The 1,112,118-nt window shown below is 42.5% G+C and overlaps 3 protein-coding genes, 1 non-coding gene and 1 pseudogene across 9 annotated transcripts; 4 read left to right on the top strand and 1 right to left on the bottom strand.

Moving 5' to 3' along the window:
* The first annotated feature begins 120,313 nt into the window (after positions 1 to 120,313).
* Positions 120,314 to 159,301, top strand: FHIP2A (FHF complex subunit HOOK interacting protein 2A). Of its 2 annotated transcripts, XM_066619760.1 has the most exons (18): positions 120,314 to 120,591; positions 127,102 to 127,180; positions 128,152 to 128,330; positions 130,270 to 130,374; positions 130,555 to 130,677; positions 134,418 to 134,456; positions 137,336 to 137,623; positions 138,224 to 138,420; positions 138,669 to 138,783; positions 138,870 to 138,946; positions 139,058 to 139,250; positions 143,176 to 143,345; positions 146,629 to 146,772; positions 148,470 to 148,560; positions 150,073 to 150,216; positions 154,360 to 154,500; positions 155,027 to 155,130; positions 155,213 to 159,301. In XM_066619760.1, exons 1-18 carry the CDS (start codon positions 120,547 to 120,549, stop codon positions 155,316 to 155,318), a joined length of 2,340 nt encoding a protein of 779 aa, XP_066475857.1. In that variant the 5' UTR covers positions 120,314 to 120,546; the 3' UTR covers positions 155,319 to 159,301. The 2 variants fall into 2 exon arrangements, with proteins under 2 accessions (XP_066475857.1, XP_066475856.1); XM_066619759.1 differs by lacking the exon at positions 134,418 to 134,456 and having other exon boundaries at positions 120,475 to 120,591.
* A 19,824-nt stretch (positions 159,302 to 179,125) lies between these two features.
* TRUB1 (TruB pseudouridine synthase family member 1) lies at positions 179,126 to 222,250 on the top strand. Of its 4 annotated transcripts, XM_066621039.1 has the most exons (9): positions 179,126 to 179,341; positions 182,949 to 183,044; positions 186,767 to 186,822; positions 205,050 to 205,131; positions 217,080 to 217,152; positions 217,705 to 217,844; positions 219,038 to 219,094; positions 220,453 to 220,573; positions 220,856 to 221,038. In XM_066621039.1, the coding sequence occupies exons 1-9, from the start codon at positions 179,179 to 179,181 to the stop codon at positions 220,935 to 220,937; spliced, it is 870 nt and encodes a 289-aa protein (XP_066477136.1). In that variant the 5' UTR covers positions 179,126 to 179,178; the 3' UTR covers positions 220,938 to 221,038. The 4 variants fall into 4 exon arrangements, with proteins under 4 accessions (XP_066477136.1, XP_066477135.1, XP_066477138.1 ...); XM_066621038.1 differs by lacking the exon at positions 220,453 to 220,573 and having other exon boundaries at positions 220,856 to 222,250; XM_066621042.1 differs by lacking the exons at positions 179,126 to 179,341; positions 220,453 to 220,573 and adding an exon at positions 179,804 to 179,888 and having other exon boundaries at positions 220,856 to 222,250.
* A 67,859-nt stretch (positions 222,251 to 290,109) lies between these two features.
* On the top strand, positions 290,110 to 992,148 carry ATRNL1 (attractin like 1). Of its 2 annotated transcripts, XR_010794071.1 has the most exons (30): positions 290,110 to 291,429; positions 357,768 to 357,851; positions 361,582 to 361,695; positions 364,287 to 364,415; positions 367,142 to 367,350; positions 378,304 to 378,478; positions 382,837 to 382,924; positions 394,467 to 394,722; positions 409,042 to 409,225; positions 411,631 to 411,785; positions 421,243 to 421,327; positions 422,670 to 422,878; positions 425,467 to 425,585; positions 436,499 to 436,631; positions 437,244 to 437,425; positions 442,581 to 442,794; positions 449,756 to 449,944; positions 461,091 to 461,309; positions 464,769 to 464,906; positions 494,750 to 494,843; positions 535,828 to 535,880; positions 575,040 to 575,134; positions 577,258 to 577,336; positions 580,684 to 580,841; positions 634,320 to 634,381; positions 654,531 to 654,609; positions 784,328 to 784,435; positions 903,488 to 903,602; positions 913,468 to 915,563; positions 989,592 to 989,656. XR_010794071.1 is itself a non-coding variant. In XM_066619507.1 (29 exons), exons 1-29 carry the CDS (start codon positions 291,122 to 291,124, stop codon positions 989,714 to 989,716), a joined length of 4,158 nt encoding a protein of 1,385 aa, XP_066475604.1. In that variant the 5' UTR covers positions 290,110 to 291,121; the 3' UTR covers positions 989,717 to 992,148. The 2 variants fall into 2 exon arrangements, 1 of the variants encoding a protein (XP_066475604.1); XM_066619507.1 differs by lacking the exon at positions 913,468 to 915,563 and having other exon boundaries at positions 989,592 to 992,148.
* Positions 415,624 to 415,730, top strand: LOC136647063 (U6 spliceosomal RNA). Its single transcript, XR_010794234.1, has one exon. It is a non-coding gene; the product is annotated as a U6 spliceosomal RNA (small nuclear RNA).
* A 98,852-nt stretch (positions 992,149 to 1,091,000) lies between the features above and the next one.
* On the bottom strand, positions 1,091,001 to 1,091,118 carry LOC136646605 (5S ribosomal RNA; annotated as a pseudogene).
* Between the last annotated feature and the right edge of the window lie 21,000 nt (positions 1,091,119 to 1,112,118).

The raw sequence follows: 1,112,118 nt of genomic DNA, 5'->3' as shown, positions 1-1,112,118 counted from the left end.
GCTTAGTGTGTAATTACAGAAAGTGCTGTCCTTTATTAAATATGCTAGTATAGGTCAGCTCCTAAAGCATGATCGAACACAAGCACACAATGCCCAACAAAAGTTAAGGATTCAGCCAGGAATCTTCAACTACAAATTATAGATAACCACTAAACCAGCGGTTCCCAAACTTTTTAGCATCACTTTTTAAAATGACACTCTTATCAGGACCCATCTGATATATGAGACTTTTAAAAAAAGAGATCAAGAAAGAATTAATATGTTTATTTACTTACCAGTAATGATGTTTTTCTTTGTTTCATTATTTACAAAAGAAACCCATTTTTAAAAACTAGTTCTGTAAAAATAGTTACAAAAACTATACTATAAAAATATTTTTGTAAAACTATTTACAAAAAAAAAACAACTTTCATTATGAGAAAAAGTATTTCTCATAATGAAGTGGCTCTAATGAACTTTAATGAATTATCTCCTTTCTTTCTCACATTTCTCCCCAGAAAAATAAATATCATCTGATTTTTTGGGGTGGGGGGGAGGAATTCTTAGGGAGAATGAACTAAGACACATTTATTTCCCTATATTTATACATGTTTACAAACTCCAGGAGCTGAACTCTTTCCAAGAAAATTAGCAGCTATCTTGTAAACTACAGGAGCTGAGCTGTTTGTAGAGTAATTAACTGCTGATTTTTGAATCACTTTAGGGCTTGAGGCAATTAGTCATCTGATCTTGCCATTACCTTTGTTTATATTTGAGGCTCTGTCCAGCCCTTGCAACCCACCAAAAATTGGATTGCAACCCACCAGTAGGTCCCGACCCACAGTTGGGAACCACTGCACTAAACCATATGTTTATCTTCACTGTATGGAAAGTATGTTCCATCACTATCCTTTGACAGCTCATTTTCTCTGATCAAAACTCCAGGATTGGCCTGGAGTCTCCAAGAAGCAGTATCAATCTCTAGGTGAATACTTAAAGCAATCCTGGAGACTTTAACAGGATGTCAAAAAATTTCCAGCATCACACTGTATTGGAAACACACACATACACAGTGAGAGAGAGAGAGAGAGAGAGAGAGAGAGATTTTCAGGACCCAATCCTATGGGCCTTTTGCCAAATGCCCTGCTCCGCCAGATCCTATCCTCTGGGTCAGGCTGCAAAGCCCGACTCGGAAGTTCTCCAGTCTGCACTGGCAAAACGATTCCTAGGAAATCACTGCACATAAAAGACTTGTCTGTACATTATATGCCGTATTAAAACATACTGTTGTGAAGTCACTTTTCTTTGTAATCATCAGTTGTATGATACTGACAGTATATTTTTTGAGTCCAAAGGAATCAAACGGCAAAACAATTCCAGCTTTCACTCAAAGACGACTAAAGCCCTGGGCTTTACACTGAGGTTTTAGTCTCCTATTTAGATCGGAAAGTGCTCCTAATTTTGAATTATTCAAACATACCCAATTTTAATGGGCGCAGGAAGGGATCTAATTAGAGGTAGCACTCCAGAAAATTCCACGTGGCTTACTTTCCCCAGGCTCACCTCCATCTCTCTTCAAATGTCCCAGTGGTAGGGACTAGGAAAATCATTATAGGGACTAATTAAGACTATTCACATGCTATTGGCTAAAAATGTACTTTGGGTATACATCAGCATATCTGATTCACAATGAGTTGCAGATCCCCTGTGCTTGTATTCACAATAAAACAGAACTGGATTAATTTTCAACTGGAACAGAATGCACACATGCCATGCCGATCTCGTCTGATCTCGGAAGCTAAGCAGGGTCAGGCCTGGTTAGTACTTGGATGGGAGACCATCTGGGAATACTGGGTGCTGTAGGCTTATACCATAGTCTTTCGAGACTGAAGGTTGCCAACCATTTTTGTGGACTCTTCCAACCTGTAAAAGTAAAGTAGCCCCTGGTTCACTTACTAAAGAAAAAAAAAAGCAAGTCTAAATCATGCCTTTTACTCATGCTCTGTTAACAGGAGGACAATAGCTATCAGTATAGTTAGAGGGAAAATAAGACTAACTTGTAGCTATAAAAAACAGAGCAGGACTAGTTATTGCAAGGTGAGTGCTAGGCCAAATTCAGCATGTGTTAGTCCAACAGTGAAGGTATCTGTATTGTTTCCCTGTGAATGCACAATGCATACCTGATCAACATTTAGAAATAAAGGGCAGCCCAATCCTACCCGGTGGGGCCACTGGATACAGTGTCGCCAAAATCAAAACTGCTGTATCCTGTGGCGGCCACTGGAGGTCTCCTCAAGGAAAGGGGATGTTTGACCCCTTCCCCCAAGGAAGGGTGCAAGCCCTGCAATGAGGTACTCAAGTCTGCGCTGGGTTTTTGCCAGTGCAGACTGGAGAACTTTCAAGTCAGGCTTTGCAGCACAACATAGAGGATAGATCTGGAAGATCAGGGCTCCGCCAGTTCCACCTCCGTACGGGCTGGTTCCCCCATGCCCCCTCCCTACCCTGGAATGCCTCCCTCCACTCCAAAAACTTGCAGTGTCACCCAGCGCTCTTATCTTGCATTGCAAGTGACATTGGCCCTGCGCCAGCGCTCCCTACTCTGAGGGTGCTTTACATTTATGATTGGGTCCTTTACTAAATGTGTTTTACTTAGGATTGGGCCTTATGGCTGTGTAGACCCATGGCCATGAAGTACAGTCGTGCATTACTTAATGAGAGGGATGTGTTCTTGCATCCCCATCATCAAGCGATGCCTGATGCTAAATGAAGCCTCCAAAGCCAAGGGGAGCTGTGCTTTTCTGAACCCCGCAGGGCGCTCATCCATGCGCTGTCTCTGTGAGATTCCAGATGACCTTTTTTGGCCAAAAATACGCGACTTCTGGTTTCCCTGAGGAAACTGTTAGTGACTTTTTTCGCCTTATAAGGGTATTTGGAGGCCTGAGGAAGCAGCTTCTCAGGCCTCCGAATGCCTCATAAGACAAAAAAATGCATATGTGGCCCATTGCTGGTCAAAATACTGTAAAGAGACACTCACCTCTATACAGCTTTAGATCCTTCTGCATAAAATTTTCTGTGTTACACAGAACTTAAACTCATAGACATGTATAAAAATACAGTTGTGCCTTGGCATCTGTGGCAGTTCAGTTCCCAGAATTCCTACAGATGACAAAAGAGATGGATAATGAAATCCGCAGGTCAGGCACACAGACCCTCTTCCAGAGGGTATTCTGAGGCCTCAGGAATGCCTTAAACATCACTTCCAGATTTTCAGAAAAATGCAGAAATGATGTTTTAAGGCCTTTAGAAGGCATTAAAAAAAAAAGTAAGTGACGCAGCAAGGGTCCAGGTCAGGCCTCAACACAGGTTTGAGGACCTGCATTGAGGCAAATCTGCGGATATAAAATACACAGATAACAAGGTCTGACCTGTATATACTTCAGGTTTACTTAGGTTACATGTATGATTTTCTTTTTCTTTAGAGGTTAAGAACCTGAACTTCTCATAGTCTTATTCTGATCTAAGGGAAAAAGAACAACCAGAAAGGCTATTTCTTTACCACTCAAAATTGTTGCCCACAGCAACACCAAGGATATTATCAGGATCTTATATTTGCCTTCCTTCCCAGACATAAACTAAAGTCCAATTTAGTCTGCTTATGAGCCCTGACAAGATTAGGACGTCCCTGCTAAGGTGCTGCTGTGTCTGCAGGTCACAAACACACGTTTCTTAGCCAGTGGATTATAACTGGCTTGACACTTGTAACCAGAGCTGCAATCACTGAGAGAAAGATTACATCGGATGAGTCTCCTTCCATCTGATTGTTTTAGCCACATCTGTCAAAGGGATCAAAGGTGTCTGCTTCATTTTTGAGTGCCATATTAAACACATACACACACACACAAGTACAGTCCAGATGTACTCAACCACAGAACCAAATTTCTGTTCTTCCCTTGACCTTGGTAACATTACTTTCTTTTTACTCCAGATTGCCACAGTCACTGTTTATCAAGAACAGGCCTGAGTACTACTACTACAGGCATTCCAAAAACTTTGCAATTACTAACTAAAAGAACGTGCACTTCATCTTCAGCACTGAAATACTATAGTCCAAATTGAGCTTTTCCTGTAACTTCGGGTCAGCGGAGCATTGAACCGCAAGTGGAAAACTCACATGAGCCTGACATCAAGCCAGCTGTGGATTCATGACAGTGTTTATTAAAAAAAACAAAAAAAACTTGCATACTGTGATAGTTGAAGTAGAACTATTTTCTGATGAAAATTACTACCTGCAGGCAGTAAGTCAACTCATTCCGGGTAGCTGAGTAAATTAATTTATGCTGCATTTGGTGAATTCTTTAGTCTGTTAAATTGAAGGTTAACATACTGAACCTAAGCATTTGTGCCAAGTAAATATAATTGTGCACTGACAGTCATATGTGCTGGTTTTTGGTATACCTCACCTAGGTTAGAGAAGCGCTGGCCTGTGGAGGCCAATGCAAGCCTCCGCGCCAAATTCCTCTGAGCACCTTGCGTCGGCCTGGCTGTGCCAACTCAAGGCTCTGAGGTAGGCAGGGAGGGGGACAGGGAGGAGGTGGAAGGGAGGCGTTCCTGGGCAGGGGCAGGGAGGGTGGTGGGGTTGCCCTGAGGGCAGACGGGTGGGTAGCAAGAGGTGGGACTGGGATGCAGCAGTTATGCCAGATCCATTCCCGGGGAGAATGGAGCAACTCCAAGCTGCTCCACTTGTGACACCTCAAGAGGTAGCACAAGTTCGAGGAGATCCATAGGGGCTAGCGGTCTTTACCCAGAGGCAAGGGGAAATGTTTCCCCTTGCCTTTGGCTGAGCTGCTTTTGGTCCCTATCCTGAGCTAGATACAGTCCAAGCCTCTTGGCTTGCCTGTTCCAGAGCAGGATAGGATTGCACCCTCAGTGATTCTGTTAATAGTTGTTAATTCAGCTAGTTCAATTACAGACTCTAATGCTGTAATTGGATACACACACACTTATACACACTTACTTGGAAGTATGTCTTGTTGTACTCATCTGGACTTATCTGCAGTTTTGCTCAGGAATACTGTACTGTGAATCTGATAATACTCACCCAGCCAGTTATACATGTTTCATCTCAACCAACAGGAAGTTGTTACATAACATGTATGAAAGCTGCTTTGAGTATTCTGTTTGAATGGTAAGATGGAATTTTTTTAAAGAAAATGTAAACAAAAAAATGCTTACATGTATACACAGAAGAACTTAAACAACAGGATGCCACTTTTTTCCTTCTGTGTAAGCTTCCGTAGCTGCTGTGGTTTACTAAAATGCTCACAAACACAGTAGTGGTTGAAAGGGGGTGCCACAAATTATGGAATACAGAAAATCAATGTACTGTATTTGCTGTGAGGAAAGCAAACTGAAAGCATCAGTTTGATGGGGAAGGGGGAAAATTGCACAGAGGTCCTCATTCTCTGAACAGACATAAATGATGGAAGATGCAGAAAGATGGAAGATGGGAAACAGCAGGTTAAAATGGGAGACAGATAGTAATATTAAAAAATAGGGAAATGGGAAAGAATCAAAGGGATGGGAGGGAAAGAAAAATTGTTTCTGATATTCAGCCTCATCAAACAGCTGTAAAAACAAGCGCAATCTGCTCTCATTTTTCAAAATAGCAAAAAGTAGTTCCTATCAAAATTGGACTGATTATTTCTTGCTGTGAACTTTTCATTGAAAAGCAGTATATAAAAACTGTTATTATTGTTATTGTTAATTAATAATACTTATTATTATTATTTTAAGAAACTATTAAAATTTCAATGTGTGATTGTGAGTATACTTTTGTCAAACACAGATATACACTAACTAACTAAACACAAAAATATTCTGTCCACAGATTGTTGTAACACCAAGCTAAGTGCTGTCGCACTGACATGAGACAATAACTTTCCTTTTGATTTTCAGGGCAATAAAACATAGTAGAATATATATTTTGCTAAGATGTTTGAATAAGAAACTACAGGTGGACAGACATACTAAATCTTTTTCCAGATACCATCACTGTTTTTAAAGGTCTTTTTTTTCCAGTATTTAGGGGTGAATCTTATCCAATTTTTCAGTGCCAGTGCAGCTATGCCAATAGGGCATGCTGTGGTGGTGGAGGCAGTCACAGAAGCCTCTTCAAGGTATGGGAACATCTGGTCCCTTCTCTTGGGGCTGCACTGCAGCAGTACTGGTGCTAGAAATTTGGATAGGATTGGGCCCTTAATCAGCTACTCTGTATTCCTTTCAGAACAAAACATCCTGCAACTTGCCCAATGTATTTTTAAGAATATCTTCTATTATCTGCCATAATAACCTACAGAACCTACTTGTGAAAGGATAAGAGGTATGAAAGCTAAATCCACAATTAGAGGTGGCACATGATTCAGAGACATGAACTTCTGTCCCACCAGACTGAGGGCCCAATCCTAATCAACTTTCCAGCACTGATGCAGCTATGCCAACAGGGTGTGCGCTGCATTCTGCAGTGGAGAGATAGGCATTTGTTCCCTTACCTCAGGGCTCCATCTGTACTGGAATGTCGGACAGGTGGATTATGCCTTAGGAAACAAAAGGATTGTATGATATTTTAAGAGCAAATGTGCACAAGTCAACTGAATTTGTCAATGATTCGACAACAGAATATTGTTTCTCATTATGGGAAATCCTCTGAAAGTCCACTTGCAATATCACATTGCAAAAGTGCAGAGATCTCTTAACACCTGACTTAAGATCTTAATCCTAAAGGTGGGAGTCAAAAGAATCACTGGGTCCAAGTCAATTGATCCCTTTGACAAGATAAAACCCATGGCCAGGATCCAAAACAACACAAGGGGATATTCTGCTCATGCATGGGGGCTTTAAGCTCCTGCCTTCAAGCAGCAGTCTTTTCTCCCACATTTTGGAAGACTTGCAGGGCATCAGCTCTTAAGGACTCTCACCAGAAGGAATTTTTGCACCTCTCCTGTGCATAAACAGAACAGTCTTTCCAACATAGAAGGTGGCTGAGTTCCATTCCATGGGGCACAATCTAGCCAATTAAGGGCACAATCTTAACCAACTTTCCAGCTCTAGCATAGCTGTGCCAGTGGGGCATGTGCTGCATCCTGCAGTTGGCAATCACGGAGACCTCTTCAAGGTAAGGTAATGTTTGTTCCCTTGCCTCGGAGTTGCATTGTCCTTACCTCAATGCTGAAAAGTTGGTTAGGATTGTGCTCTAAGTATTCCAAAGACACATCAAGATCAATAGGAAATTCATAATTTTCTTCCATTTACACCAAAAAAATCTGATGAAAGTGTTCCAACTTTGACTGGAATATATTCTCTGGCATTAACACAGCATGAGGCCACACTGATGCATCAAAAGCAATGCAAATCATCAGAAGATACTTTCTGATGAAGGCAGAGGTTTTCTTGGAAACCTGTGACACGTATAAAACTTTATGCTCTCTTGCTTCTTGTCTTCATCTTTCTGAACTCCACCTTGACCACTTATAAAATGGAGGTGACAACATCTGTAAAACCCCTTAAAATCTTGGAATGAGATAAGCAGCATAATAAATACAAGTTATCACCAGCATTTGCAGGACACCAAATAATTCCTTGCAAGACATCCATCATCTCCCTTAAAAATGACACTGAAAAAACTGAAAAGCAATGCAAAAGTGGAGAAAATTAAGACAGGGATATGGTATGAAAGTTTTTCAAACAGCAATGTGTACATTGCAAAGAATACTGGAAATGGTAGACTCCCTTGCTACTTGAGATGAACACTGCTATATAGCAACAGAAGAAAATGATGAGCTGTTTGATGTGCTTGCCTCTCATAATCAGGTGCTGAAGGGTATCAAGCTATAAAATAACTTCCAAACAAGGTGCACAACAAAGGAATAGTATCATAATCAAAAGAAAGATCTACTTGCATCAAGAATTTAATCAGAACAGCAATGCTCTCATTCTGAAAATAAGTTTTGGCCCAACAGGACACACAAAGCTATAATTTGGGAAGTCTAACTTAGGACCTCAGCTTCCTAACTTGCCAGACCAAAACCCTGACTGCAGTCTCTACTCGACAGGAGGAACGTCTACAAACACAATTTGTTTTCTGGCAAAATTACTATCTTGAAAATTCAAGTACATGCCACCTGCTAAATGAAACCAGTGCTATTATTCTACAACTATTTAGAAAAGTAAAGTTTGTAATAACTCATCTCATATTACAAAGTGGGGTGCAACTGTAGTTGAACATATGCTTTTAATGTATGCTTGGCATACTAAAGGTACCTGGTTCAATACTCAGCATTTCCAGGTAGGGAAAGGAAAGACCCTCTTGGAACCCTGGAAAGCTGCCATCAGATAGATCACAGTGATCTATATGGACCAGTGGTCCTATTCAGTGTAAGGCGGCTTCCGAAGTTCACCTATATAAATGACCCAATCCAGAGGGCATTTTGGAAGATATGAACTATCAACCTATCTATTCCCTTCCATTCCTTTCGTTAATGGTTCAACTCCACCACAAAGTTCAATTACCAGAACAACTCGTATACAACAAATCAAGATCAGGTCCAAGTTCTCTTACTTACCTGAATGTTCTGGATAATCAAACCACCATTCACACAAATAGTAGTCATCTGGGTTTAGATATGGTAGCTGCTTCATTACAGTCTGTTTAGGAATGAGGTACAAGACCTCAGCAATATCACCATCCTCTATAATAGACATCTTTTTGATGGAGTTTTTGTACTTTATCCGCTCAGACACCAGTGTCTTGCTTTTCCCTGATCCACAGAGCTTTCCAAAACTGTTTAAAATGGGGAAAGATGGCATGTCTACTACGGTGCGTGTAAAGTGAGCATCGAAGGATGTAAGCTAGAGTGAGGTAGTGAGAGTATACGTGAGTATATACATAACACTTGCACAGCCATCCGTCTGGCATGCTGTTCTCATACATTCTTATCTGGCTTCCTTGTCCACTAAAGGAGATTAAAAAGGAAGTATTTTTAGCAGTGATCTTCAGGAGATTATTGCAAGTACACTTAGTCAGGTGACTGCCTTCAAGCAATACTGGAACCAGCAATGCCTTGCTACATGCACAAGTGTGAAGTGAAAGCATACCGAGTACAGAAAAATCATATTAATATCCTGAGCAAGAGAGAGGACATATCTACAGTACATAAGAGGATTAGTTTTAGAAAACAAAAGCCTTGGTAGAAATCTTATTAAGGAAAAAAAGCTAGCATAAGCTGCACACATCCATCGGTATATCTAATCTAACATTCCCATATGCATTGCAGTCAAGAAGGTCTCACCATGCTCCATTTTCCTTAGATCAGAGAGCCATTCAGTCACACAGATTTGTCTGTGAGGTGTCATTTCTATAGTCAACATGGAGATATTTCTCTAATCCCATATAAAGAAGTACAGACGTCATTGAAACCTTTTTTTTGCCAGTTCTGCTGTTTTCTTCCTTAAGATCTGTATTACTGTACTCTTCTGTTAATTAGATTTTAACTGTTACCCCCTCCCTTTCAGCCACACTTATAACAGGTATCTACATTAATCCACTCCTAATGACTTGCTAATCTAATAAACTAATGGATTTTTTTCCTTTGGGCAACAGCAAAGTTAATCATCAACAGTGCATTTGATAGCGGCAGAAATCACCAGAACATAAGGAAGGAGCACATTAGAGTCACAGCTTATGTGACTTCAGACAGTGTGATAAGCAAAGGGACTCCTCACTACCTTTACTTCAGGTTTGATTCAAAAGTGGATTCACAGGTGCAATTTCAAGCAGCTGCCCTGCTGCTCATGTGAACCTTGGTCACAGCTCAGGTCTGAACTGGTTACCCTGTAGTTTTCAGTAATTGACAGGAGATCCTGTCTAAAACAACATGTACAGAGCAATGGTTACTCTACTATAATATTCTAGGGATTGTTCAAAGTGTCATGCACTGTTCACACTTCCTTCAGTTTCCTTCTTGCGGGGCACTTTCAGTGAAATGCCAGCATAGCCCAGGATTGGGCTCTCAGTGGGCAGAGCTCTAAAGCAAACTTTTCTGCGCTCAAAAGTCCCTCCCATCCACCCTGAACCTCTTACTGGGGTTTGTCATGTTGCATCTGGCCTCCCAACCCAGAAGTAACTGGCAATGATGTCATCGCCAGTTACTTCCAGTGGTACTTCAGATAGGTGGACCATGTGAAGTGGTACTGTGGAGGACAAACCTTGAGAAACATTGTGCTATTCAAATACTAAATTCCCTGGGGGCTGGGGATAAGAATAGGCCCTCGGTTTGGCTGTACTTGTCGTAAGAGGCGACTAAACAGCCACCGGGTAGATGGGACTTGTTAGCCTGGGAAGGCAGCTCATCTGAGAGAAGGAAAACTCTGATCCCAAACCTCCACTGCCTTGTGGCTACATCCAGTTATGGAAAAGGCTTCAGGAGTCAACCTCGAGGCAAAATCTGGAGCCCGAGTCCCTGAGGCGGTTCATGGCTGAACACAGTCACGTTCTGGCAACTCCTGCAACACCGCTGGAACCAACCGTATTGGCTTCTGCCTTTCCATTGGACCATTTCAGCGACGTGGAGAGGGGGGATTTGCTGCATGGGAAACTATCCTCCATATCTACTTTACCCAGGCTTCGCGCACTGGAGAGGACACTCTGTTCCAGAACCACTATTCAGAGCATGATACCATAGTCTTCTGAGACTGAAGGATGCCAACGACAAATACTAAACATTATTATGGAGATAATTGGCTGGAAATCTAAAGAACTCCAGAACTCCATATGAAAGCAGAAAGCACTTCTACTCATACAGAGAACGAGATTGCCAGTTCCAACTATTATTATTTCCAACTATTATTATTATTTCCTATTATTATTATTATTATTATTATTATTATTATTATTATTATTATTATTAACAGTATTTATATACCGCTTTTCAACTAAAAGTTCACAAAGTGGTTTACAGAGAAAAATCAAATAACTAAATGGCTCCCTGTCCCAAAAGGGCTCACAATCTAAAAAGATGCAAAAGAATAGCCACCAGAACAGACACTGCTGGGGAGAGATGGACCAGTTACTCTCCCCCTGCTAAAAAAGGAGCACTCACGTGAAAAAGTGCCTCTTACCCAATTAGCAGGCGTTGTGCTTAGCAGAACTCCTTAGTTGTGCTCTGATAATCTTATCCTGGAGTTCCCTAGATTTTCAGGAGCAGTGGAAGGTGGGAGAGGCATTAAGAACTATAGCTGGATGGTGAACAAGAAAAAGCCTCACCCTCCTACAAAATCTCATACATGGTGGAATGATTCCATGATCTTAGACACCTTTTTAGCCTTCGAAGTGTAAATTCTGTTTAACTGAAGCAAGCTGTTTAACTGAAAACCAGGTTAACAGTAGTCTCAGCAAGAATTGTATGAAGTTTGTTTTCTTCCAAACTAAAATGCAGTGGTCTATTAGACTATTTCTTTCAGCTGCATTGCTCAGTGGTCATTTGGTTTTAAAAGTAATATTCTCTGTTTCTTGCAATGCCAACAGAAGAAATTAATGCCCTTCTGTGAAATGTCATAATTTCAAAAACTAAAACACAGCACAGCACTTTACAGGATCTGCAGAGTAACTGTAGCTGAAAAGAAAGCCAAGTTAAAATGACAAAAATCACAGTTCTTTAACATTTTCCAAAGCATCAAACAAATATTTTTTCAACTAAAATAACTTTTTATCATCATTATTAAAAATATTTATAAGCTGCTTTTTAATTAATAAAATTCACAAAGCAGTTTATTTTTATTTATTTAATTTTTATCTCACTTTTCTCCCCACATGGGGAGTTTTACATAGCGAAATAAATAAGCAAATGGTTCTTTGCCCCCAAAGCACTCACAATCTAAAAAAAGATGCCTTGTGCCCTTTCAGCCCCTTCTTCCGGCTACATGCTGAAAATAACACTCTGGTCACTGATATTGTGATGATAATTTCTTACTGATTCCTGACTTCAGGAGCTTTGTTCATTTTTTTCTTCCTTGACTAGAAGGTACTTCTACAAGAGTCAGTATTTCACTTTCTATAATGCAATCTGACAAGATGTACAAATGAGCAAAACAAAGAAGAATCACAACCAACCAGAATATTTCCTCATATTGAACTGCAGATCTCTAGGGAGAGTTACTCCAAGGAAAATGTTACAACATATCAAAACATGACTGAAATCCAGAAAAAGCCGGACACTATAGGAGTAAAAGGATGGATTTTGTGTTGATAAAAGATTATTACTAGGATGCATTCTTAAGGAACTTTCACACAAAACAAAATTGGGGCAAGTGAAAAAAGTTACTCCCTTGGGGAGACATGGACATACTCTGGGTTCATTTTAATGATGTCTGAAAGCTGCTGACAACTCTTACATATATGGATACATACTACTGTGGGCCCTGGAGATTTGCTCTACATTTCTGGCAGAATGTTTATTGCCAGCCAATGGAGAGGCCATTTCAAATGTGGCGGAAAGCAAATACTTCCCACTAGGTCTACTACCAAACATACAGCCCCAACACAGTGCTAATTACATATTTGGTCCAGAGCACTTTCACATGTAGCAGTGGAGAATTTCATTCTGTGGGACTGGTTTATTGATGTCTGAAAATGATGCTGCTCATGTTCTTTTCAATATTTCACAGAGCAAAATGGGAGCACTCAGGTCTGTAACCCCACTATTCTCACTCCACACCACTACTTAGAGTGGCTTCCTTCACTGCTACACATTGCTGAAGGCTCTTCTCCGGTTCTTTGTACTCGCTTACCCTGCAAGAGGTTGTTGAGCCTTGTAAGATAATAAACTGATGTCTGTATGAGAAGAGTAGACCATCTCAGTTTCCTTTAAACACTCTCTCTCTCTCTCTCTCTCTCTCTCTCTCTCGCTCTCACACACACACACACACACACACACACAGAGAGAGAGAGAGAGAGAGAGAGAGAGAGAGAGAGAGAGTTTCACTTATTATAGGGAAGCAGTGCCCTGGCATTTTGCACTGGGGTCATCAGGCTCAAATTTAGTCATAGGCTGGTTCTGGTTATATGATTTTAAACCAAAGTCAGTCTGCTCTTTTGCTTGAAGATAAAACCTTGTTAATGCAGAAGAAGCACTTTTTAAAGCAGCAGTCCTCTTACATTCAGAAGGAAGTTAGCTCCAGAACAACATCTTTTCTAGTGGCTATTTGTAGGTGCCTCTTCTGTGCCTTTTTAGTTGGCAAGTCCTTTGAGACCAGGAACCCTATTTTCATTTATTTTGCCAAGTAAACCACTTTGTGAAATCTTTTTGGAGAAAAGTAGTACTTAAATATAATATACTATTAACTATATTTCTGTTCCATCCTTTTTCCAAGTTGCTTAGGGCAGCATATAAGGTTCTTCGCCACTGCACCTTATTTTATTCTCAAAACAACCTTGTATGGCTGAGAAACAGTGATTGGCCCAAAGCTACCCAGTATCATGACAGCATAGAAGTGGATCAACCTGAGTCTACCCACTCCCAGTCCAATATTCTAACTACTATACCAGTGTTCTTCAACCTTGGGGTTGGGATCCCAGAGGGGTTGTGAAGCCTCAGTTGTGGGGTCACGGCAACTAACAGGAATGAAAAAGGTTGAAGACCACAGGACTAGAGCTGCACTAGGTAAGGGGGGGTATCTGGTTTAGCCCTTCAAATACCAGGAGATTGTGTCCAGTTCTGCTCAGGTTTCTAGGAACTGTGCTAGAAACTTTCATTAGCGCCAGGCTTAATATTCTTAATAGTAAGAATATTTGGTTACAGAATAGTAAGTAAGAATAGAATACTTACAGAAAAGTAAGAATAGTAAGAATATTTGGTTACAGTGAACACTATTAGGAGGGCATAGGGGAGTGAAGAGTGGGTGGTGACAGGAACAGGGGTTGGTGGATAGGGTCCCTGGAGGGGGCGGGATCAATGTTGGGTCCCCAGTCTCATACTTTATTTATTTATTTATTTATTTATTTATTTATTTATTTATTTATTGGGGTCATGGTTCAAAATAGGTTGAATATCACTGTATCAAACTAGTTTTCAAGAGCAAAACATAAGAAATTTTTAAAAAGAGGTTACCATCCTTAACAGCTTAAAATGGACCAGCAGAAGCACATAGCAGAATGCCAGTGCCATGGGGGTCAACAGCACAGACATCCAGCTCTTAGACTTGGGGCAGAAGGGCCCCAAATTCGTACTGAAATGGATTTGAAAATAGAGGACAAGTCTTGTTTCAGATCTCTGAGGCTTAGCTGACAGGGGTTCTGTCTTTTATCATTCAGATCACCAAAGAGGTGGTCATTATTGCCCTATCTAACATAGGTACCTAACCACATTACAAAATGCTGCAAAATAAAATAGTGCAAAACCAATGGTGTTATAACATACAAGCAAAAATGAGGTATAACATTACTGATTCAATGGAGCTGCATCATAGAATTTCCTTATGTTTTATATTTCCCTGGGAATGGCAATACATAGTACCCACAACATGTATTGTGTGAGCAAAGCTGCCTATGCTGGTTCTGTCATCAAACCCCCAACCTCTAGCAGCTCCCCCAACCTCAGTCCACAAATCACTTTAACCCAAATGCAAACTGCACTGAGTCACCTTAGATCCAAGCCCTCCAAACTAACCACTCAGCGAATGGACTATCAGCCTGTTTCTGTTTAAGTGGGAGCAAGGCAGTCTACATTTAGATGTTGCTCCTTTATAGACTGGGTTGAGAAGGGGAAAAAACCAACTGAAATATTTTTCTATTCTTACCATTCTAGGAACAGAGTCAGCAGGATAAAGGAAGAGTTGGTGTTTTATTTCCTGGCCCATAATTCTCCAGAAAGTGATCTATACATAGCTTCAAATCAAGATAACCTACAGGTCTGCAAATGTCTGCACCACCACAGACACTTCTCATGCAATTTGAAAATAATCTATATTGACTGAAATGAAGAAGAACCACCTCTTCACAAAAGGTGGGGCAAATAACCAGGTAAAACACTTAGGCAAAAAGAGGAATACCATAGAAACCAATGCTCAACAATGTAATATAACAGAGATCCTTGTGGTTTGAAATGCAGTTTCAAATATCATGCAAGTCAAATACCCCAGCAGGTTTATCAAGGTTTAGGGTACAGTACATTACAATCATTTTCTCCTACATTAATTGTTCACCATTACATATACAGGCATGGAAAATTAAGTTCAGATTGTTCTACTGAAGATTTGGAGGCATACAGTTCACTCACAGAGAGCACTACTTTCATTGTGATCCCCAGCTTAAACTACAAATTGCTCTCATCTCCATCACATACATACTGCCTTACCCATCCCTCCAAAGCAAGCTGTGATCTTCTGGGCATAGTGGCACAAACCAGTTTCATAGGTGGATTCTTCACCAAGGGTTTGCTGACTCATTGCTTTGAAAACAACTGCTGGTGTCCTGCACAAGTTACAATTTGCTGCAGACAAAATGTAAGCCTACTGAGCTCTCTGTCTCTCTCTCTCTCTCTCTGATTCTTTCCATTAATAATTCAAGAACAATTTAAAATCTGTTGAGCTCTTGGAATTGATTGTGTCAGCTATTTGAAGACTTTGGGAATGATTATGTTTAGTGCTTATGTGAATGTGTGCGCATGTGTATGTGAATTCATATATATATGTGGTGTGCATCTCAGATTACAAAATTTCATTACTTTACAGAAAATATGCCCAACACATACTTCTCATGGTTGGCAGGAAATACTGGGTTCAGGCTCTGTGAAATCTCAGACACACATATCAATTTCTGCTCAATACAGAAGAAGCAAAAACTCTAGCCCATCATATTGAAACATGGAGCAACACACTTTAAGCATAAGATTCATATATGCAGTGCCTTGTTGGGCTCTTTAACTTATAAGTGGACTTACTGCAACTTTGTTAAAAAAATTTAAAAAAAAAACAACGCACACATACACAAAAATGAAATGAAAATTCGTCATAAAAGTAAATGAGAAATGAAGACTTGCTGCAAACATTTCCAGGAAAAGAAAATACCGCCATTTGGCTACACTTGTTAAGCACAACAGTTAAATTTGAGCTGTGGATCCTCTATTCTGAAAAATCTTAATTGATATGACTTTTAGTATGCATTGCCTGTGGTGTAAGAGATGCAGTCAAAACTCTTGGCTCGTTCACACCACCAGTGAAAGCCTTGAATACTGACAAAGACAACCGGAAAAGATAGACGGCCAAACATTAGGGAAAGGAAACAGAGAACTAAGCAAGATGTTCTAATCCAGTAGTTCCCAAATTCCTACAGGGGAATTGGGAACAGGTAAGTGTTTGGTGGGTTGGAAGGGGGCAGCAACAGTGCTGCAGAGATCGCAGGGCTGTTGTTAAGGAGCTTTTTTACTTACTTGGGGGGGGCAGCGCTGGCCTCCTGCAGCCCCCTCTGATCTCCTCTGCAGTTTGTTTATAAAGCCCTTATCTCAAATCTAAAGTTATTTTCTGTTTTCTGAAAAACAGCGAGTGGCTTTTGATAGGAAATAAGGGCTTTGTAAACAAACTGCAGAGGGGGCTGCGAGCCTCCAGGACCCTCAGGGAGAGTTTGAGAGTCACTAAGTCTTTGCCTCCAAAGGCAGGGGGGCAAAGGGGAAGGCAGAGACGTGATGCTCAGCATCACGCCTCTGATTTGGGCGCAGGGGCACGCTGCCACACCCCTGCCTGCAGCAGCCTCCAGGGGGGTTGGAGGAGCCCAGCGCCAGCCTCAGCAGGACTTCCCACACAGCCAGAGCCCTCCAGAAGGCAATCTCGACCACTTCCTGTTTCACAATCACAAAACCAGAAGTGGTCGCGATTATCTTCTGGAGGGCTCTGCACTGCGTGGGGAGCCCTGCTAAGCTGGCACCAAGCTCCCCCTACCCCAGGGAGGCTGCTGCAGGCAGGGATGAGTGGCAGCACGCCCCTGCGCCCAGATTAGGGGCACAATGCTGAGCATTGCGTCTCTGCCTTCCCGCGCCCCTCCCCTTAAGGGAGAACTACTCAGGGCTCTCAGGCTGGGGCATTGCGATGCCCCAGTCTGAAAACCACTGCCCTGGTGGGTTGTGACCCACCAGTTTGGGAACCACTGTTCTAATTTGTTTGGGTTGTCTTTCATGAACATTTTAGCTTTACACTTAGCCATGTAGGACACACCAAGTACATATAGAGAATATGCATATAGTTCAGAGAAGTGGCCTAATGGTGGTAGCCTATTCTGCTGCAGCATGAAAAAAAAAGAAAGCATTTTTGCAGCAATAAATCAAACCACCCCAGCTAACTGATGAATAAATGATCAATAGACAACATAGTAAATAGCATTAAGGGTATCATTCATGCATGATCTAGCAGTCTACAAAATGATACTGCTCTTTTATTGACCTGATCTAAAAGTTTAATGATTTATTCAGAGGTTGAACTGCTCTAACATGTTCTGCTTCTAAGGGTGCAATCCTAATCCCTTATGTCAGTGCTTTCCAGCACTGGCATAGCTGTGCCAATGGGACGTGTGCTGCATCCTGCAGTTGGGTGTCACTCATGGAGGCCTCCACAAAGTAAGGTAATGTTTGTTCCATTACCAGAGCTGCATTGCCCTTATGTCAGTGCTGGAAAGCACTGACATAAGGGGTTAGGTTAGGACATAAGGGGTTAGGATTGCGCCCTAAGAAGCATATGTTATGCTTCCAGTACTATAAATATCTCCTACTACAGAAGACGACTCTGGATATCCTATATTGATTTGCCTTGTTCTTCGATATCATTGTGAGAAACATATAAAATACATAGATAATCACTAACTAATGTTGCAACCAACTGGGCACACAAGGGCTGATCTAAGGTTTCCTGGTGCTTCAGGCAAAGTGCTAAAGGCTGGTGTCACTGTCTTGCAAATGCCTTGCTGTCACACTACCCAGCAGTGCCAATTGCCACTGTTCCATCTCAGCCACTCCCTGGATTCAAAAAGAGGGGACTGGAAGAGGTACAAAGGAGAGAAGAATAATGGGCTAGAGCAGTGGGCAAACATTTTGGCAGGCGAGCCACACATTCTCTGACACTGTGTCGAGGGCTGGGGGGGGGGAGAGAATGAATTTACATTCAAATTTGAATAAATTTACATAAATGAATATATTAGATGGAACTTGTATGAATAAATGAATTTTACTGAACTTATTTATAATACACATGAGAACTATAATACAGGCATGCAGAACCACATGAGAACTATGAACTGTTTGCATCACACCTCTTGCACAGCGAAAACATACAGACCAAGCCAGAAACACATGGAGACCTAAGTTGAGATTTCTATAGAAAGTCTAAGGCAATTGGGGGGGGGGGTGCAAAATAATGCCCAGGGAAAAGCAGATAACACATGGAGACTATAAAAGGCTTTGCTCTAACTTGGCCTGCAGCTTGCATCTGGCGGCTGTGGCCGGCATTCGCAGGGCAGCACAAGTTCCAACAGTCTTCAATGCGCCAGAGGCTCATTGGAGTCCAAGGGATCCCTGCGAGCCAGACTGGAAGGCCCTGAGGGCTGCATGTGGCCCCCGGACAGGGGTTTGCCCACTGCTGCGCTAGAGTATCATAGCTGCTCTAGCGCACAACTTCGCTCTCCCCTACATTTCCTCTTCTGCTCCATATCCACTTCCTTTTTTTAACCCAGGGAACAAGAGGAAAAGCTGTGGGAGCAGGAAATCAGAGGCAGACAGCTGGTACCCCTTCCTGATCCACCACCTCAGGCAACTGCCTCAGTCTGACCTCTGATTGGATTGGTTCTGTGTGCTCTTTGCTACATTTAACCCTCTACCTAGCAATGAAGGCTTTCCATATCACTATCATCTTTCTTACAGGCACTCCAAATTGCCTGCCAGGCCAACTCATATTACAAATACTGTTTTTCTTAAATATATGATGAAATGAGTGACAATAGGAGAACTATCTGACTATCCATTTAACCTGAGCTATTTTATTCGTGAGAATAGCAATTGCAGATCAACAGGTCTGCATATGTATGCAACATGTCATTAAGCTGATTTTATTTTATTTTATTCGGAAAAAGTTATATCGCGCCTTTCCCCATGCCAAAGCAAATGCCCAAGGCAGTTTTCAAAGCTCTATAATAAATGTAAAATGTATCATAACAAGTAAAAAGAAAAATGGCAAACACAAGTATTAAAACCTGACTTCTAAAATTAACACTAAAATATTAAAAACATCCAAACAAAGCAAAACATGTATCATTGAGCCACTGGGGCAAACAAATTGGTCCAGGGAAGCAGTCAAGTCACACCAGTATAGCAAAAGAGGGCAACTATCCTCCCATCAAACCAAATACCAGAAGAAACAGGTATACTGAGTCCTCTCCAAAAAGCCATGAGGGAGGCATTCTTAATTCCCCTGGAAGGGAATTCCATAGTTGTAGCGCCACTACCGAGATGGCTGGCCCCTGAGCTGCCACCCTTCTCACTTGGGAGAGAGACAACACTTGTAGAAGAGCCCGCTCAGATGACCTAAGAGAGAGGGCTGTAATGTATGGAAAATGTGGTCTCTCAAATAGCCTGGACCCAAACCATGAAGGGCCTTAAAGGCTAACACAAGCACCTTGTATTGGAACCAAAAGTAAATAGGCAGCCACGTAGCTGTGGAAGCAGTGGCCCAGCAGAGTCATATCATCTAGCCTTCATAATCACCCAGGCTGCTGTGTTCTGCACCAATTGCAGCTTCTGAATGATTACAGTAGTCCAGTCTTGAAGTCACTAAAGCATGAATCACCATGGCCAGGCCCAATTGATTCAAGCATGGTCTCAGTTGGAGAATTGACAGTCCAGGAGAACTCCCAAGCTCCAAGCAAGAACGCATTCTTGCAGGGGGAGTGCAAGCCTGCTTAAGGTGGGTAGATTACTCAAACATCTGAATTTTATTATATGTGGCTCTTACATGAAGTGAGTTTGGCCACCCTGGCTATAATCCCTGCTCAACCTTGGCTGGTCAGGCGCTGTCTCTCTGAACTATTATTTTTCACTTTCAGAATGGCAATAATCACCATCAGCCTCCTAGAGGAAGGCAGAAGAAATAAAGGTTGTAAATAAAGCAAAATAAAGAAAAGCAAGGCAATTTTCCACAGCGGAAGTCCTGTAAAATGCTTAAACAACAAAATATAAGCAATCACCTGCAGGCAACTATTGCTGACAGGCAAATCAAATCTGAAAAGTATGAAAGGAGGGCTTAGCTATGCTGTAAGAAGAAATATTTAATTACAGAACAAAGAAGAGCCAGTGCAGCATATTATCAGTTGCCACTTTTAGTAAAGACAAGGCCAGTAGATGATCTAATGTGATGCAGTTTTCGTAATCAGCAGTAGGGTATTACCTATTTTCTCACACATATAAAACTGACACCAAATAAAAGCCTTTTCCTGACTGCCACTTAAGCTTAGAGACTAGAACAAAAAGAAAACATGTGAGGATACTCAGAATCCAGGTTTGATATTCCCCTTTATCCACTAATCAGTCCTGAACCAAAGTCATTCCCAAGTCCTCCTCAAAAGCTGACCTTTCCTCTTTTGGGGGGAGGGGAATAATCCCTCTTCAGGTGGTAAGGGTCAAAGCAAGGGGAAGGACCTCATTAAAGTCATTACTTTTCTGCTGCTCAGTTCTGTTGAACAGGGTGATCTGACCTGGCCTTTTCCAACTGTAAGGAAAAAAGAAAGGTGTTTAATTTGAAGTAGATTAGGGCAGTTCTTTGGCAAGCAGCTTGTATAAGCCAAGAGCGCAGCCAAGTGCTAGCTAATGAGACATAGACTTGTGCTTCTGGTTTGTTTCTGTTGTTGAACATTTAGGCAATTCTTCAGTGGCAACTTCCAGAGAGGTAGCCTTATTGCCTTATGCCTCTGCTTGTAGGGGGACAAATGCTGCCCAAGTAATAAAAACACAGTATATTTTCCTTTGAATTTTGTGTACTGTACTTAGATTGCCAATCTTAAATGTGACAAAGGAAAACACTGCAGCAACACTGATCTGTAGATCCAGGAATCTGAAAGGATAGCGACACCCATTGTCCAACCTGGTGGTGATACAGATTCATAACTTTAGTCCATCTGAATCTAGTGCTGTGGCTTAGAAGTCCAGGTGGTGATTATGTTGAGGGACATTCTTTCACCAACACTGCATGGTAAGAAGATTAAAGTCCTTTTTCATGGATTGAACTACAGATCAGTCAATGATTATTACAATCAATGTAATCAGTTATTACAATCAATGATTAGTCAAATTGTTGTGACCTCAATGCTTGGACACAGCACGCTTCAGTTGATAAAGAACATGGTTGTGGGTGTGCCTCAGGCAGGAGTGCATCACTATTTTGTCATGTTGTTAACTCCCTCTCCCTGACAAGCCCCAGGGCTAGGACAGATTAAAAATTTTAACTTAGTACAAAGCCATGCATAACATAAAAAGAAGCTCTCGGTTCAGAAATCCATCCAATTTAAGAACAGTCAACCACGCTGAGTACCTTTTATTTTTGATGTGGCGATTCTCATAATAGTCACTTTCCAGAAGAAGACTTCCTTCTTTGAATTTTACACCAGTGAATACATCACTATTCACAAATTACACAATGAAATATGTGAGTAATCATACTGGCATATTGAAACCTGTAACATTTAACCTATGTATGTTGTGGACCAGATTCTCATTCTAAGAAGTGGGTCCTGGTGCGAAAAGTTTGAGAACCACTGATCTATTACATAAACCATGTTCTTGAATTTGACCTTACAAATGCCTTAAATATATAGTGCTTATATTAGTATGATTATTTCTATTTACTGGTACAAACCATATTATCTGCCATAAAACACTGCACCCTAAGTGATGGACAGTCTTAAATCTATCTGTATCCATGTTGTATTTATACCCATGTAATCTGTATCCATGCTGCAGATAAAGATATGCCTTGTCCAGCACCACACAACGAATTCATGACAGAGGTGGGACTGTTCACTCCTATCATTCCCCCACCCTGCTCCAATCCACATGCAAATCTCCAGCTACAAGTCAGTACTGGCTATCACTAAAATGAACTACTTCACTTTCTATTAGAGAAGATTGATACTCTCTAACGTCTAAACAAAGAAATGATAGTTGGGAGCAAAAGCCTTTAGGGGCCTCCTGGTATGTGAATTAAGGTCTGTCTGTAGCAACCAGATGGGAGGAAGAGACCTGCTGCAGCTGAGGTTTTTTTCTGTATCTTATCAAAACAGACTCTGAATGTGGCCATGTCTGAAAAACCTTTTCGTTACACAATCTCCTGGGTGTACGTGCACAAAAGAAGCCTTTTGTGCTGTGTTCTCTGCACAGGAGATCAATAAAAACGAGCCTTCAATCACAATGTCAGGAAACAAGAGAGCTGACTCACACCTTGTTAATGCAGCAATCCAATCAGCTCATCCATTTATTAGTGCAGTCGCTCTTCCCCCTCTTATTATGGCCAAAAATAGCCTGGACTCCCACCACCACGCTTCCCACTTTGTCCTCCCATCAGACTAGACTGAATATGCATGTGAAATTATAATAAGGAAAAGTGAATTATTCACTTTAATCACTACTGATAATCTTAAGCTTAACTATTTCTTTTGTCTTCTGGGGAAAGCAGCTACTAGCCTAATTCATTTTCCATTCATTGGCAGAATGATTACAGCAAGAAATATCCACCATTCCTGTGCCACAGTGTTTTTACAGAATCCATGATCACAGCCTCATTTTGTGTTGCCAATTATGGCATTAGTCTGACAAAATCAGAGACTTGCTACATGGCATATTTTATTGGACCTGCTCCTCATTCAAACATAGTTTTCAAACCACAAGCAGTGCTATTGAAAGGAAGACAGGGTGGAGAGTACGTACTTGGCCCTCCAGAGATCATGCATGACCTTGTCAGAAGCCTCCTGGGCGCAACTGGAAGGCACTTCTGGTCAAGTCCAGGAGGTCCTCTGATTTTCAAATCCGGGGATATTCAAATCCACGGATGCTGAGCCCATGGATAAGGAGAGCCCACTGTCCTGAAACAAACCATTGATCCAAGTAGCTCCGTATTGTCTACACCAGTGGTTCCCAAACTCTCTGGGAGTTTGGGAGCTGCAGGAAATCGTTGGAGGTGAGGGGGGAATGCAACAGAGGTAGGACTGTTCATTCCTATCGTTCTCCCTCCCTGCTCCAATCCACATGCAAACCCTAGGACTGCGCCACTGCCAGGGGTGAGAGGAGTTTTGTTTTATTCATCACTAGCAGCAGCAGCCGGGGGGGGGGGAGGTGAGGAGAACCCCACAGAAGACTCCAAAGGGCTCCCCAACCCTCAGAAAATCTAAAAATAAAGATTGCGACCAGTGGCGTAGCTAATGAACATGTAGCCCAGTGCAGAACTCAAAATGATGCCCCAGAAGTGATGTCACAACCGGAAGTGACATCACAATCGGGCTTTTTAAGAAGTGCAAATTGGGGGACAACCTGCCTCCTCCCCCCAGCAGTTCACCACATACTTGATCTGCCACCTCTCCCCAGCCAGTGGCATAGCTAAAACATCTATATGCTACCTGGAATCAAAGAAGATTTTGTAGCCCACACCATGACAAAATCAAATTTAATTAAGTAAATAAATAGAAAGTGTGCCCCTTATTGGTTAGAGACACTGTGTTGGGGTGAAGGGGGATGGTTATTCTCCCCCTGCTAAATATAAGAGGAGCACCACTTGAAAAAGTGCCTCTTTACCAGTCTGCAGGAGTAGCTGTGTTATGATACATGGAAATGAGAGCATAGGTCAGTTTTGAGTTAAAGAAATTCACTTTTTGTTCCATAAGGCAGTTGCGTTTTTGTTTTCTGGTTAATTGGCCATAACTTTTGATAGAATACAGATATTCAAATAGGGTTTGTTTCATTGCATTCTGCTTTAAATTACCTTTCCAATGATATATAACATGATGGTATTACTTGTACTTACCAAATTGTTTTCACAATTTTGGCCACTGGTGTCAAGCTCAGCTTGTTGCCCCCCTAAAGCTTGTTGCCCGGTGCGACTGCTACCCCCTGCACCCTTAGCTACACCACTGATAGCGACTCACTTCCGGTTTCACAATAAAAAACCAGAAGTGGGTCACAATCTTAATTTTAAGACTATTTTAAGATGGTGTCCAGGAAAGTTCTTATAACACTAACAACTATTATAATAAATCTAAAAATAAAGATTGCAACCCACTTCCAGTTTCAAAATAGAAAACCAGAAATGGGTCACGAACCTTATTTTAAGATTTTCCGAGGTTCGATGACTCCAGCGGAGGCTTCTGCAGGGCTCCTTGCATCCCCGGAAGTTGTTACTGCTGCTGCTGCTGAGTAAAATGAAGCCCCTACAGGTGGACATGCGCAGCATCTGTGGGGCTACGAAGACCCTCCCGAGCCGAAGGAAGCTGTGTTCCCCTTGCCTCTGGAGGGTGGGAATGGGTGTCTGCAATATCTACGGGTTCAGGTATCCATGGACACGGTTCAAGAACAGAACCTCAGTGGATACAGGGGCAAACTTATACATTTCTAGGTGACAAGAGAGAAATGCACAAAAGAATTCAGTGTACCAAAAGGAGCCAGTGTTGAAAGCATGACTATAAAGCAACGAAGTGAGAAAAGGTCACTAGATTAGTTACAGGTAAAGTATCCACCAATTGCAATGAAGCCTATTGAATCCATAAGAACATAAGAACAGCCCCACTGGAACAGGCCATAGGCCCATCTAGTCCAGCTTCTTGTATCTCACAGTGGCCCCACCAAATGCCTGCATCCTGGTGCCCTCCCTTGCATCTGACATAGTCCATTTCTAAAATCAGGAGGCTGCGCATACACATCATGGCTTGTACCCCATAATGGATTTTTCTTCCAGAAACTTGTTCAATCCCCTTTTAAAGGCATCTAGGCTAGACGTCACTGAGTTGCATGAAATCCTCTGTCACTGCTGGAGAGAAGGTGGAGTACCTCAAGACATGAGGGATGCAAACATCATCACGCTGTACAAGAACAAAGGTGACAGGGGTGACTGCAACAACTACCGCGGCATCTCTCTCCTTAGCGTTGTAGGAAAGCTGTTTGCCCGAGTTGTACTAAAGAGGCTCCAGGTACTTGCAGAGAGCGTCTATCCAGAATCGCAGTGTGGATTCCGAGCCAACAGGTCCACCACTGATATGGTATTCTCCCTTAGACAACTGCAGGAGAAATGCAGGGAACAACGACAGCCACTCTTTATAGCCTTCATAGATCTCACAAAGGCTTTCGACCTGGTCAGCAGAGACGGCCTCTTCAAGATTCTCCCCAAGATCGGATGTCCACCCAGGCTCCTCAGCATCATCAGATCCTTCCACAAGGACATGAAGGGCACTGTTGTCTTCGATGGCTCCACATCAGACCCTTTTGACATCCGAAGTGGAGTGAAGCAGGGCTGTGTTCTTGCACCAACCTTGTTTGGGATTTTCTTCGCTGTCCTGCTGAAGCAGGCCTTTGGAACTGCAACAGAAGGCATCTATCTCTGGACCAGATCAGACAGAAAGCTCTTCAACCTCTCCAGACTGAGAGCAAAATCCAAAGTCCAGCTGAAATGTCTGCGTGACTTCCTCTTTGCCGACGATGCAGCTGTCACTACCCACTCTGCCAAAGATCTCCAGCAGCTCATGGATCGTTTTAGCAAGGCCTGCCAAGATTTTGGACTGATAATCAGCCTGATGAAAACACAGGTCATGGTTCAGGATGTGGACTCACCTCCCTGCATTACAATCTCTGAGCATGAACTGGAGGTTGTCCATGACTTTGTGTACCTTGGCTCAACGATCTCCGACACTCATTCTCTCGATACCGAGCTAAACAAGCGCATCGGTAAAGCAGCTACCACGTTTTCCAGACTCACAAAGAGAGTCTGGTCCAACAAGAAGCTGACGGAACATACCAAGATCCAGGTCTACAGAGCTTGCGTCCTGAGTACACTTCTGTACTGCAGCGAGTCATGGACTCTTCGCTCACAACAGGAGAGGAAACTGAGCGCTTTCCACATGCGCTGCCTCCGACGCATCCTCGGCATCACCTGGCAGGACAAAGTTCCAAACAACACAGTCCTGGAACGTGCTGGAATCCCTAGCATGTATTCACTGCTGAAACAGAGACGCCTGCGTTGGCTCGGTCATGTCGTGAGAATGGATGATGGCCGGATCCCAAAGGATCTCCTCTATGGAGAACTCGTGCAAGGAAAGCGCCCTATAGGTAGACCACAGCTGCGATACAAGGACATCTGCAAGAGGGATCTGAAGGCCTTAGGGATGGACCTCAACAAGTGGGAAACCCTGGCCTCTGAGCGGCCCGCTTGGAGGCAGGCTGTGCAGCATGGCCTTTCCCAGTTTGAAGAGATACTTTGCCAACAGTCTGAGGCTAAGAGGCAAAGAAGGAAGGCCCATAGCCAGGGAGACAGACCAGGGACAGACTGCACTTGCTCCCGGTGTGGAAGGGATTGTCACTCCCGGATTGGCCTTTTCAGCCACACTAGACGCTGTGCCAGAACCACCTTTCAGAGCGCGATACCATAGTCTTTCGAGACTGAAGGTTGCCAATACAAAAGGCTAGACGCCATCACCACATCCTGTGGCAAGGAGTTCCACAGACCGACCACACGCTGAGTAAAGAAATATTTTCTTTTGTCTGTCCTAACCCGCCCAACACTCAATTTTAGTGGATATCCCCTGGTTCTGGTATTATGTGAGAGTGTAAAGAGCATCTCCCTATCCACTCTGTCCATCCCCTGCATAATTTTGTATGTCTCAATCATGTCCCCCCTCAGGCGTCTCTTTTCTAGGCTGAAGAGGCCCAAACGCCGTAGCCTTTCTTCATAAGGAAGGTGCCCCAGCCCCGTAATCATCTTAGTCGCTCTCTTTTGCACATTTTCCATTTCCACTATATCCTTTTTGAGATTTGGCAACCAGAACTGGACATAATAGTCCAGGTGTGGCCTTACCATCGACTTGTACAACGGCATTATAATATTAGCCGTTTTGTTCTCAATACCTTTTCTAATGATCCCAAGCATAGAATTGGCCTTCTTCACTGCCGCCGCACATTACGCTGACACTTTCATCAAGCTGTCCACCACCACCCCAAGATCTCTCTCCTGATCTGTCACAGACAGCTCAGAGCCCACTTCAGAACCAGGATATGATGTGTTCCAGGTAAGGGTAGGCAGTTTGCATGGTATGGATGAGTTGCTTTGGCATAAGCCATCAGGACCAGCCCATCCATAAGGCCAACTGAAGTGGCTGCTTCAGGCAGCAGATTGGTGGGAGAGGACATCCATTTCTGTCCACCTACTTGTCCCCACTGCTCCTCCTTTTCCTTCCATTCCCTAGATTGGGAAAGGAAGAGGGGGCCATAGTCAAAGAGGAAATGTGGAGGGAAGGAGAGGCCCGAGCTAGAACATTGGAGAGTGGGAAGAGCAGAGGCCGGTACACCATCGAGTAAGGTGGGGCAGCATTTGGCAAGCTGCCTCAGGTGTCAAGGTGTGTTGGTCCTGTACACAATCACAGCACCAGAAGAAAGATCAATAATTAGCTAGTACAACAATCTGCAGTGTCAAGATTGAGACTTGAAAAAAAGATCTCATCATGTTTAACATGTTTAACCCTGACGGCCCTCTACTCTTTATTCACACATGCACATCTTGAATTGACAACCACTGACAAATACAGTTCAGGGTCAGCTCTTAATTACATGGTAGATGAGAACATGTAGCACAAATCAGCAATTAAAGCAAAATTTCTCTAAGAAGACCTGCTTGGTTTTTACATTTCACTAAACTTTCAGTCTTGTTAAAGCTGTCAAGGGCAGTTATGTTGTTCATACGTTCTTACTGAAAATTATAGAAATGGTATTTGACAACTGCTTTTTCTAGAATAAACCTTGGTTAATGTCATGCAGTTCTCTCTTTGATGGTGTCCAGGAAAGTTCTTATAACAATAAGAATTATTAAGCAAGAGGCTATTTTGATAATTTTCCTTAAGCCTACGCAGCTCTTTAACAATTGTTTCCAACATATGAGAGCCCTGGTACCCTTTACTTAGATGCAACTACTCAAAGACAATATTATTCTGCTATTACTGTGATCAAAATGACTCTTAAGTTATCATATCACAAGTTATAGAGCTTAATGTTTCTGGGGTATCTGGAAATATGTAGGCAGCTTCCTGGCATGAGTATGTCCACCATACGTTTGGTCTCTCAGCACCCTGCCAGGATCAGCTCAGGCCTCTTCCCTAACAAACTGTCATCCCTTCCTTGATGGTACCATGTATTCTCCTTCCTTTTTTCTCCCTTCTCTTCTTTCTACTGTAGAATGACAATGGCCTAATTGTCTCCTAAGAGGGGAAGCTCTTGGATGCTGCCACCCCTTCTTCCACAGCTGCAAGAGAAGGAAGAGCAGCTGGTTCTAGGCCAAGGTAGACAGGCAGCTGACCAGGCAAGGAGGCAACCAGTTGGGAAGATGGGTGGTAGTAAGGAGGGGCAAGGTGTGTGCAGGCAGCTTCACCCAGTTTCATCAGCAGACTCACCCTGCTTTCAGAGTTTAGCGGAGCCAAAGGCTTTTCAGTGAGTTGCATCCTGCCTTTGGAATGCCCATCCCAGGCAAATTCAGTAGACATCTTCATTATTGTCTTTCTAGCACCAGGGCATTAAATCTCCAAGGCTTTAAGCTGTATTCTGCCTCAGTTGTTCAGTTCATTTTATATATTGCTGTTTTAATCATTGTTACCAGCCAAATACTAACTAATTTTCCAGCACTGATGCAGCTGTGCCAATGAGGTGCATGGGGATTGCAAGCTGCTTTGGAGAATTCTTTTAGTAGAAAAGCGATATATAAATGTTAAATCCATGCCATCTGTATGTATCACAATATCTACCACTACTTTCAATCCCAGACTTTTTTGGAAGTTTCCAGAAGTCCTCTTCACTGTATAATTGGCACAGTGAGGCAGGAGGCAATAGAAATAGCCAATAGCAAGGGCATTTGCCACAGCTTTTTATATTTTATGAGAAAAAATAGAGAGGGAATGGGTTTCCTAGAGGGCTAACATTCCAAGTGACAGCAAGAACATACCCACGGCTAGAAGAGAAAGGAACAAACACAGCTCTGTTCTGCTCACCTCTTGTTAGAAACAGTGCTGTGACTAGGTAAAGAAAGACAAAGGAATAGACACATGAGTGTTATTTGCTGACAAAGTCAAAGCGGACAGGAAATGAACATGGAGGAGAGACACTGAAATGATACCCACAGACCATTGAAAGGTCTGCCCAGAACAGCGGTGCTTTCCCAGCCTTCTCCAAATACAACCATACATTTCCAAGCTTAGCTCCACCATCATGAGGACTATAGCATGTGTTTAAAGTAAAAACTGAGTGTCACAGAAAAGACTGCGGGCACAATCCTATCCAACTTCCCAGCACTGGTGCAGCTGCAATGCAGCCCTGAGGTAAGGAAACAAATGTTCCCATACCTTGAGGAGTCCTCTGAGACTGCCTCCCCAACATAGGAAACAGTGCATACCCCATTGGCACAGCAGCACCAGCACTGAAAAACTGGATAGGATTGGGCCTTAAGGGAGTAAAAAGCAAACTTCAGGCTTCTGCCTGAAGCTATGTTGGCTGTTAGCTGGATGCAGCTTGGAGTGTGAGAAGTTCTTAATTAGAGCACATACCAGAGGAACCTGTGCCTGTCAGCTGGGGGAGCAGCTAACCTCATCTTCACTGATAGTGAGTTCCCAGAGAGTGGCTGATTGGCCAAGGACACCTTGATTACAAACTCATTCCAGCTGTGCTTCTGGATGGGCAGGGTAGTCCTCCATGAGTGAGGTTAGAAATCACATAGCATTAGAAAGTTCAGCTGGTTCTGATTTCTGATTGGTTCAAGTTTGTTATAAGAACCATCTTCTGGAAAGTCCCTTTTGTCCTGGTTTGTAAACCTGATCTCTGGACCCTTCAGCCTAGCCTGGGCAATGCTGACTTATGGATGAGATATAAGTGAATTTTGGTGAGTAATAATGTTAGCAGTTAGTTTTTTGTAGGCTTGAAGTAAGTTACAAAATAAAAGGACAGGCACTTCAAAGATCATAAATTTAGGAATTTAAAGAGAGCATACAGCACACAACAACTTAAAATAATGAAAAAAAAAAACTCTATTTACAGCTGTGTTTTTCATTGAAGAAATTAGAGCGGATCTGGAAAACTGCCTTGTGCTTAAATTTTACCTAAACTCCAGTTTGACGCAGTTCTACCTACCAAAATTATGCCTTGTGTAAACCAGTTGTTAACTACCTGTGTGCAGCCAGAGAGGAGCTCAGGCTGGGAGAGAGAATTGTGCCAGGTATTGTAAAGTCTTCCAACTCAGGTTGGGAGAAGGACTTTTCCAGGCAGCAAATCAATCTGTTGTACAGTCTAAAAGACTCCTGGTGTTGAGAGAGTAACTTGGAAAGGAAACAGAAGACAGCTGGGCTTAGGGTGGGTTTAGCCATGGTTTAGGACAGGGCTGACCAAACCCTGGCCAGCTGCGGGTCCCCATCTGGCCCCCAGGGGGTCCCCCCACCTCCAATGGGCACCCGGCCCTCACCCCAGCTCACGCTGGCCTGCCATGTGAGCTCTGCGCCTTGTTTTCCCTCGCTGCCGCTCAGTGGCAGCGAAGGAAAGATGAGCCCAGCCGGCGTGCAGGGCCTTTTATAGTGGGAAGGTAACGTGAGACTTGCAGGTCTCGCGTTACTTCCCACTATAAAAGACCCTGCGCACTTGCCTGCTGGTCTCTTCTTTCTTGTCCATGGGCTGGGCTGGTATCTGCTCCGTTTGGCTCATGTCGGCTCCCCTCCTGCAACCTGAGCCAGGGGGGAAGAGAGAGAGAGATCACGAGGGAGGGGAGCCCAGCTCGCAGCACGTCTCCCTCAGGAGCAAGGGCTGGAACCAGAAAGTATGGAAGATCCCCCCCCTCCATTTGTGTGTGTGTGTGTGTGTGAGAATGGGATCATAAACTGGCATGAAGATCCCCCCCTTCTTAGGGTGAATGTGATCATGAACTGGCATGAAGATTCCCCCCTTCTTAGGGTGAATGTGATCATAAACTGGATTGAATTCATTCATCCATTTTCCATCTCTAATATATTCATTTATATAAATTTATTCAAATTTGAAATGTAAATTAATTTGCCCCCCCCCCCACACACACAGTGTCAGAGAGATGTTGTGGCCCTCCTGCCAAAAACTTTGAGCACCCCTGGTTTAGGATCCTGCTAATTCTGGCCTGGGGCTTCTTTGTGACACTGAGGGCGCAATCCTAACCAACTTTCAAGCACTGGCATAGCTGTGCCAGCAGAGCATGTGTAATGGGAGATCAGAAGATCATCAGGTGGATGGTGTTGACTTCGATTCCCATGTTTTGACAGCTGGTTGACAGCTCTGGGAAGGGCAGGGCTGGCTCCACAGCTATAATCAATCAAGGCCAATGGAGACTCTGATGAACACCTGAGCTTCATTTGACCTTGATAGGGCTTTGAATGGTCATGGGCTAACAAGGTAGCTCACAGCTGAGCTGCATTTTGGGACATCCAAGGATAAAAGGCAGCTTCAGAAGGAGCAAAGCCCCACTCCAGACCTACAGGACACGGACGGACCAGGACCTATGGGAGAAAGGGACTGTCAGGACACTGCTGGAGGACACAGAAGAGAGAACTGCCAGGATCCTGCTGAAGGAGACACTCTGCTGGAGAGGACACAGAGGATGCTGCAGAAGACTGAACTGGGAAGACTGGACTGTGCTCTGGAGACTGTGGACTTGGACTGGAGGCTTCAGACCTTTACCTATTAAGTCAAGTGGAGTTTTGGGGAGGGAAAGCTTCTGGACATGAGGAAGTGCAGGGAGTGTCTGTGTTTGTAGCAATAAATTCTTGTTAATTGCTCAAACTGATAAGGAGTTCTGTTCGTTTCCTTTGCACACTGCAGCTGCTGTTCTTTGGAAAAGAAGGGAGTAATTAGCCAAAAAAAGTGGGCATTAGAAGGGAGTTGGAATATGCTCGTATTTGGATGGGACAAACTGGCTTAGTTGGCAGGACTGGATAATTAAAGGACAAATTACAGGACAGCATGTGCTACATCCTGCAGTTAGGGGGTAGTCACGGAAGCCTCCTCAAGGTAAGGCAATGTTCGTTCCCTTGTCTTGGATTCGCATTGCCCTTATGTCAATGCTGGAAAGTTGGTTAGGATTGGGGCCTGAAGTACTCAAATTGTGTGGCAGACAGAATCAGATTCTTCCTCTGCAAAGTAAAAGCACTGGTGAGCTGGAGCGATATAGTGATTAGCATGTTGAACTTGGGCTAAGAAGTCCAGGGTTCAAATTCCTGCTCAGACATGAAGCCCACTGCATGACCTTGGGCTAGTCACCATCTCTCAGTTCAGTCTACCTCAGAGAGTTGTGGTGAGGGTGAAAAGGTAGAGCACCATATACATGTGAAAAAGAAATAACCCAACACAGATTTTTGCAGTTTACTAATTTCTGCACAACAATAGTGAACTGAATCTACACCTGTTTCACCACATCTGGCCCCACTGTGCACTACAAATTCCAGTGTACCTACCTATAGCCTATGGGCATTAATAATGTACCTGCCAGCAACTGCAGATCTGTGTAAATGGTACAGTTTGAATTCTGGCAATATTGCCTCCCTCCCCAGAAATCTTTTCCTCTGGTGAGAGCCTACATGTCAGTTTTATTTTCAAAGGTGTTTTATCAGAGTCATTTCAATTATGCCTGCAAAATATTCTGACTTTAGTTGCTACAAATACACTTGTTGGGAACAGCTCATTACTTGTGAAGGTGCTGATTTTTAGTATACAGTGTGACTTTTTATCTATAAAGACAGAAAGAGGGCGACAGCATGCCACCACAAGCTTGTGATATGGTGCCATCCAACTTTTCAAAGCACAACAAAGCTGATCCTTTGTTATTAAAAGCTTCATCCGCATGGAAGTTATTTTATATGCCAGAATAACAGAAAGTTGAATGTGTTGCTTTAATTCTGCTGAAAACTATTGCATATGTCATCAGCTTGAACAGAATGAGGACTTCGGAGAATTCCATGCGTCAAAATCCACTGAGGTATTATCCTAGTTGCTGCAAAAAATCAGTTATGTATTTCAAAAGGTCCCAGGCCTGGCACAAGAGAGTTTTGTGTGCTCAGGTATCCACAAAGGCAAGTATAACTAAAAAGAGCAATTTAGGATTACACTGCTAGCATACTTGGGAGATCTCGCTATTTGGGTGGAAGGGGAAAACACTGAATATTTTCTGATTAATGAGCAAGTTAAGCAGTTTTCATGGAGAGGTTTTATGGGAGTAAATGTTCTAGATATTACACCATTCAATAAATGGCAAATAGTAAACATTGAGTCTGAAGTGTAAGTCAATAGGAAACCTAGACTGGCCCTTGCATGAGCAAGTATGCCTACTTGATCTTTGTTATTTTGTCCTAAATAAAATTGAGGACAATTCAATTTGTCCTAAATAGTTCTTTTCAACTGTGTGGCATCACCCACAGAGGCCAGATGTGCTGGAAGTCTCAGAAACCCAAAGAGGTTAAAGTAAGGATTCCCAAACTGTTAGCCATGGCTCCCTCCGGATGGAAACCAGCCAGGAGAGCCACAGAATCCTCAAGGAAAAACCCATCGTCCTACACAATGTGTAGGACTGTAGCCCTAATGGGGAGCTGCGGCAATGGCCCAGTAGGTCAAAGAAGGCGCTAGTCAAAAAAGTTTGGGAACCACTGGGTTAAGGGGAAGAACCACCTCTGAACCTCCTCAGCTGGAAGGAGAAAATGAGGTCAGGAAGCTGAATGATGACTCCATTACCACAGCAATGTAAGCACTGGTTCACCTCTTGCAAAAACATTGTCCTCCACTACTGCATCAACATTCAGGATATCAAGCCAGGGGAAGATGCCAGAGATTATGGACAAGCAGGGAGATAGCTGAGAAAGCCACAGAACAGGAGGAAGATGCTTTGCATGTCTTCCCCTCTAAGCTGAAGCAACCCAAGGGTATAGGAAAAAAATCCCAGAAAGTGAACAACTTCCCCCACAGCCACACTTCACTTAAAATGCAATCTATACTTGTGTACTCAGAACACCCACTGAGTCCAATGGGGCTTAATCCCAGGCAAGTGGGCAAATGATTGCAGCCTCAAAATAATTTACAGTTCCAAACTACCAAAGCAAAAAAATCCAAGTTACAATGGTCCAGCAATTAAGGCTGTTCACCAGGGGACGTTGCATATATGCAACGTTGGGCAGAAATTGCTTCAATTCACTACTGTAGGTACACTTCTTCAAGGCAGCTTGTCAAGTACCTCATTATTTCAATTTTGTAGGGCATTTACTTGAGAACAATGGGTGTTCAAGCCCTCAGTCAGAAGGAAAGAGAGCTGATTTGGGGTTTTTTAAGTTATATTCCAAAAATACATGAATGAATGCTAATTAAGCGCTTCTTGCCCGCCTACTAATATTTTCAGAAGGAACTGCTTAAATCAAATACTGACTACCAAGGGAATTATCACTTAAAATCCTTATGCTCTCACAGCATATGCTGTGCATATTTTTACTTTGAAACGAGCTTGGCAACATCCACTGATTTCTCTTTAACTATGAACCAGCTGCAAGGCAAACTAGACTGTTTTTGCAGTCATCTTTGTGTTGATGCCAAATACTTGCATTATTTTTCCTCAAAGTCATCCAACTGACACACAAAAAAATAACTCTGGATATTTTTTTTACCCTTCTGCCGTTATCAAAAAGCAAAAGCAAGGGCAGACATTTTACACTCAAAAGGAAAATTTTGCAACTTTACACTGCCTGAAGTGTCTGAAATTGAAACATCAAGATGTTTTCTTACCAGATTAAAAACAATACATGAAAGTAAACCCATCAACCCAGATTCAAGTGAGCTTAGCGAAGAAAATAATAGCAGTCTTATTTATTCATTTGCTTCTTCTGTCACTATAGGTACAGTACAAGGGAAGCAACACCACCAACTTTTCCAACAAAGGCAGATGCAAATCTAGTGCAGCAGCATCTTGCCTATGGGGCAGGTTCAGCGTGTGATTGTCTTTTTCTCAGGCAGGGACTAGGCTGACCACTGGCTATTAGGCAATGTGTCACATAACATCAGCTTGCTGCAAGAGCTGAATCAGGAACTACTGGTTAGCTGCTGTATTGAGAATGGTAGAAAACTTAAAATTTGCTTACAATAATCCCATTCTCATGCTGAGCTTCATGCAAAGAGTGAATGCTTGGAAGGGAAGCAGGATTGTACTGGCTGGTCCTGATCCCACTGACTGACCTCTTTGCATTGGGCGAAAGACAAAAATGAGGTTTCTATTCATAGACAATAACACACGCACAGGCCCTTCCATTCAATTAGCAATCCGGTGATGCTGTTATATCAGAAAGCTCCCACTTGCAGAAAAGTCCTATGTACATATCACTCATGCATACATGCAGGGAAACCTCACCTTCGGCTTTGGCCCACAGATGACATGATGCCACACTCCTCTCATGTGTTCATTCTATACTTGAAATTCCCTGTGAGACAAGTCTGCTTTAAAAATGAAGCCAGCTTCTGCAATCAGCCCACATTGGTTTGGAAGGAGTATCCTGCACATTTTGAACCAACAAAATATCTATTCTCCATAGGGCTGTTGTAGGGGTTAAATACAGTGGAGGAGGTGTGTACTTGTTCTTAGTACATAGATGAATGAAAGGAAGGGAAGCAATAGGACCAAGGAAGGGTCAGAACAAGGTCAGGGTGTATGTGCTGCAACAGAGTAGGAAGAGCCATGGTTTGGTGATACAACACATGTTTTGCACACAGAAGGTGACACACATCCCCAGCATAAGCTGGCATAGCAGAGAAAAATTCCCCTCTGAAACCTAACAAGGCCCCTGACAGTCTTGAATGATTAACAGTACTAACCTAGATGGACCAATGATCTGATTCAGTACAGTTCAAGAAAGCGTTCTCATGATAGTAAATGCTATACTCTTATTGTCCCTGCCTTCCAGCACAAATTGTCTTTAGCAGAGGTCCCTTTTCCATTTTGCAATATTTTATTGGCAAACACAAAAGCAAGAGATCGCAAATAAACAGTCATAGCTGGCAGCAATCCTAACAGTTGGAAGAAAAAAAAGGACCATGATAATTGTGGATATCTCTGCCAGCTGTATCTTTGTATTGCCAGTTCACACATTCATACATGCAAGAGCAGGAAGACTGAGCCGGAAGACTGATCTGGAAATGCTCTATGACAGCACAAATATATGCCAGAATTATTATTACTATTTATATATCACTTTACAACAAAAGTGGTATATTTTCTCAAATATTTATATAATCACATTTTTCAAAGTGGCTGATAGAGCAAAAGGAGTGAGAAAGTAAACCCCTATGCTAAAAGGGATCGCAGTCTAATACACACACACACACACACACACACACACACCACTAAAGAACACATCTATGTTGTCATAGGTGTTATGGAAGGGGGAAAGAGGAGTAGGAAACTGCCTACAAATCAGTTGTTGTAGCATGACTGATAGAAGGCCAGAACAATTTTACTTACTCTTCAGTGCTTACTTGGAATATGCTGGATATCTGCAGGATTGCCTCCTTCCTTATAAACCTGCCTGTGCTTTAAAGACCAGTGGGAGACACCCTCCTCTGGCAATTCCGCAAGCATCTGCTATTTGTCTGATCGGAAATTCAAAGAGGGTCCTCTCAGTGGCTCCTTCTAGACTTTGGAAATGCCTTCGTAGGGAGGCCCCTTCCCTAAGGACTTTTTGCTGCTGCTGATCTCTCTATTTCATCAAGCTCTTAATTTGTAATGTTTTTACCTGTGGTTGGTTCTATTATTAATAGTATTTATATACCACTTTTCAATGAAAAGTTTACAGAGTGGTTTACAGAGAAAAGCAAATAACTAAATGGCTCCCTGACCCAAAAAGGCTCACAATCTAAAAAGATGCAAAAGAACACCAGCAGACAGCCACTAGAAAAGACATTGCTCGGATGAGGAGGGTCTTCTACTGGTACTTGTTTAGCTTTCACGGTTTATGTGCTGCTTGTGCTCTTTAATTATGGTGGGTTTTATCATAGCCTGATCTTATTCTTAATGGGATGCCTTAGTATTTCATTACAGTCGTGCATCGCTTAGCAACGGAGATGCTGACTGGCACACCAGTCGTCGAGCAAGACTTGACACTATATAGTCATGTGCTGCCTCTGCAAGGCTCAGAAAAGCCTCCGGAGGCAAGGGAAGCAGAGCTTCCCTCGGCTTTGGAGTTTTGGGGAGGAGTGTGCAGAGACCAGCGGCGGCATCATATAAGCGGCCTGTCGCTGGTCGGAGTGTTGCAAAGTGGCACTCACCTATATTTGCTATTATTCACTACCTTGTGGATTGGTTCAGTGGAAGAGTAGATACACTTTAAGGAAATAAATAGGTTTGTATAGTGAGTATTATATACAATTACAATTGTATAGTGAGTATTATATACAATTACAATTATAGTCATTGTATAGTGAGTGGCAGTTAACACAAGAAAAGCTTGAGGAAAGTGAGCAGTTAGATGGCATCAACAGTAACAATTATAATGACTGTCAATCCTATTATTCTTAAGATTACAAAAATTCCTATGCAGATAGGAATTTCCACATCAACTGCAACACAGCAACAGCTGTGCACATCTCATGGGGACACTCTGGCACTGAAGTCAACAGTCTTGGAAAATACAAGAGTTCTGTGCGTGCATCAAAGCTCCTGTGTGCACAAGAAGGCCAGGTTCCAGCTCCTTGACTCGAATGTGGCAACATAAGGGTATGCATACACCTGCTTTTAAATACATCTAGAGGTGCGACTTGAAGGAAGGCAACTCTTAAAATATGTGAAGAATCTTTGAAACAAGATGCCCCCAACTGGGTCAGAAGGTAAGAAAAGGTTCTGTAATGTCACATATTTAAAAATGAGGCATTTCTAAATGAAAGAAGTGCTGAAAGATTTCTCTCTTGGATTTGCAATTCTTAAGTGGTAGATAAAACTACCTCTATTCACCATGCACTTACCTAAGTGGCAAGGCTATGGAACTCCTTCTCTTGGGAAGCCCCAGTGGCTCAGTTAGTATTTGTTTTCAAAGGCCTGGTTAAGATCAATTTGTTTTGACAGGCCCTCATTTTATAATGTCTTCACCAAACTATAATGTCTGCCTCTTTCTATTCTTATTTGTTTTGCATTTCTTAAATGGATCTCTGATCTATTGTTTTACAATTGTTGTAAGCTGCTCTCGTGCCCCATCCAGGGACATAAGATCGGAGCATGAATTCCTCTAAAAATAATTAAATATCAAAGCATAATCTTTCTTAGCAGATTTGTAACATCAGTATGTGATTTCTATACATTATGTCTTATAAACAACACAATAGAATAGGGATAAGCAACAAACTGAAATTCCTCTACGGTTAGCCACTTGACAAACTCAGTGCCCAACTGCCAATCCTGAAGGCTTAACAGCCTTCCTGGTATTACGCTGGACTTCCTGGATCCAAAAAGCCACATACCACGGGCTGGGACTCAACATGGGGTAAGAAAAAAATATCACCTTGAGATCTCCAGCTACCTCCTAACCTGTGCCAAATGCAGCACGAAGCCTGGCTGTCCTGGCGCACAGGGTTGCCCATCACACAGATCAGGGACTTGCATTCTGGCTGACTATAGGCTGTGTGAATTATTCTCAAGCCTATGTACAGGTGCAAGGGGATTGCTCATTTCTGTGCACTTCCTTGCAACAAGGCTTTAAGCCTGCCATTTCTTAATAGGATGCTCATTTTCTCTGAGGATTGCCACTTTTTCCATCCTTAGGAAATGCCACACTATAAGCTCAGATTTTATGTTTAAGTCCTTGGGTCACTCTTTCCATATTTTCAAGGAAAATGAAGGAAAATGAGGCAACGAGCTTCAAGGAAAATGAAGCTCAGAAAATCAGCAACAATTTCATTGAGCAGTTATTCATTTGATATTGTAATACCTTTTCAATCCTGTTTTTTCCCCAATAAGCAAGCAGCACAATGAGATTTGCAGCAAAGGACACTAATATTAAATCCTGATGTATCCTACAAAGACCCTCAGGAAATTAAGAGGGATTTGCCTAAGTAATGAAATAGAACTTACATAACCCCAGAAGATACTTTCATCTCTATATTGATTCAGATATGACTTTCCATCCTAGCAACAGACTGAAGAACAGAAGGTGACTGTGTATTTTTATGCTTGCTAAAGTTTCAATAGCAAGAAAATGCCAGTGACAAGTAAAAATAGAAGACATGCCATCCTATCATATCAAAAAATGCCATCCTATCACTATCAAAAAATGGAAGTGGGATGCAGAGCAACACTTGATGTCAGAAACATAACTATTTACCACCTTAGGAACATTCAAAAATTTCTTGGTGGGAAAGTATTTAACATGAATGAACCTGCAAAAAATGCAACTAATTAAAACTGTACTCTGGGCCATACGTGCCAATTTCGTCCCTTACAGTTAATGTCTCCTCTTGAGCTAGTTATCAAACCACACTTAGCTTTCCAGAAAATGATCCCCTGAGTTACTGCAGGTATTAAAGTAGATATTCTTTGTTTTCATTGTGCTTTACTTCCCCCATGTCTGTCTTAGCTCATCACATTCTAAAGCGAGCCTAAGAGATTTGTAACAGAAAAAAAAAAAAATCTGCTAAGACCGTGCTGTTTCTGGTTGCTATAATCCTTCCATGGAACTGTATCACCTTAGAACACACACAGGTGATCATTTCTCTGGAAGCGCAGCAAAGTCAATGTCTCCCTGTACATGGAAAACTAATATAACAGAGGAAGCTGGAAACTAGGATATGTAAATATTCCGATGAATGAGAGAGTTCTCATCGAAGACTCTTTCAAAAATCAGCAATTCTTCCAAAAAATTATCCAGTGGTACAGTTTCATGGGAAGACTGTACCATAATTTTACATCAGCTCTCTGAATAATACATTCATATATTCCATATATTCTCTGGGTAACCACACTGGTCACATACTTTATATATCATGCACAGATGACGCCACTATCTAAGGAACACTTAGGTGTGTGAGTGACCTTGCGACCCCCAAAGGAATGGCAAAGAAGTTTTAGTTTCAACATACGTGTTTTGTTTCTTTTGTCAATGCAGTAATAAAGGGTGTTGGCAAACAACCAGTTAGCTGTTTGCAAAACACCTTAGCTTCAGAACAGTTCTAGTATACCAACAGAGACAATGCCATTACATTGTATTGTAAGATATCAAACATACAGGTTCCTTTTTGTAAGAATCAATTATCAACAAATCAGGCACTGATTGTTACTAACATTGTTAGGTAACAATGTTAACACAGTTAATACTGTGGCCTCATGTTCCTTCCACCAAGTGATAATTGTGGAATAAACAAACCGCTATTTCTGCTATTTTTATAACCCTGCCCACGCTTTCATTTTTTCCCCAGCAGTCGTGAGCTCTCTCAGAGGAATGAGATGAAGATAGAGTTATTTTAAGATCTAAATTTGAAAACTAAAATCTACCACAGCCACATGTATCATCTTCTTTACACTTTTTCTTTTGTGGGAAGAACAGCTGTCTCCCAGAGCATCCAGTTTCAAGAGGACAAGTTAGAGCAAAGTAGGTTTCAGTTGAACGATGGAGCAACTTACCCAGTGAAGTTGTGAAATTCTTTTTAAGAGGGAGTTTGGAAATAGCTTTGCTCTAGGGAATCATCCCATTACAAGCGCTGCCTAGATAGCCTACAACATCCTCACAACTGTATTGATATAATTCAGAGAAACACAGAGAGGCAGTATGATGTAGAGCAGGGGTGCCCAAACCCCGGCCCTGGGGCCACTTGCGGCCCTCGAGGCCTCCCAATGTGGCCCTCAGGGAGCCCCCAGTCTCCAATGAGCCCCTGGCCCTCCAGAGATTTGTTGGAGCCCGCACTGGCCTGACGCAACTGCTCTCAGTGTGAGGGCGACTGTTTGACCTCTCGCATGAGCTGTGGGATGAGGGCTCCCTTCGCTGCTTGCTGTTTTACATCTGTGATGCAGCAGCGGCAGCAAAGGAAAGGCCAGCCTTGCTTTGTGCAAGGCCTTTTATAGACCTTGAGCTATTGCAAGACCTTCATTCATTCCTAGAAGTTCATCTTTAATATATTCATTTATGTAAACTTATGTAAATTTATTCAAATTTTAAATGTTAATTAATTCTTTTTTTCCCCTGCCCATGACACAGTGTCAGGGAGATGATGTGGCCCTCCTGCCAAAAACTTTGGACACCCATGATGTATAGAGTCAGCCTAACATCCAGATTAATTCCCCACTTAGCCATTAAGTTCCTTGGACGATGATGCCCCAGTCACTATTCTTCAGTCTATCCTACCTCACAGGACTGTTGTGAGGATGAAAAATGGAAAGGGGAGATGAGCAATAAGTACCACTCAATATGTGAGAGCTCCTTGGAGGAAACTTTGGATATTGCCTTAACACAGTCAATTTAGTCAACAGTTTAGTTGATTTTCCCCAATAAGCATAAGTTCCCAGGTGTGTGGATTCAGAACCCTTCAAGGCTACACCCTTCTCCTTTAAGAGGTACAAGCTGCTCTGCAATACTTTCAGCCCAATTAGATCTGCAGGACTTACTAACCAGGACCACAGATGTGCCCTTATTTTTCATTCCTTCTCAGTCACGGAACTCTGAGTTTATAGAGCTTGTAAGATTGTGAAGATTTTCTAGTGAAGCTGCTTGAAATGCTAAAGCAGGGATGTCAAATATAAAGCCAAATGTAGTTGCTGGAAGCAATTTATCTGGTCTACAAGATAACTCGGCTCTCCCATTGTGATAATTGGGCTCTCTCATATCTTGAAAATATGACCAAGATTTGCCCATTTTCTCTTCTGTCATTTGTGGCCAATGAGTTTCTATGTGAGAACAAGATGCTTTTTTTCTGGTCATCATCTGCTTAATGATGTCACTTCCGGCCCTCAAAAGGTTCCATGAATGCTAACTTCGGTCCTCTGTATGAAACAAGTTTGATACCCCTGTGCTAAAGCATCCTCCATAGCTGCCTTTTCTACAAACAATAGGCAAGTGCAAGGCCTGCACCAAGATTAAAGTTTCAGTCCATCTTTAATGCCAATTCAGGAGTAGTATGGTTTTATGCCTAATAAAGGTTTTGTTGTTGTTGAGTAGTATGGAAGAGGCCTGTTGAATGTGACCAGATTCTGGACTCTATAATTATGGTTGTTGGGGCTTCTTGGAGTTTCACAGAATTGTACCTCTCCCCTTCTCACCACCACATCAACTGATATAACCAGCTCAGAATGCACTAAGAAGAAGAAAATAGGAAGTGAGCAAAGCACGCCACAAATGAAGTCACTAGAATGTATCCAGAAGGTAAAGTCCAACTAATAATATGCTATTTAGAATGTAAACCTGTGATTAAAATTATTCCTTTAATGCATCACCGTGGTGAGGAATCATAATTATGATTTCCTAGGATGTGAAAAAGGTGTCAGAATTGGGTCTCCTGCAAAACTCTCCCACTCACGATTCACAGTTCAGAAATAGTTACTAATCAATTGCATGGTCAAACAAACCCCTATGGCCCTGTAACATGAATGCAACCAATTGGTGGGGGAAGGGGAGGCTCCAATTGGCAGCAGGCATTGAGTAAGTACTTTTTACACACACACCTCCCCTCCTCCCTTTGCAGAGAAATCCCAGCGTGTATTTCTTTCTCTCCAGCAGCAGTTTGATGATTTTGTAAGCCAGACACCTCCAGGAAAGAAATTCCATGGCCTATTTGGCACATGGAGCCCAACTCTTGCTGCCTTGGGTCACATTCTAGTACAGCAAGCAAATATATCTAGCTCCCTTCCTCCCAATTATTTTCAGGGTGAAAAATGGAAGTACTGCACAGGGGGGTTTATCCCACCTCCCCCCCCCCCCAAGTAACATAATGGAGAACCACAGCTAATGGTCAGTTGGTCAAGAGAGCCAGGGTCAAAACAGTTTGGGAACCACTGCCATACTGGTTTAGCTAGTTCTGTTGAAAAAAATTAGCCTTTCATTCCAGTGATATTCTGTGTGTGGTTCAGCTTTGGCAAAGATATCTAGGTCACATCTTATCAGTAAGTGCTATTTCCAAACTTGCTTTTTTTCCTCCCATTTGTAAAGATCCTGTGGTAGGTACTTCTCAAACAAGCAGTCACTTGCAAGTGTTCTATACCATGCCTGAACAAACAAAGCTTCCCATATCTGAGCTGAAAGGGGGAAAGTGATCAGGACAGACACACCTGTTCACAGACTTGCAACCTGCCAAGCTACCATCCTACACATCTGCAAAACTTGTGCATAAAAACTCAGTGTGAAAAAAACTGTTATAGGCAAGAACAGTTTGTCCCTGGGGTAAACATTTATCCTTACATATCCATTCCATTTCTGACCTTTTCACGCTTGAAACTCTCATAATATCTTGAAAAGGCATGCCTGGGAATTGATGATTCAAGCATAGCAGTGTTTGAGAACAATGGGCTGAATTACCTTCACTTGGGTCAGCCCACAGTGGTAACTCACAGCAAGGAGTGCTTTGATTAAAAGGTTTGATTATGTATTGGCAGTGTAATCCTAGGTGTGTGTACTCAGAACTAAGTCTCACTTAATTCAGTGGGCCTTGCACCCAAGAAAGTGCATATAGGATTGCAGCCCTAAATAAAGATGGTGTTGTAGTCAGCTCACAATCTCCACGTGTAATGCATTCATTGCCTTCATTTGCATTCTGACTAGAGCTTCTGTGTACCTTTAAAACCTACACAGTATTTATTCCCTCCCCCCCTCCAAAAAAACCAGTCAGTTCAAAACAAAATATATTAAGCTCACTGCATCTCTCAAATATCCCAAACCTGTGGGATCAAACACATCTAGAAGACAAGGAGTTGTCAAAGATTCACAACACATCTAAAAAGTCCATTCCTTCCTGATACAGAGTCCATAACATAACGTAAACCAGACCTGCATCTGAAAGCAAGAACACTCTGTACTTGTACAGCCAAAGGGAACATGCACACTACAAATTTTAACAGCCCAGATCAGCCACATGCCTAGTTCAATCCCACAGAACTTCCCAAAGCTGCTTCCTGCTTGGATAAACCAAAAACAACATCCTGTATGCTGTTTAAACTATACAGTACTGGGAGAAACGTATTTGTTTAGCAGGGTTGGCTCAGGACAGACCTTGGCTGCATCCCGAGCTCTGGTGTATTTGTACCGCCATTGGTATTCTCCAGATGTAATGTCTCCACAGCCTAGAAACACTACAGTTTCTCCAAGAACAGAAAGAAACAGCCAGTCCTTGGGAGAAGTTCCCTCTTCTCTCCCTCTGGCTCTTTTCACTTAGTAAGCTGTTCAGCCCTGAGAGGAGTGGCCATCGCAAGCAGGGTGTGCCACTGCTCCCAAGTCATGCAGAGCCAGGATTAATGTGCTTGCTGGAGCAGAGAACCTATGAAATACATTAACATTTCCTAGTTTGCAAAAAAGCACCAGTTGCCAAAGAGGGCTGGCCAACTTACATCATGGGAACTACAGATAATCTTCCATTTACTAACACTGGGTTGCAGCTCATGAACAGGCACACAACTAACGTTACTGATCACAGGAGTTTCTGCTCTGGAAATGGGAAACAGTCTGTGTTTGGGCAGGATATTAGTCCAAGATTGCCACCTAAAGGAATCATACTATGTACATCCCAACTGTTTCTGTATTATATGTATCTGAACATATTATGAATACCGGAACCCATCATAACAATTCAAGATGTATAAAGCAGGTGCATGTGGGGAAGAGCATTGCAACAGCAGCTTCCCCCCCAACCAACATTTGTTCACAAAAATTGTAAAGTGCTCCCCCACATACAGATGGCTCTCTCCACACATTTGGGAACCTTTGTTTCCCAAATATGTGGACAGACCTTAAATAATACAGTTCTATGGGTTTCCTGCAAACACTGTAAAGATAAAGTGAATGCTTCTCTCCTACATGCATTCACTAGAGCATTTGAAAAGTGGTGAAGTCCAGTCCACATCTCAGCCCAATACCTCCAAATGCCCAAGGCAGAATGCCAAATGCTATCTCCCTTACTTGATGATGTGCCAGCCTCTGCTCCTCCCACTGTCCAATTTTCTGGTTCAGCACACTCCTCTCTTTCACATTTCTTCTTCCAATCTGTCCCCCTCCACCTTTTCCAGTCCAGTGAGTGAAAAAAGGAGGAACAGTGGAAGCAAGTGGGTGGATAGATATAGGTGCCTCCTGATCAATCTGCTGCCTGAGGAGACCACTTTAGTTGGCTTCATGAATGGGCCAGCCCCAAGTCCACTTACCAATATTTCATTTCTACATGAAATTTGTATGAATGAATAAAACATACTTAGCGCTTGGACTCACCTGTCCACAGTATATACCAAACCTTATCCATCATAAGCCTTGATTCGCAGCGTCATTTGTAAGTGTAAACTATAATTACTACATAATAGGGTTGGCAATCTCAAAGCTTCCTTCATTTGTTAGCTAGCCACAGGACAGACTTTTCAATGCATATGTAAAACAGTAACTGTGAATGGGAAAGAGAAGGCTCATCTGTAACTAGTCGGTGCCAGGAATCCTCAAAACATAAACCAAGAACCCTTGGCTCTGCATGTGGAAGCCTCATGGGGTGAGCCACCAGACTCTGGAGCATTTTTCTGAGAGATATCCAGCTATGGATGCTCTCGACTCATTTCCATCCTCTTAAGTGTGTTGATTTATTCTAGTAGAATTCTCAAACAGCATCTGGGCAGAGATCTTTTCATTTATACCACACCAGTGATGCTTTGAACAGGTTAACAAATGATAGTAGCTCAATGGGCAGTCAGAACATGATGGTGTTGTTCCCAGACATGTTACTATGCAAGTGTATGCTCTGTTGAGTGCATTCCAGGAAAGTGTGACCCAAGCCAGTCTCATGTTGTTTTTCTTGGGTTGATGGCAAGGAAGCATTAGGCTCCATAGGCAATTGGGGAAAAAGGTAAAACTCGGTTTGCTGGAAAAACTCCCCATTCTCATAAGCTCTTGAGAAGCCTCACTTTGGAAAATTCTCTTTATTTATTACAGTATTTGTATATCACCTTTTTCATAGATTCAAGGCAGTTTAAATCAGCAGGCTGGCATAATCCCTATTTTTCAAAATTACTTTTTTTTTTTAAAACAAATTTTCTTCTGCGCTATTCGTATAGAACCCTTCATTCTCCAGATGTTTCTCTTCACAGTGTGATCATCCCTCTGGCTGCATAGCTCTCATGCCTTTGAGCTTCTGCAGGCAACTAGAAATCAAGCCCAGCTACAAATCAAGCCCTTTTCCACTATGGAACATGTGTGGGAGGAGCAGCGGCAAATGGGAAGGAAAAGGGGCATCACTACAAAGAAGGCAGCTCAGATCCCTTTCCAGCTTTCAGGGGAGCACATAAGTGGAAGGATTGGGGGAAATATACAGGGATAGCAATATGGGATAGCAATATGGCCACTCATCTTGACCCAAATGCAAACTTTGATCAACAAGAATGAGCATTTGGCATGCGCAAAGCACTCACAATGTAATTATTTTGATGAAGTCTGTACAACAACCCTTGTAAGGTCAGCATTATTATCCCCATGTTGCAGTTGAGAAGGAAGGGCCTAAGGCCACCAGGGTTCATGGCAGAAGTGAAGTCCTCATTTGCAGTTTTCTTCTTCTTGTTTAGCTGCTGTGCCATACCAGTTCTTTTACACTTCCACAGGGTACAATCCTGTAACTTTTACGACAGCAACCAATAAAGTCCTTGCCCAGGGTTCTCCAAGCCCTTTTCTTTGCAGTGCTTCCTTCTCCCAAGTAACTGGCAATACCTGTCCTACCAGTTGCCTAAGGCAATTTCTTTTGTCATTCAGGCTGTTAATCTGCTGTTCTTGTATCCTGCACTATTTAGTTCTGCTTTATGAGTCAGAATGCTGACTCATCATGTTTTTCACACATGGAATCATGCTAACATCAGCACATTAAGGGCAAAAGGAAAACATGGCTTACATGTCACATATAGAAAGACCTGGACCGTGATGACCTCTGCACCCACAGTATCCCTCTAGGGTTAGAAAAACCCAGAAGTGGCAACCACTTCTCCCCAAGTCACTCAGCAGCAATGTGCTCACCAAGCACCAGGGGAGACAGGAAAAGACAGAGAATAGGCTCTGGCCAACCTCTGCAGTGGGATGGCATGGAGCTTAGTGCGGCCTTCTGTGGAAGGAAGAAGAAGCAATCAGGGAGATGAAAGAAGCAAAAATCAAGCAAAGAAAACAGGCAAAAGAAAACCGAGGAAAGGGTACAGGAATCCAAGCCGATCAAGAACAAGCGGGAAGATGGCAAGCACAACACAAAGGGACAACTGAGGAGAGTCCTGAGGTGAGGGAGACCAGCAGATGGAGAAGGGCCCTGGGAAGAGACATTGGGAAGATGCAGAAGAGGCAGGACTGGGGAAAGACAGAAGAAAGGAGCAAGAGACAGGAGGAGAAGCAACATACACTGTGCAAGCTGAGCATGGGACACCCCTGCTACCAGTCAATGGGTAGTCCCTAGGAAGGGGTTACAGGACAATCACATACCCCCTCCCACAGAAGACATACCCTGTAAGCCAGGGGCTAGCAGTGGCCAGAAAGCTCAAGCCAACCCCAGAGCCTTTACAACTGGATGCAGAAGTTCCTAACCTTGATCTGTCTGGGGAGGAAGAAACTTCCTTTGAGAGACTCCAGTAAAGGAACTGGGAGGCTTTCTTAAACTACAGGAAGGAGGGCAGACTGAAGACCTATTCAGGGCCCACAAAGCTAAACCAACACCTAAGAAAAGGGACTAAGAGCATCATCTTTGCCTCCCTCTGATCTTTCACAAAACCTTTCTCTCCAAGATCCTGCCCCATTATGTCTTGCCTCATTCCCTATGACATGGATCTATCCCCATGGGATGAAGCAGAATAGGTAGGACCTGCTACAGTTACTGAAAATCATTCATGGGGCTCTGCATCAAAATCTCTGGTTGGGCTCCAATATCCAGTTGCGTTGATGTGAAATAGTGCTGTCATTTAAAAAAAAAAGGAAATTAATTCATGCAACCCTTCCCCCCATCTCCCAGTCTGCTGCTTTTTAATCACTAAAAATATACTTAGCACTCATTAGTTGATTAATCCTAACAACCCTTCCTCTCCAACCATCCACAGGCATGGAAACACACACACACACACACACACACACACACACACACACACACACACACACACACACACACACACACACACTCCTCTTTCGCCATAGCAAGCAAATGTAATTATCCCATTTAACAGACTGAGAAATGAAATTAAACAGGAGTGCAGAGTACTTGGAATGATTCAGCACCACCCAGGGGAACAAAAGTGAGAAGAAATAGTTCCAGTTATTGCTGTCCAATAACCAGGGGGTGGTCATTGGAAATGCTATCTCTGCTCCCTGCAAACTGGATTGCGGAGCTGTAGCAGAACAGTGCTGGCATCAATCCTGCTTAATAGCTATATGAAGGCATTGTAGAGGGGCAGGGATTATCTGTGCTTCTGGAGTGTCATGAGTATGCTGATGACACTTGGGGCTGACACATCCACTGCAGTCGCCTCAGGTAACCACTGATGGGTGGAGGTGCCATTGACTACTTGCTCCCCTTTCTCCTTCCACTCCCTGGACAGAAGAGGAACATAAGAAGAGCCCTGCTGGATCAGGCCATAGGGCCATCTAGTCCAGCTTTCTGTATCTCACAGTGGCCCATCAAATGCCCCAGAGGAAGAGGAGAGAGAGGCTGAGGAAATGTAGAGAGGAAGTACAGAGCTAGGGCATTGGAGAGTGGAAGGAACAAGAGGTTGGCGCATCATTAGGTAAGAGAGACAGACTCCATATGCGTCAGGAGGTCTGGGGCCAGCCCTGATGACACTCAGCTTGATATTTCACTTACTAAACATCTGGGTGCTGCTCTATCCTGAACTAGTGCTTGGAAGCTATAAGCAGGTGAATGTGCGCTAGCAGACTAGACCTAGACAAGTCAGAGATAATGCTAGTAGGATCACCAGGTTTTGGAAGGGGTAGGTCATTCTGCAACCAATGAAGTTACATTTGGCCTATTAGACAAATTGGCTCAGGTCCATGATCTTACCTATAATCCTTGGAATTCACACCAATGAAACCAGAGACAATGGAATCTATGCCAACAGCAAACATCTCTCTGGGCACAATCCTAAGCAGGTCTTCTCAGAAGTAAGTCCTATTGTGTTCAATGGGACTTGCTTCCAGAAAAGTGAGCATAGGATTGCAGGCTCTGTCTCTTCCCATTTTACAGATGATAAAGTGAGGATATGAATGAAACTTTTCTTAAATCACTGCCTCCCCTTTACTGTAACTAATAGAGACTTTCTGCAACTGAATAGATCAAAGTATTTTCAGACATCGGACATTTAAAAATGCAGCACCTTCACAAAATTAGGCAATTTTCTTAGATTTAATTTTTTAATACACCAATATAGGGCCCAATCCTATCCAACTTTCAAGCTCTAATGCAGCTGCAATGCAGCCCCAAAGTAAGGGAACAAATATTCCCTTACCTTGACTAGGCCTCTGTGACTGTCCTCCACTGCAGGATGAAGCTCGGCTGCATCGTCCCTGGAAAGTTGGATAGGATTGGCCCCATTCCTTTACAATGGTTTTTATTCATTACAGGATCTTTCTGATGGCAGACACGCTGTTCAGTGACACACATTACTGGTAAGCTAGTAAGTGAAAGTCATCAGCTTGGCCCTCCATTTTCCCACAGACCCCATTTGACTGTTTTGCACAAGAAGGGAGCAACCTGCCTATCTCTTGGCAGGGCCTCTGAGAGGAATTTATAGGGGCTAGGAAGCTTCTTTTGGACCCCTTTGCAAAGGGAGTGGAGGAGGGTGATGATGGGTGCGCAAAATGGGGGCAAAGAGGGGCAAAACAGGGTGGGGGGAGCCGGAAAAGTCTTTGGAGCTGACTTTATCCATCCATGCAGCATCGGCTGCTAGATAAAGTAATATGAAAAACCAAACACACTCCTAAGTCTCTCTAAAATCTTTTAAATATAGAAAATCATGTAGAAAATTAACATCATCATATTTAGGCTCACACTAGAATGGAAAGTGTCCTGTGCACACCAAAATTTAGTTCTGCAGCAGCTGTAGTCCCACAGCTGGGTCCCTAAGTTCCAATACAGTCCTTCATGGTAAGGAGATCCACAGGCCAAACGGCGACTTTAGCAGTCCAGTTTCCTCTCAGATTTGACACAGTGTTAAGGAGTGTCATGTATGCATTCCATGGCCCAGCATATATAGCTTACCAGTAGCTGCAGCTGCAAGCTCGTGGTAGTATCCCCAGCATCCCATGCGGGCAACAAGTCTGAGTAGACAGGAAAATATAATATTCCAGGAAATTTCTGGGGCCCCTCCATTAGCTCCTGGGCCCCCTTTTTGACCCTGGGCCTGGGTACAAATTACCCTCTTTATCCCCCACTCCTACGCTCTGTCCTTTGGGATGAAGAACTAACCCGGCGTGAATGAAAATCCAGAAATAAATGAAATTCCAAAAACTAAAACCAATAAATTAATCTCCCAAGATTAAAAAGCCCTTCTGTTAAGGTGACGAGCAGCCCAATCAGCAGAGCCAAAATGGCTGCTATGGCATCCTGAGCAAGCTGGGTGGCTCCCTGGGAGAAACACCCTGCAATGGGGCTACTCGACTCTCTGCTGACTATTTAGCCGGCACAGAGTAAAGTAACCCTGTATCAGGCCGGAAGGCCCGATGCGGGGCTATGTATCTGGCGGAGCTGAGCTCCACCGGTCCTGCCCTGTTCCCGCTTCATTCCCTCCCCCCCAAATGCCTTCTTCCTGCCCTTCCCCATCCTGGAACACGCTTACCTCTCCGCCACCCAGCAGTCACCTGGAGCTCCGGGCAGTGGTTGCCCATCCTCTGCCTGGCGCTGGCTCAGCCCTGGCCAGGTGGTGTCACAGGCATGCTTTATGATATGTTTGCAACACTGCACATCAGCGCTGAGATGTCAAGCACAATTCAGAATTGGGCCCTAAGAGGCCTGAGCATGGTGGATGCTTTGTTATTTCTTTAAGCCTTCAATATTGACCACATGGTTGTTTGTCATCTTCTGTAGCGCTTTGCCACAGTTAGATGCAGCTGGCAAACCTGTAGATCGTAAATCTGGTCCTTTGACCAGGCACCAAGAAAGAGATCAGAAATGGATAAACCGCAAATAAAACACTTGGCAGCACGAGCCATTTGATAGAGGATTTGCTGCCAAGAAGGGGTGGAGAGGGATTCAACATTGCTTATAATCTTCTCATTACTTAACTGGCCCATATTTCACTCCTGTTATTCGAGCCTTCTTAATGAAGTATTATGTTCTTGATTTTGAGAAAGAAAGTGGTTCTGTTCAAGGGAGACATTCAAAGCTGTCTTTCATATATTTAAGAACTGCCAGATAATAACTGCTATAACAGCTAGACCAACAATTTTTGACCTTTTTCATTTCATAGCACACTGACAAGACACTAACATTGTCAAGGCACGCCAACAGTTTTTGGACAATTGACAAGGCACACTGTATTGCCAACAGGGGCCTCACACCCCCCATTGCCCTACAAATAAATGACCCTCCCCAAACTCCCACGGCACACCTGCGGACTATTTGCAGCACACCAATGTGCCTTGGCACAGTGATTGAAAATTGCTGAGCTAGACATTGATCATTTGTAGGTGAAAATGAAAACACAATGAAACCCATGGGCATGTTTTTACCAGCAGCTCCCACAGAAAGATGGGCCATGGAACAGATTTCACTCTTCCATCAAACACACTGAATTCACACAGGGGTAACTCAAGCCAACAACTCCCGATATGCTGTAGTGAGCCACTAATTGCATGAGTCTACTTATGTGACTAGATCAAAAGGAGGGAGGTCAAGAGGAAGTTGCAGGGGACAAGCTGAAAGGACTAGATCTGAATTTCTAGAGGAACCCAATACTTTATCCGTTCCTGAACTCACATTAAGAGGGGGGAAAAAACAGAATTACTTATATTTTTATAGTACTGTGTTATCCCCTGCTAACTGGAGCAAAGAGGCACCTTTTAAAGTAATATCCTTTCATATTTAGCAGGGGGAGAGCAACTGTCCCTTTTCCACCCCAGCAAGGCATCTTTTCCCGTGGTTTGTTGCTGAAGTCTCTACTGTATCTGTCTTAGACTGTGAGCTTTTGGGGGACAGGAAATCATTTATTGATTGATTTTGTTTTGTACACTGCTTTGTGAACTATTTTTGTTGAAAAGTGGTATATAATTCTTAACAATATAGGAGCATAGGCTACTGGTCAAAATAAGACACAATTTGTGTTCGACTTCGAAGAAATTGCTCTTCTGTCCAGACCGATATGAAGGATATTGTGGGAAGGTTAATAACCAAGTACCAGTCACAAAAAGAAACGAAATGTGGAGTGCTTGTTAGGGATAATGGAGGACAAGACATCAAACATATGGTAATAAATCAGCTGAAAGTGAGCTGATGCAGACTGACTTCCTTAGCAGGTTTTTATATAAAACATAATGAAAAATTGGCCCAAGCCCCAGACCAGGCACATACTCGCACATTCTGCTTAAGGCACCTCGCTATTCTTACATATTCCTTTTGTGAAAACTGTAATAAAACTGGCTTACCTCCAAGGCTTATGAATAAGGACCATAAAATATTTGGCACAGTAAAGACTCTATATGAGCAGTAATGAGCACGTGCTTGTTTGCAAAAAGAGAAAAAAATTACCTCTACAAATACCTTTGGCTAACAATTTTGTAACAAATGCCGTCTGCTACTTGAAATTTGGCAAGCTTGAAGCAGCCCTCCTAAAACGGCTGTACAAAAATGTTCAAGGGATGATCCAGCATGAAATGCATAAGGAAACACTGCTATGCTTTGAGCAACCACATAATAAAAATCATCATTAACTCGACTAATTTAGAAATATTCCCATGATGAACCACAATTATTTCTGCGCTGCAAAGTCATTTTATATATCCTGGCCATTGGCTGGATCCCATTGTGTTGTTCTCATTAAAATTTTCTTATGGCTTAAAGTATTAGGAATTTGCAGGTCATCAATCTGAACCACGACATACTGTGTTTTTATTATGGGGATTAAATAAAAACACATTAGCACAGACCAGAGGTCAAGCTATCACAAACCAAGACTGCAAGATAAAAAGGAGACTGAAGACCTGAATCACTAATATGCTCATTTTCTAACTATTATGACAATACAATGTGCCTTTCACTTAAGTAATTGCTAGTTTTCATAAACTGGAGTCAAGTTAGTCTGAGCTGGCCTTATGTTATATAGAAGTTCCTCAGATAAGTGGATAAAAAGATTATTACAGTCCAGTGCTTTACATGGGCATGTTCTTTTTGGGCTTTTGATAGTTCACGGCTTATCCAATTTTTGTTTAAAGGTCATATAAGTACTTGTATGAATGGAGATGGTGATACCCTCTGGTTGACGTCAAAATTTAAGGACTTGGAATTCATTTCCAATAAGGTTGTACTTATTGAACCAATAAGGTCGTTCTGTTCATTGCAGCCGATCTCTGAAACACTCAGGCCCAAATCCTAACCAACTTTCCCATGCTGACACAGCTGTGCCAATGGAGCATGTGCTGCATCCTGCAGCAGAGTGGCAGTCATGTTCCCTTACTACAGAGCCGCAATGCCTTTACCTCGGTGCTGGAAAGTTGGTTAGGACTGCGCTCTCAGAGGATTACAGTGACCCAGTGGGAAACACAGGCCTAACTGTCATGTTATTTCCACATAACAATAAAAAGTTACGGGCAGGTAATCCAATAAGTACCGACAGTATGTATACTAACCAAGGGTATTTGACAGACCAGTTAATCCATGTACAACAAAACAATTTATATAAAATTAATTGAGGTGACTTTACAGTGTTCTTTGCATAATACATTTGTTCTTGGACACCTGCGCCAACAGTATAAGTCAAATCAAATGCTCAGGATGAACCATACTGACACAAGTGTATTGAAATAGACCATCGTACTTTGCCAGGACTATGGGGATATTTTGCCAATGTCGCTAAGAGACTACCGGCACAAGTGCCAAATCAGAGTCTCAGTTCAGACCAGAGTGTCAAAATACCTGGGGTGATGGGAACTCCAGTTATACTATACTCTGATTATACTCTGTAAATGCTTTGAAGAATAACTTGTCTAAAGGTCAGATGAACTATCGAAAATCAGGGCGTTATCAGATGTTTGGAAGGCAGGACAGCATCTGCGTTCTACGCCTACTCTAGATGTTCTTCCATCCTACGGCCATAAGCTTACTCCAAGCATTTCTAGAAGCTGTAGGAAAGTATGTTTCAGAGAGCTTTGCCAATGAGTCACTGTTTCTTCTCAGAATTCTTTCCAACATTGAACCAATTGGTTTTCCAGTTCCAAATCTAGACCTACATTGTTTGCCTCACTATCTTCACAATTATTTATTCAGTTCAGTTCACTGTGTGAGATCTACCACTACCAGGAAATGCTTCTGTAATTCAGAGTACATTTGCAAAGCATTCCATTTCAAATTGGTCCATAAACTTCTTCCAACAAAGAATCACTCCCTAATTCCTACCTTCATCAGTTCACTCCCTCAAAAACATTATGGTCGATTCATCTTATTAACAAAAAGAAATCTGACAGTCTTTATTACAAGATTTATTCAAACAGATTTTACATTCTGTTCAGCAACACTTTAATTTAATCCTTCGGAGTCAGTGGGACTTACTCCCAGGTAAGTGTGTATAAGACTGGGGCTGAAATCAGTATCTGTTCCACTGCTGTGGTTCTACCGAGTGGCTTTGGAACATACGTACACCCTATCATTCAAAATAAATCTATTCAAAAATGAAACTAACTTTCCAAATGAATGCATTTTGGATAAGACAGTAGCCTTATTATGTAAGCCTATCTACTCATGTCTACTCAGCAATAAGCTCCAGTTAGTTCAATGGGACTTACTCCAAAGTTAGTTTGTATACGTCTACAGATTTATTTCAGACTTCAGTTTTTACTCTCCATTTCTGCTCTAACATTTTAATGTCATTTGCCAGTGGACAAATGTTATGATGAGAAAATAGGCAGATGAGTCACAGCTTGGCTCTATTTCATAATTGCCTTAGGAAAGTGAAAGTCATTAGTTTGCTATTGGTAATAATACCAGCACTATTGTAATAGCTTCTAAAACAAATGAATCTCCTGTTTGTTCAACTGGATTAGAGGAAAAACACACTTTTTATTTTCCCAGAAATGTCACAGTAGCTGTAGCATATAACAAATGGTCCCCAAATGTTTCTAGAAGACTACATTCACTACAGTGGCGGACTACTATGGCAGATTCACACTCTTGTGAGTCAGAATAGCTCTGATGCGACTGTTTAACACAGAGAAACAAATGAACCAGCATACCAAACTGAATTATTTGTCCATCAAGCCTAGTATTGACGACTAGTAGCAGTTCTCCATGTTTCAAAACATGGGATTGACCTTGCTGTATGCAAAGCAAGTGTTCTCTCACTAAGCTACAGCCCCTTCCCAGATTTCGTGCTTCTCCATTCTCAGGGTAGCTGTCCCCAACCAGCCCCAGAGCATGCCAGAGACCCAAGCACACACAGGAAAAGAATTGACTGGTTATGCACATCTCTCTCTCTTAATGGTGGCCTTCCAACAGTACCATTTACCTCCTCAACATATCATTTGAAGAGTAATGCTTTAAAGCAGTGATTTTCAATTAGTGTGCCCTGGTACACTGGTGTTATATGAATGGTTCACAGGTGTGCCATGAGAATTTGAGGGAGGGTTATTTATTAGTAGGGGCGTTGGGAGATGTAAGCCTCCCAACGGCAATGCAGTAGGCCTTCTCATTTGTCAAAATGGCCAAGGTGCTGCCATTGGACAATTTTGACAAGGCCATTTGACAGATGACCTGTCTTGACAATTTCAGCACCTTGACAGTGTGCTGTGAGATGAAAAAAGTTGAAAATCACTGTTTTAAAGTTTCCAAAGCCTTTCTTGGACTTATGCAAGAGACTCTAAAAACCAAACAATTAAATGAGGTTTTCCGAAAAATAGGACATACATTTAGGGTGCAATCCTAACCCACTTTCCAGCACTGACATAACGGCAATGAAGCTCTGAGGTAAGAGAACAAATATCCCCTTACTTTGAGGCCTCCGTGAGTGCCACCCAACTGCAGGATGCAGAATGTGTCCCAATGGCACCACTACGCCTGTGCTGGAAAGTTGGTTAGGATATGGGTCTTACAGCCCAATCCTGTGGCTAACTACAGTTGCAAACGTGCTGTAAGGCACGTTTGCGGGGCTCACCACCAGGCTTCCGCCGGTGCTAGCCCAGCGCTGGCCAGTGCAAGGCTAGCGCCGGGCAGTCGCCCAGCTCCCACAGCTCAGCCGTCTCCCAGACCACCAAGCTGCAGAACAGGAGGCGGGAGCGTAGACCGCCAAACTGCAGAATGGGAGGCGGGGCATGGACAGGCCAGGGAGGAGGAGTTTCGGGGGAGGCATGCCAGGGGGCGGGCAGGGGAGGAGGATCCGGGGAGCTCTGTTCTGCAGGATCCAAGGCGCTCATGCAGGGCTGCGCACCCCACACAAGCACCTATCCCTTACCGCCAACCTTTTGGTCAGTGGTAAAGTGAGTAGCTCCATTGCAGGGCTAATTACCTTACTTGGGGGAAGGGGACAAATGTCCCCTTCTCCCGAGGTGCCTCCTGTGGTAGTGCAGGAGGCGCTGGATTTGGCGGCAGCCCTCCTCAGTGCCACCAAGCCTGGGCACCCCGGGCAGCTCAGGATTGGACTGCCCAGGTGCAGTCATAACCAACTTTCCTGCACTGACCTAGCTACAGTGCAGTCGCAAGCACTGGCGTAGCTGGGGGGGGCAGGGCACTAAGTTTTGCAGGGAGCCTCCCCACAGCATGCAAGCAGTCCCTTGGGAGCCACTCACTTCCGTTTCCCCCCTTGCCCAAATGGCTCCAAAGGGGAGGGGAGGCGCCGCTTGCACACTTAGGTGAGGCTAAACAGAGGTGAATGGCTCCCAAGGGGAGGGGGAGGAGGCTGTTGCACTCTGCAGTGAGGCTCCCTGCAAGACTTAGTGCCCCACCCCTCCTCTAGCTATGCCAGTGGTCCCAAGGTAAGGTAACAACATGCCCTTACCTTGAGGAGGCCTCCTTGATTCCCTCCCCACTGCAAGATGTAGTGCACGCCTCATTGGCACAGCTGTGTCAGTGGAGCTGGATAGTTGGTTAGGACTGCACCCTTAGTTATACAGAATGACATAGAAAAATGACATTCCAACATCTTGACTTAGGTTCAGATGCTCAGTGTCAAACAAGTTTTAGAAAACGCATTAACCTTCCCCTGGTGACAAAAACCCATAAACTTTAAACAAAGCACAAGATACACTTCCTCTCCTTCCCTCCCCTGTTCTTGGTGTCACTCTGTGGAGGGAGGTGTTCTAACCTACCATTCTCCTTCCCCCCACACATTATCTTCCACTCCATCCCTCTTCCTTTTTCTATTCTGAGAATGGGAGAAGCAGAGGCTGGTACATCACCAAGAAAAAGGCAAAGAAAGATGTCACCAAAAATACAATGCGTCAGACACCAAAAGGTCTTGAGACACCAAATGGCCCTTCTCCCATACAAAAGTAACAGGAAAGGAAACTATCCCTTTTCTCCCCAGGGAAATAAAGAGAGGAAAGGAGGGTTTCCCACTCAGAAGGTAGTATAGCAAGACACCGCTGGTGCTTTTTGCAAAAAAAAAAAAAAAACAGCTTGTGGAAGAGAAACCACTGCCACTGCCCCATTCTACATAGAAGAAATGAAGTTTCCGTTCAGCAATGTCAGGCAAGGACTCACTCAGCTTAGCCAAACCCTGAGCCCTAAGTACTGGTGCCAGTGTTAGCACCCATGCCCCACAGGTTGAGCAGCGGGAGCACCATGGGGAGGGGGGACTCAGTGCAACACTGGAAGCAAACATAACCCATGCATATAGAAAATGTGATTCAGAAAAACACAGGCTTCAAACACCATCAGAAAAATCTGTTTCCCTGTTAAGGAAATACTCTGATACTCTGATCATGATGTCATATGCGACAGAACCAATCCCAAGTGATGCTTGCTTGAAATGGTCCTGTAATGTAATGACTGATCTAATAAATATGCATTAGAAACAAAGGGTAAAGACAGGGAAATGGTGGCTAGCTGAAGGCTACCCTGAGTTACATGTTGAGGCTAGTGATATCATTGTTCTTGGGACAAGATTAAAGGGCAGGCTGCAGAATGGGTGCAAGGGCTCCAATATACAAATAAACCAGAACACAGCAAGGAGGACTATGAAAAGATCTTGCTGTATATGAAAGCACAGGCAGAAGACAAAACATTCCTGCACACGACTCTAACTTTTCATGCCAGTAAATCTGAGAACTATGATTACAATTCCTACGATAGAACAGTGTGAATCTCCACCCACTCCTTTTCTGTCCTGTGTGTGATTATTTAAAACAGACTTTCTTTTTAAAAGTGTAGGTAGCTGTTGTAAGAAAAATTAATACAGGTTGAGTCATTAAGGGCGCAATCCTAACCGGCAGTTATGCCGGTATAGGTGGCCCTGGAGGGTTGCAAATGTGCCATAAAGCACGTTTGCGCCTCCTTTGGCGGGAGCCATGTCGGAGCATTCAGATGCACCAACGCGCGGGCAGAGGCAGAAGCCTCAGCCGCAGCTCCCACGCCGCTGCTTGTGTCGGCCCGAGCGCGCCAACATAAGCAGCAAAGGTAGGCGTGGGGGCGTGGGAGGGGGCGTTACTGGGCTGCAGGAAAGTGGGCCTGGGGGCAGGCGCATGGTGAGCCGGGGCGGGGCTGGGACCCGGCGGTTATGCCAGATCCCAATCCCCGTCCCCAGGGCGAGCAGAGCAGCTTCAAGCCATTCTGCTCTCCAAGGGGACCCATAGGGGCGCACAGCCCTTACCCACCGGTAAGGGGAAGAGCTTCCCCTTGTCTGTGGCTGAGCTGCTGCTCGCTGCAATCCTGCGTTGGATGCCGCACAAGCATCCTGGCTTGCCTGCTCCAGAGCGGCTTAGGATTGCGCCCTAACTGGAACAAAAGCAAAAGTAGATGCTGAAACCAAGTGTTGGGCTTTGGCAGCTAAGTCTGCCTTCCAGGCACCAGGCCAAATGAGCTGGAGCTGAACAGAGAGCCAATATCTTCGCTCCTCTGGGAAGAGGAGGCTGGCATTTGTCTCGTCAAACAGCTGACCCGTGGAATAATTTTGGCATGTATACTGGAGCAAGCTATGCAGACCAGCTTGCCCAACTGCAAGGGTGCAGTGCCACATACCAGTCACAGCAGCCACCAGAGAGGGTGGGGAAATAATCCTAGAGGAGGAATTAACATGCAGAGGAGAACAGAAAAGAGATTGAGATTTATCAACAAACAGCCGCCAAAGGCTATCTCTCTGCTGCAGCCCAGGGCATCACATTTTTTTCTGCACAGAACACAGGTCTTTGAACAATACTCTTGTGGCACAGCTTACAGAGGCAATTCAGTGTATGGTCCCCTAAGGGTATAAACAGCTGCTTGATGCAGAAAATCACAAGCATTTTAGCAAAATTTATTTCCTCAGCCATCGTTATTACTACTTAAAGTCATTGGGGGAGCAGGGCCTAGGAGAGAGGGGTAAAGGGGGTAATTTGTACCCAGGCCCAGGGTCAGAAAGGGGGCCCAGGAGCCAAAGGGGGGCCAGAACTTTCCTGGGATCTTACATTTTCCTATCTCACCCAGACTCACTGCCCACATAGAATGCTGGAGGCCGTTACCATGGGCACATGGCAGCAACTATGCCATCACCTCATTTGGCATATGTACAGTCAGTTCTCTTTATATGCAAATTTCCTATCTTTGAATTCACTTATTTGTCAGGGGCAGAACAGCTACCTTCTCTTGTTAGCCATGCCTCTGTTCTCATTATCTACTAGGCAGAGACCTTCCAAAGGCAACAGGGACAGCATTCCTGGGCAATGGAAGCTTTTGCTGATCATTTTAAAGGGGTCTGCTCTGGTTGTGGGTGCCATTCTGAACATCCCTGCAGCCTCAGAAGGTCTCTGCAGTACTCCAAGAAATTTAGCACATCCTGCTGCACTCTGCTGGCTTCCTGAGGGTCTCTGCTGGATTCTTCTGGTGGCAGGGAAGGTACCTCTTCCCTTCTCCCTAGGGTACCCCTTGTACCTAACCCCATTAATCCCATAGGATCAATGATTCATAATCTGCAAATTCACTATCCACTAGGGTTTCCAGGAACTGAACCTTAGCGGATAACAAGAACTGACTGTAGTTGCCAGCTGCCACTACTAACTGGCAAATTAATGGTTAATTTGCTACAAGAGACTGGCCAAGATCAGGTGCTTTTCTGCTAAATTAAAACCAAGACTTTATTTCTTCTTTAGAAAACAACATCTGATCAGGCCTATACTTTCAAATCACTAGAGATCCTCTGTTTCTCATAACATTGTAAGTGTCCACGTTGGTCAATCAGTACCCAAAACACACACACAAAAACCACCCTAATAAGGCAGATAACATTTTAGCACCAACAGAAAAGTTTGAAGAAAAGTAACAAAATATCAATGAACTTTTGAGGACTCTTCCCCAGGGAGATAGTATTCAAAAAAGGAGGCATATTGCTGAAGTCCCAACAGCCAGCAACTTGTAAAATCTAAAAAGATGCAATTCAGGAGTTTTCTTGCAAACCTGAGTCAAGCCAGTTTCAATACATATATGGAGCTCCTTGATGTCATTCTGGAAATATAAAATCTGCAAGTTAATTAAGTTCCATCTCCAGCACCAATATGAAACTCAGAGGGTCCTTTCAAAGCAGAGATCAAGAAAACACAAAAAAAAGAACAGTTTTTTATTTTCAAAGCAGAAGAAAAATTAAAGGAGTTGCACCAGGCTGAAAATTCTGCATCTGAGATTTCAGATACTATAGTTTTATTTGGATGCCCCAGGTCTTTTGCTGCCCTCATTTTCAATTATTCTTAAAAGGTTCCTTTCGAAAATCAGAAGGGGAGAAGAGGAGAGGCCTACATTCACCTAACAGCCAAAATGCAGCCATCTTGTTCTACTTGCGCACAGATGTTATTTCTGACACCGCTGAGGATACAGACTGAAGGAGCAAACTGATAGAAACGGAAGATGGCAGTTTTTCTCCATTTATTTATCACATTTTTATACCACCCTTCCTCCAAAGAGCTCAGGGTGGCATGAATGTTTTTTCCCCTCCTTTTGTCCTCACAATGACCCTGTGAGGCAGGCTAGGATGAAAGATAATGACTGACCCAAGTCATGCAAGAAGACTCATGGCTGAGCAGGGATTTGAAACTGGATCTTCCACATCTAAGTCCAGTGGTTCTCAAAATGAGCCCTGGCCTCTGACCCCTTAAGGGGTGGGGAGGCAGCGACATGATCATCAGCATCACATTGCTTGGGGGGGCACAGCGGCTTAGCTGGACTTACCACAGCCTGCAGCAGCCTCCTGGAGGTGCAGAAGGTCCCGCGCCAGCTTCCACAGGGCTCCCCAACATGCAGAGACAGGCAAAATAATGACTGTGACCCACTTCCGGTTTGCCATCACGAAACCAGAAGTGGGTCGTGATTGTTATCTGCACTGTCTCTGCATGTTGGGGAGCCCCGCAGAGGCTGCAAGGGCTTATTGCGGGGCTCAAAATCCCTGGATGATTGAGAACCACTATACCATCCTGCCTTCTACTTAGCTGAAGATGCTTTTGCCAGTTGGTTTCAGTGATTAGCCTACAGTTATTTTGTTCAAAAAAAGCTAAGAGAATTCAATTCAATATATGTATAGAACAAGGGAAGACCCTAAAATGGGTGCCCTACTAGAAAGAAGCCTTTAATTGCATCATTCCGCTTCAGTATGAAGAGACTCCTGTGATACTGTAATGAAGTGCAACACAATGTTGAAAAGGGCAACTTTTCAGACCGTGAGCAACGGAACGGGACTTCCTCACTCATAAGGTATATTTTGTAGATATGATGGATGAGTTTAGTCACTAGAGGCACAAAAGCCCAGAAGCAACAGAAGCTTAATTTGACCTGACAGCCCAGAGCCCAGAATTATCCCAGATCTTCCAGTGTTTTCATTTCCTTACAGCTTGTCCAGAAGGCTGGATCACTAAACCAGAAAAAGGTGGAGAGACTCCTGAAAGAAAGAGGCCTCAACCGGTGTGCAAAGGTTATTCTTTTAGACCAGGGGTGGGCAAACATCAGCCGGCAGCCCCAGGGACTCCCAATCTGGCCTGCAGGGAGCTCCAGTCTCCAATGAGTCTCTGGCCCATTGGGAGACTGTTGGAGCCGGCACTGGCCCATGCCTGCCAGTTGCAACCACCAGATGAAAGCTGTGGGCCAAGTTAGAGCAAGGCCTTTTATAGTCTCCCTGTGCTTTCTGCTTTTTCCTGGGCATTATTTTAACCCTCCCCCCATTGCCTCTGAACAACTTAAGTCTCCATGTGTTTCTGGCTTGGTCTGTATGTTTTCACTGTGCAAGAGGTGTGTGGCAAACAGTTCATAGTTCTCACAGGTATTATAAATAATCTCAGTAAAATTCATTTGTGTAAGTTCTGTCTAATATATTCATTTATGTAAATTTGTTCAAGATTGAAATGCAAATTAATTCTTTTTTTCCCTGGACCCCAACAAAACGTCAGAGAGATGATGTGGCCCTCCTGCCAAAATGTTTGTCCATTTTAGGACCATTTTAGACTACTACTCATGCAGGTCCTACTTGTACTCACCTTGGTAGCGATTACAATATTTATATGCCCTCTTTCTCAATAGGCTCAAGGTGGTTTACATAGGCAGGCTGAACATAAATCCATTTTTCAACAAGATTTTTGTGTGTATTATTCCAAGAGATTTTTACAAGTATTATTCCATGAGACAATCTCATAGAACCTCAGTTTTTCCAGGTGTTTCCCTTCATAATGCGGTCATCATCCTGGCTGCCAGCTTCTTGCACTTTCCAAGCTCTCACAGGCAGCTGCAAACCAAGCTTCAGATCAGTTTCTTAAGGATATTATCCACTTTTTTGCCAGCTGACTCCTCCACACAGACAAACACACATATGCAGCCCTAGTCTCCCATCCAAGTAATCAAGCTTGCTTAATTTTTTAGGTATGGTGACAGCTCAACCACCCAAGTTCATGCACAGTGCAGCTTACCCAAGTTCATGCATCATGCAGCTTACAGGTGATCAGTGCATTCCGTACAATGGACACCTGAAAAAGCCTCTGGCTGAACAACAACAGGCTCTTGTACTGGCAGTGGAAGAAAGAAAATGACTGACTCTGATTAGTCAAAGTCCTGTTTTAATCTGTGATTATGCAATTAATTGGTTATCACACTGATTAATGTTCAATGTAATTAATCTGGTAATGCTTTCAGCCCTAATTATTTGTTGTAATTACTATAAACACATGACTCTATCCCAGAGCTAATATTTCTTCAATACTATACAACTGTGATGAAACAAGAAAACCCCCCACCAGTGTGGTCCAAACCTTTGGACCATACTGTGGTATATTTGAAACCAAAGGATTTTGGCTGGCTCCTAGTGAAGGCACTGAGTTAGTATCATTTACCAAGTAATAATTTATACCACTTATACCACAGACTTTGATATACATACTGTGGCCAGTTGGACCATTGCCATTGGAGGTATGGCTTGCAAGAACAAGAGGAAGAAGCACCAAAACTGTGGAATCCCCTCCACAAGGTGATAAGCCCTTCCCCTGTTGAGACAGGTACTGAAGATTTACCTAAGAATATAAAAACATAAGAAGACCCCTGCTGGATCAGGCCAAAGGCCCATCCAGACCAGCTTCCTGCATCTCACAGTGGCCCATCAAATGCTTCAGGGAGCACACAAGACAACAAGAGACCTGCATCCTGGTGTCCTCTCCTGCACCTGGCAATCAGAGGCAGCCTACCTCTAAAACCAGGAGCTTGCACATACCTACCATGGCTTGTAACCCATGATGGACTTCTCCAGAAATTTGTCCATCCCCTCTTAAAGGCATCTAGGCATCACTACTTCCTGTGGCAAGGAGTTCCACAGACTAATTACACAGGCCTACAAAATTGGGGGTCAGAAAAGCTTCTCCCAAACTTTATGGTGGTTTGATATGAATTTGGGGTGCCGATTCCAAAAATGGCATCCGTTTTGCCCTATCATGTCTAGTTTTGGAGACATGGCATAGCCTCATTAGTGAATGGTTCAAGCAGCTTCCTCATGAGGAAGCCATGGTGTAGGCTTCCTCGTGAGGAAGCTGCTTGAACCATTCACTAAAGAGGCTATGCCATGTCTCCAAAACTAGACATGATAGGGCAAAACGGATGCCATTTTTGGAATCGGCACCCCAAATATACCCAGGAATTGGTATAACGTTTAAGGAAGCAAAATGTGTGTTGGCCTGTGTTACATGATAATTACATGCTGGGTAAAGAAATATTTTCTTGTGTCTGTCCTGATTCTCCCAAAACTCAACTTTCGCACACCTGATAACAAGAGACCTGCATCCTGGTGCCTTCCCTTCCCTTGCATCTGTCACAGCCCATTTTTAAAATCAGGCAGTGGCACATACACATCCTGGCTTGTAACCCGTAATGGATTTTTCCTCCAGAAACTTGTCCAATCCCCTTTTAAAGGTGTCCAGGCCAGATGCCATCACCACATCCTGTGGCAAGGAGTTCCACAGACCAACCACACACTGAGTAAAGAAATGTTTTCTTTTGTCTGTTCTAACTCTCCCAACACTCAATTTTAGTGGATGTCCCCTGGTTCAGGTGTTATGCAAGAGAGAAAAGAATGTCTCTCTATTCACTCTATCCATCTCCTGCATAATTTTGTATGTCTCAATCATGTTCCCCCTCAGGCACCTCTTTTCTAGACTGAAAAGCCCCAAAAGCTGCAGTCTTTCCTCATAAGGAAGGTGCCCGAGCCCAGTAATCATTTTGGTTGCTCTCTTCTGCACTTTTTCCATTTCCAATATATCCTTTTTGAGAGTGGCAACCAGAACTGGACACAATACTCCAGGCGTGGCCTTACTATCATTTTGTACAACAGCATTATATTAGCTGTCTTATTCTTAATACCTTTTCTAATGATCCCAAGCATGGAATTAGCCTTCTTCACTGCTGCCGCAGTACTATTACCTACTATTACCTATGGTAATAGAGGCGGTGTGGGTGAATCAAGCCCAGGGAGGGGTAGGATCAGCAGTACCTGTGAGCACCATATCCTATCCCCCTTCCTGGGTCTGATCTTCTGACATGGTCAATGCAGACTTAGGCCAGTAATTTCATTGGCATGGATCCAAGTATCCCTGTTGGGAAGGCTGGAGCTTACCACTGAGCAAGTGGAGAAAGGTGCCCTTACCTTGAGGAGGCTCTCTGCCTGCTGAATTCCCCAGTGGGATGCAAAGCTAGCCATGCAGTGCTGCTACATTGGTGTGGGGGAATTTGTGCTGGGTTCGGCTGTTCATTTCTTTAAGTCTGTAATTTAGACTTGAGATTTATCTGTTTGAATTTACTGTAAGCCAGTGGTTCTCAAACTTTTAGTGTGAGGACCCACTTTTTAGGATGAGAATCTGTCATGACCCACAGGAAGTGATGTCATGACCAGAACTGACATCAACAAGCAGGAAAATTTTTAACAATCCTAGGCTGCAATACTACCCACACTTACCCAGGAGTAAGTCCCATTTACTATCATTGTTAAAAGCATATACGTTGTAGCCTGTTTAGAGTACATATCTGTAACATTTCCACAAATGCAGTCACATACCATAGTAACATCAAACCTGATATATTAAAAATAAAATATTCAAATGGATGGGAACCCACCTGAAATTGGCTCGTGACCCACCTAGTGGATCCTGACCCACAGTTTGAGAAACACTGCTGTAAGTCATCCTGAATGTGGTCTCGCAGAAGAGTGCAACACAAATCCAGTTAGGTAGTAGATAATAAAGAGGAACAATCATCATCTATTCCTGTGCAAGGAGGATCACAATGGGGAAAAGTCCATCTATGCATTCAAAATCCTATGCAGGAAATAGTTCTCCCTGCTCTAAAAATCTAGGCTAAAAAACCTAGCCGCCTTGGGTGCCCTTTGGGGAGAAAGGCGGAATACAAATCCAATAAATAAATAAATAAATAAATAAATATGAACAAAATGTAATGGGCAATTTTATCAGAAGAAAATTACAACTTCCAGTAAAAGGTACTTCTTTGTAACCACTTAGGGCACAATCCTAACCAACCTTCCAGCACCAAGGTAAGGCCAATACAGGTCTGAGGTAAGTGAACAAACATTCTCTTACATTGAGGAGGTCTCCTTGACTATTACCCAACTGCAGGATGCAGCACATATCACATTGGCACAGCTATGTCAGTGCTGGAAAGTGGATTAGGATTTGGACCTTAGAAATTCAAGGAAGGCAACACTGAGTTTATTGCATGGCTGGAGAATACAGGATTACAACAGCTCTGCAGGCCCCCTCCAACTATACCTTAGAGGTGTGTCCTTTCTGTTTCACTCACATGGAGAGAGGTGGGAAAATGGTTCTTTTCCATTTCAGCATCATCTTCCTAAAAGGCAACACTGGCATGGAGAAACTTCTCATGTAACCTAGGCCTTCAAGCACGTTGCTGGAAGGACGCGCATTGCAGTGACTCCTGCACTAATTTGGTGATGGCAGCAAGGGTCCCCCAACAATTGCAGCTGCCATGCAGTAAGCTGTTAAATTGCCAGTTGCATTGGGTCGTCATAAGTGCAAATGGATTGGCCCCACTTGACACCCAACTCCAATTCTTATGAATGAATACATCCACTTTCTGACAAACAGACCTGACATTTAAAGCAAAAAGTTGCAATCACACTACTCAATGAAAGTTTCAGAGCTGTTTACTATGGGATGCCAGAACCTATTATACTAATGCTCTTCTGCGCTGGACAGAGTAGAGAGAATAGCTCTCAGTCACATCTTCTGCTTCTCTGAATACACAGACATGATGTCTTCAGATCTGTCAGCGCCTATTCTGGGAACTGTGAGAGGATTTTCCAAGCTCAGCAATAAACTCATTGTTACAAAAGGCTTTTCTTTCTGTAGATCTTTTCTTCAATTGCTGTAGTTTGTTTTCTTTTTATAAGACCTTCCTAGAAGAAAGGAACTATGCCCTGTGATAAATGCAGAATTGTCAGAGGTCCAAGTGTTTTCTTTATTCCCATCCCACAATCTGATGTACAATCTTCTGCATCCAAGCATACGTTAAAAAAGGAACATGTCCCTTTAATTTTAAACCCCACACGAGGAAGAGGTTCTTCACTATCCCCTCTCCTTGCTCCATCCTTCCACAGCATTTAAATTTTAAAAGGAAGTGTTCCCATTAAACCCAGAGTGAAGGGAGGAGGTAGTGAAGTGCTCTGTCTTCACATAGAGTTTTAAAGGCACATATTACCTTTAAAAAGGTACAAGGCTAAAGCTAGGTGGTGATTTTTTTCAGATGGGGTACACCTGCACTCCAGCAATGGTAGCAGTGGTGAGTTAGAAGTGGTATCAGGCAGCAGACACAACTGGGCTGTCCCTGTTCAACTCTATGAATGAGAAGGGTATGGAGCCGAGCTGCCTAAGACCAGGGTGACCAGATACAACAGAGCACTGGTTCCCAACCTGTTCAGGGATCACAGGCGGTCCGTGAGACCCTGAGAAGTGGTCTGTGAAGTCTCAGGAAAAGAAAAGATTGCCTTTGATTACTTCCAGTGTGTTCCAACACAGATCACCAGTGAGGGCAGAGAATGAATTTCCCACAACCAGCAACAAAAGCCAATTCCAATTTTTGTCTCAGTGGTCCTTAGGCTCCTAAAGGTTGGGAACCAGTGCAACAGAGGAAGTCATAGTGCCTATACCTTTAACCATTGTATAGAGAAAATGGAATTCTGACAGGTGCAGCTCAACATGGAAGGGTTTAAAAAGTTGCACCTGCCAAAATTCCCTCTTCTGTACAATGGTTAAATGCCGCAGATGGTGAAGGAATTTGGGATTGAGGGTTTTCATACTACTTGTATTTTAATGGAATCTAAATATTTCAGCATGGGAGTTCCATTGCCCTCTCCAAGTCTGATTCATACCCTTCCATAAGTCAGCCTTGGCTTCAGAGCATGGGTGGGTTTTCCAGTAGCAGCCATAAATGCACATCTATGTTTGCAGAGCTTAAGTGATATCACTAGTACCTAAATCTACATGAAAGATGTTAGTTTGTACCATACAAAATATTCCGGTCTCCATGGATACTGCATAGCAAAATACTGCTATAATATCTAACACACTTTTGGTTTCCATTGTATTTCATAGACTGTAACAGCTGCTAAGAGCTTTATATAGCATTTCTCTGGTAGTAGCCAGATTTGGCATGCTTTGAATATAGCCAGCCAGGTTTCATTATATTCCAGTTATTTTGTACATGTGTGTACTGGGGACTAGCTTGTTTCTAAGGTTAAGAAAGGGATTCCTATGGTGTGAGATCCAAGTAAGTTTCATCAGTGGGGGAGGGAGAAGTTACAGTGGGTGGGTGGAGGTGGGCGCTCTGGTCAATCTGCCTAAGGCAATGGCTTCAATTGGCCTCACAAATGGGCCAACACTGAATACAACACAGTCATTAAAAAAACCTGAAGCAAAATCAAGATGAGGCAAAATGATGGAACTAGATATAGAATTTGATTAGGGAAACTGGCCTTGGAAGACTATTTCTACAGAAAACTGATATTTGTCCCATTTGGTTGGATCTCCTTTCTGCTCTGGTAAAAAGTAATTGAGTGGGCTACTCCTTGCTTCTGAGAACTCCCTGGTCAAAAGAATAAACACCACTCCACTTTCTTACTCTGAGTGCTGAAAAGTAACTTGGAGCAATTTACCTTGGAGTCTTGAGAAAACAAGGAGCGACATTATGGGCAGAACCATCCTTACAGACTTCCAGGATCGCAGAAAGCACCTAATAGTATTCCGTACCCTCCCCACTTACCTACAATGAGAATAAGTATATTCTCCAATATATTCTACAATAATAAATAAGTTTATTTTAAAAATAAAATAAACTTATTTTATCCAAGAGAAGGGCTGGAGAACTAGTGTGTTTCAGGTTCCCAGACCCCTTCTTATACTTGCCTGGTGTTGAAGCTCCAGGTGCTGACAGCAGCCCCTAACTCTAAAGTATGAACTTTTCAGGCTACCAAACGTGACTAGAGTTTGAAGGCCCAATCCTATTCAGCCTTCCAGCACAGATGCAGCTGCCATGCATCCCCCAAAATTTGTTCCCTTACCTTGAGGAGGTCTCCCTGACTGCCCCACCACCACAGAATGCAGCGCATGCCCCTTTGGAATAGCTACATTATTGCAGGAAAGTTGGATAGGATTGGGCCCTGAATTTGCACACACAGCCCTGATATTACTGAGATCTCCATGTGGCAGCAGAACCAGATTCTATGGGGGAGGGAGGATTATTTGTACACAGATAGCATCCCTTTTTCCTTCTGCAGTTTTACACAAGCTCCCTTTTTATGAAAATAAGAAGTTTTTCTTTAGCCCTGAAGATCGGAAAGGCTTCTTACTCTCTTAATATTATTGCTACCTATTCCCTGTCTCCTTTCAAACTCCCATGACAATAAGAGCATGGCAATTTGCATTCTTGGAGGTCAGCACTTAAAATGGTAGCTTATTATTTGTTACAGGAAGAACAAGGGACTCTGGCTGACCACATAAATCATGCTACCGAACATTAACAATAGCAATCAATAGTTAACCAGGCAGGAGAACATTCTGTCAGCTCTCTGGAATGGGAGGGCATTGTAGAAAAGAACCACAGAAAGTGCCAGCAACAAAACGAATTCCGCTACCAGGATGCTGACTTACTGCACTGGACAGTTCTGTGCATAATTCTTCAGCTATTATTTATCTACTAGAACTAATGGTATTAATCATAGTTTCAAAGCAGACTGAACGCGTAGGTTTTTCCTAATGGCAAACAGTAGCTTTGATGGGAGACAAGCAATTTTCATTGGGAAAACTGAGTTAACAAAAAGGTTTATAAAAATCCTCCTAATACTGTGTTTGTCATTTGGATCATTTACCCTCCACCTGCTCTAGTTGCAAAACCTTAAAGAGACAAGAAATTGATCTTGACTCTCCATCATCTTGTTAAGTTTGGAAAAGGTCCCTTTTAATAGCACAGTTTAGAACCACATGGTAAAACTGCTGGAGAAAATACACACAAGACTGCAAAATGTATTCCCAGTTGTCCACACATGCACCCACAACAGAGATTCTGCGCTGAATGATATTAAGGCTGATTCTTATTGCCTCTATTGTAGTTTGGCTGTCACAGAAAAAGCTCCTCTTCACACCTACTTTAATCCAAGACTTTATATGCCAGCTGTACGATATGAATGAGCATAAACATAATGGCTATGAGACCAAGCCGGAAATCAGAAAGGCCATGGTTTACATCTTCCCTCTGTTATGAAGTTATAAGGTGACCCACATTCACTCCACAGTGCTCTCTACCAGTCCAATCCTAACAAACTTTCCAACTCCAATGCAGCCAACAGGACACACATTGCATTCTGCGGTAGGAGAAGCAGAGGCCTCCTCAAGGGAAGAGAAAATTTGGTCCCTTACTATGGGGCAGCACTGCAGTTGCATCAGCACTTCTAGGACTGGGCTGTACCTCAGCCCATTTGCAACATGGAGACAACAACACCTTACAGGGTTGTTGTAAGCATTTTTAAATCAAATTTTTACCTCTGCTCGTTTCCTTTTAATTCAAGGTGTGCAGGAAACAACAAAACATGGTTATTTACAGGACGATGGCAACAGGCCACAGATCCACAGGCCCAAAAGTCCTCTTTTTATTGAACCATGTACAGTAATCATAAGACAAGCCCTGCTGGATCAGGCCAAGGGCCCAACCAGTCCAGCTTCCTGTATCTCGTAGTGGCTCACCAGATGCCTCAGGGAGACACAGAACACCTATTTCCTGTTGGCACTGCCTTGCATCTGGCATTCAGAGATAGGCTACCTCGCATGTAGTCAGCATGGCTTGCAACCTGTGATGGACTTTTCCTCCATAAATCTGTCAAAACCCCTTTTAAAGGTATCTAGGCTAGGTGCCATCACAACATTCTGTGGCAAGGAGTTCCACAGATTAATCACTCACAGGGTAAAGAAATATTTTATTTTGTCTGCTCTAACTCTCCCGCATAGAGAGTGTGTAATGCATACAGTGTAATGCATTATTTCAAGTCTTTTAACAGAAGTAAAAAATGCAGTCTTTAAAATGGAAGTTAAATCATGCAAGCCTATGCATATCTACTCAGAAGTATGCCCCCCTGAATTAAATTGAACTTATTCCCTCCCAGGTATATGTGTATAGAATTGCGGCCTAAATAGATTTTCCACATACAGTTGTAAAGTGCCTAGCAGCCATAGTATCTATTAGTTCTACTGAAGAGGAAATAAGGATTATATTTCAGTCTGAGCCACATTGCCACCTTCTGGAGCCAGGAAGACTGCCTAATAGTCCTAGGCTTTTAATCTAACCAATTATATCAGTCTAATAAAGGTTCATCCCTTCACATATCAAGCTACATACACTCAAAAGGTGCTTCCTACCTTTGAGAAGATTGCAGCCTCTAGACCAGCCATTTTCAACCTTTTTAATCTCATGGTACACTGACGCAGCACCAAAGTTGTCAAGTCACACTATCAGTTTTTTGACAACTGACAAGGCACAGTGCACCGACAGCAAGGGCTCACATCTCCCAGTGGCCCCACTAATAATTGATCCTCCTCCAAACTCCTGAGGCACACTTGCAGACCATCTACGGCACACCAGTGTGCCACTGCACAGTGGTTGAAAATGGCAAAAAAGCCTTGCTAAAGGAAAATCAGCATGGCTTCTGTAAGGGTAAGTCTTGCCCACAAACCTTTTAGAATTCTTTGAAAAGGTCAACAGGCATGTGGATGCGAGAGAACCCGTGGACATTATATATCTGGACTTTCAGAAGGCGTTTGACACGGTCCCTCACCAAAGGCTACTGAAAAAACTCCACAGTCAAGGGAATTAGAGGGCACGTCCTCTCATGCATTGAGAAATGGTTGAAGACCAGGAAACAGAGAGTGGGTGTCAATGGGCAATTTTCACAATGGAGAGAGCTGAAAAGCGGTGTGCCCCAAGGATCTGTCCTGAGACCTGTGCTTTTCAACCTCTTCATAAATGACCTGGAGAGAGGCGCGAGCAGTGAGATGGCAAAGTTTGCAGACGACACCAAACTTTTCCAAGTGGTGAAGACCAGAAATGCTTGTGAGGAGCTCCAGAAGGATCTTTCCAAACTGGCAGAACGGGCAGCAAAATGGCAGATGCATTTCAATGTAAGTAAGTGTAAAGTCATGCACATTGGGGCAAAAAATCAAAACTTCACATATAGGCTGATGGGTTCTGAGCTGTCTGTGACAGATCAGGAGAGAGATCTTGGGGTGGTGGTGGACAGGTCGATGAAAGTGTTGACCCAATGTGCGGCGGCAGTAAAGAAGGCCAATTCTATGCTTGGGATCATTAGGAAGGGTATTGAGAACAAAACGGCTAGTATTATAATGCTGTTGTACAAATCTATGGTAAGGCCACACCTGGAGTATTGTGTCCAGTTCTGGTCGCCGCATCTCAAAAAAGACATAGTGGAAATGGAAAAGGTGCAAAAGAGAGCGACTAAGATGATTACGGGGCTGGGGCACCTTCCTTATGAGGAAAGGCTACGGCGTTTGGGCCTCTTCAGCCGAGAAAAGAGACGCCTGAGGGGGGACATGATTGTGACATACAAAATTATGCACAGGAAGGATAGAGTGGATAGAGAGATGCTCTTTACCTTCTTACATAACACCAGAACCTTTTAACTTTACTTGCTATGAAGTATTCTGGCACAGGCCAGCATTAAAAAAAAAAAATGACCTGCTTTGTATACCACCCCACCCTATCACTTCATTCTACTGTACTGTATGTGTAGTACAGGGATGCCCAAACCCTGGCCCAGGGGCCACTTGCGGCCCTCAGGGACTCCCAATCCAGACAACAGGGAACACTCAGTCTCTATTGAGCCTCTGGTCCTCCAGAGACATGCTAGAGCCCACTCTGGCCCAACGCAACTGCTCTCAGCATGAGGGCAATTGTACAACTTCTTGCGTGAGCTGTGGAACAAGGGCTCCCTCCACTGCTTGCTGTTTCACATCTGTGACGCCGCAGCAGCTGCAAAGGAAAGGCGGGCCTTGCTTTGTGCAAGGCCTTTTAAAGGTCTTGAGCTATTGCAAGACATTCATTCATACAAGCTCCCAACTCCAATATATTCATTTATTCAAATTTATGTAAATTTATTCAAATTTGAAATGTAAATTAATTTTTTACCCCGGCCTCCAACACATTGTCAGAGAGATAGTGTGGCCCTTCTGCCAAAATGTCTGGACACCCCTGGTGTAGTAGATCAGGTCCTAGCCAGCCACAGAGGAGGACATAGTGCCTTCTGGTATATAGAGTGGTATCAGGGTTAGTGTCAGGGGAGGCCAAGCTGAATACTGGCAATCAACAGGCCCATAACAAACCCCAAGATTCACCTGCCCAAAGCTCACACTGGTGGCAGTGCAACATTCTTGGCTAAAAGAGAGCTTTTCCCATCTTTGACCAAGAGATTTTTTTCCTCCCATTTGCAGATAGAGAAGGTGAGCCACATAGAGCAGCAGCTTGCTCTGTTGTTGTTGTTGTTGTCGTCATCTCATTCCAGGCTCCTTTCCCATCTATGAATGGGCTTCTTTCCAGTTCATACAGTTTTCAGAGATTACTCCCATCAAGAACAACTTGTAAATTTATACTGCCAAGTACATCCATAATACAACATACAAATCCCAAACCATGAAGAACCAACAAAAACTCGACATATGCCAAAGTACATTTGATTGGAAAATACTTTTAAACTTTTCTGAACACCCCTGTTAAAGAATAATAGCTTCCAACTAAATGTTCAGTTCAAAGATCGTAAATACTATCATCATTTCCAGGTCCAAGCACACTTTCTTCTTCTAGGCCAACCCAGAGGGTGCAAATGAAGCTGTTGGCACCGTTTCTAGAACTTGGTGTTATTTTTTGGCTTCTTTTAAAGGCAAGAAACATTCTTTGCCTATGTTGTAAAGAAATGAATAAGGGCTAACCTCTTGTCTTTGCACAGGATAAGAGTCCTTCGGACACAGAAGTTTCCAGTTTTTCCCTAGCTAATGAGGGCAAAGGCAGCTGCTTTTTCCTTTGATTCAGGCTGGATGATTAATTACACTGAAGTGGAAGCAGAGCAGCAGCTGTGTCTGCCAAGAGGCTTGGTAATTAACACACATAGGGAGCCACGTGTGAATCTGCATCAGCATTAACAGTCAAAGCCCTTGTGGTTTTGAAAAGACTGGCTGAACTCCTCTACAATATTCTCTTCCTGCAGTCAAGGACCTAAATCCCCAGCTATAGGGATGTACTTGCAACCTGCTCCAGTAGACATTACCTTTGCAACTGGGACATAGGAGAAGCTATTAAAATGAGGACATTCTTAGATTTGATACTTCTATCATAACATATTAGACAACAATCAGAGAAGTTTCCTATAAATAACCCCAGTGAAATGAATGGGGGTTGCACTAACTCTTAGCGTAGTGGCTGAAGGCCGAATCCTATCCAATTTTCCAGTGCTGGCGCAGCTGTGCCAATGGGGCATGCATTGCATGTTGTGGTGGGGCAGCAGTCACAGAGGCCTTCTTAAGATATGGGAACATTTGTTCCCTTTCCTTAGGGCTGCATTGACGCTGCACCAGTGCTGGAAAATTGGATAGGATTGGGCCTTGAGAGACTGAACTGTGAATCCCACTTTTACCACCAATTCTCACCAGGCAGCCTTAGGCAAGCTGCTCCTTCTCAACCATAGCTCTCCAGCTACAATATGGTGATCATACCACTTTCTAATTTTAGAAGTTTTAAGGCTTACCAAGAAGATAGTGCTGAAACTTCTTTTTCCAAAGGACCTTAGCAAAAAGAAACATCAGGTTCAAAAGGAGGCAAACTGAGACATTTACCAAAGGGCATATGTTAATGTCATGGATGCCCAAAACTTCATCTGCCAGGGCCATCTCAGTGTTGCAAGTTAGTACTGTTCTTATGCTGAGCTGGAGTGGGTCATTTATAGAAAATAAAAATACATTTTATACTAAAAATTGTCTTAATAGGAGCAAAATATTTGCAACTGTGGGGTTGTTTGTTGTCTCTGGGCTTCTAGCAACAACAACCTAGCCCAGGAGTCAATTCATCCAGGAGAAAGAAGGTATGTGGTCACAAGTAGGGGTCAGTTGAGAAGACTAAGGAGTGGGGGTGGGGTGTCTGGACATAATTTATAATGCCACAGGGCTTAGCAGGCAGGTCAAAACTGCGTTGGTGGGTTAGATATGATGTGGGGCCTGTAGTTTAGTGATACCATAGTCTTTCGAGACTGAAGGTTGACAACAACAAGTTTAGTGACCCCTTATCCAGGCCTTCATTTCTCCCCAAGGAAAAATGCAGGATATTTTGCATACATTTGTTTTAAATTATTGCAACTCATCCAAAGAGACTGGGATGAAATGAGCCAGTTCAAAAGTAGGAATAAATAGCAGGAGGAGAAAATACTCTAATGAAGTAATTTAACAGTGACTTTATTTCTTATAAAGTTGTAGTGATCAGGTTATGCAGTGCATGTGCACCATGGCAAGCTCCTGCATTTCAGCATTTACCAGTACACCATTGGTGTACAAATACTTAGTAAAAGCAGTGTTAATAGTATCTAATGCAACTTCCATTTATTTCAGTGGGGCACTGATCAGGAGATGTTTCTAATACTCTAGCTTCAGCCATCAAACACTCACACACACACCCCAGTCAAAGCCTCAAAATGATGATTAAAGTGGAGAAATTTATCTTAAGCCTACATTATGCACAACAGGTTTCAATGTACAAGTGCAGCCTATTTATCCATGGATTTTTTATCTGCGGATTTGTCTTAGAGAATGGGGTGGGGTACTGAATGTCACACACACCTTTGCCTCCTTTGTCCTGCACTGGTGTCCATTTCCAGGCAGCCCAAAACAATGCAAAAAGGCTCTGCCTCACCCAGGCAGGGAAATGGCCCTGGAGTCCTGGAAGAGGTTCCCCTTGCAAAGGAACAGTAACACTCCTGGAGCCCCTGAGCCAGCCAAGGCTGAAGAGGGGAAGGGGGGCAAGAACCTCTGTAGCCAGAACATGTGCAGTGAGGTGGAGGTCTCTCTCACTCACACGCACATAGGGGCAGGTGCCATAGCAACAGAGGGGATTGCTTTAAAAGAGAAGAGGGGATTGCTTTAAAGAACCCAGGGAGTGTTTGCCGAATCTCCCCCCCCCCCCATGATGCAGGCTCTTGGGAAGCCTTGGAGACACAGGTGACAGCGAGCAGAGAGCCGGATTACAAGTCCCAGAATGCTCCGAGGCAGAGGAGTTTCCATGATGGTGGTTGGGAGGGTTTCAGGAGCGGCAGCAGCGAAGAGGAGGAGGAGAAGAACCTGCAATGCTGTTGGGAGGCTGCCTGGGACACAGTGACTTCCCAAGCAAGCTGCAGCCTATTTGCTCTATGGACTCTAACTCTATGGACTCAGCACAACGCATTTTTTGTTAATCACGCTGAGTCACAGAACAGAACTAACGCAGATAAATAGGCTCTACCTGTATTGCCTGCTTCAAGGGCAAAGAGATTTCAAAATTTTATTTTGCGACAATGTGCTCTGAATGAATAAGCGCAACACATGGAACAAAAATCCCTTTGCCCTTAAAGCAGGTAAAACCTGCGCAACACTAAAACCTGTTGCACATATTATAGTTTTTAATATATTTTTGCACTTCAAGCATTATTTTGAGGCTTTGACTCTCTTTTCTGGCTTCCAGTCCCTTTGGTGCTATCACTTCCTTTTCCTATCTAAGTCGGTAAAAACAGATTTTTTAAACCAGTGGTTCTCAAACGTTTAGTACCAGGACCCACTTTTTAGAATGAGAATCTGTCAGAACCCACCAGAAGTGATGTCATGACTGGAACTGACATCATCAAGCAGGAAAATTTTCAACAATCCTAGGCTGCAATCCTACCTGCACTTACCCAGGAGTAAGCCCCATTTACTATCATTGTTAAAAGCATATATTTAGTAGCCTGTTAAAAGTACAGATCTGTACATTTCCCCAAATATAGTCACATACCATGGGAGTACCAAGTCTAATATAGTCAAAATAAAACATTGAAATGAATGGGAACCCACCTGAAATGGGCTCGCAATCCACCTAGTAGGTCCTGACCCAAAGCTTGAGAAACACTGTTCTAAACAATATACATTATAGCCTCTGTGTCCAGTCATCAGGAGCAGCAGCAGCATGTTGGACAAAGCAGTTGTGTGCACATGTGCCAGAGAAAATTTTTCCAGGCAAATTGTCTGCATCAGTTCATAGCCAGTTGAATACTTGCCCAACTGCTTTCATTTGTCACAAATCAAGCCAAACAGCCTTCATGCTCAGTATGTTTCCTGGCACGTGAAAATATCTTTGGCCTTCCTTGAAAGTAAAATGTGGCCATCTCTGTTATCTTTTTGCCCTCTCAAGGAATATTGCCCTGCCTCTGCAATCCCTTCCATTTCTCTTCCTTTCACAGTGGCCTTTTATGTCTTGCCCTTTATGCCTCTCCAGCCCCTAAACTTTTCAACATGTGGAAGACAAACAGGACTTCACCACATGCAAGCTGCCCTTCACAGCAAGACACATGTCAACAGGTTGACACATGTCAACAAGCAAGAAAAGTACTGCAGTAGTTGTGTGTGTGTGTGTGTGTTTACATACTCAGAGAAAGTAATTAGTGCTTTTTGTAAGTGGAAGAAAGACCTGGAAGGGCTAGCTCAGGGGTGTCAAACATAAGGCCTGAGGGCTGGATGCGGTCCTCCGGAAGCTTTTTATCCAGCCCTCGGACTCTCAACTGCTGAGCAGTGCTGAGGTGTCACTGCTGAAACAGCAGCCCACATGAAAACTGGGCTCTCCCACATCTTGAAATACAATCAAGATTTGTGTAATTTCTCTTCTGTCATTTGTAGTTAATGAGAACAAAGTGCTGATTTCTGACCCATCAGCTGCTTAAGGATGTCACTTTCTGGTTAATGACGTCACTTCCGGCCCTAAGCAGGCATCCTGAATGCTAACTTCAGCCCTTTGTATGAAACAAGTTTGACACCTCTGGGTTAGCTTATAGTCAGAAGTTAGCATTTTCAAACAAATGAAGGGGGAGAAGAAGGGTAAGTGACAAAACATATTGTCCAGCTAAGATATACCTAGGATACACCAGACCAGAGTGGGCATAAAGCTGTTTTTTTAATACCATTTGCTGAAACCTTTCTAGCTTTCAAGCTGCAAATGTCAGCTAACTACTATATTAATATGATGCCAGGAACATTTGGGCAAGTAGAAGCGATTCACAGACTTGAATGGGACTTACTCCTAAGTAAGTGTTCACAGAATTTCAGCATTAGAAATAAAATTGCTCTCAAGACAACAGGAATTTGGACAAGGGTTATCAGCCTTTCATGTTATGAAGAAAGATTTCAAGCTATGAAGCCACTCTGGCATTTTGCTCTTTTGACATGTATCAACTGTTCCCTGAAATATCATCCTATGTTATTAAAGTCTCCTCTTGGCTATTGACTCCTTATAAAAAGAATCCCTGAAGGAAAATTGCATTTAGCACTTTTGTATCAAAGGGTTCTGTGTTTCTTCTGCTCTTAGGAAGAGTCACCTGGGTGTTCCTGACACAGACAGCAGAGTTGGTTTGTTCTATATTCCTTTTACTGAGAATAGGATTATGTTTTAGCGGCAGTAATACAGATCTTTCTCTCTGCTGCTGCAGTTTACAGGCCCAATCCTAACAGCCCATAGCACCGGCATTAAGCTCCAGCACCAGGTGTTGTAAACATGCCATAAAGCATGTTTACAGCATCCCTGGAGAAATAAGCGTTGGCGCTGGGCCCAGGACTGGGTGGAGGACACCTGGAGGTAAGTAGCTCCGCCAGTCAGTGGTGCGGGCTTTTGAGGCAAGGGAGGCATTCTGGGGTGGAACTGGACCGGGAGAAGGGTGGAACCAGAGGAGGCCTCCTCTGCCAGATCCTATCCTCTGTGTTGGGCTGCAAAGCCTGACACAGAGGTTCTCAAGTCTGTGCCAGCAAATTAGCTGGCACACACTTGAGAAGCCCCATTGCGGGGCCTGCAACTTTCTTCGGGGGAAGGGGACAAAAGTCTTCTTCCCCTGAGGAAACCTCCAGTGGCTTCCCAGCACCTGCAGGATTCAGTGGTTGCCATTTTGGGAACCACAGGATTGGGTTGCCCGTAGGTTTGTAATGGCACAATCCCACATGTGTCTACTCAAAAGTAAGTCCCATTGTATTCAAGGGGTATACTCTTAGGTTAGTATGCACAGGATTACAGCTTAAGATAACATAGCACAATGCTTCTGAAACCTGTTGTCAAATCTGCCAATAATGAGATAGATTCTTATCCAGCTCTGAAAATTTAGGTTGTCACGTTCCTCAGTTCAGAAAACAAACAAAAACAATATCCTATATTTTTAACTGTACTTTTGCACTGCATTATCTAATAATGTTCAGATTACAGTTCAAAAGCTTAATGAACAGAGAGGGACCATTACAGTCACCCAATCTGACCTCTTATGATGAAGCTTTATGAATTAAAAATCCCTGGAATTCTGTTCCAAAATATTCTGCACGGAACATAATGCATATTGCCATATACCATCTGTTAACCATCTACCATCTGTTAACAATCAAGTCCTCTGCTCATCTGATCTAGGAAAACAAAAAAATAAAGTACAATTTTTTTGTGAACCGTTAGCTCCAACCAACAGGCCACTATGGGGCATTTACCAAAGCCATTAAAAAAATGTGATTATATACCATAAAATAATCTTGTAGTAACTGAATTCCCTTATTATATCAGCTTTGATTGGAGCTTTTTATGCTGTATCAATGCACTGCTGTAAAATTCAGACCTCCAGATAGGGATGGCCAAGTGAAAAACTGGGAGAGGTTGTTTGCTTTGGCAGGAAGGAGGAGTTCACTTATGAATTTGACACTGTAGTAATACCCAGGATGCTAAAATGTGTTCGCCTTGAAGAGCCTACTAGTTAGAATATAGGTTAGAAGCCAGCAATGCAGGTTTGGGGTAATTACTACCACAAGGAAACTGACTCATTATGAAGGCCAAATTCCTAAGCTTTTGAGGAAGAGGCAGATGGGCAGCCCAATCCTGAGCTGCCAAGCGCATGGGATTCCCTTGGCAGCAAAATGGCTGCCATGGCATCCTATCAGCACATCGGCAGCAGCTCCCAATGCCTCCTCAGAGGAAAGGGACATCCATCCCCTTCCCTCGAGTAAGGGAAGCAGCCCCACAAGGGGGCTACTTAACTCTGCATCAGCTATTCAGCCGCCACGGAGTAAGGACATCTCGTGTCGGGCCATGAGGCCCAACACAGGGCTCTGGATCCTGTGGAGCTGAGCTCTGCCAGTCCTGATCCCCCCACCCACTCTGCTCCTTCCCCCATGGCCCCCCCATCCCAACTTACCTCTCTGTCACCCAGCATTACAAACGACTGGCAGGTGGCAGACCACCAGCCTCCAACTGGCACTATCCCAGCACGGGATCGTGCTGGGCCAGCTCTGGTGCTGGGTCAGGCCTAATGCCCACAAATGTGCCTTACAGCACATTTGCAACAGTGCGTACCGGCAGTGAGAAAGCGCACTCAATAAAATTGGGCCCAAAATCATCTAAGGCACGAATGGGCTTACATTCTACAGTTGTCTACATCAGAACAGCCACCAGAAGGAAGATACGGCCACCAGGTGACCCAGGACTGACACTGCACCAGAAACTAGGCAGAACCCAAGACAACAGTCTCACTGGGAATTACATGAGGCTCTGTTTCTTGGAAACTGTTTAATTGCACATTGGCACGTCCCTGTTTTTATAACAGTATCTATTTATTTAAAAATATTTATACACCACCTTTCTCCCAACATTGGGGTGCTCAAGGCAGGTTACAACACTTAAAAAGACAATCAAAATAATAATATAAAAGGTAGCATTAAAAATAATATAAAAGGCAGGAGAAAAAGAAAACCCTGGAACTGGTGGCATAAACAAACAACACAAACAAGAAGCTCAGGAACAAAAGAGACCATAAGAACAGAGACTACAAACACAACTAACAGGGATGGGCTACAGACTCAAATGACTCTGGACTTGAGTCCCCAAACACGCATTTTTGATGACTTGTGCACAGATACACGTGTTTGGAAACCGAAGGGTATTTGGGAGTTTTTCTAGGGAACAAGTGGAGATGGACAATTGATTGGGGTCAACTGGCCAAATTGCCAGATTGTCACTTCTGATAAAGTCAGCCCCACCAGCCTGCCTGCCTCCAGACTGACTGTGTGTGCCTCAGTCCTGTGCTTGCCCACCTGCCGCTTCTGTCTCCTGACTCATTTGTGCTGCCTGTCCCCTCCCACCTCTGAGCTGGGGCACCTCCCCCCTCCCTGATGGTCCATCTATGGCATGCTCCTCACTGCTCCTTCTAAGAGGGGAATTGGGAGTCATGATGTGAAGGGGGGGGTGGTCACTGGGTTTCATAAGAAACTGATTGCTACTTTCTGCACTCACTCAAACAATAACAGAGCTTTTGTTTACGGATGGGATGGAGACAACCGGGGACTGTTAAATAAGAACACACCCCGGTTTTTCTGCGGAGGCACGCCTTACTTATATATCAAAAAGACATGATATATATGATATATATCAAAAAGATATATATCATAATGTGCATGAGTCAAGTCAAAGGTGCAGAGTAAAATTTGAGTACCACCAGGGTGAACTGGCACATCCCTTACAACCAAGGGAAAAAACCCAAACAAAAAAGGAACAATTTCAGCTTCCACCAATTCAATTTAATTGGGAGAGAATTCCATTGTTGCGGCACCATCACAGAGAAGGCCCTACACATTGTTGGTGCCAATCTGCTCTTAGCCAGAGATTACATCTGCAGCAGAGTCCCCTCAGGTGACCTCCAGGAATGAGCTAGTTAGAAGAAGGAAGTACAGACAAAGTCCCAGTTCATACACTCACGTGAAGGTCTCCTCCTTAGCCTGGTGATAAAACATGAACATTTATATACACCCATCACATTTGGAACATAACATAGGGCACTGTCTTACATATGAATAATATTTGATTTTTCTTCTCTAGAACAGACATTGTCAACACTTACAGCCACATGACTCTGTAGGCACAATGGGTAGGCACACTTCCCCAACATGCTCACACGGGCCATTTCAGTTGAGCATATGAACCCTATCGCAACCTGAGAAGCCAGTGATAGTTGATGATATACATAACCTAAACAAAGAGAAACCCTGGTGACATTGGGAATAATAAAAGCTGGTGGATGAGAGTTACTAAAAAGTATAAGCCTGAAGTTGGTTTACACATACAGTAGAACCTCCAAAGTTGACCACCTCTCTATAATGACCACCTCCTTAAGTTGACCTAATTTTCACAGTATGGACAGACATTGCATATGCACTATGGGAGACCAACCTCTCTATATTGACCACCTCTGTAACTTGTATCTTGAACACTTCGACCATTGCACAGACCAACGCAGAGTATTAATTTACCCTCCGTAAGTTGCCCACTGAACGCGATACTGTGGGCCTGTGTTTTGTCTGGTTTGTCCCATCTTGGAAAAATTGTTTAAAGCTTATGAATTTTCAGGCGTTTTTTAAACACTGATTGTGGGCTGCTTATTCTCTGTCTCTTGATATAGATATAGATGATATAAATAGTAAACATCACAAGAGGATCAATTCTCATTGATATTTGCAATAAAACGTTTTAAAAATCCAATCTAAATAATAACTTGGCCTTGCATTTGTCGTCCTGGGAGCTAAACGTGATAATATTTAAATACCTTTTTTCCACATGTTGACCACCTCCCTATGTTGACCAATTTCCTCCAGTCCCTTGGGTGGTCAACTCAAAGAGGTTCTACTGTATTTGCAAAGAGCCTCTGCTCCAGCATTACTCAAAGGCCAGTTTCCCCATAGAAGAAAAAATGCACATTAACAAGCACATATGGTTGAGCTCTAAGAAGTGCAATTCAGTACCAGCACTGGGTGACTTCAAATTTCTTACTCAAGGATATCTTTGGCCACAAAAAAAGGATGAAGAGGCAGTATAATAATGGAAGGCTCAGGTGTGAGGCACACTTGCTCTTGCTTTGGTTGTCAGGTTTACATACCTACTGTACCTACTCTCAAAGTGACTGTATTAATTTTCATGTATTCGGAGAATTAGGCTACATTTACTATTGCAAAAGAATAGTTTGCAACAGAGGTACAGTATTTATACAGCATGTTCAGGGCCTGAATCTCTCATTTAACTTCTTTAGTTATTGTTGTTATAATGTACTCTTAACATGCAGATGGAGGTCTGTGATCATTTCAAAATTAAAGCAAATCTAAGTATTTTCTTGGTCTCATTTTTATCATGCAGTATTAGTTTCCAGTGATAGTTTCCAGTGAACCCTCTCCAAATCGGAATGAGAGAACGCTTATTGTGAACTACTTCCCAATAAGCTTCTATTCTACTGCTAGGATATCAAAACATTAGTTAACGATATAAATATAGATTTCAATTAGGACAAGTTATAAAAGGGTTCCCAATGCATGTATAAACACACACACACACACACACACACACACACACACACACAGATTGTATTTTTACTGCTACACTATCCATGATGCCCGCTGATTGGTTTCAGCTGACTGCCCAGCGAATTAGTCCATTTCAAAATCTCCCTTTGGCTCCACAACTAATATTTGCTAAAAATACTTCCAGAGCTCCTAAATAGCAAGATGGATGCAATTCATAAAGCCCTGCAGGACACACAGTCTTTTTGCTTCTGATGACTACAGAGAGGGGATAATGTAGTGAAAAATCAGAGACATCCACTGGGGCCTGTTTTGCCTGTCAGAGATGAAAAAAGGAAAAGGGAAGCACCACCTTAATCAAGGGCCTGATAATTTAACATATCACATTAGCATGTTACCCTGCCACAACAAAGGTAGCAAATGCAGTTTATTCTATTTTGATGCTTAAATAAATTGTCCAGTTTGCACCCCACTTAATGAATCACGCTTGAAAAATATGTAATAAATTGTCTGATCGAACAAACAAATGCAGTTCAATTTCTCATTCAAAACAATATGCAGATATTTCATAAAAATATTATTTCTTATTATTTGTTTTAAAGATGTATACTGCATGCCCCCCCCCACCACAGCAGGGTGCCCTGCTGGATAAGACATAAGAGAACACAAGAAAAACCATGCTGGATCAGATGAGGGGTCCATCTAGTCTAAAATCCTGTAACCCACAGTGACTCACCAGCTGTCTCAGAGAAGCCATCAAGCAGAAGAGAAAGGCCTGCTTCTCTCCTGCCATTGCTCTCCTACAACCAGTATTCAGAAGCATACTGCTTCTGAATCCATAGGTAGTGCATGACCATTTACAGATTTGTCCTCCATGAATTTGTCTAATCCACTTTTTAAGCTGTCCAAGCTAGGGCCATCACATCTTGTGGCAAGGAATTCTACAGTCTAATTATGACCTGAAGTTTCAGGTCAGTCAGACCCAGTAGGTCCTCTGATGGGTGTGGAACAAGAGCAAGTGACCCTGGGTGACCTGAATGACCCCTATGCCACTCTGGGATTAAACACATTGTCACCAACAGGAGTTGGACCAAATTAACAACCCAATCTTATCCCCTGCCAGCCTACGTGATGCAGTGGCTCTGGCAAAGCATGCACTACATCTTATGTGGGGGGGGGGGGCCCCAGATCACCCAGGAGAGCTAAGATTTCCCTGACCGTAAGCTGCCTGGCTGCTAATGGTTTTCCTTGGATCTAAGAACATAAGAAGAGTCCCGCTGGATCAGGCCAAGGGCCCATCTAGTCCAGCTTCCTGTATCTCACAGTGGCCCACCAAATGCCCCAGGGAGCACACAGGACCACAGACCCAACCTGCGTCCTGGTGCCCTCCCCTGCATCTGGCAATCAGAGGCAGCTTGCCTCTAAAACCAAGAGCTTACACATTCCTACTATGACTTGTAACCCGTAATGGACTTTTTCTCCAGAAATTTGACCAATCCCCTCTTAAAGGCATCCAGGCAAGATGCCATCAACTACATCCTGTGGCAAGGAGTTCCACAAACTAATTACACGCTGGGTAAAGAAATATTTTCTTCTAACTCTCCCAACACTCAACTTTCGTGGATGTCCCCTAGTTCTGGTGTTATGTGAGAGGGAAAAGAGCGTCTATCTACTCTGTCCTTCCCCTGGATGATTTTGTATGTCTCAATCATGTCCCCCCTCAGGCACCTCTTTTCTATACTGAAGAGGCCCAAACGTTCTAGCCTTCCCTCATAAGGAAGGTGCCCCAGACCAGTAATCATTTTGGTTGCTCTCTTTTGCACCTTTTCTATCTCTACTATATCCTTTTTGAGATGCAGCGACCAGAACTGGACACAATACTCCAGGTGTGGCCTTACCATCTATTTGTACAACAGCATTACAATATTAGCTGTCTATGCCAGTTAGATCTATACCAGTTATTTAGCTAACATAAGTCCCAGGAGACTCAGGGGCAGATCTGGGCCAGGAAATGGGGAACAGGATCCAGGCAAGCATGACTGCTGCCCAGTTCCACACACTCCCACCCTCAAACCACCACCCCCAAACTGCCCATTACCCATCCCTGCAGCCACCTTATCTGCTCCAGCATGGCCTGGGTTGGCCTTTGACTCCAGCAGTTTCCGCAGTGCACAACAGCAGCACACCTTTGTGGCTCTGCACTGGAACTTATGACAGTGGATTCCATAGGTGGATAGAAAGAGAAGAGAAAGTGTCATTTATTACAAATTAGAAATGGACATAAATGCAAAGGAAAGGAAGGGGAAAGCGTTTGAGCTCCAAACATTTGAACAGGGTTAATTTAAAAAAGAGACTGAGGCCCAATCCTAATGGGCCTTTGCACCAGTGAAGCAAGTGTTTTGCTGGTGCCAGCTGCTGCAAAGCAACCATAATGCATGATCCAGCAGCGCTAGCTGCCATAGCACTGATGGGAAGGACAAAGCCTTCTTACCCATTCTGGTGGATCAATGGAGACCCACCGGAGCAGGTAAGCCCATGCAGGGGTGAAACAGGGCAAAGAGAGGGCAGGGAGGGTGGAGGTCGGCAGAATGGGGTGGTGACGGGGGCACGGAGAAGGGCAGACTGGGCCTGGGAGAAGGCTAGGATCAGCATCAATGGTGCTATGTGCTGAATCCCAACCCCCTTTCCAGGTCTGAACCACCTTCCCAGCTCAATGTGGACTTGTGCCAGCGATCAAGCCAGGACAGGTCCAAGTTGACCCATAACAGCTGTAGAGGCTTACCCTGGGACAAAAGGACAAATGTCCCAAGAAGACCTCCAACAGCCAAAAATCCCCAGCAGGATGCTGTAGAAGCAACACTGGCACCACCACATCACCTTATGGTGAACCCAAGATCGGGCTGCCCCACATTCCATTCTGAATTGAAAAAAAATATATGTTGATTCAATTCATGAAACAAACAAACAAAATCCATAACCAAATTTTGATGCATTCTTAAAAAAAAATGTTCCAGAAGATTTGGTTTTTGAAAATCTGAGTATATTTCTTTACACTAGAAGTTAGAAGTTTTTGGAGCTGCAACTGTATGCACCTGTACCTGTGAATACAATGGGACTTTCCTCTGAGTAAGCATGCAGAGTCTTGCTCTGTTGGTCTACTTTTCCAGCCATTGACTGTTGCTTATTTTTCTTCTCTAAATTATTTTCAAATATGTGCATAAAAGATAGCTTGCAGTTCATTGTCTTACGAAACAATGAGAGGAAACTACCAGCTCTCAGGCTTTCTGATGCCTATTAAATTTAAACTATTTCCTATTCTTTTCCAGAACTTGAACTTGTAAACAAGATATAGAGAGAAAGAAAAATAATTTTTTTAGATGAAAGTTAAATTTAAAGTTAAACTTTAAATTTAAAAAAACCCTCTAGTACTTCAATGGTTTTCTTTTCATGGAAACCACACCTGATTATAAACGAAACCTATGAGGTTAATTTATAAGGAAGTTAAAAGCAACCCAATTTATCTAAGTGACCTACAGGGACACACAGAGCACTTAGGGAATCATAAATATAGCAGGCAGCAACATGGAAATATGAATAGAATACATATAATGAGGCAACTTGGAACTATGCCTACTAGCCAAATCTCCACAGAGCATTGATTTTCACATGAAGAACTGTATAAGTGGATGTTGCCAATTCCTCTCCAGTATAAACAGTTGTTCAACATGTAATGGTATTACACTTCATCAAAGCCCCTGCAAGCACAATAAAGCCATGATATACAACATTTTTGCTGAAAGACTTATCACCCTATTAATTCTTCTGTTGAAAGAACACCCTATTCAACCACAGACCATTGCTTCTATAGTATTCTAGTGAATAGCCCTTCTACAACTGAACCAATCAAGGCTGGGAACTTGAGTCAGTGACTCAAGACTCGAGCCACAGAAATGTATGATTTTTGCTGACACAGCGATTCATGAATTACGCGTGTGGAAGACTCTGAAAAAGACTCTCAAGTCAGGGTCCCCCTGACTCAGCACTCATTCCCATGCATACTGACTCAAGTCTGCCTGTTTCTGGGTGTGCTTGCTCACTAGTTTTGTGGCGTGAAAAACCTTATGGGGCAAACATCAGGCCCTAGGAGAGGCAGGTAAAGGGGGTAATTTGTACCCGGGCCCAGGGTCACAAAGGGGGCCCAAGAGTCAAAGGAGGGGGCCCAGAAAGTTCCTGGGTTCTTACATTTTCCTATCTCACCTGGACTTCAAAGATTATTCTGGTTGTCACCACCCTCCCCCTGCCCAAATTTGCACCCCATTCTGCCTGTCCCCACTGTCCCCTCCCATTCTGGGAAGGAACTCCCCCCCAAAAAACTTTGTACCCCCAGATAAAATTCCTCTCAGAGGCCCTGACCAGCATTCCAGCCATGAGGCAGGGAAGGGAGGAAGGCAAGAGCAGGCTTTTTGCCATCTCTGATAGGAAGGAAGAAATTGATTATCATTGGACAAAGGATGGACATTCTCATATTGACTTCGGCTGAGGGAGGGCATTAGGAGGAGCCAAGGGTCTTCTTGCCCTATGATTGGCTGCAGGGAGGAGGAAAAAGAGGGGAAAGGGGGGAGGTTCGTGGCAATTACGCTTTCCACTGCATGGCTGGCTGCTGTAAACTGAGCCCCATTGTTACTTGGAAGGAGGAAACCTCATTGAATGACCGGCTACAGTGGGTCTACTTCTGAGTAGAGCTGCCAAGGATTGGGTCATCCTGGTAAGCCTCGGAGCTGCTCGTGACTCTCCTTCTTCTTGCTGCTTCTGTTCCCACTCTCTCGTTATCCCTCCCACCCTGTTTACATACAGGCAGGGACATCTGGAGTGAGCAAAGAGAACACACCCAGGCAACAGCCGCGTTTTTTCCACAGCAAGCTTTCTAAAGGGTGCAAGGCGACTCAACTCGAGTCCTATTGAGTCACTAAAGGGTGACTCGGTGACTCGAAAATTGACCCATTATGACTCATTTTCGAGTTGAGTTGCGGGGGACGGCGATTCTTGTGAATGAGACCTATCAGGGCACTGTGGTGGCATTCCTGATTATGGGGAGGATCTCTCCCTAGAGTACAGCACTTGTTGCTGCAGGCAAACACTGTATACATGGGTACAGAACTTTGGGAGTGCATCGGGACTGGGTTTACTGATGCTTTTTCACTCTTCCCAGTTACACAGAGTTTATCACATGAAATTCATCTCTGAATATGGATACAGAACAGCCATTTAGGCAAGTATTTCAAACACTGATTGCTGATATATTAACTTTACAAGAAGGAGAGTTTCTCAGATATCTACATTGGGATCTCTGTGTCTCAGATATGGTTTCCCTGCAGCCAGTTTTCTGTACTGTTTATACCCTGGCACTTCAACAAAGCAGGCCAAGTAGATATCCTGGAAAAAGGGCACTCTGCGGGGCAATGCCGGCCAGGGTACAGTCACCTGACTCTTGGGCCTCATAAAACCCACACTTCCAAGCCAGCCAGAGCACCTCAGCTTAACTATACCTGCTGCCTCTAGCTCTTTATGATTATTCCGTGGTGGCCTATTATAGCCATTACCACAGATGCTGGAATGATGTTGAGGTAGCTTCCAGCAAAAAATTTAATACTGGAAAAGTGGTTACAGCTTCACCAACTGTATTTGTCTGCTCTTATACGTGTAATTTTTGTAAACCAAATCAAAAAAATCTTCCTTTTCTATTCTGTCTGCATAAGACCTAAACATTTGAAACATATGCAAGGGTGACAAAGACTAGTTGATAAGGACAAATCTTAGTTCTGTTCTGGCTCTCTTCTCCTTTCATCTTTCTCACATCAAACCAAGATGCTAGTGGCCTGAATGTTATGAGATCAAAGAATGGAGATGGGTAGAGACAGAGATACATGCTGGGAGACAAAATTCTGAGGAAGCATATGTGAGAAAGACTATTGCAGTGTTTCTCAAAGTGCCCTCCTATGAGCCCTGAGGTCCCCGAGACCCCTTTAGGACCTCTATGAGTGCACCAGAAGCGACTGCCATCTGCTTGGCGTGACACCACTCCGTGCATGCGCTGGTGCCCTGGTGCACCATATTTAAGAAGGACTTTCAGAAACTAGAATGAATTCAGAAGAGAGCAAATGAGATGGTGAAGGGTTTGGAAATCAAGGCCTCTGACAAACAGTTGAAAGAGTTCTCAAAGAAAGAAGAGAAAACTAAGAAGATATGATAGCTATCTTCAAGTATCTTAGTGATACCACGCAGAAGGCTTCTTTCTTGTTCTTTGTGTCTCCTGAAATCAGTATGATAACCAATGAGTTGAAACTACAGGCTAGAGCAGGCGTGTCAAATATAAGGACCACAGGCCGGATACAGCCAGCAGACACTCTTTATATGGCCTGTGATAATTGGGTTCTTCCACCAGCAGCAACAGAAGCTGCAAAGTGACATATCAGCAGAAATGACGCTGCTGAAAGTGTGGCACTGGAAGAGCCCAATTGTCATGTGGGCTGCCCTATCAGCTTCTGTCAAGGAGTTGGAAGGGAGACACAGAAGGATGCCTCAGAAGGCAAGGCAAGGTACAGGGGCAAACCAAGAAAGGTGAGAAAGGAATGAAGGAGAGGCTGCCAAGCTGCTGGGAGGGCCCAGTTATCACACATGCCACCCTTTCTGTAGCACCACTTCTGCTGAGTTGTCACTTTGCAGAGCACCACTCGGCTGCTGAGCTGAAAAGCGATGCAGCAGCAGAAGCAGTATTGCTGAAAGGGCGGCCTGCATGATAATTGAGTTCTCCTATATCTTGAAAATATGATCAAGATTTGCATATTTGCTCTTCTGTCATTTGCAGCTAACAAGTTCCCAGGTGAGAACAAAGTGCTTATTTCTGACTATCACCTACATAATGACATCATTTCCTGCTTAATGTTGTCACTTTCAACCCCCAGCAGGTGCCATGAATGCTGTTTGGCCCCCTGTATGAATAAGTTTGACACCCCTAGTATAGGCATTAGGAAGGCATTTCCTAAGAGCCCTCTGGCACTGGAGCAGATTGCTGCATGTAGTAGTGGGCTCTTCCTCTTTGGAGGTTTCCCAGTAGAGGCTGGACAGGCACCTGTTAGGGAAATTGGACTAGATGACCTCCAAGACCCCTTTCAACTCTAACACCCAATTCTATGCATACCTACTCAGAAGTAAATGTGCACAGAATTGCAGCCTAACATTCTATGGTTCTTTACAAACATAAGGGGGCTAATGAGAAGGTAACTATTCAGAATTCTCTCCGCATTCATGTGTTGAGCATCCCCATTAGTTATTTATAAAATGCCTAATCTATACCAGACTTCTTCTTCGTCCTAGCAATTTTCTCACATCGGTGCGGAGTCTGCACCAAATATGTGCCAGACACTGTACAGAAATGTGCATGAAAAACATGCATCCCTAACCTCAGGCTCACACCTGAAAAGTGATATTCTTCCTACTCTTCCTGTAACAATATCAGAACACTGGGAAAGAGGAAACTAGAAACACCTAGCTGAGGCCTTCCTCTATCTCTTATAACAACATGATGGCCCCTAGTGATGTGATTTCATAAGGGTATGATGACATCCCTCAATGGTTAACAAGGGCCTTGTGGTGCTTAAGGATGCCAGCAGATGTTGGGCACAGTGCAGCACAAGAAGCATGATTTGCTAACTAGAGATTCAATTGGGAAACCATGAACAAAGATTATTGAGAGGCTATATTGCTAAACAGTACAGAACAAGATCTGCAACCTTATTAAAATATGTTGACTACTCCCCCAAAAGAAAACCAACACCCAAACAGATTTGGGTTACTGTTCCCCAAACAGACATTTCAGCTGAGTCAGGCCTGTGACATCACAGAAGTCTGAAAGCAGCAAGGCTACCATACATAAGTTCCTCCCTTGTCCTTCTGTCTCTTTCCTGAGCAGCCACACCCATTGCACCCACAAACGTGACACTCTGGATGGTGCCTCCACAGAGCAATAAAATATGAGTGATGACAGCCAAATGGCACCAACATTAGTGGCCACTGCAGTTTCTGGACATAGCTTGGCAATAACCCTGTATTCAACAAGCAGAATTCCAATCAGACAGAAAAGAACTGTGCACTTCATTCATATGTAGTTGCAACATATGGAATGAAACAGCAAATGCATCACCCATAAAATAAAGCAAGGGAATAGTCAGTTCCACCACCCTGTTATACACACATTCTTTAAAGGCCTTATATTAAACATATGGCAGCTTAATATCAATGCATCTGTTCCTCAAAGACACACAGAGAAGAGCTTCAGGTGACCTCCATAGCATCCTTTACGTCAGATAGATATTACACTTATACATAAGCATTTTGACTTAGGCCTCTTATAGTGCAGCCCTATAGTGCACCCCTACTTGGCAATCACGTATTCAACTGGGTTTACTCCCACCCAAGAAAGAGTGCCCAAGAGGACAGCCTGAACTCTTGGGAATGCAAATACTTATAGGGACAATCCTATTCACACTTACCTGGGAATAAGCCCCATTTCATATAATGGGGCTTCCTTCTGAGTAAACATGCATAGGATTGGGCTCTTCATCAATTAATTTGTTTTTGCACACGTGTGAATAAAAAGGGGCAGTTGCATCTCTCAATCAAAAATCAGCACCAGCATAGACACAAATCTTCAATAGCCCATCATTGAATTATTTTGTTCACACTTCATTAACACTCCTTTGGAGTTGCAGGGGGCTATGAACCAAGAGCAAGAACATCTATTCAAAGGGGGGGGGGGAGCTGCTGACATTTGCTCCCTTCTCCTGCACTGGTCTGCTTTTTCACGAAATACTCACAACTGTGGCTTCCCAATTCTTGAAGGAAAAAAGGCCTGAATTTTTTCTCCCCAAGAAAAGGTTGCACTGCAGCTTTAAATATCTTGGTGCATCACCAACCCTTGGAATTTTTCCATCCGTAGGGCTGCAAAATGGAACCAAAAGGACCAAGCGGAAAAACCCTCACCCCACCCTTCTGCCAGCCCAACCCGATCCCTGTGGGGCACCCAGCGCAGGGAGCCGTGGCAAGCCACAGAACCCTCTGCCCAAGTGTCTCCCAGCGCCCAGCAGGCTCCAGCACATCAATGCAGGACCAAAGGAAACCCCCCAGTGACGTTTCTTGCAGAGACAGGTGCACGTTGCCCAGGGAGCTTGCTGGGGCGGTGGGGGGTGCGGGGTTGGGGGGGAGACGTCCATGCAAACCCCCAGTGCGCACAGAGGCGCCGGCCAGGCAGGGCTCCGGTCTCCAAGCACCAGGAGGCTGAGGAGGCTCCCACTCACCTCTCGCAGACATGGCTCAGGGAGAGCGAGAAGGAGGCGGCGAGCGCGGGCGCCGACCAGAAGCAGCCCCGCGATGCTGCCAGCCGGGAAGCATCGCCCCATGTGCCGCCGAGATCCAGAGGGCGGCACCCGTCTGCGGCGCGTCCAGGCTCAGCGGTGCGGAGCGGCCGGCCGCCGCTGTCGCTGCAGCCAATGCGGGCAGCGAGCGGCCGGGCGGGGCGGGGCCGAGGCTGGCGCTGCAGCGCCGAAAGAGCCTCCTTGCGCCCGGAGGAGCCGCCGGGGAGAGAGGAAGCCGCTTGCATACAAAGCCGGGCTGCGGTGGCGAGAGGGAGCCAGGGCTGTGCGCAAAGGCCGCCCTTCTGGGAAGGAGGCTGGATGGTGCCTGCGCGGAGTTCCGAGGCGATGAGAAGTCCAGCCTTCCTCGGGCAGGAGGAAGAAGAGTGCTGTGGGAACCAGCAGTGCAGTCTGGTGTCTTCACTAGGGCAAGCCGAACGCCACATGCAGGGGAGGGGCAGCGAGATGCAAGTATCTGGTGATCTTGGGTGCTCCCCGGGTGGCATCTGGTGGGCAGGTGTGAGACACAGGAAGCTGGACCTGAGGCCTCCCTCGTCCAGCAGGGCTCTTCATATGTTCTTATAGCCCAGTCCTGAGCATCCCAGTGCCCACCGCCACAGCAGCACTGAAATGGTTCCCGCTGCATCCCATGGGGCTGGGAAGCAGCGCTGGGGCTACTCGGGGTAAGGGAGCTTATGCTTCCTGACCCCATGTAGCAACCAGGCAGCCCTGATGGTTCTCCTCGGATTTGCACCCATTACTGAGCAGGTGCAGATTCGAGGAGACCCATGTCGGGTCTCCAGGGCTGGGAGGAGGGATAGGATATGGCCACAGGACCCGCTGCCATCTCTGGCCCTGCCTGCTCCACTCCCCCCCCCCCACACACACACACAGCTTCCCCACTCTCCCCTCACCCTGGAACACGTCCCCACCTCAACTTACCTCTCCAATGCCCAGCGCTCACCCTGGAGCTCTGAGTAATGTCTGACCGGCCTCCAACTGGCGCTGGCTCAGCACAGGCTCGCGCTGAGGCAGCTCCGGTGCTGACTGTCCCAGGCATGCCTTATAGCACGTTTGCAACAACATGCACTGGTACTGGGCCCGCACCAGCCCTATCGGATCAGGCTCTTATTCTGCCTGCACCACCTCTCCAGTTTTAACTTTAGGATTCAGGCCTCATGCTGTGGAACATGAACCAATCTACATATATACTCAGAAACAGTCTGCTGTGAGAAAAAGGGGGAAATGGTCTCTCCCTCCCTCTACAATGCTTAATTAGCCAGGGAGGACACTGTACAGTATTTCCACAACACTGTACAATTATTGAGTGAAAACTGGCCTAAATTCTGAATAAGACCAATTGTAAACCACCAAGAGCAATCCTAACTGTGCTTTCGGCCTGCGCAGCAGCTCCAGCCAAAGGTGTCTTAAACATGCCCTAAGGCAGAGGTTCTCACACATTTAGCACTGGGACCTACTTTTTAGAATGAGAATCTGTTAGGACCCACCAGAAGTGATGTCATGACCCAAAGTGACGTCATCAAGCAGGAAAACTTTTAACAATCTTACGCTGCAATCCTCCCCACACTTATCCAAGAGTAAGTTCCATTTACTAACATTGTTAAAAGCATATACATAGTAGCTTGTTAAAAGTACAAGTGCATTTCCCCAAATGCAGTCACATACCATGGTAGCATCAAGACTAGAATATTAAAAATAAAATATTGAAATGAATAGAGACCCACATGAAATTGGCTTGTGACCTGCCTAGTGGGTCCAGACCCACAGTTTGAGAAACACTGCCCTAAAGCATGTTGTGGCACTGTGTAAGTAAGCAGCATCAACAAAGTGGTCTGTGCTGCCCTGCCAGTGCCGCATTTGGTGCCCCTGGCCGCCAGAACAAGCAGGCAGCACAGGGGCATGGAGAGGGTGGCAGTGAGGCAGAAGGGGGTGTTTTGTGCCAGGGGCAGAGCGGGAAGGCAAATCTGGTTGGGGGGGCAGGATCAGCAGAGGCCTCCTCCACCATATCCTAACCTACTTCCTAGGCCAGGCAGCCCTACACAGGGCCATTCAGACTTCTGACAGCTAAATGAAGGGCAGAGATTTGATTAACCCTATAGGTCAGTGGTTCTCACACATTTAGCACCAGGACCCGCTTTTTAGAATGAGAATCTGTCAGGACCCACCGGAAGTGACATCATCAAGCAGAAACATTTTTCACAATCCTAGGCTGCAATCCTACCCACACTTACCCAGGAATAAGTCCCATTTACTATCATTGTTAAAAGCATATACAGAGTAGCCTGTTAAAAGTTCAGATCTGTAACATTGCCCCAAATGCAGTCACATCCCATGGTAGCATCAAGTCTAATATATTAAAAATAAAATATTGAAATGAATGGGGATCCACCCGAAATTGGCTCACGACCCACCTAGTGGGTCCTGACCCACAGTTTGAGAAACACTGCTATAGGCCTTGCTGTGGTATTCCTTGGGGTAAGGGAAAAGATATCCCCTTTACCTCAAGGAGACCTTCAGCCAGCTTCCAACTAGCGCTGGATACAGCACAGGCCAGGCATCTTGGCTGAGTTAGGATTGGGCTGTGAGGGTAATTCAAGGCATTTAGCAATTTGAACCTAGCAGAAGACAGGTTAAGAGATTAGTTATATTTCTGTATATGGGTCCTTTTTAGCCTGTCTTGTATAATTTCTATATAATCTGTGACTGACCAAGCAAGCAGCCTACTTTGCATGGTATTCACAACCAGGAACCTTGTTACACACCTAACAGGGATGCATTCATCTTACTGGGTAAATTATTGTGGGCCCAATCCTATCCAACTCTCCAGCATCATGCACAATACACACCCAAAGTAAGAGAACAAATGTCCCTTACCTTGAGGAGGTCTCTGTGACTGCCTCGCTACCACAGGATGCACAGCATGCTCCATTGGCACATCTGCACTGGAAAACTGGATAGGATTGGGCCCTTGATCTCACTTCCTCTGCGGCCAACATTACAGTAGGAATTACTGTCAAGGGCACCTCCATCCGGAGCCTTTTCTTACAGTGTGCAGGGATGGGCAAGATCACAGTACCACCTAAAACCATTCACAATCTATGTTCACACCCTCAGAGACAGTCAATAGGGATAAAGCTTGGAATAATACATTATTGTTGATTTACTTCTGCTGTTACACAGATGGTATGTGGGAACCCGATAAGGCAATATTTTCCAGACTATAAATGCATACATTTTTGGACCGTAGTCTTGTATTTTTCTCTTAAACCTGGCACATTCAGTGTTTTTAAAAAACGGTTTATTTATTGAAATATTTGAATTCAAATATTGCCATCTGATGATTGGCAGGAGGTCTGGTCTAGAGGGTAGAGCTTCCGTTAGCCCGAAGATAACATCAGAAGGTCGCCAGTTTGAGGACACCGGCAGGCCTGAACGGCTGAGAATGGCAAGACCTTGAAGCAGCTGACAAGCCCAGCTGAGTGATTCCACCTGCTCTTGGTGTGAGCCAGAAGCATCTTGGCTGCCCTCCATGTGAGAAATGGAGCTGCTTGTCAGCCTGCGTGAGAGAACTGGAGGCCAGAAGTGAGACCAAACCAGGAAGATCCATTCTGAAATGTTGGTTCTTGAAAGAGAGAACCTCTATGATTGTAAAAATCCCCTTGAGGGATTTAGAAACGCCTGCCTATGTAAACTGCCTTGAATAAAGTCAGAGGAGTAATCCGATGACCTGAAAGGCGGTATATAAATACCAAGTTGTTGTTGTTGTTGTTATTCAAAAACAGATAACAACATGACTCAAAAGGCAAAGCAGGGGGAGATACATTTAAATAACACAAGGCTCAGAGTTGCTTATTACTAACATTCCCTATATATAATCAACTCAAGATAATACTTGAAGTAATGAGATGATGTGGTACAAGTTAGCAGATTGTTCATGGGAGAAATTCTAGAAAATTAAAATCTATGATTTCGTACCATAGGTTTCTTTCTGAGGTTTTCTGAATTTATGATGTCAGTTTCAACATGATGACTAGTTTCCAGATTTTTGTCAGCCACAGTCAATATGTAGGGTCTTTTTCACATATGGGACCCAGTAGTGGCAAATATGTAGTGGTCTTTTTCATGTATGGGACCAGCTTCTATGATCATGGCTAACTAGACCTTTCAGTCAAACCAATAACACTTACTGGCAAAAACATGCAACACCTAAATGCCTGCCTGCCAAATAACGGTGTAAATAAACAGGGAGTGACACTTCAGTGGGGCTTATTTCCATGTTCATTTTTTAGTAGCATGAGTCTGTGTCTGCATACATGTTTTCTCTCTTAGGAAAAAAAAAAGCTGCAGGAGATGTTTGCGTACTCATCTTTCTGCAGTCTGTGCTCCTGTCTGTGTTCTCAAATTTGACATTTCTGATTCAGCCATTTCAGAATTCATCATCATTTTCGCAAATCTCTCTTCCTCAGCACCTTGTATAATTCAAGCATGATTTTTATCATATCATTCTGTCCACTACAGTTGCAAATGGCAATGAATCTTGAAGCAGGTTTGAATAAAGTAATTTTCCGTCCATTTCCATCCTCAACATAAGAACAGCCCCACTGGATCAGGCCATAGGCCCAGCTAGTCCAGCTTCCTGTATCTCACAGCGGCCCACCAAATGCCCCAAGGAGCACACCAGATAACAAGAGACCTCCATCCTGGTGCCCTCCCTTGCATTGACATTCTGACATAGCCCATTTCTAAAATCAGGAGATTGCACATACACATCATGGCTTGTAACCCGTAATGGGATTTTTCCTCCAGAAACTTGTCCAATCCCCTTTTAAAGGCATTCAGGCCAGATGCCGTCACTATATCCTGTGGCAAGGAGTTCCACAGACCAACCACATGCTGAGTAAAGAAATATTTTCTTTTGTCTGTCCTAACCCTCCCAACACTCAATTTTAGTGGATGTCCCCTGGTTCTGGTGTTATGTGAGAGTGTAAAGAGCATCTCTCTATCCACTCTATCCTTCCTGTGCATAATGTTGTATGTTTCAATCATGTCCCCCCTCAGGCGTCGCTTTTCTAGGCTGAAGAGGCCCAAACGCCGTAGCCTTTCCTCATAAGGAAGGTGCCCCAGCCCCGTAATCATCTTAGTCGCTCTCTTTTGCACCTTTTCCATTTCCACTATGTCTTTTTTGAGATGCGGCGACCAGAACTGGACACAATACTCCAGGTGTGGCCTTACCATAGATTTGTACAACAGCATTATAATACTAGCCGTTTTGTTCTCAATACCCTTCCTAATGATCCCAAGCATAGAATTGGCCTTCTTTACTGCCGCTGCACATTGGGTCAACACTTTCATCGACCTGTCCACCACCACCCCAAGATCTCTCTCCTGATCTGTCACAGACAGCTCAGAACCCATTAGCCTATATGTGAAGTTTTGATTTTTTGCCCCAATGTGCATGACTTTACACTTACTGACATTGAAATGCATCTGCCATTTTGCTGCCCGTTCTGCCAGTTTGGAAAGATCCTTCTGGAGCTCCTCACAAGCATTTCTGGTCTTCACCACTTGGAAAAGTTTGGTGTCGTCTGCAAACTTTGCCATCTCACTGCTCGCGCCTCTCTCCAGGTCATTTATGAAGAGGTTGAAAAGCACAGGTCTCAGGACAGATCCTTGGGGCACACCGCTTTTCAGCTCTCTCCATTGTGAAAATTGTCCATTGACACCCACTCTCTATTTCCTGGTCTTCAACCATTTCTCAATGCATGAGAGGACGTGCCCTCTAATTCCCTTGACTGTGGAGTTTTTTCAGTAGCCTTTGGTGAGGGACCGTGTCAAACGCCTTCTGAAAGTCCAGATATATAATGTCCACGGGTTCTCCTGCATCCACATGCCTGTTGACCTTTTCAAAGAATTCTAAAAGGTTTGTGGGCAAGACTTACCCTTACAGAAACCATGGTGATTCTCCCTCAGCAAGGCCTGTTTGTCTATGTGTTTTGGATTCTATCTTTGATTAGGCATTCCACCATCTTACCCAAGGCACAAGAAAGCCAATCTATTGCTACAGTAAAGCAGGGAACAGTGGTATCTGCTCATGTATTAACATTTGTTTCATAACTAGTGCCCACAGTTCTCTTTCCCTGCTACATGTGCAGTCATTAAACATCTCCATTTGCAAGCAACTCAACTTTCTCCTTCATGTACTTTGATAGCCAAGAATTTGCTCAGTCAGTGTGATTTGATGGCAGTCTTTTACATCCTTAATCATCAAGCCATTTCCAGTGCACTTCTCTCTACATTATTCTCATGGGTTCTCCCATGTGATGCTTAAAATGTTGGCATTTAGAAAGGAACTGCAGGAAAAAATAGAGTTTTTAAAAGATTCTTTATTTCTAAAAATCCGATGCTTAGAGAAAAGCAGAAAGCTGAACATACACTTATATTCCTGCTCCATTTAATGTCTTATTTATTTTTTAATGTTTATAGCCCACCTTTCTGCCCCCTCATTGGAATGACCAAAGCATTCACTAAAATATTCACTAAAACAAAACATTCAATAAAATTCCATTTTTGGAGGAAAAAAAATAAGCAGATTAAACAAGTCATTAAAACACCAGGGAGGGGAAGAAATATTCAAGGATCAGTCGTGCCCTAGGCAAACTCCAAATTCATTTATCGACACAGTTTATATAATCAGTTAAGGGCCCAATCCTATCCAATTTTCCAGCACGGATCTGCCGCAATGTAGCCCTAAGGTAAGGGAACAAATATTCCCATACCTTAAGGGGGCCTCTGTGACTGCTGCCCCACCACAAGATGCGGTGCATGACCCATTGGCATGGCTGCACCAGAACTAGAAAATTGGATAGGATTGGGCCCTAAGATGATAGGACTTTTCTAGTTTGGAGAAATGCAGTCACTCCATTTGATATTTCACCACCATCTCTAGTGGTACAACATCATCAGCAACTATTTCTGCTTCTAACTGTAACCACTCACATAACACTGTGGGCCCTCGGTATCCACAGGGGATCCATGCCAGGACACACACATCTGCAAATACCAAATTGCATGGATAGTGAAATCTTGGGGGTGGGGTGCTGGAAGTGCCTTTCAGAAGCCACATGCACATGTTTCAGAAGGCCTCCTAGATGCTTCTGAAAGGCACTTTCCAGAGGTCTCCAGCCATGGGCTCAGCTTCCAAGGATATTCAAATCTGTGAATGCTGAGCCACGGATAAGGAGGGCCCTTTGTAGTACTTTTAAAATACTGTAAGTTATTATTATATGAAATATGCTAATCACTAACTTAGCTTCATTGCAGACAACAACAGAATGGAATTTAGTTAGTCCTGTCAGCCTAGAGCTGGGGTAGCACCTCCTACAGTGCTGCCACCTGGGGTCTGCTCCTTACAATGCTCCTCATGCAATTTCTTCAAACGTGGAAGTGCAGGACTTCCACTTTTATTTAAAGAGACCACATGAATGAAGGAGGTCCTTTATGTAGGTCCCTGTAAATAAAACAAGGATTCCTACATGTCCTTGCTTGAAGAAATGGCAGATGATCCGCTTTCTGCTCATTTTTTGCAGGCAGAAAGCAGATCAACGTGGCTCACATCTGCAGCAGGCTGGAGAAAGGCGTAGGAGGCAGCAGATCTGGAGTGAAGGGCACGCCAAACATACTGTCTTCTCACCCCCAATTCACCATTGATCCAACCTGCATCACCTCACCTCATAGATAGGCCACCTAGAGCGTAATCGGTGCCTTATGCTTTGTATAGTCCAAACTCCAGTGGTGCTCAAAGCAGTGCCCTCATCCCCCCTCCATTTTTTTGCTTGCACACATCAGCACATGCACACCCTGGCCCTTTTCCTACTCCTACTCCTCCTCCATCCCTCCTTGGCTGTTTTTTTCCAGAACAGGCTAGTCTCCAAGCATGCTAGTCCTATATGTTTAAAGAAGCTGGGTGACAAAAGAATGATCCCAGAGTACCCCATCTCTTCACCGTCGTCCTCCATCTCCCTTTCCGTGTTCCTACCCAACTGCTTTTTCAAACAAACAAGCAAGCAGGCAGGAGACACAGTTCTGATCCACTTCCAGCATGCTCTGTTTGCAGAAGTGACAAGGGGAGCAGCACAGTCATGGTGGAATGGAGCAGGGAGTGGACCAGGCTGGGTTGGTTTGAGGGTGGAACAGGGAAGAGGGAGGATCTCAGTGGCACCAGTGGCCACCAAGATCTTATGGCCCAGGACTGACTTGCCCCCTTGGACATACCTGGTGTACACCAGCAAAAGGGCTGGTGTAGATTCAAGTAAGACTATTGGGGACCAGGGAGCAGTTGAGTAGGTAAGTTAAACCTCTCTGCTGCCACCTGATCACCAGCTGGCCCATGGGATGCAGCAGAGCCTGCATTGGCACTGCTACATCATGCAGGCTGGCTAAGCATAGGATTTGGCCCTAAGTAATATTAACTTTGTGTAAGTATTATGTATACAGATGGCCCAGACCTACTTAAGCCCCCACAATGATGCAGCCATGCTAATAGGGGGAGTAGCATCCCATGGGGGCACTTTGAGGCAGGAAGCCTCCTCAAGGTAAGAAAACATTTGCTCCCAGCACAAGTCTGAGTGGCCCTGGGAAGGCAGATTGAGGCCAGGAAGGGGTATAGGGTATCAGCAGCTACCTATGCCTATCCCAGCCTCAATCTGCCCTCCTCCCTATTCCTCCCCTACATTCCCAATTCTACCTCCTGCTGACCCCCCACACTGACTTATGGGACTTGGAAAGCCTCTGGTATATGAACCTGGCCACTTGTGGTGGCAGTGGCCAGGCTATGCAGAAAGGAGTTAGGGTGTTGCAGTGGCTCACTAGAATTGGACCAATAGCATTATGAGAAATAATCAAACTAGACATAATCGACAGACTAGAGTTATTAAGGCTGAAGATGGTCAACATAATTATATTTTGTTAAATCAAAGCTGAAGAGTTAGATTATCAGATTCTGTTCAAATGACCTGTCAAATGAATGGGCCATTTTTGATATTCCAGTTCTTTGATATTCTAAGAACTGATTCTTGGAAATTATCTTGAGCAAGGTATTCATGGTATTGTATCTGCAGTTTCATTGAACTGATGCCATTCTGGGCCACAGTGCCGATTTGGATTAAGTCTGCTGACGTAGATTTTAAGATACCTTAATTTTTTTTAGTCTTAGAGCCCAATCCTGTGGTCCGTGGCACAGCTCCATGCCGTGGACCACAGTCACAAACGTGCCATAAGGCACATTTGCAGGGCTCACTGCTGGGCTCCCGCCGGAGCGAGCCCAGCGCCGGCTGGAGCTGGGCTAGTGCCCAGAGGTCACCCGGGTTCCGCGGCTCAGCAGTCTCCTGGACTGCTGGGCTGTGGAATGGGAGGTGGGACATGGCCGGGGGCGTGGGGGAGGCATTCTGGGAAGGGGGAGGCATACCAGGGGCAGGTGGGAGGCATGTTGGGGGAAGGGGAGAGGTGGATCCGCGGAGCTGAACTCTGCAAGATCCAAGGCACTCATGGAGGGCTGCGCGCCCTGCACAAGCACCTTTACTTTAGCGCCGACCTTTTGGTCAGTGCTAAAAAGAGTAGCCCCATTGTGGGACTGCGTCCCTTACTCGGGGGAAGGGGACACACGTCCCCTTCTCCAGAGGTGTCTCCTGCAGTAGTGCAGGAGGTACTGGATCCGGCAGCAGCCCTCCATGGAGCCGCCGAGCCTGGGTGCTGCAGGCAGGTCAGGATTGGGCTGTTAGGCTGCAATCCTAACCACACTTTCCTGAGAGTAAGCTCCATTGAACAAAATAGGACTTACTTCTGAATAGACCTGGTTAGGATAGTGCCCTTTATTTTTTTATATAGGAGTGATGCCCAGAAGGGTTGTCCTGCATTCAGGTTTGAGTTACAAGTCTATGTTTACAAATCCAGCCAGCTTTTCTTCAATGCATGAGTTAAACACAATCTTTCAAAACAAAAAATAATACACTGATCAGAAATTAGAGTTACCCTGAAGTGGAAAACATCATGCTACCTGAGTGCATGTTACCTGAATCTGAGAAGCTGAAAATTAGCAATTGACTAACTTCTCAAAGGGTCAACCACTTCAGGAAACTATGATCACACATGGATTTGCTTTTTAAGAAGAGTTAGTACCAGTACAGTTTTCTGGTGTGAAAGTCTTGTTTGCTGTTATTTTTCATGAAGCGTATGGTTGGATGGAATCTGTAGCCTCATTCTCCATTTTGTTAAGCACAGGCAATAATCGCATTTAATTTCCTATGTTACGATGAAGAACCACCAGCTGGATGCAGAATTCACTCTCACATCCAGCAGGCAACACTGCCTGTAATGTCCAGAGCCACTCTTATTCTTTCTATGTTATGTTCTCTAACACTACCAAGAAACTTGCATATATCTCCTTTAATCATTTTGATATGAACTGGTTTTCTTTTTGGTCTACAGAAATTATATCTTTATTCTGATACAAACAAAAGTTTATGACACAAGATGCCAGAGGCAGAAGGGTGGAAAATAAGATTCAAGGGTTTTTAAAGGGGAAAAGGTTGCTTAGTGTTTCCTCACAAACGTGCTTGAAAGGGGACAAATCCCGAGCTCTTCTTGTTTGTTGCCATCTGGCAATTGCATAACTGGGATAATGCCTTTAAATATGTGTGTGAGATTGAGTGAAGCATCAGACTTGGAACATTTTCTCTGGACTGCACAATTATTCAGAGTGTGAATGTTAGCAGAATATTCCTGTTATATACAAACGTCATAGGACATCGAAACGCAAATTCTAGAATGACAACTCTACAGGCCCCCATCAAACCTTTTGAGCCAAAAATCCACATTCGTGGACAGTGACAAATTTGAGATTATAAATTTGAAAACCTCAACCAACCAAAAAATACTGGATGTGAAACCAAAGTAGGTAGAGCTCTGTAGAACACTACAAAAATAAAGTATTCTGTGCTACTTCACCCAGCTTCATCTCTCCTTTTCATATGGCCCTGCCCTACAGTTTATAAGGAAAGAATAGTGCCCCCATTGAAGGTGGATACAGATGGGATACTAGAATACTGAAGTACAATGTTTTAAGATTCTGTGACTGGGTGTGAATTATGATGCTAGAGGAGAAATAAAAACCTGGCCTTTTAAAGCTAGAATTACTACAGCAGTATAATTTTTTTTTTTTATATCTGAAACCAGATAATTTAAAGTTTCCATCTAATGTGAGTGGCCTTCCAGAGGTGGAGGTGATGGAGGATGGTGATCGGGGAGTGTGTAGTTGTAGGGAGGAGCTGGGGTTGGTCAAGTCAGGTGGCTGCCTGAACACTTCTTAAATGAACAGGTTCTGTACTGAGGAAACCCTGGTAATTGTGCTCACCCCAGATGGGGGAAAGGCATGAAAGGGTGCTCCTTTTTTTTGGATTTCTCTTTCTTGGTGATAGTGACATAACTAGTGACATCACTGTGGCATTGCTATGGGAGGCAGGGGGTACATTGCTCTGGGTACCATCCTTTTAGGGGGTGTCAATCTGCACCCCTGGCAGCAGATCCCAAGGGATCTGGGAGGAGTTCTGAGTCTCACAGAGGCTGCACACAGCCTCCCAGGACCTCAGAAGTCCTCCTGGAGGCCTTGGAAAGGCACTTCCAGTTTTCATGAAGATTGGAAGTGCCTTTCTAAGGCCACCAGGAGGCCTTCTGAGACTCAGGGAGGCTGTGAGTGACTTCCCCGAGACTCAGATCACCTCCTACATGCCTCTGGGGATGTTAACACCCTGGGGCTGTTAAAAAATTTGTGCTCCCAGGTGCCAGCCCGAAACTTGCACTGGATACAGCATAGGCCTACTGTCTTGCCTTTTCCAGTACAAGTTAGGATTGCACTGTTAACTGTGTAGAATGTTGTAGTTGGTCCTTTGGTCTCCAACTCTCAGTCATTCCATTATTAAAGGATTTGCTGCACACAGGATTGGATGGAACTAGTTCCTTCACATATTTCCTGGGTGAAAAAGGAGAATCAGACCCAGCAAAAATGACATGGTCTTGATCCCATATAGATTCCACATCACTTCCTAATGATATTTTCCTCTGACTAGTTTAGGTATATTAGCAGATTATGGAAATCTGGTACACTCCTTAAAATGTAAGAATATGCTGCCATCTGCAGGGCACATCAATGAATGCTATCCCCCTATCATTGCCAGTTTCCTCATGATGATCAGTGCTGTGTCTACGCTGTACAGTACATAGCTTGGGTTTGATCATTCAGCATAATCTATTGCAGATCACAAGATACCAGCTAGCTTACAGTAGCACATGTGATGGTGCAGCAGTATTTCTTGTAGACCTCCATAAAATCAGGTCAGAAATACTGCAACACTGCTTCATCACTTAGCCAGTCATGGCTACTGCCATTTCTAGTCTTCCTTCTTTTACTCCTGTATGTTCTGTTTACATTCAGCTGTGCATTTAGCACAAAACGTTGATTTCATTCCAGCTGCACTGATCTGAAACAGCTGCTTTCTATTGAACCTTAAACTGCAGGGAGCAAGAGGGGACTGCCCTCTTACCTGTTGTAGCTGTTATTTTTAGATGACTATAGGTAGTAATGGCAGAATTATGGGAGAAAGTTGGGGACATTAAGGCTGCAATCCTATCCACACTTTCCTGAGAGCAAGACCCTTTGACTATATTACTTCTGAGTAGATGGGCATAGGACTGGGCTCTTAATGAAATCCATGCTCCTGACTCTCCCCAGTGTTTGCCAAATCAGGTTAAAATTGGGGAGTCAGGAGTTGGGACATGGATTTCATTATAGGCCCCCAGTTTTCCCCCATAATTCTGCCATTACTCCGACTTTGGAACATTTTGGATGATACCAGCAAAGCCATGAGCAAGGAGGGTCATCCAAACCTCTTCTTACATGCATCTAAATACTGGCTTAAATTAGTATTCAGATCACATGTGTGCCCTTATTGCAGTTCTTGCTGTAGAAGCCAAACAAATGCTAGGGCACTTTTGTTTCTGTTGATCACTTCCAAGACTGGTTTTCAGTTCAGTCAGTGTAGAATAAATTACACAAGCCTATGAAATTGAGGGTCAGAAAAACTTTTTTAAAAATTTATGGTGGTTTTATAAGAATTTGGGTTGCCATGGCATAGGCTTCCTCATGAGAAAGCGGCTTGAATCATTCACTAATGAGGGTATGCCTTATCTCCAAAACTAGACGTGATAGGGCAAAACTGATGCCACTTTTGGAATCAGCACCTCAAATATACCCAGGAATATGTCTAACTTTTAAGATAGCAAAATGTGTCCTATGTTATTCTTTTGCACCATATGAACATTGATTCCAAGAGGTAACATGTTATTTATGTAACTCACTTATTTCTAACTTTTCCGACAACTCTTTATATAGTGTCTATATGGTTAATTCTGGCATCTAGGCCCCCCTCCTCTATTCAGTGCCAGCCTATTTGGACTTGGGTCATGGATATGGGAACACAAAGCCCTGAATAGAAGAAGGCAGGGCCCAGCTTTTAAAAAGTGGATACAGTGATGATAATCAGCTGAGTTTGTTGGACTTGCTGGCTCCTCTATAACAAAATATCCAGCTTTGCAAGACAGTTCCTTTAGGTGTTTAGGAAGTAACTTGCCACTAGATTTTAGACATCTGTATGAGAGACCAGAGCCCTCCTGTCCCTGGCACCAAGCCTTGAAAAGGTTGGATGATACCAAGGCCCATTGGTGAGTCAAGTGTTCCCAAGCCTGGAACCTTGCAACCTTCTTCTCACAGGAAAGAGGAAATGAAATGTAACTTGCAGGAATTGTTAGGTGAATTAGAGCAGCAGCCACAATCAGAGCAGAGGATGCAGCCAAGAATAGCACCAGGAGGCTGAGCCAAGGCCAGGATGAAAAGCAAGAAGTAAGGCTGAAACACAGAACTGGGTTCTGGCAGTACAGAGAGTTCCCAAGTTGAACTGCTGCTCCAGCAAAAACCTAGATGTTGTTGCTGAGGCTTCATAAAGGAGGGAAAAGCCCTACTTCTTCCTGAGTCTTTCTGCATTATGCTGTGCCTGCTTTCTCCTGTTCCTGAGTAAGCCCATTGGGCAAACCTTGGGCAGTCAGGTATAAACTTTTTTCTAATGTTACTGGACTCCACCCTGTTCTGGAAGCTGTGCTTCCCTTGGGGTGCCAGGGGCAATATAGGGGATGCTAGGATCCAGGGGCCCAAGTGGTTTATATTCCCAATATCCCAGGTTCTTTGGGAGGGGCAGTGGCGTTGCTGGGAGGGGTGACACACACAAGAGGGGGAGTGAGACACATAAGAGGGGGGCTGATACCACTACTAGCCAAAAATTTTAAAATCTTGGTATTTTTGAATAATACCATCATGTTGTATATCATTTGATGTGTAACTTCATCCAGAATGTAATGAAACTAATTGAGTTGAAATATCTTTATTCTATCAAATCTATAGCCAAAAAAAACCAGTGGGGGCAGGGCAATGGTGCAGCATCACACCTACCACTCAGGGCATTACCCCGCCCACTGCATGAGAGGAGGTCCATAATGGGGGTGATGAGCTGGCCTCTCGCACCAGGTAACGTAAACCCCAGTGACGTCACTGGGTAGGGGTACCAATGGACGCAGCATGCTCTGGTTAAATCTCAAGGGTTGTGGCCCTGCCTGATCACAGTTGACGCCCAGGTCTTTTGCTGAGTGCAGCTCCTACTCCTGAGGAGGGCTCCTCAGGGTCTCTCAGTAAGGCTGGGCTCTGTTCGGGGTCTTAACCAAACACCAGTGGAGACCAATGGATTAGAACCAAACACCAGTGGTTCCCAAACTTTTTAGAGGCCCTAGAGCAGGGCAGTCCAACTTTGGACAACCGGTGGGGGACGATGACGACAATAACAATGATGATGTGACCCTTTTGTGATCCCCAGCTGGGCCAACAAGGGCCACGCCAGAAGTAATTGGCGGTGTGGTGATATGATGACATCACCACCAATTACTTCTACGTTCTGAGCTACCAAAGTTGTTTGGTAGGCTCAAAGTGGAAGAGGTGCTTCCAAAGGAGAAGCTGTGACAGAAGTAGGGAGACCGAAAAGCTGCTAGCTTGCCCTGCTCCACTCCAGCTGATGAGTGCAAAGATGCTGCAAAGCACCTTCGCCCATCACATTCACATTCAGCACTGGCATGAGGAGAATGGGGAACTGCATTCCACCCAAGGGCCACCAGAACCAGCCTTGTGGGTCACATGCGGCTGGGTCACATGTTGGACTACAGTACCCTAGAGGCTGCTGCCTGATTTATAGATGCCAAGGGGTGTGGCTACAATGGTTGTACAATGTACAATGGTGATATGTACAATGTACAATGGTGATTAGGTAGCAGTGCTCCTCTCCAAGTAGCAGCTTGTTTAACCCTTGATGCACATAGCCTAATTTGCCCTGTCAGTTTCGTGACCCAAGTGGATCACAATCTACTGGTGCATCTCAGACCAACACTTTGGGTTTTTACAATACTATATGTTTTAATACAAATTATTATTCTAGTAGAAATGTAATTTATAAGTGTCATATGCCTTTCAATCATCACCCACGAAGCTTGAAAAACAAAATTTGCACATATAGGAATACCTGATGAGTATCAGTAGCTCTAAAAAGTTTAATTTAATGGCTCAGAATGGGATTGGGAGCAGCAGCAGCAGTTTAAGAATAATTTTGTGCTCTAAGCCTCTGTCCTGTCCCCTATATCCTCCTGATTCCAGATTGCCTCCAAAGATATACTTTTCATTCACAGGGTTATACCCACAAGTCATTTCCGTGATTAAAGGTGTAATATTGCAAAGATTTATGCTTTTCGGAGTCATTTTACAGGTATGCTGAGCCACATCCTTTGACAAGTCCAATAATGAATCCTGTGGATGTGATGTTTTTTCATCAGAAGAGAGTGTTGCAGGTGCACTCCACAGAGTGATGAACTGTAACAATGAAGACTAGCCTCAGGGTCTCTCTCCTTTGCTTCATATAATTTAGAATAATTTAATCCTGGGAGGAAAGGATGAGAAATGTCCAACCCCCACAGCCCAAGGCAGCATCCCCCACATGTCAACACTCCACAGATGATCTAATTCATACAATAAGAAACCACAAGCAGACAGTAAGAGGAAATTAACTCCACCACACTAAGGGGCAACTAGAGCAGCTGGCTGTAGCAAATGGCTCTCTGCTTCTCCAGTGTTTGTCTCCCAACACAAGTCAATTTAGCATAAATTTGCATTTATGTTTGTTTTTATTGTTTTTGTTATAGATTTGACTAACAAAATCCAGGTTTCATGGTTACAAATTTGTTATTTATTCGACAAATATTTATGTGAAAAGCCTGAGAAAAGAACGAGAGCAGGATATCTTTGCCCCTTCAAAACCATGATAACGAAACATAATCTTATGCATGCTTTCCTGACAGCAAGTCTCACTGAAGAGTAACATTTATTTTTAGTAAGCCTGAACAGAATTACATTGTAAGGCTGTAATCTTGTATGCCAGTGGTTCTCACACATTTAGCACCAGGACCCACTTTTTAGAATGAGAATCCATCAGGACCCACTGGAAGTGATGTCAGAACTGGAAGTGACATCATCAAGCAGGAAAATTTTTAACTGTCCTAGGCTGCATCCTATGCACACTTACCCAGGAGTAAGTCCCATTTCTATCATTGTTAAAAGTATATATACAATCGCCTGTTAAAAGTACAGATGTGTAACATTTCCCCAAATGCAGTCGCATACCATGGTAGCATCAAGTCTAATATGTTAAAAATAAAATATTGAAATTAATGGGGACCCAAATGAAATTGGTTTGCGACCCACCTCGTGGGTCCCAACCCACAGTTTGAGAAACACTGCTGTATGCACTTAATTGGGAGTAAGTTCTCTGAAATTCAGTGGGTATAACTTCTGAATAGACATACATAGGATTTCAGTGTAAACCAACACAGTTCTTCTTGAAGTCCTGGACTAAAATGAAATGATCCAAGAGTAATGCAATCACTCCCACACATGTGAATCAAAATGGCAGTCCATTGCCAGGGGCATTCAACCCATCAGTTCTTTGTGGATGGGAGGGAAGGAGGCTCTATCCACCTGAGGATCCTCTCTCTCCTTGGAAGTTCACATTCTTCCTCACTGTGACTTACCTGTGCTTCCTCAGGGACCGGGATCCATTAATTAATGTTTACTGGGAAAGTACTTTATTCTCTGATCACATTCCAACAAGCAAATGCAGTTGTCATATAATCATGCACACTGAAGTTCAATGAGATCCTAAAGTGGTTCTTGCATGCCTGATTGAACAAATCAAGCCATCAGTATTAGTACTGCTGAATATGACATGTTCATGGTTAGAAGCTGTCACGTTACATTGATAAAGTGATAGCTTCACATCATGGATATTTAAGAGCTGGCTTTATAACATTTAATGTGACTTGAGAGCAATAAAATCCTCCACAGAATTAGCTCCAGATATGTTTGTGCCCTAATGTCCTTTTTTTATTTGGAACTGCTTCCTTTATGGAAGCAAATGGGGAAACACAAGCTCCATGTGATTATCAAGAAGAAATTGCTGCCTATTGTATTTGTAGGGCCCAATCCTATCCAAATTTCCAGCTCTGGTGCAGCTGCAAAGCAGCCCCGAGTTAAGAGAACAAATGCTCCCATACCTTTAGGAGGACTATGCGACTGTCCCCCCACTGCAGGATGCAGCACACACCCCATTGATATACGTAGTTGCACCGGCCCTGGAAAATTGGATAGGATTGAGCTCATAGTCATTTATCAATGCAAGTTCATGTCATAATATCAGGAATGGTGAGCTTTCCACACAGTTGCTCTTAGAACTAGTGGTGTGTAGGCATAGCACAAAGTACATTTTATGACTGGTATATGTGTTTTCTTTGTGTTTTTTAATATATTTTATTATTCAATCATAAAGATAAAACATTAAATGATAAACAAAACAGATGCTTCAAACCACTATATAATAATGCAAAAGGTAACATACACAAAGGTTAGAAATAAAGCAGGAGGAAAGGATTTTGTATCAATGGTTGCAATGATACAATCACAACAAATCCATCAGTTATCATCCAAGTATGACATACAGAAATTTTTTTTGGAAATTGGTGAAAGTATTGAGGAATCTTTACTTAACAAATGCAATGAAGTTGTAATGTCTTCATATTTTAAAGCACATGCTATCAATAATATTGATAACTGATCAGTATCATTGATCAGTGTCATGAATATGTACAGTTTAGGCCTAGTAGCATGCAGCGCCTGAACCAAACTAAACCAGTAACAGAGAAGTGGCTTGCAGTTCCTAGCTGCAAGGAATTTACAACTCAATGGAAGGTGATAATGTAGCACCTAAGCAGACAGAAAGGCCCATCAAGGATGGAATGCAGCTGTGGACCTCCAGTGGGGAGGGGAGAACTGAGAGGGCTAGCATCCAGCCCCCAAGGGGTGTGTCGGAGTCTTTTGGCGGAAAAGGTTCTGGGTGCAATATTCTGAGGGAGAGCCTGCACACCAGGGCCATGTGGCCTCTTAGGTAACTGGGAGCTGAAAGATCTACAAAGAAAGCTGATCCAGGTGAGTGTTAGGGAATAATAGAGATAGCCAGTTAGCTTTGTTATTTTAATGCTGATATGTTTCCTAGAAGTTTTATGCCTCTAGCATTTGCTGCCTTTTGTAACTTTATGTAACCCTATGTATCTAATAAAGTAAAAATCATTTTACTAAGTTGTTTCATTGTCTGTTGGGGCAAAGGTTCAGAATCCTGCCTAGCTGTTCAGCAAGCTACCAAATCCTCATTGATGACTAGTAACTTGAGGACTGAAGCTTTAATTAAAGAAAGTGCTCAGTGCCTGCAAGGGATAGAATTAAGCCTAGAGGGTCTGTGTTCCTGGACTGAGACACTGGCACATACAGGGTGGTGGCAGTACTACCGAACAGGGGTCCTTGAGGGCTCTAGGGTTCAAGAACCAAGAACTCTGAGCACCCCAAAACCCTGGCAGTTTACGACAATCAGTTAATACTGATAATTTGATCTAGGACTAAATGGTTTTAGGTCCACCTGGACCAAGGTCAGCTCATCCACAGGGTTGACTGAAGTGGTTGCCTCAGACAGCAGATTGATTGGGGCACCCACTTTTGTCCTACACATCTTCACTGCTGTTGTGCATCTTCTCACTCCCTGGATTAGAAAGGAAGAGGGGGACAGAGAGGAGGAAGCATAAGACACTCTAGCCCACCACTCTTCACTCCTCCATACTACCTCATCTGCTCCATCCTCTTTGGACTTTTGCAATCTGGGGAATGGGAGGATCAGAAGTTGGCCAATAATCAGGTAAGGTGAGGCAGTATTTGGAACACCACCTCATATGGTAGGAGGTCTTGTGCAGCCAGGTCCTGAGCTGGGCTCTTCTTATGTTCATAACTGCAGGACAGTAACACAAGGTTGGTTGACCAGTTGCTACAAGGTAGCAAGGAACTGTCAGGAAATTAACAGAAAAAGGAGGTATCAGAACTGCTGCATTATACCCATTTCTTAAATATGATCAGAGAGCAAGTGTCTGGAGGAGGGACCAGGAGACAGCAGCAACTGGAGAAGCCTTTCCATTGCTGCAAGAATGACTGTATAATGAGTGGCCCACTTCCACACGTAACAGCTGTTCTTGGAGGAAGTGGTGCTTGCAAAAAGTGGGCCAAGAGCACTGTAAAAAAAAGTACAAGTATTGGCACTGTCTTCCATATACTATTGTGATATACGTGCATGGCATGTGAACATATCATGGGGAAATAGGAGCTGACAATATAACTACTCTATAAGGCATAAATGCACATTTCCTTGGTTAGATGTATAGTCACACGTATGTAAAAGCTGATGGGCTCCCTCCTAAGCTCAATGGGGCTTACTTCTGAGTAATGATATATAGAACCGCCCTGTTAGAAAGCCAATAACTTCTCTAGCACTCAACAAAGCTCTCCTTTCCAATCACTGATATAAGAATCAGTGCTCAGTAGCATTAGCAGAGTTCAAATGAGGAGTGCAGTGACCCAAAACGCTAGGGTCTGGATAGCTCTGGCTGGGCTCACTGAAAGTTTGGAGGGGAAAGGAAGCAAGCTGACTATATAGTTGGAACTGAAAGTGGTCATGAAGCAGGGCCAGATTAAGCTAGTGCGGGGTCTGTAGCATAAAGGGGGGGCTGTTGCTGCCCTCCCCCAACCCTGTCACACCTCTCACCACCCCAGTTCTTGCCCCTCTGCTGGCCTGTGCAGAGCTTACCTACTCCAGTGCATGTTGGTCTTCTGTGGGTGCTGGCAGGCCTCCTGCCTGCACCTCAAACCCTTCCACTATCACAACATGCTGTCCAGCACGTTTGCAACTGCCAGTGCTGAGGCACAACAGGATTGTGCCTGCAGTGAAGTTAAATTTTAATGAAATTATTTATTCATAATAATCTGTAATGATTACATACCATGCAGCTTCCTCAAGGGGTAAACAGGGTTGCTAGACCCTGAGATACCAATTTCAGCAGAGACAACTTGCAAGCATTTAGTGCAGTGCCCTCAAAAATTTGGAGCTTGTAGCATATGCTACTTTGTTATCTAGCCCTGACAGGAAGGCTCAATAGGATTTGATGTTATCACCCCTATAAGTAGAGTTATCAGAGTGCCTATACCTTTAAGCATTGAATAGAAGAGGGAATGCAGCGCAACATGGAAGGGTTTAAAAAGCTGCATCTGCCAAAATTCTCTCTTCTATACAATGCTTAAAGGTATAGGCACTCTGTCCCGCTTCCTATCTGGTAATTCTATCTACAAGGGTGTACCTCATAGTCCTAAGGCTATAGGACTATAAATACAGTAGAACCTCCAAAGTTGACCACCTCTCTATAATGACCACCTCCTTAAGTTGACCTAATTTTCACAGTATGGACAGACACTGCATATACACTATGGGAGACCAACCTCTCTATATTGACCACCTCTGTAACTTGTATCTTGAACACTTTGACCATTGCACAGACCAATGCACAGAGTATTAACTTACCCTCTGTAAGTTGCCCACTGAACGCGATACTGTGGGCCTGTGTTTTGTCTGGTTTGTCCCATCTTGGAAATTTTTTTTTCATCTTCTGAATTTTCAGGGGTTTTTTAAAACACTGATTGTGGGCTGCTTATTCTCTGTCTCTTGATATAGATATAGATGACATAAATAGTAAACATCACAAGAGGATCAATTCTCATTGATATTTGCAATAAAACTTTTTAAAAATCCAATCTAAATAATAACTTGGCCTTGCATTTGTTGTCCTGGGAGATAAACATGATAATATTTAACTGCCTTTTTTCCGTATGTTGATCACCTCCCGATGTTGACCAATTTCTTCCAGTCCCTTGGGTAGTCAACTTAAAGAGGTTCTACCATAGTCCTATAAAATTCCCAATTCCTCAGTCTGGGTTCGTGTTGCCTTTTACATTGAGAAATTATAATTTGACAAGCAGGTACTCATTTTTTTCAGCCATGTATACTAAGCCCATGTGCACATTTGTTTCTAAGGGAGTTCCCTGACACAGGTTATGTACAGAAGGTCCTCTAGGGCTGCAGTCCTATGCACATGTATGTGGAAATAAGCCCCATTCAATTCAGTGGGGCTTACTTCTTAGTAATGATGTATAGGACTGCCCTGTGGAAATCCCAGAGCTCCTCTAGTGTAGCACTCAACAAAGCTCTGCTTTCCAACCACTGTGATTTAGGTGATTTGTGACTTCATTAATTATGAAGCTGGTCACAGAAGTCACTCAGAATGTAAACGCTGTAAGTATCTTAAAAGCAACTGAATTGCTTAGAGTCTCTTCCATTTGTTGTGCCCTAATGGAAAGGAGGGCCTCTTCCAGGATGTTTCAACTAAAGGCAATGGCTTTGTTTACATTGCTCATGACTTATCCAACACCAAGTAGAAACAGAAACTAAAAAGAAAATTACTCAGAAATCAAACCTTAGGAAATTATACTGTTACTTGGCATTGGCATGGCAGCTTAGGAACATGCAATTGAAACCATGGCATAGACTTCCCTTGGTTATCCCTGCCTCCACCCCTTCCCTACCATTGTTGTCTCCCTCTTAGGCCAGGGAATGGGATATGTCTGTCTGTCTGAAACCTTTATTGGCATATCAACACAACACAATTAAGACATATTTTACAATTGTCGCAACAACTTGCATACCGACCCAACAACTTAAAAACAAGATACCAGAATTATTTAAATTCTGACAACGTTATTTTAAGAATCTCAGATAAATAACCAGCAACAGCTGCGGTTAAAGAGTCACAAACATCACTCATGAACCTAGAGAGGGTAATATCAGAAGGGGTTAGGTCAGGAGAAATCCAAGAATTTAAATAATGATTACGAATGTCAAGATGAACTGGACAAAAAAAGAGTATATGAAACAAAAAATCAGGTGACTCATGACAAAAGAGACAGAGCCTTTTCTCCCGTGGAATGTTAAAAAAACGGCCAGAATGAACTGCCGAGGGGAAGATGTTAAAACGAGCTAACATAAAGGCTCGCCTATGTAATGGATTGATTAATGTATAAAAATAATTTGATACATGATTAAAGGATGGGGCCAAGCCAAAAGAAAGAGGAGAACAAATAGGGTTAAGATTAATACTTAAATAATTAAATTCAAATGCTAAAAGCTTGTCTTTTATCAATGAGTATGCTCTTATAAGACTCAAATCTGCCAAGGATTCTAAAGAGAGATCAAGAGAAACAAGTTTATTTTCAATCAACCGAAACCAAGGAGAAGAATAAGAATCGCTTAACAAATCATATAAAAAAGAACCTGAATGAGAATTTAAAAACAATTTAAGCCAATATTTAAAGGTAAGTAACCAGGCTGTAGTTGATGGTAAATGAATACCTAATTCTAGGATAATTGTGGATACCCGAATTAAATTTGGGATCCCTAGAATTCTGCGAAAAAAAGATGTTGCAATCTGGTCAATATCCTTGTTAATTGCTTTAATCCAAATTGGAACACCATAAAACAAATGGGAGAGAATTTTGGACTGAAAGATCTGGATAGCAGCTGGAACATATTGATTACCTTCATTGTAAAAAAATTTTAATATTGCTTTAAGTTGAGGGGAAAGAGACGAAATGATAGCTTTCTTATGAAGAGACCAAGAAAGTTTGTAATGAAAAATAAGACCTAAATATTTATACGACTGGACTTGTTTATATATGTTTGGCCCTATCGTCCATGTTATAGGGGTTATCCTCTCCTTCCACTTGTTGTTCCTTTTACTTGCTCCTTTCTGCTTGCCTTTCCCCATCCCCATTTTCTCTTCCCTCCTGCCTTGTCTTCCCCCCACACCCAGCTTGCCCTTCCTCACCCCATTTTCCTTCCCAGTTTGCCCCATTTGTTTCTCCCACCCCCAGAGCAGGGCTCCCTCCCCCAATGTACCTGGGGATTGGCTACATAAATGGAAATCAAATGTTGATCATGTAACATCAGCCTGAAGAAAACACAGGTCATGGTTCAGGATGTGGACTCACCTCCCTGCATTACAATCTCTGCGCATGAACTGGAGGTTGTCCATGACTTTGTGTACCTTGGCTCAACGATCTCCGACACTCTTTCTCTCGATACCGAGCTAAACAAACGCATCGGTAAAGCAGCTACCACGTTTTCCAGACTCACAAAGAGAGTCTGGTCCAACAAGAAGCTGACGGAACATACCAAGATCCAGGTCTACAGAGCTTGCGTCCTGAGTACACTTCTGTACTGCAGCGAGTCATGGACTCTTCACTCACAACAGGAGAGGAAACTGAATGCTTTCCACATGCGCTGCCTCCGACGTATTCTCGGCATCACCTGGCAGGACAAAGTTCCAAACAACACAGTCCTGGAACGTGCTGGAATCCCTAGCATGTATGCACTACTGAAACAGAGACGCCTGCGTTGGCTTGGTCATGTCGTGAGAATGGATGATGGCCGGATCCCAAAGGATCTCCTCTATGGAGAACTCGTGCAAGGAAAGCGCCCTACGGGTAGACCACAGCTGCGATACAAGGACATCTGCAAGAGGGATCTGAAGGCCTTAGGAGTGGACCTCAACAAGTGGGAAACCCTGGCCTCTGAGCGGCCCGCTTGGAGGCAGGCTGTGCAACATGGCCTTTCCCAGTTTGAAGAGACACTTGGCCAACAGTCTGAGGCTAAGAGGCAAAGAAGGAAGGCCCATAGCCAGGGAGACAGGCCAGGGACAGACTGCACTTGCTCCCAGTGTGGAAGGGATTGTCACTCCCAAATCGGCCTTTTCAGCCACACTAGACGCTGTTCCAGAACCACCTTTCAGAGCGCGATACCATAGTCTTTCGAGACTGAAGGTTGCCAACTAACATGTAACATCACCCCCACTCATGGAGAGCATGCTCTCCATGAGTGGGGGTGATGTTACACGATCAACATTTTATTTCCATTTATGTCCTTTCAATTCAAGACATGCAGGAGACACACATTTAAGCATGTGTAACAATACTTGGTGCTAGGCGCCTGCCTGGAGGGCGAGGGCCAGGCCAATAATGTGGCTGTTTCTCAGTGCTTGTCCCCCGCTGTACCACTTTGCATGGTCCACCTATTGGAAGTACCACTGGTAATAACTGGTGATGAGGTCATTACAAGTTACTTCTGGGTTGGGAGGCTAGATGTGACACAAAAAACACCAGTAAGAGATTCAGAGTGGACTGGAGGGCTTTTTTGATAGTGTGAAAAACACGCTTTGGAGCTCTGCCTACCAAAAAAAACAAACACCTCCTCCTTGTTGTGTTGTGATTCTGTGTGTATTTTGCTGCCATGCAGCAGGTATCTGAAGATCCTGTGCATACCACCAGCTACCACTTTGAGTAGCACTGGTTGAGAAACACTGACCTAGATGTTTCTGTCATTGCAGCCTACTATAAAGATCAAGAGCCCAACAGACAGCAGCACAGTTCACTTGATAAGTTTATTCACACGCACCCCATGACCATTTTGAAGCATCCGCTCATAGTTCCAAAAATTGCTAGCTAGCATTTATCCCCTGCTGTACCACTTTGCATGATTCACCTATTGGAAGTACCACTAGAAGTAACTGGTGATGACATCATCACCAGTTGAGATGCCAGATGTGACAAACACCAGTAAGTGGCTCAGGGTGGACAGGAGGGCTTTTTAGAATGCATGAAAAGCATGCTTTGGAGCTCTGCCCACCAAGCCAAGCCTCCTATTGATGTTTGTCAGGTCACGCCACTCAACTCGCTGCCAAGCAGCAGATGTTGGGGGGGGGTTCGCACAAGTACCACCAGACACTACCTCAAGTGCCACTGGTGGTACCCGTACGGCTGGTTGAAAAACACTGCTGCAGTTTTAAAAAACTTGTTTAAAATGATGGATTTCAAACTGCGCATGTCTCACATGGATTAAGTGGAAATTCTAGTTTGTGTGTGCTTGAGAGTCTGTGTGTATCTGTGTGCGTGTGAAAGAGAGCCTGTGTGTGTGAGTGCCTGTGTGTATCTGTGTGTATGAGTGTGTGTGTGTGCATCTGTGTGTGTCAGAGAGAAAATCTGTGTGTGTGTGTGAGAGAGAGAGAGAGAGAGAGAGAGACAGTCTGTGTGTGTGGAAAAGAGAGATAGTGTGTGTGTGTATCTGTGTGTATGAGAGAGAGATGGTCTTTATGTGACAGAGAGTGTGTATCTGTGTGCCTGTGTGAGAGAGAGAGTGTGTGTGTGTGTGAGAGAGAGTGTGTGTATCTGTGTGTGTGACAGAGAGAGAGAGAGAGAGAGAGCGCGCCTGAATGGTGAGTTACTCCACATGAACTACTGTGGGTGAGGACACGTCAGCATTGCGCCTGCGACGGGCTGGCCGTGGAGCGACATAAGAACACAAGAACAGTCCCACAGCGGCCCACCAAATGCCCCAGGGAGCACACCAGATGACAAGAGACCTGCATCCTGGTGCCTTCCTTGCGTTTGGCCTTCTGACATAGCCCGTTTCTAGAATCAGGAGGCTGCACATCCGCATCATGGCTTGTAACCCGTAACGGATTTTTCCTCCAGAAACTTGTCCAATCCCCTTTTAAAGGCGTTCCTGTGGCAAGGAGTTCCACAGACCGACCACACGCTGCGGGGACCGTGTGAGCGGCTGGTCGCGCAGGGAGCGTCTCCACCCGCGGCTCTCCTCGTCCTTCGGGGCCTGGCCGGCGCAGGAGGCTGTTCGCGGGCCTGCCGAAGAGGCGGCGTCGCCGAGTGGGGGTCGAGAGCGCCGTTCGCGCGCCCGGCTCTCGACAGCCGCGCAGAGAGCGGCCCCGAAGGCGGAGCGGGGAGGGAGGGAGGGAAGAGGCTCGGCTCGGCTTCCGGGCGCCCAGGCCGGCCGCTGGGAGTCGGGCTCCGCCAGCGCCTGCCACGGTGTCTCCCGCTGCAGGAGGAGCCGAGCCAGCCTGCGCTGCGACCCGTTCCCGCGGCCGCCTGGCCCCCCGCATGCAGCCCTCACCCTGGAGCGGAGGCGGCGGCTCGAGGAGCTCTCGCGATCCTCCCGGCAGCGGCTGCTCCAGTCCAGGGACAGGATGTTCTCCAAGTTCACTTCCATCCTGCAGCACGCCGTGGAGGCGGTAAGGCCACCGGAGGCGCCCGCCACGCGAGCCCGCGGCTGCTGCGGGGCCTAGGCGGAGGAGGAGCGCCTAGGCTGGGGCTCCGGCCGCCCCAGCCCACCACCCCCGCAGGAGCCTCGGCAGCAGGGAGAAGCCGGGCCGCAGGAGGGCGGCGGGGCGAGAGGCCAGGCAGCGTTACGTGGCCCGCTCCCCTCGCGGAGACCTCGACAGGCCCCCACACGGGCTTCCCTTCTGGGGCGACGACGGTGTCCAGGCTTTCCCTGCCCCATAGGCCCGCAAGGGAGGCGGAGAGGCCTCCTCTCCCCACCCCTCCCCACCCCACCCCTGCTGCTTCTCAGAGCCCAAGCCTGTGCTCGTCTACTCGCAAGTAAGCCCCATTATAGTCAGTGGGGCTTACTCCCAGGAAAGTGAAGAGAGGATTCTAGCCTTAGGCTGCAGTCCTATCCACGCTTACCTGAGAGTAAGCCAAAGGCTCCAATCCTATCCACATTTTCCTGGGAGTAAACCCCATCGACTATAATGGGACTTACTTCTGAGGAGTCATGCCTAGGATCAGGCTCTAAGAAAGTTTCCTCTGCTCCATACTGTACTGGATAGGCTGTTTGTTGGGGTGGTGGAATGTACTCTGGAATAGCTGAAGACGGTGCAAACAGTGTCTCTGAGCGCATGCTGATGTCTTTTTCCTTGCCACTAATATACTACAGCCCAGTGGTTTCCAACTGTGAGCCATGGCTCCCCAGGGAACCGCAGAAACCAGAGAGCAAAACCATAGAATCCAGGGACATGTGGTGGGTGGGGTGGCAGGTGAGGCAGAGACTCTCCGTTGGAGTCCTTTGAAAAGCGCCGCTGCCGCATAAGGTGCCCAAGCACCCATAACCCACATGCAGAGCCTCCCCACCCACCGCATGTCCCTGGTAGAATCCTCATCAAAAAAAACCCACCGTCCTATACAATGTATAGGATTGTAGCTCTCATGGGGAGCACAGCCAGTGGCCCAGTAGATCAAGGGAGCCACCAGTCAAAAAAGTTGGCAACCACTGGTCTAGCCCCATCTTGTCCAGAATCCAAGGCTGGTTGTGGGGAGGCTTACCACCCCAGCCTCTTCAGATCAGTGTTTCTCAGTCAGTGTTATGGGTTACCACCAGTGGTGCTTGAGGTGGTGTCTGGTAGTACTCGCTGGACCCTCTGAGACCAGGAACACAACACAATGAACAGCTGTAGGAGGTTTGGCTCAGTGGGCGGAGTTCCAAAGCATGCTTTTCTGTGTTCAGAAAAGCCTTCCTATCCACCTTGAGCCTCTTACTGGTGTTTGTTGCATTGCATCTGGCCTCCCAACTCAGGCGTAACTGGTGATGATGTCATCACCAGTTACTTATGGTAGTACTTCAAATAGGTGGACTGTGTGGAGTGGTACAGTAGAGGACAAACTTTGAGATATACTGGCTTAGAAATAAAGAACTGAACAGCTCACCCCTAATATAATAAATAGTTCTTGATCATGTTTATAGTTCACAAGAGTGCTAGCACTTAACATAGGATCCTCTTTTCACCTACCAATAACACTCCCACACAGGCATGTACCCAGGACAAATCACAAAGCCCTTCCAAGGAAATATGTCTCAAACTCTGCTTTGTTTGTACATTGTAATTTTCTCGATATAGGCTAACCATGGAAAGCTCTGGAGCAAGGAGATTGCCTGTTTCAGTAAATGCAGGCTGTCCTGATTCCTGGCCTTGGGTATCCTTATGCCAAACAGAACAAGAGAGGTGGGGAAGGAAACAAACTAGCCCAAGTCATAAGAACATAAGAATAACCCTGCTGGATCAGGCCATAGGTCCATGTAGTCCAATTTCCTATATCTCCCAGTGGCCCACCAAATGCCCCAGGGAGCACACAAGACAAGAAGAGACCTGCATCCTGGTGTCCTTCCTTGCGTTTGGCATTCTGACATAGCCCATTTCTAAAATCAGGAAATTGCACAAACACATCATGGCTTGTAACCCGTGATGAACTATTCCTCCAGGAATTTGTCAAATACCCCTTAAAAGGCATCTAGGCCTGATGCCATCACCACATCCTGTGGCAAGGAGTTTCACAGACTAACTACTTTATGATGAGTAAAGAAATACTTTCTTTTGTCTGTCCTAACTCTCCCTACACTCAATTTTAGCAGATGCCCCCTGGTACTGGTGTTACGTGAGAGTCTAAAGAGCATCTCTCTATCTACTCTGTTCTTCCCATGTATAATTTTGTATGTCTCTATCATGTTCCCGCTCAGGCGCCTTTTTTCTAGACCAGGGGTGCCCAAACCCCGGCCCTGGGGCCACTTGCGGCCCTCGAGGCTTCCCAATGCGTCCCTCAGGGAGACTCCAGTCTCCAATAAACCTCTGGCCCTCCAGAGATTTGTTGGAGCCTGCACTGGCCCGACGCAACTGTTCTCAGTGTGAGGGCGACTGTTTGACCTCTCACGTGAGCTGTGGGATGAGGGCTCCCTCCACTGCTTGCTGTTTCATGTCTGTGATGCAGCAGAGGCAGCAAAGGAAAGGCCAGCCTTGCTTTGTGCAAGGCCTTTTATAGGCCTTGAGCTATTGCCAGACCTTTGTTCATTCATATAAGTTCATCTTTAATATATTCATTTATGTAAACTTATGCAAATTTATTCAAATTTTAAATGTAAATTAATTCTCCCCCCCCCGCCCCTGACACAGTGTCAGAGAGATGATGTGGCCCTCTTGCCAAAAACTTTGGATTCCCCTGTTCTAGACTAAGGAGCCCCAAATGCTGTAGCCTTTCCTCATAAGGGAGATGCCCCAGCCCAGTAATCATTTTAGTCGCTCTCTTTTGCACCTTTTCCATTTCCACGATATCCACTTCCCACGATATCCACTTCCGAAGTGGAGCACGATTGCTGCGCTTTCACTTTTCAAGAACTGGGAGGCCCTGCAGACATTCGCGCAGGGCTCCCCACACACCAGAAAAGCTGCTGCAGGGATTGGTTAGTGCATCCCAGTCCCTGCAGCCCCCTGAGCGATGTGATCCTGGGGATCGCGTCGCTGCCTTCCCCCAACCTCCGCCCTTTAAGGGGAAAGTGGCCAGGGCTCACAGGCTGGGGTGTCGTGACGCCCCAGTTTGAAAAGCCCTGTATTATAATATTAGCCATTTTATTCTCAATACCTTTTCTAATGATCCCAAGCATAGAATTAGCCTTCTTCACTGCTGCTGCACATTGGTTTGACACTTTCATTGAGCTGTCCACCAGCACCCCTAGATCCCTTTCCTGTTCCATCACACAGGTCAGAATCCATTAACCTATTTGTGAAGTTTTTATTTTTTGCCCTAGTATGCATTACTTTACACTTACTTACACTGAAATGCATCTGCCATTTTGCTGCCCATTCTCCCCAGGTTGCAGAGATGCTTCTGGTCTTCACAACTCAAAAAAGTTTGGTGTTCTGTTTCCAAACTGGTTGCCTGGACTAGTAATTAATATTTTAAGGAAGGATCAAAAACCTTTAGAGCACAGGATTGCCAAGTCACAGTTTCAGGAGTAGCAAACACTGCAAAACTGTAATGTTAGTTCTAATGCTTAAGGAGTTGATATGGTCTAAAATAAGAAACATACTGTTTTAATGTTCTGTGGAAATCTGTAACTCTGAAGTTCTGAAAAAAGAACCAATTAAAATGAGTGATGGGTGAATGCTCTTGGCTTGTCTCAGTCTCCACTTGCTTTTTGTGATCTTTCCTTGCAAGTTCTTAAAACAAACAAACAAAAAAACTACCCTGGGTTTCCTCAAGCATTTGCAAGAGATGGCAAAAAGGAAATCGATTCAATGATCCCCAACCCCTCATGTGAACCCCTAGTTTTTCTTTCCTTCTCCCAAGCTTGCCTGATGGCAGGCTGGGTGTAACAGTAGCAAGATCCCCTCTTTTGTTTTGCATCCTTCCTTTTTTCAGAGCCTACATAGAGTTACAACAGTAGCTTCCCAGGCTTGGAGAAGCTTAGGAAATGTTGTGCTCTAAGGACCAGACCAAATGTGCAGCATATCTGCAGAAAATAGCATCTGTGGGTATCATCCTGCATGAGATTTGCAAACACATTCTGTATTCCAGTTTGGGTTTTGCGAGGAAGGCCATTCTAGTTCCTCCTCTGGTACTGTCATTCATCTTTCACTTCCTCTGAGGGCTCAAACCCCCTGGATATCAGACAACCACTTGAGTTTTCAACTATAAGTTCAATACCCACGTGGTTGACCCTGAATTCAAGGGTTAAAAAGTGGAAAAGGTACTTGGCTTATTCTTTGGGGGGGAAAAAACTCATGCAGAAGCCTGCATGGATTTTGTATCCAAATGCACACTACATCCGTGTGAAATGCTGGTTTGCATGTAGGTTTTTACATGTTTGGTCTGTTCTTAATATTTCAAAGACTTGAAAGGTGGAACAAGCAGATGGCTTGCTGCTGTTACTGCTTTCCACTGCTTTCAGATAAGATTGGGAGGGGAAGAGAAAGGGTGACAGAGGGAGGGTGGCTGTTCATGATGATGGAACCTCAACTGTGTGGGGGAATGATGGTGTATAAATGCATGAATTAGATAAATACTGTATGAGCTAATATAGGCTCAGACCCAGATTCAGAAGAGTCTGGGCTTGCTTTGTGTTGGTTTTAAACTGGTTGAGTTGGTGGTTCCCCAATTTGAACTTCATGGCCATTGTTAATTAAAATGCAAATTGAATTTAAGGGGCATGTCACATCTCTGGTATTTGATGCTTTAAAGTTGAGTAGACATTTTTTCACCATCAGTGATGCATTCAGCCTATTAAACTGTCCAGCAAGCATTTTTCAATATGTTTTGTGCCATTTGGACCTAAACAGTGGAACGCTTTTGAAACACATCATATACTAGCACATTTCCACTCCTGGGGCAAAAGTTCATTACCATTTCTATTTAACCTTCCATAAAGTTGCCAGGTTATTCTCATTGATTTTGTGACTTGTGGCAAAGGATTCAAAGGTTGATTACTGTGTAAAGTAGGTCCTGCCTTTGAACTGTTGCATTGCCCTTTAATTTGCTTTAATAGCTCCTTGTGGAAGCATTATGAGTCAAATTAAAAATGGTGCTTCCAGATGTTTCTTTGGTCTTTGTCAAATTTGAATAGCTTACTCAGTATGGAATATGCCTGAGCCATGGCACCTATATATTTATATACACTGAACACTTTTCAGTAAATAAAAAATTATGATTGGCAGCTGATTCATATACTGTATTCTAATTTATAGTTAATATAAGAAGTGCAGTTACTTGATCTTGAAGAACTGCTAGATTATACTTGTCCACTGAACATTCAGTGGGCTTCTAATGTCATGTCTTTCAAAAGTGGACTCACTGGACAGTCAATGTTAAAAATTTACGCGTGCCAAATGTTACAATTTAAAAAGAAATTAAATTGGAGATAAGAATAAAGCAGGCCAAAGCTTGCTTCTTGTGTCCTATATTCTGGAAATGATCAGAAAGTGATGACTGGCAATTAAAAGCCACTAAAAAAAAAAATCCACATGGCAGCACAGTTTGAAAATGGCTCTCCACTAGATATCCATGTTTGCATCAAAAGTCATCATACTAGTGACTGTGGCATGGAGACCCTGCATAGTTAGGAGAGTTGTTCTGCAAGTTATTCATGACTGCTGCTGGAAATCTCTCCCTTTCCTAATCTGAGAACTGTAGAGTGTAAAGAGTCGCTCTCTCACATGCTTACAGACTTTATGAGCATATGACTTACTTCAGAATATTTTAGCATAGCAATATTTTTCTCTTTGTATTGTTGCTATTAAGAACATAAGAAGAGCCCCACTGTATCAGGCCAAGGGCCCATCTAGTCCAGCTTCTTGTATCTCACAGTGGCCCACCAAATGCCGGAGGGAGCACACAAGACAACACACACAACCTGTGTCCTGGTGCCGTCCCTTGCATCTGGCAATCAGAGGCAGCCTCTAAAACCTCTAAAACCAAGAACTTACACATACCAACTATGACTTGTAACCCATTGCACCTTGTGAATGATAGATTGTAAACCTAAAATATAAATTACAGTTGGAAGGCATTTTGTGCATAAGAAAAACCATGCAAATGATAGAAAATTCAGATTGTTTGGAGTGGTTGATTTTTCTGGTTCAGTTTATTTCATTGAATAAACTGGGGAAGGGCCAAGGTTTGATTCAGAACCCTCTATATGCACATAGCTCCTGTTGCTGGCTGTAGCAGAAGAAGCTCTATTAGCATACAGAGTTGTTTGCCTTCCATTGCCAAGATTTTAAAAAGAAAGATAAACCCTTCTACGCATGTGCCTTCTGTACAGGATCATGGCCAAAGATTCCATTGTAGGTTATACATTTTCCACTCTGTCACACTGAATGGCATGATGTTCTGAAGCATTAGTGTTTAGTTCTGTAGGTTCTCCTATAGGTCAACATTTGCTAAATGTCTTTGTGTGCATTCCAATTTCCTCTCTGCAGCTCGCGCCATCCCTTCCATTGCAAGAAGATTTTGTTTACCACTGGAAGGCAATCACCCATTATTACATAGAAACTTCAGGTAAGGAAAATTTCTTTGGATCTTCATCAAAGTAGTCAGATGGAAATACTTTGTCACCTAAAAGTGATGATCTGGGAAATAATAAAATCCAGGCAAGTGTGGTTGGTGGGCTTTGCCCATTACCCTTCACAGTCTGCAATCCTAACCATGCTTTCCTGAGAGTAAGCCCCATTGAACAAAATAGGACTTACTTCTGAGTAGACCTGGTTAGGATTGTGCCCACAGTGATTTTTAAAGCATATTCATTGGTGCTAAATAACTGAGGTATTTATTGCAATTCATTTCCTATGACCTTGTTCCTTTTTGAATTCACATGGCAGTTATTTGTAGACAATTGCATAAGAGGCAACAGCAAATTTGCTGCTAGATTATTTATATGCTTGCAGCATGGCAGTAAAAATTGCTTCCAGTAAAAATTACATCATCTCAGCTTGTTGGGGCAAATCAATACAGGGTAGCATAAAGGTATGTTAGTGTATGCTAACTATTGTTTAGTTTTTTATCCCATCTCATATAAATGATCTATTGTTTTAATGGAGGCTGAATGTAAGAAAGTAATTGTACACTTTGAATATCAATAACATGTAGGAAATGTGAATAAGATTTTTTAGGCAGATTGTAACAAAGAAATCACAATCGTATTGTTTCTGTTACTTTGGAAAATTACCTGTCCTAAAAGATTTTAAACACACACACCCCTAAACCTGTATGTATAAAAATTACCTTGATAAAGTTTCTCCTTTGGGAAACTGTACCAGCAAGGTCATCCCCCTTAATTTTGATATGACAGTTTCCCACATACACACCCTTTTTCATACATTTCTGCATCCATTACTCAGCTGAAGTTGTAAAATACATATTGTTTGCAATGTATTTTTACCCTATTTTATACAAATTGTGAGGGGAAGAATTTTAATGAGTAAAGTGTTTAATTGTTCACGGAGATTGTATTTTGGGACCTCTTTCTGTAGATGACAAAGCTCCTGTGACTGATACCAACATTCCATCTCATCTGGAGCAGATGTTGGATATTTTAGTTCAGGAAGAAAATGAGAGGGAGTCTGGAGAAACCGGAGAAACAGGACCTTGCATGGAATATTTGCTACATCACAAGATCTTGGAAACTTTGTATACCCTGGGCAAGGCTGACGTAAGTATGGTCAGGTTCTTCTACAGCCAGCCCAGATTCTTTGATATATTTTTATGAATGTGCTTGCTTAATTTTGGTTTGCTTTTTCAACACTTTTGAGTGTTTGTATTTTTTCAGTTCATATTGAGAAATAAATTGAAAGAATTGGTGAAGGAATTCTGCTTCTGCTGAGACTGAGATAGTGTAAAGTCATGGCCACCATGACTGAGGGTCCTGGGATCTGTACTAGGCGGGTCCTGGGATCTGTACTTTCATAAGTACTAGCCTCTGAAATTGTTTGGCCCGTATTGTTTCTAAATGTTTTTCAGAAACTGGCAATAAGTAATCAGGTTTTTCTCTGTGCATCTGGTGGCTAGATTAAGGATTCTGCAGAAGTTGATGAACTCCTTATCTGGGACTGACTGCCGTACAATTTTAACTATCCAGTTGTGTATCTCTTTATGGTTTGCCTAAATTGCAAAGCTCTTAAGTTGTACAAACCAACAACTTAGGGATATTACTTGAAAATACAAAGTATCCAGCTATCATTGCTGCCTTGTGAATAGCAAAGGAATAGACTGCAGTTGTGTTGACAGTTTTGGAGGTCACTTATGTTACTGAGAATGCTGTGGCTTAGAATTTGATAGCTTTGCATAGCATGGCATAATACTATGGCATCACCCCTTATTTCTAGCTTCTGCTGCAAGAAGGTAAAGAAAAATCTGGCAAGTAGGGCAATGGAAACTACTTTGAGGTAGCAGTGGCTGAACTTTTGCCAAGCACACTGCATTGCTCTGTATCTCTCTTGAAAGATCCAGAAGACATGGATCTGTTTAACATGAAGTTCAGTTGAAAGAATACCCAGGATTGAAAGCGGTGTGCATGTTTTCGTACATGCTTACTGAGGCCTTTTAGATTTTTCTCTCTGAAGTTCATGTTCTTCTGTAGTGCTATTCCATGAGGTGTTAGAGGACACTGCCATAATTAAAAAAACTGACCAACCCTTAGACATGTGGAAATTCTTTGTGCTCATGCATAGGCCTCTTTGGATCTTAGATATAAGAACATAAGATGATTCCTGCTGGATCAGCCCCAGGACCCATCTAGTTCTTTGTGCTCATGCATAGGCCTCTTTGGATCTTAGACATAAGAACATAAGATGATTCCTGCTGGATCAGCCCCAGGACCCATCTAGTCCAGCTTCCTGTATCTCACAGCGGCCCACTAGATGCCTCAGGAAGCACACACAAGACCACAAGATACTTTTATCTTGCTGCCACATCCCTGCATCTAGCATTCTATTTACCCTCACACACCCCTAGTCCTTGTATCCTGTTCACTAGTTCTCAAACTTTGAACTGCCACAAAACCTCATCCTCTACACTGGGTCGCGATCCAGTGCTCACCATTGCTCCACAAAGCATTACTGGGAGCCATTGGAGGTCACTTCTGGGTGGTGCCAGGCCTGGAACTCATTCCATTGGCCTTTGCAAGCCCCAGAACCCCTTGTGGAAGCAAACTGCAAGTTTCGGGTGCAAACAGGAAGTTGCAACTTCCCCAAGGCATTCTGGGACCTGCAGAGGCCAATGGAGTGGGTATCAGACACATCGTAACCTAGAAGCTGCCTCTAGTGGTTCCCAGTAATGCTTTAGGGCCGAGACCCAGCACACATCAGGGCGCAACCCACCAGTCAGTTACGACCTACAGTTTGAGAATTACTGATCTAGTTTGTTTGAAATGTTGATATGAACTACATAAGCTACGTTACAAAGATATGATCATATTAATGATTTTTTTATTAACAGGTTTGTACCAGGCCTTTTTATTGTAAAATTAGTCAAATGTTGGGTGAATTTCATGTACTTTTTTTCTAAATTAATGTTTATGGATTCCCCGTTGCTTTTATATATCAATTTATTTTGTTGTTTTGTTGCAATGGAAATGAATTTCTGTTTTCTAGTGTCCTCCAGGTATGAAACAACAAGTTCTATCCTTCTATACAAAACTTCTGGGAAGAATACGACAGCCTCTTCTCCCCCATATAAATGTACACAGACCTGTGCAGGTACTGATCTGGTTTTAAAGAATACATTTTAAATGGATTCTCTTTAAATATTGGATACTATGTTAGAAATTTGAGATGTTGAGAATTTTCTTTGAAAACAATTCTAAAACATACCCAGAAATAAACATTTTTCCTTAGGCTTTTAATTCTGAAAATTTGGTTCTTCTTTCACTTTGACAGAAATTAATCAGACTTTGTGGTGAAGTTCTGGCAACACCCACTGAAAATGAAGAAATTCATTTCCTTTGCATCGTTTGTGCAAAGCTGAAAGAAGATCCATACTTGGTTAACTTCTTCCTTGAGGTAGGTGGATTGCTTAGCACGCTAACTAAATTTATAGTATTGAAGAGGAATCTTAAGAATAGCATATAGCAGGTTTTGGGTTGACCAAACTGCATAAAAATTGTGTTTCACACAGTCATAAACAGGCACTTCTCTAGGTGCTGCATGTAAATGTAGTCTGGTGGTGCACTTTAAAGCACCAAAGTACATTATTCATTGTTACACTGAAAGGGAGGAACCAAGCTCATTGAAGCCTTTGAGGAGAATCCCAGAATCCTCCTCTGCTTTGATTTCTCCAAATTCCTTGCTACCACTTCCTCATTACCTAGCATGTGGCATTTGCAGTCTGGCCATAATTTCCACAGAGAGTTGCTTCCTAGATATGAAACTGTTCTTATTTTAATTGACACCCTGGAAACAGGTTGGGAAAAAAACCCTGCTCTGGTAAGCTTTCCCTGAACAAAATAATTAAAGGGTCATGTTGTATACTTCAGTTTTCCATTTCTTTAACACTTGTTTCAGTGTTTCAGAGTGGTGTTAAATCTTTTTAAGGATCTTTTAAACTATAGTAACTTGGGCAGTGAGTCACTTTCTTTAAAGAATTGTTTTTTTGTTGTTGTTGTAAAAGGCACTGATATTTGCTCAAATACAGTTTTACTATCTGAAAATATTATGTACCAATTCTTTTTTTGTCAGAATTGCAGGCCCTCTGGGTCAAAACATGCAATTCTGTACAAAACATGTACAGAATAGAACATACTGTTAGTCCCAAGTAAATGTAAAACAGTAGTAGCAATCATCAGCTCCACCTGTGCAACACTGCAACTTTAGCAGTGCTTTTCTTCATCAGAACACTGCTGGAGGATGTTTGCATAGATTGGAAGAGGGAGGCAGTATAAGGTCCAGTGTAACTCCAATTATAAAGAGCTTGGAGTATTTTGAATTGATAGCCTCTTTGCCAACCCAGAAGTGTAGTAGGTTACATAGTCGATCATAAGACCATGGAGAGTCCTTGGAAGCATCCTTGCCCAGCCATATGGGAAAAGTTTTTGAGTTGCCAGGAACTTCCAGATTTTGCTTTTAGTGTGTATATAAAGCCCAGCCATACTTGGTTTGTCAATGAAACCCCTTGGAGATCTGTGGTTACGGTGTTGATCTGTGAAACATCAGCGACTTAAGGACCCTGGGCAGCCATGGGAAAGCTTTCATCCCATATCTATAGACACAGGGCGCAATCCTACCCTGTACTGGAACAGGCAAGCCAAGAGGCTTGCGCTGGATCCAGCGCAGGTTAGGGGCCCAAAGTGGCTCAGTCAGAGGCAAGGGGAGACAGAGGAAACTTTTCCCCTTAACTCCGGGTAAAGCACACAGGCCCCTATAGGTCTCCTCAAACTTGAGCCACCTCCTGAGGTGGCACTAGTCCTCCTGAAGTGGCACCAGCTGGGCTGATGCAAGGCTCACGGAATAAGCTGCCACAGAGGCTGGATTCAGCCTCCGTGTGCCATCATGGTTTACTCCTAAGGAGGTACAAACGTGCTTTACAGCATGTTTGCAACTCTCCTGGGCCGGCGCAAGGGACTTACGTCAGCCCAAGGGCGCCTCAGGATTGCACCCTCAGTGTGTCAAACCAGGTATACTCGCTCTAGATTGGTGGCCATGGCCGCCATTGGTTGGTGGCCATGGCTGAACAGTTCACCTTTATCATTGCTTCATATCTCCAATTAACCTCTGGGATAGATACAGTAAGCCAGCAACAATTGGAGAGGGGATACATTTTTGTGTCATTTTCCTGTTCTCTTGCACCTCTGGTGTGGTTTGGCAAAGCTTCTTTCTTTTTGGTTTTATCTCTTTTCTTAGAAAACCTCTGCTGAAAACAGGCAGTAAGGCACGGAGGGAGGGGATAAACAAATGACGGCAGTTACATTGGAATCTTTCCAGCCAAAAGTTGCTTGGAAATGTTTGTTTTCTGTTTGCCAGTGGAATGTTAGGAACTTGGTGCTGCAAACTTTTACATACTGCTGTGTTGTTATATATTGTTCAGCTATCCAGTTGTAGCATTCCCAGTATTACCTAGCAGTATGAAATATATCTTTGTTTTCTGTTAAAGCTGAAGCCAAATTTATATAGTACCTTCTTGTCATTTTTGCAGGCCACAGAAATTAAAAGCTGAGAGTAGGAGTAGAAAGAATTTGTCTGGAAGGAGACACATAAAGGCGTGGCTTAGATAAACCAAATCTGAGAATTTCTTCTCATAGAGCGATCGCTGACATGCAGGATTTTCTTACAGAGGCAGGATCTTTTGAAAAGAGGTTAAGATCTGGTGTGCACGACTGCTGCCAGATCCACCTGCCTCCCTCCCTGACATGCCCTGCCATTCCTCCCCCCAAATTCTATGTTACTTCCACTCTCTGCCCATGACCTGCCCCCGTGCTGGCTTACCTGATTTGGTGCAGGCCACTGGCCTTGGTAGCAGGCCTCCAACACTGTCACTGCTTTCTGGTGGCAATAGCTCAGAAATGGCCACCAGCAGTGCAGTCTGTGTGTCATGGATAGCTGATTTTATGACAGCAGGACATTGTCCCACTGCTGTAAATCGGTTGATATGATTAGGCCTTAGGATTTAGAGGCAAAAATCAGTTGTTTGAGAACAAAGATACGTAGGAAATGAGAACCCATTTGCATTTGGTTGTTTCATTTAGGTAAAATAATGTTTTTATTGCATATAGGGTCAGATACTATATTGCATATAGGGTAATATAGCAACCTTGCTATGGCATATAAGAGCCATACTTAAATGTTGGATGTTTGTCAAAATATTCTTATCTGGATAGATTAGAATTCGTTTTCTGTAGTGACCCTGCTGCAGTGATTGGTATAGGCTGCATAAGGGAGCTTAATTCTGAAATCAAAATAAATGATGCAATTAGTATGTCATTTATACAAATTTAAGTAGCTAAATTTTTGTTTTAATCATTGTTTGCTTTTGAGACTAAATATTATTTTTACGAAACTGGAAATTCCACTTCAGGTTTAATCCCGCCTGCAACTTTCACTGTTTAGAAGCCGCGGGGAGCCCTGCAAGCGCTCCTCAGGGCTCCCCACACCCCGGGAGCATGTATGGGTAGTTAAAAAATAACCCTGCCTCCCCCCGCAGGGGCGCGATCCTGGGGATCACTTTGCTGCTTTCCCCCTGCCCCCACAAAGACTTATCCCGGGAGTAAATCTCCTGGGAAGTTTGAGAACCACTGGTATAGGGTATTAAGACTTCATGGTAGTTAGAAGCTGCGCTCAGCCTTCTGGTGGTTTCAGAACATTGTCATTGCTTGTCTATTTTTGGGTTCACTTTCCACAAAAAGTTCCTACTTTCTAGAAATTGTTTTAAAAGCTGCAGTTTTTGGCATGCTGATTTCTGTGCCTGACAGCAGCTTCTGTGCTTGTATCATTATTCCAGAAGTGTGAGATGTAATTCCCTTGCAATAATTCTTTAAAGTCAATACTGTATATTTATATTTTATAATTGCTTATATAGACAAATTTGCTACTTTCTTTGTTTTGCTTTCTTTTCTGAACCTGAACTGCATCCCGAAGAGATACTTTGCGCACATCGTTTTCTGCTGAGCTTGGCTGGCTGCATTTTCCTTCCTGTTACATGCAGGAAACTTGCTTGTTTTTGCTGTCCCCAGTGGTCTGGTAGTGAAACCCTTTGGTGATGTTCTTCAGTTTGAAAACATAGAGCCCATTTCATTAAACTTTCCTGTTAGGTCATTCAGGATCCTGTCCTACATGCTTCCAGGAGGCAGGTGAGCAGGTGGGCTTCAGAACTGCATGAACTTCAGTGGATCTTGACCATTTTACTGAGCTTGATGCATTAACTAACATTTTGTCTTATTTCTTTTGCCATGCACTAACTGTAAGATAGTGAACGAATTCTAGTCTGCCCTCACCATTTTGGTGTGGTGTGTAGTTCATAACTGACTTAAAAAGAATCCAGAACAGACTGGAACTGGAACTTGTGTTAGATTCAGGCACCAGTCTATTTCTAGGCTTTAGCCCAGTGGTTCCCAAGCTCTCTGGGAGTTTGGGAACTGCTGTAAGTTCCTACAGAAGAGGGGCAAAGGCAGCAACGCAATCACTGCGGTTGCGTTCCTGCCAGGGATTAAAAGGTTTTTTTCCCCTCTTACCTGAGGCAGTACTGGCCTCCTGGGGGATCTAGGAGACTGCAGACCCCTATGTAGGGCTCCCTGCACCTCTGCAGGCTCTCTAGACCCCCAAGGAAACCAGCATTACCTCAGGTAAAAGAAAAAAAACCCTTTAACCCCAGCAGCAGCAAGATCATGTTGCTGCCTTTGTCTCCCTCTCCCCTTAAAGGGACAGAGATAGGACTATCCTGGCTGGGGCATCGCAGTGCCCCAGTTTGGGAACTTCTGGTTTTAGCTTTTTAGGTCCATGACACGTTTTCCAGTTGGCAGCCTAATCTTTCCTACACATTTGTGGGGAAAACAGTCCCACATACCCACTGTGTCCAGCCACAAGGTGAATGAACCATAGAAGGATTAGGAGAAAGCGGAATCAGTAAAGAGTCTCCATGTCCAACTCAAGGTCAGGAACCATGGTCTGAAAGGCTAGAAGCATATCCTTCAGTACCTTGGACAAGGTACAGGTAGCAGATGTGATCCTAGGTGTGCAGTGAACTGTAGCTGGTATCTTTCATAGGCCTGACTGCTCTTCCTATGTTTCACCCAATTCCCGAAGAAGAGATAGTTATAAAGGGAGCAGCCCTGTGCCCTTGAGCATTTTCATGCCTTGTGGTATGGTAGAATGTTTGCAAGGAAACTATAGGGGATGCAGGTCCTGTACAGCCACCAATGCTTCTTATATCTTCACCTCCTGTTCCTTCCCCACTCTACCCTTGAGTCATACATTGGGAATCTCCAGTGTGGGATGACTACAAGCTTAAATCTCTTGAGCTGCTATGAATTCTGTGTTGCATGTAGTGTTGCATGTTCTTCTGGTACTTGTTAGGAAGAAAAGTTAAGTCAGACCATAAAGTATCACTCAAGGATAATTTTGTGCACAATTGGTGTTGATGCAAGATTATCTCAATAGGTGAGCACCATCCTATTGACTGCAAAAAGTGAATGTGTGAGATCCATTAACTTCAGTGTCAAGGATAATGAACTGCATACTGGCATCATTTTTTTCCTACTATAGTGATTGATGCTTTCAATCCTTATGCTCATTGGCAATTCTGAAGGTCTTTCTAAACAACTGAAGCAGATTTATAGGCAGAAGTGTGATTCCCCACTTAAAGAAGGTGAAGCAAGAAACCTGAAGTCCCTGAGAAGGGTTTATGTGACCATATTGTAGTGGCAAGTGCTTAGTTATGGATTTAATTGATGGGAAATATCTTTTTTGTCTTTTAATGGATTTCTTGAAAGTAACTACTGGTTTTTAGAACATCTTTTGTTTTTTCTTAGACGCATGGTGCTTAGAAGCATGCTTAGATTGGAATCTGAAGCAGTTTCTAGAATTGCAGAGATAAGGTGGATTGGGGTCTTGACTTAAGAATCCACATTTTCAGTTGAGCATATTGATGTCGAAAGGTTGCCTGCATACAGTAAATGTGACATTTGTACTGAAGATTGAACAAATGAAATGGTATCCACTTGTTTCAGGGGCTTGATCAAATAAAGAAAGGCTGTTTCTGTTCACATATATCGGACTGGGACACAGAGGCTGGTTTGAAAGATCTGTTGAAGAGAGGTTCCAGCCACTGGGTTTTTTATAGTCTCTTAATCATTTATATACAGCCTGTAACAATTCAGTCCATATCATTTCCCCTTGCCTCTGGAATCAAGAATATCTTCATGTAGCTGGCCATATTTCACTTACATGCTTGCATCTATTTCTGAAGAGAGTGTGTAGGGTCCCCACATCTGATGAATATGAGGAAGATTGTGAAGTCTGTTGGTAAAAGCATTTGTGTGCCTAATACGTCATGCATTGAATGTATCTAACCTCATTGGTGAGATTGACCTCATGTGTTTTAGTTAGGAAACAAGAACCAGGAGAAATGAACTACTTGAGACAACAGGTCAAATTATATAATGTACAAGTATTAATAATGCAAATATATAATGTATAAATTTCAAATAATCGCAAGACATATTTTGAAATAAGATTAAGAGTATATAAAGGTGGATGGTTAAGTCCATGTCAAAAGGTAGCAGTTCATTTAAGCCATATCAAGAACTAATTTGGAGGCAAAGCTACATTGGTCAATGTAAGATATATTGGAAAGTAATATCCTGTTGCTTTCCATTGTTGGCTGAATTAATTTTCAGAGAATCAAAGATACATTCAGTGATTTAAAGTGTTTAAATTCTAAGAGCACTAAAGAAGACCTTTCCCAAGAGACAGTCATCATATGTATAACTTCCTGCATCGAATAGATAATTCAGTAATTGAGAAATGTTGCTGAACCTGACCAGCTATTTCAAGGAACTAACCATCCCACTGATAGTTTCTTTTTCTCTTGTTTCTTGGTTCATTTGGGATAGCCTCTTTTGTAGTTTAGTGCCTGCTTTAGTTATGGAGCATTCGTTTTGATATATGACTGCTTGAGGGCAAATGTTCATTTTATCTGTGCAATTCTCTGTCTGGATCTATCACTTTTCAGAACAAGCTAAAAAGCCTGGCTTCAAAGGGTGCAGCAAGCTTAATTACAGAAGACATGCTAAAAGGCCAAGATTCTGTGGTGACAGATACAGGACAATCTGTTCAGCCTGAAGAAACATCAAGTGAAGTGGAGCAAGCGGCGAGAGAGAATGATCTTCCTCAGCAGTCAGATGACCTGTCCACAAGTCTAGATGAATTAAATGTCCTCTCACCCCCTGAGGTTTTGGATGTTCATGCACAAGGGGACTATAACTTGGTGAATTCTCTGCTCAGTCTCACCAAAAGTCCAGTGAGTGTCTGTCAGTTGTGCCAGAATTAATGTTTTGGAGTTTGGGAATAAGTCTATGCATAGTTCAGGATTAAAGGTTTTGACTGATCATAAATTCTCATGATACCACTGAAGACCTCTAAACTTGCTTTAAGCAGCGATTTGCATATTTTTCAGTGAATACAGTTCATGTTTATGTGAATCAGCCTCGGATAACTATGAGTTCATATGCTCCCCTTGGTTTGGTACGCTGGCTTGTTTTAAGTCTAGTTTGTTAACAGCGTGCTGTTTCCCAGGTGTGTACAGTACGAAACTGACAAGATTTAGGTTACTGCAAAAGCTTTCAATCTCTTTTCATGCATGACTGAAAATAGAGATTAAGTGAGCACAGTGATTTCCCATTGCATCTGAATGTGTCCAGTGTGGTAGAAGTGGTTTGTGATGGGCTTCATTAACATTGGCGTGTATTCCAGTGTGTAACACTGGTTATGTAAACGCTAGTGTTCTGCTTGCCCTGTTTGAATGAATAGGTCTAATGCATTCAGCAGAAATAGCTCCTCTAAGCTTTACATTTGAAATGTGTGAAAAAGTGTTCTTTCTGCCTCTTCTCTTGTGTGACAGGATGGCCGAATAGCTGTGAAAGCTTGTGAAGGCCTCATGCTTTTAGTAAGTTTGCCCGAACCAGCTGCCGCCAAATGTTTAACGCAGAGTACGTGCTTGTGCGAACTACTGACAGACAGACTGGCTTCTCTCTACAAAGCGCTCCCTCAGTCAATGGATCCCTTAGATATTGAAACAGTGGAAGGAGTTAACTGGGGGTAAGAATATTGTTTTTATGTGGTGGAGTTGCATTTGATGCCTTCTGTTTGTTACTTGAGGCCCTTTCTATTAAGATTTTTTTATCCTGCCTTATCCATTATGCTTGAGGCAGCTATCAAACCATCAATAAAATATGAGCACTAGCTAAATATTTAGTCAGAAATGTAACCTCTGGTTATACTGTGGTACAGACAGGCACCCAATTGTACATGTGTGCTTTTTAAAGATTTTCTCCTGTGCACTTCAGCTTGGATTCCTACAGCCACAAAGAAGATGCATCAGCCTTTCCGGGAAAAAGAGCCCTGATTTCATTTCTGTCCTGGTTTGATTACTGTGATCAACTCATTAAGGAAGCGCAGAAGGTTTGATATGCTCTTTCACCATTTTCTGTGTGTGATTCAAAACCACATTTTTAAAAATCAGTAAAGGCAACTTTTTTGTGTTTCAGACAACTGCTGTTGCCTTGGCGAGGTCAGTGCGCGAACGTTTTTTTGTTGGTGTCATGGAACCCCAGCTAATGCAAACGTAAGTAGTCTTTTTCATTGCAAAATAAGCCCAGTTTCTCTCTGCCTCACTTTTTTTTTTAACTAAAAGGAGGAATCCAAGTCACTTGCTAATGATCCTTCTTGTGTTCAGTTCAGAGATTGGAATCCTCACTTCCACTGCCCTTTTGCATCGTATTGTCCGTCAAGTCACTTCAGATGCCTTAGTGCATGAAATTGTTTGCTTCATCCTTGGAGAGCAGAGGGAGCCAGAAAAATTGACAGACATCAACAGACACCCATTACGACATCGCTTAATTGAGCACTGTGATCACATTTCAGATGAGGTAAGGAATTATAGCAAAATGTACACAATGATGTCTGCCAAAATGCTATCATTGGAACCATTACATCACTAAACAACTAGGTTCTGGCTCTTACTGATCTGAGTCCAAATGTTCAACAGCATCAAAAAATTGACAATGTTTAAGTAGTTCATTTTCAGATATCTGCTAGCTATACATAAAATGTGCTATGGCATGTTGAGCACTATATAAGAAGCATATTATTACAGCTTCTACAGCTAGGCTGTTTGATTCCTGGAGGGTCCATTTTGAGGAAAAATCAGACACTGAATAGGTGCGTTGAAGTGTAGTACCTGAAAGTCCTGGGTTCATTGTCTACCTCAATCGTGAACTCATGGGAAGGAACAGTGCTTGTACTGGTAAACACAAAATGGATACTTGGTGACCATACACAAGCATCAGAGTCAACCACAGCTGAAGGTACTGAGGATGGAAAACAGCTCCTGACACCATCAGGCCAGGTGCTGCTTCCAGTTGTGATAGGCTGTTGGGGTGAGCCACCACACTAATAGGGTAGAAACCACCCATCTGCCAAAACTGGGACAGTAAAAGCCTGGCAGCTAGTGCAAAGACAAGACAGAACCAGAGGAAGAGAGGTCTGGAAGTAAATCTAGAGAGGTTTTTATACGGGAGCAGGCAGATCAGCAAGAACCACCAAATGCCTGGCTGACCAAGAGATTGTTCAGAAGGCAAGACTACAAGATCCTAGCTTCTGCCTGTAGAAATAGTAAACCAGTAAACAAATTACTTCTATTACTGTATCACAGCTTTGTTCCTGGCCTCTGAGCAGCTAGTGAAAGAAATACTGTAATGGGTTGTGTTTATTTTAATGCTAAACTTGATGCTCTACAGCAGGGGTGTCCAAGCATTTTTTCAGGAGGGCCACATCATCTCTCTGAAACAGTGTCTGGGGCTTGGAAAAAATGAATTAATTTACATTTCAAATTTGAATAAATTTACATAAATGAATTTCTCTTTTTTGTGAAATTTCTGGCCTAGATTAGACTTTACCTTAGATAATGACTGAAGGCACACTGAAGCCTCTTTTCCAAATATTGATTGTGGCAAGTCAATACAAAGTATATAGACACAAAGCTTGAAGTTTAACTTTCATCTTGTACTTTTGACAATGACCCACAAATAACAGTACTGAGATGTATATGGGGGAAAGGTGTTACCGGCAGTGCTTTTAAATTATATATTGTAACATGCGCATAGAGAAATACAATTTTGTGCAAGAGGTTTGTGTTGTGCCTAATGATATAGCTGTATATTTGTTAGGGAAAGAAAAATGGATGCAAGGGTGAAAGGTGCAAAAAATTTTTATTTTAACACTCAAGAAGACAGATTCAAAACTGGGGCCTAGCTAGTTCACTAACTCATGCTTTTAGCTAGATAAAGTTCCATGAGTAACATTCATTCTCTATGGATGTTTAGGAAGAGGCAGTTAGGCGGAGAAATAAGGAGAATGGGACTTCTTAAAAGGAAAAGGGGCAAGACCAAGAAGAAGGAAACAAGGGGGGAAAGGTCTCATAAGGAAATTACAGATAAGAGAAAGCAATAAGCACTAACTATGCAGTCAGTATGACTAACATGAGACAGACACAAGGAGGGAGTCGGGAGTTTGTGGGTCTTTGGCAAGGCTGTGTTGAAGACCAAGGTTACCAATCTTTTTTCTGTGAGGCTTCAGCGTGTTGCGTTGCAGGGGCCGCGGCAGCAGGAGAGCTCAGCCAAGCAGATCTTCTTGGATAACAGTGGGATTTCAAAGACAGAAAGAGGACTATGAAGCAAGCCCTAGAAGGCAATAAGGCCGTAGCCTGGAGAGAAGTGAGGCAAGGAAGCCACACTGTTTTCTCACAGAGAAGGGATGCTCTAAAAAGTAGCCCACAAAAGTTAGCTGGTCATCGTAAGTCACTAGCACTTTATTCTCTAGACAGGAGAATTCGGTGGCTACCAGTCATGGCCTGTGGAGCCCTGAGGGAAGTAGTTAGAAGGAGGAGAGAGGAACTCCTTAGGACAGTGGTTCGCAAATTCTCTGGGAGAGAGTTTGAGAGAGAATCCTGCGGGAGCTGATTTCATACCTTCAAAGTGACCACAGCCACTTCTTAAGAGCTCCTAACTTTTGGAAGAACAAGTTTAGCAAAACAAAAGTAAGATTCCCAGTTCCAACAGTCTTCACTATGACTGGAATAATTTTATGACAAAATGGCACTCCAGACTAGCCACTGCACCCTCAACTGGGTGTGAAAACGAAGGTAATATCCAACATGGGTTGTCCTGGGGATTGTGTCGCTGCCTCCCCTATCCAGGGAGAAGGATACCAAGGATCCATCCATGGCAAAGGTTGCAGCTTGGCCATGGCTTTCTGTTGCCTGAATAGGGGGCTTCAGGCAAGGAGTGAGCCTAAAAGCAAGCTGTGAAAGCACTTCATCCACTTCCAGAAGAGAGAGAGAGAGAGAGTTGTGTTACAGGTGCCTTGGTGGCAAGGAAGCTGACCATGAAAGTCTCCCTGGGCATAGAGGGGTCTCAAAGTCAGAAAGAGGTCTATGAAGCAAGCCTTAGAATGCAGTGAGGCAGTAGAATTGAAGCAACTAGGGCAAAGGAGCCGAGCTACCTTTCTTGGAAAGAAGAGGTGCTTACAGAAAAAGGCAATAAGGCTATTTGATTGGCGTGCATTGACTCAGCTTCAATAACACATGAGGAGGAAGGGAAAAGTGGGAGAGAGGGTGTTTCTGAGCCAGGGTGCCAGCTGGTAGTTGGAATGGGATGATTTGACACAGTGCCAGCAGGCTGTTGCTCCTCAGATAATTGTCATGATAGTAAAGAACCAATCAGGGAAAGAACAAAGAACATGAGATTCTTGTGCCTTAAGGTCTGGTGACTTAATTAAGGGATCCTCCTTTGCTGGCTGACAACTCCTGCTGGATATTACCTTTGTTTTCACACCCAGTTGAGGGTGCAGTGGCTAGTCTGGAGTGCCATTTTGTCATAAAATTATTCCAGTTGTAGTGAAGACAGTTGGAACTGGGAATCTTACTTTTGTTTTGTTAAACTTGTTCTTACAAAAGTTAGGAGCTCTTAGGAAGTGGCTGTGGTCACTTTGAAGGTATGAAATCATCTCCTGTAGGATTTGGAGCCAGTAGTTCCATTTGAATTTTGGCACTGTGAAAACTCCATTTGAATTAAGAGGGCAATCCTAAGTGCGCCCTGGTCTGGCTCAAGTTCTTTGTGCCGGCCTGGGAGCATTGGAAATGTGCCATAAAGCACATTTGTGCCTCCCTTGGAGTAAGTTGCGCCGGTGCACAGAGGTGCTCTGGCCTGCAGAGCGTCCATGGTGGTGGCAGTAAATGAGTTCGCCTCTTTAGGTGGTGCAGATCCAAGTAGAGCCATTTGGGCCGCTGTGACTCTCCCTGGGGTAAGGGAAATTTTTTTCCGTTGCCCCAGGCTAAACCTCGGCCAGTCCCAAACTCATGCTGGATACAGCGCAGGCCTGCTGGCCTGCCTGTTCCAGCACAAATTAGGATTGCGCTGTTGGTCACCTTTTGAATTTGGAGCTTATTTAGATCATTAAGTGGGTTTGGAATTACATGGTTTAATCAAAAGTGTGGCCTTCCTGGCCTGTGGATCTGAGCCTGTTACCATTTGTCCTTCAAATCACCATGTTACTGGTCTGGCCCATGCTGTCCTGGGAGATGCTCAGCACCAAGTATATGTGTGTAAATGTGTGTCTCCAGCATGCCTTGAATAATAGGAAATGAAATATGGACTGTGTAACAAAGGTTCCGTACAAACATTTGTTTTAACTAGCTAGAAAGGGCATGTCTCACTATACAGATGTGTACAGGTTCTGTGCTATAGGAGAACATTACTGCACCGTCTTTTAATATCTTTTTGTTTCATATTGCAGATCAGCATAATGACGCTCAGAATGTTTGAGCACCTTTTGCAGAAGCCTGATGAGCACATTCTTTGTAACTTGGTTCTTAGAAATTTAGAGGAGAGAAACTATACTGAATATAAACCACCCTGCCAAGAAGATAAAGATGTGGTGGAGAATGGCCAGATAGCAGGAGCTGTGTATGTTTTTTCTTTCTTCTGTGTCATTGAAGAGTGTTGCATTAGCTGGAATAGCACTCAGGCACCCTGTTTTAGATCAAATGCTGACATTATATTGAATCTTGCTGTTAAAGTTATTGTTTTAGGTGATATACACATAATCCATCATTTTAAGGGTTTGCAAGTAATAGGAAAAGTGGAGGAAAAGTCTCAATTACTTAACTCTGGTTAAGTACACAATTCTTTAGTTCTAAAATCTAAATCATTTGTAGTGTTCTACAGCATTTTAAGGTGATTACAATGTTAATATTATGCATGTCTGTCTCCTTTTCGCCTCTCATTTCTCCATGTATCTCAGCCAATTTTAAAACCAATGGGTGTGTTCCTCTGTTCTTGGTGGTTTGATGCCAAGGACAAATGTAATAATTTCTTATTTTTTGCCAGACTCATTTTTGTTTCTCTGGTTCCATCATGCTGCCCTTACAAAGGCATATTATTAGACACATTCAAAATTGCCCACTCTGTTTTTAATGATCTATTTTTCTCTTTTCTTAAAGCAAGAATAGACCCTGAAAGCCAGTTTGTCCTCATCTTGTCTTAAGAATCAAACTAGATGCAATAAGCATATCATTGTTTTCCTTTAAAATACCATCTGCATATGGTCTCAAACTACACTGGGGCTTCAGTGTGGGGGTGTTCAACCCTTTACCTTTGTGTCATTTATCTGCTGCCAGTCATTTCCCCAGCTGCTATGGGTCTCCAGAAATACTATTTGCTGCAATGTCACCTTCAGAAGCTCCCCAGGAGGTGGGATGTTCATTAGGAAAATGGTGCAAAAGAAGAGAGTTACTTGCCCCCTACTTCTAAGATTCTGACTATGCACTTGGATCACACTAGACCTCTATTTTAAAGTACCGTAGGTAGTCGCCTAAAAGACGAAAAATTTCTACCAATAAACCAAGTGTAAATAATCTCCTTGCCTTATCTGCGGATCACTTGGGGATCAGAACTGTTGAAGTACAGGAGAAGTCCAGAGGAGAGCAAGAGGACAGTGCAGAGATAATTAGAGGGCAGTCAATTTCCATAATGAGGAGGCTGCAAGCTACAGCCAAAGTTAACTTTTCACTCCTGAGAAAAAACTTAGTCAGGACTCAAGGCTTCCATTTAAATCGAGCAAGGCTTGTTGTTCTTAGGAGACCCTTCTGCAGCCTCATTCCACTTTGCAAATGTTAGAGGTCTGGTTTTAAACACATCAGGATGTAATCCTTATTTCCATCTGAGACAAAGTCTGAAGCTGCAGTTTGGTGCACAATTACTTAAGAATAACAGCCATGGAAAGCAGTGGATCTACTTCTGAGTAAAAGTTGTAATTATGTGTAGCTGTGTTTGCTCACACTAATTCCTTTTTGCTTGTCTCTCTGCTGTGAATTGAATTGCCCGCTCCCAGTTATATGTTATGTTGTATGTTATATTGAGCTTCTGGCTTAACACACAAGGCACCTTAAAGAAGGATTTGATTAATGGTTCTACTGGTATATTGTTTACAGTGCACTCACTCACTCTGATAGTATTTACAAAAAGGTTGTGAAGGCCAGAATTATAAAAGTTAATGTATAAAAATGTGTCTAAGGATCTTTTATTATATTTTTAATAAGAACATAAGAACAGCCCCACTGGATCAGGCCATAGGCCCATCTAGTCCAGCTTCCTGTATCTCACAGCGGCCCACCAAATGCCCCAGGGAGCACACCAGATAACAAGAGACCTCATCCTGGTGCCCTCCCTTGCATCTGGCATTCTGACATAACCAATTTCTAAAATCAGGAGGTTGCGCATACACATCATGGCTTGTACCCCATAATGAATTTTTCCTCCAGAAACTTGTCCAATCCCCTTTTAAAGGCATCTAGGCTAGACGCCAGCACCACATCCTGTGGCAAGGAGTTCCACAGACCGACCACACGCTGAGTAAAGAAATATTTTCTTTTGTCTGTCCTAACCCGCCCAACACTCAATTTTAGTGGATGTCCCCTGGTTCTGGTATTATGTGAGAGTGTAAAGAGCATCTCCCTATCCACTCTGTCCATCCCCTGCATAATTTTGTGTGTCTCAATCATGTCCCCCCTCAGGCGTCTCTTTTCTAGGCTGAAGAGGCCCAAACGCCGTAGCCTTTCCTCATAAGGAAGGTGCCCCAGTCCCGTAATCATCTTAGTCGCTCTCTTTTGCACCTTTTCCATTTCCACTATGTCTTTTTTGAGATGCGGCGACCTAGAGACTATACAGTTCTTAGGTAACAATAACTGGTAGGTTATTTTCCAGGATCTGTCCTCGGCTAAAATAAGACAAAATTATAGTCAATCACCCCCCCTAAGTTTAAACCCCCTCCCCTGACATATCTGAGGGTCATAGGAAATTCCGTGATTTTTTTTTTTTTGGCTCAAACCTACCCTCTACCTATCTGTGGGATTGATGTGTAGGCGGGTATCTGTGGTAAAAATGAGCACACCGTTACCAAGTGGAGATCCTATCTATTTTGGCCCGTAGTGATGTTTGGCATGATTCCAACTATTTGCTGACTCACAGCCCAATCCTGAGCTGCCCTGGACGCCCAGGCACGGCGGCACCGAGAATGGCTGCCGCTGGATCCTGCGCACCGCATGCTACTGCGGGAGGTGCCTCGGGAGAAGGGGACTTTCATCCTCTTCCCCCGGTAAGGTAAACAGCCCCGCAATGGGGCTACTCACTTTTGGTTGGCAGTAAAGTAAAGGCGCAAAGGTGCCGGGCTCTCCATGAGCTCCTTGGATCCTGCAGAGCTCCGCGGACCTGCCTCCCTCCCTCCTCCCGGCACGCCTCCGCATCACGCGTCTCCCCTACCCTCTCTCCGTCCCCCGCTAGCCTCCCCCCTCCCAGGAACTCCTTCTCCCTTGCCCTGTCCCCCCTTACCGTGCCATGGCTTGGCAGTCCCTGAGACTGCTGAGCTGCAGAGGCTGGGCGACTGCCCTGCGCTAGCCCAGCATCAGCCAGCGCTGGGCTAGCCCAATGGAGAGGCTCGCAAACGTGCCTTATGGCATATTTGTGACAGTACTCGGTGGCACGAAGCCGTGCCACCGAGCTCAGGATTGGGCTCTCAAGTATTAAAAAACTTCTAGTATTTCAACATAGGTTCAGAAGTTCATAGGCCCTGCCTGATGCTGTGTACATCACCAATGATTCAGAAGTTCATAAATGCTGTTTAGACTATGGCAATACAATTTTGTGCTTTTGATTAAAAGAACATCCTTCTTGTTTTGCTACAAATCCACAGAGACCTGGAAGAAGATCCATTATTTACTGATCTTTCTCCAGATACTATGTTGTCAAACCAAGAGTGGCTTACTGCTTCTCCACCTGCCAGCCCAGAACATCCAAAAAATGATGGGAAGACTGAAGTTCACAAAATTGTAAATAGGTAAGTTGAAAATAGATGAATGATCTTTAGAAACAAACACAAAAACTTTTTGTTAATATCATTCTTTATTCTGGTAGGTCTCCCACTTCCCACAATAGCAAAATTGTAAGATGGATGGCCCCATTTTTTAGGTACCATGTCCATCTAGATCTGTCTGTGTGTGTGTGTGTGTGTGTGTGTGTGTTGGAAAGTGGAAATGCAAGTGAATAGGCTGAGTTGAAAGTAATTAATCTATCAGAAATCCGCTGGAGATATAATTTTCAGGCTAGATTGCATCTGAAATCATTGACCTGGTGCGGCAAATCCTCTTTTACACATGAACAAATATTCCTGTATTCATAAATAATTTAGATTTAATTATAAAGTCACTGCTGTATGGTTATATGTTGTAGATAGCTAGATGTGAGATATGTTAAAATAGTGGAAAAAGTGGTAGCTTAGTGTGCGGAACCGTGTCTCCCAGTTGTTCATGAGAGAACACAAGCCGGAATGCTCCTAGAAAAACTCGAAAAGGAACACCACTGTGTTACCTTTCCTACAGTGTTTGAATAGGAAAAATCAGTTCAGGATTAAATTGCATATTGTACGTGTATGTTTTGTTTGATTTTTGTTTTGCAAAAAGGAGTTGCTGTGAGGGCACACTTGAGTATTATACACAAAACCCAAATCAGCATAGAGCTTAAAACAGAAGGTTGGATTGTGAGTTACACTGCAGCCCCACATGTGTTCTCCCCCATACTAGTAAATTCACATTTTGCTTACTCAAATACAATATTAATCATCCTTGGTAAATATTGGAACAGTGATTCATGTCATTATGCAGAAATTCAGAGATAGGAGATTTAAATTAGATATTAACATAGGATTTCTAGATACTTCTGTAATTAACTCATGTAAATATGTACAAAACCAGCATAAAAATGAGATTTTCAAACAAAGGGGAAAGCAGATAAAAATGTTCAGAATTTAAAGACTTTTCAGGATCCCAAGGATGGCCTGCCATGGTGTCTAAACATCAAAAAGAGAAAGAAGATTCACCAGTAAAGGCCCAGTTCTTTGTTCTCTGAGCATAAGCAGCATTCTGTTACGTTGTACCAAAGCAGCATGGCACACATGTCCTATTAGCTTGGAAGACAGGCCAAAGCAGCCATAAAACTGCTCTCCTACATGAAAAACAAAAAGATGCAATCTTCCATTTTCTCAGAATTCTCCCAAAACACAAAATGCAGAAAAGCTTATTTTCACATCTTTCATTACTTCTTAAAAGTGCAGAAATAGGAAGCAAAATGAAAAGAAGCTATGTTTACTGCTGCATTCCATCTCTTTGACGCAACAATAGAAAGCAATGTAGTATACACTCTGCAGGTGAACATTAAAATAGAAAGTTGTGGTAAAACATGGCTTACTTTTTTTAACACACATTGTTTACCTCTTACTATGTGCCTTTACAGTGGTGTAAATGCAACATCTAAAAGCCCCCGAGGGTCAATACTAAGGCAATGTTCTCTTCTCACTGTGAAACATCTCAGTAGCCAGGCTGACAGAAATGCCTCAACTGGTTTCTTCATCTGTCTCCATTACACGACAGTACACATAACTGCTTTTGTCAAGCGAGGAATTAACAGTGTTTGACATACCCGTTGCTCTAATGATCAAGAAACAAATCACTCTGACTAGTTACTTGTTTCTTTTTTCAGTTTTCTCTGTCTTGTGCCAGATGAAGCCAAATCTTCTTATCACGTGGAGGGCACAGGTTATGATACCTACCTCAGAGATGCCCATCGACAAGTAAGTGAAAAAAGCAATACATTTTGAAGGAGACCTCCTGGCTGAAAACCTGAGGAAAGGGCAAGATAGAAATTGTAAAATAAAAATTTTATTTTTTATTAAATAAAATAAATATGCCAGCACCATGATGACAAGAATAAAAAACCAGCTTCATGCACAAGAACCTATATGGGGGAGCACACAGTTTCTTGCCTTCAAACACGTGCTGTTGGATCTGTGGGACCAGAAAATGAGAGTTCAGTTCACGACGACTGTAAAAAAGGCAAAACAATAAATGGAGTCAATTGTATTTTCAGGCAGAACATTTTGTGTTAACATGTTTAATGCAAATTTTATAATTGTGCACTGCACAGCGGTTCTTAATTTGCCTTACTATTTCTCTACATTCTCCTTCTATAGCATGATCTTTGACAGAGCTGTGAAAGAGCTATCAAATTAATGCAGTCATAAAGGTTCTGTGCAAGTAATATGTAGCCTGGGGTGTGCATTTCGAAGTGGGTAATACGTTTGAGGAACATAGACTTTCATCTTCTCTTTGAAAACCCAGACACATTTCTCTTTCAAAAAGTTTAAGTCTCCTTGTTCCGAGGACAAACTGCAATTGGCTCCTGACTTTTAAATAACTTGCGATTAATTGCTGAAGAGCTCTAAGCATATGTTATGGAATCAAAGGTGGGCAAAAAATCCAAGAACTACATAAATATGTGGAATGATCATTTTCAAAATGTTGCATTTCTTGAAACTAATGAAATATGTGTCCCAGTTAAATAGAAAATATTTGTTCTCTGAGTTTTTATTTTTGTCTCTCCAGCTTTCCAAAAGCTGAGAAAACAAAAAAAAACAACAGAAAAACAAAAGGAACAAGGAATGATGAAAGAGCTATGTAGATTCCCATAGTACTCTACAGTTGAATGTAGGGAAGTGCATTCACTTTTCCTAGTGGAGTGTACCTTGAATGAAGGAAGAAATCAGGTGCCATTAAAGGCGAATCACGCTCTTATGCTGACTTTTAATAATTCGCACTAAACTGGTTCAGATGTAATGCCAAACCGAACTGTGTTACTATGAGAATGATCCGTTACAAACTTTCAGGTTCCTGTACTCCCCGTTTCCTCTCACTTGCCTGCTCCTGGGAGAGTCAGGATTACCTCACCATTTCCTGTACAAAGATAACTTTCCTTGTATGTTGACATCTCCGTGTAGGAAAAACCAAAATGCGATCTTACCTTTGGTGTTAGGGCTTTATGTATATCGGCTCACAGTTAAGGAGAATAGAATTAGGCCAATGGGCTTCAACTTTTATTGAAAAACGTTTCCAAATATAACGCTGCTTGTGTGTGGGATTACTACGGAACTTCCATTTGGATTATGATTATGTATCAGACGTGAAAGGTAAACTGACTTTCGAAAATAAGTAGATCCTGTTGTTCTTTGCTATTTTACTGTCTATTGAAACGAGACATTTTCTTTGATTTGTAAATGAATAAGGGTTTGATGTTCTGCTTCCTCTAGTTCCGGGATTATTGCGCCATATGCTTGCGATGGGAGTGGCCAGGCTCTCCTAAACCTTTGGAAAAGTGCAATTTAGAAGCTACCTTCTTTGAAGGGCATTTCCTGAAGGTTCTTTTTGAAAGAATGGGCAGAATTCTTGATCAGGTAGGATTGCTTCTTATTTTATATTCCAGCATGGTTGGTTTTTCATATCATTCCCTCTAGTGACAAAATTAGTGGGCCTCTGCCAATCACTGCGGCAGCGACGTAGGGCCGTGCAGAGAGGACAAGGTGCTTTGTGTGTAGCTGGGCACACTTCGTGCATGCAGTCTTTAGGTAAGGAAAATTCCATTGCAAGTTTTCTAAGGGTCTCTCCCATGGGAAGACCATTGCTTGTGTGCTGCCCTCATGTTGCCATGGATTGTTGGGGGTGTGTGGGGTTCAGCACCCTTCCACTTGAACACCCCCTCTTGCATTTTGAATTACATGCCCCATCTGCTGCCCAGATATTTGCTGCCATCTTGGCTTACAAGGAATAGGCCTGCTTTGAAACTATGGGCACAATCCTAACCAGGTCTACTCAGAAGTAAGTCCTTTTTTGTTCAATGGGGTTTACTCTCAGGAAAGTATGGTTAGGATTGCAGCCATAGAGTCTCAGCCTTAATCTGAGGATTCACATGTTATAAGGAGCTGCACCCAAAGCTGTTTCCTGGCTGAGTCTCTTCTAAATAATTAGCAGGAAAATACCACATTGAAGTGATCGCTCATGTTCTTCACATGCCTCATTTCCAATGAATATTGGATTTGAGCCTTAAATCCGCATTTCAGCAGCTCTAGGAAAACTAATCTCATGCATATGAAAAGCTGTTTCCAGTGCTGCAGCCAGAACTGTGAGAAAAAGAAAAGCTAAAATTCCTTACCTAAAGGCTGTCGGGGGAACAAATATCGAGTGTTGCAAAAAATTCCAGGGGTTATTATGGCACAGAGTTGATTTGATGTAGTACCTGTCAGAATGACAAAATTTCCAAATCAGTCAAGCATGCTGCTGTTTTTTTTCATGTGTCAAGGGCAATACCTGATGCTCAGAGATTTAAAATATGCAGGTGAGTGGGAAAAATCCTCTCCAACCACAAAAGAATGGTTTAATTCTGAGCCAAAGTGATTCTCCCCACCCCAGAATATGTTATGAAAATGTTGATACAAATCAGAAATAGAAAAGTGTTGTTTCAGTCAGGTTAGATTAAACTGATGAACCTAATACAGTCATTACTTACTTCTATGATTGTGCCACACCAACAATGCAGTCTTATCCATGTTTACTTAGAAGTAATTCCCACTGTGTTTAATGAGGCTTTTTCCTTAGTAAGTGCATTTTGAGTAGCAGCCCAAGTCTTTGATATAATTGGGTACAATTCTGCTTAATTTATCTGGAGGCTTTGTTACTAATACATGGTGTCCACATATATCACCAACCTTTTCGTTTCTACCAGTTCTTCTTGTTCTGCTCCTATCCTTTATATGCATAGGCTCTGAATTTCTAAGCTAAAATAACCCAAACTCCAGAATTCTGCAAATTGAATCCCTGAGCTTGCATCCTAATTTTAGTTAGTCATGACTGTTTCATTGAAATCAGTTTGTTGATCATGACTTACACTTATTGCTGTGTAAGGTGCCATAAATTTGCAGGAAGTCATTTGTTGAAATTAGGTTCTTACTCTTGCACAAATAAGAGCAAAATGTACTTATGGACTATGAATCCTTTTGGATGCTCACATTTTTCCTTTTCCCAGAAATGCCACAGAAAAAGTCTTGACATAATAGCTCATGTTGCAGTGACTTGTGCTGCCACTAGATGGCTTCACCACTTGCAAATACCTCTTCACTTGGTTGAATGAGAAAAAAAAAGAAGAGAATGTTAATGCTTTGAACTGTAAAGGGCAACTTGGAGCTGGGGGAATGACAATCTGACCAGGTCCACATCTTTTGGTGAGGCAGTGATTTAACTTCTTACCACATGTCATTTTCGTGATTTAAATCCCCTTCCTTGAGCCTCATGGGGAAACATACAGGTGTAAGTTTTCACCTGTGGGGCAAATAGTACTTTGGAGTGGGGGGCTATGAATTAATTGTGGAAAATGGCTTGCAGGAAAACAGCTAATCTACTCTTGTGTCACAGTCCCAACCAGGAAACACCTCTCCCCACCACCACACACCCACATGGATTATTTTTCTTTCCTGTTCACAAGTTTGATCTGTAGTGTAGGGTTTTCTTAATTGTGGCTTTTCCTTCATTCTGCATTCATTATTCTAATACTTATGTGACTGGCATGTGTAAGCACCAGGCCTGACCTTCAATAGAGTCTTTGCTATTTTAAACTTATTTAATCGGGCTACAGCATTTAGTCAGTAATTAGATTCATTGATAAAAAAAATATTTTGGTCAATAGTAAAGGTACCACTTATTTAATCAGGGAACAGATTTTTAAAGAATGTTAGTTCTTAATTTGAGTATTACAAGAATTGCTAGAGATGGGCGCTATTTTAGACAAGGAATTCCTTCTTCATATCTAACACTGAAAGAAATGCCTCTTCTTAGATTCCACCTGCTGAAACTCAGATGCATCATCTCAAATCAAAGATATAATGCTTATCCTTTATAACTCTAATTTTATGCATTTGCATAAAATCTGCACATTTAATTGAAAAATTCATTGGTTGATGAATACTCATACAATTTAATCAAAGAATAATTATTTAATGTAAGCAGCATAAAGTTTCTGGGTGTCAATGAATATTCCCCCTCCTCCAAGCATTTGAAAGGGGTTAGGAATTCCCACAGTTCAAGGCTTCCTTCACATGCACATCAAGCCACATGGAAGCCACTTTCTCCATAGCTATATTTTAAATGGTTGGGGTGTGTGTGTGTGTGTGTGTGTGAGGGAGAGAGAGAGAACAAAACTATAAACCTATGGGGCTGATCATATACCTTTTCTAGTAGATTGACATACTTTCTCTTAGCAGGGTGGGGAACAATACACATGAATCACTCTCACCTATATATTTAACTACTGTATTCTCAGCCAGAGTGGTTCTCAAAGCTGTTCATCAGATGTCTAAGTGAATGGCATTGTCCTCTCAGTGATGAATGCCAGGGGGTGCTGGTGGTGTTTTGTGGTTCATGGCTGTATTCCCCTGAAAGGTGACAGCAGCAAAGGATGCAGATGTTCTTTGAATCCTCTTCGCAGTGTTCCCGATTCCCCTCCTGTTGCCACCCTGAGTAGATGGGACTGACACTGAACCCTTAGTGTTTGCATAGATAATCAGAGTCACTGGAGGGACAGTGACATATGAAGTCTTTCTCACGCATGTGCACTCATGGGAATAGCACTGTGGGAACCTCAAACTCGGCTCACTAAGGGCCCAATACTGAACTGGGCCAGTGCTGACCTGCAGTGCAGTGCTGGGTGTTGCAAACATAAGGCACACTTGTGACACCCTGCACCAAATTGGTGCTGAACCCAGGGCTGGCCAGATGCTGCTCGGAGCTAGATAAGAGCTCTGGGGGACAGTGAGGGCTTTAGGGGGTGGGGGAAGGATGAAGTGGCAACTGCTTTGGTGCTTCTGCACTTGGCAGGTGATGCTGCCTTTAGAATTCAACAGATAAGCAGTTATATATTTAGAAAACTGCTTCAATTTAGATGCCAAGATTTGATAACTCTCCACCCCACTTTTGGATTAGCATTGTAGCACTAAAATGACCGGTAGCAAATGGGGATGGGGTATAGAAAGGAAGAGCACCGTTTTCTCTGTACTGATCCCAGTTTGCGATTTGGGCTAAAGGAAAAAACCCTGGAGATTTCCACAGTTCCAGTACAGTTTGTTCGAATGTGCTAGATTGGCACACGTGCAGCATAAATTTTCTCTATCTGAAAACAGGCTAAATGGTCACCACAGCTGTTTTATTGCACGTTTGCTTTCCCATTCATGCTTGCAATTCAAGAGATTGTTCACATTGATTGCTTCAGTTAGATAATTGCCCTAAGCAAATGATACTGAAAACACAGCAGTTGATTTTTCCAGGGTGGTGTTACTGGTTTTCAGATTTGTTGAGCATACTCACATGGTAGCTAGCATGCCAGGCTATTTAAAACAATGTGCCTGTGCATCTGATAGCCAATATATATTTTAAATTTTACATACGGCAAATCCCAAAACCATAAATGTTTCATTGAGAACCAGGTGTGCTGTACTGTGTGCGTCCAAAAGCAGTTCATGTCTAATCTTTATTTTGCTTCCCCCCTCCCACAGCCATATGACGTCAATTTACAAGTCACATCTGTGTTGTCCAAGCTCTCCTTGTTTCCTCACCCCCACATCCATGAATACCTTTTGGATCCCTATGTAAACCTGGCTTCTGGATGCCGCTCTCTCTTTTCAGTCATTGTCAGGGTGAGTAAATGAAGAACTAGCAGCTCAAGCAATGTTCCAGAATTACATTGCTTTGTCAAGTATGTAATACCCTGTTACTGCTTAGCAAATAATAAATGCCAGGGAGCTCCTGCCCGTCAAATAAATAAATAAATGAGCGTGCATGTATTTTTAAGCAGCTTTTCATCTTTTAGTTGAGTATTAGCAACAAGACTGATCTATGAAGTGATCTTCATTCATTGATTTTCATGCAAAAAACTGTATGTATGTTGAAACCATTTGAAGGGCAGAACATCCATTTTTCTTAGAATGAGTTGGGTATCTGCTGCATGTTATACTGTACTTAAAATGTAAGATAGGACACACATTTTGTTGCCCAGCAATAATTTCAGCGTAGGAAAACTGTAACCCATGATGTGATCTTTGGTGTTTCTAGCCATACTTAAGACAGCTGTACTTTGAGCTCGCAACACAGAATCCAGCTACCTTCCTCCACTGGCTCCCTCTTTGAGTTGTTTCATTCCATGCTACTTTGTATTATATGCAGGTTGTTGGTGATCTCATGGTGAGGATCCAACGCATCCCTGATTTCACACCAAAACTTCTCCTGGTCAGGAAGCGACTCTTGGGCTTAGAGCCAGAAGGTCCTATGTAAGTGTATTAACAGACCATTACAAATTGCTTTCAAGAGACATTGTGTGTGGTTGTTTAAATCTTCTTCTTCTTCTTGCAGTGTTGACCACATGACATTACTGGAAGGTGTGATTGTATTAGAAGAGTTTTGCAAAGAGCTGGCTGCAATCGCATTTGTGAAATACCATGCCTCCTCCACTCCATAAGCAATGTGCCCCAACTTGAGTGTCCCAACTGCAAGATCACCTTGCATTTCAGTCAGAAAAGACTGATAATTCTCCCCAGGGAAGAAAAGAAAGAACTACAGCTTTGTAATCCTTTCAAATGGCAGTGCTGGTTTCTAAATTCACTGGCACTGATTGTATGGAAATGGAAAATGTGTGTTTTACCCACAACACAATCCAAGGGATATCAGCAGAACGCAGAAAGCTTGAAGAGCTGTGCACATCCGGACTTTTGTTGAGGAGTTGTCTTGTTTTAATTACCTTTGAGGAGGTAGGAGTTTTTATATCTCTTAGGGTTCACAGGCATTTTAAAAAGAATTAATGTTTGTCTCATAGCTGAGCTGTATTTTATCTCTTTCAATTAAAAACAGCAAGTGATTAAAGCATTCTAAAGTTTTGAAAACAATGTAGGAGAAAAATATAAGAGGCACAAATGCACACCCAGCTTAAAATGAGCTCTTCTTTATAAATAGATATTTTTTCATATTGTTTGAGCCCTTCATTCATTATAGCAGTCTGTTTTATTGCAAATGTAGTTGTTACACTAGTGTAACAGGTGATTAGAAGTATACTTGACTGTCAGTTTTCCTGAAATCCTTGCTTGTTTTCCTTTGTGCTGTGTAATTCAGTTTGCCTTTTGTTTTGTATTGGATCCCTCAGTTGTTTGATCCAAATGCCTATTTACAAGACTGCTATGATACAGGTCACTTAATAAGACAGGTTGTTTTTAAGTATGTCTGTAATTTAATTGGCTGAAAAGCATCTTGTGCCTTGATGATTGGCAGTATCCATTTCTTGCTCATCTAATTTGAATGGCTGCAGCATCCAAGACAATGGACAGGTGATCTTGCTTATCGCTGAGACAACTTTTTAATAATGTATATGGATTCAAATTCTTTGAAGGCTGTCGCATGCTTTGGGTTGTGTGCGATTTTATAGTTTGCAGTTGGAATCTATCATAGGAAAGAAGAAAACAGGATCTTGGAATCAGTTAGACTGGCCAACTAAATCTAGGGCTGACACAGCAAAGAGGAGCTTAATGTCCCTCTTTTTCTCTTACTCATCATTTCCAGTTTATTCAGACTGAAAACTACAAACCTTTATGAATCTCATTTGGGAAGAGATGCTACAGAAACCGTGGTAATGGAATCCATGTGCTTCTAACATGTGTGAACAGGCTGGCTAGGCTAAATTACTCATTTTAGCTGCTAGAGCACAGATGATTGGGTGACCAGACTGGACTCATGGGCTGCCATGGTGATTATTTCTTGTATTTCAGTTAAGTGTTGATGCCGAGTACAGAATCCATTGGCTAATAAAGTGGTGAGGGAGATAAAGACATGTGTCTTACTACCAAACTGTGGTTTAATCATAGTTTAATCTGTCATCTGAACCCAGCAAAAGAATTGTCTTTGCAAGTTTGGCCCAGGAACAAGTCTAACTCATGTGTTCATGTATTCTCTCTGATCATCAAGATACCTGCCTTCATAGTAGAAATTAGTAAGACAGTGAAGGCTTTTTTTTATGCCCTTGAGAATGAAAGTTGTTGAATTGACTCATAAATGTACCTAGAAAAAGTAAATATAAGAAAAGGATTAGCTTTTTTTACTCTCAGACAGATATTAGGAAATAAGTAAGCAACATAATATATGGAAACTGATCCATTTGAGAAGCTTTATATCTTTTCAGCCATGCAGGAAGCATAGGATACTTTGTTAGATAGATACAATGGTAATTAATGCAGTGTGTGTTAATCTAGGTCTTTTTAGTATTGCAGAACTTGAGGAAATACCTGCGGTTCAGTCAAGTGCCTAAATCCTAGATAAGGCTCCTGAGACTGAGGGCCCAATCCTATCCAAATTTCCAGCACTGATGCTGCTCCAAGATAAGAGATCAAATGATCCCTTACCTTGAGGAGGTCTCCATGACTGCCCTGCCACCGAAGGATGTGGCATGCACCATGTTGGCTTGGCTCCATCAAGCAGTGGAAAATTGGATAGGATTGGGCCCTTAAGCACATGCTACAGAGTAAAAGACTTGGGCATCATATGCATTGCTGATGTTTTATGTTGAAGCCTACAGCCTGCATATTCTAGAGAGATTCTATAGTAGTCAACACAAGTGACACTTCCTCAACTGTGCCCCAAAGAACTCAGAAGGTAGTCTTAAGTTTTTCTTGGGGTTCATTCTTTTTAATAAAAATAATTTTTAGAGCAGTCCTATTCCCAAGTTTAGATGTACATTTTGAAGAATGTAACTGTTAAAAAGGATGTGAAGCGAGATTTATTTCTTAAACAGCCTTTGTGTTAGAGCTTTCTAATTCACTGTCAACTGTAAAGCCATTCAAACTACCTTGGACTGAATTTTCAAATATTGTTTCCTAGCAAGATATATCTGTTGTTTCAACATGGAACTTCATTTATCTTTTAAAAATGTCGTGCTCTGAGCCTGATGTACAGGCCAAGCATATTAAGGAAGGGAAGGAAGCTTACGCTAAATATTACTGTATTCAAGATGTGTCCAATTTGCCAGTAAATCCCAGTGATATCATTTCAAGGCACCAATATTTCTTGATGCCCATTTAAACTTAAGTTGTGCATTTCTGTTCGTCACGATGTGTGTCATAAACCTAGGAAAAGCTTTAACCTCTTGGCATGGGACTAGATTTTATGAACCCATAAATTATAGCAGCAGCTTTTTATTTTTGTAAAGCAGATTGAATTTTCCTTCCAAAATGAAGTTAACTTTTGTATCTTTTCTTGCTTTCCATGCACTTTTATTTTGAAAGGCTCGTGAGTCCTTGGTTGAATCTATGCATGATTTAACAACCAACCCCATTATGTGTGTGTGTGTGTGGAGGCACGTGTGTGGTTATTTATTACCCAGCAGTGTATACCATAGCAACCACCAGTTGCAAAGATGCTAGTAGCATCTGTTTGGTACTTGGTACCATTAAAGCAACAGCAACCAGTATTTATTTATACACATGAATGAATGAGAAAAACTGGAGTCATTTGAGTTCCAGGATGCAGATGAAATTTTAATTTTTACCCTGATGCACATTTATGTAAATAAAGGCACCTTTTTCACCTTTCTACCATTTATTGTATGTATTTAATTTAGATTCTGACGTTGGAAACTTTGTAATAAGCAACAGCCATTTCTCCCGAGACTATTTTTATTATGATTGTAGCTGTCAACCTACTTTTCCGATCTTCTCTATGTAGCATTCTGATATTATAATGTATTCATTGGTGCAATATAGGAGCCGTGATACTAGGCATAGCTTCAGCCTGGTTGTACATGACCTGTTTACATGTGTGTGTTTATATATATATATATGTTTACTAATGGGCTGAAATGCAGCACTTGCTTGAGGTATTGCCAGTGCAAAGATTGTAACACTAAATTCTATAAGGCACAAGAATCATGGTATTCTTCTATAAATACATGACAGCTTTGCACCATGAGCTGCTGAATGCAGCAAAGCCTTCAGAGGTGAACTAACATCCTTGTTTAATTTGGAACAGCAAATTACAATGTACGAACTCCACATTCATTGTTGTTCTCAGTTTGTGAGAAATTAAGATCAGCATCTCAACATTCACTTCTGCACATCCATGATTAATAATGCCTGTGCTCTGTTATCTAGTCCTACAAGGTCTCTCTTGAAATATATACAGTATATACATGTGCTCTTCTGTTTTTATCCCCTCTTGTCTTGTTTACATTAAACAGAGGATGTTCAGTAAGCCTTCCCTATTGAACTTGTGTAGTTCACTTGCTGAGAAAGTTTGCCAAGGTATAACAAACCCATGGGGAATGGTTGGAAGAGTCAAGTCACAGTACATAGTGATAACCTGCATTTGCAAATTCAATTCAATTCAGATATTTTGTGGTTAAATAGCATGCATGAAGGATGAAAAGGGATATTCTTAAAAATAAATTAATATTATTTAAACCAAGTGACTGACTGCCTGCCTGTCTTTGCAGATTTCTGTGCATTTTTCAGTATTATATTTGGAAGCTGAATGCCTGAACTAGAAAATGGCTGAAGCAGCAGTATTTTACATTTATGCTGACATTGCATTCTTTCATCCTTCCAGCCAGCAGATCCTTAAGGGAAACATTGCACTATGATCCTTCTCTTGGTATTGGGTACTGTTCCTCATTATCCTTCTGTACCTCCCTCTCTGGCTGGGCTCAGCAGGTGAACAATGTCCTGGAACCAGGTGCTGGGCATGGGAGATTTCAACTGACCATTTTGGCTAATGATTACAATAGGATGACTAATGAACTTTTCCCTTGCTCTCATTTCTCTATAGCAGGCAGGTGGGAAATTTTCTGACTATGGCTGTCTCCTTTTCAAGGATGCCTTGCTCACTGTGGGCATATATTATGTATGCTACTTTGCAAGATGCACATCCCAGATTGACTTGAAAAAAAGACCTTTTCATAAGCTGAATGGAAAATGTTTTTTTTTTTTAATGTATGCAGCTGGTGCTTGGAGGCCCACCACAAAACCTGTCCATGGCCAAGGATTTTTGTTTCCATTCAATCAGGTTCAATGTGTACCTTATTATAGTTTTGTTGTAATTAAACTGTTTTCCAGAGTGCTGTATTGTACATGGCTTTGTAGAAATTAGACAGCACAGTGTTTTGTAACAGTGGCTTAACATCTCATCACATATACTTGATTAACTCATTTAAAAGATTTCACTTGAACTAGCATTTCAAAAGACTCAGGCATTTTCCATGTGAGAGAGAACAGTGCTGTGTTTGAATGATCCAGGATCCAAACCAGAATACAGGCATGTGTTGCTTAACAACCTTCTGCTTAATGACAGCACAACAAAGAGGCTCTTAATGAGGCAGTCAGGACTCCCTGACTCTGCTGTAGCCTGTAGCAGAGTGTCTATTTACACAACGAAGAGGCTCTTAATGCAAAGAAGAGGCAATCTATCTCCAGTAGCCTGTGCAGCCAGCTAGTTTCTTACAGGGAGTGTCTGTTTACACAACAAAGGCACTAGATTGGACTGAATGTTTGCTTAATTATCTAATCCCATAAAAACAGGGATCAGAGAACATATCCCTATCCTTAAATAACTCACACCTGTACTTGCAAACTGACCATGGATGCAAGTATTCCCATTGGTTTTAGAAGGCACCTGAAGCATGAAGGCACTGTGGGATAGTACGTCTTCTATATAGGTGAAGATTTTCAAACGTGGCCATGATTATCTCTTCTGTTTATCTCCCTTTGTAAATGATACAGCTCTGTCATACCATCAGGTGATGTGGCTTGGGCTGAAATGGTGAGGTTCCAGAATCAATCAATCAATCAATCAACAGTATTTATATACCGCTTTTCAACTAAAAGTTCACAAAGCGGTTTACAGAGAAAAATCAAATAACTAAATGGCTCCCTGTCCCAAAAGGGCTCACAATCTAAAAAGATGCAAATGAATACCAGCAGACAGCCACTAGAACAGACAGTGCTGGGGTGAGGTGGGCCAGTTACTCTCCCCCTGCTAAAAAGAGGAGCACCCACTTGAAAAAGTGCCTCTTACCCAATTAGCACTGAGCAATCCTCAGTGATTGTTATCTGTCATCATCTGTCATCTGGGTCCCTTTGGGGAGAAGGGTGGGATAGAAATAAAGTTTTATTATTATTATCATCATCATCATCATAGAATTGAACTGTTTCCCCAAAGTTCCAGGCAAAGTCCTGCTAGAAGTCAAGCTGTCAAGTTCTTACCTAAATTTGATAGTTAGAAGAGTAAGTAGCAATAGTCCATTAAGAACACATGTGATACGGATCAGGGCTCTGCTGTTCAGAATATCCGTCGCCTTTAGCCCAGCAAAAAAACAAACCTAAAAAAACACTGCAGGAGCTTAAAGGGAGGCTCAAGTCCCTCCCATGTTCTGCCCTAATATCCTATTTTGCCCTCCTGTTGGCAGAGTTGCACTGGCACGCAAGGTATGTTGGTGCAGTGTTGTGTTTTCTGATGTGAAAACAACAAAGGCTGTTGTGTCGACATTTGTGGACATACACCACACAGACTATCATATACTGAGCATAGGCTTAAGCTTCAGTTTAATTACTGAGGAAACAAGGACTAAGGTGTAGTGCCACCTTAGATTTTGTGGAAAAGGTGGATTTTAAGAAGTGATTTGAAGTACGCAAGTGAGGAAGCATCTCTCAAGTAAGATGGTGCAGTAAAAAATGCTGTGAAAAGGCCCAGTATTACTCATTGTAACATTAGGCATTTTCTCTGCATTAAAATTTGGTCTGTGATTTTTTTCCCCTCGAACTACAATTTTCTAATCAAGTTGCTCCTTGAATTTAGGAATGTCACTTTGATTGATACTTCTCTGCTTGCAATAATGAAATTGGTAGCAGAATGGAGTTTGCCCTGAACTATATGTAAAATAGCCCTTCCAATATTTTGAGCTGTTCTTGCAATAGAAGTCATTTAAACAGTTGGTTTGTGGAGGGAGAAATGACCAGGAGAAGCACTATTTGCATAGCTTAAAAAAATCTTGTTGTAGTTGACTGATTTTAAGAGAGATGAATTTGGCTGTGAATATTCCATTCATCAATTCAGAGGTGTAAAGCAGGGGTGCCCAAACCCCGGCCCTGGGGCCACATGCGGCCCTTGAGGCCTCTCAATGCAGCCCTCAGGGAGCCCCCAGTCTCCAATGAGCTTCTGGCCCTCCAGAGATTTGTTGGAGCCCACACTGGCCCGACACAGCGTGAGGGCAACTGTTTGACCTCTCGCGTGAGCTGTGGGATGAGAGCTCCCTCCACTGCTTGCTGTTTCACGTCTGTGATGCAGTAGCGGCAGCAAAGGAAAGGCCAGCCTTGCTTTGTACAAGGTCTTTTGTAGGCCTTGAGCTATTGCAAGACCTTCATTCACTCATATAAGTTCATCTTTAATATATTCATTTATGTAAATTTATGCAAATTTTAAATGTAAATTAATTCTTTTTTCCCTGGCCCCCGACACAGTGTCAGAGAGATGATGTAGCCCCCCCTGCCAAAAACTTTGGACACCCCTGGTGTAAAGGAATGTCTAGAAGGGTGTTGACAGTGAGAATTATTTTCCTACCTCACAGGTTTCCTGCTGCAGCCACTATCAATCAAGCAAGATGTCCTTAATCTCTGTTTCATTGATTAACTAGCATTTTCTCAGCTTAAGTTGACGCTGAATGCAGGACTTTTGCCTCCATGACTCTTTCAACAGCAGAAAGAGAATGATTATCTCACCTGACCTTTTGCTGAATTCTCCGGGTATGGATCCATGGTTCTGCACAATAATGTCCCAAGGGAGGATAATACAAAGTCAATCAAGTGGTATGTATTACAAGAAGGACTAACATTCAACAGTCAGAGGATTTTTAAAGCCATTTTCTTTCTGGGCCAGCCACTCTACCACTGTCGATAATTAAACATGCTTTTAAAGTGTTTTGTGAATAGTTGTTTTGTTTTTTTAAATGATGGTGAGCTTGCTTCTATGTGGTTTTATTCTGCATACTTGGGAAATGGACTTTATCTTCATTTTGCAAATACTATTTAATCTGTCAACTTTTTATTATGGTTACAGATTGAATTATACCTCTGGGAAGGAAGGAGAAATGTGGTGGGTTGTTCCTAGGGATCATGGGGACAAAAGAATCAGATTTCACTTGTAATAGAAAACGTGTATTTTAAAAAAATTGTTTGTCCATCCTGATAATTGAAGCATTTACAACTGCAGAACAAGGACAAGGACGTTCAGATCACCATTAAAAGAAACTGGTGAAACCAATAGCAATAGCCAAAATATAAGGCATAACATAATGACTGTTCAGATTTGTTGAGCAAAGCACATTGCAGGTATTACCTTGATGGAATCCTTACAACAACCCTACAAGGTCAGAATTATTGCCGCTGAGGCTGAGGAGTAGCTTGCCTAATCTAGAGAATTCATGGCCAAGGTGAGCTGCAAACCAGGGTACAGCCTGGTTTTCTAGGATTGCAGCCTGAGACAGAAGGATAAATGTACACTAGCAGGCTGGGCACATGGGTAGTATACAGTATGTATATAGCTTTCGTTTCTTGAAAATTATTCCTTCAAGGAGAGTTGGTTAGGAAGAGAATAATTAAGGCCGAAATCCTATCCACACTTACCTGGGAGTAAATTCCATTGATAAAATGGGACCTAATTCAGAGTAGACATGCATAGGACTGAACTTTGTTCCATTCCCAACATCCATGTCAGAACATTCCAGCATTTAGAAAAGAAAGGCTATAGCTTATTTTTGTATGTATATACCTGCAGGTCCTTTCTAACTAGTATTTGTCACAGAAATTCAGTTGCCTGTTTTCAAAGTCACAGCAACTATGCAACTTCTGTTCATATAGGGGCAAACTTTAACTCTCCTCTAATATTAGAATTAAAATGCACAGGGAAGTACAGTAGTTTTTTCATACTGAAGGATATTCTGCTGTTGCTTGTCGCTACAAATGCACCTGGATTATTTTAATTTATGGCTATTGTTTACTGTAATAGACTTTGTCCTGAAAATCAATCTTGAATTAGCATCATCCGTCACTGCTAATTGCACTTCTGGGAAGCTAAAAGAACAAACAAAAGGTCCACAAAGGGGGTCCAAAACCTCCTCGCAGCTGAGATGGTGTGCTGAATACTGTTCCCCCCTTCCCAGGTGATGTGCCAGCTTTTCCTTCTATTTCCTGGCCTCCTTATAGCTAACTCCTCCACACTTCCTCTTCTGCTTTGACCCCCTTTCCAGTTCAGAGAGTGGGAGGAAGAGCAGCAGCAATGGAAGTGAGTGATGGGGACTCTTCCCCATCTGCGGCCAGAAACAAGCTCCTTTGTCAGCCATAGAGATGATCCTGCCCTGGGTCCATATTCTTGATTGTGCACATGTAGCACAAAGCTTACAGGTGTCTGCCTTTCACCATAGTATTATATACTTTTTCATAGAAACAAGTTCACTGCATTTAATGGACCATGCAGACTAGCGTGCATCAAAGAGCCTAATGTACCTAAGCTGGAAACTAGTAACCTCATTGGACAAATAAAAAAAGCAAGAACAAGTCAACAGTGCTCTCAGTTTACATCTACCTAGGGATAAACTTTTGTTGCATTTTGCTGTATTTTTCATTTATTGTATAGCCAAGGTGCAGAGTCAGTCCATCCATAAGGCTGGATGATGCAGGTGAGAGACTGGCAGCAGATAATCACCTTTGTCCACACACTTGTCTCCACTGCTGCTGCTCCTCTTTCCACTTTCTATACCGGAAGAGGAAGACAGAGATGGAAATAGAGTGGAAAGGGAAATGTGAAGGAGAGGAGAGTGATGGGCTCTTTTGCTCCACCCCCTCTTCCTTTTCCAGCTCAGGGAGTGGAAAGGGCAGAGCCTGGAATACCACCAGGTAAGTGTTTCCAGCATTTGGTATGCCACTTCAGGTGCAAGGACAAAGAAGGCCTGCAATAGCAAGCTTACCCCATCCATTGGATTACACAACCTCAATCCTGAGGTTGCCAAAATGAAGACAATCATCTTACATCTTTAGTGCATGGCACTTCGTCCCTGCTTTTAAGCTCTATGCTTAATCATGAATAAATCAATACTAAAATGGAACGATCCCCAGCATACCACAAAGACTTTACATAGTCAGTGGTCAGTTATATAAAGAATTTTTCCCCATTATAAAAATGCAGCTTTGTCAGTTTTATAAACATGCATCTGTCTTGTGTTAGAGAACTACACTCCCAGTCAGCCATTAGCCTAGCTGCACGATTATCTTTTCAGTGTGCACTATAATTCACCATAAAGGTGAACTGGAGCAAGAGCCATTAAACTGGCCTATATTAACAAAGTAGCAATTGTAAAGATGAGCAAGTGCTCATCTTTTCTGACTTTACCTGAATGACACCCAAATTGCCTGGGAAATCTGGGATGGTCTATTTACATCTTATTGTTTAACATGGAAGCTAATCTGACCTTTTACATACTTTAAGCAGGCAAGCCCACACATAAGTATAGCAGTCCTCTTCAGCAAAATGTGTTTGTATAACTGATCAGACACTTGCTTATACTCTGCAAAATGTCACTGCAATGTAATTAGACATTATTGACCAATTTCCGTATGACATCTTGAAAAGCACAGAGAAACCCAGTGTTTTCTGAAGGAAATGGACTATTTGGTGTGTATTCTCTTGAATAGGTCATTTCAAACTGTAATCTTAAATAATTGTGTAAAGTGGCATCCATGAGCTATTTTTGTTACCAGCAAATATATCTTATTTCTACACTAGCTATAACCATTATAATGCTTGAACCATTCACTAAAGAGGCTATGCCGTGTCTCCAAAACTAGACGTGATAGGGCAAAATGGATGCCGTTTTTGGAGTCAGCACCCCAAATATACCCAGGAATTGGTGTAACGATTAAGGAAGCAAAACGTATGTTGGTCTGTGTTATTTGACCCATTATATCAAACTACATGTCTTTATTCTACTACAAAATCATATAAAAATGATCAGATCTTAAACAGTCTAAACTAACTAAAAATTACATTATCCACACAAGAAAAAGAATGATAAACATGAAAATTAACTCCCCTATCTATTCATCAAATCCATAGGTTATTTAGCCCATTTTCCCCTCAGTGCACAGTAAGTCCATGAATGGTTTCCAATTATCCATAAAAATTTTTACTGACTTGTCTTTAATAACAATTGTAAGTTTATCCATTATCCATCAAAACCTCTTCCTTCTGACATTGATCCTGTTGTATATCTTCTAATCTTGTCCTCCTAAATCCTCCTGTTCTTTAAATTTCTGCATAAAGTCTAGCCTTTTGAACCATATCCAGTCAGTAGTTCTTTTGTTGTCTATAAACCTGGTCAACTTCTGAGCCAATGATTTGTTCATCTGTCTGTAAATACCAAGCTAGGATCTGTACCATCCATTGTCTCAAATCCTCTCCAACTTCCCCAAAATTATTTAGTGAGGCGCTTAGTCTCAATGTTTTTTCTTTATTTGCTTGTTCCATCAAAGATAATTGTATCCAATGTTTTCTCTTGTTCTGAACTCAGGACTTCCATTCTCCAATCAGTGATATTGACTCTGTTCTGGATCTCCTATGTCCCTTGTTTAATATGTTTGACAGATTCTTCCACCTGAGCCATATCTTGTCTCAATTCGAATTTCAGGTTTTTGAGCTCTTGGTCAACCGAGTATTTTTAATTCAATTTTATCCTGAAACTGCTAAAACAGGTATTCCAGAAATTCCACATCAAGTTCTCTCTTCAGAGTCTGTATTAGCTATCTTGGCTGTTTCTTTGTTCTTTTGGTTGCTCCATAGCAGGGGTGTCCAAACTATTTGGCAGGAGGGCCACATCATCTCTCTGACACTGTGTTCGGGGCCAACAAAAAAGAATTAATTTACATTTCAAATTTGAATAAATTTACCTAAATGAATATATTAGAGATGGAACTTATATGAATGAATCAAGGCTCGTAAAAGGCCTTGCACAAAGCAAGGCCAGACTTTGCTTCAATGCCACTGCTGCATCACAGACATGAAACAGAAAGCAGTGGAGAGAGCCTTCATTCCACATCTCATGCAAGAGATCAGTCGCCCTCATGCTGAGAGCAGTTGCATTGGGCCAGCATGGGCTCCAGCAAGTCTCTGGAGGGCCAGAAGCTCATTGGAGACTGGGGGCTCCCCGCAGGCCGGATTGGGAGTCTTCGAGGGCTGCACATGGCCCCAGGGCCGGGGTTTGGGCACCCCTGCTCCGTAGTATTGGCTCTTCATTCCAGTTTTCACCAGCAGATGTCACTTCTAATTCAAACAATTCAAGATTCTATGGTTAAAATTCTATGGTTGCGCACTCAATTCAATTCTATGGTTACAGACTCTGGTTTTGAAATAAAGCTCTTCCGTTCTATAGTTCATATACTTAAATTTTGTAAGCAATGATGTACCACATAAAAGTAAAATATAAACACCCTAAATATTGTAATCATTAAAGTCAATAAAAAGGCATTAATCAGTAGAAAACATCCTAATAAAGCACTTGGAGACCATTCTGCCGTTAAAAACTTTCAAAACTCATCTCCTTGTCACCACACCTGCTCTGCGCATTCCCAACATTCCATTCCTTCATCTCATTAAAATTGTTTCAAGATCCTTTAATTAGCAGTCTTATCTTGAATGTCCAAACAACTTCTATAAATCACAATATTTCTCTGCAACTTGCCAAAGCGAAAGTAATAAATTTTGGAGGAACGGTCAGGCTTTGTCTCACCGCTGAAGACCCGGACTATAGATGTCTGTCCTTCTCTTCTGTTGCTCAAAGTAAGGAGGGGTTCCCCAGCCTTTGCCAGAGATACCCCCCAAAAGGAGCAACCTCCAAAGAGCAGTAGGTAATCTCTTGTTATCCCTTTGATCCAGGGAAGTCCGTGCAAGTTATCAACAGCAGCTGGGTTTAAGTCTCCTGGTGCTTTCCGAAGCAGGAAAGTTCAGCCCGCCATGTTAACTACCCCACGTGATGTCCCATCTCACTGTATTCTCATAGCTTGTTCATCTAGGCCTGAGTTTGGCAGAATATTAGGCATCAATGACCAAGTCCTCGAAAGCCTTTTTCCCAGGATGTTTAGTTCCTACCATCTGTTAGCTGGCTCTGTCTAGGAGATTTGGTGGCATTTTCCAAAGTGTTCCTTTATCTGGATTACTTTTGCAGGGTTCAGGCTGTCCTTACAAAGTGTACCAGTACATATGAGAGATTGTATTTTGGGCTTTTACCTCTGCTAGCTGTGTTGCTTCATAAAGCATTTCTGATCATGTATTTGCAGAAGCAGCACTCAGCAGCCAAGAAGCACAGAAGTGTTTTAAACACTTGAGGAGAGTTCAGTGAATGTCTATAGTGTTGGAATGTGGGTTGTAATGCTGCCTGAAGGACCATGGGAGGATTGTATTGTCCAGTTGCCTGAGACCCCTTACCTGCCCTCTGTGGTACTTGTAAGAGGTGCATCCCTTTGTTCAATTTCCTTTTTCCCACATGTCTCCTTCTCTTCCTGATCACCAGAGGAGGAACATCCAGTCTCCTGAGCAATGTCCCTGAATAGTGAACAGCCTTTGCTGAAGAACACCAATCACTGTACAAAAAGAACAACAATAGGGTTCTCTGTTCCCTAAGTAGTAGTAGCCTCTTGTATCTCACAAGATGTGTACAGCTGTAAACTGTAAATAAGGTCTTTCTTTTTGGAAACCTCAACTGCCTTTGTATGTATTATTAGGAACAGAGTGGCTGGGCAGTGGAATTTATCATAGGAAAAGAAAAATCTTCTGCTGATTGCTTGCTAGAACCCCAGAATCCCCTTTCTCAAAATGTAGTAAAGAAACTGCAGAGACTTCAGAATTAAAATGCAATTCCTTATGAAGCCCTATTTATTAAACCACCCTGCTGTTGTTAGATTGGTTTTCTTATAATTGTAGTTTAGTAGTACCCACTGACTAATTTTCCTGCTCTGAAGGAGGCAGAGCAGTAATATTGTTCCTAGTGCTTAAGATAGCAGTTTTCCCAAAGTGACTGAAGTTCATATCTCCAAGCTTCTGCACTACATCTTTGCTTAGTCTGTGCCAACATGTTCTAATTTCAGCAACATGGAAGTCCAATTATGTAAGCAAGTACTGCTTTCTTATGCTTCAGTGAAGTTCACTTCCTGAATGGTAGAAACAGAGCCTCTTTTGCTTCCAAAGAGGAAATCTAGTTTGCTTCTTTCCTGGATCAGGGCTGTGCATCTCAAGGTGAAAGAATCTCCTCCTCAACAATCAATTAATGCAAGTGACAGTGGAAAAGAAAAGGTAAATGGAAAATTCTGAAAATGGCATGGCAAAAAGCAGAGCAAATGGGGGCAAGACCCTGCTGCCAGCCCCACTTATGTCACAAAATTGGGGTGGTGGGGTGGCAGCACCACAGTACCAAGCAAGCAAATAAACAAACAGAAGCTTTTAAAGACACAGGAATACTTGATCCCAAAACAATTTCAAATGCTGGCAGCTCAAAAGCCAAATGGATGTAATGCATCCACAAATATAAACATCTTTTTAGAATACACAATAAAATTAGTAGATCATATTCCAAAGAAAGAGAGATAAAGATAAAACTTTCATAAGGACAACATGGAGTACATAACATTAAGGTTAATACAAAAATAAAATCAAAAAATCCAGTATAAAACTCATATATAACCATGAAAACAATCCTTCAAATAATAATGTTCAGTATCCAACAATAAAGACAGTTGTTTGGTCAAAAGATCTGGGGCTGGTATTCCCCCCAGCCCCAACTGACTGATGCTGCCTCATCTAGTTATCAGAACTAGCCTATGTATGAACACTGGATAAAGACCAACTGGATTAATTTCCAAGTAAAAGTACACAGGATTGGACTGTAGTGCTGAGCATATATTCTTGGAAGGAAGTCCCATTGAACTCATTAGGGCTTCCATTACTTCCACGTGAACATATTTAGAATTGGGGATAAAGTGTTCACTTTGAGAATCTCTGGAGGTTGCTGCAGCAGATGTATTCTCTTATGCTGTTTTTACTGTTCTCTGGGCCTTAGTAGTCCAGCAAACTCTTGCCACCGAATGCAAACACAGTGTAGACCCCATTTTGTAGCCAAATCTGTAGTGGCTGATGGATTGCTTCTGTGAGTTCCTCCAGCAATTTCACATTTAGATCTAAAATTGGAGGCATTCCAACGATGACGTACAACTCTGTCCAATACCTGGTGTGGGGCAGAACTGTAAGCAGTGAGCTTATTAAATATGAACGAAGTAACCAGGCAAATTGTATGTCTGGGCATGAGCACCTCATTAATGTTTTACTAAGAAGCACAGAGAGAGACAACACATGCTGAAGTAGATTTAGAAACAGTAGTACTTCAGAAGCAGAGTAACTCAATGGCCTCACAGGTAATGCACACTGACTTGGAGTAAGACAGTATCAGAAAACGCATCAGCCACTTTTGGCTGCATACATGCCACTGCCCCTTGTGTATCTCTAAATTGCATTAACAATCTCTTCGACACTGTCAAATGTATTCCGGTCAGTGCTTCCACATACAGTACTATCGGCCCAATCCTAATTAGGGCCTGCACCGGCAGACCATGTGTTCCACCAGTGTGCACTTTCACAAAAGTGCTGTAAAGCGCTTTGCAACAATGCACGGCCCAGGTGCACTGGCAGGAAGCTTGGAGCTTTCCTGCTGGTGCTGGCTACCTTTGGGAGTCCTGCTGGAGCAGGTATGTCCAGCATAGGGAGAGGGCAGGGAGGAGTTGAACAGGGTGGAGGAGGGTGGAATGGGGCAGTGATGGGGTAGGGTGGGCAGATCAGGCCTGGAGGAGGTGAGATTGGTGGCACTGGAACATGCTGTATCCAAACCCCCTTCCCTGATCTGCCTGCATGGATCAATAGACCTGATATGCCTGTATGGATTAATGTGGACTTGTGCCAATGATATCCATTGCAAATGCTGGGACTTACCCTGGGGCAAGGGGCCAAATGTCCCCTTATCCCGAGCAGACCCCCAGCAGCCAAAAATCCTCCGCAGGATGCAGTGTAACCCATGCCAATGCCACTGCATTGCTGCACTGGGATTTACATTGGCTTGGGCTGTATGGGTTGCAGCTTAAGGTTAGTTAGTCATGATTAATCATCACTAAGTCCAATTGCTATCAATTATGTGTAAGATAAAGCCTTCTAATAACAACAACCGTCAAGCCTCACCAACATTTTGCTGAGAAACCTGCCGGGAGGCTTCTGTACAAGAGGGCAATTGTAACCTCTGAAAGTACACATTGAACAAGTGCAGAGGGAACTTTTATCCCTGAATAGCCACCATCGGTCACAACACACCTGGGATTAGGGGAAGAGCATCCAGATCAGGAGTTCCCAAACCCCGGCCCTGGGGCCACTTGTGACCCTCGAGGACTCCCAATGTGGCCCTCAGGGAAACACCAGTCTCCAATGAGTCTCTGGTCCTCCGGAAACTTGCTGGAGCCTGCACTGGCCCAACACAACTGCTCTCAGCATGATGGCGACTGTTTGACCTCTCACATTAGCTGTGGGATGAGGGCTCCCTCCACTGTTTGCTGATTCACATCTGTGATGCAGTAGCGGCAGCAAAGAAAAGGCCGGCCTTGCCTTGTGTGAGGCCTTTTATAGGCCTTGAGCTATTGCAAGACCTTCGTTCATTCATATAAGCTCCACCTCGAGTATATTAATATATGTAAACTTATGTAAATTTATTCAAATTTTAAATGTAAATTAATTCTTTTTTTCCCCAGTCCCTGACACAGTGTCAGAGAGATGATGTGGCCCTCTCGCCAAAAAGTTTAGACACCCCTGATCTAGATGATAATGCATCTTCTACCTACCTGACTTTCTTGCTTTCTAGAATTGCAGCTTTCCTTAGCGATGCTTTTATGTAACAGACAATTCAATCCTAAAATCTTCCAGAGCTGGTGCAGCTGCCCTTGTGCCAGCTCAGTGTTGTGCCTTATGGCACATTTGTGGCTACTTGGCAGCTTGCAGCGCTGGCACAAATGCATGCGCTGGCACAAAGGTGCCACAACCTAACCCAGCGCTTCCTGAAGCAGGTAAGATTACGCCAAGTGGCACTAAGGCAGGGGAATGGTGGCAGGAGGGCATGTTGGAGGCAGGGAGGGGACTTTTGGGGCAGGGGAGCGTGGAACACAGGGAATATTGGCCCCAGGAATAGTGCATAGTGCTATGCAACACATTTAGTGAATTCATTTTGATCCCTAAGAACTGTAATTATAAATACTTTTTGAAATGAAATAGGAGCTTGTAGAACTGTTTGTTAGGAAGAAGTTCAAAGAACTGCAAAATATATAGCTGTGCCGGGTCCTGTGTCATTGCAGATGCAGGCACACAGATATTAGATGAAAAAAACACATGCTGCTCAGAATTAATTATATCTGTTTTCTCAAGTGCTAGTTAGGAAAAAGGCTTCTTTCCTAAGCAATATTAAAATTGGAGGCCACATGGATCTAATATAAATTGAATTTAGCAGCAGCAAGGAATTTAGGAATTTCTTTGGTGTTTTCTGAATTTAAAAGGTCTATTTTAATTCTGATTTATAAAGTGCTGCTACTATCAGCAATGATGTAACTTCAAGTCAATTCTACATGAGCAGAGGTGTCATCAGGGGTTGACCTGGTTGGACACTGGCCATAGGCCCCTCAGAGAGCCACTTCACTGGGTCAACCACTGAACCATCAGCACAGGGGGCAGTGGTGATAGTGCCCAGTGTGCTATCAGGGGTTGCAGCAGTGTAAGATTTTGTCCCAGGGCCTCCAGCAATCTAGTACCAGCACTGTACATAAAACAACATCTAGGAGGAGAGAACAAGTCATCCAACGTTCAGGGATGTATGAATCTTGTACCTTAGGAACAGCATGGATGGACCAACAGCAGTAGATGACAATGCTTATGCTACTGATCACCTGTTTAGGAGTATGGATAAAGAAGAATATGAGCCAGTCTGAGATTTCACCGCCTCTTGGCAAAAGGAGTATGTATTCAGAAAGGAGAGAGCAAAAGAAAGCAAGCATATATTTTCATAACTGATACATCAACAGCACACTATTATAAAATATCAATTACTCTTTTGGTACAGCTGCAGTGAGTTGCCCCACTGGTCCTGGCTCCAAGAAAATAAACAAAACTCATGGAATGCTCTTGCTCCAGGTGTCTATTGTTCAGAGAAGCCGTGCTTAACAGGGAAGCTGTGCTTGGCGTGGAAAACTGCGGGTGCAGCAGCTGTGTCAGGAAGCCTCTGTGCGAGCACTACGGCTAATCAAACCACACTGGCACACTGACAACGCAATCCTATACATGTTTGTTCTGAAGTAAATCCCAGGGTAATTAAGTGGGGCTTATTTCCACGTGTATGTAGGACTGAAGTCTAAGGCTGCTGCCCTGTACCTGCTTACCTGGCAATAACCACCACTGAACCAACAGGATTTATCATTGAGTAGAAATGCATAGGATTGTGTTGCACGACCCTTACTGCAGAGCCAGAGGTCTGCTGTTTGATTGCAGTGGTTCATAGGATCTTGCCATTAGTCAAAAGAGAATTGGAATTGGTGAAAGCATGGACACAGTGACTATGTCTCAACGTCATAAAAACATCAGAACATCAGAGCCCTGCTGGATCAGGCCAAAGGCCCATCTAGTCCAGCTTCCTGTATCTCACAGTGGCCCACCAAATGCCCCAGGGAGCACACAAGACAACAGACACAATCTGTGTCCCGGTGCCCTCCCCTGCATCTGGCAATCAGAGGCTGCCTGCCTCTAAAACCAAGAGCTTACACATACCTACTATGACTTGTAACCCGTAATGAACTTCTCCAGAAATTTGTCCAATCCCCTCTTAAAGGCATCCAGGCAAGATGCCATCACTACTTCCTGTGGCAGAGTTCCACAAACTAATTACATGCTGGGTAGAGAAATATTTTCTTCTGTCTGTCCTAACTCTCTCAACACTCAGCTTTCGTCCCCTGGTTCTGGTGTTATGTGAGAGGGAAAAGAACGTCTCTCTATCCACTCTGTCTATCCCCTGCATGATTTTATATGTTTCAATCATGTCCCCCCTCAGGTGCCTCTTTTCTAGACTGAAGAGGCCCAAAAGCTGTAGCCTTTCCTCATAGTCAATTTCCCAATCTGTAAAATGAAGCAGATAATTAAGAGATCTTCTGATACTGATGATTCTTGGATGATTTGATTCCCAGATGATTCTGATGAAAAGCAGACACATTAAATAATTTTGACTAGTGTTATCCTTTCCTCTGTTTGTGATGGAATGATGGAACTTTTTGCTTTGCAATTATTCATTCCATATGGAATGCAAAATACAGCTGAAGCCATACAAAAATAAATCACTTAATGTGCACTCACATATTTCCATCAACATGTCTTCAGTAAATAAACTGCAATTCAGAGCCATTTCCTTTTTCAGCCATTAGATACACTTTAGGATACCAAATTCCAACCACTGATAGCAAACAGAGACATACCTGGAAAATGAAATGCCACCCCATCATCAGCATTACAGGTATCCCAGGTACAGTGATGAACTATAAATAATGCCAGTTGATTTAATATGCAATGAACTTTCTTTCTTCCTTTACTACAGCAAATCTGAGCCAGAATGGTATAGTGGTTTGGGAGGTGGACTAATCCCTCTTCAGCCACGGTTTCCTGGGTGACCTTGGGCCAGTCACTTTCTCTCAGCTTCACCTACCTCACAGGGTTGTTGTGAGGACAAAAGGAGGGAAGCTGCTGTATACACCACCCTTTGTATGCTCTTTGGAGGAAAGAGAAAAATAATTTATTTATGTGAAAAATAAATCTGTAGTTGCTTAAAATATTGAATAACAGTACCAAAATATTTTAGCAAAGTTGCACCTTTTAAAGTGGTGTCCTAAATGGTCCCTTTTCACCCCAGCATGGCATTTTTTCCAGTGGCTGTTGCCGGTGTCTCTTGTAATTTTTTTTTTTCCAGAGTATGAGCTCTTTGGGGATAGGTAACTAGTTATGTTGCTATGTAAACTGCTCTGTGAACTACTTTTTGCTAAAAGGTGGTATATAAATAATATCGTTCTCTGTGGATAGAAACTCTGTTGCCATTGACCAACATGGATATACAGTAATTCACAATTTCATATTATTACTTTGGAAACAGTGATGGAATGACTACGTCTTTCCATACGTGTCTATCATGTTGACACCATGGTCTTGTTCCATCTACCAGTCACATTAAACCACAGGATTTGAAATCTAAAGTTAGAATGGTTAGTGTGTAGAACTTGGAAGGGGAAGAACTGGGTTCAAATTCTGACTTATTTGTGAAGTTCACATGGTGACCTTGTGCCAGTCACTTTCTCTCAGCTTAATATATCTTATAGGGTTGCTGTGGGGATAAAAGCAGGGATGGGGGGGGAGATAGAAAGTGTCTGTGTGCTGCTCTGTGCTCTTTTGAGGAAGCATGGGACACAAATGTAATAAACAAGTTATGTAAGTCAATCTTCAGTGGCTATGCTCTGGCTGCTAAAGTGCTGAACTTGGACCTTCTATAAGATATGTGTCTCAGTGCCACTTCTGCTAGATATTGCCGCTTTCTCAACTTCTGCAATGAAATCAGAATGAGAAGAGTTGTGAGCATTCACACACAGCAAAGCCTGCCAATCAATTTGGATATAAAAAGAATAACTTGGGCTTTTTATACAGTTATTTCTTGGTCTTTTCAGTGCACATTCTAACTACCTTTCTCAAGTTTAGCTCCTCTTAATGAGGGTTACAAGTGCTGCAAAACAGAACAGGGAAGAGGCCTGAAATCTCCAGGCAGAACTGAGAATGTTTCCTACCTGATACCCTGGAGGGCTGCTGTCAGTCAGTGTCAACTATACTGAGCTCTGACTCAGTATAAGACATGTTCCTAACAGGTTACGCAAGTTGTGTGCTACCTATACCAGGGATATGCTGAGTAAAAGAAAGATATCAGACTAACTAAGATATGTGAATCATTATTTTGCCTATCAAGTTGAATTTTTGAAATTACAGAATTCAGTTTGCTGTACAGCTCTTTGCATCATTACACATTTTTCACTAGGTCTCATTTCCAGTGAAGCTCAGGGCACTTCCCATTTCCATCCCTGCTAATGGACTCTTTAATGATTGTAGGATCCCCCAATTTACAGCCCAATCATATGTATGTCTGCTCAGAAGTAAGTCCCATTAGTGTCAATGGGGCTTTATCCCAGGAAAGTGTGGATAGGATTGGGCTGTCACTTGTCTGCCATGGAAAGGAATTATCCTGAATGCAGAATATGGGAACTTCTGGATGGAATGCAGCTTTCAACTCAAAAGCAAGCACCCCTATATTAAAACAGAGCAGTGAGTTCTCAGGATCCAAGTCTAGATAATGACAATATTGTATAGCAGATGGCATGCAGTGCAGTACAGACATCACATCAACTCCATCATGATTACCAGATTACCAGATCCATGGGGTATATGTGACACCTGAACGTACTCTGTGACCCTGAATGATGCATTTTGCACAGTAGTGGAAGGAAATGAATGACTAAGACCACAGCAGGGGAAAGCATACATTACAGATTCTCCCTTATGGGATCCAACAGCAGCTGTTAAGATTAATAGACTGCACAACTGGTCAATGTCATATAATTCTTTTAAGTCTTGCCGGGAAGGTGCAACGACAATCCCAGTGATGGGTAAGAGGAAGGGAGAAGCAGCAGCTTTGTGAGCCAATTTATCGGAAAGCAGTGGCACCTCTTTGCTCAGAGTGATATATTGTCTCTAAAAATTCTTCTGCTAGGTGCTAAGAGTGTAAGCCAAGTACATGTCTAGAATCACTGGAATATCTAATTTTTGTGCAAATATCACACATAAATTAGATAGTCACGATCAGTGCTTTTTTTGTGAAAAAAAAGGTGCAGGAACTCACAACTTGTTAATCTTTTATTTATTTATTTATTTATAAACCATTTTTTATTGGAGAAATAAAATATTTTTTATGTGCTTCCCCCTAAAGATGAACTTACTTCTGCGTAGACATGCATAGGATTGGGCTGTCAATCTCCACATCCCCTTCCCCCTAGCTACTTTTTCTACACATGGGGAAAAATACTGTACAGGTGCACTTGTAACATGTAGTGTGGCACTACTTCGAGGAGAGGAAGCAGTGAATGGATTCCAAAAAATGGCTTACATGAGTTCCATGTAGTAAAATTACTCGAAGCAACTGTGGGAGTAAGAACAAAAAAGGAATTCTTACATGAGAGGGGTCCTTAGGTGCACATAGAAACAGCTATTTTTGCAAACAAGTGATTAAATATGGTTTAATTCAGGTATCAGAATACTCTGTGTCTTTGGGAAGGCACTTGGCATGCAATTGTATGTTCTCTGCTGCCCTGAGCAGCTGCTGTGCATTGCTGGAGAGGAGCTGCAAACGCTGGCTGGCAGAGGGCATGCTTGTGAGGGAAGGACGAGGAAGATCTCTGGCAAGGCTGGACAGCATGTTGTACACACGTAGAATCCCTTTTCACCTGCCCTTAGCATGTGAAAACGGGTGCAGATATATATCTCTGCCAGGATTAAGAGCCCAATCCTAGGTATGTCTACTCTGAAGGTATGTCTACTCTCATTCTAGTCAATGGAGCTAACTCCCAGGACAGTGCCTAGGATTGCAGCCTAAGAGCCCAATCCAATGCATGTCTACTCAGAAGTCCACTTTAGTGAATGGGGCTTACTGTGCATAGGATGGCAGCCTCAGGGCCCAATCCTGTGCCTGTCTACTCTGCCTCTGTTTTGCTCCCCCCCAATGCCTCCGAAGGGGAGGGGCCCCTGCAAAAAGGTGCCGGAACTTCGTCCCCCCCCCCCCCCCCCGCATTCCATTAGAAAAAAAGCCCTGGTCACGATAATAAGTTGGCTATAAGGTACAAAATTACTGACCCCAGTCTCAAGCTATCTGTGTTTCCCTCTTTCCTTAATTACAATGCAATTTTATGTAACTAAAGAAAGAACTGTAACAGTCTCCTGACTGATTATTTTTTCCATTTGCTGTTATGAGGTGATGCTTTTATCCATAAATAAATTATTTTTCACTTTTTTAATACTGCCCTTACTCCAAGGAGCTTGGGGTGCTGTACATAGCTTCTCTCCTCTTTTTGTCCTCAAAACAACCCTGTGAGTAGGAGAGGCTGAAAGTAACCCAGCTCAAGGTCACCCAGGTAGCTTCATGGCTGAGCAGGTATTTGAAACTGGATCTTCCGGCTCTAAGGCTCCAATCCTATTCACACTTTTCTTGGATAAGCCCCATTGACTATAATAGGACTTCTCAGTAGACATACAAAGGCTTGGGCTCCAAGTACAACTTCCAGACCACTACACCAGAATCAGTGAAAATGCAGGCAATGTTGTTGCTCCTCCTGCAATTTATTTCAAAAAAATGTTTTCTGCTGAGGATGTTTGGACTATGTAGCCAGTGTGATTTTATATCTTGTTCTATGCCAGGGTGATATAAGTGAGATGAGTGAAAACTGGCTACAAAAGGTTCAGCACTCCTTTTACTCTTACTTCCAGGGCAATTTTAGTTTGATTGCTTTGGCTAAATTGGTATAAAAAGAAACCACTGCTCTATACTACAAACCTTGTCTGTTTAGAAGAAGGAACTCTTTAACGACAGGTCTCTCTGCTATTCGAAAAATTTACAGCAGAATCATTAAGCAGGTTGACTCCCAAGTAAATCTCACACACTGGGGCTTGCTCCCAGGTGAGCACCTTAGGTTTGCAACTTTAAATTACGAGCCAATCAGGTTGCAAACCTATCCACGCTTTCCTGGGAGTAAGTCCCCTTAACTATAATGGCGTTTACTCTGAGTAGACATGCCTAGGCTTGGGCTCTCAGTCGTTCTTCTCCCTTACAAGTTCACACACTGATGGTGGTGCACCTGGCACTAACAACCAAGACAAAGAGAGTCTGCAGCTGCAAAGAGTAGGAACTAGTAGACTACACTTCCCACAAGACCTTGTAGCTTTAAAAAAAACCCCACAGACTACAACTTCCACAATGCTTTGCAGTTGCCTAATTTGTGGTTGGAGGCGTCCCTCTCTGTTTCATTGCAGTGGGCTTTGCAAACGGGTGGTGCACGCGGGCAGAGTGTAGCCTGCACTGCAGAATTGCTGTGCTTTGCCCCCCCACCCCGATGCTCATGGGTTGGACGGTGCGAGGAATGCTGCTGGAGGCGGTGGCAAGACAAGCAGTCGCTGCTAAGCTGCTGTCTCTTAGTGGGCTGTTTGCTGTGTATAAGCCCAAAGGTCCCACCTCCGCCTCTGTGCTGAACCAGCTCAAAGCGAAGCTCTTGTCAGGTACTAAAGAGGAGGGCTGGGAGCTCAAGTCCTGGAAAGGACAAGAAGGAACAAGGTGGGGTGACGTCACAGTGAGCTTGCTAAGTGACGTCACAGCTGAGCTTGAGCAAGGAAAGAAAGCTGCATGACCTGCACTCAGAACTCTGGGTGTGCCTGTGTGTTGTGCAGAGCCTCACCAAAGCGTTGCCTCTCCCCACTCAATTGACACAAACAGGCAAGGGGGGGGGGGTAAAGGGATAATTTGTACCTGGGCCCAGAGTCAGAAAGGGGAGTCAGGAGGGGGCCCAGAAAGTTCTTGGGATTTACATTTTCCTACCTTGCCTGAACTCACTGCCTGCACTGCTGCTGCAAGCCATACATACGGGCCCAGCAATGCATCCATGACCCTCTTTAACACAGTGTCAAATCTGGGAGGAAACTGACCTACTGCAGTAACTCTTTGGCTTGTGGATCTGCTGACCTTGAAAGAGCATATAGGAGATCAGGGATCCAGCCATGGGGCTACAGCTGCTGCAAAAGTTCATTTTGGTGCAACCCAGATATGAAGGTGATAATTTTCTGCAATGGATTTTCTATATTTCAAAGATTTTAGAGAGACTTAGGAGTGTTTTTGGTTTTCCATATTACTTTACCAATGCTGCCAATGCTGTTGGGTAGACTTGGGCTCCGCATCAAGAAATCTGGTAGACTTGGGCTCCAAAGACTAATCTGGCAGTCAGCACCCTCTCCCTGCCCTATTTCTCCCCCCATTCTGCCTGCCTCCATTCCCCCTCCCCCTTTGGGCCCCCCCCAAAATTTTGTACCCTCCCCACAATAAAAATTCCTCTCAGAGGCCCTGCATGGGCCCAATCCTACCCAACTTTCAAGTACTGATGCAACTGTGCCAGTGGGGCTTGCAGTGCATTCTGTGGCGGGAAGGCAGTCATGGAGGCCTCCTCAGGATGATGGAATGTTTGTCTGCTTACCTCAGGACTGTGTTGTGGCTGCATCAGTGCTGGGAAGTTGGATAGGATTGGGCCCCAAGTCTCATCTCTGCACCTCCAGTGTTCTGCTATTGTGATTTTTCCAGTGGACCTTTGCAGTTTGGGCTGTTGAGAGCCATGGCTCAGACTGCATTATTAGATTTGTTTTTGTTGACCTTTTAATATCAACAAACTTTCTGTGTACCTGTGTTCTCTGTCCATCCAACACCACTACCTTCCTTGTCAGCTTTGTTTCCAATCTGATGGGTCTTCAATCACCTGGGATTACTGTTGGTATATACAAAGGGGGCTGCAATTCTATGCATACTTACCTGGGAGTTCCATTGAACTAAGTGGGGCTTACTGAGTAGACATGCATAGGATTGCACTGAAAATGCTGCATCTCTGCAGCTCCAATGCTCACCCCCAGCTGTTAAAGAAACAATTTCCCTCTTCCCACCAACTTCTGCTTTTGACTCCTCCTCCCCAGCTGCTGCCACTGAGAGTGCTCAAGTATGTATAAACTGCTGCTTTGCCTGCGGTGAGCTCTGTTTGGTGTGCAAACTCAGTTTGGGGTATGTGTATGGCACCCTAGTGATGGTGTTACTAGTCTGTGATTCCCCCCCCCCCCCAATGAACCAGCCTGGCTGCTGTGCTTTTAATGTACCTTGATGGATGGTGTTTCCTCGGTCAGTGTTTTCTAAAGGGCTCTGTTACTACTGTAATACAACTGGCTGAGGATTGTGTATATGCACGGATAAGTTGTACTGCAGAATTGTATCCTTCCTGTGTGCTTTTAGAAGAACATCTTAAGCCTGCTTTTCCAGCTAAACTACAGTATTGTGCAGTTTCTGTTTTTATCTTCTTGTCTGTTTTATTTTACTCTCATGTACAAATGACTGAATCAAAACCTTTTAAGGTTCTTGTGTTGGGAAATTTGTTTCTAAGTGTTTCTGTCAAGTGAAAGGTGGAAGATGAGATGTGTCCCAAAACACACAAATAGAGGAAACTGTAAAAAAAAAGTGAACAGGGGGGGGGTGTTGCCTTGAACAAGAACATATTTTTATAGAACTGTTGTCCCATAAGTACATTTAACTACACCGTTGTCCCATAAGTACACATAAGTGACTTGTATTAACTGCCTTGCTTGAGGGGGCAGATATCTGATACAAATAGTATGTATGTTAGTGCTTCTGAATGTTCAGAGTTCTTTATGTGAATAATAATAATAATAATAATAATAATACAGGTATTTATATACCGCCTTTCATGGTCTTCAGATTTCTCCTCAGACTTTATTTCAAGGCGGTTTACACAGGCAGGCTATACTAAATCCCTATAGGGATTTTTACAATTGACGAAGGTTCTGCCTTTCAAGAACTACAACATTTCAGATGGATCCTTTTATGATCTGTTATCACATTTTGACCTCCAGTTTCCTCCCACGCAAGCTGACAATCCTTCATATCTCACTGGAAGGGCAGCCAAAGAGCAGATGGAAAAACTTGGCTTGGCTTGTCAGCTGCTTCAAGATCTTGCCGTTCACGGTGCCGGTGGCCTCAAACTGGCAACCTTCAGCTGTTACCTTCAGGCAAACGGAGGCTCTACCCTCTAGAGCAGACCTCCTGCCCACACTTTACACAGGGGTCTCAAAATAAGGCAGGGGTCTCAATTTTTCAGTATGAGGACCACATCGTATACTTCATTCATTTTCATGGGCAGCAAAAAATGGTACTCTGTCTCTGCCCAATCCATTGTGGAAACCTGGATTGTTGTTAGTAAACATTTCCTCAGCACAATCATTTTACAGCATTGTTGAAAAGTCAACATGGGGCAACCTGTTTTGTTTTATCGGCAGGGGTGAGATTAACTCTGAATAATTATGGTTTGAGGGTCTTAAAGCTTATGGCCGAGGTGACTGAAAATGAGGGTTAGCCAGCCTGACACCACTCTGGCATTCTGCAGACAGAACTGCACATGTTAACTTTCCCACCACATGGTTGGGCAAAAAATATTAAGTTGCTGTGGGCTGGATGTGGCCCCAGGCCATAGTTAGGAGACCCCTGATATAAGGTACCCTCATCTTGCAGATGGACACCTGATGCTAAGGAATGTTGCCAAAGGTCTCCTATGGCAAAGGCGAATGTCATACCTGGGAGCTTCCTGATTCATAGCTCATGGCCCAGTCCTATCCCACTTTTCAGCACCAGTGCTGAATGTAATTAAGTGTGGAAAGCATATTGAGAGACTGCTGCATGCTGTTGACACTTGAAGAACTCTGTAACGGTTGCTAGTTATGCTTATATTACTGCCACAAATAAGTAGTTGGGATGGTTCCTCTACATTGCTGTGGAAAATAATGCGCACACAGCTTGCTCGCTATTAAAATAGCAAACTATTTAATGCTGGCCATGCTCAAGATGAGCAGTGGATCTGGGTGAGCTGCATGTCTGTTGTTTTTTACCCCTCTCCTTCAACATGCAGTGATTCTTTTTGATTCTAATTCTTAATCTTTGCTCAGAGACAGATGGTTTTCAATGAATTAGTTATGCCCCTTTACTACTTTCCAATATGAATGACAAATTTGTGTGTGTTTGGACCAAAGTGTATGAATATTCTTACTGTTGGAGATCTTACTTTTTCAGAAGCTGGTCTACTGGACCCTAGTAGGAACAGGATTCCACACTCTTTAAAGATTGGACATGGTGGGATTCTGGATAGTGCTGCTACGGGAGTACTAGGTAATTTGCATATTAATGTGCACAATATTTGTCATTGATCTAATTGATTTGTCATTTATAGAAGTGCTTTATATTCTCAGGAATCTGGGAGATAACCATTGCTGATTTCCTCCTGTGGTGCTCTCAAAGGTTTCTGACCTGGCATGCTGACCTTGCTGGTTGTTCTTCTGCTGCTACCAGTCCCCTGCTTACCAGGACTCTGCTTCCTGCAAGGTCTTGAGGGAAGTAGGGACATTTCCCTCTGTGTTCTCAATCCCTGAGTCCAGCTCACCCTCGGGTAACCTGGGGCTCCACCAGAACTTAAAACCGAATCCAACATAGCTCTTCAAACCAAACTGATTTATTTATAAAGGTATCTTTTGTAGAAATATTTCTCTCAGTGAGTTAGGTAACATGATTCAGTAATGACTTGGCTCCAGAGCTGTAATTAGGGCAGAGCCCAAGAGGCCCCTCCCTGGGTGCTACACCAAGCAGGGGTGCATTCCTGCCTGGGGCTCAGTTGTAGTTACGAAGGAAGCACTGGCTGCTTTGTGCACCCCGTTCCTTCTCATTTAGAGACTCCCAGCCTCCATAGCAGAAGGAACGGGGTACATGAAGCCACTGTAGTAACCACCCACTCTTCTGGGGAGAACCCAGCAGTGACATCAGAACGTCTTGTAACATCACGGAGTTAACTGCCCTGGCGCCGGAGCAGTGCATTACAGCTTTGTTTAGCTCAATGATTTGGCTCATCACTTCCAAATCCAACTTCCCACCCTGAATGGCTAGGATCTTGCCATTAGTACACTTTAGGATTGTTTTGCTCCTTCCCCTTTCATTTGGCAATCTGGGAAGGAATTCCAAACCAAACTACCTTTCTAGCAATTCTTAAACATCATGCAGTGCAATCCTGAGCTGCACTTGGGCCGGTGCAAGTCCCTTGTGCCAGCCCGGGAGGGTCCCAAATGTGCCGTGAAGCACATTTGCACCTCCTCATGATCGGCTAGGCCGGCACACAGAGGCATGCTGGCCTGTGGAGGCTGGAATAAGTTTCCACACAGGCAGAGGCTCCAAGTCTTGCATTGGCTGAGCTCAGCCGACACAAGACTCTGGGTGGGTGGAGGCAAGGCGGGAGGGAGGTGTTCCAGGGGAGGGCAGGCTGGGGGTGGCCACGAGGGTGGGCGGGTGGGGAGTGGGAGGCGTTGCTGGGATCAAGCAGTTACGCCAGATCCCAACCCCATTCCCAGGGAGTTCGGAGCGGCTTCAAGCACTCCACTCTCCTCGGACTTGTGCCACCTCAGGAGACCCATAGGTGCAAAAGTTTCAACTCACCTCTGGCTGAACCACTTTGGGCACCTATCCTGTGCTGGATACAACGCAAGCCTCTTGACTTACTTATTCCAGCACAGGATAAGACTGTGCCCTTAGTCAATGAGAGATGGCAGAAATATTCCAGAATATTTTGTGAAGGCTACTATTATCCTCTCAGAATGACAGCATGATGAGTGATGCCCTCAAGTTTCAGCCTCATACCCTTTGCTAGCTATTCTTCTAGATATTTAACAGGTTATTGTGCTTGCCTATGGAAGCTTGAATTCCACCCATTAAAAATAACCCTTCAAAGAATGTAGGAAGAACCCTGTTGGGTCAACTCAAAGGTCCATCAAATCCAGGTCCTGTTTCCCTCAGTGACTAACCAAATGCCTCTTGGAAGCCCATGAGCAGTACTTGAAGATAGTGTATCTCTCTAGCTGTTCCTCCCCAGCAACTGCTATTTCATGACTCTGAACTTTCTATTCTTTACATGATTGCTATTCCAGGATCGTGGAAGAGCTCATTGCCAGGAGATCCTGACTCTCACTTAACGTCTGATGACCTTGACTAACCTTGAATAAATATAGAGGGAAAATGAAATTATTCTTATTTCAGAATAAATGATGGTGAGAACAGGTCTATACATTCAGATAGTGAATGGCTGAGAGCAAGGTATGGATGGTAACTCAGGAGATGGGGCAAATAATTCAACCCAGGCTAGTGCAAATGGATAGCTTGTTGTAAGCTGACGATTCCAGTTGATAATGATAATGTAAAATTTGCTCTTGACTGAAGAGTGAAATTGCACTGTTTCTGATTTTAATTGAATGAGTCCTGTGCTTATGAACCTGACTGTCATGTATTTTGCATCTGAATAGGCTCTCTAATTTCCTGTAATGCCAACTAGCTGTAAGCCTACATTTCTAGATGCTTTTTCATCTGAAAAGAACTGGAACTCTTTCAGCTTTCTCTGCCTGAGTGGCCTGAGCAGCGATACCTAATTCTCTATAACAGTGGTTCTCATACTTTTAGCACTGGAACCCACTTTTTAAAATGATAAAAAAATGATGTCATGATCAGAAATTACATCATTGAACAGGAAAATTTTTAACAATCCTAGACTGCAATTCTACCCACCCTTTCCCAGGAGTAAGTCCCATTTACTGTCAATGTTAAAACCATATACAGAAAAAAGTACAGATCTGTAACATTTTCCCAATACCGTCACATGCCATAATAGCATCAAGTCTAATATATTCAAAATTAAATATTGAAATGAGTGGACACCCACCTGAAACCCGCTTGTCACCCACCTAGTGGATCCCGACCCACAGTTGGAGAAACACTGCTCTACAAGGATCTGTTGCTCTCCCTGAGCAAGTGCTGCATAGTTGAGTTATACAAAGGTTATGGTTATCTGAATTTTTCTCAGCTATGCAGAACTTAAACTGAGGCTGCTGTTGTGTAGCAGTGACTCTTTCTGTCCCTGCTTAACTTGCAATGGATCAATGAAAACTCAGGGTGCAATGGTACAGCTACCCATATCAAAAAGCTTATTGTGAATTGCACCTTGATTGATCTGCACTAGCTTGGCACTTCTTTCTTACAACACTATTCTCTATATGTACTGATCACCAGTACTCTTGTGCCTTTTCTCTTTCTGCTTTTATGCAGTGTCTGAGTCTATTGTAAGAAATCAGCATGTGGTTTAAAATGTAAACCCATTAAAGCTATTATTCCAGCATACGTGGCAGGGTTAGATATCTGGTGACAATAGTTCTTTGCAAGACAATCTTGGGTTTTCTTTAGGGTAGTGTGCTGCTGCATGGCTAAAGGCCTTCATGTGTTTGAAGCTGCATATCAAATATTGGTCCCTCTTATGTGTTGGCACGCAAGCCTCTGCTCCTTCTCTCGCTTCCTGGATTTGACAAGAGGGGAGCAGAGTGAGTGTGGAGAGAGAGAACTGACTTCCCTCTGGTGGCCACCTTAGTTGGTTTCCTACTGAATCCTAATAATGTTTTAATTGGCACATTAGCAAGAGCAGTGGCTTTCCAACTAATAAACCTTTCTGGGACTTAAACCATGTCATACAGTCACCTTGTATAATTACAGGAAGTAGCTCTGTAGCGAGGCCTGTAAGAAATACCTTTCCAAGAAAGGGCCACAGTACATAATGAAGGACATTCTGGCAGTAACTTGCACTTGTCTGTGCTGCGTTTTTTCTCAGCTCACTGAAAGTTTTAAAAAGCAGTAGAGTAATTTTTCTTCTAGACTATCTCATTGCCATTTTGGATTCATTGATTCTGTTAGCGGAAGGTGCCAGAAGTGTATGAAATAGTGTTTCTGGCTGGTGTGATATGACAGAAAACAATAGCGAATACAGAGATGGCAAAACCAGTTCTTGAAATACTGTTTCTCTTTCTTAACAGTGGTTGGCATCGGAAAAGGAACTAAAATGCTGGGCGACATGTTGGCAGGTTCTAAGGTAAGGAATATGGAGTTTTCCTGGAGCTCATCTTTCACAAACAAGTAAAACGTGAGATGGATACATAAGGGTAAAATGCTACTTTAGTGGCATCATCAATGTTGATGATTGTTAGAGAAATATGTTAGAGAATACATATGTTAGAGAAACTTGCTGTTCCTAGCTGTGGCAAGCCATAGAACCCTGTGGCACACGCTTTGCATGCGGAAGGTCCCAAGTTCAATTGCTGACCACTCCAGATAGGGCTCAGAGAGACCTCAACTTGAAATCCTGGACAGTGTCCGCCAGTCAGTATAATGAATTACAGGGAATACTGGTCTGATTTAGTGTAAGGCAGCTCCATATATTTGAAATAAGAACTTAAGAACAGCCCCACTGGATCAGGCCATAGACCCATCTAGTCCAGCTTCCTGTATCTCACAGCAGCCCCACCAAATGCCCCAGGGAGCACACCAGATAACAAGACCTGCATCCTGGTGCCCTCCCTTGCATCTGACATAGCCCATTTCTAAAATCAGAAGGTTGCACATACACATCAGAGCTTGTAACCTGTAATGGATATTTCCTCCAGAAACTTGTCCAATCCCCTTTTAAAGGCATCCAGGCCAGATGCCAGCACCACATCCTGTGGCAAGGAGTTCCGCAGACCAACCACAGGCTGAGTAAAGAAATATTTTCTTTTGGCTGTCCTAACTCTCCCAACACTCAATTTGAGTGGATGTCCCCTGGTTCCGATGTTATGTGAGAGTGTAAAGAGCATCTATTCACTTTATCCTTCCCATGCATAATTTTGTATGTCTCAGTCATGTCCCCCCTCAGGCGTCACTTTTCTAGACTGAGGAGACCCAAACGCCGTAGCCTTTCCTCATAAGAAAGGTGCCCCAGCCCAGCAATCACCTTAGTTGCTGTCTTTTGCACCTTTTCCATTTCCACTATGTCTTTTTTGAGATGCGGCGACCAGAACTGGACACAATACTCCAGGTGTGGCCTTACCATCGATTTGTACAACAGCATTATAATATTAGCTGTTTTGTTCTCAATACCTTTTCTAATGATCCCAAGCATAGAATTGGCCTTCTTTACTGCTGCCGCACATTGGGTCAACACTTTCATCAACTTGTCCACCACCACCCCAAGATCTCTCTCCTGATCTGTCACAGACAGCTCAGAACCCATCAGCCTATATCTAAAGTTTTGATTTTTTGCCCCAATGTGCATGACTTTACACTTACTGACATTGAAGCGCATCTGCCATTTTGCTGCCCATTCTGCCAGTTTGGAGAGATCCTTCTGGAGCTCCTCACAATCACTTCTGGTCTTTACCACTAGGAAAAGTTTGGTGTCGTCTGCAAACTTAGCCACTTCACTGCTCACCCCTGTCTCCAGGTCATTTATGAAGAGGTTGAAAAGCACTGGTCTCAGGACAGATCCTTGGGGCACACTGCTTTTCACTTCTCTCCATTGTGAAAATTGCCCATTGACACCCACTCTCTGTTTCTTGGCCTTCAACCAGATCTCAGTCTAGGAGAGGACCTGCCCTCTAATTCCCTGACTGGAGTTTTTTCAGTAGCCTTTGGTGAGGGACCGTGTCAAACGCCTTCTGAAAGTCCAGATATATAATGTCCATGGGTTCTCCCGCATCCACATGCCTGTTGACCTTTTCAAAGAATTCTAAAAGCTTTGTGGGCAAGACTTACCCTTACAGAAGCCATGCTGATTCTCCTTCAGCAAGGCCTGTTCATCTATGTGTTTTGAGATTCTATCTTTGATGAGGCATTCCACCATCTTACCCAGTATAGATGTTAGGCTGACCGGCCTAAAGTTTCCTGGGTCCCCCCTCCTTCCCTTTTTAAAGATCGGTGTGACATTTGCTATCCTCCAATCCTCTGGCACTGTGGATGTTTCAAGGGACAAGTTGCATATTTTAGTCAAGAGCACAGCAACTTCATTCTTCAGTTCCTTAATAACTCTTGGGTGGATGCCATCAGGGCCCGGTGACATATTGATCTTTAATTTATCAATGAGGTCTGAAACATCTTCTCTTTTAACCTCTATCTGACTTAATTCCTTGGTCAAGAGGGGCCGTTTGGGCAGCGGTATCTGCCTGAGGTCTTCTGCCGTGAAGACAGATGCAAAGAACTCATTTAATTTCTCTGCCATCTCTGTCTCCTTTTATCTCCCCTTTTCCTCCCTCACCATCCAGAGGGCCAACCGCTTCTCTGGTGGGCTTCCAGCTTCTAACATATTTGGAGAAGCTTTTATTATTCCCCTTAATGCTACTGGCTATGTGTTCCTCATAGTCTCTCTTGGCCTCCCCTATCACCTTCTTACATTTCTTTTGCCACAGTTTATGTTCCTTGTTATTCTCCTCATTGGGGCAAGACTTCCATTTATGGAAGGAAGCTTCCTTGCCCTTTATGGCCTCTCTAACTTGGCTGGTTAGCTATGCGGGCACCCTCCTGGACTTAGTCAAGCCCTTCTCCCTTTGCGGTATACCCTTCCGCTGGGCCTCTATTACTGTTGATTTGAGCAGCCTCCATGCACTCTGGAGAGATTGGACTCTTTTTACCCTCCCTTTCAACCTCCTTCTAACCAGCCTCCTCATTTGAGGGAAGTCCGCTTGTCGGAAGTCAAGGGTTTTTGTGAGAGATTTGCCCGGTATTCTTCCCCTGACATGCATGTCGAAACAGATCGCAGCATGATCACTGTTCCCCAATGGCTCAGTAACACTGACATCTCTAACCAGGTCCTGAGTACCACACAATATTAAATCCAGAGTCACCTGTCCTCTGGTGGGCTCCATGACTAGCTGCTCTAAGGCACAGTCATTTAACATGTCAAGGAATCCGGTCTCCTTTTCGTGACCAGAACACAAATTGACCCAGTCAATATGAGAATAATTGAAGTCCCCCATGATTACAACTCTGTCCCTCTTTGTCACCTCCCTGATCTGTTTCCTCATTTCAAGGTCCCCTTCCAATTTCTGGTCTGGAGGACGATAGTACGCCCCCAGTATTACATCACTGCTCAGGCCTGGTAATTTAACCCATAGAGATTCTATGCAGTCGGACCCACCTTCAATCTCTCCTTTGCTGGATTCTATCCTTTCCTTAACATAAATGGCCATCCCACCTCCAACATGCCCCTCCCTGTCCCTCCTGTAGAGTTTATAGCCCGGGATTGCGGTATCCCACTGATTCTCTGCATTCCACCAGGTTTCCATTATGCCCACTATGTCAATGTTTTCCCTAGTCACCAGACATTCCAGTTCTCCCATCTTTGCTTGGAGACTTCAAGCATTTGCATAAAAGCATTTGTACATGGAATGTCCCAGGATGGGCTGCTTATTAGCTCCTTTGTCCCCGCATCCCCTCACTGTGCCAAACCGTCTATCACATCCCATCACGCTACCATTCCCAATTTCTTCTCCTACTCTGTCTTTGCCTTGTTGTTCTCTAACCTCCCCAACCTCGTCCCATAGGGATGAGGAGTCCCGAACCGGATGCCCCTCGGCTCCTGTCGGCTTTCCCCCAGGGATCAGTTTAAAAGCTGCTCTGCCACCTTTTTAATATTATGCACCAGCAGTCTGGTTCCATTCTGGTTCAAGTGAAGCCCGTCTCTCTCGTACAGGCCCCGCTTGTCCCAAAACGTTCCCCAGTGCCTACTGAATCTAAACTCCTCCTCCCTACACCACCGTCTCATCCACACATTAAGACCCCTGATCTCCGCCTGCCAAGCTGGCCATGCGCGTGGAACAGGTAGCACTTCAGAGAACGCTACCTTTGAGGTCCTGGCTTTCAGTTTCCTACCTAATAGCCTAAATTTGGCCTCCAGGACCTCCTGGCTACACATTCCCATGTCGTTGGTGCAGACATGCACCACAACCGCTACCTCCTCCCTAGCAGTATATACCAACCTGTCTAGATGAGAAGTGATGTCTGCAACCTTCGCACAAGGCAGGCAAGTTGCCATGTGGTCCTCACATCCGTCGCAAACCCCCCTCTCTATGTTTCTAGTAATTGAATCCCTCACTACAAGAAGCCCCCGGCCCCCCTCCCGCCGAGGAGTATCCTGAGTGCGTTCAGATAGCCCCTATTGTTTGCTGGGAAGATTCAACCTACTGGTACAGCCTTGCAAATGCCAACTCCCTGCTCCCTGCCCTTATGTTAACTCAGAGGCATGTGTTTGCTGGTATAAAAGAGTGCTACCCTGTTTCCTATTACTAAAGATTCTGTTCTATCCATGCTGACAAAGCCATCTGTGCCTAGGAACACCAAACCCTTTCTGCTACAGATGTGGCAATAGCATTTCTGGCTTTGTTGTTCTGCTTTTTCAAAATGCATTGAAACATTTGTTCCTATAAGCCTGGTGTCAAAAGCATCACTTCATAATAAATTGTACATCTCCTGGGAAGAATGTCCCCACTTAAGCTTAAATTCAGTTCTATTTACTGATGCTCAATTGGGTTGACCTTCACAAGGATGAATGCAAAGTAAATATAAAGTACGCAGCTTGCTTCAGTATGAACTTAGACCTTCAAATTTTCTATCAGAGATGTAATCAATGCAGAGGAAAAAATGCATCTCTAGTGTGCAGATGGGTAGCTTTTTTGGTTTCATCTATGTGGTTGTCATAAACCTGCTGGGCATGGAGAAAGTACAGTTAATGTGTTGGTGGGGGAGGGGGGAAGCATAACATAATGTAATTTGCATGAACATGTTAGACACAGCTAGAGGACATGTTACACTTCTCCTTTAATATTATGTATGAAATTTCTGGTGTGAGATTCAAAGTGGCAGTTGTTCAGTGGTTTTGGAAATTATCCTGACTTAACTGAGATCTCAATTACTATCCACTGCTGAGTTTGGAGCCTTTCCCTCGAATATATATACTGAGAAAAAGAGGGTGAGTTTAGTATTAGTGAATGAGAAAAAAGATTAGTGAATATTAATTTCTAACTGTGTAAGTACAACTTCAGAATCTTGCCCTAGACTTATTTAATGGTGACATTTGAGCCCTTCATACCTGACGATTGTCCCGTTTAAAAAAAACAACAACCAGTCATCTCAGCATTAATGAAAAATTCAAAATGTATTCTTCTTTCTGGATCTCCAATTACTTTGCAAGGTAGACAAAAATGCCTGAAAAACTGAATGTTACCCACACCCACTAAACAAGCATACTTGTGTGGAATTCATAGCAGGGGAGGGGGGGGCGATGGTGTAATAAGCACAAGGAAAGATCTTCTGTACTTGACTAAACTTAAAATATAGTGGATGTTTGCCTAGCATCCTGCTGAGTCAGTATTGTTCATCTTTAACTATGCTCTTCTCTGTAAAAGTTAAGTAAACCAATAGTTCTCGCTGCTCACAGGTAAAATAATACAATACACTTGAGTGATACTCATTTTAATTCACTTTTCATGAAGATATGGAGGCTGCTGGGTGATACATTTTTATTGCTATATGTGGAGGGTGTAAATGATTGAGGTGCCCAATGGCTGCTGTATAGGTCAAATTAGTCTCAGTATGGGGTACCATTCATTCAGAGTCATTTAATTGCATTGTAAATAATCCAGTTTTTGCTTTTTCCCTGCTAGGGGAGCTCTAGTTTTCCTCATACAGGTCAATAACTTCACGTTTCCCTTGGGAATGTGAGGTCCCAGCATGAGTAATGAGTTTGTGCGCTCTCCAGTGTGCTACTTAGTTGAAAATTTGCTTTCAAAAAATAGTCACAAAGCTAGCTAGCTGCTGCTGGTTTTAATCTGAATCCCTAGGATCTTTCCTGACTTGCAGAAGATTAGAATTGACTGCCCTACGTTAATTGCAACTTCTCGCTCAGGCAGTAGGTGAACTAAGCGTTTGATCTCAAAGGTTGCTATCTCTCCAGAGAGACGTTTTATCAAAATGTCACCTAGATAGCATCAAATCCAAGCTCTGATGGCCTCTGAGTCTAGGGAGTAAAAGAGATCAAGGGTACAAGGAAGATATTGAACCAGTTGTAGCCTTGAACGACTCAGATTCTTTATAGATGGTTAAATTTCCAGGGATCATAAATGGGCAGTGGAAGCCATTTTTAATTGTCTAAAACTGTTCTGTCTTAGCCTGTGGCAGAGACTTGCTACCAATCAGCTTCTTATGGATTGATTGTCCATTTTCCTTTGTTAGAAATCTTACTAGGCTGTGGGTTTATTGTTATATCCTTTTGTGGTCCCTGATTCCATGGATTTTTAAAGCAACGGATTTTAAATTTCCATGGATTTTAATTCTCCGCCTATGTATCTATCATGGTCGACTGGATACATATGTATTTTGCACTTGTGCATACGTACTGTTACCATACATGCTCTGTTGCCATAAGTACACGTGCATATGTGTGCCATTCAACCATGTGGTGTTGCAAACATTGATGTTTGCTTATGCCACACCCAATGGAGATTAGTGTTTAAAGGATAAGAGAAATAATTACACAATAACAGAGAAGGGATATTAAATGATTAACTTGCAATAAATGAAAGCTATACTCTTGCTGGTTAAATACACAGGCCTACAAAACTGAGGTTCAGAAAAGTTTTTCCCAAACTTTATGGTGGTTTGATATGAATTTGGGGTGCCAATTCCAAAAATGGCATCCGTTTTGCCCTATCACGTCTAGTTTTGGAGACACGGCATAGCTTCATTAGTGAATGGTTCAAGTAGCTTCCTCATGAAGGAGCCTGCACCATGGCTTCCTGATTTTTAGAATCAGCACCCAAATATACCCAGGAATTGGTGTGACGTTTAAGGAAGCAAAATGTGTGTTGGCCTGTGTTGTTAATGCTATGGAAGTGATGTTGTAGCATTGTGAGAAACAAACAAACAAAAAAACAAAGATCAGAGGAGTGGCAGGAGAGATGCTGGTATCTTATGTAAAATGATTTGTTTGTTCTACTGGGGCCAAGAAGTTGGAAAGATGCAAGTTCCTGTGTTGAGCAATTGGAAGTGTGTAGGATTTTAAAGTGACTTGGATTCTATCTTATAAGAGAGGCTCTATTGCTAGGGTGTTGTTTGGCCATTGGGATTGAGTCATGAGAAGCGCCTTTTTCATCAGATGTTTGGACTTTGTAAGGCCAAGATGCTGGGACTGTTAATTAAGAATTGGCTTCAGCTGCATTCATTAATTTGGGAAGGGGTGACAGCAGGTTGCATCAGCCTTCCAGAATCTTCAGGGCCTTTAGGTCACTGATTGGTGGGAACCTTCAAAAACGTGAACTAAAGGAGGAGCTAATACTTTGATTGCAGATGGGACAGGGAAGCGGAGACCAAAGTTACCAGTCTGTATCTGCTGAGACAGTTTGCAGTTGAGGTGCTGATGCAGTGAACTTCAGTACTAGGGTGTCCTGCAAGCTTGCAATGGCAATGAAGAAAAGCACAAGCAAGGAGATCCCAGTAAGGGCTTGGCTGAGGCTTACTGGGAAGAGACATAGTGGGAGAAAATATGGTGATGGGATTAGAGCAGGGCTTTTCAAACTGGGGCGTCGTGACGCCCCAGCCTTTGGGCCCTGGCCTCTGCCCCCTTAAGGGGGCATTTCCTCCACTTTAGTGGAGGTGGGGTGCTTTTCCTCCGCTTTAGCGTAGGTGGGGTGCAATCGCTCCACTCTGCTCTAACAAAGGTTCGCACTGGGCTCTCCGCACCCTGGGGAGGCTGCAGGTGGCTTGGGTAAGTGCTCCCAAGCCCCTGCAGCCCCCTGAGTGGTGCTATCCTGGGGATCGCGCCACTGCCTTCCACCCACCCCTGCTGCCTCCCCCGCCCCCACAAGAACTTACAGTGGCTCAAACTCTCCTGGAGAGTTTGAAAACAACTGGATTAGAGTGAGGCAGAAAGATACCTGTCCTAGTTTCTGATGGCACAGAGAATATGGATGACAAGTAGATGATGCAGCATGGTGGATAAAATTTCAACACATAGCCTCTCAGATTATGTGTTAGGAGCTGAGAACGATTTGGCCACAGGGTAATATGAGACCTTCAGGGAGATGAGCTCATCCAACAATCCTTTTATTTCTAAATGGTCCTTAATAGGCCATTCCTGGTTCTCAAGTGATGGGCAGTTTGTGTGTGTGTGTGTGTGAGAGAGAGAGAGAGAGAGAGAGAATTTCCTACAGCTAGAGAGGAGTAGGGGTCAAGTCATAGGAAAAGTTTGCCTTTTCTGAGAAGCTTCTGGGGCTGTTGCCATCTTGGCACTGCCCCTGCTCAGTGGAGAAACAAAGTCTGATCAGGGTCACATGCCATAGACATACAGGTGTCTATGTACTTAATAACCAGGTCATTTATTCATCATCCATTTATATCCCATCTTTCTAACACTGAAGAGGCCCTTGAGGTGGCTTACAACATCCTAAAATGCGGTAATAAAACTGTCAGACCAAGCCTCATTTCTTTAGTATTGGGTGTTATAAGTTTCTTCTGGCTGTACACCTCTGTCTTCCTTCCTTTTAGGCTATGCAGATCAATACCAAGTACGAAAAAGCTAGAATCAGTCTTAAGGTCAAAGAGCCATTTCATGTAAGATGTTAAAATTGGTGGTGTAGAGCTCAACTTACATAAAAGTAGGAATTTCCCATGAGTGCCTTTTTGCATTTCATGCCATGAATGTCCATCATTGCATAAGTGCAGCTCTTCAGTGACCAGAAGGAGCTTCTAACAATGGTATGCTAATGTGCCAAAGGCTTGGATGCTACTTGATTTAGTGCCTCCAAAGCCTTGATATATGAAAGCTTATAAACAACGAAAACATATAATGAATTGCAGTTGTGTTTGTTTATTGCCTTGTGTTTAGTCGATCATACTTTGGATTTTGTATCTAGAACCATGAGAACATGAAACCCAACACAACCTTGCAAATGTTGAGATTCTAATAAGCTTGCAGGCTCCTGAAAGTTCTCCAGGAAACATGTAGCTAAATATGTGTTCGTTAATTGAGATTGTCTCCTTCCACAGCAACTTTGTTTTTTTCATATAATGAACTAGAATTAGTGGGGGAAAATGTGTTCCATGCCTTTTTTAATCTGAGAAACAATTTTTACATAGTAGTTTTGGAAATTATGACCAAAGTAGCACTGTGCAGCTTGTCACATTCTTGTTAATGCACCACACATTTAGCAGTATGCACTTTAGCAAAGCACACTTAGCCCAATATGCTGTTAGTTCTAATGGAACTATTAATTGATGGCAAAGATGTAAATTTTAGCAATAGACAGTTTTACAGTTGCTTGGGCAGAGTGGTCCTTCCTGGAACCCATTAAACACCTGCAGTGTGCAAGTAATTATTGCAAATGATGATAAACAATTGTAAATTGGATTGGGGTTTTCATGAATATATTCAAATTAGTCTGCAGTCTAGCTTTGCTAAGCAAATAAAGATTTAGGGATACTTTACTAGAGTGACTTGTTTAGTTGTTTGTAAAGCTGAACTTGCCTTTATTATACTTAATGATCTCTTTTCTCCTACTGATGGAGAAGGGTTAAATGATCTTCCCATAAAGAAGGCCAGATTCTGCTTTCTGATAGTGTATAACAAGACATCAGTTAAAATGAAAGGTGTTCTGTGGTGTCTGCCTCATTCATACATACAAAGTATCGGTTGTTGCAATTATCAAATGAAATACAGGCATTTGAACTTGCCAAGAAAAATGCCACCACTTGTTAAAGGAAAAAATCAATTTATCTCATAGAAAGTTATAGGTTCCGAGTAAAAAGATTCACTTACTTTACCAGTGCAGAAGAGATGGGATAAAGCAAACTGGGATCACTTTGTTATCTTCCTAAAAGTACAACTGACTGTAGGGGACCAAGCTGGAATGGGGAATTGAATTTGAGAGGAATGGCTCAGAATGGTTGAGATCTTCTAGAGCAGATGTAGGCTGACAATATTTGAAGAACTGCCATTGCTCACAGATGTTCTTCAATTTACAGCGCAAGGATATGCACTTAGGATCTCTTAACAACTGAGGTCTAATTAAACTCTGTTAAGGAATCCTAAATGTGCACTTCAAGCAAAAGTAAAAAGTTCCTTGCTGGTTCACTTAGACCAGGGGTGTCCAAACTTTTTGGCAGGAGGGCCACATCATCTCTGTGTGGATGATGTGTGGCCAGGAAAAAAGAATTAATTTACATTTAAAATTTGAATAAATTTACATAAATGAATATATTGGAGATGGAACTTATATGAATGAATGAAGATCTCACAGTAGGTCAAGGCCTTGCACAAAGCAAGGCCAGCCTTTCCTTCACTGACACTGCTGCTTCACAGACATGAAACAGCAAGCAAGGGAGGGAGTCCTCAGCCTGCAGTTCATGCAAGAGGTTGAATAGTCACCCCTGTACTGACAGCAGTTGCATCAGGCCAGTGTGGGCTCCAGCAAGTCTCTGTCGGACCAGAGGTTCATTAGAGATTGGGGGTTCCTCATTGGCTGGATTTGGGTTCCTGAGGGCCGCATATGGCCCCTGGGTCAGGGTTTGGGCACCCCTAACTTAGACCAATGTTCTCTGCAAAAAATACCAGTAGGCAGTAGGTTGCTTGCCAGCAGCTGGCCATCAGTTCACTGGTGAACCACAACCTTTCTTCTGCCTTCCCCTCTATGTAATTTCTATGGAGATTCCTAACTGAAAAGTTCCAAGAGTTTCTAAAGAGACATGGATGAAAATGGCTTTCCTATAGCAAATCATTGCTATATCAAATTCATCTTTAAGGTGGACATGAGAAGAACCATGAATCAAATCCACCTTTAAGGTGTCTGGTGTGTTAAGCCAGAAGCTCTACATACAACATACAACCCATAACACATAACTGAGAGTGTGCAATTCAATTCACAGCGCAGAGATGAGATATTTGCAACCCTTTTTACTCAGAAGTAGACCCACTGCTTTCCATGGGTGTTATTCTTAAGTAATGGTGTACTGAATTGTATCCTGGGAAGGAGGGTCCCATCCTGGTGTTTCCAAAAACGGACCTGCTTTGCAATCATTTGCCAAGCAGAACCAGGCTGCAGCAGAAGGAAGGAGAATAAAAGGTGAACTTTGGCTGGAATGTCCCTGGAAAGTAACTATAGCAACTAAGGAGGTGCCTGCCTGAGCTGAGCTGAGAAAGGAAACTGTTCAGAGTTGGAAGGCTCTGCCCTCTGATTGACCCGGAGATAAGGCGAAGTGAGAATTGGAGCTTGGTTACTTGGCAAAAATTTAACGAACTATCTACCATAGTTTTCTCTTTCTTGTTGAAAGTGTGATCACCCTGTGTGCTACTCCAGTCTCCAACAGAGGTAGATGCAGACGGTCAAACACTCTGACTGCTTGTAGGGTAAAGATACAATAGTTCTTCGAGAGTGACAAAGCAATTACAGCATCTGGTAATTAAAAAAAATTAGCACCTTGTTAATACAAAGTCAGCTTTTTCTCTCTGGAGAAAAATTATTTTAGGAGAGATGTAACATTTCTCAGTATTAAGATATCGTGTTAACATTAAATTTGCTCTGTCATCTGTAACCTATCCTTGGCCTCCAGATTTTGCCTTTGAGTTTGAATGGTTAGAGCTGTGGTCTTAATCTTTTTCATGCTACAACCTCCAAAAAAATAAAGGGATAAAGAGACTGGGAACCCACCGACAATCCTGCCCTCCTCTTGGGATCCAATCCGCCTGCCTCCACCTGCCCTGTTTCCCTCTACCTCTTGTGTCTTCATCACAACTCTATGAGGTATCAAGCTGAGCAGGGCCGGCCTTAGGAGCTGAAGTGCAAGACAGCAAGACATGACTGTGCAGAACTATGAATCAAGAACTCGATTTTGATAAGGCAGTACAATTATTGGATTGGATCTAAGCCCTCTCTTGCACAGGCTTTGAAAGGTTACCATGATCCCCTAAATGAGGCTTTGTGACTCCATTGGGGTTGCAACTCACAGATTGAATAACACTGAATTTGAGGATTCTGAATTCGATAGGGTTTTTAAAAAAATCATTGGATATAACTAAGACTAGATTGTATTACATAATTATGTATTATAAATTTATCCCTTGTGTATTCTTCTCTATCATTTTTGTGTTGGGCGGGGAACTCATTCTGACAAGTAGTTTTTACAATGTTGGACTTTGTAGGAGTCTTGAGTAAGAGTTTGAATGTTGTTGTATTGATACATAAAATGACGCACTTATTATGTAATAACAAAGAACTATGGGGGGCAGTTTTAAATAATCCTAAAGTGATATAGCCTGTGTCCTGCCATGTGTGAATGAATAATCTTTTGAACATCTGCCCAAGTGTTGAGATCTACATATCTGAGTAAGGACTATGGTTTACCCTGCCATCAGAAGAATGGTGGAACCCTTCTGTCAGGCAGCAATATGCTGGGACATGCTTTCCAGGGAAGTGATGTATGGCACCTGGATTAGATCCCTTTAAAAGGGATTGGACAGATTTATGGAGGAAAGTTCCATAGCCAATCTCTGAATGCCAGATGCAAGGAAGTTGCAGCAGGATACAGATGTTCTGTTGTCTTGACTACTCCCTGTGACATCTGGTGGGCCACTGTGGGATACAGGAAGCTGGACTAGTTGGGCCCTTGCCCTGTTCCAGCAAGGCTCCTCTTATGTTCTTATGAAGCCTGCCCAGCCCTGTCTTTGCTCACTTTTCTCTTGGCAGCTAACATTTCCCCTTTCCAATGAGCATTCTTGGGTCCCGCTTTTTCAGAAGGTAGTTGCTGCTGATTACTATGACTGACTTGATTTTGGAGGATTTTTAAAAAGTAATTATTGACTTTGTGCTTAATACCTTTGCTGTATGATTTTGCTTTCTTATGTTCTTTATTGCCATTCAATGGAATACAAATGTCTGAAATAAAACATAGTGCGTCGGACCTTGAATGTGTCTAGAAATGAGAAGTTATAGCTCTGCTGGAATAGTGTATTGAGTATTGTCTTCAGCTTGGCTTATGAGTTTGATACGCTGCTAGTTAATTGGGACTGCTCCAACATACTTGGCTGTGCCAAGCAACAGCACTTCATAATCAAAGAGTGTTGTCTGAGACAACGTGCAATGGTGAGATGCAGCTCTTGGATAGCTCACTGTCTTATCGTCATCCCTAAAAAATACTGCTGCCCTTTAGAACTGTGCGAGTTGCTTGTGCAATTAGACTTGGTGATTTTTCTTATCTTGCTTGTGACTGAGATCTTGGTTTATAATTAAAATACATTGTTGATTATATTTTGCGGTTATCCCCTAATCTGCATAACCCTGGAAGGCACATTAGGCTGAGTGTGTGACCGATTTTGAACCACAAGGAGCTTCACAAATGATTATGGATTTGAATCTAGCTCTTTCACGCTCTCACCTCCCTTGCGTACCCCTGCTTGATGGGCTCAGAGAGAGGAATTACTGCTAGGGAGAGTTGGAGATTCCTGGACTCACTCTGTCCAATAAGAACTTGCAGAGTCATAAAAAGGGGTCTGCACCAACGGTTTATTCACATTAAGTTCTTTACACTCATCTGGCCTGTTAGGTCACAGGAGCCAGTGCCCTGCCATTTACAGAAATTCACGTCTGGTCCACTTCACAGGTCCTGGGGTAGGAAACCTTACGTCCTGCCTGGGGCAGGTCGTCCCAGATGAGTAGGATACTCCATTCTCCAAAGGGGCTCTGAGAGCCTCTCCCAAGCCAGAGACAGGCCTTGCAAGAGTGTGGGGCTTGCAAACCTTCCCCCAGCTCCCATCCCTAGGAAGAAGCCCAGGGAGGAGCGACCTCTCTCACTGGCTACTGGGCTCCTTATGAACCCAGCAGCCAGCCCTGAGGGCTTCACCCCTTCTGGCTATGTGAGCAGCCTCCTACTCCCAAGGAGACCTCCTGCCTGGGGGTTGTGTCCAGGAAGTACTCTCTCTGCTCCCCACTCCCCAGGAGACTCTTGCTCCCGAGTTGACGTGTGTAGCTGGGAGCAGGCCTGGGTGACACAACCCCAGTTCAAGACCAACACTATCTTAGCTACACAGCACTAGCTTCTATAGCTAGAGGAGGTGGACTATGTAGACCCCAAAAGATGCCCATGTGAAACTTTCTTAGCATTGATGATAATGACCAAAAAGCTTGATATTAATTGTGGATTTTAAATGTGTTCATCTATGGATTGCATTAGCAGTTTTGATATTGATCTTTGTATTTCCAGCTTGGCTACTTCTATGATTGCAGTACCTTGATGATAGGGTCTGTGTACCCCTATACCAGTTAGGACCTTTATCAAGTATCCCTTGCTCTTTACAGTGTCTGCCATAGCTCTTTCCTAGCTTTTTCACTTTTTCTCACACACCTTACTCTCATATTTAGCTACTGCTCTTTCCTATTTAAATTCTCCTCCTGTAAATGAACATTATTTTTTCAAGTCGCCTGACATACAGAGTTTTTAAGGGCTTGTTAATGTAGCTATTCTCAGTGTGACTTCTACAAATTCCACCTCCTGCTCCTTTGCACAAGAACCAAGATCGTGTGTAAAGCAAGCAGGATCCCAAACAATGCATCGGAACACTTCTGTAATACTTTAGTTTGATCAATAGCCCTGTAGTGCAAAAAGGCCTCTTGTCAGGTCATCATCACATTGTCTTGGATCAATGTGGCAACCAAACTTTGTGCCAAGCCATCCCCTTTAGGAGGTTTGCGAGACAGTTACCCTCATGGCTTGTTACAATGCATTGCAGAGTTTCATGATTGCTCTCTTGCAAAAGTTGTTCTCTTGCGGCCTTGAAAAGCTTTTAAAGAGATAATTTAGGGGTTCGGGAATGTGTCTGCCTTCCCACTGAAATTGATACCAATTAGAAATTCAAGGGGGAAAAGTATGGTTTTTCATAGTGCTTTCTCTTCATAGTGCTTCTCATAGTGTCATCACTTATATACGAGTAAGTGGTATGCCTGGCTTTCTGCCCATTATCATCTATGATTGTGAAATGGACTGAAAAGATATTCCACTCCTTGTAATGCAAGCCCATAAGTTTTGTTCTGCCCTGTAGGATACCGCAACTAATGTGAAGTACATTGGGCAAGTAAACCAGCAAGCCATTGGGATGTCACTAAAACAGTGTCCTCATAGTACCTGAACTTATTTTGTGATAGTGTGAGGCTGGGAGGAGATGTAGGAATGAGCATTCCATTTTCTCTCTTTTTAAAAATACAGATGGGGCCTTGGTATCAATGAGGGATCCGTTCTCAAACTCCCCCCCCATACCAAAAACTGTGGGTAACTATGGGCACAATCCTAACCAGGTCTACTCAGAAGTAAGTTCTATTTTGTTCAGGGGGCTTACTCTCAGGAAAGTGTGGTTAGGTGTGCAGCCTATATCCGTTGTTTTGAACCCTTTAAACCCTCCAAAGGCAACCAGAGCTGTGCTCTGGTTGTCTCTGGAGAGCTTTCTGAAGCCCACAGAGGCTGAGTGTGTCTTCCTGCAGCTTGTGCAGACTTCAGAATGACTGAAATGGCAAAAAAACCCACCCCACTACTTGTGGTTTCCAGAGGGAAATTGGAAGTGATGTTTTTATGCCTTATAAGTGTGTCTGGTCACTTCCGGAGGGCTTTCCAAAACCTTTTGAGGCTGTGGGTGGACACACATGGCCTCTGCTGGCCTCAGAAAGGCCTATGAGCCGTGTGTCTGCCCACAGCCTCTACAGGCTTCAGAAAGTCCTCTGGAAGTGACTGGAGTGTACTTATAAGGCATAAAAAGTCAGTTCCGATTTCCCTCCAGAAACTGGAAGTAGCAGGGTTTTTTTGCCTTTCTGAAGCCTGCAGAAACAGCAAGAAGACATGCATGGCCTTTGCAGGTTTCAGAAAACCCTCTGGAGATGACTGGAGCAGAGCTCCAGTTGCCTTTGGAGGGTTCAGATTGGGCCACTGTTACGTGAAAATTCCCTTTTTCCTTTTTAGTTGTGATTTTCTCTCTATATCTAGTTATGTTACTATGGACTAAAATATCATGCAGGCTAAACTTCTCACACAGGCCACATTTCCAGAACTCTGGTCAAGTCACAAGCTCATGGTTACACAACCACCACCTCCCCATGGTCACACATTATGGGAGGAAGGTCTGGCATCTTAAATCATTGTTTAAGTGTCTCCTACGTTACTGTATTCATTTGTATTGTTTTAACCCAATCACTGTTTAAGAACTGTATGCAAAAGTGTCTCCTAACCCAATCACTGTTTAAGTACTGTATGCAAACTTGAACTGCCTTCTTGTGTTGCTGATTCATTGTATTGTTTAAGCTAGCCATAGACCCCATTGAATTTTGCTGATAACTGACATCCTGATCCTTTCAATGTTTTACACACTCCAAGCACCCTGCTGTGTGGTAGTAATCAAGCTACCATCCAGCTCAGCACTGTCTGCAAACCCCTTTTAAGTGAGGGCTTCCTCCCACATGCTCTCTGTCTCTCCAAGGACCAACTCATCTGTGTTGTGTCAGAGGGTCCTCTTCACAGGAGTCTCCCCACCCCAACTGCTCTACAGGACAGGTAACTATCTTGCGCCTGAAACTCTTTGCCTTCTTCCCCCCTTTTTTTCTCCCCATCTTTAGTTAGCAGCTGCAGTTGGCAGATCAGGGACCCCTAAAATTCTTCCCTACAACCGTTCCTTTTTCTAATTTCCTCGGATGCACCAAATACTCTTTATATGCAACCACCATGAAAGCTAGGTACACTAGATTCAAGTATTAGGACCAAGAAACATAGACTTATAATTTCTCTATGTGCATTATGTTTACCTTTGTGCTTTTGTAATAAAACTATAATCTTTTATTAAAAGTTATCTTTCTCTCAGTCTCTTCTTTAAGCAAAAGGGAATTTCTCTGCATTACACCGTCTTGTTATCCAGCCTATGACCCTAAGGTTCCAATAAGGGCAGTGTAATGATTCCCCTAAACAAAACAGCCCTTTTGGTAACACCACGTCTGGCTCAATGAGGATCTGGTGGACCCACAGTGAACCAGATCCGAAGATATAAAAACTGTGGATAAACAGCTCCACTTGTACCTTCTCTGTTGGTAGTGTCTACCCCCAAGAACATACTGTTGTCTCACTCTTTCCTTAAGGAACACTTGAGGCACCTTTCCTTGAGGAACCCAGAAATGGGCATAAGAACATAAGAACAGCCCCACGGGATCAGGCCATAGGCCCATCTAGTCCAGCTTCCTGTATCTCACAGCAGCCCACCAAATGCCCCAGGGAGCACACCAGATAACAAGAGACCTGCATCCTGGTGCCCTCCCTTGCATCTGGCATTCTGTCATAACCCCTTTCTAAAATCAGGAGATTGCACATATGCATCATGGCTTGTAACCCATAATGGATTTTTCCTCCAGAAACTTGTCCAATCCCCTTGTGCCTGGTGTACAGTGTAGGTGTTCAGTGTACAGTTTATTTCAGGTCTCCTTCCCTGAACTGAGGTGGAGGCTTGGAACACATCAGAAGAATTTATCCTTTCTGTAGGATAATATAAGAGTACTAAGTGCATTAGAGCGCGATACCATAGTCTTTCGAGACTGAAGGTTGCCAACAACAAGTGCATTAAGCAACAAGTTCTTGCATACAGCACTCTCTTCTCATTTGGCACCTACATGTATCTGCTGTGAATCCTTTTTTGCGGTTCTGACCCTACATGTGTCAAAGGGTTAAAAAAGCAATGTTGCGAGCAGTGCTCAGTTTGACTGGATCTCTGTGCTTCAGTATCAATTTAGAGATAACATTCTTCCACTTTTCCTTGTCTGTACTGTTGCATGTCACGTTTCCTTTTCTCTCCCCAAAGGTGACAGTGTTTACAGCATGGACTGGAGTCATCTCCATCTCTTTCTTTCTTTGTTGTAATCTGATTTTATAGTGCTGTGCAATTCTTCTTGCTGACAGGCTTGCTAAAGCTGATGGAGTGCACTCCTGTGTTCAATCTATTCTTTTTATTTCACTGAAATATTCTACCATTAACATCCTTTTGTGACAATGACTTACCGTTTTTATAACAGCCAATTAGTATACTTCTGCTTTTTTATGAGTGCCCTAAATCAGAAAGAGGACTTGTGCACATAGTACTAGAGGCCCATTTATAGATGTTTCCTTTCTCTGAATTGCCTGTCTGACTTGGAGGAAGTGCATTCCTTCAAGATATTGCCAATATTTTTTTCATTAACCCTTTCAGTTCTTTCTCTACTATATACTAATTATTTTTTTTCCTCATAGAAATACACAGCCATCGGGGAGCTGGGGAACGCAACAGACACATTTGATTCTACTGGGAAAGTAACAGAAGAAAAACCTTATGGTAAAGAACAATCGCATCCCATATGTTTTATCTAACTCCAGAGCTCATTTTTGAAATAATTTAGTTTAGCTGATATACTGCAGCTGTATGCAATACCACCTTGGCCACAAAATCCCCATTTCCATTCTAGAACTGTGCTGTCTGAAAAATGAAACTTGTGGAAGATCATTTGAGCCCCCAAATCCTGAGCTTGATAATTGACTTCCCTGCTTTTCAGAAGCTAATATTATTGTGAAGCACAAACCAATTATCTGCAAAGTACTTGGAGAGCATTTGACCCTAGTTGGTGGTTCCATCTGTACTCTTTCGCCTCCCATGTAGCACCAATGAATAATGGCTGGCATTGACTCATGCGTGTTCAAGGTTGTGAGGTAGATTCACACTTCCAAAACCTCATGTTTTTTTCAGTAGTTTATTTGTAGGTGCAATAGTTGAAATGCACCTATGGGTTTGGAGAAATAATTTCTCTGTGAGGACATAAAGATTGTGAGTGGTGAATCAATGCATCTGAGGGACCTCAAAAATCTTGTACTTCATGTCTTTGACGTTGTTCAGTATTTACGGGTCAAACGCAGACTACCAGTCGAGTGTTAATGTTGCTCTTCCGAGCTTGTATTCCACTGTCAGTGGATGACTTTGTGCAAACAGAACATGGAAAACGTTTTCTCATTTGGTTCACAGGGAAGCACATAGTTAGTGGGGAAAAAATGGGCTGGGGAGGAGGGTAATATAAGTGTAGTAAAGTTCAAGCTGTAAGTGAATAAATATGTCTGCTTGTGAAGAGATATTCATAATTGAAGGGAGGCTTCTTGTCCTGTTAGCCTGCTCCAACATCAGTTATAATACCCTGTTCAAGCATGACAAAAGCATGATTTAGATTTATCATGAACTAGCCTGGCAAGAGTTCAGAGGTTCCTAAACTAGGGTGCTGTGACACCCCAGCCTGGGAAACTATGTTGCTGCCCCCATAAGGGCAGGGTGACAGTGATGACAGCCACAATCAGGCTGCTGCCGGGGGAGTAGTGTTTTTTAAAACTTACCTAGGGGTTGCTGTGGCTCTCCAGAGGGTCAGGGGAACCTGAGACTCCCTCTACAGGCCTCTCTGTGCCTTCAGAGTGCTGTAAAATCACAGTTTTGATGCACATGAATCTGAAATTATGATTAGCCAAAAGTGAAGGGGATGCTTTCATTCTCATCTCATGCTCAGAGGACAATCGAGAAGACAGAACAAGCAAGGCTGTAATTCTAAAAAAGAGTTTCACTTTACCAGCAGCACAAGCCTCTGTGGCTATAATGGTGATTGGGCAGAAGTGTTCCCCTTAAGTTGCAGTTTAACACTTGATGCACATAGCCTAATCTACCCTGTCAGTTTTGCAAACCATCAAAAATTGGGTCGTGACCCACTGGTGAGTCATGGACCCACAGTTTGGGAACTGCTGGTTTAAACCACAGTGTAAATACTCATCTGAACTAGCCAATGGTGGTGTTTTCTCACTTGCCCACATGTACTTAGATAGGTTTGTTATTGGCAACTAGTCACGATGGGTAGATGTTACATGCTACATTCTTCAAAACAGTACACTGCTGAATTGTAGGGAATCCATGGCAGGAGAGAGGTATGCCTTGTGGGCTTCCCAAAGGCACCTGGGTGGCATCGCTGGGAAATGAGATGGTGGACTGATCTAGAACAGGAGTGCCCAAACACCGGCCCTGGGGCCACTTGCAGCCCTCAGGAAGCCTCCAGTCTCCAATGAGTCTCTGGCCCTCTGGAGACTTGCTGGAGCCCACGCTGGCCTGATGCAACTGCTCTCAGCATAACAGCCAACTGTTCAACCTCTCGCTTGAGCTGTGGAATGAGGGCTTCCATCACTACCTGCTGCTTCACATCTGTGATGCAGCAGCAGCAGCAAAGGAAAGGCCGGCCTTGCTTTGTGCAAGGCCTTTTAAAGGCCTTGAGCTATTGCAAGACCTTCATTCATTCATATAAGTTCCATGTAAATTAAAAAAGTACATGGCTTCTATGTACATTTAGGGAGCTTCTTAACATGGGAGTAATCCTGGGGCTCCGGCCCTACAGTTTGACACATTGAAATTGACTCAGGCACATAACGATCAGGGGTTTTTTAAGACAGGTGAAACAGGACCTTGTGTAGTTATTTCCCGTTTCCTGCCTACTTTCAATTTTGGGTTCACGTAGTCCCTCTTCTCTCCTACTCTGTTGTACCTGTTGTCTAGGTGACACCCCTCTAGGTGATTGAGAATCATTTTCACTTTCATCAATCCCAGATGCGAGAGGTATAAACACAGAGGGAGTTTGTTCAACTGAAGTCCACTTGGGGTTATAAAATTTCACAGACCTGGATATTATTAACTTGCCTGACTTGGTCATTAACCTATACCCCTTACTTCCAGGTTCATAATCTAGCAGGGTAACAGGCTGAGCTCTGGGAGCTCACTTTCTGCGTCTTCTCTGCACCAGTACTTCCCCACATGTACCAAATGGGTATTAAATGTTTTAAAGAGGGAGGTTCCCCATGTAACATTTGATAGGGAGTCATTCCAACTATAGAGGAGTAGGTGCGATTAAAGACATAGCAGGCACATTTTGCAGCCTCTGCCCAATAGCCATAAGGAAGTTGGCTGTTAGAAGAGCGCGTATCTTGGTCTGCAACGTTCTGCCATATCTTTCCGCAACACCATTCTCCTGAGGACAGTTAGGATTTGACAAATGATGGTGTACCCCTTTCCTCTCTAGCCAAGTCATAAAAGGTTCGTTTAAATATTCAGTGCCACGATCTGTTTGCAGACTAATTAGCTTGTGGCCAAACCTGCGTTCTGCATAAGCCGCCCATCTTTTAAATGTAGAAAACACCTGTGTCTTAGACTTTAGTGGAAAACAGAACATACATTTTGAATACCTGTCAAGCACAAGAAGTAGGAACCTGGCACCACCAATGGATTTACCCATGGGTCCTATTAGATCTGAATCAACAAGCTCTAGGGGTTTACTAGCTACCCGCTCACTCCTATTTGCAACTGAAGCTGCTGTTATATTAACCTTTTTACAAACAGCACAATCCAGGAACTCTTTACAAGGGGTTAAATTCAAGCCCTTTGAATGCTTTACTGTTTGCAAAACAGCCTTTAAACTTGGATGTCCTAAGGACCTATGCAAGACATGAATGCAACCATGATGCTTAGGGTGGATAGCATGTGTAACATGTGCCTCAGCCCTAGGCTGGACAACAAACAGGCCATCTTTTTCAATCCCCATCATGCATTTCTTCCCTTGTTTGGACACTGTGCAACGCTTCCCAGCAAAAACAACATGATAGCCCTTTTTGCACAACGCTGATATACTGAGCAAACTGTGCTGTAAATTCGGAGCATATAGGACCCCCTCCAAAGGTTCACACAGTTCTGGCAAGCGAACCACCCCACATCCTTCCACAGGAGAGGACGGTCCATCTGTCAATACCATGTAAGACCTATCAGGTGATCCTAAAATGGAAAAAACACTTAGAATTTACTACATGCTCAGTAGCACCACTGTCCAATATCCATACAATGGAGGTTGACTCCTTTTCAGTTGCATGTACCAGAGAAATATCTGGTCTACGTCTGCTAGTTGGCCCTTGCCTTCGAGGCTTCCTGGAGCCCCTCCTCACAGGGCAGGCCCTTTGTAAATGATCCTCCACACTACAGGAAAAACACTTCCTGACAAAGTGCAGGCATAGGGGAGGACACATCCATACCGCAGGTTGCACCTGCGGAAACAGGGGCAGACATAGTCCTTCCTCTGGAGCTGTTTTCCAGACGTTGCTCTTGCTCCTGCTGCAGCCGGCCAGTGATGTAAGCAAGAGTCAATTGAGCCTCTGGTAAACATTCCAAAGCAGTGACCAAATGGTCAAAGGTCTGAGCCAGAGAGGACAACACAATATAGGCTTTCTGCACCTCTGGAAAAACCATATCTTGCTCCTGTAACCTCAGGAACAAGTTCTTCATGTAGAGCATGTGCTCTGTAACACTGGCTCCTGCCCGCATCCGAGCACGATACAACTGCCGTGTGAGAGCAATCTTTGAGGCCACAGTTGTTTGCACATTAATCTGCCTCAAGGTCTCCCAACACACAGCTGCAGAGGTAATTCCACAAACATGCACAATCTGACTCTCTCCCACACATAACACAATGGTAGCCAGCGCACATTCCACCAACCTCCTTTCAGCAGCGTCCGGTTGGGTGGGGGATTCTCCACCACAGTCCATAGCCCCTCCTTACGTAGGAACATTTCCACATGGGTAGCCTAGGTGAGGTAATTCGTCTCATGGAGCTTTACAATAGGAAAGCCTGTCGAAGCCATCTCAGTGCCAGCAGCCTGCATTCTGTCTTACAGCAACAGCAGATAAGACCCACGCTTCCAGGCAGCAAACGAAAACAGGAACGACCTTGGAAACATCAACAGCCTGGGCCCATAACCTGTTGAGGGAGGTTAGGATAGGGTGTGTGTAGGAGTCTCCAGCAGAGCAAAAAATAAATGGCAGCACAACAGAAACTCGAGGCTGATGTCCAAGGCAGTCTCTCAGAAGGCAAAGAAGCACTTGACATGAGAGTTAGGTTCTATCACCAAGATATATTATATACAAGGATATTTACAGCAACACTGGTCAATCATACAGGGACACACATATATGGCAACCTGATTCCTATTCCCCAGCTCACCCTCACTCACCGTTGAGTGTTTGTCTGCAGCCTTGTTGCAGGCACACCCACAATCAGCTGCACAGAGTCAGCAATCAGGAACAGCTGCTACCTGTTACTTGCTACAAACAGACTATTCACCATAGCGTTTGTTACATTCCCTCCTGTGCACAGGACCTGAGTGATTTCCTGGGTTCAGACCTCAACATAAATTAATTCTTTTTTTCCCCTGGCCCTCAACACAGTGTCAGAGAGATGATGTGGCCCTCCTGCCAAAAAGTTTGGACACCCCTGATCTAGAAGGATTGTTCTTATGTTCTTAGAATGGTCTGTTAAATTTTTCTTCATTGTGCACAGCTAGTAGGTCAATGCTACTTACTAATTATGGGGTTCAGAAAGCAAAAGTTCACAATTCCTAGTCCTCCTTGTAAGCAAACCCTTTTCCTGGGGTCCTTCTTCTCTCGCCCCTAAAAGTTATTTAACATTCAGACAAACTACTAAATAAACTTAACTCAGGATTGGAAAAGGATACACTGAATAGTTTACAATGCTTGCTAGGCTTCTTGAGCTTCTTTTGTTTCCTGCCTTTGCTTTTGGTCATATGCAGAGATGCGTCTCCCACGTGCTTCTGAAAAAGAAGGGGCTGCTGATTGGGAGAAAAACCTGCTACTACTCCCATTCAATTCTTTGCAACTTAGAGAAGAGTGCTGTAGATAGTTGGTATCCTAGCAACTCCTATACAGTTCTCTATATTTATAATAACCAGGAAAGGAGTGAGTTTGAAAAAATTATCTTTTTACTTTACTCTTAATAAAGGAGGTCTCTGTGGATGATACTTTTCTCCTGGTTTCTTTCTTTCTTTTTTAGTTCAATGTCTCAGCTCACTTTTGTTACCATTTTAGCTTGCTTCTGAAGACTGAGTTATGAATGCTGGTGCATACAGCACAATTCCTCTTGGTGCACACGATGACCTCCATCTTTGTACAGTTTCCTCACGGAGTGATGAATGAGTTTGTTTTTTAAAAAGTTAAAAATAACTTCGGCATATTTTAAAGAACAGCAGCAAGGCTCAGAACATCTTTGTACATCACAAAGTCTTAGTTTGGGTAAGAAATGGGTGCCGAGGTGGTTTGGGTTTTGTTTTTACAGAAGGCAGTTTCGTATGCTCTCTCTTTAAAAACAAAACACTGAAGTTTTTTTGTTCAGATAAGCTGTTTTGTCAAGAGGAAATTCCTACATGGATATGACCACTCATAGGAAATTGCCTTGTGTGAGTGGTTCTTAGAGCATTGAGAAATGGGAGCGCTCTCTCTCTCTAGGAACAGAAGCAATTCAACATTCATTAAACAATAATGATCTTTTGGATTAAAAAGGGCCCCATGTTTTAAGAGTTCTCTTTGTTTAGCAGAAGAGGCATAACAGTGGAAGAGCATCTTCATTGCATTTAGAAGATTCCAGTTCAATCCATGTAGCATCTCTAAGTACTTATAGCATTGGGAGAGATGGTCTGAAACCCTGAAGAGGAGCTTTCAGTTAGCGCAGGCAATACTGATCCAGATGGACCAATGGTCTGGCTCTGTATAAGGCAACTTCATATATTTTCTTAGAATCATCCTGGGAAAATGGTAAGGAGATCTTGAAGACACTGCTGAGTCCAGATCCTACCCTTGGCTTCAGGAAAGCTATCTATGTCACAGGCAAACAATTAAGTTTTGAAAATCTAAGATTTCTCAGTTCATGACTGTGGCATGCTCCAGCTTGGATCTGAGTTTGACTGAGCCCAGATTGCTACTTGGACAAGTCTAATATTGAAATAGCTTTGCAGGAGGGGATTCTAGGGAGCAACATTCAGATTTCAGTCCTATGTGCTAAATGCAGGTTCAGTGAATATACTGACATTTTACTTCCAGGCACAGTTGTACTGTGTTTGATTGTCTAAAAATGGGCAGGAGGTCTGGTCTAGATGGTAGAGCCTCCATTTGCCTGAAGATTAACATCCACAAGGTTGCCAGTTCGAGGCCACCGGCACCGTGCGATTTTGAAGCAGCTGGCAAGCTGCAGCTGAGCTGTTCCATCTGCTCGGAGCGTGGGAGGATGGAGGCCAGAACGTTAAACCAGATCGGAGTGTAACATCTTGAATGTGGTGGTTCTTGAAAGAGAGAACCTTCTTTCAATTTGTAAAAATCCCTGCGTGGATTTAATAAGCCTGCCTGTGTAAACCGCCTTGAATAAAGTCTTGAATAAAGACCAAGAAAGGCGGTATATAAATACTGTATATATATATATATATATATATATATATATATATATATGTATGTATGTATGTATGTATGTATGTATGTATGTATGTATGTATGTATATGTATATATAAAAATGCTAAGTTTGTACTAAGCCATCTTTTGTGGTTTCTACTGCTTAATTGACAATGATATATGCATTGGAATAAACCAATATGTCCCACCTTTAACACCAGTTCATATGCTGGATAGAAACGTGCTCTCCCTGGACGTTATCTCAAAAGTGTACAGAAACATTTGAGCAAGGTTTAAATATTGAGCTTGTATGAGCAAGCACTACCCTCATCATGCTCCCAAAGCCCCCTCCCCATGTTCCTTGTTTGTGCACACAGGAAGATGCAGCCTTTGAAGAGAAGTCCTTCTCATAACTGTGATCAATGAGTCTCTGCTGTTTCTAATCACTGGGGGAAAAACTCACGCCTTAGAACACTGGTTCCCAACCTTTAGGGTCTCGCGAACCACTGAGGCAAAAATTGGAATCATCGTGGACCACGTGACTGCAGAGAGTCTGGTCTCCACCCTCTTTGTGGTCTGTCTCTCAAATGGATTATCAGAGAGGACAGAAAATGGTTTGCCCACAGCCACAGCTGACACTTCAGTGGTTGTGGCTGTGGGCAGTCCATTCTCTGCCCTCTATGGTGGTCCATGGGAGATTGTTTGCACAGCAAAACACTGGAATTGATCAAAGGTGATTCTTTTTCCTGAGACCCCGCAGGTGACTTCTCAGGGTCTTGCTAACCACTTGTGGCCACGGACCACAGGTTGGGAACCAGTGCCTTAGAAAATGTTTGCCCCATAGGCAACCTCTGCCTACTAGGAAAGCCTTTCAAGAGCACAACAGAGTGGGGATTGCTGGCTTACTTAGGCTGCTCCCCCCATTCCTCTATGTGCTGGGGATAATGAATGAAAAGGCTAAGAATTTACACAGTTCTTTCTCTGCCCAACTTCTCCTGTACCGTGTGGGATCTGCTGATCTTACCCATGTTGGAATCTGTAAAATCTAGAAATTATCTGTCTTGCTGGAATTGAGATGCAGAGACCTTATTTTAACAGCACTAGTGCAACTTCTGCATTCTGCTTCCATGTAATTTACAAAGCACATCATATAAGTGAGTATACAGCACCTGGAATTTTCTCTTGCCCTTTTCCTTTCTGCAGTACATCTTGTTCTCCTCCTGCAACTCTGATGGATTTATGAACTGCTACAGTATTATCATTAATGGCACTTCATTTAGACTGCTGCTGGGCACAATGGCAGCATCTGCTATCAAGATTCCAAATGTTCTGTTTGTATAAAGTGAGATATTAAAGTTGTTTCCTTGCAACACAGCATAGGAGATGAAATGTTTTCTTTTCGGGGAATGACCTCTTATCTATATCACAAGGTCCATCTGTTCAGGACGAGAGCTGCACATATTGCGAAGAAATAGAGAGGAAGGATTTAAGCATCATGGAGAAAAAGCCATTCATGTTGGTTGGGGGCTCTTCAGCAGGAATCCAGTGGAGAAGTGGGAGGGTGAGCGGAGGCAATTTTTACCTTTGTTGAAGAAATGATAGTTGGACTGAAATCAACTTCCAGTGGCAAAACAAATGTCTAAATTATGTCACATTGTTTTAAGTGCTTGTCTTCCACAATTTTTTTGTTCTGGACTGTATATGATCAAAACAATGGTACCTTGTCTCTGAAACTAAGAGATAAGTCTGAAACTAAGACTACTAAGACAAATCCAGATTACTAAATTGTAAGCCAAAATCAGTCCATGGGAGCAGGGCCTTTGAGAGGAACTTTATCAGGGGGTACAAAGTTTCTTTTGGGCCCCTTCCCAAAGAGGGAGGGGGTGGAACAGAGTGGGAAGGTGGCAATGGGGGTGGGCAGAATGGGGGCAAAACAGGCAGGGGGAAAGTATCAACAGCCAGAATAGTCTTTGGAGCCCAGGTCTACCAGTCTTCCCAGTGCAGACAGGTCTACCTGCCTGCCCAGCACTGGCAGCTAGATACAGTAATGCGGAAAACCAAACACAGTCTCTCTTTCAAATATGGAAAATCATTGCAGGAGATTAGTTATTGTTATTTAGAGATTAGTTATTGTATTTAGGCTCACACTAGAATGGGAAGTGTTCTGTGTACACCAAAACTGACTTCTGCAGCAGCTGCACTCATGCACAGTGTTGCTGAGCTCCTCTACACTCCTTCATGATAATTGGATCCGCAAGTCGAAGAACTACTGTAGCAGGTTAGTTTCCTCCCAGATAAGGAATATATTTGGAATTGTTTGGAATTTGTGAAATAAGGAATTGTTAAGGAATATATGCATTCCTGGGTCTGGTGTGCATGGCCTGTGGCAGAAGTTGCTGCCATGTGCCCATGTTAATGCCCCCAGCAATCCTGTGTGGGCAGTGAATCTGGGTGAGACTGGAAAATATAAGATCCCAGGAAATTTCTGGGCCCTCTCCTTTGGCTCCTGGACCCCCTTTCCGACCCTGGGTCTGGGTAAATTACCCCCTTTACTTCCCTCTCCTAGGCCCTGCATGGGAGACTTCCTATCAAGTTGGAAGGAAATTGTGCTCAGTATCTTTTGTGTCTCTTGGGCTGCCTCTTGGTAACACGGTTGTGTGTTAGAAAGGCAGGATTTGGAATGGATGTTGATAGAGTATTCAACAGAAGTATCGTCATGTGCAAGAAGCATTCATGTGCTAGAAATAGTTTCAGACTGCGAGGGCATTCTGGTGTGTAATCAAACTTTCCTTTAATCCCTCACCAAGAAGAGAAGGTTTTATTCACTGACTATTCTGTGTTATCTTATCTACGCTCTCCCCACTCCATGCTGCACATCCTGGCTCTTAAGATGTTTAAATTGACCCACATTAGCATATGTTACAGTTTTGATAGAGGAAGATTTCATAACATTACATAGGTTACTGGAAAAACTAGCATTTATAATGGAAAGGAAGCAAATAAGAAGTGAAATACTGTACATAGAGGTTTTGCATTTATCTATTTTTTCTTTGCTATGATAAACCTAATGCATTGAGAGAGTCTAAGCCAGGGGTCTCCAAACTTTTTGCCTAGAGGGCCGCATCAAATATCTGGCATGGTGTGGAGGGCTGGAAAAAAAATGTAAATATAAAATTTAAATAAATAAATTAGAGATGGAACTTAGATGAGTGAATAAATGAATGAATGGGCTCATTCACTGAACCTCAGAACACCCTCCAGACACAATCAGAGCACAGTTCTGCTCATGTTCAGTTGCGTGGGCCCGAGACTTTCAGGGGACAAGAGGTTGGCCGAGGGCCGGAAAGAAGCTTGCTGCAGGCCGCATCTGGCCCCCGGGCCAGGGTTTGAAGACCCCTGGACTAAGCAATCTAAGTTTTTCCAAGTTTAAAAATGAGTTTTCTTTGATTGACAAAGGGCTTTGCTCAGGGTCATTTACCACTGGATGTAGCAATCATACCAAGGGAGCAGAAAGCATGGTCTTGTGCTTATCTTGTGCTACATCTTATCTGTAGTAGAAACTTCACACACACACAAAATGTTCCTTATTTGCACCTTTCACCTGTTTCTTATGGGGAATGGTGAAGTTCTGTTGCAGTTATGATAGAGAAATGGGAAGCACAAGACACTTGCATTTCCTGTTCTCCCTCCAGACTGCATTGTATCTGAAGCAGCTTAGAATAATTTCTGGTCTGGCTTGCTGTCTGATTGGCCCTTGCTTCAGTTAGGACACAAGTGCATATATTCTTCCCCTGTTATAATTGTGGGGGAGGGGTGCATACGAACTCCCCCCCCCTGTGCAATTGAAATACTACTTTACAAATCCCCTCCTGAACTTAGGCAATCATTGGTCAGCACCACAGAAGAGAAATGGGTCATGTGTACTTACAACCTGATCATAAGGAAGTGAGAGTCAGACAGCAACTTTACACAAGTAGATTCTTCCAACTATTTCATGTCTGTATGGGTAATGGTTAATGACTGCGTATGTAGAGTTATGGGATGGTGCTTGCTATAGTTTAAAAGAGTAATTGAGTGCACTGAATGTGGTGTAAGAGGTGGTCCAGTCCTGGAGAAGATACTGGGCACCCAGGGAAAGATGAAGGAATTCATATTGTTTCTACTGAGACATCTACCCTGTCAGATGTCTGCCTGACATTCCAGGTTAATGTGCTGGATGATCACTGGCCCTGCTCTTACTGCTTCCCCTAAGGTGTGCAGCCACATGGTTGTGTACTTCGAAGCCAAGCACCATGCAGCTTGGACATCAGCTACCTGGAAGTTGGTGATGACGTGGTATCATCGCCAATCATCTGGAGGTCCTGCTGTACAGTCACATAAGGGCTCCGCTCAGTGTGTGCTATGCTTCTAGAGTGTGCTGCCTAATGTTTTTTTTTTTTAATGCTCAAGGAAAATTTTTGGCTAAACACTTTATAACCTGCTACAGCTGCAAACTTGTGCTAGAAGCTTTCCAATTGTAGAATCTATAGATGCATAAAAACAAGCAGCAACAGTAATACTTGACATTTGTGTAACGCTTTTGTATTTAAAGTACTTTGCATGTATTTTGCTATGCTTACAGCAACCCTGTCAAGTAAGTATGTACACCCCCATATTACTGATTGGGATGGTGGGGAGTATGAACGAGAGGGGACAATTTGCCCAGATCACCTAGTTAATTCATGGCAGACCAGGGTCTTCCAGATTTGAAGCTCAATCTCTTAACCACTATGCTAAACCAACGTGCAGCTTCTGGCTCACCTATATTCTGCTTTACTCTGATTATATCTGATTATTGCCTATGTCTCCATCATAGATTAATGTCTATTTGATGTTCTCTTTCTCTCGTGACTTTAATATAAAATCAGAAAGTGCAATCATTCTCGCTGCGTTTGTGAAGAGCACAGACTGTGTCAGCTGCTGTAGGACATATGGGTGGTGTGTTTCTTTTTGGCAGATTGGATAACACAAGAGGATCTTGAGAATGTTCTGCAGAAATTCACAGGAAGCATCATCCAGGCTCCCCCACTGTAAGTGCTTGGATAGAATAGTTGTATAACAGCCTTGGGAAGTCCTTTCTGCTAAAGCTCATCTGACTGACAGTAGAAAAAAAAATATTTGGCAAGGCAAAGCAGGCTTAGAAAAATTTATTAACTTGACAGCAGCAGCAGCATAGAGTGACATGGATCTGAGCAGCACATGCAAATGTCCCTTGATGTTTTGTTGATGAAATTTCAGGCCTTTGGTAATCACTGAGGCAAACTTGTGTCTTGCCCTGGATACTTAGAGCAAAATAAAATGGAACTGCGTACTTGACAGGTGTCGCTACTCGTGAGGCTTATGTGTAGCAAAAGTAGGGAGCACTCTTGAGGGTGGCAAGGTTTGGGGGGAAGCTTTGAGGTAGTCTGCCTTATGTGATGGTTGCTCTAATTACTACATCAGGATTTTCTGCTGATCCCCCCCCCCCCATTGTAAGAGTGTTTGTAAAGAATACAAACATCAGTGCATAATTATTCAGGGCATTTTAAGCCCTTTTTAAATGAAACTTTTAATAACTCTCCTATGTGTACTTTCTGATCCAGCTATTCTGCCTTGAAGAAAGGGGGACAAAGGTTGTCAACTCTGGTTAAGAAAGGAGTTGCAGTGGAAGCCAAGCCTCCCAGGCCAGTTACGGTGTACAGTCTCGCTCTCAAAAACTTCAAGCCACCTTTGTTCACACTTGGTAAGGTCAAAAGCTTTTAATGTTGGGATCTTGTTGGATTGATCAGGCACTTCCATTTATTCTTGAATGAGTTGTGTTTAAATAAAATATAGGATACTGTTAATGGCATATGAAATTCTATACTATGTGTACCCTTTCTCAGAGAACTGTAGAACTCTTAGAAATATATAGACTTGGGTTCAAACCAAGCATGCACTTATTGCATAGGAAAATAACTCTGTGGGTCACATTCATGGGTTTTAATGCGCCTGTGATTTACAAGCCCATGTTCACTGTAATCCAGGGTTTTATTTGAGGCACAAGGTGTACTAGTTGTTCCTCCTGTGCTGCCAGTTATCTCCTGGCAGATTTTTTGGGTCTGCAGAAATCCCAGCAGCACTTGTTCAAAGGGGCAGGAATTTCCCTTGGAGGCTTTGCTCTTCTCAGAGCAGGATACATCTTGTTTGAAGCATATATGCTATGATTCCCTGCCCTGACTTTCACAGTGTTCTTCCCCCCCAACCCCCACAGCCCCATATTTTCTGCCCTCCTTCAGCCAAGGAAGCAGTGTTGACTCTGAAGAGAGCAGATGTGAGTGCTTTTGTACCTTTTGAACTTGCTTAAAAGCAAGTAAGCAAGGAGAACAGTTCAGGCTTGTGAGCTTAAACTGCAGCCTTTTAAAGTGAACTTAGGTGCAAACTGGGCCTTGGTGTGCTTTTTAATTCTGGGGGCTGGTTTATTAGCTGGATGATTTGCACCTGATTTACAGCAGAGTAAACAATTAGATGTGGCTTTTAAAATACCTCAGTTCTTGATGGATGTGTGTACTTAGAGGGCTTCTGCTTGCATTGTGAAGTAACCTTTTTTCCAGCACCAGGCGATAATGTAACCAGTAGATAAATGTTATGACCTTCTGAGGCAACTCTTTTTTCAAATGAAGAGCCTGAAGTACTTCTTGAAATCCTGAGGCTAGTGAGTAGAAGGTGAATGATTGTTAATTTATAAGGTTGAGCTAGTGCATTTTTTCCTGTGTGCTTTCCTCTCTTCACTGGTTTCACAATCTCACCCACACATGTTACAGGATGAATAATTTATATTGTAACCCATAAATATTTTAATTGCTCTTTTGTTTGCTTAGTGCAGCTTTATGTTTCTATGTAAAGTAGATTTTTGTGCTACACTGGCAACTTACCATCTCACTGTTGCTATTCCAGATGTTGAATGTGGTGGAGGCTTTTATGTCAGAAGCCTGGTCAACGATATTGGCAAAGGTAGGCACAGCAAGAGCGTACTTGTCCCGGGAGCAAGGGTGTCTGTTAAACACAGGGCTATTTTTACTTTCAGTATCTCTGGCTGTCACATGTGTGTGCTTGCTAGGACTGGGGTTTTGGCCTCTCTAATACAGCGAGGCCTTGAGTGAATGACTATAAAGGGGTCCTATGAGGGCAACAGTAAAGTGGTATGCAGGCAGCTGAATTGGAAGCAGGGGAAATAAGATTTTTTTTTTCCTGCAAGACAAGCAGATTAGAATAGTGAAGCAAGAGAGTTCTTTAAGGTTTTTAAAAACTGTTTGAAAACTGGAATGTGCACAGCCTACTCCTGAATAAGATGTAACTAGCCCTTCTAGACTTTCCCCTGTTTATGATGAATTAGCTTTTCATATGTCCTAAAGTGGAATTCTGCAGGGGGTTTTATTTTTTTGTCAGTTGCATATTATCTAGGGAGATAACACTGATCATTGGTAAGTAGATTGACTGCAACCATTTTTAAAAGTAAGATTGACCTGTCAGCACTTTTTAAAAAACTAAGCTAGTTTAGATTCTGTTCAACTTTGATTGTTTATAATTAGGTACAGTGAGAATTGTTGATGTTAGTCTACCTTCCTTTGGCTTACTCCAAGCTCAGTAAGCATACAGGGCGGCCCTCAATATCTGAGGGATTTGTTCCTGGACCACCCACAGATACCAAAACCTGTGGATGTTCAGATCCACAGGCTGGGCACCCTGTTGCCTTCCAATCATGTCCAGAGCTGTGTTCCATTCAAGCCTGGAGAGCCTTTGAAGGGCTGAAAAGCACAACATACTCTAGCCACACTCGAAGGGCACCAGGTGGCCCACCCTGTGGGTTTTGAACCCACTGATACTCAAATCCATAGTTGACATACCAGCAGATTCCGAGGGCAGCCTGTATTTCCCAAGTCACCAGCCTACACCTTCCTTGACAGTGACAGTGTAATGTTAGGAATAGCAATATTGTGGAATGGGAGTGGAAATGAACACTGATCTTCCACTAAAGATCGCACATACTCTTTCTAGACAAACAAAAGTTGCACAACTGTATAAAATGTAGTTTGACCTTAAATTAGGAATCATATAGTATGTGATCATACAGTATAATGAGATGAAGTATGTTCACCTAGAATTGCATTGATATTGGGGTTGCAGGGGCACCACACATGGTGTATTTATTTATTTTTATTTATACAGGTATTTATATACTGCCTTCCTTTGGTCCTCAGATTTCTCCTCAGACTTTAATCCAAGGCGGTTTACATAGGCAGGCTGTTCTAAATCTGTAGGGATTTTTACAATTGAATAGTTCTAGTCTTTCATAGAACTCCTCCTTCCAGCTGGATTCCTTCCCGTCTGTCCTCTCTCTGGCCCTTCGCCTCCCACGCTCCACTTGACGGCAACTCCTCTCTGCCACCTAGGGTCAGCTCATCAGTATATCAGCGTGTCGTCAGTTCTCGGGTACTTCCGGTTGTTTCGAACTGGTAGCCTCAAATCTTCAGGCATACAAGGCGCCAGCTCTACCAACTGAGCCAGACCTCCTGCCCTGTATCTCCTCCTGTATCTGTTTAGCAAGTTGAGAACATATTATGCATGTTACGTGACTTAAAAATAGTATCTTATATCCTGGTGGTGGCACTTATAATATACCTTAGTGCTTTAGTTGTTGCTTTAAGATACCATAAACTTTGATTCGCCATTGATAGACTTGATTTTTTTGTTTTTTCCCCTTTACTGCTGTAGAGCTGTCCTCTTGTGCGTCTGTGCAGGAGCTGACCCGAACCAAACAGGGACCTTTTACACTGGAAGAACATGCCCTTTATGAAGACAAATGGACAATTGATGAAATTGCCCAGTCTCTGGAGCGTTGCATGCCTCTTCTCCCTGCAGGACTCTCTTGTAAAAAATTAAAGACAGGGCTGTCTGAAGAACACACTGTGAGCTGTGAAGATAAGTGATAAGTCAGGTCAAGGAAAAAGACTGAATGACTGAGACACTTTGAGATTGCTCTGGGATTGTCTTGTCTTCCCCTGTAAATTTACCATCCTGTGCCTTGAGGATGACAAATTACAATGCAATGACAATGATACCTTTCTATCTTTTCTCTGCATGCTGAAACACAAGAAGGTGCCCAGTGCTTTTTATTTCCTCTCATCTGTCTATGTTGCATTGTAAATGTATTTGTCAAGAAAGCAGACTTGTTATTATACCCTTGAAAGGAGCTTGCAGGGCATGTTTTTAATTCCATTTACAACACGCAATTTTTGAGATGTGTCTTACATTGGTTTTGATTTTGGATGTTGAAGTATTATTTTTTTATACATTCAGGAAGGCAGTTCTTTTGTTCAACTGAGAAAACAGTAAGCCATAGCTCACCAAATGTGACTGCATCACAATCTGAATTCTCTATACAGGCAAGGTTCTAGTAAACATCTTTGAAATCCAAAAAATAAAATGTTTTTTCCTTTTAAGAAAAGCTTTGAGAAGCTTTAATGAAAGCAGCACTGTTCGTATAAATGCATTTCTGAAAGACAACTTAGACAGATCGACACATATGTATTGGAGAATGTCAAAAGAAATGAATAAAACACAAGGATGCCCAAATTCAATTTACTTAACAGAAAATTGCGATATTAACAATTGCTTCATCATGGGAAGGGGCAGCAAGTATAGAATGTGGACATTTTAATTAAATAACATATTTTATGTAATATGGTTTCATAGACGTCCATTTTTTGGCATTCTTCTGTTCAGACTAGAGATCAAGAAGATGTCTTGAACCCTTCTGTATTCATGGCATCCGATAGCCAGTAAGATCTGGTGTAAACTGTTGATTACTCTGTTGCTTTGAACTGTGATTACGTAGAGCCATTTGGGCTTTGAATTTGCCATACTGAGTATTGCTAATTAGGAAAACTACTTGGATGTTCCTCTGGAATTATTTGACACAGATGCATAATTGTGGTTTCCATTTCAAATAATTGACTTGTGCTATGTTACTATGACTAGCCCTAAGCTTACAATGTTTCCTTCTCCAGCCCAAATCTGTTAAATTCTCAGTATATCATACGTTCTCCAACAGAATCTTATCGTATGCATTAACTATCCTTTGTGTTTTAGTCTGTCCCAAAAGATATTAATACACTGTTAATCTATGCTACTTCAGTGTTGGCATCTTCCATATTTTAGTGAAACTGTAAGAATTCTTGGCATGGAGCATAGTGGCTAAGTCTGTATCCTCCAGCTGCAAATGCAATCAGCATATCTTATAAAGGGGGGGAGGAGCACTTGGCCACAGCTAATAGCTGAGCATCAGTAGCAAAACTGGATATGGTCCCAACAAGAACAAACCATTCCTCTTTCTTTAGATTAAGCAAACCGCCTTCATTCTATACATTATCTGTATATAGGTTCACAGAGGTGTTTGCTTTGGTCTCTGTAGAAAAGGAAAAATAGAGCTGGGGTATAACAAATGAAATGCCACTGCTTTAGCTTTGCCTTATTTTTCATATTAACAGTCAGTTTGAGTTGCTAATGCCAGAAGGATGTGTAATATTTAAGACTTTCAAGTCGTGGAGAATGGATTGGCATGTGCAGTCCTGGAAGTGGCAGAGGCCATTTTATTTCTATTCAGCTTTTTTTTTTCTTTTATCCAACCCCAGGGTTGTCCTTGCTGTCCTGTACCTGTGGCAAGCTGCTGCGTTACTGGAGCAAATAATGAGTTTTGTCTCATTTGTAGAAGCAGAACAATGCTTCCTTGATGATTAACTGTGCAGAAAATGACTGTGCTTAAACCTCTGGGTTGTTTTATGGGACCGAGACACACTCATGTCGTGTTGACGTTAACTTCAGTGGAGTGAGTTACTTACCAACGTAATTCTGGTTTGACTATCTCAATGGTCTGCTGAATATTCAAGTTCAAGTTCTTATATCTTTTTTTAACTGAATTTGTGTGTAACTTCTTATCTAATAATGCAGTAATGCAAAGAGAGGAGGCTAAAACTACTCTACTTTCCCACCTGAGTGAGCTCCCAGAAATATCTTTCTGGCCTCTGTTTTTATCTCAGTAAGTTACTTGTCAGAATATTTTTATTCACATTTTTATACCACACTTCCTCCAAATTATAAGCGGTGTACATGGTTCCTCCCCTCTTTTTGTCCCCACAACAACCTTGTGAGGTAAGTTGAGGCTAAGAGAGAGTGACTGGCCCAAGGTCACACATGCCTTCATGGCCGAGTGAAGATTTGAACCTGGATCTTCCAGGGTTAAGTCCAACTCCCCGACCACTACACCACCCTGGATATTCTGCCTATGGTTCCGCCTATGATTCTGCCTATGGTTCACTGGATGGCAGCAAGAAATATTTACAGGTTGAGATCTTGCTTTCTTGCCTATTAGGACAAGGTGTGAGAGGCTGTATTTAAAGATGCAGTGTATTACATGTTTAGATACAGGGTATTCCACAAATAGGACTTTCTACTCATGGGCAGAGCCAGGTTGCTGAAGGTCCTGGGACGATTTAAGATCCCCTGGTTTCGAGTTTAGTCACTGGCACTGAGGGTTCAAGAGTTTACCTGGCCCACTGCACCCTCTGGGCATGGACTTTTGCTGGCTGACTCCTGATGCTACATCTGGTTCATCCACTATAATGAAAGATTAATCAAGGCTGACCCAGATTATACACTCTTCTAAAAATGTCCAGTTCTAAAGATTGCAACCCTGATGGAAAATAGTATGTTGCTGTGTGTGTGTAAGTCTTGAAGACGTTGCTTCAGTTGAATTAGGTTAGCTCATAGGCTCTGCAGAACAAGTAGGAAGTTTAAACAGAATGTCTTGGTATGTCATCTTATAATGCATTCTCAGAAGTCTGATATTCCCCATGAAAGGTTTTTTAATGGATAAATGCAAACTTGAATTCAATATATTTTGATAGTCATGATTCAGTTTTAAGACAATATAAGCATGGAAATTATAAGCAATTATATATAATTATAAGAAATCATATATTGGTTTGTATTAATCAAATTTTGTTTAAACCAAATTTTGAGAGGCATACTGTAAACCTGACTTTAAAATTGAAGCTTTTTAGTTAGTCTGCAATTTAAGGAAAAACTAAATTTGGCATTAATCTGATATTTTGTCAGCGGTTAACCACATTTTGAGAAGTGTATAAATGCTTTAGATGTCAGCTTTAGAGAAAATCTGTTGAAAATGGCTTATAGGTGGCGCCATACTCCAGTAGGCCTAAGCAGAATGTATGCTGAAATAGGGAATTTATATAGTGCCATTACCCCTCTCTCACTTACCGCAGATACTCGTCTATAAGTCGACCCCAAAGATAAGTCGAGGGCAGGTTTTGAGCCAACAATCATGGAATTTTCTATGACCCTCGGATAAGTTGGGGGTTAAACTTAGAGGGGTGTCTGACTATAGTTTTGTCTGATTTTACCCCAGGCCAGATCCTGAAAAATAACCTACCACTAATTGTTACCTAAGAACTGTAGCCTCTAATTTATTAAAAACATAGTAAAAGATCATAAGATACATTTTTATTCTTTTTAAATTCTGGTCTTCACCACCTTTTTGTAAACACTATCAGAGTAAGTGCACTGTAAATAACATACCAGTAAATCAGTGGTTCCCAACTTGGTATTCATGTACTCCAAGGGGCACTCAACAGGACCTTTAGGGGTACTTGAAAAAGAATGGAATAATGGTAGAAAAAGGCAGGTCGTGCTCCAGAATACCTTGCAAGGGCCAGCAAGGCAGGAAGGGAGGTAGCTAGTTGGCTTTGAAAGCCCCACCAACAGCTAGTTTTTGGTCATCAATTCATGTATGAACCAGTGATTGAAAACCAGCACAGTCAAAAAGCTGAAACATAATATGTAAAGTGATCAATCACCCAGAATTTCTCAGCACACTTCTGGTGCAAAACAGTGCAAAGGCAGAGTCTTCTGTTCATCAAACAGATAAAAAGAGAAAACACTGTGATGAATACATGAAGTCTGGGTTTTCATAGAGAGGAGATGAGGGCTTGTATTATTACAAACATTTTGCTAATATGAAGGGTACAATTTATTATTGCCAAGGAATATGCAAGTGAAAAAGGTTGGGAACCACTGCAGGAGAACCATGAATCAAATCCACCTTTAAGGTGTCTGGTGTGTTAAGCCAGAAGCTCTACATACAACATACAGCCCATAACACATAACTGGGAGTGTGCAATTCAATTCACAGCAGAGGGATGCAGCTGCATATATTTGAAATCCTTTTTACTCAGAAGTAGACCCACTGCTTTCCATGGGTGTTATTCTTAAGTAATGCTGCACTGAATTGTAGCCTGGGAATTGTTGCTTCAAATGGGAAGGGGATCCTATCCTGGTGTTGAAAAAAAAGACCTCTGTCAGATGCAAAGCCTTTGCAAAAGGGAATCAGGTTGCAGCAGCAAAAGGGAATGGAGGGGAATAAAAGGTTAACTTTGGCTGAAACGTCCCAGGAAAGTAACTATAGCAACTAACCAGCTGCCTGCCTAAGCTTAGCTGAGAAAGAACCTGTTCAGAGTTGAAAGGCTCTACCCTCTGATTGACCCAGAGATAACGCGAAGTGAGAATTGGAGCTTGATTACTAGGCAAAAATTTCACATACTATACCCAAGTATCTACGGTATTTTGTTGGGAATGTGATCAGAAGACTTCTGGCAAGAAGTATTACTAAATATGAAATTCCTGCAAATCTCCAAATTTCCCTTTGCAAAATCTTCACGCCTTTAAGAGAACATGTAATGGCATGTAATAAAATTACAGCTGCCAATATAGTAGTTAAACACTGCAAGCAGCAACAGCTTATACCAGTTGATTCTTGCATTAGGACGCTTTGGTCTGCTGTGATAATGAATAAAATAATAAGTAAAATAAAATATACACAAGTCATTTTGGGAGGGTAGACCTCCAAGCGAGACCAAATTTCTTCATAATTGGTCTTTACTCATTGCATGGTGGAATCGGTTTTGGCCTACAAAAGTGGTTTGACGAGATTTCCTAGCTTGAGCTCCAGCTACTCCCTTCTCTTCTGCCCTGTCCAGAAACCAAATTGGAGTGAGTCCTATTTTTGGTTCCCCGGTAGTTGTGAGGTGGTAAAAGAACTGTATCAGGTTCCCAGGTAGAGTGTGTGTACTTTAAAATAGGGTGGTATTAAGGAGTGGTTCCTCACACGGCCTTTGTCCAGCATCACTCCCCTCCACCAAAGCACACCTGGCACTGACCCGAGACTAATGTCTGTCTTAGTTCTGTTACATGAGATCTTTAAACTGGAAATGCTAAGGATTGACACTTTCTAATGCAAAGCATGTGCACTACCAATGAGGTTTTTACGATGTCACAATGCTGCAGCAAAGTTAATATGGCAGGTCTGTATTATGTTAGGAGCTAGATTTTGAGCCAGAGGCAGCCAGGTCACCGGATGTGTATGTGTAGACTATTTTGATCAGAAAATCATGTTGCCTCCCGTTTATTTACATCTGTGCACTTGCGCTCACAAGAAGGCTTTAACCAGGATCCTCCTAGTACGAATGTTCACAGCAAAAGTACAGTAGCATTATCATAAATTGCTCCTCCTCTACTAAGAGCAGCAGTAACTTGCCCTAGTTCTTCACAGCATCTACCTGCCAGATGCCAACACTAAAATTCAATGCTGGGTTTCCAGAAGGCTGCCAGAGCATGCCTTGTATGCAGTCTTATAGGTTGTTGTATTGCCAAAGCAGCATGAAAGAATAAGTGTGAATGGGATAGGGGGAAAAAATGAAATGACAGCAGCAATTTATTTTCATTGAGCCCTTAAGAAGGAAAGGTGTTCATAGTATATCTAAAGCTGAATATTTGCCAAAGGTTTGACATAGATGTAGATGCCTTAGAAATACTCTGTAGCCTGATGGTGGAGGTAATTGGAATGCACAGCAAAATTCCCAGATTCCACCCAAAAGGGTCATAAAATCCACAGAGGGTGGATGAGAGGCAATCGATGTGTGTGTCTGCATTTTAATTTGAAGCCAGGTTCTCTAAGATCTTAACACTTGAACCTGTTTTTAATTGTGAGGTTTGGCACTAGAATATGCTAAATGACAATAGCAATAAAAAGCATTATTTCTAAAAGATGAAAGCAAGAGCTATTAAGGAAATATAGGAAATGTGATTTATAATTTAAACAGGATTGTGTGTATTCTGTGCAAAAACAAACAAACAAACAAAACCAACCACCTATGGTAGAATCCTATGCATGGACAGTTATATGTGAATAGGTCCCCTTTCACCCTAACTTAATACAGACTTATTGTACAACAGGAAGGGAGGGGAGAAAGAGGGGCACAACCAGTGGCTATCAGGCAAGGCCAGCGTCCTACTCTTCTCTTCCCCCCTTCATTCTGTTTACGGAGGAACTGTCTGTACATGATTTTTATTACAAGAGGAATAAGAACACTGATTATAAATTGGTTCATCTTCCCTGGGTCACTTAGGTTTGTGATGGGACTACCTACTACCACATATGGTTCTTAATGCATGTAACATGCACATGGGAGACATTGACTACATGTGCAGGGAGCAAGTGCAATGGTACCACACAGCTCAATGGATTGGCATGAAATAAGAAGGGAATGATGCAGATCTAGGTGCAAAAATGTAGTATAGTGGGAACAAATGTGCAAAATTAAGAATATACTGTTTTTCAACAAAAGTAATTCACACAGTGGTTTACATAGCAAAATAAATCAATAAATGACAAAAGGAGGAAGGGATAAAGCACTAAACATGTTATCAGTTTGGCTGCGCATCTGACACAGAAGATAATGGGATTGGGGAGACCAATGGGCAGGAGTGTCAAAGGCCAAAGTGCCCATCTGTCTGATGTGATGAGACTTGAGTTGTAAGGATCACGGGGTTAGTTTGTCAATCTTCTGATTGAGGAGGAGTACAAAGGTAGGCAGGGGTCTCATTAAGCTGACTCATGGCACCTAGACAATAGCCTCATTTTGGGAAGGGAAGCAAGGCAAAGGAGCTGAGAGATAAGTTCTTTGGAAGGTAGTTTAGTGGGCACTGAACTTTGGGGTTCATTGTAGCACTTTGAGAAGAAAAAGAGAAGGCTAGAAAGAGAAGAGAGCAGTCTCATACCTGTCCTGGATGCTGGCTTTCCCATGGATTGAATGGGGCTGCTTGACGCAGCAACAGCTGGTTACGCTCAACAGCGGACAGGAAGAGTGCAGTGTCGTGTAAATGAACAATTCTGTAAATGAACAGAACTAGTCAGTTGTGAATTTTGAAACAAAGATTAGCTAGATTTTCCAGAAGAATTCAGGAGGAGAAAGTAGGGTTTAGGGGTGCAGGGAAGAAAAGAGGGGGGTTAAGTAGGAAAGAAAGGAGAAGACTTCAGATGGTTAAGGACATAGTTTGAGGTATTTAAAAAAGGTGGCATGACAGCAAAGGGTGTCCCTGAGTATGCTCCCTGAGCAAGAAGTCTCGAAGATGGCAAGGGGGCTATGAAACAAGCCCTAAACACTCAGTGAGGTGATAGTCTCAAAGGGAGCAGTGCAAGGAATCTCAGTTGCCTTTCTTAAAAGGTGGGAAAGCACAGCACATAGATGAGAGAAAAGCTGATTCCCAAGAATAGCAGAGGAGCCCTTGCTGCCTTAGCAGCTTTGGTACTATTCGGTGGGGTTGGGAAGAGAAAGGCCAGAGTGGAAAGGGATTGTGGGTTGTTATGGTCCAGGGTGCAGCTGGCACAGTTGCTTTTGGAGCTGGAATAGGGGTGGTTTAATGCAGCACCAATAAATTAACAAGCCAAAAGGCAGAAAGGAGAGACAACTAAAGGGCCAATAAAACAACACAAGACTAAAGCCAAGGATTTTTACCCCATCGAATACTATGGGATTCGTAAGTGAGGTATATCAGTCAGGGAGCTTCTATTGCTGGTTAAGGACCCTGCAGGGCTATGCCTTTATTTTCCCATCCAGCTGTGGGTATTGATTGTTGGAGGACTGTTGGATTGCTCCTAGCTTGAGTCTAATCATGGGGTTAGTGAGGACCACAGAGGATGTGAAACCTTTCCCTTGTTTTGCAAAAGTTGTTTTCCCAAACTCTGGAGACCAGGGAGATATTCCAACAACATTTGGAGCTGGAAGACTTTATCTGACTCTTGGCACTATGAAAGCTCCATTTACATTTACACCTACATTCAAATCTGGAGTGTTGAACTTCAAACATTAAAGTAGAGGTTTGATTACCAGGTTCAGATGAAGGCATGGCCTCCCTGGCCTGTAGATTTGTGACCTCTTTCCACCATGTTAATGATCTTACCCTTTGCTTTCCAGGCAGGCACATAGCACCAAGTACATAAGTTTAGATACTTGTCTCCTCTGTAACTTGAATTAAAGGAAACAAACGGAAATAAAATATTGACCAAGTAACACTGTGCCCAGACGTTTTGTAGTGAAATTTTCTACAGAATAACGCGAACACTTTGTAGGGTGAGCTTTTACATTTTGATGGGCCAGCGCCAGTGAGATGGTTGTCTACTGTTGTGCAGCAGTCTGAGACGGGTGCAACAGAAGACCTTTTGACTCCTCCGGAGTCCTGTGCCAGGATTACCATCAGGTTCTTGACTGAGTTTCTAATGAAGCTAGTTAGGAAAGCTAAGAATGAAAGCACATCTTTTGTGATCACATATGGTCCTATTTTGCTTGAAGCTAGGAAGTTCCTGGGATGTGAGTTTGGGGTTAAATTTTTCATTTGCCAGCACCGTAAAGGATGAATTCTAAAATGCTCTCTTACAGGGTTTTAACAGAAATGGATCTCTTAGCCTTTTTAGGCCACTCTAGAGATCTATGTTTCTCAGCACTTTGAGTTAGAGATGTCAGCATCTGTTGCCAAGGAAATTGAGTTCTAAAATTACACTAGTAACCACAGTTATCTAACACTATATCACATTTTTCATGAGCTGCTCCAGCAGCACAGGACTAAAGGTGATTATATGTTTAAATGGAGGGAGGTTTTTTAGTGCTTACATAGCAGTGCCCCCCTCCCAAACATGTAGCCCTCCACACATCCATTTCCAAATGAAGGCCTTCTGGAAAAGCAGCACCATTTCATTTTGCTGATTATAGAATCTTGACAGACCTTTAGCCTGTCAATATATGAAACATTAAACCACAGTAACTGGATGCTGATAGTTACAGTAACAAGTGCAGGTGCCGGGCTCTTTTCCCCCTTCATTTGAATTTCCTGTCTTAATCGCTAAACATTTTATAGGAGATTGATTTAGAGATCCCCTGGCACAATCCTTGAATTCTAGCTACCGACAAATCCAGGCATATGATTGAATATGTGGTGATGAGGCCAAGATTTATGCAAAGCTATTGCTTATTTGTGATCTCTGGGGACTCAGAGAATATGAACCTTTGACTCCCCAGGTGAGAGCAACCAACTCCTCTGACTGATGGATTTGCATATTTTCCTTCCGCCTGACTTGAGTAATTTTCTATATGTTGTGAATGTTCTGCATGGATAAGACTTTATATCTGCAACTCTCGAAACTGCATTGGTTGAAAAACATGGTTACAAATACCTACAATGAAAAATAATCTTCCTTACCAGCACCCTGAAATGGTAATGTTCAGGAAAAGTGTTGCCACTTCTGTCTGGTGAAAAAATAATAAACTGCAGCAATACCTTTCGCTTTCATTTGGTTAGTGACCAGAGCAAGGATGAAAGTCAAAAATGCATAAATCTAAAAGCATAGCCTTATTTATCCTGAAAATTCATTTTGGCCAGTGAAAAACATAAATATCTGTATTTAACCTGTTTCTCAAACTTAGTTGTGAGCCAATTTCAGGTGGGTCCCCATTCATTTCAATATTTTATTTTTAATATAAAAAAAGACTTGATGCTGTCATGGTATATGACTGCATTTGGGGAAATGTTACAGACCTGTACTTTTAACAGGCTACTATGAATATGCTTTTAACAATGATAGTCAATGGGACTTACTCTTGGGTAAGTGTGGGTAGGATTGCAGCCTAGGATTCCTAAAAATTTTCCTGCCTGATGATCTCACTTCATGACATCACTTCCGGTGGGTCCTGGCAGACTCTCATTCTAAAAAGTGGGTCCCAGTGCTAAATGGGTGAGAACTTCTGCTATATAACATATGCAAATGCATGTGAAACCCAAATATACGGAAATTAAAAAAATAAACATAAGAACATCAACAAATGAAAGGTTGGGTGAAATTAGACAAAAGAGGAAAGCATGTGGGTAAAATTGAACATGGTTGAATGAGCAAAGCAATGAAAAGCAAATGGGTGAAAGTCAAGGTAGGCCTATACAGGTGGAGCCTGTTTATTCATGGATTTTATATCTGTGGATCTGGCTCAGTCTGGACCTTCCAAAGGCGCCCTGTGCTCTGGTTGTCCCCTGAGACAGAGGGTTTTCTGAGGCCTGCAGAGGTCACACGTGTCTGCCCATGGCCTCTGCAGGCTGGTCCTTCTGGCAAAAAAAAAAAATGCCCTCAGTAAACCATAAGGGACTTTTTATGCCTTTTAAGGCTTTCTGAGAGAAATCAGAAGTAATGTGGTTTGATTTATTATTATTTTTGCCATAAAGGCCATTCCAAAGCCCATAGAGGTTGCAGGTGAATGTGCTATCTCTGTGGGCTTCAGAAAGTCTTCCAGAAGTGACCAGAACACAGCTCCAGTCACCTCCGAAGGGCTTAAGGGGCCAAAACAGTGGATTTCATTATCCATGGTTTTTGGTATCCACGGAGGGTCCAAGAATGGACCCAAGGCCCCACCTGTATACTGAAACAGAACAAAGACAGTGATACCCCCTCAGTTCTCAGTGATGTTCATTGGTTCTGCAGGACAAAATAAAGGGACTATAACATGAGATACAATTAAGAGGTGTCAAAATTTGAAGGTCAAATCCAGGCACTGGGGTCGCAAGAGGGCAGAAGGAGGTTTAGAGGCATCCCAACAGCACCTTTTTACTTTCTCTTACCTGATAGTGCTGTTCATGCACTCAATGGGGATAAAGCATTGTGCTTGCAGAAATGAACACTGCAGTGGAAATCAAACCTCCACCCACCCCCCGATAACCGAACAGTGGGTAAGACATCCTGGAGCTCCATGCAAAAGGGGCATCCTAACAACTGGCATTTCTAGCCTTATAAATCAGTTTCTGGGCACCATTGAACCTTATTGTCACCTTCCATATCTTGACTGAACCTGTGATCTTCTGCTTGTTCTCATCTAGCCTGTGTGCTTGAATGTGGTTGGATGGGAACAAGTGGGTGGTGGCAGACCTAAAGGTTCAGGGAGGTGCTTTGGAACCCGAGTTGCACTGCTCTCTCTTTACCTGCCTGGCTGCTGCTTTAAACAGCTGGATGGACAAAGAGAAGAAGATAGTGGTGGCAAGACATGCACGAAAAGCAAAAAGCAGGGGTTGACATTAGCGCACTGTTTTGGGTGTCAATAAAATGGGGGTGAGTGCCAACATGATGGCTGTGGCAGATCCATGCTGTTTCAGGTAGCAGAGCCTCTTGGACAGCCCTGATACCATCCCCCAACAATGAACATGCATGTTCCTGTACAGATAAATGGACAACAATTCCAACAATTCGTAAACGCACCCGGCTCCATTTTTTGATCAGTTGTAGCTTATCTGCAGCATATAGCAGCAAGCTCACAAATTAAGTGGTAGGAGCCTTAATATGCACTCTCACTTGAACATCTGCTACTTAATCTTGGAAAGAGAAAAGCAGACAGCCCATGTATTAGTGCATGCGTGGGGAGAGGCAGGGTATGCATTATAAAGTATACTATTCAGATAGGATTTAGGGTAATGAATGATAGCACTTTGTGTGTACGATTTTCCCCCCTGCGCTAAACGTTTCTTTTTTCTTAGGGAGAGTGAAGTCGGCAAAGCTGCTTAGGCTTTTGCCAACAGCTAATTGGGTAAGTGTGGACATTCTGGGTAAATCTGAAACTGCAGCTCTATTTGTTGTACTTGTCTCATTAAGGGCTTTATTGTTTGTGTTCCTTGAGCCAGATATTCTCCAGCTGGGACCAAAGCTTTGATAAACTGCCATTGGAAAGCTTGCAAACGGAGCTTTGAATTTTGAAATGTACCAGATTGCATTTGGCAACTTTTAGTTGCAGCTTCACAAATGTATAGGGTGCAGGATTTGCAGTTTTAAAAAACCTTGACTTTACTCTCAGGCCCACTGACACTGGAAATATGGCATGATTTCTTGTTCACTAGATGCAAACTGGAAATATGGCAATATATGGCAAAATATGGAAATATGCCTGGAAATATGGAATGATTTCTTGTTCACTCCATGCAAACTAACCTACTGCCAACACCGTTGTGTCTCCAGTTTTTCTCTGAGCTTTGTGCCGTGATGCTTCCTACGTTTCCTTTTTTTCTATCCGTCAACTTCTGTTCAAAACTCTCCTCAAAACCTATATGCTTAGCAAAATTCTGAATCATTAGGGTTTCATCTCTTTGGCAACTTTGGCTACCTCCAAGTCTTCCTCTACCTCTCCTTCCTATTCTTTTACTGTGGCAAGACCTGGCGAGAACAGCCTTGGGACCTCCAAAGGTGGCTTGAGTTCATTTGCGTGTAAGAAGGACAACAGTTTGTTCACTACTGCCAGTCCTTTAGGCAGGGTCCATATCACTTTGATTTTTGTTGCGTACATATTACGTTGTTGCACTGACATGGTGGTGATGGTGATGCAGTGTGAGCACAAACTAACAGCACATGTATACTGTACATACATTATTTCTGTATTAAATGCACTGAATAACTGTACCCAGGTAAAGACAAACAATGGGTCAGAACATGTGCATGCTTGTTCCCTCACTTCCCGACCCTGTGGAGCTTTTTAACTTAATTACATTGGATTAGGGGCTCATCCAAACTGCCTCCTATGTGCAGTGGGGTGAGTTGGACAAACTGCTTCCCACCATGCAATTCAGCACAAAAGTCCCAATATGTTGGGAAGTGGATGGAGTGTGTACACTTGCAGCACAAATCTGCAGAGAGGGACCAGTTGACAAAATGATATCCAAAATGTTCCCAGGTACGCTGAGGTATCCAGGCATTTTAATTGTAACGGCCCTTACCTGTTGGATCTGTGGACTGGGATCTAGCTCATCTCTTGCTCCAACCACCCTCTCCATACCCATCAAGCGTTTAACCCCATCTCCTGAGGATTCCCCACCATTAACCAACTGAAGGTTGGGTTGGATGCAGATTGTCCGGCTTAACCCTCAGCCTCCTGAGGATCCGGATACTGATGTCAAACTTGCAGAAGGGGCATAATAAAACAAAAAGTATACCATGTTTCTACCACTGCATCCAGGGCAGTTTGTAATGTAAAATACACACACACACACACACACACACACACACACACACCCCTCAGAACAATAAAACAGCAGAAATTTCACAGATCATTAATGGACTCCTCAGGAGCTGCTGGCAGGAACAATGTGACCTGAACACCTCTTCTCTTGCCTTCCCCTGAAGGCACACAGGGCTTTCAAGGGACAGTCTGTCCCAGCTGAATTCTTTCAGGCCACTGGTGGTTTCTCTAAGACAGGACTTGGATTTCTCCTCTCCTGCTTTCCCCTCAGGCAAAGAGAAATCTGTTTGTGGGCTTATGCATCCAAGAGCACTGCCTGGCCCTGGCTGTAAAAAATAAATAAATTGGGAAGATGGCAGACAATACTGAGACCCTGGACTGTTAATAAAGCTGGGGTTGGTAGCAGCCTATCAGTTTTGCTCTGATTGCTTGCAAAAACCCTGAAAACTTGCAGCTGCTCTTAAAAGAACCACCATAGAAAACCTCTATGCATCTTTCCCATTTCCCCTTTGAAGGAAACAGGATTCAATTATTTTAAATGTTGGAGGGTTTATATAAAGCACCTTAAGCATCAGTTTGTGGAGGGGGAGAGCACTACATTATGTTGCTATTCTGTCTAATGACAGAATATGTCTAATGTTTTTATGCTGTCTTATGCTGCCCTTTGCTATGTTCTTGATGGTCATTTATATAGTAAAATTAAGAAATGTTGATTTTTCTTTTAAAATTGTAAATCAATTTGAGATTTTTTAAAATATCAAAAAAATCTTAAACGAAATATTATGAATCACTGTTCACTATTAGGCTCTTTTTTGCTATCCGTGGATGACTAAATGGTTGGCAACCTTCAGCCTCGAAAGAATAGCTAGAGGTATTTGTTTCTGGTTAGGTAGGTTTACAGCCTAAGTCTTGTTGGACACAATGGGCTTACTTCTGAGTAAAATAAATAACAGTTTTTGAATACCTCTACTAATAGCCTTTGTTGCTTGTCTTTCAATATTCAAGCCTATAAGCCAGTTCCATCAGCCAGTGAGACAGGCTTGCAATGTATGGACCTTTTAAAATAGTCCATTTGGGATTTGCCAGGGATGGGCTGGAGTAGCGTGGGAAACTTGAATCTAGTCCCACCCCTGCCCCCTTTGACTCAAGTCATGCATAAGTCATAGCGTGTGCCCATGGCAACTTGCCACTCAGAACTACCGGAGTCATTTTGATTTGAGTCAGAGTTTCTTGTGAAGCAAGCTGTGGCATGGGTCAGGCCCGACTCTACAGAAAAATCAACCACCATTTAATTTATGTACACAAAGGCCATGCTGTTGTTGTTTGAGCAAGTGTAGCAGTGCAGTGAGTGCAAAAAAAATTGGTTCCATACGAACCCCAGTGACAAACCTCCCTCTCACATCATGACCCCCAAAGGAGTGCCAGACAGGCATGTCAAAGCGCAGACCAAAAGGGACTGGGCAAGGCAGGAGGAGGCAGGACGGACAGTGTGAGGGAACAGAAAAGGCATGCAGGAGGAGTTTTGCACACAGCAGCTGGGAGGCAGTTACCAGAACAACCCAATCCTTTGCAGCTCTGCTTAGAAGTAGTCCCTTTGTGGCTGGTCCTTCAATGAGCCAGCCAGAGCCATGAGTTTCTGTCCAATCGCTAGGAACTGTCTCTCCCACCTTCTCCTTCCCCCCCCCCATGGGCTTCTCCAGGCACACCTAAGGCAAGAACCCTACCCCCCATCCGTTGGGCTCCCCCTTCCACCCATCCTTTGTCCAATGATCATTGGTTCCTTCAGAAATGGACAAGAGAGCCTACTCCTGCCTCTCCCCTTGCCTCCTACTCATGCAAAACCGAAGCATTAACCCTTCCCTGCCTCTTGGCTGGAACTGCTCTCCTGGTCTGAGTGATGGCCCCAAAAGGTCTTTCACATGACGAAAAATGTGAACAAGGACACCCAGTTGCGTGGACTCTAGTTATTAAAATTCATGACTCATTTCTGAGTCAGTGGCCTGAGACTCAAGTCAGTGCCAGAGTCATCGACACGGGTGACTCAAGTGTACATGAAGCACCAGTGTTTTTGTGACTTGGATTTGGATTTTTGTGACTTGGAGGAGACCTGAGCTCTCCTCCCTGGGATTTGCTTTATTTGCCATCTAGTTTTGTGGTTGTGTACTTGCTGCCGTTACATTTGTAGACTTTGCAAAGCAATGAGAGAGCAGAGATGCCCTTTTTGAAGAAAAAAAAAAAAGGAAAGCTCTGGAGGCTCAAGACTTTATCAAAAGCTGGTAGGCAAATGTGCCACTGCCCCAGAGGTGGGGGTAGGAATGTAAAGACTGCTAGTTATGGGGTCCACTCCTTCATTAGAAGAATTTGACATAGTAATTTGAAAGGTCAAACTTCTGCAGATGTATTCATGACTTCCTAGCCCTTGAGAAATGAATATGATAATAGTTTCTTTTTCAGGAAGAATGAAGCCTTCTGATGGTATTCATTGCCATATTTATCTTTTAAGAAATACTTAACATTCATACAATTAAACGAAACCTTGTGCAAGGAAATGATAGTAGAAGCTGCTTCCAATACATGGCATGTGCGCCGTCTGGCCCTTTCACCTTCACTTAGCCTTCATGAAGATGAACATCTTCAAGACAGCATGTTAGTATAAGCCTAGACGCCTTATTACTTATGACACAGGGGCTGTAGAGTGCATGCTTTGTGTTATATAGTGGGTCCATGCGAATAAAGGAAGGAATAGAGATAATAATAATAATAATAATAATAATAATAATAATAATAATAATAATAATAATAATAATAATAATAATAATAATAAACTTTATTTCTATCCCGCCCTTCTCCCTAAAGGGACCCAGGGCAGCTTACAACATATTAAAAACAGATTAAAACATAATTTAACAGATAAAAACATATTAAAAACACATTAACAGAAACCATAAAAACAGTAGTCAGATAAAAGTCAGAATAAAAAGAGCATAAAACAGCAGAGGAATCAGGCCTGTAAAAAACAACTAAAAGATGTATAAAAGATGTTTAAAAGACCATGAAGTCAGAAGACTTGTTTAAACAGCAGAGTCTTCAGGCCTCACCAAAAAGTCTCAAGAGTGGGAGCCATTCTCAAGTCAAGGGGAAGGGAGTTCCATAACGTTGGTGCCACTACTGAGAAGGCCCTGTTTCTTGCCATATTGAGATAACAGCTCAATATGTTTATTCCTTCTTCAGAACAGGACCTGGCAATGAATCTGACACAAGGCAAACACCCCTGGCTTTTATACCCTTTAGCTCCGCCCAGACTTCCCATGGTTGGTGCCATTGAAACATTAACTAGAGGGCCAATCGGATGGTAGGATTTCAATCCATCACCCGATTGGCCAGCAATAAGTCTGGGCCAATCAGTTATGCAGGATTTCAATCCTGCATAACTTGCATACATAACACTTTGCATACAGTTGGTCCCAGATTCAATCCCCAGCATCTCCATGTAGGGCAAAGTGGAAAAAAGATCTTGCCCAAATCCCTCCATAAACCTTGCAAACCACTGTAAATCAGTGTTGACAATATTGACTTAGATGGACCAAGAGTATGACTCTGGATGAGGTAGCTTCCTGTGTTCTGCATAGAGGCAATCTAAATGGTAAAAATGACAAATACCACTGTAACGTGAACTTGGGCTTATAAAACAATAAAATGCGGTGTTGTGCTCAATTAATGAAATAACACCAACATGTACCTATTAAAGTGACTGTAGAGCACCTGTGGATTGTCTCAAGTGCTTCTGACTGTGTTTCTAAGTAAGTCCCTCAGAACTCTGTTGCTTTAATGCAGGGGTGCCCAAACCCCGGTCCAGGGGTCATTTGCAGTCCTCGGGGACTCCCAATTTGGCTCTCCATTGAGCCTCTGGGTGTTCAGAGACTTGCTGGAACCTGGCCAGACACAACTGTTCTCAGTGTGAGGGCGACTGTTCAACCTCTCACATGAGCTGTGGGATGAGGGCTCCCTCCACTGCTTGCTGTTTCACGTCTGTAATGCAGCAACGGCAGCGAAGGAAAGTCCAGCCTTGCTTTGTGCAAGCCCTTTTATAGGCCTTGAGCTATTGCAAGACCTTCATTCATTCATATAAGTTCCATCTTTAATGTATTCATGTAAAAAGTTTGGACACCCCTGTTTTAATGGGCTGTAGAGTATTTTGAGCAGGAAAATGCATGGAGCCCTATGGAGAGTGAAACTGAGCCACAGTGTGTGTTTACTCATGAGTAGGTGACCATGCCTTGGTCCTTTGGAAAGGGCAGGCCGAAAGGAATGCAACGCCACCAGAATTGTCCAGATCTGATGAATGCAGGCCCCAAAAACTCTTGAGAAGGAAGTCCCTCCCTCCAAACTGATAAATGTATTGAACCCTATGGAAAGCTGAACTGAGCTACACCTTGGCATTCACTTGTGAGTAAACAAATGTTTAATGGTTCCTTGCTATGTTGGTGTATTTTTTTCCCCCTGGCACTTTAAAACCAGTTTGTTTCTATAGCAATTAAATGCTATGTTCAATTCTCTTGGTTCAAATTGCTATCTTCTCAATGTTTTAATTTGGCAATGTTTTACTAATTTGTTTGTGTTTGGCAACATTAGGTTCATCGTAGTTGTACATACAAGCAGCATGCAAATCTTAAATGGCTCCTAGTTTAATTCCATAGTTGACTATGTACACTTGATAAAAATGTTTAAAAATTAATTAAAATATTAATTTGGAATAAAAACACAATACCGCTTTCAGCCCCCCCCTTTTTTCAGGATAACGTTGCCATCCATGAAAAAAAATTTTTTTAAAGTTTTAAACTGCCTCTAGTTCTGCATGACAATATACGAGCCGGAAGGAATAGACATTGCCTGTGAATCTAGATTTATAGGCAGTTGCCCTTATTGCCTGTCCTTTTTTGGACTAATGCTAAGAAAGAGTTCACACTCTCCCTCCCTGTAACACTGCAGAGCGTTTTGTATCCATGGCAAACTTGATGGCACTACCAGGGCTGCTGAGGTTGGCCATGTTGGAGACTTGCCAAGAGTTCATGGTCATCAAAGGATAGCATGGCTAGGCCAACCCCTGAACCCTCGGTACCAGTGGTAGCAGGAACTGTCCAGTGTGCCATAGAGGATGAGGTTTTCATGGGATGTTTAGTACAGGGCTTTGTCTCCAAGATCCTGGCACCAGCATAGCCTCTATTATCACATTAAAAGTGTTCCTAGCTCATAATTAGATTTCTACTTTACTCATGTCACTTCAGTGCCTGAAACTGTTCAGACTGTTTATTGCTACTGTTGGGATTCCATGTGGTGAAATTTCACCTTTATCTCTGGTTTGAAAAAGTTCTTTTAGAATAGGTCTGTCATCCATATTACATAGTATAAGGCGTATGATAGTAACTTTGTTGTTGTAGTGTACAATATGTTGTAGTGGTGCAAGGAGGGAGGAAGTACTGGTGGTTTTTAATTGGATTTTCAGTTTAGTGTGCTAAGCATCAAGATGTGGTTCTGAGTTGTCTGTAAGGGAAGGTATTTTCCACTGTACGTTAAGTGTTTGAAGGATGGTGCGTATTAAGTTATCCTTGGGGTTTTCAGGAGACGAGTATATGGAAGAAAGAGATGAGAACCATATGCAGTCTCCTTCAGATGTATAACCTCATTATTGAATGTGTCCATGCAATTATGCATGAATAATGTACAATATAAATTGGCACTGAAATATAATAAGCAATCCTACCACAACATTACCTTTTAAGTAAATGTGGTACTCTAGAGTGACATAGCTAAAGCTAATGCATTCACAGGAAGCCAGATATATATTCTGTGCTCTAAGCTATGCATTAGCTCATGTGCATCCAGTTTCCACACCCACCTGCCAAGGAAATATAAAATGTGAGATGTATGCCTCTGAAACCAGGAAGGCTCTCTTTTGTAGTTAATTGGATACATTTGTGTTACTTTCAGTACAGCTGCACAGTGAAAAATGCTGCTGGAACATTTTTTCTGTTACTGCCAATCCAATCCCCCATCTGCACTGCTAGATTGTGTTCTAGCAGTGCAGTGTGGTTTGCAGCACTGCAAAACATGTCGTATGCTACTGGGCCACTGCTGCAAAGTGGCTCATCTGGTTCCCCCAGCACGGGTAAATTGACGTGGGGGTGGGTGGGTGGGTGGATGGGGAGGAGAAGAAATGAGGCAGAGGAGGATCAGGGCTACTGGGAGGTAGGCCTGAGGGTATGACAGAGGGCAGTTAGCAATGACAAAATCTTAGGTCACCCAACCAGCCTTGCTACACTCCCTTGGGGCCACTCAGACTTCTGCCTGCCAAAGAGGTAGCACAGATCCAAACAGACCCATAGGACAATGGGGGGGGGGGTACGTGAAGCAAGGGAGCAAAAGTTCCCTTGCCTCAAAGAGGGATCCTGATCACCTGCTGCCCCTCCCCCCCAAAGGATGCAGTAAAAGTAGTATCATGTTAAAGCTTGGGGATCTGTGGTTAAGACCACCTATTGAATTAATGGCAGAGGTGAGAGTCAAACTGAGGAAGTCTGTATTTGCAGCTCAGTCTCTTATCCACTCCACTACACCAGCAATGGATGCAACCCACTTTGTTTCCACTGCGCATGACAGACACTTTGTGATCCTCCCCTTGTTGTACACTTTTTCCTGATGATAATGTTGAAAAAAAATCAGAAGGGACATTCAGCAGAACTCTTTTCTGATTTATTCTTTTTTTAGTTAAACAGGTGCGAACTCCTGTGCAGACTTGCTTCATTTGTTTTATGGCTATAAAAGGACTCAATTTAATTCATAGGAATCTGCAGAAAAAAATCTCAGTGCTGTATGCCCTCTTAATAGTGGTTGCATTGAGTGCTTTTCCCATGGTAAAATCTATTCATAATGTACCATCTGTTTTGTTTTTCCTTCCTCAACAGAAACACTTCAAACTGCAAGATTAAAAAATTCACACCTGCTGGACTTGGAAGCCAGTTCTAGCCACTGGTTACCTGTTGGGTCAGAAAGGCAAAGGAGACTGTATGTCCATGGCAGGATCCGCCCCCCCCCCCAGTGCTCTAGAGGTGATCTAGACCGGGCATGAGCTGCAGAAGGCTTACCCCCTTTTGGTACACAATGAGCACTAGCTGTTTTGATAGAGATGGTTTATTCTAGTCAGGTGCTTGACATTCATCAGGCCCTTGTTACATCACAGGCCTGATGGATAGGGGTTGTTAGTCCCTCCCTCCAGAGTCCATGCTACCCTTTGCCCTAAGAGTCCACAAGCCCTGGCTCCTGCCAGGCTTCTCTATTTGAAGTCCACACTCCCAAAGTTCAATGAGACTGTCAGCACAAGCTCTGGCACTGCTGCCTAGATCATGGTTGGTAGGCCAGTGTCTGTGGTGGCGACTTGCCACTGGTTGGTAGGTGCCTGGAGGCTCCGGTGCCCATTCATTCTTCACCAGCCAGCTGGACAGTGGGCTCCTGGGGCAACCCCTTAGTTTTCCTGGGCATGTCCTGCCTGCCTGTTGTGTCCTGGGGTGCCTTTGGGGTCACTTGCCCTGCTACCAAGCCCGGAGGCTCTCCCCACCAACCTGGGGTCAGGGGCTTGTCTCCCTACCCCTGGTCTCCCCCTCCCCACTGCAAGAGGGGGCTCCCTTTCCAAGACCAGAAGGGTGGCTCCTGTCCTCTCCTGGCCAGTGCCTCGAGCCGCTCCTTATGAACCCAGCAGCCAGCCCAGAAGGCTCACCCCTTTTGGCCATGAAGATCTTCAGATCTTGAAAGCTCTCAGACCCTACTCCCAGGGCGACCCCTTGCCTAAGGAGCTGGATCCGGGCAGTATTTATCTTTTTCCCCTACTCCCAAGGGGCCCTTGCTTCCAAGGGCACCTGCGTTGCCAGGGCTGGGCCCTGGCGACAGGGACCTAGATGGGCAGCCTGATACTAACACTGACTGGAACACACAGGCCAGCTGACCTGCCCTATATCCAGCGTAGGGCTGGGGCTGGCTGCACAGCAAGTTAGTGAGGGGAATGTCTCTTACACCATGTCACACCACAGCCAGCCATATGGGGCTACTCGGATTTGTGCCAGCAAAAACTGCTGACACAAATCCAAGTGGCCCGAGTTGGGCCAACCTGGCCTGTTGGGATCTGGTGTAAGTGCCGTATTCCAGTCTCACCCACCTCCCTGGGCCAGTCCACCCACCAGGCTGCCTGCCACCCGCTCTCCCCATGCCCAGAAACACCTTTGTTTCACCCTAAACCCCCCAAACCCCTGCACTGGTCACTCTTGGCCGGTGCAACCTTACCTCTTTCAGGTAGCGCAGAAACTGGATGCAGCTTCCGTGGGCCAGTACGTCTCCTTGCACAAGCCCAGCCAACTCCAGAGGAGGCACAAAGGTGCCTTAGGGTACATTTGTGACAGTACTGGGCTGGCACAAGGAACTTGGACCAGCCCAGAGAGCGCTCAGGATTGTGCTTGCAACTCTAGCCAACCCTGAACAAGTGAGGTTTGCTACCAAAGCCAGCAACCTGTTGTGTAGATGCTTAATTTAGCAAGGTGTTTTTTGCATCAAGGAGCAAAATGTCTTGGGCTATTTCTGCCTACTTTCATCCATAGGAACTGGATTTTCACTCCATGGACAACTGCTTTGCATGTGCAGGTGGATAGATCTACTTTAAAACAATATGGATCAGAGATCTACCTTAAAACAAAAATTAAACAAAAAAAAATCAAGCCTGCCAAATTGTCAAAGATGCTTATTTATGAGTTTTTAGATGGCGAAGGGAGAGGATGAAAAATCTGCATTGTGTTCTCTGGAGACCTTATGAAGTATCTATTAGATGCAAAATATTTCATTTGCACAACTAATGTTGGTGCATTTATTTGTAAACACATAAATAAGGTGAGAAGAGCAAAAGCTTCCATTAGGAGTGCACTTTTTCTCTGCTTTAGCTGGTAAGAATTGTGGGGGGATAACTCTAGAGCAGGCAAATGTTGTGAAATACATTTAATATAGATGTTTGGTTTCTTCTGGGGCTGGATATATTTTTGATACTAAAGTCACAATGACTAAAATGATTTTCATGCACCTCTAATAACTGTAACCTGTGTTCATGTAAATGAAAGGATGGCATCAAGATTAAATAATAATACACTATTTGATGATTCTGGTTCTCAGTTTGCCATTTCATGCCATTTTTATTCCGAGAAATCCCTTTTATATCAGAATACAAAAGAACTAGCTTAAAACTGCCCAAAGCTACACAAATGAAATATCAATATTATTACAATAAAACACATTTTAAACCTATGACAAGGTGATCTCCATTGACACAAAAGAAAAAAGCCTGCTTTTCCGCCCACTATAGATAGAGAATTAAGAATTGGACTTCCTAAAACAGTATTGATTTCCTTTAAGTGAATAACGAGGAATTTCCCATCAGGAAAAGGTTGCTGACAAAAACCCATCAATAATGGAGGAAGATTGGAAGACTGTGAAAGATAGAATGACCTGTTCCTCTTCTCAGTTGTCTCTTTTAACAATCTCTTTAAAAACATCTAGAAGGAAATGTGATCGAGGGAGGGGGGATTTGTTTCTTGCCTTGTATTTCATTGCTGTTGTTTCTACCATGAGAGCAGGGCTTTCAAACTTGTTTTAGAAAGAGAGTCAAATAGGATTAACTAAGACTCCAACCCTTCCCAATCTCTTGCTCACTATATTGAAGACAGAAACAGCCATGTCCAAAGTTTTTGAGAGTTAAAGAGCAGGGGTGTCAAACATAAGACCCACAGGCCAGATATGACCTACCAAAGTTCTTTAGTCCAGCTGTATGATAATAATTGGGCACTCCAAGCACTGCCCTTTCAGCTTCTGCTGGGGGAGGGAGATGGAGGGAGGCCTTAGAAAGCAAGGAATGCTATGAGGGGAAGGGGGAAAACAAGAGGGGTGAGAGGTAGACACTGCTGAAGCACTGGGAGAGCTCAATTATCATGTGGACCACCCTTTCAGCAGCGACACTTCTGCTGAGGTGTCACTTCCCAGAGCACCTCTCAGTGACTGAGCTCTGAACTGATGCCTCAGCAGATGTGGCACAGCTCTGAAAGGATGGCCTAAATGAAAATTGGGCTCTCTCATATCTTGTAAATACGATCAAGATTTACATATATTTTCCTCTGTTGTTTGCCAGATAATGAGTTCCTACTTGGGGACAAAGTGCTTATTTCTGACCATCATCTGCTTAATGACACCACTTCCTGCTTAATGCGATCCTATCTGGCCCTCAGCAGGTGCCATTAATGCTATTTGGCCTGCTGCATGAAATGAGTTTGACACTCCTGGTTAAGGAGCATCTGCGTTGGGCAGATAACAGATGGCATTTTGCAACCATTTTGGTAGCCACTGCCTAACAACGGCTTATCTGGTTAAAAAGAAAAGAAGCATCTTCCTTTGGAAGGAATCCAGGCAGATGGTATGTATCAAAATGGGAGTTGATCAATGTTTGTGCAAAAATATAATTATACTATAGTCAGTTCAACACAGTTCTTTTCTAGGTCACAAACTGTCTAGTTTTCATCCACTATCCTTGGTACATTTTACTGTATTTGTTTCTTCATAATCATGTGTCCTCCTGCTGCTTGTGCAGTCACACAATGCAGACACTGTATTCTGCAACAATGCAGCTTTTTTTACCCTCCAGAGGACAAAGATTCCATTATTCAGTGCTGCAGTAAAGAAGACATGAAATTCTATGAATTGGAAGCAAAGTAAACTGAAGAAAAGCAACCTATTACTGTAGTTCCTATCCTCCCTGCTACAGTGGCATAGCTAAGGGAGTGCAGGGGGCAGCAGCTGCACCAGCCATCAAGCTGTAGGGGGGCAACAAGCTGAGCTTGACACTAGTGACCAAAATTGTGAAAATCTTAGTATGTATGAATAATACCATCATGTTATATATCATTGGAAAGGTAATTTATTGCAGAATGCAATGAAACAAACAGCATTGGAATATCTGTATTCTATCAAAAGTTATGGCCAATTAACCAGAAAATGAAAACATAACACCCTTATGGAACAAAAAGTGGATTTGCTTAACTCAAACCTGACCTATGAGACTGATTTTTCTGAGTGCCAATGAAATGTTATGATGGTACAGCATGGAACCAATAATTTTTTATTTATTTACTTAATTAATTAAATTTGATTTTATCATGGAGGGGAGCTACAAAATCTTCTTTGACCCCAGGTAGCAGATAGATTCCTCAGCTATGCCACTGACAGGGGGGGGGAGGCAGCAGAGCAAGTGGGTGGTGAGCTGCTGGGGGGGGGAGGAGGTGGGTTCCTCCCAATTTTCTCCCAATTTAAAAAAACCCGGACATGACATCACTTCCGGTTGTGACATCACTTCCGGGGCAACATTTTGAGCTTGGCACCAGGCTACACGATCATTAGTTACGCCACTGCCCTGCTATAACCATATGACTGACAGACAAGTAACTTCATAGTCTGCTGGGCTTATATTGCTCTTGTGGCTGTAGCCAGGATCCAAAAACCAAAAAAACATCTAGTTAGTACGTGGATATCCTTTGACTAGAAGACCTCACTCTGAATTTCAAACAACTTTTGAAATTTGCAGGAGTTTCAAAAGCAATTTGTTATATAGAAAGACATTTTAAAGTATCTGTAGTAGCTCTTTGGATCTTAGGCAGTGCATACAAACAGGGCTGGTACAAGATGTCCTTATGCTGTGACCTCCCTTACTCAATAATGTTCCAGCCTCTGCTCCTCCCACTCTCCATTCTCATTCAACACTCTCCTCCCCACCACATTTCTTCTTCCTCTCTGTCTCCCTCTTCCTTCCCATTCCAGGTAGAAAGAGAAGGAGAAAAAGAGGCAAGTAGGTGGACAGAGAAGGGACCTCCCCATCAATCTGTTGCCTAAGGTGACCACTTCAGTTGGCCTCGTGGATGGGTCTTCCCAGTGTTATACTGTGCAGCTGTTTGCACAGTGTTCTATCCTGAGTTATTCCATTTTTGGAAGAAATTCAATTTGTGTAAGAGTCTCCTCATCCACACGAACAGATTTTGAGAGCAGTGGGGAGGGCAACATAAGGAAAGTCAGATCACCATAAATTGTCCCTCTTCCTTTGCACAAATGGGAAGCAAAAAAAAAAAAAAAGGGGATGACTTCTTCCAAAATGGGATGACTAGGATGTAATCCATAGAAAGTAAATCTTGTAATTAAAATAGAGGAAAGTCTGGTAAGGGCACGTCTGTGGACATACTTGGTTCAGAGTGGGGGAAAAAACTGCAGTGATTGGGTGCAAAGTCTGCCTCACTCAGGGTCCAATCCTAAACAGTGCCGACATACCGTCTGTGTGCACTGTTGCAAACGTGCCGTAAGGCATGTCTGCAGCCTTCAGTGCTGGTGCTAGCCCAGCACTAACCAGTGCTGGGCTAGTGCTGGTGGACTGCTGCCACTTCGCCTCTCCTTGGTTGCCTGAACTGCCAGGCAGCAGAGAGGTAGGTGGGGCGTGGGGGGAGGCTTTCCAGGGTGGGGGGGATGAAGAAAGGGCATGTCGGGGGAGGGAGTGGAGCAGGAGGAAGGCAGGAGGAATCCTGACCCACCGTGTCAGGCCACTGGCCCAACACAGAGGCTCTTGATACTACGCTGACCCTTGGGTCACTGTAGAATCGAGTAGCCCCATTGTGGGGCTACTCGCCTTACCTGAGAGTAGGGTAAAAGTCTAAAAGGGTAAAAGAAGGGTAAAAGGGGACAAAAGTCCCCTTCTCCCGAGGAGTCACTGGTGCTGCTTGGGTAGCACTCAGGATGTAGCAGCAGCCATTTCCGCAGCTGCTACAGCCCTGTGCGCCGAGCATCTCAGGATTGGGCTGCCCATTCCCAAAATAATTGCCATGAATATGTAGCCTGTGCAAAGGGGAAAAAAAGAATAAGCAAATGATAAAAATCTGTCCGCTAGATGAGTATTAACTTCATATTAATTGATGGGGCACCTCTGAGTCTCTAGAAAAAGAAATTGAAGGAGGGTCAGCTTGCTAACTGGAATCTTTGTCTGCAATTATTACCAGCAAGGTTATACATGCACATGAATGAATGGGGAGCAAGACATGTAATTACTTATTAATAACTTTGCAGACTTCATGCATCAAAATGCCTGAGTGTTTGCTGGCATATGCATTTTTCTGGTTATGCTTTGCAACCCAGCTGCACTGCTAAACTCATCTGATAGGCATCCTGCTTAGCCAGATATCCTCTCTGAATGTGCAGGGTGTTTGCAATATAGCTCCATGCTACTGTAGCCCTATGTTCTAAAGCACTTTTCTTTAGAAGGTCTAACAATTTTGTGTTTCTGTATGCTGCATGTGTAGCTCAAACCATTTGGCTACATTGATTTCCACTGTACAATTAGAAAATCAAGCACGGAGCTATCTTAAAAACTCAGCACTTTCAGACAAGATTGGCTCTGAATAACTTCAAAAAACGTATAAAAGGCTCTGGAGCATTTGCAGGATTGTATATATGCATGAATGAATTGTGAAAGCATGAAATGGAATTACTTATTAATATCCTTGCAAATTCCATGCATGTTTGAAGTTTTGATGACACATGCAGCTTTCTTGTTAATTCGTAATGGTTTGCGAGTTTGCGTAATGGAGTCATTATCATTAACATTTTATTATAAAATCAGAAGTTAGTTCTCTAACTGCATGAATGAAATATCAAAATACTGCATTGCTTTTGACAATAACACAAATTTATGTAATGGAACCAAAAAACTGTTTCTCAATTATGAAATAAAACCTCCAGTTGGATTTATCTGGCAGCCAATCAAAGTTTATTGTATTAATTACTGGCTATTACAGTCAATAGAAGGAAGCGAGAAAAAGAACTGTTGGGTTTAAATAAGAAATGATACAGTCAGGTTGCATCTTACATGAAGGTTAGGTTTTGAAATCAGCGTGTGAAGTGAAAATTGTGTAAAGCCAAAATTGGAAAGATACGGTCTCTTTAAAAATAAAATCACGCTACAAGAGACATGAGGGAACTGAAATGACTGAGGGAACAGCAGATTCATTCTCACTCCTAGGTATATACTCAATGAGAAAACGGACCATCATTTTTCTGTCTGTTTTTTATTGCAAAACGCATATATAGGAGTCCCTAGCTTAAAGACATTCCACTTAACAATGGACCACGTATATGACAATGTTCAAAGTACAACAAAGGGGCTCTTAATGAGGCAGTCAGGTTTCCCATAGCCTGCAGCCCAGTATCTGTTTACACAACAAAGAGGCTCTTAATGCATAGAAGAGGTAATCTATCTCCAGTAGCCTGTGCAGGTAGCTAGTGTGTGGCAAGGAGTGTCTGTTTACACAACAAAGGACTGTTTACACAATTGGGCTGAATGCTCACTGAAAGACCTAATCACATAACAATGGGGATCAGAGAACGTGCCCCCTTGTTAAGTGGGTCACACCTGTACTTGAATTTGAGCAAGTAAGATGTGCATATTATGTGACCTGACTGTATACAATCTTTGAATGTCCATGAAAACCAAATGAACTAAGTGTTAATTGTGCTGTGTTGATATGCCAATAAAGGTTTCAGAAAGAAAGAACCAAATGAACTATAGCAGTGTTTCTCAAACTTCCAGGGAGTTTTACTCCCGGGGTAAGTCTTTGCAGGGGCGGGGACAGAGGCAGCAAAGTGATACCCAGGATTGCGCCCCTGAGGGGGAAGGGGGGGCTATTTTTCAACTAACTTGCTCCCAGGGTCCAGGGGGAGTAGGGAGCCCTGCAGAGCGCTTTCAGGGTTCCCCGCGGCTTCTAAACAGTGAAGGTTCCAAGCGTGACAAAACCAGAAATTCCACTTCCAGTTTAATTGAGCTTGGAACTTTCACTGTTTAGAAGCCGCGGGGAACCCTGAAAGCGCTCTGCAGGGCTCCCCACACCCCCTGGACTTTGGGAACATGTAAGGTTAGTTGAAAAATAGCCCCCCCTTCCCCCGCAGGGGCACGATCCTGTGGCTCGCTTTACTGCCTCTGCCCCCTGCCCCTAAAAGGGAATGGGTTATCGTTACACGAACCCACCAGTTTGAGAACCACTGGACTATAGAGTTTTGAAAAAATATAGGGATTACTGTATTCTCTTTCAACTTCTTTTGTTGATAAGGCAAGTGCCTCAATCCACTAAAGCAGTCTGCATGTGGAAGTATGCTTTGACATGTGTAACTAATACAGATGTACACCCACATATTCACTGAGTTGTCCATCCAGGCCTGATGTCTTTTGATGCAGATTTTGTGCACAACTAGAACTGGACTGGGCTCAAGGTAGGTAGGTATCACTAGATAATGAGAGAGAGGGATCAAATGATATTGTGACTCTACTTTTGAACCATCTGTTATGGAGTTCATCAGTGCTGACTCAGATTTTGGGTGCATTGTTTGTGTTTCATTAACTTAAGGCACAATCCTAACCAGGTCTACTCAGAAGTAAGTCCTATTTTGTTCAATGGGGCTTACTCTCAGAAAAGTGTAGTTAGAATTGCAGTCTTAGATTTGTTACTGAACGGCACTATATGACATATAGAGATGACAGCATTATATAATACTATTTCTGATGTCTCTTCCCCCCCCCCTCCCCATGGGTAAGGAGAGTGACTCCTAATATATTTTTCTGGTGTGCAATCCTGTCCCAAGTTATCAATGCCCATACTAGTATTTTTCCCACATCTTCTGTTTTTGAGACACATTGGCAAGGCTGCATTTCTCTGAAGCCTTAAATGTTTCCTTCTCTATTATTCTGACTTTTTGGTGGAATTTGTCATATTCTTGCTGATTTCAGTCCATAATTTGTCATTCCTGTAATGCATTTGGTAACATTCAGTGGAACTATGTACCATATCTTGCCCGATTGACCCATATCCGTCATGGGCTAGGAATAGCTTGCTGTGACAAAGTAGTGGCCTTGGCCCAGAAGATAATTCAATGCCTCTTTGAGGAAGGAAAATTTCCATTCACATTGAAAGAGGCTGTTATACATCCCTTGCTTTTTTTCTGTTGATTGAATAATAATTCTGGGCCCTTCTAATTGAAGTGAGGCCTGTTTTGAAGCTCCTTTTTCTGGGCAAAAGGATGGAGAGCGTGTTGAGATGGCAGCAGCTTCAGGTTCTCCTGGATGAAACAGATAACTTAGCTCTATTTCAATCTGGAGGTGATACTGCACTATTCCTAGTACATGCCATTCTCAGCAGCAGCCCCTGTTGTGTGGCCACCAGTGAAGCACTCTAGAGTCTGCACCATTGGATTTTTGCTTCTTTTTAGAAAGGAACTAAAACCATTTTTATTCTGATAGAACTTGTCAATCTATTGTGCTGCCGGGGTTGATTTTTTTTTTTTAATCAGACTTATTTTATGCTGTCTACCATTGGTTTTATCCATGTTATTGTTTTTATGGTTATTATTTTAACATTTATTGTACAGTTTGCTTTGGGAACGACAAAGTTGAAAAGTGGCCTAGAAATTAAAGTCATAAATAAGTGCCACACCATTCTTTGGGATTGAATTCAGTAACTCTCTGGTTGGCTTGTATATGGCCAAAGAGACCAAAACTTTATAAACTTTGTCACTGGTCCTGCCCACACAGCAACTTCAGAGCAGTGTCAGGTCACACGATGGTGAAGGGATTCTCATATTACTCGGAATGGATGTGAACTAGCCTTCACTCTGTTGTGAAATCTGCATTCTTTTGTTTGTATTCATGATTGTGTGAATCCATCTCTAATGCTATCTTGCATCCTATGGTGTCACTAGGGCTTGTGTCACTTGGTACGGGAGGCCAGTGCATCACTCCTATTATGGACCTTCTCCCATGCAGTTGGGGGGGGCAACACCCTGGATGGTGGGTGTTTCATGGAAAAAGAAACAGGGCAAATAGTTGAACATGGGGTATTGTGTCTGCTTTTTGTTTTCTTGTAAAACAGTACAAAAGGACAAAATCATCAAGTGCTTCACAAGATGCTGCTGAAGTATGGAATCAAGTCAATATTCTGTAAAATGTGTGCTCCTTTGGGAGGACATTCCTGATGATTCGGCTGTAAATTTCAATAGACACTTAAAGCACCACAGTAATATTCAACATGGTTCTACTGACTTTCAGTATCTTCTTGGGCAAGAGCCCAGAATCCAATCTGTGCCAGAAAAATAACTGCAGTTCACCTTCAGGCATTATAACAAACAGCTCTCCAAAGCTTGACAAATGAGGAAAAGTGTCTTCCTTCTAATAACTTTGATCCAATGTATTACAATTTTCTCGCTTACCTTTCAAAAGTGGAATCTTAAAAGGGAATCTATGATATAATTCCCCAAAAAATAATAAGAAAAGGCTGCAATAAATATTTGGGAAATACTGAAGTAATAATAAAGCAATATTTTGCACAAGGCTATGTAAATCTCTACAATAGAAAAAGAAGGGTGACAGGTCAGGCAACCCAATCCTGAGCTGCCCATTGCACTGGGACTGCTGTGGCACTGAAACGGCTGCCACAGCATCCTATGCGCAACAGGAAACCCACCACAGGCTCCCCAGGAGAAGGGGATAGACATCCCCTTCTCCCAGCTAAGGGAAGTAGCCCCACAATGGAGCTACTCAATTCTGCGGCAGACTTTGGGCTGGCACAGAATCAAAAACCTCTGTGTCAGGCCCATGGGCCGGCATGGAGACTCTGGATGTGGTGGAGCAGAGCTCTGCTGATCCTGTCTCCCCTCCATTCTGCTCCCTCCCTCCACCCTGGAACACCTTCTCCCAGCCTTCCCCCACCTACCTCTCTGCTACCCCACAGTCCGCGCAACTGCCGAGCAGTGGAGAACTGGCGATCCACTGGCGGCTGACATTGAGGGCCACAAACTTGCTTTACAGCATGTTTGCAACACTCACCACCAGCAGAGTGTGGGCTGTACGAGCTCAGGATTGGACTCTAAGGCTGTAAACCTGCATTTGCTGCAACAACAAAAAAAAAGGTGGTATATATATAAATCTTTTAAATAAAATAAATAATCCTATACGTTCTTACATGGGAGTAAGTCCTATTGAATAAGACAGTGTTTCTCAAAGTGTGGGTCGGGACCCACCATTCGTTTCAATATTTTATTTTTATTATATTAGACTTGATGCCACCATGGTATGTGACTGCATTTGGAGACATGTTACAGACCTGTACTTTTAACAAGTTACTACGAGTTACTCGTATGTACATGCTTTTAATAATTATATCAATGGGGCTTACTCCTGGGTAAGTGTGGATTGCAGCCCAGAATTGTTAAAAATTTCCTGCTTGATGATGTCACTTCTGGTCATGACATCACTTCCGGAGGGTCCCAACAGATTCTCATTCTAAAAAGTGGACCCCACTGCTAAATGTGTGAGAACCACTGGAATAAGAACCATTGGAATAAGAACCACAGTTCCCAACCTTTTGGTTCCTTGACCCACATCATCTTCCCCAGTGGGTTGCAACACAATGCTGTTTTTGGTGTAGCCATACAGGAGGACCTGATGGACTCTTTTGCATTGCACCAGGCCAGCAACCCACTCTACTGGCCTCCGCGGGCCAGCTCACAACCCAAAGTGCATGGTTTCATAACCCACACTTTGGGAAACCCTGGAATAAGACTTATTTTTCATATTTTTATGCCACCCTTCTCACAGGTGGTGTACATAGTTCCTTCTCTCCTCAACAACAGGGTTGTTGTCTGTGATGGAGGTGTGGCTCCACCTTGCTAGAGATCATAACTGGCCCAAGGTCACCCATGAAGCTTCATGGCTGAGTGGTGATTGTAAGATATGGGGATTTGTACAGAATAATACTTTATCTCCTCTTTTCATCCAGGGCCAAAATCAACCACTATTTATAGATACTGTTCTTCTGGTGGTTTTTTTCTTCAATTCAATCTACAGAGAAAGACATTGTCAAGCGTTTTTAATGATGGAACACTGAGGCCTGCAACAAGTGCTTGTTAAAATTACATTGCCACTTGCGCTTGCCGATTGCCACTGTGATTCAAAACCTGTCTGATAGCTTCTCTTCAGTCAGTTAATGCATTCAGAGACCTATAACTAATTCGGAGAATGATGAAAACATGTCATCTTTCTGACATGTGTTGGCAATGAAGAGCCTTTTACTTGTCTCCTAGAAGTACAATAGACTGCCTGCAATATCTCCATCCCAGCTGTAATATTTCTGGCTTAAGCTGCAAAGCATTGTATGCATTTTACAAAACGAATTCTTGCAGAACAGCCCAGCAGGACCACCGGAACCAATTTGGGTGCAACCACCTCTATGAACAAAATAGGCAGAGCCCTCCATCCAGAATGTGGGGATTTAATTTAATTAATTTTGATTCCAAAAATTGTATCACAATGTCAGTATGTGGTTGTGGGCAGAACAATTGGTGTTTTATCCTATCCAATCCTATCCAATTTTCTAGTGCTGGTGCAGCTGAGCTAATGGGACGTGCGTTGCATGCTGTGGTGGGGAGGCAGTCAAAGAGGCCTTCTCGAAGTATGGGAACATTTGATACCTTACCTTGGGGCTGTATTGTGGCTGCACCGATGCTGGAAAGTTGGATAGGATTGGACCTTTATATAGGTTCTGTGTTAAAACATTTGTATCCTGCCTTTCCCCTTACATAGTTGAGGAATGCAAGCCTAAAAATCCTAATCGTTAAAATTAAGGGAGCTGCAACAAAAGAGGTGTGATTTTCACTCAGTATTGATTAGAAACTGCATCCCAAGCTCTTAGTAATATATTTATGTGGCCTGGGGCAGTCAACATATTTTATTATATTCCTGGAGTAGGAATAAAAACAATTTGGGGACTTCTGCAATAGCTACACCTGTCTTCCTCAGAAAGCTCCACCTAACTGATTTTCATTGCTTTATTGGTAATAACTGCATTTGTCAGCTCTCAGAGGAGCAAAAACATATCAAGTCATTTATAGTGCACTCCTGCCAGGTTATGGAATACAAACAGAGCCGCCTATAGATCTACGTGCTTCTCATCACCAACAGAGCCTGCTGTATCTTCCCAACAGCAGCTCTTTAGCCCAAGACCAAGCCTCCTTTCTTTTAAATGGTGAGATATTTCAGGAGCTGCAGCAGTACCTAGGTTCTTGCTTCTGTTAGAGGAGAGATAACTGGAAGCTTGCAGTGCCTTTGTAATATTTGCTGTCTTTACAAATATACAGGGTTGAGCATTTGGATGAAGTTAGACAGCAGCAATAGCAGGCCAGATTCCCTCACTTAGCAGCCTTGTGCTCCAAAAGGTGGTTTAAACTCTTGGCTGACCCTCTCATTTAGCTGTCATTTCAACCTCTTTCTGTGTCTTCCAGAATCTGCCAGCACATGCTGTCTTTGTTTCACTCACCTTAAACCACCTCACACTTGAAACCTCTCAGGTACAGCATCCTGAGTGTTTCAGTGGAGACTCCCCTCAAGATGTTTCTTGGGCCAGTAGCAGTTGTTTAGCCTCTTTTGTAATTCCTGCTAAACTGACTACAGGTGCAATCCTAACCCACTTTCCAGCACCGACATAAGGGCAATGCAACTGCTAGGTAAGGAAACAAACATTCCCTTACTTTGAGGAGGCCTCCTTGAGTGCCCCATAACTGCAGGATGCAGCACATGTCCTGTTGGCACCACTCTGCCAGTGCTGGAAAATGGGTTAGGATTTGGGCCATAGATAAGCAGGATAACTGCTTAACTGGCAAACTGGTTAAGCTGAGGATGGTATTGTACAGTAGTTCTTAAATGTTTTAGCACCAGGACCCACTTTATAGAATGACAGTCTGTCAGAACCCACCAGATGTGATCTCATAGCCAGAAGCCAGAATTTAGGCTTCAAATCTAAGCCACAATCAGCCAAAGGTTCCACTATATAGTGCAGTCATATTTTGCCTAGCTTGGAATCCAAACTTTCCAGCTTGGAAGTCAAAGCAGAAAGCAGACTTGGATTCTTCTCCAACCACAAAGACCACCCCCCTTTCCATCTTCTCATCTTCCCACCTATTCAGGGCAAAGCACTGCTTCTCTCCTATTGGGAGCCCATCCTGCCCCATAGCTCTGTACTCTGTATTTTCAATGGTGGCTGAGCTAGGTGCTACACAACCCACCTAGTGGGTCCCAGCCCACAGTTTGAGAAACACTGGTGTAGTGGTTTGGGTGTTGTACTTAGACCTGGAAGATTCAGGTTCAAATTCCTGCTCAGCCATGAAGCTTCCTGGGTAACCTTGGGCCAGTCATGATTTCTCAGCCTCATCTACCTCATCTACCTAGAGTCATGGGGAGAAAAGGAGGGAAAGAATGATCTGCACTCTTGGAGCTCCTTGGAGGGCATAATAAAAGTGTGAAAAATAAATAATTAAATAGCCTCAGGGCCTGGTTCTAGCTCCATTGTCCTTCACAAGCTTATATTCCAATTTCCCAGTGCTACTCTGTAGATAAACTTGAGAAACAGTTCTGCCGAAAATACAAATCTCTGTACAGTGGTGGTGTGGGTGGAATCATAAGACCAAGGACACAATCCAACTTGCAAATTTAGCACACATAAATCCATTCATTTCAGCTGGCTTATGCATCCTTAATTATCTGTTGGACTATGGCCAGGATTAGGATTCTAAAGCTGTTATTTGTGTTAAGGACAGTTAACTTCATTAAATAAATTCAGGACATTATTTCACTGAGAGTGTGATATGCATAATCTGTTGATTAAACCTATTTATTGCCAAAGCAAAACAGCTAATTTTAAATCTTCACTTGAAAAGTCTAATGAATTCTAGAATTCAGTTAAATTGGACAGAAAAATACAGCAACAGCAGAAAAAAAAGGAAGAAAAGATAAACCCCGGTTTCTTCTTGAACAGGGCAACAATTAGGTTATATTATAATATAACATTTGTCATTTTCTATACTGAGTTCTTTTCAGTGGCTTTATGTTTCTAGTGGAGAAAATCCAAGCTGATTTCAGGCTACAGTAATGAAGCAGGCATTGTCTGAAGCCTCACTCTGAATGCAGGACCCAGGTTGTCACAGGTGGAGAATGTTGCAGGTGATGATCTGTCTCTGGTGTCACTAGAAAGAGGATATATCCAATTATTTTTAGGAGGTGCTGACTGTACTGTAAGCATATTCCTTTTAATAGTGATGGATCTGCTGGAAGAAAAAGGAGTCCTAAATCTTATACTTTAAAAGCGAGCTGACTAAACCTACTGAGAAATGAAAATTGCTTAGGATCAATTGACATTCTCAAACTACATGCAATGTAGCTTGTGCCAAGAAGAAATAATTGAGAATGCTTTATTATTATTTTTTTCTTCAGCTGTAATGACTCATCTCTTAATTGGCCCATTTTAATTGTACATAACATACACAGGTATTAGCTGGTCCTCATATTTCTGTGGAAAAGATATGATTTGTGTTAGTGATGTCCGTACAATTTTTGAAAGAAGATAGGATGACACTAAAAAGGTAAAAATTATTAGTCAAATTCTTCATTGCATTCCTGAATAAATGTTACTTGAGACATCTTATAGTAAAAGTAATAATAAAAATCCAGATCCTAAATGGTGCTTTATAAACAAACATGCTAAATAAAATTACTGGAGCTATAGAGTGGCACAAAATTGCAACTTGAGCACTGAGGGTGCAATCCTAACCCCTTATGTCAGTTCTTTCCAGCACTGGCATAGCGGTGCCAATGGGACAAGTGCTGAATCCTGCAGTTGGGTGTCACTCACAGATGCCTCTTCAAAGTAAGGGAATGTTTGTTCCCTTATCTCAGAGCTGCATTGTCCTTATGTCGGTGCTGGAAAGCACCAACATAAGGGGTTAGGATTGTGCCCTGAGAGTGAGATCCATAAACCTGATTTCTCTTTTTCTCTCCCTCATGCACCTGTCCACCCTTTTAAACAGACAATGCAAGCTACCTGGCAGTGTCACCTAAGATTATACTGTACTTGTATGAGTGTATGATTGACCACTTGTTGCCACTGACCTCTTTTCTACCCCCTACTGCATGTTTGCCATAAACTGAAAACAAACCTATAATGCTGATAGACCATAAGAAAAGGTTTGGATCTGTACATACACTTTTCCCTCTCTATGTGTTGACCATACATTCCTGAAATGTGTGTTAAAGCAACTTTGATGAAGTGGTTGTTTTTGTTTTAATCCTGCACAAACTTTTTCTAAACACACAGGACCGAGAGCCCAATCCTATGGATGTCTACACAGAAGTAAGTTCTATTAGAGTCAATGGCACCTACCCCAGGAAAGTGGATAGGATTGGGCTCCTAGTCCATAAGAATGATCCATACATGAAAGTCTATATCATGCTGTACCAACAAACAATATTGGTGTTATTTCCTTAACATAAGTTTACAGGATTTTCAGTCTGTGTTGATAAAATGGATTTGCCCAAACAACCCAACAACTCCCTATAATTTCTTTAGAATTGGCTTCTCAGTTACCATTTTGCACAAGATCTTATTGTGCTGTTAAGCCTTTGATCTATTAATTTAAAAGGCACGCCCTGTTATGCATGTATTAGAAAATTATTTTTTTCTGAGATTATATGATTACGACCTTGTTCCCTGTCGGTTTTCTCACTAGCTGGTGTGGAGTAGTGGCTAAGAGACTGAGGACGCAATCCTAACCAACTTTCCAGCATCAAGGTAAGGGCAATGAAACCCTGAGGTAAGGGAACAAACATTGCCTTACCTTGAGGAGGCCTCTGTGACTGCTCCCCAACTGTAGGATTGCAGCACATGCCCCACTGGCACACCTATGCCGGTGCTGGAAAGTTGGTTAGGATTGCACCCTGAGTTACAAATCCTGAGTTTCCTGGCTTGATGCTTACCTGTGCCATGAACTCTCTGGGTGACCTTAAGCAAGTCACTCCCTATCAGCCTCAGCTACTTTGTGAAGATATTCATAGAAATACAGCAGTTGCTTAACTTACAGAGAAAGGATGGCAAGTAGGTAATATGTGTGAATAGCGTGGAACCCTCAAAAGTACTGTGCAAACACTAAGGGTTTATCCTTCTCTGTGTATTGTTTAATGGAAGCATTGCACATAGTTTTGAAAGGAATGCAACTCTTCTGTTTCAAGAGATGTGAAAGGAAAGCAGGGATTTACTAAAGTAAAGCAAGTGAGACAATTATATCACAGAGGGGGAAACAGTACTTCAGCACACAAATTATATGACTGTGTGATGTTCAATTTTTTGCTAGGAACTGGACTGAGACCAAGAGACAGGTTTTTAAATAAGACTAAGAAAGATGTAAATTCTTCATAGTTTCCTAGTCTTGGTTTTTTTTTAAGTGTAGATCTGCTCACATTTATGCTTGTGGGAGCACATAAAAAGCAGCAGTCAGCTTTATGAACATACACTGAAACTGCTTAAATTAAATTAAGAAACTTGGAGAAATATGAATCGGTTGTAAATTTACATAAGTATCTTTTGCATTTTTGATTTTGCATATTAAATCTATGCCACAGCTTGAAGGCGTTTGAAAGGCTCATGTAGCCACATATCTTCCCATTACCATGGCTACATATCTGATGAGATCCAGATGAATAAATTATCTCATCAAAGGTCAGTTGTGTAACAGCGTAGATACTTAATATTGAGACTGCATCACCTGAGAAAAAGAGTATCCTTTTGTTTAGTCTATCTCAATAAATTACATTTCTAGGTGATTCAAAATACCTTAATATCTGTGACAATGCCTATTGTCTGAAAATAGCAATTTTTGTTTTAAATGCAATGATAACTTCTCTTGGACTGATTATAAAAAAATTAACAGTGCAATCATATTGATATCTACTCAGAAGTAAATCCTATTGATTTCAATGGGTCAGGTAAGTGTGTGTATAGGATCATCGCCTAAACCTGGATAGAGTATTTCAAAATTTAGTTAAGCTAATAGGCTGTATGTTATGATAGTTTTCTTCTATTCCTAGGTTTATGTTATATTCTCTTTTCCATAACCACCTTCTTTTTGGTTAGACATTGAAGAATTTGCCCTGGGATTATTCTAGAATGTCCACATGCCTTGTACCGAACAGAAATTACTGTTGGAAGGGGGGGGGAGAAGCAGAATATTCTGCCAAAGCACTCCCTTCCTATGATAAAGTATCCCACCACCCCAGCTAGTTACTATCAATGAAACATACATAGGAGTGGAGGCTTGGTTAAGGTATCATAACAAATACTTTATTCACAGAAAAAAAGAAACACTTTGCTTATAACTGCTTCTCAAACATACACAACTTTTGGAGTATCAGAGGCTTCTGTAACTTAAGGAACAGAGAACCTGATAGGTGTTCTCTTTGTGTGGAAGTAAAGGGGTTGGTGCTCTTCAGTAATGACTGCCTGCCATTGAGAACAGATCTCAGCAGCATGAATGCTTCTCTGTTGGGGAACAAAAGAGAGACAGAAGATATTCAAGGGACATACGACTTGCAGGTCCAACAGAGAACAGGGAGAGGGGTCGCAGGCAATCAGACAACACGTTGCTCCCCAAAGTCCTGGAAGGGGGTGTTACACCCACATTCCAACAATCAGCACCTGTAGATCAACAATAGCAAAGGTAAGAGACAGATTTAACAGGTTCAATAGGGTGCAATCACCCTACACATACAGTTCAGCCTCGGTGCCATTCCAGACCTAAAATCCAAATTTGAGGTTCAGAAAACTGATAGTATACAAGTGTATCTAAAACAGAAGGTAAGAAGCCCCTAAATGGAATGCTGATAACACTGTGGCTGGCTGAGAGTCTGAATCCAGGTTTGTTTCTTTGAACAGAGAGCAAACGACTGCACCTTTCAAGCCATCTGGCATTCAGTTTGTCTTAACGATGCATTAACAAGCAAAGCCAGAAAGGAGATCAGCTTTTCTCAGCTGCCTTTCAGTCGCCAAGATGGCACCAGTCCAGCTCACAAGTGGTTGGCTTCCAAGCATTGTCTCAGCAGCAACAAGTAGAAGAAATTGAAGCCAAATGGTAAAATCAAGAGAAGGCAGAAGCTCTGACAGCTCAAATCATGACCCTTTTAAAGTAGCAGCTTCAAGCTAAATCTGAGTGAATCTGACTAGAAAATAAATGGGAAACATCACAGTGGGCATAAGATGGCCCAGTTTCTTGGCAAGAAAACCAGATACATAAAATCATTTGTTATTCAGTACAGCCTCAGTGTCAATTGTCCTGCAGTGAACTATGATTTCTTCCCAACTGATAGCAAAACTGAGGGTCAGAAAAACCTTTTCAAAATTTATGGTGGTTTTATATGAATTTGGGGTACTGATTCCAAAAAATTGCATCAGTTTTGCCCTATCATGTCTAGTTTCAGAGATACAGCATAACCTCATTAGTGAATGGTTCAAGCAGCTTCTTCGTGAGGAAGCCATGGCATAAGCTTCCATTTTTTGAATCAGCACCCCAAATATACTCGGGAATGGATCTAACTTTTAATACAGCAAAATGTGCGTTGGCCTGTGTAATTGTTCCAGCAACTCTATTTTATGAACAAACAAACCTAAATGTTTAACTCATTTTGCCCTGCACACAGGGGTACACATTTGGTCCCAGTTGCATGTATGGTTACCAACTGGTTACCAACTGGTATGGTATCGGTTACCAACTGGTTACCGATCAGATGTTTCAGCGCAGGTTGAAAGCCAGCAGTGCATAACTGTCTCCACTCTTGCTTCATATGCTTTGACTCCACAGTAAACAATTGTCTTGCCTTCAGGTAGGAGCCAAATCCTGCTATGTGTAGGAGTGAGTGGAAAACTGGAAACTTCAGTTGGGAGGAAACATGGAGGACATTTGTCCACACTGTGGGTAGAGCCGTTGCCTGTACTACTCTCCTGGCTGTCCCACACTTTAATCAATCTGCCTGATGCTACCTGACCATGATAGTGTAACATAATGGCAATGGATAGCATGAAAATGTTCCCACTATGATCTGCCTACAACATATGAGATGGAGGACCCATGTGTTACCACGGATGCTCTGGTGACATTTGTGTGCATTGCACGTTCAGACGTGCATGTCTTTTACCCTTAGTCACTGTACATACACCTTTGGAACTAATACTATGAAAGGGAAGGGGGAAATAGACTCAAAGTTCAATGAACATATTTCATTGAAATAAATTGCTTTGATGAACAAAAGGAATAGCATAACATATGGCACTGCTAATTACTGTAGCAATTGGTGCTGATATGGGTGAGTATGGTTACAAAGGGTTAACTATGAGAGGAAAAACTGCTCAAACTGCTAATAAAACTACAGAGGCTAAACACTTGTATGTCTGAGTGCACCAATCCCACAGCACACCAACTCCGGTATATAAGCCCTTGCCAGGGAGACCACAGTTCAGATCACAAGGTGCACAGCATTGGAGACATATCCTTCTGGCTCCATGTTGTGCACACCTCATGCTGACACACAAGTCCAGGTGATCGGAACGTTGGGGAAAAGGCACCAAGTATGCATCCCAAGGCAGAGGGCATATGTTACTGATGACGCTCTCCTTGCTCCTCACAGTCAGCTGTTGTACAGGTAAGGACACTCTGTGGACCCCCAAGAATAGCTGAAAGCCCACCTGCCCACAGTGAACAGTGGGAGCCCAGCATCTGCAAGGTGCAAGGCTGGCTTCGCCCTCCGAGTGAGTTCCTGGTGGCTTTGCACACTCCAGCATGAGTAGCCAACCTACCAGCACAACCAGGCCCCAGTAACACCAGTCACCAGGCATCCAATGGCAATATGGCAAGACAGCCTTGCTGGGAGGAGTGGGTCAATCCCCATACTTATGTACACCCCCCAGTCAGATGCCATTGTCATACAGTCCAATAAAAACAGTGACTGGATCTACACGTTATCACTGCATTAGTGAATATGGACCCCCCTCGCCCACCCCAGCTCGCCCCAGAAAGCAATGTCCATGCTGGTGAAGGCCATGTTATGTTACTAATTTCATGTTCTCTTATTCCCCAGAGACAGGCAATTGCATCTGTGCAGAATCATGTTTGCTGCAGACTGCACTGGTGTTGCAAGGCAGGCTGCACTGGCGGGACATGCCGTTGTTGGCTGGCCTTAGGATATGATGGATTTTGCACCAGTACCTGTGCTACATTGGTGTGGCATCTGAATAGAATTGGGCCTTTAGTGACATTGGGGCCCCATCTCTGTGTGTGAAATGCATGAATAATTCAGGTAGTTCCTCAAAATAGAAATGGTACATTTATCTGAAGAAATACTTTACCACATGAAGAATACCAGTAGTAAGTATCTACTTATTTATGGACAAACATGGCAAACATCTGGACTTAACATGAAGCTGGACTTACTCTGAAGCTTGGTGAAGCAATTCCTTTAAAAGGTAGGTTTTTAATTTTCTTAGAAATGTGCTGAATACCCCTATTTGAAGATTTACAGGATGAAAGTGAAAGTTTTGGTAGAATTGGAATGCCTTTCAGAAACCCCCATTGTTGTAATTTTTTGTGTTTGTTTCCTCAGTTCACAACAGTAGTCTTCTCCTTACCACTGTTTTAACTTCTCAGCTGTCATCCTCCCCTAAGTTATTCCAGCTGATCAGGAATCAAGTAATGAATGAGGTGATGTCATGATAACTCACAGCAATCAGAGTGGCTACATAATGGCATCACAGAAACAATTCAGAGTAAGGGCAAGAAATAGTTCTCACCCTGACTAGGCTTCATGACATTGTTTATTTATCCGGATTGGTTTGATTATGTGGTGCTGGCAAGAAGCCAATGTTGAGCAACAGAACATTGTTCTCACTGTGAACATATATGACAGGCAATACATGTTTTTGTCCTATTTGAAAGTTGAAGAACACAAGGAAGTGTGTTTTATTTCAAGCTAAAATATTTGTGGAGCATGATGTTTGTTTTGGTTCATCCATTTATAGCGAGGACAATCCTTCCTGCTCTCACTCTGAATTGACTTGATGATGATGATGATGATGATAAATACATGTATTTCTATACTGCCTTTCTTGGTTGTCAGATTTCTCCTCAGACTTTAATTCAAGGTGGTTTACATAGGCAGGCTGTTCTAAATCCCCATAGGGATTTTTACAATTTAAGAAAGTTTCTGTCTTTCAAGAACATTTCAGATGGATCTTTTCTGATCTGGTATCACATTCTGGCCTCCAGAATGATGATACCATGATGATGATACCATGTATGTAGCCAAATAACTGTGGCTACGCAATGTCTACATCAGCTTTAGAGCAGGACACTGCTTCGTGCAGTGTCCATCTACAGCTCCATGTTTCATTCCCAATGATGATGTGGTGGAGGTGTCAGTTTTACTTCTTGCTTGAGTGTGAAAATATCTACAGCTAGAAGTCTATGTTGGTGCTTGAGGACAAATGGGTTTCTTCTTAAACACAAAACCACCTTGCTATGTTTCTTACTGAAATTTAGGATACAAGTACAGTAAGTAAATAGATGTTGAAACTACCACTTCATTGTTGCTGCTTTTGTTGTTTTATTCAAATATATTTGTGTCATGAAGCATACAGAGCATTAACCTAGTAGGAATATTAGAACAAAACATAACACATGGCACACTCTCCCTTTGTTACTGCAAAGTAAACAACTTGTACATGACCACCAAGCTGTATGTAAAAACAGTGCAATGTGGTCATAAGCTTACAAGGCAATTATTGCATTTGCCAGTGAAAACAAATATCCATTTTATTTTACTGTTCTTTTTTGTTATTCCAGGCATTTACTGCTTAAGAACTATATAATAAGATATTGCTACATGAATATGCAAGACCCCTTTTACTTTCAAACAGAAAAAGAAAAATCTGTTGGATGAGAAACTCTGTTCATGTGGGTGCTGCATGAGACCTTTTGTTTTTGTTTTCTTGGTTATGCTTTCTCTCTATGAACAGAACATATATATGTAAAGAAAAAAAATACCCTTCCTTTGCATACTTTGGCACAGTGATTACTATCTATTCAGAAAGACCAGAAATAAAACAGCAGGGAAAACTGCCAGACAAAAAAATTAGTTAAATTAGAATTGTTGTATGAATATGACTGCAAAATATCTGATCAAACACATTTTGCCAATATTGTTTGCTGGCACCAAGCACCTGAGCAACAAATTCAATGAATCAGAGGCTCAGAACAGAATAAGGGCACAATCCTAACGAGGTCTACTCAGAAGTAAGTCCTATTGTGTGTTCAATGGGACTTATTCCTAGGAAAGTGAGGTTAGGATTGCAGCTTAAGGGTGCAATTCTAACCCCTTATGTCAGTGCTTTCCAGCACTGGCATAGCAGTGCCAATGGGACATGTGCTGCATCCTGCAGTTGGGTGTCACTCATGGTGGCCTCCTCATAGTAAGGGAATGTTTGTTCCCTTACCTCAGAGCTGCATTGCCCTTATGTCAGTGCTGGAAAGCACTGACATAAGGGGTCAGGATTGCACCCTCAGTTGTACAACATGCTTGTAAGCAATCTCTGTAGAGAGGCAGCAGACTAGTCTCACTGAGCAAGCCTTCCAGACTAATTATATTTAATGTCATTGCAACATTTCCAAAGAATACAGATTCTTACATTTCACGGCATGCAGTTACCTTACTGAACTTGCTGCCGCAGGATGTGGTGATGACATCTAACTTAGATGACTTTGAAATGGAATTAGACAAATTCATGCGGAACAAGACTACCTGTCAAAACGGCTATGTGGAACTTTGTGTTTCAGGGACAGTATGTATATTCCAGAGCAAGAGCAACAGCATAACAGAGATATTTGACTTCATCTCCTGTTTGTGGGCTTCCCAGAGGCATCTGGCTGACCACTGTGGAAAACAGAATGCTGGAATTGATGGGACCTTGGGTCTGATCTAGCAGTACTATTCTGACATGTTTCTCTCTGGAGAAGGCATATTCATATGTATCTCCACATTGTGGTGATCCATGGATTTGATCAAGTATAACGCATAAAAACCAGAAAAGAGGAGCATGTCCCCCCTTGAGTATCCCATCTACCATCTCCTAGTCAGTTCTGTATTTTCAGCTAAGACTACATATGCACACAGGAAGATAATAGTAATGGGATAAGGATATATTACGTCCATATAGACCACAAAACAACAGCAGGCGTTGTCACTGCAGACTAGCAAAGTTGCTATCATCTTGCAAGAGGGGTTTGACCACAATTCAGGTGCAGATGTGTGGTGGGGTTAATTTGTATTTTCCCAGAGACTTATAATGGGTTTATTAAATCCAGACTAAATACTTTTGGCAACTATTGACGTAAGTGAAGCTTGTGACTATTCACAGCAAACAAGCAGCCAATGTCTGTAAATGCATTCATAAGTATTATTTTTTTTGCACTGCCCTATTTCAGTTAAGCAGTTCAAAATTACATTTTATAGTGCAATTACGGCCAGAAAAAGAATAAAATGTTTCCATGGAACAGGTCTATACTATTGACAACTGCTCCATGAGTGGGTGCATTGCTAGCTGGAAGGCAGCACATGATCTGCCCTAGCTACATAACTGGAAATTGTAGACGTTATTACTAGAAATGGTGTGGGACGCATGAAGGTGATAAATGGGACATGAAAAGAGACAAAAGCCAAGGTAAATGCCATAATTGCATCAGTGTGATAGAATATGTGCATATTGTGCGATCAATATCCCTGGTGGACAGTTAATGTGGTGGTGAACTAATGGGATTTTCAACATGAATTTCTTCAGACCCAGACTACCAGGTTAATTTCTCCCACAGCTGTGGCAGCATCAATAATAGAATAGTGTGCAGTCAGCTAAAGAAGTCTAGAAGCCACCTATGTGCCTGCTGAACTGGGCAACATAGAGAGATATTACCCTTTTCTTGAGTGGATTATATTGGCTGTGAACGAGCTCCCAAACTACATTCACTGCTGATTTTAACCTGGAAAGCTGAAACATATAATAATAATAATAATAATAATAATAATAATAATAATAATAATAATATAACTAGGTATTTATATACCACCTTTCTGGTCATCGGATTACTCCTCTGACTTTATTCAAGACGGTTTACATAGGCAGGCATTTCTAAATCCCTCAAGGGGATTTTTACAAACATAGAGGTTCTCTCTTTCAAGAACCAACAACATTTCAGAATGGATCTTCCTGGTTTGGTTCTCTCATGCAGGCTGACAAGCAGCTCCATCTCTCACATGGAGGGCAGCGAAGACGCTTCTTGCTCACACCAAGAACAGGTGGAAATCACTCAGCTCGGCTTGTCAGCTACTTCAAGGTCTTGCCATTCTCAGCCGTTCAGGGAGCTGCTGGTGTCCTCGAACTGGCGACCTTCTGATGTTACCTTCTGGCTAACGGCGGCTCTACCCTGTAGACCAGACCTCCTGTCCAATGTTCTGCATATGTCATTTTAAGAAGAGCCCCTCTGGATCAGGCCAAGGGCCCATCTAGTCCAGCTTCCTGTATCTCACAGTGGCCCACCAAATACCCCAGGGAAAACACAAGAAACAGGCACAACCTGCGTCCTGGTGCCCTCCCCGGCATCTGGCAATCAGAGGCAGCCTGCCTCTAAAACCAAGAGCTTACACATACCTACTGTGACTTGTAACCCGTAATGAACTTTTCCTCCAGAAATTTGTCCAATCCCCTTTTAAAGGCATCCAGGCAAGATGCCATCACTACATCCTGTGGCAAGGAGTCCCACAAACTAATTACATGCTGGGTAAAGAAATATTTTGTTCTGTCTGTCCTAACTCTTCCAACACTCAACTTTCGTGGATGTCCCCTGGTTCTGGTGTTATATGAGAGGGAAAAGAGCATCTCTCTATCCACTCTGTCGATCCCCTGCATGATTTTGTATGTCTCAATCAAGTCCCCTCTCAGGAGTCTCTTTTCTAGACTGAAGAGGCCCAAACATTGTAGATTTTCCTCATAGGGAAGGTGCCACAGCCCAGTAATCCTTTTGGTTGCTCTCTTTTGCACCTTTTCCATCTCTACTATATCCTTTTTGAGATGCGGCGACCAGAACTGGACACAATTCTCCAGGTCTGGCCTTACCATTGATTTGTACAACGGCATTACAATATTAGCTGTCTTATTCTCAATGCCTCTCCTAATGACCCCAAGCTTGGAATTAGCTCTCTTCACTGTCACCACACATTGGGTTGACACTTACATCAAGCTTCCCTTTGCCTCTGGCTGAGCCGCTGCTGGCCAGTAACCTGCGTTGGATGCAGCACAAGCCTCCTGGCTTGCCTGCTCCAGTGGGGGTTAGCATTGCACCCCATGTGTTTTAAGATTTTATCTTTGATGAGACATTCCACCATCTTACCTGGTTCAGACATTAGGCTGACTGGCCTATAATTACCCGGGTCACCTCTCCTTCCCTTTTTAAAGATTGGCGTGACATTTGCTATCCTCCAATCCTCTGGCACTGTGGATGTTTCAAGGGACAAGTTGCATATTTTAGTCAAGAGCTCAGCAACTTCATTCCTCAATTCCTTAATAACTCTTGGGTGGATCCCATCAGGGGCTGGTGACGTATTGATCTTTAATTTGCCAATTAGGCCTGAAAAATCTTCTCTCTTAACCTCTATCTGACTTTATTCCTTGGCGGGGGGGGCAGTCAGGCAGCGGTATCTGCCCGACATCTTCTGCTGTGAAGACAGATGCAAATAACTCATTTAATTTATCTGCCATGTCTAAGTCTCCTTTTATCTTCCCTTTCGCTCTCTCACCATCCAGAGGGCCAACCACTTCTCTGGTGGGTTTCCTGCTTCTATCATACTTGATGACACTTCTATTATTTCCCTTAATGTTGCTGACCATGTGTTCCTCATAGTCTCTCTTGGCTTCCCATATCACCTTCTTATATTTCTTTTGCCACCATTTATGTTCCTTTTTATTCTTCTCATTAGGGCAAGACTTCAATTTACGGAAGGAAGCTTCCTTGCCCTTTACAGCCTTTCTATCTTGGCTTGTTAGCCATGTGGGCACCCTCCTGGACTTAGTCAAGCCCTTCTTTCTTTGTGGTATACACTGCTGCTGGGCCTCTATTACTGTTGCTTTAAACAGCTTCCACGCACTCTGGAGAGATTGGACCCTCTTTACCTTCCCTTTCAACTTCTTCCTAACTAGCCTTCTCATTTGAGGGAAGTCCACCCTTCGGAAGTCAAGGATTTTTGTGTTAGATTTGTTTGGCAGTCTTCCTCCGACATGAATGGTGAAACTAATTGCAGCATGGTCACTGTTCCCCATCAGCTCAGTAACATTTATCTCTCTAACCAGGTCCTGAGTGCCACATAATATTAAATCCAGAGTTGCCTGTCCTCTGGTGGGCTCCATTACTAGCTGTTCTAAAGCACAGTCATTTAGCATGTCAAGAAAACCGGTTTCTCTTTCCTGACCAGAGCACGAATTGACCCAATCAATGTGAGGATAATTAAGGTCCCCCATGATTACAACGCTGTCCCTCCTCGACACCTCCCTTATCTGTTTCCTCATTTCAAGGTCACCTTCCGGTTTCTGGTCGGGAGGACAATAGCATGCCCCCAGTATTACATTGCTCCTCAAACCTGGTAAATTAACCCACAGCAATTCTATGGTGGAGTCAGACCCACCTTCAATCTCTACTTTGCTGGATTCCATCCCTTCTTTAACATAAATGGCTACCCCACCACCAACATGCCCCTCCTATAGAGTTTATAGCCTGGGATTGCAGTATGCCACTGGTTCTCCGCATTCCACCAGGTTTCCGTTATGCCCACTATGTCAATATTTTCCCTAGTCACCAAACATTCCAGCTCTCCCATCTTTGCTTGGAGACTTTGGGCATTCTCATAAAAGCACTTGTATACAAAGTCCCCCAAGATGGGTTGCTTATTATCTCCTTTATCCTTGCAGTTTCTCATTTTGCTGGATGTGCTATCACATCCCATCATGTTTCAACTCCCAATTCCTCCTACTACTCTGTCCCTGCATTGTTGTTCTCTAACCTCCCCGTCCTCGTTCCATAGGGATGAGAAGTTCCGAACCAGATGCCCCTTGGTTCCTGTCAGCTTTCTCCAGGGATCGGTTTAAAAGCTGCTCTGCCACCTTTTAAATATTGTGTGCCAGCAGTCTGGTTCCATTCTGGTTCAAGTGGAGCCCATCCCTCTTGTACAGGCCCCGCTTGTCCCAAAATGTTCCCCAATGCCTAACGAATCTAAACCCCTCCTCCCTACACCACCATCTCATCCACGCATTGAGACCCCTGATCTTCGCCTGCCAAGCTGGCCCTGCGCATGTAACAGGCAGCACTTCTGAGAACACTACCTTTTGGGTCCTGGCTTTCAGCTTCCTACCCAATAGCCTAAATTTGGCCTCCAGGACCTCCCGGCCACACTTCCCCACATTGTTGGTGCTGACATGCACCACAACAGCTACCTTCTCCCCAGCACTCTCTGTCAGCCTATCTAGACAAGAAGTGATGACCGCAACCTTTGGACCAGGCAGGCAAGTCACCATGCGGTCCACACCCCCGTCACAGACCCCCCTCTCTGTGCTCCTGATTTTCTCTCATGAGATTAGAAATCTTGGGTGAGGTAGCTCAGCTTCCCTGAGGACTAATATCCTCTGCCCAGTGATATGGCCTATGAAATACACGAACCTGCATGCCAGCTTATTTTTAAGACTTACAGTCCAATCCTGTCCCTTTCCATGCCGTAGCATGCAGTCGTGCCTAAACAGAAAGCACTGCATGCTATGGTGGGGGACTCAATTGGGAGGCTTGGGAGAGGTAAGGGAAATATTTTCCCTTAAGCCCCTTGACTGCCAATGGGTCTCCTCCTCAGACCTGCGCCAGCTCTTTTGCTGGCGCAAGTCTGAGGAGACAAAGGGGACATGTCAGCTGGCACTGGAGGGGATAGCATCCAGTGCAAGGCTCTTGTACCACTTCTTCCCTTCTCCAGCATGCCTCCAACCTTCCTCCTGATCTGTCTTGATCCTCCCACTCCCCTGCCCCATTCTGTCCATCCTGCCAACTTACCATTGTCAGTGAGAAAAGCTTCTCAGTTTCCATTTTGCCTACATCATGCATTGGTTTGCTTTGGGTTCAGTGTTAGAAAAGAAATTCAACGGTGTAATTACTTTTTAAATTCAGTGTCCTTTCTTGAACCTTTGCAATGAAATTGCAAAGTCACTGTGCATTATTGTCAGTCACTGTGCAACTGCAACAGCTTTAAGAATCAACTGTACTGTCACTGGTTAAAACAGAACAAAGCACAGCCCTTCTCTGAAATAGATTCCATTGTTGGTTAATAATGATTATTTGATAGGTAAATAATAGTCTTGGAAACGATCCATATAGGAAAATCAATAGCCAGTTGTGCCCGACAAGCATGCATCTCTGTGTGTGTTAGTACAGAAGTGCACTTGAAAGATAATAGAGATTGCCTTACTGTGCCCATGTCTTACAAAATATCAATACATTGGCGCTCCAGCCCTGAATACATTTAGACCTGATCCTATGCTCTGTACAGAGCATGGGCTCATGCTTGCAGCATTGTGCTGTGTTCTGCTCAGTTGTGTTATTAAACCATAAGAGATATAAGTAAAGGCTACATTCCAGAAAAACAGAAATAGCTTTTATATGTATTAATCAGGAATGGGACAGATTGAGTAGCACTCATCAGCCACAGAGATAAGCTGCAGGACAGGAATAATAGATCATTTCCTGTATTCATTTCTTTCCTTTTTCATTCATGTTATGCTATGGACTCCATCTTCCACTGTGGTCTATGTGAAAAACTGCTATATGCCACTCCTTAGTTGCAATTTTACTTATCTAGGGAAACAGCTATCCAGATTCAGTAAAACAGTAGCTTGAATTTCAAGCCTCATCTTAAAGATTTTCTGAGACACCAATGCAAATTTGAGTCTCCCATAAAGTTTTATGGATGCACTGGGGTAGCTAGAGGGGGGCGGCACACTAAGTTTTCCAGGGAGTTTTGCACTCCCTGCAGCATGCAAGCGGCTCCTCCTCCCCTCCCCTTTGGAGCCATGTGGGTGGGGACGGACGGATGCCAGCGTATGGATGTATTCAGTTGGATTGATTGGGTAATGGAAGAGAAGGTCAAGATTCAAAATTGTGAGTTTTTAAAAAAATATTGTCCTAAGATTAATTTTACTGTAGAGTAAGATTATTTACTAGGATAAGAATATAATGCTCTCAACTAAATGGAAGCAATCTTGCTATTGGCAACTTCCATTGACTTCAGTGGGACATATATTCTTAACTAGCCATAGCACTGCAGTGTGTCAATAGCTTTACTTTCTTTCTGTTCCTCAAAATTGGCAACATGAATAGGAAACAGTATTGTTTTCAGGAAAAAAAAAATCACATTTCAATATGTTTTTCAAAAATGTAATACAGCTTATTTTTCCCAAACAATGCAACACCTGCATTATTTGGATAACAAAAGAATATCCCTCTAAATGGACACTTTCCTACAGTGTATAGATTTCTCTGGTTATGCATTCAAATACTCACAATCTATACAAGTTACAAGTGGTCTCCGATAATAAGGTTTGCTGTGAAACTTAAATGGCTGAGCTAATATTCAAAAACATATCTCCAGGTTACAGGTCTACAATACTGACTACCACTTGGGTTTAGAGATAATTTCTATACATAGACCAAGCAAGTCAGTGCATAGAAATGTTAGTACGGGTGTGCCTTGGTATCTTCATGGGGTTCCATTCTGGAACCCCCATGGTTTACTGAAACTGCAGGTACTGAGGAACGCCCCCCCCCCATCCGCTAGATCAGTCATTTTCAACCACTGTGTGCCGTGAGTCGTTCACAGGTGTGCCACAGGTATTTTGGGGAGGTTGATTATTAGTAGGCCCAGTGCATGGTGTGCCTTGTGAATGATCAAAAACCTGATGGTGTGCCTTGACAATTTTAGTGCCTTGTCAGTGTACCGTGAGATGAAAAACGTTGAAAATCTCTGCTCTAGAGGTGAGGGGAGTGGAGCTCCTCTTGCCTCCAGAGGGACCATCCAGAGATGAGGGCAGCTACACATGTCTCTGAAAGGGGTGCATGCAGGGGCACGTGGGAGGGGGGCCCACAGACCCAATTTGCTGATAAGTGAATCCGTGGACAGAGGATCCACAGATATAGGGTCCCTCCCCTGTACAGTAAACCACTACAGGTGCAGATGCAGAGTGTCCTTCTAGAATGATTTGAGAAAATAGGATAGACTGGATGTCAAATTTTAGCACCATCTAGACATATTTCTCTTTTTTCTTCCATATTTTGTCAGAATTGTTAAAAAAGCCTTTTTCTGCAAATAAATAAATAAATAAATAAATAAATAAATGTAAATATTTAAATGTATATATATACATTTATATAAAATGGTGTGATCAGTGTTGACCTAATTTATATATATATATATATATATATATATATATATATATATATATATATATATATATATATATATATATATATATATATATATATAAAATTAGGTGATCAGTGTTCCAAAATGTCATACTTTTATTTTGTCAAGCCCTTTTGAAAAATACATATTCCCCACGGCATAAGTAACTGCAGTATTTGCTCTAGTTCAGGGGTGTCCAAAGTTTTTGGCAGGAGGGCCACATCGTCTCTCTGACACTGTGTTGGGGGCCGGGGAAATAAAAGAATTAATTTACATTTAAGATTTGAATAAATTTACATAAGTTGACATAAATGAATATATTAAAGATGAACTTATATGAATGAATGAAGGTCTTGCAATAGCTCAAGGCCTATAAAAGACCTTGCACAAAGCAAGGCTGGCCTTTCCTTTGCTACTGCATCACAGACATGAAACAGCAAGCAGTGTAGGAAGCCCTCATCCCACAGCTCACGCAAGAGGTCAAACAGTCGCCCTCACGCTGACAGCAGTTGTGTTGGGCCAGTGTGGGCTCCAACAAATCTCTGGAGGGCCAGAGGCTCATTGGAGACTGGGGGCTCCCTGAGGGACGCATTGAGAGGCCTCGAGGGCCACAAGCAGCCCCAGGGCCGGGGTTTGGGCACCCCTGCTCTAGTTGATTATGAAACAATCCCTTTCTAGAAATAGACTATCTGCACAGGTCATTTTCTGAGGAGAACATCTGTCTAGCATGGGTGTTACTTGCCCCTTTTATCTACTATTCAGGGAAGAGCTAGAGTTTAAAATACATTAACACTTGACTGAGCATTGGATGAGAGCCAGACAAATCCAGAATTTGCAAGAACTGCTGTCTCAGCTTCTTGAAGAGCATAATGGATAGGCAACCTCTTCAAGTTCTTATTAAGAGGGCTTCTGGTAACTGATGTCTAGCAAAATTAGATGAGAAATAAATCACTAAGCTACCAGGCATATATTTGAAAACATTGAATACTTTATTCCATAGAACCCAGAACTGAAGTAAGTGTTGAATTCAATGGCCTCAGGAGTGTTGAATACAGTAATTACAGTGTCAATTTAGATCTGTAGGTATACTTCTGAGTGATGTGTATTGTATTGAAAGAGATGGTCACAGCAGAAATGCTTATGGAACAATGATATATGCCATGGGTATTCTGTATGCTTTGGAGGTTGAATTGCTTCACAGTGTTTTAGAAAGTTAACAATGAGAATTTTCCTTTTTGTAAATTTCAACTTTGTAGTTATTTTTCTGCATTTCAGATTTCTAGTAAATCTTAAAATTGGATTGTTAGAAGGTGGTCCAATATGGAATGTAAATGTGCAAGGTCCCTCAAGGAGATAGGGTGTGGTGTCAACAGTGGCCCCTTGCTCTGGCAGGCAAGTATGGGGTTTAACCCCAGGGCTCTGATTAGCAGTGGGTGAGCTGCACAGCTGCAGCCACTAGAGGCAGCCAGGTCATTACAGGGATAAAGGCCTAACCTGTGCCAATGCAGCAGGGCCAGCAGAACCTCCTATGCACAGATTAAGCAGGCTGGAACTCTCCTTGTGTAAAGCCCCAGCCTGCTCAATGGGACAGCTAGTAGCCAGTGCAAGCTAAATAGCCAGCTCATATCTGAGCTGCCTTAAGTCCAGTTTTCAGGTCCAGAACAGGAGATAGGATTTGGTGCGTGCTAACACTACCATCAAGTGGAGCGTGGGAGGTGGAAGGGCCAGAGAGAGGCCAGACCGGGAAGGAATCCAGTTGGAAAGAGGAGTTCTATGAAAGACTAGAACTATTCAATTGTAAAAATCCCTACGGGGGTTTAGAACAGCCTGCCTATGTAAGCCTTGGATTAAAGTCTGAGGAGAAATCTGATGACCAAAGAAAGGCAGTATATAAATACCTGTATAAATAAATAAACACCACCAATCCTGCTCCCTCCTGGGCCTAATCTGCCCCTGACTCCGCCCTCCCCCGTTAACCTCCTCTTTGCTCTCCGCCTCCCTTCCTCCATCCCTACTCTGCTTGGAGCAGCTTTTATCTGCTCTGGCACGTGTTTATTCCAGATCTGGTGCCAGCAGGACAGCACAGGCCTTCCTGCCAGTGCTCCTAAGTGTTAGGTGTCCCAATGTACTTTATGGCAGGTTGGCATCAGCTGAGGCTGGCTCAGCAGTTGCTCCACTGGAGGAATACCGGAATAGGATTGTGCCATAAATTGTAAAAAAGCCACCCTACTCTATGCAGTCTCCATAGGTCCATCATCACATGTGAATGGATCAGTTCTGGGATATGTTCACTAGATAATTTACAGGATTGACATTTAGGTGAAATCACATTGTTACATTATCTGATTCTAAATTTCTGAGGTGTTTCTTCACAAATGCTTTACTATTTCTGTTGGAAAGCATACACACTGTAATTTTGTGTGAGAAAGCTTTACCAATATTTCTGTTACTTCCAAGTCAAAACCTGCCGCTTAGAAACAGTCCAATTTGGGTTAAACTACAAGCGCTTCATGCTTTTCTGTGAATATGTGGTAAAATGAATGTCATCGCATTTCTCTGCTCAGACAGGATATTTCTTGATTTTCATACATCTTTCCAGGTGGCTAGATACAGATCTTCCTTCCATATTCATTTTATCAACTGTGCTTTTCTGCTTACACTGGAGGCCACAAATCTATGACAGGGATAGCAGCGAGGGTTGAATTTCATGTTGGGTTCCTCATTTCTTTCCCAGCTACAAAAAAACACCCAAGACACAGAAGGATTGTATGGCAATTTTATCTTACTTTCATAGTAGCTTCAGAACCTCTGAAGTCCATTCTTTACTATTCTATTCAGTCCAATGATTTATCTTCCTGTAGCTGTTACAGCCAGCGTGTTCCCCAACCATTCAACTGCAACAGATTTTTATAACAGCCTGTCAAGCAGACCAATCCTATGCTGCCCCAGTGGTGCCCAGAGGAGCAGTAGTGCTGAAATGGTTACCTCTGTATCCTGTGAGTTCAGGGCAGCCACCAGAGAACATTTGTTCCTTTATCGCAGGTAAATCTTAGTGGCCCCAATGGGTCTCCTCAGAGCTTTACCAGCAATTTTGCTGGTGCAGAACCGAGGAGCCCCGTGTATGGCCTCCAGGTTCGGAAGGGGGCATAGGATATGGCAACAGAGTCTGCTGCCATCTCTGTCCCCCTCCCAGGTCTGATCCTCCAGTCTTCCCACCCTCCCCACCCCAGTTATGGGCCTGGGCTCTGTAGAACCCGGGGCCAGGCCCATATCATGCCGCTCCCTGACAACACACCGCCCCCTCTCCCATACTTACCTGATCACACTGAAACTTGCGTGACCTTCCCCCTGGTGCTCCAAAAGCCACCTGAGGTTTCTGAAGTGCCATTAAAAATACAGCTAGTATTCTGACAGAAAACTGAAAGTATGTTAAGTGCTCCAGAAGTCTCAGATGGTTTTTGGAGCACCAGGGTGAAGGTTGCACTGGGCTTCGCCTGCCCCCCAGAACAGATTTGTAGGGCAGATGGCAGTGGCGATGTTTGGGTGGGGGTGTTGCGACAGTGGGCGCCACCCCCACAGACAAGGCTCCAGGGGTTTTTGCACACCTGCCCCCCTCAGGCTTGCCATAGTATTGGGCCTAAGGCTTCAATCCTATACAGATTCGGAATCCTTACTTCTGAATAGACATGCATAGGCTTGTGCTGTAAGACAAGCGGAGTAGAGTGGACATCTCCACCTAGCTTGCATGCAAAAAACAATGGGAAAGCAACTTGATAAGTTTCCTAGCTGGCGTAAGAAATACTCTATATTTTGAGATGTGGGCTGAGACCTTCGAACATAATGCACAGAGTCAGGGAAGGCCTTTCCCCTGTGTGCTCTCTTACCCATCTGTATAAAGAACATTGTGTTGCACTTCTGCAGCACAGAAGGGCTCTCGTATGGCGCTGATGTAGGTGTGCCAAAATTTCTGGTGCTGGTCCTTTGGTCCAGGAATTGGGACTAAACACATTATCCAATGTAGTGCAGTAGATGTGAGACAACGCTTTGAATCTCACTTCTACCATGAACTTAGTCAGTAGCCTTAGGCAAGTCAGTAAAATTCTGCCTGAACTGCAATATGGATAGCAGTATTTTACAAGATTATATATGTGCAGTGGCGTCGCTAGGTATGGGTATGGGGGGTGTGGGCTGCACCAGGTGATGGTGCTAAAATCGCGGCATTAGGAGCTACCCTATCATGCCATATACCGTTGGATGCAGAATTCCCAGTGGAATGCAATGCAAAAGAAAGAATTGAAATAGCTCCTTTCCTTCAAAAGTTATGGCCAAAAAACCAGAAAGAAAAATGCATGGAGCCCTATGGAAAGTGAAAGTGAGCCGTATCGTGAGTTTACTCATGAGTAGGCATACTTGCCATTATCCTTCAGAAAGGGCAGGCTGAGAGGACTCCAAGCAATGTCAGAATGGTCCTGATCCAATGAATGCAGCCCCCCAAAACACCTGAGAAGGAGGTCCCTCCTTCCCTCCCAGCTACGAGTCTTTTGAGCCTTATGGAAAGCAAAGCAGCCTCATGGTCGTGTTTACTCACAAGTAGCAGACATGCCTTGGCTGGTGGTCAGGCCAGGTAAAGGGGAATGTGAGGACACCAGAATGGTCCTGATCTGATGGAGCTGGAGTGCAACAAATGCTCCAAAAGGCATCCTCCCCCCCCCCCACTAAAAAGGACAAAAAAAGAGGCTTTAACTGGTATGGGGAATGTTTTCTATTTTGCACTTGCAAAGCCAGGTGGGTCTTTATCTTGATATGTTGAAACAGAAGAACTTTAAACTGGGCACTGGGGAGGGCTGGAAATCTCACTGATTCTTTATTTTTTGGGGGGGATGTTATTGCAGGCAGACTACAGAGTAAGCTCCATTGACCACTATGGGACTTACTTCTGAGTAGACATGCATAGGCTTGAGCTCACAGGCTGCAATTCTATCCACACTTTCCTGAGAGTAAGCCCCATTGACCACAAAAGGACTTACTTCAGAGTAGATTCACTTGGTGGAACAGGACTGGCGCCCCCTTATTTAATTATTTCTTTTATTTTAATTTATTTATAATTATTTATTTTAATTTGCTTGATGATGTCACTTCTGGCCATGACATCACTTTCAATGGGTCCTGGACAGATTGTCATTCTAAAAAGTGGGTCCCAGTGCTAAAAGTTTGACAACTGCTGCAATAAGTTGTTAGTAAGTTGACACTGTGTGTGTGTATGTGTGTGTGTGTGTGTGTGTGTGGGTGGGTGGGTGTGTGTGTGTGAGACTACAAGTTTTCAAAATCACTAAAATCAGAATTTGGAGGAATAATACCATCTTGTTCTATATCAACCACTGTGTAATTTCATGCAGAATTCTGTGTTCTAACAAAAGGTACACTCAAAAAACCAGTGGGGGTGGGGCAATGGTACATCACCATGCCCACCACCTTGGGCATTGCCCCCCCACTGCATGGGGTGATGCGCAGGCCTCCCGCACTGGGTGACACGAATCCTAGTGACACCACTGTATATGTGAAGCTTTTTTTCCAGCCCAATCCTATCCATCGCTGGCACAGTGGGGCTGCCAGGCCCATGCTGTATCTGGTGATGGAACTAAGCAGGCAAGAGGTCTGCTCAGCCTAAGGGAACATTTGTTCCCTTACTCTGTATAGAGCCCCAGCCCAGCCCTTCTATGGGATACCTTTTTCAACAAGGCTCTGTCCTTGTGATCTGAATCATGTGGAGTCAGTTGAACATATCCTTTTGTTCTGTCCCTTGCATAAGACCCAGCATCAGAATCATCTTATGTCCATCCTAGCACACTTCCGGGGATGGGCAGAGGCAGATGTGCTACAAGCACTTTTGTCAGTAGAGAAGGGAGAAACTCTTATTAACATCTCTTGTTTTGTCGCCACAGTCATAAGTACGCGGGAAATGAGACTGGAAGCCTAGCCCTGTATGAGATCAGCTAATGGGGGCACTATTCACTATTGGATTTTTCCTGTGTGTAACATGCATTTATGGATTGTGAAGCCATCTTCTGATCTTATACAAATTTTGAATTTTATTGTTTTGATGCATATGCCAATAAAGGTTACAACAACAACACCTAGAGCCCCAGCCTGCTCAATGGGGTTAATAGGATATGGGACAGCTGAATCAATGGCACAGAATTGAGTAGCCCCGTGTAGGGCTTTCAGGACATGGATGAGAGTTAGGATACGACGGAGGCCTCCTCTGCCCCACCTCCCTCCTGGGCCTAAACTGCTTCATCCCTGTTTCCTAACCCCAAAACACCCCCTCCCCACATCCATTCTGCCCCCCCAGCATAGCACTAACCAGCAGCCATCGGATGATATGCAGCCCCTGGGGGATAGCACAAGCCTCCTCGCCATCCCTACTTGTTTCCTGGTTGTTGAAAAGCACTTTACAGCACTTTTACAACATCTAGCACTGCACTGCACCTGCATCACTGGCACCCAAGCATAGGACTAGGCTGTTAGAAAGTTCTTTCTACTTTCTAAGTTCAGTAGTAGTATTAGCTTGGGAATTTGCACCAACACTGGGAGCCTTGTTTCTCATCACCAGATCACAGAATGAAGGCTTGGAAATCCAAAATATATTATAATCATTACATTGGTGTACAGATGTTATCCACATTGTTAGAATTATCTTTGCACACATGTGACATCCATCAGTGATTTGGCAAGCATACATAATAAAGTCTCAGACAGAGAACAATTTTTGAATATGAGGTAATGCTCAGGAGATTTTCTTGACTTAGAAAAGTACAGTGAGGAGTCCAGTCCCAACTCTGTAACTGTATGGACTTTGTACCCCAAACTTGATCAAACAGTGGAGGCACGGCAATGACTATGGAAGAAAACATAAGATTACACAGTAGTCTCAACATTAAGAGGGAACTGTGTTCAAATGATGGTTCAGTGGTGTATTTCTAAATGTCTTCTGGAATGTACAGTAATTGTTGATAAGGATAAAGCAGATTTCATACATTGTGGATGTATGCTGAGGCAAAAAAAATGCATAATGGCAACTGTTTTTATACATAATCAATACACTGAACATATACAGTATGTTGGAGTTAGACATTACAGTGTTTCCAGCATGACTACACACACAAAAGGTAATATATAATGGAAGTGGGGATAGTGCAGGCCCCCAGTCTCCACGGATCAGCTGATAACTGAATCTGTGGATACTAGATCTGCTGATATGGGAACCTGCCTATATACAGGTGAGTGTTGCTTTGTGACACTCCGACCAGTGATGGGCCACATATGTGATGCTGCTGCTGGTCCCTGCACACACACCCCAAACCTCCTCTGCTCCCCTTTGCCTCTGGAGGCTTTTCTGAGCCTTGCAGAGGCAGTGCGCAACTGCAAGGCTTAGAATGCCAGAATCGTGCAAGAGACAAAACTTCTGGTTTCCTCAGGAAACCAGGAGTCACTTCTCTTACTTGGGGCATTCTGAGCCTCTGTGAGGCTCAGAAAAACCTCTGGAGGCGAGGGGAGCACTCTGGAGGGGAGGGGAGCACACTTTGTATAGTGTCTGACGATGGGGGTGCCAGTCCACATCCCTGTCACTATGTGACGCAGGTGTCACTAAGGTGTCACTAACTGACGCAGGACTGTACAATTTAGGACAGTGTTTCTCAACATTTATCCTCTGTCTTACCACTTCACATGGTCCACCTATTTGAAGTACCACCAAAGGTAACTTGCAATGACATCATTGCCAGTAGGTTCTTGGTAACTTCTGGGTTGAGAGGCCAGATGCAATGGCCTCAGAAAAGGCTCAAGATGGAAAAGCATGCTTTGGAGCTCTGCCCACTGAGCTGAGCCTCCTACTGCTGTTTGCTGTGTCACGTTCCTGGTCTCACTGCTGGGCAGCAGCTGTCCAGGGGTCCTGCGAGTACCACCAGACATCACCTCAAGTACCACTGGTTGAGAAACACTGATTTAGGAGTATCATCTTTCTTATAACAAGAGTAGATATCTGCATATTTATACTGTATCTGCCTTTGCTAATACAGGTCGATCAAGTTGACCTAGGTTTACATTGACTAGCCTGGGTCCGTGCTAGTATACGAAGGCATATTTCATCTGAATATAAAGAATGTGTGACCCTTCTTTGAGTAAATATCATATTTTTTTGTGCTTCTGAAAACCTCTGATTTATAGTTATACGATCCTATTATACTTGAAGCAAAGCCTGGATTTCTGTAATTTAATTTTCTAAACATATTGTCTTCTTATAAGCGCTTCTCACTCCCTCTTCCCATCCCAGTCCACAGTGGTAGCAAGGACTAGGTGAATAAAGTGAGAGAGCTGCTTCAACCCTGTTGTTGCCCTGTGTTGTTGCCCTGTTGTTTCCTGTGTTGTCTGTGTTGCCCTGGTAACACAGCATCTGATGGGAGGAAGCCTGGAAGTCTTACAAGATGGAGGAGACACCTCAAGAGGTATTGGAATTGGTGTCCAAACTTTAAATGGAGAATATAATCATCTTTAACTTTAGAATTGCACAGAACATTTAGAATATTATCTTGATCCCAATAGGAAGGCACACTCTCAGTATCTTATGGGAGTTTTGATCTAATTTACATGAATGAAAATAAAAAGTTAAGGATTTTTTGCAGGGAGGAATTTTTCATTGCAAATTTGCTATAGTCTCTTCACAGGGACAAGTTTTAAACTGTTATATCTTGGCCATTTTAACTTAGATTTTTCTGACATTTGGCCAGCATACACTTGATAGTAGGTAGATTATCTGTGCCAAATTTCATAATGGGAGGAGAAATTGTATAATTTTAGAAAGAATATACTTTTCAGGCTGTATAATGGTAAAATTTTAAAAAAAACAAAACCCAACATATATACTATAGATGCATAATGCATATATGTATAATACTTATGCATGGAAAATGATCTAATCTCAGTATCATGCTTTAGCTATCTCAATGTAATTATGATTTCAGTTCTAGGAATGTATTGCATGGCACCAACACAATATACAGTGAGCTACAAAATGAATAAATAATATACTCTTCTGTCATTTGCACTGATTCTTCATTATCATGTCACAAACAGTTCTCTGTTTATATACAAGTTGCTTGGGCTTTTACAGAAATGCTGATGATGATTAAGAATACTTCATCTGCCACTCTTGCTCACAAGTAGGCCACACCCTGTAGGAGCCAGTGAAACTAACCTGGTTTAGGGTGCAATCCTAACCCCTTATGTCAGTGCTTTCCAGCACTGCCATAGTGGTGCCAATGGGACGTGTGCTGCATCCTGCAGTTGGGTGTCACTCATGGAGGCCTCCTCAAAGTAAGGGAATGTTTTTGCCCTTATGTCAAAGGAAAGCACTGACATAAGGGGTTAGGATTGCACCTGCATGTTGGCTTTAGGTGTTCTAACCTGAAACCTGTAGTTATTTTAGCTCCTGAACAGTGACTGCTCTACTAATACAGGAAGATTTATATTAACAGTATTTATATACCACTTTTCAACTAAATATTCTTGGTTTTCTACTGCTTACACTGCTTGAACACAATGCAACTTCTGAATAGAAACACATAGGATCGTGCAGTAGGTCTGCTTAATGGCTACTGCTACAAATTCCATCTCCCATTTGATGCTGGCTTCAAACTTCCTCAGCCCAATATCCTACCTCATCAGAGACGCCTGCGTTGGCTTGGTCATGTTGTGAGAATGGATGATGGCCGGATCCCAAAGGATCTCCTCTATGGAGAACTCGTGCAAGGAAAGCGCCCTACAGGTAGACCACAGCTGCGATACAAGGACATCTGCAAGAGGGATCTGAAGGCCTTAGGAGTGGACCTCAACAGGTGGGAAACCCTGGCCTCTGAGCGGCCCACTTGGAGGCAGGCTGTGCAGCATGGCCTTTCCCAGTTTGAAGAGACACTTGGCCAACAGACTGAGGCTAAGAGGCAAAGAAGGAAGGCCCATAGTCAGGGAGACAGGCCAGGGACACGCTACACTTGCTCCCAGTGTGGAAGGGATTGTCACTCCCGAATCGGCCTTTTCAGCCACACTAGACGCTGTGCCAGAACCACCATCCAGAGCGCAATACCATAGTCTTTCGAGACTGAAGGTTGCCAACAACAGATCTTTCGGCCACAGTTATCAGGCAGACTTCAAATACAGGCATCCCACCTGTATCCACGGATCCTGCACCTGCAGTTTCACTTTTCTGTGGCTGAGAAATTTCCCTGCCATCACACAAATTGTTTGCAGCTCTGATTGCAGCCCTCCTGTCATTGTCTCCTCTGTTTCAGTACTGCCTGGAAATGCTAACAGGAAGCAGGAAGAGCTCACAGGAAGCAGGTTGGAGGCTGAAAACAACAATGACACTTGCATAGGATTCATAGAGCTTAGCATCACATTGTTATCAGCCCTCCAACCTGCTTCCTGTTAGCTCTTCCAGCCTTAGAACTTATTTTACAATATATTCAGAATCTGTGTTACTGAAAATTGTGTTCTGTTGTAAAAATGGGTTGGTCCAGACAGCTGTGTAGCTGACCAGTGTTCCGTCTTGGGCACATGGATCATCCTGCTACCTCCCCCTCAAATCCAGAAATAATTATGGTGACATGATAATTTACTTTACTCCTGGAGTGCTATCCTCCATACCTTCTTTACCCAGGCTTCGCGCACTGGAGAGGACACTCCAACTAAGGCCCATAGCCAGGGAGACAGACCAGGGACAGACTGCACTTGCTCCCAGTGTGGAAGGGATTGTCACTCCCGAATTGGCCTTTTCAACCATACTAGACGCTGTTCCAGAACCACCATTCAGAGCGCGATACCATAGTCATTTGAGACTGAAGGTTGCCAACAACTGTGTCTGGAGTGCTCAGAGCAATTACTTCCAAAGTACTTAGAGTGTAGCTGGCCACTTTTGAAAGAAGCCACTGGCCTCCCTTTGAGTGAGTGCACCAAGAATGACTACAAGTTCTCTGTCTGCCTTTGAAGTCATTCTTGGTGTGATTATTCACTGTATGAGGTGAGGCTGGCTGCTTCTGTGGGTGGCTTTGCTCCATGCAGCTCAGCTGCAACTGGGATGCTGTGGAGGGCAGCACTGCCATCTGTGGAAGGGTACTGCCAGGGGTTGCAGCATCCCTGTGGACCCCCCCCCACTTACGCAACTGGATCTAGATGACAGTATTATTTCATTGACTCCAAATTTTGTTCTAAGAAACCAACATAAGAACAGCCCCACTGGATCAGGCCATAGGCCCATCTAGTCCAGCTTCCTGTATCTCACAGCGGCCCACCAAATGCCCCAGGGAGCACACCAGATAGCAAGAGACCTCATCCTGGTGCCCTCCCCTGCATCTGGCATTCTGACATAACCCATTTCTAAAATCAGGAGGTTGCGCATACACATCATGGCTTGTATCCCGTAATGGATTTTTCCTCCAGAAACTTGTCCAATCCCCTTTTAAAGTCGTCTAGGCTAGACGCCAGCACCACATCCTGTGGCAAGGAGTTCCACAGACTGACCACACGCTGAGTAAAGAAATATTTTCTTTTGTCTGTCCTAACCCGCCCAACACTCAATTTTAGTAGATGTCCCTGGTTCTGGTATTATGTGAGAGTGTAAAGAGCATCTCCCTATCCACTCTGTCCATCCCCTGCATAATTTTGTATGTCTCAATCATGTTCCCCCTCAGGCGCCTCTTTTCTAGACTGAAGAGGCCCACACGTTGTAGCCTTTCCTCATAAGGAAGGTGCCCCGGCCCCGTAATCATCTTAGTCGCTCTCTTTTGCACCTTTTCCATTTCCACTATGTCTTTTTTGAGATGCGGCGACCAGAACTGGACACAATACTCCAGGTGTGGCCTTACCATAGATTTGTACAATGGCATTATAATACTAGCCGTTTTGTTCTCAATACCCTTCCTAATGATCCCAAGCATAGAATTGGCCTTCTTCACTGCCGCCGCACATTGGGTCGACACTTTCATCGACCTGTCCACCACCACCCCAAGATCTCTCTCCTGATCTGTCACAGACAGCTCAGAACCCATGGCTTATTGATTTGTATTTATATCTATCCTAACAGAAGGATTTTGAAAATCAAGAAGACTGAACTGATTTTCGTGCTCATCCACTCAATGCCATCATCAGATTGCTGTGATGAAGCCCTAAATGTTCATCCCCAACTTATCAGTGGTGGCTCCTCTTGGTGGCAGCTGTGGCAGCTGACCAGTACTGGGGCTGAGATCAGGAGTTCAGGTTGTAGGCAGGTTGGTCCTTTGATGGGTGTTTGGTTTTCCTGATGCCACTCCTGCATTCATTTGTTAGCATATGAGCTCTCTGGTTTTAACCAAGCTAGTTTTCATTTGTTTTGTCATTCTGCAGGGAACCTGATTTTTGATGGACAAACACGTTGCTGCAGCACTGACCTCTTGCAAAGCTAGATAGAGCTGTCCATTGCTACAGAACACCATTGCCTTTATTTTGACTAGCAGTCTCTAACAATTTTGCTGCCTTTCTAATTGGTAAAAACAAACTATCAAAGGACTCCTCTTTTATCTCACCATAAAGTCAATTTAAAAAAAAACAACCGCTGTAAGAAATGCTAAATGTGTTCTGAAACTTATTTTCAATGCCTCCTTCTTTCTCGGCTTGAGTACATATTGCTTAATGTAGTATGAAATGAAAAAACTAGGGTTGAACTCATTTGTATCTCAATACATAATCTTAAATTAATGGAGTCACTGGTTTCATATCCCTCTATAACAGCACATAGTTATTCACTGGACTTAAATCACATTTTACTTGGAACAATTAAGAAACCACTCAGCAAAAATACAGAATTGAAAGTTGGTTTGTTTTCCCCATGAAGTGTAAAGCAAATGTAATTTTCAACAAGGCAATTCACTCTAAACTAGTACAGTATTAAAACCAGTGCTTTTTTTGTGGAAAAAAAGGTGCAGGAACTCACAACTTGTTAATCTTTTATTTATTTATTTATTTATTTATTTATTTATTTATTTGCTTCGCCCCTAAAGATGAACTTACTTCTGAGTAGACATGCATAGGATTGGGCTGTCAATCTGCACATCCCCTTCCCCCTTGGGGAAAAATACTGTACAGGTGCACTTGTAGCGTGTAGTATGTAGTGTGGCACTACTTCGAGGAGAGGAAGCAGTGAATGGATTCCAAAAAATGGCTTACATGAGTTCCATGTAGTAAAATTACTCGAAGCAACTGTGGGAGTAAGAACAAAAAAGGAATTCTTACATGAGAAGGGTCCTTAGGTGCACATAGAAACAGCTACTTTTGCAAACAAGCGATTAAATATGGTTTAATTCAGGTATCAGAATACTCTGTCTTTGGGAAGGCGCTTGGCATGCAATTGTATGTTCTCCGCTGCCCTGAGCAGCTGCTGTGCATTGCTGGAGAGGAGCTGCAAACGCTGGCTGGCGGAGGGCATGCTTGTGGGGGAAGGATGAGGAGGATCTCTGGCAAGGCTGGACAGCACGTTGTACACACATAGAATCCCTTTTCACCTGCCCTTAGCATGTGAAAACGGGTGCAGATATATATCTCTGCCAGGATTAAGAGCCCAATCCTAGGTATGTCTACTCTGAAGTAAGTCTCATTCTAGTCAATGGAGCTTACTCCCAGGAAAGTGCCTAGGATTGCAGCCTAAGAGCCCAATCTTATGCATTTCTACTCAGAAGTCCACTTTAGTGAATGGGTCTTACTGTGGATAGGATGGCAGCCTTAGAGTCCAATCCTGTGCCTGTCTACTCTGCCTCTGTTTTGCTCCCCGCCCTCCTGGAATGCCTCCGAAGGGGAGGGGCCCCTGCAAAAAGGTGCCGGAACTCCGTCCCCCTGCGTTCCATTAGAAAAAAAGCCCTGATTAAAACAATGTATGGAACTACTAGTAGGCAGATTGAACTACCTGGACTATGTGCTGAGATGTGTGTTTAGTCGGTTTTTTGATGATTGCAAAATGAGGCAATATCATAGCTAGGGGCTATGGGGTTAGACTTGCCCCCACCGCAGTTCTGTTCCTAGTTGTGCCCACCCATGGCCTATTTTTAATGGGGAAAAGCCTTCTATTAAGACTAGTAAAAATAGCACATGAGGAGGGGGATTGGAACCAATGTGGAGGCAAAGTCCAAAGAGCTACTGCAGTTTTGCCACACTATTCAGAAAAAAACCCCAAGAATATGACTTATGAGGTCTGCATTTTCACATGTGCCACTGTGGACAACTCTTCTCTTATGCTAAGAACCTGCCACTCAGTCAAAAAAATTTACAGCACAAGTCTATGAATATCCACTCAGAAGTAAGTCCTAATAAATTCAAGGGGCCTTACTCCCATAGAATAGTTTAATGTATAGGATTGAAGCCTTAGGGCCCAATCCTAACGGACTTTCTGGTACTGCGGCAGCCACAGTGCAGCACTGAGGTCAGGGAACAATTGTTCCCATACCTTGAGGAAGCCTCTGTGACTGCCTCCCCACCACAGGATGCAGTGCATGCCTCATGGCCACATTTGCACCAGCACTGAAAAATTGGATAGGATTTGGCCCTCAGTCTACAAATTGTGTGAATTTTGATTGATTAGCAACCCAATCCTGAACTGCCCTGGGCGCCCAGGCTTGGCGACACAGTGAACAGCCGTTGGATCCTGCGCGTTCCGGGCTACTGCAGGAGGCACTTCAGGAGAAGGAGACTTTTGTCACCTTCCCCCAGGTAAGGTAAGCAGCCCCGCAATGGGACTACTCACTTGGCCGCCGACCAAAAGCTTGGTAGTTAAGGCAAAGGAGCTCGTGTAGGGCACAGAGCCTTCCACGGCGCCTTGGATCCTGCGGAGCAGAGCTCCGCGGACCCGCCTCCTCTCTCTCCCAGCACGCCTCCAGCCTGCCCCCCTCCCTACGTCATGCCTCTGCATCATGCCTCCCCCCACCCTCTTCCCGCCCCCCTCCCCGGAATGCCTCCTTCCCGCCCCCGCTTACCGTGCCACAGCTCGGCAGTCCATGAGACCGCCAAGCCGCGGGGGCTGCGTGACTGCCCTGCGCTAGCCCAGCACCAACAAGCGCTGGGCTAATACGGGCGGGAGCCTGGCGGAGAGGCTCGCAAGCGTGCCTTACAGCATGTTTGCGATAGTGCTCAGTGGCACAAAGCCGTGCTGCCGAGCACAGGTTTGGGCTCTAAATCTGCATAGATTTCTACAGAAAAAAATCCAATAATTTCCGTAGTCATTTGACTTTTTGTTTGCTTTTAGATTATGCATGCCTATGTCAAAATCAATAACATCTTTTAAAAAAGGTTTTACTTCCTATATAACCCCTGCTAACTGGGTAAGAGGCACTTTTTCAAGTGGGTGCTCCTCTTTTTTTAGCAGGGGGAAAGAAACTGGCCCACCTCACCCCAGCAGTGTCTGTTCTAGTGACTGTCTGCTGGTGTTCTTTTTGTATCTTATTAGATCGTGAGCCCTTTTGGGACAGGGAGACATTAGTTATTTGATTTTTCTCTGTAAAACACTTTGTGAACTTTAGTTGAAAAGCGGTATATAAATACTGTTAATACATATACTGTATATATATATATACACACACACAATAATAATAATATATATATACTCGTATATACAAGGACTGCTTCTTCTAAAATGATGCTGGTTATTCAGGATCCAAGCCTATCCAATTTTCAGTGCTGATGCAACCACAACGCAGCCCTGAGGTAAAGGAACAAATGTTCCCTTACCTTGAGGAGGTCTCCAGGACTGGCTGCCCACTGCAGGATGCTGCACCCGGCGTGTGCCACTGGCGTGGCTGCATCAATGCTGTAAAGTTGGATAGGATTGGGCCCTCAGTTTTTGCAAGCAGTTGCATTAACAATCTTGCTATTTGTTGAGAGATACATTTTAAATCAATTCAAACTTCTAAAAGATGAGCCAGGTCAGTGGCGTAGCTAAGAGGGTGCAGGGCATAGCAGATGCACCGGGCTACAGCTGCTGGAGGGGCAACATAAGGGGCGGCGGGGCAACAACTTCTTTCCACCTACCTGCCCCCAGTGAGCGGGCTGACTGCTTCTCTGCAGCCTCCTCTCCTCCTCCCCCTGCAAGGCAGCTGCAGGACTCAAGCTCCGCCTGCCAAACAAAACATGGCACATTTTTTATTTCTCAGTTTTTGAAAAGTGAGTATGAATTCAAAACCCAGAAGTGACGTCACTTCCGGGGCATCATTTTGCTCTCTGCACTGGGCAACAGGCTCGTTAGTTACGCCACTGAGTCAGGTGAATGCCAGCTGCAGGGGAGGGCACCAGGACACAGGTTGGGTCTTGTTGTCTTGTGTGCTCCCTGGGGCATTTGGTGGGCCACTGAGAGATACAGGAAGCTGGACTAGATGGGCCTTTGGCCTGATCCAGCAGGGCATGGTCTGTAGGTGTGCCTTGGGAGTTTGAGGGAGGGTCATTTATTGGTAGGACCATTGGGGAATGTAAGCTCCCCACCACCAGCATGGTGTGCCTTGTCAATAAACTGAGGGTGTGTCTTGCCAATTTTAGTACCTTGTCAGTGTGCCATGAGCTGAAAAAGGTTGAAAATCACTGCCTTAGGTGAATGACACTGTGAAAGGATCAGGAGCTGCGCAAAGAGAAAAAGTGGTCGTCTGAAGTTAAGCACCATCTTTGCCTTTCCTGTTTTTGTTTCAGTGTCACAGAGCACGCTTGGAAGGTGTCCCTGGAAGCGCTCCTGGTCTTGAGTGTGTGGTGCACGCCAGGAACTGGTGCTTGGGACTCTTTCCCGGTCTCGCTCTCTCCTGGGCTGCGTCCTCCCGGGGTCACCCTCTGGCAAAAGTGATGCAAGGGAGCCAGGCGCGGTGCCTTTAAGGGGGCTTCTTCTCCGCCGCCGCACATGCTCAGCTCTTCTTTGTGTGGTAGTTTCTGCTCTCTGCGAAGCAGCGCTGCGTTGCAACGGGAGCCTCGCCTGCCTGTGGAGAAGGCGCAGAGGGGCCGTGCTCTCCAGCCTGGGCACTTGTGCGTAAAAGGAGCCCTCCGGGACAGGAACTTGACCGGCAGCAGCTCGCCCGCCCTGGACTCCCAGCAGTGGCCAGAGGTGGAAGGGGCTGCTGGTGGCCACCCCCCAGCGCAGCTGCCCCACTGGCCCCTGCACTGAGCTCTCCCGGCGGCGGGGATTCCTCCTGAGGGAGAGGAGGGGCCTCGCCGTCGAAGGAAGGGACGGCTCTCAGTGCACTCGCTGGAGCCGGAGGGGAGGGGAGCGATTCCTCTCGCCAGCCTCGGAAAGCGGATTGCAATTAGCCTTTTAAAAATGGCTGCTTGCAAACTGTCAGCTGGGACAGCAGCAGGAGGCTCTTAACTCTCGTTTTCCTGCAGGGGAGAGGGGCTCCCGCCGCCTCCTCCTCGCTGGGGCCCACCGGGCTTGGGATGCTGGCAGGGCGCTGAAGTGGGGACTCTGGAGCTGCTGCCTGCCTGCCTGGAGAGGAAGCATCACCTCCTCCACCGTCCTTGCTCTGCTGCTGCAAGAGGACGAGCTGCAAGGGGGAGGGGGCCACGTTCTGCTAGGCGAGGGCCGATTGTGCCTGGCGAGGGGGAATCGGCAAGGTCAGGGGACCAGCCTGGGCAAGCGGGGCAATGAGCCCTGTGGCAGGAGAGGCAGGAAGGCTGCTGGCGTCGTGGCCCCCAAGGGATCAACAGGAGGTGTCGTGAGGAGGCGGCAGGCTTGGCCAGGAAGAGAAAGCAGCACTGGGAGGCTTGCGCTTTGGGGGGAGGGGGCCCTCCCCCCACCAACTCCACGGAATTAACTCCTCATCTGCCGGAGGCATCTTCTCAGCTGGCGAAGAAGACCCTGCGCCCAGCCTGCGCTCTTCCTGGCCCGAGGGGATGCGTGTGGAGTGGCGGGGATTGCTTTCATCCTTGTTAGAGCTGCACAAGGAACTGGGTTAATCTCTCCTCCCCCCCCCCCCCACCTGCTCTTCAGAGAGCTGGTTGCGGATGTGCTGTGTGGCCAAGATGCTGGATCCTTTGGGGAAAGTCCTGCGCAAGATCATGGGAGGCCCTCCTGTGATCCTGGGACCCTGGAGACCCTTTTCTTGTGCCTCCTGCGGCTTCTCTTCATTCCTGGATATGAACAACTGGCTGCTCTTCTATGGATTATTGTACCTGGTACTCTATGCCCAAGTCTCCCAGGCGAAGGCTTGTGAGAGAACCTCCTGCTTCTCAGGTCGATGTGTCAATTCTACCTGCCTCTGTGACCAAGGCTGGGTAGGAGATCAGTGCCAGCACTGCCAAGGCAGGTTCAAGTAAGTTTTGCTACCCGCTCACCCTCTCTGTGTTTTGGCTTTGTGCCCAAAGTGCATACATGGAAGTTAGAGTTCCACAAAAAGTAAAGCCCTCTGCTAAGGATCCCTAGATCAATCACTGCGTGCTTGATGTTAATGAAAAGGCCAGGAAGTATCAAATGAGGTCTTGGTGCTGTGGTCCCCTTTGGGATGCTCATGATAGTGACATGTGTGATCTCCTTGGTTTCATCCCTCTGAGCAAAAAATGTCAATTAATCTGAAGGTCTTTTTCACAAAGCAATAGTTCTTGCTGCCCTTTTATATTTCTCTCATTCACATTCTCTAACTGCACATGAATAATGTACCCTAACTTCATATAAATGTATTTCATTATCAAACCAGAATGGTTAGCTTCTTTAGGAGATGTAATCTTCACCAGTAACTTGAGAAATCAGTCTGCTAAAACTGAATGGGTGAGTCATGGATAATAGCTGAAGAGGATTGAGGACAGTGTCTGGGGTGTATCTAGGTGCACACTGGTAATTGGTGTCCGGTGCACTTGCTGGAAGCTACAGTATCTAGTTCATCCATACTAAGCATGCCTAAAAAGGAACCTGTATAAGCATAAGTCAATAGTTATGAATGGCTGGGATTTATTCCTAGTCAGGGCCATATTATCATAAGGCTGACTAGACTGAAGAAGCCTAGGGGAGTAGGGGCCTGTCATTTTAAAAAAAATTTTCCCTGAGGCACTGTTACCTGCACTCTAAAGTTAAAGTGGTTAAAGGCACTTTGCATTCTGCACTGTAGCAATATGTGTATATATATATATGTATCCATATGGAGGTACTGTGGTCTAGTACCTACCATCCCAGGGTCAGTCTGTCAGCTGTAGTGGGGTGAAAGACTGAAGTGCCAGAGAGGGCTCAAAATACCTGAAAGCCTAGAGGCCCGGCATGGGTTAATATGGCCCTGTTCCTAGTTATGAGGTGTGACCTTGGGCAAATTAATTTGCCTCTCCATGGTTTCTTGTTTAGCAGTTTGTAAAATGGACAAAAAATTTAGTTCTTTGCAAACTGTTTTGCAATCTAAAATGTAAGAAATAGTAGCAGCTGGCTGTCAGTAAGACAGCTAAGCAGTATGTTACAAAGTTCAGCTTTTGTGAAGCTTCGGAAAAAAAATAGAAAAATAGAAATACTGCATTTTTGGCCTAATAGAACTGCATCCAGGTTGTATTTTTCAGGGATCTGATTTCCAGACAATGTTCAATGTTGTAATGGCATAGTCTTGGTATTTTCAAATGATGAACCTCTTGTTTACTGGAGAAATGGATGAAAAGTTCTGCAGAAAACAAACATTTTGCCAGCCAATTTTGCTGAGGGTGTGTGTGTGTGTGTGTGTCCTTTTTTGTCTTGAATCTGCAGTGATTGACTTGGGAAGAGAAGGACCAAAATGAATGGCTATTCTTTATATTGACATAGTAATGATTTTACAAACTACATAATTTTGAGGACTGTGGTCTCTTTATAGCTTGGAACAATAAACTAGACAAATTGGTGCTTCATTATCATGAATTGGTGCTTCACCACCATTGAGAACGGATGTTTTAGGAAGAATAGAATGCATTAAAATGTTCTGCCTGCAGAGGAATATGATCTGGGTGTCACTTGACATGCTACTTTCCACCCCAGTATCATGCAGCTAATTTCCTATTAGGACATGTAGAATCTTCAGATGCCCTAACTAGTAGTTAATGCTTACAGTAATCAATATTGGAGTAGTATTGTACATCTCTTCTTAGGGAGACTGACAGCCTAATCCTATCCACACTTTCCTGGGAGTAAGCCCCATTGACTCTAATGGAACTTACGTCTTAGTAGACATGTATAGGATTGGGCAGCAAATTAGGATTGCATTGGATGAGGTTGTAGTTTAGTGGAAGAGCATGTGCTTTACATGCAGAAGGTCCCAGGTTCAATCTCTGGCATCCTCAAACAAGGCTCAGAAAGACTCTTCTCTGTAATTCTGGCAAGCCATTGCCAACCACTGTAGACAGCGCTGAGCTAGATCAACCAATAGTTTGATTCTGTATAAGATTCTGTTTCACTTTATTCAAGGATATGAAACTGATAGAGGGAACATCACATTAAACTTACTTGCAAAAGAGTGTTTAATCTTTGTTCTTAACTACTTGCAGCTAAATCGTCTTCATGCTAAGTTAAGAAAAAAGATTAAACACTCTTCTGCAAGTAAGTCTAATGTGATGTTCCCTCTATCAAAAGTGTTAGTTTAATACAGGGCTCTCCAAACTCCGGCCCATGGGCTGAATCCAGTGCCCTTCTGTAGCCCTTCCCCATGTGAATGATGTTCACTGTTCCGTGGGGGAGCCTTGACAAAAAACATCTGTTTGCCCCATTCCTCCTCACGTCCAGCTGCTTCCTATCTCCAGTGCCACTGCAGGCTTTGTTTCTGGATTTCCAGGCAGAAGCAGCTGGACGTGAGGATGAATGGGGGCAAACGGAGGCACTTTATTGAGGCTGCTGAGTGGAATGGTAAGCACCCTTTGTACTAGGGGAGCCTTTGTGGGCGTGCAACGGTCTCCACTTTGGAGACCGTTGGCTTAAATATATAATTGACTGGGTGGGCGGCAAAGAGGATATACTACAACTGAACATTTTATTTCACTCAGGGGCTTGATTATGGAAACGTTGCAAAGAAGTGTATTCAGTGGAAGCATGTAAGCCATGCTATGACTAGCTGTAATATTTTGTGTGTGATGAGTTGTAGTAATTACTATTGTAGTAGCTGTTTAGGAAGAATAACTGGCTGGCCCAAGACCTCCTATTGCCTGAGGCAGCATGCCAGTTGCTGCTCCTTTTCCTAGTGATGTGCCAGCCTCTGACTCTGCTCTCCTCCTCGCTTTGGCTCTCTCTCCCTCTTCCTTTTCTAATGCAGAGAGTGGGAAGTGGAGCATCACTGGAGGCAAGAAGGTGGATGGAATTGGGTGTGCCTGCCAATCTGCTGCCTGACTGCTTCAGTTGGCCTCATGACTGGGCAGGTCTCGACTGGTATGATACTGATAATCTATGGGACTAGGGCCCAGTCCTATCCCCCCCCCCCCGCAGCCATGCCCAAAATGGCTGCACTGTATCTGTGGGTGGGAATTGGGAAGCTTCAGAGGGGAAAGGGGATTGAAATCCCCTTACACTTCCATAAGCCTCCTGTTTCACAATGGGTCTCCTCAGATCTGTGCTGGTCTTTAGCTAGTGCCAGTCTGAGGAGAGAAAGTGGGCAGGGAGGCTGCCCATGGAGGGAATAGAATCCAGTGTGTGCCTTTGCAGCTGAATCCACCCTGTCCCAGCCTCTTTACTTGGTTTCTTCTCCTCTCCGCTCCACCCTTCCCATTTCCCCAAGCATCCTACCTGCCTTGGTGGGTCCATAAGGCTCCTCTGGCTGGCTTTGACTTTCTCAATGGCACTCTTGCAGCGTGCTGCTTCATGTGCTGACAGAGTTCCTTTTACAGTTGCTGTAAAGGAGTAAGCCTGGTAGAATGCTAATTTCAGCAGCACTATGAACCCATAGAATTGAGCTGTTAAATGTAGTAGCAGTTAATGATCACTTAGTATGTTCAGAAGTCTGATTCATAGTTCATTTAATGTCCTTGCATCTTACCTAATTGTAGGTTCATTCAGGTACCTGAGTCTACTTTTCTAGTCTCACCCTGCTTATTGTATACCAAGGTGTGTTGATTTAAATAATTAAGGTAAAACATTATTTTAATTGATCTATTCCAGTGTTTCCTAAAGTGGGTCATGTGGTTTGGTCAAAGGTTATAGATTAACTGTTATAAAGGCAGGTTTGGTTTCTAACACACTTCAGGTTTTTTCCCTTTTAAGTAGGCTTTAAAAAACATCACAGATAAGCTTATAATTGAACATTTAATCAATTGGTGTTTAAAAAATTTAACAAAATCCACCTGGTAGATGTTATTTTAATGTATGGTATATTGTGAGAACATTATGTAATTCTGTTGAGGAATACTAAATAATGAGGGGGGAGGGAATCCAAATCTCTATCATAGAGCTTCTCAGTATATATAAGCTAGTTAGTAGTTCATTGTGGAATGAATGATTGGCACTGGAAACACTGGTGGCATTTGACACCAGGAAAGTATCTGTCTAGGGAAAGTGGGGGCTATTAATTCTCATGTGGCATTTTTTTTCTTTAGCTGAAAAGCAGTAACTTAGCAGACAGACATCAGAAATGATTGATCAATCTTGGTAAGCAAGTGTCAAAGTTAATTGACTGATTCCATGGTAACCTAGCATTTCCTCTACTGAGAATTTGCTAAAATTGTAAAATTACTCTTTAAATGCTGCTTGGGGATGGATTAAAGATATACAATAAGGGAGAAACAATAAGGTTAAAGGCAGTAACAGTGTTCCTGCTTGTTTTGTACATATCAGCAAACCTTTATTAAACTATTATGCTTCCAGGCTCTTTCCACTTGCTTCCAAATGTCAAATAAATAAAGCCTTTCTCTAACCAAATGCACAAATTGGCATACAATTGAAGCAGTACCAAGAGGAGGAAAAGGCTTCCATAGATGGAGGTGCAGAGGAAGCTGCCTTAGACTTACTGTTGGTCTGTGTAACTCAGTATTGCTTATACCTGACTGGCAGTGGTTCTCCAGGGTATTGGGTTGGAGCCTTCCCCAGCCCTATGTGGAGAAGTCAGGGATCTATATATCTGCAAATGCTCTCTCTGCTTTCTGATGCTAGTAGTGTAATTTCCTACTTTTGGGTTATATTGATTCTCCATGTGTGAAACAAGGAGAGGCATGGCCGCAGCAGTAGTAATGATGGGCAAAGTCTCCTTCCTGACATCTCCCAGTCAGTTCTGATTGGGCTTAGAAAGCTACTGCTGCTCCTCATGTACTTTCTTCAAGGGATTGTATTTTTATTCTTTGCTTCTTCTTTTAAATGCAAGAACTCAGAGTGATGGCCCTGATATAACTATAGCAGTGCTTTTCTTTTCTTTTCTTTTCTTTTCTTCAAAATTTGCTTGGATCCAGAATGTTTCTCATTTATTTGTGTGCGTTCACATGCAATTATTGCTGTAAAATCTTAATACCATAAAATATTAAACACCTTGATATAACATACAGCTAGAATCAGATAACCAAAGAACTATGATGCAATCCTAACCACACTTTCCTGAGAGTAAGCCCGATTGAACAAAATAGGATTTACTTCTGAGTAGACCTGGTTAGGCTTGTGCCCTCAAATGTTAATCTTTCTAAAAGAAAAATGTGGATACTGCACACGAAACGAAACTATTCTACACAGTAATGCTCTTTCACAATATGAGTTTCTAAAGGTTCTCCAATGAATAGGTACTCAAGAGGGTGATGGGGAGGAGTAGAGGAGAGGAAAGAGCTAACCACGCACAAGTATTCAGACATTCAAATGCTGTGGTATGTGGCTTGTTCACTATTGAGCGAGTCCTTGGAAGAGATGCTACTGTTAGTCTTAATTTTATCTTCCTACTTACAGTGAAAAACAAGCCAAGGTTCCACCATCCCTTTAAGCTTCAGTGACATGCAGTGAGGTCAATGGCTGGGTAAACACTAGCTGTAGCATCTGGGCTGCTATCCAGAAGCCACAGGACATTCTGGGGCACTACCAGCTGCAATCCGAGAGGAGGTTGAGCTTGCCACTGTTGCATCTCTTCTCATCTCTCCCTGTATAGCGATGGGCATCACTCCTGTAGCCATACAGTGAGAGACCAGAGATGCAGCAGCAACAAACTAAGCAATTAGCATGCATCTGAGATTGTTTTCATTGGAGTATGACAAGTGAGGCTTTGCTTCCCCTGACTGCATGTCCCTGTTAAGCTATTTTTGCCCAATGTTGCATATACGCAACAGGGATCAAATGTGTACACCTGTGGGCTGGGCAGAAATGGGTAAGCTTTTTTGACTAGTTGGAAATGGGTTTTTTAATTGAATATGGTGTGCAGTCTCTTGGAAGTCTCTTATTATTATTATTATTAACAGTATTTATATACCGCTTTTCAAGTAAAAGTTCACAAAGCGGTTTACAGAGAAAAATCAAACTAGTGGCTCCCTGTCCCAAAAGGGCTCACAATCTAAAAAGATGCAAAAGAATACCAGCAGACAGCCACTAGAACAGACACTGCTGGGGTGAGGTGGGCCAGTTACTCTCCCCCTGCTAAAAAAAGAGGAGCACCCACTTGAAAAAGTGCCTCTTACCCAATCAGCAGGGGTAACTTGCTTCTCTCTTCTCTCAAGTTTATAGAGAAATCAAAATGCCAAAAGCATAACAAGATGGTTTTCAACAGCTAGAAAGTATCTTCTTACAGGTCATGACTTTGGAAATGATGCCAGGTCTTGTATTTTTGAGGAGGATTGACTAAGATTGTTTATCTGTATGCATGACCGAAAGTTCTGTTTTGCATAAGTGCACTGAGCAGATCTTCAACAGAGATAAAAAATATAAAGTCCTTGAGTGCTGAGTTACACAATGCAGGAATGCTGTTTACACATTGCTAACTAACCTTTGTTCCAGGAGAGGCTCTATTTAAATACTACATTATCAAAAGATTGGGGGTAAATTTTATTGTCGTTACTAAAATTAATAGATTCAGACAGACATTTTGACATAAAGGAAGATTATTTTTTTTGAAAGCGTTAATATCCTTATTTTATGAAGGTCATCTGAGGTCAACACAAAATAATTCTTTAGGATTTCCTATTTTGAGTGCCAGTTCAGGAAATATTTTGCCCTTGAAGATAATAATAATGCTTAATTTCCCCCCCCTACTGTTAAGAGTGCTTGTATTCCTTCTTTCTTTGGGGTTCTGTGAAATTTCAGGATGCTACCTTATCCCCTTTATTTTCTAAAGACCAAGCAAGGCAACTTTGGGATTTTTGTTTATTTTCTCTCAGGCAATTTGTGTATTAAGGCATAAACCAGAATATTGGAGATTGGGACTCAACAAATGCAGAGTGTATGAGTCAAGTTTGATGTAACTAGACCAATAAAATTCTGAATTGTTGGTGATGGTAGAAGGGAAAATGGTAGGTGGAATAGGCCATGTTATGTATGTGGTGGTTCCCTAACTTCATAGCAATATGTGGTTTTGCTGGGTATACTCAGGCTCTCTTGGTTAGTACCATGAGGGTAGAGGGAAGGTGAAATGTGTTTACCTGTTGCAGTTTGGTTTTGCTACAGCTTCCTTGCGTGCTCTCTGTTTCCAAGGCTGCAGGCGTACGCATGCTTGCAATGCTTTTGTGATTTCATCCTAAAGTACTTTAATTATAACTTTTAATTATAATTCTTCTGCTTCAGTTTTTTACATTACCGTTATTCACAAGTTATGCTTTTCTTTTTAAAATATGGCCCTGGTCGGTGTAGGAGAAGCTATTCCACTACCTTCCTACTGCAGATAGTGACACATGCTGTAATTAAACTTGGATGCAGTCCCACATATATCCTGCTTTTAGCTCAGCCCACTGCCCCCCCCCCCGTCTCCAGTGGCTCTGACATGCTTGTAGGAAAACCTTGCCAATTTTTTTCTTTCAGTAACGCAACAATTTTTTTTAAGTGCCACTGTATGGATGTGTCGCTGCAACCTGTGCAAAGGGGCACCTTTTAAACTCTTTTATTAGCAGGGAGAGGCAGTCGCTATTCGCCCCAGCTGTTTTCCAGTACTTGTTTATTGGTACTGTTTTTCTTCTGCATCTTTTAAGATTGTCAGCCCTTGGAAGAGGAAATCATTTATTTTTTTGCAACTGTAAATTCTTTTGTTGGAAAAAAGTATAAATAAATCTTTTGAAGAGGGGAAGGAATCCTTTTCTTCCTTCTCAGAGTTGCAACCCTAATGGAAGAAGGGCATTCAGTTGAAATTTTCTTGTACCTGTGAAATAGGCTAGACCAGTGGTTCTCACGCATTTAGCACTGGGACCCACTTTTTAGAATGAGAATCTGTCAGGACCCACTGGAAGTGATGTCATGATCAGAAGTGACATCATCAAGCAGGATCATTTTTAACAATCCTAGGCTGCAGTACAACCCATGCTTACCTAAGAGTAAGTCCCATTTTACTAGCATTGTTAAAAGATTTTACATAGTAGCTTGTTAAAAGTACAGGTCTGTAACATTTCCCCAAATGCAGTTACATCCCATGATAACATCAAGTCTACTATATTAAAAATAAAATATTGAAATGAATGGGGACCCACCTGAAACTGGCTTGTGACCCACCTGGTGGGTCTCAACACACATTTTGAGAAACACTTGGCTAGACTTTTTCCTGATTTATGAGAGGATGAAATAAATCAGATTGCATGAAACAGACAAATCCCACAATTAGGGATTTGACACCAAGGATTGGACTGCACAGCTATCTTGAGCAATCCTAAAGCCACTCATATGGGAGTAAGATCTATATATTTTACTGCACGACCTGCCCATTCATGAAACCAACTGAAGTGGCAGCATATTGGCAGCCAATGTCCATCTACTGCTCTTCTTTCTCCTTCCACAGCCTGAAAAAGGAAGAAGGGGGCAGAGGGGAAGAAGAAATGTGGAGGATGGCACTGTATAATTTGTTACATAGGGTGTATATGGATTTGATAAACTGACATTGTTCTATGTGGGTACTTTAAAGCAATTTAAATAAGGGCTATCTAATGTTGAGGACAGTAGTTTGGACAACTCGGTTGTGGGGATGGCTCCTGGCTCCTGCTAACTGGCTAAAAGGCAGTTTTAAATTATGGTTATCTTATATTTTGCAGGGGGAGAGCTGCTGTGCCAACTCACTCCAGCACAGCATAATTTCCAGTGACTATTTACAGAATTTTATTTACTGAATTGATATCCTGTTTTTCTTCCCTGATGGACATTCAAAGCAGATACAGCTATTTGCTGTAGTCTCTGTTGTGTCTTTGTTGGGTGGGCAAACTCTGATCCGGGGGCCATTTGCAGCCCTTGGGATCTCCCAATCTGGTGCGCAGGGAGTCCTGAGTCATTAGATTCTCTGGCCCATCGGAGATTGTTGGATCCTGCGCTGGCCTGCAACCGCCAGTTGTGACCACTGAATGCAAGCTGTGGGTTGAGTTAGAGCAAGGCCTTTTATAGTCTCCCTGTGCTTTCTGCTTTTCCCTGGGCATTATTTTATCCCCCCCCCCCCCAAATTGCCTCTGAACAACTTATGTCTCCATGTGTTTCTGGCTTGGTCTGTATGTTTTCACTGTGCAAGAGGTGTGCGGCAAACAGTTGATAGTTCTCATGGGTATTATAAATAAGCTCAGGAAAAGTCATTCATTAGTATCAGTTCTGCTTCTAATGTATTCATTTGTGTGAATTCATTCAAATTTGAAATGTAAATTCATTTTTTCCCCCGTCCCCGACACAGTGTCAGAGATATTACGTAACCCTCTTACCAAAATGTTTACCCACCCTTGGTTTAGATGATGAGGCTTTATGGAATAGGGAACCATTTTAAAATTACTCTTCCTACATAATCCATAATTTGTGCACTTCTATGTTGAAAAACAATATATAAATATTTTATAACAATCTAGCAAAGTTTTTGCTTGTTTTGTTACTTGGAAGTGTGTTTCTTAATAGTGTTTTTCAGATGCTTTGTTGCTTTAAAAGTTAAAGGCTGGTTTTCTGCTTATACCTCCCAACCAGAAATTTTAGCATTAAAATGCTTAAAGTTATTGCAGCATTATTCATGGTTTATGGCTAGAAAAATCTCAATTGTCTGGTTGGTTAGGCAGGTAAGATGTTCTGTAAATACCTAGTATTTTAAAATACCTGTGCTTCTACCCTGCATCGGATCTGAGATGGGAGCGATGCAGCTGTTACCAATGAGGAACTGGCTGCATGGTTTGTATGTACGTGATGTAAATAGAATACTGTTAATAGTGCCATCCATGTGCTTTATACAGAGTGAAAAAATGAATTGGGCCTCTTTCCTAGAGAAGGAGTACTAAGTTTGTTTTGTTTGTAAATTAGCTTATCTGCTTGTGTTACCTAGTCTTACTTGCTTTGCATGGATTTCTTCATGGTTGTGGTGCACTTAGTGTGGATTCTGTTGGTGTCACCATACTCTGCCATTGACCTCTCCTTTTTGGTTGACACCTTTTGTCCCTCAACCTGTCCGTGTATGTGCAGTTCCTGTTTTCATCTGTAACCTGTTGAGAATGTATGGGGAAGCATTTGAACTGCTGTTTTATTAGTATCTTGCATATTTCCTTGTGAGGGCAGGGAAGGGGAGATGTGCAAAGTTTCCCTTCTGACTTGGCAGAGAAGCATGAACAACAGGAAGCATAAGTTAGACATGCTTCTTGAACCCTACTTACTGTCATTCTTTGAATGGCCATTGCCTACCCGTGGTTAAAAACTCCAATGTATCAGAGAATGCTGACTTTATAAAACATTGTTATATTGTAGACAGTTGAAGAACATAAATCTAGGAAATGTGAGCAAGGTAGCCTCAAAGCTGCACAAGAAACCAATAAATTGTGACCCAATGAATTTGGAGGTAGATATTCTACCTTTGGGGCAACTGAATATATTGCTTTCAAAGACCTTCAGGAAACAATCATGTTTATTTTATCACTCACACTCACACTCACACACACCTACCATCTTTCTCAACAGGTTAAAAGCAGTTTACATAGGCTGAACATAAATCCATTTTTCAGTGAGATTTTTACAAGTGTTATTCCATAAGACAATCTCATAGAATCTCCATTCTCTAGGTGTTTCCCTTCATAGTACAGTCATCATCCAGTCATTGTACTTTCTAAGCTCTTGCAGGCAACAAACCAAGCTTCAGACCAACTTTTCAAGGATGCAGCAGCATCCTGGAGCCTTTTGGCTTCTGGGGCAGAGTGATGTGGCGATGTAAAAATGTCACCCCCTCCATCACCATGTCACCCCCACGCCTGCCACCTTCCCCCCCTTCCAGAATGGCTCAATTTCAGAGCCAAACAGAGGTGAGGGCAGGAAGGTGGACCCAACTGCAAAGTGCTTGCCACTTTTAGTGACAAACGCTGCAGCCTCCCTACAGAGAGCCTGGGAAATACCCAGAGTGTTGTCAGGGGTGTGCATCGACCCAGTTGCCCCTTATGTGCTATTGCTACCTTTGAACCCCCCTCCCGTTGCCCCCGGCCACTCACTTTGTTTGCCACTGCAGTGATGTTATGCGGGTTTTTTTTGTCGTGTTTGTTTTTTTGCCAGCTGACTCCTTCACACAGACAGCAGCCTCAGTCTCCCATCTAAGCAACTGATCCTGCTTAGCTATTTCAGGCAAGGCAACAGCTCAATCTCTAGATCACACTTCGTGATTATGTTATTTAGATATATGTTGTGATGTGTACAGCAACTCTAGAAAGTTGATCAGTATTATTTATATCAGGGCTTCTCAAACTGGGGTGTCACAACACTCCGGCCTGAGGGCCCTGGCCTCTGCCCCCTTAAGGGGACAGGGGGAGGCAGAGACGCGATCCCCAGGGCAGGGTGTGCAGGAACTGGTATGTACTCACCAGTCCCTGCTGCAGCCTCCCAGGGGTGCGGGGAACCCTGCATGACCCTCCACAGGGCTCTCCAGCCTTCTAAAAGTGAAAGCGCTGCGATCGTGCTCCGCCTTCACAAAAGTGGAAGTAGAGTGCGATCGCTGCACTTTCACTTTTAGAAGGTTGGGGAGCCCTGCAAACAGTCGTGCAGGGCTTCCTGCACTTGTAGAAGGGACTGGTGAGTACATACCAGTCCCTGTGCCCCTGTTAGGGATGCAATCCCCCTCCCCCCTGCCCCTTCACTGAGGCTCAAACTCTCCTAGTTTTAGTACCGCTGATTTATATCCTTGTCACAGATAATCGTGGCTTGTTTAAGGCTACTTACTGCACGATCCTTTGTGTGTCTCTGCTCAGAAACGCATTTCATTGAATTCATTGGGACTTCTCAGCTAAATGTGTACAGGATTGCAGCCTCTCTTAGTTCTTGCTCTGAGTTTATTCACAGAGGGTAAGATTCAAGCCAAGAATTTAGTGCTTCACAATTTAGTCTCTCACCCATTACAATACAACAGCTCTGAGTAGTTTTATTCTAGCATACGAAGTGAATGACTGTTCATGCAGGTCTTTCCAAGAAATACATTCAGTTGCCCTGAGGAAGAATCCTTGACTTGGAATATATTGGGACATGTGTGTACCTGAGTGTTCCACTCTCTTGTTGCCTATATTAGACAGCAAAACAAAAGTCCTTATGTTCAAAAGTGTGCCAGGATTTCCCTTTGAATTATTTATAGTCAGCCAAGTGTGTTCATCTTATACCTTTAAAAAGCATGTTGTGAAATTTGGCCAAAGGTCAGAGATGTTCCGGGAGCCAAGGCTGGTAAGTTTACCACTGAGTGGCATGGAGGCATTCTGGGGCAGTGGGAAGGTGTGGGGAGGGCAGGAAGGAACAAAATGGGGCAGGGGAGTGTGGCACAGGGGTGGGGTGAACTTGGTCTGGGAGGGAGTAGGGAAAGTGGCAGAGGCCGCTTCTGGGTCCTCCTGGACCTGATCTACTGGGCTGACATTGGGCTGCACATCCCTGGCCAGTGATTTTGCTGGTAGAAGACAAAGTAGCTGCTGGGACATTCCCTGTGGCAAGGGGACAAATCCCCCCCTTACCTTGGGCACACCTCCAGCAGCCTCTTTGACCCTGCTGGATACAGTGGCAGCCTCTTCAGCTCTGTTGTACTCTGGTGCAAGTAGTTTGGATAGGATTGGGTTTCAAGACAGACACCAGGAAACAAGAAATTATTTGGTAAAGATGTGATTTCACTAATCACTGAAGCTGAGTGAGGCTGCCTGAGGCTGAAGGCATTACAAGACATACCAAAGAAAAGTGAGACTTCACCCACTTTCACAAGAAATCTAGGGACAAGGGGTGAAATTTGCCTAAATACCAGAGGAAAAAATGTAAGTGGGGAAACAAACCTAGTGTAAGAAAAAGTGAGCAGAAAGCACAGATATGGAGAGCTGAAAGAACCTCCTAAAGCAGTGGTTCTCAAGCTTTTTAACACTGAGATAACTCTCTAATGGGACCACCCAGCTTTATGAGACTTAAAAAAATGTAATTTATAAGTATTTTATTTATTTGCAAAAAACTTGATCCATTTCATGTAATGAGGCAGCCCTAACAAATAACCTCAAAGCTTGAGGGGCTTAGTTATGTGACCCAGCCTGCCCCCACTATTAATCATTGAATGACTAGGGAGGGGCAACACTCCAGAAAAAGAGTTCAAACATTTGTCCATATATTTTCACAAGCTTGTAAATTGCAAGAGCTCAGCTCTTTGCAGGACAATTAGCAGCTATCTGATTTTTAAATAGCCTCAGGGCTTGAGGCAATACGTTATCTGATCTTTCCATCTCCCATGTTTTCTTTGGCAGTTCTGCGGGACCCACCAGAAATTGGGTCACGACCCATAAAGCGAGTCCCAACCCACAGTTGAGAAATGCTGTCCTAATGTAAACCTCATAACCAACTATCTTTTGTTGTAATACACTGTAATTCAGTTCCATTACTTTTTTGAGTAACTTGATAATCTTATGCAGAGGGCCTGCTTATCCATAAGGCCAACTGAAGTCATTTGTCGCAGGAAGCAGATTGGTGGGAGCACCCATTTCTGTCTGCCTACTTGCTTCCACTGCTTCTCCTTCCACTCTCTGAGTTGGCAAAAGAAGAGGGAGTCAGAGAGAAAGAGGAAGTATGGAGGGGAGGGGAGCACTAAACTTGAACACTGGAGGTGCACTTCATCCAGCAATGGTGGGCAGCATTTACTGTCACCTCACATGCCTGGTCTTGTCTAATTTCGGAAGCTAAGCAGGGTCAGGCCTGGTTAGTACTTGGATGGGAGACCGCCTGGGAATACTGGGTGCTGTAGGCTTATACCATAGTCTTTCGAGACTGAAGGTTGCCAACCAGATGTTAGGAGGTCTTGGGCAAGTCCTGCCCATATGCAGTCAGCCCCAGTCCTCAACAAAAACAAACCTTCCCCTGTTGTATTTGTTCAGAATGGTCACTGCACTAAACATATACCCCGTATGAACACCGTGCAAGTGGTGGAACATAAGTGCATGGGGGAAGTGCATGTGGAAACTTGCACATAACTTAGGGCCAGGGATATGTTTCTTATACCCGTGTATCCCATTACTTCTCTACAGAATTTAGATAGGAACTTATTTAGCTTCTAGGAACTTATTTTTATTCCATTTGTTTTTTTGCCCATACCAAACATATCCTACATTGTTGGAACTAATCTACCTATCATATGAAAGTGATTATACTTTATACTGGTGTCTACTCAATGACATTTCTTGCAGCAAAATGTGGAGAATTGTTATTTCTCCGCTGAAATTGTCTTCTGAATCCCTGACTGACTGCATAAATGATTACAGAGATGTATATTTTAAGGGCTTAATAGGATTGGTAGTACTTATGAAGGATAATAGCATTTACTAAGTTGTCGAATAATTTTATCTTGGTATGCAGTATTTACTTAGCTGTCAGTTAACTTGGTAATAACCTGTTAAATTTCCAAATGCCGATTTATTTTGGATTTGTACAATAAATTATACCAGTAAAATAAAAAATACTTTTGGAAGGTCATGGAGAACACTTTAAAAACTGAATCACTTTTGAACAACTTGTGTTACATTTTGACCTAATTCTGCAGAAGCACGCACTGACCTACTTCTGCTCACACTGCAAACACTAGTAAAGTGTCTGGTACACTTGCACAGCATACTGAATCTTTGTGACATGATGAACAAACAGCATGGTGGGAGAAGCATGCAACTTTAAAAGTTCTACTGCTTTTAATAATCTAGCCTTAGCACGGAACTACAAAGTTTGGCTAGCTAAAGTCACATTTCAGCATCCCGTGGGATTCTCAAATCAGATTAAACCACAAAGTGTGAGAGTTGTACTATTTCTTATGCCCCAAATATGATGGTTTGGAGTCTGTATTTTCAAACCATTGCAAGAGTTTAGATAAATAAGAAAAGATGCTTTGGTGTTGCTATCAATATGCATTCTTTCTGTTGAGTTTCTTCACTTATTATTGCCTAGTGTTTGCAAAAAGTCCCCAAATTATGTGTATGATAAAAAGTTATTGAAATCAGTCAGTTACGTCTCCTAGCTCTGCAGTTCTATAGTTTTATGAAACCTGAAGTGCAAAGAGGCAAGTGATTGACTAGGATCAATGCACTATTAAGGCCAGTGGAACCTTATACATGACTACTTTAAAGTAACTCCTGCTGTGTTCAATGTGCCTTACTCCCTAGTAAGTGTGATTGAGTGCAATTTAATCATAGATTAAAGATACAGCATTGTAAATAAGTTGGCAATGCTATAGGATTCCAGAATGTCATGGATTTATTTGTCAGTGAAATTTCCAGAGGAAGACAAATGAGCATTTAACCTTTGTGGGCAGTGTAGTTTAAGTGAATATGAATTCTTGACCTTTGCAATCTTGGCACTGCATAGTTTGTTTATTCCAGCAGAGCTATGTGTGCAGCAAAAAACTTCTTAACTTTTTTCTAATGACCAACTAAAATGTGATATGGTGTGTGTGAGGAGAAAATATTTCCCTTTGGGACCCTGGTGCTGGTATTTACGCTCCACCCAAAATTCTGACATAAATTCGTTCAGTTGCTACAATATGTTTTTGCTGTTATACACAGCTTCCCCTCTGGAAGCTGCTGTCAGAACTCTATTAAGCATTAGTCTGATATGGTTAAAGTTTTAACTGGCAATAGCAGCCTGGCAATTGAAGCAGAAGAGACCAAAATTACAGGTTGATTCTCATTATTCGAAAGGGTTCAGTTCCCAGAATTCAAGTGAATGGTAAAAATCGCATTAAAGCAAAGCCATTTGAAAAATAAAGTCCTTTTGCTAGGTGATTTAAAAACAGCCTTGTTGACCTTTGTGATGTAAAACAAAGTCATTAGGCAGACAAATAATCAATCAGTCTCTCTCTAGGTGCTTAGAAAGGCTTCACTCCCAGCAATCCTGCCCTTCACCTAGAGCAGGGGTGCCCAAACCCCGGCCCTGGGGCCACTTGCGGCCCTCAAGACCTCTCAATGGGGGCCCCCAGTCTCCAATGAGCCTCTGGCCCTCCGGAGATTTGTTGGAGCCCTCACTGGCCTGACGCAACTGCTCTCAGCATGGGAGCAACTGTTTGACCTCTCGCATGAGCTGTGGGATGAGGGCTCCCTCCACTGCTTACTGTTTCACATCTGTGATGCAGCATCGGCAGCAAAGGAAAGGCCAGCCTTGCTTTGTGCAAGGCCTTTTATAGGCCTTGAGCTATTGCAAGACCTTCATTCATTCATATAAGTTCATCTTTAATATATTCAGTTATGTAAATGTATGTAAATGTATTCAAATTTTAAATGTAAATTAATTCTTTTTTTCCCCGGCCCCCGACACAGTGTCAGGAAGATGATGTGGCCCTTCTGCCAAAAACTTTGGATACCCCTGACCTAGAGCAAAGTGATTTATCTTTCTTTCATGTGCTGGGGGGGGGAGTGAGGGGTTCGCTTGCCTTGGAATGAAGGTGCCCTCCCTCGCATTAATGAGGCTATTGTTAAAAAATTGTTTTCCTTTAATTTTAAGGGCCTTTCTTACTGAGATAAAAAAATCCATTGATTTTTCTGTGGGTGAAAAATCTGTGAATAATTAGGTTATACCTGTAATCGCTTGCATGACTGTCTCTATAGCAGTAAGAAAAGCAATTTTTTAAACTGTGATTTTTAAGGGATGCATTTTTCTCCCCTTCTCCAGGGATCAGCACATTCCTTCTCATTTGCAGTGGTCATTAATGTTGAGTTAAATCTGTGTAAAAAAGTTCTGTGTATAATAAGGTTGGACCTGTACATTAAAATGTAATTTAAATTGTTTCTAGATTCTTTAAGCCACGGTTTAAAGCACTTTCTAGGATCTAGTCCCAATGTTTCACTTTCAACTGTGGAAAGCATCTACAAAAAATATTTCGTAAGGTGTGCAACATTTAGGGTAAGGCCACATCTGGAATATTGTGTCATCATATCTCTGGTAGTCAAAATTGATGTAGTGGAACTGGAAAAGGTGCAGTAGATAGCCACCAAAGTGATTGGGCTGGGGTACCTCCTTCATGAGGAAAGACTACAGCTTTTGGGGCTCTTCAATCTAGAAAGAAGGTGCCTGACTGGAATCATGATTGACATATAAAATTATTAATGAGCTGGAGAGAGTGGACAGAGGGAAGTTCTTTTCCCTCACACAGACTAAAGAAAAGACTTTAAAAATATTTTTTACTCAGTGTGCGATTAGTCTGTGGAACTCCTTGTCACAGGGTGTGGTGATGGCATCTGACCTCAATGCCTTTTAAAAGGCATTTGACAGATGTATGAAGGAAGAGACCATCACGGTTTAAAACCCTCCGGGCTTTAAATGAGAGAGCCATGGTGGTGTAGTGGTTTGGGAGGTGGACTTGGACCTGGAAGATCCAGGTTTGAATCCCCCTTCAGCCACGAAGCTTCCTGGGTGACCTTGGGCCAGTCACTTTTCTCTCAGCCTCACCTACCTCACAGGGTTGTTGTGAGGACAAAAGGAGGGGAGCAGCTGTGTACACCGCCCTGAGCTCTTTGGAGGAAGGGTGGTATAAAAATGTGAAAAATAAATAAATTTTAGAGGTAGCCTATCTTTGAATGGTAGATGCAAGGGAGTAGGAACAGGATACAGACAGTGGTTCCCAAACTGTGCATGGTGAACTCACATGGGCACCACTGGATGTTCCAAGCAGTAGCTTCCTACTGGCTCTCCTGGGTGCCACCATCTTGGCTGGGTTGAGTTGCTGCACAATTATTGCATGCAGAGCTGCCGTGACAGGGTGCTATGACCATGGTGAGCTTGGGAACCATTGGGATATGGGTATATTGGGTTCTCACAGAGGCTTCTGGTAGGCCACTGTGAGAATCAGGAATAGATGGGCCCTTGGCTAGATCCAGCAAGGCTCCTCTTATGTTCTTAACCTAAAAGCCCTGCACATACCATTCCTAGCTTATGATGCCAAGTTAGAATTAATTGTGTGTGTGTTTGTGTTGAGTGGAAAGATATACCAGTTAATATTCCTAATAGAACATTACTAGACATATTTCATATGGTGCAAACGTTGATGACATTTGGACCATAGGTGAGAAGACTATGACTCTATAGGTCAGCCATTTTCAATCTTTTTCAGCTCACGGCACACTGTTAAGGCACTAAAATTGTCAGGGCACACTTCCAGTTTTTTTACTTAAATTATTACACTGCAATTAATTTTTAATATAATTAATACAATTAAATCATTACTTGACAAAGGGACAATCCTAACCAGGTCTACTCAGAATAAGTCCTGTTTTGTTTAGTGGGGCTTACTCTCAGGAAAGTGTGGTTAGGTTTGCAGCCAAAGACTAGGGGGGGGGGGACATTGGGGGAAATGTGCCTGTGGGACTTACTTCTGAGTAGACATGCTTAGGATTGGGCTTTTGGTTGCACTCTTTTTCTCAAATACAGGAGCAGGCAATTGGCACTTCTCTCTCCTCCCCTCCCCCACCCCATCCCCTCCCCCAGGCACATTCCCCCCCTCATCTCATAATTGCAGTTAGCACCTCTCCTACTGTCCCTCCCCTTACCTTCCAAAGGTCCAGAATCACTTGCCTCACATTCACCCCCCATTGCCTAGGCATGTCTACTCAGAAGTAAGTCCCATTATAGTCAATGGGGCTTACTCCCAGGAAAGTGTGGATAGGATTGTGGCCCAACACCCCTCCTCTGAAAGGAAAAAGGCAAGGCAGGGAGGGTTGTTTGGGGGAGCTGCAGGCAACTATGACAAGGAAAAGGGACTTTCTTGGACCCTGAGCCAAGCCCATTCTTAGGCTGGTGGCCTCACCAGACTCAATGGCTTCCTAACGTCTTGCCTGCCCCTGGCTCCCTCCTTCTTACTCCACCCATACCTCCTCCAGGCTTTTCTGGTTACCTAGTCAGCATGCAGGGCAGACAAGGTACTTGATACCCAATCCTAGGAATGTCTGCTCAGAAGTCAGCCCCATAATAGTCAACGGGCTTGCTTCCAGGTAAATGAGGATCGGGTTGCAGTCTTCCTCTTGCTCAGCAGTAGGAGATGCAAAGCAGCCAAGGCTGCTCCTTTTATGCTGCTGCTGCATGAGGGTCAAAATAGCCGCTTCTCCCGCGCGTGGCTGCTGCCTACGTCCTCTGGCCCCGCATGTGCCGTGGCATAGCGGTTGAAAACTGCTGCTATAGGTATTTGGCATGCTAAATACCAAAACAGTGGGCTCTCGGTAAACATGAGGGATCAGTTCCATGACCCCCTGTGGATACCTAAATCTGCAGAAAGTGAAATCTATGGGGGGGCAGGGTCATGGTGTCACAAGGACTCAACTGATGGCCATGCCACGCCCTCGGAAAGTTGTGCTGGCTTCCTAGTTTCTTCAGAATGTCTCTCAGGTGACCAGAAACCACTTCCAGTTCATTTGTGACATCTGGGTGGGTCAGGGAGGTGTTCTGTGAGGAAGGCAAATGAAGTAGGCCACAGGCAGGCATGGGAACTTGACTCATAGATTAGGCTTGAGCTGCAAAAAATATGCATTTATCGCAACACATGTTAGCTTGAGTCACAGACATCACTGTTTCAGACCCAACTCAGGACCAGTGACTTGGAAAAGTGTCTTGACTCAAGTCCTGACTTGCTTTTGTGTATGCTTGCAACTGTTTTTGCTTTCTGTTTTGGTGTGTGAGTGTGCTTGCTTGTTTTTTTGTTGTTGTGCCTGTCTCACACTGCGACTTGTTTCTCATAATTACTTAGACAAGTCAAAAATGGCTGTACAGCGATTCAGGATGAGCTGTGATGGCCACCTGTTATGACTCGAGTCAGGGATTCAAAGACTTGTGACTTGACTCATGACTTGGCGCAATGGCTCTGACACATCCTTGGTTGCATGTCTTCCCTGGCCTCAGAACACCTCCTGGATGTGAGCAGCAGTAGTGGCCTTGAACTGGAAGTGGCTTCCAGTTGCATCTGGGAAGCCCTGTGAGCCACAGGCTCAGTATCTGCAGATGGAGGGCCCACTATACCTAAAAGAAACTAGGTTTTTTCCCCAGTATTTACCTAATGTTTGCAGGATTGTAATTCTTATGTAAAGATAGTTTGCAGGCACATTTTCTTTGATTCTGGGTTGTGTAGTCAGTGCTTTCCAATCTTTGGCCCCTGTGCACTGCTGACACAGCCATAGCTCCCAGAAGTGACTGGTGATGACATCATCACTGGTTATTTCTGGTTTTGGAGATCATTTGGGATGCGACAAACAGCGGTGGGCCTAGGGTGGGCAGGAGAGCTTCTTCCACCATGCAAAAACTTGTTTGCAGAGTTCAGCCTACTGAGCTGAGTCTCCCACCACTGTTTGTAGCGTCCTATGTGGTCTTGCTGCCAGCCAGCCTGTGGTCTGCTGTTCCCCACGGCGTGCCTTGTGACATCCCAGGTGACACAATACACAGTTAGGGAACCCCTGTTGTAGATTGATCTGTGATGCTTGGAGAGAGTACTATTGGTAGATTGAAGTCTTTCTACCTAGCAGGCATTGGGAGTTGACTGGATGCTCATTTTGAGCCTTTATTCATGTGGGCCAAAATATCTCTCACAATACTTTACAATTGCTTTTAAGCACACAGTTATACCACAACAGGAACAGAACTAGTCAGAGAGAGCCTTTGGCAGCCTCTGTGCTATATGTGGGCTCACTTCAGACAAGTTTCCTTGCATTTGTACAATAATTGTTATACTTAGTCCCATGAACCACTCATAAGACTGATTTGGGAACCCCTGGTGTAGATTGGTGGCTATTAGAAATCCCCCCCCCCAAAAAAAATGAATTACAGAAGCTTGACAGCTCAGTTGTAACCAACTTTCCAGAGCCAATGTCCTGGAGGTCTAGCCAATATAGCCAATGTGGCAGGAGGTCTGGCTCAGTTGGTAGAGCTGCCGCCTTGTATGCTTGAAGATCTGAGGCTGCCAGTTCGAAACAACTGGAAGTACCCGAGAACTGATGACACGCTGATATACTGATGAGCTGACCCTTGGTGGCAGAGAGGAGTTGCCCTCAAGTGGAGCGTGGGAGGCAAAGGGCCAGAGAGAGGCCGGAAGGAATCTAGCTGGAACGAGGAGTTCTATGAAGGACTAGAACTATACAATTGTAAAAATTCCTACGGGGGTTTAGAACAGCCTGCCTATGAAAACTGCCTTTACATAGTCTGAGGAGAAAGTCTGAGGAGAAATCTGACAACCAAAGAAAGGCGGTATATAAATATCTGTATAAATATAAATATTTATAATATTCCCCTGGGGGCTGGGGGATAAGAATAGGCCCTCAGTTTGGCTGTACTTGTCGTAAGAGACGACTAAACAGCCACCGGGTAGGTTGGACTCATTAGCCTGGGAAGGCAGCTCATCTGAGAGAAGGAAAACTCTGATCCCAAACCTCCACTGCCTTGTGGCTACATCCAGTTATGGAAAAGGCTTCAGGAGTCAACCTCGAGGCAAAATCTGGAGCCGGAGTCCCTGAGGCAGTTCATGGCTGAACACAGTCACATTCTGGCAACTCCTGTGATGCCGCTGGAACCAACCGTATTGGCCTCTGCCTTTCCATTGGACCATTTCAGCAATGTGGAGAGGGGGGATTTGCTGCATGGGTAACAGTCTATCCTCGATATCTACTTTACCTAGGCTTCACACGCTGGAGAGGACACTCTGTTCCAGAACCACCATTCAGAGCGTGACACCATAGTCTTCCAAGACTGAAGGATGCCAACAAAATATAAATAAATAAATAGCCTCAGTGCAGTCTTCAGGTAAGGTTCTCCTTGAGGAGACCTCCATGACTCCCCTCTAATCTCAGAAAGCAGCAAGAGCCCCATTGGAACAGTTGTATCAGCCCTGGAAAGTTGGTTGGATTGTGCTGTTGTCTCTAATTCTGCCTTTATTTGTAGTATAAAATTTACTGTGCTGTAGCTTGCTACAGTAAGAACAACGGGAGAATTTCCATGAATTGCAGGGAAATCATTTTGAAAACTTCCTACTAGCACTGTATTGCTGCAGTGATCAGCTGAGCCTGTGAATCCAAACATCGGACATGAACCATTGCTTGTGTGAACATGGCACTCAGAACTTTATCTCTAAAATGGAATTGTTGTGGCTTACTTTCATGTTGTACAATTTCAACTATCAGAGGTAAAATTAGTCTTGTTTTGGTTTCTCCTGCTTGCTGCATCTGAGTGATAGCAGCTGGAGGCTTCAGACACAGCTATAGTGTGCATGAGCTTAATAAACCAATAGCTAAATTACATTTGATGTCATCTCAACCTGGACTGCTGAGATGACAGCATTTGAACGGTAGTGCTTTTGAAAATTAGTCCAAAATTGCTTAACCTTAGTTTATTCCAAAAATGTTACAATAGATTAAACTTTCCTTGAATGCCTGGAATAATTATTCCATAATTTTTGGCTGACCTTGATAGCTAATACAAAATTGTGGTCACCAGCACACTGGCACCTCACTTGTTCCAAACCTCATGCAAGTTTGGAGCTGAAAAGAGTGGCTGGCTGGCTTTGTGTTTATGAGGGCACTTGTAGCACCTTCACAATGCCTTGTTATTCTTGTTGATAGGAAAGGCAACACTCTTCTCATTGCTATTGATTGGCTGGCTGCATGCTCTAACTTTTTGTTTTTTGAATATATAAGAGCAAAATATTTATTGACCACTATGGCATACTTGAGTACCTTTAAACTTCTTTACGTCTCAGGGGTGAACTACTTGGCTCTTTTGATGAAATAAATGTTTGCTGATGTGAAAACTTCTGGAGTGATTAGAAGATTTAATGATTTGCAAAAGGGGAGTGGCTGTGACATGTTTAGATTTGAACATAGTTTATGCACACACACCCCAAGTATTAAAATGTGTGTTAGTTGCCAGCCGTAGACCCCCACCCTAACTTGGCTGCACTGAAAGCAAACATCTGTCTTGAATAAAATTGTTGTAGATGTATAATTAGTGAGGGAAAAACCATACAGCAACTGCAACATATATTTGAATGTACAATGGGGGGGGGGAAAGGAGGAAATAATGAACTAGTCACTAGACAATGAAACTCAATGCCTCATATTTATTCTGGATAGTTGTGCTCTGTTTGTTTGCTCTCCATAGGAATATGTAAATAATGGAAACCTTAGACCTGAAAACAAAATTCTTAAACAATTGCAGGATTGTTATGCAAGCACCAAGTTTTCATGGAAAATGGCTTTGCTGATTGTTGTGCCCCTCACCTGATTTTATTCTTAGTTTAATATTGCTCAGGTCAATAACCATGCTCTATCTGTTTTCCTTGTTATCCAACTTGCAGAAATGGGAGGAGTCACGAGGAGAGAGGATGGAGATTAACCTTGCTTTGTAGAGGCACCCAAGTTGCTGCTTCTCCTTCTCTACTTGTAAGTCAGTGACAAGTAGGAGTATGTGTTCTAGTACAGGCAGACAAGGAAGAGTTTATAGCTCCTAAAGGCATCTTTATCCTCTCTTTTCAGCTTGAATAGCAGACTAGTTCTCCTGGTTATAACACCAGCTCTTTCTTCCTTTTTGTTTAAAAATAGTGAGCTGAGAGCAGGGCATTATTAGGTATTGAAGGTTCAAGTTTTAAGAGAGGAGAGATTTTAGATATGGTTTCATTAATCTGGACCAGGGGTGTCCAAACTTTTTGGCAGGAGGGCTACATAAGAACATAAGAACAGCCCCACTGGATCAGGCCATAGGCCCATCTAGTCCAGCTTCCTGTATCTCACAGCGGCCCACCAAATGCCCCAGGGAGCACACCAGATAACAAGAGACCTCGTCCTGGTGCTCTCCCCTACATCTGGCATTCTGACTTAACCCATTCCTAAAATCAGGAGGTTGCGCATACACATCATGGCTTGTACCCCATAATGGATTTTTCCTCCAGAAACTCGTCCAATCCCCTTTTAAAGGCGTCTAGGCTAGACGCCAGCACCACATCCTGTGGCAAGGAGTTCCACAGACTGACCACGCGCTGAGTAAAGAAATATTTTCTTTTGTCTGTCCTAACCCGCCCAACACTCAATTTTAGTGGATGTCCCCTGGTTCTGGTATTATGTGAGAGTGTAAAGAGCATCTCCCTATCCACTCTGTCCATCCCCTGCATAATTTTGTATGTCTCAATCATGTCCCCCCTCAAGCGTCTCTTTTCTAGGCTGAAGAGGCCCAAACGCCGTAGCCTTTCCTCATAAGGAAGGTGCCCCAGCCCCGTAATCAGCTTAGTCGCTCTCTTTTGCACCTTTTCCATTTCCACTATGTCTTTTTTGAGATGCGGCGACCAGAACTGGACACAATACTCCAGGTGTGGCCTTACCATCGATTTGTACAACGGCATTATAATATTAGCCGTTTTGTTCTCAATACCCTTCCTAATGATCCCAAGCATAGAATTGGCCTTCTTCACTGCCGCCGCACATTGGGTCGACACTTTCATCGACCTGTCCACCACCACCCCGAGATCTCTCTCCTGATCTGTCACAGACAGCTCAGAACCCATCAGCCTATATCTAAAGTTTTGATTTTTTGCCCCAATGTGCATGACTTTACACTTACTGACATTGAAGCGCATCTGCCATTTTGCTGCTCATTCTGCCAGTCTGGAGAGATCCTTCTGGAGCTCCTCACAATCACTTCTGGTCTTTACCACTCGGAAAAGTTTGGTGTCGTCTGCAAACTTAGCCACTTCACTGCTCAACCCTGTCTCCAGGTCATTTATGAAGAGGTTGAAAAGCACCGGTCCCAGGACAGATCCTTGGGGCACACCGCTTTTCACCTCTCTCCATTGTGAAAATTGCCCATTGACACCCACTCTCTGCTTCCTGGCCTCCAACCAGTTCTCAATCCACGAGAGGACCTGTCCTCTAATTCCCTGACTGTGGAGTTTTTTCAGTAGCCTTTGGTGAGGGACCGTGTCAAATGCCTTCTGAAAGTCCAGATATATAATGTCCACGGGTTCTCCCGCATCCACATGCCTGTTGACCTTTTCAAAGAATTCTATAAGGTTCGTGAGGCAAGACTTACCCTTACAGAAGCCATGCTGACTCTCCCTCAGCAAGGCCTGTTCGTCTATGTGTTTTGAGATCCTATCTTTGATGAGGCATTCCACCATCTTACCCCGTATGGATGTTAGGCTGACCGGCCTATAGTTTCCCGGGTCCCCCCCTCTTTCCCTTTTTAAAAATAGGCGTGACATTTGCTATCCTCCAATCTTCTGGTACCGTGGCCGTTTTGAGGGACAAGTTGCATACCTTAGTCAAGAGATCTGCAACTTCATTCTTCAATTCCTTAATAACCCTTGGGTGTATGCCATCAGGGCCCGGTGACTTATTGATCTTTAATTTATCAATGAGGTCTGAAACATCTTCTCTTTTAACCTCTATCTGACTTAACTCCTCGGTCAGGAGGGGCCGTTCGGGCAGCGGTATCTGCCCGAGGTCTTCTGCCGTGAAGACAGATGCAAAGAACTCATTTAATTTCTCTGCCATCTCTCAGTCTCCTTTTATCTCCCCTTTCCCTCCCTCACCATCCAGAGGGCCAACCGCTTCTCTGGCGGGTTTCCTGCTTCTAACATATTTGAAGAAGCTTTTATTATTCCCCTTAATGTTGCTGGCCATGCGTTCCTCATAGTCTCGCTTGGCCTCCCCTATCACCTTCTTACATTTCTTTTGCCACAGTTTATGTTCCTTTTTATTCTCTTCATTAGGGCAAGACTTCCATTTACGGAAGGAAGCTTCCTTGCCCTTCACAGCCTCTCTAACTTGGCTGGTTAGCCATGCGGGCACTCTCCTGGATTTAGTGGAACCCTTCTTTCTTTGCGGTATACACCTCTGCTGGGCCTCTATTACTGTTGTTTTAAGCAGCCTCCATGCACTCTGGAGAGACTGGACTCTTTTTACCCTCCCTTTCAACCTCCTTCTAACCAGCCTCCTCATTTGAGGGAAGTCCGCCCGTCGGAAGTCAAGGGTTTTTGTTAGAGATTTGCTTGGTATTCTTCCCCCAACGTGCACGTCAAAACGGATCGCAGCATGATCACTGTTCCCCAATGGCTCAGTAACGTTTACATCTCTAACCAGGTCCTGCGTACCGCACAAAATTAAATCCAGAGTCACCTGTCCTCTAGTGGGCTCCTTGACTAGCTGATCTAAGCCACAGTCATTCAGCACGTCAAGAAATCCGGTTTCCTTATCGTGACCAGAACACAAATTGACCCAGTCAATATGAGGATAATTGAAGTCCCCCATGATTACAACCCTGTCCTTCCTTGTCACCTCCCTGATCTGTTTCCTCATTTCAAGGTCCCCATCAGATTTCTGGTCTGGAGGACGATAGCACGCCCCCAGTATTACATCGCTGCACAAGCCTGGTAGTTTAACCCACAGAGATTCTACGGTGGAGTCGGACCCACCTTCAATCTCTACTTTGCTGGATTCTATCCCTTCCTTAACATAAAGGGCCACCCCACCTCCAACACGCCCCTGCCTGTCCCTCCTGTAGAGTTTATAGCCCGGGATTGCGGTATCCCACTGATTCTCCGCATTCCACCAGGTTTCCGTTATGCCCACTATGTCAATATTTTCCCTTGTCACCAGACATTCCAGTTCTCCCACCTTTGCTCGTAGACTTCGGGCATTCGCATAAAAGCATTTATACACGGAATGCCCCAGGATGGGCTGCTTATTAGCTCCTTTGTCCCCGCATCCTCTCATTGTGCCAAACCGTCTATCACATCCCATCACCCTACCTTTCCCTATCATCTCTCTGACACTGTGTCAAGGGCCGGGGAAAAAATAATTTACATTTAAAATTTGGATAAATTTATATAAATGAATATATTAGAGATGGAACGAATGAATGAAGGTCTTGCAATAACTCAAGGCCTTGCACAAAGCAAGGTCAACCTTTCCTTTGCTGCTGCTGCTGCATCATAGACATGAAACAGCAAACAGTGGAGGGAGCCCTCATCCCACAACTCGTGCAGGAGGTCAGACAGTTGGCCATCACACTGAGAGCAGTTGCGTCAGGCCAGCGCGGGCTCCAGCAAGTCTCAGGAGGGCCAGAGGCTCATTGGAGACTGGGGGCTCCCTGCGGGCTGGATTAGGAGTCTTCAAGGGCTGCAAGTGGCCCCAGGGTCGGGGTTTGGGCACCCTGCTCTGGATAGTTGTGTATACATGACTATCGGGATGTATGAGCTGACTATGTACTGTATTCTGCTTGTGTTTCAGGTAATTGTAGCATGTCTATGAAATCTAGTAACTGTCCATCTTGTTTTCATTCTTTGCCTGTTATGGCCTTTGTTAGCATTAAGCACAAATGTAACTTTATCAAAATCCAATAGTCCTTGTAGAAAATTCAGTGCTTCCACTATTTTTTTCATAATTGTATACATCGTAAAAGATATGTATAGGACTTTGTATCTCTTAATCTAATTATATGCACATTGCCATTGGTGAAACTCACAGGTGAGACACTGCAGAATTTTCTTAATGAGTGTAGCAGAAAAGTGACTGTTCTCACTGAGGTGTTTGTGCCCAACTCCAGCATCAAGCTTTTCAAGGGGAGAGAAAAAGAATCTGGATTTGTACAGGGCTGGGCTTTTCAGTGGACTTAATAGACAGAGGTGTCAAATTAAGAGATGGGGCTATGTTTATGGTTAGAAAGGTATATTGAGGTTAGTTGCCAAAAGGCATGTGAGGACAGAGTGGTAGGCAGCATAATGGGAGGGTCTGCAGAACTGAGAAGTAAAACAGGAGCAAAATAAGGAGTGGAGATGGGGGCTATATGAGTACCTGCTCTGTTGCATAGACAACAGAGAGCTAGTGCAGTGTAGATGCTATGCTAGAATGTTGGATTCAAATCCTTGCTTGACCAAAAAAACTCATCGACTGAACTTGGATCATCATGATCCCTCAGCCTAACCCTAGGGTGTCCAAACTTTTTGGCAGGAGGGCCACATCATCTCTCTGACATTGTGTCAGGGGCCGGGGAAAAAAAAGAATTAAATTACATTAAAAATTGGAATAAATTTATGTAAATGAATATATTAGAGATGCAATTTATATGAATGAATGAGGGTCTTGCAATAGCTCAAGACATAGAAAAGGCCTTGCACAAAACAAGGCTGGCCTTTCTTTTGCTGCTGCTTCACAGACATGAAACAGCAAGCCTTGAAGGGAACCCTTGGCCCGCAGCTCATGCAAGAGGTTGAATAGTTGTCCTCGTGCCGAGAGCTGTTGTCGGGTCAACATGGTCTCCAGCAAGTCTATGGTGGTAGATACTTTGTGTGTTTCCCATAGGGAGAAAGAATACTCACGCATAGTACATGCAGATGCTCATGTTACAGAAACAAACAGATGTTTTTACCAGACTGGTATATTAGCATTCATGATGCTTTAAACCCCTTATTAAGGCACATCTGTGGAATCCTCTATAGTTTGGCTAGATGTTTTGGGCCTGGTCTGCTAATGTTGTGTAACAAATCATCATACATAAAATATTTATTCTGAAAGCTGTAAGTTAGCTCCTCCTCTATTTGAGCATTGCATTGTGTGCTGAAGGATTGGATTTTAATTGATTTTTTTTAAAAATCACAATTTTTATATGCATGAGGCTTGTTGAGAAGGCTGTTATACTTTTGATGCAGCATGTTTGCTTATATAGATTATTTGCAGAATTTTGGTGCACATTCAAGAGCTCATGTTAAAATACTTGCCTGTGTTCCAGGTATTCCCAATACTTTTAAACCAATTAAATAAGTAAAAGGCTATTCTTTTTTCCATTTGCAAAGCATCTAAAGAAACAACTGGTTGCGAGCATTTGCATGTACAGACTCGCGCTATCTCTCTTCCCTAACAGTACTTCCTTACTTCCTGCTGCCATTTAATATTCTGAAAAGGACATCAAAGGCCCAGTCGAATTTGTCCAAAGCCTTATGCATGCCTAAATTACCGCTTGAAATTGCTTTGCTCTTTAGATTGGTTGACATGTACGTGCTCCTCATTCTGTAGTTGTAGTGTCAGATGATATGTGATGGCTCACACATTGAACACCTCAGAACACTTTTGATGTTACTGTGTATCACCTCAAAAGCAATGTGGTTTTGAATAATGAACTGCGGAGTAATCAAGTAAAAGATGTGCATATGTGACACAGCCTTTTTTGGGGAGGGTCTCATTTCAGTCTATGTGAAAGCAGCTGTTTTGGGCTAACATACATGAGAAGAAGGGGGCTAAACTGACTTCTACAATAATGTAATGTCATGCCTTAGTAGAATAGAAGGAAAAAACCAACACACACTGTCCAAACTAGTTTGGATAGTTTGTTTCATGCTCCTAATTTTGGGGTGGCTTGCAGAATCCAACCTTATCATTAGCTGCCCAAGTGGCCTTGGTGGCATGAGGCTGTGGCTAGTACTGGACACTAACTATAGCACAGTACAAAGAATATAGTCTTTCCCAGACAGAGGATTCTATAGTTTTTCCTTTTAAAACTCCATGTGAGTTGGGAACTGGGTACCAGAAGAAAAACTGTTCCCACATCAAGCTGCTTGTGAGCTAAATCATCTTTTGAGACTCTCCTCTAGGTGTCCTTGCTGTCTGAGGTGCAGCAGAGTATGCCAGTAACTGGAGAGAGGGCCTCTTCTACTGTGGCACTGTTTATAAAACTCCCTGTGCTATATCTAATATCACTGACAGTTACTGTGCTGCTGGGCAGTGGTGCAATATCTGAGCAATAACTGGTCCATCTGAGCAAGAACTGTGTCTGTGATGTGCTGCTGAAGCCTTGGTGATTATGCCCATCCTGAATGCTATTTTGCTACTACAGCAACTCTTAAAATTGCATTGTAAGATTATGAAAGCAAATACAAAAAATCCAGAGCCTTGGGCAGTCGTTCCTGAATGGTGGCTACTATAAATTCCATTGTATGTAGCTGTTATGTGTTCATCTATGGTCAGGTCACTGTGAATCCACTTAATCTGGGTTTTGAATGTGGCAGTCATGGCATATGGAAGGGTTGCCAATGGTCGAGAACAATTTCTCACTATTAATTTATATTCTGGCTTTCCTTCCATTATTGGGGTGCATAAGGTGGTTTACAAAAAAATCATTAAATTATAATGAAATAATCATGTAAATAATCATACATTAAAAAAACAAGAAAATAAAAATCAGGAGCAATCCAACAGTATAAGCAGCTTCATCACAACACATTGAAAAAAAACCTGTGTAAATAGCAAATATTTCAAGTGGCTGTTCTCCACCAGGTGGTCTAGATCTTTCAGCCATTGCGACTTTATTTTAGAGACAGAACTTGTTTAAAATCTCTTAGATATTGGGGATGAAGTATTAGTGGTGGTGGTGCATGTGTGTTTGCTATAATAGGCCTTTTTCTCTGACAGTGGCGCTTTGTTGTTGCTTGAATATGTAATGAAGCTGTGAACCTAGGTTTCACTTGGGTCTGTTGCTATGAAACCGATCATTATTTCATAAGGAGAACATTGACTTACTTTCAGAATTTAATAGGGAGAGAAGCTAGATTTGTGAAACAGAAAAAGTAGTGTCGCTGATTAGTTAATGCCAAAAAATGTGAAGAGAAATGAAGAGAGAAATGAGGCACAAGTTTATATTTACTGTTTAATTATGGCAGTTGGCTTGATGGTTATAGAAAACAATAAATTCCTCTGTAGATTTAACACAGAAGTATTATTGGTTTCAGCATTTTTCCATATTTACGTTAACAGTGATTTTTGCCTCCTTGCAAAGATAGTCCTGCTATCTTCATTCTTGTGTAAATGATTGTTGCTATAGCTGCAAGTTTTGATATTATGAAGAATGGTTTTTATACTGTTTTTCAACAAAAAAAAGTTCACAAAGCAGTTTACAGACAAGCTAAAATAATTAAATGGCTCCCTGTCCCAAAAGGGCTCACAATCTCTTAAAAAAAAAAAAACCACCACCAGTAAACAGCTACACTGTGCTGAGATGAAGAGGGACAGTTACTGACCCCCTGCTAAATATAAGAGGGGTACCACATGAAAAAGTGTCTCTTTTCCCAGCTAGCAGGATACTTCGAGCTTTGTAGTTCCCAGTGTGCTGTCTCTTGGCAATCTAGAATTTTATATGCAATAGACATATCCAGTATCCACATATGGTGGTCGTGTCTGAGCTTTATTATCTGTTGATTCACACATTTGCAATATTGTCTATTACATCAGTTTCTGCACACTGTATATGGCATGGTTTCCCAAAAGCCTCTTTGCATACACATGACTTACTGGAATAATTAATACCTTAGGGCCCAATCCTGAGCCTGTGTGCCGGCTTACTGCTGGAGCGCACTGTTGCAAGCCTGCCATAAAACATATTTGTGAGCCTTACCTTGGGCCCACTGCTGGAGGTAGCCCAGCGCATGCTCATGCTGGTCTGGCTCCAGCGGTGGGCCCGTGTTCCGCTGCCTGGCAGTCACCTGAACCACCAAGCGGCAGAGAGGTGAATGGAGGTGTGGGGGGAGGTGCGGAGGAGGTGTTCTGGGGAGGGGAGAGGGAGCAGGGATGGAGAGGGCAGGATCCACGGGACCCTGAGCTCTGTCTTGGGCTGTGTGGCCTGACATGGAGCTCTCTGATTCTGCAACAGCTCCAGAGCTGCTGTAGAATCAGGTAGCCCCCATTGCAGGGCTACTTCCTTTACTTGGGGGAGGGGGATGAATGTCCCTGTCTCCTGAGGAGGCAGTGGCAGCAGCCTGGGGTGTATTGCATGCCGTTTCATTCAGGATTGGGCTGTTAGTTTGGGTCCAGTATGCCAACCTTTTGACCAGTTGTCTACTGCCAGCTTTCTTTCTCTGAGTGCCTAATATGGTGCAATGTATTCTGCATCAATTATGGTTTCAACTAATGTGGGAAGTTTTTTTTTTCTTACGTTTTATGTCCACTTTTACTGTTGCCTTTGATGGCTTTTATTGTTACCATTTATCACTACTTTTCTTTTTCTGTGCTGCTATGTTTTTATGTTCTTTATGTTTATATTTTTAGGTATTGCTGGTGCTTTTATGACTTTTTGAGCTGCTTCTTCTTGCTTTTCTTGCTCTTTTGTTGCTGTGTTTTTATGTTGGTTTTATGTAAGTGTCCTTGGACACTCACGATAGTGGGGAAAAGGCAGAATAAAAATGTATTAAAATATATATTGGATCTGATACATTGGAAAAGATACATTGGATAAAAAAGTAGTTGGATCTAGGAATGTATGTTCTCTCTGACCTAAATGCATCTTATCTTGTCTATCAGTCTGATCTAAAGTGAATAAAAATTCGTAATGCAATATCATTGTTTCTATAGTATTGAGTTTTATGCTAGGAAAGTGAAATGAAGAGGAGGAATACTAACTGGTCACATTCTACTCACTATTGCAATCCCAAGCAATAATATGGTAAATGACTTGGAAATCTTTCCCATTCTCTCTGAAGTAAATTTGCTGTAATTCTTATGCAAGTCTTACTCTCTCATTATGATGGATTTATAATGCTAGATGCAGTGTGTCACCCAGAAATAATGATATGCTTCATGCAAATGAACCAAATTATTTTCCTGCTCTACTTCTTCTTTTAAAGGGTTGTAAGAATAAGAAAATATATTCCCCAAACGTGTTCCTTTTATATTGACTCCTGTGTTGAGCATTTGTAACCTATTACTAGACTTGGCAGTAGACATTGCAAATAGCAATTACATTGTGTTTGTTGTGAGATGGGTTTAAATGCCTTATCCTTTTGTTAGAATGATAATTTATAGCTGTCATTTACATCAGTCTGTAATTTTGTGGCATCTAAATGGAAGCCATTGATATGTGGCATTGTATGAAGACAAAAATAAATGAAACCCTTAGGCTTGTTACTGTTACCCTGCACATTCCCAATCTCGTCGGATCTTGGAAGCTAAGCAGGATCAGGCCTGGTTAGTACTTGGATGGGAGACAGCTTGGGAATACCGGGTGCTGTAGGCTTATACCAGGGGTGTCCAAAGTTTTTGGCAGGAAGGCTACATCATCTCCCTGACACTGTGTCAGGGGCCGGGGGAAAAAAGAATTAATTTCATTTAAAATTTGAATAAATTTACAATAGATTTACATAACTGAATATATTAAAGATGAACTTATATGAATGAATGAAGGTCTTGCAATAGCTCAAGGCCTATAAAAGGCCTTGCACAAAGCAAGACTGGCCTTTCCTTTGCTGCTGCTACTGCATCACAGACATGAAACAACAAGCAGTGGAGGAAGCCCTCATCCCACAGCTCATGCGAGAGGTCAAACAGTTGCCCTCATGCTGAGATCAGTTGCATCGGGCCAGTGTGGGCTCCAACAAATCTCCGGAGGCCTTGCTGAGGGAAAGTCAGCATGGCTTCTGTAAGGGTAAGTCTTGCCTCACGAACCTTATAGAATTCTTTGAAAAGGTCAACAGGCATGTGGATTTGGGAGAACCCGTGGACATTATATATCTGGACTTTCAGAAGGCGTTTGACACGGTCCCTCACCAAAGGCTACTGAAAAAACTCCACAGTCAGGGAATTAGAGGACAGGTCCTCTCGTGGATTGAGAACTGGTTGGAGGCCAGGAAGCAGAGAGTGGGTGTCAATGGGCAATTTTCACAATGGAGAGAGGTGAAAAGTGGTGTGCCCCAAGGATCTGTCCTGGGACCGGTGCTTTTCAACCTCTTCATAAATGACCTGGAGACAGGGTTGAGTAGTGAAGTGGCTAAGTTTGCAGATGACACCAAACTTTTCCGAGTGGTGAAGACCAGAAGTGATTGTGAGGAGCTCCAGAAGGATCTCTCCAGACTGGCAGAATGGGCAGCAAAATGGCAGATGCGCTTCAATGTCAGTAAGTGTAAAGTCATGCAGATTGGGGCAAAAAATCAAAACTTTAGATATAGGCTGATGGGTTCTGAGCTGTCTGTGACAGATCAGGAGAGAGATCTTGGGGTGGTGGTGGACAGGTCGATGAAATTGTCGACCCAGTGTGCGGCGGCAGTGAAGAAGGCCAATTCTATGCTTGGGATCATTAGGAAGGGTATTGAGAACAAAACGGCTAGTATTATAATGCCATTGTGCAAATCGATGGTAAGGCCACACCTGGAGTATTGTGTCCAGTTCTGGTCGCCGCATCTCAAAAAAGACATAGTGGAAATGGAAAAGGTGCAAAAGAGAGCGACTAAGATGATTACGGGGCTGGGGCACCTTCCTTATGAGGAAAGGCTACGGCGTTTGGGCCTCTTCAGCCTAGAAAAGAGACGCTTGAGGGGGGACATGATTGAGACATACAAAATTATGCAGGGAATGGACAGAATGGATAGGGAGATGCTCTTTACACTCTCACATAATACCAGAACCAGGGAACATCCACTAAAATTGAGTGTTGGGCGGGTTAGGACAGACAGAAGAAAATATTTCTTTACTCAGCGTGTGGTTGGTCTGTGGAACTCCTTGCCACAGGATGTGGTGCTGGTGTCTAGCCTAGACGCCTTTAAAAAGGGATTGGACAAGTTTCTGGAGGAGAAATCCATTATGGGGTACAAGCCATGATGTGTATGTGGAACCTCCTGATTTTAGAAATGGGTTATGTCAGAATGCCAGATGCAGGGGAGGGCACCAGGATGAGGTCTCTTGTTATCTGGTGTGCTCCCTGGGGCATTTGGTGGGCCGCTGTGAGATACAGGAAGCTGGACTAGATGGGCCTGTGGCCTGATCCAGTGGGGCTGTTCTTATATTCTTATGTTCTTATGGAGGGCCAGAGACTCATTGGAGACTGGGGGCTCCCTCGAGGGCCGCAAGTGGCGCCAGGGCCGGGGTTTGGGCACCCTTGGCTTATACCATAGTCTTTCGAGACTGAAGGTTGCCAACCATAGGCTTCTTACTGACTTGTGAAGCAAGTGCCACTTGCTAAAAATGTAAGAGTTAAATTGCAAATAAATGGTAAGAAATTAAGAAGAAATGTAGCAACCTCAGTTCAAATGAATCGAGTGTGACTGTCAGAAATTATGTTTTATGCAAATTAAGAAATATGATAAAAATAATTTGGAACCCAATCCTGGATTTAGCACTGCATTTTCAGTTATCTGCACTAGATTGGGTCCACATACACACACCTACTTCCCCACAGATATGATTGGATTGCCTAGTTTGGTAGGATATGCTGCCGATACTAAAGAGGGTGTGTGAGTGCGAGTGTCTAAGGCAGTATCTAAAGCAGCCATTCTCGGTCTTTTTTTTATAACAGCCTCTTAGAAGCTCTTCTCAGGTTCCAGGGTTTCCCCTTTCAAACATGGATACAACATGAACAGGTAAACATCAACTCATTTATTGTTGAATACCTGTCTGTGGTCCCCTTCAGATGTGCCAGGGCTTCCCAGTATGGCTACATAGCATTCATTGAGAGAGGCTGGTCTAAAGAATGACTTTTGTTTTGTCCCATTCCTATTTAAAGCATTCTAAATATGAAGATCAGTTATCATGTCAGGGTTCTCTTATCAGTTTTTTTTAAAGATAGATTTTTTCAGAGAATTTGGGAATTCGGGAGTAAAGTCAATATTAATTATCATTGCTAATACTGAAATTCCCTCGATGTTCTTTGTGTTGGAGCTAAATTATTGGTACTAAATACCCAAATATGAGATGCAGAAAAGAGAAATTGGAAGTTGTGGCTGATACAATGTCTTATATATGCAAGGCATTACACCAAAACACGCATTAATATTGGTTTCAAAGCATTGTACTATATTGGTGCTTGGAGCTGTCTATGGAGGTCCCTTGCTCCCTCCCTGGATGGCTATGTGTGGAACCTGAGTAGCACTGCATGGCTTGGCATGGTGGCTAGCATCACTGCTGGATGAACCCAGAAGAGCTGGCCAGCAGTTGCGCTGCCAGCAGGTTCTTCTGTGGCATGCAGACTGATTTGTGCTGACTCCAGGCCACCTGGGATTGTGCTAGAGCTCCTGTGAGCCTTCTGCCCCTGAAAATGATTGGCTTTCAGGCACAGCACAGAAAGGACATGGTCAGCCCATGGGGTGAAACTATGCCATGGGACGACAGCCACACTGGATGTCATGCCCACTCAGGTCGCCTCTGATCAGAAGCACTTATAAATTTTCAAAGGCTGATCTTTTTGTGTCTGTGTATGAGATCTCATGGATCACTTTTCACAGACAACCTATGAAAACCATTGCATTACTGATGGTCCTTGTGCAGTGTTTCACCAGATAATGGTTTGGTAGTAACTCAGTGTTTAGTGCAGCGTTTCCCAGTCTGTGGGCCATAAGCGATCTGGGCCCTGCCTCCCACCCTTGCTCCAGTTTGGATCCAAATTGGAGTCATTCTGGAAGCCAGATTACTCACTGGGTGGTTAGGTAGGCCTCTTCTGGATTGTGCTGGACTGATGACATACTCTTCTGGCCTCTGCGGGCCTCAGAATGGCTCACAGAAGCCTTGGAGAGCTGCTTTTGGTTTTCAGAAAGCCACATTTGGGTTGCTTCCAAATGGCTTTCCAAGGGTTCTGCGGGCCATTCTAAGGCCTGTAGAGGCCAGTAGAGTGGGTTGCTGACCTGGTATGACCCAGAAGAGGCCTTCACTCTCCCAGTCAGCCACCACAGAGAACGAAGTTGCTTGCAGTGCCGAGAAGATTAGGAACCACTGGTTTAGTGTATTAAACCGATGTGTAGATTTACTCTGAGCTAGTATGAACACAGTTTTAAAAGGAACATTTGGTGAGGAAATGGAGAAAATGGTTTGTGTTCTTTCCTCTAAGACAGTAATCACGTTTCCTGTTAGAGACTAAAACTTCAGGTCTCTTTGTATTAAAGTTGATCAGATACATCTTGGTTTTTGCCTGCAAGCTATTCTTGCTCTGCTTGAACTTGTGAGTCTTCAGCCTATTCTGATAGTTGCGAGAGATGCTCCCTCTGCCGACACCAATATACCTGAGAGAGACATAAAGGGTGCTTATTTTTCTCATTCTCGATTGTGATCAGCAAATCACCTTTACTGAAAATATCTTCCCTTTCCCATTCCAATGCCTTGAGGAAAACATGAGGCAACGACACATGCAAGAGAACCCATCTTTCCATTAAGATTTGAAATTCCCCTGATGCTGTCTCAGGTCATTCCTCTGAACAACAGAAAGCTATCTTAGGATTTCCCTGGGGCTTTTTTTTTGTGTTTCTTCCAAATAGAAGGAAATTAGTTTGGGGAGAATGGGATAGAAGGATGACAGCAACAGGAACTGGTGTAAAGAGTGGCAAAGTGTAAGAATTAAAAGCTAGTACAGTGGTTCCCAAACTTTTGAAAGCTGTGACTCACCTTGCCAGGGCCTAGGAGAGGGGGGGGGGTAAAGGAGGTAATTTGTACCCGAGACCAGGGTCAGAAAGGGGGCCCAGGAGCCAAAGGAGAAATTTCCTGGGATCTTATATTTTCCAATCTCACCCAGATTCGCTGCCTACACAGGATGCTGGGGGGCATTACCATGGGCATGTGGCAGCAACTTCTGCCACAAGCCATGCACACCAGACCCAGTAATGCATATATTCCTTAACAATGTCATATCTGGGAGGAAACTGACCTGCTACAGTAGTTTTTTGGCTTGTGGATCCAATTACCATGAAGGAGTGTAGAGGAGCTCAGCAACACAGCTACATGAGTGGCTGCAGAAGTCAGTTTTGGTGTACACAGAACACTTCCCATTCTAGTGTGAGCCTAAATACAATGATAACTAATCTCCTGCAGTGATTTTCCATATTTGAACGAGAGGATTGTGTTTGGTTTTCCTCATTACTGTATCGCTGCCAGTGCTGGGCAGGCAGGTAGACCTGAGCTCTGTGTTGGGAAGACTGGTAGACCTGGGCTCCAAAGACTATTCTAGCTGTTGATACTTTCCCCCTGCCTGTTTTGCCCCCATTCTGCCCACCCCCATTGCCACCTTCCCACTCTGTTCCACCCCCTCCCTCTTTGGGAAGGGGCCCAAAAGAAACTTTGTACCCCCTGATAAAGTTCCTCTCAGAAGCCCTGCCTTGTGGGTCGCGACATGTGAGTCGTGACACAGTGTTCAAATTTGCCTCCAAAAGGCTTACCTGGAGTCCCTAGAGGTGTTGCAACAAGGTGGGGAAGGGCAGAATGGGGAGGGGATGGGGCAGGGGTGGGCGTATTGGACTGGGGTGGCAGGTTTGGCAGCACATGCTGAATCCAAACTCCCTTCTTGGGCCTGACCTACCTGCACAGATAAACTCAGGTGGTAGCTACTCTTCTTACCCTGAGGAGACCTCCAGCAGCCCAGACTTCCCCTCCTGCATACAGTAGAGGGTGTGCTGCCGCTGCATTATTGTGTGGGGAGTTAGGTAGAATTGGACCATTGGACTACTCCTGGAAACTATCTGTTCAGCAGCAGCACTGAGTGCAGAAGAACTGGGAACTAGAAATGAGGGCAGAAAGTCGTTTTATGCTCTCCTTACCTGGTGTAGTCTGATCTTGGTTTACTTTTGTGCCTAATGCTGTAGCAGAAAGGGAAATGAGGCACTACTATACTATACCAGGACTAGAACAAATGGGGAGGGGAGAGAACTTGTGGGGAGTAAAGGATAGAGTTCCTGTCCCTTTTTCCTTATTACTGTACTCCATCCTGATAATTCTTATGGCCTTCAACTCGTTTCTTATGTATCGCTGACAAGTGTTGAAATGTCTGGTATCTCTGGGTAAGACCTTCACACAACTTATGACCTGCAGAGTTACCTGCAGGCTCCAAATATGTATAGAAGTCTGTCTGTTTGGTAAGCATATTATCTTCCTGAGGTTGCCAAAATGGGGAGGGGGGAATTACTCGGGGATGGCCCAACCAGCTCTGCCAGTGGTGCTGGTGCCTTCCCCTAAACCCAGAAACAGAAGAAGCAGCTGCTTACCTCACTCCTTCCTGCCAGTGTTGGACCTCCCCAGCCTCATGCACCAAGTCTGCGATGGTGCCCCCTGTGGGCTGTTGCCACCTTCTGTGTGGAAATCTGCCCCCCCCCACTCAACTGAGGCTCACAAAGCCTCACATGACCTGAGCCTTCATTCCTGAAGCTTCCCCAACGCTATAAACTGTGCTTCTAGGAAACCGGAAGCACAGTTTCCGACCCCGTTGGGAGCCTCACAGAGGCTTCTGCAGGTCCTAGAGGCTCAACTCTGGGGCATTTGCCCCATCCAACTTAATGGCCACTGCTTCCTGCATGATCCTTTTCCACACAACAAGAAGTGTGGGTTATGCTGGGAATTTCCACTGCATCCCACTCTGCTTTATTTAAAGCACTAGTTCCAAACCTGTGGTCTGTGGACCACAAGTGATCCACAAGACCCTGAAAAGTGGTCCACAGGATCTCAGGAGAAAGAATCACCTTTGATCAATTCCAGTGTCTTGCTGTGCAAGCAATCTCCCATGGACCATCAAAGAGGGCAAAGAATGGTCTGTCCAGAGTCACAACGATTGAAGTGTCAGTTGTTGTTGTGGGCAGACCATTCTCTGTTCCCTCTGATAATCTGTTTGAGAGACAGACCACCAGAGGGTGGAGACTAGACTCTCTGCAGTCACGTGTGGTCAACGATGATTCCAGTTTTTGCCTCAGTGTTCCACGGGACCCTAAAGGTTGGGAACCAATTATTTAAAGGGACTGCCAGGAAGCGACAAGGTAAGTGGCTGGTTTTTCTTTTTCTCCCCCCCCCTCAGGATTTGGGGGAGAGAATGGAAGTATATTGGCACTGCTTGTGTGGCTTTTTTGGGGGGGTGTAGAGCAGTGCAGATCCCCTCAATTTGCTCCTTCCACATGTGGTCCTTTTTAAAATCTCTCCTTTTACTAAGTGGGAAGAGGATTGATAATGGTTCTGTCAGTGATGGGGCTGGAGAGAGATGGCAGTGGGAGCACATATGCTTGACATGAACTGCATCATTCATGTCATGGATAGGCTGGTCATGGAGTTACAGAGCTCTGGACTAATATCCTTGTTCTTGCGTAAGAAATTGCATCTCATGTTGGTGTTCAGAGCCAGGATCAAAGGAAGTACTTTGAAAATGCTTGCATGTGCTCAGTGGAATTTCTTCCTTTTTAAATATTTATATCAGACCCCATGCCATATTACAAACTCTTTTAAAAACTTCCTCAGTTTCAATAGCAGTTTGCTCTGCAGCATGGACTGAAGAAGCTGTGTTTGAAATACCTATACAGAGTTTCAACTAATGAAAAACTTTATATCTTAATATACCAAACACCGTGATAGGATCTTTGTTGAATGCAGTTAGCTAGTACTCTATTGGTGGATTTTTTAAAAGATCCTATTCAGAAAATTGTCTAGCTACATAAAAAATATTGTAGTAGTCTTGAATACAAGTCCAGAATGTACTCATTTTAAACTCTACCTAGAAATATGTTTTTAATGTCTGCATATCTGTGCCAATAGGAATGTAGTCCAAATGGGATTATCCATAAATAATATGGAGGCTTATGGGTACTTGCTGAACTCCAGAGATTTGCAGAGATATGAAACTTTTTTTAAAAGACACCCAAAGGGGGCAAAAAAGTCCCCACATCATTTTCATCCCGGATAGCTTAAAGGGTAAAGAGAGATTCTGGGTTCTTAGACATATCTGTGGCTTGGACCTTCCTACCCAATTTTGAAAGGATTTTCATTTTCACCATTATTACAGCAAGATTTGGAACTGCACTTCATAGCTGACTATGTGAAAGACAGAGAGGTGATGTTAGAGACAGGAAGAGACAGAGAGGGGAAGAAATGGGATGAAGCTTTGAAGCAAAGAGCAAGATAGAGTAAGGTTGAGCAAAGTAAGGTTGCCTAGATACTGCAACCCAGACTCTGCAAACTAGCCCTAATTGAGGGCATGTTTACTCTGAAGTAAGTCCTATTGAGTCTAGTGGAATTTTCAGGAACATGCACAACATGAGGTATCAATTAAAACCTTTACTTTTTCATCTGAATTACTTCTATAAAGCTGTATGGAGCAATTACATTCTTCAATATGCTAATCCATTGTTTCTCAAACTGTGGGTTGGGACCCACTAGTTGGGTCGCGAGCCAATTGCAAGTGGGTTCCAGTTCATTTCAGTATTTTATTTTTAACATACTAGACTTGTTGCTACCATGGCATATGACTGCATTTGGAGAAATGTTGCAGCTCTGTACTTTTAACAGGCTACTATGCATATGCTTTTAACAATGATAATCAATGGGGCTTACTCCTGGGTAAGTGTGAGTAGGATTGCATCCTAGGATTGTTAAAAATTTTCCTGCTTGATGATGTCACTTCCGGTCATGACATCTCTCTAGTGGGTCCTGAGAGATTCTTATTCTAAAAAGTGGGTTCCGATGCTAAATGTGTGAGAACCACTGTGCTGATTAAGATGGTCTACCTTTTTATTTTTTTTAATTGATCAACCTTGGAATATTTCTAACCAGGAATAAGTGTTATTAAGATCAAATGAAATAATTTCAGTAACTGCCCTGAAGTACAAAATCCTAAAGAGCTGTATTGAGTAACTTTAATGATATGTAAAACAGAAATTGCAAGTCATTTATTCACAGAGTTTCTGTGAAAGCCATCACAGTTGCTGTGCCAAATTGGGGTTTTATATTATTACTCTTGAGAAATGGTATACTATTTTGTGATGCATTTATTTAACAAGGTTCTGTCTCTTTTATTTTACAACTGAGATTTTTACTCTGCCTTATCCCAGACTATGTAGTTAAAACAGTGTTTCCAGGACTAGCCAGTTAGCTTTTGTTTCAGTTACGCCAGAGCTATTTTGTATTTTTTGTGTATGGATTTTGTGTGATGCTGTATTTTAGCTTCTGCAACAGTACATTTCCTTTTCTTGAGTCTTTGTACTGACTTAAATGTTACATTTATCACACAGTACAAATTTCGTGTCTCAGCTGGGTGCCAAGCAGCCTTTGACCAATACAGAAAAATCTCTTTCAAAATGTAGACATTTTAGCTCTCTGCTCAGTGACCTGTATAATGATCTGAGTTTGCAACTAGAATGCCCCTGCAGGGCCTGAGTCTGTGTTCCAGGTTTTTGCCCTTGCCTTGTCTAAATATACTCTTATAGTTGCAGTTCAGAGGTAAGATTTAGAAGAGTTCATTTCCTGGAAAAATATTTGGTTGTAGGTACTTGTCATTGGATTTCTCTGGATTATTGTTATACATCAGTTGCTGCAGTGTCGGTGTGTTTGATTGTTGGTCTATAGATGGTTTTTTCCTTAAAATTTAACTGCTTACAGACTTTTGTAAAAGTGTCTTCCTTGTTTGTTATGCATAGCTTTTTTGGCAGTGGCTGACAAATTGACACATCCTGTGAAAATGCAATCAACAACCAAGTCCAAAATAACCACACGTAGTTGTCCTCAAGAGCAGGAATCTTTCTAACCTCTGTTCTCTGTTATGAATGCACTTAGGTGGCGTTACTCGGCAAGTTGATCCTTCTCAGCCTCAGCTCCCCAACTGCAGTATGGGAGTAATAATGCTTACCTTAAACTAAACATTGTTGTAAGGATTGTATCAAAATAATTCAGAGAAAGCAATGAGGAAAACAAGGAAGCGTTTCCCACCCGCAACCCTTTCTCCGAGGCAAACCCTCCTGTCTGCTTGACTTTGTCACTACCACTCCCCTATTCTGAGCACTGCACACTTTCTCTGGGCTGCCTGCTGTCTCCTTATTCTCCCCCCCCCCAAGCTCACAGTTGAGCACAAAGCCTTTGCTTTTGCCACTGAGAGGAGGAGGAAGAGGATGACTGAGAGATACACACTATGCAGGGTAGGAGGGAAGGGAGTGCTCAAGAGGCTTGACTCAAGTGCCAACTGCTATAGCTGCTGCAGAGGTGGGGCAAGCTGCATTCTTAGCCTTCTCATTAGTAGCAGCAGGTGCTTGAGCTGGTGCCTTGCTAGTGTTCCACTCTTCCCTTCCTCCTGCCCTGCTTGACCTCCTGGTGTGCAAGAGAAGCTTGAAGATGCCACCAGTGAATGGGGTTGGGGTTTATGGCAGTGTGCTTGCAGAGCCCCTGAAGGAGTCTTACAGATCCTAAGGGCTCTGTGGGGCTGAATTTGAGAGAGGCTGTCTTGGAGATCTCCACAAAGGCAGCATCTTGTGATTAAGCCGTGTGTGGGTACTTCCTGAATTTACCAACTTCCCCAATCCAGTTGATAACAGCTCATGGAAACAGACCTGTACCTGTGAGTGACTTAGGCCCAAATCCTAACCAACTTTCCAGCACTGGCATAGCAGTGCCAATGGGACGTGTGCTGTGTCCTGCATTTGGGTGGCACTCACGGAGGCCTCCTCAAAGTAAGGGAATGTTTGTTCCCTTACCTCGGAGTTGCATTGCCCTTATGTCAGTGCTGGAAAGTGGGTTAGGACTGCGCCTTTAGTGGATCAGAAGCTGCAGACATAAATTTGTTGTGAATCTCTAAAGGCACATTAATTGCATATGTGTTCTGTCTACAATGCATTCCTTTCAACGTGAGTCCATTCTGGGTGCACATCTGCATTACACATTGTATACTTAAGTATGGAGACAGCAGGTTTTTCTTCCCTTGACTGAGCACTGCCAGACTGCTTGTTAAATCGTAACAAAAGCAGAGGCTGAACTTAGATGTTTTAATAAACCTGAAGAATTGCCTGAAACAATTGTAGGAAAGCTAGAAAAAAAGTGGGTGTGTAATAGTTAGTTTTGATGAATTAGGCCTGACTAATATGGATGTAACTGTCACTCGCATACTAATAAAGTAAAAAAGAAATGCTTAAGCATGATATGATAATAGAGCTGAAATTGTCACCAGTTACACAACTAAGGGCGCAATCCTAACCAACTTTCCAGCACTGGCATAGCTGTGCCTGTGGGGCATGTGCTGCATCCTGCAGTTGGGGGCAGTTACGGAGGCCTTCTCAAGGTATGGCAATGTTTGTTCCCTTAACTCGAAGTTGCATTGCCCTTATGTCAGTACTGGAAAATGGGTTAGGATTGTGCCCTAAGAGCCCAATCCTATGCATGTCTACACAGAAGTCTCATTATAGTCAATGGGGCTTACTCCCAGGAAAGTGTGGATAGGATGTTAGCCTATGAGGCAAAGACAGTGAATGCCCTATAGTGGATTTAGGGATATGGTACAAGCAACCTGGATTAACCTAGTATAGTATTCCTTCTGCCTGGTTTAAAAGTATTTTGATCAGACCAATGTACTTTAATAATAAGATTCTTTAAATGAGATAGTAAAGGTTTTAGTGGCAGATGTGTCATTTAGATAGCTGTGACTTGGTGATTATCTTCTAGAGCCAAACTTCTAAAATAGGTTGTGTTGCTATTGTGGTATAGATTTAAGGCAATGTTTACAAACGTACTAGGGGTGATGTTCAAAAGAACACTTCTGTGAATGGAGGTGTACTGTGTGAACACAAGATCTCTCTGAAAATGGAAGGAGCATTCCATCCACACAGAAGGCCTTTGCATTTGCAGAAAGGGCCTTTGTGAAAAGAGAATGCGCGTTCCATTCTTGGGGGGATATTTCATTCATGGAAGTGTTACTCTGGCTGTATGTGTTTCATAAGCTTTCTGTTAAAATATTATATCAAACCAACTACAGTATCTCTCAGCCTCACAGTACCTCACATGGTTATTGAGAAGACAAAAAGAGAGAAGGAACTATGTGCATCACCCTGTGCCCCTTGGAGGAAGGGTGGCATAAACATGCAATTTTTTTTTTTTAATTACAGCACTAATTAAACCTGCCAGTATACAGGAATGCTTCTGATGCAGGTTTTCAGCTGGCTCTGGAAGAGAGTTGCAGAATACCGCCATATATCTCCAGCCAGAGTGTCCTATAGCAGTGGTTCCCAAAGTCCTTCTTGAACTTTGGGAACCCTGTAAGTCTTTGTGTGGGCGGAGGGGGGGGGGAGCAGGAACATGTTTTTCTTTGGGATGAAATGTGGAAGTGGTTTTTTAAAAGTTTTACACCTTTCCACGCTTCAGGAAGGGCTGCAGAGGAGGCTGCAGGCTCCCTAGACCCTCAGGAGAGCCATAGCGACCCCCAGGTAAATTTAAAAAACACTTTCCTGCCTGACAGCAGCATGATTGCAGCAATCGCAGTGATCGCATTGCTGGGGTTTTCTGGACCATTTTCCTTTAAGAAGAATGCCCCTTTTCCAGTTCGCCTGGTGGGTTGTGACCCACATATTTAGGAACCACTGTCCTACAGGGCAGGTGCTACTACTGAGAAAATTCTAGTCCATACTTAACATTGATGGAAAATACAAAAGGTGTCCTTTGTTATTTTGAGCAGTAAGCAAGGTAACATGAAAAACCTATTTTGGATATTTATTGATTAGTATACAACAAATGTTGCATGAAATCCAGAATGTAAGTGGTGTGGAAATGGTTGACTGTGTGGATTTAAAATACAATAAAATACAAATATTTGATATTTATTTTTTAATTTATTTTAATTTACCTCCAAACAACACAAAAACTAAATATACTATGATTCAAGAACTTTGAATGTCTCCCCCAGGCAGTTTGATGCCTGGGGGAGACATTCAAAGTTCTTGAATCATAGTATATTGAGTTTAGTTTTTGTATTGTTTGTAATAAATTGTGACAGTCTTGAAATTGAAAGAACAATTTGACTGAGATTACTGGTCTTAGCAGAATTTGAGTCTAACTCTGGATCATTCAAAGTAATGTATACATCTTACTAAAGCTTGCATGTCTTCCCCCCCCCCCAAGCCTGGAACTGTTTTAAATTAAAAACTATATGCTTATTTAACTTGTTGATTTTTTCATTAAAAAGGTTAAGTACTGTTGCATGTATATTAATGAGTCACCTTTAATTAAATAGATCTTATTTAATTAACTGTATGTGCTCTACACTTTTCTCACTAGAACCATTGGGAATCTTAGAAGCTGAAGTACTGCTTTCCTAGTTATATCTAGTGACCTTTTGCATAAATACCCTTAAAATAGTAAGCATTTGTGTAAGACATTACGTTTAAAAACGTTCCTTGTATACTACCTCAGCAATCATTACAACAGCCCGTAAGGTACATCTGCATGCTAGGTAAACAGCTTTATGAATTACTTTTTGTTGAAAAGCAGATCAAGTTATTCTTAATAACAATAATAATATTATAGATCAGGTACTAAAGTGGATCATATAATTCTGGACCAAAGCACAGCTTTTAAGTTCATGGAATGGGCACAGTTGACATTGGGGATTTCTCAGCTCAATGTTCACAGTCTTATGACCCAATCCTAACTAAAGGCTTCCCGCAGGTGCAGCTGCACCAGTAGAGGTGCTGGTCTGCCGGTATTTAGGCTGGTAGAAATTGCATTCGGCTGGCAGGTAGACCAGTAAGGATTGGAATGTTACCTACTATAGAGATAATTGAGGAAATCCCTCAAATTGATTGTTCATATAGTGTTTCCAATTCACTTACAAGACCATGTGAACATGGTTAAGTTCAATTTCATTTGTTCCAGATGAGTGACCGACTTGTGTTATTTTGCAATTGTGCTCTGATCTAAGTTATGTGAGAACAGTAGTTATTTCAGAAGATCAAATACATTGAAGATAATTGTCACACAGTGACTGATCATATGGGGCACTTTGGAAAATTGCACCCAAAAAGAAATAGCAGGGCAAATTGCATAATGAAAGCCTACTCTGTTATAACTGTTATAATACTGTTACTACAGTAGTAGTATGAATTACTTCTGGAGCCTGGATCTGTTAGAAAAAGCTAACCTCTTTTTTGCAGTAGGTGCAGGATAATGCAAATCTTTTGTACACTGAAGTACAAATAAACAACTTTCATGTCCCTGTATCAGGAATATAACTTGGAGTGTGAGGGCCCAATCCTAAACAGTGTGCACCAACAGTATTGAAAAACAGTACACCGTTTTTCAACAAAAAGTAGATTGCAAAGCAGTTTGCATAGTAAACAAAGAAATGGTTGGCATCCCTTCTGGTTTTCATGAGGATAGAAGATAATATATCAAGAAGGAATAGGTTCTATCCATGCGCTTGTGTAATCCTACTACAAAAATTTCATAAACTAAACCTGAATGGAAAAATCTGTACAAACATGCAAGGTAGAATTAATAGAGTAGAATTATATATAGTAATGTGGATTCAATGATATTTATGTAGTCCACAAAGGCCTTTCAACTCTTTTCTAAAACTAGGATAGGTTTTTTTTATCCTTTTGAATGCCACTTTTTATGCCCTTTTGCAGCTTTGAAGAACAGCCAAGCACTTACTTCTGTTTAATGTTGAAATCTTTTCTGTTTGCCTAGGCCTAGGATTCTGAAATCTCTGCAGAAATTAAATTTTTCACATGAAGAAGCATATATCAGTTTATCTTCTGGCCATCTGTGCTCCCATTAGTAGCTGAGGGAAGAAGTAAAAATACGATGATTATTCCAAATGAGCTGGAGTGAGAGAAATATGAGAAATTTGCAACATTAGATACAGTACCTAGAAACAAGAACTCAAGCATGGGGATTAGCTAGATTACATCACACTTTATAATTACTAATATGGATAATGGCTCCTTTCTAAAAATAAATAATCTAATGGACTTAACTAAAAAGCGTACTTGGTATAATGATAAATCCGACAATGGTAAGCTTACGTATACAAGATCAGGAATGGGGAAGCTGAGATAAGCGCTTAAAAGAAGGCGTTGAAAGTCTGAGGCCAGAAGCAGGAAAAGAATTTATTCCTTCCAGTATCTCATGATTTTCTCTTAAGCAGTCAACTTGATATTGACATTGAGGAAAGTGTCATACTGAAGTGTCAAACTTCGTAGCTTTTCCTCCCTCCTTCATTTTTCCTTGAATAGTCTCCCATTCAATTCTGTCATTCACCTACCCCACAAGTGTCAACCTCATTTCATACAGGGGACTGAATAGCATTCGTGGCACCTGCTAAGGACCAGAAGTGCTGTCATTAGGCAGGAAGTATCATCAGTAAGCAGGTGATCACTAGAGATGAGCATTCTCACTTAAGAACTCATTAGCTGCAAATGACAAAAGAGAAAATACGCAAATCTTGATCATATTTTCAAGATGTGGGATAGCCCAATTATCATGTGGGCCGTTTCTTTTAGCAGCGCTACTTCTCCCAAGGTGTCACTTTGCAACTCAGCAGCTGAAAGGGGCTCTGCAAAGTAATTTGGCTTTCCCAGCACATCTGCGGTTTCTCACCGCTCTTTGCCTCTTTCCTCTTGTTGTTCCTTGTCTTCTGAGACTTTCTTCCACCTTCCCTACCAGCACCTCGGCGAAAACGGCACTGCTGAAAAGATGACACTGGGAGAGCCCAGTTTTGCAAGTTATCAACTGTGCCATCTCAGCACTGCTGAAAAAGTGACCCGCACAATAATTTGCCTTTCCGAGAGCTGCCCTTTCATCAGTGCCACTTTTGCCGATGCATCTCTTCATAGTTGAGCAGCTGATGGTGGTGCTGGAGAGCCCAATATCATGGAGGCTGGATAAAGAGCTCCTTTTGAATTCTTTAAAACTCTGTGACTAAGATTAAGCATCAAATTAGGATGAACAGGGGGTTGATTTTTCCTTCAATGAAAGTGCTACATTAATTCAAAATTCACAGGTCTACATTAGTGAAGCTGTCAAAGTTCATAACTCCTTAAATCAGAATGCATACTCATGTTCTCTTACAGTCTCAGATGAGCGTTTTCTCCCCCATCCATCCAGCCCCATCTTTTTCAACATGGATTGTAATTTGAGCCAGTGATGAGCTCCCATCCTATGGGCAGCCCGATCCTGTGCTCTGGGCGCCCAGGGCTGCAGTGGCACTGAAAATGGCTGCTGCTGCATTCTGAGCACTTGGCAGGCAGTACTGGCAGCTCCTCAGGGAACTTTTGCTCCCTTCCTCTGGGTAAACTGACTAGCCCTGCAATGGGGCTACTCAATTCTACGCTGACCTGAGGGTTGGCATGAATTTTGAGCCTTTTTGTCAGGCCAGCGACCCGAAACAGAGGCTCATGATCCAGTGGAGCAAAGCCCCACCAGTCCCGCATCCCTTCTGCCCCACTTCCTTCTCCTGGCATGCTTCTTCCCTGCCCTCACTGGACCACTTCCTCCCTGCCTCCCCCATGTCCCTACCTACCTGTCTGCTGGCTGGCGGTCCATGCGACCACCAAGCATTGGAGCTCCGTGCTTGCCGCACCAGCTAGTGCTGGGCTAGCATTGGTGGTGAGCCGGTGTACACTGTATAGGATTGGGCCCTCAGGGAGCAGAAATACAGGAAGAGAGGAATCTACTTATTGCTTCTGTGATGGCATCTAGATATTGCTTCTGTGATGGCATCTAGAGAGAAACCAGGAACTGAATAAGACAGGGTCTGTGAGATGGATTTTGAACCTGTTGTGCTCCTGCTGATCCTATTGGAAGTGAAACAGGGTCTTTGGGGAAAAAAAGCTAAGTTTTGGACTTGGAAATAGTACTGTCCTTCTTGGTTAGTTGAACACAGTTTCTAATTAAGCCCAGGAGAGTTTGACCATCACAAGTCTTGCTTGTGATGAAAAGGTGGCTATTCTAAACAAACTGCCAACTTTCCTTCATCTAAAGTTCTCGCATTGTTTTACAGGAGGTTGCAATTATTTTTACTAAGCAGATGCATACCGCAGAAAGCCCACAGTTCCATTATATGGTCTGAACAGTAGAAAGAAATTGTGTGTTCTCTTGGGGAACATAAGAGCACTGCTGGATTAGGCCAAAGGTCCATCTAGTCCAGCTTCCTGTATCTCACAGTGGCCCAGCAAATGCTTCAGGGAGCACAAAAGTCAGCAAGACAACCTGTGTTCTGGTGCCCTCCCCTGCATCTGGCATTCTGAGGTAGTCTGCTTCTAAAATCAGGAGCTTGAACATACCTATCATGACTTGTAACCTGTGATGGACTTTTCCTCCAGAAATTTGTCCAGTCCAAAGGCATCTAGGCAGGATGCCATCACCACAGACTTACATGCTAGGCAAAGAAATGTTTTCTTTTGTCTGCCCTAACTCTCCCAACACTCAATTTTTAGTGTGAGAGGGAAAAGGGTGTCTCTCTATCCACCCCCTGCATAATTCTATATGTCTCAATCATGTCCCCCCTCAGGCGCCTCTTTTCTAGGCTGAAGAGGCCCAAATGCTGTAGCCTTTCCTCATAAGGGAGGTGCCCCAGGATAGTCATCATTTTGGTTGCTCTCTTCTGTACTCTTTCCATTTCCACGATATCCTTTTTGAGATATGGCAACCAGAACTGGACACAATCTCTAGGTGTGACCTTACCATCCATTTGTACAATGGCATCGTAATATTAACTGTCTTATTCTCAATTCCTTTTCTAATAAACCCAAGCATGGAATTAGTCTTCTTCACTGCCAATGCACATTGGATTGACACTTTCATCGAGCTTTCCACAAGTACCCCAAGATCTTCTGATCTGTCGCAGACAGCTCTGAACTGATTAGCCTATATGTAAAGTTTTGATTCTTTGCTCCATTGTGCATGACTTTACACTTATTTACATTGAAATACATCTGCCATTTTGTTGCCCGTTTGGAGAGATCCTTCTGAAGCTCTTCACAGTCTCTTTTGGTCTTCACCACTCGGAAAAGTTTGTTGTCATCCACAAACTTGGCCACCTCACTGTTCAACCCTGTCTCAAGGTCATTTATGAAGAGGTTGAAAAGTACCAGTCCCAGGACAGATCCTTGGGGCATACCGCTTTTCACTTATCTCCATTGTAAAAATTGCTCATTGATACCCACTGTGTGCTTCCTGGTCCTCAACCAGTTCCTAACCCATGAGAGGACCTGTCCTCTAATTCCCTGACTGTGAAATTTCCTCAGCAGTCTTTGGTGAGGGACCATATCAAATGCCTCAGACATGTGAAACATGGGGACATGTGTTGGTTCAAACTTACCATCAGAAGCAGAACATGAGAAAGTTGGAAGTTAGGAGCAATAGTGCTTTAACTGGCTATTCCAGGAGGCTCTAGTCAAACTCTGAAGCAACCTTTACAACCTCTGTTTGTGTGGGTGGAACATGTAAAATGGAAAGTCCATGATAGTGAAGAGAGAGGGAGAAAGTGCCAACATCTGCTGGCTGTCACCGTTGAATGAATGTGTGGGGAGCCAGGAAAAAAGGGCCAAGGGGGTGTGGTCCCCTTCCTCCTCATCCCATTAATATCCACAGCTATTTTATATAAAAGGGCACTTTGGTGCTTAGAAAGATGTGTACAAACGAAGACAGAACATCTAGATCTTTATTGAACATGTGCCTTGGTTTCCATGATATGAATCCTGTTTTTATTGTGTGTTTTCTTGCTATGGTTGATTCTCCTGAATATTTTATGTTTTATGAAAAAGAATTTTAAAGTACTACAGAGCAGTGACTTGCTGTGCAGGAGCATTGCTTTTTTCTCTGTGTTAGGAGAACGGTTGTAATAAAAGATGCAAAATTCTTGCTATATAGATTGCTCTTCAGTTATGAAATCTGGCAAATATTTGAATTTTAAGAACCTCATCTTAAAGCAATATAACCATATTTCTTTGTTTTAAAAATTTTGTTTGTTCGTTACTTAAACCAAAGTTACCATGTCTTTTGCTGTGCTTTGAGCTGAAAAAACCAAAACAGATTAAGAAGTAGTAACAATGTGTACTCGGTTATGCAGGAAGATGCTTTTTCTATTTCCTAGAAAGAAAATCCTCTTATGTAAGCAGCTGTAAACAGCCCCACCCCACCTTTGACATCAACAAGAGGGAATTAAGGCTTCAGGAGTTTTTGTTACATTTTATTTATTTAGAAGATGTATATCCCACTCTGAGAGACAGGGTTGGGGTTTCCAGAAAATAACGCAATTGTACAATAATGATATTACTTAACAATATTTTAGGATCTTACAGCCTTTTAGTTTACCCTGTCCCCCACTTCTGTATATTTGCCATGCTATCATGTCTATATATCCTTTGTGGTCTCCTCTTCCAATACCCACTTCCTTTATCATCTGAATCATGGTTTCTCTTTGGCACTGTTGTCTATACTTTAACCTGAGATAAATAACACTGTAGCAGGCAGGGATTTGTGATTCTGTTTCTCCCTTCCTGCAGTCTTTGCAACATGATATCCCATGGTGTCACTCTGCTTTCTCTAGTTTTGGATATATTCTCATTATGAAAACAAGAGCTTAAAGTGCAAATCATATGCACTTTGACTGAAGCAGTACAAGTCAATAAGGCCTTGTTAGTACACATATAAAACTAGATTAGATTAATTTAGTTGATCATTTTAGAGACAAATTACATAAATAGTTTGACCCCAAAATAGGTATTCTTCATTTAGGATTACTAAATCTCCTGATATTCAGGAAGATAGTCTGGGTGCAAAGGAGGATGCTTGTCAGATCAGATGAGGTTGTTAGTGTAGAGATAGTCAAGTGGCACCTAATGGGCTGATGTACAGAATAGAACTTCTTGTGTTCAGGAGACACCCTAGCTATGTCTAATGCCTCAGGAATGGAACAGGGGCTGTGCTCTAAATAGCAAAACAACAACAACAATAAAAAAACCCTGGGGGGGGGGGAAATTGGTACTCTCATTGTATTCTTTCCTCTGAAGAAAAGACCTCTCTTCGCATAACAGTTACAACAGTGTTTCTCAAACTGTGGGTCAGGACCCAGTAGGTGGGTCACAGGCCAATTTTAGGTGGGTCCCCATTCATTTCAATATTTTATTTTTAATATTTTAGACTTGATGCTACCGTGGTATGTGACTGCATTTGGGAAAACATGACAGAACTGTACTTTTAACAAGCTACTATGTATATTCTTTTAACAATGTTAGTAAATGGGACTTACTCCTGAGTAAGCATGGATAGGATTGCAGCTTGGGATTGTTAAAAATGTTCCTGCTTGATGATGTCGCTTCCGGTCATGACATCACTTCCAGTGGGTCCTGACAGATTCTCATTCTAAAAAGTGGGTCCTGGTGCTAAACGTATGAGAACCACTGAGTTACAGGAATAAATACACAAGGAGAGAGGGAGGAGGTTTGAATTCATTGTTTCCATCTTTTGATTACCATGTGCAATGTTGAACTTTCTGATAGTGCCTATATGTATACAACTTGTGGGTGGTTAGGCTCTGCATGGAACCTTGGTCATATGCTTCTCTCCACAGGGTCATTCAAAGGGCTGCTGAGAAGGTGGCAGAAACATCCACCTTGGTGAAAAACTTGTTTCTCTGACAGCCCAATCCTGTCTAAAATGCCTCACTGGTGGAACATGTGTTCCACTGCAAGAAGTGCTAGGATCCAGGAAGGAGCTCCTGGGGCTGGTACCTGGTGCGCAGCATTGTTGCCCTCACTGACACTAATAGCAATGGTGCTGGCTGCTTCATTGCTTTTGCCAGCAGTCTTGTGTACAAAGTGGTGGTAGGAGTGGGTGGTCAGAGGAGTGGGGGAGGAACAGGTGTGTTTCTGGGTAGGGAGGGAGACAGAATGAGGAGGAAGGGGTGAGACTAATGGCACTTGTATGTATATCATATCCCCCTTTCCTCTTTCTCTTATTGGTTCTGTGGCATCAAAATGACTGGCTCAGAACTGAGGAGAGCAATAAGGGGAGGCTTTCCCTGACTTAAAGGAATGAAAGTTCTTGTACCTTGAGGAGACCTTACTGGAGGATGCAGTACACTCCGCTTTGGTGTGTGTGCATCGGTGGAGGGATTTTCAACCCAATCCTAGCCATGTCTACTCAGAAGTAAGTCCCATTATAGTCAGGGCTTACTCCCAGGGAAGTGTGAATAAGATTGGGCTGTTAGTCAATTCTCCTACAGCCCAATGTATTCAATAGTATATATATATATTTTTTAACTGATTAATTTTTTTTAAGCCATACTTTCATTAATAGCTTAGAGCAGTGGTTCTCACGCTTTTAGCACCGGGACCATCTTCTTAGAATGAGAATCTGTTGGGACCCACCGGAAGTGACATCATCAAGCAGGGGAATTTTTCACAATCCTAGGCTGTACTCTTACCCACACCTTCCCAAGAGTAAGCCCCATTGGCAATCATTGTTAAAAGCATATACGTAGTAACCTGTTGAAAGTACAGATCTGTCACATTCCCCCAAATGCAGTCACATCCCATGGGAGCATCAAGTCTAATATATTAAAAATAAAATATTGAAATGAATGGGGACCCACCTAAAATTGGCTCATGACCCACCTAGTGAGTCCTGACCCACAGTTTGAGAAACACTGGCTTAGAGTATTTAGGCTGGATGTGAATGTGTGCATGTGCATGTTTTGGTGATTCTGGAATCTGTTTCAAAAAGACTTAGGGCGCAATCCTAACCCCTTATGTCAGTACTTTCCAGCAAAGTACTTTCCAAATTTAGGGGCGAACATTTTTTTTGTGCTGCAGCCAAAATCTCTTGCCTTTCTATGTTGGTTAGTCTTGTTGTCAAGAGCCTAATAGAAACCTCAAGTGTAGCAGCTCCTTGTAGATCTTCCTCAAGACCCATTTGTCTGATTTTCTTATTGAATAGAGCTAAGCAAGGAGATAACAGCGAGTCAGACAATAACCCCTTTAACAATGGGTTTTGGTCAGCCCTGAAGCACACTTTGGTCCAGTATTTTAAGAAACTGGACCAAGCTAGAAACTCCAGCCTATATTGGCCAGTCTCCAGGCAAAGTGCCGTGAAAGGAATGCAATGCGGTACACCTAAGATCTTGTATAGAAAATTAGAATGGATCTTTTCAATCCAGTCATTTAATGCTGGCAGTTGAATCCTTAGGAGTATTGGAGTTGAATCCTTAGGAGTATTGTTGCTTCTTTGTTGTGGCTGTGGGAAGGTCTCCTTGTGGCACTACACATGAGAAGATTAACATTTAAAAGATATTTGTTGAATTGGCAGCCCTAACACAATAGTACCTTTGTATATATGCTAAGGATCCTTTTAAACTCTCCAAGTGTAGCATCACCACTAGCAGGTGCTTGCCTGAAGCATGAAATTGCAAGAGGATTGTAAAAAGGTTAGAATGAAGTTTATTCCAGTCATAACTAATGTTCAGGGAAGAGCTCTGTTTCAATAGCTAGAAAAGAGTCCAAGCAAGATTATCACTTCTGTTTAATGATGAAAGCATTTTGCTATCTAATGTTCTTGTAACATTTGTCTCTGATTTTTGTTTTCTTGGATTGAAATAAATATTTCTTTAAAAAATCAATTTTAAATCCTCCTTAGTGTCTCTTCTATCAGGTGTTGTGAGGTGCCTTCATCTTTGTCAGTAATAGAATATTGTTCTCTTAAATAATACAATACACACAAAGAAGCAAGTAGTGTAGTTTGAGTTGATTTTCCATGGGCTTGTTTGAGATACAGCAGCATAGTATCATTGATTTGTACTGCAGATAAATTATTTAAGGTATGGAGAAGTGTGCTTCTCCATACCTGGATACTGTCAGCACTTCATTTAGTCCATATATCAGGTGCTGAAACTTGACCTATTTTTTAATATGAACTGTCACCTCTGCAGCGCTTGGCTTTTTGTAATATTTATAGTTATTGTATTCTGAAAGCTGTGGGCTTCTTTGTCCTTTATATATTACTTAGAACAGTCTTTCCCAAACTGTGGGTCTGGGCCCACTAGTGGGTCGCAACCTGATTTTTGGCTCGCCAAAGGCTGATGGAAAGATCAGATAACTAATTGCCTTAAGCCCTGAGGCTATAAGGGCTTAAGCCCTGAGGCTAAAAATCAGATACTGTAGCTGCTAATTACCCTGCAAAGATCCGTTTGCAAGCATGTGTAAATATAGGAAGATAAATGACTGAGGGTCTTTTTTCTGGTTATTACTACTGATAGAAAAACAATTATTTTTTTCTAGATCACCTTTTTTAAAAGTCTTATAAACCTATATGGGAACTGATAGTGTGTTTTAAAAAGTGGGTCCTGGTGCTAAAAACTTTGGGAACTGCTGACTTAGAAAGTTTAAGTCTGCTGGCTACATAACTACTGCTGCAAGGAGCTTATATTGTCAAGAATAATAACTTTATTAATGGGATAACATGCTTAAGGAAAATGATTATCAAAATTCATTAGATCATTTATCTAATACCCAAATTGTAACCATGTTTATGGGGGAGTAAGGACCAGTTGGAGAACCTTTGCATTTCCCTTCATGCAAATATCCAGGGGATCCTGGACAACCTAGGGCAGCGGTTCTCACACATTCAGCACTAGGACCCACTTTTTAGAATGAGAGTATGTCAGGCCCCATTAAAAGTGTTGACATGACCGGAAGTGACGTCATCAAGCAGGAACATTTTTAACAATCCTAGGCTGGAATCCTACCCACGCTTACCCAGTAGTAAGTCTCATTTACTTGTGTGTTGGCATCCTTCAGTCTTGGAAGAATATGGTATCGTGCTCTGAATAGTGGTTCTGGAACAGAGTGTCCTCTCCAGCGTGTGAAGCCTAGGTAAAGTAGATATCGAGGATAGACTGTTACCCGTGCAGCAAATCCCCCCTCTCCACATTGCTGAAATGGTCCAACGGAAAGGCAGAGGCCAATATGGTTGGTTCCAGCGGCGTCGCAGGAGTTGCCAGAATGTGACTGTGTTCAGTCATGAACTGCCTCAGGGACTCCGGCTCCAGATTTTGCCTCTAGGTTGACTCCTGAAGCCTTTTCCATAACTGGATGTAGCCACAAGGCAGTGGAGGTTTGGGATCAGAGTTTTCCTTCTCTCAGATGAGCTGCCTTCCCAGGCTAATGAGTCCAACCTACCCAGTGGCTGTTTAGTCGCCTCAAAGAATATACATAGTAGCTTGTATATTACCCCTGGTAATATACAATTACCAGTATATATATACCCCTGGGGGCTGGGGGATAAGAATAGGCCCTCAGTTTGGCTGCACTTGTCATAAGAGGCCTGTGTATAGTGATTGCCAATGTCCTTTTTTCCCCAGCATGTGTGCAGTTGGTCCTAATTCCATTTTTGTTTCTGGCTGACAGACTTAGGACTTCTACAGGACTTCACTCTGAGGTAATGCTGAACTCTTAGGAGATGTCACGCCAATTGAAAGAGAAGGAAGGCTGTACCCCTGGGGAGGATCTGTGCATCTCCTTTCCTCTAAGGCAGTGGTTCTCACACATTTAGCACTGGGACCCACTTTTTAGAATGAGAATCTATCAGGACCCACCGGAAGTGACATCATCAAGCAGGAAAATTTTTAACAATCCGAGGCTGCAATCCTATCCACACTTACCCAGGAGTGAGTCCCATTTACTAGCATTGTTAAAAGAATATACATAGTAGCTTGTTGAAAGTACAGGTCTGTAACATTTCCCCAAATGCAGTCACATACCATGGCAGCAGCAAGTCTAATATATTCAAAATAAAATATTAAAATGAATGGGGACCCACCTGAAATTGGCTCGCGATCCACCTAGTGGGTCCCGATCCACAGTTTGAGAAACACTGCTCTAAGGTCTTGCAAATAAGGGTGTCCCATCCTGATAGAATTTTGCTGCAAAAACAAGTTGTATTGCATAATTAAGTTTCAAGTTTACCAGTGACCAGGTTACCTGGGCAGTTTTGGCAGACCTCTTTGCCAAGAAAGCTCTCCCATCAACAGCCTCAGCCTGGGGGCAGCAGACACTCTGCCATACCTTTTGTCCCCCAGGAACGTCTCAGATTAGGGAGCAATCAAGCCTTCTCTGTGCTCCTGGAAGGACACACTCTCTCAATCAAGTTCACAAAACTCTAAGCTGCATGTCCAGGAGAAGCTTCAGATATTACAGTATTGTCCATTCAGAAATGCTTTTGTTTCCTTTGTGCAATGTTCTATAACTACCCCTGCTCTGTAGACTTCTTTCCCCGTAGAAGCCCTCTCTATTTTATGTCATTTCCATCTTTCCTGCAAAAAGGAGGTGTCCATGCTGCTGTGTATTTTGACGGTTTCTTTCACTCCACTTTGGTGGCTCTTTCTTGTTGAAAGCCTCCACATGATCTGTTTTTGCCAGACTATCTTGTGGCCAGGAAACCTCTTGATCTTGTAGGTGGAGGAGTTTCTGGTGTTTTTTATTTATTTATGTTGTTTTTTGTGGTGGCCCACATTGAAGTCATGTAGTTTGTCTTTAATAGACAATATAGCAAGCAGCCTTCATACAATTTGGTTTTCCCATGAAAGAACAATGATGCTTAGCTAGTGACTTTAGCTGTGAGCACAGATCTATCTGGGGTAGATATCCAGGGATATCCTGGATATTCTGGATATCCAGGGATGCAGTGGCATCCAGCAATGCCTACATAATATGTATAGTTTTCATTTTCTTGTTCTGTTTATATTCTGTAATTATGATACCATGTTTGTTTATTTATTTAAGGAACTTACATCCCACCTTTCCACCCTGCTTAGGGGCCCTCAAGGCGGCTTATAAAATAATTCAATACAATAGATAAAACAATACTAAAACATTGATAAAAACAATTAAAACCATAAAAACAATAAGACAGAATTGGATTGCAGTTAAAGGTGTTTCATAAAAAGCGCCAGCCCCCCGATGTCAACATTTAAAAGTTTTCCTGAATGAAAAAAAGTCTTGAGACCCTGCAGAGAAGACTCCAAAGAGGGAGCTGTTCTCAATTCCAGGAGGAGAGAATTCCACAGATGGGACGCTGCCACCACCGAGAAGGCCCTATTTCTTGACGCCATCCCCTTCACCTCTATTGGTGGTGGCACAGTTAGAAACGTCCCCTCTGATCTGAGAGGATGGTAAGATTATATGGAAGGAGACGGTCCCTCAAATACCCTGGACCCGAGCCATAAAGGGCTTTAAAAGTCAAAACTAGCACTTTGAATTCAGTCAGGAAACGAACCGCCAGCAAGCGTAGTTGCTGAATCAGCAGCCCAACTGAGTCGAACTGGTGAGCCCCAGCAACCACACAGGCAGCTGCGTTCTTCACTGGTTGCAGTTTCCAAACCATCTTCAGAGGTAGCCCCACATAGAGCGCACTGCAGTAATCTAATCTAGATGTCACTAGGGCATGGGTCATCATGGCCATGTTGTATGTCATACAGTGGCACTGTCTATGGCAGAACAATAGTAACGTGAATGTTGTCTTTTCAGCTTCTATTATAGCTAAGGGATTGTCTCTAGTAGTTACCAAAAGCTGGTCAAATTTGGTAAGGGCATATGTGGAGAAATAAAGGCAGTTGCTATGGATGAAGAGGTATTTATACATCTGTTTTAATGGGCAATTCCATAACAGTAATCCTTCCCTACCCATCCAAAACCTGCACAATACAATTTTACATAATATGGAAAAAGCTAGAGGCGCTTGCCCCTGGCAAGTGAGTTTGAATTCATGTTTCTCTGCGTATTATATATAATGTAAGTCCTTATCTGTTTGAGTAGACCTGTAAATGCTAGCTTATTCCATAAGGGGAGGGGAGTTTGTGTCTGCACTTGCGTTGCTTAGGTGTCTATGCTTGGGTCAAATAAAATGTACCTCTCTGAGTGACTGGCAGTGGTGCAAGCCTCTTGTGAACATCCCGTGATTTTCTATGATATTATAAGAGTGGGGTTATAGTAGCCAAAAGAGTTTTGTGACAATATGAGTGTCATGTCCAGATGAAATTGCATAGTCTGAGAAAGTCACATTCCTTTCCTAAAAAAGCAAACAGGCTTGGTGGACTGTCATGTTAGATTCAGACTTTGGAGTGCTGGGGGGAAGAAGATATTGTGCATTCTACTGAAGAAATTCAGTCACAGATTTCCCATGTAAAGCTGCAGAACAGCAAAGCCCATGTTCTGTCCTGTTCTCTGGTATGAAAGGCAAGGCTCACTTGTATAGGTGAACATGGTTTAGCGACGATCCAAACAGTGTTGGGCTGCATATGCGATGGTCCATTGTCTATCACTGCCCCTCCAAGCCTCCTGAGCTGAGGGGAGCTGTGCTACCTGGGGGCTTTTCTGAGAACCTCGGAGGCTATGTGCATCTGTGCGTGGCCTCTGCAAGGCTCTGAATGGCCAAAAAGGCTGAAAAATTGCAACTTATTTCCATAGGAAACAGGAAGTGACATTTTTTTTTGCCTTATTAGGCATTCTGAGGTTCAGGGAAGCCCCTGGAGGACTTCCAGTTTCGCAAGGAAACAGGCAGTTGTGATTTTTTTTTTTGCCATTCTGAGCCTTGTAGAGGCCATGTGGGGATGCACACGGCCTCTGTGGGGCTTAAAGCATCTGGAGGCGAGGGGAGCACAGCTCGCTTTGGCTCTGGAGGCTTTGAGCAGCTGACATTGTTTAACATTGGTGTCACTTGATGACAGGGGTGTGGTAACGCATCCCCATCGTTAAGCAATGCAAACCTGTACAAATATTGCAGCCTTACATTCTGCCCCCAAACTCTGCTTAGGTAAATTGATAGCATATAATAATTTTAAAGCCATTTACATAGTGGAGTAATAAAAAATGTAATTAGGTAACTGTAGTGAAAGGATAATGAATGTGGCCACTCAAAAAAAAAAATGCTGCTTATATTTGTAAAAATAAGCACTAAATCTGGAATCGGGTAGTTTTGAGCCTTCATTAACAATTTATGTCAATTTTAAAAAAACTATGCTAAAATAAGACTTGATTTGTGAGGCTGGCAGAGTCATTGTCTCAGTCACAGAATTTTAGCTAACTTGGATTACCTTTGCATAGATTTGGGCTAATTCATGAAATTAACAACTCCTCATCTACTTGATGGTAGTAACCTCCTGCAGTGATGAAAAACCTTGCATACTTCATGTATTGGGCAGAGGCATTACTTTAAATGCTGCAATTACTTGAATTAGAGATGATGCCAGTCTAGTAAATTAGAGAGAGGGTTTGCTTTTTAAATGATTGACAGCCCAATCCTATGCACACTTTCCTGGGAGTAAGCCCCATTGACTCTCATGGGACTTATTGCTGAGTAGATGCATAGGATTGGGCTGTGAGTTGATACTTAAATTCACAAATTAGACAGAGGTGTTGGATATTTTATCCACATCATAATATTTTGCTTACATCAGAGGCCATTGTGCAATTCCTGAAGGACTGGAAACTGATAAGAAAGTTGTGAAACCCTGTTGGTCATGCAGAAATTTAGTTCTTGCAGAGGTACTCAGTACAGTATTGCATTTTAACATTACGCTGACATAAATCTGCAAAATCTATCCATGCAAAGTTATGATTCGGCTTTTCATGCAAATTTATTTCTGAATATTTTGAGCTGAACTGTTAAGAATTGTTTTTCATAGCCATATCTGTTGCTTGGATTTTACGCCTAAAAAGAATAATATTCTGCCTTTTTTTAAGTGCTGAAGAATATTTTCTTGTAATTCCCTCTCCTAAAAGCTGAACTCGCACCATCAAACAGAGGTGGAAAAACTATGATGTCCCCATAAAACTGGTGTAGAGAAAAAGGATAAACAGACTGTCATTTCAGTGTATTCTTTACTGAGACAGCTGCACTCACAAAGCATGAATAAAGACAGTGGCAGATCAGCAATTATTTTTGAGTGAAGTTTTGAATCACTAGAGTGTGACTAATGAAGTTTTAAAAAAATCACTTGTATAAAGACTATTACAAACTATCAAAACAGGATTACTATTTAAGGAAACTTGTAATTAATTTCTAACCTGGCTTTGAGGACTCATTGTGAATACCAGTGCATGATTAAAGCATCATTTTAGTAAAACAAAAAATAAAATTTACCCATTAAATTTGAAATACTATGCATTAAAAAACAGATCTCCATAGTTATGGGTATTAAACACCAGCTAGTTATGGGAGCAGCATACTTGTCGCTCTCCTGTCAGTCCATTGTTTCAATATTCTAAAATTACTCAACAGGAGGAAATGAACTAAGTGCAAGATCCATGCCAGCATCAAAGGCTGACTGGGGTACGTATTCCTCTTCCCACATGGAGATTGATGGTAAACTATGCCAAACATCCAGTAAAGTGTCTGGGTCCCAACAGAGTTGTATTATACCAAACATCTGTTCCATATTCTTTGGGACCATATATTGGTCCATTTGTAAAGGTAACATAAAGGATGGTGATCAAAGATTCTTCTTTGTAATTCAAATTTCAGAGCTTGCCAGCTTTAAAATGTCTGCAGTTATATATCTTCTGCTTACGACTAGGACTTCAGTACTCAGTTGTCCAGGTTAAATTGATTTAAGACATTTTGAACCTCACAGGATAATGCTTAAATAGGCAGCAGATTTTGCATTTTTTAAATTTTTCTTTCAGTGAAAAATCTTTATAATATTTTATCAATTTATTATGTGCTGCAGTTATTGGCTGCAAATCAAAGGAAAGGATTATAAAGCTGAAATCCTATGCACATTTTCCTGGGAATAAGCCTCACTGAACAGAATGGAGTTCTGAGTAATTATGCTTAGGTTTTGCATTGCAGATGTTTCAGATAAGTTACTGTATCCTTTTAACACTGCTATAGAACACTAAAATGGATTAAAATTGGTCACAGAAGTGCACACAACCACTTATTTCTTCATAAACATAGACTAGGGGCCCAATTCTTTGAAAAGGTCAACAGGCATGTGGATGCGGGAGAACCCGTGGACATTATATATCTGGACTTTCAGAAGCTGTTCGACACGGTCCCTCACCAAAGGCTACTGAAAAAACTCCACAGTCAGGAAATTAGAGGGCAGGTCCTCTCGTGGATTGAGAACTGGTTGGAGGCCAGGAAGCAGAGAGTGGGTGTCAATGGGCAATTTTCACAATGGAGAGAAGTGAAAAGTGGTGTGCCCCAAGGATCTGTCCTGGGACCGGTGCTTTTCAACCTCTTCATAAATGACTTGGAGACAGGGTTGAGCAGTGAGGTGGCTAAGTTTGCAGACGACACCAAACTTTTCCGAGTGGTGAAGACCAGACGTGATTGTGAGGAGCTCCAGAAGGATCTCTCCAGACTGACAGAATGGAAAGCAAAATGGCAGATGTGTTTCAATGTCAGTAAGTGTAAAATCAAACACATTGGGGCAAAAAATCAAAACTTCACATATAGGCTGATGGGTTCTGAGCTGTCTGTGAAAGATCAGGAGAGAGATCTTGGGGTGGTGGTGGACAGGTCGATGAAAGTGTCGAGCCAATGTGTGGTGGCAGTAAAGATGGCCAATTCTATGCTGGGATCATTAGAAAAGGTATTGAGAACAAAACAGCTAATATTATAATGCTGTTGTACAAATTGATGGTAAGGCCACACATGGAGTATTGTGTCAAGTTCTGGTTGCCACATCTCAAAAAGGACTTCGTGGAAATGGAAAAGGTGCAAAAGAGAGCGACTAAGATGATTACTAGGTTGGGGCACCTTCCTTATGAGGAAAGGCTACGGCGTTTGGGCCTCTTCAGCCTAGAAAAGAGATGCCTGAGGGGGGACATGATTGAGACATACAAAATTATGCATGGGAACGATAAAGTGGAGAGAGAGATGCTCTTTACACTCTCACATAACACCAGAACCAGGGGACATCCACTAAAATTGAGTGTTCGGAGGGTTAGGACAGACAAAAGAAAATATTTATTTACTCGGTGTGTGGTCGGTCAGTGGAACACCTTGCCGCAGGATGTGGTGACGGCATCTGGCCTGGATGCCTAGGGGATTGGACAAGTTTCTGGAGGAAAAATCCATTATGGGTTATAAGCCATGATTTGTATGTGCAACTTCCTGATTTTAGAAATGGGCTATGTCAGAATGCCAATGCAAGGGAGGGCACCAGGATGCAGGTCTCTTGTTATCTGGTGTGCTCCCTGGGGCAATTGGTGGGCCACTGTGAGATACAGGAAGCTGGACTAGATGGGCCTGTGGCCTGATCCAGTGGGGCTGTTCTTATGTTCTTATCCTATTTCTCCAGTGGCCGCTGTCACAAAAGTGCCATAAGGCATTTCTCCGCCAGTGGTGAGGATGGAGCGCTGACACTGAGGCCTGTGCCAGTTGGCGCTGGGTCTCAGCACTGAGAAGATGACTCTGTAGAGAGGCCAGCGATAAGTGTTCAGCTGGCCAGCAGAGAGGCTTTTCAGGGTAGGGGAGGATGAGGGAAGGCGGGGAGGGGGCAGAACTGGGCAGCATAGGGAGGATCAGACCTGGGAGAGCACTGGAGACAGTGGCAGTCTTTGCCGCTGCCACCCTATAGAGCAAAATAGCTGGTGCAGCTCCAAGGAGACCTATTGGGGCTGCCAGGGTTTTACCCATGGTAAGGGAACAAATGTTCCCTTGTTGCAAGGAGACTCTGGCAGCTGCCCTGTCCCCACAGGATGAAATGGTGGCTGTTTTGTAACTGGTGCTCCTCGTAGCAGCCCTGGATCATAGGGTTGGGCTGTAAGGGATGCTGTCTTGCTTTAATTCCTGAATAGAATGTAAAATATGAACAGAGGCCCAGGTGCTATAGCTCACTCTTTCGCTATATTCTGTACAGATCTTTCTCCAAGAGTTTCACAGCAGCAGTTATATGCTTAGGGCTTTCATGTTGTTTGGCTCATGCCCATAATCTGCTTCTGATCTTCATTCTTATCATAAGAATGTTGCTATTAAGTTTAATAGGCAAATAGGCTTCATGGTGGATTAAATTGCATAGCATTTTTACTTCTTGCTTGGAATGGCTCAGGCAACTCATTTTAGTCTTGTCACTATATTCCAATTTACTTTGGTTAGAATTTCTTTTGACTGCAAAGGTTCAGCCCTAAAAATAAAGTATTTATGAAAGCTTTCAGGAAAAATGTTAGATCAGATAGAGTGATAGCTTGTGCGTTTGAAATGGCAGCCACTGTTCATATTGTATTGGTTATAATACACAGAGACAAGTGTATGGGGGATGAAGGGGACGTTTTATGAAAACTTATCCCCCCTGAAAGCCCCTAGTACTGGTGGGTGTTTTTTTCCCCCTCCAGTGTGGGAAGTATGAAATGGAACAAAAATGGCTACAGTGAAGGAAGAAAGCACAGTCCTCATTCTGAATGGGCTACATCAGTGGTTCTCGCACATTTAGTACCAGGACACACTTTCTAGAATTAGAACCTGCCAGGACCCACGGGAAGCGATGTCATAAAGTAGGAAAATTTTTAACCATCCTAGGCTGCAATCATACCCACACTTACCCAGGAGTAAACCCCATTTACTATCATTGTTAAAAGAATATACATAGTAGCTTGTTAAAAGTACAGGTCTGTAGCATTTCCCCAAATGCAGTCACATACCATGGGAGTATCAAGTCTAATATATTAAAAATAAAATATTGACCTGAATGGGAACCCACCTAAAATTGGCTCATGACCCACCTAGTGAGTCTTGACCCACCGTTGAGAAATACTGCCACAAAGTATAGGGTGAATTCATGGAACATCCTTCTCAAACCATCTTTCACCCAAAAACTGTCATGCAAGAAATTTGGCAGTCTTACTGCAGGATCTTTGCGCATACCCTCACTTCTCTCATACTGCATTCTTATAATCAGTGTCGATTAGCTGCTCTTCTAAACTGCCATAATGGTATTGACGGGTTTGATTCAGTGGGGCAACTGTCTGAGTGACAAGGCAACAACTGATGGCATTTGATTCAGAGGCAGTGCAAGACTATCTAGATTTAATTAAAGCGAAATAGCACCACTTTGGAAGTTGTATGGGAATTCCTAGTGTCAGGGTAGCAACATGTTTATTTTGCACTAGGGTTAATGATGCGTCTTATTTTGAAAATATTCTAGGAGGCTGCAGTCCTGTGTACCAAGCCCAATTGCTGTGCTCAGTTTGCTTGTTTTTCCAGCAGCAAGGTCTCCTGTGTGACGACAGGCTCCTCCTTTAAATAGGTTACAACTGCACTGTTGAATACTGAGAGATATTTGTGGGGTTTTTCCCAAGTTTGGGGCCTTATTGATGTATCCTTGTTATGTAAATTTACTATTTTTCAGGCTTGATTTCGGTTTGTGTTTTACTGCTTGTGGCATTTGAGAAAAAAATCATTAACAAGAAGAAAAATGGCAATCTTTAAGGCTAACTGTTCCTTGTTTATTATGTCATAGGTTATCTGAACCTTCTGGATACTTAACAGATGGACCAATAAATTATAAATATAAAACTAAATGTACATGGTTAATTGAAGGAAGGTAAGTGTTTTATATTCTGCAATAATGTCTAGTAAATTCTAAGACATGTAAAAAATATCGTTCATCCTCTGTGACACTTGTCTCTGGTTAACAGTTACTATTGATGGCAAGTGTCAGGCTTCATGTGGGGGTGGGGCGGTTATCATTCGTGGAGCTTCGTTCCCAGCCTCCCAGGCCCTCCCAGCAGGAGAGGAGGTGGAAGAAAGTGCGTCAGGAGCCTCAGATGGGTGACCAGAGGAAGGGGGTTACAGCACCCTTCTCCTCCTCTGTCTCTTGAGGGTGATGTTCACCAGTGGGGCAGCAGGAACTGCTCCACGCCTTGCCCTCCTCACCCTCATCACAGGCTTCCCTTATGGAGCCCTATCTCTGCTCACCCTTCCTCCCTTCCCCACTTCCTTTGTGAGAGCTTTAAAGGGATCTGGGCCTCTGGTCCCTGCCTCTCCTCTTTCCCTTGTGCTTGGTGGAACAGGCAGCTGGGGGGGCAGCCTCTTCCTCTCCTCTTTCCATGGTTTTTGCTGTCAGTTTGGGAACCCTCCCCCAGCCTCTCCAGGTAAGTTGGGGGGGGGGAAGGAAGCAGCCAAACCTGACAGCAAAATTTTGACCATCTCATGGTGAATTCCAAATACAGTGGGTCTTACTTATTCACAGGAATGTGGTTCCAGAACCCCTTGCAGATGAGAGATTCTGTGGATGCTCAAGTCCCAGTGTGGAGGGCCAACTGGAAGGGAAGGGGAGAGGCAAGTTAGTACAGGGTGAGACTCATAGGCTATTTTAAATGGATTGGAGCAGGTACTCCAATTCTGAAGATGAGGCACATCAGGCAGGCAGGAAGACAGAGGGTGTGGTGGTGCCCATTGGCATGGGGAGGTGGCAAGGGGATAGCAGTGCTGCCTATTGTCCTGCAGCCACTGCCCTCTGCTGTATAAGTGGAGCTGTGGCAAAGAGTAGCCCCAGCTCTTTGCTTTGATTTTAGAAATGGGCTATGTCAGAATGCCAGATGCAAGGGAGGGCACCAGGAGGAGGTCTGTTGTTATCTGGTGTGCTCCCTGGGGCATTTGGGGGGGGGCGCTGTGAGATACAGGAAGCTGGACTAGATGGGCCTATGGCCTGATCCAGTGGGGCTGTTCTTATGTTCTTTCCTGCCTCTGATCCTGCAGCTGCTGCCCTTCGTAAAGAGAAAGCAGCTGGCTGGGCTGCTCTATGCAGAAGAGGGCAGTGGCTGCAGGGGTGGAAGTGGGGCTGCTACTTCTCGTCACCCCCCACCAGTGGGCAGTTCCACATCCTGCCAGTGGGCCTTGCAGATCCATCTAAAATACCCAGGGAGTCTCACTTTGATCACTTTAAAAATAGCCAGTGAGCAGCTGCAGTTGTGGAGGCTGGTGGAGTGATCTGTGGTTGGTTAAATCTGCAGATGCCAAGACCGCGAATGCAGAGGGCCCACTGTAGCTGCATCTGCTGCTTCAGTTAAATTTTAGGATCAGGGGTTCAAAACTTAATTAATTTACTTTGTAATTGTCTGTCCTTACTACAGATGATCAGCAAGGTCGAATTCCTTGCCACAATGGTTATATTGCACTTCTGCAGAGGAACATCCACTAAAATTGAGTGCTGGGACAGTTAGAACAGACAAAAGAAAATATGTCTTTACCCGGGGTGTAATTAGTCTGTGGAACTCCTTGCCACAGGATATGGTGATAGCATCTGGCCTAGATTCCTTTAAAAGGGGATTGGACAGATTTCCAGAGGAAAAGTCCATCACAGGTTACAATCCATGATGGCTATGTGCAACCTTCTGATAAGTAGGCTATCTCAAAATGTCAGATGGAAGGGAGTGGTGCCAGGATGCAGGTATCTTGTTGTCTTGAGGCTTCTGGTGGGTCACTGTGAGATACAGGAAGCTGGACTAGAAAGGTCTTTGGCCTGATTGGGGCTCTTCTTCCTCTTCTTCTTCTTCTTATTTTATTAATTTGTACCCCGCCTTTTTGCCCAATGGGCACACAAGGAGGCTTACAACATTTTTAAGAAATACAACATTAAAAACAATTAACAATTTACATAATTAAAAAAATCTAAAAACAAACAAACCCCGTGGATTTTCATATAAAAGCAAGAATGCCAGCCAGCCTGTCAACAATTAAAAGCTTTTTGAAATAAAAAGGTCTTCAGTCCATGCTGAAACGTTAGCAACGAGGGAGCGGTTCTCATTTCTAAGGGGAGGGTATTCCACAGTTCAGGGGCCACCACTGAGAAGGCTCTCTTCCTGGCCGCCACCCCCTCACATCTCTTAGTGGCGGCACAGTCAAAAGGGCCCTCCCAGATGATCTAAGAGCACGGGCAGGATTGTAGGGAAGGAGGCGGTCCCTCAAATACCCCGGACCTGAGCCGTAGAGGGCTTTAAAAATCAAAACTAGCACTTTGAATTGGGCCCGGAACAGAACCGGCAGCCAGTGTAGCTGCCGGAGCAACGGCTCGCCAGAGTCAAACCGATGTGCCCTAGCAACCACACGAGCAGCCGCGTTCTGTACTAGTTGTAATTTCCGGACTGTCTTCAAGGGCAGCCCCACGTAGAGCGCATTGCAATAATCTAATCTAGATGTCACTAGGGCATGGGTTACTGTGGCCAGGTCCGTGCAGCTCAGGTACAGTTGCAGCTGGCGAATCAGCCGAAGCTGAGCAAAGGCTCCCCTGGCCACCACCGCCACCTGGGACTCCAGGAGCAGCTGTGGATCCAGGAGAACCCCCAAGCTGCGGACCTGCTCCTTCAGAGGGAGTGCAACCCCATTCAGAGCAGGACGATAGTCCAGCACCCGAGCTGTGGATTTCCGAACCAAAAGCACCTTTGTCTTATCCGGATTTAATTTCAGCTTGTTCGCCCACATCCAGCCCCTAACCGCCTCCAGACAGCGATCCAGGACCCCAACCGCCTCCTCAGAATCAGGGGGAAAGGAGAGATAGAGCTGGGTGTCATCAGCATACTGATGGCAACCTACTCCAAACCTCCGGATGACCTCTCCCAGCGGCTTCATGTAGATGTTAAAAAGCATGGGGGATAAGATGGAACCCTGCAGCATAAAAAACCCTTATGTTTTTTAGATCTAATTTTCTAAAATATTTATGTTCTGAATTAGGTATGCTCAGAGATTAAAATGGCTGTTGTCAGAAAGAAGTCAATTATTTTGACATTTCAGAGGCTGAAGTGCATTCCCACTAAATTTTCTGTTGTTTAACTGAAGCTTGCTCATTATATTGGCACATTTAATTATCTTTATATATGCATATTTTTCACTTGTATTATAATTGAGATACATAATGATTAACAGGAAATTATATATATATATATATATATATATATATATATATATATATATATATATATATATGTGCATATATAAAGTTAATGTGCATATATATATATGCACATATATAATGTGCATATATATATATATATAAAATTATATATATATATATATATATATATATATATATATATATATATATATATATATATATATATATATATATATATATATATATATGTGCATGCATGCAGTGAATGGAGAAGAAAGTACTTCTTTCAAACTTTCTTTTCATAGGATAATTCAAGTGACCATATTTACATACATAGAGAAACCTTTTAATCATTTTATATTGGCATGTTTCTGTTTTCATTTTATTACAAGATATGCAGTTTCTGCACAAGCTAATGGTCTGCTTTTCCATTTTCTTGCAGTCCTAATTCAGTTTTAAGATTAAGATTTAATCATTTTGCCACAGAATGTAGTTGGGACCATATGTATGTTTATGATGGAGATTCAATATATGCACCTTTAATAGCTGTATTTAGGTGAGTACTTCAGTTTAATAACTTTTTTCTACAATTTTATGACTACATTTCTGTATCAAATAGGTGTTTTAGACTAGAGGGTTAGAGGGTTAGCATTAGAAGGTTTAAATTTTGTGCTGCTGTTCTGGTTCTTTTTCCTTCCATCTATTTTTCTGTGTGAGTCCTGCCTTTTCCCTTTGAACATGTTCTATGATAAGCCAGTTTTTCAGTGAACACCTTTAATTCACCATGTTTGACTCAGCTATGCATCTACCATAGTCCAGCTTTCCCCCTTCTTTACAAATAGAATTAACACTACTATTTTTTTATTGGGTCAACTCAGTGTATTTGAAACTAACTGAAGGAAAGAATGAATATAAGCTATATATGTCGGAAAATTATTTATATATTGGATTGGGTTAAATAGCTGTTTCTGTTTCACAAACTAGTGAAATGATGCTTCTGTTGTCAGTACGTAAAATGTAGGTTCGTTTTTATTAAAAACAATGACAGGCTATCATCCTTGGAACTGTATTGCTCTAATTCCTGTTCCTCCTCTCTCTGAATACATCCAGAAGAGTGCAAAGTAGAGTAAGTTGTTCTGAGATTTGTGACATTGACTTCTTATCTTGAATACATCAATTTGTACACATTTGCTTCAATCCAGGAACTACTTGTGAAGACTCTATTATGTAGGTGAACATATGCAAATGCTTCTTCATTCTAGGGGTGGGAGTGGCATGGAGTTCTTTCCCTCCCTGCCCCCAGTGAAAAAGGAAGCTAATTTGCACAGGAGCCAGGTTCACATGACTGTATGTATGAGCCCTTGGAGAGTAGCTATGTATCTAAATGTTCATTTTGTTTTTCCTGTGCTTTCAACATGAATTTCCTGTTTTGCTTTCATGCGCTGATTGGATTTCCCATTTTTATATTTGGATTGTCGTTTTGAATTATTAAAATGTTTTTGATTAACAGTACAATCCTAAGCATGTTTACTTGGAAATGTGTCCTGCTGAGTTCAATGGAACTTACTACCTTGTAGTAAGTGTGCTTAGGATTACAGTCTTAATTTGCTATTGACTATTTTACATATCAGGCAGGCAGTATTTCAGAACTCTCTTTAGCAGTTACAGGTTGAGTCTCATTATTCCTGAGGTTTCCTTCCCAGAACTGACCTGGATGGCAAAAATCTAACTATAGCAAATCAATTTAAAAAACAAAGTACCTTTGCTCAGGTGATTTAAAAATAGCTTTTGTGATGTTAAGATAGAGTCATTAAGATGACAATCCAACAATCAGTCTCTCTCCACTCCCTTAGAAAGGATTATCTTTCTTTCACCTGTTCAGGGAGGCAGTCACTTGGAGAGAGAATGATTGATAGATTGTTAGCTGGCTGCCCTCTCTCTAACTATTGCAAAGGACTGTTTTCCTTTAGGGTCCTTATCACCACTTGAGATAAAAATCTCTACAACAGTAAGAAAAGCATTTTAAAGGGGTGCATTTTTCCCCTTCTCCATGGATCAGCACATTCCTTCTCATTTTCAGTGGCTGTTCCTGTTGAATCAAATCTGTGTATAAAAAATCCATGTATAATAAGGCTGAACCTGTATTGACTAAAATTTAAATAGCTATGCATACAAATGTGATGCAAGTTTTTTAAAATGAAAAACAACTAGAGAACTCATTCAGGATGTTCAAGATGCTGCACTACTTTATGCTGTGCTATAATAATTAAGTGGCATTTATTTATTATTTTGTATTATAACACTTAGTGGTTAATACTTATACTAAATAGTATAACACTTAGTAGTTTTTATTATAACAGTAGTTAATTATAATAGTACAGGTTGTCCCTCGTTATCCACTGGGTTTCCATTCTGGAACCCATAGTGGATTAAAAAAAATCTGTGGTTAAAAAAAACAAAACAAAAATTAGATTTAAAGACCCACTTCCAGGTTTTTCGCCCTTCCATTGCTCCTAATGAAATAAGGCTGTGCTTCAACATCCTTAGGGGTTTGATTCTGGGATTCCTGGCTGATATCATAAAATGTGTTAAATAAAAGCAGTTTTAAAAAATTAAAAAGTTGGTCCCTTTATAATTGTGGTTTAAAAACAGCTTTTCCTACTGTTGTAGGGAGGCAGTCAGCAATTAGAAATGCAAGACTTCCTGGCTCAGCTGAAGAATGGAATGATCCCTTGCATGCCTGTCTCTTTAAAACAGTAAGAAAAGCAATTGTTTTAAACTGTGATTTTAAAGGCATGGATTTTTTCCCCCTTCTCCAGGGATCAGTGCATTCCTTCTCATTTGCAGTGGCCATTCGTGTTGAATCAAATCTGTGTATAAAAATTCCATGTATAACAAGGTTGGACCTGTAGTTTAATATTTTCTGAGTGTGCAAATGCTTCACATGTATTATCCTGAAGTTGTCGCTGCAACAATCCTATAAGGGAAGTATTATGATCTCCATATTTCAGCTGGGGAGCTGGGTCTGAGAGACCTTTTTGTATAATCCTATATAATGTCCTATATCACACTCCTATAATGTCATAAGTAAGTCCCATTGTGCTGATGTTATTGATACTATGAACTTTTCATACTCATCTTTTGCAGTGGACTTATAGTTCCTGAAGTACGTGGAAATGAAACTGTTCCTGAAGTAGTTACTACATCTGGCTATGCATTGCTGCACTTTTTTAGTGATGCCGCTTATAATCTAACTGGATTTAATATTTTTTACTCGTAAGTATTTTTATCTGTCGTGTTTCTGTTTACTAATCAGCAGAGATGTAGTCCTCTTAGTAAATAAGATTTGTAGCTTAAAAATATTTGAAGTAGGCTTATGCAAATTGGGATTTTCATAAAGAATAGACTTGTTGGTATTCATGCAAAGCTTGAACAGTGAGGCTCTTCAGAAGAAATGTAGTCTTCTCAAACAGATAAGAATTCTTTCAGGAAAAAATAATTAAGTAGTATGTATTCTAGGTAGGAGCTGTTGGTATATAAGGCTGTCCAGAAATGTATTATGGGATATCTCTTAAATCAAGCAGAAAAAAAGGATTTAATATGTGACTAACCATTAGGTTAGCCCAATGTCTGTAGGAAATGATTATAGACCAAGAGTATATAAAGACAACTAGGTTACCATTTGAAAATATCATACTATGCATGCAGCCGCTTTACAAGCCATCATTTGTATCTTTCTGCCAAGTTCTGGGGAGAACTTTTATCTTCCTTTGCTTCCCCAGATTTCTGGTCAGATGTGGGGTAAAATTCTTATCATCCTGTATCCACGATGACAAGAATTTTACAGCTTAGCAGTTCATTATGTTGCATGCATATGTTACCATTTGTCAACTGTGTTCACTGCTACTCTTTGAATAATTTTGCTGGAGAATATGATTGCTTCTGTATCTAATGGGCTAATAGACCAGCTACTAACACATTATTCATCTATTATTGATTGCCTTTCCAGGGACTTCAACTGAAAATAAAATTGTGTTTAGAGAAATGAGAATTAAAATGTTTCTGCTAACATAAGTAATATTATGCTAAGTCTTTTGTTAAAGCAAATAGGCTAAAGTAGTTGTGTAAATTGAATGATTTTGGTGTTCTTTTGTTTCCCCTAAATATAGAAGTTTAATTGAATTGGAAGAATGAAAGTTCCCAGTAACTAATTTGGAAGGATAGAAGACAACAAATCACCTTATTCTTGTAGCACTTCTAAGATTTCTGAGCAAAAACCAGTAGGGGCTTTCATGTTCTAAGAGAAATTCTACTAAAGACATTTAGAAGCACCTTTTAGGGTGTGTGTGTGTATAAGAAAGAAAGAGTGAGAGATAAAATAGCACCCTTGTAATCTTTATTGTCTCCAAAATATTACGAGTCTGGAACTTTCAGAAATCATGACTATGACTATAAGTAGATATAAATGGCAAGTGACAGCAAGCGCGTTTCGAGGCCATTTCAAACATTATGAATTTCCTACATGGGTGGCCATTAACAGAAGTGCAGAAAAACTTATATGATGTTTTGCATATGGTTTTGATTTCCTAAGTGGACATTTTGAAATCTTTCATCTGACATTAAATTATGAATTGGATCTAAACTTTGCACAAGTGGAAGAACACCTGTACAAGGTAGTTTTCTTACCCATCCTGCATATAGGATCCTCTGTGCTCCTGAAAATCACTCCTGAGTATAGGAATTGGGAGGAACAGGGCATGAAAAGTTAGATGGAGGTGTTTTCCATCTGTTCACAAAGAGTTGGGAAAGTTTCCTTGCTTGAGTTTCCATCTGCCTATACCTGTATCTATAGAGCAGTGTTTCTCAAAATGTGGGTCGGGACCCACTAGGTGGGTCACAAGCCAATTTCAGGTGGGTCCCCATTCATTTCAATATTTTATTTTTAATAGATTAGACTTGATCCTACCATGGTATGTGACTGTATTTGGGGAAATGTGACAGAGCTGTATTTTTAACAAGCTACTATGTATATTCTTTTAACAATGGTATTCAATGGGACTTACTCCTGGATAAGTGTGGGTAGGATTGCAGTCTTGAATTGTTAAAAAATTTCCTGCTGGATGATGTCACTTCTGGTCATGACATCACTTCTGGTGGATCCTGACAGATTCTCATTCTAAAAAGTGGGTCCTGGTGCTAAATGTGTGAGAACCACTGCTATAGAGTATTTATTTGCCACTTTACATACAACAAATAGTAGTTCATAAAGTGCTTTACATAGCTAAATAAATAATGGTCCCCAAAAATCTGACAATCTAAAATAAAGATGCAGTTTAGAACAATAATAATAATAATAATTATTGTTGTTCTATCCCACAGTTGTAGCCCTGTGATAAAATTAGGATAGGAGAGACATCTGTATGTAACCAGAAGGGAAGCCAGGAAGAACAATCAAGGTTTACATAGGCAGGCTAATTAAATCCCCGTAGGAATTTTTACAATTTGAAAGAAGGTTCTATCTTTCAAGAAACCACAACATTCAGATGTTTCTTTCTGATCTGGTTTCACATTCTGGCCTCCATCCTCCCACGCTCAGAGCAGATGGAATAACTCAGCTCAGCTTGTCAGCTGCTTCAAGGTCGCATGGTGCCGGTGGCCTCGAACTGGCGACCTGCGGATGTTATCTTCAGGCAAACGGAGGGGGTCAACAATGGAGGGGGGGAAGAATGTGAAAACATAAACTGAGAACAACTCATTTAGTATTGTGCTTATCGTGGTAGAATTAGTCTCCGATCCTGGTTTTTCTATCAGAATGGCTCATCAGATAGCTGTACTTCACTTCATGTGATAACATTGGAATAAGCAGTTTAAGGGTTGCTGAAATTATTTTCTTATCTTCTCTTTCATAAAATAATGAGTTTGGTACTTCTGTTAAAATAAAGGCCTAACAATCTGCATGTAAGTATTACTAATTTCCTATCTTCCATTCTTGTTTGTTACAGAATTAATTCATGTCCCAATAATTGCTCAGGGCATGGGAAGTGCACAACTAGTACCTCCATTTCAAGCCAGGTGTATTGTGAATGTGACAAATATTGGAAAGGAGAAGCCTGTGATATTCCTTATTGTAAGGCTAACTGTGGAAGTCCAGATCATGGCTACTGTGATTTGACAGGAGAGAAACTTTGTGTGTGTAATGATAGCTGGCAAGGTGAGTTGGCAAAATACTTTTTTCCTGAAAGCTACTCTTGGCTTCTCAAACACCACATGAACTTCAAATCCCAGGGCTTTGAAAATATTGATGGAATACAAATAAAAAGATGATGCATCAAATTTCCAAGAGATACCAAGTTTTCTTAAAGTACAAGAGTATGATTATAAGCTAAAGCTGTGGGGGGGGGGGGGAGAGAGAGCGAGAGCGAGAGCGTGCACAAAATGTCAGTAGGAAGGACATCTTCCCAACCATACAGCTATTATCCTTCAGGATCCTTCTATCACTTACTGAAAGATACCCTGTTAAGCATTGATATATGATAAACTGATTGCTCCTCAGATGCACAATATTAGCAACTTGTATCTTTTTTTTCTGCCTTCCTTAAATTCAGCTTAGGCAACATATATGTAATTAAGATATTACTCCAAGTGTTAAGTAGCCACTTTCTAATATTTGAATCTTTCATTCTCCCCCCCCCCCCCCCCAATTTCTCTGCAATTTTGATCCTGGCTTCTATAATTTGCAATTCCTGCTGATTGTCAGTCATCAGTTCAGTTTTAACCTGTACTGATCTGGATAAAAATAAAGGGCAGTGAGAGCAACTATTTCCCTAATTATTACTCATACTTCTCTTGAATAAGGCTGAATTTTCTGACACTTCACTTCCTGTGAGGGTGATTGACCTATGTTCAGAATGTCAACATGCATCTGGAATTGTAACATTAATGGGCTCAGTCCTAACCAACTTCCCAGCACTGAGGTAAGGGCAGTGCAACTCCAAGGTAAGGGAACAAACATTGCCTTACCTTAAGGAAGCCTCCGTTACTGCCCCTCAACTGCAGGATGCAGCGCATGCCCTACTAGCACAGCTGTGCCAGTGCTGGAAATAATAATAATAACAACTGTATTTATATACCACTTTTCAACGAAATTCACAAAGTGGTTTACAGAGAAAATCGAATAACTAATGGTTAGGATTGCACCCTACATCTCTAGTTTAATAGGAGAACAGCACCATATATTTAATACTTTATGATGATTTCCTCCTCCCCCCCCCCCAAAAAAAAAAAAAATTGACAGCAGTGGAGTGGCCTATTTCATTTTATTAAAAGAAGACTTCTACCTTATTTCAGAAAGTCTAAGTTGTTGATTACCAAAAACAGTTTAGTTTGTAGTATAAAGAAACATCTAGTACTATACTGTTTCTTTTTGAGCAATTGTGACACCTGGTGGATACTTTTTGAATTATAGTTTTAAGAGATGAACACAAGCTAATCAGTACAAACTTGTAATAATTATGCAAGCATACAATACTTATACAAACTTTTAGGAAATTCCATTCTAGTCCTTATCTAATAAGTTTCTTCTGATAGCTGAGTTTTTTTTATGCATTGCTGTCAATTTCCAGATGCTGTATAGATGTTTAGTAATCCCTTGTTTACGGTCTCTGTCATGGATTAGAATTGCTATTCCACCCATAGAGATATACCAATGTAAGCACACTCACCTAGAAGTGAAACCCCATTTAATATAGTGAGACTTGCTTTTGAGTAAACATGGATAGGATTGCACTGACATAAACATTATGAACCCCCCTAACAGCAGGAAGGCATTGGGCCATGAAGTTAATCCTTTTTATAAAGAGACTCTGTTCTACTAGCATTATAATCTAGACTAGGGAGGTCCAACATTTGGTAGCTGGGGGTGCATGACCCTTATGTAACCCCTGGCTGGGGCAATGTGAAAATAATTTGCAGTGATGTGGTGATGTCACTGCTAAAATCATTTGGCAGACTCAAAATGGAGGTGGCAAAAGAATGGCTTTTCAATCTCTCTGCCACACCATTCTGGCTTCTCCTTCTCCAGAGGAGAAGCTGGAATGGCACAGCAGGGAGACTGAAAAGCTGTCAGCATACTCTGCTCCACTTGAGCTGATGAGTGTGAAGTGCTCTGCAGTGCCTTTTGTCTTGTCTGCTAGAGCTGGGCAGGAATGGGGGGGGAATGGGGGCTGCATTCTATGCAAGGGCTGCCGGAACATAGGCTCTATGTGGACTGCGGATTGGACTGTGCCAATCTAGAATGACAATGAAAGGCACCAAGAAAAATTTTGTCTTCTACAATACTATATGGCTATAGTTTGAGAACTGTAGAAAAGCACTATTTGTGGAGTGTTTATCCCTATCTTTGGGGGACTTCAGCAAGCATTAAGCATTCCCCCCATCAATAGGATTGATTCTCATATGAACTGAGAAGATATTTAGGTTTTATAAGGGGGTAACAGTGACTTGCCTGAAGTTACAGAGTCCATGTTGAATTAGGTCAATCCAGATTTAAGGGCAGCACTTCATCTAGATACTGGACACTGGAGGAAGAGAGTGACAAATTCTGCTGGAGGAGGAGGTTGAAAACTTGTGCTTTTGATTTTAAACACGCTTCTGTTCTGTGTATCATTGGGGAAAAAGGTGACTAATTTTGACTTATGGTTGTTTAAACAAATAAAGATCAACCAGGATTTTATCTGATTTTAAAAAGCAATATATGTCAGGGATTTTCAAGGCAATTTCAAGTATGCATTATTTTAGCTTTACACCTCATGCAAGATGTGAGTTGACTTATCAGGAAGCTAGTTTTGTTGCCCTGTACTAGTTCATGCACTAAATGTATGTGTTAATTGCAAAGTTCTCACAGTCTAGGCATAAATACTTGTAAATACTTGTAAAATTTGCTAAGAATTCATTAGGGAGGCTTGCAGAGGATTAGTTTTGTGTCTCTGGAAACATTCTAAGAAATCACATTCGTTTGTGATTAAACTACATCCTTATGAATCAGAAGTAGTTAACTTCAAGCAGAACAACAAAAATATATGATGTAGAATGAAAGATAGGTGTGTGTGTGTGTGTGTGCATATACGTGAGCATGTGTCCAGTTAGCTTTTTCTGTCTGTCAGGCTGTATCCAGATGCAAGGGAGGGCACCAAGATGCAGGTCTCTTGTTGTCTTGTGTGCTCCCTGAAGCATTTGGTGGGCCACTGTGAGATACAGGAAACTGGACTAGATGGGTCTACGGCCTGATCCAGCAGGGCTCTTCTTATGTTCTTATGTTTAGTCCAATATGCACATCTTGGAAGTAAGTTCCACTGAATTTAATGGGCCTTGGATCAGAGTAGACATCCAAAGGATTGCACTGTCTTCTATTGTATTAACATTACCTTGAACAGTGTTCCTAAACATGACTGAATGCAGCCAGTACTGTGAAACTTATGTTATAGCTGGATGGCTTTATTCTTTATAGACGTTACCAGAAATGGATCAAATGGCAAACAGTTGACTGAGTCCCTGTAATTTTGGACACATTGGATTTTGAGCACTTATGCAAATATATTTTGAATTATACATTTGGAATATTATACATTATAGATTTGGAATGTTAGCAATCAGTCATTATTTTATTGTTAGCAACCTTCAGTCTCTGAAGACTATGGTATCGCACTCTGAATGGTGGTTCTGGAACAGCGTCTAGTGTGGCTGAAAAGGCCGATTCAGGAGTGACAATCCCTTTCACACTGGGAGCAAGTGTAGTCTGTCCCTGGTGTGTCTCCCTGGCTATGGGCCTTCCTTCTTTGCCTCCTTCTTTGAAAGGAGAGGTCTAGCAGCCTCTGTCCCTGCTGTTGAACTTTAGCTTGGGCTTAAAGACAAAGGGTACAATCCTAACCAGTTCTACTCAGAAATAAGTCCTATTTTGTTCGATGGGGCTTATTCTCAGGAAAGTATGGTTAGGATTGCAGCCAAAGTCACGTTAAATGGGGATCATTAGGCATAATGAATTTGTTCAGTGCTCATCCCTGTCACTTCCAGATCTCAGAGGAATGGCAGTTCTGCACTGGAATTAGCAGTGATGCTGAAGAAGGAAACTGAGCAATGCCAGAATCTTATATGATGGTTTCTTTTCTCCCCAGCCCATGTGAAATTCATAAAAGGATGTGCAGGATAAGATGGAATGTCTTACAATACCTATTCTGCTTTTGATTTTTGTAATCAAGTACAGGTATTGTATACATAGATGTATCAGAATAAATCCGCCAAACAGCATCTAGGTGCTTTAGAAATCAAGACAAATTCCTTGTCCACCAGCTTACAAGTTATGAGGTGTGACCTGTAGTCCCATTGTTTTGGCCAGAGTTTGTTGATGAACATGCAGTCTAGATCGCCATCTGGTATCCCTCAGGATGCAAGTTCAGAAACCATTATGGTCTTGGTCCTGACACTTGGGTAGCTCAAAATCCAGAGCATTTGCAACTTTAGTCTGTTGCAACTAAAACAGTGTTTTGTATAGCACCATAATGACTAGCAAATTTATTGCAGAATAAGCTTTCATGCACTATAATGGACTTCACCTGTAGTTTGTGAAAGCCTATGGTGAAATTGGTTTACTGATCTTTTAAATTGGTTTACTGATCTTTTAATGCCACAAGACCATTTTCTGGTACCATAAAATTTGGTAGTTTAATTGAACTTTGATTGTATAGGAAATTGGTAATTGGGCAAAATGGTGCGTGTATTACGATATTGCTTTTGGAGTCTCTGCAGTGTCATTGTATAGAAGGTGCATCTTGAAAAATGGTCTTACATTCAACTTTATGTTATCAGTATCCTAAGTAATTACCTGTATGTCCATTAGGACAAAAATGTAAAAGTTAAAGTAGAGTAATACTTTTGTCAGTACCAGCTAAAGTAACACAGTCATTAAAGCCTTGGCCGCTATTGTAGTGATATTCTAGGGCCAAGCAACATGAGTGAACAAATGTTAACTCTGTGGGTGTGCTTCCAACCAGAAGCTCCTCCTCCTTTCTTTCAAACAGCAATTTTCATTAGAATTACAGCATGCAGGAAGGGTCATTCACACCTGCTATTTTTTCCTGAAAACTGGCCTGCTGAAGGATGCATTTGCCACTGAAGAAGCAAATAGGTCATTCTGTAGGCAATTTTGGGGGAAAAACAACGTGTTGGGGAAGAACAAACCTCCCTTTGTGCTCCAGTTGTAACCATGATTGCTACCCTTTATGGCCCTTTTAAATAAGAAATAAGGCATTTTGGTTTGGAAGCGTGCCTTTGGAGTGTTTATTTCCATGCCTCTGTAGTTTGACATATTACTGTACACTACTTGGGCTGTTCTTCAGTCTGGCTGTGGTAATATAGAGCTGTCCAGGGTCCTGAAACCTGAAAACCATAATACTGCAAACATTTGTAACTTCTGATATATTCATACACCATTGTACTTTACATACCCATCGGTTAGAATTTTCAGAATTTGCACAATTTTCAGGAAGCTAACAATTTGTTCATGACTGTCTAGCACACAAAACAGTTAGTGATACTGTACTTTGTTATAGTTAAGAGTACTATGTTTCTTGAACTTTGAGATGTGGTATTGTCATAAGCAAAGACTGAAAAAATTGTGCATTTTTGTGTGTGTTGGAAATACAAGGAAAATCTTTTCAAAATCAAAATACAGGTTTCCTGCCAAAATCATTAAGTTAGAAAAAAGATGGGAAGGGAAGTTTTGTTTGAATTTCTCTCCCAAATGGCTAACAGAAGTCCTAGTGTAGTGGTGTCAAACATAAAGCCTACAGGCCAAATACAGCCCACAGAAACCCTTTATCCAGCCCAAGTTACTGGGCTCTCCAATTATCCTTTTAGTAGCACTTCTTCTGCTGAAGTTCTGGGAAAGAGAGATGAAAGTAGGCTTCTTAAGGCAAAGAACGCTGTTGGGAAAGGAGCTGACCAAGTGGGGTGAGAGACAGATGTGATAATTGGGTTGTCCCAGCATGATGTTTTGGCATTCCCATATCTTGAAAATATGTTCAAGATTTGTATATTTTCTCTTCTGTCATTTTGAAGCTAATGAATTCCTACATGACAGCAAAGTGCTTATTTCTGGCCATCATCTGTTTAATGATGTCACTTCTGGCCCACAGCAGGGGCCATGAATGCTATTCAGCCCACTGTATAAAACAAATTTGACATCCCATCCTAGAGTGTCTATAAGGGCGACTCCTCTGCCTTTTTAACTGTTCTGGGGTTGGAAAAGTCTGCAGATGGAGTTGTGTGGAAGAGATGTTGAGACCTGATCACTGAAACTGAAATTGCTAACCTGAGTCACTGTGCTGAATTTACATAACATAAAGATTGATCCTGAGAATACCTCTTGTAAATAAACCCAGTTCTTTTGGAAAAGTGGTGTTTTCTTGCTTAATCCTCCTGCCTTCAGTTTGGCAAAATGTAAGCTGCTAAAATTCTAACTAGTGTCAAAGTGAGCATTGGATTTGAGAACAAGAGAGATACGTAACCCTAATCCTTCAAAGCCCTGCAGAGGGTCTCTGGCAAGTAGTAGGTGCTGGTGACAGCAGAAATGTAACCAGTCAGATTGGCAGTGGGTATTCTGGGTGTCTGGACAGGTAACTCTGAAATTGTCACAGGTATAGCAATGATTAAAAAAGGAATGAAAAGCAAAGTCACAACAGCTTCTTAGACCTTTGTTTATTAGGGACCAAACTACATGTTAGCATTGTGAGCTGAAAAACATTGTGAAATCATGGAGTCATGCACTTTGTGTAAGGCCCTTCCCTTCAACTGACCTCCGCTCAGTTTGGTTCTACGGTATCCAGTACATGAAGCTGAAGATGCTCCTGAAGAAGAGAGATACATTTATAGCTATGCAACTATGATGAACATATTTCTGAAGGAAAACAAGGTATCAAGTAGACTCTCTGTTGCCTCATATAAAGCAAATTCCTTCTGATCAAGTAAAATAAATCCTTCCATGAAGTTTTTTTTGCTTGTACATTTTTGCTTGTATCTTTTTATCTTGCCATTTGCTTTCTTAGATTTATCAGATATTGTCGATGCAAGAACAGATATGCCAACATGTTGTTTGCCTATTTTTTATAAATTGGAGACTGAACTAGAATTTTAAATAAGAAGGGTTTCACTGAAATAGATTGCATTCCCCAGCTAAGCTTTTGTATACAATTTACCACTTGGTGTCACTGTTCTTCACAAAATATACATTATATGAGCTAAAACAAATACATTAATGTGCCTCTAGGAGCTGATTTTGATTATATGAACCAAACTGAAGTTAGGAGTAAAATTTTCCATTTCAGAAACCAGGATATAATTTGAATACAAAAGAGCATCTGTTTCTTGTTAGGCACTATTGCTGACTTTGATTAATGTAACTATTGAATATGCATAGGTCTGCTTTTAATATTTCAGATCAGGTTTAGGACTGCAATAATGTAGATATCTGTAGTCATCTGCTTTTGTTGCCTCAAAAGTAACCCTCAAAGAGGTTATCCAGGGCCATGGATCCTCTGACTCATGTATTGCGGCAGTTAAGGCACTGGACAATGCAGGGCAATGAGGCTTTCATAGCTGGCTGGAAAAAGGTGGGAACGCAGCCAGTGGAATTTTGGGGGTGAGGGAGTTTTAGAGGATCAAGATGGACAGGTGGGGAAAAAAAAAGCATGGAAAGCTGAGGAACAGATGGGACAAAGAAGACATCAGGAATAGTGAGAGGGAGGATTGAGGAAGCCGGTGGAGGAGTTCAGGAGGTGAAAGAGAGTCTACTGAAAATGGGAGGAGATGAAAGGAAGATCAGGAGGGAATGATTGGGCAGACAGCAGATTGGAGAGTGGGGCAATAGAAGAGAAAGCAGGAGCCCCAGGAAAGCAAGTGGATGTGGAGAATGAGGACGGAGAGGAGGGAGAGAAGTTGGAGAAAATAAGTCGAGAGTGGAGCTGGGACAGGAAGAACCTCTGAATGGAGGAGAAGAAAGGAGGAGAGAGTGCAGGACAGAGAGCATTCCTGGAAAAAGTCAGCAGCCAAGAGGGAGAGAAAGGGAAAAAGAGTGAGTAAAGTGCAGAATCACAACTACTGGAAAAAACCAGACGAGAAGGTAGGAGGAAAAGACTTGTGGGACTGAGGAGAGTGGCCAGGCATGTGGGCTCAGTGCAGTGAACTGGAGCTAATTTCTTATGTGTGTTAAATAAAACATGGCTAATTCACAAAGATCCAGTGCTAGTTGTGTATTATTTGGGGGCAACAATGTCCTTCCTGAGCCCCTGTGACACAGACCTACCCCAATGGGGGGGAGGGAGATGGATGGGGAGGGTTGAGGACAACCTCAAGGGGTTATTAAGCTCCTTAAGGAACTTATTAACATTATGGTCATGAGTGAATCTACTTCTATTGCTAAGATTTAATTACTTCTGTCAATATAGAAGTAAAAGGAAAACTTCTGCATTTCACCTTTGTTCTTTCTTAGTAAGCAAATCTCTGAACTTGTGGAATGTGATGGTTGTTCAACAGCATCTAAGTTTTTTCTCTCTCAGTAGCAATGTACAAGTGTTTGTGTATTCAGCCACCTATTAAATTTCCCCTGATAATGGATTAAATTTCGCTGACTTTAACATAAGAGACATCAGGGATTCTTGTTCATCTCAGGAGATTTTTAGTATCTGTGTTGCAATTCAAATACAATTCAAATACCATGGCATCCCAAAATTTGTTTTATTCATGGAGATCATTCTGTTCTTAAAAATCTTGACCTTTGAATATGCTTGGAGCTAATGCTTTCTACTTCATCTTTCAGTAAATGCATTATGTGGTGCAGTATGTACTGTAGTACTTCTTGAAATCTTGGCTCTGTAGTTTGTCTTTGAAGGGTATTGCTAACAATGATGTCATATGCTATATAGAATAGATGCTGTTGCTTTCCTTGCCAAACTTAGATTGGGAGAGCATTCTAAAGGTCTTTGTGTTCTATTCTGTATGGAGCGATCCTTGATATTGAGAAGCGTTAATCTGATGCAGAATTTAATGGGTGGATCAATATTTGACTTTGAATTTGACAGGGTGGATCAATAGGAGCTAATTACACCAGTACTGTAGCATCTGCACTTTGGGTAGCCTCCTTGCTGTCTTTGAGGCACAGCTTGAACCATATTGACCTGTAACACCCTAAGGAACTTGGCTCAATGTTCCTAAGAGGCTGTCCCATTCTCTTGATCTTTCCATCTAAGTACCACATATAGATATCACAAATGTATAAGGAGGTGACCTTTAGTGACTTTATAGTGGTGACAGAACTTCCTTCCCCAGGAGATCTGTGAAAGATCAACTCTTTTTCATCTTCCTTTTTCAGAATCTTTTGTAGACTCTTATCAGCAAAACTCATGTTAAAGTAGTTAAACTTTGTCACAGGAATTGTCTTTTAGAAACATAGGGATTCAGGTAATGCTTGCATCATTGGAAATGCCTTTCTCAAATAGAAAGAGCATTCTACTCATGCAAAGGGCATGAGAAGAGCACTGCTATATGTGGAGTCCATTGCCATTTGCCATTGTAGCCACACCTCTTCACGTTTATAAATCAGACAGCAGCCCCTGGGCAGATGTTCCCAGACTGGGGCATTACAACATCCCAGTCAGGGAAGCCCTGTCTCTGCCCCTTTAAGGGGCAGGGCAAGGCGGGGCGGGAAGATGACGGTGATGTGATCACCATGATTGCACCACCCCTGGGGACCAAAGTGTTTTTTATTGACCCCTCAGCAGTGCTCCCTCTGCCTCAGAAAAGCTAAAAAATGTGATCACAACCCACATCTGGTTTTGCAATTGCAAATCGGAAGTGGATCACGATTGCATTTTTTAACTTTTCAGAGGCACCAGAAGCCCTGCAGAGGGGCTTTGGTTTTGACACACCCTCCAGAGGGCTGACCATCTCCCTGCCCTGCACACACTTACAGTGGTCCAAACTCTGCATGAGAGATGGGAATTGTTGCTCTAGGGCAGTGATTTTCAACCTTATCTGTCTCATGACACACTGATGGGGTACTAAAATTGTCAAGGCACGCCATCGGTCTTGGGACAATTGACAAGGCACACCTTGCTGTTGGTAGGGGGCTCATATCCCCAATGGTCCTATTAATAAATGACCCTCCACCAAATTCCTGCTGCACACCTGGGGACCATTTGTGGCATACCAGTGTGCCACGGCACAATTGAAAATGGCTGCTCTAGGGCCTCTAAAACAATGCTTCCCAGACTCTTAACAGTTGGGAGTTGTTAGCACTGTAAGTTGTTGCAGGGAAAGGTGGAAGGCAGCAATGTGATACAAAGGATTGTGCTACTGCTGGGAATGGGAGAGGTTTTTCCACTTACCTGCAGACAGTCCTTAGAAGGTCGGGGTGGGGCGGTCTGAGGAACCCTCCACTGGGTTCCCCAAGCCCCCAGTAAGTCTAAAAAAGAGAAAAAACTGAGCTCTTCGGTTTTATTGCAAAAACTGGAAATGCTCTTGTTTTCTTTTTTTTTAGCTGCATCAGTGGTGGAAAGTTGAATAGGATTGGACCCTTAATCTCATTGTGTTTTCTTTCTTTGTGTTTTATCATTCTTTGAAATAATGAATTTTAACTTACAGACAGATTTAAAAGTTATCCAGATTTCCTTTTAGAATGAGAACTGAGATGTCAAGGAGGCATGAATTATCATACTGAAAGGCATATTAGCCCTTTTTTAAAATAAAAAAATGCAAATGTGAAATATTTCCTTTTTACCTTCCAAGGCATCCCATCTTTTAAAGTTAACAACTATGTTACATTCATGTAGTCATAAAAATTTGATTCTTTGGATAATTGTAAATCGTAGAGCTCCAAAAATGATAGATAGCTCCGTCTGCTTATATTTCTCCTACTAAAATTATTTTATGGTAGCATGAGAGAGAGAGAGAGAGAGAGAGAGAGAGAGAGAGAGAGACTTGCTCTTTCAGCACATCTGTGGAGTGGTAACTAAAATCAACCTTGTTTTTGTCAGAAGTTGTTTTTCTGTCTAACCATCAGGTGATTTTAGTATTTTAGCCTAGCAGGTGTGACTGTTTTTTTTTTTTTTTAATACAGGTCCTGATTGTTCTTTGAATGTTCCTTCCACGGAGTCATATTGGATTCTACCTAATGTGAAACCATTTAGTCCATCTGTAGGACGGGCTTCCCATAAAACAGTTCTACATGGAAAGTTTATGTGGGTGATTGGTGGATATGCATTTAATTACAGTACATTCCAAATGGTATTAAAGTAAGTCATTACCTTTCTGCATCTGTTACTATTTTTGTGCAAATTGTTCTGTTGTCATTCTTTTTCCTCACATGGAAACTTGATGGGAAGTTTTCAGAAACCACCCATAAAATGTTGTATTTTTTCCCCCTCTAAGGCAACTTAGTTCATTACTTAGTCCTTAACTGAACTAAATACAGAAGTATTTTCTTAAAGTGTGAACTAAATTTGTTAGGTGACAAAATAGTGTAGCTCTTCAATTATGTTTATATTGGCACATATTAAAGTATGTACAATATTTTATTAACATGTCTTTGAGATAATTGCACTTAAATAGTATCTTGCAGCCCTGTTATAATTAACCCACAAGCAGGAACTAAGATCAACAACAGTGGCATGGTTAATCTTCACAATAGTTGTCCTTGTTCTTAATGCCATTTTGCATTTGTTAGCAGTCAACAAGGGTGACCCATCCATGAGATGAGGTGATGCAGGTTGCATTAGTGGCAGACTGTAGGGAGATGAGGGAGCAGTGGATTTGGACTGCCCTTTAGTCCGAATCTGCTGCCACCATTGCCTCCTTCCAACTTGCTGCAAATGTAACCCATGTTGATCTGCTTTATGCTGCTAAAAGTGAGCAGAAAATGGATCACCTGCCACCTTATCTTCCTTCAGGTGTGGTTTCTATAAATATGGAAGTGCAGGACTTCCAGTTTCACTTACAGGGACCATGCAAATGAAGGACCTCCTTTATTTGTGTGGTCCTGATGACTTAAACCAGAAGTCTTGCCCTTGAAGCAACCATGCAAGGAGTGCTTGTATGAGGAGGGCGCAGCAGATGGAACGCTGGGTGCAGCACTACTCTGAGCTGTATTCCAGAGAAAATGTAGTTACTGAAGAAGCACTGAGCAACATTGAGTGCCTGCCTGTGCTGGAGGAGCTTGACAGTGAACCAACCCTAGAAGAACTTAACATGGCCCTGGACTCCCTTGCCTCTGGCAAGGCACCTGGGAAAGACAGCATCCCTGCAGAGGTCCTAAAATGATGCAAAGAGATCATCGCCACTGAGCTGCATGAAATCCTCTGTCTCTGCTGGAGAGAAGGTGGAGTACCACAGGACATGAGGGATGCAAACATCATCATGCTGTACAAGAACAAAGGTGACAGGGGCGACTGCAATAACTACCATGGCATCTCTCTCCTTGGCGTTGTAGGAAAGCTGTTAGCCCGAGTTGCACTAAAGAGGCTCCAGGTACTTGCAGAGAGCGTCTATCCAGAATCGCAGTGCAGATTCTGAGCCAACAGGTCTACCACTGATATGGTAGACAGCTGCAGGAGAAATGCAGGGAACAACAACAGCCACTCTTTATAACCTTCATAGATCTCATGAAGGCTTTTGACCTGGTCAGCAGGGACGGCCTCTTCAAGATTCTCCCCAAGATTGGATGTCCACCCAGGCTTCTCAGCATCATCAGGTCTTTCCACGAGAACATGAAGGGCACTGTAGTCTTTGATGGCTCCACATCAGACCCCTTTGACATCCGAAGCGGTGTGAAGCAGGGCTGTGTTCTTGCACCAACCTTGTTTGGGATTTTCTTTGCTGTCCTACTGAAGCAGGCCTTTGGAACTGCAAGAGAAGGCATCTATCTCCAGACCAGATCAGATGGAAAGCTCTTCAACCTCTCCAGACTGACAGCAAAGTCCAAAGTCCAGCTGAAATGTCTGCGTAACTTCCTCTTTGCCGACGTTGCAGCTGTCACCGTCCACTCTTCAGATCTTCAGCAGCTCATGAATTGTTTTAGCAAGGCCTGCCAAGATTTTGGACTGACAATCAGTCTGAAGAAAACAAAGGTTATGGTTCAGGATGTGGACTCACTTCCCTGCATTACAATCTCTGTGCATGAACTGGATGTTGTCCATGACTTTGTGTACTTGGGCTCAATGATCTCTGACACTCTTTCTCTCGATACCAAGCGAAACAAACACATCGGTAAAGCAGCTACCACGTTTTCCAGACTCACAAAGAGAGTATGGTCCAACAAGAAGCTGATGGAACATACCAAGATCCAGGTCTACAGAGCTTGCGTCCTGAGTACACTTCTGTACTGCAGCGAGTCATGGACTCTTCACTCACAACAGGAGAGGAAGCTGAATGCTTTCCATATGCGCTGCCTCCGACGCATCCTCAGTATCACCTGGCAGGACAAAGATCCAAACAACACAGTCCTGGAACGAGCTGGAATCCCTAGCATGTATACACTGCTGAAACAGAGATGCCTGCGTTGGATTGGTCATGTCGTGAGAATGGGCGATGGCCGGATCCCAAAGGATCTCCTCTATGGTGAACTTGTGCAGGGAAAGTGCCCTACAGGTAGACCACAGCTGCGATACAAGGATATCTGCAAGAGGGATCTGAAGGCCTTAGGATTGGACCACAACAGGTGGGAAACCTTGGCTTCTGAGTGGCCCGCTTGGAGGCAGGCTGTGCAGCATGGCCTCTCCCAGTTTGAAGAGACACTCGCCCAACAGACTGAGGCAAAGAGGCAAAGAAGGAAGGCCCGTAGACAGGGAGACACACCAGGGACAGACTACATTTGCTCACTCCCAAATCTGCCTTTGCAGCCACACTAGATGCTATTCCAGAACCACTTTTCAGAGCGCTATACCATAGTCTTCCGAGACTGAAGGTTGCCAATGGATAGAAAGAGTGCTGTAAGCAGAGGTTTTTTTATTTTTTGTATGTGAATAGGCAGCAGATCCAGTGCAGCAAAATATGTTTCAGCCATGCACCAATTTTTGTGTGAGTGGTGAATAATGTACAAGTTTTACTGCCAAGTTGGAGAAACTGTATCTTTTGTAGAATGAAACAGTGCTCCAAAGGGCACTTTTGGACAATAAAACAATCCAAACTCCAATTTTAAATCAAAGTGTAGAAATTAGGTGGGATGGAATAAGAATTATTGTTGGGAGTAGAACTGTTTATGGTGACTTGCAGGACATTAGTTAGGCATAAAGAATTTAGGCCTGAAGAAAAGTGAAAATTGTTTTAAAGGGAAGCTATGGCCTGGGAAATACAAGTGTGCTATATCATATTTTTATGTTGAATATTGAATGGACATGCAACATGAGTAATAACAGTGGAATCTCCTCCACTGGTGGTGTCACTGCCATCACCCACTCTTAGCTGTCAGCTGTGGTGGCTATCACACAGCACCTGGATGTGAAGGGCTATGGCTCAATCCAGCCCTTTGAAAGCTGACCACAGCAGAAGGAAAGGTACAAGCTGGAGACAGAGGTGGAGAAGGAAAGACACAGACTGAGAGACAAAAGAGATGGGGGCAGGACTAAAGGAGAGAAGGTAGATACTGGACTATGGAGGAGGATAAGTGGAGGGAAGAGGTGTAGGAAAATGTAGGAATGGAAGAGAGAGGAGGAAAGTTAGGGGCAAGGAAGCTCTGCCTCAGTCTGGGAAGGGAAAAAAATAGGGAGGATCCTAGGAAGGGGAAAAGAAGCCTCTGCAAAGACCTGTCTATGAGGACCTGGCAAGCAACCAAGGGAGCGGAGGGAGACAGCCTGACCAGACTGTTCAGGGTCCTGCAAGTGGCCAAATTCAAAGGGATCATAGCCTATCTTTGACCAAGACCTGGGGGCAATAACCAGCCAGCAGGTGAAGGGGAACTTTTATAGGCCCTATCCAGTGTTTCATTTAAATCCTCTAGTTGTGGATGTTCCAAAGGGGGAAGGGAGAGAGGTATGAAGTTAACCCAGTGACAGGAGGAACAACCCCTCTCCTTTTCTGTTATCCCTGTTGGGTCAATGTGCATTTGCATAGCCCAAGTCATAAGTGCAAGGTGTTCAAAACACCCTGGAAGTAGAGTTTATTTGGGAGGAGAAAGGATGACATAAACACTCATTGCAGACTCCACTACAGCAGATAAATTGCCTATTCAGGTGACCATACCACAGCCATTAAAGGTTTCTGTTGAATCATCTACTCTCATCTAGCTTCAGTTTAAGCACAACTATAGTGACAAATTCGAAGTAACTGAACAACAAACTCAGAGTGGAATTCAGTTGAAATGTCTGCTCTGGTAGAATTGCCAGGTCAACCGTGGTCTTGTATTGCTTTACATCATGTGCTTCTAAATGATTTTGCACATACAGTATTTGAATGTTTTTTTAGCAGAAAGGCATAAGTGAAATTACCATGTAAACTCATTTATTTGTAGTTTTGACAAATGAAATTCTAAATAAATTGCAGTCCTTGTAGCTTGTTATGCTTAGTGGATAAACAGAAAAAACTGTGTTTCTAAAAAATCCTTAAACCTAGAATTGCTTGCTAGCTAACACACTTCTAATTGTTTTATATTATCTTTTAGCTATAATTTGGAAAGCAGCATATGGAATGTAGTGCTGGTGTCAAAAGGACCTCTTCAGAGATATGGACACACGATCGCTTTATATCAGGTTTGGACTACTGGGGTACCTTCACATATGTCTATGCCACAGTAGTACTATATCATGCAGCAGGGTTATGACATAGTTGTTCCATCACACCTCAGTTTTTAGACTTTTAAGGATAATTATACTTTTAATATTACTCTCTTCAGTGAAAATTAACCTCATCACTTCATGTGCTAAATGTTTTATTTCTATGTGAGATGGTAACTCAAATCCTGATCCACTCATAAAAGCAGATTTTCTGAGTGCTCCTGTACATTAGAGTCTCCCCTTCTAAATGACTGGTAAGTTATGTTAGCTTTACCAATGCTAATCATATGCTGGAGAATGCAGTGGAATATCTTGAATCAGACCTGACATTCCTTCCATACTGTCAATGTTGATGGTACTTCTCTGACGGTGAGCATAGGTTGTAGGATATGCCACTGGATGCTAAGTTCAGGTTTTCCAGGTTTAGGATTCTATTGCATGGATGAAGAATCCAGAAGGATGATTTCTGCATGAATAAAGATATATAGGTGGAGTTTGTTTATCTGTGGATTTTATATCTGCAGATTTGGTTCAATGCGGGTGTTCTGGACCCACACTGAGCCAGACATGACCCAACCTGAACCCTCCGAAGGTGACCGGAGCTGTGCTCCAACAGCTTTGTGAAGCCCACAGAGGCTGTACACCCCTGTAACTTTCCTGTCTAATTGTAGATGGGTGTAAAAGATATTGGAAGAAACTATCACTGTTGCTCTAATATTTCAAATGCTTAGTACCACAACCTGAATATTATTTGTTTGGGAATGCTTCATTGTTTTTCAGTGGGGTTTCCAGGTGAATATGCTTAGGATTGCCGTTGAAGTTTGCAATCTGATGGACAGGTACTAAGTAGTAAGTCCCATTGACTCCACTGGAGTTTTCTTTAGGACTGGACTACTATATTTTTGAAATGCATTTCTAAAACAGGGGAGCAACTGTAAAACTATAGCTTTTTGATCGACTTCAGTTCTGACACTAAGATATTTTATGGCTTGTTTTTGTGCTCATGTTGATTTAGCCCAAGTGCCTGACAGTCTGATCTTGGTATCTTAAATGGGAAGGATCTGCTTTAAATAATATATTTTTGTTTAACAGTGCAGTGGATTAGGCTGTGAAGGGTATTCAGTGGGTTGAGAGCTGAACATGATCCTGCATTCAGATATCCAGAATTCCTCCCTGAGAATAGGAAAAACAATAGCAAGGCTGTTGGGAGGATAAAGGAGATGATTATTTATAAAGTAATAAACTTTTAAAGTTGTTCCAGCCTGCAGATCTTTAATTCCATTGCTTTGGCTTAAGATGTAACAATATGCAAAAATAAATGATCTTCTTAAGTGACAGTTCATTTAAAAACGTTCTCATAACTACTGTCAAAGGAAAAACAACATTTATGTCGAGACTTGCCTGTATGATGCTTTGTGATTCAGAGTATTACTTCCAGTTGCCTGCTATTCATCAACACAAGGTTGTCTGAGCTCAGTGGAAGGAAGAGGAAAAATGTCTAATTAATAATTTTGTCTCACTGCATTAATTTGCTGTCTGATTTTCCACACAATGCTTCTCTGAATTGACATTCTGAAAACCTTATGCTGCTGTTCCTAAACTTACCTGTGGTTTAAGGAAAGTAAGTGAAAGAGATGTAAGATTATTTCTTATTGGACTTCTAGCATATTTTTTTTTACAGATTTAAATCAGTTACCCATCAATTTTGAGAGAGAGAAGCAAGTAGGAAGAGCTTTCATTTTCAATCCAAAAAGATATTCAGTCAGTATTATATTAGGAGCAAACAATTTAAATTTGTACTTTATTACTATAGTGTAATCTAGATGGAAGATGTCTGAAGTAAAGGGGCATTATAATAATGTAATGGGAAAATCAAGAGTTTAATAAATGGTTGTATCTTAACAATTTTTCAAACTTTACAGTAATCCATGATGAGATGTTTCAAAATGCAAGGGAAACCTAGTGCAAAACCTGGGGTTTCAATAGGTCAGTTGTACCCTTCAGGAGCAAAAGAAAGCAAAGATTTGGGGAATGGTTGGTCCAGGTTGCCTGAATTAAGCATGTCTCTGGCCAGTACAAAAACACTGAGCTGAGGAGCAATTTCAAAAATTCCAACTTGTGACACCTTTGGCTACTGGGAATTTTCAGTTGTTGAAAGGTGCCCTAAGGCTTATTAAAGGTTGGTACTATACATTAGTCATCGTAGGGGTTAGGCAACCAGGGGATATCCGAATCTTAATTGAATTATGGGCATTGAAATGCTCATTCAGGAGAAACAAAATATTTACATTGTAGGTTAAGGTTCCTTTCCCAGAATTCCTTGGTTTAGATACCCCTTTGTTTGAGACTTGACCAAATTCTGGTTATTGACCAAACTATGCTTATAAATGATACAAATTTCCTAGCTTGATTGCTTTTAGGCAGTCCCTTAGTCGAGTTCAAGAAAACAATTCTGTTTATTTTGATCTACCCACCTTCCATCCTTGTTGTGACAACTTTCCTTTTGAGATGTACATGTGCTCCAACACTGTACAGTTCAAGGTGATGGTGGGTGAAGTCAAACCTCAAACTTCACTTTCAACTGTGAAGCCATAAATACTAAGAAACAAGTGCTGTGATGTTTGTAGCAGTGTGCCTTTATAATCTTTGGTTTTGGGCCTAATTTTCCAGAGTGGCTTGGGATACTATGCTAATAACACTAGTAGGTGGTGTTACTACTGTTGCTAGTAGGCATACTCACTAACTTGACTACTTTGAGCTTTCTTGGAAAATTTAATGAAAAATCATGATAGTGTTGCAATTTTTCCTTAAGCAGTTGTACAGATGGGAGAGGTTATGGATTTTGGGTGCAATCCTAACCCACTTTCCAGCACTGACGTAAGGGCAATGCAGCCTTGAAGTTAGGGAACAAACATTCCATTACTTTGAGGAGGTCTCTGTGAGTGCCACCCAACTGCAGGATGCAGCACATGTCCCATTGGCACCGCTATGCCAGTACTGAAAAGTTAGTTAGGATTTGGGCCTTAGCCACTGTGGTACTAAACATAGGGTACATTAGACTGAGTAATGGAAGCCATGGCTGTGAACAGGAGAAAACTGAAACAATGAGGTTTTCTAGAAAGAAGAGGTTTTAAAAAGTAATTTCTTCTCTAAGCAAAGGAATTTTTTCAGTTTCAGTCTTGTAAGTTATGAGATAGTTAAACATTTAAGCAAATTTGTTCTTTTTTCAGAGTGAAATGCAGGTAAACTGGATATTCGGCATGTCCTAGTCCCAATTTAGATTAAATTTATGTGATCACACTTACTAAAATGTGTAACTTTTGATTTTAAAAAAAATTGATATATTTCAGTTAAAAGGCTAACCACAATTACCCAAGATAAACTGGAATCATTTTGTATGATTCCACATTAATCCTTTACATTTTGCCACTGGTTTGGTGGTCCTGAGTGTATAAATACAATACCTATGTTTATGACCCACATCACCTTTCCATGGCATGTGCAAAAACCTTCTTTTCTCCCTTGCTGACTATCTTTTTCTCTCCTCCATTTCTCTTGCCTACTCCTTTAGTCCAACTCATCCTTTCTCCCTCGGACCAGATTCTATTTTTCTCCAAAGATTTAAAGCCTACCCCAGTCTTTCCCTCTCCTTTCTGTTTTCCTCATTATCACCCATGAATTAAGCATCTGTTGTCTTGCTCATCTTCTGCCTACCTGTTTTCTCTTTCTTCATGCATGCATGAGCTGTCTCCTTAGTACTTGTAATCTTTATGGCAAGGCTCCACTCCTTCAAATGCAATACAATATAAGATTGAAAAAGTTTTAAAATATTTAAAATATTTGAACAGTGAATAATATGACATTGCTGCTTTGCCTTCAGTGTTTATATGTCACTTGGAAGGGCTAAAGTATGACTGAAAGGTTCACACAACCTCTGGAATGAGTGACCAATAAAAACTAAATATGGGCCTAAGCAAATGTTTTAGTTCCCCCCCCCCATAATTCTTATTACATTATTTTCCATTATTATTATATTTACCATGGTTTTGTAGCATACGGAAGTTGCCTCAAGCTAGTTTCAACCATATATGAGGAAATGAAACCAAAATGAAGATATAGTACAGAACAAATTGATTCTTCCAGAGAGTACAAGTGTACGGCTTTTTCAGGCATAACCATTAACTTTCTTTACAAACACACTAGTCAGTATATTGAGCAAGTTTTATCCAGCAGCTGGCTAATATAATGCATGATAACCTCCCTTTACTATCAAAGATGTAGGGTACATTAAGTTGTAAGAGCAGGGTGCCCTCCTGTGACCTTTTCTATTATTTTTTTCAAATATCCAACAATTCATGGTAAAATGTGTAACACTGTCCTCCTAGCATTTGACAGTTCTTTTTTTCATAGACCATGAATCAGTCTAGATTACATTTTTATTAATTATAATTATATCCCCTTATCTGATAACTTAAAGTTGAAGAAAATATTTTGATTTTTTGCTGCTGGTAATTTTCTTAGCTATCTTTTCTGAATTTGGGGCTTCTTTATGCTGCCTGTAAAAGTTGCTGTTGAGAAATCCGGGCAAGTAAATGATTTGTTAGAATGAAAAAAAAAAAATAGAATTCATTCTGCTTCTTGTTTCAAGAACTTTAATTCTGTGGTTTCCTGAATGCATGTTCATATTGTATTATAGCATTTCATAAATCTGATTTAAACATTATTTTCTTAATGATGACAAGAATAGTTCAACTCCTGCAATTATCCCAGAAACTAATACAGGTAGTGTTGCAAGATGGAGTGTGAGTGTGGGTGTTATATAGATTCTATGTGAACAGGGATGTCAAACTCATTTTATACAGAGGACCAAAGTTAGCATTCATGATGCCTGCTGAGGGCCAGAAGTGACATCATTAAGGAGATGATGGCCTGAAACAAGCTCTTTGTTCTCACATAGAAACTCATTAGCTGCAAATGACAGAAAGAAAATGTGTAAATCTTTTTATTTTCAAGATATGAGAGAGGCCAATTATCAAACTTGGAAAATCCAATTAGAACAGGAGCTGGATAAATTGCTTCCAGGGATTGCATTTGGCCTGCTGGCCCTATGTTTGCCATCCCCTTGTACAGAACATTCCCTCTAAACCAGGGGTGCCCAAACCCCGGCCCTGGGGCCACTTGCGGCCCTCGAGGACTGTCAATGCGGCCCTCAGGGAGCTCCCAGTCTCCAATGAGCCTGTGGCCCTCCAGAGATTTGTTGGAGCCCCCACTGCCCAACGCAGCTGCTCTTAGTGTGAGGGCAACTGTTTGACCTCTTGCGTGAGCTGTGGGATGAGGGCTCCTGCCACTGCTTGCAGTTTCACATCCGTGATGCAGCAGAGGCAGCAAAGAAAAGGCCAGCCTTGCTTTGTACAAGGCCTTTTATAGGCCTTGAGCTATTGCAAGACCTTCATTCATTCATATAAGTTCATCTTTAATATATTCATTTATGTAAACTTATGTAAATTTATTCAAATTTTAAATGTAAATTAATTCTTTTTTTCCCCGGCCCCCGACACAGAGAGATGATGTGGCCCTCCTGCCAAAAACTTTGGACACCCCTGCTCTAAACTATGCAAAACTAAACTTTCCTGCAAAGATTGCTTACTTGCTCACAGGCAGCTATTTAGGGGAAAGGCCAAATCCTTGTTCTTATCATTCATTTCAGATCACCCAAGGGGCCAGAAGATGGAATGTCTTTTAGGGGCAAGCTTCCTCATTACTGCCGCTACTCAGCTGCATAACTGGAATGTCTGCTGCCGCAGGGCACACCTTAGAGCCTCCCTCTGACCTGGGCCTCCCCCATGGTCTCTTCAAATGTGATTGGAGCGAGAGTGTTCTGAGGCCTTAAAATGTCACTTCTGGTTTGCTGAGGTCTTAGAAAGCCTTCGAAGGCTTTAAAACATCGCTTCCCATTTTCCCCATAAGCAGGAAATGATGTTCTAAGACCCACCAAATGCTCTCGGAACACCTCTGGATTCAACCAGAGAGTACTGCATTTTGAGACAACAAGAGTGAGTGGGAGGTCGTGAAACCAGGACCTACTGCAGACTGGGTCACAGCTCACCAAGTAGGTCCTGACCCACAGTTTGAGAAACCCTGGGTTATACTGTTCTTAACCAAGAATGCACTTAGAAGAGGGTACCTGCAGTCCAAATAGCTGGGAGTCAAAATGGGAGCTCTCCAGACACAGTTGCAAGCCACATTGGGCCTCTTGCAGGCCTCAGGAGGTCTTTGCCTTCTGGAGGCCTGCCTCCAGAAGCAGCCAGAAAGTCACTTCCAGTTTACTTCTGGGTTTGTGGAAGTGACTTCTGATTGCTTCCAGAGGTCTGTGGAGACCTGGTGTTGGACAAGAAGACGGTGGATTGCGTTACCCTCCACGTCAGAACAGGTGAGTCGCAGCAGGGGGGCGTTTGAGAGCCCCTGGTTTAGCCAATAGGTAGTTTTAGTTTTCTAGTATTGGGTTTAAATGTGTTTCGACTGCATTTGTTCAGAGTTGAAATTTATAAAGGGGAAGAAGCACATGAGAGTTGGAAATAAAACCCTGGAGGTATGAACATCAAGAACTGTTGCAGAGTACAATGATATGTATGAGAAATGACAATTGCAGTTCAGAGGGCAAGCAAAATGACAGAGATGGTCATGTGCAGTGAGGTGAACGACTTCCTGATGGTGAAGCCTGCAAAACATCTCAGAGAAGCTGACAAATGGCATGATTTTGAAGAGGGGCATTTTTTAAAAAAGAAAAAGCATATGCAAGTGTTTACGAAACATGTTAGAATTACAACAAACTGTAAAAATATACAAGTATTATGCAGCATGACCAAACTGATAAAAATCCCTCATTCATCTTGACACTGTTCTTATTTTTAATTCATATGAGAGCCCTGTTAAACAAACAATTCATAAACTATGTCTTAAGTTATTAACCCTTCTCATATTATCTTTAATGGCTCCAACAATGCTGCCAATAGTTCCCCATTTTGAGGGTGGGACAGACTTGGCCCCTACCCTCAGGCAATATGGGACCAGCTGGTTTCCTTTTAAAGTGAACAGGAAATTTTTACACTCTTCCTGATTTGCCCTGGTGGTTTTTTGTTTTTTTAATCTACCCCAGACTGCTTCTTGAATTTGATTTCTTAATGTAGTCAGGCTGGTCACCTCTGGTAAGTATGATGCAAGCCAAGGGCTGGGAAGACAGATCTTGACATACACCCTGAGGTGAGCAGGGTTGGGGGAGCAGTAGCTATTTCTGCAGACTGGCTGCAATATTCTTGGCTAGATGATGTTTCCAGACACTTTTCAAAACCAGCCCCACATTAAGCATGTTGCAGTCGTCCAGCTGTGATGTAACTGAAATATATCACCATGGCTAGATCTGCTGTCTTGGGAACAGACACAGCTGGCACACCAATGCAAATTAGGCAAGGGCACTCCAGGTCATGGCAACTACCTGGACATCTAGGTTCAAGGTCAAGAAACATCTCCATAACTGCAAACATAAATTATCAAGGGGAATACTACCTTGTTCAAGACTGGCTGTTCTACTTGCCAGGGGCATTTCTGTCTTGTCTGGATAAATGTTGGGGTTCTTCTCCCCTTCTAATCCATTACCAACCTCAATCACTCAACAGCCATTGTGGAAATATTATTGGGGGGAGGGGAGAGAGAGAGAGAGAGAGGTATGCCATCCACATATTGGTGATAGTGCAGTCTAAAACCTTGGCCATCTAGTGGTTTCTTGTAGATATTAAGCTGGAAGGGAGAATAGGATGGAAGACTGTCCAGAAACTGCAATTAGTGTAGAATACGGCTGCCCGTGTGGTTGCTGGGACTCATCAGTTTGACTCAGACTTCTGTTCCTGTGGCTTCAAGCTTTGTGCCTTGAGGGGATATGATGTGGTTCAGCTTCCTCAACCCCTCAGGGCTGACATAGATAAGCTTAGGCTGTTAAATGAGGGCACAAGGTGGAAATGCCCATAAGGGGAAGGGATGCTGTTTGCTGCCTCCTCTAGGTTAAATGCCCACATTGAAGGGAGTTTGCAGACAGGACCCACTGAGTTTTTTTTTCCCAGATTTATGATTGGCTTTATATAAAATATGGCCCATTTTATATTCCAATCAGCATGTCTTGTGTATTGATTGGGGGGGGGGGAATTAGGGTAATATCTTCTCATCACTAGAAAGTGCTGAAGAAAGCTTTTCAAAAAATCCCAGAGATCTTTAAGTATTGCCTCTTCTATGTAAACATACCCTCATCCAGTTGTCTGATTCAAACATTAGTTTTCACCTCTACCTTATCTGCAAGCACCTTAGCAAGTACTTTCCTGGGCTTACTGCCAAATGCAAATATGGTTGCTTTGTGTAATACAAAACGTGTGTGGCTTTATAGGCATCTAGTACTTGAACTTGCTGTATATTATTATCTAGTCTTTGTTTAACGTCATTAGATGCTCTTTGTTTATAATGCTATTCCAGATGTTCTGACCGTGTTGTAATAATATCTGCCATTCTCAATTTCTTACTTTATTTTTATGAATAGTAATATCATTATGCTAGTTGACGACACCTAAAAATCTTCCCGTATAGTCTCTTGCTCCATTCCTCGTATCTGACTAATATGAAAGAAATCTTCAATGTCCTCTTTAATATCTCCTTTTCCAAAAATATATTTAATATTCACTTTCTTTTTTAATGATCTCTTTCTTTTCTATTATTGTCCACATAGAAGTATGGTCTGCTTGTATCTTAATACCCAATAACCACATTTGCACACAGTTGTATCTCTGGAGGAACAAAAACAATTTTTGAGTATGCTTTATGTCTCCTTGAAAAATATGTGTAGATATGTCTATAACTCCCATCTTGTTAGTAATCTTGTAATCTAGTAATCCAACCTATTCTGAGAAAAATCAATTTAAGTTATTCTTTCAGGTTCCTTCCCTCCAATAATTACATGTCAAACCTTTTATACACAGATGTTTAATACACAGATTTGAATCAACATGAATGGCCACTGCAGATGAGAAGGAATGTGCTGATCTCAGGAGAAGAGGAAAAATGCATCCCTTTAAAATCAGTTTTAAAAAAACAAAACTGCTTTTCTTACTGTTGTAGAGAGACAGTCATACAAGCGATCATTCCATTCTTCCGCTGAGCCAGGCAAAGGCAGGCCTGGAAACTTTGCATTTCTAATTGCTGACTGCCTCTCTACAACAGTAAGAAAAGCTGTTTTTTAACCACAATTGTAAAGGGACGCGCTTTTTAATTTTTTAAAAATGTTTTTATTTAACACATTTGATGGTATCACCAGGGAGTCCCAGAATCAAACCCCTGTGAATGTCAAGGAATGACCTTATTCCATTAGGAGCAATGGAGGGGTGAAAAACCTGGAAGAAGGTCTTTAAATCTATTTTTCCATTTTTTTTAATCCACGGATTTTTTTTTTAAATCCACTAGGGCAGCCATTTTCAACCACTGTGCCGTGGCGCACTGCTGTGCTGTGAATGGTCCCCAGGTGGGAATTCGGGAGAAGGTCATTTATTAATAGGGCCATTGGGGGATGTGAGCCCCCCATTGATAGCACAGTGTGCCTTGTCAATGGTCAAAAACTGATGGTGTGCCTTGACCATTTTAGTGTCTTGCCAGTGTGCCATGAGATGAAAAAGGTTGAAAATCACTGCACTAGGGGTTCTGGAACCAAACCCCAGTGGATAACGAGGGACGACCAGCACTTCAGTTTGGTAATTGGTTCTCTTTAACTGATTATCATCTTTTCTACCAGTCACTTCGTCAATATTTTGTTAGCATCTGAGTCCAATGATCACTTCTAACTTCTGCCTCTACTTTTGTTTCTTGCCTATATTTTTCAAGGTCTTGTCACTTCCATATAATCACTCACAACTTTTGCTCTTCTGTTTGCATTACGATATAAGTTTTTGTTTTAATCTATTATCCAGTTTCTTAATTCTGTCCTGAAAATTTTTTTGTATATTTTCAAATGTTAATGTTCTACCATATAGTCGCCAACTTGCTTTTTTGTTTTTTAGTAGTCATATTTTGATTCAGATACCTTGTTGTGTTCTCCCCCTTATTCTTTACACTTATCTTTCTGTAGGGAAGAGGTTGCGTCCCCTAAAATACTTGGTCCTTTTAAAATCCACTTTGTCATTCTTGCATAAAATTCTTATTTGCCAATGGCCACAGCTAAAATCATTCTATTGTCCCTCATCTTTATCAAAAATATATTAATGCTTTGGGTTCTTTATACATAAACATTCATATCTGTAGAGGGCAATTCATCAAAGTTGATTAAGACTGTAATCCTAAATTCAGTGAACAAAATGGAATGTCTGTGAAAACATGTACTTTATAGAAGTGTTACGTAATTAACAACAACAAAATATTCCAAATGCATGGTGTTCAGAACAAATCTAAATCAAGGCTCAATTTCACCGTATGATGTTATATCAAGAAGTAATAAAACCACATTACATGAAGTCTGTAGCTACAATCACTCAGCAGTTGTTATTGTAATTCTTATTTGCCAAATAGACTGTTCTGTGGCCCTTCCATCAGGCCCTGTTGGAGGATCTGGCTAGAAGGCCAAAGCCCTTTGTGTAGCACCCCTCACATGCCAACTGGTGCACTCTTCGCATGTTTTAGACCAGGGGTCTCCAAACCCCAGCCCGGGGGCCAGATTTGGCCCACGGTGAGCCTCTATCAGGCCTACGGCCAACCTCTTCTTCCCTGAAAGCTCCTGGCCCACTTTGCTGAACATGACTGGAACTATGCTCTGGTTGCATCTGGAGGGTGTTCTAAGGGCCAGAGAGGTTGAATGAATGAGCCCATTCATTCATTTATTTACACATCTAAGTTCCATTTCTAATTTATTTATATAAATTTTATATTTACATTTTTTCCCAGTCCTCAACAGCATGCCAGATATTTGATGCAGCCCTCTGACCAAAAAGTTTGGAGACCCCTGTTTTAGACAATCCCAAGAAGAAGTTGCTTCATCAGCTGTCTGCATTTTGATGCACATGGCCTTCAGTCTCCCTCTGTGCAAGGTCCTTTAGGGTAGTGTGTGGTCAGGAGCTTGCTCCTGTTCTACTCACTGCTTATGGTTCTGCAGGATCCTCTTCTTGAATGTTTCTCCCTGTGTGCATAGCTGTGGACTTTAATGAGAGAGATTTGATAGGGTTTAATATGACATATATCTACCACTTGTAATGAGAGAGAGAGAGAGAGAGAGAGAGAGAGAAACTATTGAAGGTATCAAAGGGTACACATGACCATGAAATGGTTATTTCTTGTTGTATGTGTATGAGAAATGACCTAGATGTTGCCACATAGATATGAAACCGGCTTAATTTGTACTATTTGAATAGTTAAGAAATATTATAATTTTAGTGTTTGCTGCTTTTTTTGTTTCAAACTTTATGCTTATCGTCATTTTCCTTTTTCTTATTTAAAATAGGATGACATTTACATGTATGGAGGCAAAATTGAAACAAATACTGGAAATGTCACTGATGAGTTATGGATTTTCAACATACCCAGCCAGACTTGGAGTACCAGAATTCCAGCAGTAGTTGTTCATGGTCAGCAATACGCTGTTGAAGGACATTCTGCACACATAGTGGAGCTGGATAGTAGGGATATCGTCATGGTCGTGATTTTTGGTTACTCTGTGATATATGGTTACACAAGCAGTGTGCAAGAGTACTACATCAGTAAGTTTTACTTTCTATTACATTCTTTTTGATAGTTCAGCAGCATTCTGATGCAGACCGGAACAGGGAAAGAAAGCAACCAAATAAAAGAGGGTCATGTTATTAGCTCATCTTGTTTTCCTCTTATCTCTTTAACATTGAACTAAAGGAATCCCCTCTTAAAATTCAGGGTAGCTTCATGCATCAGAGAGAGAGAGAGAGAGAGAGAACATGTGAATAAGTGTTTAGTTGTCATTTGACTTAAAGGGAGAACTTGAACATCTTCCTTACAATGACATGAATGAACTGTCTCCTTCATCCAAAGCCCACTAATCTCCTTTTGATGGATATCTGTGACTCCATTTTTGAAAATTCCTTGGAGTAAAATATATGGTTTCTAGCTATGGAAGTGTCAAATACAATAACTTTGTTTGCTACCATGGAATACAAAAATAGAAGATAGGAATGAGTTTCACTTTATTTTGCAGCTTCTAGGTAACTTGGCAAGAGAAACTTGAATACTATTGTCCCTTGGCTCTTTTCCATGGAAGGTGGCTTTGAAACTGAAGAGCCTACCATGCAACCTATATTTCATAAAAGACATTTATTCCCTAATCTACCTCTGACATTAAATAACTTTTCCTCTGTTTGAAAATGTTGCCCTACCAAAGCATTTCACTCAAACAGCCATTCAAAGGTATCAAAACAGAATTTTGGATGCTATCTGTTTTGAAGGGTCAAGCATTCCTTTTTAGTAAGGTTTCTAGATCCATTGAAGAAAAACAGTGGACTTGGTTTCTGGTCAGTGTAATTCCATTTGAATTTTTATATTCTGGAAAAAATTATTTGAGCATTTTTCTTAATTTTAATAGCATTGTAGGAAAATTTTTGAATTTATATTTGTAGTTCTTTAGACATTTTTAACTCTGCAGTTAACTCTGCAGTTTCACAAGAATCCAGCAGGATGCACTACTGTATCACCTTGTTCACTTATTAGTACAAAGGAAAAAGTGTCCAACAACTGAATGTTTCCTTTTACACAAAGGTTTCTCTTCCAGTTGAAATAACGTGCTTAAAATGCTTTGTTTTATAGTTGGAACACTGAAAAATACAGCTGTTTAGTGAGTGTAACTACATTAATTAAGAACATGAATGTGAAGAATTGTACTTTCTATTATTCTAAGGTGGTATCTGATTTTTAAACTTTTTTCGTATACAGTTGTGTGTCGCTTAGTGACAGGGATGCTTGACGCTATACAAAGCTTCTGAAGACAAGGGAAAGCTGTACCCCCCTCGCCTCTGGAGGCTTTTCTGAGTCTTGCAGAGGCAGCACGCATCCACATGCTGTCTCTGCGAGGCTCAGAATGCCTGAATCACACGAGAGGGGACAGCATCCACATGCTGTCTCTGTGAGGCTCAGAAACGCCTCCGGAGGCGAGGCGAGGGGAGCAGAAGCTCATTTCAGCTTTGGAGGCTTGGAGGTGTGTGTGTACAGGAACCAGCAGCGGTGTCACATGTGTGGCCCATTGCTGGTCAGAGCATCGCAAAGCAGTGCTCACCTGTAATTACCCCTGCTAATTGGGTAAGAGGCACTTTTTCAAGTGGGTGCTCCTTTTTTTAGCAGGGGGAGAGTAACTGGCCCACCTCACCCCAGCACTGTCTGTTCTAGTGGCAGTCTGCTGGTATTCATTTGCATCTTTTTAGATTGTGAGCCCTTTTGGGACAGGGAGCCATTTAGTTATTTGATTTTTCTCTGTAAACCGCTTAGTGAACTTTTAGTTGAAAAGCGGTATATAAATACTGTTAATAATAATAATAATAATAATAATAATTCATTTATTAATGAGGGGATGGGGTCTTTTAATGCCAGTTAGTCAGAAGTGATTCCTTGTTAAGTAATGCAACCGATATATGGAGATAGTCAGGCTCCATCTATGTGGAGCTGGTTATACACCATAATATTGTATATTAAATAGACTAAACATCTGGAAGTTGTTTGTGTTTGAGGCTAATTTCCCAATTCCGGTCTCAAACTATTGTCTGAGCAGCTCCAACATGACAGAACGTTGCAACTTCTGGGTTTTAAAGGTTGACTATCTCTGAATACTAGATGCAAGGAGGTGGCAAGAGGATATCTTGTGTGCTGCCAAAGGAATCTGGTGGGCTAGTGTGAGATACAGGAACATAAGATTAGCTCCACTGGATCAGGCCAACCATCTAGTTTAGCTTCCTGTATCTCTCAGTGGCCACCAAATGCCCCAGGGAGCACATAAGACAACAAGAGACATGCATCCTGGTGCCCTCCCTTGTATCTGGCATTCTGAGGTAGCCTATTTTTAAAATCAGGAGGTTGCACATACGCATCATGCCTTATAACCTCTGATGGGGTTTTCCTCTAGAAATTTGTCCAATCCCCTTTTAAAGGCATCTAGGTTAGATGCCATCGCCATATCCTATGGTAAGGAGTTCCACAGACTAATTAGACACCAACTCTCCCAAAACTCAATTTTAGTGAATGTCCCCTGGTTCTGGTCTTGTGTGAGAGGGAAAAGAACATTCCTCTTTTATACTTCCAGGGGTATAAAACCTGTTTCATACAGCAGGTCACATAGTGTTCATGATGCCTGCTAAGGACCAGAAATGATGTCATTAAGCAGGTGATTAATACTCACTTAGGAACTCATTAGCTGCAAATGACTGAAGAGAAAACATGCTCCTGGGCCTTAGGTTTGACACCCTTGCTGTATACACTCTACCAATCCCCTGCATAATTTTGTATGTCTTAATCATGTCCCCCCTCAAGAGCCCCTTTTTCTAGACCAGTGGTTCCCGACCTTTAGGAGCTTGTGGACCACTGGGGCAAAAATTTAAATTATCATGGACCACATGAAATCCCCCTCCCCTGCACATAAGAAGTGCAGTTAAATTTGTAATGAGAAGATTCAATAGCAATTTATTAGGTTTATTATTTACAGAGAAGATTTATGGGTTGCTGCTTTTGTTGCCAGCTGTGGCTGCTGGTGGTCTTCATCCTCTGTAGTGGTGCATGAGGGTGTGCTTGCTGGGCAAAACACTGGAAATGATCAAAGTTAATTTTTTTTGCTGAGACTTCACAGACCACTTCTTAAGGTCTTGTGGACTACCTATGGGAACCAGTGTTCTAAACTGAAGAGCCCCAAACACTGTAGCCTTTCCTCAGAAGAGAGGTGCCCCAATCCAGTAATCGTTTTGGTCATTCTCTTCTGCACCTTTTCCATTTCCACTATATCCTTTCTGAGATGTGGCAACCAAAAGCAGGACTAGATGGCCCCTTGACTTGATCCAGTAGGACTATTATGTTCTTAACTATTTGCAATACATACATCAACAATTAGAACCTTAAATTATTCAGTTTCTAGTGCTTCTGGAAATAATGTTAGATGGACCTGTAAGGAATAGGAGTTGAGTGGGAAGGTATTGGGATCAGGGATCAAATTGGTTGCTTCTAGGAAACCTGTAAGCAGAGTGAAAAGGCAATGACTCCTCTCCATTGTAGCCCCTCAGCAACTGAAATTCAGGCATCTTCTGAAATTCAGTCATCTGAACATAGAGGCTCTATTAAGCTGTTATAGCTAATAACGTTTGGGATGGATTAGACAACATCATCAACTGGTTCTGGCCACAAGGTGATAGAGTACGCAGGTATGTGTACCACCATGTTGTTCTGCTCTACATTCAAGTGGCCGTTGGAACATCCAAAGTGCCCCAACCAATGGTTTAAATACAGCTTTAAAGTACGGATACCCCACCTCCCACAAGCAGAGTGCCTGTCCTGAATCTATAGCTTATCTTTTTAAGCCTCCTTGGTGCTCCTTTGGGTGGTAGAGAGGTAAAAATTCATTAAATAATAATAATCTATTGGATCAGGCTGAGTTAAAGTATGCAAGAAGGGACTTCTTTATGCAGAACCAGAAAGGAAGACCAAGGAAGCAGAGAAGCTGGACAGGAAACTTAAAAGCAAAACCATTGTGACACAGTGTGGAGGAAGCAGAAGAGTAAGGAAACTGAACATAAGATAAAAAGTTGAGGAGCGAATGGGTAAAGGAACTGGGAAAGTGCAGCCAGCCACCCCTGAACAAAACTGCTTTTAAGCAGCAGTGGGTCTAGCACTTTGTGAGCAGGGCAAATGCTCCGGGCGCCGAGTCCACGCGCCTCTAGGACCACATGGGAAGCTTCACTGAGGCTCCTGACATGGTTGGAAACCGTACTTTAGATTTTATGCAAGTATAGTTTAAGACCACGGGAAGCCTCAGAACACTTCCCCAGTCGTTACTGGAGTCGCGTGAGGCACTGTCTCACTGCGGTGAGTGGGAGTGGGGGGCATCTCATGGGGGGGAGCATTGCAAACCTTTGTCCCGGGCATGGGGCTGGGTAAGTCTGCCTCTGCTTTTAAGGCCTAATTTTTTCATAACATTCCAAGTAGAACATTAAATAGAAACTGATCTTTGCTTTATAAGTCTCAATATCTGTTGATTTAGAGTAGTACACTTCCGTTTGCCTCCTCCCTGCTCGCCCTCTGCAATTTCTCCCTCTCCCCCTCTGCAAACTTCCGTTTGCCTCCTCCTTGCTCGCCCTCTGCTCCGTTTGCCTCCTCCCTGCTGGCCCTCTGCTCGCCCTCAAGGCCTGCCAAGATTTTGGACTGACGATCAGCCTGAAGAAAACACAGGTCATGGTTCAGGATGTGGACTCACCTCCCTGCATTACAATCTCTGCGCATGAACTGGAGGTTGTCCATGACTTTGTGTACCTTGGCTCAACGATCTCCGACACTCTTTATCTCGATACCGAGCTAAACAAGCGCATCAGTAAAGCAGCTACCACGTGTTCCAGACTCACAAAGAGAGTCTGGTCCAACAAGAAGCTGACGGAACATACCAAGATCCAGGTCTACAGAGCTTGCGTCCTGAGTACACTTCTGTACTGCAGCGAGTCATGGACTCTTCGCTCACAACAGGAGAGGAAACTGAACGCTTTCCACATGCGTTGCTTCCGATGCATCCTCGGCATCACCTGGTAGGACAAAGTTCCAAACAACACAGTCCTGGAACGAGCCGGAATCCCTAGCATGTATGCACTGCTGAAACAGAGATGCCTGCGTTGGCTCGGTCATGTTGTGAGAATGGATGATGGCCGGATCCCAAAGGATCTCCTCTATGGAGAACTCGTGCAAGGAAAGCACCCTACAGGTAGACCACAGCTGCGATACAAGGACATCTGCAAGAGGGATCTGAAGGCCTTAGGAGTGGACCTCAACAAGTGGGAAACCCTGGCCTCTGAGTGGCCCGCTTGGAGGCAGGCTGTGCAGCATGGCCTTTCCCAGTTTGAAGAGACACTTGGCCAACAGTCTGAGGCAAAGAGGCAAAGAAGGAAGGCCCATAGCCAGGGAGACAGACCAGGGACAGACTGCACTTGCTCCCAGTGTGGAAGGGATTGTCACTCCCAAATCGGCCTTTTCAGCCACACTAGACACTTCCAGAACCACCATTCAGAGCGCGATACCATAGTCTGTCAAGACTGAAGGCTGCCAACAGAGAGTAGTACAGAAACCACTTTTGAACAATGAAAAATAACCACAATGTATTAGTCTTCATAGGGCCAAATTCTATCCAACTTTGCAGCCCTGGTGTTGCTGTGCCAGTGGGGTGTGCACTGTATCCTGTGGTGGGAGGGTAGTTATGGAGGCCTCCACAAGGTAAGGGAACATTTGTTCCTTTACCTAGGGGCTGCGTGGGAGCTGCACTTGTGCTGGAAAGTTGGATAGGATTGAGCCCATAATCACCTTCATTAGCCTTTCTTAAACAGGAAGATGATCTGGAGAATTTCCCATGTTGTTAACAAATATAGTTTTTTTTTCCCATCTGAGAACAGGCCCAACATTAGTTTCTTTTAATGCCTATTGACATTCTTCACCTGAAGAAGGACTTGCCAACCAATATTGCAGCCACCAATTACCCTGTGACTTTTCTAAGTCAGACAGGAGTTGATCTGTGGCACAAAATTTGAAACAAAAATAACTTTTGAATAGTATACCATGAAGATACTGTAATATAAATAAAGGAACACAAAATGAGATGTGTAAGTCGTGATAACTTAGTATGACATTGCATTGTTCATTAATAATTAACAGTGTGAACATTTCTATTCATTATTCTATTTCTTAATATTTCTAAGTATTAAGTACTTCAAGTAGTAAGTGCTGGGAGGAATTCCAGGCTCCTGTGTATGTAAGATATATGGTTGGCTAGATTAAAGAGAAACCTTCTGCTTTACTTAACAATTGAAATGAAATGTTCAGTGTTCTTTGAATAGTTTATTACTGATGCTGCAGCTGAAGTGCAGGATTGGCTTTCTATTTTATGACTTCCTTAAAAATGTAAAAAAAAAATTAGTAGAGAATTTGTAAAACAGACTCTACTCCAGAGCACATTTTAATAAGCTGCAGTTCATGATTTAAGCTTTGTGTAATGGCAAAAGTATATTTTGCACAGTTAGCAGTTGTTATGGTTCAGAATTAATTGCAACTTTATATATGTTTCTTCACAATGATAATAGATTGTCTGCATCAAATATTAATGAGAAATTTATAATAGCATTTTTTGCTCTTACAAGAGCCATAGCTGGGAATTCTTTTATTGCAATGCCATTGGGCATTTATGTAAGCATGGATTTATTTGACAAAACCTTAGTTTGCAGGATCTGGCCTATGCTATGTAGTTTATTTTCTGAAGTCGATAATCCTCATCTTTCATTTCACCTCTGCACCTTCCTTGCACTAGAGTTAAATACATTTTGGAGTAAACTTTTCTGATTTCCTGGCAGCATTTATCTAGTCCTACAGCTGTAGGATCATTTTTTAAAACTATAAAATTCCAGATGGTAACCCTTATGAGTGGGGATCTGGAGAATATGAATAGTGATATTCTGTAACTGTACAGCACAGTTTGATTCTGTTTTAGAAAAAGAAATTCCTTCAAGAAATGCATTCAAAATTTCTATCTAATCTTTTTGATCTCTGTTGTCAGTATTCCAATATGCATATGCAAATGCAATATGAGACATATTTGAAGGAGCAATCCTTTGCCTCATTCCAGAATGTCCAACAATGTATTATTTACTTTTCCTGTATGAGTAAATGATTAACTTGTATGAAAAAGGTAAATCTGTGAATATAATAATAATAATAACAGGTATTTATATACCGCCTTTCTTGGTCTTTATTCAAGACTTTATTCAAGGTGGTTTACATAGGCAGGCTTTATTTAAATCCCTTATTAAATAGGAATTTTTACAATTGAAAGAAGGTTCTTTCTTTCAAGAACCACTACATTCAGGTGTTTCATTCTGATCTGGCTTCACATTCTGGCCTCCATCCTCCCACGCTCAGAGCAGATGGAATAGCTCGGCTTCAGCTTGTCAGCTGCTTCAAGGTCGCACGGTGCCGGTGGCCTCGAACTGGTGACCTTGAGGATGTTATCTTCAGGCAGACGGAGGCTCTACCCTCTAGACCAGACCTCCTGCCCGACCAGACCTCCTGCCAGACCAGACCAGACCAGATATGGGAATCTGCCCTCTATTCTTGCCACTGAATGATCTACACCAGGGATCTCCATACCCTGGCCCAAGGGTCAGATGCGGTGCACGGCCAGCCTCTGATCTCCTGAGAGCCTTTGGCCCAGTTGACCAGACACAACCAGAGTTGTGCTTGTGGGGTGGGCGAATGGGAGTCCATTTAGCCGCCTTGGGTGCCCTTCAGGGAGAAAGGCGGAATACAAATTCAATAGATAAATAAATGTGTGCTTTATTTCTTGGTGCTTGGTGAAATCCTTGACATTTGAACCCATTCATTTATTCACACATTAAATTCCATCTCTAATGTATTTATTTAAATTTTATATTTAATTTTTTTTCCGACCCTTGACACTGTGCCAGATATTTGATACAGCCCTTCAGCCGAAAAGTTTAGAGATCCCTGGTCTACACTGATAGAAATAAAATAGCAGACTACAGACACTCTGCCATAAAGTGCACTAAGTGATCTAGGGCCAGTCAGTCTCTTTTAGGCTAACATTTGTCACAGGTGGTAATAAGGATAAAAAGGGAAGGACCATGTATTTGCCCAGATGTCCTTGGAGGAAGGTAGGAATTAAAATGTAAACTAAACTCCACAGGTGCAAAATGCAGAGATTCACTAAACATGCACTTCTAGCTCTTGCGGTATACAGGTTCCCTTCCCAAACACACTCAGATGTAATAACATGAACTTTGCTTGCATATAATTAAATTGGGGAATATTTTTCGCCTCAGTCTTGCTAGATGGTGTGATCCTCAAGTGATGACCATGCACTTATGAATCAGTTATTTACAACCTGGACTTTTTTTTTTTTTTTGCACCAAATTCCCAAGCTTAGAATGTCTCATTTTATTTGGTGCTTATTTTTGTTATCTGAATCTGAATTTCTTGATTGTGAGCTTGAATTTGATTCCAAATGTAATTTATATTGCTCTTGGCCTTCTGTTCATTGCTGTATCGGCATGTAAACTTTGATACGTCCTCTGTTCCAAACTGTTGCCTGAGATGTTTGGAGTGTCTACAGCTTCACATCCATTTGTTGCTAATTCTTATCAGTTATTCACTAGGTAAAATAAATACACTCACCTGTGACATTTGTGTAATTTGATGCAAATAATATGGACTGCACATATCTCTTGGGACTAACAGTTACACACTGGTAATCATTTCATTTCATTTTTTAAAAACTGTAAATAGACAGACTTCAACAGGACTTTCCAAAAAGAGTATGATTATAGTAGAAATATCACCTTAAATTGTTCTTTTCCGCCTGCAGTGTCAACCTTTGGGGAGGTGTAGTTGGGAAGAAGGCAGCCGGAATAAACTTCTAAGTCTAATTTTGATTACATTTCCCAGAGCATTTTGGCTAAATCTCAGTGGGAGGGCAGAGGAAGTACATATTACTCTCTCACAAGAAGAAAAGGCAGGCTCTGCTTAGAGCCAAAAATGCTATTAGTTAGTTTTTTTAAATCCAAAGAAGCTCCACTTGGCTCCAAGAGCAGACGCCAGTCTGCTACTAATCCAAACAAGCAAGCCCAGAAGCAACTTTATTCAGAAATGTTCTAAGAGTCTAACACACTGTCTAAAGCAAAACAATATTATATTCTCCTTGAGACTCACAATGAGATTCCTAGAAAGTTTTATGAGGTATTGCTAACCTAAAGCAAAATAAATTTCCCTGTGGACCAGCCCAGAAAAGCTTTATGGTTCAAGTTAGTAAAACCGTCCATACAATTTTCCTCCTGAAATTTATAGATTCCTCCTCCCCCTCCTGCAGCTGTAATTCTCACAACAGCAGAGAAGGGCAAAAGGAAGCTACCGTATTTATCGGCGTATAACACGCACTTTTTCCCCCTGAAAATAGGGGGCAAATGATGTATGCGTGTTATACGGCGATGTCTCTTTAAGGGATCCCGTTCCCAATAGTGCCTAGGGGCGGCACAGCGTCGTGACGTGATGTCAGCGCTGCGCCCGCCGCATATTATCACAGCCGCTGGCAGCTGATGAATATGGTAAGTGGAGACCCTTTCTTTGGGGAGGGGAGGGGGAGGGATTGAGGTGAGGTGGCATAAGTAATGCTTTGGATGGTGAAGAAGATGAGCTGATTTATGAAGATAGTAGCAGTGAAAGCAGCAGTGTTCATTGCGATTTTGAAGATAGCAGTGAAGATGAAGAGTTTCTTGGTTTCCCAGATAGTGATTTCTGAGTAAACTTTTGTAAAAACAAAATATCCAAGTTTCTTTTGTTAAAACAGTTGCTTTTACTGTCCTTTTACATTATTTACCTTATATGTGGTAATAATATTAATAAAAAAAAGTTCTGAGCTACCCTTATTTTTTTCCTGAAATTTCCCTCTTAAAATGAAGATGCGTGTTATACGCCTGTGCGTGTTATACGCCGATAAATACGGTACGTACTTTGCTCTGCTGTCAGACCCAGGGGTGATCATAACAACTCAGGAACATAAACTTAATTGGAGACATTCACATAATAGAAATCCATCTGAAAAGTATATCAACTTCTGTTCCATATTTTGTTTTGAAACAGAGATGTATCTTTTTGTTTGAATCTTACGGTTTCTTGTTATCTGGTGTGCTCCCTGGGGCATTTGATGGGCCGCTGTGAAATACAGGAAGTTGGACTAGATGGGCCTATGGCCTGATCCAGTGGGGCTGTTCTTATGTTCTTAAGCAGCTTAGTAGTTCTATACTATAGTATCCACATAAGTAGAGATTGTGACACAAAATGAAGATGTCCCTTGTTTACAAGGGGCATATGAGTTTGTTTACATAAACTCTGAGCTAAGGAGACACGTCAAACACATTCACTTCATATAATCATACAATTATATGTATCCCCTGGCACTTCATAATCTGTTTGAGGGATCTTGCTGCATTTTCATTCCCCATGGTGAAATAAAACCATGCATATCCAGAGCAAAACATTATCTGTGGTGATGTTGCAGCTTGAGCATCATCTTCAAATGCTCCTTACTGACTGCAAATTGTGCCTGTAATGGCCTTCCTTGCATTCCTGTTGCCCTGCCCATCATGGGCATCATGACTCTGCATTTGTCAAAGGTAATGTCTAGTTTTGCCCACAGAGGAAGATGGTTCATTGCACATACAGGCATGCACCGCTTAACAACCATTCGCTTAACAACAGATTGCGTATATGTCAGTGGTCAAAGGACAATATAGATGCTCTTGATGAGGCATCTCCCTTAGCTTGCAGCAGAGTATCTGTTCATGCAGCAGAGAGGCTCTTACTGCAAAGAGGCAATCTATCTCCAGTAGCCTGTGCAACCAGCTAGTGTCTGGCAGGGAGTGTCTGTTTACACAACAAAGGCAATAGATTGGAATGAATGTTCACTTAATGACCTAATCACATAACAAAGGGGATGAGAAAATATATCCCTGTTGTTAAGTGGCGCACACCTGTACTTCAGTGTGACACTAACTTAAAAGTGAATTTTAGTTGCACCTAACTGACTAATGGAACATAGCTGCCAGAACAATAACAAAAACATCTGTTCAAATTTCTCTTTTCTAAAGTGGATGCAAGGCAGTTTTGCACTATTAATATATATGTAATGCCAAAGTTTACAAACCTCATTGATGCAGATTGGCTAACGTTATTGCTGTGATATCCTTCTCTTATCCACTCCAGCAATTATATTTGTTTGGTTCCTTGGTTAAATGTCCATCCTCAGATTCTATGAATATGGTGTTGATGCCTTATTGGCTCTGACCATTACATTGTAACCCAAGTCAATCACCAGTAAGCATTCTGGTGGAGTTAAATTATGTTCTGTTTACCTCAAGTTTAGAAGTATGAAATGTCCCTGTAATAGTAACACTGAAAATGAGCCAATTATAGTTACAGTTTTGTTTTAAAGAATGAGAGCAGTTAATCACTCTTTAAACTAGATTAGTCTTCTGGAAATGACAGTGGCAATGCTGGATATGAAATGCCTGATGCTGTTTGACAGGGATGATTAGGAATGGGGCAGTGCATGACCTTTTCTTCCTGCTTGACAGACATAATTATTTTAATAGTAGTGCTTTAGAGACAAAGTGTAGCAGTTTTATAGAACTTCTAGAAAACTGTCAAAACCTTTGACAAGAAGTATAAGTTAAATTTTTAGGATTCAAATTTTAGGATACTGGCCTGGACTTCTGTAAAACAATGTGAATTTTTCTTTCTTTCTTTCTTTCTTTCTTTCTTTCTTTCTTTCTTTCTTTCTTTCTTTCTTTCTTTCTTTCTTTCTTTCTTTCTTTCTTTCTTTCTTTCTTTCTTTCTTTCTTTCTTTCTTTCTTTCTTTCTTTTTCATTTTGAAAACTGGTCTTAGGCTGCAATCTTATCCCTACTTACCTGGGAGTAAGCACTGTTGACTATAATGGAACTTATAGACATGCCGAGGAATAGCCTCTTAATGCATTTCTAAACAGTTTTGTCTGTTACTTGTATCTTATTGTGGCTTGAACAGGAGATTTGAGTCTAGGCTGTGCTGAGTTGGTCCTCAGTCTACTTGGAAAAAATGATGACTTCTTTGAACACGTTTCACCCTCATCTCCCAAAATTATTGAAAGGTCCCCTATTTTCTCAGCCTACAAATGGGAGAGAGAAGCATTCTTTCAGACAAGCACTACATAGTGGACAGGAATCAATAAATGTATTGATGACAGTAAGGAGTTTAACTTTTAAATATGCCCAGGAAGCTGTGGTTCCAGTTATTTCTTCTTGGACCTGTTAGGATCCTGTATTTGTCTTCCTGAAATGCCTGATGGGTGCAATTTTATTCCATACAAGTTATGCAGCAGTAAAATGCTTTTGTGTTTGAGACACCTGCTTGAATCTTGCTTGTTCTGTTGCAATTCAATTCAACGGTAGCATATTAAGTAACCTTTTGTTATGTATACCTACTATTTGAATTTGGGTCTGGGAAATGTTGGCTATATACGCATCGAATCTTACTTTACATTCTGAGCTGAAAAAGAACTTTTGGGAGACATACTCCTCAGTTCCATATAACTGAGTATTGTTGAATTTATATTCTGAGCCAGGTGCAGTAATACCACCAATAACATGGATAATAGGTTCCTAGAAAACTAAGCACTGTGCAAAAGGGCGCTATAGGAGATGTCATTGGTGTTAACTTGGAAAACTGGTGCAAATTTGCTAGAATACATTGCTTGCATTGGCTGCAGTAGTTGTTGATCAATCCAGGATGAAGAGCACTGAAATAAAACAGTGCTAAAGGAAACTATTACCAGATATATTACTGTAATTACAATCTTGGATTGCTCATATAAACTGCATTATAATATGATTCTTACTGTAGCAACTGTTTTGTGATGAGTAGGGCTCAAAGTGATTGTGATTATTGAGCTCCTCCTTGCTCCCTTGCTCATCTATTTCCCTTAAGAAAGCCTTCGAGCAGCTATTTTCAACTTTTTTCATCTCATAGCACACTGACAAGGTGCTACAGCTGACAAGGCACACTGCAATGCCTATGGGGGCTCACATCCCCCAATGTCCCTAATAATTAAAAAAACAAAACTCTCCCCCCAAAGTCCTATGGCATACCTGCAAGCTGTCTGCAGCACACCAGTGTGCCACAGCACACTGGTTAAAAATCGCTGCCTTAGGGTAAGGCTCAGTAGAAAAGAAACATCCTTGAGACACGTTGTAAGCATTGCCAAATGACAGCATGGCCATGCAGACAAGTTGCTTTGAGGATTTTGCTGTTCTGTTCCTCTGGGTTCAGCCAATAATCTTAACCAGCCCACCTGCTGGGATTGACCTGCACCTGGTCATCCAGGCCCACCTGTTGAGGAAAAATGAGTAGATATGGATGCCCAGATGATTGTAAACTATCCAATGTTTAGGTTAATGACCTAAACTTTTTAAGATGAAGTCGAAGGATGTTTGGTTGGGTGTGTTCTGGCTTGCTCACTCAGAATACTGTATGTGGCCAAGCTGTCGCACATCTCTTAGGATGTGTAATGGACTCTTCAAGTTGATCCAGTTGGTACAGTTAGGAAGCTGTGGAATTGATTATGTTTTAGAGAATTATCTTTGCTATTAAGTTTGACTGGTTGTGTTTTTGCTGAGATCTGCACCGAGGTACTGCTTGTACCCAAGCCTGCTTGTTTTGTTCTCTCTTCCTTGCATTATTCAGTGTGTGTGTGTGTATCTTTTTAATGTACTCTCTTTAGGTTTTAAGTCTTAGAGAGACAAAGCACTGGTTGAGTTCAACCAACTACATGATGACATCTGCTCTAAGATAGGATTCTCTGAACACCAGCTATTTCTAACACAAAGGATTGGATTGCTACAGAAGAGCAAAGCACCTGTGACTTCTACTGAAGTTTTGAAGATGCTTCATCCATATCAAACTTCAAGTTCTTAGTAAAGTCATACTGGGGAGGACTGATGCAGCTTTAATGGCTAAAGAAGCACGTTGGTTTTGATGTTCGCTTTCCATTTATTCTGCATTAATAGTAAGAATGTTTGTGGGCGTGCAGGCACTTGGAGACAATTTAGTTTATATAAAGTGAAATACTGTATAAGTTTTCAGTTTTAAGGACATTGACAACACATTTTTAAATAGTTTAAAGAGTTACTAGTTTGAAGAATGGACTGTTCCTATGATATATGAAATATTAAGAGTTTGATTTCTTTCAGTTTTTCTTTTACTATATCTTCTTTTTTCTCCTTTTTTAAAGGATCAAATTCTTGGATTGTGCCAGAAACTAAAGGAGCAATTGTACAAGGTGGATATGGTCATACCAGTGTCTATGATGACACAACAAAGTCCATTTATGTTCATGGTGGATACAAAGCATTGCCTGGTAATAAGTATGGATTGGTTGATGATCTTTACAGATATGAAGTTAATACTAGGACATGGTAAGAAAACCTTAGTGTTTAATCCTTCCCTCGAAGGTAAATATGAAATAGTTTGAGCTTATTGATATATTTTCATTTCAGTATTTGCATTCCAACAGATCAATTTTGCAGTAAGGCCCCAACATCTCATGAAGTATAAAATGTAATAATTTCTTTTTCTTGGCTGCACTGTATGCATGGTATACTTAAGCCATTGCTTTGATGGCAAATGATGAGACTGTAGATTGCCCACCAGGGATTCCAGAGAGTACCATACCCTCTAGTTCTGACATTAGGATTTAATCTTGTCCACATGTTGAGACAGTCACAGCCACTGTTGCTTCTGTGCTGGACCTTGAGGAGAACTGCTAGATGGAGTATAAACACCCCAGCAAATATTCATGTGTAGAGAAGGAATGGAGATATTTTTGACAGATGTAATAAAGAAGCTTGGACATATGTGCTTTTAAGAGGTCAGTGATGTGATCTGAATATTCTGCTTTTCTCGAATAGCAACATCTGCAGCAATGGCAGAATGGTTCTTAATTGAAATTTTTGAAAAAAAATTGATATATTTGGGGTGGCGTAATTGATCTTTAAAGAAATATAAGTTCCTTCCAATTGAAAATGCATTAATTTCCTCCTTTATATACATATATCACTAACGTCTCTAATCCTTATGGTTTACTATTGGGCCCACTTGTTGGAAATGTTAGAAAAATGCGTGTTTGATTTGCCTGCAGAAACTTTATTTTAAATGTCACTGGCTTATGGAAAAATTGACAGCATTAACTGATACTTTCTCCCCCCCTTTTGTCCCTTTATTTTGATTGTGGAAATAATAGCTTCTCATAACAGAGTACCGTAAGTTATTTCTGTTGGCATTATAAAAAGTAATATGATACTGGGAGAAAAAAAAAAACTACTTTTGCCTGAGGAAGCATGTGGTATTACAGCACAAAACATTAATGATTCTTGTAGCTTAATCATGCTAATTTTGCATGAACTTGTTCAATTTCAACCTGCAAAGTTTACAAGGAATCAATATTAAGTCCAGAAAGTAGATATTTTGGAGGGCTGGGTGGGTGAGTGGGGATTCTAACATTCATGTAGTATAACAGAAGTATAGGTAAGTAAAGGAGCGTGTAAGATGAGAGAATACACTGGAGGCTATGGGGGAGAGGCTGGTACATGTGATAGGCTCAAGCTTTCTGGGGATAATGGAACGTTTCAGGGACAATGTTTGCATATTATCTCTAAAACCATTAGGAGTAGAAGCTTGTTCTTTACCTCTAAATGGCTTAGCCACTTGGAAGAACACACGTACAAATTGAGCAGCTGTAGTTATCGGCCACAGACAGGAAACATTTATTGCAGCATTAAAGCAGCATTCCTTTGTTATACCACTCTGGAAAAAAATATCAGTAGATATTTAAGAAGGCAATTACACTCAGTGAGTGAGTCTATAGATTAAACATAACCAGCGCTGCACAATTTTTAGCTAGCCTTGGTTGCTTCACCACAATTGTGGCTCTTTTCTGAGCTAGAGAGGAATTTTGTGGATGGACTGAGGCATTCAGGGTGTGCTGACCGAGTGCAGCCAACGACCTGCTCCCTGTAAGGAACTCCTGTTCTAGATGAAAACTGGTTTGGTTTTTTCAAACACACTCAATTGATGTGTCTATAAATTATAGACCAGAGGGCTATAGCAACTGGGGCGTCTTAACGACCCTGCCAGAGAAGCCACGTTGCTGCCCTCGTAAGGGATGGCGCAATGGTGACAGTGGCAATGCAATTGCCATGCTCATGCTGCTGTCAGGGACAACAGAGTTTCTTTATTTACCCTGGCAGTGCTGGCCCTCCAAAGGGTGCAGGGAGCCTGCAGACCCCTCTGTGGGTCTCCCCAAGCCTCTGAACAGTTAAAAAAAGCAATTGTGACCCACTTCTGGTTTTGATTGCGAAACCAGAAGTGGGTCATGACCACTTTTTTAAGTTGTTCAGTCTTGGGGAGTCCTGCAGCAGAGTCCATGGGCTCACTGCACCCTCCACAGAGCCAGCACTGCCAGGTGTAAGTTTTTTGTTTTTTTTAAAAACCTTTTTGTCCCCCGCAATGGCACAATTGTGGTGATTGCATTGCCGCTGTTGCCCCTCCATCACAAGCACTTACAGTGCTGCTGTAGACTGCTATAGAACCGCTGCTGTAGATTACAGGCCAAACTGAAGAATGAAAGGAAAATAGACAGGTTTGAGAAAAGCATGGATAAAGCCCTGTCAGAGCTCTTCTAAGGATGATGACATTTCCCACAATGAAACTGTTGAAATGTTTTTCTGAGTGTGACCTTTCTTACTTCCTGTTATTATTGAAAGATTCTTAAATAATGCCTGTGTCTCTTTCTATTCATATATACACTTCTGATTTTTAACAGGACAATTTTGAAAGAAAGTGGTTTTGCAAGATATCTCCATTCAGCTGTCCTCATCAGTGGAGCTATTCTGATATTTGGTGGAAACACCCACAATGATACGTCTCTAAGTAATGGCGCAAAGTGTTTTTCTGCTGATTTCCTTGCCTATGACATTGGTAGGTACTAGATTAATTTTGTTTGAAGTTAAAATGCTTTTATGCATTAAAGTACATCTAAACGGCTTATATAGTACCATTAGCCCTTGGTATCTGCAAGGGATCCGTTCCTGGACCACCATTATCCATGGATTATGAATTCCATGGGGAGGGCCTCAAGGACCTCCCGGATGTGACTGTAAGTGTCTTCTGGTCACATCGGGGAGGTGTTCTGAGACTCGGGAAGGCTGAGTGGTTGCCGAACCAGCAGATAAGGACGCTCAACTGAATACTCTAAAAAGGTGTCCTACTATGTTAAGATGAAATGTCAAGCTTCTTTTGTGTGCAGTATAGACCATCCGTACTATCCCAAGCAGTGTTCCTGCTGTTGGAAGTGCTCTCTGTGAACAGAAACTTTTTCCTTGAACATGTTCTGCTCACTGAAGGGGTACTTTCCTTTGTTCAAGGAGTTCCTTGTATCCCCCAATGAACACACGGGACAAATCATTTGGTGTATAAATTGGGCCACATTTTTTGAGTAAAATCCATTGGAATTGTAGAAAAACCCTACAGTAGTGGTTCTCTCACATTTAGCACCAGGACCCACTTTTTAGAATGAGAATCTACCAGGACCCACCGAAAGTGATGTCATGACCGGAATCCTACCCACAATCCTACCCACATTTACCCAGGAGTAAGTTCCATTTACTGTCATTGTTAAAAGAATATGCATAGTAGCTTGTTAAAAGTACAGGTCTGTAACATTCCCCAAATGCAGTCACATACCATGCATCAAGTCTGATATTAAAAATAAAATATTGAAATGAATGGGGACCCATCTGAAATTAGCTCGCATCCCACCTAGACGGTCCCAACCCACTGTTTGAGAAACACTGCTCTACAGTATATTCTACCTTGAAGCACTCCTCTTTGGTGAAGTCCTCTAACCTGGAAAAGATAGCTAACTACTTGTCTGTTTTTTCCCCTTTGGGCATTCCCATCCTGATGCTAATCTGCAGACCATCTGTTGGCAGTCCAAGCTCCTCAGTGCCACGGTGGAAGGGGTTAATTATGCATTAATACCTTTTAAATTAGTTTCAAAGCTGTATTGAAGCACTGCCGCAGGGAAATAGTCTTCTGCTCCATAATCACCACCTGGAAGATGGTTCCAGTCCTTCATTTCTAGAGTTACACAGAAACATCTTCCCTCTATCATGTGGCATGTGGTTGGCATCTAGGTTTATTTCTAGCAACAATAAAAGCTACTTTTCATACCAAAAGGTGGGAATAATGCCTAGATTCAGCCTTAAAGGGGTGAGAAATTTTGAGGACTTGAATAGACATGTGCATAGTTTTTTTTTCTTTCCTGAAAACTAGCCAAGTAACTACTGTCATAAAGGTTTGGGTATGGTAGATTTATTTCATTTGTTGCAGCTTATGAGTTGCTTATGAAATTTTATTAGAGTGAGCTGCAGAGTTATGGTAGTGTGTGACAGGGAGAAGGCAGTTTCTTATATTGCTGATGCTGTAAAGGTCTACCAGTTATGTTTGTTGGTGATAGTTTTCAATTGGTTTCTGAAGTAGAGAGAACACAAATGTACAACAGAGTTACAGGTATTGCTGTTTCCTTCTCCTTATGAATAACTGAGCCAGTGTTTTTCAAACTGGGTTGGGACCAACTAGGTGGGTCGCGAGCCAATTTCAGGTGGGTCCCCATTCATTTCAATATTTTATTTTTATTATATTAGTCCAGCTGCTACCATGGTATGTGACTGCATGTGGGGAGATGTTACAGCTCTGTACTTTGAACAGGCTACTATGTAGGTATATGATTTTATCAATGATAGTAAATGGACATAATCCTGGGTAGGATTGCAGCCTAGGACTGTAAAAAACTTTCCTGCTTGATGACATCACTTCCAGTCATGGCATCACTTCCAGTGGGTCCTGACAGATTTTCATTCTAAAAAATGGGTCCCGGTGCTAAATGTGTGAGAACCACTGAACTGAGCCAATGCAGGTAAGGTAGACCACACAGATCGTTGCCCAACAGATCCCAATCCTTTGTTTGGTTGTCTGTTCATTCTACAGCATGGGTTGTTAATATTTCAAATATCTTTTAATTTGATTACAACTTTAATGCACAGAATTGTCTATTAATTGGGTATGGAAAAATGTGTTGAATTGCTTAAAGGCTGTAATTTTTATTTGTAGCACTAAATTAAAATGTGTAGGCCCCGTGAGTCATTTCAATTGATTACCTCTAATGGTTATATTTTCTTGTCACATAGCATAGAAATGGTAATCAACTTTGTGTGTTTTGGGACTGTCATAAATATAACTTCGGAAACACTGCATAACTGATCTTTATTTTCTTAAAAATCTACAACATGTTTTATTTCTCAAACTGTAATGCTACATTTTCTGCTTCTAGATAATTTAAAGCACTAACATTTTCTCTAGTTTTTTACCAGTCTCATTTTCCATGCGTTATTAACCTGATACAATACAAGTAGAATTTCAATTTTATTTTAAATTTTGTGTAAAGATTAATTAGATGCAAGTTTAATCTTCTGTGCCATTCCCTTGGCCATATTAAAAGCATTCTCATATAGTATGCATCAGAGAGAGAGATATGCTTTATGAAAACAGAAAAATGAAATTGTTCATGTTTTAAACTGTTGTTTGTTATAGAAATCCCTGGGTACATTAGAGGCAGGCAGAGTTGCCTGCGTTTATTGTCTGTTTGATCACAAAAAGTTGGATAATTTATTTTACTTCATTTCATTTATTTGTCAGTAATTGGGGTGGATTAATTAAAAGGATTCCGGGGAACATCCCCTAAACTATGTCTTTTTGGGTACAATCCTAACCAGGTCTACTCAGAAGTAAGTCCTGTTGTGTTCAGTGGGACTTACTCCCTGGAAAGTGAGGTTAGGATTGCAGCCTTAGGCCACAATCCTAACCCCTTATGTCAGTACTTTCCAGCACTGACATAAGGGCAGTGCAGCTCTGAGGTAAGAGAACAAACATTCCCTTACTTTGAGGAGGCCTTCATGAGTGATACCCAACTGCAGGATGCAGCACACGTCCCATGGGCACCGCTCTGCCAGTGTTGGAAAGCATTGACATAAGGGGTTAGGATTGCACCCTTAGACTGATAAGGAAATGGCTTCTTCCCTCTAAGCCCCTTTGTACAGCCAATAGTATAAACAGGTAAGCAGTGGCATAGCTAATGAACATGTAGCCCGGTGCGGAGCTCAAAATGATGCCCCAGAAGCGATGTCACAACTGGAAGTGACATCATGCCTGGGATTTTTGAAAAGTGCTAATTGGGGGGAAACCTGCCTCTTCCCCCCAGCAGCTCACTGCCCACTTGATCTGCCACCTCCCCCCAGTCAGTGAAATAGCTAAGACATCTATCTCCTACCTGGGATCAAAGAAGATTTTGTAGCCCCTTCTCCACAACAAAATCAAATTTAATTAAGTAAATAGATAAAAAGTCTGCCCCTTATTGGTTGGAGACACTGTGCTGGGGTGAAGAGGGGTGGTTATTCTCTCCTTGCTAAATATAAGAGGAGCACCACTTGAAAAAGTGCCTCTTTACCAGTTAGCAAGAGTAGCTGTATTATGATACATGGAAATGAGAGCTGACTCATATAACACCTTATTGGTTCCATGCAGTATCATAATAACATCTCACTGGCTCTCAGAACAACCAGTCTCATAGGTCAGTTTTGAGTTAGAGAAATTCACTTTTTGTTCCATAAGGCAGTTGTGTTTTTGTTTTCTGGTTAATTGGCCATAACGTTTTATAGAATACATATATTCTAATGTGGTTTGTTTCATTGCATTCTGCGTGCTTGCTTCGGCAGCACATATACTAAAATTGGAACGATACAGAGAAGATTAGCATGGCCCCTGCGCAAGGATGACACGCAAATTTGTGAAGCATTCCATTGCATTCTGCATTAAATTGCCTTTCCAATGATATATAGCATGATGGTATTATTCGTGTACACCAAGATTTTCACAATTTTGGCCACTAGTGTTAAGCTCAGCTTGTTGCCCCCCCCCCCGAAGCTTGTTGCCCAGTACGACTGCTACCCCTTGTAACTTCTTAGCTATGCCACTAAAGGTAAGTAAAGATTCTAAAGGCCTGATCAATTTCAGTCCTTTGAGGACCCATTTTAGACTCCAAAATTTCAGAATATGGCAACCAGATCATCCAAGAGAAGACTTCAATAGCAGCTCTAGTGAACATATAAGGCTAAAAAGTGATAGTGACTGACAAGATTCTCTGCTTTAATGGTAGTTTCTGCTATGTAATATTGATAAGTTAGGATTAAGGATGCAGGGTTTTATTTACCTTGCACCATCCCATCCTTTAACATATTCCAGATTGCATCTAAACACCGTATATTTGCCCCCATGTATGGCTAAGAGGCACTTTTTCAAGTGGGTGTTCCTTTTTTTAGCAAGGGGAGAGTAACTGGCCCACCTCATCCCAGCAGTGTCTGTTCTGGTGGCTGTCTGCTGGCGTTCTTTTGCATCTTTTAGATTGTGAGCCCTTTTGGGACAGGGATACATCAGTTATTTGATTTTTCTCTGTAAACCGCTTTGTGAACTTCTAGTTGAAAAGCAGTATATATACTGTTAATAATAATTAATAATATATGAGCAAGCCTAATTTTTTTTCTTTAGATATACTTTTTGGAATATTAGAATATACAAATAAAGTATACAGACACACATGCACAAGCATGTGAATGGGCATGAAGAAATGCTGATTGTATAGGTTCAACAGCCTGACAATTGAGAGCAACCTACAACTTCTGTTTCTGTCATTTTGTTACAAAGTGCAAGAAACTGGAGCTACAAATCCAATACAAATACTTAAAAGAAGTGTTTGGTAATACTCAGCTGTTGCAGGAAAGATTAATGAACCATTATCCAGCTAGCAAGGGTTGGTGAAGGAGTATTTAAATCTCATGACTTCGGAGTTGCTGGTATGATTGAAGGGACCCAGGTTTAGTGAGGCTGGCTGGATTATTGGTTGGAAGTTTTAGGACAATTCCGGAATCCCATTACTTATCTGAAGAAGAGACTTCTTGAAAGGGGAAGATTGCTGGAAGCCTTCCATTCTCTAGGCAATTGTTAATACTTGCTGGCAAATGTTGTCATATCCATGTGAAATGGTGTTATGTATCACTATTATCCATACTGATAGCTGCAGCTTTTCTTTTTTTTATTGAATAGTATAGGATTTCCCTTGAAAACTGGATATAAAAAGGAGTGCACATGTGCGACTATATGTATCTGTGTGTAGATTACTAGATAGGTGTAGATATATTAATATTTAACTTTATTAATCACAGTTCCATGTCTTTGTAACAGAGTCAAGTGTACTCTCAAAGGATGTGTTCAGTGATAATTAGCACGGAACTGTTTAGATGGTGCAGAACCAAGGAGACCTGTGTTGGGCTCTGAAGCTTGGGAGAGGGGATTGGATTTGGTGGCTGCCATCACCCCTGCCCCCTCGCAGGCCTAAACCACTCTCCGGCCTACCCTCCCCCCCACCCAGTTTCACCCCCTCCCTGCAGCAGGTGACTTACTGCAACATGCTTCTCCTGCTCCTCTCACTAGCCTGGAGGCTCAGCGCTGACTGGTGCTAGCTTCCCTGCTGGCGCCTCTCTCACCTGGCCACCGCAATGTGCTTTATGGTATGTTTGAAACCACCATTGCTGGGGCAGCACATGGTCCGCTGGTGCTGCCCCAGCATCAGATCAGACAGTTTTTAAGGAACTGAATTAAGCATAACAAAATTATGTTATATTAGGCTTACTTACTGATATAGATGTAATATACTGTTTCTGGAATAACTTTTTGTCAAACATTTATGAGTCACTGTATTTTAACTTGTTGCTAACTGATTAATATAAAAATGGATTTGTAGCAACTGAACCAGTTTTGAGGCAACCTATTTTAATTCTGTTTCTTTAACATCAGTATTGTAGCAATAACCTAGTACTTTGGACTATTAGGAAAATAAAGTAGGAGGTTGCATGATTCAGCTTTGAAGAACTGTAATTATGAGTAGATTATTGACATTCAGCCTCCCAAAATATAATATAAAGTAGCAGCTGCAATGAACTGTGTTTATATATTTATAATTCCAACAAAGTCATAAATGTAGCTTTGGTGCAATCTGCTGTAGCTTTGGTGCAATCTGCAGCCACAATTAGTTGTTTATTGTTCCAGTGCTAGAAATGCAAAACCTTAATGGTATAAGATGTTAATTGTTTTACCTGAAAAATCAGAGTTTGTCTGTTTTTAAGGTTGTTTTGGGGAGTCTCTGTTGTTTTATGTAGGCTGTGCTGTAGATGTTATATCTGTAGTTGAAATTTAGTATATGCGATTTCACACAGACCTGGCTCTCTGTTTTGCTTAGAAAAGGGCCCTTTTTATGATCAGAATAAAGATAGAGATTTATTTGACATAGTGTAAACTGAGAAAGAAGTTTCCCTTTTCCCTGCTCTCCAGACTTGATATTTTATTAGTTTTCTTGTCATCCTCTTGGAACACAGAGACAGACAGACAGATGTTTTAAGTTTATGCTGAGTGATATTATCTGAGTCAAACATAGAAGGGCTGGATGCTTTTTTTTTTTTTACTTTCAGTTCAGCTTAATTATTTGAATTGTATTGTATTCCAATATTATGAATGTACCTCATCTAAGAACAACTGTTAATACAGAAAAGCATTTCTAATTATTTGGATTTCACAATGGATGTCCTTGAGGTCACTTCCATCAATGAGACTGTGGTGTCTGTGTTAACACTTTTTAATGTAAATATCTATATTTAGAATATGTATCTACGATAAACAAACTTGAACAATTATAAACTTACACATTTTAGGCAGATAAGTGGAAACAGGCATACAGAATGCAAATTATGTCATGTGTTGAGTGTATATTTGCTTTGAAATGGCCACTCTTCAAGTGAATGAGTGTGTGCTCCACTGAAATGTTAAAGCTAAGCAAAACTATTTTATTGCATAGAGCTCTGTCCAATGTTTAGCAGTTTCTGAGAAGGCTAGGGCAGATAAGAAGAGAAGCTATTTGTAACATGCTTCTTTTTCTTCCCATACACTATTGAAAAGACCTGCCAGTTTGATAAATAACTTGAGCAAGGAAGGAATTATTATATCTGGAGGCTGCAATGATTCCTTATCTTAAACTTGGCTTTTAATAATGACTTTTATGGTTTTTCTTCAATGCTAAATCCCACCCTTTTTCTTAGAGGAAAGAAAGAATACAAACATTGCCCTGAACTGTTTTTCTCCCCTTCCCCCTCCTACTTTCGATCAAATGAAATTGTATAGTGTATATGGCTTCTATTTGCAGGCTTTTTCTTTTCTTGGTCACCATCCACATAGATCTTCTTATGTGCTTCAGTAAGCTGTCTCTGAGACATTCGCTGAATTATAGGAGCTTGAAGACACTTCAGTTTATAGCATAATTGAAAGATCCTGCTGGGAAACGTGATAAAATATGTCTGCCTTGTATAGTTCACTGAGAAAAAAAATGTTATTGAAATAGAAATTGAATTCATAATTGTTCATCACTTTTATTTTCTAATAAATAATATAACTATCTAAGCCTTTTGCAATCAAAATTCTATAGGTGCATCCAGGGCTGCTGGGCATTAGGATATGGCACACACTTTTAATATCATCTTTCCCTTCTTTGACACATGATTAGCATCCATTTGTCATTGGACTGTTGGTGATAGTGACATTTCTTTGATGTGTAATTGAACCTGCTCTTTCAGAAAAGAGGCTTGTCGCTGATGGTTCCTGTTGCTGCTGAACTCAGCTTGCACCAGTTTATTCAAATATAATGAGCCATGGTATTCTTGGCAGGTTCTTAGACACTTACTAAATGTGTAGATCAATGGTTCCCAAACAGGTGGGTCGCGACTTGTGGGAAACACTTGTCCCTGGCTCCTGAAGGGGTGGGGAGGGGGAGAAGACATGACCTCTGGGATTGCACCCCTGCTGGGGATAGAGGGGGGCTTCACTTACCTCCCCCTGTGCCAGCCTCTGGGGAATGCGGGGAGCCCCACAGATACCTCTGCAGGGCTCCCCAAACCTAAGAAAAGTTCAAAAATAGCTATTAGAAACCACTTCCGGTTTTCAATTGTGAAATGGAAAGTGGTCTCCAATCATTATTTTATACTTTTCTAAGGCTCGGGGAGCCCTGCAGTGGTATCTGTGGGTCTCCTCACACTGCCTGGAGGCTGGCACAGGGGAGGTAAGGGTAAAAAACCCTGTTCTTGGCAGCAGTGCAATCCTGTGGGTTACATTGCTGTCTTCTTTCTGTCCCTGCAAAGACTTAGTGCTTCCCAACCTTCTGAGAAAAAGTTGGGGAACCACTGTTCTAGATGTAGGTTTTGAGTGGTTCTAACTGTGAAAGGTCAACACATGTAAATATTTGTTAAGGTACTGAGCTACAGGAAAAGCAGACTGTTTTATTAGAAGTGTCAGTGTGCAGCGTTCTGAACTAAAAATACATCTTCAAGGCAGATAACAATTTTAAAATTCAAAGACATACTAAAACAATAAATAAAACAAAAGCTGCTGTAAACACAGAAGCAGAAAGTAAAAAAAAATAATTTGTTAATTTTTGTGGAAGAGGCCTGAGGACCACCAGTTGGGCATCTCTGTTTTACAATACATTTATCCAATGTTAACTCTTGACTTATAAGAAGTAAATGAATAAATAGTCTGAAACTTTAGCCTTTGAGTGATGCATTTTTTTGTATGTCCTTATATCATTGATTCTACTTAAATATTCAATCAATAGTTGAGTGAGATGCATTATTAATTTTGATCTGGTGTTTTTCCTTCATATTTGAAACACAGTTATTTTAGTAAACATAGGGCCCAATGCAAAGAGGTATTTAGGCCAATGAAAAGTCTCTTGCGCCAGCCCGGGAGTGTCGCAAAAGTGCCTTATGGCACTTTTGCCCCACTCTGAGGGGAGATAAGGCGCATCGATGTGGGCCCCAGAGGTGAGTTGCGTCAGCCGAGCTTGACTGATGCAGGGGTCTGGGGTGTGTGGGGAGGGCAGGGAGGAGGCGGGAGGGAGGTGTTTTGGTGCTTTTGGTCCCAAACTTGCGCTGGATGCAGCGCAGGCCCACTGGCCTGCCTGCTTCCAATGAAAGTTAGTTTTGCCCATAGTTATCTTCCTTACACAAAAATATAGTTACATCATAGAACTGCAATTACACTTTAACACATTTGTTAGATATTACCATTTGAATGTTGAGCTTTAGAAGGGAAATTTAGTATGTTATGCTTTTTGTTTTGGTCTACATAGCTTTATGATATTATTTTTTAAAAAGTAATATTTTACACTAATATGCTGAACTATAGTGACAGGAGATCGTGTTCTCTTATCTTGTCTTATTAGCTTGTGATGAATGGAAAATTCTTCCAAAACCTAATCTACATCGTGATGTGAACAGATTTGGTCACTCTGCAGTTGTCAGCAATGGGTAAATACACATTTCTAAACATATGTCAAAAAAGAAATAAAAGGAAACTGCTAGATTCTCTTTACAAACAACCTTTATTTAGAAAAGAAGTATAGTCGTTTCTGGTTTATAAGAATCAGTGAGTTCAGTGGACTTGGGTTGGGGGGACCTGGGTTCAAATTCTTATTTATCTATGATGCTCACTGGGGCCCACTGCTATCTCTTAACCCAGCAGTGCCCAAAGTTGTGACTGCTGTCTGACAAAAATGCAATCTCTGTTCAAACCTCATCTTTTTGTTCCACCTCTGCGTGGCTCCTCTTCTGGGTAGATCTGGGCACCAGGATGCTCTGGGCATTTGCATGTGTTGCCCAGTGTCCCAGAAGGCTGTACAACAGAACGAGATTACGCAGAGCGTCCTGATGCCTAGATCTACCCAGAAAAGGAGCAGTGCAGAGGTGGATTGTAAAGGTCCACTCACCAGGTAGACAGATTCATTCAAACCCTAGATCTGGTCCCCAGGCCGGAGCTTGAGTGGCCCTGTCTTAGTGTAAACAACTCTGATAGGGATGTTGCCAGAGAGAGAACCCACATTTCATTTTCTAATATTCTTTGGTGGGATATTTCAGTAGAACATTTATTTCCAAGAGTAAAAATAGTTTTGAGATTGTCTCTCTTTTGCATCATAAAATTTAACTTTGACTTAGGGCGCAATCCTAACCAACTTTTCTAGCACTGGCATAGCTGTGCCAGTGGGGCATGTGCTGCATCCTGCAGTTGGGGGGCAGTCACGGAGGCCTCCTCAAGGCAATATTTGTTTCCGTACCTCGGAGTTGCATTGCCCTTTTGCTGGAAAATTGGTTAGGATTGTGGCCTTACTGGTGTGTAAATGTACAGAGCAAGAACAAGAATGTGCAAAGCAAGAACATGAGTGGATGGATTCTTTCTATTAGAATGTGTATATTCAGTATGTAAGCAGATCAACGAAGCTTTAAATTATGCAAGGATTTTTCTTTGTTGTGTGGTCTGAAGGGGATACATAGAGATAATCTCCAAGTAATGTTAAGAATACTATATAATTATAGTTTTATTGTATAATATGTGTGCAAGCCAGCTGAAAACAATTTGGTATCCCATTGATTTTTAATTGGAAAGATAAGTATATATTTAAATTTCTCTTATGGAAATCAGTGGGACTTTGAGTTCTTAACTTTAGCTGGGTTCATGCAGGGTCCATATTTGCATTTGTATCATGTGTGTTTATTACAGGACAGTGAAGAAGCATAATGAATAAGACAAAAGTTATGACTTTGAATGTCATGTGTCATTGTGGGGGAAAAACTGACACATTATTTTAATCAATAGGTCCATGTATATATTTGGAGGCTTTTCAAGTGTTCTGCTAAATGACATCCTTGTGTACAAACCTCCCAACTGTGAAGCATTCAGAGATGAAGAACTTTGTAAAAATGCTGGGCCAGGATTAAGGTGTTTATGGAACAAGAATCACTGCTTGTCATGGGAATCTGGACATGTCTATAACATTCTTAGGGCAAAGTGCCCCAGAAAACCAGGTAAGTGGATTATCTCTTAAAATTGTTTTTTACTGCAGCTCTCTTGAGATGTTTCTTTGCTTGTTATAAAGTTGTTTGATATAAACTGTGTTTGTTCCAAGAAATGGAAAAGTGAAAATGGATATAATATTTTCAAAATCAATATAATTTATCTCTCTTTGGGATGCCTAATTAAAGATAGATATATACCTGTACTAGAATTTGACCAACTATCTCTTCAGTTTTTTTGTAGTAGCTTAATGAGAAATAATATTTTTGAATTTAATCTCACGGTTCTATTTAAAGAGTATGATGCTGGGTTGTTTGAAAATTAATACTGAAAGATGAAATCAAATATTTTACATTTGGAAATTGCTGGATATATTTACTGTTGTAAATCAAATTTATCCTGTGCAAGTTCCAATATGAATGTTAGTAGGCTGTCCATGGATGAAAAACATATCAGCAATTATTTGTCTTGTTATACAGTATTTATATTACTAAGATTTTATTAACTTACTGAAATAATGGTAAAAATAAATTAGAAAATAAGTATTGTGAGAGCAATACTGAAAAACGTTTAACTGGCGAAGCAAGGAATACATTTGAGAGGAGATGGAATGGCATATTTTGATGGGCTTTTTCAGGCCATAAGAAGGTACTTTTTTTGACTGAGGGCAAAAACAGTACTTTAGGTATTGAGAACCTCACAAACAGAAAGGAAAGAGATGAGATACGAACGCTGGACTTAAAAGGTGAAGTAAATTGAAAGGTCTTTGGAAAGTGTAAGGATGCTGCAGAAGAACATACATGTAATTGACAGAAATGCTATCAAGGCTTTTGTGATAAGGAGAGGAGCTTGAAGTGGATGTGTCAAGAAATCAGAATGTAATAAAGAATTTCAAATACAGAAAGGAGTGCAATGACATGATTGAAGCAGGAGGAGGAGGCAGCTGAATTTGAAATAAATTTGGTTCAGGCAGATGGCTTTTTCCTGCAGCAGTCTCCTGACAGCATTTCATGGCTGCCTTATGATTTTTCTTGTTTATAGTTTGGTCCCATTTGAGCTTAGACAATGCTAGTGATAAATTAAATTTTCCCATAGGTGCATTGACAGGTTACCTCTATCTTGAACCAAGCAGGCTTATTTTCCAGCCCTTGCCTAAACGCTTACTGGGTCCTTGAGTAGGTCCTAGAACCTCTTTTAATCAGCCCCTTAGTATGGAGGAGCCACAGGTAATTATTGTGCTGCCAAACTGAGTTGGCTTTAAAATCACTATTATAAAAGAGATGAAGAAAAAATTTCTTGTTAGGCTAATCTAAGCTTCTGACCTCCTTTTAGGTAAAGGGTTATACATACCTGTGGCCTAATCCTATCATTCAGTAATGACAGTGGAAATCCTATCATTCAGTAATCATTCAGTAATTACAGTGGAAGTAATCTTCCACTGTTGTAAATGGCATGCTACCTCTATAAATGGCATGCTGCTGCCAATTGTGAGGGAGCCACCAGCAGAAACAGGTCGCAACTCCCCAGTCCTGCTAACAGCCCACCTGGACTGCATTGGAGGAGGTAATGCAGCAGAGGGGTGGGCTATTGGTGGGGAGGGAGATGGCACGGAGCAGGTTGAAGGGGGTGGATCTTAGTGAGAAAAGTGCATGCTGCCTCATTCTCAAGCCCTTTCTCTCCTCAGACTTAGGGCAACTACATAGAGGGTGTGGGTTTCATGAGACCCATTGGTGGCCAGAAGGCCTACTGTAAGTAGTAAGTAAATTCTGGTTGTCCCCCATAGCAGGCAGTACATGCTCTTTTGGTGCAGCTGCATGCTATAGTGTGGTAGAGGATAGTATTGGGCTGTGAGGCAGAGTTATAGACAGCCTTCTCCTTTTACTCTGGAGGACTGTTAGTATGCATTTTCCATCCTCAAGCATTCATTCAGGTGGTACTGTAGTTAATAGCTTAAGAACATTAACTCCTGGCTGGCCTGGTGTTATACCAGGCTTCCTGGATTTGTGCCAGCCTAAAAGCAGGCACAGATCCAAGAAGCCCCATAGGGACTTTACTAGGGGTAAGGAGATATATGATCCTTTGCCCTTAGGTGACCTCCAGCTGCTTCCTGACCTGTGCAGGTACAGGTTGAGATTGCGCTGTCGGTCTCGGTACTATGACTGAATGCAGTCTTTTCTTCCCTTTCAACAAGCAATGAGTACTTGGATCTTTAGAGAGTTATTTATGGTGAATTGATGTGGATATGCTTCTGGTTTTGTATGTAAGTTTAATTTCTGGGGTGTTTATGCATAGTATTTGGCCACTAATATTTTGGAATTTGTTTCCCCCGTGACTGATGCTTTAGCAATTCTAAATCTAAAAAGCTTTAAGGTAGATACTGTAAACACGTCAGTTAAGGCAAGAGTATAATAAATAAAATGTAGCTAACACATTTAGAACTTCATGTTAAGGAATTTGAGCCTTGGTTTGAAGGTCATATTTACGATGAATGAACACTGGGTCGTGTTTGCAGCAGCTGTTAAAAATGTGTGAATTAAGAAGTGTGACATCCTTTGTTTCTCATCTTGATGCTTTGTGTTGTCTTTCATTTGTATTATAGCTGCAGCAGATGACAGATGTTACAGATATGCAGACTGTGCCAGCTGTACTGCCAATACAAATGGCTGTCAGTGGTGTGATGACAAGAGGTGCATTTCAGCAAACAGTAACTGCAGTGTGGTGAGTATTTATGAATATCTGGCAGTTTTGTTAATGACATTGCTTTGTAACCATTAGCTTGCTCTTTGGTGCTAGTGAATGTAAATGTCATATTATAATCAGATTTTTGAAATGCCTAATGAGTTACTACTTCATAAATTAATTGCAAATACATTTAATATAATTGGAACGAGAAATAATGAAATTTGTAGAAAAACTTTGTTTTCCAATTTCCCTTGCCAGTCAAGCAAATCCCTAAAACTTTATCTGATTGCCACAAACATCTATACTGTTCTTCTCCAGTCATGTGGGAGTAGTGGTGGGTTGCCTCTGGAAAAGGCCATAAACTGCTTTGTTTATAAACTGCTTCTGAACTATATTGCATAGTAAATTTGTGACTATCAAATAATCTGGATGTGTGTATCACAAAAAGGATGTAATAAAAGTAGTTCATAACCACAACAGGTCAACTTAGAGCCTGTTCCTGAGTTCTTTAGTGCCAGCAGTATGAGTGTATCGCCGACGCTGGGTGTCACAAACATGCTGTAAGGCACAACCACAAAACCCTGTGCCAAGTCAGTTGGTGCTCTGTCCAGCGCCAGCTGGATGCAGCCCAGAGCAAGGTAAAAACTCTGGGTAGCAGTGAGGGCCTCAGAGGCAGGGGGAAGGTGTTCCAATGTGAGAGAGGGCAGAGCAGAAGAAAGAACTGGGGCGGGAGAGGGGTGGGACCAGCAGAGCTCTGCTCCACCAAATCCTGAACTCCGTGTCAGGCTGGAAGGCCTGGTGCAAAATAGCCGGTACAGACTTGAGAATTCCCACTGCAGGGCTTAGGCCTTTCCTTGGGAGAGACAGAGACGCAAGTCCCCTTCCCCCGAGGAGACCTCTGGTGGTTGCCGCGGGACTGCAGGATGCAGTGGTAGCCACTTTTGGGACCGCTGCACCTGGCAGCACCACCATCTTTATGATTGGGCTGTTAGATAGATCAATGTTACCCTAAACGTATTTTCTAGGGCAGTGGTTCTCACACATTTTGCACCAGGACCCACTTTTTAGAATGAGAATCTGTCACAACCCATAGTTATTAAGGTAATACGGGGGGGGGGGGCTTCAGTATCCATAGGAGATCTGTTCTCGGACCCCCTTGCAGATACCAAAGACCGCAGATAACCAAATCCATGGTTTCGGCCCCTTAAAGCCTCTGTCTCTGGTCGCCTCCAGAGGGCTTTCTGAAATCTGCAGAGGCTGTGGGGTCCACCTGCAGACTCTGTGGGCTTCAGAATGGCTGTTTCAGGCTGAAAAAGGTTCAGGTTGGGCCAAGTTGGGCTCAGCACTTTTGTTTTGTATATAATATTGTTTATAATTTATTTATATAACTAACAGCGCAATCCTATCTTGTGCTGGAACAGCCAGGCTGGGTGGCCCAAAGTGGTTCAGCCGGAGGCAAGGGGAAACTCTTCCCCTTACCCCTAGGTAAGCCATCGCAACTCCAATGGGTCTCCTTGAACTTGTGCCACCTCTGCTGCTTGAGGAATGGGGTTGGGATCTGGCATATCTGCCGGGTTCCAGCCCCGCCTTCTGCTCCCTGCCCACCTACCCACGGAACTGCCCTCTGCATGCCCTCCCCTGTCCCGGAACGCCTCCCTCCCACCTCCTCCCTGCCCTCCCCAGACACTTGTGTTGACCAAGCTTGGCCGACGCAAGCCTTCCCTTTCAAGTCGGCATGGAGCCTGGATTTCAAGGCTTCCTTTTCAAGTCGGCATGTGTCCTTGTGCTGGCCTAGCCGACTCTTGAGGAGGTGCAAACATGGTTTATGGCACTTTGCGACCCTCTTGGGCTGGTGCAAGGGACTTGCGCTGGCCCAAGACACAGGTTGGATTGCGTCCTAATTGTGAGGGAGGGGAAATGTTGATCATTTTATACATTTAAAAAAGAATATTCACCTTTGTCCCCACTTCTAGTCACTGAGATGCATGTACCCAGGAGGAGAAACATGGAGATTATTATCAAAAGTGATTGACTTTACTTATGTGTTATCAGTGGCATACAGTATTGCTTTGACAGAAGTATAAAATTACTTGTGATAAGGCAAAGCTTTGGAAGCACATTGGAATGCTTTGTGTATTTCTTCTGAGTTGATAACAAACATTTATAGCTAAGATAAATATTTTCCTTTAAAAGCAAACAAATAATAAGGAAGCTTTATGGAGTGAATTTTAAGAAGCAAGTTGCAAATGCCAGCATATGTGATTTTTTCATATATGTTAGAAGTGTGAAGGCAAAAACCTAGAGAGGAAATGAAGAAAGGAATGGACTAAAGGTACAATAGCATATTGCAAGGACACATCATTTAGGGCCTGTTAAGTAAGAATAGCTGGAAAATGAGCAGAAATTCTACTTGGAACTTTACCCTTTCATATATTATCTTTACTGAGAAATCATTGAAGCTGAAATTCTAAAGTAGGTCAGGGAAGCTAAACTACAGAAAACATGTCTGAAAGTATATTAAGCTCAACCATTGTTCAGCCAATGATTCACAGCCCAATCATACCTAAACTTCTCCGCACTGATGCGGTGGATCCTGCACAGGCCACACTGATCCTGTAGGGTTAATTAGCAGGTGGAATGTAAAGGAAGTAAGGTTAGTCCCCTTGACCTGGGATGCCTGCACAATGAGTCAGTTAGAACCTGCAGCAGCTCTGTAGTCTGTGTTGATCCATGTTACCCAAAATGGGTCCAGGAAGGGGGATAGGACACAGCGTATGCCGATGCTGCTGATCCCACCCTCTCCCGGGCCTGATCCACCCACTCCATCTTGTCACTGCCCTCACCCACTCTGTGAACCCCCTCCCCACCCTCCCCTGCCCTTTCCCCACCCCCGTGCTGCTCAGCGCACGGCTTACCTGCTCTGGTGGGTGTTCCTCCTTGCACTGGAGCTGGCAGGCTGTCGCATGCTGTCACAACATGCTTTGTGAGTGCAGAATTTTCTTTAAGGGAAAGCTGCCAGTGCGGCTGGGTGGTAGGATATTCCTGCACAAGAGCTGTGCATGCAAGAAAGAAAGAGGAGAAAATGTGGGGGGCAGCTGGATCGCCTTCCAAATTTCTATATGAAAATAATGTTTGGAAATGGTATCTTCTAGTAAATTTGAAAGTTTTCTATTAGCTTCTATGCTTGGAACTGCCGTTTCTCTGATATTTTGATTAAAAAAAAACAAAACAAAAAAAAACAAAATTCTATTGGGTTCGAAATTTTGTACAACTGACATCTTCAGCCCACTCCTTGACACCATGATTACAATTTTGCCATTTTGCAAATGGATTCTTTCAGGTCAAAACAATTAAACCCAAGCTGTTTTTATGTGTCCAGAGGTAAAAAGAGTGAGTAAAACAGATGTACTGTGTGTATAAACAACAGATGTACTTCCAAATTATACACACAACTTTTTTTTTCTCCTTCTTTCCTCCTATTTCTAATGATAGCCCTGAGCTTAGTGTTTCAGTGACCTTAGGTTGAAGGGAATGAAATAAGAACACATCATTATGTGCATCCACTGCATATTTTTATATCAAAATTGCAGATCATTCTGAAACGTTTGACTCCTGCTTTGAATATCCAGTTATATTCATGTTATAAAGTTGTTGTCCTTATGCTTAAGTCATCATCCTGACTTTAATTTATCTTACAGCCGTAAGATTAAGTCTTGTTAAATATTTGGGCTAAAGCTTTTTCCAGTGTCACAATTAAGTTGGTAGGAATGCAGAGCAGAGAAGCAACTTATGAAGTCTATTTGCAGAAATTGGGCTGTGCATTGATGTGTTTAGATTTCCCTCACCTTGAACAACGTGGCTTCCTTTAATGTTTATTTGAAGCAAGAGAAGATTAAACAATACTTGCCCTACAGCTATTTTACACATTAAATGAAGGTTGAGAGGTGTGCAAGTAATTCCCTCACTTCAGCTGTAACAGGAGCAGGTCTAACATTGGGTGAGAACTGTGAGTACCATTTCCTACATTATAACAGATGCTGGGTAGAAAGAATGCCAAGTAGCTGTCCAGCACTGGGCAGGGCCTAACATGCATATAAATCAGCAATTTACTTTCCAGCCCCTTCATTCCTTTGTTTTCCTGCTGCCTTCCCAATCCTCTGTTGTGCTTTGCTTGTAGCCAACCATCCTCCTTCCCCTGCCCTTCCAGCTACCACATATGCAGGTTGGGGCCTGTCTGAAAAAGAGGGTGAGGCAAGTGCCCTACCTACAGGTGGCAGCTGCTAGGCCACTTGCTTGCTCTCTCTCTCTTAGCTGGGCATGTTAGCCATTGAGCTTCAGCAGTCTCTAGGCCACTTGCAAGTGAGGAGTTTGGACAAATTTCTGAAGGGAAAGTCCATCACAGGTTACAAGCTGTGATGTATATGTGCAACCTCCTGATTTTAGAGGTAGGCTATCTCAGAATGCCAGATAAGAGGGAGGGCACCAGGATGCAGGTCTCCTGTTGTCCTGTGTGCTCCCTGAGGCATCTGATGATCCACTGTGAGATAACAGAAGACCTGGTATAGGATTTCCCAAGTAAATCCCCAAACTTGACTAAGGGCCCAATCCTATCCAACTTTACAGTGTTGATACAGCTGCAATGCAGCCCCAAGGTAACAGAACAAATGTTCCTTTAACTTGAGGAGGCCTTGATGACTGACTGTTCCTTCCATTGCCGGATGCAGCGCACACCCTGTTGGCACAGCTGCATCAGTACTGGAAAGTTGGATAGGTTTGGGCCCTAAGTTAACGCTAGTCTGTATCCTGTACCAATCTAACAGAAAAGGAGAACTTCATAAACCCCAGAGAGGTGCAACCCTTCCACCTACTGCACCAGCACCTATAACACCACCATTAACATGGTACTAATCATGGGGTGGCATGCTGATGATGCTCTCACATGGGCAGGGTGTAGAAGGCGCCAGTCAATGCATGATAATCAGGAGACACCCTCAGGACATTGGCTCATCTCACACACACAACCTGTCTGATACAAAGCCCTGAAGGTATTACTGTGGCATAGGCAGTAAGGGGAGAGAAACAGAGACCAGGGAGAATTCCAGCACTCAGTTCAAATTCTCTTATGCCACTCACACAAGCACACATTGCCAGGACTGACAGCAGCAGGCAGAGGGAAGGAAAATAGCTCTCTTGGGGAGAGAGCAGGCTTGTTGGATTCTAGCTCCCATGGGGGAACTGATCTGCTGGCAAAGACTTTGTTGCCAGAGGAGTCTGAGAATCTCAACTGCCCTTGAGCAAGAAAAGATGCTGGTAGGTCATTGCACAGGCTGAGAACCATTTACGGCCAGTTCAAGTTCAGTCAGGTGAATTCCTGTAACCCAGTGGTTCTCAAAGTGTGGGTCCAGGACCCACTGGGTCATGACCCAATTTTTGGTGGTTTGCAAAACTGACAAATTAGGGCAGATTAGGCTGTGTGCATCAAGGGTTAGATGAGCTGCTAACTTGGGAGGAAGGGAGCACTGCTGCCCAATCACCATTACAGCTACACCCTTTGGCATTTATAAATCAGGCAGTAGCCTGTAGGGCCTCTAAAAAGTTTGAGAATGACTGCTGTAACCTATAAAGGAGGGAAAACAGGATGTAAAGAAATAAGGAGGGTTATCTAGGGGAATAGGGACTGAAAAACCAGGAATTTATCAATAGCAATAGGGAAGAGGGAGAAAGAAAGGTCCAGGGAAAAGAAGATAAAGAAGTCAGGAAGCATAACATGAAACCAGAGAGGTGTAGCTCCATGCTGTGTGCCCTGTCACCTGGTTTCTTTATCAGGTGTTTAAGTATTGTGATCAGAGTGCTGTGACTGGCTGTGGAGTTTATTCTGTATCCTATATTCCCTCAATGCAGAGATGGGGGATGGAAAGGACTGGGTATGTGCAACTTTTTATGTGCACATGATCTTGGATGGAAACCATACAGCTCGGAATACTTTTCAAATCAGTTTGACTTTTAGTTTTGCTTAAAACAAGTCTTGCTTAAAGATCCAGAAAACTGGGACAGAAACATAGATGACAGAAGGCATATGAGAGAAAGGTATTTTTAGGATTGTTGAGGAGAAATGTAGCTGTTGAGATAGCTTGAAGTAATCATGAAACTTTCAGTAATTGAACACAAGCATTTACAAAAACATAAGCAGAAAAAAGTTGTCATTTGTAGCATTGATAAGGAGCAGGGGACTACTTAAAATAGCCAGAAAACCGGCATAAACAAAACAAACCTTGAGCTACTTTAATCATTTGGTCCACTGTATATGCATATCTGGATCTTAAGGGAATTAACTAATGAACATACTGAACCACTAGCAATTATTTTTGATAAGTCATGAATAACAGTGAAGGCACTAGAGAATTTGTAGGATGGGGGGGGGGTAAGAACAAATACTGTTTCAAACTGGAAATTATAAGAGAAGCCTATGTCTTGTAATTCTAACAAGTTTAGTAAATGGAGAGAGCATCCAGGCAGGATATTTCTGTACAAGCTGACGTAGACTGTAGTACCTAATCAGAACTATGCAAAAAAGTACCTCTAGAAAGAGATACAAAATAGCTTAGGAAACTGTGCATTACAAATTCTCATGTGAATTCTACTCTGTGTGCTAATCCTGTCTACCATTTGGGCTGCCTGCAATCAGTATGGGTGATGGGTGTCATCACAATTAAAAACTAAGCATAAAATCAAAATCTGACTGAAACTTCTCAAGAGAAAAAGTTGTTCAGTCTCAAACACATGATCATCTAGCTTCCATAAAGTATCATACTAACTGACCATGGGATTTTATGGACATATGCTACTATTGCATGAGAAAACCAAGGCAGGGTAATGTGAAAATAGTCAGTTCGTTAATGCCCTCCCATGTATGTATTATACACTTCTTGCAACTCCATGAAAACTTGTGCAGCAGATGTGCTGTCATAATTCTGAATTTAATTGGTTTCGTTAGCTCAAGTTAGAACTTTAGTGTTAACAAGAATTACCTATTAGATTTTCACTTGCACTTGGCTACTGAGATTTGTCCAGAAAGAAACGTGTAAATTGGATTTAAAGGAAATAAGAGTTGGGAATAAGGGAATATGTAAAAACACAGAAAATAGTAGCTACTGGTTTGAATTTCTTTTTAAATGTTGTTAAGTAGCCTTGGGTTATCTACCACCAGAAAACTGCACTGCAGAAAAAGTGATAAAAATAATGCAGAGTTCTCTCGGTTTTTTAAGTTTTTTTTTTTTTACAGTTTAGTATTACTTACCAAGTAGATTCGTTTTCAATAGCAGGCTGAACTTTTCAGGATTTTGACATTGTGATAATGACATGTTAACAAGAAATATTAGGTGGGGACAGTGTTAAGTGAGCAGATGGTGCTTACTTGCAAGTTAAAATTCATTGTAATGTGCCTCTCAGGCAGCATTGTCAATAATGTATAATGACTGAGCCAAAGTAAATGCAAATAGGTATGAAAAGGTTCTCTGAAATTCATCTGTGCATATTTTGCCGGCATACCTTCTGTCACTTTGCAAAATTTGGTTCTGGCTAATTTGTTGTGTTTATAGCTTTGTGGAGCTTGTGTAACAGAAAATGGTTGTATCACATACTTGCTTCTGAATGCTTTGCAAAGCCTTTTCAAGAGACCTGAAGAATAATGTGTTCTTCCATAGTGTATTGAAAAATACACATGTGGTTCAATAGAGTATGGAACACTGGTTAGTACTGTGGGTAAGCATGGGCTCCCATCTGTCACTGGAACCTTGTTTTTGGAATATAGGTATACTGAATTTAGTACTTACCAATTCACAAGTGGATTGTGTTCCTAATTTTCAGTTTTATGTTGCTGAACCAGCACTGTCTTGTTGCTGCATAGACCATTGCGTCATGCGTTAAGTAATTTGTATTAGAATATCCATGAATTTTTTAACCATTGTAGGGGCCCACCCCTGGAGGGGCCTGGAGCAGGCTTGTTCCACCCCCAGGGAGGCCTCAGATTGGCTGGAGGGGGAGGGGGTTCCAGCACCCTTGTCCTCCTCCTTAGCAGAGCTGCCAAATCTGGCCTAGGAGCAGGAGCTGTTTACCTCACAGCTCCCTGCTTCACACTGACTGCCTCTCATCCCTGGCCTTCCTGTTTTATGGAGCAAGCCCGCCCCCTTTGGCCCCTCCCCTTCCTCCAGGTGGGGCAGAAAAGGCCTTTCCTGTTCCTGGCTTGTTTCCTTCTGTGTTCCTTGTTTGCCCTGCCAGCTCCCTCTGGCTTTGCCCCCTTCAAGGGCAGTGAAGCCTCTCCACCCTGGGCATGGGGTGCCTGCTCCAGGGTAAGTCGGTGGTCAGGGCATCTGGGAGGGGCCCCGACACCATAGTAGTACATGGTCTTCTCATGCCAGTGGCAAATTTTTTAGACTTCACTTAATCTGTCACAGATACTCATCTGTTCCCCCTTCACAAAAGGAAATTCCGTTGTCCGTGCGTTCTGGCAGCTGGATTTTTTTTCTAACAAATGCAGTAATGTTTTTCCCCTTAATCTTCTTTTCTCTGTACTCGGCATGCTCTGTACCTTTTAGCTTTTCTCAGATGTCATGCATGCTAAAATCTTCTGATCTTTATTGCTTCTTTTTTGAGGACTGATTTTGGTATGGATGTCTGAGTGTACAAAATACATTAGTTCCTGATCAAGTATAAAGGAAGTACAAATGTAAATTAGGGGTGCATCCCATTAAAATTCTTGGAAGTTGAGGCTTCATTCTTTTTTGATCACCCCTTCCAAGTATTTTTTTTTAAATGCATGCCAGATTTTACAGATGTTGATCTCCTGATGTCTGGACATTGGACTTGAAAGAAAACATCACATTGCTTTATGCTTTAAAACACACAAATGCACTCTGGATAAATGGAACAATCATGTGAAAAGTACAAGCAGAAATATTTAAGTTGGAGTGAAGATCTATGAACTCCAGACTTCCTCTAAGAATTCTGAAATATGTAGGTTTTCTTTTTATTTGTGTACCATTTTTCTAAAAGTAAATTGGGGGAGAAGGGAAAATGCCTAATTTATAGAGTAGGAAGGAATCAAAATAAAAGCGAGTATTCCTCCTGATGAAGTATTACTCCATCAGTATTCCTCCCTGAGTTTTTCCACACAATCCCAAGCCATATGATTCCACCAGTAGATGGCAGGAACAAATTGCATTGGTGTGCCTCTTAGGAAGACAACCTTGGAATTTCTGTGGGACTTTTAATGTGCAGAGGGTTTTCCACTTTGATATCGTTTGCTTGTTTAAGTGGCCTGTGTTCAGGTCTGCTGAGAGCTGGCATTGGACCCGGAGCAAATGCCAGATTGGGCCCCTCTTTCCTAAATTTTCCTACAAAAAAGATGCTACTACACTTTTTAAAGAAGATTTTAATTGGTAGTTTTAACTTAGCATGAGCAAGACTAAAACTAAATGATATCATTTCTCAGAATGGGATAAATTCCTTACTTTGAGTAGTACTACTGCGTTTCTTCTACTTCAGCAAAGTTCTCCTCATTTGCTATTTCTTCTAATAATGTATGGGCATTTTTATGGCTGGCTTTTGCTATCTCCCTCATTACTATGTGATGATTTTGATTTTGAAACAAAGCCTAGGTGAAATAAATTTGCCTCACTTTTTTAAACTTCTTTCTCTCTCCTCTTCTGTGCTCCAGACTCATGTTTTTACTCCATACTGTTAATTTCACCTTCAAACAATGCCAAAATAAACGTAGACTTGATCCGTGCCATGTGTTCACTGGACACACATTAAAGTATAAGAGGTGGAGCTCACTATTGGGGCCTGGGAATTATGTGAACTGCTACGGGGGCCTAGTCACTCTGGTCTGATGGAGAACGTTTGAAAGTCTCAAGGAAGTTTGAATTGTACTAATACATGCTGGTACTTATGGAGAAGACCTGGGCTGCATTTCCACTACAGCTTTAATCCATTTTCAATACACTTCTATTCCTCCAATGGGGGGACTACCTCCAATGAGGTAGTTTGTTAAGGAATCTGAGAACTGTTAGAGCTACTAACCTTACCAAACTACAGTCTTCAGAATGGGGTAATAGAAGTGCATTGAAAGTGGATTAAAGCTGTAGTACAGTTTCTCCATGTTTGTCTCCCACTGTACCACTTTGCATGGTCCACATATTAAAAGTACCAACAGTGATGTCATTGCCAGCTTCTTCCAAATTGGGTAGCCAGATACAACACAACAAACACTGGAAAGAGGTTCAGGGCAGATGGGAAGCCTTTTTTGAATGCATGAAAAGTGCACGCTGTAGCTCTTCCTGCCAAGCCTCCTACTGCTGCTTGTTGCATTGCGTTGCTGGTCTCACTGCCAGGTGGAGAAGGGTCTGGTGGTTCCACAAGTGTCACCAGACATCACCTTAAGTATCACCAGTGGTGCTCATACCACTGGTTGAGAAACACTGCTGTAGTGGAAGTGCAGCCCTAGATGGACCGAGATTGAGGTACCCAAGTTTATTTTGTAATTTGTTTTGTACTGTATAGTTTGTTTTGTCACGGCCTGGAAGCCTGGGCCCTGGAGATTTTTTTTAAATCAAAAAACCGGAAGTGACTTTTAAAATGTCCATTCTGAGCCCCGCACGGGTCGCAGGTGAACGCGTGAGGCCTCAGTGCGGCTCATAAGAGCCTCCGGAGATTGGGGGTGTCCCTGGTATCTGCGGTTTCTGCTGTCCATGGGGAATTCCGGAATGGAACCCCTGCATATACCAGGAGTTGCCTGTACATGGATACGTGTCAGTGTAACCTCTATAAAGTCACATGATTTGCTTGTTCATTTTCATATAACTAGGCCAATCAGTTTCTCCTGCTGTTCTAAGCCAACTTGACTTCCTTCTGAAAATTAACATAGCTTGTATGTGTGCTTTATGTTCTAGTCAGTGAAAAACTATACCAAGTGTCATGTCAGAAATGAACAGATCTGCAATAAGCTAACTAGCTGTAAAAGTTGTTCACTAAATCTCAACTGTCAGTGGGACCAGCGACAGCAAGAATGTCAAGCTTTACCAGGTAAATGGGGGAAAAAACATGTTTTGAAATTAACATTATTTTCTTTTTTACATTATTAGAGAAAAGGGAGGATGCTGTAAGATCAAAGTTGGCAGTTCAAACTCTTCAAAATTCAGCACAAACAACTGCAGCCGCTACTATTCAGTGTAATCAGTTAAAAAATGACAAAGTCTAGAATTTGCACATTTGGCTTTGATTCAAATGTAGTTATACTTTTCTAGATAACATTTAATTTCTGTATTGTTTTCTGAGGCGTCCATCGACATGTCACCTAAATGTTAATCTGTTGATGTAAAGCATGGTAATACTTGGACGCTTCTATAAATCACAAACCTTATTGTTACTCCAAAATTACTTAGTATGAACCCATTATATAACTCATGATACTGCTCCTGATATTGTAGTTCTTCTTCACTAATTGAAATTTTTAGTCCTATTGAGCATTTCTAGTGTAAGCATCTGTTGTGCTGACCTTATGTATAATAGGCATGTAAAAAAAGAAAATGCCCGTTCATTGCACTGTATTCTGAAAAGTTAATATTAAAGCCTAGTTCTAAATGTGATGTTTTTTTCTTTCACGACCGCTTTTAAGCTTGTGTAACTCTTTACTAGCTCATCTGTGTGGGGAAGGATGGAATCATGTTGGAGATGCCTGTCTTCGTATAAACTCTAGTCGTGAGAACTATGACAATGCCAGACTGTACTGCTATGGCTTAAATGGGATCCTTGCTTCATTAACGACCTCAAAAGAAGTAGAGTTTGTTTTGGATGAAATACAGAAGTATACTCTCCAGGTAATTTGAGTAACTAATTCATAAGAGACTGTGTAAATATATGATGAGACTTGAATTTATTCATCTTCAGGGTGCTAATACTGGAACCGGCTAAATCCCAAAAATGCTTTGCTTGGATCTGCTTGGATACTAACATTTTATCTTTAATGACCATAACAACTTCTAAATAACCGTAATATTAGTTTTGACTGTCCCTTGCTTTGGTTATGTCTGCTGGGTTTTGATTGTGGCATGCATAAATATTGCTTCCTGAGAGACTAACTAATCTAAAGGAAAGACACCTTCCTCCTGATTTTTTATTTTTAAAAAATCCTTATTTTGTTCTCATTATTGGTTTGTAGTTAAGCAGTGGGAAGAATTAGTCTTGAGGCTTAAATATTCAGTGGAACTATTGTTGTCTGTAAAATATTGCCTCTAAAATTTTTGTTGGCATCCTTCAGTCTCGGAAGACTATGGTATTGTGCTCTGAATGGTGGTTCTGGAACAGAGTGTCCTCTCCAGTGCGCAAAGCCTGGGTAAAGTACGTAGATATGGAGGATAGACTGTTTCCCATGCAGCAAATCCCCCCTCTCCATGTCGCTGAAATGGTCCAATGGAAAGGCAGAAGCCAATACGATTGGTTCCAGCAGCGTCACAGGAGTTGCCAGAACGTGACTGTGTTCAGCCATGAACTGCTTCAGGGACTCCGGCTCTGGATTTTGCCTCAAGGTTGACTCCTGAAGCCTTTTCCATAACTGGATGTAGCCACAAGGCAGTGGAGGTTTGGGATCAGAGTTTCCTTCTCTCAGATGAGCTGCCTTCCCAGGCTAACGAGTCCCATCTACCCAGTGGCTGTTTAGTCACTTCTTACGACAAGCACAGCCAAACTGAGGGCCTATTCTTATCCCCCAGCCCCCAGGGGTTAAAATAACAGCCTCTAAAATAACAGCAGGAGATACCCAAGAGCACAAAAAGAAACTGTAAATACTACTTCACAACACCCTCAAAATGCAATACTATAGTTATCCAAAGTCAAGAATGGCTATTAAGGGCCCAATCCTAAGGAGTGCGTAAGACACATTTGTGGACCCTGCTGCCAGTGTTCCGCCAACTCAGTCCATTAGTATGGACTTTTGTTTCTTTTTCTCATACGGAATGTTCCTGTTTTACTCTGCCCTACTTTTTAGTAAATACAGAGGACTAGAAGAGTTCAGTTCATGCCATGTATGGGTGATAGAAAACTGGTTGTTACTATCCATTCATGTAATAATAATGCAGATATTTATGTAATGACCAATATGCTTGTTAGAGTTTGAATACCATCTTTCTGGATAAGATTAAGTGCAGATAAAGCTGAAATAACTATTGGTCAAAAGCTGCTACATGTGTTATCTCTAAATTGAAGCATTAGAAGTATTTATGGATCAAGATTATCTGTTGCTACTTGAGTGCTGCTGGTTAGGTAGCAGCGGTGAAGAATGTGCTAATGTTCTTTATGATTTCTTCCTGAAAGTGTGTTTTTTGTACTTGAACATGTTAACTTTTTTTTTTTTTAAACATCAACTTTTTGGTAGTTTAGTTACAGTTCTCAGAATTGGAGGAGTGGAAATGACATTTCTTTGTGTAGATATGTGTGAGAATTTTGATACATGGTAAACACTTGGCTACATATTACCTGCAAGCTCTCCTCTTTCTGGTCACATAGATGTTCTGGGTTGTCTTTGTATGATTGCTATAATGAATTCTTACAAGTCACTTATATATGCTGGTAAACAGTTCAGCTGCCATACCGAAAACTGTAAGTTAGGCAAGGGAAAAATCTCACATTGGATTTATACAGCAGAAAAGGCTGTGTAATATTAATGGGAAAAATAGGCAAGCAGAAATTCCAGGAGTTCTATGGGCTGGGCAACTGTGTGGGGTATAGTTCAAAGTGCTGTTACCTATCCAGAGGGGAAGATGGAATGGAGCAAAAGAAACCCCTCAGATCTAACAATACAACTTGTGATAGCCTGTCATTTTGTCAGTTTGCTGACTAGCTTGTAGTATAGATGAGAAATGGCTGTTCCATTTTCTGGATTTTGTTAGGTTTTAAAGCTGCAAACTTCTGCAAGGTGATGTCGTACCAAGCATATCTTTATTCAAATGAATTATGTCTTGAGACACTGCAGCTCTATAAATTTGAGATAACCCACATGTGGTATACAACAAAGGTAGACAAATGCATGCACTTGAAGGGGATATCTTGGGCTAAACCATCACTTACTTATCAAAAACTTCTAATGAAATGTTACAGTGATTTATGCTGTATCTCACTTCTGTTTTCCCCTAAAAAGTAATTTCTCTTTCATTCCTATCTATCAATCCCTTTACATTTGCTCTGTGTAAGTCACTCTGAACGTGCTATCAGTTATTGCAGAAGCTTGCTGAGATTCTTCTTGATTTCCTTTTATATGCCTGTTCTTTCAGGCTCCAATCATGATGATTTAGGGCATACGATTTCATTTTAGATGGCTTCTTTTTGTTATAGATAGATTAGTAGAGTCCACAAATGTAGGTACAGCAGCCAAGAAATGTCTGATAACCTGAAATATCGATGATCATTTGACTCTTAAAAAATCTTTTAATATTTAAAACTAAAAGTGTTATATGAAATAAAAGTATTAAGATTAATAGATACTAGTTAGTGAAAATAAAATATTTATTTGGAGAGGCTTTTTATATAGAAAAATAAACAATTCCAGCAAAATCTGTATTGTCTATTGAAATGCACAGGGCTATACAGTACCTAAACATGAATCATTTATAGTGTATGAAATGATTAGCAGTTGAATAGGTCTTTCATAGTTTTTATAATAAAGTCCTACTGTATTCCTTTAAAGCATTGAAATGGCTGCCACCTCTCCAAACCCAATAAGCCATTATTACAATATGAAAAGTCATCATGTTGTTGGGTCTTATATCTTATTACCAAAAAGAAGAGACAGCTGTCAGTATGTGCCCTTTCTGGGGGAGAAAAAGGAGCTTTTCTCTTTTGATAAATGCCTTACAGTGTGGTATGTTCAACTGGGCTTAGCATATAGACAGTACCAAAGCTGAAGTAGGATTTTGGGAAAGTTTCGTATTTATTTAATATGGAAAAATATTGAAGGATTCAAAGTACTGTATAATGAATAAATAGCAATGATGAAGCAATAAGAATAGCTGAGAATGGCAGTTTAAAAGCCCACATTCTTCAGTACTTTGAAATACTAACAGCTAGACACTTAGGACACCAAGGGCGCAATCCTAACCCCTTATGTCAGTGCTTTCCAGCACTGGCGTAGCGGTGCCCACGGGACTTGTGCTGCATCCTGCAGTTGGGTGTCACTCACGGAGGCCTCCTCAAAGTAAGGGAATGTTTGTTCCCTTACCTCAGAGCTGCATTGCCCTTATGTCAGTGCTGGAAAGCACTGGAAAGCAGTGCTGGAAAGCAGTGCTAGAAAGCACTAACATAAGGGGTTAGTTAGGATTGCGCCCCAAGTGTCTGACATAATAGGAATGTCTTCACATCTCTTCCTAAACAATATAGGGTAAGTACTGGGCTACTCAGTGTCCTACAGCCAGTCATTCAGTAGCTTAACAGCAGTCTAATGATATTAAAAATACTACAAGTGTTACACGTACAAACCCAGCACCAATAACTCCTTTCATAGCCTTTAGCAATTACTATGCAGTGCTTATCCATTAGGACATAACTTGCAGACAACTTCTTGGACACCTATTTATAGAAAATGTTTGTTGACAAGCAACCATGTCTGAACTGGAGGGCTGACATCACTTAGTGCTTCTCTTATGTGCAGTGGTTGCAAAGATGGATAGCATGTTCATAGTGAGTATCTGACTCGCCAGATTGTTTCAAAGAGCTGAAATGACTGCCACCACCACAAATCTTTCAGAAGGTCTAGTCTTTGACACACTACAATCCCTTGGCATCTACCCACCTACTTCCATTAGTGGGTTCACTGGTCATATTGTCCAGTACAGAAAGAGGAATGAGTAGAAGTATCACTCATCAATAAAATACAAATTTTCTTGCAGGAGGTTCTGAGATTGATCTCTGGTTTTCCTGGTAATAGTTCAAGGTAGGGCTGAGAATGACAGGGGTCAAGGCCTTCAGGACTTTGAAGGGGCTGACTGAGAACTATATGGATAAGAGTTTCACCTAGGAAATGGCAATTCTCTAAACATTTATGCTGTATTTCAGAGTACCTCACACTTTGCCTATCCCTAGACCAGCATTTCTAGTTTCCAATGTTGTGATCCAGAAATTGAGGGGTGTGCACATGTGTTTCTTTTTCTAACTTGGTATCTGTGCTTTCAATACCATCATAAGAACAATGAGATTTGATTGCACAAATTCACTATTAGACCTGTGAAATGTCTAATAGTAGACATAATGCTGAAAACGTACTTATTTTGTTGCTGTGGCAGTTGTAGGGTGTTTTGTGTCTGTATGGAGAACTGTCCTTGTGTTTTGTGAACTTTGCATGGCTGGCTGCAGAAGCATAAGGAATGTAAGCATCATTAGCTTTCAAGTGAATATTATCTGTTATTGGGTGCTCACAATGTCTGGGTAAGTGGATCTATGTAAGCGTATTCATCTCCCTACTATGAAGGCTCTGCCCCAGCATAGAAGAGTTTTGTTTTGGAGAAATGTTCTGCTTGCCTGTACTTCTCTTTCTCCTATCAGAGCTTACCTACGTTTGTAGCTTTGCTTTTCACATTTGGCTGACACCAATTCCTTGATGAGGAAGAAGAGAGGAGGGTGCAGGCTGTGGCCTCTGGTGTCAAGGTGTCCCACTTTATCCACAACTGTTCTGGCAGTAGTTAGTACGAGGAGAAGGGGATGGTGGTAGTTTGGGCCATGTCATTCCCATCTTTAGTGAACTCCTTATATTACTCTCATTACTTGCAATCTTAAGATAAAAGAAAATTCTATCAAGGTTGGTGAAGCCACTGTTGTTGTTGGCAACCTTCAGTCTAGAAAGACTATGGTATCGCCACTGTTAATACATTTTAACCACTGTTAATACATTTTAAACTAATGCAGAAGTATTGGTTGAAGTGTGAGAAGGAAGTCAGTGCTGCAATTGATAGTTCAACTGATGGTGTGGTCTTTTTACCTTCTTCACAGAAAATCTCACCCTGGGTGGGTCTACGCAAGATCAACATCTCCTACTGGGGATGGGATGACATGTCTCCCTTTACAAACACAACGTTGCAGTGGCTCCCTGGAGAACCAAATGACTCTGGATTCTGTGCCTATCTCGAAAGAGCAGAGGTTGCAGGTCTGAAAGCAAATCCATGCACAGCCATGGTTGATGGCCTTGTATGTGAGAAACCTGTTGGTAAGAGAGCTACCATATTGCTGTATTGCACTATGACATTTTTGAGTCATTGATTGTGTTAATATTTTCAAAATAATAGAATGATGGTTGGGAAAATTCTTATTAATAACTACTGCGTATTAATATTAGATTCAAATTATGGTGTCCCAATTTAATTATTGGCCTTGAGCAGGGTAGAGGAAATACTGTTCTGAAAAGTAGATATCATATCTGACACTTAATTTAGCTTGTCATTTGTTTCACACCAGAGTGTTTTAGCAGAATCTAAAGCAATATTAATGCTTATGCACCTTGATGCAATGATTTCTTCTGCATCAGGGTGCTCCACCACTCACTTCTGTGAGCAGGAAGGGGATACGTGTGCATAATTCCTTTTCTTTCATAAATCTGCTTGCTTCATTTTAGTTAAATGGGGTGAGCTGAAGCTAGAACTGAAGCTTCTTGCCTCATTTCATGTTTGTTTATGTGAATATCAAAAAGTTCCTCATAGCTTTTTGGCATTCGTTTCAAATATGCTAACTTCTTTCTGGTTATTTTTTTGTTTCTCTCACCATCATCATCTCTTTGCCTTCAGTTCTTTTCCTCAGTTGCTTACGCTGCCTTAATACAATTACCTGTAATATCCTATGTGATCTTGTTGTTGTCACAGCACTCCATCTCATATGATATAATTGTGAACAGCCACATGATTTGCCTTAGCCATTTGGATTAAATAGTAGGGTGGCAAATGGAGGTAAGCACTGTGAGGGCAAAGAACGTTGAAAAGGGCAGAGAAATAGATCAAGGGAGCAGAATACTGCCAAGTAGCAGAAAGACAATGTGAATAGAAGAGTGATGGGGGCAGGGTGTAATGTAGCTGGGTCAGTACATTAAGCAGCTTTTGAAGCAACTTCAGGTAACATTCACCACAATTCTTCAATGAAATATGGCAACACACTGTATGAAGTTTGTATTCTCATAGAATTTCATAAAGGTCTGTGATTCAGGAAAATAATATAGTGACTCTGATGTAGAAGGACAATATATAATACTGCTGATGATGTACTTTTCTATGTTCCCTAAGACTGATGCTTTTAAATCTGTTAATTTTCAGATATGATTGAAATTTCCATGTAGCTTCCATCTTTCACTTAATAAGTTTCAGCAGAACATACAATTGTGAGATACTGCAGCAACAAATCTTATCTTGGAACTCGAATATGTTTGTGCTCTGCCTCGTTGTACAGAAGCCTGCCACACACCCCTATCACTTTACTTATCCCTCCTGCCACCCATCCAGATCCTCCTTCCTTTGAGGGACAAATGCCAGCTTCTTGCACCCTAATTTACGGGATATCTAAATGTATGAATTGAGCGATATAGCGATTGATTGATTTGATGTTGTTTGATCTCTCTCTTCATATAACTGGAAATGTTATCTCTTGAATTCTGTTGCAGCTACCATTGGATGAATCTTTTGCCAAGACCTTTCTGAAGTATCATATTCAGGGTTGAGACTCTTTTGTGCAATTTAGGTAGTGATATTATGTTTAAATGTAGAATATCTGGGGTGAACCAAATGAGCCCCCAGCCACCCATCAAGGAGGCAGCTGACACATTTGGGGTGATCCAGCCTGGCCCCAGGCTTAGTAGAGCCTACCCTGTCCTCCCACTGCCTATTTTTTTTTCTTGCACTCTCCACGAAACTAGAATTGGCTGTCATCTAATGAATCTGATAAGTAGGGGATTTAGGATAGATAACTTTTCACACAGAGTTTTGAATGCCCTTTAGGGAGATAAAGCAGAGTATAAACTTGCAATAAATAATTTATTATTTATCTAAGGGATTCACTATCAGTTGGTGGCCACTAAGTTAGATGACTTTAAATGAAAGGTGGTTAGACAGAATAATGATCTTTTGTTGACTACTAGTCATGATGGCAGTGCACCACTTCTGAATACTAGTTGCAGGAGAACAAATTTGCCTTCTTTTCTATTTGTGGGCTTTGCAGAGGTATCTAGCTGAGCCAATTGTGGGAAACGGGATGCTGGACTACATGGGTCTTAGGCCTTCATTCATTCGGCGGAGCTCTTTTTATGATGCAGTCTCTGTTTAATCTATAAATCCACTATTGTTGCAGACAGGGCTGGCCCAATACCTCCTGACACCTCTCCTTACCTGATGATGTGCCAGCCTCTGCTCTTCCCACTCTGTAATGTTTTAGCTCAGCACTCTCCTGCCTCCACATGTCCTCTTTCTCTCTGTCTTCCTCTTCCTTTTCAATTCTGGGAGTGGATGGAAGATGATGAGTAGGTCCCCTCCCCCAACTAATCTGCTGCCTGAAGTTATCTCTTCAGTGTGCTTCATTGATGGGTCAGCCCAGGTTGCACATGATAGTACGAATAGGATTCATACATCTGAGTGTGATTAAAAACACTATATTCAAAACAAGATACTGAGGCTGCAATCCTATCCATGCTTACCTGGGAGTAAGCCCCATTGACTATAATAGGACTTACTTACAAGTAGACATGCATAGGATTGGGCTCTGAGACTACAGAAATTTTAATTTTCTTTATTTGCTTTTGTATATAAAGGAACAAATCTGTCACGTGAGGTTCTCCATGGAAACGGCAACATATAAATAAAACATGAATTCTACAGATGGTGTGCTTGCTTATATGCATAGGTATACTTTCCAAAATGATACAACAATCAATAGCTGTACATTTTGAGGTTTTATTATGATAATGCCCTAGATGTAGCTGTCTGCATTTTGCAATAACAGCTGTGTTGATCTGTGAGTTTGTCTTTTTTAATGCTGAAAGAGATCCCAGGTACAGTTTAGTGTATTAGACAACTTTTGGAGCATGGATGCGATACTCTTGTAGTTGCAAATATTTAAAGAGCTTGCAAGAATCTTGTGGTGTTCTCTTTGCAGTGAAAAAAAACTTTCAGTATTATTTATTTATTTATTTATTTAAGAAGATTTCTTTAACACTTTTCTAAAACTCAGAGTGGTGTACAATGGAACATAAATATACAAAAGATAAAGAACATCAGAATAAGACTTGAAAGTAAAAACCATTAAAACCATTTAAAAAATAACAGCAATACAAGAGCAGATTAGCATGTAACCATAGCTGTATAATGTAAAAGCAGCCATAGAGGCGTCCTTGTTGTCCACCTGGGTCCAGCAAGAACAATAGCTCTTAGCCAGCCCATCTGCTGCTACTGGCATGGCCCAGTCAATTGGGTATCCATGCCCACGTGCCCAGGTCAGAGGGCCAGTTGTGTTGCTCAGGTGATCCTAAACTTTCTAGTCAGACAGATCAGTAGCAACATTAACTTTGGGTTTCTTAAGGTCAAGCCCAAGAAAGCTTGTGGATCTTCCAATTTGTCTGCTGAAGACAAAACACCTCTGCGTGTGGCCAAGCCCTCATTTGTTTCTTGGGGATAGGAGAGGTGTGATGGACAGTTGAACTTAGAACAAGTACCAGATACGTTTAATGAATTATTTTGTTTTTAAGCTTGCCTCTAATTGCCTGGTTGTGCCATTTTTGGTGCATTTTTTTTCCCTAAGATACTCATCTGGGTGCTGCTAGCATGCAAATAATTTTTCAAGCCTGCTTGCTTATTTTTTTTCTCCTTGTGCTATCCAATCTCTCTGCTACCCTTGTATTTTTTTTAAATTCTTTACATTTTAGTTTGTTGCCTGCTTGTGGTTATTTGCACTCAGTCAGAGCCCTGTCAGCCTGCCTAAACTTGGGCTATGTCCTACACATTTAGAATTGTGAGTGTTTTTGCCACTTGAATGTGTAGGAGGCTTTTAAGGACAATCTCTCAGCCTCACTTCATCTTCATAGTTGCAAGAGACCACCAAGATTGATCTTGCCATTGGGCAGATCTGGGAAAAGAGGGAAGAAATTGGTACCAGGGCTGCCCCTTCCCCAGTTGCTAGAGATGTGTAGGCAGAGTCCTCTTCTGTTGTTGCTTTCCAGCAGCTGGTATTCAGAAACATATGTACTCTGACCTTGGAGTTGTCATGACTAGTAGTCATTAATACACATCCTCTGTGAATTTGTCTAATCTCTTTTAAAAGATATCTAAGCTAGTAGTCATCTCCACCCATTGTGATAGTGAGTTCTGCAAATGGTGCTTGTTGTAAACAATTACACAGGCTTACAGAATTGAGGGTCAGAACAGTTTTCCCCAACTTTATGGTGGTTTGATATGAATTTGGGGTGCCAATTCTAAAAATGGCATCTGTTTTGCCCTTATCACGTCTAGTTTTGGAGATATAGTATAGCCTCATTAGTGAATGGTTCAAGCAGCTTCCTCATGAGGAAGCCATGGTGTAGGCTTCCTCATGAGGAAGCTGCTTGAACCATTCACTAATGAGGCTATACTATATCTCCTAAACTAGACGTGATAGGGCAAAACAAATGCCATTTTTATGTCGGCACCCCAAATATATCCAGAAATTGGTGTAACATTTAAAGAAGCAAAATGTGTGTTGGCCTGTGCTATCATTTATTTAGGCAATTTATATCCCAACTTTCCTTTGCTGAAGGCAAATGCCCAAGTTGGCTTACAAGTTCGCAAAAACAATTATGCTTACAGCAGAAACAATAAATACAACAGAAAAACAATTAGTAAAAGAAAAGAAAATAGGTGGGGTCTGGAAAAGTATAAAAAAGAAAAAGGGGTGGAATACTTTCTCCATACTGTCCATAACTCTGTAATTATGATAGTCTCCTCCTTTTTGGTTGGGAGGGCGGTTTGGTCTTGTTGGGGTTGTTGAGTGACGTGGAGGGGGGGGGAAACGTGAAGCAACAGGAACTAATGCTCCAGTGATCCCTTTATTCCAATCTTTCAACTGAGTGGGATAAATAGAAAACAGCTCTGCAGTTATGCCCTGATAGATTTCTTCATCCTTGGGTCTGTTAATAACTTTCTTCCCTCAAATGTCAGGGTTAGATTGATGCTCAACTCTAGGTAATGGTCTATGGCAGTGGTTCCCAAACTGTGTGCCTTGGGGAGCAGTGGAAACCAGCCGGGGGAGCCATGGAATCCTCATGAAAAACCTGCCTTTCTATACAGGGCATGCCTCATTATCCATTGGGCTTCTGTTTCGGAGCCGTCAGTGGATAAAAAATACCACATTCAGCCACTAGATGGGGTGAATTATGGAATCTAATGGAATGAAATTATTCCATTGGATTCCATTATTCCCTCCATCTAGTGGCTGTATGTGGTATAGCTTCTCTACTAATGCATTTTGGGGCAACAATAGAGGCACAAGAAACCCGGAAGAGGGTCTTTAAAGCTATCTTTAACCCTGAGAAACTTGCAACAAGTGCAGTATAACAATGTGAAGGTAGGAAATGGAATTTGGGCACTTTTTTCCGCTTGTTACAAGGCATTTAAAGGTGAGCCCTTTCAATCAGTGGTGAGTCAAATCAGTAGATGCCATATCAGTGGATAATGAGACATGACCTGAACAGTGTGTAGGATTTTAGCCCTAATGGGGAGCCATGGCCAATGGCCCAGTAGGTCAAGGTAGACGGCAGTCAAAAATTTTGGGAACTACTAGTCTATGGGAATGACAGAGAGCCCAGCCCACTTGTCGGCAACAGAGAAATGGATCCCCAAATGCTGGATCCACTCAGTTGGGGTATGGTGACCTTGTGTGGGCCTGACTTCTTGCCTTGGATGGGATTGTTGTGGCACAACTGTGCAGGGCTCCCTCCTAAAAAGGAACCCTAATTGGTAGTTCTTCCTCAAGTCTGCAGTGGCTTCCATGGGTCTTTTGGTTTATTCCTTGGTTCACTTCCACTCTCCAGTGTGCTTGCCTTGTCTTTTCCTTCTTTGCTTTCAAAGCTTTCACTTTCACTCTCCTCTAGCTTCTGCATTTCTGTTCTGCTTCCTGCTGCTTCTCACCTCCCCCCTTGATTGCTGGCCAGTCCCTTTTCTGGGCTAGTGCCTGTAGCCCAACCCTTAGCTTCACAGCAGCTGGAGCCTCACTGGGTAGCTTCCCTCCTCCCCCAGCTCCAGATGGGCTGGAACTTGGCGATGTTGTCACTGCCGTACACCACAGCATTCAGCTTTTGGCTGCATCTCTCAGCTCCTGCTCAATGGTCAGGGAGCAAAGTGAGGCCTACTACCTCCCCGTCTCCACTTACTCACTTTGTTTCCTAAAATAAAGTGTCAAACATTGTCATGCTGTGGAAGGATCTTCTGTTACCAAAAGTGCTGTTCATGGTTTAAAAATGTATCTGTTCTCATAGTTTCATGCTTTGCAGCTATTTCTTATCAAAAGAAAATTGTACATGCTTCTTAGTTCTTGTGTTTTGGTTTCATAGACAGTATGTGCTACTAAGGGAGACAGAATGCACTCTGCTATGAAAAATGTTCTCTTTAATGTATAAAAAAAATGTTTCTCTTGTTTTCTCTTTGCATTTGTACTGACTGCAAATATATACACCAGGGGGCAGATGCTCACTTGACAAATCACACTCTTAGACAAAATTCACGCTGTTTTAAGGGAAAATATATCACCAGCGAAGTAAATAACCATTGTTTATGCACTGTTTAATAAATGCAGCGGAACCAGAAGGTCATGGATTACTGTACTTATTAAAGTGTATTCTGTCATGATGTTTTACAATGTATGTACAGTTAACTAGAGTGACTTCGAATGTCGTATATACTAACAGTGCAATCTAGGTTACAAAATCTTGTAGGTTACATGAGGAATAAGTGCAGCTCAGGGTTGCTACATAGAAGAAGTTGTGTGAATTAGTTCCATTTTAGTTGAAGGGACTCAAATCTAAATGTACTTTTCATGGGCAACCATGACCTGTAACCATTCCAATTTTCTTTCTAAAGGTTGTGTTGAACTTTATATATTCTCAAGCAAGAGCAAGTGATTTTTTTTAGGACAACATACTGAATTGCTGCTCTTCCTTTCTTCTTCAGTTAGTCCAAACCAAAATGCTAGACCTTGCAAAAAGCCATGTTCCTTAAGGACAACATGTAACAACTGTACAAGCAGCGGCATGGAGTGCATGTGGTGTAGCAGCACGAAACGATGTGTTGATTCAAATGCCTACATAATTTCTTTCCCATATGGACAATGCCTGGAGTGGCAGACTACCACCTGCTCTCGTAAGTATTTGTGTGAAATGATATAGGTTTTAATATGGAGGCAGAAACTATAATAGTAATATATAGTATGCACCTGAGGTCTCATATGACAAACATGCCTTATCTCATTCCTTGTGTCACCTTTCAAGGCTGCTTCCATTCTATAGGTGTGGAAGGGGCTGAGGTTGAGAGATACAGTGATATTTGCTTATGATCTCAGCTTTGTGGCTGAGATGGAATTTGAACTAGTTTGCAGGCATATAATGCATTTTGTGCTAACAGTCACCAAAGTATCTTTGTGTGCTAAAAGTCAATGTCCAGTTAGAAAAGATCTTGTGTGGCAGGCTTTGCCCTGAGAACTGACAACCCAATCCTAAACAGGCCCAGCACTGGCGCAGAGCCCTAGCACCAGTGCTGGGTGCCATAAACGTGCAGTAAAGCATGTTTACATCACCTTCAGATTAGGGAGTGCCAGCAGGAGGATAAGAAGAACATAAGAACAGCCCTGCAGGATCAGGCCATAGGCCCAGGCCATAGTCTGGTCGCCGCATCTCAAAAAAGACATAGTGGAAATGGAAAAGGTGCAAAAGAGAGCGACTAAGATGATTACGGGGCTGGGGCACCTTCCTTATGAGGAAAGGCTACAGCGTTTGGGCCTCTTTAGCCTAGAAAAGAGACGCCTGAGGGGGGGACATGATTGAGACATACAAAATTATGCAGGGGATGGACAGAGTGGATAGGGAGATGCTCTTTACACTCTCACATAATACCAGAACCAGGGGACATCCACTAAAATTGAGTGTTGGGCGGGTTAGGACAGACAAAAGAAAATATTTCTTTACTCAGCGTGTGGTCGGTCTGTGGAACTCCTTGCCACAGGATGTGGTGATGGCGTCTAGCCTGGACGCCTTTAAAAGGGGATTGGACAAGTTTCTGGAGGAAAAATCCATTATGGGGTACAAGCCATGATGTGTATGCGCAACCTCCTGATTTTAGAAATGGGTTATGTCAGAATGCCAGATGCAAGGGAGGGCACCAGGATGAGGTCTCTTGTTATCTAGTGTGCTCCCTGGGGCATTTGGTGGGCCGCTGTGAGATACAGGAAGCTGGACTAGATGGGCCTATGGCCTGATCCAGTGGGGCTGTTCTTATGTTCTTATATAGTCCAGCTTCCTATGTCTCTCAGTGGCCCACCAAATGCCCCGGGGTTCACACAAGACAACAAGAGACCTGCATCCTGGAACCCTCCCTTGCATCTGGCATTCTGACATAATCCATTTCTAAAATCAGAAGGTTGCACATACACATCATGGCTTGTAACCCGTGATGGATTTTCCCTCCAGAAATTTGTCCAATCCCCTTTTAAATGCATCTAGGCCTGATGTCATCACCACATGCTGTGGCAAGGAGTTCCACAGACCAACCACACGCTGAGTAAAGAAATATTTTCTTTTGTCTGTCCTAACTCTCCCAACACTCAATTTTCGTGGATGTCTCCTGGTTCTGGTGTTGTGTGAGAGGGAAAAGAGCATCTCTCTATCCACTCTATCCTTCCTGTGCGTAATTTTGTATGTCTCAATCATGCCCCCCTCAGGTGCCTCTTTTCTAGACTGTAGACCCCCAAACGCTGTAGCCTTTCCTCATAGGGAAGGTGCCCCAGCCCAGTAATCATTCTAGTCACTCTCTTTTGCACCTTTTCCATTTCCACTATGTCCTTTTTGAGATGTGGCAACCAGAACTGGACACAATACTCCAGGTGTGGCCTCACCATCGATTTGTACAATGGCGTTATAATATTAGCCATTTTATTCTCAATACCTTTTCTAATGATCCCAAGCATAGAATTGGCCTTCTTCACTGCTGTGGCACATTGGGTTGACACTTTCTTCGACTTATCCACCACCACCCCAAGATCTCTCTCCAGATCTTTCTCAGACAGCTCAGAATCCACTAGCCTATATGTGAAGTTTTGATTCTTTGCCCTAATGTGCATGACTTTACACTTACTTACATTGAAATGCATCTGCCATTTTGCTGCCCATTTTGCCAGTTTGGAGAGATCCTTCTGGAGTTCCTAACAATCGCTTCTGGTCTTCCCCACTTGGAAAAGTTTGATGTCATGCACTACTGCTGGGGATGTGACCTCTGGGTGACGGTGTGGCTCCTGGGGAGGCATTGGGAAGGGGTTGAAGAACTGGGGCAGGAGGGGGGTGGGATCAACAGAGCTCTGCTCCACCATATCCTAAACTCTGTGTCAGGCAGAAGGCCCGACATGGAGACTCTCAAATCTTCACTGGCAAAATAGTTGGCACAGAGTTGAGGAGTCCCATTGTGGGGCTTGGGGCCAGGGCTTCCAAGAGGAATTCAGTCAGAGGGTGCAAAGTTTCTTTAGGGCCCCTTCCCAAAGAGGGAGGGGGTGAAACAGAGTGGGGAGGCAATTGGGGTGGGCAACACTTCTGCAGCAGCTGTAGCCCCACAGCTGTGTCCCTGAGCTCCCATCCTCTCCTTCATTGTAAGCAGATCCACAAGCCAAAGAGCTGGAGCAGGCCAGCTTCCTCCCAGATGTGACATTGTTAAGGAATATATGCATTCCTGGGCCTGGTGCATGTGACTTCTGGCAGTAGTTGCTACTGTGTGCCATGTGCATTCCGTGTGGGCAATGAGTCTGGGTGAGATTGGAAAATGTAAGATCCCAGGAAATTTCTGGGCCCCCTCCTTTGGCTCCTGGGCCCCCTTTCTGAGCCTGGGCCCAGGTACAAATTACCCCTTTTACTCCCCTCTCCTAGGCCTTGCTTGGGGCTTCCTCCAGAGAGACCTCTGGCTGCTTCCCAGTACCTGTCTTATACAGTGGGCCCCCGCTTTGGCATCCCTGCTCCAACGGGGGCAAGGAAGCTCAGAATTGGGCTTCCTGAGAGCCGCAACTAATCAGAATAGGCAGCACTGTGCTAGATAGAGCAATCATTGACACAGGATAAAACAGCTTCCTGTTTTCCTAATCACTGAAAATGGTTGTAGGTGATTTGTTATTGAATGTTCTATTGAAGCTAATGTATACAGTATTTTCACTTTTTTTTTTCTTTTACAATTATCACCACTGGTTTCCACAGTTCCTTTCATTGAACAGGACTTAGAACCTTCTATCCACACCCAGTGCGTAATTCACTGTGCACCATACTGCCTTGCTCTTTAGTGCTTGGGAAGGGTTCCAAGGTTAAATAAAAACTGAGTAATTATGTTAAGCTGAATAAATAAAAAAATACAAACCTTGAACTAGATTTTTAAAAAAGGTTTCTACCTTTGTTTTCTTTACTTATTGACTTTAAAGCAGTTTTAAAAAACTGTTTAATTTCTTGTGATTCTGAAGACATCCATACATAGTTCATTATACACGTACCGTGCAACTTGCTCCTAAAAGAAAAACAAGTGATTTCTCTATAACTTAAAAAAAAATTGAAAATGGTTTTGCATAGGTTCAGCACTCTGATATTTTACTACTGATGATGACATTGGATTAAAATCTTAATAGCATGGGCTGTAAGAAGCATACAGCTCATGGGATCTTGGGATTCTCAACAAGTGTTCACTGTCCCCTAATTAATTCCTGTGTGTTAAGTGCAGATAGTAGGATTCAATATAACAGCACTCATAATATCTTTGATCTAGTTGCATTGTTTTTGTGGCCTTTGGTGTTGAGATGCTGGTGACATGACTATTGGATTTAGCAATTTACTTTAAAATTAACGTAAATTAATAAATTAAAATTTAAAGTATATTTTAAATTAAAATGAACTTTTAAATATAATTAAACAGTATTTCTGTTCATTTCTGCTGAGGAGGGCCCTCTAGATTTGTTGATGGAAGTTTATCAGCTCCCCATATTTGGCAGGGCCACATATTCTTGTCCTTCCTGTTGAACTTGGCTTTAGATATTGTCAAATGCAGAGGTCAAATAGCTGAACATCCATGGCCCAGGAGTAGGAGCTTCATAAGTACCCAGTGTTTTAAGAGGCCAGGAAGTTAAACTACTTGCGCAACAATCTTTTCACCAGAAGGAGATTGGGTATTGTTTATTAACTGAGTGCAAAATTGCCAGCAAATTTTGCAGTTTTTTGAATAGGAAAATGACAGTAATTCGGGGCTGTATGGCGCTGTGCCCACACACTTTATGCATGCAACAATTGCTCCAGCTTCTTCTGGCATGTTTTCATCAGTCAAGGTGACTATGAATCTAGTTCACATAAGGAGATCTTGAAGAAACCTGTGATCTGTTTTCTCATGTGGGCAGTAAGATCCCTGGTTTGTCTCTAACAGAGGCCACCAGCAGAGCACTATCATACGCAGTAGGGAAAATTCTATAGCAAGTTCTGAGGACTCTGCACTCCTTTGCCGGTGGGCCCTTCTGCTCAATTATAACTTTGTAGGAATATAATTGCAGCGAACCTTGGTTTTATTCCAGAGTTTTTTGTTGGGTCTTGTTTCAGGTTCTGTAGTATAAATAAATTTTGGTGCATCCAGTTGGATGGTCATTCTGCATTCCTTTGTGATGGGATGAAGGGCAATAAAAGAAGCATGTTTAGTTGCCATTTTGAAGCACATCTATACAATTTTATATTAAATGAACCTAATGGGATTTGTTGCATGTCAGTTCAATTTTGTTTAAAAGGAGCTCTCTATGAAATTGTATTTTCTATCCAGCCAATAAAATAAATAAATAAATTTCTGAAAGATATTTTTTATAAGAACCTAGACATTTGGAATGGCTTGCATGCAAAACAACAAACGTGAAAATCCCTGTAAAACATTTTTCTATGACTTTCATTTTTAATAATTGTAAGTTATTTTAATTTTTTCTCATTTGCACAGAAAGTTTCTAATTTGTCTGAAGAATAAAAGAAAGAAAAACTTTGTTTCTTAATGCACAGAAAACTATTTGTGCTTTAAGGATTTGTTTAGTGTATAAGGACTACAGGGGGCATGAACTGGCTGGCACAGCATTAGCTCTAGATCTAGGGTTTACCCTTTGACATGGGCTACCAGTTTGTGGCTGAAGTGTGACAGTTTTTGTTCATTGCTTTGCATTTTAGCTATTTAACAGGTGATCAATTGACAACTTAGATTAAAGGTTTTCTTCTTTAAGTAGAAAGCAGGTAACATAGAGACTCAAACAAATACCCTGGGAGCTGCAAACCTCAGTCTACATTACTTTGATGTTTTTGTTTGTTTTTGGTGAAGTTGGGAGGATTTTAATTTCAAGAAGAAAGGCGGGGGGGGGGGGAACCACATATTCCATACAGGACAGATGTACAATTACAGGGATGTATCTTTTCTGTTGAAATGTTTCTACTAGAAACTACTTTCTAGAATACAGGAGTTGTATTCTAAGAAAGTTAGTTATGACTGAGCATCACTGAAATTAATGATGCAAGTTAGCTTGTGGCTAACTTTATTCCTGGTAATTTGAACACAGTCATGACTAATTTTTTAGGGCACAGCCCCTAAGATTGTACTGTATGTTGACTGTATTGTATGTTGTATGAGTGACAAATGCTTGTGTCTGGTTTGAGGGAATCCTCCATCCCCCGGCAGCCCCACATGCCCCTCCTCTTCCTTGTGGTTCCCAATCCTCAGGAAATGGAGAGTGGCTGCTATGGGGAGGATAACAGCTTTATTGCCCATGCTACTAACATTGAAAAATGTCTTTATGACAACTATTTGTAACGTGTTCAAATAACCACATTTCATTTCTTTTATGTTGTTTAGTCCTCTTTAGACCTTTGCGCTAAGTGAAAACAGGTGTGGGTTTCCTCCTGAATATGCCTGTTAGGGTGCAGGTGACACATGTTCTAGTGTCATGTCCACACATTCAATATTTGCCTGCCAAGACAAACTTTGGATGTGTGAAGAGTTTCTCTCCATTAACCCAGTGCTGAATCACTCTGTAATTGTGACCATTGGGAAAATTCTTCCCTGCATCCACAGAAAACAAGTACCTTAACAGGGCTATCATCTGAGTTACATCTACATATGATTTCAATCAATTCTCTTGGTTCTGCAATTTCTGCAGCATATCAGGGTGTTCTAGAAAAGCAGTGATACAGGAAGCACAATAGAGGAAGAATGGCTGGATTGCATGTTGTTGACAACCTTCAGTCTCGAAAGACTATGGTATCGCGCTCTGAAAGGTGGTTCTGGAACAGCGTCTAGTGTGGCTGAAAAGGCCAATTCGGGAATGACAATCCCTTTCACACTGGGAGCAAGTGCAGTCTGTCCCTGGTCTATCTCCCTGGCTATGGGCCTTCCTTCTTTGCCTCTTAGCCTCAGACTGTTGGCCAAGTGTCTCTTCAAACTGGGAAAGGCCATGCTGCACAGCCTGCCTCCAAGTGGGCCACTCAGAGGCCAGGGTTTCCCACTTGTTGAGGTCCACTCCTAAGGCCTTCAGATCCCTCTTGCAGATGTCCTTGTATCGCAGCTGTGGTCTACCTGTAGGGTGCTTTCCTTGCACGAGTTCTCCATAGAGGAGATCCTTTGGGATCCGGCCATCATCCATTCTCACGACATGACTGAGCCAACGCAGGCGTCTCTGTTTCAGCAGTGGATACATGCAAGGGATTCCAGCATATTCCAAGACTGTGTTGTTTGGAACTTTGTCCAGCCAGGTGATGCCGACAATGCGTCGGAGGCAGCGCATGTGGAAAGCGTTCAGTTTCCTCTCCTGTTGTGAGCGAAGAGTCCATGACTCGCTGCAGTACAGAAGTGTACTCAGGACGCAAGCTCTGTAGACCTGGATCTTGGTATGTTCCGTCAGCTTCTTGTTGGACCAGACTCTCTTTGTGAGTCTGGAAAACGTGGTAGCTGCTTTACCGATGCGTTTGTTTAGCTCGGTATCAAGAGAAAGAGTGTTGGAGATCGTTGAGCCAAGGTACACAAAGTCATGGACAACCTCCAGTTCATGTGCAGAGATTGTAATGCAGGGAGGTGAGTCCACATCCTGAACCATGACCTGTGTTTTCTTCAGGCTGATAGTCAGTCCAAAATCTTGGCAGGCCTTGCTAAAACGATCCATGAGCTGCTGGAGATCTTTGGCAGAGTGGGTAGTGACAGCTGCATCGTTGGCAAAGAGGAAGTCACGCAGACATTTCAGCTGGACTTTGGACTTTGCTCTCAGTCTGTGGAGGTTGAAGAGCTTTCTATCTGATCTGGTCCGGAGATAGATGCCTTCTGTTGCAGTTCCAAAGGCCTGCTTCAGCAGAACAGCGAAGAAAATCCCAAACAAGGTTGGTGCAAGAACATAGCCCTGCTTCACGCTGCTTCGGATGTCAAAGGGGTCTGATGTGGAGCCATCGAAGACAACAGTGCCGTTCATGTCCTTGTGGAAGGATCTGATGATGCTGAGGAGCCTGGGTGGACATCCAATCTTGGGGAGAATCTTGAAGAGGCCATCCCTGCTGACCAGGTCGAAGGCCTTCGTGAGATCTATGAAGGCTATAAAGAGTGGCTGTCGTTCCCTGCATTTCTCCTGCAGTTGTCTAAGGGAGAATACCATATCAGTGGTGGACCTGTTGGCTCGGAATCCGCACTGTAATTCTGGATAAACGCTCTCTGCAAGTACCTGGAGCCTCTTTAGTGCAACTCGGGCAAACAACTTTCCTACATTGCATGATTGCATGATCCTGTTATGATTTTCACATCCCTTTTGTATGTAGAAATGTAGCTGCAGTGAGAAGGAAGACATGATTGCATTTACCAGTGATAGCAAAGTAGCATGTGCAGCAAGCTGAAAGGTGGAAAGGGGAAGTTCTTGATATCACCACCTTTAAGCTCTTCTTTGGATCCTTTCCTTCACATTGTGTCCATAATCTCCTCGCAAGTTCAGGGAGGTATAATTTCTTAACTACTTAGATCCTTCAAAGTCATTGTATACATGATCTGAGAGCCACAAAGTTGCACATACTTTATGAAAGACTCCAACATTTTCTGCATATCTTTCAGTAAGAGTAACTTTATTTGTACACAGTGATGCAGCTTGTTATCTCATTGTCCTTATCCAGTGTTTTGTTTTCCTTTTGTGTGTGCTTTGGTTTTATATTAGAAATGGCTCAATTAGCATTGTTATACTTGAGGAACAAAATGTTTTTGTCCATAATTCCACGCGTATGTTTGAGTATTTGTGTTTTCATTGCAGTATTTAAAAAACTATTTTTAAACCACCAAGTACCAATGGCCCTGCTTCATACTAAAGCTTAGTGTCATTAGAAAAAGAAGAGGAGATGTGACCTTTTCCCGTAATGATAAAAGTATTATCCCATTGATGATTCCTGTAGATAAAAAGACACAAAAGTACTGCCATGCACTAGGCTCCCTAGTTGGTGTGGCAAGGTCTTCTTTTCATGAGCAGCCTACTCCATCAGCTCTATTAGTATTCCAATGAGCACTTCAGCATTAGAGGGGAAATAATGGAGGACTGCCAAGAAATATGTAGTTAGTGCCTTTGTTTTGTTCCCCAAGGAATGAATGCTACACTCTACGGCATCAGTAATTTTTTTAATACATCCATTTAATAGCAGGTCAGGATGTTACTATTTTGTTTATTGTTTCTGCCCTATGGTTTAGCATTTCTGCTGTTCTGGAGAGTATTGTATTGTCATAAAGTTAATAATGGCAAGATAAATCCAGGGTCAACAGCAATGATCTTGTGTTGCCTGAAATGGCAAATTCCACTACAAAAATGCGCTTTTATAAGAAATCTTTCTAAATCAGCATGTTCAGTGCTGTCCTGTGCTATGCTATATTATGAAATCAGGTTCTCCCTTATAACACGCTGATAGAATTGCAGTCCAGATAGAAACACTTATTCACCCATGGGACAAACTAAAGTGGAAGGCTCCAGTAAACAAGAGTCTATGTAAACGTCATCATTTCGCCCAGCGGATTGAATAGTGATGCAAACGGGTGTATTTTTCAGATGAATGGAAATTGATCTTTTAGAGATAATGCCATGAATTCCAACCATTTAGTTCTTAAAATAATTTTGACTCCATTAGTTTGCAATTTAATTTGATACGTTCTTCCAGATGCCTTTACAATACAGCTCAGGAAAGTGCTTGAGAATAAAGGTGCCTGAGGGGGGTCATTATTGAAACATACAAAATTACGCAGGGGATGGAGAGAGGGATGTTCTTTTCCCTCTCACACAATGACAGAACTAGGGGACAACCACTAAAATTGAGTGTTGAGAGAGTTACGACTGACAAAATAAAATATTTCTTTACCCAGCGTGTAATTAATCTGTCGAACTCCTTGCCACAGGATGTGGTGATGGCATCAGGCCTGGATGCCTTTGAAAGGGGATTGGACAAATTTCTGGAGGAAAAGTCTATCACAGGTTACAAGCCATGATAGGTGTGTGCAACCTCCTGATTAGGCTACCTCAGAATGCCAGATGCAAGGGAGGGTACCAGGGTGTAGGTCTCCTGTTGTCTTGTGTGCTCCCCGAGGCATCTGGTGGGTCACTATGAGATACAGGAACCTGGACTAGATGGCCCTTTGGTCTAGTCCAGTGGGACTCTTATGTTCTTATGTAAAATACAAGATACTGTTGTCTTATTTCCCATCAGGATATTATATCTATAGTGGATTTTTTTTGCATACACTCTCTCATTCAGGGTGGATAAGGCTAAACTGTTTAGCTTTCCTCCCATCCATCTAGACCCATGTTATTCTTTTGTGATGGTTCAGATTACCTTGGGTTGGTCATTTTGATAGGAAAAAATTCACTGGTTTCTAATCAGTAAACTTGGTGGGGTTTGGAAATGTATCCACACACTCGATCAAAAGCAGGCCTCTCAAACTCTGCTTCCTTTTATGCTATGTAGTGTAAAAGGCCTCCTCTGCTGGACACTTTCTTAAATAGGATTTTTGCTAGATTACAGTTTTAAAACTCCATTAATTTCATTTTCCTTCATCAAAGCCCAAAGTTTGGATAAATGGAAGACTCACATTTTGTTCTTAATTCATATGAAATGATTTATGACTTGACACTTGATAACTGTTTGCTGTTTAAGCAAATTCACTTTGAGATTTTTTTTTCCCCTCTAGCAGTGTTTAAAACTTGAGTGATCATCTTCAGGATGTAATCGTGTTATTTGCAACATGACTGTCTGGTACTTTAAGGGATCCATCAAAATACTATCTTTTTGTTTTTCTTTCATTCTCAGAATCACTTATATGACGTGATTTGTAAAGTGTCAACAGTAATTATTCTTAATTTACAAAGCAGAAGTAATATAGATATTTGTCATATTGTTTAATGCTGCAACGTGATGCCTAATGCTGAGATTAATAAAAATATCAACTAACTGGTAGCACTGTTTGAATTTTCTTTTAGAACTCATGTTGGATTTGAATTTAAATAACAGAATACTTTGACTAGAAGAACATAGAAACAATAGTGTCAGGACCAACCAGTTCAGATTCCTGAACAGGAAGATTCCTTAGCATCTTCCACTAGTTATTTTGACAGATGAAACTTCTGTTGGGGTCCAACAACTGCCTTTAAAGTTGTAGCTGAAAAGAGAGATGGGTTATTTCAAATTGACTCCCTGTTTAACACAAAAAATAAATAGTGTTGATATTATATTATTATTGCATTTCAGAAATTTAATCCAGCATACACATTTTTGGTGTATATTGGACTGCACATTTTAAAAACACAAATTGCAATGTGAATAACATATTTCAAAAAGCAATAAATGTTTGATTAGTACAAAAATAGTACAGAAAAAACTTTGCAGTATTGTACCCTTCTACAAGCAACTTCCTAATGCTAAACTCACATAACTGCCGCGCAGGAGAATTTTGGCAGCTCCAATGGAGTAGTATGCATTTTATGTAGCATTATAGCGCTGCATCTCTTGTTGCAGATTGATGCTGATAGAGGAAATACAGCTGTTTAGAAAGTTTATAAGTTCAGTATTGTTCTTTTGTTTGTAGCAATAACTACATAGTTGCTATGTGCTTCGTCTGTGAAGACGGAATATCAAATCAGTCTAAAAATATGGTGCAAAAGTTTGAATTAAACTAAAATATTTTCATGTCATTGCTGTATTAGAAATCTCTCAGACTCAACTTTTTAATACTGTTTAGTTTAATTATCATCTTTATATTACAGCTCAAAATTGCTCTGGGTTGAGGACTTGTGGACAGTGTCTGGAACACCCAGGATGTGGATGGTGCAATGATCCCAGTAACACAGGGAAAGGCCATTGTGTGGAAGGTTCTTCAAGGGGGCCAATGAAGTTCACTGGTGTTCATTCTACTGAAATGGTTCTAGACAACAACCTTTGTCCCAAGGAGAAAAATTATGAATGGTCTTTTATCCAGTGCCCAGGTAAGACTTGATAATTATGTCTTTTCTTGCCAAAATGAAATCACAGAACTGCTTTGTGCATCACAATTTTGTTGTTTGAAAGCATGCAAATTGAAATTAAATCTTTCTTAAAGCTTCTTTAAAAAAAATATTTCACAAGAATTATTTGAGCCCTTTGCCACCTACCTCTTAAACTTAAAGGATAGATTTTATACCATGGTAATCATCCCAAATCACATATAAAATGCTTCAGAATATATGCTGTGTAAAATGGTTTAAGTGTGGCATGACATGATAGATGCATTTAATTTTCACATAATATAAAAAGATAAATAAAAGATCCCCATTTATGCCCTCTGAGAGTTTTCTCAGATGTGCAAAACACAGAATTCACATGAAAACACTCACTGGTCTGAGACTGGCTGGAAAGATATGCAAGTCGCTATGACTAAAAAAATAAAATCTCTTGTTTTCAAGAATTTCTGCTAACTCAGGATACAATGTTGAGTCAAAAATGTCTGGTGAAGTAGCAGGTTGTAAGAGTTGTGTTAAATTACCAAAATCACGATTTCATATTTCAGTCAAAGGCTAAACTTAATACCAGATTCCAAAGAATAAATAAAAGGAAACAGGAAGTAAAAGGCAACTAGAATAAATTAATGATAAAGAGAGTGAAACAAAAGTAATTGAACTCTGGAGCGTATTTATGTGAAATCCATTTAATCCCATTCAACTATCCTAATTTGGTTCTGGAATTCCACAGGTACCTCAGAAAGATGCTAAAGACAGCTCTTCATTGCAGAATTAATAGGCTTACATGATGTGCCTGGAACATCAAATCTTGATGCATTAATACAACTCCCGTTTCTCAAGCCATTAAACATCTTGACTTTACAATTCCATCTTGATTCAGTATCTGTGATAGTAAATTCCCAAAACCTAATATCAGTGCAGTCAATATTTTGAAAAGGTTTGAGTGCTATACCTTTGTTAAATTTTATTATGTAATTATTTTTTGTATTTATAAATATCCTTTCAACTTTTCTAAGCTCTAGGGCAGTGGTTCTCACACACTTAGCACTGGGATCCACTTTTTAGAATGAAAATCTGTCAGGACCCACCGGAAGTGATGTCATGACCGGAAGTAGCATGATCAAGCAGGACAATTTTTAACTATCCTTGGCTGCAATCCTACCCACACTTATCCAGGAATAAGTCCCATTGACTGTCATTGTTAAAATAATATACATAGTAGCTTGTTAAAAGTACAGGTCTGTAACATTTCCCCAAATGCAGTTACATACCATGGGAGCATCAAGTCTAATATATTTTTTAAAAATATTGAAATGTATGGGGACCCACCTGAAATTGGCTCACAACCCACCTAGTGGTTCCCGACCCACAGTTTGAGAAACACTGCTCTGATATGCAGAGTATAAACATATACAGTAAAACCTAAACTGTGTGTCCAAAATGTTTGCTTATGAACATTCAAGACAGCCCTACAACTATTGTTCCAAATTATCAAGTGTGGTGTTGTTCAATTGATTTAATTAATTAGCACTGTGACATTTGCAATGGACCAGGTATTAAGTAAATAAAATACTGAAGTGCATATGCTCCAAGTTAACTATTCTCAAATTTGTGACCTTTATCGACTTTTATTAAATTACACAGTTAATTAGTACTACAAAGAATAATTCATTAAAAGAGAAACAGTGGTTGCAGAATCAAAACAATTTAGCAGTGCTTCATGATGAAGGAAAGAATTAAACATCTGCTCCTATAAAACTGATGAGACTAATCTCTTATTAACCTCAGATTATTGTACAAGTATTCAACCATAATCTATTTAAGAGATGAAGCATACAAAGTAGTGAAAAAGCACTTATCCAGGTACTGGATTGTAGAAGGTAGGGAGAAATCCTCTGAATGCATTTATTTAAGATACTCAGTGCTGATTTCTAGTGCAATTTACTGAATGAGAAACCACTGACATATATTGCAGGGACCTTGGGTCACTATCAGTGAAAACTGGGTCACCTTGTGGCAGGACAGACAGGTCACTACAATATCTCCAATGCATTATCAAAATCCGGCAAAAAATCACAACTTTATATATAGGCTGATGGGTTCTGAGCTGTCTGTGACAGATCAGGAGAGAGATCTTGGGGTGGTGGTGGATAGGTCGATGAAAGTGTCGACTCAATGTGTGGTGGCAGTAAAGAAGGCCAATTCTATGCTTGGGATCATTAGAAAAGGTATTGAGAACAAAACGGCTAATATTATAATGCCGTTGTACAAATCGATGGTAAGGCCACAGCTGGAGTATTGTGTCCAGTTCTGGTCGCCGCATCTCAAAAAAGACATAGTGGAAATGGAAAAGGTGCAAAAGAGAGCGACCAAGATGATTACTGGGCTGGGGCACTTCTTTATGAGGAAAGGCTACGGCGTTTGGGCCTTTTCAGCCTAGAAAAGAGACGCCTGAGGGGGGACATGATTGAGACATACAAAATTATGCAGGGGATGGACAGAGTGGATAGAGAGATGCTCTTTACACTCTCACATAACATCAGAACCGGGGACATCCACTAAAATTGAGTGTTGGGAGAGTTAGAACAGACAAAAGAAAATATTTCTTTACTCAGCGTGTGGTTGGTCTGTGGAACTCCTTACCACAGGATGTGGTGATGGCATCTGGCCTGGACGCCTTTAAAAGGGGATTGGACAAGTTTCTGGAGGAAAAATCCATTACGGGTTACAAGCCATGATGTACATGTGCAACCTCCTGATTTTAGAAATGGGCTATGTCAGAATGCCAGATGCAAGGGAGGGCACCAGAATGAGGTCTATCTAGTGTGCTCCCTGGGGCATTTGGTGGGCCGCAGTGAGATACAGGAAGCTGAACTAGATGGGCCTATGGCCTGATCCAGTGGGGCTGTTCTTATGTTCTTATGTTCTTATTATCACTTTACTATTTTCAATATAACTGAATGGAGAAAAATGATGGGATTACTTGGAAACACCTATGTGGGTGATCATCTTTGCTGTTGATCTGAGTGTTAACTGAATTGGGATTACCAAACACTTTCAGAATTTGACATTTGTTTCCTTTGCTTTAGGCGGTGGGTGCTCAGCGCTTGTCATCCACTCTTGCTGCCAGCTGCCTGCCAATTTATCCCTGGCCAGTGTTGAGGCTCTTAGGCCCTTTGTGTGCAGTCTTCCCTGCCAATCCTGCCCCTTCCTTCCCCATGGTGCCTGGATGCAATGACCCTTTGCCAAGGGAAAGCAAGACTTTGACCAGCAGATTGGCTGCAGCCAAACTCCTCTCAGGGCAGTCATGAGTGTTGCTGGATTGATGAACTGGAACAGCTTTTCCTTGTGTGGATACCCCATCCCCAACAGATCTGAGAATCTTTTGTCTTTTGTTTAGTTTTCCAAACCTATTGAAATTCAGTTGTCATGTCCTTTTTATTACAGCTTGCCAGTGCAATGGACATAGTACCTGTGTTAATGGCAATGTTTGTGATCAGTGCAAAAACCTGACAACAGGAAAACAGTGCGAAACATGCATGCCGGGATATTATGGAGATCCAACAAATGGGGGACAGTGTACAGGTAAGTCTCTTTAAAATATATTTTGATAAACATACAGCAGGTAAATATTTTCTCAGTTGATAGTTTGGTTAATGATTTTTATTAAATTACTAATCAATTCATGAAATACGTGCCCTGTAATTTTCTCTATTTATGAGGTGAACACTAATCAGTTTGGGGTCTCTGTGCTATGTCATATCACTGGTCTATCTCATTCAGTATTGTCTACACCAGGGGTCTCCAAACTTTTTGTCCAGAGGGCCGCATGAAGTATCTGGCGCAGTGCTGAGGGCTGGAAAAAAATTTAAATATAAAATTTGAATAAATAAATTAGAGATGGAACTTAGATGAATGAATAAATGAATGAGTGGGCTCATTCACTCAGCCTCTCCAGCCCTCAGAACACCTTCCAGGTACAATCAGAGCACAGCTCTGGTCATGTTCAGTCGAGTGGGCCAGAGGCTTTCAGGGGACAAGAGGCTGGCATTGGGCTGGATAGAGGTTCGCTATGGGCTGCATCTGGCCCCGGGCCGGGGTTTGGAGACCCCTGGTCTACACTAAGGGTGCCTAAACCCCAGCCCGGGGGGCACTTGCGGCCCTCAGGGACTCCCAGTCCAGCCCTCAGGGAGCCCCTGGTCTCCAATGAGCCTCTGGCCCTCCAGAGATTTGCTGGAGCCTGCGCTGGCCCAGTGCAACCACTCTCAGTGTGAGGATGACTGTTCAGCCTCTCACTTGAGCTGTGGGATGAGGGCTCCCTCCACTACTTTCTGTTTCACGTCTATGATGCAGCAGCAGCAGTGAAGGTGAAAGTGAAGTGCTTTGTGCAAGGCCTTTAAAAATGCCAAAGTTCCAACTCTTATTTCAGGTGTGTGTGTGTGTGGGGGGGTATGAATGAGCCCCCCCCCTGCAGTGAATTATACTGACTTGGTCCCTAAAACCCTAACTTTTGCCCCACTTTTCTAATGATACCATGGCAATACACTTATAAAAACTCTAATTTTAAGAAAGGTTCTCCTCTTAACTGTTAATAGTATAAAAATCAGATCAATTTCTCTTTTTGGCCCATTTTTTAATTATCTGGAGCATTCTACACCAATGGGAAAAGATAAGTAGCAGAGTACTGGGTTGAAGAAGGGAGAGAAGATGGAAATCTATCCCAGGCCTGGCATCACTGCTGTGGCTTCTCCTGGTATTGTTGTAGTGCACCAGGGAAAAAAAGTGTAGAGGGAAAAAGAAAAACCTTTCCCCTTTCCGCTCTGGTACTTCTGCTGTTGCTGCTCTTTTGCAGCTGCCCCAGACCAGCAAGTAAAAGAAAGGAAGTGATCTGCTGAACTTCTCTGAGCTCAGGAGAATTTTGGAGGCTCCAATAGTTCACCTTTTCTTTTGAAGTAGGCTTATTGAATGTCTAAATTTCTTCTCCAAACCAAATTTGGTGAAATTTGCTAGCATCTCTAACAAATAACCTCTTGCATCCAGGCAGAATAATGCTGAATACCAGATCCTGGGGTGAAATGAAAGAGGACTGGTTTTTTTTTTCTTCATAATCTCATCCTGAACTCTCCTGAAATGCTTAGATGGCCACTGATGGATTCAGAATTCTGAACCTGTTGAATCTGTAGTTTTTAAACACCAGAGCTGTTCTCAGATTGCTGTTTATACCAGTCTGTAATTTCCACTAAACACTTGTTTTCCAATATAAAATTGGAACTTGGATTATGTATCATGATATTTTTGGAAAATGATTCATTTGGTTGTATTATGTGTTACACTGAAATACAGAAATGTAAAACTACATATGCAGTATAGAGCAAATGAATGCATCAAGTACTTTAATATTTTCCAACATTTTTCAACATGGGCTATGTTAGTTATTGCTACAGCAGTAGTATGTTCTTGATTTCACTCACTCACCTTCAGACTTCAGTGAAGTATTTTGAAGTTATTTTGCACAAGGCCTAGGAGAGGGGGGTAAAGGGGTAATTTGTACCTGGGCCCAGGATCAGAAAGGGGGCCCAGGAGCCAAAGGAGGGGTCCCAGAAATTTCCTGAGATCTTACATTTTCCAGTCTCGCCCAGACTCGCTGCCTACGCGGAATGCTGGGGGAGTTACTGTGGACACATTGCAGTGACGACTGCCACAAGCCATACACACCAGGCCCACGAATGCATACATTCCTTAACAGTGTCACATCTGGAAAGAAACCGACCTGCTACAATGGCTCTTTGTCTTGTGGATCTGCTAACCATGAAGGAGTGTATAGGAGTTCAGTGACACAGCTGCGGAACTGCAGCTGCTGCAGAAGTCAGTGTTAGTGTACACAGGACACTTTCCATTCTAGTGTGAGCCTAAATACATGATACTAATCTCCTACAACAATTTTCTATACAATTTGAAAAGATTTGAGAGAGACTTAGGTGTGTTTGGTTTTCTGTATTCTTGTATCTAGCTGCCAACGCCAGGCAGGCAGGTAGAGCTCAGCTCTGCATTGGGAAGACTGGTAGACCTGGGCTCCAAAGACTATTCCTGCTGTTGCCACTTTCCCCCTGCCTCCCCCTGCCACTTTCCCCCATTCTGCCCACCCCCATGCCACCCCCACTCTGTTTCACCCCCTCCCCCTTAAGAACATAAGAAGAGCGCTGCTGGATCAGGCCCATCTAGTCCAGCTTCCTGTATCTCACAGTGGCCTACCAAATGCTTCAGGGAGCACACTTAACCTGCAAGACAGCAAGACTTAACCTGCGTCCTGGTGTCCTTCCCTGCATCTGGCAATCTGAGGTAGCCTACCTCTAAAACCAGGAGCTTCAACATACCTATCATGACTTGTAACCCGTGATGGACTTGTCCTCCAGAAATTTGTCCAATCCCCTTTAGAAGGCATCCAGGCTAGATGCCATCACTACTTCTTGTGGCAAGGAGTTCCACAGACTAATTATACGCTGGGTAAATATATACTTTCTTTTGTCTGTCCTAACTCTGCCAATACTCAGTTTTAGTGAATGTTCTCTGGTTCTGGTGTTTGAGAGGGAAAAGAATGTCTCTCTATCAACTCTATTCATCCCCTGCATGATTTTGTATGTCTCAATCATGTCACCCCCATCTTTGGGATGGGACCCAAAATAAACTTTGTACCCCCTGATGAATTTCGTCTCAGAGGCCCTGATTTCACATGCATATTCTCATTTGACCTGTGCTACAGGCCGCATCAGAAACATATAAGCATTAGTGTGTGTATGCTGGACTAAATATCCAAAATACTTGTGCATTTTTCCTAAAACTGCATCCATGTTTTTGAAGCCTCTAATTTTAGATGATACATTTCTAGCCTGGCAATGATGTTGATGTATTGATTTAGGGTACCCTTGTACCACTGAAAGTGTTAATTCATTAATGGATTCACCAGGTCCCTTGACAATTTAACATGCAATACTGGTTATGTGGACATGCAATTTTATAAACCAAAGCTAAATATGTTGGAAGAGTATTCAAGGAAAAGATTAATGTCTACCTTTATTGACAGTTACACATTTTCTTGGTGTTTTATGATGCTTTAAATAATTCTTAATAGTTTTCTTATTTCCTGAAGTTGACAAAATAGTCTTATGCTCTCTATAGTTGCTCTGCTGCAAAGTGATATATTAAAGCAGCTTTTATTCTTCAGGGATACATTAGCTATCTAACTAAATAAGCATACTGTCACCTTTAGTGAATTATGTGTAATGTAATAATGGCTGAAATCAATTTATAAGCCCTATAAAATTATAAATTTTACTACTTGTTTCTGGAGCTTGAAAGAGTTCGTTGGTGACATGCTTTTATAACAGGCGTTTTAGCTTCTGTACAGTCTAGAAATTAAAATGATAGTAGTTTTGTAGTTTCTTACATGTCATTGATGATTTGTTGTGTTATCGTTCCAGATATCTAGATTATCATTTTATCGTGCTATCGTTCCATTGCAGTCTTAAATTATCATAGTTGACTCTCGGCATAGATATGCCTGTGTTTGCATAAATTACAGTATAAACATCATGAGTTTTCACTAATTTCATGATTGCTTTTTTATATCACTGTGATTATATTATTTTTTGTAGGTGAGTATATTCTAATGATGTTTATTAGCATGTGCTAATCTACAAAAATAATAGGCTCTGGATTGCAGCTTTTGCTCTCCTGTGTCCCAATGGTGTAGGAATGAGTGATGTCTGAATGCATGGTCAATTGGCAAAAAATACATACAGCCCAGTCCTACGCAACTTTTCAGCACTGGTGCAGCCATGGCAATGGGTGCTCGATGCATCCTGTGGTAGGCGGCAATCATGGAGGTCTCCTCAAGGTAAAGGAATGTTTGTTCTCTTACTTCGGGGTTGTATTGTGGTTGCCTCAGTGCCAAAATGTTGGATAGGATTGGGCCCTTCGTTCCCAGGGACTAGAAGACAATTGACTAGTCTCAAACTGTTATCTCGAGCAGGTGAGCATGGCTTCTTCACCTTTTCATCATGCGCTGAAGTGCTGGGACAAAGAAGCAATCCTGATGGCTGCATAGTTGCTTCCCACTTAGTGCCTCCACCAATAGGAAAGCAGAATTTTCTCACTTTGTCTCACTCCCCACCTGGCTGGTACAAAATTCAGTCTAATCACAATAGAAAGTTAGAAGCACTAGTCTTGAATGAAGTATGGTAGTCCAGATCTATTGATTTCAATATTACTGTGGTGATTGGTACCCCTCCACTCAAGTGGGAAGCTCCTGATTGTATAAGATGAAACTACCATGCTTTTGGAAGTCAGTACATCAGTCCTTTGTAAATGTATGTCAGGAAAAGCTTAACCTGTAGTGTGGATTGACAGCACCAATTTGACTTACATCTGCCTCTGTTAGAACAATGAGGCAGGAGGAAGATGCCAGCATTTTGCTGGGTTTTGTTCACATGTATCCATGCTTCACATGGATGTTCACATGTAATACTTCCCCATACCTTGTTAACAGGTATGGGGGGAAATGGTTTGTTTGAAGTTATGTGCAGCTTGACAACTACTTCCTACAATGAAAAGAAAATTTCTTAAAAGAACAGTACTGACTCAAATTTCAGTGTGTTAACTCAGCAGTTTATCCCAAGAACACAGTGAACTTGGAGGTCCTGTAATTGATGACTACTCATTACTTAGATTAGTACAGAACACATCTAGCTAGTTGATTTATATATCATCCCTTATCTTTTTCAGGCTCATTTGATCACTTCCAGAGGATTAATGATAATCTTATAACAGATTCCGTTTGATGTTAGTGACCGAGTCATCCTACAAATTACTATGTGCCATTTGGTTCTGGCAGTGATAAAATAGACTTGCCTGGAATTTTCTGTCTGTCTATAGGCATTTTCTCTATGCTGCATAATTTTCATTACAGAGGTTTTCTTTTTGATTATCTTTTTTTGAATTGTGTTTTTTTATAAACTGTAAAATTAATATTGTATTGCATTTTAATGAATTTTTAAAAGATCTTTATATCTGTACATTTCAAGAAATGTAGCCAACCAGCATCTGAGCTGGGAGGGGGGGAAGGGGAACAGACCTCAGTCAGTCTCAGTCAGCTACCAACTCTTCGTACCTTCCTACTACCAGTGCTACCAATCAGCTACAAATGCTTCCTATCCCTTTCAGCTACCTACCAGTGGGAAAAACCCTTCAGCCCGCAATAACAAAGACCACACAGGCATTCATCCACTCACCCTTAGGAAAGTACCAGCAATGAAAGCAAGTTTTTGTTGTACTCTGAGTGCATATGCTATTACAAAACTACCCATTAGAACACGCATGCACTCACTCTTCTCCCCCCACCCTGGAAAGAAAAGAAACAGAAACAAATAATCCCTGCTTTTGAAAGAGGCTCCTGGATAACTTTATTTAGGATGAAGAGTATCATAACAGAACAACCTTATAGGGGACAGTGTTATAGGAGGTACTGCTGTATATGAGAAATCTTGCTCTGAATCTAGATTTTCATGATGTTGCTGAGTTCCTATAAATATCACTGAAGCATACGTGCTTCCAGAGACATTCAAATAACGTTTTTTTCCACCCTGAGAAATAGTACAACATTTCCTATTTTAATTAGCAGAAGGAACACTTGGGGACTACACATAGCTTTTCCCAATTTCCACTTGGAGCTCTTACATTGGGATTTATCTGCACTTCTGAAGCATAGAGATAGGATATAATGAAGCAGTATTTTCTTCCACAGTGAGAATATAATATGAATTACAAGGATGTCTGAAGTGCAGGATTCTGGATAGTTCACTTGCTTAGTCTTTATTGAATCATTGTATATTGAAATGAATATTTACCTTTCAAACAGTTTTGAATAGGTCAGCGACTGTCTAGATATAATAACCTCTATATACTACAACTCATGAATACAACTTAGTCCTTCTCCTGCACATGATGATTTCTTCATAAATTCACCTTTATGTGTTCTGAAAAATATTTTCAGAGGGCCGGAAGATCATCCTTTAAGAATTAGATATATCCTTTTGTTCTCAGGGAACATGTTGATTATAAAATGATTAACCATTTCACTCTTTGATCCTATAGGCTCATGTGGATTGTTATCCCCCCTCCAGTGCATTTTAAAAACTTTCTGTGACATACCAACTTGTGTCTAATAAGTATGCATTAACATCTGTAATTTTCTTATCTGTGTAAAAGAATTTTGGAAGCCTTGAATAAGAAAAGTTGGATGTTTACATTTGAGTAATAAACTCAGGAAAACCATGGAATTCCTTCTTATGCTAGAGGGGGAGGTGTTCTTCCCCCTCATCTCTATTGCCCTTTGCAAGAATGGTGCTACAACTTCCTGACAGTTACTGCCTGTGACTAAGGGTTTAGTTAGTCACACAAATCACTGACAAGGAGATAAAATGAAAAAAAAACCCTGATAGGATGCTTGAGACTGCTGTAATAGAAACAGGAAAGGTACATGATAGTCTCTTTGAAATTCCCTGTGGAATAGGTATTTTTATTGGCTAGAATATAGTAGCCCTTGAAGAAGACTTAGGGATACTCAATACATGGAGGAGGGAACGAGAGCAGGGATGCTGGTTCCATCCCATCCTCCAAGAGTTGATTGGCTTTTCAGCACTGACTGTGTAAAGTTTGTGTGCATGTAAACCATATATGATATGTCTATTGCTAAAAGCATTGTACAGATTGCACAAAGAGAGCTTATGAGCGAGTCTGTGAGTGGAATTTTGTGTGGGTACTTGATAATAAGTCATATGTGACTATGCAATTAAACCTCAGCTGGGGAAAGCTGACTGTCCCAGAGGGCTGCTGGATAGTTTCTCACTCCATGATTTCTTTGTGTGTATATGGGAGGGTGTTACGTGTAAGTCATTAACATTTTTGAAAATCAAGAATCTTCTAACAAAGATTCAGTGAATATTCAAAGATTCATTGCATATCTGTCAATGTCAAATTGGCAAAATTCCATTAAAAATGTCCAAAATTGGGGTTTACCCTACCATTTTCCCTTCAAGGGCACCCAGGAGGCCTTGCTTCATTAAAACCCAAAAGAAAAAATAGAAGTTTTGGACCTTGCCCCCCTTTATTCCATAAAGATGAACTGTAAAAATGGCTTGTTTTGTTTTTTTAGCATATGTGGAGATTGGCATGAATTCAGTCTTTCTCGCCTGCACGGTACATTAATTTAAGGAGCCAGTGTCCTCTACCACGAGGAGAAATTAAATAAATAGGGTTGTGTCTCTTTTTCATTGTTGTTCAGAATACTTGTATGCCATTTTTCAGTTAAAAACAAAATTCACAAAACCAGTGTCATAGCCAGGCCCCTTGTCACCTAGAGCAGTGATGTTTTGATGTTGCACGATATCACTTCTGGTTCAGAGGAGGAGGGTGGTGGCTGTGACGCAGGAAGCAGACCTATAGCTCCACTTTCTGACTGACTTTCAGCTTCCACAGAGCTCCTGAAAACCTCAGAGACCTTTTGCAGTGGCCAGGCGGAAGCCAAAATTCAGCTCGAAAGATGCTTTCCTGATGGCTGCCATCTTGGCTGGCTTCACACTAGCTTTGCTACTGCACAAAGCTCCTTGCATAGCTAAATAAATGAACCAATGGTTCCCTGTCTCAGAAGGGCTCCCAATCTAAAAAGGTGCTGAAAAAAATACCAGCAAGTGGCATTAGAAAAGACAGTATGCTGGGGTGAGCAGGGAAAGTTATTTTCTCTCTGCTAAATATGAGGAACCACTTTTAAAAGTGCCTCTTTGCACAGTGAGTGGAGTTCCACGTACAGCCTTTTTTCTTTTTTTAAAGGGAGAAATATTACTCTGTTAGAGAGTATCACTATCCACTGGAATGGCTTGGTACCTTTTGTAGTTCCTTCAGTAAATGTTGCAGGTATCTTGTAGAGACCCAGGAAATAGGATTCTAAAAGGGAAGATATCCCAGTGTCGGCAACTTTGTTGGTCACTTGGAAATAGAGACTAGAGACATGGTCACTTGGAAATAGAGACATGGGAGTTAGTGAGAGATCTTTTATTGGACCAACCAGTGTTCTGAAGAGATTTCAATCTTTTGTAATATAACACAGTCTTAATTAGCCACAACAGGCATGCAAAACACAGGAATGTGTGTATTTTGAGCAAAGGCACTTCTGTTAAACATATGGTCTATATGCTGCCAATTCTCACGGGTTTTGGCAATTTGTAAAATCACAGTTCTCATAGAATGCTGTGGCAGACGCTAATTGAGTTATATTGACTAGTAGTTTACATAAGCTCAGACTGCTTTCCAGTTTAATGGTACAATAAGACATTCTAGAACAATGTGGTGTGTCTTCCAGTTCCCTGTGTACAGTTTCAGAAAGAACATGTTTTCCATGCTAATTAATATAGATTGGGGGGGGGGGACTGATAGTAGAAAGCGTGGATGTTCCTTCACATTTTAAATTTGTTTTGGTGTGGGCTAACATTCACCATAAGGCGAGTACAGTAATTTTTAACATATGAAGCATGAGCCATGAAAATTATGATCTTAGAGTGTCAAGAGTTCATTAATTTTTCAGAGTAGGAACAGTCATGCGTAGCAATATATCTCTTTATTGCCTGACACTTTGTTTCAGTTCACACTAAGAAAGATTTAACTTACTAAAGCCAAGCTCTAATATTCAGTGTTACATTTCCTAACTGTGTGGAAAAGATAAGTTTTGTCTAGTAGTATTGCAGCACTTATTTTAAGTTCTGATTTAAGCTGCTATTTGTCACTGTCTTACAGTTCTTGCTGATAATAATGGAGGAGGAACTATGTTCTGCCACAGTACTCAGAGAAGCCGTGCAGTTCAAAATAACAAATGCAGTGTAAAAAATAAAGACTCCACCAAATACCTAGCAGTAAGAAAAACTGACAAGCAGCCCAATAATGTTGGGCATTCCCTCTGGAGGAACTAGTATTTTACCAGTGCTGATTTGCCATAAGGCAGCAGTAAATGCTGCCAGCCCATGCTGCCAGAGCATCAGCAGGAACGCCAGGCCTTTCCTGCACATGTAGCTGCTGCTGTGCCCATCAGGCAGGTAAGCCAGTGCAGGAAGTGCAAGGAGGTGAGGTGAAGGTGGAAGGAGGTGGGGGGGGGGCAAAACCGGGCAGGGAGGAAAGGGGGTGGGGAGTCTGTGGGAGGAGGTGGATCTGGCAGCAGTTGTGTGTACTAGATCCTATCCTTACCTGCGGTCTCCCCACTCCCTTTCTCTCAGACTTGCATCAGCAAAATCACTGGTGTGGGGTTGAGGAGGCCGATTGCATGGCAGGAGGCTTACAGAGGGGAAAGGGAATTTAAGAGCCCAATCCTGAGCTCTTATCGCCAGTCTTCCACTGGCGCTGAGAGTTGCAAACATGCCGTAAGACATGTCTGCATCCCTAAGTGTCAGTCCTGCTCCGTTGCTTTGTGGCCTCCTGAACTGCTGGATGGTGGTAGGTGGGGGCGTGGGGGGGAAGGCAGGCAGGAGGTGTTCTGAGGAAGGGAGAGGGCAGGGAGGAGGCGTGCTGGTGGGAGGGAGCGGGGCAGGAGAGAGGTGGGACAGGAGGAGCTTCGCGGGCCTGACACAGAGGCTATTGATTCTGCAGCAGCCCAAGGGTTCCCCACAGAATTGAGTAGCCCCATTGCGGGGCTACTTGCCTTTCCTGGTGGAAGGGGATGAAAGTTCCCTTCCCCCAAGGTGACACTGCCGGCTGCCCTGCTGCGTGCAGGATGTCATGGCAGCCATTTTGGTGCTGTGGTAGTCCCGGTGCAAGAGGCAGCTCAAGAGTATGCTGCCCATCCCTTTTCCCTTCTAAAACCTCCCATTCCCCCTTCCTCACTGAATACAACATATGTCATTTTGGTACAGCTGCACTGGTGGGATGGGGGAAGGATGGGATTGGGCCAAAGATGGAATAAGAATGGAGCCTGATTTACTTCAGAGAGATGTAATGTAAAAGTCCCATACAGTAATTATATATTCATTACAGGAAAATAAGCTGCTGAAATTCTTATGTTAAGGCATTGGGTTGTATTTTATGAATCTGTGAAAGGACTTCCACATGTGAGTGCTTTTCTACCCCTGAAAAGCCTGAAAATGTGAGTCCTGAAAAGCCACACCTGATGGCTGGGGAAACGTTTGAAAGAATGCTTGATGAGTTGCAGCTTGGGGGTAGGCATCCTTGGAAGTTGCGCGTTCTTCCCTGCTTTCATGAGTAGCTTTCAGTGTTTGCATGCAAACTAAACAAATTTCCTGCAGTAGAAAAATGATGTTTCCTTACCTTAAACTGGATAAGGATATTCAGATGTTGCTCATATGTTCAATGTACAGCGTTCTTGTTGCAGTACCTTAGCAGCAGCACCTTCTCTGATAATTTCCTGGTTCTTCATCTGGTATCTTTTCAGTATTGATAAATATTGCACATGAAGGACTGAATATACTTTGCTGTTTGTTGCATTTGGAGATAAACAGGTACACTTTATATTCATAACAATATTGTCACTATTTTGAAATAATCAATCATGAGTTTAATCTTTGGAAATGCCCATTATTATGTTTCCATAGTGTCTGTGACCGTTATCAAGTTCTAGGCTGCATTTGGTTAGTTTGAATATTGCTCCAACTTTTGTTAAATCATTATGTGTTCAGTTTAATAGCAGTGGTCTACCTTTTGTTAACGCTTCTTAAGAGAAGCATAAATGAAATTATTCTCATTTCATTTTAGAAATTATTTTAAATGGTTTTAAAAATTATTCATGTTTAGCCATTATTGTACACTGAAAATAATCCAAGTATACAAAAAGTAATCTGTGTTATGAACTGATTTGAAACAGGAATTCCCTCTTCAAGCTGTGCTTAAAGTAAGAGGGAAAGCAACCCCTGCTTTTTAAATTCAGCTGCTGAAAACGTGCCCTTCATGAAAACGTTTGTAGCAGTTCAGCTGTCAGCATAACCAACTACATTTTTATGCTGAACCAGCAGCCCAGAAACAATTGCACCACAGGCTTATTATTTAATAAGTTTTATATGGGTTGTAATTTTACTGTATGGATTTTCTTTAGTAAATGTGTATTGTGAAAAGAAAAAAGAACACTGAACACTGTCTCCACATTGTATGCAGCAGTAGGGGTGTAGGTACCCAAAAATAGTGCATGTGTGAGTATATAGAAAAGGCATTCAGATAACTGCTACTTCAAAAAAATGTTTATGCAGTGTTTGCACTTAAAGAACTCATAGAAACAGTCGATAACATTTAGGTTTTTTGTTAGTTTAACCTAACCTAAACCTACCTAAAACCATTGAAACTTTCTCAGCACATTGATGATACCCAACTCTTAACACCTTTCTATCAGAGTCCAGGGAAACAGTGGAGGTTCTCTTCCAGTATCTGCGGTCAGAGTGGATGTACTCAGACTTAATCCAGAATTGCTGTAAGAAAACTTACTCATGTCTAGGTGGGCAGCCTGTTTTCAGTAGGACAGTACATCATTTGAAGGATTATGTTCACACCTTGGAAGTACTCCTGTACCTGGTTTTTCTCCTTGTTGGCCGGGGCAACTGTGACTAAGACTACTTTCGCATAGTAGTGACTAGTGTGTCAGTTGCTCCCTTACTTAGAGAAGGCAGATCTGGTCACACATGTCTTGGTTACACCCATGTTAGTTGATTATGACAAACTCTTCATTGGGCTGGCTTTGGAAAGTGTTTGGAAACTGCTAGTGCACCATTCTGTGACCAGAATTCATTCTGTGACGACTATTCTACATACTCACTACAGATTGTCAAAGTGCTGGTGCCTCCTTTTAAAGCATGAAAGGAATTGCTACATGGTTATTATTTAATTTCTGATTGATTGAAGGTGTGCAGGAGAGGTGTATTTAAACACAAGTACTTGGTGCTAGGTGTCTGCCTGGAGAGCAAAGAGCCAGACCAGTGCTGTGACTACAGGTTGTGTCTTGTTATTCATGAGGTTCTGTTCTCAGAACTTGCTTGGATGGCAAAATCGCATTAAAGCAAATCCATTTAAAAAACAATGTCCCTTTGATAGGCGATTTAAAAACAGCCTTGCTGACCTTTGTAATGCATTAAGCAGACAATCAGTCTCTCTCTGGAGGCGCTTAGAAAGGTTTCATTCTGAGGCAACAACCTCTCTCCCTTCACCAGGAACAGCAGTAGGGGGGGGAGAGATGAAGGAGGTGATAATCACTGCCATTTAGCATTCTTTCACATCCTCGGGGAAGGGAGGGGTTGCTTGCTTAATAGTGAAGCTGTCCTAAGTGCCTGGAAATAGAATGATTGATGGATTGTCAGCTGAATGCCCTCTCTCACATTAACAAAGCTATTGTTAAAGGACTTTCCCCCTTTAATTTAAAGGGACCTTCTCATGGCATTGAGATAAAACCGTGGGTGAAAAATCTGTGGATAATTAGGTTATAGTGTACTTAAAGAACTGCTGGCAATAGGCCACAAATCCATAGACCAGGAAAGCCATAATCTTGATTAAAAGGCCAAGTCCATAACCTTTCTTCCTTCCTTAATTGATCCATCGAGTTCCAGATTTACAGAAGACTTGTTTACTTAAATGCTAATGGAATTTTCCTGCCTCTGAAATTCAGCTGAAGCTTTCTAACCCTAATGACTCATGACTTTTAACCACTTCCCTGGATGTCTGAGTTTGGGAAAAACAACTTTTGAAAAATAAAGGAAATATTTCACACTTCCAGTGGCGCTTGCCAACCACATGATGAAGCTCAATTTAGAGAACTATTCAGTCGCTATTGAACCAGCTAACATACCCTCAGCTGGGTGATAGGACAAAGGCATAACCCATCAGGGATACATGGCTAGCAACAGAGAACTTCCTGTCATACCACTTAAGAATCCATAAGATTATGTGGGTTGAAAACCTATATAAATCCTTGGCTTCTTGTTGTTTGGTCCATATTCAGCTTTCACATACTGCCTGCCTTGATGTTTGGTCTGTGGATTTAAAACCCACTGGCCCTATGACAAATCACCCCCATTCCAGTCTCCACTTGAGAACCACTGTGCCAGCGCCCAGGACAGTAACACCCTGCAATGCACTCTATTTTCCAGTTTTGGTGTATCACTTTGCAGATGTCTTTTACTATGGAAAACTGGCCTATACACTTTTATATAAATTATATATTATTAGGATAGCAGGGGAAACGTGACATGGGGATGTATTTTAAGCAAAAGCTTCATATTTAGGGTCACGTTCAGTTCTGTCCTATGAATTAAAATTTTAGAAGTCATTCTTCACATGGAATTTTCACATGTTCAGTTCTTTCCCATTAAGTGCACTGTTGAGGATAGGTCCAAGGGCATGTTATCATGATGCATTGATGCTTGCTATTGACTTGAGTGGGGAATCATGGGCTCTACTATTGTTCCCCATGTGCACCAAATGACCTATGCAACATAGCATAAGACTTCATGGTTTATACTCGTATATTGTGCCATGCCAATGTCAGGATATCTAACTATTAGTATCGATTCTCTGTCTTTCACATATTTCATAACTGTTTTGATGTTCAGTAGCTTTTTCTCACCTCTTGTTATCTTAAAGAGGGATTTTGATATAATCCTTTTTGTTTAACATGGCATTTTTGTTTGAGCCTTAAATGAAACCTTATAATTTTGAAACTGTTATCTCAGTATGCTTTTTGAAGTTTGGCTGGCAGGCATATGTTTACTCCTTGAGCAGAAAGGAGATGTGATGCATTATCAATTCCTATAATATCCTAAGGGATATGATTATCTCAGTGACCCTCTGGAATTAGCATAGTGATATATAAAAGCTGTTAGGGGGAATATGGATTTATTAGTAGGAAGCAGCAAAGGGTTTTTCAGATGTTTTTTATTAGAATATGGAATATCAGTGCACATCTTTTCTGTGCTTGAATGCAAAGTTAGAACAATGAAATAAGAACAGCAAAGGAAGCTTCAATATGGAGGGCAAATATATGAAATTCTTTTTTCCTTCCCTTCTTAAATTATAGAGATGGGCAAATCCAGCATGGCTTAACACAAGTTGAGGCATGAGTCTCCTCCCCCTTTAACTCAACTTGAAAATGAGTCCTAACAGGCAGAATTTCTGAATTGCCCAGAGCATTTTGGGGACTCGAAAAGAATCAAGTTCTGAGTCTTTTTGGTAAAAAAAAGTCAGTCACGGCTCCACTGAAAAATTGGGGCTGCTGCCAGTGTGTGTGTGCACGTGTGTTGGGGTTCTCTTTAAACATTCTCCTGATGTCCGCATCCCATATGTAAACAAGGTAGGAGGGGCAGGTATGAATTGCATGAGAGCAGGGACAGAAGTGGCATGAGGGAGAAGGGTCATGCGCAGCAACTTGGGAGGCTTTCCAGTATGGCCCAATCCTTTGCAGCTCTAATCAGAAGTAGTCCCATTGTGGCCTGCTGGAGCCATGTCATTTCTCCTGGATGGCTAGGACCGCCTCTTCCCACCTTCTCCCCTCACTCATCCAGGGAAAGTACCTTCATCCAATGATCATTGGTTCCTTCAGAGATGGACAAGACAGCCTTCTCCTGCCTCCCCCCACCTCCTGCTGGATGCAAAACCAAAACATTAACCCTTCCCTGCCTCCTAGCTGGAACTTCTCTGCTGCTCACCTGGTCTGAATGATGGCCCCAGGAGGTCTTTCATGCTGTGAAAAAAGAATGCTTGGGGACTCATTTCTGAGACAGTGACCTTAGACTTGAGTGTACACGAGTCAGCAAAAAACGTTTTTGTTTTTTTTTTAACTTGAGCCACCTGACTAAAGTTCCCATCCCTGGTACTTAAACCTATTAGATTAAGGATGGGCAAACATTCTAGCCTTATAACTATTCTGGGATATGGAAATTTGTACTGAGGACATAATGTATCTGTGCATACTAGTTCTGCTGGCAGACAGTGAGAATAAGATTGCATCATTAGTCTTTTTTTTCTTTACTAAGGTTAATAGGCAGAGAAGAAACAACTTTGGGACATAATAGACCAGGGATAGCAAGCATTTGCCCCAAGGGCTGGATGCAGTCTGCAGAAGCTCTTTATCTGCATCTTTGTATAAAAAAGTGATAATTGGACTCTCCCAGCATCACCCTTTCAGCAGCGTAGCTTCTGCTAAGGTTCTGGGAGAGAGAGACAGAAATAAGCCTCAGAAGACAAGAAACACTCTGGGGAAGGGCATACTAAGAGGGGTGAGTGAGGGAGATGCCGCCAAGGCTCTGGAAGAGACTAATTATCAGATGGGTCCCCCTTTCCTTAGCACTGCTTCTACTCGGGCATCACTTTGCAGAGCCCGCCTCAGCTGTTGAGCTGCAAAGTGATGCATTAGCAGAAGCGGTGCTGCTGAAAAGGCAGCCTGTGTGATAATTGGGCTCTCCAGTATCTTGAAAATATGATCAAAATTTGCATGTTGTATCTTCTGTCATTCGCAACTAGTAAGTTCCTACTTGAGAATAAAGTGCTTATCTCTGGCCATCATCTTCTTAATGATTTCACTTCTCGCCTTTGGCAAACATCATGAATACTGCTGTATGAAATGAATTTGACACCCCTGTAATAGAACTTTAGGGGAGGGGGGAAAGACCAAGGAGCTTTTTGTCCCTCAGGTGAGGAAGAAAATAAGTAGATTGCTTAATTCTGTTTTTCTCTGATAAAAAGATTCCTTGATAAATTCCCATGTTTTTAATACAGCTTACACCAGGACTTAGATAAGGAACAACTGCTATACAATTGTTTGTTATAAGCAACTTCTTCTCTAAGAATAATAGTTATTTAAAAACCCTGCACATGCCTGATCTCATCTGATCTCGGAAGCTAAGCAGGGTCAGGTCTGGTTGATACTTGGATGGGAGACCGCTTGGATATACTGGGTGCTGTTGGCTTATACCATAGTCTTTCGAGACTGAAGGTTGCCAAACAAACAAACAGAACTCTGCACTTATTTCAGAATGTAGCAACAACAAGCTGTTATTGCATCAAAGTAATTGGGCAGAAGGATAGCTTTTCTTCTTATATTTGTTGTGGAATCCTTCATCACTTTTGCATCTTCCTCAGGGCTATCATTTAATGTAAGAAATATACTTATTCCAGAAGCAGTGAACAATGGTGGTATCCTGGAATCTTCCGGCTGTCTCTCTCATCAGTTGTCAATGACATCATGCTGAAATTCCACCTGGATAGTCCTTCTGTTGTGATTCTAAATTCTGGATTGAAAGTTACATCGTTCTCAGACCTTACTGTGGAATTCTGAGACTTTACAGTGCTAGAATAAAACCTACATTCTTTCATCAGAGGCATCAAATCCTAGTGTCCTAAAAGTATAATTGCATGTAAGTTGGTACCCCGTTTTCCTATTTGTAATGCAAGCTACAATAAAATCACCATCATGTTTCACTTGCTAAGGAAACCGGTCAGTACTTTAGTAGTTCACTGTCATTGCTAATAGCTATTTCAGTATTTGAAGTTCTCAAGCTATCTGACTTTCTTGTAATCATTTACTATAAAATCAAGCATTTAAGCTTTAGGTTGTGGTAAATTAAACAGTACACATTGCTTATATTAAAAGCTCGTTATTTCTTGTACATTTGTCAAGGGCAGACAAGTGGAAAAAAATAAACACAGGCTTGCAAACATAATGAAGTGTAATATATGTTTCCCACTAAATGTGCAATGAAAACATGTCCTTGCTGCTCCTACAGTTGTATGTTAACACATAAGAATATTTATATTTATAAATATGACAAGTTTTGATAGAACTTAGTGTTGAACTCACATAGTAAAAATATGCTGTTTTATTAGCCACATTATCATGAATTTGGAAAAGTATTTTCTGTAACTGGCAAACAAATGGCAGCCAGTCCAGATGCCTATAAATATTTATTTCAGAAAAAAATAGAAGCCTGTTTGCCCAAAAAAGTGATGGTTAAGTCATCAAATTGTCCAATATCAATTATACCGTGTTTCAGATTATTGGAGGAAAGGGAGAAATAGAGGTTGGGTTAGTAAAAATGTGACTGATACCTCTATTGATGGCATTAATAAAATATGAGGATAAGATGGTCACTAGAATTTGGATTGAAAACATTTTTAATCGTAATTGCAGAAACAAATAGAGGCAAGTGTCTCTTTTCAATGCTGCGACCAATGACGGGCTGCATATGCTTCACTGCCACTGGTCCCTGCATACCCCCCAAGCCTCCAAAGACGTGGGGAAACTCTGCTCCCCTTACCCCTGGAGGCTCAGAATGCCCGAATTGCGTGTGCAATGCGACTTCCGGTTTCCTGAGGAAACTGGAAGTTGCATCACTTGTGTGATTCCAGCATTCTGAGCCTTGCAGAGGCAGTGCGCACTTGCGCGCTGCCTCTGCAAGGCTCAGAAAAGCCCCCGGAGGCAAGGGGAGCACAGCTTCCCTTCATCTTCTGAGACTTTGTATAGTGTCAAGCCTTGCTTGATGATGGGGGTGCCAGTCTGCATTCCTGTCACTAAGCGACACACGACTGTTATGAATTAAGAACGTAAGAAGAGCCTCGCTGGATCAGGCCATAGGCCCATCTAGTCCAGCTTCCTGTATCCTGTGGCCCACCAAATGCCCCAGGGAAATTGCTTTGAGGGTTTAACTTTGTTTCTTAGACTTTCGGACCAATTTCTGCCTTTTCGAACCTGTACATATGATCTTAGGAAGCTATCTTATACGGAATCAGATAATGGGTCCACTTAGCTCAGTATTTTCCTCTGTGATAGGAAGCAACATTTCAGATCTCAGACAGGGTCTTTCCTGGTCCTACCTGGAGCTGCCGGGGATTGAACATAGAATGTTTTGTGTACAAAGCATCTATGCAACCTCTGTGCTATAGCTTTTCCATACTATGAACAAGTTTGAGAAATTATTTTGTTTGAAAATTGTTCTATAATTATTCAAAATAAAAGACAACTTGCAGCATAAGAGAAGCCCAGTTAGGTTAGGTCAGAAGACCATCTAGTCCAGCATCCTTTTTTCACAGTGCTGTGCTCAGAGGCCTGCCATGATCTGCTGTGGAGGGAATGGTGGCCACTTCTTTGTGACCCCCTTCTGACACATTCTGGCCAAGAGAGGGGTGCACAAAGAAGCAACGACGAGTGCCCATTCTTAGTGGGGGAAGCTGCCACCTTCACTAGCCTTGCATGGTGCTCTGGAGTGGGGCAACGCAGCCCCTGTGCCTCTCACTGGCTATGCTACTGGCAGAAACCATGCTGATTCTCCTTCAGCCAGACTTGTTCTTTGATATTCTGCATAATTTCTTTAATTGTACTTTGAACAATGTGTACGTTGAACAGACATTAAAGTGGCCTGTCTGTAATGTCTCACAGTCCCCCAGATCCCTTTTTTGGGTTACATTCCACTTCTCTAGCACAGAAGCCGATTTAAAGGACAGGCTACTTATTTTTGTTACAAGATCAGTGATTTCACATCTGAGCATCTTAAGAGTTTCTGGTTGGACATCATCTGGGCTCAATTATTTATTAATTTTGAATTTGTTGGTATGCATTAAAATCTCACCCCTTGTCGCTTCACTTTGGCTCAGTTCTTCAAATTCTTCTCTGGAAAGGTTAGTTGTGGATATTTGCTGTACAAGTTCTGTAGTGAAGGCAGACACAGGGTATTCATTCAGCTTTTCTGCAATTGTCATATCCTTTTGAACCTTCCCATTTATTTCCTCCTTATATAATGGTCCAGCTGCCTAACTGGCAAGTTTTGATGTATTTAAAGACATTTTCATTGTTTGCTTTGATGTCTTTAGCCAGGCACTTCTCATATTGTCAATTGTGCATCTCTTATTGAAAGGTTACATTTCTTTTATCAGAATTTTTGTTCTTTTTTGTTCTCTTAAGAACATAAGAACATAAGAACATAAGAACAGCCCCACTGGATCAGGCCATAGGCCCATCTAGTCCAGCTTCCTGTATCTCACAGCGGCCCACCAAATGCCCCAGGGAGCACACCAGATAACAAGAGACCTCATCCTGGTGCCCTCCCCTACATCTGGCATTCTGACTTAACCCATTCCTAAAATCAGGAGGTTGCGCATACCCATCATGGCTTGTACCCCATAATGGATTTTTCCTCCAGAAACTCGTCCAATCCCTTTTAAAGGCGTCTAGGCTAGACGCCAGCACCACATCCTGTGGCAAGGAGTTCCACAGACCAACCACACGCTGAGTAAAGAAATATTTTCTTTTGTCTGTCCTAACCCGCCCAACACTCAATTTTAGTGGATGTCCCCTGGTTCTGGTATTATGTGAGAGTGTAAAGAGCATCTCCCTATCCACTCTGTCCATCCCCTGCATAATTTTGTATGTCTCAATCATGTCCCCCCTCAAGCGTCTCTTTTCTAGGCTGAAGAGGCCCAAACGCCGTAGCCTTTCCTCATAAGGAAGGTGCCCCAGCCCCGTAATCATCTTAGTCGCTCTCTTTTGCACCTTTTCCATTTCCACTATGTCTTTTTTGAGATGCGGCGACCAGAACTGGACACAATACTCCAGGTGTGGCCTTACCATAGATTTGTACAACGGCAGTATAATACTAACCGTTTTGTTCTCAATACCCTTCCTAATGATCCCAAGCATAGAATTGGCCTTCTTCACTGCTGCCGCACATTGGGTCGACACTTTCATCGACCTGTCCACCACCACCCCAAGATCTCTCTCCTGATCTGTCACAGACAGCTCAGAACCCATCAGCCTATATCTAAAGTTTTGATTTTTTGCCCCAATGTGCATGACTTTACACTTACTGACATTGAAGCGCATCTGCCATTTTGCTGCCCATTCTGCCAGTCTGGAGAGATCCTTCTGGAGCTCCTCACAATCACTTCTGGTCTTTACCACTCGGAAAAGTTTGGTGTCGTCTGCAAACTTAGCCACTTCACTGCTCAACCCTGTCTCCAGGTCATTTATGAAGAGGTTGAAAAGCACCGGTCCCAGGACAGATCCTTGGGGCACACCGCTTTTCACCTCTCTCCATTGTGAAAATTGCCCATTGACACCCACTCTCTGCTTCCTGGCCTCCAACCAGTTCTCAATCCACGAGAGGACCTGTCCTCTAATTCCCTGACTGTGGAGTTTTTTCAGTAGCCTTTGGTGAGGGACCGTGTCAAACGCCTTCTGAAAGTCCAGATATATAATGTCCACGGGTTCTCCCGCATCCACATGCCTGTTGACCTTTTCAAAGAATTCTATAAGGTTTGTGAGGCAAGACTTACCCTTACAGAAGCCATGCTGACTCTCCCTCAGCAAGGCCTGTTTGTCTATGTGTTTTGAGATCCTATCTTTGATGAGGCATTCCACCATCTTACCCGGTATAGATGTTAGGCTGACCGGCCTATAGTTTCCCGGGTCCCCCCTCTTTCCCTTTTTAAAAATAGGCGTGACATTTGCTATCCTCCAATCTTCTGGTACCGTGGCCGTTTTCAGGGACAAGTTGCATACCTTAGTCAAGAGATCTGCAACTTCATTCTTCAATTCCTTAATAACCCTTGGGTGTATGCCATCAGGGCCCGGTGACTTATTGATCTTTAATTTATCAATGAGGTCTGAAACATCTTCTCTTTTAACCTCTATCTGACTTAACTCCTCGGTTAGGAGGGGCCGTTCGGGCAGCGGTATCTGCCCGAGGTCTTCTGCCGTGAAGACAGATGCAAAGAACTCATTTAATTTCTCTGCCATCTCTAAGTCTCCTTTTATCTCCCCTTTCCCTCCCTCACCATCCAGAGGGCCAACCGCTTCTCTGGCGGGTTTCCTGCTTCTAACATATTTGAAGAAGCTTTTATTATTCCCCTTAATGTTGCTGGCCATGCATTCCTCATAGTCTCGCTTGGCCTCCCCTATCACCTTCTTACATTTCTTTTGCCACAGTTTATGTTCCTTTTTATTCTCTTCATTAGGGCAAGACTTCCATTTACGGAAGGAAGCTTCCTTGCCCTTCACAGCCTCTCTAACTTGGCTGGTTAGCCATGCAGGCACTCTCCTGGATTTAGTGGAACCCTTCTTTATTTGCGGTATACACTTCTGCTGGGCCTCTATTACTGTTGTTTTAAGCAGCCTCCATGCACTCTGGAGAGACTGGACTCTTTTTACCCTCCCTTTCAACCTCCTTCTAACCAGCCTCCTCATTTGAGGGAAGTCCGCCCGTCGGAAGTCAAGGGTTTTTGTTAGAGATTTGCCTGGTATTCTTCCCCCAACGTGCACATCAAAACGGATCGCAGCATGATCACTGTTCCCCAATGGCTCAGTAACGTTTACATCTCTAACCAGGTCCTGCGTACCGCACAAAATTAAATCCAGAGTCACCTGTCCTCTGGTGGGCTCCGTAACTAGCTGATCTAAGCCACAGTCATTTAGCACGTCAAGAAATCCGGTTTCCTTATCGTGACCAGAACACAAATTGACCCAGTCAATATGAGGATAATTGAAGTCCCCCATGATTACAACCCTGTCCTTCCTTGTCACCTCCCTGATCTGTTTCCTCATTTCAAGGTCCCCATCCGATTTCTGGTCTGGAGGACGATAGCACACCCCCAGTATTACATCGCTGCTCAAGCCTGGTAATTTAACCCACAGAGATTCTACGGTGGAGTCGGACCCACCTTCAATCTCTACTTTGCTGGATTCTATCCCTTCTTTAACATAAAGGGCCACCCCACCTCCAACACGCCCCTGCCTGTCCCTCCTGTAGAGTTTATAGCCCGGGATTGCGGTATCCCACTGATTCTCCGCATTCCACCAGGTTTCCGTTATGCCCACTATGTCAATATTTTCCCTTGTCACCAGACATTCCAGTTCTCCCACCTTTGCTCGTAGACTTCGGGCATTCGCATAAAAGCATTTATACACGGAATGCCCCAGGATGGGCTGCTTATTCGCTCCTTTGTCCCCGCATCCTCTCACTGTGCCAAACTGTCTATCACATCCCATCTCCCTACCTTTCCCAATTTCTTCTCCTACCCTGCCTTTGTCTTGTTGTTCTCTAACCTCCCCATCCTCATCCCATAGGGATGAGGAGTCCCGAACCGGATGCCCCTCGGCTCCTGTCGGCCTTCCCCCAGGGATCAGTTTAAAAGCTGCTCTGCCACCTTTTTAATGTTATGCGCCAGCAGTCTGGTTCCATTCTGGTTCAAATGGAGCCCGTCCCTCTTGTACAGGCCCCGCTTGTCCCAAAACGTTCCCCAGTGCCTAACGAATCTAAACCCCTCCTCCCTACACCACCGTCTCATCCACGCATTGAGACCCCTGATCTCCACCTGCCTAGCTGGCCCTGCGCGTGGAACAGGTAGCACTTCAGAGAACGCTACCTTTGAGGTCCTGGCTTTCAGCTTCCTGCCTAAAAGCCTAAATTTGGCCTCCAGGACCTCCCAGCTACACTTGCCCACATCGTTGGTGCCGACATGCACCACAGCCGCTACCTCTCCCCCAGCACTGTCTACTAGCCTGTCTAGACGAGAAGTGATGTCCGCAACCTTCGCACCAGGCAGGCAAGTCACCATGCGGTCCTCACATCCGTCGCAAACCCCCCTCTCTATGTTTCTAATAATTGAATCCCCCACTACAAGAAGCCCCCGACCCCCCTCCCGCCGAGGAGTATCCCGAGTGCGCTTGGATACGGGCCCATCCCCTGGAGAAGGGATCCCCCCTAGGGGATTGTTTCCCTCCTCTCCAGGATGACGTCCTCCAGTCCCGAGACTTCCCACCCGGGCAGCCGAGGAGCTGCACGCCTGAGGTTGGGACGAAGCCTGATCGTCCCCAGAAGTCTCCCCACGGTCCTCCTCTGGCTGCCTGCGCTTCTCCAGGTTGGCCACCAAGGCTTCAAGGGAGCGGACGCGTTCCCTGAGAGCCTGGAGCTCCTTGCACCGAGGACACATCCATGACTTATACCCCAGAGGCATATAATCATACATGTGGCACTCGATGCAGAACACTGGATAGCCCCCACTCTGCTGCTGGCTGTCTGACTGCATAGCTTTTTTGTTGCTGTTGTTTTATTTAGGGGTCCTTTTAAAAACCGTACACTGGATAGCAGCCCTCTTCTCAAGGGAAGAGGAAGGGCAGTGTCTGGGGCCCTGGCCTCCTCGCCCTGCTGCTGAACTCGCCCAGATGCTAAACTCTTGTGCCTTACCTGGCACTTAGTTCCCAGAGGCACTTGGTGTCCCAGAGGCCACACGCATCTGCAGAGAGCCTCACGCGATGGCCCGCCTAGCTTTATACTCCTGGCTGGCTCCTCCCCCCTCCTTCCTTCCTGATTGAAAGGGGGCTGGCCTTCCCAGGTGAGTTTACAAAAGCTCAGGAAGGCAAATGGCTGCTGATGGGCGTGACCTACTCTGCAGGTTTAATTTAAGCAAGTAGAAAACCTGCTTTTCACTTTATCCTCCTCCCTTTCTTCGATTAAGTGCTACCTTAGGTGCAGCTAACTTTCAATTTTGATTTAAATGCCTGACCCTTGGGCACTTACTCACGAGTAGGACTCTGCTCTTACTCACGAGTAGGACTCTGCTCCTGCTCAGAGTAGCCCTATGTACCTCCCTTAGGTGCTAACTTTCAATTTTGATTTAAGGTTGCTTTAAAGGTAAGGTTAAGGTTAGAAGACAGGGAGTTAGAAAGACAAAGCGTTAGAATGAGTACACTTACCTCCTCCTCCTGCTCCTCCTCCTCTCCTTCTCCAAAACTCAGAGGTCTCCTTGCCTTCTCCTCGCCCAGATGCTAAACTCTTGTGCCTTACCTGGCACTTAGTTCCCAGAGGCACTTGGTGTCCCAGAGGCCACACACTCTTAATTTGGACAATACTACTGTTTTCTGAAGGAAGGCTTTTATGGCTTCTTTGGTTGTACCTGTGAGCCATGCTGGCATCCTCCTGGAACTGTGATTCCTTTCCTGCTTAGTGGTAAAAATTCTAACTGAATATTTGTTATTGCTATTTCAAAAACTTTTCATACACTCTGGAGACATTTGACTTTCTCTTTCAGCTTCTTTTTTATTGTCCCCTCATTTATGAGGAGTTCTCTGTTTTGAAGTCAAATGTGACTGTGTTGGCTTTCCTGGAAAACATTCCATTTACATCTATATTGTAATGTATAACACTATAATCACTGTTTCTGATTGGTTCACGTACATTTTGCACTAGGTCTTAAATACCACATAGGATTAAGTTAGCATCTGTCCCCCTCTGGTTGGTTCCAAGACCAACTTTTTTTAGGGTATAGTCATTTATTACAGCTAGAATTTGTCTCTTTGTCATGGCCTGAACATGAATTAGTCCAGTCAATGTGAGAGTCTATGTGACAGTAATTGAAGCCACCCATTACTACAATATGTTCTCCTTTGGATTCCTCGCTGATTTAGCCATCAGATCAGGGGAGGAGCAGTAACAAGTTCCCGGAATGCCACCATTAGTGAAAATATTTTATATACAAAATCAGAAAGTTGATATTACTACTAATATGGGGAAGGTGTATGTCACTAGTTGCAAGAAAGGAAAAATAGATTAAAATAGTAGATGACACATAGCCTGGGCAATAAAATAATTCTTGGTTATAGCTGATGGCTCATTGCATTGCCTCCTTTACATGGTTCTCTTTCCAATGCCACAATTTCTCCTTGACAACTCCAGTACTTCTGGTTCCTCATTGGCATTCTTCACCTATCATTCCTTTCATCTTTCATTTCTCCTTCTCCTGTGCCCAAATATTCCCAATCTTAAAGATATTATCTTAATTTATAATCTTGTCCATCTTTTCTTTTCTTTTTGCCTTTAGATGTATATTGCATTTCCTTAAACCTACCACTTCTTTATCATTGAATAATTTCTAGAAACTTATCATCTAAATTTTCGAGAAAGAGGGAAAGTAGAATCAAGGCTAACAGAAAGGGAAGAGAACTGGAAGCTGTATCACAGAAGTTTCCTCCTGTGCTGATATTAATTTATGTCAGTCTTTCAGGATGAAAGGCTAACAGCCCAGTCCTGTCCAGAATTGGGCTGCATTACGGAAGGGTTTACAGCAGTGTACTCAAGCCAAGTTGTCGTAAAATGGCTGCCGATGGAGTACTCCATTGGAGGCAGTTTTGTGCATGCTGATGCAACAGCCAGTAGTGCCACAGCTCCACTTCCAGATCCTGCTGCACTTGTTGGACCAGGCAAGTTAGCAATGGGAGCAAGGAAGGGGCATGGAGGGGGAAGGAATGGCAGCAGGAAAGGGTAGACTGGCAGCAGTGGTGTGCACTGCATCCTATTCCCTCTGTTGAGCAGCTCCCTGCCTCTTTCTTTTCCTTGGACTTGTGCCAGCTAAAGAGCTGGTACAGATTCCAGGGAGACCCATTGCAGAACAGGAGACTTATGAAGGGATAAGGGAGATTAATTCCCCTTTCCCTTCTCTATCTGCCCACTCCACTGGATACAGCGTGCACCTTCTTGGCCTGGCTGCAGTGGCAGGGTGGTGGTGGAGGTGGATAAATAGGGTTGGGCTCTAAGAGTTTAAACTCAAAGCTTTGTGAAAAAAGTGGGTTACAGTCTCTGGCTTTCATGAACCTTATTTCATTTCTACCCAGGCAACAAGGTTTGGGGAATGTGCCCATGGCTAACACATCTGAATATCTATGGTGATGCATGAAAAGTGTAAATTATTGTGTTTGGTGGAGTCTCTAAGCTTACATTTCTGCCCTGATATAGAAATTCAGTGCATGTTTTAAAAGATGGCCTCATCACCCATCATCAAATCTCTTTTAGTTTATGATTGATATTTGAACTCAATATACAGATATGTGGATGCATATTTTATTAGGGAGAAATGAGGTTCATGCTGCTGATGGATTTTCAGATCATACATAATGCAACAGAATCTAATACTAATACTAATATTACATTACAAGGAGACAGTTCTTTTCATCAGATACATGCTCTCAGTCATCACCTGTTCTAGCCAAGACCTGCATATTTCCATACAAATGAGCTGTGCCAGTGATTTAGCAACATACTTCATACAAAAATAGATCATATATTTTATTGTCCTGAGTCCTTTTGTCAGCTTGTATGGTGGAAAGTGCCACATAATTTGTGAGTTTTACTTGTGGTTAAAGGCAACTTGTATAGTTCTTGAAAACCATACTTTTTCAATATTTTTATAAAAACTAGTTCCTCAATAATTGGAAACCCTTCCTTCCTGACTGATGATCAGTACTTCCACAAAATCATTAGTTCTTCTCCAATATTTTCTTCAACCTTTCCTATTTCCCCCACTCTCTTCCATGACAGTTTGCCTGACTTGTCTTCAACTAAGCCAGTGGTTCCCAAATTTTTTAGCACTAGGACGCACTTTTTAGAACAACATTCTATTGGGACCCACCTAGGTTTACCCTACTTTAAAAAAGGAGATCTAGAAAGAAATAATATTTTATTTATAATAAGCAGAAAAAGTCCCTCAAACTTTCTCTCTCCATATCAATGATTTTCAGCCTTTTTCATCTCAAGGCACAAGGCACAGTGGCAAGGCACTAAAATGGTCAAGGCACACCTTCAGTTTTTTGACAATTGACAAGGCACACTATGCTGCCAATGGGGGGCTCACATCCCCTAGTGGTCCCACTATTAAATGACCCTCTCCCAAATTCCCATGGTATACCTGGGGACTATTTGCGGCACACCAATGCGCCATGGCACAGTGGTTGAAAATGGTTGCTGTATATTTACACATGTTGCAAACTGTAGGAGCTCAGCTCCTTCTAGGACAGTTGGCACCTGTCTTGCAAACTGCAAGAGCGGAGCTCTTTTCAGGGTAATTAGCAGCTAGAGCAGCTGATTTTTCAGTAGCCTCAGGGCTTGAGCCAATTAGTTACCTGATCCATCACCCTTTGGCAACCCACCACAAATCAGGTCCCAACCCACAATTTGGGAATCACATCTAAGCCTTTCATGTGCCCCCTTGATTCTGTCCCCACCCAACTTCTTTTTGTATGCCTCCTTTCTGTTAAGCTTTTAAACATATAAAATAAGTTTAGGTCTGTGAGTTCTCAATTTGTTCTCTTCCTATCTAATTGTTCTTTTGATGTTTCAATAAATAGAAGCTTTTCCCCTACTCTTCACACAGACATTCAACCTTTGCCATTCAAAGTTCTCCTGCTATCTCAAACAACTCTTCTTTTCTCTTTTGCTGCTCCTTGTTATTGGAGCTTCTTCCCAGAATACCACTGGTGCTACAGTACTTCCTTTCTTCCTTCATATCATTCCCTGAAACCAATCTTTTCTGTTTTCTAGTAACTGTACCATTTTGTAACTAAATCTAAGTATATATAACTGAAATAACTGCATTTCTTCCCTGTCTTCCATTTCTTGTTCTTCCTCTGTTATTTTTCTTGCATCAATTTGTAGATTGTAATCCCCTTGGGGGGGGGGGGGATCTTCCTACTTTGTTAACTGTAGTGCACAGTGGTTTTGTGATATAAATAAAAACAGTGGGCTGTGTCTTAAGTTCATCTTCCACTTGCCTAAGAAACCCCATTTGCACAAATAGGAAGACTAATTTTTCCTTCCTTCATCCTACAGCATCTGAAAATGTGTTCTTAAGGGTTGGGAAACCCTCCAGAATAGGTATTTGGAGGGAGGGGTACAGACAGCAGCAAAACTAACCCTCCCTTTTATACAAATAGAAAGCACAAATTTTGGAAAGCACAAATTTCCATTTTTCAAGTGGGACAAATGGAAAGCAGAAGATAACTTCTGCTTTCAGATCATTATATTTGAAATATTTAAAATGGTGCATAGATATTCGCCTATAAGGCGATTCCACAGATAAGGCAAGGGCAGGCTTTTAGCCCAAAATCATGGAATGTTCCATGACCCTTGGATAAGTTGGGGATAAAACTTGGGGAATGCTGCTTGTGAGGAAGAGCGGCAGCTTGCCCTGGAGCCCGATTGAAAGGGGGTAAAGAATCTGAGCCGTGCCACTGTTTTTGACGAACACCCAGCTTCCATTTCTGCCAGACAACCTTTTATACTGTTCGCTATTGTTTAAGAGGCATTTACGGTTTGGAGTTAAGAAAAATGCTCAGAAGACTCTACAATGGCGCTCTGACAAATGTAAACAAAACTGCCTGTTTGTAAGCTCTCTGCCATCATTCAGCTGTTCCTCAAATGCTTCACAGACCCTCCACAGGCACTATTAAAGCTTCTCCAAGCTTCTCCTGGTTGCTGGGACATGCCTGAACAGCCCCGACCCGAGTGACCCGCAAATAAGACAAGGTGTCAATCTACACTTGATTTCTTGGTAGAAATTTATCACCTTTATAGGCGGGTACATCTTGTGGAACTTTGATATGTAGCATCCTAGCTTCTGACTGCTAGCCAAGTTTGTATAGTAGCATACTCAGACAGCCATACTGGAAATAGATTGATATATGTGGGCTTCAGAAACAATGTACCTGATTTTTAAACCAGTCTTTTTATAAATAAGCATTCTTTTGTATATGCAGTAAAATGGAATGAGAATAAAAAACAATCATTTCTTATGAATCTTTTATTAGGTGTCAATATTTGGATAGAGTTCTGTAGCTGTGAGTGCAGACAATAGTGTTCTTCACCTTACATTCTATTATGTGGTTAATGTGTCATTTGAAGGTGTTCATAATGTCATCTTTACCTTAACATACTGATGTTTTCTTTAGTAATGAGAGGCTGCTAATGAATTAAACTGAAGAACCAACTGTTGTTAGAGCTCTGCTTCTGAAATTTGGATTTAATATTGAAATCTTCCTATTGATTTAAATGTGTAACCATCAACCAGAGCACAAAATTAAACAAAGTACCACAGTGTTTGTTCCTTGTTGAGCACGATATACCAATTGTCATAACAGACCAAATTAAATATTTCTTTATCTAGGATACAATTAATCTGTGGAACACCTTGCTGTAGTGATGACACCTGGCCTAGATGCTTTCAAAAGGTGATTGAACAGATTTATGGAGGAGAAGTCCATTACCGGTTACAAGTCATTATGACTGTATATAACATCTGGTTTTAGATGTAGCCTGTCTCTGGATACTAGGTGCAAGGGAGTGGCAACAGGATACAGGTATTTTGTTGTCTGTGCACTCCCAGAGGCATCTGGTGGGGGTACTGTGAGACATAGTAGGGGTACTGCGGACTAGATGAGCCCTTGGGCTGATCCAGCTTATGTCACCCCCACCATGGAAAATAGTAATCATTCCATCAACTGCATAAACTGATAGTTTAATATCTTGAATATTCTATGAGTACATAAATATATTAGAGTTGTTAAATCTGTTCCCTCTTTGATTTTATAGCCTGCACATGCAGTGGACATGCAAATATTTGTCACATGCAAACAGGAAAATGCTTCTGCACAACTAAAGGGATCAAAGGAGATCAGTGTCAACTGTGAGTACAAAAAACAATTCCTTAAATAATTTGGTGTATGTTTAGAATTCAGTTAATATCAACAAAGTCTATTTTTGGTGGGATGTGACTCCTAAAGTTTTGCTACTGACTGAGACCTTTGTATGCCTCTCCTTTACTCAGAGAGAAACAATTGTCTTTTTTTTAAAAGAGCCATTGGAATTACTGGTGACATTTTTCAAGGATCTTTTGGAACTACAGGGGGATCCCTCATATCAATGGATTCACTTTTCCATGGATCGGGTCGAGGCCGCTCCAGAGGCGAGAGTAGCGGGGCTTCCTCAGGCCTCCCAATGCCTTATAAAGCATTTAAATTGTATTTTCCAGTTTCATGGAGAGAATGGCTTTTTTAATTGTTGGGTTCAGTCCGAGTCTAGGAGAGGCCACAGATGAATGTCTGTGGCCTCTGCTGGGCTCAGAGGATCCTCCATAGGCAAGGGGAGTAGAACTTCCCTCAGCTTCAGAGGGTGAGGAGGCAGGTGTTCGTCCGTATCTGTGGTTTCACTTAAACACTTTGGAACCCCCATGGATAATGGGGCTCACCTGTACTTGAATGAATGAATAAACCTCTATTAGGCATAGATAGAGAAATCATAAAAGCGAATATAATTAGTCCTAATCCCGTTTATCAAAAACGGAGTTAAGATACTAAATTACTAATAAAACATTTACAGTTCAACATAAAATATCAACATTTTTGACAAATTACATTAAGAAGGCTTAGAAATCACCAAAAGTAAAAATTTAGAAATTCCCTCTAGCACATCTGGTGAGCAGTCATTTAGGAGAGACTTCAGTTTTGCCTCATCTGAAAGCCCATTCATTTTGCCAAGAAGTGGAGTCATGTAAGTGTGGCAGGATCTAGTGTGCCGAGGACAATAAAAAAGAATGTGTATTATTGATTCAACATTTCCCAAATTACACCTATACTTTAAAAAGTTGGATGGAGAATTCTGTTTTATTTGTAACTGGAATTGAGACCAGATATTGTAATTATAATTTTTTTTAATCCATTTTTGCCCAACTTTGCATATAAACAACAGGGATCAAATGTGTTCACCTGTGGGCTATGCAGAAAAGGGTTAATGACCACAATTATGTGTTTAGAATTTTGGGAACATTTTAACATGACTCCTTTTTTAGATTTGTATATTCAAATCAAGAAGATACACAGGTCTTTTCACACAGAAAATTAAATTGGGCCTTCATGTTTTTTGTACCAAATCTTTATTCTAAAGTGCTTTAGTATCTAATGCCTCACTAGAAAAGTTGAAACATGAAACAAACCCAAATAGTGTCCAGCATGTATATATTTGCATATGTACATGTGTGTACTTAGAACTGTATCTCAAATTGTTTGTATTCTGTTGAAGAAGCGGTTTATCCAGGGGAGTTCACTTTTTCTAAAAAATTACCTATGTCATTAGCAGTCGACAGAATCTGTAATTTCTATATTTCTTATCTAGACAAATGATTTTTCCTGGCATTTCTAAGGCTGCAATTGTATCCACACTTACCTAGGAGTAAGGCCTATTGACTATAATAGGACTTATTTCTGGGTAGGGAAGCATAGGATTGGGCTTTAGGACACCTACTGTACTCCAATAAACAGCAGTATGCAACTGTAAAGAAAACAAAAATGTTCAACAATAATACCAGTAAACTATTTTTATTTTTTGGTGTTGGTTCTAATGTTTTAAATGTCTTGATTTGGGGACAAAACAGAGTACAACATTATCAATTGTATTCATTATTTTTCTCCCTTTATTACCAACTTGAGATGCTATATATTTTTAATGTGATAAAGTGATACTGCTGTGTCCAAGAAAGCCATAATGCAGACATCTTGCGAGTATTCAAGTTCTCATTCTTTCCTTGTAAATATTTAGTTTACAACTCATTTTCTTTGATACAGGTGTGCCTTCCTTATTCACAGATTTGGGACCAGCAGATTGGACTTACTGCAGGTTTTGACCCATGTCTAGAGGTCCTCACCAAAACTTCCCAGATGTGACTAGAAATGCCTTCTGGTGTTCTGGGGGGGGGGGGTGTTCTGAGGCATGAAAAGGCAGAAAAAAAAATGTGAGAAGATTGGTTTGATGAAAAAATTGAAGTGCCTCTCAAAAGCTTCTAGGAGACCGTCTGAGGTGCGGTGAGGCAACACACAACCTCTGCATGCCTCAAGACACCTCCAGACATGACCTGAAGACATTTCTGGTTGTGTTTGTAGATCTTCTAATGAGGCCCACCTGCACGTTCTGTTATCCGCTGTTTTTGGTATCTGTGGGAAATCTGAGAATGGATCCCCTTGCAGATACAGAGGGGCAGCCTCTATAGTCCTCTAAAAAGCAAGGTGACTACTTTAGCATAAGAGCAGGAACTGGAAAGATCTCAGCAGGTTGTTGGGCATTTTGACCCATACCATTTCAGCCTGATGCAATTATGATATGGTAAAGACTCCGTCAGAGAAGCTTTTGCATGCAAGTTCAGGGCAAACCAAGCCCTGATCACATGTAAACATTTTCATGGCATCAGGACTTGGTTTGCCCCAGTCCGCATGCTGCCACATCTTTGGTTTCAAACAAGAGCCAAACCATTTTCTGAATTTTGAATGAAATTTTCTGAGGATAGTTCATCCATCTCTAATTCTGTGGATCTTGCTATCCTAGTTCAGCCAACAACATCTACTGATAAGCAGTTACCCATGGATCTTAATGTCTGATATGCTGTTAAGGCAACGTCAAACATTTAATGGGAACACCATGAATCTTTCACACTGCAACTCCATACAAGTTTGGATCATTGGGGGAAGAAGGCAATGCGGGCAGGAAGAGCTGGCATTGTCCAAATGCAGTACATGCTCATATATGAACATTTGGGTGGGACTTGGGCTCAGCTTGTAATGGGCTTAGGATTTCTGAAGTGTCAGAACTGGTTTCTAATGCTCTCTTACTGATTCCATGCTTCAGCACCATCTATAATCTCCATATTGGGGAAAGCTGATCCTTTTGAATTTCTGCTACGCATCTGCTGAAAACAATTTTTTCACCTGCTGAAAGAGCCACATGTATAAAACTGATCAAGAAGCTTTCCCGTTATTGTTTTCTATTCAGAAAACAAAACAAAGTAACTTGCATTTTTTCACATCAGCTAAAACTACAACTAAACGAAACAGAATATTAAATTAGAATTTTAATATAAGGTTGTTTATTCCAAAGTTATGTACTTTTGAGGAAAACTTACTGAAAGTGTACTGAGTAAATATAGTTAGGAAATACAATAGTGTTGCATGTTGGTAAGCTTTAAACTTGGTCCATCAGAAAATTATTTGCTCTTTCTTTAGCTCACCCCAAGTATTTTTTTTTAACCTGGAGTTGTCTCTGTCAAAGGGTCTTACTCCAAACAATTGTGCCTATGTCTGAAATCCTAATTGACTGAAAGTAAGATGATCAGCAGTTTTAACTATTTTCTTATTGGTTTGAACCTAAGAAGAATATCAGTTTGGCTCTGTTCTTTCTAAGGGAAATTACATACTAAATTATGAGGATCTAAGAGTTTTATTTTTAATGTTGTGAAATTTATATTCTATGTGCAACTTTTGAAGCAAGGGCTATATGCAGTCTATGTTCAAATACTGGTAAACCTTAACCTGGATATAAATTGTTTTTTCACTTGTTGGGCAGCCATTGTGCAATCTCAGCAGCAAGTCTATAAATCTGTGATTACTAAAGTAAAGATTTCCATGAAAATTTCAAGCTTTAGCTGTTCACTGTGTAAGTTAGATTTATATTCCTGTCAAGAATCCTATTGATTGCAAAGTCATAGTTGCAGGGCAGAACATCACTCCTCCCACCCTCTTTTCCTTTCTGTCCATAGTTTGCAATGAATACTGTGACCTAGGAGCAGGAGCTTTTTAGGAAACAAAGAGACTGTGTCTAAAATAAATTATTTCAAAAAGGAAGAAGCTATAGAAATCCAAGGAGAAAGAAGTGCTTATCCCTTTTGAGGCAACTATGCTTTCCATTCAAAATGTCCAATTTTCTTTTCTTGTTCAAATACAGAGTGATTTTGCTTTGGAGTTGAGATCTATGTAGTATCAAAGTATGTGTCTTAACAATTGTACTGTTTTCTAGTACATGAATCTTTTCAAATTTACTGTGCATTTTGGTTTCAGCTGTTCTAACTACAGCAGGTATTACAGTATTATTATTAAAAATATTTATTAACTTATTATTATCTGTAGTGTTGTTGCTAGCATGCAGTATGACTCCAATAGGGTTAGTGGCTGTTTTATGCATTACAAAATTTCTGTGAACATGGCTGACCACAGCATCTGTCTGGTGACATTTGTAGATCTACAGCATTTCTGAGTAATTTACCATATGATGGGGCTGATCTCAGGAAGTGATTCCATGTTTATCGCAGAAGCTCTTGGGTGATGGTGATTCTGGGAAAAAGCTTCATGTTACCAGCTCTAATTTTACCCAGATATCCCAATAAAACAGAAAACAAGGTGCTGTGGGTTAAAGAGGCCACAATTTGTGGATGTAATTACATCTAAAACAGGAAATCAATAACCTAAAAACTCTACACCCTTTTTAGTACAGGTGCCTACACTGGGGGAGACAACACCCACTCTCCACCCTTTAAGGAGTTACCACTGTGACTCAAAGCCAAAATTGCCTAATTAAAAATCCCTATCTTCTCACCAATAAGCCCCCAGGACAAGGGTAGGTGGGTCAAGCAAGTTATGAATTGCAGAGCCCATCCCATGCCATGAAGGTTTTGACTTCACAATCCTTGCTCAAAGGGATCCCATTTAGCCTACCAAGCCTCAAAGAACTCTGGACGTAGTCTCTGTTCCCCTTTAACCAATTAGCTAACTTTTAGGATACACACTAATCCAGGTTCTTACAGCACAATCCTATTTTGCACTGGAACAGGCAGGCCAGGAAGCCTGTGCAGTATCCAGAACAAGATTAGGGCCAGAATTGGCTCAGCCAGAAGCAAGAGGAAACTCTTTGCCTTACCCCTGGGTAAGCCACCACAGTCCCAATGGGTCTCTTTGGACCTATGCCACCTCAGAAGGTGATGCAAATCCACGGAGAATGGAGCGACTTGGAGCCACTCCATGCTACTCAGGGAATGGGGTTGGGATCCAGCATAACTGCCAGGTTCCAGCCCTACCTCCTGCTCCCTGCCCGCCTGCCTGCCCACCCCCAAAAATGCCCTCCCTCCGCCCTTCCCCTGCCACGGAACGCCTCCCTCCTGCCTCCGCCCTGCCCTTCCAGATCCCTATGTTGGCTGAGCTCGGCTGACGCAACCTTTCCTCCCTGTGTCGGAGGAGGGCCTCCCCTAACTCACAGTTAGGATTGTGCCCTTAGTCCCATATCTGTACAATAATTGCCAGCTGTGACCTACCTGGCTAAAACCCACCCTTGTCCACAGCAATCTGAAGTGGACAGTTGATTCTCACACCACCACCCTCGCCAAGGCCAGTAAGGCAGGGAGCAAAAATTCCTACTTGACTCCAAAATCAACCAGGCAGTCCTGGTGTTTGCGGATACCTCTGAATGTCTCTGTCAAACTGAGCACAGCAAGGCTTGTGGGCTCTAGTGCTCCAGGAGAGCTTATCCTCTAATCCAGGGGTGTCCAAAGTTTTTGGCAGGAGTGCCACGTCATCTCTCTGACACTGTGTCGGGGGCTGGGGGAAAAAAGAATTAATTTACATTTAAAATTTGAATAAATCTACATATGTTTACATAAATGTATATATTAAAGATGAACTTATATAAATGAATGAAGGACTTGCAATAGCTCAAGGCCTATAAAAGGCCTTGCACAACAAGGCTGGCCTTTCCTTTGCTGCTGCTACTGCATCACAGATGTGAAACAGCAAGCAGTGGAGGGAACCCTCATCCCACAGCTCATGCAAGAGGTCAAACAGTCGCCCTCATGCTGAAAGCAGTTGCGTCGGGCCAGTGTGGGCTTCAGCAAATTTCTGGAGGGCCAGAGGCTCATTAGAGACTGGGGACTCCTTAAGGGCCGCATTGGGAGTCCTCAAGGGCCGCAAGTGGCCCCAGGGCCTGGGTTTGGGCACCCCTGCTCTAATTTAAACCAGCCAGTAGGGTGGCACCATCAGTACTTTGCCCTGGACAGAGGACATAAGAACATAAGAACAGCCCCACTGGATCAGGCCATAGGCCCATCTAGTCCAGCTTCCTGTATCTCACAGCGGCCCACCAAATGCCCCAGGGAGCACACCAGATAACAAGAGACCTCATCCTGGTGCCCTCCCTTGCATCTGGCATTCTGACATAACCCATTTCTAAAATCAGGAGGTTGCTCATACACATCATGGCTTGTACCCCGTAATGGATTTTTTCTCCAGAAACTTGTCCAATCCCCTTTTAAAGGCTAGACGCCATCACCACATCCTGTGGCAAGGAGTTCCACAGACCAACCACACACTGAGTAAAGAAATATTTTCTTTTGTCTGTTCTAACTCTCCCAACACTGAATTTTAGTGGATGTCCCCTGGTTCTGGTGTTATGTGAGAGTGTAAAGAGCATCTCCCTATCCACTCTGTCCATCCCCTGCATAATTTTGTATGTCTCAGTCATGTCCCCCCTCAAGCGTCTCTTTTCTAGGCTGAAGAGGCCCAAACGCCGTAGCCTTTCCTCATAAGGAAGGTGCCCCAGCCCGGTAATCATCTTAGTCGCTCTCTTTTGCACCTTTTCCATTTCCACTATGTCTTTTTTGAGATGCGGCGACCAGAACTGGACACAATACTCCAGGTGTGGCCTTACCATAGATTTGTATAATGGCATTATAATATTAGCCGTTTTGTTCTCAATACCCTTCCTAATGATCCCAAGCATAGAATTGGCCTTCTTCACTGCTGCCGCACATTTGGTCGACACTTTCATCAACCTGTCCACCACCACAACCACCCCAAGATCTCTCTCCTGATCTGTTACAGACAGCTCAGAACCCATCAGCCTATATCTAAAGTTTTGATTTTTTGCCCCAGTGTGCATGACTTTACACTTACTGACATTGAAGCGCATCTGCTTCATGAGCCAAAGGGCCTGTAGGGAGCAAAATTGTGACTGCTTGTTTTGCAACATTACAGCATGAAGAAGCATTTTTAAGCAATACCTGTGAAGGGGCTGTGCTGATGGTATTCTTCTGTATTCTTGTCTAGGTGGTAATAACAAAAATGTTATTAAAAAGATTAAAAACTCTAGGAAGTTTTTTTTGTTCCAAGTAAAAAATGTTTGTTGATCCACCTTTTTATCACTCCCCCCATATTCTAGTATATGACAAGAATCGTTCTCTATTAAATGAGAACATACTTTATATAATCCAAGGCCAACATTACCATTCTACTGGTTTTCAGTGGCATTAAAGTAAATTTGACACTTCTTGGGTTCCTGTTTTTTCTGTTGAAGTTCAGGTTCAAGGACCAAGACAGAAATAAATAGCAATTACGTTGCAGTAACATGTTAAAAGCACTTCCTCTGTTCAAGAAAATGAGATTGGATCTAAGAGATATATAACTTTGATAATTAATAAAATTACTTTTCTAGCCATAGAGGATTTTATGTTTCCTGCCAGAAAGATATATATGACAGAAAGAGAATATCTTGCATCTCTCCAACTAGACATATGTAACACAATGAATAAGATATTCTTCTGAATGCAGAAGACATTTTCTACTCATACAAGGGCTGCTGAACAATTTGTGTTGGAGTGTTGTGTCAAAAGATTGGAATGAAATCCACAGAAGTTCTTCCCCTTATTCAAATGGGAGAGCTGATATGGAACTACCTATTACAACACTAAACAAACCCTTGTGCAACTGTTTGTGTAACAGTGCCAGGGGCTATTGTCTTTCCACTTAATGGTTCTTTGGATCCAACCTGCTCTCTTTCAAAATGTTATTTGTAGCTCTTCTTGGAAGCTTCCAAGCCTTTAGACCAGTGTTTTTCAACCCCTGTGCTGCAGTACACTGGTGTACCACGAGGCAGCCTCAGGTGTGCTGCAGGGCCAGAGGAGGCAGGCAGCAGCTGCGGGGAGGGGGGGGGGTCAGGGAGAGAAGCGGCTGCTTTGACCCTCATGCGGCGGCAGCGGCAGCAGCAGCAGCGTGAAAGGAGCAACAGCGGCTGCTTTGCATCTCCTGCTGCTGAGCAAGAGGAAGACTGCAACTGGATCTTCATTTACCTGGAAGCAAGCCCCGTTGACTATTCTGGGACTTACTTCTGAGTAAGGATTGGGTAAGGATTACGCCTAGGATTGGGTATCAAGACTGTTGTTGCCTGCCTTGTGCTGATTGGGCAGCCAGAAAAGCCTGGAGGAGGTCTGGGCAGAGTGAGTGAGAATGAGGGAGCCAGGGGCAGGCAGGCAGGTAGGAAGCCAGCAAGTCTGTTGAGGCCACCAGCCTAAGAATGGGCTGGCTGAGGGTCCATGGAAGTCCCTTCTCCTTGCCACAGTTGCCTGCAGCTCCCCAAAGTGACCCTCCCTGTCTTGCCTTTGCCTTTCAGAGGAGGGGCGTTGGGCCACAATCCTATCCACACTTTCCTGGGAGAAGCCCCATTGACTATAATGGGAGTTACTTCCAAGTAGACATGCCTGAGCTGGGATCTCAAGTTCCTCTCCAAGCCCCACTTTCCTGGGAGTAAGCTCCATTGAATGTAATGGAGCTTACTTCTGAGTAGATATGCTGAGGATTGGGCTTTTGGTCACACTTTTTTCTGAAATATAGGAGCAGGCAATTGGCAGTGGGGGGGGGGAGAGAATGTGAAGCAAGTGATTCTGGACCTTTGGACGGTGAGGGGAGGGACAGTAGGAGAGGTGCTAACTGCAATTATGAGATGGGGGGAATGTGCCTGGGGGAGGGGATGGGGTGGGGGAGGGGAGGAGAGAGAAGTGCCAGTTGCCTGCTCCTGTATTTGAGAAAAAAGAGTTCAACCAAAAGCCCAATCCTAGGCATGTCTACTCAGAAGTAAGTCCCACAGGCACATTCCCCCCATTGTCATCCCCCCCCGCCTGCAATCCTAACCGCACTTTCCTGAGAGTAAGCCCCATTGAACAAAATAGGACTTACTTCTGAGTAGACCTGGTTAGGATTGCGCCCTTTGCCATGTAATGATTTAATTGTATTAATTAATTAAAAATTAATTGTAATGCAGTAATTTAATGTAAATAAGAAACTGGGAGTGAACCTTGATAATTTTAGTGCCTTGACAGTGTGCTGTGAGCTGAAAAAGGTTGAAAATGACTGCTTTAGACTATTTGCTATTGGTGCCCTTTGAAAAACCTGTTGTAAGGCAGTAATTCCCCCTACTCATTGCAATTATTTGATCTCATGTTTTTTAGCAAAATAAGGATGCAATCCTGAAAATGAGTTGGGCTGGCGCAAGTCCAGGAGGGTTGCAAATGTGCTGTAAAGCATATTAGCGCTCCTTCAGGAGTAAGCCGTGTCGGTGCATGGAGACTGAATCCAGCCTCTGTGGTGGCGGCTTCCGCAAGGCTTGTGTCGGTCCGGCTGCGCTGATGTAAAGCTCTGGAGTGGGCGGGAGGGAGGCATTCCTGGGTGGGGAGAGGGCGGGCAGTGGGTGGCCCTCCGGGTGGGTGGGGAGTGAGAGGTGGGGCTGGGACCCGGCAGTTATGCTGGATCCCAACCACCATTTCCGGGAAAATTTGAGTGGCTTCAAGCCACTCTGCTCACCTTGGACTTGCGCCACCTCAGGAGGCATGGGCGCCTTACCCAGGGGTAAGAGGAAAAGGTTCGCCTTGCCTCTGGCTGAGCCACCTTGGGTCCCTATCCTGTGCTGGATACAACACAAGCCTCTTGGCTTGCCTGTTCCAGTGCAGGGTAGGATTGTGCCCAAAGTCATATATGCATAACCCCATAGGAATCCCCATGTGGCTATTTATGCACACGTCAGTTAACCATGGGTGGGATCAGCATGTGTAGGCTTCTGTTCTTTCCATGGGTTAAAATCCAAGATATATGTCCTTTGATATTTATGAGACATAGGGCACAATCTTAACTAGGTCTACTCAGAAGTAAGTCCTATTTTGTTCAATGGGGCTTACTCTCAGAAAAGTGTGGTTAGGATTTCAGCCTTAGTTAAATTCTTGGTTTCTTGGTCTCTAGACTAGTGCTATGCTGATATATCAAGTATTGCTTCTTTCTGTAGGCAGTTTATACTGAGAAAATGTAAATGAATGATGGAAATAATTTTAAAATGGAAAAGTCTTCTAGGTGCAATGAAGTAAAATGAACTCTTTGTCAATTTAATTGATTTAACAATTGCTGTGTACTCCATATTGGTCTTCTTTCTTCCTGAGCTACTTTTAAAAAAATTCTTTCTTTTTGCCAACAACTCTGTAGAATTTATTCTTCCAAGTTTCTTTTTTTCTTCTTTTCACTTAAGCATATAATTTATAAGATTTATTTTGAGATAAGAGATCTGATCCCATCTGTAAATATGAGGTGACCATATTGTTAAGAATATATTTTACACATTTACATTATATCTGAAAAAACAAGTCTGCACCATTCTTATTGGTTAAGTGTAAAACTGCAAAGTTCCTTGTTCTTTTCCTAAATCTCACTCTCTTCAGTGGTGAATGAAAATACAGCTGAAGAAGCAACTATAAATACTTATGAAGATGTTGTGTATTGGTAGTTGTAAAAATGTCTAGGGTATAGCAAATATTGTTCCTTTGTGACTGAACTGTAAATACATTGTACCGTTAGGGCATGGCAGGGTAACAAGTCTCTGTAATTGGCTTCTAGTCAAAAAATATTGATGATCGTATTTAACCACTTGGTTCTCCAATCCAATGTCACATGCCTGTATTTTTTACCCTTTGATTGTAATTGTGTATCACAATAAACTAGTCAGATACAGTTTTCATCACATGATGATGTACTGTGAGATGGGTTTTTTTAACTCTTTAACCATAGATCAGGGAAGGAAGCTTCCTTGTGATGAAATTATCATGTTACTGGCCAACATGTCACTTTCAAGAGAAGAATTACCTGTTAGCTGTTAATTTTTTGTGGGCTGATCAGTCAGTCCAAAGTCATTCTACATAGTTAGCCTGATGGGAAGGTGCTAATGACAAAAATCTGATATCCACAAGTCAAGCTCTGCAGGTGAATTGAAATAATAGGAGTGGTTAGCTTCCAGCAATCTTCTTTATAGAACTGGTTCTGAGATACTTCTTAAGGTTCAGGATACAAAGAGGAAGCCATTTGTGTCAAAGCAAGAATCTGATGTGCTGGTGATTTCAAGTAGTCCTTGTTTCTGCCTCACAGGAAATACTGGCAACAAAATGCTTGCCAAGATATTATAGGCTTTTGAAGATCAACACCGAGACCAGGTACTGAGCCCAGAATGAATCGGCAGCCAGTGTAGCTGCAGGAGCAGTAGATGGACTGAATCCACCTGCCTAGCCCCCCAAACCATATGGGCAAATGCATTCTGCATTAATTGCAACTTTTAGATAGTCTTCCAAGGTTGCTTTGCGTACAATGTGCTCCGGTAGTCAGGTCTTGATGTCACCAAGGCATGAACCACTGTGGTTAGATATAGTCAATTCAAGTATGGCTGCAACTAATGCACCTGCCTAGAAAAGGCCATATAAAACACAGTATAAGCACACAACACTGATCTCCTTCCAATTCCCTATTATATTTTCCCTTTTAGCATTAGACATAGCGTTCTAGAAATTAATCTTCTCTTTTCCTCTACAGTATATAGATCTTTAATTTATCTGCAGTAACTTTTTCTTGAAAAACATCTCTCTTGTTAATGGCCCTCTTAAGTCTCAAACAATTAAAATGGGCAGCTATAGCCCTGTCATATCCCCTTTACTTGGCAATTTATTAAGCAAGCAACACTTCTTCAGGTTTATTTCAAAGGGATACTAAATAATCAGTGTGATTGTTTGCATTTTTTATCATCTGCATTCTGTGCATGACCTTTTTTCTCAGTTATTTGCTGTAAATATAGAAGAGACATATATAATTAGTATATAGTAAAATTACAGTAATGTGTTCTGAAATTTACATAGATATATACATTGCCATTATAGTTAGGTGACTGGCAATAGTAAGGTGACTGGCTGTTATGAGTAACACCATAGAAACATTTAAAGCATAATGGCGTCAGTAAGTTGTGAGCAATGTCTAATATGCCTATAATGCAACTGTTTAGCAGTAGCTGAAGAGTTGTTCTTGAGGTCATTTCTGCATTTGTGTATTTGCTTTTGGGCTCTGAGAAGGTGGTTTAGTTGAGTGGACGTCCTACCACCAGATGCTGCTTGTTTTCTGTGCTTAATGTGTATTGGTATGCATGCACATGATGACAGAAGTAAATAAACCAATGCTGAGCAGATGATGTGTAGACAGTAGCAAGCTAAGACCAAATTTGGGATGTTGGATCTAAGTGAAATGGCATTCACATTAAAATTTCCTTCTCTGAACCCACTCCAGGTCATCAAAGTCCTTCTTAAAATGTGGTACCAAAAAATGGACACAGTATTCCAAGTGGAGTCTGACCCCACTGCACAGACTAGTACAATTTGTATGTTCATACTTGGAGCTTGCAAGAGAAGAGGCACTAATCTTTCTTCTTAATGATTTTCAACAAGTTCTGAATAAGTACACAAAGCTAGCATACTTTTGTTAAAACTATAACCAGAACAATTTGAAAACAGATTGGAAAGCAATGCCATCACTTAATTGAATATGTTTAAATGTGTGTAATGTAGCTCTTAAATTTTGGAATTTGATTTTGTTTTTTTAATTTCATTTTTGACTTAAAGTCAACTGAGCATTCATATCTTTTATACAAGTGGACCTGATTTAGATATGGAAAAGCTGTAGATTTCTTTTTTGCATGCATATTTTTGTTGAAAGTGAATGCACTGATGCAGATCAATAGGATTTGATGGTAAATAAAGCCTTTTAGGAAGTTTTCACTGTTTATTACTTGAGTGCATAATGATACACCATCATTTTATTTGATTTCCGTTGACGGTTTGGAACAACCCACGCATTTCATAATTGCTGTTTTTTTAATAGGGGCTGAAAACAGTGTGATATGAAAAAAGACAGATAGCTGTTTGACCTGTTCTGCCCTTGTTCCGATAGTTTATATCTGTTGTCACATGTGAATGTCAGTTTGTTAAGTGTACTTAAAACTCTTCTGACATTATAGTTCCTCTGTTATTTCATAGTTAATATGTTGTATGTATCGGTGTTTAGTAAAGTCACTTGTTGCTATCAGGCTGTTCTAAACATTTAAACTTGACAGGTTACCTCTGATTTGTAGGACTATTTTCTTCTAACATTGGCATCATTAGAAAATTCCAAGTATTGCTGAAACCACCATTTGATTTATCTAGGATGCAATCCTAACCTGCGCTGGAACAGGCAAGCCAGGAGGCTTGCGCTGTATCCAGTGCAGGATTGTGGCCAGAAGCAGCTCAGCAAGAGGTAAGGAGAAACCTTTCCCCTTACCACTGGGTAAGGACTGCTGGCCACAATGGGTCTACTCAGACTTGCGCCACCTCTGGTGGTGGCGCAAGTTTGAGGAAAGTGGAGAGACTTGAAGCCGCTCCGTTCTCCCCGGAACAGGGTTTGGGATCCAGCATAACTGCACTACACTAAAGGAGTGTACACTAAAGGAGTGCTTTTTATGTTGCTCTCTAATTACTAAACATTTGAGGGACTTATAACACCATAGGAGACAAAGTTAATTGACTCGCCTTGATTTATAAATATTGCTGTTTTAATAATTCCTCATTTACACAATGAATTGGGATAGAAGCATTTCTTTTACTTCCATCCATTCCGTTGGCTTATGTTAGATCATCATTTGTATTCAGAAAGAAGAAGAAAAGAAACTTGTTTTCATAAAACAATAAAAAAGGCTAGGTTAGGTTGGCACTGCTGACAGTATGTGTTTATTAGAAAGCTCCTGGTGCAACAAAGATTGCTTTTTCCCTTTTCTTATGGCCTCTAATGGATGTAATATGCATCTACCTACTGCTATTTTCATTTCCCGTTTTTTCCATCTCTTAAGCAATAGTGTGAAGTGTGAATAAAGAAGAAACATTTTAGCTATAGTGTTTATCTTCATGCTGGAAGAGGGAGAGTAGCCTTTCATGTTACATTCCCATTTTGTTGCCAGCTGTCATTAAGCACCTATTGCTCTGGTATTCATCAAATGTACTCAAAAGGTTTTACATAAAGGGAACTGTGGTAATTAGGCACTGAAATTTAAGGAAGCTAATACTGTGTCAGATACAAAATGGGGAGAGAGAGGATAAACTTTTTCTTTGTTGTTCTCTGATTTTCAATAATGCCTTGTTGACTTGATTAAGGTAAGCCGTGCTTAACTGTTCCTAAAATATAAGTGATCTTAATTTTATTTCCCTTCAACCTTATTCTCTTTTTAAATTTCATACACAAGAGTGCCAGTTGCAGCTTCTTCCTTCCTTGTATTTTAGAGGTATTAGATGGGCATTAATGAATTTGGCAGCCAATGAAATTTTATAAATTGTATTTTGTTTATACAAATGAGAGAAAAAGAAAAGTCTTAACCAGGATCTTTAAGTAAGGCCACAAGGCAAGGATATATAAATAGGAGGACAGAATTCAATTGTACCCGTGTTAGTTTTTGTGTCCATATGTAACCTTCCCCCACCCCATCACTGTAACATGATTTGAGAGCAGGAGCAGTACTTGGACTCGCATACTTGCACCTACACAGTCTTCCTAATGTTTTCTGAGCTTCATTCGTTGGGGAAATTCTGAAGTAGGATTTTCTGGCACAGTTTAAACTTCAGAAAGTGATGGAGTCTAAGCAGGTAGCAAGCGTTTGAAGCCAAGGATGGCTTGCAGTTTTTATCAAGTATAGTACAGAGTAGGAAATATAGACCTAATTTTAGTTACAATAGTAAAATAGTATTGAGTGAACATTGTTAGTTAAAATAGTAATGTTCACTCAATACATGTGCTACCACTGGCTGATATTTTGCAAAATCTCTCTCCTTTTTGCAAAATCTCTTTGCTAATTTGTGTTAGCTGTTTCATACAAGCATATAAATCATCCTGACAGTTGCAGTGATCAGGTAATAAAGATGGTTAGACTCTCCATCTTATGTGTGTCTTCGTAATGCTCACAATTATTCTTTTGTTTAGCCCTATATAAAGTAAGTGAATTATATATATATATATATATATATATATATATATATATATATATATATATATATATATATATATATATAAAATTCAGAGTGGCACTGGCATATAATAAGTAAAATTACAGTTCATTGATTTTGGGCGCAATCCTAACCCCTTATGTCAGTACTTTCCAGCACTGGCGTAGTGGTGCCAATGGGACATGTGCTGCATCCTGCAGTTGGGTGTCACTCATGAAGGCCTCCTCCCTTACTTCAAATCTGCATTGCCCTTATGTCAGTGCTGGAAAGTGCTGACATAAGGGCAAGTGCTGGAAAGCACTGACATAAGGGGTTAGGGTTGTGCCCTTTGTACATGTTGCTTTTGTTTTATTGACAAGCCTGCACTCAAAACTGACAATATTGGAATAGTGATTGCAATTCCTGAGAGCAAGCTCACATATATTGTGGTCCAAGGAAGAGTGTTAAAAGAAAATCTCATTGGTAAAAAGAAATAATGCAAAGAATGTTGATGTAGCAACATTCTTTTTATTTTACAATGTTTGTGTTCTGGGATTAGATCATCACTGAACTTGCTGAGAATATGTGATTCCTAAACTGCCAAACACAGCCATGTCCATGGTTTGCTGTGGGGATGGCAGTGCCTAGTGTCATGGACGTTATTGATGTCCTACATCAGGGGAATCCAAACTTTTTGGGCAGAGGTCCTCATCAAAAATCTGGCACGGTGTTGAGGGCCAGAAAAAAAATTGAAATATAAAATTTATTTAAATAATTTAGAGATGGAACTTAAATGAGTGAATAAATGAATGAATGGGATCATTCATTCAACCTCTCTGGTCCTTAAACACCCTCCAGATGCAACCAGAGCATAGTTCCAGTCATATTTGGCCAAGTGGGCCAGAGGTTTTCAGGGGACAAGAGGCTGGCCACGGGCCAGATAGAGGCTCGCCGTGGGCCGCATCTGGCCCCCGGGCCGGGTTTTGGAGAGCCCTGTCCTATGTGCTTTGTCTAGTAGGAAAAAGACAATACAGGTGAATGGTAGCTACAGCAAGTGAAATAGGGCTACACCAGATGTTTATCAATGTGAATGTTTGGTGTAGAAGTGGCACTTTTGGTCTCACAAAATATCCGAGTCCCTCCAAAATACTTTGGTTCATATTTGTATGTTCACAGTCACTTTGTTCCCCTCTCTTAACTGTTGTGCATCCTTTACGTGCCCTCAGTGCCCTTCACTACATGAATCAAGCTGTTTGAGATCATTACAGTTTCTTTACCATGCAGCATGACCCAACAGGGAGTACCGACCCATTTGCCTGAGCAGTTTTTGTACTCTTTTGAGCCCTTCCAACTTGCTGAAAAGCAGATACTACTTGGATGAGTGTGCAAAGTTTTCACGCAAAGTGGCCCCTTGTTTTTGCTGAGTCCCAGCAAGATATGAAAGATATAACGGCATTGATGGGGATTGGATGAGTTTTTTAAAAGTGTGGTCTCCGGAAGGTTTAGGGTTAGAGTCAGTTTTTACCTAGAAGATATTCAGCTTTTTTTCTTCAGAAGGAAGTAGCTGAAGCTGGAGACAGTAGCTTCAGAAAGTGGTAGGTCTGACCATCTTACGGGTGCACAATGATGTTTAATCCATTTCTTCCAGGCGTAGAAGAAAGGTGTACACATTTGGTCCCTGTTGCGTATGCAACGTTGGACAGAAATAGCTTAACTTTCTTATCAAACACTTGTTGTGGCACTCCCAGGATATGTCTATATCAAAATTTTCATTAGCTAGTGGACTTTTAGTATGAAATGTGGTTGTGGGGGTGTCTGAGGCATTGAGTCAGCTTATCAAAGCTTCTATTCCACCTAATTGTGGTATGAGCATATCGCAAAATACAATGGTATAACTTGACAAGGCAATCATAAAGTAAAATGTTAATGGCTCTTGGGGAATTTGTGCTTTATTAAAATCCAATAGGTTACCTTAAGAAAGTACACTACAATTCTTCTTGATTGACTTGACATCCTTTTCCCCCCACTTCTTGTTGTTCCTCTCTTATCCTTGTCTGCTTACATAAGATGAGCTCTGATAAAACTGAAACTGACAAATGATGGCTGACAAAATGTAGCCTTTGTGCGAGTAGGAAAATTGCTTACTCCAGTTTGGTGAATAAAAGGATAATATAAGAACTAGGCACGTATCTCAATAGTTCTACAAATGTACTGCTATCTACTGCCATTCAGGCAAAAGTAAAGAGGCTCCACAAGTGGTCTCTGCATGAATCCATTCCTTAAGGAGTCCAATGATGCAGAAACTGAGTAATGACATAGTAAGTAGTAGAGAATAATTTGCTCACCGTCTTCACAACAACAGTTTTGATACCAAAGAAAGGATATTTCTGCTCTCTGTACTTACATAAGTAAAAACAATTTCAAAGATTCTATTTTTCTTCCTTATCTTTGGAGGTGATAAGGCTGTTCAAAAATGGTGTGGTGTTTTACGGTAGATGGATTTTTAAAAGCCTGCTTAATAACATGGTTTGTGCTACCTATTTGTGGGGCTTATTTTTCTTTTGTAAACTGCTTGGCGGAATATGGTAAAATAATTTGCTAAATTCTTTGGAAATCTGTGATTAGAGCTGCCTTTGTGTTTGACATTGTAAAACTGCATCTTGTGTTCTGCCTTTTCTCCTCATCTATTCAGTGACCTTAAGTCAATCTCTCCCTCCAACGCAGGTTACATTAACATATCTGATGTGCGTATGTATTTTCCTTTCAGCTATTTTGTGCATTTCAATTGACTTCCTTTATTTCCTGTATACCATGTGTCTGTCCCCACAACTTCATTTTCTTAATGTCAATATTTCCAGGAGTGCTCATCGACTTGCTATAATGATTCCGATTATACTTACATCATGTGAAGATTTATGTTGCTGATTGGAAAGCTAAGCATGGGTTCTGAAGTTAAAAATGTACAATAAAAGTAGCTGTAATAGTTTTGATAAACTATTAAATGTTTCTTTCTTGATATAGGCATGCAGATGGTAAGGGTTGGAAGCTAGATGGTTTCCTGTAATGCCTGTGAATTAGGTAACTTTCTAATCTAGAACTAGCAGATATGTAGACATCTTTTGAGAGCCAGACATTTGTATATACAGTTACCTGGGAAATCTTTTTACAGAAGCTACTGTCCTGCAAGCTACGCCTTCCAAATTTTATCAGGAAGTCTTTCAGTTTAAATGGCAAGATTTAAGACCAACTGGCATTGAAACAACCTGAGGCACACACCTTTGCTAACCAATAATAATGTGAGAAGCAAGTGGCACAAAACCATCCAGAACTAGTTAGATTACAGAACCTAATGTTTGCGAATGTGGTATAGTGTGGCCTGATCCAGCTGGAATTTTCTTCTTATGCACCATCCCCCAAATTATGTTACCATTGCTACTAGTATTACCCGTGCCAGGCACCGCACATAAAATCTCCCCCCTCCTTTTTTTGTTTGCTGGCATGCATGTTAGCATGCACCCTCCACCACTCTCACAGCCACATCTTCTAGGCTGTCTGTATCCCCCTCACCTGGCTAGATTAGAAAAGACAGTGGCTGGAGGATATTGGGTATCTCTACTCAGTGATGGTGACTTTTTCAACTCTGCTGCCACAATCTTTGATAGCAGTGCTGGAGGTGGGGTCCCAGCTCACCTGCTGTCCCTTTTAACTTTTTTCCTCCTGCATCTTTGCTCTACTGCTGTCTTTCAAATAGAGCAACTGAGTGAACTGGAATGATGAAGTTGGAAGAAGCTCTTTCCTTTTTTTGAAGTGTGGCAGTGCTTCTCTTGGCCACCTCATCCCAGTCTGCTCTGCTGGGCAGTTTCCAAACAGTGGCGGCCTAGAATCCAAAGAGGTAAACAAAGGCAAAGGGAGGCAATGGTGGACATGGCCAATGGGCACAGAATGCTGCCTGGGTCTATATGCTATCTAAGGCAGTCTGCCTCACCTTGCCTCATGAATGATCCAGCCCTGATTGTCAGAATGATTCTTTTTTCTTTCTGTCCTTGTCTCTTCTGCAAAGGTGTACAGTACTGGGGCAACCTTTATATACTAACAAGATTCATTGTTATTTCTTTCTCTGTATTGAGACCTGATTCTGTAAAGTACACAATTTTGGACAACTTTCTTGAACACTGGGGGAATATGACACAATTTATCTCCCAACTCTGTAGTTCCCTGAATGGGGGAAAAATAAGCAGCTGCAGTATTTCTCTTGGTGTGGGTGTTTAAGAGATTAATTTGATCTGAACTGCTGATGCTCTTTTGTTTGTATTTATCGTTGAAATGGAGTTCTCTGCTGCACTCACTTCATATATTCTTCTGGGGATATTCTTCTGCTTTTTGTTTTTGTGCAGAGGTGGATTGGAGATTTTGATGATTGTATCTATTCTATCTGAGTTTAAAATATTTATATGTGTCTGGAAAAAGAGTATGAGTGTTTACGTAATTTACAAAGTACATATTCTGATATAGCTTCAATTTCCCAAATAACCTGGAAAAAATCAATTGTCTGTGTGTAGCTTTAGGTGAACTGGGACATTTTATATGTAGACAACTGCAGAAAGAGAGAGCCTGCAGTGGGAAAGATGTTGAATCTTCTCTTCCTTAAATGTGGGCAGCTAACCCGGGGGAGACGGCAGTCAATTATCAATTTCCTATGATGGGTGTTCCTACTCTGACTCCAAGCAGTGATCCATCAGGTTTGGTGTTGCTTCTCAACACCAACCCTGAAGAGTCAAGGCAGCTGGATCACACCACCCCCCCGCCCGCTAGTATCCCTTAGAAGTGGCCAAACCAGAGGACTCCTCAGCCAGCCTCCTTGAGCCAGCAAGCCTTTGAGGAGCAGTACTGGGTTTCCCACTGACCTCAGAGTACACACCAAATTCCCTGCTCCTACCCCTTGGCTTTCACTAAACTTGCAAAGCAAAAGTGGCCAAAGGGAAAGAGGAACCACCAATGGAGGCTGGTGGTCTGATGGAGGCTGGCCTCCGGAGGCCTCCGCTTACAGTCTGACGGAGGCTGGCCACTGAGGTTAGTCAAGCAGGCAGCAAAAATTCCTACCCTGCTCCAGAGGCAACCAGACTATTCCCAGACTGTTTAAAAAAAGAAAAAAGGAGAGTGGGTAGCGGTCACAAACCGGAACTGGACTGCCTTGCAGTCCAAGGAATGCCAGCTCTCAGCCAGCCAGGCTCTGCCCCCATGCCCAAACACAGGCCTGAGTCACAGGGCCTCTGTACAAAGTTTCTTTTGGGCCCTTTTGCAAAGAGGGAGGGGTGAAACAGAGTGGGGGACGGTGATGACAGATGAGCAAAATGGGCCAAGGAGGGGCAAAACAGGGTGGGGGGGGAAGAGTGGAGACAGCTGGAAAAATCTTTGAAGCCCAAGTCTACCCACCCATGTGGCATCAGCAGTTAGATACACTAAAATGGAAAACGAAACACATTCCTGACTGCCTAATCTTATGCATGTCTACTCAGAAGTAAGTTCCATTAGAGTCAATGGGGCTTACTCCCAGGAAAGTGTGGATAGGATTGGGCTGTCAGTCTCTCTAAAATCTTTGATATATAGAAAATCATGCAGAAAATGAGCATTATCATATTTAGGCTCACACTAGAATGGACAGTGTTCTGTGCATACCAGATCTTGCTTCTGCAGCAGCTGTAGTCTTGCAGCTGTGTCCCTGAGCTCCTGTACACTCCTTGGTAAGCAGATCCACAAGCCAAAGAGTTACTGTAGCAGGCCAGTTTCCTCCCAGGTTTGACATTGGGTTAAGGAGTGTCATGTTTGCATTCCTCAGCCCAGCTTATATGGCTTGCCAGTAGCATCCCATTCAGGCAATTAGTCTGAATAGAGAGGAAAATGTACGATCCAGGAAATTTTTGGACCCTCTCCTTTGGCTCCTGGGCCCCCCTTTTGACCCTGGGCCCAGGTGCAGATAATCCCCTTTACCCCCCTCTCCTAGGCCCTGCCAAGTCATACAAAGACAGCAGGCAACATTGATCTGCACACTACTGGTGATGGTCACAGTAGTGGGAAAATACCTAGATCATCATAGATTTAATCTTAATTCTATTTATGTTTCAATGCTTTTGTAGTTTGCATTTTGAAAACTGTCTTAACAGATTTTTCTTGTCACAAAATGTTGAGGTTGCTATAAAACACACAGAGCAGGTTCCTTGGGAAACCTAAAGGTCACTGCTAGCCCAGTACCTCTTGCTTTGCCAACAGTTGTTCTAATCATGTTCAGAAAAGTTTGAGTAAGATCTTTATCCATTGAAATGCAGTCATTCATATTTTGCCATTGCCATTCTGTTTCCTCCATGTGATGTCTAAAATGACCATCAACTCCACCTCTGTTATCAGCTGGTTAATCTTGACAGAACTATCCCTTTGGGACAAGAATAGCATCTCATGTTCTTCAAAGGGAAAAAAAGTGAATAGTCAGATCTGTTCAAGTAAAATGGTGGATTTGTTATGAGGGTATTCTATGGTCCTGCCCAGAGGTAAAATCTGCTACCAGTTTGGATGGGAAGGAGATCAGATCAGGGCTGCAGTGCTGGGGACAGGAGAATTAACCCTTCCTCTAGTGCAGTTTTCTGATCTACTTTTGCTCCCTCTTATCCTAGAATAGGATAGAAATTTAACATTGAACCACCCTTATGGTGGCAAATAGAAATTTAACATTGAGCCACCCTTATGGTTACCTCTGCGTTTCCCCTTTGAGCAAATTGCAGTTCAGAGACAGACAGTTCAGATGGGGACAATGACATGGAGGTAAGGCTTAAATCTCTCCTTCTCCAGTACCAATCTCCTATTTTGAGCCACCATTCAGCTGCTTTACTCTTTTCTTTTAAAAGGGAAAAAAAAGTAATCACAGGCTCCTAATTTCATAACTAGTTTCACCCTTAGATTTCTGTTGTTTAAGACTCCCTTTAAACCAATTTTTTGAGGGATAAGGACTAAAGATTGAAAAATATCTAATGTTTCGAATGTCTGTTTGCCACTTGGAGGGGTCCTGACTTTTCAGAAAGAAAGTTATGGAGGAAAAAAAAAAAGAAACCACAAATACCAGCAAAATTTTGACCTTATCTTTGCTGTTACTTGAACTCTAACAGGAAGAATAAAACCCATCTAATTTTGCATTTAAGTTTGAGCTTGGGGTGTTTCTGGCATTACCATAAACTGAACAAGCCAAGAGATTAGGGAGTGAGGTGAGGGAACAGTACACACATATCTCCATCCTAAATTACAGCTCATTTAGTTAAGAGAACTTTTCCATACTCACTCAGCCAAACTCCTGGATTGCGTAGTTCCTTTGTTATCAAAACACTGAACCAAGTTTACCTAAGTGAATAATGTGACCCAGAGTGTTCTAAAAATAATAATAATAATAACAACAACAACAATTTGGGCTGTTGAAGCTTTTTTCCTGCTGGAGCTACTGTTTTAATAGTAAGGTGAATAGAGTAAGGTGTCTGTCAAACTGATGCTGCCAATCCACAACTCAGGTTAAGCTGTTGCTGTGGATAGAGATCAGGGGTGGTGAAACTCCACTGCCTAGGACAACCCAGCTCTAAATATTACAACCAGGGGCTTCCCTTTTGAGTGAAAGGGACTTCTTTACCACAGTGTAATATTAAAATGTTAATATTAATAATAGTCTTTTTCATATTGAAAAAGTAGAAATTTTTGTAGTTGGATCTTTGAAAAAGAACTCATTAATCTGGCAGCTGTCAAAAGAAAGCTGAAGTACTTGCTGTTTAAGTCAGATGAATAAAAGTTTGTGTTATAAAAACAGAATACTCTGCAAACATTAAATTACCGTAGACTGGATTCTCTGGAAACTTTCCATGCGAAGCTTGCCAAGCATTTTCTTTCCCAGATGCAATTTCTCAGCTACTCTACTACTCATTTGTGGAACAAGATTTATTTTTCTATGTGGCAGACTGCTTCCATCACTGGAGAGTGTGTGTGAGGTGATGTTAACATTAACACAGGCGACATTTCTAATTGATGATTTTATATTCTAAATTACATTGTTATCGCATAACATTATATTTTTCACAATGATTTTTGAAATTTAAAAACCTGTTTCTGGAAGAAACAGAAACCTATATGTGCAAAAGTTCTTTTCTGTCGCTCTAGTCTCACTGCAGCCCCCTTGCATTGGTCAAAAATGTATCTCCTAAAGCAGGGGTCTCCAAACTTTTTGGCCAGAGGGCCGCATCAAGTACGTGGCATGATGTGGAGGGCTGGAAAAAAAATTTAAATATACAATTTAAATAAATAAATTAGAGATGGAACTTAGATGAGTGAATAAATAAATGAATGGGCTCATTCATTTAACCTCTCTGGCCCTCAGAACACCTTCCAGATACAACCAGAGCACAGCTCTGGTCATGTACAGTTGAGTGGGCCAGAGACTTTCAGGGACGAGAGGTTGACTGTTGGCTAGATAGAGGCTTGTTGTGGGCCGCATCTGGCCCCTGGGCTGGGGTTTGGAAACCCCTGTCCTAAAGAATGGGGGGGGGCGGTAACCAAACTGGAGTCTGATGCAGCAGCAGAGGCTGCAGTAGGAAAGAAAAATGTGCAATCTCTCCTTCTGTGTTGTGTTCAAATCTTGAACACTATAGAGTGGTTCAGATCTTGGCCTGGTGTGAAAACACAAAAAGAACAACACTAAAAGAACAGAGAAATTCAGCTGAGCTGCAGAATAAAAAATGGGGGGGGGGAAGAGAAAAGCTGTATTATTGATGTCTTCTTGATGCTACCCTATTTGTTTTTGTGTGACCAGTGAGCTGACAGTTTTGTGACTATCTTGTAATTAAGAAGAAGAAAATCCCAGAAAAATGCCCAATTGCCTGGATGCTAAAAATATTGTCAAAATGTTAGACTTAGAAAAAGCTTTTATTATTCTGATTTTAAAGAGTCTGGCTCAGAACTGGTTTTGATGCTGGCATTGCAGAACTAATTTAATTCAAACAGAGATGAAAGTTTGTAAGTGAAATTGGAGTCTGTTATTCTATGAAGGATTGCATTAAGAAACTTGAGCAGTGTGAACCATTGTACAATTTGAGGAGGGAGAGAACAGATTGATACCAGCTCAGTTCAGATGGCTTGACTACTGGGGAACATGCTATGAACTTGTTTGCATCTCTTCCATCTTTATGGGTTCAGGTGAGTTTTCTAATTCTGTTTTGAAGGTCACAGTGGTACTCGTTAACAATAGTTTGCTTTATTGGGATGTCATTCTAGATTGGCACATGGGGGGGAGCGAATGTGCAAGCCCACAACGTGCGCTTAATATTGGTGTGTCCCATCCTCAAGAAGCTCTCCTTAGATCCCCCTGTGTTAGATACTTTCCAGCCAGTTTCAAACTTCCCTTTTCTGGACAAGGTGATCGAGTGAGTGTCTCAGCTTCAGAGGGTCTTGGAAGAAATGCATTATCTGGATCGCTTTCAATTCGGTTTCAGTTGTCTTGGTGGATGACCTGTGCCAGGGACTGAACAGAAGACATGAATTTCTATTGGTTTTGTTGGACTTCAAAGGGGCTTTTAAAACCATTAACCACAATCTCCTCCTGGGCAGTTGGCCAGGTTGGGGCTGGAAGACACTGTTTACTTGAGTCAGTCAACCTGACCATAGTGGTTCACATCTTGGTGATGTCTTGTTTAGATTACTGTAAAGCACTCTATGTGGGGCTGCCCTTGAGCCAGAAACTTCCTTTAGTGCAGAACGCGTTAGCCTGTGTGATTACTAAGACTTGGCAGTCTGATTCTTTCTGGCAACTGCACAGACTGCTGATTTACTTCCAGGTCCAATTCATGATGCTGGTTTTGACCTTTAAAGCCTTTTATGACTTAGGACCAGAAAATCTGAGGGACCACTTCCTCCCATACATGCTTACCCACTACCTAAGATCAGAGGAGAAGGCCCTCTTGCACATGCCACACTCAACAAAAGTGAGGAAAGTGGCAGCAAGTAGTAGGGCCCTCTCAGCTGTGGTGCTGGAGGTATGGAATGTGCTCTCATGCAAGTTATGAACTGCTCCCTCCCTTGAAGCATTCCAGTGGTGGCTAAAACATGTTTATTTCTGTTGGCCTTTGTGTAGTGCTGGTCGGCAGTGCGGTTTTCATACTGTAGTGTTTTTGTTTGTTAATATTTTATGTCTTGCTTTTATTGCCACCTTTGACTGTCTTTTATTGTTTATAATCATCATTTATTGCTGCTTTTATTTTTTCTATTTTTATGCTCCTGTATTTAATATTTTTATGTATTGCTGATATTTTTATGACTTTTTGAGCTGCTGTCTCTGGCTCAATGGTTTCCCAAACTAGTGGGTCGCAACCCACCAGCCTGGAAAGTACTGGCCAATGCTGCTTTAAGGGGTGGGGAGAGGGGAAGGCAGCAATGCAATCCTGAGAATCATGCTGCTGCCAGGAATGGGAGGGGGGTTTTCTACTTAACTGCAGGGGGGTGGGACCTCCCTGTGCCTGCAAAACTCTAAAAAAATGAGAAAAAAACACTTCCAGTTTTGTCACAAAAACCGGAAGTGTCCTTTTTTCCTTTTTCTTTTTTCTTTTTTTCTTTTTACAGTTTTTCAGGCATTGCCCAGATCCTCCAGGATTGCAGCACTGGCTGCAAGTAGAAAATCTCCCCTCCCGTCCCTGGCAGCAGCGCGATCCTGGGGATCACATTACTGCCTTTCCCTTCTCCTGCAACACCTTACAGTGCTCCCAACTCCCTTGTAAGAGTTTGGGAAGCACTTCCCTGGCTTATTTATTTGCTGTTTTATCGCTGCATTGTTTTATGTTGATGATTTCTAGGTTGACTTGGCCTCCTTGGGCACCCATGGTAGTGGGGGAAAGTTGGAGTAAAAATATTTTAAATAAATACATTACAGCAAGAGATACCATTATGCCTGAACTAAGCCGGTGGGAGAGACCTTGTTGAAAGAGTTTAGAAGGTAGTTATCCCTACATAGCCTGTGCACCTATAATCTACAGTCTCAGCATTATCTGTGTGTGACATCTAAGATGTTACAGAGAACCTATCTCTTTAGACTGTTTGTGGATTATTGTTATTTCTGTGGCAATTATTTTGCTTAGGGCTCTGTTTGAAACTTGAATACTGATCTTCAATTGACAATGGACACTGCAGGTTTGGAAGGCTTTGTGATGCAGAAGTGGAATAGAACCTTGAAGAGAATGGCAGCAAGCTGCTACTGAAGGAATTTGGGTCATGCAAGATCAGATCACACAAATTGGGACACTGTAGTTAATAGTAAAACCCAGAAAATCACATGAAAGCACCAACATTGGTGAAGATGATTAGCATCAGATGAACAGTTTGCTTATTGTGGTTTTCCTTCCTGCTGCAATGCATGCTGTCAGGCAGAGTCAGGAATTTGACACTATTAAGGTCTAGAGAGCTGATTGTAGCTACAGATTCAGTATGCACACAGCCTTGCAAAGGATTACTTGGTTGTTATTGAAGATAGGATAAGGATCTGTTACTCAGCGGCTTTGAACCTTATTGAACAGGACTGGAGAAGTGGAAGCGGGAGGAAAGGCAACACAGATGGGAATTTGTTCCACAAAACCTATGGGGCTGCGTGGAGTAGAAGTCTAGAGACAACAGAGTCAGCAGGAACTTCTAGGGGCTGGAGAAGATTGGGAGATCTCTCTCCGCAACATGGTTACTTACAGATGATCTCTAGTGAGGGGTGATACTGCCCCATTGTTCTGCTAAAATAGGTTAGCATATTTCAAACATAGTTAAATTAGACCTTATTATACTCTCAGATGGTGGCACAAGATCTAGTCCCCTTCCCAAAACTCTGTGAATCTTTAAACTGCCTCCCAATGTAACTCCTTTGTATCCCCCATACCTTGTGACTGCTGTGGCTTGAAATCCAGCAGTGGTGACAATATAAGAATATTTATATACTGCTTTTCAATAGAATAGTTTACAAAGCGATTTACACAGAAACAAATCAATAAATGGTTTGCTGACATAGCAGCACTGAGGATAGGTGGGAGAAAGATCTTCCTCCCTTCTAGTGCTGGAATCTTTGCTGCTACAGCAGCTAGGTTGGAGGAAGAAGGGGCAATTGAGGCTCACTGTTGGTTGAGTGAGAAAAAGAGAGATAAGGAGGCTGGTTAGGCACTGAGCTCTTTAGTTTGGATTAAAAACAGGGTCTGAGAAGATCACTGGGGAGTATGTATTGTTATGTATGCAAGTTATACAGGATCGAAATCCCACATAACTGATTGGCTCAGACTTATGGCTAGCCAATCGGGTGATGGATTGAAATCCTACCATCCGATTGGCTCTCTAGTTAATGTTTCAATTGCACCAATCATGGGGAGTCTGGGCAGAGCTAAAGGCTATAAAAGCGATGGGTGTTTGCCTTGTGTCAGATTCATTGCCAGGTCCTGTTCTGAAGATGGAATAAACATATTGAGCTGTTATCTCTATGCCTTCCTTTATTCGCATGGACCCACTATATAACATGTATCATAATGCTCACTTTGTATTTGAGGCAAACATTCCAAGCGACCAGAGTTAGTAATCTGAGCCTTGGGGTGTCTTCAGCAGCATCTGTAACCATATCTCTATCACAAGGTGAATCTGCACTGTGGAGGCCCTGGCTATCAACATCAGAATTCAGGACTAACTGCAACTTGCTTTAAGCCCTTTCTTAAGCTGCACTAGCTAAACTCCCCCTACTTCAACCATGTGGAATGGAGTGGGGAGGATCTAGTCCTTGCCACTTTGGCCACAACCTAATTGGTTCTGGTGCATGCAGATTACCTCGTCAACATGTGCCAGTCTCTTTCTAGTTCAATTTACTTCTCCAACAGATTCAAAAGATGTAGACTTCCAAATATCGGATTGTTGGTATTCACTGCCATTTCTGACAGAGTGAGTCAGATTATATGGTTGTTTTTAGATATCTTCTAATACAGTACAGGTCCAGCCTTGTTATACATGGATTTTTTATACACGGATTTGACTCAACACGAATGGTCCCTGCAAATGAGAAGGAATGTGCTGATCCCTGGAGAAGGGGAAAAATGCACCCCTTTAAAATCACAGTTTAAAAAACTGCTTTTTACTGTTGCAGAGAAACAGTCATACAAGTGACTACAGGTATAACCTAAGTATCCACAGATTTTTCTATCTCAGAGCTGATGAGAAGGGCCCTTTAAATTAAAGGAAAACAGTCCTTTAATAATGCCAAGAGGGCAGCCTGCTAATAATCCATCAATCATTCTATCTGCAGGCTTTACTCCTCCCTTCCCCCTGAGCACTTGAAAGAAGGTTAAATGGCAGCGATTATCATCTCCATTCTTTCCTCCTCATTGATCTCTGCCTCCTAGTGAAGCTCCTGGAAACAGACTGTCTCTGTGTGCATTACAAAGGTCAGCAAGGCTGTTTTAAAAACAGGAGGCTTTTTTAAAAAATCGCTGGAGGAAAGAGACTTTGTTTTTTCAATTGATTTGCTATAGTGCCTTTTTTTTGCCATCCAAAAGTTGGATGAGTTCTTGGAATGGAACCCTTGAGAATAATGAGTCTCAACCTGTATTGTGAAATTGTGTGACTTAAGTGCTGTTTGGATGACTAGCAAAATACACTGAAAATGTGGGAAGGGGAGAGATTATGGTGATAGACCCCAGCTCTGACTTCTGAACATTATGGCAAGCATTTGAATGGAGTCTACAAACTTGTGCATACAAGTTTTAGGCACATTGGTGCTTTCTGTACAATCACATGCCCTGTTTGTACACAAATGGTATCCATGTAGGATCTGTTTGGAGATTGAACATGTGAAGATCATGGCTGATTGCAGATGTTGCTGCAATCTCACTTCGACCTCCATGTGTTTTGTGTGTTCTGCTTGCTCTCTGAATAGGACTCTAGAAATGTAAAATACTGATGTCAATATTCCATAAGTTTGGCAACATATTAAAAGTAATATTTATTATGCAGTTTGGATAGCTGTACACCATATTCTGTACAGGGATGCTTTTTGAAGAAGGCTTTGGTTTTTGAATTGTTCAAACTGAAATTCTTATAAAAATCTTCACATTCATACAATGACAGATGCTGTGCCTAAACAAGTGAAACATGATGAAGGTTATTTTGAAATGGAAAGTGGAAAATTAAATTGTCATCTCTATATTCTGGTCTATTAATTACAGAAATTTTAGGTTATAGTTGATATGACAGCCTATGTGTTGTACAATTTGCTTAAAAACAGAGACATTTTTGTGGATTCTTCTTGTATGAAATGTACTTTAACATAAGAACATAAGAAGAGCCCCGCTGGATCAGGCCAAAGGCCGATCTAGTCCAGCTTCCTGTATCTCACAGTGGCCCACCAAATGCCGGAGGGAGCACACAAGACAACGGGCACAACCTGCACCCTGGCGTCCTCCGCTGCATCTGGCAATCAGAGGCAGCTTGCCTCTAAAACAAAGAGCTTATTTATTTATTTATTTATTTATTTATTTATTTATTTATTTATTTATTTATTTAATTAATAACATTCATTAAAAGTGTTCCAAAAATTAAAGAGTGAATGCCCTGGTGTAACAGTCACTTGAAAACATCTGCAGTTGTTCATCTAATGTTCACTTTTTATGTAGAGGATGAGAGATATTTCTTTGTAGGCAATTGAATTAATTGTTGTCTTCAAACTGCATCAAACAATTGTAAAAAAATCAAAATCAAAATCTAAGTAGTTTCCAATTAAAAATGATACAGGCATTTAGGGGGATGAAATCCGCAATTACTGGAGAATGCTAAATGCTATTTTCATGTTTTACAAAAGCATTATTAAATACTGTTATGTAAAAAATAATACTATAATTACATGAACGGATTAGATCTGTAATCCAGGGTGGTACTCCTGCCTAATATCTCTTAAGGCCTTTATCTGTCTTACTTGAACTTGTGGTGGTGACACTGTTTAAAATGTTGAGCTTCCTGCTGTCAGCTTGCACAGCACTTTGATTGTCTTTACTGTGTTTGCCCTCACAGCAGTCAGGAACCGCCCAATATATCTGCCACCTGATGCTGCCACCACCAGTGCCTTCACTACCCCCTCAAAAAAAGAAAAGAAAAGAAACAAAAAACAAAAAAATTCCAAAAGCAACACCCCAACAACAGCCACGTACGTTGCCTTTTGGACAAAACACAAAGTGCTGGTCGTGCTGGGAACTCCTAACATATCCTGAAATTTCTGTTTAAAGGGATTGCAAGGAGACTGACCGCTTTCCCATTGTTATTCCTTTTTTCCCACAGTCCCTTTAGAGCAGGGCTTTCCAAACCCTGGGGGTCAGATCCAGCGTTTGGGGAAAGCCATCTGCTCCATGAGCGGAGCTTACCGTTCCACCTTTGTACCATGTGTATTTTCAGTAGATCTGGGCACTGGGACACTCCGGGCAGTCGCGTCTGCCCAAATGTCCTGTTGTAAAGCCTCCCAGGATTCCGGGCAACAGGTGCGACTACCCAGTGTGTATTGGTGCCTAAATCTACTGGAAATACATGTGGAATGGAGGGGTAATAGTAAGCTCTGCTCCAAACAGGGACCACATTTTCATCGGACAGCAGTCCCAAGTTTGTCAACTGCTGCTTTAGAGCAGGGTCTCTAAACCCCGGCCCGGGGGCCAGATGCGGCCCGCAGCAAGCCTCTTTCTAGCCCGTGGCCAACTTCTTGTCCCCTGCAAGCCTCTGGCCCACTCAACTGAACATGACTAGAACTGTGCTCTGATTGAGTCTGGAGGGTGTTTTGAGAGCCAGAAAGGTTGAATGAATGAGCCCGTTCATTCATTTATTCACTCATCTAAGTTCTATCTCTAATTTATTTATTTAAATTTTATATTTAATTTTTTTTCTGGCCCACTACACCACGCCAGATATTTGATGTGGCCCTCTGGCCAAAAGGTTTGGAGACCCCTACTTTAGAGGTATGATCAAGGAAGAAGTGAGATGAGTGAAGCAGATTGCCACTGACCATGCCTGAGAAAAACCACATGGTGAACAGCAACCCATTCTCCACCCCCTTCGCTCCTTTCTCATGTGGTTATTCTTAGCCCCAGGTCTGCCCCTCCCACACCACTTGATGTGAGCTGTACTATTTGTGTCATGAATGAGCCAGCCCTGGCAACAGTCTTGTGAGGCATGAGGAACTGAAGGAGAGTAGCTTGCCTGAGGATAGTGAGCAGTCTGCAGAATGTATCTAGATCAGCAGTCTCCAAACTGGAATGCCCTCCTCGGCACGAGCAGCACTTTGTGTTCCAGAGCGCGGCGGGACTTCATGATGCGATGCTCTGGCAAGTCGCATGTATGGTTTAATGCCCTGGGCAGATGCAAATTCCCGGAGTATCGTGTTGACCCGTTCTGGGGACATGAAGTCCTGCTGCGCTCTGGAATGTGAAGTACCAATCATGGGCAGGAAGGATTCTCCCGAATGCCAGATCCGGCCCTCGGGACAGGGTTTGCGCAGCCCTGATCTAGATCACCAAGGCTTTTTCCTTTGGAAAACACTTCCTCAGGATGACAAATCTATGGATGAATTGCCCTGTAGTGGATGCCTGAGGTTGTATTTGCTGGTAAGATGAGCCCTGCTGGATTAGTCCAAGTCTAGCATCCTGCTTCCCACAGTGACCAGGTAGGTTTGAAGTAGCATATAGCTGTTATGACTAATAATCATTGATAGATTTATCCCTCAAGATTTTGTCTACATTTTTTGGAATCTTCTGAACTAGTTCTGTCACTGCATCTTGCGTGGAAATGCTTTTGGTGGGTTGGATTTAGACTATAGGTACTGCTTATCTCTCCCGTTGACACTTGATTACCATGGTTCTTGAGGATGAAACACTGAAAATCCATTTTGCAATTCCGGATGTTTTGTGCTTTTAGTTTTAAAATAGCTCCTAGGAGTTCTGAATTTTATAAGAACAGTAGTGTGGGGGGGAATATTTCTTAAACCTTACTCCACAAACCATTTTCCTGCTCTAAATCCTCCTCACCCCACAACTGCTATAGGTACTTGTATTTCTCCCCCTTATGGTGCAGAATTTAATGTAACCAGCAAATGTACTATCAGTAGAGGTGCTTGTTTCCTGTGAGTAAGATAGAATTACAGCCTAAGTTTTACTGAACTCAATGGGCTTACTTCTAAGTAAAATAAATAACACCATTTTCAAACAGCTCTAAATCAGTCTACAATAACAGAAGTGTTTAGATTCAAGTGTACTAAAGGAGGTGCCTTCTAATCTGGAAGCCCTATCACCTCATCTCAGATTTGTGGGGACAAGCCGTGGTGATTACTGAGTGGTAAAGTGAATTCACTATATGTAGGCTGAGACCTCTTTTCCTTTGTAACCTCACATCTTCTAGGAGGCCTGCACCTTGGCAGTGAAAACAGGTAGGAACTGAGCACCCAGTTCAGGGCCAGAGCCGTGGGAACCTCTAAGTGAAACAAAGGTGTGTTCATGCAGCTATCCGAATGAGTAAAACTATGAGAAAGGGAAAAATATGGAGCCTACTGTTTTCTTTAGGCCACTGCTTATCTTATGCATCAGTACCTGAAAGATTCATTTTTATCACTTGCAAATTAGCTTCCCCAGCAGCTAATTCAGAAATCTTTATATTGCAGCACTTAGATTCTCTAATTTTCACTTGCTGCAGAAGAGGAAATTTCAACATTGAGTAGAAGCATTATATAATAGAGATGCCAAAGTACCTCATCATGAGCCATAGTTATTACAGAGTATGCAGGGAAGAAGGAATACAGAATCAAATGAAAGTCTATCTTGTGCAGTAATATGCTAAAAAGGAAACTGGCACAGAAGTAGAACGTGAAAGTTTCCTGATAATTTGTTTTTTAAATGCTTATTTAAAATTCATTGCAGGAGTTTACATAAATTGGAATAGTTGGATGCCATTTTAAAGATATTTATTATTGTTTACATCTTTGAAACCTCTTATAAATATTTCATCCCAAATCTGTATGGTGTGTCTTGCTTGCTGTTTGCCTACCTGGGACAAGATATTCAGAGTCATTATATGTTACATTTTTAATCGCACCACTTAGACATTTTTCAAAAATATATTCTTCATAATAACTTGTCCATTCTATCAGACAGTCGTTGCATAATCTTATTTTAACAATTTGAATGCATGTCTGGAGTACAAGTAGTCATCCTACTTTAGTTGTCATAAGAAATCCTCTATGAAATGCAGCAGCAGTGGCTTTGGGGAAGAGCTGAGGCTTTGGAATCAAGAATTCTGTATTAAACTCAGATTCTGCAACCACAGAACAGATTTTTCTACTGTATATTTGCATAATGGCTGAATACATTTGCATCATGAATACATGTATTTTGGAATGTTTCACTTGACATTGGGAATTGGGCATTTAGGAACAAGGAGACAAAGGCTTAGAAAGAAACTAACCGTCAAATACCACTCTTTCACACTGGGCAGATGGTGTTTATACATTGTTAACAATGTGCATGAATTGAAATGTATTGCCTTTTCTTAGAAGTTTTCACAGTGTTTGTACTGTGGCATACTTGTATATCAAAAGTGCACAGATGTAAAGATAAGATGAGTTGATGGATTTGATGTAAGTGTAAGGATTGAACTGCATGTCTCTTTAATCTGAAAGGACCCTGTTGAGACTGCTACTACTGGAAGAAGTGAGGGATGCAGCAGTAAGAACCAGGTCCTTCTCTTGTGTGGCACCACTTTTATAGAACTCACTCCCAGAGCATCTAAAATCTGCCCCTTCAATAGAAAGTTTCCGGCAAGGCCTAAAAACATTTTTATTCATATTAGCTTTGCTGGGGGGGGGGTGTAAGGGTGGAACACTCCTGGTTGTCCTTTATGTTCTTTTTGTTGTGTATTCATGTGCTTTTTAGCTTGTTGTATATTGCTTTTTGTTATAATTGTAATTGTTTTATTACTGCTGTGCTGGTTTTAAATGATTGAGATCAGTGTTTCTCAAACTGTGGATTAGGACCCTCTAGGTGGGTTGCTAGTCAATTTCAGGTGGGTAGGTAGGTATTTATTGTTGCAGTCAAAGAGCAGCAAAAACAAACGCACAATGCCGCCCTTCAACAGGTGGAATTTAAAATTTCAACATTAAAATACATTCAACATTAAAATGCAACATTAAAATACAATAAAACAGCCAACATAGTATTATGAACAAATAAGAAGGAGTAGCAATTAAAATTTCCTCTCATTATTAATAATGCCCATTCAGGTTTTGTAAGCAGCAGCCAAAAAACTTGCAGTTGGTCTTAAAAGCTGAGAATTAGCACCTGAAAGAAGTTTCTTGGCCATTTCTGTTTGTGACACGGCCAAGAATTTTCTGCTCAGGGGAATAATGAACTTGTCTTGGGTCCCCTGAAAAAATGGACAACAGAACATGCATGTTCAATGGTCTCAACCTCCCCTGAACCACAGGGACACAGTCTTTCGGAGATGGGAATCTTTCTGAAACAGTCCTAGACAAATGCCGAAGGAAGAGCTCTCCACCTAGCTAGGAAGAAAGCCCTCCTCAGCCCAGGGAGCTCTAATAATGAAAGATAAGTGGCCAGAGCAGCTATATACCTTGTGTCATCAGAGGTAAGACAATCTGGAGATCTGCTGACATCTTCTTGTCCTTCGATATCCCTCAGTCTCTGCTTTATCATCACTCTTGCCTGATTCAAATCCATTGCCAGAGCAATCTCTGGTGAAAACCCCAAGTGTCTCAGCTTTGTGTGTACCACCTTGAGCCAGGTAGATTGAAAATTATCAATGAAAACCAAAGATGTTAGGCCTCGGGTGTTAAAGTTTAGATTGAGCCACAAATAAATGGATGCCAAAGCAATCCTGGCCTTGACCTTTAACAGGCCGGAATCAAGACGTAAGCTTGCATTAGACACATAGCTGGATGCTTGAAATATAGTTCTTAAAAATTTGGATTGGACACGTTCAAGTGAGACGAAGGAAGAAGAGGAGGGACCAAGAATTGTTCCATACAAAAGTTGGGGCAAGACCTTTGCGAGATATAATCTAATTGCTGCTGGAATATAATGGCCAGCTTTAACACGAAAGAACTTGGTTATTGCCCATGCAGACTTCTGGCCAGCCGCAGCCACAGATTCGTGATGAGCGGTTCTAGTTCCAGTGGAGTGCAGTATTACACCCAGATATTTATAGGAACTTACCTGCTCTATCTTATGGAATTTCAGGTGGGTCACCATTCATTTCAGGGTATATTTTATTTTTAATATATTAGACTTGATGCTGCCATGGTACGTTACTGCATTTGGGAAAATGTTACAGATCTGTACTTAATAGGCTATGTATATGCTTTTAACAATGATAGTCATTGGGGCTTACTCCTGGGTACGTGTGGATAGGATTGCAGCCTTTGGACCGTTTGGAGAATTTTTTTTAACAGATCTGCAACTGGGTTAGGAAGGTTCTTCTTTACTTTAAATAAAATTTTAAACTTATGCTTATTGTAAACTTTTAATTACTTGATTGATTGATTTAATTTGATTTTGTTGTAAGGGGGATATTAAAAAAATTCCTCCATGATTATGTCACTTCTGGCCATGACATCACTTCCAAGTTAATGAAATCATTTTCTGTGGATCCCAACAGATTGTCACTCTAAAAAGTGAGTGCTAGTGCTGAAAAGTTTGAGAACCACTGATCTAGATTTAAATTGTTTATTTTATATTTTTAAGTTGCGTTTTATGTTTTAAGGGCGCAATCTTAAGGGGCAGACAGGCCAACCTCAGTTAGGCCCATCATGGTCGTGGAAGTGCCATAAAGCACATTCACACCAACATAAGTGGGGTTAGGCCAGCGCACAGACTTGTGCTGGTCTCCCTGCGCAAACGCAGGCCCCAGGGAAAGGGTGAGTTGTGTCAGCTGAGCTCAGCCAATGCAAAGGTCTGGGGAGGAGACAGGGGAGGTGTTCTGGGGTGGGGGAGGCAAGTGGTGGGCAGGACTATTGGCGTGTGGGACTGTGGGTGGGAGACAGGGCCTGGATCCGGCAGGGATGCCGGATCCTAACCCCTTATCCAGGCAGCCTGGACCAGCCCTGGCTGCTCGAATTTGCACTACCTCCAGAGGTGGCGCAGATCCAAGTAGCCCCATTGGGGCTGCAGTGGCTCTTTCCGGGGTAAGGGGAAGCAATTCTCCTTGCTCTAGGCTGAGCCACTAAGCTACTGAACTTTGCTCTGGAAACAGTGCAGGACTACTGGCCTGCCTGTTCCAGCTCAAGTTAGAATTGCGCTGTACGTTTTCTAAGCTACCTTGAGCTTTTGGAAAGGCAGGGTATAAATATTTAAATTAATAAATATATTGAAAATAGTTAGGTCTGTCTAGAATGAAAAGAACAATGAAAATAGCACGGTAAGGACATTATATGTTAGGGTTCCACTGTTCGGTGGAACTGCACTTTCATAAATAACCATAAATATTTGTTTGATGAAAAAGATCCACTGCTATACTTGGGCATTATATAAAAAGAGACCTTCCAATTTCCATGCATGCCTTGATTAAAAAGACCCAAGTGAAACAATGAAAGTTGATACCTTACACCTTTTAGGTTCTATAAACTTAAAGGAATTCAAATATTTGTCTTGATTTTTTAGAGCAGATGTTAGTGAGAGGAAGTAGCTTGGAATCAGTCCCAGTTTCAAGTAGGATACATTTTTAAAAATAGATCTAACAACAGTAGTAGACCAGTTGGACAACAGGCATTACATATCTGCCTGCAATTTAAAAAAAAAAAAAGTGAGCTGTCATGAATATTTTCTATTAAAATACATTCATATAATTTATTTTTAAAAATTATTTATATCCTGCCTTTCTCCTCTAAAAGAAGCACTCAGGGTGGCTTGATGTAATCAGATCAATAATCGGATGTAAATATATCCTGTAAAATATTTCTGTACAGGTGAGTCATAATAGTCTCAGGGATTTTGAGGAGCCATACACTGTAATGGTAAGAGATAAAGAAACACAGTGCATGGTGATAGAAAGAGAAAGTCTCCATGTGCTGTATGTGCCTGTACCGTGGAATCAGCATGTCATTTCTGCATATGTGTATGCATTGATGCATCTGTGTGCATACCACAAAGTATGCAGAAACTCTTGACTGTGTATGACTCTATTTTTACTGTCTGATGGTTATTAAGGGGTTGTCTCATATTAGCAAATACGACTAGCCATTACATTGCTGTATAGAGCTATACAGCATTCAGCCACGAGATGGAATGTCGTTCCATTACATCCCTGTATAATAGTGCTTTCCAAACTCCTACAAGGGAGTTGGGAGCACTGTATGTTGTTGTAAGGGAAGGGCTATGGCAGCAATGCAGTCCTCAGGATCCTGCTGTTGCTGGGGATGGGAGTCTTGCCTGCAGCCAGCACTGCAGTCCTGAGGGGTCTGGGGAGCTAAAGTCTGAAAAAAAAGAAGAAAAAATTGAGCTCTTCTTGTTTTAACAAAAGAGTGAGAGTGTGTCTTCCTGATTGATTAGAATTGAAAAGTATGGTCTTGAAAAGTATTAGAGGTGTTCTTTGCATTTTATTTTTATTTATCTTTAATATTATCTTTTTTCCTCTTTCTTCTTCTTTTATTGTGTTTTCCCCTTTTTTATTATTTAAATAAATGAAATAATAATTTTAAAAAGGAATGAAAAGTATGGTTTTGAAAACACATTCTGTGAGTTGTGGGTTTTATCGCCTATGTAGAGGTTTCCCAGTGTGTTGCAGACTAGAGAAAGTGGGGAGGCAGTCCGAGTGCGAATGCAAGATACTTTTAACAGGATTGTGCGGGTTACATACCAAAAGCCTGGCCACAGGTTTGGCTATCAAGAAACGTATGGAGAGAATCATCTCAGTCATTCATTTTGCAAATAAAACATAGAATACATGTACTGTTTCCATTTCTGGAAGTTGAAGATAGCAAAATAACAAATGGGTATAACTGAGGTTCACTCTTGCGATGAAAAGTGAGCTATTACCAGCAAATTGATTTTGCTGTATAAAATATGTATACGTTAATCATAAGTGGTGGTATTACTGAGCAAAGGAACAAAACGAAGCATGTATAATGGCTTTAAAGTTATTTGTCTGGCGTAGCCCTAGTAATAGGCTAATTTAGGAGTGTCTTGAATCTGTAGAAGTCTTCGCTTGCTATTATGCTGCCTCTTGCCACCTGCCTTTAAGATAAACTAAGAAGCTGTTTGAAACATAGAAGACAGAGCTCTAAGAGACAGTAAACAAAAACCGTGTACAAATTATGTGGAAGAATTGGGTTCTGTTAAAAATATCACTGATAATTTTTTTTGGTGCTAAAACATAAAGACTGTGGCATGGTTACCATGCTGCAGTCAAATTACACTGCCCCCCCTTAAGGCACGGGGCAGAGGCAGGAAGTCCTGGGCTGGTTGGCTGCTGGGTTAATGCTAGGCAGGGGATAAGGAGCAGATTAAGGGGACCATTACATACTCCTCAGATGCTCCTTGTGGCTTCGTCCCTCCCGCCCTGCCTGTCTTCATCCTGAGATTAGCTGGTTGCCCTCTTGGGTACCGGATAGGAATTTTTTGCTGCTAGCCAGGATTGACTGTGATGCTGGTGGTTTTTTCACCTACCCCAGGATATAGCAGGCAGGGTGGTTAATTAGGGCTGGTTAGGTATGGTCACTTTAGGCAGGTGTCGTGTGGGTTGGGAGGCAGTTTGTGAATGTTGGCATCCACCCTGAGGCAGCAGGGTCAGGGGGTGAGTCATTTGCTTACACCTTGCTAACCTGGCTCAGGAAGGCAGACTGCCAAGCCCCTTGGCTGGCTGGGGCGGTCAGTGTCGCAGGGTCTATCCTGCGGCATTTTCCCCCAGAAAGCTGCACCAGCCCGTGGTTTGAATGGGTGGGCAATGACAAGCTGGACATGGGCATGATAGTGCCCAGGCTTTTAGGTTGGTGGCACTCCCGAAGTTTGTCAAGGGGGAGGCGGACAGTGGGTCATTTCCCCCATGTTAAAACCCGCATGGCATGGAGGGAGGTTTGAGTTAGGCCCTGCTGCAGTTTTTTCTTATGTTATTGATTTTAAAAAAGTGACCCAGGTTTTAATTCCAAGCGTCTGTCTCACATCTTCTTTGGTGGGGGGTGTAAGGGTAAAAGTGCTCTGGATCTATTTTTCCCCATTTTGGAATAAAATGAGTGAAATAACTACTGTGTATTTGATTGAGACCTATTAAGATGGGTGGTAAGGCAGAAATGTGTTTTGGTGGTGTTTAATCTTATTGGTCTTTGCCCCAGTTCTTTCTCTGCCCTTTTCAATTAGTTAGCATTTCTTAGAGCCCAATCCCATCCGTCACCTCACCAAAACAAGCTGCGCTGTTTGCTATAGTGAGGGAAAGATAGGGAGGGGAAATGAGTCTCCTCGGACCTTTGCCACCTGTTCCACCCTCCCTCAGCCCTGTTCTACCCTCCTTGCTGACCCACCTCAGTCTGTGGACCTTCCATGCATGGGGTCTCACTGGCAGCATTCCAGAAGTGCATGATTTCATGCACTGCCAGAGCACCATTTGTAACAGTCATAAACACTAGTACCGGCAGCAGTAGAGCACAATAGGATTGGGCTGTTACATGACTAATGGGATAGCTACCCCACATTTTTGTTTCTGTTCAGGTGGCTTGTCCCATAGTGCTCTGCTCTACTAATGCTACTACCCCCAAACCTGCTCAACTCTAACCTGGTTCTTTTCTCTGCATGGGCTCTTGAATCCAAGAAGGAAATACAGAGCAATTCCATAGCCCGGTAAAGGCAGGAGCAAAGTGAAGGAGCCAGATTTCTGCTGTGTCCATAGATCAAAATGCAGCAAACTCACCATTTATACATACATACAACAGCTTAAACAATGGTCAACACCACCTGTCCCTATTGCCTACTTCCTCTGCTTGGGTCTGTAGACTAAGCAGGACATGTGGACTATGCTGGGAGCAATTCCAGTGTGTTCCACATTTCCTGCTTTAATTAAAGTGCCTGTGTGGAGGAAGTCACAAATAAGGAGGCTAGTTGCATCCAAGGTGGACTGGACAGATTCACTGGGTGGTCTGTTCACCATGCCTCATCTGTATATGGTATCGTTCATGGATGGGTCAATCCTACCTTCTCCATGCAGTTGTGTGTACCCATATGCATGATAACCTTAGTTTGAAAGTGAGCCAACAAAGTGAATGATATCGGGGGGGGGGGGGGGAATCTCTGTCCAAATAGCAAAACTTTATGTGACTGCTTCTAATTTCTTAACTTCTTGTGTCAAATGCTTGGATTTCTATAATAAAGAAGCATTAAGTTGCCAGGTCTGCTTTCTATTAGGAAAAACAAGATATTTGAATTTAATTTCTAAAGGACATAATGGCAACATGTCTTATTATATACTGTCCCTGTGGTTCTTTATTGTAGGACTTTACTCAGATCCTCATTATTACAGAATTAAATGTTTGTATATGTTGATGTAAGTAGGCTTCAGTGTGAAAAAAGTTTCATTCCTCTGATTTAAATATGTATTTAAAAAGAATATTTAGCCACGCTCTTTTGTAATTGTTTTATATCATTTGATGATTAACAGCTTGTTTTTTCTTTTTCTTTTTTTACATCTGCAGGTGTGACTCTGAAAATAGGTACCTTGGTAATCCGCTCAGGGGAACGTGTTACTGTAAGTAATTTTGTGTTTCATTGGCCTCTGATCTTACTTGTTACTATAATTGTTAATCTCTTGTTTCAAACTGATTGACTGTAATTAATATATCACTGTATGCCATCTAGGACTGGTCCAAGACCTCCTGTTCCCTGAGCCATTGTGCCAAATGCTGACCCCTTATGTGGTTCAGCCTCTGCTCCTCCAACACTCAAGCTCAGCAGCAAAACTCCCCAGTCCCGCAACCCGGGACAAAGGTCCACGATGGTGCCCCCATGCAGAAATCCACCCCTCCCTCATCTGAGGCTCATGGAGCCTCAGGTGACCCAGAGCTGCATTGGGAAAGCCTTTCTGAGATTCCCTGACACTATAAACTGTGCTTCTGGGAAACCGGAAGCAGTTTCCAACCCTGTCAGGATCCTCAGAGACTTCCACGGGGTCCTAGAGGCTCGCGCTGGGGGCATTTGCCCCATCTAATGCAATGGGAGGTCCACAACTGCTCAAGCTCACTGCTCTCCCTTCCTCTACACTTCCGTTTTGTCACCTTTTTCCTTTTACAATCCAGGAAGTGGGATGATCAGTGAAGAAGTGTGGGTGGATGAAAGTAGATGCTCCCTGCCATCTCATGGATGGGCCAGCCTTGGTGCCATCTACCAATATATTATATTTGTTGAGCACTCGATCCAGAAATTAGGGGTACCTCCACCATTACAAAACTGAGCATTGGAAAGTCACTCTTGCAACTTAACCAAGATCACAGGATGGTTGTGAGGATACAATGGAATAATTCCGTGTTCAATGTCCTGAACTCCTTGGCGGCAGAGTGAGATGCGCACAATAAGAACAATTCTTGTTTTATACATTATTGCTATAGGTTTGTAAGAGAGATAATTAGGTTTTACAATGTAAAGACTAGAAGGCAGTGGCTTATTTAAGACTGCCAGTGAAACTGTTTCTGATGTGGTAGATCCAGGGAACTACTCACTAGATTGTACTGGCCTTCTGATTTCTACGTGGTACCAAGACACATACTGCATCTCCTGATATTGAGATTAGTACATACTCAGGAAGATATCTGCAAGTCTATGCCAACAGCTAATTATAAGGAGCAGACTGTTGCATATTAAATTATTATTTTGGCTACAAGACATGTGTTTCTTTCCTTTTATCAGTAGCAATAGATGGCTTTAAACTTCTTGACGCTCTATGTAGTCTTGTGTTTTTGTGTAACACAATGGTCGCATTGATATAGATCATGTTAATGTAGTTTAAGCTTGAATATCAAATTCAAAACCCAGAAATAAATAACTAGAAAAACGTATAAATATATATAAATATACCTAACCAATATACATAATTCTTATAGCAAAACCTGGGTGATGTGTTTGCCTATGGAACTTTTAGAATGAGACCTAACTAGTGATACAAACAGAATTGGTTTTTTTTTTGGTAGGTGTTGTAGTGTTTTGCAGATTTATTTTATCCTTTAAAAATAACTACAGCCAAATTTAAGTGATGGAAAAGATGTGACACCCATAAGACTTTTAGATGCCGGACACCTCCAAGAAAGATTTTATTCCTTATTATTTTCTAGTTGCTCTACTTCATAAATCTTCTTTGCCTGAAACAAATTGTGCCATGTCGAGATAGCCTTTCACCTTTAAATAACAAAAGCTGTTTGTCTTCTGTCAGGTTTTAAAATATTGCAAAGATTTTTGTGGGTTTGGATTGGATGTCATGTTCCAGCTTATTTGTTGAATTTATTCAGACTTTAGGTTTAAATTTGGTATTCATTTATGTTCTGCATTGATGCCTCATTAACAACATGCCACAGTTGTCCTCATGGATAGGCTAACCCTGTTTAAGGGTTTCAAACTAACTTGTTTCTGTTTTATCAATGCCTTCCTTTAAACTCATACACAGTTTAGTGGTCCAATATTTCCTATTTACCTTAACTTGCAGTTCCCTGTGATGAAACTGGGCAGGGGAAATTATATAGAGAGTATATGTAAAATATGACTTGCAGTGACTGAGTGGTTAATGACACTGGACTTTTGGCTGGAAGGTTGGCTGCCCAGAAGTTTGAGATCCTGGTGCTGCAGAACAGGGTAAACTCCAATTACTTGTCTTAGTTCCTGCAAACCTAGCAGTTCGAAAGCATGTGAATGCAAGTAGATAAATATGTAGCACTTTGGTGGGAAGGTAACAGTGTTCTGTGTGCTTCAGCATTTAGTCATGCTGGCCTCATGACCATGGAAGATGTCTTTGGTCAATGCTAGCTCCCTCAGCTTGGAAACGGAGATTAGCACCGCTCCCTAGAGTCAGACATGACTGTGCAAGGGAAACCTTTACTTTTATATGGAAAATATAACACTGAAATTTATTTTTATCCCCAACTCTAGTTATCTGAGGGAACACATCCCATTCTGCTGTCCCATATTGTTCCTTAACGCTAGCTTTCATGGGAAGTTGTTCACATTTATAGAGGTGTAGTCCTATTCATATAAAAATTGACAGACTCCCACTAACCATAATGGAATAGGCCGAGGCCAACATAGTTGCAGTAACTTCAGCGGGCGTCAGTGTCAGGTATTCCAGGTCAGAGTGCTAGCAAGATCCAGGCCGCAACTGGAGGAGAAGGAACAAGTACTGGAAGAGCAGGCCAGCCCAGCAGTGTGAAAGCCTCTAGATAAGCTAGTGGTTTCTCCCAGCAATGAGTTGCTCAGACTGAAAGAAGCTAGAAAATGTTGGAGCTCTGAAACAGAAATTAGTAAAAGACTGGCTCTCTGGTATCAGATGATTCCTAGGATTAGGAGGATTCTGGTATGTGAGGTTAGTAACTCATCTTGAACTATCTGCAGTTCCTTCTCTGATCGTTATTGGTAGTCCAGTAGGAAATTAGACCCTGATCTGCAGAGTGTTGGCATGAACTTCACCTGACAACCAGTGAACCAGGTCCTATGTGTGCGGCTAGCTAGTGTGTGAACTAGTGGTCATTATCCACTTCATTGGCAAAATCCACTTTATTTTGTTCATTGCAAAATAAATGTGATATTAGTCGGCCTGTTGAAATCATTTGTGACATGGCTCATGGTACAGTTCAGAGCTATGAAAGTCTGTCCTGAAATTCTTTTCAGACTCTAATCATGACTTAAGCAAGCAGTGGAAAACATGGAATCCTATCCTCTCTGAAAGAAAATGACAAAGGAACTCTAAATCACAGTCTTATTAGTGATGAACGCTCATCCAACTTTTTGATATGGCAGGCCTTATTTTCCTTTTGTTGTATGGTTATCTACGAGAACGTGAGAAAGGGGAGAATGGAGGAGAGTATAGGGACAATAAATGGGTAACCTACTTTCGTCAAGTGTGCAGACTTGTTCACAGCTCCAGTGTTCAGGAAGTATTAATACCTGTAACTATAAAAACCATATTTTAGGGCCAAACCACACATTATCACAAGTATATTATTATGCCTTGTATTTTTAATTTTTCTGCTAAGTAGTAGCTGCAGGACCCTTGATGTGGTTTGAAACGGTGTATTGGAGTGAGGCATTTAACCTTTGGTCTTGAACCAGATTGGGACTGCCTATGGCTGCTGTTTGCATCATGGGAGCTTCTGTTCCAGAGCAAATAGCAAAAGATGACCCATATTAGAACCACAGCAGGAGCAAAACCACCATCCACTATCCTTCCCAGGGGCGTTGGAATGCCTTAAAAGGTGAAAAAGGTCACTTCCTGTTTCCCTTTGGAAACCAGAAGTAGCTTTTTTTGCCTCTCCAGGCTATTCTGAAACCTGGAGAGGTAGAGGGCGGATACATGCTGCCTCTCTGGGCTTCAGAAAGCCCTCCGAAGTGGACCTGAGCACAGCTCCGGTCCCCTTTGGAGGGGTTAACGGGGCGAAGATCACGTATTTGAGTATCTGCAAAATTGGTTATCAGTGCTGGGTCCGAGAACGTATTCCCCATGGATACTGAGGCCCCACCTGTATAGGTCACTCTGTGGGAATGGAAAGAACATGTGCTGATGCAACCTGAAGGGATAGTGGATAGGAATGCATCCAGTAAGTGTTGGTGCTCAAACAATTTCAACAACTTTGACTTCACACAGTATCCATTCTTATGGAATATATTGTCTTTGGCATTGGTCATAATGATACTGATATTGGACCAAAGTTGCAGATCTTTATGGAGCAATGTTAATATGTAGATATTGATCCTGCAAGACCCCAAGTGGTTTCCCTTCTCAGTGAATACTCCATTACTCATAATGACAAATGAAAGGAAGAGGAAAAAATATACACAACAAAAGATGTACAGACACAGTAGATGAATAATTATTATAGGAAAATACAACATACTGCAGGCATTAAATGGGTGAATTATGCAATGTAGAAGAAGGAAACTGTAAGTAACGAGATGCAGTTTGAAGCTATAGATTTTAAGCTGAATAATGGAAAAAAATAGTTGATGAGGTCACTAAATGGGTTTGATGAGCACTCTTTCTTTGCAAGAGGTAGAACTCTCATCATCTGTCATAGTTAGGAGTCCTTATTTATCCCATGGCAAAATGATCCTAATTGAAAGCAATGTATGTATATCAAATGGAAAAATCTATATTTAATGCACAACTTGCTTTCCAAATTCAGAAGTCTTAAATATATGATTTATTTCAAGAAGGTATCTGAATTGCATTTTAATAAGTCATGTAGATTGCATTAGTGAAATATTAGTGTATAACTTGATACTAAAAATCTCATTTGTTATGCCAGTTCTTGCAAGAAGCCTCTACTGTAGTCAAGGAATCAATCTGAACCCAAAACCCAATTCAAAGAAACTTTCTCTGAGTGATGTTAAACTGAAACCAAATAAAAAACTAAAATAAAAAAATTGAACCTGAACTAGAACTCAACCTTTTGACACACAAAGTGAAGTTCAAAATAAGTGACTGAAGAATCAATATCTTGACATTTTCATCATAGTTTATTTTAATCCTGTTGCCTTTTTTAAAAAAAATAAAAAACATTTCTAAAAACTCATTAAGCAGTGCAATTTTTTTCTGCAGTTAATTCAGGGGTGGCCAAACTTTCAACTTATGGTTCCTGGACTTTAACAATGGTGTAGAAGAGGGAATTTCAACAGGTTCAGCTTGTTATCTCACAGATGACAAATTCCTTTTTCTTGGGCTGGCAAATCCATCTCAGTTTGTTCCTTTGAGGAGGAGTGTTGCCGGGATCTGTGGCATGGCTTGGAAGCTGTGCTGCTGCTGTCCCGGTGGATCATGGCCAGATCCCTTACCTTGGTGGTGGCTGCTGCCAAGCCAGGCAGAGGCAGCAATTTGGCCGGGCAAGTCTGCGCAGTGGCATCTGGCTGCCTGCACAGGTGGCAGAGTGATAGGGCAGGAGTCACAACTTGGGCTGGCCTCCTCTTCCAGTGACACCTGATGAAACTGAAGACTCACCCAAGATCTTGCGAGATCCAGAAGAGGCGGGTCGTGGGCCTCATAAGGAGCTGGGCGGCTGAAGCAAGAGGTTGCCAGGCTAAGCGTGTCTGCAGTGCCTTGCAGTGACCCTGGAAGCCTCAAGCCCCCAAAGCACCATACCTCAGCCTGGACCCAGGGGTCTCAGGGGAGACCCTGACTGGTGAGAGCCATCCCTGAAGCCCCAAACCCTGGGGCTGTGGGGCGGCCCATCTTGAACCTTTTTTAAGAGGATCCCTCAGCCCAGAATGAACCTGAGCAGCAGCAACCTGACCAGGAGGGGCTGAACTCAGCACTCTTTGCAGGGGTGCCCCAGGGACATTACCCTTCTGGAGGCCTGGCACCTACCTACTACTCGCCTGCCAGGGGACCCACAAGCCAGCAGATCAATGTCTGCAGTGGCCGCTGGGCCCTTGAAGGTGTACTGGGGGAACAATGAAGGCGGTGCTCTTGTTGATGGAACTTAAAAGGGGATCTGTGATATAACAGGTCCCATGAATGTCAGAGACTTGACCAGATTAAACCGTACGTGCAAACTACTGCTGTCGGCTCCTTGTGTCTCCTGTAAGTCTTGCACATCCTTGGAGACCCTGCACAATGGCCATCCAAACCAGGAGGAGTTTGGCACCCCCAAAATGGACATAACAGGGAGCAGAACATGTTGTTCTTTCTCTTTTGCACAGTTTTGATGTTTGATAAGCTTGTCTTCTAACTTCTTCCTTGCATCAGTGGGCCCTTTTATGAAATTGTTAACCAGTTGTGGCCTCTCTGTATGAGCTGATGTTATATTGCCTCAGCCAGTCCTTTATTGGCAGTTTGCACCTTCTTTTGTTTTATCTAAATCTTATATGGATAGCAGCATTCTGAGGGAAGGCACAGGAAGTGGACAGAGGGAGAGAGAGAGCGAGGAGTCCTATACCACTGTTATACACAACAGTCGAGGCAAAATGCATCACAAGAAGACATAGAAAAAATACACATATCATGACAACCTTAAGTTCTGATGGAAACCAATGTATACTACCAGAACAGCTATTCTAGAGAAAAAGCAGTTTGTCCAGGGCCAATAGACAATCAGTCCTTTTTTTCAGTTGCATATAAAGAGGTTATAGCAGGTTACGGTTATGAAAGCTAGGAATAGATTTGCTTTTCCATTATGTCAGTAACTGTTTTCAGGACTTGTTTTTGCAGATCAGGAGGTACAATTTTGGGAGAGTGAAAAAGGGGCTCTGAAGGGAATGCTATTGACATTGTTTAGAAGCTGCCACCTTCCATTTTGTGATGTGTTCTGTGGTTACAGAATTATGAAGTGGTGTTCAGTTTTTCCAATTCAGCCAAGTTTACAACTTCTATCATCTTTTGTAACTTTCTAAACTATAGAGTTCTATAGTTTTTATTCAGTTAGTGAAATAACTGTTAATTGTAACAGCTTTTTTTTTTCTGAAAATGTGCTTATAAATGACATTGCAGCCAACATTTAGCCCAAGCATGGCTTGCTAAAACCATAAAGTGGCATGAGATCCAACCAATTTTGCCCTATCAGTTTAAAACCATCTGCTTCTGCAACTTATTCACTCATACCCAGGAGCGCAGATTCTGAAACCACATGCATTGCAGATGCTGATATATGAAGAACTAATCCAGAAATTTGGATGCCTCCTTTACCATCTCAAATTCATCAACATCTATCATTTTGGCAGTCACTAAAACACCACCAGCAAAAATAAAGACGTGGCAACAAAACATCATGTGTCCACTCAGAATATATATACTTGCCCCAAATCAACAACAATTAAAAAAATATGTTCACTAAAAACAAAGTGGCTTAGGTTGTATAATGTGGAGAGGTGACGCGTTTTATATATAAATACCGGAACACTGCGTTTGTGCCTATGGAGCTCAAACTGTATTGAGAAATGTAGAGCATTCACTCTTTTGAACATGTCTTTGCTTTCTCCCTGCACTTATCCAGAGCAGAGCTTAGCCTACTGAAATCCCAGACTCAATTCTACTCTAACTGGCTTCAGAACATCACTGATGACATCAAATTTGTATATTTTCAAACTAGTGCACAAACTGTTGTACATTACTATTGTTTTCCTAGTTTTTTTCCTTCTTGTTGTTAAGACTGTTACATTAGCAGTATATTCTGTTTAGTGGTCTGAAGAGGTATACAATTCATCATTAGTACAGAAAAGATCTCTAGTTACTGTGTTAACAAGGGAGAACTTAAACTTACAATGAATGTTTTAAATAAAACCATCCAAGTTTTGATGATTTAAACAAACAAGGCATATTTAACACTAGATGCTAATTATATGCTGACTACTGATTTATATTTCAAACACTCAGTTCCATAAAATGACATCTAAATTTTTTTTCTAGCATTCTTGATATAAAATGATGCAATTAATTTGATGAATCTGTCAGTTCTTGAATCCTCCTCCAATTATGAAACCTACGTCTTACATCAAAAACTCATTTCCACAAGTTTCCACAAGTAGATATCCAGTCATAGATACTGCTGTTATTAGTGGATGTTTCTAGAATCCTGTGCATTTTCTCCATACATTTTCTCAGGAGAAAACCATACATTTTCTCAGGGGGCCTCCTATGGGTGCCACTGGTTTCTCTATGGAACTCACTTCCTATTGAATTAAGAATTCCCTATTCACTTTCCAGCGGGGACTTAATTCTAGTTTTTATTCTAGTTTGCTTTCATGCTTTAGCAATTGGTAGGATAGCTGTCTTTGGGCACTATCCAAACCTGCACTGGAGCAGGCAAGCCAGGAGGCTTGTGCTGTATCCAACGCAGGTTAATTGGCTGCAGCGGCTCAGCCAGAGGTAAGGGGTGTGCACCCAAATGGGTGTCCTCGGACCTGCGCCACCTCCGGAGATGGTGCAAGTCCGAGGAGAGCAGAACGGCTTGAAGCTGCTCCGTTCTTCCCGCGAACGGGGTTGGGATCTGGCATAACAGCCGGGTCCCAGCCCGCCCCTGGCTCCCCACCTGCCTGCCCCCGGGGCTGCCCATCACCCACCCTCCCCCTGCCCAGAAACACCTCCCTCCTGCCTCCTCCACGCCCCCCCATGCCTACCTTTGCCACTTGTGTCGGTGCGGGAGTGCTGGCACAAGCGGTGGGGAGGAAGCCACCACGGAGGCTTCTGCTGGCCTCTGTGCATTGGCGCATCTAGATGCGCCAATGCAGCTTCCTCCCATGGAGGTGCAAAGGTGCTTTACAGCATGTTTGCGACCCTCCTGGGGCTCTTATGCTGGGATAAGTGACAGTTAGGATTACGCCCTTGGTTGTATTTTTTTTTAACTTTGCCATGTTTATTTTGGTTGGGTTTATTGGCTATTTAAATTGTTTTAAATATTGACTGTTGGTTGCCTTGGTTCTTTGTCTGATCAAAGAGAAAGGTAGGATATAATATTTTGAAATAATTTTTTTTCATGTAACAGCTCTCCAAAATCACTGTGTTTCTAGATCAGCTGCATTTTTTTTTTTTGTTAGAAGTGCCATAATGAATCATAATCCACCAAAAGGGGCAGTTTTCAAATCCTGGTTCCATCTTGTAAGCTCTTCCTTGGCCACACAGCACTGGCCACAGCTATTACCATTAGCTAGCTGCATGGCTAAGGCTGTTAAGTGAATGTAGAAAGTTAATTTGGTGAATTAGATGATAATATATAAACAGATCTGGAACCTTCTATAGGCATCTCTGAATCGAGCAGCCTCTGCTTAGGGTGTGGAGAACAATTCTCATGATCATGTCTGTAAGCAGTCTAATTAATTTAACCACAAAGTTAACTAGATTTGCTTTAAGTTATGGGAATTAAACTTTTTAAATATTTGACCTCAATATGCTTGTTAGGGCACAATCCTAACCCACTTTCCAGCACCAACATAAGGGTAATGCAGCTCCAAGGTAAGGAAACAAATATTCCCTTATTTTGAGGAGGTGTCCGTGAGTACCACCCAACTGCAGAATGCAGCACAGGTATCATTGGCACAGCTGTGCTAGTGCAGGCATGTTGGGTAGGATTTGGTCCTTAGTAGAATATCTTTTATGCTTAAGATGATAACTTATGAAAGGAGCAGAATTCATCAATGTGAGCATGGAGATTTAAGTGTTTATGTATATTTAATACTATATTTATGAATGTAGAAAAAGTGGTTACATTTGAATTAGCCCTAAACATTTAATAAGGAATAGTGGAGAAGACAATCAAGCACTAGGTGGCAGCCTTACTGTACATAAAAAGCCTGTTAAAGTTGAAAAAAATGCTTCTGAGAGGTTGGTTTAGAACACACATGAAAATAAAACTAATATTAGCAGAAATCAGTTTTAGTTGGTGAAGCTGATTTTTCAAGTCAGGATTTTAAAAATGGTCTTGCATTTGGAACGTACAAATGGTTTGAGTGAGTTCTGAGAAATGGCCTAGCAATTTGATCTTCTGCTACTGCTTTTTTATTGCTGGTTTTCTTTTGGGACACCATTTGTTTAAGCTAAATACCTACTGTAATTGTAAAGCTGTCATGCTTGACTTAGAATAATGAGTTTCAGCAATTATATCTGACACTAATTGACTTTGCAGATTGAGGCTATTTTTATTACTATTAAATGTAGTAGTGAAAATCAGCACAAACTGTCATTGTGCTTTCAACATTCAGTAATTTAAGGGGAAAAGCTGTCTAAAAATCACTCTAATATTTAAGTATGGCTAGTGGAACAAATTACAACTTGAATTATTGTTCCAATACAGTTGCTCAAAAATAAGAGATTTAACAGACATTTTACCTACAAAATATGATACAGAATAATGAAGATCTTGCATAAGAACAACCTTCTTAACCCTATATCAAAATATTTGTGTAATGACCGCTGCAAAAAACTGCTACATGCATTGATGGAAGTTCACAGTATTTTCTATCTTGCACTTTTGGCTTCCGGGCATACTGGCTGGTGCCACCAAAAAGTGGGCGGTTCAAGTTCCACCCAACCTGAGAAACCACTCACCTTTCCTTCATCTTTTATCTTTGCAAATCAGCTGTAGGTCATCTCTACCCACAGAAGCTCCTCCATTTAGTCATAATGCCTAACAAATTTTGGGACCAGAAGGTGTTCCTGTCATCCTACTGAGGCCCCTAGGAATGTTTGGGTGGTATCTAAGCTCCTGACACCAAAACCAGTTACCATTCCTTTGATTGAACTTTTGCTCCGGTGCCATGATATGCCATGCTCTGAATTGCTTCCCCTTCCTAATGTTTCATGTTTGCAGAGATAAAAGGTAAAATAACTTCAGACAGCCTCATAAAGCAGTTCTATACACATTATTACTTTACTTGGTGAACAATTAACTTATGGAATTCATTTCACTATCACAGCATCTGGAGATGGCCAGTGGCTTAAATGGCTTTTAAAATTAATTAGTGAAATTTGTGAAGAATAGGTCCATCAACAGCTGTTGGGTGTGATAGTTAAATAAATGTAACATCCATATTTTGAGGAAGTATAACAGATACCAAAGACATACAAGGAAGAGCGGTTGATAATTTAAGAGGGATTTACAGCCCAATCCAGAGCTGCCCAGAGCACCCAGGCTTGGCAGCACCGAAAAGGGCTGCCGCCAAATCCTGTGCCTCTCGCACTACCGCGGGAGGCCCTCGGAAGAAGAGGACATTCATCGCCTTCCCCCGAGTAAGGTAAGCAGCCCTGCAATGGGGCTACTCACCTTACCTTTAGGAAACCTTTAGGAAAAGGTGCTCGTGTAGGACGCACAGCCCTCCACGAGTGCCCTGGATCCTGCGGAGCTCAGCTTCGCAGATCCACCTTCTGCCCGCCCCCTGGCATGCCTCCCACCCGCCCCCGCCAGCCTCTCCCCTCCCCGGAATGCCTCTTCCATGCCCCTGTCCATGCCCCCACCTCCCATTCCGCTGCTCTGTGGTCATGGAGACTGCTGAGCTGCGGAACCTGGGTGATTGCCCCACGCTAGCCCAGCACCCGCCAGTGCTGGGCTAGTACTGGCGGGAGCCCCGCTAACATGTCTTATGGCACGTTTGTGACTGTGGTCAGTGGCATGGAGCTGTACCACTTCAATCACAGGACTCAAGGTCCTCAAAATACCCAGCCAGTCAGCAGGAATGCCTTTATCTTGCAGACTCTACCACTGTGGCTTCAGAGACCTGGAGGGGAGGGATTTGGCAACTCAACTGACCCCTCCTCCAGGTTGGCCAGAATCGCTCCCCAGGGCTCCACAGCCAACTCCCAGCCCCCTTGAAAGCTTGGGAAATGGAAATCTTCAGTCCTGGAGCATTCTTACCTGGAGGCAGGGCTTTTAAACCCTGCTATCCACAGTGCACAATCCCTATCCTCTTCCTCCCACCGCCAAGCTGGCTGAATTCCATGTCCTGGCTGCCATGGCAACAGGGATACTATTTGGGCTGCTTGTTGGCTACTAGGTCTGTCCCTGCACAGTTCCCCATTGTCTCACCTGGTGATGATACCAGACATAGCATCATCTGGCCCAGGGTGGGGTAGGAGCCAGCCAACTAGTACCTCTTTGAATCTGCTTACAGACACCCACTAAAACATTCATTTTTGTTTGAATTATTCCCATAATAACTTCCTCTGTTCACAAAATTCATTCCCCAAGTTTTCCACAAATAAATTTTATCCTCTGCTTTTCCCATCTAAACTTGTTCTCAAAAAAGTAAAAACAAATCCATTTTCTACTCTACTCTGCCCCTCAGAGAAATACAATTTCTCATTTTTTTGCCTCAGTCATCTAGCTCCCCAGTCTTTAATCTGCAAGTACCTCAATCCAGACTTTAATTCACCTTCACAAGTGTTTTCTCAGAATGGCTTTGCTTACAGGTCTCCAAGAACATATTAAATAGATAAGACTTGCAGAACAAAGGTACAGAATTAAAAAGTTACATTTTAACTAGTAGCTAGCGTATAACTAATACTACACAATCAGTAGCCAGCCATCTTGAGCTAATCAACTTCCAAACTACTCAGTGTCCATTGTAGGCACAGGTTTATTGCTCAAGAGTGAACCTTAGGAGCATGCTGGGACTTAACTAGGAGTAAAACCCATTGTATATTGTTACTGTACTCTGTGCACGTCTGCAACTTTAAAAATTCATGCAACTAGAATTTTATTTACCCACATATCTTGCACAATATGTATTATATTATAAAAATAGAATTTATTGTTGTAATTCCCATAATAATTGCATTTGGGAAGCTGAGGCTGTTTGAGAATGGCTTGCCCGAGGCCACTTACTGAGTTCAAGGATAGCTGAAATTCAAACAAATGAAGTCCTGAATATCCACTCTTATCCACTACACTGGCTACATGCGGATTTGTCTTGACTATTTTTTATCTTTTTAATGATGGTAGTGTGGCTATTTATGTACTTCTTAGGGCTACCAGTGATGGGGTAGTTGATCAGTGTATGCCTGAATGTATGCAACCATGGACATATTTCCAGACATTTCCAGATAAAGAGTGTCCAGAGTAGGGTTTAAAAAGACTTCTGTCTGAGACTTACAAAGTGTTTTTGTCAGGGTTACAACTACTGGGATGAACCAGCAGATCTGCATCTTCAAGGCTCTGTCCTGGTGGGAGGAAAAAAAAATACTAGGTTCTCTTTAAAAGTAGGGGATTTTTATTGGATGTGTTCATAAGTAAACCATATTGCTGGTGTCTAATGGCATAATAAAAGAGTGGTTCTACAATTTCTCTCCATTTCACTGCCTATAAATGTAGCACAATGAAAGCAAGAAGGTGGTGATAGTTCTTTCAGCTTCTGTTGTTGAAAGCAAAGGTAAGTTTGAGCACTCAAAGCTCATTAAAAGAAAGTGGAACGTCACTCTGGTAAGTCTTAGGAAAATGATTTAATGAAAATTTCTTTATGATATTTACATTACTTGAAAGTGCTTTCTGTTGCTCAAACAACACTTGGATCCTCAAATTCTGGACAAGATACAAAGACTAACACTGTAATCTCTGTGCACACTTTTATGGGAATAGCGGCCCAAACCTATCCTCTAGCCCATTTCTGCTGGAGGAATGTGTGTTCACCAGCAGAAGTGTCAAGATCCAGGTGGAAGTGGCTGAATCTGGTGGATGTCGTGCAACATTCTTGCACTTGCTGATGCTGGCAGTGAGCATAACAAGGCCACCAGTGCAATTGCTGGTGGCAATCGCACACCAGCCTTAGCGGCATCTCCTGCCTTAGTGCCAAGTAAGGCAGTGATGGGAGTGGGAGTGTGAGGAACTGGAAGCATTTCAACAGGAGGGGGGAGGAAACACACTGATGAGTGGAGGCAGGATCCAGTGGCAGTGATGCATGCTGGATTTATCCCTTTTTAAAAACCTCCCCACTCCCTTTTCCTCCTCAGCCATATGCCACCAAAATAGGTGGTGTTTATCTGACGAGACCCATAGCTGGCACCAGGGTGTTTGTGGAAATAAATAAAATTATTTTTACTTATTTCCCATTTGCTTTTTGGTCACCCTCCCCCCATAGAAAGCAGTGTGTGCCTCTTTGGTGCAGCTGTATTGGTGGTGGGGGACAGGATTGGTCCATCAGCCTAATTGAATTGAACTTACTTTTGAGTAAACATGCATAGTCTTTGGCTACAACTACTTTTTGATCAGATTATTTCTTATGTCTAATCTGCATTACCTTTTTTTTCTGTAATAGATAAACCAGTTTAATTTTAAAGAGCAAGAGTCCATTTAGCAAGACTGCAGATTCATAAGTGTATAAGAACATAAGAACATAAGAACAGCCCCACTGGATCAGGCCATAGGCCCATCTAGTCCAGCTTCCTGTATCTCACAGCGGCCCACCAAATGCCCCAGGGAGCACACCAGATAACAAGAGACCTCATCCTGGTGCTCTCCCCTACATCTGGCATTCTGACTTAACCCATTCCTAAAATCAGGAGGTTGCGCATACACATCATGGCTTGTACCCCATAATGGATTTTTCCTCCAGAAACTCGTCCAATCCCCTTTTAAAGGCGTCTAGGCTAGACGCCAGCACCACATCCTGTGGCAAGGAGTTCCACAGACCGACCACGCGCTGAGTAAAGAAATATTTTCTTTTGTCTGTCCTAACTCAATTTTAGTGAATGTCCCCTGGTTCTGGTATTATGGAAGAGTGTAAAGAGCATCTCCCTATCCACTCTGTCCATCCCCTGCATAATTTTGTATGTTGTAAAGAAAATTTTCTGAAAGTTGGTCTCAAGTGTTTCATCAAATTTTCATTAAGTTCTCTATATGTTGAAGTAAGCAGTAATGATAGATTCAACTGTTGCAGAACCCAAATGAAAATTTGATTTTGCCATGTTTCTCCTTTCAGTAACCATTTTTTAAACCAAGCATGTAGATAGGTCCTTTCTTAGCTTTAATAGAAAAAAAATTGGTGGCAAGATAGAATGTATCAGTCTTTATTAAAAACAGCTGCAATGACAGAAATGTGAAGGACAAGCTGGTTCTTTTATTGTGAAAGTCATTCTGCTCTTAGCAAAATAAATAACCAAAATTATAGGTTTTTGGAAAGAATACTGTGATAAAAGAATTTGATGAAATACACGAAGAGATGTGGAATAGTTGCGGGAGACGTAACAGAATGTTTTGTGAGTCTAAGGTAATTGAAAGCTTGTTGAAGATGTGCATAAGTATGTACTTATAAGAAGAGGTAGTGCATATAAAAAGATATGCTATCATATTCAGTAGCCCTGTTCTCCTCAGTGACGGCTATATCTGAAGAGGAAGTCATGCACATTTCCTAGCAATTCTCCAGTGAATCTCCATATCCTCCTTCAACCTAACCTACTTTTTCCAGCTGGGCAGTATGTTTTAATGTTGGTCTGGAATTTTAAGGAGATGACCTTTCACCTCAAAGCCTTAATTGGACAGCTTGAGCTCAAATTATGCTAGTCCTTTTTTTCATAAGGTCCCTTCCAACCTCCCATTCTATAGGTACCCATAGTACTTTGCTTTCTTGATATCTGGCAATTAGCTAATGTTTAGCCAATGAAAAAATGTGAATTAGTGGCAAGTTAACACAGGTTCAAGAAGCTGCTTTAATAAAAGTTCTGAGCTTCTTGAAGATATGGCAGGATGAAACTAGAACAAATGATTATGCATTCTTTTTGGCACTTATAATTGCTCCAGCATCCTGTTTGGCCCTTATGTAGCAAATGTGGGTTGTTTTGAGGTTAAAATGCTCCCTTGAGCTCCATGGAGGAGAAGCAATTTATAGATGTAGACAAATGAGCCAACTGTTTATGCAAAGCTATCCACCAAACAATTGCAAAACGATGATTTTAATAGTTGCGTATAAATAAAGTGTATATATTTTAAGCATATTGACCTTAGTTCTATTGAAACTCAGTTACTACTACAGTTAAATGAAGCCACCGTATAGCATGTATGATAACATAAGGAATTTTGTTAGCTAGATTGTTAGACAATGGATGGTTACACAGGGCTAAGTTACACATTACAGGGAACACAGAATTTGGTCTGAGATTTTTTGCTTTTATTTTAAAAATAACATTGGGGGAGTGGTTGGTGGCATGTCAAACTCATTTGACACCTGGGGCAGTGACTCCTGGCATCACTTCCCTCCAGCATGCAGATGTGGAAGTATTTGGTGGTGATGTGTTTACATCATTATGTCACAACCAATTACTCCTGGTTAGTCAGCTGCTGACTCAACTGGCGGTTCAGTGCACTCCACTCTTGGAGCACAGTGAAAAAGCAGCCGAGTCAGCAGGTACAGTGTCGCTGCCTTCTGCAATCTCGGTGCTTTCTCCTTTGGAAGGAACAGGGGGCAGTGGAAAGTGAGATCACATCTGCTGATGCCACCTCAAACAGCAGCAGAGGCAGCGGGTGCAATTTCACTGTCTGCCGTTCCCCAGTACCTTTTCCATTGGAAGGAATGGGGAACAGCGGGAAGTGAGATCACATCCACTGAGCAGTAACTGACTTGGCTGTAGAGGGCATGATTGACGTTGAAACCATAGTGGGGGCAAAGTTCTAAAGATCCTGAAACCCACACCATGGTTCCCCCTTTTTGCATGCTCTCCATGTATTATTTAAAGCATAAAAGCATCGTGATACTAATAATAAAAGCAAAAAAAAACTTGAGCCAGATTGTTTCTCCTAATGCATATTTATGCTAATTATTCAAACTGTCTTGTGCTTTTTTTTAACTGCTTGGATTTGAGATGTGCTGAGTTAAAAGTAAAATAAGCAGATGTTAAGTAGCTTCACTGCTGGTATATTATGCAGTTGTGACATACTTTGGGTTGATAATAGAACAGTGTCATGAATGTCAAAATTCTGCAAATAGAAGTGGATCTTGAATACATTGTATTCAAGAAACTATTCACAGAAATACAAAACAACAGCTACAGAGTGTGTAAAAGAAAGATAAATGATTGCCCAATAGAATAATGGCATACATTCTTTAGAATCATGGAAATCTCCTGAAAAGAATTAAAATATGGAAAGATGGTGTTGGAATGATGAGATTCTTACTCATATAGTAAGCAAAACTAGCATAGGGCTTTATCTTCAGGAAGTAAGTTTTTGGCAGCAAATTTGGCTTTAATAAGAGCCACTGCTTTCTTGGAAGAGGAGGTTTCTCCCAGACTGCCTGGTGTCCTTAGATGGAGATGGTGGCAGAAAAGACATATCCACCAGTTTCTCCCTATTCAGCCACTGATGCCATAAGTCAGTGAAGCAGAGAGCAGGAAGAGATGTCCTGGGCCCTATCCTTGCTCAGCCTTGGCTTCCCTAATACCCTTATACATGTACTTCCTAAAGTTTTAATGGGAGGGAGAAAAGTTTGTAATGTTGCTAAAATTATTTCTTAACTAAATTTATGAGCTATATTATCAGGATAAAAATAAATCTCAGTGTTATGTTTTTGGTTCTCTGTTTTTGGAAAGCTAGGTTGATATGCTATACTTTGATATGAGAGCATTCTATGCCATGTATGTATATTTCAGAACATTAATCTAATTTAGCTCCCAATCCTATCTGACTTTTCAGCACTGATGCAGCTGTGCCAGCGGGGCATGCGCTGCATCCTGTGATGGTGGGCAGGTGGAAATATTTGTTCCCTTACCTCGGGGCTGCGTTGTGGCTGTATTGGCAGTGGAAAGCTGGATAGGATTGGGCCATTAGATATGCAAAATACTTTACTGTGTAATTTAATGAGGACAGGAAAGCCTTTCACTCAACACTAGATAGTCTCTCTCTGTGTGACTGTCAATGGGGGACATTGCAACCTTGTTAACATTGCAACCTCATGGTAACACCTGCATATTGTATGACAACCTGTAATCCTTCATGGTTTTCAACTGATTTGCATTCCTAGGTTACAGTTGGAATTACACTCAAGTTTGATTATGCAGGCCAAAACGCATTTTGCTTCCTTAAATGTTTCACCAATTCCTGGGTATATTTGGGGTGCTGATTCCAAAAATGGCATCTGTTTTGCCCTATCACGTCTAGTTTTGGAGATATAGTATAGCCTCTTTAGTGAATGGTTCAAGCAGCTTCCTCATGAAGTAGCCTACACCATAGCTTCCTCATGATAAGCTGCTTGAACCATTCAATAATGAGGCTATACTATATCTCCAAAACTAGACATGATAGAGCAAAACGGATGCCATTTTTGGAATCGGCACCCCAAATTCATATCAAACCACCATAAAGTTTGGGAAAAACTTTTCTGACCCTCAGTTTTGTAGGCCTGTGTTATCAGTTGCACACACTGTCAAACCATGCCCTGCCAATTACAATCACACTTTTATAAACAACCACTTTTGATTTCAGCAAGTGTAGCATTGAGCGTAGCCTTCCTTTTAGTCAGGCTAAAGGAATTTTTTAAAAAACCCAAACCCACCTTCAGTTAAGAACATAAGAACAGCCCCACTGGATCAGGCCATAGGCCCATCTAGTCCAGCTTCCTGTATCTCACAGCGGCCCACCAAATGCCCCAGGGAGCACACCAGATAACAAGAGACCTCATCCTGGTGCCCTCCCTTGCATCTGGCATTCTGACATAACCCATTTCTAAAATCAGGAGGTTGCGCATACACATCATGGCTTGTACCCCATAATGGATTTTTCCTCCAGAAACTTGTCCAATCCCCTTTTAAAGGCGTCCAGGCCAGATGCCAGCACCACATCCTGTGGCAAGGAGTTCCACAGACCGACCACACGCTGAGTAAAGAAATATTTTCTTTTGTCTGTCCTAACCCGCCCAACACTCAATTTTAGTGGATGTCCCCTGGTTCTGGTATTATGTGAGAGTGTAAAGAGCATCTCCCTATCCACTCTGTCCATTCCCTGCATAATTTTGTATGTCTCAATCATGTCCCCCCCTCAGGCGTCTCTTTTCTAGGCTGAAGAGGCCCAAACGCCGTAGCCTTTCCTCATAAGGAAGGTGCCCTAGCCCTGTAATCATCTTAGTCGCTCTCTTTTGCACCTTTTCCATGTCCACTATGTCTTTTTTGAGATGCGGCGACCAGAACTGGACACAATACTCCAGGTGTGGCCTTACCATAGATTTGTACAATGGCATTATAATACTAGCCGTTTTGTTCTCAATACCCTTCCTAATGATCCCAAGCATAGAATTGGCCTTCTTCACTGCCGCCGCACATTGGGTCGACACTTTCATCGACCTGTCCACCACCACCCCAAGATCTCTCTCCTGATCTGTCACAGACAGCTCAGAACCCATCAGCCTATATGTGAAGTTTTGATTTTTTGCCCCAATGTGCATGACTTTACACTTACTGACATTGAAGCGCATCTGCCATTTTGCTGCCCATTCTGCCAGTCTGGAGAGATCCTTCTGGAGCTCCTCACAATCACTTCTGGTCTTCACCACTCGGAAAAGTTTGGTGTTGTCTGCAAACTTAGCCACTTCACTGCTCAACCCTGTCTCCAGGTCATTTATGAAGAGGTTGAAAAGCACCGGTCCCAGGACAGATCCTTGGGGCACACCGCTTTTCACCTCTCTCCATTGTGAAAATTGCCCATTGACACCCACTCTCTGCCTCCTGGCCTCCAACCAGTTCTCAATCCAGGAGAGGACCTGTCCTCTAATTCCCTGACTGTGGAGTTTTTTCAGTAGCCTTTGGTGAGGGACCATGTCAGACGCCTTCTGAAAGTCCAGATATATAATGTCCATGGGTTCTCCCACATCCGCATGCCTGTTGACCTTTTCAAAGAATTCTATAAGGTTTGTGAGGCAAGACTTACCCTTACAGAAGCCATGCTAACTCTCCCTCAGCAAGACCTGTTCGTCTATGTGTTTTGAGATCCTATCTTTGATGAGGCATTCCACCATCTTACCCGGTATGAATGTTAGGCTGACTGACCTATAGTTTCCCAGGTCCCCCCTCTTTCCCTTTTTAAAAATAGCCGTGACATTTGCTATCCTCCAATCCTCTGGCACTGTGGCTGTTTTGAGGGACAAGTTGCATATTTTAGTCAAGAGATCTGCAACTTCATTCTTCAATTCCTTAATAACTCTTGGGTGGATGCCATCAGGGCCCGGTGACTTATTGATCTTTAATTTATCAATGAGGTCTGAAATATCTTCTCTTTTAACCTCTATCTGACTTAACTCCTCGGTCAGGAGGTGCCGTTCAGGCAGCGGTATCTGCCCGAGGTCTTCTGCCGTGAAGACAGATGCAAAGAACTCATTTAATTTCTCTGCCATCTCTAAGTCTCCTTTTATCTCTCCTTTCCCTCCCTCACCATCCAGAGGGCCAACCGCTTCTCTGGCAGGTTTCCTGCTTCTAACATATTTGAAGAAGCTTTTATTATTCCCCTTATGTTGCTGGCCATGCGTTCCTCATAGTCTCGCTTGGCCTCCCGTATCACCTTCTTACATTTCTTTTGCCACAGTTTATGTTCCTTTTTATTCTCCTCATTATGGCAAGACTTCCATTTATGGAAGGAAGCTTCCTTGCCCTTCACAGCCTCTCTAACTTGGCTGGTTAGCCATGCGGGCACTCTCCTGGATTTAGTGGAACCCTTCTTTCTTTGCGGTATACACCTCTGCTGGGCCTCTATTACTGTTGTTTTAAGCAGCCTCCATGCACTCTGGAGAGATTGGACTCTTTTTACCCTCCCTTTCAACCTCCTTCTAACCAGCCTCCTCATTTGAGGGAAGTCCGCCCGTCGGAAGTCAAGGGTTTTTGTTAGAGATTTGCCTGGTATTCTTCCCCCAACGTGCACGTCAAAACGGATCGCAGCAGCATCACTGTTCCCCAATGGCTCAGTAACGTTTACATCTCTAACCAGGTCCTGCATACTGCACAATATTAAATCCAGAGTCACCTCTCCTCTGGTGGGCTCCGTGACTAGCTGCTCTAAGCCACAGTCATTTAGCACGTCAAGAAATCCGGTTTCCTTATCGTGACCAGAACACAAATTGACCCAGTCAATATGAGGATAATTGAAGTCCCCCATGATTACAACCCTGTCCTTCCTTGTCACCTCCCTGATCTGTTTCCTCATTTCAAGGTCCCCATCCGATTTCTGGTCTGGAGGACGATAGCACGCCCCCAGTATTACATCGCTGCACAAGCCTGGTAATTTAACCCACAGAGATTCTATGGTGGAGTCGGACCCACCTTCAATCTCTACTTTGCTGGATTCTATCCCTTCCTTAACATAAACGGCCACCCCACCTCCAACACGCCCCTGCCTGTCCCTCCTGTAGAGTTTATAGCCCGGGATTGCGGTATCCCACTGATTCTCCGCATTCCACCAGGTTTCCGTTATGCCCACTATGTCAATGTTTTCCCTTGTCACCAGACATTCCAGTTCTCCCACCTTTGCTCATAGACTTCGGGCATTCGCATAAAAGCATTTGTACACAGAATGCCCCAGGATGCGCTGCTTATTTGCTCCTTTGTCCCCGTATCCTCTCATTGTGCCAAACCGTTTATCACATCCCATCACGCTACCTTTCCCAATTTCTTCTCCTACTCTGCCTTTGTCTTGTTGTTCTCTAACCTCCCCATCCTCATCCCATAGGGATGAGAAGTCCTGAACCGGATGCCCCTCGGCTCCTGTCGGCCTTCCCCCAGGGATCAGTTTAAAAGCTGCTCTGCCACCTTTTTAATGTTATGTGCCAGCAGTCTGGTTTCATTCTGGTTCAAGTGGAGCCCGTCCCTCTTGTAAGGCCCCGCTTGTCCCAAAACGTTCCCCAGTGCCTAACGAATCTAAACCCCTCCTCCCTACACCACCATCTCATCCACGCATTAAGACCCCTGATCTCCGCCTGCCTAGCTGGCCCTGCGCATGGAACAGGTAGCACTTCAGAGAACGCTACCTTTGAGGTCCTGGCTTTCAGCTTCCTGCCTAAAAGCCTAAATTTGGCCTCCAGGACCTCCCAGCTACACTTGCCCACGTCGTTGGTGCCGACATGCACCACAACCACTACCTCTCCCCCAGCACTGTTCATGCCACAATGTTCATGCCACAATGGGCACAGAGAATACTGTTTCAGTTCAGCAGCATTATATATTGCGAATCCCTTTTTGAAATAATTGTGTGACTTTTGCATGCAAGAGTCATGGCTTATTGCAATAAACCTGCCTGTGTGGAGACTTAAGTTTGCCCTCAGTGTGGTGGTGTCCTATAAAAAGGCTAAATGTTAAGGCATATTTTACAATGATCAAACTCGAGCAATGGGTTTTTTTCCTATCGAGTATAAGCACCAAATTCCCATTAACCTTCTCCATAGTCATGCATGTATCAGAGAAGGAATTGCTTCTTTAAAATTAAGCAAGTACATTTGGAATGAAACTGTTGCTTAGAATTGTATCCTCTTATTTAAATGGTTGCTTTTCTTTTGGCTCTTGTTTTTCTTTTTTCATGGTGCGCATTAGTGATATACAGAGTTGATTCCAACTACGTTAGCTTTTCCGAAACAACAATTTTGAAACACTGGTGTGTAAAATGTTTTAAAAGCTATAACCACCAGTGTGTCTGCTATCTATAACAAACAGTTCAGATTATTTGTATGGAGTGGCTTGCTTCACACAAGTCCTGACCTTCTGTAGACCTTAATGAGTGCAAAATGAGCTCAAAATGCTTCTGCTCTGGTTTAGTACCATTTCATAGTGACTTTGAAGTGATGTAATTGACTACCCAAAATGTACAACTAAAGAAAAAAAAGTATGCTTTTATGTAGGTGGTCTTAATGATTTGTTGTTCGGTTCTTCATGGGGCTATGTGTTTGAAATTTATGCAGAGAATAAGGAGAAAGAAATAATCTCCAGCACAAACAGTGATAATAAACAAAACACTATTACATTGTTTTTACACAATAGTTACAATATCACAAAAAATTTATATATAAAAAAATATGTACCTTGTATTTTCACGTAGTAGTGAAGCAGGGAAGTCCAACCTTATTTAACTGAAAAGGAGGCAATGTAGCAGCACTGGCATGGCTCTGCTGCATTCCATGGCGGGGGGTGTTTTGGCTTTTGGAGGTCTTCTTGGGGTGAATGCCCTTGCCCTGTGGGGTAATTTCCAGAAGCCACTATGGGTCAACTCAATCAATGCCAGTGGTATTGCTGATGCAAGCCTGTGTTGACCCATGTGGGCAGATCAGGCACAAGAAGGGGGTTTGGATGTGGTGGGTGTTGCCACTGAATCTTCCTCCTTCTGGACCCAATCTGCCTATCCCTGGCCCCCATCTCCTCCCCATTCTGTCCCCATCCCATTCCATCACCCCCTGTGCCTACCTGCTCTGCTGCTTTGTGAGCCTGCGCTGGTGGAGTGCACATGCCACTGGCACTACTGATTGATATGATCGATTTGAACAACAACAAAATGTTCAAACAATAAATACAAATCATACAATAAAAACCAAAACTCAAAGAGCAACAGCAAAACACTTTAACCAAAACAAACAGCAGGAGGCAGCATCTAAGTCAAGAGATTCCAGGAAACGACTGCTGGAATGCTCCTTCTAATAAAAAGGATATAATAGTAATTATTTGAAATATTTTATGAAAATCTAGAAATTAGATGTTTTAGAAGCATAAATACAACAAGCACTTTAACATTGCATGATCATCATTAAAATCTCAGTTAAAAAAAGAAATCTTTGTAGAATGCATTTAACAGCTAGTGCTTTAAGAAAATCATTATAGCTAATTAACACTTTGTGAATGAAAAACGTGCTGTGAATCACATATGCATAGGGGCAAGAATTATCCAAAAGAGACAATGAATCTATTCATTGGATAATTTTATTTTAGTGCTTTATATTTCAGATTGAAGCTGCATACAGTGTTTGTATATTTGTAATAAAGACAAAGATGCACATTCATAATATCTTCACTCTGTTTATAAAATGTCACATTGACATCTTGTGAACCACTTTATATCAGGAAATTGGCAGAGCAATCCTATCTTGTGCTGGAACAGGCAGGTCAGGAGGCCTGTGCTGTATCCAGCACAAGATTGGGGCCAGAATCAGCTCAACTGGAGGCAGGGGAAATTCTTCCTCTTACCCCCGGGTAAGCCACCATAGCCCCAATAGGTCTCCTTGGACCTGTGCCACCTCATGAGAACGGAGCGGCTTGGAATCACTCTGCACCGCTCAGGGGACAGTGCGGGATCTGATATAACTGCCGGGTCCCAGCCCCACCTTCTGCTTCCCACCTGACCACCTGCCCCCTGCAACACCCTCCATCTGCCCTGCCCCAGAACGCCTTCCTCCCGCTTCCTCCTCACCTCCTCCCCACTCTCCCCAGACCCCTGTGTTGGCTGAAGCCTTCCCTCTCTGCGTCGGCCGTGCATCTGCCCAGCCAACATATGAGGAGGCTCCTGGGCCAGCACATGGGGCTTGCGCCAGCCTAACTAGTAGTTAGGACTGCACTCTGAATGTGCACTGCTCAAAACAATAAAGGGAACACTTAAACAACACAATGTCACTCCAAGTCAATCACACTTCTGTGAAATCAAACTGTCCACCTAGGAAGCCACACTGATTGACAATCAAGTTCACATGCTGTTGCACAAATGGAGTAGATAACAGGTGGAAATCATAGGCAAGTAACAAGACACCCCCAATAAAGGACTGGTTCTGCAGGTGGTGACCACAGACCACTTCGCAGTCCCTATGCTTTCTGGCTGATGTTTGGGTGACCTTTGAGTGCTGGCAGTGCTGTCACTCTAGTGGCAGCATGAGGCGGAGTCTGCAACCCACACAAGTGGCTCAGGTAGTGCAGCTCATCCAGGATGGCACATCAATGCGAGCTGTGGCAAGGTTTGCTGTGTCTGTCAGTGTAGTGTCCAGAGCATGGAGGCGCTACCAGGAGACAGGCCAGTACACCAGGAGACGTGGAGGAGGCCGTAGGAGGGCAACAACCCAGCATCAGGACTGCTCCCTCTGCCTTCGTGCCAGGAGGAACAGGAGGAGCACTGCCAGAGCCCTGCAAAATGATGTCCAGCAGGCCACAAATGTGCATGTGTCTGCTGAAACGGTCAGAAACAGGCTCCATGAGGGTGGTATGAGGGCCTGACGTCCACAGGTGGGGGTTGTGCTGACAGCCCGACACCGTGCAGGATGTTTGGCATTTGCCAGAGAACACCAAGATTGGCAACCTCGCCACTGGTGTCCTGTGCTCTTCACAGATGAAAGCAGGTTCACACTGAGCACGTGTGACAGACGTGACAGAGTCTGGAGATGGCAGGGAGAATGTTCTGCTGCCTGCAACATCCTCCAGCATGACCGGTTTGGCAGTGGGTCAGTAATGGTGTGGGGTGGCATTTCTTTGGGGGGCCACACAGCCCTCCATGTGCTCGCCGGAGGTAGCCTGACTGCCATTAGGTACCGAGATGAGATCCTCAGACCCCTTGTGAGACCATATGCTGGCACGGTTGGCCCTGGGTTCCTCCTAATGCAGGACAATGCTAGACCTCATGTGGCTGGAGTGTGTCAGCAGTTCCTGCAAGATGAAGGCATTGATGCTATGGACTGGCCCGCCCGTTCCCCAGACCTGAATCCAATTGAGCACATCTGGGACATCATGTCTCGCTCCATCCACCAGCACCACGTTGCACCACAGACTGTCCAGGAGTTGGTGGGTGCTTTAGTTCAGGTCTGGGAGGCAATCCCTCAGGAGACTATCCGCCACCTCATCAGGAGCATGCCCAAGCATTGTAGGGAGGTCATACAGGCACGTGGAGGCCACACACACTACTGAGCCTCATTTTGACTTGCTTTATGGACATTACATCGAAGTTGGATCAGCCTGTAGAGTGTTTTTCCACTTCAATTTTGAGTATGACACCAAACCCAGACCTCCATGGGTTGATAAATGTGATTTCCATTGATGATTGTTGTGTGATTTTGTTGTCAGCACATTCAACTATGTCAGGAACAAAGTATTTAATAGGAATATTTCGTTCATTCAGATCTCGGATGTGTTATTTAAGTGTTCCCTTTATTGTTTTGAGCAGTGTATTTGCTCATGGTTACATTATATTGTACATCAGATCTCTTGCTCAAGAACTCATTTTGAATATGGAAGAACTCAAAATTCTTTGCGTTTTAATGACTAAAAAAGTTACCCAAGATTTGCCTGTCCAGAAAATCACTGGTCCTTCCTCTTTTCCACTTGCACAGAGGGAAGTCACATTGCTGGTAAAGCAATGTCCTACTCTCAAGAACCTCATGTATAATAATTTATGATGCAACTTATAGGTTGTGGCTTTTGCTTTATCTCTTAGTCCATTTCTGTAACTGGTTTGACCATATAAGCAGAAAAAAAATTACACAGGCTATATAAATGAATCAGTTATTTTCGGAAACTTTTCTGTGTTCTCAAAACCTTTCAGAGTGTTGCTTCGTCCACAGCCATTCAGATGATCTATGTGGGCTTTGTTTCCCACCCATCATTTTGCCACACTCATCCAGAGCATTGCTTGAACACTCAAAAGTATTTTCATTTCAACACTGTTGCTAATATTACAATACGTGTATTTTCAGCTGTTCCTGTCTTAAGTTTTCAAAGGCTCAGTCTTAGCCTTCATGTGTTTTATTGGAAGTGTTACTATGAACCAAAAAGTATTTGATATTTTTCATTCTTCTTTGGGCTTATTCTAGTGTGATAGATTACTGTCTAAGAAACACCTCTATTTGTTTATATAGCACTGTGCCTTATATTCATTATAATATCAGGCTAAAGCCACTCTATTTTTTTTTTTTTAATCTCTTGCCTGGTCAATGTTTAAGTAATTCTTTTCTTGGCTTTTTGTAGCCCTCAAATGTTGTGTCTCTAGCATTTCTTATGGATAGCCTTTGTCATTCAGATCTTGAATTAACCTTGCTGCCTGGCAATCATAGTTCAACAGTTCTGAACGATTTTCTTTTCAGCTTGAAGAATTGTCTCAGTGTTTGGTAATCAGGTGCTGGGATAATCCAGAGTGGATGTCCAATGCCTCCTTTGTATTGAAAATGGCTTGTTACCAACTAGCCTTTTTTGATTCAGTGTCTAAAACTTTTTCTCTCTAACCTATCATGGATAGATCTTGATCTTACTTCCTGCAGCTTTGAAACTTTGATTAGTTCCCAAATCTTCTGCCTAAGTTCATTCCTTTCTTCATACTGTCCCTGAGTGGTTCATGACCATAAATTCTGTGGTGTTGCCTACTGGTGCTGGGAATTGGACCATTTGATGCACCAGTAAAAATCTGCAGTGCCTTTATAGTTCCCTTGTTTGTAAATATAGGTGGCATTGTGGTGATGAAAACATAACACCTGGCTTTTTCGAAGTGATCAGACTTTTCTCTCTCTTAGTGCTAAACTTTTCATTTTAATTTGCCTGTGATCAATACAGCCTTCTTTCCTAATTAAAGTAATTTGTTTTTGTAAATCTGTCTTCTGTGAACTGACAAACAGGCTGCGTTTTGAATGAAAAGGTTACAGATATATAATCTGTAGCGGTTTTTATTAAATGTTTACAATCGAAATAAAAGCCTTTGTGCACTGGCTTGTTAGTTGATGGAAGTGTCATGGTAATAAAACAAATCTTCTGTCAGTACACCAAGGTAAATGGGTGTTGTTACATGGATATTGCATTTTTTGCAATTTATTTTATAAAATTATGTACTGTGTCTGCTTTGATATATCACACCTGCAACCTTCCTTTTTGAAAAAGTCTGCTAATGTTATCAGAATATGGTTGTCTAGTATGGCAAACATTGCCCTTATTTTATTTGCTTCAACAAAACGGCCAGCATTCTTCCATGACTTCTATGTGGCTGCCTGGTTTATTGTTCTAGACAAGTGTAAGTTCTCTGAAAATAATATTTCTGGTGAGATGGCCCCATGCTGAATTATGATGGATAAAACAAGTCACTATAAAAAGTGTTGGAAATGTGTGAAATCTACAGATGTTGTCCGATATTGGTGTGCAAGATGTTTTTTCGTTTCCTGTATCTCTTCATTTTCTAGTCAAATGTATTTGTGATATAATAAAAATTGTTTCTATTTCTACTAATTTCAGTGTAAGGAATTACATCTCCAATTCTTCTGTCTTTAACTTCAAAGTTTGCCTGTCAGTCTGCGTACAATTTGAACATCTTCTGAGAACCTTTCAAAGGGACCAGAAAGAAAACATTAAGGGACCCATCTTTAGCAGACATTAAAAAGGACATACAAGTCATGCCTCGTTATCCACTGGGTTCCATTCTGGAATCCCCAGTGAATTAAAAAAAAATCAGTGAATACTAAATCAGTGGAAAAACAGCTTTAAAGATCCATTTCCAGGTCTCTTGTTCATCCATTGTTGCCCAGGAATGCATTGGTATAGATCAGGGGTGTCCAAAGTTTTTGGCAGGAGGGCCACATCATCTCTCTGACACCGTGTCCAGGGGAAAAAAGGAATTAATTTACATTTAAAATTTGAATAAATTTACATACGTTTACATAAATGAATATATTAAAGATGAACTTATATGAATGAATGAAGGTCTTGCAATAGCTCAAGGCCTATAAAAGGCCTTGCACAAAGCAAGGCTGGCCTTTCCTGGAGGGAGCCCTCGTCCCACAGCTCACATGAGAGGGCATACCGTCACCCTCATGCTGAGAGCAGTTGTCTCGGGCCAGTGTGGGCTCCAGCAAGTTTCCAGGGGGCCAGAGGCTCATTGGAGACTGGGGCCCCCCTGTGGGTCGCATTGGGAGTCCTCAAGGTCCGCAAATGGCCCCAGTGCCGGAGTTGGGTACCCCTGGTATAGATCAAGAGTGCCCAAATTCCTGCCCAGGGGGTATTTGTGGCCTTTGGAGACCCCCAGTCTGGCTCGTGGGGATTCCCTATTCTCCATTGAGCCTCTGGCCCACTGGAGACTTGCTGCAGTCCATGCTTGCCTAATGCAACTGCTCTCAGCGTAAATGCTGACTGTTCAACTTCTCATGTGAGCTGCAGGCCAAAGGCTCCTTCTGCTGCTTGTTGTTTCACGTCCTAGATGCAGCAGCGGCAGCAAAGAAAAGGCTGGCCTTGCTTTGTGCAAGGCCTTTTATAGGCCTTGAGCTATCATTTTAAAATGTAAATTAATTCTTTTTTTCCTGGCCCCCAACACTATCAGAGAGATTATGAGGCCCTCCTGCCAAAAAGTTGGATACCTCTGATATAGACGCTATACTGTATTCAACCATTAGATTGGGTGAATAATGGAATGAAAATATAATTATTTAATAGCGTGAAGGTAGGAAATGGGATTTTGGCCCTTTTTTCCTTGTTTCGAGGCATTTAAAGGTGGACATCGGTATCAGTGTTGAGTCCAATCAGTGGATACCAAGTCCCCACCTGTGCAACTCAAAAAAGGACATTAAAAAGGACATGCAGCTACAACTTAGCTACAGCTTAATTAATACAGCTTAATTAATGGTCAAAAATAAGAATGATAAGAATAAAAATAAGAATGTTGGCTGCATCTGTTCATTCTAGTTGTGAGTATCACAGTTTGTCCAAACCTAAACTTAAATCTCATTTCTCAGGTTTGCTAAGAAACAGCAACCTAAGTTGCAGGTTCTTGGCCCCTTATACCCTTCAAATTCAGCACTTTTGCCAAGAGAAATGGCGCTATAAGAACAAACAGAAATGGAAAAACATCCACAGCTTTTGCAGAAAACAAAGCACAAATTTCCAACTCTTGTCTTCTACTTCCTTCTGAGATGTAAACGCAGTGGAATGAAAAGACCATTCAATCTTCCATGGGTTTTTGTTTTTCCTTATCTCCCCCCTCCCCCATCACTCAGCAATTGGAAGCTTCTCTAGGGAGTTATATCTGATTCTCAGAGATTTGGCTAGGATACATGATGAATTTTACATTGGCGTTTACATTGCCAGTCTTTTCCCTTGCTATCTTTTGATCTCTCCCCATCCCCTCCCACCCTGATTGCTGCTGGCTGCAGAATAAAAACTGGGAAAGCTAAACAAACTCTAGTAGATCTGAAAGCCGAAATAACTTATCCTCCTTTTGGACTGGTTCTTAGCTGTGGCATATTGTTTCTGAATGAATGCCAAACAATGGAAGGAGTCTTACTTGTGATGTTTTAGCATTTGTCATGAAACACATGCTCAGCCCTATTCTCCAAGTGAAACAAACCATCACTGTAGTAAATGAGACTAGAGGCCTATGGGTGTGGGAATCCCAGGCTTAAAGTTCTCATCAAATCCCTCTCCTTTTGAACCTTTGAAAAACACATAATGTGTACATTAATATTGCACTTCTGTGTATGACCTTAGTGGCCTGATATCACTAAAGAAAATAAAATGGTGAAAGGAAGCAGCACCATGACTTCTAAAATGAAGGCCTCGCTTGTTATCTTTAACTGTATCTGCAGCATAGTATTGTCCTTGACTTATGCTGACTAGAACAATATAAGAGTTGTTACTAAACCCCTTATTAATTTATTATTTATTAAAATATTTATATACTGCCTTTCTCAATAGACTCAAGGAGGTTTTCCCAGGCAGGCTGAGTATTGAATCCATTTTTCAATATTTACATTTCATAAGACAATCTCATAGAACCTCCATTTCCCCAGGTGTTTCCCTTCATAGTGCAATCATCATCCTGGCTGCTGACTCTTGCACTTCCCAAGCTCTTGCAGGCAGCTGAAACCAAGCTTCTGGTTTCAGACTGGCTTCTTAAGGATGTTAACCATTTCTTCGCCAGCTGACTGCTCCACACTCCACTCATCTGGCAGAGACACACCAGCAGCCTTTCAGTCTGCCATCCAAGCAACCAAGTCTACTTACTTCCTGATCATTAGCCTGATACTAATGGCTCTTCAAATTAAGGTGGTAGAGTGAAGTTATGATGACGAAGTCCCAGCATCAGGTAGTTGAGGTGCCCAAAAACAAAGCTTTGCACTGGTCACCACCAGCACCCCTGATACCAGGCTATACCACTACCAGCAATTTTTGAGAATTCAGGGATCAGCTTGACCAGATGTACCATTTGTTGAATGTGGGCCCTTAACCAGCGCCCACTTCTGATGCTATTGTAATGATGATGATCATGTAGTGATGATATTGTACCAGTATAATGTAATGCCTTGTCTTCATAACTACAGTGGTGTGTGATGGGGTAGGGGAGAAATGGAACACAGGCAGAATTCTATGCTTGTTTTTAGAGCCTGGTCTCATCCTTGACACCAACATAACATATTATACATGAAAAACAGAGCTGTTTAATGTGAAAACACTCACTTGGAAGCCCCCAGATGATTGCCTTCCCATACCCCCATTTCTGTTTCCCTGTTCTTATGTTCTTATGTCACATAGGATTCTGACTAACTTGGTAGTTAATTATGAAATAGCACTCAGAATTTATAAGCTTTATCCAAGGGAACACAACTCATACTTATTGAGATGCACAATATTATGCTGCCTTTGAAATACATCACTTTTGCCACCATGTATACAAGTAGGTACATTTGGTGAAAGAGAACACCCCAACAAATAGCAATGTCATCAGTAAAATAAGAAAGGTAACTCATGCGTTTCCAGAATCTTTATAGGTACCCTGCCTCAAAACTTGAACGCTGGTATCTATCAGGAATCCAACTCCAATCTTGCAACAGTGGCTGGAAGGACAGAGTACTTCAAACAGGTAAGCACAAGAGTGGGAGCCTATGCCTTAAAGCAGGAATCATGAATCTCCTCCATCCCACACACACTATAAGCACTTCAAGGTGTCCAGAACACTGAAATACCCAAGGCTACTTAGTGTTTCCACTTCTTCTGGGATTTGGCTTAACAACCCTCTGTTATTCAACAGGCAGTCCAATATTCCTTACAATATACATCATATAGGAACTACATCAACTACTCCCCAAACTTAGGTGAGGTCCACATGGTATAGGAGGCAGTAGAGAACACAGCCATGTTGGTTTGTGAACATCAAACGCACTGTGTATTGGTCCTTTTCAAACACTTTTGGCTTATTTACCTTGTAGATTCAAAGCCAGGCAGCATAACAACTGAACAAAGAGTAACTGGAGATAGAATCCAGTGCATCTTCTACACTGAATATTGTCTTATACATTGAGTACCATCCTAATATTGTCTCCCCCAGTACAGGAGTCTTCAAAAATATTAGGCACAAGTGACTATAGTGAGGACGTGAATCCTGTACTGGGCTTGGGGCGCATGGAATGGACAAGCAGCTATGTGGGGGCATATTTTCTCATTATTTATTCAACAAACACTCTAAACTTCCAGTCATATATACTGTCAGTTGCAGCTGCTACCATGCCTCACTATCCCATGTTTCTCTTGTCTTTCTGCAGACATCTACCTAGCCATCCAAGCTGCAGAGGAAGAAAAGGATGTTGCCACCAGGTGTCATGCAGATCTCTTTGCTTCCTGTGGTTAGTGTAGAAGTTCCTCTACAGAGTTACCACTTTTGTCCTTGGAAGACGCCTTTCAAAAGTGCACAACAGAGGGAAATCAAGTACAGTTATGCCCCCCCATTCAGAAGTAATGATGGAGACACTGCACTTTGTTGCTCTGTTGTCTGGCATGTAGCTTTGATGGTACAGGAGGGTCTATTAGAACAAAGAGAAAAGGCAACTCTATTTCTATGAGGGGATATAAGAACTTTTTCTACTACTGTGACACCATCTTGATATTTTTGCGGACACTGCATGATTAACTGATACCTTCCATGCATAGGTAATGTGGGGGCATTGCTATGCTCAGTCGTGGTTGACATTGTTGCTAGGAGCTCTGCAGGAGTGTTTGTTGCCAATGTTATTTTTGCTTCTGCTTTCTTCTTCATTGGTGGGGAGAAGAGGATCTCTGCAAAGCTTACACCAGTGAAAACCTCATAGGCATATTTTTTTTTTTGGTGATATAGTCATACAGTGGGCCCTCCTTATTTGAATAAGGAGATTTGAATATCAATGGATGCTGAACCCACAGCTGGATGGCCTGAGAGGATGTCCTGGACATGACCAAAAGGCATTTCCAGTTCGCGGGAAAAACTGTAAGTGCCTTCCAGTTGTGTCCGGAAGATCTGAGGGACAGAAAAACCTCAGAAGGCCACCTGAACATGACTGGAAGGCACTTGCTATCTCTCCGCCTGCCCCAATTTCACTATCTGCTGGGGGTCCTGGAACAGATCCCCCATAGATATCGAGGGTCCACTGTATTATGGTTGATGTTAAAGGTCTGTGAGCGCCTATCATTGCTCTGACCAAATCCAGAAATTTATTTATAATAAATAATAAATTTATTATTAATAGCAATAACAATAACAACAACAACAGTATTTATATACAGCTTTTCAACAAAAAGTTCACAAAGCAGTTTACAGAAAAAAATCAAATATCTAATGGCTCCCTGTCCCAAAAGGGCTCACAATCTAAAAAGTTGCAACACCAGCGGACAGCCACTAGAAAAGACACTGCTGGGGTGAGTTGGGCCAGTTACTCTCACCCTGCTAAACCCACTTGAAAAAGTGCCTTTTAACCAGTTAGCAGGGGTTGCTAACCAGTTAGCAAGATGCTGGAAATTTCTCTAATATGCACAAAGCCTGTGGTCTGTAATTTTCAAAGTTTGTTTAAGTTTGAAATTGTATCAAGCAGACAAGATCTTAGTGCCTGCTGAAGGGAGAGAATTCAAGCTGTTCTTGTAAAAGCTCTTATCCTAGAGGTGGTGAAATTACTGCTAGAGGAAAGAAACTGAAATATCACCCAGATAGCAACAGAATTAGGAGGTTGCCATGCATAATTTGGATAGTCAAGAAAAATGTCTCTCTAAACATTTTATCTATTACTTGATTGAAACATGATTTAATGAAAATGGGAGGCATACATTTATTGTTCAAAAAAGTGCTAGCCAATCAAATATATTTTTCATAATTGTTTCCAAAGTTGAATTTGTAGTATGTAACCTACAAGAGCGCTGTGTCTCTTTATGGCATAAGATTTTGAATAAACTCATCATTTATTTGTGACATACTGTGTTGCTGTTTGCTTCTCTGTTACTCACCTGTGCTGTTAGTTGGTCCACTTAAGACTGTAGAACAAGTAGTTCCCAAACTTCTTGAAAGTTTGGAAGCATTAAGTCTTTGCGGGGGCAGGGAGAAGGCAGTGATACAATCCGCAGGATTGTGCTACTCCCAAGTACAGAGGGTGGGCTTTTCAACTTACCTCCCCTTCTGCTGTCTGCGGGGGTGGGATTACTTTGTGGGAAACCCTGCAGGTGCCTCCCCAAGCCTTAAAAATATCAATCAGAAACCACTATTGAAAACCAAATCTGTTTTTGATCTGGATTGGTTTCCAGTCAGTATTTTAAACATTTCTAAGGGGACATTTCTGTAGGGAAGCCCTACAGAGGTGCCTATGGGGCTCCCTACACCCACTGGAGGCCAGCACAGGGGGAGATAAGTTGGAAAAACACCCTCTGTCCCTGGCAGTAGTGCGATCCTGTTTTCTCCCCCCTTTTGTCTGTTGAGGGGCCAGTAACAAGTGCTTCCCAGGATGATGGGTGGCAATCCACGAGTTTGGGAACCACTGCTGTAGACCATTAGAGAGTGATCCCATTCTCTTCTGACAAGCCTTTGTGATGTGGTAGTCATCTTACTGGAACATATAATTGAGAGGTTATTATACCAACCATTTCTTGCTTTCAGTATGAGCAATAGCCTTAACTGTAATATTTTTAAGCGACTGGCTGATCTTATAGCTTTTTATATATGTATTGGGAAAACCAATATGCCAATATGTCATATGCAAAGCAAGCAAACTAATTCAGAAAAGGTTTTACCACCTTTCTGTCATGAGCGAGCACCCCTCAGCCGAGGAAAACACCTTCCCCTCCCCATGTGACAGCACTCTGTTTACAATGAGGTTGACCTAGGAATCAGCTTGTCACATTCTCCATTGTGTCCAAAGCTCTGAGTCACATATCACATAGCATTTTCCCTGCAGACATATATTTATTTAGAATGTTTCTATACTGCCTTTCTTCAGGCTACAATTCTGGCGCTCAAGGCAGTTTACAGCAGAATAAAACATTCATAAAAACAATACTTAAAGCCACAGTGGCCTGCTGTTTTAAAAACAGCAGATTAAATTATTTAAAAAATCATGCAAACAGCAGATGTAAAAAGAAACAGATAAAATTGGAATCCCCTGAAATCCTGGTTTTCTCTCTATGGTTTAAAATGTATTTCTCTAATCCTATAGGGCAGGGCTGTCCAAACGTTTTGGCAGGAGGGCCACATCATCTCTCTGACACTGTAGTGGGGGCCGGGAATAAAATTTGAATAAATTTACATAAATGAATATATTAGAGATGAAACTTATATGAATGAATGAAGGTCTTGCAATAGCTCAAGGCCTATAAAAGACCTTGCATAAAGCAAGGCAGGTGTTTCCTTTGCTGCTGCTACTGCATCACAGATGTCAAACAGCAAGCAGCTGTTGTCGCACAGCTCACGTGAGAGGTCAAACAGTCACCCTCACGCTGAGAGCAGTTGCGTTGGGCCAGCATTGGCTCCAGCAAATCTCCAGAGGGCCAGAGGCCCGTTGGAGACTGGGGGCTCCCCGCGGGCCAGATTGGGAGTCCCTGAGGGCTGCAAGTGGCCCCCGGGTTGGGGTTTCGGTACCCCTGCTTTAGGGTGACTGAAAACCAATTGACCTCCCATCTCAGCAGCCTTAATTAGTCATGACACTATCTCACTTATCTCACAGAGCTGGTGGCAGTTCACATCTATGTACAGGACTGACCTTAGGAGCTGCAAGGACCAATCAGAAACACTTTTGCTGGGCCCCATCTACTAATTTTTTTAGCTCTTGAATTGAACCAGATCAAGAAAAAAACATCTGTCACTTCTGTGTAGGTGCATAGAACTATTGTACTTTTAGAGGTTGTGTAGAATAGGCACCTGGGAGGTGGGAGGGAGGGAGGGAGTGGGTGCCCAGGCCGCAGTGTTCCCCAACTCATGCCCATCACCATCGTTTGCAGCAGCCTGCTCCAGAGTGAGATGGGTAGAGGATGGTGCTCAGAGATGTAAGGGCAGGGAAGGAGTGAGGTGCACATTTTGCCACCTGCACGGCACCAATTTTGGGCCAATTAGAAGCAGCAGTAGGCAGAAGCTGCTTCCGAAGTGACCCAATTTCCAGCCAATTAGAAGCAGTGGTAGGCAGAAGGGCAGTGCGGGGTCCCCACCATGTGCGGGGCTCAATTGGGTGAAATTGCCCCAATTGCCTAAAAGCCAGCCCTATCAATTATCTAGCATAGTTGTTGTCAAACTTTTTGTACTGGGACCCACTATTTAGAATGACAATCTGTCTGGGACCCACTGGAAGTGATGTCATGACTGGAAGTGACGTCAACAAGCAGGAAGTAAACATTAAGGACATTTTTTTGAAGATTTCACAATTTTGGGTCACCGTGTGTGTGTGTGTGTGTGTGTGTGTGTGTGTGTGAGAGAGAGAGAGAGAGAGAGAATTAAGTTGCATGAAGGTCCTGAATTGGAGGAATTCAACAGTAGTTTGTTTGCATGTATGCAAAATATCTAAATACTGAAATCTATCAATTTTCATCTGGCATCTATGTTTCAAGATAAAAATCAGTCTTTCCACTCCTGTCTGTTCTCTGGACCTGCTTACTCACATATGTGCAAGTTAAAGATATCTCTGAAAAACCTGGCTAGCATACTGTATTGCTAAGAGCAGCAAAATTTTAAGAAATATAACCACAGCCCAGGTTAAAAGTAACCTGGCCTCCTGAAAATGCAGTAATTACACATTTCACATTTTTCTATAGATGAGATTGTTTGCAACAAATGAAGCCAAATCAATGCAAGGTACAGGACTATACAAACAAGACACTTTGGCAGCAAAACAGGATTCTTATCAAATCCATTTGAGAAACTTAGGCTGTGAAGAAATGGGCCTGGCTTGTAACATCAGCAGGATAGGAAAGAAGGGGTTGCAAGGATGCCTCCATGTAAACAACATGAGGATGAAAAAGGTGACATATGGGTCTACTAAGTGGAACTTTGCTGTATTGGAGAGGGGAGAGACATCTCTGAGAAGGGTTGCAAGGAGAAAGACAGCTACTGTGATGAGTGTGTTTTGTTGCCACTTCTTTCTGACAACCAGTATAAATGAGGAGCTATAAACTCTACAACAAGGTGGACTGATTACTATAGTTGGGAAGGAGGTGGTGGAAGAAGCAGGCTGTTACTAATCTGTTCCAACAGAGAGACCGGAGATAAGCAAGGAGATACTAAAGCTGGACAGAAGCTCCCTACCTATCCCTTTCCTCTCAAGGTCCCCAGTGTAAAGGAGGGGAATGTTCTTGGTAAGGAAAAAGGGCACCCTTCTGTGGCATAAGCGCCCAGGCTTTCCTCCAAGTCAAAAAAATGTCACCCTTCTCTCCTGCATCCAATTCTCCTTGATGCTTCTGACTGTCTTCCCCAAGTTTTGGAAGGGACAATTTAGCCCACCTCTGCCACCATGCAGGGTTCCTCCTGGAAGCCACAGCAGGCCCCTGGCTGACTCAGTACCCCTCCCCCCAAAAGAGTGGTGGCACCTCACAGGGGCTTGGAAAGAGAGGGATGCTCCAGCATGAGTGGGAGGGTGAGAGTACCGAGCAGCAGGCTAGCAGTGCACTCACCTCACTGAACAACAGTGATGGTGGGAGCAGCAGCACTGTCAGGCATTGCTGGGCTGCATGGCGGAGAGGCCACCCTAGTGTTGAGCGCTCCATTTCCAGGCAACCTTGCATTCAACAAGCCTGCATGATACCGTCCATTCCCAAAAGCCACAATGGGGGGCAGGGCTTCACTAGGCTCTTCAAGATCCACCTGAAATTGGCTAACGACCCACTAAGGGGGGTGCGACCCACACATAATTGACCCATTTTTGCCTGGTCCACAGGTGTATACATTTGGTCCCTGTTGCGTATATGCGTTGGTCATAAATAACTTAACAGCACAATCCTAACAGCAACATGCACCAGTCCAGTGATTTCTGTGCCAGCCTAGAGTGTCACAAAAGCACTGTAAAATGGTCTCTGAGATCCTGCAAGTAAGCCGCACCAGTGGGGAGGCATGATCCTTCCCACCAGCACTGGATCCTTTGTGAGCACCTGATAGGACTGGAAAGTTCCTGCTGGGCAGCACAGAGCCTGGGGGAGGACAGGGTGGGGATGTAATGAAGTGGAGGGAGGATGGAGATGGGGGCAGATTGGGCCCAGGAAGGGGTAGGATTTGGGGTGCTGGTGCATGTCGTATCCTATTACCCCCCTCCTGGGTCTGAAAGCCTGACATGGAGCTTTTTGGTGCCAGACATAGCGCAGAGTGAAACTTCACCTGGGATAAGGGGACAAATGTCCCATTTGTCAAGGAGAGGTCCAGTCTGCTCCTCCTAGCACTGGATACAGTGTGAGCCAAGTGACCCCACTGCAGCCACGCTGGTTAGGATTGGGCAGTGAATGAACAATAATATTACAATAAGCATCAAATATTTGAATACACTTTACAGAACTTATGGAACAACATTTCCTAGAGCAACATCTCAGCTTCTGGTTTCTTACTGTATTTTCTTATACTCTGAAAGAACATACTGTATTAGTTTTTAATATTAGGATACTTTGATTTAAAACATTAAATATTTAAAATACTTGGAGTAAAACAAAGTCCTATGAAAAATATTGAAATATGATTACATTAATCTGGTTTAGAATGACAGAAGTTCCAATAACCATGGTAAGCTGAATATTTGTTTTTGTTCTCTGATAATAAATTAAGTATTCTGCCAGTCCCAAACAGAATATCAAACTATAAATTATCATAAATGTGAACATGTTTTAGTCTGACTCTTAGTGCTGTAACATTCCATCTGCCTCTTTTTTCCTGTGGTGGATTCAGGACTTAATAGGTAGGGAACAGAAGATACGATCAAACCAATGCAACATAATGGAAAAGGAAGCAAACTTGCAGATTGGGTCTGTTGTATCCCCAGTCAAACTGTATTAATTGTGCTGGAACCTTGGTAACCTTGATACTGGAGGCAAATACATTCTGTAATTAAATTGTGTCGCGTAAGTGCATCTGTTAATCTTTAAATGTTTTGTCCACAGATAGCTTACTGATTGACTACCAGTTTACCTTCAGCTTATTACAAGAAGATGATCGCCATCACACTGCCATAAACTTTATTGCAAATCCTGAACAGGTGAGCCAATATATTTCATTACCTGTAATATGATGATTTAAGTGGTCATAGAGTAGACTTCTGCTATATTTGGTTCCTTTTAATAACTTTGTAGGAGTTGAAAGCTACAAGATAAGAATAATACAAACAGTGTTTCTCATTCAGGGGAAATTAGAAAAGTGTTAGATTGTTGAAAATCCCCCCTTTTTAATTGAAATAAGACCTGTATATCTTCATCTATTAAGGGTCAGAATTTTGGTTCTTGTACATTTAGATCAAGCTATATCACTGCAACAGCAACCCAGATTTTGTTGTTAGCCTGCTGGTTGCTGATGAGCCCTTAAAATAAATCTTTTTTTCTCTCTGTAGTAGAATGCTTACAAAAACCAATCTCTTAGGTACAGGGTTGATTGACAGATAATTGTCTGGAAGTCACCTGGACCTAAGGTATGAGCCAATTGCATCTAACCAAGTGTATGGTTTATATCTATGTATACTGAAAAAAGTATTTGCTTATTACTAAGCAATCATATTGGAATGATGAAAATTTCCAAAATAAAGCTATCTCTTTTCACTCTTATCTCTTCATACAAAGAGCATTGGTATGAGAGAATACCATGTTCACTGACTCGTTTTTCCTCTTGTCAGTGACTTTGGATTTAAGATGTAAGTTTTAGTAGTAGTAGTAACTTTATTATCATTGTGCTACAGCACCATGAAATTTATGCACCTTTGAGATACAAGCATAAATATGTACTACAATTCCAACAATCACACTCTACACACTCACCCACACATTCTATACAACATGCATCATAATATAAAAACAGTATAACAGACCATAATGCCCAGGAGCATGGTAACTATATCGCCTTATTCATCATAATTATGGCTGTGGGATAAAAACTGTTCAGTATTTAGTTAGTCTCTGATTAATCATGATTGCAAATTTTTCTCTGGTCATTTTTTACTAGCGTTTAACAGATATTTATTTGATTCTAAAAGCACTTGAAAAAATATCTTGTTTCTTTCATAACATTGTACTTTTTTCAGGCAAAACATTGTTTGCATATAATATTTCTTATTGATATTGGATGCCATTTTGATACCATTGTAGGGCATCTTAGATCTTAAACATTTGTAATTTGCATTGTTTAGCTTTACTACTGAAGCAGAGACTAAAGTTCTTCTTAATATAATAGGTCAAATGAAAGAATTTGGTTACACTTGTATTCAGTGGGTATAGTGTCCTTTTATCCAGGTGAACAGGTTTGAGGCCATTAGTTTCAAAAGAGCAGAAGCAGAAACTAAATATCTTTGGGCTTTTCCTGAGTATTCAAAGTGCTTACAAAGATTATCCGAATATATCTTGTAATACCCCTTTAATGTAGACTGTTACTACATATTATACTCATAAATGGAAGGTGGAGGCATATTGCTGCCTAAAGTCAGCCAGTGACTTCATGGTTGATATCTCAAACTAGGGACTTTCCCAGTAAATTCTCATTGTTTATAGACATGACACTATGCTGGCTTCTGGAGTTTCAGTGTTCTTCCATTTATAGATTGAAATGATTCATGTACATTTTCCTTTGTGTGTGTGAATTGGTGTGAAGTGTGGAGAAGACCATTTAACACTCCTATGTGTATATATCCTGGAACATACATGGGACTTGGGTTGGGGTGACCGGCTATGGCCTCACATGTATATCAGACTCCTGTTGCTAGTTGTGTCAGGGAAGGTACTGCATTTTCCCCTTCTGTGATTGGCATTAGTCAGCCCTGGTTGTTTATGGGGACAGTTTGGTGGTTTCTGTCCATTAGCAATTCTAACTGAAAGTGCATCCCCTTGAAATCAGTAATGGCTGCATTCCAGAAATGGATGTGCACAGAGTTTCTATTACTAAAAATGGAGAACTTTGCAAGTTCAGGGATCTTCCCTGTGGCAGGCAGACTTTACAGGTGAAGGATCTTCCCTGTTTTCTTCTGTAGAAGGGAAAGAGCATGCACAGAGAAACTTCACTGGATCATACCCAGGGTGATTTAAGAATAATATGGTGCATATTTGATTAGATGTGATTGGGAATAGAGCCATCCTTCAGCAAAATACTTACACATTCATGTTTTCTTTTTAAAATTTTTAGTCAAACAAAAATTTGGACATATCAATCAATGCATCAAACAACTTTAACCTGAATATCACTTGGTCTATTGGTTCTACAGGTAAGAAAGCTCTTGGCTTTTTTTTTTTCTTCCTTTTTCCATATTGTCTCAAGTACTAATCATCTAAACTATATTTACATGATTGCCTTTTGTTTCTTATTAGTAAATCTTAATAAAATGTATTGTTTTCCCATTCTCATTATGCCGTTATTAATGATATTACTTAAAACTCAGATAATTTGCAATCTGAATAAAGGTTCATTAACATGTTAACTTTCTTCCCTATTCAATTAAAATTACTTGGATAGCAAAACCTTGTATGCTCTTTAAATTTTTAGAATGGCAGTGTTATGAATGCAGTGATTTTAATTAAGATAAATTACTTTCTTAACTACTGCACAGACTGAGATTTTAATTTCTTTGTTTCAATGCTGAAGCGAGGAATTTAATTATTAACCTTAACATTGATATCAAACAATAAAATCCGTCTGTGTGCGCTGATAAAAGAAGCTGCTTATCTTCACTTTTTGAAATTTTGAACCCCATTTCTCCATTGGCTTTAATAAAAAGCTTTGTTTAGAAAGTTTCTTTGAATGGTTCTGTTGACTTTCTGAAAATATATCCAAGGAGAGCACTATTGATTGTATTTTTAATTAATTAGGCAGAGTGGTTAAGAATTGGAGGCTCTTCATGCTTTGTGCAGTCGATCTGTTTCTGAAGCTGTCCTAAGTTTAAATGTGGTGAACATTTCTAAAGGGGAGATGTGGATTTGCAAAAATGTAGTGGCACATAATGCAGCCAGGTGTGGCTCCCCAGTATATATGTACTGAATGTACCTGTGTTTTACAGACATGCTTTCAAACACTGTCATTTTTGCCACAAGGTACATGCTAAACTCCTCTAAAACAAGTTGACATGTATGATGCGTCAAAAGTCGGATTCCACATGTTGCATTGCATGTGTACCCATTACCCCTCCCTGAACATGGTGAAGAAAACTATTTAACTGAGATATATGTTGGTATGTCAGGATATTAAATATTAAGCTATCATAGGTTGCTTGAGAAGAAAAGTTGAATCGTAGTGGTAGTTCATAGGGCTTTTAGGAAGGCAAGAAGATGCTATGATTATCCTCTCTTTCCTTAACTTTGCTCTGCTGTTTGTAATAAAAAGCAGTCAGAGCTTCATCACTGAATGGGGGTTGCACAAAAAAACTTGTATTACCCATCCTGGAAGATGAATAGCCTAATCCTACCTAAACTTCCCCACACCGATACAGCAGCACTAGCATGGGCTACTGTGATGTCCATGGATGGGTCCTGCCCCTCCTCCCCCAGGAGTGGAGCTTCTTCTCAGCTGCTGAGGGCCCTCTCTGACTTAACCCATGGAAGGAGATGCTGAGGCTGGACGAGAGGTCAGTATAGATGATGTAATCGAGTTAGGGATTTTACATTCATGAGAGGGCCTTGTTAAGACACAACGGTTTCCCACCCAACACAGTCTTAAGTAGTAACAGTGGCATTACTGAGGCACAGTAAGCAGCGTGGTGCAGATGCTGCTGAGGAGCTGGGTCGGTGACAGCTCCAGGTGAGCTGGAACAACTTCTCCTTTCAGGGTGTAGTGATCTGGCCAGCCCGGACTGGGGTTGGGGTCCGACCGGTGAGCAGGTATGGTACACATCAGTGCCACTGATCTCGCCCCTCCCAGGCTCATTCTGCCCACCCACCCCATCATTGCCCCCCCACCCCTATTCCTTTTCCTTACCTGCTCTGGTAGACATTGCTCTGGTGCCAGGGGTGGGGGGGAGGCTCCAGCCTCTCCGCCAGCACTACCGAAGGTGTGCTGTCACAATGTACTTTATGTCATATTTGCTACAGTCTGCGCTGGTAGAGCACAAGTTCTGCTGGTGCTGAGCCTGGATAGGATTGTGGTGTAAGACTTTAAGTTCTTTAATGAATCTTTGTTTAAAAGTATAGCAAGTGCCGAGACACAAAGTAGATGGCATTTGTTGTACCTAGAACAGTTGGTAAAATAGAATAATGGCTTTCTATTCCAAATAGAAATGTACTTCAATTTAGCGTCAAATTAGCATTCATCAAAGATGGGATTCCCAGTTCCCCGATTGTTTCTAACTTTCAAGAACTGGTGGAGCAGCACTTACACACAGAGAGAAAAAAAAAAGGCAGAACGAATGGTGGGGGGCAGAATACTGAACTCATCCTCGTTTTTCCTTTTCAAACCCTAGCTATTTTCCCTCCATTGTTTCCCAAGTCAAGTTTGAAAAGAGGCTGGGATATGATTGCAGAAGAGAAATGGTTAATGAGAAGAGCAGGAGGTTGGGAATACCCCCATGCCTATCTCTTCTCCTTTGACCTCCCCTTTTCCATGTACCAAATTCCTTTCCAATCTTACTTTGTTGTCAAATGCCTAGTTCTAGCCTAAGAATAGTTTCTCTGAGATCTTGCATGGTTTCTTTTACCTCAGCATTGCTAGAAATTCCCTTTTGTCTCATTTCCCCAATTCAGCAATGTACTGATCAAACAGAATTGCTGAAAAGTCTCATGCCTTGCAAATGAGATCTGTTTATCTGGCTTAATATTAACTTCTTAAGAACAGCTGATACTAAAGCAATATTTTACAGTCAAGACAAATACATTTTCCACACTTGAATAACCTATGCATTTTTAGTGTAAATTACTTGTGGAAACCACATTAGCTGTGTAGTTAAATGAGATAAATTTGCTATAAACTCAGATCCACTATATAGTTTCTCAGTTTCATAAATCATTCATAATCTTTAGAGGTAGGGATAGAAATGAGGGGGGGGGATAACAGAAAAATTTATGTATAAATGCACATTTTATATTCAAAGTGCCAAGGTATTTTTATCTATAGATATGCTTGGATCTCCATACATTAAAGAACCTTCCCCTTGCCCCAATCTTTCAGATCAGTCAAGAATGCCTTCTTGATTATATGATCCATATATTTGGTTTTGAACATCAAGGATACTTGCAACCCAATCCTATGCATGTTTGCATAGAAGTGAGTCCTTGTGTTTCATGGAGATTCCTCCCCAGGTAAATAACCATAAGATTGCAGCCATAGTGTGATATTTTTGATGGCTGTCTCATAGGACAGTAGAGTTTCACATTCTTTTGCCCTAATGAGTCTTCCAATCTGAATCTGAACTTGAGCATTTTCTGAACACATTGAAGTATTTTTCTTTGGTTGATGGAATTAAGCAGCTCTGGGAAACTGAATGTGTTTTTTGTTATTGTAAAATATATTTTTATACCAGTTAGATGTGTTAAGGTTGTGACCCCTCTTGTCACTTGGGATGGAGTGTGTTAGAAACTAACGTTAATAAAAATGTATCTGCTGTCATTATTTTTGTGTCCTGTGCAGCTGGAACAATATCTGGTGAAGAGGTTCCTGTAGTTTCAAAGGCTAACATCAAGGAATACAGAGATAGTTTTTCCTGTGAAAAATTCAACTTCAGGAGCAACCCAAATATCACTTTCTATGTGTACGTCAGCAACTTCTCATGGCCAATCAAAATACAGGTTAGTATTTTTTTAAAAAACAAACCCAAAAAACCCTGATATTTGCTTTAGATTATAATTTTTCCCCTGACTTTTTCCAGTGCAAAACTGGCTGTACTGTATATAGTGGGAGGTCTTATCATTGCATGTGCCTTGCTGTGTTCTCAGTATTGTATGGTTCACAGTTTTTAAGAACATTCCAATAGGGAAATACGTTTTCCACAAATGGGGAAAGTAGCAGTGTGCAATATTGCTGCCACATAGAGGCTACTTTTAAATTGGTTCCAGTGGTAGTTATATCTTCATGCGGATGTGCATACGGTGAGACCAGGGCCTAGGAGAGGGGGCTAAAGGGGTGCAAGCCCTTGGCTGCAAGCCATATGCACCAGGGCCAGGAAGGTTTCTAAGTTTCTATGACCCTCCTTAACACAGTGTCAAATCTGGGAGGAAACTGGCCTGCTACAATAGCTTTTGGCTTGTGGATCCCATAACCATGAAAGAGAGTACAGAAGCTCAGGGACCCAGCTGTGGGGCTACAGCTGCTGTGGAAGTTCATTTTGATCCATTTTAGTGTGAGCCTAAATACGATGATGCTCATTCTCTGCAATTGATTTTCTATATTTTAAAAATTTTAGAGAGACTTAGGAATGTGTTTTCCATATTACTTTATCTAGCTGCCAATGTCGCATGGTTGGGTAGACCTGGGCTCTGCATCAAGAAGTCTAGTAGACCTGAGCTCCAAAGACTATTGTGGCTGTCAGCACCCTCCCCTGTCCTATTTTGTGCCCTGTTCTGCTTGCCCCCATTGCCCCCCTTCCCTTTGGGAAGGGGCCGAGAAGAAACTTTGTACCCCCTGCTAAAATTCCTCTCATAGGCCCTGGGTGAGACTACCACTGCAGGCAGGGTTCGCTGAACCTATTGAGCTGTCAGAGGCAGTACATAGCTCTGCCCCCTTGTCTGACTCCTTCAAAGACTCAAAGCAGGAAATGTGAAGCACACTGGGATTGTTCGCAGAGTGCTCTTCTTTTTCTCCTTTATTTTAAAAAGACTTCATGGAGGAAAGAGCAATCTTGCTTCTTCTCTCACTGGATTCTTTTAAAGTACTGGGCTCACTCCTCCCTCCACACAGGCTCTTTATATAGAGACACACTGTAGGGCATCCTAGGAGTGCACCCTGCATTCCCTGCTTTGATTAGAGGAATCAAGAGCCATGCAGAGGAATAGCCTGTAAGGAGGAATGGCCGGTGCCAGCAGAGTGTGGGTGTGTGGGGGTGTGTGTGTGTGTGTGTGCACTGTTTGCAGCCCCTTGGCTGGGACCCTAATCTGCTAGCTGCTATGAATGGGCTCATTTGCATCATGGATAGCTGATCCTGACCACAAAGAACAACTTAAAGTGTTCTCAGTATGTTGGGGCTAAGCAGCTCATTGCAATAAATGTATGATGTGACCCTGTGTTTTTTTGAGGGTGTTTTGTAAATAACATTTGGAGCAGCCACAAATTGGGGTGAAATATATGTTGGGATGTTGGGAAACTTTGGGCATAATCCTATTGGGGCCTTGCACTGTGGGAACTAAAATTTCTTCACAGTGTGAAGTCCTTCAAAACAGTGTGAAAGCCAGACTGCAGTCACATGCTTCTGGGAAGCCTGCTGCAAATGGGCTGTTGTGCACACAGTAGCAGTTCCAGAGGTCTCCATTGGCACTAGTAAGTTGACTTTGGAGGTGTGTCACGGGCAGGAATGAGGACGGTGAGTTTCAGGATAGATTGGAGGAGGGGGAGAGGTGGATTCCTCCAGCAACATCAGCACACACCAGATCTTATCCCCTCTTCCCCTTACTTACTCACCCCTTTTCTCTCCTTGGACATAGACCAGCAAAATGGCTAGTGTATGTCTGAGGAGACCCATAGGTGATCAGGCAGCCCATGGGGAGGGGGGGATGAGTAAAAAATATACATTAAAAAATTACTTATCTCCAGCTGGCTGTCTAATCTCTCCCCCCACTGGGTGCAGCACGCACTCTGCCAGTGCAGCTACATTGGCGCCAGTGGTAGAAGATAAGAGCAGTTCAATGCTTAATGGATCCTGATCCAATGCTGATCATGCTCCCTGTCCTATGTTTATTTTATTAAAAGTCAAAGAAAGTAATATTAAAGGAGGCAAAGAAACACATCTGGAATCACTGAGGTTCAGACATGCATATACTGCTGGTAATAATATGAAACAGGGTCTGTCAATTAGTATAAGGAAATAAAGTATAGATGACAATTTGAGATGAGGAAGTTAGCTATGTTATGTTAGCTATGTTAGGAAGTTAGCTATGTTAGGAAGTTGTGGCAAATCAGAACCAGGCTGGTTTCTTTAGGAGGTTAAGTAATCAGAAAGAACAATGAAAAGGGATAGCTTGGCCCTCAGAAAATGAAAGGGAAAGCAGAAAAGGCCGAACACCCAGAATACTTGTTACTACTAGGTATACCTGCTTTGCAACATTGGTCAACACATGTTAAAAGGCAATAGTTTCTGTTAAGCAGTCTTCAGTACATGCCAGATTGATACACTAACAATGATTCTTTGATCCAGGGGTGTCAAACTCATTTCATACAGAGGGCCACATAGCATTCATGATGCCTGCTGAGGGCTGGAAGTGAGGTCATTAGGCAAGAAGTGATGTCATTAAACTTGTCATAACCAAAAATAAACATTTTTTCTCACTTAGGAACTCATTAGCTACAAATGACAGAAGAGAAAATATACAAATCTTGATCATATTTCAATGTATGGGAGAGCCCAATTTTCATGTGGGCTGCCCTTTCAGCTGTAACACCTCAGCACTACTCAGCAGCTGAAAGCCTGAGGGCCACATAAAAAGCTTCCACGGGCCACATCCGGCCCCCGGGCCTTATGTTTGACACCCCTGCTTTAATCAGTAGAGTATTGTTGTGTTATTAAAATGTCAGGCATATACTAGGAAGTAATTTCTTCATGACTTTTTGCAAATAATTTAAGCATTTGAAATACATTGCATGTGTTTGAGAGATTGCTTTCTCTCTGTGTGCATGCAGTTTATCATCCTGACTTTCCTACAAGTTCTTTACATGGATGCAGAGGACAAAGTTTGACATTGGAAAAGAGTACGTGTCCTTAAACTAACGAAAGTGCTAGTGAAAAGCTGAACCTGTTTTCTCCCCCGCAGTTTGTAAGGCATGGTACTTAAGACTGTAATAATACAATGCTGCAATAAAAGTTCAACATGTATTGGTCTTAATTCTTTCTGCACTGTTGAACACATAACATAAAAATGATCGTTTTAAACATTAGTGGTTCAGAGCTGTTTCTGAATGCCTTCTTCAGCAAAAATAAATTTCGAGGGAAGTTTTTTCAACTAGCAATTTGGTAGAATCTTCTCTTGCTTTTACCCTTAGGTTCCAATATAATGTTTTACAATGTGTAGCATCTGCAGAAATCTTCCAGAAATTATGTCATAACTATCCAAAGCTCTCTGCTGAAAATAGTACAGTCGGACAAAATGTGGGTGGGTGTGTTTAACAACATGTCTAAGAAACTGGCTTGCTGAAGTAAGAATACAAAGAAAGCAGTGGCATTTTATTTAGAACATGGAATCCTGGTGGTGTGCTCTTATAGCAATTGAAATCGCTCTTGCACAGCCACTCTAATTCACATGTGGAGCAGGGACATGAAAATGCATGCACCCTGTTAGTGCCTGCATTCATGGAGTGGAGCCATTTTTCTGGCACGGTGAGGAATGTTTGCCTTAGTTTGGCTTTAGATTGCAATTCCCACTCACCTTTCTGTTGTGCAGGCTGAGATTACCTGGTTACCCCTTTTTGGGAGCCAGGTAGGAATTTTTTGCTGTTAGCTTGATTGGCCATACCTTGCAGGGTTTTTTTTTTCCTTGCCCAAACTGGCAGTTGGCTGAGTTGGTTGATATGGTCATGGCACTGTTTTTGCTTCTGACTTGTCTTCCCTTTGATCACTTTAAGCATGTGTTGTGTGGGCCGGGGAGGCAGGAGTAGGGTTCTTGGGGTGCACATTGAGGTAAGCAGAGTCAGTGGATGAGGCAGCACTGCTCCTCAAATGTTTGCTGGTACAAGGAGGCTGACTGGTGAATCTTTTAACTTGGAATTTCAGGGCAATTTCAGTGAAGTCCAGCTGCCTTGACCCTTAGTAGTTGACGATTGATAGTGACACATGGCATCTAGTGACACATGGCAGCTTTGAGTCAGGGTGGGAACGCCCATCTCTTAGGGAATATACAGTTGTTTACCATCTACCTAAGTTAGTTGCCTGCAAGTGGGGGGGCAGTTTGTGTTTACTTGTTGTTATTTTAAATAAAGTGGCCCAGCTTAACCCTAGCCTTTGTCTTACTTTTCTGTTTGGATGTGCGTGTGTGGGTGTACACACATGCAATTGGAATAACTCTAGTGGAATTATTTGAGGCCTGTCTGGCTTGTCTTTTTTTTTTTTTTTTTTTTGGTCCTGTGCTCCTCTGACATAGAAGTAGAGAGGAGCATGTCAGAAGAGCACATTGTGCACGGAAGGGTCCTTGATCCTGTAATGCTGGGATTTTAAGTAAGTTTTGTATAGCAGGCAGGGGAGAGCATGTGGTCAGGTGAATATGAGGGTACCATGTTTTGTGCTGTCTTCTATATGCAGTGAGAAGGGTGGTGCTGGGGAAGTAACAAAAGAGTGTATGAACCCAAAGCTTTCTCTTAATTTCAATGCTCTCAAAGGAGTATTGTTTGAACTGGGCCTTTGGTGGTTCATATTCTGAGTGTGAATGCTACCATATTTGGTGTTGATGTGGTGGTCCTGCTGTCATGACTTTCTCAGACTTTTTCAGTCACATGCAACTTTCCCCATTTGCTACAGTGACCAGGAGCTATTTGCTCTGCAGTAACTCGCCTTGTTGCCGGTGATACAATGTGGGTTGTGCAGATTGATTTGGGGGTTGGCAAAAAGGTTATTATGTGACTGGGGTTCAGCATTGTAGTGAAAAGTTCTTGATTACTTTAATTCACACACTCTAAATGCCTACTAGATGGCTCTTACTAAACCTATGCTTCTAGAATACCAAGCATATGATTTAAAAAATATAAATGTTTTCCAACTTACTTGGTTAGACTGGATGGTCTCGATCCCTTCCAACTCTGTGATGTTAGGTGCAAAATCCTATCCAACTTCCCAACACTGATGCAGCTGCAATGCAGCCCAAGGTAAGGGATCCACTGCCCCCTTACCTTGAAGAGGCCTCTATGAATGTCCCTTCCCCCTCACTGCAGGATGCAGTGCAAAAGTCCCATTAGCACAGTTGCATCGATGCTGGAAGGCTGAATAGGACTAGTCCCTTAATTGCTTTATAGTTCTTCCTGCTTGATTTCTACAAGGCAATACAACAATCAACACAATAAAGAGGTTTACACTGATGACATGAAATGAGCGTTTTCAATAGCCAATGTATCTGACTTGGAAAACCTTAACAGAAACATTATGAAAAAAACTAAAGTTAGCTGTAAGTAACCTAACTAACAAAAATTAATTCCTGAATGAAAATGTAAACCTTCTCATGTGGTAAGGCTCAAGGGTGTTTACCATATTTACGTGGAAGATGATGTCCATGCACAAGAGGCTGCATGGACAGCTATTTGCAGCTTGAAAGTGATGTTGTAATCAAGATTTACTGTTCAAGGTCCAATTTTCTAAACACCTTAATAGCTTTTAGGTCAGCTTCCACTCATTACTTTATGGCTGTGGGTGAAGACAATAATTCTTGAAATATTGATTGGGATTGGTAACATCATGGTAGTGCACATTAATTTTCTAAAACTACTTTGAATATATCATTTCAGTAAATGTAAAATCTGTTGCCAAATAGAGTTAGAAATTGGGTTCTAGTAAAAAAAAAAAAAAAGTAGGGTATAGAGCCATCAGGATGATTCTTTGGGCTTCCCATAAAAATCAAGAACTGAACATTCCTTTGATGAATGGGTTAGCCTCAAGTGTGTTGCAAAGCCAGTGGTTGCTGAGTCTTCTCTGTAGTCTTCAGCGTCTATCATTTTAAATTTGTCATAAGGAGAGGTTCCATGATACAAATTTGTGATAAGTTTTCACAGATGAACAGGTATTCATAGGCTATTGTTGTAGAGTTAGTTATTTATTCATAGGTTAAAAGCCTATTTCCCTTTCATGCTGAGTTTCATAGGTCTACAAAATTAAAAGCAAGAGGCCCATTATTAGAAGTGTTTGTGTCCAGTGAGTAAGATAAGATTACAGCCTAAGTCTTGCTAAATGCAATTGGTTTACTTCTGAGTAAATGACATTGTTAACACTCTACTTATTATAAAAGGTGTGTGGCACAAGTGATTCAGCAGAAGCTACTTGTATAATTATCGGTAATGCTTCAGAACCTTGTGTCCTGTTTTGGACATTTAAAAAACCGTTCAATTCAGCAAAATTCAGACAATGCCGGATGTAGGGATGCCGAAGCCCTCCTATGTTTAGCTTGGAATGAGGCCAAGCTTTTGCAGGCATTCCAAGTGAATGCTGGTAAAACCTCTGCAAGTGGATGATTCACATGCTCCCATAGGCTCAAAAGTGTTTGTGAAAGCATTTTGCAAGTGATTACATCACTCAGAAAAACTCACATACAAAGCTGTCCACACTGCAACCTTACAGTTTCTCTTCCCCCAAAGCAACACACTTACCTTTTGGGCATGGGAAAAGCTATGGCAGATACTTTCAAGATGTCAGGTATGAAAAAAGTTATTTCCGTAATTTCCATCTCTGAGGGCCCTCTCCCAGGTGTAAATGTCACAGTGTCAATTTCTCCTTAGGGGTTCTCAGATTGATTGACCCAGGCCCCAGCATCTCATCTTCCATAAACCTTTATTGGCATTAAAGAGTCCCCAGCATGAAAAGATGTCACAGGACTACTCCAAGTGTCTACTTCCACTGCCTTTTCCACCAGCAAAGAGAAGCACTTTGCTTTGGTGGAAGAGGAACGGGGAGGTGGCTGTGGGTGTCTTATGTTTGAGCATCTGCAAACCATCAATTTGTTCATGAAAGTGTCAGCCTGTGTTTCGCTCGATTCTCTTGCAAAGTGTTCAGATTTGCTTTTTTGAGCATCCTGGCTGCATTCTGTATCCTGGCTGCAATATCTCTGACAAACATGATAAGGTCTGAGAGTTTACACTGAGGCAGGGTGCTCCAAATTGCTGCTTGCGGGCTGGATCTGGCGCCCTCATTAACCCTTCCTCCACGTGAATGGAGCTTACCATTCCAAGGGGAACCTGTCTTTGTTGCTACCAATCTCCTTGCTGTTTGTTGCGCCCAGTCACTTCCACGTTCTGCTGCCCCAGCAGGCACTGCACCAGGATTTCCTGGCAAAAGTGGCTGGGTGGAGCAAACATGGGGTGAGATCAGTGGTGACAATGGCAGCCTCCCTAGTGGAATGGTGAGCTCTGGTTGTGTCGGGGAGGCTGTTTTCAATGCGCAGCAGTGCCCAGTTTGGAGATCACTGCACTGGGGGAATAGATGGTATTGAAGAATTTTGCTGTAGTTAGTATGAAGAGGGAGTTGGACTTAAGTACATAAGAACATAAGAACAGCCCCACTGGATCAGGCCATAGGCCCATCTAGTCCAGCTTCCTGTATCTCACAGCGGCCCACCAAATGCCCCAGGGAGCACACCAGATAACAAGAGACCTCATCCTGGTGCTCTCCCTTGCATCTGGCATTCTGACATAACCCATTTCTAAAATCAGGAGGTTGCGCATACACATCATGGCTTGTACCCCATAATGGATTTTTCTTCCAGAAACTTGTCCAATCCCCTTTTAAAGGCGTCCAGGCTAGACGCCAGCACCACATCCTGTGGCAAGGAGTTCCACAGACTGACCACACGCTGAGTAAAGAAATATTTTCTTTTGTCTGTCCTAACCCGCCCAACACTCAATTTTAGTGGATGTCCCCTGGTTCTGGTATTATGTGAGAGTGTAAAGAGCATCTCCCTATCCACTCTGTCCATCCCCTGCATAATTTTGTATGTCTCAATCATGTCCCCCCTCAGGCGTCTCTTTTCTAGGCTGAAGAGGCCCAAACGCCCTAGCCTTTCCTCATAAGGAAGGTGTCCCAGCCCCGTAATCATCTTAGTCATTCTCTTTTGCACCTTTTCCATTTCCACTATGTCTTTTTTGAGATGCGGCGACCAGAACTGGACACAATACTCCAGGTGTGGCCTTACCATAGATTTGTACAATGGCATTATAATACTAGCCGTTTTGTTCTCAATACCCTTCCTAATGATCCCAAGCATAGAATTGGCCTTCTTCACTGCCGCCACACATTGGGTCGACACTTTCATCGAGCTGTCCACCACCACCCCAAGATCTCTCTCCTGATCTGTCACAGACAGCTCAGAACCCATCAGCCTATATCTAAAGTTTTGATTTTTTGCCCCAATGTGCATGACTTTACACTTACCGATATTAAAGCGCATCTGCCATTTTGCTGCCCATTCTGCCAGTCTGGAGAGATCCTTCTGGAGCTCCTCACAATCACTTCTGGTCTTTACCACTTGGAAAAGTTTGGTGTCGTCTGCAAACTTAGCCACTTCCCTGCTCAACCCTGTCTCCATGTCATTTATGAAGAGGTTGAAAAGCACCGGTCCCAGGACAGATCCTTGGGGCACACCGCTTTTCACCTCTCTCCATTGTGAAAATCCCCTTTAAGTAAATCTGCTCATTCTTCATGATCTGTTTTTGGATGGGTGTTTTTACCAGGCAGGGAAACATGATAGCTCGCTGTGATGGAGAACATGTCATGTATGCATAAAATCTTGGTTAAGTCTCTGGCATCTCCAGGTAGGGATGGAAACCCTGTCTGAAACCTTGGAGTCAATGCAGACCACACTAAGCTAGAAGGACCAGTGAGCTGACTCACTGTTAAATATGACAGCTTCTTGTGTTCTGACAGCAATTGGAAAGCAGACCTTCTCAGTGATGGCAAAGGATGCTTCCCTTACTGCAAACAGTAAGGCCATCAATATTGGTGCTTTTTAGGTGTCAGGTTAAAATGTTTCTATTCTCCGCTTTTAATTGATTGAACTCCTGCTTTAGCTGCTGTTTTTATTTATTATTGTTTTAATAGCATTAGTGTTTTATTTTTACAGTTTTTGTTCTATGTTGTTAGCAACTTGAGATTTTTTTTAAAAAGAAAAATGTGATACGATTATGTTAAATAAAACAAAACATTGAGATATTTAAATTAAAATTTGGATGTGGAGCAACAATAAGGTAATAGAGCTTTTGAAGATAAATTTGCTGGTATAAATTGGTATAAATGGTATAAATTAAATTATACCATGTTTCTACTTTCTTGGATTGGACTAGGTGGCTTCTAGGGCTGCTTGAAAATGTACCATTCTTCACATCTTGGATGAATGTGCAATTTTTATTATTTTTATTTTATTTTTCACATATTTAAATCGCCCTTCCTCCAAAGAGCTCAGGGCAGTGTACACAGCTGCTCCCCTTCTTCTTGTCCTCACAACAACCTTGTGAAGTAGGTGAGGCTGAGAGAAAGTGACTGGCCCAAGGTCACCCAGGAAGCTTCGTGGCTGAGGGGGGATTTGAACCTGGATCTTCCAGGTCTGAATCCACCTCCCAAACCACTACACCACCCTGGCTGTCTATTTTTAAAACAGCTGAGATAAGAACAGTTTGTCATGGAATGGGAGCACTGTTAATAGTTCAGTCAATGGTTTAAAAACAAGCCAAACACCTAATTAAGAGATAATTAGTCTCCAGTCACACACAGTTTTAATTTGTATATCATTTGGATCCCTGAGATAAGAACTTCAGTTACTAATGTGCCAATTGTATAGGGTTTTTCCTCCAAATAGACCAAGACGTCATCCACTGGTGATTGCAGAACACAGTAGAGATATGTAGATATTGTACTTGAAATAAAAGGTATCTCTGATGTTTTGCAAGCAGACACTGAGATTTGCTTCTGCAAGTTCTATTTCTTTTATGTGGTTAATTAAGAAAATTGTAGCCATCACATTTAATATTTAACAGCAACTGTTGCTCAATGATAGATTTGTTTCTTTCATTATGAAACAAAGCCCTTGGTTGGTATCTCATGTCAAATGAGTAGAGTGTGAGCCACAACTTGGCTGTACATTAAATTCTGTTAAAAGATTAAGAACCTTTTGCATAAAATACTCAGGTCTTACTAGCCCATGAGTAGGAGCAGTCTAAAACACATATATACCATCTATATGACAGTGATTACACTTAGATTAAAATGCAATTTGGAATAAAAACACAACAAACTGCTTACAACAATTTGAGATTTAGGATAACACCGACATCCTAAAAAAACAAAACAATTTTAGATTGCCTCTACCCATGAGTAAAGGGATAGACACTTCACCTGGCTGTAAAAAAAAATGTCCTGATTTCAGTTCAAAACACAAGCCAAGATGTTAATGAGTGCTTCCGTTCCGAAAAGCAGTGTTTGTTTCATATGTCACAGTTCTAAACATTTAGAATCACTTACCTCAAAAGAGCTAGAGATGGAGGAATCAAGGTACTGTATACCCCTCTAGGATATTACTGAAGAATATCCCAATAGGAAAATTGTGCATATTGATGAAATACAAGAAACAAGGGAGAATTTGTATATTCAAAAGATTTAAAATGAAATGTTGGTCTCTGTTCTTCCAGTGGTTCATTTAAGGATTCTATTGATATTAATGTGAGGTTATTATTTTTGACTGCTTATTCAAAACATAACTGCAGAGGTGGTGAAGCTCAATAACACCTTAGAAAACCTTGCTCTAACTCTTGAGACATGAACAGCACTAGATGGCTTTTCTGACTTGATATAACTCATATATTAGGGGGTGTTCAGGTGCTTAATCCCTTGTGCATCAATGGAAATAGATTTTATTCCCCTCAGCTTGTTCTTTCCCCACAGCTATTAGGAAAGGGGGGAATGCTACTTAATGCATACTGTGCCTGTAATAACCTCCCTAAGCTGATTAAGCACTTTTTTGTAAAATGATTACACTGGTTTTTCTAACCTAATAAAACTTCATTTATATTCGTGTGCATTCACCAAAAAACTGCATTTGTTTAGAAAATACTCTTAAAATTGCATTTGCCTGTGCCAGGGAGGTGGGTTGACGGAATCAATTGCAGTACTATTATTCACAAAGCAATCAATTGCCTCCTATTGTAAGTAGGTCTCCTGAAGGGGTCAGAGAGAGAGAGAGAGAGAGAGTCTGATAGGCTGAGTGTTGTGGGACACCATTTTGAATATTGTCTGGAGGACATACTGTGTGTCCTCCAGTTCTGTATGTACATAAGAGTTACAAGAACACTACTTGAAAGTTGGTGTAAATATGGCTGCTTTGGTTCCTTATTCATGTTTTATGAAGTTCCTGGTCTTATGGTTGGCATAAGAGTGCCAGCCTTAATTGGTTTGGAACAGCAAGTGATAAACCTGAAATAACTTTCTCCTTCCTATAGTGATTACTGTCTCTAAAAATGGGTGGGGCAAATAGCACCGTATTCCAGAGGCTTTTAAAAAAAAAAGTTAGATTCACAGCTGGCCCATCAATGCCTTTCACTGATTTGCATCATTCCTACTTTGAGAAACTCATGACATCTCTGTTAGTTGCTTCTTGGGTTGCACCAACAAGTCTATCAGAACAAATTGAAAATATATGTAAATCATACTGGCTGCTGAATAGCTTTATAGATGTAGGCAGGAGTGGCCTACTCATGAGGATGACTGAAGAGCTTGGTTTGAGTGGAAACATGGAGAGAAGTGGAAAACTAGTGGGGGAGAGACCTTGCATCCTACCTGCCATCTCTTCGGCCCTTTGCCTACCTGGCCATGCCACCCAGTTGATGACTTGCTGGCAGGAAAAGAGGTAAGGAGGCATGAACTCTGGGGAGGCTGCATATGTCTGAAAAACTCAGAGACGCAGCAGAATTGGGTTGTTTCAGGCGGCTCTCCAGCTTCAACCATCCCTGGATATAAGACCTACTAAAGAAATGTTGCATGTTCCCTGTGCAACATGTCAAAAGTAGAGTACTTGGTGAAATCTTTAATGAAAGATGTAGTGAAGGTAAAGCTTGAAATTGACACTACAATTTACTTGCTTAAAAAATTAACTAGCTTGTTCTTGTTCTAAGAAATTGTCCTAGAAAAAGTGGCACAAGTTTATGACAAAGCCTAGAAGTACTACAAGAATCTGTGACGATATTTGCCAACAGTGTTTAACCTTTTGGAAAACTTTTTGTTGTTTTAACCTTGCTGTCTTTTAAAGGTTTGTAAAGATTGCTATATAGTGAGCTGAAGAAGAGATCTAAATTAAATGCTAATGAATTTTCTTTTACAAAACGTATTAACTTTTCTAGTTAACATTGATTACAAGACAAGGGAAGAAATCAGGCAATTAAAAACGAGTGCAGTATAAAAAGATTGGGAACAATGCCTTACAAATGTTAATGCTGAACAGTCTGTAAATGACTTTCATTTAACTTTGCTGCAATTTGCTACATATTATCCCCACCTACCTTGAATTCTAAAACACACAGGTGGGCTCATGATATCATATCACCATGGGACATATCAGAGCATGCTTTCCTGAATTCAACCACAAACATGTATCTTGACTGAGCTGAGGGGCAGGACTGGGTGGGACTATGGAAAGTGTACATACCCTCTCATTCTCCATAATGACTTCTTGCAGAGCATACATATATATGCTTCACGGCAGGGAGGAAATGGGGTTAATTCACTCAACAGTACAATTTTTCAGCTTCTTTACCAAAGTAAAATATATCTTATTTTGATGCAAAATGTCTTCCTGAGGGTCCAAAAGATTTTCTTTCTGTAATTCAGGTAATATATGCAACCCTCTATGGTTTTTAGAATGGAAATCACCACGCTGAAATAGTGAATTAGCTCTGTGTTATGAGATGATATCCATTTTAAATGGGCCTTCTTGCTGTTTGGCATACCAGGTAGGCTGCAACAAACATGGCCATTTTCTCACTTGTGGCTTAGGGGGAGTGAGTGAAACTCTAGTGAGTGAAAAAATTCCTGTCATTGTTGCTAAATCGGACTTCAGTTTCGGGGGGGGGGAAGGATAGAGTCTGTCTTCATGCAAAAGCATAGCCAGAGGGAAAGAGAAACTACCTCTTCTTCATAGACTTGTGGAAGGGAAGAAAGAGGGGCTGCTTTTTTTCTCAGCAGGACTGAGAGTTTTTGCTCCAACTTTGCTACATCAAATGGTCATTTGCTACTACAGTTAGTTTTTGTTATTTGATAGGATTAGGTTACTGGAAACCATAGTGAATTCACAGATAATGGACCATTGATTCTATGGAATCAATGGGGTTAGGTACAAGGGGTACCCTGGGAGGAGCGGTAACTTCCCTGCCATTAAATGAATCCAGCAGAGACCCTCAGGAAGCTAGCAGAGTGCAGCAGGAAGTGCCAGAATTTTTCAGAATGCTGAAGAGACCTTCTGGAGGCTGTAGTGATCTTCAGAATGGCACCCACAACCAGCATGAACCTTTTAAAAATGACTGGCAGAAGCTTCTGCTGGTCATTGTAACAAGGTCCATGCTGGTCACAAGTACCATTCTGAAGGTCCCTGCAGCTTCTGAAAGATCTCTGCATAGTGGATAATGAGAACAGAGACGTGGATAATGTGAGGAGGTAGAACTGACTGTACATGAATTACACTGGCTGCCAGTCCATTCAAGCTGCAATTAAACATACTGGTCATTATCTTGAAAACTCTAAATAGCTAAGGAACCAGGTTAGCTGAAGAATTGACTCCTCCTTCATGAATCAAACCTCTCTTTGTGATCTTCTGAAGGTGCCCACATCCATGTTCCACCACCACTGGATGTTCAGCTGGCAATGACAAGGGGATAGGGCCTTCCATGTGGTGACAGTTCACTTGTGGTGTGGGGCCCTTGGTCACGGGGGACCCTGCAAGTCATGAGAAGTAGTGTTGGGGCACCAGAGATTCCAGCTCCAGCAGCAACAACCTGGCCACCTTAGCCTCAGAAAGGAGTGTGGGGGGAAAGGGCTTGTGTCACCCTGGTCCTTCTCACCACCTGCTGGGGCTTCTGGGTTCCCAGTGAGTTCTGGCTCACAGGCAGGCTGGTTCTGCTTCAGCCGGCTGCCTAGCTCAGACTACCTTCATTCGCAGCCCGGCTGGGCTTTATGCTAGTGACTGGTCCTTTCAGACCCTGCCCTTCCTCCTTGGGAGGGCTAAGGCTGACTGGCCCCTTCAGACCCCACCCCTTCATCCTTCAAATGGCTAAAATACTGGGGCATCGTGTTCTTCCCCCCTTTCTTGGCTCTCCCAGCCAGTGTTCCTCCTGGCCCTGGGAGATGAGGGGCGCCTTGTCACCTTGAGACGAGGTGGCCCAATGTGGGCGTGGCTTCCACTGTGTGGCTGAAGGAGGAAGCCCCTGCCAGTGCGGCCTGGCACCAGGGGCCAGCTGGTCCGGCTTGGGCCTTGGCTGACTCTACCCAGCCTATGCTTGCTTAGCATCTTGCAGGGGGCTGAACTCAGGGCAAAGTGGCCACACTGTGGCAAGCGGCCAATTTGCACCTTGGGTTGCTGTGGACCATGCTGCCATTGGCCCAGGCCTGTGTGCTCCCGCCTCCATCCTCATGTTGGGCGAGGGTGTGGGGCTGTCTTCAGCATTCTGCTGGGTTTTTGGCTTGGGTGGCTGCCGGCGGTCAACCTGTGACTCATCAAGATGCTCGCCTGATTCCCAGTGGAGGGACCTGCTCCGGGGCCTGCCTCGCCAGCTGGAAGTGCTGCCAGAGGGGAACAGCAAGGGGTGGCTGGCGGCACTGTGCTCCAGAGCCCCTGGTTCTGCCTCTGCCTCGCCTTGAGCTCCCCCTTGTACTGCAAGCAACCTGCTCCTCCCAGGTCTCCCCCAGGTAAGTCAGGGGGACCCTGAAATGCAGAAAACCCTTTTTGGGGGAGATCAGGTTTGTTCCTTCTCTTAGCATTCCTATGGCAATCAAAACCCAACTTTTTAGAAATGTGTTTGAAGCTTAGTGTTTAGTTTTAATAATAATAATAATAAAACTTTATTTTTATCCCGCCCTTCTCCCTAACGGGACCCAGGGCGGCTAACAACATATTAAAAACAATAAAATTTAAAGAACATTAATACAGACAGATAAAAACATTTAAAAACACACTACAGGGCCATAAAAACAGTAGTCAGATTAAAAGAGTAAAAGAGCAGATCACCGAGGAAACAAGCCTGTAAAACTAAAAGATGTATAAAAAGTTAAGAAGGCCAGAAATCAGAAGGCTTGTTTAAACAACAGTGTTTTCAGGCCTCGCCGAAAGCTCTCAAGAGAGGGAGCCATTCTCAAGTCAAGGGGAAGGGAGTTCCATAATGTTGGTGCCACTACCGAGAAGGCCCTATTTCTTGCAGCCACCCCCCGGACCTCCTTGGGTGGCGGCACTTGCAAAAAGGCCTTCTCTGATGACCTGAGATGGCGAGCCGGATTGTACGGGAGTAGGTGGTCTCTAAGATATCCTGGCCCAGAGCAGTATAGGGCTTTAAAGGTCAAAACCAGCACCTTGAATTGGGCCCGGAAACGAATGGGCAGCCAATGCAGCCCCCGGAGAAGCGGGCTGACAGAGTCAAACCGCCTGGCTCCGGTGACCACACGGGCCGCCGCATTCTGTACTAATTGTAGTTTCCGAACCGTCTTCAGGGGCAGCCCCACATAGAGCGCGTTACAGTAATCTAACCTCGATGTCACCGTGGCATGGATCACCGTGGCCAGGTCTGCACGATCCAAGTACGGTCGCAGCTGGCGCACCAGCCGAAGCTGAGCAAAGGCCCCCCTAGCCACAGCCGCCACCTGGGAATCCAGGAGCAGCTGCGAATCCAGGAGGACCCCCAAGCTGCGAACCTGCTCCTTCAGAGGGAGTGCAACCCCATTCAGAGCAAGTTGATAATCCAGCACCTGCATCGAGGATTTCCGAACCAGGAGAGCCTCTGTCTTATCCGGATTTAATTTCAGCTTGTTAGCCCCCATCCAGATCCTCACTGCTTCCAGACAGCGCTCCAGGCCCTCAACCGCCACCTTGGAGTCTGGAGGAAAGGAGAGATAGAGCTGGGTGTCATCAGCATATTGATGACACCTCACTCCAAACCCCCGGATGACCTCTCCCAGCGGTTTCATGTAGATATTAAATAGCATGGGGGACAGAATTGAACCCTGCGGCACCCCGCACCTCAAGGGCCAGGGTGTCGAACAGGCATCCCCCAGCACCACCATCTGGGACCGACCCTCCAAGTAGGAGCGAAACCACCGCAAAACAGTGTCTCCAACTCCCAACTCGGCCAATCGGCCCAGAAGGATACCATGGTCGATGGTATCGAAAGCCGCCGAGAGGTCCAGCAGGACCAACAGGGACGCACTCCCCCTGTCCAGTCCCCGGCGTAGGTCATCCACCAAGGCGACCAAGGCAGTTTCCGTCCCAAAGCCCGGTCTGAAACCAGATTGAAAAGGATCCAGATAATCCGCTTCATCCAAGACCCTCTGGAGTTGAGACGCCACTACCCGCTCAATTACCTTGCCCAGAAACGGGATGTTGGAGACTGGCCGATAGTTATTCAACACAGTGGAATCCAGGGAGGGCTTCTTCAGGAGGGGGCGAACCACTGCCTGCTTCAAGGCGAGCGGCAATGTCCCCTCCATCAAAGAAGAGTTGACCACCCTCCCCGTCCACTCAGCCAGTCCCCCCCGGGCCGCTCTAATCAGCCAAGCTGGGCAAGGGTCAAGCAGGCAGGCAGACGGCCTCACACTCCAAAGGAGTCTGTCCACATCCTCAGGCTGCACAAGCTGAAAAGAATCCCACAATACTGGACAAGCAGTTGCCAAGGGGACATCAACAGACATTGTCAATGTGGCATCCAAGTCGCGACGAATACGATCAATTTTATCTGCAAAGTGTTGGGCAAGCACGTCACAGCGGCTGACCGTGTATTCCTCCTGGTCCACTGGCGGGGCCCGATGGAGGAGGCCCCGCACCACACGGAACAGCTCTGCCGGACGGCTATCAGCAGACGCAATGGTAGCAGAGAAGAACGATCTCTTCGCTGCTACCACCGCCACGGAGTAGGCTCTATAATGAGCTCTACTCCGTGTCCGATCGGATTCATCATGAGTTTTCTGCCACCGTCGCTCTAGACGCCTGCCCTGCCGCTTCATCGTTTGCAGCTCCTCAGTGAACCAAGGAGCTGCTCCGAGTCTGCGGCGTGGCAGAGGTCGCTCCGGAGCAATCTCATCCACAGCCCTGGACATTTCCCCATTCCAGAGGTCGACCAGGGACACAGATGAGGCACCAGTCTTGGCAGTGGGAAAATCCCCCAGGGCCCTCAGGAAGCCTTCAGGATCCATTAGCCTCCGGGGGCGGACCATAGAAAACGGTCCCCCGCCTCTGCGGAGGTAGGAAGTCGCAACAAGCCTAAACCCTACCAGGAAATGATCTGTCCATGACAACGGAGTGATGTTGATCTCCTCTACCTCCAGATCATTGCCCCCATGCCCAGCTGTAAACACCAGGTCCAACACGTGTCCTGCTGTATGTGTCGGGGCCCAGATCTTCTGGGACAGGCCCATGGTTGTCATGGCAGCCATGAAATCCTGAGCTGCACCTGCCACAGGGGCCTCGGCATGAACATTGAAGTCCCCCAGCACTAACAGGCGGGGGGCCTTCAATGCCACCCCCGAGATCACTCCAGTCAGCTCAGGCAGGGAGACTGTTGGGCAGCAGGGCGGGCGGTACACCAACAGAATCCCAATCCTGTCCGGTCCTCTCAACACAACATGCAGGCACTCGAACCCGGCAAACTGCTGGACAGGGCACCTGGTAAGGGAGATGGACTCACGATAGACCATTGCAACTCCCCCTCCCCGTCCCTGCAATCTTGGCTGCTGCAACACCTGGAAACCTGGCGGACACAGTTCAGAGAGACTAACGCCTCCCTCCCCGTCCAACCAGGTCTCTGTAATGCATACCAGGTCGGCTTTCTCATCCAGGATCACATCCCGGATGATACAGGTCTTGTTATTCACCGACCTGGCATTCAAAAGCAGCAGCTTCAGATCCAGGGACTCACCGCCAGGACCACCAAGTACCCGAGAATTGAGGGAAGGACCAGAAGGGGAGATAATCTGCCTACGATGAACTCTCCTTCTCCTGTAACGGCCTGTCCGACCCCCACCACCATATCTCCCCTGGCCCGTCACACTCTTGATAGTGGCCACTTTTGAAATGGTGTTTGCGCGCATGCAGCCTTTATGCCTGTAGAAGTGGGATCATTTTACTGGTTTTGATTTTCTGGTTTTTGGTTTGGTTATGATTGATGTTTTGCTTTGTTTTTATATTATCTTTAGTTTATTTAAATTGAATGTAAGGTGCAGGATGAAAAGACTTTAAGTAAATAAAAGTAAATACAGGTGGGGCCTTGGTATCTGCAAGGGATCCATTCTTGGACTCCCCGCAGATAATGAAATCTGAGGTTTTGACACAATTTAACTCTCCGAAGGCAACAGAAGCCTCCAGGGGCTTCTTTGGGCCCCAGAATGCCTTATAAGAGCAAAAAATATCACTTCCGGTTTCCCCCAGGAAACTGGAAGTCACTTTCATTTATGCTTACTCATAAATCAATGTTTACTCATTGATTCAGAGCCCTGTATGCACCATGATGCACACACAGTGCTCCTAGCTATTGCCTTCACTTCAGTGGATGAGATAGTTTGTATGCTGAGTGACAGGGATACTAGTTCTTGTGAACTGGGAAATTTGAGTGTATTTCTGAACCCCCTAAGAATTCAGGATACTTATTCAGGATACAATACTTCTGTTTTGTATGTTGATTTATCTGTAACAAGTGGTTAAATCCAATTTTATGTCTCGATTTCTCATTATGGATTAGCCACAATGTTATGAAATAACATATATATTTTGTAACTGAATTTTTAACAGAAATCTCTATTTTGAGCAGAAAACAAACATAATTAGCTTCAACAACCTTCTAATTTCATTATGTGCCTGTTAATACTGTTGTTGCATGCTGTCAAACGCTACACAAGGGCTTAATGCAATTTATTATCACACTGAGAAGAGCTAAGGTTTCCAGATCAGTATATCATGAAGTATATCAAACTGCTGTTGTCTGTTTTCTCTCCCATTATGTCACGCAAAGTAGCGCTTGAATTTCTGGAATAATTTTGTTAAGTTTCTAATAAGGACACAGTTGCGCTGTATCTTCCACATCATTATTAAAGTTAGATTTATCTTAATCAGCTATCATGCAATTTGTAACGTATCTATTAGTTGTGGTTTTTAGAACCACCGAAGGAAATTGGGACATCCTTTGTCCATTAACGTAATAGGTGCAAGGCTTTAGATTTCCTTAGGTGACATTGAAAATCTCTGCCCTATTTAGTATGCACTTAATATGATCCATTTGATATGCAGACAATGATTTGTGTGTTTTAAAATAAGACGCCTCAGCCTGCAGTTAAAATTACCTCTGGAAATTGGCTTTATATTGTTTTGGCTATAACATGAACTGCATAGGATACTAGTAATGGACAGGTTTTCCATGACTAGCATTAGATTAGCTTGGAAATAAGCTGAATTACTTCTCTCCAGATCAGGAAATAACTAAGGTGATTTTTGAGCCACTCTGAATTTGCCCCCCTAATGCACCTAGTGCCATAAGTGTCTTTAGTAGCCAGGAACAAAGAATTTCTAATGCACGTTACTGATCTCACAAAGCTTTTTTCCAGGCCATCTTGTCCAGTAAGTGTGTTTCCACCCACAATTGGAAGCTCTATGTTGTTCTAAAGGACAGTGATTTACATATCAGTGATTTACAGCCGAAACCTAACCAACTTTCAGTAGTGATGAAGCCTCAATACTGTCCTGAGGTAAGGGAACAACTTAGAGGCTTCTGTGACTACCCTCCCCCTTTGCAGGATGCAGCTTGCACCCCATTGGCATGGCTGCATTAGTGCTGGAAAGTTAGTTAGGATTCAGCTGTCAGGGCCTCTTATGGAGATGGAAGCTGAAAGCTTGCCTTGGCTGATAAATCACATGTGAGAAACAACAGTTTATAGAAAAGGCATATGATGGAGAAATCCAAGTATGGACCTGGGAAAACCATTATAATTTCTCAAATGGCACCCTCTGGTGCTAAAAGCAGAAGCTTGGCAAAAATAATCTCTGATTCCTTTTTAAGATTTGGAATGCAAAAATGGACCAAAAGTCATCTAGTTTTCTAGTAGGATTTAGAATTATCTTCATATCATCCACCATCTCCCCAAAGGCAATGTTCAATGATGCACAAAGAATAAAAAAAGAAACTAAGGTTCTTTCTACCTTGATAGTTACAGATTACTCACATACCTGGAATAGCATATGTGTCTCAAGACACATGAAAAAAATTACTTCAGTATTCCAAATATGGGAAGGGCTCAAGCAATGACATTTAAATTGTTGCGACAGTTTCCTTTTTGCCAGTTTACACAGAGTAAACTTGTGTGTATTGAACTACAATTACAAACACAGTTATCTAAAGATAGACAATCAGTAGAACTAGTTTTTTATGGTTAGAATCGAGATATGTTCACATCCTGGCAGCGTTCCACCAACTGTTGCAAACTACCCACTGTGAAGCAAATTTTAGTGACTGGAGCACAAACAGTTCCACACTGCAAAGCACTTGCAGCAGCAACTGGCAAACTCAGCCACTTTTGAGCTCCAAATTACAATTACAATCACAAAGCAAGCTACAATGGCAGGGTGAATGTAATTCCCTGTTGCAAATAAGCTTCCTAAAGCGGAATTTTATGCACTCAAGCCATGATGGATTGATTTGTGCTTGAGGACTTAAAGTGGTCATGCTTTCAAGTAGCTGCTGCACATGTGTTGAAATGGGGAACTGTTTTTGCTCCAGCCATTAGGGCTTGCTTTGCAATGGGGAACAGCACAAACTCTAGCCATTAGGCTTACCATAAGGGATGGTCAGCCCAATCCTAAACCCAATGGTGCCCAGGACTCCAGTGGCGCAGAAATGGCTACTGCTGGATCCTATGGGGGCTGGGCTAGCACCTGGAGTCTCCTCAGATTAAGGGAGCATTTGCTCCCTTATGGGTAAAGCAGCTGCAGTGCTAGTGGGCCTCCTTGGGTCTTTACCTGCTTTAGAGCGGGTGCAAACCCAAGGAGGCCCATGTCGGGATGCCTGAGTCGAGGGAGGTTTTGATTTGGCGGCAGAGGCTGCTGCCCTCTCAACATCCCTCCCAGGCCCAATTGTCTCCTTCCTACATAAGAACAGCCCCGCTGGATCAGGCCGTAGGCCCATTAGTCCAGCTTCCTGTATCTCACAGCGGCCCACCAAATGCCCCAGGGAGCACACCAGATAAGAGACCTCCTCCTGGTGCCCTCCCTTGTCATCCTGGTGCCCTCCCTTGTCATCCTCTTCCCTCCCTCCACCCTGTTCCATCCACTCCCCGCCTCCCCCCTCCCAGAGAAGACTTACTGCCTGCCGGTGCTGGAGCAGCAGCATCCGTCCATGTGGCACTGAGACCCAGCACCAACTGGTGCTGGCACACTGCCAGTGACTCCTCCTCCCTGGGTGCCGTGGATGTGACTTATGGCTCAGCAGATGTACCGTAAGCTCAGCGCTAGGGCTATATAAGATTGGGCCCTTAAACCACAAAGAGGTAGAATTCGATTGAAGAAACAGTACACAATGTTGTTCCAATGGCAGAAGCTCTTTGAAATTCACTTTTCTCATGCCTTGTTCTTCTAGTAAGGTGTACCCGGCACTTTTGAGAATAGAAGAAACTTTCCTGTAGCAGATGGGCATATTTGAAAGCAAGCCATAATTTTTCTGTTTGTTTGGTAACTTCTTGGGTGTGTCTGTGTTGAACGGGCATTATCCTGGGGGCAATAAACTGAAGTGCAGCTTAAAAATTGCCTGCATAATTGATTAACAAGCTTCCTTCTATGTAGAAGTATTTAGGTAAGTTACTAGCTTTAGAAATCACAGCTGTTCTTGGATCTATCCTGTGATTATTAGACATCTTCATGCTGAAACACCTGAAATTCATGCAACTACTTCCGTTCAATAGAACCTTGCTTGCCACTGATCTGAGTGCCAGAATAAGAACTCATTGACGAACTAGTAGATTTGGAATTGTATTACTTATGTGTTGCGTGGTTCAAATGTCTGTTTTGTGGATCATGGAAGAAAAAAAAAGAAATAGGAATCTTGTTATGTCATTTTTATCTTATCCTGTTTAAATGATGAGCTCTAGAAAATAAAACATAATAATTAAATAAAAGCAACCCTTTAAATTAAAAACAATGTTATTCATAAATGCTAAAATAGAAACATATTAAAAAGAGAGCAACTTTTAATGTTTGGCAAGGAAGTGTTAAAACTTATACTGACAATCGAAAACATATCCTGAAATGTGTGGGCACAAGCAACAAGCAGTTTAAATGGCAAGTAATTTCTATGTTGATATTTCATAGTGGAATTGGAAGGTGCACTGATTGCAGTGTTGTATAGTGACCTTCAGCAAGACTCACAGTATATTACATAGCTGGAGTATTGTCTCTCCCCCCCCCCCCCCACTGTTTTGAACTACTGGACTAAGCTTGCTTTTTTATTATGCTGGGCTATTGGGGGTGGGTGGGTTAACTGCAAGACCTTTTCCAGCTATTGGAGATAATATTTTATTAACCCTAACTGCTGATAAGTGAGACATATCAACTTTTTCAATCCTCTACTTCAAACCCTCTAGTTAAAGCTATTTTTTTTTCCAACCAAGGTTCCAAGAACTAGGGATAAAGTTTGACAAAAACAGTTATTAATCAGATAAGCTGTATCTTTATTTTTCTGTCAATAATGTAAAATTATAACCCAAACATCGGGAAGCTAAATTAATTGCTAGTGCAGGCAAGTATCTTAATGGGATGTACTTTTCAACATTTATGCTAGATGAAAATTCTTCTCCAAATGTTTTACCCCTCCAAAAATAGCGTACTCTCCTTTCTTAAGCTTATATTTACTTTTTTATGTTTCTGTTGTTGTGAGTTGGCTTACATCTCAGGAGGAAGTGGGATATTTTAAATAAAACAAATAAATATTTCATCCTTTTGGTGCAAAATCTGATAAACCTTTAGAACATTTTTTAAATATAAATTCTATTCATTTCCCACAAGCTAGGCACCCATTACCAAACTCTTAGTTTTCTTGCTCACGTGGTAAAAAGGCAGGAACTATTGGCAAGCCATTGCCACAATAGGAACCAAATCCTACTACCCTTCCCTTGCATTTAATTACTGCAGATAGCCGCCTATATGTTGACCCCACAGATAAGTCAAGGGCAGGTTTTGAGCCAACACTCATGGAATTTTCTATGACCCTCGGCTAAGTCAGGGGTTAAACTTAGAAGGGTGTCTGACTATAGTTTTGTCTGATTTTACCCAAGGCCAGATCCTGAAAAATAACCTACCACTAATTGTTACCTAAGAACTGTAGTCTCTAATTTATTAAAAACATAGTAGAAGATCATAAGATACATTTTTATTCTTTTTTAAATTCTGGTCTTCACCACCTTTTTGTAAACACTATCAGAGTAAGTGAACTGTAAATTACATACCAGTAAAACAGTGGTTCCCAACCTGGTATTCACGTATTCCCAGGGACACTCAACAGGACCTTTAGGGATAATTAAAAAATGAAATAATGGCAGAAAAAGGCAGGCTGTGCTCCAGAATGCCTTGCAAGGCAGGAATGCCTTGCAAGGACTAGCAAGGTAGGAAGGGAGGTAGCTAGTTGTCTGTGAAAGCCCCACCAATAGCTAGTTTTTGTTCATCAATTCATCTATGAACCAGTGATTGAAAACCATCACAGTAAAAAAGCTGAAACATAATATGGAAAGTGATCAATCACCCAGAATTTCTCAGCACACTTCTGGTGCAAAACAGTGCAAAGGCAGAGTCTTCTGTTCTTCAAACAGATGAAAAGAGAAAATATGTGATGAATACATGAAGTCTGGGCTTTCATATGGAGGAGATGGAGGCTTGTATTATTAATTACAAACATTTTGCTAATAGGAAGGGTACAATTTATGGAAATGGGCTGCCAAGGGATATGCCAGTGAAAAAGGTTGGGAACCACTGCAGGAGATCCATGACTCAAATCCACCTTTAAGGTGTCTGGTGTGTTAAGCCAGAAGCTCTACATACAACATACAACCCATAACACATAACTGAGAGTGTGCAATTCAATTCACAGCAGAGAGATGAGATATTTGCAACCCTTTTTACTCAGAAGTAGACCCACTGCTTCCCATGGGTGTTATTCTTAAGTAATGGTGCACTGAGTTGTAGCCTGGGAAGGAGGGTCCCATCCTGGTGTTTCCAAAAACAGACCTGCTTTGCCAAGCAGAACCAGGCTGCAGCAGAAGGAAGGAGAATAAAAGGTGAACTTTGGCTGAAATGTCCCTGGAAAGTAACTGTAGCAACTAAGGAGGTGCCTGCCTGAGCTGAGCAACAGCTCAGCTGAGAAAGGAAACTGCTCAGAGTTGGAAGGCTCTGCCCTCTGATTGACCCGGAGATAAGGCAAAGTGAGATTTGGAGCTTGATTACTTGGCAAAAATTTCAGGTACTAGGTATGTATTTTAGATGTGGTTTGTAGATGGGCCGACTGAAGAGTTGCTTCTATCTGCTTTAAAAAAGAAGAAATGAATTCTGTACTGCTGTCCATTTGCTATTAAAATTCATAGCTCTTTCTTCCCTTTTTAACAAATATGTAATTATGTGTTCAGAGCAACAAATACATTCCAACCAAATGTCCTTTCCCCCCCTGAAGCAAAGCATTTTGCTGGACAGTAAGCAAAATAACTAAAGAAATTGGCTCCCTAAAGCAAGAAATGTTTCTTATCCTTACAAACAGCTAAAGTTTGAGGAAAAATATCCAGTTATACAAGATTGCATTTATAGGAATTATGTGATTATGAATTTCCCAAAGGTGGTATTTTTCTTCATGTAACATAAGGTTTTTTTCAGTCATTTTTTATTCTTAATGAATATTGGAAAGTAAACTTCTTCCAAAATTATCCACCCAACTTTGGGTTGGGCAGTACAGCATCAACATGCCTATAACCAATGGCGCTTAATTATTTATATGGATCACACAGTAGTATATTCATAGATTGTTTAGTAATTCATTTCATGTCACTAGCATTTGGATGAAAGTAGTAGGTAAGTCATGAAGATGATAAAGATATGAATGTTTGTGTTGGAGACCTATTATTTATTCCAGCGTGTCTTATGGAAACAATATCTATATATCAGCAATATGGTAACAGGTACCATAGTTTATCTTAATCATTACTTGTGCTTTGTTTGCTGCTGGGATTTTTAGTGCTGGTTTAGCAGGTCAGGGCTGTTAAAATTGGCTGTTCAAAGTGATAAAGTTGCTTCCTGAAACAAGGGAAACAAACTTCTTGTCAAGTTCTTCATGAGTGCGATTGGTGTTGGCTTCTTGGCTCCTCGTCTCTGTTCCACCTTCTCTCATGCACTCCAGAACATTTGTCAGTTGAAATTAGATGTTCTGTGTTTTAATTGAAAGACTAATTTCTCATAGTGAACTAAAGAGCAAACAGGGCAAATAAGCCACTTTCATGAAATGTGTCTGGTATCTGAATTTTTCACCAAAGAATTTTAAAAATTCTCATTTCATCTATACTTTCTTTGACATCTTAATAATCTTAACATCTAAGAACTTTTTAAATACAAAATTTTGTATATTGGTATTTTTCTTCCAAATTTCTAAGTTCTGCCCATACTAGAAGAGTTAACTAGCTATCAAAGGGCACAACCCTAGCTAATGGTCCTGCGCTGCATCCAGCACAAGTTTGGGGTCAGAATTGGCAGAACCCAAGGCAAGGGGAAAACTCTCCCCTTACCCCACGTCATGCAGCACTGGCCCCAATGGGTTTACTCGGATCTGTGCCACTTCAGGAGGAGGTGCAAATCTGAGTAGACTGTAGCAGCCAGAGGCTGCCGTGCGCTACTCGGGAATGGGGTCAGGATCCGGCATAACCGCCAAATTCTGGCCCTGACTCCTGCTCCCTGCCTGCCCTCCCCCCTCCCCACGCCCCCCCGAATCCTGCATCAGCTGAGCTCAGCCGATGCAAACTTAACCGCTGGGTATGGATCCAGTGCTGAACTCCTTGCACTAGTCTCCTGGACTCTAAAGTCAGTGCAAACTTGTGCCAGCCTAACCCGAGGGTTAGGATTACACTGAAAGGCATACAACTTGTGTCGAATCAGGCAAAGAGGTATATTTATGGAATGTGGGGCTTAAATGTGGATACCTATAAAAAATACAGGGGGAAAAGGAGGAGACTGAATTCAAAAGTAGTGCATCTTCAATACCTGGATACTTTTCCCCTCATAGTCATTTGAGTGCTGAAAATATAGGCTTCCATCATATGTGTAGGGGCCCACCCCTGGAGGGGCCTGGAGCAGGCTTGTTCCACCCCAGGGAGTCCTCACATTGGCTGGAGGGGAAGGGGTTCCAGCACCCTTGTCCTCTTCCTTAGCAGAGCTGCCACACCTGGCTTGGGAGCAAGAGCTGTTCACCTCACAGCTCCCTGCTTCACACTGTTCCCTCTCATCCCTGGCTTCCCTGTTTCATGGAGCAAGCCTGCCCCCTTTTGGCCCCTCCCCTTCCTCCAGGTGGGACAGAAAAGGCCTTTCCTGTTCCTGGCTTGTTTCCTTCTGTGTTCCTTGTTTGCCCTGCCAGCCCCCTCTGTCTGGTTGGGGAGAGCGAACCTTCTTTGTCCCCCTCAAGGGCAGGGAAGCCTCCCCACCCTGGGCATGGGGTGCCTGCTCCAGGGTAAGTTGGGAGTCAGGGCATCTGGGAGGGGCCCCGACATATGGCAAGAAACTGGTTGGTGGGAAGCAAGTAGAAAGCCCATTTGACTTCTTATGTTGGATAGGTGGAAGGCTTTCTGCTTAATAAACAAAATTTCCCCATGCCTAGTGGGTCTCTGAAAGATCTCATTCTGTCCAATATGTTTATAATTATAAAACAGAAAGTGCAGCACACATTGGGAGTTCTCAACATGACCTGCACTCCCTATTTTATCAAGTGAATGACATAGGAAGGATCTAAGTATGTAACTGCCTTTTTTTTCCACATCTGGGGACATAAGAACATAAGAACAGCCCCACTGGATCAGGCCATAGGCCCATCTAGTCCAGCTTCCTGTATCTCACAGTGGCCCACCAAATGCCCCAGGGAGCACACCAGATAACAAGAGACCTCATCCTGGTGCTCTTCCCTACATCTGGCATTCTGACTTAACCCATTCCTAAAATCAGGAGGTTGCGCATACACATCATGGCTTGTACCCCATAATGGATTTTTCCTCCAGAAACTCGTCCAATCCCCTTTTAAAGGCGTCTAGGCTAGACGCCAGCACCACATCCTGTGGCAAGGAGTTCCACAGACCGACCACGCGCTGAGTAAAGAAATATTTTCTTTTGTCTGTCCTAACCCGCCCAACACTCAATTTTAGTGGATGTCCCCTGGTTCTGGTATTATGTGAGAGTGTAAAGAGCATCTCCCTATCCACTCTGTCCATCCCCTGCATAATTTTGTATGTCTCAATCATGTCCCCCCTCAGGCGTCTCTTTTCTAGGCTGAAGAGGCCCAAACGCCTTAGCCTTTCCTCATAAGGAAAGTGCCCCAGCCCCGTAATCATCTTAGTCGCTCTCTTTTGCACGTTTTCCATTTCCACTATGTCTTTTTTGAGATGCGGCGACCAGAACTGGACACAATACTCCAGGTGTGGCCTTACCATAGATTTGTACAACGGCATTATAATACTAACCGTTTTGTTCTCAATACCTTTCCTAATGATCCCAAGCATAGAATTGGCCTTCTTCACTGCCACCGCACATTGGGTCGACACTTTCATCGACCTGTCCACCACCACCCCAAGATCTCTCTCCTGATCTGTCACAGACAGCTCAGAACCCATCAGCCTATATGTGAAGTTTTGATTTTTTGCCCCAATGTGCATGACTTTACACTTACTGACATTGAAGCGCATCTGCCGTTTTGCTGCCCATTCTGCCAGTCTGGAGAGATCCTTCTGGAGCTCCTCACAATCACTTCTGGTCTTTACCACTCGGAAAAGTTTGGTGTCGTCTGCAAACTTAGCCACTTCACTGCTCAACCCTGTCTCCAGGTCATTTATGAAGAGGTTGAAAAGCACCGGTCCCAGGACAGATCCTTGGGGCACACCGCTTTTCACCTCTCTCCATTGTGAAAATTGCCCATTGACACCCACTCTCTGCTTCCTGGCCTCCAACCAGTTCTCAATCCACGAGAGGACCTGTCCTCTAATTCCCTGACTGTGGAGTTTTTTCAGTAGCCTTTGGTGAGGGACCGTGTCAAACGCCTTCTGAAAGTCCAGATATATAATGTCCACGGGTTGTCCCGCATCCACATGCCTGTTGACCTTTTCAAAGAATTCTGTAAGGTTTGTGAGGCAAGACTTACCCTTACAGAAGCCATGCTGACTCTCCCTCAGCAAGGCCTGTTCGTCTATGTGTTTTGAGATCCTATCTTTGACGAGGCATTCCACCATCTTACCCGGTATGGATGTTAGGCTGACCGGCCTATAGTTTCCCGGGTCCCCCCTCTTTCCCTTTTTAAAAATAGGCGTGACATTTGCTATCCTCCAATCTTCTGGTACCGTGGCCGTTTTGAGGGACAAGTTGCATAGAGCATAGAGACAAGGGGAGAGCATCAGCCAGCAGCATTGATTCATTCATCCCTAACTATCAGTTACTTAATTGTGCCAATGGAGGGAATTTTTTGCATACCGGTGGATGCAGTCTTTTCACCAAATCCACAAGTTTAGTCATACTGTGTTATTTAAGGCTGCAGTTTACTTATAGATGATCATGTATCCCTTTACTGTAATGTGAACAAGCACTAACATTAATTCTTTGTGGCCTCAGTGGCTTCTTGAAAGAAAGCACATTAATTCTGAGCAGTTCAAGCACTAATAGCTTGAACAACTGCAGGATGACACTGGTACTTTGTATTCTTCTGCAGAAACAAAACTCATCAACATTTATATATCACAATTTAAATTGAATTAAATTAGATTTAATCTAAATTACAAGGTTCTAAGTAAATTGGATTTGGTAATTCCCTATTAAGTCAATTGATACTGATGTCATAATTTAAATTTGTATTATATTTGCAAATCATACTAGGAATCATTCACCTTTCAAATTCAGTCTTGGGGCCTGAAAGGGGCAATGCTTTTAGTAATGAAGATTAAAAGTAGAAAATGCCTGAACTGTACATTAACCCTGCCTTAGTGCGGTTGGGATTTGGAACACTCATAGTCTAGTGCAGTGTTGGAACACCCCACAAGAAAAAATTCGGTTATTAGTATTATCTTACCTAATATTTCAATATAACTTCTTGTACATATTCTTCTGCTCATTAACAAGAGGAATAGATTAATATTAACAATTAATAGATTGGTATTTTTTGTATCATATGTTTATTTGTTTTTGTTTTAAAGTGTTTGACTAAACAAAAATAAAACTTTGATTTTAATACTTATTTATTGTAAAGCTGTAGAGTAGTATACATACAATATAAGAATATGTATTATACAGGAATAACTCCAACCTGTTCCAATAAAAATGGAATTCCAAGAAAAATGTAAGTGGGGTCATCACAAAACTCTGAAAGAGAAGCTTGTTTCTGGTAAACATCCTCCCCGTTACTTTGGTTTAGCACCTGCTATTGTCTCTTGACAGTCGATGCAACTGTGACAAACATCTTGCTGTGTTCTCTACACAATTTACCACAATCTTATGATCACATGATCTGCCTCAAAACATGCATCTCTTTGCCTCCTGTGTTATCAGGCTATAAAGATATTAAAGATTCTACAGCTCCCTTACAAGCAGTCTGAAAGCTGATCCCAGCAGCAGAATAGCACAGAAAACTACTGGGGATCCCAAACTACCCCAAATGCTGAGAAACAGGCAAGGATATGCAGAAAAAGCAGGGAAAGCACAGGGCAACATCAGGGGATTCGTTGCAATCTGTATTATCATTCTAGAAATAGAAAACTATAAAATATATAGTATATCATGAAACTCTAATTTATTTAATTCGGTGGGGGGAAGAATTGTTGTACTCTTCACATAAGCAGAAACAAAACTGACAGCCCAATCTTATTCCTTTTCTCCCTTCACTGCAGTGATGCCAAAATGGTTATTTCTGAGGCAGTGCAGTGGGGTCTATGAAGATCTGTGCCAGCGAATTTACTGGTACAAATCCATGTGGACCCATGCTGTGGGATCGGGTCTGGGAAGGGGAAAAGGATTCTGACACTGCTGCTACTGCCAAACCTGCCCCTTTCTGGTCCTTATCAGCCCTTACTCTGCTCCTACCCTGTCTCATTTTGCTTGCTAAGGGCAGACACAATTTTTTACATATTTGACATATTTGACCTGACTGACTGGCCACATAGGGCTGCTAGCCTAGCCATAGCTTCTTCCCACTCCACAGACTCCCAGTATGTTCCATACGGTCCACTGCAAATCAAAAGGAATTTGGCCTTTGAGCTGAAGGGGGCCTGCCTGGGGAGGGGGGGGGCGCAGAAAGCCTGGACAAGCTCCTGCTGCCCAAACGGGTCCCCCAAGGGGCCCACAATGAATGGTGCTGCCAGTGTGAAGGTCTTTGGGTTGGAGGGGCTACCCTAAATGCAAGCTGAAATATAATGAGGGGTGGCAAGGCCACAAAGCTACCAACCTGCAGCCCAGTGACAAGGCTGTGAATGCTAGGGGGGGGGCAGAAAGGCCATGTTGCTCTTAATTTGTTACTAAGTTGTAAAGCTGCGAAACTTCCAATTGGTATGGTATGGTGGGGGGTGACAAAGTCATGGTCGTTCATAGTCAAGGGTCCACAACCACAAAGCACAGTTCCAGCCCCCTTTTCCTTAGCGCAAACACTCTTCTCCCACATGAGCAAAGCCCACTCAGCTGCCTCCCCACACTGCCCACCCTGGATGGCCTGATTGCAGGTCCCATGCTGCTCCTCGAGGTCCCAGGCGGAGGTGTTTTGCCATTGTTTGTCCCACTCCAAGACACTAGCCGGCTGCCTCCACTGCCTCAGCCAGGAAACATAGCTGCACACATCCTCTCCAACCCAGAGTGCAGTTCAGAATGCCACTGAGGGGCAGTAGAGTCTTGCAAGACTTTTACGTCCCCTCCCTCTCCTCTAATTGCTGTCCTATATTCTACTCACCTGTGTTGGGGTGGGACAAGGCAAGAGTAGCCCCATTTGAGGAACAATCAACTTGTATAAGAACAAAGACAACCTTCCTGGGCAAATCTGTAAACAGTAATTATACTTTCAAGCCCTTTGTTGCTAACTAACCTTTCCTAGCTCAACTGTCAATTCCCAGCTGCTCGAGAGCTTGCAATCAGAAATTCCATTCTCTTCACCCCTCTCCTCCTGGAAAGGATAGAATCCCTCTTGATTGACAGCTTACTTCATCACACAGCCTTTTGGGTGTTTCATTAAAATCATGTTTAGTTAAGTTGTTTGGAAACATTGCAGTATGTGTATTGCAGTTTGGTTTTATTTATCAACTATTTGAGATTACCGCTTGCAAATAGAGTCAGAAAGCAGGGTATTGAAAAGTTGTGTCATATGCAATATTGATATTTAATGATTCAGTACAGAAAACACCTCAGAACGTATCTACATTCAATAATGAAATGGCTGACCTGAGAATGTACTTGAGTTCTGAAGTCTTTGATTCATGTCAGGTTGTAAAATTACAAAGTAATGAATGTTCAAAGACCTTGCAAGGTCACCTGATCTCATGGGGAGTGGAGACACGCAAGTGTGTGAAATACATTGGAGGGGGGAAAAAACAACACTGAAGTTTTCCTCTGAGCCCTTTATATCTTCAAATGAAAGAGCATTAAGTTTTTTACTCCATATATGAATATGATTCATGGCTAAAGTTCTATTTTCTTTTTTGACATTAACGTATTTGTTTTTCGCAGAAAACACAAAATGTGAAATAAAAAAATGATCAATAATTATTGAATATGAGTAGAAGCAAGAATAGTTTTGTCCTTTAGAAGGTTTTGATTCAAAGGTTTGAGGCAGAAGGTTTTGGTGCATTGGAAAAAAGTAAACAAATTTGCAGGAATAATTGATCTGTTGATTTGTAATACTAATATTTTAACCATGGTGAGATGCATTTTGAAATGAGTCTGTAGGAAGAATTAATTTATTTTCAAGAAGGTGTGTGGCTTGTAAACGAGTCCTGGCTTTTTAGTATCAATGACAAGGAAAGCTCGTGCTGTTTTTCATGTCATAAGATATTTGATGGAGAGAATATTTGAAGTACTAAGATTGGTCCAATGTTGTCATAACTAAGAGTACAGTGCCATGTATAGCACTGTGTAAAGCAGCATATAAAGCAAATATAAATGGATTTTTTAAAAGGCTATACAATCAAGAAAAAGATGTAAAATCTAATTTTTAAATTAGATGAAAAATAATTTTTCCAGGGCATATGGTAAAATATAAAAAGTGGGACATCTTGCCTATATGTTTTCTGATAGATAGAGATGTTTGAAAATGGTGCTATTTATTTTACTCAGAAGTAAGTCCATTGTGTTCAGTAAGACTTAGGCCACATTCCTAACCAACTTTCCAGCACTGACCTAGTGGCAATGCAGCCCCAAGATAAGGTAACAAACATGCCCTTACCTCGAGGAGGACCCCTTGACTGCCTTCCCAATGCAGGATGCAGTGCACACCACACTGGCACAGCTATGTCAAAGCTGGAAAGTTAGTTAAGATTGTGCCCTTAGGCTGTAACCCTGTCTTACTCACTGGAAACCTCTACTTGTTAGAAAATATCAGAAGTTGTGTATGGAAAGCAATTTAGTTTTGTGCGGTAGTTAACCAACATGACACTTTTTCTTGGGATGGAAGTCATGACTCCCCACCATGTGCTCTACTGGTTCACAATTATCCTTGTGCTAGCACAGGCAGCTGAGTTCCAGCAAACCACAGGCATACTTGGGAATTGAAGATTGCAGTCACAGAACTCCTACTGGTTCTTCCTGCATTCCTGGCAGAGAACTCTTGTGACAAATGGCTATGCCTGGAGTTCCTTGCCACTGGAAGGGCTCCCATTTTTTCTCATCAACAAGATTTTTTGGTCATCATCCACTTTTTATCTCTTTCCACGAAGGACTTTGCTGTGAAAATTGCAAAAAAAAGTCAAATAGCAGCTTGCTAACAGAGTAAGGCTGCAATTCTAAGCACACTTACTGGGAGTTAAAGCCGTTGTACTCGGTAGAACCTACTTCTAAGTAGGCTTGCCTACAATTGTGCTGTAAGTCTTTGTTAGAATAAATTAAAATCCCATGTCATAAAGAGACTATTACAGATTGTACAAATCCCCTTCAGTTAGTATGAGCACACTTCAGATCTTCTAAAAATACTGAAAATACAGTCCTGGAATTTCAATGGGACTATTAGAAATATGCGTGAGGCATGAGGAAGTGCTCTATTACCATTCTTTGAATTGCTGTGGTGATGTTCTGGTATCGTTCAATCAACAGTTATGCTAAAAAGAGCATCTCAGGTTTCCAGGCTCTGGAATTAATGTATTTGACATTTCCCTTCAGGAGCTTCTTAAGATGTTCCCACCTTTTCATGAATTCAGAGGCAAGAAGGAAGGCCCATAGCCAGGGAGACAGACCAGGGACAGACTGCACTTGCTCCCGGTGTGGAAGGGATTATCACTCCCGGATTGACCTTTTCAGCCACACTAGACGCTGTGCCAGAACCACCTTTCAGAGCGCGATACCATAGTCTTTTGAGACTGAAGGTTACCAATACAAAATAAACGCCAGTATTCTGAAATGAATAACAATAACATTCAACCACATTCAAATACATTTAAACTGTTTGTTCTTGCAGTCTCTAAGCACACTGTTTGGTTTACCATGGAACCCAGAGGAGGATTCCGGAGGGAAGGGGAGTAGAGCTCCCTTTGCTTTTGGAGGGTTGGGGTGTGCGCCCCCGATGACCACGTGACCATATGTAGTCATCAGTAATGCAATCCCGGCATAAGCCAGAACGTTGCAAAGTGGCACACACCTGTACTTATGTGAATTCAAGTAAGGGCTTAGCAAGCAAAACAAAAATGGGGAAAAAACAATTTAAATAGTGCAGGCGATTCCGTCTGCCATTCCGCTTACTAAATACATGTCTCAGAGTGATCCTGAGAGTGGAGAATGAAGCTGCTGTTCCTTCCGTAGGTCTCAGTTCCTGCATGCCTCTTGTAGTTTTAAGAAGACAGTTTGTGTTCGTGTAAGGGATTTTGATGATAATTTTTAGTGTACAAGTGAGGCCTCGATATCCATTCTCAGATCCCCTGTGGACACCGAAAATCACAGATAATCAAATCCATGGTTTTTGGCCCCAGAGGGCTTCCCTTGCCCTCAGAATTCCTCCAATTGTGTTTTTTCACCTGTAGGAGGCATTCTGAAGCCCACAGACGCCGTGGGCGGATGTGCCTCTGTGGGCTTCAGAAAGTTCTCTGGAGAAGACCGGAGATGTGTTCTGGTCGCCTTCAGAGGGTTCAGATTAGGTGCAGAGGACCCATGTTGAGCCAGATCTGTGGATAGAAAATGCACAGAAAAGTTGGCTCAACCTGTACATGATTTTAGTTTTATGCACTGACTTTGGAATGTAACCTTGTGTAAGATGCCAGCTGATTGTGTTGTTGTTCTTACTTTTAAATTCCATTAAGATACTAGTGGGGCAGTTTAATGTCTTTTTGTAGCAATAGAATGTGAACTCTATTTTTTTTTAGCATGAAAAGAACCAGTTTACAAAGTGAAGAGGTCAAGAGCTGAATCAAAGGCAGAAGCTGAATTAAAGCTCATTTTCTCATCAGTACGTGTGACAAGGGGAGCATTCCTGCTAACAGCCTCTTACTTCTACAAATCTCTTTCAGAGACAAGGAGCTGCATGGCAAGGCTACGTTATGGGAATTGCCAGCAAAAATCTCTGTAGGTGATCTCTTTAGAGAAAGGTGAACACTATGAACTTTGGATTGTATTAGTTTGGGTACAATCCGATTGGAAAAAAAATTGGGAAGATGCTGGATTGTGTCCAAACTAACTCAAAGCTCAAAAAACTTTCTCCTGAATTCTGTCAGCCCACCCTTCCAGGCTGTGAGTCACCCCTCTCCTCCCTTTGTTTACTCAGGGGAAATGGAAAATGGAGACCTCTCTCCCACCTGAGCATTCCCCTGGCATGCAGAACACCAAAGAGTAAAGTGGATTCCGTGGTCAATTTTTTTGTATGCCCTCTTCTGCTGTGCTATCCTACTGGCAAGAAAGGCATGGGGTCTTATGGAAGTTGTAATCTTTGGAACCACAGCCTTGGAAGGACATTTCCTGTGTTAAATTGGGAAGAACATCACATGGGCCAGGGGTTGTAGTCTTTGAGAGTGTTACTGCTATTGCTGTAGCTCTGGCAAAAATTACAACTCCTACCAGTTCCCACAATATTGTTTAGTTAGGCATCTATCTCCGGACCAGATCAGACGGAAAGCTCTTCAACCTCTCCAGACTGAGAGCAAAATCCAAAGTCCAGCTGAAATGTCTGCGTGACTTCCTCTTTGCCGACGATGCAGCTGTCACTACCCACTCTGCCAAAGATCTCCAGCAGCTCATGGATCGTTTTAGCAAGGCCTGCCAAGATTTTGGACTGACAATCAGCCTGAAGAAAACACAGGTCATGGTTCAGGATGTGGACTCACCTCCCTGCATTACAATCTCTGAGCATGAACTGGAGGTTGTCCATGACTTTGTGTACCTTGGCTCAACGATCTCCGACACTCATTCTCTCGATGCCGAGCTAAACAGGCGCATCGGTAAAGCAGCTACCACGTTTTCCAGACTCACAAAGAGAGTCTGGTCCAACAAGAAGCTGATGGAACATACCAAGATCCAGGTCTACAGAGCTTGCGTCCTGAGTACACTTCTGTACTGCAGCGAGTCATGGACTCTTCGCCCACAACAGGAGAGGAAACTGAGCGCTTTCCACATGCGCTGCCTCCGACGCATCCTCGGCATCACCTGGCAGGACAAAGTTCCAAACAACACAGTCCTGGAACGTGCTGGAATCCCTAGCATGTATTCACTGCTGAAACAGAGACGCCTGCGTTGGCTTGGTCATGTCGTGAGAATGGATGATGGCCGGATCCCAAAGGATCTCCTCTATGGAGAACTCGTGCAAGGAAAGCGCTCTACAGGTAGACCACAGCTGCGATACAAGGACATCTGCAAGAGGGATCTGAAGGCCTTAGGGATGGACCTCAACAAGTGGGAAACCCTGGCCTCTGAGCGGCCCGCTTGGAGGCAGGCTGTGCAGCATGGCCTTTCCCAGTTTGAAGAGACACTTTGCCAACAGTCTGAGGCTAAGAGGCAAAGAAGGAAGGCCCATAGCCAGGGAGACAGACCAGGGACAGACTGCACTTGCTCCCGGTGTGGAAGGGATTGTCACTCCCGGATTGGCCTTTTCAGCCACACTAGACGCTGTGCCAGAACCACCTTTCAGAGCGCGATACCATAGTCTTTCGAGACTGAAGGTTGCCAATATATATAGCATAGCAGATATGGAGGGGAAAATAATTCCTAACACAGCACACCTTAATCTGCCGCATATGAAGACAATGGGGGGGGGGGAGACGGAGGAGCCTCTTTCCTCATTCTTCACTGATCCCAGCAGGGGGTTGGGGGGGGGGGCGGGAAGGTTGGAAGGCCTTATGGGCAATAACAAACACTTCTCAACTAAGGCTCAGAAGCGAACTTTCAGAGTTCATCACAGCTTTGATGGGGATATTGGAACTCCAAATTCATTTCTGAGCCCCAGGTTAAAATTTTTTTCTGTTCTCTTATTATCTTCTAGTTTAGGAGTGAGCAATTCCCAGCAGGCAATGTGCTGCTTTTTATGTGCATAGTCTTCAATGTGCCACTCCACCTTAATTCAGTCTTCTCCAGGTTGTTTTTGCCAGCCCACAGTCCGGTTCTGCTGGGCCTCTGCTCTGCTATCTTTGCCCTGCTCAGGCCCTTGTCACTCCCTTTCTGGGATTCGAGCCAGGACTGCTATGCTCTTGCGGCCCTTTGTCAACTGGTGCGACTGTGACAGGTGGCTTTGTAAGTGCCACTTTGAAAGTGTCCATGAGCCACAACTGGGACACGTACTGCAGGTTGGCAACCCCTGTTCTAGACTTACCTCAAGGATGCTTAACTACCCATGTAACCTATCCCTTAAGTATCATTATTTTTTATGTTTTTTTTGTGCTCCGGGGCTTTGGTTTGTTGTTGATTTAGGGCCCAATCCTATCCACTTTTCCATTGCTGGTACAGCTGTGGCAATGGGGTGTGCACTGCACCCTGTGGTGAGGAGGCCTCTTCAAGGTATTGGAACATTTGTTCCCTTACCTCGGAGCTGCATTGCGGCTGCACCTGCGCTGGAAAGTTGGATAGGATTGGGCTCTTATTCTTTAAAAAAAATGTTTTAATGTAGTTTTATAATGGTGTTAATTATATGTCTTCATTAGCTGCCTTGGGCTCCCATGTAAGTGGGGAAAGGCAGGATCTAAATTTATTTAAATTAATAGTGTTCCGTTTCCTGTCCTATGAGGAGTTGACCCCATGCATGTTGGGTTCATTTCTCTGCTCTCCTTACTTTGTAACCTCTGGATGCCCTGTATCTTCATCCTTAGGAAGGGATCAGTCCACTTGGTTTCTTTGCTTTACCATTCTGTGTTCTCTTTCATTGTATGCTATGAGTTAGCACATGTTCCTTAATTACAGGCCAAAATTCCTCCCTTACAAGATGATTCTCAATGTCCCAAATGGATTTGTGCTTTCTTTGTAAAATTACAGGTTTTTTAATGTTTCAGCCCATTTCCTTATTAAGGTTGTCTCTTTTTCTCTTGGTACCAGCTGCGGTCTAATCTTTGTGCCAGATCATGTATGAAATGATTTCTCCACAGACCAAATGAACTCTAGGGAAAAACTGCATAATCCTGACCATGTCCTAAAGAAACCCTACTAATAACTTCAGCCCTTCAGTCTTGCCTTAATTAGATGACTCACTTTGGGGAGGGGGGGAGTACTGCTCCCTAGCTGCTCTTCTATAGAGGTGTGGCAGCAGCTGCTCTCAACGTGTGTGGACCTAATGTATTGATATCAATGGGTGATGCCCAGCTGTGCATTCTGTTGTCTTTCTCTCTCCCTCTCCCGAAAAGACCTGAAATACCAGACTAAACACATGCATTCCCTCTCTACCCCAGTGCTGTGGAAATGCCCCCTCACATGGTCTATAATCATATCATTTTGTGGCAAGAACATCTTAAAGTATTAAAAGAAAGTGTAGTTAAATTCTGGTAATTGCCATCAAAATGAAATAATTCGGACGTGGTGTGACCATCAACCAGCAATCATAGAACAGATTCAAAAATGCAGGCTCTGTTGGTTTGGCCATGTTTGCAGAATGGATACCACTCGGATTCCAAACAAACTTCTTTGGTGACAGCAGCCTGACAGCTGGAAAATACAGCAAAAGGCACCAAAGAAAACATGGCTAAAACATATAGAGGATCTAAAGAACTAGCAAATGCCCATTGATACAGCCAGAATCATTGTCATGGATCGCAATGAATGGAAGCGCATTGTGATTAATGCATCGAAACCTGCAGCATCTACAGCCTGCGTATTGGATTAGAAGATGACCTGTCGTCCCAAACGCCAGCTAACGGAATAAAGAAAGAAGAATTGTAAGTGTAGCTAAAAATTCTGGAAAGTTTAACTTCCTTTAGCTATTGAAGACTCAGACTTGAGACTCAGTTTGTCTTACAGAACAATTCTCTATAACTTACTCTTTCTTTAAAGAGCTTGTGGACTTTTATGAATGATGGTCTCCAACTGGAGGTTCATAAGAACATAAGAACATAAGAACATAAGAACAGCCCCACTGGATCAGGCCATAGGCCCATCTAGTCCAGCTTCCTGTATCTCACAGCGGCCCACCAAATGCCCCAGGGAGCACACCAGATAACAAGAGACCTCATCCTGGTGCTCTCCCCTACATCTGGCATTATGACTTAACCCATTCCTAAAATCAGGAGGTTGCGCATACACATCATGGCTTGTACCCCATAATGGATTTTTCCTCCAGAAACTCGTCCAATCCCCTTTTAAATGCGTCTAGGCTAGACGCCAGCACCACATCCTGTGGCAAGGAGTTCCACAGACCGACCACGCGCTGAGTAAAGAAATATTTTCTTTTGTCTGTCCTAACCCGCCCAACACTCAATTTTAGTGGATGTCCCCTGGTTCTGGTATTATGTGAGAGTGTAAAGAGCATCTCCCTATCCACTCTGTCCATCCCCTGCATAATTTTGTATGTCTCAATCATGTCCCCCCTCAAGCGTCTCTTTTCTAGGCTGAAGAGGCCCAAACGCCGTAGCCTTTCCTCATAAGGAAGGTGCCCCAGCCCCGTAATCATCTTAGTCGCTCTCTTTTGCACCTTTTCCATTTCCACTATGTCTTTTTTGAGATGCGGCGACCAGAACTGGACACAATACTCCAGGTGTGGCCTTACCATAGATTTGTACAACGGCATTATAATACTAACCGTTTTGTTCTCAATACCCTTCCTAATGATCCCAAGCATAGAATTGGCCTTCTTCACTGCTGCCGCACATTGGGTCGACACTTTCATCGACCTGTCCACCACCACCCCAAGATCTCTCTCCTGATCTGTCACAGACAGCTCAGAACCCATCAGCCTATATCTAAAGTTTTGATTTTTTGCCCCAATGTGCATGACTTTACACTTACTGACATTGAAGCGCATCTGCCATTTTGCTGCCCATTCTGCCAGTCTGGAGAGATCCTTCTGGAACTCCTCACAAGCACTTCTGGTCTTTACCACTCGGAAAAGTTTGGTGTCGTCTGCAAACTTAGCCACTTCACTGCTCAACCCTGTCTCCAGGTCATTTATGAAGAGGTTGAAAAGCACCGGTCCCAGGACAGATCCTTGGGGCACACCGCTTTTCACCTCTCTCCATTGTGAAAATTGCCCATTGACACCCACTCTCTGCTTCCTGGCCTCCAACCAGTTCTCAATCCAGGAGAGGACCTGTCCTCTAATTCCCTGACTGTGGAGTTTTTTCAGTAGCCTTTGGTGAGGGACCGTGTCAAACGCCTTCTGAAAGTCCAGATATATAATCTGGACATCTGGTTCATCTGTGTAGTGCTCAAGAACAAATCATCATGTGTCTTCAAAGCATTTTGGCATTTTAATAATTCCTTGTCTACAGTTCTCACTGCAGAAATATTTGTATATAGATACCTGTAGAATAATCCAAATCCTGAAGTTTTAAGACCCTAGTAGTCACCTGGCACTAGATCCTGATTACTGACATTTCACCCAATCCAAGAGCTGGCAGCCCTACAAAGGCAGTTTTGTGTTGGTAGATGAAGCTGTAATATTAAAGGCCTTTTAATCTTGGAAGCTTGTGCAATGGAATCGGTTGTAGACTTTGCTCATATGATTTATTGCCAATGAACCCATTTCTCAATGCACTACTACCAGCATGTAGTAAATCTTCCAATCACAGGCCAGAGTACGTTTGAATCAAGTGAACGTGTTTTATTATTCTTCATGTACTGCAGAAATTCAGGCTTCAGAAGTTATGCTGCTTCCTCTCACCACAGAGGGACAGAAGCTTGGTGGTTGGAGGCTGAATCAGGCTTACTCCAGCTCTCCCTTCTACAGAAAGGGCAGCCCTACCTTTTCCCACACTTTTGAGTTTTAAATGAATGAAATTACAACCATTTATGCACTTATTTGAGAGTAAACCTATTGTATTCTGTAGGACTTTTGCATTAAACATGCATAGGATCAGGTACATAAACAGATAATTTGTATTATTAAAAATAATTTCACTTATTTCTTTTGCATATTTACATACTACCTTTGCTCCAAGAAGCCCCAAAGTGGTGCATATGGCTGGTCCCCACCCCCCTTTTTATCCTCACATCAGCCCTGTGATGTAGGTTAAGCTGAGAGTGAATTTTGGCCCAAGATCATCCAGTATGTTCTGTGACTTGGCAGGAGTCCTCCTGAGCCACGTACAACACTCTCAATGGTAAAACTACCACTATTATTGCAGTTGCCCTTGTCTGATAAGTCTTATAGAATCACCAAAATAATCTCACTGGATTTGTCAGAAGACTGTAGTTACCACAAAGTCTTCAAAACAAACAAACAACAACAAAATCAGCTTTCTGTTCTAGTCTGATTGAAATGTTCTGTCTATGACATGAACAAGAGGGACTATGAGCAGATCTGTCTTTCATATTGTCAGCAACTGATCAAGAGAAGGGGAGATGTACAAATGAGCCTCTGTGCTGACTGTGGGAAACTAGTTTTGAATGTCTAACAAAGTGCAGAGGAAATTGTGCCATGCGAAGATCACAAAATGTAATTTCTGTAGAGTGGCACTAGAAACATAAATCTTATTAAAGGCAGACACCTTTGGGATATCAGAAGCCATAGACTTTCATGCAATCTATTACTCCTGCTGATATAAACCTTTTGATTTGTGGGTTAAAAACGGAGGCTCTGTAAGTAACTTCATGAATATGCTAATCTAGGGAAATCAAGAACAATCACTATTGCAAATACAGTTTTTATTGTTTTTATTATCCTATAGCTGTCACAGTTTTATGACATTTTCTGGATTCATAATAAAAACTAAAATTTTGGAAATTACTCTCTTTATGTTTAAGAAAATGTTTTTAGCATCTCACCCATGATAATCAGATTTTGCACATAAATTTTTGACTCGCATGATGTTTGGGTTCTTTTCTTATAAATTTTTTAAAAGCATGTTTTTAGCTATCTAAGTTTACTGACTTTTCCCAAACAGTTCAGGCAAGATGATTGTTAAATGAATGAGTTATGCCTATTGATAGAGGTGTTTGTTTCCAGTGAGTAAGATAGGATTACAACTGGGTAGCCCAATCCTGAGCTGCTTGGGGTGCAGGGCTGCTGTGGTGCCATGGCATCCAGCGAGCCCGCAGCTGCTCAGGAGAAGGGAACGTTCATCCCCTTCCCCCGGGTAACGAAAGTAGCCCCACAATGGGGCTATTCAATTCTGCGACAGCCCTTGGGCTGGTACAGAATCAAAGAGCTCAGTGTGGGGCTGTGCGACCTGACATGAAGCTCAGGATATGGTGGAGCTGAACTCCACTGGTCCTGTGTTCCTCCCCGCCCTCTGCCTGCCCCGGGATCACACTGCTGCCAGGGACGGGAGGGCATTGTTAACTTACCTGCAACCAGCACTAGAGTCCAGGGGGATCTGGGGAGCCCTCTGCAGTGCTCCTTGTGCCTCCAAACATCTCAAAATAACAAAAAATCAGACATTTACGATTTTGTGACAAAACCAGGTGTGCCTTTTTGTTGTTTTGAAATGTTTGGAGGTGTGAGGAGTCCTGTAGTGGTCTCCCCAGACCCTCCAGGACTCTGATGCTTGCTGCAGGTAAGTTTGTTTTTTTTAAACCCTCCTGTCCCCAGCGGCAGTGCAATCCTGGAAATCGTGTGGCTGCCTTCCCCCACCCCTTAAGAGGCTAGAGGCAGGGCTTCTCAGGCTGGGGCATCATGAGGCCCCAATTTGAAAACCTCTCGCCTAAGTCTTACTGAACACAATGGGCTTACTTCCGAGTAAGGTAATAACACCGTTTTCAAACACCTTTGCCTACTGAAAATACTGCAGGTCTCTGTTATCGATTTTATTAAATCACAGCAGCAAAACCATATGTTTAACAGAAGTACTGTTCTAGTAAATGCGCATGTATGCACTAGTCCTAGAGATCATAGAGACAGAACTATTAGAGTCATGCACAGTGCCAGCTCTTGTCTGACATGCATTCAGTTTAATGCTGGCTGTGGGTTTGGGGGAGGGGAGGGGCAAGAGATTTGAGGTGGCAGTTTATTGAGACTATTTGTTGCTGTGTAGACTGTTCTGTGCTTCATAAATCCTAAACAGTCACAGGCTGAAAGTGACTGCTGCGTTATTGTTTAGTATATCGAAATAGCTTATGTTGTACGATGGCTACAGTGTAGTAGATATTGCTATGTACATTACAATGGATACTGCAGGGTTGTCATAAATTTTCCTCTCTCAGTTTGTCTTCCATGCAATATATTGGTGTATACTGCAGGACTGTTATAATAAAAAAACCCTTTCTTATCCTCAGCTTTACCTCTAATCCCAAAGGTTAACAGTGGGCTGCATCATGACTGTCATAAGGCATTCAGCCTCCATCAGTCCCCTTCTTTACCTTGCAGTATGGAGAAAATAATGGTGGACTCTGAGCACTCCCATATAGACTTTATCAAAATTCCAATTCAGAACTCAAAGTTAATGTTTTTTTTTTTAAAAAATATTATGATATTTAGTACTTGCATCTTCTGATTATAGGATAGGTAGTGCATGCTCTAGTTCATTTACAATAAGACTTGTAAGAAGCATCACCACCTTAACACAGAAAGTTATTTTAATATCATCTTGTATTAGTATTGCTTGGTTTTGTTGTTTTTGTTTTAAAACTGTGCTTCTGTTTAAAATAATTTCTGTGTATTATTCCCAAAATAATGAGTTTAGCTTTGCTGGATATTTTCATGTATACAGCATCTTATTTGAGGTGAAAAGGGATGGAGGGAGAAGTCATTTTTTGTCTTTCCTACTCTTCAGAGCAAAAAATATTACAAAGAAGCCTCAGGCACATACTTCCTGCCTCTTGTGTCACGTGCTTTTCGAGTCAAAAGTTATCTCACTCAAAAAGGGTGTTATTCTTTTTCCCCGTGGAAAGGTAGCAGAAGCCTGAAACTGAAATGAGTTAATCTTTACACTCCGTCTGTACCAACCCATTCTACTACAGGACATGCATTTTGGCTCTGTGGGAGCACATAATAATTTTATCCAGTAAGAAATTCAATTACAATTTTTGATGATACTGTAAGAAGTAATAATTTTATAGAGTTAAGTATCCATATCAGGACTCTCCAGGCAGTTTAGTTTGCATTGTGCCTGACCTTATCACATTAAATATGCCATCAGAGCTCCGTGATTATTGGACCTTCTGCTAAAGTTTTACTGTCTCTTTTTGTTTTACCTCTTTATAATTTCTTTATTAACAATGAAAGATGAAAATGTAATTAATAAACAGGAAAACATTTCTCCTCTGTCATTGCTGGTGCTGACGGAATCATACATTTTTGTTGTGGGGGGGAAGGAGGGAAAGAAAACTTGCTGTCTGGGAGTAATGGAAGGTTTAGATTCGTTTTTGTTTCAGAAAAGAGTCCTGATAATTTTGTGGATTGGAGACATATTTATTACAAATCTACTGTTTAACATAATTGCACCCTTCATCGTTCTCAAATTCTTTTTGCTAGAAAAGTTGACGGTGGTAGCCAGGGTATCCTTTGCCCAACTGAGTCTGGTATGCCATCCTCATCTGTACATGAGTTAGTCGTACCTGACCACCATGGTCCATGCATTGGCAACATCAGGGATCAACTCCTACAACATGCTCTATGAGGGGGTGCCCTTGAAGTTTGTCTGGAAACAGCAAGTGCTGATTGGGTTGGCCTGTGTGGTCTTCAGAGCTCAGTAATTTGATTTTATCAGATAGATGCTGCAGGTACACTGGCTGCTGGTTCATTTCTGGCATAATTCAAGGTGTTGGTTTTGACTTTTGTGGCTTGGAGTCAGGTATCTCCCATATGAACCAGCTTATCCCTAGAGGTAATTGGAGATGGCTTCCTTTTGGGCCAGGTTGACTGAAGCTAAGTTGGTGGTGATGAGGTGTGCCTTCTTTGAAGCAGCACCAGTTCAGTTGAAGGCTATGCCCTGCCTGGCAAGCTTCTGGTGAGAGCCAAAAAAAAAAAAAGGCTTTCTTTTTTGGTCAGCCCTCCTGCTTTTGTTTTGGTTTGGATACTGCTTGGTCTTCTGTTTTGATTAATTTAGGGCCCAATCCTATCAAGATTCCCGCACTGTAATGCAGGAATAGAGGCTGCTGAAGAACTCCCCAAAGTAAAGGGACATGAGCCTGTATGGAACTACTTGGGCTCACACCAGCAAAATCACTGACGCAAGTCAGAGCAGCCTTGTGTTGGTGATTCAGGCCCAGGAGGGAGTGGGATAGGATATGGCAGCTGCCTCTGCTGCTTATCCTGCACCTTCCTAGGCCTCATCAGCCCCCTCCCTGTTACACCCCCTCCCCACCCCTTCGCCAGCCTGCGTGGAGCTTACCTGCTCCAATGCACACTGGTCTCCCGCTGGTATCGGCAGGCTGGCGCAGCCTTTCCGTTGGCACCCCAAGCCTCCGCGCTGCCACAACTTGCCGTATAGCACATTTGCAACAGCGTGCATGCTCTTTCCACTGGCACTAGGCTCGTTAGCATTGGGCTGCCCGTTTATTTGGGTGCTTATGTTGTTAATGTAGATTTTTTAATTATTTCTGCTGCAGCATTTTATGTATTTTAATGATCTTTTATGCTGGCCTTTGCCTTCTACTTTATAAGTAATTTTATTCTTTGTCAATGAATATTGTAAGTCACCTTGTGTGCTCTGTTCTTGGGGAGGGGAAGAGCAAGGTATAAATTTTTAAATAAAAAATAAAATATTGCTTTATAACTAGATGGTTATTAACAAGTACTTCTGCATACTGTTCATATTTCCAAAGCCAACCTGTTTCAGCTCAGGACGATGTGCAGGGCTTGGCAATGTGCACATTGATATAAATGTTATAAGTTGAAAGGTAGATGATTCAACTAAATGCCTTCCTCAGTTGACCACCTTAACATGCAATGTTTTAGAAATCTGCCTTTTGTATTTTTGCAGTGTGTAGTTTTGAAAGAAAATGAGACTTTCTGATGTGCTGCTTCACTGGGTTTTAATCACAGCTGTATGTAATAACCAGGGAGAAACACACCAAGTGCCCATAGCTATTACAATCAGCTTACTATTATTCAGATAGGTAGTTGATATAGATCTGGGTGAATTTTGCTTAGTCAGCTATTAACACATTTTAATCAAAATCCTTTCTGTAGCTTATGTGCTGTTAAAATTACTTAGCCCAATTTACTTCTTGCAGGCTGGGTTATGAAATAAATCCAGTACAAAAGGTGCCATACTTCAAACACTGGACAGATATTCCCGAAGCTCAGATGATGTACTGATTTTCTGTAACCAATAAAATCAAATATGCCATAGAGAATCTTTCTGTCTTTGACCTCTGTCCAGTACTGCTTCTGTATTCACAACAAAATGCAGTTGCATCTTACAAAAACTTGTTTCTCTCTGCTGATCCTAGAGTTTCACTGCATTATTGATTTGTTAGCTTATTCAGTAAGGGTCAAATCGCACATTATTTCAGACATGTTGTGCAAGCATATGCTTGCATTTTTAACATTCAGTAGCTGAATGGATCCTCCCTCTCCTCTCCATGTAGCAGGACTGTAGTAGAGAGACTTAACCAGACTTTCCCGCTGTGATCCTAGTCCAAATTGGGATCTCTATGCATGCTTATATACCAAGGGGTGGGGGAAAGTAGAGAACTTTTTTCTTCACAAATAGTGTGTACCCTACTTGTGTGTTACCAGGTTTGAGATCCTATCAGTAAGGTTAAAAAATCTGTTGTGGTCTTGACCAAGCAATTATTTTCTTTACTTATTAAACAAGCAAACAAAGCATATGACTGCAAAGCACATCCTTGCAGGGAAAGAAATGTGTTGTTTGACATCAAGATACCTGCTAGTCCACCCTTGAAGCTGGGCTAGGGATTGCCTGCCCTCAGTGAGCTAGATGGCCTTTTTACCACAGAAGTATGGGTTGGGTCATCCGACTATGTTTGATAGGATCCATTTTGTGTGGGCGTTCATCATTCTTTCCCATCTGGTGGTTTCTTTCTTCAGATTGAGGGGACAGCTGCTTCCTTTTTTCATACCATAAGCAGCCTTCAACAGTATAACACAAGACATAGAAAAAAGATATGCATTGCATTCAGTGCTGACAGATTAACATCAAAGTCTAAAAACAAAGAAAAATAGGAAAAAGGAGAAAAAAGAAAAGAAACAAGGCTTAGAAATTTGAATTTCCCCACCTACATTCTGCTACATTTCTGTCCAGAAAGAATTTACCATAGCAAAGGAGATAACTGTTATGATAAATTACAACGTATGGAGGCTTATAAGTTGTCTCCTGTATGAAAAGGGGTTTGGCCTTTTTTCTATTACAAGGGCTTCAAAAAGTGTGTTGACTTAAAGATAAGCTGATTTATTAGATAAACAGAGATATGAAAATGAAGAGAGGGAGAGAGAGAGAGAGAGAGAGAGAGAGAGAGAGAGAGAGAGATGTAAACAGCCTGATTGAAGGAACCACAGCCTGCCCTAATGTTCTGAATGAACGTCCAAGATTTTAATGGTTTGAAATATTTTGTGGTGTGCTATTATGAGCTGAGATGACGATCTGACCGTAGAAATGTGTTTGACATTGCAGTGAAAGATGGAGGGTGCAGGACTCAGTGCTAGCAACCAGCACCACTTGTCTGCCCCCATCTCACCAGTTTGGTTAGTTTTCCACTGGGATGATAGTTGCTATCACCACCTAAAGCTAGATACTTCCAGACAGACAGAGGCTACCATGAGAAGACCTCTCTTCTGGATTCAGGGGTCCCCTTAGAACCAGATATTAGCAGAAAACAGGCAGTCTAGGAAGTGAGCTGAGATGAGGCCGGTAGAATAGTAAAATAGAGGAATTTTATTAAATGGGTTGAACGTACATTGGATGATTGGAAGGAGGCAGTAGGGAAGAAACTTGCAAGTTTGGTGCAGATGCATTGGGCAACAGAGCAGGATAAAAAGTGAGCACAGAAGTTAAAAGACAAGCAGATATAAAATGAAACGTTAATGAGACTTGCTGGTTATTTCCCTTAAAGTACACATGCTAGTCAAAGAACTTGGTCCTGTCACCCACACCTAGTCAGGCAGGTGGATGACCCATGAATGCAACAAGGATGAGGGTTGATGATGCTTCAGATGTGAGATCAGGCAAAAGTGCAAAGGGGGGAGAGTGCAGGACTTTACTTTTTAGAACCTCCTGGTTTTATCTTGGTTTTTCTTGTTGGATTGGTACTTGTTTTCAGCTGAGCCCCTTGAATTTCCCACTCTTGGAAATTAGGTGGGCTTCAGAGTCCAACGACTTGGCTCAAAATCAAATGCTTCATTACTTATCAGTTGGGGAAAGAAGGAGAAATAGTAATAACACTAACAGGGCAATCATGGTCCCAAACATTTAAGCACCTGGACCCACTTTTAAAAATAACAATTATCGTGATCCACTAAAAACATTTGTTTCTCAAACTGTGGGTTGGGACCCACTAACTGGTCACGAGCCAATTTCAGGTCGGTCCCCATTCATTCAATATTTTATTTTTAATATGTCAGACCTGATGCTATCATGGTACGTCACTGCGATTTTTTAATGGAAACTTTTAACAGGCTACTGTGTATGTGCTTTTAACAATGACAGTCAATGGGACTTATTCCTGGGTAAGTGTGGGTAGGATTGCAGAAGAGGATTGTTAAAAATTGTTCTGCGTAATGCTGTCACTTGCAGTCATGACATGACTTCTGGTGAGTCCTGACAGATTCTCATTCTAAAAAGTGGATCCTGGTGCTAAACATTTGAGAACCACTGCACTAGACAAAAAAAAGGAGTTCTAGAACAAAATATTTTATTAATTAGTAATAATTATTAATAATAATTGGGGTCCTGTTCTCCCAAGGCTGCTAGAGACGTTGCATATAGTACGTGTGTGTGGACATTTGCTTAGACCTCTTCTAGAAATTGAGTTCAAGGACTGTTTCCCCAAAACTTTACAGTTATTCCAGGGTACCCAGAAGGCTGAATTAGAGAGCAAGATGTGCAGTTAGGAACGTTCAGGCCAGTCAAAAGGCTGTGACTAAGTTCACGCTAATTACTAGAGAAAATAGGAATCCGTGTCATTGGGAAATACTGGTTTATAGGATTTGAATGACTCAGAAAACCTTTCAGGATGCTGATTTGCTGTGGGAGTCTCCTTAGGTGTACGAAGATCTTGAAAATAAGGGATTTTCATCACAGGCATCTTATACACATTTCCAAATAAATGTACAGGTGCAACCTATTTATCCCTGGTTTTTAATCTGCAGATTTCTCTCAATGCAAATGGGGAGGGGAAACTGAAAGTCACACACACCTTTGCCTCCTTTGCCCTGCGCTGGCATCTTGATCCATTTCCAGGCAGCCCAAAACACTGCAAAAAGGCAGGGAAATAGCCCCAGAGCCATGGAAGAGGTTCTCCTGCAAAGGAACAGTAAGACTCCTGGAGCCCCTGAGCCAGCCAAGGCTGAAGGGGGGGGGGCGGAAAACCTCTGTAGCCAGAAAGTGGCAGCAAAGTGGAGTGCGCGCTCTCTCTCTCTCTCTCTCTCTCTCTCTCTCTCTCTCTCTCACACACACACACACACACACACACACACAGGGGCAGGTGCAGTAGCAACAAAGGGGATTGCTTTAAAAAAGCAGAGGGGGGTGTTTGCTGAATTCCCCCCCTTCAGACTGAAATGGTGCAGGCTCTCTGTGCTTCAATCTACACAGACAAAACAGCCCAGCAAGCAAGTCTTCCCAGCAAGCCAAAGCATGAGATTTAGGCTACAATCCGATCCACACTTTCCTGGGAGTAAGCTCCATTGACTACAATGGGGCTTACTTCTGAGTAGAAACACATAGGACTGAACTCTTAAAAGCTCAGCATCCCACCTGTGAAAGAAGCGGGGACAGCTGGCAACGGGGAGGGCTGAGTATGGAGCAAGTTGGGGGAGGTGAAGAAGTGGAGGGGGGAGGGGAGGGGAGGGGATTGAAACAGCTGCCTTAGTTTCCTTCCAGCCCCAAGTGTCAGGCTGCAGTGTATTTGCTTAACTCTATGGAATTTAGCACAACGCTTTTTTTTAATTGAGCCGGGTCACAGAACGGAACTCACGTGCATAAATAGGCTCCACCTCTACTAATTTGCATCCAGTGTATTATCATGTCTGTATGATGTATGAAGTGACCAACAGACAGGGCAGTGAGCAATTTTGGTATGCTGAGATTTATACTGCTTGTGTCAGGGCCCAAGCCTATCCAATTTTCTCGTGCCAGTGCAATTGTGTCAATGGGGCATGCACTGTGTCCTGTGGTGGGGAGGCAATCACAGAGGTCTCCTCAAGGTATGGGAACATTTGTATGCGGCTGCACCAGTGATGGAAAGTTGGATAGGATTGGGCCCACAGTCTCCTAAAACAACTGGATATTTTCGTTGTTTGAAATTACCCAAGTGTGGGCTGATGATATCATTGGCCAAGGTGGATGCTGCTGATTATTTACCAGCTTCCTATCTGCACCATGCAGTGATGGTTATCTCTGCTGCTGTCAGAAGACTCCTACTGGTGAGGAAGTGGGCTCTCTCTCACCCCCAGTTAGTGTTCACTAGCAGAGACCACAAGGCATCATGGCCACATATTGTCTTCAACTCTCACCATATTCATCATGCATAGTGACTGCATATGTTATCTTATAGGCCAACATACACCAAGGGCAGTTTTTATCAATAAGAGGACAAAGAAATAGATCATGATGTGTAAGCTGCTAAATAAAGTTGCTTGGTATTTTATGAATGTAATTATCTTTCTGGACATTTACATATGCAATAAACAGTAGCAAGATAAAGTGTATTTATTAGCTGTACATTTGTTTGTGTCTTGGAACAATGATTGGTGCAAGTAGAAAAAAATCAGGTATTCGGAAATAATTGATGTGAAATATGCTCTTTATATGAGGATCATTTTTAATCAGCAGGACTGTGGTTATTGATTGCAATAGTTTCCCTGAAAATAATTGTTTGTATAATGAGGAACAATTAAACTGAATGTTGACACCATAAATGAAAATAATTGCTGTAATGCAGAATGGAAAGCTTCCTTCAAGAAATTGCTTCTTAAAAATGTCACTGTAAGATGAACTCTGTTGAAAACTGCTTATGTTTTATCTCTCTGTCTTAGATGTTTCCCTGTAACTAGCACTCTGAGGAACCCAGTGGTTATTTAAACTCTGCAGATGTATCATATATGTTATGCTGCAACAGACATTGGCCCATGTAACCCCAAACTCTTTCTCTCTGTTTTTCTCTCCTGACCAATAGTTGCTTTCCAAAGCCTTAGGACTTTTCCAGACCTGCCACCCATGTTCCATTTTTAACTAGAGATGCTAGGGATTAAAACCTAAAACCTGATTAATGCATAACCATACGTTCTACAAATGAAAGAAAATAGATGGCTTTGCAAATAATGCTTGATTGTAAAAAAAGTAGTCAACTCCTCCCCCTCATTATTTGCAGTACAATTATGTTTTTCCCCCCAGTGTATCTTACATAAGGAGAAAGTATCCTGATGTTGTTTACATGGCTTTTCAATTTTGCTTATGGGTGTGGATTGCTGCTTGCATGTCATATCATTCTTTATGTTCGTGCTTTGGTGAGAGTTTTTATGCATTTCATTATTTCATCTATCTTGTATCTGATTTCCTTCTTGCCTTCATCTGCTGAATGCCTGTTTAAGACTGTGTTGCTTGTGACATCCAACATTGCATGGTACTATTCACTGTGGGAAAAATGGCAGTTTTGAAAAATTAATCATTTCCAATGCTTATAGAGATCAAGTAACGTCCAGAGCAAAACTGTTAAAATTAGTATAAAATGGGCAGTGGTGTAGCTAATGATCATGTTGCCTAGTGCTGAGCTCAAAATGATGCCGCAGAAGTGACCTCACACTTGGGCATTTAGAAAAGTGAAAATGGGGGGAAATCCCCAGCCTCCCCCAGCAGCTCGTTGCCCACTTACTCTGCCACCTCCCTCCAGGCTCCCCCCATATTAACACCTTGTTGGTTTCCTGCTGGATTTAAATAACACCCAATTGGCTCTCGGAACAATCAGTCTCACTGGTCCATTTTGAGTTAAGAAAATCCATTTTTTGTTCCATAATGCAGTTGTGTTTTTATTTTATGGTTATTTGGCTATAATTTTTGATAGAATAGAGATATTTTGACATTACATGTTTCATTGCATTCTGCATTAAATTCCACATCAAATGGTGTATAACATGATGGTATTATTCAAAAATACCAATATTATTATGTGAAAATACCAAATTTTCACAATTTGGCCACTAGTGTCAAGCTTAGGTTGCTGCCCCCCTAAAGCTTGTTGCCTGTTGCAGTTGCTACCTCCTGCACCCCCTTAGCTACGCCACTGAAAATGGGTACACAGTTGAAACATTTTAGGTACAGTAACATCGTGAGCTTAAAAGTTGTTGTGTAGCAGAGCTATAGAAAGTTGTTATGTAGCAAGGGAATCATGGTGGCATTGTAGGAAGACAAAAGGAATGTTCCTGTCAAGGATTAGGATGTATGGACCGCTCCACTTTCAGGAGCTTAATTCTGGGGAAGTCCTATGAGCCATCTGCCCTGAGTGGAAATATGCTTCTATAAACAGCTTTGGGAGCACTTCAGTGCAAAGTATTCAAAATTACAATTACCAAAAGATGCATTTTTTTTCCCCCTACAAAACCCTGAACAGGTTGACTGGAGATATCATTAACTGGTATAAATGAACAAAAAAAAAATCAAATGTGTTTTGAAAATAGTTTTTAATAAGGATACATTGAATCAAGAAAGGTTAGAGTACAGTATTGTGTTTATGAAGACCTAAGCCCCAGTCCAACTGCTTTCACATGGAGTCACCAAGATTATGTACAGGTGCCCCCCACCATATCTGCGGATCCGGTATCAGCAGTTTCACTTCCTGCTAATGTTCAATCTAATCTTTTCAAGCATTCAGGCTGCCTGCAGCATGTCTGCATGCACTATAAGCTTTCATGCTTATAGTAGCCTATAAAAGGAAGAAACATTTTCGTAGTGCTAGGCATAAAAAAATGTTAATTGGCATGGGGGCGAATCCCCCATGGATATGGGGGGGATTCTTGTATTTTCAGATATTGATGTGGACCTAAAGCAACCCTATACTGATTTCTTAACTGATTTCTCCTTTTTGCAGATTGCATTTTCACAGCACAACACCATCATGGATCTGGTGCAGTTCTTTGTCACGTTCTTCAGGTAACACTTTCACCCTCAGTTCTGCAGTATAATGTTTGCATTCTAAGATGTTTTACCATCAAAATCTGGATATGCTTCCTCTTGACACAACTACAAAAGTGTCACAGCCAACAGGGTTCTGCAGTATGCATTCTAGTAGAATTGATGTCACACAAATTGTTTTATTTTTCATATGACTACTCATTACTCTTGTGACAATGTTAAAGGTTGAATTCTCATGAACAAGATTGAAAAGGAATTTTTGCAATATGTGTGATTTAATCTATAGCATTTATGAACTATAGAAATTGCTTATTTTTTTTACCTTGTTGTTTATGGCATATATTAATATTATTTAATAATATTATAGTGTTAGTGAACTTTCACACCTTTAGTTCTTTTCTTGGGGCATACTGTTATTTAATTGAATTACAGGTTTTATGCTTCTGGGGCCCACTAAATTAATGTGCTCAGGATGTTTCTACTCCTCAGTGCAGGGCTTTGAATGAGAATGCATGTTTGACATGAGTAAATCTTGATATTGGTGGATGTCAACGGTAATCTGCCCATAAGAAATAATAAAACAGAGTTTACTCTCTAAAATTCAGGCTTATTCTGGGTCATTACATGCTATCATTTTCAGATCTTGCCAACCACACAATTAAAAACAAGGTTGCACATATCCTCCTGCACAAAACATGCCATTCCACTTTAAATGCTCAGGTGGAGGTAGATTGTCCAAGCCATCCCATATCACATGGTTTAAATACGAAATAGTATCAAAACAATATGATTGGTGCTATTAAGACATTCTGCTCTTACTTAAATCTGCAGAGCAGAAAAGTTCACCAGGTAGGAGATGGATGTACGCACCCTAGTTTTTAGTTACGAGGTGAGCAGATGCTATTGACTGAAGCAACCATTGTTCATCAACATACAAAACTGAACCATTCCATCACATTCTTTTTCCAATGAAAATATAGTTCAACTTTTATAGGCTAACAATTCTTCTTTACTGCCGAGGAACGGTTCATATCATTACCTAATCTGCCCAACGTGATTTAAAGAAGTGCATGCTCAGGGCATGTACGTGTCCTGATCATGCCCCCCTCAGTTCCTGGTAACTCAATTCAGTTTTCTTAATTGCTTAGGGGAGTGACAGTTGATCCAAACCACCCTCAACATGCATTTCTAAACTTCTTTATAAAGAATGTGTGTTGAGGGGTCACTCAGAGAAACCACAATCAGCAGCCAATATATTCATGCACTGTGAGTTTGCACATACAGTGGGCCCTTGGTATCCACAGGGAATCAGTACCAGGATGCCCCGTGGATACAGAAAACCAGAGATGATGAAATCCACTTCCCTGGCCCTCTGAAAGCCTTTTAAGGCCTTTAAATGTCATTTCTGGTTTTTATGATAAACTGGAAGTGACCTTCTTAGGCATCTCGAAGGCCTCAGAACACCCTCCAGAGCACAGCTATGGGAGCCTTTGGAAGGTCCATGTCAGGTTGATCCCACAGGGTTGGGACCCATGGATAGTGAAATCTGTAGGTTCCAAATCTGTGGATACAGCGGGCCCACTGTATTTAATAGTTCAGGTCTGGTCTGGTGTCATCAGGATCATCCAAAGCAGCACAAAGGAAAACTCATTGTCCCCATTACCAATTATCACCATTAATTTTGAATTTTATAAACTGAAAATCACAGGCAGACTCTATTGGGGCCAGTCAGATGCAATACTCCTGCGTGGTTCCCAAACTGTTGAGTCGGAACCCACTAGTTGGTCGTAACCTGATATTTGGTGGGTTGCGAAACTGACAAGATGATACATCTAGCAGCTTAGGAACCGAAATAGAGCAGCATGTGCATGTTCACTCATGAGTACACAAATGTGCCTCTGCTGCTATCAAAGGTCAGGCAAAGGGGAAGGCAGGGCCACCAGAATGGTCCTGATCTGATGAACGTGGAGTTCAACAAATGTTCCAGAAGGCAATGCCCCACCATTGTAAAAAGGGTAAGAACACAGACTAGAGTGGCTGGTATATTGAAAACTTTTTTTTTTTAAGTTTTGTAAAGCTAGGTGGGCTCCAGCAAAGTGTCATTTTTAAAAAGTGTGTCTTGGTGCTAAAAAGTTTGGGAACCACTGTCCTAACTCATTGTATTGTAGGTGGGTGACCTACAAGATTGTATTCTCCATCCTCCAAGGCATTTATCTTTCCAGTTTAAATTCTCATTTTTGTCATTAACATTAATCTTGGTTTTCAGAGATTGTAACAGACAAGGTGGCAGGTTGACTGTTGAGTAGTGGTTAGCAGTCATATACTCCTTCCTGGTCTCTGCTCTCCTGCTTTACTGGGTCAGCAACTGAATGGGGAGGGAAGCTGATAGTCCTGTCTGCTTCCACTATTTCAGGCTACAGAGACTAGGCAGAGGGGGTCTGTCAGGTTAGGGGAACAATGCTGCTAGAAGAGCACCGAACTCCAGGAGTTTTTATCTGAAATCAAATTGCAGTAGCACTTAGCAATTAGTTATGGCAATACACTGAATTGCCCTTGAAATGGACTAGGCAGGCAAAAGTCAAAAGATAACTGCTTTATTAACAAACCAAAAAGAAAAGGTATTAAACAAAAGTGGGGAAGGGCAAGTAGAAAAAGTACAGGCTGGCTAATGGAAAATTGTCTATCTAGATAAAATGGTATCTTGCTAGGATTACAGTCCCTGTGGTCAGCTACTTACGTACATTGTTCCCAGGATCTATGCACTTTTTGGAGAGTAGGTGGTGTGCCTTCTACAAACCAGTGCTAAATTTCAGAGCCGACCTTACTGAAACTGACATAAGCAACCTTGTGCTGGTACTTACCGTAAGTAGTTGATGATATAAAGTTACTTGATTTGAGAAGTGGAACTTACCTGGCCACTCCATTCCTCCCCTTTACCGAGACTGGTGCATAATCCGTAGGTTACCCCAGGCATGAAAAAGGGCAAAGTCTAGTGCAGGAACACGTCCCAGCATGTCCACTAGCACAGGGACCTGTGCCAATGGTGCAAGATCATGTTGATCCATGTCGGCGGGTCAGGCTTCTTAAGGGAACTGAGATTTTACTGCCATTGTCGAACCTGCCCCTGGGCCTGATCTGTCCTCCTCCCCATGCTATTCACCGCCCCATTCCACCCACTCCCCACCCCATTCAACCCCCTCCCCACCTTCCTCTAACCTTCTGCTCAAGCTTACCTGCTCCAGCAGGTCTCCCAATGTCTGTCAGTGTGCATGGAAAGGCTCTGGCAGTCCCGCCAGCGAGCTGGCAGCTTGCACTGCTACAAAGAGCCTTATGGCACTTTTGCAACAGCCAGCTCCTGTGCAATATGCATTCCACTGGTGCTTCCTTTGATTAGAATTGGGCCATCAATCTTAGTTTGTAGTTCATTTCGAGAATTGGAGAAGAATTTTTTTTTTTTCCCAAGAACTGCATGTCAGACATACACTATTAGCCTGTGGCTGCCCTGGCTGTTACATGTGTTACGTGTGTGTTGCATTTCTGCATCTATAAATGAAATAAAAAGGTTACAAAGACTCACATGTACACGCCATTTAAAAACAAAGCAGGGATCTTCTCCATTTTCTAACTTACATTAATAACATTCATAGATGTCGTGTATCCAGGCTTCATGTTGTTCATAACACGCAAACACTCCAGGCATTCTTTGCCAAGTGGAAAGTCCTTTCAGCAAGTATGTTGTGCACTTGTGACTCCCTCCTCCCCACCTCAATTAATAAAATGGTGGAGCAAAGAAGGGATCTGTAAGTCTTATTAGACTGATTCTGGCCAAGGTCATTACAGTTTTTAAGTTGTTCAATTTATGGGTCTCTGAGGACACAGGAGCTGATATTTCTATTACTGCAACAGCAAGAATGATAGAACTAAGTGGGCTGGCAGCAAATAATTTGGCTAAATGTAACTGATAAAAGTGCTTCCTATTTCCCTAAGACAAAACAGCAACACAGGTATTATTAACTTGTTCTTACATGCACTGTGGGGCACTTGGTTGCAGTGAGAATTCAATCTTATTGTTCATGCTCCTTTTTTTCAATAGCAGTCTCCCTGGGAATTAGCAGTTAACATTTCCTAGCTCAGAATGCCAAGAAAGTCTCTCCCTGAGGCACTATCTGCTGGAGCTTCTTGTGAAGAACAGTCATTCACATCTGTGTATTAATGGTTCCCTGTGTACACCTTCTTATACTGTGTTCTTTTATGAATTACAGGGATTTTGCATCTCCCCCCCCCTTACAATTTTTTTTGCATGTTATGCTCAAAGGAGCTCTAGAGTTCAAGCAGCTGTTCTTACACATGCTTTTCACCTCAATTGGTTCTTTTAATATAATTCAGCTTTCTCTTCTCAAGTGAAAAAGCAAACTGTTAACTGTATAGACAAGGAAATCATCTGTGATGGACTTAATTCACTTAGGGCGCAATCCTAACTGCGCCCTTGGGAGGGTCGCAAACATGCCGTAAAGTACATTTGCGCCTCCTGGGGAGGAAACCAGGCCGGCGCTCTAAGAAGCGCCAACCTCCAGAGGCTGATGGAAGGCCTCTGTGTCTTCCTTCTAGCTCCTTGCGCCGGCTCGCAGTTATGTCTCAGGAGGTGGCGCAAGTCCGAGGCAACCCATAGAAGCCATATGACTGAGTAGGGATTTGAACCTGGATATTCCAGGTCTGTCCAACTCCAGATCCACTACACTACACCCTCCTTGTTCTCACTTTGAGACAAGATATGGGACATGTCACTGTTGGGATGATGGCCAATCATTTTTTTTCTATTCTAAATATTTTGTAGCTCAAAATACCTCTGAACAAATGGCTCCAGGCAAAATGTCATTGTATATTATGGCAAATGATGAGCTACTTTCTCAGACTGGCTATCTACCTTTCTTCCTTTCAGATGCGGTAGGTATGGGACTGTGTAAAATGATTGACACCAAAGAAATGAGCAACCTGTTTTCATTAGCAAATTGAGACTGCAGATTCTTATTCTGCATTGTAATAAACCAAGGCAGTAACAAGAAAGGAAAGGAACATTCCTGTGTGTCCTATTCAGGATTCTGTAGATGTCGATATATTATGTTTTACTGATTAGTAGAACAGAAGCATTTGGAGTTCAGTGCAACTCCAATCCTAAATTCATTATTAGAATGTTAACAAAGTAACACAGTAAACAGTCACACTGTTGTAGTCAGTAAGGGCCCATTCCTATCCCACTTTCCAGCACCAGTGCAACCACAATGCAACCCTGAGATAACAAAGCAAACATTCCCTTACCTTGAGGAGGCCTCCGTGACTGCCTCCCCACCACAGGAAGCGGTGCACACCCCATTGGCACTCCTGCACCGCCACTGGAAATTTGGATAGGATTGGGTCCTAAATCATTTTACCCAAAGAATCTGTTTCATGTTAGTCTAGTAAGCCTACTCTACTCCTTTAGAGATACATAATTTTCTAATTTTTAGAATTTTCCAGGGTCCATGGCACCTAGTTTTTTGAAATTTCCAAATACTTTTACAGGTTCATGTCCGGTGGTGTTTAAAATGTATAAAAAGAACTGAGCTTATTTCATGATGATGTCTAGACTTGGAAAACTTGAAGAGTGAAATAAATTACTGCAAACCACTACTTTGAATAGTGTTCTGATAACGTATATTGTTGTGCGTCTCTTAGCCGTAGGAATGCGGACCAGCAACCCTGTTGCCAAGCAAGGCTTGATGCTATACGTAGCCTCCGAAGATGAGGGGAAGCTGCACTCCCCTTGCTTCTGGATACTTTTCTAGCCTTCGCAGAAACAGCACACAATCGCGCGCTGCCTCTGTGAGGCTCAGAATGCCCGAATCACGGTTTAAAGTCTGGTTTAAACTTCCAGTTTAAAGTCACGTCCCTCTCACAGTTTGGGCATTCTGAGCCTCTGGAGATGAGGGGAGCAGAGCAGAGCTCCTCTTGGCTTTGAAGGTTTGGGTGTGTGTGTGTGTGTGTGCGCGCGCGCACGCAAGGACTAGCGGTGGCATCACATATGTGGCCCGTCGCTGGTCAGAGCATCGCAAAGCGGCTTTTACCTGTAGTTGTTTCTTGTAACCACTCTGTGTTACAAGAATTTGAATTTGTTTATTAAGCAAATTGCTAGGATGCCAACTTTTAGTAGCCTTGGAGATGGTAGAGTTTACAAATGTTACTACTCGTACATGTGATGCTTAAAAAAGTTTGTTTGTCCTTGTCCTGAGTTTAGTATAGACAAAACAGCAAACAAACAAAAACAACTTCCTTTAAAATAATATTAATTGAGCACTAAAGCAACATTCAGATTAATAAGAGCACTAATAGCAAAACATTTTCAAGAACACAATGAGAATATATTACTTATGTTGTCAGCAGGTCCACTACCAGGGTGTGGCCTGGCCTTGTGCAACTCTCAACTGAGTTACACGCAGCTCAGAGCTTAACTCTCACATAACACCAGAACCAGGGGACATCCACTAAAATTGAGTGTTGGGAGGGTTAGGACAGACAAAAGAAAATATTTCTTTACTCAGTGTGTGGTCAGTCTGTGGAACTCTTTGCCACAGGATGTGGTGATGGCATCTGGCCTGGATTGGACAAGTTTCTGGAGGAAAAGTCCATTATGGGTTACAGGCCATGATGTGTATGTGCAACCTCCTGATTTTCGAAAGGGGCTTTGTCAGAATGCCAAATGCAAGGGAGGGCACCAGGAGGCAGGTCTCTTGTTATCTGGTGTGCTCCCTGGGGCATTTGGTGGGCTGCTGTGAGATGTAGGAAGCTGGACTAGATGGGCCTATGGCCTGATCTAGTGGGGCTGTTCTTATGTTCTTATGTAAGTGAACAGGAAGTCAGCAGTGATGTAATGATGTCATCGCTGAATGCCAGGAGGATGCTGGCCTGCCACGCAAAGTCATAAGAAGGCTCCAGGCAGTGGCACTGTTTTTGATGGGAACCCTGGTTGTCAGAACTAGTATCTGCTAAGTACTATAGGGTCTTTCTAGAAAAGGAAGTCACATGTGTTTCAAAATTGTCAGGTTTAAAACGCAAGGTATTAAATTAAGCTTTATTTCTGTCCCCACTGTTATGAAAATGATTCTGAGCACTTGCACTAGTAGCAAGACAAGTGAACTTTATATTAGAAATTTGTAAGACAGTAAGTAAATAAAAATAGAAAACCTGCTTTTCTTGGAATGAGTTGCAGAAGGAAACATGAATTATGTACTTTCTGTCTTAAGTAGCTCACCAGAAGTTATTTTACTTGTAATCTAAAAATAGATATATTTAAAAAATAATAGTTTGAAATAATTTATTTAACATTTAGCTTTTTGACTTGGGATACTTGTTATAAATTGTTGTGAAGTAGAAAAATGCTATGTTAAATGAAATGGTTTAATAATTGTTTCATATAAAGGTACTTACAATTTATATGTGAAGGTCTTCCTGTTTATAACATAGATGGTGGTAAAGGTTTAAGTAAAATATGACCTTTCTTTTTAATCTCTTCATGTCCCCACTAAAAGGAGCTTTATTCTAAAACCCAGTATATTCATATTGTCTAACTGGGTTTTAGAAATTTGTTTCCTAAAGAAACAGGTTATAGAAATTCTACTAGATATTGTTAAAATGTTGGTTATAATAAAAAGAGTTCGTTGTAATGTGCAAGACTATTGTTGTTTACATTGGCACTGGCAACACCTATTTGCCTAAGTTTCTATTATAGTGCCCTTGAAAAAGAGCAGTAAAGCACAAAATGTGCACAGCCATTTTTTTTTCCAGTGAGTCTTCTACAGGCCCTTGGGCCTTGTATCTTCATCTTATTTTGTTATGGGTTGGTGCAGCTTTCTTGTTACTGGGCTGAATTTAGGTTCATCCGTCTCGCTATAAGGTCCATATAGAGACCTAGTTTGCATTGCCAGTGGTTGCATGGCTTTTTGATTGCATCTTATATTCATAATCACTTTAAGTGAAAACACCCTGCAATCAGACCCTGAAGGACAATTTGGAAAGGACAATAGGTGACCTAAATGCAAAGAAAAGGTTTTGATGGGGTTTAAGCAGTCTGCATATTGCTCGGTAACAGTAGGCCAAAAGGTTCCTTCTAAACATGGTGAGAACATCTCTGGGGCAAAGAGGGTTGTGAGTTGCAAATGAGACCACAATCCTATTGTGCTGAATCACTGGCGCAGCGACTGCTGTGCTGGCCCTAGGTGAGGCAGGCATGCTGTAAAGCACATTTGCAGCACTGCACGAGTAGGCAATGCTGTCTGGGAAGTCTGCGCCTCCCCGCCAACACTTCATTCAGAACATCAGTTACTGGTGAAGGTAAGAGAAGTGCTGGGCTGTGGGAGGGTGGTTTGGAGATGGAGAGGGGGTGTTTCTGGTAGGGGAATAGGAAGAGGATAAAGCCTAGGAGGGGGCAGCATTGGTGGAGCGGGCCTCTGTCTTATCCTATCCTCTTTCCTGGGCCTGAACACCCTAAGTGAGGCTGCTTGGGCTTGCATGTAACCCCATTGGTCAGGCTGGGGCATTACTCAGGATAAGGGGAAAAATATCCCTTTACCCCAAGGAATCCTCTAGCCTGCTCCTAAGCTGTCCTGGAATCAGCGGAAGCCATGTGGCCCCACTGCACCAGTGCAGCTTAGGCTTGGACTGCCCATGAACTGCCCGTGCTCTCAAGCATGTTAGTTGATACAGAATAAGAAGCACATGTGGCAGTTACACCTATTATGCCTTCCTGTTCTTGGCAATAGTGACAGGAACAACTGAAAGCATGCTAGTGAAATCTTCATGGTCTTTTTATGTTTATGTAAGTTTATGACAGATTGCACTAATAGCTACTGTTCTGAAAAATTTAGGGTTCTGTTTCTGAGCATATCTGTGGCCTCCATCTCCTACCATCAGTACAGTACAAGAGGGTTTGAGGTGATTACTGGTGAAAGAAGATAGGTGGAGAAAACTCCACCAGTTCTGGTAGCAATTTGCGATGCAGTGGAACCTGCTGTGTAATGACTGTGAAACCTGGATCCTTAATCCTGTGTGTTCAACAAGCAGAGTGGAGAGGCCCAGGATGGGATGCGAAGGCATCTGGGTGTGAAAACTACATCAATATACAATGCAAGCAACTTGTCCTCTGGTTTATGCTATTTCACAAGATACATTTTCCGACTTGGAGATGATTACTCTTGCCAGGGAGAAGAGGAGAGAGAAGAACTATAATGAAGTTCATATGTAAAGGACCATTGTGTATTTCTGTTGAACACCAAATCTGTTTGCTGGGAAGTCACTCTACGTACTGGCTCCCTGACAATTTACATGGAATAAAATATAGTCCTGCAGTCATTCAAACACTGCATTAAAGCAACTTCACTTCCTGAAAGAAATATAAAATATTTCAGCCATGAAGGTCACGTTTTCAGTTGCCTGTGGTATAGGTGCATAACTTTATATGAAATATGAAAGTCTTTTCCATGAGAAACAGAATCACTCTGTAACGGGTCAGGCGGTTTATTTATTCGATGGAGATCCTATTTCCATTTTTTAAATTAAACCACTTTTGACTATACACATTTTTCTTACTGTCTCTTTGAAATAGATTAAAGGAGGAACTACAAAGTTACTAGAGTTCAGATCCTCAACTCTTAGGCAATGTGCTACAAGATACTTACTGGGAATTTGTTTTCTTTTTGCAGCACATTGTTAAATTTGTGAGAGCTTTGTCCATGTATATTAAGCATATGTTGTCAGTTAAGCTTTTTTCCCTAGCATATGTTGTACCCTCCTTTTCATGCTGATTATGCACCAAAATCTGTTTCATTCATATGTGGCTTTTTAAAATAGTATTGGCTTTTTTGCCATAACATTCCTGCTTGATATAATATATAGAATTTAGCAACATTGTATATGGAATTTATATGAATTTCCATAGAAAACCAGTCTCAACATTCTTGTAAGACCATAAGAAGAGGTCAGTCCTCTTCTAGTCCTCTTCCATCTAATCCAGCATCCTTCACACAGAAATCTACCAGCTGCCTCTAGGAAGCCTACAAGTGGAAGAGAAAAGCATTCTTCCTGCCCAGCATTTTCCCCCCTACAGCTGGCATACTGCCACTGAACCTGGAGGTGGTATATCCCCATGATGATAAAGCCATAGAAAGTTTTGTCCTCCACAAATTTTTCTCCTACTTCTGGGCTTCCCGAGGACAACTGTGGAAAGCAGGATGCTGGCATAGATGGACCTTTGGCTGATGCAGCAAGACTCTTCTCATATTCTCATGGCAATGTTGATAGTACATGAAATAAGACACTCATTTCTAGTTTAAAAAAATCTTAAAAGTTGCTATTTAGAAGTTTGAAATAATGCCAGAAATTCAAATATGCTGCTGGCATGTGCTTTTCTTTTGGTTTGGTAACAATCCATTGTGCAATTTTAATGTTTGGAGGTTACGAATAAAATGTCCAGTTTTGTTCAGAGTGGAGAGAAAGTTGAGGAAAATTATTCAGTGTGGTTTGGCTTTAGCTTCTGAGTTTAGCTTAGAACAGCTTAGCTTTAGCTTAGAACAGAAGGTGAGGGAACAGCTGTCAAATGTGCATCACTCTTGATGTGGCCTAGTTAGTGGGAAGAGGCAAACGGTCGCAGCAATAGCAGACGCACACAAAAAGTCTGAGTGTGCGCGCGCGTGTGTGTGAGTCTATCTCTATATAAAAAAGGTAGTATAAGATCATTTCATTGTAGTACAGGACTCTTGAACCCAATCCTAATAAGTCCTTGTGCTGCCGGAGCTAATGTTCCAGCAATGCAAGGTCCTCTATGACTGTCACAAAAGGCAACATGCCATTTAGCACAGCTGGGCTGCCACCACAAAGAGCAGCACACTGACACTCCATCCATGACACCCGTGCTGGTAAGTTCAGCAAGGGCAGAAGGGAGGCAGTGGGTGGGCAGAATGGTATGGGAAGGGGAGGGGAGAGTGATGAACAGGGTGGAAAATGACTGGGAAGAGGGCGGTAGTGGCGGCAGTGGTGTTGCTGATATACTATTTTACCTTGTTCCTATCAGAATATTGCTGATATCCTAGCTTACCTTGATCCACCTTCCCAGGTCCACTTGGACAGATATATAGCTGATGCAGGTCCGAGTAGACCCAACAGGGCAGTGAGGGCTTATCCAATGTCATGGGAACAAATGTTTCCTTACCTAGAGGAGACTTCCAGGATTGCCTGCCTCCCAGGATGTTATCCTGAGGTTGCTCTGGTGTTGCAGCTATATCAGCAGGGGAGGAATGTAGGTAAGATTGGGCTGTGAGTGTTCTGCTCTCAGTGTCCCTGCAATGTTGAGGGAGGAGCATCCAGACAGCAGCCAGAGACAGAGTGTTCTCTGTCAGTGTTCTCTGTTGTCTGTCCTCTCCTCCCCTTTGCCAATGGAATTCCTCTGAGAACATAATTGTAGGGGCCTCTGGGGAAGCCCAGTTGTGAATGGGGAGGGTTGGAGAAGGCAGAGATGGTGCAGTGTGATCACTTCAGCAAGTTGTGCCAATGCAGCCTAATGGCTGCCTGCTGAAGGGATTCACAGGTCAGCTGGATGAGCCCATGACTGGCTCTATTGGAGACAACAACATACTTTGTAGGGTAGAATTATAATAGATCTAGTATGCTTCTCTAACCATTGGAGCAAAGCATGTGGATAATATAAAAAAAGAGGACAATAACCTTGTAGGGTTGACGTAAGGGTGAGTGAGCTAATGCTAGATATTTATTTTCAAGAAAACAAGGCTGTTCAAGGATTTAAAAAGCACCTTTCAGTTAAGGAGAAGGCTCTTACGAATTCACTCATGCACCAGTAGATTTTTATAGGATCAAGTTACTTGTGATTCCTGTCTTTGAATGGTTACTAGTTCTGTCAGCTGTGAACATCTGTTCCTAGTAACATTATACTGTATTAGAGCAGAGTTAATGCAAACAAGTTTAAATTACCAGGCACAGTTTATATGGAGAGAAGTAAGTGAGTGAGTAAGAAGCGAATGGTATTGTGTACAGAAGTATAAGTAACTGACATAATCAGGCATATGCCTTGTATGCTTAATAGAACTTCCACTGTATGGTGAGTTTCAAATGAACTTGGGGTGCATTAGTTAATTTGAGAATTTCTCATCAGACCAAAACATCACATTAAAATTTAAACCTGATTGCACTTGCATTTTAATAGTTCAGTTTCAGTGGTGTGTGGTGAGGTGAATGGTTGGTGAGGCACCAGCTGTGGTGTGCCGCCTCAAGGCATTCTTGGGTCTACCTGAAAGCTGCAGCACCTGCGCAATCTCAGTGGAGGCTGAGCTCTCACTGCTGTAGGTCTAGTTTCTCCCTGTGTAGTACAGGTACTTGTTACAATATACAGGGAGAGACTAGAGCTGTGGCAGACAAGAGCTCATGCTCCCCTGTGATCGTGCAACCATTCAGAAACTGGGTGAAGAAACAACTGACAGTGAAGCTCTAGTGGGGATGAATCAAGTGATGGTGGCAAAAGACCTGAGCTGAATCTGTCTGAGTTCCTTATATCTGGACCCACAGGGTGGGATCCCAACTATGACCAGTTTGCAAGGCCCTTTGCAGGTAAAATATGCAACTTTTTGTCTGATACAACTTTGCTCCACTTCAGTTTCAGTGAAGTTTCAAAGTTTCAGTCAAAGTTTCACCTTGACATCTTCTTATTGCATATTTCTGGGTTCTTATCAGTGTGTTCAGCTGGAGGATGTGGTCATCTAGCCCAGCCCCCTCCCTTTAGCAGGAAATCCTCCTAGTCTAGAGCATCTCCAGCAGGTGTCTGTCGAGCGTTTGCTTGAAGATCTCCAATGAGAGAGAATCCACCACCTACCTTGGCAATCTGTTCCACTGTCGAACCTCCCTGATGGATCCTTGGAAGCATGATGGCATTTACCTGTGTCACTCCTTGCTCACTCTGGTTCTTAAAATCTGCCAGAGGAAGACTTGTGATGTGGAATGGGAGAGTAATAAATTCATCACTTACAAAGGAGGCAATAACATCTTGCCTGAAAAGAGCAATTGTATGCCCTCTGTTAAAGAAACCACTTCCTAGTTCCCAACATCCTGGATAATTATCCTAGTGAATGACTGTCATTGGGAAGTGGACAGAAGGAGTTAATTCTGGTTTGATTTTGCTGGACTCTTAGCAGCATTCAAGTGGTAGGGAAGCACTTTTTAGGTGGAGGAGGAAAATATTACATACTCCTTTGATTGCAAATTTGAAACTGTAAAGAAAGTAGCAAAAAATAAACAAATGCCTAGAATCATAGTATCTCTGAAATGAATGATGTATGTCCTGTTTTTAGAACACAATAAATGTTATTATAAAACAGTTCATAATTAAAAATGGTTCTATGTCAATATGTTGTCAGCAAGCTGAATGCTATATTTGAGACAAGTGTAGCAATGGGTCACAAATTAACCTTCAAGCTCATGAGATTTTTCTCATAATGCTGTTTCCAATATACATGCCAGCTGATTGTTGGGAATCAGGTATGTCAGTTTTGCTTCTGAAGTTTATATGTTATTAGTGTGATGTTTTCACTAAGCCACACAGGCATATTTTATTTTTATTTAATCAAGTGTGCAATATTTGATATTTTATTAATGAAATATCTAAAAATAATAAATGAAAATTCTAGCAGCCAATTTGTCCAGGGAATGGAAATTACACTCCTGTGGTAATCTCTTATGTAATAAGGATGGAATACCATCATCAGTAGTCGCACATCACCATTTTGGAAATGACTCTCCACTGCCAAATGAGGCCACCTTTGAGCTGGCTGGACATATTTTATGTTTATCAGCATGGCAAACACTACATTTGACCCATATTTCATCGTTCTGCTTTGAAGTGAGTGTTTTTGTACCTCTGATAGTTCACTTATGTTTGAGATCTTATGTTTGAGATCACTTATGTTATGAGATCTATTGAGCAGCTGTGTGTAGGCTGGTTCCAGATCAAGACCCGAATTGGGGTTTTGAGTAATGGAGAGCAGATGCATTGAACCTTATCCATCAGTAGTAGGAGGAAACCTGTTAAGCAGCTGAAAATGACTTAAGAATTAGTTCATTCTCTTGGCCTTGGTAGCAGAAGTATCTTTCCTTAGCCAGCAATGAGGTAACAAAGTTTGGTGCCTGGAACATTGTCTTCCATTACTTCCCACATCAGCTATGAGAATGTACAAGCTTACACTAGTAGCTCTGAATCACTCAGCTTCCATCATTGTCCATTTCCTCCAAGATGTTGCTCATTCCAACTTCAGAGAAAACAAGCATAAAACAAAGAAAATCAATTAGTGTTCTTTGTGAAGTGAAATAGCCTTTTGTGCCACATAATTCGTACTCATTTCACATGCATGCAAGCAACAAGTCGCTTGGGAAGTCAGTTTCTTACAGTATGGATAAGATGAGGATATAATTTTAGCATTTTCCAGGCATTAATTGCTTGATCAGGTTACAACTCACAACAATATGGAACTAAGCCTACAGGGGTAGGATTTGAATCTGAAGCTCTGTAGTATATCTTCCCACACTTCCAGAACCTGCAAATACTCTTGTGCAAAGTTAAAGTTGCAAAAGGTGGTACCTATGCCATTTATTTCGACTGCAAATGATCCTAGCATAGTTTCAGTATAGGCCCTCTACAAGTAGTAGTAATATTAATATCCCTGTATAAATAGTTTTGAAAGGATAAGTAGCACCTCAGAAAATAACCTTACACATTGATACCATTTATATTAAACATATCAGAAGCTTGTTAAATCAGTTTAAGTATGAGTATTCTCATCTAACCTTGTGTAAATGAGAAAAATCAATTATACGTAGCAAATATGAAGAATACTACTTTGCTAATATTTTGTATGACGTGTCATGAATTTGTAGTGCTGTTTCCTCAAATAAATGTCATAATTTGTGTATATGAGTGTACAAACAAAGAAATATTTTTAATTGGCAAAATTAAACATGAATACTAATTCAGTTACAATGAGCAAGTGATTTCTAACAGCTGGCATTCATTATGGTCTTGAGAAATGATCCTGTATCATACTGTCTGCGAAGGAAATTTAGTGATAATGAGCAGAGGTCTACAATATATCTTGATCTTTCTCATTAAAATACCACAGCTGAATGTGCTGTCATAGCAGCGTATTATGATATGCTTTAGATGCATATAAAAAAGACTAAAAAAAGAATCCAATGATTCAATGTTGTTGCTTTTGATCAAGAAATTGTAGCATCAAAATGTTAACTAATGTGCTTATCATTAGAATATCCAGATGGTTTGTTGCAGTTTTGTGCACTGAATATTTCATGTGTTGAGCTAAATGTTTTCCAGTGAACTACTGAATGCAATCCTTCTCTGTTGGAATCAGTGGGAGTGTCGCCATAGACCTCTGTGGCAGGCAGGCTGACTTTAGCTTGTTTACTGTCATAACTGTGATATAATACAACTGGTCACTTTGTAGGAGTCAGTGAATATGATCTGGTTCTCATTCCTGGGTCTCATTCTCATTCAACAGGTCTGATTGTTTTTCATAGGGAAAACTGCTGGAACACTAGTCAATGTAAACAGGATTTATGTTGTTAGCGGGGATTGATAGTAGTTCTTTTGAAACGCGAATTAACTTAACAAGTCGGTTTGTGGGTACAAAATGTATCACCTGCTCAGGTTCCTTATAAGATTGAAAAAATATAGACTTGCAGAATTTACCACTTCAAAGCTATTAAGGTAGGACAGTGGTCTCCAAACTTTATGGCCAGGGGACTGCATCAAATATCTGGCATGGTCGAGGGCTGGGAAAAAAAATTCTTAATATAAAATTTAAATAAATATATTAGAAATGAAAATTAGATAGATGAATAAATGAATGGGCTCAAATTTCCAGGAGTTCTCCAAGCACCAAAGAAATAAAGCACACACTTAAATGGGTTCCCATTCCCCCACCTCCCAAGCAGCTTACTTAAATATACAGGAGTAAATATCTCAGAATCAGCACATAACAGAAACACCCAGAGCTTATTCTGAGGACTGAAGAGGCTTCCCTGACCCCTTCCCTTCTAAGGCCTTCGAGAGGCCAAAAAAAAAATTACTTACAATTTTTCAGGAAAACCAGGAAGTGATGTTTTTAGGTCCTCACAACACCCTCCTGACATGACTGGAGCACAGTTCTGGTTGTGTTCGGTCAAGTGAACCAGAGGCTTGCAGGGGACCAGAGTCTGGTTGCGGGCCAGATAGAGGCTTGCAGCGGACCACATCTGGCCCCTGGGCCGGGGTTTGGAGATCCCTGAAGTAGGGGAAGAAAGAATGTTTTGGCAAGGGATGCCCACCTGCATTTTGCAAACACATCAGACAAGTAATTTCTAGACCAAACAAGAGAGTAGTGAAATCCATAGTTCTGTTCCAAGTTTCCTAGGAATTCACACTGAGCAGGTTACCACTGTGAAACAAATACAGCATGTATGATTCTGTCAGCTTCCCTTTATGGATGCAGGTTGGACTTATAGATAACTTATCATATCAAAAGCGATCAAGGCATAGCTTTTCAGTTGAACCAGACATTATTCAATGTGTGGTAGAGTTTGTGCTGCATTGGAACTTGTTCGGCTGACCAGGAGTGCTCACATAGAGGTGATACTAAGAAAATTGCACTTTTCACAAGTATTTATACAGTTAGCAAGGTTTGAGACATAGGAAGCTGTATCTTGGAACCCACTTTGCTCATTAACATTTTGAGCAAATTATTTAAAGAATTATATTTTACAATATATGAATTAGAAGACAATTTCTATATATGACATTTTCATATTTCCCTTTAATCCTGGCTGAAGTTGTCTGCTTGGATCATCAATTCTGAGTAAAATTTCACAAACTTCTTTAACACATGGTGTTGCTTGTGTAGCTACCTAGCAGAAAACAGGTTCAAAGCAAGATGACATGAATTTAGAACTATCCTGCTAAGGGCACAAGCCTAACCAGGTCTACTCAGAAGTAAATCTTATTCTGTTCAATTGGGCTTACTCTCAGCACAGTGTGGTTAGGATTGCAGCCTAAGATAAATGATATGAAACTGAGTATTCTGTAGGAGTGCTGAATGTTGTAGAAAGATAACATACATAACCTTTAGTAATCAGTACTTCTTCATACCTTTGTAGATGTATTGTTCAACCTTGCTTTGTGTTGTGTAATGCCAAAAATCATTAGGATCATGAGCAAGTGCCATTGGAATGTCATGAACTATGGGGTTTCAAGTAAACCATGCAAGATGTTGCAACCACAATTAAGAATGGTTCTGATGGTTTATGTACAGGTCACATAACCACAGAAAAGGAAATATAGTGGTGATACTAAGAACATAAGAAGAACCCTGCTGGATCAGGCCAAGGGCCCATCCAGTCCAGCTTCCTGTATCTCACAGTGGCTCACCAGGTGCCTCAGGGAGCACATAGACAGCAAGATACCTATATCCTGTTGGCACTCTCTTGCATTGGGAATTCTGCAGTTGGTTACTGCTAACACCTGGAAGTCATCATGGCTTATAACTTGCGGTGGACTTTTCCTCCATAAATCTGTCCAACCCCTTTTCAAAGGCATCTGTGGCTAGGTGCTAGGTGCTATCATCACATCATGTGGCAATCTGTTCCACAGATTACAGAAAAACAATTTTGTTCATTCTGTTAATACTGTAGAGATTATTGTTTGTATTGGTTCAGTGTTGCAGGCCCAAGGAGCAAGATATATATCAGACAGCCCCATTAATGATCGAATGCTATGCCCTGCACCTATATACTTATCAGTACTTGATTTGCCAGAGATATCAATCTCCAGAGAGTGCAAAGGAGTAAAGCAGATGAAGAATGGTGGACACAATTAACAAAATGCTCCAAATTAGAATGGCAGACACTGCATCATACAGGTCATAACTAGTTTGCAATGATTCACATGCAGGTGACAAGCTATCTTTTCGGGACATATCCTTTGATAATTGTCTGAAGATGCAAACTACATCTAACCGAAATAAGTTTTTAGAATCAGTACTGATTCTGATGCATCAGTACTTGTCTGCCTACTTCCTCACTCCTCAGTAAACCAAGTACTATTAAAAAAAACACCTGGTTTTGCTGAAGTGCTACTTTCTCCAGAAGTATAACAGAACAATTTTCTTTTAAATGCTGTTCACAGCATTTCACATGGTGCACTGAAGAAGCTGGTATTGCTTGATTTAACAACCCAAGCCATCTAAGGAATTAATATCTTAACCGTCTAAAACCCCTGGATGTTATGAAACTGTAGGGATTCAAAAGCTTAAAAGTGTGTGGAACTTGAAAAAATAATCTAGTCTGTTTCATTCCATTAATGCAAACTTAAACTTACCTTCTGATGTTTATCAGCAATACTTTTTAAAAATATGTCAGTGTGGAGAATCCATTAGTTTCTTTGAAGTGAGATAGTACTAGCATAAAATTCTAATGCATCCGATTTTTTGGGTCATCTTCTGCAGTCACCATTTTAAGTGGTGCACTGTAGTTGTTCTACAGTACTGCCTCATCCCATATTTGATTTAGTTCTTCTGAGCTTACACTTAGAAAACTTGAACCTTTGCAGCTTTCTTTGAAGAGGCCTGATAAACCAAGACTAGGAGACCTCCTTCATAGTTCTCCTTACCAACTTATTTCCCTTCCAAGCCAACTTACAGCCCAATCCTGTGCATGTCTACTCAGAAACAAGTCCCTTTAAAGTCAATGGGACTTACTCCCAGGAATGTGTGGATAGGATTGCAGCCTTACATTCACAGCGGGCGGGGCATTGTCAGAGAGTTAGTACACTCAGTACATGGAGTCAGCCTAAGAGTTGGGGAGCAATGTTGCAATTTTGTTGACTAACAACCCAATCCTGAACTGCCCTGGGGCGCATGGCTGCATGGCACCAAGAATGGCTCCCGCCACATCCTGCATGCCTTAGCCTGCCACAGGTGGTGCCTGCCGCAGGTGGGTATAGGAAGCAGCCCCACAGTGCTGGTGGAGCTGAGGATTGCTGGTGGAACACCTTAGCTCTGGTGGAGCTGAGCTCCACGGGACCCGTCTCCCTCCCTCCCTCTCACCGGCATGCCTCCCGCCTGCCCTCTATCCGCTCCCGCCTCCCCGTCATGCTTCCTGTCTGCCCTCTCTCTGCTCCCCCCACGCCTCGCCCCTCCCCATAACGCCTCCTCCCCGCCCTCGCTTACCATGCTGCAGCTCGGCAGTCTGTGAGACTGCCAAGCAGCGGAGGATGGGCGCCCGCCCAGCCCTAGCCCAGCACTGGCCAGCTGGCCCGTCGGCAAGCCTCGCAGACGTGCCTTATGGCATGTTTGCAACAGTGCGCTCCGGCTTCCCTCAGGATTGGGCTCTAAGTGTGTATTGCTGTTTATATGTACAAACTGAAGCTTAATCCTACAAATTCAGAATTGATAGTGGTCTAGAGTTCTGTGTGTGTGTGTGTGTGTGCGTGTGTGTGTGTGTGTAAGTTACACCTGATACATCAACTGCAAGTGAGGATCTGACCTCTGTACTCTTAGACACCCTAGTAATTTATTGACTATTATAACAGTGTTCTCTACTATACCCTGATAGTCCCTAGTATTACTAGACTAGTGCATATCTACTGAACTTCAATATTACTTGGAAGCTTCTTCAAAGGCTGTAGTGGCTCTCCTTTTGTCAGGTGTGTAGCAGAGGGCTTCTACTTTCTACTTCGCTTCAAAATAATGGTTGTAACTTTTTGTTGTTGAAAAATGCCTTGGATATTGGTAGTAATGGAAAAACAGCACTTAAGATCTTTAATAAATAAATACAGATTTGCATACGTGGTTTCATACCATAGTAATTAAGAGAATTATAGTTTCTGTATTTGCCAAACTGACACCCATTATCAGGAACAGTAGAGATATGGATCAGCACTCCACATTTTTGTTTTGCTATTATCTCTTTTGTTAAAATATATTCTTTATTCAACCTTAGTGCCTTCATGCTACCACCCACCATTATTTTGAGGTTTTTGGAAAGGTTTTGTCAGTCTGGTTTTTAATTAATTTGTTATGTCTTGTGATTGCAGTTGCTTCTTGTCATTGCTGTTGGTGGCTGCCGTGGTGTGGAAAATCAAGCAAACCTGTTGGGCTTCTCGACGGAGAGAGGTATCAGTAACATTGGGTTACTATAATGTGGGATTTGGTTAGTCTCTGAGAAAATTCAGTTTCAGGTAAACATGCCTGCCAGTTATGCTGGGCAAATTAAAACACCTTCTTTCACATACATCACTTTCTGTCTCATAGAACAGAATGGTGTTCATTCTTTGCCTTGGGGAACTTTGTTAGTTTGCTTCAAGTTGGACCTTTAAAAAGGTTGTGCAACTATCTTTTTCACATCCTTTTTTTAAAAACTGTAAATTAAGTACACAATTTATATAGAGAGATATACATGTCACTTTTTGGCATACATCCGTATTTCAGCCTCCCTCCTCACTCAGTGATGTAAACATGCTTATGGCATGTTTGTGACACCTCTGAGCTGGCACAAGGAACTTGCACTGGCCCATCTCCTTTTTTGAATTGCGCCCTTAGTTCAGTAGTATACTTTTCAAGTATTTTTATATACACCTGGAGATTTTTTCAGTTTTTTTCATGGTGGTGGTAGTGGGATGTATTTTTTTAAAAAAATTTTCTTTCAAAATCAAGAACATCAAATTTCCACTCTGGCCTGCTCCCTATTCCCATGATTTTGCCCTGTGCATTTGCCTACTAATTACCACTTAGGATCAATCTACATTATATTATGTACATCTGCTTCCAATATGGAAAGGAGCTTCCCTTCTGAGGCAAACAGCAGCCCTCGTAGCCCACTTCAAATCATGTTAAAGCACCCTTGCTTCATGCCAGAGTCCTAGTTGGGGTGGACTGCTATTTAGTTAGCAAAAATGAAAAATGAAAATGAAAATTTCAGAATCTTCCCAGTCTTTCCTGCTTCTCCTTTGCCACCACTGTTGGGTTTGCCTTCATCTTCATATTGCAGTCATTGAATCTTAGACTTTTAGGGTAGGAAAAGTACTAAAAACTGCTTATTGACGACAGGCAAGACTGGCTTCTGGCCAGAAAAACTCAGGAACTGCAAACATAAATATAGTTGCTGTCTTTTCATTCCAAAGCTGTCACTCATGCTTTTTGCTTGGGAGGTGTTTGTGTGTGTATATATGTACACACTAAAGAAAATGCTTTCCATTACTAGTAGAAAGATCATCTTGAACGACTGCAAAAATATAAAGTTCTGCCAATTGGTTTTTCTTAATTGATCAGTTGAGAATCTCAGGAAATATTTCATGCTAATATTTATAAATTGTTGTGCTGCTTTTTTATTGCTTGTAATGGATCTATTTTGTAGTGTCTAGGCCATTTCATTATATCTAAGTGTGTTGCAATCACAATATAGTTAAACACTAATAGTTTAAAATAAGTATTTTATGTAAGCGTTGCTATAATTTTAACAAGTTAGTATCTTTTTCTCTTTGAGAATATTTTTGCTATTTTATTGTAATACTTTTACCTTTGATTTAAGCCATTTCTGCCTATCGTTGCATATACGCAACAGGGATCAAATGTGTACATCTGCGGGCTGAGCAGAAATGGGTTAAGGACTCTTCTTGTGTACAGTAACAAAATATTTCACAGACCTTTTGAACACAATGTTGTTGAAATGCAAATTCCAGAGTTTGTGGTTTTTATGGGAAAAAATACTACAGTCCTCGAAAGTGTGAACTGGGAGGAAGGGAGACTTCCCAGAGTCGTTGAGATGACTTGCTTGTTCATAGGAGGCTCTCTGTTTTGGGTTGGACAGGTCAGGTGTTCTTCCCTCCCTGTCATCATCGCTGCTACAATAGCAACAGGGAAGAGGAGGAAGCAGAGAATTTCATTATGTGTACTACTGCTTTTCTCCTCCATCATCTGTTGGAAAGGATGTCTGGGAGCCAGTTCTTATCTAAGACACAAAAAGGAGATGCTGGGCACTTCCCATGATTTTATTATGGATATTTGCTTGTGTAATGTAATTGTGGAAGAATTACTACTCAGAAAAGTGTTTGCTATTGCCTTCAGAGGTATTCATTTTCAGAATCAGTCCCCTAGCTTCTTTGTTAGAAGAAAGAGGAAAATATTTAGTGTCTCAGAAAGTCCTGCATAAACTAAATGCGGGCTCTGTCCAGGATGAATTTCAGGACAATCACCATGCTTCATTGCCTTACTGAAGCTGAAAGTGTAAAAATGTCAAATTCTCTTTCCTCTTCCTTCCTGAATTCTGTGCATTCAGAGCTGGGATGAATCTATTTTGTGTTGACTGTCATTCTCTAGGGACACCATCCCCAGGGGATGCCATCAGTGCTGCACTAATTTATAGCACAATCCTAACTTACAGCAGCAATTAGGATTGGGAGGCGCCTGAGCTCAGCCAGGTGGGAGGGGGTGGGATGGACTTTGTGAGAGCGGGGACAGAAGTGACAAGCAGGTGGAGGGTTGTGCACAGCTGCTGGGAGGCTTACCAGTACAACCCAGTCCTTTGCAGTTCTTCTCAGTAGTTCCACTGTGCCCACTCATTCAATGAGCATGCTGGAGCCATGAGTTTCCCTTCGAAGGCTAGGAGCTACCACCCCGCTACCATCTCCCCTCACTCATCCAGGGGGGAAAAAAATCTTCATCTGGTGATCATTGGTTCCTTCAGAGGTAGACAAGAGAGCCTGCTTCCACCTCCCTCCCCCTGCCTCCTGATCAATGCAAAACCAAAACATTAACCCTTTCCTGCCTCCTGGCTTAGAACTTCCCTGCTGCTCTCCTGGTCTGAATGATGGCCCCATGAGGAGCCATCATGCTGCGAGTAAAATTAAGCAAGCACACCCAGGCCAGCTTCTGGACCATCAGACAGAGGGAAGGATGTAAATGATGCTTTCTTGAAACAACTTACGTGCTTTACAAGGAAACATGAAGTAGTTGTAATGGAGCACTTTATATTGGTATCACTTGGGAGACTAAAGGCCCAATTCTATTCAACCTTCCAGCACTGATGCAGCCATGCTGATTTCCTGCTACATGCAGGGGTTGGACTAGATGAGCTTGTGAATACCTTCCAACTCTGTGCTTCTATAATAATCTAGCCTGCAAAGCATGAGCAGTAGTGGCCAGGCGTCTGTCTTCCGTAGATAAAAGACACAGTTGCAGGCCACACCTGCAACATTGCATTCAGAAGCAGTGCTTCTGGGTTCAATAGTACCTCCCCCCCCCAAACATTGAATGTGATCCTTATAGGCGAGTGCAGGCATTTCCCCAACCTACCTGTCCACTGAGTCACTCACTATTTTCAGCTCTGCCTTATTACAAAGTGTAAGTTGAAGTTTATATACCCAAACCTCGTCCCTTGCTGCATTGCATGGGATATTGCTGGGGTGGAGGGAGGGGATGTGCAAATGCTTGGGCTACAAGAGCTGTAGTTTTGATTATGTCATGACTAGAAAAATGTTGTGGTCATGTTTGTGTAATTGTACATTCTCTTGAGAATTAAGTAATGCATGATTGCATATCTCTGTAAAAGTGTTTGGAAGGCTTGCAATTAGCTATGTAGTTAAAAAGTGTCTTTGTAACTTTTAAAGTAAAACAAATAATTACTAGCATCTTTTATTTATATGAAACATTGTATTTATTCAGGCAAGTATGCACTATGCTTATCTGAGAGGATAGAGTATAAACATTTCTTAAAACTAAGGTTGAGGATTTTTCCATCTAAATGGTGATATTGTGTGCGTGCATGTGTATGTGATAAGAATCTGTTCTTAAAATAATCTTTCTAGCCTTTATTTTAACATCAAGGTCATTGTTATTGTAACATAGTAAGCTGGTCCCCTGAATACAAGCTGGTCCCTCTTAAAATGTACAGATGAGATTAAAATAAACTTATTTATAACACCAACAATTCATATCATCTTTTCAAGTTCATCTCTATGGCAACCTGATTAACAATACAAAAGCTTGGCTGTATATTATACTAATGAATGTAGACAATATAGGAATTTCAGTAAGTACGACTCTTAAAGAGAATTATAATGACAGTTTCATTTTTTAAAATCATTATTTCTATAAAAGGTGTTAACAGCCTCTAGTATGTTTAAAACAATCTTATTGATTGTGACATGTTTAACCTAAGAAAGTTAATATGCTACAGACTGCATTATGTGGGGGGAAGCTTGCAAAAAATGAGTACAGGTACATTGATGGATAATCACTATAGGTGGAGAACAAACAGCAAAAGTATAGGAAAAAGTGTATGCTGCTAATTCATAAGCTGCTTTGGGTGCCCTTAAGGGAGAAAAGTGGGAAACAAATTAAATAAATAAATAAAGATTACTTGTGTACTTTCATTTGAGAATAATAGGTGAAACTGTGGTTACAGGATCCACAGATAAAGGCCCCCTTGTATTATTGTCCATTTATTGCAGCTTAATCTGCGAGGGAGTGACACGTCTAAGGCCATTTTGTGAGCTCATGGCAGGGAAGAGTTTTAAATCAGGGAAGTTTTGATTTGCGGCTCAGTTTCTCAGCCGCTATGCTACACCAGCTTATTTTGTCCTTTATAAATGTTCCTAGTGAATATTCAAATCTGAAGTGCTGGATGCAGCTGCACTTCATCTATGATTCTACTGACATACCCCGGGCTTCTCCAGCCTGCATTTCAGTTAAAATGTTTTCCCACCCAAGGTCATTTTTAAACCTCCCTCATCCAGCCAGTAGCGAGCTCTGTAAGATTTGTAGGGTGTCCAGCTCAGCAGTTAGGAGTTCAATCCATACGTTAGATTCAGAGTCCAATCCTATCCTCTTCCCCCCTCCCACTGGTGCAGCTATGCCAAAAACTTACACACTGTATCCAGTGGGTTGTGGATCAGGAAGCTTCAGAGATGAAAAAGGATTTAAATCCCCTTACACCTCTGTGAGCTGCCCAACCTGCAGTGGGTCTACTCGGACCTCTCACTAGCGCAAGTCCTAGGAGAGAAAGGGGGTGGGGAGGATGCAGGAAAGGGTATAAGATCTGGTATGCACCTTCACCACCAGATCCATCCCCTCCCGCAGCCTCCCCACCCCCTTTATGCCTCTTCCTTTCCAGTTTCACTCCTCCCTATCCCCACTACACCCTCCCGCCACCCTTCCTTCTCATCTGCTGTTGTAACTGCTCCAGCAGGTGGCAAGAGAGCCAGCGATGTGGGTGGGAAGGCTCTGGCTTTCCTGCCAGAGTCCCCGACAGTGCGCTACTAAGCATCTTTTCCAAAAGTGCTGTCTGTTTATGGCAGTCATGTTGGCTGGTAGTATAGTCCATCAGTGTGACATGAAACTCCTTTTTTGTTTGTTTTGCAAAGAAGGATGCCTGTACTTTTGAAATTTGCAGTGTCAGACTACTTGTGATGCTTTTGTCCCAAAGGATGGTAGTTTCTGTAAAAAAACTAAGCAGGTCTGGCCTTGAAACTGTGTAGATGGGAAACCTATGAGACTCTTATGTAAGCTCTTTGAAAGACAGTGTGATATAACTGAAATAAATAATTATTAAATATTGGAATGAGGTATCCCTGCACTAATGTTAAAGTGGGCAATTATGTGCATGGATAAACTCTGTTGGAGCTTGTAAGTTTCACTCAAAATGTATATAATAGCTCTTCAAAAGAATATTCTTGAATGAATTGGTGCTTTTTTAAAGTTAAATGTATTTTCCCATTTACCTTTTGAGCTCTGATAAGACATACTGCTACTTACTTATCTAAGTAATAATATCAATGCAATTATGCCATTACTGTTTGGACTACTTCAAGATGCATCCATGGTGCTTATTTCAGAAGTGATAATTTTGTTGCAGTGCATGAAAATGAAAAATGTTTAGCTTACAAGTAACATTTTGCAAGAAAGGATTTTTTTTTTTTACTTTCTAAGCTGATTTACAAATTAATGTCATTCTTGCTGCTATCAAAACTTATATGTGAAACTTTTAGAGATGGTGGCTTGGATCTAAAGGTCCACTGTGCAAGTGGATAATGGGATCCAAGCCATTTGTCATTTCATTTATGGCCCAGTCCCATCCCCTGCATGCTATGGTGAGCGGATGATGACCAGATGGGCAGCAAGAGGTAAGTCAAAACTTTAGCATCCCAGCGCGCACTGCTGTGGCCATCAATCCACTCCAGCTCTTGAACTGCCCCCTGCCCTTCCCCCCACCCTGAACCACCCATGGAATGCCTATGCCAACGACCTGCTTGCTTCTGCACAGCATCTGGGTGGGACTTCTAGACATTTGTAGTGGTGGTCCCTCAGTGTATAACAGCACCACATGATTTGCAGTGTGGCTGTGCCGCTTACATTGGCAAAACAGGAGTTCTGCTGCTGTAAATGGTCCATAGTATGGGGCCATAGCTCCTTAAGTACAAGTTAGGTTCTAAGACTCTGTACTTGTCTATATATACTTAAGTTGAAACAACTGGTACTTGCTAACCCAGGGCTATCACATCTGCATGACTCAGCCATCTATAACTTGACAAACCAGTGTTATAGATATTGCATCACCTTGGGATGCTAAATAATCATGGTGTATTTATCCAAGAAAAAATATGTAGGGGAACTAAGGGCGTAATTCAGCCCTTGACTTGGGCCATTGCAAGTCCTTGCACCGGCCCAGGAGGGTCACAAATGTACTGTAAGGCACGTTTGCGCCTCTTCAGGAGTTGGCTAGGCCAGTGCGCAGAGACATGCCGACTTGCTGAGGCTGGACGGAGGCACCGAGGCTTGCATCAGCCCGGCTGGGCCAATATAAGCCTCTGAGGTAGGCAGGGATGGGGCGGGGAGAAGGCAGGAGAGAGGCATTTCTGGGTGGGGGGAGGGCGGGTGGTGGGCAGCCCTGGGGGCAATCAGGGAGCGGGAGGCCTGGCTGGGATCCAGCAGTTATGCTGGATCTCAACACCCATTCCTGGGGAGAATGGAGTGGCTTGAAGCTACTCTGCTCTCCTCGGACTTGCAGCACCTCAAGAGGTGCTGCAAGTCCGAGGAGACCTATAGAGGAAAGGGCACCATTCCCAGAGGTAAGAGGAGAAGTTTCCCCTTGCCTCTGGCTGAGCTACTTTTGGCCCCTATCCTGCGCTGGATATAGCGCGAGCCTCCTGGCTTACCTGTTCCAGCGCAGGGTAGGATTGTGCCCTAAGATATATACCTTGACAGTATTAACACCTAAATATGAATATACCATATGTCTCATTCTAATAAAGTTGTGCAAATTTTTCCTTGCAAGCAAAGCACGCCATAATATGATTTATCTTTTTTTTTCTTTCATGATGATGTAACATTAGCTTGATATATTTTGAAGCATTCTTGAAGTTACTCTGGTAACTTACCATTGCCTACCAAATTGTAATGGTGTGATTTTGCCCATTATCTTAATTACTTTAATTATGTTAATTTGTGTAATCATACTGATTATGGCAAAAGGAATAGTATTCCACTTTTTTAAAACAGAAAATGTTTCATTTTCAAGAAAATTGATTTAATTATGATGTATCTGTAAAATTATCATCTTCATTGTACTGTTGGTTATTAAATTTTGCAGAAAAACAAAAAAAATTAAATGCAAAGCATGCTTTGAAAACAATTTCATACTTACTACTCTGGGGCTTTTAATACAGGGCAATTTTTTGTTGCTTGGGTTTTTTAGATTTACCTGTTTATTAATTCATCAATCATCTTTTTTACTGCTACTTTGAACTCATGAGTGTGTTCCCAGTTCAGATCCTGTTCCCTTTTGTAGTTTCTGTGGTGCAGGTCCTACTGTGGGATTCTGTCCTAAGCTGGACAGATATCTGCTCCAGATAGTCCAGAAAATGCCCTTTCTACAGTTATTCCTTGGAGCCCAGTAAGCAACATAACAAGAAAAGAGGGCTGTCCTTAGGTCACAGATCCAGAGATCTAGCCGTTAGTAGCCCCATCCCTGTCAGCCAAATGGTCCTAGTATGGTACTGTTACATTGCATAGATTTTTAACAGCTAACAATCCTGTGTTGTGCTGGAACAGGCAGGCCAGGAGGCCTGCACTGTATCCAGCGCAAGATTGGGGCCTGCAGTGGCTCTGTTAGAGGCAAGAGGAGACTTTTCCCCTTACACCCGGGTAAATCACCAAGACCTCAATAGGTTTCCTCGAACTTGTGCCACTTTTGGAGGCGGAATAAGTCAGAGGATGACAGAGAGGCTTGTAGCCACTCTGCGCTGCTCGGGGAACAGGGTTGGGATGTGGCATAACTGCAGGGTCCCAGCCCTGCCTCATGCTCCCTACCTGCCCGGCCCCAGGACCGCCCTCCCTCCCCTTGCCCTGGAATGCATTCCTGCCGCCTCCTCCTTGCCTCCTCCCTACCCTCCCCAGACCCCTGTGTCAGCCAAGCTTGGCCAATGCAACCCTCCCTTCCCAAGTCGGCACGGAGGCTGAATGCAGTATGGTCCAGCCGATTCTCGAGGCACAAACATGCTTTAAGGCACATTTGCAACCCTTCTGGGCTTGTGTTGGACTAGGGAGCAGTCACGATTGCACCCTAAAAGTAATTGTTGCTATATTTTCCATGGTTTAAGTTAAATCTGGTCAGGTTGAACCAAATAAAGCTTCACTATATGCTGATTTACAAAACTAACAGGTTAGATTAAAAAGCACCCCAGTGTGAGTGGAATGCACTTCTGCTATAATGGAATGAGTAAGGTTGGGGTAAATTTCAAGAGGAGTTAGGGCAAATTTAATAGCCTCTAGATTTGGGTCTGCGTTCTGGAAGCTATAGCAGAAAAGACATATTTAAAATGCATGGTGAACAATCACTGCAATATTCTCTCTCTCTCTCTCTCTCTCAGTCCACTATTGAATAAATTTTCTGATTGTTCTTGAATGCTAGTCTTGCATTCAAGTGCGCCTAAGGATTTTGCGTTTTAGTGTGTGGTTATCCGTTCTTGGCTATACCTTCACTTGTATCAATCTCATATGCCATTTGAGGCAGGTGGGCTTTTTAAAAAAAAATGTTAACAGTGTGTTAGTCTTCACTGGTGATGTGGTATTTATTATATAGTGAATTTCTTTTGCCGCATCCCTGCCCAGGTGAGCTAAAACAAACAAAGTTTGCTACATTTATTTTCAACAGGTAATTAATAGTTAACATATAACCTTTGACTTTTCTTTCATCTTCAAGTATTGACATAAGTCACACAACATCATACTGTGTGTGAACAGAATGCTTTGAAATGCAAAACCTAATTAAAATTAATGTAATCTTCTTTCAAGACACCGGTGTACCAGCAAAAAAATACCATAGGGAATATCATGAATATTTGAATAGACCATTATTTTTATCCATGCTTATACACAAATCACTTAGGAAACATGACTTGATATTTTAGCTAGAATTTATCTAACTATGTCATTTGACAGAGAGCTAAACCATGGCCTCTGTTAATTATTCTAGGCAGTAATAGCTGTCAATGGAAAAATTGGGTAGTTAACAAAAATAATTGCCTGCGAGTACTGTTAGTGTAATTCAGCATTTGTATTTCTAGTTAAAATGTTTCTGTCAATGATCTGAATAACTTGTGTCCAAGCAACAACTGATAATGAAGACTTTTCTTCACAGTACAAATTCCTGCATGTGTGTGATTTAATATTCGTGAACATAAATTCTAAGTGCCAAGGCAAGGCTTCTTTTTATAAATGTATTCCTGTCTCTTTGACTTTGAGAAGAAGACACTGAATGCTCAACTTATTTTCTGATAAAATGATCTTTATTTCTCTTGGATTAAAATCAGCTTCCTCTTTGAATAGTACATTCAAATAGCAATACAATTGTATTTGAATAGTAATACAATTGACTAGTATTGTATTCAAAGATTATTACATTAGAATGAATAAAATTGACACATCACAATCAGTGTAATCCAGGAAGTACTACAATTATCATAATTGTACAATAATATATTTATATAATAATCTTTGAATACAGTACTATTCAATTTCCAGTTCATGCCAGGAAAATAACTTGTGAAGTATAATATGAAAGTATTTGAGAAAAGAAATGGGTAGGGGTGAGAATTACACTGGGGCACTTAAAGCCCCGGTGCCATTTGTCCAACCTCCTCTGATGGGCTTGGGGCAGAGACGGGAAAATTGAGGCAGCTGATTGGCTGTTGAATCAGTTGGGGCATGGCATGGCTGTTGCTAGCATCAGAAAGGTCTCCCCAGCTTCAGTCCATGCCTTTTCAGCAAGCCCCGCCTGCCCGCCCTATGTCCAGTCTGAGAGTAGCTGGTTGCTCCATGTGGGGGCCAGGTAGGAATTTTTGGCTGGTAACCTGATTGGCCGTGGTTATTGGTTTTTTCGCCTACCCTGCACTGGCATTTGCGCGTGGTGTTATAGATGTAGTCAGTGCTTCTTTTGTAAAAAAAAAAAAAAAAAAAAAAAGGTGCAGGAACTCACAACTTGTTAATCTTTTCTTTATTTTTAAACCATTTTTTATTGGAGAAATAAGCCTCGTCAAGGTAAGGGAACATTTGTTAACCTTGGGGCTATACTGCAGTTGCCTCAGTGCTGGAAAGTTGTTTAGGATTTGGCTGTATGGCATACAATACAATGTCAATAATGGTGACTGAAGGATAAAGGATCAGAAGATGCTATAGCTCCAGAAAAGCTCTGGTCTCCATTTCCTTTGCAAATAGGAGTTCATTGAGAATTTCTGGTCATAGAACTTCTCAAGAAAAATATCACAGCTGACAACTGCTAGTTATGCCTGTGGTGCCTACTACATATCTTGGACCAGGGCTATTTACTCCTGTCAGTACACCAAACTGAACAACAACTTAGAAATCTGCCTTCTGCAGAGACAGACCATTTGTCCATGTAGGTCGGTGTTGCTGATGCTAACTTGGTAGTAGTATTCAGGCAGGAAATACTCTGTATCCTACCTGTAGATACCGAGGATTGAACACGGGACCATCTGCATGCAAAGCAAATGCTCTTCCAGCGAGCTTCCCTGAATTTGCTATTGAAATGATGGTTCCGAGATCTACAGCTGCATCAAAGGCAGAAATTCATAAGCTTCTCTCAGCATCCAACTGAGGGAAAGTTGCACCTGTCATGTTTTTGCCTGCGATATAGCTACTGATGGCAGTCTCTCACAAGGGAAAGCCAAGGCAATACTGCTCATCACTCCAGCCAATGTCCATAAGATTGTTGCCTGTTTCTCCGGGTTCTGCTCCTGTACCTTTAAGAGCAGCCTAGCACACACTAAGATTCAAAAGGTGACCTTTTCCCAGTATGTGCTTTTATCTTCATGCTAGAGATAAAACACCACCTACCAAATGTCTCAGGCTGTGCTTAAAAGCCCAGAAAGGGTGCAACTCTCACTGAAACACCCAAGAACGTTCCCCACCTGTGTTCAGCAAGACCTCATACCTTTACATTTCATGAGTCTGCAACATGGATGTGCGGTGGGTGGGGAGGCAGGTGAGGCAGAGCCTCCCGAAAAGCGCCGCCACCACATGAGATGGGCAGCACTTGGGTTGTGAATGCATGCACACCTCACACTGCAGCAGCACTTTTCAAAGTACTCTGGTGGGGAGGCTCTGCCGCACCTGCCTTGTCTTCCACTGCCAAATGTCTCTGGAACAAGTAGACGTTCAACAGCTACAGATTTTCTCAGCATAGAATTGAAACCATGCTGGCTTCCCCAGTTGAATGTCCGCCTGTCACTCAACCAAAAAGTCTTGTGGAGGGAAGGAGATATGGGTCCAGGAAGGACAGAAGAAGGCAGCAGAGTCCATCAAGGGCTTAACTGCACCACTGGGGGCCGGCCATTCTGGACCCTTTCCACAGGGAAGCCCTTCTGCCCAGGACCGCCTCTCCCCTGCTTGACCGGCCAGGCCCTCTGCTGGCCGCTGGTTCGAGCACGCCCCTTCCCCGGTGCTGAGTGCAGCAGTGTCCCAGGCCAGTGGGGGAAGCCGCCCGGTGGAGCCCGCAGCGGTGGCCCCCACAAGCCTGGCAGCACTCCACCGGGTCCTGCCACGACCCCGCAGGGTGCCTGGAGGCTTCCCCAGGGCTCCCCTGCCTGTCTGCAGGCCCCCTGCCTTGCCTTGCCTTACCTGACCCAGAGGAGCAGCTGGACCCACAGAGGGAGAAGGGGCTGCCCATGCACCTCCAGCTGGAAGTGCGCCCGGAGCAAACTGCACGGGAACTTGCCTCCTCCCCAGGCGTGACTCCTTCCCAGGGGGCCTGCAGGTGCGTGGAGGCGGAGGTGGAAGCTGCTGCCGCCACCTGAGGTCTGCCACCGGAGGGAGCAAAGGCGGTGCTGTGCACTGCCAATCAGAGCCGCTTCCGAACATCCTGCGCCCGGCTCTCTGGCCACCTCGAGCCTCCTGCTGAAGCGCCTGCGGCTGGCCAAGGGTCGCACCCTGGGCCTGAAGGTGTTCGCCAAGCACCCTGCCTTGCCCCGTCCCAGCCACCCTTGGGAACCCCGCCAGGGCCCTGACCCCGGACTGCATAAAAAGGTGCCGGAACGCCGTTCCGGTGCATTCTATTAGAAAAAAAGCCCTGGATGTAGTTATTTAAAGGTTTCCCTTGGTGGAGCAGCTGGCGTGCTGGCTGGGTAGCTAGGAATGGGGTGGCGTGCATGCTGAGGTAAGCAAGTTCAGGGGGTGAGACAGGACTGCTCTTACAACACTTGTCCGGGTTGGTGAGGCTGGCTGGTGAGTCCCCTGGCTGGTTAAGCAGGGGCCAGCTCACGGCTTAGCCTGTGCGCGTCAGTGCTGGCCAGCTGCCTCGACCCCTTGGAGTTGGCTGGGATAGGCTAACCCTGTCTCTGATGGGGTGACGCCTGGATTCAGGATGTCACGTCCATGCGGTCTCATGAGGTAAACAGCTAGTGCTGTTTTCCCCCAAGCTCTTAGTGGCCAGCATGCTTGGAGGTTTTTACTAGCATAATTTTTCCCCTGCTGCAGGTTATTTTTATTAATTCAATAAATTACAATCATCCCAAGCCTCTGTCTCATGTCCTTCTTGGGGAATGTACTGCTGATAAAATGATAGACAGTTCTGAGACTTGAGAAAGTGTCCTGGCAAACTCTGTATCCCGTAGCTCAAAGTGAAAGCATTGGCTTGCTGCTGTAGTCTCTGGGCTGCTTCCAGTTGTTAGTTGCTAGTTGTTTGTTTTTGCAAGACTGAGTAGGGAAAGAGACCAGAAAAAGCTTTTCCTTGTTGAAAAAGTCAGAACTGAATTTAGCATGTTGACTCCAGAAAAAGTCCTAGACAAAGGTTTCTTATTTGCATCCATCTCACTCTCGTAACATGGAGAAGCTGTGTGCTTGTGAGCATCTTGTATTGTTAGAATGTGAGGAGGAGTTGTGAGCTAGTGCCTGGATAACTCTGTTAATGGATCTCTTAAGCCAGGAGCCCAGGAAGTCTCATTGCCTCTACAGTTGGGGAGGAGTTACTGGATTCTTAGTGGTACCAAGAGGTAACAAGAGTAGTACTTCATACCTTTAAATTTAAGGCCCAGTCCTAAAGGGGCTGGTCATCATCATAGTGCCTCTTCCACTATAAAGGAGTTTGCACCAGTCATAAAAGGTGTTCCAGCAGTGTACTAAGTAGCAATCTGCCAAGAAGGCTGGAGCCTTCCTGCCTGCGCCAGTGGATCCAGAGCTGCCTGCCAATCAAGGTAAGATATCAGGTAAGATAGGAAGGGTTGGGGCACAGTGGAATGGAACCAGGGGACAGAACAAGGTTGTGAAAGGGCAGGTGAAGGGTGAATTTGGTCCAGGAAGGGGGGCAGGATTGGCAGCAGCAGCCACCACCAGATCTTAACCCCCTTCCTGGATGAGATCCCGCGGCATCTGGTGTGCTCCCTGGGGCATTTGGTGGGCCGCTGTGAGATACAGGAAGCTGGACTAGATGGGCCTATGGCCTGATCCAGTGGGACTGTTCTTATGTTCTTATGGCAATGGTCCATATTGCCCCCCTGCACCACAAAAGCTTGCCCCCAGCTAAGGGAACAATTGTTCCTTTACCCAGAGGAGACCTCTGCTACATCCCCTCTTCTGCCGGTTACAGAGAGAGAGCCCAAACCTATGCTTGTCTACTCAGAAGTAAGTCCCATTAGAGTCAATGGGGCTTACTCCTAGAAAAATGTGGGCAGGATTGGGCTGATAGTTATTTTGGCAGAGGGGGGAGAATAGGATTGGGTTCTTAATGGAAATGATTGGAAATGGTACTAGGATAGAAGCAAAAGTATTTGAGAAGTGTCTTCTTAATTTAGTTATTATACCAGTCACAGATACACATCCCTCTAAAACAGACTCTGTTATCACATTTTAAATGCACCTATTCCAGTGTAGGTATTTTGTGTGCACAGCAGGCTGGCCAGTACAGGTCCAGCTATTTATACATGGATTTTTTATACACGGATTTGACTCAACACGAATGGCCCCTGCAAATTAGAAAGAATGTGCTGATTCCTGGAGAAGGGGAAAAACGCATCCCTTTAAAATCAGTTTTAAAAACTGAACAGTCCTTTAACAATAGCCTCCTTAATATGAGAGAGAGAGAGAGAGAGAGAGAGAGAGAGGGCAACTGGCTGACAATCCATCAATCCTCCTCTCTCCTTCGGACCCGTCCCTTTCCCCAGCTCAAATGTGATCATTTTGCATTGGTGAAGGGAGGGGCTGAGTTAAGTGCTGATGGATTCTCTTCTTAATGACTCTTACCTTAGAGTCAAAAGGTCAGCAAGGCTGTTTTTCAATCACTGGAGCAAAGAAACTTTGTTTTTTAAATTGATTTGCTATAGTGCCGTTTTTTTTTTGTATCCATGTGAGTGCTTGGAACAGAGCCCACGCAAATAATTAGTCTCAACCTGTACATGCAGGGAGCTTGTAAAAAGTAAAATAAAATAGAAAATAAAGCAATGATCATTTCTTGAGTAGAAATAATTTTTTTCATTTTAAGTATTCACCCTTAAAAAAAAATGTTTCAGTAGTTTCTTAATTTCAAGTATACTTGATGAGAAGGTTTGAGGGCAGGTGACAGCTGAATGCTTTTGATAGGATGAACTCTGGTAGCATCCCTGGTGTTTTGCTCCCCATTTGTAAATTTGTAATGGCTGGGGATAAGAATAGGCCCTCAGTTTGGCTGTAGTCGTAAGAGACGACTAAAAAGCCACCGGGTAGATGGGACTCGTTAGCCTGGGAAGGCAGCTCATCTGAGAGAAGGAAAACTCTGATCCCAAACCTCCACTGCCTTGTGACTACATCCAGTTATGGAAAAGGCTTCAGGAGTCAACCTCAAGGCAAAATCAGGAGCCAGAGTCCTTGAGGCGGTTCATGGCTGAACACAGTCACGTTCTGGCAACTCCTGCGATGCCGCTGGAACCAACCGTATTGGCCTCTGCCTTTCCATTGGACCATTTCAGCGATGTGGAGAGGGGGGATTTGCTGCATGGGTAACAGTCTATCCTCCATATCTACTTTACCCAGGCTTCGCGCACTGGAGAGGACACTCTGTTCCAGAACCACCTTTCAGAGCGCAATACCATAGTCTTCCGAAACTGAAGGATGCCCCCAACGTAATGTTTGGAGCTGGGCCACCAGATCCTGTCTATCTTCAAAGTTGCTAGTTTATACATTATGTCTATTTTTGCTCTGCATAACTAATCTGCCTCATCAGTGCTTGAAATAGAATAGCTTTGAAATGCGAAGGCCCTCTGCTTCCTCATTAAGGACATCTTTACAATCTTTTGGAATTGGGCATTTATATATCCTTTGCAGAATTTGAGGCAAATAATTAAGCAGAAGTTCTGCAGCTTTTCAACAAGGAGACTTTTAAGTGGTGGTATTATATGTGAATGCTTTCTTCTTTATAAGTCTCTTATGCATAAGGGTAGGCTTTGATGTTGTTGATGTTGAATATTATAGTTGGAGCTTATTTTAATCATATGATTGTTAGGGAGTAGCAAATTCAGGTCAAAACTGATGCTTCAGATCTTGCATTCTGTGGACTCCCAAGTTTGCGGCTGACAGGAACTTTGATCCAAATCACCACACACTTGTTCATTGTGGCAAAGAAATACTATAGTCAAAGGTCTAGACAAGCGTCATGTGAACAAAATGTGATGTAAGCCAAGTACAGCAAAGTACAAAAACTCCACAGTCATGGAATTAGAAGGCAGGTCCTCTCCTGGATTGAGACCTGGTTGAAGACCAGGAGAGTGGGTGTCAATGGGCAATTTTCACAATGGAGAGAGGTGAAAAGCGGTGTGCCTCAAGGATCTGTCCTGGGACCGGTGCTTTTCAACCTCTTCATAAATGACCTGGAGACAGGATTGAGCAGTGAGGTGGTTAAGTGTGCAGACGACACCAAACTTTTCCGAGTGGTAAAGACCAGAAGTGATTGTGAAGAGCTTCAGAAGGATCTCTCCAAACTGGCAGAATGGGCAGCAAAATGGCAGATGTGTTTCAATGTTAGTAAGTGTAAAGTCATGCACATTGGGGCAAAATATCAAAACTTCACATATAGGTGAATGGGTTTTGAGCTGTCTGTGACAGATCAGGAGCGAGATCTTGGGGTGGTAGTGGACAAGTCGATGAAAGTGTCGACCCAATGTGCAGCGGCAGTAAAGAAGGCCAATTCTATGCTTGGGATCATTAGAAAAAGTATTGAGAACAAAACAGCTAATATTATAATGCCGTTGTACAAATCTATGGTAAGACCACACCTAGAGTATTGTGTCCAGTTCTGGTCACCGCATCTCAAAAAGGATATAGTGGAAATGGAAAAGGTGCAAAAGAGGGCAAGTAAGATGATTGCAGGGCTGGGGCACCTTCTTTATGAGGAAAGGCGTTTGGGCCTCTTCAGCCTAGAAAAGAGATGCCTGAGGGGGGACATGATTGAGACATACAAAATTATGCATGGGAAGGTTAAAGTGAATAGAGAGATGCTCTTTACACCATAACACCAGAACCAGGGAACATCCACTAAAATTGAGTGTTGGGAGAGTTAGGACAGACAAAATAAAATATTTCTTTACTCAGTGTGTGGCTGGGCTGTGGAACTCCTTGCCACAGGATGTGGTGATAGCATCTGCCCTGGATGCCTTTAAAAGGGGATTGGACAAGTTTCTGGAGGAAAAATCCATTACGGGTTACAAGCCATGATGTGTATGTGCCACCTCCTGATTTTAGAAATGGGCTATGTCAGATGCAAGGGAGGGCACCAGGATGCAGGTCTCTTGTCATCTGGTGTGCTCCCTGGGGCATTTGGTGGGCCACTGTGAGTTACAGGAAGCTGGATTAGATGGGCCTATGGCCTGATCCAGTGGGGCTGTTCTTATGTACATTTGTAACTTGTAGTTTGAAAATATTTTCATTTTCTTGCACATTCTCTTTTTCTGTTTGTTAGCCAGCACATAATCCAAACTGAGCTCACTGGTCTCCCAAAATACCAGTGTTAGCAAAATCATATATAATGCTATAGTAGTATTATAGAATGTATATTATGTATAGTATAGTAGGTATAGTATAGTAGGTATAATTCTGTAGTATAGTATAGTATAGTGTGTGTGTGTGTGTGTCTATGCAGTCTTATTAAATCAAAAAGGTAATGAATCACAATAGTGATCTTACAATAACAATATCCTACTATAGCATGTTTTTTTTTTCTATAGAACAGTTATGGAACAGATTGCTGATGTAGCAAGGTGGCTAAGAGCTACAAATCCAGACTTCCTCGCTTTGAATTTGGCCGCTGCCCATGAACTTTCCAGGTGTTTTTAGAAAACCACTTCTCAGTCTTGGTTTCCCAACTGCAATATGGGGATAATAAAGCTTGTTGCATAAAGGCATATCAAGATAATATATGTGAAGCTCTTTGCACTAATATTCCCGCTAAGGAGTCCATGCTGCTGTCTGGACTCCTTCTCTTGCTGTGCAACAATCTTCAGGGTTTCTGGACATACAGTGATGATGTCAAATATTACCCCTGAACTTCTGGGAACACCGAGCTCCAAACTGTACTCTCAGCTTCAATAGAGTTTGAGCTGCGCATCCATGTACCTTAGAGAACAGCGCTTTGCACTCTCAGAAGGTGTTACACAGATGCAAAACCATTTTATTGCTGTCAAAAATTGCTGTTGTTCTATTGTTGCTCCAAGCAGCTGCTCATTTGCTTAACATGCATACTAAGATAAGCCAACTGTACTTTTTTCCTATATATAATTAATAATTTACATATAAACTTTGCCTTTTCTTTTATCTTCAAATATTGATATAAGCTGTATGAAATCAGACTACGCGTGCATGGAAAGAATGCTTTGAAATGCAAAATCTAATTAAAATGGATACTGTGTTATTTTAGGACAGTTGAAAGATACTATAGGGAATATCATGAATTTTTGAACAGACCATTATTTTTTATCTATGCTGTTCAATTTATGCACCAGTCAATTGTGAAAAATGAGTGTGCTTTTGGTTAGGTTGTTGGAGTGTGTTTGGTTAGGAGTATAGTGAGCAAAGAGCTAAATCAACTGAAACACAAGAAATGGACTGACTTAAACCATTTCTTGAATTTGATTTTTAGTTTGGTATTTATACCTAAAAAGAAACTATTAATTATATCTGACACCACAACAGGAAACCAAAACCTAAAGCAGCTTCTGGCTGAGTAGTATAAGTAGTAATGTCTGGTGCATACAGTCCTATCTATGGCAGCGGGACCTTATTCTCCTTATGGTTCACTTCCTATGGGTTAAGGTTAGCATGAGTTTTCATTTCCTGGCTACTTCAGTTCCTGTGTCCATACTCTGCACAGAGGTTTGGGGAGGAGGAGGGGCTCTCTGTTCTGTATGATTCTGCTAGAATGGGCTGGCTGCCTTGGTACCAAAAGAAGAGCGAGAGTGCAATGGTGCAATGACACAGAGTTGTGTCCTTGCACTAATACTGGTGTCATTGTGTTAAAAATGTTTTATATGAACATAGTTAGCTTAGCTTTTCTTGTCTACCTAGGATAGCAGTCAATAAAATGGAGGCAGCAATCCTAGCAAAAATTGAATGAATGATCACACAGGTGGTCAGCAGGTAGTTGCGGCCTGCACAAGACACTGTTTGCCAGCCTGTCAGCTGAAGCAGCTGCTTCAATCTGCCTCATGGGATGGCCAGCTTCCAATGGCAAGCTCCTGTTGTGGAAATAGGATAATGGTACCTGAATCCAGGTGGTAGAGCTTGCAGTTTGAAAGAGCTGGGGTAGAGCACTTCCCATCGCTGTCACTCTCTCCAAGTAAGTCTCATCAGAGAGAGCGGCTAGTGTTGGGGCCAGTTTCAAATTAGATAGCTGAGGTTCAGTTTATCTTTGGCGTAGAATTTATGGCCTTGGGAATTTTGTACTCTGAACACCTTTAATTCCAAGAATCAGCTGCATCTCTAGTTCAAATGTTTAAAATCCTTGAATTGTCTTGGAAATTGGGGGCCCAGTTACAAACATGCTGGTGCTCCGCCGGTGCAAGCCCAGTGGACCACCGAGCAGCAGATAGGTGGGGGGGAGGTAGGGAGTGGGTGGGGAGGAGGTGGCTTTCCGGGGAAGAAGCGGGTCTGCAGGATTGGGCTGTAAGAGACTTCCCAAAAATCCCTGCTCTAGAAGGTAGGCTGCTATGGCAGTAAGTTTAAGCTAGAGAACTGAACATCCAATGTGGGAAACAGGTACTGGAATTTCAGCTTGTGGTATTATTGCCCTCAGTTGTGGTCTTAAATGCATCCAAGGATATTTCTCCCTCTTTCCTTATGCGGATTGCACAAACAGATTGATGATAAAGTGATGTGGACACTTTTCAGTTATACCATTTATGGTCCAGTCACACCTAACCCCCCCCCCCCGATGGCGATGCAGTGGTACCAATGTGCACCTGCTGAATCCCACAGAGAAGCTGTGGCCTCAGGAGGCCTCATTGGGTGAAGGAACATTTGTTCTCTTCCCCCAGGGTAAACCCCTGCCAGCCTGGGTCAACTCAGACCCAGTCAACTCAACCAGTGATATTGCTGACATAAGTCCACGTTGACTCATCAAACTGGATTGAGCCCAGGAAAGGATTCAGCCCCCACCGCCAAAACCACCACTCCCTTTTGTGAACCCAATTTGCCAGCCCTGTTCCCGTCCCATTCCACCCTCACCTCATCACATTCTTTCCCCATTTTGCCCCTCTTCCCCCTCCATCTTAGCTGGATTGGCAGGACTTTGCTGGTCCACTGGTGCGCACAAGAAGAACCAGCCTCTTCACCGGCACTCTGGCAGTGCGCAACTCCATGTGCTGCTGGAATGCATTTTGCAACTGCATAAAGCAATTTATGCTGGCAGAATGTGTGGTCCATCAGTGGGGCAGCCAAATAGGATTGGGATTTAAATGTGTTCTGTCTAAATCCTGATAGTATCTGGAGCTTACTTATCTAAGGGCAAACATGTAACATTTAAAGAGCACATTTCTATGTATAGAAGTGAGTCCCACTGAGTTCAGTGGGACTTACTTCCAGGTAAGTGTGTATGGGTTTTCAGCCGGAGTGTTACCCCTAATGGGCTTAATTTTTCTTTAGTTAACAGCAATTAGATCACATCTCATTGATTATGGATTGAAACCATGGTAAAGATAGGGACCTTTTCTTCTGGCACAATCATTCTTGAAGCTGCTGTTCTGACTGCTATTTGAACATAAGAACACCCCTGCTGGATCATGCAATAGGCTCATCTAGTCCAGCTCCCTGTATCTCACAATGGCCCACCAAATGCCTCAGGGAGCACACAAGGCAACAAGAGACTTGCATCCTGGTGCCCTCCCTTGCATCTGGCATTCTGACATAACCCATTTCTAAAATCAGGAGGTTGCACATACACATTATGGCTCGTAACCCGTAATGGACTTTTCCTCCAGAAAGTTGTCCAGTCCCCTTTTAAAGGCATCCAGGCCAAATGCCATCACCACATCCTGTGGCAAGGAGTTCCACAGACTAACTACACACTGAGTAAAGAAATATTTTCTTTTGTCCGTCCTATCTCCCAACACTCAATTTTAGTGGATGTCCCCCAGTGCTGGTGTTGTGTGAGAGGGAAAAGAGCATCACTCTATCCATCCCCTGCATAATTTTGTATGTCTCAATCATGTCCCCCCTCAGGTGGCTTTACTGAGACAGGTATTTCTCAATCATGTCCCCCCTTCAGTCTATTTTTTTATAGACTGAAAAGCCTCAAACGCTGTAGCCTATCCTCATAGTTGTCCCAGCCCAGTAATCATTTTGGTTGCTCTCTTTTGCACCTTTTCCATTTCCAGTATATCCTTTCTGAGATGTGGTGACCAGAACCAGATGCAGTACTCCAGGTGTGACCACCTCAAAAGAGAGTGACCAAAATGATTACTGAGCTGGGGCACCTTCCTTATGAGGAAAGGCTACAGCATTTCGGGCTCTTCAGGCTAGAAAAAAGGTGCCCGAGGGGGGCATGATTGAGACATACAAAATTATGCAGGGGATGGACAGATAGAGAGATGATCTGAATAAGCTGATGTTCTGAAGATGATCTGAAAAGCTTCATGGTACCAGTGAAAAAAATAAAAAGCATGAAATTGTGACCTTCTAAATGTGTTTTCTTGTTGGGACTTTATTCTTTGATTCCACTGACCAGTTTTGAACATGCTTAGCTTCATTTCCATTTGTTCTGTTGAACATATTTAATATGCCCCATTACTGCAATTGCACATTTTTCTTTTCTAAGATAGATGTTTGTTAAATCTCAAGTGAAGGTGCCTTTGATGTTGAATGGCTGGCATTTATGATAACAATAACATAACTTGAATAAATGTGGGTACACATAATCATGGCTGGCAGCAGTTTATTGTTATATGTACTGTGTGTCCAGCATATTTAATACAAGTTTCTGAGAGGGTAATATGACTATAGTTATGTGGTACTAATGGTAAGATAAGAAAATTGGTGTTTTTCATCCAGCTTAGAGATTTGTAGTAAGACTCAATTTATGAACTGAAAAAAATTCACCATTTTAAATGAAAAAAATACTGCTTCAGGTTTTATTTTTTTTTAAGCAAGGTTAATGCATAGTTCTTCTGTGAAAGAAGATTGTAAATATGTCCATGACTTTGTCTTTCTATTTCCTTTAAAGATTTAATATTAAAATGGTTCATTGTAAGCTTTTTGAGACGCAGAGCTGGTTTTTACTTTTATAATGTGCCGAAAGCACTGAAGCCTTTAAGTTTACATTGTCAATCTGAAAGCTCAAGCTTAGCTCCTTCAGTACTACTGAAGATTTATTTTGCATACAAATAGGACTGGTAATGAGACCCTTTGGTTTTGAAAACATATCCTATGTCGTGTGGATGTATATCTAGCAATAACCATGGCAGTTGATCAGTACGTAATGAATAGTTCTGCAGTAGATATTCAAGAAAAGGATTCCCTTCATGCTCAGCATGCTTTTCTCATGTGTAGATAGAGCTATTCTGTGGACATGGCCAGCCCATCCATGAGGTAACTGAAATGGTTACCTCAGGCAGCAATTTGGTGGGGGGCATCCATCTCTGTCTGCATGTTTGCTTCCACTACTCTTCCTTCCACTCTCTGGATTGGACAAGAAAGGGAAGCAGAGGGGAGGAGGAAATGTGGAATGGACATTGGTGAACATTGGAGAATGGGGAGAGCAAAGGCTTGTACATGATTGGGGGGGCAGTATTTGGCATGCCACCTCAGGCATCAGGAGGTATTGGCCTGCCCTTACTGTGGACACAGTCAACTGCAAACCTATCCTGGGCAAATATAATTACAATCAAAAGCGCTGTTCCTGAGCATAGCTATACTTTTGCACATGTGTTCATTTCACCGCAGCTAACACCAGATAGATTCTGAAGGTTTTTGATGTAGGGGTTGGGTGGACACTGACAGCATTTGGAAAATACTTAAAGGTGGTATGCCTATGTTGGAATGCAGTGTTCTTCACAGTAGGTCTCATGGTTGAATCTGTAGTGGTTGCTTAGAGAAGCCAAATATAACTGTGATGAATGGAATGAATGGAATCCTGTTCGATTCATCCAACTTGCATTAAGACTCTTGGGAACAGATGTCCTTAGAGGTTTCTGCTTTCATTTAAAGAACGTATCTGTCAATACCTGAGGGCTGAATCTTATCCAACTTTCCAGTGCCAATGCAGCCGCAATGTAGCCCTGAGGTAAAGGAAACAAACATTACCTTTTGAGAAGACCTCCGTGACACCCCCCCCCCACACACACACAGGATGTGGCATATGCCCTATTGGCACAGCTGCATCGAAGCTGGAAAGTTGGATAGGATTGGGCCCCAAGATGGCAATCCTATGTACACTTACCTAGGACTACACCCCTGGAAAAATAGTAGGCCTGAGTAACCAGGCATAGGGTTTGGTAGCATAGGATAGATATGATAAGACACTGAATTTTTTTGTTCAGTAGCATTTTTTAAATTCTCTTGTAGAATTTGGTTTGCAGCAGTAGTATTCTGAACTGAGGGGATAAAAGCATAACTAATCAGATTTTGGGATTGTTATTTATGTCCTGCACTAATTTTACAATCTCTACAAAACATGCTTTTATTAATGTTTTTAATTTAAGATGCTCCTCTTGTTGTTGTTATATTCAGCATCATGGTGAAGCTGCACAGAAGTGGAAAAGACGTTCTGTAATATATAGCTCAAATAACAAAAACAAGCATAATGGATTAATATGAATTTCAAGTATAGCTAGTAAACTAAAATATTTGTCTTTTAAGCTGATATGTTCTTTTGGGAATAAGAGTAAAGATAACTAAGGGTCCAGTCCTATCCAACTTTCCAGCACTGGTGCAACTGCAATGCAGCCCCAAGGTAAGGGAACAAGTGTTCCCATATCTTGAGGGGGCCTCTGTGACTGCTTCCCAACCACAGGATGCAGTGTATGCCCCATGGGCATGGCTGCACCAGCACTGGAAAATTGGATAGGATTGGGCCCTAACATGTGTCAATTTGCTAAGTTTTGAGACTGAGTACAAGTAATGTAGCTGAACATTAGCTTTCCACAATTACAGCCCAGTCTTATCCAAGGCCTACACTGGCAGAACATGCACCCTGCTGGCACAGTCTGCCAGAAAAACTTTGTAAAGCATTTTGCAGTCCTGTAGGAAGATGGCATGCTGGTGGGATGACTGGAGTCTTCCCATGTGTTCTGCTGGAGTGACAGAGGCCTACTGGAGCAGGTAACCCCAGGGGGCAAAATGGAGTGAGGGGAGGGCAGAATGGGGAGGAGATGAAGTACTGGGTGGGTAGATCGGTCCGAGAAGGGGGGCGGTTTCAGCAGTAGCAGTGCATGCTGAATCTCAGTCCCCTTTCTGGGCCTTATCTGCCTGCATGGATCAATGCAGACTTGCACCAGCGATATCATAGAGTTCGAAGGAACCTGCAAGGTCATCTAGTCCAACCCCCTGCCTGTAGCAGAAATGTTCCTAGGCAGCATCTCCAGCAGGTGCTTGTCGAGCCTCTACTTGAAGATCTCCAGTGAGGGAGAATCTACCACCTCTCTTGCAGTCTTTTCCACTGCTGAATTGCTGGCACAAGTCGAAGTTGACTTGCTGCAACTGCCAGGGCTCACCCCAGGGCAAGAGACAGGACTGGGCTGTCAATCATACCTGGAGGCTAGACTATTTAGGTGCAAAGTTAGTTGATTTTACTGCATCCTGGTTTTCCTGTGTCAAACCAACAAACTCACAGTGGGGAAGAATCAGGCTAGAAATACTGCCCCAGATGATATAAAGCAAGTCATAAGAACATAAGAACAGCCCCACTGGATCAGGCCATAGGCCCATCTAGTCCAGCTTCCTGTATATCACAGCGGCCCACCAAATGCCCACCAGATAACAAGAGACCTCGTCCTGGTGCCCTCCCTTGCATCTGGCATGTCAAGTCAGCTCTTGACAAATTTATACTCTATCAAATTAGCAAGTGTTTCATTTTTCCTCTGACATAGTGTTGGAGTTGAAACCGAGAGACCTAACATGTAAATCTTATATGTCAAATAAAGCATTGGAAATGCCGTATTAGGACTGTTGTAAGCCTTTAGGAACTAGTAAAATTAAAAGAGAGAAATTGCTGATTTATGAAATGGTAAACTAAGAATTATCTTTTGAAATGGACAGGCAGAACTTGAAGAGAGCTAGTTCAAACTAAATTATAAATTGAGTCGGCAAATTCTGTCTGCCCTCTCACCAGCTCTATCCCCTCCACCTTTTCAATCTTCTCATGTTCTACACTCCCAGACTTTATTGTAGATACCTGAGCAATGGAATAATATTAGCACAGTAAGGAACAGCTAATTTTACACAGCAATGTGCTATGTGAAGAAGTACTGCTTTTTGTCCCTCTGGAATCTATCACAAATCAATGTTGTTGAGTGACTATGGGTTGGTTCACATGTAACTCAAAACCATCGTTTCCCACTACATGAATGTGCCATGTAGAGCTTTAGGCTTGCATCAGCCTTCAGCTCTGTCTCAGAGATCTGTGGTTTAAAACTTGGTTTCTCTAAACAGTGACTTAATGACCATGCCAAGAACCATGGTTTAGCTCTGACTTCCAAATAACTTTTGCACTCTGATTTCTTATTCTCGTTTGAAAGTCAGACTTAAATCACAGTTTCTGACTTTTTGCAAGCCTTGGGTTCCATGGTTTAAAAAATTAGGATTCCGAGCCGTGAGGCTGTGACTCTCCAGGACTGATTCTCATAGCAAGAAATCATGGTTTCCTGTTGTGGGAACCCAAGCAAACTCCATGTGTGCTAGTATTGTGAGTAAAAGAGAGAAACTTTTTATCAATTTTATCACCCTGCATAATTATGTAAACTCCTTATGACTTCCCCCTCCAGTTCCTTCAATCATCTTTTTTTCCTACTCAAAATACATTTTACATATAGGGAAAATGCTCCAACCCTTTGATAATTTAACTGTACCTTTCTGCACCATTTCCAATCCTGTCCTGTGCTTTTTGACGTGGGGTGAATAGAAATTGGTTTGCAGTGTTTTAAAGGAGACCACACCATTGATCTGTAAGGGTGTTAGCATACTGGAAATTTTATTTTCTATCCCATTCCTCATAATCCTTACCATGGAATATGCCCTTTTTCACAGCTGCCACACACCGAACTGATATTTTCATTGAGCTATCCACCATGGCCTCAAGATTTTTCCTGGTTAGTCATTCACCACCAGTTCAGATACCATCGGTTTCTTTACAGTGTGAATTTACTTAGCTCACAACATGTGAATTTATTTCACAATTCACTTCTTTGCCCTTGAATTTTGTCAAGAGTACTATGAGATAATGTGCCTGTTTTGAACCTCTTGAGTATCCTCATTTCTGCCTCAGGGATAGGCATGAATCATGTAAATACTTCCAAGGGACCAGTGTGTTCTTTGTGTTTTGTCATCATGTGAATGTGACTTTTACATAAGAAAATCAAGGAAGACTGACTGTGGAGAAAACCAAAAACGGCTGGCTTGGGTCTTCAACAACAAATGAACCAACTCATCAGCTTCCCAATCAACTATTCACTGCTAATCCCTTATACTGCACAATGTTTCCCACCTTACTGATATCAGAATCTGCTTGCACTCTGGAAAGACTAGACATAAATTATCAGAACTGAACCCATGGTAGTGAGAACATTCTCAAGTGATTGAAGAAGACACATACTAAAAAATGCAAGCCAATTTTGAATATTCTTTAGTTATTCACACACACACTCACACAGATGATTAAGTATTTACAAATTATAAGCTCCTTTGGCATAGCCCCTTCTGTTCCTTCCCTGGAGCAAATTGCCCACTCCTCCCTTACTGTATTTAATCATTTCATCAGAACTTATTTTAACGACAGTTAACACTGACCAGATTTCTCCTTGACACAAATCTAATATTTGTGTCCTTACATTCATTGATATATGGCAGTAAGGATAATATGTACTAGTTGAAAAGACATCAGTCACATAAGGCTCATGTTGTGTGAAATGCCTGTTCTGACCCCTTACGCCAGTAGATAAAGTGGGACTAAAGAATCCACACAAGTAAGTACCTTGAGGGGGCCAATTAAAATGACTGAAAAATCTTTTGCTGCTATTTCACGTAGAGAAAATGGAATTACAGGAAATTAACAGGTTGTCATGATGGAGTGCAGAAATGATGGTGGCATTAGAGGGGACCTGCTGAGATTAGACTTGATAACTAACAGAGCTCTTATTTCAAGCTATGTTCATTTAAGCGATACCCATACTTTAAGTTTCTGTTTTGGAAACCTTCCCTGGCACATGAAATAAGAAAAATGTACTGAGGTAAAGAAAAGTTGAAGAATTCAAGTTTTATTTCACATGGACTTCAAAAAAGATTTGTAGATCTTCCAATTAAAATTTCATAACTGTGTTGTGACCATAATAATGTGCAGTGATTAAAACAATGTGAGCACAAAATCATGGGTTGGATCCAGATCATACACAAATAGAAGAAGACTTGCAGAAGTAAACTTTCCTGCCTCTCCTTTCCTTAACAGCTTTTTACCTCTGAAATCAGAAGGAACCCCAAGAATGTAGTAGGATATGACATGGGGGTAGTAAATCCCCTCTTCCCCTTAGCCCTCTGCATTCCATCCTCCATTCTACATTCTTGTTGGACATGCACCCTGTACTTTAGAAAGATGAGGGAAACTCTGTGAGAAATTCCATGAGCATAAACTGTCTGGGATAAAAGGGATTTATTGAAAACACAATCTCAAACAATCCAGATCAGTAGGAAGAAGGATGGGTACCCAAAGAAACCAGTCTGGCTCCGGAAGCTTTCTGAGGAGTTGGCACATACGTGGGATATCTCTAGGACAGTGTTTCTCAATCTGGAGTTATGACCCTCCAGGGCAGGAGTTCCCAATCTTTTTGGGGGGTCTCTATTTCTTTAATGAGAGTAGCAACCTGACCAGAGACCCATAGTGCTGTTTGAATGGCACTTCTGGGTTTCACTGCCACCGCCACTGAACACATGTAAGTTTGAAAGGCGAGTTTTATTTACATGTGTTCAGCGGCAGTGAAACCTGGAAGCATTGTTCAACAGCACTCGTGTGTTGGCAACCTTCAGTCTTGAAAGACTACGGTATCGCGCTCTGAAAGGTGGATCTGGAACAGCGTCTAGTGTGGCTGAAAAGGCCAATTCGGGAGTGACAATCCCTTCCACACTGGGAGCAAGTGCAGTCTGTCCCTGGTCTGTCTCCCTGGCTATGGGCCTTCCTTCTTTGCCTCTTAGCCTCAGACTGTTGGCCAAGTGTCTGTTCAAACTGGGAAAGGCCATGCTGCACAGCCTGCCTCCAAGCGGGCCGCTCAGAGACCAGGGTTTCCCACTTGTTGAGGTCCACTCCTAAGGCCTTCAGATCCTTAGGATCTGAAGGCTTTAGGAACAGCACTACAGGTCCCTGATTGGGTCACTACTCTCCTCCCTGGTCTATTATATCTGCATGGCTGTCACATGACAGAGAGAACAGATTTGTTCTTGGTTGTTCCAGAGCAGGGGTGCTGGATGACAAGTTGCACCTGCTGAAATTCTCTCTTCTATACACTTGTTAAAGGTCCAACATCCCTAAAGTTGAAAGTTTGAGCACCCCTGTTCCAGAGGATAGGATCAGGGCAAGTGGGTTTAAGTTACAGCAAGGAAGATTTAAATTAAACATTTGAAAGAACTTTCTGATAGTTCGAACTGCTGACCAGTGGATCAGTCTGCCTCTGAAGGTGGTGGACTCTCCGCTGTTGGAGGTCTCTAAGGAGAGGTTGGGTAGCCATCACTAAGGATGCTGTAATTGTAGACAGCCTGCATTGGCAGGAGTTGGACTTGATGGTCTTATGGGTCTCATCCAGTTCTTTGATTATACTCCATTATACTTTGATTATACTCCAAGGATCTCCAACCCACAGGGAGAAGGATTTAAGGAACTTAAAGGGGGGAGGTTATTATGGGAAAGTTCCCTTGCCTAAATGCAATTTCTGTGTGATTCAACCCAATATTTCCCAAGCCAATTGTATAGTTAATACCATAGATCAGTGGTTCTCCAACTTTTTAGCACCAGGACCCACTTTTTAGAATGAGAATCTGTCAAGAATCACCAGAAGTGATGTCATTAATCTGGAAGTGATATCATGGCTGGAGGTGAAATAATCAAGGAGGAAAGTTTTTAACATTCCAAGACTGCAATCTTATCCGAACCTACTCAGGAGTAAACCCCACTGACTATCATTAAAAACATATACATAGTAGCCTGTTAAAAGTACAGATCTGTAACATTTCCTCAAACACAGTCACATACCAGGGTAGCATCAAGTCTAATAGAATAAAAATAAAATATTGAAATGAATGGGGACCCACCTGAAATGGGCTCATGACCCACCTAGTGTCCCAACCCACAGTTTGAGAAACACTACATAGAGCTGTTATCATTTTTATATTGAAATGAATTGAAGCAGCTTATTGCTCACTGTTTTACACAGAAAATGAGTGAGTTCCTTTAAAACGAAAGCAAAATAGTGCTTTCTAAAGACCAAGAAATCCCTGAGCTCTTCATTCATTTAGCTCCATATTTTATCTCTGATTGACAGGGATTGTAGTATGATGCAAAGATTCAACACTTTTTTCCCTAGTAATCCCTTGTGTCTTCTTGTTGCTGATTCATCACTCAGCATTTTGAAAGAGCACAAATTTAAAGTATCCTTTGTTGTAGAAGTTCATCATAATTTTATGATGCTTTATACGATGTTTTTGTGCACTCTGATTCTAAATACTGAGTTCTGTATATTTTATCTTCCTGTATATTCAGGATTTTCAAAATTTTTGTGACAGTCTGCCTTTAGTTGTTTTTTACATTTTTCCTTCTTCATTTGTTGACATGAAATCAGACAAGCACAGGCTAGACAGTAATTAGTGTTTTGGTTTGGTTTGGTCAGTTTAAACTTGAAAGCTACTGGCATAAAAGTTTTGGTGACAGAGTAGAGCACCTCTCAAGAAAATGTAGCAGTAAACATGCAGTGATTGTCCAATTCAGTTTGGGCTACAAGTACGTACAGATGCTTTTGACAATTGTTTGAAGGGTACTGTTAGTGATGGCTTGTCAAAGTACATTATGCCAGTACTTAGATGGCAGTGCACATATAATACCAAGGTTTGTGGGAACAATGCAGGTGCTGTTTTTGATCTATAAAGCACTAAAACCCTTTAATCTTACATACCCATGCAACCCAACCACATTTATCCCATTATAATAGCTAAAATAGAACAAGAGTATCCAGTTAGTTGTACTATGGTAACTTTGTGGGCATCTTTTGTAGTCCCCAAAAGGGATAGTAGGCTTCCCTTCAGGAAGCATTCTGTACTCCAACTTTAAGTGCAAGACATTTTGATGTTGGCTAGTTTTTAGTTAATCCATTAGCTTAGTCTGTTAATTGACCAGTGGAAACTCAGCATGGAAATTTTTCGTTTGACGGACACCATTTTATATAGATATTTTACTTTGTAATTCTTATAAGCATTGTTAACTAACTTGATGCTTCAGGGTAGAGGTAAGATAAAACTCTAAATAAAAATTGATCTGCCTGCCAATCTTCAGTTTAATCTGGAGAAAATATTTCTGTGACCTATGCAGACATTTGATCACTGTGTCAGTGCGATACCAGCATTAGGTATGCTGGGTCCCTGAGTTACAATCAGCCTCATTGGCACTTCCCTTCCCTTCTAGTGCTTCCATGCAAGTGTGATAATGAAGAGCTGGCAAGAACCTGCTGTTCCAACTTACATTCGTTCCAACTTCTGGACAAATGTCCAGAACAAAACCATGATCCAACATTTGAGGATTTAAAGTACACTTTGTGTGCATGTAGGGACTAGTGAACCTGTGTCAGCACTTCAATCTCGTTCTTTTCCCTCCCCTACCCCCACATGCTCATATGACAAGCTTAAAACATCTTGAGTCCTAAGAGTGGTTTGATCATTGCCACTCCAGGCCCGGAGTTCTCCTATCAAGCTACTTACTGTAATGCCAGTTTTGTGTGTGGTATTTAGACTAAAACTAAAATATCTTAATATAAGCACTGTGCATCCAAAGTCCACTAAAGTAATAACTCTTATCACTTCAGTGAGAGACAGAGAGAGAGAGAGAGAGAGATAGATACCAGGCTCTCTCACACAGGCATACAAAACGTACAATTAGCATGAAAGCATTTTAGCAAGTCAGTGCACTGCATGCCATTTTGGAGGAATGACACAAGGAACACGATCTCAGTTATTATTTGTACTTCAGCCTTGCCACTTTTGGTTATTTAGAGTTGTCACTTCCACCAACTGTCGGCGAATGGAAAAAATGTCCATAAGTAAGGAGAGTCTTTTAAAGTTTTGAAAGTTTGAGAGATTTGAGGGGGGGAAATTTTACACAGCAGATGAACTCTGAATTATAAATAACTGTAAGGACAGGCTTTTCTCTCTTTCTTCCCCCTCCCCTTCTCCCTTTATTTTCTATGATGATAAAGCGAGAGGAAAAAAATCCATTTTATGCCCTTGCAACAAAGTTAACAAAGCATTATATCGCCACCTGGCCATCTGTTCGGCTAAAATGGTTGTTATTATCTGGGATGTTGCTCTGACTGTTTTCAGAGTCGATATGCATGTTTGTTCCATTATACAAAGACACCTTGCTTGGCTCTGCTTGAGCCGGAGTTTCTGTTCAAGTGTGTTTACACCTCACTAAATGCGCTTTTGTTCAATTCCTCACAAAGGATGAGGAAATAGAGAGCTTCTGCTTGGAACACCTATTTACAATTCAAATGAATGTGCTTGTTTTCTGCATGGCTAAGAGCCTTGCCCATTAAACCTTCCCTTTTCCAAGACCTATATTGTAAGGGCCAAGCCATTTAAGTGGTTTTATATTTTCCATTAAGCAGATCGTGTGAGCTGGCAGCAAAGATCTTTTGCTGATATTAACACTCTTTACACCACACTGGCAAAGTGAAGCATGATTGTTTGGGCAGCCGTGAAGGTGCCATGCTTCTTGCATGTAATTAGACGAAGTTCATCACCATATAACCTTGATTTCATAACCATGTAAACACTGTTCTCATTTAAATTTTTTAATTAATGCAGCCATAAAAACAGAAAGTGTTTTATTTATTTGTTGTGCACTTCAAGTTGATGTTTACGAGACAGACAGGCTTATTGTGGCATATTGTCACAGTGTTTTAGGGCTCTAAAAAAACCTGGCTTGCCAAAATATAATACTGACTTAATGGATAGACCCAAATGAAATTTTTGGTGTGACTTGATTGACTGTAGATGATGGTGCGAGTTCTTGTTTTGTTTCAGCCACTTGTTTGTTTCAGCCAGGTTTCTGACACACACACACACACACAGTTGTGTTTCAATTTTACATGACTGTGGAAAATAAAATCAGCAAAAGTAGAATTCTGAGGACAATTTTTTCTCCTATTTTAAAAATATTTTCTTGTAGTCTCGACTGTGGACAACCTTCAGTCTCGAAAGACTATGGTATCGCACTCTGAATGGTGGTTCTGGAACAGCATCTAGTGTGGCTGAAAAAGCCAATTCGGGAGTGACAGTCCCTTCCACACTGGGAGAAGGGCAGTCTGTCCCTGGTCTGTCTCCCTGGCTATGGGCCTTCCTTCTTTGCCTCTTTGCCTCAGTCTGTTGGCCAAGTGTCTCTTCAAACTAGGAAAGGCCATGCTGCACAGCCTGCCTCTAAGCGGGCCGCTCAGAGGCCAGGGTTTTCCACTTGTTGAGGTCCCCTCCTAAGGCCTTCAGATCCCTCTTGCAGATTTCCTTGTATCGCAGCTGTGGTCTACCTGTAGGGCGCTTTCCTTGCACGAGTTCTCCATAGAGGAGATCCTTTGGGATCCGGCCATCATCCATTCTCACGATATGACCGAGCCAACGCAGGCGTCTCTATTTCAGCAGTGCATACATGCTAGGGATTCCAGCTCATTCCAGGACTGTGTTGTTTGGAACTTTGTCCTGCCAGGTGATGCTGAGAATGCATCGGAGGCAGCCCATGTGGAAAGCATTCAGTTTCCTTTCCTGTTGTGAGCAAAGAGTCCATGATTCGCTGCAGTACAGAAGTGTACTCAGGACGCAAGCTCTGTAGACCTGGATCTTGGTATGTTCCGTCAGCTTCTTGTTGGACCAGACTCTCTTTGGAAAACATGGTAGCTGCTTTACCGATGTGTTACCAATGCGACTTTGTGTACCTTGGCTCAACGATCTCCGACACTCTTTCTCTCGATACCGAGCTAGTCTCACTTACAGTAGAAAAAAATGAATGGGTGGCACCCAGGTCTTATGATGCAACAGTACACCATTGTGGAAGTTCCTTTTGTGTGGAGAAGGAAAATTATGCCTGCACAAGAGGTCCCTTAGTGAGTGGAAAGGGACTTTTGCTATTTCACCTCTCCTTCTATTCATGGGAGGGGCTTTTGCCAATGGTGCACCACAGCACCAAACACCTGGAAAAGCAAAGTTATCAAATGTGTGGAGAAAACCCTGCATGTGTATGGCTGTACATTCTCAGACTTTTCAGTGGATGTAAATAGGTGAGGGCAGAACCTGCTGCCATGATTTCACTCCCTTCTGTGCAGTCATTGTATGCACAAAAACCATCTGCCAAAGTCTCATGGGCTGAATAATCAAGTTAAGAACCAACCTTATGAATCAGATTAACGTGAGGTACATCATTATTCTTACTTGAAAGGAGTGACTGAAGTGACTTTCCAAAATGGGATACCCAATGGATATTTGTAAACTAGGCCTCTTATATGAAAAAGAAAGGCAGGGTAAGTTTTTTGTTTGTTTGTTTTTGCAAAATCAGTACTAACCAGCACAGTGGATGGAGGTGTCTCTGAATTAACTTTCAACGTCTGATTTCCAGTTGGAGAAGTCTTCATTCATTCTGAACACTGTATAACAGCTTTCTCACCAAAACTAGTGCTTAAACCAAATTCTCTAATCTAATCTTGTTTCTATTTAAAACAATATTTTATGTTGCCACTACAAAACACTCCTTTTGTGTGCAACCACCCAGAATACGACAGCATTAGTTTTACTTGGGATTAACTTTAAAAAGCTGACTGTGAGGGTTGTTTTGCTTTTGTTGTTGACATCTGGTGTTTTTCCTTACTGTGTTTTGCTGTTCTTCATTATTGATCATTCATTCGTTTGCTATTTCAGCTAGTATTATCCATATGCTTTCAACATCCTTTTGGTTCATTTTCCACTAACAGTTTTTTTAATATTATCTTCAACAAAGAATCGTAATGTTATTGTCAAGGGCTTGAGAACAGAGAGCCCTTGCATGCTAGAGCAGTAAAAATTAATAGCAGCATGAAATTTTCAATGTAAACAAAATTTGATGGAATGGTAATGTTATTGCTTTGACAAAAATATTATAGAAAAATTTACTTAATCTACCTATCTTCAATTAAATAGAAAAACGTAGCCTTTTATTCTTTCTAGACCCAGGCTGCAATCCTACCCACATTTACCTGCGAGTAAGCCCCATTGAATCTACTGGGGCTTACTTCTGAGTACACATGCATAGGATTGGGCAGTCAACTCAAAGTTCTGCCTGTCAGCCACAGAGTGGCATGTGAACTGCATTTTCCCTCTTCCTGTCACCCACATGGTAGCACTTGAGCCCTCCCCCACATCTACAAATAAAAAAGGAGCATCTTCATCAACAGCAATTCACTGCCCTCTTTCCTCCCAATTGACATCTGTAATCAGTGAACCCACTAATAACCACTAAAATATTTGAGATTTTAAAGTCACTAACTTTCCCAATCCTATCTCCCGCCATTATCCCGGTATAGTCGCATTGACAGAGCATGTGTTGCATCCAATAGTGGGGGGAGGGGGTGACCAGAAGACCAAGTAAGTAAAAATACCTCTGGGCAGGCCTTCTGGCCTCATGGGTCTCCTTGGAGCCACGCCAGCTATGTAACAGGCATCAGTCCAAGGAGAGAAAAGCACACCAACTTAGTGTTTCCAAATGGCCTGGTAGTGGCATGATACTTGTGCCATTGCTTAGCTCTTTACAACAACAGCAGACCTCACTTTTGTAGAAGGCCCATAGGATTGGGTCATTTTCAAGGCTTAAAAGTTTAAAGGTTGACGTTTTAAGAGAGACAGTTTGGTATAGTGGTTAATGTGTCAGGGTTGGAGCTGGGAGACCTCGGTTCAATTCTCCACTCAACCATGAAATTTCTAGGGCGATCTTGGATCAGTCACTGTTGTGCCGTCTGACCTACTTCATCAGGTTGATGTGGGGGGAAAAGGGAGAGAGAGAAGAAATGTCCATTGCCCTGAACTTCTTGGAGGAGTAGTAGAATATAAATGTAATAACAGCCCAATCCTGTCTTTTGCCCGCCATAGCATGCAGCTGTGACAAAACAGGCTGTGGTAGGGGACCTTATTCAGAGGTTTGGGTAAGGTAAGGGAAAATATTTTCCCTTACTCCCATAAGCCCCTTGATTGCTGGTGGTCTCCTCAAACCTGCACCATCTCTTTAGTTGGCACAAGTCTGAAGAGACAAAGGGTGTGTGTCAGCTGGCACTGTTGGGGGCAGCATCTAGCACAGTTTGTTCACACTGGGTGCCACTCCTCCTGCATCATGCCCCCAACCCTCCGATTCACCCTGATTCTCCCACCCCCTACAGCTTCCACCCACCCCACCAGCTTACTAATGTTGGCAGAGCTCCTCTTCCCTGCTGCCACATGTGGAGCCCTCCCAAAATGGTGAATCCCATGAATGGTTAACCCCTGCTAACTGGTTAACCCCTGCTAACTGGGTAAGAGGCACTTTTTCAAGTGGGTGCTGCTCTTTTATTTAGCAGGGGGAGAGTAACTGGCCCACCTCACCCCAGCACTGTCTGTTCTAGTGGCTATCTGCTGGTATTCCTTTGCATCTTTTTAGATTGTGAGCCCTTTTGGGACAGGGAGCCATTAGATATTTGATTTTCTCTGTAAACCGCTTTGTGAACTTTTTGTTGAAAAGCGGTATATAAATACTGCTGTTGTTGTTGTTGTTGTTGTTGAATGGACTGGATGCAAGCTTCCCCATACTAGGAAAATTAATTTGTCTGCTATACATATTTTCAACAAGGCAAATGGTATTGCATATTCTGTGCCACACACAAAATGTGCAAGGCTTTGTTTTCAGGGGATCTCTCAAGTCAGATGGACTACACGTAGACTGCAAATTTCTGGAATGCTTGTATGGGGCTGTGAAGCAAGTGTTTGTCATGTCTTGAAATTCTGTGATCACAGCAGCTTTCCCAAAGACTGTCTTCAAGGCCCTGTAGATGAAAGAGGATCCAAAGAATAAATATAGGGCTCTGTCTTCCAGTGTTCCAGAACTATCCCCAAAGGACCAGGATTGCCACACAATTTCTCATTCTTTTGGTTCATGCCTAGTTATTATCTTCCGTCAAGCACATCACGTGTTGACAGAGACCTTTATTCATTCACTCATCCCTTACAAGGTGTCAGTTCCTAGTAGTGAGGCACTTAGATTTATCCTGCTTGATGCTTTTCTGTACAGAAATGGTGTTTCAGAAACAAACACTGTTTTCAGAAATCCAAATGAATGCCATGGGAATGCTCACCACAGTTGCATCTGCCCACATTTACCTTGATGTACATCTCGTTCATTACTTTGTAGTCAGTCTCATTATTGCTCCCCCTGTTAAGTAGCTAACAGTCTGCTTCTGCAGACACATAGTACATCAAGCCCTGTCAGCAGAAAAGGGAATCTGGCAAGAGTATGCAATAAATTGGCGCACACTGAATAACTCAACAGGTATTTCTCTTGCCTCTTCTCATCCAGAAGACTACTTCATCTATCGCATTGTAATTGAGGTAGAGGTGAATTATTTGTGTCAGCCCAAGGGTATTGACTTCATTTGCCAGGTGTATAGAGACCCAAAATTGTACCTTCAGCAGTTTCTGGGTCTGAAATTTAATTGAGTTTGAACTTCCTGAAAGATGGATTTAGAAAGGTTTTGCGGAGACAGCGGAGTCAAATGCTCCAAAACATAGGATGGTCATCTCCCACAAATTACGCAATGATATGGTGATGAAGTCCATTTATAAGAGGAGGGAAGTACCAAGAGGACCCTAGGAGGGTGTGGTGAGCATTTTGACATTCTGTTAGTATGGAACCAAACAAGCTCTTGGATGATGCCCTAGTGTGGAAACAAACTTTTCAGCACAAATTGAGATTTTGCAGTAGTCTGTGCCTTTGATGCAGCACCTTAGTCCACAGTACTTAACTGTAACTAAACCTATTCATTTATATTCTTCTCTCATTTAAAACCAGAGTGGCTTAGGGATGCCATTTTGTCTTTTTCCTCCAGGTATAAAAATATTTAAGGCCATTCCCAAAGAGCTGTCACCATCTTCAAGTGCATAGCTAATCTGTCCAAGAATGGTTAAAAGAAAGCCACTCACCAGAGGCATGACTTGGGGCTCTTGACCTTTTGCTAGAAATCTAAACATAGTATTTGTTTTCAAAGAATTTTTCTGTTTTAATGTGTAATCCTATGATGATTTATTTTCTAGCTGTTTAACAGTGATTACAGCGTGACCTAGTATAATACATTTGTTCTCCTCAATGGCTATTTATGCTTAAAATAAGTACTTAATTTAAGTAAGTAACCGTTTGCTTATTCAGTTTCTCAGTTTTTGTGTTTTAGTTTCCTGCCTTAAAATCCCTTGGGCCTAAGCATTTACCAAAAGCACAGCAGCTGAGCTACTACAACAAACATTTAGAAACCAGAGATGGTTTTCTTTTAAGTGCTTGTGACATGCCCTGCTCTTGAATAAGTGTGTTTATTTAACAAGTGTAATTTGTACGGAAGCCTCTTGTAACAGATTCATTTGAAATGATGCCTGATGAAAGACAGGACCTTGAACTACCAATAAGAGAGGTCAGGAAAATGTGGTCAATAGCGGTGTAATCATGCAGCGACTTGAGGCAGTGTGCCCTCTGTGTTGCCATTGTTTATCAGCCAGTGGTATGAGATGGATGAAATTATAGTTGACACAGCGGGTGTGTTAGAGCTCGGTCAGGAAGCTTTAGCTCAGAAACTTATTTCAATATGGCAAACTGCACAACCCAGAATACGGTAAGTTGAAAGAAATGAGTTCAGTTTCACAATTGTTAAATTGAAGAGCTATTGGCTGTGGCAGCTCATAGAAAGCCAATCTGAACAGTAGAGAGTCTGATTGTGAAATGATTACAATATTGCCATTGGCCATAAAAATTAAAAGGGTCTAAGTGCTGCTTTCTGACAGAGATGCAGAGACTAATTTTACATAAATGCATATCCTAACATGATTAGCTGGCTTATTGAAGCATGTGAATTGCACTTTTGTTCTTGCTGTTGAACAAGCTTGTATCATTGGAGTCATTCTCTGGTTATCGTGATCTCAATCAGTCCTTCACTTATACAGTATCTGCTCCGTCTGGCTCACTTTTAAAAAACTAGTCTATTAACTTTCTCCAGTGGATTTGCTACTGGGTTTCTAGTGTTCTGAGTCCCCAGTCTTAGTTTACCATTTTTTTTTGTTTCATCTGGCCTGACTTAATGTAAGTAACTAATCACCCAATCCTATTAGAGCCTTACACTAAAGCCTAAGACCCTTAATGGTTGTCTCAAAGTGTGACATGCCATTTCGTGCAGCTGGGTCATTCTGCAAGCAGCTAGCACTAGGACTGTGCGTCTGTAGAGCTGTCTGTGTCCTTTGGTGTCAGTAAGTCAGTGGGGGGAGGGCTGGGGGGAAGGGAGGGAGAAGGAATAGGGTGGAGGTGAGGCTGAGAAAGGGGGATAGGGGAAAGGAGTCCTAACCCAAATTGCTGGTGCAAGTCCGAGTAGACCCAACAGGGCAGTGAGGGCTTACCTCTGGGCAATGGAACAAATGTTTCCTTCCCTGGAGAAGACCATTGGGGCCTGAAGCTCCCCTGCAGGATACAGTGCATGCCCTCTTGGCATAGCTACATTATGCAGAAGTTACATAGGATTGGGCTCTAAGAATTTCAGCTTGTGTGTGTGTGTGTTAGCCCTTTCCAATTAAAGGCCCGTGCTAGGATAATGTGCGTTCTGCCTGTGCTTGCTGTCACAAAAGCTAAATAAACATAACTTTCTTTTTTCATTTTCATAAAGTCAGTTTTATTCTTTTTATAAAGTCATTTTTACTGTTTTTGATTAACTGGTCTTTATTCATAAAATACTGAATTAGCCATCCTTCCCAGATAATTATGTTCTTACTGTTGTTTGTTTTAGTGCTCTGTGTAAGTGGGAGTCCCTGGTATTTTGGGAATCCCCTTTCAAGTCAGGGAGAGAGGTTTTCAGGGTAACCTCTCTCAGTCTAGCTTTTCATCCTTAGTGATGGCAGCAGAGACCTACCAAATCCTCAGACACCCCCAGAGAAGAGTGGGACATCCAGTCCCACTCTTCCAGTGGAAGAAGAAAGGGGAAGAGCAAGGCCAGGAGGGCTGTTGCTAACTGCTATGTGTCCCTCCTGGTTTACCCGTGCATGCCCTCCTTTTTATCCCAGGGTAACAAGAGGAAAAGATCTTTCATTGCCTCCAGCAGATTGCTACCAAACTAGCATATTGCATGTTGCTATAATAAAGACACACAACTATGATAGTAGCATTATCACTGGTTTCAGTAAATTTTTCAAAGCATCCCCCCCCCCCCGTGTCTTAATTTTACCTGATCACATCTGGTTGTACTTTTTCAGAAAAACTATGTGTTGGAAGTAATTTCTCTCCTATTTAGAACATTTGTAATCACATTCTCTTAGTTTATTTCTTCTCTGTATTAAGTGTTGGAATTTCACTCTTGTTATTCAGAAGAAGTTATTAAAACTTCCACGCAAGTCCTGCACATGCCGGATCTCATCTGATCTCAGAAGCTAAGCAGGGTCAGGCCTGGTTAGTACTTAGATGGGAGACTGCCTGGGAATACTGGGTGCTGTAGGCTTATACCATAGTCTTTTGAGACTGAAGGTTGCCAACCAATCTTTATTCAGAAGACTAATTGGGGATTATGGCAAGGGTGAAAATAAGCCAAGGCAGCTAACTGAGTAATTGGCTCAGGAATGGCAGAAAAATAGTTTGCAAGAAGAGAAAGAGAAAACTGTCCAGCATAAGTGGAAGTAAAGCTGAGATCTAAAAATACATATACTGTTTATAGTCAAATGCATAGTTGACACTATTCACTGTGGCACACTCTTTTTATTGTGGTGTTGGCATCACACTGCTTCTCCCTGATGGCTGTCAAACTCAAAGCCCTAGGGATCTAATGAGACATGAGGCTGCTGTGTCTAGAAGTCAGAAACAGCCAAGGGAACTTACCTGCTACATTCCTGTTTCCCTGTTGTGAATTTGATGTCATAGAACTCCTTCATGCACGCATGTTTTTTCATCCCTCTGGGCATCACGTTGTACCATCAGATAGGGACAGTGGAAGTATTCTATGAAAAAAAAATAAGTTTTTTTCATTCTTGTTACTTTTGTAGGGTCTGACGTGCCAAGTTATTTCTGCAACACGGTCATTAGCCTAAAGATTTTGCAATCTCAGTAATGCCGCGGACAATAAGTGACTACAAAAATGACAAAGAAGTTGTAGGGAGAAGTGGTAAAACCCAAAGTGTGCATAAATTATAATGATGGTGTGGTTACCAGCAGAGTCTGAAGGGTTATTTTTAAAATGTTCTTGCCTGTTATTTATGTTGTAAATGCAAAGTGCCCTACATAATATGGAGCCATTAAAGTGTCTGGAGGATGGGGACTGATTTTAATATACTGCAGTATTTAATACAGGGGCTGGAAAAAAGCATTTCTCAAGGGAGAGATTTTAAGTGGAAAGAAAAAGATGCCAACTATTTGGGAGCAGAGTTGTAGGCATTTACAGGATTTGTCCTTTCCTTGATAAGAAGGGATTTGAGGATATCAGGATCTAAGATCACTTGTGATTTTTAAAAAATGATCAGCTCCAACATATAGTCCATTTGTTACTTCAGTAGCTTCCTTCTACTGAGTGGCCCAACCTCATATTTCTGATTAAGCCTTCGAACAGCTCACTTCCAAGAGTCCTTATCTCAGTTAATCAACAATCACAACAAAATAGACCTCATGTGTAGGGAAATGAGTGACCGATTTGGGGTAAATAGCATTTGTGTACTGTTACGATATATGAGAAATAATAGAAGTGTCCCAAATGTTTGTGGTAATCACTGAAAACGTCATTCCAGTCCAAGGATAGCACTTACGGCTGAATTACGTTTAACAACAGATATCACATTGGGAATCCTACTTGCCACCAAACAGTAACAAAACATCAAGTGAATGTTGCAATAGTCAGTGGAAATAATTGCTAGCCTTTACTCACCCCTCTGGCTTTTATATGATACTTTCTGTCCCAACTGCTTTCCTCCAGCTCAGCGGTCCCCAGTGTGTGAAGCGTGGTTCTCAGGGGTAGTGTGGTGCGTGCACAGAGGTGGCGCAGGATACCCACTGCTCAGCAGTGAGACCGCAACATGACACTACAAATGATGGTAGGAAGCTTTGCTTGGCAGAGCTCCAGTGCTCAGGTTTCAAATGCTTGAAAAAGCCCATCTGCCCTAAGTCTCTTACCACTGTTTGTAGCATCACATCTGGCCTTCCAGCCCAGAAGTATCTGGTGATGACATCATCACCAGTTACTTCCAGGAGCCATGTGCTGTGCCTGCAGTGGTTGGGGGATGTTGCAAGCTGGAAAGTGAGTCTGGAAAGTGCTAGCCTAGCTGGCTCCCAAACTTCTGTTTCTGAATGTGCATGGGAAAAGATTGCTTGATAGTGGCAGCTTTAGAGACGAAGCAAGACACAGGAGAAGTTAAGCAGCTCCTTTGTACTTATTAGCTGCAGTTTGCACACAAATTGGTGCTTGCAGGTGTTTGACAACTAAGTGCCCAGCTCTTTGTCAGTCAACATGTAGTTTATCTTTCCCATTTCCCACATCAAAAGGCTGCCTGTATTCTTCATGTGAGACTCTCAGTTAACATGCCAAAGAGCTGGCAGTCTTTTGATGCACACATGGGCTTGATGCTATTTGTTCCAATAACCTCCTTAGGTTTTTTCATTATGCTTGCTTTTTTACTATGCATATGGAAACGATACCGCGGATACCAGGGTTGCCATTTAAAGGCCTTTGAAGAAGAAAAAAATTGCAAAAATCACATTTCTTACCATCACATGGTCAAACCATACTGTTTCCAAGCTTCTGGGGGCTAAAAATAGCCCTAATGACCCACTTCCAGGTCTACAGAGGTTGCTAGCTCCATGATAATTCCATGATCACTCCATGGTCTCCCCACTATGCATCAGTATAGCTCTATAGAGCATTCAGCCACTAGCTCTTTCCATAGAGCTGTACTGCATTCAGCTACTAGATGGGGCTGATTGTAATTCCATAGGGGCTGAATGTAACTACAGGCGTCCCTCATTATCTGCATATTCTGTACCCATAGATTTCATCATCCTCAGGTTCTGAACCTGCAGGGAAAGGCCCACCTGGGCCCCCTTCTGTGGGCCTCAGAAAGCTTGGGCAAAACAACGTGACTTTTGGTTTCTTGGGGAAACTGGAAGCGACATTTATATGTCTTTGAAAGGCATTCTGAGGGCCAGGGAGGCCCAGCAGCTTTCCCAGTCCCCAGAATGCCTTTTTACAGGCATACAAATGTACCTTCTAGTTTCCCGAAGAAACAGGCATTCTGATGCCCACAGAGGCCATGGACGGATGCACAGCTCTGGTCACATTTGGAGGTTTTAAGGGGCCCAAAACCATGGATTTCAGCATTCATGGGTGTTCCGGAAACAGAATCCCCACAGATACTAAGGGCCAACCTGGATTTAAGGCTATGCTTTGACATTCATCCATTTTTGACTTTCATCCATACTCTGGTCCCTAACTGGTTGAAAGTGCAAGGTATTCCTGAACAGATCCACGCCATCCTTAACATACCCTTTCCAATCCTTTTTATAGAGTATATGTCCAGGAATAATCTTATCCCAAGAACTTTGGTAGATTGTAGGATATAGTTCATCAAAGCATCCTCCCATGCATCTTCAATAGGTCACTAGGATCTTTGCTGGGTCAACTCTGAGTAATTTATACCTTTATGAATTACAGTTAATCATCCAAATGTTGATGTAGTAACATATTTTGGTAAAAACTATTTTTAAAAAATAAAACAGTTTAAAAAAAGAAAATAGTATTTGCATAGAGTTCTACGCAATCGATTGAATCCTTGCACACACACACACACACACACACACACACACACACACACACACACACACACACACACACTTTGCTCACTTGCTAGTGCAAGGGCAGATTCGTTTTTAAAAAAAGAGACAATGACTTATTCTGTCTTCTAGCTTTGTGACTTTGGAATTTATGTATACTTTGTGTAGTAAAGTAAAATGATAATGTACTGATGATATTCAGGTCAATAAAAGAACAAAGTCATTTTTTTTTCCTTTTTGAAAAAGAATCACAAAATCCCAGTGGTAAATAGAAGCTTTCCAGACTACCATCAAAGCATGATTCAGTTTCCCCCCCCCCCCCAGGGAGGTAAGCTTGTATATATTGAATCAGAGATTCAGTGAACTAATTCATCCTCCATTTTAGAACATTAATCAAACTATTTAGTGATAGTTTTCTAATTGACATAATGAGTATACAGCACAGATAAGAAAGTTCACTGTTTTGCTTCGAGCTACTATAAGAACTGAAGAATTGATTTAGGTATTGAACACAAGATGAAAGCTCAGTAGAGACTATGTAGTTGTGAAACAGTGATCCATAATATTGTTTAACCTTTAAATATACTGTTGGAAGCAGATCTATGAGTAGTTCATCATTGCTCTTATTCTACTATAGTTTCAGAAACAACCTTGGCTATTATGATAACCCAGCTAACAGGCCAATCCTATTGATTCCAGCACTGGCCCTGTGTTGCAAAAGTGCCATAAGGAACTTTGCTACTGGGAGGAGACCCCCACCAGTCGACATTGGGCCTCTGTTCCAGGGTAACACAGACCAGGAGCACTGGCCTGGTGGTTTTCCGTGGTGGTGGTGGAAAACTGGTGGTTTTCCGTGGCAGGTGGCAGGAAGGCTGTTTGGGCAGGGAAGGTGGGGAGGGGGTGGATCTGGACAGAGGGAGGGCAGGTCCAAGAGCAGATTGGGCCCAGAATGGGGGCAGGGATGGGAGCAGAAACTGCTGCTGTATCCTATGCCCCCTCCCAAGCTGTGGAGCCTGACACTGGCATCCTCAGTTCTGCACCAGCTCAAGAGCTTATGCAGATCTGAGTAGACCAATCGGGACCAGCTGCATGCTACATGGGGTAAGGGAACCCATGTTCCCTTACCCTGAGGAGACCTCCAGCATCTGCTATAGCCCTGCAGAATACAGTGGTGGCCATTTCAATGCCGCTGTACCATGTTGCCAGGGCAGTTTGGGATTAGCTGATAGTTATAATACCTTTCAATTGTTTTCTATAATACCCAAAGTGTATATAAAAAAAGATCCAACAAATGACTAATCGGTGTTTCATTGGAAAGGCTTGGGACAAAAAGGTAGTCTTCACCAATCACTGACAATGAAAATAAGAGGTGCTCTCTAAAGTATGCTGTGAGAAGACCGTTGGAGGTCATAATATTAATCTTCAAGTGAGTTGGAAGGATACAGGTTTTCACTACATCTAGGCCAAAGTTAGTATAGCATGGATTTTCAAACTTTATACCGTTTAATACATGAATAGATGCAATGTGGACTAGCTGAAACTTTCAGTATGTTTTTACGGACAGCCCTACTAACTGAAAAGAGAGGAAAAGCCCTGTGATGCTAAAAACAATAGGAATGTATTATGGCATTTGTTCTCTTACCTTGAGGAGGACTTCCGTGGTTCAAAACTCCCCCATGGGCTGCAGCACGCACTATGTTGGAGCAGTTGCATAGTTGCATAGGTTGCATAGTTGCATAGGTGCTGGGGGAGTTGCGCTGGATTTGGCTGTTTGACACATGAAGAATGTTTCCTCTTGAGGAAGAAATTCATTTCAACCACCTAGACAAATGAATTGCCACTTTCAAACACCAGTGTTTTACCTCTCTCTTTGTTCAGCTACATTTAGTTGCCTGATAGCATGGTATGTTCCCTGAATGAGTGTAAGCCTGTAGAAATATAATATCTGAACAAAACCATAATTTAAAATAATAGGCATGATAGTAAGCAGGTTAGACATTGTGGTTTTGGGCTGCAGTCCAGACAACCACTTCAGATACACTCATGACCTTCCATTTGCTATTGTGAGATGGAAAACTAGATCTTTATTTCAAAAGTCTTTTGAAGTTCTCCAGGTTTCAAAAGCAGTTTGCTGCACAGCTTAGGAAACAGAACTAATAATACAATTCATTGAATTGCAGCTGATATGTACATAATATCCAAAGCTCTTACCCTCTAACATGTGGACCACATATGCATGATGCTTCCAGTATTTAGGAATTTCCAAGAGGATGTGTCAAAATGGAGCAGGGACATGCTCTCCTCTTTCTTGTAAGAAAGGCTTTTACTGTGGTTCTGTATTAAAATTGGAGGCTAACTGACCATGAAGACAATGCTTTTTGTCAGTTGAATGCTGCTTGTAGACATGGGGCACAATATAGAAAAAGATAATAGAAGCATTGCATTTCCATGGGGAATCAATATAATTTAAATGATTGGCAGCCCAATCTTATGCACAATGCCAGCGAGTGGCGCACCTCCTGTGCTGGTGCTGTCTACCTAAAAGCAGTTAGCACCAGTGCTCTAACTGCAGAACTTGGTATGCTGCTGGAAGCACCAGCAGGAACGCCTTCCCTTCCTCCACCACTCACTGGAGCAGGTAAGTCAGTGGGAGAGGCAGGAGGGGATTGGGGAGGGTGGAACAGGAAGCGACAAAATAGGAGAGGGGGTGGGTTGGACCTGGGGAGGGGCACATGATCAGTGTTGCTGGTGCTGCTGATATCCACATAAGTATGATAGTCATTTTTCATGTCCTTGAAATAAATATTTGCTGCATAACAAGGGAATTGTAAGAATCCACTACCCTAGTATTACTCCTAAACAAGACCACAGTTTAGAGCAGCCATTTTCAGTTACTGTGCTGTGGCACACTGGTGTGCCGTGAATGGTCTGCAGGTGTGCCGTGGGAGTTTGGGAGAGGGTCATTTATTAGTAGGGCCATTAGGGAATGTGAACCCCCCACCTTGTGAGCCTTGTCAACTGTCAAAACATTGATGGTGTGCCTTGACAATTTTAGTACCTTATCAGTGTGCCGTGAGACAAAAAAGGTTGATAATCACTGGTTTAGAGGTTACTTAACCATTCAGCTACACACATTTGTCCTTCAAAAGCACTTTCACAAAATGTGAAATACACTGTGGAGGTGTATTTGTTAAATTTAAATTGCCCTCATTGTAGGTTGGAGTGGATGACATTTGTCTGCCTTGGATGTATTCTTGATAACAGCACAGTGTGAAGTGCATGGAATTAATAACCTTTACATAGTGGAAGAATTTAAACTGACCAGGCTATCATAACATACTTCAATACTTATTATAGTATCATAACATACTTCAGCCTAAGTCCCAGGGTCAGGACTGTTGCTGCTGCTCTTGCTACCTCATTTATATTGCTCATTGATTCTATGCCTGTTGCATGCAAAGTCCAGAAAACATCCAAGCATATACTTCTCATTACAGTATTTACCGAATCTGTATATTTCTTAGTTTATGTCTGCATCATTTCAGTTAGCACTCAGTTCAGCTAAGAGATGGTGAAACATTTCTGCCATAATGAATATATTAAACTTCAGGATTTTATTTTTCAATGATTTTACCCTTGAAAGGCCATTGCACATCCTTATTGAGATGGTAGTTTTCATGGTGGCCTTTCACAATTTAGAAACTTTTGACTGCCACTTCATTCATTCATTTTCCTTGTTCTGCTGAAGGATGCAGGCTCTCACTCTGCGAATTTGCCAAGCAATATCAGTATGGAGCAGCAGCTTCTCTCTAGATATTGTTGGTCATATAAGTGCACAGAGGGTTACTCTTTGCCTCTCCTGCATGTGCCTGTCCTGCATTTCCAAAAATAGGAAAGGTAGAAGACAAGGTCCAAGGTAGTGTTGCTGGTGATGGTAGCAGCCATAATGATCTCTTCCAAGGTTTCAGAATCAGATTGTCTTAAACAGCTTTAGTTTATAGGATATTAGACTGCATTTGAAAAAAAAATTCAGCAAAAATTGAAGGAGGTGTTATGTCTTGCCAATATTGGTTACTGTAGCGAACTATCAGTGTGTGTGTATTGAATAAGTTATGCATTACAGGAAGGTAGAAGAGAAGCAGCTGTTACATACTGCCATCCTTGGACCCATAGTGGGAAAGCAAGCAGATGTGTGGGTGAGCTAAAGGTGGTGGCTTTTGCTGCCCCTCCTCATTGTCCTTGCTGCCAGATTGTTCCAGCAGGAGAAAGTTGATAGCAAAGAGCTGCTGCAATGTCTTTTAAGAGAAGGTTTTGTGAGTGATGAGGCTCCATGCTGATGCAGATACTCAACAAGCCTGATCTCCATGACACCAGGCCTCCCTGTTTATGCCATGAACCTGTAAACGACTTATCTTTTCACTACATGCATAAATAATCTTATTTTTATACAGCAGCTCATGCGTCATCTTCAATACATGAAAAAGCCGATGTTAACCCTGAATTAATATTATGTCACTTAAATAATATGAATGGCATGCATCTTTTTCAAAAATATTAAGAACATCCCAAACTCAAATGATCAGGTTTGGAAAACAAAAGTAATGTAATAATTAGATTGTTAGCCCTTTGGGGACAGGGAACCATTTATTTATTTGATTTGCTCTGTGAACAACTTTGTGAACTCTTGTTGAAAAGCAGCATACAGGTGGAGCTTATTTATTTGCAGAATTTCTATTCGAGAATCTGGCAGGTCCCCAGGTCTTGCATGGAGCCGGACTTGGGCCCACCTGAGCCCTCTGGAGGCTCTTCTGAGGCCTGTGCAGGCTGTGCGCAGCTTCCACGAGCCTCGCAATGGCCTCTGGAGGTCTTAGAGAGGCACTTCCAGTTTTTGGCTGAAAATCGAAAGTGCCTTTCTCTGATATCTGGAGGCCATTGCGAAGTCCATGTAGGCTGCACGCGGCCTGCATGGGCCTCAGAGAAGCCTCCGGAGGCGCCTGGACCTTCTAGGACCTCCGGAAGCCATTTTGAGGCCTATGGAGACTGTGCGTGGCCTCAGAAGGCTCCAGTCACGTTCAGAGCTGGGTGGAACCTGAATTTCACATGACTTGATTTCACGCAAAATTTGGTATTCGCATGGATTCCAGGAATGGAACCCTCATGTAGCTCCACCAACGAAGCTCCACTTGTATATTCTTTAATAACAGTAACATATTATTTAATAATAATAATTAATAATTGTGCTACATGTGGTTACATTGTGCTACTTGAGATTATATTGAATTAATTACATCAGATAATTAATGGCATGATCCGTCCCTTCCATAGTAAATAGTTCTATGCACGGGAAGGGTTCTACATGGGGAATCTTTTTACTCCCTTCCACAGACCCTCAGTGGGGTATGTTGCAATTCTTCTGATCAGGGCTGCCCCCAAACCTCCTACTGCTGGAGACGCATGCCAAATGCTGTTCCACTTACCTGGTGGTTTGCTATCCTCTACTCCTCTGATACTGTAATCCACCATCCACCTCTCCTCCACACTTCTTCTGTGTCCACCTCTTTCATTTCCAGTTCAGGATTGGTGAAGGCAAGTAGGCAGATGGAGATGGGTGGCCCCTGCCATCTACTGCCTGAGGTTACTTCATTCTCCATGGATGGACCAGCCCTGATCCTGGCCATTTTCATGAATGTGACCCTTTAATGCCTTATGTAAAGTTATATAAAATGATAGTAGGCTATAGCTCAAAGTACAGTACATATAGTACTTTACTGCCAGAAGTTCAGTCTCTTGCTTATCCAGGTAAAGTTGGAAGAGTCTCTTTTCTGACATTGTAGAACCAATTAGTGGAGATGATATGTGCCAGTTTTTACTGAGATTGCTCATTTTGTGATGGAAGCATAAAATTTGGCAGAGATGTTCTGCTAGACATCACAAATAATTTCAGATATGGGTCCATGATCAGTCTGATTATTTCAGTTCATTTTTAAAATGGTTGCCAAATTAATGGAGATATGTACTCATTTACACCAAGATTATTACTATGATGCAAGCATGATACTTGTGGGAATTGTACCTGACATTATAAGCAATCTGAGATGTGGAGAAACACCAACCTTGAACAGTAACGATAATTTTTCAAACATATGAATAAAATAGGTGAATTTTTAAAAAGGATCAAATAAACTGTAGGATTTTAGGGTGTGTGTGTATTTGCCAAAGATATTAACATAGAAGTAGCATTAAGTAATATATGCTAAGTACTTAGAAATGCCTTTATTTTCAGGCTGTCTCAAAAATTGAGTTAATTTAGCACAGAATATTTTTATGTGCTCATATGAGAAAGACATTTCTGTTCTCTTGAAGCAGCTACAGACATGAAAAATTGTTCTTTTTCTCCTATACCGCCATGATTCCCCCAGTTCTCTACTTTGTTTTATACTGTTGTCTTACTCTTTTTTTAAAAAAAGTAATAAAACGATAAATTGAAAAGTAATGAGTACTCATTGAATGATTGAATACTCATTCATTGAATGAATACAAATGAATACTCATGAATGTATGAATACATTCATCTCAAATAATTATTTAGGAATTGGTTATCCTTTTGAAGTTCCCAAAACCATTACATGAATAGCCAGTTTTGAAGTGACATTGAATTGTGTTTGTCCATTGTACCACTTGTCAAATACAACATCAGGAAAGGCTTATTTGTTTGATATTACCAAACATTTCATCAATCAAGAAGAAGTTTGTCTTTTATTAAGGTCCTCACTCTTTGTAGTTCTGGCTGGTTCTCATATTCCTTGGTTTCTGTTATCTGTGTTGCAAGCATTGTGTCCAACACAAGTCTTTCTCTAAGCGTTAGGATGAGCTGAACTGGAAAATGTTGGAACGTACCAGCTACTTTAAAGTGCCCTAGAGTAAGCAGACTGATGCAGTGCTGGCTTAAGAATTTAAAAAAAACAAACGCACAAACGAAATTGTAGTTCAAGGGCAAAAAGCAAAATCTCCATGTTGGAATAAAATGAGTAAATTTTCAGTGCCATCTCCATTAAGTTAATTGCGTAGCTGCCTAACTTAGTAATAGGTGGTAGGGACTTAAATTAGCATGTCTCAGAATATTTACCCGTATCCTGGCCTCCTGTCAAAAGTGTTCATTAACTAATTTTCTGATACTTTTCTCACTTCGAAGGTAAAATTAAAAATGTTCTGAGAGAGTGTTCTGCTCTTTTAAAAAAAAAAATAATGTTCAGAAATAAAACATTGTGCGTGTTTAGTCAGGGAAAATGTAATTTATGAGAGAATCTGTTGAAGTGCTGTTGTGATATTCCAAGCTTTAGTCCTCACATGCAATTATTATGCAAATATTATTGCTAGAGCAAACGACCTTTGTCATGAATTCTTTTAGAATAGAGCAAGGTTACTGAATGTGGCAGGACTTTAAAACAACACACACTGAGGTTTCTGTTGCGGTGCTGTACATAGAACCCATGGATAAATTGCCCAGGTTTTGAACAACAGCAATAATATCTGCTCCTGTCTTGGCATTCCTTTATGAAGAATCGAGACGTTTAACTGGCTATTTTAAATGGATGTCACTCTCATCTGCTCTTTTCTTAGTAATGTGGAGTACAGAGACAGAACCCCCCCTCTGCTCAAGTAAATGTGAGAAATGCTATTGTGTCCAGATTTTGCATTCCAGCTGTCATAAGAAAAGCATGTCACAAGGTTTAGAGATGCACAGTATACCTGTCAGAGTTTGTTACAGTTCAGTGAGGCATGGCAAAGTGTGAGGGATGCACAGTCTTTCCTGCACAACTATCAGCATAAATGCAGCGATGAAACTTTGTAGTGACTTCTCATTCAAGGTCAGCATGAAGGAATTAGTCTGTGATACTTAATCTGTTCATTGACTAATTGACACATTGCTAAACTTTGACTTGGTGTTCCTTGATCTGTGTAGAAGAATTTTGTGAAGTCACTTCTTCAAAAGACTGTAGAATCATTTACAATAAAGGCAACAGTAGTAAACTCTAAACCTGTAGTCAACAGTTCATGCTGAATTGAGTTCATTCTGTGAAATTTAGTTGGTTTTGGTTTTGATTTGTTTTTGGACATATGGAGTGAGTTACAGTAATGCTGTATTTTTGCTGTGAATCTTGGTGATAATTAGTGTGACTGATACACCTTTTAATTTGTATAAAAGCTTTGAAAAGCAAGAGTAACTTCACAGGATTTCTGGACCTATTTTGTGAAAGCATAACAGATGCTGACAACTGCTCCTAGACATAGCTTCTTTTTCTCAAATTATTTATTCCCTTAAAAATTATATAGGTCAAACCCACATGCAGATAAATACTCCCATACACTACCTTATGACTCATATGTAAAATTATTTTTAATCATGTGACAAGAACTCTATGCTAAACTAAATAATTTTTATAGACTTATATGTGACAAATGAAGGAGTTCCTTCTTGAGAGCCTCTAAATCTGCATTTCTTTGTTTAATGTGCATGCATTCACCAAATTGTAATTGCCAAATTACAAGTGGATTACCCCTTATCTGGACTATTCCAAAATCCAGACATTTTTGTCCAAGACTTTTAAAAATCTGTAGTGTGAACACTTGTGCTCATTCTCATGTACAGTGCAGGTGCAGAATGTAAGTTCTATTCTCTGCTCTGTGGTATGTACCTGTACAGATATTGTTGAAAAATGTGAAAGAGGTCAGGTGACACTCATATGGGTCACAGTGAAAAGATCAAGAGGAAGCATTTCTCATTATATTTATGCAATTATTCCAAATCCATACAATTCTGAAATCCAGGCATTTTCCCATCCCAAGCAGTTTAGATAAGGAATACTCAACCTGTACACATATATGAGATTTTGGTGTTAATAAATTAATAGTCAGAATTTTTCCAGCACTTTTTCAGGTGGAGAGAGTGCCAAGCCAGGTCCTGTCATTGCAGCATTGGTTGCTAGTCAAACTGTGGTGTGTTTTCAGAACATAAATGCAAGGATTCTATTGCACTGCAAGCTACTCCATAGATATGGAAAATGTTTGCTCCAGTACCCCTCAATATACACATAAGACAGAGTTACAGGCAACATTTGTTCAATCAGTGCCAATCAACAAGGTACTCTTTAAAACCTTGCAGTGATTCCTAACTACCAAATGGTCCTCTTCCCCTTAGTGTGGGCACCTACCCTGAAGGAGACAACAAGGGTCAATTCTCCCTTGGAACATTTCCATCCTGACTCAAAACTGGGAACCATCTATTGATGATCCCCACTTCTCAATGCCAACTCCTGAAGTGGTTAAGGCAGCTGAATTGCACAGCCTCCTCCAAGCCAGAAAACCTCTGAGAGCCTGAGGGGTTCCCAGACAATCTCTGGAGATTGGTACTGGCTCCCCCATGGACTTCTGCTTACCTCAGAGTGTGCACCAAAATTCCCTACTCTTCCTACCCTACACTATGACCAACCTGGCTAGAAAAACCACCATATTAGCAACAGGGGTAAGTGAAAATACTGCTCATCACAAGCCAAGATGAACAACAAAGAATTTCTACCCAGCCCCGCATGGCAATCAGTTAACCTCAGAGTGCTCATAGCTAATGGCTTCCTTAGACCTAATGGCTTCCTTAGACCTGTCCCCTTTCCATGAAGCAACCAATAGAGTGCTTCCATTTGCCTGGTTGTAGAAAGAAGGACAGTACAAAGACAGTCCTGTCTCAAAGGCAGCAGCAAGAAAGCAGTATTCTACTTGCAGTTTTCAGTGCTTATATATCTCAGTTGAAAAAATAATATGTAAAGGGGAGGGTGAAACAGAACAGAAAATTTCATTGCAATAACAAATTACAGACATCAGTGCTGGCCAAAGGAAATGTGCATAATCAAAGGAAGAGTCTGTGGTGATTTTCCATTTTGAGATTTGGATCTGGCAACTCTACTCTAGAACTGCAATCCTCCTCCTTCTTAGCTGTATTTACTTAATAGCTTAATGTTCTGCAGTGCTACTTTTTTCAATAGCTATAACCAGGTCTCTTTGAGTGGATGCCACTAGCAATAGCTAAATTTCACTTGTCAAACACATTTTGGCATAACCCACCTCACGTTTATCAGATCTGTTCACCTATAAAAATCAAAGCAATTGGGCTCATGTCTTTGAATGCTTAGATTTTGTCAAAAGTCAGACTACCAGCAGATTTCCTTGGGGCAAATAATATATTAGTCCCTAGGGATACATTTTTGTTTGTTTTAAGGCAATACAAGTAAGAGCTGAAATGCAAGAATTGGCACATTATGCTTCTGGCTGTGTGTTACAGTTTGTCTGAAGCTGCTAGGGTTGCAAACCAGAATCATGTAGACGTACACTGAAAGTAGACTTGGTTGCAAAAGTCTGCAATTTTTTTTTAAAAGTCTTAATGAATGATCACATATACAGTCGGCCTTCGGCATCTGCAGATGTTCCGTTCCTGGAAGCCCCGCATATGCTGAAACCTGCAGATAACCGAATTCACTAGCCTGGGCTCTCACCTGACCTCCAGACTTGATCAGATGCATTTTCCAGTCACTTCTGGAAGTTCTGAAGCCTGGAGATGCTGTACACGGAAAAACCAGAAATGCCTTTCTGACACCTTTTGGGCGGGGAGCTTTCTGAGTCCCGGAGAGACCATATGTGGACCTAGGCCTAGGAAAAGCCTTCCAGATGCTGCAGGAAGATGCTTCTGGTTGAGTCTAGGAGGTCAGGTGGGGCCCTCCATTGTGAATTTGGAACTGGCAGTGAGTCAAATCCACGGGCTCTGAACCCATGGATAAAAAGTACCCATTTAACTTAAAATTATCCATTCTAACCTAATATCACTAAGGCTGAAATCCTATAAACACGTTCCTTGGAGTAAGCCCCACTGAACACAATGAACATTCATGAAGCTCAGTATTGTTGACATTGACTGATAGTGGTTCTTCGACATTTCAGACATGAATGTTTCTCTACTCTACCTAGAGATGCTAGTGTTTGCACCCAGGACTTTCTGCATACAATGAAAGGTGTTCTTCAGCTAAGCTATGTCTCCTAGCATTTTTCCTGACGGACAGCCCAATCCCGAGCTGCCCAGGATGTCCAGCCTCGGCGGCACCGAGAACGCCTGCTGCTGGATCCTGTGCCTCCTGAGCTACTGCGGATGGCACCTCAGGAGAAGGGGACTTTTGTCCTCTTCTCCCAGGTAAGGTAAGCAGCCCCGCAATGGGGCTACTCACTTTACCACCAAGGTCAGTGGTAAGGTAAAGGCACTCATGTAGGGCGTGCAGCCGTACATGAGTGCCCGGGATCCTGCGGAGCAGAGCTCTGTGGACCCACCTCCCATCCCTCCCCCAGGCACACCTTCAGCCTGCCCACCTCCCCACGTCACACCTCCCCGTCATGCTTCCCCCACCCTCTCTCTGCCTCCTGCCGGCCTCCCTCCTCCCCAGAACACCTCCTCCCCGCTCCTGCCCCCACCCCCACCTACCGTTCCGCAGCTCGGCGGTCCGGGAGACTGCCAAGCTGTGGAAGTTAGGCGACCGCCCCACGCTAGCCCAGCACCAGCTAGCGCTTGGCTAGCACCAGCGGACGCCCAGTGGTGAGGCTGGCAAACGTGCCTTACGGCACATTTGCAACAGTGCTCAGTGGCACAGAGCCATGCCGCCGAGCACAGGATTGGGCCCTTAGTGGTTTTCTGTTTGCAAATCTGCAATTTGCTATAGCTCAGGCACAGGTTCCCCACTTCTGCCTTCAACTACTGTGTATTGGTGTGCTTCACTCTTTCTGTCCTTGAGCCTTGCTTTGCCGATAAATATCATGTGAATATCAAGTGATATTATCATAGTCTTGTAGCTAGCTTCTGACCCAACTATAGCTATAAATTTACTTTTGTCTCAATTATTATAGCCTTCTAAAATCCATTCCACTTTTAGATGTAAGGAATTTCTATAATCTCTTGCTAATGAAGAAGTTATATGAAAATTAGCAACAGGTTGAATGATTTAGTTGATCCTAGCAGTGGCTGTAGGATACAAGTATACCTTTTTCAGTGTTACTGGTCTGCCGTAAAAGCCTGTCATGCAGTGAAAATTGAAAGGAAATCATGTGCCACTAAAATGCAGTTCATATTTTTAGCATTAGTAACAACCTAGACTTTGATGCACTTACAAATTAGAGATGGTTGTGATGGATCTTTTCAATAATAAGCAATGGTTGCAAATCTTTTAAAACAGTTTTGTTTCATAGATATCAATTTACATGGACTGACTTACAGCAGAAAGCATTACCAAAGCTAGTCAGGAGCCTTAAAATGCAGTTGTAAGTTGAAGTTTGGTCCCTATACATGTAGTCCCTGGGGAAAGTTTGAGATGAGAGTCTGAAGCCCTATGTCAGAATTTTGATTGTCATGGCCTCTGTCGGTCAGAGAATAAAGATTACAAAAGCTATGGACTTCAATGCTCTTGGACAAAAGTTTATTATTATGATACATTCAAATAGCCCAAATGTGTCACAGATGATTCATGATTATTACTGAAACAATGCATTAATGTTGGCAGTCACTTTGCAAAATGATTTGTGTATAATAGTTTCATTTACTATCACTTAAAGGTCTGTACTGCAAGGAAACATGGCCTGTCAAAGCTGTATGTTTTATCACAAAATGCAGGAAATCTTGGAGACTTCCAGGTTACGCATCTGTTGTGCAAATCTTGAAGACTCTTGGCATTTGCATCTTATTATAGCTAGTTAAACAAAAGTGTATATTGTGGTTATAATGAAAGTTGAAGGTGACCTTTACCTAGCTTAAAATAATTGATGTGAGAAGGACCTGGTGGGGATGATGTAGTTCAATTCTCTGCAACAACAGAATTTTCTGGACCTAAATGATATCTGATAAAGGGTCATTTGTTTCCTGTTATGAAAATTTCAAGGAGACCTTTTCATTATTTTTATACATGTATGACAAATATTTATATCTCACAGTCTAGATTAAGAGCTTTTTAATTTATCAGTCCTAATTCAGGCTAAAATTAAAGATGGAATGTTCGTAATTCTCTTTAGAATCAGCAGTGATCTTCCATGAAAGCTGAAGTTTTCTTTATCTAGAACAGGGGTGGGCAAACTTTCAACTTCAGGGATCCTGAACCTTTAACAATTGTGAAGGAGAGAAATTTCAGCAGGTACACTTTGTCATCTGTGAGATAACAAGCTGCATCTGCTGAAATTCCCTCTTCAATGCAGTTGTTAAAGGTCCAGAATCCCTAAAGTTGAAAGTTTGCTCACCCTTGGTCTAGAGCAGGGGTTCTCACACTTTTTTGGCTCAAGAGCTACTTTGAAACCCAGCAAGGCCCGGAGATCTACCAGAGTTTTTTTTTACAATGTTCGCGCCATCATAACATAACATTTATGTGTATAATGTATGTTGGTGTACCTTGAGCCCCACTGAGTATAACAGGACTTACTCCTGAGTAGACATGCCTAGGATTAGGCTGTGAGGCTGCAATCCTAGCCACACTTACCTGGGAGTAAGCCCCATTGAGTACAATGGGACTTAGTCCCGGCGTTTCCTCCCAGAGGCACCTGAAGGGGGGGGGGGTCGGCACTCCGCGATCTACTCATTTTGCCTCGCGATCTACCGGTAGATCGCGATCCACCTATTGAGCACCCCTGGTCTAGAGAGCAGTCTCTAAAGTGGAGACCGTTGCGCACCAGCAAAGGCTTCCCTGGTGCAAATGGCACTTACCAATCCATGGGTGAGCCTCCACAAAGCACCTCCATGAGTCCCCATGCACCCCCCTTCTTTGCCGCATCCAGCAACTTCTGTCCAGAAATTCAGGCACAAAGCCTGCTTGGGCATCAGAAGCTAGAAGTGGCTGGATGTGGTAAGGATGAGGACAACGGAGGTGCTTTGCAGAAGCTCCCCCCTGGAATGATAAGCGCCATTCACGCAGGGGAGAGCTTTGGTGCCAGATCCGACCTGCGGGCTGCAGTTTGGAGAGTCCTGGTCTAGAATCTCTTAGTGATGAAAACTTGCTATATGATGCCGAAACTTCTGCAGCACGTTGCTAGGGCAGACATCACCATCCCGTCTCTTGGCCATATATGTTCACTAAAACATAATCCCCCCCACACACATATACTGAAGACATCTATGGAAATGGTCTAGTTCTATTCGCATAAGCTTCATAAGCTCTGGAGCCATTCACAGTAAGAACTGTCTTATGGTCCTATACAATGCTTTCTATCTCTAAACAGTAACAGAGGTGAGGAATTTGGATGTGTGGTCTTTATAAAAGACCAGTCATAATCGTACATATTTATTTCATCTTCTATTGAAATATGTTACTTTTGTCATTTTCTTTTTGTCAGCTCTATTCATAAAGGCAGCAGCATTCCAGGACTGTTTTTCTGTTGTATTGTTCTGGATGCAACAGAACAATGAAATAAGTTTAATAAGGTGGAACTGATTGGGTCGGACATTTGTATACCTTTGTGGGTATTGTTTAATTGTCCATGAGATTGAGTTGTTAAATAAGCAGACTAATGTAAACTGAGTAACATAAAAAACAGTGTAATAGGAGTCTGTATGCAAAAAAATAAATAAAATAAAATGGTTTCTAGTATTTGAATCTTAATTACATTGTACTCTGGTAAACAGTATTTGGAAGCCTTAAGCTGCAGTCCTGTGCACAATTACCTGTTTAATTAAGTTCAGTGGAACTTACTTCTGAGTAGACATGCATAGGCTTGCACCATTAATTTCATTTCTGTTTTGCAGGAAATCCCTGTAACTGTTATTTACCAACACAATTATTTCAGGGTTCTCTCCGATAGTTTTGATTCGTAGCCTGTTACAAAATATGCCATATCCAAGTAAAAATCCTCACTTGTTAAACCACATTTGGCCACTCAGTTCTTTCTGTGTTGTTTTCTTTCTGCACAACTAAGTTGGGGCCAACCTGTTAGCATTGCAGAGTTGTAACCCAACATTGTTTGTGGATATTTTACCTTGATGCAGTAACCTTGCTTATGGAGATCACTGCCTGTAGGACTTCAGATGAGGCCACTGTTGTTCATTACTTTGTCTTGGAATAAATCAAGGGTTGCTTAAAAAGAGTTGGATTACATTTTTTGTTTTTTCCTATGCTTAGACTTCGCTTTTTCAAATCCCACCCACCAGATAAGTAATAATTTCCTGCAAGCAAATCACCCATAGCTCGTCAACAAGAATGAGTTCTGTGAGAGAGTGTACATACATAATAAAAAGCCCAGCCAGATTTTGTAGGAAAGATCATTCAGACATAACATTCCACTAAGACATAATGTTTTCCTTGTGGATTACTCCTTTGCTACAAAGCAAGTTACTCTGTATTCGCAAAGCACACTTCAGTGTTATGTCTCTTGATTCCCCACTCAGAGTGGCCATGACAGAGAGGGGAAAGTTATTCAAAGCACAACAGTGCATTTACAGTGTGTCACATTTTTGTTCTTTATTACCAGTGATCAACTGTGAAAGCTCCTGACTTCAAAGCAGGATGATTTCTCTCCAGAAGCAAGAGCTAAATCTGTTGCTGATAGAGTGCCAGGGACAGCACTTTGTATGCCTTATCTTTGGGGCAGCATTTTCTGCCTTGAAGAAAGGTCTCTCTCTCTTTTGAAGGCTTTTCCCTTCTTGGAAACAATATCCTTTTATTGCCACAGCTATACCCAGCACTTTCCTTTCTAATAGGGTTAAAACAGGCATCAGTGCCTCGTCCTTAAAGGGAGGAGTCAGGAAACTGAAGCCAACTGGTATATGCTGTATGTATGATATATTCTTTCAAGGCTACAATCCTATATGTATTTCCGGAGAGTTAGCCTCATTAAGCATGATGGGATCAGCTTCTGAGTAGATATGCATAGCTAGTGGTGGGAGAAAATGGTGATAACGAAATAAAAACACATAGAACCACTTTCTGCACTCCTCATTTTTGTAAAAAAAAAAAAATCTGAAAAATAAAACTTTTTTATTTTGGTTTATTTGTTATTTAATGGGGATATATGGATAATGACTGTGGCTGCACCTGTGATATTATACCACCTGTATCACCTACCTAGTACACTTTTAAAATGTTTATAATTTATAGTTACTGTATAAATTTTAAATAAAAACACACCTGCACCTACTTTAAAAAACACCGAAATCAATGAAAAAAATAAAATAAATCCATTTTCTCCCACTCCTGTGCATAGGATTGTGCTGAAAGCTGCCTGAGATCCAGAACTTGGTGGAAAATGCTTCTTTAAATATTGTTGGGATTGCTGACTTGAATGACTGCATAACACTGTATGTGGTGTGTGAGTAAAGAGAGGCCTTTTCTCATTAAAAACTGTTGGAGAGGTTTAGACTTGTCTCAGGAGAAGCATGACTGCCAGTAAAGCTAGATCTCCGCAATGCTGGCTGAGCAACTTTTGTGAAATCTGGAATAGACTTTGACTGCTGTGTAGATTTAATGCAACTCTGGGGTTTAAGATGATATTGTGTGGTTTAGGGCCTTTGATCAACAGATACTTTGTCTTTCATTTTATAACTGTCTGCCAGTAACAGGCAGTGAGACTGAACATCTTTGTGGCTATGATTGGGTAGAAAATCACGAAATCATGTGCTGCTTTTCTGCGTGTATTCTCTAACAGTATTCTCCTACACAACATACACATTCATTTTTCTACAATCAAGTCTTTAAGCTCTTCTGTACTTCCCAGATATCGCACCTAGTTTTGTCTCATGAACTCTCTCTTGACCTTTTCATTCAGGAACTCTCTATCCAGTTCGTCCAACAATGCTGAGAATACGGATGTTGGCTTAGTTTTTGGTTACAGATGATGGCAAGGCATTGACTGGCAATGGAAGCTCAGCAATGAAAACATGCTTTACTGGACAGCCACAAAATTATAAGCATTTTTCTGAAGGTTCTGGAGAATCTTTGGGTGCATTTTCTGTCCAGAAACAGCAACGTAGACATCTTAAAAACTAAGGCCACAAATTGAGGCAACTGAAATTGAGGCATGTGCTTGTGAAGGCCACGGTTTTAGATGCATGCAGTTGTCATCTGGGAAAAACACAACCATACAAGGGTGTAGAGTGGAGGATACGTTTTTATAAGGAAATTTTATAAAAGATAACCCATAAAATATAAATACTGTACATGAAATAGTCAACTAATGCCTGCAAGATTTCACCACGAGGGTGAAATCACCACTTTATCATAAAGCAGGTAATTCAGGGACACCCATCCTCCTAACCAGGCCAATACCTCATCCATTACAGCATATGTTCAGTAGCAACTTTTTTGTAATGATTAGACAAACTATTGGTAACTTCTGAACTAATACTGATCTCTGTTCAGGCTGAGAGCTACAGGGCGCAATCCTAACCTGCGCTGGAATGGGCAAGCCAGGAGGCTTGTGCTGTACCCAGCGCAGGATAGGGGCCAAGAGCAGCTCAGCCAGAGGCAAGGGGAAACATTTCCTCTTATCCCTGGGAAAGGCGCCCTTTCACCTATGGGTCTCCTTGGACTTGCACTACCTCCTGAGGTGGCGCAAGTCCAAGGAGAACAGAGTGACTTGAAGCCGCTGTTCCCCCTGGAAACGGGGGCCAGCCCTGCCTGCCTGCTCCCGGGACCACCCACCTCCCTCCCCCCCCTGCCCAGGAATGCCTCTCCCCACCTAAGTTTGCTCCTTGCGTCGGCCCACACAGGCCGACATAACCCGCACGGAGGAAGCCAGTGTGGAGGCTTGTGTCAACCTCTGCACGCCGGCGCTTCTTTGAATAAATGTGGTCATTCTTCTGGAATTTCTCTATGTCTCTTGTGATTGGGTTGGATATATGAAGCTTACCTTAGCCTTTTCAGTACCATCTATACATCTTCCATCCATCTTGATTGATTCACAAGTTGAGAGTACTTTGCACTGCAGTTCATGTATTGTGTTCAACCAGGTTGTCATCTCAGTTGAATCTGGTTTGTTAGGGATGGAGTGCATGACATTGATTACCATAATAAACAAGAGAGAAATAAGTACAAATGTTTGAAATGACATGGACAATAAACAGTGCACCTTGCCCTTAAACCAGCCAGAACAAATCCCTTCCTACAGACATGCTGTGCATTCAGATTCTGTTTTGTGTGTGTGTGTGTGTGTGTGTGTGTGTGTATGTGTGTGTGTTTGTGAAAAGCATTATCTCCATGTGTGATTTCATACACATGTTTACAAGTTGCTTTGCAATCTGTGCTTATCATCACTTCTCCGATAAGCATGTATGAAAAGGACAAGAAAAATTCACTTACTAATTTCCATTGTTCATCCTAAATTATGAGAGCTTTTGATGTGCAGAATGTCTTCCCCTCACCAGTTAGTATCCTGAATGCAACTTCATATGTTCAGAGAATGCATGATGTACCCTGGGATATATTCCATCATTTCACATTTTTCTTGTCAAGTAATTGTCCATTAATTTGAACACCCTATATATCATCCCTGTTTATCATTCAAAACACTAAAGTCATCATGAACATCAGGGATGGACAATCTAGTGTGGCTTGACTCGAATCGAGTCACAAGTCTCAAGTCACTCAATGCGAAAATGAGTCTTAAAGGGGGGACTTTCTGAGTCACCCAGAGTGTTTTTGCAACTTGTCAGGTCACAAGTCTTTCCCTTTAGAAAGCCCGCCTCAGCTCCATGGAAAAAAAAACGGGGCTGCTGCCTAGGGGTGTGTGTGGGTGTGACACTCCCTTGCTGTCCCCATGCAATCTGTAAACAAGGTGGGAGGGGGTGGGGCATACTGTGTGAGAACAGGTGCAGAAGCGGCAAGAGTGAGGAGGGTCACATTCAGCAGCTGGGAGGCTTACCAGTATGACCCAATCCTTTGCAGCTCTGCTCAGAAGTTGTCCCATTTGCGCCAGTTATTCAATGAGGCTTCTACCTCTTGTAACAATGGAGCCACGAGGTTGAAAAGCATGATCACTACGAACTGCCTCTCCCTTCCTGGGCTTTCTAAGGCAAGAACTCTCTTGAGCCCCTCCTTCTTCCCTACCTCATCCAAAGAAAAAAAATCAGACTTCCCATCCTTCTTCCAATGATCATTGGTTCCTTCAGAGATGGGCAAGAGAGCCCACTCCCGCCTCCCATCTCTTGCTCAAAACATTAACCCTTCCTTACCTGCTGGCTGGAAGTTCCCTGCTGCTCACCTGCTCTGAATGATGGCCCCATGGAGTCTTTCACTCCAGGAAAAAGTAAGCAAGCACACCCAGACACAGACGTACTTGAGTCTGCACGTGGGGGACCGAGTGCTGAGTCAATGACCTCAGACTCAAGTCAATGGCAGAATCATCAACAACGGGTGACTCAAGTGTAAATGAGTCAGCAAAAAACAGACTTGAGTTACCTGACTTGAGTTTCCATCCTTGTTGAACCTAGTGCTTCTTCTTCACTCCTGAGCTTACCAAAACTGAGCACTCTGGCCCCATACACACTCACATGGTCTATATCTTCTTTGTAGCAAAGACAGAAAGGGAAGGGAAGCCTAAAAGGGTCCAATCAGAGGACACTTCCTTCTCTTGTGTACTCAGTTATTTCTTTGTACTGACTGTTTGAAGAAGGTTGGCGTAGGAGTATGGTTGTGGAGTTGGGTGTAGCCTGCAGGTTTTTGTTGCAGATCCCTAAATTAGCATATAATTTACAAAGTGAAAATGTTAGGAGAAAAATGTTACTAGTTGTTGAAGCAACAGATACCAGAGTCTGTTTCACTCAGTACAGTATACTTCCCCTCCCACCTTCCCTGCTCTTTATAGAAACACTTTCCTGAGCAGTAACTGTGTGATATAATTTAAATTGTGATGAACTTCATCACGTTGGAACTGCAGTAGGAGCTCTCGGTCATGTTGTGGGGGAGGGCGAGAAGCTAACTGACAGAGAAATGCTGTATAAAATATTTATATCATTTTTAGTCCTTCACTGAGTTGTGAATAGCAGCTGGCATAAAAAATAATTATCTTGTGATGAGGTAAAGCATGAGAATAAAAGGCATGCCCCCAGGGCGCCTGTCAAATAAATTTTAGGGACTACAAGTTTCTACATAACTGTGTTGATTAGATTTTTGATGTTAAACTGTTTTGTGGCAAATACGTAAGGCATATATTTAAAGTACTATTGGAAGCTTGACATCTGACATTTTGCAATTTATGTTGTCTGTCACATAAAGGATGCAGCAATGTGGGTGAATTAAAGACCAAATATCTAGCTAATAGATATCAATCGCAAGCAAAGAACAAGGTGAAGATATGAGCAAATGTACATTTAGCAAGCTAAATGTATTCAGTATTGTACCTGCATTGTAATGTATCATGGAATTTTGTTATGAGTGGTGATGAATCCTATGGCAGTGTTTGGCCAAGGTAACTTACTCTTACAGGGTGGACTGAAGGATTGCTGGCTGCTATTAGCTGAGTGGTGCAGTGGTTACACAAAGACACATTACAAGGAGGAAGGCCAGGGGAAGAAGTGTCCCAAAGTTTGATGAAACAGTGATCCAGAGCAATTATTGGAGAAAGAGGCAGCAGGAAGAGTCTGAGAGGGAAGAGAAGATGAACTGAGAGGAGAAATGCACTTGATTAGGAGCTACAGAGGTGGAGACAATGGATGTTTTCACTTTTGTAGTCAGCCACAGTTTGGGCTGAAGACTTCTAGATCAGTAGAATGCAGTGTTCATTGATCAAGCTGGAGTTATTGTCCAAACTCAGCTTTCAGAATGCAAGAAACATTTGGGCAAATAAGGAATTGCAAAGGTTCCTGAAGTGCAAATGTCACTTGCTTTTATTTTTTAAACAGGAATGTGTATCCAGTCACATCCTAAACAAGCAAAACTAGCAAAGCCAGTGGCTGACATAGCACCTGTTCTCTCTGATATTGTAATAAACAAAATATTGTTTAATCCAGTGTTTCTCAAACTGTGGGTCGGGACCCACTAGGTGGGTTGCAATCCATTTTCAGATGGGTCCCCATTCATTTCAGTATTTAATTTCTAATAAACTTGATGCTTCCATAGTATGTGACTGCATTTGGGGAAATGTTACAGACCTGTACTTTTAACAAGCTACAATGTACAGTATATTCTTTTAACAATGATAGTAAATGGAACTTACTCCTGGGTAAGTGTGGGTAGGATTGCAGCCTAGGATTGTTAAAAATTTTCCTGCTTGATGATGTCACTTCTGGTCATGACATCACTTCTTGTGAATTCTGACAGATTCTCATTCTAAAAAGTGGGTCCCGGTGCTAAATGTGTGAGGACGATTGGTTTAATCATTTTAAACTGTTCTAAGTTTGTATTAGCCTTCCCCTCCCCAAAGTGTTCTTTTTTATTTTAAGACAATAAAAATTAACAAACTTAAACTCAGAAAATCTTAAACATACACTACTACAGTTAGCAAGTCAGGGTGCAATCCTAACTTGCCCTTGGGCCGGTGCAAGTCCCTTGTGCCAGAAAGTAAGGGTGAGCTAACATGTGCAATGGTTGGGATCCCAGGCAGTGGTGTAGCTAGTGAGGGGTGGAGGGTGGTCTACCCTAGGTTCCAGACTTGGGGGGGATGACACCACAAGTGACTAAAATCACTAAAATCCTGGTTTTTAGGACTTATACCATCATAATATATAACATTCGATGCAGAATTTACTGTAGCCCCCCAAAAAAACACCCAACAAGGATGTCCCTCCCTTCAAGATGATGAATGTATTGAGCCCTATGGAAAGCAAAACTAAGCCACACTGTTGCATTTAAGCATATGTGCCTTGGCTCATGGTCAGACCAGGCAAAGGGGAATGTGAGACCACCATAATGATCCTAATCTGATAAATGTGGAGCTCAGCAAATGTTCCAGAATGCAGCCCCCCCCCCCAAAAAAAAGAATAAAACAGAGACTTCAAGTGATAAGGTGAATTTTTTCTGTTTTAGACTTGTAAAGCTAAGTGACAGCCCAATCCTATCCACACTTTCCTGGGAGTAAGCCCCATTGACACCAATGGGACTTACTTCTGAGTAGACATGCATAGGATTGGGCTGCCAGTGATATGCTTAAAATATAAGAACTTAAGTTGAACTGGGCACTGGGTAGGGCTGAAAATCTCGCTGATTTGTGTGTGTGGGGGGGGCATTATTGCAGGCTGGCTACAGATAAAGTTCACTTGGTGGAACAGGGCCAGCTTCCCCTTATTTAATTATTTGTTTTTCTTTAATTTAATTATTTATTTTAATTTGCTTGATGATGTCACTTCCAGCCTTGACATCACTTCTGGTTGGTCCCGGACACATTGTCATTCTAAAAAGTAGGTCCCAGTGCTAAAAGTTTGAGAATCACTGCCTTTACTCAAAACAGGCTAATGAGACATCCTTGGGGGGAGGTTGATATCCTAGTGACCAAAATTGTAGAAATCATGGCTTTCAGAAATAATATCATCATGTTATATATCATTCAGTGCAGAATTTTATCCATTGGTTATGGGGAAATATTTACTGCATTTACTTTCTGGCCATTATTATTATTCATTTCATGTCATGACTATTACTATCTTTCAGTTTCACTTACCTCGCAGGGTTGTTATGAAGGCAAAATAAAGGGAGAAACCATACACACCACCCTGAGCTCCTTAGAGGAAGGGTGGTATAAAAATGTGAAAAAATTATGTCATATGGGGGTGACAAAAATTTATGGGCCTTGGGTGTCAAATGACCTAGCTACGCAACAGATCCCAGGCATTCCCTGAGAAGGCGTGAAAGCAATCTGCTCTTGACCATGGGGGGAGGGGATGGCTGGGCCAGTGTGTTTGTGATGGGGACTCAGTTTCCATCACATGGACCAAAGTATTCACTGTTACCAGCAGTATTTGTGTGGAAGAATTAATCCCGCATCTGTACTTGCATCTTTTTCATAAGGGTCTTATAGCCTATGGGTTTGATGTGCAGACTTCCTCCTGAGCTACGCAGTAGTCTGCTTGTTGTGATTTAAACAGATTCCTATCTTCTTGATCTGGCCCAAGCTTTTCCCTGGGGAAAGTATTTTTCTGTTGATGGCCTGTTTGGGGTCCTGATAATTCAAAACATGGGCTAAAGAGAAGAAAGAATTTGTGACCGCAGGCATGGCTTCTGCTTGCTTACTTCTGCTTTGCCTTGGCAAGCTGGGTAAGATACTGTGGGCTTTCCATGGCAATATGGTGTGTATGTGAGGGGTAAGGAGTATACATACATGTATTCCCTTCATGTGACCCTTTCACATAGTTGAACACATGTGGAGAAGCAGGATTGTGGCAGCAAGTCCCATCCCCTGCTGTGTCCATATTCATATGCGTGTCACAAACTGCACATATGTAGGTTTTCATGTGCAGTTATGGACTGTTCAATTTGTGAAGTCTCTTTCAAACGTGTAAGTCATCACTTTATGTTGCAGTCATCAGATGATGAGCATGCATGTACTGTATAATCTTGCCTTTCGTTCATGTCTCATTCTATTTCTGAAGTCACTTCAGGTTGTAAGAACTGAAAGAGGCATTTCCTCATAGCATGGGATACTTAAATAAGGTGTACTAATTTTTACAAACCCCTGGGGGCTGGGGACAAGAATAGGCCCTCAGTTTGGCTGTACTTGTTGTAAGAGGCGACTAAACAGCCACTGGATAGATGGGACTCGTTAGCCTGGGAAGGCAGCTCATCTGAGAGAAGGAAAACTCTGATCCCAAACCTCCACTGCCTTGTGGCTACATCCAGTTATGGAAAAGGCTTCAGGAGTCAACCTTGAGGCAAAATCCGGAGCCGGAGTCCCTGAGGCAGTTCGCGGCTGTATACAGTCACGCTCTGGCAACTCCTGTGACGCCGCTGGAACCAACCGTATTGGCTTCTGCCTTTCCATTGGACCATTTCAGTTACGTGGAGAGGGGGGATTTGCTGCATGGGAAACAGTCTATCCTCCATAGCTACATTACCCAGGCTTCGCGCATTGGAGAAGACACTCTGTTCCAGAACCACCATTCAGAGCGCGATACCATAGTCTCCAGAGACTGAAGGATGCCAACAGCAGCAGCAATTTTTACATGAGTCAATTTACATGTTTCTGACATTCTTTATCGGACTTTTGCACTGTTTCCCCAAATCCTCAGAATTAGGCTTTTATTTTCAGTTTTAACTATAATGAAATTTTCCTGTGTTGAAGCACTGAAGTTGCTGTTTCATTTTGAATCTGTATGTACTCATTTTTACTTTTTTAAAGACTAAAAGTTATGCATATAAATTGAACTTTGAAGAGATGAGCATGTGTGCATTTAATTTTAATTTTAAGTGTGCATTTTATTTGAACTCTAGTGGCAGACAGTATTTCAGAGCTGAATTAGATGCTTCTGTTGCCACTAAAAGCCCCTGTCTGTACAGCATTCTATGGCAGAGGTACTATTTTAAATGTGTCCAATCATGTTGCCAGTCATGTGCAAAATATGCACACAATACTCACCGATATTTATTTGTTCCACAGAAACATTGCTTAATAGATGATTGATATATCTCTGTTTATCACTGTTTGATTTTAAAATCTAAAGGCAAAACACTGCAGTGTAGCATGCATAACTTGTCTAGCAGCCAAGGTGGCTTAAGTTCATTTAAAACATCAGCTGTCTGAGTAATTAGGATGCTTACAGTTAACAGGGTTCTGGCCCAAACAGTTTGTTTTTGGATTGTATATGGTTTCGGCATCTGTCCTTGAATTAGATTTCTTAGTTTTACAATATGTTCTGTTTGTGTGCTGCATATTTTGCTTCCAAACCACTTTCAAATGAAAATCATTGTTTTGCTGCTATATTTTACCATATTATCAGTTTGAATTATTTTTACCTTAGGGTTCAATATACATATATATTGGAGAAGAGATGATTAAGGTACGACTAAGTTGTTTTTCCATTACATTTTTTTCTTCCTGAATTCCATTAATTATTAAGAATTGTTATTCTAAAATTAAGAATTATTAAGCTTATCAGATGTTGTGAATTTTCTGTTAATCTTAGCCAGTGATGCGCTCAATTCATTCTTAGGAAATAAGCAGCTTTTTAATGTTGGTGATTAAGATGAATCATCTGTTCCTTTTCCTTTTTGCTTATTTTTCTGTGGTTTTGGACAGTTTTAATCCCCTAGAAGTCCTATGAACTTCAGTAGGATAAAAACTGCCCAGGCATTCTTTTGCAGACAGCCTTTGTTTGAAAAAACAGCATTCCCAGACAACCATGTGCTGAATGTGGATTCAGAGTTCATTTTCTGTCTGGAGCAACTATTCCATTAAGCAACAGAACTATCTTGTCCATTGGTAGCAACGGTGGTATTGCTAAGGGAGTGTGGGCCGCACCAGGTGACACACACAGGGGATGACACCATTGATGACCAAAATTGCGGTTTGTAGGAATAATACCATCACTATATACTGTTTGATGCATAATTTACAGCAGAATGCAAAAACAAAAACCAGAGTGAAATATCTCCATTCTATCCAAAGTTATGGTGAAAAAACAGAAAACAAAAACGCAGCTATCTTATGTAACAAAAAGTACTTTTCTTTAATTCAGAAATGCATTTCCTTAATTCAGAACAATGAGACTGATTGTGCAAATGCTGCCAGTTTCTAGATTAAATTCCTTCTCACATAACTAGTTAATTGTTTAAGGACATCCTGCTTACATGATGAGCTGCAGCTGTGGGATTCAGGAAGGGCAGGAGCAAGGTGGGGAGCAAGTGGCTGCCACTTATGTAACCTATTGGAAGGTTTGGCAGGTTTTGACTTTTGATTGGCTGGGGAGTGGGAGCCGGGTATAAAGACCCACCATTTTACCAAGTGTTTACCTTTTGCCACTGCTTCTCAACATGGATGTTTGCTATGCTGACCGCGGCGGTGTGGGCTGACAAGATCTGTCCAGGTGATGTTATACTTGGTGAAAGATAGAGTTAGAAGTTAGATTTTATTGTATTTATGCTGCTGAAGGTTGCCTGTGTCAGTGATTTTCAACCTTTTTCATCTCTTGGCACACTGAGAAGGCACTAAAATTGTCAAGGCACACCATCAGTTTTTTGACAATTGACAAGGCACACCACAGTGACAGCAGGGGCTCACATCCCCCAGTGGCCCTACTAACAAATCATCCTCCCCCAAATTACCGTGGCACACCTGCAGATCATCCGCAGCACTCCAGTGTGCCACGGCACAGTGGTTAAAAATGGCTGGTCTATGCTATGCCATTCTTGTTCTTTCTAAGTAAATGTCTTTCTTTGTGTGTAACCCTATTTAAATTCTTAGAATAAAGCACTTATCTTTAAGGGTGTGTCTTATTGAGTACAGGAGGGGTTTTGGATGTATCTGAGTCCAGCCTGGCTGCTTAGCCACTGCCCCAGCACCATACGCCCTATTTAGACCCACTGCTTCTACCTTGAGGCTTTAGCCAGAACTGAGCCCAGGGCAGGGTCAAGAGTTGTGCTTGGCATTTATTTGAACCTTTAAGGGCAGTTCCCTTACATTAATCTGGGGCCACTGTCTGCTGTACATTAGTCAGTGTACCTGAGGAGCAACCTGTATGTTAAGTGCTTACCACTCAGGAACAATCTGCAAAGTTGTGTTCTTTAGATTGTTCTTGGATGGTAAGAAAACTCTAATTGGAAATTGCCCATCTGGTTCATTGAGGCATGAAACAGTGAGCTAGACTGGTGCCATAAAACATTACAGGGCTGTTGGAGTTAATTGGTTTATGGCCCTGACTAAAAGTTCGTTGTCACAGATGTTTATCAAGAACCTTTTTTTGAAAAGAGAAGTCATGTTTATAATTGAAGTATAAACTCTGTTTATCAAGGACAACAGAGACATTTATTTTCCTATCCAAGTCCTACTGCAATAGTGTTCAGCATTTGTATAGGGCTTTCTGAGTGTGCAAAGGGCGTTACACATATCGCTTTCAAGTTGTGCTTACAGCAACCTGGAAAGATAAGGAAGCATTATTGTCCCCCTGTTGCTGCTGAAGTGGTCTGCCTGTGGTAGAGGCAAGATTTGAACTGTGGCAGTGTTGATTTGCAACTACCTCTATCCATTTCCTTGATTCAATCCAGATTCGACATGGGAATTATTCTGGGTGGAGAAGTCCTAAGGAAGCAAACACTATAATGAATTATTGGTATTGACGCATTCACAATGTTCTTTTTGACATTGAAAACAAATGGGGTTATGTACAGAGTTATGAAAAATATGCACAGCCCACCAAATGTTGGTGGGCTGGATTTGGCCTGTGGAATATTGGGTCCTTCCCTAGGATATTCATGGATATTCTTGTAATATGGGTGCTGTCCAAGTAAGGCTGCTTTCTGAAGTTGCTGTGTAGCTGTTTCATTTGTACTCCAGATGTTAAGGTGTATTTCAAAGTCTTTTGGTATTGCACTTAGAGCCTCAACAATGATTGGTACGATTTTAGACTTTTTCTGCCATTCAATTTGCAATTCATTATTATTAGTGGTATCATAGCCCACCAGATGTTTAGACCTGGGGTTCTCACCAGTCCACCAGATGTCTGGGTTTCTCACCAGTCTGAACTCTACCCCAAGAGTTTAAGAATTGGTAAGATATTGCCATATAATGTTCAATATTCCTATATAACTTTATGAACTCTTTTGTTGAAACATAGTATATTAATATTAACAATAACAATAGGGTGTTGTCATTAGTAATTATCATCTCCTTCCACAGTTATTTCTTTGTGTCCTAAACAAAATCTCTCTACTCTTTGTTTAAACTAAAAGGACGAAGACATTACAGTTCTTTTTCAGTGTTTCATTTATTATAGTCAATAGTTTGATTCCCAGGGTGGTGTCAAGGGTTCACCAGGTTGTATACTGGCCAAAATAACCCCTGAACCTTCAGTGGTTACAGTGGAGAGTCATAGAGCACATCTTTGACCTAGGAACACAGGCAACCAGAGTTGGTGCTGTCTACTCCTAACATGACCCAGCTGTACTGGCCCAGGTAGTTAAAAATGATGATTTACCCAAGAGTAAACTGTGTGCCAGTAGTTAAATTGCAAATTGAAGTGAGTTTTTCCTGCAAATTTATTGCTTCCTCTAATCTCTGCCTATCGCAATACCATCTGTGAGTGATAATATTTGATCAGTAAAGCAATATAACTATAAAAAATACGGAGATAGTAAATGAGCATTCTCTAAATGTAAATGGCCAGGGTGGTGGTGAGTGTTTCTTTAGAGGCCAGTTATGCTAATGCAATCCTATTGAAATCAATGGAACTAAACTAATATAAATTATCACGAATCACACCTTTAAAGGTTTTAGAAAGAGGACTATAGTGAAAAATATCCAGCTGAAATTTCCAACTCTCCTTTCTCCTGCATTGGTTAAAATTTTAAGCCATATTGAATGAATCAATATTTTTGATATGCCGTATATCATAATTATCATGAACTTTATTATCTTTGCCAAATTATCCTTGCGATTCTCTGACTGACTTCAGCTGGGCAGATTTTCCATTTCATGCTACACAAAAAAGCAATTCATTAGTGCTTCTAATGGCACTTGTATTAGATCAACCATATCAAGCAGTGATCTATTTACAATACGGTTCATAGGTTTCTTGATACCTGTGTTTGAGCTGAGATGGACTTGTGCCATCCTGAAACTTACACTCACTGTTTTATGGCAACTAAAATTTTCACTGGAACAATGAGTTTAATCAGCCACTGGTTAGTAAGCAAATAATATGCAGAAAATCCATATACTTAGAAGTCTATTAAGTCTAATGGATTCACTTTCCACATAGTCAGGAATCGTTAGCCATATCATATTTTAAATCTAGCCTTCTTCCATTGCTTTAGTAGCTCATATTCACCTAGAAGATTAGAGTGAACTTCTGCAAAAAAAATGCTTGTGTTAGCATTTTGCTAAAATGAATTTCTTTTTGTTCCTGCCAGAAAATAGGACTTTGGTTTTATGCACATAACAGGTACACAGGCATGCTTCGGGGATACGTTCCCAGCCCCCCCCCCCCAATGGATAACAGAAATAGCAGATATGAGCAACGCTAAAAGTAGAGGTTTGCAAATCTCCTTCCCCTTTATACAAATTATTTATCTGTCCCATCTGCTTGCAGCCCTCGTCTCCTGAAAACAATTATGGAAAGAGGTTGTCAGGATGAAAAGAAAGGACTCACAGTTCCACAGACTATCCACATGCTGAGTAAAGAAATATTTTCTTTTGCCTGTCCTAACTCTCCCAACACTCAATTTTAGTATATGTCCGCTGGTTCTGGTGTTATGTGAGAGTGTAAAGAGCATCCCTCTATCCACTCTGTCTATCCCCTGCATAATTTTGTATGTCTCAATCATGTCCCTCCTCAGGCACCTCTTTTCTAGGCTGAAGAGGCCCAAACGCCGTAGCCTTTCCTCATAAGGAAGGTGCCCCAGCCCAGTAATCATCTTAGTCACTCTCTTTTGTACCTTTTCCATTTCCACTATATCCTTTTTGAGATGTGGCGTCCAGAACTGGACACAATACTCCAGGTGTGGCCTTACAATAGATTTGTACAACGGCATTATAATATTAGCTGTTTTGTTCTCAATACCTTTTCTAATGATCCCAAGCATAGAATTGACCTTCTTCACTGCCACTGCACATTGGGTCGACACTTTCATCGACTTGTCCACCACCACCCCAAGATCTCTCTTCTGATCTGTCACAGACAGCTCAGAACCCATTAGCCTACATGTGAAATTTTGATTTTTTGCCCCAGTGTGCATGACTTTACACTTATTTACATTGAAGTGCATCTGCCATTTTGCTGCCCATTCTGCCAGTTCGGCGAGATCCTTCTGGAGCGCCTCACCATCACGTCTGGTCTTCACAACTCGGAAAAGTTTGGTGTCGTCTGCAAACTTAGCCACATCACAGTAAATTGCATTGACTCTCAATCTGCCAGGTTGATCCTCCAAGCCACTCCACCTCCCCTTTGCTCCCTCCCATGACTCTGGATTGAAAAAGATCACCCTTCTTCTCATCTCCTATCTGCTTTTGGCTGGAGTCTGCCTAGCTGGAGGTAAACTGCTGAAATAATAAGAAAGGAGCTGCCACCTCCGAGATGTGTGCTGGCAAGTGACTGGACAAGGCTGCCCCAGCAGAGAGACAACTCTCTGGATCACCTCCTCTCCCCTACCCCTCAACTGCTCTGCTGACCTCCCCCAAATGTGCCTCATCCTCTGCCAACCTCAAAGCAGAATCTCATGGGATCTGAGCTGAAGGGCAGCTCAGTGGGGCACACAGAGCTCAATAGGGTGGGTGAGCACTAGGAGAGAGGGCTGGCAGAGGAGAGGCACTCTGGTGGGGAAAGAAAGAACAGAATCCAAGGTGACAGCAAGGGCAAGCAAGGATAGCAAGGGTTGGCAGAGGGTGAAGCAAGTGGGGGCGGGCACTCTTTCTCCCCCCTGCTCCCTCGCTTTCTTTCCTGAACCTGACGTCTGCCTCTGATGGACAAGTCTGGGTTAGAGAAGCTCCTTGTTTATCTGCCTCTAACCTCCTGACTCAAACAAGTAAGGGCTCCCCGTCTTTTTCTTTTAGTGTTTCCAAATCACAGCATTGGACCACTTTTCTTCTGAAATGTTTATATGGAAATTTAACCTTGGGAGGAAAGGGGTTAACCACGTTGAGACTTCTGCCTATAACAGACTAGGCACCACAGGCTCATTACCGTTTAGGCAATTAACCCTTTTGTCCACAGATAGCAGCAGCAGAAGCAACTTCCGTATGTGGAAATACAACTGTACTGTTCCTTTAACTATGGCAACCCAACAGCCCTTAAATGCATGCTCCTTCCCCCAGCATCCATCCTTTTCATCCTTTCAATCCCTTTCTGTAATTATTTGCAGACAGCTAGACTTAGGAGACAAGGGCTGCAAGCAGATGGGACAGATAAGTACCGTAGATACTCGCATATAGTACGTGAAATTTTTGCCAAGTAATCAAGCTCCAATTCTCGCTTTGCCTTATCTCCGGATCAATCAGAGAGCAGAGCCTTTCCACTCTGAACAGTTTCATTTCTCAAGCGGCAGACAGGCAGGCGCCAAGTTTCTCAAGCAGCAGGCAGGCACCAGGCAGACAGGGCAGAGATCGTTGCTTACAGGAACTGGGAAATTTCAGCCGAAGTTCACCTTTTAATCTCCTTCCTTCTGCTGCAATCTGATTCTGCTTGGCAAATGCTTGCAAAGCAGGTCTGTTTTTGGAAACACTAGGATGGGACCCTCTTTCCCAGGCTACAATTCAGTGCATCATTACTGAAGAATAACACCCATGCAAAGCAGTGGGTCTACTTCTGAGTAAAAAGGGTTGCAAATATATGCAGCTGCATCTCTCTGCTGTGAATTGAATTGCACACTCCCAGTTATGTGTTATGAGTTGTATGTTGTATGTAGAGCTTCTGGCTTAACACACCAGACACCTTAAAGGTGGATGGATTTGATTCCTGGTTCAACCTTTTTCACTGGCATATCCCTTGGCAGCCCATTTCCATAAATTGTACCCTTCCTATTAGCAAAATGTTTGTAATTAGTAAGACAAGTCCTCATCTCCTCCATATGAAAGCCCAGACTTCATGTATTCATCACATATTTTCTCTTTTCATCTGTTTGAAGAACAGAAGACTCTGCCTTTGCACTGTTTTGCACCAGAAGTGTGCTGAAAAATTCTGGGTGATTGATCACTTTCCATATTATGTTTCAGCTTTTTTACTGTGATGGTTTTCAATCACTGGTTCACAGATGAATTGATGACCAAAAACTAGCTATTGGTGGGGCTTTCACAGTCAACTAGCTACTTCCCTTCCAGGCCGTGCATTTTGGAGCACGGCCTGCCTTTCTCTGCCATTATTCCATTCTTTTTCAAGTACCCCTACAGGTCCTGTTGAGTGTCCCTGGGAGTACATGAATACTGGGTTGGGAACCTCTGTTTTACTGGTATGTTGTTTACAGTGCACTTACTCTGATAGTGTTTACAAAAAGGTGGTGAAGACCAGAATTTAAAAAAGAATAAAAATGTATCTTATGATCTTTTACTGTGTTTTTGATAAATTAGAGACTACAGTTCTTAGGTAACAATTAGTGGTAGGTTATTTTTCAGGATCTGGCCTCAGGTAAAATCAGACAAAACTATAGTCAGGCACCCCCCTAAGTTTAACCCCTGACTTATCCGAGGGTCATAGAAAATTCCATGATTGTTGGCTCAAAACTTGCCCTCGACATCTGTGGGGTCGACTTATAGGCAGGTATCTGCGGTGATTTGTGCAAGGGGGGGAGTGATTTGAAAACCACAGATGATTGAAGCTGTGGATGCTGAATCCATGGTTGAGTGAACATGCCTGTACTTTTAACCTTATCAGAAAATTAGACTATATTCCATATTTAATTAAAATATTTCTGACTTTGAATGAAAGCATGCACAATTATTTCTAATGGCAAGTTTTGGATTGGATTTGGAGAACATTCACAAAATCAAGTGCACTGTAAATTAATCCATTCATTTATAGTAAAACCATAGCCACTGCATTGTTGTAAAGTAAAAAAACCCTTCCATATTCACAGTTGTTCAAGATATTGCTCTGTTCAGTGCCAGGTTTCTTGGGCCCTGAGGCACAGTCCTGTACTGCAACCCCCACCCAATTCCTGGGTGCAGTTGTCACTACCACAGGGTTCATGGTCAACCTAACCAGATGGACTCTGTGATGTACATAGGCCTGTTCTCTGTTCCTGATGCTATCCCTGTCTATGTATAAAACGGAGTGGGACAAGTGAATGTGGGGTGTGTGTGAGGGGGGAGTGGGTCTGGTAGCTGTACATTTTGGTTCATGATGATTCATGGTTGGTGGAAAACTACAATATAGGTGGTGACTCTCCTCTCCTTTTGTCTTCCAACCTACCTCCTGCAGTAGCTTCTCAGACTTCCCATTTACATTGAGTGGGCACATGGAAAAGCCAGTGGTTTCTACTACTGCTATCATGGGCCCTTTTGGAAATTTTAGGGTAATTCCCAGAAGTCCATCAAAAGAGAAGGCAGCCTCAGGTGTCAATGGCTAAAATTAATTATGTATAATTCCTGTAGAAATCTTGAGCTGCTGAGGCAGAATTACACTAGTTCAAACTATCCAGACTGCTGCATTTCTTTCTCCCTTGTATACAACTATCATTTTATCCCTAATTGGGAGGTCTCTACAGACCAAGGACAATCTATATATGGCAGATCTGGCTTTCAGATTCCCCAAGGAAGTTTTTTGACCTATGTGTCTGGTTTTCCAGATGGCTATGAGATATTCAGGAGGTTTCATCATAGTTTGGATATTGAATGAAGGATGTTTCCTTGGCCTCATTCCATGAGAAGTTGCACAAGTCATTTGACATCTCACAGCCTAGAGATAAAGAGAAGGTGACTCTGTCCCTTAATGAAGACCCTGGGCTCATTGTCTGCATGATATTATTCATCATAACAATATAATTAACGTTTGTTAATTGGCCCTCAGATGAAAATTCTGCCTTGCCTATTATATCCCTGTTATTGTAAATGGAATAAAACACCGCATATATAATGAAATTATTTTATAATCCATATAGTTTGCTCAAAATGGACGAAAAGATGAATAGTTGTACATTAATTGACTTATGGTCTTCTTTCCTCCCTCTTGCCTTTCTTTCTATGGATTATAAAATGCATGAAAAATGCCACTGATAGTCTCTCCCAGCAACATAATTTCTTTGTTCAATTTATATCCCATAGGTCTGGAGCAACTTACATTGTTTCTACATGTTAATAGTTCTGTCCCCAGGGGGTTAACGATCTAAAAAATGTAGTATGAAAATGAGTATAAAATGCAACTCTAGAAAGGCCGCAAGATTGACATAGGAACATTTGCATTGGCTTTAAAGCATTTCTTGGCATGATTTAAATCCTGCTTTAATAAAACAAAAAGCCCGTAGATTTGTTTGCCTTTTAAACTGACAGGCGCTTGCAAGTGAGCCAAGTATTTCAAGAAGTTTAAAGGTCTATTTCTAGTGCTTTTATATTGAACACTTGAAGACTAGTCCTCAAAGCCCTGGTAACTGAGGTGAGCAGACTGGCGTTAACTACTGATTTTTCTCTTAGCCACTCTGTGCAGCCAGGATTACAAGATTTCTAATTGTCCAAGTACTTTACAACCTTCTCATTTGCCCTCACAATTCTGTGAAATAGAACACGAGTATTCTGATTTTGAACATGGTAAGCCACAAATAATAGCTAGGTGATTCGTCTGAGGTATCATGTTGAACCATGATTTAGTGTCATGAGAACAAGCCCCACCAAGCCTCAGGCTCACACACTCTCCTTCCTCTGCAAATGAGAGAAGGACCTTGAAAGGATCTCCTTTGGGTTTCTAATAAAACCATTTTCCCATTATGCCAGAACCCTGGAAACTATACAGGTGGAGCCTGTTTATCCTCGGCTTTATATAGCCATGAATCTGGCTCAGTGCAGGTCCCCTGGACCCACATTGAACCAGATTCGGCTCCATCTGAGCCCTCCAAAGGGCTTTCTGAAGCCTGCAAAGGTAGTGTGTGTCTGCCTGCTGCCTCCCCAGGCTTCAGAATAGCCCAGAGAGGTGAAAAAAATGCTACTTCTGGTTTCCCCCAGGAAACCAAAAGTGACGTTTTTTGCCCTGGTAGGCATTCTAAGACCTGGGGAAGCCTTCCAGGGGTTTCCCCGGGCCTTAGAATGCCTTAAAAAGTGAAAAAGGTCACAAGGGAAACTGGAAGTGGCTTTTTTTCCTCTCTGGGCTATTCTGAAACTCGGAGAGCCAGTGGCCAGAGGTACACTGCCTCTCTGGGCTTCAGAAAGCCCTCTGGAGGGAACTGGAACAAATGGGGCAAAGATAGCAGATTTGAGTATCTGCAAAATTCTGTATAAGCGGGGTGGGGGGGGTGGGGGGGGGGTCTGAGAATGGATCCCCATTGGATATCGAGGCCCCATCTGTAGATTATTCTGATTAGTTCAGACAAGTCAAGATCTAACTGTGGTATCAGATTCTGGTTTAACTAAGTGTTTTCAGAGTTCAGATACAATGAGAAATTGTGGTTTATAAAAATCAATAGTGGAAGTTTGATTTCTAATCTGCTTCCCTTGAATATGGAGAAGAAGAGTGGGGAAAAGTATGTGTGTTTTAAGGTGTGCTGCCATTTGTTCTTGTAATACTAAGCCATGGTTTTGTGGTTTATGGCTGAACTAAACTGATGAATGGCAAACAAAAATCTCCCAGTTCCAAATATTTTTGCTGACATCACTGTTGACTGCAAGACCTTGGGGTCTCCTGTACATTTCAGCTCCTGGAAATGTTAGAAGTTTTGATGTACTGATTTATCTAACCACCAATAGCTGTGGACATACTGGCTGTATTGGTACTCGAACAGTTCCCAGCATTCTTCTTTTACCTGCTGGGGTAAGACAGTGCAGTTGATGATTTTACTATCCCTAGGTAGTTTGAAGTTCAGGAAACTTGCACTCGTTATTTTTTTAAGGCCCTAGAGTCTGGCACAATAGATTAGGCCTTCCATTTCTCTTCGTTTACCCATCTTGAGTTTATGGCTGAAAGGGGGTAGAAGGGTAGTGAAGGCAATTTTTCCTAATGACAGCTGGCTGATTCCTCTAGCCACAGGACAAAGGTTGTCCTAGTTGCATAGTTTTGCTACAGGGTTTGGAACATCGGGTTCTACTTAGGTCAAAATCCTCTCTTGCTTCTCTGCACAAAGGGAGATAGTCGTTTTAAGAAATATTTTTATTAATGAACTAGACTTTTAAAAGGCAGAGTCAACTACTAATGGGTAGCAAAATGAAATCACATAAAGCACTGGAGGACACTTATAAGTGGAAATGTATGGTTAACTGCTCTCATGCGCTTGCTATCTCAGGTACGTTATACTGCAATAGGATACAGCTGGTTCAGACTTATTTATTTGTTTCTATTTCACGGCTGTTGTTATACCAGACGAAAACAATTTGATCATTCCGTTTGTGTCAATAACATGCAGTAGTAGGTTCAAAGTGTGAAATTATTTATTCATGCTTAGTTAAATTTAACTGCAACATGAAATAAGTGATTACCTGTTTTGGAGATAATTTCATAATCAGGCCTTTGAAGGTCGTTTGAAATACTGTGCTAATTAATGCTTTATTTCCAGCCTTCCTTAATTATTCTTGCCAGATGGTGCTTTATTTATGTTATTGCTTAGAGTTTCCAGCTGAGGCTGTTTGATTGTTGAAGAAAAATATGTGATGGCACCATAAGATAACTGTAATTGAATTGTTAGGTATGTTAGAACATTTGAGCCTTCTGTCTCTGCTTTAGCCACATCTGGGAAATAAGTTTGTTAACAAAATGCTTTGGCAGCTCATGTAACGTCTGCAGTGATATACAGAAATGTGCAACGCAAATGCAGAGCAACAAAACAATGCTCCTGGTCTGTTGTTCTTTTAAGAAGTAAAAGTCTGATGATAATGGCCTTAATGGGAAAACATGAGGCGTTAAAAACACCCTTTCTGTCTTTATTAAAATGGTTTACTTATCCAACAAATCATGCTATAGCAACAGCATTCAATTAAACTTCACATTCATATGTATGCATGTCCCTGAATGTTTTCATAATTAACTGTTTTATTCTTTCCATTATAAACAACTCCAAAATTAACCTTGCCATTTCTGTTGAGCATTTGAACTTCAGGTTCTTTGCCAAGTCTGTTATAAGTGCAATCTATGTTATGATTCCCAGAAAGCAGCATTCGTCGCCCCCCCCCCCCCCAAAAAAAATATTAGGGCCAAACCAGATGCATGCAGAGTTGCAATTAGTACAGTAAAGATGTGTTTATTTCCAGAAGTGATTCTTTGTTCCAAAAAAACACTGCTGGGGGACAGATTCTCATTGGAACTTCATTATGCGAGGAGGGGAAAGGAAAAGGCAGGAAGATAACCCTTTCCTGGTGTGCCATCCTTCTGCTGAAAACTGCATTCATCCCTCCCCAAAGCTGCTATATACCCACAAAAGCAGCTATTGGCACATGTTCACCTTGTGAGGGGCGGTGATTGCTAACAGGAAAAAGGCATTGTGGGAAGGGATTCATTTCTCTCTCCCTGTGCATTATGGAGAACAGCCTCCTGCCATTCCTAATGCAACTTGGCAGATGTCTAGTTTGGCCAATAGTATCTTCAATGATATTAGTTCTTAATATCCAAAGCCTTATGACTGCTATACAGGTGGTGTCTCAGTAACATTCTCAAAACCCCCACAAATGCCAAAAACAATGTTAAAAAATGTAGAACCATGTCCCTTTACACAACAAAAAATCCCCATTTCTTACCATTGTGGCTTGGCAGAGTGGCAATGAGGAAGTCTCCAGGCCTTGAAAGAGCTTCATTTGAGTTCATGCTGAGGCAGAGACCTCCTTCCCCTTCAACCTGGAGCTGAAAGAATGCAAAGCGGAACATCTGCTTTGCATCCTTTCGACTCCAGGGCAAAGGGGGAGGAGGTCCTTGCCCCGGAGCTCCGTTTGAGCTCCTCCAAGCTCCATTTGAGTTCACACCAAGGCAAGGACCTCCTCCCCCTTTGCCCTGGAGCCGAAAGAATTCAAAGCAGAAGTTCTGCTTTGTATTCTTTTGGCTCCAGGGCAAAGGGGGAAGAATTCTCTGCCTAGTTCGAACTCAAATGGAGCTCTTTTAAGCCCTGGAAACTTCCTGATTGCCACTCTGCCATGCTACAATGGTAAGAAAGGAGTTTTTGCTATGTAAGGGATGAGGTTTTTTTAAATTTAAAGGGCGCTTCTCATCTGCAATGGCTGCGTGAGTGGTGAAATCATGGATGAGAAGGGTGGATCTGTATCCAATAATATCTCTAATGATCTTAGCCATTGAATGTGAGTAGTGTTCTCCCATTTCTTTATACAGGGGTTCCCTGTCTCTGTGGATCCTGTATCACGGATTTGGTTATCCATGAATTAAATCCGCTGGGCCCCTCACAACACTCCCTCCAGGGCTTCCCCAGGCCTCCCAATGCCCTTATAAGGCATTTAAAATGTCACTTTTGGTTTCACAGAGAAACTGGAAGTGACTTTTTTACCTCCAGGGCTCGGTCTGAGCCTGGCAGAGGCCTCAGATGGATGTCTGCGGCCTCTGCTAGGCTAGAGGACCTTCCAGAGAGGAAGAGAGCAGAGCTCCCCTCAACTCCAGAGGTGGGAGGAGGCGTTTACACACACATTAATAATATATTGCACACACACACTGATAATATAGCTAATAGGAACTGCTGCATACATACACAGAGTGAGAAAAGATTGTATAGATTTTTTTTTCTGTTAGAGCAACATTAAGCAAAGACCTCACCTAGCTGAATATGAACCAAGTGCACAAGAGGTCTTGCAGAAACTAAAAACAAAGTACCAGTAGCACCCCTATATCCAGGGTTCCAAGCACAGTGATTCTTACTGGATGAGATCTGCATGAGCATTAACAGGCACAGGAGGAGAGTAATTTAGGCTTGTGGAAACCACTGTGTGTGTGTGTTTTTTTTTCCTAGACCACTTGAGGCCAACCATCTGGAGTCAGATGCAAAAGTCTGGCTTGGGAGATGTAGCCAATTACCTACTGTTTGCCATGAGCCAGACACTGGAATAACTTGCATATAATTTTCCTTCCATTTTGCTTCTGGATTTGCAGTTGCTTTGAAATACAGTGTGAGCGGCATGGTTTTTGGTGAAGCAGATTTTCAGCTTGAGTTCTTGAGGCCTTATCCCAGCAGGGTAGGTGTTATATTGTCATTATGAAATGTTGACAACCATTTCCATTTTACTACTTTTGCTGTAAAATAGGAAAGCATCTTAGCATTCTCTCACCAAATCTTCCTCCTGCTGTAAAATGGAGGTTCTTTATGAAGTTTGATTTTTAACAAATAACGGTTCTTTCTTGTGCACTGTTTCACCGCAGGAGCAGCAGTTAGTCAAGTCAGAGGCCCGCACCCATCAGAGGACCCAGCAGTCTGGGCCACCCCCCTGAACTGGTAGCAGCTGTGATGCAAGTTGGCCAAAAGGTTGTCATTAGTACCTGACACCCCAAACATACAAATAGGAACATACCCAGGGGCCCCAGAGACATAAAGGAGCTTGTAAGGGATGCTCCCCTTGGCCAGGTGGGAGCAGGGGCTTCAGACTGCAGCCACCAGTAAACTGGGGGGAGAGGAGATAGTGTAGGGCTTTGCTGCAGGGCCTTCAACAGCCTGCTGCCAACACAGGTTTCAGCAAAGCATAGTTTTGCTTTGAGATTTCATTGAACTTGAAAAGATTCCTAAATTTTGCAGAACAAGAAAATGAGCTAGGAACATCCCCCTGAAAATACACTCAACCTGTCTGTCAGGGGAGATTCTGTACAGTTCTGCTTCCCACATAACAATATCCTGCTACAATGTCACTGCCATATGGGAATTTTACACTTCCCAGTTTTCAATGCATGTGTTTCCATCTGCTCTTGCCATTGATCAGACTTTTCACTGTATGTACCTTGCCACAGAATTGACGTGAGTGCATTTGTCACAAACCATGGTGCACATGTGATTAATATGTGGGGAATCAGTTTATATCAACTAGAACATTTTGGGGGATCATCTGGATTTCGATTAATTCAGTCTATTGTGATTTTTTAAAGCTAATTCCATTTTTAAAACATTAATGAATTGCCATTATCTGAATTTTGCAGAATAGATGCTGGAGTAATGGGGACGTACACAATTGAATTCCTTTATCCCAGCTGCTACATTTCTTCATTTTTGTATAAATCCTTGGGGTTAAGAAGCAATTCAGGCAATGGGTGATGCTCTTCTCAACTTTTCATCATGCTTGCATCTATGAGTTATATAGTAAATGTCAAATAGAGGATAGAAGCTCAGAGCAATGCAAGGGAAGAGACAAACTTAAAATTCCATGTCTGTATTTCTTGTCTGCCTTGGTTCCCTTTAGTATTATTTTTGTTAGAATTCTTGAAGTACATCACTCAGCAGAGGACTTGTATGCTTTGGAAAGGTGCCTGGTTTTTCTCTGTGCTTAATTGTGAGCATGTGGTTTGCTGCTTTCAGATACAAAGAAAGAAAAACGTGGCAACCGCTTTTTCTCTTTTGTCTGACCTCTCTTCTATGTCTGCTTTTGAATAATAGGTCCCTTCTTGTTCCCTTTCTCCCTTCCCTCACTGTCATGCCCATTGCCACCTAATCCTTTTTTTCAGTGTTTGACAAGAGTGTCTCCATCTGGTGTTTTCCCCCATTCGCTGTGCTGTGGAGAGCAGATGACCAGCTGCAAACAGGAGAAAGGCAATAAGGAAACCAGGCTGACCTTTGACTTTAATATCTTATAAGAGTGGCAGGTTGGCCGGGGACAGGCTTTTGCCACAGCTTGGCATCGAAGTGTGAAATGCCAGTGTGAAAGTGCTAATTTATCAAGCTGATTAAGTTAGGCATAAGCGTGCCCTCCAAGCTGATATATTGGTAAAGTCACTGTGGTAATGAGTTGGTATGTGCAAACATGGATATTACCCTTGCTAGGGTGACATTAATATATGTCAGAGTAATTTAGTTTCCTTCTGTGACTCAGCTTACAAACCAGTCTAGCATTTGATAACAATTTCTAGAATTGCTATCCGGGAAGTAAAAGAGTCCCCAAACAAAAGATGAAGTGTTGTCATGTTTTTAATCAAACTCTTCAGATCCTGGGATTTGCTTGATGTCATATATCTTTTTCATGTCTTACAAAATCAGTGCTGACGTTTGTTCTCACTCATGTGGTATAATATATTATTCAAGGCCGGCAACATGTTATCCAACCAATTGCACCTGTTAGGTTTCTAGATGGTGTCGGGCTGTAGTTGAGTCCCTCCTATAATACGCACACCCTCTTCTAGTGTTTTATTTCCCCCAATGTTGGTTTTCTTCTGTGCTGGAGTTTTTTTTTTAATTATTATGCATTTGAGAGGGTCAGATCATCCATCATCCTCAATTACAGAGATATAATTCACTGCATGCTGTGTGGGCTGCAAACCAGATGCCTGGAAAATTCCTACACTGACCAATAATCTTAGGTCCCATAACGCATTCTGTTTTCAATACAACAGTAACATGGTTGTTTCCTATTGAATTATTTGCAGGCAATATATAGCCAATCAAAGTTAAGTTGGACAGGTGGTTAGCAGAATGGCCCACAATCCGGAAGACACACAGCAATATAAACACACCAAGCCCTGCTTATTTAAAAGCCTATAAAATGTCAATGGTGTTTTAAGAGTAAGAACTCAGCTTTAATAAAGGCCCAGCATTGTTCATGTCTGCTGTGCCAGTAAAAGGAGAGTCTGTTAATCACTTGGTCTCCTTTGCCTATAGAGCAATTGCATGAAATTTGAAATATAACTTGTGTGTGTGGCATTTTAAGACACATTTCTGTGAATGTGCAAACCATACCAGCTCAGCTTTCCACAGCTTTCAAATTGCCACAAAAATACAGTTCTATGATTAAGGTACCACTTTCCATGGTCCATTTATAGCAGTGGCATCACTAGGCTTTGCGTCACCCAGTGTGGGAGGCCAGCGTGTCACCCCCATGATGGACCTCTGTCTGTGCAGTGGACGGGGCAATGCCCCTGAGGAGTGGGTGTGGTTATGCACCATAGTACTGCCTCCTCATCATTGCCCCGCCCCCTCAACATTAAATTGCATCTTCAAATTACAATATCGTATGTTCAACTTAAATGTATGTACCTATGTATTTATCTCTTATAAAATGAACAGGGACAAATACAAAAAGAGTGCATCACTTGGTGAACAGCTCAACCCCTTTCGTTAACCAGGACTGAACAAACAAGTACACCAACTGTGCAAATGGGAAACGCCCAGGCCCTTTCTGTAAACGTGGGCTTGAACATATAAGTACACCAACAGTGCAAATGGGGAATGCTCAACCCATTTCTATAAACGTGAGCTGTAAATCACTCCAAACACTTATTGAATAGTTCAGTTAAATCAGAGGAATTTCCCTTTTCTGTTTGAAGTTGCAAAGTCCTCAATAACTTCATCAAAGTCTATTTCACTTGCCAACTCGCTTTCAATTGAAAGTATTGCCAGATTGGATAGTCTTGATTGTCCCATTGTATATCTCAAATAGTTCTTCATAAGTTTCATTCTGGAAAAGCTCCTCTCGCATGAAGCTACAGACACACAGATTGTTAGGAATAATTGCAGACTCAGCGAAAGTGTTGGGAGAGATTGCATGAAGTCCCATTCCACTATAAACTTCATAATGACTAATATTTCCCACTTTTTTACATCTTCCAAATTAATCTTTACTGCTTTCATGTGCATTCGCAGCCATGGAATTTCCACTAAAAGCACACTCTTGGATAATTCATCATAGAAGCGTGTCAATTTAGGAAGTGACACTTTTAAGTCTTCTTCAGTGGCACATACAAGACTCTTAGGTTGAACAGCCTCAACATATCTGCTACTTCCCTGATGGCTTTTGATCTGGTATCCAGTTCTGAATGAAAGCGATCCATGCACTCCAACATCACTCTCTTATTCTCTTCTTATAGAGTGAGTCCAGCAACTGTTGCTTGTTTCCTGGCATCATCTTCTTCAACTTGATTCTTCCCTCCACCACAATTCCATATTCCTTTGATTTTAGGAGTGCCTGTTCAATAGCACACTCTATGACATGACTGCGCTCCTCCAGCAGATAAATTCTTAGTGCTTCCAACTTCGCCACCACCCTGTCCAGACTCAAACCTTTAGTCTGCAGGTATTGCTATGTGATATTGACTTCTTCAAGTACAGCACCCCACAAATTGAGGAAGCATAGAAAACAGAAATCCAAGACAGTTTTCAAAAGATGACCTACTGAATTTCTTGTGTCCACAGTATTTTTATGTGGTTCACAAAGAGCTTTCATCGTGGTTATCAAAGTATCAAAATTTTCTTTGATTGGCTTGACAGCAGCATGATGAACACTCCACCGTGTTGTTGATAACCTTTTCATTGCTGTTCCAGTATGGGTCATCAGTACTTTCCATCGATGGGTAGAGCCAGTAAGAAAAGTAAAGATTGACTCCAATGTTCCAAAAAATGTCCCACACAATGAATTTTCAGAAAATGAGTGGTGACCACATAAGTTCCACAAATGGTCCACATAGCCGTTAAAAATAGCTTTCCTGTTCTTTGCCTTAATAATGGCTTGTACACCTCCATGGATTCCAGCCATATTGGCAGCCTTGTCATAACACTGAGAACGGCACATCATTATGCTCAGTCCATTCTTTTCCAGATAGTTAAGAATGTCAGAACTTATTTCAGCCGCTGTTTTCCCCTCTAAAGGGAAAAATTGCAAAAATACGTACTTCTTTTATTTCAACTGTCCTATCACAGATTTTCACATATCTGATTACCTCAGCCATCTGGTCCGTATGTGATATGTCAGGGGTGCTGTCAAACATTATCCCTAAACACTGCGAGTTCTGTATCTCCATGACAAGCTTCTGCCTGATATGCTTTGCCAGGGCACTTATAAACTCATTCTATATTGATGGGGATAGATAAGAGATGGACACTCTGTTTTTAGATGCAGTCTGATGTAATCTTATCAGGTGTTCTTTCAGCACTGAATCATACCTTGAAAGAACCATCACCATCTCCAGAAAGTTACCTTTATTCATTGAGGTTTCATCTTCCTTGTGACCACAAAACGCCAGATTCTGCTTTGCAAGAAATAATGTAATAGCCAGCAGTCTTTGCAAGATGTCCTTCCACTTTCTCTTCTGCATTTCTATTGAAGAAATATTTTCCGCATCAATGGTTTTGTGCAGCCTCAGACCTCCTTCCAACACTTTCCATCTTTCAAGGCAACACAGGTATTCCTCAGATTCCTCATGGTCGTGCACTCTTGGACTCAGTTTCCACCAAATCTGAAAACCAGTCACAAACCTGGATGTTTTATCTGTGGCACTAGTAGCAAACAGTCGGCAGCAGAAACAGTATAAGTGCTCACTCACAGGAGAGTATACCATCCACAACTGCAGAATTTTCTGCCCATTTGGCATCAGCTGGTAAAGCTGGTGCACCTCTCCCTTGACTTTCTCACCTTGCCTCATCACAACACCAAAAGGCCCATCCTTGTTCTGGAAAGGAACACTTCCAATTTGGACAACTTGAACCCGAACAGTATCTGGAACTGGTATCTCCCAGAAAGACACATCACATAACATTTGTAAATCTTTCCCCTGAACACCACTCATCTGATGTTCAGTGTCTGTGTCATGGCTAGAGTCACTTTCAGCTGTATCCTCTGCTTCTTCCAATTCTTCCATGTTTCCCGCTTCTTCTGCAGAATGCATGCTAGCTTTGGATTCATAAGAAGCAGCTTCTTCCATGGGAGGCAGAGCAGTGTCTTTGGAGGAACCAGGCTGCTCATCTTCTGGTCTTTTTTTTTTTTTACATATTGAAGCATGGCTCCAACTTGTTGCTTGATTATTTTCTTTCGCTTCTTGCTTTCTTTCCATTGCTGGGCTCCACTGGGCCTTTTAGATCTAAGCAGTCCAGTTTGCCCCATGATTGAATATCCCTTTTAATAAAAGAGAAAGTCACAATGTTTTTCCCCTGGAAAGGAGAGCCCAGCTTTCTCTAACAGATACAGGAACAATAATGCGTCGCATGCACATTCATCATGCATGACAACTGTGCATGCATACTACATATATTACATGCATACTGTACATGCACAGGTGGGCCAGACCTTCATGTGAAAATGTCACAGGAACAGCTAGGACAGTCACAATCTGTAGGTAAGACTTTGAATGTCTGAACTGGCCCTGGGATTGTAAAAGCTGCAGTCTTTCAAATCTGTAGATACAAGCTCAGGGCTGCAATGTGGAATGCTGCTTAGCTTTGCAACTGACTTAATCAGCAACACTATAGATAGAAAAACTCTTTTCAGAATCTCTGAAAATTATTAAACACACTAGTCACAAAACACAACATGGTTGCATTGGAAAAACTACCCATCTCTATATATACACAAATATGCTCTCCAATACATAAAAAGTAATACATTGAAATACATAGAAATCAGATTTAGGACCTTCAAGATCATTGTCCAACCCCCTGCTAATGCAGAGTGTTCAGAACTACAGCATCCACAATGGAGGATATCCAGCTTCTGCTTAAAGACACACTGGGTTCTGCTAAATTTTCAATCAATGTGGTCAAAACTACAGCAGTTCTCAACCCTAAGACATTTGAGCCTCTGCCTCCTTACGTCCCTGCCAACAGTACAAGTCTGAATTTATCACTTCTTCTTCTTCCCTAGCTACTTCCTAAACAAAACAGAAATCAGAAATAAAATAATTCTGAACTTTGCAATTGAAGCACAGTATGCCAATTCTGTGAAATATATATGTTATTGCACAATGCATCCCAATGAAATGTTCCCCCCTTGTGCCATGAAGGGGTGGAATGAACACATAGATCACCATCACTTTGCCTCCCCTTGCTATGAAGGGGTGAAATGAACACACAGATCACCAACACTTTGCCCCCCCCTTGCTATGAAGGGGTGGAATGAACACACCGATCACCATCACTTTGCCCCCCCCCTGCTATGAAGGGGTGGAATGAACATACAGATCACCAACACTTTGCCCCCCCCTTGCTATTAAGGGGTGGAATGAACACATGCATCTCCATGCCCCCTTTTCCCTGTAGATAGAAGAAACATCATGCACATCTCCAACTAAGATGGACAAACACTGCATGCAATCAGGTATCACAGGCAGGCAGCTGCTGCTGCAGCTCTTTGGGTTCTCATGCTCACTGCCAGGTGTTTCTTTGCACCTGTTGTTTTTGGGAGGGTAGAGGATGCTTTTACTCCCTCTGGCAGGGTCTACTCTGGAACAAGAAGGGACTGATGTCCTGAAGCTGCCTGGCTCTGCTGTTGCCTCTCAGGCTCTGATGCTTGTGCCTCTCTGCCTGCGACCACCAAGCTGCTCAGCTCTCTGGATTCCACCCAAGTGCAAGGTGCTTGTGCTACTGCCTCATGCACACCTGCTAGGCTCGCAACAAGTATGGACATGTCATTGGGAAGGGCATGCCCCTCACAGCTTGTGTCTGCAGCATCGCATGCCCGTGTAAGGCTGGCGCATGTGCAGGACACTGCAGAAGCCCCGACGCTTCATTTGGCAGGGCAGGCGCCTCAGAGCTCGCGTCTGCAGCATCACATGCATGTACGACTTCCGCCCTAGTTCGGAAGGGCTCACAGGCACCTCCGAACTCGACTGCAGGTGCCTGTCGTGTTGTGTGCCTGCGCAAGCCTCACGCACGTGCACAAGGCTAGAGGTAACTGCAGCTGAGTTCGGAGGGGCTCGTAGGCACCTCCGATCTCGGCTGCAGGTGCCTCTAGCACTGTGCGTGAGCCTCGCACCTGTGCACAATGTTGTGCAGCCGAGTTCAGAAGGGCAGGAACTCGGCTGCAGGTTTGCCTGTGGCATCACACGCTTAGTAAGCGCGGTGGGGCGGGTGGAGCGTGGCGCGTCACACCCCTCCAGTGTGTCACCTGGTGCGACCCGCACCCCCTGCTCCCCCCTAGCGACACCAGTGATTTATAGTTACATTTCTCACACTGTGCATTGGATTTTATAGTCCAGATTTCCTCTTTGTTTCTTCTGCATAAAGTAGCTAGGGTTGATTGCCCCTGACTTGACAAGTTCCATATGCTTTTACTGTGAACAGATTTAAACCTTTCGTCTGTGGTCATTGCATCCTATAAACAAGCACAGAAAATAGGAAGGAATATAGGACTTTACATATGGCTTTTCTGGTGCAAATCTGTATTTCCAAGTTTCCTTCAAGATTCAAATCTTGAAACATGATTTCCTCTTTTGTTTTATATACATACATACATACATTCATACACATCTTTTTGTTATATAATACATGAATCCTACTTCCTTTAGATGGAAACAGGTAAGCTCCCATTAAATTCTGTAGTCAAAATGATTTAATGGCAGTTTCAGTTGCTTCTGGAAGCACAGTGACTACAACATCCCAGATGCCATCAGTGTCTACGTATATCTTAACCCAACTGCAAACAAAAAGTGCTAAGCTGCCATAAAAACGATACCTTTTTCTTGGGCAATATCCTCCCGTGGCTTTCTGCAACACTATTTGTTTGTTTAATGTTTTGTACACCGCAATTTTTAACTTGATTAGGGCACCAGGAAGACTCACAAGAGCAAACCTAAATAAAGGATAGAAACGCCACAAACTAAAATACATAAAATTAAAACAGGAAAAAAATCACTTTCCTAATGCATCATCAAGGGCTGGAGAGAATGGAACCATCTTGAGTTCTCATCTGGAGGAATGGTTCCAACAACATGTCTTAGGGTTGGATGTTCTGTTCTTGATTTGCCACTCCAGAAAGACCCCATACCAGGTCCCCAGCTACCTAACTTCTGAAGCCAGGGATACCCTGAGTAGGATCTTTAAAGAAGATGTCTATACATGTTCAGGTTCAAGTCATAACAGGTTCAGGTTCAGGTTCAAGTCATAACAGGTTCAGGTTCAGGTTCAAGTCATGACAGGTTCAGGTTCAAGTCATAACAGGTTCAGGTTCATAACAGGTTCAGGTTCAAGTCATAACAGGAGGACATTCTGAGTCTACCAGAGCGTTTTGGTGACTCAAGTCACAAATCTTTTCTTTTAAAAAGCCAACCACAGCTCTGAAGAAAAAACCAGAGCTGCTGCTGTGTGTATGTTTTGGAGTTCTCTTTAAACACTCCTCTGAAGTCCCTATCCCATCTGTAAACAAGGCGGGAGGGGGTGGGACAAGCTGTGAGAGTGGGGACAGAAGTGGCAGGAGGGAGGAGAATCTTGTGCAGCAGCTGAGAGGCTTACCAGTATGACCCAATCCTTTGCAGCTCTACTCAGAAGTAGTCCCATTTGCGCCAGTTATTCAATGAGGCTTCCTCCTCCCAAGTAACAATAGAGCCCAAAGGAGCCATGCGGCTGGAAAGTGTGATAGCTACGAACTGCCTCCCCCTGGCTTCCCTGCCTCCTCCCACTCCCTGGGCTTCTCCAGCCAAATCTAAGGCAAGAACTCCCTTGGGCTGCCCCTTCTGTCCTTCCTCATCCAACAAAAAAAATAGACTGCCCATCCTTCATCCAAATGATCATTGGTTCCTTCAGATATGGGCAAGACAGCCCGCTCCTGATTCCCCCCCGCCTCCTACTCGATGCAAAAAAAACACAACATTAACCGTTCCCTGCCTCCTGGCTGGAACTTCCCTGCTGATCGCCTGATCTGAACGATGGCCCCACAATGTATTTCACACTGCGAAAAAATAAGCAAGCACACCCAGACAAATTTGAGTTTTCATGCGTGGGGACCAAGTACCGAGTCAGTGGCCTTAGACTCGAATCAGTGCCCCAGTCATCAATGCACATGACTCGAGACTGCACGAGTCAGCAAAATCATGACTTTTTGCGACTCAGACTTGAGTCACATTATTCAAGTTCCCATTCCTGCTATCTTCTATCAAATCATTGACATGGTGCATATTTAGATAATCCAGGAGTATTTGTGCATGCTGTGCTAAAAACAAACTTACAATACAAGTGCATTCCATAACAATGGCACCACTACTCAAATGACCCTGTTTCTGGTAGTTGGCCACCATTCTTTGGATGGCAAACACACCCACAGCAAGGCCTCTAATGATGGTAGCAATTTACTAGAAGGAACATATGGGAGAACTTGGTCCTCTCAGTACCCAGATCTCAAACTCTTTAGGGCAGTGGTTCCCAAATGTTTTAGCATGGGCACCCACTTTTTAAAATGACCCTCTGTTGGGACACACCTAGTTTTACAAGTCTTTAAACAAGTTTTACTTTACCATCTGCGTATGCCTGTTTTTATCCTTTCTATTATGGGAGGGAACTGCCTTCTGGGGTGTTTGTTGTATTCCATGTTCATCGAATTGGGCCTATTTAGTGGCGTTCTCTTTTGCCTGGCCTTCAAACTGGATCAAGCCATGTTCACCTACTCACGCATAAACATGCATGTGTGGCTTAGTTTCACTTTCCACAGGACTCAGTACATTTTCTTTGTCAGTGTGGGGGGAGGGTCATCCTTTTCAAGAGTTTGTTGAGGTCTGTGTTCATCAAATTGGAACCATTTTGGTTACATCACATTCCACTCAGCATGACCATTGAATTGGATTGAGGCATGTTGGCCTGCTTACAAGTAAACCCACACATGCTGCTCCATTTCAATTTCCATATGGCTCAATACATTTTCCTTGTCAGCTATCAGCTTGTCAGTTTTGCGACCCACAAAAAATTGGGTTGCAACCCACTGGTAGGTCATGCCCCGTAGTTTGAGAACATCTGGTTTAGGGTTTAAAAGCAAGAACCACTGCCCTTAATGGAGAGTATCAACCTGTATCAATGGAGAAAACAACCTGTGAAGGGCATTTGTGTCTAGATGCTCCCAGTTTAACATGACGATTCATTTAATGTAATGTGTAATATAGTGCTCAGCTTTAAAGCACTTAATATGTTAAATATAGTGAAAATTCTTCTCTTGACATTCTTGTGTTGTTGTTTTTTATTAGGCTAGGCATATAACATTTATTTTTAGAATTTATAAATTTTGCTAAGATGGCCACAAGGTGTTTTACAGTATAATACACTGAATGATGGTACAACAATAAACAGGAACAAGCAGATAAAATGACAGAATTAACAGGTAAAAAAAAAACCCCAGTGGAAAGATATATACAGTTTTAAACTTCCTCTGTTGCATACAGCTTTCCGTTTGATCTCCTTCTCTTGGTCTCAACATGGATCTGACTGAACATTCAGTAGTTCCAGGTTTTCAAGTAACTGTTGGTCTAAGGAGGTTAGAAAGCTATAAGAGAGAAAAATAGAACATGATGAAAGACTTTTGATCTTCCAGATATACAAAGAAATATGTTCATATAAGTAAAATGGTTGGAGTCCAAAATCATTTGTCTCTTTCCATTGCAAACCTGATTAGAGGCTTTGTGGTACTTAAGCAAACAGCAAAAATTACTCAAAATCCAATGTTCTGTGTTCTTATTAAAACATGTTTTTAGCATTCAGATGGTCATGATTTAAAACCAACCTGCCTGGGAAGAAAAATAATGTTTCAGTGTTTTGGCTTGATGATTTTTTTTTTTAATCCAGGCAGTCTTATATTACGAGTCATATTTTGTGATTTGAAAGGATTCATTAATAGGTGAATTGAAGAAGGTACACAAGAGACATGTTGATTATCTGGAGTGACAACAAACGGAATAGGATTTATGGGCATAAAAGGGAAGATATGCAAATAAGATTAATATGCAATCTTTCCCCCATTCCTTTACTAAACAAACTAGTCCAATGACATTAATCAGTCTGACTCTGAAAATGCTTTTTGATTTTTAAAGGACATCCTAGAGACTTCTTGGATATAAGAGAGCAAATCTTAATTTAATGCTGATACGTAGGAGTTTGTGTATTATGGTAGCTTTAGTAGGAAGTAAAGAGGAGTTGGAACAAGGTGTACTTCCTGAAAAGGATCGCATCGCTAAGTGGGGCGTAGGGTCTGGCATGCACTTATCAGTCCCTGCAGTAGCCTCCCGGGGTGAGGGGAGCCCTGCACGACTCTGCATAGGGCTCCCTGAGCTTTAGAAAGTGAAAGCGGAGCAATCGTGCCTCTGGTTTGCGATCCAGTTCCAATTGGGATGGACCTCAGCCTCTATTCTGTTATATAAGAAATCACAACAATATTATCCCAGTATTTTTATCAGTTGTCTTCTACCACATTTTGATTCTGAATTCTCAGAATCCTTTGCTAGGAAGCCAGGGGTTTGAATAGGGTTTTCCTCAAGCTGGGATGTCACTAGGGCAAGAAGTTTGTTTACTGTAAACATCTGCCCCTAGTTGTTTGAATGATTTACAGTACTTAAAACATGAGGAAAGTGATGCTTATTTTAATATTTCAGTAGGTTGCTATATGGTCAGTATATTTTCATTTCACATTTTTCACAAGGTAAGTCATTTCAATTATAATTGAAAGTCATAATGTTTTCTGCAGAAGCAAAATTTTATAAACAAAGGGATATATTGTCAGAGAACATTTCATTAGATACAGAAATGCATGAAATATTTTTTTCTATGATACTATAGATAGAATTGTTAAGCTTAGTATTGGTTTCCCTTTTTCACTGCTATGTATCCATCAATAGTCATAATGTGCCCCTAACACACAATAATATTCTGCCAGTAATCTGGTGTTTACATCTCTGAACCAAAGTATTAGACATTATTAAATATTCTTAAAATGAATCAGTTTTAAGATATCGACACCCCTCTCCAAATTTCACACCATATTTCATTTGGGATTTCTGAAAATTTTACCCATAAAAGGTTCTCTTGTATCTTTAATAGTTATACGTCTAACAAATCAATCCTATGACTGTCTACTCAAAATTAAGTCTTATATGACTTATTTTTCTCAAATAAGGGCATTGGGTTGCAGCCTAAGAGAGACTTGACTGTTGTGACTATTGTATGTCTAAAACTACAAGGTATAAAGTCCCAAGGGCCTCTGAGTGCCATCCTATGCTTGTCTACTCAGAAGTAAATCCTATTGTCTTCAGTTGAGTGTGCATAGGATTGCAGCCTTTGAGTATTTGAGTAATCCTCAATTACTCAATTAGGACTCAGAAGTAAATCCTATTGTCTTCAGTTGAGTGTGCATAGGATTGCAGCCTTTGAGTATTTGAGTAATCCTCAATTACTCAAATAGGACTCAGTAATCCTAAAACCCAGTTGCCACACGAAAAGCCTAATATTTGTAGCATGAGAAAGGAAACTGAAATTAATAGGAGCCACATGATAAGCATCTATATAGAGATTTATTTCTTTAATAAATTTATATCCCGCCTTTTCGATAAGAGCTCAAGGCTGCTCATAAAAATTTATCATAAGTACAATATACAATCAGTATTAGTCCATAAAACACTAAAATTTAAAATCTATTATTAAAATTCCATTAGAGATCATACACACATCAACATTGAATGCACAACCTGTCATACATTCCCCATCCCTGAACCTACAGCAGTATTCAATTTCATAAGTGTAAGCAGTGTATAACCCATTAGCATTCCAATCCTATGCTTTCCCCACTCCCTTGATGCAGCAGAATCAAAACAGCTTGCACTGCATCCCCCTGTGGAAGAGGGAGTTAGTCTTGCATGTCTACCCTTTGTCTACATTTGTTCCCTTACCCAGTGGAAGTCCTGGCCATTGTGGTGCCCGGGAGCATGCCCCTTCTCCCATGTAAGGGAAGTAGCCCCACAATGGGGCTACTCAATTCACCATTCGTGTGGGGCACCGAGCCCCACATGAACGGATAGGATCTGGTGGAGCAGAGTCAGTATAAGACTTCTCTGTGGTGGGCGGCCCAATCCTGAGATCCCGTGGCATGCAGCTTCGGTGGCACTGAAAATGGCTGCCACCGGATCCTGTGCACCATGGCCTACTGCGCGTGGCACCTTGGGAGAAGTGGACTTTTGTCCCCTTCTCCCGGGTAAGGGAAGTAGCCCTGCAATGGTAAAGACGTTTGTGTAGGGCTCCAAGCCCCACACAAACGGACAGGATCCGGTGGAGCTCTGCTCCATTGGACCTGCCTCCCTTCCTCCCTGTTCTGTCCCCCAGCACACCTCCCGCCCGCCCTTTCCCAGCCTCCCCGTCATGCCTCCTCCCTGCCGTCTCTCTGCCCTCTGTCTACCTCCTCCCTCCCCGGAACACCTCCTCTCCACCTACCCCCTGCCCCCACTTACCGTGCTGCGGTTTGGCAGTCCATGAGACCGCCAAGTGGTGGAGGCTGGGGCCTGCCCATCACTAGCCCAGCATCAACCAGCACTGGGCTAGCACGGGTGCTCGCCTGGCAGTAAGGCTAAGGCTAACAAACGTGCCTTATGGCACGTTTGCGATAATGCGCGCCGGCAGTAAGCCAGCACGTCGAGCCCAGGATTGGGCTCTGAGGCAGCACTGGTGGGGAAGGCAGGAAGAATAGTTCTGAATAGAAACTGAAGAGGGTGGAATGATGAAGGGACCACACAATCCCATGGCACTTCCTTCTGATTTCTTCACCATGGTAAAGTGATCAGGACCTTTTGACTCTGCACCAGTCTAAAGGAGTGATTTTGACATGGCAGTGGTGTATGAGGATACAGGAATAGACAAAAGAATGTTCCTCTATTTAAGAGGAACTATTTTAAGACATGTTAAAGTCACCATACTCCTTTTCCTATAGGAGCTGCACACAATTGTCCAAGAGTTACTTGATCATAGATTTATTTCTGTCTCATCAAAACGAGGCTACTGCTGAATTTGATTCTTAACTAAGTGAGCAATAAAGCCTGATACAATGCTGAATTATTTCTTTTATTGTAGTGCTTAACTCACTTTAATGCATGATGAATTGAATACTACTTAAGAACCAACAATACCCATGGTCTTGACTTCAAGATCAATTTTTATGAAAATATAACGTTATTTCTAAATCTATAGTGAGTTATATTTATTGGTGTGATGATTTAGCGCCTCCTTCTTCTCTTCATTTCTCTTATGTTTCCTTTGAAGAAAATCTCAGTGAATAGTTCCATGGCAGAGAGACTTTGAACCCAATCCTATCCTTCTCCCCTTCCCCACCAATGCAGCAGTGCCAAAAGGCTACTGCTCCATCCTGGGGCCAATCAGGAAGTTGGAAAATATTTTCCCTTACCTCCCTTGATCACCAATGGGTCTCCTCACACCTGTTCCAATTCCTTAGTTGGCGAAGGTCTGAGGAAACAAAGGGGTGGGGAGACTGTTAAAAGAGGAGATAGGATCCAACATGTATCTTCACCACTGGATCCATCCCCTCCTGAAGACTTCCTGCCTGATGTACCTCCACCCTCTCTGCCCAGTTTTGTCCCTCCCCATCTCTATCTCCCCCACCTCTGTCTTACCTTCTCTGGCAGGCACTGCATGGTTTGTTGGTATAGTCACAAGGCTCAGAAAATAGTCCACCTACTAGGTAAGGTAAGACAATGGTGAGGGCAGGTGATGGGCAGGGAATGGTTAAAACTGTGCAGGGAGGGGGTGGAATAGGGGGCAGGGAGGCTGCTGGAGGGACAGATCTTGTGGTGATGGTGCGCATTGAATCCTATGCCCTTTTTTAACAGCCTCTGCGGCCTCAGACTTGTTCCAGCTCTGCACAACTGGCACAGGTCCAAGGAGAACCATTGGTAATTGGGTGGCTTGTTTGATTAAACATACTGGGACTTACTTCTGGGTAGGCATGCATAGGATTACACTGTAACATTATCACCATGAAGAGATGTAAATACAAGCAAGATCTTTAAACACAAACACAGCCCTAAACCAATTTTTTCCCTGCACACCTCTAACAAAAATTTATTAAAAATTAAAAAAATTAAAAAAGAAATCAAAACATAAATCTTTGCAGATCAGACCTTCAGTGTCACTGCAATAGGCCACATAGAGCCTTACGCATAATGAATTGGGTCATTCCAATATGTTAAGGACGTATCTCCTCCACATAACATTTTCTACAGCAGGGGTGCCCAAACCCTGGCCCGGGGGCCATTTGCGGCCCTCGGGGACCCCAAATCTGGCCCACAAGGAGTTTCCAGTCTTCAATGAGCCTGTGGCCTACCGGACACTTGCTGGAGCCCATGCTGGCCTGACGCAACTGGTGTCAGCATGAGGGCCAACTATTAAACCTCTCGCACGAGCTGTGGGCCAAGGGCTCCCTCCACTGCTTGCTATTTCATGTCTGTGAAGCAGCAGCGGCAGTGAAGGAAAAGCTGGCCTTGCTTTGTACAAGGCCTTTTACAGGCCTTGAGCTATCGAAAGACCCTCACAGCCCAATCCTATGTATGCCTACTAAGAAGTAAGTCCCTTTAGAGTCAATGGGGCTTACTCCTAGGAAAGTATGGATAGGATTGGACTGTCATTCATTCATATAAGTTCCATCTCTAATATATTCATTTATGTAAATTAATTCTTTTTTTCCTGGCCCCTGACAGTGTCAGAGAGATAATGTGGCCCTCCTGCCAAAAAGTTTGGATACCCCTGTTCTACAGTATGATTGTATTAATAATAAAACAGCAGGGGAGGAAATAAATTGGGTGGCTGTTAGCTATAGTTGGTCTATTTATGTATTTTTTTGTGTGAGGATGTTTTTCTAGCAATTTGATTAAAACACTAGGGACTTACTAACGTTTCATGTTCATAAATACAAAAAATAGCTACATGTACTACAGGTATGTTTGTTTTTAATCTCATTTAAGGGACTCTTCCTCTGGTGATGGTGCTTAGAGCGCTGTTAGGTTATTGCTAATAACTAGAAGATTTTCTCTGCGGATCCCTTGCAAATTCTCTAATTCTTACTCTTTGCCTGAAGCTATATAGCAGTGAATGATCTCTCTCATTCTCTGGAGGCATTAGGAATCCCCCTTTCAAACAAAGTCAGCATAAAAGCAGCATGAAATATACTTGCCAGCATCTTCAAGCAATGTGTGTAACCAGAATTCCTTGTTTTGGCACAAACCCTTTATGCTGTTTGACTGTATTTTTTAACTTGTTTTCTATAATAAACTAGCTTTTGCTGGATAACAATGGGACTCAGTAGTTAATGAGTCTTGAGGAACATTTGTTTAAAAAAAACCCCTTGATTACCCTATATTTTCAGGGAAATGAGAACATAAGGAAGGACAGAAGCTGATGAAGGGCCTGTATGGTTTAAGCAAATAAATAATGCAGCCCAAGCCGCAAGATGAGTTTTTCAATTGAAAACTAATAAAACACTGCTCTTTTTCCCCCCAGTGGTTAACACGAAATGTTAATTTGATGTCATCTCCAATTATTTTGTCCTGTTTGCCTGCCAATGTAAATCATTAATGCTGGCAGAGTCTTCCTTCCTCTTTATTCTTCCAAAGAAATGGTTTCATATATATTGTCTGTTAAGAGATTGTGATGCTGGCTGCATTTAAACTAAGGAGTATTCATAAAATATTATTTAGTTTCACAAATGGATGCATTCCTGTAAAAGAAAAATCATGCTTCTCTATTGATCTATTACACAGAATTTCATGAAACTAACAGTGCAGTCTTAACCTTCAGCTCTGTTGGTGTAGCAGCTGCTAGGCCAGCCTAGAGTGTCACTAATGTTCCATAAAGCATGTTTGCTAAAACAAGCAGCTCTGACGGGAAGGCCCAGCCCAACAGCGCTGCATCTGGATCTATGGCTGCATGCAGAGATTAGTACTCCACCAAGTGGCTTAGGGGTGGGAAAAGGATGGCAGGAGGCTGGAATGGAGACAGGGAGGGGCTGTAATGTGGCAGCGGAAAAGTGGAATGTGGAATGGGAAAAGCTCAGCAGTAATCTGATGTTAGGCTGGGCTGCTTGGGAGGAGGGGTTAGGATCTGACTGGAGTGCTGGAGGACAGTCCCACCCCCCTCCTGGGCCCAGCTCACCCACTTGTCTGCCTGCTGCCCACCCCCAGTGCCTCTGAAATGCCTTCATCCTGCCCTCTCCAAACCCCTGTGCCAGCGGCCTGCCAGTGGCACAAACATACCTTTGCCAGGGCTTGCTCTGATGCGGAGTGTGGGGAAGCCAGCACATGTCCTTGTACTGGCCTCTCTGACTCCCATGGTGACGTGAACATACTTTACAGCACGTTCATGACACCCAGAAGCCGGTGGAAGGAACTTACCCTGGCTAAATTGCAACTCTGGATTGTGCTGCCTATGAGTTTTCTGGAGCTAGTCCCCAGGTAGATACAAGTCTACTTTTATGTTTCTTCTCTTGATTTCCATTTTTATTTAGCTCTTTTTTTAACTGAGTGATGACAGTATTGGTTTAAATGTATTGTAAGTAGAGTACTGAATTACTAGTAGTTACAAATGAAAGAGCATTATGCTGATAAATCAGAGCTCTGTTGTGCTTTGTCATTTTAACCTTGTCCTCAAAGCAAGCAGTGTAAAATAGAGCTCTTAGAATATTGTTTCTCCTGGAGCAGTGTTTCTTGTTGTTTAGTGTTAGGAAGATCATGCCATCTCCTTAAGGCCCCTTTGCTTACGCATTCCCTTCTATCTCCCAAAGGCACTTGCACAATGCAACTGTACAACATTCTTTGACTTGGAAAGAGCACTGTGGCACAGCACAAACAATGACTCATTAGAGTATAAGGTTGGCCTATTAGATTGAATTGAGACAGTCAACTGCAGGATTGATATTGTAGGAGTAACAGAGAAGAACCCTGACAACATGATGGAATGTTCTATAATAATAATAATAATAATAATAATAATAATAATAATAATAATAATAATGAGGAAGATGATGATGATGATGGTGGTGGTGGTGGGCCGACATTATCCGTGGGTTCAATACCCACAGATTTAATCATCTGCAGGTTTGGAACCTGTGGGAAGGGCCCCACTTGGACCATCTGAACGCGACGGGAGCACAGCTCTGGTCACATTCCAAAGGGTGTTCTGAAGGTCACAACCTCCTCAGCCCTCAGAACACCCTCTGGACATGACCAGAGCACAGCTCCAGTTGTGTTCAGAGAGTCCAGGTGGAGCTCTAATTTATGGATTTAATCATCTTTGGATTTCTGTATCAGCGGGGGTTCTGGGAATAGAAGCCCGCAAATAACGAGGGTCGCATGTAAACATAATAATAATGAGCTGGAAAAATCACAAAATACAAAGATTTACAAGTAGAAATTGAAAGGCTGTGGCATAAGAAGAAGATAAATGCTACTACTTGACCTCTTCACAGACGTGCTCACCTTACTCGTTTGTTTTCCATTTACCTTGATGTTTCCCCTACTCTAATATCCTCCTCTTGCTCTTAGGTGCTTTTTGCTGCAGCAGACTGGAAGCTCCATCTAGGTAGTTTTCCCCAATATCCGTTAAAGCTATGTTTTAACAAAGCTTGACAAAAGGAGATCTTTCTGGAAACTGCTAAAATGCTTAACTGCTGAACTACTGGATTAATAATGGGTTTGGGGCATACATATCTATATCAGAATTGACTGTTTCTATACCCATACTTAACTGATACAAAAATAGCTTCCTCGTGTGTTTAAATCTCTTTACCATTCTCAGGAGGTGGTGTCCCTCTCCCTTCTGTAGCAGATAGCTTTGTGACCTTGCACCTGCTGGGCAAAAGTCCCCTGCTTGGCTCCCAGGATTTCCAGTCAAGGAATCCAAAGTGGAGTTAAACCAAGATGGAGTTAATTTGAACTGCACACGTGTTTGGGAAAGAGAAGGTGTTTGTAATAAAGTGTTGTAGCCTTTCCTCATAAGGAAGATAGGTCAGTGGTCTGATAATTTTGGTTGCCCCCTTTTATTTTTTTATTTTTTTTGCCTCTTTCAACTCTACAAAATTCTTCTTGAGTTATGACAGCCAGTACACAGTTTTCCAAATGTGGCAATGCCATTGATTTCTATAGACACAATATATCATGTTCTCGATCCCTTTGTTAATGACACCTAACATTGAATTCTCCTTCTCCATCGCTGCTGCAAACTGGGTTGGTGTTTTCATTGAGCCATTCACCACGACTCCAAGGTCTCTTTCTTCACAGACCACTCAGATCCCAGCCTTGTATATGTGCAGCTGGGATTTTTTTTTACTCCAAGTGCATCACCTTACACTTACTGACATTGAACTTCACTTGCCATTTGCTTGCCCAGTTTCTCAGTTGGGAATGGTCCTTTTGGATCCCTTCATAATATGCTTTGGTTGTTACTACCTAAAATACTTTGGTGTCATATTCAAACTTGGCCATTGTGTTGTGTATCGTTAGCTCCAGATTCTTTTGTGAGCAAGTTGAAAAGCTCTGGTCCTGAGACAGATCCTTGGGAACCCAAAATTCGTAAGTCTCTCCACTGTGAAAATTGCTCACTTATTCCTACTCACTGCTTCCTGTTTTTGAACCAGTTCTTTAAGCCATAAGAAGAAGTGTCTTCCTATTCCATGACTGCCAAGTTTCTTCAAGAGTCTTTGGTGAGGGACTTTCTCAAAAGCTTTTTGAAAGCCTAGGTGCAAGGGTTATCTGGACTGCTTCTGTCCACACATCTGCTGACACTCTTGGAGAACTCAAGGGGATTGTGAGGCAGGATTTACCTTTGACCTAGCCACGCCGATCCTCCTTCAGCAGTTTCATATTTGAGCATCATAAGAACCCTGGGGTGGCTGCCATCTGATCCATTTCAATCTCTTTTCCTTTTGCTTTCCTTAGGGTTGGTTTAATTTTGTTGGTCTTGTTATTTTTGAGTGCTGGTTAAAAATGGTATGGGTTCCCCTTTGTCTGTAAGGCAAAGTAGATGAGGCCAAGAAAGGGCAGAGGAAAACTCTGAGCAGACACTTTCCCACCTCTTAGAATCTTGTATTGTTCACAGGCAACAAACATGTGCAGTGTGCAAATTCATGAACGTGAGAATTTTCAAATTTCAGTACTTAATTCTGTACAAAGTGCCACAAGGAACAGTGATTGAAGACAGAGAGATTTTTACATGGGTTGAGAAATGACACACAATACTACAATCAAAGGAGATGCCATAAATCAGGACATTTTCTTCTTTTCCTGGCATACATTTTTCTTATGTGTCAACTTTGTAAAAGTTACTTTTGAGTCATCACTGATGTTCCTTTAGTGAATTCGCTCAACGTTTCCTTCTGTCAAAAAGAAAAAAGAAAAATTTAGAAATCATTGTTGCCCACAGGATAGGGATGATTGCAGGTTATTTTTTACAGACCACTCTGAACGTTGCCGCTTGGCAGCAACTGACTATTCCAGTTGTGCCAACTAAATCACAAGCGCTGAAATGGGAACAACAAAACAATTATAATAATTTGTAGAGCTTGAAGAATATAACTTGTAGAGCTAGGCAAATCAGCTTATTTTTTTTTCTTCCAAATTGTTTTATTGTGCTTTAAACCCAAGTGCCAGCCACGTGATTTATGGCCTGCTGATGCATATTTGAGTCTTTGCACAAATTTAAAGCAGCTGTTTCTATAGGTTTCATATTTCTGACATGTGAATTTCTCCACAGGAGCATTCAGCCCAGTGAACATATATTAAATAAGCATTTCTTGAACATTCATGGTGATATATTTAACTTTGTAATTATGAATTCTCAATTGCAATGATGCCAAAGTGAGTGTTTTTGTAATTCATTCAGACAATTGCTAAAGACACAGATTTGGCTAGTAGCCTTACCCTTTTGTTTGAGAGGCCTACCACCTAATCATAAATGTGTGGAGGCAGTTCTGATTGTTCATTCACTGAAGCCATGTATTCTGAATGTGTTCAAGAAGCACTCTTAATCTAAATTCCCATGGCATTGACATGTAAAAAAAAAAAAATTATCTTGCTGATCCCTGATTCAGTAGACTTTAACTGTATCTCCTCTGTAATGCAATTCTTCTCCTCTGGAGTGAAATTTACATTCTATGTTTTTTATATAGAATGAAGTGACATTTGCCCATGTACCGGTCCCTGAAGGATTAGAGATCAACATTTAATCTTTCCCTACATCAGGCAGCTAATCTGCCTGTAACTTTGCCACGGGGAATGTAATCAGTTGTCACAGTAGGCAAAATTGAGCAGGGCCAACTTCACCTTCTGCTTTTTCCACACTCAGGTGAGTCATCCTCTTTTTGCTCTGGTAGGACAGTCTAAACATTTTGCCAGGTTCCTTTCCAGCTGCCGTGTCTGATGTCTCCCCCCTCCAACCAACGAACAGCCCTGTTCGGAAATAGCTCAGTTACAATGCACAATGTACTCCAAAGAGGAATGAATTAATAAATAAGCTTAAAGTTGGAGCCATCTCCCATGAGTTTCCTCAAATAGCAATGCGCTCACTGTATTTTATCAGAGTATTGACATAACACATCCATTGGAGAAGTGCCTAGTTTCTAGCAAGCTCTTTTCTCCTGGATTGTAGCCATTGACCTTGGTACCACAGCACGACTTCTTTCAACACTCTCATTTTCCTCAGCCAGATCTCTTCCTAATTAATCCTGCCTGGATATTTTCTGTCATCTGTGACCTCTCTGTCTCACCCTTGCCACTCTGCTGTTTCAGGTAGCTAAACTCAAGTCTGATGCTTGAGTCTCATCATAAGGTTGAGTACGTGGGAGAGAAGCGAGAGAGAAACAGAATATTTCTGTTATGCACCCTGGACCCTGCCATGTCCAATGTTTGTGTACTTCCTTGTGCATTGATCATTCCCCTAATATAAGGCATTGAATTTCCCTGGAACCCCAAAGGATGGAAGAAAGCATTAAGCAGACCATTGGGCATTACAGATTTTTTAAATTATTGGGTTCCCTGCTGTTGCCATATAAGCAATTTTGCTATAAGAAATCCATTTGAATATTACAGTTCTTCCTGGATCATGCATCACGGTTTTCCTTTGTCAGACTCTTAAGGTGATGGTTCTTTTTCTTGATAAATACATTTTTATTAATAAAATACCAGCTTTGAAACTGTTTCCCAAAGACTGATATAAAATTGCCCACACGGCAGTTTCTCTGCTATTAGAAGGAAGCATATCTAAATTGTGTGTGCATGTGTAGTTTTTTTGTTTTGTTTTTACAAACACTGTAATAACTTGCAATTTTCTACATGATAGAAGATTGAGAAGTATAAGTCATCTCCTGAATATTCCAGGCATAGTTCCTGCATTGCTGGGAATCATAGTTTGGTTTAATGTATTCCTTTAGCACTATCCTTATTAGTTGCACAAAACTGAACTGCTTCATAACAAAGCAAAACTCCAGATGCTCCCGGCCAGGTCTTGAAACCTGTCAGCTTTTAACTTACTTGAGATCATGGAAGAAATTTTGGAAGTACATAATCAAAAACACCATTAATAAAGCCAATAGATTTTCTAATTACTTTGTTTTAAAACAAAATATAATGGGAACAACTTTAAGTCTCTTATCTAAATAATGAAGTGATTTTTGTCAATGCACCATTTGTTCAGAGAGCTAGAATTAATGGGCAGCCCAGTCCTATGGTTGCTGCCCATGCTGCACTACAGTAGCGCCAAAAGGCTGCCGTTGTATGGGAGGCCAAGGAGGCAGCCGCATGTCTCCTCGGGGTAAAGATCTCTTTGTGTCACGCCCCAGTAGCCCCTGTGGGTTTACTCAGATCTCTGGCACGGAACCAAGGAGACCTATGTAATGCTCCAAGGTCCAGGAGGGGAGAATAGGATACAGCAGCAGCCTCTGCTGCTGCCCTCCCCCTCTCAGGACTGAACCGTCCTCCTTCTGGCCCTCCTTCCACCCAGTTTTTCCCCCTCACCACTTTCCCCCTGGCCAGAATGCCTTGCTGCTGCTCAGAGGGAAACTTACCTCTGGTGGCTCCCAGCCACCAGTACAGAGGCCCAGTGCTGACTAGTGCTGGCCTCCCTGCTGGTGCCTTTCCTCTCTTGGCTGCTACGTTATGTCTTACATCTTGCAACAGCAGCTGCCAGGGCAGTGCACCTGAGACTGGCACTGCCCAGCAATAGGATCAGGCCCTTAGTTTCTGCATCCTCATTGGGATCCTGTTGAAAAGTTTTGAGGCTACAGAGGTCGTTGAAAAACCTTCTGCAAAGGGATGAATGTTGCCTTTTAAAACAATTGAATAATGATGAAATCTATCCCTAGTTCAATACATTTTCCCAATGATTTAAATGTTTCAGTGTTTTGAATCACTTGCAGCAAATACCAAATTATAAAGTCGATTGACTTACGTTTACAGCTTTTGACTGTATATTGATAAGTAAAAGTATGTTTCCAAATGTATGTTTCCAGTAAAGTAAGTAACTTGTTGCACAGATTAGCCATGTCGGATAATGGCTTTCTTTTAAAATCTTCAGTTGCAACACAACAAATTTTCTGACTGCCTATAAAGCAACATTTGTACAAGGACAGTAACTAGAGGATTGATAAAAAGATGTTTATCACTCCAGTACCTTAAATGAGGATAAAGGCCATCTAATGAAGCCGAACTGAAGGAACTAATTACGGCTGGAGATTTCGACCCAAACGGAAGCTGTTCTTGGAAAGGACCATAATTCTTCCTAAGTAAAGCCACGAAGCTTCCCTTTGACTCTGTCATAGCTGCCATTCTGTGCTTGGCTGTCCTTTCTGTTTTAAATTAGAATAGATGAAAGCTGTTGAGTTGAGCCCATGATGGAGGCTAATTTGATGTGATATAATTGATGAACTCTAAATTGTTCCACTCTTCCCTCTTGAAACAGTTTGAAAGGAACTCAAAAAGCCAGAGTTCTTCAGTTTGTAGTGAGCATTCAAGTGATGACACAAGCATTGACAGTTTGTCATTCTTCCATAATTTGTGGTCTGTATTTATACATTAAATGGTGTGGTAACCAAAATAATAGCACATTTTTTTTTCTGATTAATTGAATCTAATTCATCCAACCTTCAAACAAACAAGAATAATTTTGAAATTTCTTAATTCATTCATTTCAAACAGTAGATGTCTCCTTCCCTTCCCCCAGTGTATTGCATTCTGTAGTTCAGTGTACAATGTTGAGCGCATGTGTACTCTTTTCATAATTACCTTGTCTGATACCTGAGATTTTCTCATCAGTTTTCACTGAGATCAGTCATCGTGTATTGTTTTCTTTTAGGATATGAGGGAGTTGTCTACCTATAAGAACCAAGCCAAGAACATTTGCTATTCCTTCAACAGGCATGGGTTATTTATGCTTACTATGAAGATCAAAATGTATTTGTAGCTGGATGTTCTATGGCTGATTAACAAAGACAAGTTAGGAGATATTTGTACATAGTTGCGTAGCACCATGAGACAATGCCAGCGTTAGAGCTAGAACGCTTGATTCACTCTAGGGATTATGGAGTGAGGAGCAAGGGACTACAGTGAACCTGGTTCCCTCTTCTAGCATGAAAACAGTTCTATGCAACATCATTGTATTTGCATTATGCTGCTTTTTTATTCTACCTTCAAGATTTCAGAACGTGTACAGAGTTCAGATATCTATAATATCCTCACAATAACCCTGTGCAATAAATTAAGCTGAGAGTAGTTAGCTGAAGGTCGATCTTGTATCTTAGTGCAGAATCGGCAGTGACCATTGTCCTTTTCAAGCAATGTACCTACATAAATGATTGCATCTGTCAGTCCCACTCCCAATTCCACACGTTCATATTGATTTCTTTTTTTAAATTTTTTTATTTTTTTCCAAAATAAAAACAAACAACAAATATAAACAAACACATAACAAACACAAACTCAGTACACAACACAAAAAAACAAACACAAAAACACACCATTGGAGGGTGCAAGCAATCATATATCAATATATCTAATCAGTCAATACATATCTTCTAATCTTGTTCCTCTTCTAGTTTAGCCTCAATATCATTTATCTATCATATCATATCCTGTATAATCATGTATACAATATATTCCTCTAAATGCCCTATCTTATATATCTACAACTTAATTTTCAACCAAGCATAAAATGGTCTCCATTGCTCTATCTGTGTCAGTTTGTGCTCTTGATCCAAAATCTCTGTAAGCCTATCCATTTCCTCCACATTCATTATTTTCTCTATTAATTCATCTTTCATTGGAATTTTAATATTTCCAGTATCTAACATATAAAATCCTTGCAGCAGTTAATATCATAGTAACTAAATACACATCATTTTCTTTATCTATAATATCTAAGATAACAGTAAGCAAAATTAACTCTGGTTTCAGCAATATCGTAAATCCAACAATCTCTTGTATTGGATTCCTTACCATTTTCCAATATACTTGCATTTTTTTTACATGTCCACCGCATATGATAAAACGTCCCTTCTACACATTTACACTTCCAACAATTTTTTGATATGTTCTGATTCTTTTTTACCTCCACTGCCTTGTGGCTACATCCAGTTATGGAACCAGTTATGGAAAAGGCTTCAGGAGTCAACCTCGAGGCAAAATCAGGAGCCTGAGTCCCTTAGGCAGTTCATGGCTGAACACAGTCACGTTCTGGCAACTCCTGCGACGCCGCTGGAACCAACCGTATTGGCTTCTGCCTTTCCATTGGACCATTCCAGCGACGTGGAGAGGGGGGATTTGCTGCATGGGTAACAGCCTATCCTCCATACCTTCTTTACCCAGGCTTCGCGCACTGGAGAGGACACTCCAACTTCGCCATACGGCGTCGGCACAACACGGGAAGCAGCAGTTTACCGGTTATAAGTCTTTGCTCGATTGGCGTAGAGCATGACGCCAGGGGCTGCTTCCGACGGTGGGAGAGATCATTGCATCTCATTGGGCAGCTACCGCCCGCCTTAAGCTGGGCAGTCCCCAGCCAGTAAGGTGTTGCCTCGCCACGGTCCGTTAACCTCATGGGGTGCGTGGGGTTTAGGGTGAAAACCGACAAGCGGATCGACAACTCTGCACCATGCAACAGAAAACAGAAAACTACTGCCCTAAAGCTGGGCACCTGGAACGTTAGGACAATGACACCTGGCTTCTCTGATGACCTGCAAGAAATAGACGACGCACGCAAAACAGCTGTCATCGACATGGAGCTGAGCAGACTGCAGATGGACATCGTCGCCCTTCAAGAGACTAGGCTGCCAGATTCCGGATCTGTCAAGGAGAGAAATTTCTCATTTTTCTGGCAGGGAAAACCACCAAACGAAACCAGGGAACATGGCGTTGGCTTTGCGGTCAGAAATACCCTGCTGAAATCCATCATCCCACCTACTGTGGGAAGTGAAAGAATTTTGTCCCTGCAGCTCCAGTCATCAGCAGGACCTATCACTCTCATCAGTGCTTATGCACCGACTCTGTCGTCTCCAGCAGAAGCCAAAGACAAATTCTATGATGACCTGGCCACCACTGTCAAGAAAATCCCTGTAAAAGAGCCATTGTTCATCCTCGGCGATTTCAATGCTAGAGTTGGTGCTGATAACAGTTCATGGCCCACTTGCTTAGGTCAGTTTGGCACTGGGAGGATGAACGAAAATGGCCAACGCCTGCTAGAGTTTTGCTGTCATCACGGTCTCTGTGTCAGCAACACGTTCTTCAACACAAAGCCCCAACATAGAGTCTCTTGGAGACATCCAAGATCAAAGCACTGGCACCAGCTCGACCTGATCCTCACCAGACGCTCCAGCCTTCCCAGCATCAAGATCACACGCAGTTATCATGGTGCTGCCTGCGACACTGACCACTCCCTGGTGTGCAGCAGAGTGAAACTGCAAGCAAAGCGACTGTATCACACGAAAAAGGAAGGAAGACCTCGCATTGATACCAGCAAGACCCGGGATCAGAGAAAAGTGGAGGAATTTGCACAAGCGCTTGAGGAATCTCTTCCAGGCCCGGCCGACGCAAACGCATCCAACAGATGGGAACATTTCAAGAATACCGTTTACAACACCGCCTTGTCCATATTCGGCAAGAAGACCAACAAGGCGGCAGACTGGTTTGAAGCCCACTCTGAGGAGTTGACACCAGTCATTGAGGAAAAGAGGAGAGCTCAAGCAGCATACAAGGCCTGTCCCAGTGAGCGCAACCTGCAGGTCCTCCGAACTGCTCGCAGCAAAGTCCAACAGACTGCCAGGAGATGTGCTAACGACTACTGGCTCCAGCTCTGTTCCGAGATACAGATAGCAGCTGACACGGGCAACATCAAGGGGATGTATGATGGTATCAAGCAGGCCCTAGGTCCAACACAGAAGAAAATTGCCCCTCTGAAGTCTGCCACAGGCGAGGTCATCCAGGATCGGGCGCAGCAGATGGAACGCTGGGTGCAGCACTACTCTGAGCTATATTCCAGAGAAAATGTAGTCACCGAAGAAGCACTGAACAACATTGAGTGCCTGCCTGTGCTGGAGGAGCTTGACAGTGAACCAACCCTAGAAGAACTTCACGTGGCCCTGGACTCCCTTGCCTTTGGCAAGGCACCTGGAAAAGACAGCATCCCTGCTGAAGTCCTAAAATGCTGCAAAGAGATCATCGTCACTGAGCTGCATGAAATCCTCTGTCTCTGCTGGAGAGAAGGTGGAGTACCTCAAGACATGAGGGATGCAAACATCATCACGCTGTACAAGAACAAAGGTGACAGGGGTGACTGCAACAACTACCGCGGCATCTCTCTCCTTAGCGTTGTAGGAAAGCTGTTTGCCCGAGTTGTACTAAAGAGGCTCCAGGTACTTGCAGAGAGCGTCTATCCAGAATCGCAGTGTGGATTCTGAGCCAACAGGTCCACCACTGATATGGTATTCTCCCTTAGACAACTGCAGGAGAAATGCAGGGAACAACGACAGCCACTCTTTATAGCCTTCATAGATCTCACAAAGGCTTTCGACCTGGTCAGCAGAGACGGCCTCTTCAAGATTCTCCCCAAGATTGGATGTCCACCCAGGCTCCTCAGCATCATCAGATCTTTCCACAAGGACATGAAGGGCACTGTTGTCTTCGATGGCTCCACATCAGACCCTTTTGACATCCGAAGCGGAGTGAAGCAGGGCTGTGTTCTTGCACCAACCTTGTTTGGGATTTTCTTCGCTGTCCTGCTGAAGCAGGCCTTTGGAACTGCAACAGAAGGCATCTATCTCCGGACCAGATCAGACGGAAAGCTCTTCAACCTCTCCAGACTGAGAGCAAAATCCAAAGTCCAGCTGAAATGTCTGCGTGACTTCCTCTTTGCCGACGATGCAGCTGTCACTACCCACTCTGCCAAAGATCTCCAGCAGTTCATGGATCGTTTTAGCAAGGCCTGCCAAGATTTTGGACTGACAATCAGCCTGAAGAAAACACAGGTCATGGTTCAGGATGTGGACTCACCTCCCTGCATTGCAATCTCTGAGCATGAACTGGAGGTTGTCCATGACTTTGTGTACCTTGGCTCAACGATCTCCGACACTCATTCTCTCGATACCGAGCTAAACAAGTGCATCGGTAAAGCAGCTACCACGTTTTCCAGACTCACAAAGAGAGTCTGGTCCAACAAGAAGCTGACGGAACATACCAAGATCCAGGTCTACAGAGCTTGCGTCCTGAGTACACTTCTGTACTGCAGCGAGTCATGGACTCTTCGCTCACAACAGGAGAGGAAACTGAGCGCTTTCCACATGCGCTGCCTCCGACGCATCCTCGGCATCACCTGGCAGGACAAAGTTCCAAACAACACAGTCCTGGAACGTGCTGGAATCCCTAGTATGTATTCACTGCTGAAACAGAGACGCCTGCGTTGGCTTGGTCATGTCATGAGAATGGATGATGGCCGGATCCCAAAGGATCTCCTCTATGGAGAACTCGTGCAAGGAAAGCGCCCTACAGGTAGACCACAGCTAGGATACAAGGACATCTGCAAGAGGGATCTGAAGGCCTTAGGGATGGACCTCAACAAGTGGGAAACCCTGGCCTCTGAGCGGCCCGCTTGGAGGCAGGCTGTGCAGCATGGCCTTTCCCAGCTTGAAGAGACACTTTGCCAACAGTCTGAGGCTAAGAGGCAAAGAAGGAAGGCCCATAGCCAGGGAGACAGACCAGGGACAGACTGCACTTGCTCCCGGTGTGGAAGGGATTGTCACTCCCGGATTGGCCTTTTCAGCCACACTAGACGCTGTGCCAGAACCACCTTTCAGAGCGCGATACCATAGTCTTTCGAGACTGAAGGTTGCCAATACAATCTGATTCTTTTTTACCAGTTTTACTGGTGTCGTGTACCATCTATAAAACATTTTATATACATTTTCTTTAAAAATTGTTGCTCTAATAAATTTTATATTATATTTCCAAATCTATTCCCATTGTTCTAATGTAATATTATGACCTATCCATATTTAACTTTTACAATTGAAGGAAGACTTCCTTTAGTTTTTGAGGTGAATTTAAGCCATTTATGCTGACAGAGTAAATACTCCATCCTCCCTTAACCTTCATGTTTCTTTTTACTATTTACCTTCTCTTTTTGTCTTCTTCTTGTTGCTATTGGTGAATGCCTCCTTGCCCCTCTAGTTCTTCCTTTTCTGATTCCTCAGTTATCTCTGAATCATCTGATTTCTTTTCTTCCAGCTCCATTTCTACAATTTCTAGTTCTTTTCTTCTCAGTTCCTCTTCCTCAGTTTTTTTTTTTCATTTCTCATCTCATCTTTCATCACTGTACTCAAAAAATTTTCTGCTTTCATTGTTGAATTTATATTATATCTCTGTGACTGGAATTGAAAAAACATACCTTCCGGGAGAAGCCATCTATATGGTATTTGCTTTCCTCTTAAGAATTTTGCTAGCTCTTCATATTCTTTTCTCTTCTTTCTCACTCTCCATGGGACATGTCTCAGAATTTTCACTTTGCTACCTTCCACCATCCATTCCTTTTCCTGTGAGATCTTCAATATTCTATCTCTGTAAAATGTTCTGATGAATTTCACATGGATTTCTCTTGGTAGTTCGTGTTTTCTTAGATAAAATGCCCACTCTTCTCGCTGAATCCAGATCCATGATTATCTCCTCTGTTGGCTTGTCAATCCACTCTGATATTAAATCACCAATCAGACATCGTGTATCTTCCCCTTTCTGTTCTGGTACATTTTGTATTCTCACCACTCGAGCTGCACTCTCCATCTGAATTTCCATTAAAGTTGCCTCTTCATCATATTGGTTCTGTTCTGTCTCCAGTATTCTAGATCAGGCATGCCCAAACCTGGCCCTGGGGCCACTTGCGGCCCTCGAGGCCTCTCAATGTGGCCCTCAGGGAGCCCCCAGTTTCCAATGAGCCTCTGGCCTTCTGGAGATTTCCTGGAGCCCACACTGGCCCAACACAACTGCTGTCAGCGTGAGGGTGACTGACCTCTCACATGAGCTGTGGGATGAGAGCTCCCTCCACTGCTTGTTGTTTCATGTCTGTGATGCAGTAGCGGCAGCAAAGGAAAGGCTGACCTTGCTTTGTGCAAGGCCTGTTTTAGGTCTTGAGCTATTGCAAGACCTTCATTCATTCATATAAGTTCATCTTTAATATATTAATTTATGTAAACTTATGTAAATTTATTCAAATTTTAAATGTAAATTAATTCTTTTATCCCCCCAGCCCTCGACACAGTGTCAGAGAGATGATGTGGCCCTCTTGCCAAAAACTTTGGACACCCCTGTTCTAGATTGATCTTTTGTTGTCTTTTCTTCTAATTTTCTAATCTTTTGTGTATTCTCATCTGCTTGGCCTTTAACAGCTTTCAGCTGCACACTGAGATCATTTAGTTATGTAGTTAAAACATCCAGACTAGCTTGAACCTGCAGAAATTGATTTGTGTGCTGCTACGTTCATATTGATTTCTGAAAGAATGTACACACATTCAAACTATACACATGATCTATAACCTGCCTTTTTGCTGGGCACAGATTGTGCAGTGAAAGTATATGTGTATCATGGACCTGGTCCAGGAAGCACAATCTCTATGTATTCCTTCTCCCTATTTCTTCCCATTCATTTGCAAACACTTATTCATGTTTGTTACTAGAGCAGCCTCTTAGTCCAAAAACTGGAGTATCACTAAACCCAGTTATCAACTGTATGCTGCACAGAGTATAGAACATTTAGAGAAGCATTTCTGTATATGTTGATTCAAAATTGTTTTCTGCATTCTGAAGTCATGCACACAAATATTTTGGTATTATCCCTTATGTATAATTTATATTTGGATAATATTAGAAAATACTGTGTAACAGTGTGTTTAGAATGGATATTGTAGCCTTTCCCACCCTCCCATGTTTCACATTCTCTCTCTCTCTCTCAAGAATTTTGCTTTGTAAGTATTTTTGCAGACCTTTTATCTAAAACAGAAAATAACTTCATTTGCTAATAGCAAAATAATCAAATTTTGCTGAATAGATTTTTTTTTGAAATGCACTTGATTAAGAAGAAAAGAGAAGTGCAGAGGTCAGGTGGGTCTACTGGAAGACTTAAGTACCTCTTGAGGAGTCTATAACATGATTACTGTAACAGGCTGTGTAAACGTTCAACACGAACTCCTAGTCTGCTAAAGCGAAAAAGATAACCAGATTAGAACTACGTAAGTGAGAAGCCAAAGCACTGTAGCTTTGAAGTGTATGTTGAGCTTTGTATTGATTCCTATTGCACACAATTCTTTCTTTAGCAGACCAGTTCTATGGGGAAAATAATATCTTTGGGGGGATTGATCACAGTTTTATTGTAACAAGAGCGGTGGATTGTAAACTACTTGCACACAGTGAATTTGTGGTGTAAATTCTGTTCTAATTATCTTGGCTTTTTTTTTAAAATAATAACCGCACCACATTTAGAATCCAAACTCACATAATTTGGAGAGGTGATGCATAATTGAATTTCCCAATAAAGCAGCAGCAATAAAGTTTACAAGCAGCCATGGAGGTGCTTTGGGAGTACTGATGGAGACAGGTTAATTCTCCTCTTCTTCTGTTTCTCCCCTGATAAGAACTTTACCCTCTGAGACAGCTGTTAGCTCTGCTGGGTAACTAAGGTGCATGGAAGTTATCTATGTTGCCATTTTTGTTCCGACGAGGTTAATAGTAGGTGGTGGCGGCGGCGGCAGTGGCAGCAATTTCAATCAGGAAAACAACACGGGGGGGGGGAATTTAAAAAACAAAAAACTGCTCTGTGCTGCTGCCCCAGCATTCAGGTGCTCCCATGGTGACTTTTAAGATTCTTTTTTTTTTTAATGTGGTGAAATGTAATCATAGATCTCACATATAGCTTGACCCTGAAAATGAAGTTAGCTTCAAACTGGCAGAATATTTGGCTAGTTTTAGAGGCCATCTCCTAGCTAGCTAATACATGCCTTATATATGTGAATTTCTCACTGATATTGTTCTGGAAGTCACATGGAATGCTGCTGGGCGGACGCAGTCCATTGGTTCAAAATTAACCTGCCATATTACAGCCCAATCCTGAGCTGCCCAGGGGGCCCAGGCTACCGCTGCTGTGGGAGGTGCCTCCGGAGAAGGGGACTTTCATCCCCTTCCCCCGAATAAGGTAAGTAGCCCCGTAATGGGGCTATTCACTTTATCGCCGACCACAAGGTCGATGGTAAGGGAGAGGTGCTCCACAGCTCGGCAGTCCAGGAGACCACCGAGCCGTGGAAGTTGGGTGACTGCCCTTGCTAGCCCAGCACCGGCCGGCGCTGGGCTAGCACCAGCGCGAGCCTGGCGGTGAGGCTCGCGAACGTGCCTTATGGCATGTTTGTGACAGTGCCCAGTGGCATGGAGCCGTGCCGCCAAACATAGGATTGGGCCCTAAGTTGTTACAGTGCAGGCTACGTTCATACATGGCAGTATTCCAAGATGGCAGTACTTATGTCCTACTCAGTTCTGATGGGAGATGGTGTGTTGACTCAAAAACATGGAGGAGACCAGATTTATAGTAGTTCACACTAGATTTCAGTCTTGTAAAGTCAGTGTCTATCATTTTTTTTAGTGTCATGCATGTTTTTGATACATTTAAGTCCACAACATCCCTTTTGCTTTCCTCTGCTTTGCAGTTTAAGTGCAATCAGCTACCATAGTATTTGAGGGCAGCATCTACAGTATATGGTTTCTGGCAGAGTTTGAAGACTTACCTATTTGGCCTCACCTTTGTAGAGGGAGGCACTCGTTAGGGTCCCCTTATACACTTTTATGCTGCTGACATTTTATGCTTTTATGCTGCTTCTATTTTAATTGCTCTTTCATTAGTGTCTTTTAAATTGTTGTAATGTTTTCATGGTTTTATTTTAACAATTGATTTTAATATTTTATCTTTATGTGTTTTGTCCACTGTACACCGCTTTGGGTTTTTAGAAAACCCAAATATATACATCTAGTAAATATAAACCCAAGTATAAATTTATCGATCTATAAACCCAAGTATATAGATATAGAAATAAATAAAAATTAGTACTTCTTCATTCCAGAAACACTTTAACAATTGCATAGCTTCATACTATGGATAGAACATTATTTTGAGAGGCAGTATTTTCTTCCAGAACCTTGTGTAGCACAAACTCAAAACTTCTGTGGTGGATTCACATTTTGTCCTCTGAGCAGCAACACACAGTTCACTAAATGTTCCTTGGATCCAGCTACCAAATGACCTTTTCGGTGATCATCCTTTTTCTCTTTTTGATTTGTTCTGGGGAAATTACAAGCACCTGGTATTTGGTTTCCAGAAAGGATACACATTGAATTGACCTTTTGGTACCGTTGGATGGGGAGGGGGTGGAAATACAGAATGGTGAAGGACAAGCACACACTTTATTTTAAGTGTGTCTTAGCTGCAGCCTTTTGGATTATGCCTTGTTTAAATAAACCTTTATATCATTTTGTGTAAAGCCAGCACTCAAAGTACATGAAGCTCTTCTCATGCCTCCCTTGTGGCAAACAGTAGTACACACACCAGATAATGCTTCTTTCACCCCCATTTCCTTGCCCAGACGATATTTTTAAAGACATAGAGAAGGAATCTGCCAAGTTGATCCAGTCTTGTTATTTCTAAACATTATATTACTTCTCAAAGTAACATGGTGAGTATTAATCTTGCTTTAAAACTGGCACCAAAGGGAAATAATTTTATGTAGTGTCTTTGCTGGGATAATTTTTTGAGATTTGTAACACCAATAGTTATGAGATCAGGTATCTGAAAGAGGGAGCAGCAGTTGTTTTGCCTGGTTGGACCTCAGCCTGCTAAATCATCAGCACAAGACTGAGTGGATGCCTTGGAAGGGAAATAGAATAAAGTGTGCACAGCTGCTACTAATCCTGCCCCCCTCCCAGGCCCAGTCAGCCCACCCCCACCCTGTAAACCCCAGCCCTCCTTCCACTGCTTAGCCTTTCCACCTGTGCAAACTCCTACGGTGTCACAACATGCTTTGAGGCATGCTTGCAGCAGTTTGCACTGGTGGAGCACAGAGTACAGAGTAGTGCTATTAAATCTGGTTTGTAACATTTTTTAAAGCAGTTCTTAAACAAACATTTAATTGTATAAATAGGCAAAACATTTCATACTGCAAATATAGAGTAAATGCAGTAATCAGAAATGGTGGCAAGATGTGGAGGACATTTTTGAAGAAATGGGTGATAACAGATCTCTGCATAAACTTCTCTACCAAGGGGTAGAGAATATCCTATCTCCCCCACTCACATGTTTAGTGATACCCTTTCCACATAGCACAATATGCAAATACAATGATATTTCTTACAAGTGCAATTCTGTACACACTGACCTGGGAATAAGTTCTGTTGAGCCTAATGGGGCTTACTTATGGGTAGACATGCATAGACTGGTGTGTTAGCTTGGTAGAATAACCTGGTTTGTCTCCTGCAGAACAAATATAAATAAAAATGTATCTAGGATGTGGATACATTTGTTCTCCATTTGTTCAATAGCCAATTAACAAGAAATAATTTTGCATATTGGCATTGCACATTTTTAAAAGTCCATGTTCACAGGTTAAATAAACATAGAATTATCTGCTTTTGAACAAAACCTTCTCTCAAATATCACAACACTCTACGAATCAGTCCCATCAGAAGCTACTACTACATATTTCACAGCATCCCATGATATAACCATCTCTGAAAATATTTGTTGATGTTCAACCAAGGGAAGACAGACTGAAAAACCGATGGTATCCCAACAAAACCTAGTAGAAGAGCTACTTTCACTTGCTTTTTTCTATGATGAGAGGTTAGAACCTGAAATATTTGTGAAGTTACTTTGAATCTCTAGTAGTAGTAAATGAAGATGAGCTGTTTTAAAATAAGCCCTTTTCACCTATAAAGTGGGAAGTGGAATTGGTGTGTAATTGAATCAGGCACTCATTGAGTCAGAAATTGGTAGTTTTTGGAAAGTGTTCGAAAATTACATATCATAGTTTCTGAAGTAGTAAGAACTTGACAGTAGTTTTCTGACACTGTTATAAGCATCTTTACACTGGTGACAATGTTTAATTATACAATTTCAGGCATGTACTGTGACAGATGTAACATGCGTTAATTACCATCCAGCAGAGACAGGGTATAGGTTCTGCAAAACTCAGAAAATCTGTAATTAAGTATTCTTACCACTACATTAGGATTTACTGAGATTTCCTGTGAAAATTCAGTGTGTTAGTAGTTGGACAAAATGTCTGCAGAGGCCAATAACAGGGCTGAGTTATTCACCCGAACAAGAGCTAATTTGTATTTTTCAGGTAGCATATAATGTTTAGTTAAGCTCCAGATATATGAGCTACCTCACACAACTATTCTGCTTGTTTTTATTCCATCTGGATCTAACCTTGTGCCAAAGAGTCCTCTGAATAATTCTCTACAACAGTGTTTTTTCAAACTGTGGGTTGGGACTCTCTAGGTGGGTTGCTAGCCAAATTCAGGTGCGTCCCCATTCATTTCAGTGTGTATTTTATTTTTAATATATTAGACTTGATGCTACCTTGGTATGTGACTGCATTTGGGAAACTGTTACAGATCTGTACTTTCCACAGCCTACTATGTGTATACTTTTAACAATGACAGTCAATGGGGCTTACTCCCAGGTAAGTGCGGATAGGATTGCAGCCTTTGGAATGCTTGGGGAATTTTTTAAAAACAGACCAGCGTCTGGTTAGGAGGAGTTTTCTTTATTTTAAATACATTTTTAAGCTTATACATTGTAAACTTTTAATTACTTAACTACTAAATTTAATTATTTAATTACTTAACTTATTTGATTTTGCCATATGGGAGGGTGTTAAAAATTTTCCCATTTGATGATGTCACTTCTGACCATGACATCACTTCCATGTTAATGACATCAGTTCCGAAGGGCCCTGAAACATTCCGTATTCTAAAAAGTGGGCTCTGGTGCTAAAAGTTTGAGAACCACTGCTTTACAAATGCAAGCAGGCTATTTCCCCTCCAAAAAGCAGTCGTACTATATTGCATGCGATATTTGGTCTGAAATCCCAATTTACACTTGCACAGAGTATACTGAGGCACAACTGTGCATATATGCATATGAGTCAAGATATTTACCTCAGTGTCTTCTGCAGAGATCCTGGGTGATAGTGTGCAAAGAGAGAGTGCATTTCTTCATTTTCCCTTTGGAAAAGATTCAGGGCTGGTAATTGCCATGTAAGAGAGATGGGAAGAATGCAGACATCTGTTTGCAACTGACCAAATGATTTTCGGCACGGTTCCTCTGGAGCTGTTCCACGTAGTAACAACTTCCATAAGAAATTTGTTCATATCAACATGGACATCTTTCTCCCTATTTTCACACATCAAACTATTGTAGCATTCTCAAAGCTGATTTTGTGACATGTGGAATTATATCTGCCTTGATGAACATGGGGTGGCTGTGAAGTTGTGTGAATGTGACTTCTCCTAATTTGACCAGTTGCTCATACTTCATCACACTGGTCCGGTATTTCCCAGAATACATGCTTTTGTTGCATTTTAGTTGAATCCAAGCTTTGTGCTAGTTTTGTGACATCAATGTCTCTTTTTCTTCCTGTTCCAACATTCATTGTATGCTTTAGTTAAATATGCTAGGGCCCTTGAAATAGTTTCTTGGTGTGGATATAAGGTGATGTATAAAATAATCAATTCAGTTTTCATTGCCCTCCTTTGTCCTTTCTCAAATTTCCAGATTCTTATTTTTTTTAATTACTCTAATCTCATTAATTAAGGCACTCTGTACAGTTGGAATTTCCTTTTTGAAAAGACTTGTCCCACAAAATGTAGTACTGAGTTGGTGGCCTTTTTCTTCATACAAAGTGTATGGCAAACCACTAAAGCCTCTCTGTTTCACAGTTCAAACTCCCCGTCTTTCTCCCCGCTCAAAATTGAATGCAAACAGAAGGGTCCAAGCATTTTTCTACTGTCTGTGTGGTCAGCAGAGTTTCTTGGTTTTTGATTCTTTTTAAAAATCTAGATTCTGTTTCTAAAAGCTACAATAAGTAGAGTGCGCTATACAGATGCACTAGCAGTTGCCAAGTGTAATGGAACATCTAAGCTACAAAACAACAGAGTGATTGAGAATGTTAATTTGATAGAATTTGGTGAATGATTGAACAGAATTGCAGGGTGGAAAACCTCTTGCAGTGTGAGATTTAATGTACATCATCACTTAGAGTTTACACTAATGATCCCTTTGGAAGGCGATGTAGAAAGAAAAGTGGTTTTTTCAACTTTCATCTTTTCAGTGTTGCTTAGCAGATGCCACACAGAGTTCACAAAAATCTCACACCTTATTAAAAAAAGAAAATATCACTTACAGTGCAATCCAACTTGTGTTTTCTCAGAAATGTTCCATTGCATTCAGTGGAGCTGACTCCCAGGAGTGTGTGCATAAGAATGCGGCCTTTGGGCCCGATCTTATCCAGCTTTCCAGCACTGGTGCAGCTGCAGTGCTGCTCCAAAGCAGAGGAACAAATGTTCCCTTGTGAGGCCTCCATAACTAGCCTCCCACGACAGGATCAGGACATACCACATTGGTATGACTACACCAGGGCTGGAAAGTTGGATAGTATTTGGTCCTTAGAGAGGTCAACTATTGTTTCCATGTAGTTCAAGTAGGAATAGCCATTTAGAGCCCAATCCTGTGGTTGGTGGCATGGCTCTGTGCCGCTGAGCACAGTGGCAAACGTGCCGTAACGCACGTTCACAGGGCTCACCGCTGGGCTCCCGCCCATGCTAGCCCAGTGCCGGTTGGTGCTGGGCTAGTGTGGTGTGGTCCCCCAGGTACTGCAGTTCGGGCTGCGGAACGGTAAGCAGGGGCAGGGACGGGGCGGGAGGAGGCGTTCTGGGGAGGGGGGAGGCCAATGGGGGGCAGAGAGAGGGCGGAGGGAGGCGTGCCAGGGGGTTGGCAGGAGGCATGTTGGAGGACGGGCGGGAGGAGGATCACTCCACAGGATCCAGGGCGCTCATGGAGGGGCTGCTTATCTTACTTGGGGGAAGGGGAGGAACGTCCCCTACTCCTGAGGCAAATTCTGCGGTAGCACAGGAGGCGCTGGATTCAGCAGCAGCCCTTCTTGGTGCTGCTGAGCTTGGGCACCCCGAACAGCTCAGGATTGGGCTGCCCATCTATAGTTCTGATGATGTGGCCATATATAATCTGCATTGCAGCTAGTGCCAAATACTTATTCACCTGAAACCTCTGTTTGCAGCAAAAGTTTGCCTCTGTAAAATGCTGATATTTGGAGTGATCACTCACAATCGTAAGCTACCTAGTTTCTGTCTTACTTTGAGTTTCTCAAGTTTAGTCAATATTAGCTAGGCTGTCTCTGAGTGTCATCAAGCCTCATCTTCTTGGGGCTGATTTTGACTGTTTGAGAATGGAATAAGCACAACATGTAAGGCATTAGCATTAAACCATCTGTTTTGGGAGATTCATACTCTTCTCTTTGTGCAGTCAGTACAAGAAAACATGTCACTAACCATTATCGTAAGTGTTAAGGGATCTATCATTTGGAACTTGTCTGTCTTTGAGGTGTGTTGTCAGTGTGCTAACCTATTAAAGTATTAATGGAAAGTTTCAAAAACAAAGTTACAACAACAACAACAACAACAACTCGGTATTTGTATACTGCCTTTCTGGTCATCTGATTACTCCTCTGACTTTATTCAAGGCGGTTTACATAGGCAGGCGTTTCTAAATCCCTCAAGGGGATTTTTACAATCATAGAGGTTCTCTCTTTCAACAACTATTTCAGAATGGATCTTCCTGGTTTGGTCTCACTTCTGGCCTCCAGTTCTCCCACGCAGGCTGGCAAGCAGCTCCAACTCTCACATGGAGGGCAACCAAGACGCTTCTTTCTTACACCAAGAGCAGGTGGAATCACTCAGCTCGGCTTGTCAGCTGCTTCAAGGTCTCGCCATTCTCAGCTTCTCAGCCATTCAGGGAGCTGCCAGTGTCCTCGAACTGGTGACCTTCTGATGTTTTTTTCCTGTTCAAGTTCCAAGAATGGATAATTAAGGCAAATCACAGATAAGAGACATGAAAATCCTTTTCAAATAATATGTGATCCACCAATATATGCATGTGTGTCTACGAAATAGTGGTTGGTCTAACTCTTCCTCTGACCTTCTTATCTAGAGTCCCTTATCAACTCAGAGAGATCTCTCTGTGCACATATTTGGGGGGAGGCTCTTTTAGAAAGATTGTGTCCGTTTATAGATTTTGCCAACATTTTGCTATGTCTGTGGTTTCTGCCTGCATGTATTGAATGGGTGAAGATTGAAAAAGCTGTAATTTCTGGTGCTTAATAAGAATATCATATTAAGGCATTGATTTGAATTTTTGGAAGTAAGAGGTGGGGCAACCCAAAATGCCACCTGGAATTGCCTCATGTCCACTGCTGCTGCCTCTGTGCAAAAAGGAAAAAAGTTCCTTGCTTTTCCCTGGCATGGTTTCTTCAAACGCAGAAATTCAAGACTTCTGGTGTGATTTTGTCAGGATATTGAGGCACAACCAGGAGAAAGCATGGCAAGGCCTGAAAGCCTGGGGCTTGTATCTAGATGTAAGCCCAAGACTAAAGCAAGGCAAAAGGAAAGTATACCATGTGACCCTGGACTGACCAATGGTGACTGGAGAAATGTGCTGAGTCACAGTGACTTTGCAGCCCCAATGCAAATCAATGGGAAAGGGGCTGGGGCATCCTGGGAGGATGATGAGGTAGTGGGGATGAGGTCATCCCTTATCCGATTGGTCAGGGGAGGTATAAAAGGGAGGCTACCAGAGCCTACCCTTGTGGGTCGTCATAAGGAGTTTGGAAGAACGTGAATCTGTGTTGGAGTATCGAAAGAACTGGGCTTGCTGTTACGCTACTGGTGAGACTGGCTACTTGTATTGTTTATAAATACAACTTGGTGGTGGACATCTGCCTGGCTCGTGTTTTCATTCCATCTCACTGCTATCTTGGGTCATTTCGGGTGCCAGCATTTCGCTGCACTACAATCTCTGCGGGCTCTGCACGTCGCATAGCCCCAACAGATTTAAAGAAACTACATGATTAAAGGAGCTCCTTCTTTAGTTCCGCCCCTGTAAATCAGACTGGAAGTCCTGCAATTCTATGTTTGAAAAACCTTGCAAAGAGAAAGGTTAAGAGGTTTTTTGTGTGTGTGCACTGAGGCAGCAGTGGCAGACACGAAGCAGATTATTGGCCACTATGGTCTGGAGGGATGCAAGCAAACTTGAAGGCACCCTGAATGCACTGCCCCCTTGCCCCCTGCAATCTGCTGCTGATGTAACCTGCATCACCTAGCCCCCTGGATGAGCCACCCTTGAGTAAAAACTGTGGTCTTCAAACTCAAACTGCTTATTCTAAAGTACACTCACTGAAGCCACCAGGAATGCTGTGGTATGTGTTGTCAAATCCAGCTGCACAAATGCATGTGTATCCACATTCAGGTCATTCATAAATGCATGAATATCCACATTCAGGTTTTTTGAGCTAATGCTTCTGAAGGATGATGTCTATTTCTCAGGAAATTGTTTAAAATTAGTTTGAATCATTGTGAGTTTGCCTATCCATAGTCATAGTTTGGGAATCAATGTAAAATATGTCCAGTAATCACTTAGTCTGAGTGATCTGATTTCAAAAACATTTTGAATGAGCTCATGCAACTGCTTGTGAGCCAAGAAGTTTCACTGAATGCCTCTAGCATGCAGTGGGTCACTGTAATATAGCAATAATTTATCTTATTATGGTAAATTCAGAACTTACTTTCTTAAATTTCAAGTATCCCAAATAAATTTTGGCAAGCAGAGATAAAACAGAAAATTGTACTGTGTTACCTGACTGAGGGCCATATCGTATCCAAATTTCCAGCACTGAGGTAGCTGTACCAGTGGGGTGTGCATAGCATCCTGCTGTGTGTGTGTGGGGGGGGCAGTCATGGAAGCTTCCTCAAGGTATGGAAATGTTTGTTCTCTTACCTCGGGGCTGCATTGAGGCTGCCCCAGTGCTGGAAAGTTGGATAGGATTGAGCCCTGAGTATTCTGAGAGTGGTTAGTGTCGTTTGTGCACTGTCCAATGAACGCTCAAGTCAACAGATATGGGAGAATGGGCCACTTTATTAACAAAGTTACAGAAATGTAGAGGAAGAGATGGTGAGACCTGCAGCTCACATGGCAGCAAAGCACCTGTAGTGCACAGGCTGGATCATCGAGAAGCATCAGAAACGAATCTGGCTCCTGGGCCAGGCGTACACCTGACCCAAAGCCTTGCCTCTGTTCAGGCTGATCAGTTTATCCCTGTCAACCCTGTGAGAGGTTGAGGCAGCCAGACTGCGCAGGGCCTCTTTGTCTGCTGAGCCTTTGAGGCAGCCCCCTACAGTCCCAACCAGAGACACCTGTCCAGGCCCTTATGCCACTGAGCCCCTCAGGACCAGAAGTGGGTTTAGCCCTGCCTTTGCTGCCCCCAAAGTGCACACCAATGGCCATGCTCATGCCTTCTAACACATACTACCTTTAAACATAAAGTGACCAAAGGTTAGTTGAGCTAGAGAGAAAAGTCTCCCCGACCCCCAAGAGTCTAGGGTAGGCAAAAAAACTGCCCACTAATGACCAACCTTGGTGGACAGAAAAATTCCTACTTGGTCCCAATAGGTGACCAGTAAAAAACTCAGACTGCTCCAGAGATGGGTGGGTGTCAGTAAGTTGGCACATTCACATGCAAAGAGGAAACTGGGGGTGCCTTAAGACCCCTCAGGCCCCACCTAGCTCCAGCTTCTTATCAATCCCCCATAGCAGGGGGGGAATCTTGTGTCCTTGGTACGGGCCAAACAACCCCGATCACAGGGCTTACCCATGCACGATCAGCATTGTATACCGTATATACAAACAAGAGAGAAAAAACTTGAGAATTTATCTGAAAATCGTGGTAATGTATTTTTTTATCATGTTCTCTCTATAGTTCTAGACTTGTCTTCAGAATGTTTATATTGTGTATGTTAAATTAATGAATGCACATTGGAAACAAAAGAACTATATGTGTGAATCTACAAAACAAGGAAAGTACCTCAGGATTTACATCATATGGGGTACGTATGAAGCCCTGTAGACTATGTCTGATCCACCAGATATAATGACTTCAAGCTTGGTATTGTATAAATTTTGTGTAGTCCAGCAGTTCCCGAACTTTTAAACTCTGCGATCCACCTCATCCTCCACAGTGAGTCAAGACACAATGCTCTTTGTCATACTGCAAAACATTACTGGTAGCCTCTGGAGTTGTTCTGCCAGATTCCCACTCCAAGCCTCACTTAGGGAACTTATGCCCACTTTAAGCTAATTAGCTCCCCTTTCGTTCCCCAACAATGGCCCCAGTTCTCTACAGCAGCAGTGCTAGACTCCACCACCAGGGTAGCTTGCCTGTTTAAACTGCAGGGACCCAGTTGCTAAGGCAGCAGTCCTTCCCAGTATAGCAGCACACCTCAGCTCTCCAGCTCTCCTCAGCCTGTTCGAGTATTCCTTTAGTCAGTCCCTTAATCACAAAGTCAGTCAGAGTATCCAGGGCAAAGTCAATAAGCCAAGTCACAGTCTGAGGTCAGATTCCAGGTAAGTCAGTCAAATCAGTCAGAGTATCCAAGTCAAAGTCAATAAGCCAAGTCACAGTCCGAGGTCAGATTCCAAAGTCAATAAGCCAAGTCAGTCAGTCTCCTCTCCTACCTGCACTCCTTCTACACCCCACCAACCCTTCCTTCCTCAGGTGCTCCTTATATCCCTGAGGGCCCTATTGCCTTCAAGTGGCTGCAGCTGTGCAGCACACTTTGCTGGATGCCCAGGCTTTATTCTTAAAGGGGCCACTGCTGATACCACATCTACCTCCTAGCCAGATCTTCTGCGATTCCAATACAGGAGTCCGCTTCTGGGTTGCCCCAGGCCTGCAACCCACTCCAGTGGTCTCTGTGGGCCCCAGAATCCTGGCAGAAGCAAGCTAGAAGTTGCGGGTAGAAACTGAAAATCACTTCCAGTTGCTTCTGCAGGGCATTCTGGGGCCTGTGGAAGCCAGTAGAGTGGGTCACAGGCCTGGGGTGACCCAGAGACTCGCAGTAATACTTTGTGGCACAATAGTGACCCACAGTTTGGGAAATGCTGGTCTAGTCCTGTAATACACTCACAGGACTCCTCCTCTCTAAGGGCCCAATCCTATGGGCCTCTAGTGTTGGCACTGAGCTCCAGTGCCAGTGATAGGTGTTGCAAATGTGCTAAAAGGCACATTTGTGACACCCAGAGAGGAGTGAGTGCTAGCACCAGCCCACTACTAGATGGACGCTTTCTGGAGCCTGGTAAGAGCTCTGGGCAGAGGTGAGGGCCTGGGGGCTTGGGGGAAGGCATTCTGAGGAAGGGGAGGGTAGGGCATGGAGAAACCGGGATAGGAGGGAGTGGGATCGGCAGAGTCATGCTCCACTGTACCCTATCCTCCATGTCTGGCTACAAAACCCAACATGGAAGTTCTCAAGTTTGTGCCTGCGAAATAGCCGATGCAGACTTGAGGAGCTCAATTGTAGGGCTTGGGGATTTCCCTAAGGGAAGGGAACGAATGTCCTCTTCCCCCAAGGAGACCTTCGGCAGCCCAGCAGTGCTGCTGGATGCAGCGATTGCCATTTTGCTAAACCCAGTGCCACTGCCGGGGATAGAATTGGACTGCCCATATCCAAAATAGCTTTAGCTTAAACTGTTGAGCTAATCTGAGTCCCCTAACCTAATTCTTTGTCCATTCTAATACAAAGTCTTTATAGACTTTCTATAGATGATAGAAATGTAATTATAGTTTAAATATGTGGAGTCACTCCAGATCTAGGAACCTCTACTGGGAGATGATCCGACCTGCAAACCTGACATTTCACCATACAGGGCAGTTGTGCAAAGAGTTGAAGGCTCCTGGCTCTTCCCCTGCTATCCACTGACATTGTATTCATTCTAGATGCCATGATAACCCATTCATTGTAATAAGCAAAGGACCACACTTAACTGGAGGCCTAATTTGAGTTCAATATTTAATATTAGTTGCACAGCTCCAGAGAAACCAGATTTGTAGTATCTGGTGTTGCTCATAATTTTTATTCATTGTGGGTTAATGAGAATTATTGTTAGAGACTAAGGAAAAATATATATCTTAACTTGGGAGTGTTGATCCTGGTACATTGCTGTGGCTATTGTATGCTTTTTAAGTAACGAGCATAGGAGAGGTCTTCAGGTTCCTCAGTTACATTGGCACCAGCTCTCTAACGCTCAGACATTATTCTTCATGTTTAAGTAATCAGAGAAGAGACTGCATATAAACTGCAGACACTGCCACTAATAACTCCATCTGGCTTCAGTACAAATGCGTAGGGAATTTGAAGGCTGAGAAGACTTGTTCTTGGCACAGGTTCATTCAGTTTGCTCCTTTATCAATGAGATCAGACTTCAAAAATCTTTTGACACCATTTCTTCATGTGTTCTGGGTTTTAGAGAAATGTCTTAGGGTTTGTTTACTTGTGTGGGTTTGTGACTTGCCTGGAGTGAAGAGGGGAAAAAGTACCATTCCTGTTCCACCCTTTGATAACATACATCTTTGGCAATAACACAGCATGACAGTTCCTGTTTTTAGATGAAAATCCTATGCACAGTGTAGAGATTACTGTTGAACTACTTTTTGTTGAAAATTGGTATATAAATAATTAGTAGTAATAATAAATTTCTTTTTTAAATCTATCCAGGAGTGATTAACAGCCCAATCCTATCCACACTTTCCTGGGAGTAAGCCCCATTGACTCTAATGGGACCTACTTCTGCTTAAACATGCATAGGATTGGGTTCTGTGTTGAGTAAATTTGATTCCTTGTGTTGGCAGTGCAGGCAGTTACCAATGATGCAGGTTTAGTATGATTGCAAAACTGAGATAGGAAAAAATAGAGTCTGGGTTAAAGTAGTTGGAAGGCACGAAAAAGAAAGCATTGCTCCCTGAGCAAGATTGAGTATGAGCTATATTCAAGCTATCAGTACTTGCTGCAAACCAGTTTGATTTGCCATGAAATCTCATCAGCATTGTGGAGAGCTAGTGGGAGGAGGGATTGTTTACATTGTTAGCCAGTAGGACATAAGAAGAGCCTTGTTGGATCAGGCCAAGGGCCCATCTGGTATGCCTCTGGGAGCACTCAAGACAACATGATACCTGTATGCTTTTGCCACTCCTGTGCATTTGGCATTCAGACTACCTCTAAAACCCCAAGGTTGCATGTAATCATCCTGGCTTGTAACCTGTAACCATAAATCCGTCCAATCCAATACATCTGTTGAAAGGCATATAGGCCAGATGCAATCACCACATCCTGTGGCAAGGTGTTCCACAGATTAATAGTGCACTGGGTAAAGAAATGTTTCCTTTTGTATGCTCTCACCCCTCCCCCCACCAGTCAATTTTAGTGGATGTACCCTGGTTGTGGTATTGCTACCCCTGCTACCCCTGCTATAGTTAGCTACCCCTGCTAACTGGGTAAGAGGCACTTTCTTCAAGTGGGTGCTCCTCTTTTTAGCAGGGGAAGAGTAACTGGCCCGCCTCACCCCAGCAGTGTCTTTTCTAGTGGCTATCCACTGGTGTTCTTTTGCATGTTTATAGATTGTGAGCCCTTTTGGGACAGGGAACAATTAGTTATTTGATTTTTCTCTGTGAACCACTTTGTAAACTTTTTTGTTGAAAAGCAGTAGATAATGTTAATAAAATAATAATAATAATATTGTGCAAGAGGGAAAGAAACTTGCTGCTATCCGCTCTATCCATCCCATATATATAGGACCCAGACCAGCCCATGTAAAATCATTGCATGCTCATTCACTTCCCATAGTTTTCTTGCCATATACCGAGTTGGCAGTAAAAACAAAAAACAAAAAAGCACCCCAGAAACTCTTCTAGTTTTATTATTATTTTCTCAGAATTGAAGATCACATTACTTCACATAAGGTACCAAAATTTTGCCCATGAACCTCCTTTGGAATACGCTATTTGGTGACTGCACACAGGATCAATTGTTAGGTGAAAATCTACGATTAACTATTGTATTTTAAATGTATTTCTTGTTCCCTCCATCAGCAACTTATGCGGGAACGACAGCAGATGGCCAGCCGTCCTTTCGCTTCTGTGGACGTAGCCCTGGAACTGGGAGCTGAGCAAACAGACTTTCTGCGAGGGCCATTAGAGGTAGGAACTGTGGTGCTGATGTGGGACTGTTGCCATTTGCATATTTATATTGCTTGTCTCAACTGCATCTGCTCCTGAAACCAAGAAGAGTGTGATTACCTCGAGCTGACAAGTTGCAGCTACATATGTTGTACCATTTTTGAGGCCCATCCTTTCAATAGCATGACATGAGCAGTAACAAAAGCCACTGGAGAATCTATTAGCTTAGGCTGGAATGACAATCTGCTCACCTGGCAGCCCTTTCTTGGTAGATAAGAGCTGAAGGAGTTTAAGAGGCATGTATTAAACATGTCTTTAGTCCTCTGAGTACACAGTGCCCCCTAGTTAACAGATCACATCGATCTTAATTAACTGAGATTGCTCTTTAGAATGAGCTTTGCATTGCATTATTCTGGTTGTATTTGTGAAGTTTTGAGAGTACTGTCTACAGCGTATGTTGTCGTTTGTGACTAATGGCTACATTCCGACATTTTTATTGTAAAGGCAGCACTCTGAAAGAGAAATTATAATATGCAAAACAATGTAACACTGTATTGGAATAGTGTAATAATGCATGAAATAGATTCTAGAAGAGTCACCTAAAAATAAAAAGAAAATTGCAAGTTGAGGGTGATAATGACTAATCTAACTAGGGGCTGGCTTTTTATTCACTCACATTCGTGTATTTCTGTACTTTTATTTACAATATTTTGCTTATGATCGTTAATCTAATCTTTTTTTAGGGCCAAAGTGACAGCTCTGAAATTCTCCTAAATTGCAATTTAGCTTTTATTGTTTCCAGTTGCTACTGCAGTTTTCTCTTAAGGTTCTACCTGGAAATAACAGAACCCAGTACCTTTTCCTCATGATTAGAAAAACCCAAGCATATTTTTTTTAGTCTTGTAGCTAAAATTGAAACAAAAATTTTATAATCCGTGTTTAACAGCAATGTACGTGCCTTCCATATATGATATCTTCATCTAACCATCCTTTTGGTGCAAATTACTTGAGCATGGAGCATGAGAATAGAACTGGATGGGGATATGAGTCATGCACACAGACCTCTTGGTCCCAGTTATGGCTTTGTTGTATACCTCTTTGTGAACACCAAGGGGGCGGACAGAAAAAAGACAAGGCTCTGTTGAGTTCTATGGCAATCCCTCCACATGATGGTGCTGTGCCTGCACTAGCATGGATCATGTCCCCACATTTCATCTTCAGTGCTGCAAATGTTGGCCGAGTACAGCAAATAAATGATCTCCAAAGACTCAAAATAATAAGTACAACATTTTAAAAGGTCACAATGTACCCCGTAGTGTGAGCTTAGCTTGGGATTGATGATTCAATCCCACAAGCAGGTATCTGTGGGAAACACAAGCAGGTATCTGTGACACTTGCGCAGTCACAACTGATGTGTTTGGGAGAAGGAGGGAAATAGTTTTGTTTTTTTTAATCAACAAAATATTTTGTTCCATTTTGAGTCCTGAGGAAGTGTGAATTTCTCACAATAAAAGTGCTGCCTTGGAGAAAGAAACTTAGCATTGAGTGTTGATTGCACTATGAAAGAAACGCTTGGAAAAGCCCCTCAGGCACCGATCTAGGGTATTCACGCTGTATACCAGGTTCAGTCAATCCAAATGCAAAGCACTTGACATGCAGTATAGTCCAGTGCATGTTTATTCAGAAGCAAGTCCCATTATGCTTAATAGGTTTTACTCTCCAGCAAGTGAGTTTAGGATTGCAGCTTCCATTGAGTTTACATTCATTCTGATATAGCAAGACTTTAATATATATTTCAAAAGGCTCTTGTTAGAAGGCTATGGCAGATCTGTGGCCAAGGAGTGCAACTGCCCGTGCCCCTATCTTTGCAGATATCCCTATTAGAGAAATTAAAGGACACTCCCAGCTATTCAGACTGAAGACTCAAGTTCCCTGTGTGGCGTACAAAACTTCATTGACATCTTGAAGTTTATGTGATTTATCTGGAGAGCAATATTGTTATGTTCAGTTTGGGTGGGAAGGGACAAGGGTAGGTGGTGGGTGTGCAGGCTTGGATTGTTTACTTACTGCTTATTTAATTAAAGTTTAGAAGTAAACATCAAAAGTTAATTGCTGCCATTTTCTATGACATGTTTTATTTAGAAGCTAATAGATGTGGAAGCTGAAATATTTTAATTATATTTTTAGACTTTTTATTAGTTTCCTCCCCCTCCCCTTTTCTTCCATAAGCATATTCTGGTAATTGTTTTAGTACGCCCTGCTATGATATGTTCTCTACTAACATAGACAGGGTACCATTCAACGTTTTCCACTAGAGGTCTGAAATCTGCAACAAAAGTGCATAGCACTGTCTATTAAAGTAATATGCTGCAGCATATTGATTGACCAGTGATGCATTTGCTGCATAGAGTTCAGCACAAAGAAAAAGCTTTGTATTATGGCATTAACTTGCAAGTCTCTTTTGAACTTATAAAACAACATAATAAAGATTACATTTGTTCTAAATTATCACAGGTCTCTTTAGCCCTGTAGTGTCACTGTGATAACTTTATTCGAAAGGCTACAATCACAGTAGGCTATTTCCATTGTGCTTTCCTTTTCCTCTTTATTTGACCTTACAAGTTCAGTTATGGTGTGATTTATTGGAATCCTCTGCCAAACAATTCTCTCAAACAGTTCCCCTTCCTTTAATGTTGTTTTCAAGGTAAGAGGATCATTGAATTGTCCTAGTTATGTTTGCTTTGACCACAGTTGCAATCTGTTACCTATTTTGTGTTTGTTTTGGTTGACATCAGTGGAAAGTATGCATATATACAGGGTGACCCAAAAGTAGGTGGACAGTAGGTGGAATAAATGTTATCATTTACTGTCCACCTACTTTTGGGTCACCCTGTATATTAAGTACAGCATCATGACCTTTGACTATGTCTTGGGGAAACATGAAATGTCCATAGTATTGCTTCCCAATAGGTTCTATGAATTTTTGGAGAAACATATCTCTGATTATAATGATTGCACAGTTGCAATAGCTACCACTTTAACCCCTTTCCAATTGACTTTGTATCTGATACAAGGACATTTTGGATCTAATATAAAGTCAGTGCTACTCTCTTATTGACACTGTATGCACTCAGAATTCTCTTTTCGGTTACCATCTTACTGTGCCAAATGTACTTAGTTTGTGAATATCTTATGGTACATGTGGGTTAGTAGAACTGAAATACTAGTAAACTTGTTATCATTAGAAATGGAATGTTACAATGAAATATATCAGTCTAGAAAACCAAGTTCATTAAGCAAGCTCTGCTAGGTCTATCCAAAAGCCTAGCTTGTCCAGCATCCTGTCTCCTAACCAGATGCTTTCGGGAATCCCCCAAGCAGGATGTGAAGGCATTCCCCTTTCCCTCAGTTGCTTTTCTCCAGCTGGTACACTACCTATGGACCTGCATATATGTAGCTACTATGGTTGTTTCTCGAAATCAAGATACTTTGAACATTTGACAAATGAAGTTATGGTCACAGTTTATTAACACATCCCTCTGTGGAACAGGTATTTCAGGGTATTGTCATTCAATGGATGGAGATGTGTTTTCACCAGTGCGTAATACTGGGAGTGGGTACAGAAGTGTTCACTCTGTAATCATTCTCAGAAAAGAATTAGGGGTATTACAAGAATATCTCTAATGTTGGAGGTTATGTAAGAGTGGAGGACAGTTTTTCTCCAGCTTGTAGTAGCAGCAGCATCGTGTATCTTCGTTATTACTGTGCTCTGTCCTGCTGCCACCCCACCATGGTGTGCTCCTCCTATACTTTAGAAAATGTGTGTGCATGCCTGCTTTCATTCCCCCTCCCCCAGTGCCTGAGAACCAATCAGTGGAAGGGTAGGCTGTCACAACACCACTATGGTGATGGGTGTCAGCTTGAAGGAGGGCTTGTGTGCACTGCTTTCCTCTCACTTCTTCTTGGACAGTCTCCCTATTGGCCCCTTGGCCTCTGGCTGGCTTACTAGGCAATGGTGGGCAGCAGCAGGAGTAGGATTTGTAAAATGGCACTGGGGAGGAAAAGGACAGCTGCCACTGCTTCCTTCACTGCTGCCATTGCTTCCTAGAAAGCCAACCAAGGTCCCAAGGCCTAGTGAGGAGGCTACCCAGGAGATAGTGGGAAAAGCCAGTCACAGTGGACCATCCTCTCTCTTTCTTTGATGCTGTTTAACAAATTCAGGTGGCCCACCTCAAGTAGGCCAGGGAGTAGGACTGTAAAATAGCACATTGGGAAGAAGATGGTCCACTGCAGTCACTAAGCTCCTAGAATTGCTGAGTAAGCAGCATTCTCTCTAAGAGGACCTCGGCAATGCACAGACCCCTTCCCTGGCCGTGCCTCTAGATGCTCAGCAATGAAATCTTACTTCCAGGAACACCCGACTGCCATGAACACTGAGCTCCAAGCTACACAGTTGCTTAGCTGCACAGCTAAGTAGGAACACTGCCAGGAAGCATCCCTATGCACTCTGGTTTTCCAGGTGGTGGCGGGGAGCAGTGGCAGCAGCAGACTCCCACTGCCTCAGAACTTGATTGTGTTTATATTCTTCATCATTTTCAATATGTATACTGTATTCTTTAACCTCCTTATCAACTCATACAGTCAATTCATATCATTCATATCAATTCATCCTGCTAAGCCTTTCATGTAGGGTACATTACTGTGTATGTATTTAATATGCACTTATATTGCTTTGTTTCCCTTTGGGGAGAAAAGCTGGATCAAAATACTGTAAGTAAATAAATAAATAATATGTAGGGTGGAAGTCCCAGTGAGAGTAAAGGATATTATCTAAAATCTGTAGGATTAAATCAGCTTACTCTTCCAGTTAATAGTTTCCTGTTAATAATATAAATAAATGGGAAGAAATTGAATTTAGACAAAGATCAAGTTGTGTTTTAATGTTAAAACTCGAGCCTAAGCTTCAAGGCTGTTGTTCTTCCATAAGCGGGTGCAGAGAATGCTGGGTGATTTACTGAAAGCACAATAAGATCCAGCACTTCAGGTAATTGAAGTTTATACTAACAAGCTAGTTTTCTGTTTTCCCTTGCCAATAATGTGGCAGGATTTTTTTTAACTTGCTTTGCAAACAAATACAGTTTTTGCTAGGCTTATTTTCTTGTTTAATTTAAATAATTTAATGAGCAATTTTAAAATCTGCAACCCAAGCATTCTTGATTATTTTGTACAAAATGAAACTGGTATGTGTGCTTGATCAGCATTACAGTTTCTTTACTTCTCTGGAAGCAAAAGGCCTGCAGAAGCTAGAAGTGCATTCTTCCAACCTCTTCCTTATAGGTCATCTAATTGATCTGTTTCATAGATCCAATTTCTCTCCTAAAAGGCTGTGTTGATAAGCTAGGAAAATGTCACCTACCAAAAAAGTAATGGATAGAAACAATTGAGTATCTTGCTCTGTGTGTTACCAAGTCACATACAGATCAACCTTGCCTGGTCTTTCCAATCAATCAGTCAATCAATCAATCAAACCTTTATTAGGCATAAAAATTAACAGATAATATCTCGAAATATATAAATATGTTAAAAAAGAGAAATAAAGATAAAGGTTAAAACACAGCAATTTACTTGCGAGGTAACTCCAGGTTGCTTAGGACCAACAGAATAGCCCGCTTCTAGTTACTCAGGTGTAAAAATTTCGCAACTGGAAGGGTCACAAGTTCAGAATCCCCCGCCAACAAAAATTGTAGGCAAACATTCTCAGGAAGACATTTTTTAGTTCTTAACAATGGGAGAAGGTACTGGTCTCTGGGCACTTGATTGCTAACACAGTGCAAAACAATGTGTAAAAGAGAGTCTACCTCTCTAAGGCCGCAGTTACAGACTCGTTCTTCCTTCGGAGCATTTCTAAACCTGCCAAGTAGGTCTTTAGAAGGCAACATGTTGCAGCGAGGTAATGTAAAAGCCCTCCTTGCGAAGGGGCACTCCAAGAAGGTCAGATACTTTGGTTGTTGGCCAAATGTATTATTAAGGTGGAAATTCAGGGGTGCACATTTTTTTTGTACTGCACCCAAAATCTCTTGCCTTTCTATATCAGTTAATCTTGTTATCAGGAGCCTAATAGAAACCTCAGGTGTAGCAGCTCCTTGTAGGTCTGCCTCGAGGGCCATTTGTCTGATTTTCTTATAGAAAAGAGCTAAGCAGGGAGATAACAGTGGGTCAGTCAGTATCCCTTTTAACAATGGGTATTGATCAGCCCTGAAGCACACTTTGGCCCAGTATTTTAAGAAACTGGACCATGCTAGAAACTCCAGCCTATATTGGCCTGTCTCCAGGCAGAGTGCCACAAAGGGAATGCAATGAGGAACACCTAAGATTTTGTATAGAAAATTTGAATGGATCTTTTCAATCAAATCATTTAATGCTGGCATCCATACAGGAATGCCATACAGAATTTGAGGTGTAACTTTAGCATTAAAAGCTTGGAGAGCAGCTGGAATAAATGAGTTACCCCAAGAGAAGAAAAAGTGGGTTATAGCCTGGCCAACTAATTTGGATGAGTTAATTACTGTGAGACGATGGGAAGACCAGAAGTGCCGGTAGTGGAACTGGAGACCAAGATACTGGAATTCCTTGACTTGTTGTATTGATTTACCGCTGATTTACCAAGACTGCAGTTTCCAAGAGTGTCCAAACACCACAATCTTGGACTTTTCATAGTTTAACTGCAGAGAGTTGTTGGTAAAATATTTTATGCAGGTGTTAACCAATCTCCGTAATCCTATTTTAGTATGAAATATCAAGGCCATATCATCTGCTTACAAAAGTAAAGCAATTTCCACTCAAACTAATTTGGGAGAATGCGTATCAAAGTTAGCTAAAAAGGGAGCCAAATCGTTGATAAAGAGATTGAACAAAGTGGGTGCAAGAACGCACCCCGTTTGATCCCCTTGCTGAATGGAATTGGGGCTGAGAGACCACCCCTCGGAGATGGCAAGAAGTGTTTGAATGAAGGGCATGAATTAATATTAATAGCCTTTTGTCCACTCCCATCTTCCCAAGTTTATCCCAAAGTCTATCTCTATCTATGGAGTCAAAGGCCAACTTTAAATCTAAAAAGGCCACGCTGCAGGCTCCTTGCACCCTCCAGAGGGTTGGCACTGCCCCCAGTAAGTACAAAAATAGCCCTTTCTTCCGTGGTGGTGGTGTGGTTCCGGGAGAATCATTGCCCTTCCCTTAAGGGGGTAGCAACAGGGCTTCCCTGGTTGAGATGTCGCAATACCCCTGTTTGAGAACCTCTGGTATACAGCAGCTCTTGCAGAGTTCTTAAGAAAGCTCAGAGCATTTGCCAATGACTGGTTGCTGTTGCCACTCTCAACCTTAAGAGTAAACCAAAGCTGAACTAGAGACAACTTCTCACCTGGCTCAAATTACTTCTTTTCTCTGTTCTTGTCTCCCTTATCTTTATTGTTCTCCCTACAAAGTCTTACTAAATATGTCAATTTCTTCAGTTAGTCAAAGGATTCCTATGGTTCCCTGATGTGTGTCATTACCACATCGTGAAGACCTAATTTTGTGAGTTCTTTGCAGACTCACCCAACAAGGGTAGCATATAATGCATATTTTGAGCATTCACACAAGCCACATCTATGCCAGTTTTCACAATGAAGTGCCTGCAAAAGGTCACCTTGTGGTTAAATTTAAGAGTTATGTGATTTAATCCCATACAATGCTTTTGCTATCCTTTTCATCACTTTTCTTAATTCCCATTATTGTCTAATAGTTGCCAATGTCAGCAGTGACACTGCTTTTACTCTTTGTTGTCTATCCACTGAAATCCTGTTCTTTCCTCATTTTCTTGGATTTCTATTTATCTCTCCTGCTACAGATTCTATGCTGTAGTCACCATAATCGCATAGCCGTACCCCATCATTGCCCTGGAAAATGGAAGATTGTATCAGCCCGTTTTCCATCATTTTTTTCTAGCTTTCTTCCTTCTTCAAAACCACTTCCAAATTGCTTTTCTACCTTTTTGCATCTCCACTGCTTTGCTCCATCCTTTGACCTCAAAACATACAATATCAACCTCTTACTTCCACCATCTCTTCATTCAGCATGTTTTTTCTCCCTCTAACATGTCATAACTCTGTATAGCTAGAAATTGCCCTTCCTCTCATGCTGCCTCATTTATCTGGAAAACATTTTGTCTCTCCGGCTATTGAATCTCTTCATATGAGATATGGCTTCCAGACCTTTCTTTTTTCCTTAGCTAATGCCAGCTTCTTTCTGAAAACATTTGTGATACTGGATGAAGGGTGTTATTTTTTAGAAAAAAAGATATTCTGTAGTTCTTTTATTGAAGTGTTGTACTTGGAGAAAAACAGACTTATGGCTTACCCCAAACAATATTTTCTTGCCTTCGGGACATATAGCATACCTTAAACAATGGCCTGCAAATCTTGTTGCATGTGTGTGGGAGATCTTGCATTTTTTTATTTTCAGATTTGCCCTGCAATGATTTAAATTCTGCAGCCATTTGATAATACCCATCTGTTGACTCAGGTCCCTGATTTTATATGGAATAAAAATGGCTAAACTTACATCTAATCTATATACAGTATATACTTGTCATAAAGTTACCATGTCTTGTAACTTGTTTAGTGCAGTAGGGACAAAGCGTGAAAACCATAGCCTGGAGTCAGGTCGGAAATATTTAAGATTTTCAAATCTTATTATGCTTCTTCAACACGCTGGAGAGCTTAATAGACATTTCTAGGAAGAACTGCCTTTCTACATATCTTTGTCGCATAGCAGGATACCTTTTTTTTTTTTTAAAGAATCTCACTCTGCCTAGGATGTGTTCTGAGACTGCCTGATATAATTCGCATTCTTAACTTTGAGAAATGAAGCCTGAATTGCAGAAGTTGTTAATTGTACACTCATAAAAGTCACTTTCACCTGACTTGCAGAGAGTGGGGGGAAATATATGTAAAAATACACTGTTGACTTTCCCTCTTTGCTCAACAAGCATGACAGAAATGAACTGATGGGCTTGGCACATTCTCCTTACTTTCCATCTGCCCCACCCTACAGCCTGGAATTTCAACTTCTGCCACCATGTGACAATAAAAATGATTGGGCTTAGCAGAGGGAGAAAGAGGCCCTCTATAATAATAATTATAATAATAATTATTATTATTTTATTAATTTATATCCCGCCTTTTTGCCCTATGGGCACACAAGGCGGCCTACAACAATTAGCTCCAACAAATACAAAATTAAAAATTAAAATCAATAATTAAAACAATTTACAAATAATTAAAAATCTAAAACAAACCCCATGGATTTTCATATAAAAAAGCAAGAAAGCCAGCCAGCCTGTCAACAATTATAATCCTTTCCATCTGTCATTTTCAGAATGACAGAATAGCCCAGTCCTATCCTTGGCTGGCTGATAGTGTGCTGCGGTGCCAGCATGGCCTCTGTTGCATACTTTGAGTCAGCAGGAAACTGTGCTGTGATAGAGAGGTAAGTAAAAGCATTTTTTATTTACCTACAGTGCCATACCATGGTCTCCAATGAACCTACTTGGATCTGTGCCAGCCCTTTGGCTGGCATAAATGTGTGTGGACCAAAGAAGGTGTGTCGATGCCTGGAAAGAGGCATTTGATATTGGTGTCGCAGCTGATGCTGATATCCACTCCCTGTCCTACTGTGACATGCCCATGAGCAACCACAATCCCTGCCCAAACCTCCCGCTCTCCACAAAAGGCCCAACCCTGTCAGCAACTCACCTACAGCAGCAGTGGTTGGTCACTCTAGTGGCATGCACATGTGATCACCAGCCATTCATGTTGATTTTCCCGTTCCCTACACTCTTGCTGCAGTGCCAGTGGCCCAGGCCTTTCATCAACAGAATGCTAGTTCTGTCAGCAGAAGGTCTGGATAGGATTGGACCATGTGACTGGTAATTACCTTCTTTTTCAACATCCCACTTGGGCTCAGGAAGGTCTCAGGGTTAAGACAACACAAATTGTGAGGTTACTTCATGATTTGTGCTCTGAATTCACTTGGGAAGCAGTCCAGGCAAATTCTCCTCAGTTCAGGCCTGGCTCCTCAGACATGGTTAATTTGTACCCTAGAACCCTGTGCAACTATGAGAGGATTTTTCAACATGGTCTGGTGCCTACTTTTGCAAGCCAAGTTGAGAGGAGCCTAGTCAGCATCCTTAGTGCACAGGAGGTGGCAGTAGCTGTGATGGTTGGGCCAGTGCTTCTCTTGTCTTGGTCGAGGGCTGACTAAGAACTACAGAGCCTCCACACCCTCAACCCCTAATTATGATGGGGGCCTACAAGTCTGTCAATATTTTCTGCTCTGTTCTGTAATTTTTCTCCTCCTCCCCCCCCCCCCAACCATTGAAATCTATATTCACCCTTATCCTAAAATTGACTATATGGTACAGGCTGCAATTATTTTAAAAGGATTTTTTAAAAAAATTAATAAATTTCAGGTGCAATCCTAACGCACTTTCCAGCACCAACATCAGGGCAATGCAGCTCCAAGGTAAGGGAATAAACATTCCCTTACTTTGAGGATGGCTCTGTGAGTGCCCCCCAATTCTTTAAAAAAAGAATTTGAATCTATTGCTAATTGTTCAGAAATAGCTCTGGAAAATTTCCAAGGACAAGGCAGCACAAACAGAATCTTCTGACATAGTAATCCCCTCCTCTGGGTTTGTACCTGAGGACACAGACATTGGACGTGAGCCTTGGGGAATGCTTATATGTGGTCTTCCTTGGCCACTCTGCAAGGGAAGATAAACATCAAATCCAAAGATGAACATCCTCTGTTTATTTGAATATAGGTTCTCTCCTAATCTTAGGAGATTGCACTTCCTGGAGGTAACAAGAGCAAGAAAAGAGTGGGTAAAATCACATGTGGGTCAGTGTGAGCTCAAGGCCCATTCTTGATCTGGTGCCTGAGAGAAGTCACGGAGGTGATGTAATACGGCAATAGGCCCTGATCTGCCCACCATCAGGTAATTTCAAGCTTGTCAGTTTAACATTTGTTTTAATGCTAACATGACTTGTTTTCTTCATTAACAGTCTCCAGACTAGTATGCATTCAGTTTAAGGTTTAAAAGACCCCATTTACCATTTTTAGATTTTAAAACATTCCTGCTGTCTTGAATACAGACCGCTTAATTGGACTGCTATAAAAGTTACTGGATTGGAAATATAGGATTTTAGCTGAACCAGATTTCATGCTTCACTAGAATGGATATAGCATAAAGTTTGACTGGCTGATTAAGCTTTGGTGTCTTAGAATATCTTGGCCTAGTAGAAGTATAATTTATTAATTAATATATTTGAGTATGCATCTTTCAAGTTTGACAAGTTCAAAATACAGAAGCTGGCTTATTTTTATGCATAATAATATATTGGTTATGTCTATGTAAACTTTACAAGAAAATGACATCGTAGATGTCTAAGTTCACTGGAGTGAATACACTAAATGCTGTTAATATATTATTTTATTATTTACGCAAACATTTCAGTTAGACCAAATGAATTTATTTTACTTTTCCTCTCAGAATTAATGCAGTAGATGATGGTGGGTTCCCCCCTTCCTTCCTTCCTTCCTTCCTTCCTTCCTTCCTTCCTTCCTTCCTTCCTTTCTTTCTTTCTTTCTTTCTTTCTTTCTTTCTTTCTTTCTTTCTTTCTTGTTAATCAGAATCCTGAAAAAATATATTTAGGGGGATTTAGGAAACTGATAACTATTTTAACTGAACATATAGAAATGTAAAATGGATAGTACATAGCAAACAGTCATGCAGATATATTCCCCATAAATAATAATATGGCTTAATTAAAAGACCAGGTCTACCTGCCCAGCAAACCTTGGCCACAGAGGCTAAACCAGGGGCCTCTGTCTACCCGCTAGTTGACCTGGGCTCTGGAGTTAAGAGAATGCTCATGCCCCCTCCCCAACACAAACATTGGATCCATCCCTGACTCAGTGACATACTGCCCCTGTATCTGGAGGTTCAATGTAGCCATCATGGTTAATAACCACTGATAGACTATATTCCATCATGAACAGGGTGACCAGATGTCCTCTTTGTCCAGGATGCCCTCTTTTTTAGCCTCAAGTCCTAGAAAAGAACTTAAGTGTCCTTTTTCCCTGTGAGTGGACCCCTGCAGGCAATGCATAGCCTTCTTGTAATTAATAAATTAGTAGATGAGTGTTTTCAGCTTTTACTTTGTCATGTCCTACATTTTTTTGGATGTCCTACATTGGATGCCTTGTCCTCTTATATGCAATCTGGTCACCATGACCTTGAATGTTTAGAATCCACTTTAAAAGTCATCTAAGTCAGTGACCACTCTGCTGTAAATTACACATCAAATGGTGTATAACGTATGGTATTATTCCTAAAAACCACAATTTTCACAATTTTGATTATTAGTGGTGCCCCCCCCACGGGTGTCACCTTACCAACAGCTTATTGGTTTCATGATGTGTCATAATAACATCTCCGTGGCTTTTTGAATAATCAGTCTCATTGGACCTTTTTGAGTTAAGGAAGTCTGCATTTGTTACATGACAGTCGTATTTTTGTTTTCTGGCCTTAACTTTTGATAAAATGGAGATATTTCACTCCAGCTTGTTTCACTGCATTCTGCTGTAAATTACACATTGAGTCATATATAAAATGATGGCATTATTCCTAAGAACATCGGTTTTCATCGCTAGTGGTGTCACACCCCCAAGAGTGTCATCCTGGGCAGATAGCCCCTGCTCCCTGCTAGCTCCATCACTGAAGATGAGAACTGATTAGCCATTAAGATTGTCAGTGAACTATATGTTTTACTGACTATGAAGAAACAATTTGGAACTTGATTTGTTGTCCATTTCCCCATCAGCTTGAATGACAGTTGCTATAGTTATGTAGTTCACTGTCTGTGCAGCTTTTAATTATTATTTGAGATTTTCTTTTTCTTCTGGATATTGTGCTTTGGCTTGGTATTCTGCTTCTGTTATTTCTGTCAACAACCATGTGAGCTGAAACTACAATAGAAAGAAGCAGCTATTATATTACTCCTAGTTGTGTTATGATTTTCAGCCAAGAGGTAATAGAATTGCCCTCTTTAAGTCTCCTTAATAGCTCCCAAACTGAGTTGTCAAATAAATGTTTAGGATTGGGCATAATAACTGAACACAACAGTCGGCACAATATTATGACCTGAGGCATGGCATGACGCAGTGGGCTGAAACCATTACAGTGCTGCAGGAGTAGGACTTGGCAGTGCCAACAAGAACAGTCACCTTTAGTGGATGCAGCGTACTGTCAATAAACAAGACACTGAACAGAGATGGGGGGGGTATGGCGAGGATGACTCACCCGCTGAGCATCCGCAGTGCTTCTCAGTTAACATGTGCATCGGCACAACCAAGTAACACTTTCTTAGGCAAGGTGCCTTTTCCCAAGATGAGCAAGGGCTTCCAACTCCCTTTCCCCTTCTCCCTAACTTGGCCAAACTAACAACCACCTTATCAGCACAGCTGCACTACTCTCACTGGGATGAGAGAGAGGAAAGAAGCCTTTCACCTAAGTCAATCCATTAACACGGAGCCAAAACACCTTTCTTGCCTATTCATGAGGAAGGTGGCCAGCCTGCTGCTCATTAAGGCAGGTTGTGCACCCGTGAGGTGGAATGAAAGACAACTCAGAGGAAAAGGCCCCAGGAGGGCAAGGGAGCTCTTAGACTACCTGGAAGTAGGGTGGCCAGGATAGGTTTGTCTTTTTTCCTTTGGTTTTATGATTTTAAAAGTTTTTGTATGTCAAGATTTTTATGTTAGTAGGAATGTAACAAGCTTGCTCTGCAAAAGAAAAGAGAGAAGAAATTGTGATAGCTGTATGCTGCATGAGGTAGTAATGTGAACTGAAAAATAAGATTTCAATGTTAGAGGGGGAGACTGAGAGCCCAATCCTGGGCTTGGCACACCGGCTCACTGCCATTAGACATGTTTGCAGATCACACCACTGGGCAAGCGCAGGTGGTAGCCCTGCGCTGGCCAGCGCTGGGCTACTGCTCGGTGGGCATTCGGCCACTGCTGCTTGACAGTCACGCGGACCACCGAACAGCAGAGAGGTAAGTGGGGGGAGGCAGGAAGGAGGCGTTCTGGGGAGGGGGAGGCGGGCAGAGTGTGGGGAGGAGGCGTGTCGGGGAGGCGGGGAGAGGGCAGGGGGGAGGCATGCTGGGGAAGGGAGTGGGGAAGAAGGGAAGTGGGATTGGTGGAGCTATGCTCCACTGGATCTAAAGCCTCCCTGGAGGGCTCTTGATTCAGTGCCCACCTTTGGGTGGGCAGTGAATCGAGTAGCTCCATTGCAGGGTTACTGCGCTTACCCGGGAGAAGGGGATGCGAGGGCGTGCAGGATGCAGTGGCAGCCACTTTCAGTGCCACTGCAGTCACGCGCCCTGGGTGTCTCAGGATTGGGCTGTGAGTTTTGAGGGAAAGGACTGAGGAAGAAGGAAACAGAGAGAAAGGTACTGTCACAACCATCACCCTTGGGGTCAGGGAAAGATTAGAGGGGATTCCCAAAACCAGGGAGGAGGTAACCCACACCCTCTTCCACCAACCTAATCTACCAAACCCCTAATGTGATCTGCTTATACTATCATAAGCACCCAGGTTCTTTTAAAATACATTTCCTTGGTCAATAAATACTGTACTTAATCTTCAATAGAATGATTTTATTATAAAACTTTAAGGGAGCTCTAATTGCTCCATAAACATTAATACATGCATTCCAATAGCATAATAAAACAAGAAAGGTTAGCTAACTTAACAGACCAAAAGTTACCAACATTACGAGCAGGTCAGCCATATAACATTCCTTCCAGCACAAAGACTGCTAGCCAGTGGCATAGTTAATAGGGTGCAGGGGTAGCAGTTGCACCGGGCATCAAGCTTTAGGGGGGCAATAAGCTGAGCTTGACACTAGTGACCAAAATTGTGAAAATCTTGGCATTTATGAATAATACCACCATGTTACATATCATTGGAAAGGTAATTTTATACTGAATGCAATGAAACAAACTACATTGAAATATCTGCATTATATTAACAGTATTTAACAGTATTTAAAAGTATTATATCAAAAGTTATGGCCAGTTAACCAAAAAGTTAAAACACAATTGCCTTATGAAACAAAAAGTAGATTTTCTTAACTCAAAACTGACCTATGAAACTGATTGTTCTGAGAGCCAATGACATGTTATTATGATACAGTATGAAACCAATATGGTGTTAATATGAGTCAGCTTTCATTTCCATGTATCATAATACAATTACCACTGCTAACTGGGTAAAAAGGTAGTTTTTCAAGTAGTGCCCCTCTTATATTTAGCAAGGGGAGAATAACAATCCCTCTTCACCCCTGCACAGTGTTCCTGACCGATAAGGGGCATACTTTCTATTTATTTACTTAATAAAATTTGATTTTGTCTGGGGCTACAAATCTTCTTTGACCCCAGGTAGCAGATAGATGCCTTAGCTATGCCACTGACTGAGGGAAGGCAGCAGAGCAAGTGGGTGGCGAGCTGCTGGGGGGAGGAGCTGAGTTCCTCCCAAGTTTCACTTTTTAATATCCTGGGCATGGTCACTTCCTATTGTGACATCACTTCCGGGGCAACATTTTGAGCTTAGCACCGGGCTATACGAGCATTAGCTATGCCACTGCTACTAGCCCCAGCTTCCTTCCTCCTGCTGTTCCTGTGTCTTCTCTCTCTGAGAACTCCCACCCAGGTTTTATCCTCTGAATCAATGAACTACACCTGGACAATCTCAGGTCTTCTGCCCAGCAACCAACTTAAAACCTCTTAAAGGAAAAGGCACTTGCCGCACCCCGTGACAGGTACTATGCTAACAGTGTCTGTGGAGAAATTTTCCAAGACCTACATAGTGTCTGGCAAATGTAGCTGTTGATGGGGCAGAGGACTGAGAGACTAAAGTGCAAAGCAGGCAATAGAAACTTAGAGATGATGAAAGGAGGGGCAAAACCTCCCATGTGACCGAGTAACACTACATGTTGTGAGCTAATGGCATGAAGGAAGTGGACAGACCAGAGAAGCAGGAGGACCGTAATTAGGCAGCCAAGGAGACAGAGCATTGCCAAGTCCACCCTGCAGAGCTTTCATGTACCAAAAGTTGTGACTGTTGCCAACATTCTAGCTAGTGACATAGCTGAATTCATAATCTGTTTGTTCAGGAACTATGTCTCAGAGTAATGTATTTCTTTCAGTTTTGAGAATGTTACCTCCTGGTGAGTTCTTCTCTAGCTGTGATTAAAATCTAAGCGAGAGACCTCCTTCCTCCCACTGTTCCACCTGCTGCTGCTGCTGCTGTGGCAATGGGGGATCACTTCCATGCCTGCACACACTAGGGAAGCTGGTCTCCCTTTCCATCCCACCCCTTCCTTCCTGTCCCTGAAATCTGGAAGAAACGCTGATGTGGAAACACCCCAGGCCCCAGGGAAAGAAGAAAGTGGAGTGGGGAATTGAGGAAGACATCACTCCTATCACCATGAGAGGAGCAGCAGCCACTGCCTTTCTATACCACAAGAGTGGTAGCCACTGCCACAGCCACCAGGGAAGCGGATTGGAAGTTTTTTGTTTCTTTTTTTTGGGGGGGGGGGGTGGCAACCGTGAGCAAATGTAGAAGTCTCTGATACCTTTTTCTGGACATTTTCTAGTATAGTAGAGCTTGTAACTGCTTGCTCTATTCCAAGTGGAGCCTGAGGGACTTTACCTATCACTGTAACACACTGAAAGGAAAAAACTTCCTCAGAGAAATTCTTCCATCTATGAAAACACCAGTGGGAAAACTGTCCCCTGGTGAAACTCTTCCTACTATGCCAATGTCAACTAATTCAAACTATGTAAACTATATTTTGCTTCTCCATCTTTATTGTTCAGTCTAATATCCCCATCAGTAATCTGTTGCAGCTCAATTTTCTTTCTGAGTTTAGTCTTCTGAATTGCTTAAAACAGAATAATATCATGTTTAATAGAGAGATTTTATTTGGAAAAAATTGGTACTTATAATAACTATTTTTTTCCCCTTAACATTACTGGTTTTCAAGTTGGAAGGAGATTGCCACATCTTGGCTTCAATATTTTCTTAAGATTGTGAAATTAACCTTCAGAAGTCTGGTAGAGGGTTCCTTTTTTAATAGTGAAGCAAGGCTTAAACATGAACATAAGAAGGATTTTCCATCTCTAAACAATTTTTTCTGTATTTCACCAGTGCAATACTTTGGGCCAATAACCACTTAACTCACTTTAACCATGCACTAGTTTGCATGCCAGGGGAGGTTAAAAAAGGTCAAATAAGATGTGACTTCATTTTAATTGTTAAATCCTGTAGGAACAGCATTTAAGCATTTTTTTCTTATAAACTCTAGAGTAAAATAATCTTTGAATAATGAAAAACTGCAGTGATAATTGGGCAAGTAACCTTGACATATTTCAGTAAAGTACAAGGCATACATGGTTGCAAAAATAATTGTGCTACAATAGCAGTTTTTGTTAAACATGAATACATAAAAGCTACCTAGATAATGACACATAATATTGTTGCATGCCTTGTTTTTGTCTGATGCCCCCAATAAGAAAGGCATGTCTTTTCATTTACCTCTACCTGTACTGCCTTTGTTGTATTTCCTGTGTCAAACATTGAAATTATCTTACTTAAATAGAAAAGAGTGTTCTCACTGAGCAGTTTTGCATGTTAATGTGCAGGTTAAGCTACTGATTTACAGAAAATCTGGAGTCTCTCTGATGTGCGAAACAAATGGTTCTGCCCCACAGCAATATTTATCTTCTGTGATTTATTCCACATTTGCTGCTGAGACTGTTTATACCAGAGACAACCAACTTGAATCCTGTTTCTCCCTTATGGCTTTCCTTAAGCTGGAAAGACAGGACCATCACATCAGGAATTACAATATCCCCATGAATTGCTATAGCAAAAAAGAAATACCTTTCACAGCAAAGGAACATGCTTTGGTATTTCTGGTATATATTTGTCTATCAAAATGAAATTTTGCATCTCCATCTGCATGTGTGCATGTTTTATTCTGTTCATATAATTTTTCCTCTTATAAATTAGAAAAACAAGCAAACTACAGTCTTTCCTAAGTGTTTATTTCAGTACGTGTGGGATAAGAGAAAGTATTCTCTGTCCTAGAATCATCCATAGAAATAGCATGAATGGTATCACCATAAGCACACCCCCACAGTGATAGCCCAATCATATTAGCCCTTGCAAATATGTTCATATAATGAAACAAAATGATTATAGAATTAATATGCTATCACAGCCTATTGTATTTGAACTGGATGACAAACCAATGCAACAATATGGGTTGGTGTTGCTGTGCCTGAAGCAGTTACCATTGCTTGATGGAGCACATTAAAATAGCATGAAACTGTTACATGAATCATATAAATTGATTTCAAACAGGTGTGCTGCCCCAAGCATAAGGTTTCCTCCCTCTTTTTTTCTCTGACCTATGTGCTTTTAAGCAGAATTTGTCAGAGGTGGTGGTGGTGGTAAAATGGCTCAAAAGACATGCATGCAATTTGATTGTTGATTATTTTCACTTGTGAACTAATGAGCTCACATTCCAGTGTAATTATAATTATAGAGATAGACCCTGGAAAGTTTGTAATAAACCTTGATCTTATCAGTAAGGTGGCCCAGTTGTGTCCAAGTTTTCTTGATGAGAATGTTATCATAGTTCACACCTGTATTCGTGCTAATCAGTTAATATTGGTACATCACTATGGGCACAATCCTAACCCGTGCTGCAGCAGGCAAGCCAGGAGGATTGCACTGCATCCAACGTGGGATTGCAGCGAACAGTGGCTCAGCCATGGGCAAGGGGAAGCTCTTCCCCTTACCCGTGGGTAAGGGCTGCATGCCCCTATGGGTCTCCTTGGACCTGCGCCACCTCCGGGGGTGGCGTAAGTCCGAGGAGAGCGGAGCAGCTTGAAGTCGCTCTGCTTGCCCTGGGGATGGGGGTTGGGATCCGGCATAACTGCTGGGCCCGAGCCCCGCCCCCAGCTCCCTGTGCGCCCACTCCCAGGCCCGCCCTCCCCCGTCCAGTAATGCCCCTAACGCCCCCTCCCCACGCCCCCCACGCCTACCTTTGCTGCTTATATCGGCACACTCGTGCCCACACAAGTGGCGGCACGGGAGCAGCGGCGGAAGCTTCTGCCTCCGTCTGCGCATGGGCGCATGTGAATGCGCTGATGTGGCTTCCACCTGAGGAGGCGCAAACGTGCTTTACAGTGCATTTGCAACCCTCCAGGGCCACCTATACCAGCATAACTGCTGGTTAGGATTGCACCCTATGTTACTCAGTATGTTGTAAGTTATCTAATGAAACCTCCTCCTTGTAAATGAACCTGGATCTGCTCTATCATTGCCTTGGTATCCAAAATAACCTTGTCCTACAACAGGTTCTCTACAACAGGGCATGGTGTGGAATGCATGGAGGTTCAAAGCTACTTAGTTATATTTATATTTAGTGAACCTGTCATGTACAACAAGATGGATTTGATCTCTTTATGAAAATCAGTGTTTCTCAAACTCTGGGTCGAGACCCACTAGGTGGGTCGTGAGCCAATTTCAGGTGGGTCCCCATTCATTTCAATATTAGATTTGATGCTACCAAGGTATGTGACTGCATTGGGGAAGTGTTACAGATCTGTACTTTTAACAGACTACTATGCACATGCTGTTAACAATGATAGTAAATGGAATGATAGTAAATGGGCAAGTGCAGGTAGGATTGCAGCCTAGGATTGTTAAAAATTTTCCTGCTTGATTATGTCACTTCTGGTCATGACATCCCTTCCGGTTGATCCTGACAGATTCTCCTTCTAAAAAGTGGGTCTGAGCTCTAAAAGTTTGAGAACCACTGGGGTAGAGTATTGCTGACTGCATGACTATGACCCATTCTATGTACCATTACAACTGTCAGTGCCTTTTGTATTTGGGAATCAATGAGTATAGTATTTTTTGGAAGTTGCATAGTAAGTAAGAAGGAGATTGCACTGAAAGACCAATAGGCACATTTCCATCTGAATCAAGATCGCTTTGGTTTTCTCCTAGAACATTGGTTCTCAAATTGATGAGTCATGACCCATCAGTTTGTGTAAAAGGTCTCCTGTCCCTTTAAGGGGCGGGGGCAGCAATGCGATCCCCAGGATCGTGTCCTTAACAGGGGTGGAAGGGGGTGCTTTACTTACAGGTGGCTGCAGGATGTTGCAGGAGGTGCAGGAAGCCCCACGCAGCCCTCTGCAGGGCTCCCTCATGCTTAGACCATTGAAAAAAAAAGCAGATACAAAGCACTTCCTCTTTGCGTTCGCAACTAGGAAGTGCTTTGTGCCTGCTTTTTTCAACGTTCTAAACTTCTGGGAGCCCTGTAGAATAAACCACCCCACTTCCATCCCTGTTAGCGACGCAATCTTGGGGATCACATCCCTGCCCTCGCTCCCTCCAGCACAAAAACTTACCCCAGGTGTAAAACTCCTGGGAACTTTGAGAACCATTGTCCTAGAAGATGAGGTTACAGCTGTCTGAAATGATATCATAATAAATAAAATGTGATGTATCACAAGTGAAAATCATGTTTAGGTTTTAAAATGTTTTTATATTGATTCAATAATTTCCAACAGGTATATTTAAAATATGCATTTATTCAGTGTAATTCATTATTCATTGAATATTCATATTCATTGAATATTCATTTATTCAATGTAATTGTAGGTTTAATGTGGTTTTTCTCAGTAGGAAACACCAGTGAAGTACATAAACGTTGTTTGCTAATTAATACTTGCATAGAGACTTTGTCATGTTGTGTTAGGAAACTCACTTTTGCTAACATATCAAAAGATCTTATAAGCAATTTGAAATGCAAGTGACATGTGGAAAGATATCCAATTGTCTGCTGCTATCTAATAAACTGCAGTAATTGGGAAAGTAACCTTGACATATTTCGGCTGAAGTCTGGGTTACCCACAGTTTATTATGTTTCAGACAGTATCCATTAACAGAGATGTAGAGCTGAATTAACTCTAATGTTGCAATCTTCACAAGATGTTCCATAGCTAGCAATAATGCTAAAAGACATTCTTAAAATAAGAATTTCAATTATGAGCTAGATGAAGCTGTGGGGGAAAAATGACAGTTTTAATAAGCAGTAGGAGTTGGCGTTCACTTTGATAAAGATCATTTTTCACAGATATGAAGACAAATCAAAGAAGAATATGCAGCCATTTCCTGTTGTGCCATTCTGTCCACAGCAGAGGATGGAATGAAGTTTTAAGTTCACTTCCTTAGACTAGCAATCTTAAGGTTCTGCCTTTTGTTTTCCATAATTAAAAAAGTTAAGGGAGACATCTTCCTTTTCTATAAATTTATTTTACTAATTTGGAAGCTGTCATAATTCTTCAGTTGGATGTACTTGATTACAGAAAGCAAGACTTCACCTTGTTCTTCCCTGTAGTGTGATCTGAAGTTTGGCACTGAGAAGTTGCTTGAAAATGACTACCATGAAAGAATCTACTAATGTGATATTGGGCACAATCCTAACTATGTCTACTCAGAAGTAAGTCCTATTTTGTTCAATGGGGCTTAGCTTACTCTCAGGAAAGTGTGGTTAGGATTGCAGCCAAAGTGGTAAAAGAGCAAAAATTAGACCTGAAACATTTGAACTAAAAACCTACCTCAGACATGGACACAATGGCCCAGTTCGTAGTATCAAACAAATGGCTGTTATCCTAAGTTACTCTTCTGCAGTTGAATATTCCTTCTATTTGCACTAGGGGTGTGTATGATTTTTGCTGATCTCCTCTTAATTCTGCAGCTGTCTGTGCCCTAAGCAATCCTGTTCTGGGGTTCCCCCAGCCCCCTTCCCCTAAGCTTATTTTCTGTGTTAACAAGTCAGTGGGGAAGTTAGCTTCTGTGATCATCCTTCAGGAGCCTTTGTTTCATGTGTGCTTCACAGGATACAAGCCAATGATTTATTAGACCAGGAGTGGACAAACATTTTGGCAGGAGGGCCTCATCATCTCCCTGACACTGTGTTGGGGGCTGGGGAAAAAATAACTAATTTACATTTCAAATTCAAATAAATTTACATAAATGAATACATTACTGTTGCCTTTGACTTGCCTAAAGGCATCGTGAGGTTCATGACCCAGAGTGCTACATCCCAATTTAACACTCTGAGGGAAGGTATAGCAGAAAACAGCTTGTTTATTGCTGGTACCAAAGCAAGGCAGCCCATTGCCTCAGATCACGCTCAAGTGTAGCTAGATGCCACTAGCTTTTATACTCATTTCAAACATAGACAAGCAAAGACAAAGGGTCCTGTAAAATTCCATCCCTGCCACACTCAAACACCCCCTTTACCCCTCCTATTAGTTGTTGCTTTGGCAAGATAACACAGACCAGCTGTGTCTGGTCTTCAAGGACTAGGGCACTAGAGAGCTAGGCACTGGGTCAGGGGTGGCTCACAGTTTCTTGCTAATAAGCATTTTAGGCTCACAAGCATTTTAGGACCAGAGTCAGAACTAATGTTAAAATGGCATTACTTTGGTTAGAGTTTAGTGAGAGCTCTTGGCCCATGGCATCATTACAAACAGAACTTATATGAATGAATGAATTTTATTGAGCTTATTTATAATACACATGAGAACTCTAATACAGGCATGTAGAACCACATGAGAACTATGAACTCTTTGCCACACACTACATGCACAGTGAAAACATACAAACCAAGCCAGAAACACATGGAGACATAAGTTGTTCAGAGGCAATGGGGTGTGTGTGTGTGTGTAATATAATGCCCAGGGAAAAGCAGAAAACACATGGAGACTATACAAGGTCTTGGTCTAACTTGGCCCACAGCACGCATCATGGCCCAGCAGTCATGGGCCAGTGTGGGCTCCAATTGTCTCCGATGGGCCAGAGGGAATTCACTGTGGGCCAGATTGGTGGACTCTGATGGCCACAAATAGCCCCTGGGCCAGGGTTTGCCCATCCCTGTACTAGACTGTGAATTCAAGTTATGTAATTTAGTTACATAACATAATTAGTTACATTTTTATAATGTAAATGTAAATGTAAGTTACATTATTAGTTCATAATTCATTTATGAACTAAATTCATTTACAAAGATGTAAATGAACTAAACCTATACCAAGAAATTATCACTAACCATCCTAAACTTCCCCTTCATCTTTCTTCCTTCCTTTGTGCATTGATTGCGCAGGATGCACTTCTTATCAGATGCACCTTGAATAAAAGTTTCAGATCCTGGTTTGTAAACTGCAGCTAATGATTTCAGACAACATGTAGTTCTTTCCTTGAAACTGAATACCTGAGGGAAGGGGGAAGTGAAAAGCATGTGGACTACAGTAGGTTTGCTTTTACAATCCAGTGAACTATGGTTTATTGGATCATCTGAGCCAGACCATTGTCTCAGCCTGACTGCCCAATCCTGGGTGGCAGCAGAACTCATGTTCTGTTCACACTGACTGCGATAAGCTGTCAGTGCCAGCTGTAAAGGTTTACATTATGTTTGGGTCACTCTCAAATGCATCTCGTTGTTTTTTTCCAGTTACTAGAGCTAATTTAACGCACATCCCTTATTAGCAAATGCCTTTTCTCTTTTAAAAGTTAAGTAGCGTATTATAGATGTAATCAAACCTTAATTTTTTTTTGCACAGAAAGTACACAGAATGCATATTCTGCACTGCTATGTTCATTGTAAAATGCCTTTTGAATGAATTATGGCCCTTTAAAATTCAGGCATGCAACCAAAGCTTCCAATAGAAGTCACCAAAAAGGGGGGGGGGGGATCTGTAATTTCATTCCTGACATTCTTCAGCTCACATTGATGATATGACTTTTTTAATTATACAAAAACTGGTAATATTGTAACTATGCAGGGGAAAATGGATTTTTCTTAATCTGTATTTGCATAAAGAAACTTTTTTTCATAGGATTAGTGCCACCTTGTACAAAACAGCACAATAAATTATTGCTTATTGATTTAATATATTGGTGCAGTACTGTTGAAATATCTGATGAAAAGTTATAGGATGCTTGAAGCTCAGTGTCTAGGTACTAGGAAGTTTTGCAGAATGGTGTTAGGTAGCAGTGGGGAAAAAATAAGAAAAACTTCATAAAATAAAAATGTAGATCACACAGTTGAAAGGAACCAGTGTGCTTTGTTGTAATAAAATGAACACTCATTATTCAGATAACAGAATGCAAAGTGCTACCCCTTTATTGGTCCAGGCAAATCCATACTTCTGACATAAGAAGCACTTTGTTCCTTGGCATGTGATGACACTGAGAGTTTTCACTTAACTAATTATAACACTGCTGGAGATGCCTTGTGTGAGAATTCTAACAAAATCTTTTTAAAAGCCAAAGACATTTGTTCAATATGCTCTGGTGCTTTTTCAGAAGACTACAATAGTGAAAAGGTGAGATGGAGAATGGACCTGCACTTCTTGAAACAGGAAAATAATTTCTCTGAAGTTGCATCCTAAGCAGGAGGCATTAAGACAGCCATTAGGGCTGTGCACCTAATTTGGTCCACAGTCCATTGGGTAGGGTATTGAAGGCTACTTACCCATCTGCTGGGGTAGTTTGGGACTGGCTGGTCTCTTTTACACTTTTTTTCACTGTTTTGCTCCAATAAATACACTATAAATGATCCAATCCTATTTGGATGCCATGCCAACATTGCACGGATGTCGGTATGACATCTGTCATATTCTAAGCCTATTCCGGCAATGCCACATCGATGATGCACTGATACCAGAGCAAAAAGAGCCAAATGCCAAGCCTGTCTTGGCAAAGCAATGCTGGCATTGCCCTTGCCAGTAACACCTCCAGTATCCATGGAAACACTGACACAACCTGTTATCCACAGAGCAGCATCCTGATGGTGCGTCATCTCTGTGGAGTTAGCACATCATTCATGTGTCATCATCATGAAGTTGGCATATCATCAATGTGTCATTGGTGTGATGTCCAAGGAGCCAATCATGGCATCCAGTCAGTGCCAACACAGGCAGCCAGAGAATTGCCACCAGGGTGAACTAAGCAGGGGGCTGGGGAGGTGGAAGACCAACGGGCAGCCAAGGGTAACACCCCACTTTTCATCCTCTAGGAATGAATAATACAGCCACAGACATTTTTCTGGTATTGGGGGCATGTCTGTTGTCTGAAGAGGGGTTAGGACATGGCAGAGATTCTCAAACTGGGGTATCACGACGCCCCAGCCAGAGAGCCCTGGCCTCTACCCCCTTAAGGGAGAGGGAGGGGGGAAAGCAGCGATGCGACCCTCTGGTTCATGCTGCTTTGTAGGGGCGCAGGGGCTTGGTGCCATTTACCAGAGCCTGCAGCAGCCTCCGCAGGGCTCCCCAACATGCAAAGACCCTCAAAATCGCAATTGCAACCACTTCCGGTTAGTGGTTAATGATAATCAATTAATTTAGGATGGTTAGTGATAATTTCTTGGTATAGGTTTAGTTCATAAATGCCACTGCTGCTAAGTCAGGGCTCTGGAGTCTAAATTTTCCTCTGTTTGCCAAAGTGTTTGGATAAACAGCAGAGTTGTATCGATTTCCCAATTCACTGACATTTTGTATTGCCTCATTACAATACATCTGAGCAATACATCTTCGTGGAACTCTATTATCATTGTCAGGGAAGTGAGAGTGATTGTAAATTATAGTAGTGTGTTCAGGAGATGGAAGTTGAGACTTCTGGGAGAAGGATAGAAATCGGGGCTGTATAGCTGAGAAGAAAAGAGCAGATGATTGTTGTCACTAATTAGCCTTCTTAATATGGTAAAGGACTATAGGGTAGCACAGCTGTAACTAGTAGGAGCTGAAAGGAATAATTGTAGCTCAATAATACTGCTGGGAATAAGCCATTGGTGGAACTACTTTTGAGGGTTGAGCTTGAGAACTATAAGTTGGGGAAGAGTTTTAATCATTCTCTTGGGGTGGAGTTCTTTCAGGATTCTGTGGCACTTGAGATGCTTTAATATGCTGCTTGAGAGATCAAGTATCTTTTCTGAAAGCTCTGTTGCTTAGTGCAAATTAATCTGTAGTTAGAATTTTGTTATGTTTTGCTTGCTGCCTTAGATTTGGTGTGTGTGACTTATTTGCTTGAAGCCTTTTCCTTGTATTGCCTTCCCCTGTGAATGGAAGGTGAACAGGCTTGTTATGAATTAAGCTTTTTGTATGTTTGTAATAAACCTTTCACTTTTTTATGAAACAGCAAAGTGCTTGTGGTGTTCTTGACCAGAGGGAGAGAGAGAGAGAGATGCCCCAAGGACTAAAGATATGAGAGAGGTTAATTAAAGAGATTTTAGTGTCCACTATTTGTACAGTTTAGCTCAATTGTTTAATGCACGTATAAGGATGATATTAAACAGTAATAATTTTCAATGGAATCAAAATATGCCTATATGGAACTTGTACCCTAAGGTCTACTCTAAGAAGGAAAAAGTAAAAGAAGCAGATTAAGTGTTTCCAAGGACTGTAGTAAATTGTAGCCTTTTTGAATCAGTTGAGTGTAATTTTCATTAAAGAACAGGACATTAACAAGTATCTATGAAGTTCTGCTAGCATACCTTTATATTGCTAGCACTCTTGCTCATTATCTAAACTAGCTTTGCTGTTGCTTCCCTATGGATATCTTGGTTTGTTTGCTTTAGGAGAGGCTCAGTCAATGAATTCTTTTTTGCAAAGAGAAATGATCCATACATGCTCCCAGAAGGAGAGGAGGCATGAGAAAACACATCCAGGCTTTCATCTTCTGTACCGTACCTAGGCAGTTTAGAGTCTGACCTATTTCTGAGGTGGAGTTTTAAAGACTTTGCTGTTCAAGCTTTTTTAAAAAATCAATTTATTTCAAACTCTGCAAAGCCTTTACTTAAACAGCAATACTTGCCAACACCAAGTCTCCATAAGAAGTTTACTGTGGTTATGAGCTGAAGCAGATTTTACATGCATCTTACAACCAGTTTTCATGAAAGAAATTGCACGCTGACAATTTTGATAAATGGAATTTATGTAGGGGCTGGCATTTGATGAAGCTGTCAGATGCTGTTACCCTCCAGGAAAGAGAGGAACCTGGGTAAGCATAAACTGTGTCAGTAGCCAAGTGGGCAGTCCATGATGTGTGTCACATACTCCAAGAAGGTGTGGTTGTAGATCATAAACTGCAGGATTGCCCATTAAAGCATGATAGGCAAAAGATAAAGGATAAACGAAGCAGCGCTAGGATGAGGTAAAGTATAGCAAAGGTGAGGTGAAGGACTGCAATGGGGGAGGGGAGAGGGGGAGAGTAACTGGCCCACCTCACCCCAGCAGTGTCTTTTCTAGTGGCTGTCTGCTGGTGTTCTTTTTGCATCTTTTTAGATTGTGAGCCCTCTTGGGACAGGGAGCCATTTAGTTATTTGATTTTTCTCTGTAAACCGCTTTGTGAACTTTTAGTTGAAAAGCGGTATATAAATACTGTTAATAATAATAATAATAATAATAATAATGGCAGCACAGCCCAGGGCCAGGCTGAGGCAAGGTGAAACTGAATAGCACAGAACAAATGTCACATATATACATGATCTGTTGACTGTTGACTTCAAGGACCAACCAGTTTCTCCACCCAAAGAGCTACGGTGCCTCAAGAATGTAGGAAAGAGTCATATCACTTATTGATACCCTCTGCCTGGTTAGGACTACCTGTTCAGGTTGGAGTGATGGGTCCATGGAACCTCTGATGACATAAACAAACTGCATGGGGGGGGGAGTAGATCATGTGGGTGTGAGCATGCCAATGCTGTACCTTCCTTGGTACCAGCAGCCCTGGGGTGGTGACTTCTTCCTCTAGTTTGCAGAAAAGTCATGTGCCTGCTTTTATTGTGGCAATGATGGTGCTTTAGATGTTGACTGGGGTAACAGGCAACTTGCCTTTTCCTTTAAGAGGTTTTAAACTGGTTGCTAGGCAGAAGACCTGATATTGTTCATGTGTGGCTAATTGGTAAATTAGAGTATAAAACCTGGATGTGGGTTTACAGAGGAGGACAGCAGGAGGAAGGAAGCTTGGATCCTTGTGCTGGAGCATGCCAGAAGGAGTATTATGTGGCTGACTGGCCTGTAATGTTGGTAATGCTTAGTCTCCTGTTAGATAAGCTAGCTAACCTTTTTTATGTTAGTATGCTATTGTAAATGCATGTACAGGTCCAGCCTATTTATACACGGATTTTTAATACACAGATTTGATTCAACACAAATGGCCCCTGCAAATGAGAAGGAATGTGCTGGTCCCTGGAGAAGGGGAAAATGCACCCCTTTAAAATCAGTTTAAAAAACTGAACAGTCCTTTAACAATAGCCTCCTTAATGAGAGAGGGGGGCGTGCGGGCGAGGGCAGGCAGCTGGCTGACAATTCATCAATCCTTTTCTTTCCAGTGGACCCCTCCCTTCCCCCTGAGCAAAGAAAGATAGAAAGAAGATACTTTGGAAAAAAGATACTTTGCATTGGTGAAGGGAGGGGTTGGAGTGAAGCCTTTCTAAGCACTTTGAGAGAGACGGATTGTTGGATTGTCGTCTTAATGACTCTGTCTTAACATCACATAAGTCAGCAAGGCTGTTTTTAAATCACCTGAGCAAAGACACTTTGTTTTTTAAATTGATTTGCTATAGTGCGTTTTTTGCCATCCACTGAGTACTTCGAACAGAACCCACGTGAATAATTAGTCTCAACTGGAACTAATGTTTATGGAGCAACTATAGCTCCCTTAAAGACTAACCGTTTCTATAGAAAAATTCTTCTGTTTTGATGATTAAGTGCAACACATTTTGTTGACCAAGGGAATATACAGGTGGAGCCTCTTTATTTGTGATATTTTAAACTTTGAATCTGACGCAGCGTGGGCCCCCAGGACCTGCGTGGAGCCAGACTTGGCCCCACCTGAGCCCTCCTGAGGCGACTGGAGCTGTGCTTCAGTCACCTCTGGAGGCACTTCTGAGGCCCGTGGAGGCTGCACACAGCCTCCGCAAGCCTCACAATGGCCTCCGGAGATCCTAGGGAGGCACTTTTGGTTTTTGGTCAAAAACCAGAAGTGCCTCTAGGACCTCCAGAGGGTATCCAGAGACTTATGGGGGCTGCGCGCGGCCTCCACGGGCCTCATAAGAGCCTCCAGAGGCTACTGGAGCACAACTCAAGTTTTGCCTACAGAGAAGTGGCCTCCGAGGCTTTCAGGGGCCTTTCTGAGGCCCTTGGAGACTGCGCGCAGCCTGCACTGACCGCAAAAAGGCCTCTGGAGGTCCTAGAGAGGCACTTCTGGTTTTCAGCCGAAAACAAGAAGTGCCCTTCTACGACCTCCGGAGGCCATTTTGAGGCCCGTGGAGACTGTGTGTGGCCCCCACAGCCCCAGAACAGCTCCAGATGTAACCAGAGAAAGACTCTGGTCATGTTCAGAGGTGGGTGGAGCCCAAATTTTGCATGACTTGCTTCCATGTGCAATTTGGTATTCGCATGGGCTCCAGGAACGTAACCTTCGCAAATAATGAGGCTCCACCTGTATGTCAAAAGAATCTGAGTATTTATGGTGTTATAAGCAGACTACAAGTCCAAACTTGTTATACACTGATTTTGTTTATACATGGATTTGATTCAACACAAATGGCCACAGCAAATGAGAAGGAATGTGCTGATCACTGTAGAAGGGGGAAAAATGCATCCCTTTAAAACCACAGTTTTAAAAAAAATTTTCTTACTGTTGTAGAGAGATAGTCATGTTAGTGATCATTCCATTCTTCGGCTGGGGTCCTTTGCATTTCTAATTGCTGACTGCCTCTCTATAACAGTACGAAAAACTGTTTCTAAACCACAGTTGAAAAGGGATGTACTTCTTATTTTGTTTAAACTGCTTTTATTTAACACATTTTATGGTATCAGCAGGGTATCCCAGAATCAAACCCCTGTTTGGCTGTTGAGGCATGACCTTATTTCATTAGGAGCAGTGGAGGGGCAAGAAACCTGGAAGTGGGTCTTTAAATCTATTTTTCCACTGTTTCCCTCCCCCCATGGATTTTTTTTAATCCCCTACGGGTTCTGGAATGCAAGCCCAGTGGATAATGAGGGATGACGTGTACATTATCCTCAAAGGTTAGGTGGATGAGGCTGGTGGAAGAGGGTGTGGGTTGCATCCTGCCAGGGTTTGAGAATTCTCCCTAATTTCTTCCAGACTCCTATAATAATTGTGATAATTGTGACAACTTTGCTGAGCTGTAGGATGATCCTGTTGTGTGGAGAAGTTAGGTAAAGCCAATTTTTGTAAATTCCAGTAGTTCTCTTCTCAAAATAAGCAGTCATGACAATTTGTTCTCTGTGCACCTGAACCTGCCTTATTAAGAGACCATTTGATAGCAATTTATATTGACATACTTTCATTGCACGTAATTTCTCAACAGGAACCAGTTAATACATTAATTAATCACAGTGCAGATCAACTTTTATTTTGTGTTCCAACATGGTGCAGAAGATTAACTGTTAATGTTGTTTCCAATTGATGTATTTTTGTTTTCCTTGGTTGAATTATTGTGTCTAATCTCACTTGAAAAATTCTTACACCTTCTCAATTAGATTCAAAACTGAATGTCACATACAACAAATCTCAGACTTTGGTGCATGAGAAGTGCTTTTTAAAAAATTGTACTACTGAAAAATATAAAAATTAACCAAACTTTCCCCACAACCCACAATATTAACCTACATCTCCACAGACTGGACCAGTTGGATCACAGCAAGTGTAGTAGTGAGTTTTTTGAGTAGTTTTTAGTTTGTGAGCCCTTTTGGGACAGGGAGCCATTTAGTTATTTGATTTTTCTCTGTAAACCGCTTTGTGAACTTTTAGTTGAATAGCGGTATATAAATACTGATAATAATAATAATAATAATAATAGTGTAAATGACATAATGATACTAACTCTTGTTATGCAAACCAACTTTATATCCAGGACTTCAATGTAATTATTTTGTGGACTTGGCAATTTTTATATGCTGTAGTAATTAACACACCTGCTATTTAATCTTGTGGATGGGTTTTGTTGTAATCTCATGAGTCTAGCAAATCCCATGAACAAAAGAGGAATCCAAAATCAGGAAAATCTCAGGGACATTTTACTGCTAATTATGTTTAAACAAACTAACTTACTTGTTAATACCTTCAATAAATGCAGTACAGCATGATTGAGATGACAGTTTTTTGAAGCTGACACTTTTAAGTTTAGTCTTACATATACAATATTTTAATTGGGTTGCTTTCACTAGCCACCTGTCAGTCCGAGAAAGAAGAGGTTGTGTTTATGTTGTGACTGTTGGGTGTTTTATTACTGAAATTGTTTTATGAATCATTCTAGCTGGGCTCATGCAAACATGCTGTTAAGTCTAATGAAACAGGTGTCAGATTCAAAAAAATCATGCATGGAAGGGAAATAGTGCTGTTTCATAAAACTTGCTTCTGTAAGTGTTCGTTCAGTGCTGTTTATAACTAGGTTCTGCAGTGGTGCTTATGCTTCCTGTTATACTGGAGATTGTGTAATTGCAGAAGCATCTTTGCAGTGGGTTTCAGTTTTCTCATGCAAGGATGTAGCATGAGGTATCAAACAATCTTCTGTTACTGGATGCGGAAGAGCACCTTTGAATCCAATAGTACAGTCGCCCCCTGGTATCCATGGGGATCCATTCCCAGACCCCCTGCGGATACTGAAATCTGCAGATAATGGAATCCGTGGAGAGGAGCTCACAAGGATATGGAATTGGTATGGGACAGCTCAAGAAAATGGCAGCTTTAAAAGCAATGTTTTTGCTGATGCTCAAGTGCCTGGTGGCATGCTAGATAGTTCTTTCTCTTTTTAATCTCTACATGTTTTTCTGATCATGCCTAGCTGAAATATAGCTGAATGGCAGGAAGATTGTTTTACAAGAACCATCAGACCAAGGGCAAAGATAAGATGTATGTGTGCCAATAAAGAAATTCATTTGAGCACTGAGCAAAGTGAGTTTTCTTCAGACACTGCAAAGATATATTGAGTATCAGTCAGCTTTCAAATGGTTGTATAAAATAGGAAATATAACTGATATAATACTCAGTGGTGAATTATGGATTGTTGCACTAAATATTGAAAACATGGTGAGTATTTAAGTTCATTGGTAATTTTTACTGTTTTAAGAGTCCAGGGCAAGTGTGAAGGCAGAGTACGAGACTGTAGCTAAAGGCCAAACTTCATACAAATTTTAATCACAGCAAGGTTAAACAACTATGGTGCTTTGTAAAATGTTCAAAACTCCCAGTATAATAAGCATTTCTAACATGTATCAATAAATTTCAAGGTCAACCCCAATGCCTTTGGTCAATTACCACAATTCCATAACATTTTTCATCACTTACCAGTAAATGTTGGCATTTTATAAGAGAGGCTGTGCCATGTTCAGAACTATGAATAAGTGGAATGTTTTTCAGACTTTTTTGTGCAACTTATGATTTATTTAAAATTATTGGTAAATTTTTGAAATTAATAATTGGAAAATTATTGAAAATTATGTGTGTTGGCATTAATCTGTCGGAATAGTCCCTGCAACACAAGATCACTTTCTTATACAACGTTGATTAGAAGGAACTGTTTCAATCATTCCCTGCCCATCCATTGTGCCCATGCAGTGAAGTTGCAGTAGGCTGGATGGGAAGCAATTTCTCAAGTGGGTGCTCCCTTTTTATTTAGCAGTGGGAGAGTAACTGGCCCTCTTCACGCCAGCAGTGTCTTTTCTAGTGGCTGTCTGCTGGAGTTTTTTGCATCCTTTTAGATTGTTACCCCTTTTGGGACAGGGAGCCATTAGTTGTTTGACTTTTCTCTGTAAACCACTTTGTGAACTTTTTCTTGAAAAGAGATATATAAATACTGTTAACAGGCAAGGAAGCACCTGCCTCTCCAGTGCTATTTTATGTCTGAAGGCGCCAGTCAATAATAGATGTAGGCACACTCACCACTGAAGCCTTTCAGTGTACAGGTGTGTGCCACTTAATGATGGGGTTACGTTCTCCAATCCCTGTTATGCAATTAGGTCATTAAGTGAACATTCAGCCCACTCTATTGCCTTTGTTTAAATAGACACTCCCTGCCAAACAGTAGCTGGCTGCACAGGCTATTAGAGATTGCCTCTTCTTTGCATTAAGAACCTCTTTGTTGTGTAAACAGACACTCTGCTGCAGGTTAAGGAAGATGATTGCCCATTAAGAGCCTCTTGTGCTTTGACCACTGCAATTTGTGTGGTCTGAAGATAAGAACAGCACCACTGGATCAGGCCATAGGCCCATCTAGTCCAGCTTCCCGTATCTCACAGAGGCCTACCAAATGCCCCAGGGAGCACACAAGATAAAAAGAGACCTGCAATCCTGGTGCCCTCCCTTGCATCTGGCATTCTGACATAGCCCATTTCTAAAATCAGGAGGTTGCACATACCCATCATGGCTTGTAACCCATAATGGATTTTTCCTTCAGAAACTTGTCCAATCCCCTTTTAAAGGCATCCAGGCCAGATGCTGTCAGGCTGGTAGATAGTGCTGGGGAGGAGGTAGCAGTTGTGGTGCATGTCATTAAGTGAATGGTTGTTAAGCAGCTCATGCCTGTATTAGGAATTATTTAATCCATATATTCCAACCCTACAAATGTTGGGGTGTGTCTGAATCATTTCACCTTGTCATTTTCAAATTTTGTTCAAAATTTAATCTTATTTGTTTCTTATTGTTTTTCCTTTATCTCTCTGTTGCTGTGCTGCTTTCTGCATTTTTGCAGTTCTTTTGTACTGCAAAAATGCAGAGAGAAGCACTATAGAATAGAAATAATTAACTGATAAAATAACAAACAAAATGGGAAATTGAAATGCTTATTGGCAAATAGATCTGTTACAATACACAGTATTGCAACTTTAAGAGGGCTTTAAGACATTCACTGTAACACAGAATACAAAATAACAATGATTATCAAATACTGTCTCATGCTAAAAGTTAAATATTGCATATCATTGCTGTCAGATAATAATAATAATAATAATACAGGTATTTCTATACCGCCTTTCTTGGTCCTCAGATTTCTCCTTACTTTATTCAAGGCGGTTTACATAGGCAGGCAACCCAAATCCCCATAGGGATTTTTACAATTTGAAAGAAGGTTTCTATCTTTCAAGAAACCACAACATTCAGATGTTTCTTTCTTGATCTGGTCGCACATTCTGGCCTCGTCCTCCCACGCTCAGAGCAGATGGAATAGCTCGGCTCAGCTTGTCAGCTGCTTCAAGGTTGCACGGTGCCGGTGGCCTCCAACTGGTGACCTTCAGATGTTATCTTCAGGCAAATGGAGGCTCAACCCTCTAGACCAGACCTCCTGCCCTTAGATAACTAACATTAGATAACTCCTTACATAACTAACATTATTTGATACTATCAATAATCAAAAGTTAAATATCCAGCAACATCTGATATAAAATATGTCAAATGCCAATTATCAAAATGGGTATCAAATATCAAATACTAGACTCTGTCAACTTCCCAAGTACTGTCAGATATCAAGTACTGAAGATAAAAAATGACACCTTAGGTCTCAAATATTAAATACTATCAGACCAAACATACCAGTATTAAAAATTTAATCACTGAATCTGTAGTGAAGTGTTTTGAGGTTGACTTTTGTCTGTAGCGCCTGGTGTCAGAAGCTCACTGTTGAGTATCAAGAGTTTGCTCTCAGCTATATGTGGGGAACTGCCTGTAATCACTTTACATTTTCAGGTACTGAAGGGCAGAAAATGCCTTGGATAGTCTGCTTTTGACTTCTTGGCTTTCCCTTCCCTTTGAATCTGTACACTCTATAATTTCATGCTGTATTAGCACAACCAAAACAATGTCTCTTGAATAAAGCTGAAACTTTGAGAAGGAAATCCCTATAAAAATGCAAAGTAATCAGATGTATCCATGTCAATCTTAACTCGGAGGGACAGGCTACTGTTTTAAAATTCTAATTATGAAATGTTGTATTCATCTCTTGAAATGTTCTCATGTTTCTCATATTTCTTGAGTGTAGCCGATCTTAAGTGATGCCAGTTTTATGCAGTGACATTTATATGCAATTTTTGTTCCATAAAGGCTACAATCAGTTGTTAATTAGGCCTGTGCTGAATGTTTAATTGCAAAAAAAAAGGGGAAAAAGTCTTTTAAATCTTCTTTCTGGACTTTTCCAACTGAGTTCTTCTGCTCAGCTGCTCCTTTGGCAATATTCAAAATAAAAATAAATGGGACTTCTACCCTTCTGGTCTCAACTACATTTTTCCAACCTCATCATGAATCATGTAGTCACTGCGATTAAATCTCAAAGCCACACAGTCAATCCGATTTGGCTGACTGATGACATTATGAAACCATGTAACCCACCAGATTTAGCTATTTGACCTCACCTGGAAGCCAATTTAGTGCAAAAGCAATGCTTTTTATGCTTACTCTGAATGAGTGAAAACTTTCATGTCTGTTAAAAACGCCCATCTTGAATAATTACTGGAAAGACTTTTCAGAGTTCAATAAAGCATTCCCATTCCCAACCCATTTTTGGCTCAGCTTGATTAATCATACATAAGAGTTTAATCCAGTGGCATCACTAGGCCAGAGCAGGAGGGCAGTCACCCCCAGGCACGAGACTCAAGGGGGCATGTCACCACCCTGCCCGAGCCTCCCTTCAGCTATCTTTGGACCATGTTGGGCCCAGCCCCCATTCACTCCTTGCTGTAAATAATGTTTTCATTGCTTACCAGGAGAGTATGTGGCAGCTGGGCCTGAAGTCACCCAAAGATCACCGAAGGGAGGCGGGCTTCTTGCATTTAAATCAGTGAGAGAGTCTGGAAGCTCATGGGCAACATGATTACATCACCCCTGAACTTACAGAATGCGATTTGCAGTAGAAATGCTTCTGGTTTTATCAACACAACACAATGATAACTTTATTTACAGTATTCCGACCAGCTAAACACAGACAAACAAAACAAAATACACAGAATTAAAACCAACACCCCTTTACATATATATAAAATCATAAAATCAGAGGTTTAAGAACATAAGAACAGCCCCACTGGATCAGGCCATAGGCCCATCTAGTCCAGCTTCCTGTATTTCACAGCGGCCCACCAAATGCCCCAGGGAGCACTCTCAATTTTCTTTCTTACCAACTGTGTAGCGTAACAAAAGCGGGAAACCCTGAATGATATATCAGAGTATACGTCAGAAAGCAGAAAAGCAAGCTGCTCCTCTACCTGCATCCCCGTTTTAGTACCGAAGGTCGGGAGATAAATTTAGCTCTCAAATCATCGTAATATGGACATTGCAAAACAATGTGAGCAGTTGTCTCCACCACATTTTGAGGGCAGGGGCACAGTCTCTCTGAATAGGGACGTCTTGCATAGCGCCCCAAAAGAACCACTGAAAAAAGTACATTACACCTAGCTTTGGTAAAAGCAATCCTAAATTTAGGAATAATATTATAAAAATATCTAGCCAGTGAAAGTACAAAAGCTTGATCCCCAAGAAAAAAATACACAGAAAGACTGGCTCTCGCAGATCTCATTTCAAGGTTCACCAACCTCTGACGCAATATTTCTTTTGCGTCTCCCGGGCTCAAGATCATTAAAGACTCTGGGGAGAGATCGCAGAGTTTGAAATGATCCAAGCACCTTCTTTCCCAGGTGTCTACGAAAGGATCCGAAAGAATCAAATAAGTTATCCTGTCACAACACAATGGATAATTTTGATTAATAAAAATAAAAGCATAATAAAATTTAAAATTTTTTCAGAAAAACTAAATTATGAACCATTACTTTTTTCTTGAATAATATTTTGAGCAGCAGTTTTGCATAGCAGATACCACATTATTGGAGATGAGAGAAAACAGTTTTATTTTTTCATGGATTTCAGTGTTTTCCAAAAGGTAGAAGTGGAGAAAGCAGAGTTCTCTTTCTCCACTATAGCATTATAATTATAAATTACTTTAAAAGTGTATGAGCTCTGTGATATAGTGTTAGCAGATGCAGCCACAGTCATTACTCATGCACCTCCCCATTAAATAAATAAAAACCAAATAAAACTTATTTTTTCACAGATTTCATGTTCGTTCTTTCTTAAAAAATGAGCTGCGCAGAAAGTGGTCTTATGTATTTTTATATTGTTGTAACCGTTTTCTCCCACCTCTACACATCATGAAAATGTTTTCACAACCAGTAATAGTCCCAGTGGAACAAGAAAACCCAAATAGCTCTCACATAGATGCATTTTGCATTGTTTTCACACTTCCTAGACTAGAGCTGAATGACAGCACCGTGAAATAAAAATGAGCATACAGTGCATAGTTTAGAAAAAGGGAGGTTCTTATTGTTCATAATCTTATTATCCTGCTATCTTCATATACAGGTCAGGCCCCTTCACACAACCAACTAAAGCAATTGCCTCAGGCATCAGATTGGCTGGGGGCGTCCACCTCCATCTTCCCAATACTCTTCCTATTCCATTCCCTAGACTGAACAAAGGAAGAGGAGGAACACAGCAAAACAGAACATGTGGAGGAAAGGCTGATAAGGGAGGAGGTGGCATTTGGCATGCTACCTCAGGCACCAAGAGGCCTTGGGCCAGTCCTGCTCATATATGTATTGCCTTAGCTGGAATGCTCTGGATATTGCTGCTTGCTTCCCTTTTATGAACTGCAGTCTTTTGCCCCCACAAAATGGCTAGAAATGGTAGAAAGTTTACCTTTACTGAATGACATGGTTCTTAAAACTTTCTTTTTAAAATTAAAGCTTTGATTTAACCATTATGGATTCAAGATCCCCCCCCAATGATTTTCATATCCCATGACTTCTGCTCAGACCAGTTGCCCTGTCATATAAATTACGTATACAGCTGCAGCACTGCAAAGTGTGACTGGTGCTCTTAACAACTAAAGCGCAATTCAATGTCTAGTGGGCAGGAAAAGTGATTCAGCTTGACGTTGTTTGCTAGGCAAATTCTTTATTGCTGACACAAAAAGCACATGGTAGCATAATGTATGTCATTGTGGTATGTTGTCTAATGTCCTTTAGGCATGGAAGATGCAGTGGGTGGAAAATACAAATGTCCACTCATCTGCCCACCCTGCAAGAATGGGGAGCGGAGGGGGGAGGGACAAAATCTTGTCTGATTCTGTTTAAAAAGATTGGTGTATTTGAGAGGGAGCTCATCTTGTCATAATGTACCTTGCCCATCCATCACCCACATTATTTTTCCCCCTGAAATGCACTCATTTGCAGAGATGCTGTGTGAAGGCCTATTGTTGTCTCTACTACTATGCCCTGTAGCTTCTACTATGTATTTCCCACAGCTAGAATTTTAGGTTAAAGGTTAAACAATTCAGGGGAAGGAAACCTTGTGCTAGGATTACAAGATTTTCTAGGTAGCACATTGCCCCCATAAATGACAAGAGACAAATCAGCTTTGTATGGAATGGGTCACATTACTAATTTATGACAATCAATTGGAGCAGATTCTGCAATGCGTCCTATTTACCCAGAACTCCATCCCTCTTTGCTGCAGACAGCTACCTTGGGAGAGACACACTAGTGTCACTTCCCCCTTGGGCCTTAGCACCCTGGCTCCAATCCAGGGTCACCTCGTGATGACTCCAGTTTTTCCACACCAACCTCTGAAAAAGGGGTCAAGGATGCTGAATTGTTTAGCCTATCCAAAGCCTGATAGCCCTTCAGACAGATTTTGTGATTCAAACCTAAGGGATCACCAGCTTGCATCCCCAAGCCAAACAACCTCCTGAGATTGGTTCTGGTTTTCTGTTCAACTCTTGCTTACCTTATGGTGCATTAAGAATCCCTAATCCTATTCCTTGCCCTGAACTGTACCTGCTAGTGGTGGCCAGCCTGGCTAAGCCACCCTGTCTCAAGGAAGCTCTAGGGTAGCAAAAATAAACCTGTCAACAGCCAGTCCACAGGCAACCAGCTAATGTCAGCGGCAGGGCTGGCAAGGAGAGTCCCTACCTCAGTCCACATGGTAGACAGGCTTTCATTTTCAAGCTTTCTGTATATATTATCTGCCACATTTTTCACAGCAAGGAAAAGAGCTTGGAACAGGACGTTCATATAAGCAGGATTTGCTTCACAGTTCTCCCAAAATTTTTTGAACATGAAAAACCAATCCTGAGTGCTCCAATCAGTTCAGATGTCTGAAGACTTGATTGGAATGCTCAATTTTACTATAACAGTGTACCCTGAAAAGTTTTGCCTTGAAATGCTTATTCCTTCTCAGCCTTTTTCTCCCCTTGAAAAATTGTTCATAACAAGAACAATCTTTATAAATAAGGTAGTTCAGACAGCTTAATGATCTTGCAACCATGGCGCACAGTAACCATTGTCTGCAAGAATGGTCCTGGACGCCTAAACAGGCATCTGGTGTATGCTCTACAAAATGTGCAAGAAAACCTGTCTTAAATGGCAGTTTAGCATTTCCATTACACATGGGAAGATAAGCCATTAACAGCACAATCCTATGCATGCCTACTCAGAAGTAAGTCCCATTGTGTTCAGTAGGTCTTAGTCCCAGGGAAGTGTTATAGGATCACAGGCTAAATTAGGTTTGTGCTTTTATAGGTTTCAGCTTCTATAGCAGTTTCAGTAATAAAAGTGTGCTATATGTAATTTAGGACTGGCACACAAGTGTGTGCTTTGTTTTTCTGGGAATACCTTCAACACTGATGAAGGCAAGGGTCATTCTGCCACAGTACTGAACCACTAATTTTGGACTCCATGATACAATCTAGTAGCATGCAAGAGTAGCAATATTTTTCCACCTTGGGAATGTATAATTTGTGAACCACTTTTTTTGTTGAAAAGTGGCATGTAAATATTCTTCATAATAAAACAATGCTAACACAGCCTTCAGACAGGTTATGCACAAAATATATAGCCAGAGGGATAGTACTGTACAGTCTTCCAGTGTATAGACTAACATATCCCAAAGAGTTCAGGACAGAACACACAATATTTTCAGTTTACATTTATGAAGGAAAAAGTTATTTATCCCTGGCCCTGAAAGTCTCTCAATCTGAATTATATCTACTTGTATAAGCCAGTAGTTTACAGACTGAATTGAAAGGAGATGGATCTGTTGCAAGATTAGTTGAAGGTGGTCTCTGTCTATTGCTAGCATTTGTACATGGTTTCAGGGTTAAAGAACAAGATCTGAGTGCAAACAGCAAGACTTTATCTGTGTAACTGAGTGTCATTGGTCAAAAACTAATGTTCCAAAGAGAGAAGTTAAGACAAGGTCAAGAACAAACTGGTCAGAGTCCATCTGGAGCAGAGGAGTCATTTCTAGTTCAGTAGCCACCATCCCTGGCAGGATCTCAGAATACTATTCTCCATGGCAGTGTTTTCTGAAGCAGATGTTAAATCATCGTACAACAGTGAAACTTACAGTCTTATTAAGGACTTGCCCTCCCATTGTGTGTGACATAGTTCGTATTCCTCTCCTGTAATTATCCCCATAATCCAGCTTCCAGTAATCTACTCATCCCTAACCTGAATTTTGTCCTTTGAGACATAGTTCCTTGCTAATAAGCAGCACAAAACTCACTGTTGCTGCTGAGACACTGTATGCAATCCTGAAAAGGCAATGTTGTCACCGATGTTGCAAAATTGCAGTAAAGCACTTTTGTGCCACCGGGAGGGAGGCCAGCATGAGCCCTGCTTGGCCGACCTGAAAGGTAAGCCTGTGCTGGCCAAGCTAGGCCAGCACAGGGGTCTGAGGGCATGGGGGGGTGAGAAGGATGCGTTTCAATGCGGGGGGAGGGCAGACAGCGAGCGGGCAGGCCTGTGGGTAGGCGGTGGATGAGTGGGTGTGGCCAGGTTCTGGCACTAATGCCAGATTCTGTCCCCATTCCCAGTCAGTCCAAGGCAGATCTGGGCTGCTCAGATCTGTGCCACCTCTTTAGGTGGTGCAGATTCGAGTAGCCCCATTGGGACTGCTGGGGTGTTACCTGGGGTAAGGGGAATGTCTTCCCCTTGTCCCAGGCTGAGCCGCTTTCAGCCACAACCCTGACTTGAATGCGGGGCAGGCCCGCCGACCTGCATGCTCAACCTACAAGACACAGTGATGGTGGCTGTTGAAAGGCAATATGGCAGGAGTGACAGACTCATCTGGATAGTAACTTCAGGTTTTTAAAATGGAGGCATATGTAAATATACACTTCATAATAATCAGAAGTTAGTTCATATGTATTGTGCTGATCCTCAGTATCAGTCTTCTGGCAAAAAGGTCCTATCTGCAAAAGTAGTTCAGCTGCTAAAACAAACCGGCAAAATATTTTTTTAATGTTAACTTATAAAAACTCATTCTCTGACCCAAGGTTGTTAGGCATGTTTTGGGTATAAAATATACTTTCACAGGGTAGAAGACTATCCTAGAAAGTTGCCTGTTTTTACTGCAAATGTCATGATTCCATGACATGTTTTTATTAGTGTGATTACAAGATGTAAACTGACCTGAGATAAGGGTAGTGGTTCTCAAACTGGGGTGTCATGATGCCCCAGCAGAAGAGCCCTGGTCTCTGCACCCTTAAAGGGTGGGGAGGAGGTGAGGCAGCGTCCCGATCGCTAGAATTGCATCACTGTTGAGGGGCACAGGGACTTGCTTCCACTTACCGGAGGATGGAGCAGGCTCCCAGGGGTGTGGGGAGCCCTGCACCAGCTTCCACAGGGCCCCCCAAAGCATGCAAACTGTCAAAATAGTAATCGCAACCCACTTCCAGTTTTGCAACCGGAAGTGGGTTGCAATCGTTATTTTGAGTGTCTGTGCACTTCGGTGAGCTCCAGTCTCTGATAAGTGGAAGCAACACTTCCCCCGACAGCGATGCGATTCTGGTGAGCGCATTGCTGCCTTCCCCCTCACCCGCAAGAACTTACAGCGGAGCTGAAACTCCCTGAGAGTTTGAGGACCACTGGAGCAGGGTAATAATTTTTAGCATGTTTATATAGCATAGCCCTATGACCTTGTATCCGCTGGGACAGACGGAAAACAGTTGGTGGTTCAAGGATATTTCCCCCACTTTAATGCAGTCTCTGTAGGTTGTGATTTAAACAAAAAGCACAGATGCCTTGTTATGAACTCTCTGCAAAAGAAAGTGAGGTTATCATAATTGAAAATATATTCTAATGGAAAAAAAATAGACAATTTGTTTCCCAGAATGATACATATTCCCATACTCAAATATGCTCATATGTCTTATCAAAATTAGTGGGACATGGAAGGGCAGGTGTGTCATAAGTCTTCTTCCTCAAGGAACTTGTATGTAGAGTGAGGGCTCATGTGCCTCTTTCCCTGCTGCCCTCAACATGCATTGAATATTACTCTCAGACTGGAAGATACCCCATTTATTTGAACACAGAATCTTTTTCATTTCTTGGACGAAATTGTGCTTTAAAATGGCATTTGAATTAAATTGGCTGGGAGATCTGTGTTCAAATGAATGCAGTATCGATTTGAGTTATGTTTTGGGCATGATGGGAGCAGAGGGGTGCAGGTTAGACCTGTTCCTTAAGTTGCTGCAGCCAGATTTAGGGCCCAGTCCTATCCATCTTTCCCGCACCAGTGCAGCCCTGAGTTAAGGAAACAAATGTTCTCTTACCTTGAGATGACCTCTGTGACTATCTCTCTACTGCAAAATGTAGCACGCACCACTTGGGCATGGTTGCATCAGGGCTGGAAAGTTGGTTAGAATTGGCCCTTAGTGTGCCAGTGAATGTACCCTAAATAGACCCTTCACTTACATCTTTCTCAGTTAAGACAAGTGAACAGCACCTCCGTCAGATCTTGTTCATGCCTGTTGAGGAATTGCAGCTGAGAACAATAGCAGTATAGACACTAGACCACACAGTCAGTCATTTGTGTGAAGTTCCTGTGTGGTGCAACTGATTTTGACTAAGCCAGCAATACGTATGAGGCCAAAGCTCCCGCACATAATTTGAGTCACAAGTGTCAGGAACACTGGGGGAAGCTTGATTTACTCTCATGCCGTACAAATGGTATGCCATAGAGGAGTACGTTATTTTAAAGGAATTTAAAGACATAATGGAAACACACACAAACCTCTTACTCTTCTTACCCCAGGACTGGCTGGTCTGGGGTAACAAAAGACTAGACGAAAGAAGTGGATCACAGTGAGCCTCCATGCTTGGAGCTACTAACCCTTTATCTTCCATTTTGTTTTTTGTTTTTTCCAGTGGTTAGACTTGCCAACTCCGAATGTTTTTTTCCCTAACATGATATAATTTTGAACATTTCTGAAGGCCCTTTTTAAGTTTCCAGGATTGCTTTCATTAGTCACCGGCAGATGCTCATCCCTGGAGATTCCAGGCCAATTTGGAGGGTTGGCAACCCTAAGTGTGGCCTAGTTGTCATTGAGAACCCCTGCTAACTGCATAACGAGGCATCTTTCAAAATGGCAGATCTCTTACATTTAGCAGGGGAAGAGCCACTGCCTCTCTTCACTCCAGCGCAGTTTCTCTTCTAGTGGTGATTTGCTGATGTTTCTTTTTAGCTTGTGAGCCCTTTCAAGATGGAGGCCACTTATCTATTTATGCTTTGTGAACCACTTTGTGAGTTTCTTTTTTGTTGAAAAATGGTAGATAATATTTGTAATAATAATAATATGAAGATGAACCATCGTTCAGATGGGACACGTAAACTAATGAAGGTTTGTCAGCAGGTGGTCAAACTGCCCAAACTGAGTGACTGAGGGCGCAATCCTAACCAACTTTTGAGCACTGACTTAGTCGCAATGCAGCCCCAAGGTAAGATAACAAACATGCCCTTACCTTGAGGAGGCCCCCTTGACTGCCTCCCCGCGGCAGGTTGCAGTGCATGCCACATTGGCACAGCTATGTCAGTGTGAGAAAGTTGGTTAGGCTTGCTCTCTGAGGCTGCAATCCTAACCACACTTTCCTGAGAGTAAGCCCCACTGAACAAAATAGGATTTACTTCTGAGTAAACCTGGTTAGGCCTGTGCCCTGGATTTTTTTCTATATAAAAAATGCCTGCCATGTAGAAAAGGAGGCTAGAATACTTTTTATAGATAACTAGTACTCTGTGAAGAGGTCATTTAATATTCAGTCATTGAGGCTTCTTCTGCAGTGGTATAGCCCAGAAACAAGTATTCCACCCTGGTGTAAGAAACTGAACTGTGGCAGCCTCTTTTTCTTTTAACAAACTTCCCTTAGCCAAGTTGCTGGGTTTGAATCTAATATGGGTGTTACCCATAAGCGCTGCTTCTTCCCATGTAGTTTTGTTGTCATGATGTATAGTTAACTAATTTTTAAACAAAACTCTAGACTGAGGAAAATTTGTCTTCACTGGAACCTAAATGCACATCCTGATCAGAATAATCTTACCTTTCTTTTGGATCCATCTTTATGGTCCATCCTAACATGAGAAGAGGCCTGCTGGATCAGGCAGAAGGCCCATCTAGTCCAGCTACCTGTATCTCACAGTGGCCCCCCAGATGCTTCAAGAAGCACACAAGAGACCTGCATCCTGTTGACACTCCTTTGCATCTGGCATTCTGAGGCAGCTTATTTCTAAAACCAGTTGGTTGCCTATACCCATCATGGCTTGTAACCTGTGATGAACTTTTCTTCTAGAAATCTATCCAATCCCCTTTTAAAGGCATCCAGGCCAGACGTCATCACCGCATTTTGTGGCTAGGAGATCCACAGACTAATTTCATGCTGGATAAATAAATATTTTCTTTTGTTTGTTCTAACTCTCCGTACATTCAGTTTTAGTGGATGTCCCCTGGTTCTGGTGTTGTGTGAGAGGGAAAAGAACATCTCTCTATCCACTCTATCCATTCCTTTGCATAATTTTGTATATCTTGATCATGTCCCCCCATCTTGTGTCTTTTGAAAAACCCCAAACGCTTTCTTTCCTCATAAGGAAGATGAGGCCCTGGCATCATTTTGGTTGTTCTCTTTTGCACCTTCTCCAGTTCCATCCCAGAGAGCACTTCTCTTTTCTGACTATCATTTGTAACTATGGCTGCAATCCTAACCAACTTTCCAGCACTGACATAAAGGCAGTGCAACTCCTATGTAAAGGAACAAACATTGCCTTACCTTGAGGAGATCTCCGTGACTGCCCCTCAACTGCAGGATGCAGCACGTGCCCCAGCGGTACAGCTATGCCAGTGCTAGAAAGTTAGTTAGGATTGCACGCTATGTCTCAGCACCTACTTTTTGTAGTGTTATTTCCATTAACAAGCTTTCCTAATCTATTGGTGGGTTTTGATCTAATAATATAAACTTAAAATGATCCTGTGTTATACTAGAGAAACTACCCCATTAGGGTGTGCTGTAACCACAGTGAATTAATTGTTGGTAATGTTTCACAGATTCACCCTTTCCCTTAGCTTATGATTCAGTTGCACATTTCCACCTTATTTTGTCTAGAATATAAAAATACATTTCTACACAGCCACAAAACTGCATTATTCTCTTTTCTTATTCACCATAACCCCATCAGTCCTGTAGAATGATGCTTTTTGTCTTCTTTTAAAGGTTTGTTTTCTGCCCTTTTGTTGACACATGGATATAATTAATGGAGGATAATTAAATCCCACTGCTGACAAAATGCTATTGTGTATTGTTTTGTATTATTATTCAGTGCCAATTATCCTGAAATAAAGTCACTCTTCTGACTTTAATTCTTCCATTCATCTTCCTGTAACCAGCACATAAATAAAGCCATTGTTTCACCAATGCAGCAGTCTTTTCTCACCATTATACATTGCAGTCCATGTAACAGTAATTTCTTTACCAACCCTCCTTGTATACCAGGGTTTAAACCGGCAACAGCAAAACCATGAGTCAAGTCTCCTCATTCATTTTTAACATCAGAAACAAGAAAAAAGGTTTTAATGACCATTTTTAATTCTTGTGTTTTTAATTTGCAAGTTGCATTCCTGCCATGTCCATACAAAATGCTCATTTTTAAAAAATTAGATGTATATTACACAGGTGAGAATTTGGAGTAGTTTTGCTGGCAGATTTTAAAGAGTCCCATGTCTAGCAGAAAGTTCGGGGACTTTCTGATCACACATCAGAAACTTAGTTGTTCTTTTTGCCGAGGTAATTTTAACAGAAGACAATGTCTATCAAAATTGTGTTCATTTTCATGGTACAATTTAGTTGTAAAGTGTGTCTTTTTCTTCTAAAAGATTGCCTTGACTTTCTGAAACGGTATGCCCTACCTCTGTAAAGAAAGCTTGAATACAAGGAATAAGTAAATGGCTAACTGCATCATTTGTTACTGTTAAATTAGCCTTTCTTGCTGAGCAGTTTTGTGAGAGCATTTTCTTCTTTACTCTTTCATTCTATAAATCACTCACATGTGCAAAGTTGAAGCTAGAAGGAAAGGTGATAGAAGTTCAACAGAAGAAGCTTAAATGGGAAGGAATATGTTGTATAAGAGCACCTTCAAAGCAAGAAAAGATGTGCAATAGTCTATTTTGTTCTTTGCTCGGGGATTGAACTTTGTAGTCTGTATAGGTCTAGGAGATTTAGCTTAAGAAAGTTCGATATTATTGAAGGATGTGAAATATTATATGGGAGGATCGATGTCTCGGTGACATCGAGATTAGATTACTGTAACGCGCTCTATGTGGGTCTGCCCTTGAAGACGGTTCGGAAACTGCAACTAGTGCAGAATGCGGCGGCCCGTGTGGTTACTGGAGGTAGGCGGTTTGACTCTGTCAGTCCGCTTCTCCAGCGGCTGCACTGGCTGCCCATTCGTTTCCGGGCCCAATTCAAGGTGCTGGTATTGACCTTTAAAGCCCTATACTGCTCTGGACCAGGGTATCTTAGAGATCGCCTGCTCCCGTACAATCCGGCTCGTCCTCTCAGGTCATCAGAGAAGGCCTTTTTACAAGTGCCGCCGCCTAGGGAGGTACGTGGGGCGGCTGCAAGAAATAGGGCCTTCTCAGTAGTGGCACCAACGCTATGGAACTCCCTTCCCCTTGACTTAAGAATGGCTCCCTCTCTTGAGACCTTTTGGCGAGGCCTGAAGACCCTTCTGTTTAAACAGGCCTTCTGAGTTCTCGGCCTTTTAACATCTTTTTAACATCTTTTAATATTTTTTACAGGCCTGATTCTTTTATGACTTGCTGCTGCTCTATGCTCTTTTTACCTATTTTTTTTTTTACTCTGACTGCTGTTTTTTATGATGTGTTAATATGTTTTTATTTGTTTTTAAATTATGTTTTTAATATTTTGTAAGCCGCCTTGAGTCCCTTCGGGGAGAAAGGCGGGGTAAAAATAAAGTTATTATTATTATTATTATTATTATTATTATTATTATTATTATTATTCCAGGTTTGCAAGACCAGCCATGCATTATAGGTTGCTTGCAAATATGTTTTGTCCCAATGCTACCTGGGCCAGCTGTTAGTGGAGCATCTCTTCTACTGGTGCAAATTGTCATAAAGTAGTCAGTACCAGTCGTAAAAGAAGCCCCAGCAGCATGCACAGTCGTGTGCTGCTGGAATGCTAGCAGGGAGGCCAGGGTCTTCTAGCACACTCTGAAGTAGTGCAAAGATGCTGTTTATGGTGGTAAGGTGGTGGGAGGAGTTGGTGGAGGGCAGAATGAGGGTGGGGCAGAACGGTGTAGTGATGGGAGGAAAGAATGGGTAGATTGTTTCTGGGAAAGGGGTGGGTTTGGTGGTGGCAGCCGCCACTGCCAAATCCAAACCCTCTTCTTGGAGTTGATCCCACATAAGGAGTGTCAACCTTGGCAGGTCCTTACACCAGCTATTTAGGTAGTGCAGGTTCAAGTAGACCACCCGCACTTTGGAGGCTTACACCTGGATAAGGGAACAATTATTCCCTTTCCCAGAGGAAGGCTCTGCAACTGCCTCCCCCACAGGATGCAGCAATAGCCATTTTGACACTGCCTTATAATCGATGGGGGAGGGGATTGGGCTCTTAGTGGCCTCCTAGGATATTATGGACACAGCCTTATAATAGTAATACTTAGCATTTGTGTAGCACTTTCTGAGTACACAAAGCACTGCGTGTTATCTTGATGTAATCCCTGCAACAACACTGTAAGGTAAGTATTATTATCCCTGTGTTGCAGATGGAAATCTGTGACTGAAAGGTAGTTACTAGCCTAAGGCTACCTAGTGAGTTCATGGCAGAGGCGAAATTTCAATCCAGGCAATCTGATTTACAGTTCACTCTTTTAACAGTTATACTACACCAGCGTTCACCTAGCAACTGCCTTTAAGATGACAATAGTGAATTCAGGACTAGGTTGTAATTTAGTGAGTAACTGCAGATGTTCTGTACCTATCAGTTCAAACAAAACAGTGTAATTTCACTGCAGCTGAGAACTATTCTGCTATTGTCACAGTGGCAAAGAAGAATATCACAGTTAATGGCTAGTCAGCTATGTAGATTACTGCACAACCTTTGTATCAATCAATATATAGAAGTCTTGTCCTCAGCAGTATAATACATGTAATGTTAATGCCTGGGTTCAGTGGTAAAATATTTGACAGCCCCTTTGACAAAGCTGCTGTTCTTTAGTGAGCACTTGAAAAATCCAACTCTGATATTGTTAAATTGCTTGGCTCTTTAATCTTCTTCTTTTTTCCTAGCAGTATTCCTGAAAGTAGTTTAATAATGGGAGCCATGCTTTTCCCCTTTTCCTTTCTTGTCTCCATTTGCTGGCATTTATGCTGAGATGGCAACAAAACTGAAAAGCATGTACGGGGAGAGTAGATTAGTGTCTAGGAGTTCTCCAAAATGAGCTATGCAAATAATATGATTTTCCCTCTATTGCCTACTCTGTCTTGTGGAAAAAGTAATTAAGGTTAATACCCATTGCAGCTTTTAAAGTAAACATGACAATGGGCAAATGTCCCATTCCTGCAGAAACTGAAGCAGTAGCCCTGGAATGGGTCAATTACTTCAACAATTTGGGATTCAGGATGAATTGAAACACTACCAGCATTTCATGAAATATGCACAAGGCTGTCAATTGCTGTTGCAGGACTGATAATCCCTGACAAATATCAGGTCCCATCAGGTATTGGTGGTAAGAAAAATGTCCAGCACAGGTGGATTGCTTCAGTTATCTACACTTCATTGTTAAAAGTACAACACGTCTCTCCAGAGATCCAGAGGGTAAATGGCTGCTTGATTAAGTATGACATCGCTGGCAAATATCACAAGGCAGAAAGTAATCACACCAGAGCCAGAGAAAGAGACGGAGGAGAACGTAGAGCAGATGGATTGTTTCAATTATTTGGGGCCCTTGAATACAAACCACAACTGCCATCAGCAGATCCGATAGCAGCCTAGTAATAACTGCCTTGCTATGACATCATTTAAAAATCTGCTAGAGCTTAAGTATTTCGACAGCTGTAACACTTTGGTTTATCCAAGCACTAATTTTGACCAACCATCACCTTTTTGCAATGTGAACAGAGAAGTGAGAGAACAACTTCTGGTAACATTTCAATTCCTTTGAGCGATAGTATTTCACATGACGTTTAAAACGGCTGCATAAGGAACAGCAGCTACCTCAGTTTTGTAGCAGCTGTAGTCAGTGGCATAACTAGGTCATTTGACACCCGGGGCCGCTAAATTTTTGTCGCCCTCATATGGCATAATTAATTAATTATTTTTTCACATTTTTATGCCACTCTTCCTCTAAAGAGTTCAGGGTGGTGTGCATGGTTCCTCCCGTTATTTTGTCCTCACAACAACCCTATGAGGTAGGTGAGGCTGAGACATAGTAATAGTCATGACATGAAATGAATAATAATAATGGCCAGAAAATAAGTGCAGTGAATATTTCCACATGAGCAATGGATGAAATTCTGCATCAAATGGTATATAACATGATGGTATTATTCCTAAAAGCCACCATTTCCACAATTTTGTTCACTAGGGAGTCACCCCCCCCACCCTTGAGGATTTCTCATAGGTCTGTTTTGAGTTAAGGCAGTGGTTCTCAAACTTTTAGCACCGGGGCCCACTTTTTAGAATGACAATCTGTCTGGGACTCACCGGAAGTGATGTCATGGCTGAAAGTGACATCACCAACCAAATTAAAATAAATGGTTATAAATAATTAAATTAAGGAAAAATAAATAATTAAATGAGAGGAAGCCAACCCTGTTCCACCAAGTGGCCTGCCTTTCACCCCCCACAAAAAAATCAGTAAGATTTTCAGACCTACTCAGCTCCCAATTTAATTTAAGCTCTTATATTTATGGTTTATATATATATATATATACCATATCACTTTCAGGACCCACCTAGCTTTGCAAGTCTAAAAAAAGAAAATGATTCATCTTCCCAGCTCAAACCTCTGTTTTATTCATTTCGGGGTGGGGGAGGGCAGGCAGTGGGCATTTCTGGGGCAGGTGGGTGGGGACCGGGAGATGGAACCAGGACCTGGCATTATGCCAGATCCTGACCCTGTTCCCAAGTGGCCCAGGACAGTCTTGGGCTGCTCAGATTTGCACTTCTTTGCACTACTTTGTCAGATCTGAGTAGACCTACTGGGGCTGCTGCAGCATGATATGGGGTAAGAAGAAATGTTTTCCTTTGCCTCGTGTTGCACCACTTTTGGCCCAACTTGGGCTGGATGCAGCACAAGCCCGCTGGCCTGTCTGCTTCCAGTGCAAGTTAGGATTGCTCTAAAACCATTTGCTGCCTATCTTTGTAATATAAATCAACATCAAATTATGGATGCAGGTTTCCAGAGTATCTGTCTCATTTTATGTGCCTTAAGATTCCTCTTCTAAGCCCACCTCCATAACTGCTCGCTTGTGGCAATGGTGCTGGAGGAAGAAGTGGGTCATTGCTGCTCTAGGTCATTGCCGTTCCATTTTGCAAATGTTCATCAGAGGTCTGGTTTTTCAAATACCAGGATGAAATCCTCATTTCCACCTGAAACAAAGTCTGAGGCTACAATTCAATGCACTATTACTTAAGAATAACACCTATGGAAAGCAGTGGGGTCTACTTCTGAATAAAACAGCTCATGTGTTGTTTGTTGTATGTAGAACCTCTGCTTAACACACCAGGCACCTTAAAGAAGGATTTGATTAATGGTTCTATCAGTATGTTGTTTACAACGCACTTGCTCTTAGTGTTTACGGAAAGGTTGTGAAGACCAGAATTTAAAAAGTTAATGAATTAAAATGTATCTTATGATCTTTAACTAAATTTTAATAGAGATTGTACATTTCTCAGGTAAAAATTACTGGTAGTATTATTTACTACCAATTATTTTTCAGGATCTGGCCTCAGGTAAAATCAGACAAAATTATAGTCAGACACCCCCTAAGTTTAACCCTTCCGCAACTTATCTGATGGTCATAGAAAATTCCATGATTTTGGCTCAAACCCTGCCCTCAACTTATCTGTGAAATTGACTTATGCTCGAGTGTCTGTGGTAGGTTCAGCCCAAAAGCAACTAAGCCATACAGTGCCTAAAGCCTTTGTAGAACTTTGTAGATTTTAATTTTGAACTATGAAGAATACACAATAAAAAATACAGGTGGAACCTCAGTATTCAATGATTTGACTCACTACTGACACTGGGGTCCACCTTTAAATGCCTTGTAACAAGGGGAAAAAAGCACTAAAATCCAATTTCCTGCCTTCGCACTATTAAACCGTATTGGTTGTAAACTTCTCAGGGTTAAGGACAACTTTAAAGACCCACTTCCAGGTTTCTTGCTCCTCCATTGTTGCTGCAGAATGCATTTGGTATCCACTGATTTTTTAAAATCCACTGCGGGGTTCTGTAATGAAACCCCAGTGGATAATGAAGCATGACCTGTACCCTGGAAGATTTTATCTTTATCTTTTACCCATACTTGGAATAACAAGTATCTGAGGGCACAATCCTAACCAGGTCTACTCTGAAGTAAATCCTATTTTGTTCAGTGGTGCTTACTCTCAGGAAAGTGTGGTTAGGATTGTAGCCTGAGACAGGTAAAGGAAATGGAGATTCACATAACTTTTAAGGGTGCAGAAATGAAGTTTCTAGGACTCCAGCCAGAGTGCCATTCACTGTGCAGTCAACTCTTCTTTCCTTCCTCCTACTCAAATCATATGGCCTTTTCATTATCTTGTATATTTTTTTTACTTGAAATTGCAGTTTTAGAAAGTATTTTCAATTTTGAACAGCACAAAGGTTATGCATTGACATTACCACCTTTAGGATTTACTTATGTGTATTTTTAGATAAGATAAAAAAAATTGCTCAGGTAAATGCAAAAAATCTGCATTATTCCTGATTCACTAGCTTAATGCCATACCATGTCTTTCAGCTGAACAAGTAGTTTAATATTAAGATGTTTTTGTTCCTACTTAATGTTTTAGACAACTTTAAAATGTCAAGAGTTCATTAGCTGACCCAGTGAATTGATATTTAAGATACGGTTAACCAATGTGAATATTTGGAAATTCAGGTGGATTTTATTATTTTAACATAATACTACTGTATGTCAGAATCAACTCTTCTGGTGATTTTGTAACAGCTCAGTCCTATACATGTCCACTCAGAGCTCCACTGAGCACCATAAATAAAACACCCTGGTCCCACTAGACCAGAGGTGCTCAAACTTTCAACTTTAGGGATGCTGGACCTTTAACAAGTGTATAGAAGAGAGAATTTCAGCAGGTGCAACTTGTCATCCCACAGATGACAAGCTGCACCTGCTGAAATTATCTCTCCCACACAATTTTAAAGGTCCAGGATCCCTAAAGTTGAAAGTTTGAGCACCCCTGCACTAGACATTTGCCTATGCTGTAAAGGCAGAAATACCCAGAGCGTGGCCCCTGATAATGACCTTAGTGCCTGGGCAGGTTCATAATGAGCACTTGGTTATTTCAATAGGTTAGATTGAGAACTCATGTGTTGTGAACTGGATCCACTTTTACATTTATGACATGTTTGAATTTCAGATTTAAAATGAAGTATATATTTTTTGGCATAATACCTTGAGTGTTCTACATAAGTGGAGTTTTACAGAGCAATCCTAAGAACACTTACAAAGCAAGTAAATCCCATCGGCTCACTGGAATTCACTTCGCAGTAGACATATGTAGGCTTGCACTGTTATGTCTGACTGTTTTATCCATCTACTCCTGTTTTTGTATTACGTCTCTACAGATATATCTCGCTTTATGCACTTATAAGGCGCTTTTCAATTTACTTTAGTGGAAATGTGTTTTTTTTTAAAAGATGCATCTCCGAAACTCCAAGCTCAGCTTCGAAAAGCACACCTTACCTTCCCCCCTGTACAGCAGCTGCTGGGAGACTATGAGCCAGGAAGGCGCTCTCAAGCCATACAGATGCCACATTCCTTAGTGCTAGCAAGTGGGGGGGGGGGGGTTGGAAGCCTGTGATTTGCTTTATGGTGATATTCACTTTGCGGCAATGGTCTGGAACTTAATCCACTGTATTAGCGAGGCGTACCTGAATTTAGTAGTCCATTCAACTGTTAGTGTTTCCTCTTTGGTCCTGAATTTCAGTTATTACCAGGTTATTTCCAAGTATCAGAGAATAATCTTCCATTGTTGCAATTGTTTTCCATTAGATCGGTTTTGTTCTCAGTTGGCCAGACTCCTCTACCTTTCCAAAGAAACATCTTGCTTTAAACTTTCCCTTCCAGTTGTAACATTATCACTACTTTCCACAACCTATGCAGTTGGTGGGGGGGGGGGATGCAAGTAGCAGGAAAAAATACATTTTAAAATGAGCTAGCAATGCTTTTTAAGAAAATGCAGTTTGTGGAAAAAGACGTGGAATTATTAGAACGATATGGTATGGGTATGATATGTCAAAAGACTGAATATTTGCTACTGTCTGCTGGTTGAACATGCCCAGGCTGCTTCTAATTTCAGAGACCCCAGGAAACATTTCCCGTTACATTTTCAAGTCATCTTCAGATTACAATTGCTCCTGTCACTGAGCCTGACCTGTAAAGTATTTACCAGACAGGACACAGTCTGTACTACCCCCACTGAGCTGATGCATCCCATGACTCAGCCATTCATTTCTGGGTGGTACTCATCAGCTGAGCTGAGCACTCTGCCTACACCAAGATTAATTCAGCGTATGTTCATATGATGGGTGTGTTCCTGGTCAAGCTCTGAGCAGAAAGATAATGCATCTCCTTGGTTCTAGGACTGCTGGTACTTGCTTTTCTATGAATCATTTGTTAGTTTTGCTTAGTAACAAAGAGTTTTAGTTTGTTGGCTAAAGCTAAAGCCCTGCAGTAACTTTGTCCCAAGATTCTAAAATAGCCATTTGGTGCAGTAGGGCAAGTAAACAAAATATGTACCTTGGGTAGTTCCCTGCAAGTGGTGATTTGGCTGGAGATGGACAGTAGTCTTCTCTCCTGTGTTCCCTGTTCCACCTATATTTTTCTCTTATTCAGTTTACCATAGCTATTGTTTTTCTTGTTAATTCCCATCTATAATGAATTTAATGGTCGATTACATTTCAAAACATGGAAATTCTTTTGCTTCATCCCTTTGATCATTTAATGAAGCTGAATTTGAATATTTAATTGAACCTGTCATTCTCTCATATCATGCCCTAGATGTAAACTTAGTTGGCATGTGCCTTGAATTTTTTTGTTTTGCTAATCTAACAATTTATGATTTTTCTGAAAAGAAAAGTTTTCTTTGCATAGTAGAAGCATAGCAGTGTTAAGACAAAAGGGTATTGATGCCACACTGCTTCCATGGTTTAAAGACTTTCATTAAAAAAGAATAAAAAGAAATTGTAATATATAAATGTATCATTGCATTTTGTTAGAGATTGAAATTTTGGGCTATCTCCCTTAGTAGTTTGTAAGGTAGATTTCAGGTTTCAACCAGCCATAGCATGATCAGGGGAGCAAATCCTTCCTTATCATCTGATTCTTAGCCTTTACAGCAACTTTGAGCAACATCGGTACAATATTGTTCAAATAACCTGCCACACTAGCAGATTTTACTTAAGTACTTTTTCCTGCATGTGCTGAATGCATTGTTGGGGTGTAGCGGAGAGAGAAGGGATGAGAAGCAAGACTCAGAATGTACAGCTATCTGTCTCAAGAAAGAATTTATATAGATACATTGGACTGTGCCTAAGAGCAAAAGAAGAGCCCTGCTCTTTTGGTCGCAGACCAAAGGTCCATCTTCTCCAGCATCCTGTTTCCAACAGTGGCCAATCTGATGCTTCTGAAGAGCTGCCAAGCAGGGCATTAAGGTGACTCCTCCATTATTTGCCCTTCCTTGTGTCTTTCATTCCTGGCACCACTAAGAAGCCAGGAGTGAAAGACTCAAGCTGGGAAGAAGCTGCAGTTCTAAATAGCATTTAATCTAAACTTGGTTAGGTTATTTTTCACTCCTAACTCTGGAACATGAAAAAATGAATGCTAAACAGTGCCAGTCCATATTTCTCCACTCTCCAGCAGATGGACGATTAAGTCCTTTAGCATGCAGTAAAAAGGTATCCGTCCCCGTGTTGTCACAATTTGCAGATATTTCTGGTCTGAATATGAAACATGGCGCAGACTCCCTGTCAGAATTTGGTGATTGCTCTTTTCCTCACCTTTCAAAATACAGGATTCAACAGGGCTGCCGTAATGCTGGCCCAAACGTTTGCTGTCAAATGGTACCTCTAATCCGAAAGCTACAGGTAACTGATCTCTGAGTTCAAGTATGCATTACTGCTCTCATAGTATGCCCAGGCTCAGTACTGATCCTTGTGGGAACCACTACTGCTTGCTTACCTCCCTTGAGAAACCTGTCAGTTTATTCCTGCTGTTTATATAGTCCTTCTAGTTATGAATCCATTAGAGGTAGAAATTGGGAAATGAGATATTCCATAACTATTAAGTCTACTGTCCTGAGTGAACATTGGTGAGGGACTCAAGATGCTTGGAGAAAGTCTCTAGAACTCTAACTTCTGAGTTGGGAACAATGGTTCCCAACCTAGGGTACGTGTACCCCCAGGGGTACATGCCAAGACCTTTAGGGGTACTTGAAAAAGAATTGAATAATTGTGGGAAAAGGCAGGTCTGTATTAGAATGCCTTGTCGTGCAAGCATAAGAATGCCTTGTGAGGCTACGTAATATGAGGGGTACAATTTATGGAAATGGGCTGCCAAAGGGTACATAAGTGAAAAAGTGTTAGAAACCACTGCTCTAGAATAAACATCTTTCTGAGACAGGCGATCACCTGCCATCTCCTCTCCATACATGCAGCAGCAGCATTAGGGATATTCTACAAAAATGACTGTGAACTGAAAAGATGACAAGGTAATCATGAAGCTGTTTAAGAGCCATTGTTTTTGTATTTGTCTTATATCCTTTGCTATTGCTCAATATAATGTGATTAAAGGAACATCAAAACTCTTGTGGGTAATTTCCAGTAGCCTTTATTTTTCCCACCTCCATGTTTTATCTTTCCAACCAAGATGTTTTGCTTTGTTGCTTTTTGCCCTCTTCTGAGACCAATTATACTTTGTTGCCGCTTACTCAAGCAATGTATAGGCATATGCTTCTGTAGTACCTTAATTGACAGTTCTTTTGCCTACATTTTTCTGGTAGATGGAGCCATAGTGCCATAATCTCTCTCTCTCTCATATAGCTTGGGAAATGAAAGAGAACAGGAAGCAACAAAATTACCAGTAACTAATTTCCTCAGGGGAGCTATAAGGTTGTTTACATTCAAAAGAACTGTTGAGTGACTTCAAACATTTTGATTCTTTGCTCCTCCTGAACAGTTTCTTTAGGAGAAGACCTAAACCATGTTCATACCTTGAATGAAAATTCAGATGCTAATGACCAATGGGACACACATCCTGTTGTCATTTTAAAAACATACATTTTCATAAGTGACACAAAGAATCTTTTTTAGGGTGAAATATACTACTTATGATGACTGTTGCTGATGTAGTATAGAAAGCAGAAGAGAGTTTTTTTTAAATATTCTTTGACAAAGAGCCTTTAAAAAAAATTGATTACAGATGTTCCTTTTCTAAGAAAATTAACAATCCAAAAACCTTGCTTAAACAAAGTTTACTAAAATGATAAAAAGCAAAACTATACAATGAAGCGCAACCTACTTATGATAAAATATAACAAAAAGAACAGTACTGTTTCAAAGACTTGAGTGATTCTCTGAGGTTTCCATAAAGAAATGAAGAAAACAATTAAACAATACCATATTGTTTTTCTAATCTCAGTGGATTAAATGACTGAAAAGACAGTGCAATCCTACATGTACGTTAACAAGTACAGTGCCATTGTGTTCACTGGGACTTACACTCAGGTAAGTATCATTAGGATTGCAGCCTATGGACCTCTACATGTAAATAGTGGTGCCATGTGACAGCTTACCAATGGTTACCCATGACAGCTTACCCATGGTTTGTCATTCTATGTCCAAACAGCAGTTTCTGATGAGGAAAAACAAGTCATTAGTGATTAATTCTGCAGTTGCATTCTATAAACCATTTCATGCTGCAGTTTCAAGTCAATTTCTCATTTTCTGGTTTTCTTATATGGGAATTATTTTGCAATGTTTCCATGAATATCTCTGTTCTATAAAAGGGTATAGACAAAAAACCAGTGGGGCAGGGCAATGATACGTTGCCACCTGGGGTGTTGCCAAGCCCACTGCATGGGAGGAGGTTCATCATGGGGGCGACGCACTGGCATCCCATACTGGGTGATTCAGAGTGACACCATTAGTGATGACACTGATGTTGGGAAGAATTGAACATGGGAATATCAAAGGTCTTACCCTGTTTCCTCTGATAATGTAGCATCTTTCAAGTTGCATGGGAAAAATAGAGGCAGGAGCAGTTCAGGTAAATATCATATGTGTGAGAGCAGCAGGAAAAATGAATAGTAGGCAGTGGGTTTTGCACCATTTCACATATTTTTAATAGATGTGTTCATTTTGAACATTGAGTGGGGTTTTTTTTTTTTTGTATTTTTAAGTTGTATTCTTCCAAATACTTTGTTTTGTATTGTTCTAGTATATCTTTAGCATTGTTAACATTCAACTTCCTTTTCCTTATATAATTCATTGCCCCCCTCCCCACATCTAGAGACTCTCATAGGTACCACAGGGGCTTCTGTGCACAGAAAGTTTTCCCCAAGAAGCAGCATTTCTCTGATTCAAAGGGATTTCTACATATGCATCTGTATAGCACATGCAGAGCTTTCCTGGACATGGAAATAAATAAGAAAGAACCTGCTTCTCTGAAATCTCTGTGGCGTATTGAATTGGATCAAATATTAACTGATGCTTTCTGGTTCATAGGCTACCATCATGGATCTAAAGGAAAAAAATGGAAACACTCTTAAAACATTATAAATAAATAAAAGTCTTTTCCAGGATTTGATGGTTAAATTCTTGAAGCTACAAAATGCATTAAGAAGACTCGTGCAGGTTTTTCTTTCCAACTATTTATTTTTACTTTTTTTTTTCTTTTTCCTTCCTTGTCTTATTACAAGTGGTATACTCTCTCTGCAAAAGTATCCATGAGAAGAGAGGGAGGGAGCCAGAATGGTAGTCAAGTGATAGGCTTTATTTTGTACAAAGTCAAATAGTTTAGCTTTTAGATAACAAGAAAATAAAATGAAATGCAAGTTGTCAAAAGGTTGACACTCTAAATACCAGAAAGTATTAAAATCCATTGTCAAGAAAAGTAAAAAGCATGAATCACTCCATTTTGTGACACATTTCAAAACTGCCATACACAGCACAAATTATAGTGTACTTGATTGCACCGGAGATAATAGTACTTGAGAGTTCCCCCTCAGCATCCAGTGTTAGATTTAACAGGGTTCAATTGTTTTGCCTTTATATGATAAAGGTGCACACAAATCCTTAAAGTTTTGTAAGATCATGCTTGCTTATCAAAAATAAAATGGATAATATCAATCCCTTTGAACTGAGACAATTTCACATTAAATTTTTTTTAACAAAATGTTGGAATTCTTTTGTGTATATAGGTCCAACCTTGTTATACACTGATTTTTTATACACAGATTTGACTCAACATGAATGGCCACTGCAAATGAGAAGGAATGTGCTGGTCCCTGGAGAAGGGGAAAAAATGCATCCCTTTAAAATCACAGTTTAAAAAAAACTGCTTTTCTTACTGTTGTAGAGAGACAGTCATGCAAGTGATTGCAGGTATAACCTAATTATCCATGGATTTTTCACCCATGGAAAAATCCATGGATTTTTCTCTCAATGCAATGAGAAGGGCCCTTTAAATTAAAGGAAGTCATTTAACAATAGCCCTGTTATTGCAAGAGAGGGCAGCTTCACTCCAAGGCAAGCAACCCTTTCTTTCCCCCCCTCCCCAGCACCTGAAAGAAAGATAATCACTTTGCTCTGGATGAAGGGAGAGATTGCTGGCTTGGAGTGAAACCATTCTAAACGCCTGGAGAGAGACTGGTTGATGGATTGTCTGCCTAATGACTCTGTTTCACATCACAAAGGTCAACAGGGCTGTTTTTAAATCACCTAGCAAAGGCACTTTGCTTTTTAAATGGATTTGCTTCAATTTGATTTTTGCCATCCATGTGAGTTCTGGGAAAGGAACCTTCATGAATAATGAGACTCAAACTATATATGTTGTGTATAGTATCTCTTATGGTCAATATTAGGTAAGCAACTGTCGTCTACATAGGGGCCAGACACTGAGTCTGTCAATAGTAAGAACACATAAGAACACATAAGAACAGCCCCACTGGATCAGGCCATAGGCCCATCTAGTCCAGCTTCCTGTATCTCACAGCGGCCCACCAAATGCCGCAAGGAGCACACCAGATAACAAGAGACCTGCATCCTGGTGCCCTCCCTTGCATTGTATGTTTGATACACATGTGCAAACCTCCTGATTAGACCATAGAGCAGTGTTATTCAAACTGTGAGGCGCGGCTCTTTAGGGAGGCACCAGGAACTCAAAGGGGAGGTGTGGGATGTCCTCTCGCAGCGATACAGTCACACCCCTGGGCAGAATACGAGCCCGTCTTCTGCCCGTCATCTGTGCTTTTTTTAAAAGCAGAAGAAACGGGAGTTGCTCAGCTGCGAGAGTGGCTGCCTCCGCCCCGCCCTCTTCTCCCTCCACTCCGAGGCTGCTGCCTTCTGTGTTCGCCGCATGTTGTTTCCAAAGCTCTTGGACTCCAACCCCCATCTGGCAAGTACTGAGCATGCTCAGCTTGCAGTCCTTAACCCTCGCTGATCCTTATCTGGTTGTTTCCTAGTTCCTAGCCTGGGATCGCTTCTCATCAAAGTAAATTTCTCTTTTCAACCCCCTCCCTCTTCCATTCCCCCCTTTCGATCTCCAAACCTTCCCGGATTTTACCAGTCACCAGGGGTCTTAAAGTTGCTTCCATGCAGTTAGCAAAGGGGGAGGGGAGAGAGAAGCACACACTTTACTTGGCCAGGAGCAGAAAAAGGGTACTGTTTTTAAAGTGATTTATTAATCTTGTTGTTTGACTGAAGAGGAAAGGCTGTATTTTTAAAGTGATGAATCTTGCTATTTGAAGGGAATACTTATCAGCCATTGATGAAGTGATTGCCAGCCCAATCCTATCCACACTTTCCTGGGAGTAAGCCCCATTGACTCTAATGGGACTTACTTCTGAGTAGACATACATAGGCTTGAGCTGTGCATCTCCTAGTATAGGAGACAAATCAGCTTCCTAACCAAAACCTTATCAGCTCTGATATATTATCATGGTCTATTTTTGTTTTCCCCACCAGCTGTTGGAAAAATTTAATTTCATTAAATTAATAAAGGGTTCAATCCTATCCAAGGAGAATGGGAGAAATGACTAGTTGGATTGGGGTCCACAGGGGTGTGTGTGTGTGTAATGTTGGTCAGACTGGTTGTTCACAAAGTTCATTTGATAAAACAATTCTATTGGTATGCTTACAAAGTTTAAAAAAAAAAAAAAAGAGTCTTCCTGGACCAGACAAAATCTACCTACTCCAGCATCCTGTCTCCAACAGTGATCAGCAGCTGATCATTTATAAAGCATGTATATTGCTGTGTATTAATAATATATTTTTAAGATCTGCATTTAATTAATATGATTAATATAATTAATATTAATATAGTTAATATATATATATATTTAATATATTATATTATAATAAATATTATATTATATTTAATATATTTAATATAGTTAATATTTCTGGCCACTTCCTGTTTAATGATGTCACTTCCAGCCCTCAGGAACATGATGGGGAGTCATGGCCAACAGCCATGGGAGTCAAGGGAGCCACTGGCTGGAAAAGTTTGAGTACCACTGCCATAGAGTGAAGGTAAAAAGAGATGGGCATGGCACAAAGAGCTGCATGTATGCTCAGATAGAGAATGATGCTCAAAGAAAGCTTCCGTCCTTAATCTGCTTACACTATAAGGTCTCAATCCTATCCTTTCTGCCACTCATCAGTAAAGTGGTGCCAAAATCGCAACTACTGTATCCTGTGGTGGGAGGCAGACCAGGAGGTCTCCTCAAGATAATGAAACATTCATTCAACCTGGAGGTAAACCTCTGCAGCGCAAGTTGGTCAACTCAGACCTATGATAGCTATTTCGCTGGTGCAGGTTTGTCTTGACCCACACTGCAGAATTGGGTCCAGAATTAGGATATTGTCAGCCCCAGTGCTCCCCACCCAGGACCCAATCCACTGCTCCAGCCCTCCCCTGCCCTGTCTTACCTCCTTCCCGCCCCCTTTCCACTCTCCTGCCACCCCCTCCTGTCTCTGGTGAATAGCACAGGCATAGGCAGGAAGGCACAGGCTTTTGTGACAGGCTGTGACTGCTTTATGGCAGTTAGCAGGCTCCCCATGGTAAATATAAAATTGGGCTATATGCCTCAAGCATTATAAACTTTAGTTCTTTCTTAGGACTGTCACGGGCCAAGTGGATATCTCTTTTTGGAGCTACAGGCTGGCTGATTTTGGGTCCTATGAGATTTCCTATGAGCCTAGGAGTCTAGTGGGTCCTCACTGAGACCTGATTTCAAAACGTACAATATGGGGGGGGGGTGCTCCATATCCACGGATCCTGTATCTACAGCTTCAGTTAACTATGGATCAGGTCTGTGGAGCCCTCCTGCACAGGGCTTCCCAGGCTCTTTATGCCTTAAAGGCATAAAAATGTCACTTCCAGTTTTTGGCTGAAAACAGGAAGAAGTGTTTTTTGGTCTCTAACAGTCATTCTGAGCCCTACTGAGGTTGCCACGGATGCATGCAATCTCTGCTGGTCTTAGAAGACCCTCTGGAGGCAAGGTGAGCTCATCTGGAGGGCAGGGGGCATTCCCTGGTATCCATGGTTTCACTTAACCATGAGGAGTTCCAGAACAGGACCCCTACAGATACTGGGGCACACCTGTACCACAGAGTTGCTTTTCTCTGTGTATATGACACTTCTTTTTATAGAAATGTGGAAGGGTCAGTGAGGGTAGAGAGAGACATATTTAGAATGGGGAAATGAACCATGGAATATACAGGCCTAGCTTTGTTATACACGAACTTTTTATACATGGATTTGACTCAACACAAATGGCCATTGCATATGAGAAGGAATGTACTCATCCCTGGAGAAGGGGAAAAATGCACCCCTTTAAAATCAGTTTAAAAAACTGAACAGTCCTTTAACAATAGCCTCCTTAATGAGAGACAGAGAGAGGAGGGGGCAACTGGCTGACAATCCTTCTCTCTCCAGAGGGCCCCTCCCTTCCCCCTGAGCACATGAAAGAAAGTTGATCACTTTGCATTGGTGAAGGGAGGGGCTGAAGGACTGAGAGAAGAGGAGGACTGACTGATGAATTGTCTTCTTAATGACTTTTATCTTACATCCCAAAAATCAGCAAGGCTGTTTTTAAATCACAGGAGCAAAGAAACTTTGTTTTTTAAATTGATTTGCTATAGTTTTTTTTTTTGCCATCCAGGTGAGTGCTTGGAAAGGAACCCACACGAATAATGAGGCTCAACCTGTAGGTTAATTCAGTTTCTGTATACAGTAGAACCTCCAAAGTTGACCACCTCTCTATATTGACCACCTCCTTAAGCTGACCTAATTTTCACAGTATGGACAGACACTGCATATACACTATGGGAGAACAACCTCTCTATATTGACCAGCTCCGTAAGTTGTATCTTGACCACTTTGACCATTGCACATAGTATTAATTTACCCTCCGTAAGTTGCCCACTGAACACGATACTGCTTGTGCATAGTGAAGCCACTGTCCTTTCACTTTGGTTCCTATCATCAGTGCATTACTTTACACTTTTATTGAAACACAGCTACTATTTTGCTGCCTATTCTCCTGGTTTGGAGAGATCCTTCTGGAGCACTTCACAATCCCTTCTGGTCTTCACCACTCAGAAAAGTTTACTGTAATCCACAAACTTGTCCACCTCCCTGCTTATCCCTATTTTCAGGTCATTTATGAAGATGTTGAAAAGCACCAGTCCCAGGATAGATCCCTGAGGCACTCCACTTTCCACCTCTCTCCACTTTTTTTTGTCAATTGCCCATTGACACCCACTCTGTTTCCTGTTCCTCAACCAGTTCCCAATCCATGAGAGGACCTGTCTTCTTATTCCCTGACTGTGGAGCTTTCTCAACAGCTTTTAGTGAGGGACCATATCAAATGCCTTCTGGAATTTGGTGAATCTGAGGAGACCCAGTGGAGGCCAGGCAGCCTAAGTAAAAAAACTGTGTGTTTTTTTTAGCTATTGGAGCTATGTAACATGCTACATGCTATGGGCTGGCAAGGGATAGCATTGGTCTGCCTGTCTGCTATGAAACCAAGTATTTTTTTTTTAACTTACAATTTTTTAAGCTTAATAATAATAATAATAATAATAATAGTAATAATAATACAGGTATTACAGGTATCTATACCGCCTCTCTTGGTCCTCAGATTTCTCCTTAGACTTTATTCAAGGCGGTTTACATAGGCAGGCAATTTTTAAATCCCCATAGGGATTTTTACAATTTGAAAGAAGGTTTCTATCTTTCAAGAAACCACAACATTCAGGTGTTTCTTTCTTGATCTGGCCGCACATTCTGGCCTCCATCCTCCCACGCTCAGAGCAGATGGAATAGCTCTGCTCAGCTTGTCAGCTGCTTCAAGGTCGCACAGTGCCGGTGGCCTCGAACTGGCGACCTTCGGATGTTATCTTCAGGCAAATGGAGGCTCAACCGTCTAGACCAGACCTCCTGCTCCTGCTTATGAATTTTCAGGGGTTTTTTTAAACATTGATTGTGGGCTGTTTATTCTCTGTCTCTTGATATAGATATAGATGATATAACTAGTAAGCATCACAAGAGGATCAATTCTCATTGATATTTGCAATAAAACTTTTTAAAAAATCCAATCTAAATAATAACTTGGCCTTGCATTTGTTGTCCTGGGAGCTAAACATGATAATATTTAAATGCCTTTTTCCCCCGTATTTTGATCACCTCCCTTTGTTGACCAATTCCTCCAGTCCCTTGGGTGGTCAACTTAAAGAGGTTCTACTGTATTTGGGTATGATTTCTTGAAAACCCATAAAAAGATATTTTGAGGGATCTTAAGCTAGAGAGTAGGACAGTAAGCAATTATGTTCTTTATGTTGACTGTTGCATAATAGACTATTCATCATTTTCAAAGCTGTCACCAAGCTGTGGATATATGTCTCTTTTCCATACTATCTAAGAGTTGTAGGAATTAATACATATTAAGCTATGTATGGCTTTTGAGGAAGGGTGTGTGTGTGTGTGTGTGTGTGTGTGTGTGTGTGTGTGTGAGAGAGAGAGAGAGAGAGAGAGAGAGAGAGAGAGAGAAGCTTACTTTTTCTCAGAAGTCCACAATCACTTTTTAGTCTTTGAATTATACCTGAGTTCCTGTAATCAGGAAAACATCAATACATAGTAACTGTGTAGCATCTGCTTCCTCCATCATGAAAAGAAACTGTTTAGACTCTCAGAAACATTGCTCAGATTAACAGTGCATGGAGGAAGTTAAAGAGAAGTAGCAACTTAGACTCTGTAGCTGTGAAGTATTGGGTTTTCTTTATTTTTACCTTAGCATTTGGCTTACCTTGATTTTTATCTGGCTGTCATTGTCTCCATTCCATGCCACCACTTTTACATGCTCCACTCTCTAAAAAGTGGTATCTGTACTAGGAGCTGGATGGAACTGGAAGAGTCAAAACAGCATGCTGAGTAGAAAATGTGGCTGCAATTTTAAAAACAATCAGACATTCACATTGATCCAATATAATTGTGTGCATCCCAACTGCAGGGTAGAAACTGAAAGGAGAATGCTGTAAGCTGAGGATGATGCATGCAACTGACTCCTCTTTTTAAGAGTAATATTAAACTAAAATTACTCTCAGATAGCTTATGTCAGTAACTTATCATGAGAGTATTCATGTCATTTGTACTCAGTAACCAGTCATTCATTTATGTCTACACTACTTTTCACTGGATAGTTCCAAGGCAGTTAATAAGGCGATAAAACTGTAAAAAAGAGTTTACTGTAAAAATGGACAATTTAAAAAGTAATCAGAGACTCCAGCAGCAGTAGCAGCAAATAAAAGAGCAGCTCAGCCTCTGAACCCCGAAGCTTAGTGGGACAGCATTTCCTGAGTGCCTTTTTAAAGGAAAGACTGAAGAAGCCTCCAAAGTCCCTGAGGAAGTTCCATGTCTGGGAGGGGGTCTAGAAACAGGGATGGTTCTGTCCTGCATGCACACCAATCAAGCATGCACACCAATGATGGCACATGAAGCAGAGCCTCCCGAAACATCATGACTAATAGATTCATATGGCAGAAGTCAGGCCTTAAGGCAGTGGTTCCCAAACTTTTTTGACTGGTGGCTTCCTTGACCTACTGGGCCACTGACAGCAACTCCCTAAGGGCTACAGTCCTATACATTGTATAGAGTGGCAGGTTTTGCACAAAGATTCCATGGCTCCCTGAGGAGCCAGGGCTCACAGTTTGGGAACTGTCTTAAGGTATCAAGGGCCCAAACCATATAGTTTTATAAACAACAACCAGCAGTTTGAACACAATGAACAAATATAACAGTGTGTAAGAGCTAAGGATGAGCATCATAACACCCTTGGTCTGCATCTGCTCAGTTCAGGTTTTTGTTCTGCCACAACTGCCCTACTTTGCCATGGAGATTTGTGCACAGGACAATCGCTCTATATTCAATGGATTGACATAGTAGATACAGCTTGCAGACCTTATGTTTCCTTTCCGGCTTTTTGCGTAATCGTCATCAAGATAACATATTGCTTCATATTTATTGTATGATTAATGAATATTGTTGTCAGAGCTGTCCCACATGAGCCAGTTCAGGGTTACTTTAGATGTATAAAAGAGAAAAGTAGGATATAAGTTAAGAAAACAAACACAGAAATGTTTCAGCCAGATATACCAATACAAGACCACCGCTAAAGTATTGCATGTTATAGGTTGTATATAAGTAAATAAGGTTATCTACCCATTTTATGTTTATGCTAGCGCATATGTAATGTCGTTAACACAGGGCAGGGGTGGGCAAATATTTTGGCAGGAGGACCACATCATCTCTCTGTCAATTTGTAGGGGGCATTTCTCTGATTCTCTGATTGTAGGGGAAAAAAGAATGAATTTACATTTCAAATTTGAATAAATTTACATAAATTTACCTAAATGAATACTTTATGGCACAATCCTAACCCCTTATGTCAGTGCTTTCCAGCACTGACATAAGGGCAATGCAGCTCCGAGATAAGGGAACAAATATTCCCTTACTTTGAGGAGGCCTCCATGGGTGACATCCAACTGCGGGAGGCAGCACATGTCCCATTGGCACATAAGAACATAAGAACAGCCCCACTGGATCAGGCCATAGGCCCATCTAGTCCAGCTTCCTGTATCTCACAGCGGCCCACCAAATGCCCCAGGGAGCACACCAGATAACAAGACCTGCATCCTAGTGCCTCCCTTGCATCTGGCTTTCTGATACATAGCCCATTTCTAAAATCAGGAGGTTGCACATACACAACATGGCTTGTAACCTGTAATGGATTTTTCCTTCCAGAAACTTGTCCAATCCCCTTTTAAAGGCATCCAGGCCAGATGCCGTCACCACATCCTGTGGCAAGGAGTTCCACAGACCAATCACACACTGAGTAAAGAAATATTTTCTTTTGTCTGTCCTAACCCTCCCAACACTCAGTTTTAGTGGATGTCCCCTGGTTCTGGTGCTATGTGAGAGTGTAAAGAGCATCTCTATATCCACTTCATCCTTCCCATGCATAATTTTGTATACCTCAATCATGTCCCCCCTCAGGCGCCTCTTTTCTAGGCTGAAGAGGCCCAAATGCCGTAGCCTTTCCTCATAAAGAAGGTGCCCCAGCCCAGGAATCATCTTAGTCGCTCTCTTTTGCACCTTTTCCATTTCCACTATATCCTTTTTGAGATGCGGCAACCAGAACTGGACACAATACTCCAGGTGTGGCCTTACCATAGATTTGTACAACGGCATTATAATATTAGCCATTTTGTTCTCAATACCTTTTCTAATGATCCCAAGCATAGAATTGGCCTTCTTCACTGCCGCCGCACATTGGGTCGACACTTTCATCGACCTGTCCACCACCACCCCAAGATCTCTCTCCTGATCTGTCACAGACAGTTCAGAACCCATCAGCCTATATCTAAAGTTTTGATTTTTTGCCCCAATGTGCATGACTTTACACTTACTTATATTGAAATGCATCGCCAGTGCTGGAAAGAAGTGACACAAGGGGTTAGGATTGAGCCCTTAGAGACGGAACTTATATGAATGAATAAATTTTACTAAGCTTTATAATACGCACAAGAACTATAATACAGGCATGTAAAACTGCATGAAAACTATGAACTGTTTGTTACACACCACTTGCACAGTGAAAACATACAAACCAAGCCAGAAACACATGGAGACATAAGTTGTTCAGATGTAATTGGGGGGGGGCAATCTGGCAGTTGTGACTGGCAGTCACAAGCCAGTGCAGACTCCAACAGTCTCTGATGGGCCAGAGGCTCGGAGACTGGGGGCTCCCTGCAGGCTGGATTGGGGGTCCCCAATGGCCCCTGGGCCCGGGTTTGCCCACCCCGGACATAGGGGGATAGAAATTTAGTTTATGGAATTTGCAATCAGATAGTATTCTTTTTATATTAGTAGTCATTCTGTTTCACATATAAATATATTAACACAACATTTTTTAAAATGGCAACTTAAGAAGACCTTGTTACATAGTGGAGAACACAGTTATGCCGGTAAACTTCTTCTACCACTGTCACTTATTTTTGAGAAGTCATTAGAAAAGCTGTGGAAGTTCCAAGAAAAATTGGAGTCATTACTTCTTCTCTTTGTCAATACTAAGAAGATTGACCCTAAGCATAATGCAATTAAATGAAGGAAAAACAGAAGCTAATTATTAGGACAAAATGTGACAAACTGTGCAATGTACTCCCAAGAAAGTCTTCTCTACTTGAGACAGTTTAAACTATGTGAGCAAGGCAGAATACTCATAAACATACTTTAAAAGACAGTTCTTCTTTAACCCTTCGAGAGGAAAAGGAGCCTGTCCTTATTCTGTAGCACTCTCATTAGCAAAAGTATTTTGATCATTCTGTTTGGTTATGATCTCCATGTAGTCCTGTAGAAGTCAGTGGTCAAAGCATGTGAAGCTGAATATGGGATTTAGCCTTAAGATTCAACAGACAGTATCTGGAACAAGTGCACCGAAGACTGTATTCTAAAGTTCTTTGCTTCTAACTGTAATGGTACATTTTGCCTATTGACTCTTTCCATGCCAGCCACGATCCGTTTATTTTATGGCCAAGTAGTGTCATTTACATTCTCAATTTGGGGTAGGTATAGTTTTGCTGTATCAACGGCTAATTCTAGAGGTAGAATGAAATCAATTGTCTGGCAAGAATCATTACCAGGGGATCTGGAATTGGAGCTGAAAGTTAAAATCAGAAACTAAGGGACAAGGCACAATTATTCTGACAATTATACTCAATCCCAACCCCCTTCCACAACACACACACAGACAATCTTTGCCTTTATAACATGCTTACTATAATTTGCCCTACACCCACACACAGCCTTTCTTGTATGCCATTGTGCCTATGCTCAAGCCTTCATCTTTCAACTTCTTTGGCTTAGGGCTAGAGCTGTGGTTCCCAAACTTTTTTAACTGGCAGCTCCCTTGACCTACTGGGCTGTTGACCATGGCTCCCCATTAGGACTAAAATCCTATACATGGTATAGGGCAGCAGGTTTTCCTTCCAAGCAATTCTCCTGAAAATGTCATTCCTATGACAAGTTGAATGCACACCCCACAACAGCATTTACAAGCACTTGCATAGTTAAGGGGGGCCACGGAGATGCTCTGCTCCTGTGCCACTCCCAGCCTCAGTGCAGCCGCCCACTTCATCCACGTTTTTTCCCAAAGCAGTGAAGTGGCGCTGGGAACAGTGCACAACTGCTCTGAGTGCCTGCGAGAGTAACTTAAGGCATTTGTGCACTGCTCTGAGAAGCTTGCTGCTTTGTCCACTTTGGGAAAAAGCGGACTAAGCGGGCGGCCTCGCTTCCACTTGCAGTGACTCATTCCATCCAAATGGCTGCAAGGGGAGTGGGAACCAGAAGTAATTGTGGTGACATCATCATGTCACCACAATTATTTCCAGGAGAGCAACAGGATTATCAGCTATGCCCTTTTTATAAACGCCTAGAGTGGAGGGCATTGTGAATTTCTTCAGCCCCATTTCGTTGTTCCAGGTAGCGCCTGGGAGAAGCATAGAGGCATACAACAAAATAGTAGCTTTCCATGTTGTGGGTTATTTTAGTGCAAATCAGACTGAGGCAAAGAGGTAAAGAAGGAAGGCCCATAGCCAGGGAGACAGACAAGGGACAGACTACACTTGCTCCCAGTGTGGAAGGGATTGTCACTCCCGAATTGGCCTTTTCAGCCACACCAGACGCTGTTCCAGAAACACCATTCAGAGCACGATACCATAGTCTTTCAAGACTGAAGGTTGCCAACAGTAACATATATATGTATGTATATTTGCCACGTGAATTCTTTTCTTCGTGGCTATTGTAGCACGTGGTTTGGCCCAAGTCCAGTAGTATCCAAAAGCAAGACATGTGGTAAGGTGTGTGTAAAGGCTTTGTCAAGGAGAAGGAAGGCTGAAAACAGGAAAGAAGATGTGCTCACATGTTGACCATACCAGAACATTCAGCAGTTTCATTTGCAAGAGTTTCATTTAATATTTGTTGCCATCAATCAATCAGGAATCTATCCATTACCACTTTTTTATCTCTTGGCCCTACTGATACTGCTCATATTTTCACTGATGGATGATAGTCAGAGATGTGATAAGCTCCCCACGTATGCTTGACCTACCAAGGGTTCTAGAACTGTCAGTGAATAAATGCCATAAACATTTGTGTGACTTTTATTTCTATTTTACTTCAGTTGTCCTCCAAGTTATAATTTCTACGGTTCATTTTTAATACTTAGCAGTTATAATAGAATGGAAATTATGCTGTCACAAACTTAGCATTTCTGATGAAAATTGGAGAGGATGCTGGCACGGAGCAACATATTTAAACAAAAATGCCTTCACTAATTAGACAAGAAATCATACGACTGTCAAAGGAGAGTTATAATGAAAATAATTTTGGATATTTCCACACAATTAAAGTCTCTTTGAAGAATCTTGAAAGGCCAATTCAGATAACTGTGGCCTTGTGCCAATATGCAGATTTTACTGTATTGTAGATGATCTGCACACACAATGAAATGGTAGCGTGATTCTTACTCACTGCGCCCAGATCATATTATTTCAATCTGTGCTCACAATACACCCAACATCGGAGGTCTGAGAAGTGGCATGCTGAAATCTGACAAATCGAAGAGAAATTATAAGCTGGATGCGTGGTGAAATTATCAGAAACCCCTTAGTCACGTGCAAATGATGCACTTAGGTACGGTTAACCAACATGTGAGGATATGAGGATTTTGTGTTTCATTGACTATCTGCCATTGTATCTACATTTTCCAAGAATGTTAGTGTTCATTCAAGTTTTCATCTTTATCAAGAGAAAGTGCTTTTAGTGTCCCAAATTGAACTCCTGATGGCTGAGCAGGAGCTGTAAGTATAGAGTGCAGCCAAGGCCAGCCCAAGACCTCTCAACATCTGAGGTGGCGTGCTAAATGTTACCTCCCGCCACCTTATCTGGCAATGTGCTAGCCTCTCTTCCTCCCATTCCCTATATTATAAAAGGAAGAGGGGGATAGAGCAGAAGAGCATGTGTGGAGGAGAGGAGAGCATTGGGCGAGTGCCTCCCCTTCACTTCTTCTCCTGCTGTGGCCCTCTCTTCCTTTTCCAATGCAGGGAGTGGGAGAAGGAGGAAAAATAGTGGAAGTTGTTTCTGCTTCATTGGCCTCATGGATGGGGCCGTCCTAAGTGCAACTCTTATAGCTCTTGCCCAACTCCCATTTCTCAATACTTATCTATTGAAAACTATCTGTGACTCTACTCTCATTTGCATTTGCTATCCTATATCCCCAAACCCTCAAGTTTTATCTCAGATATTGATGCCTGGCACAAAGGATTCAAAATTGTTTGTTTTAATCAGGGAACAACTCAGGTTTGGGGGGGGGGTGGTCCTCAGCAAACTGTCCCATTTCAGTCTCCTTATATCTGGGTGCCCCCCCTATAATCTTATAGAGGGGACACGGCATTATGAGGGCTTGGTGTGTTTTGAAGGGGTTTTGACAGAGATCCAGTGTCACACCACCCATGTCCAGAACAGGAATGTCTGGAGGAAGTTAATTTTTTGCAAAACTGATTGTGCCCACCCCTAATGCTGGCTTTTGTTTTACTTGTTAGATATGGAATATAAAAGTTATTGCGTTCTTGCACAACTCTCCCAACTATTTCAAAGGAGAAGCTCCTGGTGGATTTTATCTATTATATCCTGCCAAGAATGTGTAATATTAGACATATGTTTTGCATTCCTATATAGTAATAATGTGATCAGTTTCAGGTGGAAGCATAATCAGAGAAGCTGTTTTTGATCATTCTTTGTTTTTTGTTTAAATAGAGTGCAGAAATCTCAGTAATTAAAACTGGTGAGCTATCAGAACAGATTCCGCTGTTCTTTAACATTTGGTATGTCTAATATTATTAATGCCATGAGATGGATTGGAGAGAGCTTAAAATCTGATACCTGACTTCTGCTGCTGCTTTGGCATATTCAGTGTTCAGCCCTAGAGTGTACCTTGGCTCTGTGCCTTCAAGAGTCCTTCAGGTGACTTTAGAGAAAGTCTCTTTATCATGCTTTAGTTAGTTTGCACATGTCTAAATAATGACCAGGTTAACTGGAAGTGGGTTGAAATAAGCCTCATATCTAAAAGGATTGTATTTTGTTAGGGATGGAACTGCATCAAAAACTGGAGAGGGCTCCTGACATGAAAACTCTTTAAAAGTCAACCTCTGCCAGCCAAAAAAACCCAACATTTGGCTCATTACCCTGTTAACTGACAGCAGCCAAATCTTTCATCATTGAAAACGAATCTGCTTTCCCGTGGCTTTACAAAGGGGAAAAAAAATCCAGGAAATGCATATTTTTCTAAAATTCTCCTTTTTACATTGATGTTTTCTCAGTTGTGCTGGCCCCAATTACAGCTTTCCATCAAAACTGAGACAGTTTCCTAAACAGTGTCTAAATGGGATATTTTCAGGAGACAAGTAGTTGAATCTCACAGTAGACAGAGGGGCAATAAGTTGTTCCACCTCACCTGCTGCCGCATTTTAACTTTTGCAAGTCAAGTTCTTTGGCTGAGCCCCTTCCAAGTATGTACATACTAGGGTAAAAATCTTGTGGTTGCGCCAACTTACCATATTTTTTGCTCCATAAGACACACTTCCCCCCCCCAAAAGTGGGGGGAAAAGTGTGTGCGTCTTATGGAGCGAATACTGGGGGCAAGGTCCGCACCGGGGGCAAGGTCCTCATTTGCACAGGCGCCACAGGGGGAGGGCAGGTGGAGAACAAAGGGGACAAGGTCTGCACTGGGGGCAAGGTCCTCATTTGCACAGGCACCATAGGGGGAGGGCAGGCGGAGAACAAAGGGGGCAGTGGCCGCACCGGGGGCAAGGTCCTCATTTGCACAGGCGCCACAGGGGGAGGGCAGGCGGAGAACAAAGGGGGCAAGGTCCGCACCGGGGGCAAGGTCCTCATTTGCGCAGGCGCCACAGGGGGAGGGCAGGCTTACTTTAAAAGTAAGTTTTCCTCCTCTAAAAACTAGGTGCGTCTTATGGTCAGGTGCGTCTTATGGAGCGAAAAATACGGCCCTTGGTTCAGATCAAAAGACTACTTAGATGCCACATTGCAGCAGCATGGATGGTTCCCCACTTCCTTCAGAGATACACAAATGCCTAAATATACCATCAGTATGGGGAACAAATTTTATAAGTTCTGCTCCCCTCAGTATGTTCTGGGGAGCAAATTCTAGTGTTGTATCACAAATGGCTATTGTGGTGCTGCTCTGCATTAAAGAGATAGTGTAAGTAAAGGCAGAGATGACACTGGGAAACTGGCAAGTGAAACTCTTTGCTGTTTTCCTGATGCAAGGATACTGGCTATTGTGATGTGTGCTTTTTAATATATTTGCTAATGACCAGGAAAAAGCACACAAGTGTTGATCATTGTTAATTGGAGTTCATGGGGGGGAGGGCAGCTAACCACAATAGCTTTTACAGTCTGTAAAATTCTGAGTTAGCTCTTATTGCTCAAGGATAGTCTGGTGAATAGCAGACTAAAAAGTATCAGTTAAAGGGGATGGGAAAGAAGGCAAATCAGAACGTTAAATATTATTAGGACAAGAATCGAGAATAATATCATGATTCCCTTGAGTAAATCGTATGAATGCATTCCTCTCCTTTGATTTGAGGACAGCACTGTCCTTATTAGCCTTCCAGCGGGCTGGAATACATTTCCCTTTCATTTGGCTTTCTAATGGATTTTATATGTTGCTACAGCTGGTTTTAAACAGGTATATTTTTAGTTTGTGCCTGTGATGAAGGTCTGCTCTCCTCTGACTTGTGCATCTCTGGAGTGGTGCAAGTCCGAGGAGACCCATGGGGGCCATGGTGCCTTACCCAGAGGTAAGGGCAAAGGTTTCCCCTTCCCTCTGGCTGAGCCACTTTGGGCCCCTATCCTGCGCTGGATACAGCACAAGCCCTTTGGCTTGCCTGTTCCAGCGCAGGATAGGATTGTGCTCTGAATTGCCTAAAGAAAGAAATAAACATTAATAAATTTATGAAGCTCCAGCCACGCTACCTCAAAAGTGTATAAAAAGAATAAATATTTTTTTACACACATTTTTCTTTGATGAATTAGTTGTCTCAGACAAAAACAAAAAGAAAAATGTTCATCAGGTTATGGTGCTTGGAGTTTGTGTTAGTGTGTATATACACAACCGTGATGTATCATCAGAGAACCAAAAGGACACACTTTATAGCCTTCTGCTTTTTACAACTTCCATATGCATCAAGATCCTGATCTAAATGTGCCATTATACTTACCTATCAGGATATCTCAAGTGAATTTATATGCCAGTTCAAGAGATATTTCAGTTTTGCCTAAGTGCCTTATGTTGTTCCTTCTGACTTCAAGTTTTGTAGTTCTCTAGACTCTTAAGTTTGTTTAGATTTTTGCAGGATACCTGTTGTTATGTTGGGGGGGGGGGGGAAGCAGGCAGAGTCCCAGAATATTTATTGCAAAGGTGGGAGGAGGTGCAACAAAATGAAATGAAAAGAGGGCACTGGTTTATTTTAGGGAGGAATGGAAGAGACTGACTGGAGCAGGGAATGAGACAACAAAAAGCAAGAAACCCTTATTCACCCACCTGTACTAGTGCTCTAAAAGCATCAGGGTTCTCGTCAGACATTTCACTGAGCTATCTATAGATGTCACTGTCCTCAACACCAAAGGCAGACCAGGTCTGCTATGAAGCAGGGTGACTTCCTCAGGAACTAGGACTGAGGGCCAGATCTCCTGGTCAGCAGGACAGTCACTTCAGAAGTGACTGCTTTGCATTGTTCCTTCTTAATAGAAAAGGAAGGAATTAGAGATTTGAAAGAGAGAACAAAGGACTTTGAGGTTGTGGTTTTAAGAAAATAAAAGAGAAAGGAATGGGGAGGCAGCATGCAGTGCTTCAGGCAGCAACATTTCCGGTTGACACTGCACCAGATAGGCAGTTGACCCTTTAAGTTTTGACATGGAAAACAAACAAAAAGTTCACTGATGTCTCTTAGACTGAAGAAGTTGCTGTTTTCCCAAGCTTATATTAGGCCAGGAATGAGATATGCACAGACAAGACTTATTACAGTTCATTCTTGTTCTAAGAATAATGAAATTTGTTTCACTGAATTACAGTTCAGATTGAAGAGTTTAAATTGTTAAAAAGAAATTAGTACTACTCAAAGAGCAGAAGACAAGGTTGACACCATTATTCACAGCGGGTTAGGACAGCAATGCTGTTCCAAATGCCTTGTCTTGTGTCTTATTGGGAGTATTCATACAATGAACAAAGCTTTTGGAAGCTGACTTATTAATTCATAGTCAAGGCTGTCAGCTGGAAAAGATAAGAAATGCATGCAGGGAGAGAAATTTGCACCACAGGTTCTGCAAAGCATTTTACAGAGGCATTGAAACCCCAGAAATAACTCTCTGGATTTCTCAGTATCCCACCAGCCTCATGCCACAACTTCAGCACACATAACTGACAGGACTGTGATTTTCATCGATTGACATAACTTTTCTGGAACCTTTTAAAAATGCAAAGCAAACATCTAGAAACAAACTTACAGTGATTCATATAGTTACATTAGTTTTTCCCAGTTTCCTCGCATGAATTTTATTTAAGGGCATTCTTAATGCTGGCAAAATAGAAGGTAAATCATTGTAGTTGAGGTAAGTCTAGTGAAGACAAAAGACAGGAAGCATTATAAATCAGATCCATCTGCAGTTGCATTCAGTGGCTTATTTTATTTGCAGTCTCAGAATGAAATGCCTGATATTCACAGCGCTATGTGTCAGTGAATGATTTTATTCTTCAATGAGTCTATTAAAAACTTGAAAAACTTCATGACAGCAACATCAATGGGGAACATCTGCATCTTCTCTCATGGGAACTGGCTTGTAATCTAACCAAAAATCAACTATAATGACATTCATCAATAGGAAATGCATTTATGCCCCCACAGATTAAGTGGCAAGTAGTGTAAGGATTGCCCATAAATTAGTAAATAAAAGCAAACAAATTGGTAAGTTCTTTTCAGATTTATACAGAACAGTTGGTCCTTTTTGCCTGCTATCTCTGCCTGCTATTTTTCTGCCTTTAAAAAATTAACGTGTACTGTATCAAAATAATTTTATTACAGTTGTATTTAAAATAATTTATTGAAGGTTTTCTTTGAATCTCTTCAGGATTGGCAGACAGAAAGAAAGGGCACAGCACAGTTAACATGAAATGTGTGAGAATATGTAATGTGTAATGATACAAAGGAGACAATATGACATTGACTTTTCATTACGGTATTACCATGAACATAGGTTTACAAGACCATTAAAAAAAAATCTAGTGAAGGCAGCCAATGATCTTCATAAATTCATTAATCTACAAAAACTTGCATGAAGTATTCAGTTTGTTACACATATCTGTGAGAAAGCATGGGAACTTTTCAATAGTTTGTTTTCAAGGCCAATGCACTGTACTCCAGCAGGATGCTGGACTGTGTCCATTTTGGCATGTGTGTTCCTCATGAAATCATAACAATGATCCCATTTAGAAATGAAGCAACTCTGTCTAGATACATCTTAGAGCAGTGTTTCTCAATGTTTGTCCTCTGCCGCACCACTTCACACGGTCCACCTATTTGAAGTACCACCAGAACTAACTAGTGATGACATCATTGCCAGTTACTTCTGGGTTGGGAGACCAGATGCAACACAACAAACACCAGTAAGAGGCTCAGGGTGGAAAAGCATGCTTTGGAGCTCTGCCTGCTGAGCTGAGCCTCCTACCACTGTTTGTTGTGTCATGTTCCTAGTCTCGCTGCCAGGTGACAGGTGTCCAGGAATCCTGCAAGTACCACCAGACACCACCTCAAGTACCACAGGTGGTACCCCATCCCTGATTGAGAAACACTGTCTTAGAGAAAATCTCAGTGTGACTGAGAATTTGGAGTTGCCATTAAAATTAGTAGTCTCATTTCAAGTGCCCTCTCCTTTCCTCCATAATATATAGCAATGGAGTATACAGCATTATATAATCACATTGTGATTTCCCTGTCCTTATTCCACATTATTGAACATAAGAACAGCCCCACTGGATCAGGTCATAGGCCCATCAAGTTCAGCTTCCTGTATCTCACAGCGGCCCACCAAATGCCCCAGGGAGCACACCAGATAACAAGAGACCTGCATCCTGGTGCTCTCCCTTGCATCTGGCATTCTGACATAGCCCATTTCTAAAATCAGGAGGTTGCACATACACATCATGGCTTGTAACCCGTAATTGATTTTTCCTCCAGAAACTTGTCCAATCCCCTTTTAAAGGCATCCAGGCCAGACGCCATCACCACATCCTGTGGCAAGGAGTTCCACAGACCAACCACACACTGAGTAAAGAAATATTTTCTTTTGTCTGTTCTAACTCTCCCAACACTCAATTTGAGTGGATGTCCCCTGGTTCTGGTGTTATGTGAGAGTGTAAAGAGTATCTCTCTATCCACTCTGTCCATCCCCTGTATAATTTTGTATGTCTCAATCATGTCCCCCTTCAGGCGTCTCTTTTCTAGGCTGAAGAGGCCCAAACGCCATAGCCTTTCCTCATAAGGAAGGTGCCCTAGGCCAGTAATCATCTTAGTCGCTCTCTTTTGCACCTTCTCCATTTCCACTATGTCTTTTTTGAGATGCGGCGACCAGAACTGGACACAATACTCCAGGTGTGGCCTTACCATAGATTTGTACAATGGCATTATAATACTAGCCATTTTGTTCTCAATGCCTTTTCTAATGATCCCAAGCATAGAATTGGCCTTCTTTACTGCTGCCGCACATTGAGATGAGAGTGGGAAAATGCACAGTGCACACCATCCATTTCCATTACTGCACTTTATGAAAGAGAAGCAAGAAGTGTTGCCAGTAACAGTTTCCATGTTCTTCATCATATACAGTTTTTCCCATAAATTATTTTTCTTTAAAATGTGAAGTAAGCTCCTCAAAGAAGTTGGAAATGTTGAATCTTTTGTGGTAGTTTCATTAAATATATCAAGATACGATTCATTATAAACAATATCGTTTGTTCCTTTCCAGCAAAAGGCTTTGAGACTATTCAGCCATTTATACTTGCAACATTTGTTTTGAAAGCTCATGTTTCATGTTGAAAGTGCAGTAGATCAGTGTTTCTCAATGTTTGTCCCCTGCTGTACCACTTTGTTTGGTCCACCTATTGAAAGTACCACTGGAAATAACTGGCAATGGTGTCATCATGGTCATCATCAATGAAGTCAATAACTGGCAATGATGACACAATGTAAAAAACTGATGAAGAGGTTCATGGCAGGCGGAAGGGCTTTTTCGGGCACTTGAAAAGCACACGCTGGAGCTCTGCCCACTGAACCAATCCTCCTACAGCAGTTTATCGCATTGCGTTGTTGGTTTCACTGCCAGGTGACAGGAATCTTGGGGTCCTGCACATACCACCAGACATCCCCTTAAGTACCACTGCAGACCAGCTCAAGTACTACTGGTGGTACGAGTACCACTGGTTGAGAAACACTGCAGTGGATAAAGAGTGGCAACCAGTTGAAAGTATCATGTTGTCTTGAGAGCTCCCTGAGGCATCTGGTGGGCCACAGTGAGATAATGGAAGCTGGATTAGATGAGCCCTTGGCCTGAACCAGCAGGGCTCTTGTGTTCTTATGGGGCTGCCTTTGAAAATGGAACAGAATCTTTAATTGGTTCAGAATGCAGTTGTTCATTAAAAACACATAACACCTATTCTGAGATAGCTACACTGGTTACTAGCATGTCAGTGACTCGGACTCAAGTCGCGAAAATGTGTGATTTGGGGTGACTCATTGACTTGTGAGTTGCACATGTGGAAGAGTCTGAAAAAGACTCGAGTCAGGGCCCCCCAACTCAGCACTCATCCCCATGTGTGCAGGCTCAAGTCTGCTGTGTCTGGGTGTGCTTGCTTACTGTTTTTGCAGTGTGAAAAACTTCAAGGGGCCAGCATTCCGACCAGGCGACCAGCAGGGAAGCTCCAGCCAGAAGGCAGGAAAGGGTTAATGCTTTCCTCTTGCAATGAATGGGGAGGGAGTTCATAGCAATCACGCTTTGCACAGCTGGTGGGAAGGAGAGAGCTTCATTGGGCTTCAGTGGGACTATTTCTGAGTACGGCTGCAAAGGATTGGGTCATCCTGGTAGGCCTCCCAGCTGCTACGCCTGACCCTCCTCCCTCTTTCTGCTTCGGTAACCGCTCTCACACAGTCTCTCCCATCCCCTCCTGCCCTCTGTACAGATGGGACAGGGCAGCAGGGGAGTAGTTAAAGAGAATTCACACACACATACACATACACACACCCCCTGGCAGCAGCCCTGTTTTTTTCCCTGGCAGGCTTTCTAAAGGGGGAGGAGTGAATTGATTCAAGTCTTTTAGAGTCACAAAAGGGTGACTCAGAGACTTGGAAAGCGCCCCCATTATGACTCTTTTTTGAGTCGATTTGCCCTGGGGGCGATGACTCTTGGCTCAACTCAAGTCAAGCCACACTGGGCTTTCCCATCCCTGGTGCCAATTTTGATAAGAACACTAAATGGTCTGTGTCCTAAGCAGTGCTTTTTTTGTAAAAGAAAAGGTGCAGGAACTCACAACTTGTTAAATAAATAAATAAAAGATTATTTATTTATTTATTTATTTGTTTGTTTGTTTGTTTATTTATTTATTTATTTATAAACCATTTTTTATTGGAGAAATAAAATATTTTTTATGTGCTTCCCCCCTAAAGATGAACTTACTTCTGAGTAGACATGCATAGGATTGGGCTGTCAATCTCCACATCCCCTTCCCCCCAGCTACTTTTTCTACACATGGGGGAAAAATATTGTACAGGTGCACTTGTAGCGTGTAGTATGTAGTGTGGCACTACTTTGAGGAGAGGAAGCAGTGAATGGATTCCAAAAAATGGCTTACATGAGTTCCATGTAGTAAAATTACTCTAAGCAACTGTGGGAGTAAGAATAAAAAAGGAATTCTTACATGAGAGGGGTCCTTAGGTGCACATAGAAACAGCTACGTTTGCAAACAAGGGATTAAATATGGTCTAATTCAGGTATCAGAATATTCTGTGTCTTTGGGAAGGTGCTTGGCATGCAATTGTATGTTCTCTGCTGCCCTGAGCAGCTGCTGTGCATTGCTGGAGAGGAGCTGCAAACGCTGGCTGGTGGAGGGCATGCTTGTGGGGGAAGGATGAGGAGGATCTCTGGCAAGGCTGGACAGCAAGTTGTACACACATAGAATCCCTTTTCACCTGCCCTTAGCATGTGAAAATTCGTGCAGATATATATCTCTGCCAGGATTAAGAGCCCAATCCTAGGTATGTCTACTCTGAAGTAAGTCTTGTTCTAGTCAATGGAACTTACTCCTAGGAAAGTGCCTAGGATTGCAGCCTAAGAGCCCAATCCTATACATGTCTACTCAGAAGTCCACTTTAGTGAATGGGGCTTACTGTGGATAGGATGGCAGCTTTAGAGTCCAAGCCTGTGCATGTCTACTCAGAAGTAAGTTCCATTAGAGGCAGTGGGGCTTCCTCCCAGGAAAGTGTGGAGAGGACTGCAGCCTCAGAGCCCCTCCTCTGCCTGTCTACTCAGGCTGCAAGGCTATGCACTCTTTCCCAGGAGCAAGCCCCATTGAGCACAATGAGACTTACTTCTGAGTAGACACACCTAGGCTTGCGCTGCAGATTGGCATGGGGGCTGCACCAGCCAGCTTCCTCCCCCTCCTCCTCTACCAAGTACCTGGGAGTTCCGTGGGTGCCGCAGCCTGTCTGCCTGGCTGGCTGGCTGTCCGTCCTCCTCCTAGGTGTCGGCGCATGTCCCCCGCGCCCTCCACCGGCTTGGAAGCTGCGCGGGGAAGCAGAGTGTGGGGGGGAAGGGAGGCGGGCTGGGCTCAGGCGAGAGCTTGGAGATGGGGGCAGGAGGGGGTCGTTGTGCGGTCAGGCAGGGGCCAGGCGCCCGCCGACCCTGCACCCCCAGCACCCACCCAGCGAATGCCTCTGTTTTGCTCCCCCCTCCTGGAATGCCTCCAAAGGGGAGGGGCCCCTGCAAAAAGGTGCCGGAACTCCGTCCCCCCGCGTTCCATTAGAAAAAAAGCCCTGGTCCTAAGTATCTGAAGGAATGTCTTCTCACTTTTGAGACCTTTTTCTTGCTGCCATCATTTTCAGAGGAGCAGTTGTGCACTAAAGGAGATCTGTTCTCAATTTCAGTGGCCCTTGTGGAATTATCTCTTTATCCAAGTGAGTCTAGATACGCATCCTCTCCCATTGAGAACAAAATGTATTTATTCCATTGAGCTTTTGCAATTGATTTATTGGCCTTCTTTTTGAATCGCCTATAGCTGTTCTTTATATTTAATTTGTTTAGAGTCAAATCCTCTGCGCTTACTTTGCTGGTGCAGTGGTTGCTGCACTGGAAGAATGTGTCACAAATGTGCCATAAGGCATGTTGCAACACCACATGAGTAAACATGCGCTGCCCCACTCCACCAGCTCTGCATTGAGAGCTCCTGGTCACTGGCGCAAGCAGGTAAGACACTGAGTGGCATAGGGAGGGTTGCAGAGAGGTGGGGTGGAGGAAGGGTGGAACAGAGGTGGATCTGGCCCAGTTAAGGAGGCAGTATTGGCAAATGCCTCTTCTTCTGTTTCCTAGCCTCCTTCCCAGGCCAGGCAGCGCTATGCAGGTCAGACTTCTGCCAGCTAAAAAGCTGGTGGAAATCCAAGTAGTCTGGGGTGTTAGGGTAAGGGCAAAAATAACCCCTTACCATGAGGTAAGCTCTCAACTAGCTTCCAGCCAGCTCCCAGCCAGCTCCCAACTAGCACTGGATACATCGCAGGCCAGATGGCCTGACTGCATCAGCTGCACTAGTTAGGATTGGACTGCCCATCTGTCTTTTGATTTTTAGTTGGGTAAAGCTTAAATTATCTTAATTTTTTTATATTACTGTGAGCTGCCTTGGGGTTTATTTTACTGAAAGGCAATTTTCAAATATTGTCAATAAAATACATGGAAGTTTTTGCAGGGATAGGATTCCTGTAAGAAAAGGGATTCTGTAAGAAAAGCACTAAAATCTTTAGCAGCTCTTTTAGGTATCTTGTTCATTTCATAATCACCAAAGTGCAACACTTATTCATTCAAAAAAATTTTAAAAAAAATTATATAAATTATAGGATCAGTCAGTCAGTTTTATTATTATGGTCACGGACCAGCATAAAAATGTCAATACATTCATAATATACAACTGAACGTACATACAACCCATCATGGCATCCTAATATTAAATTATAGGATCACTGCAGGCACAATAGAAATTGGGCCGAAAATAGACAGTATTTCAGAATTTGTTCATGATTCATGAGATATATTAATTTGGTCTGATTTATCTGCTTTAGTAAGTACATATTTCTTTTCAGTGAGTTGAAATGGTCCTTGTGAAGTCTTTTGCAAATAAAAAACACACGTCTCTCATTTTAAAAGTATTGTTTACATTGTCAGTTTTGGACAACTTTTAATGTTGTGTGTAGTTTGGCCATTAGACAAGCTTAGAAGCTGTACCAGTCCCTTCTGCCTGAGGATTGAGATCTTCCCTGAGCTGTGCCCTGTGGGAATTGTTCATAGGTTGCATGCTCAAGGATTGCATATTTCCTGGACCCTTAAAATCAGGCTCTGGGAACTTCTAAATAGTTTCTTCTAGTTAGCAATGGTGTTAGGATTCTGGAAACCTTGGGGAAAAGACTTGCACTGGAACCCCAACAGTGCCCTGCTGATGCATTGGGCACTGCCACCAATACTTGAGAGTTCAGGGTCAGCCTCTGATGGGACCCTCTGATGGGTGTGGACCAGTGCTTGACCCATGATGCCACCTCTGCTTTTAGTGTCCAGAAACTGGACAAAAAAAATTGATTAAATTTGAGGAAAGCATTCAAAAGGACACCAAAAACAACTGCTTTTCAACAGTAGTTGACTGTTGAAACCAAAATTGTTTAACTAGAATGTGTGTGTGTGAGTGCTGCAGCCGAAATTTGCAAGCTTTTCTTGTACAAAACAGAATTTGCATAGTTAGAATGTGCTCTGAAAGTACACCATCACACATTTCATCTAGCAGCTGACCTTCAGCATCCATCCTCCCCTGTTTCTACTATGACATATGTCTTTTGTTTGGAGCTTGCAAAAGGAAGCTTAATAGAAAGAATGGCTTATTTAAAACAAAGCTGATTGAATGGTGATCAGCTGCTGAAAAGTGACTTTGCCTTTCATGAAACCTAGTGAAATGCAAAGCCCATTTGTTTTTTAAACATACTGCTTTTCACACAGCCTTTTCCAATCTCTTAATTTATCTAAACTGTGTGCTGTGATTTGTTCCAGTACTCATCCCACAAATGCTTTTGTTATTCAATTTGTTTGCAGCATCTGAAGATGCTGGCCACTGTTCTCATTTTCTTAACATTCACAGCATCTTCTGTCTCCAGCATCCAGAATTTTAACACGAATATGCATATTGTTCTCTTTTAAAATGTATAGAGTCATTTGGCAGATTTGCCAGTATCTTTTCTTGAAGCAGATTCCAGGAGTCACTGTAATGATAACCTGCTACCTTTCAAGATATTGTTCAAGATATATACAAAAATGAAATTGTCAGAACCTGGGATTATGTACATTTCCCCCCAGCATGTCATCTACTCAGTTAACATTTTATACTCAGTACAAGTACAATTAACCTGTAAGATCAATAGCTATCAGAAATATTTAAAAGTTTTATATACTAGTGCATTAAAGTTTTCTGTGCAATTAATAAAATAGCTTCTTGCTTTGTTGATTACAGGGCAGTGCTCTTTACATTAGTGCAGCAGAATGATCTATTGGTTTCTTATATATTAGCCTTTTTCTACAAACAGGCATATATTGTGCATCTTTATTCCAAAAATCTACATATTTTTAAAGTCGGATATATACTTTAATGCATAAATTTTACAGAGTGACTATTGAAGTTGAAACTTCATTTCAAGAAGCACTGGGCTTTGTTTAACTCTATATTTTTTAGTATCCAGAGTTACTGAACCAGACTTTGCTTAATTAATAACTATAGGATATGAGGCAGTTCCAGTGCTGCTTTTTCTATTAACTTGCAATTTCCTTTAGGAAATGAGTAAACTGAGAAGAATGACTGTTGCAAATAAATGTGGTACAATTGTGGATTGCCAAAATTCCTTTGACTGAACTAAGAAACATGCCTAAATAGATTCTAAGCTTTGAATGCTTTAAATTATTTGAGATGCTCTGTAAAACGATGGGGGTTAGTAGGGGAGAGAAGCATGCAGAATTTGCTGGTTAACAGCAACTCTGCTAAAAAATAATTGCTTAAGATGCAGTAAATGTTTCAGCGCAGCATCATACACCCAGTGCTGCACTAGTTATAAGGTGTTTGTTTCCAGTAAGTATTATTATTATTATTATTATTATCATTAACAGTATTTATATACCGCTTTTCAGCTAAAAGTTCACAAAGCGGTTTACAGAGAAAAATCAAATAACTAAATGGCTCCCTGTCCCAAAAGGGCTCACAATCTAAAAAGATGCAAAAGAACACCAGCAGACAGCCACTAGAACAGACAGTGCTGGGGTGAGGTGGGCCAGTTACTCTCCCCCTGCTAAAAAAAGAGGAGCAGCCACTTGAAAAAGTACCTCTTACCCAATTAGGCACTTTTTCAGTTAGAAAAAGTGCTTACTGCTTACATTAGCAGGCAATGTAAGTAAGAGCATTACAGTTGTCTTAGTGAACACAATGGACTTACTTCTCAGTAAAATAAATAGCCCCATTTTCAAACACCTCTAGTATAGGACTGATCTTACAGTAATTAAGGATCCAATCCTAATGGGCCTTAGCAATGGTGCTGAACTCCAACGCTGGCACTGGGTGTCGTAAAAGTGCAGTAAAGCACACCTATGGCACTCTCTGAGAAAGGAGGGCCAACACCTCGAGGAAGATAAGAACTCCAGGTGGTGGTGCAGGCTTTTGGGGTGGGGGGGGGAGCTGTTCCAGGGTGATGGAGGAATCATCTCAGGAAGGGGGTGGGACTAGCAGAGCTCTGCTCCTCTGGACCCTATGCTCCGTGTTGTGCTCAAAAGCCCGACATAGAGGTTCTCTCATCTGCTCTGGTAAAAAGCCATTTTGAGACCTGAGGGTTATCTTAGGGAAAGGGGACAAAAGTCTCTTGAGGAGACCTCCAGTGGCTTCCTGGCACCCATGGGATCAATAGTCACCATTTTGGTGCCGCTGTTCCTCTGGGCACTGGTAATGATAGGATTGGGTTGCCCAGCTACAGTCCTATATACACTTCCTTAAGGGTAAGCCCCATTAAATGCAATGGGTTACAATAGAATGCTTACTTCTGATTTCATATGCATACAATTGTGCTGCAACAGTACAATCCTATTAATGTTTCCTCCATCATAAGTCCCACTGTGTTTACTCCCTGGTAAGTGTATGTAGAATTGCAGCTTAAATTAATGTTTGTTTTTTCCTCCCCAAAACGGTGGTGATCCAAATATATATTTTCAGTGATAAGGCATTAAGACAATATAATTCTAAATATTCTTTTAAATGGGTGGTGACATTGCAGGAATTTGCTTTATGAAAGTCATTTTTGCATACATTGCTGTTCACTGTCAGGCTCCTACTAAACTTTGTGCCAAACTACTGGGCTTGTTTCATGCTGGACTTTATTACAGATAACAGTGGCATAGCTGTGTTAAAAACTACAGATGCGTTGGGTTTAATTCTGGAAATGAACTGCAGCTCTTCCTGAATTAAAGAAATAAGCAATTCTGGGAAAACAAAATTGTATTTCTAGTTGACACTAGCCAACTCCTAATCTGAAACCATTGCAGAAGTTCAAGAAGAGTCCGGCTGAATACCTGAAAACATTAAGCTCTTCAGACAAGAAATATGGATTAGCCCTGGAAAGGAACATAGCCACCTATTTAAATGGCAGGGTTGGGAACTTAACTCGGACTCAAGTTGTGAAAATGTGCATTTTTCGCTGACTCATGAGTTGCACGTGTGGAAGACTCAGAAAAACACTTGAGTCAGGGCCCCCCTGACTGGCACTCATCCCCACACATGCAGACTCAAGTCTGCCTGTGTCTGGATGTGCTTGCTTACTGTTTTTGCTGCATGAAAAACTTTGTGGGGCCAGCATTCCAATGGGCAAGCAGCAGGGAGTTCCAGCCACAAGGCAGGGAAGGGTTAATGTTTGCTTTTGCACGGGGGGGGGGAGGGCTGGAGGTGGGACCAGGCTCTCTTTTTCCTTGATGATCCTTGGACAAAGGATGGGCAGTCTGGTATTTTCTTTGACTGAGGGAGGACAGAAGAAGGAGTCAAGGGTGTTCTTGCCTTACGATTGGCTGCAGAAGCCTACAGAGGGGGAGGAAGGCAGAAAAGGGGGGAGGCAGTTTATAGCAATCATGCTTTTTACCATGGATCTGAAGGCCTTAGGAGTGAACCTCAACAAGTGGGAAACCCTGGCCTCTGAGCGGCCTGCTTGGAGGCAGGCTGTGCAGCATGGCCTTTCCCAGTTTGAAGAGACACTTGGCCAACAGTCTTAGGCTAAGAGGCAAAGAAGGAAGGCCCATAGCCAGGGAGACAGACCAGGGACAGACTGCACTTGCTCCCATTGTGGAAGGGATTGTCAATTCCGAATCGGCCTTTTCAGCCACACTAGACGCTGTTCCAGAACCACCTTTCAGAGCGCGATACCATAGTCTTTCGAGACTGAAGGTTGCCAACAACAACAGGCACTCTGTTGTTACTTGGGTGGAGGAACCTCACTGAATGACCAGCTGAAGTGGGATTACTTCTGAGTAGAGTTCCAAGGATCAGGTCATCTTGGTAAGCCTCACAGCTGCTGCTTGTGACCCTCTCTCTTGCAGCTTCCCACCCCCTCCTGCTCTGTTTACAAATGCGCGGGGACAGGACGGGAGGGTTTGAAGTGAACTCTGACACATGTAAACACCCTGGCAGCAGCCCCAATTTCCTCCATTGAGCACTTTTCAAAGGCTGGGTGACTTGACTCAAGTCAGGAAGGGGTGACTTGGTGACTTGGAAAGTGCCCCCATTATAACTTGTTTTTGAGTCAAGTCTTGGGGGTGGAGACTCTAGACTTGATTCGAGTTGTGCTGTGCTGGGCCTTCCCATCCCTGTTATCACCCTGTTAAATGGTGATATGCATCTTTATTTCAAGTAGAGTCACTACATGTTAATACTAAATTCTGTTGTGAATTTTTGTGCTCTTTGTTTCCACTGGTTCGGTGGCAGTGAGGGAGGTACTCTTGGCTTCTGCTGAATAGCGCCAGAAGTGCTCTGCTGACCATACTTGGTCATCCAGAACTAGTGCAGTATCTTGAATTGGGAAGCAATTTTGATTGTTTTTCCTGCAGGTGCCTTGACACACAGTGTTGCCAGCTGTTCAGGAGAGGGTGCAAAAAACTTCATCAAAGCCCAAAGGCTTCTTCTAACGTGCCTACACCAGGACCAGCTCCCAAGGGCAGGCTAACTAGGGCATGTAATAGGAACCCCTGAAGGGCCTCAGCTAATTCCTCCCACCCCCCCCCCAGCATCAGCCAGTATGAATAAATACAGTAAAAAGTAAGCTCCTGGAGTGAGCCCCCTGCTGGAGGCTGTGGGTTAAGTCCTACCTGGGACTTAAAAAAAAAAAGTTCAAAAAAGAGCCTGCCTGGGACTGAACTTTGAGGAGTTTTGCATCCTCAACTGGCCCCCCTTTTGGCAACTAGCAGCTAACCTTTATATTTTGCAGCCATGGAGTACCCTTCCCACCTTAAAAAAAAAAAAAATATTCCTCAGTGGGATTTGAACCCCTAGCCTCAGGCTCCACAGACCTACAGTTTAACCACTGAGCCACCAGAGCTCTTAGGCTCAAAGTGTTTGGAACTAACACTTGAGGCACTGATGGCCACCAGCTGGGCTCAAGACCTTATATATTTGTTTTGAACACTTTAACTACTGTATAGGCTTTCCTATAGCCCAATGGAGAGAGTTTCCTATAGCCCAATGGAGCACCTCCCCACCTAAAAAAAAATGGGGTGTTTCACTCCAGCTGTGGCAGGAGTGCTTTTGCTATCAGGGAGCTCACACGGGATGGACGTGTGTGTGTGTGTGTGTATGTGTGTGTGTGCGCGCATGTATAAAAAATGGTTTAAAAATAAATAAATAAAAAGTTGTGAGTTCCTGCACCTATTTTTTTTTACAAAAAAAGCACTGACTCAGCCCATGCCCAACCTAGCTCACTCTTAATGACTTCTCTGAGCTGATCTTACAGAACCAATAGTTTTGACTGAAGGAATGTTCAAAGATGTATGGTTTTCACTTGAGCTTTCCTGTTATACAAGAAGCATTCACATGGAATCAACACTGTTTCAATTTTTTTTAATAAGTAGAAAAACCATGCAATTTATGTTACTGTTTATGGACCTTAATGTCTTGATTTCATCATTTGTCTGGGCAGCCATGTAACACGTATCTGTCTTTTGTTTAATTTTAGCAGCATGTAAGCACCTAATCATTTGTGTACCTGAAATTACTTCTTGTTCTTGATTAACGTGTGCTAGTGAGTTCATCTGAGTGTGTCTTGTTATTAAGGTTGCTTTATTAAAGTCACCTTTTAATTTCCTGACTTAATTAAAGGTTTCTGTTATTTTTTTACCATCTCCTAAGTTCTGTGATGGCAGACATTGTACCGTTTTGCTCATTTGGCTTCTTGTAATTTATCATGGCTGTCAATAGAGTTGTTGAACTATTTACTTTGCATTTTGACAGTAGTAATATGTGACTGAAAGACCCAATGTTATGTTGAGTAATTGCATTTGGAAAATGGGGTAAAAGAGCTCTCTCATATTTAAAATGCAAACATTGTACTGCAGTGGTTTTCAAACTTTACTCCCTCAATAAGTCTTTGTGGGGGAGGAGCTAGGGCAGCAATGCAATCCCCAGGATTGTTTTGCTAAGGAGGGCGTGAGGGGGTGTTTTCCTCTTGCTTTTAAGTGGGTAGGGCTGCTGGAAGTTGCAGGAGGTGCGGGGAGCCCTCCGCAGTGCTCCCTGAGGCCTGGAATGTTCAAACGGAGCAATCACAAAGCACTTCCTGTTTGCAGGAGGTGCTTTGCAATCTCTCCGTTTGAAGATTCCAAGTCTTGGGGAGCCCTGTGTAGAGTTACACAGGGCACCCCGCACCTCCTTCTGCCTCCAGCAGCCCTACCTACTTAAAAGTAAGTGGAAAGCACCCCCCTTGCCTCCCCTTAGCAATGCAATCCTGGGGATCACTTTCCTGCCTCTCCCCTTCCCCCGCCCCTTACAGGGAACCTTTACCTAAACTGGTGGGTTGTGACCCACCAGTTTGAGAACCACTGCTGTACTACAATGGAGACAGAATTGAGAATAGTAATTCTAAGCCAAAGGCCAAACTTAGTGCTGTTTACTGTACGACTCTAAGTAACAGTAGTTTCATTTCTACCCTACCTTTCTGACAAAGAGTTCAAGGTGGCATGTAAAAATCTCCCCATAAAGCAGGAACAAAGCAGATGGTTCTTACAACCATCTCATAAAGCAGGTTAAGCAGAGAGATAGAAACTGGACCAGGATCCCAAGTGAGCTTCATGACCACGTGGAGTTCTGAACCCATCCCTGCACTGTCACTTTAACAACTACACCACCATGTGACTAGTCAAAGCCAAATAGTACAATAGTGGCCAATTCTGTACTGAGGGATCAAGACATGCTTGGTGAATCCTAACACCTACATAGTTCAGTGTTGAATACTGCCTTTCTCTCCTCCTCCTAGATAACTGAAAAGCAGCCTGTTGAAGATGGTGGGGGATGGTGAGGTTGTGACCCATCTGGTGTGAAACAAGAACATTCTGATGCTGCAATTAAAAAAAAAACTATACTGAGAATGACAGAGTTTTTATGTGCATACATATTAATTCTTCTGCAGAATATAAACTCCTCTTTGCACTCAGGAGTGTGCTTGAACATCTTCCAGTGCATTCAGCACAGGTAGATTACTGACAGCTTGTTGGGTGAGATTAACTTTTTAACAGATTCTGAGTGCTGTTGCCACTGGGAAAAAAGACACTATGTCTTTTAGATCAAGTCATTTATGTTATGTAATATATTACATACCGCTCTTTAGCCACCTTTTTCTCCTACCCCAACCAGAAATACTTTCAGTCTCTCTTGCTACAGTCTTCAGCTCTCACTACCTGTTGCCTGATGATACCACATAAAGGACCTGTGACTTATTGTTTGAGAAACTCAAACTAGGTTGCAGTGAGTTTCAAATTACCGTTCATCCACAACCTCACTGATTGATCTTGGGCAAGTCAGTCTCTTTCAGCCTTTGTTTTCAGTCTGCAGAAATGACCTAAGTTACAGTGTCATTGTATGGAGGAAATAATGAAGGCAGTAAGTGTGGTGGAAATAAGGAAGTGCTGTCACCCCTCTGTAACTTCAAGAAGAGCTGGTGCTTAAAAGCATTCAAAAATGATGTGACTGAGGCTGCAAATCTATATGCAATTTCCTGAGAGTGAGCTCCACTGAGCTTCACCTACTTCTGAGTAGACATGCAAAGGATTGCACTGGGAGAGTATTTAGACCCAGTAGTTTAAATGCAATCTACTGCTACGTACAGATATTAGCAACCAGTCCAGACAACATTTCTTCACCTGTCACAATTTGATCTCCATAAGGTTTTACATGCGTACACGAAGAGGTATAAAGAGGCATCTGCACCATGTTATGTAGACAAATTGTCTTATTCTTTTTTGTTTTTTAAATAGAATGAATCACACTAGTGAACTGATTGTTATGGCACTTCTGTACCAGTTAACAGAAACACCCCAGGAGTCTTGTTCCTCCTGCCCTTCCAAGAGTATAATAAATGCAACTGAAAAAACTCCACAGTCAGGGAATTAGAGGACAGGTCCTCTCCTGGACTGAGAGCTGGTTGAAGACCAGGAAACAGAGAGTGGGTGTCAATGGGCAGTTTTCACAATGGAGAGAAGTGAAAAGTGGTGTGCCCCAAGGATCTGTCCTGGGACTGGTGCTTTTCAACCTCTTCATAAATGACCAGGAGACAGGGGTGAGCAGTGAGGTAGCTAAGTTTGCAGACAACACCAAACTTTTCCAAGTGGTGAAGACCAGAAATGATTGTGAAGAGCTCCAGAAGGATCTCTCCAAACTGGGAGACTGGGCAGCAAAATGGCAGATGTGTTGAAACCACTGGTCCCAGGACAGATCCTTGGGGCACACCCGTTTTTACCTCTCTCCATTGTGGAAACTGGCCATTGACACCCACTCTCTGCTTCCTGGACCTCAACCAGTTCTTAAACCAGGAGAGGACCTGCCCTCTAATTCCCTGACTGTGGAGTTTTGTCAGTAGCCTTTGGTGAGGGACTGTGTTGAACACCTTCTGAAAGTCCAGATTTATAATGTCCACCGGTTCTCCCGCATCCACATGCCTGTTGACCTTTTCAAAGAATTCTAAAAGGTTTGTGAGGCAAGACTTACCCTTACAGAAGCCATGCTGATTCTCCCTCAGCAAGGCCTTTTCATCTATGTGTTTTAAGATTTTATCTTTGATGAAGCATTCCACCATCTTAACTGGAACAGACGTGAGGCTGACTGGCCTATAATTTCCCTCTCCTTCCCTTTTTAAGGCTGTGCTCTTGCCCCATTTCCTGACCTCCATGTGTTGATCACAGATGTGGAAATGTATCCTACGTATGTAATCCCCTTTCACACCTACCACTGCATTTATGGGAATGGGGGTATAGGTTAAGCGGTGCCATTCTGCTGCTGTCTCTGCAGTTTGATGACCATGCACTGAAGCTGTGAACAGGACTTTACTTCTGAGCAAACATGGAAAAGGTAGAGATAGGTGATCTCTCCTCACATTCATGTGGGGCTTCTCTTCCTGGTGTTCTACAGAGCTTCCCCTCCTTTCCCGCTTACTTTATCTAGACTGCCACTATTATTGCTGCCCCAAATGGGTCAGTTCTGATCAAAGGGAAAATAGGACGTTTTGGGGCTCGTGTGGGTGGGAAAGGAGGTGGTTTAGAGAGGTAAACCAGAAATTCTTCTGTTTTGGTTTTTAATCTTGAGGCAACAAAGTATAGCTGGCTGGGTCAGGGCCGGAGGTTAGTATGCAGTCTCCATTGCCACAGCCAGTCCCACCCTCCTCCCAGGCCCGATTCACCTCTTAGTCTGCCCTCTCCGGCCCAAAAACACTCCTCTCACCTCCAACATGCCTTCTCATCACCCTCTCCCATTGAGATTGCTTTCTAGTGAAATGTGCTGCTTTCCAGTTCAAATTGCAAATAATAAACAAGAAGATAAGGAATTTATTATGGCATAATCAATATCAAAAAGATAGAAACTTAAGAAATTCCTTATTTTGAGAGATAAGAATGAAAATAAAATTTTAAAAGTTGGTGTAAAGATTTGATCAGTACATAATTTGTTAAAGAATATCACAGGGCAGTCTGAAACAGCTGAGTGATCTCAAAGTTCATTCAAGTAGACACAGTAAGCATTTTTTAAAAAAAAAGTATCATTAGCAATTGTTCTTTTCTCAGGCTCTGAAATCTGTTTACTTTGGTCAGATGTGAACCAAGTGAATTTCACAAGCTCTTTGATTTTAAGATTGCTTTTAAATCTCTAGAAATAATCCCATAAAAGCTTTTCAGAGCAAATCCTTTGAAGAAATGTCTGCTAGAAACAGCGTATAGGATTTTATAACAGCAGACAATAAACTAACAGGGTTGAGTAGTATGACAGATAACCCACTTGAATGAATAAGTAGAGTCTATATAGAGAGAGAGTATATCATGAAAAAGAAATCTTTGAGAGAAATCTAAATATTTTTATACACTGAACGGATTTTGCTGTACAATGTACAGATTAGTTAACAAAATGAATATTGGTGGCAATATTTGAGCTCACTGCTAAAAGCAACTGCTCGTGTCAGTAGTCTACTGAAGTGAGCAGCGAAACGTATGAAAAGGAGGTTTCCTTGAGATTCCAACTGCTACTCAAGGGCTAGAAAACAGTTATGTTTCTAATTACTGAGAAGGAGTTGGGTGGAAAGATCCCACTGCTTGCTGCTTCTGTAAGTAGACTTCTTACCTGGGAAGTTATTTCCAAGAGTGAGCTGCTCAAGTATCATCTGAACCTGCTCTTTCTCATCACTATTTATGATAAATTGTTACCAATTTTCTGTCCAGAGTGAGGAGTGCAATCAGTTATTATGTGTAAACAGTTAATTGGCTTGTAGGTATTAAAAGCAACTATAACCATAAGACTTGAGGCACCTTAAATAACTAACAAATTTAAGGTGCCACAAGACTTTTCTTGCTGCTGCAGATTAAAATAGCCGCACCTGCCACATCCATTTGGAAGTAAAATGGATTGGTTTCTTATACAGGTCTGGTATTTCCTCTATTTAATTTTATTAAAAACAAAGGTAAATTAAAAAGAAAAGGTATTGCAAGTTGTGTGGCAAGTGTGGAGATCTACATTTCTTTGTTCTACTACAAAATCATACAACATATTAGGGCCCAATCCTATCCAATTTTCCAGTGTCAGTGCTGCTGTGTCTATGGGGTATGCACTGCTTCCTGTGTTGGGGAGGCAGTCACAGAGGCCTCCTCAGGGTATAGGAACATTTATTCCCTTATCTCAGGGCTACATTGCCCCAGTGCTGGAAAGTTGGATAGGATTGGGCCCTTAGCTATCAGTTCTTAAACTGCCTACTACTTATTGAAAAGTACATTTTCAACACCAATACAAGTGAGAAAAAAAAATTAAATCCCTTAACTACTCTCAGAGCCATAGGTTATTTAGTCCATTTTCCCCTTGATGCGCAGGAAGTCCATGAATGGTTTCCAATTGTCCATAAAAGTTTTTACTGACTTGTCTTTAAGAAGAGTTGTAAGTTTATCAATTTCTTCCAGATCCAATACCTTTAGCCTCCATTCTTCCAGTGCAGGTATCTCTGGAACTTTCCAGTATTTAGCATACTATATTCTTGCAGCAGTTGTCACATATAAAAACATAGTTTCATAGTCTTTCTGAATAAAATCCGGTTGTGTGCCTGCTATAGGCTGACCTGGGGCAAATGCCCTGAGCGCCAGCCTCTAGGGTCCCGCAGAAGCCTCTCTGAGGCTCCCGATGGGGGCAGAAACTGTGCTTCTGATTTGCCGGAAGCACAGTTTATAGTGCTGGGGAACCTCACAGAGGTTTCCCTGGTGTGGGAGGAGGTTGTGCGAAGCTCTGTGAGCCTCTGGTAACTGGGGGGGGGGATTTCTGCCCAAGGGGGGCGGTGACAGCCAGCGGGGGGGCACCATTGTGCAGCTTTGCCCCCAGCGCAGAACTGCGAAGGTCCTTGGCTGATTGAATCATCCAATATTCTAACAAAAAAGTTTCTGGTTTCATTTGTAAATTTACCTTAAGTATCAACTGCATTTGCTGGTGTATCAAAGTCCAATTTTTTTTGCTTTTGTACAGGTCCACCACATATGATAAAATGTTCCTTCTTGTCTTTTACACTTCCAACATCTATTCAGTACATTTTCATACATTTTTGCCAATTTACTTGGTGTCAAATACCATCTATACATCATTTTGTAAAAGTTCTCTTTAAGATTTACATTCAATGTAAATGTTAATCTTTTAATTCACAAGCCCTTCCATTGCTCCATTGATATCTCATGACCAACATTTCTCGCTCATTGTATTATATACTCTTAACCTATTCCTCTTCTGTCTCATATTTTAACAATAACTTATACATTTTGGTAATGGCTTGTTCTTCTACCAGACATAATTTACTCTCCAATAGAGACATATAATCTTCAAAACCATACATTTTCTTATCCATTTTGAATCTCTCGAAAAGCTGTATATACGGAAACCATTGATAACTGAACCCTTCCTCTAAAAGCTCCTTTCGTCTTCATCCTATATTCAGTTTATATGAAAATTATTAAATTTCTGTATGATAACCAAGTTTCTGTAGAAGGTATACAATGACCAAAAAAACCTTCCTGTGGAGAGATCCATAATGGTATTATTGTATAGAATCTATTTTTATATTTATTCCATACTCTCAACAAAGCATGTCTAACATAGTGATTTTTAAATTCTAGATTTGGTTTTACTTTATCATACCATCAAAATCCATGCCATCCAAACCTTATGTTCGAACCTTCTAGATCCAACAGACTCCTATTTCATAGCAATAACCATTCTTTTAACAGAATAAAGACACATGCTACATAATAAGTCTTAAAGTCTGAATTAGTCCTCAAGTCTGGGTTTCTTATACAGGTCTGGTATTTCCAAAATGGATAATTTTATCCAGTGCTTTTTTTGTAAATAAAAAGGTGCAGGAACTCACAACTTGTTAATCTTTTATTTATTTATTTATTTATTTATTTATTTATTTATTTATTTTTAAACCATTTTTTATTGGAGAAATAAAATATTTTTATGTGCTTCACCCCTAAAGATGAACTTATTTCTGAGTAGACATGCATAGGACTGGGCTGTCAATCTCCACATCCCCTTCCCCTAGCTATTTTTTCTACACATGGGAAAAAATACTGTACAGGTGCACTTGTTGCGTGTAGTATGTAGTGTGGCACTACTTCGAGGAGAGGAAGCAGTGAATGGATTCTGAAAAATGGCTTACATGAGTTACATGTAGTAAAATTACTCTAAGCAACTGTGGGAGTAAGAACAAAAAAAGAATTCTTACACAAGAGGGGTCCTTAGGTGCACATAGAAACAGCTAGGTTTGCAAACAAGTGATTAAAATGGTTTAATTCAGGCGGAGGGCATGCTTGTGGGGGAAGGATGAGGAGGATCTCTGGCAAGGCTGGACAGCACATTGTACACACGTAGAATCCTTTTTCACCTGCCCTTAGCATGTGAAAACGGGTGCAGATATATATCTCTGCCAGGATTAAGAGCCCAATCCTAGGTATGTCTACTCTGAAATAAGTCTTGTTCTAGTCAATGGAGCTTACTCCCAGGAAAGTGCCTACAATTGCAGCCTAAGAGCCCAATCCTATGCATGTCTACTCAGAAGTCCACTTTAGTGAATGGGGCTTACTGTGGATAAGATAGCAGCCTCAGGGCCCCTCCTGTGCCTATCTACTCAGAAGTCAGTCCCACTAGAGGCAGTGGGTCTTCCTCCCAGGAAAGTGTGGAGAGGACTGCAACCTCAGAGCCCCTCTTCTGCCTGTCTACTCAGAAGTCAGTCCCACTAGAGGCAGTGGGGCTTCCTCCCAGGAAAGTGTGAAGAAGACTGCAGCCACAGAGCCCTTCCTCTACCTGTCTACTCAGGCTGCAAGGCTATGACATTTTTCCGGGAGAAAGCCCCATTGAACACAGTGGAACTTACTTCTGAGTAGACATGCTTAGGCTCTCAGGCTGCAAGGCTATGCACCCTTTCCCAGGAGCAAGCCCCATTGAGCACGAGACATACTTCTGAGTAGACATGCCTAGGCTCGTGCTGCAGATTGGCACGGGGCTGCACCAGCCAGTTTCCTTCCCCTCCTCCTCCACCAAGCCAGTACCTAGGCGTTCCGTGGGTGCCGCAGCCCGTCACCCTGGCTGGCTAGCTGGCTGTCCGTCCTCCTCCTTGGCGTTGGCACGTGTTCCCCACACCCTCCACCAGCTTGGAAGCTGCGCTGGGAAGCAGAGTGCAGGGGGAGGGAAGGCGGGCTGGGCTCAGGCGAGAGCTTGGAGATGGGGCAGGAGAGGTCGTTGTGTGGTCAGGCAGGGGCCAGGCGCCCACCCACCCTGCACCCCCCAGCACCCACCCAGCGAATGCCTCTATTTTGCTCCCCCCCTCCTGGAATGCCTCCAAAGGGGAGGGGCCCCTGCAAAAAGGTGCTGGAACTCCATCCCCCCGCGTTCCATTAGAAAAAAAGCCCTGATTTTATCCCAGTAGAGTCTGAGCAAACCGATAATAAACAAAAAGTATTTTTATAGCACTCTGAGTGTGCAACCACGTTGCATGTATTATACTGATGCTTTCCTTACAACAACCCTTTAAGGCAGTGCTATTCAAACTGGGGCGTCGCGACACCCCAGCCTGAGGGCCCTGGTCTCTTTTCCCTTAAGGGGCGGGGGCAGCCTGGAGGCAGCTCAGGGGGCTGCAGGGGCTTGGATGCACTTACCCAAGCCTCCTGAAGCCTCCCTGGGGTGCAGGGAGCGTGGCGTGAATTCTGGCAGGGTTCCCAGCAGCAGGGAAAGTAGATGTGGAGCAATTGCTCTCCACTTCCGCTTTAGCAGGGGCGGGGCACAATTGCTCCGCATCCACTTTCCCTGCTGCGGGAAGCCCTGCCAGAAGTCGCGTCGGGCTCCCCGCACCCCGGGGAGACTGCAGGAGGCTTGGGTAAGTGCACCCATGTCCCGGCAGCCCCCTGAGCGGCGCGATCCTGGGGATCACGCCGCTGCCTTCCCCCGCCGCCTCCTCCCCCCGCCCCTGCAAAGACTTACAGGCTCTCAAACTCTCCCAGAGCGCGCGCCAGAGTTTGAGAACCACTGCTTTAAGGTAAGCAACTATTATTATTACCCCATATTGCAGTCTCCAAACCACTACATCACACCAGTAACTGCATTGACCTTTTGATATGGTGACACGGTTCCACTGTTCTTGCTTTTTATCATCTTAGCTTATAGTGACTGCCAAAAATACAGCAAAAAAAAAAGTTGTAGTATTCCAGGCAAACAAGTACTGCCTGGCTGGGTCTGTGGTATAGTCAGGTTGGACTGCTCTACTGGGCGAACATAAAGTGCAGCCATCTAGATTTGTTACCTTGAGTACCTTGGCAAAAAACTGCAGTGCAATTTGACCTGGCCACTGAAAGTATCCTCCTGGATTCTTATACACCTTTGGCTGAGGAAGTGTAGAAAGGCCAACCGTAAATCACTGTTCTAAGCTGCAAGGTTGAATATTTCATTTATCACAATATTTATATAGTGCTTTTCTCAGTAGACTCAAGGTGGTTTACATAGGCAGGCTGAGCATAAATCCCTTTTTCAATGAGATTTTTACAAGCATTACTCCATGAGACAGTCTCATAAAACCTCAGTTTCTCTAGGTGTTTCCCTTCATAGTGCAGCTGCCGTCTTGACTGCTGGCTCTTGCACTTTCCATGTATACATGGGCAGCTTCAAACCATGCTTCAGACCAGCTTCTCAAGAATGTTATCCCTTTCTTTGCCAGCTGACTTCTTCACACTCTGCTCTTCTGCACAGATACGCTGGCAGTCTTTTGGTTTCCCCTCCAAGCAATTGAGTTTGCTTAGCCTTTTCAGGCAAGGTGACCGCTCCAGACCACACGTCCTGCCTTAAGTAGACTATAGCAAAGGTATTTGGAATGAGGTTCAGAACACAATCCTATACATGTCTACTCAGAAGTAAGTCCCTTTATGTTCAGTGGAGCTTACCTTAAGGTGTGTATAGGAATACAACCTCAGTCATTGAGCAACCCCTGGGATCCTCGGTTATAGCATTCTCACCTATTGGCTAGTTAAAATTCAAATCTCAAGAAGGTTTTGAAAGAAATCAGGCAGATGGAAACATTGAGAAGACAAGTAGACTATTACTGAGCAGGAAGATGTACATCATGTCCCTGTGTCCTGGTGGAAAGCTGATATAGAAAGATTTAGGGCCCAGTCCTATCCAGCTTTCCAGCACTGGTGCAGCCACAATTCAGTCCCAAAGTGCAATGCAGCCCCAACGAATGTTCCCTTACCTTGAGGAGGTCTCTGTGACTGCCTCCCCACCACAGGATGCAGTGCACACCCCATTGGTACAGCAGACCAGCACTGGAAAATTGGATAGGATTGGGCCCTTAGTTACCATCAGGAACAAGGAGTGGGCTCTTGTGGTTTCTGCCTAAAAATACAGACACGTGAATTTTCTGTTTGTAAGTTAAATGAGAAATTCAGATTTTTTAATGGAAATTCAAGTTGTGTGGTGACTGCACTAACTCTTTGAGCATAAATCAGGAAACAAAAACTATTTTACTGTACTGTTAAAATGATAATAAGCAGGTTGTGGTAACAGACAGACATCTGCCAAAGTTGTAGCCAGATTTTTTTTTTCTTTTTGCTTAGTTTAGAGTGGATTTTGTTGTTGGTTTCTGTTTCATGGCTATCTTTCTGACTTTGATGACTAAAACTACATTCTTTGCACCTTACTCCTTAATTGTGGTGTGATGTGGGACTAATTAGGTAGAATGCAGTGTTGGTGAGGAACTGTTACATCATTATAATCACCGTAGTGCATCCAGTTAAGCCTTTCAATACTGTGGCACCTGCCAAGTTTACGCAGGTCTTCTGTTTTCCTGGTCACAGAACATATTCCACAAATGTGAGATTCTTGCAGTCTCTCACTCTGCTTTCTCAAAAGGGCAGCTGGACCCCAGTATCTTGTAACATTCACAGCTGCTGTCACTACTGGCAGAGGAAACTTACTATTGAGAAATGGTCCCTGTTTTGAAACAGGGCACTTCTGTGTACAGAAGCAGGATGGATTACTGGCACATGAGCAAAAAGGACTAGATGCAATTGACTAGGAGTGACCACGCTTACTTAACGTAACAGCCACATGTGATAAACTTCAGATGTTTGAGAGCCGCTAGAGAGATGCTTCAGAGTCTCATAATTTAAGAAGCAATTAAATTCTTAAATATATTTATTCATCAAGAATACTAAACTTACATTTTGATCCAGTGGACGACTCTTATTTTATACTCGATAAATAACTATAAAGCTAGATAATTTCTTATTTACTTTATATACTAATTGTGATGCCCAAAGGAGCTCAACTAACGTATTTCTGAGAGCTGCACATTATATGTCAAATTGTTGTGTGTGGCACCCGAGCCATGGTTTGGCCACCCTTGCTGTGGAGCATTACACAACTGAAATATACTCTTCAACCTTGGGGTTGGGACCCTAATGGAGTCATGAAGCGTCAGTGGTGGGGTCGCAGCACTGTATAGGAATAAAAAAGCTTGAAGACCATTGAACTAGAGCACCACTAGATAAAGGGGGAGGCATCTAACGAACCCCTTCAAGTACCAGAAGATTGTGTCCCAGTCCCGCTCAGGTTCTTTGCAATTGTGCAACAATAGCTTTCACAAGTGTCAGGCTTCATGCTATCTTTTTCAGCTCTCTCTAATATTTGGTTACAGTGAACAGTGCTGGGAGGGCATTACAGGGAGAGGGAGTGGGTGGCAATGGGGTTGGGGTGGGTGGATAGGATCCTGGGAGAAGTGTGGGATAGACTGTGGGGGCCCCAGTCTCTTGATTGATTGTTTGATTGATTGTTTGATTGATTGATTGATGTTGGCATTGATTGATTGATTGATTGATTGATTGATTGATTGATTGATTTCATGCCACCATTCATTGGTGGCATGAAAAGGGATGAAGACCACTGCTGTAGAGGAGTGCAACTACCATCTTGCAGAAGACCTGGCACAAAGGTTCCAACATGTGTTGCATATTCTTACCAAAGTTGCGACCTTATATAATACCCTACATTTATATTGTATCACAATTAGTATCACTCTTCCATCTGTTTCTTTCCATCTGCAAAATAAATGACCCATTTCAACTATCTCAGAGAAAAGATGTTGCAAAGCAGGAAGAGTTGTGCTTATAATTTTACCGATTTTAAGGAAACATTATTACAAACATAAAATAAAGATTATGACAATAATAAATAGTATAGCTATATTAAATGTCCTCTAGTTCCATCCCCTGAAGACTTACAAGTGTAAGAATTAAATCTACTATGCACTAGGAAAATAAACATCTTCCCTATTTATAATCTATAAATATTGTGAGGAGGCTATTTGGATTAAGTACTTAAAAATGCATAATAGGCGAAGACCACAACTGAAATATACTCTTTTCATGCTTCTTTACTTTGTTTTCATGTACTGTGGGGTATGAAAGTCAGTTAAAGGAAGATCTTCACCTTCATTTTTGAAGTATGTATCTTTGTGAATGTATCCAACAGTATTTAAAATATTCAGCATGTAAATGAGTGTTGATCTCATCTCTTCCTTGTTGCTAAACAATTTCATCTAAACATGCTACAGTGAAAAGACCCTAAAGTATTAAGCGTTCAGTGGGACTTGGAATTTGTGTCTCCTGAACAGCACCTCCCCCTCCCCAAGCATGCCTCAAGAAAACCTCGTGAGGAACTCAGGTTTCAAAAGCGGTTTATGACATGGTATAGAGGTCTGTTATCCAAAGGAAGCAAGTCGGAAAAAAAATCCACTCTGGGTACCTGAGCCCCTAAAAGACCGAGCCATTGGGCAGCCCAATCCAGCTCAAATTCCCTCACACAGATTCAGCAGCACCAGCACGGCTTGTACTGCATCCCACGAGGGAATTTAGCAGGTGGGAGGCCTTCCTGAGGTAAGGGGACATTTGTTCTCCTGACCTGGGGTAAGCTCCGGCAGCTGCAGTGGAGCAAATGAGATCTGTGCTAGCTCAGTTGTGCAAGTCTGGGTTGCTTTGTGTTGGCAGATTGGGCCCAGGAAGGGGGATAGGTTGCGTCGTGTGCTGGTACTGCTGATCACAATCCCACCCGGACACAATCTGCTCCACCCTGTCACTGGCCTCCTCTGCCCTTACCTCTCACCTGCACTGCTCAGTGAAGAACTTAGCATGTCCAGCATGTGCTTCTCCTTGTTCTGGTGCACATGGGCAGCTAGGCTTGTGTTGAAAGTCACTCTTTGGATTCCAGCTATTGACTTCAAAGCAGATTCCCTCTTGACTGCCATGGAAAGGTCCTGTATTGGGAAATCAGCTCAAATGTCTAGGTCAGTGGTTTTCAGACTTTTTAGCATCAGGACCCAACTAAATAAAAGTTTTGCTTCACAAGCTGCTCAGCTGCTAGTGCACCCCATATAATGGTGATTGGGCAGCAGTGCTCCCCCCCAAGTAGCAGGCTATTTAATCATCTAATCTTCCTTGTCAGTTTCATGACTCACTAAAAATTGGGACTCACTAAAAATTGGGACCCCAAACCCAAATTTTGAGATCCACTGGTCTAGATGTCATCAGTCAGAATTTCATTATAACTGATGAAATTGAACGTTATGTTATTCTGCAAGAATTTTGGGAGAAGCTGACTCTGATCCATTTGCTAGGCATATGACCATGTGTTTGCAGTAGCAATTCTGCTTGAACCATATTTCAAGTCCACACTTTAAAATAATCCAGAATAAAGTTGTCATAGAATTTCCACCAAGGGCGCAATCCTAACGGAGTAGAACAGGCAGTCCAATTGGCCTGCACTGAATCCAGAACACGGTGGGTGCAGGTTGGGGCACAACTTGGAGTAAGAGGATTTTATTCCCCTTACCCTGTGTCACATAATAGCCAGCCCTAGGGAGCTACTCAGATCTGCACCTGCGAAATTTCACAAGCACAAACTTCACAGCCTGTTTAAGTCTGCTTAGGCTGGGCTGCCATGGCCAGTCCATCCACCTTGCAGGTCACCCTCAACCACCCAAAAATGTCCCTCCTTCACATCTGTTCCTCCCTCCCGCTGCCCTCTCTAACTCCCTGGTGCCGGCCTGCCCAGGCTGGCACAAACTCACCCTGTCCGGGCACAGGTCTGACTCTGCTAGGCCAGCACACATTCATGCACTGGTCTAGCCTGCTCCCAAGTAGCCACAAATGCGCTTTACAGCACATTTGCAACACTCAGGAGCCAGCACAAGGGGCAGCGGTGGGGGGGGGGTTGGATTGTGCTGTGGGTGATTCAGATGCTTACAGTGCTGTTTTAAAAGATACAGGATTGTATTTAAAGTAGTGCAAGTTGGACTCCCCTTGCACAATGGGTTTTTTTTTGCCCCATTTTCACTAGTGTACCCATGTGCTCTCTAAAAAATCTGCTCTTGAGGGTTCCTGCTGTTGGGGGAGGGAAAATCACTGGAAATTGGAGGCCACCTTGAAGGAGCAGAAGTATGTTTCTGTCTCTGTGAGGTACCTTTGAATATAGCCTACAAACAGTAACAAGAGTCCAAGAAGAGAACCATCATTCATTTTAGACTCCTTCCCCCAAACGAAAGGTATAGGTGTAATATGGCTGACTTCAACACACCGTAATAAATTTAAAGCAGGTGTCTCTTGGAAATGGAAGGTTTCTAGTGTATTTTTATTACTTTCCATTATAGAAATGCATTACCTTCACTATCCTCACTTATAATAGATATGGAATGCATCACAGCCTCTATTAAGTACTTAAAATCAGGAAGTGCCAAAAGTGATGTCCTCCCTTAATAAAAATGCCTTTGAATTAATTAAAAGGGATCCAGTATTAATCCATATTTGACTGTGGGATTCTTTCTTTCTCAGATTAATTTCTGCATTGCAGTGAAAGTGGTCCATCCCCAGAAGTATAGTATAGCAACATAATGACATTAGAAAGCCTATGGTGAAACCGTACTATGCTACTACTCTGTTTACAGCTGGTTAATTAGAGAACTAGCTGAATTTTAGTTTTAAAGGGAGAAAGGGACAGGTGCAAATTGGCTAACACCTATAGTATCTACAGGAGTATTCATTAATAAGATGAATGTGCAAAACAAGTTCATAATGTGATATATAACTATTAACATCTCATGCTTGTTCAGCAGTTCATTGAACGATATGCAGCAGGTTAGGAAACTCTCAAAGGGCAAAATTCTTTTTTATTAAAGTTGTTAAATGCTATTTTTATGCAGAGACTTATTTCTTACCTTGTGCTTGTGGTTTTTCTTATTTATTTGAAAACATTTTGATCCTGTCTTTCTGTTCTGCAGGACATTTAAGGTAACTAATAGTACATCAAATCCAACACTAAAAACAAGGTCAGCAAAACCATACCTAAAACAGCAGCAGAATTTCTCATCCAAAATCAACTATAAAAGGGTAACAAAAGGAAAAATCAATAGCTGCATCAAGCAGGGATAGTGCTTGATTCTGCATCCCTTTCTCTTCCATCCGCCCCATCCCTTTCCATCCCTTTAGTAAGCTGGGGATTTATTTATTTATTTATTGGTTTGTTTACTACATTTATATCCCGCCTTTCTCCCTGAAGGGACCCAAGGTGGCTTACAACAATAATTTAAAAGAATAAAAAAAACCCAAAAACAATTAAAAGCAAGGTAAAAACACATTTACAAAGAACATCTTAAGAACATCAGTTGGACATTAAAAAGTGTAAAAGAGCATAAGAACATAAGAACAGCCCCACTGGATCAGGCCATAGGCCCATCTAGTCCAGCTTCCTGTATCTCACAGCGGCCCACCAAATGCCCCAGGGAGCACACCAGATAACAAGAGACCTCATCCTGGTGCCCTCCCCTACATCTGGCATTCTGACTTAACCCATTCCTAAAATCAGGAGGTTGCGCATACACATCATGGCTTGTACCCCATAATGGATTTTTCCTCCAGAAACTCGTCCAATCCCCTTTTAAAGGCGTCTAGGCTAGACGCCAGCACCACATCGTGTGGCAAGGAGTTCCACAGACCGACCACGCGCTGAGTAAAGAAATATTTTCTTTTGTCTGTCCTAACCCGCCCAACACTCAATTTTAGTGGATGTCCCCTGGTTCTGGTATTATGTGAGAGTGTAAAGAGCATCTCCCTATCCACTCTGTCCATCCCCTGCATAATTTTGTATGTCTCAATCATGTCCCCCCTCAAGCGTCTCTTTTCTAGGCTGAAGAGGCCCAAACGCCGTAGCCTTTCCTCATAAGGAAGGTGCCCCAGCCCCGTAATCATCTTAGTCGCTCTCTTTTGCACCTTTTCCATTTCCACTATGTCTTTTTTGAGATGCGGCGACCAGAACTGGACACAATACTCCAGGTGTGGCCTTACCATAGATTTGTACAACGGCATTATAATACTAGCCGTTTTGTTCTCAATACCCTTCCTAATGATCCCAAGCATAGAATTGGCCTTCTTCACTGCCGCCGCACATTGGGTCGACACTTTCATCGACCTGTCCACCACCACCCCAAGATCTCTCTCCTGATCTGTCACAGACAGCTCAGAACCCATCAGCCTATATCTAAAGTTTTGATTTTTTGCCCCAATGTGCATGACTTTACACTTACTGACATTGAAGCGCATCTGCCATTTTGCTGCCCATTCTGCCAGTCTGGAGAGATCCTTCTGGAGCTCCTCACAATCACTTCTGGTCTTTACCACTCGGAAAAGTTTGTTGTCGTCTGCAAACTTAGCCACCTCACTGCTCAACCCTGTCTCCAGGTCATTTATGAAGAGGTTGAAAAGCACCGGTCCCAGGACAGATCCTTGGGGCACACCGCTTTTCACCTCTCTCCATTGTGAAAATTGCCCATTGACACCCACTCTCTGCTTCCTGGCCTCCAACCAGTTCTCAATCCACGAGAGGACCTGTCCTCTAATTCCCTGACTGTGGAGTTTTTTCAGTAGCCTTTGGTGAGGGACCGTGTCAAACGCCTTCTGAAAGTCCAGATATATAATGTCCACGGGTTCTCCCGCATCCACATGCCTGTTGACCTTTTCAAAGAATTCTATAAGGTTTGTGAGGCAAGACGTACCCTTACAGAAGCCATGCTGACTCTCCCTCAGCAAGGCCTGTTCGTCTATGTGTTTTGAGATCCTATCTTTGATGAGGCATTCCACCATCTTACCGGGTATGGATGTTAGGCTGACCGGCCTATAGTTTCCCAGCAGCAACAGCAGCAATTTTAAAAAAACCCCAAGCCTGTGAACCAGATGTTAGAAGATGTTAAAAAGACCAAGAACTCAGAAGGCTTGTCTAAAAAGAAATGCCTTCAGGCCTCACTGGAAAGTTACAAGAGAGGGAGCAATTCGTAGATCAAGGTGGATGGAATTCCATAGTGTTGGTGCCACCACTGAGAACCACTATTACTTGCCGCACTCCACATACCTCCCTACACCACTATTACTTGCCATTATTACTACATATTACTACTACATTATTACTTGATACATATTACTACACCATTACACCACTATTACTTGCCGCACTCTACATACCTCCCTGGGCGGTGGCACTTGTAAAAGGGCCTTCTCCGATGACCTAAGGGGACGAGCCAGTTTGTATGGGAGTAGGTGGTTTCTAAGATAGCCTTTCCCCGAGCAGTATAGGGCTTTAAAGTTCAAAACCAGCACCTTGAATTGGGCCCGGAAACAAATGGGCAGCCAGTGCAGCCGAAAGAGTCAAACTGCCTTACCTCTCTAACTACACGGGCTGCTGCATTCTGCACTAATTACAGTATCTATTGGCAGGGATCTAGTGCATCTTCTGCTATCCTGACCACGTTGCATATGGTGTTGGTATGCAGCTCCTCCCCCCACCTTATGGCAACAAACATTTCTGTTTCTCTCCCTTCCTTACTACCAATAGGCTTTGCTCACTGGTAGTCCTGGAAGCAGCCTATACTTGTCAATAAGAAAATAGTTGTATGATGATGGTTTTCTAATGGACAGTTCTAGGCTGCTGCAAGTTGTGCAACAGCTTCAGGAGCTCATGCGGACCTTGTGTTTTTTTCCTTTGTGGGAGGCATAATAATCAGCAACTGAAATGTGTGTCGTATTACTTGGGGGGGGGAGTTTTCTCAGAGGCTCTGCACAGTTACACGTTTAAGAAACGGCAGGGATGATTTAAAGTTTAATATAATCCACAATTAATACAACTCGATCTCATTAGTTCAAATGTACAAGGAAAATTCCACTAAGCATCCATAAAAATTATATAAGATGGAATTATGTTTACGTAGCACTCTTCAAAGAGGTACCACTGTGCAGTCAGATAACTGGACTTCTAAGCTGTTGGGAATTCTACTATAACTAATGTTGGCAACATTTTGCTCCTCAGCATGTGAGAAATGTCTCATTGATTTCCTTTCTCCCATTTATGGTGGAATAGTAATAGCTTTTCTAAAATACCCAAATGCATTTTTCTTCTGATTGGATACAATGTATGGATAGTAAGATCTTTCAATACAGATTGAGTCTCAGTATCCACAAGGGTTCCATTCCCCTGTGGATGCCAAAAATTGCTGTAAAGGAAATCTATTTTAAAAAACAATGTCCCTTTGGTCAGCAATTTAAAAACACCCTTGCTGACCTTTGTAATGCAGGACAGAGGCATCAGGCAGACTATCAGTCTCTCTCAGAAAGGCTTCACTCCAGGCAGCGACCCCTCCCTTCACCAGGAGTGGAGGACAGGGAAAGAATGCAAAAAAGAGGTGATAATTGCTTCCCTTTGCATTCTTTCATGTGCTTGGGGGAAGGGAAGGGTCACTTAAAGATAAAACCATAGGTGAAAAATCTGTGGATAATTAGGTTATACCTATACTAATGATACTCTTAGGAAAAAAAATGGTAGGGAGGAACAAGACTGCAACTTTGAATCTGTATGTGGATAGTTCAAGACTAGTGGGAACAAACCCTCCCTTTTGCCTTTATTACTTTTGCACATATTTTTTCCTACATTCAGTTGCCTGTGAACAGTTTAGTATTTATAGAATGGACTAATTTATTATGCGGGTGCTATTTGCAACTTTTTTCTGCTGTAAAATATTGCTAAGTGTGCACTTTATTCTCTTCTACTGATATTTTTAGGGAATTAATGGATTTTGATATCTCCCACGTTTTTCTTAATAGTGTCACGTGTGTGTGTGTGTGTGTGTGTGTGTGTGTGTGTGTGTGTGTGTGTGTGTGTGTGTGTGACTGAATACCATTCCGAAAACTGCAAATAACGCTTCCTGGGGACCAACTCTCCTGTTTCCTTTTACACAAACTTTAGCATGTTGGTTTTTCAGTACAGCGATGCAGAAGCTGCTGTTCTTGTTGACAGCTTTGTAAGCTTAGATCTGTTTTGCCAGATACTGGATCATATTAGTTTTCTCTGCCATAAACTGAATTGTTGTCAATTCCATCTATTTGTGCTGTAGAACACATTTTATATCCTTGCTAGAGCAAAATCCGCTCAACAGATTAGAAGTCATCAAGAGACGATCATGCTCTGTTAAAATTGGCACTGTAATATTTTTTTTTTAAGAGTGAAATGTCCATAGGAGCTTAACTGCTTTCAGAGCTGTTCTGTACTTTTGTACTTTTCCATAAGGTTTCAGTGGATTCTGGAAATGGAACATAATGTGCTGCTTTGATATAATTTTATGAACCCTGAGGATAAATCCTCTTTGACAAGAGCGAGTTAGCTGTGGGAGAAGGGAAATTAGCTCAATTCTCCCTGCATTTTGGTGGCAGTATTTGTAGAAACCACTGGAGAGAGTCTTCTCAGTAGATCACTGCTCTAAAATAGATAATAATGCTTACCTACCACATAGGGGGCGATGGAGTTTAATTAATTAAAGTTGTAAATCACTGTGAGAGTCTCAACTGGAAAGCATTGCAGTAAAGAAATGCAAAACATTGATAATGTTCAGTTAGTTCTTAAGAGTAAGTTGGAAAGAAAGTGTCTTCTTTTCTCTGCCTTTTTACAAGGGAAAGATTTAAAGGGAAGAAAACTGAGGGGAAAAAATAAAATAAAAATCTGGTAACCAACAGAGATTTATCACCCAGTTTATGAAGGCATATCCTGTTGCATTATTTTCTGAATAATAATAGGAATAACATTCTTTCGAAAGCATAGATTTTACTCCTGTGGAAGCTTTTGGGTAATAATTTCATTCATGTATAAATTATTCATTTTTTTATTTCAGTTTCAATAATTGAGCCAACAAACCTGTACTAAATATTAACCATTGTGTATGACTAATAGTTTTGGGCGAGATTTACAAATATGGAGAGTCTTAAGAGGTGGACAATTGCAATGGTATGTTTTCATGGGTAAGACCAAACTGTGACAGCTGAGAATCAGGAGACTTCAGCAAGTCAAACATATAGTAATGTAAAAGAATTCCACTGCCCAAGTTGCACAAGACCTGACAAGGATTCTGAACCTCTAAAGATGCTATTTTCAACCATTGTGCCACTGCACATACCCCTGGGAGCTGGGGGATAAGAATAGGCTCTCAGTTTGGCTGTACTTGTTGTAAGAGTTAACTAAACAGCCACCAGGTAGATGGGACTCGTCAGCCTGGGAAGGCAGCTCATCTGAGAGAAGGAAAACTCTGATCCCAAACCTCCACTGCCATGTGGCTATGTCCAGTTATGGAAAAGGCTTCAGGAGTCAACTTCAAGGCAAAATCTGGAGCCAAAGTCCCTGAGGCAGTTTGCGGCTGTATACAGTCATGCTCTGCCAACTCCTGCGACACCGCTGGAACCAACTGTATTGGCTTCTGCATTTCCATTGGACCATTTCAGCGACGTGGAGAGGGGGGATTTGCTGCATGGGTAACAGTCTGTCCTCTATATCTACTTTACCCAGGCTTCACGCACTGGATAGGACACTCCAACTTTGCCACTGCACATTGGTCTGCCGCAACAGGTCCAGAGGTGAGCCATAGAAGTTGGGAGCATAGCATTGAAAATCGCTGAAAAACTCTTCAAGGTTCTGCAGCTCTGTTTCTAGGGCAACTGTCTGTGTAATGAATTTTTGGCACCTCTTCCTTCACCGGCTCTGCCAGTGGAGGGACAATTTCTTACTACAGTTGCCCTCGAAACAGAGTGGCAGAACCTGGAAGAGTCTCCTGGAAATGACATCACAAGAGGCAAAGACCATAGAGAAGATTATAGAGGTCTGTGTGCCATGAGAAGAAAAATGTTGAAAATCCCTGCTCTACAGGGAGACTTTGAGGAGCCTCTGATTGAGATGGAGCTATCACATTTATACCTATTTTGATAACAAAAGACCATGTAGATAAAGTAGTATCCAGCTGACAATTAGGTATCAATAAGTTTTTTATTATTATTTTAGTGGAATTGCCCCTCCATAACTATATTCAGGACTTCAGTCAAAATGCTCATGAATTTTTTTATCCTTGCTGCTTCCTTTACAATGCACATTCCTTAAGTATCTATAGCAACAAAGTTTAATCCAAGAATTGACATCAGAAATACTGAACTCAGTAAGAAGATAGAGAAGTGGAAAACAGCAGACTACTCAGCCAGTACTGTATAACAGGTCAATCCTATCCTCGCTGGCGCCAGGGCTACAAATCACAAAATGGTGACCGCTGTGTCTTATAGGTGGGATATCTCTGGAAGTCTCCTAAAGGGAGCAATCACTCCCTTACCCCAGGTAAACAGCAGCTGGTGGGCAATGGAACTCCTTGGCTCTGCGCCTGTGTTTCAGCAGACCGGAGTTGGTCTGCCCAGGCCAGGAGGAAGGAGCCTGATAAAAAAGGAACTTTATAAATGAACTAAATAAATAAAAATGTGAACTTTTTGATCAATTTTCCCCCCCAAATAACAGTCTACTGTCTAATCGTATGTCATAATCGCTGCCTACTCTAACCCGAAACTTGCGGTATGAGCATGTAAATGTCTTGGATGGAGCAGGTCAGCGGCTTTTCCAATGAGGTTTCATGTTGGCATTATGCCATTGTACCAGTATTATGCTGGGAGCAATGGTAGGTACACCAGCAGAAAGGTTCAATTAACATGTCAAACACTTTAAATATTGAGACCAGTTGTTTGCGTATTCATTCTTTTTCTGTGATGTTTGATTCTTCAGGGGAAAAAAATTGCTTAGAGTTTGTTGCAAGCTGAACTGTAAGAAGCAGCTGTGAGGACTTGAGATTGCTGTGTTAATTGCATCAAATCAACACACTTGATTGCTTACATACAAAGCAATCGTGTTTATGTTAGTTGGTGTTCACCAGATAAATACAGTGTTAATAACGTGATTAAGAATGAAATTTTGCGTTAGTGTAAATTATCATTATCTGTAAAGGGGTGACTTACTCAAGCTGCTCAAAGAGTCCTTTTTATTTATAGACAAATTGTGATAAGAATAGCATTAAAATATTTGAGTTTGGCAATACTGAAGTGATGCATAGTTATTTGCATTTTAAATACTTCACGGATCAGATCAGTATTATTGGTGCACTGTGTCAAATTTTATTCTGCTTGTGTCAAAATACTTATTACTGCTGACAGGTGTAACGTGCCCACATTAATTCCTTGATCCAATTTTCTAATTGCTTTTTTGGCATGAGATAGCAGCCATTTAGTCTTTCATGATCTATTTGTCTTTATGGCATAATAATGCACTTTTGAAAATTAGATGCCCCTAACTTTCAGATGACTGCCCAGAAAATATATGTTAAAGTACTTGCAGTAAAGTGTGTGTTCTTTTTCTTGGAGTATAAATTAGTTAGAACTTGCCACACGTTCACCTCATTTTTGCTTTGTGATATTAGCAAATATCCTTCAAGGATATTATTAATATATATACAATCCATACAGGTCATCAGAGGGGGCCTTTCTGACTGTGCCGCCACTAGCGGAGGTGAGGCAGCAAGAAAGAGGGCCTTCTCAGTGGTGGTTCCTCATCTATGGAACTCCCTCCCCCTGGAATTGAACAGCTTCCTCTTTAGAGTCCTTTCGGCAGGGGCTTAAGATCTATTTATTTAGGGAGGTCTTTTACCAGGGGGCATATATATATTCATATATATTTTATGTTTTAAATATGTTTTTAATTGTGAGCTGCCTTAAGTGTCCTTCATTGGATAGAAAGGCGGGATACAAATTTCTAAAATAAAATAAAATAAATAAAATATTTGCCCCAATGTAGGGAAACACAAGTGTTCAAAGTTTGATCTGGAACCGTGTTGAGCTTTTGCAAAGCCAGTTTCTACAAAAGTTTGGGTCTTTGCGAACCATGGTTTCAAAGACTATACATGGACACAAAAGCTAAGGTTTGCAAAGACTTCAATGACAAAAGACTTTTACCAGTGGCCAGTTTTAATATGGCTTTTAATATGGTGTTTTATATATTTTATTGTTTTGTGTACAGTATTTTTAATGTGTTTGTATTTTTAATGCATTGTGAGCCTTGGGTGCTGTTCGGGGAGAAAGATGGGATATACATTAAGTAAGTAAGTAAGTAAGTAAGTAAGTAAGTAAGTAAATAAATAAATAAATAAATAAATAAAAGTGGGCCTGTTCACCACAGGTGTTGAATACTAATCTGCCACCAGAATCTGCCCTTAAAATCAATCAATGGAACATTACTTTTATTCACTCTAGAAAATGCCTGAGCCATATAACTCCTAAAAACTTTGAGCATAAATAACAGAATGCCTTTGGGAACTTATGTAGAGGAGAATTCATAGATTGCTGGCTGTGGCTCATTCTGCTCTGCAGTGGGGAATGGGAAAATATTTTTATTTTTCATAATTTTGATATGATGGACATGATCCAAGCAAAGTTAAGAACACTTTGAGAAGCCAGAGGAAGTTAGGCATTTGCTTAACTCTCCCACTAAAATCAAGTTGCCTGAATGTTGGTTAGTTCATGTCCTGTGTATGTGATTGGATTATACCTTACATGCTTTACATCACTGGTTTTTTGGGCCACTGCCCACTTGGTTTTATAAACTCATCCCTGACGCCCTCTACCCTATAAAAAACATTATTCAGAATAGCAGTTTGCACGACTCATGGGCAGCGCAATCCCAGGCTACAGTGACACCAAAATGGCTGCCGCTATATCCTGTGGGGCCACGGAAGCAATTGGAGCCTCCTTGTAAGGTAAGGGAACAAACATTCTCTTACCCCATGTTGAGCAATGGCAGCCCCTGTGGAGCTGCTCAGATCTGTACCCACTATTGAGCCGGTGCAGAACTGAGGAGACTTGTATTGAGTTTTTCAGTTTAGGAGGGGTCATAGAATTCAGCAGCAGAGTCTGCCACTGTCTCCACCCTCCTCCCAGGTACAGTCCATCCCACGGTCTGCTCCCCTGCCCAGTTCTGTTCCATCTTCCTCCACCCTCCCCTGTCCCAAAATCTTACAGCTGGCAGCTCTCCTCCCATGTCTTCTGGCACTGTGACCCAGCATCAGCACTGCGGTCCTAGTGCTGGCGCAAATAGTTGTGATAAGTGATGCCGTGCCAGAACTCTTTGAATTCATCGCTGAACAACACATTCATTTCTTCAAAAAAATCCACAACAGCCTCAAATAGATGCTCATAAAAGCATCACACACATTTGCCTTTTGGTAAACAAGCCAGTATGAAGCAACAAACATTCAAAATCTTCCATCATTCTCAACACAGAGCTCCAAAATCAGTCCATCATTGAGAGCATGGGCTTTTATTCATTTTTTTTTCACTGCAGTAATGACAGTGTGTAATGACTTGTACAGGCAGTCACTGAGGTTTTTTGCAACCAGATGTTGTTAATGAATGATACCGTGAATGATAAAGACATTTGGCACTGCTTTTTTCAAGAAAGCAGCACACCCATGGTAGCAACCAGTCATTGATGGTGCTCTGTCAGTTGCACAAGCATGTTAGTTAACAGAATTTCCTTGTCTTTGAAGAACTACTCAAGGGCCTTAATATTGATTTCTTTACTATACGTTCTTACTATATGTTTACTCTTTATTAGATGTTCTTAGTTGCATTTCCAATAACATCTCTTGAGCCAAATGTTTGTCTTTTATAGAGCAAGAAGCATATAAACAAGAAGCAAAGATTCATTGTCTGGCAAAGTTGACTAATCCAGCTTTAATGCAAGTTATGTTGTTCTTACACTGCTCAGCATATTATCTTCCACATTTTCATCTATTTCATCTATGCATCTTTGCATGGAATTGTTGCTGAGAGGAATCATCTTAATTATATTGTATGGTGACTTAAGCAAAACAGTACTCAAAACTGCACTAATTGCTGGTAGGATGATTTCGTCATCAATTGTATGTGGCTTTCCAGACTTAGCAATCAACAGTGGCGTGTTGTGTGATGCACACAAACTATCAGTGTTTTGTTGTGAAGAATTGCAAAACATGCCTGACAGTGCTGGCTGCTTTTGAAATTTGTCACAAAGTGATTGAAGAAATTTAACTTTTTGTCAGGCTATGTCTTCTTCAAATGTTCAATCAGTCTGGAAGGCTTCATTGCCTCATTAGAAAAGACCTTTTCACACTTTAGGCACTTTGCCAGCTGCTGGTTTGTTGGTGCTGCTCTAAATCCATACTTCTGATATTCCAAACTATGTTGTTTGCATTTTTTCTTTGATTTTTCTGCTTCTGCCATTTCTTTTCAGTGACAAAAACACACACACGGTGATGACAGTTTCTCAAGCACAGTATGCTAGTCTGATGAGCTCTGGTGGTGTATTTACTAAAATTTCTGATAGTTTCCGACAGATTTCAGCACTATGCAGAGGAAGAACTTTGGAGTGCCAGTTGCCAGCCTGGTGCCATAATCTCACCACTGCCAGCACCCCTTGCCACCTCCTTGCCTTTTAGAGCCCTGCTAGGTAGCCTCACTGCTACCAAGGGGTGGTACTGCCCACTTTCAGAACTATTGCTTTACATTATTAAGTTTCATTCGCATTCAGGCCAACCAAGGAAGAGAATGAGGGGAGGGGAAAAACCAGTTTAATAAGATCACTGTTTCTTCTCGATTTTATCCTCTCCAAATGGTTTATTAACTGGCTGCTTTTTTTGGCACAGCAAACAGCCACATCTTTCCATCCCAAACGTGACAATTCTACTAAATAAATCACTGCACTGCTAAGTGCTTTGGGCAAACAAACTTGTGCCTTATCTCTCCCCCCCCCCCCAAAAGCTGTGGAAAGTGTATGATAAAGTGTACATTTCAAAGAACATGTCATGTCCCAATGAAATAACTTTGATTCATGGTTATGTATTTATCTTTAAACAACTGACAAACCTAAGGGTATCTGAATTATTATCATTTGCTCTATGCTGTCTGGGTCTCTTGCTACAAAATTGAAGTGATATACACTAAGATTGCACTTCTACTTTCCCAGCCTTAGCATGCTATAAAACACTTTCTGGAGCAAAAACCGAAAATGCCTGATGCAGTTGATTTTGATGAGGTTCCGCTGAAAATAATTAATGGCAATACCATTTGCATTGGGCGATATTTTGAGCATTTATTGGCCCCAAGTACGAGTAGCAAAGATCTCTCGAGTTTCTGAAAGTTTTATAGTGTGGCAACAATTGAAAATGTATCATTCATGGGAATTTCAAAGATGACAGGCATGTGAGAAGATACCTGAATTGCTCTTTTTCTCATTAGTACTTCAGCGATGGTAGCAAACCAATCCAGGTTAGTTTTAGAAATTCCGTCCCCTGTGTTTGCCATCGGAAGAGAGAGAACAGCCCCATAAAGAAGTTGTTTCTCTCTGCTTGATTTCTGATGCATATTCTTAAGGGAGACGTAAGAGACAACAGGAGACTTGTGATCCAGTCTCTCAGTATCTTTTTATTTTTTGTATTTTACAATACAAGCATTGCAGGTAATAGAAGATTTGCAGAGGGAAGATTTGCATTGAGGAATCTGGCAGCAGGAAAGGATTAAAGTGTCCCTCCTTCAGTGCTGGGACTGCAATGCAAATTGGGCCTTCTACTGCTGCTTTTAATGAGCAAAAAATGTGTTGAAAGATCCTGGTTTCTACATCCTATGTAATTTGGCCCTAAGAATTTGTTCCATCACAGGCCTAGGAAAATACATTATCAACATATTATTTGAATGACTTGAACAGGAAATGGAATTTTCCATTTTTTCCTAATATATCATGTTTCCTAGTTTAAAACCACATATCACTTATTAAAACTCCCTTAAAAATGCAAAACTAAAAACATTCTCTTTCAAAATGATTCTGTCAGACACTGTTGTGAATCACGGACCACCGAAGCTTATGAAGCTGATCTAAGAATGGATCATAATGCTTTTGACTGATTCATAAACAGTGAATGACTGATAGATACCTGCAGTGGGGAGTGTTTGAATCAACTTTCCAGGTAGATAATCTATGAGTATCCCACACATGCAGTATTTGCAGCATTTCTAGATACAGTTGCAGGCAGTATCTCCATCTCTTCTCGGTTTGCTGCTCATTATTTGTATGATAGCAAATACCAGTACAAAGAGCTGCCTCTGAGTTCAGAGCACCTTTAAGACCTGGTTCCCACATTAAAATAAACTCAGATGCATTATCTTGCAAGCAGACATGCTGAGGAAATACTGGAAAAATATTATTTATCTGCTTTTATATTTTCTGCATGTTTGGCCACTGAACTTATCCCCGTTCTGCGGTTTAATAAATATTGGTCACTTTGTGTTTGCTAAATAGAAATTGATAATTGTATGTACTGTGGAAAAAATGTTATTTCCTCTCCATCCTGCAGCTTAGTGTGTCAGCATATTTGAAATGGCTAAGTGATCATTTTTCTTCATATTCTTAAGCCAGTTGACATTTATATATAGTTCTATATTTTGCATGTAAATGGGAGAGTTTAATAGCTTTGAACTGCAAATCAAAGCCTTTTGGATATATCCCTTGTTGTCTTAGAACATGACAGGGTTGCTTTCTAAATATTTGCGCATAAGAGAGTGAAATGAATAAACTGCTTGTATTTTAGAAATATATTCAGTACACAATTAAACATGCAAGCACTGAAATGAAAAATGCATATGACATCAAATGCAGAAGCACCCAGGATTGGGCTGTAATCCAAAGATTCAGGATTTTTTTCAGTAGTGGTGCCAATGGGCAACCCAGTCCTAATGGGGCTCCCTGTGCCATAGTAGAGCAGTGTCGAAATGGCTGCTGCTGTATCCCATGAGGGCAGGGAGGCAGCCAGAGGTCTCCTTGAGGTAAGGAAACATTTGTTCCATTGAGTTCTGATAGCCTCTATGGGACTACTCAGATCTGCACTAGCTCAATTGCTGGCGCAGAGCCGGGTCACCCTGTGTACCGCTTTCAGGTCCAGGATGGGGTATAGAATCTGGCAGCCTCCTTTTGCCATCCCACCCTTCTTGAGGATCTGTACCAAGGCAGAAAAGATTATCTGCCTAGCCTTTTCTCTCCTTGGCATCTGATATAATATCATTCCAAGTATGGGGGGGGGGGAGAGCTATGTCCCTCCCAACCACTGTTTGAATTACGGTTCAAATTGGAGATGTAGTGTTTGGGGTGAACTGATTCAGAATACTGATGCCTTTTACAAGTGTGCTAAATTTGTATTCTAAACCAGGCAAGCTCCCTAGTGTCGAAGTCTTGCAATTTAGTAAACTTTTTTTTTAAGTCCATTAAAAAAAGCAGTTTTCATACCTGTCTTACAATTTGGAACCTTCACTTGACATTTAGTCCTTTAAAAAAAAGGCTTGCTTGTTGTGTGTTTCTCTTCTCTTCAATAATTCCTCCAGCTTTGTTTCCAAAGTAAGAAAAATAGAAAATGTCAGCTCCTTGCAGCCAGCTACACCCATTCTCCGGGCATGAATTCTGTGGGAATGGATTCTGCATTTCAACTGGGGGATGCATTCTATAGCACTGTACATTGACCGTAGCACCACAGTCATTTCTGCTAGTGATCAGGAGTTGACCAGGCTGGGTAGTCACCATGGGCCTACGTATATTCAGAGTGCCCAGCTGGCCACATCTGCCATTGAACTCTCAGTACCTGTGGAATTAATGTGTCATCAGGGAAGGATGGGGACGCCATGAGGCTCAGTGCAGAGTTTTGCCTCAGGGCCCACAACAACCTGAACCAGCTCTGTCTCATTCTGATTGCATTTTTAATTGCATTCTCTTCGAAGATACATTAGCACACATATCTAATTTTAAAACATAAAGAAAGAAAATTCCAACACCTTTCATCTTTACTGATAAATTCCCTGGTTCCTTCTCTTGCGGGGGGTGGGGGGGAGGAATGACTATCTCAACCACAACAGTTTTGGAAAATGTAACGCAGTATTTATTATTCCTGCTATATTTTCTGTGTAAATGTTTGAATGATTCTAATCCCTTGAGAAACAGTTGTGCTGAAACATCAGATAGTTGATAGTTAATGTTTCAATAATTAACATTATATGTTTCTAAATTTTGCTGAGATGCAAATTAAATCTTTTATTTTAGGCCATTTAATTTTTCACCATTTTAATTAGATATTGCAGGTTATTTATGAAAACCTATATCTAAGTCTATGCACTCAGAGGAGCATTCTTTTAAAGGGATCCTATTCTTGGTAAAACTTTGAGGTTGGTGTGTTTGTGTGTGAACTGTAGATGTTTTGAATAAAGAAACCAAAAGTAGCAATAAAAGTCACATAACAGATCACATAACAGTATTGTATTTTTTCCTTTCCTGTTTTCAGGGTTCTCCGAAACCAATTGCTATTGAACCTTGCTCAGGAAACAAAGCTGCAGTTCTTACTGTATTTTTATGCCTGCCTAGAGGTTCCTCAGGAGTTCCACCACCTGGCCAGTCAGGTAAGAATCTCCTAAGTAGCAACTATTGCTCTTTCAGGAATGTATTTGTTGTAGTACTGGTTGAATAAGGAGATGCAACTGAACACTGAATGAGTCTACTTTATAGTTCTATAATTTATACTTTATAGTTCTATAATTGTCCAATCATGCACATTGTTTTTCAGGATTGGAGCCAGTAGTAACTTGGTCATTTTTTTCAAATATTATCTAGTCGTATGGTGTGTGTGCTATTTGAATTTGAATCATGTTCTAATATTTTTTGCCTTCCATAGTGAATTAATTTCTCTAATAAGTAGAGATGTTTGTTTCCTATATGTAAAATAGAATTACAATGCAAGACTTACAGAACACAATGGGCTAACTTCTGAGTAAAGTAAAGACACCTCTTTTCAGACACTTTTCAGACACCTCTACTAATAAACACAGTTTGCTCAGCCACTGATAATATTGACTTTCTTTTGAGTTGTTACCTCCTGCACTCTCACCTTTCTGTCTCCTTCCCACATTGCATCAACTGTCTATATTCAGGAGGGGAGGGAACCTTGATTAGCAATTGGCTACTGAAGTAGCACCCCTTGAGGACTGCATATTTATTCAAAGACTGACATTTGTTGACTAATCTGCTGCAGTGAAGACAATTGTGGTGATAACTAAATGTGATGGAAATGCAAGCATTTTCAGACATTTCAACAAACAGCATGTGAAGTGCTGTGTACCTTCATGATATAAATATCAAAGCTCTGGACCTCTGCAGCTGAAAATCCCAGAACTGCAATTCTAACTTCTGCAACTGGAACAATCAGGTACACACGTGAAGCACATTTATAAAAACTTTTTTCAATTTGTTTGATTTATTCCAATTGCCTTGGAGCTCAAGAAGTCATGGAGTGAGGATGCTGTGAACTTTGGAAGCAGAGAGGCCCCTTACTTCTCCTTGTGTGAGATTTAGGGCACAATCCTAACCAGGTCTACTCAGAAGTAAGTCCAATGTTGTTCAGTGGGGCTTACTCTCAGGAAAGTGTTGGTTAGGATTGCAGCCTTAGGACTCGATCCTATCCAATTTTCCAGGGCCAGTGCAGCTCTACCAATGGGGCATGTGTTGCATCCTGTGGTGGCGGGGCAATCACAGAGGCCTTCTCAAGGTATGGGAACATTTTTTCCTTTACCTCGGGGCTGCATTGTGGCTGAACATAGCTTGACTGTGCTGGAAAATTGGATAGGTGCTGGAAAATTGGATAGGTTTGGGCCCTCAGTCTCTTTGACATGACTTTTAATATTGGGGTTGATGTCCTCTGATTGGCTGCCAAATGTATCCTCTGTTCCATCCTAGTACAAGGCATAGGGGTGGCAGGAGGTGCAATTTTTCCCTTTCCTGTTGTTCCTTATGGGGTTGTTCCTACCTATATCAGCTCAGTAGTTGGTGTAGAATTTTTCCAACTTAGGAAATGTCTGAAAGGGGGATTAGGCTATGGTGTAAATCTATTCCTCCTCATCCTTCCTATGTACCTCCTACTTCTCTCTACTGCCTCACCTCCTCCCTGTTTTGACCTCTCTGCTAGTGCAGGCATTCGACTATACTATGTTGGCACAGTCAAGCTATGTTGGCACAGTGTTTTCCCCACTTTGTGCCAGCATCCATAGCACATCCATCAGTGAGCAGATTTCTACACTGGTGGTGCTGTCAGTTTGCTGCCATTTGTGGGGATACACTGGTGTATCTTGGGATAGGATTAGGCTGTAAGTGTATTTAGGATTGCAACCCTTATTCTCACATACTGGAAGCCAGTTTTTAAGATATACAGCAGTGTTTCTCAAAAGGTGGGTCGTGACCCAGGTGGGTCTCCATTCATTTCAATATTTTAATTTTAATATATTAGATTTGATACTACCATAGTATGTGACTGCATCTGGGGAAATGTTATAGCTCTGTACGTCTAACAGGCTACTATGTATATGCTTTTAACAATGATAATGGAACTTACTCCTGGGTAAGTGTGGGTAGGATTGCAGTCTAGGATTGTTAAAAATTTTCCTGCTTGCTGATGTCACTGCTGCTCATGACATCACTTCCAGTGGGTCCTGACATTCTAAAAAGTGGGTTCCAGTGCTAAAAGTTTGAATGGTCTCCATGGTGTCAGGCAGGGATTTTTCCCAGACCTGCATTGAGCTGCCAGGGATTGAAGTGCAGACCTTTTCACATTGCAAAGCAATTGCAAAGACCTTTTGCATTGCAAAGCAGGTGTACTACCAAACAAGATAATGTTTGACTACATATATTGCTAAAATCATTGTTGATAACTATTTCCATTGTTTCATTTGGCCATTTATATATTTTTTCTTTTAAAAATATAATTTTTAAAAAGTCATTTCAGTAGGGAAGATATGGAAAATTCTTGCGTAAATTCAGTCACCTTCCTGATGTGTGAGCTCTTCTTAGCAGCATTAAAAAGGTGACAATAATTCATCTTTCCCTTTGGTCTTGCAGCTAGGACATAATCGCAAACTGCAATCCATAGATTTCCTCTTTAAAGTTGAAAATATAGGTTACAAGTAACTAGGTGTGGCCTGCAATAAGGTAATGGTAAAGTACCTCATCCCTACCTTTGCATTGCAGCAGTTCAGTTATGTAACTTTGATTTTCCAGTTGCAACACCAGCATGCATTTTGACACCAATGCCAGGGGCTAAGTGGTGAGGGCAAAGAGGTAGGAAGCAGAAGACAACACTTGTCCAGATTGTCTGGCAGTTGTTTTTTGTACAGATGAGTGCAAAAGCCTCTTGCAAGCCCTATGTGCTGATCTTTATAAAAACCTAATAGAAGATCAGTCAATGCCTCCATCACAAGACTGACACAAGCCAGGAGGATCAAGCTGGCAAGTGTAGCATTCAAAGCTTTAGTAAGGCTACTTGATATTGTAGTTGCAACTATTTCTTATTATAATTTCAGTACACATTTTACAATACAGTATGGCAGGAGATATTTTCATATTTGATTCATCCACCTCTTCAACTTGGCTCTGCTTGTGATATTATTGCAGTTCTATCAAAAGGTTCCTTTGCATTTCTGGCTGCCGTTTGCTTTGGCCTGATCTACACAAACTAACAGATGTGGTAGAGCTATCCCTGGACTGATATGTGGGATCATATGACTTTGTGTTCCACTGTATGGGAAAAAATACCTTTCCTGTGCGCGCGCACACACACACACACACACACACACACACACACTGCACCATCCCCTATATGTAGAAATTAACATATCAGGGAGGAAGATGGTTTGGAAACCTTTCCCCTGTCTTCTAATTTTGTTTTGTAGGGAATCTTTTGATGGTGCAGTATTCAGTCTTGCAATTCCTCCACCTGCAGTCTTTGGTCCAGGAGCAGTTTTACCCAATCTGTCTCCTTTGGCATAGCTACATCTTTGGGGGGAGGGGTGTTAGGTTGGATAGCTGCTGTGACATCACAGAAGACCTGGACAGCCATGGACGGGGCAGTTAAATAGTAAAGGAGGGTTAAATAGTAAAGGAGGGTTTGGAGATCTTAGAATTTTGTGTGTATCTTCTGTTGAACTAATCAGCAGCATCCTGTCCTGGTACCATGGGCTTTGATGTTGAGCAGTTGCAGAGCCTTTCAATGAAAAGGGTCAGACAACACTTGCAACATTTTTGTATGTGATAAACGCACACTTGATATCTATTTCGCAGTCCAGTTGGCATTTGCTGTTCAGAAGAGTTTCCCATCTCCAGCTGCTTCAGAGAACAACAACATAATGAATACAAAATATAATTAGATATAAATATGAAAAGCACTGGATTCTGATGGATAATTGCTTTTATTGATCAGAATCCAGCAGTTTTTCTTGTTTCCTCATAGGCTGCCCCATGGGTCATTTGCCTGCGTCATTTGGGTTTGTTTTACAAAACACATTCCGTGATCTACACTTGACATGATGTGTGTGGTTGCTTCTGCTCTCTTTGTCTGCAATATACTGTAATTCAGATGCTATAAGCTGAAGACTCCAGTTCCAAATGGGACTAAACTTTTTTAAAGATTTTTTTTTTTTATTTTAAGCATCAAGTACAGCTTTTTGCAATTAGAATTAAAGGAATCTATTTCCACAATACTCTTTTTTCCAACGATGTGGAAAGAGGAAGAACGATGTGGAAAGAGGTCTGGATTGTTGGTCTTTAATTCTTTAGGTAATGGTACAATGATACAAAATTGTTGCCTTGGGAGAACAAGGCATTTCCTTTCACTTTGAACTTGGGTTCTCAGATATGTTAATGTTTATTATTAACAGTATTATTATTAACAGTATTTACTAAACCTCCTGTTCTCCTGACTGTTTTGGGAAGTCTTATGGGTCTTATGGATTTATGGGAAGAATGAGTTTCCAGTCACTGTTTAGTGTTTTTTGCTGGAATCCCAATGTCTTTTGAACCAAATGGGACTAAAAGACCTTTAGGTCTCACCTGGCCCTTCAACTTTGCAGTGTATTCATGCTTGCACTATAAGCCTAAACATGTTTACTCAGATGTAGCCAAGAAAACTACAGGATCACCTTGGGTGCTCTGTTGTGGGGGTGGGAGGTGGCAGGGTCTAAATCTTTTAAAGAAAAAAGTATGAAATAACTTGTCTGTTTCACTGCATTGAACAAGCATATACAAAATTGTTTGTGATATGTTGTAAGGTGGTTCTTTCTCTTCTCAGGTGTCCCCTTCTTCCAAGCAGCCGAGAAGGATTTGACACTGAGATTTATAAACTTTGCAGCTAGGCCTATCTCTAAAGTTGGCTTGGTGGCATTGGTTTTTAATTGATTGCCATGACATATTCTTAGCTCTTCATTCTAGAGAATTTATTTCACTCCTAGATTGTTCTTGTTCTCTCTCACTGTCCATTGTTCAATATTTCACCCAAACTACATGGCCAGACCTTGAGTTAGCCATTTCCTTCACTTGCTCTCTCACATCATTGGCATTTTACTCTTTTTGGGTAATTTATACATTACCTTATTGCCCTTTATATTCCAGTTGTCTATTTTATTTTGTTTACTGCCCTAAATATTAGAGAGCTATAAGTTATCCCTTTCTAGAACCTTGGATATAGCTGCTCTTATATCAAAACTGCTCTATCACTCAGCCTTCTGCTTTCTTATTGCATCATAAAAAGTTTAAGCGACTCAGGGCACAATCCTAACCCACTTTCCAGCACTGACATAAGAGTAGTGCAACTTTGAGGTAAGGGAACAAACATTGCCATACCTTGAGGAGGCCTCTGTGCCTGCCCTCCAACTGCAGGATGCAGCTTATACCCCACTGGCACAGCTATGCCAGTGCTGGAAAGTGGGTTAGGATTGCTCAGAGCCCAGTCCTAAGGAAACAAAAGTCTTATCAGTCCTTGCTGCCTAAAAACAGCTATAACCTGCCTCCCCATAGCTTTCGGAACATGGAAGGGTTTAAAAAGTTGCACTTGCCAAAATTCCCTCTTCTGGACGATATTTAAAGGTATAGACACTCTGTCCTCCATTGTACCTGGTCACCCTGTGCCAGATGTCCAATTACTCCTTGTCAAGAAGTTTCTCATTGCCTTAGCGACCAAGCTGCAAGTCATTGCTACTCAAGTTTTCTGCTTGCAGCAACTTTGGTCCAGACTGGGTCAAAGACTGGGGCGAAAAAACCAAGTCAAAGTGCAGGTGCTCAGAGTCCAGCTTGTAAGCAAGCGCAACATATGCAACTGTACAACTTCTGTACCGCTTACTTGTGTTACTTGTGTTTCTCAGACTGTGGGCCAGGACCCACTAGGTGGGTCACAAGACAATTTCAAGTGGGTCCCTGTTCATTTTAATTTTTTTTAAAAATATATTAGACTTGATGCTACCATGGTATGTGACTGCATCTGGGGAAAATGTTACAGATCTGTACTTTTAACAGGCCATTATATATATGCTTTTAACAATGATAGTCAATGTGGTTTACTTCTGAGTAAGTATGGGTAGGATTGCAGCCTTGAATTTCTCTTCCTAGAGTTTTCTCTTCCTGCTTGCTTATGTCACTTCTGGTCATTACATCACTTCTGGTGGGTCCTGACAGATTTTCAGTCTAAAAAACAGGTCCCCGTGGTAAAAGAACCATTGGCTTACATGATGCAGAAATTAAAGCATAATCCTTGCTTTTGGGTGAATGCAGGGATCTGTAACAGTCTTACTCTTTTCTTAAACTGATTTTTAAAAATTCTAAAACCAGTGCTACATAGGTTATAACCCTGCATAATGCATGCTATCAGTTTTTCTATTCCTATGTATCGCTTATCAGTCACTTTTTCAGTTTTAACGCCAAGAGCTTCATTTATTTTTTTTGCTGGTCTAAGGCCAGCATTCACAAAATCACATTTTATTTGAACTGATGGAGATCTGGTCAATTTACATCTGTTTGAAATCACACTTAAGGGTTTGGCTAACTTAATACTATTTATATTGGGGTAATCATAACTGATGTAGTGCCAAATGTTTGCTTGTGAAAATTTGTTTGGCAGCAAAAGTGGGGCTGCAGGGGGACATAGTCTCTTGAACAGTACCTTTTCTTTCGGCAGTTGCTGAATATAAGGCTTTTTTAACCTCAGAAGCTGTACTTGAACCTAAAGCAGGTTATATGCAGAGGTTGCTTCATAACAAATGTATGTTGGCAGCTCAAAGCTTCTGCATAATTTCAAAGAACTTGGCACTGTTCTCAGGGTCTGGCCACAGGAAGCCTGGGGATGAAACAGCAGGCAGTGCTGCAGGACAGGAATTAAGTGAATTAGCAGGAGTGCAGGTATGCCAAGAAGGCCCTGTAATAGATTTTGCCTGCATTAGGCATAGCCCCATACAATGAAAGCGATCACGCCATTCATTACAGTTATGAAAGAAAGATTACAGCAATGCAACCGAATGGATGAATCAACACAGCTGCAATTATCGGGAACTGTTGCTCAATTTTAACTTGAGTAGAAAATTAAATCTTCCAGAACAATTTATAAACAGATTTACAAACATCAGTAGAGCAACCCTATGCATGTTTACTTGCAAGTAAAACCCATTCTGTTTTATGGGACTAATTCCCAGGTAAGTGTACATAGGATTGGTACCTAAGCCTGACAAGGGCCCTAGCAATGAAAGTTGGGTTGTTGTTTTTTTAATTTCTTTGATGTCATAATGCAAACTACTTTAGATTAATTAAGAATGTCAATAAATCAATCAAAATATTAAATAAACAAAAAGATCTATTCAGGAGGTCACTGTGTTATCTCCATTTCTGAGAGTCCTAGCTCACTCTATTTTTCCTGTTTGTTATTTAAAAAATGCAGGTGTTTATAGAATAAATACATGCATTTATACAATAAAGGCACACATTTGTAATGACAGGCTTTTTTTCTCTTTTTTTATGTGCCAGTGGTTTTTACAACTGAAATTATATAATCTTTGCACAAAGAGCAATGGGATTTATACTCATACACCTATAACTGATGAAGTAGCTATAATGCATTCATTTTTTTTCTCTGTTATCATAGAGGATTTGTCTTTAAAAGAGATAAGCACTCTAATGTCAAAGGAAATGTAGCAGTAGTAATGTAGATTATCTGTCTTCTGCAGGACTATGCAATAGTAGCCAAAGAATTGGCAAATGGAAGTCATTACTGTGTGTCAGTAGTTAAAAGCTCAAATTTTTGCTATTATGCTTTTAATTCTATTAGAGCTGCGTTTTATTAATAGGTCAAATAAATAACAAAGGTTGATTTTTTCTCTTTTTATTAAGTCCTGTGTGTTTCAGCTGGAGTTGGGTATATGTGTTCCGGACTAGAGCCAAAAGCAAAAGAGGAGAGAGGCTCTCTTAATTACAGAAATCAACTTGTGTACTCCTAGAATCTCTTTCTTTGCTATTTTGCACTTCTATTTATTGGGCATTTAATTTTTAACACATTTCAGGAATTACTAACAGGAACCACCTGTTAGTATCACCCATTATTCTTTCAAAGCAAAGAAGGCTACTGATCTACAGCGCTGTAAAACTGCAGGTCTCCTGCTGCAGGTGCAGCAAAATACTCTTCCATTTTCCAGCCACTCTCCAGATCTGTGGTGATCTGTGTGATGGATCTCCAGAACTTCAAATCTGTGTAATGTGCAGTGATGGGAACTGGATTTAGGACAAGTTCAACAGGAACAAAAGTGAGAGAAAATAGATTACAAGTAGGGGGTTACGTATTTGGGGGTACCTTATCTCACCTGAATCTGCCCAAGTGTTATGATCATCCTTGCAGGTCCTCCTTTGGGACCCTGCCCATGAAATGTGAGGTGGGTGAGAATTCAGGGTAGGGCCTTTTCAGTTTTGGCCTCACGGTGGTGGAACTTCTCCCTTGAGAGGTTCCCTGACACAGAGTTTGTCTTTTTGGCACCACATGAAGTGTGTGTGCATGTGTTTTTAATTTGCCAGGACTTTTAGATTTTACTGTTTTAGCTTGTGCATTAGTTCCCGACTGATGTTGTACTTTTCTGACTTCGATTGCCGGTATGGTTCCTTTATTGTAATTTTGTGAATTTTGTCTTGGTTATTTGACTGGAAGTGCAGGATACAAACTGCCTTAATACTATATTATTATTCATATTATATCTTTGTGACACTCCATGTCACAAAGATATAATATGAAAAGCAAGATATAGTCTGACCTCAGTATCCATAGGGGATCAGTTCCCAGAACCCCTGTAGATACTTAAACCTGCAGATAAACAAATCCACTGGTCCGGTCCATAGGACATCCGGACGCAACCGGAGATGTTCTCCATTCGCTGTCCAGAGGTGTTCTGATGCCTTCAGAGGCCTGTACAGGTCTCTGAAAGGCCTCCAGGGGTGCCAGAAGGGTACTTCCAGTTTTTCTGAAAATCCTCAGAAAGGCTCCCAGACATGACCAGAGAGCATCCTCCGTTGCGGGCTTGGAATCGGCAGTTAGTTAAAACTGTGGATGCCAAACCCGTATATACAGGGAACCTGTATAGGTATAATGACTAAATAATAAACCACATTGGAAGTCACTAGACCAAACATTTTCAACCACTATGCCATGGCATACTGGTGTGCTGCAAATGGTCTGCAGGTGTGCCGTGGGAGTTTTGGGGGAGGGTCATTTATTAGTGGCACCATTGGGGGATGTGAGCCCCCCACCAACAGCATAGTGTGCCTTGTCAATTGTCAAAAACCAGTGGTATGCCTTCACAATTTTAGTGCCAAGTCAGTATGCCGTGAAATGAAAAATGTTGAAAATCACTTCGCTAGACATCCGTGTATGAGACTAAAGTTCAACATTGGCTGCAATCCTATCCACACTTTCTTGAGAGTAAGTCCCATTTAACATAATGAGACTGACTGCTGAGTGGACCTTCCTAGAATTGCATGTCACACGTGTGTGAATGTTAATGCATGTCAACTCAGATTGTACAGTCAATGCTCAGACATATGCAGGATATTATTGTTCAGGCTTATAATGTTTGGATTTTCTGTACATGCATCCTTTTACACCCATGCATGAATGTCTAGTTCGACAGGCAGAGGGCAGAATAAAAAAACATTTATTTCCCACAATGTGTGGCACAGAGACTGGGAGAGAGATTAATTTGAGCATTCATCTAATCTAATACAAGACAACAAATACTGTTTTTTCCATATATTCCAACAGTTGTTGAAATTGAATTGGTGTCCTTTTCCTTTCAAATGAAGGGCAGTTCCATCACTAATTGCATTTTCTTTTCTTTCAATCCACAAAGATAAATACAGTGATAAAAAACAAGACCTATCATCTTGCACATTCATTGAAGCATCTTCGTGTCTTTTTCTTTTCAGACCATTTTGTTCTTCAAGATCAGTTTTGTGTCAAGTCAAATTTAAGGGATCACTGAGACAGTTGAAACATGAATGTCTGCAAATGTTGTTTGCTTCCCAGCTCACCTGTTAAAGCAAAGAGATGGCCACTTTTGTTCTATTATCTTTTTTCACCTCTAGCAGAGCCTTTTTTCTGGATAAGGAGCACGTGGAGTTGAGCTAAGAAGGTGATATCATATTAACTGTCCCATCACAGCCACAGCACATTAACAGCCCTATCCTATCCAAGCTTTCCTTTGAATAAGCTCCATTGACTCTAATGGGACTTACTTCTGAGTAGACATGCATAGGATTGGGCTCTAAGTCATTGGAACATCTGGATAGCACATATGTGCATATACACTGTATGAATATGGGCACTGTCCACATTAGCTATACACTGCAAAAATGTACACACATGGATTGAGTGTACCAGTATATACCATTGTATGCCTGTAGGCACTATTCACAGCCCAGTCCTAACCATTGCTGGTGTAGTAGGGCCACTCCGCCCATGGTGTATCCAGCACTGGGAAAGGGCAGGTTGGAGGTCTCTTTGATGTGAAGGAATATTTGTCCCCTTACAGCTGTTCAGTGGGGCTACTCAGATCTGCACCTGCCAAATGGCCAGCACAAGTCTGACAAGCCCCATGTTGGGCTTTCAAGTCTGGGAGAAGAAATAGGATTTAGTGTGTACCAGCAGCACCAATTTCACACCCTCCTTGGCCAGATCCATCCCTGTTTTTGTCCTCCCCTTGCCCTGTTACACCCCCTCCCTGTCCTCCCCATCCTCTCCCAGGCCCTATGCTGCCCAGCGGCTGCTTACCTTCTCCAACAGGTGTGCAAAGTGGATCCAGCACTAGCAGGACAGTTCTCTGCCAGCTCAGCTTACTCTCCAGGTGTTGCAATGTGCAATGGCATGTTTGTAACACCTTAGATTAGTGCAGCAGTTGCTCAGAATTGTGCCATCAGATGAATATTTTGAGATTGGGTTGGGGGGTAAAGACCATCCTCCACCATGCTGTTATTACTGTACATGCTGTGTTATTTGGTCAGGGTTAGTATGTCATTTGTGTAACTTCATCCTACTGTATCGTGTGCAACACAATCTTATCTTGCACTGGAACAAGCAGGCCGGGAGCCTAGTGCTGTTTCCAGTACAAGATAGGGGCCAAAACTGGCTCAGCCAGAGGCACGGGGAAACTTTTCCCCTTACGCTCAGGTAAGCCATTGCAGCCCCAATTGGTCTCCTTGGACTTGCGCCACCTCTGAATGTCCAAGGAGAGTGGAGCGGCTTGCAGCCACTCCATGCTACGCGGGAACGGGGGCTAGGTTCCAGCCTCACCTCCTGATCCCCGCCTACCCGCCCTGGCACTGTCCTCTCTCTGCCTTCCCCCACCATGGAACACCTCCCTCCCGCTGCCTCCCTGCACTTCCCAGAGCCTTGTGTCAGCCGAGCTCTCAAGGCTTCCCCCTGTGAAGTCGGCGCGGAGGCTGAATTGTGCCAGCCTAGCTGACTCCCAAGGAGGCGCAAATGTTCCAAACGTGTGGACTTGTGCTGACCCAGGGCACTATTAGGATTGCGCCCTAAATGAATCGCACTTAGAGTATGATTCATCTTTTTAAATACTACCATTTTGATATATCAGCCCTTGAGTACTGAAATATGGCATTTTATACTGGGTTCTTGCTATTGCTATGAAAAGTGTTGTATTTTACACAACATACTTAGGGTTTTTCTTTCACATGGCTTAAAATATTTATGCATGACTACACATTTCCCAGGGTATCAAGGTGAGAGACTTGCCTAGTCTCCACTGCAGTGAGGAAGGAAACGGTCATAGATGGAATTGATACAAAAGTGTACAGAAACCCAATCCACGAACAGCAAAATGTTCTTTCAGACTGCGCTGGTTTCCCCAGGCAGGCCCTTAAGCAGTTTACAGGGCTAAGCTTTCTTTAGTTTCAAGTATTCTTTGTTTGCTTTTTCTTCTTTTGATATAAACATTCGAGTGCCATCAAAGGAGAGGCAAAAAGTTTTGAAGACTACCAGCAAACGCAGAAAGTTACCATTTAAGGTCAGTGTTGGGAAACTGGCTGAACTCCATGTCACTTTTATGCCAAATTTGGTATAAACTGTACCAGGGGGAGGGGGAGGTGACACTTGATTTCAGTAATAAGTGTTTATTTCACTTCAATCAATTTTATGTTTTGTCATATCTTATGTGCTATAAGGATGTGCATCTGGGGCTGTTAAGAATAGTGATGAGACAAAGGAACCTGTAAAATATAGGACTGTGTGCTTGATAATTGACTGAATTATCCAGACAGCATTTCATATTATGCTTAACAGCTAACAGTGTAAAAACTGCCGCCAAGGAAGATTACAATCTGTTGCCATGAATTGATGGTTTTCATACCATAATACCTAAATAATGCTGTGTTTTTCTAAAAATATTGAGTGAGTTTGAACATAGATTATACTTTGCCGCCCTGTCATCAAGACATGAGTTAAGCATATAGCTGGTTTACTTATTAAGTGTAACAAAAAGCAGTTAAAACTATGCCTTCGCTTTAATGTAATCCTTTACAATGATGGATGTTACGGTAAGGCGAGATTAATATATCCCAAAGAAAATGGAGCTTTAGTCATATATGTTTTTATGGCATTTTCATTGTTCTTGCAGGACATGATAAAATACATAACTTGATATACCATGTGTATGAGTCCAGGCTAAAGTTCATATGTTGTATGAACTTTGGTAAAGATGTGAAAAATCAAGATATTTAACCAAGAGCTGAGGCCTGATCTTTGAGGGGCACAGATGGGTCTAGAGAAGTTACACTCTTGGGGCCAGTGCACATACTATGGTTTTATCGCAGAGAATATCATGTCCATGGACCCATCTGTGCCTCAAAAGAAGAATTTGGCCTCTGTTGAATATCTTGATTTTTCATGTCTTCACCAGATGCTATCTTGCATTCCTGAAAATTGTACATAAAATCCTTTATTTGTCATGTTTGGCAAGTACACTAAATGAATATAATTATTCAGTTGTGTGTCGCTTAACAGCAGGGAAGCAGACCAGCACCCTTGTGGTCAAGCGAGGCTTGATGTTAAACAAAGCCTCAAAAACCAAGGGCAGCTGTGCTCCCCTCGCCTCTGGAGGCTTTTCTGAGCCCCGCAGAGGCTCAGAATGGCTGAAAAAGCCGAAAAGATGCGGCTTCCCGTTTCCTCAGGCCTGGGGAAGCTCTGAATGACTTATAAGGCAAAATAAGTCACTTTTGGTTTTTCTGAGGTTTCCTGCGGGCTGCCATGCGGGGCTCAGAAAAAGCTCCAGAGGCGAGGAGAGAAAATTGGAAGTTGCATCTTTTCGGCTGTTTCAGCGGATGTGCGCTGCCTCTTCAGGGCTCAGAAAAGCCTCGACTTTAGATGCTTGGGGGGACAGAGGAGGGACCACTGGTGGCCATCGCATCTGTCGCTGGTCAGAATGTCTCTCAGCAATGTTCATCTGTATACAAGGACACATTCTGACTTAAATGTCTCATAAATGGGTTGAATGACTAGCTTTTTTGTTCTGTCATCATACAGTAGGAGGGGCAGACAGTTTGATGATAAAGTAGCAACACAGACCAAGACAAAATAATCTAAGATTTCAACTGTTGAGCCATATGCTTCCATTTTATCCCTTCACTTGGAATTCCTTCAAGGGTGGTTCAGTAGGCCCCTCTGCTGTCTGAACATTGGTTATCAAAGGACAGGTTCAGACAATAGGCTCTTACGCATTAGATATGAGGTTGTGGAAATTGGATCAATGGTGAATACGTTTCCCAGCTCACACATGGCAGTTGTAAGTGGAAACAGGCGCATGAGTTCCCAAAGTACAATCCTGATTCTCCCCCATTGTACACACTGAAACTTATTGCCAAATTTCTGAATAAATCCACAATGATTTGAGTATCCAAATAATTTCTCTCATAGAGCCTAGGATTGACAGAACTTCCAGGAGTGCCCTGGGGTCTCCAGGAATCAGCATCAATCTCCAGGCGACCACTGAAAGTGTTCTTGAAAATTTTGAAATGGCCTCCCTAAATTTACATCTTTGCAGCATGCCTGAAAGGAAAAATCTCCAGAAATAAATTTCAATCAGAGTTGATAGCCTTAGTAGGTGGGGAAGGGGAGGAACTGGAGTCTTTCTGAGTGGGGAGGATAGAGGGCAGGAGGTAGAACTAGGGAGGATTACCCCAAGGTAAGGAAGTGAATGTTTCCTTACCGTAAGGAGGCTTCCTGACTGCCCTCTCACCCTCCACTGGAGCAGCCACATCACCACGGGGGGAATTAGGTAGGATAGGACTCTTACTGTGTCTCTTAGGGCTCAATCCTACCCAACTTTCCAGTGCTGATGCAGCTGCAATGCAGCCACAAGGGGGTAAAACGTTCCTTTAACTTGAGGAGGCCTCCATGACTGCCTCCTCACTGAAGGACACAGTGGACACCCTGTTGGCACAGCTGCATCAGTACTGAAATTTGGATAGGATTGGGCCCTTAGTGTGTCACAAAGATTTTCAGACTTCACCGAGAAAGCAAATTTGTGTTAATTGTTATGCCTCTGCTGCAGAGTTTAGGATATGGTTATCCACAGTTATTCCAAAACCACTGATTGATTGATCTGTAGTGGTTGATGGTTTGTTGCACAGTCATGGGGGTAGTAGATTGTGGAGCTGGAAAAACTAAGCCATAGAAAAGCAGTTGCTTATGTATAATTTCATTAGGTCCTTGTGTTGGGTGTCATTCCATGCTGTACACTGAAATTGCATTCTCCTGTGCATATCAACATATGATACATACAACGTTTCACACTTATGAACATATTCTACATCCTTCTACAAAGTCAGATTATTGTTTGTCTAGCGCATTACTGCTGACCCAACTGAATGATAGGCCCAATCCTATCCAATTTTCCAGTGCAGGTGCAGATGTGGCAGTGGGGCATGTACTGCATCCTGTGGTGAAGGCAGTCACAGAAGCCTCTTCAAGATATGGGAACACTTGTTCCCTGTCCTTGGGGCTGCGTTGCAGTTGCAGTGGTGCTAGAAAGTTGGATAGGATTGGACCCTCTGAGTGACTCTGGCTCTCAGAGGTTCCCAGCAGAGGTGTTTCTTTTTGTCACTGGAGAAACCAATTGCTGAACATGGAGTCTTTGGTTGTGATATACCACTAAGCATATACCCTTCATATACACTTCACAACTATGTTTGCTTGAGACCCTTTTAGGAAGATTTCTATTGCATGAGCAATTTGGGAAAATGCTGTCGGGAGAATGTCAAAGATTTAGGTTTGTTAGCTGTTTGAAACCATGATAGCGACAGTTCTAGCTTTAAAGTAGCACTTGAAAAGATGCTTGAAATTGGACAGCTGCAAACTTTTACTCTCACACCTTTCAGTACTTAAAGAAGCAACAATTTCATATATGCAGAACTCCTTACTATATCTGTTATAGGTGCTGTCAAGTCAAAAATTAAAAGGGGAAAAAGCACAGAAAGCAATCCTCCCTCACGCTTGTGTGACATTAGCTAGAAACCCAGGTTTTTGGTATCTCAAAAGTGATGTGTGTAAATCTAAAGTTCATATATGCAAGCAAAATCCAGCTCATCTTCAGGGAAGTTAACTTGCCATTAATTTACCTCCGGCCAGGGATGGAGTTAGATGAAGAGTTGCAGGAGCCGGGATATTTTCTTATACGGTTGTGCCTGACATTCAATCCCATGAGGTATTGTGTTAATATAGAAGTGACTTTGTGGATTCATAAGAATTATTAGTTCTCTGGGGCCAGTGTATATTTCAACAAGCTTAACATAATTAATTACTAGGGCTGAAAATATTCATTAGTTCATCTTAATCACTGAATGAATATGTGGACTTTTTAAATCTCAGTCTAATCAGAGCTGTCCCCTGTGAAAGGGTATTCACTGCTGATAGATGCTTTTGTATTCAGTACCCTTGTAAGCAATCTATTTGCATCTCAAGGTTTAAGCAATGCATTAAAGTTATTTTTCCCTGAGCCAACTATGTCAGTGTGTAATAGGGTTACTGTGCTAGAAACCAAACACCTGCTAGTCCAAGGAAAAGGGTACAAAGAATAAACAGGTGAAATCAGGCTGTAGGCAGGTCCAGCCTTAGAAGCTGCGGGACCCAAATGGAAACATTTTTCTGCATGGCCCCAGGTTGACGGCCAGGGTCTGTAGAATCTTAGAAATTTTGGCTGCAATCCTAACCACACTTTCCTGAGAGTAAGCCAAATTGAACAAAATAGGACATACTTCTGAGTAGACCTGGTTAGGATTATGCCCATAAATTTTTATAGGCTTTATAGCTCTGTGGTAGAATGGAAAGCAATCAAAATGTATGCTTAAAAAGTGCTTGTGATAAAAGAACCAAATGAATCTAAGCATATTTTAATACAGATTTGCATACAAGTCTAGAGTAATTACCTTAGCACAGGGCCCTATTGCAAGCAATTGATCCAGTAAGCTTAAAGCCGGCCCTGGTTGTAGGTTCAGGACCTAGGACATTTCCTTGCAGACAACTTACTTTGAGGTTAACTGGAGCTCAACTGTACTTCAGGTTCCACTCCTTCCCTAAGAAGTTCATTGGCAGGTCCTTGACCTGGAGCAGGGCATGTCTCCACTTCTTTGCTAACTTCTGTCTGGTGTGTTGTCAGTGCTGGCAAGCAGTGCTGGCAAGCAGACACTGGAGGGTGTAAGGGTCCTGGTATCAGACCATCAGAGAAATTAGAGTTCTGACATCCCAGCTCAGAGGCTAAAGGGCTTCCTCACTGATAGCTTATTATAGGGCCTGTGTCAGGTTCCTCTGCAGCTGACCTTGCTTGCCAGGTTAGTTTTGCCTCCTTCCATCAGAGTTCCTGTTACACTTGCTGAGGCTAGGGTCATGACACCTTCTTGGTTTTCATGCAGTGCAATCCTATCTTGTGCTGGAACAGGCAAGCCCGGAAGTTTGCATTGTATCTTGCGCAAGATGGGGCTGCAAAGTGGCTCAGCCGAAGGTAAGGGAGAACTTTCCCCCTTACCCCTGGGTAAGCCGCTGCAACTCCTATGGGTCTCCTTGAACTTGCGCCACCACAGGAGGTGGCGCAAGTTTGAGGAGAGCGGAGTGGCTTGAAGCCGTTATGCCCTGCTTGGGTATGGGGGCTGGGAGCTGGCATAACAGCCGGATTCCAGCCCTGCCTCCCACTCTCCACCCACCTGCCCCCGGGACTGCTCTCTGCATGCCCTCCTCCCGCCCCGGAACACTTCCTTCCCACCTCCTCCTCACCCATCCCAGAGCTTTGTGTCAACTGAGCTCTACTGACACAAGACTCACCCTGAAAGCCACCACAGAGGCCAGATGCAGCCTACGTGTGCCAGCGCACCTCTGTGTGCTGGCATGGCTTGCTTCCGAGGAGGCGCAAACATGCTTTATGGCATGTTTGCCACACTCCTAGGCCGGCGCAAGGACTTGCACCAGCCTAACTCATAGTTAGGATTGTGCCCTTAGTTGCTATTCATTTCTGAATGAGAAGTTATAGTTAGCCATCCCATAACATTGAACCTCAGGAAGAGAAATAATACAAGACTGTTAAATGCCAGACAGAGATAGATAACTAGTACAGTATTGAGACAAATGGATGGGGAAGAAAAAGTGTACATGGCCCAGTTGAGAGAGTAGATGAAAGAGGAAAGCTGTAGATTGAAATCATCAAGGTGCAAACACCTTGGGCTGGCTGGGCCAGAAATAAGTTTTCAGAAGCAGGCAGAGCTCTTGGACATCAAAGTGCTTAGCACCTTAATGCTACATCAAATTCTAGACCACTGATTGATAGTGTGCTTATTTTTTTCATCCTGACCTATTGCCATCTCATCAGTCTTTAGATTTGTATGCAGAACCTTTAGGCCCTCTGCTGCTGTGGTCTTCTTTACAGTAAAAAGCCATATTTCTGAATCTAAGCAGTCAGTGATCTGAGTTTCATAGAATAAAAGTGACTAACTGCTGATGGGTGGTTCCAGGGACTTCATTGCTATCAAGCAGGGAATCTCATTCTCTTGTTAGCTGGTCTCCAGTATGGTCTCCTATCCAGGATGGCAGGTGGGAGAGTGTTTCTTTAAACATATAACCAATATAACCACTATGCAAATGGAAATTTAGTTTGAAGGTATTTACAGGAGAAAGTTCAAAGCATTTTTGTTATGCTTAAACACAGTTGATGCTTCCAGCTTGTCCATCATCAGAGAGCAATGCACATCTATCTGAATATGCCAGGAAATAATTAATTCTTCTGACTGATAAATGCATGATTGATAAATGCATCCTTGATAAATGCAACCTTGATCATTCAATTTTGCATAGAATACAATTATACAGAGCTATAAAACTGACCACTGAGATTTGTATCTTTAATGGAATATATCCAGTGTGACTGATGGGAATCCAGTTATCTTGCCAAGCCAACCACTCTTCAAAATCCCTAGAAGCTGCAGAAGCAATATAAGTCAGTCAAATTCAAGCACAATTGCAATGTTCAAGCAATAGATTTATTACGGTCGAAGTAAATAGATTGTCTTTGCAGTTTTTCATACTAATACGTGCAGTACATTTCACCTATTCTTTCCTTGTTTAACTTAGGCACATGTTTGATCTATCCAAAAACCAGAAATTTTTTTGTGGATACAGAAAAGGATGATAATTATAATGCAGGTTTGGTGTCTAAAAGTGACTTTTGGTGAAAAGACCATATGTAATCAGTCTTGGGTTGTTGGGTAAACTTGGTGAAAAGAATTCAGATGCCTGTGTACAAATGCAAGTATACAAATGGATACTTGGATAATTGGCTAGATGAAAAATAACTGGCAGCATGAGCATGATTGAAATGTGTAGAGTGTATGCTCTGATAGCTGTGTTATATAGATTTACAAACTGGAAATTAATCCAGAGAAAATGGAGTTTTTAATGGTAGAGGTGAAGTGCTAATGGGTCTCCTTGTTTCTAAAGGGGGTTATACTCCTCTTAAAGCAGTGGGTCCCAACCTTTTTTGGGATGCTACCCACTTAAGGAGGGTTGGAACCTTACCGGGGACCTGTACGTGCCACTATATGGCCCTTCTGGGTTTCGTTGCTGCTGCTGCCCCCACCAAACACATTCAAATAAAAAACCAAATTTTTTACTTTCTTGAGTTTGGTGGCAGGGATACTGTTCTTATAGACACCTGATATAATATTAAAATAATGTAGAAGAGCTGAAAATAAAGTTGAGAGTGTTATTATACTTATTTTTATGTTATTATGTAATATTTATCCCTGCTAACTGGGTAAGAGGCACTTTTTAAAGTGGGTGATCTTTTATTTAGTGCGGGGAGAATAACTGGCCCTTCTCACCTCAGCACTGTCTTTTCTAGTGGCTGTTTGCTGGTGTTCTTTTGCATCCTTTTAGATTGTGAGCCCTTTTGGGATAGGGAGCCATTAGTTGTTTGTTTGATTTTCTCTGTAAACTGCTTTGTGAACTTTCTGTTGAAAAGCGGTATATAAATACTGTTGTTGTTGTTTGAGATTTAAAATTTGTGATGCTATTTATTTTATACACATATTATTATTATTATTATTATTATTATTATTATTATTATTATTATTATTATGTGTATAAAATAAATAGCATCACAAATTTTAACAGGTGATTTTAACTTTGTTAACAAATTTTAACAATTTAACAATTAAATTTAACAATTTAAAAATTAACTAATTTTAACAAATTTTAATTTTGATCAACGTTCATGAAGTTGTGAACACAAGCACCTAGGGTTCCTAAGATTGGAGTCATACTTGGTAATACTTATTTTGTGTAGTACTTTTGGGGTGTGCAGAGTATTTCACACCTATTGTGCGATGTACACTTGCAAACCTGGCCCCTGTGCCACAAAGGACCATGCTGCCCCCCCCCCGAATGTTGCTGCTGCCCTGCCCCCACCGTCACATCAGGTGGACCTTGGGAGGCTAGGGGCAGGCTGCATGTGGCCTTTGGAGGCCTCTGGAAGGCCTAAAACCCCACTTCAGCTCCTCCAAAGGCCTTCTAAGGACCTAAAACATCACTTCAGATTTTTACCTGAAAAAACCCAGAAGTGAGGTTTTAGGCCTTCTGGAGGCCTCAGTACAGGGCCTCTATATAGGGTGCCAGGGGAGGGGAGCAATGCAGGGAAGTGGATGGCTGCACAGTGCCGCCCCCTCCCCAGTGCTGCCAGGGGCATTTGCAACCCTTGCCCCCCAGGCACACCAGTGGTGATGTAATCCTTACAACAACCATAAAATGCACATTGGTATTATCTGCATGTTGCAGCTGGAGAGCAGGGAGTGATGCATGGTCATCCAGTAAGTGCATGGCAGAGGTGAGATTTCTGCTGGGAAAGTGCTGGGTCACAGCACAGTCTCCAAGCCACTATGCTGCATCAGCTTTATGAAGTCTCATTTGTTTCAAGTACCTGAAAATGTTCTAAAGCCGTTGTGTATTCCAGCCGTTGTCCTTGCAATTGACTTTCATGTAGGCAATTATTTTCCAGCGCTGGCTTGTGCTTTGTCTGCATTTTGATACTCATAAGAAAACAAACTCTTTGTCGGGGCAGAGACAATCCTAAGCAAGCCTCACTGCTGAGTGACTGCTTCAGGGAAGCTACTGAGGGCAGCAACACTTTGAAAGCCGTCAGTGATCTTTTGAATCCAGCTAATATGGAATTGTGAGTGAATATCACCATTAGCTTTATAATTGCTGCTCACTGTGTCATGGGTTCTCTCACTGCTGGTCATGGGAAAAGTCTTGCATATACCATAGCTTGTTACCATGCACTCCCCAAATAAATACAGCCAACAACAGGTATGGAATTAAAATGGGCCACTTATATTAAAATACCAAACATTGCAACAGGGCAACAAAAGGGGTTAAACAAACCCATCCCAAGTGTGGGGTTCTAGGCGGGGGAAATGGCCATAGCCGTCTACGTCCCCCAGTCTCATAGGGCGTCCACCCAACTCCAGACGTAGCTCAATTGCTATTAAGCCCGCCTCTCAACATCGCACAAATGTCGAAATAGCGGGCCCGCTGCTGAAGGAGCCAACAAGGAATACTGTTCCATGGCAGATACAGGGCAAAGGTACCACATAGGAGCCTGTTTAAGCTGAATCCACTGCCCACGCCCCGTCTGGTCAGTCTTGGACACCCTCAAATGAAGGGACAAAATCCCCCCCCCCCACTCTCAAGGAATAGAGGCAGGGCACCATTAGGTGGGTTAATAATTGCAAGGACACTAGCCTTGGTGAAGGCCATTACATCTGTGCCTATCTGCACAGGGCTACTGCACCTGGTAAATGTGCAGCAGCACCCTCATGCCTGTTAAGCAGGTTACTAAAGGCATCACCCCATTTTCGAGGAGTAGGGACAGCACACCCATTAGGCGGGACTGGTAACAGAACACCCCCCCCCACTCTCAAGGAATAGAGGCAGCACACCCACATTAGATGGGTTAATAATTACAAAGACCCTAGCCTTGGCAAAGGTCATTGCATCTGTGCCTATCTGCACAGGGCAGCAGAACCGTCATGCCTGTTAAGCAGGTTACTAAAAGACTTCACCCCAGCCTCAAAGAGTAAGGGGAGCAAGCCCCTTAATCAGATTATTAACCTTACCCTCTTTGGGCATCGGTCACAGAGACCACCGAGCCACGGAACCTGGGTGTCCGCCACGTGCTGGCTCAGCGCTGGCCGGAGCCCAGCGATAAGCCCCACAAACATGCCTTACAGCACGTTTGCGACTGTGATTGGCACAGACCACAGGATCAGGCTCTTAGTGACCTTATATACCTAGCCTCGCAGGAGTTGCTTCAGAAAGGTACAATCATATGCTGCAGGAGCAGATAGGTGTTTAACACTGCCATATGGGTCTTTTCTATTGGCATTCTCCTGGGAGTTGGGTTCCCATGCTGCTTGGCAAGTGTATGAATAGAATTTTATTCTAATTACAGCTACTTTGCATTGTCAGTTTAATGCTGTACATTATTTAATTTGCAGTACAGAGGGCAGGAGTCTAAAAAAGGTAGAGAGAAGAGCAACACATGATTGTAGGACTTTTCTAGGAAATGGCTACTGTTGGAAATTCTTATTAGTTCCTTTCTTCAGTCTTCACAGTGTTATTGGTAAGGCCAATCAATAATTGTGGAGAGGGGCCCTCTGTCCTTTAGACAGAGTGAGCTTAGTATCTCATTAAGATAGTTTTCTTAAGGCTGTCCTCACAAAACATGTCAAAGACAAAGCACTGTCATAACAGCAAGAGGCCAGGAGTTAATTGCTGAATACATGAAGCCAGCAGGCTTCCAAAGAGAATGCAAGCTATTATGGAAAATTTTTAAAAACAAATTAAAAAAAATACAAAATGCCAGAACTTGTTTTAAAGCTGTAATTGAGAAAATCGGTGTACAGAAGCAAACTAATAACAGAGCCACAGTTTCTGCAACTGTAGGTTGATATTTAAGTTACAGAAAATGAGTTTTTATGTGTGAGTGTGTTAAGAAAAGAGAAAATAAGCCCCAGAGAGTATAAAGTGATGAGAAGGTAGCCAAGGAGCAGGCATGCACTTTCATCCCAAATAGTCCATGATTAAGAGATCCATTTGAAAACCACAGCGAATTCTGAAGCTCTTCACTAAGAGCCAGAGTTACCCAAAAAATCAAATCACCGTTATCCCTTGCATGATGCTATCTCTGCACTCATAGACTGACAAAGAGATACTGATTATCCAAACTGACGAATTTAAAGTGAACCTTCACTATTTTTACCTCCTAAATCAAAATAGTGTATGTGTGTGAGAGAGAGGCTAACAATCTTGTCAGCAGCCTGAATCTGTCATTTACAATAAATTTGTCTGAAATGCTGAAAATACATCATGGAGATATATTTGTAGGATACTGAACTTGGGGAATGTTACGGTTAAAGTGACACACGCAGACAGACGCACACTGACATAATTATGGAGAATCTTGGATGTTTCTTTCTACCCAGACTGTAATAATTCACTCTAGACAAATGGTTTATAACTCTTCCACTGAAGTAAACAAGGAGTGCACTGGCATTTTGAAGATGCCCTGCAGTACATATATTTATTTGGTTTGCTGCCTTAGGTAGAACTTTGGAAGATTTTAAACGTTTAAGAAGCAAGATTAAAAATTTTTGAAAAAAAATACGTATTTGATCCTAAAATCCCTTACCACACAATCTTATGCATATCTAAGATGTAAGTATCATTGAGTTCAATGAGACTCCCAGGGAAGCGCATATCCACATAGAATTGCAGCCTTTAGCCTTTATGTAGTGCCAAATGTTTCACATCCCTCTTAGGGCCAAAGTTCAGTTTCCATCCTAGAATGCGTGCAGTCTCTGTGGGCTTCAGAAAGCCTCCTGGACACGACCAGAGTACACCTCTGGCCATGTGTGGGAGCTCAAGTCTGGCCCTCCATGTGGGTTCAGAACCCGCAGTGAATTAAATCCAGTGGTCCAGAATCTGCAGATAAGGAGGATGGACTTACCATGTAATAACCAAATGGCTGGGATCTCATTATGGATAATAATTATGGCACTGAATCTCCTGTCCAGAAGGACGCTGAACAGTGCGTAATCAGGTAACAACATTTACCTGAATATTCAGTGCAGCTCTAGTTTGAACACTGCCACATATTCTATATAACTTTAGTTTTTTTCATTTGAGCTTTTACCACTTCATTCAAATATTGAGGAAGTGAAAATAAATACTTCCTTATAGGAATAGCTGTGACAATAAACTTATTCATAATTTAGAAATAGTGTATTAAAGCTGCATAAGAATAGTAGGATGCAGATATAAAATAATCACCTATTATATGACTTCGTGCATCGCACCATTCTTTAAATTTTTAAAAAGTTTTTTATTTTTTGTGAAAGAAAAAAATATGCTGAAAAACAGAATACAGTTACAAAAACTTACAACTAGGAATACAAATACCATTCTTTAAATATAAAGGTGTCTGCTTAGTGTGGATACAAAGGTACAACAAAAAAGTAAGCATTTTAAAATTGTTTATTGTTGATGAATTTTTGGATCAATATCATGAAATCCAAGATACTCTGATTGGTTTGTGTTAAGAGAACTGCAGACAAATCCATTATCCTTCCTCTAGACAAATGATTCCCATCAAATTCCCTCGTCTTTTTGCCTAAAATAAAGAGAGTGCAGATTAATCGTCTTATGAGAAAATGATGAAAAGAAACTTGAATAATAGATTGTGTCTGAGACTACAAAGTGAAGCCCTGGCTACACCTAATGTAGTTTGTTAGAAGTGTAATATCATAAGAAGGGAAAATGAACTATATGGTTCAGACAATACAGTTGCATTTGTGCAAGTGTTTGCAGCTGTTCCCAAGAGTGCAGTCGGGCTAGTGTATGTACTGTATCATGTGAGCCAAAAGATCCTAATTACTGACTGTTCGGGGGTGACTTGCATTTCTTGCATGAGCTTTGTTTCTTTTTAATCTTCTGAACCAGCCTTTAGAGATGAACTTATTTATGGGTTTATATGTGGTTTATCATGGTGTCTGGCCATATATTACAAGGGACACTGTTTTCTAATCCTCAAGGCCTGTTAATGGTCAGTTTCAAGTGTCCACTTGATGTACCCACCCATGGATAAATGTATTTATGAGTCAGTGGCGCAGCCCACCAACAAGCTTACTTGTTCTTCATTGTGTGCCTTTTCCCTTATGTTGCTTTGCTGAGCATGGCAGTGGAAACGTACAGAGCAGCACAGAAACAAGTGAGGGATAATCAAGAGATGAGGGACAAATCAAAATGAAAGCAAAAGAGAGAAACCTCAATAAAGATGCATTGATGCAGACATATCTTAAAGGTAAAACAGAATACACTATGATTGCAGAGTTCAAACATGTCATGAATACAATGCACAACTGAATGCTACAAAATTTCATTTTTCTAGTATGAGGGCCACCCCATAGGAATGTCATAAAATTTGTAAATAAATTCCTGCTTCACACCTTCTCGCTTCAATTGGCCTTTGATTTTTTTCTGTATTAAGTTGAAAGCTAGCATGTGAAAGGAGATTAAAACTCTCTCCCACTGGTTTTTGTACATTCCTATTTGTAATGCCTGATTCGTGTCCATTCATTCTCTACAAGGCATTAATGGGAACTGTAGCTGATGCTGCATCTTTTTACAAAGTGCCTGTACACTTGACAATAATCTGTGTTTTCTCAGAATATTTCTATCTTCAGAATCTAAGGGGGAAGACCGACATAAGAAATCAAGAAAGCGCATTGTGTCGTGAATGCACCTCACACCTGAGCATTGAAATTACTCCTCACATGCCGTTTACATTAAACCAGGGCCTCTGAGAGGAATTTTATCAGGGCGTACAAAGTTTCCTTTGGGCCCCTTCCCAAAGGGGGAGGGGGTGAAACAGAGTGGGGACAGAATGGGGTGGGCAGAATGGGGGAAAAACTGTGAGGGGAAAAGTGGCAACAACTAGAATAGTCTTTGGAGCCCAGGTCTACCAGCCTTCCCAATGCAGAGCTCAGGTCTATCTGCCTGTTTGGCATTGGCAGCTAGATACAGTAATATGGAAAACCAACCACACTCCTAAGCCCCTCTAAAATCTTTCAAATATAGAAAATCATTGCAGGAGATTAGCATCATTGTATTTAGGCTCACACTAGATTGGAAAGTGTCATGTGTACACCAAAGGACTTCTGCAGCAGCTGCAGTCCAGCAACTGTGTCGCTGAGCTCCTCTACACTCCTTCATGGTAAGCGGATCCACAAGCCAAAGAGCTACTGTAACAGATCTGTTTCTTCCCTGATATGACATCGTTAAGGAATGCATGCATGCATTCCTGCGCCTGGTGTGTACAGCTTATGGCAGTAGTTGCCACCAGGTGCCCACGGTAATGCCCCCAGCATCCCACTTGGGCAGTGAGTCTGAATGAGACTGGAAAAGATTCCAGGAAATTTCTGGGTCCCCTCCTTTGGCTCCTGGGCCCCCTTTTTGACCCTGGGCCCAGGTACAAATTAATCCCTTTACCCCCGCTCTCCTAGGCCCTGACATTAAATAGTACTTTAATATGGTATTTAAAATTGATTGTGGGCCACAGTTTGGATAAACCTCTCCTGAGATGATAATGAGGCTACAGGATGCACACCAGGAAGAGTATCCCTGCTAACTAGCAAAGAAGCACCTTTTAAAGTGGTGTCCTCTTATATTTAGCAAGGGAAGCATAACATCCTTTATAGTGGCTGTTGCTGGTGTGTCTTCTGCTTCTCTTTTTAGACTGTGAGCTCTAAAATGTGACAGGGAACCATTTATTGATTTATGTTGCTTTGTTTTACTGATTCTGATCGTTATGGGGGTAGGGTTGCTAATGACATTGTCAAAGGAAGAGGTAAATAAACAAATGTAGATGTACTGTATTCAACTTAATTGAATACATTGTTGAAATGGCTCTCAGAAGAAGAGTTGCCAACTCTAACTCAAGCTATTCATTGATTTTTTTTTTCTTGATATGTTGCAATGTCAGTAAGCTAGGAGTCTTAAAATCTCCAAGGTTGCTGTCAGTAGTCAACTGGAGATTGATGCTGATTCTTTGAGACTTCAGGCCAATCCTAGATAGTTAGCATGATCTTGATTAGAAGGAGCCATACCTCATGCCCTCCAGGGCAAAGCCCCAGCTGACCTTCTGGAATAGCTGCCAGGGAACCAAGATGGAGTTAGGAGAGACGGTGCATGTTTGGAAAAGGAGGCAATTAGAGAAGCTCACAGGAGGGAGTTTGGGATTCAGCAGCAGAGGCTGCCACCCTTCCACCGCCTCCTGGGCCCAATTCTCTGCCCTCCCTCTACGCCATTCCATCCACTCCCCCCTACTGGCCCACTGGCCACCTCAACCCTACTGGCCAGTGCTGGAGGAATGCCAGCTGGCTGTCCATGTGGCGCTGAGGCCCATCACCAGCAGCCTCTACTTCCTGGGTGCCACAGATGTGCCTGACAGCTTGTTTGCAGCATGCAGTTTCTCCATGTCCCAGAAGGCCTCCTGGAGGCATGGAAGCACTTTGGAGGCTTAGAAACACTTCTGGGTTTTTTTGGCACACAGAAAGTGCTTCTCAGAAACCTCCAGGAGGCCTTCTGAGGCACGGGGGGGGGGGGGGTGGCACTCGGTCTTCCCGCACCTCAGAACCCTTTCCAGACAGGACTGGAAGGCACTTCTGGTCATGTCCTGGAGATCTCCTGAGGCCCTCCAGCTGCAGGTCAACACCTGCAGTGAGCCAAATGTGCGGGTGCCGAACCCGCAGATAAGGAGTGCCAACTGTACTTTGAGGCAACCCATTGTGTTGTTTCATATCTTGTGCTGCCGTGCTACTTATTGTTGTGCCTTCTGCTGAGGATGTTTATTTGCAATTAGGTGCGCAGCGCATAGCTGCCAAGATAGAGGAAAATGAACAAACAGCCACTCAGGCTGCAAAAGGGAAATGAATAATTAACCTCATCCCAACCCAGGCAGGAAACTAGCTCATTAAGGGACTGATTCAGTAAAATGCCATGGCTGCAGTGAAGGGGATCTTTTAGGCTAGTAGCAGCCAAGAAGCAGAAACCTCTTTAAATCTTAAATCTGTTTTCTTGTTGCCCCCCCCCCCTTTTTAAACAGATTTAATTCAGATTACAGAATTTGCGGGTTTGCTAGTATATAGTGCCAGTGCTGGGAACTCGAGTTAGTGACTCAAACTCAAGTTGTGAAAATGTGAGTTTGGGTGACTCAGCGACTTGTGAGTCGCACATGTGGAAGACTCTGAAAAAGACTTGAGTCAGGGATTCGCTGACTCGGCGCTTGTCCCCACATGCTGACTCCAGTTTGCCTGTGTCTGGGGGTGCCTGCTTACTGTTGTTGCAGTGTGGAAAATCTTGTGAGGCAAGCATTCCAAGGGCAAGCAGCAGGAAGTTCCAGCCAGAAGGCAGGAAAAGGTTAATGCGAGCAGGAGCAGGGAGACGGGATTGGACTTTCTTTTCCTGTCTCTGACAGGAAGGAAGGAATGGATGATCATTGGACAGAGCATTCTCCTATTTCCATTGGATGAGGGAGGGCAGGAGGAGGAGCAACCCTCATGGAAAGAATGGCTGCAGTGGGACTACTTGTGAGTAGGACTGCCAAGGATCGGGTCATCCTGGGAAGCCTCCCAGCGGCTGCTTGTGACCCCCCTCCCTCTCGCTGCTTCCTTCCCTGATCTCATTCAGTCCCTCCCACCCTGTTACAAATGGAAGGGGGCAGCAGGGGAGTGAGTAAAGAGATGGTTCTGTTGTTACTTGGGAGGGGGACCCTAATTGAATAAGTGACTGTAGAGGGACTACTTCTGAGCAGAGCTGCAAGGATCGGGTCATCCTGGTAAGCCTCACAGCTGCTGCTCATGACCCTCTTCCCTCTTGCTGCTTCTGTCCCGGTTCTCTCACTCCCTCCCACCCCTCCTGCCCTCTTTACAGATGAGTGGGAACAGCAGGGGAGTGTTGAAAGAGAGTTCCGACACATGCACACACTCCCTGGCAGCAGCCCCGTTTTTTCCACTTTTTAAAGGGGGGCTTTTTAAGGGGGAGTATGACTCGACTTGAGTCCATTAGAGTCACCAAAGGGTGACTCAGAGACTTCGAAACTGCCCTCATTATGACTGGTTTTTGAGTCAAGTCGTGGGGGGACAGTGACACGCCAACTCGAATCAAGCCACGCTGGTTTTTTCCAACACTGTTAAGTGCCATGTTTAACCACCATTTTAATTCCACTTTCAGGTGATTGTGGAAAGGCTAAAGGGCCCTATCATGCAAAGAAACCAGGAATGAGGGTGAGACTATACATAAGTATAGTCATGTACTGATAATGGAAAGCATAACTGGTACAGGCGTACTTTGAGATGCCAAGGTTTGCTACTGGGGATATGCTGGGTTGGGCTGCAACCTTCTGAATATCTTGAAATGGGGCATAAATTTCTATTTTCTACCATTTCCATATGAACTTTAGTTATTGAGCTCTTTTTCGTAATTGTTTTTACAGAAGCCATTTGAAATATGCCCTTAGCAAAACTCTGTCAGGATTTACTTGTTTCTCAGAGGTTGGTTTCTTTCCCTATATCCTTTATTCTTCATCTAGACAAATGATCCTCATCAAATATCTTCATGCGTTTGCCAACAATAAAGCTTCCAAAAACTACTTTTCCACATCCGTTATTTATTTTTTATTTTAATACTCCGTCACCCTGGTTTTTCTACCAACATACCAACTGAGTAAAGCGTCTCAGAAATAATACATCTAAAAACAAGAAGCTAATTAAAACAGCAATTGCAAAACACCAATTAAAGCAAATCATCCCACAGTCAATAAAAACCAGTTCTTGAACTCAACAGCTGATTGTCTGCTATAGTTGTTAACGAAAGTTGCTAAGCTATAGTAAGACTCTAATGCAAATCACCCAGGGATTGACCAGTAGCTTCTGCTCTACTTTCTGGTGTAAAGGATATTAGGGCATATATCACAATGGCCAAATTCTTATTGCTTGGGGGAAGTTATCACCAGCACACCAAGAGAAGTTGGAGAAATGTACCTTTGGCCACAGAGGTGTAGTTCTTTTTAGTCTAGATCCCAGGCTGTGAATTTGATTCTTTCCCAAAAGTTGTTTGTCCATGGCTTCTTTTGGTGAGTTGGATTGTGCACATGCCAGCAGTCTTCAGGAACCAATGCAAGCAATGTTCACATCAGTGGTTGTCGTAACTATGAATTCATTTCCAAATGTATAATTCAGTTTAACTACTTTCCTGATAGACACCAAACTACTTCTTATTCTGATCTTAGAATTCTGTAAATTTTCTACAGATAATTAGGTGGTTGTTTTGTTTTTTTTAAAGGATCTGACCATGACTTTGCAGTCTCTATATTTGATATGAAAGCTTGGAATATTGTGAAGGCTGAATGAAGGTTAGAATGTGCTGCATGCATTTCATCTGTGCATGCAGATGAACCTTGACATGCAGGAGAGGAGAGATGGGGGGGGGCAAAATCCCTGGGGCCCAGGCTTCCAGGGAGCCTAGGCCATGACAAAACAAACTTCTGGTTTGTAGGAAAATGTAGAAAGTGGGAAATGTAGGAATCAGGCATCTTACCCTGGCCTAATGCCAGCAGCCCTGCTGACATATATCAATGTGGACAGAGAGGTAAGACTGTGTGCTTTATTAGGTGGTTCTTTTTGTCTCTGTAGCAATTGTGTCAAATAAACCCTTTTTATGCATTATTTTGAATGTGCCAGTGTTATATCCTTTCCTGGTTTTTTTTCCACAAAAGTTCCATGTTCAGTTCAAGTTCCCTCTTTCCACTGATCACCCAAGCTGCTTAGGTACAGGTTGGTGTTAATGGATCATAGCCCCCTGGAGTGAGTGGAGTGTGGTTCATCAGTGCCTCCTTCCAGGGTTTGGATACTGGATCATAATTTGGTTCCATGCAAAGATCCTTATCAAGTCACAATGTAAATCATGAGGTGAAATACAGAGGAACGAACGTGTACAGTTGCAAATTAGCACAAAGAATTAATGGTACATGACAACCTGAGGTATACAATTTTCTATTTTGTTGGTGGGGATTAAAAGGTAGAACGCATTCACAAGGGAGTTTGTAAATTATTCGGATAATCTGTACCTGTGGGATAAACATTGTTTTTCAAGACTAGGGTACAGCTGTATAATCAGATAACTTAGGTCCATCAACACTGTGCTAGCAATTCTGTACTTTTTTTCCCCTGTAGTTATTAAAAATCTGGAGCCTTATTCAAATTATCTCTCTCTGACGTTATGCTTCAGTGAGGTATTCTGTTATCTCTGATTTTTTTTCCATTGATCAAAAGGAAAAGAAAAGCAGGACCTAGTGATATGTGAAGCCACTGCAATAAAAAGCACAGTTTTGTGCATCTTCTTACCATAAATTATTAATTTTTCATGATGGTGGATGTTTTCCTAATAATGAAAATTCTCATTAAGTTTTCTCATTTTCAAATGTTATATAAAAGATTGCATTAAAGCAAAAAAAATTTCCCCTAGGTCTTACAGTTCAAGTGAGCAAACTGCAAACCTTGTCAAGCATAAAGGCACACATTGTTAAGGCTCTGGGTTTTTGTATTTGTGTTAACATGTTTAGAAACTTAGATGGCTCAATAGTTTGAGCTCTTCAGCTGATGAGCACATTGAGAATATGTGATTCTATTGAAATTATACTGGGGACTCATCTTTTATCTCACCAGAGACTTAGAAGTCAAGCCTAGCTACAGTTACTCAGAAGTAAGTCCAAATGACTTCAAGTGGACTTACTTCTATGTAAGTGTGTACAGCATTGCAGCCTTAGTCCCAGTTGATGTCTATCACTGCAACCACATGGGGGGAAAGGTGAACAAGCAGTCTCCACACTAGTGCCCAATTCCAAAAAGGTACTGCCACATGCTTCCTTTCTCTTTGTGAGGAAGAGAAATCATGTGACCAGGTTTCTAGATGATAAGTCATTAGCTTAGGGTTAGACACCTCTGTTGATGCATCATTTGTCCAGCATGGCTGTGGGCGACATTTTGCATGGGGGATTTTTAAAGATACAAACTGAGCCACATCCTGTACTTTGTTTACGTATCCTTATCTGTAGACACGTTTAGGTTTCTGATGGCAGTGCATAATTTGAGATACTGTAGCTCGGTGGTTCTCAACTTTTTGCACCATTACCCACTTTTCAGAATGACAGTCTGTCCAGGACCCACTGGAATTGGTGGTGTCGGGGTCGGCTGCTTCCCCCCCACCCCAACTTACCTGGAGAGGCTGGGGGAGGGTCCCCAGACTGGCAGCAAAAGCCACAGGAGGAGGGGGAGAGGCTTCCTGGACCCTGGGCACACCCACCCAGCTGCCTGTTCCACCAAACAAAAGGGAAAGAAGGGAGGCAGGGACCAGAGCCCCAGGCCCCTTTAATGTTCTTACAAAGGAAGTGGGAGGAGGGAGAGGGAGAAAGGGTGGAGCAGAGAGGGCTTCATAAGGGAAGCCTGTGATGGGGGGGAGGGCATGGTGTGGAGCAGCTCCTGCTGGTGACCACCACCCTCAAGAGACAGAGGAGGAGGAGAAGGGTGCTGTAACCCCCTCTGGTCACCTAGCTGAGGCACTTCCCTCCACCCTTTGTTAGGCCTCCTCCCCCTGCTGGGAAGGCCTGGGAGACTGGGAACAAAGCTCCACGGACGACAAGTGCCCCGCCACCACACGAAGCCCGACAGATGTCATTAACCTGGAAGTGATATCATGGCTGGAAATGACATCATCAAGTAGGAAGTGCTTTGCTGAGAATGCAGCAAGCACTGAAATGGCACCATTTTCCCTAGATAGGCAGGCTATAAATAATTAAATAAATGTAAATAAATAATTATAAATATTAAAGTAAAACAAATAAGTAAAGATGACATGGGGAAGCCAGCCCTGTTCCTGTTTCACCAAGTGAATTTTCTCTGTAGTCTGCCTGCAATACCTCTATACCACCAACCCAGAAGAAAAAAAAATCAGTAAGATTTTCAGCCCTATCCTGTTAAATTTAAGTTCTTGTATTTAAACCAGTGCGATTGTGGGCCAAAATTAGTTTTAAATGCATGTTTTTTTGTTTGTGATAGATTGAGGTTCAAAGCTTTTTTCTTAACACCATTAAAACTGCAGTTTTAAAATCGTAAACTATTAGAACCTACCTAGCTTTGAAAGACTAAAAAAGCAAAAAGTTTCAGCTTACCAGCTGAAGCCTCTGTTTTTTATCCTTTTTATGGTGGTGGGGGGTTGCTGCCTTCTGGAGCATTTGTTGAGTTCCACATTAATCAAATCAAGACCATTCTGATGGCCTTGTATTCCCTTTTGCCTAACTTTTAACACGAGCCAAGGCACATTTGCTTACACTTGAAGAAACGAAAACGTGTAGCTTAGTTTTGCTTTCCCTAGGGTTCAATACATTCATCAGCTTGAAGGAACTTCCTTCTTGGGTGTTTTTGGCGCGCTGCCTTCATCGGATTGGGGCCATTCTGGTGGCGTTGGATTCCTCTCGGCCTGCTCTTCACAATGGACCAAGGCATGTTTGTCTACTCATGAGTAAATATGTAGTGTGGCTCAGTTTAATTTTCCATAGGGCTCCACACATTTTCCTTCTGTTATCAGCTTGTCAGTTTCAGCTTTGCAACCCACCAAGTGATCTAGTTGATCATGTCCCAAGAAAAGTTAAAAGCAAACAAAAGTGAAGCGTTTCCAAATATACAGAAGTATTTCCTTCATCACTGAGTGAATCTAGCTTACCTTCCGAACATCTGGGACCTGAGGACAGGAATTGTTGGTCATAGACTCTCTCTCGGTTATATTCCTGGTATGTCTTTCTAGGTATTAAACACAGGAAGGAATTGTGCTTTTTTGGCCATTGTAATTGAACATGGAATCATCTTGATATGAGCCTCTAATGCAGAGGTGTCAAATAAAAGGCCCGCATTCCAAATGTGGCCCCAGCAGCAATTTATCTGGCCCCTTGATATAATTGGGCTCTCCCGGTGCAATAATTGGGCTTTCTCATATCTTGGAGCAAGATTTGCACATTTTCTCTCCTGTCATTTGTAGCTAATGAGTTTCTATGCAAGAACAAAGTGCTTATTTATGACCATCATCTGCTTAATGATGTCATTTCCTGCTTAATAATGTCATTTCCGGCCCTCAGCAGACACCATGAATGCTAAGGCTAAGTTCAGTCCTCTGTGTGAAACAAGTTTGACACCCCTGCTCTAATGGACAGCTAGACTTCCAGGATCACCCAAACCCTGCTGTAAAGCCATGTGTTCAGGAAGACTGCCATTTAGAGGAGACTGGTTACAAGATGATGTGGATCAAATCTGTGAGAAATACTAAGGTTCATTCAGCTAGTGTAAAAATGATTCCAAACCCATCTTCTGACAATTAACTTTCTGTTGGGTAAAAAATTGTTGGCATAGGCATCCTCTTGAGATTTGAGAATGGTGATATGCACCCAAATGCATATGCGGATGTGCAGCCCACTGAAACCAAAGGGGAGCATCTAACCTTGGATGCACCTCTGGCTAACAAGCTGAAATTAAATCCGGATAAGACAGAGGCTCTCCTGGTTTGGAAATCCTTGATGCAGGTGCTGGTGTATCGGCTTGCACTGAATGGGGTTGCACTCCCCCTGAAGGAGCAGGTCCGCAGCTTGGGGGTCCACCTGGACTCACAGCTGCTCCTGGATTCCCAGGTGTCGGCTGTGGCTAGGGGCGCTTTTGCTCAGCTGCGGCCGTACTTGGATCGTGCAGACCTGGCCACAGTGATCCATGCCACGGTGACATTGAGGCTAGTTTATTGTAACACGCTCTGTGTGGGGCTGCCCTTGAAGACGGTTTGGAAACTGCAACTTGTGCAGAATGCGGCGGCCCGTGTAGTTACTGGAGGTAGGCGGCTTGACTGTCAGTCTGCTTCTCCAGCGGCTGCACTGGCTGCCCATTTGTTTCCAGGCCCAATTCAAGGCGCTGGTTTTGACCTTTAAAGCCCTATACTGCTCTGGGCCAGGGTATCTTGGAGATTGCCTACTCCTGTACAATCTGGCTCGTCCTCTTAGGTCATCGGAGAAGGGCTTTTTACAAGTGCTGCTGCCTAGGGAGTTATGTGGGTGGCAAGAAATAGGGCCTTCTCGGTAGTGGCACCAACACTATGGAATTCCCTTCCCCTTGACTTAAGAACTGCTCCCTCTCTTGAAACTTTTCAGCGAGGCCTGAAGACCCTTCTGTTTAGACAAGCCTTCTGAGTTCCTGGCCTTTTTAACATCTTTTAATATCTTTTTTAACATCTGGTTACAGACCTGATCCTTTTATAATCTGCTGCGCTATGCTCTTTTACCTGACTACTTTTTTATCTGACTACTGTTTTTATGATATGTCATTATGTTTTTATCTGTTTAAATTATGTTTTTTAATTTGTTTTAACCTTGTTTATAAGCCACCTTGAATCCCTCCGGGGAGAAAGGCGGGGTAAAAATAAAGTTAATAATAATAATAATAATAATAATAATAATTCATACCCCCTAAAAGCAAGAATTTCTAAAACACATCATGAAATTTCCATGGGTATCTGAGGCTTGAGGTAGACAAGCAGAAAATTCAATGGAAATAAAAGGAGCACGTGTTGGGTATCTACGTCACATAACCCAACCAGCAATCATTAGGAAATTCTGCTCTCCATTAATGATTTTGCAGTCCAGCACACTTTTTTATGAAGGAATACCATTGAAAAAGAATATTTCTACATGTGTAGTAGGATTGTGGCTTCAGTGATCAGCTGTCAACTGGCAAGTACACATGATAAGAATGTACATTTATAATTATCCTGATCTTCTTTTGTGTGTTTGTTAGTACCCTTTCAAAATTACAATAAAACTTTCCTTTTGAAAAAAAAGAGGTAATGAAAAGACCCCACTTGGTCAGCTACTTTTTCTCATCCTTCCTGAGTGCAACAAAAATCATGCTTTGTTACTTGAATGCCTAATAAATCACACACTTAAAAAGTTTTAGAAATTTTCTTTTATAATAAGCTCCGCGAGCAGTACATTCTGATCTATCTGAATGGTCCTTCAACAACATATAACTTTCACTCTTTTAACTGGAGAGCTGGTCTGTCAGATCTGTTTTTCCTATTAAATACACATTAGTATCTGTGTGCTTGAAAAAAAGGAGGATATAACGATCATAGACCTGAATGTCCAGTTCAAAGTAGATTTCATTTGGTGTTCCAAAATATGGATACTGCAGTTTTTTTTTCCCTTGACCTGACCCGCTACAAATTAAAGAGTGGGTTTGTGGTTTTCTCCACAGTGGTGCACCTTTGTTATAAACCCTGATTATGTTTTAATGCTTCCCTGCTGCTCACAGACCATTGAGGCTGAAATGGAGAAAAATGCATCTGATTCAAGCTACTGTACTCCTCCTCATTTCTTTTGTTCAAGACACAATTGGGAGCAATTTTGTTTGCTATTAGTTTGGAACAGAAAGGTCATTGATTCTTACAGTAGCTGCCACAGAGAAAACACTGCAAGTGTATTTTCCTGCATGTGTCTTTGAGAAAAGGAGGTGGACTTCTTTAGAATGGCACTTCACTCTACCCATTTTTGTGTCAACTGGAACTCTTAGAATGGAGAAGTTCTTGCCAAGACTGTGAACCTGTAATAGGTCTCAAATCTCTTTTTCCTTTTTTATTATAAATTTTAAGTACTGAGGGGATGAAATCAAACTTAACTATAATAGGGCGCAATCTTAACCTGGACTTGGGCCGGCTTCAAGTAAGCTGCTGCTGGTAAGGGCTGCTGGCCCCAATGGGTCTCCTAGGACTTGCGCCACCTCCTGAGGTGGCACAAGTCCGAGGAGAGCGGAGCAGCTTGAAGTCATTCCATTCTCCCCGGGGATGGAGGCTGCGATCTAGCAAAACTGCCGGATCCCAGCCCTGCCTCCGGCTCCCCACGTGCCCACCCCCGGGGCCACCCATTGCCCTCCCTCCCCCCGACCAGGAACGCCTTCCTCTCTCCCCCTACCCGCCTCCCCCACGCCTACCTGTCACCGTTGCGTCAGCTCATCTGAGCCAATGCAAGGAGCCGAGAGGAAGCCAGCACGGGGGCCTCCATCAGCCTCCTCAGGCCAGCGCTTCTGGGAGCGCCAGCCTGGCTTCCTCCCAAAGAGGCGCAAATGTGCTTTATGGCACGTTTGCGATCCTCCCAGCTTGGCCCAAGGGACTTGGGCCAGCCGAACACAGGGTTTGGATTGCGCCCATAGTCTCTTTGTTTATTTTTTAACGCCATTAACAAATTCACAGCCCAGTCCAACCTAAATACCATCTCTTATCAATACAGGTGCACTAAGAAGGCTGCCATTTCATCCTATTGTGGGGGTAGCTGGAGAGTTCTCCTTGGGGTAAGTGAACTTTTGTTCACTTGCCCTGGAGAAAGTAGTAGTCTATGATCCTGCACCAGAACACATGTTTTGCCAGCAGAGGATTTAGGTAAGATTGGGCTGTGTGTGTTTGCCCAACTTATTAAACAACTGTTTTCAAGAATTGCAGTACATTATGGCCTATTTCTCGGGAAACAGAACAGAAAATTGCCGTTTTTCTGGGAATACATAGGCCTCAAGAATATGGATATAGGAAAATTAATATTTTATACATTTCTATAGCCAATATATGACACTGTTATCTCACTTTAGTGGAACCTCCAAGAATCTGCAGATGTTTGGAATTCACCAGTAATGATAGTGTACTTTGGGTGAAATTCCCATAAGTGTTTTCGCTTAATATATCTTTTCTAACTCACGCCTACTGTTGCATAGCGTTAAAAGTGAATTATGCAAATTGTGCTTTTCACAGCTGCCAATAATAATTCTCCCAGACAACAATTTGTGTAACATGTTACTTACACTTTCAAAACATTAATTATCTTAGTTTGGATTTTTATTATGATTATTTTGCAACCATGTTTTGTATGCCACATTTCCTGCTGTTAATGTTGGATCCATTTGGTTGCAGCCAGGGCTCCTGGTTCTATGGATCCAATTTTAAATTGAATGGTGAAAGCAGACAGCATGTTTATGTATAAAAACAGGACATCTCCTCCTTTCTTTTGCTGACTTGTTATTGCCTCAGGGCCTGTTATTGCATCAGGGCCTGTCTTTCTCCAGTTTTGTATCCTCACATTCGCCACATATTAATGTTCTTCCCAGTTCTCACCTGTCCCTTATACCACTCATTCAATTTGCAAATGACACCCTCTCTAATCCAAGTGAAAGCATACATGGAAAGCAGAGTGCGTTAATGGTACATGGCCAATGTCCTTATTGAGTTCCCATGTTCCTCCAACATGCACAGAAAAGATTGGGATTGAAAAAAGAAATTGTGTGTTTATGGAAGCCAAATTGGAAGTGAGCATAAAATTTGAGACTGACAAGCATTTTAATTGTTCACATGGCACAGAATCTAAGCCTACATTTATAATTTCCATACTTAGGGTTGGTGCATGAATTGGCCTCTGAAACTGAAGCATGTTTGATCCTAGAATTTGCGCTAGAAATGTGTATGTAAAAGAGACTGTGTGCATAAATACAGAATAAAAAGAATACTGTTCCTGGATATGGTCTTGTCAGGAGCGTCAGAATCATGCTGTGTGGAGAAATGATACTTTCTAGAGAAGCAGATGTGTAATCAGGTGTTTGGTGAAATGCTGAGTGGTGATATCATCTGATGAAAGATGCATTGCTCATGTAGCATCTACCCCATGTCCATGTATAGGATTATCCTGCCAAGTATCATAGAACACAGTTATTTTTTCAGTTGCTTGGGATGGTGTTACATGAAACTAGTTGGTCAGTGATATGTTGAATCCAGAAATGGAAATGTACATTGATGGCAAGTGCAACAGTAGCAAAAGCAGAAACAATACTAGAGTATGAGAAAGGGACTATATCATATGGAACATTTTGCCTATTCTCTTTGTATTCCGATTTGCCACAGCACTCCCACTGAAACATTCCATCTTTGCTTACATATTTTTTGTTCCTAGTGACATGTTCTGTTTAACTTAATTCCAGAGCAGCAAGAAATGGCCTACCTATACCAAACCCTGATGACCATTTTGTTTTCAGGAAAAGCTGCTGTGGAGGAAAAGTGGGAGGGGAAGTATAGATTGCCCCTGCTCTGAATTCCAGACAGACTTTTAGCCTCTGCACCTATCATATTAAAAATGAAGCTCTGTCATTGAAGTGAGGGTAAAATGAAATGTGGTGATGAACAAAGCACCACAATGTGGGGAAGTATGGTTGGGAGGATGCTGGGGGACAGGAAGGTGGAGGATGTAAGGGGAGACTAGCAGAATTCTGTATCAGAAAGCTATCAACGGACATACAAGGACAATTACATTTAGAATAAATCATTTACACTAAACATTTCTGCACATTGCATGGGTTTCCGGTTGCCAGATAGATGTCTTTCAGTGCAGTGGCGTAGCTGAGAGGGTGCAGGTGGTAGCACTTGCACCGGGCAACAAGCTTGGGGGGGGGACGGACGGACGGACAAGCTGAGTTGGCACTAGTCGCTGAATTGTGAAAACCTTGGTATGTACAAATAATACCATTGTGTTATATATCATTGGAAAAGTAAATTAATGCAGAATGCAATGAAACTAACCCCATTGGAATATCTGTATTTTATCAAAGTTATGGCCAATTAACCAGAAAATGAAAACACAACTGCCTTATGGAACACAAATGGATTTAACTCAAAACTGATGTATGAGACTGATTGTTCTGCCAACCAGTGAGATGTTATTATGATACAGCATAGAATCAATAAGGTGTTAATATGAGTTAGCTCTCATTTCCATGTATTGTAAACAGTTACCCCTCCTAATTGGGTAAAAAGGCATTTTTTCAAGTAGTGCTCATATTTAGCAGGGGGAGAATAGCCATCCCTCTTCATCTCAGCACAGTGTCTCTAACCAATAAGGGATGCACTTTTTATTTATTTACTTAATTATATTTGATTTTGTTGTGGGGGAGGGGTCTACAAAATTTTCTTTGACCCCATGTAGCAGATAGATGCCTTAGAGCCCAATCCTGAGCTGCCTGGGGCGCGCAGCTGTGATGGCACTGAAATGCAGCCACCGGCAACACCTTGGGAGAAGGGGACTTTTATCCCCTTCCCCCGGGTAAGCGCAGTAGCCACGCAAAAGTCTCCATGTCGGGTGGCGAGCCAGACATGGAGGCTTTGGATCTGTTGGAGCGAAACACTGTACAGTGACAGGTTTAAAATAAAGTATAAGCAAGTGGACAAATATGAAAGCTGGTGTAGAAAGTGTGTAAGGGACTGAACTGTGAATCGAGACTTTCCAAGCTCATGTCTCATACCGTTAATAAGTAGAACGAGGAAGGGTGGGAATGGATTTCAATGGCAGAGACTTGTGCTGGGATCCTATTCTTGTTCCCTCCCCATTTCTCTCTTGGTTATGGCTCTAAGGAGACCAATAGGGGGAGTGTAACCTTACCCCAAAGTAAGGGAACAAAAGTTCCCCTACTGTGAGGAGGCCTCCATGACTGCCTCCCCACCACAGGATACAGTGCATGCCCCGTTGGTGCAGCCGCATTGGCACTGGGAGAGTTAGTTAGGATTGGGCTCCAGTTATAGCCAAATGCTGTTATTCCAAGAGCAGAAACACAGAGTTTGTTGGAGTTACCTGCTGCTTTCATTATCTCTCAGAATGACATTCCTCTATAGTGGGTTCCATTACTTCCAGGAAATCTCACAGCTAAAGAAAACAGACCTAAATAATTTCTGTTTAATTATTTCTCTCTCAATATCTAATTATCATTTGGAATTAACAGAATATTGGAAAGCCAGGACCGAGAACCGTTAATCTTCTAGGCTGCTGCTTTGGAGCTACTGCAGCTGCTGGAAAGTCATTTTTGCCACCTGGACATGTCATCATTATCTCTCTTTTAAATTCTGAACCAGCTGATAGTTCATAATGCTGTTGCAAATATTTAGCATGCTCCCATGTTAAGGGAAGTGTATGCAAGACCCACCATATGTTTTCTCGGTTTCCAGGGTGCTGTGGCATTCTACAGAGTTACAGGTTTCTTCCATTAATTATTTCTTATGATTATTTCTAGTGTGGGTTGTTTTTTTCCCCACCAAATAACTTTTTTCTCTTTTACAAGGAAACAATGTTTTCCTGGCATGTGCTTAAATTTGCATATAGTCATGTGATAAATACATAGAATTTTCTTACTAAGTACAATACTATGTATCCACACGTTAATTATGTGATTCTGCAGATTGCTGGATAATTACATTTAAGCGGATTAAAGATTTAGAAAGGAGAAATTACCAGGTATTTACCCTGTTTATATATTAATATTTCTATGGAATTTACTATTTATCATGGAAGTCTTAACATTTCCTAAGATAAAGAAGCTGAGATGCTTTACGTATTCCTACAGCAGTTTCTAAGTTCTCACTTGTAGAGGGGTGGTATTCATGTGCTATAGAGAAGTGAAATCCAGTGAAACAGTGCAAGTGTCAATGCACTGCTCATTTGAAGAGACATCCCTGCCCACCCAGTGCACTGACCCTGGATGAAAGGCCAGCCTGTCCATGAGGCCAACTGAGATGGTTGGCAAGAGGAATCTACCTGTGTATGCCTACTGAACTCCACTGCTTCTCCTGCTCTTCCTTTTGGTTGGAAAAAGAAGAGGGAGGATGAGTTGGAAGAGTAAGTGTGGGGAAAGGGAACTGGTGGGTGCTAGAGTGTCAAATCCAGGGAGGAAAAAGAGCAGAGGCTGGCACATTGCCAGGTAAGGGGGGGGCAGCATTTTGTGTGCCACTTTAGGCACCAGGAGGTCTTAGACCAGCCCTGCCTGTTTATGTATGCACACTGATCAAATGCCTGAATACCACTGAATTGTGTGTCTGAATAGCAAATTATGCAACTTAGGCCACAATCCTAACCAACTTTCCAGCACTGACATAAGGACAATGCAACTGCGAGGTAAGGGAACAAATATTGCCTTACCTTGAGGAGGCCTCCATGATTCCAACTGCATCCCAACTGCAGGATGCAGCACATGCCCCACTGGTATAGCTATGCCAGTGCTGGAAAGTTGGTTAGGATTGCGCCCTCAGTGGCATTCGAATGTTTCATTCCTGTGTCTACAAAGAGCAGACTCTGGTGGTCAGGGCTGCTTCCCTTCCAGAATCTCCATCCCCGAATCTGGCTCACCCTCTGGTAGCCTGGTACTCTGCCAGAACTTAAGGCAGAAGTGAAAGCAGAAGCAATGAAGCTCTTCAAACTGGTTTATTTACAAGGACAACCTGGAAGCAGTAATACTTATATGAAGTGTTTTAATGTTTTAATTTGTGTTTTTAATAGTGGTTTTTTGTATTGTTTTATTCATTGTTATAAGCCTCCTTGGATCCCTTCAGGCAGAGGCAGTCCTGGGCTTTCTCACGCCTGGAGCCACCTCTGCCTTCACTGTCCCCCATCCCTGGCCCAGAAGTAATTGCAGTGATGTCATTGCCATTGCAATTACTTCCTCGCGGCTGCCTCGTCTGCTTCCCCTCGGAAAAAAAAGAGGGAACGAAGAAGGCAGCCCAGGCTCCAACGCTGCCTTCCATGCCGCTTGTAAGTGGTGCAAAGGGCTCCACTAGAGCGCTCCATCAGCACCCATGACAGGCAAGTACCAGTTCTAGGAGGCGGGCGGTGCTCACTCCTGGGCACAACTTCCAGTGGCCTCAAAAGCGTTCCATTGGAACCCTTCGTGCCACTTACAAGTGGGATGGAAGGCTCCATCAGACCTGAGAAGTGGTATGCATGTCCTCCAAAATCAGAGGAGGCACACATCATTTCCTGTTGCCCTAAGGACTGCTCCCCCTCTTCTTCAAGGGGAGGAGCGCAAGAGCACAGCCACTATTGGCGTGGCTCCCCACTGATCTGAGAGCTACCCTCTTCTTCTTCCATTGAAGAGGAGGGAGGGGTGGCTTTCAGAGCAGCGGGAAACAGTGTGTGCCTCTTCTGATTTTGGAGGAGGCACATGCCACTTCTCCGGCTTTGACAGAGCCTTCTGTGCTCCTTGTAAGTGGCGTGAATGGCTCGATCAGTGTTCTTTGGGGCCTCTGGAAGCAGCACCCAGGAGGCAAGCGCCACATGGGCACCACCTCCAGTAGCCCCAAAGCCCTTCACACCACTTACAAGCTGCATGGAAGGCTCCGTTGAAGTGCAGCCACTCTGCGTAATTCCCTGCTGGTCTGAGTGCTGTCCCCTCTCCTCCCCTTTAACAAGAGGGGAGGGAGGCAGCCCTCAGGGCAGCTCAGAACTGCACTGACAGTGGCTGCGCTCCTGCAACCACTGGTGGCGCAGCTGTTCGCGTACTGGGGAAGGGTGGCAGGTTGCAGTGGTGCCACCCCAGCGTAGTACTGAGAATATTTGCCCTGCTTGCCGCCCTCCAGGTATGCCACTGCCTTCAGGGAGAAAGGCGCGATAAAAAATGCACTAAATAAAATAAAACATTTCTCTCAAGTAGTTCAACAGTGCAATCCACTCAGTGATCAGCTCAGTTCAGCAATCCACTGATACAGCTCAGTGATTTTAGCTGTGTGATATAGGTACTCTCTTCTGACTCCAACTTCTCACACCGGATGGCAAGTTGCTGGCTCCTTAGAGACTCTGCTTCACTGCTTTATAGCTCGGCTTCACTCTTCTAGGGAAGGAAATTCAAAACCAACCTGCCCTTCCCATCTCCCCTCCAAAAGGGTTTTGAAGGGAAACTCGCAGCTGGATTTCTAACAACCTTATTCATGACAGATGGTCTGCCAGTATACTTGTTCTTCTGTTTTATAACAGTAATAGGTCAGCCCCTTCTCTGTTATTTTCTCCTTAGTTTTATTTATGATGTAGTAGAATTATTTGCCTGGATCTTTTTTTAAATTGTAGATTGGAACTCTGAGCTTTTGGTTCTAGCAGAAGAGCAGACAGGCTTTCAGGAAAGAAGGTCAACAGTTGATTATTGATATGTACTTGAGCACCTTATTTACAAATATTCCAAGAGTAGAAATCAATTTTTATTTGATTCTTTTGTCAATTTAGCATCAGCCTTGGGTCAAATGGATAAGGATCATCTGTGACACATCTTGGGGCAAAAGCAGATAAACATCTCCTCTTTGTCATTAGGTGATTAATTCATATTATACGATCCAAGTGAACGTATGTTCTGATTGATAACTTGCTAACCTGATGCTCACTAGTAAAAAAAAATGGAACGCTTGTTGGCCTCACTCTTGTTCAACGTATCCACAAACAATATAGTTTTCACCTGATAGTGGGATTATTTTCCTCACTTAAACCATTGAACATAAATCAATGGATATTCACTTTAGCAAATGACAACCTTCAAATATTTAGACACCTACGAGTCTTTTCAAATACGAGACACCTTGTATTTTTCAACAAATAAGTAGTTGTAATTTTTTTTACAAGAATATATTGTAAAGGAAAACTGTATTAGAGCTAAAACTCTGTTCAGAACTAGATTTACAAATTTGAAACCTCAGGAGGGTCTATCATATTTTCTTCTTTAAACAAACCATTTTCCAGTCCAAGAAAATTATAGTCTAGCCTGAGTGCGCGTTCTCTCTCTCTCTCTCTCTCTCTCTCTCACACACACACACACACACACACGCACACACACTTTTTGTTTCCGTCTGCATAATGGAATCTACGGTCAGGGCTGGTCCAAGATTTCCTGATGCCTGAGGTGGCATGCCAAATGTCGTCCCCCCCCCACAGCCTCTGCTCCTCTCACTCCCTAGATTTAACAAAGAACAAGGGAATGGAGCAGAAGAGTAAATGTTGAGGAAAGTGATGAGCTGGACTCGCAGTTGCGTAGCTAATGATCGTATAGCTTGGTGCTGAGCTCAAAATTGATGCCCTGGGAAATGATGTCACAACTGGAAGTGATGTCATACCCAGGCTTAAAAAGATGAAAATCAGGACAAAACCCGCCACCTCCCTCCAGCAGCTCGCCAACCACATGCTATGCCGCCTTCCCCCAGTCAGTGGCATAGCTAAGGCGTCTATCTGCTACCAGGGGTCAAAGAAGATTTTGTGCCCCCCCCCACAACAAATTCAAATATAATTTAGTAAATAAATAAAAAGTGCATCCCTTATTGGTTAGAGACACTGTGCTGAGGTGAAGAGGGATGGCTGTTCTCCCCCTGCTAAATATGAGCACTACTTGAAAAAGTGCCTTTTTACCCAATTAGCAGGGGCAACTGTTTATGATACATGGAAATGAGAGCTGACACATATTAACACTGGTTCCATACTTTATCATAATAATGTGTCATTGGCTCTCAGAACAATAAGGCTGCAATCCCAACCACACTTTCCTGAGAGTAAGGCCCATTGAACAAAATAGTACTCCTGAGTAGACCTGGTTAGAATTGTACCCTCAGTCTCATAGGTCGCTTCTGAGTTAAAGAAATCCACTTTTTTTGTTCCATAAGGCAGTTGTATTTTCATTTTCTGGTTAATTGGCCATAACGTTTGATGGAATACAAATATTCCATTGTGGTTTGTTTCATTACACTCTGCATTAAATTACCTTTCCAATGATACATAACACAATGGTATTATTTTGGTCACTAGTGTCAAGCTCAGCTTGTTGTCCCCCCTAATGCTTGTTGCCTGGTGCAATTGCTACCCCCTGCACCTTCTCAGCTACACCACTGAGCTGGAGCAGCCAAGATGCACCAACCCAACACTCTTCTCCCCGTCACACTTTTCTGCACTATCCCCCTCTTCCTTTTGCAATCCAGGAAGGAGGTAGAGGAAGAGCAGCAGAGGCAATGGGTGGGTAGGTGAGAGTGAGTGTTGCCCTCTCTTGCCGTCTGCCTGAGGCGACCACCTCAGTTAATTGCACCTTCCCTCAGAATGCCTTCTAAAGGTCTAAAAATATCACTTTGTGGTTTTCCTTAAAAACCAGAAGTGACATTTTTGGGCCATCTGAAGGCCTTGGCTTTCTGAGGCTAATATATTTAATTAAATTTTATATTTAAAAATTATTTATTTTTTGGGCCCTCAACATTGTGCCAGATATTTGATGTGGCCCTCTGGCCTAAAAGTTTAGAGATTCCTGTGTTAGACTTACCACAGGATGTGGTGATATCACTTTGCCTAGATCAGGGGTGCCCATACCCCAGCCCTGGGGCCACTTGTGGCCATTGAGGCCTCTCAATGCAGCCCTGAGGGAGCCCCCAGTCTCCAATTAGCCTCTAGTCCTCCAGAGATTTGTTGGAGCCCATACTGGCCTGAAGCAACCGCTTTCAGTGTGAGGGCAACTGTTTGACCTCTCGCATGAGCTGTGGGATGAGGGCTCCCTCCATTGCTTGTTGTTTCACATCTGTGATGCAGTAGTGGCAGCAAAGGAAAGGCAAGCCTTGCTTTCTGCAAGGCCTTTTATAGGCCTTGAGCTATTGCAAGACCTTCATTCATTCATATAAGTTCATCTTTAATATATTCATTTGTGTAAAGTTATGTAAATTTATTCAAATTTTAAATGTAAATTAATTATTTTCTTCCCTGGCCCCTGACACAGTGTCAGAGAGACGATGTGGCCCTCCTGCCAAAAACTTTGGACACTCCTGGCCTAGATGCTATTCAAAGGGGATTGAGCAAGATTTATTGAGGAAAAGTCCATCAGAGGTTACAAGCCATGATGAGTATGTGCAACCTCCTGGTTTTCAAAGTAGACCTCCTCAGAATGTCAGATGGAAGGGAGTGGCAACAGGATGCAGGTGTCTTGATTTGTCTGATCCCTGAGGGATCTGGTGGGCCACTGTGAGATACAGGAAGCTGGACTAGATGAGTCTTTGGCCTGATCCATTTGGGCTCTTATTAAGTTCTTATATAAAATTGACTTTTTTGACCAATTTTTTTGCTATCTCGTAAGCCTGACTATCTAATTTAGCAAGATACTTCTCAAGTCCTTAAGCAAGACTACATACTCAGAACCACTTTAACATACATTAGTGATGCCTCAATGGCTCAGTATGAAGAGCTGATCCCGAGTATGCACTTTTGCTTTGTAAGTTGAAAACACCTCTGTTGACTATAGGGATTTTTGAAATTTAAATGTAGATCAAACAAGACTGAACATGGCCCTTCTTTGTATTAGATGTTTCCTAATAGCTCACTGATATCTGACTAAAGCTGTCAGATTGCTAGCATGAGATGTATTACTTAATTGACCCAAGACACAATTGAATGATACATTTGGAAAAATTTCACTGGAGAGTGAGATTTTTGTAACATTTTGCAAATGCGTAGATACTGATGATGTTCGCAATTACCTGGAGATGCCACCAAAACAGCTTCTTCTCTTGGTGAGTAATCCTTCTCTAAGCAATAATGTATAGAACCACTTACCATGCCAACATGTGGTGTGTCTCTATATACCCAACCAGCAACTGTCAGGAACACAGGAGAGATTATTTGTCCAGAGCAGAAGTGATAGGGTGTTTTTTGTGTGTGTGTGTGTGTGTTTTTTTTTTTGCAATGATCAGTGGCATTCCCTGTGGCTGCTATGACATGTGCTCTGCCCTTACATCACCAGTTATTACTGTTTAGCTGCAGTCCATCTCCTTGAAAAGTTGTGTAGCTTGTTCCTTTTTTCAGCAAACCATAACACAGATTGCTGCCAGTGACATAGGCATTCATGAACAACCGAAAGCACTTTGAATTATGGCTACCTGCAGAGGAGCCTCTTTGGATCCTCTTCACTCAGACACTAACATGTAAGAGCCATTCACCTTTGGTATTACCTCATAAGACACTGCTATGTGTATGTGTGAATACTTCAACCACACAGGTGGACCAACAATGTGGATCTTTCTCACACAATCAATATTCTGCCAGGAGGAAGGATGGCAATTGCATGGGGAAAATCCATGTGATTGATCCTGCCTAGATGGGTGTGATATTCACTTATATTGAGAGCCAGGATGGTACAGTGGTTTGGGAACTGGGCATAATTTGGGAGTTGTAGTGGTTCGGGAGTGGTTCAGTAGTTGAACCTGAAAGATCCAGGTTCAAATTCCTGCTCAGCCATGAAGCTTCCTGTGGGTTGAAGATGGACCAGTCATTATTTTTCAGCCTCACCTACCTCACAGGGTGGTTGTGATGATAAGGAGGGGAGGAACCATACACCACCCTGAGCTCCTTGAAGGGTGGTATAAAAGTGTGACAAATAAATGAAATATATAGCCAGGGTGTAATGATAAATTCTAAAGTACAGGAGCTCTTCATGATGCAACAAAATCACAACCCCACTAAGATAATACAAGAAAACAACAACTTCTAGTAAAGTTTTACCAGTTATATCTCCAAGTCCTCTCTCCTAATTGGCAGCCCAACCAAGACTACAATCCTAGCCACATTTTCCTGGGAGTAAGCCCCATTGACTTACTTCTGAGTAGACACGCATAGGATTGGGCACCAAGTCTTTTTTCCCCAACAGCCAGGTACAAAGTACACATGCAAGCATACACAGAGACACTGCACATATGTTTTAAATGTGTTGAAAACAATACATTAGTTGCCTGCCCCAACCCCAGATGAAAGTCAACAAGTAGAAGTTTTATTTTCAAAAAGTCATGGTGGACAAGCAAGATAAGAAACTGAAATGTGCCTTCTTGTATGTTTTATTTTGCCCCTAAATTCTTTTATCATTCTCATGTTACTCTGAGATAACATATGATTGTGGAAACAATTATCACATAAACATGTGCATCTACTGATTTCAAATTGTAATGTTAACTGTGAGTATCCCATCAGCTCTAATGTATGTATTTTAGTCAGTCGGAACTATTTACCAGTCCCAGAAGAGCTTGATGGAATGTCAGGGCCATGATTGTGTCCTCACTGCTCCCATTTGTCTCCAGTTTTATACCTATTTCTTCATTGAAAGTGGAGGCAACTCTATTTTCTGAAGGACTTTTACAGAGTTCTTATTACCTGTAAAAGTGGACTTTTTCTTAAATCATATTTTTTAAGTGCTCCTTTGAGTGGTTTGACACTTTTTCAAAAGTATGATAAAAGTTTATATGCTTGAGAATGATCTGTCTAAGAAGTAAGCTCTTTATATTTTATTCATTTTGATAGCTCGCTTGATGATATATTAGCCCCTCCCCAAATGACACTGTCGATTTTTGAAATGTGGCCAATAAAACTTCTGTTAGAGGAGGAAAATGTGACGTAAGGATAGGCTGTCTGTATGTAGAAAGATTGCAATAATTTAATCATGTCCTTGAAGTGCTTTTAGGGATGTGGTTGCCATTGTGTCTGAGAGTTACTTCCATAAGGCTCCAGATAACATTGTCCATCTCCTGCTCACAAGTTAATGGTGGATTGCCTGGAGCAACATGAGAGCAAGGACAGAAGCTGCAACAACCACATCACTTATCTGAATGGGGTCTTGACTTCAGTCCCCTTCCTAACACAGGTTTGATTGTTGCAGTCAATTAGGCTATCCATGGCAGTTGGTAGAATTGGGCACTCCCCGTTCTTGATAACTACACAGCGTAAAAGTTGGCAGCACAGGAGAAAAGTTGGCATTTTGTGCTCACTTGAGTCAATACTGTTTTTTAAAATTATTATTCAGTTGTGGTGGCATAGGCAAGAACCAGCCTTGCTTATCTAGAAAAAATATTTGATAACTATTTAAAGGGGGAAGGTAAGAACTGTAGATAAAGAATGGACTATTAAGATGTACTTTCAATTTCCATAACACTAGAATTGCATACTGCTTGAATATATTCATAAATTAGTTCTTCCAGCAGCCCGATGAGCTGACTTAAGTATTCTTTGTCCCATTTTTATAGAATGGGGAATTGGGTGAATGGGGTCAGAATTTTCAATCTTGGATGTCTAAAGCTAGACATTTAAATCCATGCTAGGGCATCATATTTAAAGTTTGACTTGTACGTGCATGTTTAGGGGATGTTAAAGCAAACTGATAAGCAGATCAGAGATAAGTCAATTGTGGCTTGAAATAAATTAAAAACATAATGACAGTACTACTAAGGTGGACAGCTATGTAACTCACAATGAAAACTGGTGTCTGTAGGAAGGACAGCAGTAGAGATAAAGAGTCCTGAATTTTCCAAAGTCTACAGTGATGCCTGCATGTGCACACTGGTAGACATTCTCTGACTGGTAGAAACCTCAATAAAGACATTTTGTAAAGCTCCATGAACAGAACAGTTTAAGGAGCTCATGTAATGATATCCTGTTCCCTTTAAAGGGTGGGTGCAGGGGGAAAGCAGTGAAGTGATCCCTAGGATCATGCTCCTGCAGGGGAAGGGAGGGTTAATTTTAAACTAAACATATGTGCTGTCAGGGTCCAGGGGGTGTGGGGAGCCCCGTGAAGAACTTGCAGATCTTCCCGTGGCTTCTAAACAGTGAAAGTTGCAGATGCGATTAAACAGGAAGTGGAATTTCCGGAAATGGAAATTCTGGAAATTCATTTCCGGAAATGGAAAGCTCAGTGGAAATGCTGAGCTTTTCATGTACATTAAAACCCTGATAGTCTTTGGATCATGGCCAGTTCATCTCTAAATACATGGGAATATTCCTAAAAATTAATCTTGTATCTGACAATGTAACTTGGAATGGAAGAATATGTATAGGTAAGGGAGATGAGTTTCAGCTTTAGAACACCTGCTTTGCATTTGGAAGGTCTCTATTTCAGTGCTTTATACCTCCTGGTAGAGCCTACAGCAGGGGTGCTCACACTTTTTTGGCTTGAGAGCTACTTTGAAACCCAGCAAGGCCCGGAGATCTACCAGAGTTTTTTTACAATGTTCACACCATCATAACATATAACATTTATGTGTACAATGTATGTTGGTGTACCTTGCATAACTGCATGAGCCAATATTGCACAACACAACATAATTAACTACATAAGAACATAAGAACAGCCCCACTGGATCAGGCCATAGGCCCATCTAGTCCAGCTTCCTGTATCTCACAGCGGCCCACCAAATGCCCCAGGGAGCACACCAGATAACAAGAGACCTCATCCTGGTGCCCTCCCTTGCATCTGGCATTCTGACATAACCCATTTCTAAAATCAGGAGGTTGCGCATACACATCATGGCTTGTACCCCATAATGGATTTTTCCTCCAGAAACTTGTCCAATCCCCTTTTAAAGGCGTCCAGGCTAGACGCCAGCACCACATCCTGTGGCAAGGAGTTCCACAGACTGATCACACGCTAAGTAAAGAAATATTTTCTTTTGTCTGTCCTAACCCGCCCAACACTCAATTTTAGTGGATGTCCCCTGGTTCTGGTGTTATGCAAGAGTGTAAAGAGCATCTCTCTATCCACTTTATCCTTCCCATGCATAATTTTGTATGTCTCAATCATGTCCCCCCTCAGGCGTCTCTTTTCTAGGCTGAAGAGGCCCAAACGCCATAGCCTTTCCTCATAAGGAAGGTGCCCCAGCCCCGTAATCATCTTAGTCGCTCTCTTTTGCACCTTTTCCATTTCCACTATGTCTTTTTTGAGATGCTTTTTTGAGAACTATAAACATTTTTGTAATTACTTGAGTTTACTTTGATGACTTGCACTGAAGTGAATCAGCCAAGGATGCATAGTCTGGACAGTAGCTGCTGACAGCCAGCCTCAAGCACACTTCCAAATGTTCATCAGTCATGGTGGAACTTAATGATCTTCATGTAGGAAAAGGCTGACTCACATAAATAAGTGGAGCCCTTCCTGCCTCAGGTGCTCTTATATCCCTGAGGGCCCTATTGCCTTCAAGTGGCTGCAGCTGTGCAGCACACTATGCTGGATGCCCAGGCCTTACCCTTAAAGGGGCCACTGCTGACACCACATCTACCTCCTCACCAGATCTTCCTCGATTCCAATACAAGTGGGGGGGGGGAGCAGATTTCTATACAGACCAGTGCAAAAACAGGGGAAAGGTGTGGGGGAGGGAAGATCTCTATATAGACATCACAGCAAGACCAGTGCAAAACCCCTTGCACACAGAACCAACAGATGGAAGTGGGGGGGGGGGAGATCTCCATACATACCAGTGCAAAAACAGGGGAAAGGTAAGTCAGCCCCAGTAGAGTCAATGGGGCTCACTCCCAGGGATGCGTGGACAGGAGAGAAGCCTGCGATTGATGTATTGAGCACCCCTGGCCTAGAGAGATTCCTTTCTGAAACACTGGAGAGCATGTTCTGACCCAATTGAAAGAGGCCTTATCCATTCATATATGTTCAGCTATAGGCAGCCTCAGATATTTGTGGTAGAAAATAGGCATTACTGACACATAATAGCTTAACTGACTTATGGCACAATCCTACTCTACTTGCATCACGACTGCTGTGCTGACATATGCTGTTGCAAACATGCTGTAGAACACATTGTGACAGCACAGAAGATAGAGGCACTTGTGGGGAGGCTTATGCTTTTCCACTGATGCCAGTGGAAGCCTCCATGTACGTCAAAGCAGGTTAGATCTGCAGTTGGGCAGCAGAGGGGTGGGGGAGGGGCATAACAGGATAGGGCGGAGACAGGGGGTGAGTAGATCTGTCTCAGGAAGGGGGGCAGGATCAGTGGTAGCCATGTGTGCCATATCTTATCCCCCTCCCAGGCTTGAAATCCCAACACAAATTCATTTGGACTTGTGCCAGTGATTTACCAGGTGCAGGTCCAAGTAGATCCACTGCCATGGCAGTGTTCTGTTTAAACAAGCCTTCTGAGTTCATGGCCTTTTTAACATCTTTTCTACATTTTTTAGTATTTTTCTACTGGCCTGATTCCTTAGGGTCTGCTGCTATATGCTCTTTTTACAGACTTTTTATCTGACTACTGTTTTTATGATATCTGTTAATGTGTTATGTTTTTATCTGTTTGCTAAATCATGTTTTAATCTGTTTTTAACCCTTGTAAGCTGCCCTGGGTCCCTTTGGGGAGAAGGGCGGGGTATAAATAAAGTTATTATTATTATTATTATTATTATTATTATTATTATTATTATGGCTGGGGCTTTCCCCAGAGCAAAGGGAAAAATGTCCCCCTACCTCAAGGAGACCTTCAGCTTGTTCAGATCCTGCTCAGAATGCAGCACAGTCACCTTGGCCCTGGATAGGACACTGGGTAGGACTGGGCTGTTGGTTTTGTGGGAACCTCCTTCCCATCCACCCCTCAGGCAAGTTGATGTGGTGTATTGGAATTTCGGAAGATATTGCAAGGATAGAGAATGTGGTGTCTGCAGTGGCCCTTTACTCTGGTGAATCTGGAAGACATGGGGTTAAAGCCTGGGAGTGTGCTGCACAGCTGCAGCCACTAGAGGCAATAAGGCCTTCAGGGTCATAAGGAGCACCTGATGCAGGGAGAGTTTGTGGGTTGTAGTTGGAGATAGAGTGGAGGAGACTTGCTGGCTAAATGTACTGACTTTTTGCTAAACTGACCTACTGGCCTGTTCACTCATGGCTCTACTTTCTGACTGATTTTCTGGCACACTAATTCATGGACTGCCAAACAAACAATGCACTGCTGCCCTGACTGATGGATGGACCATGAACTGGTAGACTAGATAACTGACTGGTAGACTAGCTAATAGACAAATCCAACAGAGACTGCTGAGTAGTGGAGAGCTGAGGTGTCACTTCTGTACCCGAAAGGACTGCTACTTGAAGGAGGGACCCTGCAGACTTACAGACAAGCCAGCCATCTACTAGTCTCCTTCCTGTTGGTACTGGGGTGTAGTGGTATCTTCTGCAATCTGTTAGATGGAGCTGTGGTTAAACTGGGAGAACTAATTAACTTAAAGTGGGCATAAGTTTGTTAGGCAAAACTCTGAACAGGAGTTTGGCAAGACATGTGGGTTGCCTCAGTGGCAGTTTGCAAGGTGCTATAGGGCAGCAGATTCAATATGCCCTTCAACGCGAGTCTGCCACCACCAGTGCCTCCTTCCAGCCTGCCACAGAGCTCCGTCATCTGCACTGTCCCTCTTAATAACCAAAAGTTCTGCTTTTGGTAATTGAAGAAACCACACAAGGAGCATGGTGAGCAGCTTTTAAAAAAAATTGTGTAGGGGCGCTAGATCCCAGGTGGCGCCCCAGGTTGCTTGTTTTTAAAGATATGCTATTGATCTTTTTGAACACTTCTGTGCTATTACGAAGCACATTGTAAGGCAGGCCTGAGTGGTATGGTGTATACACTGCTGTTCTCTCTTTGCTCTGTGGTGAAGTCCTAAACATGGAGTATGCTAAATAGGATTTTGTTTCCTGTCCCAGCTTATATAATCAGCCTCAGCTAATACAAGTAGGCAATTGTGTTGAGAGGAGTCCAGGCAATTTGGGAAAATGGTAGAACCCGTGTTGTTCATTTAACAGGTACATTGGTTTTTAGATGTGATTGCTTTAATGTAACTGCAGTTGGTTTGAGTAGAAATATTTTGATGGAGTTAGTTTGCAGACTGTCCTTGCAGGCATCCTGGTGCCTTTGTTTTTCTTAAATAAAAACAGTAGTACAGGAAAATCCATCTTAATGATAAATGTTGAAGTGTTTACAACTGGTAAACCTAATTATTTCATCAGAAGCTTCTAATTTTAATTGTGCAGTATGCAATTAGTGATTTTTAAATGATTCCATTTTGTATTCATTTAATTTCTGTTTTGGTTCTCTCCAAAGGACATTTTATCATAAAAAAGAAAACAGTTTAACATCTATAATTATACTTTAAACAATTAGACCTGTATATGATAGGATTAAACATCTTTAGTAAACAATAGCAGACTGTAGCCAAAGCACTAGAGAATATAGAAGAATAATCAATTCTGAAGTGGCAGAGGAATGAACTAGGTAAACATAAATTTTTTTTCCCCAACCAGTAGTGGTTGGATTAGACAATAAAGTATCCCTTGAGAAGTGATAATATAATTCTGATCTCACAGAACTATCTTCCCACCAGAGTTTTAAAGAAATAGTAAAATCTGTGTTGATTGAGCCAGCATGAATGATACTCTTAACCATTCCCGCACACCCGGTAGGGAATAAGATGGTGCTTTTTCTTCCTCCACCCTCACACTTGGACATTCACATGTGGTGCAACATTTGAAAGTGTATTCACATGCAAGACAATTCCCAGATTTGTTCTGGGACAGTGATTTTGCAATCTGAACTGGATCCAGTTGTATAGGGTTTGAGTTACACTTTTTCAAATATAATAACTAGAGATGTGGGAGGTGTGCCATGGATAGGAAGGAAGTTGTGCTTTCTCAATGCATCCCACTCATATGTAGGGGTGCAACCTAGGAAAGATTTATAATACAGTCCCCACCCCACTATAACATTTCCTATCTGATGTAGGGAAAAAGTGAGTCTAATAGCCATTGCTTCTTATTCAGTAACAAAAAAGATTTCCATGCCTAATGGTTGTTGACTGAGAAAATGGAAGTGAAGTCAATTAATTCTTTATGTACTAGAAAGAGAGACTGAAATGAGCTATCTCCATGAGATAAGAAAGGAGGTAAGACCTATTGGTGGACATGTGGACTGTACCACTTCAAAGCTGCAAGTGAGGACTGACCTGATCTTCTGTTTCACTATATGTATAAATTCCCAACGTATAAAAGTCTACATGTCAGGGAGAAGGTTCTTTACCAGCCTAGTTCTAGTTCCATGTGATAGACATTTTCCATCTTTTTTTTAAGTGAAAAGCATTGCTTTATTTGAGCTTCCACCTGCTGTGTGAACGCATACTGTCTAGGGTTGGTTTTATCTCTTTGCTTGCTGTCTGAGGGAATTTGACAAAAAGGAGATCCATTCTTAAAGCAAGTGTGCACAATTCATGGACTCTGGATAGTAGCCTCAGAATTTCCACCAGATTTTTTTAAGTATATACAATTGAATTAAAAACTGTGATGGGACTAAATCAGCCTATTTGATGCGGCAGTTAAAGTATAAGATCACTTCTGTGAAGAACCAGATTCAAATCCTCAGTCAACCACTGGGTGAACTTGGGTGATCATTCTCACTCAGCTTAACCCACCTCACAGAGCTGTTGTGAGGAAAAAAGGAGAGGTGTGAAGAGAATCTAGCCTGCTACTCTGAGCACTGTGGAAGAAGAGCAGGATAAAAATGTAATGTATTCTATGTAATATTAAAAAATCAACAATATTTGAGAACAAATTTTGTATCCATTTTATTTCACATCTCATGGTTTCAATTTCACAATTCTGAAGATCCAATATGAGATTTCTTAAAAGGGGTTAATCATTTTAACTGTGGTTTGATATATAATATGAATATCATATGCACATTATGTTACATCCTAATGGCACATGCAAACTGGGCTTGACCTTCCTGTTTATAATTCCCAGCCCACCCTGGACAGACTGCCCATTCTCATATCATAAGCAGGACTTCAGGGCTAGTTAGATGCATAAAATCTAAATGCAAAGGCACAGAAGTAGGAGATGCCTAGCCCTGAAATACTGTAAGGAGATCAATTCTACCATTCATCCCCATTACAATAAATTATGTTAGAGTCTTCGTTCAAATGACATATTATAATACATGATATTTGAAAACCTTCCCATCCACACTGCCATACTGAATTGCCTTATCATTTGTGTCCAACCATTTATCTGCAATTTAAGTATTCAGCTTTTCTTTCTGTTAAGGAAATGTGCTCAGCAGATCTGAATTCATGAAATTCAAACACTTAAGTACATAAAAGGCTAACTTTGCAAATGTGTATATATGTAATTAAGGTTTCAAAGACTGACTTACTGAAAGAGTAATAGATAGTTTGAAAATACACATACAGCTTGATGTACAGTGGGAATTTATACAGATGTCCAGACCAACAAATCTAAAACTGCAAAATGCATTGGCTCTTGTTTAGCATTCAGAGCTTAAGTGACTGAGTAAGGAATGGGAATTGTCAGACAATTACCTTTCCGTCTATCCTTAGTTCAGTGCAAGTGTCTTTAAAGAAGTGTTAATTATGAACTAATGCTCTTGGGGGGGGAGAGACACAGTGGGCCCAGCTGGGATAGATAGAACCCTTTAATTAGCTGCAGCTTTGTTTTTAATTAAGATGAAGCAGCAGGCTTCTTAGGTTTATGTACCTTATGTAGAAATGGAACTTTTCAAGACAGTGTTTTTAGGATCAGAATATTTGATAGTGTGAGCATTCAAGTCAGCACCTGCTTTTGATATTTATGAGATGAGGCCCTGCAATCTGCACCACACCCTGTTATCTGTTAGTGCTCAACTTCCTGGTGTGTTCCCACTTGGCCAATTTTATCTCATTCAAGATCATGGTGTCATGCATGGAAAGACTGCACATATGCTGAATGGTCTTGTGCAGCCTGGGGACATTGCCAGGTGCCCTGGATGCTTTGTTATGCATGTGTGGATACTCTGAAACCCTGCACATGCCTGATCTTGTCTGATCTTGGAAGCTAAGCAGGGTCAGGCCTGGTTAGTACTTGGATGGGAGACCGCCTGGGAATACCGGGTGCTGTAGGCTTATACCATAGTCTTTCGAGACTGAAGGTTGCCAACCATCTAGTGAAGTGTGGAAATCGTTTATTGCATCATTCTCATTTCCACAATAGCCAGCAGAGGCCTCTGCATAAGAACAGCAAAACCTAGCAGATATCATGCCTATGTGTTGAAGCCTATAACTCTGGTATTATGGCATTAATGCCATCCTGGCATTTAGAATAAAATCAGAATTTTTGTGAATTCTGAAATACAAGCATGGTCTTGAATGGACCAGCAATCAGAATTTCCATATCATTCTACCAGTATGGGTGGCTCCACTCCAACAAATTGGGCAGCAAAACAGGACTCCCAGTGACAAAAGGGGGCTTTACATGCCCAGGCAATAGCAGCCAAAACTGAGGTCAGAAAGATCTCTCAATGCACACACTGAATGCAAGAAAATAGCCAACAGGATTGGACAGGTATTTCATATTTATTATAGATTTTCCCAGTGTGTTTCAATTATGAAGTCTTTCTCAAGGGTGTTTCCACATCCCTTTCTCTGTCAGATTTTAAACTCTGTATATTATTTCTATAGAAATTCCCTTAAGAAAGATTTCAAAATGCATTGGGAACATCTATAATAAAGAAGGAATGCCAATACTGTCAATTACTTTTTTCTTGTATCTAGGCGATACTCCAGGTGTATGTATGTATGTATGTATGTATGTATGTATGTATATATATATATATATATATATATATATATATATATATATATATATATATATATATATATTAAAGAGCTGAGTGCAGCACTTGTGCAGCATCATCACACATGCTGGCATAACATGGAGCCCTGGCAGCAGGAGGGCAAAGTGCAAGCCCTTAGTTTGCTTTGTGTCTATTGAGATGAAGGGAGTAGCAGCGTGACTGTTTTTGGCTGTAGTGCTATAAGTTATGCTATACAATTCAGAGTTTGGAGCTGCCAGCGAAGCAAACTCCAACCAGGAAACTATGAAATGCTAGTGCTACAACACAGCTGTTCAAGGCTACCTGGAAAACAATATAGACTCACTGTAGCAATTAGGCTACAGTGCAGTTGTTTTATAGGATACAAACACTCTGTTCAGGGCTAGCTAATTGGTGAGCAGGCATTTGGCATCATTTGATTGCCAGTCTTCACTAGTTCCCTCTAACAGTAAAATGAGTGGCCATCTACTGACCAGCGGAATGGGCCGGTATATAGACAAGGGGCAAGTCTGCCTACATAGGGAAGCCCCAGGTTTGCAGGAAACTATAACTTTGTAAATAAAAGGGGAGAAAAAAAGTGCAAAAATGGAAAAATCAAGGGGTGCCTATGCATGCTGCTCTCATGCTGCCATGAAACCATGGCAGCATGGAGAGCACTAGTTCAAGACCTCAGTGCACCAGCTGGCCCTTAGCTGAAAAGAAGCAGACTTTATCATCTTAAAAGTTCCTTTCAAATTGGAAAAGCATTTCTTCTGATCCCAGTTTCCCCTTGAATTCCTCCTGATAGTGCATAGAGAGGGATTGATCCTCCCTTCCCATGCTGTATGTTTCAGATTCAGGACACTGTTTCCTTTCCCCATCCAGTGTGGTTTCACTCCAAACCTAGCAATGCAGCATAAGGAAGGAGGACTGAACCTGAACTTTAAAGTGCCAAAAGCAGGACAATGAAAACAGGAAGTGGGGTTTTTATTACTTTTTTCAGAAGTTTGGAGGTGAGGGGAGCCCTGCAAAGGGATCTGCAGGCTCCCCAGAAGGCTGGAGCTGGCTACAGGTGGGCTGTGTACAAACTTCTTCTTTGTCACTGGCAGAGGCATGATCCTGGGGATTGTGTTGCTGCCTTTCTCCCCTCCCCCACAACAACTTACCTTGGTTCTCATTCTCCCTGAGAGTTTGAGAACAGTAGCGTTAAGGAGTTGTGAGTTTTCCAAGCAGCAGTTAGAGGGGCAAAACCTTTCAAGCCCCCAATCAGGACAACCCAGTGATGAGGCTGACCAAGTGCTCACCTCAGGTGGTAAGCTGGGGATGATAGCATATCAGCAGGTGGTGTCTTGAACCTTGTACCCATTCATCATCTCTCCCAGTCTATTGCCTGCTCAGCTTCTGGCCCATCTGTGGAGATCCTCCTACCCTCAAACTGTTCCTGGTAGTCAGCTCCCTACCCTGAACCTCATAAACCAGTGTTTGTAATCATGGGGGACTTCATCAGGGTTGTAATCATGGGGGACTTCAATTATCCTCATATTGACTGGGTCAATTTGTGTTCTGGTCACGATAAGGAAACCGGATTTCTTGACGTGCTAAATGACTGTGGCTTAGAGCAGCTAGTCATGGAGCCCACCAGAGGACAGGTGACTCTGGATTTAATATTGTGCGGTACGCAGGACCTGGTTAGAGATGTAAACGTTACTGAGCCATTGGGGAACAGTGATCATGCTGTCATCCGTTTTGACATGCACGTTGGGGGAAGAATACCAGGCAAATCTCTAACAAAAACCCTTGACTTCCGAAGGGCAGACTTCCCCCAAATGAGGAGGCTGGTTAGAAGGAGGTTGAAAGGGAGGGTAAAAAGAGTCCAATCTCTCCAGAGTGCATGGAGGCTGCTTAAAACAACAGTAATAGAGGCCCAGCAGAGGTGTATACCGCAAAGAAAGAAGGGTTCCACTAAATCCAGGAGAGTGCCCGCATGGCTAACCAGCCAAGTTAGAGAGGCTGTGAAGGGCAAGGAAGCTTCCTTCCATAAATGGAAGTCTTGCCCTAATGAGGAGAATAAAAAGGAACATAAACTGTGGCAAAAGAAATGTAAGAAGGTGATACGGGAGGCCAAGCGAGACTATGAGGAACGCATGGTCAGCAGCATTAAGGGGAATAATAAAAGCTTCTTCAAATATGTTAGAAGCAGGAAACCCGCCAGAGAAGCGGTTGGCCCTCTGGATGGTAAGGGAGGGAAAGGGGAGATAAAAGGAGACTTAGAGATGGCAGAGAAATTAAATGAGTTCTTTGCATCTGTCTTCACGGCAAAAGACCTTGGGCAGATACCGCTGCCCGAACGGCCCCTCCTGACCGAGGAGTTAAGTCAGATAGAGGTTAAAAGAGAAGATGTTTCAGACCTCATTGATAAATTAAAGATCAATAAGTCACCAGGCCCTGATGGTATCCACCCAAGAGTTATTAAGGAATTGAAGAATGAAGTTGCAGATCTCTTGACTAAGGTATGCAACTTGTCCCTCAAAACGGCCACGGTGCCAGAAGATTGGAGGATAGCAAATGTCACGCCGATCTTTAAAAAGGGAAAGAGGGGGAACCCGGGAAACTATAGGCCGGTCAGCCTAACATCCATACCGGGTAAGATGGTGGAATGCCTCATCAAAGATAGGAAAACACATAGATGAACAGGCCTTGCTGAGGGAGAGTCAGCATGGCTTCTGTAAGGGTAAGTCTTGCCTCACGAACCTTATAGAATTCTTTGTAAAGGTCAATAGGCATGTGGATTTGGGAGAACCCGTGGACATTATATATCTGGACTTTCAGAAGGCGTTTGACACGGTCCCTCACCAAAGGCTACTGAAAAAACTCCACAGTCAGGGAATTAAAGGACAGGTCCTCTCATGGATTGAGAACTGGTTGGAGGCCAGGAGGCAGAGAGTGGGTGTCAATGGGCAATTTTCACAATGGAGAGAGGTGAAAAGTGGTGTGCCCCAAGGATCTGTCCTGGGACCGGTGCTTTTCAACCTCTTCATAAATGACCTGGAGACAGGGTTGAGCAGTGAAGTGGCAAAGTTTGCAGACGACACCAAACTTTTCCGAGTGGTGAAGACCAGAAGTGATTGTGAGGAGCTCCAGAGGGATCTCTCCAGACTGGCAGAATGGGCAGCAAAATGGCAGATGCGCTTCAATGTCAGTAAGTGTAAAGTCATGCACATTGGGGCAAAAAATCAAAACTTTAGATATAGGCTGATGGGTTCTGAGCTGTCTGTGACAGATCAGGAGAGAGATCTTGGGGTGGTGGTGGACAGGTCGATGGAAGTGTCAACCCAATGTGCGGCGGCAGTGAAGAAGGCCAATTCTATGCTTGGGATCATTAGGAAGGGTATTGAGAACAAAACGGCTAGTATTATAATGCCATTGTACAAATCTATGGTAAGGCCACACCTGGAGTATTGTGTCCAGTTCTGGTCGCCGCATCTCAAAAAAGACATAGTGGAAATGGAAAAGGTGCAAAAGAGAGCGACTAAGATGATTACGGGGCTGGGGCACCTTCCTTATGAGGAAAGGCTAAGGCGTTTGGGCCTCTTCAGCCTAGAAAAGAGGCACCTGAGGGGGGACATGATTGAGACATACAAAATTATGCAGGGGATGGACAGAGTGGATAGGGAGATGCTCTTTACACTCTCACATAATACCAGAACCAGGGGACGTCCACTAAAATTGACTGTTGGGTGGGTTAGGACAGACAAAAGAAAATATTTCTTTACTCAGCGTGTGGTCGGTCTGTGGAACTCCTTGCCACAGGATGTGGTGCTGGCGTCTAGCCTAGACGCCTTTAAAAGGGAATTGGACAAGTTTCTGGAGGAAAAATCCATTATGGGGTACAAGCCATGATGTGTATGCGCAACCTCCTGATTTTAGAAATGGGTTATGTCAGAATGCCAGAAGCAGGGGAGGGCACCAGGATGAGGTCTCTTGTTATCTGGTGTGCTCCCTGGGGCATTTGGTGGGCCGCTGTGAGATACAGGAAGCTGGACTAGATGGGCCTATGGCCTGATCCAGTGGGGCTGTTCTTATGTTCTTATGTTTCTCAAACTGTGGGTCAGGACCCACGAGCCAATTTCCAGTGGGTCCCCATTTATTTCAATATTTTATTTTTAATAGACTTGATGCTACCATGGTACGTGACTGTATCTGGGGAAATACAGACCTGTATTTTGAACAGGCTACTATGTATATACTTTGAACAATGACAGCAAATGGGACTTATTCCTGGGTACAGCCTAGGATTGTTAAAAATTTTCCAGCTTGATGATGTCACTTCCAGTCATGACATCACTTCCAGTGGGTCCTGACAGAGTCTTATTCTAAAAAGTGGGTCCCAGTGCTAAATATGGGGGAACCACGGTCATAAACAATCCCCGGCCGCCCCCACTGCAGATGGGGATTGGGCCACTGAGTTTCATTCTTATGCTTGCAAATGTGAAGCTATCTACCTGTTGTAGTTTATATATTCAAAAAATGTGCAATATAATTCAGAAGTCAACTATTTTGTGCTGTGATATACTTAATGATAAAGGATTTGCAGATTTTTTGTTTCACCTGTATCCTTTACAACTGAAAGGAGTGAATTTTTCAGGAAGAAATAATCTCTGAAACTATTTTTTTTTACATCAGTGAATTTCATTGTTAATTGCTTTCTTGTCCTCCATTATGTTGTGTTTGCACTTGTATTGCTTTATCCAAGCAGAGTGTTCACATCCATCCTGTTCCACTTCAAAGAAGATATATGCAGTATACACTGTTACTATTGAGCTAAAAATGGCTATTATCTTTTCAGTCCAATCTCTTGTGCCTTTTCCCACCTTCATACCTGGGGCCCAGCCAAGAATCTTCATAGAATCACCTCCAAAAGGAAAGAAGGCCAAAATGAATCTGAATTTTCTCCTAAGTGCATCAGAACATAAAACAGATTTTTACTCATTTATAGCACTAATTTAAAAGGTTGAGGTGTTCACTGTTCTTTTGATGTGTCTTGAGTAATGTCCATTAACACTAGCTGTCAAAATCTATATGCGTTCAGCCAACTGGACCCAATTTTAAAAAACATCTTTCATATTAAGCATCACAAGAACACATTTCTAATAGTTAAGCATATAACTGCAACTCAGAAACCGAACCTCAAATAGTATTCTCCCTCCCCCATTTGATGAGATTTGATATGAAAGAAGGGGCAGGTTGAGATGGCTTTCTTGCTTTTTAAAAATCAATCAGTTGAGAATTTATCTTAACACAGCTGGCTGATAAAATATAGAAGAAATTTAGTAATGAAGGCAATTGGGGGATTTGACAGGTCTGTGCTTGAAATACAGTCCAATGAGACCAGCCTACAGAAGCAGAGGTGAAAAAAGAAATTGGTTTACCTGAAAATCTCTGGATATAGGATCTACATTTTCAGGGAAGGCTGCCTGTCAATGTCAGAGTTAAATCCGACACTTGTTGCCTGAAGTCTATCAAAATCAGAAAATTCTTCCTGTTTTCACTGGTCCATTATTAAAAACTGTTACAATTAAAATTTCTGCTGTATGTTCCATTGAATGTAGAATTATATTGTGAAACTGTTTGAAGATTCTGAAAGGAACTCCACAATCTACTCGCAAATCCATGATAAGAACTGAATTCCTAATGCATAGTTTTTTTAAAAAAAATGTCAAAAATGCCATAGACAACTTAAAAAAAAATATCACTCCCTCTCTATGGAATTGCTTGCAAGTCTGCTGTTTTGCCTAGCTATCAACCAGTGAAGCTGGCTTCCCACATAAGGAAAAAATAAAATATGGGGATCTTCAGTAACAACTCTTCATGCATACTTTCTTTTCAGGATTCAGGCGTGCGCCGCTTAACATGGACCGCATATATACTACAGTGGTCAAACCACAACAAAGAGTTCTTAATGAAGCAGTCAGATCTCCCATAGCCTACAGCAGTGTGTCTGTTTACACAACAAAGAGGCTCTTAATGCAAAGGAGAGGGAATCTGTCTCCAGTAGCCTGTGCAGCTACTTGGTTTCTGGCAGGAAATGTCTATTTACACAACAAAGGCACTAGATTGGGCTGAATGTTTGCTTAACAACCTAATCACATAACAACTGGGATTGGAGAATATATCCCTGTAATTCAATGGTGCGCACCTGTAGTTCATTCAACCTTCCATTTATATAGCCTTACATTTTTTGTAGGCTACTAATAGTATACACATCAGTACTTTTTTGTTTACCATCCAGGAACTTAAATGCCAATATAATGATCCTGCTTGGTGACCTATGTTTGGCAAACTGTAAAGGGTGCTAATTGACAATGGCCAAGACTGAAGGTTGGAACCATCACTCTTCCATTCAAATAAGCTAACTTCATAGGCTTTGCTGGCAGGTATACCTTGTCCTTAGTTCAGTGAAAAGACTTCAGTGACTCATTATTACCCTCTAGATCCCTGCTCTGCAGAAGAGACATTCTCCTCAGCAACTCGCTTCTCATTGATGATAAAAAATGTGAACTGTCATTTAAAAATAATTTGTACAATTCTTCACTACACGTTTTAAACACGTGTGTATTTGGGACGCACTGAAGAATACTTTGGATATGTCTTGTCTGCAGATTGCTTGGAGCTATTTCTTGACAGCATCCAAAAGGAACCACTTCTTTTCCAACAGCTGACCATGATACTACCCAGCCCAGTCCTATTTGGTGGCAGTGCTTCCTCATCTTGCTGCTAAGGGTTAAAACCCTTTTAAAAGCAACACACAGTTTGAGAGGCATAAGATTCAAAGAAAGCCCCCTTTTGTTGGCAGAACTTGAGATACACCCATATCAACACCACCATGCTGGCAGGATGTCACACTGGCCCATCACCAGCAAAGCATCACCAGCAAAATGGAAGTATAGGGCCTTCCAGTCCAGAACAGCAAATACAGTAATTCCCTTCTCATGAAGTTCAGCAGCATATAACCCTGAAGGGATCAAAAGTCAAGCAGCCTGCAGCAAAACACTGACAACGCCATGTTCAGTCTTTCATCTCAGGACTAATTGGAAACTATTCCATTCCTTACATAATATTCACAGCATAAACATTCTGTTATGTTTACACCAGAATGTGTCTCGCTAACTTGCGAAGTCAAGCAACTTAAGTGTTGCCCATTGTAAGTGGAGTTTGTGAATTCATTCAGCAGAAGTTAGGGAGTGATGAGAACTGGAGGGGTATCAGATCTTGAAAGGGAACAGATGGACTAAATCAAGAGTGTAGATTAAAAAAAAAATCTTGTGGCTGTTTCTATTTGAAATGAGCTTAGGTTATTGGAGCAATTTTTCTAATGTGTTGCCATTTTCTGGAATCTTGGGACTGGTACAATTTTATCTTTAGCCTTTTGCTAATTTTGCAAACTACAATAACTTTTTCAAGGCTGACCTCATTTTAGTACCAACCCAAGCAGTTGTTTAGGGCAGCAGTAATTTTAGAGGCACCAATGAGTCCACATAACAGAACAGTGAACTCCAGGATCCCTTTCAACATCATATAAGACTTCTACCCCAGCATTCTCTGCATCACTGGAAGGGATCCTGGGGTGTACCTGCTAGATGTACCAGCAGGGCAACTGTGTAGGGCAGTGGTTCTCAAACTCTCTGGGAGAGTTTGAGAGCCAGTAAGTCCTTGCAGGGTGGGGGGGAGGAGGCAGCTGCACAATCCCCAGCATCGCACTGCTCAGGGGGGCTGCAGGGGCTTGGGTGCAATTACCCAAGCCTCTTGCAGCCTCCCCAGTGTGCAGGCAGCCCAGCGTGACTTCTGGCAGGGCTCCCCACAGCAGGGAAAGTGGATGCGGAGCGATCGCGCCCCAACTCGGCTAAAGCGGAAGTGGAGCACGATCACTCCGCATCCACTTTCACTGCTGCGAGGAGCCCTGCTGCAGGTTGCACCGGACTCCCCGCACCCCTGGGAGGCTGCAGGGGCTTGGGTACGTGTACCCAAGCCCCTGCAGCCCCCTGAGCAGTGCCACTGCCTCCTCCCTGCCTCCAGGCTGCCCCGCCCCTTAAGGGGGCAGGGGCCAGGGCCCGCAGGCTGGGGCGTTGCAATGCCCCAGTTTGAAAAGCCCTGGTGTAGGGCAAGAAAGACTTGCTGTCATTGTCAGCCCCACCTGCAAAAATTAAGGATCAGGTTTTCTGATGAAATTTGAGGTCTTACATTTGAAAAATTTGATTACAAAGCATTTGACATATGGGCCCAGCCTGTGAAATGGCTTTAAAGCAACTTGGAAAAGGAAAAAAAAAAAAGACATGAATATATAGACGGGACTGTTAGCATGAAAGCATTTCTTTTCCTCATAAAAGAAAGGCATTTATCATTCTGGTAACACAAGGGACAAGAGCATAATAACAATTCACAAATAAAAACCTCTCCTGCTTCAGTTTCCTTGGTTTGTCCCCTGTGATTCAAGAATGATAAATATTGCAGCTTTTCATGTCAGGATGCAAGACAGTTTCATATTTAGAATAAAAACTCATTCATTATACTCATAGTTTGTTGGGCGGTTTTTAGACTTTTTTTTTTCCTGAATTGTTTTAGGGCCTGCATTCATTTTGCATTTTGTATTTAGGTACAGCTATCAAAATGTAAGATGCATGCACCTCATGTAAAATTCAGGACATGTCCCCTCAGAATGTTCATTAGCAGGTGTCCAATTCTAGTGTTCTATTCCCAGTCACCCTTGCCAGGTTTTTTAAAGGGACACACATCACATCTTTACACGCACTGAACTTTCAGTCTTCATGAGAGTAGTGCTATTTTGCATTCAGTTATTCATACCCAAGTACAAAACTAAGGTGGATATCTGAATCTGTGTATATTGGATTGCCCAGATTAGTCAGGCCGGTTCAACCATGTAAGTTCTCTAAAAGTTCACTAAATGCAAGTTGTTAACTAAATGCAATATCAAGTGTTGACTTCCATGACTGGATGACTCATCATAGACAGCTTTCATGGCCCTTCTGTTCCAATGCTTTTCAAGGTGGCATCAGTGGTGGTGGTGCCAATGCAACACAAGAGGGTGGGTGGGGCACAGTGGGGGACCCAGTGCAGGACTTTGCCCCACAAACCTGGCGCCAAGATTGATTTCATACATTTTCCTGCCAATCATAAAGTGTATAGTAATGACATGATGCATATGCAACAACGTATACTACTTCTGGAAAGAACTACTACTTTACCTGACATTCTCCAGTATCCAACAGAGTCATATTTACTAAACAGTAAGAAAGAGAGTGTCCTCTTCATGGCCTACTGCATTGGCCATGAAGCTCACCAGATTGTCTTGGCTAGTTGCTATCTCTGACCATAGCCTACCCAACAAGGTTGGTGTCAGGATAAAGGGTTCACATGGTTGCTGATATGGGATCATTCCTCCGGCTACATGCCTGAAGGAACAGTTGAGAACCAGGTTGTCCATACCATATCCAATTTTAAAAGAACTATAAGTACTCCATACATCCTCATACTCTCTAGGCAGAAAAAGGCAACCAAGGACCATATATTTTAGAAGCCTACCACCTGACAGCCATGATATCACGAAGGGACCTGCAAGCTCCAACCATGTGGTAAACCGAACATTACTGCTTCTGTTTCTCCAGCGTTTTGAACAATCACAAGAAGCATTAAAGGTGGTTCTTCTCAAAACCCCACCCTAGGCAGGCAGTCCAAAAAGTATTCCACAGTCAAAGGTATCCAAAGCCAATCAAAGGGTCTAGCAGTACCAACAGGGAAGTCCCTCTGCCCCTCTCAGTCCTGTAATTGGACCAGAAGTTGGACTGAAATGAATCTAGGTCATCAGTGACTTCCAGAAATTAGGACATAAGAAGAGTCCTGTGGATCAGGCCCAGGGGCCATCTAGTGCAGCTTCCTGTATCTCACAATGGCCCACCAGATGCCCCAGGGAGCGCATACAAGACCACAAGATACTTGCATCTTGCTGCCACCTCCCTGCATCTAGCATTCTATTTATGCTCACACACCCCAGTGAAGACCCCAGATTGGGTTTAACTTGTGCTACCAATTTTTAATGAATGAAACCATGAAATTACTAGACTTGGGATGCCAACACATGCTCAAGCCTCTTGCTCAATTCTTACATACATCTAAATCAGACGCCTAAATCTGTGTACAACTGAAGGGATTGCTGTTGTGTCTGTTGACTCTCCCCCAACTTCCTTGCATTCAGTGTGCCATCTGGACAGCATCTCTTCTCATGCCCCAAAGTACACAAATGCTCTATGGGCAATCTGTACTCTCCTTGTTTGCCAATTGTACAATCAAAGCTAATTTGCATGGATGTATAAGTTTAGGCTGCTGTGCAGGCAGGTCCTTAAACATAAGGAGATCAAGAATCTGGAAAATACATTCCTGATGTGGTGTCCATGTGTTCAGCTCTACACAGATTAAGATATCTTTTTAAGTTGATTAAATAGTGATACCACTTCATCTTTTGAAACCGGGGCCAATGAGGTAAATTGTCTAACTTTTGCAAGGGACATTTATAGGATGAGTCTGCATATAAATTATGAAAATAAAGTTATCAAGTATTGGCTGATATAAGGGAGTCTAGAGGGGAAACATCCTTAAATGACTGGTTAGAAATCAGTTTCCAAAAATGGGCCAGGTTTTCTACTTAGTGGCCTGGGTTAATTGCTCCCATGTTGCCATTATATCTACCTTCCTTTTCCTAGCCACTATTTCCTTATATCAGGGCTTCTCAAACTAGGATGTCACGATGCCCCAGCCAGAGGGCCCTGGACTCTGCCCTCCTAAGGCATTTAACCAGTCCCTGCAGCAGCCTCCCAGGGGTACGGGGAGCCCTGTGGGACCCTCCGCAGGGCCCCCAAGCCTTCAAAAAGTGAAAGCAGATCAACCACACTCCACTTTTGGTTTTACGGAGGAGGGGTACAATCACTCTGCTTTCACTTTCTAAGATATGAAAGCCCTGCGGAGGGCTCCCTGCACCCTTGGGAGGCTGCAGCAGGGACTGGTAAGTGCATGCCAGTCCCTGCAGCCCCCTTAGCGACACAATCCTAGGGATCATGTTGCTGCCTTCCCCCTGCCCCCGCTGCCTTTCCTGCTCCCCTGCAAAGACATAGTGGCTCTCATACTCTCTGCCTTATATGATTTTTTATATGAACCACTTATATGAACCACTGCCTTATATGATTTTTTGAAGCACTAAAATATGTTGACAAAAGGATGGGTATCAAAGCTGGGGACTTTTACTTGCTGGGGGGGGGGGAAGGCAGATATTGTCCCTGTGGTGTGGGTGAAGCAGAAACATCTTGTTTCATTGTTCATTTTACCTGGGGATATGTGCAAAGATTATTACTCCCCTGATTAGGAAGTTTTTGGGTCTGCCTGATGCAGAGATCACCATGAAGCTCCTCATGGGATCCCATTCATGGTTTACAACCCAGAATGCAAGTTTCTTGGCAGCCACCTGTGTAACTTGCAAGGCCCTTATTAGCAATGAAAAATTCTAAGGCCTACTTACTCTTTGCCTTCCCGTTGTTATATAGAATGTGTATTTCAATTTGCAATTAGTTCTTTTTAATCCACATTTTTGACAAATGTGGATAAGCAATGGTGCTTTTGTATTGCTTTGTTTTGTCTGTCCTGCTCTTTGACCATATCAATAAATTGATAAGGATGATGAGATTAAGATATCTGAAGAGGGCTCTAGTATAAATTACCAGAAAAGAATTAGTATTTGCAGAATACATAACTGATGTATCATTTATTTAGTTAACAGATTGCTTACACTGGAGGGTTCATCAAAAGTTAAGCAACACTCAAGTAGCAACTGAAGTTTATGTAGAAACAGTATGTGAATTAAACATTTTTAAACTACACTGTAATATGTAGAACAAAGAGGCTATACTTTTGCACTGAGACAAGAGAAAATAAATTTGTATATTCATTCAACATTTTGAATATATACGTTTGTATGATAACCTTCAATATTTTATTATCTCTACCAAGCACATCTTCTCTCCTTTGTGTACTTGAACTAATAAGGGATTGAAAGACTGCACTAGTGCAAATGAGAACTCTGAAAAAAGAAACATTAAAATTGAAATCTCATTTAAATTAGGACACTATTTGAAATGCTAAACAGAGAATGTTTTTCTAGCTTTCCCAGGAGCATGGAACAGTGTGGTTGTGTAATATGTTGTCCAATCGATACCTCCGGAAAATAATCCCTATAGGAGAAGCCAACATACCAACCCAATGGAAGTTTAAGTTTAACTTGGTTGTTTCATTACCAAGCTTAAGACTGCTCTTAAACACTGGACATATACCTAATTTTTTACTTATTCTTATGCTTCATAGAGGTGTATGAACATCCTTATGCTCAGCCTGAAATCAAGTTGAGCTTTGGCGCACAGTCCAAGGGAATATTCACAAAAGCTCAAGCCTTTCTGAACCATCAACCTGATCTCGCCCAAATGGGCTACAAAGGGGTTAACCTTTGTGAGCATCCACTGCTTACAAAGATTCTAACAAAACTATGTTTGTGAGCAGATAGTTTACTTGTAAATGTTCCAACCTTTGCAAGCACATTTGTGCTCATCTTTATTCTGCTCACAAACATTCAAGTAGGGGAATTTTTGATACTTTGAATTCTCCTGTAAAATGCTTGCAATGTATCTAATTACTATAATCTAAGACTGCAAAACAAGACTTATGAAGTAGATTGGCCAATGTAAGAGGTATAAGGAGGATACTCTTTGAAAGTGGATTCGAGTGACATCAAACCAATTAGCTCATACATGACATTTAAACTATTTATAGCCTACCTTTCCCCTCTTCACTAGAAGATGCCCAGGGTAGCTTATAGTATTTATTTTCTACTTCCACTCTGTTCCTTCAGTAATGTTAATATGCTATTCACAATACTGGGAGCACATTTTGTAGAAAGCATTTGTCAGTCAGCCAATTAATCAATCAATCAATCAGAAGGAACATTTTTCTCTTGCAAATTAATTCCAACATATATCCTACAGATCATGCAGTTTGCTGCAGAGTGGATCCATTTTCCTACTTCTTTCTTGTAGACATGGGGCAGAAAAAGAAGTGATCCAATAGCTGGACTAGTCCACATACACTGGGACTGTCTCTCCATACTGTACTCATCATAATTTCCCAATAGCTATGAAAAAATGATTCACCCAGCAGGAGTTAAAACACTGGAGTTTAACACTACTGGTAACTCAGAAGCTGAAAACAGTAGATGTGTTTTCCCCAAAACTGTTTTTCCCCTGGAAAACCTCCCTAGCACACTTCTCTGCTCTGTCTTGCTTAGAATGGAATTAGTGACCCACTCCTATAAATGGGCCGGATCATTTGAAAGTCACAACCACTGGCAGGAAATCTGTGGGCTTCAGCAAGAGGATCTGTAAGAGAGTGCCAAACAAAGCAAAGTAGGAAAAGAAGCATATTGTGTACATTCATTAGCTGCAGACATTTCAAGTCACAAATGTAAAATATTGCTTATAAAATCTGAACCATTCTCAGTTTATGAAATAAGCCTGTGTTTGGATTAAGATTAATAAAGGGAGGAAATGAAAACAGAAAATAGAGGGACCGTGTCAGATGTGAACCCTGGTTTCTATATCTCATTGCAAACAAGGAATGTGCATATTTTTCCAGAAAAACAATTACTCAGTGACTAAACTGAAAAATTGAAAAAGGGACAAATAACCTCAACAGTAATTTAAAAGTTTATACATTTTCAAGTTTGGCATAAAATCCTCCGGTAATAAAATTGAACTTCAGCATAAAGAATGAGGCTGAGACAAGTGTTAGCCAGCAACAGTCAAGGAATCTTTTTGGGCTAGAGCTGTGCTTTTCAACCTGTGGAACCAGTGCCACTATTGGTTCTTGGCCCCACTGCCATGGTGACTATGTGACATTGCCTCACCTGGTCTGACCCCACTGGAGATGACCAGGGTGATACATAAGAACTTAAGAAGAGCTCTGCTGGATCAGGCCCTGGGCCCATCTAGTCCAGCTTTCTGTATCTCACAGCGGCACACCAGATGCTCCAGGGATCACCCAAGACCAAGAAATACTTGCATCTCGCTGCCACTTCCCTATATCTGGCATTTTACTCTCACACCCCCCCCCAATGAAGATACCACAGTGACCAATTTTTAACGCATGAACATACGTTACTGAACATACCTTCCCTTCCCTCCCTCACCAGTCTGGGGTAGGCGAAAAAACAGCCATCCACAGTCAATTTGGATGACAGAAAAAATCCCTACCCAGCCTCCATAATGAGCAACCATCTAATCTCAGATTGTACATACCCATCATAGCTTGTAACCTGTGATGGAGTTTTCCTCCAGAAATCTGTCCAATCCCCTTTTAAAGGCATCTAGGCCAGATACCATCACCAAGGAGTTCCACAGACTAATTAGACGCTGGGTAAAGTAATATTTTCTTTTGTTTGTTCTGACTCTCCCAACACTTAATTTTTGTGGATGTCCCCTGGTTCTGGTGTTGTGTGAGAGGGAAAAGAGCATCCTCTATCCACTCTCTCCAGTCTAACCATCCCCTGCATAATTTTGTTTGTCTCAATCATGTGCCCCCCTCAGGCACTTCTTTTCTAGTCTGAAGAGCCTCAAACACTGCAGCCTTTCCTCATAAGGGAGGTGCCACACTAATTGCCAAGATGGACTGTGGAATTGCCTGACCCTTCAAAGCAGCACTGTTTGGGGAAGGAGGGTATGAAGCCAAGGAGATCAGGAGGCAGCAGCAACTGATGAAGCCTTCACTTGCTGCTGCAGACCAACTTTGGGGCAAACTGCCTACTCCTATGCACAGCTGCCATCTCTGGTGGCACTGTGATGGTAGTTGCTGAAGGTGGCACCTGCAAAATAAAGGATGAAAAGCCCTAGACTAGAAGCATAACTGTAGTAAGGCCCAATCCCACCCAACTTTGCAGGATTGATGCACCCATGCCATTGGAGTGCATGCTGCATTCTGCAGTGGACTGGGGCAGCCCTGGAGGCCTCCTCAAGGGCTGCATTGCAGCTCCTTCTGTTCTGGAGAGTTGGATAGGATTGGGCCCTAATTCAGTGCGGTGTGAGCTGATATATAGTCCTCTGGCCCTGGGATGTCTACTGCTACAAGAAGGCATAAGAAAACACTAGCTGAAAGAAGGAAAAAATGAAAAAAAAACACTTTTTTTTTTTTTTAGGGGACCAATTTATTAAGAGAAATAACTTCATATTTTTCTTGCAATCTCACTTGTTTCTTTAGTAATCAAACTAGAATGCCAAAGTAAGGATCAGCCCAGGTCTTAATTCTCTCTGTATCTGAAGAATGGATTTGCCCCCACCTTTGACATGTAGCCTCCAAGGTGCATAAATGGCTCTAATCCAAACAAGCTACTGTAGGGTGCAATCCTAACAACCTTTACAGCACCAAAGTAAAGGCAGTGCAGCTCCGAGGTAAAGGAATAAACATTCCCTTACCTTGAGGAGGCCTCTATGTCTGTCCCCCAACTACAACACATGCCTCATTGGCACAGCTATGTCAGAGCTGAAAAGTTGGTTAGGATTTAGGCCCTAGTCTCTTTTTGATGATGGGGAATGCTTCACATGCAGCTGGTTATATGCACAGAGCATTCCTCAACATAGCAAGGGCTGCCTCAGCCGCTTCTTGCACTGAACTCAGGCTGCAGTTCTGAATCCAGGCTCTCTCTCTCTCTCTCTCTCTCTCTCTCTCTCTCTCTCTCTCTCTCTCTCTCTCTCCTTGCATTTTGGTTTAGTTAAATCCATTTATATGGGCAGCATCAGGAGTTGGCCAAGTTGAGCACTGACCAAGGACTAACATCATCAGAGGGTTTACTGGGCCATGCCAACTCCTGCTCCAGAACAGGTGGCAACAGTAGAGTAAGTACGCCCACAATCAGTGGCACAAGATAAGGGTTAATGTGCCTGACAGTCCAATCTGCAAATGGGAGCATTCTTCAGAAGGCCTGCATCATTGTGGAGCCTTAGGATATGCTCCTATTGGCTGGAGGTGGGGAGATAGCAGGATGATCCATCAGTGTTTGTCTTTCACTACCAGTAAGCTGAGGGGTAAAGGAATCCAATGTGCCTTGGGGACCCAGGGCAGGGCTTTGCCCCATGATCTCCAGCAACCTGGCACAAGTCTATGGGACATGAGTCAGTGCTGTAACTGGGAAAACGGAGCGAACAGGCTTCCACCCATTACTGTGTACTGCCCCTTTATGGAGCAAGCCTGGGAAGTTTCAGGCTGAGAATACTATGTAAGAAAACTTGAAAGATAGTTTCAGTTCTGCAGCAGAAGCCTGTGATAGTGGCTGGTCATGTGTATGATCTCCTCAAGAACCTGAATAGACCTTGGCCCAGATGGACAAGAAACTGAAGACCGCCTGAAGATAAGCAATGTTTGTTTATGGGAGGGACATCGATTTTTATTTTTGCTTTTTAACCAGTCTAAGTTTTATGCACTGGACTTTTCCAATGAGTGGTTAGCAATTGTGTTATTAGTAGTGGTCAGCTGTGTTGTGCTCTTTTCATGTATTTGTGTGCTATCAGATTTTTCTTCTTCCAGTTACAGTTGTGCAGTGTTTATCCAGCTATCAATGATGTCATGATGGTGCTAGGGGAAAGCTCTCTAGTTGTCTACAGCAGCAAATTTTCAACCTTTTTCATGTCACGGCACACTAAGAAGGCACTAAAAATATTAAGGCATATCATCTTTGACAATAGATAAGGCACACTGTACTGTTGGCCAGGGGCTCATATCCTCCTATTGCTCCACTAATATATGAGCCTTCCCCAAACTGCCCCTGCACACCTGCAGACTATTCGCAGCACACCCAATGTACCACAGTATAGTGGTATAGTGGTTGAAAATTGCTGGCCTATATTAAAAAAATAATAATGTCCTCTCAATCTATTATGACAGATTAAGTTTGTTTGATAAAGTATAATACATTTTTTAGGGGGGGGGGCTCTTTTTAGAATACTTTTTTACTTGGATAATAAAGGCATGGTGGATAGACAAGGCATGACTCAGAATTATTTTATGACTTGGAATTACACTACACCGACTGCACAAATATAGAAGAAAAATTCAGTTTGGAAAAGATGCATATATCATTTGTCAAAAGCAAAGCGTCCATCATAATTTGTCGGTGTGAGGGTCCCAGTGTTTTTTGTTATTTATGGGTCTGCAACATTTTTTGGTAACATTTCCTCTTCTAGATTAGTTTGCTGATGGAAAACATTTTTGTGACCCAACCCCATAAGCATATTCCTAGCTATTTCTGCTGGACTAAGTAAAATCAATGTGTTGTATAAGATTGTGCTGGCTTTGCTAATGGACCTGGCCCAAACTTGAGAGGACGGTGTTTGCTATTTTGTGTGCGTGTCCTCTCTCTTTTCTCCACAGTGTCAGACGTTAATGGGTATACCGCAGATAATCTGACTAGCCATACATTTCAAATGTTTGGAGGCTTGGAGGTGTCACACAGTAATCAGCTTTCAGAATTCTAAGAACTGGGTGACTTAATCCTGAGTTCAATTTTGAAGATCATTTGTTTGTCATAGTTTCTGCTAGCAGCGGCATCAGGGACGCATTGAATATTTAATTGCAGAATTCAGCAGGATACTAAACAACTGGAAAATCTTATTTTGCTTAACTAAAGCCAAATGAAAAAAAAACCAAGTTTACAGGAAAGAGTCAATGATACATTGCAGGAGAGTGTGAGCAGCAACAAAAACAACTAAGGTTCCGATTCCTGTCGTTATTCAACCTCACGAAATGTAATGTTTGGGCTAGAAAACATTATGGGTATATTCTGCTGATAGAACATAATATCTACTTTTGATTAAACCAGCATAGGAGAATTTCAATGCACCTCTATAACCATTTGTCTTTGTGAAGATATTCATCACCAACTTAAGGTTGTGGATAGTAAAGAATAGCTCATGAATACAAACTGTGATGGTTCCATTATGCAGCTGCTTTCAAAATAGCTCCACTAAGCTCAGTCCACTTGAAGAATATGAGAGTTCATAGTTGTGAGACCTATACAGTAGAAGTAAGTGGATCTATAGAGCATGTAAGATGATAGCAGTGAACCAACTGGTTGGTAAAATTTTGAACGCAAACTTTAGAGGCGCATTTTATTCTTCAGGCATAGCTGCTGAGATAATTTGTACATGCCTAGGCTGTTGGTAATTTGGCTCAGCTACTGTTTTGGATACAAGCTGGTGTTGACTGAACTAATTAGGTTACAGTTACCCAGATCAGAGGTCCTAAAGAACACCGTCCCTTTAGATGCAAAGGAACCTCATTTAGGGGCAAGGGAGGCTCTCTCTTTGATGGTCACTGACATCTCCAGTGAAAAAGGAACAGGTAACAGACGAGCCCTCCTGAGAGCTGCTGCCAGAATAGATTGTATTAGAATGCATGGCTCTGTGATCTCACCTGGTATAAGTCAGTTTCCTATGTCCACATAGGAAGGAATTTCTTCCTGTAAGGCAGAAAACAATCAAGGCAAATAACATTTACCCATAACTGTAAAATATTAGTAACCCTGAAAATGCACCCCCTCAAAAAACTAATCTTTCCTAACCTAACATGAACTTCCTAGAATCCCAGAATGTGTGCATTCCTTTCTCTTTTTTCCCTTTCTGTATACCACATCATCTTCCCCAATTCAGTCTGTTCCTTGTTTCCCCCAGACTGAGGGTGTGTTGAGACTAGGGTTACTCCCCAACCTGCTGGACACTTGCTAGCTGTTGGTGAGACTTCCGGCCATGGTGTTGCCAGGTGAGGGACATTAACTTGCACTTTCTTGCTCCCACTTGCTCTCCCATTTGAAAAAAAAAATAAATTATTTTGCATATATATAGTGGTAAGTGAAGTGTGAGTGCCTATGGAATTCAAATTGCCACTCCCTCTTGCCAGTGGTGGAGAGGTACAGCCTAGCTGCCTCCTTTGCTGGTTTGCTTTGGCCAGCTGAGCAGTAGCAGTGCCAAAGATGACATAGAAAAAACACGGCTAGCCACGGCTTCCACTTGGTGTAGAACTCATTACTTGATGGCAGAGATCTGGCAGCCTATCAACACCTGGAGTCTGACATCAAAGAGGGGGCAAAGAGATGAATATGTGGAAGTAGAGAAGTTTTCTGACAAAAACAGGTTGTGACAGAAAGGCAAGAAGGAATGGGGACTGTGTGAGGCAAAAAAACACAAATGGGACATTTTATGCTTCTAATCTGTTTCTTTTTCTTTTTCTAAGCCCCAATCACAAGCGTGTCAAACCCAGCCGCAATATCAACAGCAAAGACAGTGAAACTTTGATCATTGCTCAGATTGAGCAGGTTTTCCCCATTATATGGCAACCATTTGAAGTGAGAATGAGATGCTGTGAAACTCTTTGGAAACTGCCAGATTTTGTAAAGAATCGCATCAAAGATCAGTTTTGTAGAATAGTATCATTAACTCTAGTTTTCTTTTTTTCTTTTTTTTTAAGCAATAATGAAATCATTACAAGGCTGTCTGGTGGTTCCAGTAAGTGAATGTCTGACTGATGCTTCAGCTGCTATCCATTTTATTATTATTGATCGTTTCCATAGAGCTTTGAATATGCAGCTTGCTTTGCAAGCCCTATTTTTTACAATCTTGCAGCAACTTTGCTTCTGTAGTATTCTCGTTTTTCAGGTGACAAAATGAATCTGACTTGCCCTTCAGCAGGTTAGATTTTAAACCAGGTGTAACCATATGTGTTCAGCCTATGTACAATGCAAGCTGTTGGGGTGATGGTCAGTGGCACACATAGTGAATACCAGGATTAAAGACACAGATACCAGTTTTTACACAAGAATATTTATTGGGGGATCAGTATACAATAACAGGGAAGAGGAGAGAAAAGATGAACATGCAATGAATGAAAATAATATTCTGAACTGGCAAAGTACTAGCTATGTGCATGAGATGCTTTGAGGTTGGGAAGAAGAGAAGGAGAGACATGTAAAGTGGCTCTCCGGGGTGGCCCCCCAACCCATTAAAAGTAGACTCAGAAAGTCCTAGACCTAAGTCTAACATTTACAGATGCACACCCACACACAATATTTGAAGGGAAAGAAAGGCACTAAATCGCACTGCCAGTTTGGCAGCATGTGCAAATGGGAAAGCAGGGCCAAAGCCCAAGTCCATATCTTCTTAGTTCATAGCTGATGTGCTGATGCTGTGAGCTGCAAGACTAGGGAGCCAAGTAACCTTAAAGATACAAATGTGGAACAGCATAAGAAAGGAGACAAGGGAAACAACACAGGGAAAGTAGTGGTTGCTAGACAGGCAGCCTAATCCTATCCCCCACCAGCCTACACAATGCAGTGGTAGCAACAGAGCATGTTCTAAATGCAGTGGTTGGGGCGAGGCAAGTAAGGAGAGGCAGGAGAAGCATGTAAAAATCATTTTCACCTTATCTCCTTATAAGTCCAAGGAGCTTCAGGGGGCATTCAGCCAGGAAGATAGGATCTTAGCATGCACCGTCACCTAGATCCTCCCCCATCAGCTCCTTGTTCAGCCTGGTCCCTCTCAAACTATCCCCTCCACCACCTTGCCTATGCCAGAATGGTTTTCAGGAGACACTGGCATGCATGCATGCAGTGCTTCCGGCCTTTTACACCATTGGCTCCAAAGCACACAGGGGCACAGCAACTTTCATGCCACCAGAACAGAACTTACGGCAATACATCATAAGATAGGCCCAGAGTAGGATTGGGCTGTGAGGCTTGTTCAAGGTTTTTCGGAAAAAGATAGAAGGGAGAAAGAGACATGGACAAAAAAATCAGAAAAAAAGTAAGGAAGCAAGTTATTGGACCTAGTTGCCTGATGGCACCGAGAATGCTGGTGGTAAAGATGGATGGCATGGCAAGTGTGAGACAGCACAGTGGAACTTTGTGTATAACTAAACATGGTGGGTTATGAGATCAGAACTGAGAACAATTCAGGATCTGTGGCCACACTCTTTGTAGGGTTTTTGGCCATGGACTAACATGGGACCTTGGGTGCGATAAGCTAATTCCAGAGAAACCTATTATTCCAAAATGGTGTTTGATGGACCATTCCCGTATCTCAGGGGATGGACAGTTTTTTGTGCCAGACCTAGATGAGAGCCTAGGAGTTCACCTTTCTGCTTGTTCTTAGAGGCTGAAACTCAAGTTAACAGAAGACTCTGTGTTGGCAACAGGGTTTGTGAGGAACTAAAGGCATAACCAGAGGCTAAAGGCATTTTTTTGTGTGTGGCCTAAATTGCTGTGTTCATCTCAAGGACAGGATGCTCCAGACTGTGCTGTTGTCTTATAGGCTTGAATAGGATGGCCAGGGAAGGTGCAGCCCTATGGAATTTTCCTGTAGCCAGAGAGAGAATTTGTGTTGTTATAGAAATGTTTGTCTTTTACATGAGGCTTCTGGGACCAGTGCTTTTAGCACCAACCCTGGTTCACCTTTCCCCACATATTGTGTGTCCAGTAATACATCATTTCATGAGTCTAAAGTTCTATACAATAGCCAGGTTATCATTGTTTTTAGGAATGCGTCAACTTTCATTGAAACAGACAAAATGGGGGGGACGGGACAATCAAAACGATGGGGATAAAATGCAGACCTACATTTCCTAGTTTCAAGGACTATCATTGGTTTGATAGATGTGACAATTCTCTGTCAACAACTCATTCTGATTGACATGTGGAATAACAACAGAATGAGATTTCCAGGGTAAAGACATGGATTAAAAAGATTATACTAGTAACTGTAAACAGATGATAAATGCTCTAGTTTTATGTGTTCCTGAAGAAGCATTACATGTCTATTCCAAAGCATGGTCAAGGCATGTACAGATCTAGATGAATGATTTTGCTCATACTACTGGGTCTCCCATTCACACTGATGCCCCCCCCATGCTTCCATTGCTTCCCCCCATGCTTCAATGATGCTTCCATTTTCTAAAAAAATGAGAATTGCACCAGTTTGCAAGTGATGTTTTTTTTAAAAAGGCAACAACAAAAAACATGAAATTTCCAGTGCTGCTTGACCTGTGAATGCATATGTATGCACGCTGATTATTTTCCATAATTTATTCTAGTCAAAAGATTTAGGCTTACTGATTGCAGAACTAGGAGAGGGGAGTGGATACAGTTCTTAACTTTCTATTTATAGCTTACCTTCCTTAACAGTTCTAATCATCTGTTGCTTACTGGTGGGTCTGTATTGGCCCTGATTTATTAGAAGGAAACAGAATCGGGTCAAGAGCACAGACTGCTAAATCCAAAACTTGCAGGGGCCCTATTGTTTTCAGTGAGACTTGATTGAAAGCAGGGCTGGGGTTTTCGGCTCTGCTTGAACGTTTGCATGAGAATCTTATGTGATTAACATACTGTAGTGTATTTTTGTGCAGTAGCAAATCAGTGAATAATAATTTTCTGAAAAACAAATTAGAATGACAAAGTAATTGTGAGAGTCAGAGGTATGTTTTCCTGTGATTAACTGGTTTGCTATTAACAAGTCGGAAGACTTTAAAACTGGAAACTGATTATTTGGGTGGAAAAGATCTATCATGCATCAAATATCTACACTAAGTAAGAAGTCTGTGTAATTGGATTTTTAAGAAGCTGGATGCAATATTAGGTAGCTGCTGAACGCAGATCTTTTTGGTTTCCAAAGAGAATGTTTTGCTACGGATTTAAAGATGATCCTTCCATTATTGTTAGGGTGACAGCTGCTTCTATGTGATTCAGTTCCATCCTGTACCAAAAGTCATTCTCCAGTAGTTGTATTGAATAGGATTCTGTCCTGTGAATTGTTTACCATCCAAATATTTTGGTTTAACTGATGTGGTGGTTCATGGAGGGGGGCTCAGAAAAGGAGGACCAAAAAGTAGGGCAGAGGAAACAAGGAGCCAAAGAGAAATGACACAAAGGAGGTAAAGTGGTTTGAGAGGTGCCCACCAGAGGGAGGGAACAGAGACAATAAAACAGAGGACCAGGGTGTATGCTCCGATCATGAGCTTTGAAGGTCATGTGGAACACTAAGGAGAAAATGACATGGTTTCCTCCCTGGTTCTTTATTTTTAAGTGCTACAGGCACTGGAAAAGAGCAACTGTGTAATGCACGCACACACAGGAACTTGTGCAGAACACAGTTCAGAAAGGGAAAACAAAGCAGCATGGCATATATTGTTGGGTAGTTCACTACTGCAACTTGCAGCTGGTCAGATAATGGAAACAAAGAAGGCATAGAGCTCAAGGGCTTCTTCTCAATAATGTTGTCTGTTGGCAGTGCAATTTTCTACTTGGCAGCAATGGTGGGCCTAGAATGCAGGCTTGGCAAACTGAAGAGTCTGCAACCAAGCCCTTTGGCCATCTACCCTGCTTGAAACTTGCTGGAACTCTGCTTACGCTCAGATGCTAAGGCCCAGGGCAAGTTTTGTGGCCTCAGGAGACTACACAGGGAAAAACAAGCAAAATAAAAAATGGATTGAGGGAAACGGCAAGAATGGAATGAAGAAAGATGGAGTCATCCAGAGGAAGGAGAGGAAATATTGGGACCTCAATTCATTTTCAGAGTTTTTGCTTCAGATAGCCCAGCTAACAGTGCTCTGTGGGTCCCCCTCCCCCACATATCCAATGCTGCACTCTCGATTGATGGTGGGAGGGAAGATAGAAATGACTGAGGACACCTGTTCCGAGCATATTGGTTCCACTTCACTTTACAAAGGGTTCAATAAATGTCCGCTCTCGGAATAATAAACCTAAGCTAAGTGAGTGTATCTAAATAAAAGTTAACAAGAGTATAAACCATAACAGAATGTGAAGACAGTGTTCACTGTTAGAAATGGTTCAGGGTTGATGAACCAGGATATTTCATATGTACCCGCAGAGTGCTTTAGTGCATTGAAACACTCATAATAAATGACAGGACCCAGTTTTTTAAAAAAACTGCCCCAAGTGTAATTATAAATAGTACTGATGAGATAAGAGTGAAGATGTACTCACTGAGCTCTATGCTGATGTATGTTAACCACAGATTAGACATTCTAATTCCCATCATTTTCTCAGTAGGTTTTTAAACTGTTTGGAACCATTTGCATTAACTTTCGCAGGCACTGGGATTTCTGATGGTCATATACTGAGTAATGAGTTCATTGCACTAATGCAGCTGTATTTAGACTGCTGTTTGGGGGCTTGTACAGTAGCTTTGAGAGAAGTCAACAAAGAAATGTTGAAGGGCATAAAAAGGGCAATGCTGAAAGGCAAAGCCTTGGGTTTCAAAGGGCATTGCAGGGCTTTCCCAGCTTGCCTACATGGTAACTGTTGCTTTTTAAAAAATCCTCGATGATGTCATCGAGTACTGATGTATCTTTACAGCAATTGTTGTTGTATGTTCTGTGTGAATGTTTCAGCTCTTCACAGTGTGAAAAAGCCTTGTATTCAGTCTAATAAAAACATCTGCCTGGAATGGACATCTATACAATAATGTATATTTAAAGGGGGGAGGATGCTTTCCAATTATCTGCCTAACCAAGTCTAGCAGGTCATCTGTATCACCCTCTGTCTTAACAAAGGAGGAAGTGTGAACTTGATAAATTTTTAATTAAAACGAACAATAGTGAAAAGAGGGAAGCTTCCGTTACCCAGGCAGCAAATAAGACTGAAGTTGAAAATCTTAGTTTTTTTTTCTCCCCCCAAAAGATAATTGCACATTAGTTTTTTCTCCCCCCTTGCACATTAGTTAGTACGTCTTGCTATATCCAATGACCGGGGTGGGGGTGGGAGGGAGAAACAACATTTAAACATCCCATCTTGGGTATTTCTATTTAAATCTGATTACAGTGAAATAAAACTGTAGCTATTAAAGGTTTAAAAGAACTACAAATGCAAGCAGTAAAAGAAGACAGTTAGTAAATGAGGTAGTAAAACATTTCAGCAGGGCAAACAGTTTATGGCACACAGTGCCTTCCGTAGCAGCCGGTTCTTTTCACCACAGACTTGTATGATGTTCCCTGAATTGCGCTTAAGCCTGCAATTAACCTTTCACGCCTAATGAAGCTGTTTTGGTGGAAAATTAAAATATATAGTGTTGCCTGCTCTTGCAAAAGTTGGGGTGGGGAGGTGAGAGAGAGACGATATCTTCCAGTGAATCCACTCTTAGAGCCTATTGTTCAAATGTAACATTCAAACACAGCGGCGTACATTTAAATTGCAAAGCCACTTTGCAAGGCAATCTGGTACATTTTATTTCTGTACATATTAATTGTTCTGCATAATTGTTAAAAATAAAAAACTCACACACCAGTAATTTTATGGTTAGACATTTACTGCTGGAGGATCAACTATTTCCATTAAATTGCCTTTGGGGATGACTATCGTTCTACATACAACCAAGATGATAATATTGGGTTTTCCCCCCTCTGTTCCTAGTGCACATGCAATTGTCTTTTCAAACAATGCATTTCCATTGGCATGTGGGATTAGCCATTCTTTTTAATTATGTCTCTAAGCATTCACTAAAGTACAGATTTTTTTTTTGTACCAAAGCTCATGAAAATGACCAGTTCTAGTTCCATGAAGATAAAACTGATTAGACTTACAAATAGATCCCATAGCAAGATGGACCTTGAATTTCTAGACTTAAAGCTTGCAGGAAGGCTTTGACCTGCATAGGTGACTCATTAATTCTGCTTCAGTGATTTCGCATTGACCCATGCTGATTCTCCACTGCTCTTACTTTTTCTGCTCTATGCAGGAGTCCTGCATAGAGCAGAAGAAATAGGAGCTATCAGCTCAGGTAGGAAGATATTTTTAAAGGGGGAATGTATGAAGGAGGTAAATTAAACAAGCCTGAAACTAGAGCTGACAAATAGTTGATATAATAGAATTTACATTTCCAGCCTATAATATTCCCTCTTAACTCTTTGAAAACAAAAAAGCCCATTAAACAATGGTAGAGTGTATAATAAATATTTAAGCTCCAGCATTTTATTGACTCTTTGGTAGCATTTTGATGTAAATTCTACTTGCCGGCAGCTTCTGTGCATCATTTTGACTTGGTAAATGAAATTCTTTTAGACCGCTGGACTGAAATAATGAATTGTTCCCCCAGTTAATTGTATTGCTTTGATAACAAGGTACTGTGTTGGGTCCAGAGAACACAATAAGTGCATTTCATCAGATGATTTATGTGACATTTTGAAAAATGATCTTCTGGAGTGACCTGATTTTAATGGTACTCTAACAGCATGGCAGCAGGTCCCGGCATGCACTGTTAGATTGTAAAGGAGTGGTTCCTTCAGTGTTATGCAAAGTAGGAGGAACAGTACATAGTAAAGTGTCTTTTAAACAACTTGGAAGTATTTCTGATTGAACTCTAACATCAGTGGTATGGAGATACCCAATAGAAAGAGCTTACTCAGAATTATTTACAAGCACAGGGCAGTTACGGACCTGGCCCCTGTGGCGCCCCAGGGCACAGGTGTGCAATGCCGCCGCTCAGCATCACACTGGCCAGCACTGGGATACTTACCTAGCTGCACAGAGCTTTGCGTGGCATTCAGGACCGCTCTGAAAGTCTTCTGAGGCTACTGGCGCAGTCTTAAACAGTCCTTCCAGTTTCCCGGAAGTAATGCTTAAGAGCACACTGGGAGCTTCAGAAGGCTTTTGGAGCAGTCCTGAACGCCACACAGGGATTCGCCTTTCCCGTGGAACAGCTCCAGAGGGCAGGTAGAGGCAGCGTGATAGGCAGAGGTAGTGCCTTGCACAAGCAAGACAGTATACAAGATTGATGTTAAGGGAAATCAGTCCAAGAGCAGAGCCATGTGCACAAGAAGCAAAGTCGTGTTCTTGGAGGGGGAAAAAAGGATAAAAGCAGGGTCCATAGTATATTAAAATGAAAAGCACTAATGAGCCATAAAGGAATGTGTATGCAGATGTGTATGATTTTTCAGAGCAAGACTAAAGGCGCTTTGGTCAACACTAGAGAAACCTAGCTTTGGCCAGTTTATGTCTGCTCTGGATGAACAGAGATTACCAGGCTGCAAATTCTCATCTTAGCAAAAAATCAATCATGTAGCCATATAGTAAAACATCTTCAACAACCCAGAAAATCTGGGTTAGAGGCCTGAGGGCTTTATTATGTGCTCGTGTGCTTTGAAAACATGTCAAAACCTGTATCCTTATATTAATAGTCTGGAAATGCATGCTGTGCAACATCTAATTTAGATTTCTACCTCATCTTGAAAACTCAGCGTAGGTATTAGTGATTTATCTTGTAAAGAACTCTTTCATGCCAAAGAATTAGCCCCAGCCACCAAAAGTCAGCTCAATTAACTGCCTTACAGTGCTGACAGTACAAGCAGCAAGAGGCTGGCAAATTTCAAGAGGAAAAGAGTTTCATGATTCTAATGCAGCTACCCGGAATGCTTCTCTTTGCAGCTTTGTATGGTTCAATCCCAGTTAGGTCTTAGAAAGATTCTTGTCTGAAATTTTAGAGAGCCCCTGCCAATCAGTGTAGGCAACACTGAGTTAGGTGGACCAATGATCTGACTGACTCACCGTGATTCAAGCCTGTATATTGGCATGGGTTCTGTATAGCAACAGCACTATTAAAGACCAATGAGTAGGTGTGAGCTAAACACAGCACATATCCAGAAAAGTTGTGGTTAAAGCTATTGTTTTCCTGGCAAAACCAGATGGCATTACATATCTTACAGCCTGATCTTAACTAACTACCCAGCACTGATGCAGCTGCACCAACAGGGCCTGCACTGCATCCTGCGATGACCATTTTGATTGCGTTGCTCATGTGTACATTTATAGAGTCATCAACTTCCCTAGGGTTACTAGCTTCCCTCCTTGCTTGGAAACAAAGATGTCCTGGTAAAGTAAGAACAATTGGGACATGAATGGGGTAAGAAGTCTTCCATGATGTTCTTCTCACAGTAGCTATACCTGTTCGTCATATTTCTTCGTTGTTGTTTTTTTTCTTTCTTTCAGGGCTGGCAATTGCAAGTGCACTGATAGACATTTCACAACAGAAGCCCTCGGAGTGTAAAGATAAGAGTTCAGGAGTCAGAAATCGAAAACATCATCTTTCAACTCGTCAAGGAACTTGCGTCTGAGATTCAGAGAATGCATTTGTATATTCTGTAATGTTTTTTCTTTTTTAAAGAGCTTCCATTGTAAGCTAAACTACAGCCTCAGTTTTCGCAGAGGCAATCTCTTCATGGTGGTAAAGATGATGGCAAGAAGCACCAGCTGGATTAACATCTTACCTGTGTCCACTCGAACGCAGGGCATCCTGAAGAGCAAATATGAATATTTTGGATGGGCTTTCGAAAAAGATTCTGGTACCTGTAATGAAATATGAGAAATGTGAAAACTATTTCTCCATTCTTCTTATTTGTTGTCAGAAACAAAAATGGGAAACAATTGTACATTGTTTTATAATGTGGAAGGAAATATATCATTGAAAATCAAAGTCATTCTAAAGATCCCATTGTATAGATAGAGGTAATGGGTTATTCAGTTTCTCAGCTTGATTAGCACTAAGATGCATAAAGAAGGCAGGAATTATTAGGAATGTAAGTATTAATGCCCAAGAAAAGAAGGCAGATTTTAAAATATGCAGTAGGGAGATATAACAAAACAAAAGTCCACTCAATGGCCATATATAGAAACCTGGATTTATGCATATCAAGGATTTCTGCCTTCCATAATAGTCCAAGCTAAAGCAGGATAAAGAGTAGACTCTACTTCATATAAATTCTGAATGGGAATCACAGCAAAGAGTACATGCCTGTCTTCCATGCCAACCACCCAACTCATTATCAGAGCTGATTGAATGTGGAGAAGTCTGTCAAGCAGCCAAGATTCATTTTTTTGTTTGCTGCAACAACTATCTCCAAAATGGCAAATCAGGAGAGTTTAACTTTATTCCTGTGCAGTTGTACATCTGAGTCTGTTTCACTCATGTAATATCGAAGGCCAAGGCTGAAAGCAGATTTATACTGTATGTGCTGGCATCCATTGATCAGAACAGGCTTAAATACACCTAAGTTTGTGTTTAATTTTAGTCTCAACATCCAGCAATGTTAAAATCACTGTCCTAATATCTTCTTTGTAGAAGAATGTTACCCTGGCCATACTGCTCCCTTGTTCACAATTATTAAAAGTTGTCATCCCCCTAACAGGTTCAGCAGTTCTTTGTGTCCATCTTGTTTAAATAAGTTTGCCACACCCTAAAGCATAAATTGCTCTAAAGCTCTCAGCCTTAAGGCATCTTTGCTGTTCTGGCTTCTGGTATGGCTTTTCTGTAAGGGAGGTCATCCAATCACCATACATAAGCGAAAAGCTAAAGGGAAAAAAAATATTCTAGGCATTTATTTGTACAGGACTAAGAAACAATTGAGCCACTTCCTTGCTTTATTATCATTACATCATATTTAATGAAAACAGTCTTTTGCAGACAGTGGCAGCAGACAAGCCATATCAATACTGAGGCTTAATGGTCTCAATCCAGAGAAGACTAAATTATCTGGATTAAATTAATCTGGATGACTCTGGTTAAATAAAAGTTATATCAAAGCAACTATTTCTACATTAGTGTCATTTGGTTCAGTGGGACTTCAGTGTACAATTTTCTTTGGAGTTGGGCTATACCCTAACCATTCCTGGCAGGCTGCACTACCCAGTAGTTCTGCTAGAACTTCTTGGGAAGGACAGAAGCTGGCAGAGCTGCCAACATGGCACTTTTCCACATACACTCTTACCAGTGCTAGAGTTGTGATAAATATGAAAGCTATTCAAATATAATTGATGTTTACTACTATATCTACATTTTTATTTTCATTTTATTCCAGGAAGGGGAAGACATTTCACTGTTTACACTTTGACTACATAGTTACTTGCATGCCAAGGTGGTGCAGTAGCAGTAATAACACCCTGTATGTGAGTTGGTAGTGTTTCTTTTGTAAGATCATTCAAACATCCGATGACTTAATTTGGATGAGAAATGAATGTATTAAAAAAAAAAGAAATTACAAACATTAAAAGGAACCGTTGTACAGTACGTAATTCCTTCTCATCCAAGATCATTAGGTTACATTTGATCATGACTGCTATACTGTTTTAATTAGTTGCACATTGATAAATTATGCTGGCATGATTGTTGGAATATTTTCACATCTCAAAGGAGGCTAATTTGTATTCTAAACTTATGTTGTCACAGTATAATGATTTTTGTTGATTGTTCTTACCTCACTCTATTATAATTCTAAAACCAAGGGCCCAGCTCAGCAAGTACTCATATGCAAGTAAGTCAATTCGAGTGATCCTATTTGCATATTCGTTCTTCCAGAATTGGAGCAGCAACAAGATTTCTGTTGGGAAGTATCAAATACTGACATTTGTAAGAGTCTTTTTAAACACACAAAAAAGGACACCCTTCTGTCAGTGTAATGTTGATTTGCTTAAAGAAAAAAATTCATTAGAATTGGCATGTATGATGAGTAAGCTGATTATCTGAAGAAAGACAAAAGAGAAATAAAAGACTTGGCTGTAAATTTCTTAAATTTTCCTAACTTTTAAAATTAACAGTAAATCAATATTTTATGGTCTACCTGGTTTTATGATACATAGGATACATGTATTCCATGAAGGAACCACCCTGATCGAAATGCCAAAATGCAATGGTTCTCAAACATTTTAGAGGACCTAGACGCTGCTGCCTGATTTATAAATGCCAAGCGGTGTGGCTATAATGGCAATTGGGCAGCAGTGCTCCCCCCCCCTCCCAAGCAGGAACTTGTTTTAACCCTTGATTCACAGTTTTGCAAACCATCAAAAATTGGGTCACGACCCACTGGTGGGTCCTGGACCCACAGTTTGAGAACTGTTGCCAAAGTGTGTCTAATTTAAAAGGTATTATAATGTTGATAACTGAAGCAGACAGATCTTGGCCAGTCATTATATTCTGCTCCCCCGTGAGTCAACAGAAAGTGCTCCTATTCATATACAGGAGGGGGTACAAATTGCTTCAGATAACAGGCCCATGCATCTTATAGGTTGCTACTGGGGGGGGGGGGTTCTTGGGACTCTTTTGGGTTGGAGGGGCTTACCCTATCATGTAGAAAAAGCTAACATGCACAAATTAGCCACTCACATGGGTTCCCAGCCATTAATGTTTTTGTTTTTTTTAATGGAGTTGACGGTTAAAAAGCATACTACTAATGGTGGTGAACATTCAGTTGCAGACCCTGTGCAAAAGCAATTAGACAACAAAGTCATGGGTAACTTTGCATGTAATTTCCTCGTACGTTCTCATCATTGCTTTGATATGCACTTCCCACATCTGAAGTTGTGTATTGTTGGATGTGCAACTCCAAGACCATGTTACCAGTATTATGAGTATTACCTGTTACCATGTTACCAGTATTACTCGTACTTCTGAAAGGACCTCTCAGTGTTGCTGGAAGCAATGCACCAGCATGCCTTAGCCACTTTTGTTAACCAAGTTGGGAGAAGGGGACACAGGAATATACTAGGTTCAAACTAGATATGATCCAGAATGTAAAACATGAGCCTTTTTTGAATTTTTTTAAATTAAATAGCAGCAGCGATGGCACCAGGGAGGCCGAAGTGGGTTGAAACAATGGTGGGGGAGGCTGTGCTTCTGACCCCAATTCTGCTCTCTCTCTTTCACGAACCCTCCCTACCTCCTTCCCCCAACCATGGTTTAATCCCATTGGCACAATGTTTAAGGAAAACTCAGAAAGCAGTGTGTTTCACAGGTCACAGCTACTTTGATCCTAATTGTGACAAGCCCATCATAGACCTGCCAGTGAACATGGTGCTTCAGGATTTCATAAGTTAAAAAAAGAAAGAGAGGTCTGCGTGCAAACAGCATTGTAAGAAAAGCACACAAATACTGCATTGTGTCCATTGCCGATAAGACTGCAATGCAGAAGTCACCACACTGCACTGGACTTCTTATTCATGCACCACAATGCTCTTTCTTTAATAGGACCATGAATATATAAGCATCCTATGAAGGCCAGACAGACAATTACGTTTTGCTACAATGAATAAGGAAATGTGAAGGCCAAAAGTGAGTGACTCTCAGCAGTACTGGGGCCAGGTTGCTGTGAGCCCTGAGGCAAAGCCCAACCCTAGAACCACACCATTGCCACTGGGGTTTAGGGATCAGCTGAGTAGAGTGGGTGTGCCACCTGGCTGATGCCTGCCTCTGCTCCTGGGCCCCAGTTTTTCATGGCTACCAAGTTATAGATAACTAATGATTTTGCCTTAGGGGTCAATCAAAGATAAATACTCTAGCAGTAGCTGCCTTTTATGTATTGTAGATGAAAAACTGCTATGCCTTAAGCACTCTATCCAAATGCATTACAACAGTTTCTCTTCATTAGGATATGGAATGATCTTTTCCTCTATCTTAGCTAATGGTCCATTTTTGGCTATAGACCATGTCATCTCCATGCATCGAACTGCACTTTGTTAAAAAAAAAAGTTAGTTACTTCTGCTCCTTCTAACTTTGCTTTTCTGTATCAAATGAACCATTCCCCTTGTGTTCACAGGATGCACTTATCACCCACTGAAGTCAATAGAACATTTGCCATGGTTAAGATACCAATTACAACAATCTCACTCTTCTATAGCAGTATCAGTGTACTGACCACTGCTTTGAATTAGCTTGATCTCAAAGTACAGATCCAACCTTGCTGTACATTGATTTTTTATACACCGATTTGACTCAACATGAACGGCCACTGCAAATGAGAAGGAATGTGCTGATCCATGGAGAAGGGGAAAAATGCACCCCTTTAAAATGCTTTTCTTACTGTCTTAGAGATTTTTTTTCTCAACATGGTGAGAAGGGCCCTTTAAAGTAAGGAAAACAGTCCTTTGCAATAGTTAGAAAGAGGGCAGCCAGCTGACAGTCCATCAGTCATTCTTCCTCCAAGCGAGCCCCTACCTACCCCCTGTACAAGTGAAAGAAAGATAATCCTTTCTAAGGGCCTGGAGAGAGACTGATTCTTGGATTGTTGCCTTAATGACTCTATCTTAACATCACAAAGGTCAGCAAGGCTGTTTTTAAATCACCTGTGCAAACGGACTTTGTTTTTTTAATTGATTTGCTATAGTTCAATTTTTGCCATTCATGTGAATTCTGGGAATAATGGGAATTCAGTACCAGGAATAATGAGACTCAGCCTGAATATCCTACATTGTTTACACAAGACAGAGATACCTGCTGTTGACCCCCAACAGGGGGCCTTTATCACAACAACAACAACAACACCAGTATTTATATACCACTTTTCAACAAAAAGTTCACAAAGTGGTTTACAGAGAAAATCAAATATCTAATGGCTCCCTGTCCCAAAAGGACTCACAATCTAAAAAGATGCAACACCAGCAGACAGCCACTAGAAAAGGCACTACTGGGGTGAGGTGGGCCAGTTACTCTCCCCCTGCTAAATAAAAGAGGAGCACCCACTTGAAAAAGTGCCTCTTAACCAGTTAGCAGGGGTCATAATGCAACTGGACTCTGATTCTCCACCCATCCAAAGCCTGAACCCAGCTCTCCTTCAGGAATCCATGTGGTGCCTAATGGCACTACTTGACATGCCATTAATGCCAAGGGAAAAACAGAAACTTTTATCGGGTAATCCGGCACGGGTACGTGGAAGGGAGTCCAGATGCATAGCCTACAGTTGCAGGTTTAAAAGCCCAGCCACTGATACCACTAATGTGTCGGCACCACTAACTGCAGAGAGATGACAAAGGGTTTGACAGATCTGTTTAGATGGTCGGGCATCTTTAATAGAAATACCACTCAGGACCTGGTTAGGGATGTAAATGTTACTGAGCCATTGGCGAACAGTGACCATGCTGCAATCTGTCATGGGGACATGCATGTCAGGGGAAGAGTACCAGGCAAATCTGTCAAAAAACTCCTGAAGAGTGGACTTCCCTCAAACGAGGAGGCTAGTTAGAAGGCGGTTGAAAGGGAAGGTAAAAAGAGTCCAATCTCTCCATAGTGCATGGAGGCTGCTTAAAACAGCAGTAACAGAGGCCCAGCAGAAGTGCATACTGCAAAGGAAGAAGGGTTCCACTAAGTCCAGGAGGGTGCCCGCATGGCTAACCAGCCAAGTTAGAGAGGCCGTAAAGGGCAAGGAAGCTTCTTTCCATAAATGGAAGTCTTGCCCTAATGAGGAGAATAAAAAGGAACATAAACTGTGGCAAAAGAAATGTAAGAAGGTGATTTGGGAGGCCAAGAGAGACTATGAGGAACACATGGCCAGCAACATTAAGGGGAATAATAAAAGCTTCTTCAAATATGTTAGAAGCAGGAAACCCGCCAGAGAAGTGGTTGGCCCTCTAGATGGTGAGGGAGGGAAAGGGGAGATAAAAGGAGACTTAGAGATGGCAGAGAAATTAAATGAGTTCTTTGCATCTGTCTTCATGGCAGAAGATGTTGGGCAGATACCGCTGCCTGAATGGCCCCTTCCGACCAAGGAATTAAGTCGATTAGAGGTTAAAAGAGAAGTTGTTTCAGACCTAATTGATAAATTAAAGATCAATAAGTCACCGGGCTCTGATGTTATTAAGAGAGTCCACCCAAGAGTCCACCCAAGAGTTATTAAGGAATTGAAGAATGAAGTTGCTGATCTCTTGACTAAAATATGCAACTTGTCCCAACTTGAGGATTGGAGGATAGCAAATGTCACACCGATCTTTAAAAAGGGAAGGAGAGGAGTCCCGGGAAACTATAGGCCAGTCAGTCTAACATCTATGCCAGGTAAGATGGTGGAATGCCTCATCAAAGATAGAATCTCAAAACACATAGATGAACAAGCCTTGCTGAGGGAGAATCAGCCTGGCTTCTGTAAGGGTAAGCCTTGCCCACAAACCTTTTAGAATTCTATGAAAAGGTCAACAGGCATGCAGATGCTGGAGAACCTGTGGAAATTATATATCTGGACTTTCAGAAGGCGTTCAACATGGTCCCTCACTAAAGGCTACTGAGAAAACGTCACAGTCAGGGAATTAGAGGACAGGTCCTCTCATGGATTGTGAACTGGTTGAAGACCAGGAAACAGAGAGTGGGTGTCAATGGGCAATTTTCACAATGGAGAGAAGTGAAAAGCGGTATGCCCCAAGGATCTGTCCTGGGACCGGTGCTTTTCAACCTGTCCATAAATGAACTGGAGACAGGGTTGAGCAGTGAGGTGGCAAAGTTTGCAGACGACACCAAACTTTTCTGAGTAGCGAAGTCCAAAAGCAATTGTGAGGAGCTTCAGAATGAACTCTCCAAACTGGCAGAATGGGCAGCAAAATGGCAGATGCGTTTCAATGTAAGTAAGTGTAGTCATGCACATTGGGGCAAAAAATCAAAACTTCACATATAGGCTGATGGGTTCTGAGCTGTCTGTAAGAGATCAAGAGAGAGATCTTGGGGTGGTGGTGGACAGGTCGAGGAAAGTGTCGACTCAATGTGCCACAGCAGTGAAGAAGGCAATTCTATGCTTGGGATCATTAGAAAAGGTGTTGAGAACAAAACGGCTAATATCATAGTGCCCTTGTACAAATTGATGGTAAGGCCACACCTGGAGTATTGTGTCCGGTTCTGGTTGCCACATCTCAAAAAAGACATAGTGGAAATGGAAAAGGTGCAAAAGAGAGCGACTAAGATGATTCCTGGGCTGGGGCACCTTCCTTATGAGGAAAGGCTAAGGCGTTTGGGCCTCTTCAGCCTAGAAAAGAGGCACCTGAGGGGGGACATGATTGAGACATACAAAATTATGCATGGAAACGATAAAGTAGATAGAGAGATGCTCTTTACACTCTCACATAACACCAGAAGCAGGGGACAAGCACTAAAATTGAGTGTTGGGAGAGTTAGAACAGACAAAAGAAAATATTTCTTTACTCAGCGTGTGGTCGGTCTGTGGAACTCCTTGCCTCAGGATGTGGTGATGGCACCTGGCCTAGGTGCCTTTAAAAGGGGATTGGACAGATTTCTGGAGGTAAAATCCATTACGGGGTACAAGCCATGATGTGTATGCGCAACCTCCTGATTTTAGAAATGGGTTATGTCAGAATGCCAGATGCAGGGGAGGGCACCAGGATGAGGTCTCTTGTTATCTGGTGTGCTCCCTGGGGCATTTGGTGGGCCGCTGTGAGATACAGGAAGCTGGACTAGATGGGTCTATGGTCTGTTCCAGCGGGGTTGTTCTTATCTACTTTGAGAAGCAGGCACAGCAGTGGGCCTTCCAGTTGGTTGCCCTTACCTCCCACTGAAGACTGACCCACCTGGCTGTGGGGCAGAACATTACACCTCAAAGGACTCAAACATGCAGCACCTTCTGCATTTTTTCCCCACAGAATATTAACAATCACACTGGTTTGCGGTACTATAACACAGACCAGTTCTATTGCCAGATTGCTGGAATGTCAGTGATAGGGTCCTTTAGGCCCTGCAGCAATGACTGCACGCTCTGCATACCCACCCACCTCCTAGAATCATCTTGCTTCATCTCACCTAACTTCCCACCCCCTGCTCCGGTTTGACTCACTTTGTCTCTCCCCCAGGTCGGGCAGCCTTGCCTCCAATCACCTTCCCTCTCAGAAGTTCTGCCTTGCCTTCCCTGCCCATGTGGTGACTCAAGATTTTCTTACAGCCCAATCCTATTCGGCTGGCCGCCAGCAGAATGCAAGTTCCATTGGAAGTGACCGCCTTATGGCAGTTGTAAAAAAACACTCTGGCAGCATGCAAACTCAAATGTTCTCTTACCCAACGGAGACATCCCCAACTCCCCCTCCCCACAGTAGCCATTTTGGCATTACTGCATCCAATGGGTGGGGAGAATAGGATTGGGCTGTTAACCTTATCTGTATCACAGTGTGATGTAAGGTTTTCAAGGATAGCCTATGATAGGCTGTTTCTTCCTTCTAAGTCACTACAGCAGTAGTAGATGGTTTCCACCAAAGAACCACTTGACAAAGAACCGTGGACACATCAGTGCACTCTATTATGATAAACCACAGTTATGTACACTTCTGGCTAGAGGTGAAATTTGATCAAGAGGATGTCATCACTGTTATAAAGTAGACCTTGACAAGGGGGCAAAGAGCAATTGTGGACCTATCTTTCACATCACAGACATATGCATGCTTTTCCCATACAGTAGCATGCATACAACTTAGTTCCTTCTGTGTCCATATAAATATTTGTATTTTGAGAAAGTGTTGTTAAGATATCTACACTGCCCTTCAACAATGTTTTCAGGGTGATTTACATTAAGAAAAATAAGCAAAACAACAGTCAGAAAATCATGAACCACAGTTAAAACAAATTAAAAGTTGTGGTGTTCAGGAGGTTGTAAAACAAAAAAAGGTTTTTACTTGATGCAAAATGCACAACAGTGTAGACACCAGAGTCTCCTTGGAGATAGAATTCTGTAAAAAGGGCACCATAACTCAGAAGACCCTTGTTCCAGTCACTACCAGTTTCCCTGAGATGATGGAGGCACCTGGGGAAGGGCACCTGATGCCAACCTCAGTGCCCTGGCACTTAGGTCTCTTATTCCCAGCTCAGCCAGGCGCCGCCATCTTGCAAAATCCAAGACGGCGGCACCCAAATCTCATGAAATTTTGGATCTCACCATCTTGGATCTTGGATGGTGAACATACGAAAGAAGAGATAGGAGTTTTTAAAACTTAAAACCAGTTTTGAAGCATGTCTTGACTATAAAATGAACACATCACAGGATGCTGCCATCTACTGAATCAGACAATTAGTTCCTACAATTTACTGCCCAATCCTATTGCAAAATGTGACCCAAGCAATGAGCGGCCACACAACAGCAGCCTTCAGAAAAGCCCCAGCACTGGTAAGTCAGTGGAGAGATGGGCAGAGCATGGAGGTGAGGGAAGGAGGAACAGAGTAGACACTGGGGCAGGGAGGAATGTGTATCAAGCTTAGTGGAGGGCATTATTGGTGGCAGCAGCTCCACTGACATCCTACACCCCTTCCTGAGTCCACTTGGACTTGAGCCACCAAAATTGCCAATGCAGGTCCAAGTGAACCCAGCAGGGCAGCTGAACACTATCCCCGGGTAAGGTAACATGTTCCTTTATGAGGAGGAGACCTCTGGGACTGCCCCCCCACGCTTGATGCAGCACACGTTCCAATGGCACAGTTGCATGGGGGGGGGGAGGTTGGCTAAGACTAGGCTGATAGTATTATCTACACTGACTGTGCAATTTCAGGGTTCCAGGCAGACACTTTTCCATCTTCCCTGGAGATGCCAGGGATTGAACCTACTGCAGGCAAAGCAGGTGCTCTCTCATTGTCATATTCTATCAATTGTACAAGAAAATATTTTTTAAACTACAGACTTTGCACTGTATTTCCATTTTTTTTTAAAAAAAACAACCCTCAACTGTAATTTTTCAATCTGTGCAGGAGTAAGGTTCATCATATTTTATGTTAACACTTGATTAATTGCTCCTGCACAGGGATCACAGAATGAGTAATTTCAAAGACCACCCTTGAGCCTTTCTTTGGCAAATAAACTTTGTCAACTGAAGAGTTAAACTACCAATATGCAGGCTCAAATATAAGAAAACAGGCTGTACGCCTGGAAGTGCTGACTTCAGAACAGTCCTTTTGCTGAGGGCAAAGGCACTTCTAGAATAATACGTTTTTTAAGGTTTCAATTGTTATGTATTTATATAACATACATATACATAACAATTTATAGAACACTTTATATACATAACAATTGTACCTGCATTCTTCAGTGGAAAAACTCTAGACAACTAGCAAAAGAAACCGATGAGAAGGTCAATGCAAGCCCAGGAAACAAGTTTGAATATGTTTCTATGGCTATCTTTCTTCCATCTTTATTCACAATGAGAATTACACAATGGTTTCTTTTTTTAAAGCAGAGAGAAACCAGCTAACATGGGATTGATGTGCGAGTCATGAGCTCATGTTGAAGCATCTGCCTTAACTAAGTTTCTTTACAGGGAAAACCATTTGTAATATTGATCTGGAAGTTTATGGTTTTTTCAAAAGGCATTTATACTGAAATACTTTCAGATTATGTTTCCACAAAATCTGCATAACAGCATTTCTGTTTACTCTCCTGTATTCATTCTGACTTAGTACTTGATGAACTGAATATTTACCTTAGTCCTGGCTTTATCTTGCCCATTTCAGTGCAATCTGCATCACTATTAATGCCAATGTCTGCTTAGCCCACCATGGATTTTGTTTCATTCATGCTCAACTCCAGCACCAACAATAAAATATTTCGAAAAGGAACGAAGGAGACTAGCCTTATGGAAGTACTCAATTTCCCTGATTATTGAAAGAAAAAGAAAAAAAAAAAACCAGAGGAGAAGCATGCAGCTCTCATCGAAGGTTCACAAAATAATGAGGCATTGATGCTGCAGCAAGAGGTGAGTAACCCTTATGGCAGTTTCCCAAACTTACTTGGTTCATGATGCCCCCAACCTGCTCTTCTTCCTGATTCAGCCAGGTGCTTCCATCTTGAATCTTGCAAAACCGAAGATGGCAGCACCCCAAATCTCATGAGATTTTGTGAGATCCAAGATGGTGGGGCCTAGGGGGAACAAGCAGAAGGGGCCACTAAGGACATACTGTAGCACCCCTGTGAGTGCGCTGCAGTGCCCTAAGGTGTTGTGAAGTATACCTTGGGAACCCCTGCCTTAAGGTCATTGCCCCTTTTCAATTTTTAAACAGCTGCGGGAATGGTCCCATGCAATACAATATTTGGGGAGAGGCTGTTGCTCAACGGTAGACATGGCTGGCCCAGCCGTGAAGCAGTGATTTTGAGCAAATGGTGGGGGTGGCAAACTGACAGAGGTGCCTCACATCCTGTACCTGTCCACTCCTCTATAGGCTGCTTACTCTGCCAATGACACCCATGTTCCCATTATTCTCCTTCTCACAAGGAAAGGAGAGTGAGCAAGAGGAGGAAGCACTGGTGGTGGCCCATTTCCTATCCCAGCATAATTGCTGCCACTGTGGTGCTGAGCTGGAGGGAAAGGCAGAGGTTGCTCCGATACTGTTTTTAACTCTTCTTTCAGGAAACAGGATCAAGGGAATGGACCTCAACTTCTTCCCAGTTTGTTTTTTTGATAAGAAACTACCTGGGAAGAGGAATGGAGGAGGAGGAAGCAAGGATCAATGATGATTGAAGAAGGGTGACCTCTGAAGGTGGTGGGAGACTGCTGTGCCACTTCAGGTGCTAGCTTGGCTTGGGCCAAGCCTGGTGAGGAATCACATTCTTTGAATGCAGAATGTCCTATGGCCCAATTCTATTAAGGCCTTACTCCACTAGAACATGTATTCTGGCAGTGCAAGGCACTTTCTGGCTGTCACAAAAAGCAGCATGCCAGAGCATGCAGCCTTGGCACTTGCTGCAAGCAGAGAGTGGCTTATTCTGCTTGCCAGGGGACAACAGATGCCCACTGGCACTGCTAAGTTCATGCGGGGGTGGGGGGGGTGGGAGGTGGAGAACGGGTGGAGCAGAGTGGGTAGATGGATCAAGACTGGGAAGGGGATATTTCGGCAGTAGTAGTGCACATTGAAAGCTAATCTCCTTCCTGGCCTTGATTCCCCTACCTGGATCCAGCAATAGCACTGGTGAGGGTCCAAGTCTCAACAGGCTGTACAGATCTTACCCCAGGACAAAGGACGAATATTCTCTTACCCCAAGTTCCTTTAATCCTTGGCAACGCCAGATAGAATCAGGAAATACTCAGGGAGCCACTGCTACTCAGTGTGAGCAATATTGATCTAGACAAACCAAGTAGCTATAAACTATCTTTCCACATTCACTGAAGGTATTTAAAACAGCACACAAAAAATGTACTTTAGAAAAACTCCCCAAATGACTGTTGAAAGGTGCAATTTGGCGCAACCAGCTGCTGAGAGGATGTATGTTCTCCAATTATTTCCCAACTGGGGAAGTGACTGGAGCACACATGCCAGCGCACACCTCCATTTGACAAAGGGACTTGGATATGCATTGTCAGATATGTCATTGGTTCTATTATTGTGACAAACATAATTCCACACAACAATCGCAACTGAGGTATATCCAGCAGTGTACGGGGTGCTGTGACGCTCCAGGCAGGAACGGAGTTATGTCAAGTGACTTAATGACGTCACGTGATGTCATATTGGGGAAGTGACATGAGCAAGTGCCCACACTCACAGCAGCAGTCAATTTGGCCCAACTGGCTGCTAAGAGGGTCCAATCACTTCCTGACTGGAATGCACGCATCAGAGCCCACCTAAAATTGGTACCCAGGGCTCTTGCTCTGTCTTGCCAATACTCCCAGGGTATGCTTTTCCAGTGACAAGATATTGTGTTCTGAATGCTAGAAAAATACAGCATCACTGAGACTTAAATAGTGGGTGTTCTTTGACAGGAGCCTTGAATATATGCTATATGCATCTAATGAAAATGTATTTTAGTGCATAATCCTGATTATACAGAAAGGCACTTGATCTAAGGACACATACACAGGCTCACCTAATGTGGATTAGTTACTCTTTAACCATTCTGTCATACAAAATTGGGATGGCTGAACAAGGTAAAAGAGTGGATTAATTATTTTCAGCTCATGCCTGTGGGATTCTAATTCTCTCTAGTAATTGTAGCTAATGAGGGGATAGGAATTTTCCCAGATTCATTACTGTGAAGTTAAAAAGGAGGGTGATGTGTTTGTTGTAGCGGTCTCTTTTCACAGCTTGTGTTGTGGTTAGGAGAAGTTTTCTAGTGACAGTTTTTTCTATTCCAGAAACTCTCATATTGCCAAACATATTTTATTCAGCATTCTTGCGTCTGCTCAATTAATGTAGACTCTGGTAGGCCTGGGATTTATGTTGTCTCCTTCCGTTTTAACCCAGAGCATCCATCAACCTGAAGACTCACTACATATACTATGTCATGCAAGGCTATGACAGAATAAAGTTGGCAGAGGCATTCAGGTGCTAATCAATAAAAATTGCTGGCCACTTCGACTATTTGCAATTTCGGGGCAATCACTAATGTCCATTCAACAGTGAACAGAACATGCATTACTATACCTGTAAGTTGCTGGCCAAAATTCAAGTTGTTCCTGCCTGATGGGTTTTCCACTTACAATGGAGTTATGAGTTTATTGTTTTATTTAATGAAGCACATTGAATATAATAAGCAGCTTTTGCACAGCTATCATTTCAAAAATTTATATATTTTTGCCTTCTTGTTCCTTTGTGACTGAGTCCTGAAACCTTCCTACAACTGCTGAATGGAAATGATATTAAAAACCTGGAAGACTGCATTCATTTAGGAACCAATTCAAAGCCAAGAGTTGGACTTCTGTAAGGTGGTTTGATATCTTTGGCTACATACACAAACATCATTCTTGAATTCTGTCATTGGCATCTTTAACTTTTGAATTCTTATGTAGATCAATTGCACTGGAAAACATAAGGCTTTCCATTCAGAGGAGATTTTGTTCAAGCCTTGCTGAAACCATAGGGGTGTCCCAAAATTAGTGTTAGATAGACCTTCGGTCTGATCCAGAAAGGCTATGCTAATATTGCTATGGTAGATTGGACCACTGACACCCTTGCTACCATTTTGAGTTAGGATTAATAAGAACATAACAGCCCCACTGGATCAGGCCATAGGCACATCTAGTCCAGCTTCCTGTATCTTACAGCGGCCCACCAAATGCCCCAGGGAGCACACCAGATAACAAGAGACCTGCATCTTGGTGCCCTCCCTTGTATCTGGCATTCTGACATAGCCCATTTCTAAAATCAGGAGGTTGCACATACACAACATGGCTTGTAACCCATAATGGACTTTTCTTCCAGAAACTTGTCCAATCCCCTTTTAAAGGCATCCAGGACAGATGCCGCCGCCACATCCTGCGGCAAGGAGTTCCACAGACCAACCACATGCTGAGTAAAAAAATATTTTCTTTTGTCTGTCCTAACCTTCCCAACACTCAATTTGAGTGGATGTCCCCTGGTTCTGGTGCTATTTGAGAGTGTAAAGAGCATCTCTCCACTTTATCCTTCCCATGCATAATTTTGTATGTCTCAATCATGTCTTCACTCAGGCATCTCTTTTCTGGGCTGAAGAGGCCCAAACGCCATAGCCTTTCCTCATAAGGAAGGTGCCCCAGCCCAGTAATCATCTTAGTCGCTCTCTTTTGCACCTTTTCCATTTCCACTATGTCCTTTTTGAGATGTGGCGACCAGAACTGGACACAATACTCCAGGTGTGGCCTTACCATTGATTTGTACAATGGCATTATAATATTAGCTGTTTTGTTCTCAATACCTTTTCTAATGATCCCAAGCATAGAATTGGCCTTATTCACTGCCGCTGCACATTGAGTCGACACTTTCATCGACTTGTCTACCACCACCCCAAGATCTCTCTCCTGATCTGTCACAGACAGCTCAGAACCGATTAGCCTATATGTGAAGTTTTGATTTTTTGCCCCAATGTGCATGACTTTACACTTACATTGAAATGCATCTAACATTTTGCTGCCCATTCTGCCAGTTTGGAGAGATCCTTCTGGAGCTCCTCACAATCACGTCTGGTCTTCACCACTCGGAAAAGTTTGGTGTCATCTGCAATGTCTGCTTATGATTAGGATTGCATTAATCATTGTATAAACACTGAATCATGATCTTGAAAAAATGTTATCAGAAATACATTATAAAGCCAAAAGGTTTTAAAACGAACATTTTCCAACCATTACATTCTTTCCTCATGTAAAGTGACGAGGAAAACTAATATTTGTAACATCATGTGAACTGAAATACACCAGCCTGTTGGGTTTGCTAATTGGTTTCAAAAAATCAATTTCCATTCATGAATATTCACATAAACTCTGACATTGCTGCATTCAATTAATTCACCTCTTGATGAAGTCAGGGGATGAATCCAACTAGTTCAATAGTCCAGATTCATTATCAGGGATATTCTCACACACACACACACACACACACACACACACACACACACACACACACCTCCAAAGAGTTGAGTCTGGAGTCCAATTGTGCCACTTGTGTTTTTTCACCCCCTTAATGAAAAGCCTGATGTGAAGAAGACAGCTACATGGAATTGCCACTACAGTCTTGAATGCTGCTATCCATGCTCTCTGGCCATATGGTATATGCAGCTATACCTAAGGTGGCGACAAGAACAGAAAACATGACTGGTTTCATATGATATCATTGAATATAGGCCCTAGAATGGGGTCAGCTGCTTGATAGAGTGTTACTGCTCAAAATGCATTTGGTGACTTTGATTTATGAGACACTGAAGAAAAAGGAAATTATAATCAACAATAACCTTGGATTGTTGCATTTTTCTCATAATCTTTTTGTTCTTCTCAATTAGTCCATATAGAGCAGCTGTTCTGACTCACTGTGTCTCCTCCCAAAAAAGAAAGACTTGTTTGATTTTCTTCACATGTGAATGTACAATGGATCATACAGCTGCTTTCTCAGGCATGTCAAGAATCGAGATGGAATTGGCCATATCTCCCACCTGCCTCCATCTTATCAAACTTCTCTTGAGAAAACGGGAAGAAGCATACTTGAGAATTTCAGGCACGTGAAGGAGTTGGTAATCTCACTACGATCAAGTTGGATGTCAAAATTTGCCAGCCTGTCTCAATTCTTACATATTCACCCCCCCCCCCCCCATTCATTAGCTCTCCATATGCAACCCTGAAATAATAGCAATCTCCCTCACTTGGGTTGCTGGAGAATGAATGAGAAGGAAACATTGTTATCCACCCTGAGTGTTAGCTGCAGGTTAAACTATAAATCTACTTGCATGAGTTTGAATCACGTGTTCATTTCTCCCCAGATACAATGGCTGATAAACGCTCCATTCTGACAACTGCATTTTAAGATGATTTTTTCCCCTGAGAAATAATAAACCCCTACATTCTTACTGCCACACAGCTGCCTTGACCTCATCTATTAAACTACCCATTGACCTTTCACTATAGCTCAGCCAGACCTATCAAAGGAGCATATACATACAATAAAATGGGAAAAATTAAGTCTTAGTGCAAATCCCCTGGAAATACTATTGTGATAATGCCTCTATTTTACTATGCTATTGAGGGCTTTTCTTTTCTTTTTTAGTCACAGCTGAGTGTTAGAGTTTCTCATTTTACGTATACTTCAGCTTGAGGTTACTCAGTTTATGAAATCTTACTAGATGCAATTCACAATTTACACCCATGTGGTATGATTACTCTGCGTACCCAAAAAACATCAAGTGGAAAACATTTTCCTGAATATAGCAGATAGTGATCTCATCAAATGTGAGGTTCATTCAAAAGTAACTTAAGTTGGAAAACTGTTGGGGTAACATCATCACAAAATTACGTTGCTCAGCTTTTCTGTCAATTACGTGAATCTGGCCTTGGAATAAAGTAAAAGAATCAGAAACAGCACAGGTATAATCCCTCTTCATGACAATAAATAAATAGTTTGGGCAAGGCTGGCCCAGGGTATTTAGTGATGCTTGGAGTGAAGGACAAGATGATGTCACCAGGCCATGTTGCCAAGCTGGCAGCAACAGGAGACACTGCTGGCTTCTAGGTCTTCAGCCTCTCTCTAAGGAGCTCAGGGCTCCTCCCAAAAACAAATCTTAAATATAGTTAGGCTGAGGGTTGGGGACTGGACCGAGGTCACTCAGTAAGTTTCATGTCTAAGTGGTGATTCAGATTTAGACCAAGACAACCTGGGTTCAACTTTCTAACAATTACAGCCACACTGCCTCATCCAGTAGAACTGGCTTGCTCGTCATTGAGCCTAAGACTGAAGGAGGCGTTCTCAAAAAGAAAAATCAAAAAGGTAAATCAGCAGTAAATTATTCAGACGTTCACAGTACACTGTACTTGTAGACATTCTCTACTCGTCAATGCCATATTTTCTTGGGTTAAAAAAAAGGATCAGATAAGCTTGTAGTCGAGTATGGCTATTATGACACTGTGAGGCAATCCCATGTCTTGCCTGTTCTGACCCACCTCACAGGGATGTTGGGAAGATAAAAATGAGATCCCCTTATTTATAACACTCTTGTAAATTTTACATTTTAGCTTCAAGACAATAGCACTCTACATGTAAAAGCCAACGCAGAACCATTCCTAAACCTGACAAGTTTAATAAAAATCCAGGGACATTTCTGAGTGTATGTTGGGCAAACGTCAACATAAAATTACATTGTTCAACTTTATTCTCAATTATGTGAATCAGGGATAAAGGAGTAGTAATGGCTATGGAGTCAGAGGGCAAAAGACTTTTAAAAAAGTATTTCTTTGCCTTTCTTTGTATACCTCATATTATGCATGTTTACTCAGAAGCAAGTCCCACTGCAGTAGATGACCTAATTCTCAAGTAAATGCATACACAATTGTAGCCTGATTTTTTAAAAAACACCGTCAGGGGAATGGGGAAGTTGATGACCAACAGCGCAGCTCCTTTCCTGCAGGCTACCTCTCACTGAGCCAGTTTTATGGCTGGGGTTGTTGGTGGGAGATGGAAGTAAGGCTACTTGCAGAGGTGAGGCTCTAGCAAAGGTGGCTAGAGTGCAGGTGTGGAAGCAGGGTGTTCATGCCAATCTGCTGCTTCTATTAATCCACCACTTGAAGCAATTTATTCACACCCACGTCATGAATGGGCTGGTCCTGTGTCCAGGTCTGTCCTTTCCCCCAATACCCTGGCATAAAGAGAAACTGGGTTCACACAGCTCTCAGGTAGACTACTTCTGCTCTGACTCCCTCCACCAACCCCTCTAAAAATCAGGCTCCCCTGTCAGGGTTTGTGCTCCTTGGTTTTCCCCCCTCTGGCTGCTAAATACTTTACTACATTCTGCACAGGCAAGGAATAATCCCCTGTAGTCTCATGAGAGCTCCCTGCCTGTGAGACCTTCAATAATGTGTCCATCACTAAGGAAAAGACGCAATTCTTTCCAGAAAGGGGGTGCCCACAGTGACTTTTTCGTTCAGGTCACCCTCATCACCCAGCAAACATGCCACCCGCACTTTGGTCCACCCCTGGACGTGAGTAATTAAACATTCTCAAATCACAATAGTTCTAGAGAACTTGTGCAAGGAAAGCGCCCTACAGGTAGACCACAGCTGCGATACAAGGACATCTGCAAGAGGGATCTGAAGGCCTTAGGAGTGGACCTCAACAAGTGGGAAACCCTGGCCTCTGAGCAGCCCACTTGGAGGCAGGCTGTGCAGCATGGACTTTCCCAGTTCGAAGAGACACTTGGCCAACAGTCTGAGGCAAAGAGGCAAAAAAGGAAGGTCCATAGCCAGGGAGACAGACCAGGGACAGTCTGCACTTGCTCCCAGTGTGAAAGGGATTGTTACTCCCGAATTGGCCTTTTCAGCCACACTAGACGCTGTTCCAGAACCACCTTTCAGAGCACGATACCATAGTCTTTCGAGACTGAAGGTTGCCAACAATGTGAACATTTGCACAAGTGAAAAGTGGTGTTATCTGTAAGCAAAGCATTTGCTGAGGGTTGGTTAGTGCTGCTGAAAAAGTGAGAAATATTTTATTTCTTTTGTACATGTTTTTAAGAACATTCGGATGAACATCAGCAACTTTTACCCTTCACAGAAACCTGCTTGAGTGATTTACTATCAATGGATATTTAAGTTGATATCCAGCACCCATTATCTTTAAAATACTTAGATTTAAGTAGAAACAAAAAGGCATTCCTTTGCAACAGAAGCACATTCAGGGATTTTACTTATAACTCCCTAATGGCAGAAGAAGATGTGTTGCAATTCCATTTCTGGAAACTTCACTATTATGTGAAGAGTACCATTTGCACTTTTCATCCAATACCAGGAAACGTAAGTTGGAGGGCCAATGCAAAGGAGTGCGATACTGTGAAGATCAAATACCAGGAAGAACAAGACTTTACAATATTCCCTAGAGATGACCAGGAAGAAGCAATTGCTGGTAGCTGAAATGGCAAGAAAGCGAATGCAGGCATCCCTCCTATGGTCAGTAAACAAGCATTCACAATCAGATAACTGAATTAATATTTCAGAAGCCCTTTCTCCCTTGGCTACAGATCACCCTGCTTTCCATTGGTCAGTCTAGCACTTTGCCTAGTGCTTTCCAAAGCTATTTATATAAAAGATTTTTATAACACTCTTTTAGTGCTCAAAGTAGTGTACAACAGTAGAATAACACCACATAATAAAAAACATTAATAAAACACATTAAAACATTAAGATCAACTAAACAATTAAAGCAATACTGGAACAGATTAAAAGGTGTAAAAACACCAGTAACATATAATTAAAATATCATAAAACAGCAACAAAATAGAGCTGGGAGAAAGCAGTGATAATAAAACAAAAACACATAATACTGCTTTCTCATTTTTGTAAATACTGCTTTCTCATTTTGTAAAAACATTTTTCCCCCCAAAACTGAAAATCCCCCAAAAACTATGAAAAAAAAACCTCATTGTATTTGATTTTATTTAATGGAAGGCTTCATGGGTAATAACTGTGACTTCATCTGCTGACACTGTACCACCTATGGGCCCAATTCTGTCCAACTTTCCAGCACCAGTGCAGAGCAATGTAGCCCTGAGGTGAGGGAACAAATGTTCCTATACCTTGAGGAGGTCTCTGTGACAGCCTCCCCATCACAGGATGCACAGCTGCACTGACACTGGAAAATTTGATAGGATTGGGCCCTATATTGCCTACCTAGTACACTTTTAAAGTGATTATAATTTATAATTATAATGTAAATTTTGAATTGAAACACAGAACACCACTTTCTGCACTTCTACCTTTTGAAAACACTGAAATTCATGAAAAAACAAAACCATTTCCTCCCATTTTTACTTACAGATGTTAAATTAAGAAGGAGGTTCCTCTCTCTCCTTGTATGCCAAGCAAAATAAAAATGTTTTTAAACCATGCCGGAAACCATATAAGAGGGGGCTATCCTTAAATTCACTGGAAGGTGGTTCCAAAGACATGGTGCCATAACAGAAAAGGCCCTGCACTTTGTCCTGCTTCACATGGTGGCAGGATCCTTCACATGGCAGCCCTATTTGACAGTCATAGGGAGTGAGCAGGGCTTTAAAAGTCAACACCAACACCTTGAATTGGGATCAGAATGGAATGGGCAGCCAGTATAGCCACAGGAGCAAGAGCAGAATCAACCCACCAAGCCGAACATTCTGCACTAACTGCATCTTCCAAACCGTCTTCAAGGGTAGCTTTTTATGCTATAGCTAAAAGTTATGCTGTTTTAAACAACACACCTGTATTAGATTTCATTATACTTCAACAGTTACCACACTAAATTGTAGCTCTTTAACCTGTATGTAGATTATGGTGAATATCAGAAACTTGGGACATGATCCAATCTTCCTAGAAAGCCTTGAGGCCATCAAGGCAATCACCAAGGTGTCCGGTGAATCAAGTTTGCTCACCACCACCCCACCCCCCAAGTACATGAACTGGTTATTATGTAAAAAGAGATCAGAATATACAATCTTTGTAAGGATCCAGCCCCCCTCCCCTTGGCAGGGCTCCAGTTCCCAAATGATTTGCTCCAGATGAAAAATTGGAGTGTGGCCTCTGTGAAGGCAAAAGTTATGGTTAATGCTTAAGACTTCAGGAAGACTTCATAACAAAAGGCCAGAAATATTGGTGCCATGAGCCTTGTTTTTGACGTTTACTCCTACGACACGGAAAATGCCCATAGCCAGTAAAGTGATGAAAATTAGGGTGACATTTGGACAGTTGCTAAAGGCACTCAAATTGGTTTTTGAAACTTACTGGTGAATGTCAGAATTTTCTGAAATTTCCCTCTGGACTTCTTAAATTCTTACCAGTGAATGTTAACATTCGCCATATTTCTGACACACACAGTCTTCCCAAAAGGTTAGAATGTAGATCACTTCTTTTTTTTCTTCTTTTCTCAATCAATAATGGCACTTGTTAAGCAAATGGAAAGCGACAATCATTCTAATAAACAGAAATATATATCACTGCTAGTCAGCTTTAATAGCTTGCTCTTTTTAGTCCTCTTCAGCAAAACAATCTACAATGTGTTTACTGAAGCTTGTAGAGATATTCCCCCAAAGTATTCGCAAAGGGAGCTTCCTTCTAGCAGACGCGGAGAATGAGGCCACAGTGCATGACACACACCAGTCCCTTAGAAACCCAAGATTATTTGTTCTCTGACTGTTCTAAAGGTAATTAAGGAGTCTTGCATGTCCTCAGTTAATGATTCTTCATTTGACTGGGGGATCTTTGATACTAATTTGTTTTAATCAGGACCAGGAAAGAAAATCCTCTGAACAAATCAGTGAAGAGGAACAAGGAATTTTTAATAAAACAGAAAAGATCTAGAAGCTATTAGGGACACATCCATCATAGGTTCACCTTCCAGTTCACTTAATTTTCTTCCTCCAGATAGCATGAACCAGTATGATAATAATAAAAAGAAGTTTATTCGCAGGAGCAAACATTTGTAGAAGGCTTCCTTCCTGTTGGCATCCTTCAGTCTCGGAAGACTATAGTATCGTGCTCTGAATGGTGGTTCTGGAACAGAGCGTCCTCTCCAGTGCGCGAAGCCTCGGTAAAGTAGATATGGAGGACAGATTGTTTCCCATGCAGCAAATCCCCCCAGTCCTCATTGCTGAAATGGTCCAATGGAAAGGCAGAGGCCAATACGGTTGGTTCCAGCAGTTCTGAACAAAGAACGTGACTGTGATCAGCCATGAACTGCCTCAGGGACTCCAGCTCCAGATTTTGCCTCGAGGTTGACTCCTGAAGCCTTTTCCATAACTGGATGTAGCCACAAGGCAGTGGAGGTTTGGGATCAGAGTTTTCCTTCCCTCAGATGAGCTGCCTTCCCAGGCTAACGAGTCCCATCTACCCGGTGGCTGTTTAGTCGCCTCTTACAACAAGTACAGCCAGACTGAGGGCCTATTCTTATCCCCAGCTCCCAGGGGATAAGAAAGGGATAGAAGGCTTGAGTGATCAAAAACAGGAGTACTAGAAACTATAAACCCATTCTTGAAACCTCCTACTCTAGAGTACTTCAATTCAGTATGACTACTCAAAGAGCAAGACATTTCTAACAGTCATTGCATTACACAGCATAAATGGAGTGTGGAAGAGTTAACTGGCAAAAACAAACAAACAAACAGATAACATCCTTGAGAAGCTGGTCTGAAGCCTGGATGCAGCTGCCTGCGAGAGCTTGGAAAGTGGAAGAGTCAGCAGTCAGGATGATGACTGCATTATGAAAGGAAAAACCTGAAGAAATGGAGGTTCTATGAGATTGTTTCAAGGAATAATACTTGCAAAAATCTCATTGAAACATAGATTTATGTTCAACCTGAATAGAATCAATATTGAGAAAGGCAGTATATTAATTCCTTAATCAAATATTTAATAAATTCCTTAATCAACTAATAAGTAAGTAAAAACCCTGATCACATCTGCAAACATTGATAGGCCTGTCCTGCATGAATTTGTTTTAAAAAAAAAATAAGGCTTTTTAGGTTGGCAGTCATCACCACTTCCTAGAGTAGTAAATTGCACAGATTATGTGTCGTGTGAAGTACTTGCCTTTGTGTGCTGTGTGAAGTACTTTCCTTTCCTATAGTTTCATTTAATAATTGGTTAGCCACCAAGGAGGTTTTCTTTACAGAAAGGCAGAATATATGTGTCTTAAATACATAAATAGATATGTGCTATTTCAAATATAGTGAGTTTCTAAACAAAAGCTTATAGTCCCAAACGTAATCTCTAAAAATAGTCTCAGTTCTGTGAAGCTGGGCTACATTCCTACATAGTGTGATTGGCTGCAAAGAAGAATAGGGCTCTTAAGAGCTGTAGAAGACATTTTGACAGGTGAGTCTGTTCTCTCAGGGATGATCAAAGCTGCATCTACAGAAATTCTCTTTGCCCTTTAAAAGGTACAGGAATCTGCTTTGCATCTGGTCATGCTGCTCACTCTTACATTCATTTTTAACATTTAACTGCCTTTAACAACATTTATTAAATAAATCACAATTGTAATTAAAATATTAAACATAAGATCAAGCTCAAAGTAGCCCCAAAGGTAGATGACCCATCAAAATTTCTTTTTAAAAATGTATGAGCTTTGTTCACTTGTATATTGTGGTGCTGGTGGAAAACTCTGTGCCAGCCTGCTAGTGCCAGCTGAAAGCCTGCACCTGCCAGAGAATGGAAGGTCTCTGCAGGCCAGGAGAGGGGTCTCCGCAGGCAAACAGGGGGCAGGGAAGGGTGTTATGGGGTGGGAGGGTGGGGAACAGAGTGGATTAGGCCAGGGAGGGGGGCAGGAATTGTGACAGAGGCCTCTGCCGTATCCTTTCCCTCTTCTCAGGCCTGATTTCTGAAATTGCTCAGACTTGCACGAGTGATTCTGTAGCCCAGGGCTTTGCAAACTGGGGTGTCGTGATGCCCCGGCCTGTGGGCCCTGGCCTCTGCCCCCTTAAGGGGCGGGGGCAGCCTGGAGGCAGGGAGGAGGCAGCGGCACAATCCCCAGGATCGCGCCGCTCAGGGGGGCTGCAGGGGCTTGGGTGCACTTACCCAAGCCTCCTGCAGCCTCCCCGGGGTGTGGGGAGCCCTGCGCGACCTTCTGTAGGGCTCCCTGGAGCAGTGAAAGTAAAGCGGAGCGATCATGCCCCGCCTCCGCTAAAGCGGAAGTGGAGTGCAATTGCTCCGCTTTGACAGCTGCAGAAGGTCGCACAGGGGTCCCTGCACCCCTGGGAGGCTGCAGGATGCTTGGGTAAGTGTACCCAAGCCCCTGCAGCCCCCCTGAGTGGCGCGATCCTGAGGATCGTGCTGCTGCCTTCCCTCTGCATGCCTTTTAGATGTCTTGAAACAAAGAAAAAAGTACCATGATCCAATGTCCTACCTTTGCGCTGTTAAATAATTATAATTTGATTAGAATCCATAATTCAACCCATCTAGTGGCTGAATGTGCTAAAGTGTCTATACCAATGCATTCTGGGGCAATAATGGGGGAGCAAGAAACCTGGAAGTGGGTCTTTAAAGCTATTTTTCCACTGATTTGGTATCCACCAATTTTTCTTAATCCACTAGGGGTTCTGAAACAGAACCCCAATTGATACGATTTGTATGTGCCTTGATCTTACAGGGCACTTCTCCAGTGTGCTCTAGTCCTCTCAGGACAATTTAAGAATCACAGGTTCCCTTCCAACCAATCTGTTCTCAGCCTGCCTTGTTAGCTCACCAAATTACATGTTTCCATTTGCTGCAGTCTCAGACCAGAGGGGTGTCACAGGAAGCACTGGGACTGTCACTAAGTACTTCCTCAATTCTTACCCAAATCCATGGTTGCAGTTTTATCTTTTGAGCATGGTGGCTTTTCGTCATCAAGACTACCAAAGTGCAAGATTTTTCTGATGCAAAACTTGCATTGTTGTGCATGCTCCTTTGAAGCACTCTGGCAAGTATCTGATTAGATGCTTCGTGTTAGAGCCAAGGGTTATGAAAAGAACATATTGGTTCATCTACTTCCGGAAACTTGTTTGCAGGTGACTTTTTGTACTTCATTTTCTTGCTTACTCAGGCTCATCTCCCTAATGCTTCTGGCCCTAATACATGGTAATTATTAATCATACTGCAAGACCTCTTGGCCTCTTAGGGCAATGAATTGTGTGGCCCACTGACCTGTCAGCTTAGATTAACTCCCATCAATGCATGTTGATTCTCATCAGGTTCATTTGTCAAATCTGAGAACAAACACAGCAGAGTCCAAATGTTTCGTCAAAGAAGGAGATTCTGCTCCTTCAACTTGCGGTAAATATATTTAAACGCTCTCTCACATTACCTTAATCAATATTTTTACACACTGTTACTCCAGAAGGCAATGTGAGCTGACTGGTAGTGTCAGAAATTCCCCAAAGGGACAGAGTCAATCCCTGCTCAGCTGAAGGTTTGACAGAGGGCTGACAACTCCTCAACTGGCCTTTGCAGCCGTACCTGAAGCAGCAGCTTGATTTGAAGCAATTTGAAATACTGTGTACTGTTCTGGTAGACACATCTCACAAAGGATGTCATAGCGCTAGAGAAGACATGAAAAAGGAAAGCAAAAATATTCAAGAGGTTGGAATGTTTTACCTATGAAAGTGAGAGTATATTGAGGCATTTTGGAGTCAAAAAAACAGATGACTAATGGGAGATACAATAGATGTTTATAAAACTACGCACAGTGTGGAGAAAGATAAAATGTTCTCCCTCTGTCATAATACTGGAAAGGATCGTCCAATGGAACTGAGACAATAGATTAAAGACAGAACAAAATACAGTGCTACATTACACCAGGAAAATCTAATTTACAGAATTCACAGCCAAAGGCGTGGTGACGCCTTTAAAACAAAATAGCTAACTGTAGCCTCTATTCACAGACACAATATACAGTAAGCCCTCGGGATCTGTTCCTGGACCCCCCCCCCCTACCCCCACAGATATGATTTCTGCAGATCATGGAATCCGTAGAGAGGCCCACCCAAAAAGGCACTTTGAAAGAAAGTGCCTTTCAAAAGGCTCCAGGAAGCACTTCCAGTTTTTTGCTAGATTGGACTATTGCAATGAGCTTTATGTGGGGCTACTCTTGGAGAGCATCCAGAAATGTCAGCTGGTACAAAATGCAGCAGCACAAGTTCTGGTTAAATGCTTGGGAACATTTAACACCCACTTTGCATTTTATATATATAGTACTGGTTATCAGAATGTTTCCAGGTTCAATTCAAGGTGTTTGCTGTAACCTTTAAAGGCCTTAATGGTCTGAACCCTGAACACTTAAAGGACAATCTCTCCCCTTGGAAAACTGCCTGCCTGCTTTAGTCAAGGGTGGAGGTCCTGCTCCATGTCTGTTGTCCCTAAAGGAGACACACGCGATCTTTTTGATTGCAGAATGTGACACTCCCTCCCTCTTGAGGTACGTACTTGCTGATTTTATATTATTTATTTATTTTATTTATTTATATCCTGCTTTATCTCCCTAGTGGGCAATCAAAGCAGCATTCATTTTCTATCACCAAGTTTAAGACATAATTGTTTAGAAGGAACTTCAACTGTCTTGATTTACCCTAGTATTGCTTTCTATCCCAGTAAAGGGCACTCAAGGTGGCTCACAAATAAAATCATATTAAAAACATAAAATATATAAATATGTATAAAAATAAGACAATTTAAAACAATAAAACACAATAAAACTTGGATCCTGAAATTAAAATACGTTCAGAAAAACCCATGCCCCATAGTGTCAACATAAAAAGGCTTCCCTAAATAAAAAGGTCTTAAGACTCTGCTGAAAGGACTCTAAAGAGGGAGCTGTTCTCAGTTCCAGGGGGAGGGAGTTCCACAGACGGGGAAGCCACCACTGAGAAGGCCCTCTTTCTTGCTGTGGAGGTGAGGTGCCCCCTCACCTCCACTGGTGGTGGCAGTTAGAAGGGCCCCCTCTGATGACCTGAGAGGACGGGTCAAATTTCAGATGGGTTCCCATTCATTTCAATATTTTTATTTTTAATATATTAGACTTGATGTTACCATGGGATGTGACTGCGTCTGGGGAAGTGTTACAGACCTGTACTTTTTAACAAGCTACTATGTATATGCATTTAACAATGACAGTCAGTGGGACTTACTCCTGGGTAAGTGTGGATAGGATTGCAGCCTAGGATTGTTAAAAACGTTCCTGCTTGATGATGTCACTTCCAGTGGGTCCTGACAGATTCTCATTCTAAAAAGTGGGCCCCAGTGCTAAATGTGTGAGAATCACTGACCTAGCCTTTATTCCAACTTGCTTTCAGTGCTTTCTTGTCCAATTTTTATCTGTCCAGACCTCGGGTTTTTAACTGCTGCATTCCAATCTGGAATTCAGCAGATGAAAGGTTTTCCTCAGCATGCAGATTCAGCAACAGCCAAAAGCATCACCTGTGGAATTTCATTTAGTCACCCACTCCTTAAAGGCACAGGAGCCCCACCACTGAAAAGGCTGCAACTCTATCTCTGTTTCTTCCAATTGCAAGCCAGCCAAGGTTTTCATTCTAATCTAAGACTAGTGGCATGGCTGAACAACAACCTAATGATCTGATTTTGGCAGGCCGAACTTCGGTCTGTCTTTGTACAGGAAGATCAAAATGCACTTCTGGGATTATGATATGTAGATAAATAGCTTTTAACACTATCATTATGTATGTTTCTCTCTACTATGTTTGTAGGTTTTGATTATGGAGGGAACATCTATACATCATGGTGGAACTATTATTACTTTTTTGTATTATCACTTTAACAAGAATGACTCAAACTTTCAATAAGAATGCACAGCCCTACATTATACTGCAAATGTAAAGCTACATCTAGACACAACCAGACAGCACTCTTAATCATGATTTGTCATCCTGTTACTGAGTTGGTCTCAGACAAGAATGAGGGTGACAGTAAGAAGGTAAATTTCACATTGGTTATATTTTTCCACGAATCCGTTTTGGGGTGAGATTCCATCAAGTCCTTTCTCAGGATGGAACTGATCCTGAGCTTAAAGTTGAAACTAGGCCTGATTTAGAGCTGTCATAAAACTGTCATAGGAAATTTGCATGTAGATGAAATGTACATGTAGAACAAATGAGAAATACAGGAAAAATATCTCAGCGAATGTTGCTAACCAGAGAGCCTGGATTTCAATTACAGCATCTGAACAAGTGCCATCAATTTTCAAACAGGCTGAGGAACTTGCAGCAATTAACTAAATAACTGTCCAATACTTGTAAAGCTATAAGCTCACGTAAGGTATTTATAATTTTGGACAAAACTATAATATGACAAGGGAACTTTGCACAGAGCATCTTGAAATGTAAAGTTGGGAAACTAGTTCTCACTTCAGAGTTTCTAAAACTTTGCAAAATTCTAATTCTAAAACTTTGCATTCAGCTCAATTCTACTCATTTGCTTCCATCATGGAAACCCAGATAATGGCTGGCATGTAGTGTATGATCCAATACTTGGCAAAGGGGAGATATACTTCCTTTCCCATCTAACTCCAAGAAATGAGCATTCATTGTATGACTGAATTTGTACACTGGTCTTCAACAAGTACTCCTTAATGGGACAGAAGGGTACAGTCCCCTAACTGCCTCATACCGAGCTCTGTAACTGTTTGTAGACTTGTGGTAACTTAAGGGTTAACCATCTGCCCTGCAGGATATAGGGGTAAGCCATTGGGCAAGGTTGTTTCACTATTAAAATATGCACCTGCTAGAAGTTCTTGGTTCCTGCTTTCCATTTCACATGTAACCTGGCTCCAACTTATATTCAGGTTGTTTTGAAACTATACTTTATTCAAAATATTCACTGGGCTTCTAACTGGAACATGGGACCATATGTGACTGGCAATGCTTAAAGAGCTCCTGGTTTGTTTCCTCTCACAATGTCCTGTAGCAGTGGTTCCCAAACAGTGAGCTGCAGCTCTTCAGGGAGCTGCTGAAAGCTGAATCATACTTTGAAGCCCCCCCCCCCTCCTCAAAGGCAGCATCCTCAGAGAAAGAGCTGGAGAAAAGTTGAGTCCAGCATTCTCTCTCCTTGGCTCGCTGCCTGAACCCGCCTGAGGCTTCCACTCCTGTTTTACTTTCACCTTTTTGACGCAGTGGTTAGCAATAAAGATGTCCTCACAATAGGGAATCGAGGCAAAGTGGGTGGGGTGGGAGATGAGACTGACACTCTGAATGGCTGACCTCTCCAGGAGGCAAGAGCAAGTGCTTCTTCCTCTGGCCATGGGCATCAGGTTTTTCTGGTTTGCAAAGGCAGAACTGTTCGAGCAAAACTTTTAGGCTTTTATGCGGGTGTCAGCGGCTGCAGTTTGTTGCCATTGTGGGAGAGGTACAAATGTTCCCCCTTCTGAAGAAACTAAGAGAGAAAGAAGTATGGCGGGAGCGGGGGGGGCAGAGGAGGATCAAATGGTCAAGCAAGGCACTGCTTGCATGTATTTGTCTGACTTATAGTGCTGCCAAGCCAAGGCTAAGAGTACCAGGAGAACCAGGTGTTCAGCCAGACACACCGAGCACTGAAGCTGCTTTTCAACCTGCCTTGCAACATGAGCGCAACTGAATGGGGGGGGGGGGAGGCTCTGACAACAGACATGGAGCAGGTTAGCACTTGCATGCACTTTTTGCACACATGCCTCTCCTCGTCCCTTTGCAGCAAAACCCCGGTATGCATTTCTCTCTCTCTCTCTCTAGCAGCAGTTTGATGACTTTGTCAGACTTGGAAGGGAAATTATGTGGCCTATTTGGTCCATCTCTTGCCTCCTACGATTCTCTTTCCATTCCCTGGATAAAAAAGAAAGAGAGGGCAGAGAAGAAGAAGTAATTTGGGAGGGAAGAGAGTGCTGAGCAAGGCTATTGGAGAGAGGGAGGAGCAGAGGCTGGTGCATCATTGGTTAATGCCCCAGGAGTCAAGAGGTCTTGGGCAAGACCTGTTCCTGACGGACTCATTCACATCAGCATGACCAGATACTGAGACTGTCATTGAATGCTCTCTTTCTGAGGTGACGACAGATGGGGACTGGGCAGAAGATTGTTTTTCTGGCTGTAGTGCCCCATTCATAGAATGCTCTTTCCAGGACTGGCACCTTACTTTTGATGCCAGGTAAGTGTTAGGCCAAGGTTTTTATGACCATGGGACAAAGCATTCAGGTAAACAGGAAGCAAACAGGTGAATTAAGCATCTGAACCGGTTGAGCAGCAGAATAGGAAGGCTTGTGCACTAATATCCCCCTCCTCAAAAACAAGTTCCCTAACACAAACTTCAGAAATAAGACACAAATTAATACTTAACTTCCTAAGTAAACAAGCAATAGCCTCCTCTCTCCCTCCATCAAGAAAATCAAACAAGTAATTATGGAGGTAAACAGCCAGCAGAGGAATGGATGCTTTCCTAGGTATTGCATACGCTATTTCATCACACTGTATTGCAGGCATTGGCATATGTACGGCTATCTGCCTATTGGGTGTATATACGTTGTGGGTGTATCATTGGTGAAATGAGCTCCTGACTGTCAGCAAAGTAGTTTTTTCCCCTCCAACCAAGCTGAAATGGAGAAGCCGAGTCAAAAAGCTAGAGGCATCCCATTCCCAGGTTGACAGATGAATGTTAAAACTGTTAATTAATACTGATTGCTCTTCTCTTCTTGCTGTGTTCTTTATGGTGGTTTAGCCTTTATGCAGATTTTATTGGGGTTATGTATTTAAAAAATTTTTTAAGAGGCCCCATGAAAACAGATGTGTGGAATGAAGGCATATACAAATCTAATAAATAAATGAATAAATAAGAGGCTACACTATGCTGTGAACCTTTGGACAAGTTGCTATAAGCAAAGTCAATGGTTGTGGAATCTTTTAACCTGGTCCCATGTGTGTACCCAGTGCATGGCTTTGTTGTTCTGAGCATTAGTTTGATAACTGAAAGCAGCACACAGTTAAATGAATTTGAAGTGATCATCCATACATTTGTTACTAAATTAAGTGCTTCCAAAATAGATCTTTTCCTTACCTTTTACTTCTGGCTTTCAAACAGCAGCAGCAATAATCCATGCCCATGAACAATCACACGATTAGATGGGTCCAGTGAGGATACAAACCCATCTGACCAACTCAGCATGACTACACATGTACACGCTCATGACATGTGCATGTCTGGAGACCTCTCTCATTCCCAGTCAGTTTCTTTAATTTTTTGGAGGGCTCATCTATCTCAACCATCCCTTAAGATGAGCAACTAGACTATACCAACTTTAAACTAGGTTTAGCAACACAAGTAGATTAATGGTTTTAACATTAATGGCCTCTGTCTACCATTATCAACAATCATCAAGCGGGGAGATAAATTATAACTAAGTTATGTTTGTCAGCCACAGTGTTTGGTGCAAGGGTGTGCATCAGGTGAATTATAGCACAGGTGACAAAATTCCCAAAATAAAAATCACACGTAGAGTCTGAAAATTTTTATAATTTTTTTAAAAATGGAATACTGCTTCACATGCTTTGCTGTTTATTCTCTGCAATGTCTGTACCAAACATGAGCACATTAAACAGCTGCAAGAGTCCAGTAATTCATAAAACCAAGGTCTCAATTTAATCCATTGTTTTCTCTCCTAGCACCAGTCATGCATTTTTGTTCTCTCTTTAATTATATCATGTCAACAATATTTATAATGTGCATAAAAGGGGGCCTTGGATAAGCATATTTTAAGATGTTGTTTCTGTGTGGTATTCATGTTCTACCAAATGTACCCACTAAATTTTCCTCTCAATTTGATGGGTACTTTTACTCAACAGACAGTGAGGCTGGGTTTAAAAATATCGTAGCCTATATTACTGCCACCTATTCAAATAATAACCTGCACCTCCCAAACTCCTTAGATGTGGCTCTTTTGCAACCTATGTGAAGGAGTTGTTTTGCACTCCATATGATAATTTCTAAATCCCTTCAGCCCTTTTACTGGCCATGAGGAAGTAGTAGTTGGTCAGGTATACCTTGCCACTGACTTCTTTCATCTGATCTCTTTATGGCAGCAATAGTGAATACAGTGCGTATCTGAGCAAGAAAACAGTGACGTGACATTTAGTGCTAAGCTTATCAAGTCAAATGTTCTGAGGTTTAAGAGAAAGATGCCATTGTCCAATGGGAACACGCGTGCTCTGCATGCAGATGGTTTCATGTAAGCCCAGGCTGCACAAGTCCATATCAAAGTTTTCAACACATTACTGAAAATAGTGCACTTCTACATAATAGCCTGCTCTTTTGAACTGAATACCATGAGCAACTGAATGGATCTAGTTATTCAACTAAACCAGAATCCACTCTTTCAAATCCTTTCTGCATGTCACATTCTTGAGGGTGTACTTTTTAGCTGACTTAGGGCCCAATCCTATCCAATTTTCCAGCCCCGGTGCAACTACAATGCAGCTCCATGGTAAGGGAACAAATGTCCCCATGCCTTAAGGAGGCCTCTGTGACTGCTACCCCACTACAAGATGAAGTGCATGCCCCGTTAGCACAGTTGCACCGGCACTGGAAAATTGGATAGGATTGGGCCCTTAGTATTATACTACAGATGCAACCAAAGGGATACCCTGCATTTATCATCTCTCCAAAGGGTAGCCAATAACTAGAACTGGGTTTTATTTGGGGGGGGGGGGGGCTGATAACAAGAAAAAAAGCATGCAACACCATTTTCTGCACTTCTCATTTCTGTAAAACAAACAAACAAAACCCCCGAAATCTGCCAAAAAAAAATTTATCTAACATCTCTACATAGTCTACATGCATGTGGCTGCATCTGCTGACACTATACCACATATATCACCTACCTAGTACGCTTTTAAAACAATTATAATTTATTAAAATGCACCCTTGGAACACATAATACTGCTTTCTGCACTTCTAACTTTGGAAAACACCAAAAACTGCCAAAAAAATAAACACCAAAAAACACCAAAAAAATAAAACCGCATTCAACCACCTCTGCCAATAACTTTTCATTTACAGCTCAAAGAGAAAGGAAATACTGAAGCACTTTGCCACAGTGTCTCCCAAGTCTGCAGCTGCAAGATGAGAGGAAAAAGGAAAACTATATACTATTGCAGTTTCTAACCTCTTGATATCTGCCCTAGATAAATCACTACAAATTAACTTTAAGGCACAGCACTGGGACTGACTAATCTTAGGACAAATAATATTTCTCTAATAATGAATACAAGCTGAGAAAGCATTGTATTGTAGGAGAAGTGACAGTTCTGCCAAACCTTTGCAGAACTTGCAAGATTCAGACTCATGTGAGATTATTGTACGCTGTGCTGACTAAGAAAACGGAAGGACAGAATTGGGTTATTGTGCTGCAACAATCTAAATCCATGTGTAAAAGAAACACATGGAGCGAAGACATGCACACCTTTCATGCCACCCAAAACTCCCACTGGCTTGAAGTGGTGCTTAAGAGACGAGAAATACAAGAGTCACTTCTGGTAAAAGTGGTTCAGTCTGGTTTGGTTCAGGAGCATGTGGGTTTCCTTTTATTTATTTAGATATTTAAATCTATCAAGACCTGGATGCTTCAGGGTCTGAACCAACATTTTAGAACCTACAAAGAATAATGTTTAAACATGAAGTTAAATATCATGAATCTACGGTGTAAAATTACACATCACAAATGCCCCAGCCTATCTTCAGTCATTAAAAACTGCCACCATGCAAATGAAAATCAAGCAATTATATATACGTTTATTCCCTTCACACACACATACCCTTTGATAGTGGTAGCCTCTCTTGACCGAGCATCTGTGATGATCTGGAACAACTGCCACCATATTATAAGGATTAAAAGATGCACAGCCTGAACCGAACCAATTTTTCAGTGCTGATGCAGCTCTGCCAACAGGGTACATGCTGCACTCCGGGGGGGGGGGGGCCACAGAGACCTCTTCAAGGTACTGGAACATTTATTCCTTTGGGTTGGCAACCTTCAGTCTCGGAAGACTATGGTATAAGCCTACAGCACCCAGTATTCCCAGGCGGTTTCCCATCTAAGTACTAACCAGGCCTGACCCTGCTTAGCTTCCAAGATCAGACAAGATCCAGCATGTGCAGTGTTCCTTTACCTTGTGCTAAAGAAATAGATTTTGGGGTACAGGGAGGAGGAAAAGAGGGGAGACAGCCAAAGGACTTAGTAGATAGAGAGAGGTACAAATTGGTTCACTGCTGTGTCAGAAGGCTACACAAGTCCTCTATATCCTGAACGGAGGGCTACAAGCAAGAAGTGAATCTATAAGGCTTTAAAGGTTTTAAAGTACATCAGCCTTTTACATTGGGGGATCTAGTCTCTCTGGGCAGATAAGTTTCCTTGACATACCTGAAGTCACATAGAGAACTTGCTGGGTTGACCAAGGGATTTTGGGCCTCTAACAAACAGTGCCAAGAACAGAATAGTGCAGCAGTTCCCAAACTGTGGGCCCAGGACCCACCAATGGGTTGTGACTCAATTTTTGTAAGGACATGAAACTGACAGGGCAGATCAGGCCATGTGCATCAAGGGTTAAACAAGCTGCTTCTTGGGGGGAGCACTGCTACCCAATCACCATTATAGCCACAGCCTTTTGCATTTATATTTTAGGCAGCAGCCTGTAAAGCTTCTAAAAATGTTTGGGAACCACTGTGTGTTCTCAGTCACTGTTACATCCATCTGCCCCTCCCCCAAGGGGTGGATCCTAGAGATGGGTCAAGTGGGAGAAGGTTCCGGTTACTCTGGCACTTACCCACTCAGGAAGAAGTCTCGCAGGCCTCAGTATGGGGTGACACCACTGCTTTATTCAAGCCAGGTTCTTTACGTTCATTAGGCCCTGTTACATCACAGGACCTATCATACATTGATCATCAACACGATCCCCTCTGGTTCTGAAGCCAAAAGGGCTTTGCAGGAAGACTTGGAACCCTAGTTGCCCAGGGGAGGGTTGCCTGTGGCCCGGCAACCCCCTTTGCTCTGAGGTAAGTATGTCAGCAAGGTAGTACAGCTGGCCATGTTCTGCCCTGGTGGCAGAGGACACCCTCTCCTGGAGGTGGTGGGGGGGTTGCTGGATCTAGCCCCTGAGGGCTGCCCCATGGGAGGTTGGTCCTCCCTAGGCCCTGCTGGGCTCCTCACACCTTCTCTCCACCTGTCCCTCTCAGGACCAGGCTCCTGGGATTTCTCCCTCTGCCTTACATCCTGTTCCCTGGGAAGAAGCCCAGGAGACAGCCTCCTCTCTCTTTGACTGCTGGGCTCCTTATGAGCCTGCCAGCTGGCCTGTCAGGCTCTGCCCCTTCCTGCTCTGCCCCCAGCCTGAGTCCTCGCAGGATCTTGAACCTGGAGGAGGCAGCGGGCAAACCATAAAGGCACTCCAGTTGGTTCTGTGGCCTTGCCCTGCAGGGGCGAGGCTGGCCACCCCTGCATCGTCCTATCCCCTTCCTCTCAGGTAAGTGGGGGATGGGAGGGGGGCTCCCAGGTGACAGTCACTCACACCCACTCATCCACTACAACAATAAGCATACAGACAATATGACTGCACGAGAGAAGAAAGAAAAGTCAGAGGATTTTTGATGGGCTCTTGCCATTGAGCTGCACCTTGGACCAAAGTTACCTTCCTTTTCGGTGTAGCTTGAAACTGTGGCATTACAGGGGTTGCAGCTGCAAAGGGCCAATCAAGCAAAGGTGCAGGGGCAAGATGGGTCACAGAGACAGAAAGGGGATCCTTTCTGCAAGCCCTTCATATGCAAAAGGGCAGTAGCCTTCAAGGTAATCAGTCAAGGGAGCTGGGCTCCCTTTCATCCCCAAAGTAGGAAAAGAGAAGCAGAGGGCTCTTGGAGAGAGAAGCAGCCTGGGGCAGTTGGCTGAACAGCCTGCACTGGCTTCAGAAAGTCAGAAATGTGAGAACCCAGAAAGGAAAGGGGTTGCAGCACATTGCTTTCCTAGGTGCCTCTTAACTTGGTGGTCCTTGGAAGGAAGCTGGAATGAGGGTGTTTAGTGCAGCATCAGTGGGTTAAAATTCCACAGAGCAGGAACACAAATGCGGACCAAGGAATGAAGAACATGAGGCTCTGAAGCCAAGGGTTTTCATTGGTTTTAATCCATATAGTCTTATGGTTGGTTTGAGTGGTTCTCAAACTTTGAGGAAGTTTTACTCCCTCAGTAAGTTCTTGTGGGGGAGGAGCTAGGGCAGCAACATGATCCCCAGGATCACACCGCTAAGGGGGGGGTGCTTGTGACTTTATGAAGATAGGGCTGCGACAGGCTGCAGGAGGTGCATGGAGCCCTGTGCAGAGCTCCCTGAGACTTGGAATATTTGGAGAAAGCGGATGCAAAACACCTTCTGCAAAACAGAAGTGCTTTGCACCCGCTTTCTCCAAACATTCCAAGCATTGGGGAGCGCTGTGGAGGGCTGCACAGGGGCCCCTGCACCTCCTGCAGAAGCTCTGTCTTCATAAAGTAAGTCACAAGCACGCCCCTCGCCCCCCCCCATACAGGTGCGATCCTGGGGATTGCTTCCCTGACTCTCCTCTTCCCCTGCCCCTTAAAGGGATGAGGGAACCTTCACACAAACTGGTGGGTCATGACCCACTAGTTTGAGAACCACTGTCTTATGGGATTCTTAGGTGGGTTGACGTGTTCTGCCTTACTCACCAAGCTGGGGGGGGGGGTGTGACAAGGTGAATGGCCATCAGATCATCTTCTAAGTTAAGCTTCATCATGAGGTCGGTGAGGACCCTTGGAGGTGCGAAACCTATGTTTCCAAAGGCACTTTTCCAAACTCAGGAATCCACTTTTCCAAACTCAGGGATGTGGCTAGAATCATAAACCTAAATCTGCTGTTCTGGCAGGATTTGGAAAGCTGGAGTTGGAAAGCTTCACCTCCATTTTGGTAGTGTGAAAACAACATTAATATTTACCATAGATACTCACCTATAGTACGTAAAATTTTTGCCAAGTAATCAAGCTCCAATTATCACTTTGCCTTATCTCCAGGTCAATCAGAGGGCAGAGCCTTTCAACTTTTCAAAAGTTTCATTTCTTTCTCAAGCAGCAGGCAGGCACTGCTCATTAGAAGCAATGCTGAGATCATTTGTTTCTACATCAACTTCACTTCAACTTTGGCTGGAAATTCCAGCCAAAGTTAACCTTTTATTTTCCTTCGTTTGTTTGTTCCCTTTTGCAAATGCTGCTGCAGTCTGGTTCTGCTTTGCAAATGCTTGCAAAGTAGGTCTGTTTTTTTTCAAGACCAGGATGGGATCCTCCTTTCTATTTGAAGCTAAGTCCCAGGCTACAATTCAATGCACCATTATTTAAGAATAACACCCATGGAAAGCAGTGGGTCTACTTCTGAGATATCTCATCTCTCTGCTGTGAATTGAATTGCACGCTTCCAGTTATGTGAATTCACAACTGTGAATCTCTCTGTTGCAAATATCTCATCTCTCTGCTGTGAATTGAATTGCATGCCCCCCGTTGTGTGTTATAAATTGTATGTTATGTAGAGCTTCTGGCTTAACACATCAGACACCTTAAAGGTGGATTTGATTCATGGATCTCCTGCAGTGATTCCCAACCTTTTTCACTTGCATATCCCTTGGCAGCCCATTTCCATAAATTGTACCCTTCGTATTAGCAAAATGTTTGTAATTAATAATACAAGCCCTCATCTCCTCTATATGAAAACCCAGACTTCATGTATTTATCACAGTGTTTTCTCTTTTTATCTGTCTGAAGAACAGAAGACTCTGCCTTTGCACTGTTTTGCACCGGAAGTATGCTGAGAAATTCTGGGTGATCGTTCACTTCCCATATTATGTTTCAGCTTTTTTTTACTGTGCTGGTTTTCAATCACTGGTTCATACATAAATTGATGACCAAAAACTAGCTATTGGTGGGGCTTTCACAGCCAAGTAGCTACCTCCCTTCCTGTCTTGCTGGTCCTTGTAAGGCATTCCTGCCTTGCAAGGAATTCTAGAGCACTACCTGACTTTTTCTGCCATTATTCCATTCTTTTTCAAGTACCCCTAAAGGTCCTGTTGAGTGTCCCTGGGAGTACATGAATACCAGGTTGGGAACCACTGTTTTATTGGTGAGTTGTTTACAGTGCACTTACTCTGACAGTATTTACAAAAAGGTGGTGAAGACCAGAATTTAAAAAGAATAAAAATGTGTCTTATGATCTTTTACTATGTTTTTAATAAATTAGAGACTATAGTTCTTAGGTAACAATTAGTGGTAGGTTATTTTTCAGGATCTGGTCTCAGGTAAAATCAGACAAAACTACAGTCAGACACCCCCCTAAGTTTAACCCCCAAATTATCCGAGGGTCATATAAAATTCCATGATTGTTGGCTCAAAACCTGACCTCAAATTATCTGTGGGATTGACTTATAGATGGGTGTCTGAGGTGATCTGCAAGCGAGCTCCATCCCAAACTGGAGCACTGAATTCCAGACATAACTAAAAGAGGGGGTGGGGATTAATTACATGAGTCAAGATCAGGAATGTGGCCAGAGGATTGGTGGCCTCATGCCAACTGTCCTTCTAATAGACATGTTACTGGTCTGCAGGACCTCTGAGAGGAATTTTTTCAGGGGATACAAAGTTTCTTTGGGGCCCCTTCCCAAAGAGGGAGGGGGTGAAACAGAGTGGGGGGAGGGTGGCAATGGGGGCGGGCAGAATGGGGGCAAAACAGGCAGGAGGAAAATGGCAACAGATGGAATAATCATTGGAGCCAGTGGTGGGATTCAGCAGGTTCTCACCTATTCTATAGAACCCGTACCTAATCCAGCTGTTGGTTCTAAGAACCATTTGCTGGCCAGGGAGCTCGCACCTTAAAATGTCAGGGCTAACCCTCCTGGGGGCAGCAGCCATGCGGGGCCAACCCCTCCCAGGGGAAAGCGGGTCGCTCCCAGCGGGTGCCGAGGCTGCTGGGGCTGAAGGGGCGAGCCAGATGCGGCCAACTGGAGTCTCCCATGACACGCGCCCGCGGATGCAGCCTGCTGACTAGGGTGAGAAAAGCAGCCCAGCTGCCTGCCCCGCACCTCCCCTCCCCGGCCAAGCCGGCTAACTGGCGAGTAGACTGCTCCTGCGCCTGGAGGCTCCTTGGGCTCAGCTCTCGCGGTGGGTCGGGGGTGCGGGCGGGATGAAGAGGAGGGCGCTGGAGCAGCTCCCGCCCAAAGAGCCCCTGCTGCCCCTGAGGGCAAGCCCCCCTCCCCCCACATGTCCATGGACACACAATGGAACTTACCGCTGGGTAGGCACTGAGCACAATCCTAACCAGGTCTACTCAGAAGTAACTCCTATTTTGTTCAATGGGGCTTACTCTCAGGAAAGTGTGGTTAGGATTGCAGCCACTGTCAATCAGAAGGCGAAGGAAGGAAGCATCTCATCCTCATTACTGAGGCTGTGATCCTATCCACACTTTCCTGCGAGTAAGCCCCTTTGGCTATAATGACTTACTCCTGAGTAGACATGCATAGGATTGTGCTGAAAGGCTGCAGTCCTAGCCACACTTTCCTGCGAGTAAGCCCCTTTGGCTATAATGAGACTCTATAATGAGTAGACATGCATAGGCTTGGGCTCTCAAGCTGCAGTAAGCTCTGTTGACTATAATGGGACTTACTTCTGAGTAGACGGGCATAGGGATTGTGCCCTTACTTCCCAAAAACACAGGACTGCACCATGGGGTTGGTTTTCATCCTTGGGGTTTGGGAATGCAGTTTTGTGCCTGGGATCTTTTCATTGCAATACAATGTGTTGTTACACAACGATTGTATAATACACTATCAGACACATAGAGGCGATGCTCCCACAGCTGAAATTCCTCAGGTTAAAAAAAGGGAGGAATGTGGCACAAAACATTACTTCATTAAGGGTACAATCCTATGCAGGTCTTCTCAGAAGTAAGTCCTATTGTGTTCAATGGGTCTTACTCCCAGGAAAGTGTGGCTAGGATTGCAGCCTTTGAGCAGAATCCTATGCATATCTACTCAGAAGTAAATCTCATTATAGCCAATGGGGCTTATTCCCAGGAAAGTGGAAGTAGGATTGCAGCCTTAGGGCACAATCCTATGCATGTCTACTCAGAAGTGAGTCCTATTGTGCTCAGTGAGGCTTTCTTCTAGCACCTGTGCAGTCACAATGCAGCCCTGAGGTAAGGGAACAAATGTTCCCTGCCCCCCACCACAGGATACAGTGCATGCGCTATTGGTACAGCTGCACTGGCACTGGAAAATTGGATAGGATTGGGTCCTAAGTCCTCTTAACTGTAACTTTCCAGCACCAAGTCCTGGAGGTCTCCTTGTGACAAGGGAATGTTTGTTCCCTTACCTTGGGACTGCAATGTGGCTGCATTGGCTCTGGAAAGTTGGATAGCCCTTAGGCTGCAATCCTACTCACACCTGGGAAGCAAGCCCAATTGACTATATAATGTGATTTACTCCTGTGTAGGCTTGCATAGGATTGGGCTGCTATTCCCAGGTAAGTGTGCTGAGGATGGTACAGTTAGCATTTGCTCCTTCTCTAGCAGAAAAGTTCCTTTAGGTTATTCTCTTCCTTCCCTCCCCCCCTCCCCCGTGAAATGGCAGGCTGACTAGAAATTGAAGATTTTTTGAACAAGTTTGCAAATTGGGTTTAGGTCTTATCACCTAATGAAGAAGAACTGGAGAAGCACTGGGAAGAACATGTGATCAGGGTGAACCTCAAAACCTGCAAGGCTTGTTACACGTGCTGTTAATTTTCATTTTTAGGCTGTGTTGTGGGTGCTTGGGCACCTACACAGCTGCAACACTTTCGAAGGACTGTGGTGGGGAGGTTCTGCCTCACCTGCCTCCCCACCCACTGCAGGCCCCTGCTATGCACTCCCTGGTCAGTAGCAGCCCTCAAACTTGTGGGAGAATTGCCACTAGAGTAGACCAAAGTGATGGGTATCTGCTGTTGCCTGTCGGAAAGCAACCTAGAAGAACAGTCCCCTCATAGTACTTTTTTGCTCATTAGTGAAACTGTCCTTCAAGGCTGCCATTCTCTCTCAAACCCTGGAAGTCAACAACTCCCCTTGAACTTGTTGGGCTTCTGAGTAGACATGCATTGGATTGCAGAGTTGGAAGTTGGAGGAGGAAGCTTTAGATTTCACTGGAATTCTTTTTGGGGCTGGGTGGTAAAAGGAATAGAGCAGCATTTCTCAACCAGTAGTACTCATACCACCAGTGGTACTTGAGGTAGTGCCCAGTCGTACTCATGGCGGGACCCCCCCCCCAGACTTCCACTGCCTGGCAGTGAGACCAGCAATATGATGCAACAAACAGTGGTAGGAGGCTCAGTTCTGCTTTTCTTGTACTCAAAAAAGCCCTCCCATCAACCCTGGGAGCCCAATCCTATGCATGTCTACTCAGAAGTAAGTTCCATTATAGTCAATGGGACTTACTACCAGGAAAAAGTGGATAGGATTGTAGCCTCAGCCTCTTACCGTGGTTTGTTGCATCATGTCTGGCCTCTTAGTATGGAAATAACTGGTGATAAAGTCATTCCAGTTACTTCCAGTTGTACTTTCCAGAGGTGGGCCATGCACAATGGTGAGAGGCAGATGCTGAGGAATGTTGTAATAGAACAAAAAAGAAGGGGAGATGTAAAGATGTTACTGTGCTGTTGTTGCTTTTGGTTGATGATGAGGTGTCAGACAATGTGCTCAGTGCACTTTTGCTGACCAGATGTTCACCACTAAAAGTGAACCAGATCCTTGAGAGGATTGACTGCTCTGGTAAAAATCACCAAGTTCCCACTGAGAAGGAAGGTGGCCCAGCTCAAAGCCCAGTGCAGCAAGTTGGTTTGTGCAGATGTGAAGGTGCTATGCTGCTGTGGTGTCTCCAGAGGTTGGTAACCTGGAGCCCTGGCAGTTCCCACCTCCTCTTCTTGGTGCCTTCCTGATTTCATTATACAACTGCCTTGAGAATTCAAGAAAAATGTCCATTTGAAGTGTGCATTTCAGCCGCATGTTTATCCTCCTCGGAAACTAGTGGCCAGAGGCCTGTAAGTGTGACTACAGAGGACAGAATTGCAGCCTTGCAATTTGGATTTAGACATTGGGTTAAAGTTACAGTGCAATCCTATGACTGTCTACTCAGAAGTAAGTCCCATTATGTTCAATGTTTCCTGGGACTTACTCCCAGGAAAGTGTGTACTGTACAGTATAGGAGTGCAGCCGTAGTCTTTCAACGTCCTTTGCGGCAGACAATTGAAGCTGAGTTGCTTATTGTTCATTAGGACATAGAACCTGTTGCTAATTTATTTGAATCCCACCACTGATTGGAGCCCAGGTATACCAGGCTTCCCAATGCAGAGCTCAGGTCTACCTGCCTGCCCGGCATTGGCAGCTAGATACAGTAAGAGGAAAACCAACCTCACAGCTAAGTCCCTTTAAAATATTTCAAATATAGAAAATCATTGCAAGTGATTAGCATCATTGTATTTAGGCTCACACTAGAATGGAAAAAATGTCCTGTGTACACCAAAACTGACTTCTGCAGTAGCTGTAGTCCCGCAGCTGTGTCACTAAGCTCCTATACACTCCTTCATGGTTAGCAGATCCCCAAGCCAAAGAGCTACTACAGCAGGTCAGTTTCCTCCCAGATGTGACACTGTTAAGGAATGTATGCATTCCTGGGCCTGGCATGTATGACTTATGTGACCATGTGCCCATGGTAATGCCCCCAGCACCCCATGTGGACACTGGGTGAGACTGAAAAACGTAAGATCCCTGAAAATTTCTGGGCCCCCCTCCTTTGGCTCCTGGAACCCCCCCCCCCAAACCTGGGCCCACTTTACCCACTTTACCCCCCTCTCCTAGGCCCTGCTGGTCTGGCCCTTTGCCCTCCGTGCAGGTGCTCAGCACCCAAGTACCCAGTATTTAAAGGCTTCATCCACGACACTCCTTATGAACCCAAGAGCATGGTGTTTTTCTGCCTTGAGAAGATTAAACCATACAAAAGGTAACTTTGAAAGCTACAATACTAAGCAGTGAGACAGGAGAGAAGAATACTTATTTACAATGTATTTTGCCTCACCCTCCCCAAGTTGACTTCCCTTTTATGCCACTCTACCAGGCCTGGCTGCGCAAATGTTCAGCCTTCAGACAAAAAAAAAAACTCACAAAAGCGAAGGGTTGTACAGTGACATTTTTACTAAAGAGCAGACTAACCCGCTCTGTAATGGTGCGGGCTGTCAGATTGAAGAATCGAAGGGGAAAATTAGGAAGGCATTAAAATGCTTGATTCTGTCCAGAGACACTCTCTTAAGTAAGCCATGCAAACTAATGGCTTTGCCTGTCCAAGGAACACAAAGAAGATGATACTGAAATGGTAATGACACCAAGTGGGGTCAAAGGAGAAAAAGTGATGAGAGCAGACATGTCAGGTGGGTGAATGAGAGATGGCCATTAATAGCAGCCAAGGAGACAAAAGGTAGCTTCGGAAGAGATTTAGTGGTCTAGTCAGTCCTCGTTTTACATGAGGCAGCGGCAGAAACACAGGCAATACAGTTGCAGAGAGGGAGAGGAAAAGAACTATTTTCTGCCTGTGGACAGTGGTTATTCTTTTTTACAGGGTAACACCTTACCTCTGCCACAGTAAAAGCTTGCAGATAGGGAAGAGAATGATATGAGTTCATGAAGGAGACTGCTGTATGCAGTAGACATTGCTTTTTTCTTTGTTTTAGTAAAGCTGCTCTCTTCAGGTGTTGATGTGAAATCCCTGTTTCCCAGCAAATAGAAAGGGATGAATTTATGATGGGAGAAAAATGTCTCTCTCTCTCTCTCTCTCTCTCTCTAAATGGAAAAACTCAGGAGGAAATATATTTCTGAGCCTTGGGGAACGGGGCAGCCAGAAGAAAGAGCTTTTGTTCATAGATCAGGTTTTGCCCGTAGAAGTTGATCATAAACTACAGTTGTTAAAACTGCTATGGTAACAATTGTGAGGAAAGCACAAGTAAGAAACTCAGCTGGTTACTACCCACGTAGACCTAGCACTTAAATGGAGTGTCAAGATGTCTGAGGAACTGAAAAATATTTCTTGCCATTCTGAGAGCAGACTGAGAAAGGTTAAGAACCATTGTTGTTCCTCTGTCCTATACATTCTTCACAGATTAGCCGAGAGGAAAGCAAAAGATGATAGAGCTGCCATCCTATGCTTGCTCATTTGGGGGAAGTGTCACTGAACTCCATTGGACTCTTGAGGGTCCAAACTGTTGAGGGCTCAACTAACTCAACAGCAAAACTGTTGAGGGCTGTGGCCATACATTCTGGCCCTGCACACAGTTTGCTCAGAAACAAATCCTACTGCAATCGAAGGAACTTAAAGTAGGTCCCTGCAGCCAATGTGGTTTTCATTGGTTAGTAATGACTTGTGGAGATCCAGGTTCAAATCCCGTCTCAGCCATGATATCATCTTTTTTCAGATAACAGGCATGCATTGCTTGAATGGCTTATATTCCACAAATGTCATCATTAAGCAATGTGGCCATTAAGTGAAAATTAAATTAACATTCCTTGCCAGGTGTCAGAATTCCTTATTAGAAGGCCCTGGAGAAGGCCTCCTCCATGTTGAGCCAAGCCTCTGCAGGCCTCAGAGTGGTCCGCAGAAGCCTCCAGAAGGCACTTCCACCAGTTTTCAGAAGCAAACTGTAAGTGGCTTTCAAAGACCTGGTGCCTTCTCAAGTGTTCTATGGGCCATTCTGAGGTATCCCAGCACCTGCTAAGGAATTTCTAAGTCCTAGAATACAGATAACTGCATCAATAATAATAATAATAATAATAATAATAATACAGATATTTATATACCGCCTTTCTTGGTCTTTATTCAAGGCGGTTTACATAGGCAGGCTTATTTAAATCCCTGTAGGGATTTTTACAATTGAAAGAAGGTTCTATCTTTCAAGAACCACAACATTCAGATGTTTCTTTCTGATCTGGTTGCAACATTCTGGCCTCCATCCTCCCACGCTCAGAGCAGATGGAATAACTCGGCTCAGCTTGTCAGCTGCTTCAAGGTCGCACGGTGCTGGTGGCCTCGAACTGGCGACCTTGTGGATGTTATCTTCAGGCAAATGGAGGCTCCACCCTCTAGAACAGACCTCCTGCCCTATCTTTCTAATTACTGTAACCAGCTACTAATGACACAGTCATATATCTAGTCAGTCATTAGTTGGCATGCTGCTAATGCACACCTGTATTTTACCTTGCAAGATTTTTGTGAAAATGGGAGAGGAGAACTATGTGCTCTGTCTTGGCCTCTATGGAGAAAAGGTGGGATTAAAAGTGCCATTCGTAAATGAATAAATAAACCAGTAAAGTTACAATAGTGGCTTGGCAACCATTGTAGCATCAGTTTTTTCCTCAGCTACCAAAATAATGGGATGCCCCAGGCCATCTGAGAGGAGCCCATTCTGCAACTCTCCCTGTGCTAGTGGCAACCCTGTGAAACCTGAGACTTGGAGACAGGGTTGAGCAGTGAAGTGGCTAAGTTTGCAGACGACACCAAACTTTTCCGAGTGGTAAAGACCAGAAGTGATTGTGAGGAGCTCCAGAAGGATCTCTCCAGACTGGCAGAATGGGCAGCAAAATGGCAGATGCGCTTCAGTGTCAGTAAGTGTAAAGTCACGCACATTGGGGCAAAAAATCAAAACTTTAGATATAGGCTGATGGGTTCTGAGCTGTCTGTGACAGATCAGGAGAGAGATCTTGGGGTGGTGGTGGACAGGTCGATGAAAGTTTCGACCCAATGTGCGGCGGCAGTGAAGAAGGCCAATTCTATGCTTGGGATCATTAGGAAGGGTATTGAGAACAAAACGGCTAGTATTATAATGCCGTTGTACAAATCTATGGTAAGGCCACACCTGGAGTATTGTGTCCAGTTCTGGTCGCCGCATCTCAAAAAAGACATAGTGGAAATGGAAAAGGTGCAAAAGAGAACGACTAAGATGATTACGGGGCTGGGGCACCTTCCTTATGAGGAAAGACTACGGCGTTTGGGCCTCTTCAGCCTAGAAAAGAGACGCTTGAGGGGGGACATGATTGAGACATACAAAATTATGCAGGGAATGGACAGAGTGGATAGGGAGATGCTCTTTACACTCTCACATAATACCAGAACCAGGGGAAATCCACTAAAATTGAGTGTTGGGCGGGTTAGGACAGACAAAAGAAAATATTTCTTTACTCAGCGTGTGGTCGGTCTGTGGAACTCCTTGCCACAGGATGTGGTGCTGGCGTCTAGCCTAGACGCCTTTAAAAGGGGATTGGACAAGTTTCTGGAGGAAAAATCCATTATGGGGTACAAGCCATGATGTGTATGCGCAACCTCCTGATTTTAGAAATGGGTTAAGTCAGAATGCCAGATGTAGGGGAGGGCACCAGGATGAGGTCTCTTGTTATCTGGTGTGCTCCCTGGGGCATTTGGTGGGCCGCTGTGAGATACAGGAAGCTCGACTAGATGGGCCTATGGCCTGATCCAGTGGGGCTGTTCTTATGTTCTTAACACTTGTGTGGGGAAGAACACCAACACAATTTTCTCCCATCTGGTAATGGTCTCTCACAGCACTCTGGTAGCATGGGAAGGAACAATGGTACAACAGTCCCATGTTGCCTTTGTAATGCAAGAATCTTTTTTTTTTCCCCAAGCAGAAAAAGCCTAGGATCTGACTGCAAGTCTGTGATTCATAAATCATGATTGTAGATGGACTTCTTGCATTTAAGGCAGCCCAATCTCCAACACATTATACTGAAGTCCTCCTTGTGTCATACAGACCTGCTTCTCCTTTCTCTTACTCTAAATTACTGTGTTTGCCACATAAGAATATATCTTTCTCCAAATGATCTTTTGAAGGTTATAATGGAGAATTTCCTGCTCTTGCCTGTATGCAGCACTTTTAATCCAGAAAGCAATTTGCAATCTTCCTTCATTCATCCACACAACATAAGCCTTTGAGAAAGACCTTCCTATAGCCAAGCTTGCCACAGTGCCAAGTCTGCAGAAGAGGAATGACTCTTCTCTCATACAGTGAGGAGATATATGAAATAAGACTGTGAACTGCTTTGCTGCCCATTTGGTGCAGACCATTTGCCTCACAATACTGGCATGCATCAGGAGCACTGCCATCTATTTATTCTGGGTATTCAGTGTAAGAATATAAGCATCCATTCATGCTTTGCTGCATTTTCTTCTACCCAGTGGTACATGAAGGATGCATTTGCCCCTGGTATGCCCACAACATAATGTTTTTTTCCCCCTTTTCTTTTTTCACCATGTTTCCCACTTCTACTTACTAGAGTGCCAAGCAAAAGTTGTAGATAATTCTGCCTCTTCCCATCTAGCCTTGGGCTGTGCTCCTCTTCTTCTACAGTTGTATTATTGACTTCAGTAGGACCAATCCCTGGGGGCTGGGGATTAGAATAGGCCCTCAGTTTGGCTGTACTTGTTGTAAGAGGCAACTAAACAGCCACCGGGTAGATGGGACTTGTCAGCCTGGGAAGGCAGCTCATCTGAGAGAAGGAAAACTCTGATCCCAAACCTCCACTGCCTTGTGGCTACATGCAGTTATGGAAAAGGCTTCAGGAGTCAACCTCAAGGCAAAATCTGGAGCCGGAGTCCCTGAGGCAGTTCGTGGCTGAACACAATCACGTTCTGGCAACTCCTGCGACGCTGCTGGAACCAACCGTATTGGCCTCTGCCTTTCCATTGGACCATTTCAGCGTCGTGGAGAGGGGGGATTTGCTGCATGGGTAACAGCCTATCCTCCATACCTACTTTACCAAGGCGTCACGCACTGGAGAGGACACTCTGTTCCAGAACCACCATTCAGAGCGTGACACCATAGTCTTCCGAGACTGAAGGATGCCAAGGACCACTCTGGTGCAAGTGGTTTGAGAAATGAAATTGAAAGCACCTGCTAAGAATTTTAGGCTGAATACTGGTTGGTGTTTGTCAAGATTACATTGCTAAATGGCAATTAAGAACAACAGCTAATGAGATCCCTGAAGAACACATCTCACAATACTCACAAAGGCTGCTTTGAAACAGAGAGAGAACTTATTGAAATACTTTTTAATTAAACATCCCCTATACTGTAACAAAGGCATGGCCACATGGAGATAGCGTCATCAAAGAGCTAAACTCCAGGGTAATAGAGTTTTAATTGTTGTGACAGGACAGAATTCACAAGTAGCCAACATATTAAGTTAGTTTGAAGACAGAAATCCTCAAACTCAGCAGTTTGGTTAAACATCCCTATCTCAACTAAGGCATAGTACCACCAGCCAGCACTTGGCCAAAAGTGATCCCGTACACCTTCCAAAGCATTGTGGCATCCGTGTTAACTATTTTGGGCAGGATGGGGACAGGTTGCAAAGCATTAAACAATGAATGAGAGCAGAAATCACAATTTTGTTTTATCTGACACGTAGGCAGCCCAATCCTAACCTGCCCTTGAGCAGGCAGACTGCCTGGTCTACCCCATATCCAGAGCAAAGTTGGAACTGCTGGCAGCTCATCCCGGGACAAGGGGAATTAATTCCCCCTACCCCTAACACTGCAGCAGCGCTAATGGGGCTACTTGGATCTGCAACACCTCAAGAGGTGCATATCTGAGTGCGCTGGAACTGCTCTGGGTCGCCCAGAACTGGTGTTAGTATCCAGCACAAGTGCCAGATCCTGGCCGCACCCCCACTCAGCAGCAGGCCACCCACAGGCCTGCCCACCACTCACCTCCCCCTGCCCCAACCGGCACAGACCTACCTGTCTTTCAGTCAGGGTGGAACCATTGTTTGTGTTGGGGGGGGGGCCTTAGCACTAAACTCCAGAGCCCAGGTCAACCAGACAGGTAGACCTGGGCTCCAGCCTGCTGGGTAGAGCTGGGCTCCTGGTTGAGCTTATGGCCTCCATGGCTGTTTGCTGGGTGTTTAGAGCTGGACTCCTGACTGGACCTGGAGCCTAGATCTACCTGCTGGTAGACCAGGGTTTCCATTCCAACTCAGATCCGTTGGCCACCAATGTCCTGCGCAGTGGGCATTCCCCTGGCTCCCAACTTTGCTCCCTGCTGGTGCAACAGTTTGGGGGACCATGCACCCATTGGCCCCCCTTGCATCCACCCATGGCTTCAGCACAATGATGCTCAAGGTGACCTCTGGAGACCGGCACACATCTGTGCACTGGCCTTTCTCAGTGCCAGGATTGCACCCTAAATTATCTGGCAAGTTTGTGGAGGAAACAAGTTTATTGGACAAGTTTCTGGAGGAAAAATCCATTATGGGGTACAAGCCATGATGTGTATGCGCAACCTCCTGATTTTAGAAATTTATGTCAGAATGCCAGATGCAAGGGAAGGCACCAGGATGAGGTCTCTTGTTATCTGGTGTGCTCCCTGGGGCATTTGGTGGGCCACTGTGAGATACAGGAAGCTGGACTAGATAGGCCTATGGCCTGATCCAGTGGGGATGTTCTTATGTTCTTATGGCAATGAACTCTGAGTGACAGCAGACAACGGCTGTGATTCAGTGTCACTTTGGTATGTACTTCTTTGGCCCAAATTAGACTTGAATTAAGGAAAGATACATGGACATATACATATTAAGATGGGGTTGGTGTTGAAATAAACACAGTGGAGGAGCGGCAGAAGTTGTACCACTCCTCCATGCAGGTAGCCTGTACTTATCATGAACTCACAATCTTCTAGAGATCTGATTAGCATGATTTTTCCCACTTGGGGTGGTGGTGGTGAAGGACAACAAAAGTGGAACTTTATGCAATTGAGTGTCCACATGGAAGCCTCTGTTCACACTGGAGGCTATTTGGATAGGGCAGAGGAAAGGCCACATCGCTCCTCCATTCAGCATAATTCTAAGCTGAATGTATAAACCAGGATGCTCAGAGATTCTTGTGCTTTTTACCCAGCAATAACCAAAGTAAGCCAGAGATGCAAGCTCTATAAGGCTGAATGTTTGTGGCAGAATTTCCAAAAAGCATTATGAAAGACATAAGTGTGTGCATTTACTCTAGGCTCTTCTAGGCTTAACATTCAGCAACAAACATGAAAGAGAGAGAGAGAGAGCACCAAATCTAACAAATAATGTAATTTTGTGGAAAAAATGCTAAGGACTGCAGTTTCCATGGACACCCATATTTTTTGTTGTACAGTAAGTTTCTCCGCTTATTAAATATGCATAACTAGGTTATAGCCAAAGATGCAATGGGAGAGTTTCGATTTTCTTTATGTTGCCATCAGGGAATTGCTAATGGGAAAAGAAGATTTCTGAAGGCAATTATGATAGATTTTAACTTCCAGGCTCCACAGGTGGGGTGAACTTGAGAAAACTAGCAATTTCCTGAGCAGAACTACAGGGAGATCTGAGGTTGGAGTGCTATTTCTGGGCCACTGGGAGGGAGTCTCAGAACATGTTCTAGTGCCTGGGGAGGCCCTCCTAAAACATATTTTATTTTGCCCACACACTGGCGGCTAGCCTGGAAATCCCCACTGACTCTCAGCTGCATGGAAAAACAGACACACAAACTGGGGTGCCAACCCGCCATTCCTGCGATGGCAGCTTGTTCAGTGTTGCTACTGAATTCCAGTCAATTCACACTAACCCTTATCCCATGCCATTGGGTCCCCACGTGCATGACCACGCAGAGGAAAGAAGCAAGGCTTGCGCCTGTGTATTGCAGGGTTACCTGACAGCCTGAGGGCTTGGAGGGAGATCCCGAGGAGAACTCCTGCGAGCGGGGAGGGCTATGGACAGGTACTGCGCAGGTAACTGAGGGTGCCTGCAGAGCGTACGCTACCAGCCAACCCTTTGCAAGAAAGATGGGCGAGTCTTCGAGTGCATGCGAGGCTTGTTGCGCCTTGTTGGATGACGCGTGGGACAGTGAGGAGAAAGGGGGGCTGCAGGTTGGGAGTAGTCCAGCAGGTAGTCCAGCCCAGCCTGCAAAGCAGTCCGACTTCTCTGTCTGAAGAGCGAGAACCTCCCCTGCAAGCCCATCTGCAAGCCCTCTCCGTCTGAGGAGCAAGAACCCCACCTGCAAGCCACACCTGCAAGCCCTCCCTGTCTGACGAGGAAGGACCCCCACCTGCAAGCCCTCCCTGACTGAGGAGCAAGAACCCCTACCTGCAAGCCACACCGGCAACCCCTCCCCATCTGAGGAGCAAGGACCCCCACCTACAAGCCCTCCCCATCTGAGGACCAAGAACCCCAACCTGCAAGCCCACCTGCAAGCCCTCCCTGTCTGAGGAGCGAGAACCCCCACCTGCAAGCCCACCGGCAACCCCCCTCCTTCTGAGGATCAAGGACCCCCACCTGCAACCCCTCCCCATCTGAGGAACGAAACAGAGCCTTGTGACACAATCAAGACTAACCAGTCTTGTCCGAAACGTCTCTTGGTCCCCACCCCACCACGTTCCTTCCCTTCCTTTCCCTTCATGCCTCCTCCAGAGGTCTCAGTGAAATGAACTCTCTTCTGGGCTTATTAAGTCTCTGGGAGGAAAAAGCGGGCAAAGAATGGAACAGAAACTGAGGGTTTATGGCCTATCCGTGCTAAGGACACACTGTTTGCCTGGGAAAAGTGGCAGGAGGGGCCTCAGCAAGTGCTGGGAAGGAAGCACTGATTGCCAAAAGCCCAGCTCTGCTCATCTCATTCTATCATCAGTGGCTCTTCTTTCACTGCCTGACATAATTTGATGGGGAGGGGGGTGGGGGTGTTCCCCCTTCCCAACAAGTATCTTATCCCTGCAGTGTGTTGGGTTCATTTCAAGAAATAGCTTCTTCACACCTCTTTTCTGCTCTGTTTCTCCTGCTTTTTGGTGCCCCCCCCCTTTTATTTTGTTCTTGTGGCCTTGAGAAACTCATTCACAATCTGGTTCGGCTCCTCACCTGTATCAAAGGCATAAGGGCGATCTCCCTCACAAGGCAGTTGTGAGGGGTGAACATGATAAAGATTAAAAGCACGATACAAAGTTAAAGGGCAATAAAAATGACAAATGGCAGGTTAGCACTCTAAGTGCTAGCAAGAAGAGCCAGTTGCCTGGCCAGGTGGAACCTCTTTGGATGACTTCATCTCTCCTTCAAAATGGGTTTTTTCCCCCCTTTTCTTGAGAGAGGGAGGGCAGAAGAAGCAGAGAATTTTCTATAAAGAGCTAAGCCTCACTACTGCATGGGACATGTGAAAAGGATGCAAAGCAGATGCCAAGTTTAAGCTTTACATGCACTACTGCATGCAGTAGTGCATGTAAAGCTTAAACTTGGCATCTGCTTTGCATCCTTTTCACATCCTGGTAATTCTTCATAAGCGTGTCTGTTTAGATCAGTGTTTCTCAATGATTGTTGTACCACTCCACATGGCACTCCACATGGTACCACTCCACCTATTCATGGTACACCACATCATCACCAGTTACGTCTGGGTTAGGAAGCCATATGTAACGTGATCAACACCAGTAAGAGGCTCAGGGTGGAGGGGAGGGCTTTTGCAGGCACAGGAAAGCATGCTTTGGAGCTCTGCCCGCCAAGCCAAGTCTCCTACTGCTGCCTGTTGCATCACATTCCTGGTCTCGCTGACTGGCAGCAGGTGTCCAGGGTCCTGTGAGTACCACCAGCCACCACCTCAAGTACCACTGGTTGAGAAACACTGATTTAAATTACCTTCTCCATCAGTCTTACATCTTTTCCCCTTCCTTGGCCTTCGGTATACCTAGTGGAATCCCTTTCTGGATAAGTAGCAAATGGGCTTCCAACAGGTCCATAGCCAGGATTCTAGAGGTGGGGGGGTAGCCATTTTTTCAGGGGGGGCAATTATGTCAGGTATCTATACTGGCGAGCAAAATGAAGGATAAGTATGGAGAAACATCAAAGACCCATAACTAACCCAAATTTCATTAGGAGGAAATATTTTGGGTTGGTTTTCTTTGAAAGATGCATTCATTATCTGTAAAGCAATCTAACAATGATCTGCATAGAATCCCAATCGCCCAATTGAAGGGTGATCGGAGTTTGTTTGGCCTGGCCCGGGAGATGAGAGTCTCCTCCCAAAGGGGAGGGGAAGGGGGCTGGGGCTGGCAGCTACAGCGGGCCTTTTAAAAGGCGCAAGACCCAGCCCTCTGCAGACATCTTTCTTAGGGACCTGCAGGACGGCCTTAAGGCGCTTCTCCCCCTGGTTGGGAGCAGGGGGGTCAAGCGCTAGGCTGACCCCTCCTTGTGGCAGGTGGTGTGGGCTAGGAGGCGTGAATGGCACTTTGGCATGCACCTTCAGGTGGCATAGGCAGGACGGAACCCAATTTCAGTCCTCAGGGGCTCGGCGGCATGAGGACGTAGTCGGGGCCCTGGCCAGGATCACGGGGCACACCTCAGAGGCTCAGCGGCTCGAGGTGGCACAGCCCACGGTCCGGCTGCCTTCCCCTTAAGGGACAGACATGGATCAGATGCACCACCCAACAACGGGGCGCGACTTGGAGTCGGGTGCATGCCCGCCTGGGGGGCAGAGGTGTTCTGGTACCGCACAGAGGTCCCGCCTCCGCACCACAGGGGGCTTCGCTGCCTCGGATGCTGCAGGTCTCAGCCTCCTCTTCTGCTGTAACTGCTAAATAAAGTGGCCCTTTCTCCCATATCTGTTCTCTTGAGTGTTCATTGGATAGTGCGAAAACAATAAATGCATCTCTCTATCCAATGTAAAATCTGTTTGTCTACATAGAAATAACATGCAACCTGTCCTTTCAATTGGGACACCAGTGCAATACACAGAATTGCAACACTGCAAAAGTAAAACATATCACTATGATACAGGTAGTATTTACTTGTATTGAAAGCCTTTCATTTGCTGATGACAAAAGTAAATTTACTTTGCCTAAAAGCAAGAGGAAAGATATTGAAGTAAAATATAGCAATGCCATGGAACATTAGTTTTTTTTACATAAGAAAATAAGAACAGCCCCACTGGATCAGGCCATAGGCCCATCTAGTCCAGCTTCCTGTATCTCACAGCGACCCACCAAATGCCCCAGGGAGCACACCAGATAACAAGAGACCTCATCCTGGTGCCCTCCCTTGTATCTGGCATTCTGACATAGCCCATTTCTAAAATCAGGAGGTTGCACATACACAACATGGCTTGTAACCCATAATGGATTTTTCCTCCAGAAACTTGTCCAATCCCCTTTTAAAGGCATCCAGGCCAGACGCCATCACCACATCCTGTGGCAAGGAGTTCCACAGACCAACCACACGCTGAGTAAAGAAATATCTTCTTTTGTCTGTCCTAACTCTCCCAACACTCAATTTTAGTGGATGTCCCCTGGTTCTGGTGTTATGTGAGAGTGTAAAGAGCATCCCTCTATCCACTCTGTCCATCCTCTGCATAATTTTGTATATCTCAATCATGTCCCCCCTGAGGCACCTCTTTTCTAGGCTGAAGAGGCCCAAACGCCTTAGCCTTTCCTCATAAGGAAGGTGCCCCAGCCCAGTAATCATCTTAGTCGCTCTCTTTTGCACCTTTTCCATTTCCACTATGTCCTTTTTGAGATGTGGTGACCAGAACTGGACACAATACTCCAGGTGTGGCCTTACTATAGATTTGTACAATGGCATTATAATATTAGCCGTTTTGTTCTCAATACCTTTTCTAATGCTCCCCAGCATAGAATTGGCCTTCTTTACTGCCGCTGCACATTGAGTCGACACTTTCTTCAACCTGTCCACCACCACCCCAAGATCTCTCTCCTGATCTGTCACAGACAGCTCAGAACCCATCAGCCTATATGTGAAGTTTTGATTTTTTGCCCCAATGTGCATGACCTTACACTTACTTACACTGAAATGCATCTGCCATTTTGCTGCCCATTCTGCCAGTCTGGAGAGATCCCTCTGGAGCTCCTCACAATCACTTCTGGTCTTCACCACTCGGAAAAGTTTGGTGTCGTCTGCAAACATTCCCACCTCACTGCTCAACCCTGTCTCCAGGTCATTTATGAAGAGGTTGAAAAGCACCGGTCCCAGGACAGATCCTTGGGGCACACCACTTTTCACCTCTCTCCATTGTGAAAATTGCCCATTGACGCCCATTCTCTGTTTCCTGGTCTTCAACCAGTTCTCAATCCAGGAGAGGACCTGTCCTCTAATTCCCTGACTGTGGAGTTTTTTTAGTAGCCTTTGGTGAGGGACCGTGTCAAACGCCTTCTGAAAGTCCAGATATATAATGTCCACGGGTTCTCCCACATCCACATGCCTGTTGACCTTTTCAAAGAATTCTATAAGGTTCGTGAGGCAAGACTTACCCTTACAGAAGCCATGCTGACTCTCCCTCAGCAAGGCCTGTTCGTCTTTGTGTTTTGAGATCCTATCTTTGATGGATACATTATTCATTACATTATTCATTACTTTAAAAAAGTAATGTACAAAAGATTTGAAACTACCTAGAAGAGCTGAATTTTCCTATCTTTCTGAGAATTGAATCTTCTTAGAACCTTTTCCACACTTAAATTCTTGGTTCTCTTTAGCTCAAAAGCTAGATATACTAAATTAGCCGTTCTTAAGTGAGACATTGATAGTCTTTGACGTCTGTTAATTAGTGTAAGCACTGAGAAGGTCGATTCACAAACTGCTGTGCTACATGCAAAAGTTCTTACTGCCGCTAACATACTGTAATAGTCTTCAAAGGCACTCCGGTGTTTGTATATTTCACTGAAGAAATTTCGCTTTTCAATTTTGTTCTTCTCAAGGAAATGTTTTACTACTTTCATTTCTTCTTTACTTGGAATGGTAATATTGAAATTTTTTAGATAATTAAGCCTACCATTTTCAGCATCTAAATTTTCTGCTGCAGTTATTGCCTGAAGAATCTCTTCATTGTCATGGAATCTTCTTTTTATTTCGACTAGCACTACATCCAGAATTTCAAAAAAAGTCAGAAGCATGCTTACTGTGGGTGTCACTACATGATGCTCTGTTACCTGTTGTTTCAGACACCACATAATCATCAAGTAAGGAATTAAATTTCCTTTTCCTTGGCATTTTTACTTCTTCCTCTTAAGCCAGTTTTGATGTTTCCTGCAGAATTGATTTCAAAGTCTCACTGTTTCTTAAGTCTTCTAGTGAACTTTCTGTAGCTTGAATTAAGTTATAGGCCTGCTCCAAGGAAATGTCATGACTTTGGAGTCCCTTATCTACTGGAGAAAGAATTTCCAAAATATTTTTCATTACCATTAGACAAAATCTAAACTCTTGCTTCCGCATTATAAGATGGAGACCAGTGCTAAGAACCACATCTTCCCCAGTAAATCTTTTTCCATGATTTATTGATATTAGTTCAAGAGTTTCTGATATATGTTTGTATTCTTCAAAAATTGTCCTACACACCTGAAGATGTCCTGACCGTCTCTGTTCCAGCAGACAAGAAAGAGCTTTGGCTTCATACTCAGCAGCTACTACACCACAGGACAAAAAGTTGTATAATTCCACACATTGTCCAAAAAATTCCCTCACCATTGGCACAACTTCAACTGTTTTAACTACAATGAAATGCAGCCTCTGGTTAAAAACAATGGACACCTATGGAATTTCTTTCCTCAGTTTTTTTTTAATTAATGCCTGGACACCACCTTTCTTGCCACTCATAACTGATGCTCCATCATAACATTGGCTCAGCAGATTGTTAGGATTTAAACCATACCTTCGGAACATATCTAAAGTTGTGTTTGTAAGAGTCTCAGCATCCAAAGCAGTTGTTGTCTCTATGAATAGCATGGATTCGTAAATTTCACCTTCTTTAACATATCCAGTAGCAACTGCTATATTTTCTCTTCGATTTTTGTCTTTTGTTCCATCCTCCAAGGCAGAAAAAAAATGGGACATCTGCATTCTTTATGTCATTGGAAACTTCCTCTTGGATGAGATCAGTCATTACTTTAACTATTTCATTTTAAATTTCTGGGGATTGGTAAGTGACATTCTTTGGAATAATTTTATAAGATTCAGCTAGTTTTGGGTCCTTTTTGAGGGTATATTTGAAAAGGTTTTTAAATAAACTTTCCTCCACATGTTCTTCAATGTTGTATATTCCCGTCATTGGAAGCTCATTAGCTACAAGAAACTGAATAATTTCAACAATGCTTGAAATGTAATACCTATGTTTTTCAAGCACATTGTCATTAATTAGAGTTGAAATAGATGTATTTGAATCAGTTCTTTGGTTTCTTTCAGATCACATTAACATAGCCTGCACGTGGGTCTCAGATGAAGCATGCTTGAAAAATCCTGATTTAGTTTTATCCAATGCAGCCTTCCAATTGCTAAATCCCTTTTTTATGTAAGTTTGCTCTTTAGTAAATGGAACAAATTGGCGACATGGATAGCAAAATGTAGCATCTAGTTTTGAAGAATATTCCAACCACTTAAAATGTTGAAACCACTCTGATCTGAATGATCTGCCATCTTTGTTCTTTGGATATTTACCAAGTTTAATTTGTTTAATAGGCTCTCCTACTTGTGCTAAATCATCAGGAGTCTTCTCATTCCCCAAAGAGAAAGGCCCTACCAGACCCAAACAGCAGCAATGGTCCATCCAAAATCTCAGATGCCAGAGCCATGCTTTTCTCTTCCCCCCACCCAAAGAGAAAGGCCCTATCAGACCCAAACAGCAGAAATAGTCCATCGAAAATCTCAGATGCCAGAGCCATGCTTTTCTCTTCCCCCCACAAAGAGAAAGGCACTACCAGACCCAAACAGCAGAAATGGCCCATCCAAAATCTCCTGCCTGCTCACCCCCAAATGATGCCAGAGTCACTCAGCAGCAACCTCCAGGATCCTGCAAAGTGCCTGCACAGCCACTCAGCTCCCAGGAAGGTGATTGAAGGCACTGAGCACATTCCTTCCAGGCTTTTTCATGCCCACCTCTCTGGTGTCCTTCGACTATCAGCAGGTAGCTATGATTGGCCCCTAAGGTGAGTTACTAAGCAGCAGCAGCCTGAGCTGATTGGAGGAGGCTGCCTGCAGGGAGGGGCTGAGCTCTCAAGGAACAGGAGCTAAATTGGAGGACATTCAACCACATTTACATGACAAGTGTGGAAAAAATGCCAGGGGGAATAAACTTCTGGTTCGGGGGGGGGGGCAAAACCCTGCCCTGCCCCGCCCCCAGCTACTGCCCTGGCTTCCAAGTATGCAGAGCTGATTCCAAGGGAGCCTCCCTTATCTATCAGAATGATTTCCTCATGTTTTGGGAGGAGAAGAAAGTGCAGAGGTTTGTCCAAAGCTTTCTATTCCCCTCTACTTGCCTATGTTGTTTTGAAGCTGGCAGGCCCATTAGCTCTCTTTTCATTTCCTCCTCTCCTGGCAACTAAGGAAATGGAGTGTCCCTAATCCCACCTTTCCATCTGATATGGAAGAAATGGTGATTCAAACTGGCAACTTCTGGAAAGTTCTCACTGCCACATATTTTCCTGGTGCAGTATATACTTTGTTGGTTACCTTCGGTTTGTGGTTCCAACTCTTCTACAAATACTCTGGTTAGACAGGGAACAGCGAGTTAATTGCAAGTTGGTATGTTATGTTATAAGCAAACATTTTTTTTTTTTTAGCTGTATGAAAGTGTTTAATGATCTTTTAACTGTATGCCAATAAAGGTACTGAAACTGAAACTGACAGGGAACAGCAAGGACAGTGGGGGTGCGTGTGGCTGAGCCAGCATTGCTACTCGCCTAATGTACATTGCTTGCTGCATGGCCTTGGATGTACAGCAGCTGAGAGAGAGGGAAATTTCATTGACGAGGCTGTCATACTTTAGTGACAGGGTGCCTTCACAAACATGGATGAACTGACACACAAAATACCTTTGAATTAAAAGCCAGGGATGGATTAAAAGCAAAGTTGATGGCATTTGCAGTGCTTGAAGGCAGATTTTTGAAAGAACATATTTTCCCTGTGAAGCTTGAGAGCTGCAGTCTGCCAAAGCCAGCAGCGTTGCCATTATATTAAAGTCTATATATCCAACTCTGGCCTCTGTTAAATGTACCATCTACTCACCTGCTGTATTCCGTCTGATGTTCTGTATTGCTTGTCAGTATTAATTGCAAGGTTCGTGGGTCAGGGATCACTCATCCCCATACACTGTCAATACATATTGCTGACAGCAAAGTGCTAAATCTGAAGATGACAGCTGGCAGAAAGTGGGAGCAAATTAAAAGCAGCTTTCCCAACCCTGCAAGTTCCACTTGGAAAGGAGCAGCCTCCATACAAGGGTCAGCACTGCTTGTTCTCGTGCTGTGTTTGCTTCTTGAATAACCTCCGCTTAGCAGGTTTATTCTTTGCTATTTCCTTTGCTATACAACAAACTATATATTGGGGGGGGGGGGGAGAGCAAAGCACAGCAAAGAACAGGTGCCCTGTGGGTGAAGTGGAAGGAAATGAATCATTTGGCATTTTTTTCCTGATAAGATTAGTACATTTAATTGAGCCATTGGAATCCGAGGCCTCTCTTGGAAAACTGGTCAATGCAGAGATGGTGCAAGGACAGATGGGAAATTGGCAGCCCGAAAGCATCACAAACTGGTTAAAGCAATGTTGGCTCCGGTTCTCTTCTGTTTTAGTGGCATCCACAAGTAATTATATGCCATGACTTTGTTATGCTTCCCTGTATTACACATTTGTAGGAATGGCCTTAAATCTAGAAACAGATCTATGGGAGACATGCGAGCATGTCTTGCTAGCTGGGTAAAGAGGCACTTTAAAAACTGGTGCTCCTCTTATTTTTGGTGTGTGTGTGGAGGGGGGATGTAACTTCCCTCTTCACCGCTGAACAGTGTCTGTTCTAGTAGCTGTTCACTTTTTTTCTGCATCTTTTTCTGTTGTGAGCTCTCTTAGGAGAGGGGACAATTTGTCACTTGATTGTTAATCACTTTAAACTGTTTTGTTGAAAGGTGTGTGTCTGTTTGTGTTATATTAATAATGATGTGAGCAGAATACCATGTCACGGCTTGAGAGATGCCTCAGATGTTGTTGTTTTCCACATTTTCAAAACAAGATAGCACTTTCATGAAGGAAAAAGCATGAAAACTGTGTCTGTACCATCATATGTATGACAATCATACATGTATCTATTTGGCAGCATGTTGGAAAGTCTCAAATGGGCATGGCTTTTCAGTGCATGTGTGTAAAACTGCCATGCATAACAGTACACACACACACACACACACACACACACATTCTATCTATCTATCTATCTATCTATCTATCTATCTATCTATCTATCTATATCTATACCTATACCCATATCTATATATTCCTGCATAGATATTCTATCCATACTGGAGAAGTTTAGCATTTTGAAGCAGCCAACAAAACAGGTATCCCAAAGAAGGCACTCTCTGAAAACTGCTCTGTACATGACATTTTAACACATAGGTCTGTTTTACTGCATTCACATGCAACTAGGGCAGTGGTATTCAAACTGGGGCATCGCAACACCCCAGCCTAAAGACCCTGGCCTCTGCCCCCTTAAGGGTACCCAGGATCGCAACACTAACAGGGCTGCAGGGACTGGCTGCAGGGACTGGGATGCACTCACCAGTCCCTGCAGCAGCCATCCTGGGATGTGGGGAGCCCTTAGCGAGCATCTGCAGGGCTCCCCAGCCTTCCAAAAGTGAAAGTGGAGTGATTGCACTCCACTTGGAGGTGGAACACAATCGTTCCACTTTCACTTTTAGAAGGCTGGGGAGCCCTGAAGATGCTCACTCAGGGCTCCCCACATCCCAGGATGGCTGCTGCAGGGACTGGTGAGTGCATCCCAGTCCCTGCAGCCCACCTTAGCGACATGATCCTGGGGGTCGTGTCGCTCCCTCCCCTCCCCTGCAAGGACTTACTGCGGTTTTCAAACTCTCTGAGAGTTTGAAAACTGCAGAACTAGGGAGATGCAACTGGCATCAATACTAGGAACATCTATATCTCTATTGGGAACATGCTGCCAGTTGCATCTCCCTAGTGAATGCGAATATAGTAGACAAGTGCCATAGACATATTGTAGTATGCACCTATGATAGACAGCTATGTGGTCACATGTAGCAGAGTATACTTTTTCCTTTTATTGAAAAATAAGCATGTGAGAAACAACCTTTGGTTGCTTTTTCTTCTGAGTCACAAGCAAATTGTCAGGGACAGTGGAACTTGAACTGGGAGCTTAATATTTGGCAAAGTACAGGAGGCTCTACAACTCCTTTGCAGGAGCAGCTTTCAGTCAGCAGCAATGATGTGGTGTCACTGCCATTTGCAAGCATGGCTCTGGCTTTATGGGAGAGGACCAGGTACTGCTTGGCAGCCTTCATGAGCAACCTGCACTTCTTTGTCTAAGCATAATGTTCTCAAGCTCATGCTTATGGCCTTCCTTCCTTCCCCTTTGCCTGGACCTTGTCCTTTCTCAATCTTCCAGTTCCTTCAGTTCCTGCATCTTCTTTTCCTGTTCTGTGATTTGAATTAAGTACACAGGTGGTGACCTCAGCTTGTCCTTACCTTTGCCTGTTAGAATGGATCTCTCAGCCTCTACTCCCTGGCCTTCCCAGACCATTCCTTGTGCCCATCTCCAGATTATTGCCCTGATCATGCAGTTGTAATGGGGCAATCTGCAATCTGTTATTTGATTGGCATCTTTCTAAGAGCTTGAAATCCTGCTGAGTAAGTAGGAATTTCTAGATCATTTCTAGATGAATTTATTATGTGGGTCCCCCAACCTTCCACTGCCCTATATGTTATATTATTGATATTCAGTATATCCAGTATTGATATAAAGTATTCAGTCCTCTGGGAATGTGTTCTGAAGAACTGTGTTTGAAATGGACAGATTGTGCCAGTTCCCATCTGTGCACAGTTCTTATTCAGTTCCATGAGGTTTGTGCAAGACAAATTCCCAGTAGAATACATCCAAAATCACCAGGGAGACCTTCTCATACAACCACCTTGTTTGCAGTGTCTTCCTCAGAAGTACAAGAGAGAGAGAGAAGTCAACAATCCGTATTAAACATAACTCTCAAAGGACTTTAAAAAACCAAACTGGTAAAACCATCAAACCATACTCATCATTCTGCAAGAATCACCATAGTGCACTGGTACTGCAATGCCACATCTCTCCAGTCTGCTCTAGGACAGTCATGGTCATGCTGATTACAATTCCTTTAACGGATATTGGCTCCCCAAATAGTGTCACAGAAACAACAGTCAAGCACATTCAGCAAGGCCTGGACTTGCTTTCTTCTACTAGCAAAAATGTTGCAGCCTGTGCTCAACTACTGAGATTTGCACATTTAGACTCTGCCAATTGCCCTAACCCTCAAAGGAGACCACCAGCTACATAGCTCTCTTGCTTGAATGAAGTTCCGTTATTTGGGTAGGTTAAATGCCGATGCATCCAGAGAAGTCCCTGATACACTGGTGGCAAGCAGGTTTAGTGACTTTTATAATGCCCAGTTTTGAGGTGGTCTGTGATAGCTCAGGGCATTTGGGCCTTTGGGATTGGGGGGGAGGGTTCAACAGGATTCCATATTTCCCCTATTGTGTTTAATATCTCCATGAAACAGCTGAGTGAAGGCATCTAGAGGATTGAGTTGTGAAGTCACCAGTGTGCAGTGGACACCCAGCTCTATTTCCCTGTTTCATCTGAATTTGGGAAGGCAATGGAAACCCTGAAACAGTGCCTGACAGCTTTGTGCAACTGGATGGGAGAGAACAAGTTGAAATTTAATCCAGAGAAAGTGGAGATCTTGTTAGTTAGGCGTTACCCTGATCTAGGCAGTGGTGGGCCTAGAGGGGGGCAGGGGGCCAAAACCCCCAGGCGCTGCACCTGCCACGCCCTTGCTGCTGTAGACTGCGCACTGCCCCTGCCTGTCTATTGGAGCCATTCCGTGGGCAGACGAAGCCCCGTGTGGCACCCCGAAGCATGTGAAAAGCCTTCTGAGCGCTTTTAAAGAGTACTTCCAGTTTCATTGAGAAACCAGAAGAATTAGTTAAGAGTGCATGAGAAGCCTCAGAAGGCTTTTTGAGTCTTGGAGTGTTGTGCGAGTCTCCATGTGGTTCGGTGGGCATCCCCTGTGGGGTGGCACAATGCAAGGGGAGGGGCATGATGCGGACCTGGATCTGGGGCAGCATACAGCCAGGTCCGTTACTGGATCTAAGAGGTGGTGTTTAACCTGTCCTTGATAGAATTGCACAAGTCTGGGGATTTACCTTGATATGGAGCTTGTCCTGGAAGCCCAAGTGGCACTGGCCACTGGCTGATTTGCTAGCTCTGGAGAAGTCTGACATACAGATATGCAGTTGGACTACTGTAACATGCTCTACATGGGGCTACACATGAACAGTGTCTGCAAACTTCAGTTGACACAAAATGTGGCAGCCAGGTTGTTAACTGGGTTGCTCAGGGGGATAACATCACCCCAGTGATTCACAAATTGCAGTGCTAGCCAATTTCTTTCCAAGCTTAGTTCAATATCCTGTGTTAAATAGTGGGTCCATGCGAATGAAGGAAGGCATAGAGACAACAGCTCAACACATTTATTTCATCTTCAGAACATAACCTGGCAAAGAAACACAAAGCAACACCCTGGCTTTATACCCTTAGCTCCTCCCAGATTCCCCATGATTGGTGCTGTTGAAACACTAAACAAACGGTAGGATTTTGATGCAACACCCGATTGGCCAGCCGTAAGATATATAACTTGCATATATAACATCCTGGTTATGATCTTTAAGGCTCTAACAGTTTGGGACATGGATATCCTAAGGAACACCACCCGTATGTGCCTTCCTGTATGCTCTGTTCACCAATTCAAACCTTGCTCCAGATGCCCTTGTCCTTGGCAGCATGATGGGCATTCACAAGGAGCAGGGCCATTTTGGTGGTGGCTCTGCTTCTGTAGAATGCTCTCACTGAAGTTTGGACAGCGCCATCCTGCACTCTTTCAAAAGCTTAGTCAAACTCTGGTTCAGCTTTTCATGGGGGCGAAGGTTGCAATGGTGGTGGGATTATTGGGATGGCCTTCAGTTTGGATTTTTTGTTGTGATGCTGTCTTCATTTTTAATTTTTTTATTCTATTGTCTGCTTTGTAAGCTACCTTGGGCTGCCTTGCAAAAAAGGTGGGATAAAAATGTTCTTAAATAAAAAATAAAATAAATCCAAATGATGCTTGTCTAATAAGGAATCAAAGAAAGCACTCTGCTTAATGGCAGGTCTGGCAATGCAAGATCTCTTGTAGTCTTTACTATATCCAAAGAAGCAGGCCTAAGTGGCAATGCTATGAACAATGTGTGGGAAGAACTTAGGCTGGATATACACATGCAGCAGAATGAATGTCAGAGTCCTGAACTGGTAGAATGGACCATACCATTTGAAGGCAGAAGGTGAAAGATCACAGTAATGAATGTTCCCCTATGTAAAAATAATTCCCTTGGACAGAAAACTACCACAGCAATCGGAGAGCTAACCTACAATCTTTCTCCTTGATGTGCTAGTTTTCTACTTGCAAGATTTTTATTTTTATTCTCAGTGGAACATTAAAAAAAGTTCCTTTACCTATAGTTTGAAAAGGATGGAGTCCATTCTCTTACCTCAGAAGTGTACTACATCATTCTACTGCATGCATAGATCCAGCCCAGCCCTTTTGTCACTGGACTCAAGACAGCCCAGCCCACATCTAACAGGATCCAGACAAGTGACTGGATCCTGTTAGTGACAGGCCCATTCAGAGATCAACCGAGTGATTGCCTTCTGTGATTGAGTGGCAGGGGTTGCCTGCTCCTCCCCCCTCTTTTTTGGGTTCAGAAAGCAATGGGATTGGCGCAGAGGAGGAAGAGGGGGATTGGCGCATGAGGAAAGAAGACACTCTATTCCATAGTCCTCCTCTACACATCCTCTTCTGTTCCATTCCCCTTCTCCTTTAAATCCAAGAAGGATAAAGGGGTAGAGGCGGTGGCTGGTGTACTACCAGGTGGGAAAATGACATTTGGCATGCCATCTCAGGTACCTGGAAGTCTCTGGCCAGTCCTGCCAAGTCCCTTCCCAACCTGGGTGTAACAGCAAGCTTTGATGCTTACCGGCACCTTTGCTTTTGTGTGCTGAGTGCATGAATGTCCCATTCCCACACCCTTACCCAAAAACAATCTATAGGTTGTGCAAGCACAGGAGCCCTATGGGTTGCAGAGAAGCAAAAAAATAATAAAGCAATATTGTCTTTTTCTGGCTGTTGCCCATCCTTTAATCAATATCACTGAGTCTCAGTTATCTCTCTCCCACCCGCCTTTGTGTGCCAGATTTCCCTTTAGCTAGTTATAACTGATCTACCTTTTTTATTATTATTTTTATTTTCTCTGTGCTATGCTCTTTCTCTGATTTGTAAGTTCCCCATTGGCCTTAATCAAGCTTATTTTGAGCCTGGCAGTCTTGGCATGTTTGCTCAGCTTTAATGAAAGGTGAGTTTTCTCCCCAGGCAGGTTTGTCTGTGTCTTCCAGCTCAAATTCAGAGTTTTCACTATTACATTATTTAAGAACACATACACAGACTTTCCATCTTGGTACAAAAGCAAGCACAACATAGGAGTTTCCCCATTGTGGATGCATTTAATTATGCCTAATTCTCATCATGTTGTTTCTACGGTGCCCCATCCTAGCCTGAATCAGCTATGCAAGATTCCGCCAGGATTTCTAAATCGACTTAGTCATCTCAGCACACCTGTGGAGCACGTCTCCATTAAAGATATAATTTTCTGGATGATTTTCATTACTGCTCCAGGCACTGTGGATTCTAGTAACAACTGAAAGATTTCCATTACAGGCTCTTCTAGAGCTGAGAATCCACATGTGCTCAGCTAGAGACCAGAGATGAAACGCCAGGCGTACCTCAAGCTAGTAACTAAAGCTGGCTTTTGAAAAGGACTAGACATAATTGTGGGTGATTGGTTGATCAATGGCTGTTAGCCATAATAATTAAGAGTAGAACATGCGTATTCTAGAGGCAATATTTTTTTGAACAACAGATACTGAGGCCAAATAGGAAACATTATATCCATCAAGCCCTGCTTGTGAGCGTCCAGAGAAAACTCACTAGATCCTATTAGAGAAAGAGTACAGGGCTAGATTGGCCTGATACAGCAAGGTAACTATGAAGTCTACCTACAGTTTTCCAAATGGCTTTCTCTTTTGTGAATCATTCTCCATTGACTGTTTCTTAGAGGTGAAGTTGTCAATCATACTTGAGGAGGCTTTAACAAGCTGTCATCTTCCCATTCACCTACCAAGAGGGAACCTCTACCTCCATGGGGGCCTTGCACAGTTGTGATGGGGGAGGGTCTCAGTAATAAATCATGCATGTTCCCTGGCCATATCAGTTTAGGACAGGGGTGCCCAAACCCCAGCCCTGGGGCCACTTGAGGCCCTCAAGGACTCCCAATCCAGTCCTCAGGGAGCCCCCAGTCTCCAGTGTGCCTCTGGCCCTCCGGAGACTTGCTAGAGCCCATGCTGGCATGATTTAGGAGCTGTTGGACAATGGCTACAACAACAGGAAAGATGGGGCCTCCAGCCCTCTTGGCCAGGTTATCTCAGCCTCTTTCATAATAGCCTTGGAAGCCAGGAGTCAGGTAGAGGCTATCTGCCTTGGGAATTGTCCAGTGTAAGTCCTTCAGGGATATCCAAGAGCCCAAGGCACCTGAGGGCATGCAGTATCTCCACATCTGTAGCAGGACAAGACTGACTGTACTTTTGGGACCACACCCTAGCCTACCCCAAGCTGGCACCAGCATACTGGTCTCTTGCTGTCTTGTGTGCTCCCTGGGGCATTTGGTGGGCCACTGTGAGATACAGGAAGCTGGTCTAGATGGGCCTATGGTCTGATCCAGCAGGGCTGTTCTTAATGTCCCAAGCTGTGGCTTTGCCTACTTCCCCCTCTGCCAGGTCTCTCTGGTCCTCTTAGAAGTCTGTCTCTGCATTATAGTCCCTCCATCCTCCTCCTTGCATTCTCTAGCTTCCCCTTAATCCCTTGTGTTCCTCTTCCCCCCTTCCACCCACCTCTTCCTCCTTCCAGATCTACCTTCCACAACTCCCTTTCTGTCTCTGTCCAGCCTGAGGCTCAGCTTTAAGGTTGGCCTTGGCCCTGCCTTCCCCCTCTCAGCTGAATATCATCAGCTGCTTTCTCCCATGGCTGGGAGTGTCCCACACTACACAAGTGTCACTGCTATGTTGGCTCAATGTTGTGACCAGTGATAGTCCTGGCACTGTGCTGCCTGGAGTCATGACTGCAAATTGCCACACCCCCACCAGTTGGGCAACAACCTCCCCACACCGGTCACTCCAGCTACCTCCCACCTGCAGACCTTCTGAGAACCAGGTGGCCTCCCTGACCTTCAGAAGACGTTGTAAGGCCATCAAAGGGCCTAAAAAGTCACATCCAGAGAAACTGGGAGTAATTATTTTAGGCCCTCTGAAGGCCTTACAAGATCTTCAGAGGGACAGGGAGGCCACTGTGGCCTTTCTGGCTCTCAGAAGGCGTTTGGGCAGGAGGCAGTCAGCGTGACCAGTGGGGAGGTGTCATGACTGGGGAGGTGCCACTGCCCCTCACATGTGCTGTCCCCCCCAGACATGCTGCCTGGGTTCACTTGTCCCCCCTGGACGCCCCCAGGTATGCCACTGGTTGTAACCTAAGTCCATACAGCACAAAGTGAGAGGGGGAAACAGACAACTAAACAACTCCATTGTGGCACAACCCCCCCCCCCCGAAATTCTGGCAGTATACATGGAAACCCCAATCATGGGGAAGGAGCCCAAAGGTGGTCCAACATGTGAAGAGTCAAGCGTGGGGATGGGGACAAGGGTGGATCAGGCCTAGAATGGAACAGGATTGGTGGTGGCAATCACCTCCCAGGGCTGATCCACCCTCACAGAGCAACACGGACTTGCAGCAGTCATCAAAATAGAGCAGGTCCAAGTTGCTGGGACTTATCCTGGGCAAGGAGACAAATGACCCCCTAATCTGAAAATCCTCTGCTACTGCATCGCAGCAGGTGAATTTAGTTAGGATTTCACTGTTACTCTTGTATGTGCTGTTAAATCCATCAGTATTACTGCTTTTGGCTTACTGCTGGCACCACCAATCCCTCTGCCCCACCCTTCCCTCCCCCTGCCCAATAGCCATTCCAACCCCCTGAAACACAGCCAGCCTTGGCTTTATCTTACTAGGCTGATGTTGTTCTTCACTCCTCTCCAGAACATTACTCTAGAACAGCGCCATCTTTGGGGAGTGGCGACCATATTTTTTCCCTGCATTCACCAGAGTCACCGCAGCTGTTGGCACTTCTCAGAGGTTGGAAAATTTTGGACAAGATTTGTTACCATTCGCAATGTCTCAGAAGCTGTTGTCCAAAGCATTTCAATCTGCTTCATCACAGTGCTGGTTTTCCTGAAATGCCCTTCCTGGACAGTTCTGTTAAAGAAGTTGGCCTGTGCTTCTCAGCATCATAGAACAGAATCTTAAAATAGGCATTATAGGTTTGAAAATGTCTGTAGAGAACCAAAGCTGCTAAAGCTCTTTCTTTCCCTCCTCTCCCCCCATCAGACCATCAAAGTTAAAGATTACGGAGAACAAGACATAAGCCAGACTTCTATAGCTTTGCATTTCCACACCTTGTAGGTCCCCAGTAGCTGGCATGCATTCATATGCATAGCCAACACTCTTGTGCCCTCTGCTTCTGACCATTCAGATTCACCAAACAGGCTTCCTGCTGTTGGGAAAAGAAGGCTGAACTAGGTGAACCATTATTCTGACCCAGGGCCCAATCCAACTTTCCAGCCCTGGTGCAACCACAATGGAGCCATGAGGTAAGAGAACAAGTGTTTCCATATCTTGAGGAGGCCTTTGTGACCGACTCCCCACCACAAGAAGCAGTGCATGCCCTATTGGCATAGCTGCGCCAACACTGAAAAATTGGATAGGATTGGGCCCAAGTAAGCCAATTCTTACCCAACCATTAAAAAAAAGTATAGAGAAAGGGAAATGTAATGGTACAGTTAGGAGAATTCCAAGATCTAAAATTAAAACAAGAAATGAAACTAGACCTGGAAAATTCAGGCTGAAGACTAAATTTAAAGATTAGGGTAATGTACACACAGGACACCAACAATACATTTATTATTATTATTAATTATTAATTATTATTATTATTATTATTATACCACTTTCCAACAGAAAGTTCACAAAGTGGTTTACAGAGAAAAATCAAACAACTAATGGCTCCCTGTCCCAAAAGGGCTCACAATCTAAAAGGATGCAAAAGAACACCAGCAGCAAAAGATGACCAGCATTTACTCAGAAGTAAGTCCCATTGTGTTCAATAAAGCTTGCTCCTGGGAAAGTATGTTTCAAATTTCAGTATAAATCAGTGATCTCTAGCCTAGATTGAAGACTGCAGCTTACATAAGAAAAACCACAGGTATTAATAAATGACATGGTAAAACAGAAAGGGATTCATGTTGTCTATAATCTCATCAAATGGTGGAGATGGCTTTTAAGGGTCATACACAGGCCACAGAAGCACAAATACTTATTTCTATTATTCCTAATTACACAAATTGGGGACTGATGGCAATAGTTCCCATTAAGATTTCATATTTAACCAATTATACCAGCCCTATGAGTGTATCAACATAAACAGATCTCCTAGAGTCACATCATGAAATTAAGCAGCACTTGTAGAAAAGAGCAAAGATCACTGTGTTAACAACATATCCTACTGAACCAAAGAGATGCACTCATATGAAATCAATTAGAAAAACAGCTGTTTCTAGAGCACACACCATTTGTAGAATTGCATTTTGTGGTCTATTGGATAGCATGTATGAAATGGTTGAGAGTGGTGGGATCTAATCCCCACTGAGCTCTGGGCTCATGGCATTGTCTTTGGTGAGCATCTAGTCCTCATAGTCATAACTAACTTACACTCTGTCCCTTACCTGTGTGAGCTAAATTTTGTGACAACGATAGATCATTGTTCATAATCCTACTGGTATTCCAGGGCTATTCATGAGGCCAACTGCAGCAGTTGCCTAAAGCAGCAGATTGGTGGGAGGTGACCATCTCTTCCACCTATTTCCTCCACAGGTTCTCCTTCCAGTCCTTGGATTGGAAAAGGAGGACAGAGAGGAAATGTGGAGTACTGAGCCAGAGCATTGGAGAAAAGGCCGACACATCATCTGGTAAGTTGGGGACTGTATTTGGCATGCCACCTCAGATGTCAGGAGGTCTTGAGCCAATCCTGCGTATTTCATGTGTTAAATTGAACAAGGAAGCCATGGACAATTGTTGAAGTTATTATTGTATAAAAACAATCTGTCCAAGTCAGGGGTGGCCAACATGCAGCACACCATGTGCAACTCCAGTTTATTTCAGCCCTCTTTGAACCTGCTTGGTGGTTTCTCTGGCCCATGTGATCTGCCAAACCTCTGCTCAGCTATCTTTACCCCACCCTGGGAATGTTGCTCCCTTTCTGGGCTTCATGCCAGGAGAAGCACCATGTGCTTGTGGCTGTGGGTCCCTGCACTGGATGGAGTGGCTATTACAGGCAACTTTGTGTGTGCCACTTAGGAAGTGTGCACATACCACTAGTGGCACACATGCTGAAGGCTGGCCACTCCTAGTCTAACTAGTCTGGAACAGTGGGGAAAGAAGCCAGTACATTCAGTTATTGCTGAAGTTCACTATCCTAACCACATGCACATGGGGCAGGGAGAGAAACAACAGTGTATAATGTTGGAATCCTGTGTAATGGTCAATGACAGCAATATAATTTGGTGGGCTTCTTCTTTCCAGCTCAGCTGGGCACCACCATCTTGGATCTCACAAAATCTTGCAAGTTCCAAGGCTGGAACTTTTGCAAGATCATATTTGGATCATATTTGCAAGATCCAGGTTGGAGGCACCCTGGATAACAAGTAGGAGGGGAATTCTGTGGTGCCCCTGAGAGTGCTCTGCAATGCCCTAAACTAAGCATTGCAGCATACACTTTGGGAACCGCTGCCTTCAGAAGTAAACAAGTCTCTGAACGTGGAGTGCTCATGGCTCAGTTAGATGGAGGGGTCAAGATTACTTGGTTCAATCAGAAGTATCATCTTACTTTAGAAATGGGCTATGTCAGAATACCAATGCAAGGGAAGGCAGCAGGATGCAGGTCTCTTTGTTATCTGGTGTGCTTCCTGGGGCATTTGGTGGGCCGCTGTGAAATACAGGAAGCTGGACTAGATGGGCCTATGGCCTGATCCAGTGGGGCTGTTCTTATCTTCCTGGTCCGAGGATCTGAGGTCTCTTGCCACCAGTCCAGCAAATAGCCACGTTACTGGTCTGGTCCATAATCTCTAGGTAGGTACTCAGCAGTGGCGTTCCTGGGGGTCCTGGCACCGGGCCAACCCCCACTTTTCCACCCCCTACACCCCTTGCCCCCCCACCCGTGACCTGGCCAACCCCCCATCTCCGCCCCCACCCATGACCCAGAAGTAACTGCGGTGACGTCACTTTGGAAAAAGGGGGGGGAACGAAGGAGGCAGACCAGGTCCCGATGGAGCCAAGCGGCACGGAGTTCCCTGTTGGAGCACTTTGGGGCTACTGCAAGCCCGCCTGTCTGGGGCACTGCTTCCAGCAGCCCCAGACCACTTGAAAAGAGACCTCCGCACCACTTACAAGCGGCGCAGAAGCCTCCGTTGGGGCCAGGGAAGCCCAGAGCATCAGCACTGATGCTCTAGGCCACTCTCTTGCTGTCTCTGGAGGCAGCGAGAAGGGAAGGTGCCCAGGCCAGAGCATCAGCACAACAGGAGTCACGTTGACACTCTAGGGAGCCCCTGCCCTCTCCTCCTATAAAGGAGGAGGTGGGGCGGCCCAGTCTGGCGCTGAGTCGCTGCCAGAGAGGGCAGCCAAGTCTGGCGCTGAGTCACTGCCAGAGAGGGCAGCCAAGTCTTGCTGCCTTTCCAGCAGCGCTCCTGGGCACCCCTCCTCAGTTGGGTGGAGGCTTTCTTAAAGGGACAGAAGCCAGCTGAGCTACCAGCTTCTTTCCCTTTAAAGGAAAGGGTGGGCGGGGGAGGCTTGAGGCAGTGCCCCTGGAGGGTCGGCGCTAAGGGCATTTGCCCCATCTGCCCCCCCTAGGTACACCAGTGGTACTCAGCACTAAATACACAGGCAGGGACAGATCCAAGGGGGAGGGCCATGGGTGTGTGCTCCCCACAAACTGTCTGGCAGCAGGAAAGGGCTCCTGCTGGGCTGGGGAGCAAAATCAGGAAGGGAGAACATCCACTGGGTGGGGCACTGGTGAGATTGGCTGGAATGGGAGCCCAAATCTACCCAGCTGGTAGATCTGGGCTCCAAATCCAGACAGGAGCCCAGGTCTACTCATCTGGTTGTATAGATGTGTGTCCACTGCACACTTTGAAATACAGGATAATGAAATATTGACCACCTCACAGCAGATTATCTAGATCTCAAAGGGGTTGTGCCTGCATTGTTAATCTTCCCTGCTGCAGTACAAATGCATGCTGGGAAAGGGCAGGATACGAAAACTGCAGGCTTTAGGGTGGTTGAATTTAAATATTTCAGTCACTGATTCAATTGAAATTGTTTTGTTTTTTTTAAAGCAGCCTGCCTGAAACCAGGCAAATGATTCTAGCAATGCAAAGCCTGTGCGCTTAAATCCTCTGTTGTAATTGCCTTCTACCCTTTACCAGTCACACTGCAAACAAGTATGCAGAACTTCACCGACACAAAATGACAGTACTGTATCTTCGTATTCACTTTTGTGCAGATGTAAGAATAGGCATCAATTCCTATGTATCATATTAATATTCAAAGTTTATGACTGCTGGAGAATCTTAAAGCAGAAGAGAGATATGTTATCTCTCTTCCAAGTGGCAGAGAAACAATTAAAGTATTTAAAAATGCTATACAGTCTGTCAGCCATGCGCTGTTTTGTAAAGAACCGTAAGAATTAAATTAGGCCTAGTTTAATAAAGATAAGGAATTAATTGAACTTTTTAGAAGCCTGGGGAAAAATTATTTTTTCTGACTAGATGTGAGTATTCCATTTACTGTGGACAGCAGTGAGTAACTGGAAAGAGCTGCTATAAGAAAATGAACTACAGATGCCTATGAAAGAGGTTAACTTTTTTTTAGTGATCAGGCCCAAGGAGTAGGAATCAGTTTGGTCTCTATCTGAAATACTCATGAATCAAGATTCTCAGTGACTCTGTGTCACTCAGTGTCATCTGAGCAGAGCATGCATGAGACAACAGCCCCCAACCACTTCTCAAGATCAGGTCCTAATCCGAGAACCAACAATTTTATAGTGCCAGCTCCTTATTTGCTCATGAAAGCAACCTACCTTAATGGCCCAATCCTGTTGGGTCTTGCCACCAGTAGAATGCACATTCTGCTGTTAGTGACTGCTGAAAACTAAAGCACACTCAGGCAGTACACTGAGTAGCATGCTGCCCAAACTCCACCATGCTGCCCTGCATGGCACTTGCACATGTTAGGGGATTGCTGGCCACACACTTGAGCATGTAATCAGGGGGGAAGATGGGAGGGTTGGGGGAGGGTGAAACAGGGTCAGAAAGGTGAAGGAACAGGGCAGGGAGGCTGCTGGAAGGAGTGGATCCAGTGGCCATGGTGTGCTCTGGATCCTATCCCCTCTGTGGGCAACCTCCCCTTCCCATTTCACTTCTTGGAACTGCACCAGTGAAATGGCTGCCACAGGTCCAAGAAGACCCATTGCAGAGCAGGAGGCTTACAAAAGTGTAAGGGGATTTAAATATCCTTCTAAAGCCTCCCAATCTGCCCCCCCCCCAAATACCAAATACAGCACACCCATTTTTGGTACTGCTGCACCACAGGATTAGGGAAGGATAGAATTGGGCTGAAAGTATAGTGTGAGACAGGAATGAACATAATATTTTTTTTTCTTTTTCTACAGGAATGCTTTGTGAAGGAATGAGCTATGCGTTTTCCTCAAAATAGTGGTTGTTTGAAGAGGTGAGCTGGCTCTGTGATGCATTGAGGGCCAGAGGTGCAGCTCTTGGCAATGAAAAATAAGTCAGGACAATTGGACCCAGATGGCCTAAGCAGGTAAGGTGGTGGTGTGGGTGGATAGGGAGAGGTGCAGGGCAGGAAGCCAGGCAGGCAGGGAGCAGTTCAGGGGTGGAAAAGAGAAAGGCAGTACATGCCAAGATCCTGTCTCCCATTCCCTGAGCCAATATGCCCCTGATTCTCCTTGGACATGCCAGCTAAATAACTGGTGTGGGTCTGAGGAGACCCACTGGCAGCCAGGCAGCTTACGGGGAGATATATAAAAATATTTTTACTTACCTCTCCCAGGCTGTCTGGTCACCCCTCCATAGGCTGCAGCACACACTTCAGCAGTGCGGCTGCATCATGGACACTGGTGGGAACAGAATTGGGCATAAAGCAGTCAACAGATCAGAAGTACAATCCTGGCTATGTTTAGACAGAAGTAAGTCTTTCTGTGTTCAATGCATCTTGTGCTCTGGTAAATGGGTTTAGAATTGACACCCAAGATACATGCTTGTATCCAGATCTTGTCAAAAAAGAGAATAAGAGGGTCCCCATGTTATCTATACTTTGAACAAAGGAATTGGATCCAAAAGAAACTGAGAAATGAGAAGATAGGGACAACTGAGAAAACAAAATATGAAAGGGCGACAGTGGAAAAAAACAAAGGGCCGTTACCTAAAAAGTATCATGTCTTACCTCAAGCACAGGCATGCCCCCTTCTCCACAAAAACAGGCAAATGCTTGTTTTGCCAGATTCCAAGGCCAAGCTCCACCTGGAGAATTATGCCCATATTAAGCTAGTTATCTCCACTTCTTTCCCCAACAATGAATCTAGTTCTGCCCTGCAGCACTGCTGGACCTCACTACCAGGGTAGCTCACCTGTTCCACCTGCAGAGGTCCTCCTTCCTCCCAGCAGCTCCTCCCACCACAATAGCAGCATGTTGGTCTTCCACAGGTTGTGGGTATGGCAGCCAACACTAATCTCAGTGTCTCCAGCAGTTCCTGTTCCAGCAGTCTCTAAAGACCATTCACACATCAATCCATCAGCAGTTCCTCAGTCCAAGTCTCTCAAGCTTTCCTCCTTCCTGCATCAGGTGCTCCTTTTATGCCTCAGAGCCCTCATTGTCTCTAGTGGCTGCAGCTGTGTAGCACACCCTCTGCTGAATCCCCAGGCCTTAACCCTTAAAGGGGCCACTGCTGACACCATTTCCTACCTCCTCACCAGATCTTCCGCGATTCCAATACATGCTCAACCCTGTGGCCCATCTCAGCTCTCATATGCCCACAGGCTGTATATGGCCCATGGGCCTTATGTTTGATACCCCTGGGCTAGCACATCATCAGGTAAGTACATAAGAACATAAGAACAGCCCCACTGGATCAGGCCATAGGCCCATCTAGTCCAGCTTCCTGTATCTCACAGCGGCCCACCAAATGCCCCAGGGAGCACACCAGATAACAAGAGACCTCATCCTGGTGCCCTCCCCTGCATCTGGCATTCTGACATAACCCATTTCTAAAATCAGGAGGTTGTGCATACACATCATGGCTTGTACCCCATAATGGATTTTTCCTCCAGAAACTTGTCCAATCCCCTTTTAAAGGCTTCTAGGCTAGACGCCATCACCACATCCTGTGGCAAGGAGTTCCACAGACCGACCACACGCTGAGTAAAGAAATATTTTCTTTTGTCTGTCCTAACCCACCCAACACTCAATTTTAGTGGATGTCCCCTGGTTCTGGTATTATGTGAGAGTGTAAAGAGCATCTCCCTATCCACTCTGTCCATTCCCTGCATAATTTTGTATGTCTCAATCATGTCCCCCCTCAGGCGTCTCTTTTCTAGGCTGAAGAGGCCCAAACGCCGTAGTCTTTCCTCATAAGGAAGGTGCCCCAGCCCCGTAATCATCTTAGTTGCTCTCTTTTGCACCTTTTCCATTTCCACTATGTCTTTTTTGAGATGCGGCAACCAGAACTTGACACACTACTCCAGGTGTGGCCTTACCATAGATTTGTACAACGGCATTATAATACTAGCCATTTTGTTCTCAGTACCCTTCCTAATGATCCCAAGCATAGAATTGGCCTTCTTCACTGCTGCCGCACATTGAGTCGACACTTTCATCGACCTGTCCACCACCACCCCAAGATCTCTCTCCTGATCTGTCACAGACAGCTCAGAACCCATCAGCCTATATCTAAAGTTTATCTAAAGCAGGGGTGCTCACACTTTTTTGGCTCGAGAGCTACTTTGAAACCCAGCAAGGCCCGGAGATCTACCAGAGTTTTTTACAATGTTCGCGCCATCATAACATATAACATTTATGTGTACCATGTATGTTGGTGTACCTTGAGCCCCACTGAGTATAACAGGACTTACTCCTGAGTAGACATGCCTAGGATTAGGCTGTGAGGCTGCAATCCTAGCCACACTTACCTGGGAGTAAGCCCCATTGAGTACAATGGGCCTTACTCCCGGCGTTTCCTCCCAGAGGCACCTGAAGGGGGGGTCGGCCCTCCGCGATCTACTCATTTTGCCTCGCGATCTACCAGTAGATCGCGATCCACCTATTGAGCACCCCTGATCTAAAGGATATCTATCTATAGATAGATATCTATCTATATCTAAAGTAGGGCACCATTTGGCATGCCATCTCAGAAGCCAGGAGATTTTGGGCCAGTACTGGCTACATGAAGGGGAAAGCTTTGGGTATAAGGCTGCATAATATTAGCCTTCCCTATAAGCTGCACAGCAGCATTGGCCACATGACTATAATCAAAGCCCTGTGGGCTCCAGAGCTTGCCAATGATGATGATGTCATCACCAAGCACTCTGCCCGCCCCTCCCAACCACTGTACAGCTCTGTATGCGCCAGGAAGAATTTAGAGGGAACATTGCTTGACAGTTCAAAGAGGAAAGCATTTTGAAGCCGCTAAATACCTTTCCGGATTAAAATACAAGGAGGAGAAGAATTCCTAATTAAGCCTCACCCACCCCAGGTCAAACCACTGTTAGGAAGAGTTTCCTGGAGTTTGCTGACTTGCAATTTGGAAATCTTGCTCACAGGAATGCCAGAATGGTTCAAAATGCCAACATACACTGAAAAAATAGAATTCAGATTAATTCGACTGCACTAAACAATATGTATGTGATGCTCATATTTATAGAAAACACCTTCTAAATAGACCCCTGGGAGGCAAGTTCAAAATGTTACCCCCTCTAGAACATTATAAAAATCCGCAAACAAGGAACAAAATGTGACCTGATACATTTCAAAAGAATTAAACAAACAAACAAACAAACAAAAAGAATACTACCAACTGCAGATATTCTTCATGCTTCATGTTCCAACTCAGGAAAGCTTCCTCATCTCAGTGATCATTGTGATAAACAGGCAAGTAGCTTTTCTTTTCCATCAGAGAATAAAATGATGGAATAGCCAAGGAGTGCTGATAATTTATTTCCTATTTTAGAGAGAAGCTTTACTTCTCAAGGGGATATGCACACCATTTTTCAAGCTTTGAGTCAATCTTCTAAAGAAGTTGTCTGTAGATCATGATCAGATTTGTCTAGGGAGTGTATCTATCATGGTGCAAAGAAAATCATTCATTTTTCAGACTTGTCAGGCAGAGTAGACACCTGTCCTTAAAACAATGGGAAAAATGATAGGCTCCATATACACTGTGACAAGAAAGGGATGAGACTCCATTACTAACAGCCTGTGGGTGAGAAAGGGACAGCTATGTGACAAGGGCAGATGCCCACAAGGACAATTCTTTGTTGGCCTGCCCTTTTGTTCTGTGCCAAAACAGTTTCTCAAATCTCGTGCTCCAGATGAAATGGCAATGGCAATGGCATTTCTGATGCCCTTTGCCGGACTTGTGCTATCCCTTGGGTCAACATGATGGGATTCTCCTCAGTGCAATGAAATACATCTGTTTAAGAGGGCAATCCATATTCCAACAAAGTCAAAGACAAAGCTTCCAGTGACTGAATGAAATAGACTTGTAGCATAAGCCTTTCACCACAGATGTGCAAAATAAGTTGAAAAGGACTTTGTCTAAATCATATCTCTGGAAGTGCTCCACTAAATAGGCAGTAGCTTGGCCTGTACACATACTCAGTTCATATAACTATAAATCCTTAGTTAAGTAAAACCAGCGGCAGATTTTCAACCATGGCATAATTATACAAAATGTCATGTGAATTGTGAAGGAGCTGTATACAATATATAAGAGGAGGAAGTTGAGAGCTGTGTGTGTGTGTGTGTGTGTGTGTGTGTGTGTGTGTGTGTTATAAAGCCCATCAAGCAAACTGAGGAACTTTTTTTTTCCAGTGACAAAAATGTTTTTGTGTGAGATGCTTATGCTCTGACAGGATTCCATCAATGTGTTGTCTTCTCTGCCTCACTGTTGTAAACCTCTGGCCTGAAACGCAGCTCTCATCCCAGACAAGAAAAGGGGAGCGAATGCCCACAATGAAAACTATTATCAATTGAAGCTGAATTACTACATGGAAGTTATATACTCTTTGACCACTTAAAATGGTAACCATTTTTATTAACTACAAATGAAAGTCTTTTTTGATGTCTCTCTTTTTTTTTTATCTCTGCACAATCTCTTTGGTTTGCCTTGTTGCATTGTTCCTTCTTTTATCAACAAAAAAAATGCTAGAGACCTGGACTGGCGTGGCAGGAGTGGTGCCAATAACATCAAAACTTCCTTGGAACATGTCCCACCCTGTTGGGTAGAATGGCAGGTGTTACTTACTCCCCTGTTGAACTACCTTCTCTCTGAAGAGCAGGGCCTAGGAGGGGGGTAAAGGGGATAATTTGTACCCGGGACTAGGGTCAGAAAGGGGGCCCAGGAGCCAAAGGAGGGGCCCCAGAAATTTCCTGGGATCTTGCATATTCCAATCTACTCAGACTTGTTGCCTGCACAGGATACTGGGAACACTACCATGAGCATGTGGCTGCAGCTACTATAGCTACTGACAAGCCATATGTGCCAGGCTAAGAAATGCATATATGACAGTCCTCAATACAGCATCAGATCTGGGAGGAAACTGGCCTGCTACAGTAGCTCTTTGGCCTGTAGATCCACAAAGACTTGCCACAAAGGAGTGTAAAGGAGCTCAGGGACACAGCTGCAAGACTACAGCTGCTGCAGAAGCAAATTTTGGTATGCACAGGACACTTTCCATTCTAGTGTGAGCCTAAACATGTTGATGCTCATTCTCTGCAATGATTTTCTATATTTAGAAGATTTTAGAGAGGAGTGAGTTTGGTTTTCTGTATTACTGTATCTAGCTGCCGATGCTACATAGGTGGGGAGACCTGGGCTCCAAAGACTTTTCCAGCTGTCTCCACGCTCCCCCCACTCTGTTTTGCCCCTCCCTGCCCCTATTCTGCTTGCCCGTCACCACCCTCCCCTGCTCTATTTCACCCGTCCCCCTTTGCAAAGGGGCCCAAAGAAACTTTGTACCCCCCCTTCGAAATTCCTCTCAGAGGCTCTGCTGCAGAGGACCCCTATTCTACTCCCTGTGGTAATAGTGCAGTCCTGAAAAAGAAACAGGGTCCTGAGGAGTGTTTGGCAAACAGTAGCTATATTGGGAGATCCCGGCATCCCCCAAAGGGAGCAGACTTTCACAGCTCTTACCTTTTACATAAGGAGAGTGGATTAGGCAACACAGGGCACAATCCTAACCCCTTATGTCAGTGCTTTCCAGCACTGGCATAGCGGTGCCAATAGGATATGTGCTGCATCCCGCAGATTGGTGGCACTCACAGAGGCCTGCACAAAGTAAGGGAATGTTTGGGAAGCACTGACATATGGGGTTAGGATTGCGCCCAAGAGATTGTTTGTGCAAGGGGCTCCCTGTGTGTGTCAAGTGCCCTTTCACCATGGTGGTTTCTGTCACTAAAGTTCCCCCCCCCAAGAGACCAGAGAAGTGTCACCCCATACTGTGCATCTGGCAACCTGAGCTGTAATCTCAGAGCCCATCTGGCAAGGGCTCTAGTTCTTGGGTGGGTGTGCTGGTATTTGTTGCAGCCTGTATACTATGCTCTGTTTTAGGAAAATGGGTGGGGCAGTAGGGTGGCCCAGGGTACAATTTTCTACTTTTTTCCCTTCCCAATTTTTCCGTGTGAGGTTACTCCTACCTACACCAGCACTGTCATTGACATAGCATTTTTCAGGCAACGGGGGGGGGGGTGTCCATTGCCTGAAGAGGCATTAGGATGTCCATGCCTCCTCCTCATCCCTCTGATATCCCTCCTAAGTCCATCCCATGTCATGCCCCAATTTTCTCTGTTTTGGCCTCTCCACCAGCAAAGTTGTGTTTGCACCTGACTGATGTCTGGGCGATGTCACTGTGACATTTTTTCAGTGTTGAGCCAGCATCCATAGTCCATCTGTCAGCAAGCAAACGCCTGTGCCAGTGAGGGCATTGTTGCGCCAGCGTATATGGAGATACACTTGCATACCTTGAGGATAGGACTGAACCTTTAGCCACAGCCCGATCCTTAAATCAGGGGCGTCAAACTCCCAATTCATACAGTTGGCCAAATAGCATTAATGGTGCCTGTTGAAGGCTGGATGTGACATCATTAGCCCATTTCTGCCTGGCCCACAGGTGTATACATTTGGTCCCTGTTGTGTATATGCAACACTGGGCAGCAATGGCTTAAGCAGGAAGTGACATCTTTAAGCAGATGATGGCCAGAGATAAGCACTTTGTTCTCACATAGAAACTCATTAGCTGAAAATAGCAGAAGAGAAAATGTGCAAATCTTTCTCTTAATTTCAAGATATGAGAGAGCCCAATTATCATGCCGCATCCTACTGCTGGGCCCTATGTTTGACACCCCTGTCTTAAATAGTGGAAGTACAGATGTGACCCAGTTATGGAGCGAGGTGGATCAACAGAAGACAGTTATCTTTTATAGAACATTCCTCTATACCAGGGGTGCCCAAACCCCGGCCCTGGGGCCACATGCGGCCCTCGAGGCTTCTCAATGCGGCCCTCAGGGAGCCCCCAGTCTCCAATGAGCCTCTCCGGAGATTCACTGGAGCCCACACTGGCCCAACGCAACTGCTTTCAGCGTGAGGGCGACTGTTTGACCTCTCGTGTGAGATGTGGGATGAGGGCTCCCTCCACTGCTTGCTGTTTCATGTCTGTGATGCAGTAGCGGCAGCAAAGGAAAAACCAGTCTTGCATTGTGCAAGGCCTTTTATAGGCCTTGAGCTATTACAAAACCTTCATTCATTCATATAAGTTCATCTTTAATATATTCATTCATGTAAACTTATGCAAATTTATTCAAATTTTAAATGTAAATTAATTCTTCCCCCCCCCCCGGCCCACAACACAGTGTTAGAGAGATGATGTGGCCCTCCAGCCAAAAACTTTGGACACCCCTGCTCTATACGCACACAGGTACACATGCAACCTTCTTTAGAAAAAGAAGTTAAATAGGTTTTGGTTCTAATTGTTTAGATATTAACTAATACAAAATAACTGTGTCCATGTATTTAAAACTTTTCTCATAGGATGGGCCAGACAGTGATGAATTAGAAATTCTTTTACCAGTAAACCTTATTAGTAAACCTGGTACTTGTGTAAGTGACAACTCTTGATGCATATGCTTTTAAGTGTGTTCATCGGAATCTTGCCCTTGCTTCTTCTCCCTGCACTCCTATTAGTTACTATATCCATCAAGAAAGAGATTGCACGGAGCACTGTCTGGATCCATACAGCAACTAACTCCTGCTGGCGTCTCGGGGACTGAGAGAGTGCAAATTAGTTTGACCAAAGATCTCATGATATTCATTTTTAATCGCTGCTCTCAGAAGCCTGGCACATCAGTCACAACAGGCATTCCTCTTGCAGGCACATCTTCCCTGAAAACATCAGCGCCAACTCCCATCCCCTTCACGTTCGCGTCAGCCATCTAAGCAACTTCCGACAACTTAGAAACTCACAACCTTGGCAACTGAAACAGATGAGTTTAATAAAAGAGCCATGTTGTTTTCCGAAGGGAAGTGTAACTTTGTGTGTCAATGTCTTGGTACAGAAAAATTGTCTCTGATTGAGGGGGATGTTAAGCCCAAATTCACCTTAGGGGAGAAAGGGGGGAGGACGAAAAAGAAAGGCATTTGCTTTGAGCAGCTCAACTGGTAAAACAATATAAATTAGAACCTTTCTGTCATCTGAATTCATAAATAGGGCTCAGTTATTTCCATCTGACGCAATAACAACACATGTGATCATGTCGTTGTAGGAATATATTCAGATGTCACACTTCAACCTCCCCATATATTAGAGAGAAAATGTGAAACATATTTGTCTTACTTTGGTCAGTTTCCCAGAGACTGGCACCCATGCCTAAAGTGAATTCTGCATTTCTTAAAAAAAAAAATTCAGCTTATAGTGTTCTGATTGCAGAATCTGGCTTCCCTTCATGGTCACCTTTGGCAAGTGTTTTGTACAGACCAGGTTTATTGTGAGCTGCAGAGAAGTTTGAGGAAAAATAGTTGATTAGTCAGTCATTCCTACTGTTAGTCCTAGCAGCGCAGCATCCTGTGGTCACTAGTGAATATCTGATAATCTGTCCAGCTGTGTTAAAAAGGAAGAGATCTGTGACTGCAGAGTTAAAGAATACATGGCCTCCTATATTTGGTGCAAAATGCTGAGTCTTCTTGAGAACAGACAGTTGGACATTGCAGTTTCTAATGTTCTGGGACAAGATAAGTAGCTGTTGAGTGGAGGATGCTTTCTGTCACATATGACTGATAAAGGGAATGACTGTTCTCACACTGCAGTAACTTTGACTTACAGAAATCTCTCTGCTGTAGTCTGTTGTCCAATTAACAGGCTACAGTAGAGTTCCCTTATTGATTGTGGAGGAAGTCATGTGGCTGTGTGAATGGGAGTTAAGTACATATCAGTGGCCGGAACTTGGAGAATGATTTTATTGTGGTATGCACCAGACAGCTTCTCTGCTGTAAGTATTAGTGATGCAATTTCATAACGATCCATTCAGGCACTGTGCAAGAGCCTGAAAAAAACAGCTTGAGACAGATATTTCCCCCTGGGAAATGCCATCTCAGAATATGTTAATCTGGCAAATACACAAAGGGCCGTCCTCTGTTGACGAAGCATGAAGAATCCCAATGTATTTGGGGATTTGATTTGTCTCCCTCTTGAAAACTAGAGAGGGGGGGATGATGTTAGCCACTCATCGCAACAGAGAGCTGGGAAGTGGAAAGACATCAGGACTGCTTCATGCTGCAAATCTGATATTGTCTACACCATCTTTCACAATGCACTTGAAATTAATCAGAGGAGAAATGTCTCATTTGATTACATTTAACCATGAACACTGATCAGTTGCGTACAATTTTAACTCCACTCTTGCATAGCCAGTGCCCTTTATTTTTTTTTAAAAGAGAGAGGATGCAATATTACCCAGAGATCTGTAAGACATCATGTAATGTGAAGCTAAAGGAAAACACAGTGTGAAGAGACTTGGATGCAGTATTGTAGTTCTGTCACTTCCCATGGTGGATATATTCATTTTTCTGCTTCACTGTGGTCTCTGATTCAAGATTTTGTGTTGTACTTCAAGGAGAAAGCAAAAAATGGCTCCCTGCAGTATCCTTTCACTTTAACATTTTAATTTCTTTTTTTAAACAGTGCCGGCTTTCCTTTTTCATCATATTCAAAGTATTGTCTTTATATATTAGTTTTCTTTATGATGAAATTGACCAGATATATTGCTAACAGTTACTTCCTATGTTTGCTATATTGTATGGTTTCACTCAAACTGTGGATGCTGCTGTAGTCTCATGATCTGTGAGGGCCTCTGTGGAAAATGTGTTTATCCTGCTCTTAGCCTGCTGACCAGCTCTTATTGCTGTTCAGGAAGGGGTCTGCGGTGAACCAGTGCTCACACAGCAGTAAAAGCTGAGGTTGACCTTTCTTTAATTCCTAGGAAATATTATGCAGCTTGAAGAGATAGGTTATGCTAAGCCTTTCAGTGTTGGAAGAGGAGATGGATAGATATTTGCTTTCGGGGGCGGGGAATAAAATAAGGGATCCCATCCAATATTAGTATGCTCATTTTCTATGGACTGGCAGGAAACAGCCTGTGGCTTGGCACTAATCCACAAACCAATGATTGAGAACCACTGGAACAGAGGGGTCTGAATATGTGAAGTTTATCTGTTAATATCATTGTGGTTTGGAATCTCCTGTGGAATTAACATTCAAGTCTGGATTGTATCTCAACAAGCCAGATTTCACAACTACAAAAACGGGGATCGTAAGAAACAAAAAATTATTTCAGAAAACTAATTTATTTTCCTAAGCTGATGATGATGACAGAGATGATGATTTTATTTTATTTTTTAATGGCAACACTGCAGTGGAAGAATGCCTGCCATAGAATCCTTTTATGCTTTTTCTTCCTGTCTGGTGATAAAGATTCACTTTGCAATTTGGTGGATTTTTACTGTGAAAGATACAAAGGAAATTATTCTTTTTTTCCATTGAAGTGCAGGAAGAGCTCATTCCAGGGTGCCCTACTCCCATATGTTCTTATCCAATTAAAATCCTTCTGCAGGCTCGTGGAGCTAGTGACAACTTGTTCCATGTCACTAAACTTGGTTGGCTGCCCTGATTCTCAATGCAGTGCTTCTTAAATAGTCTCAGTGCTAATAAGAGCCAGGAGATGCCTTTTAGAGGCAACTGGGGCTTATTTTTTATTGGGGTGTTTCATTCCATTGTTTTCAAATCTCTCTCTGCTAAATTGTTTTTTTCTGCATCAGGCTGTGAAGAGTTCACTGTTGATTTACGCAACAGTTTATCAGTGTTTTTATTTCTCATCTTACACTGCAGTATGTTGTGCTAGGATTTGCCTAAGAGGTATCAAGGAAAACTGCAGGATTTTAGAGCAAATATGTCCAAAATCAGAACCTGCAGGTTGTGCCTGGTTTTATTCAGTGTTTTTTATTTTTATCCTTTCTTCAGTTTCTTTCTGTGCCTCTGAATATCTTCTCCCATCCCCAAATCTCCATCTTCCACATGCTAGCAGTAAGGTTTACATAATCCTCAGCACCCCACGGGCGCTTCATTCTTATGGAATCATGGGAAACGCAGTCTTGATTCAGGTGCAGTTTTATGCAAACATGTCCATCCACTATGAATTTACATGAAGCTCCAGCACTCTCTGGGAAAAGAAATGGCGATGCGCCTCCAACTCTTGCTCTCAGTGTAGGCTGGCTCATCTCAGTAGCGTAGCTAAAAGGAGGGGACAAAACTGTAAGTACTGCAGGTGCCACGATGTGCCTTATAAGCAGCCCCTCCCACTTGCCATCTGAACCATTCTAGGTAGTGACGGCAATGCACAGGCACTCGCCAAACCAAACACTCTCTTGCCTGTGGCCATCGCTGCCCGGGATGGCTTAGACAGCAAGTTGGAAGGGACTCTTACTCTGTGTGTTGCGGCGCCTGCAGTAATTACTGTTTTGCCTCCCTCTAGCTACACTACTTTTCCATCTTCCCTACCATCTCCTCTTATCACCTGTCTCCCTCAGTGCAGGTAAAAGCAAGCAACACTGAATTGCTGCTAATTGTGCAGCATAAAAGACTTGGGAATCTTGTCAGTAGCAAGACATAATTTTGAATGACTGAACCTATTTCTTACATTTATATCCTGGCTTTCTTCCATCATGGAACAGCGGATGGGCTACATGGGGTTTCTAGATGATCCAGGCATTGATCAGACCTAGATCTGTTTAGCTTCAATGTCATGTGTCCTTAGGCTATGTCTTGGATATGGATCCATGTACCTCCTACAGGTGTAAAGATCGGACCAGCATCTAATTTTGTGATATGTACATGTGTTCAGAAGCTATTATGGCCCACATGATTTCCCTGGTTAACAGTGTCCACGGCTCTGTATATCTCTTAGCTTTCAGGTGTGAAGGGGAAGAAATGCCATTCGTCCATGAAGCGGCTTTCAAGTGGACATGCTAGAGATATACTGAACGCACAAATAAGCAGCACTAGATAATCTGCAGGGCATACCTAATTCCCCTTACTGGAGGCATTTTTTTTTTGCTCTGGCTGTATAAAATGGTAGTCTTGGCTGAAAGCAGGGATCATTAATGCCAATGCCAGTTTTGCAGTGACTGCTCAGAAAGCACCTGCCATTTGACTAATTGAGTGAGTACTGAAATTTGAAGGTCAAACATTCTACAAAATTGACGGGAAAATCTTGCAGGGGGGTTCCAAGGTGGATTTTGAACATTAGTTGCCTTTTCGAGCCCCTTGTGAAATATTGCCTGCAACTGTTTCCAGGGGGGATCAATTTGCAAATGAATGTACAGTACTTAAAACAGCAGCCTCTAGCCCTTCAAGCATAAGAGATCCACTTAAAACTACGGGGTAGTAGTATGCCCCATATCGATAGGACCCTTTCAGAAACCTTTGCTGTACTCTCTGCCCAGGCACCAGATACCTTCACTATAATTAATTCATTAGTGCATTCGCAATGGCCTCCCTAACAAATGTGCAGAGAACAAGGAAGGCAGCAGATAAACAGAGAGGCACTTGGGCAAATACTCAACATTCAGTCATTTAGTTTACCCACTAGCAGCTTTAAAAAGAGAAGGTTGTGGAAGATTGTGTTTGTTTTTTTTAAAGAAAAAAAACCTAATCCGTTCAGTCAGCAGTGTCGGGAGTAAAAGCTTCTTCTTCAGCTTGGTGTCGATGCTTGGTTGAGTCTTAAAGCTTCATGGTTTTATGACATTGCATTGAATCTGAAGCTTTGATGTCTGAGGCTGCTGCCTTCACAGAGTAAATCACATTTTAAAGTTTATCAGTATAGTGAGTACTGTATTCTCTCTCGCATACACACATACCACCTACCTTCCCATTGCTTTTTTATGAGTACCCAGAGATCTTTTTCTTTGAAATCTTCCTTCCAATTGCATATCTCTCAATGAAATCTTTTTCCAGGAATAGGAAACCTGGTTTTGAAAGAGGGAGAGGTAAAAAATGGGGGATGGATAAACAGAAAATGACAAATGACCGAATAAAACAGAGTTCTTACGGCCCAGTCCTATCCTTCCCCTCCCTGCTGATTCAGCGGTGCCAAAATTGCTATCGCTGAATCCTATGGCGTAGAGCAGTGGTTCTCAAACTCTCTGGGAGAGTTTGAGAGCCACTAAGTACTTGCGTGGGTGGGGGGGAGGCAGCGGGGTTTGATCAATCGCTCCATATTGACTTTCAATGCTGCGGGGAGCCCTGCTGCAGGTTGCGCCGGGCTCCCCGCAGCCTGGGGAGGCTGCAGGAGCCTTGGGTAAGTGCACCCAAGCCCCTGCAGCCCCCCTGGGCGGCGCTATCCTGGGGATTGTGCCGCTGCCTCCTCCCTGCCTCCAGGCTGCCCCACCCCTTAAGGGGACAGAGGCCAGGGCTCACAGGCTGGGGTGTCACGACGCCCCAGTTTGAAAAGCTCTGGCGTAGAGGGACAGTTGCAGCGGTCTCTTCTGCAGAGCCTCTCTCATTTTAGCATTCTCTCTCAGTATTTTAATATTATCTTCATAAATTCTCAAAGCACAGAGTCTGTCCTTCTGAAGAATGGTGTTCAAGAATGTGGAAGTAATATTTTTCTGAAATTGTAAGACCTCATCTGGAGAACATTCTGAATCCCAGGGCATCGCAGTTTAAGAAAAGGCTGACAAATTGGACAAGAATCTAAAGATAACCGAATAGAATGGATAAAAGACCCTCATGAACCCTCTGAAGATAGCATGAGAAGCAGAAACTTCCATTGTAGCAAGTGGAAAGACTGAAGGTGGAAAAAAAAATGAACAGAAAGGCTGGTTTTATGAGTTGTTATCTTGACCATTCAGTTCTTGTTACTTCAGTCTCATCCCTCTGAGATTCCTTCTGCCTCCTCTCTCTTATGAAAGAGCATAGAACCAGAGGAGAATGGGGCCACAGGACACTGCTGTACACATGCTGACATATTCTTATCTGTACTGTAACTTTTTGTGGTTTTTGATTGTAAATTGCTTTGGGAGCCAATCTTGGTTGAATAGCAGGGAATACCTATAGTATGTAAGATTTAGTGCAGACTTAGGGCGCAATCCTAGCCCCTTATGTCAGTGCTTTTCAGCTTATGTCAGTACTTTGAGGAGGCCTCCATGAGTGACACCCAACTTCAGGATGCAGCACATGTCCCATTGGCACCGCTATGCCAGTGCTGGAAAGTACTGACACAAGGGGTTAGGATTACGCCCTTAAAGTTTCATTTATTAGAGATTTTTATTGTTCAAAGTGATAAGATATATTGTCCAAAGCAGTCAGGTATATCACGTAGAAATGGGGGCTGGAACAGATGGTTCCTGGTTTTCCTTCTGTTACAATGGGATATTCCATTATCTGGTGAAAGAAAGGAGCAAACATTAGGAACAATGTTAATTGTCATCCCTTTGCCTTGTGTTCATTTTGACATCACTTCTCAGCCAAACACCAGAAATTCCAGCTGCTTTCGCAGAACTCTTCCTGGGACACGTCTTCTTTTTCCACAAGTGATAACACACTGTGAGTGGGGGTTGTGTAAAGACCTCTGAGGGATTTTGTTAGTCTTTGAAACTCTTCTGATTTCCCTCAACAATCATAAGACGTTTTGCCTGAAGGGGAGCTTCCAAATTTTCTTTGGCTTTTAGCTTTCATCAAAACCAGGAGACCTAATTGTGGGATGTACAGAAACCCCTTGAGAAATTTTGTTAATCTTATACAGTTTCTATAGTTTGAGGTAGCCTTGTAGGAGCATAAGGCCATATGAAGCAGCTTTACACTGAGCTTGTCACTCTACCTTATTATTGTGTCAGAAAGGGGTCCCAGTCTTGGCTGGAGATACAAAAAGTCAGCCTGGAAACTTCTGCATGCAATGCATGTGTTGTATAAAAGAGCTATGGCCTTTCTCATAATTTATTTGAAAATGGCCAGATGTTTCATGTAAGGAAAGTCTTTCAAGTTTGGATCAGTTTCTTATGGTAAATGTGATAGCCACCATTTGGAGATCTCTGGAAGAACTTGTATTGGAATTGCGGAAGAACTGGCGAGGAGATAGATGTGGTGTCAGCAGTGGCCCCTTTAAGGGTAAGACTTGGGCATCCAGCAGAGTGTGCTGCACAGCTGGAGCCACTGGAAGGTAATAAGGCCCTCAGGGATATAAGGAGCACCTGAGGCAGAACGGGTTGGTGGGTTTTGAAGGAGTGCAGGTTGGAGGTAGGAAAGGAGACTGGCTTGGTTTATGGAATTGGGAATCAGACTGGATTGTGACTGGACTTTGGCTTTGGACTTTGATTTGGATACCCTGACGGATTGGACTGACCTACCTGGAACCTGACCATTGGACTGGAACTTGGCTTATTGGCAACTCTGATTGGACTGGCTTGCAAGGCCCAGTGGATTGGGATTTGGCAAAACAATTGGTACCAGGAGTGGGGTACAAGCCCAAGGCAAGTAGTATCCCCTTGTCTAACAAGAGAGCAAGCAAATGGATCTCTGGCAGATCTGGGAGGCCCTGGACCTTGCTGTATGGAAAGCAAATGCTCCTGCCCTATTATGGAATGTCTGGGCTACTTTGAGCATTCTTTGGACCATTTTCCAGCTGGTGCAGTATATGGGTGGACTCATTAAATATGGCATCCTTTCCCTGAAAAGGCTCAGGGGGTCAGGTGGGGAGGATGTGGAAAAGAGAATTCTGAGGGAGGAAGTTGCCAAGTTAAAAGGGCTAATTCACATTGAAAGAGAGAAAAATCTGACATATGTGAAGGCCTTTGCAAATGCCAACAAAGATATAAAGGCTGCAGAGAGCCTGTATAAGACACAGGCAGGACGCCTGGTTGAATTAAAGTGCCGGTCTGGACTAGAGATAAAGGGGTGGGGTTGCAGGAGCAGCAAAGAGGGCCTCTTTGACTCTTTTCAGGCTGGCAGATTGGGAAGCACTGTGTTTGTTGCCAATTTGAAGTACAAAGTTGGCTGGAAGAAACTGAAGGATGTGTTCAGCATGGCCGGTGTGGTTGTCCGTGCAGACATTTTTAAAGACAAAGATGGCAGAAGTCGAGGGATCGGCACTGTGACTTTTGAGCAAGTAATTGAAGCTGTCCAGGCCATATCCATGTTCAATGGACAGTTGCTGTTTGGTAGACAGATGCACGTGAAGATGGATGAACGAGCCTTACCAAACAGATACTGCTTCCCTCCAGAGCGGCCCCAGCAGCTTCCTCATGGACTTGGGGGCATTGGTATGGGGCTGGGACCAGGAGGGATACCTATTATTGCAAACCACTTGACCAAGGGCCTGGGGATAGGCAACTTGGGACCTAGAACAACGGGTATGGAAGGCTTGGATTTTAGGATGAATAAAATGGGAGGAATGGAAGGCCCTTTCCATGGCATGGAGACTTTGGGCCATTATCCTCCTAGAATGGGGCTTGGCAGGATGAATAAAATGGGCTTTGCCACTGGAGGTGGGTTTGAAAGAGGCTCCCCAAGAAATGGAATGGGAATGCTTCATAGTTTTGGGGATGCCCTAGAGAGGGAAACAGATGGAGGTGGAGGAGCCAGCATGCCTGCAATTAATAGGATGGCCTCTGGACTTAACTGCAGGACCACTGGAATTGATAAGCTCCCCTCTGGGATGGGGCATGACCTGGACAGATTGGGATCAGAGATGGCTAGAATGGGACTTGACTGTATGGGAGCTTCAGCAACCAGCATGGAAAAGATGAGGCAGACCAAGGGGTGGATGGCCCAAGAAAGAAAACAATGGACAATTGATAAAGGGGACCACTGTGACACCAAGGGGTGGAATGTATTGGAATTGCGGAAGAACTGGCGAGGAGATAGATGTGGTGTCAGCAGTGGCCCCTTTAAGGGTAAGACTTGGGCATCCAGCAGAGTGTGCTGCACAGCTGGAGCCACTGGAAGGTAATAAGGCCCTCAGGGATATAAGGAGCACCTGAGGCAGAACGGGTTGGTGGGTTGTAGGAGGAGTGAATGTGGTGAGGTGACTTGGTTTATGGAATTGGGAAAGACTGGATTGTGATTGGACTTTGGCTTTGGACTTTGATTTGGATACCCTGACGGATTGGACTGACCTACCTGGAACCTGACCATTGGACTGGAACTTGGCTTATTGGCAACTCTGATTGGACTGGCTTGCAAGGCCCAGTGGATTGGGATTTGGCAAAACAGAACTTCTGTATGGCAGTAGTTCCACATGGGGATCATAATACTGTGTTTCCCCTAAAATAAGACACTGTCTTATTTTTTTTTTTTGGCTCAAAAAAACACACTAGGTCTTATTTTCAGGGTAGGTCTTATTTTTAATGTACGACAATCTACAGACATTCATGTACAAAAATATACCTTACAAAAATATCCCCTCAGCACCCAGGAGGATGCCTGCCTGCCTGTCTACTCAGAAGTCAGTCCCTTTATAGGTAATGGGACTTACTCCCTGGAAGGTGTGGACAGGTGTTCCCTAAGCACCCAGGAGGATCCCTGCCTGCCTGCCTACTCAGAAGTCAGTCCCTTTATAGTTAATGGGACTTACTCCCTGGAAAGTGTGGAGAGCCTCAGAGCCCGGTAGGCAGGTTGCCTCGCTTGCTGCTTCCCGCCTCAGCTCCTCATCAGCTTCCTCTGCCCAAGGCAGCACAGCAGGAGCTTTCTAGGTGGCACGCGGCAGTGCATTGTTCCTGGTCACATTGTCCACCCTCCCCGCCTGAGGACCCCACCCCCACCCCTGGTCCTGCTCACAACTAAGTCTTATTTTCGGGGTAGGTCTTATATTTCAGCAATTCTCAAAAAACACATTAGGTCTTGTTTTCAGGGAAACACAGTATTTGAAGGCTGAAAGTCCCCATGCCTGTGCCACACCTTCCGAGCAACTGCTGATGCTGGCATGGAAACTTTTCATCCTACTTCAGTTCATATAATCCAGCTAGTGAGCAGATGCATCCTTATTTGTGGACATCAAGATGTCAATGGTAGCATCCAACATGTCAGTGGAAGGAATCATGTGGGACTCAGTGCTGAGCTTTACCTTGGGGCACCCAGCAACCTAATGCCAACACTGAATCTGTTCCTGTTCTCCTTCCTACAAAAAAACACCTGGGCTAGATCCACACCATGGTGTCAAACCTAAGGCCTGCGGGCTGAATGTGACCCCTAGAAGTGATTTATCTGGGTCCTGTTATAATTAGGCTCACCTATTTTAATAATTGGGCTCCTTCATATCTTGAAAATATGAATAAGATTTTCACATTTTCTCTTCTGCCATTTGCAGCTAATGTGAGAATACAGTGCTTATTTCTGGCCATCATCTGCTTCATGATGTCACTTTCTGCTTGATGTCACTTCTGGTCCTCAGCAGGCACCATGAATGCTATTTGGCCCACTATATGAAATGAGTTTGATATCCCTGATCTACACTAAGAAGGTGACACCTACATTTGCCAACCAGCTTACGGATATGATGAGTGATGATAAGATAAAAAGGCCTCGCGAATAATTCACTCCTTTCCCATGGTTTATTCTTTAAAAGAAAGATGCCAGGCCTCTGGCCTTCCTAGAATCTAAACTTTTCATGCTGTGAGCTCTGACCCTGAACTCCAGGGAGGTGGGTGATGCTCTGCTTATTGAGTGATGAGGGCAGTCCATTCTTCCCCACCCCCAGAGAAAGCTTATATGAACCAGGATTGATTTTTGTTACATTGAAAACAGCTTCTAGATGACCCTGAAGTAAAGTAGCCCTTTCCAGACCCTTTCTCCATAAATACAGAGTGGCTGAACTAGTCAGTCCAGACTTTTATAGTGCATGTTATGATAATGAGCATACTCCCCAATCTGACTTACATTTTAAGGGGACTGCCTTTATTAATACCAAAACACTGTTTTACAGTTATAGACAAACTGTTTAGATAGAAGGTTTGATGTGGTGTGTGGGAGGAACCTCACATAAGGATTAGCCAGAGTGAAACTGACATGAGATAGCAAACTTCAGCTTTCCAAACTTTAAAAAGAAAAAAAAAATCATGTGGAATATATTAGCATAGTGGGCTGAAGAGGGGTGGGATAAGTAATTGAATAAATTAACAAATTGCTCTCAGTTTAAGAATTCCCTAATGATGCCCCCAGAAAGCTGGACAATGTTTGGATCTACTCATTTTAGTTCACCCTGGAGGTTAGCACACTGAAGGTTGTGAGGTTACGGTGTTGTGAAATAAGCCAGACAATATTATCAGCCAGTAGATATGATCAGGATTTGTTGCAGCGCTAACCCCAAACACTGGGCAGACTAACATGTGATTTTGCAGAGCCAAAGGGAGGACATTAAAAACATTTAATTCACAGGATGAACTCTGTTGTTCTGAACACTCAAGGGGTTGTATGAATCTGCACCTTAAAAGAATTGGCAATACATCCAATTCAGACGTGACTCATAGGGTTTATTCTGGAAACACTTGCTTACCACAGACTTCATGTATATTAAAACTGCTTATGGAAATGACTTTCTTATGGTCAAATCCTACTGGCTGGTTGCACTGGTGTATCACCGGGTACACCTGAAGGCCTGCTTGTGGCAGGACTTCCTCTAGTGACTGCTGCTGGTGTCACATAGCTGTAAAGCTGTGTGACACCATCAGCACAGTGCAGACCAGTCATCGGTGGGGTTCTGCCAGCAGAGGCGCGGGAAAGAGACAGGGATCAGTGCTAAGGCAGCAGCTGGTAGATCCCGAATCCCTATCCTGACCTCAGCAGGCTCCCCAGAGCTACCCAGCAACAGAGCAGTGAGCTGGCACAGATCTGAAAAGTCTCATCAGGAACCATGGATGAACTACACTGAGTCCTTCCCACCCCACTCACCTGGTCTATTCACTGGGCCAGCATATTGGATGCAGCAGCAGCAGTTTTTGCAATCCAATCCTCAGGATAGGATTGGGCTGCTATTTAAGCAAGCTATTTACTATTACATAAAACAACAGATAAAGCTGAGAACTGATACAGTTAGGCAATAATTGGAATAAATGGTTGAAGCGGGGGAAAAAATCCCAACACAATAGATGGAGATGCTGGCAAGTTGATTGAAATTTAAAACTGATTCTGCAGAGGATTCTGCAGCAAATACATTGTGCTCTTCTGAAATATTTTAATAAAAAGTATTCCTACTTATGCTGATAACTTTGTGTGTGAAAAGCAGTATATAAATTAATGCTTGTTGAATGCATGGGAGACGGGACTTCTTTGGGGCATATGCCTTGGAAATTTCCATAGCTATTACACTATGGAAAGATGTTGTCAAACACATTAGTGTGGTTGCAGGAATGAATCAGAAATTTTTTTTCAAAGATCATCCCAGATATTTGTAAAAACAACAAAGGATTGGATTAGAACAGCAGCACTGGCTGCTCAAAGGTAGATATTGCATGTACTGAAAAATGACAGAATACTGTCATTACTGGCTTTGGTAACGAGGAAGCATATAAAAAGAAAGACAGATGTAAAGAAGTACATATAAATTTCTTTACCTTTTTGATCTTTCCCTTTTTCCAACTTCTGTTTTGCCTCTCTGCTCATTTGTTTTTTTCTGTTGTCATGTGAGACTGCGTAGAGGAACATTTATTTTATTTATTTATTTACTGAATTTTTAACCTGCTTTTCTCCCCAAAGGGCAACCCAAAGCATCTCATAATATGAGCCAAAGTCTTTCATTGGGAGGAACTTTGAAATGTTAAGAATAATCTTAAGGAAAAGGGGAGAAGGAATGGCAAGGATTGAAACTGGAATGAAAAACACTTATGTAATGAAACTATTTCAGACACTTTTTTAATCAACCGATGTGTCTAAATTACAATATTGATACAAACATTCAGAAATACTTTGCAGGCCAATGAGGAAAGACAGTTCCTGTTCAGCTGTGATGGACTTAGCAAGGAAGAACTTTCCCTTGTGAAATTTACGGTGTAATTGATAGAAACTGCTGTACCTAATGAGAAATATAAGGATGATATTAAGTTTTCCAAAATCAGTCCATTAAAACTGGCTGGCAACATACTTTGTTTTCTTAAAACCTAACCTGACCTTCACGAACATCATTTTTATACAACTTTAAGAAAAAAACTGTCATCTCACTCTCTGTTTTTATGGGAGCAGTCACCATACATTCTGAAAAATGACATTCACCCTTCAGTAAATCATCTTCTCTTTGATGACATATGCCATTTAAAGAAAAGCAGACATTTGAAAATGGTGAGGGGGAAAAAAACCAAGGCAAAGATTAATGCAGGATTCCACAACTCTTAATTTTTGGTGCTTAACTTGGTCCTATAAAGACAGACCATGTAGTTAATTTGTTCTGCAAACTGCTTTGTGAACTATTGTGTTGAAAAGGTTCTTTCTTTCTTTCTTTCTTTCTTTCTTTCCATCTATCCATCTATCCATCTATCCATCTATCCATAGATCCATCTATCAGCCCCCCCATATTCACAGGGATTCCATTCTAGAGCCTGATAACTCATGGCCAGCCCAATCCTGAGCTCTCTAGGGTGCAAGGCTGTAGGGGCGCCAAAAATGGCTGGCGCTGCATCCTGAGCACCCAAGGCAGCTGCCAGTGGCACCTCGGGAGAAGGGGGCTTTCATCCCCTTCCCCCAGGTAAGTGCAGTAGCCCCACAATGGGGCTACTCAATTCACCGCCAGCTCGAAGGTGAATCAAGTACCTTCGTGTTGAGCGGTGAGCCCAACACAGAGACTTTGGATCTGGTGGAGCGTTGCTCCACCGGTCCCACCTTCCTCTCTCCCCGCTCCCTCCCTCTGGCACGCCTACCCCATCCTCTTCCCGCTTTCCCACCTCCCTGTAACACCTCCTCCTCGCTCTCTGCCCACCAGCCCTCCATGTGACCGTAGAGCATGACCGCCGAGTGATGGAGTTGGGCTACCACCAGCGCTTGCCCGGTGGTAGGGTCCGCAAACGAGCCTTACGGCATGTTTGTAACAGTGCACACCAGTGGTGAGCCAGTGCGCCAAGCCCAGGATTGTGTTCTCAAAATGTCATTCTGGTTTTAAAAAAAAAAAACATACCCAAAGTCACATGTTTCCACTCTCAGTCTGAGTCTGGCAGAGGCCATGGATGGATGTGTGCAGGCTATGCTGGGCTCAGATGACCCTTCAGAGGTGAGGGAGTGATGCTTCCTTCGCCTCCGGAGTGGGCACGCGCAGGGGGCTTCTTGGACCCCAGCCGTGGTTACAAGATCTGCAGTTACGTGGGTTCCCCCTGTATATCTGACTTTCTGACAATATGCTTTTGTCAGTTAAGAATGTAAGAACATAAGAACAGCCCCACTGGATCAGGCCATAGGCCCATCTAGTCCAGCTTCCTGTATCTCACAGCAGCCCACCAAATGCCCCAGGGAGCACACCAGATAACAAGAGACCTGCATCCTAGTGCCCTCCCTTGCATCTGACATAGCCCATTTCTAAAATCAGGAGGTTGCACATACACATCATGGCTTGTAACCCGTAATGGATTTTTCCTCCAGAAACTTGTCCAATCCCCTTTTAAAGGCATCCAGGCCAGATGCCGTCACCACATCCTGCAGCAAAGAGTTCCACAAACCAACCACACGCTGAGTAATGATATGCATTCCTCTGCTGAAATTTAGGAGTAATTTTAAAATATTTTAGAAGTTCATAAACTGCAATGTTAGGATTGTTTCATATAGAAAAGGCAACCATAATGCCAACAGCACAATCTAATGCATAACTACTTGGATATAAGTCCATTGTGTCCAGCTAGGCTTATTCTCACATAAGCCTATATAGTGGCGGTCTCCAAACTGGAAATTGCTGTGCATGGCAAACAGCTTCCCTGGAGTGAATGGAGATTATCATTCTTCCAGGAAGGCTTCCATTGTCACTGTCGATCGCCCCCGTGTTTGCTCTGCCCCACCGCATTTGCCAGGAAATCCTGGAGCAGAGCCTGCTGGGGCAGCAGAATGCAGAAACGGCAAGGTGAAGTGAACGTGGGGGGGCAATCAGCAGCAACAATAGAAGCCTCCTCCATCAAACAGTAAGTTCTGTTCATGCAGGAGAGGGATTAGTGAGGGCACCTGTGGGCTGGAGTCTGGAGAGCCATGCTGTATAGGATTGCACTCAAGTTAGCTTTCTTGCATGGCATTGGTCTTGTGACATTGGACTTTAATTTGCAGAATTATTTCTCCCATTTGCTTCACTTTCCACTTGCCCACATTGAATTTGAAATGGGCCCAGAAGCACATTTTAAAGTGTTGGGTGGGGGCAGGGGGAGAACTGGCCCTATTCATCCCAGCATGCTGTTGGTCTAGTGCAAGGGTGCCCAAACCTCAGCCCAGGGGCCATTGTGGCCCTCAAGGACCCCTAATTCGGCCCTCAGGAAGCCTTCAATGAGCCTCTGGCCTGCTGGAGACTTGCTGGAGCCTGCGCTGGCCCGATGTGACCGCTCTCAGTATGAGGGCCAACTGTTCAACCTCTTGCATGAGCTGCAGGACGAGGGCTCTCTCCACTGCTTGTTGTTTTATGTATGTGAAACACCAGTGGCAGCAAAGGAAAGGCCAGACTTGCTTGCGCAAGGCCTAAAGCCTTGAGCTATCACAAGACATTCATTCATTTATATAAGTTCCATCTCTAATATATTCATTTATGTAAATTTGTTTAAATTTATTCAAATTTTAAATGTAAATTAATTTTTCCCCCCGGCCCCCAACACAGTGTCAGAGAGATGTGTGGCCCTCCTGCCAAAAAGTTTGGATACCCCTGCTCTAGTGGCTGTTTCTGGTTTCTCTCTTGTACAACATTTTAGAACTGTGAGCCCATTTGGGTCACAGGACCATTTTCTCACCTTTTGCTACGTAAACAGCTGTGTGTTCACTATAAAGCAGAATATCTGGTTTGTGAAATCCCATAGACAACAACCTACTGCAGTTCTGCAACCTTCAGACAACTATCATAGCCTGGAGACCTAATTTTATTTAGCTTGTCAAACAAACATTTGTTCTAAACATTTTTTCATGAATGCTTCAATTTTAAACATGTATGATCATTCAGATTTATCATGTCATTTTTCTCGAACACATATTCACATGAGGATGGGAGCCAAGAACACATATGCCTTTCTTTGGCCTTTTTCTTACCTTGCATTGGATATCTAAGGATTGCACCATATTCTTGAACAGCACCATCAGTATTTACTGTTAATCATCTGATTATTATGGCAATTAGTAGACCAAGGCACAATGCTGTTCTTACTCCTGCCAGGCATTTATAAAACCTGCAAAATGTTCTAAGAGGGTCGCCATCCATCAAAGCATCTGTTGCATGATTTCATAAGGGTTACATGGATAAGTTTCAGATGACCAGTCAATAGGCTGAACTAGTGCATTTATGCCCTTGGAGAAAAATAAGTGTTGAGGTCTCAGAAGATAAAAGCAAGGAAGAAAGCTTAATTCCAGCTATCTCAAAGTGTGGTTGAGTCAGGCAAAAATGCCCAGTAATGGGTTTTGGTAACCTAATCTCTTTTCTCTGTAGCAAAGCTCTTTGGTACCATGTATGATACTTCATCAGATAGCTTCATTATTGTGGATAATCTGCTTTGGTTTGTTATAAAACCTGTGGTGTTTTCAAAGGTTTTACTGATAAGTGGGGATCATAATTGAATATGAGGTTCACTGTGACACTACTACATCTTCAAATAATCAACTTCTAGATGCTGAAGTTGTTCCCGTTTTTAACGATGTGATTCTACAGTAATGGTTTGAAGACTATTGTCATAGTGCTACTTACTGTTACTTATTTGTCATGGCGGTGTAAGTGCTTTACATAAAAAGATGTAAATATATATGATTCAGTATTTGCCATATATGGTAAATATGACAGCCCAATTCTATGCCCTCCCCCCACTGCTGACGCAGTGATGCCAAAATGGATACAGCTACATCCTGGAAGGAAGAGTTGCAATGGTCTCCTCTGGGTAAGGGAACATTCATTCCCCTTACATAGGGTTAAGCCTCCACAACATGCAATTTCACTGGTTGCAGGATAGGGCCTAGGAAGGTGGATAGGATTTGTTGACTGCCACTGCTGCAAACCCACACCCTTCCCAGACTAATTCCACCTGCCCCCTGCCCCCATTGCTGCCTTGTTCCACCTGCAAACTCCTCCCCAACTTAGGAAGGCCTAAATGCTTGTGGGCCCAATCCTATCCAATTTTCCAGCCCCAATGCAGCCCCATGGTAAGGGAACAAATGTTCCTGTATCTTAAGGAGGCCTTTGGGACTGCTGCCCCACCACAAGGTGCAGTGTATGCCCCACTGGCACAGCTGCACCAGCACTGGCAAATTGGATAGGCCCTTAGTCTTTCCTTGTAGGGAAAATACTCCAAGTCCAAATCATTTTGGTTCCATTTTCCAGTCCCGGCCTAGAACTCTGTGAATTCTAGGATATGTTATGCATTAGAAATTCTTATGGAATGCAAGTCCCTTACCTACATGCTAAATGAAAAATCTTGAGAATAATCGACAAAAGGTCTTGCAAATGGAGGGGAGGTTTTTTCCCCCCTTTTCCTGAGGATGGGGGAAATGAGGATGCAGGCAGCTGTGTGTACTTGCCATAATCCTTGCAATGAGGAATCAATTACAACCCATTTCAGAGGCCAGCCCTCCACCCTTGGTGAAATAGGGTTACAAGACGAGAGAACTAACATACATGTATAAGGTTCATATAAAATTACCCAATTCAAATGCAGCATTACAGTATCTATCATTCCCCTTGACTCATGGCCTCATGAATTGTTAACACATTGGGGAAAAAATGACCCAAATGACCATTTCTTGATCATTGGTACAGCAAGAGGGACAAAGGCACACTTGGCCTGCTCTCCAGAAACAAGCTGAATTTCCACTTCTGCAAGGATCCCCTGCCTGAATGGATGCCTCTAGTGCTGGTTTATTTTCCCCATGATTCTTCTGGCATATTGTTTTATTCAGGTATGCCTGTAGTTCTGGGTGATTGTTCTTCTGTTTGTGGAAGAAAAAAAACAGCATATTTCAGGTGTGGACCTGGGCTGCACACGCAGCAAGATCAGGTGGTGGAATGCTGAGACAATAAAATAGACTGTCCCCATATCAAACTGCAGATGGGTAAGGAATCATATTTTTTCACACTCTCCTATATTAAAAACTCTCCACAAGCATTACATTGCCACAGCAGTCAAAGGGCGGAGCTAAAACATTTTCTGGGGTTATGCTAGTTTGTATTTACAGTCAGGTTGGAAATTTTATACACACATATGCATACCTACTCAGAAGTCAGCCTGATTGAGTTCAGTGGGACTTTCTCATAGGCAAGTGTGTATAAAATTGCAAACTTAAGCAATGAAAGAGATTGGAAAAACAAACTAAAAACCCATATCTGTGTTCAAATGAAGTTTAATTTTGAAAGGCTGGTTGGCAACCTTCAGTCTCGAAAGACTATGGTATAAGCCTACAGCACCCAGTATTCCCAGGCGGTCTCCCATCCAAGTACTAACCAGGCCTGACCCTGCTTAGCTTCCAAGGTCCGACGAGATCAGGCATGTGCAGGGTAACAGTTGCTGAAAGGCTATATACCAAATTAAAATCAAAAACATTTCCTCACTGCCATGTTTTGCTACATAAAGGGATATATATGCAATAAGAAATATTTTTGAAAGGATCGGTTTCTCTGAGTTCTTGCAATGCTACCACCCTAGGCATTTTGATCAGGAACACCTGAGCTTATATTAGCACAAAATACACAGTGTTTAAATCATCACAGCATTCAGTTCCTGTTAGCTTGTCATTGAGATAATCCACCCATAAATCAGGAAGAGACCAATATCCTATGCGAAGACAGTGATTTTTCACCTAATAAACACCCCTGCCATTTCCTCATACAAAAAAAACCCCAAACCAGCAATGCCTGGTGCTGTATGAGGTAAGTTTGTCCAAAACATTTCTGTCTTCTGTTTGCAGTGTTTGAGCTTTAACAGCAGAAAGGATAATTTGTGAAGAAGAAAAAAAACACTTCCAGAATACAACACAGTCATTAGCTTCATAATTGGATGCTTCATAGGCACAAGGAGAAACCCAAGTTTCCTTGTCATTCTCAAGCCTGAAGAGTACACGAATATATACTGTACACATCCTGAGCTTAAAATAAAATGAAATAAAAATGTTTGTCAGGCAACTGCATTCGGAATACTCTGTGTAGTTCTGGGCAAGAAAGGTATTGCAGAGCTGGAAAAGGTGCAAAAGAGGGCAACCAAAATGATCAGGGTTGAAGTGCCATCCTTACAGGGAAGAGCTACAATGTTTAGGGGCTTGGAAAAAAGGCAATTCAGGGAGGACCTGACTAACAGCCCAATCCTATGCATGTCTACTCAGAGGTAAATCCCACTAGAATCCATGGAGCTTGCTCCCAGGAAAGTGTGGATAGGATTGGGCTGTCAGACTTTTAAAATTATGCATGATATTGGAGAGAGAGAGAGAAGTGTTTGTCTCTTTCTCATGTTATTGGAACCAGGGGCTATTCAATTAAACTGATTGGTGGGAAATTTAGGACAAAAGAGAGTACTGCCTCACACAGCACATACTTAATCTTTGGAATTCATTGTTAACAGCCTGTTGGCAACCTTCAGTCTCGAAAGACTATGGTATCGCGCTCTGAATGGTGGTTCTGGAACAGCGTCTAGTGTGGCTGAAAAGGCCAATTTGGGAGTGACAATCCCTTCCACACTGGGAGCAAGTGCAGTCTGTCCCTGGTGTTTCTCCCTGTCTACGGGCCTACCTTCTTTGCCTCTTTGCCTTAGACTGTTGGCCAAGTGTCTCTTCAAACTGGGAAAGGCCATGCTGCACAGCCTGCCTCCAAGCGGGCCGCTCAGAGGCCAGGGTTTCCCACTTGTTGAGGTACACTCCTAAGGCCTTCAGATCCCTCTTGCAGATGTCCTTGTATCGCAGCTGTGGTCTACCTGTAGGGCGCTTTCCTTGCATGAGTTCACCATAGAGGAGATCCTTTGGGATCCGGCCATCATCCATTCTCACGACATGACCAAGCCAACGCAGGCATCTCTGTTTCAGCAGTGCATACATGCTAGGGATTTCAGCTTGTTCCAGGACTGTGTTGTTTGGAACTTTGTCCTGCCAGGTGATGCCGAGAATGCATCATTGTTAACAAGATATTGTGATATCCACCAGCTTGAATGGCTTTAAGAGGGCAAATTTATAGAGGGCAGGTCTGTCAATTGCTACTAGTCAGGATGGCTTTGCACTACTTCCAGTTTCAGTGGCAATATGCCTATGAATACCAGTTGCAAGGGAGCAATGGTGGAAGAGAAGTATGCCTTTCCCTCCTGCTTGTGAGCTTCCCAGAGGCAGCTGGTGGGTCACTGTGTGAAACAAGATGTTGAACTGGGGTCCTTTGGCCTGATCCTGCTGGGCTTTTCTGATGTGTTTATTGTTTCTTTTCCCCTTAGGTACACTTAAATTTGTATACACAGCTAAAACAAATGACTTCAGCAGATCCTCCCAGAGGATTTTATATACCTCATTTTGTCCCTTGTTTTGGAGAGTGCTCTGTTTAGAAGCGATAGTTTTCAGCACAGTAATGTACTTCAGCATATCATCAGATGTTTTCATGATGTATGTAATTACAGCCACCCCTGCTAACTGGTAAGAGGCACTTTTTCAATTGGGTGCTCCTCTTGTTTAGCAAGGTGAGAGTAACTGGCCTTCCTCACCCCAGCAGTGTCTTTTCTAGTGGCTATCTGCTGGTATTCTTTTGCATTTTTTAGATTGTGAGCCCTTTGGGGGGCAGGTAACCATTAGTCATTTGATTTTCTATGTAAACCACTTTGCAAAATTTTTGTTGAAAAGCGGTATATAAATACTGTTAATAATAATAATAATAATAGTTGTTGTTGTTGTTGTTGTTATAATACAACAACAACAACAAATTTCAGGTGATTCACAACCTTAAAAATAGTTACATAAATTAAATTGCTCGGACTTCGCTTTGTATCTAATAATTACAGCTGGTCAAATCCAGGTACAGCTTGAGCCATCAAGGTACAGCTCATCTGATTGTCAGACTTAGATTGTCACAAGGAGAAGAGTAACATGGTGAAACCAAAAACCCAACCCTTGTGATTTTTGGTGTGTGTAGGGGGAGGGGGGTGGATGGGGGGAAAGAACATTTCTAGGACCGGACTGGTTTATTATATTCTTGCCAGTCTTGTGGTCCAAAAATGAACCAGCAGGATTGAGACTTACTAAATCTGAAGTTCATTTGCTGTATAAGGATCAAGTTTCAAGAAGCCAGCCAAAAGATTCCACCACAAAGCCTCTGGGGAAGAACTTGGTCACAGAGTTGCCAGCCGCAAGCAAATTTTAATCTATGAATTTGAGCTGAACGTTGAGAAGTTCATTCTGCAGAGTGGATTGGCTGGAACATGCATGGGGGTTCAGGTAGCCAAAGCCTCAAACACCCAGATTCATGAGGCTGAAAGAGTGGAACTTAATTTAAAAAGAAAATCATAACAATTATTGGGAAATAAAGGAATCAAGAGGAAAAAAAACAAGGAACTTGAAGAGGGGGGACTGGTGGAAGTCTGCTGGTGGTCAAGCAACACCCTTCTGACAACTGGTTCTGACAAACTATGTCTTAACAGCCTCAGTCAATGGGTTTCTGCTGCTGTCAGAGGAACAAAAAGCTGCATGAACTGAGAAAGATCCAGTTCCTCAGATGGCTTTTGTTTAATTGGACCAAGGCTACACTGTGTGTGTGTGTGTGTGTGTGGGTGTGTAAAAGCACTTGAAGATTGGTAGGGTTAAAGTCCACAGCTCTTCCCATCATAGTAACATAAGAGTAGGCAACTGTTTTGGCCTGAGGGCCACATTGGGAAATGGAAATTGCACAGAGGGCCGTAAAGCATGCTTGGTGTTATAATGACCATCGTAACTTTGATTCCAGCTCTGTTAAAAAAAAATATTGCGTTTTATTATTATTTGAACAATATTATTAATTGTTCACATACCTGTCTGTCTCCCTCTTGCAACCCTAATTTTTAAACTGGAGGACAATAGAAACTCTTTTGTTCTTGCTGTATTCCTTGCAGACCTTATTTTATGCTACTCTCAGACAGGATGCACACTTGCTCATGCTCAGTCCAACATGGGTAGCTGATTGGTGTGCTCCTGTGTCCCTCTTCCATGCACTGTTCTGGGACTGAGGCTGCTACATTGGGGTAGCAGCACTTAAGCTGCATGTGTGCGAGAACCATGCATGTGAGAAGGGTCTGCTGGCCAGATTATTAGCCATGGACAGGGAGCAGTTGGAAGGCCAGGTTGGAGGCTCTCAAGCCAGATCTAGCTCTCAAGTGTTTCTTTTTCCATTTCTGTACTAGCATCTCAAAAAGCTAGTTTGTTGTAGTTTTGTACTTTTGTATCAAAGGATGACACTTCCATTGGTGGGGCAACTTTTGCCCATCTGCCCTCACTCAGCAGCCTTCATGCTACAAACTGCTTACAGAATAACTCCCAGCCCTTAAAAGGACACTTTTGAGGGCAGATGAAGCTGCTGTGTAGAGGAGAGGGCAGGAATGTTCCACGTGGGAACTTTCTTCCACATGTGCTAGGGTTAGGATACAATCCAGCAAGTCTCCATAATGCCTTCTTTACGTGGAGGTTACTTCCACAGAGGCCTGCTCTATGCCCAGGTTGTAACATCTATCAGCTTCCTACAGAGAACATATCACTAGCATGGTGAATTACCATGCCAGTACTAGACATTCCTGGCTGTGTCTGGCACAGATTTTCAAGATGTCTGCCATAGGAAATGGCTCTAGTCTTTATTGCATTGATGTGGATCCTCTACTGGTTCTCCAGCCAACTTCATTAATTAAATCTGGTGGCAGTATTAATGTGGTCCCTTTGTGCCAGTGTTGGAAGAAGCCCACTCATAGAAATTCAGCTGGAAACTGACCTTGGATATTCACATGAAGCAGTTGTGACAGTTTTCTGTTTGTTAACTGGCCGTCAATTTTTAGATGCAATTAAACTGAAATTACCACTGATAGACACATGGTTATGCACTTGCAGCCATAACCCCCGTGATACTGGATTATTGTTTCAAATAAAAGCAGTGTTTCTCTTGTGCTTAAAACCTCACATTATTTTTTAAGCCAAGGTGTGCCTGGAGAGTGATGAAATGCATCAGGCACAACCTTGCAGTGCCTTGTAAAAATCACACTGAGATGAGTTCAGAACAGTGAAGACCAGAATGATGAATTTATGGTTTCATACGTAATATCACCTATAGCAGAACGGTGGATGTTGGGACCTTGGTTCTTTTAGAAAGAAGCTATAACACTGCTTAATAGTAAATTGTCAAAGGACAATAGTGGTATTTTCGGCTAGTTACCCATCTATTGATGATATGCTTTCTATTAAATGTTTTTATAGATAAGATAGAGTGTTTGCCATTCTGCTTAGCCACTGCTAGTTTTCATTTATTGCTTAGAGACCGTTTCCAGTAGGTTTCCCGTTAAACTGGAATCCTCAAAACTTAGGCATGATTCGCACAGTTAGGGATGGCCCACGACCTCTGGATGCCTGAGGAGGCATGCCAAATGCTGCCTCCTTACTAGAAAATGTGCCAGCCTCTGTTCCTCCCTTTCCCAAATGTTCTAGCTCAGCACTCTCCTCCCCTTCACATTTCCTCTTCCTCCCTGTTCCCCCCCTTCCTTTTCCAATCCATGGAGTGGAAGGAGAAGGGGGAGGAGTGGTGAGCAGGCAGACAGAGACGGGCACCAATGGGCATCCCCCCACCAATGTGCTGCCTGAGGTAACCACTTCAGTTGGCCTCAGGGATGGGCCAGCTCTGGTCTCCACACAAGCAACTTGGGAGAATGTGGGGCTGCCGGTGCAAATGCTCACACAAATGTGGCATGAAAGAAAACGGGTGTGTCCAAATTGGGACTATGTATTCATACATTTTGGATATTTACCTACCTTCGATATGCTCTTTCTGAATTCTATTCTGACTTGATCCCAGCCTAGAAAGATGTATTGTTGCTGCAGATTGTGCAGGCCTACAAAATTGAGGGTCAGGAAAGTTTTTCCCAAACTTTATGGTGGATTGATATGAATTTGGGATGCCGATTCCAAAAATGGCATCCGTTTTGCCCTATCCCGTCTAGTTTTGGAGATATAATATAGCCTCATTAGTGAATGGTTCAAGCAGCTTCCTCATGAGAAAGCCATGGTGTAGGTTTCCTCATGAGGAAGCTGCTTGAACCATTCACTAAAGAGGCTATGCCGTGTCTTCAAAACTAGACGGGATAAGGCAAAATGGATGCCATTTTTTTGAATCGGCACCCCAAATAAACCCAGGAATTTGTGTAACGTTTAAGGAAGCAAAATGCCTGTGTTATTAATGGGTCTACCCAAGACCATTCTTGTTTGCTTGTTTAGGGTAGCCAACAGTCACAGTTAAAATGTAGGTTGGAGTTGTTTAAGGGGAGAGCCAATTCAGAAGAAGCACATATTACACCATTTCTGGGATGGTACTGCTTCCATATGCAGGTTTGGTCTTACATGTTTGAATGTTCCCTCCTTCATATTACAATGAAAACTACACGCACAGAGAAAAGTAGTACATCAGAGAAGGCTAAGCTTAAATTGGAGGTGTCAAGAGAGATCAAGTGGAGATCACAAGATCACTTGCTAGCAGAGCCAGGGTGAACATCCCTGGGCTGTGCTTGCCCCTGAGGGCCACTTCCACCCCTTACTTTTCTCCTGCTCTGGCTGTCTCTTTAAAGCTGACCACCTCACTAGAACAGATTGCTATTTTTCCACTGGGGATTCTGGGAGCAGTAGTTCAAATCCTGACTGCAGTGGGAAAGATGCTCCATTGGGGTGTGGAACACAGCAGCTGCTCCTCTGCTTCCAAGTTTCTGATGGGGCCATGGGGCTGGGGAAAGGACAAGTTGGAGGCAACAATAGAGTCAACACATGTAAAACCCTCAAGGATTTGCCCCTTTCTGGGTGAGATGTTGGACTTCCACTAGAACCATAGCAAAATGATTCTCCCTAACATGCTAACGGTCCACGGTAGTGGCATGTGGTGAAGTTCAGGCCAGGGGAGGCACAGCCACACACACACACCCTTAAGTTCAGTCTCTCTCAGTGACTCTTACCTTCCTTGAAACTCTCTTCCCCCACCTCCCCCTGGAAATAAATTTTTAAAAAGCTCACCTTTTCTTCCCCCACTCAGAGCCAGGGAGACCTCAACCCTGCCCCCCCCAGGCAGCTTGATAGCTGCCTCCCCTGGTGCTTTAGAAAGACTGATCGCTTCACACAGGCTCCCTGGTGTTTTCCTGGCTTTGTTTGAAAACAGCTGAGGCAACTCTGCCTGCTGCCTCACCGGTGTTTGCTAATGCAGGCATCCTGCCTGATTTTCATTGTGAATCAGCCATGTTTCCAGCAAATTAGCAGCAGGCTGCCCCCCCCCACCTCTCTGCATTCTAAAGTGGAATAATCCCAGGAGGTCTTACCTTGTGTTTCTTCTGACTGGGTAGAGATATGCTTTGACTCGGATCATAATTTGGACTCAGAAGTTTGTCAACTATGTCAAGTCTTCCTTAGCTGCTGAAGAGGCTTCTATAATTTAAAGAGTTAATATGATTTCATGTTGAACTCTGTCAACATGAGACAGTCTGTAGAATGATAATAAACTTTATAGATTTTTTCCTACTTCTACCAAGAGCTTCTGAATCGCCTACATAGCTCAGATAATGAGACTAGCAGTACCTGGCGTTTGCTTTCCCAGGCACAAAGGAAACACATCCAAAGTCTCTGAACTATGACACTTGGCATCCTTTCAAAGTAACACAGGCAGCATACAGATTTTCAACACAATATAGTCCTTGCATTAGAAGCACAGGAGTAGTAAATATGTACAGAAAGGCATCAGATTTAATTATTTTAAGGACTAACTATGGATATTCACAGGGCTAATTCACACAGCCCATTTTGGCTTCATCTGCACTGCAGTGAGGCCCATGGTTAAACAATCTTACAAACACTTCACCCTTGGACCTATGGAAAGTCCCCCCCCAGGTGTGTTAATTACTACCTCTTTCCGTGTAGGTGGCATCAGCCTCCCCATCCCCATGCTTTACTTTGACTAGATGGTGCCTAAAGCTACAATCCTATCCACACTTACCTGGGAGAAAGCCCCATTGACCTGGGACTTACTTCTGAGTAGACATGCAAAGGATTAGGCTCTTGCATATTAAGTTTTTCAGACCTTCTGAAACAGACATAAATGGCATTCAGCCTTAGGCCTTTTCAGATGACCAATGAGCACAAGGGAGAAAGGAAGTCAGGATCATGTCTGCTGTTCTCATACCAACCCCTCCCTCCTTGTGATAATCTAATCTTCCAAACAGAGCCTGTGGGTGTGCAATTTACAGTCCAATCCTATTCCCAGTTTCCACCAACGGAACTAGTGATATGGTAACAGAACATGTTTTCTGGCTGTTGTAAATGGCAGTTTAGAAGCACACCATAGGTGCGTGCTTCTGGACCGCTACTGGAGAGTACATGAGTGGGTGGAACACAGCTGAAGGTGGGAAGGTGGGAGATGAGTTGGAAGTAGAGTGATTGCACCTGTGTGGGTGACTTGCACCAGATGCTATCTCCTCCGGTTGCAGCCAACATGCCCCCTTTTCCCCTTGGTTTTGTGCCAGCTAAGGAGCTGCTGCAGGTCTGAGGAGACTCACCGGCGACTGGAAGGTTTATGGGGAGGTAAGGGAAAATTTTTTCCTTTACCCTTACAGCAATATTCTTCCCTTATATAATCGTGACCTTTCCCTCACACAAATTCACACATCATCTGAAAAAGTCTGCTGTGAACTTATGGCAGCTGATGGTCTAAATCAGGGGTCTGCAACCTTTGCTGGTTTAGGGCTAGACTTTCAGCAACGATGTCACCACACATCACCGAACTTCTAGGTTGCCAAGCTCTGCACTGTGCAGAGCTCGACTTGGGAGGCTAAGCCACCCACCCAATTTGGTGTGCTGGAGTCCCGGTGCAACTTCAGAGTCTAGGAGTCTGCACATCTGAGTCCTGTCTACAGCATGGTGGAGTCCCTATGACTTTGCTACCCCCCTCCTGAGTAAAAGTGCCATCCATCAGTTGATGGTGGCCTCAAGATTGGGGCCAGATAACTTTAACTGGCAGGCCAGATTCTGCCTATGGGCCTATGCTTGGGAAATTAGAGGGCAGGTCCTCTCGTGGATTGAGAACTGGTTGGAGGCCAGGAAGCAGAGAGTGGGTGTCAATGGGCAATTTTCACAATGGAGAGAGGTGAAAAGCGGTGTGCCCCAAGGATCTGTCCTGGGACCGGTGCTTTTCAACCTCTTCATAAATGACCTGGAGACAGGGTTGAGCAGTGAAGTGGCTAAGTTTGCAGACGACACCAAACTTTTCCGAGTGGTAAAGACCAGAAGTGATTGTGAGGAGCTCCAGAAGGATCTCTCCAGACTGGCAGAATGGGCAGCAAAATGGCAGATGCGCTTCAATGTCAGTAAGTGTAAAGTCATGCACATTGGGGCAAAAAATCAAAACTTTAGATATAGGCTGATGGGTTCTGAGCTGTCTGTGACAGATCAGGAGAGAGATCTTGGGGTGGTGGTGGACAGGTCGATGAAAGTGTCGACCCAATGTGCGGCGGCAGTGAAGAAGGCCAATTCTATGCTTGGGATCATTAGGAAGGGTATTGAGAACAAAACGGTTAGTATTATAATGCCATTGTACAAATCTATGGTAAGGCCACACCTTGAGTATTGTGTCCAGTTCTGGTCGCCGCATCTCAAAAAAGACATAGTGGAAATGGAAAAGGTGCAAAAGAGAGCGACTAAGATGATTACGGGGCTGGGGCACCTTCCTTATGAGGAAAGGCTACGGCGTTTGGGCCTCTTCAGCCTAGAAAAGAGACGCTTGAGGGGGGACATGATTGAGACATACAAAATTATGCAGGGGATGGACAGAGTGGATAGGGAGATGCTCTTTACACTCTCACATAATACCAGAACCAGGGGACATCCACTAAAATTGAGTGTTGGGCGGGTTAGGACAGACAAAAGAAAATATTTCTTTACTCAGCGCGTGGTCGGTCTGTGGAACTCCTTGCCACAGGATGTGGTGCTGGCGTCTAGCCTAGACGCCTTTAAAAGGGGATTGGACGGGTTTCTGGAGGAAAAATCCATTATGGGGTACAAGCAATGATGTGTATGCGCAACCTCCTGATTTTAGGAATGGGTTAAGTCAGAATGCCAGATGTAGGGGAGAGCACCAGGATGAGGTCTCTTGTTATCTGGTGTGCTCCCTGGGGCATTTGGTGGGCCGCTGTGAGATACAGGAAGCTGGACTAGATGGGCCTATGGCCTGATCCAGTGGGGCTGTTCTTATGTTCTTATGTTCTTATGTTCTATGTCAACCCCTGGTCTAAATATTCAGTATTGCTGTTATCTCATTAAACGTAAGTCATAATGCAAAAATAGGAATGCAAAAATAGTTCTGTGGTTGTAAGACCTCACCAGGCATTATATGGACAGCGATTTGTTTAATCAAAAGGCATAACTTGAGGTCAAACCATTGAAGCACAATTTGTGTTCTTCTGCATGGTCAAAATGCTAATTCTCCAACATTCACAGCAGTCCTAATGTCTTCAAAGATAGTAGTGAATCCATCTGGACTCACTTATGTTCCTTTCTACCGTTTGTCCTGGCCAGATCATTTGGCTCCTGTGCATCAATAAATGCCTGTGTAATGGTCCTTATAAAATCAGATACAGCACCAATATTGGTATACGTATAACAGAATGGGAAGCTACAACAGCATAAATTAAGTTTTCCTAATGCAACTTTCACTTTTTTAATGTTCCGACTTTCTCTGTATTATATCACCTTTATAAATTCTATTGTTAAATTAGTATGAGGGTGACAGTCAGTTAAATGAAGATCTAGCCAAGGCAGAGCAAAGTGTATAGCATTTGTTGCTAGCTGAATGTGAAAAAGGAAAAACAAGGAGAATCCAAGCAATATTTGCAAACGTTAATTTTTGGCCAATGAGTATGCTTTGGTGTTTGTGTACTGTGCAAAAGCATGATGCATTTTTAACCTTGTTGTTCTCTTACAGTTGAAATAAAGTTCAAGAGCATTTATGTACATTTATCAATATTGGCTTTGCAACCGATCTCCATAGTTTGGCATGATTTCATATAAAGGACTGCAAAAATGAAAAAAGGCATAAACTCCTGATATAAAATAGATGCAACCGTACCAAAAGAATAAAGCCGGGCTGGTTTTTTTAATTGCCTATAAAATGGTAGAAATGTATACTTCAAATCCACACCTGCAACTACTTAATTATTTTCTTGTTTTTGTTAATTAACAGTAGGCAAAATTTACACTGAGGAGGAAACCATCCATACCTTGAGTGTCATAATTATGTTTAGTAATTTCACAGTAACAGAAATTTATTAAAACTTCATGACTCATTAATAGTAAGTGATCACAATCACTTAATAGAAAAGGAAGCTGAGCTAATGATAGAAACTCTGATTAATGATTTCAACCTTAAGACATGAAGTCAAGTGAAATTAATGGCTATGGGTAGTGAATGTCAGGTTAATTTCTAATGTAGATAAAGACAATGGGGGAAGCTGATCTTATAGAAGGATAATTGTGCTTGAGTACCAAGGTATTTTCTTTTAGTACCAGTTATTTTCTAATCCAGCTCATCCTTCCCAGGTGAACACAAAGATGGCAAATTTGTGATTAGTATTATAGGAGAGAAGGAAAACTGAAATGGAAATACTGTTAGATAAATGTGCAAATATTCACTCTCTTTGGGGAATACCAAAGCAGCATTAGAGGAGCACAGCACATGGATTATTTGGGGTGGTGGTGGGAGTTTCATTTGGTAGAGCATTTATAGCATTCAATAGAACAGCTCTTTCCATAGCCTAGTAGTACCAAATCAATTTGGTAGCAGTGCCAAAGCTATAAGGATAATGGTGTCTGATGCCAGATGTGTACTTGACAGAGCACTGCCTGCATACTAACATCTGGACATGGCTAGCGTGCTTTGGGTTTGTACCACTGGTGGTTTTTAAATGCCAAAAAGGAAGGTGAATACATTCAGAGTATCTTTAGATGTGTATATTTTGCGGCTGTGAGAAAAGGCTGGACACATTATATGAGCTATAACAGCATCAGGGGCTGTTTTTAAATGTAGCTGTAAAATACACTGTGGTAATGACAATCATCTATTCTAGAATGAGTGTGACAGACTAAATCCAGCTTTTTGCTCTCCTCTTTCTTCCAAATACCTGATCAAAACAAGTACAACATAATTTACAGGGCTACATAGTTGGATTAAAACCTGTCTCTATAATTCTGTCGAACACAGTGTTGCCAGTCTCAGGGAGATGCTTCATGGGTAAATGTTCAGAAAAAGAAGAGATACGGCTCTTCTGTGACTGTTCCATTTCAGAAAGTGGGGGGAAGAAGGGGGATAGAAGCTTTGCGTTGGCTGAATGCATTTTTTAAACCTCCCTTAACATGATAAAGATCCATAAGGCTGGGCAAGAGCCCATCTTCCCCGCTATACTAACTTCCATGGGTTGGAATAAGAATTCAACCTTGCAATTCTTACCTGCATTCTGAAGTAGACTATAGTATATGCTTTTTGCTGAATGTCAGGCAGTCCACTTTCCTGGACATTAAAGAGTTACCATAAATAGGAAGGGAGGGTATAAGATTTAGGCATTCATTATTAGCTGATGTCAGCTTCAGCATTTCACGTATCCTTTTGCTTGGCTTATTCTTGGGGAAAAAATCCATGCAAGCAATAAAAACAATGTATTGGCAACTGCTCTGTGAACATGAGATGCATTATTTGCCCTTTTCCATTTTAAAACAAAGGGAAAAATTATAATAATGTCTAATCTCAATAAATAAATAATACTGAGGTGAATTTTGAATCCCAAAAGTTGCAAATTTACGATCAAATTCCTGAGATGCAGCTGCTTTAGTCTCTTGCAGGGAAAACACACACACACACACACACACACACAGACTATTGATTTTTAAAGGGCCACAAGACATGATTATAATTAGGGTTAGTTTTTCTAGCTAGAATTAAATATCCTATTTTATTCATTTCCCCTTTCTGCAAGATCAGCGCTAATTATAAAAAACGATAATATTGTAAAAAAAATTAAAAAATGATAATACTGTATTGCCAAAAATGTGGTTTTTGGCTTATAGTTAGCAAATGTGTAGTCTGCTGAGTTGGGTGGGGATGTAGGTTAGTGGTGGAGCACCTACATTGCATACAGAAGATCCTTGGTTCAATCCCTGATATTTCCAAATAGGGCTGGGAAAGACCTCTGTAAGAAACAGTCACAGCCAGAATACACAATACCAGGAGAGATGGACCAATGCTCTGACCCAATACAAGAGAAAGGGTGTATGTGTTGATATAAGTTCCATCGGAATGACTCCCAGTGAAGTATGCATAATCTCAAACTGATTCAGATTTCACAACAGTTGTTACTCCCGTTTCTGATGAATTCTTCTGCTTAGTGTGAGATGTGTCACTCAGTGCAGGAAGCTATAATATGCAGGTGCAATCTAGCATATTTAAATCAGTATTTTCCACTGATTTCAAAGGGATTCAGGTTTAAGTTATACGTCTGTACTCTTCTGTTTGGACAATGCACTCAAGTTTGCCTCATTAAGGAAAAGGGCAAAAGTCACAGCTAATTTGCATCATCCAATCAGTGGAATTTAAGCATTTAACGACAATGGGATTGCACCTTCAAGCTGTGCCAGAATCCCACATTTGCTTCAATTTGCTGGCCACACTTGCTGGCATTTCTTCAGAGTCACTCTGAAATCTTTCTCTCATTCCATAGTTTTCTGTTAAAAATCACCTCTTGTTTCTGTCCTGCAGATTTTGAAAGCAACAAAAGAGTGATGGGCAGATGGCTAGTGTCATTCTGATCTCATAACTGCTTCCATCTGACAGCCATTGCTCAGTCTGCAAGTGAGGGATGCCTTATCCAGTTGCACAGTGCCGGTTATTGTACTCTCTGATATAAAGGGCAACCTGCCTATTCTGTCCTCTTCCATGCCAAGACAAGAAGCCAGATGCAAAACCAGAGTGACACCAAGTTCTTTAACAGCCATTTTCTTTTCAGATTACTGCCACATTCGCCATGGTACTGTCACTGTGGAGCTGTGAGAAAGAACCCATGAGACAGAGCCAGATTTCTTCTTTATTTTAATTTTAAAAAAGAGACAATGTTTATTTGGTGGGATTTTCTTCTTTTCTGATATGTACATTTTTTTTTAATTGTGTGCGAGCAGTATGCCAACAGGAAAAGATAAAACAAACATCACAAAATCACTTCCAAAGTCTGGACAGTTCAAAGAACAGTGTCCTTAGTTCAAGTCTAAGTCAACGTCAACGGGAACAGTCGATAGTAGTGGGCATTCCCTAATAACAACGTACCCAGCAGAATGACTGAGAGAACCTGACACATCATCAACTGCAGGAGGGGCAGAGGGAGGGGTACAGAAATCTCTAGGACATCATACTTATCATTTACACAAGATAGCAAAGTGAGTGTTATGTGAATATCCTCCAGATGGAAACCTAGGGTAGACAAATTGTTTTTCAGAACAAACCTGGGAAGAAATTGCCCTCAAATGATAGATCAATTCACAGTGTATATTAAGTATTCTGCCTTTCAAATGGTAGCATTTATTCCAGTCCTTCCCCCCCCCCATATAATCCCTGTAACATTTTAATAGAATATAAAATGATTTAATCCCAACTTTGCAATTCCCATCTGCTTCAGTTCTTGACAACTTCCATTATACAAAAATAACACAAACTTCGACACAGTTTTGCGTAAAAGAAACATTCAGACAGCTTTTCCCAGCATGAGTGGGATTAATCACAGTTAATCATTTTCAATACTACATGATGAGACATCTAGCTTCATAGAAATCCTATTAAGTGTATGTGCCTGTAGCCATTTTGGCCTGTGGTTTGGATTTAGGTTCTTCCTTCTTACGTAAATGCAGCATAGTAGGTATGGTGAAGAGGAGAGGTTATAGCAGAAAGATCTGTGAACTCAAATCTCAGTCTAACAAGATTTTAGTCCCAATTCACATTTATTCAAGTCCATTGCCTTACAGAAATGCTATTTACCAGCATCAAATAAAAATTACCACCCATGAAGCAGATCGGAGTTTGTGCCATTGAGTCAAACATAATAATTCATATACCATCTACATTCTTTAGCGCAATGAGAAGCTTACTAGCAGCAGTCTGGTCCTCAAGCCTGGAAATGACTCCTTTCAGTGGAAAGCAGTGGAAGGAAAGTTGGTTGAGAAATGGAGCTAACTTCATTTGGTGCAAAAGTTGCAAAACAGGAAACGGCTTCTAGAAATCACATACTGACCATAATCTGGTACAGTAATAGGGTTTGTGCACATGCTTCATAAATAGCTCTCCCCCACCAAACAGGCAACCTGGAAAACTGGGCATCTGGATTCAGATCTGCTTTCCACTTTACCATGAAAAAATGCGCAGTCAATGTTGAATACAACAGCTACCTGTTCAGTAGTGTGTACATGTGTTGCAGGACTACGAGGCATACACCTTTGGGTGCAGGATGCATTTTTTTCCTTGCATACTGAATAGCATTCCATGTAATAATACCTGTATTATTACAGCATTTTGTTTTTTCATCCTTGCTGGCTTGAGTGGATTAGTTTTGCCTGTTTACTCCTTTTTAACATTTAACTTGTCAAAGTTGCTGTGCTTAAAATGCAGTTTTTGCAGTTTGACATGAGAGTGTTTCCAGGGGAAAAAAGGACTACACACAGAAAAGCTACACATAAAAAATGTCTGTATCATTGCTCTTGATCCTTGACTCTAAACACATATACTGGGATGTGATATTTTGGTGCTACTGGAAGTTATTGCCAATTGTTTTGAGAGAGTGTGTTACAATTATAGGTGGATGTCTAACACTACTAAGAAACTGTTCACTCTTTCAATTACCTCTTCAGTTTGTCCTCTCTTTTGCCACATATTCCACTAACAGGTGATGCCATTAGGGAATGGCCACCATTGATTATGTATTCTTTGTGGCAATCGGTGATGGATTCCTTTTGCAGTTACTAGTTTATAACATGTTGCATTTTGGCCACATTCTTTCCCAAAATTAAGTATGCTGATTCCAATGGGAATGAAGCTTGTACCACAATGTGATGGTTTTGTGGTCATTTTCTTTTAGGATTCTTTTTCAAAGCAAGTCAACAATCTTGAACATGAAGTACAATTACATCTGTCAGGAGCAGTGTTAATCTACCACATCCACTCCTATATCTGTTTCCGAAGTCCCCCTGAGGCCAAATACAGTTTGGCTTTGTGGGGTGGTGTATTTCCTCATCCTTGACCCATATCGGTTAAGAGATGAGGGCACTCTGGATACTGCAGAGATCTGCTGTTTCATAAAACAAACTCATCATAACGGAGGAACATAAGATTGCTACTCTGGAGAGAGTGATTTTAAGAAAACCAATCATACTTAAATGCGTGACACAGTTTTCCACCGGTATGGGAAATTCCCTGGATAGGAGATTAGGAAAGAGTAAAGAAACGGAGAGGAGATGCAGGTATTTGGAGGTATTAAGAGAAGGCGAAACTGGATGAAAAAACCTAATTCAGTCTGGTCTCAACTTGGCCGCTGCTTCAAGTCAGCAATTAACTCCAAGTGGCTGCCTGACAAAATCCAGCTATTGGCACCTGGCACAGGAAAAGAGACAGAAGTTGCAGCTGCTGTAGTCAAATGGTCTGAGAGATCTTTAGGGACAGAAGCCTTGGCTGAGCATGAGCACTGCTGAAAGAATTTCAGACTGAACGAGCCTTCCCCTGCCCCAATTCTTTGTTCTTTTTAAACTTCTCTTTTAGCCATTATTCCTAATATTCATTGGGAATTCTATTCATTTCACAATTACGTAGCCGCCTGCAAAATACAAGCAAATACAAAATAATATCAAGTGATCTTTTGGATGCAAGGCTGCAGTTAACTTGTTAGTGGGTCATCACAAAGACTAATACAACTATGTGACTATCAAGAGCTACAGATAGGTAGATCTGACAGAAAATGTAGGTTACAAATGTAGGAGCTGCGTTTTATGGAAGTGGGTAAATTCAGAGGCTCTGGGTCTATGGACGGAAACAAGTCTAAAAACAGTCAGAGTTTAGTACAAATCAGCAAGTTGGCTCACTCAAAAACCAGAGGTCTTTACTCAATGACCTGACTGCCCAATAGTCATGGTGGCTCAAGTTCTGGAATATAAGGCACATAACAAGTAAAGGAGGTGTAGACAGGTTAAGCTTTCACAGAGCCAGGCAAAGTTCCTGTTTCGAGTGGTGGGCTGAGAAAGGCAGTGAATTGTCTCACATCCATCACTTGCCTGCCTGCTGCCTTGCCTGCTGCTTCATCCCATGCTCTGATTCTCTTCTTGTTCACTATCCAGTTCCGAGCACCCCACTGTGCTGCTCCCTCCTAGCTCACTTGCCGTCTTCTTCCAAATGGGCTTGGGAGCTCTGTTCCCAGCAAACTCCCCCAGCCCAGCCTGCTTGAAAAAGTACCAAGTGAACCAGGAGGAAGAAACTCAGCAGAGATGGAGGTCAGGGGGTTGGGCACTCTAGGAAATGAGCCACTTTTGCTCGTTCGCTTCTTCGAAACAGGCTGGCTTCGCACACCGGGAGTGTAAGGGGACTTCTTCTTGCGGTACTCTCTGCTCAGCTTGCTTTGAAGAAGTAGCTAGGTGGGCAAGGACAAGAGAGCAATGGTGGGGGCAAGGTGGTTGGATTGAGGTGGTTGGGGCACATGCACCATGCACGTGCATAATTTTTTTTAAAGGGGATGGATTGGGCACCGCTTCAGGTACCACCTCAGCTTGGACCAGACCTGGATGTTGAAGAAGGCGTATTGGGCCTCTTTCTACCTGGCAATTGCCATACGTAGAAAAGCCTCCTCAAGAACCAAGAATTCTCTAGTTAACCAATTATTAACAACCCTCTGAAATAAATGCTACCGCATTGCATGAGACAGACAGACATGACAACAAGTGGCTTTTGAACAGAACTTTGATCAAGGAGTTTTTTTTATGAGGCCACTGATGGTCTTCATGAAGATCAAATTTTTCTTGCATGAAAACAAGAAAATATTTAGGAGAAAGAAGTACATGACTTTTGAGAGGCAAAAATGCAAAAAAAAGAGAACAAAACTAAAGTGACCTTCCAAAGTCAGAGTGAGCCTGAACAGCCGTTAATTGAAATGTCATAGGAAGAAGTGAGCTGGGAAGTGAAAGCAAATATTTAAAGATGAGAACTCCTTCACAGTCAATTGAATTAATTTTCTGCCAGGTTCATCAGAAGCAGATCTGCTGGAGGTGATGTTGTAGCATACGTTGTCTGGAAGAATCTTAGAAATATATAATCTAAAAGCACAGATAATACCTGCTGAGAACTTGCACTTCTCCAAATATACCAAGAAGCAGCTAGTTTAAGATTGTTTGCTGTAATCATTTATTCAGAGCGTTGGAAAGTTGGGCATCCTTCATCTAGAATTCCAAAATCTGGAGCATCCTGAAAACTGCCATTTTTTTTTAGTACTGACATGACTTTAAAAAAAACAACCAAAACTTTTGACTTTTTTGTGCACTGGCATGAGCCAGCCAACACAGAACAATGCATGCTGGGGAGCACAGACATGTTTAAAAACTTTTTCACTGTTTTGCATACCTTCTGGCATAGTGCAACATACATAAGATGGCCTTGGCCCGCACAGCAGGCACTGCTGAACCAAGCAGGTGACTCAGGGTGCCTTGCAGGGAATGATGGGAAAGTGAGCTGGAGCATCTCATTTACCCTGGGCAGTACAGACCGCACCACCAATAAGTTCAGTCTTTGCATTCAGTACAGAAATCCGGAAAAATCCAAAATCTGCAACACTTCCAGCCCAAAGCATTCCAGATATGGGATACCCAAGCTGTAAGTAAAAGCTTGAAAGAACAAGTCATTTTGAGAGAAAAGGGGAAGTGTATTTTGAATTTTAATAAACCTGAATTGTTTGCACTTAGTTGGCAACTGGCTGAAAAAACTAAGGCTGCAGTACTATCCAGGCTTTCATAGGAGTAAGCCCAATTTAACACAGTAGGAATTACTTTTGAGTAGACATGCCTAGGATTGTGGTGTAAAGGTCTTTGATGATGTAATGTTCAAACCATTTACTTTGGAGCTGGTGGCCCAAAGAAGTCAGGTATTCTGATCGAACTCCATCCATTTCAATTGAGGGAGCCCATCCACATGCACATTGCTTTGTCCATGTAAATCAGTTGTATCATTTGGAATTGCTGGGAGATGTGTGTACATATGTGCTCAGGAATGGCACTCTGGAGCAGAATTACTGGGGACAGTTTTCTCATCCAACCTTGACCATTCATTTGAAATGGAGATATTAACCAGAAGTATCAAGTGTGTTAGAAGGAAATAATAAATGGTCATCTTCTGGAAGAGCCTATGGATCATTCTGTCCTTCTACTAGCCATTTACGTTATGTATACAGTGTAGCAATCCACAAAGCAATCATGACACAAGGGCTGAATGAACACTGATGCAGTCCTAACTTCTGGTGCCTACAGTATAGATACATCACTTCCTACACATAAGCAATTTTCCTTATTATTATTTTCTTTTCAAATTCTCATTCTGGATCCCTTTCTTTTAGTTCAATATACAGCTGCTTGGTACAAGAGGTGTGCATAGAATCTGAATAGTTCTCAAGCATCCCCCCCTCTGTCCCTTCTGAGAAACATTCATTTTGGACAGGAAAACCACAAATCGCAACTCAAGAAGAAATGAGATGTTTGTACTTATAATAAGAAACGTTTTCTCTTATTCTGCCCACAGCCCAAGAGTATATTTTTCTATAATACTTCATAGCCTCAGGGTGAATCTTTCAAGTAAATGGAACATGGCTTAAATTGTTAATTTATTGTTTCCCTAAAGGATGGCCCACAGAAGATTTAATATTCCATAGAACCTATGTAATTATCAGTATCTGTCTGGAACGGCAGGCTGCAGAAGGTATGATGTGGCACACGTTTTCATCGTATTTTAATTTGGTTATGGATCATAACTTCTTCTTTCCCTCAGTTGTTTGGAAAAGAGTGGCTTAAATGTATATTCTGCTACAGCACCTGAAAACGCTTTCAGGGTAACTTTTATATAAAAAAATAAAAGTATATGCTGATTGAATAATGACAATCTCTACTAATTAAAACCTTAAAGTTAAGTTAAAACCTTAAAACCTAAAGTTCAGTTAAAAAGAACAAACCATGCCACCCCCCAAAAGTCCCACAGCTGGAACTGCCATTTGGAGGGTGGAAGGTAGAGTTAATTTGTTGGGACTCCTGGGAAGGGTGGTCAAAATGTGGGCGTCATCCCAACCACCTGAATTTCAGACAAAGAAATGGCAAATTTGTTCCAAAGATCGATGTGAAGGGAAGAGATAGAGGAGGGAGCTTGCATTCCTGGAGGGGGGCAAAATGCTAAGTTTTGCAGGCTCCCAAATGCTGGTGTAAAGTGGCCGCTCTCCCTCACATTCAGAGCCAGTTGTGGCTGCAAACTTTCACAGTTGAGCTTTCACAGCCATGACTGGCTCTGAGCACAAGGGGAAGGGGCCGCTTTACACCAGCATTTGGGAGCCTGCAAAACTAATGCATCAACATACATTACATAGGAACAAACCCAGGTTGCTGGACATACTTGGCAGGGAGCCACAGCCAGTGCTGGTTCTCTGATCAGATATATCCATTTTCAAGCTGCTGTAATAGCATTCACAACTGGCTTTCTTAGCTGTATATTCTAAAATCACCTTATATTGTACATGCCTCCTCTCAAACACAATATGGGAAAGGACCCTGCATTTTGTTGACAAAGCATCACTGAAACACTTCTTGGAAAATTATTTGCAGTTTAGTGGGAAAGAAGGAATATTGTCTAATTTACCCTCATTAGTGGACTTAGAATGATTCCAGAATACTTACAGGACAAAAAAGACCTACAGGAGCTACATTATAAAAAACAGAACCAAATATCGATATGGCAGCCTGGATCCAAAACTCTATGGGATTCTAACAGGCACATGGACATGTCTGCAAGTAAGGACTACTCATTATTTTCCAAGTAGAGTAACACTCTGTGTGTGTCATTTCAGCACTGGAAATGGTGTTTTCCCTATTTGCATCGAGACATCTGGGACCAGAATACAAAATGACTAATCAATCCATATGTATTATAATATGGTGAATAGGATGCAAAATATCATGTAATTCTAAGGGAGCTGTAAGTAAAAGATCTGGAAGTTCAGCTGCAGCCTGAGCATTTTATGTTTGTTTTGGTTAAATATGACAAAC

Source organism: Tiliqua scincoides, chromosome 3, assembly GCF_035046505.1.
Source record: "Tiliqua scincoides isolate rTilSci1 chromosome 3, rTilSci1.hap2, whole genome shotgun sequence".
NCBI lineage: Eukaryota > Metazoa > Chordata > Lepidosauria > Squamata > Scincidae > Tiliqua > Tiliqua scincoides.
Note: the sequence above shows the minus strand (reverse complement) of the source record. Positions and strands in the feature narration are given on the sequence as shown.

Bases quoted from the DNA above. Each gene is read 5' to 3' on its own strand.
- FHIP2A (XM_066619760.1), top strand. From the start codon at position 120,547: ATGTTCTCCAAGTTCACTTCCATCCTGCAGCACGCCGTGGAGGCG. The intron at 134,457-137,335 runs GTGAGCAGGTGG...ATCACTTTTCAG, and splicing joins TACATGCTTCCAGGAGGCAG to AACAAGCTAAAAAGCCTGGC. The intron at 146,773-148,469 runs GTAAGTTGAAAA...TTCTTTTTTCAG, and splicing joins GTTCACAAAATTGTAAATAG to TTTTCTCTGTCTTGTGCCAG.
- TRUB1 (XM_066621038.1), top strand. From the start codon at position 179,179: ATGCTCATGGGTTGGACGGTGCGAGGAATGCTGCTGGAGGCGGTGGCA. The intron at 183,045-186,766 runs GTAATTTGCATA...CTTTCTTAACAG, and splicing joins TGCTGCTACGGGAGTACTAG to TGGTTGGCATCGGAAAAGGA. The intron at 205,132-217,079 runs GTAAAGAACAAT...TCTTTTTGGCAG, and splicing joins AACAGAAGAAAAACCTTATG to ATTGGATAACACAAGAGGAT.
- ATRNL1 (XM_066619507.1), top strand. From the start codon at position 291,122: ATGTGCTGTGTGGCCAAGATGCTGGATCCTTTGGGGAAAGTCCTGCGC. The intron at 364,416-367,141 runs GTAAGTATTTTT...TGTTTGTTACAG, and splicing joins GGATTTAATATTTTTTACTC to AATTAATTCATGTCCCAATA. The intron at 634,382-654,530 runs GTAACACTTTCA...TTGTGATTGCAG, and splicing joins TTCTTTGTCACGTTCTTCAG to TTGCTTCTTGTCATTGCTGT.